General features: G+C 45.9%; 12 protein-coding genes across 20 annotated transcripts in view; 5 read left to right on the top strand and 7 right to left on the bottom strand.

Annotated features, from left to right (window-relative positions):
* Nucleotides 1-10,425: 10,425 nt before the first annotated feature.
* Nucleotides 10,426-35,659, bottom strand: entr1 (endosome associated trafficking regulator 1). 2 transcript variants are annotated; one of them, XM_028809076.2, is made up of 8 exons: nt 35,434-35,659; nt 33,673-33,797; nt 28,892-29,341; nt 24,890-24,963; nt 22,694-22,805; nt 18,125-18,187; nt 14,844-14,983; nt 10,426-10,797 (listed from the first exon to the last, which is right to left on the bottom strand). In XM_028809076.2, exons 1-8 carry the CDS (start codon nt 35,474-35,476, stop codon nt 10,686-10,688), a joined length of 1,119 nt encoding a protein of 372 aa, XP_028664909.1. In that variant the 5' UTR covers nt 35,477-35,659; the 3' UTR covers nt 10,426-10,685. The 2 variants fall into 2 exon arrangements, with proteins under 2 accessions (XP_028664909.1, XP_028664910.1); XM_028809077.2 differs by having other exon boundaries at nt 35,437-35,651.
* Nucleotides 35,660-41,538: 5,879 nt separating this feature from the next.
* Nucleotides 41,539-93,802, top strand: lrrc8aa (leucine rich repeat containing 8 VRAC subunit Aa). Its single transcript, XM_028809075.2, has 4 exons — nt 41,539-41,691; nt 52,761-52,891; nt 79,942-82,093; nt 93,484-93,802. The coding sequence occupies exons 3-4, from the start codon at nt 79,949-79,951 to the stop codon at nt 93,757-93,759; spliced, it is 2,421 nt and encodes an 806-aa protein (XP_028664908.1). The 5' UTR covers nt 41,539-41,691; nt 52,761-52,891; nt 79,942-79,948; the 3' UTR covers nt 93,760-93,802.
* A 19,154-nt stretch (nt 93,803-112,956) lies between these two features.
* On the top strand, nt 112,957-157,533 carry phyhd1 (phytanoyl-CoA dioxygenase domain containing 1). 2 transcript variants are annotated; one of them, XM_028809074.2, is made up of 11 exons: nt 112,957-113,126; nt 124,031-124,189; nt 126,093-126,168; nt 127,120-127,167; nt 139,407-139,462; nt 139,553-139,615; nt 143,476-143,497; nt 146,168-146,296; nt 151,243-151,359; nt 151,489-151,615; nt 157,340-157,533. In XM_028809074.2, the coding sequence occupies exons 1-11, from the start codon at nt 113,094-113,096 to the stop codon at nt 157,383-157,385; spliced, it is 876 nt and encodes a 291-aa protein (XP_028664907.1). In that variant the 5' UTR covers nt 112,957-113,093; the 3' UTR covers nt 157,386-157,533. The 2 variants fall into 2 exon arrangements, with proteins under 2 accessions (XP_028664907.1, XP_051787579.1); XM_051931619.1 differs by lacking the exon at nt 112,957-113,126 and adding an exon at nt 113,236-113,504.
* Nucleotides 157,534-162,953: 5,420 nt separating this feature from the next.
* Nucleotides 162,954-178,597, bottom strand: dolk (dolichol kinase). 2 transcript variants are annotated; one of them, XM_028809073.2, is made up of 2 exons: nt 178,422-178,597; nt 162,954-168,001 (listed from the first exon to the last, which is right to left on the bottom strand). In XM_028809073.2, the coding sequence occupies exon 2, from the start codon at nt 167,885-167,887 to the stop codon at nt 166,322-166,324; it is 1,566 nt and encodes a 521-aa protein (XP_028664906.1). In that variant the 5' UTR covers nt 167,888-168,001; nt 178,422-178,597; the 3' UTR covers nt 162,954-166,321. The 2 variants fall into 2 exon arrangements, with proteins under 2 accessions (XP_028664906.1, XP_051787571.1); XM_051931611.1 differs by lacking the exon at nt 178,422-178,597 and adding an exon at nt 176,821-176,982.
* A 131-nt stretch (nt 178,598-178,728) lies between these two features.
* Nucleotides 178,729-305,209, top strand: nup188 (nucleoporin 188). Its single transcript, XM_028809068.2, has 44 exons — nt 178,729-178,808; nt 199,812-199,866; nt 209,847-209,920; nt 210,404-210,488; nt 210,592-210,672; nt 210,774-210,818; nt 212,505-212,597; nt 212,749-212,868; nt 218,484-218,695; nt 219,495-219,609; nt 223,975-224,175; nt 227,557-227,646; nt 228,548-228,613; nt 232,225-232,344; nt 232,490-232,616; nt 232,875-233,030; nt 240,493-240,619; nt 240,721-240,808; nt 241,646-241,722; nt 246,492-246,606; nt 246,835-246,955; nt 250,183-250,249; nt 250,461-250,586; nt 258,506-258,639; nt 260,385-260,491; nt 269,061-269,267; nt 269,838-270,007; nt 275,597-275,666; nt 275,754-275,821; nt 278,435-278,630; nt 280,297-280,374; nt 281,746-281,831; nt 283,034-283,179; nt 287,438-287,622; nt 287,973-288,173; nt 288,255-288,347; nt 289,546-289,701; nt 290,074-290,211; nt 291,024-291,098; nt 291,520-291,729; nt 292,097-292,228; nt 292,743-292,816; nt 298,702-298,831; nt 304,144-305,209. The coding sequence occupies exons 1-44, from the start codon at nt 178,783-178,785 to the stop codon at nt 304,321-304,323; spliced, it is 5,223 nt and encodes a 1,740-aa protein (XP_028664901.1). The 5' UTR covers nt 178,729-178,782; the 3' UTR covers nt 304,324-305,209.
* A 5,741-nt stretch (nt 305,210-310,950) lies between these two features.
* On the bottom strand, nt 310,951-413,724 carry LOC114657318 (rap guanine nucleotide exchange factor 1-like). Its single transcript, XM_051931587.1, is given in 26 exon segments — nt 310,951-312,688; nt 314,626-314,754; nt 317,371-317,468; nt 319,564-319,665; nt 319,749-319,827; nt 320,114-320,208; nt 320,674-320,771; nt 320,858-320,932; nt 320,935-321,029; nt 321,242-321,334; nt 324,044-324,128; nt 324,220-324,295; nt 324,692-324,800; nt 324,946-325,034; nt 328,244-328,336; nt 332,614-332,778; nt 337,885-338,087; nt 343,180-343,674; nt 344,845-345,025; nt 347,174-347,294; nt 349,385-349,537; nt 353,111-353,199; nt 354,437-354,593; nt 361,441-361,619; nt 361,728-361,873; nt 413,519-413,724. Coding segments are annotated over 26 exon segments (3,381 nt in total). The 5' UTR covers nt 413,544-413,724; the 3' UTR covers nt 310,951-312,537.
* A 67,150-nt stretch (nt 413,725-480,874) lies between these two features.
* On the bottom strand, nt 480,875-685,212 carry med27 (mediator complex subunit 27). Its single transcript, XM_028809067.2, has 8 exons — nt 684,975-685,212; nt 673,151-673,295; nt 562,936-563,066; nt 518,149-518,242; nt 497,369-497,476; nt 489,279-489,320; nt 486,365-486,442; nt 480,875-481,095 (listed from the first exon to the last, which is right to left on the bottom strand). Exons 1-8 carry the CDS (start codon nt 685,175-685,177, stop codon nt 480,961-480,963), a joined length of 936 nt encoding a protein of 311 aa, XP_028664900.1. The 5' UTR covers nt 685,178-685,212; the 3' UTR covers nt 480,875-480,960.
* On the bottom strand, nt 538,111-1,070,423 carry miga2 (mitoguardin 2). Of its 3 annotated transcripts, none has more exons than XM_028809060.2 (17): nt 1,070,267-1,070,423; nt 1,056,722-1,056,892; nt 1,056,427-1,056,637; nt 1,054,657-1,054,772; nt 1,049,573-1,049,696; nt 1,048,936-1,049,066; nt 1,048,482-1,048,599; nt 1,048,232-1,048,338; nt 1,041,342-1,041,457; nt 1,029,928-1,030,000; nt 1,027,363-1,027,449; nt 1,024,430-1,024,528; nt 1,023,801-1,023,935; nt 1,018,347-1,018,400; nt 1,014,727-1,014,843; nt 1,011,595-1,014,204; nt 538,111-538,124 (listed from the first exon to the last, which is right to left on the bottom strand). In XM_028809060.2, the coding sequence occupies exons 2-16, from the start codon at nt 1,056,815-1,056,817 to the stop codon at nt 1,014,007-1,014,009; spliced, it is 1,782 nt and encodes a 593-aa protein (XP_028664893.1). In that variant the 5' UTR covers nt 1,056,818-1,056,892; nt 1,070,267-1,070,423; the 3' UTR covers nt 538,111-538,124; nt 1,011,595-1,014,006. The 3 variants fall into 3 exon arrangements, with proteins under 3 accessions (XP_028664893.1, XP_028664895.1, XP_028664894.1); XM_028809062.2 differs by having other exon boundaries at nt 1,048,939-1,049,066; XM_028809061.2 differs by lacking the exon at nt 1,070,267-1,070,423 and adding an exon at nt 1,068,129-1,068,283.
* Nucleotides 713,403-789,787, top strand: ntng2b (netrin g2b). 3 transcript variants are annotated; one of them, XM_028809066.2, is made up of 8 exons: nt 713,411-714,007; nt 717,063-717,869; nt 735,670-736,313; nt 757,436-757,608; nt 758,885-758,911; nt 781,585-781,752; nt 786,956-787,090; nt 788,981-789,787. In XM_028809066.2, the coding sequence occupies exons 2-8, from the start codon at nt 717,633-717,635 to the stop codon at nt 789,190-789,192; spliced, it is 1,596 nt and encodes a 531-aa protein (XP_028664899.1). In that variant the 5' UTR covers nt 713,411-714,007; nt 717,063-717,632; the 3' UTR covers nt 789,193-789,787. The 3 variants fall into 3 exon arrangements, with proteins under 3 accessions (XP_051787570.1, XP_051787569.1, XP_028664899.1); XM_051931609.1 differs by lacking the exon at nt 786,956-787,090 and having other exon boundaries at nt 713,404-714,007; XM_051931610.1 differs by lacking the exons at nt 781,585-781,752; nt 786,956-787,090 and having other exon boundaries at nt 713,403-714,007.
* On the bottom strand, nt 797,805-923,295 carry setx (senataxin). Its single transcript, XM_028809064.2, has 25 exons — nt 922,726-923,295; nt 905,547-905,733; nt 884,513-884,720; nt 882,252-882,358; nt 874,942-875,161; nt 871,737-871,856; nt 870,115-870,286; nt 868,065-868,155; nt 863,358-867,020; nt 856,468-856,576; nt 853,591-853,752; nt 850,090-850,325; nt 846,406-846,558; nt 846,091-846,250; nt 843,684-843,785; nt 843,477-843,589; nt 839,402-839,473; nt 838,849-838,998; nt 837,002-837,109; nt 828,939-829,126; nt 828,271-828,363; nt 822,110-822,277; nt 821,779-821,877; nt 808,097-808,184; nt 797,805-800,145 (listed from the first exon to the last, which is right to left on the bottom strand). The coding sequence occupies exons 2-25, from the start codon at nt 905,724-905,726 to the stop codon at nt 799,519-799,521; spliced, it is 7,389 nt and encodes a 2,462-aa protein (XP_028664897.1). The 5' UTR covers nt 905,727-905,733; nt 922,726-923,295; the 3' UTR covers nt 797,805-799,518.
* Nucleotides 955,988-989,197, bottom strand: dolpp1 (dolichyldiphosphatase 1). The gene is made up of 8 exons (XM_028809063.2): nt 989,012-989,197; nt 979,457-979,557; nt 974,798-974,882; nt 973,061-973,160; nt 966,785-966,883; nt 963,970-964,098; nt 957,736-957,825; nt 955,988-956,372 (listed from the first exon to the last, which is right to left on the bottom strand). The coding sequence occupies exons 1-8, from the start codon at nt 989,085-989,087 to the stop codon at nt 956,336-956,338; spliced, it is 717 nt and encodes a 238-aa protein (XP_028664896.1). The 5' UTR covers nt 989,088-989,197; the 3' UTR covers nt 955,988-956,335.
* Nucleotides 1,070,424-1,102,303: 31,880 nt separating the features above from the next.
* Nucleotides 1,102,304-1,131,700, top strand: part of st6galnac4 (ST6 (alpha-N-acetyl-neuraminyl-2,3-beta-galactosyl-1,3)-N-acetylgalactosaminide alpha-2,6-sialyltransferase 4) — a 29,843-nt gene continuing 446 nt past the window's right edge. Inside the window, exons 1-7 of one of the 2 annotated variants that reach the window (XM_028809054.2) lie at nt 1,102,304-1,102,481; nt 1,103,383-1,103,508; nt 1,107,152-1,107,224; nt 1,107,661-1,107,783; nt 1,114,009-1,114,412; nt 1,128,611-1,128,718; nt 1,131,488-1,131,700. The exon at nt 1,131,488-1,131,700 is cut by the window's right edge and continues 446 nt beyond it. In XM_028809054.2, coding sequence (XP_028664887.2) covers nt 1,107,213-1,107,224; nt 1,107,661-1,107,783; nt 1,114,009-1,114,412; nt 1,128,611-1,128,718; nt 1,131,488-1,131,695 — 855 coding nt within the window. In that variant the 5' untranslated portion in view covers nt 1,102,304-1,102,481; nt 1,103,383-1,103,508; nt 1,107,152-1,107,212 and the 3' untranslated portion in view covers nt 1,131,696-1,131,700. Of the gene's footprint in view, nt 1,102,482-1,103,382; nt 1,103,513-1,107,151; nt 1,107,225-1,107,660; nt 1,107,784-1,114,008; nt 1,114,413-1,128,610; nt 1,128,719-1,131,487 lie in introns of both variants that reach the window. The other variant, XM_051931618.1, reaches the window with a different exon arrangement.

Below are 1,131,700 nucleotides of genomic sequence, written 5' to 3'. Positions count from 1 at the left end.
TATTCTTTTTTTTTAAATTTTATTGATTTTATTGTAATCATTCCATACAAATAGATCAGTTTTTACAAAACATAGGATTAAAAACAAATCAACCCCCACCCCTGAGAAAGACAGCATGGCCAACGGAATAAAACTTAAAGCTAGTAAAAATAAATCAATTGATGAGTTTAATAGGCAGATAAAGGAAGAGAATCTACTTCCTCAGAGCTTTAAAAGCTTATTCTAAAGTATTATTGATCTGATCCTTCCAGGTTTTGAAAAAATTCTGTACAGATCCTCTAACTGAGAATTTGATTTTTTCCAATTTCAAATAATATAAAACATCAGTCACCCACTGATTTAAAAGAGGAGAGTTAGGATTCTTCCAGTTTAGCAAAATAAGTCTGCGTGCCAATAGTGTAGTGAAGGCCATCACAGTTTGTCCTTCTCCACCTTAAGCCCCTCTGTGAACCCACCAAACGCAGCTGTTAGTGGATTAGGAGGGACTGGGACACCGAAAGGCACTTAAACAGTTTTGTGCAGAATGATGTTAATTTGGTGCAGGCCCAAAACATGTGACCCACTGAGGCTGGAGCTCGATTGCAGCGTTCACAGGTTGGATCTTGCCCTGGAAACACTTTGGACAATTTCAAGTGAGACAGATGTTCTCTTTTGAGTTGAATAATTGTATGCTTTGCGCATATGGAGTTTGAGTGAATTCTCTGCATTGCTACCTTCCACTCCTTTTCTGAGATGTTGAGTGAGAGATCCTTTTCCCACTGTCATCTATACTAATAAAAGGCAAAGCCCTCACTCACTCACTCATCACTAATTCTCCAACTTCCCGTGTAGGAGGAAGGCTGAAATTTGGTAGGCTCATTCCTTACACCTTACTTACAAAAGTTAGGCAGGTTTCATTTCGAAATTGTACACGTAATGGTCATAACTGGAACCTCTTTTTTGTCCATATACTGTAATGGAGTGCAGGTCGATGGCTGTGGGAGGTGGAGTCGCGTATCACGTCATCACACCTCCTACGTAATCACGTGAACTGAAAACAAGGAACAGCCACAAAGAGCGCTGAAGAAAACATTCATTACACAATTGAGAAACAGCGGAGAAGCTGTGTAAAGACAGCTTCACAAAAAAACAGATCCTTAACAAATTGTTATTGGTATATTTTCCCTCAGTTTAAAAAGGTTTTCTTTTCTTCTTAATAAAAATTTAAAAGCAGAACTTCGCCGCTGCAAAGCGCGCCTGACTTTATTGAAAAGAAACTAAACTTGCAGCGCCGCCGCTATTCAATGACACTTGCCTAACGCATGACTTTATTGAAAAAAAACTATATATGTATGTCTATATGTATATATATATATATGTGTATATATATATATATATATGTAGATATGTAAATATGTATATGTATGTAGATATGTGTATATATATATATGTGTATATATATATATATATATATATGTAGATATGTAAATATGTATATGTATGTAGATATGTGTATATATATATATATATATATATGTGTGTGTGTGTGTGTGTATGTATGTATGTATGTATGTATATATGTATGTGGATGTATATGTAGATATGCACATATGTGTCTGTATGTGTGTGTATATATATATATATATATATATATATATATATATAATGTGTGTGTGTGTATGTATGTGTGTATATGTATGTGGATGTGTATATATATATATATATATGTATATATATATGTAGATATGTATATATATGTTTACATAACCTCTTTAACACACTACTTCTCTGCTGCGAAGCGCGGGTATTTTGCTAGTCTTGGATATTTGAAAGGGAGGGACTGTAAAATAATTTTATTATATTGCAGAAATGCTGAGTCTTGAGACTGAGCAATATTTTTTCCAGCATAGAGGAAGGTGTGAGATGAGGAAAATCGGGCAGGTTCTGTTTGACAAAGTTTCTAATTTGAAGATGAAAGAAAGAAATGTGTTGCTGGAAAATTAAATTTGGAATGTAATTGTTCATAGGATGTAAAGATGTTGTCTATATAAAGATCTCTAAGCAATTTAATCCCACATGTTTTCCAGATATTAAAAACTGCATATTTTGTGAGGGTTGAAAAAGGTGGTTCTCATGTAGAGGTGCCACAGATAAAAGATTCTCCATCTTAAAATGCTTTCTACTTTGGTTCCATATTCTGAGTGAGTGAAGCACAATTGGGTTATTAGTATATCGGCGATAACTTGTACTTATTGGGGCACAAAGCAGGATTTTATTTCTATTACGGACCAAGCCTGTGTAGTTTCATCTGTTTGGGTCCATGTCCAGGTTTTTATAGCTTGTATGTTTGCTGCCCAGTAATAAAACTGAAAGTTAGGGTAGAGCCATGCCACCTTCTGCCTTAGGCCTTTGTAGAGTCGCTCTTTGGATACGTGGATGTTTTAAGTTCCAAATAAATGACGTTATGGTTGAATCTAATTACTTAAAGGATGATTTGTTGATGTATACTGGAATGTTTTGAAATAAAAAGAGAAGCTTAGGAAGGATATTCATCTTAACAACGTTAATTCTTCCAGCTAGAGTGAGATGAAGGGTTGACCCATCTATGCAAGTCTTGCTTAATTTTTTCCATACAGACGGCGAAATTTTGTTGATAAAGAGCTTTGTGTTTGCTTGTGCTATTTACCCCGAGGTATTTAATATGATCTGCAATAATAAAAGGGAAGGTATCCAATCTGATATTGTATGCTTGAGAAGTTTCTATAGTTCTATTCTGTATATGTAACAATTCCCATGAAAATAACAATCTGTTTAAATTGTACATCCGCTTCTCCATACGTGAACGGCAGAGCTGCAAAGTGGCTAGCGCGTAGCACCCACCCAGGGGTTGGCGAGTGAAGCAAGCGGGTATTAAAGTAAGGAATCTTGTGTTCAACTGGGACCTCTTTGAATCAGGAACCAGGCAGGAGGAAGCTCGCTCAGTGCATCTTTAATTATCTCTCCATGACGAGGGAGCGCCCTGTTAACAGCAGTCTTCTTTCTAACAATCAGCAGCCATGGGCTCCTCTAAGCAGCTGCCCGGCCCTCTGAAAAATCAAAGCATTGAGGTTCACAAAGCAGGAGAAGGCGACAAGAAGATAGCAAAGCATTTTTAGGTCACCATTTCCTCAGTTTGTAATGTTATTAAGAAATGGCAGTTAACAGGAACAGTGGAGGTCAAGTTCAGGTCTGGAAGACCAAGAAAACTTTGACAGAACAGTTCATTGGATTGTTAGAAAGGCAATTAAAACCCCCATTTGACTGCAGAAGACCTATAGGAGGATTTAGCAGAGTCTGGAGAGGCGGTCCACTACTCTACTCTTCAAATAGGACCCTCATGGTAGAGTCAGCAGAAGGAAACCTTTCCTGTGTCCAAGTCACTTCAGTGCCTGAAGTGTGCAAATGAACATCTAAACAAGTCTGGTGCATTCTGGGAACAAGTCCTGTGGACTGAGGGAGTCAAAATAGAACAATGTGCAAAGATCTGTTTGGAGAAAAAGGGGGCTGAAATCCAGGAGAACATCATGTCTCCAACTATGAAACATGGCACTGGATCAATCAGGCTTTCAGTTTGTGTGGCAGCCAATGACACAGAGATCAGGTCATTGGGAGAGGAAAGAATGGAATCAAATGCATACCAGCAAATTCTGGAAACCAACATCACACCATCTGTAGTTCAAAAGAGGACAAGATAATGATCCGAAACACACCTCACAATCTACAATGGAAGAACTCAAGAGGGGCAAGCTGATGGTTTTACCCTCACAGGTCCCAAGGTAAAGATCTTTGAAAATCTGTGGAGATCTCAAAGGAGAGAGCAGCACATGAAAGATGACTCAAGAATCTTCCAGAATTGGAAGCCTTCTGCAAGAATTAATGGGTGAAAATACCCAAAGTAAAAACTGAGGAAGTACGACTCTTGAGAAAAAGAGTTTACAAGCCGAGATAGTAAGACCCCCTTTGGCGACTAAGTACTGACCATGTCGCGGGCCCAAACTTTGGCTTCAGGCAGGCCCTTTTGTTTTTTTGTACCTATGAATGATGGAAATAAAAACGTAACCTCATTTAAATATTAAAGAAATGTCATTTGTTGTTTTAAGCCACCCAGCAATCCGTTCACCTTCTGCTCACTTAACTATTCACAGTAACAGACATTTTAAGCAAGAGGCCCAAACCTTTGCATGCCACTGTAAGTACTGGCAGCGGTAGTGCAGGGCTGTCGTTTCTACCTCACAATGCCAGCATTCTCATGGAGTTTGCATGTTCTCCCCGTGCATTTACACTTTAATCAGTATCAGTGAGTGTCGCAGAGTTTATTCACTCAAAAACATCCTGTTTTTTATTACCATATCATCAGCAAGAGTGCTGCATTATGGGTTATAAAACAAATGAACTGGTTTGTGGCGGTTAGGTCCGTTTCATTGTGGTTGGGCTCTATCACACAGTCTGCTTTTTTCATTTTCTCAATATTTTTTTTTATTCTGCATGCGTGCACATCACACATCATGCACATCAGGTGTGGTCAAGGCCAGGAACAGTTGTGCAGCCCGCAGGATACGTTGGGGATCCAGGCGGGCTTAGTAAAACAAAAGTCCACCAGTCCAGCCTCTAAACAACAGCAGCAGCAAGCACAGACTTTGGCTTCAGGTCGCTTGGGGGGATCCTTTCAGTTCCATATCTTTAATCAGAATGAGACGCGGCGGGGCCTTCTCCAGGCTCCACGGGTAAGTATACATCTCTGCAGCCAGGAGCCGAATGTCAAGTGGGGGCGGACATACTTGACGGGTGGGAGGACGTTTTCAAAATAAAAGTTTGTGATGGATACTCTGAAGGTTTCACAGCTTATGCTATATACATGGTGAGCCAAAATGAAGTACCACATTTCTCAAGGGGGCAGCCAAGTGGGTTGGGGTGGATGGGGGTCCTTTGATAGGCAATGCCTTGTAGTTTTCAGTCGGCCACCTCCCTTGGTGCAGTGCACACCATGCTTTCGCTGTCACAGCGTTCTTCAAAAACAACAAATCCATCATCACTACACAGCACGCCTTCTGAACACACTTCAGCATTCCTCCTAACGGGACATCCCAAATCGGAAAACAATTCTTCCATGGGTTGCTAAATTTAGACAGATGGGTACAACATTGAATAGAAAATCGTAAGGCTGTCCTCATACTGTACAAATGCCTGAAAACATCCAAACTGTAAGGGCATCAAATCTGCAGTCTCCTAGATGTTCAGCGCGCTTCTGCCGTAGACATTTCCAACCCATCTTTGAGGAGGATTTTGCACGAGGACCTTCATTTCCATCCATACAAAATGAAGGTAGTGCAGAAACTCTCTGAGAAAGACTGGAAGAGCCATAGAGAGTTGTGTGCCAACATTCTGCAAACCGTTCATCGAGATGCCATCGTCCCATGCAGCGACGAGGCACATTTCTATTTGAATGGTTGCGTAAATAAGGAAAACTTTCACTATTAGGCTGAAAGCAACCCTGGTGAACTTCATCAGAGACCTCTGCACAGTGAGCATACGTGTTACAGTTTGGTGCAGAATTTGCCATTGTAGGCCCTTACTTTTTTGAGGAGGTGGGCACAACGCTCACCGTCACTTCAGAACGTTACATTGAAATGCTAGAAAAAACTTTTTTCAGCCCCAACTGCAAGAAATGGATGTGGTGGATGCCTGGTGACAACAGGATGGAGCAACAGCTCATACAGCACAGAGATCCATGCAAGTTTTGCAAGAGATGTTTCCGAGGAAGCTGAGCTCTCTGCGCAGCGATGTCAGGTGCCCTCCACGTTTGCCTGATCTCGCTCCATACGATTTCTTCTTGTGGGGCTCTATCAAGTCAAAGGTACACACACACTCCGACCTCAAAACCTTGTAGCATTCAAGGACGCTATTCACCACAAAAAGCGCTGCTATTCCCCTTGAAATGGCCAAATGAGCATTCAGAAATAAGTCTCGAGGAATGGTATCGCTAATGATGGCCACCACCCTGAAGACATAATTTTTAAAACACAGTGAACAAAATCTATTTTGTATACCCTTGCTTGTGTCGTAATTAAATTTATTTTTTGTAGAATAAACATTTGAAAGGAGGTCCTACTTTTTGGCACAACCTATAGAACAGAGAAAATATCCAATTTAAATATACAATGTATAAAGAATTGACAGGATACACTGCAAAATGAGTTAAGCCATGCTCCCAAAACACAGACCTAGACCAAGAGCAGCCAGCCTAAGATCCACACCAAGATCTTTAATTCCAAGCCCCCCAAAGATTCACTCTGTTGGACCCCTGAACAAGGCCCTTAACCAGCAATTGGTCCATCCTGGGTATGACGTTAACCTGTATCCAGGCCTACAGGCAGGTCTTACAACTTGTAGGGAAAACTCAGGGGTTGGTAGCATGGCTGGCACTCCAACCACTGTAAAAGACTTCACACTGTTCCGATCCATTTGAACTACAGGTAGTGTGGTGCTAAGTTGTCTCCCCTTGCACAGGTGCGCTTGGGTCCTAAGTTGGGATTTGTCTTGTGTGGGGTGCAGCACCGTGCTTTATCAGTGCACACTCCCAACCCCCTCTTCCCCCAAAGACTGAATTTTACAATGGCCAGCTTAGATATCTCCAATGAAATTGAACAATAAAGTTAACCCTAGCAGAGAGAGAGAGAGAGAGAATCGAGAGGTACAAGTCATTGCCAACCTTATCTTGTGAAAGCAGAATTACATAAATCCCTTCTCTCTGGTTTGGGAACTGCAATGTCTTCGACCACAAGGTCCTACAACGGATGGTGCACACAGTTGAAGACATCATTGGGACCCCTCAACCCTCCATTGAGGACATTTTTATCAATCCTTGTACTCGCAAAGCCTATGGCGTTTGAAGGATCACGTCCAACCTTCCCACAGTCTCATTGTCCTACTTCCATCTGGCAGAAGGTATCTTTGCATTCAAACCACTTCTGCCAAGGTCTGAAAGAGCTTCTGCCCCTTGGCTGTCTGGAATCTGAACTCTGTGATGTCCACCTTCCCTTAGATCTGCTTCTAGTAGTTGACCCGAATGATATACCCATACTCAGACATCTGTTACTATTGAGTCTTATTCTCGGTTGTTGTTATCAGTAATCTAGAATCTCAAATTATCCTCTTTAATAAAATCCCTGTGTCCGTCCATGTGTCCGTGTGTGTGTGTCTTCTGGTGAAGTGCGCATGCGCGGGGCACGGTGCATTGCTTCAAAGGCCGCCTGGCGCGTAACACAAGACAGAGAGGGTGGGACCTATAAAATATCGCACGGCCGATCCATTCGGATTTCGGTAAATGAGGTAAGACCTAAAACATAACACACAAAAAATCCAATCGGGTACTGAGACGCGGAGACCAGCTTCCCCAAAGTGGTGGGATTAGTGTTTGTTTTTCACTCTGAGGATGTCAGATTTGCGATTAACAAAGTTGGCCCGGTAAAGTGTAAAGTGTTTTCCTAAAAATACGAATGTTCATGATATTACAATAGGATGACTTTTAAAAGTAGATTTATTTTCGCGCACATAAAATCCGTTGCTGGGGAGACGCCATACATACAATAATCAGCTGCACGCCAGCACAGATTAAAATACTTGCTGGAGAGACTTATTACTGTGAGAGAAAATTAAAGGCACACAATACTGTGACGCATATTACAGCCACATACAAGACAGTATTACTGTAACAGAAAATAGACGGTCCTTTACCATTTAATATAGACTGTTCCTACTAATGTTTATGCACTACTATTCTAGCGCCCGTTATTGTAACGGGCTTAATGTCTAGTAAATATATTAAATTAATCAACAAGTATAGTATAGTGTGGTATAGCTTTAGTATAGTACAGTTTCTTACTTGTCTTGCACTTATCTTTGTTATGTTGTACTGTATGTGTTCTATTTGATTGTGAGTTACCAAGGTAACTAGGTGTTATTATAACCTTGTATTTACTGTAACACAATGTAATGCTGTGGTTAAGCACTCTATTGTAATTGACAGTCTACAGTTTATGTACACATGTACTTTTAAAAACTGTGGAACAACAATTACAATTGAGTAATTAATTATTGCGCTACACTGTATTACACAGTTACTCTGTAATTATGTAAGTAATTACATGGTAAGTACAGAGTATTAGGGACGCCTAAGGGAGGCCACAGAAAGGTTTCTGCATTTCTGTGCTGTAAGTACTGGTGGTCATTACTCTATCAAACATGACCACTTGTGAAGCAGTCCACCAGACCATTAATCAACCATCTTTTTACATTTTTCTGGACTCCTGCAAATTCAGTTATTAATAACCCTGCAGTTTGAAATGCTACAGTTTATTAGAGCTGCAGTATTTCGTTCAATTTCTAACAACAGATTACAAAAACAAAGAGGACGAGGATTAAATGAGTAATGAGCAGAGTCTGGGCTAATAAAAGCAAAGGAGATGTTCAACAGAATTTGTTCCCTGACAAATGTGTGGGTGGTAGAGGGTACAGAGTTTAGTGAAGTTCTTACCTGCATGTGTGACCGACACGCAACACATCGCCACCCTCTGGCGCCACGACCAATAAGACTGTATTTACATACAGACACGGCTTTTACAGTGGTGTGAAAAACTATTTGCCCCCTTCCTGATTTCTTATTCTTTTGCATGTTTGTCACACAAAATGTTTCTGATCATCAAACACATTTAACCATTAGTCAAATATAACACAAGTAAACACAAAATGCAGTTTGTAAATGGTGGTTTTTATTATTTAGGGAGAAAAAAAAAATCCAAACCTACATGGCCCTGTGTGAAAAAGTAATTGCCCCCTGAACCTAATAACTGGTTGGGCCACCCTTAGCAGCAATAACTGCAATCAAGCGTATGCGATAACTTGCAATGAGTCTTTTACAGCGCTCTGGAGGAATTTTGGCCCACTCATCTTTGCAAAATTGTTGTAATTCAGCTTTATTTGAGGGTTTTCTAGCAAGAACCGCCTTTTTAAGGTCATGCCATAGCATCTCAATTGGATTCAGGTCAGGACTTTGACTAGGCCACTCCAAAGTCTTCATTTTGTTTTTCTTCAGCCATTCAGAGGTGGATTTGCTGGTGTGTTTTGGGTCATTGTCCTGTTGCAGCACCCAAGATCGCTTCAGCTTGAGTTGACGAACAGATGGCCGGACATTCTCCTTCAGGATTTTTTGGTAGACAGTAGAATTCATGGTTCCATCTATCACAGCAAGCCTTCCAGGTCCTGAAGCAGCAAAACAACCCCAGACCATCACACTACCACCACCATATTTTACTGTTGGTATGATGTTCTTTTTCTGAAATGCTGTGTTCCTTTTACGCCAGATGTAACGGGACATTTGCCTTCCAAAAAGTTCAACTTTTGACTCATCAGTCCACAAGGTATTTTCCCAAAAGTCTTGGCAATCATTGAGATGTTTCTTAGCAAAATTGAGACAAACCCTAATGTTCTTTGTGCTTAACAGTGGTTTGCGTCTTGGAAATCTGCCATGCAGGCCGTTTTTGCCCAGTCTCTTTCTTATGGTGGAGTCGTGAACACTGACCTTAATTGAGGCAAGTGAGGCCTGCAGTTCTTTAGACGTTGTCCTGGGGTCTTTTGTGACCTCTCGGATGAGTCATCTCTGCGCTCTTGGGGTAATTTTGGTCGGCCGGCCACTCCTGGGAAGGTTCACCACTGTTCCATGTTTTTGCCATTTGTGGATAATGGCTCTCATTGTGGTTCGCTGGAGTCCCAAAGCTTTAGAAATGGCTTTATAACCTTTACCAGACTGATAGATCTCAGTTACTTCTGTTCTCATTTGTTCCTGAATTTCTTTGGATCTTGGCATGATGTCTAGCTTTTGAGGTGCTTTTGGTGTACTTCTCTGTGTCAGGCAGCTCCTATTTAAGTGATTTCTTGATTGAAACAGGTGTGGCAGTAATCAGGCCTGGGGGTGGCTACAGAAATTGAACTCAGGTGTGATACACCACAGTTAGGTTATTTTTTAACAAGGGGGCAATTACTTTTTCACACAGGGCCATGTAGGTTTGGATTTTTTTTCTCCCTAAATAATAAACACCATCATTTAAAAACTGCATTTTGTGTTTACTTGTGTTATATTTGACTAATGGTTACATGTGTTTGATGATCAGAAACATTTTGTGTGACAAACGTGCAAAAGAATAAGAAATCAGGAAGGGGGCAAATAGTTTTTCACACCACTGTATATCAGTAAGTCTTTGTATCCTCTGTCACTTCAATATCCTTGGCTGGGAAAAGGGAGTGCAGTAAAGGTTTAGGTGCATCATTAGTTTAAAAAAATAAATAAATAAAATAAAAAAAAAAATTATATATATATATTATATACATAAATAAAAAAAAAAACAATTCAAATGACAAAGTAACAAAATCCACTTTAATTTATATATTGTAAACAATTTAAGTATATACACTCTGGGATGAAAATTTTAAGAATGCATAAAAAGGCAGTAATTCTGAAACTGGACTCTCAAATAAATATACAGTAAAATAGGATCAGAATTCCTTAAATATTTCTGTTAAAACAATCTCACCGGAAAGTCATAAAATGAGTGGAAACAGTCGACCGAATAAAGTGCTCTTAGTGTCAATGGCAGCCACCCATGAATCCTCAGTTACGATTCCGGCAAGGGCTCTTCATCTTCACTTTTAACTTCAGAAATGCTATCAATCGACCGGAGAAGCTGCGACACCATGGACAAAGTTTCTGCTCCGGAAATTAGTTGTCTGCAATTGAAAAGAAATGTTAAGCAAATATACCAACTAAAAAAGATTTATGCGAATTACAAATAAGACCTCTTCTAAAAGTATCTTGAATATTTGTGGTCTTACATACATGTATCTCAAATCTTCAGGCTTTTTAAGAACCATTCCTGTTCCCCCCCACTATTATGACGAATAGCAAACCATACAAAGGATATACTTATTTAGTTAGAAAACGTCTTTGGTTAAAATAAAAATGACTCAAAAATAATAACTAGAGTCTCTCTGGGTGGTCAGTAAGAGTCAACTTCATTTTTCTGGTTACAGATTAAAGTGTGTCGCACCCGCATGACTGAGGATCACCTTCATCAGACGTAAGCACTGCCACGCTGGGACACGAGGGGATGCGGTTGCTGACAGTATTGGCTCTTTTTCCACCCACAGCTCCAAGACGACACCCAATTAGGACAACTGACTCCGTTCCCTTCCGGTCCAACGGCCATAAGACTGAGACGTTCCTGGAAGGTGGCATCCCATTTTTTGGAAACGCAAACCACCAGAGAGAGCGCATCTTGTCTGTTCTTCAGAGCTACCCAGCCATTTATTTAGTGGCCCTTCAGCCGATTAACTGTTTTTTTTTTTATTCTTGTTTGCGCTATTGTGTGTTTGCTTGATTTGCAATGCCAGCACTGCTATTAAAAGGGATGACCCAGTTGGCACCGTAACATTTATTTGGACTTGTGTGACCCTCGCTTGACCACAAGTGCTAATACCAATAAGGTATATTGCAGTAACGCATTTATATTTTGGGTTTTTATTAACTTACAAACAGGCTACGCGATAGTACGGTGCTTAGCACTGCTGTATTATGGTTCACTCTTTCCTGCCTTTGTGTCCAAACACTCTGCACACGTCCATATGGGGTTTTTTTTCCCCCTGGGTGCTCCACTCTTCCTCCTGCATCTCCAAAGATGTGTGTGTGTTAGGTAAACATGTGGATGTGTGTGATCAACTCCTCTGCTAATCTTTTATTTTATTAATATCCAAGAACGCAGGACAGAGCACAACAAAAATAAACATATATATTAAACTCCTTGATTTTAAACCCAAGCATCTCTTGGGCTTGGATTTCTAGGTAAAAAATGTTAACCCCGAGTGTTTCTCAGGATATACAATTGCCAATGTCATCCAATGTAACGCTTGAATAACTCTCAGCACAGTATTCTGCTACTATCTAGTGGAGAACAATAACCTCTTGCTGCATAAATATGGTAAACATTTCCATGCATTTTTCCACCCTATGGAACCTCATCAATATTCATAAGTGGGGAGGAGCCTTCAACAAAAACACGGTGCATAAAAGAAAAGCTGAAAAGTCAGTTTTAGAAGAAACTGAAACTAAACCATTAGTTGAGTCAAATAACAGTGATGTCATTGGTCATGAGACATTGATGCAGATAGTGACACTGATGCATACGGCATTTACGACCAGACCACTGTGACATGTGTGGCAGATTCAATCCCATGAAGCTTCACTGTGTTGTAAGTAGCTTTGTGGCAAAATGACTGTAATCAAGTGGAAGGACAAGAAAGACGTTCGCCCCCTAAGCACCGTTCACAATGCAGCAACTGTCGATGTTGGTCTCAGGGGAAATGTGGAAGTCCCCTAGCCTGGCAAATGTGTTGGCTTATAATAATACAAGGGGTGGATCGGGCACTGACAGTCTACCCTCTCATGCACAAGCAACAGAAAAAAAAATAAGAATAGTATGCAGAGATATAGCATATACTGTCCCAATTGTGACATCAGGCTGTTCATTACGATCTCAAAACAAGTCACATGAAGGACGTGTACTAAACCTGCACCAGTACAGCGGCAGACACCAGACAGACCCGTCCTACTGTATTCATGGTGACCTTTTGGTATTTATAGGTTTTGTTACACAAAATAACTTTCTAGTTGAAAGGAATTCAATGTTTTTGACTTGTTTTTCCAGGGGTAAACATATACAGATTTACTTATAATATACAAGATATAATATATAACCTCCGCCCTTGTATGGAACCCTCCCTACAGGATCTCAGTAACACCGCAATTTATTTATTTAGCACATTTTCATACAAACAATGGCGCTCAAAGGGCCTTACGAGATGTCAAAGAAATAGTTACATGCAAAGAAAAGGAAGTTAAAATTAGATAAGAATAATACATAAATAGTATACAAAAATAAATAAAGCATGCTCACATAAGATATACATATACGAGGTGAGACAAAAATAACCGGACTGGGCTTGGGGCTTTCCTGGATAACCGTCTGGAGGTCGTCCAGACGTGAATCATAGAACTTTATCCCCTCCTACACGCCCTCTCAAATCGCCGACCGGCTAGGTATATCCTGTGAATAGCCCAGTCAGTATTTGCACAACGATCACTACACGAGTTGCCGCGATAATGTCTTGTGAATGAAGAAAAAAATAAATAAATACATACATACATAAATTAAAAAAAATAAATAAAAATCGAACAGCGAATCAACATCAAATTTCTCACGAGATTGAACAAAACGCCCACAGAAACTTATGAAATGATAAAAAGAGTGCACAGTGATAACAGTTTGTCTCACACACAAACGTTTCAAGGAAGAACAAGAAAATGTGGAAGACGTTCAATGCCCAGGTCGCCCACGCTCGTCTCAGACGGATGAAAACATCAAAAACAGTGAATCAGATTGTTTGAAATGATCGTCGCCTAGGTGTTCGAGCTATCTCAGAGTTGGCTGGTACTTACAGGGAATCAGTGAGACGCATTTTGCACGAAGAACTTCACATGACAAAAGTTTGTGCAAAATTGGTGCGGAAAATTCTTTCACCCGAACAGAAACAGTGGCGGAAAAACATCTTGTGCTGACATTCTGAACACGATTGAAGAGCAGCCCGATTATTTGGAAAATGTTAGCACGTGATGAGACATGGATTTTTCCAATAAGACCCGTAAACCAAAAAGGCATTCCATGCACTTGAAAACCTTTTCATTACTGAGAATGAAAAAGGCAAAAATGACTAAGTCCAAATTCAAGGCAATGCGGATTGTCATTTTTGACATTCGTGGTATCTTCCATCAAGAGTGGGTTCCTGAAGGGCAAACTGTCAATCAGGCTTACTATTTGGAGGTCCTAAAAACCCTTTGAGAGAGAGTGAGGAAGAAGAGGCTTGATTTGTGGAGGAGAAGGGGGTGGGTGCTTCACCAAGACAACGCTCCCGCGCACAATGCTTTTTCCATAAAGCAGTTTTTGACTGACAAAAACATTCCTGTCCTCGATCATCCTCCCTATTCGCCCGATTTAGCTCCCTGTGATTTTTTCTTGTTCCCGAAAATCAAAAGTGACCTGAAGGGAACACATTTTTCTGTGAATTGAAGACAAAAACAACAAGCCTGTTGAGCCTCAAGCAAGAAGACTTCCAGCGCCGTTTCAATCAATCATAGATACCTATGGAAGAGTGTAGAGATCGGGTTCGTATATAAAAGGGAACAATGTTTCAAAAGCTGTAATTAATCAGTAAATATTTTTTTTTTACCAGTCTGGTTATTTTTGTGTCTCTCCTCGTATATATTATTAAAAGAAATGGGAGTCCTTAAATACAGAATTGTTTAAGTCTCTAAATGAGAAGATCAGTTGGTCAGGGTACAGAACTTGTTTTTATGTTGCACTGTTGTCCTGCGGAACGACATTTCATATCACTGTACTGACCACAGACATGATATGACATGACAAAGTCCACTTGGCTTGACTAAATTCTTTCGGGGTAGAAAACAGAGTACAGGATTGCCAGGAAATGCCCAAATAAAGTTCCTGAGCTTACCGACCACCACATCCCACAACTCCTACCTCTGGAATCCTTAGCAAGGGAAAGCCACATTTTATATTCTGAAAATAACTCCAGCTATAGTTAAATGTTGCTATACTCCTGGTGTTATCCTCAGTGCATTTTACAACAATGATAAAAATAAAGTTACAAAAGCACAACACGCCTAACTAATTGTTTGCATTTTGTTCCTTCGCTTTACTTACTTTATGGACGCTTCAGCACTGTGCGCAGCTTTGCTAAGATACTCAGAGGCCAGCAGGGCATTTTGCTTTGCAGTGTTCAAGCTAACGGTCTCTCCAGCTCGAAGTCGTTCATTTTCTGCCTTGCAATTTTGCAGTTCATTCTGCAGAAAACAAATCCACACAACTTTTTAAAATAAATTAAAGTTCTACACAAAAAGAGAGTGCATTGGGTCACTAAGCCCACTGTTTATTCCTAGGTCTGATATGTCCAAGGAGACGTTACAGGATCAGCTTCATGGCTTTAGATTTCATTGAGATTATGGTTTTCACTCTATGACAAATTCATTTTATAATTGTAAATTTGGATAGAAAAGAAAGCAGAATATGGTACTCCATATCAAGTAGCATATCAAGTGTCCTGCGATGGAAAAGGAATCACCCAAAATGGACAGAATGCTAGAACAATTTTGGTGAGAACAGGCCATTTAGCCCAACAAGCTTGCCAGTCTTGTTCACCTCATTTCTACAAAATCACATCGACTTGAGTTTTGAAGGACCTTAAAGTCCTACCTCTCTACCACATTATTCTGTAACTTATTCCATGCGTCTGCGGTTCTTCATGTGACTTACCAACATCTGTGTGAAATTGACACTTAACATTTCAGCCGTGTCCCGTGTACTCATCTAAAAGTGGCAGCTGGGTTCCACTGTACAGATTGCCTGGATAATTTTAAACACTCTGAGCAGGTCACCTCCTAACCTTCTGTGTGCTTAAATTGAAAAGTTCAGCTCCCTCAGCCTTTCCTCATCGCTCAGGCCTCTCACTCCATGGGTTGGTCTAATCGCTCTTCTATGGATATTCTGCAGTGCTGCTGGGAGAAGTTAGTAACACTGAGACCAAAACTGTACTCCTGGTGCGGCCTCACTAGTGCATCATAAAGCTTAAGCGTAGCCTCCTTCACCTTGTATTCCACACATCTGGGTGCTGTATGACCTAAATTCTGTTAGTCTTCGTAATCACTGCACAGTCTGGATGAAGATAAAAGAGCGGTCCAGTACTACTACTACTAGTTGCATCTCAAGTTTCAGACCTCCCGTTGTGTGTTCAAATCTAACATTTCTACCTCTTACGTGTAATACTTTAGATTTATTTAAATTCATCTGCCACAAAGCTGCCTAAGTCTGAATTCTGTCAAAGCCCCTCTGTAATAATTTGTCAGATTCTATAAAGTTTAGTCATCCTCAAACTTTAGCAGCTTATTGCTTATAGTCTTGTTCAGCTCATTTATATATAAATCTACTAGCTGTGATAAACGCCTAAGACAAGTTGAAATCTAAGTAATCAATGCATACCTCATGTTTTAATTTGACACATGATTTGCTCATTTGGTCTGGTAGAATAACACGCACCCAATCCCTTTCCCTCATGGCAACCTTTTCCTCTTCGGAAAGAGCTGCCCGTTTCTGCTGCATCTTCTCATCGTTGCTCGTCAAACTGACCACTCTTGTACTTTGAAGTATTTTGCTAGGAAAATTTGGCAGTGATTACTACCCCACCAGCCTAATCTAGTTGTATTGAGGCTTTAGTATCCCGACATGCGTCTTGATTTACTGTTATTTTCACTCCTCCTTTGCCACTATGCAAAGTTATCAGTCACTGGCGTTACAGCTATAAGCCTCATTCATGTGGCCTGAGCAGGTGCAAGAAAGTTGCTGCCAAGCTGCTGTTGCCGTCGTCTAACATTGGGACTACAGAATAGGATGATAGGACCAATTTTCTTATTTTTAGATCTTTATTTGGTATCTTTAGTTTTGATTTTTGACCATTCTTCTATATGTTTTACCTATTTATTAATTTGGCTTCCTAATCCTAGCAACTGGATGGACAAATACACACATAGACACTTGTTCTTTTATTAAGGTGACAGTTACTCCCCATTCTGACGTATACAGAATTAATGTTTGCAGTGTACCATCTATTGGAATGCATTTTGTAATATGTGTACTAATAAAATATATTGCATATGTCACTCCAGCAGATGGTGCATCACAAACATTAGTACTGCCTTTGTGTACATAAACACACAGATACTCGCAAACACATTGACCAGGGTAAATATTAAAAAGAGAAGCAGCCCCAGCACTGACCCCTGGTGGACACCAGGGCTGTGGAGTCAGTACACAACACCTTTGACTCCAGCTCCTCAATTTCTGATATCACCGACTCCGGCTCCTCCATTTGTGATTAGACTCATATATTTACTATGTCGATTGAAAGCACACAACATATAAGCTTCCAGGCACTTCATCACTGCGGCTGCTTTTTAGCACCCTCGCCAGTAAAAGTTGAGCTTCATGTACAGCTGCTGAGTAACATTAAGCATCAGACTAAACTTACAAAATTAAAAAAAGAAGCTATAATTGTCAAAAGTCTAGAAGAAAAAAACCAAATCAGTTTAAGTGAAACTAGAACTTTTAACACTTTATATTACAATTTACATCGAGTCACAGTCGGTACATTTTTACTGTCTCCGATTCTAGTACACCAATAATTGTTTCCGACTCTGAATCCACGACTCCTACCCCACAGCCCAAGCAGACACGACTTTTACCATCACAGAATTCTAAAAAAGCTCCCCTCATCATAAAGCTTTGTTTCTGGTCTTTAAGCCAACACAATGTGGCCGATATTCCCACTTTTTACTTGAAGTAATTTGTCCAGTTCTCTTCAAGCACTTGATGTAAACAAGATCAATAAATAAAAAAAATTCTGAAACCTGTCTGGGAATTACACTTCGTTCTTGTTACTGTACTGTAATGTACGCTATATGGCCAAGCCCTCTGAATGACCGAGTTCATTTAAGATGCATAAAATCGGCACAAACTGTAGCCATGCATTGACAAACACTGGCAGTAGAATCTGAATTCATATGAAAACTCAGAAACATGTCTGGCATTTAAACTCAAGTCTTGTGACTGTAACACAATACATCTCCGACAAATTCATACTATCTGCATGTTTTTTCTACATATATTTTATGTTAGACATTGGTTGCGCTTTCAGCACATTCTTTTTGCATTTTACCCCAACTAATTCGCTTGGTAATTAACGCGTATTGTTATTTTTTTGTTTTCAATATTTTTCATACATCTGAGGGTGTGCTTGGTGAAGGATGCTTTACAAAATAAACTTTGGCCGATTTCCCAGCATGTTAACATTATGTAAATATTAGAAAATACCTGTGTATTGTCATGTAATGATTAAGGTTAAATTTGATATAAATAAAACAAAATAAAAATACCTGAAGCTGTACGACTTCATGCTTTAATTTCACAACCTGGTTTTCAGCTTTAACAGCACGTTTCTAAAAAAAAAAAAAAAAAAGAAGGGAAAAAAAGAGACCATATTTAATATGCTGTTTATGCATTAAATGTATCAATTCTTTGAGTCCGAAAAGCACATCAGGTAACGCAGGTAACATATTCTAAAGAACTTAACATCTTTAGTTTGTACTTAAGACAGCCCACTAAAGCAGTCGCTCAGTCACATTCCTTGTTTCGACTAACCAAGCATCTAACTGCACAACTATGGAATTTCAAAATGAATGGGTCTTCCTATCCATATTTTCACTTATGTAAATTTAAAAGCAACATTCTTAGCTTTTTAGAAAACGTGGTTGACAACTGTGGTTCTCCTGTGGTTTTTCTTTTTGAACACTTCAACTTCTGGTAATACAGTTATTTTTTTTGAACTATTAATGCCATCAGAAATTAACAAAGTGGCAAATTATATAAGAGATACGGCTCTGCACCACTGAACGAGGAGGTGGTGGTGGGTCTTTAACAAAGCTCAACTTCACTTTTGAGCATTTTCATTTTCTGAAAATACTTAGTGGGTATAGAAAAAAAATCCCCCCCTTTGAAATATTCCCATTTTTTTTGCTTTACAGCCTTAAATGAAAACACAAACCAAATATTTTTTCCAGCTTTACTTACTCTAACATCCAAGTGAAAGATATCACAGCTACAGTTCAGAACAATTATAAAAAAATCAAAAACAAGAAATCCTGAGATTAATAAAGGACCCCCCCTCCTAAACTCAGTCAGGTGTCGGTGCCCCCCATTCCCATTGCGGTTACTGGCTGTGCTCAGTTGTAATGAGTGGGATTAGTGAAGCTGTTCCTGGTCCATTCATTCCCTTCCTTGGCAGTGCCACTGACAGCAAACAACCGACTATGGGTGGCAAGCCGCTTTCAGAAGATCTCAGGGACAGAGTTGTGGACGGACATAAGGCAGGAGATGGAGACAAAAACATCTCAAAGGCTTTATCAATCCCAAGGAGCTCAGTAAAGTCCATCATAAAGAAGTGTTTGGTACGACTAGGACCCTCCAAACTGAATGGAAGAGCAAGGAGGAAACTGGTAAGAGAGGCCACCGAGAGGCCAGTGGCCACTTTGAAGGAGTTACAGGATTTGATGGCATAGAGTGGTCATTAATGGTGTGCATGTGACAACAATTTGACAAGCGCTCCACAATTGTGGCTTGTTCAGGAGGGTCGCACTTCACAAGAAAGGCCACATAAAGGCTTGTTCAAGCTTTGCCAGAATGCACCTTGAAGATTCTGATGCCAAGTGGAAAAAAGGTCTTATGGTCAGAGGAGACCAAAATCAAACTATTTGGCCTCAATACCAAACGGTACACCAATGCAGCTCACCATCCACAACACACCATACAGACAGTAAAGCATGGAGGGGGCAGCATGTTGTTGTGGGGGGCCTGGGGCTCTCGTTAGGGGAGAAGAAAAAATGGATGGGGCAAAATACCATCAAATTCTTGAGGAAAACCTGCTACCCTCTGCCAGAAAGCTGAAGATGGGCAGAATGTTCACCTCTCAACACGACAACAACCCGAAGCACACAGCAAAATAGAGCACACGGTGGCTGAAGGAGAAGAAAGCGAATGTCCTGGTGTGGCCAGTCAGAGCCCAGACCTCAATCTGTGCAAAGATCTGAAGATAACAGACCACCAACACTCACCATCTAATATGAGCGAACTTGAACAGTTAAACTGTAAAGAAGAGTGGGGGGCAAATATTACTCAATCTGGGTGTGCAAAGCTGATAGAGAAGAATCAACAGAGTCAAGGCTGTCATTAAAGCAAAAGGGGGGTCAACAAAGTGACACTGATATTGGCAGGTGACCTTTATTAATTTCAGTATTTCTTGTTTTTTTATTATTTTAAAAGTTTTCTGAACTGTAGCTGTGATATCTTTCACTTGGATGTTAGAGACTTCATTGAGTAAGTAAAGCTGGGAAGAAATACTTGGTTTGTGTGTTTTCATTTTAAGGCTATAAAGCAAAAAAAAAATGGGACTATTTCAAAAGGGGGGGCGGGATTCATTTCTATATAAAAAAAAATGTTTTGAACATTGTGAGTACACAACTGGATAACTGATGTGTGGATTATGCAACATGAGGAACTTAAACTTGTTTGCTGCTGCTGCTGCTGCTCAATGTCTGGCTTTATTGTACCCGTAACTTTGTTCTCTGCTCTGCAGGAAAATACAACATTAAAGTTACAAATAACAAAGGATAAGTAAAAGATAAAGACATGCTGTATTTCTGGGTGGAGTATTCCTTTAAGTACCATTTGTTACGCAAGGTTGTGCCTTTTTATTTATTTTTTTTTAAAAAAGTAATTTACACATTTTATCATTTCTGGTTCAGGTTACTCTACTTTACTAAATGACTCAATTGATGTACGCCAGGCGAGTCTTCTCAAATTCCTGAAATATTCTGAAATGCAGGACTGCTACTGGGATGCCTGCAACAGAACCAAATAATGTGTGTTATACTAATGCATTGTTATACGTGTATTTTTGCAAATATTGTGGTTTTACCCAACTAGAATTCAGTTTATGTGGTTTATTTCTTATTCTTGCTTGAGAGAATAAGATTATTCTTATTAGTTTTGGTTCCTGTCTTTCTCTCATCACACCGTTTTGATCCCCTTGCTTTGTTTGTCCAACTACATCCTGGTCATTTTCGCTCTCTCACAATAATCCTTGGACATGTTTTATTTATTCAGCAGTAACGGCGCATTGCACAATCCACTTGACATGAGCATTCCCAGTTTCCCTCCTCTTCCTCTGTACATTTTGCATTCGTTTGCTCACACTTTGATGTGCTTCCTGTTTCCTGAGCAGCTCTTCTTCTCTCCACCCTAGCGGCCCGCTTCTTCTCTTCTTTCATCAGCATCTTTTCGTGTTAAAACTGATGAAATCAGTGTTTGTGTTGCAATTACATAGTACATTTCCTTTAATTTTTCACTTAAGCTGGCACTTAAGTCTTCAATCTGCCTCAAGAATGATTTAAGATATGAAGAGGTAGGCGACTGCGGTGGGTTGGCGCCCTGCCCGGGTTTGGTTCCCTGCCTTGCGCCCTGTGTTGGCTGGGATTGGCTCCAGCAGACCCCCGTGACCCTGTGTTCGGATTCAGCGGGTTGGAAAATGGATGGATGGAGGTAGGCGATGTGACCGCGAAGGTGGTAGGGAATGAGAACGGTTCCCGTACACATGCGCCACACTGCCACCCTGTGGCCGAGAGTTGATTCTACAATAAAATAAAAATAAAATAAAAACAGGAATAACCTTGGAGGTCAATCGTCACCCTGAAAGTGGATAGTAGACGTCATGTAGTATATGTGTACCAAATTTCAGGTCAATACTTCAAACGGTGTGCAAGCTAGTGGTGATTTAAATCCTGGACAGATATTGTAAGATACAAAAATCATTAAATAAAAACAAAACACTGAGGAGGCTTCATTCAGAGGTACTGCGGACTAAAACAGTTTGCTTATTAATTTAGCCAACCGCATCCCTAAAGACCATGTCACATTAGACAACTTTTTCACTGAATTTCAGTCGTAGTCATCATGCACAAAATCTTAAGACAGTTGGAGGCAGTCGGCAGCGTGCTCCTATGAAGACCATAGCCTAATGTGACATGCCCAGTGACCCAGTGCAACTAGTCTGCGACTCTCTACGATAAAATCAAGGAGGTTTCATTTTGTCTTTAGTCAGAGGGGCAGGCTGTGTGTGCAGGAGAGCCGACAACCAATGAGCGTTCAGCCTCAGTTCAATGCATACAGTGTAGTGATGAGCATGAAGGAAGACGCATGTTGTGAACCTCACAAATAGAGAAGCTCGTCTGCCTGATGTCTTATGTTTTATATACTAAAACAGAATGGAAAAAAGAAAGAAAAAAGGCCGCAACTACAGCTGAACTCACCACAGCTGTTAACCCTTTGTACTACGCCAGCTCTGTCAGGCAGCACGGAATGTTTGGACCTCTCAAGAAGTCAAGCTCGTCTGTCTGATGTCTCATATTTTACATACCATAACAGAATGGAAAAAAAAGAAATAAAGGGCCGAGATTGCTGCTGAACTAGCTTTTGTTGTTAACCGTTCAAACCGCACCGGCTCCATCAGGCAGCAAGCTATTGGCTGTCAGAAAAAAAAAGGGATGAGCACACTGCACTGAGAGATCGTCACTTTGATTGGTAAATGTGACATGGGCTGCATTTTTCAGTTGTGTGATTTGACATGGTGTGGCGACGAGATCAGTGACTGCGACAAAAAGTCTCGTAACGGCGACATCGGCTTAACCGGACATTTCCCCATTTTTATGCTCGCCTCACACATCCAAATCAGCTGCTGCAAAGAAATGCTCCCCTCTCAAACACAATAGCAGTCAGCATTATGCTGGTCACACTAATGGCCCCTTATGCCCAGTGCCACTGTCATTTTCAACAAACAGGATTTTTCCCACTTTCCATAGGTTGCTAATTCTCTGTGAAAGGCACCAACTTACAGTCATAAGCTGCAGATGTTGCTCCACAGACTGAACCATATCTTCCAGGGTCTTTGTCTCCCGTTCATCTTTTATTATTCTTTTGTGAAGTTCATCTGTTAATCGCTTTACTCTGAAAAGGAAAGCACAGTACATCGCAGTCGCTACTTTATAAAATATTCACCAATAGTTTTGATCTGGTGGTGACAGTCCTTTCTATTGTATGCCTTATTATAATCAGCAGGAGCACCTGACTGATGAATCTGTCACCCAAAGGGAATCGGACATTATTGCCCACACTTCTGCACACCACCTTACTATGTTCTGCACCTATACCATTGTACAAGAAATAACTAAATTTAGCTCTAACGGGACATTGGTGCAAAACACAATGATTACATGCATATGACACAACAGTGATAACTGAAACAAATCGACAATTCTACGAACTCTCTAGAATTCAACATTCTAACAGCGTGTGGGGAAAAACAGAGTCTGGTAGTTTTGGCTTGCAGGCTGTGATATCATCATCCAGAAGGCAGCGGTGTGAAGAGACCTTGAAAAGGATGACTGGGCTCCATTAAGGAGAAGTTTGCTATTTTTCAAGTCCAAGTTATTTCTTCACAATCGTGGTACATATTAATTTGCCACATAATACTGTGTTTTGGAGTGTAGCAATTTCTATAAATTTTAAAAATACCTCATCTGTTCACGCAGCTTTCCATGGGACTAATGGAAACACAGGTCTAAACATGAAAAAAAAGTCTTAACACTTGTCAAATACAGGAGGTCCTCGGTTTACAACACAGTTCTGTTCCTACAACAGTGATGTAATCCGAATTTTGGTGTAAATCAAAACACACCCTAGCCAAAGTCACTTACCTATCCTAACACATCTGCAAAATCATAATCTACATAAAAACACAACTACGCCACAGAAAAAGGACACAAATATACTGTACTGTACACTGTACTGTAGTAACAAAAAAAAATTACAAAAAATGAGTGTAAAAAACTTCCTTACCTTTATTCCTTCTGATCTCTTTACAATGTCTAATTTCACTTCCATCGTGATGGCTTTCCTCTTCTTCAATGCACTACCATCTGAAGACTCGGACTTTCATTTAGGAGCCATAAGGGCCAAAAAGTCGCCAAACAAAGCAACACAAACGGAACACTTCCTCCGTGCACATCCAAAGTAGTTCGCCAACTCCCTCACTCATACGCCGCATTACTGCGTATTCTTCCGCTGTGCGCAACCTAACTAATTCGCCCACGTAGTCCGTAAGTACGACGCTAATGGCATAAGCCGAAACACTCGTGTCTCAATTTTTTTAAGTTTTTATGGGAGGGAGTGTTGTAAACTCGAAACGTCATATGTCGAGACATTGTAACCCGAGGACCCCCTGTATGTCCACTTTGAAGCAACAAAGATTTTGATTTACAAAAATATGCCTTTCACATTTGGAAGGATATATCAGCCATCCCTGTGATAATGAAAGGAAACTAGAAATAATTCTTTTATCATGGATTCTTGGAATTAATTTTTCTTAGGTAAGAATAAATTTCCTTATCACAGCTGCCATCGTGAGTGGAGTTATGACAACCTGACAAGCTGCCTGCACCAAGCTCAACTCTACTTATCATCCTAGTTTTGCCACTGCAATTCTGTTTTTTCAACAGCTACGTCCTGCCATGACTTGTAATGACAGACAGATGCGCGTTCACATCACAGGATTATTTTTTTTCAATATGGTTCTAACTTTTCACCAATCACATTCTGTGTTATTTTAATAACCTACATGGCGAGACTCACACTGAGTGGCATCAGCGTACTGTAACGAGCACAGAAGAATTTCATTGTACCTTCTACAAATACAATCAACCTGTACATACATGGAGAGAACATGCAAACTTCATACAGACCCTGGAGCCACGAGGCAGGAATGACAGCTCTGCGCCACCTTCAGAGGAGCTCCATATGTGGTGGTAGACCTGAAGTGTTTGGGGCAGACTGCAGCACTTGCTGAGCTCGTATACAATTACCTTGTTTGGAGGCTCTATTAGCTGGACCTCATTTAATGGATCTCACTCTGCATGTCTGGTAGAATAATGCAAACTGAGCATCTTGAGTCATTAATGGGTCAGCACCTGTATATATGGAGACACTGGTGAGCCTCATTCAGGATGGTGGGCTCAAGGGAAGGAGGTCCTTACCTTTTTTTTTCTGATTTCGATAAATGCAGCAGTTCCTTAATTTGTCTTTTGAGTTCTTCATTTTCTTCTCTTAGCTAGTAAGAAAGAGAGAATGAAAGACCATTACTGTACATTTACACTGCCAATGTTAGAAAACTTCAGAAATGTTAAGATATTTTTTAAAATGAGATTTATAAAAGCAGCTAACATGGACAAACTACTTAATAACAAAAAAAGAAGAATCATAAGAACCAGAAAAAACACAGTATAGAAAAGTATTACACATGTAGTGATCCCTAAACCGTCAGTTTGCCCCAACGACCAATGAAATCAAATCCATAACAGCTTGGATTCATGCTCTGGTAATGCAGTGGTCTTCATGCTCAGTCCCCAGGCATCTGTGGCTTTGGGCTTTTGTGTCCATCTGTCCAGAATGCCTGATCTTTACCTTGATGTTCAATGGCAAACTGAAGTCTTGCTCCAATGTCTTTTTTTGGACAGCAAAAGCTTCTTTCTGGCACACCTTGCAAGCAGGTCAAATTTGTGTGATCCGTTTCTCACTGTAGACACTTGCACTTTGACTCCAACTATTGGAAGAGTTACCTTCAGACGTCACAATTATATCTTGTGGTTTTTGGAGACTTCTTTTACTATCAAACATTCAGCTTTTGGACTGAATTTGTTGAGCAAGCTAATCCTGGACAAATCAGCAGTCATTTGAAATGGACACCATTTGTAGATTGCTTTCCTTAATGTAGAATGATTGCTTTCAAATAATTTCGTGATCTTTATAAATCCTTTGCAAGAATGCCTAACGCATCCTCAACCTTCTTTCTGAGGCCTTAGAGAACTCTTTTGAGCTTGGCATGATGGCACCATGTATATCAATAACAAAAAGAACACCAGACCCTCGATATCTGCAGTTTAAACAAGTCGGTCATACTTGCATACTCACTAAGAAGGCTCAAGTTACTGGAACCTCATTGGGAACATCTGATGGATTTGAAATGGTGATAAAAGTTGGGGAGAACTTATTTTTTCCACCTGACAAATCAGTAATTTTGTGTTAATTTAGATAATGAGAATGAATACACCATGCCAGTTTAATTTGTCCCTTTTTCAAGGAGATCACATTTATCTGTAGGCACTGCTTGAATGAAGATCTCATGCTTGCCTGTTCAAATATATTGAAAAAGTCAACAACTTCCAAGGGGTGTACTTACTTTTTCGCACAACTTCAACAATATCATCAAAACCCACCTTACATATCCTATATAACACTCTCTTCTCTGGCAAGAATGACAATGCTGACCTGAGTCTGCTCATATTTACATTTATATTTAAAATGTAGGACATGATAAAAATATGAATTCATGACCGCCAGCCTGCGTGTGGACAGAACTCTACTAGTCTGCAACTCATTTGCTGTCGTCAAGCTCGACTATAAGGCAAAACTGAAAAAAGGGGCCTCTTTAAATGATGTTGGCAATGGCTATGTTAGCGTTTCAAATATTGTTAATACATCAAACTATAAGTTTCTTTGACAATGTTTTTGTACATTTGTAATTGTAAATGCCATCATCTACATGCTGCACCGATCACTCTCCCACTTGGACAGAGGCAGTGGTGCTGTAAGAATTATGTTTCTGGACTTCTCTAGCGCCTCCAACACCATCCAACCTCTGCTCCTTAGGGACAAGCTGACAGAGATGGCAGTAGATTCATACCTGGTGGCGTGGATCGTGGACTATCTTACAGACAGACCTCAGTATGTGCGTCTCAGGAACTGCAGGTCTGACATTGTGGTCAGCAGCGCCGCAGGGGACTGTACTTTCTCCGGTCCTGTTCAGCCTATATACATCGGACTTCCAATACAACTCGGAGTCCTGACACGTGCAAAAGTTCGCTGACGACACTGCTATCGTGGACTGCATCAGGAGGAGTATAGGAACCTAATCAAGGACTTTGGTAAATGGTGAGACTCAAACCACCTACAACTGAACACCAACAAAACCAAAGATCTGGTGGTGGATTTTAGGAGGACCAGGACCCTCATGGACCCCATGATCATCAAAGGTGACTGTGTACAGAGGGTGCAGACCTATAAATACCTGGGAGTGCAGCTGGATGATAAATTAGACTGGACTGCCAATACTGATGCTCTGTGCAAGAGAGGACAGAGCAAAGTATACTTCCATAGAAGGCTAGCGTCCTTCAACATCTGCAATAAGATGCTGTAGATGTTCTATCAGACAGTTGTGGCGAGTGCCCTCTTCTACGCGGTGGTGTGCTGGGGCATAAAGAAGAAGGACGCCTCACGCCTGGACAAACTGGTGAGGAAGGCAGGCTCTATTGTAGGCATGGAGCTGAACAGTTTGACATCCATGGCAGAGCGACGGGCGCTGAGCAGACTCCTGTCAATCATGGACAATCCACTGCATCCACTGAACAGGATCATCTCCAGACAGAGGAGCAGCTTCAGTGACAGACTGCTGTCACCGTCCTGCTCCACTGACAGACTGAGGAGATCGTTCCTCCACCACACTGTGTGATTCGTCAACTCCAACCGGGGGGGTAAACGTTAACATTATACAAAGTTATTGTCTGTCTGTATACCTGCATTGTTATCACTCTTTAATTTAATATTGTTTTTTATCAAAATGCTGCTGCTGGAGTATGGGAATTTCCCCTTGGGATTAATAAAGTATCTATCTACCTATTATTAAATTATTATTTAATATTATTATTGTAAATTATTAAAAATTCAGGCAGCTGATACATTAAGTAGTTTTGGGTATCAGCAAAGATGCTGGGAAGCATTTACATGAGCCCACAGGTCAAAGAGTTTGAATAAAGTTTGTATCTAACTTGTATCTGCCAACTACAACTTTGTTACAATTACATTTGTAATTGTAGATTGTAAATTTGTTACAACAATTACAACTCTGTGATGGCCGGTGTGGTTTTCTGCACTGTGGTGGGCTGAGATGGTCTACACACTTCAAGAGAGGCCCACAGGATCAACAAGCTAATTAAAAGAGCAGGCTCAGTCATGGGTCACACTCTGGACACTCCGGAGGTAGAAGAGAAGTAGAGAATGAAGACAAAATGAGTGCCATTATGAACAATTCTGCACATCCTCTCTATGACACACCAAAAATGAGGTCATTCAGCCAAGGAATCATTCAGCAGAACAGTGTCAAGACACACTACTGGGGGTCCTTTATACCACCAGCAATATGCTTGTGCAGTCCTCACTGTGACTGGGACTAAAGAAGTTTTCTTTCTTTTAGTGTGCGTTGTGACAGGTGGCCGGGGCCCATGCCTGGCCAGGCCTTCTGTGTATGTGCCAGGGGAGCAAACATGGGCTGCACAGTACCTCCCCCAGACCACTTGGTGGCAGCAGCCTCCCTGGGTGACTGCGGTGCCTCAGATACCCACAGGGCTCCATGGGAGATGGAGTTCTCCACAGTTCTGTTGAGATCGGGGGTGGCCGCCAGGGGGTGCTGCAGCTGGGACTCCTGAGCCCATATGGGCAGTGTTTTCACCACACCCGGGAGTGCAGCCATAACTCGGCAATCAAGCACCTGGAGGACTTCCAGGTGAACTATAAAAGGGGCCAGCAGCCACTCCGAGAGCCTGAGTCGGGAGGAGGAGGACAATGCTTGCCTGGAGGAGTGGTGGTGGAGGAGACCAGTGTGTTTTGTGTAGTGCTTGAGGTTTTTTTGGGACCGAGTTGTGCCTGTGGATACGGGGAAGGCGTTGCCCACAGGCGAAGAAATTGAAATAAAACATTTATTTGTTTTATCAGTGTGCCTCCCGTGTCAGGTCAGGCGCCAATATAGCACCTTTTGTTACAGTATATATATCTTTATATCTCTCTCATATATATATTTATGAACTGATTTATTTAAACAGCTTACGTTAAAAAGCCACATTTCCCCTGGGGACAAATAAAGTTCTATCTGTCTATGTATATATCAGTCAAATGGAAAAATTCAAAAAGAAAACAAGACAACATACTTGATCTCCATTTCTATTCCATGTCGGCTGCAGCGCCCCTTCCACCATGCTGTCCTCCTCCTTCCTGTAAACGTTGCTGCAATTAAGAGATTCCGATGCTTCATCCACACAGCTGCTGCTGGTCAGCCATGAGGCATATGACTCAGGGACATCTGAGCACTCGGGTGAAGGGGAGGAGAAACTATCAGAAGATGGGTTTAATGACACAGCAGAAAGTTCAAAATTGTGAGCTTCTTCAAAGGCAGAAGGCTGATAGCTCCCTCTCCAATCATCATCTTCATCAGGCTCGTCTTCATCGTCATTGTTTTCATCATCCTCATTATCTTCTCCATGAGTACAGGGGAGATTTATCAGATCTGAGAAAAATGGCTCCTGGTAATTCCTGCAGTGGTCAGACACTTTGGGATTGACTGTGCACTCATCCAGTAATAAGGTACTTGAAAATGCTTTCTAAAGGAGATTAAAAAATAAAAAAAAACAGAATCAACTTAAGCAAGAGGAAACCGTCACACAGTAGCATCTGTCACCAAACTATAAATGTACGCTCAGACATAACATGAAATGCTAAATTCCCATCTGTCTCTTGCCCAATCAAACCACACAATTTTAATTCTTTTCTACACTGTGACCACAGAGGCCTTCAGCAGAATCACAGAGGGCAGACGTCAAACAGGAGGAGTTTTTAGGCCACAGAGAATAGTCAAGGCGATATTTCAAGTAACACGCTGTAACAAGCCACCGGTCACTTGATGTTGGGACTACACAGAAAGGATGAGGCTGCAGAGGAAAATCCTGTACACGTGCTTAATGGTTAATAAATATATAAATACAGAGGATTCAAAAAGTGTCCACAGCCCTTCATTTTATGAACACTTTGTGTTGTGTTGTCCATTGATGTCCATCAATTTAGACTCAATAACCCATAATGACAAAGTGAAGATGTGTTTTCAGAAAGGTTTGTGAGTTTATTACAAATCAAAAAGTGAAACCTCTCCTTCCTAGAAGTATTCAGACCCTTTGCCATGGCACTGCACATTGTGCTCAGGTACATCCCATTTACTTTAATTCTCCTTGAGATGTGTAGCAGAACTTGACAGGAGTCCACCTGTGGTGAGCTGAACTGAATGGACATCATTTATAAAGGCACACGTTGACCTGCGTATAAAAAGGTCCCACAATTCACACTGCGGCTCAGAACAAAAACCAAGGCATGAAGTCCAAAGACCTCTCTGTAGAACTCTGCAGTTAAATTGTGGTGACAGCAAAGGGATCAAACGATTTCTAAAGCTTTCAGTGTTCCCAGGAGTGCAGTGGTCTCAAGAAATGGAAGAAGTTTGAAAACACCAGGACTCTTAGACTTGGCCATCAAGCCAAACCGAGTTAACTGGCCACAAAGGGCCTTAGTCAAGGAGGTCACCAAGAACCCAATGGTCACTCACTTCAGAAGTGTTCTGCTGAGATGACAGGACCAGTCAGAAAGAGGACCATCTCAGCAGCACTCCATTTATGGAAGGGTGCCTCCATGGAAGCCACTCTTAAGTAAAAGTCAGACGACAGTTTAAAGAACTCCGACAGCATGAGGAAAAGGATTCTCTAATCTGAGGAGACAAAAAACTAAACTCTCTGGACAGATCTCCAAGCACTTCTAATCACTCGCCTAATACCATCCCTACGGTGAAGTACTGTGGTGACAACATTATGCTATGGGGTCAGGTAGACCGGTCAGAATTGAGGGAAGAGTCTTCTTCTTTGAATGCAATCAAATACGGAGAGATCCTCAAGGAAGACCATCTACAGAGTGCACTTAACCTCAGACCTCATTGTCAGCAAGACAATGACCCGGAACATACAGCCAAAACAATGGAGAGGCTTCAGGATAAGTCTCTGAGTGTCCCTGAACAGCCAGCCAAAGCCCAGTGTCGCAATAACGAGACATTACACAGATAAAGGTTTGGGGCAGCCACCCGTATAATGTGGTATCTTGGCTGCAAAGTCGTTTGTTCAGTAAAGAGCATTGATGTGCATACAACAGAGTCCAAAACAAGACTGACACATACAGTGGGGCAAACGGTTAGACTTTTAAAGGGGAAGACAGGAAGTGAGGTCATATGGGTCTGCCTCAGGTTCATTTGCCATTGGTTCAAACCCGGAGATGACATCACAGGGGCCGGAGCCAGTAAGGTCTTCTTCCATTGGCTCGGTCCCAGAAGTGATGTCATGAGAGCCAGGTGAGATCTCCCGGGAATGGTCTACAGGCAAGGGAAAAAAAAGAATCAGTGCACTCTGCCACATCCCGGCATGCTTCAGAACTGCCTTCCCTTGAGCCCTTTAGCTGCCTCCCATGCGCACATGTGTGACACCAGACATAAACTCCAAAGAACAGGCGTGGAGAGACCTGGCAGTTTGGAGAGACCTGGCAGTTTGTAGACACTTCCTATCCAATTCTAACAGAGTCTGAGAGGATCTGACAGGAAGAATGGGACAAACTACCAAAAGCCAGGGGTGCAAAACTTGTACAGACTTACCAAGACTTGAAGCTGGAATGGCTACCCAAGGGGCTTCTACAAGATACTGAATTAAGGGTTCGAATACTTCTATGAATAAGAGGTTTCAGTTTTTGATTTTTAATAAATTTGCAAAACTTTCTGAAAATGTTTTCAATGTGTCATTCTGGGTAGGTTGATGGGCAAAAATGGCAAACACATCCCTTTATAATTACATCTACATCACAATAAAGTGTGCAGAAAAAGAACAACTCGAAAATACTTTCTGAATCCACCATAGTTTTGTTTCAATGTGTGCTTCTGACTTTACTACCCACTAATCTGGAAAGTTGACTTTTTCGGGGACTGCAGGCATTTTTCCCCAATAGCCACAGCCGTCTGCTTTAGCTTTTCTCGAACAAGTTTGGATGAACTGCGTTTGAACTTTGGAGCTGTATACAATACAATACTGCTTTAAGTCTATTTATTTTGTTTAAATTTTCTTTTCATGTTGTGCAAGTGTAAAACCAATGTTATGATCTGAGGATAAGATGACCAGACAGTCTATAACTGTCTTTGTGAATTTCCCCTTGGGATTAATAAAGTATCTATCTATCTATCTATAACTGAAACGCTTAGCTTTTCCCAAGAAAACCGGAGATACAACAGATAAGCACCTTTGACAAGATCAAGCGTTTTGCACGGACTTTTAGAGAAAGCTGCCCATCCATCACCAGAGTAGCTAGTCAACCACCTGTGTGTAACATCATGAGGTCTGGCACAGCACATGGTGTTGTTTGTGTAAAGAACGGCCAACTCGAGAGAGAGAGACAGAGACCCCCCCATCTACCTGGGCATCAAAGATGCTGTCCATACATCAGCCTGACTGCTCAATCTACAAGCCGCTGAAGACAGCATTCCTCCTCTGATGCAGATGCTGGCTACTCTTCACCAGGCTCTCAGCATTTTTATTAGGGCTTTACATTAACACTTAACTTTTTATTCACTATTTTTGATAATGGATTTCATTAAAATAGAATAATGCCAAATAAGTATTGTTTTGTTTTTACATTTCTATACTTTGTATATCTTGATTGACTGAAATAATAAAGTAGACACAGGACACCTGGCGTGGGGATACGTCACTGATTTTTCACAGAGTTAGCAGTGTGGTGTGCAGGCCCCTCCAACAGAAAACAGCACATCTGGCCGTACCCCTTTGTTGGTTGGTAAGTAGCATAAACCAAGATATATCAGCCTTGATGTCTAGATTAGGTTAGTTCCCCAGACACTGGAAAAGTGTGTCAGCCCCCTTGTGTCTACGTTATATCCAGGAAGCCCGTGTCTTCTTCACGATAAAGCGTGCGGGTACCTACGTGGAGTACTGAAGCGTGATAGGCTGCGGGGGTATCACTCATACTTGGTGCTTAAGTGGACACAGTCTGTGCCCGAGTGTGCTAACCTCAAGGTGCGTCTATCCACTAAATCCAAATCAGGGTCATGGAGAACAGTCCCAGGAACATCAGGCAATAAGACAGAAATTACACTGGGACAGGGAACCAGTCCAATGCTGGGCATACACATGCACATTTACACACTGTGCCAAGTAACTCCACATGCACGTTTTTTGGGATACTGGAAGAAACCCAAATGACGCCATTTTAACATCAGTTCTATACGGCTAAACAACAAAAATGAATTATCTGTGTCTCTGCTTGCTATGCCCTCATTTTTATTTTGAATTCCAAAACAGAACACTTTATGCTCCTCCGAGATCCCTTTTAGCCAGAATCGTAAATTTAGTATACCTTTAGTATGCAGTACTTTTATTTCAAAAAGAATAAATAACGTTTGTTAGATTTGGTCTAGACCACGACCTGTGATGTGGTATAAGGTCTACACCAGAGGAACTCAACGTGGTGTGGTCTGCAAGTGACAGTCTCACCACAAAGGATGCCCAGCACTTCACAGACTGGAGGGGCAAACCGGCTAACCTGGGTAAAACCAGAAGAGCGATGCTGATGTGGAGGAACACTATACCATCAAACATGGCACACACCTCATGTGGTTACCACTGTACTTCTACAAGTATCTGGAACAAAGTATTCTCTTTCAAAAATTGCAAGTAACTGAGGATTTAGGTTTCTATTCAGGGCCACAGAATTTAAAATCCCCCCTAACGATGGCCACCCCCTTACTTGCAAAAACAGGAAAAATGGTCCACCAATTGGTCAACTTTGGTCCACTGACATATGGAGCCCCGTTATTCACAAAGCACCTGTATAACGGCTGTGGTACCTTCGGCAAGGCACTGCTCTTTCTCTTCTCTGCATGTAGTCTGGCGGTGGGAGGCTGGTTTTTACTTCGAATAAATTCCTTGAAGGAGAAGGGATTAATTTCATCAGGCTCCTTTTTGGGTTCATCTGCATAAGATTAAAAACAAAAAGTGGTCAATGTAGGCAGATACTCCATTTTTTCATTTTAATCCTATTGGCGGAGTCTACACTGAGGGTATTATCTCACTTTACGGTTCATAGATCAATGCAGTACCCCGTACAGAGCCCAGTGAACTTCTTACTTGTGCTAATCGACATGTCACTTATTCTTTGGTGGCATCATCAGAACTTCCTTACCTCAAAACTTCTGTCTTCTTTACAAGCACAACTGTTTAGCTGTGAGTTTATAATAATCAGTTCAGTTTTAAGGCCCATTTATACTCGGACGCAGGCAGCTGCAGACAAACTGGCGCACAATGGAGGCATATGCCAGTGTTTACAGTTCAAGGATTTTCTGTGCGACACCGAGCAGTAGCAGAATGCCCAGCCCTTCAAAAGTTTTTTTTTCTTTGCCTTTACATATCAATCTCATAGATATTTCTGTTTCTGCCTGCTCAAACGTTCATCATTGCCCAGAGTCTGGGAAATTTCTCACCATGAATATGTGGACATTTGGCTATTGCTGTGTACTTTTAATATTGGATTGTGTACATGCGGGTAGCGCCACTTCACACAACAGTACCCCCAATAACTGATACTACATACAGCAGCATAAGATTGCATTACTTAACTCTCACAATGACATCAAGTTCTGGCCCAATGCTATACCTTACAAGTTTTTTGTCCCAATTCTGACATTAATTTTTAGGTAACCCAGATGTCCGATTTTTCACCCAAGAACTCTGACAAATGAGAAGACACCATTCACTCCATCATGCTGGCTAATAACCCAGTTGTCCCAATATCTCATCTTAAAGGTTGTGAAGGTGTCTGCTTCAACTACATGTCTCAGTAGTTTGTTCCACGCCTTCAGTCCTAAATGCACTTCCCCTTAATTTCCACTGGTGCCCTCAAGAACGTGATTCACGGTTAACTATAGAGATATCTGCTGGATCTCCTTTATCAATGCCTTGGAGGATTTTGAAGACCTGGATGAGGTTCCTGTGCCGTCTCCTCTGTACAGGTTTAATTCCGAGTCTGTCACGGTCCTGGGATGCACCGGTTTGGTTTTCTCTGCACAGCTTCAAGTGCTGCTGTACCCCGTTCTCTACTGACTGTACAATGGATGACCCCAAGTTTTACAACTGACAACATTTAGGAGGATTTTATAGGTTATAAATGTCCCTAAAATGGAGACTAAAACCCACTAAAAGTATGTGGAGAGTCGAAACTGACCTGAAGGCCACAGCAGAGTTGACAATGCGACACCTGGAGACTTCTTGTTTTGCTTTATGTAGCCTTAATGCACCTTAGTAAAAGCCCAAACACTGCTGGATGACATTTAGGACCATCTGTGAGTTGTGAATTAACTTCTCTCAAAGCCAATGATGGATCAAAACTGCCATCAAATTAGAAGCTGCACAAACAATGGCAGATTTCAAGTTTTCTTTTACTTAAAGAAGAGAAAAGTAAGAAACGCCACACGTTTTATTCTTAACAGATGATATTTAGAGAACTTTAAAAACACGAGCCGGGGTTAAATTTGACCCAAAGACGTTGTAAGAGTTAAGCGACCACCACAGGCGACTGAGGAATAACAGCGGCCAGAAGAAGAGGCACTTACCACCGTCTTCGAAGAGCAAAGTTTTCGCCTTGGAAGCGGACATCACGTCCCCGAACCTATTGGGTTCCTCAGTCGCCACTCCACCAAGAGAAGTTTGAAATGACGCAGCAGCAGACTTGTGAGCAGCTACTTGTTTTATCGTATCACGGCTTCAAAAGACGCAACAAAACATCCTAAACTGCCAAACGGGCCGCCCAACTGAAACGGGATGAGCAGCGCGCAACAAGTCACGTGACCGACGTGTTCCCGTCACGTGGCCGTCTCGGCCCGCCATCTTTAGGAGTTCCGGCGTCTTCGGTTGCCTGGTAACCAGGCAGCGCAGCGGCCCGGGTGAATCTAAAATGAACGAAACGCGAGCTCTTCGGAGTCGGTCGGTCTGTCCGTCTGCCTGTCACCTTCTCACGATTCGATTAAGCGGAAACGTGAGCGGAAAGAAGGCACGTAGGAGCAGCTGCGCTAAAACGGCAGCACGATCGAGCGATTAACGTGGCGCAGTGCGTGTAACACGCTGTTGGTCCGCTAACGAGACCGTAGAAGGCGCTCAAGTTTCTGAAATGTGGATCTGACAGGAAAATACACTGAAAAAAAAGCATTTACAATAGAACTCCGATTGAACGTCCACATATTTAGCATGTTGACGCTTTTAGCGTTCTCTTTGGATTTTAAGGGCAGCTGAGAATAGAGTAACTCGATCCGGATTCTTGACTCGTATCTGTTTTTTTGTTTTGTGCTTTTTAACTGCCCACACACGTTTCGCAACTGATCAACATCTGACTGTCCTGAATTTCCCTCGCCTGCACAAAATGAATGAAACAACAAGCAGATGGGAACCTCAAGATGCTGGCTGCTGCTCTACATCACATACGGTACATATAGCTCATCAGCTCAGCAAGGCAAAATCAAGAAGAACGACCAGAGCGGTTGGTTTGAACGCACAGTCGACACAAATCAAAGATCAAAAATGAATAAAAGAGACACCAACTATGAATGTGATCCTCCTTGGCAGAGACCTGAGGTCTGATTTCAGTGGAGTTTCTGAAGGTCTCAGGACGTGGAGGACATCGCGGCTGCGTTTGCTGTTGCCAAAGCCCATAAGCGGTGATCTGCAAAGTGCCAGTAATACCTTGATGTGCCTTTCTTATGTACCAAGATTTTTCATATTTTCTGTTTAAAATTTACAATATCCATTATCCAACCCGCTATACCCTAACTACAGGGTCACGGGGTCTGCTGGAGCCAATCCCAGCCAACACAGGGCGCAAGGCAGGAAACAAACCCTGGGCAGGGCGCCAGCCCACCACCATTTTACAATGTGCAGTTTGTATTTATTTTTACTAGCTGTGTTTGCCCAGGAAAGTTCCTAAGATAATGGGTGTCAGTTCCAGTGTCTTGGTTAAGTCCTATCTAAGTGTCCTTCAGTATACTGTACAATATTTGGAGGTTTTTTTTGCAAGATTTAATATATCATTTATAGTATATCAGATGTGGCATAGAGGCTTGGGACATCAAACCCAGAAATTGTGGGTTCATATTCCACTTTGTGACACTGTGTGACCCTGAGTCAAGTCACTTCACTTCTCTATGCGCCAATTAAAAAAACAGAAGAAATGTCACCAATTCTACCTCAGATGTTGTAAGTTGCCTTGGATAAAGGCGTCAGTCAAGGAAAAATAATATTATGAGGTCACTGGAGCCGCTTGCTCTTGAACGGATTGCAATTGAAACTATGGCTTGTGATTCAGGCATTGAAATTCTGTCTGTCGGAATTCATCTATGCTATTTGCCCAGGGAGAGGAGTTTCATCATCCTTTCTAATGTTTCTATTCCTTCCGGTGCTAGTGGGCACCGAACAATGGAAATGGTTCACTCTGTCAGCAACACTTTAATGATGACTCCCTCTGACCCTGCAATTATAATATTCCAAGTGACAATGTGACTGGTTCCACTCGAGGAAATGACAAGCTGGACCTGCTGTATTCAAATGTTAAAGATGACTTGAAGTGTAAACTACTGGCACCTTTGGGCAGATCTGACCACAACCTGACTCCTCTAATTCCCAGTTACAAGCCTGTTACTGGATGGCCTCCTGTTACCACCAGAAGAGTGAAGATGTGGAGGACGGAGGCTGAAATGGCACTGAATGACTGCTGCCAAATGACAAACTGGGAAATGATGTGCGAGTCACATGGGGACAATACTGAGGGACTCTGTCACTGCATCACAGATTATATGAACTTCTGTGTTGACACGGTGGTACCCTCACAGACAGTGCGCTGCTTTCCAACCAACAAGCCTTGGATTACTGACGGGCTGAAAGGTCTGCTGAATGAGAAGAGAAGAGACGATCATTCAAATCTGGTGACAAAGAGTCTTTGAGGGACGTACAGCGACTGCTAAAGAAAAAGCTGAGTGAAGGAAATGAAGCTTAGAAAACTAAAATAGGAAACAAAACTCATCAAAAAACTGAACATAGTGGATACCTGGAATGGACTGGGCATCATTACTGGACTCAAGCAATCCGGGGCTCAGGTACTAGAAGGGGATGTGGACAAACCTAATGAGATTTTCTCTCCCACTGCCCCCTTCTTCCAATGACCAGCTTTGCAGTAAGGAGACTGTGGAAGATTGTGGGTTTGCTTCCTGGTTCCTCCCTATGTGGATAGCGTTTTGAGTACTGAGAAAAGCGCTATAGAAATGTAATGAATTATTATTATTATTATTATGAGTCCACCTCTGACCATCAGCATGGACTGTCCATAACTGAAGACCAAGTGAGGAGACAACTGAGGAAGCTACAGACAGGAAAAGCTGTAGGACCAGATGAAGTCCACCCTCAAGTTCTTCAGGCCTGTGCTGACCAACTTTGTAGTGTCCCCTGTCACCTGGTCGGTGTGTCCCTAAGGCTCCAGAAAGTAGCAGTGGCACTTACATCTCACATGAAGAGCTTTGATAAGCTGGTCCTGGACTATATAAGTCCTCTTGTGGTAGCCCACCTGGACCCACTGCAGTTCGCCTATTGGACAATGACTGGAGTGGAGGTACGCAGTTATCTATCTGCACCACAAAGGCTGGGCAAAGCTGGCCACACTGTGAGGATTCTGATTTTTGATTTCTCCTGTGCCTTCAGTACCATCCAGCCATCCCTGTTAAGGGGTCATCTCAGAGATATGCAGGTGGACGAGCCTGTGGTGTCCTGGATGATGGACTATCAGTCAGGCAGACATCAGTTTGTGAGACTCAAGGACGGTGTGAGCAACACTGGAGCACCACAAGGAACAGGCCTGTCACTCTGTGCACCTCTGACTAGAAATATAAGAGCAGCTCAGGTCACCTGCAGAAATTCTCAGATGATTCTGCACTTATGGGGGGTACTGATAAGGGGGTGAGACAAAGGAGAGGAATCAGCGCCCTGTGTTGGCTGGGATTGGCTCCAGCAGACCCCGTGACCCTGTGTTCGGATTCAGCGGGTTGGAAAATGGATGGATGGATGGATATCTTGAAATAATATGCTGTACATTTTGAAATATCTGAAATGCAATTGGAGATATCTCGAAATAACTTCCTGTAAAATTTCCTATTCTTTGAATGGGACTTCCTGTCTATTTTAAGTTATCTCAAAATGTATTTGAGATATCTTAAAATGAGTGGGAAGTTATTTTAGGATATCTCGAAATATAATTAAAATATCTCAAAAAGCATTTAAGATAACTTAAAATTCAGTGTTGTTTGAGATATCTAAAGTATATTTTTAGATATCTAAAATTAATTTCATGATATCTTAAAATGGGTCTCTGCTCCATTTCAGATATCTAACATTGTATTTCAAGATATCTAAAATGCATTTTAAGATATCTTCAAAAGGACACTCAATTATTTCCAGATATCTCAAAATCACTCCTGCTCATTTCAAGATATCTCAAATATATTTTAAGATATCTTATAATAAACAAGAAGTCCCATTGAAATAATAGGCAGTTTACAGGAAATGATTTTGAGATATCTCAAAGCGAGATTCAGATATCTTATAAAGTAAATTACATTTTAAGATATCTGAAATTCATTTTGAAGAGTGTGTGTATGCATATCTATATTTATTTATCTATCTATTTATGTATGTATTTATTTAAAGAGCTTCTGTAAAAAGCCAGTTTTCCTCCTGGTGCAAATAAAGCTCTATCTGTCTATGTACAGTAATATAGAATGCATTTTCTATCCATCTATTATATAGTGTCTTTCACTTCGATTTATCTATCTATAAATCCATCTATATATTAATTATATATCACATTTCCTATCTGTCTATCTATTTATTATATAGCACCTTTCACATCTATCTATCTATCTATCTATCTATCTATCTATCTATCTATCTATCTATCTATCTATCTATCTATCTATCTGTTATATAGTGCCTTTCATATCTATCCATCCATCCATTATCCAACCTGCTATATCCTATCTACAGGGTCACGGGGGTCTGCTGGAGCCAATCCCAGCCAACACAGGGCACAAGGCAGGAAACAAACCCCGAGCAGGGCCCTTTCATATCTATCTATCTGTTACATAGTGCCTTTGACATCTATCCATCTATCTATCTGTTATATAGTGCCTTTCACATCTATCTATCTATCATATGGTACCTTTCCTATCTATCTATCAGTTATATAGTGCCTTTCACATCTATCTATCTATCTATCTATCTATCTATCTATCTATCTATCTATCTATCTATCTATCTATCTATCTATCTATCTGTTATATAGTGCCTTTCACATCTATCTATCTATCTATCTATCTATCTATCTATCTATCTATCTATCTATCTATCTATCTATCTATCATATGGTACCTTTCCTATCTATCTATCTGTTATATAGTGCCTTTCACATCTATCTATCTATCTATCTATCTATCTATCTATCTATCTATCTATCTATCTATCTATCTATCATATGGTACCTTTCCTATCTATCTATCTGTTATATAGTGCCTTTCACATCTATCTATGTTATATAGTGCCTTTCCCATCTATCTATCTATCTATCTATCTATCTATCTATCTATCTATCTATCTATCTATCTATCTATCATATGGTACCTTTCCTATCTATCTATCTGTTATATAGTGCCTTTCACATCTATCTATCTGTTATATAGTGCCTTTCCCATCTATCTATCTATCTATCTATCTATCTATCTATCTATCTATCTATCTATCTATCATATGGTACCTTTCCTATCTATCTATCTGTTATATAGTGCCTTTCCCATCTATCTATCTATTTGTTATATAGTGCCTTTCCCATCTATCTATCTATCTATCTATCTATCTATCTATCTATCTATCTATCTATCTATCTATCAATCATATGGTACCTTTCCTATCTATCTATCTGTTATATAGTGCCTTTCACATCTATCTATCTATCTTTCTTTCTTATCTACCTGACCTTTATGTAGTGTCTTTCACTTCTGTCTCTCTCAGGCAGCTCTCCTCACTAATGATGGTGATGATGATGATGATGAGAGGGGTGATGTATTGCATGTCGATTAGCACACACATGTACCTAATCTGTACAGACGCCAGTTTTAACGGCCCTACGACCCGACGAACGCAAACCCCGCGATGTGGTGAAGCTTCTTCGTTTTCGCTGAATTAACGCGCAATTCCGTGATCATCGAGGAAGGCCTTCTCACCAGGAGCCTGGTTGTTTATAACGAACTCTTGCTTGTTGATACTGCAGACCCTCTGGACAGTGATGAGGACCCCCAGGCTGTGTGTGTGTGTGTGTGTGTGTGTTTTAGGTTAGGTTGAAGTATGGAATTTCTGTTTTTCACTGTACACTTGGCGCCCTCTTTCGGCTTGACAGAGTATTTTTTTCACTGTATGCCACTAACAAATATGGCAACTAAGCAGCATCCGGTTGTGGTTTCCAAAACCATCCGCCAGCGGTCTGTGCCCAACACAAAGGGTCCGCCTCGTTGAGCGCACAGCGTGTTATGTAATTTTTTTTTTCTTTTGCTTTTTGTTGTTTGTAAAATCTTCCTTTGCCGTCTTTTGGCCGATGCAGTCGGCTTTGGGGGAGTTGGTGTAACCCGCCCTCCTGCCAGGACCCCTCCGTGTATTTTTGGATTTTTTTTTTTTCACCTCGCTACTGACTTAACTTCCTGGGTGGGGGTACCGAGGAGAGAACAAACAGCGCATCACCGAGGGACACAAAAGGCGGCCGAGAGCAGCGAATTCCTCGTCAGGAGCCGGTAAGTGAGGCGGCCGCATTGACTTTCCAAGTGACATGAGGCTCAGGTCGGGTGGTGGGGAGCAGACCGGATTTGTGCTTCGAATCGGACGGACGTCGGCGTGGCTTTCTCCCCATTTCACTTCGCCCGGACCGCCGGGAGCACCCGGAATGAAGGAGACAGAAACGCCGTCAGTGGCGAATCGGTTTGTATCCGTGAAGTAAAATGAAAACGGGCGCAAGAGGTGCAGTGTCGTGTCGTGTCGCCTTGGTTTGTCCCTCTTTAGTGACCGAATTCATGTCGAAGGGACACTGGAAGGGAGGGAGGGAGCGAGTGAGCACACGCACTGCAGCAGTTCGGGACCCCCAGCGCCTGGCGATCGTCCCGTTAGTCGCGTTGAGGAGGGCCGAGGCCAGCTGGGGACAACGACAGGCGACGAGAGATAGGAACCTGTCCTGGAAGGGATGCCGGTCGAGTTTAGCTTCACTAGTCGGATTGTGTGGGAGAAGACACAGAGGGCACCTCAAGCCATCATCGTGGCAGTGCAGGGCATGAACGTACGTGGAACAGGCGAGCAGGGCACACCCTAATGAGCCCCCCCTGAGCACACCGACTCGGCCGGAGCCTGAGGAGGAGGACTACTGTTGTTATTTCGAGAGGAAACTTGTGAGGGGCAGGAAAGTGCGAAACTCAGGACGAGAAAAGTAAGCCAAGAAACAACACGCGCTAGCCGTCCGTTACAACGGGGACCGGCACAGTTACCGAGCAGTGGGGGGCACTTCAAGAAAGTGGCTAAAACAGTTACAAGAGCCCACCTCTTGATTTACTGAATCCCATTGTTTTGTAGAGGGCTGTCTAGAATGGCAGTCGCGGGTGCCCGGCGGGACCGCATCTGAGTTAGGGGGGCTGCTTTGTAGTTGAACAAGTCTGTAAAGTCTTTGTGTCCTTTTTATTTATTTATGTTGAACTAGTTGTGTATGTGTCTAAGGCGAGTTGAACTCTAAGTAGTCGATGTAGACCTCAGCGTTTGCATTTGCAGTGCACCATGTATTTGGAATGTATTTTGTAATTCATGTAGTGATAAAATGCACTGCATTTGCCATTCCAACAGGTGGTGCATCATAAACATCTGTGAGAATAAAATACATTCCTACAGATGTGTTTGATGTGCCATCTGTTGGAGTGACGAATACGATGCATACTATACGGGATGTCTCTGTGATATGGTGTTTGGTATGAGATTTGTAAAAGCAGTGCTAATGTTTGTGATGTGCCATCTGTTGGAATGCAAAATGCAGTTCATTTTATTACTTCAAGTGTTTGTAGTGCTCCCTCTGGTGGAGTGACAAATGCAATGCATTTTATTTCTAAAGATGTTTGTGATGTGCCATCTGCTGAACTGGGCACTTTGTCTGGAGGACGTCCCACATGTTTGTCTCAGTGGCCAGCCTAACACATGTGACTTGCTTGTGCATTGATCATTATGCCTTTTGCATCTTATTTAGCAGTTTAAACTTAAAATAAACCTCATTTAAAAGGGCGGAGTGGTGGCTCTGAGGCTAAGGATCTGCACTGGTATCCCGAAGGTTGCCGGTTCGAATCCCCGTCACTGCCAAAAGAGATCCTACTCTGCTGGGCCCCTGAGCAAGACCCTTAACCTTCAATTGCTTCAGGGGTGCTGTACAATGTCTGACCCCAAGGGGTATGCGAAAACTAACAAATTCCTAATACAAGAAATTGTATAAGGCAAAATAAAAGAACAAAAAAAAAAAATAATCAAAAATTATGGGCTTGAAACGTATTCCTGGATTTTTGCATTTGTGGGGGTCCTGTGCCCCTAACCCCCCTGAATCCCAAGAGACAACCTGTATTCTTATCAATGCAAATCTTGTACTGCTGCTGTTTTCTAAATGCAGGGTAAGATCAGAAGACCAGCTGGTTAAGGGGGGAGAGACTGACTGGTGGGGACAAAAACCTGCAGCCACAGGGCCAGAGGTCTGAACTTTGGGACCTCGGGTGTAACCCTATGTGGTGGTACCTTCAGTTATCCAAGTCCTTGGAGAGCGACGCTGCTTTATCGCTGTTGTATTAGTGCAATGGACAGATTTTAAAAGGAAGCCAGGAGGCGGCCATTGAAACAGAAAAGGGTCGATAAGATGAGTGCTGAGGCCAAATCGAGAAACTGAAGAGCAAAAAGTCAAAGGGAACGAATTTGAAAGGAGCGCTTTGTAAATGTGCACCGCGGATGGGGACGTGTCATCTTGGACAACCGTTAAAGTGTGATCGTCAGGGACTGACAGCGATCATGAAAAGGCCCTTTTTATTTCTTTTTTTGAATTTATTTATTTATACCTTTTATTTAACCAGGAAGTCCCACTGAGATTAAAATCTCATTTACAAGAGAGACCTGACCAAGGCAGCAGCCACACAAACTCCTAACATATAGAATGTCATGTACGTCTTATATTAAATGTAAATATATCTATTGTAACATACAGCATCTCTCTCTGTCTATTATACAGTGCATCCAGAAAGTATTCCCAGCGCTTCATCACTTTTTCCACATTTTGTTATGTTACAGCCTTATTCCAAAATGGATTAAATTCATTTTTTTCCTCAGAATTCTACACACAACACCCCATAATGACAACGTGAAAAAAGTTTACTTGAGGTTTTTACAAATTTATTAAAAATAAAAAAACTGATAAATCCCATGTCCATAAGTATTCACAGCCTTTGCCATGAAGCTCCAAATTGAGCTCAGGTGCCTCCTGTGTCCCCTGATCATCCTTGAGATGTTTCTGCAGCTTCATTGGAGTCCACCTGTGGTAAATTCAGTTGACTGGACCTGATTTGGAAAGGCACACACCTGTCTATAGAAGGTCCCACAGTTGACAGTTCATGTCAGAGCACAAACCAAGCATGAAGTCAAAGGAATTGTCTGTAGACCTCCGAGACAGGATTGTCTCGAGGCACAAATCTGGGGAAGGTTACAGAAACATTTCTGCTGCTTTGAAGGTTCCAATGAGCACAGTGGCCTCCATCATCTGTAAGTGGAAGAAGTTCGAAACCACCAGGACTCTTCCTAGAGCTGGCCGGCCATCTAAACTGAGCAATCGGGGGAGAAGGGCCTTAGTCAGGGAGGTGACCAAGAACCCGATGGTCACTCTGTCAGAGCTCCAGAGGTCCTCTGTGGAGAGAGGAGAACCTTCCAGAAGGACAACCATCTCTGCAGCAATCCACCAATCAGGCCTGTATGGTCGAGTGGCCAGACGGAAGCCACTCCTTAGTAAAAGGCACATGGCAGCCCGCCTGGAGTTTGCCAAAAGGCACCTGAAGGACTCTCAGACCATGAGAAAGAAAATTCTCTGGTCTGATAAGAAAAAGATTGAACTCTTTGGTGTGAATGCCAGGCGTCATGTTTGGAGGAAACCAGGCACCGCTCATCACCAGGCCAATACCATCCCTACAGTGAAGCATGGTGGTGGCAGCATCATGCTGTGGGGAACTGGGAGACTAGTCAGGATAAAGGGAAAGATGACTGCAGCAATGTAGAGAGACATCCTGGATGAAAACCTGCTCCAGAGCGCTCTTGACCTCAGACTGGGGCGACGGTTCATCTTTCAGCAGGACAACGACCCTAAGCACACAGCCAAGATATCAAAGGAGTGGCTTCAGGACAACTCTGTGAATGTCCTTGAGTGGCCCAGCCAGAGCCCAGACTTGAATCCGATTGAACATCTCTGGAGAGATCTTAAAATGGCTGTGCACCGACGCTTCCCATCCAACCTGATGGAGCTTGAGAGGTGCTGCAAAGAGGAATGGGCCAAACTGGCCAAGGATAGGTGTGCCAAGCTTGTGGCATCATATTCAACAAGACTTGAGGCTGGAATTGCTGCCAAAGGGGCATCGACAAAGTATTGAGCAAAGGCTGTGAATACTTATGGACATGGGATTTGCAAAAACCTCAAGTAAACTTTTTTCACGTTGTCATTATGGGGTGTTGTGTGTAGAATTCTGAGGAAAAAAATTAATTGAATCCATTTTGGAATAAGGCTGTGACATAACAAAATGTGGAAAAAGTGATGAAGCGCTGGGAATACTTTCCGGATGCACTGTATATAAAAATAATATGAATGAAATCCAGCTGTCCGCTTTTCACGAGAGAACTACCTGATGGATTTACATTGGCTTTCTTTTTAGGATTTGCTTGAACATTCCGGTTGATTTTGCGACTTCTCTCATCACACTAAGTATCAGAGTTTGCTCACAGTAACGATTTATTTGTGCTAATCCGAGGGGAGGGAGCCGAGCGGGGCGTTGCCTTCCTCATTCACACGCCAGTCCCTCTGCCTGTCGCCACGTGTTGGAGCGCACCGTGCCTCCACTTAGCTAGCGATACCCGTTTGTTCAGCAGACATGATCATCTACAGATTAAGGAGTAACATTTGACGTTTTTGAGCGAGAGATCAGAGCGACAGGACGTGTGTTTTAGAGCGTAGCAGCTGATTGGCAGAGATATCACGGCCATGTGCTCTTCGACAGACACTTGGAATAAGCGACCAAGTAGTGTGGTGGACAGTAAGACTTTAGGGACTTTAAAAACTCGACTTGATGTTTTTTTGGAAGAAATAAGTGGCCAGGACTGGTGAGCTTTGTTGGGCTGAGTGGCCTGTCCTTGTCCAGAGTGTTCTAATGTTCTCCCCACGCGGGGGATGCTCTCCCATCAGAGCTGAACACAATCCGATACAGTGCCAACGTTTGACGATGGAGCGTACCCACGTTCCGCTTGGCCAGAGGTTCCTTGCCAACCTTTTACATTTTTGGCAAAGAGATCACAGCCACATTCTTGCTCGGATAGCAAAACCAAGAATATTGGATATCAAGAGGCCCTCGGATACAAAAGCTGTAAATATGAATTCTTCTCAATACAAATGATTACATTTTCAATTTTTTAATTGATTTTTAAAGTTTCACTAGTATGTGGGCGGAGCCGTGGGGGACACCTAGTATAATACAATATAATGTACGGTCTCTACAGTTAGATAGCTACCGTACACAAACACACAGAACAACCGCTACGTGTCTCCTTCACCACATTCTTTATGATGCCCTTAAATTCATCAGTGGGTATAAATGTAACCCATTTGAATTTAATCTAAAATGGTTAGCGACGAAAAGGTCTAAAATACTAAATAACACCTAAAGCAAAATAAACGTCGCATTCAAATTCAACAACAGGAAATGAAGGTGATGGGAAAAATAGAAGCAGAAACCAAATGGCGCCGTAAAGTAAGTTGGCACACAACACAGTGGCACATGCCTGTCCCATGCCCGTGAATGAATGGTTTTCACGTTTTTCATCACATTTCCGTTGGGTTTGTGTGTCGTGTAATATTATTTAAACATTCGACTATTGTGTGTGTGTTGTGGGTGGAGCCCCAGGAGGCGGGGCCACCTTGATGTCACCACTGCGCCTTTATATTTGAATCGGAGGAGGACCCAGCAGCGGGTCATTGAGTTTGTGGGGGGGGGGGGGGGGGGCTTGTCTTTGTGTGAGGGTTGCCATCTTTTACTTTCTTTTCTCTGTTTTTTGACTTTGGATTGTGCACTGGCACTGGCACATCTCGTCTTTGGAGCATTTTGAGTTTTGTCAGTCATTATGAATAATTCAGTGGGCAACTTGGTCTCCTCTCCCTTGTGAGAGATGTTTGGAACTCTCTTTATTTATTTATTTAAATTCTGCTGCTCATCTGGGCCCAAGTAGGCCGTGGCCTGCTGGTAGTCACTGGGGACTGGCTGCCTTGAGGTGGCCTGCTGTTGTGACGTATTTTAGAACCTCCTTTTGTCACATTTGTGACTTTGAGTTCTATCAGTGCGTAAGTTGAAGTGCCTGCTGACTGCAGCGCCATGCTGGTCACTGAGCAGCTCCTGTCGTTCATATTGTGTGTGTGTGTGTGTGTGTGTGTGTTGAACTCCGTTATTCTATGCAAGTGCGTCGTTACTTTGTGTGTGCGTGTTTTTTATTTTAATATTTTTACAAAGCAGTACATGGCACTTGCACAATGTCCGTCACTTCCGATGACCGAGCTTGATGTTGGATGTCTGTGGAATGTGGGAAGAAATCCGGGCAGACACGGGGAGAACATGCAAACCCCACACAGGGAGGACCTGAGACGTGAACCCGAGTCTCCTTGCCAGTGTGCCGCCGTGCCACCCATCATTACATTTGTGTTTCTGCTCTCTGTCTTGAAGGTGCCAGTGTTTTCTGGAGCTGTCGTTGTATTCGTTTATCACATATTTAATAACAATGAATACATTTTACTTATATAGCGCCTTTCCCATCTGCAAGGCGCTTACATTTGATTACTCTTATCATCCTGTATAATTATGAGTGGTGACCTGAGTTTTCTCGTATCATTTGTTAAACAGTAAAAGTATCGATGTATTGGAATTTCTGTGATTTATCTGCGGGGTACAATAAGCGGCCCCGTAGTCTGATTTGTGAACTTTCTCACATGCTGTGTTAATGGACGGGTATTCTTGGCTGACAAATTTAATTTAAAGCGATGCTGTGTGAAACCAAGATGGAGGCCATAAAGAGGGCAGTAGAAAAGAAATGTCACGGGGCCTGCGGTGAACGGAGGGAGCGCAGGTCTCCTACCCGAGCTGAGGTGCGCGGCCCCCGGCAAGTCCACTTAAAGGACCCCGACTCGTTTTGGGTCCTGGAGCTTCTGGTGGCATTGCCTCTGACCCCAAGTGAGGTGGTCTCGGTGGTGAGCTGAGGAACGAGACGCCCCCAAGACAAATGTTAAGGTCGTCGCCCTGAGCACAATGCTTCCTGTAATGGACTGAAGTTCATCCGCTTTGTTAAGTGAGGTTTCGTCCGCACTGCTGTGCTCTCATTTGACACCGGCGATCTCCATCCACACGTCGTGTATGAAAGAGTCTCCGCCCACACTTAAACGACCAAAAACGTGGATGATGTCGCCGTTCGCCTACACTGGGCATCGGCGGAAACGGGAAAAGGAGGTGAGGCCCCTTGAAGAGCCCCGGGGTTCACTGATGTGCTGTAGCAGCTGCTGAATCGTTTGCCACCTCCGGATGTGTGAAGCATTGAAACTGTGCAAAGCGTAAGGAAGAGGCACACGGGTAAGCAACACAACAAGCAGCGCCACCCTGTCAGCCATGTTGGAATACGGTGGCCCTCTGGGTAGGGGGACCAATCTGGGACCGAGACATTTGTAATGAGAAGGGCCACGGAACGAGCAGAATTAAGAGTCTGCGTTTTCACTCATTTTTGAGGGGCGGCGTGGACAGAAGGTGACAACAGTGACAAATGTCTGTGGCCTAAGGTATTGCTGTCCTTCAGTCTGACAGACGTGGACGGATGTGTCGGTCCCCTCACAACTCCTTGGAAAAAAATGCCATACACCTCCTGCAAAGTGACAAAGCCATCGTCCCCGTGTGCCTACACGCCCTTGACGTGGCATCGAGTAAAGCAAAGCAAGTGTGACGGGAGATCAGGAGCTGCTGCTTCTACAGAGATCTTCTAAAATGGCCTGAATACGTTTTGTTGGGGACCCTTAGAGAAGATCATTGGATTCAAGGGATTTTTTTTCAAAGTCGCTGTTTCCAATCGTACAATCAGTCACTGAGCCAACTGGAATGGAGACAAGTCGTCACCTGGCTGTTTGGTGTCACCGTGTGTCCCACACTGAATGTGGACGAGAGAGTCGTCTGAGGGGATCAGAAAGAAAATGACAAAGATGGCTAGAAGACCACCATCTCCAAGCAGCTAGATGTGACAACAGCTGAAAATAATCACAAAGAAGGTGGAGGTCCATGGGACTGTAGCCAACCTCCCTGGATGCGTTCACAAGAGGAAAACGGTAAGAATGGTGGCCACAAAGCCAAGGATGACTTCCAAAGAGACCCCACAAGGTCGAGGACCACCGCTGTCTGATCTCACCATCTATCAGCTTTTTGCCTCTGTTGGAAGACAAATTTAAAAATGCATATTGACGAGCCGCAGTGACTTCTGGGAGAACGATGAGGCCAAACTGGGCCTTCTTGACAAGTCACATCAGCTCGATGTCCACAGATGAGAAAATGAAGCCTTCAAATAAAAGAACAGCAGACCTGCTGTGAAACGTGGAGGAGGCTCGCTCGTGTTTTGGGGGCTGCGTCTATCCCGGGGCGGGGGGGGGGGGGGGGGTGCGGATACCTTGAGTCTGTGCAGAACCATCTGGAGCCAAACGTCCTCCTGCCTGGTTTCAGGGTGGTCTGTGTCAGTCACAGGTCATGGACCCCCCCAATAGGATAAGGAGCCAAAACTCACAGTGAGAAGAACAAAACATGGGACTCTTGTGAGGTGGCCCTTCACGATTTGAAACGTGCAGTCCGGGGAAGGAAGACCCCCTTGACACCTGACATGGCTGGAGCAGTTTGCTCAGGACACACGACCCATGTCTCATGGTGGGCTCCGGGTGTGTGCAATCAGATATGAGGTGAAGGGTCCCGTCCCTGCCGTCCTGCCATTTGTGTTCTTATTTGAAATATTCTGTTGAATCAAAAGCACAGTTCAAAATTACAGAATCAACTGTGATGGGTGCCAGAGACAATTGGTGGGGTCTTCTTTCTTGGCGGAGGGCTACCAACAAATGTGTCCCCCATGCCCAGTGTACCTGCTGGCTCGGCAGTGACGACTGGGGACACTCGGGGCCGTTGCTGTGCGGGTGCCTGAATCGTATGCCCTGTCGTATGTGCCAGTGGCTGCTTGCTTGTGGTGGGTTTAACATGCTGCCGTCCAGCCATAACCCCCCCCCCAGGTGGTCTCGATGCAGTTCTAAATAAGAAACCGCAGAGTCAGCTGCACATGCTGCCCCTTTTAGAACTGGACCCCCATAATTCATCCTGAAGACGTAGCTCATGATTTCTAAAATGGGGGTGGGCGGGTGGTCCGCTGCTTTCACAGTCATGCTGGCCTACAAGCATTTCAGGCAGCTGTTTGACATGCGGACGAACAAAACGAAAAGCGCAGCTCAACTTGCCCGCTGGCCGCAAAACCAAAAGGAAGCAGAAGGTTCAGTTGAGCCACAGATGAGCGAGCCCACCACCGCTACCCCGCTGCAGAAATGTAGGAAAAAGACGAGGAGGGGCAGCAGCAGAAAACGAAGCCAAGTAAAAGGAGAGAAACCGGAGCGCGAAACCACAAAGCGTTAGGCAAACATCGAGGAAGAAAGGAACAGAAGCCCCTCTGAGCTCCGTCCTCTTCACGCGCAATCTGCTCTACGCACTGAGCGGTGATCATCATCATTACTTGTTCATTTATTCTAAAATATATGGAATTATTAGTGAAATAAATCATTATTGTTCTGTAGCCATTATTGCGGTGCTTTAAGTGCTTTACATTGGTGGTGGTAGCAGGGGCTCTGCCAGTGCCCGAGTGGCACGATGGCAGCCATTATAGCACCAGTACGCTAACGACACATTGGCTTTTAGGGCTGACAGGAAGAGAGACGGCGATTATTAGGGGGCCAGAATGACCAGGCTGTGGTGGACAATTTAAACTGGACATGGGGGGGGGGGCAGTGTCCCCGTCACTGCACTGGGGGCATTGGGATCCCCATTCAGACCGACTCCAGCAGCAACCCAGGCTCATCCGAGTACTGATGGTGGGCCACCTGCTCTGAAGGGCAGATACTGTGGCTGCCACTATGAGGCGTCATGTCGGTGACATCACACGACTTTCAGGACATCGCAGGAGTGTCGAAATGGTGGCACCCCCAACCAAACACAAAAGGGGGGGGGGGCTGCAGCAATGGGAACCACAATACTGCATTTCAGAAGCCTTGTTAATGAAAGTCCTTATCCAAAAAATCAAATCTTTTTATTATAAAGACCCCCAAGACCGCAAAGGAAAAATGTAGGGGGCAAGAAGCAAATTCTTTTTCCAGTTGTCTGCGTCGTAACACTTAGGACTTTGAGATTCTGACCTTAAACTTGACCGGGCCTACTGATTTATTTATTCCATTTTAGCAAAAATTTTTAATTTTTTAAATTTTTGTAGTAAAGTAGAAGCTTCATATTTTTTTTTTTTTTGTTGGTCGTGTTTGATTTTGTTGTTTGACACTTTGAGTTCTTTGCTGGGTTTTTATTGCTGATTTGCCACGTTACCTGAAGACCATTAATGTAATAATATATCTGAACTCTCTCACCCTCGCCGTTCCTCCAGGGTGGTCTGTTGCCCAGCGCTTCCCCTCTCGATCACAGAACCCACTAGGAGTTGTTCATTGTATCAGAGGACCCTTGAGGATAATATGAGACCACCTGTCCGGAGGTTGAAGCTCGGCTTGAGGTGGACATTGCAATGATGCTGGAGCAGTAAATCCACCGAGGAATGGCTGAGACAAAGCCTGGATCTGAGTACCATCAAGATGGGGGCGAGGGGTTTGAAGTGGGCACCCATCAAACGTCACCCAGTTGAAGAATTCTGTAATAAAGGAGATGATATTGGAGGCTGGTAGACCATTTTACGAAACACCGACTGGAGGTGGTCCTGCCAGCTGTTCGAGCTAAGGGTGCACTTACTTTTTCCCACCGACACTGGCACACACCAGCTCCTGTCGGGTGACGTTGGCCAGCGTGGGCACCACAAACACAGGAAGAGCGGGGTGCTGACCTGCTGCAGTGTACTCTGGTCACCCCGTCCTCAACAGGTGGGTGGTGTGGGCACCCAGATGGGCATCGGTGGGCACCAACCGTGCACTCTAGAGCTTTTAAATGTCATTTCATTCTGTGACTTAACGGTAAAAGTAGGAAATGACGGCAGCTCCCGTGTGTGTTAAGTGCAGAGAGGAAATTGCAATTCCCGCTCCGTGTTTTAAACGCCAGTAAATGGCACATCAGCGTTTCCCAGTGAGCCTCCATAATTGGGCTGGGGGAGGGGTGGGCAGCAGAAGGATTCCTCCCCCCCGCCACCCCCGTGTTGTGTGACTCCCGTGCGATTGAATGTCACGCCTAACTGACAGAACTGAACCTGGCATTGTGCTCTCGGACTGACCGCCATTTTCTCCCCTCTTGTGCAGCACATCCAGACGCTCCCATGGCGCAGGGGGAGAGCCAAGTCCCTCGCTTGTGTCGGCACCACGTCCCCAAGGATATCGTCTGCTTGGAGTACAGAGCCCTGAAGTACAGATAACGCAGCCGCCCTGGACAGGTGAGTCCCGCTGGGCCGATTTTTGAAATGGCTTCTGTTGCTGTAAAGTGTTTTCAGTTGGGGGGGCAGTTTGTACAGAATGAGGTGCCACTTTGACACACTTACAGTCACCAGAGAGGACATCTGTAGTTTTAGTCCCCTCAGGGTGGGTTAGGTGATCCCCCTTGTTAGTGGTCACCCCAGAGGGCCGCAGTGGCTGCAGGTTTTCATTCCAATCCAGTTGCTCAGTTAGAAGCCAACCCTCGTCAGTAACGGATCTTATTGAATGTCACGGCCTGTGTGACCACAGGAGGTCCCCCAAACTTCCAGACACAATGGTACCAGGACAGTCCCGAGTTCAAAATAACACCACCCAAGTGAAACAATTCTTTCTCTCCGAGCAGCAAGCGGCGCCCACCTCCTTCCGACCCCCCAAGAGTGATTGGAGACCCCGCATCTTTTTATGTCGGATCCGGGAGTCACAGCAGGGCACTGCCAATGCACGTCATGCAGAAGCTCCCCGAACAGGGCCGCCCCTCTGAACTACAAGTCCCAGGAAACACTCTGTGGGTGTCCAAACTGGGCCCTTCTTAAGTTGGGAGATGAATTGTCCCCGATGTCCAGGCTCCTCCAGTCCCTCCATCATACCTTCTCCCCATCTGGGATTAGGACTAGGAACCATCGCAGCCAGGCTGCACCTCCATCCACGTGATCCCTCCATTATGGCCTTCTGGCCTGGTATGGCATTGCACTCCATCCCGGTGGGGGCGCCCGTCCATCCATTATGGCATCTGCACTTCTCCTTGCCATATTCTGCCATGACAGGTCATTCTTATGTCGTAGATTTTCAATGACGTCCTTCTCTTCAAAGTGTTTTATTAAACCAGTGTTGGGGACGAGGGACAAAGTTTAAAGTTGAGGTGCCAACCTTAACCCACCTTGTTTAGTAATAAATCAAATAAAAAAGAGGAAAAAATGGCAGCAAAGTCACAAACTCGCAACTTGGAGCCCCTGCTGGCTCTTTGCTAAGGGTCTCTCTGTAGGGGTCCATCCTGCAGTAGGTTCAGTTTGACAAACGGCCACCGTTATGTTGGTCAGACCGGAATGGGCGGGGCGTCTCAGAGGGATGAGGGCGGAGTCATTTGACCTCAAGGGGCGTCTTCTTGGAGAGAGGCAAGATTGTTAGTGACGGCGCCCCCTCTCGTCCCTTAGTGGTATTGGATACCTGATCTGAGCCGACAAGGTGGTCCACAGACGTGCATGTGGGACACCAGATAGTTCACGATGAACTTGTCATTTGCACCTTGAGCCATTAAAACCGTGAATGCCGCTGTTTGAGACTAAAATAAACAATTAATGGTTGTGGACACTTTGGTGTGGCCGTGTATTGCTGTCCTCGTGTGCCCAGTTTAACCTGCTGACCACAGTTGGGCAGCAAGTGTTCTTTAGTCTGGAGGTGCAGGCTTTGATAGTCCTGATGGCCGCAGCTCCAACAGATGGTGACCGGGGTGTGCTGGCAGAACATTTGTAACGTTGTGAACGCCCTGCAGGGGGAGTAAGCCGAGTACCGGGGGGCTTTTCTGTTTGCCTTACGATCCTCTGCAGGGCCACCTTGTCTGCTATGGAGCAGATCCCATCCCGGGTTCTCCGATTGTGGGTGAGAATATTCTCGATGGAGGGGCGATAAAGAGACACCAAGCTCCCCGTTGTTCCAGAGTTCATTTCCTTCACGTACACAGGAAGTCGAGTCTTAGTTGAGCTTTCTTGGTCAACACTCTGGTGTTTGGTGGACCACGTCAGGGTCCCTAGTAGTCTGAAGATGGACCCTCTATGTGGACGGGGAGAGGCTGAAATGAGTCCTGAGCTCCTTGGTGTCCTCAGTGCCCATACTGGGGGTCTGTGGAGCTCCTCTATAGGCCGGGCCGGGTGAAGACCTTTGGTGCCCCCGTATATGTGAGCTGCACTCATTCTCAGTGGATGACTGATCGGGACCGTCGACATGACCAAGACGAGAACGATCACGTGGGCCGCGTGGCGGTTACCACATTCTAATGTTCTCGTATTCCCAAGATTAATATGCAGTATATCATTAACTTCTATTATTAATCTTTCATTTTTATTTTTCTACATTTATGGATGTAACTTTTTCATTTCATTTTTTGCGGAACCTGCTTCAGCCGCCCCATTTGCACTTTTGTGGTCCACAGTCCGTTTCTGTGGTGCCCCCTGATGCCCATTTTGCTTAATGGTTAATCCCCCACCCTGTCAGTGGGCCCCCTTGTCACCGTCTGAGATGAGCCCCACCACAGTTGTGTCATCGTGGGTGTAGTGGACACGGCCCCCCCGGCGATGATCTGCCACCGAGAAGTCGGCACACGAGGCTGCGATCGCCCAGGGCAGCTTTGTATTTGTATAAACTGGTGGTCCTGAAGATGGCGGGCTCAGCCTGGTATCTTTACACGTAGCTGAGCTGAGATGGCGTCTGTGTGCTGCGACGTAGCCTGCTGTGCCCGTTTTTGGTTTTTACTTTTGAGTTTTTCGTCCCGGCCTTGCTCTTCTCGATCTCCCAGCCTATCTTGGATGGCAGGACCCCCCCTACTGTGCTGAGCCCGTTCTTCTCGGGTGATTTGGAGCCACCGCTTGTTCTTTTTCTTTTTAATTTTCTCCCTAGAACTCGGCGTCCCTGTAAAGTTCTCTCCGCACAATGAAGCCTTTTTACTCCTGTGCTCTCCTAACTGCTGAGCTCACATTTTTAAACGTCCTCTGTGAGCAGAAAGGAAAAAAAAAAAACAAAACGTGGCGATCTTCTGAAACGCAGTCCTGGGATCGCATGTCAGGCTGCTGGCTGGAATACTAAAGAGCGTTAAGGTGGACGGATGTGTAAAGGGCGTGAAATGGGACGGTAAATATTTAACTCTTGTTTTTCATTAGAGCCCACCCTGCGTTTGCCCGTTGGAGTCTTCAGATCTGGGAGAGCAGGGCGGCCCTCCGGGGCGCAGTCAGAAGGAACGGCTCTGCTCGCTGGAGCTTGTGTGTGTTTTTCTTTTTAAAGAGCAGAGTTCCTTCTTTTTAATGAATAACGCGGTTAGGCCGACTCCGGTTAATGAAGGCAGCGACACACAAGGGTGGCATGGTGTACCAGTGCTGGAAAAGTACCAGGAAAACCCACATTTTAAAATGGGACGGTAACAGCGTTTTCAAGTAAACGTCAGCTTTCCTCTCAATCCCCCCGCAAACGCCAATGGAAAAACACCCGTCGTGTAATGCTGAGAAAACAACGCGATTACTGTAGGACTTCACGGGGTGCGCACCACGAAGACCAGCGAGTGTCTGCCACATTGGGGAGGGTTTACACTTAATGCTTCAGAACCATTTTGTGATTTGAAACACTTTATGAATCCCAAAGTGGAAATTGTGTGGGGGCGGCCATTGCAGAGCACCCCCTTGAGCAGTTGTTCAGGTCAAGCGCCCAACAGAGTCGGATCCCCTCTGTCAGTGTGACGAGATTTGAGCCGGCAGCCATTTCAGACAGCAGCACGGGTCCTTAGCCACCGAGATTTGGTCTGAAAGCTGGCACCGTTACCAAAGTCCACATCTTAGTACCAATGCAACAACAGAAAGCCGTGTACCCGGGAGGCACCATAGGCACAGGGTGTGCGCAGCCAAATGTGCCCGTCTGTCCCATTTTTTTGAATGAATCAGCAGATTATTTTTAACATGTTTGGCTTTTTGGTTAACTGTATGCAAGTTCATGCAACTGTCAGACTCGATCCGACATATTAAGCGCTTAATGGACCAGGAGATGAGAGTCGGGTCAAAACCGGAAAGATGAAGAGAAACGCACAACTGGATCCCGATACCAAAAGCAAAATCAATACCCGTGGCCAAAACTCCCAACTACATAGAGATTTACAGTACAAAAGATTTACTTTGAGAACGCCAACTTGATGTAGGTGGCACAGTGGTAGTGCTGCTGCTTTGCAGTAAGGAGACTGTGGATGATTGTGGGTTCGCTTCCCGGTTCCTCCCTGTGTGGATAGCGCTTTGAGTACTGAGAAAAGCGCTATATAAATGTAATGAATTATTATTATTATTTATTATGTAGAGGTGGCCCGATGACGTCACCCGGCAGCATAAAGCACCCAAAACAGCGGTGCCCGTGAGAACACAAACTAGCGGTGTGAAAACAGGACCGTCTATCGCTTTAGAAACAAAACCCCTAAAATCGTAAGAACCGTCCCTGACCGACCACCTTTGAACCTCCTCAGCCCTGGTGGCACCCGAATACCCAGCCCCTGAGTGGCGGTCAGTGGTCATTCAGGTGCGATGACACAACAACAAAACCTCCCAGTGCTGCCCCCCTCACCTCACACGGGGAGTCTCTCGTCCCTGAGGCAGAATCTGCTCCAAGGCTTTTGGCCGTTCAGTTGACTTCCACCGCCAGGGAAAATGAAAGGCTTTAGCATGGAGGTGTGGCAGGCGGTGGGCATTCAGACAATTCCTCCCAAATACCTTCTACACAATAAGCCACGTAAATGGACGGTGAATCCTTGCGTTTCTCTGCTCTTCGCCCAGCTCCTCTGCTTTCCGACTCTGACTGTCCGAGGCAAGACGGAGGAGCACTCTGGTGTGTGGCCCCAGTCTGACAGAAGTACCTCCGGGTCAGGGAGATGTTTCTAGAAGGCAGTGATGGTGGTACTCATGGCATGCTACAGGGCTGCACCATGGGACTACACTTCCCAGCATGCCTGTGGGCTAGTAACACAAGAATGCTGCCCTGCAGTATTGTGAGTATAGTGAGAAAAGGCGCTATATGCATGTAAAGAGTTCTTATGATTCTAGACTCCAGGAAGGCTCACTCATCCTTCAGGCCTCCCTCCCTAGTAAAGGATCCAAGTTCTCGACCTGGATGGGATGCCATGCCGATCTCTGACGACACTTACAAGGCTGATCCTCTCTAAAAGCTGAGTGTCCCCTTTGGGACAAATTAAAGTCCTGTCAGCCTCTCTGAATGGAGATGGAGGAAATCCCAGCAGGCCCTGCTAAGAGAGATCCATCCATCCATTATCCAACCCGCTATATCCCAACTACAGGGTCACAGGGGTCTGCTGGAGCCAATCCCAGCCAACACAGGGCGCAGGGCAGGAACAAACCCGGGGCAGGGCGCACACCAAGCACACACTAGGGACAATTTAGGATGGCCAATGCACCCAACCTGCATGTCTTTGGACTGTGGGAGGAAAGCCACGCAGACACGGGGAGAACATGCAGACTCCACACAGGGAGGACCCAGGATGCGAAGCCAGGTCTCCTTATTGCGAGGCAGCAGCGCTACCCACTGTGCCACCGTGCCGCCCCTAAGAGAGATTACATCGGTTAATTTCTGCATGGACTCGTTTAGAAAATGAGCTCTGCTTCTAAATCACGGAAAACTGTGTGGGACCCGCGTTTACGTACACAGGTCAGCAACACAACAGGTGCCACGCAAAGCGACTCCTCCGCGTCTGCCATGTTGGAATGCGGCTTTCGTTTGTGAAAGGCGACCCGTCAGGGAATGTGACGTCATAATAAGCAGGAGCCAATCAGGGATGGGTCACATGAGAAGCACAAACCAATCAGAGTGCAGTTAGGGGCTGCATTTTCAAAACTTTGTTTTCGCCCCTCCACACGGTGACGATTTCAGAAGCATATGGCTGTGGGACGCTTTTTCATAATTTTACATTTCCAGTTGTTAATGCCAGATGTAGTACGTATGCCACCCAAGTCGCTGCCGAAGACCAACTAGGCACGCGCTGTGACTGCCCCCATCTCTCTGAGATGACATAATCAAAGTCTTTATCTGAAAGCCACTGGACAGTCATGTAGTGTGACGGGGACTTGAGGTGCAAAGCGTGATGCATACAGTGGCGTTGTAACGGCAAAGGTGCAAGGAAGGCTAAGAAAAAATCCTAGAAACCAAATGCAGTGAAGCGCAAGGAGTACAACGCCCAGATGTTGTGGGCGCGGCCTTAGTCACACGCACGTCTTATCGGATTCGTGTGTCTTGTCACAGCAGGAGCCCTGGCTCAGGGTGCCATGGTGACTCGCATGCTCCCCACGCTGTCACTTTATCCACTGGCCATCACGGTGCCACACAAAGCTGGCCCCTTTCACAAAAGGGTGGCTTGTCAGCCTGCATGAGAGATCTGCAGAGGGGGGCTTCTACCCGTGCCCACCGAGGAAGTGTCTGGAAGAGCTGGCTGGAGCCTTTGTGCTCGAGTCTTTAACATGTCACGTTATGATCATGTGACTGATGAATGGCTCTCACGGTCAGTCGTCCCCAGCTGTGTTTCTGAATGGCGGTCACCCACCTCTGCTCTGAAGTCCATCGCGTGCACAGAGGAATTTCCAAGCAGGCTTGTGACCGCGTGTGGGCGAGGGCACTGAGATGGGTTTTCATTCCCAGTGTTGTTCTTTTAATCTCAATGGCGGCTTTGACGCAGCACTTGTGGACGCACTGCTGTCACATTTGTGTCTGGTCCTGGCGCCAACATGTGACCTTCTAACCTGCTGAGCGAATGTAGGAGCTTGGTGTCAGTGTGACTTCTGATTTAGCCGCTGTTTGTTGCCACCATGTGGAGGGTCCTCCTGTCCATCCCCTTCTTTGAGGGGGGCAAAAGTCACTGTGTCATCCGCCTGACTAGCCAAGCATTCTGTGTAATCGAGTTTGACAAGACACCAGTGATAAATGTCATTTGATTAAACAACTCCTTGCTATGGACCTGCCATGGAGCAGGTGGCACCCGTCTGGACGGAGGGGACATTTACAGAGTTAATAAACGTCACCCTGTGGGATTTGATTTTTACAACCCCATCAATCCGTCCTCGCCATCGCTGTGTGGCTGACAACAGGCGGGGTGTCGAGTCTCTAGAGAAATCGGCTGTGAGGTCCTTTAAATTTCCTGGACCTATCCTGGCACTGCACGCTGTGTTTTTATGAACAAATTTTTATTATAAGTACAAGCTGTCTGAGATGTAATCAACGTAGACTTCCATGTTTTTAACGTTGACGGTTGCAGTGCACCATCTTTAGGAATGCACGTTGTAAGGCAGATGGCAATAAAATACATTTCATTTTTCAAATATTGTACCAAATAGCAGATAACCGAGACACCAGTAACCAGATGGACACACACTCTCGTCCTTCTTTTTTTTGGTGGATTTTCTTTTTCTTTCTTTCTTTCTTTTTGTGCTCCCATTATCGCCCTCTTTTTCTTTCTGTGCTCCCTTTATTCATCCCCCTTTCATTTTCTTTTTGTGCTCCCTTCTTTTTCCTTTTCTTTCTTTCTTTTTGTGCTCCCTTTATTCATCCCCCTTTCATTTTCTTTCTTTCTTTTTCTGTGCACCCTTATTCATCCCCTTCATTTTCTTCCTTTCTGTTCTCCCTTTATTATCCCCCTTTCATTTTCTTTTTCTCTTTCTTTCTTTTTCTTTCTTTCTTTCTCTTTCTTTCTTTCTGTGCTCCCTTTATTCATCCCCTTCATTTTCTTTCTTTCTGTTCTCCCTTTATTATCCCCCTTTCATTTTCTTTTTCTGCTTCTTTCTTTCTTTTTCTGCTTCTTTCTTTCTTTCTTTCTTTCTTTCTGTGCTCCCTTTATTCATCCCCCTTTCATTTTCTTTTTCTGTGCACCCTTATTCACCCCCTTTAATTTTCTTTCTTTCTGTGCTCCCTTTATTATCCCCCTTTCATTTCCTTTTTCTTTTTGTGCTTCTTTCTTTCTTTCTTTCTTTCTTTCTTTCTTTCTTTCTTTCTTTCTTTCTTTCTTTCTTTCTTTCTTTCTTTCTTTCTATCGCTAACATATACCTAAGGTGGCAGTAGGAGTGGGCTGCTGTATGCGCTGCTTCCCTCTGTGTTTTGTGTGCCCCGTCTTTCCCTGGCATTGTATCGGGTGTCCAAGCAGCTGGCAGACGAGTAAACTCTACACATTGAAGCCGTGGAGTAGCTGACGTCTCGCAGATGACGTTCTTCTGGTTGAAGTGGATGAGTTTGTCGATTCTCCAATGCTTTTCGGCGGGAGATTTAGAAATTTCCAAACGTTGTTCTGTGTGAGATTCTCAACACATCTCTTTAAAGAGTATGTGCTCCAGATTTCTACAAAATCGTCGTGTGGGGGTCCGAGTTGTTTCATGCGTACAGTCGCAGCAGGTGCTCCTTGCAGATGTGAGAGGTCAAGAAGGAGCAGAGGACCTCACAAGTGCCTCCATATAGCTAGATAGATAGACACTTTATTATTCATTCCCCTACTCCAGCAGCAGCAGCAGCGTACTGATAATAACTTAAATATTAAATTAACGAGTGATAACAATGAAGGTATAACAGACAGACAGTAACTTTGTAGAATGTTAACGTTTACCCCCCCCGGTGGAATTGAAGAGTCGCATAGTGTGGGGGAGGCTGACCCATTGACTACTCAGTAGACCAGCATTAGGGATTTGAAGGTAATCTGTGGCACTACACAGAGCCAGTGTGGTGATCTGAAGAGAGGGGGTGACATGTGCCCACCTCCACAGGTTGAACTCCAGATGTGCCACAGCGGTCTGGTGACTCCCACCCACAGTGAGTTGCAGCAGTCCAGATGTGACAAGGTCAGAAGCTCCTGGACGATACGGGCTGATGTTGTAGGTCTGCGAGACCAGGAGACCGTTGTACTGTGGTCGTTGATCAGCAGGTGTGAGGTGAGCTGGGATTACAAGGAGGGGTCCGTCTTTGCCAGGTTGATCTGGAGATGGTGCTCCTTCATCCAGGTTGTGCTATCAGTGAGACGTGCAGAGATTCCGGTGGATACCCTGTGGTCCTGAGGAGGGAACGACGGGTCCAGCTGCATATCACCAGCATAGGACAGATACAAGAAGACAGAATGGTGGGCCTAGTGAGAAGAGGAGGTGACCAAACAGCAATACTGGGGCACCCTTGAAACCATGACATCGCTCCACACTTGGACTCGAGTGGTAGGACTCCAGCCATCTGAGGGCAGTCCTAATGATGCCAAGGTCTGAGTGGGTAGCAAGGAGGGCTTGGTGGGTGACCGTATCAAAGGCAGAGGAGACCTCTAGCAGGATGAGGACAGATGATGACATGACAGTAGCTCTAATCTGCCATAACATGTTTAGTGACTGGGGACATCTAGGTGGAGTGACCCTCTTGTGGCCTGACGGATTAGGATCAAACAGTCTGTCCTGTAGGCAGAAGGCAGAGATCTGGTAGATGCGACACCATCCAGTGCTTTGGATGGAAAGGAGAGGAGAGTTTGTGAGGACCCTCGTGAGATGCGTCAAGTTGTCACGTTTTGATGTCGGGATATCCCCAGTCGTTCTTTGTGGTGCTGCCGATGTGGACGTTACTCGGGTTTGTGTCTTCCATCCTGCCCTCATTCAGTAGGCGACTTGTTGGATTGAAGGTCTGTTTCTGCTTGCACACACAGGATTCTGCCGACGTTCTTTCTTTGTCTTTCCATGTTGTTCTCGCAGATGTTTCCGTTTCTGTCTGCACAAACTGTCATCCTTATCCGGGGTCCGGGTGATTCCTCGCCATGAATTTGTGCCCATTTGGCTGTCACTGTGTGCTTTTCATGGTGGCATGTGGAGGTGCGGGTGGCATCGCCTCACACGATTGTTCTTTGAATGTGCTCGTCTTTTCTTATCTAGTTGACAGGGCCGCACAGTCGCCGACACGAGGGTCTGCGCGCCAGGACTGATGATTAAATTTAAATGTAGGTCACGCACACCATAGTGGACCCTCACGGCAATGTGGACGCACCAAATATAAACGGGCCTTTAAATATAAAAAGAGGGAGAGTCTGTGACCCAAGGGTGACATCCTGAAACACGCAGTGTGGCCTAACAGGGTGGCAGTGGCACACATCAGGATGCAGGGTCCGGTCAAGTTGTGGTCTTACCCAGTGATGCCCTTCAGTTTACTAACAGATTGATCATGTAAGGCGCTATATGAATGACAGGAGCACTCTGTAAAATGGCTTCTGATGACAGAAAAACACAGACCCCTATTGAGAAATGAGCCTCTTCAAGTTCACAAAACAGATGAGTCATCCCCTGGCCAATCGCCCTTATCAGCCTGTGCCAGGTCACGGAGGTCCATAGAGTGCTGATAGCAGCAGAGAGGCCCACAGTCGCTGTATTGGGGGGCCAGCGTGAGACCTGAAGAGAGCCTCTCGTGATTAAAGCATTACAAAGAGCTGAAGCCCACCCTGATCAGTTCATCCTCAAGAGGTGCAGAGGGGCTAAGAGCTGATGTCCTCAGTTACTATCAATGAGGCTGAGAACGAGGGTCTTGTTGGAGAAGAGAGGTCCTTCAGAGTGATGCCATAGGATATCCATTTTTGGGTCCCCAAAACTTCCATCCACATGAAGAGTCCAGAAAGAACCTTCAGCTGCTTAAAAGGGTCCATAAATGATCATGAAGAGATGGTAAGAGATTTCTAAAATTCAAGGAGAGTCCACAGGATACGCTCAGGACCACTTGGTCTTTAAGTATCCTGTGCTGTACATGAAGCATGTGGTCCACATTATTATTATTATTATTTAACTGACCCCCTTTATCCAAGGTGACTTAAACCATTTCAGAGGTACAGTTGGTGACATTTCTTTTGCTTTTTCAGTTGGAGTACAGGCAGGTGACGTGACTTGCTCAGGGTCACACAGTGGCGTCAGTAGTGGGATTTGAACCCACAACCTCAGGCTGTAAAGTCCAAAGCCTGAACAACTACACCTGCCATTCTCAGGGCCTTTACAAAGCTGAAAAGAACCTTCCCAAAATGAAACGGTGAATGTGAAGTGACAACCCTATAAAGTGCCATTAAAGAAGTGTAGCATGGCGGAGGGACTTCAGCACAAAGCCCTTCATGCCTTCTCCCCTCTCTTGGCTCGGCTCCTCCAGTTGTAAAAATAAAGGGAAAAAAAATCCTAAGCACGTCTGGCCTTTGTGGAATTTAACAGAATGGCGTCAGTGACCACATACGACTTGAAACAAGCAGATGGCGTACGTCTCTAATAGTGCGTGTGACACACTGAGGCTGAAGTCCCTGATGGCCCACACTCTGGCGCTTCACACATAACTTCAACTGCATGGTCTGGATGATGGGGACAGCGCCTGAGCGATTATTGTACCTGCTGCATGGACCGTGGCTCAGGTGCCAGCTGTCTGCGTTATACAGGCGCTAGAAATAAAATGGCGTACACAGCAAGTTTCTTATTCATTTGTTATCTACTAGCTTTCCTATCTATCTATCTATCTATCTATCTATCTATCTATCTATCTATCTATCTATCTATCTATCTATCTATCTATCTATCTATCTATCTATCTATCTATCTATCTATCTATCTATTATATAGTGCCTTTCACATCTATCTATCTACAGTGCATCCTGAAAGTATTCACAGCACTTCATCACTTTCTCCACATTTTGTTATCTTACAGCCTTATTCCAAAATGGATTCAATTCTTTTTTTTCCTCAGAATTCTGCACACAACACCCCATAATGACAACGTGAAAAAGTTTGAGGTTTTTGCAAATTTATTAAAAATAAAAAAACTGAGAATTCCCATGTCCATAAGTATTCACAGCCTTTGCTCAATACTTTGTCGATGCCCCTTTGGCAGCAATTCCAGCCTCAAGTCTTGTTGAATATGATGCCACAAGCTTGGCACACCTGTCCTTGGCCAGTTTGGCCCATTCCTCTTTGCAGCACCTCTCAAGCTCCATCAGGTTGGATGGGAAGCGTCGGTGCACAGCCATTTTAAGATCTCTCCAGAGATCAATCAATCGGATTCAAGTCTGGGCTCTGGCTGGGCCACTCAAGGACATTCACAGAGTTGTCCTGAAGCCACTCCTTTGATATCTTGGCTGTGTGCTTAGGGTCGTTGTCCTGCTGAAAGATGAACCGTCGCCCCAGTCTGAGGTCAAGAGCGCTCTGGAGCAGGTTTTCATCCAGGATGTCTCTGTACATTGCTGTAGTCATCTTTCCCTTTATCCTGACTAGTCTCCCAGTCCCCCACAGCATGATGCTGCCACCACCATGCTTCACTGTAGGGATGGTATTGGCCTGGTGATGAGCGGTGCCTGGTTTCCTCCAAACATGACGCCTGGCATTCACACCAAAGAGTTCAATCTTTGTCTCATCAGACCAGAGAATTTTCTTTCTCATGGTCTGAGAGTCCTTCAGGTGCCTTTTGCAAACTCCAGACGGGCTGCCATGTGCCTTTTACTAAGGAGTGGCTTCCGTCTGGCCACTCTACCATACAGGCCTGATTGGTGGATTGCTGCAGAGATGGTTGTCCTTCTGGAAGGTTCTCCTCTCTCCACAGAGGACCTCTGGAGCTCTGACAGAGTGACCATCAGGTTCTTGGTCACCTCCCTGACTAAGGCCCTTCTCCCCCGATCGCTCAGTTTAGATGGCCGGCCAGCTCTAGGAAGAGTCCTGGTGGTTTTGAACTTCTTCCACTTACGGATGATGGAGGCCACTGTGCTCATTGGGACCTTCAAAGCAGCAGAAATTTTTCTGTAACCTTCCCCAGATTTGTGCCTTGAGACAATCCTGTCTTGGAGGTCTACAGACAATACCTGTGACTTCATGCTTGGTTTGTGCTCTGACATGAACTGTCAACTGTGGGACCTTCTATAGACAGGTGTGTGCCTTTCCAAATCATGTCCAGTCAACTGAATTTACCACAGGTGGACTCCAATGAAGCTGCAGAAACATCTCAAGGATGATCAGGGGAAACAGGATGCACCTGAGCTCAATTTGGAGCTTCACAGCAAAGGCTGTGAATACTTATGGACATGGGCTTTCTCAATGTTTTTATTTTAAATAAATTTGCAAAAACCTCAAGTAAACTTTTTTCACGTTGTCATTATGGGGTGTTGTGTGTAGAATTCTGAGGAAAAAAATGAATTGAATCTATTTAGGAATAAGGCTGTAACACAACAAAATGTGGAAAAAGTGATGAAGCCCTGGGAATACTTTCTGGATGCACTCTATCTATCTATCTATCTATCTATCTATCTATCTATCTATCTATCTATCTATCTATCTATCTATCTATCTATCTATCTATCTATCTATCTATCTATCTATCTATCTATCTATCTATCTATCTATCTATCTATCTATCTATCTATCTATCTATCTATCTATCTATCTATCTATCTATCTATCTATCTATCTATCTATCTATCTATCTATCTATCTATCTATCTATCTATCTATCTATCTATCATATAGTACTGTTCACATTTATCACTCTTTTTATTATATAGTGCCTTTCACACCAATAAGAGAGCTGTGCCCTCACTGCCTGCCTATCTGCCCACCTACACTTTGTGTCCCTTTCCCTTCCTTCCTGTCTGTTTGTTCTCCTCTGACTTTTCGACATTGGTGCATATTCATATTTTTTGGCGTCTGTCGTTCCTCTCCTATTGTGTTTGTTTGTATGTCGTGTCTCTCAGATCTCTCTCTCCGTCTGTCTCTGCTCCTTTTTTCTTCCCCCTTTTTTGTTGTCGGCTCATATTCACATTTTCTGTTGCTAAGGCAGTTTCTATGTGTCACCCTCGCCTGTTGACATTCCAGGCAGTGTAACACTCCCCCCCCCCAACCCCCCCAGCCCCCCCAGTAAATGCCATGTTGTTATCTAGAACACCAGGAGGCTGAGTGCCCCACCATCGGACCGTCAGAGCATCTTATGGAAGTCACTCAATAAAAATAACAGACAAGCTGGAGTCCAGTAAGTTGCCTGCCACCCAAATGTCTTTTGTTAAAGATGTCGATTCAGTCAAACCGTGTCGGTGGTCTCGTGTCTCGCCACACATTGCGATAGACTGAAAACATGACAGTAAATAGTAAACTGGTGGATTAACATTCGGGAGCACTGAGGGATCCCCACTGGGGTCTGAATTTTCTGCTGGCACTCTGGTTACAGCCCCAGGTGGGTTAGTCTGTCTGTCGGTCTGTCAGTTGTCGAATTCCAGGTGCCGCATTCTCAAGTCTACAATTCCTAATATTTTGCAGTTGCTCTGACACCGTAAGGCGCCTTGTGACAGCGAGTCCCATTAATCGCACTGCACTCTATGAAAGGAACTGATGGCTGGCACGCCCTGTAGTGATGGGTTCTAGCTGGTGCCCATGTTTGCTGGGTTACACCTTGGTGAAGATAACTGGGACCAGTTAAAGCGGACACAGATGTCCTAAATTGCATTGCACACATGGTGACTTTAGTCACTTTGATGTGTTTTGGGACACCAAGCTGAGGAATCCTCTCTGCACATTCTGCAGACGCACCATCAGAGCCCCGTGTTTGTTAAATAAATAAATAAAAGAGGGTGAACGGGACTTGAAGGAGGCCACTTCACCTTATCACTCTGTCACCCGCTTGTCCTCCTACTCCTGCTGCTGCTGCTGCGGTGGCCTTATCAGTGCCCACCACTGGCGCCTGCTTCATTGTTGTAAGTCCCCCCAAGCTGGGCTTGTCCACATCTTGTTTCTCTTTCCTTTTTACTTTCTCGTATATTAAGTTTAGGGTAAGTATTGGAATTGTCCAAAGATTTGATGTCGAGATTTTGATGAATCTCGATGTTTTTAGACCTCCCTAAGTCTGAAAGCATAATTTTTGGAATTGTCTGTGTGTGTAAACACAATAACTTGAGGACGCTTTCACTTACGTCAACCAGATTTTACATACCAGTATTAAATACAAAACGTAGATTTCTATGAACTTTTTGGGCTGTTTCCGCTAACCTGAAGTGGTACGTTACCTTTTATTCAAGCAGCTGCAGAGTTCAATTTATTCAACTTTACTTTTCTAATAATACTATTAATGTGATTTGATTTGTTGTTGATGGCTCTTTTAATGTACATAATATAAAAATCCTTCTCTTACAATTTACTCCTCAAATATCCATCCAAGTATACGAGAGAGTTGAGCAGAGACAACTCTTGATTCTTTTCAGGCCCTCCCTTAACCTGACCACCCTGTCTGTGTACGCCGACTCCATTCGGAGAGCTGCTGCCGATCCCGCAGGCAATAATAACCTGAGGGGTCACAGGTCGTGGGGACAGTGATGTCCCCTCCAAATCCCTCCTGCACACATCTGATGAGCACGAATGTGAGCCGCTGGGGGACCCCGACTGGGGCATCGAGAATTGTATGAGAAAAGCAGTTCAAGTGGTTGAGGACGTGATGCCCCACTAACAGCGCTGCTTCAGTCTGGGCCAAAATTTAAAACAAACAGAAGTAGAAATCATTTTATACCGATGGTAATAAAACTTGAAAAATGGGCCAAACTTCACTTCTGTTGAAGAATTCCAATTGAGAGAGAGAGTCAAAAACGTAAAGGGGACTTCCCTGTAACTCCGGTGACAGAAGAAGGTCGTAGTTCTGTCATTTCTCTTCACGGCCTCCCTGCCTTCTTGTGTCACTCCTCTTCATCTTCTCAGCTGCTCTTCTCCTCCTCCTTAACCTCAATATCAGCGGTGAGCCTCGTTAAGGTGACGTGACCGTCACCTGCTGCTGTAAGGGGGACGTGGAAGACGTTCAAACTGCAGCTGTCTGTCGCTTGGCCTCCACCATTGTGGACATTTGTAGCCATGGAGCAGCAGGACCGTTTTTTTGATAGCTTTCCTCTTCTTTTTGCTGCAAATTGCAGCTTTGAGTTTTCTCTCGAGGCGTAGCACACACAGTACGTTACGTTGGTCACCGATTGTCCATTTTCCTGAAAACGCGACAGAATAAGACCCTTCGTGTCCCAATGATTTTGTTGTTTGAATTTGTTCTTCACCGGAGACGACGGTTGTTTCCACTCTCGTGCTTTCTCACTCACAGTGATGGACCCATGTGTCATCTCGGGTGACAATCTGCCACAAAACGCTCAGATCTTCTCCATAATGTTTCGGGAGTTGGATCACAACCTCCATGTGGTTTTGCTTGTGCAGATCAGTAAGCCGTTTGGATGCCCATTTTGTGCAAACTTTGATACCCCAAGGCGTTTGCAGATCCATGGCTGACATCCAAATGTGCGGCAGTAACAGACAGCATAATCCGGGAGTCTTTTCCAATGAAGGCATTGGCCATGTCACTGTGGGCTTGTGTGCAAGACATCGATGGTCGACCAGATTGAGCTTTGTCTCTTACGCTCGTTTTGCCAGATCTGATCCTGAAGTTCTTGTTGAGTCCTGCTGTTTTCACTTCCATCCTTCGGTGGACTCCGGCAGGTTTCACTCCCTCGGCCCACAGACAGCTCAGTCTGGTGTGTTCTTCAATAAGTGGCGCAGCCCTGCAGTGGAGCATCTTCAACTAGACTGGTGCCAACTACCCATAAGCCACTGCAAACGCCTCGTACTGTGTCAGCTGCTATCTGTTGGGTTTCAGATTGCCTTGGCTTTTTCATTTACCATCATATGTATGGTGGTGGGCGGAACGGCGGCGCAATGGGTAGCACTGCTGCCTCACAGTAAGGAGACCCAGGTTTGCTTCCCGGGTGCGTGGAGTTTGCATGTTCTCCCTGTGTCTGTGTGGGTTGCCTCCCACAGTCCAAAGACATGCAGGTTAGGTGGATTGGCGATCCTATAACGGTGTCATCTCCAGACAGAGGAGCAGCTTCAGCAACAGACTGCTGTCACCGTCCTGCTCCACTGACAGACTGAGAAAATCGTTCCTCCCCCAAACTATACGATTCTTCAATTCCACCCGGGGGGGGGTAAACGTTAACATTATATAAAGTTATTGTCTGTTTTTAACTGCATTGTTATCAATCTTTAATTTAATACTGTCTTTAATTTAATCTATCTATCTATCTATCTATCTATCTATCTATCTATCTATCTATCTATCTATCTATCTATCTATCTATCTATCTATCTATCTATCTATCTATCTATCTATCTATCTATCTATCTATCTATCTATCTATCTCCATCCTGCCTACTACACTAAATTAAAATCTATCTATCTATCTCTGAATTGTCCTTAGTGTGTGTGTGTGTGCGTGCCCTGCGGTGGGCTGGCACCCTGCCCAGGGTTTGTTTCCTGCCCTGTGTTGGCTGGGATTGGCTCCAGCAGACCTCTGTGACCATTTAGTTAGGATATAGCGGGTTGGATAATGGATGGATGACTAGATGGATGTACAGTGGTGTGAAAAAGCATTTGCCCCCTTCCCGATTTCAATGTGAATTTATTTATAGAGCACATTTAATACAACATCAGTAATGCCGTAGCCAATAGAACATAAAATACATAAAACATAATGAAACAAACCACTGAGGGTTACCCTTATGTGAATTTCCCCTTGGGATTAATAAAGTGTCTGTCTGTCTGTAAGATCATGAAAAGTTGTGTTTTATACAAATCAGCCGAAGGGGGCCCTTCAGGTAGTGAGGTAGAGAATTCCACAGCAAAAGCTTTAGTTTTACACTTCATATGAGAGACCACAAGACGTAACCGACTGGCATCCCTAAGGTAAAACACACCGTTCAGGCGGACGCAGAGCCGCGTAGAGATTTTAAAAACCAGCAGCAACATTTTAAGATCAATCCTAAAACTAACTGGCAACCAGTGCAACGAGGCCAAGATTGGGGGTACAGAGGCAGACAACCAAAAAAAAACGAGCAGTAGCTTTGTGAAATAATTGCCACCAGCGTATTGGGGATTTGCTAATCGCAGAATCCACCGAGTTGCAGTGATCAAGCAGGAGCGACTCTACCTCAACATCCCTAGGAGTTTCAAAAAAAAGGCGGAGTGTTGGCTCTGAGGCTAGGGATCTGCACTGGTAATTGGAAGGTTTGCCGGTTCGAATCCCCTAAATGCCAATAGGGACTTTGCTCTGTTGGGCCCTTAAGCAAGGAAGGCCCTTAACCTGCAATTGCTGAGCACTTTGAGTAGTGAGAAAAGCGCTATATAAATGCAAAGACTTATTATTAATTATTATTATTATTATTAAAGCTGGGCAAAGCAAACTCTCGACCATGGAATGAATGTGTTCCTCAAAAGTGAGGTTCCTGTCAAAAATAAGCCCAAGATTGTGAACTTGAGCTTTACAGAAGTCCACGATTCACAACACTTGGTGGTTTCTGATCTCCAAACAAATGAAGTACAACACGAAAAAACAACCCGAGTAGACACAATACTCGCGTCTTTCAACGATCGATTGATTTATTGAAGGAAAAAAATTCACCAACATCCGTATCACCCGTGTGAAAAAGTATTCGCCCCTTTAGTCACTCAACCAACCAGTGAACCCAAAGTACAGTGCTGTGAAAACGTATTTGCCCCCTTCCTGGTTTCTTTTTTTTTTTTTTGCATGTTTGTCACATTTAAATGTTTCAGATCATCAAACAAATTTAAATATTACACAAAGAGATCCCAATTAAACACAAAATGCAGTTTTTAAGATTTTATTTATTAAGGAAAAAAGATGATCCAAACCTACATGGCCCCCTAAACCTAATACCTGGTTGTGCCACCGTTAGCGGATCAGGGATTTCGACCGCTTGTGAGAACTAGGAGTCTTTCACATTTGTTTGTGAGTCTTTCACGTCGCTGTGGTGGAATTTTGGCCGACTCTTCTTTGCAGAACTGTTTCAATTCAGCCACATTGGAGGGTTTCTGAGCATGAACCGCTTTTTGAAGGTCATGCCACAGCATCTCAATAAGATTCAAGTCCGGACTTTGACCAGGCCACTCCAAAACCTTCATTTTGTTTTTGTTAAGCCATTCAGAGGTGGACTTGCTGGTGTGTTTTGGATCATTGTCCTGCTGCAGAGCCCAAGTGTGCTTCAGCTTGAGGTCACGAACTGATGGCCGGACATTCTCCTTCAGGATTTTTTAGTAGAGAGCAGAATTCCTGGTTCCGTCAATCACAGCAAGTCGTCCAGGTCCTAAAGCAGCAAAGCAGCCCCAGACCATCACACTACCACCACCATCATGTTTGACTGTTGTTATGATGTTCGTTTTCTGAAATGCTGTCTTACTTTTACTCAGTCCACAGAATATTTTCCCAAAAGTCTTGGGGATCATCAGATGTTTTTTTGGCAAAAGTGAGACGAGCCTTTATGTTCTTTTTGGTTTCGCCTTGGAACTCTGCCATGCATGCCATTCTTGCCCAGTCTCTTTCTTATGGCTGAGTCATGAACTCTGACCTTAACTGAGGCAACTGAGACCTGCAGTTCTTTAGATGATGTTCTGGGTTCTTTTGTGATCTCTTGGGGTCATTTTTGTAGGCCATCCACTCCTGGGAAGGTTCACCACTGTTTCATGTTTTCTCCATTTGTGGATACTGGCCTGTGGTGGGTTGGCACCCTGCCCGGGATTGGTTCCTGTCTTGTGCCCTGTGTTGGCTGGGATTGGCTCCAGCAGACCCCCGTGACCCTGTGTTCGGATTCAGCGGGTTGGATAATGGATGGATGGATACTGGCTCTCGCCGTGGTACGCTGGAGTCCCAAAGCATCAGAGATGGCTTTGTAACCTTTTCCAGACTGATAGATGTCAATTACTTTGTCATCTTTTCCTGAATTTCTTTAGATCGCGGCATGACGTCTTCGTTTTTGGGCTTGTTTGACCTACTTCACTTTGTCTGACCGGTTCTATTTAAGGTCTGGCAGTAATCAGGCCTCAGTGTGGCTGGTGAAATTGAACTTGGCTTTCCAAAAAATGTGATTAACCACAGTTACTTCTTGAGTTAACAAGGGGGGCAATTACTTTTTCACAAGTAGGTTTGGAGTTTTTTTTTTTCCTTAATAAATAAAATCTTAACCTGCATTTTGTGTTTACTTGGGTTATCTTTGTTTAATATTTAAATTTGTTTGATGATCTGAAACATTTAAGTGTGACAAACATGCAAAAAAATAAGAAATCGGGAAGGGGCAAATACTTTTTCACAGCACAGTAAATGATACTCGACTAGACACATCCAAGCTTGACGGTTGCCAGCCCTATGAATCCAGACATCACTTGGAGAGAACTTTTCTAGCAATGCGACATTGAAAAAGAAAGGTCTGAACAAGAAACCCACCACTCCTCGATCAAAAGAAATTCCACAACACCTGAGAAAGTCGGGGAAAAAGTCAGAAAGCAAACTCTGAAACGCTGCACCTGGAGGGCCACCATCTCCAAATGGAGAAAACCTGCCCAGGAGTGTCCAGCTTAGTAGAATAAAGACTCGGAGATCACGTAGAAAACTCATCCAGGAGGTCAGGAGAAGAACATGTGAGGAGCGGCAGACCTCAATCAGGTCAGCTCATGATTCCATTAGAAAGACACCGGGCACAAGTGGCATCCATAGGAGACTTGCTAGATGAGAACCACAGCTAAACAAAAAGAGCATAAAGGCTTGTCTGATATTTGGAGAAGAGTCCAGCTGCAGTCAGGATGGTTTTAGGCCTCGGACAGACCCGAGCACTTCAGACACTGTGAGGTCCGTAAATTGAAGCCCCTCCCCTGTTTCGTCCCTCATGATGACTTCAGGTCCTGCACTCAGACGTGTATTCAGCGTTTATTACACTCCTAAACTATCGAGATCTCTCAGTTCTGCGTCCAAACCAGCAGTTGTTTTGGTGTCCAATATTAGAAACGAACAAAAAATCTTCACATTTAGTATTTTATAGAATACGTCTTATATCTGCGTTTGCCACGTCTCGTTCGTGAGGCCGCACTTTTTAATACGTCAGTTATACGCTGCACTCCACGGAGTGGTCTCTCTGTGGCTGAGGGTCTACGCTGGTAATCAGAAGGCTGACCTCGTACAGTATAAAAATGGGAAATGCGACAGAAGAAGACAAAGAAGAAGAATAAATGCTATGCTGCACTCCGCTACATATTCTTACAGACTCATAGAATTTGTGTAAACGGTCAAAATATGCAAATACTCCGCGCCAGACGTCTAGGAGCTCTTTAGAGGCCAGACTTCGAGGTCCTCTCTGTGTATTATTACTGGTGTACAAAATTTGAACATTTGTATTAACGCTGCATTAATTGTATTTATAGTCCAGAGGTGTGACGTAGTCGTTTGGGTCGCTGTAATAAGTGTTTAATATGCCACTGTGCTCTGTGCCAATATATCTTATAAATTCGCCTTTTTCTACTCACATGCACAGTTGACACAAAGCCAGATTTAGCACCGGTGTTCACCGTATAAGAACTGCTAGGCAAGCATTAGAAGGGACAACTGTGAAATGGGCAGTCACTCCGAGGACCATTGTGCAGAGTCAGCATGACATTGTCTCCTTATTGCCTTGTTTGGAATGGTGTGATTCACCGAAGTGGGGACCTGCACATGAAGAAAGGGTATAAAGCCCGGCACACCTTTGAAGCTGACGGACGGATGGGAGATAACGTCATCCGATCGGGAAAATGAAGAAAATGGCAGCCTCTACACATCGGGCCCCGACTCCTGAACTGGGTTCTTGTCATTGGCTTTGTTCGTCTGTTATGCAGCGTAAGCCGTCATTAAAGAAAGCGAAGTTATTTCTCCTGTGTGATTTCTTACCGCCGTATCACAAAGGGAGGGTATCGGGCATCGCCTTTTTGTATTATATCTGTATAGATTCGGGTTATGTAACACGCCGCAATTACAAAAGAACTCATTCCCAGGGATGGATACAGTTGCCCAGCTAAGACCTTCCCTGTTAGCCGAGTGGCTTTGCGTGCCCATTTGTTGATGGCTCGCCACCTTGAAGCAAATACGAGGAGACGTTTATTACATTAGCACGACACTTTATCCTGGTGAAGCCTTTTTTTATTTATAATATTTTTTTGCACACATTTCAGTTTGCCACCATTACTATAATAGGACATTTAGCACAAAAGTGTGGGATTGGGGGCATGGAAAGTGGGCGGAGTCAATAGAGCGGCCTCAGAATGTCTCGGGTCGCTGAATCTGTCCGAGGCCTAAAACTGTCCTGCTGGACTCTATTGACTATTTGCCCAAAAAAACCTCTTAATTACCCCTCAAAACCTTTGTGGATGAAGTTTGTGGACAGCCGAGTCAGAAGTGGAACTTTTTGGACGTCACGGTCCCGTTGCACCTGGTGTAACACCAACATACCTTTCCACGATAAGAGCTTCACACCCGCAGTCAAGTATCGTGGTGGTAGCTGGGATGCTGTGAGGATGCTTTGCTGCTTCAGGGCCTGAGTGACTTGCCATGAATGAGGGAAGCAGGAATTCAGAAGGTACTGAAGGAGATTGCCTGCTCATCCATCTGTGATCTGAAGCTCAAGCACAATTGAGTTGTAGAGTAGGAAAACCGTCCAAAGCACAAGAGCGAGACCACCTCTGGTTTTGGAGAGTCCTAGTCAAAGTGCTGCCTTTGAAATGTTGTGGTGGGACCCTAAATGGGCATCTCATAGTTGAGAACCCTCCAGTGTGGCTGAAATGAACAATTCTTTAGAGGAGACTGGGCCATAATGTCTCCATGGGAATGACAAAGACTCAAGTATTAAGTTCAGGGGGGGGCAATTAGTTTTTCACACGGGGGATACAGGTGCTGATGAACTTTGTTCCTTGAATAAATCAAATGATCATTTCAAAACCTTGTGTTTACTCGGGTCGTCTCTTGTGTTCGGCTAAATTAGTTTGGAGATCAGAAACAGTCAAGTGATACAAATAAGCAAGAGCAGGGGACATCAGAAAGGGGGCAAATACTTTTTCACAGCACTGGCACTATTTCATTCCTTTGTGTTTTATTTCCTGCCTTGTAGGTGGCCCAGCATGGACAACAGCGGTAAACTAACTATGGGACGCTGTGACCAAGTTGTTTGAATGCCTGATGTCTGTGCCAGGGCCGCAGCTCTAACTGCACTCAAAATGTGACATGGGTTCAATGGCAGGCAGGCCTTGACCTGTGCCAGTTTACCAGAGTAGAGTAAAAACCAGAAGCTGCTGTCGGAGTCGGCTGCCTGTCGTGGTTACCCAGTTAGCTGTGTAAGCTGGAGCCCATGTGTTCGCCAGCTGTGGCGGTCCTGTCGTGGGAAGCACTCATTTCACTCTTGTGACTCATTGTGTACTCCGGTGACACATGTAGGCAGGACGCTCCATCTTGGTAATCTTTTGTGTGGCAGGCTGGGCACAGGAAGCCGGTGGGGTGGGGTGGGGGGATGTTCTTCTTGTGCCTCCGGCCTTCCTTTGCTGTGACATTTTTTGAAGGTGAGTTGCTTCTCTTTGAATTACTTTTTATGGTGGCCTGGCCAGTAAATGAAGAGATGGCAAGTTCAGTCACAGCTATTGAGTCCATGTTGGATGTGGCAGGTCACGTCACCTCTGTGAGATGTCCCGTGACAACAAAATAAATAAATGTGACAGCCTGCATGAAGGCGTTTGAGTTGTGCCAGCGTCTGTTTAAAGTAAGTGGATCCAAAACACTTGTGTGGCTGAGGGGAATTGGCACTTCCTTTACATTCAAGAGTATTGTGACTGGATGGGCAGAATTACATGTGAATGTCGGGGCACCAAGTAGGTGTAAAAGTTTAATTGGCACAAAACAACAAAGTTGAACTGCTCAGTGCCACCTATCACAGAAAATAATGGCATGTTGGCTGGTTCCTCTTGGGGAGATTCATGTATGGTGTAGGAACTCGCCCCACGCTAAGTTCAGGTCCAAAGCTGGCAACCTCTTCTGATTACCATCAGGTTTTTATATTGTCCTGGCCAGAAGGGGAGGGGCCAACTCAGGGTGCCCAAGTCAGGTCAGTTGCCCTCTCCTGGTGGCTATGCAGAGCTGCAGGTGGAAAGAGAGAAACCGCTAGTATGAGCGCCTCCTTTCATCCCATAGTGGTACTGCTTACCTCAGCAGAAGCAGGACGGTGATCCCAGGCGCACACGCCTCACACTGTGCACTTAATAATAGTAATACTTAATAATTAGCAGGAAGTACCCACGTTTTTAACCTGGCTACACAAAAACAAGAAGTTGTTCCAAATTCTTCCTTTTTCAGTACACGAGAGCAAAATCAATCTCTCCCAGAACACGAAACCTGGTCTGCTCCGTGACTACCGAGCCACCTCTTAACGTGTCACGTGCTTAGTAGGTCTGTCAAATCACACAAACATGAGGGTTCAGATACTCGTATTTAAAAATAAGTAAACATTCTAAAATATTCACACCTAGAATAAAAGTTCTAAATTCTACTATGCGTGCATTTGTATTTAACAATCTACTGTATGCTTCATTATTATTAATAGTTTTGTGTCTTTGCTCATGGAGTGTTTGCCAGTTATGCAGTGTGTGTGATGCTCCTTCACAAGAGTGGGATATGGAACGTGATCTGATCAGAGAGACGCGTGGAATGGAGGGGGGAGGGGCTACTTCATGTGCCTGTAATGCGCATATGAAACCTGTACAAAGTCACTTGCAGTTACGGAAACACGTCTCACACACACGTTATTTTAGTCCTCCGCACCCTTTCCCCTCCTCGAGCCCTCCAACCTGCCATGTGCCATTCTGGTGCAGTCGGGGCCCATCTGTATTTAATTGTAAAAGTCGTGGCACAGTGAGTCTATTCATGTTTCACAAATAGAGTTACTGAATGCACTAAACGGTGCATTGTAATGATCTTTAAGGATTCCCTCCTCATTATATTTATTACTTAGTTAAAAATTCTGCTACTAAGTTTAAAAAAAAAAAAAGTACAAAGAAAAATTTTGAATCAGATCACAAGAAGTGTAGGTTATAGTTTAAAAAGAAAAAAACACTTGCGGAAGGAAGTTCAGGTGTGCGGAGCGGCCTGATTTGACAAGTTTGTAGAGCGGGATGCTGGTAGTCAAAGAATAACACACAGGATTAAACTTAACAGGATTCTTTTCCTCATTTACAAATGCATAAAAAATATAACAAACACAGCTGCAACACTTATTTTTCCATTTTGCTTTTGTTTTAGGAATTCTGTGCAGCCTCCAGAAGACGCACATTGGTTGAGGTAGCTAAGGGCGTTTCTCTGACACTGAAAACTGTGATTTTTAAAAGATGTTCTAAAGGAAAATCAGAAATACTAGCCAACATCACACTGCTTTTTTAATGATTTTTAAGCACAGGGAAAAAAAATGAACATTTGAAAAATCCGTAATTTAATAAATCACCAAGAAAAGTAACATTGCAACAATGCACGCTATGAACCGACATACAATCATCGTTCAGTACGCACTGCCTGCTCATGTGTCCACCCCCAATGCTTTTGTCTCTGCTACAGTCCACATGCACCTCTGAGCCACGTTGTCTTTTCATTGTTCTTTGCGGTTCCGGCTGCTTTTCTATATATAATCCACCAAGTCACCCAACCATGGTAGTAGCGAGGGGGTGTGTGTGTACAAAGTGCAGGGACGTAATCAGTGTGAGCGTATGACCCACACTTACTGGGAATTCCTCGTTCGTGGGGAACAATTGCAAGCCCCGGTCTCCATCACGAATGGGGTTCAATGGCTTACCCACGCCTGTCGGCGCCTTGTAGACACACGTTGATCCATTCAGTGTAGCGCGCGTGCAGTACCGGACATCCAAGGGCATCACAGACCTGTCATGTGCCCACTCGCAAGAGCAACTGACAAAGACCGGCCCACCAACTCTAAGACCATGGCGTGCAAAACAGTTTGCGATGGTGGACACGGTCGTGCGTCATAACCGAAAAGAATTATGAAAAGTCAACGTGGCTCAGAGGTGCATGTGGAGTGTAGCAGAGCCGAACGTGAATGACGCCCTGTTTTGTGAGTTGCTGCATCCGAGTTGGTGGGCGTGGCTCTGTGAGTTGTCGTATCCAATGGTCTTAAGAGTTGGTGGGCGTGGCTCCGTCCTGCGTGCTTCATGGGTGTCTTGCTTGCGCTGGTGGCTGCTTAGTGAATTATATATATATATAGATGGCAGTTGTGTTTAATGAGAAAGAAAGCAATCTTTTGTTTGGTACAGTGGTTAACAGTTTTAATATAAAACGACAGCCAATCAAGGATCTCCTTTTCAAGAGTGAAACGTGACAGGATCAGGAGCAAAGTGATACATTTAGGGTGCTGCAGATGTGTTTAAAATCTGTCGCCAGTACGCCTGATAACTAAAAAGCAGAGCAATACGGTACAAAAATGTGTCTGTTTTATAAATGATGATACAAGCTAATGATTAAAAATGATAAAAATGTGGATCATTGAAGTGATGTGCAAAACACATTTAAAATACTGAAGTACTGCAGGTACACAAAGTTAGTATGAGATAAAAAATAAATAAAAAGGACTGTTCTTTTACAATTGAATGTCCATGTTTGTTTTTCATATCGACTCGAATTATATTTGAATTGTGATGTTTGTCATGGTGGGCCTAGTTGTGGATGTAGTCTTACAAGCAAACTGAGTCAGAAGTCAAAGATTGTGGTCAATGGGACGTTAAAGATGTCCCAATCAGACTTCAGTTATACACTCTTAAGGAAATAACACCCGGCTCTTTAAGTCGTATCCGTAAACGCGGACAACTAGGAAATGTATGACACCGACCTTCATACTGTTGCTCTTTTTACAATCAGATGTCAACGTTTACCTTTGAACGCTTGCTGATTCATTTGCCATATATTCAGTTTTTTTCATATTTTCGACTAGTGATGTTTGTTGTACTTAGTAGATATAAGTAGGAATTAAAACTTTTTAACGTTTGTCATATATGTTGTTTTATCTCCTTATTTGATAGCTTTGTCAAGTTAAGTTGTGATATCAACATGAAACACATTTTCTGGTAGATCACGAAACAAAGCCTGTATCCGGACAATGTGTCCTCCTCACTCTAAGCGAGTGTTAGCTCCCTATAGACGGTGGTGTTCGGCGGGCCGGTGACGTGCCGTCAGTCAGCCTTTGCAGACTTGTCAAGTGGGTCCCTTGGTTTAGTGTGTTGTCTTTTATGCCTCTGCTCGTTATATTTTATCTGTCACTGCGTAATTACATTTTACCATTGTAGCTGTTGCAGTCGCTCTGATTCGCTGTTGAATTTTATTTTTGTGACATTCTCGTTCTTCTCTCAGGTTCTAACACTCCAATGTCCTCTTTCCTTTGTTTCTCATTTGCAGGTAGACAATGATTCCCATTACTGAACTGCGGTACTTCGCTGACACCCAGCCAGCATACCGAATCCTCAAGCCATGGTGGGATGTCTTCACCGACTATATCTCTATCGTCATGCTTATGATCGCAGTCTTTGGCGGAACTCTGCAGGTCACCCAAGACAAGATGATCTGCCTGCCGTGCAAGTGGGTCGTGAACAAGACGTGTGACGATACCGTGAGGCTGCCGGCAGATCAGTTCCCCAACTCCACGGTGCCAACTGGCTCTCCGTTTCCAGAGCCTAAAGGGATTAAGTACGACCTTGATCGGCATCAGTATAATTATGTGGATGCCGTGTGCTACGAGAACAAGCTGCACTGGTTTGCCAAATACTTCCCTTACTTAGTTTTGTTGCACACACTCATCTTCCTGGCATGCAGCAACTTCTGGTTCAAGTTCCCCAGGACTAGCTCCAAGCTTGAGCACTTTGTGTCCATCCTCCTGAAGTGCTTTGACTCTCCCTGGACCTCGCGTGCTTTGTCAGAGACTGTAGTGGAGGAGAGTGACCCAAAGCCGGCCTTTGGGAAGATGAATGGCTCGATGGACAAAAAGGCCTCGTCTGTCAGTGAGGATGTGGAAGCCACTGTCCCTATGCTCCAGAGGACTAAGTCTCGGATTGAGCAAGGCATTGTAGACCGTTCAGAGACTGGCGTCTTAGACAAAAAGGAAGGAGAACAGGCCAAAGCCCTTTTTGAGAAAGTCAAGAAGTTCCGCACTCACGTGGAAGAGGGTGACATTGTCTATCGACTGTACATCAGGCAGACCATTATTAAAGTGATCAAGTTCATATTGATCATTTGCTACACGGGCTACTATGTCAACAACATCAAGTTTGATGTAGACTGCAGTGTGGACATTGAGAACCTCACGGGTTACCGCATGTACCGCTGTGCCCACCCATTGGCCACCCTTTTCAAAATCTTGGCCTCCTTCTATATTAGCCTGGTTGTGGTCTATGGCTTGATCTGCATGTACACCTTGTGCTGGATGCTCCGTCGCTCACTCAAGAAGTACTCTTTTGAGTCCATCCGAGAAGAGAGCAGCTACAGTGACATCCCTGATGTGAAGAATGACTTTGCTTTCATGCTGCATATGATAGACCAGTATGACCCTCTCTACTCCAAACGCTTTGCCATTTTCCTCTCGGAGGTCAGCGAGAACAAACTGCGGCAGCTGAATCTCAACAACGAATGGACGCTGGATAAGCTACGACAGAGGATTACTAAGAATGCCCAAGAGAAGCTAGAACTTCACCTCTTCATGCTAAGTGGGATTCCCGATACTGTGTTTGACCTCCTTGAGCTTGAGGTCCTAAAGCTGGAGCTCATTCCAGACGTTACCATCCCACCTACAATTGCCCAACTGTCAAACCTCAAGGAGCTTTGGCTTTATCACACTCCGGCCAAAATTGAGGCTCCAGCTCTTGCCTTTCTGAGGGAGAACCTCCGGTCTTTGCATATCAAGTTCACGGACATAAAAGAAATTCCCCTGTGGATTTACAGCTTGAAGAACCTGATGGAGCTCCACCTGACCGGGAACCTGAGCGCTGACAACAACCGCTACATTGTCATCGATGGCTTGCGAGAACTGAAGAGACTGAAGGTCTTAAGGTTGAAGAGCAACTTGACCAAGCTGCCTCAGGTTGTGACCGACGTCGGCGTTCACTTGCAGAAGCTATCCATTAACAACGAGGGCACAAAACTCATGGTCCTCAACAGTCTGAAGAAGATGGTTAACTTGACTGAGCTGGAACTCATTCGTTGCGACCTGGAGCGAATCCCTCACTCAATATTCAGCCTTCACAACCTCCAGGAGATTGACCTGAAAGACAACAATCTGAAGACCATTGAAGAGATCATCAGCTTCCAGCACCTCCACCGACTTGTATGCCTTAAACTCTGGTACAACCAAATTGCCTACATACCCATCCAGATTGGCACACTCACCAACCTGGAGCGGCTTTATCTGAACCGGAACAAGATTGACAAGATTCCTAGCCAGCTCTTCTTCTGTCGCAAGCTGCGCTACCTGGACCTAAGCCACAATAATCTCACCTCGATCCCAGCTGACATTGGTTTCCTGCAGAACCTTCAGTATTTTGCTGTCACGGCGAACCGAGTAAGTCACATGACGTCGTTGTGTTGAGATTAGTTGATGACCTGCTAGTGAAATCCATAGAGATCACGAATATCTGAGATCTTCTGTCGTAGTCTTCATGCGTCCAGAATTTCAAAGTCTAACTGCCTAGTGTTGGTGTTCATTCTAGTAAATCGATTTTGAGCAAAGATGAGACCTAACGTAGATGTGAAGAGATTGAAGCACAGCTGGGCTAATGTAATGGTGGCGGAAAGTGTCACTGGTGTTGTATGTGGTACAGGATTGGGTTCAGTGTCAGTGAGTTACTGTTGCAGATGAGGATTTATTTTCATTTAAGTAAAATATTTCCAATGCATATTTAGTTTTTTATTTAAGAACTGCTATTTTTTACTTAAACGAACAGTGGAAATTTTTATTTAAACGGCAGGCATCACTCTTGTCAGAGTCTCGCATTGCGAAACAAGACTCTTTCTACTTGTTGAGCCAAACTCACTCATGGTTATCTCCAGATGTATGTCTCGTATCTCCGGCTCTGTGACGACCAAACTTCTACTAACAGTGGAACAATTGTATTCTATTTATGCAGTTTTGATTCTTTATTCGCTACCATCTTGTGATGTGGTCCCCACGCCGTTTTGTATTTTCAAATGCATTATGGTGTTGTGCTATGAGGAAGATGGCGTCACATCCACATTGTGTGGTATCTGTTATAAAACACTGACGAATGTGTACCTGCGTGATAGTTCAGTGAGTGGAATTCTTACTGTTTGTTCTTGTCTTAACGTTTGTTGTTTTGTTTTTTTAACAAAAGTTTAGTTTGTTTCGTTGTTCGCCTTCGAAGGCTCAATACAGGGTCACAGAGTTAATATGATAACATTTGGATGGCGGAAACAATTTATTCACAAAACATACTTCATATGTGCGAGATGATTTACAGGAATGTCTCATCACATCACGTTCAACACATGAAAACCAACGAGCAACAGCACCATTTAAAGCCCGGACACACATTTCACGGGGAATAGATGACACCACAGTCCGTATTCTGTCCTTTAGGTCATTGATGTCACAAACTTTCCTGCTATACGCGTGCTACTTCACCAGAAATCACAGGGTGTCAAATCAGGGGAGTGTGGAGGCCATGACAGTGGCAAGCGACCTGGAATGGTGTGTTCAAGATAAAAAGAATCCATTAGTGTTAATGTAATTTTGACTCGCCTTGTATTTTTGACCAATGAATAGACGGAGAGATGGGTCTTCACTTGAATGTGTTTCCACAAGTATTTCATTAGAATTGGCAGAAGTATAAGGTGCGATTTTTTTTTTTTTTTTTGTTCCTTTTAAATGTTTTACCTTTTAAACAAACCGCACACATTTATATTTAAATCATATCCTAAACAATCGGAGAGTAAAATAACCTTACCAGAAATCTTCATCTTCTTTACCTTAAAAATCTCAGAACACGCTTTGTAGCCCATATAAAAATTGACATCAGTTGCCTTACGACATTACTATGTGACTTCTAGTCATAGCCTGTGTCAGATTTGTTGACCACAGTTGTTAATCTCGTCGCCCGACCATTTCAGTTTAAACAACTGGAAATCGCTGCCCTTGACTACTTTAGCGACTAACCGCCGACTTTCCAGCACAGCTGTGTTCGTCCCTTTTTGTGACCGCCTGATGGAGCTGGTGCTGTATGAAGGGTTTAATGGGTACGGTGAGTTCAGCTCTCTCTTGGCCCTTTTTTCTTTTACTATATCTACTTGCGTTTAAGTTCTTCTGCGGATAAGTCGGGGCTTAATTTTTATCATATAATTTCCGGTATTTTATAATGTCGATCATATAAGTCGAATGCGGAAAACTCATTCTATTTGGTCCAAGAGATTACGATATGCTAACGCCCACCTGAGAGAGTAACCACTGGGCACACGGCCTTTTGTTTTCTATGTATTGTGCCTACGTGACCTCACGGTAATACCTGAACTATTCCAAAGTGATGTTTGTACTGATTTGTGTTTTTTGTATCTCATACCCCTTTATCGTAAGAGCATCCCTTATCTAAGATGGAGCGCTCGATCGGAAGAAAATATGAAGCTGGTTTTAAATTAAAAGTGGCGAAAGAAATTGGTAACTGCGCTGCTACAACAAAATTCGATGTGCCTGAGAAACTGATACGAGATTGGAGGAAGTGAGAAGATGTAAAAAAAGAAATAAATAAATGAAGTGTCGCATTTTTGAACGGGCGTATAAGTCGGGTCTGATTTTATGCTCGATTTTTCGACTTATATGTGAGTATATACGGTATTTCCATTCTGTTTTAGTATGTAAAACAGGAGCCATCAGAAACACGAGCCTTTCTTCTGCTCGCGAGGTTCCAAACACACGTGTTCCTTATTCCTTCTGGCTGAGTTCTCATTCTCATGCACTCAGTACTCACCCCTACGACTAAAGACAGAAGCTAACCTGTTTAATTTCATTGAAACGAGTCGCAGGGTGTGTCTCATTAGACAATTGGCTTTATGACAGCGCTCTGATGACGCCATCTGATCTACTAAGAATAATGTACATGAAGGCTGTGATGGAAAATCCGTGGAAAAGTCGCATACTGTGACAGCCTTAAGCTGTCCTGAGATTGCTGGCTTGTGTCTCGTTGCAATTGTTCGATTGAACATCACAGTAAACACAATCATTTTCCTTTTCTTTATCATTCATACTAATATTTCATAAAGCCTGTGTTGTATACCCCACCCCCCATCTAAAAATGATCATTTTGATGCTACCTACTTGTGTTGCTCATAGTGGTGGACAACAAAAATATTTTTAATCTCCTGTTTTCTTGCTGAACGTTGACAATGTTGTTGATGCAGTGTGCTGGAGGAGGTGGCAACAGCGGACAACAGTCATTGGTATTAAAACGCCCATGAAATAAATTGAGTCCATATGTCGATATCCGAACGTGAGAACAATCTGGACCAGAACAGGCCATTCAGCCCAACAAAGCTCACCAGCCCTACCCACTTACTTCTTCCAAAAGAACGTCAAGTCGAGCTTTAAAAGTTCCTAAAGTTCTTCTGTTTACCACAGTACTTGGTCACTCACTGCCATTTGTTGGTGTGAAGAAAACTTCCTAATGTTTGTGTGAAACTTACCCTTAAGTTTCCAACTGTGTCCCTGAGCTCTTGATGAACTCATTTTAAAGTCACCATCTAGATCCACTGGACTAATTCCCGTCATACTTTTAAACACTTCATTCAGGTCTCCTCTTAGTCTTGTTTTGCTTTAACTGTAAAGACTCAACCTCTGTAGCCCCCTCTAATCAGCCCAGTCGCTCTTCTCTGGACCTTCTCTAGTGCTGCCATGTCCTTTTTGTTGACTGGAGACCAAAACTGCACACAGGACTCCAGATGAGGCCTCACCAGTGTGTTATAAAGCATCACCTCCATGGACTTGTACTGCACATATCAGGGCGCTATATAACCAAACATGCTATTAGAACATTAGAACACTCTGGACGAGAACAGGCCATTCATCCCAGCAGTCCTATCCACTTCGTTCTTCCAAAATAACATCAAGTTGCATGTTGAAGGCCCCTGAAGTCCTCCTGTCCACCACACTACTTGGTCGCTTATTCCAAGTGTCTGTGGCTCACTGTGTGAAGAAAAATTTCTAATGAACACGGGGACACAGTTGGAAACTTGTGAAGGGTAAACTTCACACAAACATTAGGAAGTTTTTCTTTATACAAAGAACGACAGACACTTGGAAAAATCACAATCTTAACAAATGGGAGGACTTGGAGGAGGCCTACGGTGACAGTGGGTTGATGTGCCAACTCCAGACACGCTGCGGCATTTTAGCCTCTTGTCCCTTTTTTTTTTTTTTTTTTTTTTTTTTCTCCCTTTTCTAGGCATCAGTCCAGGGCAGTAGTACGACAAGCGGAAGTCTCCTGAACTTGGATTGTTCCCTGCTCTTTGGCTGGCGGCGCCCTCACACACACACACACACATCATTCTGCCAGTCTGTAAACAAATGTGGCTTCCCTAACACGCGTCTGGACTTCCAGGCCCTCTAGAGCCAGCTGGCACAAATTTATGTTTGGAGCTCAGCATGTGCTGAGTGTGCTCATTTGGGTGGGTCTTTCCTGAAATCGGCTAAACTCGCTTGATTGTAGCACTGTGTGTGTGTGTGTGCGCGTGTGTGTGCTGGCCAGTTGTTTTTCCTTTTGCCCTGCGACTTCCTTGCTGTTATGGTTTTCTGCCTTCTGGAGGAAATGTCAATCCCGCCTCCCAGTTAACTACTGCCAGTTTTCTTCTGCCACTCACTGTGCCCCACCCATGTTACTTGCTTTGTTTATGATCCTCTTTAATTTACAGTTGGGCAGACCTGCGCTGGATGCTTAAAGCTGGAGCTGTGAAGAGAGCGCCACTCACAGGCTCCATGAGGCCTCACAGATTTAGAGACTTGGCCGGGTTGTCTTTATCTCATCTGTTATTCTAGTAGTCGTATAAGCTGTTCAATTTGATTTGATGTCAAGTTATGCAAAATTTTTGCACCCCCAAATTTGTTTTGTCCCTCTAGTCCTGGAAAAAAAAGCTATTTTGGACCATATTTGTGCAGGACATTACACTTGTAGCTGCGTATTTTCCTAAGTTACCAAAGTTCAGCAGCTCAAACTCAAAAAATGGGATTCAACAAAAGCCTGACGCATAGAAATTATTCCACAGACAACATATCTTCGTTTTTAAAAGTTTAGTGAAGTTTCAAAGTAAAACAGTTCACACAAAAAAGAAAATTAAAATAGCAAAAAAAAGGAAAATTCTTATTAAGAAAAGTTCTGTTCAAAGCTTAGATCTTGTTACATCTCAAATTGTTACTATTTGCTTAACATTTCTGAACCATTTCAAAACGTGGTCAGAAAACTGTATGCAGGGCCAGATTTTCCTATAGGCTAACTAGGCTTCAGCCTAGGGCCTCAAGATCAAGAGGGGCCTACATTCAAATTGTTAGCAAAATTTTATTATCTCTCATGTAATTTACAAACTTAAAAATGGAAAGTGAAAGGGCCTCATAAGTGGAATAGCCTAGGGCCTCTTTTCATATAAATCCGGCCCTGACTGTATGCTTATCCTATTTCTAAATTAAAAATGGGTCTTACTGGGACCTGCTCTAAACACAACAGAATCTAATATCACACTGTTTCTCAGTTATAGCAAGAATTATAGGGGGAAAAGTCTATACCATTGTCTATGACTATGGAGGAAATTTATATTCTATTCAAATTAAGCAAACATTAATATGTGTTTAACTGAAAACTTTAACTTTCTAAAATTGGCTCTTACAACACTTTTATGATTAAGAGATCTGATCAGAAGGACTTGAAATTGTGCAGGCCACATCAACCGACCCTCAGTATGCTGCTGCTGGAGTATGTGCATTTCCCCTTGGGATTAATAAAGTATCTATCTATCTATCTATCTATCTATCTATCTATCTATCTATCTATCTATCTATCTATCTATCTATCTATCTATCTATCTAATCCTGCCAACTATGCTATCTGTCAATCTATCTATCTAATCCTGCCAACTACACTATCTATCTATCTATCTATCTATCTATCTATCTATCTATCTATCTATCTATCTATCTATCTATCTATCTATCTATCTATCTAATCCTGCCAACTACACTATCTATCTATCTATCTATCTATCTATCTATCTATCTATCTATCTATCTATCTATCTATCTATCTATCTAATCCTGCCAACTACGCTATCTATCTATCTATCTCTATCTATCATATAGTGCCTTTCATATCTATCTAGTCAAGTACCTTTTATTGTCACTTCACCCCTATACATAGTACATAGAAAAATGAAACTGTGTTCCTCCTGGACCCCACAGTGCTACGTAGAACACAGGACTACAGGAAAATGACACATTTTAAAATAAAGTGCATGTGGGTGAGTTTGTGCAGACATTGTGGGACAGTGCAAGGACAGTCAGTGGTGCAAATGGAGACAGTGCAGCGCCGACCAGAACACATTTATGATATCTAAAGATACAAAAAAAGTAGCAGATTGTGCCAAAATAGAAGGAACAGATGTAAAGATGAAGTAGGAAGAAGGTAAGAGCGTAATCTACTGTATGTGTATACAGTGGGGCAAAAAAGTATTTAGTCAGCTACCAATTGTGCAAGTTCTCCCACTTAAAAATATGAGAGGGGCCTGTAATTTCCATCATAGGTATACCTCAACTATGAGAGACAAAATGACAAAAAAATCCAGAAAATCACATTGTCTGATTTTTGAAGAATTTATTTGCAAATTATGGTGGAAAAAAAGTATTTGGTCAATAACAAAAGTTCATCTCAATACTTTGTTATATACCCTTTGTTGGCAATGACAGAGGTCAAACGTTTTCTGTACGTCTTCACAAGGTTTTCACACACTGTTGCTGGTATTTTGGCCCATTCCTCCATGCAGATCTCCTCTACAGCAGTGATGTTTTGGGGCTGTCGCTGGGCAACACGGACTTTAAACTCCCTCCAAAGATTTTCTGTGGGGTTGAGATGTGGAGACTGGCTAGGCCACTCCAGGACCTTGAAATGCTTCTTATGAAGCCACTCCTTCATTACCTGAGCGGTGTGTTTGGGATCATTGTCATGCTGAAAGACCCAGCCACGTTTCATCTTCAATGCCCTTGCTGATGGAAGGAGGTTTTCACTCAAAATCTGACGATACATGGCCCCATTCATTCTTTCCTTTACACGGATCAGTCGTCCTGGTCCCTTTGCAGAAAAACAGCCCCAAAACCTGATGTGTCCACCCCCATACTTTACAGTAGGTATGGTGTTCTTTGGATGCAACTCCGCATTCTTTCTCCTCCAAACACGACGAGTAGAGTTTGTTTCATCTGACCATACGACATTCTCCCAATCCTCTTCTGGATCATCCAAATGCTCTCTAGCAAACTTCAGACGGGCCTGCACATGTACTGGCTAAGCAGGGGGACACGTCTGGCACTGCAGGATTTGAGTCCCTGGCGGCGTACTGTGTTACTGATGGTAGCCTTTGTTACTTTGGTCCCAGCTCTCTGCAGGTCATTCACTAGGTCCCCCTGTGTGGTTCTGAGATTTTTGCTCACCGTTCTTGTGATCATTTTGACCCCACGGGGTGAGATCTTGCGTGGAGCCCCAGATCGAGGGAGATTATCAGTGGTCTTGTATGTCTTCCATTTTCTAATATTTGCTCCCACAGTTGATTTCTTCACACCCAGCTGCTTACCTATTGCAGATTCAGTCTTCCCAGCCTGGTGCAGGTCTACAATTTTGTTTCTGGTGTCCTTTGACAGCTCTTTGGTGTTGGCCATAGTAGAGTTTGGAGTGTGACTGTTTGAGGTTGTGGACAGGTGTCTTTTATATTAATAACGAGTTCAAACAGGTGCCATTAATACAGGTAACGAGTGGAGGACAGAGGAGCCTCTTACAGAAGAAGTTACAGCTCTGTGAGAGCCAGAAATCTTGCTTGTTTGTAGGTGACCAAATACTTATTTTTCACCATAATTTGCAAATAAATTCTTCAAAAATCAGACAATGTGATTTTCTGGATTTGTTTTTCTCATTTTGTCTCTCATAGTTGAGGTATACCTATGATGAAAATTACAGGCCTCTCTCATCTTTTTAAGTGGGAGAACGTGCACAATTGGTGGCTGACTGAATACTTTTTTGCCCCACTGTATGTGTCTGTATGTGTGTTCCAGCATCACTTCTGAACGGCTGGAGCAATTTTCAGGAAACTTGGTACACATTTCTCATTGGTCAACTAAAAATACTGTTGGGTGAAATCAACCCTAACCCACCTCCTTCTGGGTAGGGTGGGGGGTACGGGTGATCTTGCGGTCTTGTATGCCCGTTATCATCCAGTTGATACTCGGAACGTTCACCAGAGGGCGAACTGGAGGTGACTGCCAGCGTTCTGTATGTTTGAGCACCAGTGCCACTGCGCCCGCCTGTTGCTTTTCAAATTAAGTAGAGTTGGCCAGTTCCGAGTGTCAACTGGAAGACCACAGGACAAACACATTAGTGAGTCTTCATTGTTTGTTCATTTATTTTTATTTTTAAAGTTGTTTTTTTTTTATTATATTTTTCTCAAAAAATTAAACACTTTATTTTCCTCCCGGGCAATGCTGGGTATTTCAGCTATGTTAGGAATCTCTCTATTATAAATAAGAAATCTTGTGATGATGGAGAGACGAGATGTGTTCTTTTGAAGAGAGACACTTTCACGTCCCACGAGACGGACAAGACACGTCATACTTACAATTTTTGGAAGCAAGTCCTGTGATACACATTCAGAGCGGGTTAGAGATAATGGAAGAAGGAAAATTGGAAAGTCTCAAAAAAATGAGAGTAAAGATCGCATTAGCGCAAACAAATGGAAATTATTACTCGGTGAAATAACAGAACAGTGAAAAGAGATGGAATAGTGTGTGAGGATGTCTGGGGGACAAGAGAGACAAGGCAGTGAGACAAAAGGACAGCTGCTGTACAGGCTTTGAAATGTTTGTGCGACTTACCGCCACCACCACCACCAGCATCATCTTGGAGTGCGTTCTGCCCACCTCTTCACAACGGCACTTAGCGCTGGATTGGTAGGTATGTGCACGAAGTGCAGATCACGTGGCAGCAGCAAGCCAGCAGTAGATCAAGCAAAGAGGAGGCAAAACAACTGTATTTGTTTCCCATTGTATCACCGTTTAAGAGGGGGTTTCAGAAGAGCGAGCACGTCTCCTTGGGGTACGTTCAGCCCCCCTCTTCACAGCAGCATGAAGCGCAAGGCGGGCGGGGGTAAAGGGGTTGGTGGGGAAAGCCCCCTAGTAAATTTAATAATAAGTATAAAGGCATGAAGGTGTGCACGTGGTATGAGTCTCGTCCCGGAGGGTTTAGGTGTCTTATGGCTAATACAAGGGGTGTGTCGGTCACGCGGATCAGGCACTGACATTTGACCCTCTCGGGCGCAAGCAACGGAAAAACATAAGAAAAGTGTGCAAAGAGGCAGGTGCCTACTGTACCGACTGCAACATTGTGCTGTGCACTGGAGACAATCTCAGAACACGTCACATAAAGAACGTGCACTAAATCTGCATAAGTGCAGTCGCGGAGACTTGACGTTCTTCTCCTACTATACTCACTTTGACGTTTTGGGATTTACAGGTTCTGTTACATGGGATAACGTTTTTCCTTGTCGGAAGAAAAATTCAACACTTTTGTTTTTTTCAGTGTAAAGAAGGAAGTAAAAAAAAAAAAAGTGCCAAAAAGAACACCCCATCGATGAGGTAAATCAGGGGTCTCCAACTCCAAGCCTGGAGGGCCGCAGCTTGTCATTCTAACCCGTTTTTTAATTAGTGTCCTTATTTTGGTGCGTCATTAGCCGATTTCGTTGTTCATTCTGATGTATACTAAGAGGGAGGCGTGGACCAATGGGGTCTGGGGGGGGCGTGCCTCTGTGTCTGATGTCATTTTCTCCTTGCTGGCTTTAGAGACAAGTCGCTGTGTTTGTATTCTGTATGCAGTGTGTGGTGAAAACCCAGCGGTGTGCCAGCAGTGGGCAGGGGATGTGCCTTTGGGTCATACTTGCTGTGATGACGCGTCAAGTGTACACCTGACTTCATGTGACCTGCTCTAAGCCAATGTAACCTCAAGTAACCTAACATTAGCATAACACGTACAGCACATACATTGAAACACAGTAATAATAATACAGTCGACCCCTGAAATTCACGTGGGTTGCGTTCCTAGAGCACCCACGAATTGTGAAAAACCGCGGATTTTGGATGTGGTCAAAAAAAAATGTCTATTTTTATAGTTTAAACCCTAAATATGTGTCGTTCCCCCCCCCAAACACTTCAATTTCATTTCAAACTTGGCTTAATACATTACCCTAAAAAAGAAAAGAATGCAAAGGTAAACCCGTCTACTGCTCAGTACTGTACAGCAATGTCTCCCGCAGTGCTAGAACGTCAAATACCGATGTTACCCCTCTGTGTACTGGAATTCATCCAAACACGTTTTCTTTGTTATAAGTAGGGTAAATACGTAATAATTTAATAAAAATACAGTAAAATGCATGGGTACTCACCAATCTTCTTCTTTCGGCTGCTCCCGTTAGGGGTTGCCACTGCAGATCATCTTCTTCCGTATCTTCCTGTCCTCATCATCTTGCTCAGTCACCCCATTACCTGCATGTCCTCTCTCATCGCCTCCTCTTAGGCCTTCCTCTTCTCCTCTTGCCTGGCAGCTCTATCCTTAGTACCCTTCTCTCATTATCCCCTCACCTCTCCTCTGCACATGTCCAAACCATAATGAATGATATTGATTGAAGATGATGATGATGAATTAGCTGTGCAGTACAATGAAGGTATGTAATGAAGATGATGACTGCACAGCAAAGCAGAGGATTTACAGCTCCTCGGGTGGCTGCTGCGACTTTAGTTTCCAAAGCAAATCCAGTAGTTCAACCTTCTCCTGGAGTGTCTTAAACTTTTTGTGGTGCTTCAGTTCATTGCCAGAAGTCTTAGAAGGTGCAGGGTGTTTGGGCGACATCTTAGGGCTTTATGAAGAACAGAGCAAAAAACACTCAGCAAAACACTCGAGATAGCGACGCGCGGTAAACTGTTACGATACGGGAGTGCTGGGTTGCATCTGCTGGAGATGCGTCGCAGGGCAGCAGCCAATCAGCAGCAAGGAGAAGTGAAGAAGGCTCTCGGATTGGCTACTTTCACCATCCCAAGCCGTGTTTTCCTGTACGGTAGCTTTGTGTTCTCTCTATGGTACAGTATATTGCCATAAAGAATTTGCAGAAGATATTTGCGGTTTCCGCTAACAATTATTAGTTAGGTTCTAAAGAAAAATCCACAAACTTTGAACGGCGACTTGGCGGGGGTCTACTGTACATTAATAGGAATGTTAATACTGTAATAGGACTGCTAATGATGGCATTTCAGAACCATTTGGTCTCATTTATGGTATCTTTTTGAAATCCTTAAGACATGACATCCTTGTTCAGGCCGCTGTTGACCGACTTGTGACTTTATACGTTTTTATCTTTTTGTGTCTGTATGTACATAAGCATGAAGAAGCTTCTCCTTGATTGGACCTTAAACATAAGAAGTCATTTTCTGGTAAATGTCATTCTGACTGCGGTGCTGTTGCTTCACGATTATTTACTGAGAGTCTGAAGGTCTGCCCACCATGAGCGGATTGTCCAAATGCTTTATTTTCCTTTATTATTCCGTTATCATCCATGTTGCACAAGTAGACACAAGGTAGCTGATAAAGTGTTTTGGTTTTCTTTGTATCAGAGAATTGCAGTTACGTAGCAACCCTCTTTCTCTTTTCTGTCTTACAGATCGAGGCCCTGCCACCCGAGCTGTTCCAGTGTAAAAAGCTGCGGACCCTCAACCTGGGGAATAACTGCCTTCAGTCTCTTCCGTCTCGTTTTGGGGAGCTCACCAACCTCATGCAGCTTGAGCTGAGGGGGAACCGGCTGGAGTGTCTCCCGGTCGAGCTCGGCGAGTGTCGCTTGCTCAAGCGCAGCGGCGTCATCGTCGAGGAGGACCTGTTCAACACTCTACCCTCAGAGGTCAAGGAGCAACTGTGGCGGGCAGACAAGGAGCAAGCCTGAGCCAGAGGCCGGATGGGGTGGGAGGAAAGGAGCAATAAAATGATGGAAGCAACTGGAACAAGAAACAGAAAGTGGAAGTGGCAACCAGAAAAGAGAAGGAACTGCGTCGGTGTTTCTGGCTTCATTAGTCTGAGGAAGCTTTTCATTTATTCATAGCCTTAAGTGGCTGGAAACACTTAACAGGTTATGGTCTCCGTTCCACTTCAGTGCTACTGGGAAACCTCAATAATCAGAAGCGAGTGTTCGGCTTTAGCTTTTATTGGTAGGGTGAGCCTTTGAGTTGCACGCCTGCTGTTTGTGGACAAAGGCTGCGTCCGTGTAAGCAGCAATACGACCGTCCCAAAGGCAGAGGTGGACGGCGTGGGGCTCTGAGGTCACGGTGTCCTGAGGAGAGGATTTAAACCCCTACAGTCCATACAGTCACTTTTAGGCAAATCACTATAACCGTAATCCTGAAGAAGACAAAGCCGTGATTATCAACCAGAACTTTTGAAATGTTCACACTACTGTGCCAGCTGCACAACGCCCTACAGACGTTTTCAAGAGAAGGTGACAGACACTCAAGTTTGTCATTCACATGTCAGATCTTTCAGATCTCAGCGTATTCTGGGTGACGACATCGACTCGCGTGATGCTAAATCTTTGGATTGCTTTCCTTGTGTTTTTTTTTGTTTGATCTTTCAAAGGGCAGTCAGAGACTTGGAACTGTGCCTTCCATTCACGTTTTTTCCAGTTAGCAATGTATTTAAATATTTGACAATGCAGCATTGGAAATACAAAAATTTGGTCACCTCACTCTCAATTAGGACTTCATATTTTGCCAATATAAAAAATACTTTTGATTCTGAAGTCGATCGGTTGTCCACAAGTTGTAATGTTTGGATGTTTTTCCGTCTTGTCAGTTGCACAGCTCTTTTAAATTATGAGTTTTAACCAATTTAGAGAAAACAAAAAGTTAAGATGAACGACATCTGCATCGACATAAAAGGGAAATTCAACAACACTTGAAGGCCCCTGTAAAGCTTTCCCAGTTTATTCAGCCGCTGTCTCCTTCAATCCTCTCTAAAGCAATTCTGAGCAGCCGTCTTCAGCGACTCTCCGCTGTGGTCAGTCACTCTGACGATAAATTAGGAGAAGCCGTCGAGCAACGCTGAGCAGTCAAGTGGAATCTCAAGATGAGTCCGTGTCTCCTTTGACGTTCGGATCGACACAAGTGGTTTATTCATTTGTAGTTTATTTGTTTCTTTTTGCTATTGGGTACACTGTATGTGTATCTCCGTCTGAGGGGATTTTGCCTTTTTCCGTGACCTGTGGAGGTCAGAGCCCCGGTAACGGGATCATTTCACAGGCGGCCTGCTTTTCCAAAGGACTTTGGTGACGACCATCCGAGTCTCGGACTCCTCACTTTTAAGGGGATTCCACACAACATTTCTTGAGTGAGGGGTTTACTTCAAGGCCATTCATCTGAGAGTTCCTTGCTGTATTTCTTTCTTTTAGTCTGCTGCTTTTATTGAGTTCATGTTTTATTAATGGTAATGAATGTAGCCTAATGGTCAGCGTAGAGGCAGTCAGTGACAGATGTGGACACAAGAAGTGTTCACCTTGAGAACTGAATCCTTCAGTCACTTTTCAGTTTTCTTTTACAAATAAATACAAATGATTCAACTCTGTTTCTTTGTCGGTGTTTCAAAACCAGAATGGGTCGAGGCTCCGCTCTCTTCTGCGTTTGGTGTCCCCACATGACTGAGCACAGATCCTTGTATGTCCCCATTTTCTGTGAAAATACTCATCAGCTGATCTTGGTCACAACCAGAGGATCGAGTCAGCTGAGGGTCTTCTAGGGTCTCAGTGTCGGTCCTGGGGGCCCACCGTGGCTGCAGGTTTTTGTTCCAACCAGCTTCAATTTTTAATTGGACTCCTGGGCTAATTAACTGAACTGTGATTTGCCAGATTCTGTGTTGTGGGAAAATGTAGAAATTAGAAAACTAAGTTTGGGGGAAAAAATATATCTGTTATAAAAGGAAATCCTGAGACGAGACGAGACTTTGGCCATGAGATTTGTTCAAGTCCCGCCCTCCTCTCAGTCACGCCCACAGTCCTCTCACCCCTCATTGGTGTGAATGCCTTTGACACACTCAGTCCCTGCGCTCTCAGCTCTTATACATTTTTACGTTTTCCTCACTTTAAGTTCCCAATTAAAGAAGACGTATTATGTCCAAATCTTATTGAAGAATTTCATCACGAAAAGAAGAAATGAGTACACGGGCAATCCTAGCAGCGAGAAACGATGAAGTCAAACAAATTAATGTGAAAATCGTTGATAGGTGACATGGCAAACTGGTTAAATGCGTATCAATAGACTTTGCTGAAACAGTTGGTGGTGAAGGTGCAGAAGATGAAAACCTCAAGTGATAAAATCACGAAGAATATCTACAACCGCTAACACCGTCTGGTCTTCCACCGGCCAAATTACTGTAGAAAGAAGGATGGATCCAACAAAGGTAACATAGTACCACGGTTTTCAAACTTTTTTGAACAAGTACCACTCCGCGAGGACCAGTAAACTGAAGTACCACTGTCAATGAATCATTAATTTACGTCCGTGTTGTTTTGAAGAAAAAGTCACTATAATGACTATAATTGTGACGTTAAAGTGATATTAATCTAATTAAGGAAATGGGTGCCCGCACTAATAAAAGCCGGCTTGGAGTCTTCCACGCATTTACAGTAGTATACTTATACTATATATGATTATATGCAACATATTGGCATTCTAGCAACATTGATTTGTGGAAAATAAAGGACCACACGAGTACCACTTGGCATGACTTGAAGTACCACCAGTGGTACGCGTACCACAGTTTGAAAACCGTGAACGTAGTACATCTTCAGGGGCTAACATGAGACACCAAAGGAGATCTCGATATGCCATTCGTATTAAAACGTTTACAGTTTCCCGTTAAAAGAGCTTTGGCAAAGACAATTAACAAATCACAGAGACAAACATTCAAAAAAGTCGGTTTATTTATTAGAGAGAAAGAAATGAAAATCACTCACGGGCAGTTATATGCTGTGTTGTCACAATGAAAGTCCAAACACGGAATCAAAATTCAATGCGATATTGACAAAAATGTTATTAAAAAAATAGTTTTTTCTGAAGTTTTACAGTAAAAGTGTACATTTAAAAAGTATGTGCGTGTTAATTTCAAAGGCAAACAGAACAAAATCGTATAACACAACGAATACCTCAAACGCAACATGAAACATAATTTACTTTCAATTTATTCTGTTTTACTACGGTTAATTACTCGCCGTAATGTCAAATAATTAGTTCTATTATGCACAAGTAACAATTCAAATGAAAATAACAAATCTATTTAAATTGGACATCCGCTTTCCCACATGCGAGCGGCAGAGTCGTGAAGAGGCTAGCGGGTAGCGCAGGCCCAGGGGGTTGGTGAGCGAAGCGAGCAGCGGGCATAGCCCTCTAGTATATTAAAATGTACCAAGCAGTTATATGGGAATGATGTATTTTTTTTCTTTTTAACATTATATTCATCTTGATTTCCATTCTATTTTTTGCCGGGTGTTCTAATTGTTTAATTAATTCATTGTTTTCTGATTAGGGGGTCTGACACTGAAGTAGTCACAGTCCTCACAGGTGGCGCAGTGGTAGTGCTGCTGCTGCTGCTTTGCAGTAAGAAGATTGTGAGTTCGCTTCCCGGTTCCTCCCTGTGTGGATGGCGCTTTGAGTACTGAGAAAAGCGCTATATAAATGTAAGGAATTATTATTATTATTATTAGTCGCAGCCTTTCATGATTCTCTGTTGTCTGCCAGCGTGTCTGCTCTGCTGGTTGTCATTATTAAGATACGATGAAGCGAGCAAACTGCACAGAGAAAGGGCAAAATAGAAGGAAATCAACAAAAGGGAGTTAAGCATTGAAATCTCTAGCAAAAATGGAAATATTCCAAAATGTCTAATAAATGTAAATCATGTTGTGGTGCTTTCTTCATCTATATATATATATATATGAGAGCCAAATACCACTAATCTCACGAAACAAATGTAGGTTACCCTTGGCCCATAGGGGCTCGCTAAGAAATGGTGTTCAAAATTTCTTATAGTTTTTTAGACCTGTTTGTCTGTCTGTCCGCTTTTCATGAGAGAACTACTTAACGGATTTAGATCGGTTTTGTTTCTATAATTTGCTTGAACGTTACGTTGATTTTGCGACTTTCTTATTGCGCTAAGTATCGTTTGCGGTACCGATTTATTAGCACGAATCTGAGAGAGACTCATCGGGCTGCGGGGCCCTCCTCACTCACACGTCTGCCTCGGGGCGTAACCTTCACTTGAGAGAACTACTTAACGCATTTAGATTTTTCTTTTCTATAATTTGCTTGAACATTCCGATGATTTTGCGACTTCTCTCATCGCACTCGCTTGCAGGAGCGATTATATTCATGCTAATCCGAGACGGAGGCTGCGGGCCGAGGGGAGGAGGAAGAGTGACGTCAGGGGTAGAGAGCTGGGCCTCCTCACTGTCCTGTTTGACTAATACGCCGGCGAAGCCGCGGGGCACGGCTAGAATAAGAGAAGAGAGACACAATCCCCGCTAATTAATTGAGATGAGTGTTATCAGGTGGTGTCACTGATTGTGGGCCCCCCAGGACCGACGCTGAGAACCCCTGATCTAGAGGGTCTGGTTGCCATGGCTCAGATGTCTAGTGTTTAGTAAAGGTAGATGGACGGTGTAGACCTCCTCGTTGTGGGACTCCACTACTGTGACAAAGGCAAACTGAAAGCTCCAGTCCGTGCACAGAGCGCTCTGAGTGTCCCACACTGGATGTCACCAGTGACCAGTCGTCACTCAGTCATTTAAAACCCGTAAGTGACATGAAATATCAGGCTGGGCTTTCCATGGCAGATTGTGATTCAGCTTGTCATCGACCATTTCTGCCAACTTTCATTTGCATTCTTGTCACTTGTCACTCGATTGTTTTGGCAAATCAATGTGACTTTGTACACGCGGGTGGAAGATTTTAAAACAAAAACATGAAAGCATTGGCTTCATCAAACAAGTTATGTTTGGGCTGGAGACGCCGTCAATTGAATAATCGCTTCTGATGACACGTTCTCTTCCTGATTTAGTGGCACTGAACTGACATGCAAGTCTTTTCCTCTGTCTGTGCCGTGTTATATTTGAATACTGTGCCACTTTTATGTTCGTACTGATCTGCTGGTTGCTGTTTTGGCCTCTGATCTCCCAATGTGACCCTTCACGCACCAACCCGCTTGTGATAACAAGAAACGAGACTTAGGTCCCTTGGCCAGTGAGTCCGTATTAAGAAGGGGTGGAGGACAGGTGACAAATGACAATGACGTGAAAGGACCATTGCATTATTGTGGGATGATTATAACTCACCAAGTTGACTACTCTCATATTGTAAGTTTAACACACACACACGGGACCCTAAAGCACTCGTTATGAGTGATGCCCACACAGCTTGTCGCTCCACCGTGAACAACACGTAGGTGAACCTGCGTATGACGTAACAATTAAAAGCCGACACACCCTCGACCCTAAACACACGGAGGATGCTACACCTTAGTTACCCGCCAATGATGTGTTACTTCGCTCTGCTGTGAACGTCTCCTACTGCCTGGTAACCCTGTGGGTAAGAAAGTGGCAATCTCCGCATGCCTGGCACCCCATGTCTACTGGAGTCACTCGAGATATACAAGCCAAGTAGTATTTCTTAAGAAAACTTGAGTAATAGTAGCAGTAGTAGAGTCCTAAATACAAAATGTCAGAGAGCTTACTGAAGATTAACAGCAAACGAAGCGTCAGTGTCAAAAGCGTGAATCTTATTAAATGTAACAGTCGGGTCGATGCATGGATGTCGCTTTTGACATCCAGTTGAATGGAGGCTCTCTGTGTGTCTCTTGCACGGGCCATTCTTTATGTCAAAAATCAAACCTTTGTGTTCCGGGCCTTGTGACGTTACACACAGATGACTGGCTCTTCTATTCTGGTGATGGGCAGCTCTGCCTAAAACAGGGGTCTCCAACTCCGGGCCTGGAGGGCCACGGTGGCTGCAGGTTTTTATTCTAACCCTTTTCTTAATTAGTGACCAGTTTTTGCTGCTAATTAACTCTTTGCCTTCATTTTAATTGATGCAACTTAAGACTCAGGCCCTTTAATTATTTCTTTTTTCTGTAATTAGCAACCAAACAATATTAAGACACAAAATGAACCAACAACCTGCGTCTGTCACACAATAACTGAAAATGAAGAAAGGTGAAGGCCTCAGTAGTGTTGATCTGCTCAGGTCCACAACACATCTTGACTGCCAGCGCTCTAAAAAAGAAAATGTCTGCCAAGGCAGAATGAGCGCCATGGAATGAAATAACGGGTAGCAACGAGAACTGGCTACAAATTAAGAAACTGAATGGACTGAAGTTGGTTGGAGTTTGAGGCCCCAACTTAGTTGGTCATCTATTGGCTCACTTGACGTCACAATTATGTTTAGGTGAAGGAAAAAAGGAATCAATTCAGTGGTCAGAGTCTCAAGAAACGTCAATTAAAATGAAAGAAATAGGAGTTAATTAGCAGCAAAAACTGGTCAGTAATTAAGAAATGAAAACCTGCAGCCACTGCGGCCGTCCAAGACTGGAGTTGGAGACTCCTGGACTATAGTGGTCATTGTGAGGTACCCACCAACCTTACATAAAACAGGGAAATGCAACTTTGAATGAAAAGGATTTAATAAGAGAACAGTGAAGTCTAAGAATCGACTAACTGGTGTAGTAGCTGAGCTACTGATGGCCCATAATACTGTAAGTGCTGGTGCTCTGAACACTGAAGGCTTTGTCACTACTGAGGTGACGCAGGATGACACCACAAAAACATGTCATGTTGTCATTCTACTTCATCTTAACAAGCAAAAATGGTTGAAAAGGAAATACAGTTTCCACAAGAGAGAAACACAACAGGAGCCCGAGCTGTCCAGGCCTCTTTGGTGTGACTAACATCAGTACAGCATACTGCGCAGTGACCTCTTCCAGGGGCAGGACTGCCATCAGGGTGCACCCAGGGGCCTGACACAGCAAGTGTACCCACAAGTCTAAATGAAGTGATGGAGTGTGAGGAACACCACGCTGCATTACGTGACCCGGGGTCCGCGCACTGCTTTGTTAAAAGTCACCCAGGAGGTCTTCATGCTGCCTTGTTTTCTTATCCCGTAGTTAATCAAATTTGCCTTTGAGTGATCCTCAAGACTTCTGGGGATATATTCTCTGACAACAGCAAAGCCCATATGTCTTTATTATTATATCTAGCGAAACCACAACCTCTGGGGGGGATTTTGTTAACACTGCGGCCGTGTCCCGTCAGCGTCGCAGCGAGCACCGTGGGGTCATTACGGGGAGAGCGTGGCCTGCCTTCAAACGTCTTTATTAATGAAAGCACACATTAGAACTGAAGCAGGATGTCAACCCACACGTTTTGTTAGCTGCAGTGTAAACTATTTAAGTCACAACACGGTACTTCAGTATAGAAATACAGAAAATAAAAGTAAAGTGAAGCAAGCATCTAATGTACAAGGACAACTCTGAAGCCTTTTTAAGGTAAGCAGGTGTGTAGTGGCCACAAGCAAATGAAATGTCTGATTTTCTACCAGTAAAAGGATGTCATTTTAAAATGAATTCCAAGATTTTAAAACAAGCAGACTGGACATGTGCAGTGCTGCGTCTGACTAGAGTTTGTCGTATTCAGGCCACGATCAGCGCTTTACAACTGTAGGCCTCGTTAGTTTGACTGGATGATCTCGAGTGGAAATTTAGATTTCTGGTGCAATTTGTGACCAACAGGTAGATCAGAAGTCGACAGATTGTGTGTATGAATATCAGCAAATCGACTTAAATAAAGTATGGGAGTGACATTTCTGTTGATAGAATAACCACAGCAGGGCCGTTCTTAGGTGACCACCTAAGACCCCCACTGCCAAAGGACCCCACCTGGCCTTTTGTCTTTTTTAACCAAATATAACTTACTGGCCCTTATTTCAAAACTTCACATTTTCTCTGGTGGTGGAATTATCAGTCTGGTTACATGCAAGCAGAGAGGTAACAGTGACGACAGGTGCCATCGACGGTGGGGGGGGGGGGGGCCCGGGGGGGGGGCAGAGGATGCTCCTCGCCTGCCAGGGGGTCTGCACAACAGACCAATCAACAACAGAAGCTGAGTGGTGTAACAAGGCGCTATATGAGCGCCGACCCAACGCAGACAGACACAGAGAGTCTTTATTTTCTTCCCCGTGTCCCACAGGCACAGCACAGCACAGTCCCACAAGCACTGAAGGCAACACACAAAATAAACTCTTCTTGACTCTGCTCCAGGTGCTTGATTGCCCACTTCCGGCTGTGGTGGAAACACTGCCCATAAGGGCTCAGCAGCTCCTGCTGCAGCACCCCCGGTGGCGCCTGCAGATCCCAACAGGGCTGCATCAAACTCCAACTCCCACGAAGCCCTGTGGGAGTCCGAGGCACCGCTGCAACCCAGGGGGGGGGTTGCCATCTATCGCCCCAAGGGTGTGAAGTTATGGGAAAGAGTAGTGGAAGGTGATGATTAGTGAACAGCAGGATGGTTTCATGCCAAGAAAGAGCACCACAGATGTGATGTTTGCTCTGAGGATGTTGATGGAGAAGTTTAGAGAAGGCCAGAAGGAGTTGCATTGCGTCTTTGTGGACCTGAGAAAGCAGATGACAGGGAGCCTCAAGAGGAGCTGTGGTATTGTATAAGGAAGTCGGGAGTGGCAGAGAAGTACATAAGAGTTGTACAAGATATGAAGTGTGACTGTGGTGAGGTCTGTGGTAGGAGTGATGGAGGTGGGATTACATCAGGGATCGGCTCTGAGCACTTTCTTATTTGTAATGGTGACAGACAGGCTGACAGACGACATTAGACAGGAGTCCCCGTGGACTGTGATGTTAGCTGATGACATTGTGAACTGTAGTGAGAGTAGGGAGCAGGTTGAGGAGACCCTGGAGAGGTGGAGATATGAGAAGAGAGGAATGAAGGTCAGTAGGACCACCAAGACAGAATACGTGTGTGTGAATGAGAGGGAGGTCAGTGGAATGGTGAGGATGAGGGAGTAGAGTTGGCAAAGGTGGATGAGTTGAAATACTTGGGATCAACAGTACAGAGTAATGGGGATTGTGGAAGAGAAATGAAGAAGAGAGTGCAAGGCAGGGTGGAGTGGGTGGAGAAGAGTGTCACGAGTGATTTGTGACAGACGGGTATCAGCAAGAGTGAAAGAGAAGGTCTACAGGACGGTAGTGAGACCAGCTACGTTATATGGATGGAGACAGTGGCACAGGAGACAGAGCTGGAGGTGGCAGAGTTAAAGATGCTAAGATTTGCATTGGGTGTGACGAGGATGGACAGGATTAGAAATGAGGACATTAGAGGGTCAGCTCAGGTGGGACGGTTGGGAGGCAAAGACAGAGGGGGGAGATTGTGTTGGTTTGGACATGTGCAGAGGAGAGATGAGGGGTATAATGAGAGAAGGGTACTAAGGATAGAGCTACCAGGTAAGAGGAGAACAGGAAGGCCTAAGAGGAGGTTTATGGATGTGGTGAGAGAGGACATGCAGGTGATAAGTGTGACAAGGGGACAGAAAGATATGGAAGAAGATGATCCGCTGTGACAACCCATAACGGGAGCAGCCGAAAGAAGACGAAGATTAAAAGAACACTTCACACACTTTCTCACAGCACTTCATATTCATGATTTCTTCTGGTAGAACATGGAAGTGAAATCTGAAAGTTGGCCTAATAACTTCCTAAACGGGAGTCGGCCTGCTAAAACGTCCCTTATTTTAATACCAGTAACGGCACACGTGCAGTGAATCCACTTGACTTGAGCGTTCCTAGTTTTCCTCCTTTTTCTTTCTCTGTAGGTTTGCCATTCATTTGCTCAGAGGTCGATGCGCTTGCTGTTTCCTGAGCAGCTCTTCTTTTCTCCACCCTAGCAGCCCGTTTCTTCTCTTCTTTCATCAGCTTCTTTTCGTATTAAAACTGATTAAGTCTGTGTTTGTGTTGCAATTACTTAGTACATTTTCCTTAATTTTTCACTTAAGCTATCTGCCTCAAAAATGATTTAAGATATGAAGAGGTTGGGGAAGTGACGGCGAAGGTGGTAGGGATGAGAACGGCGCCCGTACGCATCCACCACACCGCCAACCTGTTGATCGATCCTGAGAGTTTATTCTACAATAAGATAAAATAAAAAGAGGAATAAACTTGGAGGTCAATCATCACCCCGGAAGCAGACAGGTAATTTTTTTTTTACCTACAATGGTGGCGTGCTTAGACACTGCGGCTGTGTGCTCTCCAACTCAGAATTTGGTTTTTCCACTCTGCCTGGATAAATACACGTATAGCCGGCAGGATATTTTATCTATCGGCTTACGGAGCGAGAGTTGCTCGACATCCGAGTTTCTCCGCTTCCACAACATTCCGGATGACATTGCACGAACACTGGGCTCTTTGTGGATTACAATCCTGGCTTCGAGGAGCTGCCGGCGGCACAAAGAACGTAAACAAAAGAGGGGGTGCCGAGGCGGCGTGCTAGTGAGGCTAAGGAATCAGCCACACAAACCACCACTTCCAAGCATTTTCTCCTCAAATGTGAGGTCTCTGGTAAACAAACTGGACGAGTGGAAGCTGCGGATTGCAACGGAAAAGATCATCAGGGACTGCTGCATCCTGCTGATCACAGAGACGTGGCTTAATCCACTCATACCGGACACGGCGATCGAGATAGCAGGCCACACAGCACACCGGCAAGACAGGACAGAGCGCTCCGGTAAGAAGAGAGGAGGGGGGCTGTGCATTTATGTGAACAATAGCTGGTGCACAAATTCCACCATAGTCACCAGACACTGCTCTCCAGACGTGGAGTTTATGACAATTAAATGCAGACCCATATACCTCCCCCGTGAATTCAATGCTATACTGCTAACTGCTGTGTACATAGCACCTGATGCTAATGCTAACTTGGCTCTGGGGCTTTTGCATGACACCATCAGCAGTAAACACAGCAAGTATCCTGAGGCTGTTCACATCATTTCTGGGGACTTCAATCATGCAGATCTGAAAGCAGTTCTCCCCAAATTCCATCAACACATAAAGTGTGCAACCAGGGGAGTAAAAACACTGGACAAGTTGTACACAAACATCAGACAGGCCTATAGGGCTAAACCCCTAGCACACCTTGGCCAGTCTGATCACACGTCCCTGCTTCTAATCCCTGCATATACTCCCCTCAGGAAACAAGTTCCCACTATGACCAGGACTGTTACCATATGGCCCGAGGAGGCCTCCCAACAGTTGCAGGACTGCTTCCAGAGAACCGATTGGGAGGTTTTCAATCACCAAGACTTGGAGAACCACAGTCCTGGATTATATCAGGTTCTGCATGGACAACATCACCAGGGACAGACGCATAAGGATTTATCCTAACAGGAAGCCCTGGATGACGAGGGATATCCAGAGTCTGCTGAAAGCTAGGAATACTGCTTTCAGGTCTGGAGATGGGGCTCTTTACAGTGTAGCCAGAGTGAACCTGAAGAGAGGCATCCGAGAGGCCAAGGCAGCATACAGAAGGAGAATAGAGGACCATCTGAGGAGCATCTGAGGCAGGTGTGGCAGGGTGTCCAGCACATCACCGGCTACAAATCCAGCAACTCCTCGTCCGCTGAGGGAGACGCTTCTCTGGCAGAGGAGCTGAACATCTTCTTTGCCCACTTTGGGGCGACACCAACAGCAGCTCCATCACAGCAGCCTGTTCACAACAGCAATATACTCACAGTGGAAGAGTGTGAGGTGTGGCAGGTGATGAGGAAGGTGAACCCGAGGAAGGCTGCAGGACCCGACGGTGTGGCTGGACGGGTGCTGAAAGACTGTGCAGATCAACTGGCCGGAATCTTCACTAGGATTTTCAACCAGTCCCTGTCCCAGGCCACTGTCCCATCCTGCCTCAAGTCCTCAATCATTGTTCTGCTGCCAAAAAAATCCATCACAAACAGTCTGAATGATTTCCGCCCAGTGGCACTCACATCTGTCATCATGAAGTGCTTTGAGAAACTGGTGCGGAGTCACATCATCGCCTGCCTGCCAGCAGACCTGGACCCATTTCAGTTTGCTTACAAAGCAAAGAGATCCACGGAGGACACTGTGGCCACAGCCCTTCATGCTGCCCTGACCCACCTGGAGCAACAGAGGAGTTACGCCAGACTGCTCTTTGTAGACTTCAGCTTGGCATTTAACACTATCCTCCCACAATGACTGGTGTCCAAACTGGCAGATCTGGGACTTCCATCACTCCCCTGCAGTTGGATACTGGACTTCCTGTCGGGTCGCTCCCAGAGGGTCAGGCTGGGTCTCCACACATCCACTGCTCTCAGCCTCAACACCGGGACGCCGCAGGGTTGTGTGCTCAGCCCGCTCCTCTACACCCTCTACACTTATGACTGTGTCCCCACTCACCATAGCAACAAGATTATAAAGTTCGCGGATGACACAACGGTGGTCGGACTCATCTCGGGATGAGGTGGAGAGACTGTCAGAGTGGTGCACAGTCAATAACCTGCTCCTCAACACCACAAAAACGAAGGAGCTTGTTAGTGACTTTAGAAAAAAAAAAAACTCACATCCAGCCACTCATCATTTGTGGGGGGGGCCTGTGTGGAGAAGGTCCCGGTGTTCAGGTTTCTGGGCATTGAGCTGGAGGATGACCTGACCTGGAGTGCTCACACCAAGGAGCTGCTGAAGAAGGCACAACAGAGACTGTATTTTCTGAGAATTCACAGAAAGAACCATCTCCCAAAAATCTGCTCCTTGCTTTTTATCAGTTTCATCGAGAGTGCGCTCACGTACAGACTGTGTGTGTGGTACGGCAGCTGCACTTCCTCAGAAAAGAAAGCACTGCACAGGGTCGTCAGGACAGCGAAGAGAACAATTGGTTGTACCCTCCCCACTCTGGAACAGATCTACACCTCCTGATGCCGCAAAAAAGCAATAGACATTTCACAGGATTCATCACATCCCGGTCATTGCCTCTTCCAGCTTTTGCCATCGGGCAAGAGATACAGAGCAATGAAAACCAGGAGAAACCGCCTTAAAAACAGCTTTTATTCAAAAGCAATCATGGCCCTGAACTCAGAATAAAAACTGCTCCATATCATTCTCCCAATGTGCAATATAGACTTAAGTCAACAAGTGCAATTTGTATATTTTGTAAAGTACTTTTATTACTATTCGGTTTCTTATTATTTTCTCTCTTCTTGTCTTTTTAACTCTTATTCCTCACACTGAGTCGACTGCACCTTCAATTTCATTGTTCCTTTGTAAAAATGACAATGACAATAAAGATCTATCTATCTAGACCAGGGGTTCTCAGTGTCGGTCCTGGGGGCCCACTGTGGCTGCAGGTTTTTGTTCCAACCAGCTTCTACTTTTAATTGGACTCCTGGGCTAATTAAGTGAACTGTTAATTTGTCAAATTCTGTGTTTTGGGAAAAATGTAGAAATTAGAAAACTAAGTTTGGTATATTAAAATGTACCAAGCAGTTTTATTGGAATAATGTATTTTGTTTTCTTTTTAACAATATTTTCATCTTAATTTTCATTCTGTTTTTTTGCAGAGTGTTCTAATTGTTTAATTAATTCATTATTTTCTAATTAGTGGGTCTAACGCTGAAGTAGTTGCAGCCTTGTTGTTTGCCTGACTGTCTGCTCCGCTGGTTGTCATTATTAGGATACAATGAAGGGAGCAAACTGCACAGAGAAAGGGAAAAATAGAATGAAATCAACAAAAGGTTGTTAAGCATTTAAATCAAAAGCAGAAATATTCCTAAATGTCTTATAAATGTAAAACTTACTGCGGTGCTTTGTTAATGAAGAATAAGTGAAGAGAAAAAAAATGTTTGCTAATTAATTGAGCTCAGTGTTATCAGATGTTGTCACTGATTAGGAATCTGGTTGGAACAAAAACCTGAAGCCACAGTGGGCCCCCAGGACCGACATTGAGAACCCCTGATCTAGACAGTAGACGCCACGTAGTACATGTGCACCAAATTTCAGGTCAAATGGTGATTTAAAATCCCGGACAGCCACGCTAGCGTATTTTATAAGAAGATGCGACTCGTTTCCAGAGGTCTCCCTTACAAAACAAAGACACTGTGAATGATTCACAGTACTCACAGGAATGACAGGGTTCAGATTTTGATTTCCAATAAATTTGCAAACCTTTCTAAAAAGACGTGTTCCCTTTGTTGTTATGGCTTATTGAGTATAGATTGATGTCAAATGGATCATTTTAAACTAAATGGACAACACATTCAAGCCTGTAGAAAGTGAAGGGCTCTGAATGCTTTGTGAATCCACTGTGTGTGTAATAATAATAATAATAATAATTCATTACATTTATATAGCGCTTTTCTCAGTACTCAAAGCGCTATCCACACAGGGAGGAATGTGTGTGTGTGTGTACGTCCTCCGCGTGGGCTTGGCACATTCTTGTTGTGTTCCACTTGGCTTCTTCCTCCTGCAGAGTGAAGACTTTCTCATGGATTGATGTCCTGGTAGGTTGTGTGGCCTGTAGGGGGCGTATCAGCACCCCAAACCCTAGACACAAGTACACACACACAGAGTCCTGAGTTCAAATCCTGTGCTTTCATTGACAACAATATGAACCCCTTGCAGGTTTCCTTCCCTCAGCGTCACAGCAGCTCCCACACAACCCAGTACAGCTTGAAAAAGCCATCATTTTGCTCCTTCATTTTTCCTCTTCTTCTCCGTCTCCTGTCCTGACTCCACCTCTCTGGGCCAAGTGTAGGGCTCTTTTTAACACTTGAGCTCAATCAGGAAAGCACTTCCGGGCCAGGCAGAACCACCCTGGTATCTGTCAGGTCTCCTGGCAGCCGCCCTGGAAGCCCCCACGGAACCTCACAGGGCAGCCCCATGGGACCAGAACACCCAAGCTGCCCTGTGGGCATCCATACTGGGACTTGCCAGATGGGATGCTGCCACCCAATGAATGAGGGGACACTCTGCCCATAGCAGGCTCTCACTCACTGTCCTGTCTTTCCAATCTCCCAAGCCCATCCATGGCGTCCCTCAGTGGCTACTAGGACACCATCTCTGGTATACCAGCTACTGCAGTGTCCTTCTGTGTCTGTGTTTTGGCCCAGAAGGCGAGTATCGCAGCTCCCTCCCTGACTTTTCTTTATCATGGCCTCCTGACCAGGCACTGGAGCAGCCTGGACATCACAGTTGATTTGTAGGTTGCTAGTAGATGAACATGGGCACAGCCATTCAACCTGGGCCAGTGCATGTGACACTCCTTCTAACTGACATCTACTTTTGCTCCAAAATGATGAGAAACTTCCCATCCAAATGCCAAATAGTAAAGACTGTGATGTGCTACACTAAAACGACAGAAACCTTGGGGTACCTTAATGGCATTTTAGGATGGCAGTTCCTAGTTTTTAACCTCTCCCAAGAGAAAGTACATAAACTGATATGACACCAGACAAGTTTACATTTTAAAACAGTTCTATAACACTTCACACCCCTTGATCATAGCCCCACTGACCATTCTCTTTGTGTTCTTTCACAGGGCTTCAAAGACACAATTCAAAGAAGTGCAGCAGAAGTTCTGCTCAGCTCAGCCTACGAATGCATATTTTTCCAGGCCTTAATGACCAACTCACTTTTTAATCTCTCCCTTCATCTTCTCTAATGACATCTTTTTAACACCAACCCTCACCTTCTCCTTTCATCTGCTCTGACTTTGTTCATCCTCCCATATGCCTCTCTACTTTTTCCTTTTCAGATGCACACCTGATGAAGGCTTTAGAACCAAAACGTTGGGTCTTTTACCTTCTTTTTTTTCCTGTGTAGATGCATGCGTATGCAGCCCTACACTAACTCCATGATATCAAATATTGTCTTTTGGGGGCTTTACACTTGAATTAAAGTTGTTTTTTTTTTGTTCTTTATTTCACCTTATACAATTTCTTGTATTAGGAATTTGTTCATTTTCGCATACCCCTTGGGGTCAGAGCGCAGGGTCAGCCATTGTACAGCGCCCCTGGAGTAATTACAGGTTAAGGGTCTTGCTCAAAGGCCCAGCAGAGTAGGATCTCTTTTGGCAGTGACGGGGATTTGAACTGGCAACCTTCTGGATACCAGCGCAGATCCTTAGCCTCAGAGCCACCACTCTGCCCAAAGTTGAATGGCTATGAACCCTGGGTGCCATCTGTGTGAATTTTGCATGTTCTCCCTGTACCTACTACAGGTATTTCACAGATGTGTGTGTGTACGCCTTACTTTTCTGAACTTATCATGACTCACAAACCAGAACGTACATTAAGATCTCAAGCTGCAGGCCTGCTTAGGATTCCAAGAATTAATAAAATAACAGTGGGAGGTCGAGCTTTTAGTTCCAGGGCCCCTGAACTGTGGGGTGGTCTGCCTGCTACTATAAGAGATGCCCCTTTGGTCTCAGCTTTGAACTGCCGGCTGAAGACTCACAACTTCAGTTTAGCACACCCTGACTAGAGCTGCTGATTAACTGTGCAGACTGCATCTCTGTTGTTAGTCATTAGCACTAAAACATCAGTAGCATGAGAGTTAGAATTTGTTACTAACCCTCACCTCTTCTGTTTCTCTTCTTGGTACTCAAATGTGGCACTTGGTGCCACGGCCCACCTGCCAAGTTGTTTTGCCTGCCTAAGGTAAAGTCATCTCTGATGGAGAATCGTCGGATTGGCTGGCCTAGGGCTGACTTGGCTGTGGAATGGCCAATAGGGGGGAGGCAGCTTGATGGTCTCCGGGACTTTAAACAAATCCAAATCCTATGATGGGATATCATCTACTGTTGAATTCTGTTCTGTTCTTGTAATATTTCTATTGCACTATTATATTGTATTGAGGATTACTTGTGTTCTGATCTGTGTGTTGTATTGACCCCCTTTTTATTGACACCCACTACATGCCCAACCTACCTGGAAAGGGGTCTCTCTTTGAACTGAAGGTTCCTTCCATTTTTTTTTTTTTTTTTGTTCCTTGTCTTCTTAGAGAGTCAAGGCTGGCGAGCTGTCAAGTGGCAGGGCCTGATAAAGCCCATTGTGGCTATATAAAAGTAAATTGTATTGTATTGTATGTTAGGTTTACTGGTGAGTCAAAGTTGTCATTTCCCTGGGTAGGGTTGTGTGTGAATTGCCCTGTAACATGCCCATGCCACTGACATTTTCTCAGTGGTATGTTTTTTTGCTTTGTCTCTAATGAGGCCAGGATTGGATCGGTTCCTCACAGCCCTGGAGTATGTGGATTTGATAATGGATGGTCAATTTTACTTCTCCAGGACAGTGGGTAGTTAATGAAGTATAAAGTGTGCATTGAGACAAAAAGTGTCTTTACCTATGGTGGATTCTGAAAGGTTTTCAAATTCATTAAAAATCTCAAAGTGAAATTTCTCTTAATTCAGTACTTTGTTAGAAGCAGCCGTTACAGTTTCGAGTCTCTACAATCTTGGCACGCCTGGAATTAGTCAGTTTATCTCCTTCTTTCTGGGATTATGAGGTTTTGATCATGGATGGAATGTCAGAACCTGCTTTTAATCCTGATGATTTTAAATATGACAATGTTGATGCAGGGCGGCACGGTGGCGCAGTAAGGAGACCTGGGTTTGCTTCCCGGGTCCTCCCTATGTGGAGTTTGCATGTTCTCTGCGTGGGTTTCCTCCCACAGTCCAAAGACATGCAGGTTAGGTGCATGGGCGATCCTAAATAGTCCCTAGTGTGTGTTTGGTGTGTGAGTGTGTGTGCCCTGTGGTGGGTTGGCGCCCTGCCCGGGGTTTGTTACTGCCTTGCACTGGGATAGGCTCCAGCAGACCCCCATGACCCTGGGTTAGGATCAGTGGCGTAGCTGGAGTTCGCACCACTCGGGGCGGGGCTTCAATTTGCCGCCCTCCAACGTATCTGAATATGTTAACCTATTTAAATAGAAAATTAAAATGACGTATAGAGAAAAATTAAGATACATTTTGCATAGATTTATTTATATATTGAGAGAAACAGCAATGTTTTTTCATATATAATTATTTATAAGCATCAACTAGACAAGAATATAGTACAGACGCACTGATAAGCCGTGATAAGCTGATTATTAGTTTAATATAATTATGGTGTGAAAAACAGAACCAGTATGGTGTACAAGTGATAGTTGGGGATGAGCAAGAACGCATTGTTAACGAAATTAAATTATACATTGTGAATTAGTTGTTTATCTTCCTAGAAATTATTGTCGGTGTAATGAATTTGTGAATTTCCCCTTGGGATTAATAAAGTATCTATCTATCACTCTATCATCTAATGTTTGTTTATTTTTGTTTTTGCCTCATAAATTTCAACTGCCGTGTCTGATGCCGTCACAGAAGGACCGTCTGAAAATGATTTTTGAAGCATTTGTGGATGAAAATCAGAGAATTCATGAGTGAGTGACATTTTTCCGAACCCTGCTGCTTACACGTGAAGTGGAGTGGTGGCTCTGAGGCTAGAGATCTGCACTGGCAATCGGAAGGTTGCCGGTTCGAATCCCGTCAATGCCAATAGGGACTCTGCTCTGTTGGGCCCTTAAGCAAGGCCCTTAACCTGCAATTGCTGAGCGCTTTGAGTAGTGAGAAAAGCGCTATATAAATGCAAAAAAAATTAATTAAAATTAAAATTAAGTGTTCTGAGCCTTTCGGCCAATAATGCCGCCCCCAAAAATGTGCCGCCCGGGGCGGAGCGCCCCCTCCTGGTTAGGATATAGCGGCTTGGATAATGACTGACTGAATATTGATGCATGAATGAATAAACTTACTATATATGAAAAAGATTGATACAGGTGCTTACTAAAACTTGTGCTGAACGCTCTGGGAAATCTCTTTGACTAAGTAAATACACAAAATGGCCTTAGTAAAGCCAGGCAGACCGTTGCAGTTGAGTCTTTTCGCTTGGGCTGTCTACGCGGTACGTCGCCGAGTGTGGGTCCCCTTGACTCGATGCACACTGGACGCCCTCCTCGATCTCTTTATCCGCTTTGAAGGCTGGGAGTCGTGCGCTTGTCTAAACAAGATAAAGCCTGTTAATAAATTACGCCGAGGGGGATGGGCGTCAGCTTGAGCCACCCGTAAAATTCGCCATCGCCACAGCGGCCTGTACTCGCCGTAGGGACGCCACTCACCCGCTCAGCTTCCCCGTCCTCCTCCGTCCTGAAGACATGCAGCCCGCGACAGCCGCGCGCGTGGACCAGGTGAGCGAGCGCCGGGGCCTCCGGGGCCAATCAGATTGGCGTATCTCGGCGCGCGCGGGTCACGCGTCGTCCTGGAGATCGCGGACACGCGGAAGGAGAGCTGAGGAGAAGGCGAAACCCGTCGGTGGCGCGTTGGCCTCTTAAATGGTCTTCTTCGTCGAAGTTACGAGATTTGACAGGCGCGTTTGAATAGTGAAGCGCCGCTGTTTTAGAGTGCGGGGTCCCGTTTCGAATTTGCTGACTGAAGTTCACCTTATCGGCCTCATCACGGGGCAGAGGGCAGCAGGACTGAATGAAGCAGGCGGCAGACCGGCATTTCTGGAAAGCAAACGAGTTGGTTCTGTTCGGAGCTGCAAGCACACGGGGACAGAGTGGTGGGTACACTTCGATGTTTGCTCTACCCATATAGATAGAATTTATTTTGGAAAATTGCAGGAATCGTTTAAAGTGGCGGTTCTCAAGTAGCCTCCTGCTTTTTCTTCCTGATCCGTGAGTTATTTACCGGTAACTGAGCTCATTGTTTAATTAGATGGCCTTCTTACCTTCCTTCAGTGGGAGAACTTTGACATTTAAGATTAGGTTTGGTAGTCGGGGTGGCAGACGAATCACAAAAAAATATGTCAGCGTTTTTAGAGTCACAACTGTGTGTTTCATATTTATAAGTTACAAGGTGACACAACTCTCCAGGGGCTGACCCTGCACCGGGACCTCCAAAGGTCAGGCAGAAAGACCATTTCACCATGGGGACAAATCCAATTAGTGTACTAAAAGGTATGTCAGGCAACAAATAAGAAATGGCAGGCAGTGTGGGTGCAGTATGTACAATACAATGCAATACAATTTATTTTTGTGTAGCCCAAAATCACACAAGAAGTGCCACAATGGCCTTTAACAGGCCCTGCTTCTTGACAGCCCCCCCAGCCTCGACTCTCTAAGAAGACAAGAAAAAACTCCCAAAAAAAAACCTAGTAGGGAAAAAATGGAAGAAACCTGGGAAAGGCAGCTCAAAAAGAGAGACCCCTTTGGTTGGGTGTACAGTGGGTGTCAAAAAGAAGGGGGGTCAATACAACACAACACAATACACAGAACAGAACAAATCCTCAATACAATATAAAAAGTACGGACCAGAATCTAACAGTAGATGAGTATGTAAGGCTTTAGACTCAAATCCCTGAGCAGGTCACCAATTGGAAACCGAAAAGAAATGCAAGCAATTGTATCTCAGATGTTGTATGTCACCTTGAATGAAAGGTGTCAGCCAAATAAATAATAAAGGACACAAATGCAGAGAGAGAGAGAGAGGTCAGCAGCAGGCGCTGATACAACGTGGTGCTGCACCACCACATGACAGACCACCTCAGGATCCCAGATTAGGACCCGAGTGCCGCCATGTGACGGGTGACACCTCAGCACCACACCAGTTCAGATGGAATGGAACCAGTGGGAGGTTTTTTTTTTTATGCTGGCTGGAGTGCCACGGACCCCCAAGTTTTCCCTGCAGGTTGGAGGGCCTACTTGCAGGGCTGGAGGAAGATAAACGTCATACCCAGGATGGAGCAACTGCAGGTTATACAAAAATACAGCTAATATTTAAATGACAGAAAACATTTCTTTAGGTTGTTTGTCTACTTATTGTGATTGTGTCAAAGGAAGCCCATTCTTAATTTGAACAAGTTAGAGGTTGTACTCATGGTGTGACATTCCCATGCATTCTGGGATTGAGTGAACTGGTTTGAAAGTTGGAGCACTTTCTGTTATTTATGCTCTTCATCAAAGAGACAGATATTCCATTTTTGTTTTTGTTAGAATGGTATGTGTGGTGGAGATTTGCTCAGACCACCACACAGGCAGACGTGAGGGCCTGGTGGGCATGCAGTGCCGCTTTAAACTCTGACTACTTACAGTCAGTCAGTCATTTTACAACCCGCTATATCCTAACACAGGGTCACAGGAGTCTGCTGGAGCCAATCTCAGCCAGCACAGGGTGCAAGGCAGGAACAAATCCCCGGGCAGGGCGCCAGCCCACCGCAGGGCACACACACACACCAAGCACACACTAGGGACAATTTAGAATCGCCAATGCACCTGACCTTTGGACTGTGGGAGGAAACCCATGCAGACACGGGGAGAACATGCAAACTCCACGCACCCAGGAAGCGAACCCAGGCTCCTTATTGCGAGGCAGTAGCTCTACCACTGCGCCACCGTGCTGCCTTCATAACAAAACAGTACATGACATATATTGTTAGAACATAGCATGACACAATATAGCATAACACATCCATCCATTCATTATCCATCCATTTTCCAACCCGCTGAATCCGAACACAGGGTCACGGGGGTCTGCTGGAGCCAACACAGGGCACAAGGCAGGAACCAATCCAGGGCAGGGTGCCAACCCACCACAGTCCATTCATTATCCAACTCGTTATATCCTGCTGGAGCCAATCCCAGCCAACACAGACGCAAGGCAGGAAATGAATCCTGGGTAGGGCGCCAGCCCACCGCAGGGCACACACACACACACACCAAGCACACACTAGGGACAATTTAGCATCGCCAATGCACCTAACCTGCATGTCTTTGGACTGTGGGAGGAAACCCACGCAGACACGGGGAGAAGAACATGCAAACTCCACACAAGGGAGAACCCGGGAAGCGAACCCAAGTCTCCTTACTGCGAGGTGGCAGCGCTACCCACTGCACCACTGTACCGCCCTACTACTTACAGTATATTCGTAATAATACACTTTATTTATACAAGGCACCTGTCTAAGCGGTCAAGGACACCGAACAAACAATAAATAAAAAAAACACATTATAAACAAAACTTAAAACATCAGAAAATATAAAAATGAAAACCAAACAAAGCCACTGTAGTCAAAGAGAAAAAGCCATTTTAAACAGATGAGTTTTAAGTTTACATTTGAAAGATGAAGATGATTTGATATTTCTAAGCTCAGTAGGTAGTGAGATCCAGAGTGGCTGGACGCTCCGCTCCCCATGGTGGTCAGACGGACGAGGGGGACGGTCAGGTGGATGGAGGAGGAGGAGGATCTAAGATTACGGGAGGCAATGGCAACATGAAGGAGGTCAGGCAGATATGGAGGGGCAAGGTTATGAATGGCCTGAAATGTTAACAGCAGAATTTGAAAATCAATTCGAAATTTAATGGGAAGCCAAGGAAGCTGCTGCAAGGCCAGAGTGATATGGTGAATGGACGGGGTCCAAGTGACGATGCGAGCAGCAGAATTCTGGACCAGCTGAAGCTTATGGAGAGAGTTATTAGAGAGGAGTCCAGACGAGAAGTAACAGGAATGGCAGTGGTATGGGGGGGGGGGGGGGGGGGGGGGGGGGGGGGGGTTTGGGGGCAGATGCAATTTAATATTACGTAGGTGGAAGTAAGCAGCCCGTGGGACGTTATTAATGTGAGATTGGAATGACAGAGGACTGTCGAGGATGACACCCAGACGCTTGACCTGAGCTGAAGGGGAAACAAAGGAGTTATCAATAGCAAGTGAAAGATGATCGGCTTTGGATAATGATGATCTTGAACCAGTGAGGAGAACCTCAGTGTTTAATTTAAGAGAATTTGAAGAAAACCAGGATTTAATTTCAGCAATGCAGTCAATAAGCGAAGATGGTGGAAAAGAAGAGGTGGGTTTACTAGCAAGGCAGAGCTGGGTGTCATCAGCATGACAGTGAAAATCTCTTCTATATATTTCTCTTCTGGTTCGTCCTGCTTCCACTTCAAAACCGGTCCCGCCTACACACAGCCGACACGGCATTTCTCGATTCCTATTCGTCATCTTCCATGTCATGCACTATACTGGCCTGCTGAGCGTAATCCATCCAACAAGTACTCGAGGTGCTGCCACAACGGTGAAGTAGCTTTACCACCTTTGCGGGAGCCACCTGTGTCTTTACAATAGCTTCTTACACAGCAAACATCAGAAGCTAAAAATTATCACGAACACATTCGAGAATACAACTCTTCTCTAGCGTTTGCTTCCACGGGTGGAGAGATAACTCAACCTCCTGGCCACTGACCATACTGTTTTAAAGTACACGGGCAAATTTATCACCAAATCTCTCCACTATACGCTAGCACTTCTACCTCTCCAGGATATGGACAGTTGTATGTTTTTGACACAGCGCAAGCTACTGATACAATGCCCCGACATTGCAGCGATTTTCATCAGAGAAGATGGCGAAAGACCGCCGAAAGGGACATTTGCATCTATCCCATACACAACTCCTGTAAACAGATTTCCACGCTCAATATGAATTGCGATCCTATGGTTTTCCCACTTTTATTCCCTTATGGAGACATTGGCTGGCACAAAGATTTACAACATGTTCCCGATAAAAGAACCGCCAAGCGAATAAGGCATACTGAATGCCAATTTTACGCGTACAGATTAGCAATGAGGAATACATTTAGTATTTTGCAGTCCAGCGGCAAACTATTCCAACAGTACGTCGTAGATGCGTATGTTAAAACAGAAGGCACGTGTCTCAACTATCTCAGATTACATCAACAAGATCTGCATGTGGAACAGTACAAAGGACTACCAGAGGCACTGCAAGCAAAGGCTGAAAATAACAACGTATGTGAAGGGAAAATGATCATATTACCATCCACATTTGCAGGAAGTCCAAGATACATGAAACAAAACTATCAGGATGCCATGGCCGTAGTACGTAAATTCGGAAAGCCTGATTTATTTATCACTTTCACATGTAATCCTGCTTGGCCAGAAATTCTACATGCACACTGCGTCTTTCTAGAAGCATTTATTTCTACTTGATTTCTGAATTCCTTTCTCACTGTTTTCCGTTCCTATTCTTACACTGCTGTATGGTACAGCGGGCATCGGCTAGTTAATGTTATATTTACAAAAGGGGAAGAAGGTAAATAATAAAGAGAAGAGGCCCCAGGACAGAGTGATGAACCTGAAGTAACAGCAGTGGGTTGGGATGTGAAAGTCTGAAGCTGAATGAATGGAGTGCGGCCTGAGAGGTAGGATCTGAACCAGTCTAGTGGAGTGTGGGTAATGCCAATCAAAGATCACCTATTAAGGAGAGTGGCATGACAAATAGTATCAAAGGCCACACTCAGATCAAGGAGGATAAGACAGTAATTCAAGCAGAGTCAGCAGCCATAAGGAGGTCGTTGGTAATTTTAACAAGTGCCGTTTCTGTACTGTGGACGGGGCGAAACACCAGACTGGAACTCTTCATATAAATTATTATGAGATAAGTGGGAGTGAAGCTGGACAGTGTGTCCCTTTGGATATCTGTGAAGCACTTTGGGCATGAGGAAAGGTGTAATATAGACAAAATGTATTATTAATATTATTAAAATTATTATTGTTACTGAGGATCTGGCCATTGCTGACAGGAGCAGCCACAGGGCATGTCAACGAGACACACACTGAGTACAAGATGTACCTCTCTCTGGCTGATTCGAAAACAGTCAACTCATTTGGAATTGAAATTGTACAGAATGTGAAAGAGGGAATTGCATTGGGCAGGACTTACTGTATGATATTCAAACCTGCTTACTTCTTATACCACGAGGCAGCAGCTGTGGTGTCCACACTTCGATGTATCCATTGATTATTAACATGTTTACGTTAGCTGTGGCCTTAAGAAATGGAGGGGAGGGCTTATTTATTATGGAGGGGGGTAAACTGTGCCCATGCTTATTTCTTTATCTTCATCATCATCATCTCCTCATATTCTGCATTCAGATAAATCCCAGTAGTGTCAGATTAACATTTATAAGAAGTTTAGAAATGTGAATGTATCTTTGTGTGGTGGACTTTGTTTCTTGAATTGTACCCTCATATGATGGCACTTAGGGCGGCACAGTGATAGCGCTGGTGCCTCATAGTTAGAAGACCTGGGTTCGCTTCCCGGGTGGAGTTTGCATGTTCTCCCCGTGTTTGTGTGGGTTTTCTCCTACAGTCTAGAGCCATGCAGGTTAGGTGCATTGGCCATTCTAAATTGTCCCAAGTGTGTGTTTGGTGTGTGTGTGTGCCCTGTGGTGTGTTGGCGCACTGCCCGGGGTTTGTTTCCTGCCTTGTGCCCTTTGTTGGCAGGGATTGGCTCCAGCAGACCCCGTGACCCTGTGTTAGGATATAGCGGGTTGGATGATTGATGGATGGATGGATGATGGCACTTAACAAGGAGCAGAGCGGAGCAGACGCAGGGCAAACGTCACTGAATGCTGAGAGGCTGCGCTGTGCTTCAGACCTTGTGTGAATATTCGGCTGGCACTTTTTTTGCCTATGAAAAGTGCTGTGTAAATCTTTAATTGGTATTATTGCTACGACCTTTTCAGCTTGATTAATTTTTGTATTTACTTGCCAATATATTAATCTATGAATCCTCTTTTCCCCATTTTTAATCCTGTTCTCTGTAAGGCTTTTAAACAAATCTGCGGATTTTCTGTAGATTGCTTATGTCAAATGCCATTTTGACTAATAAAGGACAGCACAAATAATTCTTTTTTTCAGTCCTCCTCATATATTTATATTAATCATCTTAAGGTTTCTTAGTTTAAGTTCACTCTCACCACTCTAATATACACAAGCCAACTTCCCGCCGTTGCCCAGGTCTATTTGCATTATGGGTTGAAAATCTGCTCTTATACACGTAATCGCTCACCTCAGTTTCTCTGTGGTCCTTCTCAAGATGATGCCACCTTCCTGGGGTCCCACTTTTTATGTCCTCTGAACCAGAAGGGGGCGGGGCTTCCTTCTGATCTTACTGTCAGGCTTGGTTGCCCTCACTGGGTGTGTTTTCAGGGCATTGGAAAAATGATAGGAAGACTGTTAGCGATGGCGCCTCCTCTCACCTGGGAGTGGAACTACCGTATCTACTCGCGTTTAAATTCTACTGCGGATGCGTTGACGCTTGATTTTAATGTATAACTTTTGTAATGTCGGTTGTATAAGTCAAATGCGGAAAACTCATGCTATTGGTCCAAGAGATTACGTAATGCTAACGTCCACCTGAGAGAGTCATCACGGAGCACACGGCCCTTTGTGCCTACATGACCACCCAGTAATACCCCAAGTATTCCAAAGCGACGTTTGCACTGTTTTTTGTATCTCACACCCTCATACACCTTTATCGTAAGAACATCCCTTATCTACGATGGAGCGTTCAATCAGAAGAAAATAGGAAGCTGGTTTTAAATTAAACGTCATTGAAGAAGTTGGTAACTGCGCTGCTGCAACAAAATTCGATGCATCTGAGAAACTGATGAGAGATTGGAGGAGGAAAGGAGATGTAAAAAAATAAATAAATAAAATGTAAGTGTCATATTTTTGAACGGGTGTATAAGATTTTATGACCGATTTTTTGGGTTTCAAGACCCAACTTATACACGAGTACATACGGTAACTTACCTCAGCTAAGCTGGTCATGGAGCCCTCTGGTGTGCATATGTGTCTATATATTTAGCCACCTTTATAAAAGGTTGTGTCTCAGTGTTTGTGTATCTGTGTGTTTGTCTGGTTGCTACGTCTCTGTCATTCCAACAGATGGCACATGACAAACATTTGTAGAAATAAAATGCATTGTATTTGTCATTCCAACAGATGTTGCTTCACAAACATCTTATTAATACAAATGTTGTCATGCACCATCAGTTGGAATGACAAATGCAATGCATTTTATTACTACATGCATTGCAAAATACATTCCAACAGATGGCGCACTGCAAATGTTAATGCTAATATCTATGTTGATTACTTATGATTTCAACCCATATTACATAGGTAGCACAGGCAGTGTTTTATACAGTACATATACTGTATATATATATATATATATATCGTACTCTTTGCATTTATTTGACAGTAAACTATTTCAACCATATATATATATATATATCACGGCGTGGCGCAACGTTAGGGGGGCTTCGCCTCTAGCGCTGACATCCGAGGTTCGATTCCCGAGAGGGAGTGCAGTGAGTGTGTACGCCTGATGAGCCCAGAATTAGGGCGAAACACGTGTCGCGTACTCTTTGCATTATTTGACAGTAAACTACTTCAACCATTCTATGATCTGCTTCTCACAACTGAGGGCATCGTGGCGGATGTTAGCAGACTTGCTGACCAACCACAAGCGTTACCTGGTAGGTAACCACCCATACAATCAGATTGTGATTCAGACTACGAATGCCGTGAATATATATATATATATATATATATATATATATATATATATATATATATATACAGTAAAAAAGAAAATCCTGGAATGGAAAGCAAATGCAAGGCTACGATACGTGATCCTCTCAGAAGACAATTTTAAAGACCCGCGAGACCAAAGACACTTGCCACGGTGCAAGACACGCCCGACTTACAAGATAAGACCACGGGCAGAAAAAAAATCAGGCAGTCAGTCATGCAGCACACACGGCTCCATGGCTCTCAGTGCATATAAAGTGTATATAAAGTGTACAAGGTCAATATGGTAGAAATGAAATGAATAGGGTAGAAATTAAACGTCGAAGACGAAAGAAAATCGCGGAGAAAATCGAAAAGAAAAACAATAATCTAGGTGCAAATTTAGAAAATAAGGAAAGTGATAATCGGCCCGGAACAAGTGAAATTGAAAACAAAGCACATCCAATAGGGCTCAGAATTAAAAGATTAAAACTTCGTAAACGGGAGCAGCGTTATACGTCCTGCAAGAAAGAGATTTAACCATGCCCGGGCCAGAAAAAAAGGACAATTATTGTTTTTACAACGTCACGCGAGATAAGTCAGTGAGCCATCATTTAAAACAAGTCCACAGACCTCTGACTAAGCAGTTGTTGGATTGCTTTTGGCAGACACGCATCATGTGCTCCCAGCTCTTAAAACAACGACATGCGACAAGCAGAACAGGCAGCTCGTTGAAGCCTTTTTTGTTTTAAGTGACTGATAGGTCCGATTGAGGGGAGCGGAGTACAGCACGGAAGACTGATAGCGGGGTGCTGATTGATGCGGTAAGGGGGAGGCGAGACCCGGGGTCGGAGAGGGTGCTAGACAGTTGTGTTTGGAGTTACGAAGTCGCGATTGTTCAAGTAAAACGTTTGTGACACTTTACTACGTCAGCTGCTACAGTATCAAAAAAAAAGATAGTAAAGATCTCATTAGCGCAAACAAAAGGTGAGTAATCATCAGAGCCAGGTGTAATTGGAAAAATAGCAGGACAAAGCAAGGTCATCCCACAACAGTTAAAGCAACGACAAGTTTAATTTCAAAGAATACACAATTCGGTCAGGTGTATATTTATGATGACGGAGAAGCGATGCAAATTTTAACAGGTGACAGGTAAGGTGATGTATTTATTCCGCAAATAACATTAGACACCAAAGGAGATCGTGATATGCCATTCGTATTAAAATGTTTACAGTTTACCGTGAGAATAGCTTTTGCTACGACAATTAACAAATCAAAGGGACAACCATTAGAAAACGTCGGATTATTTATTAGAGAAACAGAAACAATATTCACTCACGGGCGATTATAGGTTGCGTTGTCACAATGTATTTCCAAAAATGGATTCAAAATTCAATGCGATCTTGAAGAGAAGGTAATTCCAAATATTGTTTTAAATAAACCTTTAAAGTAAAAAGTGCAACTAATGAAACTGAAACAATTCCAAAGAAAAAAAAGCTTTTAAAATTGTATATCCGATTAACCAAACAGCGGCATGGTGGTGCAGTGGGTAGCGCTGCTGCCTCACAGTTAGGAGACCCGTCTGGGTTCGCTTCCCTGGTCCTCCCTGCGTGGTTGTGTGCATGTTCTCTCCGTGTCTGCATGGCTTTCCTCCAGGTGCTTCTTCCCACAGTCCAAAAACATGCAGGTTGGGTGGATTGACAATTCTAAATTGTCCCTAGTGTGTGCTTGGTGTGTGTGCCCTGTGGTGGGCTGGCGCCCTGCCCGGGTTTGTTTCCTGCCTTGTGCTCTGTGTTGGCTGGGATTGGCTCCAGTGGACCCCAGCGACCCTGTAGTTAGGATTTAGCAGGTTGGATGATGGATGGATGGATTAACCAAACACAGGGGTTGGTGAGCGAAGCGAGCAGGGGGCGGAGCCCCCTAGTATCATAAAATATAGTTACACCATTTGAAACGTTCTCTTTAAGATCAAACCAAAATTTCAAGAGCGGCAACAGCTCTCAGCTTATAAAAATGACCACTGTTTTTTTGTTTTTTTTCTTCAATCTTATTATTTGTAAAAATTGGTTGATTCGTATGAATGATTACAGTAAAATTAATAAAAAAAAACCCAACCATTTTAATGAGAACAGACCTTTATGAAATCTCTGAATTCAATGAATGTGTGACACACACATAGATAGATAGATAGATACTTTATTAATCCCAAGGGGAAATTCACAAGCGCTGTTGATTGATTCTGAAGTAATGCTGCCTGTTTAAGGCACTATATAAAAAGTCAGATGTATTTATGAAGTTTTTGTATTTATATGCCACTATTTCTTTAAAGCAGGCTTTTCATACAGACTGACAGATATAAAACATTCACTTTCTAAGCGCATAAACTCAAGTGTCTACTTACAAGTATGGTAACAACGGCACAAACGTGTGTATACGTAGGTTCAGTTTCTCCCAGAGGAACAATTTCAGAAGCATCACTCTAAGAAATAAAGCAGAAATTTAAAATAAAGGACTAATCAAGTTGGCCTCACGTAGGAAGACATGAACTCCACAACGACAACAACGGCCCCATTTGTTTCTGTTGCACTTTTTCATATAAAGAATGTCCATTTGCTTTCCAAGATGTCAGTACAAGAACCTCGGGTTTCGTAGGCCACACTTTTGTAAAGTGAAGGTGACAGGGTCTCAGAATGCTTCCCTCCTCTTGTCTTTTGACAGTTCTGGGACGATGGCTACCTTTTACTCAATGGTTTCTTCAGCCCTGAGGAGTGTGACGTGATGAAGGAGAGAATGGCCCTCATAGTTGAGGCGATGGACGTGCCAGCACATTGCAGAACTGAGTTCTCCACGGAGCAGGAGGAGCAGCTGCAGGCACAGGTACAATATAAAGCTCTCCTTGATCGTTTTCGGTATCTGATGGCATGGAGTCCAGGGTGGGGAGCTGAGCTTGGGTCCGCCTCATATGTGGCCATCTCTTAAGCAGGTCTTTAGTAAGCCTTAATGATCGACGAAATTGAGCTCAGCTCCTTTGGGTCTTAGGGGTGCGGGGCGATGATTTCAGGGCATTGGAGGACAATTCTGAAGTTGTCATCCTTATATTGCTTATTGCTAAATTACCCCAGTAATGGAGGACTGATGTTTCAAGTTTCTGCATTTTCTTTTCATGCCTTCCATATTGAAATGAACAGATGCAGGTAAGGAAGATTTTTGCCTCTGTATTATCGTAGTATTCCCCTCTACTTACCCTTTACCTGTTTTCCCTCAAAAGTAAGTGTCCTCGTCAAGTTCGTTATCGAGTTGGTCTACTGTTGCACTTTAAGATGAACACACACATACATAGATATGCGCAGACACACAGACCCTCACCACAACGGTGCCCCATGAATGACACACACACGCTGATTAACCCTTAGCACTTTAAACCACACAAATGCTTTAGGAATAACACAGCCTGTCACTCTCTCAGCACTTCAAGAGACTTACTTATTATCGGCACAAACAACATACGATGTTTTAATGATATGTCAGACCTAAATATTACTTTTGGTCTACAAGAATACATTTAAACATGCAAAGGCTCAGCATCCTTGACTATCGACCATTTATCAGCCAAGAATACCTTCTTTACGTCCTGTTCACTACTATTGAGTGGAGCTCTCACCCTCAGCCTTAGTAAACATCGCAGCACAGAGCGTATGGCAAACCTCTGGCTGCACGAGGTGCTCAAAGAAATCTAACTTATTATTTCAAGAGACTTGGTACTCTTGTGTGCTTTATAAAGTAAAGTGTCTCGTGATGATATCCTTGGTGAAGCATATCATCTAGCCATCCAGTTTCTAAGCTGTTTATCTAGTTCTGGGTTTGTTGTCAGTAACCCAACATGCACGTTTTTGGAGCACACCCCAGAAATGGGCAGAATGTACAAACTCCAGCACCGGGCAAGCACAGGATTTGAAGGTAGGAGGTATGAGGAAGCAGCGCTAACAGACAGACTTTAGTTTTGAAAGAAGCCCTACGAGGACGAGGATGAAGACAGTGGTGCATTCGTGGCTCGCAGCTCAGCCTAAAACATTTTTTAATGAAGGAACCCGAAAGCTCATTGACAGAAGGACAAAGAGGACTGAAAAGCAGGGAGATTATGTGTTGAAAAATGAAAGTTGATTCAAATGAGTTCAACAGGCGGAGTGCAGATAATGTTTGACTCGCCTTCGTACATGTCATATCACGGGTGGGGCTCAGGTGATGAAATGTCTTGATTGGTTGACCACAAGCTCTGGTGCCATCTTACTAATCTGATAGTAGTACTAATAACATGTACATTTTATTTATATTGCGCCTTTCCCATGCTCTAGGCGTAGTTTAGACTTTGTTACCAGTGAAGATGGAGCGCCACACTTCACCAAACTCCGCTCTTCATTGCTGACTTCCCGGTGTGCCATGCCATGCACCGCGTTGAAATAATGACTTCAGTTGAGGGTGGTCATCCCATGAACTCCCCAAAGTGCCGTACTTGGCACCACATTGCTCTTCTTTGCACATCACATGTCTTGCATAAAGGTTGCAGCTCCTGTTGTGCGGTGGGAACACAACACACAGAGACCACCAGTGGCCCAGGGTCTAAGTCGTACAGGGACTCGTTGGGTCCCTTTGGTGGGAACGAGCCTCTTGTCTCCATCCCTGGGCTCTCCCTTCTTCACTCAGGTTCTGTTGGACGTCTCCATGCATTTCCTAGTAGAGTTCACTTGATGAGCCTTCATGAAGTTGTTTCTTCTTTCTAAAGGGCAGTGCTGACTATTTCATGACCAGTGGAGACCAGATTCGTTTCTTCTTCGAAAAGGGAGTCTTTGGCAAAAATGGTGCGTATTTGGAAATGTTAAATTCCCATTTTTATTGATTGTCTGTTTACTCACAGGACCGTTTTAGTATAGAGTTCTGCAGCTGCAGTTTCTTCTGGACTGTATGGGTCATGCCAGCTGTCCATTCTCACCTTCTGGCTGCTTGTCCTGCATTTTCTGTATGTAGAGTATACAGCACATGAAACAGTTGTGCCCCCTTTATTCAGGGATGTGTTGATTGTTTTGTGAAAGATGCCCCGGACACAGACAGACACGACACACACGTTTTATTTTGCTTCCTTCACACAGCACAGTACACCATGATAAGAACAACAGCTCACAGTCCTTTTCTTCACCGCCTCCACTCCTGTCCTTCAAGCTCTGTCCTCTTCCACCCGAGTGGGGTGAGGTGGCCCCTTTTAGACCACACCCGGAAGAACCCCAGGTGTTCCTCGATTAAATCCCGACAGCACTCCCGGGTGCTGCAGACCACAGCTCCAGAATTATCCCAGTGGCCCCTAGTGGTGGCCACATATCCCAAAAGGCTTGAGCGTTACAGCCCCAGGCTCGTGGCCCCAATGTAACCTAGGATGGCTGTCCTTTCATCTCCTGGGAAATGGCTTGCCCTTTTCTTGGTCCCCTGCTCTCCCAGGCTTCCCGACAGGTCACAGTTTAATTGGTGGATTCTTACCCTGTCCATCTGTCCGTTCATTCCATTCTGTTACACATTCAGACCCGCTACTGTGCTGTTTTCTTATCCTGCAACAGCTCAGCTGTCACTCCTCATGGTGACCTCTTCATTCTGATGGCCTGTCCTGCTGACGTTTCTTTATCTCTCACACATCATACCCAGGACTTGATTTTGTAAAATTGTGACATTGTGATGTCACTGTGAGTAGGAGGCACTATATACGTCAGGGACTGTCTGACCTGTTGAACTCTATAATATTATTCCTTTTTTCCCCACTGCAGGAGACTTCTTAGTGCCAAAGGAGTGCTCACTTAACAAAGTCGGACACGGTGAGTGCAGCTCGGACTCTTCCTGCGTGTTTGTTTTGTGCCGGCCGGCCGTGTTTGCCTTCTGAGGCCGTTGAACTGCTTGTTGTGTTTCACTTTTCTGTTGAATGTCCAGTTCCAGAGGTGATTACCAGTAATGGTGCAACCTTGACCTCCGCTTAGACGCTGCTCTTTAGTGTGACGTGTATTTATACGTAGTTGAACCTGCCTTTGGATGATCAGTCATATATTGAAAGGTGTGAGACTGAAGCTACAGCTTTACACAATCACAGATTTTTCAAAAACCTTCAAGGTGTTAGAACTTCGTTCATGTCCAGCCTTGGTCCAAATTTTATTTCTTCCTTGTGTCATGATTTGATAGATAGATAGATAGATAGATAGATAGATAGATAGATAGATAGACAGATAATCCCAGCAGCAGCATACTGATAAAAGCAATATTAAATTAAAGAGCGATAACAATGGAGGTATACAGACAGACAATATCTTTGTATAATGTTAACGTTTACCCCCCGGGGTGGAATTGAAGAGTCGCATAGTTTGGTGGAGGAACGATCTCCTCAGTCTGTCAGTGGAGCAGGACGGTGACAGCAGTCTGTCGCTGAAGCTGCTCCTCTGTCTGGAAATGATCCTGTTCAGTGGATGCGGTGGATTCTCCATGATTGACAGGAGTCTGCTCAGCACCCGTCACTCCGCCACGGATGTCAAACTGTCCAGCTCCGTGCCTACAATAGAGCCTGCCTTCCTCACCAGTTTGTCCAGGCGTGAGGTGTCCTTCTTCTTAATGCTGCCTCCCCAGCACACCATGTAGAAGAGGGCGCTCACCACAACCGTCTGATAGAACATCTGCACCATCTTATTGCAGATGTTGAAGGACACCAGTCTTCTAAGGACATATAGTCGGCTCTGTCCTCTCTTGCACAGAGCATCAGTATTGGTAGTCCAGTCTAATTTATCATCCCGCTGCACTCCCAGGTATTTATAGGTCTGCACCCTCTGCACACAGTCACCTCTGATGATCACGGGGTCCATGAGGGGCCTGGTCCTCCTAAAATCCACCACCAGCTCCTTGGTTTTGCTGGTGTTCAGATGTAGGTGGTTTGAGTCGCACCATTTAGCTCTTTCAGGGCTGATGTCGACTTTTGTCAATAGGAGGAGCTGACGATAATCGGCAATCAGCTGTAAACTGTGACAAAACCAACCGTTGCGTTTTAGTTAGACTCTCACTGGTAGAAGGAAAGTTAGCTTCATTGATTTTGACCGAGATTTCCTACACTCCCGTGAGTAGCAATGAGCAGACAATGGCAAAAATGGCACTGCCATCTGGCGAGAGATTAAAGCGAAAGCGTAAAGCCTAATACTTTACGTGGAGGATGTGTTGTCTGTTCTCTCTGAATTGGACTAAGACTTGTCATACACTGATTTTAATACAAGCGATCGAAAACGAATATGAGGTTTTGCAGCTTCAGTGGATTGGTCCCCAGCTAATCATGGTGCTGAACAGGTTCATGTAGCTGACACAGCCTATGGCACTGTTCACCTGGGAGGACTGCCACTTAACAATGATAAGAGATAGAAACCAGATTGCAATGCACTGTGACCGTGACCTCTGCTGCTGCCCCGTGAACACAGCCTGGCAGCTTGCCTGCCGCACATTCTTGGCAAACTGGCAGCCACAGCATGCAGCAACAGACGTTTTATGTTGATTTCTGTGTGAAGCCATTGTGTCTCAGAAAACTATGTTTATTGGAAAAAATATTCAGCCCTAAAAGAGTTAACAAAGTCCTTGATGAGGTTCCTATACTCCTCCTCCTGCCCATTCCTGATGCAGCCCACGATAGCAGTGTTGCCAGTGAACTTTTGCACGTGGCAGGACTCCGAGTTGTATTGGAAGTCTGATGTATATAGGCTGAACAGGACCGGAGAGAGTACAGTTCCCTGTGGTGTTCCTGTGCTGCTGACCACAACGTCAGACCTGCAGTTCCAAAGATGCACATACTGAGGTCTATTTGTAAGATAGTCCACGATCCATGCCACCAGGTATGAAACTACTCCCATTTCTGTCAGCTTGTCCCTGAGGAGCAGAGGTTGGATGATGTTGAAGGCGCTAGAGAAGTCCAGAAACATAATTCTTACTGCACCACTGCCTATGTCCAAGTGGGATAGGGATCGATGTAGCATGTAGATGATGGCAACTTTAACGTTTCAGTCTCCTGTTTAGTTTTCTACATTTTCTCAAATATCGTTTTCAAGGTTTCAAAGATGGAGGAATCCATTCATATGTTCATTTTTTATTTGAAACTGTTTAAACCAAGTTGAAAATGAATTACGTTCTCCCTCAGTGCTGTATTGTTTTCGTATGCACACCTCGATTTTTGTCGATGGATTCTGTGCAGCTACCAGGTGAGAGGAAAAGCGAGAGTGTTGGGACATGTGACGTCATCCACATGACCATATGAAGGTCAGCATGTGTGTGCACACCCTGATCGTCTCAGCTTTTAGATTCCTATTACGAAAAACCTTTAGTGACTGGAGCACTGGCTAAAACACAGGAGGTAGAAGGTGATGGGGTGTGGATAAGAGTGGTGACCAGCAGGGAGCAGTGTTGGGGCTGCTGTTTATATACATATATATATATATATATATATACAGGGTGGGGCATAAAGATCTCCCACATTTCGAGGGCTGTAGTGGGTGTAGAGAGGTGGGCTAGGTGGTCTCATTCAGTAGGTTAGGCTCTACCACTTTCAATACCCATCATGAGTTGGACCGGTGAACATCGGGGCTTTGTTGTTCAAGTGTATTATGATAGCGACACAGAGAGCGTTCGGTATACGCTTCGCACTCGGTCAAAATGCATCTGTGCCACATCGGAAAGCGATTTTGTTAAGAATTTCTAACCTTCGGGCAACTGAAAAAGAAAATCACCTGGCAGACCGAGGACCATTAGAGCGCCAGAAAATGTGGAAGCAGTAAGAGCCTTCATTCAGCAATCGCCAAGGCATTCCGAGGGAAATGTTCCCCGGGCATTTGATCTCTTTAAGGGGAGACGCTGGCAGATTTAAGCCCATGTGACTTTTTCCGATGGGGATACTTAAAGGAAAGGGTTTTCAAACATCTTGAGCATTTGAAACAAAAGGATCAGACCTGAGATGACCCGGAGAGTGATGGAAAACTTCTGAGAACATCTTCAGCAATGTATTGCCAATGACAGCTGCCATTTGTCTGATAGGATTTTTTAAAACAAAACTGTTTATGTACTTTTCATATATACAATTTGTTTTTTTAGATAGCTTCGTTCATTTTTTGTACCCCTTCAAAATGTGGGAGATCTTTATGCTCCACCCTGTATGTATCTTTATTTATATATAGATATACATACATATATATAATTTGGATAGGAATATACTGTAAATAACAAGCTGGTTAAGTGTGCAGATGAAACCAGATAATTGAGAATTAGCGGAATCATCACAGAGGGACTTGGACTGCAGAGGCAGATTTGTGGACGATGAAATTTAATGTCCGTAAATGTAAAGAATGACACATAGGATGCAGAAATATGACTTTTGAATAAACAATGGGAGGTCTGAAAATCAAAAGTCCACCTTATGAGAAGGATTTAGGAGTCGTAGTGGACTCAACAACATCAACTTCCCGTCAGTGTCGAGAAGCCATTAAGAAGGCTAACAAACTGTCAGGTTATATAGCGCCTTGATGTGTGGAGTACAAGTCACAGGAGGTTCTGCTCAAGTCTTTATAACACACTGGTGAGGCCTCATCTGGAGTCCTGGGTGCAGTTTTGGTCTCCATAAAGACACAGCAGCACAAGAGAAAGGTCCAGAGAAGAGCAACTAGGCTGATTCCAGGACTTGGACAGCAGACAGGTTTGAGCGAATTTGTGGCAGATGACAATGTCAGTAAATGTAAAGAATTACATGTAGGAAGTAAAAATGTGAGGTCTGAATACACAATGGGTGGTTGGAAAATCAAAAGTCCACATCATTAGAAGGATTTAGGAGTCATAGTGGATTCTAAGCTATCGACTCCCTGACAGTGTTCAGAGGCCATGAAGAAGGCTAACAGAGTGTCAGGATATATAGCGCCTTGATGTGTGGAGTACAAGTCACAGGAGGTTCTGCTCAAGCTTTATAACACACTGGTGAGGCCTCATCTGGAGTCCTGGGTGCAGTTTTAGTCTAGAAAAAGGACATAGCAGCACTAGAGAAGGTCCAGAGAAGAACGACTAGGCTGATTCAGGGCTACAGGGGATGAGTTATAAAGATTAAAAGAGCTGAGCCTTTACAGAGATGAAGAGGAGACATGACTGAAGTCTGCAAAATGATGAAGGAAGTTAGTGCAGTGGATCAAGACGGTGACTTTAAAATGAGTTCATCAAGAACACGGGGACATAGCTGGGTAAATTTTGCACAAACATTAGGAAGTTCCTCTTCACACAGAAAATCATAGACACTTGGAATAAGTGACCAAGTAGTTTAGTAGACAGTCAGACTTTAGTGTCCTTCAAAACTTGACTTGATGTTATTTGAGGAGGATTTAAGTGGACAGGACTGGTGAGGTTTGGAATGGCCTGTCCTCATCCAGAGGTTTTCTAGTGTATTTAATCATTGTTATTATTCTTATAGAATTCTTCTTCTATTGCTTGGCTTTGTTTAACGTCTTCTCAGCTTGGCTCTGGTTGCATGTCCCCTTTTGGCTACTCAGTCCCTCACTGTAGCCCGCCTTTGATCTGTGAGTCATGTTCTGAGCTTTGTTAATTTACTTGGCCTCTTCACAGTTTTGATCTTTGGCGTTTTGTTTTTGATGTTGTGACTTTTCCCAATTTTCTTTTCATTTAAAATGGCCACTGCTCGGTACAACTTTTAGTTTTTAATTCTTTTGTGTTCCATTAATTGTCTCGACTCTGCTTTGTTTTGTCATTTGGTGTAATCGATTTGTTCACTGATAGCCACTTCCTCCTCCTTTTTTCCTCCCTCAGGCGCTGCTTTAATTTGATCTTTGGTCACCTGAAAGAGCCATAAGGCCTGGTACTGGTTAGCCTCCTCTGTTATGCATGTCTGGAATGGGATTGGAGTTCATACAAATTTGAGTGAGGGGTAAATAAGAATAGAAGATGGAAGGCATGTTGCTTATAGTGATGGCATAAATTGCTGGGGTCACGTTCAACCACCGCTGTGATGCGTTTTGTCACAGCGCAGGCCTAATTTAAGATGGCACCACACAGCATTCGCCATCCAAGCATTGGATCCTTTTTCTAAAAATAAAAGAACAACATTTAATATGATTAGGATCAAATGAAACAAGTTGCAGTGCGGAGTCTGACAAATTTTATTTTGACTTGGATTCTTGTTGGCGGGTGAAGTCGAAGCTCAAGTCAGTAACCAAGAATCTATGTGAACCAAATCACCAAACTCAGTTTGTGTCATGGCATGATGTGCCGCAGTGTCGGCTGATCAAGTGCCCAGCAGTGTATGCCATCGCTATAAACAACATGGCTGCAGCCATCAGAGACAACCACAAAATAATAATTGTGGAAAAATTACATCTCTGCAAAGCCAATAAAAAATATAAACTGAAAGAACAGAATGGCGTGAAATTCTAGAAATGGGACAAGCCACAATGGACAATGCTGTTGCGTACAGCTGATGCTGGGGTCTGTGCCTGGCTAACTGTGCTTGATATACAGTGTGAAGGAAACCCAAACCCCGCAACACAAACACACACAGAGTTCTGGGTTCAAATCAAGGATGGTTTACTCACCCAAATTCCTTCTCACAACACCTCAAAGTAGCACAAGCACAAGCTCTCTCTACAGTCCACAATACTCTCACCGCCGCACTGCCCTCCTCCAGTTGAGTGTTGCCTTCTTTCTTTCCTACCTTCCAGCTCCGACTCGCCTGGACAAGGGAGTGCGGTCCCTTTTAATGAGGAGCCAGGAGTACTTTCAGTGCCAGGGCAACTTTCTGGATCATATGGAAGTCCAATTGTAGGTAGCGTGGCACCCAGGGACCCCAGCAGGGCTGTGTTGGCGGACTACACTTCCCAGCATGCCCTACTGGTTCCATACTGGGCACCAATCTACCATCTAGCGTCCTGGGGGAATAAAGAGTCCCCAACGACATCGTCTTCTGGTGGGCTGTCTGTCTTTCTTCTCCTGCCATCACTTCCGGGTCTGACTCCTTCCTCTCTCCTGGTTGAGATGTCCATCTGTCTGTTCAGAGCCTCTGGTCAGAGTAAGGAAACCTCACCCCTCTCCTCTGGTCGGGATGCCCGTCCAACCCCAGTAAGTGCTGCTTTTGATACGATTGACTGAGCTGTCCTGCTAAATCGTGTGGAGCATTGGGCAGGCATTAATGGCGCAGCTCTGTTTTATGTCTCCATCAACACCTTTTCCTCCTCCTCCTCCTCCTCTGCTACTTTCTCCTGTGAAGATCCCCAAGGGTCTGTTCTTGCCCTGACACTCTTTGCCCTTTTTGTGCTTCCTCTAGGATGAGTTATTAAGCACCCTAACCTTGCATCTCGTTGCCAGGCTGATGACACGCAGTTGTATTTACCGCTGAAGCCAACTGATGAGGGTTCAAGGACCAATCTGCTCGACGGCCTTGAGGATGTGAAATGCTGGATGGCTAATGACTCCCTTCAGTTAACTGAGAATAAGACAGAGGTCATGCCTTTTGGCTCTCCTGTTTCCAGCAGTAGCCTTGCCAATAACCTTGGCCCTTAGTGCCCCCATATTAACATGTATGTCAAAAAATGGGGGTGATTTTTGAGTTTTCTCTTTGTTTTAAAAGGCAGATAAATGTGTGGTCAAGAGTAGTTTCTGTCATGTCAAAAAAAATCAAAGCTGTCTTATCCGCCAAAGACCTGGGGCCTCATGAATAACGCCGTGCGTAGAAATCACACTATAACATGATGAAAGCACAAAAGCGGAAATGTACTTATGCACAAAACAATCCAGATGCATAAATCTGTGTGTTTGCCAACTTCCATGTTCTTCCGCTCCATAAATCTCACTCAGCGTGAAAAGTAACACATGTGCACGCGCCTGCTGTCCTGCCCCGTCTCTTCCCAGAATTACACCTCTTTGAATATGCAAATCAATATAAATAGCCCTTCAGCTCAGACTTCTGTGTAAAAGACAATGGGAAAAACACGGGGGGGAACAGAAGAATTTCAGCGAATACCAAGTGGAGGCAAAGAAAAACGTACTATTTATTGGTTTACACAGTGGAATAAACAACAAAAGGAAGTTGATCGAGTGACATAGAGTGGCGGAGAAACTCGACAACTCAAGTTCACAAAGTCGCACAGTGCCAGAAATAAAAAAGAAGTTGTCAGATATTAAAGTCACCATGAAAAGGGGAGTCGTAGCCCACCGTCTGAGTGTCATATGAAAGCTTATTAGGGTACGGAGACAAAAAAAATATAGGGACACAGTGGGAAAAAGGCACGAAATGTCAACTTTAATCATGAAATTTGCACTTTAATCACGTAGTTTATTTTGTCATTAAAGTAGAACATCATAAACTTCATCTTAAAATCGTTTCTCAAGTTCCATCGTAACTAAAGTAGCACATTAAATGCTTTGTTTTATATTTGATCTTCTATGTGCTCTGTGTGTGTGAATCACTACGTGCTTCTTAAGCGGGCTTTCTCTTCCTCCGACAGGACACAGAATCCATTACATTTGTGATAATACAGCTCTATGAATAATTAAAATACTGAGATGTATACGTGATATAATTTTCATGATGATAGGAATTGAAGCATGTTATTAAACATGGGAACACGGTGGCGCAGTGATTGTTCCTGTCTCATGCAAGAGGCTTGCTGCTCCGTGCACAACCTTCGATGAAATAATTTATTACAGAAGTCCTGTCTCTTTCAAACGTACTAACCTCCAATTCCTGTCCTTACTTTTCTTTCTCCAAATACCCAATCGCCACTCAATCAGCTCTGTAATAGACGGTAAGCCATCTGTAAGCTTAGAACGCCGATTCTTCAAAACCTTTAAGGAACATTGAAATATCTGCATAGTACGTGTTTAATTATTCTCTCTGTCTATCCTTCCAGTGTCGCGTCAGCACCAACAAGAATACAGCGCAAGGCAGGAACAATCCATGAACTAGCTAGCGCTACCCACCGTGTCCTCCCATGTTTAATTATGAACAATATAGATTATTTAAATGAAGTTAAAGTTTTATCTGTATAATATAATAAATATATTTTGCTGCATTTCATCTTAAAAATGATATTGTCATCATATGTAAATACGCGCTTTTTAAAGTGGCTCAGGTTGTGTAATATTATAACTGTATCGCCAGTTTACAGTGAGGTGATTGTACTTATAAGTACTAACAGTTCTACAAGGAGCACTTGATGACTGATTGAGTGCATTTAGAGTTCTTGGGATGAAACTGTTTGTGAACCGCGAGGTCCGTACAGGAAAGGCTCTGAAGCGTTTGTTGTATGGGAGCAGTTCAAATAGACAGCATGGCTGAGGCAGCGTGTGCTTGATGCTGTATCCCGATAATTCTCTGCTGTAGATCTGTGATTCACACTCAGATACAGTGATATAAATACTCCGAGTGGTGCAGTGAGAGGAATATGGAAAAGATGATCTGCTGTGGCAACACCTAACGGGAAGAAGAAGAAGAAGCTGCAGTGAGAGTAACAACACTGAAGCAGTTATGGTATTTGGAATAGTTTGGCCATTCTGTGGACCATTATATTGTTTACAGGTTAATTACAATCAGATGCATTAAACTAATAAACAATATGCAGTTAATTTCAGTGTATTTATAAAGCTGCGTCAGGGATGTGGATCTGAAAAAGAAAGGATAACCACACTGGAACAGTAGCACTGCTTTGACGCTGAGTGCCGCCAGTCTGCAAAACTAAGCAGAGAATTTGTGTACGCCAGGGTATGAGCTACCGTGGAAATGTGTTTGGCTTTACGGCAAGTTTAGGTTTTATACATCGCGATTTGAACATGGAAACATTCTTACACAACATTTTTGTGCATACGCACCGTTTATACATGAGGCCCTTGGAGACTGTCATCCGTGCAGTTCTCTGTACCTTGGAGTCAGTTGGACTTCCCTGACTCGTCTACAGCAGCGGTCAGGCTGTCGAAAGGAGGGGACATATTAGTCCTGTCCTGGCCTCTCTGCCAAGATAAAGTTTAACGTGCTTCTCTAAAACTCCACACAGACAGCATCAGGCTGCAGGATTTCAGCCCAGCATGCTGGAATCCATGAGGCTGCAGTGCTAGACAGACATTCAGAAATGAATTAAATACAGTGCCGTGTAAAAGTCTGGGCACCCCTGATAAACATCACTGTATCAGTTTATAGCCTGCCAAGTTTTTGAGGCAGCAGCTTCATTTTCACATATTTTATACCGCACGGAAACAGCATCAGTTCAGTAGTGAAATATTTTTACTTGGACCAACAGAACCAATTTAATGTGCAATTAAATGAAAATAGACAGGTGCATACATTTGGGCGTCCCAAAGGAATAATGCCATCAATATTTAGTGTTGTTGAAATCACAGCCTGCAGACGTCTCCCTCCTGTAGCCACTGAGGCATCCCTGAATTCTGGCTGGCACTCTTTCAGACCTTCTTCCATACCAAATGCCTCCAGTCCAGTCAGGTATGATGGCTTCAAATCAATCCATCCATTTTCAATGCTGTTCAGGTCTGGGGACATGGATGGCCATTCGAGAACATTGGACTTGTGCCTCTGCATGACTTCCTTGGTAGATTTCGAACAGTGCTTTGGATCATCCAACCCTGGTGTGACTTCAACTTTGTGACGGACTCTTGAATCGTTCTTGTCAGGTTTAATCAGCTAATCAAAGCGATTTTGTGTTGCAACCCGTCAGCATTATATGACCACAGGTTTTCAAATTAATGCAATTCAAAGAGTGCCCACACTTTTGCACATCCCATTTTTTTTACATTTTATTTTATTTCATACAACTCAATAATGCTACACTGAGAATTTTGGTCTGATAAACATGTCTACATTTCTCTAGTAAAAAAAAATGCCATATTGCTGGGATCTTCTCTGTAAAGACAGCAAATTATCATGCAGCTTCAGAGGGGGCCCAAACTTTTACACAGCACTGTAGTTCACGTGTTTTTAAAGGCATTGTCTGTTGTCTTACAATATTAAATGGATTATTTTACAATAGATGTGGCCAGATAGCAATGGAGGACAGGAAACTGAAAAGCTCTGTCTGTGCTGTCCTGTCTCCTTAATATGGCAGCCGCAGTCCCGCTGATGTGTGGGAGGACATCACCATTAAGACATTCCCAGAACAAACTGAGAGTAGAATTACAGTAAGTGGAGGAAATAAGGAGCAAATAATGAAAGAGGAGATGCGGGTGTCGAGAGGGGAGAGTGAATTTGTGAATTTATAAAAGTGACAAAACTAACGGGGCCATGCCTGGACTCCAAAACCAAATGAATGTCCAAGGAGTACTGAGGCTCACATGGGGACAATGTCTGAATCCAAAAGCCTGGAGCGCTTTTGCCAGAACTGTGATCCATAAATGAAATAGCGAGGACAAAATAAAACAACTGCCATCCCAACAGTAGCCTGCTGTCTGTGCTTCGGCCAGGGAAACGCCTGAAGACCACCTGAGAGTGGCTGAGGAGGAACTTCTGTCCACAGTCCATCCACATCTTGAATAAGGAAGGCATCTAGAAATACAGCATGCCCTTCCACTGAGCTATTCACTTAATCAGGTTATGTATTTAGTTATCTTATATATAGACGTCTACGCGTGGAAGTCTGTCTGTCTGTCTGTCCAGCCCGGTAGTGCGAGGCCACAACATGACAGTCAAAGAGCTGGCAAGGCGGCCCCAAGTTAACAAGTCGATAATACGACACTACAGCATGAAGCTGGAAGGAAGCGACCCTGTCGTCAAAGTGAGACCACCGAGGAAAGACAAACGAGAGAGAAACTCGCTTAGCCGCTGATAGACAAGGGGGACGAGCACATCAGCAAAACGAAACCGGCGACTCTGACGATTCCAATAGATTCTAGGAGCAATCAGGCTTACACAGCTAGTTACATTTCAAATTCTATTCATGATTTTTAATATTTATAAAGTTGTGTGTTATTGTTCTTGTTCTTTTCTTCTTCTTTCTAAAGGCGCATTCATTGGAGTTGAGCGACTAAGCATTGTCCTACATCAGGGGTCCTCAATCACGGTCCTGGAGGGCCACAGTGGCTGCAGGTTTTTGCTCGAGTGACACTTCTGCTTCACTTTAGTGGTCTCGCTCGTTAAGATTTTGAAGCCTTATTGCTTATTTTAGTCTTAAACAGACGTATTCTCGTTTTTTAATGTAACATGCAAATGACAAAAGAGAGCAGCATTTCTCCATTGAGCTCGTTTCCATTGACACTTTCAAAGCTCGACTTGATGTTTTTTTTGGAAGAAATAAGTGGATAGGACTGGCGAGCTTTGTTGGACTGAATGGCCTGTTCTCGTCTGGAGTGTTCTAGAGTGTTCTTTATCACACACTATTGGGTTTAATGAAACACTTGGAAGGAAAGTGAGGGGAAAAAAGTGAAGGACTGAGAACTACTCCATTTTTGCCTTCCATTGATATCCTTAGAAAAGGGAAGAAAACCGAGGATATGAGAATGAGCTGACATGGCAGATTAAGGCGCCAACAAGCCATGAAATGAAATTATTGGCAAGAATTGCTTTCTAATTAAGCCACCGGGTTGGAACAAAAACCTGCAGCCCTCCACTGTGGCCCTCCAGGACTGGGACTGAGGACCCCTGGTCTACATATTGCACTGAATGTGACAAATACAATTTGATTTGATTTTTGGCTGTTTTGGTACTTTGAGCTCTCCCTGAGATCATCCCTCCTTACTATTAATATGTTTAGTTAATAAATGACCCTTTATCTTTAAAAATAACCGTAGTCTCCTTGATGCTCATTCTGGTTTCAGGGTCTACTGGAGTCTCCATGGTGAGTCACAGTATATGAACGATGAGCACATAAGTTTTAATCAGACCTACTGTATTTTGTTACGCAGGCCCACTTTTGTCACTTGAGTTTTCCGAGTTACGTCTTTAAGCCGGTCTTTAGATCCTGTGTCAGTTACTTGCTGGTACGTCACCAACACTTTCTGCTGATGCCATTTTTTAAGTGCGTCTGTTTAATTGTATTATTGTTTCTTATTTTTCCAGCACTTCATTCCTTAGACCCTGTTTTTAAAAATGTCACCCATTCTCCTCATGTCCAGGTGAGTGGCACTTATGTAAATGACTCCATTGCTTAGATGACCCCAGTGTCGAGCTGAGCAGACGTCTCTAATGAATGGCTCTCGTTTCAGGAGCTGATCAGGAAGCTGGGCCTCATGGAGCCGGTGGTGGTTCAGAGCATGTACATCTTCAAGGTACGCTATACACTTGTGTCGCCCCTTTGGTTTATCAAGATCCACGATGGTCTTGTCCGCACTTACTAAGCTGCATTGTGTTTTGCTCTCCGTGATGTTCATGCTGGTTTAGCTGTCAAAATGGGCCTCTCAAATGATGAATAGAACCTGACGAGAGGAACCCCGAGCCCCCAGATAGATAGATAGATAGATAGATAGATAGATAGATAGATAGATGATGTGATATTTGAATGTTTTATGTCATTTGTATACTTGATGGCCTTGCTTGCCAGTCACACCATCTTTAAAAGAGTCTGCCATCTCCGGTGGTCTTTGATCAGTCCCAGTTTCAGTTCTGTGGTGTGGGAGGAAGAAGAGTCTTTGTTGGGCCTTCTTTACCAGGTGAGATGTGTTCAAAGACCAGATCTGATGTGATGTGGATACCCAAGAACTTGCTATTGTCCACACACATTACAGCCTCCTCATGTATGAATATAGGAGCATGTTCTGTTCTTCTGGACCTCCTGTAGTCCACAATGACCTCTTTGGTCTTGCTGGTGTTCAAGATGAGGATGTTGGCTGAGCACCATAGTGCTAGGTGTTGTATCTGCTCTCTGTAGTGAGTCTCATCATTGTCTGATATGAGACCCATCACAGTCGTATCATCTGCAAACTTCACAACCATATTTGTGGCATGGATGGCAGAGCAATTGTGCGTAAATAACGTGAAAAGTGCTGGGCCGAGCACACAACCAGTTCAGAACCAGTGTGGCTGATGTACGATCTCCAGTTCTAACCACCTGAGGCCTGTTGGTGATCCAGAGACACAATGATGTGGACAGACCCAAGATGCTTTACTTTAACCTTCAGTACGCTCTAAATGTACAGTGCTGCACACTCAATAGAGCGTGTTACATTTCATACTGTTGGGTAAATTAGGGCACACTTTAAAACTGTGTGCCCGCCATGCCTTACACACGACAAGGCAGGTCACTAACTGAGACTCATCTGTAATCAGAGAGGCACCAAATAGTTAGAATACACCTTGTGGGGGCTGTAAGAAGCTCCCATGGTCTATGCACTAATATACAGTTTATAGTCTCTTCTCGGTACTCAAATGTGCCACTTGGTGCCACTGCCCACCTGCCTCTCACACAACAACAACAACAACATTTATTTATATAGCATATTTTCATACAAAAAGATAACTCAAAGTGCTTTACATAATGAAGAAAAGAAAAATAGAAGACAAAATACAAAATTAAAATAAGACAACATTAGTTAACATAGAAAAGGAGTAAGGTCCGATGGCCAGGGTGGACAGAAAAAACAAAAAAAAACTCCAGAAAGCTGGAGAAAAAATAAAATCTGCAGGGGTTCCAGGCCACGAGACCACCCAGTCCCCCCTGGGCATTCTACCTAACATAAATGAAATAGTCCTCTTTGTAGTTAGGGTTCTCACGGAGTCACTTGATGGTGATGGTCATAGAGACTTCTGGCTTTTAATCCATCCATCATTGTTGGAATATCATGGTGCTTTGAGTTGCGCCACCACCAAAAGGACAACGGAAAAGGAAACAGAAGAGAGAGTAAGGGTTAGTACAGATTTTGAATGAATAGTTATTATAATGAATCGGATATACAGAGTATCAGGATTTAAATTACAGTGAAGTTATGAGACGGCCATGTTAAAATAATGTGTTTTCAGCAGTTTATTAAAGTGCTCCACTGTATTAGCCTGGTGAATTCCTACTGGCAGGCTATTCCAGATTTTAGGTGCATAACAGCAGAAGGCCACCCGCCTCACCACTTCTTTTAAGTTTTGCTCTTGGAATTCTAAGGAGACACTCAGTTGAGGATCTGAGGTTACGATTTGGAATATAAGATGTCAGACATTCCGATATATAAGATGGAGCGAGATTATTTAAGGCTTTATAAACCATAAGCAGAATTTTAAAGTCAATTCTGAATGACTCAGGTAACCAGTGTAGTGACATCTGCCTGAGGTAAAGTCATCTCTGATGGAGGATCGCAGGAATCATCAGGTAGAGGGGTCCTGTCATCGGATTGGCTGGCCCAGCACAGACTCAGCTGTGGAATGGCCAATAGGGGGAGGCGGCTTGATGGCCGAGGTCTCCAGGACTCTCTGAGCAAATCCAAATCATATTATGGGATATCATCTCCTGTTAAATTCTGTTCCATACTTGTAATATTTTTATTTTTATATTGTATTGAGGTTGACTTGTGTTCTCTTCTGTGTATTGTGTTATTGTATTGACCCCCCTTTTTCTTTTTGACACCCACTGCACGCCCACCCTACCTGGTAAGGGGGTCTCTCTTTGAATTTCCTTTCCGGAGGTTTCTTCCATTTTTTTTCCCCTTCAAGGTTTTCTTTTCTTGTCTTCTTTGAGAGTCGACCCCTGTCCCAGCAAACTCACAACTGTAAGCCTACTGTTGCCCACCCTTGTATATGTGACTCCCCTCAGTTATACCATCAGAAGCGATGGTGACAGTCACAGACTTTGATGAATGGCTGTTTTTAAAACTTGAGCCTGCGTATAACTGCGGCTGTTTTAAAATCATTGGGTGTTTTTTTCATTAAATTAGGTGGGCCCTTCACTAAACCGTGACCTGAACCCCAGGTTCCACAGTTGTAATATTTCTATTTTTATATTGTATTGAGGTTGACTTGTGTTCTCTTCTGTGTATTGTGTTTTTGTATTGACCCCCCTTTTTCTTTTTGACACCCACTGCACGCCCACCCTACCTGGTAAGGGGGTCTCTCTTTGAATTTCCTTTCCGGAGATTTCTTCCATTTTTTCCCTACAAGGGTTTTCTTTCCTTGTCCTCTTAGAGAGTCAGGGCTGGGGGGCTGTCAAGAGGCAGGGCCCATTGCGGCTCTCCTTGTGTGATTTTGGGCCCCACAGAAATAAATGGTATTGGATTGGATTGTAACTCATTACATTAATACAGAGGACAGAAAATTGTAAACTGTAACGACAGTGGTGAACCCATTTACTTATCTGGCCGACACGTTTATCCAAGGCAACTTACACAATTTACGATTGGTTTTCCAATTAGAGCACAGGCAGGTCATGTGACTTGCTGAGGGTCGCACAGTGGTGTCAGGAGTGGGATTTGAACCCTCAACCTCAGGGTTTCAAGTCCAAAGCCTTAACCAGCACAGCACACTGCCTGCCTGGACACTGAGCCAAGCCACCGAAAAGAGTCAAGGCGATGAAGGGCAGAGAGACTGGAAGATAAAGCTGAAAACGTTAAGCGAAGTCGTAATCAATGAAAGACACAAAAGAAAATCGAAACCAGAGAATCCGACTAAAGAAGTGCAAAATGAAGGAAGGGGAACACGGAGAGTCACACCGGTATTTAACGTGTCATGGTGATGGCATCACGGGCCGCAGTGTGTGAAGACTCTCCCCCAGCAACCAACGGCATCTTGAAGACCAACAATTAATGATGCAACGGGCATAACATTAAAAAACAATACAATACAACTTGCTTGCTGTGTCGCGCTTTTCAGAGTGCAGACGCAGGGCGCCGTGACACAAACCGACAGGCGAATTCGCAGTAAACCGTTCTCCTGTATCTGCACACATAGAATTGTTCACACTGGACATTATTTACCAGCTGATCAAGTGGGTCTGATGACAGGCCGACAAAACAGAAACATGAGAGGCGATGAACAGAAAGTCCAGCAGCCACACCAGAGGTCCTGCCTTATGTTCTCATAAATGGGGGTGAAACACATGGTCTCACGTTTCATCTTCTGTTTTGTGCATATTTGTGGTTATGGGGGGTGTAAGTAGACTCGGGGACAAAGGTGAGATGCAATGTCCGCTTACTTTTGATTCTTTATTTTCTAGCAACCTGGGATTGGCGGAGAAGGTAAGGGAGCATCAATTTTATCTACTGAGGCTGAGCCGGCCGCCCAACACTCTGCTAATCTTGCGGTGGCTTTTGATGCTGTGAATCATAATTGTCTTCATCCTCGAGCTTCCTCATTTGGCTTTGCTGCCGCTGTTCCTTCCTGGCTTAAATCTTCTCTTATCTGATAGGACGTATTTTATTACAGTTGGTACCAAAAGGGCTCTGTCAGATATTTCTCTTCAGTCCTTTTCCTTTTTTGGGTCAAGTCCAGTTAAATGTATTGTCATCTGCACATACAGTAGTACTATGAGAACATGAGGGCAACCATTAAGAAGGATATCAGGGAGGCTAAAAGACAGTTGGAGAGGAATAGAGCAGATAAGGAGAAAGACGACCTGAAGAGATTCTTTCAGTATTTTAGTAGTAAAAGAACAGTCAAGGAGGAGGTGAAGTGCATCAGAAATAGTAAAAGGGAAATTAAAAGATACAGACAGTGAAATAGCAGACGCCCTAAACTTACGTTTTTCTGAGGTCTTCACAAGTGAGGAAGTGGATAACCTCAGAGCAGTAACAGGGACTACTAAGGAGGTACTGAGGGATTTGGAAATTATAGAGGGAGAGAAGAGCTGCTCAGATTAAATAAGCTGAAATCAAACAAATCAGCAGGACCAGATAATATTCACCCTCAAGTTCTTAAGGAGGCCAGTGAGTGCAGATATAAACTCTTGACACATATTTTTAGGAAGTCACTGCGCACTGGCGAGATTCTGAAGGACTGAAAAATGTCAAATATCATCCCATTATATAAAAAGGGTGACAGGGCAGATCCAAGCAACTATAGGCCAGTAAGCGTAACGGGCATCACAGGAAAATTAATGGAAGGAATTATTAAGGATGAGCAACACCTGGCATGGACAGGAGTTATTAGGAACAGTCAGCGTGGGGTCAGAAGAGGGAGGTCGTGTTTTACTAACAGGCTGGAATTCTGTGAGGAGGCAACAAAAGGATACGACCAGAGTGGAGCTTATGATATTATTTATCTGGACTTTCAGAAAGCATTTGATAAGGTGCCACATGAGAGGTGGGCATCAAGCTAAAAGAAGTGGCAGGTCAGGGTGATGTTTTTAGATGGGACAGAATTGGCTCAGACATAGGAATCAGAGGGAGATGGTGTGAGGAACCTCATCAGAACTGGCCAATATTAAGAGTGGTGACCAGCAGGGGTCAGTGCAGGGGCCACTGCTATTGTTAATATATAGAAATGATTTAGATCAGAATATAAGGAACAAGCTGGTTAAGTTTACAGAGGATACCAAGATAGGTGGATTGGCAGATAATTTGGAATCCGTTATATCATCACAGAAGGACTTGGATAGCAGACAGGCTTGGGCAGATTTGTGGACGATGAAATTTAATGTCAGTAAATATAAAGAATTTCACATAGGAAGTAAAAATGTGAGGTTTAAATACACAATGGGCGGTCGGAAAAACGAATGTCCACCTGATGAGAAGGATTTAGGAGTCATAGTGGACTCAACAACATCAACTTCCCATCAGGGTCGAGAAGCCATTAAGAAGGCTAACAGAATGCCAGGTTATATAGCGCCTTGATGTGTGGAGTACAAGTCACTGGAGGTTCTGCTTTATAACACACTGGTGAGGCCTCATCTGGAGTCCTGTGTGCAGTTTGGGTCTCCAGGCTACAAAAAGGACATAGCAGCACAAGAGAAGGTCCAGAGATGAGCGACTAGTCTGATTATGGGGGTACAGAGGTTGAATTATGAGGAAAGATTAAAAGAGCTGAGCCTTTACTGTTTAAGCAAAAGAAGATTAAGAGGTGACATGATTGAAGTGTTTAAAATTATGAAGTGAATTAGTCCAGAGGATCGAGACTGTTATTTTAAAACGAGTTCATCAACAACACGGGGACACAGTTGGAAACTTGTGAAGGGGAAACTTTTCACAAACATTAGGAAGTTTTTCTTTACACAAAGAATGATAGACACTTGGAGTAAGCGACCAAGTCGTGTGGTGGACAGTAAGACTTGAGGGACTTTCAAAACGCGACTTGATGTTTTTTTGGAAGAAATAAGTGGAGAGGACTGGCACGCTTTGTTGGGCTGAATGGCCTGTTCTCGTCCAGAGTGCTCTAATGTTCTATGAAGTTCATACTTGCATGTCTCCTCCTAAAATTTATTAGCTCAATTTTTCATGAAAGCATGAGCTTAAAATGTTTTCTCAGCCATCACTACTAAGAAGAAGGTTGTCAGTGACCTATAAAATAAAGATAATTTTTGGGTGGAGTGTTCATCTAATGCACAAATGCCACCAGTACTTTGTTGAAATATCTCCAGAAATGCAAGCCAATGGCCCTAAACAGGGGACTTGTTCTGGAGTGCCCCCTGCTGGCACATTTAGGCCTTATGAAAATGAAAGGCCAGGCCGGGGTGATGTCACTGTGGAGCTGGAATGTTCTCCATGTCTTCATTTGGGTCTTATCCCTCAGTCCAATAGATGGACTGGAGACTCTAAATTGACCCAGCAAGTGTGCCTTGTCATGGTCTGGCATCGCCTTCAGAGTTGTTCCTTCTTTGTACCCACTGAAGTCTGTACACAAAATGACTGCCATGTGTATCCCATGTAGGTTTCATTTGTTCACTGATCTACTTTTCCTTTTTTTGGCCTTAGTGACACCCCACCAAGATGCCACTTTCCTTCACACAGAGCCGCTGGGCAAGGTGATAGGCCTGTGGATCGCACTGGAAGATGCCACGCTGGACAACGGCTGCCTGTGGTTCATCCCCGGTTCCCATAAACGTAAGCCTCCGCAGTTTTAAGCGCGGTTTTCCTGATCTTAGACATGTCAAACTAATGTCAGGTGTTATAACTTGAATTATTATTTTGTTGTACCACTATAGGCTGCTATAATGTGTTATGGATTTATGGAAACGCTTTGTCATTATGATGACGTTGCCATTGTCACACCATCTTTTTGGCCAATTTGTTTAGTTCTGACGCACCACTGCCAGGCATGTGATTTATCATCTTTATGACACACACATATTGGCACATATGTATCCTACTTAAAGATGGCAGAATGGCATTCACAGGCATCTGCTTATTATAAAATTTAAAGTTCAGTGTGGAATTGGAGTAGCTGTGTAACGACTGTGGAAAGAGAGCCCCCGGGCACCGTGAGGTCCCAAAACACATATAATAAACGGCACCACAATGCCTAAACCAAGCAGTCTCTCCAGTCTCTCAATACTTCTGCCACCTCTACTCCTCTCCTCCGAAGCTCCGTCTTCTTCCTCCTGACTCCGTCTCATCTACTCGAGGGAGGCGTCTTCTTTTATAGCCACCCTGATGTGCTTCAGGTGCTCTGTGATGATCTTCTGGTGTCACTTCTAGGGTTCCATAAATGTCTGGGCGCCCCCTGGCAGTGGCCACAGACCCCAACAGGGATGAGCTTCTATGCTTTGATCCCGTGGTCCCCAAGCAGAGCTGGGCAGCTGCCCTCTGGTGGCCACTCCCGGTTCTTCCAGGCGTCCCGTCTGGGTAGGATCCCCAGTTGTCTGCCACACGACTCATTTCTCTTCGACTTTGATTTCCATCCCTCACTTCTGTCTTTGTTCCGTCTGATAACGTTCTTGTAGTTGACGTCACCGGTGAGGATTTGCTCAGGGTCTCGGCCCTCTCTGTTTCAAGTCTGTTTGGATGTACTGATCTGCATGGATGGCAGTTGACGTAAGGAACTGGAATCGAGTTAAGAAAGCTAAGGTGATAACTGGGGTCAGAAACTCTAAGACAGAAGAATTAAGGAGAGTCAGACCAAAGTCTCTGAATTGTACAGTATATAGTGCCTTTCGCAGCAAATGCTTCACACGTAGTGAGCAGGAGCGAAACTCCATGCCACCCTCCACCCTGGGCATCCTGTACTTATGAACTGAGCACCAGTGAGGTAATGGGAGACACCAATCACTAAAATATATCATCTTTATTAGTCCAGTGCCAAACCACACTTTAATAGCAGGGGGCTTTCCTAAAAAAGTCAGAAAAACGCCAGTGGCACATTCAAAAACAATCGATAAATAATCCCAGATGACAGTGACATGTTCAAGGAAATATTGATACAAGCTCAACAATCCAGCCGGTCACGTCTTCTGATGCCCTCAGAGGCTCTCTTGGCCACTCGGCATTATTGGACTCAGGAAGTGACCTTTGTGTTGTCAGACGTGACTGTCTTTGTAACACTGAGACTGTAATCTTACGTTGTGTACGTGGAGATGTTAAGGACTATCAGACATTGCTCCTTCCTTTAACATATAAGGGGTGACACTTGAAAGTTTGGACTGCTGTTTCAGACTCCTGCCCGTGGCCCTTGCTGATTGGCAGGAGGAATGCCCTTTTTCCTAGACTCATGACCGAATGTCAGGCGCCAGTCATCGAGCCCCCTGTCAAGCTCAACAAGGGGGGAGAAGAAGAACTGATGGCCGTCGGGGAAGATCTCGAGCCCCAGTTAGACACTGAACCTGATCTCTCCAGCGAGACCAATGGTGACTCCCTGGTTGGCCCATCTACAACTTCTCAGCTTGCAAATGCCTCCGAACACAAACTGAGCACTGGCGAGCAGACATATTCTGTGCGCTTGCAGCATGCCGATGGCTCATTAGAATATGCATTTAAACAGGCTCGCTCTGCTAGTGACTCTTATTACCGAGAGAGTGCAACCGGGGGCTTCAAAACCCCACTTATGGTACCACTTGTCACGCTTGGGTCACTGATTTGCACAGAAATGCAGGAGATTGTAGGGACAGGAACTTTATTCAAACACTTCAAACAAACATGTCTCTCTCTCTCAAAAGGGGTGCACGTCAGGAGCGGGACCCCCAACAGGAGCAGTGGATGTGAGGAGGAGGAGGGAGGGAGGGAGAGAGAGAGAGAGAGAGAGGGGGACAAGCAATCAGCCAAAGAGGACACGTGCTGTTCAGGCTTTAAAGTCTGCGGAGCGCCGTACGAGAAGGAGATCACGTGACAGAGCAGCCGCACCCATCCAGCAAGTAAGGGAGCAATGTGAAGTAGACTGTCCGTGTCTTCTAGGGGTGCTTCAGCCCCCCTGCTCACAAACTTTTAATCTTCCCTCCTAACTCATCCCCTGTAGCCCCCCATAATCAGCCTGGTCGCTCTTCTCTGGACCTTCTCTTGTGCTGCTATGTCCATTTTGTAGCCTGGAGACCCAAACTGCACACAGGACTCCAGATGAGGTCTCACCAGTGTGTTATAAAGACTTGAGCAGAACCTCCTGTGACTTGTACTCCACATCAAGGTGCTACATAACCTGACAGTGTGTTAATGTCTTCTGAACACTGTCTGGAAGTTGATAGCTTAGAGTCCACTACGACTCCTGACTCCTTCTCATACGGTGGACTCTCGATTTTCAGACCTCCCATTATCTCCACCTACACTAAAACTGCCCATAACACAGATGAGGTAGCCATTCCTCTCGACATCGCTGAAACACAAACATTGACCCTATGGAAGAATGGCCTTGGGTTTCTGCAGAACCCGTTCAGTGTACACTTTTGTTACCATAAACCGCTAACTCCACGTAACCTAAGCTCATTAGAACACGTTGGCACTTTCATTAGCACTGCACTTTGCTGCCTCTGTTGAAATTTGATAAATATACGGCAGAAAACACAGAACATGGAGACGTGAGGACAGGACCGCAGCATCCCTTGGTGGAGTTTGTGTCGCTGCTGCACGACAGGCCTCTCTGAATATTTTTTTTTCCTGCTTTAATGGGCAGCGTGGGTTGGCTGCCAGGATGGATGGCTCCTTACCTGGCCAGGTAGCCCTTTTAATGGTAGGCTGTGGGTGGACGGACGTCCCGACCAGTTTGGTTAAATGTGCCTTTTCTGGTCAGGAGGCTGTTATAATGGATGGACAGGGGGAGCCACGTGCATCCCCAGTACACTTGATGGCGACATCCCGTTTGGACACCCGCAGGGCGGCATGGGAGTTGTAGTTTTGGTGGGCAGCCCTGTTAGGTGCCGCTAGGGGGATCTGCCTGAGACAGACTCTCCTTTCACAGCGAGGTTCTGCTTGTCTCAGAAGGGCTTCCTGGATGCAGTGTGATGGCTCCAGAAGTACCCGTGAGTCCGGTATAAAGGAAGCTGCCTGGGAGTTGGAGTTGGGGGAGAACTTGGATGAAGCTCACCTGGGTGGAGTGGAGAAGGGGAGAGTCATACTGCTGTAACTTCGGCACACATCAAGGTATCTGTGGCCATAAATCTTGTTCTTGGAGTCAGAGCCTGTGTCTGTGTAGTTGTGTCCAGGGTTCAGGGTGCTGCAGTGCCCCCTAGTGTCTCACACTGTGCATGGCTGTGAATAGGTGTGCGTATACTGTGGGTATTACAATATCTGGCTGAGCGGGACTCACTGTGCTCCTTACTGGATTGGTCTACCGTCACACACTTAAGCTTAACGCACAGACACACAACTTATGAGGGACGCCCGCACTGCCAGTCCCTCCACATAGGGACCCACTTATCTTTGGCATGAACAATGTACGGGTGTCCCCAGATTTCATTCACACCTAAATGCTGCTTGGGTCTTCAGGAATCCCCTAAACACAATAACCGCTGATGCACCCTTTGGTGATATGCCACTTACTGTACCAACTGGCGATGCCTCACTGCTGCCACACTGTTGTACTATCAGGGTGCCCTCTGCAGCCTGATAACCCTGCTGGTCGGAGCAAATGGCAATCTGTCCTACACCAGGTGTCCAAATATTTACTTTATTACTTCTATCACTCTGTCTTTAAATCTAATATGGCATTTAATAAAGTACAGTAATAAGAAAGTCTAATAGAAAATCTAACAAATAGCAGAGTCTGGGAGTCCAAAGTCGTACAAAGCTGACTGAAAATGCGCAGTGTCGAGGCTGAACGTTCTCCGATGTCCGTACGAAGTGCTTTGTGACGTGTCTCTGTTGTCACACCGTCACCGCTCTCTGGTCATGTGGCAGGCCGTTGTTTATGTCAAACACCCGTGGGGCTGTGGACCCTGTGATATTTCACACACGTGTGATTGGCTCGTTATCCTGGTGATGGACGTCTCTGCCCAAAAGCTCTTGTTGTCTCCCGTTTCTTTTACTATTAAGTTGTAAACTGTCTGACTATTTTATACAAAAAGCACCAGAAACACCTCGGATAACGAGACACATGCAAAGTTATGAAGAACTGGTAGAAAACAGGAAAATGTACACATGTACTGTATTTGGGTCCTCAGATTTTTAGTCTACCAGAAAGAATGAACGTCGATGTATTTAGACGAGACGCTTTCAATGTAAATTGCCTTTGTACATTCATTAGGTAAGTTGCCCTCGAGGGTCCTATGAATTCCTTTGTAAATTAGTTAAGTCTTTAATTGTTTGAGCAGAATTTTACAAAACAAACTTACAACGGAAGCGGCCTGCACTTTCAAAAATGCGCAGCTTTTATCCTCCAGGACACGGGGTTACGTTTTTCTAGACGCGGACAAGTGGACCGCGAGGATCTACAGCACTGACTGCTCTCTCTGGCTTGATGGTTGCACATTTGACTTCCCAGTGACGAATCTTCTTCTGTTTTCTTGTCCGCGTGTCTTACCTTCTGGTCCCACGCCAAATGATTTTCTGGCAGAATGACAGGGAGGTTTTGGAACCAGCAGCCTTGAGGTTTCTTGTGTCTAACTGCAGTTTCTGGGTGCCAATTGCAGGTGGCGTTACTCGGCGTATGGTCCGAACACCGGAGGGCTCCATGCCACGCACCAAGTTCATCGGAGAGGAGCGACAGTTCGGCGAGGAGGAATTCAAACCCGCTGCGGTGAGGAAAGGTACAGAAAATGGGATGAAATGAAGGGGGTGTGAGTGGGGCTGAGGAGAGCGCCCGCTGCTTAGGGCACATGGGCAGGATCACGAGACAGAGATGGAGGTAAACCGGGCCTGTGTCGCTTTTACCTCAGGTGGTCTTGTTCTGATCCATGGTGAGGTGGTACATCGCAGTGCAAAGAATACTTCAGACAGCTCGAGGCACGCATATGCCTTCCACATCATGGAATCGAGGAACGGCAAGTGGGGCAAAGAGAACTGGTGAGAGCCTCTTTTTATTTTGTTTTATTGGAATTGCATTTTTATTTGCATTTATGTAAATCAAGTGACCCACCTTTGGTCCTCCTTAGCAATTCATGCGCAATTGTCGCAGTAGTGACCCATCACAACCCACTAACAATATAAACAATAAAAACTTGGGACCCACCGGTGCCAGCCAGCCTGCGACCCGCTAGTGGTTAAGAAACACCGAGACAGTAAAGGAACGCAGATGGAATGGGCGAAAGGTACAGTGGGACACAGCCCACCCAGCAGGAATGTCACGCTGACTGCTTTGTGACCCCACAGTAGTTTAAAAGGCGCTATATACCCCCAGTCCATTAGGAGGGTCCTGGCTTAAGACTTTTATGGGCCTTCACCTTCAGGGTCAGGCCAGCTTGGAGTTGGGAGAGGAGCTGAAACAACAGCTTGCTTGGCGAGGAGGAAGATGAAGAGAAAGGTCATTCTTAGGCTAGGCCCAAACAAAGGTTATTATAGCTTTGCTGTTTTATATTAGTTTTTATTTCTAGATTTTTTCTGACCTTACTTTGAAATTCAGTTTAGTTTTAGTTTTCCTTTTGGTCTGGTTAAAGAGCTACTATGGAGTTTAGTCTTTGTGTCACAATCAGACAGAACTGAACACTTAACAAGTTTGGATATGATATGAGTTTAATGTTACTGGAAGCTGACTACACTCCATGGTTTACTATCTGGTTTTGTTTTTATCTGATAAAAACAAACACAATCAAAACCAGATACTGAATATGAACAATTTTATAATTTATGTGCTGGACAAATGTGAGCTTATTGTTGGCACTTTTTATCTTTTCCTTTTATTGCCCACAATGGACCAATTTGTAATGAAATTTAGGTGAATTTTAAGGTTTGAGGGTTTCTTTTAACTCTAAATGTCTACAACACACCACATATCCTGCTCCAAGACAATGTGCTTATAATGAATGCCTTCAAAATTGCATTGAAATATCTCCCATACTGGGCTTTGTTATTTTCTACCAGCCATATTGGCATCTGATTCCATCTCAGGCACTTAAATTTATAGACAGAATTTTGCCACCTGCAGGCTTGAAAGGATACAAAAAATTATAAAATCGATTCTACCGTGTCCTGACAGGTATGATCATGAAAATCACAGGGGCTTAGAAAGAACAGGGGTCTTAGACTTGAATCACAGTGCAGACCCCACAAAAACAAAGAAAAACAAGCATGTAGTGTGAAGGTTAGGGGCGGTGAGACTTGAATAGCCCACCATAAGAACAGTAAAACCTTAGTGAGCAGAGTAAGAGCAGGTAATTGTTGTATAGACGGGCACAGAACGACAGAGACACCATCTGAGGTTAGGAACAATATACACGACATGAGGTTTGTAGGCAAGGCAGGAAAAATCCCTGGAATGCAATATGTATGATACGATACGATAGAATACGATATTTCAACCATCTGATTTGAGAGAGAGAGAAACAAACTAAAAAAAAGGGGGACAGATATTTTAAAACCTAATTTTGCTACTGGACTATTTTCACATATCAGGTATTTTGAGCTGTGAATATAAACTAAAAAAGATCAATTAATAAACATAGCATAAATACAAAAGCACATTAGTAGGTTTAGTTTTTCTCCAGTTGGCAGACTCTCTTTGCCTGCGTACCTGTAGCTCAGTGGAGACGTTGCCAGCTCAGGAGGTTTGTATCGCTGAGTTGTTAAAGCAAAATTGATTGGTCAGCAACAGTCTGCTGATCTTGTATGACGACCGTCAGTCTCTCGATCAGCGGTGTTTTATTTTCAGAATGGATTTCTCCTGTATGAAGTGGCAGACACATTATTATTAACAAAACGCAGGCACCTGAGAAATAAACTGAAATGTTACTCACTCGGGATTCTTCTGTCCATACGGTGAAGATTCTGTCGGCCTGTGCATTGCGATTTCAGGCGTTTGGATTACACCTCGATATACAACAAGTGCAAAGAAAGGCAACTTTCTATTTCACGTGCTTTACACGCCCGTAGTCCGCTCGCTCCGCCACCACAAATGAACACCCGCCGCCATTCACTGGATGAATATACACGGGCGGCTCGTGGTGGGTGACTTTCTGTTTTAGAGTTAAACGTTATAAGGGTTAAAGACTAACGGCAAGAATATTCATTCAAAAACGAAAACTACACACATTTTTAGTAAATTATTATTTTATTTCAGTTAGTCTTTCCAGCTGCTTGAATAGTTTCATTTAGTTTTAGTTTTTCATTTCAGTTTTGTTAATTGTTTTATTTCAGTTTACGAAAATGTTTTTTGATTGTTTTTGATTTTAGTTTTTGTGGGCCACACTACGTACTCCGTTTTCATTTAAAAACACAAACATTAGTCTCCTTGTTCAGGGGTGAAAACTAAGACTTTTATAAATGCACTGAAGAGACTTCTGAACTTCTGAAAATGCCAGCTCAGCATCGCAGTGTGGACATGTGAGTTTTACACGTGCAGACTCCGATTTGTTTGTGCTTATTACATGACCCTCCCTGATTGGGTCCTCCTCTTCACGTCTTCTCATTCCACCTTCACGGTAGACAACGATATTCCAACATAGCAGACGCAGAGGAGTTGCTTAATGTGACGCTTGTTGTGTTGCTCACCTGCATGTAAAGCCAATAATTCACCGATTGCTACAATTTTACGATAAATTCAATGGCCAGCGGCATTCCCATCCCTTCAAGGATATTACTGACGCTGCACAGATGCCCAGGGTAGACAAACGACTACGTCACACGTGTCTTCGGTCATTTTAGTGGGGACGGAGATACTTTTGTAAACAATGTGAAAGCACTAGTGTGGACGGAGATCGTTCCCATTTTAAAGATGCCATTTTTAAATGTAAATGTAGTAGTAGTGTGTCTGGAGCCTTCACCATATTCAGGTAGACAACCAGGGCAGTCAAGGTGGATCCTGGAGGGGCTTAGGCTCCGTTCCTTTGATTTCTGTCTGCTCCTTCCCTTTAACTAACCCTTACTTGGATTGTGCTGTTCTTCAGAGCACACAATTTGTACAGTAGACTGTGACCTGCAGGTGGTGCTCTCAAACAGCCTCAGACCCAACAAAATGCCCAGGCAGCCAAACAAAAGGGGATTTATGGAGGTCGGGTAGGATCAACATGAACAAATTGTGAACAGAAACTGAAAACACTCAGCGCAAGAGGAAACCAAGTGCAGTAGTCCTCCTTAACTAACCTTCACAATTCCCCCGAGGGCCCTTGTCGTCATGGGTCCGGATTGCACACACCCACAATGCCCTTGATGGTAGATCGACACCTGCCATTTCCTAACCATGCGGTGCTCACATCACCAGACCCTCATATTCCAAGTGGGTGCCGTTCAGCTTCCCAAAGGTCCAGGCCATTAGGGGGAGAATGGGGGCCCAGGGTCCCATGAAAGTATCAGAGGGTCAGGGAGCATTTGCTGCATTTCACTGCCCTGACACAGGCTGAGCCACCGGGCAGCTGACTGAACTTGGCATGGCACGGCCGGCAGGGTCTCTCAAGGACACTTCAGGGATCACCTCCATCATAAGACTGGATGCACTGGAGCCTCATCTGTCAGGCGGTTCAAGTGAACTCCTAGCACTGCAGCCCGAGCGTTTGCTAGATGGGACTGCAAGGTTTAAAACAAAATCGCCCATCAGGGGAGGCACACACACCGATGAGCCTAACGGGCCCACCTGCCCAGGGGCCACTGGTGACCAGCAATCTGCAGCAGAGCAACTTGAGCATGGAATCAGACATGAAGAGTTTCCTTGACGGTAATCTTTGGTACCATGCAGCCATGCAAGCTACACTAGTAGAGGACCACGGGGGAGACCCTTATGGTCATCAGAATAACTACCCCTCTGCCCTCTCCTGGGTTTACATTAGTCATTTATGTTTATTCTTTATTTCACTCAACTGCAGACCTTTAAAGAGATAAGGTGCACAGGGAGACCATCCTGCCTACACCTTGTGAGATGCCCAGTATGAATAGGACTGTCTTGAATCTAAGGGTTGGGCTTCTTTGATTGCGGGACACCAAATGTGGTTGGTTTATTTTAATAAGAGATGCAAATGGGTGGGATTAATCAAATAATGAACACAGCAAGGGTTGTATAATTCTAATAAGAGTAACAAAGTGGGAGAGATTATGCAAATAAGGTATTGGAATGGGATTATTCATGCAAGAATCATAAAGGAGGTGGGATTATTCAAATATTTGGCACAAATGAGATTTGACTTTTCAAGTGAGGAGCACAAAGGGGTGTGGCAATGCAAATAAGTATTCAGATTTGTGACAGATTTGCAACAAAGTCGAATTATTCAAATAAGGGACACAAAGTGGGGGGGAACATTCCAGAATGGGGCAAGTGGTAGTGGGATTCTTCAAATAAGGGTCACTAGAGGTGGGATTTATTGCATAAAGAACATAAAGGAATTTGTAAGATTATTCTAATAAGGGAAACAAAGTGCATGGGAATATTTCATTAAAGTGGATTTATTCAAGGGCGGCACGGTGGCGCAGTGATAGTGCTGCTGCCTTGCAGTTAGGAGACCTGGGTTCGATTCCCGGGTCCTCCCTGCGTGGAGTTTGCATGTTCTCCCCGTGTCTGCGTGGGTTTCCTCCCACAGTCCAAAGACATGCAGGTTAGGTGGATTGGTGATTCTAAATTGTCCCTAGTGTGTGCTTGGTGTGTGGGTATGTTTGTGTGTGTCCTGCGGTGGGTTGGCACCCTGCCCGGGATTGGTTCCTGCTGTGTGCCCTGTGTTGGCTGGGATTGGCTCTGGCAGACCCCCGTGACCCTGTGTTTGGATTCAGCGGGTTGGAAAATGGACGGATGGATGGATTTATTCAAATAAGTGACACAAATGAGTGGGATTAGTCAAATAAAGAACAGGGAAGGTGTGAGATTATTCTAGTAACAGTAACAAAGTGGGTGGGGTTATGTAAATAGGAAACTACTTATTTAAATATTTGACACACAGAAGATTTGATTATTCAAATTTGTGACACAATAGGGAATGAGATTATTCACATAAGGGTCACTAGTGGTGTGGGACCACCGTATGGGCTGTTTAAATAATGCTCAGAAATTGGGGGGGGGGGGCCGGGGGTTCTTCATGTAGAGGACACAGAATCGTCGAATTATTCAATAAGTGCAAACAAACTTGGTGGTGGGCTTATTTAAATAAGGAAGGCAGCGAGGATGGGACTGTTCACTTAGGTGTGAGAAAGGAAGTGCTGTTATTTAAATATTTGGCACAAAATAAGATTATTTAAATATGAAACACAAGTGCTTGGGGTTATGCAAATCATGGATTGGGATGGGCTTATTCATACAGTACAAGGGTCACAAGGAGGTGGGGTTACTCAGAAGGGGCAGGACATCAAAAGGGGTGTGGCCATTCAAAATAAGGGTTATTCAAATTTGTGACACACATGGTTTGGAGATTTTACATAAGGAGCACAATGGGGAGGGATTATTCAAATAAGGGGCACGGTGTGGCTGGCATTAGTCATAAAGGAGGTGCCGTTATTTAAATATTTGGCCCCAGATATGATAACTTTCTTATTATTCTAATAAGAAACACGAGGGGGTGGGGTTATTCAGATAAGGAAGTCAAACGGGCAGTGGGCTATTTAAGGCAAGGGGTGGGCTTATTCAAATATGTGACAGGGGGCTTTGGTTTGTTTCCCCAGGTTACAGCCCACCGCTGAGCTGCCCTTCCCGTCACTCTACACCTGACCAGCAGCCTTCAGCTCGCGTGTGCAGTGGGACAGAAGGGGACGCGTGCTATGTCACCACAACCTGCCTCTGCTCTGTGTGTGGCCTGCAGAGTCCAGCTGTTCCTCAATTATGTGGCATTAAAACAAAAAGTCATTTAAATGTTGTATACACGCTGGCTGTCTGACCTTCTTTGAGCGTTTATTATTGTATTAACAGCTGCTTGTTTTATTTTGAGGGACGTTAAAGAAGATATTTGTCATGGACTGCAGCAATGAACACGTAAGAAATTCCACAGAGGATGTGACAAGCCAGTCTGATGGCGACGCTCGAGATGTGGATTGGGAATGTAATGTCCTGGCGCCATCTGTCCCGGGGTCACTTCTCTCACAGCACCGAGTGGTCACAATGGCCATCAACTAGAAAAGGAAATGAGAGCTGCTGGTGAGGATGGCGGCACTTAGCGGTCAGTTTAGTGCCCAACTCTGTGGTGTGAGCTCCAGCCGGACGGCCATTCATCACTCGAGTCCTTAAACTGACCAGGTGAGTTTGAGGGGTCCTCCAGCGCCAACTGTCCTGACCTCAGGAAATCCAATCACTTGGGGCTCGCTATCCTCACGTGAGAAAGTGCAGAAAACGTAGATACACCTTTACAGGGCGTATGACTTGCACCTGTGGCTTGTGTCGCCTCACCTTTAAATGGGGTGCACTACATAACAGACAGACGTAGATGTGAAAGGCCCTACAGTATATAACAGCACACGGTAGGAGGGGGCACCCAAAAATAACCGCAATCTCTACCTGGCGCTCAATCTCGACTCGCTGCTAGGTGTGGCACACTTACAGTATTCTGTGCCAGTCTGCCACGTGCCGTTGCTCATACGCCGTTCCGTGTCGGTTTTTCTTGGTGCTTATTAAATGTGTTCTGTGATTTTTGTGATGGACGATCATAAAGAACAGCGAGTCTGCATTCAATTCTGTTTTCTCTTAGGGAAGACCGCTGCTGAAACTGTAGCGACGCTTGAAACGGCTTTTAAAAGAGGAAGCTTTAAGTAAAACGCAGGTCTGCACGGGGTCTTTGTGTTTCAAACGAGGGGGAATGTCACTTGAAGACCAACCGAGATCTGGCCGACCTTCCACAATCAGGAGTGACGAAAATCCTGAAAATGCTCACCATGCGATTTACGAAGATCGTCGTCGGACTGTTGGAGAGATTTCTGAGTTGACTCGTGCGTCTCGGAGTTCTTGCCACCTTCACTACTCGCCTGATCTTTTGCTCCGTGCGACTTTTTCTTATGAAAACAGAACTCACGTTTTAGAACCGTGGAGGAAGTCAAAGAAAAATCACTGCAGGCCTTGGACGACCGTCCTCTTCAGCACCAGTGGGAAAACCAACCGTTGGGACGAGTGCATTCACTCACACGGAGAGGACTTGGAAGGAGACTAAAGTTTCAGGAAGGAAAGAATTATGACAATGGTTTTATTTTTTTCAATTCGGGTTATTTTTGGGTACCCCCTCGTATGATGGATGTGAAAGGCACTATATAATAGATAGATGGGCACACTGTAACAGTCACATATGAAAAACAGTTCATAAAAGATGGACACCAAAGGCACTATATTACTGATAAATGGATATGACAGTGGAAAAGTCTAATGGATATGAAAGGCACTATATAACATGCATATTAAAGAGAGTCTATAAAAGACACAGTAAATAGAAATGAAAGGCGCTACATGAGATAGACATGACTGACACTCTATATACTGTAGGTATGAAAGGTGCTATATAATCAATGAATAGACAGGAGAGTCATAAAGACAGCTGGATATGACAGACAGGGACAGCTCTTCATAACAGATGTGTGCCGTTTTATGTAAGCGCCATCTTTGAAAGGCACTCTATAAAGACGCCCTGTCGTAGATCCACACTGCAGCACAGATGATGCCACACACGTTTTATGGAGAAGACACGACATCAAGGATAGGAAAGGCATTATAAAGGAGATGGATCAACTAGAGAAGTCAAAGGCACTACAGTATATAACAGCGAGACATAAGCGCTACATAACTAGATACTTGAGACATGTGCTAACTGACAGATAAGGCGCTATATAATATACTGTAGATATGATAGGAACTATAAAAGACAGGTGGCAGGATGTATTCATGTGAAACAAATTATAATTGATGGACAAATAAAAATGTGTTAGACAGACAAGGAAGGCACTATATAAGAGATGGGACAGACATCATTTACTAGATAGGTGCTCTTTAAAGTAGAGAAGTACATGTGAAAAGCGCTATATACCAGATAGTTAGAAACTTTACTGATGACCAACTTGTCCTCTCTTGCCCAAACTGCCCACTATAACTGAAGTGCTCACCAAGGGCACTTTGACTCCAATGGGTGACCTCCGTCACTTGACTTCATTGTCACCTGTCAGGTATTAAAGTCACACGCAGCAGGCGGTCTGATCTCATGGACCAAAAAGCCGCCGCACTGCACACGTGTCTGCTGTACACTCAAGACGTCGGGGGGTCCGCTGGCTCTCTCAGGGTCTGTGCTGCTTTTATCCCCGTTGTTAATCAAAGCTGGCCGTGTGTGTGTGTGGCATAAAGGGGGTATGCTGGCCTGACACCTGCATTGATGACAGTGCAGTGGACTGGTGATACTAAAGTGACCCCCTTGCTGTATGGGGTTAAGACCCCAGCTGCCCTGTGTCCCTGCTCAGGATATCTGGGTGAAGATGATGGATGGATGGATGGATGAAAGCACAACTGCAATGGAACAAATCAAACAAAAAAAATGGAGCCAGAGGTGATCTGCCTGAAGAGTTTAAAATGATGAATGGAATGAGTGCAGCAGATCGAGACGGTGACCTTAAAATGAGGTCACCAAGAACACGGGACACAGGTGGAAACTTGTTAAGTGCAAATTTCACACAAACATCAGGAAGAGAATCACAGACACATGGAATAAGCGACCAAGTAGTGTGGTGGACAGCAGGACTTTCAAAACTCAACTTGATGTGACTTTGGGGGGTGTGGGTAGGACTGGTGGGCTCTGTTCCATTCTCATCACACTAATTACAAAAGCACATGTGTGGTTAGACCACCTGAAGAGTCTTTAAAGGCTGACAGTAGGGACCCTCACAGCTGATTGTGATGTCATTTTGGAGAATCTCAGTGAATGGGTTCGGTGAGCTTGCTGGACCCGACGGCCTTCCTTGGACCATGGCGATGTCACGTCTTTGTGACTCTTTCAAGGCAAATGTTGAAGTGAGGACAGGATTCTTGACCAATGAATGGGGGGCAGAGGCAGATCTTCAGTTCAACATACAGCATTATGGGAATGACATCATGTCTGTTGAGCTTTAGTGCTGGGATTTCAGGAAGTAACTTAATATTTTTAACAAAACGTTTTCCACGTTGGTTGCTGCTGTCCAGAACTGGTCGCCACAGTTGGAATCTTCAATATATTGTCATTTCTCCACCAAGACATGACATTCAAGATTCTTCTCAGCCTCCACTACACGACATTGGGTAAGTAGCGTATTAAAAATACTGGTTTTGGGTCTGTTGTTCATTAAAAGCTGAAGGTAACCCTGATCGGTGGGCACAGCCTGCCAAGCACTCCAACTTCATGGTCTCCAGTACAACAGCATGGCATCTCCACGGGCACCAGTCCCCAATGCTCAAAGGGGTTCACATTTTTTCTTTGGTATTTCCATGGCACCTGAACATGCAGCAGAAACCTGTTCAGATAGGTTCCATAACTCTGTGGGCCAAGTCGCATCTCTGCGAGTCATCGCATACCGATTGGCTCGTCACTTCCAAGTCATTATGGTGGTGGCCTACACTGCAAGGCCTCACTCCCTATTTGTGTGTCCCGAATGATGCAAATCGAGAAGCTCATTTTCACCACCCTACCCTGTCAGCGACTGAATTTAGATATCGTGCCACATGACATCAAACTTTCATCGATGTTCCAATTCAGTGGTAGGAGAATCCCCACAATAAGTGGCTCGGCTATCCTGCCATCTCCATCACCAACCCAGTAATTCACAGGCAGCAACTCCTCGTACTGAGAGACATGAGCCATCAGGTCGAGTGGAGATCTGCCTTGGCTGGTCACTTTGTCCATTTTGATGAGCATCATACGTAGTTCTGTTATCACTTTAACACTGAGGATGCCACTTGGTTAACGCCGTTGATTCCTGTAGTCATGGCGGTTACATGGAGCTGTGCCACCCAGCAGGCCTGCACGGCTTTTTATAGCCCTGAAGGACAACTCAGCGAGTCTGAAACCCGTCGGTGCGACTCTCAGCGTCTACTGCACCATTTTGTAACGCATTTCCATTGACCAGCCATGCGTTATCTGCATATCTGGACTGTTGACGTGGGCTTAGTCCACTGCAGCGACTTCTCGGGCTTTGTGATGGTTGCAGTGCGCTATATGAAATTGAGACATAATCGATAAGAAGTTTCCTTTGCTCATCTTTTATACGCCAACTTATTACGTGTAAACGATCAAAAGTAACACAGGCCAGCGTCGAGGCTGACTGAGCTAAGTCGCTTTCAAGTTTTTCCGTATTTTCTTTGCATGACGCTCCAATTTTTATTCCAGCATTTTGTCAATGGGCTGCCAAAGTGACCCCTCACACCTTGGAATCTACGTGAAAAACTTCTAAATGATCTTGTAATTCAGCACTAGTGAAGACGAACACCGAGGAGTTGGCTTCACCGCGAGTTTGGCAAACCCACAGAAATGTTGAGCAACTTCACCGAAGTCACTGCATTTGAATTGTCTCTCAGGACAAAGGAAACATCCACCAATTACGTTTGACCGATTATTGTGGCCCACATGTAACCTGAGCTGTGGGGCAGCGGTGCTAACCCTGGTGCCTCAAACAATAAAACACACAAGCATGAGAAACTATAAAATAAAATCTCCATATATCCGCGTGCTCGGAGCGTGCATTAGCTGTGTGATGAAGAGACAGCGGGAGGCTGGCTTGTTTGAAATCACAGCAGAAGTGTCTCTTCTTTGGTTCCGATTTCTGGGTAGATGTGTGGCACTTTTTGTGACAGAAATTCCTTGTGATTAGTAATAAACCGTATTAATCTTATTATTTCAGAGTCACATGGGTTTTCTTCCTTATAGAGGGAGTGGGCTCCTTAAGCTCCAGCACACGACTAATTAGCCATGTGGTGCAGCGCTCAAGGATCAAAACCATACATTGGGTGGCGGTACTCCTGCTATTCTGATTACGTCAACTGCTGTACCCCTCTGCTGAAAACAGCACATCCGCTTTGGTAAACTTCACCAATCAAAGCTGTTCAGTGTGCCCTGCACGTCATGGAATTTTAGCGAGTGCCGTCCTTAAATGGGCCGCGTCTTCCATCTAAAACTCTCTGCACGTTGTTTTGTAACGTTAGGTAATAACTGGACCCCAGCCCTTAACAGACAACTGCACTCTGACCTTCTACTAACGAGAACAAGCTAGAAAATGTCAGCGTGTGCACCATTCAGGTGAACAGGAGGACTTACTTTCATGTTTGGAAAGCTGGACATTTCTCATTTTTTTTAAAATTTTATTAAAGAGTATTTCTGAGTTTTAAATATCTTTGCAGCAAGTCATATTCAAAAGTAACACAGAAAGCATTTGCATGTATTATTATTACCCAGAATAAATTATTAAAATAACATCAGTCACTACTTGACCCTTAGAGGTGCATTTCTCCTACGACCCTTCATTCTCCAGAACCTTCGTCATGTTAAACAGACAGACACTGACGCCATCCAAGCTTAGAGTACGTAAAAGACGGGAGTTTCAACGACATTCCATTTAACCACACAATTCAAAATAGAGCCAGTCGAACAGTGCAAGCTTTTAACGTTATGGGAAGTCATTGGTATTCTGGATTTTAAATCTAGAAATATAAGCAGGGACACTTCTAATATAGAGGACACAGTGGACAAAAATAAATATGCATATAGATAAATAACGGTATTGTGAAATGTCACGGTAAACCGATCCTAAAGATTAAGTGAGCATAAATGTGTCTGAAATGGACAGAGTTTGTTTCTTATTTGTTATTCCTTCACTTGTCCAGTGACGCAGCACGTAACATGAACTGTCACTTTCACCTGTCAGCATAGTCATTTGACAGACCCGCCTCTAATGGCTGCACTTTCGACCAGTCGCCCGACGAGCCAAAGCGCCTGCTCAGAGTTGGCACTGGGGGTCTTCGGAAAAACCCTGCTGTCACCGTGGGACTGATGAGCCACCAATCCAAGCTCAGGACTCCCTAGAGCCCGCCCACCCTCTCAACTCTGACAGGTGTAAAGGACAGATTTCATTTCAAGGTGCACTTCACGTGGTGTGGGAGGTCACTGAAATAAATCAAGAGATAATTGAAAACGTCAAGAACAATATATTCCATGACACACTTAATTATTTATGCTCACAAATCATTTGGTATCATTTACGTGTCATCACATTATTTATCTGCATATTTTGTTCAAAATATTTATCCACATGAAAGGGCCCAACTGCATGCGATTCAAAAAAACGTGCATCACTGCTCCGCTTGTGCATCCCCCCTAACAGGACTCGGATCCAATTAGAAATCTCCATCCATGTTCTGTATGGACAGCAAAACCAGAAAGTCTTCAGTGCCCGTCGCTTTATCGTGTTGCAGAATTCAATTAAAATGGAGACTTCGGACATTAATGCCCATCAATGTACACTCGGTAATCCCTAATGACAAAGTGACAACATGTGACCACCCATGTGACCTTCCTGAACGTATTCAGCCCCCTTGCTGTGTGCTCGAGCCCACCCTGTTTGCTTTAATGCTCCTTGAGACGTCTCTAAACTTGACTGTACAGGAGACCACCTGTGGCAACATGAACCGACTGGACGTCCTTTAGAAAGGCACACGGCGACCCATCAATAGGAGGTCCCACAATTCAAACTGCATGTCTGGACAAAAACCAAGCCATGAAGTCCAAGGACCTCTCTGTGGACTTCATGACATCGAGGCACAGATTGGGCCAAGGGGACCAAACAATTTCTAAAGTGCCGAGTGTTGCCAGGAGCACAGTGGCAACAACAACTGTGAAATGGAAGAAGTTTGGAACGCTCTGGACTATGTTCTAGAGAACTGATCAAGAAGGGCAGCCTTTGTGAGGGAGGTGGCCAAGAGCTTCAGACATCTGCTACTGAAATGGGAGAACCTGTTGGAAGGACGAACAGCTCAGCAGCACTTGGGCCTTAATGGGAGAGTGGCCAGACCAGAGCCACACTTGAGATGAAGGCCTACGAGAGCCCACCTGGAGTTTGCTAAATGGCATTTAAAGGACTCTGGTCTGACGACACAAAATCGGAAATCCAAGCACAATGTCGGTCAAGGACCGGGCTGCTCGTCACTTGCCTACTGCCATCCCTATGGTGAAGCATGGTAGTGGCAGCATCGTGCCACATGGGTGTAAGGACTTGGAGACTGGGCAGAATTAGGGATGGGAGGTGAATGTGGCTTGAAGAAAAGCTGCTCCAGGGTGCCCACCACAGCTCACCTCTCAGCCCAATGATGATGCAAGGCATACAGCCAAGACAACGTTGAGCTGGCTTCTGGACAAGCCTCTGATGCCCTTGAGTGGGCACAGAACAGACTTGGAGAGACCTAAGATGGCAGTTTAAAAACGCCTCCCATTCAATCTAACGGAGCTTCGGAGGATCTGCCAGGAAGAACTGAATCAACTGCGCAAATCCAGGTGAGCAAAGCTTGTAGACTTACCCATGAAGACTCCTGCCAAAGGGGCTCCTACAAACCTCCACAGCACCAACTAAACGGTCTGAATACTCCGTATGAAGGAGAGATTTCAGTTTTTGATTGTTAATAAAATGCAAACCTTTCCGCAAAAGTCATGATGTGTTAGTGAATGTATACTGATGGGCCAAAATGGCAAACGTGTCCACCTCAAATTAAATTCACAACGCACTAACGTGCGCAGAACGTGACGAGTCCGAGTCCTTTCTGAATCCACTGTATGCTTTCCTTCTATGATCAGACATGTTGTTTCACTGACGGACCACAGAACCAGAGAGTGGCCACACGGTGCATGTTGATTAGCACACGGAAGTCAGAATTTCACTGGACTCTGAACATGAGACAATAAAGACCCCATAAACCTAACTTCTCAATGCGCTCCTTCCTTCTTTTAATGGTCTTTGAATGATTTATTGCTCTATTAGTCAATCACTTATGGGGCCACCTCTCGATAAGGGAAGCTCACTGGTCAGTAACCAATGGCACCCCATAATAAACATTTTCCACCACAGTGTGGTGGTCTCTTCCAGTGGCTCATGCTGCCAGATGCCCTTAAATGGCCGGGCCGTCAGGAAGTAACCATACGCCAAGTGAACAGCAAACAGCCAAGTGATTCCACTTTATGGACCCGAATGCACAACTTCTCATTCACCATTTGTACCTTTCACTTTCTTAACAAGAGGCCCACTCCATACAGACGTCTCCTCTACAATACTGTCTGTGTTTCTGGACTAATCAGTATCAGCCGATTAGCCTCACTTATTATTAATAAGAATAAATACATAATTAACAGAATAGCAGTCAGTGCTCGACCCAAACAGCTGCACTTCCCCTATGACCCTTCATTACACAGAATTTCCATTCACATTCTTCACAGTAAAACAGCCAGATATTGACGTGACCGGAGGTGCACTCGGGCTCAATGGGTCTCTCTCTTCTAAAGTTCTACATTTCAAGACAAAAGATTAAAAAAATAAATAAAAAAGGGAGAAAAATGTGACTTGGAAAAAGTCGTAACACTTTCAAGCTCCTGCGCCACCATTCATAGCTAAAGGAGCAGAGAGTGAATGTTGGACGAGAATTTGTTCCTACATAGGGGTCTTCGTGCTCCACATTTATCAGAGCATGAGCAGAATAAAGAGGTACAGGGGCAGGATCAGATTGTCAATTTGACTTGTGAAGGCTTCAAGTAAAGAAACCAAAGTTATCGAGCTCACAATCCAGGAGTAGCTTGCATTCAGGTTAATCGTTCCATCAAAGATGAGGAGCAAAGCCACAGCAATGATTTGTGCAAAGACTGAGGTGGCTGTCCCCTCCACTGTTTTCCTGGTCCCAGGCCATTTAATCTCTCCAAGGCTACTTCCAAAGACTGAGGCCACCGTGTCCCCAACTCCTACAGCCAGCACACCGGCGTAAGGCACCAACCCTCCTGGTCCAGAAAAGGTCCCCTTGGAAGTGCAAGGTCCAGGAAAAAGCCACACGGGGAGAGCTAAGCCAATCAACAGGTAGATGTGGGTCAGGATGAGGGGACCTGAATCACGCTCATCGAGGAAAAGGGTGAGCAGCTGCCGAAGAAGCCGCCCTAAGGGCCTGATGCGAAAATACCGGATGTACTCCAGGAGAAGAAACACTGAAAGACATATCACAGATGCCACGTGCAGGAGCTCCCGATCATAAATTAAGCCGGGCACAAAAGTGGCCACAACAATCAGATGAAAGTACTTCCTCACCACCGTGGACGCCTGGTGTTTCTTCGACTCGCCTCGTTTGAAGTTCTGCTGCAGCACAATCCCAGAGGCCAGAACCGCCAAAAACAGCCAATAGCTCAACAAATACAGCCGTATACTGCTGTGCCGCACAAAGTCTATCAGCCACATGAGGGGGTGCCTGCGAATCAGAAGGGCGAGCCACGGCATGATGATCCCCAAGCCCAGAACTGCCGTCATCATGTGAAAAAACAGGGACGACACCCAGGTCTCTGACTCCATGAAGCAAAAAAGGAGTGCGAAGAAAATTCCCACCAGCAAGGACCCCACTATTGCGACCAGCAAAAAGTGCGTCACTGGGTCTCCTCGGCTCTCGGAAGCATTGAGAGAGCGCTTAATAAGCTGGTTGATGACAAAGCTGATGCCTCCGACGACAATTAGTGCCTCACCAGGGGTGAAACAGCGAGGAAGGAGATATAAAACAATCAGGCTGAGGTAGACGAAGATCAAGAGCACCTCCAAGACCTCAATAACTTCGGAGACGGTCAGCACTTGCTTGGCAGTGTAGATGACGGCGCTGCCGGCAATGCCAGAAATGATGCAAGTGTTAGTGGGGACGGGCCGCGTGATGCCGAGAGCAATCAAGGAGAGGAACAGCGCAAGCGTCATTCCAGTTGCTGTGACCACCATTGAGAAACGTTCAAAATAGACGTTCCCCGATGCCCGACAGCGCTCCTGTAGGACCATGCCGAGGAGTGGCATGGCCATGCAGGCGGGGAGGATGCCACTGTTGGCAGAAGGCCTAAAATGAAAGACGCCCCCCCCTGATTTCAGCAAGCGGTCCCATTTGTGCTGAACGTAAAAGGCCTGGATGGCTAAGGCAATTGAGCACCAAGACAGCTGGTCCCAGATGACAAAGTGGACACAAAGGACAATGGTGAACACCACCAAGGACTCGACGAGCACCAGACTGCTCATCGTGATGGTGCAAGTTCTACCGTTGGAGGTGGCTCGACTTCCTGACTTGCGTGTATTTTGGGTCGCTCCCGCTTATGTCACAGAGTAAGAGGACACGGCTCACCACAGTGTCACCTGTAACAGAGAAGATAAGAATTAGACGGACATCACACTCGCAAACCCACCGCTTTTGAACTTTTTTAGGGATAATTATTCTTTTTTTATTTTTTTTTTACTTTTGTCCCAGGGCTGAATATTTTTTCCCCCCCAAAGTCGAGTGGCTGGTAGTCCATAATGTCCACTAGCACGCCATGTCGTCTGATGAAGTCCAGTACCCAGTCTGCCCACCATGGGTCTATGTCCGTGTAGTCCTGCCAGCGCAAACACTGCCATAAGCATGTCAGCTACACGAGCGCATTCAGTATCATGAGCAGTCAGCCGACACAGCGAAAACTGGGAAGGAGGGAAGGAAGGAAGGAAGGAAGAAAGATGAGTAAAGGGAGCACAAAAAGAAAAAGAATGTTGCTATGCGCATTCGCTTCTCTCTCTGGCCCACGTCGATGCCAGTCTAGTCGCGGTTTACGCCACTCCTGCACCAGCACAGATTCAACGTCAAGTCAACGAGTCTAACGGTCCTCCTGGCAAAGAGGGTTCACCTACAACATGGCAGGGAGTTTTATCGACGTCTACAGCTTTTTTTGTTTGCCCTCTGCCCCTGAATTTCTGCTTTAGTCGACATTCGCCCTCAGCCCCTTGTGTCAACAAAAGACAACATCGGCCCTAAAAGAGAGAAGGATGAAGGCGAGGACTTGTGGAATGCACTGTGAGCTGACAGGAGAGGTCCCTGGCGATCGATGACCCATTACTTATATGCCAGGCGGGCGTTACTTTGCTGATAATTTGGACCACACGATTGAACACACATGGCTGTAAGTGAACTACACACGTGTTACATTTGCACAAAAAGCTTTAAATGTGACTTCAGCCAACAGGTGCAAGTCGCATTACTTCATCACAAAATTCAAATTAGAAATGTGACCAACGTGGCGAGTGTGCCGGTGTTTATGCATCTCTGCTGATAATGAAGGCATCTGGTGGAAGGCATCAGTGACGTATCCTTAAGGGAATACAACAGAGGCTGAGGACGTGCCATCCGTGGAGTCACACGCGTGTGCATGAGACACAGCTTAAGGGCTCAGGCCATGGTAATTCTCCACCTGTCCAGGAGGTGGCACTGTGTGATAACGCAGTCTCTGTTCCTCCCTCCGCAGACCAAAAGACTGCCAGCTGTCCTCCAATGAGGTCACTTCCGGTGTCCGCCCACCTGGACCCGCCTCGTCCTGCCCAGCAGCCATATGACTAGAAAGTCCTCCATCTTGGACTGTCTGACTAGGACTCTGGTCTGGGACGACTCAATTTCTGTGTTTTCACACACTTTATTTTCACATATTTCCAATTATACCAGATTTGTCCACGCAGGTACCCCCCCCCCCCCCAGCCCCCCCACTCTCATGGTCTCCTTCCGGCTCATCACAGGGGTCAGACTGGATGTGAAGAATAAACCCTTCTGGATTGTTCAGCGACTAAGATTCTCTGGATTCGTCATTTTATATTGTTCTATACATTTGTGGAAGACTGCACTGAATTTGCAGAAAAGTAAATACATACCCATTGAAAAGCAAGGCACAGTGCCAGCCTGGCATCTTGAGACTGGTGCTTGCCTAAAAGTCAATTTCTTCACAAGCATTTGCCATACGAAATTCTGTTCTAAAGTTCAGCGTTTTCTATCATTTTTTTTAAATATCTTCCCAGCACTGGTGCTTTGGAATTAATGGGGATGAAGCACCACAAGAAGACAGAAGCTTTAGAACTTACCAAATACGTTAACATTTCAGGCCAAGACAGTTGTCGAGTGTTGATCCCCGTCTTGTGATCACACACACAGTAGAATCAGCTTATACGTGTCATTTTAGAACAAACCCGCACCAGTTTTATGAGATTCAGCCATTTCAAAAGAACAGCAGTTGTGCGCACCGCCTCAGCACCTGCACTCTTCAGTATTGGACTTTTCAGACACCCTGTGGCCACCTCTCAAAAACTAAATCCCAGTAAATGGTTCTCACCACGTGGCTGGTTTTGTTTCGATTGACTTCCTCACACAAGCAAGCAGAAAACAAGTCCTTACTCGAGAAAAACCGTGACAGGAATACGCGATTCAGTGCATTTGAAATATTCTATGTTTATCCTTTAGCACTTCATCCAGTCCCTTTAGAATCAGCAAATCATCAGTAGGCCGCCTTATTACGACGCCAGGCGATCTCCGGGATCGTCTCCTGTACCCATAAGGCTGCCGTTATGGAGATTAGCAAGATGCTAGCTGGCCAACATGCCTTGAGATGACAATTTGGAGAGAAGCCTTGGTGATGAACCTTTCTTCCCATAATTAATGTCAAACAGCTATGGTGCAGTCTTGCTGTGCCCCGCTTACACTTTGAGCTTCTTCTTCTTGTATTGACTGGGGAGTTGAGCCTTTAGCGCCTTCTGCTGGCTGCACACACAAATGACTCTGCGAGTTTGTCACAGCGCCATTCCAGCAGAATCGACACAGACGTGCAGTTCAATCTTGTGGCTCACGTTTTACCAGACTGGCAAGGCCGATTTCTTCTTCACCACCAACACGGTTGTCTGTGCCTTCCTACATTGAGGGGGGTGCTTTCTCACAGAGTGTGGCTATTAACAATGAGGACACCTGCTGGCCAAACTGAAAACTACAGGAAGTGAGGACCTTGCTTATCTTATCATTCAAAGGGCACCGTCCCAGTGGTATGTCTTGTCAGGTGTGCTTGGCACAATCAAATTCTTCCCTGCATGCCTCCTCAGCACAGCTGACCTCTACTCGTCACCATTCGACTTGTGGAGACCAAAATATGGCAAGCCCACTGAGGAACAGTGCAGTAGCCCAACACTTCAGCAAAATTGTGAAGAACTGCTTGGATAGAACATTACAACAATCTGGACGAGAACAGGCCATTCAGTCCAACAAAGCTCGCTGGGAGGATTGTACCTCCTTGATGGCCTGGAAATGCCATGGGATCCCACAGTACGAGTTGCCAAATGTGGTTTGGGAAGGGCACAATAGGCCTCACTGCTAAGACTATGACAAAAATGACCCAATCCTGGATAAGACATTAAAAAATGAGTGAATAAAAGAAAGTTCAAAAACAGGCACCTTTGTCAAGTTTGCAGCATTCAGCCCAACAAAACTCGCCAGTCCTCTCCACTTATTTCTTCCAAAATAACATCAAGTCGAGTTTTGAAAGTCACTAAAGTCTTACTGTCCAACACACAACTTGGTCACTTATTCCAAGTGTCTATTGTTCTTTGTTTAAAGAAAAACTTCACAATGCTTGTGTGAAATTTCTCCTTCACAAGTTTCCAACTGTGTCCCGATGCTCTTGATGAACTCTTTTTAAAGTCATCGTCTTGATGCGTCTCCATGGATCGAGATGGATCATCTCGATCCATTAGATGAAGACTAATTCCCTTCATCATTTTGCACACTTCACTCAGGTCCCCTCTTCATCTCTGTAAAGCCTCAGCTCTTTTAATCTTCCCTCCTAATTCACCCCCTGTAGCCCCCCGTAATCAACCCAGTCATTCTTCTCTGGACCTTCTCTAGTGCTGCTATGTCCTTTTTGTAGCCTGGAGACCAAAACTGCACACAGGACTCCAGATGAGGCCTCACCAGTGTGTTATAAAGACTCAGCAGCACCTCCTGTGACTTGAACTCCACGTGTCAAGGCGCTATATAACCTGACATTCTGTTAATGGCTTCTGAACACTGTCTTGCAGCTGACACTGGTGAGTCCTTCTGATAAGGTGGACTCTTGATTTTCAGACCTTCCATTTTGTATTCAAAAATAGCTGAAAACACGGAGAACTGCAAAGAATATGTCAGGAATTTCAAAGAGGAACATCAGAGATACGGTGAGCGCCTATCCTCACAAACCTACACATTCTGGTATATGGTATACCAGTGCTGAAAAATGACTGAAAACCCCAACTGTTAAAAGCGCTATGGTACCAGGATTTCAGTACTGGGAGTAAGCCTCAGTTTTGTGCAGTGGACTATGGTTGTGTGGTAAACTGGTACCATAAAAGTATCAAAAATCCTAAAATTGAAAACGTTACGATACCAGCATTTTAGGATTTTCAGTATACTGGAAGTCAACGTCAGCATTCCTTCCCATACCCTGCAACTGAGACCCCAGTCACTTGACCCTCTCACAGGCCCAGCTCACAAAAGGAAAGCACACGGATTGACACAATCAGAACTTCATGGGACCCTCGCTCCGATACACTAAACAGGACACTCAAACTAACATCCAACAACGATACAGATCTGGTTTGGGGGTCTGCCTGGGACTAATAAAAATACACTTAGGAGAACAATGCAATTGGGGTGCGCTGTCTGTCTGTCTGTGGACAATCACAACTAGGACGTCATGATCCGTACAACAAAAGAGCAAATAGAAAAAAGCAGAGAAGACCGGAAAGGCCCAGGCACACCGCGCTCGACGAGTCGTTTCCAAACGTTACCTTCTGAGCGGCGATCTTACTGCCAAAACCAGCAGAACAAACAGAAGAAGAAGTTTACACCAATGGTAGTAAAACTTTCAAATAGTTTGTTGAAGTAAGTCACTTTTACAGAACTCTGATTTTAAGTATATAAACATATCGTCAGTGTTTTGCTGTAATGTGCTCATGAATGTTGCCGACTGCATGAAAACACATTTCAACTTGTGGACGATAAAGTAAACTACAAAGAAGGGCGACGTGGTCAAGGAGATCGTCAGTAGTACTGGGGTGTTGTACCCTGTTAGCCGTTATGGATGCAACGAGAAGTCAAGCAAAATGACACCTTTGACTGGCTAAATAAAAAGATCACAATATGCCAGCTTTCAGGGCAACTCAGGCCCCTTCTTCAGGCGAGATGTCATATGGGGACTGGAATTCCGTGTTTACAGACACACTAGCTGTGTAAGAAGCTACTGAAGTCGTCAGAAAACAAAAACTGAAATGCAGAAATGTCAGGCGATTGAAAGGAACAACTCTGGGGGTCTCTCACCCAGGGGGTTTCGTTTTGCTGACGTGCCCGCCTCACTTGTGTTATTAGCAGCTAAGCGAGTTTCTGTTTCTTACCCCGACTCCACCTCTCACTTCCGGGTCAGACAGACACATACAGGTATTTATATACAAGACTGGGACGGAGGCAACATCGGAAAACCTGTAAGTGAGACATCTTAGACAACAATGAATAGACCTCTCCAGGCTGAGATTCATTTAGCAAGACAGGAGAACAATGTCGAGTCAAGATCTTTTGATAAAAAAAAGACATTGTTGGACAGTTATTGGAAGTTTCGGATGAGTTTTTCCATATAATGTGGGTCTGTAGTCAGGTTACTTGGGTCAGTCCTCACATCTCGTTATAAAACTCTCCTCTCCATTTGTTGTAATGTGTTAAATGTTAGCAGGAGTTTAACTTGCCATTCTCTTCTCTCACGCTGTGCTTTGAAGCTGACCAAAAGGTGCCATTTTTCTGAATGATTTCCGCCCAGTGGCACTCACATCTGTCATCACAAAGTGCTTTGAGAAACTGGTGCGGAGTCATGTCATCATCGCCTGCCTGCCAGCAGACCTGGACCCATTTCAATTTGCTTACAAAGCAAAGAGATCCACGGAGGACACTGTGGCCACAGCCCTTCATGCTGCCCTGACCCACCTGGAGCAACAGGTGAGTTATGCCAGACTGCTCTTTGTGGACTTCAGCTCGGCGTTTAACACTATCCTCCCACAATGACTGGTGTCCAAACTGGCAGATCTGGGACTTCCATCACTCACCTGCAGTTGGATACTGGACTTCCTGTCTGGTCGCTCCGAGAGGGTCAGGCTGGGTCTCCACACCTCCACTGCTCTCAGCCTCAACACCGGGACGCCGCAGGGTTGTGTGCTCAGCCCGCTCCTCTACACTTATGACTGTGTCCCCACTCAGCATAGCAACAAGATCATAAAGTTCACAGATGACATGACGGTGGTCGGACTCATCTCGGGCAAGGAGGGTGAGCTGGCATACAGGAACGAGGTGGAGTGGCAGTCAGAGTCGTGCAGAGTCAATAACCTGCTCCTCAACACCACAAAAACAAAGGAGCTTAGTTTAGTGGTGGAGTGGTGGCTCTGAGGCTAAGGATCTGCGCTGGTATCCCGAAGGTTGCTGGTTCGAATCCCCGTCACTGCCAAAAGAGATCCTACTCTGCTGGGCCCTTGAGCAAGGCCCTTAACCTGTAATTGCTCCAGGGGCGCTGTACAATGGCTGACCCTGCGCTCTGACCCCAAGGGGTATGCGAAAAACTAACAAACACTGTTGTAAGTCGCTCTGGATAAGAGCATCTGCTAAATGATGTAAATGTAAATGTAGAAAAAACAAAACTGACACCCAGCCACTCATCATTGGCGGGGGGGCCTGTGTGGAGAGGGTCCTGGTGTTCAGGTTTCTGGGCATTGAGCTGGAGGATGACCTGACCTGGAGCGCTAACACCAAGGAGCTGCTGAAGAAGGCGCAACAGAGAATCCTCAGAAAGAACCATCTCCCCAAAAATCTGCTCCTTGCCTTTTCTCACAGTTCCATGGAGAGTGCGCTCACGTATGGACTGTGTGTGGTACGGCGCTCCACGGGGTCGTCAGGACAGTGAAAAGAACAACTGGATGTACCCTCCCCATGCTGGAGCAATTCTACATCACCTGACGCCACAAAAAAGCAATAGTCATTTCCCAGGATTCATCCCATCCCGGTCATTGCCTCTTCCAGCTTTTGCCATCGGGCACGAGATACAGAGCAATGAAAACCGGGAGAAACCGCCTTAAAAAAACGTTTTTATCCAAAAGCAATCACGGCCCTGAACTCAAATCAAACTGCTCCAGATCATTCTCCAAATGTGGATTACTGACCTGAAGTCAACAAGTGCAATTTGTATATTAATAATAATAATAATTCATTACATTTATATAGCGCTTTTCTCAGTACTCAAAGCGCTATCCACACAGGGAGGAACTGGGAAACGAACCCACAATCTTCCACAGTCTCCTTACTACAAAGCAGCAGCAGCACCACTGCGCCACCTGTGTATTGTGTAAAGTACTTTTATTACTATTCGGTTTGTTATTTTCTTTCTTCTTGTCTTTTTAACTCTTAACTCTCACACTGAGTCAACTGCACCTTCAATCTTGTTGTTCCTTTGTAAAAGTGACAATGACAATAAAGATCCATCTATCTACCTTGCTTGACGTCTCATTACAAGGATATCATCAGTAATGGAAATCAGACACTAGAGGGCAGCAGATGGTCTGGGATTCCAACAGTAACAGAGTTCTGACACTAGAGGGCGATGCGCTCCAAGATATCTTCAGTTTTCGAGGTCAGACACTAGAGGGCAGCAGAGTCCAGAATACCATCAAAGGCACTAGAAATGCTCACATGGTCAGGATAAATTTCATGGTAACTCTGTACTTGTGATGCTAAAGACCCATAAACGTACTATGAACCAAAAGAAAAATTCTTAACTGTGGCCAAAGTAGAACAAATCCCTTTAATCATGTACTTCGTGCCCATATGGTTTATGTGCCAATGTATATGGCCTATGTGAATTTCCCATTGGGATTAATAAAGTATCTATCTATCTATCTATCTAAATTAAATCAGTTTCAATTTATGTTTTTTCAATGAAGCCGACTTCTAAGACTGTAAGCTGATAAAAAGTCAGTATTTTCAAAGAGAACATATTTTAAAAAACTGAATTGAAAAAAGATAGTTATTTTTACAGTTTTTATTATTTTTTATAAAGTAATTAAATGCACCCACGGGTGTCCAATTCCAATCACAGAGGGTCACAGTGGCTGCAGGTTTTCAATTAGTGACCACTTTCTGCTGCTAATTGATTTCTTCTCCCTTCATTGTAATTGAATTATTTAAGACTAAAAACCCTAATTTATTTTTTTTCCCCTTAATGAGATACAAATTGAGCCGACACCTGGCCAGTTGACCTGCGTCCATCACACAATATCTGAAAATAAAGAAAGGTGAAGGTCTCCGTGATGTTAATCAAACATTTTAAACAGCGCTTTTAGAAATAAGAAAATCAACATTTGTGGAGGGTCCTCCCCGTGTCTGCGTGGGTTTCCTCCCACAGTCCAAAGACATGCAGGTCAGGTGCACTGGCGATTCTAAATTGTCCCTAGTGTGTGCCATGTGGTGGGCTGGCGCCCTGCCTGGGGTTTGTTCCTGTTTTGCTGGGATTGGCTTCAGCAGCCCCCCGTGACCCTGTGTTAGGATATAGCGGGTAGAACAATGACTGACTGACATTTGTGGAAATGTCCAGCTATGGAATTAAATGACGGCTTTAATTAACTAGAAGAATCAGCTTTTAATTAAGTTTGAGGCCCCGCCTTAGCTGGTCATCTGTTGGCTCACTGCCTTTACATCTCATTTCTATTTGGCTGCCATTTAAGGAAAAAGGAAGCAATTCAGATGACTGAGTCTTAAAAAAACAAGCCCATTAAAATGAAGAGAAAATTTAATTAGCAGCAAAAACAGGATTACTAAATTAGAAAAGTGACAGGAAGGAAAACCTGCTGCTACAGCAGCCATCGCGGATCGGAGTTAGAGACCCCTACCTTACACTCCAGAGGTTCATCAACCAACGTACACTACATGTTTATGCCGACAGTTTAAAATCAGGCAGTTTTTAGGAGCCTAACAGTCGTAATGGTAAACGTCTGGCCAGAGAGGAGAGGAAAACAAAAACTCCAGCTGGCAGGATGAACAGAGAAAAGAAACCAAAGGGAATTCCAAAGACAAAAGAAACTACTGGAAATGTGCATTTCTTTGGAGGAGACTGCACGTTAGCTGATCTGGCGTTGTTAAACTGGCCCGTGTTTGCCTTGTCCAGGTCTTGCACCCAATGGTTGCCGGGACTGGCTCCAGCTCCCCCACAGCCCTGTCCTGTATAAGCAGGCTATGATAATGTATGGATTGGTAGATGGATGGTCGTTTTCTGAAAACTCTTGAATTGTAATGATTTTAAAAAAAATATTACAGACTGAAGCTTTAACAAACATCAAGATTCAAATGATCAATTTTTTGTTCTTGTTTGCTCTTTATACATTTAGAGAGATAAGAGGAAATGTCCAACGGTTTTTCAAGGACCAGTGTCTTACCCACAAGCAGCAGCCCCCCCACTTTCAACAGTCCTGAATGAAATACAACAAGACGCCTGCACCAGGAAGAGCCGAGGAGGAGGAGGAGGTTGGGAGCATGCACGCATTACAGCGTGAGATCAGAGTGCAGCCATGCAACGGGTGGCACCTCAGCACCACACTGAACAGTAGGTGAAGTTTTTCTTTACAGAGGCTGGAGTGCCAATCCTGCCACCAACCTGATCAGAAATACATCAGCTAAGATCTGAATGGCAGCTGGCCAGGTGCCTATCAGGTGCCTATTCTGGCAGTGCTGGGCACCAAGTCGGGACTGGACAAAAGGCCATTGAACTTGAACAATTCAGCCTCAGCAGACACATAATGAATACGCAAACTCCACAGAGGCAGTGATCTGGGCGGATCTGAACCCAGGACTCTTGAGAAGTGAGGCAGACATGTCACCCACTGTGTCACCCACAGGTTCCAAAGCCTTTTCCAGACCCAGGCTGTTTGAAATATTGTCAGTCACTTCTTATTCAATATATTTTGTCATGTTTAAATATTTTCTCGCCACCCAATTTGCATATCATATGACAAGCCCTCTTGAGGTCGCGACCCCAAGTTGGGAAACGCTGCCAATACAAATACAGTACAGTACAGTACAGTACACCAGATCCGTTCCGGTTTTGAAGCGCTGAACCAAAAGGCCAAGTAACGTGGTGTGGGTTATTACAGGATTACTTTATAAGCGCTCTTAGTGTAACAAGTCCCTTGTCTGTTTTTAAGTTGTAACAGAAGTCATTTCCTTCGGGCTTAATAAAGTTTTCTGATTCTGAAGATGTTACATTTTTTAAATCCACATTATCTTATTTGCATATTCATTTTATTTACGTTCAGGGTCGTCGGCTAAACGCCAATAATAATTTAAGAAATGGCCCCATCAAAGTAAACAGGCCTGGTCAAGGTAATAATTGTGGAAATCATGGGATGAACGAACTAAATAAAGACGGAAGAACCGAGACGGGCTACGATTAAAATGTACGCGCACACTAACATCAAACGTAACGTCGACTTCAAACATAAACGTAAACCAACAATGTTATTACAAAGTGTGAAATCCATGAGGTGCAGGTATGTACCCTGCTGATGACGATGATCGGAGCTCAGCTCCAGACACACGCCTAGCAGCTCACACAAAGCTCTGGACTCTGTAACGTGTAACCCGACCACTCAGCAGATTATTTCTCGTCACTCTGTCAAAGCAACCTGGGATTTAGAAACAACCGCATTTAAAGTACATACTTACACATAAGTCTTTAGCGGCCTCTATCCAAAAACACAAAGACTCGGGGTCCCCCGCTGTGTCCCGTCGCATCTCAAACGGGATGCCAGCTCTTTTGATGATTTGGTGCCTTTCTCGCTTTTTCAGACCTTGCACGGTAGCGTACCGCCATGCTGATAACCTGAGTGGCTGACTCAGAGTCCACGTGGTTGGGGCTCAATGTCATCACGGCCCCGTCAACCCAATCCAGCAGCTCGTAATCGGCATGTGATCTGGCGCCTGCACCAATCGCAGATGAAGCGCACTGTTGCAGGAACCGCGACAATTTGAAAGTCACGTGACCAGGGTGCCTCGCGTCCAGGGTCACGTGTTGGGTGAAAAGGAAATGGCGGCGTCTGAGATGTGTGTCAGGTAGGTAAATGAAACGGATCAAAGCGTGCGATAGTGATGGACTTTAAATTGCTTAACAAAAGGGATGGTTTGTGAGTGGCAAGGCGTCTTTAAAAGCGACTGGTGTAGTGTTGTTTCTTTGCAGTGTACATTTGTCAGGGGTCTCGTGGAACGTGCTTGGCTGCTCGCCGCGCTTTTACTAACAAAAGACGACAGGAAAGTTTTGCGGCGGCTATGGTTAGACTTCCCGTAGAGTTCATACTGCAGCGACGCCGGGGAAAGACAACAGAAACACGGAATGATCCGAAAGGGTGCCAGAGACTCGCGGCTACAGCATGCCGACTTGGTCTCCCATCTCCAAACCGAGAGAGACCCTTCGCGGTAGACTGCCGTTAAGTTCACGCGGGGCGAGCGAGCGAGCGCGCGCGCGCGTGTCGTTACCTCGGGGACTGACGTCTCACGGCATTGATGTAGGCGCGCATGGCGATTATACGGAGCTTTGACGTTTTGAGCAAGTGTCATGATAGAGATACGAGGGGGCAAAACTCCTTCATTGTGCACACTTCACGTGTGACGACAGGGAATGAGATCGGGGCAAACCGCGGCGATCGTGTGTACAACGGAGGGGTCTGTGGTGAGCCTGGAGTAAGCAGGCTGTGACCGTGGATGGATCGACCCCCGAGTAGCAGAGGGGCAACTTGGGGAAGAAAAGCTGCTCATTTACAGCGGATTCAGAACATACTCCGACCCCTTCATTCCCTGTCGTGTTACTTGTATTGTACGTTTCAATGGAGAAATATGCAATTTTTGACTATCAGCTGACACTCAATAACTTACAATGGCAAACTGAAAACGTGTTATGAAGTGTTTGGAAATTCACTCACATAACTACTGTACACAGACCCTTAAACGATTACTTTGTAGAAGCCCCTTTGGCAGGAATTTCAGCTTTAAGTCTTGTGTTGGGTAAACCTCTACAAGCTTTGCATGCCTGGATTTGGGCAGTTTAACCCATTTATTCCTGGCAGATCCCCTGAAGCTCTGTTAGATTATGTGAGAAGCGTCTGTAAAATGCCATCTTCAGCTCTCTCTTCCATGGGGTTCAAGTCTGGGCTACTCAAGAGAGTGGTTCCAGTGCCACTCCAGCGCTTTCTTGGCCGAATGCTTTGGCACATTGAACTGTTTCCACCATCTGAGGTGGTTTGCAAACTGGAGCAGATGTTCTTCAAGGACCTCTCTGTATTTGCTTTCGTCCTTCTGACCAGTCTCCCTGTCCCTGCTGCTAAGAAGCACCCCCCCAGCACAATGCTGCAGCTACCAAACTTTAAATTACTGTTTGGCAGTTTTCAAGTGGGAGTTTACCAGTCTGCCATTAATGCCTGATTGGTAGAGTGCCACTAAGATAGTTCTTATGACGTGTTCTCCTTTTTCAGCAGGGATCTCTTTTCGAGTGATCATTGGACTCTTGGTTACCTCCTCGACTAAGGCACTTCATGCCGGGTAACTCAGTTTGGTCAGACAGCCAAACTTTCTCCATTTCACATTGAGGCCACTGTACTCTTGGGAACACTCAAAGCTTCAGAAATGGTTTGATTCCCTTGCCCTGGTCCATATCTCACCACAGTTTGAACACCAAGATCTACAGACCGTTCCTTAAGACTTTGTGACATAAGAAATGTGGCAAGCGAGGAGATTGTTTAGTCCATTTGTCGCTCATTTGTTTAGCTTCTAGCTAAGCTGTCCCGGTATCTCATCCAGATCCTTCTTAAAGGCTGTCAAGGTTTCTGCTTCAACTCTGTGATGTGTCAGTTTGTCTGATGAGAGGACACATAAAATAACCAAACTGGAAGCCCACTCTGACAGATCCACCAGAGTCCTCCTGCATTCATTTACATCCACCAGAGTCCTCCTGCATTCATTTACAGCCCAGCTGTGCGCAGGTGAATGTTCAAGTAAAGTTGCGTGGATTTTGGGGGAACAAAGAAAAACATTTTCTGATGGGACCGTTGTAAAGGAGTACACTTTTTAGAACAATCTGAATAAAATGTTTTCTTTTACTCAAAATGTTAATGCGATAGGCCTGCTTTTATTTTTTATTAGAGTTGTTTGTTTTATATGTTATGTTACAGATAACAATTTGTATTTTATACTGATTCAATGCCAACTACATTCATGGGGTTCACATGTTTGAAGTCCTTAATGAAAATTGAAAATAAATGTTGTTGAAATGCAGTGGTGAGGTTCAGCCCTTTTGATAGGTGAAAATTTTGTTGGTCCGACCTCTTTAAATTTTCACTTGGTACCCCTGCTCTGGTACCTCTGTATTTAACTACCTCGCCAGTCTGACGGGTAGCTTACTGCCCTAATATGATGATAAAGTTCTCTGACATGGAAGTGTAGTGAGTATCCCTACTCATTATTCCAGTTTGCAGTATCTTCTCTAATTTATGCAAAGAATGTAACGTAACCATCCAGCTAATGCGCTGTCTCAGTTTTTAACGAGATAGCAGCAATGGAGAGGAGTGAAGGTGTAGGTAGAGCAGTGTTTTCCAAACTTTTTTTTCTCTGGTAGCACTCCTTCTGTACCCCAAAAATTCCCAAGGCTCACCATGATTCTACCAACCAAAAAAAGCATTAAATCTCTTGGATCTGCTAAACTGTCCGAAGGGGCAGCAAAAAAAAAAAAAAACGGCTCAGAGATTGCCCTTCACAAGCGCAGCACTTAGTGAGCACTTTGGACACTTTTCCTAGCTGCTTCGTGCCTTTGCCCACTCATACAGGTGGTCTCTCTCTGCTGACCCAGGGCCAGATGCAACTTACATGTCCACTGGCCCATAGCTATGTGAGAGCTGCTGGCAAACACGCAACCAGGTAGATAGACCCGCGACATGTCTCCTGCTTACTAAAGTGCTCTCTAAGTGCTGTGTCTGCCAAGCAGCAGCTGCCACAGAGCTGCTCTTAACGTTGGCTTTGTCCTCCTCGTTCAGGCCTCTGTCAGGTCAGGACCCAGGGGCACTACCCTGTTATTTCTGCAGTGCACCAGTTGAAAGGCACTTGTGTGGAGTGTAATTAGCAAGTCATTGATGGGGATGAACAATTGAGGATCGTATTTGTGGAGTTTTAACTGAAGTTGGATTGTATGCCCATTAAAGAAATGCTTGTTCGTTCAATGAAATCGGTCTTCAGCACTGCATTGAAAGATAGATAGATAGATAGATAGATAGATACTTTATTAATCCCAAGGGGAAATTCACTAGGAGTGATCAGTAAATAAAAAATAGAAAAATAAAAGTAGAAAAGTACACATACAGTCACACACGGAGCTGCTGAAAAGGCTGCCACTCTCAGTGGCGCCGGAACTAACTAAAGTTAGTTAACGAAAGTCGGTGGTTCTTTCGACTGTTCGCTTTTTACTTTGACACGGTTGTGTCTTTTATTAATTCTCAGATTGGCATAGCATACATTGGCCTTGTTTTCTTATTGCCTTCTTTTCAACTTGTGTTTTTAGGAAGGCATTCAAAGTCAGGTTGTAATTGCTCAGGTAGGATTTTGTTCAGAAATCAATTTCTACGGCTCCTTGTTTAAGTTTAAACAATGCCATTATTTATTTTTTATTTCCTTTGTGTTGATTCTGCATTACTTCTGTAATTCTTTGTGTTTGTACTTCATGATTTATGTATTAATATTATAATTTACATGTGTTAATGTCGGATGCAATTAATTACACACGTTTATGCGATTAATTAGTTCACTTTTGTTTAATCGATTCCCAGCCCTATTATATATACTGTATGTACTCGTGTTTAAGTTCTCCCGCGGATAAGTCAGGGCTTAAATTTTATCGTATAATGTCCGGTATTTTATAATGTCGAATGAGGAAAACTCAACACTATTGGTCCAAGAGGTTATGATACGCTAACACCCGCCCACCTGAGAGAGTCACCATGGAGCACACGGCCTTTTTTTTGTGTATTGTGCCTACGTGACCACACGGTGATACCCGCACTATTCCGAAGGGACGTTTGCACTGATTTGTGTTTTTTGTATCTCACAACCTCATACAGCTTTATCGTAAGAGCATCCTTTATCTACAATGGAGCGTTCGATCAGAAGAAAATATAAAGCTGGTTTTAAATTAAAACTCCTTGAAGTGGCAAAAGAAATTGGTAACTGCGCTGCTGCAAGAAAATTCGATGTGTCTGAGAAACTGGTGTGAGATTGGAGGAGGCAAGAAGATGTCAAAAAATAAAATGAAATAAAGTAAAATTTAAGTGTCACAGTTTTGAGCGGGCGTATAAGTCGGGGTCTGATTTTATGATCAAGTTTTTGGGTTTTTAAGGCCCGACTTATATGCAAGTATATATGGTATTTTCTTCTTGTGTTTCTATAAAGGTTTAATTTCCCCATGGTGATAAACTACCAGAGACTGGGCGAGGAGTCTTGAGTGTCCTGATATAAACCAAGAGCCAGGCCTTTAATGACCTCTTGGGCACAGCCATCAGCTGTGTGTCTGTCTGAGTGTCGACCTCGTCATTGAGAGGTTTACTTACCTGGGCAGTGACATTCATGTCTCTGGTGACTCTTCCTGTGAAGTCAGTAGATGGATTGGGAGAGCATGGGGGGGTCATGAGGTCGCTGGAAAGGAGTGTGTGGTGCTCCCGATATCTGCAAAAGGACGAAGGTCCAAGTCCTCAGAGTCCTGGTGCTTCATGTCTTGGTTGTGAGACATGGACGCTATCCAGTGACCTGAGATGATGACTGGACTCCTTTGGTACTCTGTCTTGCTGGAAAATCCCAGGGTACCACTGGTTTGACTTTGTGTTGCTCATGGAGTCCCAAATGAGGCACATGACCTGCATTGTGAGGGAGCGTCAGTTATGGCACTATGGCCATTTGGCGCGTTTCCCTGAGGGTGATCCAGCTTTTAAGATCCTCATTGTTGGGGACCCGAGTGGCTGGACCAGGCCAAGGGGTCGCCCACATAACACCTGACTGCAGCAGATAGAAGGTCATTTCCGGAGGGTGGGACTGGACCGCGTGTCTGCCTGGGGGGTTGCCGACTGGGATCCCGAGCTGTTTCGTCGTGTAGTGGGTGCGGTGATGTGCTGTACCAGTGTATGCTCCCCAACTTGACTTGATAAACTGCAGGGTGAGTCAAAATGATGTTAACACTAATGATACTGCTATGTATTTACTTCTATACAATTTTTCTGGACAATTTATGTGCCACATGTGGTCCATGTGTTGAATGAACATAATGGCGAGCAGGTTGAGACATTTCTGTAAATCATCTTGCACATATGAAGTATGTTTTGTGAATAAATTGTTTCCGCCATTCAAATGTTAACATCATTTTGACTCCCCCTGTATATTTAATCTAAACCCCTCTCAAATCCAGCGTACACCAGAATGACTAAACAGAAAGAACACTTCTCTTTTGGCGCAGTGAGGCATTATAAAGGCATATTGCTGTTGGTATGGAGGACCCCTGTAGAGGTTTTTGAGACACTAATGCTGAATAATTTAAAATTAAATGTACAACGTAATAATGTGCAAAAAGTGAAGGGGTCTGCATACTTTCTGAATCTGCTGGTTTTCTGTAGTTGTCCTGTCCCAGTGGCTCTTGCTAGTGCAGAAGCGTCTTTTTATGTTTGGAGCACAGGCATATTAGGTGACTTGCTTATGGTCGTGTAGTTTATTTAAGGCAAGGGAGGAGAAACAGCTGAGTTTAATAAGCACTTTTGGCAAAGTTGCCCCAGTAGCAAATGCAGATGCCTTTTAAAAGCCGTCCATGTTTCTGCTTCGGTTATGTGACTCGGTAGTTTGTTCCATTTTCCTGATATCTCTACAAATGGATGAAGGTCCAAGTCTTTAGTGTCTGTGGTTCTTCATGTCTTTCTGTATAATAACATGGACGCTATCCAGTGACCTGAGACGCAGACTGGACTCCTTTGGTACTCTGTCTCTTCGGAGAATCCTTGGGTACCGCTGGTTTGACTTTGTGTTGCTCATGGAGTCCCAAATAAGGCACATTACCTGCATTGTGAGGGTGCATCAGTTACGGCACTACGGCTGTGTGGTGCGATTCCCCGAGGGTGATCCGGCTCACAGGACCCTCATTGCTGATTGGCTGGACCAGGCCAAGGGGACACTCTTGTAACACCTGGTAGGTAGAGGGTCATTTCCGGAGACGGGGACTGGACTGCATGTCTGCCTGGTTGTTTACCAACCGGGATCCTGAGCTGTTTCATCATGTTGATGGTGTGGCCACACGCTGTACCAGGGCAGGCTCCCCAACCTGACCTGGACCACAACACTTTGTGTGAAGGAGTGCTTCCTGACTTCAGCCGTAACCAACTTTAGCCACTAGGCCACAGTGCCTCTATCCATCCATCCATTATCCAACCCGCTATATCCTAACTACAGGGTCACAGGGGTCTGCTGGAGCCAATCCCAGCCAACACAGGGCACAAGGCAGGAAACAAACCCCCACCGCAGACAGTGCCTCTAATGGACCAAAACATGGCAAAAACTTGCTAGCACAAACTGCCTTCTCTAAATGAGCTGAACCCAATTCAGTCTGATTTTATCTCGAGTTCAGGAGATCACAATAATAAAGCAGCTTGAACTTCTTCAGGAAGGCCAAGTGCTTCTTCACTCACGTGAGAGTGAAATAGCAGAGTTTGGTACAAGTCATACTGTTTTTCACAAACGAAATGACTGCAATCTCATGAAAACGGTTCTAAGACGGCACATGCCACATCAGTAGGTGCCAGCTTGGCAACTTGTCACAAACACTTAGTAGTTTTAATTGTCGTAGGGACAGTGGCATTGTTACTTTATTACAGGGAACTCCAGTCTCTGTATGACATCCTGCCTGAAGAAGGGGCCTGAGTTGCCTCGAAAGCTTGCATATTGTAATCTTTTTAGTTAGCCAATAAAAGGCGTCATTTTGCTTGACTTCTCACTCCTCATAAAAGGAAGAAAACACAATGCAGACAGTAACAGTGGAGTAACCTGTTTGGAATGAATCGACTGTCTGTGTCTAGTATGTAAATGGGGATTTCCAGTGTGTTAATAATGTGTACGTTTACTTCTTCCTTATAAGATATTTTTGTAATTTTACTTGTAAAACGTCTGACCGAATTAACTTACTACTATGGAAGTAACACTGCACCTTTATAATCCTTTTAAACGCAGCTCTGTCAATCATAGCACGTAAAATAGTATGCTTCAAAAACACCCAACCCACTGCAATTGACTTGTTTAGTAATTTACTTGAAACTTAGTCAACAGAATACAAATCTGTACAAATAGAATCGTCATGTCCCCTATTTGTCTGAAGTTTTCTCCTTCATTTGATATTGAGCCAAACGGATAAATGACAAGGACACCATTTCACTTCCTGGATTGTGTCTTGTCTGGCTGTTCTCTGATCACATAACGATGGCTGAAACGATTTTCATGAAAGTTTGCATGCAGGTTGCTTTTGGTCCAACTTTATGTGGGCTGTATGGCATGTATGGTATTTTTAAATACACAATGGGTGGTCGGAAAATTGAGAGTCTACCTTATGAGAAGGATTTAGGAGCCATCGTGGACTCTGAGCTATCAACTGTCAGACAGTGTTCAGAAGCCATTAAGAAGGCTAACAGAATGTCAGGTTATATAGCACCTTGATGTGTGGAGTACAAGTCACAGGAGGTTCTGCTCAAGCTTTATAACACACTGGTGAGGCCTCATCTGGAGTCCTGGGTGCAGTTTGGGTCTCCAGGCTACAAAAAGGACATAACAGCACAGGAGAAGGTCCAGGGAAGAGTGACTAGGCTGATTATGGGGGGCTACAGGGGATGAGTTATGAGGGAAGATTTAAAGAGCTGAGCCTTTACAGTTTAAGGAAAAGAAGATTAAGAGGTGACCTGACTGAAGTGTTTAAAGTTATGAACTGAATTAGTGCAGTGGATCGAGACGGTTACATAAAATGAGTTCATCAAGAACACGGGGACACAGCTAGAAACTTGTGAAGGGGAAATGTCACACAAACATTAGGAAGTTTTTCTTTACACAAAGAACGATAGACACTTGGAATAAGCGACCAAGTAGTGTGGTAGACAGAAAGACTTTAGAGACTTTCAAAACTCAACGTTTATTTGGAAGAAATAAGTGGAGAGGACTGGTGAGCTTTGTTGGGCTGAATGGCCTGTTCTCATGTAGCGTGTTCTATCATTCTAATTTCAGAAATAGGTCCTAATAGGGTGTTCTGTCAACCCAAATACTGAACATTATTCCATATCAGCTAAGTCTACCTTTGTGAAGTTTTGTATGCATAATAAAGCTGAGGAAAATTATAATCCAGGCTACGTGCTATTTAAAAATGGAAAGGGTGGCTATAATGGGGGTGATTATAAATTGATGGTGACAGTTCATGCAGTGCAATATCTAAAGAGAAGACCTGTCACTGCATATGAAGCGGCCCTTCAGGCATCTGCATTGTGCCCTCCTTATGGCTCAGCAGTACTGGTCTGCATGAAGTGTTTGTTACTCTCACGTGTGCTGTATGAGCAGCGGGTGGAAGGAGATGATTCATTCCTGGTGCCAACCCTGTAAAGTACCAGGTGGTACTGTAGAGAAGGGAAGATTCAAGAAGAACACTGGGTGCAAATACGAGTTGTCTGACCGCAAACACAGGACATCCTGTGCTGGTGAATGTCATAAAATAAATACAGACTGCTCCAGACCAGAAACACACGTATAGGAAAATACATAATTGGAACCATTACAGACGATGTAAGTCATAAACCAATATAGTGTGGGTTGGGGTTCAGTACAATACAGTAATCTAACACAAGCTTCAGCGACTCATTTAGTTAAAAAGCCATCCAGTTTATTAATGACGGATTAAAACATTTATTTATGAAGCCAAAGTAAGCCAGAAAATGCACAAAGTGTGTGTTGTGCCAAATGGGAAGTCATTTGAGTCACAGCATTTATGGAAGTCTGTCTTATAGAAAATGAACAAATGCTGAACTCATGAGAGCAGAGAAAGTGGCAGGGAGGCAGTGGACATGATGACTAAAGGGTCCAAATTCAAGAAATACGCAGCCATGTCAAAACCGTACAACAGTAGGCCAATTTTGTACAAGAGATTCTTTGTTGTAATGTTTATATTGTCTGTCCAATAAGGTGGTGAGTGCTTCTTTATTCATGGTATGATCTCATATTAGAATAAATAAACTGTGTGATGCCTTCCAACCTCTCCTGATGTGTCCTGGTCTACCGCAAGTGCTGTTATTGTGGAGTGGAAGCGTCGAGGTGCAGCAATAGCTCAGCCATGCAAAGTCGCAAAGGGGGGCCACTGAGCGCTGAAGCCTGTATAAATGGCCTCCCCTCTGTATCGTCACGCACAACAGAGTTCCAAACTGCCTCTAGAAGCAACATCAGCACATGAACTGTGTGCTGGGAGCGTCTTGCATATAAGCCTAAGATCACTATGGGCAGTGACAAGCATAGGCTGGAGTGCAGTAAGTCAGGGTGCCATGCGGCTCTGGAGCAGTGAGGAATCGCACATCATTATCTGGCAGTCTGATGGATGAATGGGGGTTTGGCAGATGTTGGGAGAACGCCAGCTTCTGAACTGCATAGTGTCTACCAACCGTAAAGTTTGGAGAGATGGATAATGGCAGGGTGTAGGCTAGGACCCTTGGTTACAGTGAAGGGTCCTGTTATTGCAGCAGCATACAAAGACATTGTAGACAATTGTGTGGCAAATGTTTGTTGAAGGCTTTTTTCTGTCCCAGCATGACTGTGCTGCTGTGCCCAAAGCCAGGTCCATGAAGACATACAGTGGGTATAAAAAAGAATCCCCCCCTTCGAAATATTCCCATTTTTTTGCTTTACAGCCTTAAATAAAAACACACACACTAATATTTCTTCCCAGCTTTACTTACTCAATGCCACCTCTAACATCCAAGTGAAAGAAATCACAGCTACAGTTCAGAAGAATGATAAAAAATCAAACACAAGACCGACTGAGATTAATAAAGGATCACCCCCCCCCATGTCAGTGTCACTTTGGTGACCCCCTTTTGCTTTAATGACAGCCTTGAGTCTCTTGAGCTACTTCTCTATCAGCTTTGCACACCTAGATTGACTAATATTTGCCCCCCACTCTTCTTTACAGTTTAACTGTTCAAGTTCAGTCACATTGGATGGTGAGTGTTGGTGGTCTACTATCTTCAGATCTTTCCACAGATTTAGGTCTGGACTCTGACCAGCCACACCAGGACATTCACTTTCTTCTCCTTCAGCCACCGTGTGCTCCATTTTGCTGTGTGCTTCGGGTTGTTGTCGTGCTGAAAAGTGAACATTCTGCCCATCTTCAGCTTTCTGCCAGAGGGTAGCAGGTTTTCCTTAATAATTTGATGGTATTTTGCCCCATCCATTTTTCCTTCTACCCTAACGAGAGCCCCAGGCCCCCCACAACAGGATGCTGCCCCCTCCATATTTTACTGTAGGTATGGTGTGTCGTGGATGGTGAGCTGCATTGGTGTACCATTTGGTATCGAGGCCAAATAGTTTCGATTTTGGTCTCATCTGACCATAAGACCTTTTTCCACTTGGCATCAGAATCTTCAAGGTGCATTCTGGGAAAGCTCAAACGAGCCTTAATGTGGCCTTTCTTGAGAAGTGCGACCCTCCTGAACAAGCCACAATTGTGGAGCGCTTGTCAAATTGTCACATGCACACCATTAATGACCACTCTTTGCCATCAAATACTGTAACTCCTTCAAAGTGGCCATTGGCCTCTTGGTAGCATCCTTGCTCTTCCATCCAGTTTGGAGGGTCCTAGTTGTACCAAACACTTCTTTAGGATGGACTTTACTGAGCTCCTTGGGATTGATAAAGCCTTTGAGATGTTTTTGTCTCCATCTCCTGCCTTATGTCTGTCCACAACTCTGTCCCTGAGATCTTTTGAAAGTGTCTTGCCACCCATAGTCAGTTGTGTGCTGCCAGTGGCACTGCCAAGCAAGGGAATGAATGGACCAGGAACAGCTTCACTAATCACACTCATTACAACTGAGCACAGCCAGTAACCGCAATGGGAATGGGGGGCACTGACACCTGACTGAGTTTGGGGGGGGGGGGGGGGGGTTCCTTTATTAATCTCAGGATTTCTTGTTTTTGATTTTTTTTTATAATTCTTCTGAACTGTAGCTGTGATATCGTTCACTTGGATGTTAGAGGTCGCATTGAGTAAGTAAAGCTGGAAAAATATTAGTTTGTGTGTTAAGGCAGTAAAGCAAAAAAAAATGGGAATATTTCAAAGGGGGGGGGATTCTTTTCTATACCCACTGTAGGTCAACCCGAGAGGCCCGCACAGAGCTCTGACCGCAACACTTTTGGGATGAACTGGAATGCTGGTGGCAAGCAGGTCCTCTCATCCAATGTCCTGACCTTACAAATGCTCTTCTGGCTGAATGGACACAAAGTCCCGCAGAGACACCCCAGGCTGTTGTAGAAAGAAGAGTGGCTACTGTTAAAGCCACAAAGGGGACAACACAATTAATGCCCGTGGTTTTAGAATGAGGTGCCCAACAAGCTCCTTTAGGTGTGATGATCCGGCATCCATAAACATTTGGCCATGTAGTGCACTCTGAAATAGACGCTCCTGCATGCCAGTAAAGTACACATAACACATATCAGGATGTAAGAAGCCAGAAAAGAATGCAGAGAGACGTTGACTGCCGTAGCAGTAATTCACTAGCATATCAAAGTGTAGATTCAGTCTTCAGGGTTTATAAATAAAAATGACTGTAAAATACTAAAACAACTTGAAAAGCACGCATGGTGTCCTGGATGCTTATAGTTGGAAAGATGTGGCTGTCTAGAAACCAAGAGAGAAAACTTGGAAGAGCGCAAACTCTTTTTGGTTTTAGAAGTGGTGTTTTAAAAAATTTGCAGAAATTTAAAGAGCAAACAGCATACCACTCTGTGCACCACCAGCCTGCCCACCAAAGTGCCTGTAATCAGAAAAGGCAGCCTGCGCCATCAGAGCTTAAAATGTTTAAAGGAGCAGGTGTCTCACTGACACTGATGACTGTTCTGTTCTTGTGCCCACTTCTAATCTTAGTGTGCCCATACCACACACTGCACTAAAATGTGCTTTCTGTCTACTTTGAATGCTTGCTGCTTATGCCCGTGTTATAAAAGGTGCCCATGAGGGACCACTTGTTGTATTGTAAATTCACATCGTGCACGTCATTGGAGTGCCCAGAATGAGGAGGGGTTCCATCGTGTTAGCGTTTGTTAAAATGCTCGATTCAGATGTGTAGATTAGATTAGATAATCTTTATTAATCCCACAGGGAAATTCAGATGCATACAGCAGCAGAAGCATAAAAACAAGAAGACGGACTCACAGGACAAATAAGGCAGCCAGTCAGTTAATCAATAGAGAGGGGCTGGGAGCGTGTGCTGAGTTGACAGCGTGTTGCTGCACCCACCACATGACAGACCACCCGGATTGGGACCCAATGCAGCGGGTGACACCTCGGCACCACAGTGGCTGGAGTGCCAGTCCTGTTACATAAAAATGAACTTGACAAGCACATCTGGTTGAAGCATTGAATTGCCTGATAGTAGTGGGCAGAAAAGACAACCCAGAGGTGCTTCTTAGCACACCATGGTAGAATGAGCCTGTGGTTAATAGTGCTACGAGAGAGCGCCTCTGGGAGGGGATTTTTCATGGTGGCATCCAATGTTGCCACTGCCCTCTTTTCCACAACAGTAAATGTGTTTTATGGGATCGATTTGCAGTTTGATAAAGAAGCTTTATTGAAATCGTAGTGCTTTGTAATGGAGCTTTGTAATTCAGATCAGCTAAATGCTTAAATGGTGTTTATTCACATCCTTGTTCTAAGTATGCAATAATATATTTTTAGGCTCCACACCATTCAGATGTTTATAGATACATTTGCACTTTATTTGTCCCCTGGGGGAAATTTTGGCTTTTTACAGACGCTAAATAAGAAAAATGAATATATTATGACAAACAGCAAACTCGCTCTCAAATACACACCAGAATGACTACTGGCTTATGAAGAACTAAGATGAGCACTGAGGCCCCATAAAGACGTATTGGCACATTTCTTCTGCTGAGTATCCCTCGGCTGAGAGTCCTCTGTAGTGTTGTGCCATAGCAGTCAGTGTGTAGTGTGTCAAATCAAGTGATGTCGTGTACTGTGCACAGCGCAGGCAGACGGTGTGAGTGCTGTGACCTCAAATCAGTATTGCAGTAATTGAACACGTTTAAATTGGTAATGATAACTTTAATGGTCATTTTTTCAAAAATGCCACCCCCCCTTTTTTTTTTTGTTTTTGAAATGGTGATTAGTTGCCGTGTCTCTGAGATATCTAAGCGTAATAGATAAACATTAGAAAGTGCCAGAAGAAGGGGCCTGCGTTGCCTCGAAAGCTCACATATTGTAATCTTTTTAGTTAGCCAATCAAAGGTGCCATTTTGCTTGACTTCACTACATTCATAATGGCTAACACGGTACAACACCCTAGTACTACAAACATAGTAGATCGTCCTTCAGTATATCATATAATGTGCTATGATGTAAATATGCAAGATTTGTAAATCCACACACACAGCATCTAAGTAATTTTAGGACAACAAAATTCAAATTCAGACGGAAGAACACTTATTCCAGTGCTGCTCTGCACTACAGGAGACCTGATCAGTAGAAATGGATGATGACAGAAACCTTTTATTTTTCCCCCAGCATCTTCTTTCTGAAGCTTGAGTTTAGTTGTTGTGCTCTTTAACACGGTGTGAGCTATTATGGCAGTTCAGTTCTCACACTAAAGCAAACTCCCTGTAAACCGAGAGCACCAAGGCAGGCCGACTTTACCAGAGAGAGAAGATCGGAATGTGAGCCTTTACATTAAAGAAAGTGGAGCAGTAAATGGAGATAAAGGAATTGGGGAGTCATCCAGTGCGGTTAGTCAGAGCAGACGGCAAGAACAGCTTCTTTAATGAATTGAGACCTTTTTATTTTGTCCTGTAGTGAAAATGGATGTTGCTGTCCCAGTTTGGACGGTGAGCAAGCTTGTCTCAAGGACTGCAGCTCACATTTTCAGTTAGTAAAAGAGGAGCTAAAGAAGAATTTGAAATTGCTGCTTGGTGAACAAAGGCTTATAGCCGAACAGCACAAGTGTCTGCTTGACTTACAAACTTGTTAAGCTTGTCGGCCTTCTTGAGAAACAGCTTAAGAATGCTTTATAGATCTGCAGCTTTTATATAAACGGTTGGACTGCTTAGAATTTATTTGTGTGTCACATGGCATATGTTCTGGTCAGAAAGAAGCACTGAATAAAGAAAATGGTCGTCCATATTTGTAATTACACCTCAAGAATTAAAAATGTCAAGATGGTACACTGAACAAGGAAACAAAACTGTATGAATATTTAACTGCAAAAAAACTGTACTGCAACTAATGATTAAAAAATGATGAAAGAAGTGCATATATATATATGTAATAATATATAATATATAATATAACATACAGTCAAAGTAAAAAGTATGTGAACCCCTAGGAATTCTCTAGGTTTATGTCTAATTCCCTTATAAAACAGTTGTATCTTCATGTCAGTCACAATAATGAACTAACACAGTCTCCTGTAACTAAAGACACACTGATTTTCAGAGAATGTTTGACCATAATGAATAAATCATTCAAACTGTGAAACTGAAGGTTGGAAAAAGTAAGTGACCCCTAAGATAATGACTTTTTAAAAAGCTCATTGCAGTCCGAATTTCGCACACCTGGAGTCCATTTAATGAGACGAGTTCAGAGGTGTGGCCTAGAATGACTTTGATGGATCAAACACTCTAAAGTTTGAGCTTTTGACAAGAAGCATATCCAGATGGGAATCACGCCTCACACAAAAGAGCTGTCTGAAGAGCTACGATCGAGAATTGTTCATCTACATACGGCTGGAAAGGGTTACAGAGTCATCTCAAAGATTTGAGATGTTCATGAGTCTATGGTTAGGCAAATTTTTTTTTTTGTATCAGTATGCTGCTGCTGGAGTTATGTGAATTTCCCCTTAGGATTAATAAAGTCTGTCTGTCTGTCTATCCATCTGTCCATCTATCCATCCATCCATCCAGTTTGGTATTGTGGGTGCCCTGCTAAGATGACCCCAAGAGCACAACGCAAAGTCAGCAATGACATAAAGACGAACCCCAGCATGACAGCAGAGGACTTGAAGAAGTCATCAGAACTGGCTAACATCTCAGTTCATGAGTCAACTATATGCAAAACATTGAACAAGAAAGGAGTCCCTGGCAGGACACCAAGAAGGAAGCCACTGCTATCAAAAAAGAACATTGCTGAAAGAGCACATGGACACTCCACAGCAGAACTGGGAAAATGTTTTGTGGAGTGATGAAACCAAAATTGAACAATTTGGGAGGAACAAGCAGAACTTGTATGGTGGAGGGAACATCATGATTTGGGCCTGCTTTGCTGCATCAGGGCCTGGACAGCTTGCCATCATTGAGGGGAAAATGAATTCACAAGTTTATCAACAAATTCTCCAGGATAATGTGAGGGTGTCTGTCTGTCAACTTAAGCTCAGAAGAGGCTGGGTGATGCAACAGGACAATGACCCGCAGCAAATCCACAGCACAATAGCTTCAGAAGAACAAACTCGGCCTTGTGGAGTGGCCCAGTCAGAGCCCAGATCTCAATCCTATTGAATGACTTGAAGAGAGAGAGCCATACACAGAAGACAACCAGAGAATATGGAAGAGTTACGGCAGTTCCAACCCCCAGCAGCCATAAGCAACCCCCCACCGATCTGCAGTTACAGGAAGCGCCTGGTTGAGGTCATCCTAAGGTTCACTTACTTTTTCCACTACCACTGTGAACATTGAATGCATTTGTAAAATAAAGACATGAAAGAGTAGAATTCTTTGTGTGTCACTGGCTGAAGCTCATTATGTATATCAGTACCTGTGACTTAGATGAAGACAAGTAAGCCCGTGATTCGCTAGCGAATCGGAAATCCAAGAATGGCAATCAGTTTCTGTTCCGTCTGATATCTGGATGGATGACATATCATGGAGGGTGGGTGCGTCTGGGGAAATGTCATTTAATTACATAAGCATATCTGTACTTCGTTTTGTGGAAACGTGATTCCGTTGCCTTTGCTGGCACCAACTGCTGGCAGAGTGGAGCACAGCAAGTTTAGTTTACAGGTTGTGGTGTTCGTGTGCCAGCCTTTGAGTCTGGGAAGCCACTGGGTTAAAGTCTGTGACCGTTGTGATCTATATTACTGGCACAGTGGATTAGAGCAAGTGTAGCTCACAGGTTGTGTTGTTTGGGTGCCACCTACTGACTCTGGGAAGCCGCTGCGTTTTGGGAAGCCGCTGCGTTTGACTCTGGGGTGGGCACAACGGCGCATTACGTTGTGTTATTTGGGTGCCACCTACTGACTCTGGGAAGCCGCTGTGTTTTGGGAAGTCGCTGCGTTTGACTCTGGGGCGGGCGCCGCCGCGTTTTGGGAAGCCGCTGCGTTTGACTCTGGACTCTGGGGCGGGCGCCAAACTGAATGACCGTTATGTGATCTAAATTACTGGCACAGTGGATTAGAGCAAGTCTAGTTTACAGGTGGTGTTGTTTGGGCGCCACCTACTGACTCTGGGAATCTGCCGCGTTTTGGGAAACCACAGCGTTTGACTGTAAAGATTGTGTTGTTCGGGCGCCACCTACTGACTCTGGGAAGCCACGCGTTTTGGAAAGCCGCTGCGTTTGACTCTGAACTCTGGGGCGGGCGCCAAAGCCGCAGTGCGCATGCGCCTCAGTGCGTCCGCCATGCATATATTAACTGTGGTTTAGTAAGATAGATCAGATCACTTTTTATGACCAATTTCTGCAGTAAACCAGATCATTCCGAAGGGTTCACATACTTTGACTGTAGGCATGGAGGTGGACAGTTTGACATCCGTGGCAGAGCGACGGGCGCTGAGCAGACTCCTGTCAATCATGGACAATCCACTGCCTCCACTAAACAATGTCATCTCCAGACAGAGGAGCAGCTTCAGTGACAGACTGCTGTCACCATCCTGCTCCACTGACAGACTGAGGAGATCGTTCCTCCCCCAAACTGTGCAACTCTTCAGTTCCACCCGGGTGGGGTGGGGTGGGGGGGGGGGGGGGGAGTAAACGTTAACATTATAGAAAGTTATTGTCTGTTTTTACCTGCATTTTTATTACTCTTTAATTTAATACTGTTTTTGTCAGTATGCTGCTGCTGGAGTATGTGAATTTCCCCTTGGGATTAATAAAGTATCTATCTATCTATCTATCTATCTATCTATCTATCTATCTATCTATCTATCTATCTATCTATCTATCTATCTATCTATCTATCTATCTCTCTCTCTATTATATAGTGCCTTTCATCTATCTATCTATCTATCTATCTATCTATCTATCTATCTATCTATCTATCTATCTATCTATCTATCTATCTATCTCTCTCTCTCTCTATTATATAGTGCCTTTCATCTATCTATCTATCTATCTATCTATCTATCTATCTATCTATCTATCTATCTATCTATCTATCTATCTATCTATCTATCTATCTATCTATCTATCTATCTATCTATCTATCTATCTATCTATCTATCTCTATCTATCTATCTATCTATTATATAGTGCCTTTCATATCTATCTCTCTATCTATCTCTCTAGAAGGACTGAGCTAAATTTGTGGTGATTTGTGCACCGTTTGCTGTGCTGAATTGGAAAAGAAGAAAACAAAAAGCGTGAACTTGAGCAAGTGTGCCTCTTGTGTCTGTCTGTGCCTGGTTAAGCGCTGGTACAGCACCATCTATTGTCACAACGCCTACAGAATTTCATTTTGTCAATAAAAGATGAACGGATATAGCTATACAGTAGTGTAACTGTACCAAAATTAACACTTTAATGTAGACCATTAGGCTGCAGCATGTCTGGTTATGTGAGAGCTTAGTGTAAAGGTTTTTTTTTTTAAAGGGATGCAAAAATTGGTATCCAAATCAGCTGATCCAGTGTCTTGACATCGGTGCTCGGTATCGGCCCAAATTCTAACACACGTCATCAGAGCAGCACTTGGTGGTTTTGCTGTACTTCAGTGCTTCACAGGTTGTTATAGCGTACATTCTAATGTACTGCTCAATGCTCATTTCAGACTTGAAATATTTATGAAATTTAAACTAAATCTATTTATCTCTTTATTTTATCAATAGAAAATGCCAGAAATAATACATATTTTAATTGATTTACAGTAAAAAGCAAACTGAAGTTACCCAAAGGACTGTGTCTTTTGCTAAGAAGTACAGTGAATCGTAAACGTCTACACACAATCTGTTAAAATGGCAGGTTTGTGTGATGTACAAAAAAATGAAACCAAAATGAATCATGTCAGAACATTCAACACCTTTATCATAAATGTGCAACATTTACAAAGAAGGTACAAAGAATGTAAAACAAATCAGAAAGGGGAAGAAAAACAGTCAAAATCAAAAGCCGGGTTGCATAAGTATAGTTAATGATGTGGCTGTGTTCAGAATCAACTGTGATTGCCCTCAGATCAAGTTCAGCTCTTCCTTTAGGGTTATCCTGACATCATCTTAGTGTAAAAGCCGTGGTCTGTCAAGAGCTTTCAAAAGATAACCAGGATTTCATTGTTGAAAGGTATCAATCCAGGAGAAGGTACTTGGAGCACATTGAGGGCAGTTATCAACAAAGATGACACAACGGTGGCTCTACCAAGAACAGAATTGATTAGAAGACGGGGAGAAAACTGGTCAGGGAGGCTGCCAAGAGACTTTAATGGCAATATTAACCCTTAAACCGCCACATACGTGGGGGTTAATGCACCCCTGGACGCCAAATACTTTTTAAGTAAACGTCACAATTCACAAAGAAAATGTGAAATTTTAATGGAACACATTTTTTTCATGCAAAGAGCATCACAGTTACTGCAACACTCATCATTTTACACCCTGCCAATGAACTGTAAAAACTGTTAAAAAAAAAAAAAAAAACACTACTGGAACAATCTATTATTCTATGTACAAGGTGTAACTGATGCCATTGATGAAATTCAGTAAGTCACCGAGCCAACTGCGCTTGAACTGGCAGCACAAAGAGGCCAATGCCGATGCTGGCAGGCTAGTCTAGTGCAGCGGCTCAATCCCAGGGACAGTGAGGCTGCAGTGCTGCCAGGGGCCGGGAGTTGTCATGAGCTGGTTGCTCAACGAATATACGGCACTGACTGATCAGCTCCAGCGTGCTGGCAAATTGCATTGGGAAATGACTATAGCTGGTTCCGGCAGTTTAAGGGTTAAAGGAGCTGCACAACTTCCTGGCGAGTACTGGTTGCTGCCAACGTGTGATAACAATCTCTCGTATTCTTCAAATGTCTGGGCTATGGGGTAGGGTAGCATGACAGAAGCCTTGTCTCATGAAGAAGAATATCCAGACATGGCTAGATTTAGCAAAAAGATCCACCAGGTCTCCCAAAACCATGTGGAAAAATGTCAGACCAAGGCTGAACATTTTGGCCATAATTCCAAAAGATATGTTTGGGACAAAAACAACATGGCACATCACCAAAAAAAAAAACATACCCATGGGGAAGAATGGTGGTGGCAGCATCCTGATTTGGGCCTACTTCAGCTAGAAATGGGGCTTTAGTCAAACTGTAAGTGATCATGTATGGCTCCAAATACCAGGGGATATCAGGCATCTGACAGGAAGCTGGAGATAAGAGGAATTTCACCTCTCAGCATGACCACAACTCCGAGCAGGCATCCACATCATCAAAGGAATGGCTTCACCAAAAGAAGATCAACCTTCTGGAATGGCCCAGACCTGTGCACAGGAGAGGCACTCGCAATTGGGTGGAAAATATGACCAAGTCAAGATGTGCCAAGGTGACAGACCTAAAATCAGAAGGTGCTTCAACAGTGTGTTAGTTTAGGGTGGGCACACAGTTACGCTGGCAGATTTTTTTAAATATTTGTTTTCTCCTTTTGGGTGGCACGGTGGCGCAGTGGGTAGCGCTGCTGCCTCGCAGTTCGGAGACCTGGGGACCTGGGTTCACTTCCCAGGTCCTCCCTGCATGGAGTTTGCATGTTCTCCCCGTGTCTGCGTGGGTTTCCTCCCACAGTCCAAAGACATGCTGGTTAGGTGGATTGACGATTCTAAATTGGCCCTAGTGTGTCCTTGGTGTGTTTGTGTGTGTCCTGCGGTGGGTTGGCACCCTGCCCGGGATTGGTTCCTGCCTTGTGCCCTGTGTTGGCTGGGATTGGCTCCAGCAGACCCCCGTGACCCTGTGTTCGGATTCAGCGGGTTGGAAAATGGATGGATGGATGGATGTTGTCTCCTCCTTTGTACAGGTGGTAATTTCACTATAAAGCTGGGGAAAGTCCTGACACTCTTGACGTTGGGTTCATTTATTTACATCACAAAAACCTGTCATTTTAACAGGGATGTTGTGTAGACTTTATATCTTTAGTTAATGTTGTTCCTTTTTGGGAATGGAGTGGGATTAGCGAATGCTGGTGTTAAGACTGACGCTTTGAGAAATCACTTTGGCCACAAGTGCACTTTTTTTTTTTTTTTAGTCCACACACAACATGGTTGTGTTTCAAGCAGTGACATAAGTTGCTTGTGTTCGGTTTAATCTCTGCAACATTTTTTCAACGAAAGCAGTTACTGGATATGGCGACTGTGATAAGGTGCTGCTGTGTTTGTTTTTTATACAGACATGAGCAAAATTGTTTGGGTGGGAGCATCTTATTGTTGTTATCAGTTAATTTTCAACATATCACCCAGTTCTAATTCCTTGCAAATGTGTTTATTTGTTTGTCTGTTATTTGTCTTCAGTAGTTGTTTGTGTCATTTGTTACATCTTCAGTTACACTTGATATTTACAGTGCCTTGTTTTTCTTTTCTAGGAGTAGCAGAGAGTTTTGGACAATCCTTCTGGGGAGATCAGCACTAAGGGAACCAGTATGTACACTGTTTACTATAATAAATGATCACTATCTACAACTGTGGTTCTTAATTTGTATGACTCCAGTCACCCCCTAGCCCCCCCATGATACCCCCTCTTGTACAAGTGGGAGTTCAGGGTGATGTTCAAACTACAAGAAGTGACAGTTCAGGGTGATGTTTATAGATGGGTGCAGAATTAGCTCAGACACAGGAAGCAGAGGGTGATAGTGTGAGGAACCTCATCAGAACTGGCTGATATCAAGAATGTTAACCAGCAGGGGGCAGTGCTGGGGCCTCTGCTGTTATTAATATATATATATATATATATATATATATATATATATATATATATATATATATATATACTAGCAAAATACCCGCGCTTCGCAGCGGAGAAGTAGTGTGTTAAAGAGGTTATGAAAAAAAAAGGAAACATTTTAAAAATAACGTAACATGATTGTCAATGTAATTGTGTTGTCATTGTTATAACTGTTGCTGTCTTTTATATATATATATATATATATATATATATATATATATATATATATATATATATATATATATATAATATACACACACACATAAACATTTATATACATATACATATATATACATATCTACATATACACATCTACATATACCGGTATATACACACATACATAAACACACACATAAGACTTACTGACTGAAACGGGCTTTCATTGACAATCATGTTACGTTATTTTTAAAATGTTTCCTTTTTTTTTCATAACCTCTTTAACACAGTACTTCTCCGCTGCGAAGCGCGGGTATTTAGCTAGTATATATATATATATATATATATATATATATACATATACACACATACATGCAGTTTTAATAACACAGAAATCAATATAAACATTAACATCATTATCATATGAGAATATGAAGTAATATATAAGAAGCACATTTCATATAAATATAAATTATTAAACAGTAAAATCTTCTGTAATTTGCTACCGTGGCAATTTGTGTGTCTGTCCAGGATTTTAAATGACCTGTAGCTCGCAAACCGTTTCACCTATACACTTGAAATGTGGTACACATATAGTACGTCACGTCTACTATCCGCTTTATGGGTGATGATCGTTTTACTCTTTTTATCTTTATTTTATTTTATTGTAGAATCAACTCCTATCTGCGCACAGCAGGGCAGCCATGGGCGGATGCGTATGGTGTATTCACTCCATGTTATCGTGCATTGCGCTGTCACTGGTATTTTGATAAAAGAATTTGAACAACATATAAGAAGCGTATAAATTATTAAACAGTAAAACATTAACATTTAAGAAGTAAAGTTACATGAAGTACTACTGCAGTGCCTTCGGGTATACCTCATTTTTTGTTTGCCCATTACATGCTTAAATGTATACATTTTTTGGTGCACCTACCCGAGAACACGCGACATATAACCGAGCGTGGGAGAAGCATGGATTTTAAACACGCGTTGAGTTGATCTGCTGGTCTCCCTCGTGGAATAACTGGTAATGTTTGACTAAAATCTACAGCGAGTAAAACGACATTACCTCCTATTTTTTTTTTACGATCTCTGAGATCTTGCTTTTTTCGGTTCAAGGCTTCATAAGCTCTTTTATGTTGTATGGTGTACTTATCCCAAACCATCATCTTTGAATGTTGCAAGACTTTCGCCTTGTATGTAGATCGGGGTAATTACATTCATTGCATTCCTAGTCTGAATCACAATGTGATTGTATGGGTGGTTACCTGGCACTGTACGGTTGCCACCCGTCCTTTAAAATACGGAATCGTGCCGCGTTTGAGAATGAAATTGCGCGTCCCGTTTTGAATCAATACTGGACGGGATTTATCCCGTATTTTTTTTATCATTTTTTTTTTTAAAGCAGCGTCTCATGCAAATCATCCCACACGCATTTTATGAAGATGCCTCCTTTCCTACTTTTGATTGGGTAATACTTGATGTCATCGTTAGTTTGATTGGTGTTTTTAACTGTCCAGTGAGGAGGGCGTGTCTTTTAAGTAGAGTCTGCAAAGTGTTGGCACTGAGATGTGGCGTCAGCGCCATAGTTGAAGCCCCTAACGTTGCGGTCAGCAAGTCGGCTAACATCCGCCATGTGCCGTCTTTCAGTTGCGAGAAGCAGATCATAGAATGGTTGAAACTGTTGCCCCTAACGTTGTGCCACGGCGTGTGGTTCGTTTATACCTCGTGTCTTCTCATTAAACTTTTATCTCGCGAATATGTTATTGCAATCCGCAGCGGGAGCGTTTCTATAAACTTAATTTAAACTTACGTTTTACACCGTGCTTTGTTTCCCTTATGAACATGCTTGTATGCTTAACTCGCTCCGTTCTCAATTGTTTAATTAATTTTTTGCTCTTCGCTGTTTGCGGCTGTTCCTCCATTTCCCCCTACTTCGTTCTTTTATCTCGCGAATATGTTATTGCAATCCTTAACGGGAGCGTTTCAATAAACTGATTGAAAATAGTTTTGCATTTACCTTTTTAGTAAAAGGCGAGCTTTTAAGCCTGAGAAATCACCCCATAAATGCACACGTTTAATTGCACATGTGTTAATATGTATGGAACGTCAGTTACCTTTGTTCCCGCGTTTGATAAAAGGTGAGCTTTTAAGCCTGAGAAATCACCCCGTAAATGCACACGTGTAATTGCACATGTGTTAATATGTATGCTTACACAGTATTAAAAGACAGTCAAAAATTAACGTCATTTACCTTCGTTCCCGCGTGTGACTCGTGCTGTAAATCTCTTCCTTGTTTTTAGTTCACGTGATTACGTAGGAGGCGTGATGACGCGATACGTGACTCCGCCTCCTCCATTACAGTGTATGGACAAAAAATATGTTCCAGTTATGACCATTACGCTTTGAATTTCGAAATGAAACCTGCCTAACTTTTGTAAGTAAGCTGTAAGGAATGAGCCTGCCAAATTTCAGCCTTCCACCTACACGGGAAGTTGGAGAATTAGTGATGAGTCAGTCAGTCAGTCAGTCAGTGAGTGAGTGAGTCAGTCAGTGAGGGCTTTGCCTTTTATTATTATAGATATATATATATATATATATAAATGATTTAGATAGGAATATAAGGAACAAGCTGGTTAAGTTTGCAGATGATACCAAGATAGGTGGATTAGCAGATAATTTGGAATCCGTTATATCATTACAGAAGGACTTGGACAGCAGACGGGTTTGGGCAGATGAAATTTAATGTCAGTAAATGTAAAGAATATCACATAGAGTCTTCAATTTTGTTGGGTTATAAATTGATCTATTTGTATGGAATGATTACAATGAAAATTAATAAAATAAAAATATAAAAAAAAAAAAAAAAGAATATCACATAGGAAGTAAAAATGTGAGGTTTGAATACACAATGGGCCGTCTAAAAATCGAGAGTCCACCTTAATGAGAAGGATTTAGGAGTCATAGTGGACTCTAAGCTATCGACTTCCAGAGAGTGTTCAGAGGCCGTGAAGAAGGCTAACAGAATATCCAGCTATATAGCGCCTTGAAGTGTGGAGTACAAGTCCCAGGAGGCTCTGCTCAGGCTTTATAACACACTGGCGAGGCCTCATCTGGAGTCCTGGGTGCAGTTTGGGTCTCCAGGCTACAAAAAGGACATAGCAGCACAAGAAAAGGTCCAGAGAAGAGCGACCAGGCTGATTACTGGGGGGCTACAGGGGATAAATTATGAGGAAAGATTAAAAGAGCTGAGCCTTTACAGTTTAAGCAAAAGAAAACGGTGACATGATTGAAGTGAAGTTAAAATGTTAAAAAAACATTTAAAAAAATGTTAAAATGATGAAGGGAATTAGTCCAGTGGATCAAGACGGTGACTTTAAAATGAGTTCATCAAGAACACGGGGACACCGTTGGAAACATGTGAAGGGTACGATAGACACTTGAAATAAGCAACCAAGTAGCGTGGTAGACAGTAAGACTTTAGGGACTTTCAAAACTCAACTTAAAAAAAAAAACAAGTGGATAGGACTGGCGAGCTTTGTTGGGCTGAATGGCCTTTTCTCTTCTAGATTGTTCTAATGTTCTAATTTGCTGCAAACTTGACAAAGGTGCCTGTTTTTGAACTTTCTTTTATTCATTCATTTTTAACCTCTTATCCAAGATTGGGGCATTTTTGTCAGTCATAGCAGTGATGCCTATTGTCCCTTTCCCAAGCCACATTTGGCAATTCATACTGTGGGATCCCATGGCATTTCCAGGCCATTGGGGAGATACAATCCTCCCAGTGAGCCCTGGGCCTTCCCTGTGGTCTCCTCTCATCTGGTCCTGCCCATAAAACCTCCTCTATGAGGTGTCCCAGAGACATCTTTATCAGATGCCAGAACCACATCAATTGGCTCCTCTCAATGAGAAGGGTTAGCGGCTCAACTCTGAGCCTCTGCCATATGTTTGTGCTTCTTACCCTATCTCTAAGGGAGAGCCCAGTCACCCTGTGGAGAAAGCGAATTTCGTCCTTGTGGTCATTACCCAAAGTTCATGACCATAGGTGAGGATAAGGATGTAGATGAACTTGTAAATTGAGAGCTTTGCCTTCTGTCTTCGCTCCTTCTTCACCACTACAGATTGGTGTAGTGACCGCACTACTGCGCATGCTCCTCTGCTTGTGGTCTTCACCTGGTGTCGAGCTCCAGGTCATGCCACTGCCATCCCTCTTCATACTCAACTTTTAAACTCACTGCAGTTTCTGCACCTCCACCCAGTCGACACTGACCCTGTTGCTGTTTCTCCAAAAATCACTTGAGCTGCCATTTCAAGTTGATGCGCTCACCACCGCACCTGCCAACTCTTCCAAAACAAAAGCCCCCCTCTCCAGCCCAGTCATTTCTTTTTATTTCACCCAATCAAGGTGTAAGTCTTTTGGATGTTTCGTTAGTGTACATGACAGGCTGTTCTCTGTGATCCTCTGTGCCTGCCTCGCCAGAGCCAAGTGTCTTGTAGTCCCCAGGCTGTATCCTGGCCTAGGTGCTACAGTATTTTGTAAATTGATTAAGTGGTCCACACTGTACAGTTGTGCTTGAAAGTTTGTGAACCCTTTAGAATTTTCTATATTTCTGCATAAATATGACCTAAAACATCATCAGATTTTCACTCAAGTCCTAAAAGTAGATAAAGAGAAACCAGTTAAACAAATGAGACAAAAATATTATACTTGGTCATTTATTTATTAAGGAAAATGATCGAAAATTACATATTTGTGAGTGCCAAAAGTATGTGAACCTTTGCTTTCAGTATCTGGTCTGACCCCCCTTTGTAGCTTTAACTGCAACTAAACGTTTCCGGTGACTGTCGATCAGTCCTGAATTTTCACCCATTCCTCCGTACAGAACAGCTTCAACTCTGGGATGTTGGTGGGTTTCCTCACATTAACTGCCCTCTTCAGGTCCTTCCACAACATTTCGATTGGATTAAGGTCAGGACTTTGACTTGGCCATTCCAAAACATTAACTTTATTCTTCTTTAACCATTCTTTGGTAGAACGACTTGTGTGCTTAGGGTCGTTGTCTTGCTGCATGACCCACCTTCTCTTGAGATTCAGTTCATGGACAGATGTCCTGACATTTTCCTTTAGAATTCTCTGATATATAATTCAGAATTCATTGTTCCATCAATGAAGGCAAGCTGTCCTGGCCCAGATGCAGCAAAACAGGCCCAAACCGTGATACTACCACCACCATGTTTCACAGATGGGATGAAGTTCTTCTGCTGGAATGCAGTGTTTTCCTTTCTCCAAACATAATGCTTTTCATTTAAACCAAAAAGTTCTATTTTGGTCTCATCTGCCCATAAAACATTCTTCCAATAGCCTTCTGCTTTATCCACGTGATCTTCAGTAAACTGCAGACGAGCAGCACTGTTTTTTTTTTTTTTTTTTTTTTTTTGGAGAGCAGTGGCTTTCTCCTTGTAACCCTGCCATGCACACCATTGTTGTTCAGCATTCTCCTGATGGTGGACTCATGAACATGAACATTAGCCAATGTGAGAGAGGCCTTCAGTTGCTAAGAAGTTACCCGTGGGATCCTTGGTGACCTCACCGACTACTACACGCCTCGCTCTTGGAGTGATCTTTGTTGGTCGACCACTCCTGGGGAGGGTAACAATGGTCTTGAATTTCCTCCCATTTGTACACAATCTGTCTGACTGTGGATTGGTGGAGTCCAAACTCTTTAGAGATGGTTTTGTAACCTTTTCCAGTCTGATGAGCATCAACATCTCATTTTGTGAGGTCCTTAGAAATCTCCTTTGTTCGTGCCATGATACACTTCCACAGACATGTGTTGTGAAGAGCAGACTTTGATAGATTGCTGTTCTTTAAATAACATGGGGTGCCCACTCACACCTGATTGTCATCCCATTGATTGAAAACACCGGACTCGAATTTCACCTTCAAACTAACTGCTAATCCTAGAGATTCACATACCTTTGCCACTCACAAATATGTCATATTTGAACATTTTCCTCAATAAGTAAATGACCAAGTATAATATTTGTGTCTCATTTGTTTAACTGGTTTCTCTTTATAATAATAATAATAATAATTCATTACATTTATATAGCGCTTTTCTCAGTACTCAAAGCGCTATCCACACAGGGAGGAACTGGGAAGCGAACCCACAATCTACCAGTCTCCTTACTGCAAAGCAGCAGCAGCACTACCACTGCGCCTTATCTACTTTTAGGACTTGAGTGAAAATCTGATGATGTTTTAGGTCATATTTATGAAGAAATATAGAAAATTCTAAAGGGTTCACAAACTTTCAAGCACAACTGTAACTTGATTTTTAATGAGTATTTTGCTGCTAACTTGCGTTCCCCCGATTGAGAACCTCTGATCTACATTACCTCCTGTTTTTCTGTAAAAGCTTATCCATTTTTGCTGATTTCTCATTAATTAGATTATACTAGATAAACTTTATTAATTCCATGGGTGTAGAGAAAAGCCAAGCAAAATGACACCTTTTATTGGCTAACTAGAAAGATTACAATATGCAAGCTTTCGAGGTAACTCAGGCCCCTTCTTCAGGCAAGGTGTAATTAATTCCATGGGGAAATTCAGATACACACAGCAGCAGAAAGATAAAAAAAAAAAAATAAAGAATGCAGACTCACAAGACAAATAATACGGCAAATCAATCATTCAATTGATAGATAAATAAATAAATATATATTGTGCAGATATTTCAAAATGAATTTAAGAGTATGTTGGAAGGAAGCATTGAATTGACTGATACCAGTGGGCAGAAAAGACCACTTCTTAGTAGACCATGGTGGAATGAGCCTGTGGCTAAAAGTGCTCGAAGAGAACAGTATGAATGTAAACCCATTTATTACACTATGGATTCCGGACTTTTTTTAAATCGTTCACAGACAGTTAAAGTACAGGACACTTTTTCAATAGCCATTCATTCAAACACAGGAAGTCCGCAGGGGTGTTGTCTTATCACCATTACTGTTTACTCTGTACACAAGTGACCTGAGACAGAACAATGACTACTGCTCCATTATCAAGTATGCTCATAGGATGCATATCTGGGGAGGATGAAAGCCACCATCTAAATCGAGTGGACTGGATGGTAAACTGGTGCAATAAGAACTCTTTCACTCTGAATGTAAAAAAGACCAAAGAAATGATATTTGATTTTAAGAGACAGAAATCTGTATGTTCATTCATTGTAGTTCTGAGGGAGGAGGTAGAAATAGTGACTGAATATAAATACTTAGGAACTTACCTATAGTGGGGCAAAAAAGTATTCAGTCAGCCACCAATTGTGCAAGTTCTCCCACTTAAAAAGATGAGAGAGGCCTGTAATTTTCATCATAGGTATACCTCAACTATGAGAGACAAAATGAGAAAAAAAATCCAGAAAATCCCATTGTCTGATTTTTAAAGAATTTATTTGCAAATTATGGTGGAAAGTAAGTATTTGGTCAGCTACAAACAAGCAAGATTTCTGGCTCTCACAGACCTGTAACTTCTTCTGTAAGAGGCTCCGCTGTCCTCCACTCGTTACCTGTATTAATGGCACCTGTTTGAACTCGTTATCAATATAAAAGACACCTGTCCACAACCTCAAACAGTCACACTCCAAACTCCACTATGGCCAACACCAAAGAGCTGTCAAAGGACACCAGAAACAAAATTGTAGACCTGCACCAGGCTGGGAAGACTGAATCTGCAATAGGTAAGCAGCTTGGTGTGAAGAAATCAACTGTGGGAGCAATTATTAGAAAATGGAAGACATACAAGACCCTCGATCTGGGGCTCCACGCAAGATCTCATCCCGTGGGGTCAAAATAATCACAAGAAGTGAGCAAAAATCCCAGAACCACACAGGGGGACCTAGTGAATGACCAGCAGCTAGCTGGGACCAAAGTAACAAAGACTACCATCAGTAACACACTACGCCGCCAGGGACTCAAATCCTGCAGTGCCAGACGTGTCCCCCTGCTTAAGCCAGTACATGTGCAGGCCCGTCTGAAAGTTTGCTAGAGAGCATTTGGATGATCCAGAAGAGGATTGGGAGAATGTCATATAGTCAGATGAAACAAACTCTACTCGTCGTGTTTGGAGGAGAAAGAATGCTGAGTTGCATCCAAAGAACACCATACCTACTGTAAAGCATGGGGGTGGACACATCAGGATTTGGGGCTGTTTTTCTGCAAAGGGACCAGGACGACTGATCTGTGTAAAGGAAAGAATGAATGGGGCCATGTATCGTCAGATTTTGAGTGAAAACCTCCTTCCATCAGCAAGGGCATTGGCAGTGAAACGTGGCTGGGTCGTTCAGCATGACAATGATCCCAGACACACCGCCCGGGTAACGAAGGAGTGGCTTCGTAAGAAGCATTTCAAGGTCCTGGAGTGGCCTGGCCAGTCTCCACATCTCAACCCCATAGAAAATCTTTGGAGGGAGTTGAAAGTCCGTGTTGCCCAGCGACAGCCCCAAAACATCACTGCTGTAGAGGAGATCTGCATGGAGGAATGGGCCAAAATACCAGCAACAGTGTGTGAAAACCTTGTGAAGACTTACAGAAAACGTTTGACCTCTGTCATTGCCAACAAAGGGTATATAACAAAGTATTGAGATGAACTTTTGTTATTGACCAAATACTTTTTTTCCACCATAATTTGCAAATAAATCCTTCAAAAATCAGACAATGTGATTTTCTGGATTTTTTTTTTCTCATTTTGTCTCTCATAGTTGAGGTATACCTATGATGGAAATTACAGGCCTCTCTCATCTTTTTCACAATTGGTGGCTGACTAAATACTTTTTTGTCCCACTGTAGATAACAATCTTAGCTGGAATACTAATACAAAAAAATATTCTGTAAATGCAACCAGCGCTTATTTCTCCTCCATAAGCTCAAACTATTTAAAGTTGACAAGGACCTCATGTTGTCCTTTTATCGCAGTCTGATCCAGTCTGTGATCACTTTCAGTTTCATTGCCTGGTTTAATAGTCTGACAAACCAAAACTCAAAAAAGCTCCAGCAGATTATGAATTATGCAGCTAAAGTTAGTGGGGCTGATGTAGATGATTTGACGTGTGTGTGTGTGTCAGAGGGCAACGTTAAAGAAACTGGAAATCATCTCAACTGATGACAGTCATCCATTACATGTAGAACTAAAGTTCAGTAAATCAGGAAGGAGAGTCGCTTTGAAAACCCACACAAATCGCTCCAGAAACTCCTTTCTTCTTAGTGCCATTTGACTTTTCAATAAGAAATATCGGAGATAATGATTAAGGTTTTGATTTATATCCTGTAACCTTTTTTTTTTTTTTTTTTGGTGTAAATATGCATTATTTAACTGCCTTACCTTAACCTGTCTTGTTTCTATTTGTTTGTTTTATTTCATTCTGTCTGTTATTACATGCAACTGACTGTTTTCTTGTGTAAACATGACTAAATAAAGAAACCTTAAACCTTAATTTTATTTGTCTGATTTTTTGTTTAGGCCCAGATTGAATCGGAGTTAGACAGGAATTGGGAGCGCTTGCTGTCTGGAGTTTCTTATTACAAACTTCCAAGGTATGCAATCCTGACAGATGTCACTGTAAAGCGGAACACAGATATTTAGCTGTAGGTTGTTTCATTTCACATAAATCCAGGTACAGGTGCAAGGTACGTAAGTAAAGAGTTAAAAACAAAAGTAAATTGTTAATGTTTGCTTTTGGCAAGAAATTAAACAGGATTTTGACAATAATTGTAAATAGTTATAAATTAAGAAATTCTTTTTTGTACTCTTTAACCACTTCATAATTATATCATTATATTTTATTGATTTTTGTATTTTTGTGAAGCACCTGGTCATTGTTTGAAGGTGCTGCATAACACAAAGGCTGGAGGATGACGACGACAGATAAGCCTTCGTTTAGTGCTGTGCAAACACATACAAACTGTGCACCATTGTGATGATTTGTCTAAGCGCATGCTAATCAGCTGAAGCTAACTTCAAGCATGAACTTCTGTGCCAAGTGCGGTGTAAAAACCTTTCTTATTTCACTTCCACAGCTCTGCTTCAGCTGAAAAGCTTAAGGCTGATAAAGATGTGGCCCAACCAATGAAAGACTTTGCACTCAGAATCAGTAAATTTCTGGTAAATGGTGTCAAATGTATATCTGTGATTTGCCCTGATTAATTGAACCTTTTTGATTAGAGAGCTGAGAATATACCATCATGTTTTTCCTTTTTTGTTTTAGAACCTTGATGAGCTGCAGAGTGTTCAGGTTTTACAGTCTTACCTACAGGAGGATTTTCGGGGGACAAGAGAGTCACTAAAGGTTAATAGCATTGCTATGTAGTGTGTGCTCTGCTTCCACTTCTGTTTTGATGATGTTCACTATGGGCTGTTTATTTTATTTTATTTTATTTTTTTATTCAGACTGTGTTGCAGGATGAAAGACAGAGTCAGGCCCTGCTTTTAAAGGTGAGTAGTACAGAAGAGGATGTACCCAGCATGCAATACAGTAAAACCTTGGATTGCGAGTAACTTGGTCTGCGAGTGTTTTGCAAGACGAGCTAAAAGATTCAATAAATTTTAACTTGATAAACGAGCGAGGTCTTACAATACGAATAGTACGTATACGCTTTGTCGGCTGAGCATCACGTGATCACAACTGAGCTGATGGTGGTTCTCTGTCTCTTGCTGCAGGATTGTGGGTAATCGTCTCCCATGCTCATTCTCAGTCGGCGTGCCTCACTCATATAGTCAACATCCGTACGAGCGTATACTGTTTACTATAGCATTATGACTACGTGCGTGTGTGTTGTAACATGCGAGTCCCTGTCTGTCACCCTAAAACACGAGGCCAAGTCTCAGTACTTTAGCAACACCAGCTTTATTCAGCGTGAAACAGGAACAGCTGTATTGTAGTGGGATCTACCGCTCTCCTATACAGAGACACAGCAATCAGGCAGGGTCGTGGCTAAGTAATACTGTGCCCTGCTCATTTATAATGTTCCTTATATCACCCATTGACAGCATGTCCGCCATGTTTTTGGATTTGCTTTTCCGGCGAACAGCTACAGTGCTGGGAGCCTGCAGTTGCTTTGGGACGCTTTTCCGCGTGTCGTCCCGTTGGGTGGAATCCCAAAAGAGTTTAGAAACCTTACAGTGCGTAAAGCATTTTTTAAATTTTGTGTCCAAAGTGTAGTGACTCTTCAGGCAAAGGCAACTGTCATTGGAGAGGCTCCTTGGTAAAGTTGCAAAAAAAGAAGATTCCAGTGAGCCGACAGATAGCAGGGATTCCGTTAGTTAGGGTGAAAGTCGTCCTGCACAATAACCTTCCTCTCTCTCGTCTCCCTCACAGCAACCACGATTTGTTTCAAAGGTAAACTGTGGGTTAATTTGTTTTATGTATTTTTCCTTTATAGTTTGTATTAATCATTCTTTATATGAATAATTTTGGGCTGTGGAACAAATCCTCTGAGTTTCCATTATTTTTTATGGGGAAATTCGCTTTGATATACAAGTGCTTTGGATTACAAGCACGTTTCCGGAACAAATTATGCTCGCAAGCCAAGGTTCCACTGTATTTTTAAATTTGTGCCATTTTGTGTTTAGGGTTGTTACTCTTTATTAGTTTAATGTAAATCCAGTTTGGTTTGTGCAGCAAGAAAGAATACTATATCAGTGTATGAACAGGGTGAGCAGCATTTGTGACCTTGAACAAGTCGCGTAACCTGCCTGGATCCTGCTTTCAGTTCAAGAATTGGGGTCCGTCATCTTATACATCAGGCAAAAAGTCAACCTGGGTCAGGTGTCATGAAAAAGTCTTTATTTGTGATCACCTTTTTGTACTCATTAATTATCAAGTTTAGGCATGTGTGTTACTACAATTTGATGTCGGCTTTAATAACACATTACTTATCCATCAGTGAAGTTCTACATTTGAGAGGTGGTGTATCGTATTGTTGTTATGCTAGAATTGTTTGTTTTGCTTGTGATGTCCTTTGACTCCTTTACTCTTTACGTTGTAGGCCAGAGAGCCGCCTTACACGTACATTTGCAGCTGTTACAGAATGCCTACTTCTGTCATAAGTTCTTCTTCTCGTTTCTCAGTCAAGTACTCCTGACTTGATATTTTTTGTTGCTTTTTGTTTTTACTCTTAGATTTTCGATTACTACTATGATGAGAGGATCTGCCTTCTTCGTTGTGTTCTTTTCCTTCTTACATATTTCCAGGATGAGCGCCATCCTTACAGAGTAAGATCTTATTAACATACTTATTTTATAAATTGTTTTGGGTCCGTGTTAGGACAACTGTCACACACTTCCATTTGTTAGTAAAGAGATTTGTGGTCGTTTCAGTTTCTGTACACGCTGGCACATCTCTTAGAATTGTTTTGTTTTGTAGGCAGAATATTCAAAATGCATTGAGAAGCTGGAAAAGGACTTGATACCAAGGTACCGGCAGCAATTTCAGGATCTGTTCAGAGCTGAGGCTCCAACGTGGGAAACCCATGGCAATCTCATGGTGAGTTTTCATAGTGGTAAATGTGGTATGATGGTTTGCATCAGGTTTTAGGTGGTAATGAGTGACCTGTTAAATAGCCAGCATGCCTTTGTGCTTAAGTTCAGGGATTGGACAGTAATGCAAAGGTATTTTCCAAACAAAACACTTGATAAACTACAAAAATGATGTTCTTAGCTGTGGTTGAGACAGCCCTTCAGGCAAATTAAAGTGATCACTTTACCCACATGTACAAAAGGTTTTATCTAGTGGTAATCTGCACTGGTGGTTATAAAACCACATCCACCACCTTAGCAAACTATTTGTCTACTATTTGCCTTAGTAGTAAACTGTCTGAGATACCCCTGTGCATCCAAAAACACAACAACGATTGTGACATCTGCACAAGAGTAACCAGACCATCTATGGCAAAAGCGCTATATCAGCGCCGACCCGACACAGAATGACACTGGAGACACGTCAAAAGGGTAAAAAGAATCTATTTTTTCTTCAGCTGTGGGACACATCTACCCCATGTCCCACAGGCCCACACAGTCCCCAAAAACAAAACCTCAAAACGCACTCTTCTTCCACTCCTCCCAGGCAGCTTCGTCCTCCTCCTCCTGACTCTGGTGCCTCAAGTAGTGGCTGCTGGCTCCTCTTATAGCCCACCCGGAAGTGCTCCAGGTGATGATTGACCTAATTCAGGCTGCATCACAGCCCACACGGGCTCAGGAAGCCGTCCAGCTGCTCCTGGCGGTGGCCACGGAGCCCAACAGGGCTGAGCTCCGGTGTTTCACAATTGTGGCCCTGATGCAACTCAGGGGGGCTACCACCAAGCATTCCGGGGGACGTAGTGTGCAGCCCATGGCTGTTCCCCTGGATACAGTGCCAAAGGGGCATCCCGGCCGTCTGCCACACTGTAGAACGCAACATTTTGTTTAGTGGAAACTCCAATGTTTGTAACGCGTAACATGCTATTAGTTACTTGTGTGTTTCTTTGCTCTAGTGCAGGGGTGTCAAATCCGGGCCTGGTGGACCGCAGTGGCTGCAGGTTTTTATTGTAATCCTTTTCCTAATCAGTGACCAGTTTTCACTGCTAATTAAATTCTTTTTCCCTTCATTTTAGTTGCCCTGTTTTTAAGGATTCAGTGCTCTGAATTGATTCTTTACTTCATTAAATGACAGCCAAACAGAAATGAGACGTGAAACGAGCCAACAGATGACCAGCTAAATCGGGGTTTCAAACTCCAACCAATTTCACTCCAGTCACTTTAAAGAGAAGCAGATTCTTGCTGTTAATTAAACCCGTTATTTAATTCCATGGCCTGTTGCTGCTCTCATTCTACCACAGCAGACTTTTCCAGAACTGTTGATTTTCTGTTTTTTCTAAGAATGGCGTCAAAATGTTTTGGTGATCTGAGAGATCAACCTTACCGAGAGCTTCACTTTTCTTTATTTACAATACAATACAATACAATTTATTTTTTGTATAGCCGCAAATCACACAAGAAGTGCCGCAATGAGCTTTAACAGGCCCTGCCTCTTGACAGCCCCCCAGCTTTGACTCTCTAAGAAGACAAGGAAAAACTCCTCAAAAAAAAAACCCTTGTAGAAAAAAAATGGAAGAAACCTCCGGAAAGGCAGTTCAAAGAGAGACCCCTTTCCAGGTAGGTTGGGCGTGCAGTGGGTGTCAAAAAGAAGGAGGCCAATACAATACAATACACAGAACAAATCCTCAATACAGTATAAAAATAAAAATTTTAGAAGTACAGAATAGAATTTAACAGTAGATGATATCACATAAGAAGATTTGGATTTGTTTAGAGTCCTGGAGACCTCATCCATCAAGCTGCCTCCCCCATTTGGCCATTCCACAGCTGAAATAGTGCTAATCTGATGAAAGGACCCCTCTTTACCACGATTCTTGCAATCCTTCATCAGGGATGACTTTACCTTAGGCAGGCAAAACAACTTGGCAGGTGGGCCGTGGCACCAAGTGCCACGTTTGAGTACCAAGAAGAGAAACAGAACAGGTGAGGGTTAGTATCAAATTACAACTATCATGTTACTTATGTTTTAGTGCTAATGACTAACAACAGAGATGCAGTCTGTACAGTTAATCAGCAGCTCTAGTCAGGGTGTGCTATTCTGAAGTAGTGAGTCTTCACGCGGGATTTAAAAGATGAGACTGAAGGGGTACCTCTTATAGTAGCAGGCAGACCATTCCACAGTTTATGGGGGCCCTGTAACTAAAAGCTTGACCTCCCACCGTTATTTTATTAATTATTGGAATCATAAGCAGACCGGCATCTTGAGATCTTAATGTACATTCAGGTTTGTAAGTCATGATAAGTTCAGACAAGTAAGCCGGACCTCGGCCATTTAATGCTTTATATGTTAAAAGGAGGATTTTGAAATCTGCCCTAAACCTAACTGGGAGCCAGTGTAAGGATTTAAGAACTGTGTTTGTATTTTCTTGTTCTTGTAATAATTCTTGCAGCATTTTGGATTAACTGGAGGCTGTATAAAGAACAGTTTGAACATCCAGTGTTCCACATATTGTGTGATGGGCACAGATCAGCTGGTCATGTGGCAGCTTGTTTTGTGTCACATTATTGTTTGGCTGCTAATTAAGGAAAAAGAAACAACAAAGCGGCCTGAGTCAAGTTAATTAAAATTAAGGCAAAAGAAGTTAATTATCAGCCAAAACTAGTCAATGATTAAGAAGATGGTTAGAATGAAAACCTGCAGCCCACCTCTAGAGGCAAGATGTCCAAACTTAATTCCAAATTCTCCTATTTAAAGTATCTCTGTAGTAGTGGCTTGTCAGGACAAAGCACTCCAGGGCTTGAAATTCAGAATGGGGTACTGGCTGTCCCGCACAAATTTTGCCAACAAATTCTAATTTTTAATGTGTCAATTTCTTCTACATTATTTTTTTTGATAAGCAAGAATAGTCCACATTTACATTTATAAGTCACTTTTTTTTTTATAATTGTGCCATATTTGTTTCTTAGTCATTTTTTTTCCTTCATTGTTCACATTTCATTAAGCCCACATGCATTGATGACAGCTGTTAGCAGTTGCTCTTAACCGGAACATGCAAATATGAAATCTGGAAATCTGATTTGGCTGTTCAGTGAAGCTGGAGAAGTGCTTTACATGAGTTGAAGACATGCCCGGTGTTTAAACTAAGTTTTAGAAAGAGCTCAACCACACTTTGTTAAATTGAAGGCTAAGGCCAGGCTACTGGAGTCATATCAATGCAGAAATTCAGGAAATTGACTTGGACTGTCTAGTGAATTTGTATTTAGTTGTATTCCTTTTTATGTGACAAACTGACCGTTGCCAGTTGTTGGCTTTTTATAACTAAGCTTAAAGACGTCTGTAGTCAACATTTCTTTACAATGGACTGACTGCCTATAAAACCTGAATCTGAAAAGTAAAATCAGTGACTCTCACAGAAAGATGAGAAACAACTGAAAATCTGATACAGTAAATAAAGGCGAAAATATCTGTTACCGCTTGTATGGCCCTGATTGACTTAACACAGGAAATGTGTGGTAACAGGACATGTGTGGAGATGTGAAACATCGACTTTGAAAGATTTTAGTGTAGGTGTATGGAAACGTTTGGCCTCAACTGTATATAATGTATGCATCTGTGTGTGTATTCAAATAATACATAAATAAAACTATAATTGCACAAAGTGTTTACACATTTTTAAGTGTGTTATACAATGGCATTGAAAAGAAAAATGCATGAAAGCTGTGCTTTGAGGAGAAGTATTGTGTGTGGGAGTGAGACATGGCAGATAGAAGTGGAAAATGAAGCAAAGCTGGAAAGAACAGAGATGAGACCGATGAAGTAGATGTGTGAAGTATCACGGAGTGAGAGGAAGGCGAATGCTGAGTTAAGGGAAAGACTTGAGAGTCGAGGCTGGGGGTATTTTAAGAGGCAGGACCTGTTAAAGCCCATTGCGGCACTTCTTGTGTGATTTTGGGCTATACAAAAATAAATTGTATTGTATTGTACTTGCTGGGGAGGTGATGGGAGAAGTAGACGGAGGTGGTTTGGACTTGTAAAGCGAAAGACAGGTGGTTGACTGAGTGTAGAGGTGCAGCAAGAAGGAAGTGGAGGCGGCTCAGGCCCAGAGATGAGGCATGGTTGTTGGTTGTGGTGGATAATATGAGAAGAATGGGTCTCGCCTAAAGGATGTGTGGAGAATGGAGAAAAAAGATTTGTGGGCCAACTGGCTTATTTGGGATAATAATGACACTTTAATACTTTTCAGAATAATGTTGTGCAGCAGTAACAGTAGTGTTCTGGGTAAACATTAGCAACTTGCACACTGTTTTTCTGTAATTTTGGCCTTTTCTTCCAGGCAGATTTACTCCTGGCTACACTTGTTTGTGGATGATGCGTGTGCACTGCAGTCTTCAAATCGTGTAACAGACTATCTATTATCCGTGGGTTAGAGAACATTCATGTTTGTGTCCTATAGCCGCTCCAAAGTTACTTTGGCCGGGTGTTTAGGAGAATTTCCTTGTTGAACTCAAACAGGTTCTTTTGCAGTCTTTGTGTTTTCCACTACCCATTCTTCGTTTTAATTTAACCAGATGCTTAGTCCCTGCCCATAATGTTACCATCGGCATTCTTCACTCTTGATGTGCCTCTTTTTGAGTTTTGGACAGTGTTCCCTCTGTGGAACGCACATTTCTTTAACTCTTAAGCTCTTTCTTTGCCCTGTCTGAGCACAAACTTTATTCTCCCATTATTACTAGAGAGAGTGGTTAGGAGCACGCGGTGATACGGCACATCGCCACACCCACCACACGACAAACCAACTCAGGATCCAGATTAGGACCCGAGTGTAGCCATGCAACAGGTGACACCTCAGCACCACACGAGTTCAGATGGAGTACAACAGTGGGAGGTTTGTTATGGTGGCTGGAGTGCCAATTCTGCAGGTTGGAGGGCCTAAATCCAGGGATGGATGTAGATTAACGTCATACCCAGGACGGATTATTACTAGGCTGCTCTGATATTATTTATATAAACCCACGTGTGCTTTCATGAGGTTCTTTTTGAGGAATGGCTGCTTTTTTCACTCCCAAATACTGGTCTGGCCAGTGTTGTAGAGGTCACGACATGTTTGACTGTAATCTTGTCTGCTGTGCTCTCCGTCTCTTTCAAGGTGATTGTTGGCCTTTCTGATAAATGTTTTAAGGTATGGCCTGGGCCGGTTGACTTAGCTTCTACTTTCTGCCAGTTGAACCAGCAGATATTGTTTTGTTCCATTTTCCTATTTTTTGAAATCGTCTTCTTTCAAATGCTCTTTAGTCTTCATTTTCAATACTAGCCTGTAGATTTACATTTTGAATAAATCCTCTGTAACTGCAGGGGTTATTTTATGATTCGCTGGTGTGTGCCATTTGTAAGGCAGTTGTCTCCTCTCCAGCGATTGTTGTTCATCTGTTTAAACTCAGAGCTTCTGAATACTTTTGCAAGGCACTGCATACAAGTGTGGCAGAATGTAATACTTTATGCACTCAGAAATTATGGAAAACCTAACAGGTGATGATGATGATGTGATTACCATGACAGTAACCAGTGTGTTTTTTTCTGTTTTGCAGACAGAGAGACAGTTATCTCGTTGGTTCGTGCAGTGCCTGCGAGAACAGGCTGTGATTTTGGAAATCATATTCCTTTATTACGCTTATTTTGAGATGCAGCCTGCTGACCTCCTCAGCTTTACTCAGATCTTTAAGGAACAGGGCTTTGGACGTAGGCAGACTAACAGGCATTTACTAGATAAAAGCATGGATGCTCTCATCGATCGTATTGGGTAAGTTAATGTACACAGTGTTTTTTTTTTTTTTTTTTAGACATTTATGAAAGCTAGTGTGTGTGTGTGTGTGTGTGTGTGTATGTATATAGTGATGGGTGCCTCCACGCTGGGAGGACCGGGGGAACAAGCATAGCCAGAATGTTACTTCCCCCGGGCTGCTAGATGGCAACCCCCCTGGGCTGCAGCGGTGCCTCGGACTCTCGCAGGGCTTCATGGGAGTTGGAGTGTGGTGCAGCCCTGTTGGGGTCCACAGGTGCCACCAGGGGGTGCTGCAGCAGGAGCAGCTGAGCCCTTTTGGGCAGTTCTTCCGCCACACCTGGAAGAGCTGCCAGAAACAAGTAATCAAACACCTGGAGCACTTCAGGGTGCCTTATAAAAGGAGCCAGCAGCCACTACTCGGGAGCCAGAGTCAGGAGGAGGAGCGATGAAGTTTGACAGGAGAAAAGATAAAGAGAAGGAAGAGACTTGTGATATTGTGCTGTGCTTGTGCTTGGGCTGTGTTATAGATGTGGCAAGCGGAGAAGGCGTTTCCCACAAGGGAAAAAAGAAAATAAAAACCGGTGTGCCTTGAACTTGTGTCCCACACTTGTCTGTGTCAGGTTCAGCTGGCAGTGCCAGCCTGGTGGGCCACAATGTTTATATGTTGTTTGTTGGATTTTTTTATTTTTATTTAATTGGTTAAGGTTTGGTGGAGCACCTGGCCAACTCAGAAGTATACTGAAATTGGCCAATAAACTGACAAGAGGTCTAATGTTAGTGAAGGTTCATAATTGTAACTGTCATCATCACCCAACAGGTACTTCAGTTCTCTGATTTTGGTGGAAGGAATGGATATTGAATTCTTACATAAATGCGCTCTTGAAGACCGGACAGATCAACACCAGTTTACCAACATTCCTGATATTTGCAAAGTAAGACAAAGGCCATTATTATTGGAGTTTGGTTTTCACAGCTATCGATTTTACAGAGGGATTTGTATTTATCAAAAATACATTTAAACTGTGTGTCATTTTATAAATTGCTTTGCTGTCTGTGAAAATATAGGGGAAAGTTTATTTTCATGTAAGTTATATTTGCTATTAATTATTTTTTTAAATAAATTAAGCTAACAATAAAACACAAAGTGAATGCTAAAAGAAAATTTACAGCAGAGCGGTCATCTGAGCCCATTAACAAATGCTCATATATAGTAAGACCAATCATAGTTTGCAGTTATGTATTGTACCACTCGTTACCAGCCATAATGTTAACTTTATGAAGAAGGTGAGGTTGAACCAGCCTTGTAAATTTATAGAATGTGGCTGGTAGAGACTTAGCTGTTTAGGTCAGAGCTTATCATAAGTGCAACATACATACTACATCACAACTTACACTGCCCTGGAGCCAGTCCGAGCTCTAAGTATGTAGAATTTCATTCATCTCCGAACTAGCTGCTTGCTCAGTTTCATTTTACAGTAAAATAAAGACTCAAATGCCTTTTATTCAGTAAGACCAGTGCTTCTCAAAGTCAAGACCTGGAAGACCCCATGTGGCTGCAGCTTTTTGTTTCTGTTCCAATCAGTGAATCATTTGTACTTCTGATTGATTTGATTTCATTATCTGCTCTTCTTTTTCTTCTCTTATCCTGAAATTATAAAAACACAGCAGTTTTTAATGTACAGTAGCTTTAATTGGTTACCACTCTTTTTTGTTATTGTCCTAATTTTCCTTTTTCTTCTGTGTAGCTTGCTGCATTAATTGTATCCTAATAATGACAACTAACAATGTGTAGAGCAAACGACTCTGCATGCTGAAAGGCTGCGACTACTACAGCATCAGACCCAGTAATGTGCTCAGTAGTTAATCAGGATTAAATACCAGAAATTGAACAATTTTAATGATGATGATGAAAAACTTGAAAAGCAAGTTTAAAAAAACTCTCGCAGTGTAGCATACAACAATGTATACATCTAAAAAAATGACCAGTCTTAGTTGTAATTTCTACATTGACCCTTGTCAGAGTGTAAAATGCACCGGAGATTCTCACATTGAAAGAAGGCTCTAGAAGTCAAAGGATAGGCAAACAGAGTAGTTACAGGTAAAATTCCATTACAACGAATATCTTTACAACGAAATTTTCATTACAATTAAGTATGTTTATGGTCCCGACAGCTTCCCCATATGACACGAGTCTATAGAAATCTCGTTACTATGATGTACATTCAGCAGATACTTTGATTACAACGAAGTGCACAAAAGACCTTGAAATGCCTGAATGAATCCCCCACAGAGCAGTTAGTTCTGTGGTCACAGCTCAGTTGTGCACAACGGTCCCCAAACACAAACACTATCATTTTTTTTTTTTTGTTTGTTCAGACTTTCCTCATACTGTTTTGCTATTTTTGTTTCCGGTGATGCCTTTTGCTTATTGCTTGTCAACATTTGAAAAACATCCATTGGAATTTAACTCAATGTCACCCTTCTATAGAAATGGCAGACACGAAAAAACGATAACAGTTCATATTAGAAAAAAAAAATGTAATTTTTTGCAGTTCTCGATTGCGGCAAAAAGAAAAAAGATGTTGCCAGAATTTCGCCGTCCACACTGTCAACTTTCTTGAAAGACAGAGCAAAAAAAGAAGAAAAATCTTGGGTTGCAAACGTATGTGTACTGCTTCATTTGTGGTTCAGTGAGTCTCGTTCAAGAAACATTCCTATTAAGGCGGCACTAGATCAAGAAAATGTGAGGTTTGTAAACTCTCTTGCGGTCTTGTTGTGGGAGATTCCAAGCCGAAGAGCATCCCGAAGTGCGATCTCCACATCTGTACGGGGCAATAGCAGGCTCACAGCTATGCCGCGTCTGTCCACCAAAGTAAACAGAAAAGATCTCGATGAGTGATGCAAGGTTAGGAGCAGGTAAATTGTAAATGCAGATAACAGGATTACTTGATCACTGACCTGCACGACCCTGCCTGACCGCTGTGTCTGTGTATAGGAGAGCGGCAGATCACACGCTACAATAAATAACTGTGCCATTCCTGTTTCAAGCTGAATAAAGCTGGTTTTGCTAATGTACTGAGACTCAGCCTCGTGTTTTGGGGTGCAAGACACGGACTTGTAGTGCGACCCGATCTTTTATGATTTGTTCTGTGGCGCTTCACTGCAGCGCCTTGAGCCTCCAATTTCCCTGCCCCAGCAACGGACAAACAATCTTCCACAGACGCGGCAATTGCGCTTCAGGACGCACTTCAGTGTGTCGTTCCCATTGGGTGGGGAGTGGGGGGGGTCTCAAAAGAGTTCAGAAACCTCACAATATGAAGAAGAAAAAAAAAGGAGGATTCGGCTTCTGATTGATAACTATGCTGCCCACAACATGCTTCCACATTTAGATAATGTTTGCATTGAATTCCTCCCACCCAATTGCACGGCAGCGCTTCAGCCATATGGTTTGGGCATCATTCGCACCCTGAAAGTGTATCATCACAAGGAAATGCTGAGAAAAATTCTCATCAGTATAACTTGTAGGCAGGAGGAGATTAAAATTAACACGAAAGAAGCTATTGAAATGATTGCAAACGCCTTGACGCAAGTTAAAGAAAGCAGTATAGTGACAAATACAGAATCTCATTACTATGAAATTTTCATTACAATGAAACATTTTTTAGGTCCCTGGGAGTTAGTTGTAACAGAATTTTACCTGTAAGTTTTATTGCAATAAACAATAACGCAAACTCAACCCAATTAAGCCAAGCTGAGTTGAGCTCTGAACAAGCCAAAAAGTTACAGTTTATATAATCATTTCTCATCATTTTGACCTCACTGCTTATTCGGACTCCCCACTCTAGCTGGCCTCTTGCAGGCCCTCTCTGCAGCCACCAGTATTTCTCCTACCTTGTCACTCATTGTCATTCCTTGCTTACCTTATTTCCTAACTAGCCCTCAACCAGCAAGTGGTCTCCCTTCTCTGACCTCAGGCCGTCTCCATTCATCATTCTCTCCCTCCTCAGTCCTTTTGGGTTATTAAATATTGGTGGTTTCTCCCTGAGCTCAATTAAAAAAGAAATATGGCATATGCCTTTATTTACTTGGCATACCTGATTCGTGCAAAAGTTCACCTTAAGTTTTAATGCTTATAAAAGTTCATATTAAGTTTATATCTACTTGTGCCCATACATGACTTTTTAATTTCTATACCCTGAAGTATGGATTGGGAAATAAGAGCTTGCTTATTTAGGCTAGGAGTCCAAATTAAAAAGAAAAGATGGTTGGAACAAATACCTGCAGCCACAGGGTCTCCCAAGGCCTGAGTTGGAGAATCACAGAATTAGCGATATAACAATAATTATGTGTTGGGCTAGTTTATAGTTGTTACAATAATTCACTTCAGCCAAGGAGACCATGACTCATAGATTTTATATACCTGCCAACTGAGCACAATAAAGTATACATGCCTGCATTATTATTATTCTAACCTACAAAGCCTTAAATAACCTCACACCAAACTACATCAGTGACCTTCTCCATCACTGTGTGCCTGTCCGCCCACTGAGGTCCTCTGATTCTGGAAATCTTGTTGTGCCCCACACTAATCTACACTCCATGGGTTTAAGCAGGGCCTTCAGCTGTATAGCGTCCAGACTCTGGAATGACCTACCGAAATTAATCAGGTCAGCTGACTCCATGAAGTCTTTTAAAAAACAATTTACAACTCATCTGTTCAGGAAGGCTTTTAGCTCTGCTTGACTTTATTACCCTTCTCTCAGTTTACGTCCATGTCAAGATGCTCATGTAACCGCTCTGTGTGTGTGTGTGTGTACGAGACCATCAATTATGTGGTCTGTTAGGCTTTAACTCTGAATTTACTGTCGTTAGCTCTGCTTGACTTTATTACCCTTCTCTCAGTTTACGTCCATGTCAAAATGCTCATGTAACCGCTGTGTTTGTGTGTGTGTGTGTGTACGAGACCAACAATTATGTGGTCTGTTAGGCTTTAACTCTGAATTTGCTGTCGTAATCTTCTTTATTTATCTGGTTTAGTACAATGCTATATACTGTATACCCTGCCGTTCTTTCTTAAACTGTGTGAAGTGCCTTGAGCATGGGAAAGGCGCTATATAAATAAAATGTATTATTATTATTATTCTGTTATTGTTTAATTCTGGTAACATGTAATGTATTCATTTGTACCTTTTATTCGATCCTTTCAACAATATATTAATTGCTAGTTATTATATATTAATAACTAGTTAATACTGCTGCATGTATTTATTTTTTTCTTTTTTTTCTTGTCATTTTAGGATTTGGACCAACTGCTTTTGACATTTGGTGACATTCCTCATCATGCACCAGTGCTGCTAGCATGGGTGTTGTTGCGTCACACCCTCAGTCCTGAAGAATCCGGACCAGTGGTCAGAAGAATAGGCAGCATAGCCCTGCAGCTCAATGTGTTCCAGTATTTGAGCTGCATGCTGAAAGCTTTAGGCAGTGGGGGAATCAACGTGAGTCTCCTTAAATGCTTTCTCAGTGTGCCTGGATTTTATTCCTTTCTAAAAGTCAAAGAAAATTTTTCTGTCCATCATTCTGCTAGGATTGTTGCCATTGTCTTAATTTATTTAACCATAGTACATACTACTGGTACAGCTAAAGCACACAAAACATAAAAAGGCAGATGACGTAAATAAAGGTTCCTTACCCCAGCAAATGTACAGTATATGATAACCATGTTAAGTTGGTGCTCCTCACTCAATTTTCAAATGCCAGTTTTCCTCCTTTCCTTCCAGTTCCACATACTGATGTCACTTAACATATGTAGTGAGAAAAATCATTACCTGTGCTACGAATGTCCGTTCATAAGGAAGCAGTGTGCTGAAGAGAGTGGTGATTTTTATTTAACTAAATTGTTCTGGCAGTTTGGTGGCACACTTGTTACTGCTGCTCCTTAATGAATCCGACGTCCTGGCTTTGTGTCCTGCATTGTTGTCTTTGTTGAGCTTACATGTTCTCCAGTGTCGTTGCAGATTTTATTGTCCGCTTTTCCAGTTTCTCTTACACATCCTGAGGATGGGTAGTGTAGGTTGATTTTAGAAAACATTGTTGATTTATTAGAACATTAGAACAATCTAGATGAGGACAGGCCATTCACCCTAGCAATGCTTGCCAGTCCTATCCATTTAATTCTTCTAAAAACATCAAGTCTGGTTTTGAAAATCCCTAAAGTCCTACTGTCCACCACACTACTTGGTCACTTAATCCATGTGCCTGTAATTCTCTGTGCAAAGAAAAACTTCCTAATGCTTGTGTGAAATTTTCCCTTAACGAGTCTCCAGCTGTGTCCCCGTGTTCTTGATGAACTCATTTTAAAGTCACCCGTCTCGATCCACTGGGCTAATTCACTTCATAATTTGAAACACTTCAGTCAGGTCTCCTCTTAATCTTCTTTTGCTTAAACTGTAAAGGCCCATCTCTTTTAATTTTTCCTCATCACTCATCCCATGTAGTCCTCTAATCAGCCCAGTTGCTCTTCTCTGGACCTTCTCTAGTGCTGCTATGTCCTTTTTGTAGCCTGGAGACCAAAACTGCACCCAGGACTCCAGATGGGACCTCACCAGTGTGTTATAAAGACTTGAGCAGAACCTCCTGTGACTTGTACTGCACACATCATATATACTGTAACCTGACATTCTGTTAGCCTTCTCAATGGCTTCTGAACACTGTCTGGCAGCTGATAGTGACGAGTCCACTACAACTCCTAAATCCTTCTTTGATTTTCAAACCTCCCATTATGTTTTCAAACATTTTTACTTCCTACATATAATACTTTACATTTAATCTCCCACAAATCTGCCCATGCCTGTCTGCTGTCCTAGTCCTTCTGTGACGATTCAACAGATTCTTGATTATCTGCCAATCCACCTAGCTTGGTATCATCTGCAAACTTAACCAGCTTGTTATTTATATTCCTATCCTAATCATTTTTAAATATTAAACATTGCAGCGGCCCCAGCACTGACCCCTGCTGGACTCCACTCTTAACATCAGCCAGTTCTGATGAGGTTCCTTGCACCATCACTCTCTGCTTCCTGCGTCTGAGCCAGTTCTGCACCCACCTACACCAATCACCCTGAACTCCCACATCATTTAGTTAACAGCTATATGGCACCTTATCAAATGCTTTCTGAAAATCCAGATAATCTCAGATGCCCCACTTTGCGCATACCCTTTTGACTCCATGCTGACTGTTCAGTAAAACTCCTGTCCTTGTCAGGTGTTGCTCAATTCTACCTTGATGCACGTTTAGTTTACTGGCCTAAGGTTGCATGGATCCTCCTGGTCACCCTTTTTTGTATAACAGGATAATATTTGCCATTTTCCAGTCCTTCAGTATCTCTTTGGGTCGTCTTTAACCTTATCTGTTATTTTATCCTCTAACTCTCTTTTAACCGCCCTGATATTCTTCTTAATGTTTGCCCTCATGTTCTCATACACCATACTGTTCCCGTTGGAGTTATTAGTCTTATATGTCTTATTTGTCTGTTTTTTCCTTTGCAGCTTCTTTTTCAACTCTTTATTAACCCACTGTGAAGCTTTTTATAACTTCCTACTAATTCCAAATTTATGTATGTACCTGTCCTGCATTATGCACTAAACATTTTTAACCGAATTGGCCTTGTATGAATGTAGGTAGTCCATGATTGTGCCCTGTGAGCGACTGGTGCTCTTGTCCTGAGCTGTTTTCAGCTGGTATTTACATTTATTTATTTGGCCGACGCTTTTATCCAATGCAACTTACAACATTTGAGATACAATTAGTTACATTTGTTTTTTCCAGTTGGAGTACAGGCTGGTGAAGTGACTTGCTCAGGGTCACACGGTGCCAGTGGTGGAATGTGAACCCACAACTTCAGCCACAACTACTGCGCCACAATGCCTGCAAATAGGCTTTGGCTGAATTAAGTTTGTTTCAGAATGTTAAGTACATTGCAGTTTTTAAAGGTTAGAAAAATGAACTGTGGTACCTTTAAAAACTTTTTGTTTTTCTCCTTGATTAGAAGTGCTTTTGAGAAATGATGGTGTAACGTTCACTTAATAAGGCCGTTAGATTGGATGGCCAAACTCGGGCTGTCACAAGTCATCGTCCTTTATATCTTTCCTTCTCCAAAGCCTTTGTCTTGTTAAGCTCTTTCCATTTTTATTGCAATCTTGCAAGCTTTTCCATCCCTTTTGATGAAGAACATGAGAATGTCATAGACTAAGTCTTGAATGACATTGAGGTTTTATTAGCTGTGATGCTGCTAATCTAAAAACTTATAACTGTCTTAGTGAAATAGTCCTGTTCAATCTTCAGTCAGATTATGTGTTTCTTGCCACTTTCCCACAAGCTATCTGGCCTTCTGCTGAAGGACACTTTCTATTCTCTTGGCCATGAAGCTCCGTGAGTTCATTTAAATTTTTGATGGCTGTTTGACCATTTCTTTTGTAATATGAATTCTCAGTTTGGTACAGTGTCCTCCTCCAATCTGATTCTGGACTGTGAACTGTACTCCCATTTCTTGATTGTGAACCTGGTAGTCCATCACCAGTGGAGTGCAATCTCTCATGTAAAGTTATTAAACAAAACATTTTGTCTTTTTTTCAGTTGTATTTAATGCAGGAATCACGTGTATGTGTGCTGTTAGACCCCCCATTAATTAGATGACAGTTTATATTTTGTAGAGAGTGTTGTAATACAAATGAATGGATTTTTAATGGTGCAAATTTTTTGTTTCTTTCTTGTTGGTTACTTCATGACCCCTATTCCTTTATTGGTTGATTAATGAAGTAACATGTTCATCGTAATATGGGGCTTAATAATAATTTAATAATATATTTTTTTCTCCTAGTTTACTTCCAGCACTGCACGAATGTGTATATATGGACTCATTTCTTTTGTTGTCACATCTTTTGAAGAAGATGCCCTTGGGAGTCAACAGGTAAGAATAAGAGATGGAGATGAATTTTAAAATGATGTTAAATGAGATGAATAACATTTTACTTAACTATGTTGCTTTGTTTTGCACAAGATTGCTTGAGACTATCTATTTTATGAACAGTTTCATTAAAAAAGTTTGATTACACCCAAAGAAAAGTATTTTTTTTTCTTTTTTAACATTTGTAGCATATCAAGATTTGAGCTTCATTTAAATAGTGTCCTTAGATAAAGGTGATGAAACAGTGAAAGTTTAACTAAGCAGTAATTTATTCAACTAAAAAGAATCTGTAGAAAAAGTTAATATCCCCTTGGCTCTAATAGCTGCTATTTCACCCTGAGCTCCATAGAGACTTCTTTCAGCATCTTGCATTGTGCTATTGGTGCTGAAATTGCTGGGGTGGCCTGGCCTGGACAGATTGGCAGCTGTTTTGAAACCTTTTCCACTTGTAGGTGAACTTTCAGTCAGTGAATTGGTTTGAAGACATTTTGAAATTTCTTCATAGACTCCTAGGCATCTACAGCCTTCTTTCTGAAGGCCTCATAGAGCTCTTTTGATCTAGGCATGATGGTAACACACACTTCAACAGCAAAGAGCAAACCAAACTAAATGCCTGAATTGAAATAAGCTTTAGGCAAGATCTTCTCTATAATTACGTTTTAATTATTTGTTCCTGATTCTCATTTTAGTTTTTTTTTTTTTAGATAATGTAAGAGACTTGCATATGGACTACAAAATGTAAATGTGATATGCTGTTTGTTTATATTATGTCACCTTTGTCTGTAAATAGTGTTTAAATGAAGATCAAATTTTGGTATGTCCTTATATGTTAAAAAAGAAACAAAATCCTCGGGTGTACTTTTTCAACAATTAATGTGATTTGTTTTTTTCTTTTTTCTACCAGGACATAGTAGATGCTGCATGTGAGGTTCTGGCTTCCCCAGGCCTTCCTGAAGTCTTCTGGGAAACAGTAAGTTGTAATATGATGAAGAGTAAATGTTGACAAATTCAAGAGACATTTAATGCATCTGTCAACACTCACTCATTACCAGGTTACTCTAGAATCAGTAATCACCAGGAGAGAGAACCTGCAAAGACATGCACAGGATATGTAGTCTCCACACAGATGATAATTAAGAGACCTGAAAGTTAAACCCATTTGACTTTGAGGTATTGGTGCTGTATTCCAGCCCTTTACACCATATTGGAAAGGTTTCATTACTTTTTATGTTAGATGGGCCTCTCATTCTTTTGCCTTGTGATTGTCTAATTGATTGATAAATTCATCATATTATTGTAGCATCTGGAACTCCATTCCAGGAACTCGCTGACCATACAACAACATTTATTTATATAGCATATTTTCATACAAATAATGTATTTCAAAGTGCTTTACATAATGAAGAAAAGAGAATAAAAGACAAAGTAAGAATTAGAATAAGACAACACTAAGTAACATAGAATAAGAGTAAGGTCTGATGGCCAGGGAGGACAGAATAAACAAAAAAAAATTCCAGACGACTGGAGAGAAAAAAATAAAATCTGCAGGGGTTCCAGGCCACGAGACCACCCAGCCACCTCTGGGCATTCTACCTAACATAAATTAAATAGTCCACTTTGTATTTAGGGTTCTCATGGAAGGACTTGATGATGATGGTCATGTAGACTTCTGGCTTTTAATCCATCAATGTAGGGACATCACGGTGCTTTGATTAGGTGGTGATGGTGCAGGTCGCCACCACAGAAAACCGGGAAAAGAATCCGAAGGGAGAGTAGGGGTTAGTACGGATTTTAGAGCCACCATGAATAGTTATTATAATGAGTGTACAGAGTATTATACAAGAAGGGTCAAAGTAGGCTGTGTTTCCTATGCAAGCTCAGATCTTTTAGTGTCAGCAGCACTATGCTGCAGATGTTATATAACACCGTGGTGGCCAGTGCCATTTTCTTAGCTGTGGCATGCTGTGGGAGCAGCATGACAGTGGCAGACATCAGGAGACTAAACAAACTAATTCAGAAGGCTGACTCTGTGGTAGGAGAGAAACTGGACAGCTTGGAAACTGTGGCAGATCAGAGAATGTTGTCCAGGCTTCGGTCTATTGAAAATGCTACTCACCCACTTCATAGTGTTGTGGTTGGACAGAGGAGCGTCTTCAGCAGTAGACTGACTAGCATCAAGTGCTCCACTGAACGTCACAGGAAATCCTTCCTCCCCACAGCCATCGGACTCTAGAACTCCTGTTCCGGTCACTCACCCACACTTGAAGCTATTACCCTTCTTCTTTATGGGGTATCCAGGTACATTTTTTCAGGTACTTTAAATGTGCAACATACTATCTGTTCTTGTGCAATAATTTGTCTGCTCTTCACATGAGAGTAACCTTATTTGTTCTGAAAATGTGCAATATTAACTTAAGGTGCAACACTCTGTACTTTAGTTTATTATACTTTATTATATTTACATGGTTACTTTTATACGTGCTCTTAGTGGATCATGTCCCTTGTCTGTTGTTAAGTTGTAACATAAGTAATTTCCTTTGGGATTAATTAAGTTTTCTGAGTTCTGATTATACTTAGGCTGGGTTTATACTTCACGCGACACACTCTCCAGTAGACACTACTGCCACACAAGCATTGTACTGTTTATACTTGTGCGCATACTTTACATAAATCTGGAAGATTCCACCAGGTGGCAGTGCGAGATACCATGACAGTGAGAAAGTGTTCAGCTTTGCTGTGTTGTGAAGTGCCTGAAACATCCATTAAATTCCGAGGACACCTTGCTCGCAGTATCTGAAAAGGATGGATGTTTAATGATTAAATCCAGCAATCCAGGGATGATGCGCCCATTCCAGCAAGCAGAAACGATCCTTGGAAGGGGCATCTGCTCATCGCAAGGTGAACACACGCACTCACATACACTGGCGTCATTTTAGCGTCACCATATCCCCAAACCTTCATGTCTTTGGAAGGAAACCGGAGTACACTGTGGAAACCCACCAAGAAAACATGCAAACTCCAGGCAGGGAACACCAGTAACGTGACTCCCTGCAAGGCTGCAGTGCTACCACTTTACTATCGTGCCTCCCCCATATGTGTAATTATTAACAGTAGTCATTATTTAAACAAAATTAACGATTTATCTGTAAAATGTAATATACACAGTTTAACGCATTTCATCATTTCATCAAGGTGAAAATCCGCGAAGTAAATGGTTGTTTTTATATATTTTAAGCCCTTATAAACTCACCCACACTCTTATAAACATTTCCCGCACAATTATACAGCATAAACCCTTTGTATTCTCTTAGATATTAGGTAAGATTCATTGAAATTATGTATGTAAACACAGTAAAACCTAAATATTATTTTAAAGATATCGAGCGTCTCCGATATCACATATGTTACAGCCATTACGACAGGCAGGCCACCAGCAATAAATATGTACAATGCAAGAAAAATTGTATACAGTAAAATGTGTGTACAGTGATACTAAACTATGTACATGTAATAAGTACTGTACGTAGAAAATTAATTATGTTACTCGCCAACAATGACACAACGACTTGTCTGATTACGATGAGTTTAATTTTACTGCGCAACAAAGGAGAGCGTTATAGCTCTCCTAAAGGAGCCTCTTCAGGCGATTGTGTAGCACCGCCGTTGTTCTTCTTCCAGCACTCTTCAATCCAAATCCCTAAAGCAGATTCCATCCGGACTATTGCCTTATTACATCCACTTACAACTCGTTTTGCGCCCTGGTTAAAGGACACTGCGGCCATAGATCTTATATTCTTTTCCTCCTTTTTAAATAAAAAAGAATTGTGGACTCATTGATTCCGTAATGGCATCCTGCAGAGGTGTAGCTGTTCCCTTCCTTCAACATATCCAAAACTTTTACCTTTTCGGAAATCGTTAGCATCTTCCGTTGGCGCTTGGGCACGGCCCCTGAAGCAGTAGCAGGAGCACATTGATGCTGAATGAGCGAGACGAGACTTCCTGGTTAACGCAGCGGAATTGAATTCTGTGCTCCGTCGCTGAGCCAATCAGCACACAGGAACTTAACTGCGTGCTCTGATTGGGTAGTTTCTTAGCCATCCGCCAATAGAGTCCCTTGTATGAAATCAACTGGGCAAACCAACTGAGGAAGCATGTACCAGAAGTAGAAAGACCCATTGTCCGCAGAATCCCGCAAAGCAGCGAAAAATCCGTGTTATATATTTAGATACGCTTACATATAAAATCCGCGATAGAGTGAAGCCGCGAAAGTCAAAGCGCGATATAGTGAGGGATTACTGTATAGTTTTACGATGGGGGTGTTTGGATCTAGAAAATGCAATATCTGAGAAAGAAAAGAAAGAAAACTCTTATTTACTTTTAGTGTCACCCTTTAGGTCACCCTACTACACATTAGATTCCTGTATTAGGTGCCTGGATGTCCACTGTCATCCCCTGTACAGTTTCTTTACAGTATGTTCAGTTGAAAGATGAGACCTGCTTAATTCATAATTTTTCAGTCTGTTTGAATTTGAATTAAAAGTAAAAGCTGTCACTTTTTTTTTTTCATCTCGTTTTTAATAGAAGCCAAATGTTGGCCTAGGAATGATTTTGGACAATGCTGTTGGGATTTTCCCCCATAATATTAAACCCCTGCTTCAACTTTTAACTGCCCTCTTATCAGACAAATCCACCGCCAAAAAGGTGAGTGTTCTGAAATGGAAGCCTGATCATCAGACTTCTCCTAACGTCCCGCTTTGATTCACTTACCATAATTCTAAGAAAATCCGCACGAATGAGTTTGTAACATGTGTTCATAAAATGTAATTCTTGATAATGAACTCCACAGGTGTACAGCTTTTTGGACAAGATGTCCTTTTACACAGAAGTTTTTAAGATGAAGCCTAATGATATCTTATCACATGAAGATGAGACGCTGTGGAGGAGGCAGGCTCCGAAGCTGCTCTACCCCTTTGGTATGGCTATTCAGAAGCAATGGATAGTTTTGCTGGTTACACCCTTTGGCCTAATATTTATTTACTAGAGTGGCCGGTTTGTAGAAAATGTGACATGAAAATTAGACCAGTTCTCTCTCTGGTTTTAAGTATTCTTGTCTATAGTTAAGTTTAGTTTTTCAAATGCTTGGTGTTTTTCATAAGGTCTGGTGAGCTAATTGGTGAAGTCGAATATTGTATTTTGAAATGATTAATGTGCTCTTCTGCTTTGTTGTATAGGCCAGGGTCAGACAAACCTGCGAATGCCACAGGGCACATTGGGACAGGTTATGATGGGAGACCAAGGCTATGTGGTGCGTTGGGATTACTCCTATAGCTGCTGGACTCTCTTCACTTGTGAGATTGAAATGCTGCTGCATGTCGTGTCCACGGCAGGTAATCAAAATCTTCTTATCTTATTATCCATTGACAGTCTTTATTTTTAAATCTTTTAAATGCGTTTTCATAGTTATCCAAGCATAAATGTTTTTTTTTCTTGTGATTGGCATTGTTTCTTAAACTTAAATGTTTTAGAAATTTTTACCATTGGAAAGATACGCTCTTCCACTGGTCCACAAGCATTTTGCTACTAGAACATTAAAACACTCTAGACGAGAACAGACCATTCAGCCCAACAGAGCTCGCCAGTCCTATTCACTTATTTCCCCAACTGGGGATTCTTTCACTTTTAAGAAATTTCACTTGCTTGCAAATCTGAAAATCATTTTCGTCCAGCATGTCCTGTTTTTTAGTTCTGATGATCCAGGTCTTGGACAACTAGGGTGACTGGACAGTAAAGGCGATGCGTTTCAGCATTTAAGAAATAAGTATGGTCTTGAACAGTGAAGCCAAAATGAAGGAATGTGTTTTTATTGGCCCTGAAATCTGTGAACTGATGCCTGACGATGAGTTCAAAAAGAAACTGAAGCCCACTGAATCAGCACCCTCATTTGTGCAGGGTGTCCAGAATTTTCTTGACAGTTACAGAGCCGAGAATTATGCTGAGCTTGTGGAGAATATGCTGAAAGTATATCGGCTTACGGGAGCCAGAATGTCACTGAAGACGCATTTTTGACATTCTCATCTCAACTTTCTTCCACCAAATCTAAGCGATGTCAGAGATGACCATGGGGAAAGATTTCATCAAGATATAAAGGTGATGGAAAACTGATATCAGGGGAAAATTCACTCCAAGCATGATGGGTGACTACTGTTGGTTCATGCAAAGAGAGACAGATGTGCAGTACAAGCGCAAAAGCAATTTTGAGCACACTGACCTCGCTTTTATATTGAGGTAAATTGACATCAACATGTTCTAAAGTGTCTCTGGTATCGTCTTTGGGTTTGTTTTCAGAATAAACGCATTCAAACAATTTTGGTGGGACAGAGTTCAAACTCCAGATATCGTGTTGATATATTCTATTGATATTCAAAAGTGTCCAAACGACAATGATGTGCTGGCTTAATTCTGATTTCATATATGAAATGCTTGTAAAAAAGGTAATAGAGAGCTGCTGTGAAGTTCCCAGTATCAAAAGAAAGCTTTAAAACCCCAGATTTAATCTCTGGGACATTCGTGTTAATCTAATTGAACTGGGGCCTCATGTATAAACGGTGTGTACGCACAGAAATGTTGCGTACGAACGTTTCCATGCTCAAATTGCGATGTATAAAACCTAAACTTGGTGTAAAGCCATGCACATTTCCACGGTAACTCATACCTTGGCGTACGCAATTTCTCCGCTCGGTTTTGCAGACTGGCGGCACCCAGCGTCAAAGCGGTGCTACTGTTCCTGTGTGGTCACCCTTTCTTTCTTAGCTCCACATTCCTGACGCGGCTTTATAAATACACTGAAACTAACTGCATATTGTTTATTAGTGTAATGCATCTGATTGTAATTAACCTGCAGCAATATAATGGTCCAGGGAATAGCCATAATATTCCAAATACCATAACTGCTTTAGCGTTGTTACTCTCATTGCATCTTGTTCTTCTTTCATCTGCTCCCGTTAGGTGTTGCCACAGCGGATCATCTTTTTTCATATTACTCTCACTGCACCACTCGGAGTATTTTATATCACTGTATCTGAGTGAGGAATCACAGCAGCAGCTGATCGAAAAGAGAATTATCGGTACACAGCATAAAGCAGACGCTGCCTGAACCACGGCAAAACGCTTTAGAGACTTCCCTGTACGGACTTTGCGGTTTAGAAAAAGTTTCATCCCAAGAACTCTAAACGCACTCAATCAGTCCATCAAGTGCTCCTTGTAGAACTGTTTACTTATAAGTACAATCACCTCACTGTAAACTTGCACTACAGTTATAATATTGCACAACCTGCGCCACTTTATGAAGCGCGTATTTACATATGATGACGATATCATTTTTAAGATGAAATGCAGCAAAATATTTGATTATATTATACAGATAAAACTTTAACTTCATTTAAATAATCTTTATTGTTAATAATTAAACATGTGAGGACACGGTGCCGCAGCGCTAGCTAGTTCAGGGATTGTTCCTGCCTTGCATTGTATTCTTGCTGGTGCTGACGCGACACTGGAAGGACAGACGGATATAATAATTAAACATGTACTACGAAGATATTTCAATGTTCCTTAAAAGTTTTGAAGAATCGGCGTTTTAAGCTTACAGATGGCTTCACGTCTATTACATAGCTGATTGTGTGGCGATTGGGTTTTTGGAGAAAGAAAAGTAAGGACAGGAATTGGAGGTTAGTACGTTTGAAAGAGACAGCACTTCTGTAATTATTTCATCGAAGGTCGCACATGGCGCCACAAACCTCTTGCGTGAGACATGAACAAGCACTGCGCCACCGTGTTCCCATGTTTAATAACATGCTTTCATTCCTATCATCATGAAAAAGATATCACGTATACATCTCAGTATTTTAATTATTCAGAGAGCTGTAACATCACGAATGTAATGGATTATGTGTCCTGTCGGAGAAAGAGAAAGCCCGTTTAAGAAGCACATAGTGATTCACACATGTAGAGCACATAGAAGATCAAATACAGAACAAAGCATTTAATGTGCCACTTTAGTTACAATGGGATTTGAGAAACTAGTAAATTAAACGATTTTAAGATGAAGGTTATGATGTTCTACTTTAATGGCAAAATAAACTACGTGATTAAAGTGGAAATTTCAAGATTAAAGTTGACATTTCGTGCTTTTTTCCCCACTCTCTGCCTATTTTTTTTTTCTCTGTACCCTAATAACCTTTCATATGACACTCAGACGGTGGGCTACGACTCGCCTTTTCACAGTGACTTTGATATGTGATTTCTTTTTTATTTCGGGCACTGTGCGACTTTGTGAACTTGAGCCTTCGAGTTTCTCCGACACTCTGTTACTCAATCAACTTTCTTTTGTTGATTATATCACTGTTTAAACCAACAAATAGTACGTTTTTCCTTTGCCTCCACTTGGTATTCGCTGAAATTCTTATATTTCCCCTGTGCTTTTCCCATTGTCTTTTCACAGAAGGCTATTTATATTGATTTGCATATTCAAAGAGGTGTAATTCTGGGAAGAGTTGGGGCGGGACAGAAGGCGCGTGCACGTACGTTACTTTTCACGCTGATCGGGATTTATGTAGTGGAAGAACGTGAAAGTTTGTGTACGTACAGATTCCTGCATCTGGATTTTTCTGTGCATACGCACATTCCTGCTTTTGTGCTTATGCCATGTTATAGTGTGAGTTCTACGCACGGTGTTATACATGAGGCCCCTGGTGTCCGTGAGGAAGGCTGTGTGCTCAGCAAACAACTGGTGCCTAAGTTTTGTGTAATGGGTTCTGATTTCCTTCTTCTTTCGGCTGCTCCCATTAGGGGTTGTCACAGCGGATCATCTTCTTCCATATCTTCCTGTCCTCGTCATCTTGTTCTGTCACACCCATCACCTGCATGTCCTCTCTCACCACATCCATAAACCTTCTCTTAGGCCTTCCTCTTTTCCTCTTACCTGACAGCTGTATCCTTAGCATCCTTCTCCCAATATACTCGGCATCTCTCCAAACCAACGCCATGTCGCCTCTCTGACTTTGTCTCCCAACTGTCCAACTTGAGCTGACCCTCTAATGTCCTCATTTCTAATCCTCATCACCCCCAATGCAAATCTTACCATCTTTAACTCTGCCACCTCCAGCTCTGTCTCCTGTTTTCTGGTCAGTGCCACTGTTTCCAACCCATATAACAGGGAATTCTGATTCCCTGCAGCCACAAAATTGGAGTTTGGACAATGGTTGATGGAGTTGGGTAGCTGGTAGAAAATGTAGTTACATTTTTAGTATTTAATTTTAAATTTGAGCTGCTTTTACAGTATCTCTCCAGCCTTAGTTGTAGCCCACCTTTATGTTACCCTAGATACCGAACCAGACTGGTTTTAAGTTTGGGACTAAAAATATTTTCAATGTTAAAGAGAAATGCATTAACATTAAAACTTGAAAAGCATATTAAACTGGAGTCGTAATTGTTTCAGACTCCTTTACCTTCTGCACAGTTTGTATTGTAGATTAAATTTGAAATGGATAGATTAGACATTTTTACCCATCAGTCTATGCTCAGTATCCCACAATGACAAAGTGACATGTTTTCAGAAAGGTATGCACATTCTTTACATATGCAAATCAAAAACTGAAATCTGTCCTATAAATATTTGGACCCTTTGCTATGGCATTCCAGATTGTGCTGAGGTGCCACCTGTTTGCTTTAATTCTCCTTGAGATGTGCCCAGAACTTGAACAGAGTCCACCTGTGGCCAGTTGATTTGAGTAGACATCATGTAGGAAGCCACAATTCACAGTGTATGTCAGGACAAAAAACAAGCCATGAAGTCCATGAATGTCTCTGTAGACCCGTGCAGTAAAATTGTGGTGAGGCACAGGTCAGAGCAAGGGGGTCAAAGCATTTCTAAAGCATTCAGTGTTCCCAGGAGCACATTGGCCTCAATAACTGTGAAATGTGAAAAGTTTTCAACCACCAGGACTCTTATCTGTCTTAACTCTTTCAGGGTGGATGTCGACCTCTGTCAAACGGAGGTGGCAATCGACTGTAAACAGTGACAAAACCCACCATTATGTTTTACTTGGACTCCCATTGCTAGTAGGAAAGTTAGCTTCATTGGTTTGATTGAGATTCCCTGCACTTGTGTGAGTAGTGAGGTGAAAACAACGACAAAACTGGCATCGACATCTGGCAAGAGAGTGAAGCGAATGCGTGAAGCAAAATAATTTGTGGATGAGGGTTTGCATATTATCGTTGAATTGGACTACGATACAAGTGATCGAAAACGAACATGAGGTAGCAGCATCAGCTGATCACAGGTTCATGTAGCTGACACACCTATGGCAATGTTTGCCTGGGAGGACCGGCACTTACAATGTGTGGAAAGTATCCCGGACACAGACAGGCAGACATCATTATAAGTCACCCAACACACGCTTTATTTATAAATACTATATACAGTGAAGCACACAACCCCAAAACTCCCCCAAAGTCCAGGCCTATCCAAAATGCCTCTCTCTCGTCAGGCCGCCTCCTTTCCTCTCCTCCAGAGCTCTGTCCTTCTCCGCTCCCAACTCAAGCCCCTCAATGGAGGGAGGCGGCCCCTTTTATAATCACCCGGATGTGCTCCAGGTGCCTCCCGATTAACCTCCGCCAGCACTCCTGAATGTGGCGGAAGTACCGGCCGCGCACCCGGGAGCATGCTGGGTGTCCCTGGTTGTCTTCCCCCCCAGCACTTCTGGGTGTGGCGGAAGTGCTGAGGACCAGAGCTCTCCAGGCATCGGGGCGCCCCCTGGCGGTGACCACGGGCCCCTATAGGGTTGACCTTCCAAGCTCAGTTCCCGTGGTCTCCAAAGCCACCAGGGCGGTCGCCCCCTCGTGGTCTGGAGGAGGCGTAATCCCTCCTCCGGTCCTTCTGGGCATCCCGGCTGGGTGCCACCCCCAGCCGCTTGCCACAAATGATAGGAGGTACAAACCAGATTGTGACGAATGCATACAAATCCAGCCTGGCTGATAACCTAATTGGCACATCGTCATCTCATAACAGGCTTCAGCTTCGAGTTTGGTATGTTTCTGTCCAGCTGTTTTACCTCTAGGCCAGTCTCAAGAAAAGGTGACACACACACACACACACACACACACACACATATCCATCATGGAGATATCCATGTTTTCGGCATTGGGGACCCTAAAACGTCAAAAACCGGAGATCAAAACTTTTGATGAATCTAAAGCTCCTCCCCCATAGATGATAAGTTATAGTGGCGGATGGGACCAAAGCAAAAAAGAAATGTAACCAATCATACCTTAAATGTTCTAAGCCATCTGGTATAAAGGTGTCAGCCAAGTAATAATTTTAACATGCCACCAGAAGAAAAAGTGTATTCAAAAATGGCATTTGCTGCCACACTACAAATGCATACGACTCGAGCCTGGCAGACAGCCTGGCATGCATTCCTGACAAACTGGCAGCCACAGCATGTAGCAACAAACATTTCATGTTTATTTCTGTGTGACACCATTGCTTTGTGTGCTTCTCAGAAAACTGTGTTTCTTGGAAAAAATATTCCGCCCTCAAAAAGTCAAAGCAGTGTTGGAACAGACTGTGTTACTGCATCCTCCGAAGTACAACTTGGACAATATTACACTGTAGAAAGAATGAAAACTGCAATTAAATGAAATGAGACAGAGTGCTATTACCCTTCGAAGTGTAGGCCTTTCATTTAGAGAAACTGCAAAAAAACAGTTTCAGTGAGTCCAGTGGTGGTCTACACAATCCAAAGGCAATTGGAAACTGGAACAAGGAAGAGATATGGCAGACTCAAAAGTCACAACCCAATCAGAAGACCGGTTTCTGGGGGTCACCAGCTTCACCACCTCAGAGCACAACAGCTTAGCATTGGTAGAGAAAACCAAGTCTCAGTTTCTACTGTGAAGAAGTTGTGCTGCAGGTTTGACAAGTGAGTGGCAGGAAGAAAGCCATCCCTTAAAGGACAAAATAGGGCCTTGAAGTACTGGCTGTGGACTACTAGAGACTGGAAGAAAGTGTTATGGACTGATGAATCAAAACTTGAAATCTTCAGTTCATCACATTAGGCTGTTTGTACGCCATTGAGTTGGTGAAAGGATGGCTCCTCAGTGTGTAACACCAGCTGTCAAACATGGAAGAGGATGCGTGATGGTCTGGGATTCTTTTGCTGGACGGAGAGTTGGTGACTTGCACAGAGTAAGTGGCATTCTGAGCAAAATGGGTTACCACAGTTTGGCTGTTGTATCAGCAGAAGGTGGCTACTTTGAGTAATCAAAAATTTCAATACAAGTTTGTACACTTAATGATTCCTCGACTTGTTTTATTTGCCATTCTTTGTTCTATGCCTTGATTTCATTAAGACGATAATCTGCATGCATTTCCATAACAAATTAAAAACTTCTGACTGGTAGTGTATAAGTGAGGAGCCAGCCCACCGCAGGGCGTCTCTTAAATTTCAGCTTTTCAAGCAAATTACACAGGACTTTGCTTATTTCTTTACAGCCACTTAAAACTCTTTAGTCTTTATGCTGAAGGCTTCTTCAATATTTTTGCAAAATTCTTTTGTGTCATTTGAAATGCCAGGAAAAGATGTACATTAGAAGTGGTTTATGCTTATTAAGTGTGTATTCTCATTGTTACACTTCCAAATATGAATCAGATGAACAGATAATATTATACAGAAAATCATTGAAATAAATTGTTTCTCAAACTTCCAGAATTACTTTTTTTTTTTTTTTTAATGTTTTCACGAGTAATTTACCTTCAGGAATATTACACATGTATTTATTTTTATTTAGATGTTCTTCAGCATTGCCAAAGGGTCAAACCAATTATTGATCTGGTTTATAAGGTGATCAGCACTGATTGGTCAATTTCCGACTGCCTCCTCCCTATTACGTCACGTGTTTACATGCTCCTTCAAAGGTGAGGTTAATCATTGTTTTCACAGAGATGTACTTTCCAAAGTTTTCTACTGTGGCAGCTTTAAAACGTATAAGTAATTTTCTTTTTTTCATTTATTTAAGGCTGACATCTGTTATAAACCCTCCAGTTGACATCATTGCTTCCTGTGTTAATTGTTTAACGGTACTGGCAGCAAGAATGCCAGCAAAGGTACGAAGTAGGATATCAAAATTTAAATGAGAAATAATAAAATGTATAAATTATAAACAAACTTCCATTTGTTATATTGTTCTGTGGAGGAGTGGTGAACATTTTTTCATTTCATTTCCAGTTAAGTGAGAACCAGTAACACAATAATAGCACATTGTAGTCTTTCTGTTGTAGTGAGAAGTTAAGCGAAGTGACCCTTTTTATTGGCTCCCTAGAAAGATTACAATATTCAAGCTTTTGAGGCAACTCAGACTCCTTCTTCAAGCTTGCATATTGTAATCTTTCTAGGGAGCCAATAAAAAGGGTCATTTCGCTTAACTTCTCACTACATCCATAATTTTTTCACGGTTCAACACCCTAGTACTACACAGATACTCTTTCTTTTTAATATTTTAACCAAAAGCTAGGGCCTTTTTGGTGGAAATGTAAGTCCATTCAGCCGTTAGTCGGAGAGAAGCAGGTATGCTGACATTATTGTACAGCATTAAAAAGTTATAAGGAGGTCATAACAGCATTGGAAAGGCAGTTTAGTTAGACAGCAAAATCTTCTAGTGTACATCCTTCCCAACCTTATTCATACATGCATGTAATGTAAGTGTAATTCCTACTCTTTTAAACTTCACATTAGCCAAAACGATCAAAGTTATATCAGTAGTGTTGTTATTTTAAACCATGCACATGTCATATAACAGAACACAGTTTCTTGGATATTGCATCCCAGTGCTACGTGTATTTGTATCCTTCGTCTTTTATTGAAGCTGCTCCAGTCTCCCATCCTCTGTTTGTCTATCAATTGTACTTAACACCAAATCTCTATTTTATTTAATGGTCTGACAGGTCTGGGCAGATTTGCATCATACAGGATTTCTGCCATTTGCAACGGTGCCACTGACCAGCATGGCTCAGGCTATCCGGTAATGTGATATGTTCATTTTGTCTTTTAAGTATATTTCTTAGTCTTGACTTATTTAATGCAGTGTGACATGATGAAGTAATTACCATCCAAGGTTTTTCATTTGGCTGAATTGATTTTGTCTGCTTTTCTGACAGCAGAGCATCAGTGGTGCTCAGTCAGTGAAGCCTACAATGATCTTCCTCCCACTGTACAGTATATCTGTACTACTTTCTCTTGATCCCTTAGATTTTCATAGTAACACTGGTGTAAAGACGAGTGCTCAGTGGTGCTAGCTATCTTGTGTGTATAAGTCACATCTTCCCCTCATGCACTAGCACCTCCTTGTTTGGTGTGCCAGTTGTTTAAGATGCTGCAGTATTAAAGTACAGTATTGACACTTTGTTAAAGTCACAGCACACTATGTATAGCCCATAGTCCCATTTTTAGTGCGTGTTCCTTATTGCAATTCCCACATTCATTTAATAACACGTGTAGATGTAAAAATACTGACGCTCAGATCCACTGTGAGTTGTTTTTTATTTTCAAAGTCCCAAATTTCAGCCAGTGATTTATAGTAACACCACCCCAAGTCCACCCACCTTAGTGTAGCATTAGGCAGGATTACAACTTTCAAGTTGCAGTGTGTGTCATTGGCTGCCTTAAATTCAGGGGTACTTGTTGGTTAGGGGGCTCTCCAGCTTGATGCCAGGGTGAATTTAAGAGAGCGAGACTTAGCGTTTTGAAGACACGGAGCTCTTTCTACAAGTGAAGAAAAGTGGACCAGATAGAAGTGGTATAGAAGCAAAAAGTCCTTGGGGAACACACTGTTGTGTGTGGCATAACAAAAGCACGCAGGGAAAGAGCTTAGCGACAAATAAGCAGAGCTTAATATGCCCAGCTAATGATGCTCCTTTTATTTCTCGGAAAGATATTACATTTTATAAAAAAAAAGTAGAATGAGTGAAATGCAAATGTGGCAAATACAATACAATACAGTTTATTTTTGTATAGCCCAAAATCACACAGGAAGTGCCGCAATGGGCTTTAACAGGCCCTGCCTCTTGACAGCCCCCCAGCCTTGACTCTCTAAGAAGACAAGGAAAAACTTCCCGAAGAAACCGCCGGAAAGGCAGTTCAAAGAGAGACCCCTTTCCAGGTAGGTTGGGCGTGCAGTGGGTGTCAAAAGAAGGGGGTCAATACAATACAATACACAGAACAGAACAAATCCTCAATAAAAAATAAAAAATTTTTAGAAGTACGGAGCAGAATTTAACAGTAGATGATATCACATAATAAGATTTGGATAATTTTAGACTCCTGGAGACCTCATCCATCAAGCTGCCTCCCCCATTTGGCCATTCCATGGCTGAAACAGTGTTGGGCCAGCCAATCCGATGAAAGGACCCCTCTTTCCCACGATTCCTGCAATCCTCCATCAGGGATGACTTTACCTTAGGCAGGCAAAACAACTTGGCAGGTCGGTCATGGCACCAAGTGCCACATTTAGTACCAAGAAGAGAAACAGAATAGGTGAGGGTTAGTATCCAGTTCTAACTATCATGTTACTTATGTTTTAGTGCTAATGACTGACAACAGAGATGCAGTCTGTACAGTTAATCAGCAGCTCTAGTCAGGGTGTGCTAAACTGAAGTAGTGAGTCTTCAGCCGGGATTTAAAAGCTGAGACCGAAGGGGCATCTCTTATAGTAGCAGGCAGACCATTCCACAGTTTAGGGGCCCTGTAACTAAAAGCTCGACCTCCCATTGTTATTTTATTAATCCTTGGAACCGTAAGCAGACCAGCATCTTGAGATCTTAATGTGCGCTCTGGTTTGTAAGTCATGATAAGTTCAAATAAGGACAAACACTATGGGAATGATGGGAAAACACAAAACCATACTATGCAGTGTAGTGCACCACATTATGTACAAGTTTAAAACTGTCACCCATCATGTGGCAGGCTGCAGTGGAGCTTGTAACTTGATTAAGATGTAAGAGAATTTCAGTAAGGCTGAAAACCCATATTACATTCTAATTTAAAAACTTTTTTTTTTTACACTAATGAACAAATGTATTAATGCTTGATTGTGCGTAAACACAACTGGCACCTGACTACACTCAGCTAGTATTGATAACAAGTGTTCACTTCTTTGGCTTGAACTAATGAAAGTGCAGCTTCTTTCTCTTTCACTCATGGCGTTGCTGATCAAACTCAGGACGAGACACGGCTTCTTCCTTTAACTCCAAACCCCCATTTCAAATCTCAAGATCACTTAATCCAATGCAGAGACTCACAGGTAAGGTGGCCAGTTCTGGAATGACTGATCGGTCAGGTTGGACTCCACTTATTTCTGAGTATTTTTCTTAAAGAGGTTGGCTCACTTTTGATGCTCAGTTCACATAGGAGTCCTTACACAAAGACGCTGCTTTTAAGAGACTAATACACCAACAAAAAGTGCATTTCCCTTTGCATGCCAAGATTGGTATATTCCTTGAGGGCACACGTTTTATGGTTAAATGTATTTGCAAGTTTTCCCAATCATTTTTAGTACACAGTAACCCCTTCACATTCGTGAATGTGACATTTGTGGTTTCAGTTATTTGCGAGTTGGTTGTGAAAAATTAAATTGGAATATTTTTGGAGCTTGCAGAAAGATCACAGCAACTCACAGAAAACATGTTAGCCAAAAATATATATAAAAAATACTGAAGTGATTTGTATCGCATAAAATCATATAGAAATCCATCCATCCATCCATTTTCCAACCCGCTGAATCCGAACACAGGGTCACGGGGGTCTGCTGGAGCCAATTCCAGCCAACACAGGGCACAAGGCAGGAAACAATCCTGGGCAGGGTGCCAACTCACTGCAGGACACACACAAACACACTCACACACCAAGCACACACACATTAGGGCCAATTTAGAATTGCCAATCCACCTAACCTGCATGTCTTTGGAATGTGGGAGGAAACCGGAGCGCCCGGTGGAAACCCACGCAGACACGGGGAGAACATGCAAACTCCACGCAGGGAGGACCTGGGAATCGAACCCAGGTTCATATAGAAATATTAGTGTTATTTAGTATTTGTAGTGTAAGTGCATATTATATCTTTAATATTTAAAATTTGTTTTTGGTTTAAAAAAAAAATTGTGAGGCGGTGCAGCAGAGGTGTTAAAGACTGTGCTTCTGTCCAGCGATCTGTTGATTTTAGCTGAGCTGGTGAACGTCCTTACTTAGAGCGGCTAATGTTTCAATCTGTTGGCTCTTTTCATTCTCTGAACTGACACAGCAAACACCATTTCAGGTTCGGATCTCAGCTTTGAGACTCTCCCTCCATTGCTGCTATAAAGCCTCTGCAATCTGCCTCGCCCTCTGCTTGTGCAGTCCTACCACCGGCCCTGCCTCACACAGCTCACCTGGGGTCATTGGCAACTCAATCTGCCACACTTCTTCTCAGCTCTTTGAGAAGCTTCACTGGAGTCCATGTACCCATAACCATGGACTGCAGCTGATGGAGAAGCGGTGGTGGAGCTGCAGAGGTAGCAGTCTCTCGGCTGTCCTCCTCCCTGTTCAGATGTTGTAAGCAGCACTCCAGATCCAAAATCACAGCTTCAGAACTCTCCAGGAACTCCTTTTAAAGAGTCAAGTAAATCCTTTTTAGGTCTTCATGGCACTCTGCGATTTGCTAAGTTGGACTGTAGGTTTTCTGGTCCCGCACATGACACCAATATAGCGCTGGCATCACATGCTAGAATGGATTCTGTTGTTTTGCACATGGCTCCTTTAGGTGTTTCGCCCTCCTTAAAAGGGACTCTCGCTGTTGCAGACTAGGCACACCTGCTGCTGGTAATTGATGGCCTGTGTGGCTCATCTCTGGTGGATGCAGTTTATCAATGCTGTTACAATTTTACAAATTGTGAATGTTATTTCCAGTATGATTTCAGTTTCTAATTGAAACAGTTGTGAAGGTTTGGGGGGCCCCCAAGTATTGTTCATGCATTTTTACATTTGTGGGGCTCTTGCACCCCTAACCCTTACAAATGTGAAATGGTTGCTTTTCTTCTTGTAGGATAGAAATTGAAAAAATTTTATCTGGTGTATTAGATCGACTTGTTCATTTGGACACCACTAGCTCTGGAAGGGAATGTATCTGTAAGCTCTTCAAAAGCAGTGGGCACATCATCATAAAGCACAAAACCTAAAGCTAATAACATTTATACGTCCAGGGGAAGCTTGTTTGGAATTTTATTAAGTGTCCATTAATATAAGTTACAACTGTCTGGGATGGTAAAAGCAACTCGCTAGCTGCATGCATTTGTTGTTGTGCACAGTTTTTCTGCGTCTTGTGTCAGTTCATTTCTGTCTTGTATGTTTTTGCTGGGATCAGCGTCTGTGGCCCTGACACTTGTACAGTTCATTTGAAGGTGTTCTGGTTATGCAGCAGCCTTATTGCAATAAATAAATGACTGTATACTGTAAGAACTTAAGCATCTTAATGATATAAATGGCACTTTGCTCAAATGTAACTGTCACGTTTCAGAACATTTGACTGCCATTTGTGGAGAAGCAGTGCTGTAGAGGAATATTTGAGATATCCTAATCAATGTCCTTATTTTTGATGAACAATTTATAAGGTGGTCATCTTCAACCATTTTTACAAATTGAGATGGCCTGTTGGTCTAATTTGGCTTTCTTAAATGTGTAATAAACATGCATAAGTAGAAATTTAAGTTTATCATTTTAGGTATACAAATAAATCTAAGCTGAGTTCATTTTTTTTTACAGAGCTGAAGGCATGAAGGCTGGAAATTATGGAAACTTGCTTGTGTTAATTGAACAACCTCAGGGGGAGTATGCAGTTACAATTGCTTTTTTGCGACTGGTCACAACACTTGTTAAGGTGGGCTTCTCTTTCATCCTCTAAGCTCTTTTTTTGTCCTTCTTTTTCATTTTGTTTGTGTTATGGAAGCTTCATTTAACATAACATACAGTGAAGCCTGTTATTTCTAATGTGGAATTTCTAACAGAACCTTTATCATTTCAGTTTGCTTGTAGACTTTGATGCAAGATATCACCAAAGGTTTGTGAGTGATGGTTAGTTTTGATTGTCCTTTTGTCTGCTTTACAGGGTCAGTTGGGTAGTACACAGAGCAAAGGACTCATTCCCTGCGTGCTCTTGGTTCTGAAAGAGATGCTGCCTTCATATTGCAAGTGGAGATACAATTCCTATGGCGTACAAGAGCGAATAGGTGAGGCGGGTTTTGAAAGAGGGATTATTGCTATGGTTGGTTGTTTATCACTTTGGGTCCATTTTGTATCTGGTCTTAGATTGAACTTTTTGTATGCTTTTCAGTCTATGTCCATTATGTGTTGATGATGCTATTTCTGTGTATGTTATTCATTCATTTAATCAATAATAATCACTTGAAAGTTAGGAGCATGAGATAATTAACAGTAATGTTTTCAAAGGTTGATGTGTCTTGTGTGTCGGCATAGAACGTATACACAAAATAAAAATAATGTCCATACAAACACAATAAAATAGTCTGCTTAAATAGGGAGAAAATAAAATGTCCTGGACCAGAGCATGTGAGGGAAAAAACAGAGTAACAGTAAATCATTGTGTGCATCTAGGAGTTATTCTGGCATGAATGCAGTCTTGTACATACTTCAGTGTCTATCTCCCATGCCTCTTGGATATATTTTGGTGAGACTATGGTCTTCTAAGTTTCCAGTTCTTCTCGTCCAACATGTCTGCGTTAGGGAGCTGAATTTTTAACTTCTTGGTGAAACCTGTTATGAATCAAATGTATATCATAAAACAGTAATTGAGATTCCCCCACCTCAGATCCCAACATACGGGATGGAATTTTTGAATTGAAGACAGGACTCTTTACCAACAAATGATGCAGAGAGGCAGGTCTTCAAGTCAAAACATCACTCCCATGATGCTTTTAGGCTTCCTGTTTATGTCAGTGCTGTTAATTCCAGAAGTAAATATTTAACAATATTTTAGCAAGAAAAACATTCGTTTTGAGCAAGAAGTCGTATAACAGACAGTGGATTATATGATACGAGGAACATGAGATTTATTTTTTTAATCCTTTATTTCATGAACATTTTTCAGATCATTTGGTGTTGTACAGCACCTTTGTTTTGTCAATCTTCTTTTTTTCCATTCTGAATGAAAACACTGTGGTGGGTTGGCACCCTGCCCAGGATTGGTTCCTGCCTTGTGCCCTGTGTTGGCTGGGATTGGCTCCAGCAGACCCATGTGACCCTGTGTTTGGATGCAGCGGGTTGGAAAATGGATGGATGGATGAATGAAAACATGAGATTTTTCTCAGCAACCAACAACAAAATGCATGCTGTTAGTGACATAAAAATATTTTTTGAGTGGAGTATTCCTTTAATAATAATACTACATTTTATTTATTTGTAGGCGCCTTTCTAAACACTCTAGGACACCGAACAATAGATAAAACACAGATTATAAACAAAACTAACATACAAAAATTAAAATCAGACAGCAATTGTAATCAAAGAGAAAAAGCCGTCTTAAATGAGTTTTAAGTTTAGATTTGAAAAGTGAAAATGATTCAATATTTCTAAGCTCAGATGGTCGTGAGTTCCAGAGCTGGGGAGCAGAGCGACTGAATGCTGTGCCCCCCATGGTGGTAAAATGGACGAAGGGGACAGTCAAGTGGATGGATGAAGAAGGTCTAAGTGTACAGGAGGGAATGGCAATATGGAGGAGGTCGGACAGATATGGAGGGGCGAGGTTGTGGAGAGCCTTAAAAGTTAACAGAAGAATTTTGAACTGAATGTGGAACTTAACTGGAAACCAATGAAGCTGCTGCAAGACAGGAATGATATGGTGAACAGTAATGATGTGGGCAGGCAGCTGAATTCTGGACCAGTTGAAGCTTATAAAGAGATTTGTGAGAAAGACCAGAGAAAAGGGAATTGCAATAATGGAGACGAGAAGTGACAAGGCTATGAACAAGGACAACAGTGTTGTGGGGAGTGAGGGGGGGCGAATACGATTAACGTTACGCAAGTGGAAATATGAAGACTGGGAGATGTTATTGATGTGGGACTGAAAGGATAAAGTACTGTCAAGGATGACACCAGTGGGGAAGGGGAGACAAAGGAATTATCAATAACAATGGAAAAATGATCAGTTTTGGATCATGTTGATTTTGTACCAATGAGGAGAACCTCAGTTTTGTCACTTGTTATTTAATTTAAGAAAATTTGAAGAAAACCAGGATTTGATTTCTGCTGTGCAGTCAATAAGCGAGGAGGCTGGAAAGGAAACGGCAGGTTTGCTAGTGAGATAGAGCTGGGAGTCATCAGCGTAACAGTGGAAGATAATGTTAGATTTACGAAAGATATTTCCAAGGGGAAGGAAGTAAATAACGAAGGAGGGGTCCCAGGACAGAGCCCACCTGAAGTAACAGCGGTGGGTTGGGATGTGAAAGTTTCAAGGTGAACAAACTGAGTGTGGCCTGAGAGGTAGGATCTGAACCAGTCTAGTGGAGTGTGGGTAATGCCAATCGAAGGTAATCTATTAAGGAGAGTCGTGTGACAAATGATGTCAAAGGCCGCACTCGGATCAAGGAGGATGAGAATAGGAATTAAAGCAGAATCAGCTGACATAAGGAGGTCGTTAGTCATTTCTGTACTGTGGAGGGGACGAAAACCAGACTGGAACTGTTCATAGAGATTATTGGCTATTCAACTTCATTCTCATTTATCTCAAAATATTTTTTCAAGATTTTTGGAAATGAAGGGTAGATTAGAAATAGGACAAAAATTACTGAAATTAGTCGGATCGGCACCCGGTATTTTTAGTATTGGGGTTATTGCAGCAGTTTTAAAAGATGAAGGAACAGCACCAGTAGTGAGAGGAGAGTGGATTGTAGCAGAGATAAGGGGGACCAGAGAGGGGAGGCAGATTGGGGGTCCAGTTGACAAGTGGGTGGCTTAGATTTACAGACGAGATCTGAGATTTCTGAGAAAGTAGGAAGCTGAAAAGAGGAAAATGAGAGAGTTAGTGGGTGAAATTCAATTGAAGTGCTGGAGGAATCCACACAGAGAGACTGGTGAGTCTTCTGGATTTGTTCATTAAAAAAGGACATAAGGGAAATGCAAAAATCAGTTGATTAAAGGTGAGAAGGTAAAGAATCTGGGGGTCGTGTGATATTATTAAGTAGTGAACACAATGACTTGGTGTTGCCGTCATTAGAAGAAATAATGTGACTATAATAGATTTAGTTTGGGTCTTGTAATAAAGAATATGGTTCTTGTACATCTCTTTGTGAACAAAGACTACATTATAGGAATTTGGGGTTTCATGCCTATCTGAGGAAACTCGAGTATTCATTTTTGCAATATATGTTTCTGTGATCTCCTAAAACGTTTTGTCTGCATATCTGGAGTTGAGATTAATCACTTTGGTGTTTCCATGTAGGTTGTTTAATATTGGAGCTGATCCATGCCATTTTAAACCTGAGTCCAGATGGAGAAACCCAAGGAAGGTATGGATGTGAAGCAAAGATGAACATTGAAAAGCTTTATTCTACATCTTTTATTTTGTTGTTGTTTTTGAATTAATATTTCAATTTGCTAATTTATTAGCATATTAACGAATTGTTTTCATTCCTTCACTATATGAAGGCAGAAAATGGTTAAAAATAATGTCTCATTTCTAATCCACAACTCATTTTATGTATGTTTATTTTTTTTTAGTAACCTGAGCTTACAGTCCCTGTGTGTCTACAGTCTTGCCAACACTGAGGCTGGTCAAGCAGTTGTTAGCATTGTGGGTGTCGGTGTCGATGTGATTGACATGGTCATGGCGGCACATCCAAGCAGGTTGGTTTAATCAAAACACATTAAAGTGCTTAAAAGCTTTTTGACACCCTCATTTTTAGGTGCGGATTGTCACTTTTCCTCTTATTGTGTTTAGTTGTGTGTGTGTCAAGAATAGTTGAGACCAAAAATTGTTAATGATGCGGGCTGTTAACTGTATTAGAATTTGGTTCAGTTTCGTCTGTGCTCACCAATGTTTTGTGTTGGAGTGTCTGATTTCGGTATGGGCCTATGCAGCTCCACTGCTCTTCAGTTGAATTTAGTGAGAAGAATTGTTCTTACTCTTAAAAAATTAATAAATCTTTGCAGTTACTGGATCTGTTTGATCTCAGTTAAAAAAAATTCTCAAGGCCATTGAACTTGGGTTGAACTATAGTGTACTTGATGGACAGTTGCCTTTTCTTTTACAAATACTTCATAAAATTTGTTAAAAGTGGATATGTTTTCCAAAAAATATTTACTTTTGTAAATCTGTACTGTTACAAATGCTTGCTGATTTTTATCCAGGTCTGAATTCACCTTGGTGAGTCAGTGTGTGTTTGGAAATGGAGCCTGGCCTTTACATTTTGTACATGATTATTTTATAATTACTATAGTATGTATGAAAGTTTGGTATTATAAAGTTATTTATTAAACATGACAGAGGGGGCAAGTATTGTACAAATGGTTGACATGTGTTTGACTTGTTTTCCTTTACAAATGTTTGTAATAAATGATGTACTGCCAAACCCGGACCTCGGAGAGCTGCAGTGTTTCCAAGATTTCTCCACAGCCTCTTTCTTAATTATTAACCAATTAGTACTTTGAATGATGTAGCTCTGTTCTCCTTTATTTTATTTTATTTTTTACCATTCAGGTCACTTAGTCACTCATTTCTTTTTTTAATAACCAGCAGTCACACAATAATGACATAAAAAGGAAGCCCACATATGACCCACTAACTTGGTCCCATTATGCAGTATCTTTTCAAAAATGAAATACTGGAAAACAAAAAAAGTAAAGGATCTGTTCTGGTTCACAAAATAATTTTGATGGTGTTGTCATATTAAAGTTAAATGAACCGTTTTGGAATGCTCTGCTGTGGTAAAATGAGAGCACTGACAAGCTATAAAATTAAATTATTAGCTTCATGAACAGCAGGGATTGGGTACTAATTAAGGAATTAGTTGGAATGAAAATGGTGACTCTGCAGGAGCTGAGGTTAAGACCTCGAATAATAGTAATTCTTTTCTCACTACTCAAAGGTATCCGTTTTTTTTTTTTGTTTTTTTTTGCTTTTGTATTTCATTGAATACTGGAACAAAAAAAGCAATTTAAGGTCCTAAATGTTTAAAAAAAACAAAAAAATAAAACCTTAGCAGTAACTGGTGAATAATAAAAGGAAGTGGCTGGAATGAACGTGAGCCACCAGAGCGGCTCTTCAGTGAGTTTGGCTGTACTTTTAAAAGAGAAACATGCATCTGATTAAAAATGAGCTTTTATACAACAGCAGACCCTTCTCCATGTCTTACGGAATAGGAAAATAGAAAAATCTAAGGAATGTACAGTAGATGAATAACAAACAGCACAATAATATTTTCTGGTTATTTACATGATATCCATCCTTTAAAGCAGGAGTCTCCAACTCCTGTCCTGGAGAGCTACTGTGGCTACAGGTTTTCATTCTAACTCTATTTCTTAATTAGTGACCAGTTTTTGCTGCTAATTCACTATTTACTTTTATTTTAATTGACTTTTCTTGAGACTGTGACCGCTGAATTGATTGTTTTTTCCTTAAACGGCAACAAAATATAAATTTGATATGAAGTGAGCCAACAGATGACCAGCTAAGTTGGGGCCTCAAACTCCAACCAACTTCACTTCATTCAGTTTCTTAATTTGAAGCCAATTCTCATTGCTAATTAAACCCGTTATTTAATTCCATGGCTCTTATTCTGCCTTGGCAGACATTTCCTTTTTTAAGAGTGCTGGCTGTCAAAATGTTTTGTGGACCTGAACAGATCAACATTACTGAGGCCTTCACCTTTCTTTATTTTCAGTTATTGTGTGATGGACGCAGGTTGTTGTTTCTGTGTTGGTTCATTTTGTGTGTTAATATTGTTTGTTTGCTAATTACGGAAAAAAGAAATAATTAAGGGGCCTGAGCCTTAAGATGTGCATCAATTAAAATGAAGGCAAAGAGTTAATTAGCAGCAAAATCTGGTCACTAATTAAGAAAAGGGTTAGAATGAAAACCTGCCGCTGCAGTAACTCCAGTGGCCTCATGTATAAACGGTGCGTACACACAAAAATGTTGCGTACGAACGTTTCCACATTCAAATCGCAATGTTATAAAACCTAAACTTGGCATAAAGCCACACACATTTCCACGGTAGCTCATACCCTGGCGTATGCAAGTTCTCCGCTCGGTTTTGCAGACTGGCGGCACCCAGCATCAAAGCAGTGCTACTGTTCCTGTGTGGTTTCCCCTTTTTTTTTTCTTTTTTTTTTTTTTTTTTTAAGATCCACATCCCTGACGTGGCTTTATAAATACACTGAAATTAACCGCATATTATTTGTTAGTTTAATGCATCTGATTGTATTTAACCTGTAACAATATAATGGTCCACAGAATGGTCAAACTATTCTAAATACCATCACTGCTTTAGCGTTGTTACTCTCACTGCACCTTCTTCTTCTCCTTTCAGCTGCTCCTGTTACAGTGCATCCAGAAAGTATTCCCAGCGCTTCATCACTTTTTGCACATTTTGTTATGTTACAGCCTTATTCCAAAATGGATTCAATTCATTTTTTTCCTCAGAATTCTACACACAACACCCCATAATGACAACGTGAAAAAAGTTTACTTGAGGTTTTTGCAATTAACAATAAAAAAACTGAGAATTCCCATGTCCATAAGTATTCACAGCCGTTGCTCAATACTTTGTCGATGCACCTTTGGCAGCAATTCCAGCCTCAAGTCTTGTTGAATATGATGCCACAAGCTTGGCACACCTATCCTTGGCCAGTTTGGCCCATTCCTCTTTGCAGCACCTCTCAAGCTCCATCAGGTTGGATGGGAAGCGTCGGTGCACAGCCATTTTAAGATCTCTCCAGAGATGTGCAATCGGATTCAAGTCTGGGCTCTGGCTGGGCCACTCAAGGACATTCACAGAGTTGTCCTGAAGCCACTCCTTTGATATCTTGGCTGTGTGCTTAGGGTCGTTGTCCTGCTGAAAGATGAACCGTCGCCCCAGTCTGACGTCAGGAGTGCTCTGGAGCAGGTTTTCATCCAGGATGTCTCTGTACATTGCTGTAGTCATCTTTCCCTTTATCCTGACTAGTCTCCCATCCTCACAGCATGATGCTGCCACCATCATGCTTCACTGTAGGGATGGTATTGGCCTGCTGATGAGTGGTGCCTGGTTTCCTCCAAACATGACGCCTGGCATTCACACCAAAGAGTTCAATCTTTGTCTCATCAGACCAGAGAATTTTCTTTCTCTTCGTCTGAGAGTCCTTCAGGTGCCTTTTGGCAAACTCCAGGTGGGCTGCCATGTGCCTTTTACTAAGGAGTGGCTTCCGTCTGGCCACTCTACCATACAGGCCTGATTGGTGGATTGCTGCAGAGATGGTTGTCCTTCTGGAAGGTTCTCCTCTCTCCACAGAGGACCTCTGGAGCTCTGACAGAGTGACCATCGGGTTCTTGGTCACCTCCCTGACTAAGGCCCTTCTCCCCTGATCGCTCAGTTTAGATGGCCGGCCAGCTCTTGGAAGAGTCCTGGTGGGATCGAACTTCTTCCACTTATGGATGATGGAGGCCACTGTGCTCACTGGGACCTTCAAAGCAGCAGAAATTTTTCTGTAACCTTCCCCAGATCTGTGCCTCGAGACAATCCTGCCTCGGTGGTCTACAGACAATTCCTTTGACTTCATGCTTGGTTTGTGCTCTGACATGAACTGTCAACTCCAATGATGGACTCCAATGAAGCTGCAGAAACATCTCAAGGATGATCAGGGGAAACAGGATGCACCTGAGCTCAATTTTGAGCTTCATGGCAAAGGCTGTGAATACTTATGTACATGTGCTTTCTCAATTTTTTTTATTTTTAATAAATTTGCAAAAACCTCAAGTAAACTTTTTTCACGTTGTCATTATGGGGTGTTGTGTGTAGAATTCTGAGGAAAAAAATGAATTTAATCCATTTTGGAATAAGGCTGTAACATGACAAAATGTGGAAAAAGTGATGCGCTGGGAATACTTTCCGGATACACTGTAGATGTTGCCACAGCGGATCATCTTTTCCATATTACTCTCACTGCACCACTCGGAGTATTTATATCACTGTATCTGAATGTGCATTCACAGATCTACAGCAGCTGATCGAAAAGAGAATTATCAGGATACAGTATCAAGCACATGCTGCCTATTTGAACTGCTCTCATATGACAAACCCTTCAGAGCCTTTCCTGTACGGACTTCACGGTTCACAAACAGTTTCATCCCAAGAACTCTAAACGCACTCAATCAGTCCATCAGGTGCTCCTTGTAGAACTGTTAGTACTTATAAGTACAATCACCTCACTGTAAACTTGTGATAGTTATAACATTACACAACCTGAGCCACTTTATAAAGCGCATATTTACATATGATGATGATACCATGTTTAAGATGAAATGCAGCTAAATATGTTTATTATACTGTATTATACAGATAAAACTTTAACTTAACTGAAATAATCTATATTGTTAATAAATAAACATGTGAGGACACGGTGTCGCAGTGCTAGCAAGGAGCTGGCGCTCCGTTCACGGGTTGTTCCTGCCTTGTGCTGTATTCTTGCTGGGACTGGCGCGACTCTGGATGGATAGAATAATTAAACACGTACTATGAAGATATTTCAATGTTCCTTAAAAGTTTTGAAGAATCGGCGTTCTAAGCTTACAGATGGCTTAGCGTCTATTACAGAGCTGATTGTGTGGCGATTGGGTATTTGGAGAAAGAAAAGGAAGGACAGGAATTGGGGGTTAGTATATTTGAAAGAGACAGTACTGCTAGAATCAAGTATTTTATCGAAGATCATGCACGGTTCATCGAGCATCCTGCGTGAGGCATAAACAATCACTGCGCCACCGTGTTCCCATGTTTAATAACATGCTTTAAATCCTATCATCATGAAAATGATATCAAGTATATATCTCAGTATTTTAATTATTCATAGAGCTGTATTATCACAAATGTAATGGATTCTGTGTCCTGTCGGAGGAAGAGAAAGCCCGTTTAAGAAGCACGTAGTGATTCACACACACAGAGCACATAGAAGATCAAATACAAAACAAAGCATTTAACGTGCTACTTTAGTTACGATGGGATTTGAGAAACTAGTAAATGAAACGATTTTAAGATGAAGTTTATGATGTTCTACTTTAATGACAAAATAAACTACACGATTAAAGTGGAAATTTCGAGATTAAAGTTGACATTTCGTGCTTTTTTCCCCACTGTGTCCCTATTTTTTTTGTCTCTGTACCCTAATAAGCTTTCATGTGACACTCAGATGGTGGGCTACGACTCACCTTTTCACAGCGACTTTGATATCTGACAACTTCTTTTTTATTTCGGGCACTGTGTGACTTTGTGAACTTGAGCTTTCAAGTTTCTCTGACACTCGATCAACTACCTTTTGTTGATTATCCCACTGTTTAAACCAATAAATAGTACGTTTTTCTTTGCCTCCACTTGATATTTGCTAAAATTCTTCTATTCCCCCCATGCTTTTTCCATTGTCTTTTCACAGAATGCTAAGCTTAATTGCTGTTTATATTGATTTGCATATTCAAAGAGGCATAATTCTGGGAGGAGACGGGGCAGGACAGCAGACACGTGCACGTGCATTACTTTTCACGCTGACCGGGATTTATGTAGCGGAAGAACGTGGAAGTTGGCGTTCGCACAGATTTATGCATCTGGATTGTTTTGTGCGTACGAACATTTCCGCTTTTGTGCTTACGCCATGTTATAGTGTGAGTTCTACGCACGGCGTTATTCATGAGGCCCCAGGTCTGGAGTTGTAGACCCCTGTTTTAAAGGTTTCTGTGTGGAAGAACAAACTATTTTTTAAATTTGATTTCCATCAACTGATTATGCGTTCCAAGAAATAATTTCATTTAATGCTTAGAATGTTTTTATTCAAAAATGACCACAGCAGAAGCCTATTCATTCATCTACATATATATATTTATATATATATATATATATATATATATATATATATATATATATATTGTGAGCTGCGGAGCTGATCGCACCCCCAGAGAATACAGACGCCCCTGGGAAAACCCCTAAAAAAACATTGACAGACTACCTTCACATTCCTCCTTTCCCTTCTGGCCGGCTCTGTCGCGTAATATGCCTCTCGCGCGGTGCTCCGCCTTCTTAAAAAGCCTGTATGGGCTTCTTTCAGTTTGTTAAATTGATTGCTTGCTTCTCCTTGATTCACTCTCAGACATTCTCTGCTCCTGGCAGAACTGTCATCTCTGACTTGTCATGGAGCACGTTTAAACTTTTGAAAAGAGACAAATGTTTGTTTGCAGTGCTTTGAATAAAGTTCCTTTTTTTCTACAACCTCCTGTGTCTCTGTGCAAATCTGTGACCCAAGCGTGACAATATATATAAAGTCAATGTGTGTATGTATGTATGTATGTATGTTCCAGCAGCACTTCCGCATGGCTGGAGCGATTTTCATGAAACTTGGTACACGTTTCTCATTGGTCGACTAAAAATACTGCATGGTGAAGTCAACCCTTCTGGGTAGGGTGGGGAGTGATCTTGTGGTCTTGTATGCCTGTTATCATCCAGTTGACACTCGGAATGACCACCAGAGGGCGAACTGGAGGTGACTGCCAGCATTCTTTGTTTGCACACCATCACACTGCGCTCCTGTTGCTTTTGAAATTTAATAGAGTTGGCCGGTTCCGAGCATCATCTGAATGATAAGATACATATAAGACCGCAAGACAAGCAAATTAGTGAGTCTTCATTGTTAATTTATTTTTAAAGTTTTGTTTTTTTTTTAAATTTATATTGTTCTCAAAGAACAAAAACCGTTTTATTTTCCTCCCGGTCAATGCTGGGTATTTCAGCTAGTTTAAAATAATTGCAGGTTTTATTTGTTATGTTTGTTAAAATGTAAATATATTACTGGTTTCTGTTAAAAATGCCTACCCTGAAGTTTGCACGTTTGACAAAGCTTAACTGTCACACATTGACGTATTTTCTATAACAAACGATGCAAAAACACTTTCCAACTGGGCAGAGTAACTGCTTTTTCTAGGTATCTTTGCATGTAATGCAAAAGTGACCTACAGCAATAGCCAAGTCTGTCTTTCTGTCCATCTGTCTGCATGATACAACTCTTGACCTCTCTCCATGCCAGGACAATCAGTAGGACTCAACCCACTGGTCCGACACCCACTCCTGATGGCAAAGCAGTAATGTGCCTGTAGTCATACGTGCTGAAGCAAATACATCTCAACTGCAGGACCTGGGATGAGATCGCACAGCCAACAATTTTACCTTAAGACTTCAGCACAGATTTTAAATCTCCCTTCAGTACTTCTTTGAAAAATGTTAAGTTTAAGAATTTTGAACTACAATTGAGCACAGATCCTCCACATCCAGCAGCTAACAGCAGCACAAGTCTTTTCATCCCTTGAATTGCCACCTATGAAAAAATTTTAGCTACACGTTATTTAAAATAGTAATAGTATACTCATTAATAGTATATTAATGAGGCATTAAACGGCTCATGATTATCAAAAATATGCAATAAAAAAATTGTGATAATTATGTAATGAAGTGATGTTTCCAACTAGCTAACCAAGTGCACAAACGCTCCTGAATGTTACACCATGCGAACCGTTTCTTGTTTTTGTTTTGCAGTGGAGGAACAGAAGGCCCTGGTCAGATGCTAATTCAGACAGTGAAACTGGCCTTCTCTGTCACCAACAACGTCATTCGGTTGAAACCTCCATCTGATGACGTGTCTCTTTTGGAGCAGGCTCTTACACAGCATGGTACAAACCGTCTATTTTATTTCACTTGTTGAACATTTCAAGTTTTGCTTTATTTTTGATTTGATGGACGTATCTCTTATTGTAGCTCATAGGTGACAGAACACTTGAATTAGTTGAAGTTGCATTTGTATGTTAAAAAAAAAAAAAAAAAACACAAACTTTTAGCAGTGAAGAAGATGATGGTGGCCTGCCCGTCTTTAGAGGGTTTTCTTATTTGGGCGCAGACTTGATTTATTGATTTCTCTAAGCTTTGAGTCTCTATTGTAAAAGAGGGAGATAGATGGATAGAAAAAGGGGGGTCTTTAACTTGATACCCCGTTTAGGATTGGATAGAGTAGAGTAGAGTGGGCAGTAAGCTGCTGCTAATGGTTGACCACTTTTATATTGCAGCCCAAACAACTGAAAACGTTTGAGGTGGTTAGGGTGGCTGTGTCGTACAATTTATTGATTGGCTGTCCTGGAGTGAAACTATTCAATCCAGGGGCTCATTAAGGGATGCTACAAACTGAGAGTCCTAGTGTCCCTGAAACATTTTGCATGGGTGTGAAATAGTCACCCACTGTGACTGATACATAAGAGATGGTGCTATGAAGTGAGGTACCTCTTAATTAGCCTGTCAGCTGATGAAAAATGTTTTCTGTCCCTTTGTCATGGAGTGCAGAGGGATGGGAGCTTCAATGGCTGACATTGTTGAAGGGTGTGTTTTTAACAGCCTCCCCAGTGCTTTCCTTCAAGCTGCACGAGTGTGTGTGTGTGTTTTCTCATTTCCTGTTTTTCTGCTCACTGGGGACTCAACTCTGTCCAGCCAGATTGGCTTTTACTGCAGCCCTTCACATGACCTGAGCCAAAGGGTGTTTGTGGAGGATAATCCCTCACAGCCTTTCACCCTCAGCAAGGCCAGGCTTCCTTGAGGTTTGTCAGGTGCTCAACAAAACATCTTCATGTTTCTTCTGCTTTTCAAGAACCACATTTAAGAGCGGCATTAAATGTGCTATGACACATGTGCATGAATGCTTTGTAAAAGGCGCTCTATAGTGCCCGACCCGGCACAGACTCAGACTGAGGCACTTTCTTCAGCTGGAGGGCACGTCTTCCCTGTGAACCCCCCAGCCACAACACAGTCCCAAAGCACTTAAAACCAACAACACAGTCTAATCCTTCCTCTGGCACCACCACTCCTCCCAGGCAACCTCGTCCTCTTCCTCCTGATTCTGGCCCCTGAGTGGTGGATGTTGGCCCTTTTTATAGCCCACCCGGAAGTGCTCCAGGTGCTAGATCACCTGTTGCTAATTGCACTTCCAGGCAGGGCTGTAGAGGTTTCCAGGTTGGCTCCGGGATCCATGCAGCACCCCAGATCCCCACAGGGTTGTGGAGAACTCCATCTCTGATGGAACCCTGCGGGAAACTGAGGTACCATCGTCAACCAGGGAGGCTGCCACCATGCGTCCCAGGGGAGGTACTGAGGAGCCCATGGCTGCTCCCCCAGAACATATGCAGCAGGGACGTCCCGGCTGGGAATGGGACCCGGCCGCCTGTCACAGCTTGGTTAATGTAGTATTTGTTTGATCATACTACTGTCAAGTACTTTTATCTATAAATTAGAATTATACTGCCAGTCTCAAAGAAGATTTGTTCGATTTTTTTTTTTTTTTTTCTTCTTTGTTAGATCATTATTACTGTATTATAATCCCATGTTAAAGTATTAGTTTATCTGTTCTAACATTCCACTGTGTTTGTTTTTTCAGGGAGCCATGGTAATAACCCAATTGCTGTTTTGGCAAAGTACATCTATCACAAGCATGATCCAGCACTTCCACGCCTTGCAATCCAACTGCTAAAACGTCTAGCAACGGTAAATAGTTACCACATATTAATGCACTGTGCTTCTGGAAGGGCATTAGATATTCATTTTCTGTTTTGTCTTTTCTCAAACTTTTGTAGTTTTAGGAAGAAAGAAAGAAATGGCATTAATTGGCCACCACTTGCAGGCTTCCATTCCACTAGCAGGCCGTGTTTATTCTCATATTCTATAAAGGAGCACAGAGCATTTTATGCTGCAGTTTGTGAGCATCTCCCAGTTTAAGCAATAAGAAGATGTAAATACATTTGGTCATCCATTTGATGTCGTGCTTACAGTATTTGTGAAATGCAGTGAAAGTTTATCAGTTTTACAATTTACATTTACAATCAGTTTCACCGTCCTTACAGGTAGTTAAATGAAGTGATGCAGCACTTTCGGTAGTTCATCGGTCAGTCAGTCATTGTCCAACCTGCTATATCCTAACACAGGGTCATGGGGGTCTGCTGGAGCCAATCCCAGCCAGCACAGGGCACAAGGCAGGATGCCAAAAAATCTACCTTGTACCATTTTTGCTGTTATGGTTAATTTTAAATGTTCTGTTTTTTGTCGTTTTTAACTTGCTTACATGATCGAGGTTGGCACTTGTACTTTCAGATGTGAATTGCAGGAAGTACAAAGTGTAAACCCTACGAATCCTCACCTCTGTCTCTCCTGTGTTCCTGTTGTCCAAAACAGATGTAAATCTGGGTTCTACACCTCTGCACCCTATTATTCCTTAGAGGACTGTTGCCACCCTGATTTTTGTTATATGCATTGCAATGACAATAAAAGTGTCATATTTAATGCACCTTAGAAAGAAAGGTGTTTCATTTTAGAAAGGAGCCACAAGTTCACAGTCTTTGGAGCCAGAAGTGTTTTGGAAATTTCAATTTTTCAGATTACAGAAGGATACAAACCTAGAATTTTTCCACAGGTTGGATGTTTCTTGATGGAAAGCATTGAGACACGTGCTTAATCAGATGTGAATGTGATGCGGTTTGCAAAATATATTCTCAAGTAGAGTAACCCAGCTGGTAGTTCCATAAAAGCTGGTCACTTTTTTCGTGACACTCACTGCAGTTGTGTTCTTTGTGTCATGCAAGAACTAATCAAGTCAAGTCCGACTATTGATGAAGCCCATTTAAGCCATTGATCCAAAGTGCTGCAAAAGATGAGCTAAAAGAAACAATTAAAATATAAACACACATTACAAAAACCACAATCATGACAAACCTTACATAAACATTGTGCTCCAAATACACATACGGGTGTACATGAACCAACATATACAGTACAAACAATGTGTATCCTCATATGGGGTTAACACTAGAATTACCAGAGTCTACGAAAAAACTTGTAGATCCGGCCCACCTTAAAACCGTTCTCACCTCTCTTTTGTCTTCTAAATGTGCCGATTAAGAGGAGCAGCGAGCAGCCGGCTATTCCATCCCCCACCGTCGCAGAACGTTCACTAAGTTTTCCCAGCTCATGCCTTGTTTGATTACCTGGGAGTGACTGAACTGCTATTTGGAATACATGCATTTCATGCGTGTTCCATTTCTACAGTAATCTGTGTAAACACATTGCTAAAACAGAATCTTTTAATATTTTAGTAATAAATGTTACAAAATGTAGAATGTGTAAAGCCCGAGTTCCTAAGATCAAATAAACACTTCCACAAAAGCTTCACATACCATATAACAGTTTCCGTGGTGTAGCGCGGTAAGATTTGCTTCTCAGACCGAGTAGCTTTTCTCTGCCTCACAAACATGAGTTCAATTCCCCGCTGGGGATAAAGAGTTACTTCTTTTTTTTGTTTTTAACCTCAAACGGACATAAAATTTGTAAATTGGTATGCACTGTCAGTTAATGAGATTGTTATATTTTCATGTGGGATGCTCCTTTTAAAATATTTTTTTTAACAATTGAGACTGCAATTAACATGAACAACTGTCCTTATAACTTATTTTTTTCAAGATCCATAACACACAGACAGACAGAGCACTGCGTAATACAGAGACAGACAGGCAGAGATATACAAACAAACAGGGAAGGCACATGTACTGAAAGAAAAAAAAATCAACATGTGCGTTGTTTCTGCAGCACTGAATAAGCTCACCCGCTCTAACATCACCCCTCCACGATCTGACTCTCTAAGTAACAGCACAAGTACAGACGCAAACCAAGTGTGATCAAGAGTCCTGGTTCGATCCCCACTCACTCCTATATGTGCCGTTTTCAGTAGTAAGCTGCTCTTTTTATTAATATTATACAGTACACACATGCACTTGGTTTGCGTCTGTACTTGCGCTGTTACTTAGAGAGTCAGATCAGGGGAGGGGTGATGTTAGAGCGGGTGAGCTTATTCAGTGCTTTTTCTTTCAGTACATGTGCCTTCCCTGTTTGTTTGTATATCTCTGCCTGTCTGTCTCTGTATTACGCAGTGCTCTGTCTGTCTGTGTGTTATGGATCTTGAAAAAAATAAGTTATAAGGACGGTTTGCTGACTTGGAGCACCACTGCCTTACTGTGCCACAGAGACGCGAGTTCGATTCCCAGCTTTGAAGAAAGTGTTTTTTTTTTCCTCAAACAGACATTGAATTTATAAATTGGTATGCACTGTAAATCGTTAACTTTAAAATGTCAATCGCGGTTATTTCTGTTGATTAATTCATGCTTTTTTACTTAGAGTCAGAACAGGAGGTTTTTCAGCTTATTCAGCTTCTGATCTGACTCAAACAGCGCCAGTATAACTTCACACCCAACCTGACGCTGTTCATTTTCAAATAATATTGCATTACTTCGACGATGTTTTCTGATTGGTACTATTCGCGTCATAAAATGATTTCTTCAAAACGTCACATATATTTGTCTCTTTCTTTTTTTAAAATGTGCGTTGTAGCACTCAGCAACTGGCCACCTACATGTTCTTGCGCACACTAAACAAGACAGCGCTATATGCAATCATCAGATTCAAATGTTAACAGTTATATAGCACAGAATGGAAATCAGCAGTTCTTAGCATTGCACCACGCAAGCTGTCATATCAACCGCCTACTGTAACTTGCTTTCTTTTTTCTTTGGTTATAGTCTTGAATAAAAGTGCACTTGTTTTGTTATACTTTTACATCAACATATGTTCCTGTGTTTGAGCTACATGGGCATGCTCAAAAAATACACATGTAATACCACGAAAAGTGCATGCAGACACTTCAGTTCACAAGCATTGGTATGACAATGCAGTCACAAGTACACTGCAGAGCTTTAGCGCGAGTGCTTTAGCGCGTCTTTATGTGAAAACAGCATCAGATGGGGAGTGTCTGATGATTGCATATAGCGCTGAAGTTACTGCTCTTTACTGTGCTTTCCTCTGTATGTCCTGTAGTACAAAAGAAACAGCATACAGCAACATGTGGGGACTGGCAATACTGGGGGAAAAAAACACGCGGTCGTATGTATCGTGATACACTGCAGAACTATAGAGCGTCTTTATGTAAAAACCACAGTGTCAGGTGGGGGGCGGTAGGGATGGATCCTGAACACGACTGAGACAATGAAAAGTGAATTTTAAAAAAATAAAGCTAACCTTTACAAATATCATAAATTACACCAGCTGTTACAGACTGAAATCAAATGTATCTTTTTATTCTAAAATAGTGAAAATAAGAACACTTCTCAAATGGGAGTTGTGCGGGATCGAACTCATGACCTTGTGATTCCCAGTCAGCGACTGATACTGTTACGCCACAGAAGCAGTGATAGTTAAGTCGTGTCAATGTCTCACACTAAGGCGGGTTTTTTTGGCAGTGGCTTTTTTTTGTACCTTTTGTGAAAGTGTTTCTTTGATATTTGGACTTCAGGCTTCATACATTATATAGTTTATGCCTACATTTTGTCAATTGCTACTAGAATATATAACACGTTTCTGTTTTAACAATGTGGTTACACAGATTACTGTAGAAATGCAACACATATGAAATGCGTGTGTTTCAAATAACAATCTATTATTTCTACTCTAAAACTCCACTTCACTCCCAGATGATCAATCAAGGCAAGAGCTGGGAAAAGCTCGTTTACGTTCTAAGTCGTTGGGGGGATGGAATAGCCGGCTGCTGGCAGCTTGTCTTTATCAGTACATTTAGATGACAAAAGACGCTGGCGGAGAGGTGAGAAAGGTTTTAAGAAGCGATTTAAGGTGGGCCGGATATACAAGTTTTTTCGTATGCTCTGGTAATTCTAGTGTTAAAGGCCAGTGAAAAAGAAAGAAGTCTTTAATGATGACCTAAAAGTAACAGGGGCAGACCGAATATAATAAAGTGAGCTATTCCAAAGCGACCACGGCAAAAACCTTGATTTCTAGCCCAGACCTCGGCACCATTTAGAGCTTCTGCCTAGTAGACTGCAGTGCTGTTGTTGGTGTGTAAACGTGAAGGAGTTCCGAAAGGTAAGAGGGGGGCCATTCCATTCAAACATTTAAAAAAAAAAGTAACACAATTTTAAAATCAACTCTGTAATGGACTGCAAGCCAATTGAGCATTGGTAAGATGTGGTCACACTTACAAGAGCCTGTCAGTAGGCGACTTGCAGTCGTAGTAATGACGCCTGAGCAATACCTACTTACAGAGAGTTACAATAGTCCAAACACAATGTTAGAAAAGCATGAATGGCCTTTTCAAAATCACTAAAGGAAAGAAAGGCCTTTACCTTGGTAGAAGTCTCAGCCGAAAAAAATCTAATAATGCATGGACTAAAATGTCACAGTACAACTTTGTTTCGGAACTCCTCTCATATTTTTCTACAAGTTAAAGACTGTCTCTTAAGATTTCTTTGACTAAATGTTTTCAGTGGTCTTAATCTGGAATGTTTTCATTTATAAAAGAGAATATGTCGTACCTGGCTGGGAGCAGAAGCCTCTAGGAGTCTCCCCTCACAGAATTGCAACAGTTACACTGCACTTGAACTGTAGCCTGCAAATAATTGCTGATTAACTCTGGAATCTGACCCAACCCGAGTCATTGCTTTAAGAACCGCAGCTTGACCCAAACCCACACATTTATTATTGAGAGTGAGTAAAGTAACAGAGTAATGAAATATCTGTTTGTAAATTTGTGCTTAATTTAAGCTAATAGTTTGAACTGATCTTAAGTAACTTGTTTAAAGGTATGCAGCAACTGACAGGTTGAAGATAGCAATAATTCTGCATTAGCCTTCACATCGGATGATGGAGGATATGAACATTTTGCACCCATCTACCTCTGAAATAGCAGGAAGTGAAAGCGGCTTACGAAGTTCTAAACTCTTTACACTTAAATGTTTCCATTACCTTTGTGTCTGCTGCTGTTTTATTATTACCATTATTGTGAGGAGACATGGACAGGAATTGTGGGGTAGAGGGGTCCTGTCATCGGATTGGCTGGCCCAGCGCAGTTTCAGCTGTGGAATGGCCAAATGGGGGGAGGCAGCTTGATGGCCGAGGTCTCCGGGACTCTAAACAAATCCAAATCATATTATGGGATATCATCTACTGTTAAATTCTGGTCCGTACTTGTAAAATTATTATTTTTATACTGTATTGAGGATTTGTTCTGTTCTGTGTATTGTATTGTATTGACCTCCTTCTTTTGACACCCACTGCACGCCCAACCTACCTGCAAAGGGGTCTCTCTTTGAACTGCCTTTCCGGAGGTTTCTTCCATTTTTTCCCCACAAGGGTTAGTTTTGGGGTGTTTTTCCTCGTCGTCTTAGAGAGTCAAAGCTGGGGGGCTGTCAAGCGGCAGGGCCTGCTAAAGCCCATTGTGGCACTTCTTGTGTGATTCTGGGCTATACATAAATAAATTGCATTGTACATGCAAGTAAGATTTTCATTATACAGTGTACACCTGACAATAACTTGAATTTTTCTATAGATGATATACCTAAAAATGTTTTCATGAAAAATTCACCCACAAATGTAAGACCTTAAACAGGCACTTTGAATTGTGTATACGTAACATGTAATAATTGTAGGTTTGTAATACAGATCCCTCTGTGCTATGGCATGTTAACTTGAGGTCTCTGTCCCCCCCCCCCCCCCCCCCCCCCCCCACCTTTTTGGTAGAATAATCATCTTGTGACACGTTCTCCCTTGCAAACCAGAATTGTGTTCTGAGCCTGCATTCAGTGAAGAACATTTTAATAACTAGAGGGCTCGCCCACCCCCGGGTTTGGTTAACCGGATATACAATTTAAAGAGATTGTTATTTTCATGGGAATTGTTACACATGCATTATTTTCACTTTCACTTTTACTTTAAAACTTCAGTAAAAACAATATTTGGAATGAACTTTTCTTCAAGATCGCTTTGAATTTTGATTCCGTGTTTGGACTTGCATCGCGACAACAATACCTAGCCTGTGAGTGAATATCGTTTCTTTCTCTCTAATAAATAAAACGACTTTTTTGAATGTTTGTTCCTGCTCTTCGCTTAGTCTAGAATGTATGAAATTATTGTTCTGATAAAATTTATAAGAATGCAGGAAGTTTGTCTGACAAAAACACTCACACGACTGAGGTTAGATGACTGTGGTCTTGTTTGAAAATAGTAGAGAGTGACTTGAAAGGATCTCATGTTAAAAGTCTCCGTCTCACAGGACTTCATACCGTGCCAGCGTTTTTGGAATCTTTTAATTCTCACTGGCAACACGAATTAGATGATCTACAAGTCTCCGACTTAAAGTTTAAATCTGAACAATATATTCGATCTCTTTTCTCTGTTCCATTATTTTACAGAGTAATTATTTCCATTTGTTTGCGCTAATGCGATCTTTCCAATCCTTTTTCTTGAGACTTCTGAATTTTCGTACTTCCATAATCTCTAACCTGCTCTGCATGTGTACCGTGCCAACATTCTCGTGGGATGTATAAGCGTCTCTCTGAGAAAATCACGTCTCATCTCCTTCCAGGATTTTTTTTTATATTAGAGAGAAACTGAATTGAATTGAACTTGTGGCTGGGTGTCTTCATCTCATTAGCCATCCACTCTGCCTCCTCTGTAACTTACTGTTTTTGCACCACATTGACACTCCAGTGAATTATTTTTACTTGAGTTTTTTGTTCAAGCCGTGGTACATGCTTTTCTCAGCTCAAATCCCCAGCCTCAGTTCTCTATCCTTCGCTGTTTCTGTGTGGTTTGCCCGTGGTGTTATTCTTCACTAAACTGTCCTGTTTTCTTTCTTTACTCCGTGCACTGCCACACGGTATCTCAACCTTATCAAAAAACTGGTTTACAATCAAATCCTTTTTAACTGTGCTAGTGCCGTTTCTTCTACATCATTTTGGATGCAAAAGTAAATTATTACTGGATGCATTTAAATGTAAGATTTACTATCGCTTTCAGTTATCAGACATTGTTGTTAAAGGTGTGCACTAAGCTGACATAACTCGCATAATGCCAATGTAAAAGTTATATGAAGATAATTATAAAAAGATATGCATATGTTAATAGTAATGAAATTTTATATAACAGTGCTGAGCCATACTTCATGAGCTGTGCATCAGTTTGGTAGCTCTCTTAATCACTTTATCATGATCTTATTTTCCAGTCAGTAATAACAAAGTGTCCTCACCCATCCAAAGTAACTGAAGATGGCTTATCAATTATTTGATATTTCCAAGTAGTTAGTTTTACCTCAAAATATCAAGTAATATGTTTCTGTAATGAATCTGGGGAGTGTCTGGCAAAGTGCCTGGCTTTCCTGTTGAGTTTCCCCTTTCTGTTCAGTAGGTGCTGTTAGCAGTCGTATGTGGCTTTCAACGTTAACTTAAACTTGGCTATTGCTACTGCATCAGAAGCGTAAAAGGCAACGTGTTACAATAACAATGTGTTGTGGTTTGTGAATTTCCCCTTGGGATTAATAAACTTTGTCTGTCTGTCTGTCTGTCTGTCTGTCTGTCTGTCTGTCTGTCTGTCTGTCTGTCTGTCTGTCTGTCTGTCTGTCTGTCTGTCTGTCTATCTATCTATCTATCTATCTATCTATCTATCTATCTATCTATCTATCTATTAATGTACTGGCATTGTCTGGGCCCACCTTGCATTTTTTTTTGGACTGCACCCACACCTGCAAAAAATATAATTTCCTAAAATTTCAGGCTGCCTGCATTTTGTTGCAGGTCCCTTTAGATTCATTGTACCAATGCATGTCTGTGGCTGGGAGCCAGCAACACATCTGAGGAGATTGTGGTTTAAATTGTGACTTTAACCTTTGCATCTTTTTAAAAGACATAAACTCATGTATTGAGGTTGGCTTCCTGAAGTGACATCATGACTTACAATGGACAAGGACTTGACATGCAGGCCTCTGTTTGTGTTCGCTCATCACGAGACACAAGTGTCCAAAGGACATGCTTAGCACCCCAAAAAAGGGAGTTCAGTTTACAAATTTCTGAAATTTGCATATGGGACTGTGGACAATAAAATGTTTGATTAATACACACTTTTTTTTCCAAAAACTGCAATATGTTTTTAAACTGTGTATATTGTTAATTATACTGACTTTATGAGTATATAATATTTCCGTTTTTCCTTTTTTTTTTTTTATTGGCAGGTTGCCCCCATGTCTGTGTATGCTTGTCTTGGCAGTGATGCCGCAGCAATCAGAGACGCCTTCCTCACACGCCTTCAGAGCAAGACGGAGGACATGAGAATTAAAGTGATGATTCTAGAATTTCTTACAGTGGCAGTGGAAACCCAACCAGGGCTAATAGAGCTGTTCCTTAACTTAGAGGTGAAAAATGGAACAGAAGGATCAAAGGTAAAAATATATTTTCTAGTGCTTAAATTTATGTGACACATGCCGTGTAGGAAGATGCTTTAATCTCTGAAACTGACTGCAAGTATTTACTGTTGAAAACCTAAGAGCCGAGTCTCTTAACAACACTCTGATTTCTGAATAGAAAGGCCAAGGGTCTCCTCTTCTCACATTGACATTCTCACACTCCTCCCATAAACAAAATGCTTTAATAATGACACGGGTTTACTGTAATCAGGCCAATTTAATGTAACATTTTTTTTAAATTACATACATACTACCAAAATGTACGAGTTTGCCTAAATGTTACTGAAGATCCCCATTAAATATGAGCATTATGGTGATCAGACTTCATTGTAGTTAAGCACTTCTAGGGGAGATCTGTTCAGGTTGCAGTCTGTTGATCAGTTTTCGGTGAACCCTAAAGCAAGATATTGCAATCCTGCAGCTATCAACAATTAAATTGAAGGATCAGAAGTGAACACATTTTACTGTGTTTTGCCCTTTAGGCCTTCCTTCAATAAAGCGGTGATTCTCAGCAGTAAATCTTTTTTCCCCACCTTTACTTTGTAGGAGTTTCTACTTAGAGAATGGAGCTGTCTACAGATAGTCTTGGATCTTATTGACTCAACCCAGCAAGGGAAGTATTGGTGTCCTCCTCTGCTCCACCGAGCTGCTCTCTCTTTTCTTCACGCTCTTTGGCAAGACAGACGAGATAGTGCCATCTCTGTTCTGCGCACAAAGTGAGTAGCAGTCTTTGTCTGTTTCTAAGCTGTTCCGTCTCTTTAATAATACGCTGATGCAAAGCTTCTGAGGGTCTTGAGAATCTTTTTAATTAAAATGAATCAGACCAGGAGTTAAGTTTTATCTGCCACTTTTATCTTTTCTTTTGCAAAAGTGTTAGACTTCAAATTTAATTAGAAGGAGAAGTGAGCTGTGGGCAGCCCCATCAGTACAGAATGTTTTGATGATTTGGGGATGGGGAGGGGGCAACTATGTGCTACTTAATGGAGGCACTGATCGAGGCGCTTGAGAGTCTGAGTGTCTGGGCTTGTGAGGGTCCTGATAAAAACCAGGCCTTTAATGACCTCTTGGGCATGGCCATCAGCAGTGTGTCTGTCTGAGTGTCGACCTCGTCATTGAGGGGTTTACTGGCCTCAGCAGTGACATTCATGTGACTCTTCCTATGAAGTCAGTAGACAGATTGGGAGAGCATGGGTGGGTCATGAGGTCACTGGAAAGGGGTGTGTGGCGCTCCCGGTATCTGCAAAAGGATGAAGGTCCAAGTCTTTAGAGTCCTGGTGCTTCCTGTCTTGCTATATGGTTGCGAGACATGGACGCTATCCAGTGACCTGAAACGAAGACTGGACTCCTGTGTCTCTCTGGAAAATCCTTGGGTACAGTTGGTTTGACTTTGTGTTGCTCATAGAGTCCAGAATGTGGCACATGACCTGCATTGTGAGGAAGCGTCAGTTACGGCACTACGGCCATGTGGCGCATTTCCCCTGAGGGTGATCAGCTTGTAGGATCCTCATTGTTGGGGACCCAAGTGGCTGGATCAGGCCAAGGGGTCGCCCACGTAACACCTGGCTGCGGCAGATAGAGGGTCATTTCCAGAGGGTGGGACTTGACCGTGTGTCTGCCTGGGGGGTTGCCAACTGGGATCTTTAGTTGTTTCGTCGTGTAGTGGGTACAGCAGTGCATGCATGCTCCCCAACTTGACTTGACTTGGTTATTATTGAATTTAGGCACATAGTGTATCAAAGTTTAGGTGTACTGTATATCCTCACAGAATTCTCACATTTGCAGATGAAATGTTTTCTTGGCACCACTATCATTCATAGTCTGAAATGAGAATAAAATGCCATTTCTGTTATTAAAAAAGGTCAGGTTCATGTCGTGTGCATGCTTGACAGTTTTAACCTGTCTCGAATTGTACTGGTTCAGTTTTACAAAGCTATTCTTGAAAGTATACCCATCTGCAATATGGAAAGGTGGAGTGTTGGCTGTGAGGCTAGGGATCTGCACTGGCATTTGGAAGGTTTTCCGGTTCGAATCCCGTAAATGCCAATAGGGACTCTGCTCTGTTGGGCCCTTCAGCAAGGAAGGCCCTTAACCTGCAATTGCTGAGCACTTTGAGTAGTGAGAAATGCGCTATATAAATGCAAAGAATTATTATTATTATTAATTATTATTAAAGGTGCCAGGCCATCATAAACTGCATATAGACTGATAATTAAACTGAACAAATTCTATTGCAGAAATGCTAAGATGAAGGTTAAACATACAGTAGATTCAGCCAACTATCGGCCTTTTGCCTCTGCATTCACATCAGTAGGCTTCTTAACTTGGCTTCGTCACCTCTCCCACCACTGGTGATCAAACAGCAGGATCTACACACACATTGCAAAAGGCAGAGAACAAAACAAGTTACCTTACCAGATTTGGACTGAAGTGCTGTACGGATCTATTGACATCAGTTTTTACCAATTACTTTTATGGATGTGGTGAGAGAGGACATGCAGGTGATGGGTGTAACTGAGAAAGATATAGAGGACAGGAAGATATGGAAGCAGATGATCCACTGTGGCAACCCCTAACGGGAGCAGCCGAAAAGAAAGAAGAGAGAGAATGAAAGGAGGGATGAGTAAAGGGAGCTCAAAAAGAAAGAGAAAGAAAACTTTTAATGATTCTTTAAACTCCTGCAGTTTGCATGCCAGTTGTAAAACCGCTGCCTGCTCCCAAAAGTCTAAAGTCATTAACTTAACTGATTGTTGAACTATTGCTCTAACCTCTGATGCAATGAGAACATTTGAAAGGCGTATACTGGCACGCTTGAAAGCTTACTACAGTTCACCTGTGGAGCAAACAGGCTTGTAGAAGATATGCTCAATATGGCTTTTCATGTCATACTTCAACGTCGGGGCTCTTTGGACTCACATGTAGGAATTCTTTTTGTTGAGTTGAGCTCTGGTTTTAAAAGCGTCATTCCTGAGCTTTCACATGTCAAGTTCTCTTGGCTCGCCCATCCCTGACGATTAACAACCTTCTTGCTAATGGGAGACAGAGTGTAAGCTTGCGTTATCAGATATCTGACACATCAGAGTTAGGGTTAGGGTCCCATCAGCACCGGGACACTACAGTTCTGCATGTTACCAAGTTGTGTTTTCAGTTTTTACACAAATGACAGCAGCACTCAGTGAAACTCCTCTGGAATTTCCTTGTAAAACACTTTGATTATGTGTCCTGTTCTTGATGGTGGCGATTCTGCTTATATAAGACCGTTAGAGCAGCTGGTTTCCTGGTGAAGTAAAAACAGTCGTGTCCTGAATACTGAGACGGCTATTTCAAGTGTCTTAGACTTCAGGAGAAGGCCTCCCATAAACAACTGTGGTTTAATAGTGCAGTCAGAGTCTCCGGTGAACTCCGTTGTTAAGAAGGCTAAACATACAAACTATTCAACTCTTTGAGGGCTGAAGATTTTTTTCCCAAGTTTTCTGAAAAGCACGCAAAGTGAGGGTCTCACACATAAATCAGTGTAAAAGGTCTGCTGCTGCGTGAGCCTATCTGGGGTGGGTGGCACAACGGCCAGCTGGGATGCACGGTGGGCCGGCTGCCGGACTGTCTTCATGTGGAAGGTGGGCAGTGGCGGCAGTCGCAGTGAGACGCAGTCTGTCATTGTAAGCAGTGGTCCTCCCAGGTGAACATTGCTGAAGGTGCATCAGCTACATGAATGTGTTCAGCACCACAATGAGCTGCGGACTGATCAGCTGATGCTCGATGCCGGTTTAGAGGCTGTTTGCTCTTTGCTGCTCTTCTCACGTTCAGGGAATCGAGGTCAAAGCAATGAAGCAAACTTTTCCTTCTAACAAAGAGGGTCCAACGAAAACGTAATGGCGAGTTTTGTCAAAGAGTTACGGCTGATTAACATCCTCTACCCCTGAATTTCAACAAAAGTCGACATCCACCCTGAAAGAGTTAAAGAAATATAAAGTGCCAGAGACCATCTGTTAGTCCAGGTCTACACTGCTGCAGTCGACTCCATTCTTACATCCTCCTTAATTGTTTAGCTGAGAACAACCACTGCTGAGTAAAAGTGCAAACTTAAACGTATCATTCGGTCAGCATAGAAGGCCATTGGCTGAGATATGTCCACACCCCAATATCTGTATAACTCCAGGTCCAGCTGGAGGCGAGATTATTGCTGATCCTTTACATCCTGGATGTCAAATCTGTTAAGCGCTCCCTTCTGGGACACATTACAGGGTGCAGAAGGTTAAAACCACAAAGCATAAAAGCAGGCAGTGAATCTTATTAACCTTTCATCCATTTCTAGCAGTCAATTGTGTTAGAGTTCAGTAGGTATTGTGTTACTAACGGCTGATATTTAATAGCAATATCTTAACTTTTACTTAAATTCCTTCTATGCCTGTGTTCTTTGTAAGCATTTATTGTGTCAGCGTAAGCGACCACCAAGTTCAATTCCTTGTATGTTGTAATTGTCTAATAATATGATTCCATTACAATAACTGTCAGGTATGGCAATGAATCAAAACCTAAACTGCAGCAGGATGTTTGAACAACAGAAAAGATAGTAGGCCTGAAATTGTGTTCTGCTGCATACACCATAATTGGGGAATATGGCAACAATAAAATCACCCAGGCAACCATCTCCTTTAGTTACTGCCATCATGGAAACCTTACTGGTCAAAGCAAGATCTACCAGACATATAAATAGTGTGGAAAAAACGCACTTCACTCTTCTTTTAGGTGAGGGAATGCAAAGCCTTTTTATTTCAAATCATAAAATAAGACCTGCTTGGTTCAAACATTAACACGTGAGTCCCAATGTTGCCAGTATAACTACCGGATTTTATATTTCAACCTAAGTTTGTACACATCAGGTGTATCCAGCAGGGTCACATGCTCCTCAGGCAAATGTTTATTTTAGAATTGCAGCTCATAATTTTGAAACTCTGCATATCCATTCCCAGTAACCATTGGCAGAGATACTGAGACAAGAGAAATATGGTACAGAAGAGAGGATATATTTAGCTTGCTTTAAAATGCTGCTTTCACGTCTAATATACATTGCAGTACAATAAATACATAGAGCTGAGGAGATGCCATAGGGGAAGAAATACAACCATCTTGAAGCTCTTCAGTACGGTCTTTGACACTTGCATTTTCCTTCTTTCGGTGGAGCGTGGAGGCATTTTTTTTGGCACAGAGTAGATGTCATATCTGTGCCAACATGGCTTTTGGTTTTGAGGCTTTCCCAACAGTCCTTTAGACATTCATTTTACTGTCTCCAGTACAGTTTATGGATTTGTACCCAATTAGTCCATTTAGTGAGGTATTTGGAGGTAATATTTGCCAATGCCATGTCTGGATTAAGCTTTCTAAGATCATTCTGCTGTGTTCTCTCCTACTGGTTAGGTTAGTTATTTTGTGTCCTAGGTCCTAGCTAGCCCTTGCAGCTGGATTTCCTAACCCCCCGCCCCCCTTATGATCTGCGCCCTAGGTGAATGCCTAATTCACCTTAATGGTGGTGCCAGCCCTGGTTGCACTTGTTCCAATCACAAACTTTAATTTACAACCCATAGTTTGTTAACTAAGCCTGAAAAAGTTTGTCTTTCTTTTGTTAGAAAATGTGTGTATATGTATGCTAAACACAAGTGTTTTAAACAAAAACCGTGCTCACAAATCACAGTAACGCTGCTTACAACAGACCTTGTGTATAGACCCCCTGAAGCAAAACAGCAAAGTTTACACTTGCATTTCTTTAATGACATAATTAAATGTTTAATTACATCCGTTTTGTTTCCAAGCTTACATGGCGTGCCTTTGAGAAGGTCAGTTAAATAAGTCGCACAAGAGGGCAGATCATAAAGCTAAGAGTGGACCTGAGTTGAGTTCACAGACTGCGGGCAGACTGCCTACTTCACGTTTGATGACGTGTTCTTCCACATTAGTTATTCTGCTTTAACGTGGTCATCTCTCTGTCTCTCCCACATCTCTGAAAACTTCTGTTAAACCTGAGCAATGTTTAGTTTATAACAGCTATGAGTTCAATTCTGCATTGCGTTGCTGTTTTATATATATTAGTTTTTTTTGCAGTATATTAATAGTCACTACTATTGTGTTGTGTATTATGGTGTCACACTTCTATTATGTTCCTAAGAATTACTTATGAATGCTTTGAAATCATTTTTTGTCTGGCACATCTCGACTTACTGGTACTTGAAAACCCTCCTCCCCACATTGTCTTGATGTCTAGTTGTGTTGGGTGTCAAGCAGTGTATAAAATGAAAAGTCTTTTGATATTTTAGGGACAAATTCTGGGAGAATTTGATGACGCCACTATTTGGGACTCTTCCTGAACCCAGTGAATTGACAGAGGTACGACACCAGACACTTTTTCTTAATCAGAAAACAATGAAGCATTTCTAGTGGATGTTGATGCTTTTTTACCGGTTATATTTACAGCCTTGCATAATTGAGACTTGCTCCTTGGTGATGAAGATAATTTGCCTGGAAATTTATTATGTGGTCAGGTAAGCAGATAACCTACAGTTTATCGGAGTATACGTGTTTTGAGAGATACTTTGATTAGGTTTTTTTTTTTATTTAGGGCTGACACCGGTCACCAAACTTATGTTACTGGAATTGGCTGATACAGATGCCAATTTGGCTTTTTTTTTAGTCCTTTGATTGATTTATGGCTAAGCTCCAGCATAGCCAGCTGTGTATTAAGCCTTATGTTCTTATTAAAGTGGTATTTTTACAATTGAACTGCAGACCACAGGCATTACCTGTTCATTTTTTTTTAACAAAGAAGATACAAGAATAACATGCTTAATAAGTTTATATGTAAAATTAGAAATGTGTGGCTCTTAAACTAACCAGCCTATTGTTTACTGAGTGGTGAGGACACATCTCTTCATTTTGTAATTAAAGATGTTACCACAAGCTGCTGTGCTAAACACAAACTCGGGCACCAAAGCAGTGCCCACTTCAATTACAGGACAAAAGGAAAAAAGTCTGAACTCATTCTCCCTTAATTTCTGCCTTTCTTTTCTTCCACCCCAGCTTCACTTGGACAACATCTTTGTCTAACTTTCCTCTTCATGCACAGGACGACTCCTCCGATTTCCTTTTCTCAGTTTATTACTCCACTTTCTTTAATGTAAAAGCCAATATTCCTGTCTTCACTCTTTCCTAAAGTTTGACTGTCCATTCTGTTTAGAGGAAGTTCTGACAGGAAAATGACATGTGCAATTCATCTGGAACTGATTAGATTCATTCGATTTGTCTAATACTTCACGTAAAGGTGCACTACACCTAAATTACGTAAATCGAGGAAAAGTTAATTCTGAAAAAAATGTACTGATCACCAGTTGAGTAATTTAGGTTGAATATCTGCCAGTCTAGTTCAGCGACCAATCGATCTGAGCATGACTAATTTTTTTTGTATGCGTTTTTAGTGTTGTCCTTCCTCCCTTATAAAACAATCCAGACAGAAGAGCAGCTTCAGCGACAGACTGCTGTCACTGTCCTGCTCCACAGACAGATTGAGGAGATCGTTCCTCCCCCAAACTATGCGACTCTTTAATTCCACCAGGGGGGGTAAACGTTATCTATCTATCTATCTATCTATCTATCTATCTATCTATCTATCTATCTATCTATCTATCTATCTATCTATCTATCTATCTATCTATCTATCTATCTATCTATCTATCTATCTATCTATCTATCTATCTATCTATCTATCTATCTATCTATCTATCTATCTATCTATCTATCTATCTATCTATCTATCTATCTATCTATCTATCTATCTATCTATCTATCTATCTATCTATCTATCTATCTATCTATCTATCTATCTATCTATCTATCTATCTATCTATCTATCTATCTATCTATCTATCTATCTATCTATCTATCTATCTATCTATCTATCTATCTATCTATCTATCTATCTATCTATCTATCTATCTATCTATCTATCTATCTATCTATCTATCTATCTATCTATCTATCTATCTATCTATCTATCTATCTATCTATCTATCTATCTATCTATCTATCTATCTATCTATCTATCTCATCATCCATATTACTAACCGAAGGTTGTAAACCGGATGTACGGTCCACGGACGCAGGATACATCGAAGTGCACGCGCACTGCGACGCAACGCCCCGCCCCAGAGTCAAAGACAAGACAGGCTATATTACACAGCTGCCCAAGCTACGTCACAATACAACAGCTGCCCGAGATACTACGGATTCCCCAAAGGTCAAGACTACACAGCATATTTGAATCACATTACAGTGATTCATTATTAACAGTACAGCCACAGAAAACACAGAAACGAGACCAGATGGATAATAACAATAAACGAACGCTCAGTATTAAATGTAAGTGTAATTATAATTCCTAACAGTAAACGACGTATAGCTAACGACACAGCCACAAGAAAAAACAAAAACGAGACCAGATGGATCTATATTACTAACCGAAGGTTGTACATAAAAACAATAAATGAACGCTCCTACAACCCGCTTCAGAAACACCACAAGCAAACAAGTCATGGCTCCAAACAAAAACAGCTCAACTAACAGAAATACAAAAACGAACCCGCATGGATAAAATCAATGACCAAAGGCGCCTACAACGCGCTTCTGAAACACCAGAACCAAACAAGTCATAGCTCCAAAACGAAACCGCTTTACTACAAATATAGTTCTTTCATTAAATGAAAACTGTCCCAGGACGCTCCCACCCTCCATGATCTTACATCCCTACAAATATTGGAGAGAACAGAAGGTAATTGCCATTTGTAGATTTGCAATTCTGTAGAGAATCGCGGGTTTACTGGTTTATATAGATTTGCATGGGTCATTAGCTTGTGCCTCCTTCTAAATGAAGTTTGTCTTCAGAGTTCAGACTACTAATGTGAACATTCTTGCTCAGCAATCTGAATGACATAATAAACCTTTTCAAGGCTAATCATGTTGTACCCTGTTGAGCCTTATAAACCACAAAGACCTGAATAGATTTTATGTTCACGTTCAGAATGCTACTTGGAATATTTAAACCAATTGTATCATAACATTTATGGTGAAAGTCTCTGTTTTTTATGGTTGTTTCCTGACCTTAGAGGTTCTTTGGAGAAGTCTTTAAAAGATATGCTGGAGAAATACTCAAGGCTTGAACGTTATCAGTACTGGTCAGGTTACATCAAATCACTGGTGTGTCACATGGCGGAAACTGAAGGAGACCGAATCAGCTCTGTCACCGAGTGCAGAATGCTAGTTTCCGCATGGAGAATCTTGCTTATTCTTTCATCGAGTCACGTAAGTTTGTATTTTTCTTTTTGGGACTTGTGGAGAGGTGTCAGATGAAAAAGACAGTGGGGTCATTTGTTGGAAATACAAGAAACTCATCTTGTTTGATTTAGTGACGCTGTTGTCACAGTAAGAAAGGATGTCTATGACAAGTCACTTTTATGTCATCCCTGCTCATATTGCAGCCTTGTTCACTCTTCCTTCTCTCCGTCTGCTCCATTTAACAAAATATAAAAATCAATAACTATTGCCTTCACTACAATCACTTCAGCTTGATTGATCAGCCACATTCACACAGTTGTCCCTAAGCCACTCATGTATTGTCTTTGCCTTGTGCTTAGTTTCTTTGTCCTGTTGGGAGATGAACCTTCAGCCCAGTCTAAGGTCCTTAGCGCTGTGAAGCAGGTTTTCATTAAGGGTATCTCTCTATACTATAAGCTCTGCTCTGCTTTCCCCCAGCCCTGTCTAGTCTCCCAGTCCCTGCTGCTGCTAAATTTAAACCCCCCCAGCACTATTCTGCCACCACCATGCTGCACTGTTGAATGGTGTTACACAGGTGATGAGCAGGTACCTGGTTTCCTTCAGACATGATGCTAATCTTGGATTCATTAGACAAGAAATTCTTGCTTCTCATAGTCTTGAGAGTCTTTTAGGGTTCCTTTCTACAAACTCCAATCAGGATTCCACATTTCTTTTACTGAAGAGAGGCTTCTGTCTGCCCATTCTGTCATAAAGCCCCGAGCAGTGGAATGTTGCAGTGATGGCTGTACTTCTGGATGTTTCTCCCATCTCCAAACAGGTTCTCTGGAGCTTAGTCAGAATTACCATTTGGTTTGTGATCACCTCGCTTAGCAAGGCCCTTCTCCGAAGATTGTTTAGTTTGGCTGGGAAGCCTGCTTAATCTTCTTCAGTTTTAGAATTATGGAGGCCACTTTGTTCTTGGGAACCTTCAATTCTGCAGACGTTTCTTTTTTTTTTTTTTGAAGCCTTCTCCAGATCTGCGCCTCGACTCAATCCTGTCTCCAAGCTCTGTGGCTCATTCCTTCGACCTTATTGCTTGGTTTTTGCTCTGAAACATATTGTCATCTGTGGGACCCTGATATAAACCAGGGTCTGTTTGTCTGTCTTAATCACGTCCAGTCAGTTGAATTGACCACAGATGCTCATTGATGATCAATAGAATGGGATGCACCTGAGCTGAATTTTCAAGGTTCAGTGTCCGTGTGATATTCCTGTTTTTTATTCTTAATAAATGTGTTCAATATTTGTGAACATTTCTAAAATCCTGTTTTGCTTTGTCATTCTGGGATTATTGGGTATTGCTTTATGTGAGGAGGGAATTAATTTAAAGGATGTTAGTGCACGGCTTCAAGATGGTAACAAAATTTGAAAAAGTGAAGGGGTCTGAATACTTTCTTAACTGACTATATACATTTAATGTTATTATTGTCTTGCTAATTGGAATTTCATTGAACTGCTTATACATGACAATAAACTTAGGCCGAGCAAATGCTGTCCACTTTTGATGGTGTTTAACTCTTCTTATTCCTCAAGCCTTTGCATTTTCTACTAATGCTGGTTCTGCTGTTAGTGCTCAGCTGACTTTGTGTTGCCCATTTTCAGTGTCCTGGACATGTCTTGTTTCATTATTTGGTTTTTCTTTCCTATTTTCTAGCCTGATATAATGCATTTGACAGACACGCGTGTTCAGAAAGAGCTGTTCATGGATATTCTGCACAGTACCAAAGCAGTGGTGAGAACAAACCAGTTGCTATATATCTATTTATGCTTTAGATAATTAAGATGTATGAAACTACAGAACACAACTTTTCTTTTCTTTTTTGGATTTCTAGTAATGTGAAGATTTCCATTGTAAAATACAATATATTCATTTAAACAAAACCTGTGACCAAATGCAGTGTAAAAATAATAGCAAGTTAAATCTACATTGAAGTATTCAGCTTTCAGCAATAAATGTAAAAATGTTTTTTTTTTCCACAAAATGCTTTATATTCACAAGCAATAAGCAAGGTAATACATTAAAAAAAAAATTAAGATAATTTAAAAATGAAGACTATCAATCACATAGCAGGAGGCACAGTCAAGATTAAATGTGCTTTCAGGAACACATGGCAAAGGAATTGCAAAGGGTGGCATCAATCAGTACCACAAAAACATTAGTAGGATGCCAGTGAAGTGCCATTAAGTCATTCTTAACGGGTGCTCTTCTTAAATGTGTACAGCACAATTCGTCCAAATTCTCAGCCTCCTTGATGTTATCTGCTGTTACTTTATCCTCACAGGTGGCGCAGTGGTAGTGCTGCTGCTGCTTTGCAGTAAGGAGTTGGTGGGTTCGCTTCCCGGGTCCTCCCTGTGTGGAGAGCACTTTGAGTAGTGAGAAAAGTGCTATATAAATGTAAAGAATTATTATTATTACTTCATTGCCAATACCTGGCAAATTCTATTCAGGTTTTCCCAACTCTGTTACGCTCCTACTATTCATTTCAGTGTATAGTGTTTTCAGTACACAATGTTTTTGTTTTGGTATCGAATATAATGCAATTTATTTTTGTATAGCGCTCTTCACGGAGTGTTGGCTGAGAGCGCCGTGACAAATATAATGATATAGGATGTATGCACTGTTAAGAGTCCTTCATGAAAGCTGCCATCTCATCATCCCTCTTTTAAACTTAAGTCACTGCTGACCACATGAGTACAGCCCTCGTACAATTGGCACAATTATGGTAGCACTGACTAATAGGTGAGAGTCTGTAGGGTTCAATGATTAACAACAAATAAATAACTCAATGAAAGTAACTGGGGCACTTGGCTAGTGCTGCTTGAAACATCACATTGGGTGTTTCGAAGAAGCTGATTGGCTGAAAGTATATATAGCAGTTTGATCAAAAAGAGACTGTGGCACTTATCACATTCTGAAATGTGTCACTGGACAGTAAGATTTTTAAAAAGATAATTTCATCATGGCCCAGAGCTCTTGATTGACAAATGTGAATATTGTGTTAAATTGTGTTTTGAAGTGGTGTACTGTACTATGTACTATATTAAATATTTGGGAAGTTGTATTTGTTGATGGTTTCTTAATTCTGGTCTTTCTTTTTTCCAGCTATTAGCTCCAGTTTCAATTCCATGTTTGCAACTTGGCTCACTTCTCACCACCTTGTTAATGATTCTACTTAAGCAGTGGAAACGGTACGTTGACAACTAAATCCGTGCAAGCAACAGCGTGAATTGAAATCTGAAGAATGGTGGCAAAAACATCCCAGAGGCCGATTAGTGTATAACTCATGGTGCTGTGAGTGCTGTGCAGAGTGGAGGCAGGACCTCTGCGTTTTTCCCAGTTGATTCTGGGGTTCGTCAGCAGTGTGTTCTGCCCTGTTCAATGCCTGTATGTACTGGGTGTTGGGCAAGGTCATGGAGTCCAGCGGCTGGGGGGCATCTGTTGGTGAAGAAAGATTCACTGATCTTGACTTTGCTGACAATGCTGTGATCTTCAATGGAGGCTCTGATCAGGGCACTCGAGAGACTGAGCAAGGAGTCTGCGTGTCTGGGCTTGCGAGGGTCCTGATAAAACCAAGATCCAGGCCTTTAATGACCTCTTGGGCACAGCCATCAGCAGTGTGTCTGTTTGCGGAGAGAGTGTCGACCTCATCATTGAGAGGTTTACTTACCTTGGCAGTGACATTCATGTGACTCTTCCTGTGAAGTCAGTAGACGGACTGGTAGAGCATGGGGGGTCATGAGGTCGCTGGAAAGGGTTGTGTGGCGTTCCCGATATCTCTGCAAAAGGATGAAGGTCCAAGTCTTTAGAGTCCTGGTGCTTCCTGTTTTGCTATATGGTTGCAAGACATGGACGCTATCCAGTGACCTGAGACAAAGACTGGACTCCTTTGGTACTGTCTCTCTCCGGAAAATCCTTGGGTATCGTTGGTTTGACTTTGTGTCGAGTGAGCGGTTGCTCATGGAGTCCCAAATGAGTCATATGACCTACATTGTGAGGGAGCGTCCGTTACGGCACTACATCCATATGGCACGATTCCCCGAGGGTGATCCAGCTCGTAAGATCCTGATTGTTGGGGACCTGAGTGGCTGGACCAGGCCAAGGGGCCGCCTGTTTGCGGCAGATAGAGGGTCATTTCTGGAGGGTGGGACTTGACCGCGTGTCTGCCTGGGGGGGTTGTCAACCGGGATCCCAAGTTGTTTCATCATGTAGTGGGTGTGGCAACGCATTGTACCAGTGCAGGTACCCCAGCTTGACTTGAATGTATATAATAAATATAACACACCTTATTTTTATGTCAGTAAGCAGACAATAAAATACTCTTAGGAAGTGAAATGTAAGATTAAACATAGCATTTTAAGTGTTTAGATGATGTAATTTATCTTTTCCTCAGAGTTATCACTTCCTCTACTGAAATCCTGGATCCCTTAGCTCAGATCTTGGAGAGTGTGCTTCAAGCAGACCAGCAGTTAATGGAAAGGACAAAGACTGAAGTTTATTCGGTGCTTATTTCTGTTTTACAGATCCAACGGTTGAATGGTGAGGATTTCTTCAAATGTTACACATTTTTCACAAATGCTTTAAGAAAGAAGTCAAATTACACGCACATTACTCTAGACACTTTTTCCACCTCCTTGTAGTCACAGTACAGCACATTTTTCTCCATTTCACGTTGTTAAGTCTTTTAACCATCACTATTGGTGCAGTTTTGATTATCGGTATAATTCAAATGAACACTACTGCCCTGTCCAGGGATTGTTCCTGCCTTGTGCCGATTCTTACTATGATTGGTTCCAGCTTCCTAACGACTCTGCTCAGGATAAGCGGCTTTGGGAATTGAATGTATGGATGTTTTATTTGCAGTTGCCATTGAAACCAAAGGTCACGTCTGAAGTGATACAAGGGACAAGTGTAATGCTGTCCCTTAAAAGCTTTCCAAGCCACTTGATATCCATCCATCCATCCATTGTCCAACCCACTGTATCCTATCTACAGGGTCACAGGGGTCCCAGCCAACACAGGGCACAAGGCAGGAACCAATCCCGGGCAGGGTGCCAACCCACCGCAGGCCACTTGATATGTTTCATAAAAACGGGATTGTTTACTAAATAACTGTTCTCATATTAGTTTACTACCCAATCTCAGAAGTGTAAAGGACACTTGTCTCACTATCTCTTGCACTAAACTTTTCCTTGAAATGAAAGCTATAAATTGCTTGTGATGTTTGTACTGCACACTTCTGAGTCAACATAACGTCTATCTTAGTGTTTGTGAAGATAGAAAATATACAGTAAATATTTTCAATCTCGAAATACCGAGATCTGAGTGAATGTTGTAATTTGTGTTTGTGTTACAGCAAAGATGGCAGTGAGTTTAAATGAGTTGTGTAGGCTGCTCTTTAATATGAACTTAGCAAAGTTATTTATTCATCACCTTTCATACATTAAATGTACTGTGAACACCAGGGGGCGCCACCGAGCCCCAAACCCCTGACACAACTATGCATAAACAGTCCTGGGTGCAAACAAACTTTTGTTATTTACAAAAATACCTTTAACAGGTTTCCTCCTTTTGATACATCCCAATACACCACAGCAAACAAAAGTTTTCTTCTCCTTTCTCCTTGATTCCTTCCGGGTGAGTTGTTGTCCAGCTCTTCTCCCAACTCTGACGCGCCTAGCTGAGATCGAGCAGCTTCTTTTATCTATGACCTGGGAGTACTTACGGTGCTGGGGCGTGACCTGTTGGAACCACTTCCGGGTTGACCGAAAATCCCTGAAAGTAGGGACTATTATGTATCCCAACAGCTCCCCCTGGTGGCTCCCACAGAACCCATCAGTCCTGCCCAAGTTGACGACAGATCCCAGCATGCCCTGTGGGTGTCTGTGTTGGAATCGAAACCTAGGGATACCGTCATCTGCTGTATTGGGGGTGAAAATGTTCATCTCCCCCGGTTGTTTCATTGGACTGGCTGCCTGGCCGGGTAAGGATCTTTGTTCAATCCCAGTCGGATACCAGTCCATGTGTGTTATCCGTTAAAAGTACATAAAAGTGTTCTGGAAATGATACAATTACGTAGGCAGGGAAAGAAGGTCATGTTTAAGGTATTATACATTTAGCCTATGAAGAATAAGAAATTATCATCAGTGTCATTGTTATTTCTTTTTTGGCTGAAACCATTATCATAGGTAACTTATAACATCTGAGATACAATTTTACATTTCCTTTGTTTTATTTCCAATGGGATCACAGGCAGACAACCTCAAGGTTTGAAGTTTAAACCTTTAACCACTACCTCACACTGCCTGCAAAGTCAGTTGTCCAAAGTTTTTCAATAAAAAACCTAAAAAAAAAAAATCAACGTGTACCTGATGTGTCACAGCCCTAAGTCTTAAGTACGCAATTGTAAAACGTTGGAAGATTCTGTTTAAAATAGCTCAGAGTTTGTAAAGTGAAAAGCAGACATGTTGCACTTGTGTTCCATTGTCATCAATGAGAAGTGAACCCAGCAGTTGCGTTGCTATGTTGGAGGTTTAGCAGGGAATGGAAGCAGGATTAATGAGCAGAGCAGAGCGTCCTGGAGAAGTGGTTTAAAAACCTGTTGTTAGCACATCCATTCATCAGAAAGCGGAGCAAAAGTGGCGTGTTTTAGAAGCAGAAGGCTGTCCATTTAATGGCGATATGGGCTAACCACTCATCCATCCATCCATTATCCAACGCGCTGTATCCTATCTACAGGGTCACAGGGGTCTTCTGGAGCCAATCCCAGCCAACACAGGATGCAAGACAGGAAACAAACCCCGGGCAGGGCGCACACACACACACACCAATTACACACTAGAGACCATTTAGGATCGCCAATCCACCTACCTGCATGTCTTTGGTCTGTGGGAGGAAACCCACGCAGACATGGGGAGAACATGCAAACCCCACGCAGGGAGGATCTGGGAAGCTAATCCAGGTCTCCTAACTGTGAGGCAGCAGCGCTACCCACTGCGCCACCGTGACGCCCACTAACCATTCAGAACTCCAAAAAAGGCGTAAAGTGGAGATGATGTGCAAAAACAGATCAGCAAAGTGTGTAGTGCGTAACGTGTGGAGTACACGATGACAAAATCAGAGCGGGGTAAAAATAAGCAACCGCTCTTTAACAACAATTATGTTGTCTGTTAGTTGGGCTTTTTCTCTGAATTTACTATCTTACTCTTCTTTATTTATTTATCTGGTTTAGTACAATGCTATATACTGTATACCCTGCCGTGAGCATGGGAAAGGCGCTATATAAATAAAATGTGTTATTATTATTATTATTTGAACATGTCAGATTTTGCCTTTGAATAAGACTTTTTTTTAAATGCATTTCGTTTATATTCAAATTGGTTTGACAGCCCTAAAGTTTACCTTCAAATAATATTCACTGCACTTTTTTCAAACGTTATGAACAATGCTGGATATCCTGTCTCTGACACCCCAACACTGAGGACAATGAATCATTCAGCAGAAGTGGGTCAAGAAACACGACTGGGGGTCCTTCATACCAACAGCAATACATCTGCACAACGCCTCACTGTGACTGTGATGGCCAAGTCACAACTTTTCTTTCTTTTGAATTTTCTTGCTTGTAGTCATACCAGCATGTGTTCAGATCAAAGTGTGTGTGCATATTTATTTATTTATTTGTTTACTTACTTATGTATCTATTTATGCATGTATTTATTTACAGAGCCTCTGTAAAAAGCCAAATTCCCTCTGGAGACAAAGTTCCATACATCCATCCATCCATCTTCTGTCTGTCTATTTGCTTCACAGGAATGAACGCCTGGGTCTCGGGGGGGAAAAGTCTATTTGTGTTTCTCATGGCATAGCTAAACTACGTGCAAAATATTAAACTGGGGCATACAAGTGATGCTTTTTTGTGTTTGGGGGGAAAAAAATAAAAGGTGTGATGGGATTATGATTCAGTATCGGAATTCAACAGAGTTTCTATTGTGGAGATTCAATTTTTTCCACCATTTTTCTTTGCTCTCATTATTTTCCTTATCAGATATTACACTGTATCTGCTAGTATAAAACCGGACATCCTGATTTCCCACACCAGATAACATATTGAGCGTCTCTCCTGCCCTTTCATTATCTGTCCATCAGTCCAGCCAGTGATTTTCTGTTATTCCTGCTGGTTTCTTTAGCGTATTCCCTAACTACAGTTGCTTACCATGCAGACTCCATCTCTCCTGAATTATCGCTGTGTCCTTATTTTGTTATGTAGTCTTACACTGCATGCATTTTTGTTGTAGTTCTATTTCTGTTAATTGCTTACAGTCCATTTACTTTGATGTATTTTTAAATTTCTCTCTACCACCTACATCTGTGTCTTGTCTTGAGTACCTTTTCTCGGCCCTTTCCTGAAATGTGCTTCACTCCTTAGGGTGCCATCTTGGCTCAGTCACGACTAGTCATCTCCTAACCCGTCTGCTCACAATCACTCTATTGGGAATTCCACTTTGTGAAAACAAAAAAGTGCGTGGTCATGACAGACAGCGGTGACATCTATAGTTGGTTCTGGTTCAAGCCTTTAACTGAACTGAAAGCAGATATCAACTATTGTTTAATGTGTGTGTGTGTGCTGCAAACTTGTGATTTGTGACATCTGGAGTCATATAATACAACGAAGAGCACTACATAAGAACAAACTGTTGTTGAGTTCCTTGGAACTCGTTCTCACTGAATTCTTTTAAACAGAAATGGGATTAGAAGTTAGGTTTCATTTCACTTACAGACCACTTGTTTGTGTTTTCAGTAAACGAGTTACCCCAGCTTCCTCAGCTGCTGCCAAGTGTTTGCGAGACTGTCCAGGAAGAAGCACTGGCCCTTCTGGACAGCACCCGACATGCCGCCTTGTTATCAGAGAGTATGACGGAGGACAAAGATAGCATGGATATGGATGCTTCTCCAAAGTCTTTTCACTCTGACGAGAGGGATGGGGTGAGATATGGAAATCTGCTTTAAACCATCAAGTGTCTGTTACCCACCCTCATTTACATGAATTGGAAGTTTTTATATTGTTTTTAAGAAAAAAATAATTGCAGTCTTTCCAGCCAGCTTTAACAATTGACTCTGCTTGCCACTGGTAAACTAAACCAGCATGTTTTCATAGTTTATTGTTTTCAGTTTAAACCTGGTTATAAGCATGTAGTTTACACAAATATTGCTTGTAAGTAAAGTCATTTTCAAGATGAACTGAATTTTCTTGAGATCCAGCTGTAGTGATTTCCCCAGTTGGGTCCTCATGCTGTACACTCATTGATCCTTTTGCCTTTCATCATTTCCCCCAGGTATGTGTGCTAGCTCTGCACCTACTCAAGGAGTTGTGCCGTGTTGACGCTAATGGTGACCACTGGCTACAGGTGATGCGGCGACTCCCCGTGCTTCCCTCCATCCTTGGCACACTGGAGTTGAGCTTGCGGGCCAAGCAGAACCTGCACTTCAGTGAGGCCACACTTCACCTTCTCCTGACACTTGCCAGAACTCCACAGGTAATACTCACCTTTAGATATCCTTACTAGTTCTTGAGTGCTAGCATTGACACAAACTGAATCCTTGCTGCCATTTTGCAGGGAGCAAAAGCAGTTGCAGGCGCTGGAGTAATTCAGAGCATTGGACTCCCTCTGCTCAGCGTATATGAAATCAGCTCAAATGGTACCTCTCAGGTAAGCTTTTGAAGTGGCGTCAGTCATGATTTAGTGCCTGGGCGTCTTTGCTGGTGCTGCTTGGTTTTACTTAAGTATTTTTTTTTTTGTTTTAACCAACGTGGTGGTATTTGCATCTTGATAACGGATGGTCTATTTTTTAACACTTCCTGGAAAATACATTTTCTTTTACCTTCCTCTTCTTTGTACACAAAGCAGTTTTGCAACTGGTGCTGCTTTAGCCTTGGCTTTACTATCCGCCATATTGTATTTTAGGTTAAGGAAATTATCGTCCTTTTACCTTCGAATTGTCAATGGTTTTTCACGTCCTAATACTTGTATGACTTCTTGCCAGAAATCTATATTAAAGTATATGGATTCTCAACCCTGACTTTCTTGGTGAGTAAAACTATCTGTCCACACTCACTACAACCAGTGGGGCAACGCACACTCTGTATGGACTGGGTCTTAGAAGAGAAGCTTCGCTAGTTCAGCGTTTGGGGACAGAATAATAAGTACTAAAAAACAGTGAAGCAAAAATTAATAAAAATTAGTAGAATACAGTAATGCATATATCTGTGACCTATGAGGAAAATTAATCAGCAAATGGCTCTGTACTTTGTGGTACATGGCTTTGGTACTGGCTCAGTAACAGCTCAGAACACACTGATCATATTTTCCCATTTAAGGTCCAATTTGGCACAGCAGACAGTATGCCTGTATATAAAATTTCACTTTGTCATTTCCTTTACCCAGAAACTAGTGCTGTTCAGGTGTTTGGAGACCCTCCACTTCAAAAAGTGGCCTTCCATCAAATTTATATTTCTTCCCCGTGGTCCTTTGAATATTTACAGCTTGTACCGAATCTGTAAATCTTCAAGTAACTAAGTGTGCCTCTGCTATATTAATAGCGTATGTGCTTTCTCCGATTTTTGTTCTGACTTGTGTGTTGTTTTTGGCAGTCACCTTGGGTTAAGTGAAAGTGTCTGCTAAATGTATCCTATGATCCTGTTTTAAGATAATACCATTAGGTATTTCAGTTTTCACTGTAAGTTCTATTTTAAGTTTTGGCCCATTTGAAACTCTTGTAGTGGTTAACAGCTACTGCAGCTGTTTCAGATGTGCTCCTCATTAAATGGCCATAAATGTCGCTGGAAGTTGGCAGCCAGTCACTTTTTATGTTGGCAGGCTTTAGCTAAACATGTCTTCTCCTTTGCAGAGTGGTTTCTCTAGGAAGTCCCAGGATGCTCCATCATGGTCTGGCGTGTATCGTCTTTCTATGTCTTTAATGGAAAGTCTCTTGAAGACCTTGCGCTATAACTTCCTAAATGAGGCCCTTGACTTTGTGGGAGTTCACCAAGAGCGTATTTTACAAGTAAGAACCATCAGGTGTTTCATTTGGGTTTATTCTGTATTATTTCATGTCCTTTTTACTTAAACATGCCGGTAGTTGGTATTGAGGCCAAGAGAGAAGGTGCCTGCTACTGTGTAATATGACACCCTCACATTTGCAATTTGAAGTCGGAAACCCAAGTGGAATTCTTTTTTTTTTTTTTTAGCTCAACTTGGTAATTTGGTTCTTTCTGTCTCAGAGGCCTCAAGATTGCAGCTTGCTTCTCTGTGCTGGAACACATAACGGAGATGGCTTGGGCCCTGAGCAGTTTCTCACTAGAGGCAGGATGTCTGATGCTTCTGTTATGTAAGTTGGAACTTGTACACTGCTAATTCTGTACCTCCTCATTCGCAGTGTCTGAACGCAGTACGCAGCGTGCAGAGTTTGGCCTGTCTTGATGAAGCCGATCACACCGTGGGATTCCTGTTACAACTATCTAACTTCTGTAAAGAGTGGCAGTTCCACCTTCCACAGCTGCTCCGGGATGTCCAGGTATGAGTGGTCCATGTTTTGCTGGTTGTCGACAGCAGCCTTTCTGATTCACTAGCCTTGTATAAAACAGATGAGTGACATACAACATTGGCATTGGCTGCCAAAAGGTAGAAATTGAAGTTAGCATCTGCTGCATCTCCTTCGGTTGAAGCCTTTCCACTGTTGCTCATTAATTTGTTCTATGCTTTTTAATTTTAATAAACAAACTACCTAACAGAGTCAGATTTGTTCATTATTCACATTAGTTGAACAAAAACTGCAAAAAAGTCAGGCTAAATTGAACATGTATAAATACAGATCTCACTGTGGATTCTCCTTATGTTCTCGAGATCCACTTTAATTTGATATGACGCTGACTGATACAACACTGATTGTGATTCTAGTTTGCTACAATATCTAAAGCAGCAGAAAAGTCGTAAAAACAGCTTATAAAAAACAATCATCAGGAGAGAAAACTCCAGTCTGAAGCTGTGTTTACACCTGTCATGTTGATGTATCCTTCTGCTTGTCTTGTGCTGATGTTGTCAATGTGAATTATTGTTCATTTTACACCATGTAGTACCGTTAGGCCAAGTAGCTAAGGTGTGGCTGTGAGCCACAACTTAGAGGTGCAGTCCTCATCACTGTGCGGCCTAAAGCAAAGAGCTCACTCTGTAATGTACTCTTTATTGAACCTGTAAAGCATCTTGGGAGGTATTAACAATGTGGTGTGCTTCGTAATTGTTGATCTTTGATACTTACATACTGTATGTTTGTTATAGAGTGCTTGATCAAAGATACTGTAAGTGACATGTCTGTTCTTGTATTTGCAGGTCAATCTGTCTTACCTTTGCCAGACGTGTACATACCTGCTGCACAGCAAGAAAATGCTGCACCTTTACCTTCAGGTACCGTTAACCATGTAACTGGGGAATAGCTGTCAGTAGCTCTGAGGCAAAGGATCTGCGCTGGTATCCGGAAGGTTGCCAGTTCAAATCCCATTACTGCCAGAAGGGATCCTGCTGCATTGGCCCCTTGAGAAGGGCCCTTAACCTTCAAATTGCTCCAGGGTTACTCTACAATGGCTGACTCTGCTCTGATCTCCAAAGAATATGTGAAAAGACAATTTCCCTGTGGGTATTGATAAAGTATATGCAAAAAAAAAAAAAGTATTGGGCTTAATTGTAGAGACCTACTGTGATTGTTACAACAGAAGGCTGAACTTGAGATTTTGTGTTTGGAATCATTATTAAAGACGTCTTTAGCAGATTGGTAACCTATATTTAAACAAAATAAACAGTCACATCCTGGTGTTTTTTGTGTTTGTAGACAAAGAGTGGAGATGGCGCCCCCACTGGTCCTCCTGCACAACCCCAACGTGCATCCCAAACTCCCTCCAAAGCACTGCATTCAGAACCAGTAGATGTGGAGCAGAGAGCTCTTCTTGCAGTCCAGAACAGCCTACTAAAAATCCTCAGCAAGACGCTGGCAACTTTACGGCACTTTACCCCCGATCTTTGCCAGATCCTGCTTGATCAGGTAAATACTCATCTGGTTTTGAGCAGTAAAGTGTGACTGGAAACTGTGTGAGCAACATTAGCTGAAATAACTGAATGTGCAGTGGCATTGGTGTGATTTGGGGGATATGCCAGATGTTTCAAACACTAACATTGAGGATATTGAGAACACATGCAAAAGCAAAATAAATTGGGCTGAAAACCTGTATAAACACTTTCTGGCATTAAGATACGTAGCATTCAGTTTGAGACGAGTGGTAATACACTGAGCAGCCTGGGGGGCTTGTGTGTACGTCTGAGCATTTGTGTTGAAATAAATACTCATTTATGATTTGACTCTAAACTTTGACTTGTTGCTCTTATACTCCTTTTTTGCTTACTCTTCACAGTCTCTTGACCTGGCAGAGTTCAATATCCTCTTTGTCCTGAGCTTCACAATGCCAGCCTTTGACTCTGATGTTGCTCCATCCTTTGGGACTCTACTGGCCACAATGAGTGTGGCGCTGAACATGTTGGGAGAGGTCAGACTGCTCAGTTCTGTCTTAGTCTTATTCTGATTTGATCAATGTATGCTACATGTCACATCTCTACTTTTAGCTGACTTGCCTAGTTTGGCAGGCAGTCTGGCTGACAAGCTGAAATGTGTGATGTTCTTGCCTATTATTTTTCTCTATGTACTGTGTTGTGCTGAAATATCAAAGCTGCAATAAGGGGAAATTCAGCAAAGACATCTGAAATTGCAAAATGCTGACTTGGCTCATTTTGTAGAAACAGAAAAATGCGGAGGAAAGGTCATGTTAACTGATGAGACAGACAAACTGAGCTTCAGAAGTTCTTTATATTACTCCTGTGAACAAAAGGTCGTAAATGCAAGCTATTGGCCGGCCTATGCTCTGAATTATGTGCAACAGAATTTGGTGTAAGGGTTATGTTGCGGACTACTAGCATTTAAGACCAATGTGCAGATCTCTTTTACTTAATTGGCTTTACTGCAGTTTGCATTTACAAGTCTTTATTATTAAACATTACAAACAGGCTGACCGAAAGAAGGAACCTGCATCGCTGAGCGTTGAGGCTTTGGCATCTGCTGAGGAAACCCAGTCACTGAGGTAAGTTTGGATTAGGAAGTTGATGGGTCACGACTTTATCACTGAGGTACAAAGGGTGCCTGTCTGACATATAAAAACCAACTGGAGAAGCATATATAATCATTTATATTTATATATGAGCGCTTTTATACACATTACACGGTTCAGGAGATTGTTACATTCTGGTGTAATATTGTGCTGTTTCGAGATAATTTGGCAATACCATTAGAATTTTTTAAAGACAAGGTAATAAGAGGAAGGCAATGTGGTAAAAACTGTGGATTATGGAATCAGTTCAAGAAAAAAAACAACATTTAGACAGTCAATATTCACTTAAACAATTGTGGTAAGAACAGGGAATTCTCAAACGTATCTATCCTATTCACTTAGATTGTCCAAAATAACATTAAGACAAGATTTGAAGGACCCTAAAGTCCAACATCCCCTTGATCACTTTGATGTGTCTGGTTCTTCGCATGAAGCAGAACTGTGTGAGATTTACCTTTTAATAAGTTTCCAACAGTGTCCCCATTTTGTTGTTAAAGAAATCATTGTAAAGTGACAGCTGGGATCCACTGTGTTAATGTCTTTCATGTTTTTAAACACTTCGATCATGTCCCTTCTTAATCTCTGTTTGCTTAAACTAAAAGAGTGCGACTCCTCCAATCTCTCCTCATAGCTCTCAGTCCTGGAATCAGCCTAGTTGCTTTCCTCTGGAGTGTCTCAAGTGCTGCTATGTCTTTTTTTTTTTTTTTTTTTGTAATTGGAGACCAAAATGGTACACAGTACAGTGAACCCTCCCGTGATAAATGAATTTTCGCGAAGTAGGATTCTTTATTTATAAATCGAATATTTTCGCAGTTAGAGTATAGAAAACCTGTTTACGACCTTCTAAATACGTTTTTTAACATTATTAGAGCCCTCTAGACATGAAATAACACCCTTTAGTCACCATTACACTCGTATTACCCAATATATTAGACAAAATAAGAGCAAATAAGACATATTAGATGTTACAAATATCATATTATTACTAGGCTCATCGACTTTTATCCTCAATTTGTGTGCACTCCATGTGTACATCAGGCATGTAAGTGTAGGGAATGAGAATATCAAAGTGCCCATTCATAATATCTCCCGAAGTTTTTTATCCCCTCAAGTGCCTGTCCAAAGTTGTACAATGTCAGCCCAAATCTGTACCGCTAAAGACGGAGTTTCATGCACTAAATAAGCTATAGATGAGAATAAGCAAGCACCATCTCCCCTGATATTTACTACGCGGTGAGGCATTTGTACTCCATCAACATTAATTATTTCCAGAGACATAATTTTGTCTATTTTTCCAGCACATCGCGCACAAAAGCAAGGGAACGATGGGAGCACCAGAACTCTGCTCACATCGCGTCGCTTCTTACCGCAAGCTGCAAGTAGTAAGTCTGTGATAAGCGGAATACTGCTACGCTTTGCACTCACGGGACGGAAGGACAATCCCGACCACTTTTATATAGTAGATTATTGTACTGTACATTTAATTACACACACACACAGTTCTTACACACAACCACTAACCTATGAAGGCACGAGCTCAGTAGGAGAGTCTTCAGGTGGTGCAGTATCTTCAGCAGGTGCGTCGTCGTCTTCTTCCGCTGAAGGAGTACTAGGAGTAGGCAGTGGGTGTCTGGGTGCGTGGCTGAAGAACATCTTGATAGGCAGTTGCTGGCGCTGTCTTTTCATATGCGTGAGGAGGCTTTTGTAGGGTATTGCCATCTTTGATCATATCCAAGAGTTTCACCTTCTCCTGGATAGTAAGCATCTTCCTCCGGTGCTTAGTTTTATTGTCAGAAGGCTTAGAAAAAGCAGCACGTTTAGGAGCCATCGTGGGGCTTAGGTAAAAGTTCTCAGAAAGCGCACGCGTAGTGACGTAAGCGTGTATGAGAAAAAATCGCGATAGAGTGAAGCCGCGAAAGTCGAAGCATGATATAGCGAGGGATCACTGTACTGCAAGCGAGGCCTCTGTAGTGTGTTATTCAACCTAAGCATAACCTCCCTTGTCCTGCACTTGTATATAACCTAACGTCCTAACTGTCTTGATGTGCTGATGAATCTGCTCCTACATTCTTTTCATAAGGGTGCTTTCAATTTTCAGATCTTCCATCATGTATTCAAATTTCACATTTCTACTTCTATCATTAATTCTTTACATTTATTTCCATTAAATTTCATCTGCCACAAATCTTCCCAAGCATGCATGCTGTTCAAGTCACTCTGTAACATTTTAGCTGATACTGTCATTCCTCCTAGTTTGATATCATGTGCAAATGTAACCAGCTTATTCATTACTAGGGGGCTCTGCCACCTGCTCGCTTTGCCCGCAAACCCCCGTGTTGGCCCTACGCGCTCGTCATTTCCCAGATCTGCCGCTTGCGATGCATCGTGCTGTGCTTTTGGATAAACACGAATATCAACTCTGTCTTTCGAAACTATTATCGCTGACAATTCGTCACATGTTTGTTTATTATCTATGCAAGCGTGATCTTTCGGATTCATATAGGAATCCAAGAAACCTTCTTTAACCGTGTTTTTCAGGTAAATTTCCTGTAAAGTGCGATACTTTTGGATGTATGGATTTGTATCCATTATTGGCTGTAGAGTTTCTAATACGACTGATCGTTTAACTCTTTCGCTTCTCCGTGATCATAAATATAAACCTGACCAAATTGTGGTTTCATTGAAATTAAACTTGTAGTAGCTCTGTCATATCACCTCTGTCCATATATTTGATCACTTTTCGCTGTTATGTTATTTCACCGTGTAATAATTTCTGTTTGTTAGCGCTAATGTGATCTTTACTTTTTGAGACTTTCAAATTTTAGTACTTTCAGAATTTCTAACCTGCTCTGCATGTGTATCGCACCAGCGTTTTTGAACCTCTTTACAACATTCTACTTTGTCTTCTACTCTGTCTTTTATTTCCGACCCTGCTTGGACCTGTTAGGTTTTCAAATCATCTCTTGGCACAAAGTCTCGTCTCACAGGACGTGAAATTATCTCTCTGAAAATGTCTCATCACGTCCCAAGATTTTCTTTATATAAAAGAGAGAGATATTCAAGCTTGTCTAGATGGTTTATATTAAAAAGAGTAGCGTACTTCCAAAAATTCACTCCGTTTGGAAATGTACAAAGTATTAGGTATGGGCCAGCTGAACCCTCAGCCTGTACACTGTGTGTGTCTTTCAGATTGCATTATTGGAAACTTGGCTAACAGTAAACAGTTTAGCTATTTATTTAAAGATCTTCAAAAGTTTAATGAGGCTGGATGAAAGTCAGATCAAGTAGGGGTGATGAAAAGTGTGTGTATCTGTCAATCTGCCTCATATTGCAACTCATTTAACAGGAAAGTAGCAGGTGACTGGTACAGGACACAAGCAGAAGTCAAGTTCATTGTGAAGGGCTTTATACTCTGCTTTTCCAGGCCTCTGCACCACCATTTTTATAATGATGCTCGTCTTGACTGGTGCTGTGCTAGCGTTGATTGTATTTATCTCTCAAGGGCTTTAGAAGGAACGTGTCTCAAGATCTGTAGAAAGTAAGAAGTCTTGGCCCTTCTAAACACGGTATATTAATTGTTTAAAGTAAAGGTAGAACTAAGAAGCTGCTCTGCTGAACTTAAGATATTCACTGACGTTTGTTTTCAGAATATGTGTTTCTAGGAAGGCTTGTTTATTCCTAAAAAGCTTGATATTTAACAAGACAATCAAGTCTAGGTAACTTCTAAATTAAAAACATATTAAAAATCCAGATAAAGAGAAGAAAGTTGAACATGTGAAGCTGAACTGCATCTGGTTGCTGTAGCTCCATCTCCAATGAATGTTTTTGAGCAGATTGTTTGTAATAAAGAGGTAAATTGCAGCTAGGAAATAACTGTCCTTTGTCATCCAAATAGTTAACTGTTGCCTCACAAGGATGGCTTCTTTGTCCAGTAATGTACATTTTATACACATAGTGCTGTGAAAAAGGATTTGCCCCCCATCCTGATTTCTTATTTTTTTGCATGTTTGTCACATTTAAGGGTTTTAAATCATCAAAACAAATTTAAATATTAAGCAAAGATATCCCAAGTAAACACAAAAATGCAGTTTTTAAGTGATTTTATTTATTAAGGAAAAAAACTATCCAAGCCTTTGTGAAAAAGTAATTGCCCCCCTTGTTAAATCATGAAGTAACTGTGATTAATCACATTTTTTTGGAAAGCTGAGTTCAATTTTACCAGCCACACACCCAGGCCTGATTACTGCCAGACCTGTTGAATCAAGAGATCACTTAAATAGAGCTGGTCAGACAAACTGAAGTAGGCCAAAAGATCCCAAAAAGGAAGACATCATGCTGCGATCTAAAAAAATTCAGGAAAAGATGAGAAACAAAGTAATGGACATCTATCAGTCTGGAAAAGGTTACAAAGCCATTTCTAACGCTTTGGGACTCCAGCGAACCACGTCAAGAGCCAGTATCCACAAATGGAGAAAACATGAAACAGTAGTGAACCTTCCCAGTAGTGCAGTGACAACTCATCCAAGAGGTCACAAAAGAACCCAGAACAACATCTAAAGAACTGCAGGCCTCAGTTAAGGTCAGAGTTCATGACTTAACCATACGAAAGAGACTGGGCAAAAATGGCATGCATGACAGAGTTCCAAGGCGAAAACCACTGCTGACCAAAAAGAACATAAAGGCTTGTCTCATGCCAAAAAACATCTTGATGATCCCCAAGACTTTTGGGAAAATATTCTGTGGACTGATGAAACAAAAGTTGGAACTTTTTTCAAGGTGCACGTCCCGTTACATCTGGTGTAAAAGTAACACAGCATTTCAGAAAATGAACATCATACCAACGGTCAAACATGGTGGTGGTGGTAATGTGATGGTCTGGGGCTGCTTTGCTGCTTCAGGACCTGGACGACTTGCTATGATTGATGGAACCTGGAATTCTGCGGTCTACTAAAAAAACCTGAAGGAGAATGTCCGGCTATCAGTTTGTGACCTCAAGCTGAAGCGCACTTGGGATCTGCAGCAGGACAATGATCCAAAATACACCAGCTAGTCCACCTCTGAATGGCTTAATAAAAACAAATTGAAAGTTTTGGAGTGGCCTGGTCAAAGCCTGGACTTGAATCTTATTGAGATGCTGTGGCATGACCTTAAAAAAGCGGTTCATGCTCAGAAACCCACCAATGTGGCTGAATTGAAACAATTCTGCAAAGGAGGGTTGGCCAAAATTCCACCACAGCGATGTGAAAGACTCATTGCCAGTTATCGAAAACGCTTGATTGCAGTTGTTACTACTAAGGAAGGCACAACCTGTTATTAGGTTTAGGGGGCCATGTAGGTTTGGATAGTTTTTTTTTTCCTTAATAAATAAAATCATCACTTAAAAACCACATTTTGTGTTTTCTTGGATTATCTTTCTCTAATATTTAAATTTGTTTGATGATTTGAAACATTTAAATGTGACAAACCTGCAAAAAAAAAAAGAAATCAGGAAGGAGGCATATACTTTTTCACAGCACTATATGTCAGTATTGAGCTTCCTATCTGACTTGAACACTATTTTACAGAGTATGCTTCTGATACATTGAATTTTATTAGATGTTGTGCTGTTATCTTTTTCAAGGTAATTATGAAGCAAACAGAAGAGGCCTTTCCAAAGTTTAGATGCACAAGACCTACAGCCCCCTGTGCTCATATCAATGGAGAATTGCAGGAGTAAATCCCATCCATGTTTAGGAATCCCAAGTTAATGCTACCTGACCATACCCTGAGTTCATTTAACTAATTTCAGCCCACATAGACATTTGGCTCAGTTTTGTGGTAGGTGAAGGTGATCATTATTTTTTTTATTATTTTATTAGATCTCTTCTGATGTTTACCATGGAAAACTGCTTCTACGTGTTGATCTCCCAGGCACTCCGCTATCTTAAAGATCCCAGCTTTCATATCCGAGACAAACAACGAATGAAACAAGAATTAAGCTCAGAGCTGGTATGTATTGTCTATTTATTTTATTGCTCTTAACCTTTTTGTTTCTCACAAGTACTTACTGACTACCTACCACTGGTCATTGTGTTGGGGAACATTTTACATGAGACTACCATCATTCCTGGGCAGTGGCTGTGGTGCCTGTCAGCCATTTATCCAGACAGGCTTTAAAGTAAATTGAGCATTTTAACACTTTATTAATGTACATGTGTATTTAGTTTTGGGATTTTCCAAAAAGTAACAAAACAGTTGCAGATAATGTCACTCTTCGCTAAAGTTTTACTGCAGTGAATTCAAGCACTAGTGATATGTGCAACTGCCAAATTGACAAGCAAATGAGTATTGCAAAAATAAAGGTGAGAAGTTAATGGAAAGTACAAGCAATGACCTGGCATTTAAATTACTCCAACAGTCCCTTCTGCATGAATGAGTGGGTTGAGATGGAGTAAAGCCAGCTTGAGGTTAAATACACAGGGAAGTGTGCCATTGCAGCTTGGAAGCTGGAGAGATCACTCTTTAGTACCTCAAGGTGGAATGGCTTCCAGTTCAAGAGCAGCGCTGAACATTGTAAAAACTGAAGAGCAAAATCTTTAGATTACTGAACGTAATTGTTCATTTTTTTTAAATTCCCATCAAAAATATTAAGTATTCTTTATAGATATGAGAAAAGAGTGGAAGAGAGGTGAATAAGAGAGTGCAGGCAGGGTGGAGAAGAGTGTCAGGAGTGATTGGTGACATACGGGCATCAGCCAGAGTGAAAGGGAAGATCTACAGGACAGTAGTGAGACCAGCTATGTTATATGGGCTGGAGACAGTGGCACAGGAGACAGAGCTGGAGGTGGCAGAGTTAAAGAGGCTAAGATTTGCATTGGGTGTGACAAGGATAGACAGGATTAGAAATGAGGACATTAGAGGGTCAGCTCAGAGTCAGAGAGGTGAGATTGCATTGGTTTGGACCTGTGCAGAGGAGAGATGATGAGTATACTGGGAGAAGGGTGCTAAGGATAGAGCTGACAGGGAAGAGGAGAAGAGGAAGGCTTAAGAGGAGGTTTATGGATGTGGTGAGAGAGGACATGCAGGTGATGGGTGTGACAGAACAAGATGAGTAGGACAGAAAGATATGGAAGAAGATGATCTGCTGTGGCGACCCCTAACAGGAGCAGCCGAATGAAGAAGATTCTTTATAGATATGAGGGTGCTTGATCCAAATATGGGAACAAAATTGCTCTATCACATTCAGTTTTTGACAGTTTTGGGGGGCACTTTTAGAGGAAAAAAAAGTATACCGTATTTTTAAAATGAATTGTTTAGACATTTAATTGTTTTAAATGTAATTATTACTTACAAAAAGTAGTCACTTGGTAGTCTGTTTTCCTCTTTTAATTCCTCTCTCCTTCCTACTATAATGTCTCTCCATTTGTGCAGTGTCCTGGTCCAGTGTCCCTCTCCTTGCTCCTCAGAGTCCCCACCCATTTTTCTCAAGTTTTGACATGGAGACTTGATCCAAATTAGAGTGTAGGACACGGACATTTTAAAGAAACGAAGCATCCAAGTACTAGACAGACCAGTTCCTCATAGTTTTCCATCATTTTTTTTCCCAAGAAAACTGTGGCACAATTTTTTTTCTCTCAGTAGATGTAGGGTGTGTATTCTTTGACCATTGGCTTACATGTCACCTGGTCCATTCAGTGGATGGAAGGATCAGCCCGACCTTGCATTTGTGTGTAAAAACTATTTAAACAACAACTTTTTCTCTCTTCTGCACAATTAAAATGTATTCTCCTAACCTTAAGAGATTTATATTTAGCCTATTTTATAGAAATAGAGAGTAGAAAAATACATACTGAGAGTAAACACGGCGTAGCAGATATTTGATTTTGGGTTGCGTCCAACACTAAGGAAAAGGGAAAAAAAATCTGACCATAAAAAAAAACTTGTGCCATAAAACAGACTTAACCTTTTTAATTTTTTTTAAATGGTGTCTACAACAAACTGTTTCTGCATAATATCAGATTTAGTGAAAGAGCAAATCCAACTTCAGTCATGAATTCAGCACACCTACGTCAGTAAAGTACACAGATTGTTTCTTTTTTTTGCGCTTGAGGATTTTGTGGGCTAATCTGATGACCGTGACTCCGACAGAAGCCCTTGTAGAAAGTTTTATTCTGCCTTCAACTGCCATCCCTCTCTTTTCCTCTTTCTGTTTGTTGTTTTGATGGAAGGATTGCTTTCTGATGGGGCTGAGTGGTAATGGCAAACAAAATAATGTCTCGATATTTTTAAACATTTTGCCAATACAGGTGCATCTCAATAAATTAGAGTATCATTGAAAAGTTAATTTATTTCAGTAATTCAATTCAAAAAGTGAGACTCGTATATTATTCAGATTCATTACACACAGAGTGATGAATGTCAAGCGTTTATTTCTTTTCATTTTGCTGATTATGGCCTACAGGTAATGAAAACTCAAAATCCAGAATCATAGAAAATTAGAACATTACATAAGACCAATAAAAAAAAAAGATTTTTAATACAGAAATGTTGGGCTACTGAAAAGTCTGTCCAGGTGCGCACTCAATACCTGGTCGGGGCTCCTTTCGCATGAATTACTGGCATGGAGGTGATCAGCCTGTGGCACTGCTGTTATGGAAGCCCAGGATGCTTTGATAGCGGCCTTCATCTCGTCTGCACTGTCAGGTCTGGTGTCTCTCATCTTCCTCTTGATAGATTCTCTATGGGGAGAATGTTCTATGGTCAAGTGAGTTTGTTGGCCAATCAAGCACAGTGATACACACCATGGTCATTAAACCAGGTACTGGTACTTTTGGCAGTGTGGGCAGGTGCCAAGTCCTGCTGGAAAATGAAATCAGCATCTCCATAAAGCTTGGCAGCAGAGGGAGGCATGAAGTGCTCTAAAATGTCTTGTTAGACGGCTGGTTGCACTGACTTTGGACTTGATAAAACACAGTGGACTAACCCCAGCAGATGACATGGCTCCGCAAATCATCACTGACTGTGGATCTCAAGCAACTTGGACTCTGTGCCTCTCCACTCGTCCTCCAGACTCCTTGATTTCCAAATGAAATACAAACTTGACTTTCATCTGGAAAGAGGACTTTGGACCACTGAGCTGTTAACAGTCCAGTCTGTTTTCTCCTTAGCCCAGGTGAGACGCTGCTGACGTTGTCTCTGGTTCAGGAGTGGCTCGACACAAGGAATACTGTGACAGTTGTAGCCCACATCCCTGATACACACATCTGTGTGTGGTGGCTCTTGAAGTGCTGACGCCAGCTGCAGTCCACTCCTTGGGTATCTCCTCCAAATTCTTCACAATCCTCTCAAGGCTGCGCTTCTCCCTGTTGCTTGGGCACCTTTTTCTGCTGTCACATTTTTTCCTTCTACTCAACTTTCCATTAATCTGCTTGGACACAGCACTCTGAACAGCCAGCTTCTTTAGCAGTGACCTTTTGTGGCTGTCAACTGTCAATGATGGTGTGGCCTACTGAAGCAGACTGAGAGACCATGTCAAGGCTCAGGTCACCTTTGCAGGTGTTTTGGGTTCATTAGCTGAGTGGAGTGTCACTCCGTCACTCGACAATATGGAACTTTGTCACAATATTCTAATTTTCTGTGATGCTGAATTTTGGGTTTTCATTAGTTGTAAGCCATAATCGGCAAAATGAAAAGAATAAACGCTTGAAATACATCACTCTGTGTGTAATGAATCAATATAATATAGGAGTTTTCACTTTTTGAATTGAATTACTGAAATAAGTTTTCAATGATACTCTAATTTACTGAGATGCACCTGTACTGGTGACACGTGCCGTCACTTCAGTCTTTCTGTTGGCGCTGAGTGATGATGGCAAACAAAATAATGTCTCGATATTTTTAAACATCTTGCCAATATGCAATATCTATCTCGATAATTGTTTTTCTTTGAAACGGCTTGTAAGGAGCCTTTATGTAATATAACCTGATGTTCAAACACTGCAAACTCTTTTACTTTAATAAATGTAGTAGACTGATAGTTCTGAAGCAGCCCAGTTACACACAACACACATTTGGTGTGTAGCAGCTCTGTATGGTCAGTGGTATCGTCCGCATTATTACCTGTGTGTAATAAATAAGTAGAATACGTGTTATCCTTCCTATTCTGAAATGTTTTACAGGACCCCTATTTTCCAAAATAGTCCAAACATTTGGTCATTAGAAGTTAATGACGTTTCCCTCATCGACACACACGCTCCTTCCCAGTGTGTTTCACTCCCGTTTGTCGGAGGTGTGCAGGCCGTGACCACAACACCGCAGCCGCCACTGCTCTGATCAGATTGTTCCTGTGCTTCATATAAGGCCTCTTGATCGTAGAGGGAGTCTTATCTGAAGAGAAGCCGACTCCATTAAACGTACGGTTATGTAGAGGACTGCAGGTGACCTGTAGTTACAAAGTGTGATTTCGGAGCCTGTCTTTATACTTTAGGGAGAGATTTCTCAGCATAAAATGTAAGACCTGGCAAGTCTGGAGCAGCCATCTGTACCATGTTACACGTATATACAGTAGGTATGGGCCACGTCTTTGACTGTGTATGAGGTCCCCATGTTTTCTTTCCATTTACAGGACTGCACTCCTCAAGAGAAGAATCCATTCGCTTAGTTTATGCAGGGAGTGGGCCAGTGAGGCTAGCAGGCGTAGAGCAGACTGATCTCCAAAAGTTTAGTGTTTGAGGTGAGGTCAGACCGTCAGTCCATCTCCATATCAATGTGTTTTAGCAATCAAACCATCATTCTTCTCTTCCTTCTCACTCTGCCTCTATGTGTGTCTTCGGTGTTACTGCTTGGTCAGCTTACTGTGTTATCAGAACCCAAAAATAAAAACGGCAGAACACGATACTCTCGATGCAGCGTAATTTAATATTGTCGATATGTGATCATTATTTGATATGTTGCCATATTTTTCATCTAACTAGAATACTGAAATGTGAAATTGCACTTATTCTACTAAAAAATTGACCACAGTGTTGAACATAAATGACGAGAATTGATTTTGCAGTAATGGGGAGAAGTCTCAGTGGTCTGGGGATCCTGTTGTCTCAAATACGTGACCTCTGTGTTTGGGGGCTGCTGCTCTAGAGCTGCTTTCTCTTGATGTTTCCACTTGGCCTCAGTATGCTGTCTTAATCATTTTATTAGTACTTCTTACATTTTTGATGTTCCTTGTAGATGCGGCCGGTTTTCTTGGATTGCATTAAGGCGATGAAGTGCAGGTTTGAGCACAGAGGTCCTGACGTTGTCTCGTTTTGCTTTTCTCCCCACAGAGCACACTCCTGTCTAGCCTGTCACGCTACTTCCGCCGGGGTTCGCCATCATCGCCCGCTGGGGTGACACTGCCATCCCCTCACAGCAAGCCTTCATCTGTGGGCTCCAAAATGAGCCTGGAAAGCCAGGAGCCCCTCATTCAGTTGGTACAGGCTTTCATTAGGCATGTCCAGAGATAATTCATAGGTCAGTTCCTTTTTTATTTTATAGGAAATTAAGCAACTAATTGTAAATAAAAGAAATGACAAAGCCAGTGCTCCGTATGTGACACCTGTTTATACAAACAAAACTGAGGAAGGTGACCATTTTATTTTTTTTTTATTATTTGCTGTACAGTAACAACAAGAGAGGACGTGTAGGTGTGAGGTGACCTGTGTGACATGTCAAACGCGGGACCCCAATGTCTTGTCTGTCTGAGTTTTAAGTTCTTTGTTCTTCTCAAGTCCTTTTCAACTTTCCCTCACACTGGCCAGTTAATTTATACTTTAAGAAGGTGCTGAGGATGGTTTGAAACGCCAGCACTACTCCTAATCCGTCATTCCTGATGGCTAAAACCCCCAAGGAGCACTGCGTGGAAAGTGAAGGAGATGGACTGCAGTAGTTTAATGACATGAGGTCACAATGTGGCATGTCATGATTTGAAGGAAACTTGCATTGCAGTTGGGGATGACGACGCCAGTAAGGTCGTTTTGATGTGCTTGTCAGTCTGCTGCCTATCACAAAGGCACCGGACCACCAAGTACAGGGTGCTGCCCCTCCTCACCACGCTTTTAGTATCTGTTTTACTTGAAAAGAGCACAAGTGCTGCGACAAGGAGCCCTTCAATGGGACCGAATGAGTTTTAGCGTCTTTGGGATTTTATGTGCTTTTTCTTGTGCGCGTGCACGTGTGTGTGTGTTAGAAATGCATTGTGGGTATGTCCCCGCGCTCATGAATGAAATGTCTGTTTGATTTGCATATTATAAAAGAGTGGCTTACACAAGCACAAACCTGACCAACATATGTATATAGCATTTTTGTTATCCTACTTTCATATTTATATCATTAAAAGTCTTTTATAGCAAATGATGTCAAATGTGCTTTGTCGTGTTGCGGCGAGTCTGCTCATTGGCTTTCTTGGAGCGTCTTTGAAGTCCCCAGTGTGACCTGCTACCTTGTGTGTAGATTCACATCTGGCCACGGTAACGTCAAGCTGCCGTTATTGGGAGTCGTAGGTGTTGGCATTCGGCTGAGCGAGATCAACAATCTTGGCGGTCCTCCCAGTGATGTCCTCGTCCTGTCAGCATTGAACACGAGAGTATTCAGGGAATGTCACCAGTAAGACGTTCAGTGACCCCTACGCCACCTGCTAGTGACACACACATATGTGGTTCGCTGACTGACTCGTCTTGTAATGGCTGTCGTCTCTCAATGACGTACGTTTACATTTTAACTGTCACTTTTGGTCCTCAAAGTCCTCATCAAAGTAAACAAAATGTCCGCATGGCGTAACGTTCAACTTCAGGCCCTGACACACTGTAGTGGTCGTGAGGAGCTCAGATTCTCGTGGTATAACAAAGGTGATTTGGTTCATTTAGAAGACCCCAGGAACACACGCAGCCTTGACGTGGCGCGCACACACAGGGACACGTGACACTGCAGTTCAATTGTAACACACGAGTGTGCGTGTATGGAATAAACCGTGGACAGAAAAACAAGTAAAGAAATGACGCGCACACAGAAACCCACCTGAAAAACACCAATGGTGATGATTACCGAAACAAAGATACAAAAGAAAAGTCGACAAACACGTGAAGGCTCTAAATGATGAATGGCAGACCCTCGCGCCGCAGTCCAGCTTCACAGATGCAGATGACGGTGATGAATGAAACAAATGAAAAGTCGAGTTTGCTTTGTGGTGAAGTGTGGCAGTTAAGCGCATGCCATGAAGACGATTTCCATTCCAGACGCGACCACGTGAACCATCTGACATGGGACCAGAAAACAAGTCCAGCGAAATCTCAAATCCTCGGGGAGAACATAATTGTAATGCCACGCAGGATGATGACGGCTCTCCTCTGCTTCGTACAGCTCGCATTTAAATTCAGTGCCTCGTTGTCTTTCTCTCCGCGCCGGTGGCAACAGCTGTGCAGTGACGCAATGATGCCGAGGCTGCTGGGAATTGCAGTCCATTTTATGTAGCGCTGCTGCAATCCTGCTCGGCTTCTCTGGTGATTTTCTGTTTCACACTCTGTTTACGTATTCTTAGCACTCTTAGGACTTACAGTTGTGTACCTGACGTCCCCAGTGACTGATTGTTAGGGGCGGGCCCTGTGTAGGTGAGGGCTGACAGCCAATGAGCACTCACCAGGAAGTCCAAAGCACATAAACATTCTGAGCAGCTGCATATGTGCCGTCGCTGCTCTACAGGACCTCCAAAGGTGTTGTGTGGTCTCAGGACGTTAGCAGCAGATCCACAGAGTCCAACTTGGATTGGGATCTTGTCGAGATTTTTGTTGGGTCTCCTGCAAGACCCTGACTGTGGGTTTGTATGCTGAATATTCTTTAACAAAGGCTAAAGCAGAAACATCTCGTTTGTGTTGTGATTGATGTGCTTGGATTATTGGATTATTATCATAAGCAGGATGGCCTTTCGACCGCACCATTCTATGTGTGGAGTTCACGCCCTCGGAAACACTAGCAACAGAAAAAGCTGACGAGGAGAAGAGACGGAGATGAACACCGAAGCAAAGAGCAAAAGTGGAAAGTCAAAGAAGCGGGCCTGTTGAACGAGAAGATCAAAGTGAGAATCGTTTAAGAAGTTTTCTTTAGGATTGCATCCGTAAACTTGGATCGTGATGGCATAAAAATTCAACCCGACCTCCCATGTCAGGTATGACCGCACAGGCTGCACTCCACCGCTATGAAACGAAAAGGCAGAAAAGTGAATGTGATAACACTAAGTGAATTGAGAGCTGGAGCTAAACATTAATTGTCCTTCGCTCAAAATCGTAAATCAGTGACGTAAACCAAAGGAAATGTGATAGACGATACAAAAACGTGAGAACAATGAGGACGCACTTCATGACAGGACTGCGCTTGATCTGCAGTAGACCTTTGGTTTTACACCAGTGGTTTGGCTCTCCGCTGTTTAATCAGCTCCTGGCACTCCCAGTGATCCTCGGGCAGCCACGAAAACTAGAAAAGAGGATTTTTAATGAGATAAAAATGATGAAACGTGAGAAGAAACTTTATACACAAGTGAAGAAAAGCATCGTCCTGAACATGGCCTCCGTCCACTCGGCCGCACAGAAATCCTGACGTGTTCCTCCCTCGCTGCCACTCACCTCCTGCTTGAACCACTTGGTGATTTTCTTGGAAGCTCCTCAACTCCGTTGGCGTCAAACGAGTCGGTCCTAAAAGTGGCTCAAGCCAAAGAGAAAAGTCCCAATCGAAGGGGAGCAGTCGGCCGGGCCGGAGGTCGTCAGTCTGCTGAGAGTCGCAGCTTCGCCTCCTGCTGGATTCCTCCTCCCACCGCCGCTCTCGCCGTCCTGCAGCCGACTAAAAGTCAAGCCGATGAGAACTCGTTTGTTTGAGGAGTCCGAGTGTCACCCTTGACCGTCCTCGATCTTTCTAATCTCACATTAATAACGTCACCTGGTCTGCTTACTTCACCTACCTAATATGACATGGCACCCGCCTGTCCCCACTGCCAGTCTTGTCACTGCTGCCCCCATCGTCACTCGGCCCCCCGTCCATTTACCACATCACTCCGGTCTCAAAGCAGCTTCAGTGGCTCCTGATTACGTTTTGAATTGATTTCAAAATTCTGCTGTTAACACGCAAGGCCACTCGTAACCTGCGACCTTCTTCATGTTGCATTCCCTCCTGTGGCCTTAGATCTTCCTCCTCCTCCTCCTCCTCCCTCTCGCCCGTCTGACCACCACTGGGAGCCGAGCTCTGGCCTTAGAAATACGGAATGGGAATGTAAACCTCAAGCCCTTCTGTTCAAAGTGGCTTTATCTTGAGGAGGTGATTGGTTTTCACTTTTTATATTTCCTGATGTTTTAAGTTTTATTTACAATGTGCTGTTTGTTTGGTGTCCTTCAGTGCTTTTTATTATTAGTAGTAAAAGTTCACCCCTGGAGGACCAGCTCATGGACCACAGCTGCAGAGTGTGTGTGTGTGCAGCTCGTCCACTTGGTGCTGTGTAAAAGTATTTGCCCCCCTCCGTCTCATTTATTCATTAATGGCTTCAGCCCTCAAAAGTCATGTTAGATAAAGAGAGCCTGAGTGGACACACCACACCATTTCCACTGCTAATCCAACACCCTTGCGATGCCCTCCTCCAGCAGCTCCTTCAACTCGATGGACTGAACAAACTCTGTCCCTCACCTTCAGAGTGGAGTTGTCACCGAGCAGGTACAAACTGAAAAAGGTGACAAAGTGAGAGCCCAGATCTGTCAAGTTAAGGACAGCTGCGTCCATCAGCGATCTTCAGAGGAAAGCCTGGCCTGCCACGCTGACCCAAAGGGCACAGGGACAAGTCCTTCAAGAAGATCAGCCAGAGACCAGAATTCAGGACTCCAGCTTGTGCAGTAATGGCGGCCGAGTCAAACGGGGGGCTTCGTGTGTCTGCAATTGGACAGTAAGGACATGAAAGCTACAATCAAACCCAGGGTCTCGTCTGTGAGTGTGAGGAGGCGTTGGAAGACCTGCCAGTACTGAAGTAACAGTGTCGACAACTGAGTGACGAGGACCTGAGACGAACAGCTCGGTCACACAGGGGTCAGAATTAAAGACGTTCTGCCGTGAAGTGGAGTTGGGATTATTACTGCCTTGGGCGCGATGACTTTTTCACACTGTCCTGCTCCATGGACCGCAGTGCCGTTCTCTCACACCTCATTTTGGCAGAAGGCCTGAGGCCAGTCGTGGCTGAGGTTACTAAGTGGGGGCAAACACTTTTTCACAGCAGTGTGTCAGCAAATGAAAACCGTGAGCCCACCTGGAAACACGCCAAGGACCCAGCAGGCCACGCCCCTTTGATGTCACTCTGCATGCCACAGGCGGGGGCTCTTGTGTTAACCACAAACCCCACCCACCCACCCAGGGCCTCGTGAGTGGGGGCTTCTGCCAACAACCTGTTGAGCCTCCCACCCCACTGCCGATACTGATGTGAAAGGCGCTATATAATACAAAAATCATAGAAAAGGCGCTCGATAAGAGGAAGATGTCATAGAAAAACATGAGAAGCCCTACATCACTAATCGATAGACGTGAAAGGCGCCATATAATAGCGCATTCTGTCTGTCATCGCGCTACTCTGACCGTTAACCTAACTTTCAACTTTAATCTGCTTAATTATGACACCATTATGCAAATGAAGTGTGCAGACCATGTGACATCCTGTGCTGTACACCCCACCACTGAGTTCACCCTTGTGACACACAAGTTTGTCGGTGAAGCAGACACGCCCACTGCGGTCTCTCGTGACCCACCCACCTCTGTACTCGTTATCAGAAGATGATTTAATGGCAGGACACGCGTCATGTTGGGTACAAAGGTGACGACAACAGCCTCGGAGGTCAGAGACGAGACAGAAAGTCCGCTGCCGAGGAGTTTGCTGTAATCATCTTGAACTTTGTTATGCACCATCTGTTGGAGTGAAAAATGCAATTGTGTGTGGGGGGGGGGTAATTTTTTTTCATTCCAACAGATGGCTCAATGCAAATAGCACTGCTGCAGTTGAGTATCCAGTTAATAAAGGAAACATTTAAATATAAAAAAGACAGAAAATGAAGGAGTTACCGCGCGGTGTTGATCTAATTAACATGCAGCAATAACAAATTCAATTAACGGCTATAAACAGAAGACGCTGCTCGAGACCCCCGTGGTCAGACCACCAGGTGTGGCAGGCAGTGGGCTCCCGCACTTCCTCTGTCGGCTTTCATTTATTTCCCTTCATTCTTTCTTTTTAGCAGCAATTTCCTTTATGGAGTTAGTTGTGGGCGCCAGCTGTTGGAATGGGAAGTGTTGTGCACATTAATGCAGTGCGACTCACGAACGATTTGCTCTTTTTGAACGACTCTTTCGAGTGAATCATAAGAATCGATTAGTGAGTGGGAATGAAGGAGCTCAACAGGTCGAGTGCTGCGGCGCCCGCATGACCTGCGTGGGGTTGTCATCGTGTTTAAGACGCCCGACTCGGGAGTCGCGCCTTGCTTCACTTCTGAGTGTGTCGAGTTCAAACTGCATGGCAGGCGTCGGCGGACAATTCGTTTCTGGAATAAATAAAAAGATTAAAACCAAAATGCTTCTGTCACGTTGGGCTGTCAGTGAGTTCCTTACCCCAAACTGACCGCACTTCAATATTACGCTCATTTCTAACAATGATTTGCACAGTGCAGGCGGCGAGCATTGAATCTGAACTCATTACCCGAGGACGAGTCGCACGTTGCCCGCTTGTGATTCTGTGCCCATTATCAGTGTGCCAGCAAACACCTCAGGATGGTGCGTGAAGAGAGCGAGTGTTGGGGACACGCTGTGACTGTTACACACTGCAGCTCCACTTTGTCACAATGTCACTTCATTTATCACGGACCGGAGGCCAGCTACCGCACGATAAAATGACATAACAATCCAACAAAATAAAACGCGAGAGAACACGGGACGGGCAGCTGGTCAAACACACGGTCACCATCAGCAGGGGGCGCTCTGAGCGGACCCTGGGCCGGTCACTGTCCCATGATGCCCCTCTCCCAGTGGCTCAAACCAAGGTGGTCCTGCCGAGGCGTACAGGGTGTTGAACGACAGACAGGAGACCAGGATTTCAGTTCGATTGTCACTTTAATTTGCAGTCAGCTGCATGCACTGTAAACATGAGAATGTTAAAGGACTTTATTTCAATTTTTAAATACAAAAGTAACATACACTGAGGCGGGGGGGTCGTGGATCTGATTACAGTAAGAGTTGAGGGTGGCCGTGCAGTGTCACACCACAGGACCACCCCAGCAGTTCATTACAAAAATAAGCAGCTTGTTTGAGGATGGGTGGGAACGTCACATGTGAGGTGACACCAAAATAATGACAAATGTCACATGAATCCAGTTGTCAAGTTTGCCCTTTTTGGTAGGCACATTCCACCTTCTCCACACCTTCTGGGCAGCCCACCTGCCACCTGACCTGGCCCTCCCGCTCCCCCCTGTGACATCGGGTTTGAGCTGGCGGACTGTAACAGAAGAGATGAAGACACCCAGGAGTCTTCGAGTGTGACCGGGGGGGCTGACCGGGTGGAGGTCCATCTGGTCCTGGGATCGTCCCATTGTATGAAACTGGACTCGCCGTTTAGCCCTTTTCTGCTATCGTAGGCCTACCCAGAAATCGAGGATTCCAAATGTAAGCACTAAACGCATATGCAGAACCCCCCCCCCCCCTTTGACTGTTTGTTCTTTTGGGGACACAGCAGTCCCTTTATAAAGAGAGAGCGCGAGCGGGCAAGTGACAAGTATACACAAATATACACACGACAAGTCAGCGGTGCTGGCGGCCCCCTCAGTGTCCCTTTGGGTCTCCACTGCAGTAATGGAGGGCGGCCAGTTGGGCCCACGAGAGCTCAAAGTAACGTCCGCCCCAAGCCACGCGTGGTCCCCACCTGCTCATGTCGCCTTCCACAGACATTTGGTTTTCACCTGCATAGTCCGAGTGCTCTTAATGTCCAAAGAAACGGAGGAAGGAAAAAGAAGAAGAAGAAGCAGCCGCAGCAGCAGCAAGTCGTCTCTGCCGCCCACCGACTTGGCCAGCGTCTCTTGTGCAAAGATGCCTAAAACGAGAAGGGGCCCCGGAGCAGTAATCCATTATTGCTGATGGAGAGACCGGTGGTCTCCGGGGCATCTGGGTGGGTGGGCCGGCCGCCTCAGCTGCTCCGCCGTGAACTCCAATGGCGGTCCGAGGTACAAATGAAAGGCACTACGCACTCGACGTGGGGGTATGGAGACGCGCCGACCCCCTCACCAATATGGCACATCCGCTTCAGAGGGTCAAGGGTCAGGTGAGCCAAACGTCACACCGAGTCCCCCATCAGCGACAAACAATAAAAAATAATTTAAAATATCCGCAAAAAAAGAAAAAAAAAATATAAACAAAGGGGGGTTCCAGTCCACCGCAAGTCTCTGAGCGTCGCCTCGTACTCGAGTTCAGGACCCCGCTGAAGGGGGCAAGCGTGCGAGGCGGGAGAGAACCGGAGCAGCAGCATGACGCCGGGCCCGGGTTCAAAGCGGAGACTCCTCCCACTTCCAAGTCTCGGGTGCCATTTTGAAACAAAAAGTAAAAAGAAAACAAAAAAGCACAAAAAAAAAAAAGAGGAGGTTGGAATCTCGTAGCTGCCATCGAATTCGGTTTCGCCCTCCCCCGCCCAGCTAGGTCTTCTCCTCGCGCTCCGTCTTGCGCCTCGGGATGTTGCGCGGTTTGATCTTTAATGAGAGTTCCCAGAGGGCCTCCTCGGCGAGGTGGTCACTGAAGTCGTTGAAGAAGGACACGATGTCTTCGTTGTGCTTCAGTTCGTAACGCCTGTGGGACGACAACACCACCAAATTAACAAACAGCCCACCCAAACCAATCCCTGCACCCGCCAAGGTGGGCGGTACCAAGCGGATCTCATCCCAAACTCTCCCACCAATCACAGAGCAGCAATAAATGGTCCTAAACGACACCTAGTGGTAGTCACGGGCACTGCACTCCCAGAAGTAACCCTGGGGGGCTTTAGCAGGGCCCACCAGGCCATCAGACTCGCCTCTCGCGCTCATTCATTGGCCTCAACTCAAACGAGCCGCTCGCCTTTCCTCCTCAAGCACGACCCTGATTACCCAGAAGTCTTCACTTCAGACACGTGGGTTACGCCACAGCGTCTGCTGTTGTGTCCACCACTGGTCTCCATGGAGACCCGCTCTGTCAGAAACTTGGAGTGTAACCCAATCAGAAGTCAGCAATAAGCGACACCTCGTGGTAGTCATGGGAACTGCACTCATCAAGCTCTTCATCACACAAGTGACTCTGAAAATTGGGGGCTTAACAATCATGGGGAGCCAATCAGAACTCAGGGGTCCTGCAAGTGTTGGGGGGGTTTCTGAGCCCGTGTGACCTTATAACAGGTCCTCAATAACTACAACCGGTGGCTCTGACGTCACCTTGGGAGGGCCCCACTCTGGACCGCTGGCACTTTGTCCACCAGGACCACAGGGGTGGACAATGCAGTCACCAGGGTGTGGCTCTTCAACGTGGCATCAAGTGAAGCCCAAAATGCTGCAGGAGGGGTGAGGGTACCACGGTGCCCTGGATAACAGACCACCCAACAGGGAGACCCCTAGTCGTGTAGTGTACAGGGTCCAGAGTAGCTCAGGGGGCTCCACTGCGTACTGAATCATGTCGCAGAAATGTGACAATGACAAAAACAGCAGGGGGGCTTTCAGGAGGACGGGACACTGACAAAGGTGCAAACCCAACCATCTAATAAGACAAAGGAGATCATCGTAGGACCCACTGATGGTGAAGCCACCACCAAGTCCTGGCCTGGTGAGACCACCTCAACCGGTGGATCTCAGGTCTCAAGGGCATGCTGACTGGTACAAATATCTGAATAGGCACAGAGCTGCTCAATCCATTTGGTGACACAAGTACCCTCCCAGGGCACCTCCTTGCAAGGGGTGCCATGTCTCCAGACACAGAGGGGTATCGTTTATGAAATTCAGGGGGCATTCATTGTGGTCACCACCTGAGGCTCCACAGGGGCTTCAACCGGCACTGAGTGGACAATGACACCATATACTGTACCAATATACTGTGCCAGCGAGAGACGTCCTGTGTGGCACTCTTAACTGATCCTACCTGCCTAATTTATCCTAAATGGCACCAGTCGAGGTCTGAAGGCCCCCCGTGTCAGGAGTTCTCTGTGTGACGTCTCAGCCGTGAGGTCCGCACTACGCACTCAGGCAGGTCACCTCTGCCCAGCAAGGGTTACTTCTCACCCTTCAGGTTTACACAGAGGACGGAGGTGGCAAACTTCCAGAGTCCATGGATGTCAATGTTGGCCGTCCTGGAACGTCACACGGTCCACACATGAGATGTGCACCACCATTGCGATGCAGCAGTCGATTGGTGCGCCCCCAGAAGTCGTGCCACAGGTGACAGCACCCGAGACTGCGGGTACGTCACAGAGGAGCTAACTAGTGTGGCCCTCTAATATTAAACATCTGCCCTCCTGAGTTTGCCCCTCGCCTGCGATGGACGACGCTCTCCTTCTCTGCCCTCGTGGTCTGCCATGTCACCCACTGGCCAGCTCCAGGTGAAGAAGGCAGAGTGACGTCACCAAGGCCTCCGCTGATTGGCACTTCAGTGAAAACGGGGACTGGGGGGGTTTTCCTTCCATTTTGGTGGCCCAACTGGCTGCCTTGCTGAATCTCCACTGGCGCGTCCCCCCTAAACCACCAGCCAAACCCCCCAAGACTCACGTTTGCTGAAAGCGCCTCATGCTGTCCAAGATGTTGAACTGCTGCCACCGTTTGGAGAAGTTCACCTTCCCGTCAATGAAGTCGGGGTTCCCCAAGTGGACAAACGTCAAGTCCTGCAGGATGAGACCTCTGGGAGGAAAGAAAAGGCAACGTCACGGAAGAAAGAAAGAGGACGACAAAAAAAACAGCAAAGCAGAAAGAGAGGGGTGGGGGGGGACAGACGGCGAGTCGGCAGTGACGGGCCGAGGGGCATTTAAACAACTGGCGGGTCTGACTGGCGTCGAGATTTGAAAGGCGACATCAAGACGTCCAACTTATCTACTGGGAGAAGAGCAGAACCAAAAATCAAAATGAGTGGAAGGACGACGGACCACCTAGTCAAGTAAGCGCCACCGAGTTACACGGGACAACAGAAGCGTCACTACATTAGCGAGGGTCCTATGAGGAGGAGACCACCTGCTGCTGCCGTCTCCTGTGGTCCGACTTGTGGCTCCAACACGTCCCTCAGATGCTGGACTGGACGGAGGTCTGGGGGCCACGTAGGCCTCTTCATCACACTCCTCTAGCCCCTCGTGCAGTGTGGCTGGGTACTTCACCCTGCTGATGCCACTTCCATCAGGGCACTCCACTGTCATGAACGGGTGGTTCTGCTGTGCAATGAGGTTTTGGTAGGTGGCACACGTCAAATTAGCATCCACATGAATGCCGGACTCCAGGTTTCCCAACACTCCCACCACCAGCTTGTTGTCTTGCCACAGTGCATGCTGGTGCCATCTTGTCTCCTGGTACTCGGCCATCCACATGATGCCACAGAATATGGGATTCATCGGACCAGGTGACCACGTTCTACCGATGAAAGGTCCAGTTCTGATGCTCGCATGCCCATTGTTGGCACTTCCACCAGGGGTTGGCATGGGCACTCTGGTCTTTACAGACACAGTGGGGTTGACCGCACTGTGAGACGCGACATGACATGTTACTCCTGTGACCGTCATTAAAATGATCTGCGGCTTGTGCCACGGGAGCCCCTCCAGACAGGAAACCTCTCGCCTCTAAGCCAGTCGTGTGCCCACCCGCCCAGATCACATTGACTTTAACCGAGGCCACTTACGACACTCGAGGTCCACCTGGTGACACTGGTGTCGTTTTTCCAGGTCAGGTGAAGTGACTGCTGCAGGGTCACATGGTGTCAGTAGTGGGATTTGAAACCACAACCTCAGGGCTTACGAGTCCCCAATGTCGGCTGACCATCTCATGCGTGCCCGCTGTCAGCAGATAGTCGACATCCCTCACAGCGCCAGTGTGTGTGTGTGTGTGTGTCTGCGGTACTTCACACTGCAGTTCAACATCCAGAGGAGAATCCAACAAAACAACTGGCAATTCTCATGGAGCACCTCGACCACAGGGGGGCAGCACTGCCAGCTGCGTGATACCCTGGCTGGGCCCACCAAGTGACATCAGAGACACGTCGCTGGCAGTGGGGTGGCGCCAGTTGCCGAGGGAGTCCACATACGTACAGGAAATCTGGAAGGAACAACGACCTGAATGAGAACGCTTTGCCCGTTGGGTGGCGTCAGCTGCTTTCTCGTTCTTCTACCCTCCATCGACACCTTTCTGCACCGTGTGATCTTCACGGTTGAACTCGCGCTTGGCACTGCAGCCCCCAAACTCACAGGCGACGTCCTCCTAGGGGCCACTGGGCGCTCCACATTTAGAACATGTGACCAGACGCGGCGGTCACTAAATGTCCATGTACTTTTCTTTTGTTGTTCCACCGGGTGGCGCTCTGTATGAAGGGTCACAGCAGACTGGACCTTGTGAGGACCCTCAGGCCCGTCGCTCTGTGCAGTTGCCTGCTGGAGATGCTCTACTAGCCCCTGGTAGGCAGTGTGGCCTTCTACATGGTGGTCCTCAGGGGAAGCACCCCGAGTTCAGCACACAATGTCACAGGCAGGGCGGGCTCGGGACCCTCTGCAGGGGCAAATACTGAATGCCATTATGAACTGGCCATCCCCTCTGGGGGGCGCCTTTAGCCACAGGCTCCATGGTGTGAGAAACATCAGTTCTGGGGGTCTTCTCTCCTCCCTTGACTGCCCACCAGAAGACGCAGTTTTTCAGCGTTGAACTCCACGTGTGCCTCGCTGCTCAGTCAGTTCAATGTGCCACAGGTGGACCCCCATCAAGTTCTAGAAACATCTCGACCTTAAGCATCCGCATTGGACTTTGTGCTGACGGACTCTCTACGTTTATAAAGTGCTTTCCACAGCCACCACTGACATGTGGCATCCACCTGATGAGGTGACGCCAGCCATCTTGTGTCACCACGCATGAGCTGTTAGGGGGCTGGAGTGACCTGAGATACCCCCCTACCCAGAGAGTCAGCACCCCAGTTTGATGGCTCATGAGAAGGACGGCGCCACCTTTACAGCACTGGGGGGCTTTGGCATCCACACACAGACCCCCGGGTGAGCGCCCCCTGCAGGCCACAGCCACACCTCTTCCAGCAGCTTTTCCTAGATGGCCTCCTGTCCCAGCCCAGTACTGGCCGGGCCCGAGGAGGCTTCGCTTTGGGGCGGGGGGGGGCTGCTGATGTATTTGAATTTCCCCCTCAGGGTCAGTCGAGTTGATCGAATTGAATCCAAATGCAGGTATTAGCCAGAAGAAAGGCGCGCCATCTGAATACAATGGAAGGGTACCAACATTTATAGCCCCACCCAAACTGGCAAAGGCGGCGGCTCAACTCACAGGTACGGGATGCACGGCGGCTCCACCTCGGCCAGCGCCGCCCGGTAGGCACGGAATGAAGACGAGCTGTCGATGAGGGTGCAGTACTCCTCCAGGCCCTGCAAAGACAAGACGAGACGTCAGAGGGCACAGCGGGGCGGAGAGCTCGCCTCCCATTGGTCCGTCTGGATCACCCAGCCTGCCCTCTGTCTTTAACTGTGTTGTGACACGACTGGTGACGGTCACTATGTCCTGAACAAACACAAGGGAGTCTCTGAGTGACGGTCAAGCGGGGGGGCCGAAGCCGCATTTTGAAGCCTTATTGCTTCCAATTCCAAAATAAGGCAAGCCCCCCCCCCCCCCCCAAGGAACGTTAAAGGAGTCCCAAAAGGACTTGGCCTTGGCAACTGCTGCCATTTTATTTATGGCGCTGCCAGCTTGGCGTTCACATTTTGTTTTTGCTCGACATGCCTGCCCACACCAAGCTCTATGCTGCTTATCGCCCCGATTTGTCTTGTCGTGGCCTGTAATGACGGACAGACGCGCGCCCGACACATGGCAGGATCTTTTCCCCCCCGAGATGGCGTTTACTCTTCGCCCGCCACACTATTTTATGAATCCTCCAGAAGGAGACCCCCAGTGAGGGGCAGCGCGGTGCAAGAGCACAGAAGAGAAGGCCGTCTGGACCGCTGCGTCCGTGAACAACAGACCAGGAATTTCTTAAATTTATAAAAGAAAGAAAGAAAAAGAAAGAAAGAAAGACAAAGTGTCACCGTAGAGCACAATTTCAAAAACGAGTCAAACACGTCGAGTTTTTTCCATAAAGAAAACGTCTTCCATGTAACAGAATCCCGTAAACAGCCAAACGTCACCATAAACTCACAGCAGCAGGACGGCTCTGTCGAGTGTCACCGCTGTACTGCTGCTGATTTAGCACACGTCCTTCAAGTGACAGCCCGATGTCACAATCAGGTTTCTTTGTGCCCTTCCTGATCGGGTAGGTGTCGTTGACTGCCACCGCACAAGGCTTAGTGACACTCATGGCTGCTGCATTGTGAACAGAGTGCAGGGGACCAATGTCACTTTGCTGGCAACTTCTGTGCACCGCGGTGAAGCTTCACAGGACTGAATGTGCTGGTGGTCGGTTCTGTGTGTGCCCACCCCGTGTTGTCACATCGTCAGCGCTGTCATCTGATTGGTCACTTTGTTCTTAAACTGCTTTCCCTTTTACACGCCTTTGTGTTTGGCTGAAGGCTCCACCCACTCATGAATATTGATGAGTTACCTTTCTGTGGCAAAATATTGCAGCATTTTATTTTATCCACTAGATGGCAGCACAATGTGGTGTTAGATAGATAGATAGATAGATAGATACTTTATTAATCCCAATGGAAAATTCACATGTTAGGGCTTCAGAGTGTAAAGCGGACCACCAAACGTCACCCTGACGCCGAGTCCCACTCTGAGCTTAATGCTAAAGGGCTGTGAAGAAAGACGTTCAGCTTGAAAACACCCGACATGTCCTTTAAGTAAAGCAGTGGGCTACAGATGGACCAGGAGGGGAACAAACAGGACAGAAGGAAAGCCACAAAGACCCTCCCATATTGGTGTCGTGTCCCCCTTTGTCTGTGTGAAGCGTTTCTCTCTTCTCGACGACTGCACCTGCCACTCAGCCTGCCTACAGGTTTGTGTTATTCTGTATGAGCCCGAGACCACCGATATTTGGTAAGCCAAAGGTCAGACGTGCAGGACAGGGGGATTGTGAGCTCTTAGGCTGTAAATGATGGCAGCGAGCCCAGTCAGACAGACATGACGGACAGAGAGGGGTCCGACAGACACCCCCTCAGCTGAGAAACATCGATAGAGCAGTGAAATGACAGGAGCCCGGGGAGGACTGGAATAAATGGAAGAGATGCCCCTGGCAGGGAGTCTGCATGTGCGCCATACAATAACTTGGGATTCTGCTGCCCGTCCCGAGACCCCAAGGGGGCCGCCCACGCCAGTCTGCTCCTGCACACTTCACTGACGGCCAATTGATTTTTCAGGCCAGGCTGCGAGCGTCTCCTGCAGGACCATCAGACGTCCCGACACGCGAGGTCACCCTAATCTGCTCTTTAAGGGATTCCGGACCCACTTCGCACGTCACACCGGACAAGGCAGACAAAGCCCAACCGTCACCCGCCATGTGGCTTTCACGAGTGACAAACTACCCACCTCGGAGGTCTGCTTCTGCCATTCGAGCCTGCGGATGGGCGCCGAGTCCAAGGCGGACAGTATGGCCAAGTAGGAGTTGAAATTGTTGAGCTTCCGTAAGTGCTAGAAACAGAGAGACACACAGGTGACAAGTCGTCCAGGGGACAGCCAGCGTGCGTCGGGCGTCCCGTCAGCCCCTCCCTCACCTTCATGATCTTGATGAACTTGAGTAACAGCTTCTCTCTGTCCTGGGCCTTCTCCTGCTGAATGATAATCGAGCGGACCCTGGGGGGCACAAAGCGGCAGAGCACAGCAGTCACTCCTTGGAGGTCAATGAAACATTTCGTATTTTGAGTGAAACTTCAACAGGACAAACAGTAAAAGGTCTTTCTGCTTTTCTTGACCAAGGTGCCACCTGATTTTGTCACAACGATGTCACCAGGATCCCAGGACTGGACTTCTGGACACGTAGGATGAGCTACTAAATGGCAAAATAGGCTCAAACGTTTTAATTGGGTGGCGACTGCTGCCACAGTCCGGTGGTCAAGCGTACAGCGAGAGGCGCCCTTACCAGTAGGACATGTTATTAAAGTGCTCCGTGAACTGCGTCAGATTGGGACTCTTCTCTTCGTTTTGCTCCTTAGCCCAAAGTAAGACCTCCGGAATCTGCCAGGAACAACACAAAGCAGCAGCGGTGAGTTCAGGCACAGCGGACCCCCGATGTCCGCTCTCATTGACCCCAAAACTCCCAGTCGTTCCTCGTCGTCCCGATTCTAATCGAATATCGAAAAATCATTTTTATTTGGGACGACAGCCCACCCCCGCCCCCAGTGTGCCCGCTGCCTACTGCCCCTGACGCACGCCACCTCCTCGTCATTTCTCTTGCCTAACCTCATAAGCCCCCATCACTCGTCCACTAAGGACTTCTCTCTCATAAATGTTGAGATGAACTTGGGTGGCGCGATATTTAAACATCAGCCCAGGATTTGTCACCGACTGTCATAGCGGCCCAGTCCCGTTACGAGACATCAACTAACAAAACAATCAGAGATGAACCCGTGTCATTGGGCAAAGGTTACACGTAATGGGAGGAGCCTGCATGACCCCGCCCCATGCTAATGAAGCTCATACCTCGATCTTGTAGAAGAGCTCTGCGTCCAGCAAGGTCAGCTGATCTGCGATCTCGTGGCTTCGGAAGTCGTGTAGCGTGCCAGGCCTGCAACACAAAACTAGGAGGTCACTTTTGGTTTCCCCCAAGCCGGCCAGGCTTCAGATGTGCCAACCTTGGGGTCCTACTCACCGGGGCGGGCGACACCTCGTGCCGACAGGGGCTTCAGGGAGTTGGTGTACCTCAGCTGCTTCTTCTGATCCATTTTATCCAGGATGTTCTCCGCAGGACCCTGGCGAGACTCAGCTCACCGTTACACAGCAGCTGGAAGACCAGCGTCATGAGCAGTCGCAGGATGCCATCGGTCAGTTCCACCAAGCTGGGGACAGGGGGCACCAGAGAGAACGGCGTCACTAGGAGCTCCGTGTCCCTTTGGGACTTGGTGACGTAGGCTAAACGTCAGCCACTCTGGAGACACATGGACCCCCCAACATGATTATATGGAGGACAAGCAATAAGGAGAAGACTTGGAAAGCCACCGACGTGACACAAACAAAGAAGACAGAGCAGCAAAAGAAGACGACGACTCACCAGAGCTCATCGACGACTCGGACGAGCACAAAGAACGTGTTCTTACTGACGCGCTTCTTGAAGGTGTCTGAGCTGTGGCAGAACTTGGTGTATGTGCAGTGGAGTTAAGGACCCCAAAGGAGCTTAGCTGTGCCAGGGGTGGGATGCCAGCAGAACCACCCTGAGGACAGAAGAAAGCAAGCCTGCCCATCCCAGGAGGTTTCTAAAGACCCCAACTCCCTACTGTACCACCTTCACACAAAGAAACACGGAAGCAAAACCCACCCGCCTCTGTCCTGCTTACTGTTGGCACGCGGTCACACGTCTTCACCGATGCCATCCTCAGATGGGCACACAGGTCATGCCCTCCATGCACAACCCTGATCTGGAGCGACACTTGGCACCACCCATCAATGAACGCGTGCAGTAGGTGCTCAGCTAATGAAGCACAGGGGGCTCCACGAGTTCCTACTTTGCTGGCGGCCGATTTGAACAGAGCAGGAACACGAATACTGGCGCGGACCACCGCAGCATCCAGGAGTTTGTCATTTTCTGAATACTCCCATTTACTCTCCAGAGAGGTTTGGAGGTCCGAGCACAGGGTCAGCTATTTGTACAGCGAGCGCCCCTGCAGGTTAAGGGTCTCGCTCAAGATGGAGTAGAGGACCCCTTCTGTCACTGCAACCTAATCAGAGCCACCACCCTGCCTACAATGAAACTGACGCCAACCAAGAGAGCCTCGAGACCCAAGGACTTCTCCACGGCCCCCCCTGCGCCCGCTCCACACACATCACCGTCCACATCATCAAGGGGACCCCCTGGTGCTGTCGCTCTGCGTGGGCTCCTTTCATAGCAGCCTGCTGCCTTCAAAGGCTACACTTGAGTTAGTTTGGTGTGGAGGGGCCTGGAGGTCAAGAAGAACGAGAAGATGAGAAGATGGCCGTTACACCCAAGCGCAGGACCACTGTACTCACAAGGCCAGGGCTTCTTCAACTTCTTTTTTCCCCTCACAACCCAATCTTGTCCTTCTTAGTGTCTCTGAGACTCAGGCCATGACGGGCGTCCCCCTCGGTGAATGGTCTCCAACAATCACACCACGTCAATCACTGAAGCAACTCACGGCAAACCATCACGAGACACTTCGCCAAAGCGTACGCGACCCAATGGCGCCAACCTGCCATTGATAAGAAACGCTGTCACCTCGTCCTTCACCAACGCTCTGTGACAAATCACTCAGATGCTGGGGACTTCAACCAGGAACAAACTCGCACCAGCATGTGACACATTCTGTTTGTGGACACACCGCTCAGTCCCAAATGTGAACCTGTGGCACAACATCGCGTGCCCACCTACCAGCCTGCTATCAGATGGCTTCTTACCCACAGCCAGACGTTTGTGTTTTGTTATAACATTTATGTCAGTGATGACCGAGTCATCTAACTAATACACAATACAACGCCTCTCAGGCCTGTCTATCCATGTGATCCTGCCAACTACGCCAAAATGTCTCCCTCTGATATAGTGCCTTTCACTTCTCTCTGACTGTCTTATCAGTACAGTCTCCCCTCAGGGATTAAGGAACACCAAACTCTCCATTCGTCCCTCCGTGTGCCTTTCTTCCTAACTCTCCATCCACAAACCGTACGCCCCACCACTGCTCCGGACCAGCTACTCTCCAGGACCACTTGGACAAGATGAGCCGTTTATTCCCACCCTACTAATGGCGTCCTGAAGCAGGGAGGGTCCGGCTGGCACAACAGGAACTGCAGCCTGCAAAATAGGGGACTTGAAAAGAAGAGTGACGGGGTTGTGAAATGAGGCGTGATTGGCCATTCAGGCGGGACGACCCCCCTACACCCCAGCCCAAACACCTTGCTGCATGGGGTGTGGCACAGGGGGGCAGCTGTGAAGAGTGAGGCGGCGCCATCTTCCTCTTCATCAATAGTCCAAAGTACTCACAGGTTTGGAGGATGGCACCAGTGCTTGTGGTCAACCAATCAGCACAGTTCATGGCCCAGGCTCCACCCCTCCACAGTTCCTGGTTGAATGAAAAGAACAAATGCTGGAGGAGGAGCCAAAAAAAAAAAAAAAAGGTTCAGGACCCCCCAAATGTCTCTTGTGGTGGGCCTGCTGCTGGACAAGAGTCTATGAGAAGTCCCTGAAAAACGTTGCAGTGGTGGGCAAGTGCCAATAGACCACCACCACCACCACGCCAAGGTGCTACTTCTTTATGATGTCACTTTGAGCACACGTGGTACCCTGGGGGTTCTCTGGATTATCAATCTGGAGTTGTTTTGATGAAAATCAAGATGGCAGATTTAAATTTTCCAGATGAAAGCTGTAGGGGGGTCATGACTTTACTGTATTGGGGGGGGTCATGACTTTACTGTATTGGGGGGGTCATGACTTCTTTTTTTTTTTTTTTTGGACCACTATTTCATTGAAAGTCTCCATCATCTGCCGTTTTCCTAACCAAATGTAAAAGCGCACTTTAGTTGTCGGCCGGGGTCTCCACCCGATACGCACCCAGAGGCTCTCTTTGGCACAGCTTGCTAACAGACAGATGTACAGTAGGTGACAACTGGGTCACTGATCCTTCTGGCCACTTTGGGGCACTTGGAGCCCGGGCACCACTGGGTACTTTGAGCTCATTACTCTCTAAAATACGAATATTAAGTAAAGAACTTCACGCTCCACAAGGTCACCGACAGACGACGAGTACCACGGCACCCCAGTGGACTGGCACTTGAAGACAGACTGGTGGGCACGGCGTGTTTCATGAGGATTCCCTAGCTGAGGCATCACAACAAACTAAAAGGATATCGCTGGTGCAACTTCAGAATCAGCTCCTCGGGCGTAATGAACGTCCGGTAAGTTGTGAGGAAGGCTTCACAGTACAGCACCAGGTCTGGAGAGACAACGGGACAAAGAAACACGAGAAATGAGTCCTCAAACACGTCCAGTGTGACCAACGGCGAGGTGAGGTGAGCTGTACATACCTTTACGGTCCGTCTGGGTGGCGTGGACCAGCAGGATGTCTCCTGACCCGGCGCGCACATCCGGCCCGTCGTCGTTCTGAAAAAGAGGAGCCATTGGCAGCAGGTTAGAGCTGTGGGGCACCCGGATGGACAGACAGACAGACCCTCGTCTCCGAGTGACCCAAGGGGCTTGCAAAGCGAACCATCAGACCTTGCCACCACACTCACAGAAGGACTAAGGTGCCATCGGGACTGGCAGGCAGTCAAGTGGGGCCACCAAGCACCGCTAACTCAAACTCCACTCCTGGTGGGCTGCCATGACTGCTGGCACATTTATGTTCAATAGAAGGCCCAGAGTGTCTTTTGGCCTTGGACCCCCAGAGGCTTCTTCGCTCCAATTTTTATTTTGCTATTCAGTCCTTTGTAACAACAAGCCAAACTCGGCACTTTGAGACCCCGAGGCCGTGGCGGCCATTCAGGTTTTGTTAGTCACCTCCTGCTTTAGCGTAATCCTTGCCATGATCTCCTTGTGATCGGTGAGGGACAACTCGTCTACTTCTTCATCGCTCTGCCCAGAGTCCATGGACGTCTGCCTCCGAGTGCTGGAAGAGAGGAGATAAACGCAGAGGCCATGAGTGGCGCCGCAACGTCACAGCAGCAGACCCCCACGCCCGCCACAAGCTCTCTTGTATATAGCGCCTTACAACACAGTCTGCTCTGCGGGCAGCCATCAGGAATGCCACTCACCTGTCGTGCTCGGCGCCTTCCTTGTGGTTGGTCAAGGACTTTGATGGAGCAGAGTCATGAAGACCATCGTCGGTGAGTGCGGTGGGCTCCTGAAACCCAAACAGAGGCGATTAACTCTCAGCAAAGCACAAAGACACGACATACAGAGGTGGGCATCCTGCTGCCGCCATCCCAGCCAGTTTGGTCACCGCCATTCAACGAGGGAATGAAGGGTCACTGCGAGTGTGGGCGGGGCCTCCCTGTGATGAGGGCGTGGCTTTGCATCACCCAATCCCCTTTTGAGGGGTAGACGATGCACGACTTACCAGCTGGTCCGCACTAAGCACAGTTTTCAGTTCCTTCAAAGCTTTGACATTGTAAGACAGCAAAGACACGGGGGCGAGCCAGCGCGGTGGGCAACAGCGGGGCATCTCAGTTTATAAACACACAGCATGGCATTCTGAGGCTCCCAAGGGGCCGCACTCCTGCAGGAGCAGTCATGGTGCCCAAGGACACCCAGCTGGGCTTAGTGGGCTCAGGTAGGGCCCAGCAGGTATCAGTCAAGTTCATGCGGGTATCTGCGCCCTACTGGAGTGCAGTTGGGATGTTGGTGCCCACAAGCTAAATACGAGAATAGGAGTCTCGGGGGGCCGTGAACATCGTGACGGAGGGTCAGAAGGACAGCAAGGGACGCAGACACAGCAGGTGCAACATGCCAAACGAAGTCAACATCTGGGCTCGCAGGCGTGTGACAAACACCGTAAATACACACACAGTGCATTCCAACAGGTGGCGCACCAAACAGGTGAACACTCAATATGCCCGATCTGAACCAATTCCAGTCAACTCACTGCTGTCTTAACTTCCATCCGTCCATTTTCCAACCCGCTGAATCCTAACATACAGGGTCACTGGGGTCTGCTGGAGCCAATCCCTGCCAACACAGGGTGCAAGGCAGGAAACAAACCCCGGGCAGGGTGCCAGCCCACCGCAGGACACACACACACACAAGGGCCAATTTAGAATCGCCAATGCACCTCACCTGCATGTTTTTGGACTGTGGGAGGAAACCCACACAGACACGGGGAGAACATGCAAACTCCACGCAGGGAAGCGAACCCGGGTCTCCTTACTGCGAGGCAGCAGCGCTGCCACTGCGCCACCGTGCCGCCTCTGTCTTAATTTCAAAGTCTACATTTTTTTTTTTATTTCTAAAATTTCACCACCGTCAATGCACATAACTAGCTGGCTCACATGCATTACACAATGCATTCTAACAGACGGCACACCCAACATGTTAATGCTGAGTAGGCCTGACTTCGTTCAAACTTGCAAGTTAAACCAATCGCCACAAACACTCTGGCATCTGATTCAAAGTCTGACATTTAAATTCTACTTTTTAAATGTATTTTTTTTTTTTTACTTATAATTTCTTGCTGGTGTTAATTTTGCTCTTGTCTACAGTCACACACACACTCTGTCTGGCCCACATGCATTACTTGATTCATTCCATACGTGTTGGTAACGCTGAACATGCCCAATTCTGTCCAAACTCAGGAGCTGAAAAATTGGAATTTTACATTTTTACTTTTTTAATTTATAATTTTGAAGCCACCCTAAGGTCTAATTTAACTAGCGTCTATACAAAGAGGCCCCTGTGCATTACACAATGCTTTCCAACAGATGGCGCATGGCACACGTTAACGCTCAATACGCTCGTCCAGTCCCTCGTGTTGGTTCAGCGGACTTCACTGGCTGCCGTTAATTCGTCTTCTGGTAAGACAACAATGGGGGGGCAGCAGGCGAGCCGTGAGTGACACGAATGGCCGCGTCGAGGGTGACGTCACGATTAGCCCGCGGAGGACTCGTGTCACACTAGCTGGCCTGCTGGAGCCGCACAAACACGCCGTCCTGCTGTCGAGGAGCGTCCGCCCCACTCAGACACACACTGGTCGGCTACAACGGTTTCGGGGTTCAAGTCGGGACAATCTGTTGCCTGCGTGTTCCGTTTCATCGTCCTGCGGCATAACCCGGTGAGGCTTGAGCTTCAGGTGCGGAGTTTCTGCTGGAGGATATTCTGGTGAAATTCACAATTGAGGGGTCTTACAGAGCACCCCCCAGGTTTTAGTGGAGGTCTGATGTTCCTCCTGTGGGCCCCGCCAGTTTGAATTTTCACGCTCCGTGTCCCTTTTCCCAATTAGTAAGTTTCAACGTCTTTTTTGATTTTTCTTTGCTCAGGCCTGATCTGCGCCGTCATGGTGAGGGTCGCCGTGTGGTGGGCTGGCTGTGTTCAGTCAGCAGAGTCGGATTATCAATAAACTTCAGTCAGCTGTTTGAGTGAGGAGCTGAGGGGGCAATGCGGGCAGGCGGGCGGGCAGTTTTACAACTTCAACATAAAAAGCAGCGATTTAAAGACGGCGTCCTCGGCTTATTCTGGTTTGCTTTACTTCTAAGGATCTGAAGCCATTCTTTGTGACAGACAAAAATAGGGGATACCAGGATGGGGGGGCCAACACTTTTCCACAGCCCTTACACACCTGCTACAGGGTATAAAATAAAGGAAGCAGGTCTGGGGTGAAAAGTCCGACAAACAGGGGTGTCAGAATGGGCTCAGAAAAGACCCCTAAAGGGCAGCGCTGAGTGCATGCAAGGGTTAAATGAAAAGCATTGGCTGCAGGCCCCGCCCCCTACCACCAAGCCCCACCTCTTCTCCTCTCCCTGCCATCTCAGTGAAAACGACCAGGTGTAAGCCCCACCCCTAGACCCCGCCTCCTCTAGGCCCGCTGCCCCATCGTCGCTCCTCAAGTCGGCCATTTTGAGTTCTGGACTCTTACAGGTGAGATTTGGTAGAACTGCCACCTCTGGACATCACCCGTCAACATAACGAGATAGTGAAGTGGAATCAAAATGGCGGCAACTCTGTACACTGCATGGTGGGTACCAAGTGAAAGGCACTATAGAATCAGACAGCGGGGCGGACAGTCGAGGCTCACTTTGTAATGACTGGGCGCCAGTGTGGCCAACTGATGAGGTCGCTGAAATGTATGCCAACCAAACGCTGCTGCCAAATTAAACACCACGGGCACACCAGCTCATCGGCAGTTTTCAGCAAACTGCTTGCTGCTGTCTACTCTTCAAACCGTGGCAGTGAGACCACCATCACGGGAGCTCTCGTGGGCATGAGCCCATGCGAGGTGGGCGCCTCTCAGGACCACCACCACCCTTCTGCTGCCACCATGCACCGTCATGCAGTATCCACCCCCCACCCCCTCAGTAAGCCCCCCGACCAGCAGCATGCCATGCAATGCCAGCTACTTACTCCTTTGGAGTGAGGAAGCTCTCCGTTGGCTTGACTGGCCGAATACAGATTGACGTATTCACCCTCGCCGCCTTCGTCCGTAGCGCTCTCGCTCTACAGGAGACAGGAGATGACAGCACATGTGACAGGGGTGGGACAACACAGACGCTGTCCGCCAGAGGGCACCTCCGCCCGCACAAACTCAGTAGGGGCACAAAAAGTCTGCCTGTCATTCCTTGGCAGTAAATCCTTAATCCCACCAAACAATCAGTCCGCGTATCCCACCCAAACTGGGCCCGTCCTTTACTGAGGGGGTCTTCACACCTTCTCATTTGTCCAGGGGTGCTCTCTCACTAGCGCCACACAGAGTTTAGTCAGAGCATTGCTCGATTTGCAGTGTCACCGGACACTTGCTTGGCCTGGGATGGACCGGCGTCCCACCTTGGGATTCATGCCTGCCTTGCATCCAATGCTGCTGGGAAAAGCTCCATCTCTCCGTAACCCTGAACTGGACCAACTGGGTCGGAGAACATTCGGTTAGGCTACTTTGACGGCGAGTGAAATGCAAACCCCTGAGCGTGGGTAAGGCACTATATAAATAAACCGTCACCTGTGCTTCACATTTAATGGCGTCTTCTAAGCGTCTGTCCACTGCCAGGCACTCAAGTTTACTCACAAACCAACCACATTTTTATATAGCGCCCCTTCACAGTTAATAACTGGGTCAGTGCCATCCAGATAGCGCCCACCAGACCAGAGCAATCCATCTTGGAACACTAGACACTTGGGAAGGCTGTTGGGCTCTGAAATCCGCTCAAGTTGTGTTTGGTATGGCACCTTGGCACAGCTGACCCCCGACCACATGCTTTCTTCATTATTTCCTGTTTATTAAATTTCTCAGACTGGGTGACCCAGTGGGTCCGAGGCAGAAACTGAACTGGCAGCCACGGGAAGAAGAGCAGCCAGGACCTGGGCTCTCACCCTCCATCCCATTAAGTGGTTCAGGACCCATGCCCGCTTTCACACAGCCTTCAGGAGTTCCATCTCAAATTTAACAGGTGCCAATGCCACTGGAAATGCCCGACCACATCACACATCATTCATAAAAGGATTCACAGTAAAGGCCCGAGTTCACCTCTGTGTTGGTGTGGGACCAGGACTGCCAAGGTGGTGCCCAGGTGCCCTAGGGGTGTTGGGGCTCAAAGTCTGCCAACCTCCACACTTCCAAGCACTCGTCCAGCGGCACAGGTGAGGCGCTATATAAAGTGACCCCCGCCCAGAAGGGCCTCCCTGGGGACCAGAGGCCACGCCCCTGACATCAGCCGATTGGCCGGCGAGGACTGACACCACCAGGTCCACGCCTAGAGGTGGGCAGACGACTGGGAACTGGGAAGAGACAGACAGGAGGAAAGATGGAGTGGGAGACGCAAAGTCCTGAGAGAAGGGGCAGAAAACCGACTTGTACTGGCAGAGGGACAAAGAGACCATGAGAGGCACACGGACACAAACGCGCCCACATGGCACGCTGGCACCAGACCCCCAAAACAGAACCCTGAGAGCTCTGGACAAAGACCACTAAATAATCCTCAGCTCACTGCTGCCCCCTATTGGACACTTTGGAGATGTTTTGTGACCGGCCATCTCAACTTGTCCCCTTCACCTTTGTGTCCCCCCAGTGGAAATAATGGCCATCTTTTCACCCCCCCCCCCCATTTCTCCTAAGAAACTCTTGGTGGGTGCTCAATGGCGCCCCCTGCCCTCCAGTTCCTCTGTGGAATGCCTGCCCATCACAACCCCAATGGTCTTTTCTGGAAATCTCAGCCCTGCCAATCCACAGGGTGAGCCTGACCTCGTTACCTTGTAGTTTCATATAGCGCCTTTCAATTGAGAGCATCACCTCACAGTGCTGTGCGTGCCCTGGTGGGTGGACAGACCACCCCAAGATGCACATAGCAAGGCGTCGCTGTTATTTTATATAGCGTCTTTATGGGTGGGCTGCACTCAGGCTCTCTGTGGTCCGTGTCTCTGCCCGACTCTCTTGAGGGGCTCAGACTTGGGCCAATGGACTAACACTGAAGCCCTAAAGCCACTCGGGATTCTAAGCGTGGAGAGGGTCCTGTTGCGTTATGGTGGGCTCGCCCGCTCACTCCCTCAGCCTCTGCTGCGCTCGCCCCTCCTCCTACAATGTCACAGCACGACCCCTCCAGCCACTGAGTCGGCTTGAACCCAGGTCACCAAATCTGAGCTTTTTAAACTGTGGTTGTGCCCACCTCTGCATCTCTCAGGCTCTGCTGCACTCGCCGGCACCACCAACCTGGAGCAAAGTGACGGCACCGTCTGTCTCTGCTCAGGAATTCACTTGGACAGACTGAAGAATAAAAGGCACTATATAAAAGGAGCAGGTACAAATGTCACTTTATAAGACCAATGGGCATAAGACAGACGGGCATCCGACAAGACAAATGGCACTATATAATATTTAGGCGGGGGTAAATGGTGCAATGATAGACAAATGAGAAGGGGGCTGTGAAAGACAATCAGGTGTGAGAGATGCTATATAGCATGATGACGATGATGATGGTGATGAAGATGATACAACTTTACATGAGGTGTGCTGATTTGTGTTTCCTATTGGATAAACTGAACTTCAGTATTTATGTCATGGCACCCGAGGGGGACGCAGGTAAGAATGTCACTGACAGTACGACTACTGCTACTAATATCTACCTATCTGTTATAGATAGATAGATAGATAGATAGATAGATACTTTATTAATCCCGATGGGAAATTCACATATGTTATAAAGCGCCCCTCTGCCTACCATATGGTGTGTATCTGTTGATTATATAGTGCCCTTCATATCTGCCAGTCACACAGACTGTGTGCCCATCTACTGTGTATCTCGTACATGAAGTGCCTTTCATATCCATCTGTATGTAAAACAGAAGTTCATCTTGGCGCCAGAGAGTGGCAACGTGTTGCACGCAGGTAAGAACTTCATTGTACTCTGCATGTGTGACACGAGGACTACTTCTCAGTTATATAGCGCCTTCCAAGCCATCATCCACCCTTCCATCCATTTTCCAAACCCACTTAACCTGAGCAGCGACAAAGGGAAGCTGGAGCCCAACCCAGCAAGCACCGGACACAAGGCAGGAACGATCCCTGGACGGGACGTCGGTCCATCACAAGGTGAACACACACACACACACACACACACACAATTTAGTGATGCCAGTCCTCCCAACTTGCATGTCCTTGGACTGTGGGACAAAAGCCACCCAGACACACGGGGACAGCTGATCTCTTATCTGTCTGCCTGTCTGTCCCCTCTGTCTGTCATAGAGTGCCCTCCGCCTTTCTACATTATCTGTTACACAGTCCCTGTATTATCATATATAGTGCCTTTCTGTCTATCACCCATCCATCGATTATAAAGTGCTTTACTATCCACTATAGGTGGTGTCTTTCTAGGTTATATAGTGCCTTTCTGTCCTATAGTGCGATCTTATCAAATGTAAAAATACATTGGCATCACATGGCACATCAGTCAGACACTGTGCTCTGTGGACTCGACTGTTGGCCTGCTGCCGTACTCTTCATCTCTTATAACGCGCCTTTCACGTAGAGCGTGTCACTCTATCATACAGTGCCTCACTCTTATATAGTGTCTTTATTTAATTATTATATACTGCCTTTTACATCTTCCTCATAAAACATAACAATACACGTCTGATGGCACCACACACTGGCAAAGAGGAGTTTCACTGTCCTCTGCACACTTGGCAGTAAGACCGCTAGGTGGCACACCACATCAGATGCTCTCGTGCCTTTTTATTTGATTCGTTTCTGTCACTTCTGTCTGTGCTGTCACTTTCACAAATCAAACCTCTGCTCCAGGGTGAGGGTCTCCACTCCGACTGGACGCTGCCTCAAGGGGGCTTTCACCTAAATGACAAGATGGAAGCAAAGCACAGCAGACACTAACCCTGGTGGCCCATTCAAAACTGGGATGGGACACGTGTGACAGACCTGGGCACCAGAGCAAGATCAAAGGGACTGCACATACGTCACCATCTCGACCAACAATCCCAAAAGAGTGACAGCAAGTGGGTGCCATTGTGGTGCTGGCATGGCTGCTTCAACAAATGCCCCGCCAACACCTCCCCAATTTAAAATCCATGCCAGTCCCTCACAGGGGTCTGTTCCATACATTTGGGACTCTTACCTGGGTTGGCAGAGCCATGCCAAGCAGATGCAAGTGCTAATTACACAAGTGTCTCTACAAACCCAGAAACTGGCACCCCCCCTCCCCTCCTGCTGACCACACTGGCACACACAAGCCACCAGGCACTGCCAAGCCACACCACCCCACACCATGAGAACTCACCAGGGGAGCGGTGAAGGAGCTGTGGCGGCTCAGGAAGGAGTTAGAGACGGACATGCTGAGAGCAGAGTGGGCATCCTCTGTCAGGACAGCAGCTTGGGATGTCTGAGCGGGACACGACAGAGAGGTGGAGGAGGAAGAAGAGGAGGATGAAGCAGTATAGGAGGCCTGCAGGGCACAGCGGGCACAAAGAAAGAGAAAGAGAGAAAACAAAAAGATGAAAATAAAAAAAGAGTCAAGAGCAAGGAGAAGTTCAGTTCAGTGGAAATGGCCAAGCAGAAGAACAGAAGATTAAAGGCAGAAACGTCGGACACTAGAGGGCGACATTGTCAATGTTACCGTCAGTAACGGCGTTCAGACTCCAGGGGGCGACACTGCTGCTAGGCCTCGCCTGCTCTGTTTGCTCATCGCCAAGAAGCCAATTCTGAGCAATAGACACCCAGGGAGAGGACCATGTTGGTCAGGCTGGCTGGGCACCTTGGCACAATTCAAATGGAGGGAATACCAGCCTCCCTGGGGGAAACCTGGAAATGGCAGCGATGATGACGATGATGCTGTTGTGCACTCACAGAGGTTCTCTCTACTGTCCACAATGCAGCAGCTCATATTCTCTTGTAACTGGCGAAGCTCGTGAAGGTTCATGGAGGACCTCATTCACCGTCTTGTGCGTCTTACTGCCCGTCGTATATTTTGAGGATTTGCGTTGGTGCGCCTTTGGAGTCTTTTCATATTGTCTTGTATTTGGTCAATCCGCTTACAATTTAATTTTATTCTGCACCGCCCCCCCAAGTCGTGTTTTGGTGGTCATTTTCATGCTCACAGATCATATGTAGATTTTCTTATTTGAAGGTAATTTAAGTTACTTGAGATATTTCTGCATCTTCTTCAATGGTATTTTTGTAATCACGGGCGCCGCCATCTTGTGGCTAAATAAATAAATGACCTGCTTGACGATATTACAGGTGACACGGAGCACTCCCTGATCATCCGAGTTTACGGAGAAGATGACCAAGAGATTAACGTGCGTTCGTCAAGTTTGTCCTCCTGGCACGACAACTGTGGGCCGTGAAGATCAACGACCACTTAGGGTTGTGTTTGTGTTTTGGCGACGGTGCGCCAGTGAGATTTTCAAATGAGAACTACAACTAAAAATATTGTTTTTCATTTTACAAGAATGAGAACTGAAATTAAGGCAAACAGAGAAACTAAAACTAAATAAAAATAAAAATAAGTGATATGTAAATGAACTCAAACGAGAATGAAAACTGAGCAAAAACGAAAAAACAGCAATAGCATCGTCGTTCAGTGCGGTTCAGTCGTTTGTGGGACCCCCTGAGTGTTCAGTTACGTCGGGCTGTTCTCGTACCCCGGGCTCACTTATAGTCACGTGGCATAACTTCCGTAAAGGACCGGCGTTTGTTTGTTGAGCACATTTGGCTCGTCGGGTTGATGATGGCGAGTTCTGCACAGATGTCTGCAGGTAGAAAGCAGGAACGTAACGTGTGGAAATACTTTAATGACAGCGCAGACGATAATAAAAGCAAATGTCACGGGTGAGAAGAAGAAGAAGAAGAAGAAGAAGAAGGAGAGTCTGGGAGATTCAGTGGAGGACCAGCTGGATCAGAACTTAGTGGAGGTCCAGGATTGCACTTCATCATGAAGTCAACATAAAAAGGAACAACAACTAATAAAGAGAACACAAAATAAAAAGACGCGCCCACTGCTCTGGGCTTTGTAAATGTGACTTTTGTAGGATTCCAATAATTCCGATTATTTTTATTGTCACAATCGCTGAACTGGCACATTTCCTGTTCAAATACGGGTGAGAAACGTGAAGTGCGGCAGCGACGAGACTCACCTCACCTCTCCTCACACACTGACGGGTTGATGCCAGTGATTGGCCTGTCGCTGTCTCTCTGTACGTCGCCAGTCTAAGGTCTGCAGACACGTTTATTATACACTCCGACTGTCCACAGTCCGGCTGATATCTTTAATGAATGTGTCTGACATATTTAGTCTCGGCGATCGCACATAAAAACCGCAGTGAGAAGGCACAGGGAGAGTGAGGCAGACAATACCGTGGCGTCCTGAAGGGGGCGCTGTGAGCCCAACAGGCTGACACAGACACGCCAATAAGTTAGCGACATCACAAAGTCACGCGCACTGCGGCGCTCCGTTTAGGTTTATTTTTTGTTCCAACTGACTACCAAATGGAAGATTATATATAATGAATTATTATTATTATTATTAAGATTAAGATTTCTGCAGTGGGCTGGCGCCCTGCCCGGGGTTTGTTTCCTGCCTTGTGCCCTGTGTTGGCTGGGATTGGCTCCAGCAGACCCTCGTGACCCTGTAGTTAGGATATAGCGGTTTGGATGATGGATGGATGGATGGATGGATGAAGATTTTTAAAACTAAAGGAAAATAAGGAGGACTTTTACAAGAAAGAAGGACAGGCGCATGGACTTCATTTACAAATTAAGGTAAAGACCGTAAACGGTTTACAATTTAGTAAAAAATGGGATCAGACGAAGAAAAAAAAAATCCAAAATTAAAAAACTAAATTCTGACCTTAAATAAAATATTCTTTTGTTGAACAGTCTGTATTAAAATTAATTAAAGCATCGGAATTAAAAGCTTTTAAAAATGAGTAATTATTTCAATTAAGGTCAAAACTGAAATCCGTGTTTTCTGTACTTTCACTTGGGTTGAATGAACGTGAATTGTGGAATTGCAACAGCAAACTGAGAACACGTGGAGGGTGAGGAGCAAATGCGCCCTCGCCGCTCTCTCTTAGCCAAATCTACGCCTTACCTGTGTGTGTAAAGAACGAGATATGAAGCAGGACCTGCGGTCAGTGTGCATGCTGGCTGCTAACGTCAATAAGCGACTCTTTGGGGTTCACATAAATGTCACTCTGAAGGAGTCACCAGCCATGAACCTCACCGCACGTCACCGCCCTTCAGTACTGCCAGCACAAATCGTCCACATACAGTCTGCTGCGTGGCACCAGTGGCTGAGGACCTCGTCTGTGTGCCCGCATTACAGGCACTGTGTGGCTATCAGTGCAACTTGAACAGATCTCTCGAGATGCGCACTCGTTTAAAGCTCAACAGCAGCAGCGTGCTGCACAGACCGGTGTCTTGGGCTGAAACATTGGATCCTGCCGACTACGCTCATTAGGCCACCTCACCTGTTTGCTCAATGATAGTCAGGCCGTGTTTAACGCCATTAGGAACTGCGAGTGTATGTTGTTGACTGAAACATAACTGGCATTGACATATGTGATGACCAGCATGTGTGAAATTGTACTAATATTATGTACAGAACAAAATCAAATAAAAAGTAAAATTTTAAACAGAACTAAATAAAAATAGTTGGCTCCACTTAAAACTAGAATGAAATAAAAATGACTTTGATAAAATACAATAAAGACTCAGTATCAGAACTGAAATGTCACCGCAGCACACGCATTACGAAGCTTTGCTCGTCTTTTGCCTCGCGTCTCCTCCTCTGCCTCCATCTTGAGGTGTCTTCGCCTCCCTGCACTGTCCCTTGTCTCCATTGTGACGTCACTCATGGCTGCCTGTGTCTGCACCCTCAGCTAGTGGAGTGGCTGCGGCCTTCACACTTTTCCAATTTCTCGTTTTGGGTTTTATTGGGTCACTGAATCCAATCGGTTTTCTTTGTGAATTATTTTTTGGAGCGTTTTATCCACCATTTTGGTTTCCTATTGTTAAGACCAATGCGCTGGTTGTTAGGGGCGTGTCCTCGGAGGTCGTGACCTGTGATCACAACACAAACGGACTGCTATTGGTTTACTTTCTCGCCCATCACTCTGGTACTTTGACTTTTTGCTCATTTTTAACCGCCATGTTAGCCTTGTCGGAGGTTTATTTGGATCTCCAAGCTTTGATCCGTTTCCAGGTGTTCGTAAATCTCCTGGCTCACACAGCAGGGCGTAACTTTGTTGATGGACCAGACGGAGACACAGAGCCAAGTTGATCAGCAGTGATCTGAAGGACTCTTTCACCCTGGTGAAGCGCACTCCTTACGAAATGAGGAAAATTCTTCCTGGTGCTTGTGCCCAATTAGGAGTAACGAAACCTCAGATACGGTCACGGTGTATTATCAAAAAGCAATCTGGTAATCTTGGGTCCAGTATGGATCCCCAAAGTGGTGACCTTCACTCGCCAACCACAATGACCGCAGAAAAATCGTCTCCACCCAAATGCTGACCGATAAACGAGAAGAAGGGCGTAGGCGAGGCGCCTCTTACTGTACAGATTCAGAAAAATGAACAAGAACATCAACAGCCAATCAGACGGCTCCAAAAGCGATGGAAGTACTCGTGATGAGCGTAAAGACGGCCAACAACCCAGTGAAGCCCACCAAAGTGCACCAGGCGTCCCAGAAGCGTCACCACTCCAGCTTGTGAAAGCAGTTGCTAAAGTCAAAGAGCCGACACATTTTGGGACAAAGCCGTCCCCCTCTTTGGTTCAAGATGGACGCACAAGGTGACCCTTAGAGGGGACCCAGACAACCTCAAGCTGGACCACTGAAACACCTTGTTGCACTTCGGTGGGCTCCTCCAGGACACATGTGCTCTTCACGATCATCACAAGAACGCTGAATTGTCATATGTATCGACTGTTGTTGTTAATGTACAGTGCTGTGAAAAAGAGTTTGCCCCCTTCCTGATATCCTTTGTTTCTGTACGTCTGTCCCAGTGAATGGCTTCAGAGCTTTAGACAAAATGTCCCATTAGATAAATGAACACACAACACCCTTTCGTAAAGTTCTCCAACACTGGATTGCCCCGTCAGTGCCTCCCTCAAAAAGCTGACATTGCTAATCTGACAAAGCGGACTGAACACAGCCAGCCCTGCTGAATGTCAACCTGCCCACACACTGACCCTCACCATGAGACGACGGGACCTCCATCAAAAGGAAGAGATGAGGAGGAGGACTACAACTAATCAGGAAAGAGTGACAAAGCCTTCTCAACTTCTCCACAGTGACAGCCACTGCGTCCAAATGGAGAACATCTGGAACAACGGTGTTAGGATACGGAACCTCGGACATGGCGAGAAGTGTGCAAGGCCTCCAAAGTCAGGCCAGGGCCCTCCTTAAACCTGCTCAGGAAAAGGCCTCACCTAAGGCAGCCTGACTTCAAAATACGAAAAATGTCTCAAAATTAGCATGTGGCTTTGTGACACACCGGCAAAGTGTCACACACTCAAGTCACTTACAGCTTACCCACTTCATACTCACCAGCTGTCTCTGTTTGGGTGGCAGCGCCGGCGGAGGGAGCGGCTCATGGACCGAGTCGGTGCTGCTGAAGGAGTCGTTGAAGCCGTACACCTCCTGGAAACGCTTGTTGCGCTGCTCATAGATGCTCTCGCTCTGCGGCGTCTGGTAGAAGACGGAGGGCTGCGGCTCCGAGTAGTCCTCCACAAACTGCATGTACTTCAAGACTGCCAGGGAACAACGAGAGAGAGAGACAGCGGGTCAGAGAGGGGCGCGAGACAGCAAACCACGATGGAGACGGAGCTAAAAACGGGCAGGACATCCCAAGGCATCCCAGACACCGTCTTGACAAGAGCAGGCCACTCAGCCCAACACATCTGCCAATCCTCTTCACCGCCAAGTCGAGTTTTAAATGCCCGCACAATCCTGCCATCCACTACACCACTTGGTCACCTACTCCATGTGTCTCTCTGTGAAAAAAAACTTCACGTCAATGCAAACTTTACCCTGAAGGAGTTCCGTCTGTGCCCCCTGTTTTTGCCCCTCGCTCTCCTTGAACCTGAATCAGCCGGGCTGCTGTGTCTGTTTAAGGAATATGGAGACCAAAATGGCACCCAGTACTCCAGGGCTGTAGGTTGTAACATTCATAACCGACAATCGATCGAGATCCACTGTCCTCAACACCTTGGACTCCTTTCACCTCTTAACCTGAAGACGTTCAGCTCCTTTTAGGCATTCCACCTCTGACCGTGGCCCGGACTTCTTCAATCACGACACGTCCGCGTCACCTTAAAAACAAATCTGTGAAATCAGCAAAAGCCCGCTAACGTCATCAGCTCGGAATGAAACGACCCAACCCTGACGGCCATGTTTAGTCGCCTGGGACATCCGACTTTTCAACTAATTTCTATTGATCAGCCATCTTCATCCATCCAGTATCCAACCTGCTATACGCTAACCACAGGGTCACGGGGGTCTGCTGGAGTCAAACCCTAAAACTCTCTTCTAAAATCAACTGCTTTTCTTGTTTTTTTTTAAAATAAATTTTTACAATACCTGACTGTCTGTTTTTGGAGCTTACAATGTGTACACGGGGTCACAGACAAGTGCAAAGGCCATAAGTCTTGTGCATGCTTGTATTTTACACACACATATTATATATACAGTATATATACACACACATATAAATACATACTAGCTGTGTAAGCCTGTGCTGTAAAAAGCCCGGGCTCCTATATAGAAACCATGGACTCTGGCACTTCAGTCCGTCAATCGCCTGGCTTGTGTTTTAGCAGCTAAGAGATTTTCTCTTTTCTCTGCGGTTTCACTTTGGTGACAGAGTCGCTTCCAGGCTGGACAGACAGACACACTTCCATACATTGATGTTTATATACAAGATAGATACAGTATGTATCATATATATCTATATATCTATATATACACACATATGCTGCTGCTGGAGTATGTGAATTTCTCTTTGGGATTAATAAAGTATCTATCTACATATATACACATACATACATATCTACTAGTCATTTAGGCCGTTACAATAACGGGCGCTAGAACAGTAGTGCATAAACATTAGTAGGAACAGTCTATATTAAATGGCAGGGGACTTTGACCTCATTCTTTTTGTTGGTCGTATTTTTCTTTCTTTCAGCCTTTCTTTACTTGATGTTTACTTGCTGAGTTGACCGTTCTTCGTGGGCTGCCGCCGTGTATTGTCTGTCTTTAATTTTCTGTGACAGTAATACTGTCTTGTATGGCTCTATTCAATAAGGGTGCGTAGATAATTTAGTTCAAATGGCTCTGGAATATGTGAAGAGCAACAAGTGCAGATCTTTATTTACTGTGCTCAATTGAGGTCGCCCTTTTGAGGCTCGCCTTTTTGTGTGCGCCCTTATTGAAGGATACCGTCTTGTACGTCTACTGTCTTGTACGTCCGTAATATACCTTTAATTTTCTCTGGCGGTAATACAGGCGTGCGCGTCGGTAATATGCCTTTAATCTCCTCTGACAGTAATACTGGCTTGTATGTGGCTGTAATATGCGTCACTGTATTGTGTACCTTTAATTTCCTCTCGCAGTAATACTGCTTTGTATTTCCGTAAAACACCTCTAACTTTCTCTGACAGTAATATCACGCATCGCACCGTGCCCCACGCATGCACACTTCACCAGAAGACACACACACACATGGACACACACAGGGATTTTATTAAAGAGGATATGTATGTATATATATATATATATATGTATATATACACACAGTGGAACCTCAGTTCACGACCATAATTTGTTCCAAAACTCTGGTCATAAACCGATTTGATTGTGAACCAAAGTAATTTCCCCCACAGGATTGTATGTAAGTACAATTAATCCATTCCAGACCATACGAACTTTTTAAGTTTTTAAGCACAAATATAGTTAATTAAACCATAGAATGCACAGCGTAATAGTAAACTAAATGTAAAAACCTTGAACAACAGAGAAAACTAACACTGCAATAGTTCACTTTATAGCGCCACCAACTGCTGGCTAAAAACGCTTTTTTTTTTTTTTTTAATGAGTTTTAAGCACAGGGAAAAAAATGAACATTTGAAAAAATCCATAATTTAATAAACCACCAAGAAAAGTAACATTACAACAATGCACACTATGAACCGATCGCTGTAAATAGAAGTGAAAACAAAATCAAGCCCGGTGCATTGTTTAACTGCCTTCTCTACCTTATGAGTCCAGTGTGTGTGTGTGTGTGTGTGTGTGTGTGTTGCTCGCTCGCTCGCTGCACAGGGAGAGACTGAACACGTACAAAGTGAAAGTGAAACTGGCTTGTTCGTATACCGAGCGTGTGGTCGTGAACCAAGGCAAAAGTTTGGCAAACATTTTGGTAGTAAACCGATTTGTACGTGGACTGAGACGTTCGTGAACCGAGGTTCCACTGAATATTTATTATATATATTCATTGCATTTGTAGTCCGAGTCTCGACAACCTGAATTGCAACGACTCAGACTACAAATGCAATGAATGTAATTACTGCGGACCTACAGGCTGTCAAATAAACGAACCACATGCCAACCACACACCGTGGCACAACGTAAAGGGGCTTCATCTCTGACACTGACGTCCAAGGTTCGATTCTCTGAGAGGGGAACAGTAGAGTGTGTACGCCTGATGAGCCCAAATGAGGGCAAAACACGTGTCATGTAGTCTTTGCATTATTTGACAGTAAAACTATGCAATATAAATATCTAAGAAAGTTCCGACACTAGAGGGCGATGTGGCTGCTGCGGAGGTGCATCATATACACACACACACATACACACACAGTACACACACACAGGTTGAATATCCCTAATCTGAAATGCATGGGCGCAGACGTACAGTAATTTCAGATTTTGGGTAGTTTTGCATGTCACGGTATTTGCATATCCATAATGCGAAGTCTTCAGGACACCATTGGTCAAGCAGGGAAAAGCAGCCACGCCAGCTAAATGACGACTTGTGTAAGTAACAGTCCCAATCACCGCAGCGTCTTTATAATGTGCACTGACATGACAAACATATTAAAGTTAATTCAAAGTGATGACTAGGATGTTCCAACTCTATTTGAGTTTCCTTTCAAAAGGGCCAATGCTACGTATTTGCATAGAAGGAGTGAAATGTGCGTATAATTTCACAATTTTGACTTGAAAAATACTAAACTTCCAAAGATTTAGATCTGATGCCATTTTGAATTTTTAAGAGTTGTAAACAAAGCCTCCTAAAATGGAGAGTAAAATCCACTAAAGCAGCAGATGGTGGGTCAAAACTGACCCAAAGGACATGGCAGTACTCAGAATGTATAGCAGCTGTGCAAAATTAGGCATGTTTGGAAACCCTTTAGAATAAACAGTACCCATAATGCATCTCATTAGCCACATGCTGTTGTCAGAGCTCATCGACGGCCTCTTTTGGTCTTAACAGCATTTGTAAAGAACCACAGAAGCTGGCAGCTATTGGCCTCCTAAAATGGCTGCGCTTTGGTGTCTTACGTGAGTGACAGCGTGTCCGTGGTGTGTCCGTGACTCTCGGTGTTGCACAATTCACTCTGAGGCCTGCGATTCCTTCATTAATTTATACATTAAATCGTGAGCCATTTGTAGGCCTGTCTGTTCGCCAGTCCATGTTGAATTTCCAAAGGGCGTTCTCCGCCTGTTTGTTTGCCCCGCTGGGTTCTTCGGCTACTGTCTAAAAAGATGAAATGAAGCCGTCACATTCACAAGGGCTAATTATTTTGTTTCCCTTCTGTCCCAGGGCTCAATATTTCTCCAGAAAACTCAGCTTTCTAAAAAGCACACAAGCGACGGTTTCATGCGTAATCCAGTATAACATACCGATGACAGACGTCACTCTGCTTTATGTTCCCTGAGCCTCTACAGTGGATGTACGTTGACGTACTTATGACGTACCTGCTTGTCTCATCACTCATAAGCGGAAAGGAACTTTCTGGAAAAAAACAGCCTGAAGGAGCGGAGTGGCTGCTGGTCTGTGGTGTCCATTAGCATACCATGTGGTTTGAAGCCCAGTTGCCACCCACCGTATGTCTGTGTAGTCCTTCCAGGGTGAACGTTGCCGTAGGAGCGTCAGCTGCACCAGCGTGTTCTGCACTACGATCAGCTGATGCGGGTACCCGTCTTTCGTTTTCGATTTCCAACTCACGTGCATCAAAAGTGGAGTTTGAGGAGTGTCTGTGTGGTCGTCTGTCTGTGTGGTCGTCTGTGTCCGATTAGCTGATGCAGGTACCTGGCTTTTGTGTTTGTATCCAAATCAGATTTCAATAAGTCACAGTCTGACTGGCAATAATACACAATAGATAAATAAATAACATGCTTTGCGCATTCACTTCGCTCTCTTGCCCGATGTCGGTGCCATCCTAGACACTGACCACGCACACGCAGGGATTCAACGTCAGGTCAACGACTCTAACCGCCTTCCTAGCCAGGACAGTCCACCTATAATATGACGCGGAGTTTTATCGACATTTAAAGATTTTTTCCGCCTTCTGCCCCAGAATGTTGACTTTAGTTTCTATCTGCCCCCAGCCCCTGGTGTTGACAAAAGTCGACATCCGCCCTAAAAGAGTTAACGTGATGCACCGTACAGAGGCGAGGGACCCCTTCCAACAGAAGCCTTTGTGACGGTCCAATGACACAGCAGTCAGTATGTGACTAACACCGCCAGCCATCTTCTTTCAGTCGTCTAGAACAGGATGACAAGCAGACGAGACATCCAAAACAGACACCGCTGCCCCGGTCCCACCACACCCTCATACTTACTGTGTCGGGCCTTCTTCTCCGGCAGTGGTGGCGGGCTCTGGGGTACGTGGGCCGTCTCCGAGGTGGTAAACTCCGTGGGAAAGGGAGCAGGAGAGCTCGGGGGCAAAGGCGAGACGGTCGGGAAGACAGGAAAGGGCGGCACAGGCTGAACGTCGTCCTCGGTGATGTTGTCGTACTGCGAGGGGACCCGCTCGTACGATACCCGGGACCCCGTCCCATCGCACTGCGACGAGGCCTGGGTGGAGGCACTGCGCCGCTTCTTCTGAGGGAGGGCAGGTGGAGTTTCTGCTGATGCCGCTGGCTGGGGTCCGGGGCCAGGCGACTGCCAGTAGAAGGGCGACACGTAAGACTGGCCCGCGTATGGGCTGGGGGTCTCTCCCATGCATTCTGGCAGTGGGCTTAACAGAGCACCCAGGACAATCTGTGGCATTTGGTCAGTGTTCGAGAGGTCTTGATGAAGGAAGTCGTAGTCTGGGTCGTAGCTTTCTGCGTTATCTGCAAAAGAATAAAACAGGACAGCAGCTGTGACGAGGTCCAGGAAAGAAAAGAAATAACGGCACCAGAGTGTGCGGCCCACCCACCTGACCTGCGCTCAAAAATGCAAGAGACCCCCCACATCCCCAACAATGCGATTCCACATCATGTATTTTAGTCAAAATGGAAAACACAGCGTTCAGTGTTTAGGGGCTGATTAGGTGGGTTTTGAGGGGTCTTTGGGCTGGCAGGACCTGGCAACCCTGTTGGGGAACAACACAAGTTTGACAAGAGTTCCGTTTGTGCCGGGATGTTGTGGACTTTCTTAGGGCGCCTTCCAAATGGGCACAGGCACTTAAATTATGGGGGTGCCTTCTGATAAACAGGCCTGCCAACTTGGGGGTTAAGGCTGTGTGTGCCAACTCCTCTTGCTTGGCACTGCGGCTCCCTGCTGTATGTTATACAGGTGTACAACAAAGAATGTCACCATTTTAATGCAGTTTATGGTGACAGGGTGGCTGTTGGCCTAATGTGACAAAGTCAAAGCTTTGTGACGCTGGGCGGCCGGCCGGCCGGCCATCGCTCTTCCACTTCCCACTCTGCATTTGGACGATTTTTAGGTCTCGGGTCCTTTTTGAAGTATGGAGGATTTGGGGTGCTGGTGAAGCCTGAGGACAGAAGACCAAACTAGTGGGGGCCACGTCTATGGCCACCTATCAGAGAACAGCGCTAGGGTGATAATTAAGATGTTTTATATGAACGTAGATTTTAAATTTAGATTTTTATTGCCGTGTAGATTCTGTCTTGGGGGTTTCCAAGTTCTTCTGAATTACTTTATTCCCGTTTTGCTCTTTGTCAATGGGCAGGATGTCATGTGAGCGCAATCGTCACTTCAATTACACCACCAGATATGATGACACAAGTATAAAGGTGGTCTCACGGCACAGGCAGATAAAATCTCATCAATGACAGTTGGCTTCTAAACAGGTAGACCCTCATGTCACATGTTGTTCTAACCCTAACCCTAACCCTCATGTTTGGGTCACCCAGTTATTTCAGTTTTGACCTCAGTTTGCTCTCTCACTGTGATTCCCATCTCACGTAACTCATTTTCTAATAACCCTCAGACTTGGTGTCTGTCGTAACAAACAACACACCACAAAGACACCTGAAGGGTGGCAAAGGACTTACCGAGGGTTTCGCAGCTGGTGTTGCGCGAGCACTGCCCACTGTCGTGCTCCAGCGAAGACAGCTGCTCGTCCGACTTGCTCAGCTTGCCAATGCTGTTGCAGGGTGACAGTCGTGGAGACTCTTCGCCGTAGGAGTGGCTGCCGCCTGACAGTCGCCGCTGCAGAAAGTCCAAGTCGTAGTCCTGAGACACGGGGTGGGTGGGGGACAACAATCAGGGTGTGAGTCACTGGTAAGGCCAGACAGGAGAGCAAATCTTTTATTGGGGGCTCCGCAAAAGGCGGCCGCTTCTTCATTTGTCTAACAGACCACTCAGCAGAACCCAACTGGCCACACTTCTACTACCACATATCGTAAAATGATGCTGCCTGTGCGTCTGTCTGGTCCCTCCGAGCAATCTAATTGGTCAGTATGGCTTTGGCCTGATTGGTCAGTTTCACTGTAAAATGTGATTTGAGGGAGAAGTGCAGGCCACGAGAGGTTCACACACACAAGGACACTGATGAGGGGTGCAATTCCTGATTGTGACAATTTTGTCTTTATTTATTTATTTATTTTTTATTACAAAAAAGGAGTTCAAATGAAGCAGTGCAGAGTCATGAAGCAAGGGATGTTGGGTCACCGAATACTAATGAGGTGCAACCCCTTAAAAGAGGGCAAGTATTTGAATGGTGTTTATCACAGGAGGTAATGGGGGTCCAACTACCAGGGCCGGAAGTCAAAAAGTGGACAGTAGATTAGGCAAGGTGCCTGTAAGTGACAAAGCCTGAGAAGAAGGCATTATGGGAAGTGCTGGACAAGACAGGCGAAGGCACAGGGGCAGCACACTTCAGGCAGGAGGTGTCAAGCACTTTCAAATGTACTCCATTAGCTGCCTTCAGTGGGTGACACAACAAGTACAGGACAAAACACACAAAGGCCGAGGCTGAGGAGAGCAGCCTGGCCACCCTGTGAATGCAAATGGCACATCATAATGAGGAGACTGAGGAGGTGCCCACAGTGGCACTTTGAATTAAATGGACACCGCTGCTCATCTTCACCCGGGCGTGTCAGATATCTCCATGCCTAATTAGACACCAGATTTGAAAAACCAGCAAGTGAGCGGGTCAGTATGCTTAAGATTGGCCAGAAAACTCAAGTCATCCAACACCTCGCTGTCATCGAGCTGGGTGAGAGCTGTGACGGCTATCAATGGGCACCGTGCCATTCACATTACCCACTCGACCCCAGTCACAGGATACTGGAACATTTCAGCCAAAGGCTGCTCTCACAGCAGAGATCTGACCACATTAACTCCAGTCCTGGAGGTGCCACACTGGCATCTAGATGGGCACAGGGCTGATTTCAAACTCCTTCTGGTTAGAACTTTGGAGTCATTGTGATGAGAGCAGGCGATTCAAACCAAGAAGCCCCCCTGGATTCTCAAGTTGAGACTTGAAGGTCCCTAACGTCCTGCTGCCCACTCACTGTATTTGTCTGCGGTTCTCTGTGTGAAGAAAAACTGACACTTATATGAAATCTGTCCTGAAACCTCCAACTCCACACTCGCATTCTTGTAGCAGAATTCATTTTAAAGTAACGCTTCCATCCTGTGGACTGGCACCGTGTCCAGAGGTTGTTCTTGCCTTGCACCCTGTGCTATCTGGGATAGGCTCCAGCACCCACCACGGCCCTGGCCTGGATTAAGCAGGTTAGAAAATGACTTCCATTCTACCGCTTCCTAATCTGCATTCGCTTAAACTTACAGGTTGCCCTGCCTAAGTGATGTCTGACTTTGGTCCAGAGGTTGACCTAACGTCAGGCGGGAGGTCGAGGTTTTGGCTGAAGTTGGGGGTTCACATGCCTGCTTGGCCTAGACATGAGACTGAAGACTCACCACTTTAGTCTGGCATACCCTGACTGGTGCTGATGATACATTGTGTGTCTTGGAACAAGTCAGTCATTTACCCAAAAACTGAAATATTGTAATCATTATGAACCGTTACGGACCCTCCTCTATTCTATTTCTCTTCTTGGTGTCCTGTTGTGCCACCTGGTGCCGCTGCTCTACCTCCCCTCTGGTTGGCACATGTGTCACACAGACAGTATACTCGTCTTCGTTGTACTCCACACACCTACACCTACACATCATTCATCTGTCATCATCATCATCAATTTATCGGCCATTTTGCAGGTTTACCCAGGTTAGCCGGTTGCCCCCCACTCCCCAATCTCTTTTGCCCTGGGCATCCTTAGTGCAGAGGCCCTGCTCTTTTCCGGTCACCACACACCCCCTTCATTCCCCCCATCCAGTCAGGTGCACACGAAAATGGAAGGCTATGAAGAGCCTTACTTGTTTGTTGATGCCAATTGGTAAACTGGAACCACTGGTGGCCCGGCTCATGGGAGCAACCACTGCGACCCTGGTGGGGGACGGAGCCGACTGTCGCTTTTTTGGAGGCAGAGCTGGAGGGCTGAAAAGAAACAGAGAAGAATATTAAACTGGAGGAGGGCCATGGCATGTGAGAGCAGTTTGCTTGTTTTAAGCCACCCGAGTGGTCAGAGTCGCCCTCAGCGGACCTGTAATGGCCGACCCTGCTGTCGAAATGAATACTCAGCCCGAGACAAGCATCCGCTTCCTTAGCTGTGACTGACTCCCTGCTATTCTGTAGTGATGGCTCCGGAAAATCTCTCATCTCCTGTTTTCATGGAGATTACAACATTCCAGACTTGCTGGATCGCTTGGTTGCACTTCGTTAAAGACGTGCTGTGGCCATGCCAGCTGTCGACCATTCTACAGTCAGGAGGCTCCCTCTGGGATTCTTCTCTTTATATATACTCTGATGATAAAGATGGGCACACGGTGCCAATGCCAGTGCACAGTGTACAAATGGGCCAGCTCACCGTACAGAATCTGCATTCTGGAGCAGGCACTAATGTCTTCAGTTATGTGGCATAACGCACTTCACTCTGTTGGTCTATTAATGACATTTATGTCCTGAACATTTTCAGGTAAGGATGACAAAAAAATTCCACATGGTGATTAGCACAGGCGAGGAAGAGCAGTACTGGACTCAGAATACAGCACGGCAGTGACCAGATGACACACACTAGAGGGCATGCAGTCAAATGTACCTTCAGTAACAGAGTTCAGCGATGCAATCAGGGGTACCTTCAAAAACACACTTCGGACGCTAGAAAGCAACACAGTCTGGGATGCAGAATAGAGTGGAGACTAAACCAGAGGGAGATGTGATCAAGGACACCTTCAGTAAGACAGTTCAGACACTAGAGGGCGATGTGTAGTGGCTAGCCAGGTCTATCAATCAGTAACAGTGCAGACATTAGACAGCAGTGCAGTTGCTAATTAAGAACACCAGAGTTCAGACACTAGAGGGCGATGTAATCAAATATACAGGGTGGTCCAGATCTAATTATGCAATTTTCATTACACTATAACTTATTACATAGAGAATTCACAAAAAATTATTTTTGTTGCCGATAGATGGCAGCACCTGCCCTGCATTCGTTTATTGCAAGATATTTCAAACAATTCTTTTGTCTTGCATTGTTTTCCTGCATTGCATAGTTAGATCTGGACCACCCTATACTATCAGTAACAAGTAAGGCACTAGAGGGCGATGTTGCTACTAGCCAGGTGTACCAACAGCAGTGGTGCTGGCATCAGCTTGCAGTGCAGTTGCTAATCAAGTCCACCATCAATAACAGCCTTCAGACACTTGACGGCAACACAGTCAGGGATACCATCAGTAATGCCAGGTGCTGTATGTCAATGGGCATATGCAAATAAGGATCTCACCATACTCTGTACAAGGCCAGTAGTGATCTATCAATCTATAAACAGCTTAGAGACACAAGAGTGACCACAATGCAGTCAAGTATCCTGGGGTTCAGACACTAGAGGGCGCTGTAGCTGTTAGCCCGGTGTATCCTCCGTAGCCATGTCAGATGTAACAGTATAGTTGGCCACGGGCACCGCCAAGAACAGAGCTCAGGGCGTTCACCGGACGGCTAAGTTGTCCGGGATCCCATCACTCTTGAGGGGAAGAAAACAGAAGGTTCAAGGTCGGGTAGCTCTAATCACTCGGTGACGTGTACGTGAGCACTTTGCTGGCCTCTGCACTGGTGACATTTCAGGACAGAGTTTGATAAAGTGCCAACAACCTTCCACATGGCTGACAGTACCCTCACCTTGCGTTAAACACTCCATACTGACGGCTTTGCACACCCACCAGAACCCTACTGGAGTCACCCTGCTTGGTCAAGGTGCAAAACTCCAGTGGTGCCCAGTCTCCTCAATGGCGGTCTGGGGTGACATGGGCCAACACTGATGACAGCCCTAAAGGCTGACTGGTGCTTGGTCACCCAAGGTCTCGGCTGGCACACAGACCTCCTGCTGCCCTAAACGCTGACTGGGACTCAGATATGGCACAGCCACTTGCCAAGTGGGGCTCGCTCAGCACATGCGGCATTTTATATTGAGGTAATAATAAAGAAAGGGTAAAGAAATCATTGAAAAGTGCCAGTGTCATGTCTTCCTCACCTGTGCTCGTTGACTTTGATGCCAGGCAGTGGCGGTTTGGGTGGGGCCAGGTTCTCGTCAGACATTTCGAGCGTGATCTCCGTCGGCTGTGCCACCGGGGGGCTCTTGTGCGAGACGTCCTTCTCCCGGTCAGTCAGGTGATGCTCAGCCGTGCTGAAAAAGTTCAAAACAGTGAGAGTCACAGCGGGCTCGTTTTCTGTTAGTTGGGGGCTGGCAGGGGACAGATCGCACCCCGGTAACTTTGTAGGGTGGTTGTGTAGGGTGGTCATCAGCTTGGAAACAGACAGGAGGCCTTGTGTTTGGTCACCTCTGCCACCAGACTCCTTATTCTGTTTGCCCGCTAACTGCTGGTCACCAGTGTGTGCCACCACCCAGTAGGTCCCAGGAATTTCACATGAAGGCCCATTGAAGTGGGAGCTCTGATTCAGAGACAATCTGGAAGAAGCAATCATAGCAGAATTCTCAGAGCTGAGCCGTCACACCGGCTCTGGGAGCGACGCAATACGACTTTCACACGTTTATTACACTCTTTCAAGTCCCACTAAACGTAACTTCGGACCTCTCGTGACACGGCTGACTCATATGACAAAAGAGACGTGGGATTGGACAAGACGCAGGAGAAGGGTGCGATGGCGGACCCTCGATTGGCATGTCATTCTGACCAGTCCTCTCTCCATATTTTCAAACGTACTTTTCAAAGATAACGTTAGTCTCAGAAACAATAAAACAACGCAAATTGCGTTTACACCTTTTTTAATGTTTGCTACACACTTTGAACTCCCATGATGCTCATCTTTAAATGCTTTATATGTCCATGACAAGGCCTGACATTACAGTCGAGACGAGACGCCGGCAAAGGGCATGACAGTGGAAGCCATCTGTGCAGACTCCACTTTATATACTCGTCCAGGTTAACGTGACGTAAAGAATCGACAGGAGCCCCTCACTCTGATGACCGCTGTGTGTGTTTGTTACGCTCTTCTCCTTCAAAGACCGACACTCACCTCAGCGTGGCGACGGACCAAGTAGGGCACTGCCTGCCATCAGTGGTCACCACCAGTAAATGAAACACCACCTAGGGAGCCACACGAGGGGGACTGGCTCAACAGGGTTAGGGTTAGGGTTAGACATTCTGAAAATGTCACCTTCTTGGGTGGAGGGCCAGCACCCGGGCTAACTAACTGCGAGGTGGGGAGTCAGCCGTCTACCACCTTGGTAGCTCAAGAGGGCGAGAAATCGCCAGCCATAGAAGGACAGCATTGAACAACAACCCTTACAGCGGGGAAAATAAGCATGGAACACGTCATATATATATAATGCTAATGGGGGGCTACTGACGTGACATTGACACCAGACGTCGCTAACAATCCACACATACAAAGAGATCAAAATAAATAACGATATTCTGGAAAAGTACAATTGAGGGTATAAAGCAGGATCAGTCCAGAATGACATATCCGTCGAGAGTCCGCCCTTCACCGTCGTCACGTCTGACTCCGGTCCTGCATTGCATCTTGGGGGCTCCGATTTGTGACTTGGCCACACGAGATACGCTTACTTGGAATATACAGCGGGGAAAATGAGCATTGAACGTGTCAACGTATTCCTCAATCAGTATAATTCTAATGGGGGGCTACTGACATGAGATTTACACCCGACGTCGCTAACAACCCAAGTAATCCACACAAACAAGAAATCCGTCCATAAATGAAGTTAAGTGTAATAAAGTGGAATGAAGTATTGAAGACGCTTACTGAAATTTATAGTAGAAGAGCCACTGCTGGTAACGACAGCTTCAAGACGTCTCCTGTATGGAGAAACAAGTCACAGGCATCGCTCAAGTGAGATTTCAAATCTTGACGGTTCCGGGGGTCTCTTCTATGACCTCTGCTCTTCAGTTCCTTCCATCATATTTTCAGTGGGATTCAAGTCAGGTGACTGACTGACTGACTGGCCATTCGAGCAGCTTCCTTATTTTCTTTATTCTATGACACCAACCGAGAGTTTCCTTGGCTGTATGTTTGGGGTCCTTGTGTTTTGCTGAAATGTCCAGCACCCTGGTAGATGGCAGCAGATTCTTCTCAAGAATGTTCTGCTCCATTTCTCAAGTCTGCCAGCACCTCACCGTGATCTTCACACCTCCACACACTTCACCGTTGGTGTTTTTGAGGTGATGATATGCAGCACCAATTCTCCTCCAATGACATCCAAAGAGTTCAGTTTTGCTCTCCTCTCACCAGACTCTGTTCCCCCAGTTATTTCATTGGCTCGTCCAAATGTTGTGCAGCTTTCAATGAGCTTGTTCTTCAGCAGTGGGCTCTCGCGTGGTGTGCACAGAGGCCATGGCGCTGGACTGCTTTACTTATTTACATCACTTACTTGCGGGTCTTTTTCAAGCTCTCGGCGAGTGGTCCTTGGCTCTTCTGAGGAGCCCCTGGTGGTGGCCAGTTTCTAATGTTCTTTCCACTCGTGCATCACGGCCCCAAAAGGTGCTCACTGGAACATTCAGAAGTTTAGAAGTATGTCTGTCACCGATGCCATCAGCGTGTTTGTGAAGGTCCTGAGTGAGCTCTTTGTTTGTACCCATCATGAGATGCTTCTCGTGTGACCCCTCGGTAATGACAGGCCATCAATTAGGACTAAAGCTGCTGATATTCACTGGCACTGACTGGGGGGCTATCGGGATTGACAGACGTCAGCTGCTTTCCTGGCCTTTTTGTCGTGTTCTTTTCTTCACGTGTTCATTACTTTATTCCCCGTGTCATTCCACTTTATTACTCAGAACTTCATTTATGGACTTTATTTGCTTTGATGTCTTTGTATGTGTGGATTACTTGGGTCGTTAGCGACGTCGGGGTTAAATTTCACGTCAGTAGCCCCATTAGAAATATACTGACTGAGGAAAACGTTGACGCGTTCCAGACTCATTTTCCCTGCTGTATATTCCAGGTAAGCGTAATCAGAGCACCCAAGATGCAATGCACGGTGAAGGGCGGACTCTCGACGGATGTGTCATTCCGCTTTATACCCTCAATGGTACTTGTCCAGAATATCGTTATTTCTGGCATCGATAAAGCGATGCATGTTGTGTTACGCTTTGTGTTGCGTTTACTACGCTCTTTACCGTCCCATTAAGCCGATCTGTAAACAGCCTCTAAAGTGACGAATCCGAGGCCTCGATACGGCTGGTTGGCTAGCAGACCCTCGATCAATGTGTCATTCTGGGTAGACTCCTCTCTTTCTATTTTCAGATGTACTTTTCCAGAGTAGCGCTACTTAGAGGACTGACAAATGGCAGATACCACTTACACCCCACCGTAAGCTTATCTTGACGTGTGTTTTGCGCGGCCCAAGTAGCGAATCAGACGCAGCCGTAGCCCTGCACTCACATGAAAGCACCGGGGTGGGATGTGGAGACGTCATACAGGAGAACTCCGAAAGCCCTCCACAGTACGTGAACGGCACACATGCAGACCATCGATAGGACCAACAGTCGAGTTGTGTAGCGGGAGGCCAGCCTGACTGCGGCGAGTCCTGAACTTCACAAACACCGTATGAGATTTTTTTTTTTTTTTTAATGCAAGCTGGCGCCATCTTCTTCATGACTCCAAATCATGGGTAGTGCCACCCCATCCTGCCACTTCCAGTGTGCACGGTTTTAAAGTGAACGATCAGCACGTTTGTGAGCAGCTACCCAAACAACCGACAACTCGAGCGCATTCGCACCTTTCGGAGTTGCAGACTGGCATGCTGGGCTTCACCGGAGACACGGGCGACGGCTGCTCCTGCTTCTCTATCGTCAACCTCACGAGCTCCTGTAACAAGAAAAAAAAAAACTGTCAAAAATCGTCAAAACAATTACAAATTAAAGACGGGATAAAGGATTGGCACAACTCCAGGAGCCCCGAGTTCAAATCCTGCACCCACTGCTTCTTGTCTCACATCCACAACCCAAAGCTTTGGTTCACTGGCAGCTCTAACCTGATGGAAGTGAGTGGGCCCTGTGATGGACTGATGCCCTGGGTTGGCTCACGTCTCTGATGCCAAGGCACTGGATCACTGGGCTCAGGAAATGGTTGGATAAACACAACAATTTGAACTTATGTTGTCGTAAGGCCTCACTTACTGAATGTCTGGCCCACCAGGAGCCAATAAGCAAGCAGCTGTGACTTTGGGGAAGTCGCGAGAGCCAATGGGGTGCAGACTTGTGTGCGTCCAGCAAGTCAACGGAAACAAAACATTTAAGAAATCCGCAGGAAACGTGTGGCTAAGTGCCAGGGAAGAATGGGAAAGAAACGACGGGCACAGATGACGCAATACACACCAGGCATTTGCAATTGACAAACGGTGTGCCCATCATTTTTGCAGGATGGTATAGGAGGGGTGGGCTGAACCGTCATGGTCTGCAGTACACTTGAAGATCTGACCCCTCGCTGATGTGACTCCTTCTCGTGCAGGTCCTCTATGCCCCTTAGAGCAGCACAAGCTCTTTGGTCCTGAGATGCACGCGGCTGCTCTTCTCTTGTGGGTCGTGGTCAGGTCAGCCACTAGAGGGCAGCAGTGCACCTTTCTGAACAGGTGTGGGGCTCAGGTGCTCACTCACAAGACCCTAATCACACCTCAGCATTATAGGATGGTGCTCACTGTATGAGACGGTGGGCATCAGCACATGGCGCGTGGGTCACTTTACATATTTATATGAAAGCATGTCACTCTTGTCAGCCGTGTGCTGAGGCTCAACTAACGAAGCGTCTGTTTTAAGGTTCTTAAAGAGTCGCGTCGAATGTGAAATGCCCCCCGACGACTCCCTGCATCGACTCTGTGCCACTGAGGAATCTCAACCACTCACCTGGTAACCCACAGGTGCCAAGTCCAGAGGGCAAGCATGAAGGCCACAGCGGACTCGGGGGTAATGCGAGTGCAGCTGTGTTAAGGTGCCATGTTCTTGTAGTGTGTGACCTCCACCAACTGATGGCAAGTTAAAGACAACATCACACAGTCGGCCTTAGCACCACTTTCAAAGTCTTACAGCGCGGCCCCTCGCCAGCTTACCTTCACGCCATCGAGCACCGCCTTGATCATCCCCGTCACTTTGAGCACGGCCTCCTTGTCCTCGAGCTTCAAGCCCTCCAGCATCACTTCATCAGACCACTGGATCAGCTTGGCGAGGCTCTGGCAAACACCGCTCAGGCAGGATGACACTGCATTGCTGGGGGAGACAGAAATGGCACAACATGAGTCACACGGCCGACTCCTCATCAAGTGGCCACCCAAAAGAGTGTAACTGGGCACTGTGGTGACCTCACGGTGGACTGAGCTGCAGGGATGAAATGAAGGGTGGCATAGAGCCCACCCTTAATAATATACATAGAGGATTTGCATAGGAATATAAAGAACAAGCTGGTGGATTGTGCAGATGATGCCAAGCTGTTAAACTATCAGAGGGGGACTTGGGTAGCAGACGGGCGCGGGCAGATGTGTGGACGACGATATTTCATGTCAGTAAATGTAAAGAGTTACACGTGTGGGGTCTGAAAATCAAAAGTCCACCTTATGAGAAGGATTTAGGGGTCTTAGGGGATTCCAGACGGTGTTGAGAAGCCATTAAGAAGGCTAACAGAATGTCAGGTTATATAGCGCCTTGACGTGTGGAGATCCTGCAGAGTCTTTATAACACACTGGTGAGACCTCATCTGGAGTCCTGGATGCAGTTCATGACTCCATAAAGACATAGCAGCACTAGAGAAGGTCCAGAGAAGAGCGACTGGGCTGATCACGGGGGGCTACAGGGGGTGAGTTAGGAGGAAAGATGAAAAGAGCTGAGCCTTTACAGTGATGAAGAGGAGACCTGACTGAAGTGTGCAAAATGATGAAGGCAATCAGTCCAATGGCTCAAGACGGAGAACACGGGGTCACACAGTTAGAAACACAGATATAACATTAGGAAGAGGACCCCAGACACGCAATGAGTGACCAAGTGGTGTGGCGGACTTATCAGGACTTTCAAAGCTCAACTTGATGTTACTTTGGAGCAATTAAGTGGGCAGGAGTGGTGAGCTTTGTGGGGCTGAATTCCCATTCCTGTCCAGACTGTCCTGATGTTTTAACAGAAACACCCCAGCAGCCAAGTCACCTGCACTTCAGAACGGGCCGTCTCCATGAAGCTCAGCGTGTCGGGGTCCGGCCAGGACTTGGATGGGAGACCAACCAGAAAAAAAGGTTAGAGTTGCTGCTGGAGGAGGTGTTGATGCAGCCAGCGGGGGGTGCTCACCCCGTGGTCTATGTGTGTGGATCCCTATGCCACAATGTGGTGATGGGGGACACTGAGCTGATTCTCTGCAATCTTTAAAGATCTCTGGGCAGCCTTCATAAAGCCACCACAGCCTGGTCATTCCTGGTCTCTGATTGGCTAACTATCTCTCACCCCTTCACCTCCTAACAGCTCAAGTGTGGCGAGTGTCCTTGTGCAAAAATGGCTACCGTAACATCATCCAGGTGGGTGGCGCACATTGGTGGTGGCTGAATTGGCTCCCCATTGACTCTGTCAGCGTTTTATAAATGGAATGAATTCTTCTTCCTATTCTTTATTAGCCCATCTAGAGCTGCTTATGCTCAAATGTGCGGACTGCTGGGATGTCACACACTGTGTGCCCTCAGTCTACGTGCGGTGAATTCTACGAGGGACCAACAACCAGAGTGGAGCGTACGAGATTAACTGGACCTACAGAAAGGTGCCACACGAGAGGATGGGCATCAAACTAAAACAAGTGGCAGTTCAGGGTGTGGCGTGTTGACGGGTGCAGAGTTGGCTCAGACACAGGAAGCAGAGGGTGACGGTGTGAGGACGTCCTGTTCAGCAGAGGGCCACAGCCTTTAAGGGGACACTCAAGGTGGCCGGTCAGTCAGACTTGACCCTTCATAATGGCGAGTGTGGATTTGGGAGGGCAGCAGACACAAGTAGAGGGACGTCCAGGACCAGGAAGGAAGTGGGAGGCCAATTGGGACAGAAAAGAAGCCAAACTGAGGGCTTGAGCGAGCCAATCACAGTTTTGATGTTTGTGTTAATTTCCCTGTGCCCCCTCCCCCTTTTGCTTTTGGGTTTGGGGGGTCTGCTCTTGAGCGCTCCCTGCAGTTTAACAGGTCTGCGCACATTCTTTTCTTTAAACAGTTAGGGCACCTGTACACACACACACACACACACACACACACGCAGCACTCTGGTACCTCCTGGGCGCCACTGCATGCCCTAACAGGCCGCATTCCACACGTGACAGGGCGGCACGCTGCTTCCCAACGAGGCGAAGGAAATGTTCAGACTTGACTCGGACAAATCCCAGGTGACTCAAACTTGCACAATTTAAGTCTGAAGACATTTGTGAGCGGAGCACCGTTGGTGTTGGGGGGGGTAACAGGAGGGCCATTGACTGACTGACTGACTGACTGACTGACTGACGGTCTGTTTGTCTGCCTGCCCACTTTTTTAACCCTTTCTGCCCTGCCCACCCTCGGCTCTAGAAGACCAACACAGACACACAACCCAGCTGCTCCTTGGGCCACATCTGCTTTCTGGAATCTTCCCCATGGCTTTACCATTTCAACAGGTTTAACATGACGACGATGATGATGATGACGGACAGACTCTCCTCCAAGTCGCCTTAACCATCTTGTTAATTAATAACTGACGAATCAGCTGGACGTGCCGCCCATCAGTACCAGCAGCAGCCCACCAGTGTGTGGCTAAGGCCTGTGATGAGCCTGCCTGACTGGTGACGTCTGTGACAACACAGGGTGTGGGCGGCCAACTGGAGGACTGGGCAGGGTGGCCTATCATGGCCGAAATAAAAATCGTGACGGCTTCAGTATGTGGAATTCTATTTGGGCCAAAATGTTAAAAAAATTGTAAAAATGTCTAATTCCAGTCAGGTGCAAAAGTAAGTGGACCCCCTGAAAGGTTTTCTCCTTTTTTAACACATAAGGAGACACAACAAACTTGAGGTCACTTTTCCATTTTGTAGTCCATTGAATAATTTAAAGAAACAGAAAAGCCCACTTTGCATGTGTAAGAAGTGCATGTACCCCCCCACCCCCCCCCCCACCTCTAATGAGGCTCAGGTGCAGAAGATCAGACCCCCTTGTACTCAGACCTTAGACATTTTGGTTTTCTCTGAAGTGCCCAGATGGTCCCACGTGCCCAGCAGTCCAGGGAGGAACTGAAGGAGGACTGGAGGTCAACCGCTAAAGAAATGCCCCCTTGTCCAGAAAGTTCAAAATGCTGAAGACAGCCTTGGAGAAGCCCAGAATGTCATCAGGAGGACCTCTGGGTGGCCCTCGCCAGGGATGACATCAGAGGGCATGAGTCTGCCATTAGAAAGGGGCTCCACAAATGAGGAGTGCCAGGAGGAAACGAGAAACAACAACATCTGGGCACCCATGCAGAGACCAGGACCACTGGGGCAAAGATGGGGGTGATTTGGCCAACATGCCAAAGACTGTATTTGAGCAAATGAGGCTGACGGCAGCTGAAGGGCTTGGTGGTGGAGATGAGCTGCCTCACCAGCTTGGGATCCACTCGGCATTGCCTCTGCACCACTCTGAGACCACCTGTCAGAAGACGGATGCGATTCTAAATGTACCAGTAGATCCACCAAAAATGGACGAAAAGGAATGAATGGCCAAGAATCTAAGATACTGTGGGGGGATTTGAAGCAGCCTGTGCATGTAAGACAATTGATTTTCTCATATGGCCTCGCGAGGCTCTGGTTTTTGACAGCCCCCCAGCCTTGAGTCCCTACGAAGACAAGAAACCCCCTCTAACGCTCACCCTCAAACATCACACAGCCCCAGAATCCTGCATGGAGGACTCAGTGTCGCAAACTGGTGGCCTGTTATAGCAAAACGCTGACTTGAGGGGGCAAAAGGGAGGACTTGCGCTGCTTCCCATTCACCTTGGAAGTTGGGGGTCCGAGCTGGGATTGACGTCACACGCGAGGTGACCGAGTTCCATTTAAACATCCAGGGAAACCAATAAGGGTGCCTCCAGGAAAAGCTTTGCTGTGCTTGAGGACTCCCAAGTAAGTCGGCGACAATGCCATCAATTTTGTGCCACCAAACACCACATGCGTGGACAGCACCGGTGTACGGCCGACTTAAAGAGACGCAAACAGACGGAAGTGCTGCCTAACAGGATAATACGACAATCTTGGAGTGGTGGTGGTGACTTTCTTGAGTAGGAAATCCAACTTGTGGGGGGGCATCCCAGCTGAAACTTCCCACTGGGAACTCCAAAATTCCGACTTTCCAGTTCAAACGGAATGCAGCATTACTTTTCCCCCAGTTTGTTTTCCAGCTCGATTATCAGATCTGTCACGTCGCCTTTATCTAAAGATGCTTTTTAACTGAAGAGCAAATCATGAAACGTCCACATGTCTGTTTAAATGGAAAGCAAGCACTCATGGGGTGCACTTACTTTTGCACAGGCCTAGAACCAACATTCATCAAATTACGTACAGAGCCTTTGTTTTATTTTGGTTCAGTAATTTAAATGACCACAGCTTTGATCCAAATGGCCGTTGTGAGGGGCACATTTCTTTATTTATTTGTCCAACACGTGGTGCTTCCTGTCTTGCTATACGATTGTGAGACATGGCCGCCATCCAGTGACCCGAGACGAAGACTGGACTCCTTCATGTGTGTCTCTTCGGAGAATCCTTGGGTCCCGCTGGTTTGACTTTGTGTTGCCCACCGAGTCCCGAATGAGGCACATGACCTGCATTGTGAGGGAGTGTCAGTTACGGCACTACGGCCATGTGGCGCCATTACCCGAGGGTGATCCTCATTGTCAAGTGGCTGGACCAGGCCAAGGGGTCGCCCACATAACACCTGGCTGCGGCAGATAGTGTGGGACTGGACCGCATGTCTGCCTGGGGGGTTGCCAACCGGGATCCAGAGTTGTTTCGTCATGTGGTGGGTGCGGCGACGCGCTGTACCAGTGCATGCTCCCCAACTTGACTTGACCAACACGTCTTTTCATGCTGTCGTTGCCTCCTGTCAATCAAGACCAAAGGGCGGGGCGGCTCCTCCCTACTGGTTAATCCTTTCCCATCGATTACTTTTGCCCGACTGTAAGCGGCAGGCAGGTTACCCAAGCTCTTTACTGCTCAAGCTGTCCCAAAGACAGAGACCCCAACAGAATTCACTCATAGTCACGTCTGCTACGTTTGGCACTCCGGTGTGCCATAAGACAAATCCAATCACACGAGTGCCGTTTTTATTTCTGAACCGATTTGGGACGGCTTAACAAACGAGTGACAAAGGGACAGAATGGTCTCCTCTCATCTGTCAACTTTCTGATGTTCTTATTAGTGACTTTTGTCAAAGTGAGGAAGTCGCCAGCGGCCTGGCTGGCCCACCGTCCCCCCCACCCCACCCACTGCCAGAAGCTCTGATGACTTGGTGAGCGAAGCCCCCCGCGGTAAGTTGGGAGGACTGGGGCAGGCCTGCACTTTAAGAGAAACGGCAGATAAGGCTTCTGAATGGCACAGGATGGACAAAACGCTGACCGTGAGGTGCGTCGTCGTCGTCGTCCCCCACTGCCCACCCTGTCAAACAGGACACTGGACCCCCCCCCCAGGCTGAGCCTGCATTTACAAGTTCCGCCAAGCTTTCTATTTTGCGCCTCCTCTTCCTCATTTGGGCTGCACAAAGTGCTGAGGTTTTCATTCTTCTTTAAAAGTCGAGCTGAGCAGCGGAGGAGTCCAAGTGCTTTTAAAAAAGCCCCAAAGTTGCACAAGTGAAGGCTATAAATAAACAGAGGAGGGCCGACGATGGCAGATCTCAAAAAGAGGAACACAACTTCCCCATCAAAGACCCCCCAACACCACCAGGGTTTGCTCCACAAAAGCGACAACGTATAGAGACATTTGCATTTCTTAGCAGACGCTTTTGTCCAAAGCGACTTACAAAGGAGGTCTACAGAATGGTGGCGACCATCAGTTAGGCGGGCACTGTGGTGGAGCGGTTAAGGCTTTCGGGCTTCGGACCCTGAGGCTGGGAGGTAAAATCCCACTACTGACACCACTGGGTGACCCTGAGCAGGTCACGTCACCCGCCTCCCAGGCTCCAATTGGATAAACACAAAAGATGCGTAACCAATCGTTACCTCAAAGTCACCTAGCGCTAAAGGTGCCAATGCTGGGGGGTCTCTTTGAGACATGAGACGTGCTTGGGAGCCGTTAAACCGATTCAAGCCGACAAGGACCCCCACGTCAAACCCATCAGCCAAAAAGAGGGAGGCCCTGAAAAGACACTCGACTCTGGGGGGTCGCAGCAGTTTGGATGAATGGGGGCTACAAGTGAAGAGCTGGGGTTGAACTTTGATGCCACACGGTGGGGCCTGTTGAGTTTGGGGGTCTGGCTAATCATTTTATTTGTACATTTTAAGACTTTGAACATTGGGGGTGTAAGTGCCCGAGAGAAACAGCAGCAGGTATCACAGGTGGCACTAAAATGCTGACTATGGCATCAACATCTGCTTTCAGACCCTGGGACTGGTGACCAAAGTGACTCTGAAGCAAATACAGTGGCACGTTGGAGGGCATGAGCTCCGGAGTGACAAACGCCCCAAATGCGGAACATCCATCATAGTGACAAATCAGACAAAGTACGACGACTGGGCTGAAAACACAAAAACATTACGTGAAGCTGCCATTTGCACCTCGACCCGCTGGGCTTCACCAACCTCGAGACCAGGCCTTTGGTCCAAGTGGCACCACAAACAGCCTGGCCTCAAACTCAAGCAGCAGGCTTGTCGGCCCAAACATTCACATCTAAGGAAGGGAGGAAGTGTAAAGCCTGCTGTCCCAGTGCCCGCTGCCTGTGTGCTTCCTACAGGCACTGCCCACCCTGCTCCTCCCACATAGAGAGCAAGTCATGGACCCTCAGAAACGGGTCCCATTCAGATAACATGATAAAAATGCCAGCATGCTGGGCGTCACTTGGCACCGCTTCCCATTTTTTTTTTGGCTATGTGCCCCTTAGCTCTTTGCCCATTTCCTTACCTGTGCTGGATGCGGGGATCGATCTGGACCAGGGGAAGGATGGTCTCCAGCACCGTGGAGGCAGAGCCCGGCAACATCTCCAGCACCTTGTTGTCGGCCACCATCTTGTCGACGATGGTTTTGAAATACTTGAGCGCGCTGACCACCTCCTTCTCCTGCTCCTCCAGTCGACTGAGGGTCTGATTGAAGACACAAACACACAAAAAAAAGATTGGGTATGGGACACGAGGAGCACATGGGCCACCGGAGAGAGCCCACCAATCACCTAAGCAACGAGCTGCACCCACCTTCTTCACGGGCTTCTCGGCGGCTTTCACAGGCTGCTCGGGCTGCAGCTGTTTGCCCTTCTTTGACGGAGTCCGCCGTATCTTGGGAGAGTGAAACTTGTCCATCAACTTCATGGTGAAAGTCGTGAGGTGGGAGCGCTGGGAGTCTGCAAGAGCAAGAAGACAAGCGGACATCAGCAACAGGCATCTGATGGACCTGGGACCCCCAAGCCCACCAAACACCACAAAGCAGAGCCGTGAAAACACGTGACGTGTGACCGACTCAGGACCCCAGAACCCATCGAAGATTATAAAGCAGCACCGTGATGTCAGCAGACCCCATCAACCACAGAGCCCAAAAGAAGAATTAAGAGATGGGGGGCAGCGCCCACAACAAAGCAACACCATGACAAGCAGACATCAGCAGCACCCATCAAGACCCACAACATGTGACCGACTCAGGACCCCAGAACCCATTGAGGACCATAAAGCAGCACTGTGACGGGTGGACAGTGACTGCCCTGTCTAAAACAAGTGACATCTGACGGACTTGGGACCCCCGAGGCCACCAAACACCACAAAGCAGCACCATGATGAGCAGACAGAGGCAGTCCCCATCAAAGCACATGACATGTGACCGACTCAGGACCCCAGATGAAGAACTGAGAGACGGTGGGCACTGCCCATCACAGTGATTTGTGATGTCCAAACAAGAGACAACCAATAGACTTGGCACCCCCCGAGGCCACCAAACACCACAAAGCAGCACCGTGCCGAGACAGTCCCCATCAAAGCACATGACATGTGACCGACTCAGGACCCCAGAACCCATCAAGGACCATAAAGCAGCACTGTGACAGGTGGATAGCGACTGCCCTGTCTAAACAAGTGACATCTGATGGACTTGGGACCCCTGAGCTCATCAAACACCACAAAGCAGCCAGACACGGATGTTTAGCCATAATGGTCTTTGACTCCCAGACTATGTGAAAGGCGCTATATAAAATGAAAATGGGGGGGCAGCTTCGTAGCCTCACTGTACTTGGACTCAGGAAATGCTGTATGAAAGACACTATGAAACGGCTGGCACTTGAATATACCCGAGAGACTGTGAAAGGCGCTATGAAAATGAGCAGTGGGTAGAGTGGAGTGTCATCACATGAGGAGACCTGGACGTCGTGTAAGGCGCTATACAAAATGAACAATGACACAATAAGCAGTTTTTTCTTTAGCCTCACTGAACTGTGTGAAAGGCGCTATATAAAATGAAGACAGGTGCAGGGGGCAGCTTTGTAGCCTCACTGTACTTGGATCCAAGAGAGGCTGTGTGAAAGGCGCTATAAAGTGTGTGCTGATGTGACGAGTAGCTTAGTCCCCTCATCACACAATGCACATCTGTCACAGGTACGCACTTTGAAAGGCGCTTTATAAAATGAGCCACAGTGTAGGGAGCAGATTTTTAGCCTCATTCAACTTTGACTCCCAGACTGTGTAAAAGGCGCTATAAAATAAACATGGCTGTAGAGGTCAGCTTTCCAGCCTCGCTGCATTTGGACACACGGGGAGGCAGGGGTAGGAAGTGAAGCACGCAGCCTGCTGGCCACTAGGGGGCACCTCTGCTCCATCAGACTGCTGCCTACCCGCTGTTTCTTATACTGCAGGGAGCAACAAGGGCAGAGCACTGGAGGGGATGCCAGTCCATCGGTGGGCACACACACCTCATACTGGAAGGCTGCCAGGTCTTCAGCATGTGGCAGTAACAGAAAGCGTCAGTGAGGACCCCACAAGCACATTTACATTTAGTTGCTTGGCAAGACACTTTTATCCAAAGCGACTTACAAAAGAACATGCCAGGGTGGGGTGTGCATTTTTAAACATTTACATGGACTGATTTGGCTCACACGTTTATCCAAGGTGACTTACAACATTTATGATACAATTGGTTCCATTTCTTAATTGGTTTTCCAATTGGAGGACAAGCAGGTGAGGTGACTGGCTCTGGGTCACACAGTGGTGTCAGAGGTGGGATTTGAAGTCCAAAGCCTTAACCACTGCGCCACACGGCCTACACTGCCAGAGTGAGAGTGAGAGAGAGAGAGAGAGAGAGCGCAATTACAACTGGTGCAGGATTTGAACCCAGGACCGGATTAACAGGGGCTGTGAAAGCACAGCGGCCCACCTAAACAACAGTCTGTCATGTCCTCCACCTTGACTGTCACTCACTTAAGTGGGTCAACACCTCGAGGGGGCAGCGCACTTGAACCTCAGAGCCATGCGGGGTTTGCTCCTTTCCTTGTAGACTGGGATCTGCGGACCACTGAGCTCGCCGTCCTCTCCATGGACTTCTGCCTTACTGCCTCCTCACAGCGCTTGGAGCCCCAGAGTCAATTATGTGAAAGGCGCTATATAGAGTGACTCTAGGTACAGAGAGTTGCTTTGCAGCCCCATCACACTGAGCCAGAGTCACACATGATGTGAAAGGTGCTACACAAAACACCTAAGGTGGAATTCATTAAATTAAATTAAATTCATAAAATAAACCCAAGTGCAATAAGCAGCTTTTTAGCTTCACTGTGTGAAAGGCGCTATAAAATGTGAACACCTGTACAGGGAGGAGCTTACTGAACGCGGAGCTAAGGGCGCCGCTATAAAGGGAGTACTGCTGTGGCAGGCGACCTCATTACACTCAAGTCCTAGGCCGATTTGGTGAAAGGCGCTATATGACACGAGTGGAGGTTTATGACGGTTATGCTGCAGATACCAAAATGATGACGGATTGCAGAAAGACTGTGTGAATATAGAAGAGCAACATGCACACCACACTTGAACCCCACACGCTGACCGTCAGGCACATCGCCAGTGGTGACACGCTGCGACTGTGGTGGCGAAGTGGGCTCCAAGTGCACAGATGGACATCAGGAATGGTGGCTGATTTGTCGTCACTTGGGTGAGGTCCTCATGTGTGTCGAGACAAAACGGCAATTAAAGTGACATCCGCATGCCAAGACCTGGCGTTTGTCAGCAAAATGTGGCACCAGCGTGCTAAACACACAAGAAGTCAAAGGGGAACATTTGGGAGTAAACACAGCGGAGTGTGGAGCGCTAGAGAACACAAACACACACAGACACCCCCCACCGGGACCCCCAGCCTCAGCGAGTTCTCAGACTGCCCCCACCATGAGCCAAGACAGGCCGAGGGGATCGACGTCATCCCCAATCCTGTTTACTGCCATCCAACCAAAAGTCCCCTCCAGACCACCCATGTCAGTCAGTCAGCGTGCCCTGCTAAACACCCACCTTTTTATTGTTACGCTAAGGCGCTATATACCAGTGAGATGAAGCATCAACCTTTTGAAAAAGACCCTCGCTTGACCCTTAGAAGGAATCTGTGAAAGGCGCTATATGAAAGGACTACTGAGGCCGCAGCAGCTCTACAGCCTGGCCATACTCGGGCCTAGTGAGAGTCTGTGAAAGGCGCTATATAAAATGAACAGTGGCACAGGGAGCAGCTTTCTGACCTTACTCTATATGGACCCCAGGGAGATCAGGTGAAAGGCGCTATATAGAGTGACTACTGCTGCAGGGACCAGTTTTCAGCCATTCAGTCCTTGGATCGCAGAGAGTGTTTGATGAGGGTCCAGTGCCCATCATGCCTGCTGCCGGACTGAACTGGGCTTTGTCTTGTGCGGCCTGACAGCTGTGGCACCAGACTGTACCCAATGAGGCTGTCAGTGTAAGACCCTCAATAAGTTCCTCCACCCCCCAATCCCCCCCGTGTCCCCTCATAAATGATTTCACTGTGGCTCAGCAGTTGGTGTTGCTGTCTCGCAGCTCCAGAGGCCTGGGTTCAAATGCCAACCCTGCTGCAGCCTGTGTGCTCTCCTGATGCCAATCCAGGATTAGTTTCTGCTTTGTGCCCCCCACCCGGAGTTGGTGGGTTCAGCCAACAGCGGCCCTGGTCCGCATGGTTCTTTCATTTTGCAGTCAATGTTAAACGGCGCTCCTCTTGCAACTCCAGAGCTCCCGGGCACCGCCCTAACCCTCCGCTGTCATCCAGTCTTCAGATGTGACAGGGTGGCAGAGCGGAAATCCGACGAGCTGCAGCCTCATAAACATGCCGTTTCCTTCGAGAGACGTCAGCCGCCTTCACATGCCACCCGAGAGTCCCGAGCTCACAGACAGAGACGCCCTGGGACGGCTGCCAGCGGCTCGAGGTGCCCAGGAGGAATTGCAGCTGAGCCAGAGACTCGAGAGCGTGGGGACTGAAGAAGCTCTGAGCGGCGGGCGCAGCTAAAGCAGGGTGTGGCAATTAAACCGATGCCGACAACTTCTTTGTCTTCTTCCCCCAAATGCAAATAAACGAGTGCCTTGGCGTCTCACAAGTGGGTGGCAGAAGTGGCGCACGCCACCACGGTGTATTGACTGAGCCGCTGCCTTCATCACCCAAGTGTGTCGTGGCCAGTCCACACTTCTGTGTTTATAGTGCCTTTCCTCAAACTAACGCCACTGTGAGATGCAGGGTGCTGTGGTATCCTCTGTCCATTTCCAAATCTGCGGGCACAGCAGTGGTGCCCACCCACTTTCTTTTTTCCTTCTGCCTTTAGGGTTACTAGGGCAGAGGCCTGACCTACTCAGGGTTCAAACCCCTGATGGCGCAGTTTCTTTCTACAGGTGCCACTGCAGGTTCACATTTCTGCCAGTCCACCCACCTTTAGGGACTACGGGGGTCTGACGTCAACATGACGTGATGTCACAGCAATAAAGACACACTGGTGCCTCGGTGGTCCAGGGTTCAAACCCCTTCTGTGCAGAAATTGCATGTACTGCTCACCAATCCCACTTTTCACTCAACTGGCTAAGCATTGGCTCGGAACTGGCATCACCACCCAGGTCTGGTGCCCAGTGGTGTGAGGACCGGGTTCAAGCCCCTTGAGCCTTAAAGTGGAGAGGCGGGCGCACTAAATGAATGGATGGAGATGAGCAGGGCCAACAAGGGCAACTCGCCAACTGGCAAGGGCATGAAAAGAGAAAGCTGGCAGCACCTGGCACCACAACTGAAGCTATAGTTGTTTGGAGTCTCCCTGCTGCTGCTCTTATCCCTCATTTGGACAGCAGGGGGCACCAGGCACCATTTCAGTGTGTGCCAATGACCAGTCATGGGTGTCTCCCAATGCCCACCTGGTTACATGCTATAAGCATTCCCAGGGCTGGGGGGGCACGCTTTCCTGTGGCTGAGGTGAAGTGACCAGCAGTGGGCAGCCACCTTGACTGCTACAAATCAGAGATGGTCTCAGGACAAAAGTGCCAGTCGCGGGCCCCCAGCTGCAGGAGACAAGCCTGTTGCAACAAGCCCGAGTGGCACCCAGGGGACCTCACTGAAGAAGCCCCCCTGCCACAGGCCCTCTTAATTGTCACATGACACTCCCAGTGGAGCCGGCTGTTTATCTGCTGTTGCTATGGTGACGGCACCTGCCACCTGGTTGCGCTTTGGGCCTCAGGGAGCTTAAGGTGGGCAAATCCTAAATCCTCCTGGGGTGACGCGGCCCACCTCATCAAATGTGGTTGGAACTCTACACTGATGCCATGAAAGAGTCCAAAGAACGAGATGCCCAGGGTTGGGGGGGGGGACCACCACTGTCTATAAGCTCGGGGTCAGAGGGCCTGAAGTGGCATCCTTTATGGGGGCTCCTGTCACAATATCCCTGCAATATGACCCCACCCATGTAACTCCAGATCGGCACACAAGGCTGGCACAAAAACATCTGCTGAGGTCTGATTACCTCTCCTGTAATATGGCACTGCCATCTGCCTCCTTGGCACTTGAGGCTATGGCCAGGTCAACTGCACCAAACCCAGCAGAGAGCATGGGTTGGAGTGATGGCGCCAATGTGAGGGCACCACCAAGTGGGACTGTGCCAGGCGACACCCACATTGACCAATAAACACCTGGCAAACCCGCCTATGTATGCCAATTCAAAATTGACATTGGAATGTTATCATCCATGTAATAAAACAGTAAAATACGTCTGCAGGTTGGCACACAGTCAGTGGTGATCCCTACATACACACAATCACAAGAGGCTGGCACAGAACCACCCTGTTCAGTGCTCCAAATCTTTTGTTATTTATGAAGGGAAGCCCCTCGTTGAGTTCACATCCAAATTCAGGTTGGCATGTGCCCAATGCAGAAGGCATTTTTAAAGACAGAGGCCATCGCTATGGGATACAGAGCCACTCCCACATTACACCAATGAGGGGCACTGGCATGGGCACAGCACTTCCTCTGTGGAGACGCTCAACGAAAAAAGCCAAAGCAACAAGATGTCCGAATGAAGGGTTCATGGAGTCGCCGAGAGTGGCACATGTCACTGCCCGCCATTCAGCTAATCACATGAAGCTCAGCCGTGCCCACTCTCAGTGTCTTTCTGGGCCTAAAATGACTCTTCTGTAAGTGGCACTGCGGCAATTGATGGCTCCATACCCAGTGCCAATGAAAGAACTGTGCCAGGCAACACTCAGTCGTAAAGGGAGGAGAGAGGCCAGCAATGCCTGGCACAGCCTCCCACCCCTGCCACTTCTAGTAAGAAGCTGAGATGGATGGGTGCCGCTGGTGGGCCCTATTGGAAGTCACTCACCCCCAGGTAGGGTCACCCTTAGCAAACACCCCTCTGAATACACAAGCAGATTGGCACAGAGCTTGAGAAGCAGGCCTGGGCGACACGACACTCAGACGTGGGGGGGCAGGCGAGGAACAAAATAAAAATCTAACGACGAGGAGTGCCAAAGCCAGACGGGTACCACGGTGGCCCAAAGATATGTGACCATTATGACGGCCCTCAGCACAGCCACTCTTTCTGGGTCGATGACACAAAGTGAGCACTGGCAGCTCTCTGAAGCGAAGGCACACAAGGCAGTCCAGATGCCCGCAGGGCATTCATAGCACAACAGGCTGCCTGCTCTGTCTGACCCGTTTCAGGACATTGGCGCCTCTCCCACACAGCTCTGCGTCACACCCAGGTCACCGGGGCGTCCCTCTGGCGTCACACACGGCAAAGGTCACGCTGTAAACAGGAAAAGAGGGCTGGCACTGGATTGCGGCAGGCAAGTGAACCCGGGTGAAGCGTCTCACAAGGACCGTGGCATTCCAAGAGGGCGTCTGTGCATTTCTATGGATCTGAACAAAACGCTGGGCTCCGACCCTGGAATGCCATGCTGGTGTATGCGAAGGGCAATGTGTGCCAGGCACATAGCCAGATTTGTGGGGATGACGTTTGAATGAGGTGGCACGATGCCAAGACGGAGAGGCTGCTCGTGGAGCTCCACAGACGAGGCCAGCTGAGGGGTCCCCAGCTGTCACCAATCTAACAGTAGAAGGCAAGTCGCTTCATTGAAGCCCTGATGTCCACCACAAAAGGACCCTGCCAAGCTACAAGAAAACACGTCATTGTCTTGGTCTCCGCAGGGTGGTCCGAGAAGCCATCTTGTGAGTGACTGGGGGGGCATCACAGACACCTTTCTGGTTACTCGGTTTGGTGATAAGCAATCATGAGCAGCAAACACCGAAGACAGAAGATGAGAAGCTGGTCGCACGTGTCACCACACGACAGGGTGCCATCAAACCAAAGGGGCACACGAGATAAAGTGACTGAATGTCTGGGAACGCACTGAAGGGGGCACCGCTACTCGCCATTCTCATTCTCAGTCAGTCAAAGCAGGAAGGCAGTGCAGACACGAAAGGCCTGCAAGTCTGGAGATGGCCTGAAGGGGGCACTGCTGCTCACCAACAAGCCAATCAAAGCGCAGCGAGGACACCGAACGAAACAACAAGTCTAATAAAAGGACCAAATACTGCACACAACACACACACTGCCAATTAATACCATGGGGGTCTTCACTGTCCCACCTTCGTGTAACAATCAATACGCAACATGTCACCACTCGCCGGGGTCACCACTGGTGAACGTCCGTCATCTCACAACAGGTGACGGCAGGCGGTGAAGGGCTCTTTGTAACACAGAAGGCTGGGTGGGGCAGGATGTCCGAGTCCTGCAGAAATCTTCACTGCATGTGCTGATGAGCACACAACACATGGACCCCCCCACCCCGCCTGTAGCGCCACGATTGGTGACAACAACCACCTGAAACAGGTTCACACCACGAACCACCACTAGGAGGCAGAGCCACAAGAGGGAAGGTGGGTGGGGTGGAACACACACAGACCCCCCACACAAAGCAGTGACATGAGGGACCAATGGGACGATGCCTCTGGGTACTGGGCTGCCACCAGTGGGTCACGGGTTGCTATTGTTTATAATGGTGGTGGGTCGCCGCTCGACCCCCCCTTCATCCAAGCTCTGAAGATTCACTATGGGGAACACAAACCCCCACCCATGATAATTGCACCAGAATCACCCCCAAAGTTAGCAGTACACAGGGGGGCAACCCCAACACTTAAAAGGGGAAAAAGTGGGCCGCAATGCCAACAAGGATGAGAGACCCTGTCTTAGTGCATTCGTGAGCCCCAGCTGTGCTGTAGGTGACCAATCAGAAAGAGGGGGCGGAGCTTGGCTTTCACAGTTCTTATTGTCACGTGTTTGGAGTACCCGCATGTGCAAATCAACACGTGACACTGACACTATGCATGAATACCCAGCTAGACCTGAAAGGCGCTATATAAATGACAGACACACAAGGACAAAAAGCGGAAGACAAGATAAACGATAAGCTGAATTGTGGCCTGTTAAAAGTGGCAAACGGCGATTTGGGGAGCCACCTGTCTGGGTCTGCCATGGGGGTACCCCTTGGTGAATCAAGTGTCACCATCAAAGCAGGGGCTTGTGGAGTGTTAGATGGACCAAGCGTGATTGTCAGTCGGGGAGGTCATCCAGGATTGCCCAAGCTCAATCATCGGAGCGATATTGGGGGGCGTTGTTGGGATCGACTGCAGCCCACCTGCAATGCCACCACAACCTACAAGTTAGGAAACCCTGAATGAATCCACCAGTAGAAAGACAGGCATATACAGTAAATGAGAGAGGGCTACAAAAGGCACTATATAAAGTGGAGGCTCATAACACCCCTCATGGTCACTCAGGTCACCTCGTCACTCCAGCTGGCTCCGACCAGAGGGATCAGCTCCTTCCGTTGTCCTTCTGTTGTCCTTCTGTGCTGCTCTCCACTGGACTCTCTCTCCTGCTGCTTTGTCTTCTTTGTAACGTGGGCATGAAAAGAGCACACAGGACTCCAGGTGAGGCCTCACCAGGGTGGTAAGTGACTCGCGCCTACCCAGCTGGTGTCCACTGTCCCACCCGAGTCGTGTCACCTGTCAATCTTCACTCACTCACGTGCACTCCGTACTCCTGAATTTTCACTCGCTGGTTGCTCTCCTTGGTGCTGAACCACCCAGACACTCCTCTTCTCTGGACCACCAGAACTGAGAAGGCCTGACTGCACACATCGACAGAAATCAAAGTGGGCTTCGAAAAAGAAGGGCAGCAGATAGCATGAGCTCGGGGATAGCGCCCCCTAGAAACAGGCCACAAAATGGGGGCATGGAAATTCTCAAAGCAACAAACTGGGTTCCAACCAAAAGATACAAAGACATGACCAGTAGATGTGAGGTCCATCCCTACATCTTCATGACCTGTTTATCTGGGGTTGGGTTTTTTAGGGTGGCACCAGTCCGTCACAGGGTAACCACACACACACAACAATTCAGCAACGGCTTCTCTGATGTTCCAAACCTCCAAAGAATTTGGTGTGAATTCCATGAAGTGAACAAAGTTTATCGCCTTACTGCATCGTGCTGTTCATGAGGACGCAGCTATGATAAAGGACGCACTGGCACAGCACACCATAAGGTGCCTTAATACACTCAGTGGTGACATTCTGTGACATCGTACTTAGGTGCCACTCCACTCCCCGACTGTAGATTAGGGCTTAGGGTAACAGACAATCCCACTGCTGCCACCACCAGCACCACCACTCTCTCTCCATGTCAGGCCCTGCCATCCCAGGAGCAGAAATAAGGACCTGTAAATATCAGAGGTGCCAAGTGCCACCCATAGGCTCAGATGACAAATTCAGTGAGATGCGGCGCTCGTGTTGCAGCTGGTGTGCCTGTGAATGTCCATCCATTTTTTTTTTTTTTGAGACCCCCAATTCCAGGGTTGCACCCCAACCCCTCATTTGATATTAAATGGCTTCATTCAGGCACCCAAGCCAGCCAAGCCTTCTTGAGGTCTCTGCTGCTGGGCAGTGCCATCGTCCATATTACCGTCTCCATTAATAATTATAATACTGTATTTTTATAGCGCCTTTCACAAGCTCATTTGAAATCCGAAAAGCAAATATAAATACAGGGCTTGCTGTAAGTCAACACCTGGGGGTCACAAGAGGATGGGCACCGTACAGGAAGATGGCCCAGAGGGGTCGCCAGTCCATCACCACAGTCCGGTAATCTAAGCTGGCCTCGTGCCAGGACCTCGCTGAAGATGCACGACTGTTTTCGGTTTGGTCACCCGCTGGCTCCATATGGGTGCGGGTCACACCGACTGACCACTCCGGAATGAGCTGCTCTGTTATGGATTGGCATCCCATCCAGTGCTGTTGTCTGGGACCCAGAACTGGGCTAAATGGTCTTAGGACCAGCACATCAAGTCACAATACCTGCTGCTCCCACCCCTTAAACGACGAGAGCACTGCACACAAATGAACGGCCATTCATCAAATCACGCTGTCCAAATGATGAGACCACCAAGGACACGGCAAAGGTCCGCAGTTTCACACATCAAGCGTCACGTCACGCCCTTTCTTCTGCTCGACTTTCAAAGCCCACTTAGCAGCCTCAAGGCAGAGGTCAGGAGGCCCCCCCTATCTGTGGTGACCCCACCAAATCGCAGTTCCTCATCCTGCGTCTCCCGATTCTGCCTTCTAAACCCACAGGCCTGAGTTTCACATCACTTTCTAGAAGCATCTGCTGCTCGCCCAGTTCCTGCCCAGCTGCGCCGCGAGCCCACCGACATCCTGCCGAGATGACTCTCGCTGCTGCCCGCGGGGAATGATGTCACCAAGAGGGAACACCAAGGTGAAGGCCTTGGGTCAGGAGACGCACTCAGGGCTTCAGGTGGGGGAAACTGAGAGGGACAGTGGAAGGACAGGCCACCGGCTGAAGAGCACTGGGCAGCAACTCAACTGTCAAGCTGAGGGTCTCACCCAAGACACATGGCACACAATGACATCAGGGGGCCCCTAAATGTCTGCCACCTTACTATCATCACCTCTAAAGTCCTTCTTGGGGGGGGGGGGGGGTGCAATACAAAGCTCTCAGATCAATAGATGCATTTGGGGCTCAAAGAGGGTGACAGAGAGTGACAATGGAAGGACAGACCAGCCTTGGACAACATCTCAACTGTCAAGATGAAGAACACACCTGAGATGCATGTCACGTGGCACACCAAGAAGCCCCAATGGTATGACACCGATATTACTGTTAAGCGGTGTCACCGTCACAGAGTCGGGGCTGCTCACTGTCCCCCGGTGCCAAGTGCCATGCATCTCAGGTCTCCTCAGTGTCACTCTATCCCACAGGACATGCGTCTCAGGTGTGTTCTGCTTGGCAGATGAGATGTGGCCCAACACCCTTTAGCAGAGGACCTGTCCCTCCATTGTCCCTTTCAGTCCATCTTGAAAGCCCCCCGTGGGTCTCCTGATCTGAACATGACATCCATCCTCCCCACTTAAGGACACTGAAATACAACACTGAGGTCAACAGCAGCAGCAGGCAGTTGGGGTCTCTTGGTGGCCCCCTGTGCCACAAGTTGTGCATCTTCGATGTTAGCTTCTGCTTGGTGGTCCAAGTGCTGCCCATGAATGTTCACTGTTCAATGGACTCTAAGGGGTGGCCTGTCCTTCCCCTTGTCCCTTTCAGTCACCCCTCCTCAAGCCCCAAGTGTGTCTCCTGAACTGAAGTCTTCACATCAGCAGCACCACTTGAGGACTTCGGTTAGTGGCAAGGTGGTCAAGTCCTCGAAGTGGTGCCCTCAGTTCAGGGGACACACTTGGGGGCAATGGACAGACATGCCATCTGCTGGACATTTTTGAGGAGCACCTCAGTGGGATGCCCGAACACAGAGGGACACCGAGGGACCCCAACAGTCTGACACTTAGGACACACACTCAGGGTCTTTCATGACAGGCCATCTGCTGAAGAGTCTGAAGAACACGGCCACGGTGCATGTCACATGACACAGGGGGACACCAGGAGGTCCCCCGTCATCTGACACTTCGAGTCATTAAGTGGGATGCGCTGGACGTCGCACAACTCCAGGGGGCTTCACCACGGCCAGACGGGTATGAGGGCAGTGGGCCGCTCATCTTTCTACATGCCAGTTGAGCAGACGTCTCTCTCCTGTTGTCCTCCAATCAAGACACTGGTGGGTCCAAAAACACTGGAGGACATTGGGGGGACGGGGACAGTAATGTCAACTACATCTGTCAAAGTGTAAAGACACAAAATGTGGGCTTCCCACCAGGACCACTGGTGACAAAACTGTAGGTTATTCAGACAGAGCCACCAGCACAGCAAACAGTGGGGCCAACCACCAGATGGCGCCGGCACAACTGGTCACCCAGCCTGCCAACCACCAAAAGTGTCACACCATGGGGCAATAGACTGGAGCTACCAAGCTGGCAATGGCACCTCAGACCAAGCCCAGCTGAGACGCCAATATAGCGCCCTGCCACGAGTGTCTCTTTGTGGCCACACCCTGTCCTTAGTGGCTGGAGTGATGGGCCACAAAGTAAACCAGAAGCCAGAGACCCTTAAATGAGAGAAAAAAAGGGAAAGTCAAACTCTGTAAACGATCCTCGCAGACCCCCGACGGCAGCAGCAGGTGTGCCACACACCCCTCCACCTCCAACCGTCTTCATCACCATCTTGAGGGACGACCTCGCCCTTCGGAGTGGAATTACGAGCGCTTCCTTCATCAGCTCCGTCGACTCGAAGCTCGATTGTCGTATTTCAATTCGTGATTCTCAAGTCCGGGGTCCAGTGCCATCCCTGACCCCACAGCAGAGGCCCCTCGGAGGACTAAGTGATGCTCAGTCACACTGCGCACAGTGGCAGACACACAGCTCAGAGATGCCCGGCCCAGCATGGCACATGCCAACATGAAACGTGTGAGCTGTTGACTAGCGAGGCTTGCTGTGAAGATCTAAGGAACGGATGAGACGAGTCACTTCAAACGGACCCCCGCACGCCCCTCACAGATCAAAGCCTCTGCAGCTCCTCGGGGTGCTGGGCAAGTGCGCCACTCACAGCTGCTCTTCAAGGTTTCTGATGTGCCAGCTGAAGGTGAAACTCTCAGATCATCTCCAGGCCGGTGGCATCTGCTCGCGCCCAGGTCCAAACTGAAAATCCAAACTGATCGCATACACTCACTCAGTGATTGCCCAGTCGGGATGGGCACAACTGCTGCCAAGTGAAAAATACAGTGAATCGGGCCTGCAGATGAGACCTTCACTGGCACCAAAAATAGACTAGCAATGCAGCGGGCACATCTGATCAATATAGTGCCTTGTCTAAGACAAACAAGATTACAAAACCAATCCATCACAGCGAGCGCCCAAACACCACAAGACGCTGAGCCATGGGTAGGGCGCCCCCTGGCAACTGTGCAGTGAACTGCAGAGGAATGACTGGAGCTGAAGGAGAAAAGCAGGCAGGTGAGGAGTGGCAGAGCGGTGCCATGGCAGAAAAATCAGCTGGTCAGGCAGCAAGCCCAGGATGTGAAACCAAAAGCGGAGCGGAGGAGTCAAAAACCAAAAAAAAAAAAAAAAATAGAAATAGAAAATCAGTTCACGTAACCAAAGCCAAAATGTGAGCCAATTCACAAAAATCGAGACAAACGGAACAGACGGCCCAAATCCAGGTGTGCCAAGCTTGGAGAGACTCAGCAAAGTAGGCACTGCATCTTCAGCCGAGTACTGAGTGAAGGGTCTCCCAGCACTCCCAGCAAGGAGAGACGATGGGCACACAAGAGCATGGCCAATGTCAGCCAGCAGGCAAGCCAAAGGACAAAATACGTCAATGGTGGGCGGGCGGGAGGGCGGGCGTGTGTGTGTTGAAACACCCTGTGCACAGCACACCAACAACACACACAGCCAGTCCATCGTGAGCCCCTCACGAAGCACAGCTTCAATATGCCAAGTCATGTGATATGCTGGGGCGTGGCACATTAACTGAGCCAATGGGTTTGCTTTATATAGCGCCTTTCACCATTCCCCATCATATTATAATACTGTGCCACTCATCACGCCCCAATCCTATTTCATTATTGATATACTTTAGCTTTACAGCACATTCCATCGTGTCCTTGTCATTTTATGTCACTAATACGGGTTGGCTTTACAGGGTCATATTTTATTATTTATATACTTTGGTCTCATATAGCACTTTTTGTTAGGCCTTATCATATTTTATTTTTACTATTCGTTGGTTTATATAGCGCCTTTCTTCATGCCCTTCTGTCATATCTGATTATTAGTATACGTTGGCTTTATAGTGCCATATTTATGTTTTAATACAGTTTACTTTATATAGCGCCTTTCATCGCACCCCTGCACAAAACAACCCAGAATCCTTTCACTTTCACCTGTCCCCCCACATCTGATGTTTTTCTAACGGAGCAGACGACCTCCAAACTCAAGAGACTCAATACGAGGGGCATCACCACGTTTTAATGGCACTTGCCAAGCTCTATCACTCGACATCACCGTGCCAGCTGTGGCTGGTTTGCTCTGAAGTGGGAGGGTCATGTGATGTCACAACGGTGGGTGACACCTCGCTGCAGTAGACAGTAATGTCACAGGTCGGGTTAGGAGCAGGTGGGCCACTCTCAAAAAGTCGTGTGTTACAGTGGACCCCTCGTGTGCTGTGTGGCGCTGCCCGCTGTGCCTTCGCGATCCGATTACGAGCAGCCAGGTGCGCCCCAGGGCATGTCATACGGTGACGGAGTCGCAGAGGGGACGGCGTGAGGACCTCATGAAGGTCTTCAGAATCCTCAAAGGCATCGAGAAAGGAGAGCCAGCAGAATTCATCGGGGACACCTAGAGGAGACTAAGGGGAAGTGCATTTAGGACCGAAGTGTAGAGGGACACTTGGAGAATTGTGGGCATCAGGAACAAAGTTGGCGAGGTATGGAGGACCTTTAAGGAGGATCTGAAGGAGATGCTGTGACAGCTGAGCTGGTAGAGAGGGACAAATGGGGTGGCCAAGTGGTCTCCCCTGGTTTGTTAAGGTCTGTTAGGACATTTGTGACAAGAGGAGGTCGACAGCCTGGTGTGGCGTGTGCTTTACTCTGGAGGACCCCCCACACACACACACACACACACACACACACACAAGGTGAAACCGAAAGCGTGTCGCAGCCCGCCGCCGTCCTCTTCTCGGATGAGTCACCATCGGCCCCCTGTCAGAGCCTTGTGGTCTGCGAGGACGACTTTCCTGTGAAAGGGGAACTGGGGCCGCGGTTTCTAGTTCTACGTGCAGAGAAGCCGCTTGCTCTTCTGCCTTTAGCGAGAGCTCAGCTCGCCCTCCGGAGCCCCCCAGATGCCGCATGACCTAACGGGCGAAGCATTTGGGGGCCGCGCGTGCTTCTTTCTTTCTTTCTAATCCATTATAAACCCGACGAGGTCTGTTTTGCAGATCAGGCTGGCGAGAGGCCACAGACGGCGGGCCGCTTTCTTCATAACGCATTGTGAAATGAAGCCGCCGCTTGAGCCGCTAATCCAGCGTCAGGCCTGGCGAGACGGCGGGGGCCGCACTGCTCATCTCCAAGTCTGGCAGGGGGACTGTCAGCAGAATAAATAATGGCGCAGTGGAGGGCACGTCTGCCTTTCACTTATCGGTGGGCTCTGGCAGAGCGAGATCTGCTCTCTTCCGTGCCACACGTGCCAGCTCTCATCCTCATTAACAATGCAGCTCTTTATTTAGAATGGAGTAGCAGACAATAAAGCCCACCTGACTTGTGACTGGGCATCGATGGCCTCCACACTTGTGGTGCTGCCTGCTGCCCTTTGGATTGTTGGCATGGCCGCTGCCTCTCGTTCTGGGAATGCCCACCCGATTCTAACATTTAGGACAGAAATGTGGAGGGAGTGGAGGGAGTCGGGGTACAAAGACCGAGCTGTGACATTGAAGAAGAAACCTGGACGACCTGTGATGAGCCACACGAACGAATGAGCGACACACGGCCTGAACGGGGGGCTTCCTCGCCTTTGGTTTCCGAGTCCCGTTCTGCTGGATTTCCATCCTCAAATCCGCTTTCTCCTAACTAACATCTGATGGGCACGACTGCTGCCCAAATCCGCTGATCCTCCTCCTCTTCCCCTCCATTGTCCTTTTCTATTCTCTCTCACTATCGGCAGCGGGGATTAGTGGGGGTCTTCCGGCCCAAACGTAGCTCAGTGCCGGTTGATGGGGCAGCTAATCCAGGGACGGGCGGCTGTCCCATCAGGACTTGGAGGTCAAACAGCGGGGGGCAGCTAGGACCGCCAGTAAAGAGAGAAGGCCAAACATGAGGGAGAGGAGGTGAGCAGCCCACCCATTCACTTCTGGCCGCAGTCTGGTGGGCCCTTCAGGTCTCAACTCTGTGCGACTTTGGAGAAAGCGGCCTGCTGTGCCGAGTGACTTCTTGTTATTTACCTGCTAGCCGTGCTACTCGTCGAAGAAGGGTTGGGGTCTTATTTGATACGGGGGGGTGTCAATTTGGCATGTGCCGGACCCCTTTCTCTCGCAGTGGTATTTTCCTCTTCCCTCCCGTATTTGTTTCTCATTAAACTCTTAAAGTGTTTGGCTGGTGAGTTTGTGACGGGGGTCCCCAGCACACTGGCCTGGTTTGGAGACCCCAACCTCGTCATGTTGAGACATTGTGCCCCCCCCAATTGCGTTACTTTCACTCCTGGCATAACAGCCCAGCCATACGCCTCGTTCACATGGTGTATGAAAGTCGCTGCCACGCTGCGGTTACTGGTATACAACGTTGGACAGGAGAGAAGGGGCACAGAAGACCCACTTAGACCCTCATTTGGTAATTTGATTATCCTTGTTGATTTTTTGACCCTCCTTCAGGCAGGCAGTGTGGCATAGTGGTGGCATAGCAAGTGAGGCTGTGGACTTCAAACCCCGAGGTTGTGGATTCAAATCCCACTGCTGACACCAGTGTGTGACCCTCAGGGGGTCGCTTCACCTGCCTGGTGCTCCAGCTGGAAAAACAAAAGAAATGGAAGCAGTTGGACCTCAAATGTCACAAATCACCCTGGACAAAGGAGTCAGATAAATGAAATAATACTCAAGTGTGGCCGGGTTTGGACATTCAATTTCAAAACCCTAGTGACCTGATGGACACACAGATATACAGATGCGTGTTCTGCCGCTTCTTATGTGGATAAGTGGATTTCTGACTTTGTTGGACGTATTCAGCACTAACGATTAAACAATGTCATCTTTGGAATATATTCTGTAATGCAGGTAGTGACAAAATGCAACGCATGTCATTCCAACAGATGGTGCTTCACAGACATTGGCACCGCTTTTACGACTCCCACACCAGATGACATATTACAAACAAGTGCCTTGCATTTGTCATTCCAACAGATGGCGCTTCACAGACACTGGCACTACTTTTACGACTCCCACGGCAGATGACATATTACAAACAAGTGCCTTGCATTTGTCATTCCAACAGATGGCGCTTCACACATTGGCACTGCTTTTACGACTCCCACGCCAGATGACATATTACAAACAAGTGCCTTGCATTTGTCATTCCAACAGATGGCGCTTCACACATTGGCACTGCTTTTACGACTCCCACACCAGATGACATATTACAAACAAGTGCCTTGCATTTGTCATTCCAACAGATGGCGCTTCACACATAGGCACCACTTTTACGACTCCCACGCCAGATGACATATTACAAACAAGTGCCTTGCATTTGTCATTCCAACAGATGCGCTTCACACATTGGCACCGCTTTTACAACTCCCACGCCAGATGACATATTACAAACAAGTGCCTTGCATTTGTCATTCCAACAGATGGCGCTTCACAGACATAGGCACCACTTTTACGACTCCCACACCAGATGACATAACAGAGCTGTATCTACACACAGGCACATGTTGTCCTATTAAGGTGGATAAGCTGATTTCCGGCTCTATTGGACGTATTCAGCACTAACGATTACACTGTGCCATCTTTCTTAATGTATTTTGTAATACATGTACTAATAAAACGCATTAGATTTGTCACTCCAACAGATGGTGCACCACAATTTATTACCATTACTTTTATGAATCTTACGCCAAATGGCATAAAACAGATACACTGAATTTGTCATTCCTACAGATGGCACTTTTACAAATCCCACACCAAATGACACATAACAGAGACGTTTCAAGCGGCCAGACACACAGGCGCTCGTCAGGCAGATTTGGCTGCTGTCTTTGTCTTTACCGAAGGCGACTTACAACATTTGACGCACGGCTTACGTCTCCATTGCTTTGCTCAGCAGATGCTTTTATCCAAAGCGACTTACAAGAGAGCTCATCTTAATGAAGTAAATGTCAGTCTGGGGACTGTTTGTTACCAAATGGGACAGGACCAGGTGACAACATTGATCATCACAAGTGAAGACCTCGGAACAAAATGCCAGCGAGTTACAAAAGCCTAACAGCTAATATCAGTGAGACAGAAATACACAGAATGAGAGTCTCCAGAGGCTCCCTAAACACATATGGAGGTGGGCAGGTGAAGTGATTTACTCGGGGTCACACCGTGCCAGTAGCAGGATTTGAGGGCCGAACTCCTTCACCACACTGTTCTCCTGGTTGACCCTCTCTCTCATGCCTGGGGGGGCACATACTCCCCTCTGGGGGTGTCCTGTTCACATCTTCATTGTCTCTTTTTACCTTTGACTTTTCTGACAGACTTTCACTACTGGAAATTTGGCAACATCAAACAACAAAATCAGATGCAATGGCATTGCAAAGATAAGGACAGGCGTGATGATGCCAGTGAACACCAACAGGAGGCGCCAACAGGATATGGACAAGCTGAAAAGTGAAACAATGGACCCATCACAATACTCCCCTCCATGCAGGGCACAGTCACATGGTGTGGCAGACCAGCACAGCGTCTCAACCTTCATGTCCTCGAGGCCCAGTGGTACCTTTTTAAGATGACCGATGACCCACAGATAGCATCTGAAGACTGGATGGGGGGGTTCCCCTTAGTTAAACAAGGTGGGTTTCCAATTGGAGAAACTAATGTGATTTGAAAAATAAAAAGGGGGCGCAGGGGGGTTTGTACTAAGATGGTCCCCCTTGGCTGAAACGAACGCACTTTGAAATGGGGAAAATAAACATACGGCCCTGTTGATCTCATCGGTTGTCCCACTGGGCCAGGAGCAACAGACCACCTGAAACAACCACTCGAGACCCCCTCCATCTTTACAGGGATGGTCTCCTGACGGCACCAAAGGGAACGGGACTGCGGAAACAGCGTTAATGCTGCACTTCTGTGGACCGCCCACCAGAAGGCGGAGTCTAAACACAATGCTGCCCCGCCCCTTCCTGTCTAGTCACCCAATAAAAGCCACCATCAACTTCAACCTGGCCAATGAGCGGAGCTGCCATGCTGGAACCCCAACCCTTTATTTTATCACTTGTGCTACTTTTACAATCTAAATAAATACACACACACACACACACACACAGTAAACTGGGGTTCTCAAATGGTGCGCCACTTTGGGTACAAACATTATGGAGAGAAACTCCAAGGGGTAACTTTGAGGGGGTCCCTCCAGCCCCCCAGTCTTAAACAGAGAGTAGCTGTTAGCAGTTAATTACCGAAGGAGACGTGAGGACCACTCCAGTACACACACATCCTTTAAATTGTCTTCTATAGCGCCTTTCAATTCTAATTTCTATTTGTCCCCAACAGGACACACACATTCTCTCCATGTCACAGAACATATAAATGAAGGACGGCGTGTAACAGAGAGAACTGAACGGAGCGGTGCGGTGCGGTTTAATAGATGGCGCTCTATAAGACAGAAAAGTGGAATTAAATAGCAGATGAAAGGCACTATACAGCAGTTGACAACAAATGACACCCACTTTAGAAGATAATTAGAAATAAGAGTGGCTACAACCGAAATGAACTCTTTAACAGACAGGAGCGAAAGGCGCTATATGCAGTAGAAAATAAAAGGCACAATATTTAATTAATTATCTGCCTTCCACTTCTCATTATCTATGACACCGGCCTGTCACCTGTGGAGTGACCACACACAGGACCACCCCCCCCCCCCCCCCACCATGCTGGATGACCCCAGATAGCCAAGCACCAGGCCAGCCCGGGTGGTGAACAAATGATAAACCGTGAGGGGGCTCCATCTGCACCACCCCATGCAGGCCTCAGACACAAGAAGTAGGAAACACTCACCAGGTGAGGCACCAGGACATGGGATCATCCCGCCAGAGCTCGTGCCCATTACCCACGGCACAGGAACGCTTCGCTATTTAAAACACACGTATCACCTTCCTGGCCGAAAAGCCACCTTGGACAGTCCCCAAGCCCGCCTGCGGATATCCGGACGACAAACTCCTCTGACGGCTCGGCCGTCTGCTGCTCTAGGCCCGAAGTCTTCACAGACAGAAATACTCAGCTGACCACGCCTGGCACCGCGAGCACAGGGGGGTGGCAGTGCCCTCCCAATGTGACCACACAGATTTCTCCAGTGCCTAAATAAGTTACCGCTGATGTCATCTCCCTGCACACACCACGGTGACTCAGAACTCGCACCTCTAAATATAGGCCACCAAAACGGCTTTGTCACAAACCAATCGGCTCAACTCGGCAGCCGCAGCGCCGCCCACCTGCACCCACCGGACCTTGCAGATGGCTGACATTTTCTCCTCCTCACCATTCAAGGAAGGAGGGCACCATAAAGGAAAAATGGGCACTGCAGATTGACAGTGCCACCCGGGAGGAAATGGCAGCAAAAGAGGATGCAGACAGGAAGTGCTGGGGGTGAAGTGAAGAAACGTGGCGAGGGGCGGGCACTATACAAACAGCTTCAGCGGATATAGTGCCTTTCACAGGCACCACCATCACAGGAATACGACGAGGGATGAGCAACAAGACGCTTGGGAAAATGGTGGTACCAGGGTGACATGTGGCCCCTTTAAATGGTGGCCAGCCAGACCCCTTGGAGTCACTCAGGACTCGCATGATGGGACAATCTCAGAAAACTTCAACTATCATAAGGGTCTGGCAGGTGGTCTTGGCCCCTAAAGATGATCACCACCTCGGAATGGCTTTACGCTGGCAAGGTGTCGCACTGGTTGGCACTGCAGATGCAGTGTTGTTTAGTTGTTCTCCCAAGATCTGGGTGGGCTTTCCCTCTCATATTACCCTCACATTGTGCTGGTTAGGATAACTGGGAAGCCGTGCCTACCCAGCATTGAATGGGCAGGCTATCTAGGGCCGTTTTCCACCTTGTGCCAAGTACTGCCAACAGACCCTGAATTGCATTACGCTGGCATGTGTTTGTAGTGTGTGGTCAGCAAATACTTGCCAAGTCACCCAGGGTTGTGCCCAGTGCTGCCAGGATGGGCTCTGGCTCACCACATCTCTGAATTGTATTAAGTGGGTCTGAGAAGGTGTGGGTGTGCCCAGCAATGAACTGGCACCCTTATCTTGGCTTAGCTCTAGTCTCACTTCCAGGGCCATGCTCTTCTTCCTGGGGACCCAAAAATGACATCAGGTGGCATTAGAAAATGGATGGAAACCTGAGAAGGTGGCACCTCTGGAAATCAGCCCCGAGTGAAAATCCTCACAATATGGACAGGTATTTGTTAATGGTGCCCGGCACTGCCACGACCACCATTAATGGATGGCAGCACACACACAGACCCCACAGGGGCAGCAGTGGGATGGCAGCCAAGGACACGGAGGGCTAACAGAGCCCTGGATGTTCATCACGCTGGTCAGACAGTCGAGGAAGAATTTCACTGGACTTGCGACTGCAGGAACGGCGTCAGGGGGACAGAAATGAAAATGGCGCTTTTCTAGATCTCTATTATATAGCGCCTTGCATTCCTACCTTATACAGCGTCTTTCACTTCTACTATATAGCGCCTTGCATTTCAAAATAATCTTGGGCTCTTATTTTTACTCACCTGCTATATAAAGCCTTTCATTTCTAATGACTTATCTTATATAGTGCCTTTCATTTCTTCTTACATCTCTCACATGGTGCTTTTCATTTCTAGTCTTTCATTATTCTATCTATCGTGTGTAGTGCCCTTCACTTCTGCTCATCTGCTATACAGCACCTTTCATTTCTAATGATCTCGTCTCTGGCTTTTCACTTCTGTCTGTTCTATAGCGCCTTTCATTATTTAATGACCTCTCTTCAATGGTGCCTTTCATTTGTTCTAACTGTGGACTGGCATGTCAACCTGCCTGTGACCCTGACTCACACCTACAAGGAACAGATGAGGGGGGTGTGGGGGTAAATGGGCAATGGATTGGGGGGGGGGGCTCCCGCCTTGCCACCCATTCCTCCATAATGGATGGATGATGGCGGCATGCCAACAAGTGGGCCCTACAAAATGCCATTCTGGGTCCTTCACCATGCTCCATCCTCCTGTGAACGAATCTCATAATAAATGGACCAATCATGTGCAAGTGAATTGGCATCTCATCCCAGGTTGGTTCCTGTCTTGTGCCCGGTGAACCTAAAATGTGTCTGAACGTGGATGGACACAGATAAAGTGCAATGGAATGGACACCAGTTCCAGCACCGATTCCTGCCTCATGCCCAGTGCTGCCAGGGTAGTCTCTGTTTGCCTGTGAACCCTGTGACAATGAATGGAAAATGCCCTGTGACTGAATGTGCCCTGCAATGGATTGGCATCCCATCCAGGGGTGGTTCCTGCCTTGCTCCCCATGTGAGCTCAAATTGGGTGGAGTGGGTTGGAGGTGACACCCAGGGGCCTGCAGAGCTCAGGGTGTCACACGGGGGATTTGTGGACCAGTAGACCATTAGAGTGGTGCCGGTGGGCCCAGCAGCGGAGCCACCACCCTTTAAGATGTCAGGCCAGTCTGAGTGAGTCACGTCACCACCCGAGGAAACCACGTGACCCCAGAGTGGCATCTGTGAAGAGGCCCGATTGCTAATCAAAACGTGCGGCGGCACACACTGGCCCGAGGCTCTTGTTGCACCCGCCATACACAGCCATCGCAGAGACCCTGTCACTCACTGGGGTCCAGCCTGCAGCACCCCAGGCGACACATGTTATTGCTCCCTTTTCTTCATTCTCTGCCTTCTTGAACGGATGCCAGCTCCTTATCCGTGACTGCAGGGCGACACTTTAAACTCCGCTCCGCTCAGCTCCCATGACTTCATAGCTTCGGGCAGCAGGGTGGTACAGCCGAGCCTTTTCTTGTGAAAGCTCCTGTGACAGCCTGAACGTCACTTCCCTGCTTCTGTAACGTCTGCCTGCCTGCTTGCCTGCCTGGCTGGCTGACTCACCTGAAGGGGGTGCACACCACGCTGCCAGCTGGCATGTGGCATGGCCACATAGCTGGCTCAGCAAGAGACAAAGCTGGTAAGTGCAACATTGTGGCAGATGCCAATACCCAGGACCCCTGGTGCACTTGACGGAATCTCCCCAGATTCAAATTCATGAGAACTAAGCAAACTTGGCACAATGAGCACAGAACTTGGCACAACACTTGGGCAAATCAAACAGCACACAATCAGGGAGCATCTTCAGACCGCAGGAGGAAAACCAGGTGAACGCAAGGAGGGCACAGAGACTAAGCAGGGACCCTGCCACCTGCACCTTTCTGCAGAGTGCCAAGGCAGCAAGTAAAAGCTCATCGTGGATGCCAGGGTCTTCTAATGGGCACAGTGAAACAAGATGCTTGCACCAAATCGCACTTCTCTGCCATACCTCACTGTCCTCTCACTTACAGCACAGTGCCACTTGGCGGAGCTTTTGGTAGTGATAGCCATACAGCAGCTGAGACCAGGGCAGACTGGACTGGTCATCAAACTCAAATCTGATCAGCTGATTGAGTATGGAGTCCCCGCTGACGTGGCAAACTCTAGTGAAACCACCCCTTCGGAAGCTGGCATCGTCGCCCGAAGAGCTCGTCACTTCACCAACAGGCTCACATCACCCACCTAGTAAGTAGGTCACTCCTGTCCTATCCTGCGAGTCCAATGAAATGCTGACCAGTGTGTGCTAAACCACATGCCTCACGTCACCAGTCTCCAGTGCCAGGAGGACAACTGCCTGAAACACACCGCTTACCTTCAAGCCATGGAATCCCTGAGCACATCGCCCTCTAGTGTTGGAGCCCTGAAGTATATTTGATTAGGGTCCTTATTGTCCAGTGAGATTCTGACTTGCATGTGTGAATCAACATGACAACACATCGCCAGTGCCCAGTGCCATCATTAGCGAGTACAACCACCTGACCTCGAAACGTTGGTGAAATCCCAGACTATAGCGCCCCCTAGTGTCTCACCTTTGTTACACATTTATATAAGTGGGTGGGGCCCATTTACAGTAGGTCTTACTTGCCATGTGCCAATCAACATGACAACACATCGCCAGTGCCCAGTGCCATCATTAGCGAGTACAACCACCTGACCTCGAAACGGTGGTGAAATCCCCAACTACAGCGCCCCCTAGTGTCTCAGCTTTGTTACACGTTTATATAAGTGGATGGGGCCTGGTGGATCGGAGAAGCAGCAGCCTAATGGGCAGGTGGTCCTCACGTTGTGTCTCCTCCTCATAGGACATTCGTTAATGTAGTGACACTTCTGTTGTCTCGGGTAACTCGGTGGCTTTTATTTGACTCGTGTTTTCTGAGCCTCCTCATCTCCTTGTCTAGGTGGTCCGTCATCCTTCCACTCGTGTAGATTTTTGGAGACACTTTTCTGCCTCAGGTTCTGTCCTGGTCTTCTCCCAGTATAGTTGGATATCTTAATCTCACATTTCAAATCTCGACGCCAGTCAGACCCGCCAGTTGTTTAAATGCCCCTCGGCCCGTGCCCTACCCATGTCCTCCACTGTATAACCAGATAAACATCTATGAAATGGGGCTATACAACGTAGTGTAGACAGACTGATGAAAATGAAAGGCACTCTATAATGAAGACTGATATGACAGACAGACATGAAAGGCGCTATATAATGTAGGCAGTCAGATATGATAGACGACGCGAAAGCTGATTGATATGAAAGGTACTATATAATGGATAGAAAAACACAAGACATGAAAATTGGTGTATTATGTAGACAGATATGAAGGGTGCTTTATGATAAAGATATGAAAGGCACTATATAATAGTAAGACCAATAAATGTGAAAGGTGCAATATGATAGCTAATATTAGAAGTGCTACATGATAGATAAACACCAATGAATGGCACTACATGTGAGACAGACGTGAAAGACAGATGTGACAAGGCACTACTAAATATGACGTGGTGTAGACAGACAGATGGAAATGAAAGACACTATATAATGCAGGCAGTCAGATATGAATGGCAGAATCAGCAGAGGTGACAGGTGCTTTATGATGGACAGACATATATCAAAGGCACTATATAATAGTTAGATCAGTAGATATGAAAGGTGCTCTATAATGTAGACAGACAGACAGACATGTAGGGGGCTACGTGGCAGATATCCATACTGGCACGCCTGTCTCTTACCAGCTACCCAAAGCAGGCCAATTCAGAATCACCAAATACCCTCTGTGGTCCGCCCAGACGTCGATTGGACTATGGATCTGTGACATAAGTGCCATATCACGTGTCCTGCTCTGCAGTTCTAATGAGCCAGTTTGAAAATGTGCGGCCCAGCCATCACCCCCAAGCACTTCTCAAATCTCAAAGTATCCCGCCCACCCCAGCCCCCTTGTCACCTGCCTTTAATGCCCGTCCGGTGGCACTTCCTGCCAACACAAAACCCAACTCCACTCCATGCTCTTACGCCCTCTGCCATACTTACACAATCCACCTTTGCTGATTTGCTATGCCTGGGTGTGCCCCCCGACGCGGGGCCAGGGCGTGCCCGCGTCACAGCAGTGTCATTAACAATTCCAGGGGCCTCGGAGACCCTCCCTGTGGCAAAAGGAAGCCGCCTTGCAAACAAAAGACGCGACGAAGGGGCCCACATCCTAGCGCTGTGTGAAAGGCGTCCCCGGGCAGCGGCCGCACGCTCTAATCTTCAATTTGCTTATCGCTTAAGAAAATTCAAAGCTGGCGAGGGCACAATGGCCGGCCGTATGAATAACAGGAAGTCCATTTCTGTGCGCTTATGAATGACTGAACCTTCCAGGTCCCGTTCTCATCTGGGCGCTGACACTTTTCCCTGGAGAAAGCATCACTTCTTATCGAGATGAGAGGGGGCAAAAAAAGAAGGAGCTCCAATTGATTTTAAAGAGAAAGAGCACATAAAAGGTTAAGGCCGTGCCCTTCCTGCCAGTCAGCGCCACCCGACAAACAGCACTGGGCATCCAACGGTCGACATGTAACTGCAGCTCAAAGGGACTCTATTCCGGTTTGCGGCTCGAACCCAATTCGCTTCTTTAACTGTTCACATTAAATGTGGCGAGTGATCCAAATACGACGCCAGTGGGAACACAACTCCGTCCTGAATGTGCCCTGCATGGCCAAACCAATGCGACCTAACGGACCCCCGGGACCACCAGCAGCACAACATCTGAAAACCAAACACAGTGACTGCTTTGCACGGAGTTCTCTGTAACCCTGGGGACACGAGAGATGAGCCGGGATTGGTCTGTGGGAGTCAGACGTGGAGGGTCCGAACACAAAGCAGTGGTCTGCCAACTTGAGAATGTCGAGCCAATGGCTGTTATGTCTCATTTGGAGGAAAAGGAACAGGAGACGGACAAGACGTTTTCAGATACAAGTGTCTTTTCGGGACTGGCTATTTGAACCCAAGCACCCACCCACCGCCTTGGGCCCCCCTTGGTAAATCGAGCACAACTGCCAAAGCAGGAGGAGGATCAAGTGCAATGGACGGAGTGACGGTCCCACCACCACATAAACAATAGCAACTGGTCACCCACCGCCAATGGATACACAGACATAAAAGCTGCTATATACTCTGTAGGTGCCCGGGCAGAATTGAAGGGCACTATATAAAATGAAAAGACTGGTGATGCACGCTATATAATAATAGCAGACAAATGAAAGGCGCTATAAAAGGCAGATTGTTAGGAAAGACATTGAATAAAACGGACAGATGAATGTGCAAGGAGCTCCATACAATGGGGGAGATGAACGCTGCCATTTAATATGTGGGTACGCATACAGATGTGAAAGGCGCCATATGACAGGTAATGTGTGGGACGTGACCCCACCCTCTGGTGCCGTCATTAGTGACCGTAAGTAACAACCTCACCTCGAAACACTGAGATGGCGTCTTTCACATCTTAAGATCAATCGTTTCTGCGAAACGTGGCTAAATAACACCATCCCAGATGCCAACGTGGAGCTACCCGGGTTTAGCACAGTTAGAGCGGACAGAGACGCAAGTACCTGTGGTAAGCACAAAGGAGGAGGACTCGCTCTCTATGTTAATACACGGTGGTGTCACTCTGGACATGTTAACATCAAAATCTCCACTTGCTGCAGGGATATCGAACTGTTGGTCGTAAGTTTACGTCCCTATTACTTGCCCAGAGAGTTTGGACATGTCATTGTTGTCATCGTGTATATTCCTCCTAGGGCGGACGTGGAGTCAGCGAGTGACATCATCCATTCCGCTGTTGCTAAGTTACAAACGCAGCACCCTGAGGCGCTTGTGTTAATCGCTGGGGACTTTAACCATGTGACGCTGGACAAAACATACCTGCATTCTCCCAGTATGTGGACTGTAACACCCGGGGAAATAAGACTATTGATTTACTGTATGCAAACGTTAAAGACGCATACAGCGCCACCCCGCTGCCTGCGCTTGGGAAAGCAGATCATAACCTGGTTCTGCTTCAGCCTCACTATAAACCAAAAGTTAGAGTCCTACCTGTAACCACACGATCATTCAGGAAGTGGACCCCGGAGGCTGAGAATACTCTGAGAGAACTTTTTGGAACTACAGACTGGGATATCCTGCAGGGATCTCATAATGAGAACATTGAGGAAGTTGTTGACTGCACTACTGACTACATCAACTTCTGTATGGACATTGTAGTTCCAGTAAGAACAGTACGCTGCTATGCTAACAAGCAGCCATGGATTACAAGTGACATCAAGGGCCTTTTGAATCAGAAGAAAGGGGCTTTTAAAGACGGTGATCAGCATGAGCTCAAGCGCGTGCAGAAGGAACTCCGAGTCCAACTCAGGGCGGCGAAGGAGCAGTACAGGAGAAAGCTGGAGCAGAAGTTGCAGAATAACAGCATGAAGGAAGTGTGGGATGGGATGATCATCATCACTGGCTACAGCTCGAAGCGGGGTACCACCATTGAGAGAGACGTGAAGAGAGCAAACCAAATGAACAACTTTTTTAACAGGTTTGACCACCCTGACCCACTCTCACTCTCACCTCGGAGTACTGCACCCTCCACACATCCTTCTGCTGATACCAGCATAGGAAAAACATCCCCACCCAACAGCGCAAGTGAGCAGAGAGCTGAGGAGACTTCGTGCCAGCAAAGCAGCGGGTCCAGATGGAGTATCGCCACGACTGCTGAAGGTCTGTGCATCGGAGCTGGGGGGTCCTCTACAGCGCATCTTCAACCTGAGCCTGGAACAGGGGAGAGTCCCGAGGCTTTGGAAAACATCTTGTTTCACCCCAGTCCCAAAGGTATCACGTCCTAGTGAGCTGAATGACTTTCGGCCTGTTGCTCTGACATCACATGTGATGAAGACCATGGAGAGGCTGCTGCTTCACCACCTTAGGCCACAGGTTCAACACGCCCTTGACCCTCTGCAGTATGCATATCAGGAGAAGGTGGGAGCGGAAGATGCCATCATCTATATGCTACACCGATCCCTCTCTCACTTGGACAGAGGCAGTGGTGCTGTAAGAATTATGTTTCTAGACTTCTCTAGCACCTTCAACACAATCCAACCTCTGCTCCTTAGGGACAAGCTGACAGAGATGGGAGTAGATTCATACCTGGTGGCATGGATCGTGGACTATCTTAAAGACAGACCTCAGTATGTGCGTCTTGGGAACTGCACGTCTGACATTGTGGTCAGCAACACAGGAGCGCCACAAGGGACTGTACTTTCTCCGGTCCTGTTCAGCCTATATACATCGGACTTCCAATACAACTCGGAGTCCTGCCATGTGCAAAAGTTCGCTGATGACACTGCTATCGTGGGCTGTATCAGGAATGGGCTGGAGGAGGAGTATAGGGACCTAATCAATGACTTTGTTAAATGGTCCGACTCAAACCACCTACACCTGAACACCAGCAAAACCAAGGAGCTGGTGGTGGATTTTAGGAGGCCCAGACCCCTCATAGACCCAGTGATCATCAAAGGTGACTGTGTGCAGATGGTGCAGACCTATAAATATCTGGGAGTGCAGCTGGATGATAAATTAGACTGGACTGCCAATACTGATGCGCTGTGCAAGAAAGGACAAAGCCGGTTATACTTCCTTAGAAGGCTGGCTTCCTTCAACATCTGCAATAAGATGCTGCAGATGTTCTATCAGACAGTTGTGGCGAGCGCCCTCTTCTACGCAGTGGTGTGCTGGGGGGGCAGCATTAAGAGGAAAGACGCCTCACGCCTGGACAAACTGGTGAGGAAGGCAGGCTCTATTGTTGGCATGGAGCTGGACAGTTTAACATCTGTGGCAGAGCGAAGGGCGCTCAGCAGGCTCCTATCAATTATGGAGAATCCACTGCATCCACTAAATAGTATCATCTCCAGACAGAAGAGCAGCTTCAGCGACAGACTGCTGTCACTGTCCTGCTCCACAGACAGATTGAGGAGATCGTTCCTCCCCCAAACTATGCGACTCTTTAATTCCACCAGGGGGGGTAAATGTTAATATTTAACATTATACATAGTTATTGTCTGTTTTTTTCACCTGTATTATTATCAATCTTTAATTTAATATTATTTATTGTATCAGTATGCTGCTGCTGAAGAATGTGAATTTCCCATTGGGATTAATAAAGTATCTATCTATCTACTACACTGTGCCCTCTGTTTCTGACTATGGAGATTTGTTAGGGTTCAGAGTGGAGACCCTGTGCCCAGGGAAAGGCGCTATACACCTACCAACAAATGGAGACGGCTGACCGACTGTCTGGGCGTATAAAACAAACCTGAAAGCAACAGCAGGGGACCTCCGGCCTTTAACCGAGCAGACCTTCTGACCGCAGCGGCGAATTCTTCATGGTGAACCTCACGTCTCACATCCTAGTGGCAGGGAAGGGGCGGCCTGTGCCATCAGTCGGTCAGGGCGGGGGGCACAAGTCTTATGAGGGGGGTCATGTGATGGAGTGACGCTGCAGCAGGTGTCCAGAGCCAACTGTGGGGCAGGCCGGGCTGAAGGGTTTTGGGTGCTCAGTGCCCTCGGGGACAGGGGGTGCCCGCTTACCACCAAACTCAAAATTGGCGAGCATCACGCTTGAGATTCACAACTCGACAATGAAGGACCAGCTGGAGCAAATCGGGGGTCCTCAGAAAGTCAGCATTGAAGAAGTGACCAAGACAAGCTCTGCACATTTACAGTCCAGCAGGTGGCACACGTGAGCACCTCGACTTTGGGGGTGAGGGATGATGTGTATGAACGACCCTTCAGAGCCCTCCACTACTGTAATATCAAGGACCAGGCGCCACCTTGTGTCCAGGGGAAGGGGGACCCCCCACCCCATACTGTTTCAATGTGATTGGAACTTCACGGCTATGATGAGAAAAGCAGTGCGCAGTGCGGACCCTCGACTTCATGGGGGGGGGGTACTGTATTGAGGCGATCGAGACTTCACGGGGGACCATATTGTTTCTGGGACCTCACGGGGGCACAACCTCCCCCACTATTGTTTCTGTCACACTCTGGACCCCTTTAATGACTTCATGGCCATCACGAGGTACTCAGTGCGTAGTGCAGACCCCGGACTTCACAGTGGACGCCCTCACCAACCGCGATCAGGACTTCACATCTATCAAGAGGGACGCAGTGCTTAGTGCCCCCGGGGGGGCTGCAGTATGACAAGGGGATTTTGGAGCTATGCGATAAGCTAGTAATGATACCGAAGTCAAACGTTTCGTTTCGCTCCACCACTAGTCGGTCCACTTCTACTGTCCAGGTGAACCATGGAGGGTCTTTAGAATTCTTAATTACACTGGCAGGGCTGGAGGTTGTCGTGTCTCGCTGTTCAGTGGTCTCCACCACTGGTCTGTTTAGGTCTCAAAACGGTTAAACGAATATCGATGCCAGGAGCAGGTGAACACAGATGGTCTTTTTTCCCCCCATGTATGCCCATCGTTCGGTGGCCTGTTCCTGGAGACTTGGTTATGTTGTATTGCATTGCCAACTTAGCCTTACAGAACCCAAACCCCCCAGTTTCACTATAAAGCCAACTAAATGCCACAGGCTTGGAATGAAGAAGAAGAAAAGAAGCCGACCCCCAAGTCCCTTCCCAGTGCTGACCCAGACAGATTCCTTTGACGAGAGGAAGTGCTCAGAGCAGGTGGTGGGAGTGAACAGGCCGGGCACGCATTCCCAGACGCCCTCCCAATCCGGGGTGAGGTGGGCTACGCCAGCCTGCTCAGCTCAATCCAATTCAGTTTAGTTCTGTACAGCCCCGCGGCACAGAGCAGGGCACAAGGCTCCAGTCCAGCCCCCCAACTTACCCATCGCCAACATGACCCAAGTTCACAGCTCCAAACAGACTGACCACCCGACATGGCAGCCCACTCCACAATAGTAAACAGAAATGCCAGGGTGACCTACAAGTTCAGGATTCTTTACAACCCGACAACATGTCTGGTGCCTCAGCTGCTGCACTACCACACTGCCCACCAGTCGAACTTGTGGAACTTCAGTGGATTTGAGAGAAAAGGAAGGAAGGAAGGAAGGAAGAGAGCGTGTGTGGAACGGCAACGCAAAGAGAAACAGCTGAGGAGCCCCCGGCTGCCCGGCGACTTAGATTTCACTACACAGGGCGCATACTTCACGGCAAGTGGCACAGCAGGTCAAATTTCCATGGCAGCAAATGTCAGAGAGGATCCCCCACCGCGTCCGTCGGCCTGGAGCTGACGAGGCTCTTCTGGACTTCACCGTCTCGGTCAAATAACTCCCAGTGGAGCAGGGCTGCCGTTTTTAAATGGACGCTAATCCGGGCACTGGACTGGGCCGAGACCACCTTGATCAGCTGCTGTTCTTTAGAATGGTGTTGGGTTGAGGGAGGTCACCGTTCTAATAATTGCACTCAATGTGTGAAGAGACTTCATTAGGGAAAAAGTGGGCTAAAAGACAAGGAGCCAGCAGAGGAACCAGCAATGGAGACCAGATGAGCCAAGCCAGGGAGGTTCAACACGTCAGTGGCATCAGCCTGAAGAGCTGGAAGTGAGGGGCCACGGGCTGCAGACAATGCCAAGCTCTACCAGGGCTGAACCAAAATAGCTAATTCTTATGAAGAAATGAGGAATGGTAGACATGGTGGGATGAAGCAGGGTGAGGGAGGCTGTGCCTTTTTAAAAAAGTGTCCCGTAGCCAAGTGGAAAGGCACCACATGACATGCAGCAGGCAGAATTCAGAGCTGATGACGCCCATCGATGGGTCGGAAATCCAAACTCATTCCTAATGGGCGCCTTATTCAGAGGCGCAAGTCAAAGTCATTTCAGAAGAGCAAACCGTGCTGTGAGAAAGTATTTGCCCCCTCTGTTTTTGGAAATTTGTCACAATGAATGGCGTCAGATTTTTTTTTTTTTTATACAGTATATAATATTCGATAAAAGATTTCAGAACCACCACAGAACACCACTTTTAAATGGCCACTTCATATATTTTAAGTCCCAAAGTCACCCAACACCTCTACGGCCCCCTTCAGTCCCTCATGGAAACAGCTGGTCCAACTTCATGGATGGAGCACAGCTGGCCCTGTGGGACCTCCAAATGCTGACCCTCACCATTAAAGTGCAGAGGTTTCTACAAGTGCGCAAGGCCTCCTCCATCAAAGGAAATTGCAGAACAAATGTGCAAAAAGTGACAAATGGGGAACGCTGGGAACATCTTACTGGGAAAGGCCAGCCGGCCAAAATGACCCCAAAGGACAGCAAGAAGAAGAGCCACCCTGTGGCTCTCCCGATTGCCCCACAGGTAAAAGTCGCGAGTGGACAGGTCCGGTGATCTTGGTGGCCCCAAACCTTTGCTGACAGTTCGTTCCTCTGTGAAGACGTTGTGAATTCGAGCAAGTGACTCGCGAGAAGTGTGACATGTCACTCCATCCTGTTGAAAGACGGTGTACTCGTGCTCTTCGGGGGTCAATGGTGTGTAAAATTCCTCAAAGATTCCCATATACACGGCAGTGTTGACTGTTGTCTCAAAAAATATGGGCCCCACGGTCCGTGTAGCAGATACCACACACCAGACACCAATTTTTTCATCGTGAAGGAGCTTTTCATGAATTCCATGGGGATTGTCTACCGACCAATATCTGGTATTCTACGAATTTACATGTCCTGACAGATGGAGCCGCGCTTCGCCACTCGTGAAATATTCCAATCCTCTGTTGCAGAGAATACATCTTCCAGATCTCTTTCACGCACGTCTGTACCCACTGGCTCACAGCTTCCTTACTAATGCACAGTTGGGGATGCTGACCCCGTCACGACTTCGAGGCTCTGCGATCACAATGGCACCCGTCTGTATAATAGCTCAAGCCAGACGGTCAGAGACGGTTTGGTTTTTCATATGCCACCCTGTAGAATCAACTCTCAGCAGCAGGGCGGCCGTGTGGCACATGTATATGGGCACCGCTCTAATTCCCTACCACCTTCACCTCCCCTAACTCTTCACATCTTAAATCATTCTTGAGGCAGATTGAAGACTTAAGTGCCAGCTTAAGTGAAAAATGAAAGGAAACGTCCTAAGTAACTGCAACACAAACACGGACTTCATCAGTTTTAACGGCGAAAAGATGCCGACGAAAGAAGAGAAGAAGCGGGCCACTAGGGTGGAGAAGAGAAGAGCAAACACATCAACCTCTGAGCAGTACAGAGACAGAGAGAGAGAAGAGGAAAACTAGCAACGCTCAAGTCAAGTGGAGTCACAGCTAACTGGCTGTCAATGATTGACGTTGCTGACCCAGGAGTACCTGGCGGGTGATGCCATCATCCGAGATTACGGACAGACCCTCCAAACTCAGCCTGTGTGTTTCATTCAGAGATTTCTGCCAAACAAGTTAAGTGCTTCACGTTTTCTACCACAGGTGTTTGGTGTCCAATGACAGATAAGGCTGACCCTTTTGGTTACAAAACTAACATCTCACCTCCTAATCTCTTATTTACAGAAGAATGACGACGATTTACCAGAGAGGAAATTTAGTAATGTGCCCGATGGGTGGAAAATAGGCGATGGGATGCAAACAAGAGCCATAAAATCCATCTTCACAAAAGGACTGTGGACTTGTGTGTCCGTCCAGGTGTTTGGGTTAGGAAGAAAAATGATAACATAAGGTAAGACACGTGGAAGAGGGTATAAAAAAAAAAAAAAAAAAGAAAACTGATAATAAACTTAAGGACAATCGGCCTGTTTGGAGTCGTAACGACTTTCTTACACCCGCTCTGGCCACATGAATGAGATTTATCGCTGGAATGCTACTGACTTATAACTTTATGTGGGGGGCAATGGATGAGTCAAAATAAAAAGTTAAAAAAAAAAAATCACCGGACACATCGGGAAACCAAAGGCCGACATGCCTAGGCTAGGGGGCGCTAAACCAGGCCAACGCGGTAGCAAACACGGCTGCAGTTTCCCAGCAAAACATTTCAACTATAACAGCGGTCAGTTCAACGAGTGAAACAATACAACACCAGAAGTGCCGCAATGGGCTTTAACAGGCCCTGACTCTTGACAGCCCCCCCCAGCCTTGACTCTCTAAGACGACAAGAAAAAAGAAAAAATGGAAGAAACCTCAGGAAAGGCAGTTCAAAGACAGACCCCCTTTCCGGGGGTCAATACAATACAATACTCCGAACAAAACACAAGTCATCCTGAATACGATATGCAGAATTCAACAGTAGATGATATCCCATAATACGATTTGGATTTGTTCCTGGAGCCCTCAAGCTACCTCCCCCTGTTGGCCATTCCAAGCCGAGTCAGCACTGGGCCAGCCAATCCGATGAAAGGACCCCCTTACCCGAGAGGACTTTACCTCTGGCAGGCAGGTGGGCAGTGGCACCAAGTGCCACATTAGAGTACCGAGAAGACAGGAAGCAGCAAAAACTGGGGTCTCTGTCCGAAGAGAAAAAGGCCTCCACGTGGGGAAGGATCAGGTGCGCATTATTATACCAAGCCAAGTGGACACGCCATGTATCAAAAAAACAAACCACGAAGTCTACGTTGATGAATCGGATTTGAAGCCACGTTAGACACAACAAGTGCAAACTAACTGGACGGCTGGGCTGCAGATTACCAGCATTGTGTTCCCTTGAGAAAGAATGCAGATGTGTAGACGAGGCTTTCGGGAGCGGGAGCCCCAGCTTTCCACCCCCAAAAAAAACCCAAACGGAAATAAAACCACTGGTGAGTAACGGCACTTCATGAGGACACGGGGCGGGGGGCTGTGCTCGTGAACTTAAACAGAGTTGCACATCAATTCATATTTTTACTCCTGAGCTTTCTTTACAGTCACCCCTACAATTAAAGTGCTAAAATAAACGTGTATTTTGAACCGTTACATGCACGTTGTTTCGGTTTGCTTTAGGGCTCCGGTGTCCTCCCTTGTAGAGATCTGTCAGGCCACAAAAACTCCTTCTAAGAGGCGCCAAGATTTGACGACAGATGAGAAAGGCACTGAAACTGAGTGGCGGTTAGCACTTGACAAGTCCCAATGCCACTGAACTCTGTACACAGAGGGTCCCAATGCTAGGGGGCGGCACAGTCAGGGATAATCTCAGTGGTGCTGGAGAGAGGCGACATACTGCATCACGTACACATCAGATTGTCACTGAACTCCATACACAGGGCCAAGAGGACCCAATGAGCCCACCCCAGAGGGTCTCTTCTGACTGGGGTTGTACAGTAGAACGGGACAGGAAATGCACCCACATTTTAAATCAGTTCGGTGCCAGCATTTGAAGTGAACATCAGCAAATGTTTGCCATTGCAGTTGTGGACCGTTTTGTAGGCTTCACAAAAATAAAAGCTTTGAGAACTTCAGAACTTTACGCCCCTTATTGCTTCAAGTCAATCGGGACTTCACAAAGTAAATGGCTGTCAAGAGGGTAGCAGTGGGCAGAGTGGCGTAACTGTGTGGCACACCAGAGAGTCTGAAGCAAGACTGGGGGTTTTTGAGTTATCCATCACTTGTTTCAGAATCTTTTTGGCACCGCTAATGAGGTCCGAAGGGTGGCATCGATACCAAAGTCAAATTTGTAGTACTGAGCCAACACTAGGCCTGGCACACTAGACCAGTGTTTCCCAAACTCGGTCCTGGGGACCCCCCCCCCCAGGTGGCAATGTAGACAGGCAAGTTTCACAATTCCAAAAATCACATCCCCAATACATTGGAGTGCCAGTTTCACTAAACTTCATGTGGCCTTTCTGCCCAACGCTAGTTACCAATGGCTGCTCCACGCCAGCGTTTAGAGTCTGCAGTATGGAGGTAAGCTGGGGTGAAGAACTATTTGCTTTACTTCTAGTAAGCGGATATTCAGAGAAAAGCAGCCCAGTAGCATCAGATGTGTGCCATTTAGAAAGACCTACTGGGGCAGCTGGTTTAGCGTTACTGCTGTTATTTCATCCTTCTGGTTTGTGTAATAATTATTTAGCATTTCTACATTATGTGAGCTCACAGATTTGCTTTTTCTGTATGTGGTGCCTCGGGGGGCGGGGCCACTGTGATATTTCACCTGGAGGACCGCCCTCTCATTACATATGCTAGGCATTGAGTTGGGCTTTGTATTTGTTGTAAAAATCCAGAACAATGCCATGCTTTCCATCTTCCGGACTTGTTTTGTGTTGTAACAAATCCACGCAGTCGACACTCCATTGTTTTCACGTTTCTTTCTCTGCACCACGTGTTTAGGGTACTTGTGCCCCGATGGCTTCTTGGCACTTATGGTTTAAGACTGAACTCCGTCCTTATTGGCACATCAGGACCTCCGTAGAGGATGTCGCAATTGGTTAACATGTCCAAAAAGGAATGCAGTTTTGGCGTCAGGTGGAAGACGACAGAAGGGAGGCGCTCTACTCAACGGGTATACTAAATTGATTTACCCAGAGGGCAGCCTGCCAAGTGCCGTAGTGGAACATACAGAGCCAGCTAAGTGGAGCGATTACACCAGCGGACAGCAAAAGGATTGAGGGTCTGTGGGAAGGAGTTTGGAGCGCTGGCAGCAGGACGTCACGTAAAACGGTTGGCGAGCTCACCCTTTACTCTTCCCCTTTTCTATTTCCATATCCCTTTTACTTGGTCGCTTGTGCTGGACGTCCTTTCATATTTTTTTTATTTCAATAGCATTCAGCCGGCTTTGGACCGGACATTTAACACCTGTACATATGTGCCGTTTGTTTTCCATTTGTTGACCTGCTGGACATTCAGGAGGTGAGGTTTGCTGGAATGCCGAGGGTTCGGGGTGTATGGAAGTTCGGGGTTTGCGTCACATGCATTGTGATTTGTGTCACCGAGGTGCTGTGAGGTACACCGACATGTTGGGCTTTGCCACATGTGTTGTTTGAAGTCTGTCCAAGGTCGGGTTTTTACGTCGGGCGTCTTGTGGTGGTCTGTGAAGTCGACTCTAACCCCAGTTCTGGTACCACAAACCCCATTTGTAATTAGACTCCTATTTACACACATGAGGGACGTTCAAAAAGTTTCCGCACTTTAATATTTTCATTGGAAACGGTGAAGGTGGGAGGGAGGAGTAGTGATTGGTCATTAAACAGTTGGTATGACCCTGGGAAAATTGCATCGCAAGCGAAGGTGACTACGTAGAGAAATGATGTGATTTGTTTTTGAAATTCTTTATAAACTGAGTTAACAAAAAGTGCGGAAACTTTTTGAACGTCCCTCATATTATTTTACAAGTTGCTGATTGAAAGCACTCAACACACACACACACACACAGTTAGGGTTAGGGTGAGCAGACTAACCTCTTACAGTTGAGGTTTAAAGGCCGTGGTGTCGTCGCTGGGGCTTAAAAACAAGCCTAACAGAAACTTACAAAATTAAAAAAGAAGCCCTAGAAGAGAAAATCATTTACTCAAATCAGGATGTGTGAAATTATGATTATATGTGCAACTGGTACATTTCACACACTACATTACAATGAGTTTGCGTTGGTACATTTTTGCCGACTCCCGTAACCCAACGAGTGCTTGCCCCACCCGTTGTTACGAGTATCGTCTGCTCCTCACCTGTCGTATACACCAGTAGACTTTAGGATCACATTGGCTTACGTACAGGAATACGAACACCCATCAGCCCCAACCGTCAAACCACTAAGGGGAGAAATGAATGACACTGACCGTCTCGCCACAATGGCGCCTTGTCAAGGGGTATCTTAGGCAGCAGTCCTTGAAGGTGATGTGCGCTCCCTGGCCAAGTGTAAGGATATGAGTGATACTGACAAGGGACAGACAACTGCCTCTGAGGTCTTGTGCGGTGGTCAGTACCTACCAAACGTGGTCCAAAGAAGGATCACCACTGAACTGGCAACAGGCTCATGGGTGCCCTTCTGTTCAAAATCCCATAGAAGAGCTACTGCAGAACTTAATGTTGGTCATGAAAGGTGATAGGCGTCAGGTTACACAGACTGTGTAGCCGTAGACTGGTCAGAGTGCCCATAGCTACAATGGGCATGTGGGCATCAGAACTGGATTGTGGAGCAATGGAATGAGGAGGTCTGGTCCAATGAGTCCCGTTTTCTTTCAGATCATGTTCAGATCTGTTTAGGGCAGATTTCAAAATCCTCCTTTTAACATATAAAGCCTTAAATGGCGGAGGTCCTGCTTACTTGTCTGAACTTATCATGACTTACAAACCTGAGCGCCCATTAAGATCTCAAGATGTCGGTCTGCTTAGGATTTCAATGATTAATAAATAACAGTGGGAGGTTGAGCTTTTAGATAAAGGACCCCTAAACTGTGGAGTGGTCTGCCTGCTACTATAAGAGATGTCCCTTCAGTCTCAGCTTTTAAAGACTCTCCACTTCAGTTTAGCACACCCTGACTAGAGCTGCTGATTAACTGTGCAGACTGTCATTAGCGCTAAGACATAAGTAACATGACAATTAGAATTTGTTACTAACCCTCACCTGTTCTGTTTCTCTTCTTGGTACTCAAATGTGGCACTTGGTGCCACGGCCCACCTGCCAAGTTGTTTTGCCTGCCTAAGGTAAAGTCATCCCTGATGGAGGATCACAAGAATCGTTGGGTAGAGGGGTCCTTTCTTTGGATTGGCTGACTCAGCTGTGGAATGGCCAATAGGGGGAGGCAGCTTGATGGATGAGGTCTCCAGGACTCTAAACAAATCCAAATCTTATTACGGGATATCATCTACTGTTAAATTCTGGTCCATACTTATAATATTTTTATTTTAATACTGTATTAAGGATTTGTTCTGTTCTGTGTATTGTATTGTATTGACCCCCTTCTTTTTGACACCCACTGCACGCCCAACCTACCTGTAAAGGGGTCTCTTTTTGAACTGCCTTTCCCAAGTTTTCTTCCATTTTTTTTTGTCCTCTTAAAGCACTGTCGGGGGCAACCAGTGAGCCCTTGGAATTTTCTAGGGGCGCCACGAAAACTTTTGTAAAATATTTAAAATTGCTAGTGTTTTTGAACTTTTGGTTGATTAAAAAGATAATGTTTAAAAAAATATATTTTATGATGGAAAAACGGTTAATCAGATTGCTGAATAAACGAATGCATTTATTTTGAATGCAAGTTAAAACTTTCGCTGTTCACCATTCATCATCATATCAACACCAGCGGTGTCAAAAACACATCTCGTGAGACATAAAAAGTCTCGTTGTTAGAAGATCTCGCTCACTGTACGGATATGGAAATGAAGTCTAAGAAATGTGAGAGACTTCAAATGATCGACAAGGAAATGCGCGTCTGTCTTTTGAAAATTGATCCTCTCATCAATCTCATATGTGCTGAAAAACAATCTCAACGTTCACATTACTTAAATTTAAGATTTATCCTTTGATTCCTTTATTAATAAAATGTCTTTCAAAGTTGTAAAATTAACTGTTTTTATTGGCGACTGTCCACAGATTGTGTCGTCACGACTTTATTTATGGGCAGTCCCTCAGGTGTGCCACGAAAGAAAATTTTTGGACTTTGTGCGCCGCAACTCAAAAAAGGTTGCCTTTCGCTGTCTTAAAGAGTCAAGGCTGGGGGGCTGTCAAGAGGCAGGGTCTGTTAAAGCCCATTGCAGCACTTCTTGTGTGATTTTGGGCTACACAAAAATAAATTGTATTGTATCATGTGGACAGCCGGATGCATGTGTGTTATTTACCTGGGGAAAAGATAGCAGCAGGATGCATTATGGGAAGAAGGTAAGCTGCCGGAGACCATGTGATGCTCTGGGCAATGCTCTACTGGGAGGCCTTGGGTCCTGGAATTCATACGTACCACCAACCTAAAGACTGTTGCAGACCACGCACACCAGTTCATGACAATGGTACTCCCTGGTGACGGTGGTCTCAATCAGCAGGATAACACGGCCTGCCACCCTGTAGAAATAGTCCAGGAATGGCTTGAGGAGCCCACGCACGGCACAGGGCCCTGTAGATGGTAACACACAGTTCTACGCGGATTACTGAGATGGAGAGCACAGCAAGTTGTTGTGTCATCTGACAGGCCTACAGGGTAGCCAATGAGACAGCAGGACTCCTGGCCAATGAATGCAAAGTGTCACTGGAGCACAAGTCGTCATCATCATCGTTGTCGTCACTGTCCTGCATGAGAGGATTCTCTGAAAATGGAAGACTCAACAATATAACCACAAAAGCGTAAGCTGGGGATGTGGTGGGCACACAGCTGGACTCCTGACACGAGTCACTCGAGATCTTTTCACGGACGGGTTGACGTTGCCTGCTGTTGTTCAAGCTGGGTCTTCAATGAAGCCCACACAATCATGACATTTGTGAATCAAGTGCTTCTCGGCCATCACGACAAACACAGACACCCAAATTCGACCCTTCGGGTGGGAGGGCTCCTTTAAGGAACTGCAGTCAGTCCGAGGGGCCGGCAATCCACAAAACAAACAAAACGCTTGCCAAGGACGCGATCCGTCAGCGGTAATGCGTCTGATTTGAGGTGTCAGCCACCGGCCTGCAAACGCACGCACACAACACTCCGGTAACGAAGCAGACAAGGCGATTAAACGACGACAGACGAGCCGTCAGCAGGGCGAGCGCTTCGCCACTCGACTCATTAGCATCCACTTTTGCGAGAAGGCAGTCGGCAAGGGGGGCTCTCAACAGAGTGTGGGGAGCGGCCATTAAGAATGACAAAAACATGAAAAATAGTCATCGTCTAATTGGAATGGCCGAGGATTATGTCTGGCCTTTATGACATCACTTGTCAAAGTGAAAGCAGATCTCCACAAAGTGGCCTAAATGATAATAAATTTAAAACACTAAAGAACGGAGCACGTCAAGTAGTTAATATGACATTACTGGCTCAGCCTGTCGTGACCTCCAAAGTGGCAGGGGAGCAGACCCTCCAAATGGGCACCTGACCAACAGACGTCAAAGTCCCAAACTCTGCCGTTAAAAAAAAAAAAGGGTCCACAAGAGGAAGGGTCACCACTGGCAAGCGAGGAACCTTTATAAAAATAAAAGGACATTTGTTATTTCTCAGACATCACACTCTGTAGCACGAGGAGCTCCTAAAAGAACTAAAATGGCTGCCACCGTACCAGCCAGGTGGACGTTGGGCACTGTTGGTGGCTGAAGTGGCTGCCCACTCCCTACGTAAAGTGCTTTGAGTAGTGAGAAAAGTGCTATGGAAATGTGAACAATGATAACAACTCCAAAGCACAGTCCACTACCACAAAAGCAGGCGATGATGGCGAGTGGAATGAAGACCCCTGTGAACCAAAGCTTGGTCCTATCGAGTTCCAGTTACTAGCAGAGCCCCTCAGACCAAGACGTGTGTACCCAGGACCAAACCACACCACACACCAGGCACAACTCCAGAAAAGTCGGCAACTAAGGAGCCAAGTGAAGGTGAAGCACTGACGCCCACACTGATGCCCACACTGACACCCACACTCACTCACACAGCGGATCGCCGCTCCTTTCTCGAGTCTTCCAGCTCCTTTTTAAAGCTGCCGCCTAATCAGGTTTCTTCCCAGCAACCAAAGCTGCCCAATGGTGTAGACCACCTAAGCAGCGCCGCTACACAGCGAGTCAAAAGCGCCAAGTTCAATCCGCTGGGACTCAGAGGTGTACAACAATAACATCAAGGAATCAACAACTTCATGGCATCAAGCGTGATGAGCAGTGTGGCGATGACCACCAGCACCACCTTTATGAACATCGGAAACACACGACCCAAAAGTGGGCCACGACTGAGGGCCTGAGAAGCACCACTGTGGGGAGGAAAGGGAACTGCGGCAGAAGATCAGAGCCTCACAACATGGACCACACCGTCTCTATGGGGCTGCAGATGGCAGGAGGAGGGAGGGAGGGAGGGGCTCGGGGTCAAACATGTGACACAGATTGGGCACTCTGACTGGCACTGCCAAGTCACAAGTCTGGTGTGTGTTCATTTATTGATGCATGAATGTCTTTATTTATTTAAAGAGCTTCTGTACAAGCCAAATTTTCCCCCAGGGAGGCAAGACGCATTATGTATAAGACAGAGAGAGAAGTGGAGGGCAGACTGACAGACCGATGTGAAAGGCGCTATATAATGACAGATAGACGGGAGCTCATAGGTATTTGGACATTTGAATGCATTTTGGGGCGCAGCTGCTGTTCTCCTTGCTGGTTTTGCTCGTTCCACTGGAGTTTTGTTTCTTTTAGTAATTATGTTGACATTTTGGGGGTCTCTGGGTGCTGTGATTTTTGATTTTCTGCTGCCCTACTCATATAAGCAGATTGGCCTACTGCACTATATGTTTGTTGTAGTGGTTATTTGGGAGGGGGGGGGGGTTTGGAATCCCCTTTTGTTGTTAAAATTTAAAATTAAAAAAAAAAAAAAAACCTTCCATTCCATAAGAATTCAACGGTTCTCAGATCCAACGGTAAATCAGCAAAGCTCCAGCCCTGCTCTCCTCTCCTCTCCATCCTGGTCTGAAGAAGCCTTGAGGCCTCAGCACGGATCTTCTCTCTCTATTGGATACGAACACTCGGCCCCCAAACCCTCAACAGGTCAGCGGACGCCATCTTGACATCCCTCTTCTGTCTGCTGGGCCACCACAAGCGCACTTGGGCTGCACGCTCAGCTCCTTGATATTTTGTCGAAATTCAGCCAAAAATCCGGATTGCATGACTACAATAACCAAACAATCTAGAAAATATCCAGTAAAGCACATGCTAATTCCCACAATGCTGTGCATCTGAACTGAAGATCTGACTCAGACCCCATTCTCAGATGCACAGCATTGTGGGAAGGATGTCATGTGTGGCCATTTTTGTTAATATTTGTAGTGAGAATTGCACACGTTCTGGCCACACTAATGGCTATCATCCCGGACCTGTGGATTACGCGACGAGAGCTACACCGCATTTTGTTTTCCACTTTCCATACACGTTTCTGACACCGTTTGGCAGAGTCCAGCATCGATCACTTAGGAATGCCATTAACTTTGAATATTCCAGATTACATTTTTTTTTGTCAGACCACGGGGGGGGGAGGTGAGATAACATTTCAAAAGCATGTTAGCGTTTTTGGGCGGAGGGTTGTGGTCAGCTGACTTCACGTTCTGTGCAGTGGTTAGTTGACAAACGGCAAAGCAAGTTCGTTATCGAGCCATCGTTAATGCCAACATAGTTTGCAGATTGCCACCTTATTCAAAGCTGAAGCACCATGAGGATGCTCCACGGCTAACGACTCAATCTAACGCCGTCCATCGCAAGGCTGGTGGCCCCCGCGGTGTCTTTGTCTCCTGGCACCATCTTCTTTTAACCAGCTTAACCTATGGAGCGCTGAGCCCCTAATGGCTGTGCCAGCGCACTTCATGTACTCCCAATGCACACACACAGACGTCTATCCTGCTAGGCGTCAGACGCGTCTGGAAAGCAGCCACCAGGGAATTCGATTAGAAGGCTCGCCAAGTGTCACATTTCTACAGCAATCCAAAGCGGGCATGGGGTGGCGATTCTGAAATGCAAAGAGCAGAGGAGTGCTGTTAATTTGATCCAACAGGCAGCAAGCCTTCCTGAAAACCTGAATTGTAAAATCTGCATTTGATGTAAACGGCGTGCCACACTCCATCAAAAGGGCTTCCGTGAAGAGAGCGGATAACGAAGGGCTGCAGGACACGCCCGTTTCAGAATTGTCACATCTGCCCACCGACCCCAGCAGATGTCCCTGACGACAATGCACAACATCCACTTTCTGACCGCACGTCTAAACGAATAACAAAAGGAAGTTCACGTCACCGCCTATCGCCCACCATGCTTATCCAGATGCCGTTTGCTGTAATGACGCATAGCGGCGGAACGGTCAAAACGGCAGAAAGGTATCATCTCAGCTGCGTCTCTCCATTGAAATGTACAAACTGGTCAGTGAGCTTCTGTGCCACTGCGCTCCTGAACGGATGCCAGCACTTGCAGCTTTTCTATTGTCTCTCCGCGTCAAGTCTTTCCTTCACTTTCTTTGGCTCTCGCCCTAAACCCCAACGGTCTGGTTTGATGCACAGACTGGAGGAACTGGAGTGGGGTGTTTAATGAAGAGGCCCTGTGCGTGTAGCCGCTCAACGCCATCGACGTGACACTTTCTAACTGGTTTTGAGAACCACAAGACTGGGCCACATCACACTGTGAACGGTCGAGGGCCATTTTGGATTGGGAGTGACACACTCGAGAATGTCAGCATGCACATCGTTATGATCTTATCGTGGCTGATCCACATCGCTCACCCTGAACAGGCACTGATATCTGAAAGCTGGTGTTGATGCCGGAGTCAGGGTCTCAGTACCAGCCGCTGGAGAAGCTGCAGAGCGAGACGCAGCCTTTAGTCATCTACCGCCGATCTTCTTCGACTTTGGTTTTTCTTCGTTTGTGTGTCACTGGTTTTACTTTTCAGATTGAGGTTCAAAGACTGTCGTCAAGTCCACCACGGGCACCTCAAAGAAACATCGATTACGAGTTTAGTCACAACACAGCCACAGACTGTGAAACATCGCTAAACAGTCGTCCTCGATTTTCATAATGATTTGGGGGCACAAGGCTGCACCTCAGCCTGCTTGTACACATCACGATTAGCGGAACTTCTTCTAAACATCACACGCCACTGGGGCGACTCCGCCGACCAGCCAATCAGATGGCTGAATCCTGCAGCTGCCACAACAGCTGGATGACATCCTGTGCACGAAGACTTAATGAAACGTAAATAACGATTAGAACAAGTAACAATTAGAAAATAATGTTTAAAAATCAAAAAGACACTGGCGAGAGAGTGCGTACCAAATAAACGTGCTGGAAATTCAGCCAATCAAAAATGAGCACTGGCAGGAACTCTAAATCTGAACGGACATCCGCTAAACAAACGGCGAACGTCAAACCCTGCCAGTGTCTGGGGTCTACGAGAGGTGAAGGAACGGCGCCCATCAAAGCAAAATCAGTTCAACAGGGTGGGCTGGACGCCAGACTCACAAGCAGCAATCCCACCGCTGACACCCCCTCACAAAGTCTGCGGCTGGCAGTCACGCTGTACGGCTACGGACCCCCGTGAAGAGCCTTAGGATGACATTCACTATATAAAGGCGTGCGCGACATCAACACCCACCGCTGACTCCAGGTGGGACCCCGAGCCTGACAATTCACAGGCCAAAGGGCAGAGATGCAGAGATCACCCCCCGTGGAAGGGCACCATATAAAATGGCTACGGTCACTACCTGCACGTTCTCTTCACCTGCCAAGGTTGAGACATTCGATGAACCGTTCTGTGCTGGTGGAGCACCTTGGAGTTGTCTCGACTGCTGAAGAGCACCATATGAACCAGCAAGAATCACTTCCAATATGGACTGGAGTCCCTTTACCTGCCTAAGTGCCAAATGTACAGAGAAAGAAGCAATTGGTCGAGGCCTGCACAGCACCATGGGATGGTCCGGATGATAAAAAGGCGCTATATAAAATAAAAAAGGCACCGAGTTGCTTAACCTACCAAAAGATGCAGGTTTGTGCGGGTGAAGCAACATGGAGGAGTCTGGACTGTAGAAAGGCACTAAAAAAATGACAGGACCACCCATTATAAAGACCGTTGACCTGCCTACAGCCCAAACACACACACAAGCATTATGGGATGGTGGGGACTATAGAAAGGCACTATATTCAAATTCAAAGGTTCAATCTCCTTGGCAGTGTGCCCCTTCATGTGGCAGTGGCCCACCTGTCGACACCCTGAAATGATTGTTTGAAACTTGCAAAGCAGCAGAAAGGCGCTATAGAAAAGAAAAAAAAAAAACACACAAAGTCCCGCAGTCTCTGGAGCCACCAACTCTCCAACTGTGGTCACGTGATCAAGTGCAATGGGACGGTGGGGACTACAGAAAGGCGCTATATCACCATCACAAGGTGCAATCCCACCGCCGACTCCCCTCGACACAGAGCACGTCAATTCACCGATGGGCACCCTGGGATGGCACGCACTATAAAAAGGCACTACCTGGGTGGGCACAAACCTGAGAATCAGACCCCCGTGCCGACTCCTCAAGCAAATCACTTCCCTCACTGACGCTCGCAACATGCAAACACCAAGCAAAAGTGGGCACCGCAACACAACCACCAGGGGCAATCCCACCGCCGTCACCCCTCGAATCACAGCAAGTCAATTCACCAATCAGCACTCACGCGGTGCCGCTACAGACAGCCATACAGAGCTACATAAGGGCACAAGAAAAAAAAAACAAACCCCAGTCTCCAAGCGGGGGTCCTGATCAAGCCAATACACCAGCCAAAGGTGCAGAAGTAACGTTTGCACAGGCGACCCACCATGGAATGGTCTAGATTACAGGAGTCGAACTCCGGGCCTGGAGGGCCGCAGTGGCTGCAGGTTTTCATTCTCACCTTTTCCTAATCAGTTTTCACTGCTAATTAACTCCTTTACCCTTCATTTTAATAGCCCTGTTTTTAAGGATTCAGTCCTCTCTATTGATTCTTTTCTTCATTAAATGGCAGCCAAACAGAAATGTGACGTGAAACGAGCCAACGGATGACCAGCTAAACTGGGGTTTCAAACTCCAACCAGTTTCTTAATGAGAAGCCAATTCTTGCTGTTAATTAAACCCGTTACTTAATTCCTCGGCTGGCTGCTGCTCTCTTTCATATACAGCAGACATTTCCCAAACTGTTGATTTTCTGTTTCTGATTATTGACCTGAGAGATCAACCTTACCGAGACCCTCATCTTTCTTTATGTTCAGATAATGGGGTTAGCTGGTCACCTGTTTGCTCATTTTGTGTCTCAGTATTGTTTGGCTGCTAAGTAAGGAAATAGAAAGAACTAAGGGGTCTGAGTCGAGTTAATTAAAACTAAGGCAAAAGACGCTAATTAGCAGCCAAAACAGTTCACTAATTAAGAAGGAGGTTAGAATGAAAACCTGCAGCCATTGCGGCCCACCAGGACTGGAGTTTGACACCCAAGGTCTAGATGGTCAAAAGGCACTATAAAGAAAAATGGCCAAGATCACTCCCTACATTGACTTGAGTCGCGTCACCCGCTGAGGTACACATGAACTGCTCTGTGCTGATGAAGTACCCCAGAATGGGCTTTATCACTGAAAGGCACTACATAAAGTGACAAGAGTCACATCCAATGGGGGACCTGCCCGAGAGTCAAACGTACAGACAAACAAGCAACTGATCACGGCCTGCAAAGCACCATGGGATGATCTTGGCAACAGAAAGGCACTATAAGGAGAACCAACACACATGAATGTGGCTTTAAATCAGTCCACCATGGCATTCGCCACACATCAACACCCACCCTGACTCCAAGTGAAATGCAGACATGCACAACTAACTGTAGATAGATAGATAGATAGAGTGAAAGGCACTATATAACAGATAGATAGATAGATAGATAGATAGATAGATAGATAGATAGATAGATAGATAGATAGATAGATAGATAGAGTGAAAGGCACTATATAACAGATAGATAGATAGAGTGAAAGGCACTATATAACAGATAGATAGATAGGTAGATAGATAGAGTGAAAGGCACTATATAACAGATAGATAGATAGATAGATAGATAGATAGATAGATAGATAGATAGATAGATAGATAGAGTGAAAGGCACTATATAACAGATAGATAGATAGATAGATAGATAGATAGATAGATAGATAGATAGATAGATAGATAGATAGATAGATAGAGTGAAAGGCACTATATAACAGATAGATAGATAGATAGAGTGAAAGGCACTACATAACAGATAGATAGATAGATAGATAGATAGATAGATAGATAGATAGATAGATAGATAGATAGATAGATAGAAAAGGCACTATATGATAGATAGATAGAGTGAAAGGCGCTATATAACAGATAGATAGACAGATACTTTATTAATCCCAAGGGGAAATGCAGGGGAAGCACCGGAGAGCAGTGACGTGAGAAAGGCACTCAAAAATAGCCCTACGTGGACTTGAGGCCGTTAACCTGCCCAGCCTACTGACAAGGAAGGTCAGGTCAGGTCAGGTCAGGTTGGCATGCGGGCACTGGTACAACGCTTCGCTGCACCCACCACATGACAAAAAGGCTCAGGATCCTGGCTGGCAATCCCACCCTCCAGAAATGAGCCTCTATCAATCGCAGCCAGGTGTTACGTGGGCACCCCCTTGGCCTAGTCCAGCCACTCGGGTCCACAACAATGAGCCGGATCACCCTCGGGTAATCGTGCCACATGGCCGTTGTGACGTAACTGACAATGCAGGTCATGTGCCTCATTCGGGACCCAATGAGCAACACAAAGTCACACCAGCAGCCCCCAAGGTCCCTCCAAAGAGACACACATGAAGGAGTCCGGTCGTTATCTCAGGTCACTGGAGAGCGGCCATGTCTCACAAACAAACAGGGGGCACCAGAGATATCAGGAGCGCCACACATCCCCCTTTCCAGCGACCTCATGCCCCCCCCAATGCTCCCCCAATCGGTCTGCTGACTTCATAGGGAGAGTCCCATGGATGTCTCAGTGACGAGGTCGACACTCTCTCCGCAGACAGACACACTGCTGATGGCCGTGCCCAGGAGGTCTTTAAAGGCCTGGATCTTAGTTTTTATCAGGACCCTCGCAAGCCCAGACACTCAAGAGTCTCCACTGACTCCACGACAATAGGAAGGAAGGAGCTACATCAAGATGCCAAGGTTCTGAAAGGCGCTATAGAAAATCCCAAGAATCAAAGAGCAGTCACACAATACAGAAAGGCGCTGCACCAGAATAACGAGACTCAATCCCACCGCGGACTCCCCTTGGCACAGAGAGACTTGCAGCACTATAAAGTGGCCAGGACTGTGCCCTCTATGGACGCAAGTCACATTTCTTGCCTAAGGTCAACACGTACAAACAAAGGAACGACTGGCCAGGACCTGTACAGCACCACAGGATGGAGTGATCGATGGAAAGGCACTATATAAACAAACAAACAAACAAACAAACAAACTTCAGCTGACACTACTCAAAGGGCAGTCACACGATTAAGAGCATCAGGATGGTGTGGAGGACGGAAAGGCACTATATAATAAACATCCCATCCACGCCACCTCCTCGTTCGATTCTGAGTTTGCGCCTCCACTTGGCAGAGAAACAGAAACAACCGTTTGAAACTGGGGAGCGGACCACTGAAAGGCGCTTGATAAAAACCACAAGGAGCAAACTTCACCAGATGACGCTCTAACCGTAGTCACACGGTAATGGTGCGGACCTGACAAAGGCGCTATATAAATGGGGGCTCTATCTCACCGCTGACCCCGAGTCGGCATTCCCAATCTGGGATGCGAGTTTCCTACACCTATAAAATGGCACAGGATGGGGTTCAATACAGAAAGGCGCTACATAAATCACAAGGCTTGTGACAGGCAGGGGGTCCTTACAACTGGAGCACATGGGAGGCTGAGTGGCCTGCTCCGGGGCGGGGGTTACACATTAACTCAGAAGTGGCAGCCTGCTGGTTTTGTGCCCCCTGCTTTACCTGCTGCCCTCCAGATGCGTCACTCCCTCTCCTGGTGGGCACATCTACAGCGAGCCGGCCCGTTTCATCAGATCCTGTGCCGGATTTCTTCCTTCTGCCTGAACGCCGTACCCCCGTTTGCTCCATTAAAGTAACGGACGAAGGCTCAGCCAGCGGTGAGTCCCCGAGTGACCCGCTTCACCTGAAACGACTCCGTCTGAGGCCATGAAGAAGCGGCCGGCTGCGCCTGTGCTGCCGAGACCACCACTGTCGCCGGACATTAAGAAACTGGCAATGTGCAGCCCCCACAAGGCAAGGGTCCTAAACTCATAACAGACTCGGAGAGACTGATAAAATAAATACATGAAATCACAAAGGCGGACACCTGCACGGTCCCCTCACTGTCACAAGTCCTGTCCTACTTACCGGGCCGGGTTCACCGCCATACCCCTCAACTGTGCCCGTCTCGCCTTTTCTCCCCCCCTGCCCCGATCCTGCCAGCTACTCTGCCCAGCTTGAACCGCCTGAAGGGCACGAATGGAAGTTGGCAAACTAATTGGGGGCGGCCGGCCGGCCCTCTGCCGCATTGACCCAAATTTAAAGAGAGTCCGGAAAACAAATAAAGCGCCAAACGAGCGCCGCGGCTCATCTCGGCGGAGCCCCCCGGCAGCACTCGACCGAGCAGACGGGTCAGCTTCACCCCGAGGCCCACGTGCCATGCGCCCCCCGGGCACTTCTCTCACTCGCCGATTTTCAGCCCCCCAGGGCCCTGCATTTTAAGGCGCTCCCTTTTCATCTATTGACTAATTCGGGGAGCAAAACACAACCGAAATAAGAAAAAGAAGAAGAAAACGAAAAAGGGCACAGCAACAGGAGTAGCATCGCCCTTTTCTTCTATCAATTCGCCGCTCCCAGATTGAAGCGCAGCCCCGTTACTCGCCGCAGCTCAGACAGCCGAGCCGAGCCGGCCCAGCCCTCGACACCTCGAGCACGGCGGTCAAAGCCAACCGACGAGACGCCCTGCCCGGAGCTATCGTCCGACCGGCGTGGCCAGCGGCCTGCCTTAGCGCGCTCATCCCCGTGCTGTCCTGGCCCCGCCAGCCGGCCGCCGCGACCACCCGACTTGGCCGCCGCATTCCTCTGGCGGGTCTTCCCCCGCCCCGCTTCACGTTCGCTCGGCCGCCACAGCCTCTTACCTTGCTTCTCGATCTTCCCCGACATTTCCGAGAGGAGGGCTGGCGTTCTAAGCTGATGAAGAATTCTCAGCGCCCGCTAAATCCTCCGCGTTCCCCTCCTTCCTTCCTTCCTTCGCTCGCTCGTTCGTTCACTCCGCCATCCTGGGAGGCAGGCAGCCGGCGCCCCTCTCTCTCTCTCTCTCTCTCCCGCTCGCTCCTCTTCGCTGCTTCTTTCTTTTTTTTTTTTTTTTTTTTTATTTATTTCTTTTTTTCTGCTGTGACACGCCAGCGAGCAACGCGAACGGCGTCAGTCCTCAGCCAGCGACAGCAGCGCCCGCGTGTGGCGAACGTGGGGACTGAAGGGCCGAAGACTGCGCAACAGGGCGACGAGCGGCCGGGTGCCCTTTCTTGTGCCCCTCTTTCCATGTTTGTCACCGTCTGCCTGCCCCCATGTGTATCAGTCACGTCTGTGATTTTTTTTTACAAGCCACTGGCTGCACGTGATTGTCAGCATTGACTGTCACTGTGCCCCTTCTGATGCCACTGCTTCTCATTGTGCCCCCCTTCCATTTTTGTCACCATCTGTGTGACCTGCTATGTTACCTGATTTTGTGTTGCTCCTCATTTGCCCCCTTATGCGTCAGGGGGTGACCCCTATGTTTGACATGTTGTGTGTTTGGTGGCATCCTGTGTGAGAGCGTCATCGTGTTTCTTCCTATCACTGTGTGTGTTCCCTTTTATGGTGCCACTATGTGTCCGTGTGCCCATCCCTTAATATTTGTCACCATTTGAGTGCCACCGCAGGCAACCCTTGGATGCTCCATGTGTGTTAAAGCCCCCCCCCCCCCCAGGTGTGTGATTTTTGCACATCACCTGGCTGCACGTGTTTGTCACCATTTGTGTGTGGGCCTCCCATGTCTGTCACTGTACCCCTTCTGATGCCACTGCTTGTCACTGTGCCCCTCCTTTCATGTTTGTCGCTCTGTGTGTGACTGTTACCAGGTCCGTGATTCTGTGTGTACCCCATCATTTTGCCCACTTATGTGTCAATGTCTACGTCGGCAGCAACCACCTATGAGGACAGCACATTGGAATGGCCCTCCTTCCAGGTTTGTCACAGTCCCTATCTGTAATTGTCTCCATGTGGGCACTCTCGTGTTTATCGTGTGCCCACCTATATGGTGAGTGTCTGTCATTTGGCCCCATTTTTCTGTGATCTGCCATCTGCACCCCTATCACCTGATCAAAGCACCGTGCAGTCCCTCCATTGATGGCTTGAAGGCCAGAGGTCCACATGACCATCATCATCATCAAGTTCTTCCACGTGAACCCTGAATACTGTACAATGAGGACTGACTGAGGTCATTTACGTTAAGGTAGAGGGGTCTGGGTGGTCTTGTGGCCTCGGGACCCCCTGCAGATTTTATTTTTTTCTCTCCAGCCATCTGGATTGTTTGTTTGTTTTTTCTGTCCTCCTTGTCCATCAGACCTTACTTTTTATTCTATGTTAATCATTGTTGCCTAATTTTATTTTTTATATTTTGTCTTTTTTCTCTTTCTTCATCCTGTAAATCACTTTGCGCTCCATCACTTGTATGAAAATGTGCTCTAGAAATAAATGTTGTTGTACTCCACCGTAGCCTGAGCCGGCCCTGGCTGTGGGACTGGGTACCTTGGCATCATGGATTCCACGAAATGCCCGCAGATTTTAAACGGTAACCCGACTGCCTCTGCCATAAAACTAAAACTGGGTCATCGATGGATCTTCAAGGCAGGACAACTGGTCCAAAGTAGACGTCCAAATCAGCACAGAAATGGCTAAAGGAGCACAAAGTGACGCTTCTGTCATGGTGGTCTCAGACCTAAATCTGTGGGGTGGGCTGAAGAGGAAAGGGCAGAAGAGAGGACCTTGGACCCTGGAGACATTCTGTAACGAGGATCGGCCTCAGATGGCCTGCTTGACATTCTCCAACCTCAGAAGGTGACTCAGTGCTGTTTCATTGGCATGGGGGGGGGTCTACAAGGTACTAACTGCAGTGATGCCAATCATCATGGCACATGTGGATTTGCTTTGTTGATGAGGGCTTATTTTTTTCTCAGAAGTAAACTTAATTCAGTTTAAGTTTGGATTTCTCTCGAAACACGTGAGGTGAAGGTGATTCACCAAAAGGGGGCTTATTTTAACCCTTTACACTCATCTTTCCCAGGGGTGCCCATAATTATGGAGTTCTGTGTTTGTGTGCCATCCCAGCAAAGGAAGGCAGCACTGGTGCCCTGCAGACCCCACCCCAGGTTTGGAGACTTCATTTTATTCTTCATTTTCGTAGCCTTTTCTTTTGTATGGGTTTGCGGGGTCTCACTGTAATCCCAGCAGCCCCTGGCACAAGGCAGGGATGAACTCTGGCACTTGGCTCTCAGTTTGTGGCTGGCATTTCTAATCACATTGTTTCTCCAGACCCTCACTCTCTTTCTCAAACACTTCATGAAGAAAATTCATCAAACTTTTCATGGACGGGATGGGGTGCCAGTCCATTACAGGGTGGCACCCCCCGCCCACAACGTAGAGCCTTTACTTTTCTTAACTGGCACCTCTTTGAGATGAGAGAGGAGACTGCTATACTCGGGGAAGACACCTGGAGAACATCCAAACTCTACCCAGGACTGAAGGCCATGTCTGGCAGGTGTGCGGTAGCATTGCCAACTGCAGTGCCAACCTAAAGTCCTTATCTGTGTAGGGATGAGGCCCACAAATATCAAAACAAAAACTGTCAATATCACCAAAATGTAACAAAAGCCCCACAAGAGGAGGGCTGACTGTAAACCCTCAACTTGTAGTAAGGGGCAAACGGAGAATCTTGACAAATGAAATCTTTATGATCTGTTCCATTTCAGTGTGGAGTCCTCACCACCAACTCCAAAGGGTTCAAGTCCATTTGGTGTCCTTTTTCCTTTCTTTGGTGAGCTCTTTATTTATGGCCATGTTACATTTATTTTTCATCTGCTGTATTTTCTTTGCCTGTGTTATGTGTTTTGTGGGTGGTCCCCTAAGAGGCGGGGCCACCTGCCAATCATCACCATGGACTTCCTTATAAATCTGGAGGGTCTCCCCTTTGAGACCACTAGGGAGTGGTGAGCTATGGTGCTCTTCATTGGTTTTTGTGATTTTGCTCTGGTGTTGACTTTGTTTTGTCTTCCTGTACTGGGACTTTGGATGCATTGGATGGCCTTATTGTTTGGGGCAAATCCTTCTGCCTTTGTGCTCCACGGAACGTCCTTGTTATTGAAGAGCATTTTTGTGAAGAATACATTTTTCATTTCATAAAGATTCTACCTTTTTGTATCTAGCTGGGGTTTTTGACAGGATTTCTCCCTCTAGTGGGAACTATTTGGGACCTGCATGTTTGTGAGACTCTGAGAACATAACATTAACAAAAGTAACAACATACAAAATGAAAAACTCTAACAGAATCACAAAGGAGTTGCCTGAAAGGTAATCAGCAGCATATGAGTCCCAACACAATATCAGAATTTAATGGACAAAGTGAGATCTGAGCAAAAATCCAGAAAAGTGCACACCAAAACACAATGGTCACTACAACGCCAGCAAATGAATGAATGCCAACTCCTGAGCCTTCTCAGCTATTTCAAACAGCCAGAGGGAGGGGTCGGGAGGGGTGACATCAGGTAGCCCCGCCTCCTGGGGCTCCACCCACAAAGAACAAGGACCAGACACTACAAGTGACAGTACACAATTATGAAATGACATGAAACCAACAAAAATAACATACAGAAATGGAAAACAATCACTCACAACTAACAAAAGCACCAATCAGACATAAAACACCCCATGTTTCAAACAGATGGATAACACTCCGGCCTACGCAGGCCCAAAATGTGTAAGTTCAAACGTACACTCCAAGTCCCAAAATGCATCACAACTGGGAAACATGCGGACCTCCAGTCCTCAAAGTAAGGTGCCTCGTACACAGCACGCTGAGCTTCTCCATTTTGTTAAGTGCCTCAGGGTCTCTTCGTCTGTCGTCAGTCAGTCCAGTCTGCATTACATGGACACAGCAGAGCTAAGGTGACAGATGGCCCCTTAGTCACCCCAAATCCACTCTGCAGGGCCATTCAGGGGTCACATCAGCACCCCCTGCTCTCCCTTCTCTCTAACATGGAAAGACAAAGAGACAACCTCGAGTGTCTGCAGTGTCACAGGCACATCTCCACTTCCAGCCCTTGGGACCACACATTGTCACATGTCACCACTCTCACCAATCGTGCGAGAGAATCCTTCACTCAGGACCTTCTCAGGGCCCGTAACCCACCTATGGCACCAATAGTGGCACATGGACTTTCTCCATGCTGGCATCTCATCTGGCACCTTTATGTGTGCCAATGGAGTCACGCCAGGATGCCAGCAGTTGTACTCTCGGGGCACACGTGTGGTTCTGGAGGCTTCAGGTGCCCATGCATCATCAAAGCAGACCACCACTTCATAGAGCTGTCCAGCCTTTTCTCCCTGGACCCTTCCTCTGCACCACCACATGCAGTACCACCCGGGCAAGTGCACTGTAACAATTTATAGAATGAAAAGCAAATCTGTCAACGCCGCTGTGCTTAACTAAAACTACACCCGGGGACTCTGCCCATCGCGTGTAACAGCAGTGCTCGTTGATTTTGATTTGCTTTGTTTTTTTGTGAGAAATAATAATAATAATAATAATTCATTACATTTATATAGCGCTTTTCTCAGTACTCAAAGCGCTATCCACACAGGGAGGAACCGGGAAGCGAACTCACAATCTTCCACAGTCTCCTTACTGCAAGCAGCAGCACTACCACTGCGCCACCTGTGAGGCTGGCACCACGTCCAGGTGTTCTTCCTCACAACCAGAGCTGACCCAAGGCATCAATGAGCTGAGTGGCACCAGGGGGCCCCCATCTGCTCCGCCCGTCATGGAAACTGGAGAAGATGGGCAATGGACAGTTGAGAAATGACGACTAGCCGACCACCTCCCCCTCAGCTCCAACAGAGACCCCCGCTCTCTGATTGGGCTCGGGGGACCACATTCCTCAATTCTCAGCCCCCTAAGGTTGACAGGTGCTTTTTGATTGAGGTCACAACTCCAAAGGGGAGTCCAACAGCTGAGGGCCTCACCAAGAACAAAACCCAGTTAAGAAAATGGATGACAGACGGACAGATGGACGGACGGATGGATGGAAGGGTCCTTCGTCTTCTGACCCCACATTTTTGCTTCAAGCCGCAGCTTCTGGGTGGCGTTTATTGAACTTGTTTGCTTTTAGATTTTTTTGTCTTTTTAGCAAAACGTATTTTTGCTCCTTTTGGTTCCGTTCCTTGCTTTTCCTCTTTATATTTTTGAATCCATTTTTCAAAAAGTCTTTCAATATAAGGAACTTGCCTTGTTTTGTGTTGAATCAGAAGTTTCACGGGTTGCTTCTTCTCTTTTTTTTTTGTGAACATTTTGAGACTTTTCATTATTTTAGAGCCTTAGCTCCTCCACTTTTGGGCCTGTGCCATTTCAATTTGGGGGTCAGGCGGTCCTGACGTGAGGCCTATCGAGTTGCACCCACTCCTGTCTGTGTGTATCGTGTGAGTTTTTGGGCACCTGCTGCCTTTTTAGGTTTCAGACATCACAACACTCTCCCTGAGTCCTCACAATGCACAGCACACACAGTCCGAGGTGTGTTAACCGGCTGCTCTCATGTCTTCCCTTCAGATGCACTTCTCTTATGCTTGTCTGCCACAGCAGAGCACAAAAATGGGAGCAGGCCAGGGGAGCCCTCCGCCACGTCTTCACTCTGCTCACATCTTGGTCTCTTGCTGCCCTTCAATTCACTTTTTCCCAGAAACACTCCAATCCAGAGCTGTAACTTTGGCTCAGGTGCATCCCCTTCTATGGATCACCACGGAGATGTCTGAGACCACCTGTGGTCAATTCAGTCCAATGGACAGGATTACTGAAGGCTCGCTCCTGTCTGTAGAAGGTCCACAGGTGAGCACAAGCCAAGCTACGAGTCTGAAGGGATGACCTACAGAGCTTAGACATGGGATGGGGTCCCGGCTTCAGACCCCTGGGCAAGGCTGCAGCAGAGCACAGTGGCCTCCATAATTCTTAAATGAAAGACGTCAGGAACAACCACAACTCTTCTGGAGCTGACCACCTGGCCAAATGGGGCATTTAGGGGAGAAAGTCATGTAAATGCCGCACGGGCTGGACAGGCATTCCAGCCAGAAGAGGGGATGGTTCCTCATCAGTCCTAATCAGACTCAGAAACAGAGAACAGGCTTTCAAAGTTCAACATTACCTGAAAGTCCCAAAGTACCCCAAAAAAAATCAAAAATGTCCTTCAAGGGAGGGTGTAAAATGTAAAAGCCCTCCAGTGCAGATTCTTTAGAAATAAAGATATTTATACAAAAGAAAGCACAAAATCAAGCAATGCAGAGCAAACGAGCCCCCAATATGCACAAATCAGAAGCAAAATTCAAAAATCAAAACTTCAGATGAACTGCTGAAGAATCTGCAGCTTCAGACTATAAAGGCTGAGGGCGGGCTTTCAGAGGTGACATCACACTGACCCCGCCTCTTGAGGGGGAGCTCCACCCACAAAGCACAAGAGGAGAGACAGCGGAAAATAAAAACTAAGAAAATAATAAAATCCACCATTTAGATAATTCATAAAAACACATCAAAAACACAACAAGTGTAATGTTGATAAATATTTGTACTCCTCCAGTGCGCTAAACACAACTCTCTGAGATTTCATTTGAGTGTTTTTATTTTAGTATTCTCTAGATAATGGCTGTGGGCTCAGAGCTCCTGGGGGAAACGCTGTGGAACTGAACCAGCAGGGCGGACCTGAATGAGCTCATTAATATTCATAAGGACACGATCAAATCCTGGGGTGTATGCAAAATAGACATAGACAGGAATTCTGGGGGAAATAAGTACAAAATGATCAAAGGGCACCACGTTATGTCATTTTCAAGCCCACTTAATCCAGAGCAGAGTCACAGGGGTGGAGCCTATCCCAGCTAGCAAAGGGCACAAGACAGGGACAAACCCCGGACAGGGGGGCCAGTCCATCACAGGGTGAACACACCCACACACCAGACACACGCAGGACAATCCTCCTAAAATCTCTCAGGGGAGATGCCCAAGGGGCAGTGATGGACCCCCCAGCCCCCGTAAAGCTGTTCTTGCATGCCCTGCTGTGTCACCAGCCTTGGCCACGTTGCTCGATTTGTGTGTTTGAGATGTGAGTGATGAGTGGAATGTCATAACGGTGAGTGCCCATGTACATCAGGGCTAATTTTTCGGCTCATTTTCTCTACCAACTTGTCCAGAAATAGAAAAAGAACCTTAGAGGTTGAAATGGCCTTCACGGACACTTTTACATGACAAATTAAAAAGGACAAAAGAAATAAAATTAAACATAAGGAGGGGGGCACAGCCTATCTGAAACATGCCAGTCAGTGCCAGTCTCTAGTGTCCATTACTTGATAATGTCACTTTCAATTAGACCAGTATTGGGTGGTGAAGGCTCCTGAGTCCCAATGTTTGATTTGATGCCAGCTTTATTTTATTGGCACAAGGTGGCAGGAGCTCCCTAGTTTTAGAACTGCCATCTTACTACTGGTATTAGGTGACGACAGCCACATAGTGTCAGAAAAAGGTGACAGCGGCTCTTTGGAGTTGACAGATTTGTAGTGCCAGTATAAGTATGAAGAGAGCTCTTCGGTGCCAGGTTAGGTGGCAAAAGCTGTTTATTGTCAGATTTACATGGCAACAGATGTTTAGTACCAGTATCACATGATGTCAGCTCTCTGTCATCATTACAAGGTGACCATGGCCCTTAAATGACAAGTATTGGGTGACAACAGCGCTTCAGCTGACAATGGCTGTTTAGTGTTGGCTTTAGTGTTGACAGCTCATTGGTGTTGTCCAAGGCAATCACAGCTCTATACATGGTGAGACCTCTTTAGTGCCAGCAGAGGTGCCAAGGGCTTGTGCTTACCAGTCCTAAATGACACCCACTATTTAAGGGAACAAGCCAGCTCTTTGTGTTGCAATCAGAAGTGCCAACCTTTAGAGACTGTGGTGGCACAGCAGCCAGAACAACAGCAACAAAATGTATTTATCTAGCACATTTTCATACAAATAATGGAGCTCAAAGTGCTTTACATGATGAAGAAAGAGAAAAAAGACAAAATAAATAAGAATTAAAATAAGGGAACACGAATTAACATAAAATAAAAGTAGTAAAAGTAATGTCCGATGGCCAGGGAGGACAGAAAAAACAAAAAAACTCCAGACGGCTGGAGAAAAAAATAAAATCTGCAGGCGTCACAAGGCCACGAGACCACCAAGCCCCCTCTAGGCATTCTACCGAAGAATCAATCAATGAATAAAAAGTTCAAACTTCACAACTGCAGGAAATGTCTGATGGGAACTGGTCAATAAAAAAGTGCTAGAAGAGCGCCCCCTGGAGCACCATGCTGCAATAGCCCTGTGCTGAAAACCAACATCCGTCTGCCAGATTCTGCACCTTCTGTTTTGACATGTCCAGTGTGGTGGCATCCAGTGATCTCCTAATAATGTGCCATCATACCACTGGCTGGGAAGGGCACAGACCCTAAAATGGCATGAGGGGGACCTGGGCCATCTGTGCCACGGGCCTGAAACACCTCAGGAAATCAAGTGTGTCAAACGAGGAAGAGGAGGAGGAGAACTCTTTAGTGCAATTAGTTGTATTATATAGTGCCTTTCACTCTATCTATCTATCTATCTATCTATCTATCTATCTATCTATCTATCTATCTATCTATCTATCTATCTATCATATAGTGCCTTTCACATCTATCTATTGGGTACATTCTTGTTTGTCTATATACAGTATTCATAGGGAATTAGAATAACAATAAGGAGGATGGTGACACCTACTGGTGAAATTTGTGTACAGCAACCATGGGCTTTTTGACTTTACTTTAAGGCCATGATTCTTAGTCACTGGGTTGCCAAAGACGAGATACAAGTGGTTGTCCCCTTATCATGATCATTTAATCAATCTTGACCCCCTTGCTCTTCTAATCACACTTTTCATCAAGCAGGACTCTGCTCTTCAGAATCTGTCTGTGTGTCACCTGAAAACTTAACGTAGAACTGAGTCCCAAGGCAAAAAAGAATGAAGAGCACAACTCAGGGGAGTGTCAGAGGCTGCATGTCGAGCTTGTTGTATGAGTGACAGGATGGCTCTGCCTGCATTCACAAACTGTCAACTGTTATATAGTGCCTTTCCTATTTAATTCAAAAATAATGTTAGGATAATCTTCTCATTTGCTGCAGCAAGTTAACCAACACTACCCCACTACCTATGATATAGTGTGTATCCTATCTATCTGCTATATGGTGCCTTTCCTATCCATGTACTGCTGCAATCAACCCTCCGTCTCACTGAGTAACACAGCAGATTAACAATAAGGAGGCTGGTGACACCTACTGGTACAATGTGAGTGCAGCCACCAGCCGGCTTTCTTCGCTTTTCTTCAAGTGCAGTCAGAGTCTGCATGTTAGGGTCTCTGTATGAGCCCACAACTGTGACCTGTTATATAGCGCCTTACCTTTCTTATTCCAAAATAATATTAGGACATCAGAACAATCAGGCCATTCAGCCCAACAAGCTCACTAGTCCTGTCTGTCTATCTAAGATATCTGGCCTTTCACATATCTATCTATCTATCTATCTATCTATCTATCTATCTATCTATCTATCTATCTATCTATCTATCTATCTATCTATCTATCTATCTATCTATCTATCTATCTATCTATCTATCATATAGTGCCTTTCACATATCTATCTATCTATCTATCTATCTATCTATCTATCTATCTATCTATCTATCTATCTATCTATCTATCTATCTATCTATCTATCTATCTATCATATCGTGCCTTTCACATATCTATCTATCTATCTATCTATCTATCTATCTATCTATCTATCTATCTATCTATCTATCTATCTATCTATCTATCTATCTATCTATCATATAGTGCCTTTCACATATCTATCTATCTATCTATCTATCTATCTATCTATCTATCTATCTATAATATAATGTCTTTCAAACCTCTCTCTCTCTCTATATATATATATATATACTGTATATTTTTAACTGAGTGATTGTGCTGCTGACACCTACTGGTGAAATATAAGCAGAGCCACCATGGACTTTCTTGGCTTTTCTCTAAGTGGTGTCAGAGGTTCAGTGTGGGACCAGCAGGCTGCAATGACATCCCTGGCACAGTGTCTCTGCCACCATATCACGGTGTCTCTATCACCCCGGTGTGGTGTCTCTCCACTCCATGATTCTTGGATGATTTCTGGCCTGCTGTGTAATGCAGCTGTTGCAGCTGCTCATGGAGGTTAACTCAGCAGCGGGCACAGCTCACATCTCTGTTTTGCCACCTTGTTTGTCTGCGAGCGCTCGCATCTTTCGGTTTCGTGTTTCACTTTGACTTGCTTTTACAGTAATAAGTACCAATAGGCCGCTGCATGGAATCATTCAAAATGACAGGCTTAACATGGAGAACTACCTGAGTCATTCTGTGGGGGGCAGAAGATGAAGACTCCATGCAGACGAGCAGCAGGGCAGGAGTTGATTTCATGGGGACAAGAAAGTGCAGGAAATCAGAACTCTGAGTCTGAACTGTCATGAAATACACGACGGATTTAGAGACCCCTCCACTTTATGGTGCTGAAGATGTCATTTGAATGTGACACATTTGCTATTTTTGCCCATCAATCTACACTTAATGACCCATCAGGACAAAGTGACAACAGGTGACCACAAAGATTTGGCCATTCATTACAAATTAAAACCTAGAAATCTCCAGAGCCCTCCTTCTGTGCTTTGTAGAAGCCCCCTTGGCAGTTTTGATGGGTGAGTCTCTACAAGCTTGGCACACCTGCTTTTGTGCAGTTCATCCCACTCTCTCCAAGTCTCTCCAGCGATGTTCAGTGCGGTGGAGCGGTGGGCCACTCCAGGACCCTCAGAGGCTGGTCCTGAAGCCACTCCAGTGCTGTCCTGGTGGTATCCTACAGGTCACTGACTGGTGGTCCTTTCTCTGTTTAGATGCCTTCATTCCTCCTCTCAGCCTCCTGTCCCCACAGCTTGAGGCTGCCACCACCATCACCACCACCACTGAGCTTCACCATGAGGCTGGTACTAAGCAGGTGACGAGCTGAGCCCAGTCTTCATCAGTCACGGTGCCCAGAGAGTTCAGTTTTAGTCATCAGTTCACTGAGCGCAGTGACAAACGTAAAATGTGCAGATTTGATAAAAAATACCAAACAACTCCACATAAAGACTCGGATTTCTTTAGACGCTCAGGAAGCACAGCAGAAACCGAGAAATGGAAACCAACAACATCCGCCCGCTTACTGATGGGGGCCAGTTGACAATCAGATGTCTCCTGACGCTCTCAGAGTCCTTTATAATCACGAGTGGCTCCCACAGTTCTGTCACTGCCAGGTTCAGCCCAGGTGGTGGCAGCAGAGTGACAGGGTGACCCCGAGATGCACCTGAAATGGGGCTCTTGGCCAGGAGGTGTTTCAGGAGTGGACATTTGTTTTGGGTCCCCCGTTGTCATTGTTAGGTGTCATTTTGCATCCCCCCTGTTGTCTTCTTGGATTCCCCCTCCTTGTTTCTGATCCTCTGGCTAATGGACCTTCAGCTCGTTTGAGGTTTGCTCTTTACATCCTGGGCTTGTTGTTCAGTTCTTCTTGGGAGCTTCTTTGGCACAACGTTGGCATCGCCCATTTGAACACAAATAAGTCGTGCAGAGAACGGACTGGCAAAAGGGTGAACTTGCCAGTCGAATGAGAAAAGCATGATGGCAATGAGAAGAATGTGCAGTGTGGTGTCCAGTTTGGGCTTTGCAGGGGTCTGATGAGGGGTCCTTTGGGTCTGGAGAACACCAGCAACACCTCGTGAGCCTCACAGGGACCTCCCCTACACCAGCGCGCACACAACCTGATATAGTGCCCTGAACTGGTAAAGAGGACATCAGCCCAGATCTCCTGTCCATGCCTGTGGGGTCTGCGGCCCATCACTCACCTGCTGGCCGGACATCATCGGTGTGGACCGGAGTCCGGCGAGGTGAAGTAGACGAGTCGAGGGAGACCCTCCAGCTGAGGGGACTCGGGGGGCAAAACGCCAACCCCAAGAGGTGACAGGGCTTTACCAAAGTGCATTATATTCACATACTGTAGGGGGCGCACTAATAGGCTGAAAGTCCATTCTATTCACATGTGACGTCACATGGGAGGTCCACCTGACCTGCTCACACTGGAGGTGACATGTGAGGGGGTGGGGCTGAGGGCAGGCCAACAAACCTTATGTTATATAGCGCCTTGCAGCAGTCACTGGCTTTGGTAGGTTTTATGACCCTCAGCTTACAGTGACAGTGACATTTGTCCCATAAGGCTGCCAAGTGTCCTAAACGACGTCAAGTGAGCTGAAAAAGAAAAGCGAGGAAAGCAAAATGCCATAAAGACACTCAGGAAGTGTGAATGGTGGTAACAGGATGGAGACCTCAAAGGAGAGTGCAATACACAAGCCAGCCAGGAGGGGGCGCCAGTCCATGCCAGGTTATCGGCTTATAGCGGCCTTACTGCTCCTCATCATGGCCTACGTTTTCACACACTATTGGAGTTAACGTCTTGGAGTCTGTCCAATGTGAAGTGCGCTATATAAAAAACAAGGCACACACACACTTTCTCAACTGTTTTATCCCTGCACGGGGTCACTGGCAGACACTGCACACAATCAAAAATGTGTTTCTAAATTTAAAGATGGCATGGGCAGAGCTCAAGTGCACAGTAGGACTGGTCACTGGTGCCCCTCGGGCCAAAAGCCGTCCATTGCGCATGGTGTCATTGAACACAACCCTGGAGGGGACAGCCATTCATGGCAGGGCTTGAAAAACTGAAAGTTCAGGTCTTTAAAGGGCTGTCAAGTCTGAACTGGCACACTAGGTGGCACACTAAGCCCATGTGACCGACTGTCAGGTTTCAGGGTCTTGATTGGAGGTTCAAGGCTCCGCTTGGGCCTTTGATCAACTCTGCGCACTCAGGGACTGCTTGTCCCCTCATGTTTTTTTTTTTTTTTTTATTCTAAATGTCTTTTCATTAACATCTGAAGCTCACAGCATTGGCGTTGGGGTCAGTTTGATACCCTTGAAAAGTCAGGCATGATGAAAGACACTATATAAAGTAAATAGCGACCTGTTTGAGACTGGCTGTTTATAACCCACAAAACCTGCTAATGCCAGTCTGTGTCACTGGCATCCACTACAATGACATGCTTCAGATCACCACCCACCTTGCAGAGCCTAGAGGGTCACAGCCATAAGAGGTTCAAAGGGGTCTGTTTGCCACAAAAGGCGCTATATCATATTAAGAGTGGCACCTTGATGTGCTACCTGGGAGCAGCAGACTGTGAATAAATTTACTGATGGTGAAGGTGGAGCTCAGGGGCCGAGCAAGGCTGGCCATTGGTGCCCCCCAGGGACAGCAGCCATCCATTAGACCTGAGTGACAGCAGGGCAGCCGACACCCTGAGCTGAGCTTAAATCCTGGAGAGGCAGCAGTAACATTCACGATGGGTGACGCGCCAGCAAACACACCCAGGATACGGAGATCACACTTTATTCATGGGCTAGCCTGTGATGCCCATGTGACCAGCAGTCAGCCAATGGCATGAGATGAGAAAGACGCACATCTGCCCCAAAAATATTGGACTACAGAGAGAACATCCACCATGGACAAATCTGCACCAAATCCCAGCGGCTCTTGCCTTGGGTCTGTGTTCAGCTGTCTCTGGTGGGCTGGCTGGCACTGCAAACACTTTTGTCATCTTTGTCCCTCTTGTGACACTTTATGTGTCCCCTGCTGGAATGCTAGAACTTACATGCACACAAAGCGCAATGCAAGACACAAGGCTTCTAGCAGCTTCTTTTATGCCGGACAGCCTGAGGGGTACACCTACAGAAGTGCGCCCCCTGTAGGAATGCAATGCATACTCAGCTTGTTAGTCCAACTCCTATGTGAATATAATAAATCTGCAGCCTATTAGTGCAGCCCATGTTAAAGTAACGGAGCCTCAGTTCATCACTGCACCGCCTGCTGCACGTAAATGCAAAGAATCTGCAGCCTGTTAGTGCGGCCCCTATGTGAATATAATAAACCTTATGCCTGTTAGTGTGCCCCCAATATGAATACAATGGAACTGCACTGCTACTAGTGCCCCCCTACTGTATGTGAATATCACGGACTTTCAGCTTATTAGCGCGCCCCCCACTGTAATGAATATAATGGAGATTCAGTCTACTAGTGCGCCCCCTACTGTACGTGAATATAAAGTAACTACAGGTTATTAGTGCGCCCCCTAGGTGCCTATAAAAGAGCAGCATAATGAAAGGAAGGTGTGACAAACAGTGCTAGGGTGTTATTAGCTATTTGGGGGGCTCACTCGTCCTGCCCCAAGTTCTCCACCTCCCACCCTTAATTTTTGTGACTTTGCCATTCACCTTTCAGGACAGTCAAGGTCTCCCTGGGCTCATCTGGACGGTGGCAGTGGCAGTCCAAGTTGTCATCGGCGGAGTCCCTTGTCCGGAGGCAGGAGTTCACTTTTCCTGTCAGGGTGACGGCTGCTGGAGGGTCTCCATCAGAGAGGTCAGCCATCATTATTTGTGGCTCATCGGCTGTCACTCATAATTCATCCTCAAGGCTGGCGAGCTCCATCAACACCTTCAGCTCCCTCAGAACCTGCTTTGGGGGTCTTTATGACATAAAGACCACCTCTTCAGTAACCACATGGGTGGAAGTCGGCATCCATTGTTGGCTTGTATAGCGCCTTACTGGGTGGCAGCTGGTCATGGTCTGTGTGAGCTGTGTTTGTTCTCCTGGTGTCCCCTACATCTCCAAAGTCAGTGGTGAATTGTCACTTCTAAGATTTATACAATGTGGGCACCGACAGGATGTTTGAAACTGTGACCTTTATACAGTGCCTTTCATAATGAATGCCATCTAAGAACACTTTGCAGGTCCAATACACGTGTGTGCATATTGACCACTGTGACTGGAGCTGTGTTATATAGTGCCTTTCTGTGCCGTCCCTTGTCACTTTGCACATGTAGTGCTGTCACATTTAGATCACCATCAGGTAAGGCGGCTCTCTTGGGGGCACACAGGAGGTCAGTGGTGCTGTCACCTTATTATTGCACACAGACTGACATGTCACATTTATACGTGAAGTTCCATGTCTGCAGTGTGAGTGACGGCAGGTGAATGACATTCTCGGGGTCACTCAGGCAGCCGCTGATTCTGTACAGTATAGCGCCTTTCACAGGGAAGCCCTTTTCCAGAGCCACTCTATGGCTACTCCTGTTTTTGTGTACCTGGATCACCAGGGTTTGAGGCAACTCACACAGGGAATGAGTGGTGGGCATCAGACCTCTGACACTTATATAGTGCCTTTCAGAAAGCCCACCATCCCAAAGCACTTTACTGGTCCAGTACTGGTGTGTTCTGCAGGTTCTGCTCTGGCAGAAATTAGGGTTAGGGTTAGGAGTTTGCTCAGGGTGGTGCCCCCTGTTGGCTGAGATGTAAGTGGAAGGACTTGAACTCGGGGTCTTTGGATCACAGAAGAGCCTTCTCAGGTGAGCTTGTGGCTGATTAGGGGGCTTCTCAATGCCAGGGAACCTCTGGCATAACTGCAGGTCCTTGGTCTTGCTACACTTGGCCCAGAGACGTATCAGGAGTCAGTTATATAGCACCTTTCCACACCACCCTGACGTTTGTAGTGCATCTTGTAATATTTTGCTACATGGTGCTAGACATCAGCATGCAACAACAAAATGAATGACTGGGAGAAAGAAAAATGAGAAGAGCAAACAGAAATCAGGGGTCTAACAACAGGCAGGGGCTCCAATGTTCTATCAGACAGTTGTGGCGGGCGCCCTCTTCTACGCGGTGGTGTGCTGGGGAGGCAACAGAAGGACGCCTCACGCCTGGACAAACTGGTGAGGAAGGCAGGCTCTATTGTTGGCATGGAGCTGGACAGTCTGACATCTGTGGCAGAGCGACGGGCACTGAGCAGACTCCTGTCAATCATGGAGAATCCACTGCATCCACTAAACAGGATCATCTCCAGACAGAGGAGCAGCTTCAGCGACAGACTGAGGAGATCGTTCCTCCCCCAAACTATGCGACTCTTTAATTCCACCAGGGGGGGTAAACGTTAATATTTAACATTATACATAGTTATTGTCTGTTTTTTTCACCTGCATTATTATCATTCTTTAATTTAATATTATTTATTGTATCAGTATGCTGCTGCTGAAGAATGTGAATTTCCCATTGGGATTAATAAAGTATCTATCTATCTATCTATCTATCTATCTATCTATCTATCTATCTATCTATCTATCTATCTATCTAACTGGAAGGAAATCACAAATTACCAAAGATGAAAATATTATTTAAAAAAAAAAACAAATGAGACCACCATACTAAAGTCTTAATGGCCAAAAAAGGTTTCAGGGTCCCAGAACTTGGGCACCAGGCTATGAATGTCACCTTCTTTTAAAAGCACAGGACGATGACATCGACATCCTCTGTGACGTTTCTGCGGCGCACTCCCCCAAATCGGCCAGCAGATGGCGCTGTTGTATAAAAAATGAAAGAAGGCGTAAACTGGCGCGCTGTTCAGACATTTATAGAAACTCAAAGCAATTTCTGTTCTGGAGGCTGTTGCCAGGGGTCCTTTGGCCAGGCCCTTGGACCCTCAGTGCTCTGTCATGCCTTTGTTCAGGTGTGCTCAGGTGCAGCCTCACCTTTTGAGTTCTGTTTGAAGGAGAGAGAGAGAGAGCCGTTTAGGAGCAGCCGTTGGCTGATTTTATTTAAAGGCTGCAGAGCTCACTGTGTTGCAGTGGTCATCGCCATCATCATCATCATCATCACCATCATCACCATCACCATCATGAATACGTCCATTACTTGTGAACAACACAACTTTGAACAAAGGTTGGTACTTTATGAATAATCAGCTGTGCTTCTGCTCTCCATGCTGGTGGGCTCAGAGGCAGCTCCATCTGCACTCCCCCTATCTGACTCTGTCAGCTGATCGACTTAGAAAGGTGCATCTCGTCGAGTGTTTCAGCGTCTCCCCCTTTGGCTTCCCAGACTCCACCCCTCCTGACAGCATCTTTCCTGCTCTCCCTCTAGCTCCACCCCTTTTGACACCACTTCTCTTCCAGACTCCTCCCCTACTCTCTCACTTTTTCTGCCTCTCTCTCTCTCTTCCTGGACCATGTGACCCCCACAAGACCACTCATACTTTGGGAAAGGTGCTATATAAATAAAATGTGTTATTACTATTACTGACTGCCCCTCCCTCAGCCTCCCTCCCTCCCTCTCTCTCTCTCTCTCTCTCTCTCTCTCTCTCAGGCTCGATCCCTTCACTTGTTATCTCTCCTTCATGCTCCACCCCCCTTTGAAGTCTCTCTCTCTCAGTCTCCACCCCTTCACTTGATATGTTTCTCCCAGGCTCCACCCCCTCTAAAAGCTCCCCTTTCTCTCTTTCTATGGCTTGACCTCATTCGCTCTCTCTCACAAGCCCCGCCCCCTCTTTTGTTTTTCTCTCTCTGGCTTTTCACTCTTTGAACACAGGAAAGAGGCTATATAAATAAAGTGTGTTATTATTATTATTATTATTTCTGACAGCCTCCCTCTCTCTTCCCTTTATCATCTCTTCTGTCTTTATTTCTGTCACAGGCTCCGCCCCTTCTGACAGCCTCTCTCTCATTCTCCACCCCTTCTCTTCTTATTTTTCCTAGACCCCGCCCACTCTGAAGCCTCTCTCCCACTCAGGCTCCACACCTCGTTATTTCTCTTCTAGGCCCTGCCCACTCTGAAGCGCCCTCTCTCTTAATCATGCTCCACCCCTTTTTATTTCTCTCCCAATCTCCACCCACTCTGACAGTCCCCCTCTCTTCTTCAGTCTCCACCCCCTCTCTCTCTCTCTCTCTCCCCCTCTCTTACTCTACCAGGTTCATGAAGCCCCACCTCCTGTGGTTCGTCTTAATGGTGGAGCACACCATTTGAGAGAGTTTGGTAACATGACATGCCCACCCATTAATTTCCTTGTAGGTCAAATAACAGTTTAAAGTGGCACATTTTGCACACACACCCCCCCCCCCAACTGGTTCACCTCTATGGATGGGCCGGCCCTGTCAACTGAGAAAATGGTGGGCCAAAAACAAAACCGAATTGACATGAAGAACAAGCATTGCTCAATTGTCATGTAAACCCACACTGGTGTATTCACAGTGCTAGAAAAGGGTCAGCGTGCAGCAGCTGTGGCACCAGGGTGGCAATACGGCAAAGACAAGGTGGCTCTGAGAGCCTCACTGCTCAGCCTGGGGTATCAAGACAGTGGGTGGGCCCTGGCCAATGACATCACTGTAGTCCCACCCCCTGGGGCTCCACCCACAGAAAACAAGGAGTAATAAAGAAAGTCAACATCAAAAGCAAAGACGTATGAAAATCAATCAATTATAAAAAATGATAAATAAATGATAAACAAGCAAACCTAAGAGCGGCGGACACGCAGAGAGCGGAGGGGCTGCACGCTGAGACATGAAGTCGTTTAACAGACAGGAAGTCACCGCGTTGTTATGGTGATCTGTGACATTCCTACGCTTTTTAGCAATCGCTCAGCGCTGTCACACCCTGGAGCTCCTGGTCTACTGCTGGACAAAGTTGAATATTGGTCTTCTACCACAGCGCCCCTTGGTCTTCGCCATCTAAGTGTTGTGAACTTGGAGTTCAAAAAATACCTCAAAATGTCCACCTGAGTCCAACCCTGGCTAGTCACAGAAGGGCAAACGGAAAATTTTTTAAAATACGACTTCTCTCTCCGCAGCTCTGGTGAACAAAAATAAATGCCGGAGAGCAGAAAGACCACAAGGGGGCGCCACTGAGCCACAAGGTTACCTGACACAATTCCGGGTTCAAATTAAAGGTTTGGATTTTCCAGCAACACTTTTCAAAAAAAAAAAAATCACCAGACAAAATACTCAAAATTGTCACCTGCTGCCACTCGACTCTGACACCCCAAGGTGAGGTGGAGTGGCTCCTTCTATCTCAGCACATCTGGTGCTACGACACGGCCCGTTTAAAGCACTTCCAGGTCAGGCAGAAGTCCCATGAAGTTTGGATTGTGAACCCCTGCAGCACCCCCTGGTGGCACCTAACGCACCCAGCAGGGCTGTACTTGGGGACTCCAGTTCCAGGCATGCCCTATGGGTATCCAAATGGGCGTTGAAGCCCATGGATACTTCCAGCTAGTGTGTTGGGTGAGAAAATATTCACCAGACAACATCTCGCCCTCCCATCCTCTACCTGCAAACCTGGCTGTGGTGCCAGCCCACTTGTGCCATCCATTACAAGTCCCAATACACAATCCCAGTACAATCAATTGAGATAAAGACACTAAAACACAGCAACTTCATGAAGCACATTCAATGAACCGCAAAGGACAGCTATTACAGGACTGAGGGTGGACCCTTGACAGTGATTGACATGTGGCCCCGCCTCTTGGATATAAAGAAAAGGAATTTGAGTTAAAAAAGCGAAACAAACAACAGACCCCCGGGGGCTCACAAAAGAACACTTGTGTTGAGTGTTTCCATGGTAACCTGTCCCAGAACTCCCCAGGACAATGAGTGGCAGTTTCCTTCAGTTCCGGGGGTCTCTGAGTTTGACAGATAACAAACATTTTGTTCAGCGCTGAACTTAACCTCCCTTTGAAATTCCCACTCACAAATCCTCGCTCCGTGTTTTTGGACTCGGAAACTTCTGATTGTGTTTTTGGGGGCTTTGACCCCTCTGAGTTGAGCTCTTGACCTCGGCCCTCGTTCTTTTTGGCAGTTGCACTCCCGCTGATTTTCGGGTTTTGTCCTGAGTGTCTCTTTGAGTCTCCGAACCTCAGATGACGTCCAGCAGGTGACTTCAGACGCAGTGTGGCGTGTTTGTGTGGAGCCATCACAGCGCTGTGCTGCCATGTTGTGCTGCCATGTTGTGCCACAGCCAGCCTTGCTTAGTCGACCCCCTCGCCATTCACTTTGACTTTGTCTCCGGCTCAGTGGTCTAATTTGGGTGCCAGTTGTCTTTTGCCCTCATTTCTCTCCTGGCCTTTACTGTATTTTTTCTGTGCCCACAAAGCCACCCTCATTTTCTAATCATGCAGACCCCAAATGAATAAAAAAAAAACTAATTATAGAAATATATTTAGAAACTTGAAAAATGAAGAAAAAAAACACAAAACGTATGTGCAGGAATTGGGAATAAAAACTGAAAAATATTCACTGGCCCAGACGCCAGCCCCTCGAGTTCTCTGCCCTTGTGTGCTGACAGAACATCTTTGAGTTTTTAGAACATACGAACCTTAGGACCATCTGGATGAGAGCAGACCACTCAGCCCACCACAGACCTCCAGTCCTCCAAAATGACATCAAGTCAAGTTCTGAGGGTCCCTCAAGTCCTGCTGCCCACCACAGGTCACTTCATCTGTATGTCTGGGGTCCTGTTCCTAATGTTTGAGTGACATTCACCCTTCACAAGTGTCTAGTGGTGTCCCCCTTGATGAACTCATTTTAAAGTCACCGTCTCAATCCACTGGACTGATGGCCTTCATCATTTTAAACACTTCAGTCAGGTCTCCTCTTCATCTCTGTAAAGGCTCAGCTCTTTTAATCTTCATCATAACTCATCCCCTGTAGCCCCCCGTAATCAGCCGAGTTGCTCTTCTCTGGACCTTCTGTAGTGCTGCTATGTCCTTATGGAGACCCAAACTGCCCACAGGACTCCAGATGAGGCCTCACCAGTGTGTTATAAAGAACCTCCTGGGACTCGTACTCCACACATCAAGGCACTATATGACCTGACATTCTGTGAGCCTTCTTAATGACTTCTGAACGCTGTGTGGCAGCGTCCACTATGACTCCAAAGTCCTTCTCATGAGGTGGACTCTCGATGTTCAGACCTCCATTGTGAATTCAGACCCCGACCATACATGTCATTCTTTACACTTACTGACATTAAATTTCATTTCCCACAAATCCTTTCTGCTGCCCAAGTCCCTCCGTGATGATTCAATGGATTCTCAATTATCAGCCAATCCACCTCTCTTGGTATCATCTGCACACTTCACCAGCTTGTTCCTTCTATTCCTATTCAAATCCTTTATAAATATTAACAATAGCAGTGGCCTCAGTACTGCCCCCTGCTGGTCACCACTCTTAACTTCACCAGATCTGATGAGGTTCCTCTCACCATCACCCTCTCCTTCCTGTGTCTGAGCCAATTCTCTACCCACCTGCCATACATGCCACACCCTCAACTGCCACTTCTTGTGCAGTGCAATACAATTTATTTCTGTGTAGCCCATAATCACACAAGGAGGTCCGCAATGGACTTTAACAGGCCCTGCCTCAGAAAAAACCCTTGTAGGAAGAAACCCTGGGAAAGACAACTCAGATACAACACAATACACAGAGCAGAAGACGAGTCACCCTCAATACAATACAGCAGTACCATAGAAATATTACAAGTACAGAGCAGAATTCAACAGGAGATGACATCCCATCATAGGTGTTGGATTTGTTCAGAGAGTCCTGGAGACCTCGGCCATCAATCTGACCTCCTATTGGCCATTCCACGGCTGAGTCAGCGCCGGGCCAGCCAATCCAATGAAAGGACCCCTCTACCTGATGATTCCTGCGATCCTCCATCAGAGATGACTTTACCTTTGGCAGGCAGGTGGGAACTGGCACCAAGGGGCACATTTGAGTACTGAGAAGAGAAACAGAATAGGCTGTAGTTTGATGCCCACCCTCTCACGTGGCACCTTGTCAAGTGCTTTCTCAAAGTCCACATCAATCATCTCATGTGCTCCACTCTAGTTGTTGCTCCCTCATAGAATCCCAGAATGTTAGTAAAACATGACTTCCTCCTCCTCCTCTTCCTCCTCCTTGTTGATTTTCAGTCTTGCATCAGGCTGTTGCTGTCAGGTCTTTGTTCAAAGCCTCCATTCTGGAAGTGCCATAGGAGCCCCTTGAGGTGGTATTCCAAGGAGCCCATGGTGGACACCTGAGGTGAGGTCAGCCTTCCATGTACAGTTAGCACAGAGGGGTACCGACAGGCCAAAAGGATCTGCAGCTTTGGCGGTCAGGAAAACAGGAGTTCAGAGAGACCATGGAAAGTGATTGTCGATCGGCTCAAAGAGGGTCTGGCAAACCATCAGGAGACTCGGAAAGGGAAGGCAGGGAGGATTCACCAGGCTGTGCTGAGCAGCAGGACTAAGGATGCTGTCTGCTGGTGGAAGGAGGAGCCCCTGGACCTGATGGACGTGCCTGCTGTGTTTGAAGAGCCAGAAGCTGATGGCGGGTCAATGCCCAATAACTGAGGTAGTTAAGCAGCTCCTTATTGGCAGGACCCTGGGGGGTGGATGGGATCCACCCAGAAATGCTGAAGGCTCTGGACACTGGTGGTCTGTCATGGCTGACACACCTGTTCAGTGCTCTGTGGACATTGGTAGTTGTGCCTCTGGAGTGGCAGACCAGGATGGTGGTCCGCATTTGTAAAAAGTGGCATAGGAAGGGTAGGTGTGCTCCTACTATTGGGGGATCACATGCCTCAGCATTCCTGGGAAAGTTTATTTCAGGGTAAGAGGAAGGAGACTCCAGCAAGCTGTGGAACCTCAGATCCAGGAGGAGCAATGTGGATATGGTCTGGGAATGGTGGACTCTGTAGGGGGCCTGGGGGTACGTTCAAGTCAGTGTACATGTGTCTCGTGGAGTTAGAGAAGATGTATGACCGTGTTACTTGAGGGAAGCTGGGGGGTGCAGGGAGAGTACTGGGTTCGGGGGTCCTAATAAGGGCTGCTGCCAGTGGGTGTGGGACCCGCCAGGCCTGTGCTTTGTCACCAGTCCTGTTTGTGGCGTTCATTGATAGGACATCATGGCGCAGGCAGGGAGGGCAGGAGGTCCAGTTCTGTGGCCTTAGATTTACAGATGACGAGGTCCTGTTGGCTTCATGAGGCTGTGACCTCCAACGCACACTGGGACAGTTTGTGACCGAATTGGGCGAGGCAGAGATGAGAATCAGCACCTCTGAGTCAGAGGCTGTGGTCCTCAGTGGGAAAAAGGGGGTCTGTGCTCTCTGAGTGGGAGGTGACTTACTGCCTCAGGTGGGGGAGTTTAAGTATCTGAGGGTCTTATTTGTCAGTGAGGGGAAAAGGGACGGTGAGGTCAACAGACAGAGCGAGAACAGCTGTATGGTCACCATACTGACCTGTAGGGGGGAAGAAGGAGCGGAGCCAGAAGGTCAAATGATTGATGGCCCAATGCTCACCTGTGCTCACGAGCTTTGGGTAAAGACTGAAAGGGCGAGAGCACCGGGGGAAGGGGCCGAAATCAGCTTTAACCACAGGGTGGCTGGGCTCTCCCTTAGAGGTCGAGAGAGAAGAGGAGACTCGGGTCTAAAGCTGGCGATCGTCCACATCGAGAAGAGCCAGCTGAGGTGGGCATGGCGTCTGATAGACATGACTCCAGGAGGGCTTACGAGCAAGACCAGCTCAGAGGAGACCCCGGGGAAGAAGGGAGGGTGAAATCTCCCTCATGGCCTGGGTAAGACATGAAAGGCGCAATAGATAGATAGATAGATAGATAGATAGATAGATAGATAGATAGATAGATAGATAGATAGATAGATAGATAGATAGATAGAAATGAAAGGCACTATATAAGATAGATAGATAGATAGATAGATAGATAGATAGATAGATAGATAGATAGATAGATAGATAGAAATGAAAGGCACTATATAAGATAGATAGATAGATAGATAGATAGATAGATAGATAGATAGATAGATAGATAGAAATGAAAGGCACTATATAAGATAGATAGATAGATAGATAGATAGTTTTATCCCTTATTTATCTATCTTATATAGTGCCTTTCATTTCTATCTATCTATCTATCTATCTATCTATCTATCTATCTATCTATCTATCTATCTATCTATCTATCTATCTATCTATCTATCTATCTATCTATCTATCTATCTATCTAACTCGGGACCCCTCCGTAGGAGTCATCAGTGAAGAGGAGGAGGGCTGCGTGGGCCTCACTGCCTTGTAAGATGGACACTATTGGATGTCAGTTTCCGTCAGGATTTCTAATCGAGGTGTCGTCCCCCTTTTTAGATTTTGGACTTTGTTTTGGGGGTCTCTCAGCCCCTGCTCTGCGCTCCTCATGCTGTTTCTGCTCTTTTCTCCTTCTTGGGCAGACAGAAGACCCTCAGCCTGCAGATTGAGTGACCCTGAGAATGGATGTCAGGGTGTCATTGAAGTCACACGCCGATATTGATGACGTTCCTCAAATGCTGTCCTACGCTGATGAAGTGTCCATCGAGTGCCCGCTCCGTTTCGGGTTGTGCCCGCCACTTGGCTGTGGCATCGGTGGCTTTTCAGCTCAGAGTATTAACAATGTGAGCAGAGTCCAAGTGCTGTGTGGCTTTGTGGCCTGAGCGTGTCACTCGGCCGTCCTCGGTGTCAGCGGAGGAGATTGAGACGCACTGCTGCCAGTGGTGGGGGGGTTTCATTTTTTTATTTAGTCCTCGTTTTGTTCCTCGTGTATTTAAAGACGACGTGGCCTGCAGCGACTCATTTCACTCACTTCAGTTATCATGCCGGGGTCACCTTGAATGGACTCCAAGCCAGCGAGATCACAAATGGGGACAATGAATGAGAAGAAGAAGGAAAAAAAAAACCAAGAGCCCACTAAATCAGATCGTCGAAGTTAAAGAGCAAAACAAATATAAAAAGTGACAGGCGAGGCGAGTTGAGTTGAGGTGAGGTTTGCGCCTGCCGCCCTTCACAATGACCCCCAGTCGAGTGCTCATCTTTAACTGCGTTTTTCTTGGCAGGATGTGACAGATGGCCCGAGTGTTGTAAGGGTCACTCTGATGGCCTGGAGTGGGGGGGCGGCAGGTCAATATCACCTCTCGGAGGCTCCGAATCGCAGGGCGGCCATTAGCGGCGCTCCTCTTGTTCGCGGCCGAGGCTCAGACGCATTACTTATTCATGCGGGTCCTCAAAGGCTCCACAATGGCTGCCTTTGTGTGGAGCGTCTCGGCGGGGGCGCGCCTTTGACTCGGGGCCCGCAGGCTCAAAGGCAGCTACAGTGGACTTCCTGGCGGGACGCCTTTCTGCGGAGGGCACAGGTCGGCGCACACAAAGCTGGCTGGCGTCTTCGTCTGCGGCTGCTCCCCTTGATACGGGCAGACGGGGGACGGCTGACATTTCCACTTCGGTTTGATCGCCTCGCTGCCATCCCGCAGAATGGAGGAGCGCAGAGAATGCCAGGCGCTTTCATTCGAGAGGATTGCCTTTTTTCTTTTGAAGCGCCACAAGCTTAATATAAGAATGACGAAGGACAAAAAAAAAGGTGAGCCCCCGTTTTCTCTTCTTCTTCTTCTTCTTCACCAGCCACTCCGCTGTGCTTTTGTCTGCGGCTTCAACAGCACAACAGCCTCTCAGGTGATTTTGTGTGCCTCATTCAGTGAAGGGGCCGTGTCACCCATGTCACATTTGACAAACAAGAGATGGTCAACAGCATTTAATGGTCACCTCAGGCCATCGGAGGAGCATTCAGCACACACAATATAGTGACGGCACGGAGCGGTGCCAATCCCACCATGCCATGGGCCCATGCCAGGGCACCTGGTATGATGTGCCCATAGAGTTAGGACTCCCCCAGTGACGCCACGCTCAGAGACGCTGGCAAGGAGCATCTGGTGGTGGACCGTGTTGAAGACAGGACAATGACAAGTCCTAGTCAGCTGCCATGTGTTGACGATGACAAGCAGGGCCATCTCGGTGGAGGGGCTCTGCTTAGTGTCCTGTAGATGAAATTAAGAGACCTGGTTAGTGGGTCGGGGGGGGGGGGGGGGTCTGGGGGGCTAATATTAGAGGAAAGGCACTCTGGTCTGTAATGGATTAGGGTGGGGACAAGAGCCTGAGCTGAGTGACATGTTGATGAGTGAAGGGGGGGGGGGTTCAGGGGGACAGGCAGTGAGGTGACTAGAGAGGAGGACGGTGGCAGCAGAGGAAGGAGACAACGAGGAGAAGGCAGTGATGTGTTCAGGAGGGAGCAGGAGTGGCCAGAGTGGCAGATGACAATTGACTTCTGATGACAGCCACCTTTTTCTTTAGCCGTTGACCCCTCAGATTTGCTTTGCTGCCAGTGCCCCCTCAGCCCTGAACTGGAGTACGTCAGCTCAATAAGCGATGGATGGATGGATGGATGGATGGAGTTCACCTCAACTACTCGGCTCTGCTCTAAATAACCAGGTGGCGGGTGCCTTGTGATGAATTGGCAAATGGGGACAACATTTGGACTTGCAGTTCTACTCAGGGGCCTGAAGTGGCAGGGTGGTCTCTGGAGCTGTACAGGAGCCACCAGGAGTCATCTCTTCTTGTAACTCCAGGTCACCCTTTTCTGTTTGGACCCACCATTCTTACTATTGTGTCATGCTACGGATGGCAGGCATAGGCTGGCATCCCAGCAGGGCTGGTTCAAGATTCCTTACCTGGCACAACAAATAGGCTGGGTGGTCCTTACCACAGCCAGGAAGTGGACAGAAGTGGATATGCTGGTCCCTTAACCAGCTGGGATGCCAGGGAAGACTACCTGCCTGGGTTATTTACCCTCCTCAAACACTAGATGGCAGCATCCCTGGGTTATGGTACCTCTACAGATACACACAAGGCATGCTGGGAGCTGTAGTCCCATGGGAGAGCTCTGTTGAGTTCCATGGGTGCCACCAGGGGGTGCTGCAGGGATTAAGAGTCCCTAACTGGGAGAGTGAATTGGCATCAGAAGTGCACCCGCGTCCTCTTTAAAGGAGGCAGCTCAGCTTCATCTGGCAGAGTTGGAGTTGGAAGAGGAGCTGAACGACACGCGCTGGGAGTGAAATGGAGGAGAGAAGAGAAAGAAGAGAAAGAAAAGAAAGAAGAGAAAGAAGAGAGTTACACTGCGCTACTGTGCTGCATTTATACGGAGAAACCTGTCAAAGGTGGTCTGTTAAAGTGGTGTTTGTGTCTTGAACCCGGGGCTGTGCCTGTTTGGGGTCTGGGGCTGCTGTTACACCCCCTACTGGTCATACCTTAAAACACATCTTTACTGTCCTGATGACCTCAACAAATCGAGGAGCAGCAAGAAGCCCACCGTACTTGGCAGACAGAGGTGGGCAGCCTGGACATCTAATGAAGATTCCTGCTGACCTCCTTCATGGGATGAACTGCATGTCCATTACGGTCCACTTTAAGAACATCCCTTGCAGGCTTTACGGATCAGACTGGGATTTCCACGAGGACCACAGAGGTTTTGACTGCCCTGCTTAGTCCTTTAGAGTGGGACTGCCAGACCTGCCACTTGTGCCAGCAGAAACTGAATGCCAGTGACTGCCACCTCACTGGGAGTGTGAAGGTTTAAACCTTAATGAGAATTCGAACGGACAATCAGCTGACCTTCGACTAACTGCTGCTCCTATTCAATAAGCAATTAGAAGGAAATGCAAAGCTTCCCAACGAGAAGATCGGCGCATTCACTTCAGTCATTTGCCTCAAGTTTCATGGTGTCTCCAGCGGTGGGCCGCCATTTACCAGAATTGAGAGCCACTCAGGGGCTCAGGGTGGGCCTCACTGCCATTAACAGGGGCTTCAACGAGTGGAGGAGCAGTTGGCCTCGAAAATCCACCTCAGACACACAATACAGCAGTGGAGCCGAGGACAACCGCACCGCTGCCCGCCTGATGGCTGAGTGCCAGCAACTTCAGCTGTTTGAACCCGAGGGCGGGAAGGGCAAAAATCTGAGCAGAAATGTGTAGGGGGGGGGGGGAGCAAGGAAATGAGGACAGACAGGTAGACATGAAAGGCGCTATATGATAGATAGATAGATAGATAGATAGATAGATAGATAGATAGATAGATAGATAGATAGATAGATAGATAAAAGGCGCTATATGATAGATAGATAGATAGATAGATAGATAGATAGATAGATAGATAGATAGATAGATAGATAGATAGATAGATAGATAGATAAAAGGCGCTATATGATAGATAGATAGATAGATAGATAGATAGATAGATAGATAGATAGATAGATAGATAGATAGATAAAAGGCGCTATATGATAGATAGATAGATAGATAGATAGATAGATAGATAGATAGATAGATAGATAGATAGATAGATAGATAGATAGATAGATAGATAAATTTGGCACCGAGACACAGGTAGATAGGAATGGCGCTATATACCACACAGCTAAGTAGACTGATAACTAAGGGAGTAAACTAATTTGAGAGCAGGCAGCACGGTGGAAGCCCAAACTAAAGTAGACCTTGAAACGTCCCAACCAACCATAACCACAAGCCATCTTGAAGAGTCCGTGTGCCATGTGATGATGCCACTGTTACATTCACCAAATCCCAGTCCAGTATTGTACCCAACAAGTGTGCCTCAGTATGTGCCAACATTAGCCTGGTCCCAAACTCAAGCAGCTGGCTTCCTATCCTGCTAACAGTGGGGTTTCAGCTCCTGCTGGTGCAGTTCAGGTGTACTCAGTGTGCTGGCCATTAAGGACACTACAGACCTGTAACAGAATTCCAACCACAAGATTATCAAGGTTATCATCAGTAACTGAGCTCAGGCACTAGAGGGCGATGTTGCATTCAGTTTTTGCCTTAGGTGAGGATGATGGCGGTTTTAGGGTAATAAAGTGCTACGAAGCCACTGGTGATGTATTCCATGTTGAGGGACACATGCAAGTCAGAATGTCACTGGACTCTACACAGTTCTCTATTGACCCTCTAAACCTCTAAAGTGGATCTGAAATAACAAAAGGTCCTCAATGACTGCAGCCGACTGTGTGACATCGATGACAACGCTGCTAGTGACTCTCATCGCCTCTTCCTGGCACTCGAGAGCAGCCACTGGACTGAAACTCAAAGATGCCATGTGAGGTGATGTCACAGCAGCTGGTTTAGAGTCAGCCGTGACTTGTAAGTGACCTCGGGTTCAAAGGAGGGGGGGGGGCAAGGAAATGAGGACAGACAGGTAGACATGAAAGGCACTATATGATAGATAGATAGATAGATAGATAGATAGATAGATGAAAGACACTATATAATAGATAGATAGATAGATAGATAGATAGATAGATAGATAGATAGAAAGGCGCTATATGATAGATAGATAGATAGGAGGTGCCTTGGGCCTCCTTTGGCCTTTCAGACACTACACTCATTTTTTTTTTTTATTTGCTGTTCTGCCGTTTTCTTGTTGAACATACTGAATGATGCCATGAGGTGGCGCTATGACAGCATCTCCACATAAAGTTTAAATTTAGACCAACAGCAAAAGGAAAGGAGGGCGCCCCCCGCTGGCACATCTTAGTCTCTGTCAAGCTCCCTCATCCTGCTTCTCTGAAGTGTGCCGCATTGCCGGCTGGCAGCTCCATCAAAGGGTCCTCACCCGGCAAGCTGAAGCATCTGGGCGGGCAGCGAATGTCCATCATGTTCCTCATCGAGAAGAAAAGCCCAAAGTTGAAAGCGCTTTAAAGAGGCCTGAAGAGCGGGCGAGCGAGCGAGCGATCGATGGAGAACTTCTCCAAAGCATAACGATCCTGGATGGATTAACAGAATAATAAGGCTCTGATTCAGCGCTTCTTAATTTATTGTCAGCCTATCGAGCGGCCGGGCGCTCCAGGAGCCTGATATAATAAAGCGCCTGTCATTGATCCCCCTTTCACTTGACTCATCCCTTTTTAACTCGTCCTGTTCGCTTTCTTTGCTCGTCTTCAACGACGCTCTTTAATCATCTGACATGTCAGTGGCCTGCAGAGCGGGGAAGGCGCCTCGAAATGAGGAGTCACTGTGAAAGGCGCTATACGCCATCAGCAGCCATTGGCGGGTCATAATGGCAGCAGATCCTGTGGGCACATGAAAAGCCAAACAACAAGTAGATGTTAACTCAGAAGACATGGAGTAGAATGAAGAAGGGTGAGAGGAAGAGGAGAAGAGCGAGGGGAGGAAAAAGGGGGGGCATGATGACAAGAGCATCATGGGAAGAGTGGGGGTATATGGACAAGAGCATAATGGGGACATTAGGGAGCACAATGACATGAGCATCATGGGAAGAAGAGCATGAAGACAGGTGCATCATAGGAACGAAGGGCTTGTAGATCATAGTGACAGTAGGAGGTACAAGAACAACAGCATCATGGGAAGAGTAAGGGGGCATAATGACAAGAGCATAATGGGAAAGAGGGAATGAGGACAGGTGCATCATGGGAAAAAGGGCTTGTGGACAACAGCATCATGGTGAAAATAGGAGGTATGAGAACAAGAGCATCATGGGAAGAGTAGGGGGGCATAATGACAAGAGCATAATGGGGACATTAGGGAGCAAAAGGACAGAAGCATCATGGGAAGGAGGGAAGGAGGACAGGAGCATCATGGGAAGAATAGGGGGCATGATGACAAGAGCATCATGGGAAAAAGGCAAGAGAACAGGAGCATCATGGGGACAATAGGAGGTATGAGGATAAGAGCATCAGCGGACAAGTGGGGCATGAGGACAGGAGCAAAATGGTGACATTGGGGGCACAAGGACAGGAGCATAAGCATAATGGGAAAAAGTGCATGAGGGCAAGAGTATCATGGGAAGGCAAATGCAAAGCAGGAGAAATGAAGGAGCAAGACAGGTGAGGGATGGAGAAGAGGAGTAAAAGAAGAAGAGCCTGAAAAGAAATGGTGGGTGGGGACAAGTGAACCACTGGATGAGATGGAGAGGAAAAGGCTAAGGAATGACCTGGAAAAGAGGAAGGAGAGAAAGAGGAGGAGGAGGAAGAAGATGAGAAGAAAAGCAATGAAGAGAAAGACAAGACAAAAAGAGAAAGAAAATGGCAGGATGAGCAGTAAAGGAGGAGAGGAGTCAAGGACCTGACCTGAGAGGCAGAGGCAGAACTTGGGACAAAGCTGGAGAAATGAGGGGGACGAAAAGGGATGGAGAAAAAGATGGAAAGAGTTAGAGGAGAAATGAAGAGCAGAGAAGTGAAGGAGCTGAAGAAGAGACCTGGAAAAGCATCTCATGAAGAAAAGGTGAGGAAGAGGAGGAGGAGGAGCACATTTGGAAAATGGGTGGAATAGGGAAGTGGCAGGTAGGGCTGTGCTGAAGAAGAACTTTGGGATACGAAGAGCAGAGAAGAGTGAGCTGAGGTGTGAAAGTCGGGAGCAGAAAGGGGTCAGCAGTGAAGGGGAGACACACACAACATAAAGGGGGAGACAGTGAGACCACCGCATACCCAAGGTCAACACATCTGGCGGGTCGGCTTATTAAATGAATTATTCATTCATTAGAGTACCATACATGGGCCAGGGTGAAATAGAAAACTACAAAGTGATGCCCCGACTGTCACGGTGCCAGTTTTGGTCTGTGTCCCAAATTTGATTTCCCTCTGCCCCTGTGCAGCTGGCACCCATGCCGTTAGCCCTGACCCAACCAGCACTGTGATGAAGAGAGGCGGCGCCTCAACAGCCCTTCTGAAAGAGAGGAAGTGATCAGGGGAAGCACAAGGCGCTATATAAAGAAGAATCCAGAAATCCATCAACCCACATGAAAGAACGGGCTAGAAAATGGATTTGCTGAAGTCAGTGAGCTTTGGGTCCACTGTGTGCCACTTGGGGGCATCAGAGGAGGTCGAGCGGAGCAGAGGGGCTGCGGCACTCAGTGGGCATTCATCGTGCCTGTCGATGGATTTGTTTAGCCGAGGCGTTTAAGGAGATCAATGGAGAAAATCACAGGAGGCGCAGAGCAATTATCTGTGTGCCACTTGGCAGGGGACTGGGGACACAAGGCAGGGATTTGTATATAGCGCCTTTCATAGTGAAACACAGCCCAGGGCGTTAGCATAATTCTGTGCTTGGGACACTGCGGGTGGAATGACTCATGCAGAGTCATCCAGGGGGCTAAGTCAGGAGATTGTATATAGCGCCTTTCACACTAAACTGCCGTCCCGCTCTCAGGTGCAGTTTTTAGGATTCTGCCACTGCAGGTCTTCCTGTCTGCTGTTTCAAAACTGTCTATAGTGCCCTTCATAGTGATGTTCAACTCAAGACCCCTGGTGTTCAGCCGTGCCCCCCCCTGGCAGCAGGACAGCTGTGCATCTCCAGCATTCCTGCCCCCCCCCACCTGTCAATAACCTCACAAAGGTCACCTTAGCAAGTGACACTGGGGACAGACGGAGCGCCTGTCGCAAGCCATGAAGCGTGCGCCTCATCCATCACAACATGCCAGGTTCACTTTAAATGCGCAGATAACCGGGGAATTAGGCACGAGCCCCCCAATCGATACATTATTTAAGAGTCAGAATGCAGATGGGGATGAAAATTAATGAGAGCGCTCTCCTCTGGGCGTGTGTGCCCGCGCCAAGAGACTGCTGACAAATTCTCTGGAAAATGTAAAAACAGCCCCGGGCGCAAAGTTGCCACAAAGATGCTGGGTTATCCATTATTGATGGAGGCCTTGACAAGCGTTCCATAAAAAAACATCTCATCTCGCTGTGTCGCCGCGCCCCGCGCTGCCAGGGTCGAATTATTTCATTTTACTAAAAGTGGGATGAAAGCGACAAGCTCTGCCATTCAATAAAACAGCCAGCCAGGCCAGTTTACACCTGTGAGCGTAACACAAACCCCCCCCCCCCCCATGCCTTGTCCAGAAGTCAGGAGACCACCCTAAACACACAGAGAGGAACCTGATGGGCTACCCCTAAAAACTGGCAGACTGCCCCTCAAAACACCACCCCTCAGCTCCATCTTCTAATCTCAACCCTACTGGCCTCTAGAGGGACCACCCTACAGAGACAGACAGAATCTGTCAGTGCCCCCCCCAACCACTGCCCCTCCAAGACCCTCACCCCCCCTGCTCTTCCACTGCACCAGAGATCAGTGAGGCTTTCTGGGGTGCTGAGTTCCAGGGTCTTTAAGACCCCCCCACCCTGCCTCCAATCCTAACCATAGCATTCTTGGCCCAGTCCATCAGTCACACACACCCCCCCCCCCCCCCCACCACCCACCAAGTGCCTCAAGGGACAGGTAGGCCCCCTGAGAGGCTAAACCCAATCACATGGAGTGATTCTCATAGGGCCCACCCAATATCTAAAACCCCCCAACCCAACCCAATCTCCTAGTCTCACACCACCCAGAGGAGACACACACCACTAGAGGGTCTCCCCTAAATAGACAGAAAGAACCTGACAGACCCCCAAACATACATGGACAGCAACTTGTAAGGGCCACCAAAAACAACCTCCAACCTTTAATCTTCCATCTGCACCAGAGGTCAGTGTGATCTACCAAACGCCACCCCTCCACCCCTAAACTAGCCCACCAAGCCCCCTCCCGGCTCCCACCCTAACCATAACACCTTCCCACCAGTCACACCAGATGTCAGAAAAACCACCTGAGGTGTTAGATGATGGAAATCCACAGAACCTCCCAGGGTCCACCCAATGATCTGTCTCTTGAAGCCAGCCCATCCAAGACCCCCCAACAATCACCCGGCACCTTCACCCACTCTCAGCTGCTCATCAAAGGAACGAAAGCCCACCTGTGGAGGTTCCTAAACAGACACCTCTTCAAAATGTACACCTATTGGTGGCACAGCCCCCCAACAACCTGCATCCTGCCCACCCACTGACCAGACCACAGATCACAGGGGGTCACCCTAAGCAGCCAGACTGACTCTGACAGGGTCACTTGCTCTTGTCCCTCCCTGTGGGGCACAGGCTCTGGCATGGGTACTCATATAGTACCTGAGGAGGTCCGTGATGCCACTCACTTGTGTTTGGAAGCTTCCAAATGTGGACCCCTTCACATGGCACTCCAACCTCCAAAAACCCTGCTTGCTTGATCATGTGGCTCAGCTGGCACCTTTCTCTTTATTATTGAAATTGGCACAATGCGATCACCTCAAGGACACGCAGCAAGTCCATCAAAAGTGTTGCTTTAATCAGCAGCCTGCTTCTGAAGGTGTGCCAACTGTGAGCACAGAAAGGGCACGGTGTCACAGCCTTGGCAGCATCCAATTAGCCGGCAGGTGTCACTAAGGCACTTTGCGGCGCCAGCGTGTGAAGTGTCCTGCTCAGTCACCTCTCTTCACACATCGTGTGACGTGCTGGCAGGTTGCCACTCCAGTCTTTGTCACGTTAGGACCCGCGAGGTGCGACTGCAGCTGGGAGCAATCAGCACCTTTGGCAAGCGGCGCCTGGCGGCAGGTCCCCCTACTCTGGGGTGGGCAGAATAGCCGCAGGATGTCAAGACTCCAGAGGGCAAGGAGAGACAGTGGACCCTGTCGTGGACTGGAGGTGTAAAGTGAAGTGGGTGGAGGTATGCTGGGCACAAGATCAAAGTTTATACAGGACGCCAGTTCATAGCAGGGCACACACTGACGGGGACCTGTTAACCTAACATGGTTGTCATTGTAAAAGTGACATCGACCCATCTAACTGATAAGCTAACAAGAAGTCCATGTACCGGACTGGATGGCAGATGCCAACATGCCCTTTAATCAGCACTCACAGCAGTGCAGTATGAGGGGCACCACCACAGGTACTATGAATGTCCCCTTGTGTGGACTGTGTCTGGGTGGTGAGGTTGTCATAGGCTGATTGGCAATGCTTAACTGGCACACTTGGGGGGTCGGTGGTATGTGAATTCATTACAAACCATACTTTGATGGTTAGTTCCCCCTCCAATGAGTATTTTGGGACTTATTGTGCTTCAGGACAATACCAGGGTGGGGGCAAATACTTTTTCACAGCACTGAATAAACGAACTTTGTTTTGGCCAAGGTGGGCCAGGGTTTGTGTGTTTTTTTCTTTCACAGTTCATTTCTCCTTTTCTGACTTTCTTGAATTGGAACGTCTTCCACCGTTTTGTGGTGGGCCTGTGCGGGACGTGAAACCTGCTTCTTGAATTTGGGGCACCGCCGCTGCTGACAGTTGGCTTCAGTGGAGCTTTGAGTTTCATGAACTGGCAGGGTTCTCTTCACTCTGAGTGGCCATGATGACCAAAGCACATCTGACCATGTCAGCCATAACAAGTGATGGACTTGTTGGATTTGGAATCAGAGAGAGACCCCCCATCCCGTTCTAAATGCTCCCATTCCGTAATGGGGGCCCAGCATGGGCCTTCCATCTTGGACAGTCAGGCCCGCCCACCGCATCTAAGGCACAAATCGGAGATGTCTCTTGTAATGAGCACTTTGGAAAGGCAAATGGCGAGCATGAGATGATCAGCTACTGCTCCGGGGGGCTCACGTAGCCTGCTGCTGGGGGGCTTAAAAGCAACAGCCAGCAGCGAGCGGCCTGTCAGCCTCAAAGACGGGGAATTGAAAATGAAGAGAGAGGAAAAAAGAGTCCACTTACCAGAAGAAAAGCTGCAAAGTGTGCAGAAACGCCGAGGTCCTGGACGTCTCGTTAGAGTGATGATGCATCATACGCCGCTGACAGACTGTCGGCACTCCTGCCAACTGAACTGCAAGCCCAGAAGATGGACTTATTTTCAGTGCTTTTTTGTATCTGTGGATTTTGAATGCTGTCCATTTGTAAAAACGTGATCCACGCACACACCCACACGCACACCCGGGCCCACGGCGTTGCTGTGCCTCGCTCTTCTGAGGGGGCGGTGGGGGGGAGGGGCGCTGGTAGCATCCGCCAACACACCGCTAATTATAAGGATAACAAACGCTCACTGGGGGGGGGATGATGAAAAGAACCAGCTGGGACGGTCAGTCAGGACAGGAAATGGAGAAGGTGACACCACTGTCCTGTAGGACTGCTAGAGGGAGATGGCCAACACGGTCATCCAGAAACCACCCTGAGAGGAGCCCTGGCTCAAATGCTCAGTGTGGTCAACACGGTCTGGCAAGAATCACAAAGAGGCACCACGTGCCAAATATACCAAAGGACCACTCCAACATTGGGCTCCTCCAACCCAGTCAAATGATATTAGCAAACATGGCCCTCTGAAGCTAAGGAGATACCATCTGGGGCAAAGTGAACTCAGGGCCGTTAAATGACCCTTTGATTGACTGCCACAAAGACAGCCATCTCAACCCAAAGTGGAGAAACAATGGAATGGGCCAACTCAGACCCTGCTGAATGATGATGGACATCTTCAGAAAGGGTCAGCTTGTTCCAAAAAGAGAGTTGACTCAGACCACCACACTGAAGATGGCCAGCTCAGTCCTACCAAAGGTGGACATCTGGAACTCAAATTGAGACTGGACACAAACAAACACTCCGTGTAAACCCACTGGGGGATCAGACCAACACGAACCAGCAGAGATGCCACACTGAGGAAGTTCAGCTCAGACTCTGGGTCAACGCAAAGCCATCTTGAGACCATCTCAGAGTCAATCTCACTGACAGATCTTACCTGACATGGCTACCTCAGTCCCATAGATGCCACCTAACATAGACAGCTGGAGCTCAGAAGGAGACCAGACACAAACAGCCAACAAGACCATCTGGTAGCAAGGGAGACACCATGGAGGAGAGCCAACTCAGACCCATTAACTGACCAGGCTGAATAGAGACAACTCAAACCCCATGAATGACCACTTCCAAAATAATGAACACAGACTCATGGAGTCACCTCACTGAACACGGCCCACTCTCCTCCAAGCACCTCACTTAGCATGGGCAGCCAGAACTCAAATGGAGACCAGCCCGACACAGATTCAACTCAGACCCATTAGGAGATGTCACACAACATGGATACAAAGGTGAAAACATCAGGAGATGGTCAACGCAAAGCCATTGAATTACCGCGCCAAACAGAGCTGACTCAATGCCACTGAGAGATCTTCAGGACGCAGATGTGACAATCAATCATCTCAGACCATGTAGATGACCAGGCCCAACCGAGTCAACCCAGAGCCCATTAAGAGAGCACTCAATGAGGGTCCATTCAGACCCACTGAATCCATGCAGAGTTTATCATCGGCTTCATCCCTTAGAATTCACCTGAGGTGGGCAGCTGTAAGTCGTCCAGATAACAAACACAAACAAACTGAGACCCATTGAGAGGTCTTAGCCAACATGGCTATCTGGGACGAACGGAGATAACCTACTGAGGAGGGTCAACTCAGACTCCTTGAATGACCAGCTCAATCCCATTGAAAGATCTAACCTAATATGGTCATCAAGATCCAAAGCTGAAAACACCGGATGACAATCACCTCAGGTCCATCCAATGACCAGACTGAGCAGAGCCAACTTAGACCCACTGAGTCAGTATGTGGAACACAATCAGCTCAAACCGCTAGATCTCACCTAAGGTGGGCCGCTGGGACACAAACGGAGTCCACTCAGAGCCCACTGAATGACCACATGGTGGGCTCTGAACCATTGATTTCATCTAAGGTGGGTTGCTGGGACACAAACAGAGTCCACTCAGAGCCCACTGAATGACCACATGCCCCTTTGATCTCACCTAAGGTGGGCAGCTGGGATCGGGCACAAACCTAATGACCACGCCGAGCAGGGGCCGGTCAATTCTGTCGACCAACATCTCCTGCTGGACCCAGATGGCGTCTGTTAGCGTCTCCTTGCCCCGTTTCTTGATGTTAATCATTTTCTCCACTCCCTTTGTCACGTCTCACACTTTATTTAGTTTTCTCCTTTCTTCGTGGACCCTTAGAACTTCAGCAATGGGGCCACAGACTGAATTACTACCCTGAGGTGCTGCTGTCTTTAGGGCCACAGTTACAGGTGGGGGGAAAAGTCTAAGCCCCCATGTCTGGGAACAATGCTGGGGAAAAGTCACAGTGTTAAAAGTGACAGGACACGTTTGAGTGCTGATGTGTCTACAGGCTGCTTGTCCTGAGACGGTAAGATTTGTAATGAAAAGGAATCAGGAGATGAGAAAGCGAGTCGCACTCGGAGCCAAAATCAGTAAGCGATTAGACGTCCCGTTCAAAAAACATCAAAGGTCTTGAAAAGAAAGTCGAATACCAGAAAAGAAATGAAACCAAAAGAGCAAATGGCACACCAACCCCGTTACTAGTCTCGGACACTGAAGGGGCGCGCGTGCGGACCTCTAAGAGGTCACTCCAGTGATGTCACATGCGATGTCCTCCTGGTGGAAACCACGACTCCACGTGCAGTGCATTGTGGGAGAGTTTGGTGGAGTGCGTCCAGGCGCAGACCTCGTGAGCGTAGGTGTGTGTGGGTCAGGTGGGCAGCCGCAGAGCACTTAATGGTGGAATGAGACCAACCGGCTCATTAACACTTGGCGTATTGTCGAGGAGACAGCAGCACTTACAAACGTTTAACTGGTTTGAGGAGATCAGAGAATGGGGAGGTAGGAAGAAATCGAGGAGAAAGTAGTCGAGTGGAGAAAAAAACGAGAAAAGAGAGCTCTGGTGGAGGGGGCTGTGCCATGTGTTGGAGTGCAGGTAGAGGACCGGATTGGTCCAGTTGAGCTTGGGTGCAGGAGTGAGCGAGTGGTCCGGGGGTCCTTTGGATGCAAACAGGTGGTTTAGGTTTTAGATTTAGAAGGTTGTAAGTGGAACGAAATTTGTTTTAAGGACCTTCACCATTAACCCTAAACCTCTAAGGTTAAGTTCAAGCCAATGCACCGGCCATCCAAGTACCATCCATCCATCCATTATCCAACCCGCTGAATCCGAACACAGGGTCACGGGGGTCTGCTGGAGCCAATCCCAGCCAACACAGGGCACAAGGCAGGAAACAAACCCCGGGCAGGGTGCCAGCCCACCACAGCCATCCAAGTACTTAGGATTTAGTTTCTTTAAAAAATTTTGATCACAAATTGTCCTAAAAAAGTTTCAAAGTCTGTTTTAGAGATTGCTGAGCTCCATCTTAAAAAAAAATCTCATCAAACATTTATAAAATCTGTCCAATTTGCGTGAAATAAGCTTTTAAATAATGTGGGGTTCAAACAGCGCCCCCTATTGACCAAGCTTAAAGTTGCTAGAAAGCAGACCTAAAGGATTTCTTTAAGGACCATTCATGGAGGATTTCTGCGCTGCACTTGGCACACCGTTGGCTTTGTTCTTAAGAAACGCACTTTGCACCATCGCTGTTGTCGCGCCCTCATTCGCCCAACTCCATCTTCGGTTCTGACTATCGATGTCCCGGGAAATGGAAGATCTCAGAGAGCGATCAAAAATGATCGACAAATCTGTACTGGCGCTACTGGGGAGTGAAAACTTCAACTCCCAGCAGTCCCGGCAGTGGCTCTGATTGGTGGCCTGCCGAGGGTGCAGGGGCTGCTGGGAGGTGTAAAAGGAGGCCAGTTGTACTGAGACGGAGAGTTCTTGTTGTTTCGGATCGGAGTTGCCTGTCTGTCTGCCTTCCCATTTATGGTACCTGTGGGTTCTCGTTCTTGTCTGGTGTCTTCCTGCTGCACGAGGACTGGATTACGATTGGCTGTCGACCTGCGACGAAAGGAAGGAGCGCAGCTGATGCCATGACACGCAGGGCCACACGTCACATTCACTGATCTCTGGAATGTCTCCCTCCGTCATTTCATGACATCCGCTGCTGTTTTTATGGACTTCATGGTGTGGGGTTTTTGTTAGTCGTTTGTTCAATTTGTGTTTATCGTGTATCGCCGGAAGGGAACTGGGGTGGGCTTGTTGTCGTGTGAGTCGTCATATTCCGTTTATCACGGTTTAATACATTCTGTCACCTCTCTTTTATTACCGTTTGCCTTCTGTCACTGTGAGGGAGTGTGTGGGAGTCGGGCCGAGGCTGCGTGTGCTCCTGGGGTCCCCACCGTCACGGCAATCGGAATCTCAGTTGGGTTTCTTGGTATGAAAAATGAATTTTATACAAGAAAACCCCAAATGTTAGAATTGGTACATGTGGCCAGTTTTCTGTGCCCTTCCCTTGGGGGTCACTTTCTTTAATCATTTGTACCGTGACGCCATTTTGGATCACACAGCCGTTGCTTTGCATTGTTTTGCAGGATTGTGTGACGTCATCGGCGCCGAGCTGCACATTCCGGCTTGCGTGGCTCTCATGGATAAAAACCGTCGTCTGCATCTCCAGGCCTTCGCTAATCCTGCCTTTCTCTTCATTCAACACTTTCTGATTCTTGCCGTGTTTTCTGGTGTCGTCCCCTACTTGTTATGTTTTTGTCCACATTTCCTCTCCTGATCCTTTAATCAATGCCATACCATACCCGCTATATCCTAACGCAGGGTCACGGGGGTCTGCTGGAGCCACTCCCAGCCAGCACCGGGCCCAAGGCAGGAACAACACAACACAACACAACACAACACAACACAACACAACACAATACAACACAATACAACACAACACAACACAATACAACACAATACAACACAATACAATACAACACAACACAATACAACACAACACAATACAATACAATACAACACAACACAATACAATACAACACAACACAATACAACACAACACAACACAACACAACACAACACAACACAATACAACACAACACAACACAATACAATACAATACAACTTATTGTTGTGTAGCCCAAAATCACACAAGAAGTGCCGCAGTCGCCTTTAACAGCCCTGCCTCTTGACAGCCCCCCAGCCTCAGAAAAGGAAAACCTCCCCAGGGAAACAAAATGGAAGACACCAGTTCAAAGAGAGACCCCCATTCCAGGTGAGTTGGGCGTGCAGGGGGGTCAATACAACAACACAAGTCACCCTCCATACAATACAATGGAGCAACAGAAATATTACAAGGACAGAGCAGGAGATGACATCCCATAATAAGATTTGGATTTGCTCAGATCACAGTCACCTCAGAGGGTCACACAAGGGGGCGCCGTCACTGCTGCTATCCACCGACAGCTCCGGTAGGCGTGGCCCCCCCACCTGAGAGTTTCACTCCCTTCACACCCGACTTGCGTTTTAATGTTTCATTTTTTGTTTCTTTTTTGTCAGACATGCCAGTTATTAAACGGGGCAACCTGGTTGGCATCCCAACGTTTCTTGTGTGTTCCCTCAGTCGATGACACCATGAAAGTCTAACAGGACATCTACACAAAGTGAAAGTCGGTTCCTGATGGTGACCCCCACAGAGGCCACATGCAGTCTGCATGCCAAGCGCTGGCTCTCACCCCATAGGTTTGTTTGAGGGTTCAAGTTCCAATGTGACTATGAATGGATGCCCAGGACGGAGGACCCATGGCAAATCGATCAGGCGGAATCAACCTAATAGGAATACCTGCAGGCTGCTGACTTGGCTTTGCGTCCAGTGCAGGACGTCTACACATTCGTCGACCCTCCCGATGCCCAGGGTGTGGAGCCATCAGTTTAAAAATCTGTGGACGCGAGAGACGAGTGAGAACCTGTGGAGGGCTCTGATACCCAAGAGCGGTGTGACAATTACAGAACGTCGAGGGGGGACGCTTGATTACATGTGGCAGCCAGGGCCTTATTAATGCATGGGCACACTGGGCAGTTGCCCACGGGCATAGGGGCCCACATTTTTTCTGATGCCCATGTATGTTTCTGTTTTGCTATCATCAGCGCTCTACTTTGCCCGGGGGGCCTATGATGCTGTTAAGATGGCCCTGATGGCAGCGCCTGCCTGCAAGACTCACTTGGACAAACTTTACAGAAAACACGACGGAGCGACTGAGCGACTGAGCTGTGCTGCCAGCCTTTCTCTTCATTTTGCATTTCATATTCGTCTAAAGGAGCGCAAGTGGGCGCAGCAGAAGAGCATCGTTATGAACAAGGCAGCTCCGTCTCGACAGGTGGCTTACAGTGACGGTGACAGCAGAGTCACAAGCTCACATGCAGGCCATAAGAGCATCCATCCATCCATCCATCCATTTTCCAACCCGCTGAATCCAAACACAGGGTCACGGGGGTCTGCTGGAGCCAATCCCAGCCAACACAGGGCACAAGGCAGGAACCAATCCTGGGCAGGGTGCCAACCCACCGCAGGCCATAAGAGCATGCAATTCAAAATTCAACGCAATCCGAGTGTAAGGATGGTCTGTAAATATTTACCCAGAATTCCTGTTCACCGTATCCTTTCCAGTGTGTTAATAGGATGCAGCGCCCCCACCTGGAATGGAGAGTGACACGCAGCACGTAGGCGGAGAAGTTTCTTATATTGATGTCTAACGATGTCTAACCTGTCAGGGAAACTGGACAAGACACATTTAGGATCCGATTAGATCAAGTGAGAACTTGTGGTAGGGGGGCTCTGGACCGGTCTGCTTATAAGAGGGCAGTCCCCCCCAGTGTGAAGCTGCTGCTTCTGGGACATCGGAAGTAGAATTTAGGAGTTTTAGAAGAGCAAGCAGTAGAGTGTAAGTGCAGCCCACAACACATATGAGGTCGGTCACGTTACACCCGACATCACGTTACACCCGACATCACGTTACACCCGACATCACGTTACGCCCCAACATCACGTTACACCCGACATCACGTTATACCCCAACATCACTTTAGACCCCGACATCACTCACAGCACGGCCATCAAATTACACTTTGGTTAGGATTAGGGTTGGGGGAGCATTAGCTGACTCGGGGGGCATCTCAGCGCTGAATGATGTCGTGGGTGTCACATGACCTGTCGTGAAGTGTGAGCAGCCCTTCACCTTCCAGGAGGACAGCCTGAGGTCATACAGGTAGCCAAGTGAAGGAATGGAGGCCGATGGCGGCTGAGCTGACAACACACACCTGCTGGGCCAAGAGGCAAGTCGAGGACAACGGGAACGGACATAAATAAAGGGCCAAGAGAGAGGGACGAGCAACATGGCCGCTGACGCAGATGGCCATTCCATCCCAGGTCCTTGCCACACCATGTGGGACCGCAGAGCAATGGGCACACCAAGGCAGAGAGACACCTGGTAGTCTCAGCTCAGTGAACTGACAATCGTCCAGGGTGCCTTGACATTGCTGTCACACCTTGTGACGTATCACAGGTGACACTAACATTGTAGGAATGGCAGAAGACCTGGACAAGCACTTGGAAAGTGCAGTTTAATGTAGGAGGGTTCAACAAGTAGGCGAGGGGAACGTCAGTCAACAATCCAGGATGGGAGACCCTGACCCACAGGAAGGGGCCTCTGAGGAGGATTTCGTGCTTTAGGTGGACACCACACGAGTGATTAGGGGACGGCCAAAGGGTCCAATTCAGGGCATTAAAACACCAGAAGGGTTAGCAATGAGGGCCAAAGCCTTCTCTCTTCCCCCCCTACAGAGCTTCAGTCCCGTCCTGATGACCTCACCCTGCTTCCTGCCACCACAATCTCGTTCACGACCTCCTTGTCTTTTGTTGCTTTACGGGGCGCCAGCCTGGTATCAGTCCTTTGTGATTACTCATCAGGGTGACTCCCCAGATCTTTATGTTGTTTGCCTCCAATTTATCTGACATGTTTTCTGTGGACACAACATCTCCATCATCTAAGCAATGCATAGAAGTGATAAACAAGGCAAAGAAAACGTTAGGTTATATGATAACAACCACTGAGTCAAAGTCAGAAGACGTTCTGCTCAAAGTACCTGATGCACCAGTGAGGCCACATCTGGAGTGTGCTGGGCACTTCTGGTCACCACCTTACAAGAAAGACAGAGCGGCACTTGAAGCTGTGCAGAGGGGACCAACCAGGAGCATCATGGGACTTGAGGACTCAACTTACTGGGACAGACTCCGAGAACTGAACCTGTTTAGCCTGGGACCGCGTGGGGACCTCGTCCAGATCTGCAAAATCCTCAAAGGCGTTCATCGTGGAGATCCAGCAGAATTCCTCCATCTCGAAGGTGAATCGCTGACTGGAGGACACCTGGTGGAGGCTACGGGGAACTGCATTTAGGACTGGAGTCAGGAAGCACTTCTTTACTCAACTACTGAGACATGGAGGTGAAGTAGAAACCTTGACAGCCTTTAGGAAGGATCTGGATGAGTCGTGGGGTCAGCTTAGAGTTTAGCTAAACCTACCAAGTGGACCATTGGGTTCCACACACAGACCACTGGGTGGGTGAGCGCCCCCCGCTGGCCTCGCCAACTCCTCTTCCAGCAGCATTCCAAGCTTTTCCTAGATGGTCTCCCATTCAAGTGCAGGCTGGGCCCACACATGCTTAGTGTCAGGTGGATGACACTGGTGTCCCTGTGGGGGGTCCCATTGAGGTATGGGACTCACTTTAAGGTGATTTGGCTCGTGTTTGTGGCTCCTCTCTCGATCTCCGATCTTCTTTTGAGGTATTCCACTTCCACATCTCTTTTGTGAGTGCCACAATCTGGACACTTACAGAGTGGCACTCGAGCTTTACCAGTGGCTGCCCCAAAATCACTTCCACTGCTCTGACATTTAATTGCCACCCTCTTAATCTGGCATTTGGAGACGTATGATAATGCAGGGCAGGCAGTAGACAACGTCATGACTTTTGGGGGGAAAAACCCTTCCAAGCACCCCCCCACCCATGTCTGTTTAAAGAAAGTCTTGGATGCCCCTTGAATACTGTGCCAGTCTGTGCCACCTCTCTGTGACGTCTGTCGTGATCGGACTGTTCCTTGAGTTCTGAGGCCACAGAATCTTCTGGTTACGTTCACGTCTTGTTTCCTCGTCTTTCTGATATCGTTGTGTTCTCCTGTGGCACCGTCTTGCTGCTAGGACGCAACGTGCCGTCACTGGGATGAGGCTGCCAGAGGTCACGTGTCATGATGGCACTACCCGATATGGCTCACTGCCTTAGCTTAAGTTTATTTCATATTTTTTGTTTGTTAATCTTCTTAGCAAGAAATGGAGTCAAAAATGTTGAATTTTCTTCAACGTGAAAAAGCGAAACACAAAAATATGAAAACATCAGCATAACCAGAGTAGGGCAGGACTGTCGAGTGACAGATGTCCTTCGTGTGACGTGTTCTGTCACCAATGCACAGCCTGATGTCACCATCGGGACAGTAGACGTTCTGCACACCCTTCATGTAATCGTAGACCCTCATGGCGTACGGCTTATTGCTCCACATTTTCACAGACTGGGAGATCAAAGCACCAGAAAGTCCCAATAATTTCCAAAAATACCCACTAAAGGGGGAAATCCTGTCAAAAAGCCCCAGCCAGACACGAAAAGGGCCCCATTACAAACATAAAAAGGGTTGGAGACACCAAGGGGCGCTCTGTGGAGCACGAAAGGCAAAATCAAACAGCCTGCAGCACAGCGGCGGTCCAAAGCAAAGAAGACCCCGTGCAGATATTTAGAGGTGAAGTCAAAAGTCAAAGCCAAACGGTTCAAATCCAGAAGATTCCCAGAAAAGCCAGCAAACGACACAAGGACTCACCAAACACCAGAGTGGAACCACCAGGAGCTGTGGGAGACCCTCCAGATGTATAGGGTGGTGGGCATTTGATTGGCAGGTGGCCTCACCTCTTAGGGGACCACCCACAAAACACATGAAAAAATACGTCAGCTAGTTAATCAAAGTCACATCAAAAGAAGTCAACAGCTTAAAGGACAACAAACAGGACATTAAACCCCCGGCCAATAACCCTGGAGATGTCAGGCCAGTGCTCTCCTCTCCTCTCACAATTCTTCACAGACATCCTCATCGCATTCCTGAAGCAGATGGCGGTCCTCAAGGGCCTCTGAAGTCCTCTGTCTCAGGTTTCAATGGCTGTCACTCTACAGGACTCACACTGGTCATCATGAAGTGCTTTGAGATGCCAGGCTTGGGCAGACTTCCCTCATCATGTGACCCTCTCCAGTCGTCACCTGGCCCTGTCCCCCACACACAAAAGAGACACATGTTCTAGAATGTGCTTCACAGACCTCAGTCCAGCATTCAACACCATCAGCCTTCAGAAGCTGACAGTGAGACACCATCAGAAACAGCATCTCCAGGACCCTCATGCTGAGCACAGGCGCCCCCCTCAGCCCGCCTCTCTTCACTTGGGTGACTCTAAGGTTTCACAAGGTCCTAAGAGCAGTTGGCTGATATCTCAAGAGCGTTGGGTCTCAACAAGCTTACAGACTGATGGTTGCTCTCCATGGTCCTGGTGTCTGCTTCAGCTCTTTAGGTGTTTCCTCATACATTGCTCAGCATTCTTCAAAGTAAGAGCGAAAGGTGAAAGAGCTGACTGCTGACTTCACAAAGGCCCATGGTGTCCACAGCCCATGGCGTGCACCTGGCAGCAGGCCTCACCTGGACAGTTGGCACCTGCTGCGTAGTCGAGGAAGTAGGGCAGCATCTCCTCAGAGAAGACAAGTCTACCTCCACCCACCCTCACCACTGAGAGACTTCTGACCACCCGCATCATCGACTGGTTTAAGGAGAACTCCTTCCGTTATTGTCGCATGTTAAGCTCCCTGGCATGGAGTGAACGTGACCAGCTGATCGTCTTCTTAATGGCGACACTCCTTCAGCGTGGAGATCATCCATTCCATTTCATTTTGTGAAGGGTGCCCACCAATGTGACGTCACGTTCAAACTCCACTGTCAACAGCTCACTCCCTCTGGGGACACGCGGGTCCTTCACCAGGCACACGGATATGAAGATGGCGTGATTGGCATCAAGGCTTTGATGTTTAGCAAAACAAAAGAGAAAAACATCCAAGTCTGCAAAAGTGCCGTCTAATCAGAATGCTGATGAGCAACTTATGGCATCAACGTGAGAAGACAGCTGCGGCTTAACACAACGCAAATTTGAAAAGCAGATTTGCAGCCTTCCTCAAGAAATAACACAAAGGAAATAATTAATGGGGGGTGTGGGGGGGACGACACATTAATGCAGCAAAAAAAACAACAACTAAAAAGCGCATTTCAGCAAATATATAAACTTCATAAATACGGGCCGGGGAAGCCTTGACGCGATACGGATTAGTCGGTAATGTGGACTGAACGCCAGCGCCGGGCGGCTTCTGACACCAGCTGATTGATGGCAGCGGCAAAGCTCTGCAGGTTTCCATCTCTTAGTATCTCCTTGGGAAAAAGAAAATCCCACCAGGTGGCCCCCACACTCCCTTCAAAGGGGAGACCCCAAACTCTGCAAGCACGGAGAACATTGGTCTAATTTAGCACAATGGCCAGTCGGGCACAAAGCCAGACACAGCCGGCAAGGGGGTGCCCATCGCACTCTGGGGGTAACGGGCAGAAGATGGGCTGAAATGAGCCACAAAAACATGGAGAGAACATGCAAAGTCCACACAGGAGGAACTGGAGCTGAGCACTGAACCAACGTCTGAGTGGGCACCCGGGCCTGGCGCTTCGAAATGTCTAAACCCACCAGAGAGCCCACCCAGACCTCACAATAAAAAATGTCAAATATGCCAAGTCCAGCCTCAGGGATCAGGTAGACCTCCTAAACAAGGGTCAGACCAAATCTGTTCTTACATTGACAGAGTGGCGTTTATCATGTTTACCAATCTGAATAAATCCCAGTTTATCTAATAAGCTTTACATTGAATTACAATTTGGATGAGAACAGAACCTTCAGCACAGCAAGCCTGCCAGCCGTCTTTACCTCAAAATGATAACAAGCTGCTTTGAAGGTCCCTAAAGTGCTTGGGTCCACCACAATACTTGGTCACTTCATCCATGTGTCTGTGCTCCTCTTGGCGAAGACAAGCTCTCCAACGTTTATATGAAATGTCCTCTAAATATGCCATCCCTGTCCCCAAAACATTGTTGAATTCATTTTAAAGTAGCACCTGGGATCTCCTGGACTCGCACGCTTCAATTCTACCATCTCCTAATCTCCATTTGGTTCAGCTCCTTCAGTGCTCTCCATGGTCCTGATATTTGACTGGGGACACTTCAGTCTCCCCTCCTATGCTGCTCTCCATGGTCCTGATCGCTTCACACGCTACTTCAGTCGTTCAGTTTCAGCTTCTCTCCATGGTCCTGAACCGACCCACCTCATCGCTCTTCCCTGCTCTTTCTCTAGCGCTGCTCTGCAGACCAAAACGGTACACAGCAGCTCAGGTGAGGCCTCACTAGTGTGTGTGATACAACTTGAGGACACGCTCCATGGACTCTTCACTTCAGGGGCACTATATAATCAAACATCCGTTTAAAACATTTCATCTATCTATTATATAGCGCCTTTCACATTTATCTATCTGTATATCCATTATATAGTGCCTTTAATGTTTATCAATCTATCATATAGTGCCTTTCACGTCTATTAATCTATCCATTTATTATATAGCGCCTTTCACATCTATTAATCTATCTATCCATTTATTATATAGTGCCTTTCACATTTATCTATCTGTATATCTATTATATAGTGCCTTTAATGTTTATCTATCATATAGTGCCTTTCACGTCTATTAATCTATCCATTTATTATATAGCGCCTTTCACATGTATCAATCTATCTGTAATATAGCATCTTTCATATTTATTCTCTCTGTTGCTCTCCATGGTCCTGGTGTCTTGCTCATCCCCTTCAGCCTTTCTCCTCACTCACTCTCCATGGTCCTGAATCCTCCTAACTCGCTCTTCTCTTCTCGTTCTTTGGCACTGCCATGCCTTTTTTAATCCGCACATCACAATCGCACATGTTCACATATGAAATGCCAGTCCAACCGTCCATCCATTTTGTGAACCCTTTCAATTGGGTTCAGAGTCCAGCGGTGGAGCCTGAACCGGCCACTTTGGGTGTACAGCAGGAGCCAACCCTGGACTTGAAGCCATGCCAATCAATCCCAGAACATGTAAAACATACCGCGGATTGAAACGTTCACAATATCATTTTTATCCATAATCTTTGAAAACCGGAGCTTTCATGTTTGTTGTTTCTGCCAGTTGCAATCATTTTGCAAATCCTTAGCTTTATGAATATTCATGAGATTGTGAACACGTGATTTTAGATTGAATTGACTGGAAAGGCGCTATATAAAGGCAGAATAACTGTTTCTAAAGTGGGGACCTGAGAGTTTAACCATTGCCGTTCCTGAGTGTTTGCAGTGCTCACCCTGCCTGAGGCACTGAATCAGCGAGTCCACCTGGTAGTTCAGTCCCAGGACAGACAATGCAGGTCGAGTTCTGGCCATAACGCAGAGGACCAGGCCTGAGTGGCCACGATGATCTGATGGTCCTGTGCACAGCTGGTGACGGTGCTATGTCATGTAAGAGTGTGCCATTCAGTCTCAGGATTTCTAGAGTGAATCCCAGCGGGTACTCGGAGTTTCTTCAGTGTGCCCGTTGGACTCGTCTTCTCTCATTTTGTCTCCCACAAGTGACTGTGATGGACTGGACACCAAGGCACATCCGGTTCAGATTTGTGGAGCTGAGGCCTTGGCAGATGGTGTTGTTCTCATGGCCTGGTCAGACTGGGATTTCTGGTGCGCACAAACAATTCAAAGCCGAGGGACCAGGTGACGCTTAGCTCATCCAGATCTGAAGGTGTGGCCCTCACCCACAAGTGATGGATGCCCAATTCTTTACTTGAGGGTACCTTGGAGGTTTTGTTCACAGGTGAGGTCAGAGGTGGTTGTGAGGTGCTGAACCAGACGCTACACCAGACTGTGCCAGTGAAGTAGGAGACAAATCCTTGGTGTTCTGGTCAATCGCAGTCCACACCTGTGGTCGTGAGTTTGGGACAGTGACCAGACGTGCAACCGGCTTAGATAAATCCTGCTCTCCAGAATGGGGTAAGGGGACTGTGACAGAGAGATGTCACTTGTGGTGGAGTTCATACATAATGAGGATGCCACCTGCTGGTTTGGCCCACAGGGAGGAGATCCAGCAGAAACCCGGGATATGCAGTTAGGATCAGACCAGCCAGCTGAGCTAAAAGGGCAATGGAAAGTCTGGTCTGCCCAAGTCAGTCACACTTCGGCCGAGACCCCCTAGGACAAGCTGACTGAAGATGACAATGTAGTTCTTAAGCCACACTCACCTTTGCCCTGCTGGTGCATTTCAGCGTTTTTAACTCTCCAGACTGTGCTGCCCCCTAGTGGATAAAGGAATCCAGACTCACATCTTCAATGCTGGTGTGCACTGCACTTTGGCGCCCCCTCTGTGTGAGTCGAGTAACTCACCCAAGGAGACTCAGACAGGCTCTCATAAGGCAGATTCATTATAAAGGCACTATATAAAACAAAAAAGGCCCCCAGATGAGCATTCCCCAAATCCGTAGTCTTATCCAGAGCTTCAGGGGCCTGTGGGCCACACCGGACTAATGACAAGGTGACACTCACGGTCACAAATAGAGTCACCAGTTAACCTAACCCGCATATCATCGGTAAGTGTTCACCAATCAAGGCGCTATATAGAATGACATTAATCCATTGGTCATGTCATCCTTTGCAATCTGTTGCCAGTACTGTTGGAGCCTGAAATGCAGCCTGGTGGCGCAGTGGTTAGCGCTGATGGGTCCTTGGTTGGCAATCGCAGCCTGGTCACTGTCTACATGCAGTTGGTATGTTCTGCCCGTGTCTGTGTTGATTTTCATAATCAGTGCCTGTGGCGGTGGCCCCTCCAATGCCCTGGCACCCAATGCTGAACTCATTAACTCTCTGAGAGCCTAAACTAAATAGGCAGGCTAGCAAACAGATGGTCGAATGGATGGCGAGTGGGTGAGAAGACGCGCTCTTTATTATATATAGCGCCTTTCTCAGCCCGTTTACCTGAACGTGTTTTCCTAATAGTGAGACTCTGCACTCCCACGCCTGACACCCCGTCCGTGCCGCGAGGCTCGTAGCACCGGCCGCTCCGCTCTTCTAACAGATGGTGCCGCCTGACGCCCGGCTGCTTTCCCCATTCCAGAAATTGCCTCCCCCGGTCGTCGTTATTCCAAAACGCTTCGTTTCTTTTTCTTTTTTCTTCTTCTGCTTCCTCCTTTTGAATTTTTAATCTGCGCTCAGCAAACGAGAGCCCAGGCGGTGGGCAGCGCGCGAGCGGAGGAGGCGGCACGTTTGGCTCCGATGAGTCGGCTGGGATGTCTTCACCATTCCTCTCCGCACTCCGACTCGATCCGCTTCACACGTCCGACACACGCCAACAGGGGACAGGGGGCCGGGGAGCGGGCGATCGGCACGCCGGGGCCGGACAAGACAGACTAAGTGACGAATCACGGAGGGTGGGCACGGCGGAGCCCGCGATCCACACATGGCTGGCAGGCAGCCGCCCATTGCCAAGTGTTTCGTTTTTTGAGTAGCCGAGGTGACGAGTTTCTTACTCACCATAAAGCTTCCTTTTCAGATATTCATGGATAACATTTCGTAACGCACTTCACAAAGTCTTAATGGCGCAGGCAGGACGACAAGCTGGCACTGCCATCGCACAGGAGTCAACACGTGATATTTGATATGGCGCCTTGCCTTGGAGTGCGTCATGCCATAGCACATCGCAGGTGCTGCTACAGTGGCACCGGTGGCAGGCAAAGGGAAGCGGCTGTGACCAGACATGGGACCCCCTCGAGGTATACAGCGCCTTTTCACATTGGACATTACCTGAGGACATTTACGAGGGGCACTACGGCTAACTGCAGATTTGTACAATGCTAACATTGGTAGGTGAAATGACGCGCTAGGAGTGACACGATTAGCCAGAGGTGGGGACACACTGAGTGGCTTTATAAAGGTTAACAACGTGTGCTGCACACTCATCTCCATAACGGCAGGATGAATAAAGCAGGTGAAGTGACTCACTCAGGGTCTCACCAGAAGTTAGTGGGTGGGACGCGTCTATATAGCGCCTTCCTCGAGTGGACAACATCTGATGGCGCTTTACGCGCACATTTCTACAGCATGGGCAGTGCCAGGCAAAGTGGCTACTTGAGGTCACACATTTAATTGTGGTGGGGATTGAAAGTATCGTATATAGCGCCTTACACATACAGGCCAGTCGTTCACATACTGTCACCTCACATCACTTTGTCACTTCATTCTCTTGTCACCTTCTCATCTCCATACATTACCTTTCACTTCACTTCAGGTCACCTTGTCACTTTACACACATATGACTTCACATCACATTACCTTATGTCATTTAAGTTCACGTAACTTACTTCATGCTACTTTGTCATTTCCCTTTATGTCATTTGATCTTGTGTCACTTCATATCATATTGTGTAACATCACTTCAGTTTGCTTTACTTGATGTCATTTTGTCACTTCACTTTGTGGTTTCTTTATGTCACCTCAGTCAACTTCATGTCACTTTGTCCCTTCGCCTCAGGTCATGTCACTTTGTGTTCAGCCACAGGTCCTGGAGATGGCAGCTCATTAAGCTGGAGACACCAAGCCACCCAATCCACAGCACGCAGTCCCTGGTGCACCCTGATTAATGTCCTCTAGGCCTGTCCTGGGCCACCTCCCAGTGTGGCATCCCCATTAAGTGCCCAAACCACCTCATTTGGTTCCCGTCATCTCAAGTGCCACTTGAGTCCTCAGTTTGCTATCCAGGAGGAGTGACCATCAAAGCACACTGGACATCTACTGGACAGAACATCAAGGAAAAGGACGTGAAGGGATGAGGTCTGGTGCGACATCAGATGGCTGTGATGTGACAACTGGAAGTGTGACAGCCATGGCTGACATCTGTGGAGCCAGCAGAGGCATCACCCAATAAGGTCAATGGGGCAGATGGCAGGAAAGCTCCGCCCCATGATGTCACATCTGGTCAGGTGACTCCTTATGGAAAGAACAAGGGAAGCAAATCCCCAGCAATGGGTGCGACTGACTTTGAGAAGATGAAGAACTAAAACATATGCACTGGAGAAGAAAGTGAGCCCACCCAGAACTGTGGGCCAGAAGAGCAGAAAAGTCCAACTCAGTGGCCATCGTGATAGCAAGTGACAGACGGAGCCCCATCCCAGTGCACGGTCACTGCTCTGATCCAGGATGGATAAGATTTGGTGGAAGGGAGGTCTCAACCCTTGGACCAACCCCCCTCGGTCAAAGTGTGAATGTGCCTGGCATGGACTGGGGTCCTCCTGGTGGTCAATGTTGCTGGGTGGGATGCGTTGTGTGCTCTTCTGTCTTTGGGTTCTTTACTCATTTCAGCATAGCCAGTCTGCACTGGATTCGTCCATTTCTGGACCAGAGCTGTGAGGAGCTGAAAAACCTAAACTGGCCACAGAGGTACGAAGGCTCAACCAGTGCTGCTGTCAGAAGTGAGGGGCTCAAACAAAGGGGCGGTGGGTGGCTGAACCTGTGAAAACAGAAGGTGGCCACTAGGGGGAGCAGCAGCAGCGTTAACATCTCATAGGGCCATGCAGGACTTTAGCTGCGTATTCAGCCGCATGGGAGGAAGACCGACGTGAGGGTCTTTGAGTGGCACTGGCCTGCTGAAAATGGATGGAGGGGTGAGATATGGGCGGGGTCAGATGACATCACACTCTTACCAAATAAGAGAAGGTCCTCACTATGGAATGGAGGAGGGGTGCAGTCAGATGTGGGCGGGGTCAGATGACATCATACTCTTACCCTATAAGAGAAGGTTCTCGCTGAAGCACATTGGATAAACAGGAGTCCGGTGTCACACACTTCCTATGTGAGTTGTCACACGTGTGCTCATGGGACGCAGCTTCAAGGCTTGGGTGATGGTGATGCTCAGTCGAGACAGCAGATGGCAATGTGTAAGAACAGAAGACTGATGGCTCTCCACCTCCAACGCCACTGCCGGGGTACGGCCACCATGACCTGCCTCTTTTTCCCAGAATGCCCGATGCCATTTTGGGCACAAATCCGTGGAGGTTGTGTTGCGTTTGCCCCGTGTTTTCTTTGAAATCTGGTGCCCATAAGCTCTCACGCGGTCTCTTCTCACTGCAGGGTGAAGTAGGAGGTGCAGGTCAGAGGTCACGATGCCCCTGCATTCTGTTACAGTAGGTGGCGATGAAGAGTAAATGAACACATGAAGGGGCTCAAACACACGAAGAAGGTAAAGAGGCGGACACCTGACACACAAAGCCTTCCATGGCGAGGGTCCGATGTGTGAACCCCCCCACAGCTACCCCGCCCAATCCCAAGGCCTGCAGTGAAGGGTCCGTGCCCTGAGGATCCATCAAAGTTGCCCACCCGAGCTCTGAGCGCCGGCCTGCTTTCTGCTCCCCGTGAGGCGGATTGGACGGCGAAGACGAAGCTGCGAACTCCCACTCGCTAGCAGGAGGAAGCCAAGAGACAGGTGGTGCCACACTGTGCCAGCTCTGGCCTGACTGCTCCTGCTGCTCGACTACGTAGACAGGGCGGGCTGGTGTGACTCATTGTGACCGAGGTCCACGGCAAGCCAGGAGGGTGACAAGAGAAAGTCACAATACTAGTATGTGATTACCAGAGGACAATAAGGACCGAGGGACAGGGGACATGTGGACGGGGCTACAAAGCTCGACTCCAGGCTGGTGTCAGCAAAGAAGACTGAGAGTACCATCTGTCTGTCTGTCTGTCTGTCTGTCTGTCTGTCCATCTAAATATGGAAAAGACCAAGAAAGCTAATGGAGGAGAAAGAAAAAGTGTAAGACGTGGCAGCCCACCATTAAAAAGCCAAAGCAAACATCAAGAACTGATCAATAAAACCAAAAGGACCACCTTAGGGACCGCAGCAAAGCGAATTTGAGAAGATGTGGACCGAAGGCTCCAGCTACCGGAGCCAAGAGGCCACAGCGTGGGGTGCAGAGAGCCCCCCTGATGAATGAGGACCGATTGCACCCAATAACAGTAAGGACCCCCGGACCCTGGAATGAGGTCATCTCACTTGTGAAGCCCTGGACCACCTCAGTATCTGAACTCAGATGCCACACATCATAGACTAAAAATGCTCAACTTGAAGGTCGTGGGTCAGCACCTTGAAGCACCCCAGTGAGTGACACTGGACCCCCACTTGTGGACAGAAGGGACCCACCATTCACTTTGTGAGTCATCTGGACCTTTGACTGACCACCAGGGTCTCAAACCCTATTGCTGATGTTTGACCCTGGACCACCACTTACTGACCCTTTATAAACACCTCGTGGCACCCTATTGGGGTCCATGGACCCGCGTTACCCGGGCCTTTCTGAGGACCATCGACTGAAGGTTCATTGGCCATCCCATGAAGTCAACGAGGATCTCGACTGAAACCAAACTGAATGTGGGCATGAAGGAGATGGCATCTGACCCCACAGTCTAGGTGGCACAAGCTGTTTCTTTTAAGTAGGCCAGGACCCCATGTCTCATTGAGTCTGGACCCCGGTGCACCAAATCTGCCCCTAAATGAAGCCTGATGGGGGTGTGAGGAGCCCCCCAAGTGGACCCAGGAGGTCAGTGCTCAGGTGGGCTCAGGTGGCAGTGGTGGGCCAGTAAGCACGGACGGCCACCCAGATCACAGGCCCGTCCCGCTCGCTGGCGCCGCTGCCCGTATCGATCAGCTGATTAAGCAGGAATTGATGAGCAGGTGTTCATTAGCATCCCGTTAGCGGTGACCCATTGCCAGCGAGCCCCCGCGCGGGGCGCCTCAAATGGATTAACAAGCACAATATTTCTGCTGGGGACAGAAAATCGCTCGGCACTTGTCAGCGCGGCCAGAATCAATACGATTCGCATTATTAACCCCGCAGGAACTGAGCCGGCGCTTTCATGGAGGACATCAATAGGCGCAGCGGGTGTCAGGTGAGCGTTTTATTTACATTTGCTATCCGTCACCTGCCTCGTTTATCAGGGGCCGCAAACGGGGGGGCTGGCCACAAGAGTGTGCCGGCCGGCATGTCAAGTAACAGAAAGAGACGGCCGCTCCAAGAACGCCGCAGGGAACTGGAGGCTTACGGAGACCACCCAGGCTGGGCTGTGGCACCTCACGGGTTAAACAGTCCCCGTCCACTACTGGGGCACCCACTGCACCTTCAAGATCACTCCTGGTCAGTCTGGGTGCATCCGTGGACTGCTCACCAAGTTCCTCCAAAAAACACCTAGCGCCCCCTACAGACCACCAGCCAGCAGCACATTTAATGGTGGGTTGTTGGGTCGTCCTCATCATCGTCAGTAACCTGCAAATGCCAGTAGCTGAGGACATGTGGAGGCAGCGCCCCCCGGTGGGCAGCACCAGGAGTGCTGGTGGGACGTGCGTCTTGAGAACCCCCTCGTCATCTCCTTGTGGGTGTCAATGCTGCTCAGCGTGCCACTCCAGGGCTGGGTTTTGGGGTGTTTATAGGGCCCTGTGGCCCCAGTCCAGGGAATTCTTACATGCATGTGCCAACAAACATGGCACAATTAGTGAGGGGGGCGAGCCACTTTATCTCAAAATCTCAAACCATCTGTCTTGCTTGAGTTAAATACGTACCTGAAATTGAACCAGTGGCATCTCTGAGCACGTCACCCTCTGGTGTCTGAACGGTGACACTGATGGCATCTCTGACTAAGTCATCTACTTTGCTGACAGTACCCGGGACTGTGTCACCCTCTGGTGTCTGAACTCTGCTGCTGATGGCATCCCTGAGCACATCGCCCTCTGGTGTCTGAACCCTGTCATAGGTTCACGGCGTCCTTGGTTGTCTTTGTCCAGAATTTCTTCCTTGCTTGTGCTGATCAACACGTCACACGTCACCACTTCCCAGAGCCATCATGAGTGAGCAGAACTATCACACCCCAAAACAATAAACCGTTTGTCTTCCTTACCTGACCTCAGAACATCTGCGATTGGGTGCCAGTGTGCAGTGCCAACTACAAGGTCTCCATCTTCGGGACAGCAGGCTCCTCAACAGGCCTGGCTGGGCAGGCTCGAGGGCTCAGGACAGGACGTCTGTCATCGTCATTGGGCTCGGCTGGTGTTTCACTTCCTAGTAAATTGTCACCGGCCGATGCACGGGTCACTGCTGTGGCGTATAATGTGTGCCCCCTGTTGGCTCAGCTGATTCTGGTCACACTGATGTTCTTGGGAGGGGGTTGAAGGACCGCATTTATTTCTTAATTTCACCAGGCTGTGTCCAATGGCGGTTTTGGGGGGATCCACTTCTGTCCACCTTGCAGTAGATGAAATGGTGACATTCAGAGGCTTTAAATGTCCTTCTGAATGATGTCAAGTGAGTGATTCTGATGAAAGGCGCTATATAACACACCAGAGTGCTTTTTGGGGTGAGCAATCAGCAGGTAGGTGATCACATCCTCCGCGTCAGCCATCAGTGTTGTTGCTGTTATTGTTGTAGAAGCCGCTAGAAGGCTCAGACAGATTGGGTCACAATGGCAGACCCAGGCCTGCGGGGGTCCTATAAGCCCTCACGTCCAGCCTGCTGTCCACTAGAAATGGACAGACACTGCAGAGCGTGAGGTGCCCCTGACAAATGAGCCTCAGCAGCCAATCACAAGAGCCTGGGATCTGCAGCGCCCCCTGTGGTGGCCATCAAATAGACATCTCATCTCCCGCTGCGCTCTTCCTGGTTATGATTGTGGTGGCTGCAGGCCAGACGTCCCTGTCCCCAGCTGCAGATTCCAGCATTGCCAGGTGCTCACAAGCCAGCTCAGAGATTGGGGTCTGCCACAGGCCCTCTGCCCAGCGAGATGCACACTTTGAGCTCCTCACCTCATCGTGTCAGCCCAGCCACCCCATGAAGAAGCGTCACAGTGTCACTCTCTCGGCTCAGGCCCACAGGTGGGGACAGAGATGGTCCACTGAACAGCTGCTGCCACCCCAGTCCACTTGTCCCTTTATTCTGTCACTAAGGACAGTTGCCACCCCCAACATGTTTCTCAGACTGGGGGGTGCTGATCCCCACCCCTGCCGCGTCACACCCCGCTGTGAATCACTTGAGTGTGTCCAGAAGTTACTGTCAGATGAGCCGAAGGGGACAACCCCCCAACTGGACGCCTGTCCGCAAAGACCACAAACAGGACTGGTGACAAGCGACACCCCAAGTGAATGAACTCGGTCACAAAACGTCACGAAGGAGTGACCCTGTCACCCCGTAGTCCCACAGCACCTTTGGCACCACATGCTGAGGGACACGGCCAGCTGTTTGTTCCAAAGCTACTCTACATAGTGAGCACTAGGGGGCAGCACCAGGCCCCCAACACCAGACACGAGTCCCCCGTCCATGAGGAGGACATCAATTAAACAGAACATCTTTCCCCAAACTCAACACAGCATTCCAGTTCTTTGTTTCTCTTTCCCTTTTCTCCTCCACTTCTCCCAGGTCAGTGAGTGTTGTCCTTGTCCTTGTCCCCTCCTGACTCCGACTCACCTGGCTGAGGTGAAGTGGCCTGGAGGGTACAACATTACAACCGGGTCAGGTGGAGCCTTCTGAATTGTGTGACAATGTCAGCAGCTCCCCCGGTGGTACCCAAGTACCGTACCCTGTCATGGCTGCTCATCAGGACTACAGCTCCCATGATGCCCTGCAGGTGGAACTACTGGGAGCTCCACCAGGCGAATACCGCCACCTGGAGTATTGGGGAGACATATGACCCCATGAGGTAGTCCCTCTCTGTCCATCCACTCTCATGGCCTCCTGGCAACCAAACTGGTCAGGCTGTCCAACTGTCCACGTCCTTCCATTGTAAAGGCATCCTTGCCAGGTAAGGAATTATTGTTCCCATCCGGGGTGCCAGCCAACCCACAGCATCTGTGACAACATGTAGAGTGGGCTATCAGACGGCGCCAGGGAGAGGAGGTGGGCTGCTGTTCCACGGCCAGGATGGAGCCCACCTTAATCCTCCAGTAGCTTTGGCTTGACTTTCAGCTGGGGTCTCCCATCCGGCCCCCCTGCATAGGCTGAGGAGTCTGAACCCCCGGATTTGAGGGGCACCCTCTGGTCACCTTTCATCAAGTGTCACTTTTATAAAGACTTGGATGAAAAACATGTGACATCGATGGGGACAGGACATGACGTCACCTCACATTCGCCATCTCACTTTACAAACAGTAGTGTAGGAGACACGGTGGGTGGCACAGGAGTGGGTGGCACGGCTTTGCAGCTCCAGCATTCCTCTTTATTATTATCACACGCACTTTTATGACATTCACTACTTCGTTAATATTTATTAACCGTTTATTTTTGTGACCGTCGCCATTTGAGATGCTTGTCAATGGTGGCAGCCGTCTTGTAGTTCTGTTGCTATGTCAGCTCCTGGCACGTGGTGGGCCATCGAGTGACATCGTGACACACATGTTCAGCATTTGCTGTTTCGCTCCTTCAGGTCCTCCACTTTCTTCTTTTGACTCCCACTTTTCGGGGTTTGCCTGTTTTCTGACCCTTTGGCTTGTTGGTGGCTTTTCTTTTGATTTTCTCCTTCCACTTCCCTTCATCCGGTCACCAGGGTCCCAATACTTGGGTTCATATCCCACACCTGGCATGCTCTCCCCGTGGCCATGTTGGTTTTCCTCTCACATCCCCAAGTGACATGCAGGTTAGCTCCACATCAAGGTGGGCTTGTGGTGGACTGGCACCTGCCCAGGGTTGCCCTTACCCCTTGGACTATGAACTGGAGAGTGTCACCCATTTCCAGCTCAGGGCTCTGGTGGGGGATCTGTGGGTGGGGCACCAGTCTGGGGCAGGAGGCTCCAGGGGGTCGTTTAGCCAGGCTAAGCCCATAGCTGTCCTGTTTCTTTGTCTCACCAGGCTCCCCTTAGTATTTCAGATGCCCTCCTTACCATTTTTGCTTGGTGCCAGGGCTGCCCACATAACCAGTGGGGCCAATTTAGAGTTTTCAGTTAACCAAACTGGTGCGTCTTGGGATGTGACGGAATACCCTAAAAGAGCACGGGGGCATAGACAGGGAGGGCTAACAGCTGCGCCACCCAACTGCCCAGTCCTGTCGGCTCAGTACCATAGAGCCGAGCTCTGATTTGGGTTGACATCACGTCGGGGGGGTCGTGCCCTTTCTAAATTCACGCCTGTTATGGCCACCTCAGTGCCTGGCGTTCTTCCGATGACGTTTCTCCTTCAGTGTCGCGCCAGTGCCAACTCTTCGTTCCCGATTTTGGGCAGTCAAGACGGCGCCCTTCACTTGGTATCAGTGTCACCCCCGCTGTTCAGTCACATGGTTTATTGGGGGGGTTAGGGGTCCAGAATCGCAGCAGTCGGCGTCCGCAGTGCAGCCGCGCAGCACAGTTTGGGTTCTTCAAGCCGCAGTGCCGCGCGCTTCTTGACGCAGTTGGCTGTTCTCATTGCCCATTTTGTCGGGCACAGCCATGGAGAGCTGCCAGCCACTGAAGATGTCGCTCGGCTTTGTTTGTTTGTCACCTGCTGCTTCTGCCCCGCAAGGCTGCACAGGCGGCCGTCGCGACCTCGGCGGGGCTGCGCTTTGATCGGCCAGTTGTGTCACGCGGTCCGGTCCGGTCCCGTCGGTGGCGTTTCATTTCTGGTTTTCTCGTCCCCAGGACAGATGGCGCTCTGATGAGACGCTTCATTTAAAAGAAGTCATCTTTGTTAGCGCCTCTCCTCCCACACGCCATGCTGGCTTTTGGAGGATTGAACGCGTCCCGATTCTCCCTGGCAAGCCTGAGAGCCGTCGCCATCTGTGCAAATCGAGACGGCTGAGCTGCCGAAATCGGAGAAAAGAAAAGAAAATCAAAAAGAAAAAAACGCATACAAAAAAAAAAAGAACACATTAAGGGGGCCGGCAGGCGTACTGCCCCATGTGGGGGGACACACGGGTGGTCGTTGGGACACGTGGCCTGCACCATTAAACGGATTGGACGCTGCGATGAGACAACCCAGCGACCAGTCGAACTGCAGACCTGCTGCCCACTTGGTGTCCTGGGGGTCAAAGTTGACCCCATGATGGTGTTCACCAGTGCAGGCCCTATACGGGTGGCCAGAGTCGACCACCACAAAGAGCACCTCCAGTCTCCTCCTCAGTGGACATCTCTGGGCGCCACTCGCTCTCCTGTCTCTCTTCATTCTCTAATACCAGTAGGTGGCGCTGCCCTCTTCTGGTAATAACACCTGCTCTTGTCCCTGTACTCCTCCACCCTGGCCCTGCTCACTGATCGCTCGATCCTCTTCCTTTACTCCTCCACCCGGCCCTCTTGATGATGTCTGTTTGCTTCAGCTCATCTGCTGCTTGTGTTCTTCATTGTCTCTCCTGTGAGTCACTCCACAGGTAGGTGGCGCTGTCCTCTCCTACAGACAACACATCCTTGTCCTCCTTCTTGTTTCTCTCATTCTCTCCTTTCCAACTCCCTCCACCAGTAGGAGGTGCTCAGTCGCTAACTGATGGCCCTGTCCCCTCCCACAGAGAGCACCGCTAATCTCCCTGTACTCCTCCCCTCCTAAATGACGTCTTTCGCTTATTGGCTGGCTCTCTCTTCTCTTGCTTGGCGTTTTCTCCTCTCTAACTCCGCCAGTAGGTGGTGCCCGTCCTCTCCCACAGAAGATGCCCCCTTATCCCTGTACTCCTCCACCCTGGCCCTCTCTGCCATCTCTTACTGATGTCTTTTCTCTTCTGCCCTCCCTGTAGCACTGACTGGTCTACCAGTAGGAGGCGCTGTTCAGCTCTCTCTGCTGGAGCTCCATTTTGAGGGTCACTATTGCCACTGGGGGGTCACTCGTCCTGTTGTCCACTTCTCTCTATATGCCATTCAGTTTTGCTGCTGCCCCCTTGTGCCCACTGGTTTCAACTTTCACTATCCCTTTTGCCAGTCCTCCTCCCTCTGCCCACCATGTTCTTGTCACCTTCAGTTTCATCCTTCACCACCCCCACCAATCAGAGTGAGGGGCGCAGCTGAAGAAAGGATTACAGTGGGCCGTGAGGGTCCGTTATTAGACTTCCAAATGTGGCCGCTCTGCCAGGGTAGACTAATGAGGGGGCAGCAGGGCAGGCGGCTTTGGTTGGCTTCACATTTCCTATCAAGGAGAAGAAAACGTTGCAAGTCAAAGAAACCGAGGAAGGCCAGGCTGGCAGTTAATGAGCCGCTGACTAATTAGGATGCCGAAGACCACCGGGCGTGTCACTCGTTTACCCTGCCAGTCTAATTGTGGCTTCAGGCAGAGAGGTCACAAGAACGGCGATGGCCCCTGGCAGGTCACAGCTGAGCCCAGCATGGTCAAAGGCGCCCCCTAGAGGTTCTCAACCCCAAATACACTGCTGCTGTCTTGGCGTCACCAAGCAGAGTGACCGCTACGCTCATTCAGTGTGACAACTGTCCATGCCAGCAGCTCAGAGGGCACTGGAGGACTAGAAATGCCAGCGGAGTCCTGCAATAGCGGGGGGCTGACTGACACCCATCCTGTTAAAGCAGTCCCTTATATAGCGCCTTTCATAGTGAGAACAGTGTGCTGGAGTGAGAGTCGATGAGGACAGGAGCTCCGTGTTCTCTCGTGTCTGCTGAGTGGCCGAGTCACCTTGGGGGGGGGGGGGGGGGGGGGGGGGGGGGTGTGAGGGGGGGCTCTTGATTGATTGATTAGCTTCTGTAAAAAGCTAAAGTTATTGCTGGAGACAAAAGAAAGTCAATCTGTCCGTCTATCAATTCAATGAGCAGTCAATCGAGACTTTATATAGCGCCTTTCAAGGTGCATGCTATGACAAGAGCCCACTCCTCGTAGTAAAGACCCCCGTCACATAAGACCTTTGGAGTCAGTCATTTGTGTCATCACCAGCTGTAATCTGATAAAGCGCTCGCCTTTCACAGCACTACTCTCGTTTTATAAAGCGCCTTTTGCCGACCATCACTCGCTGTGAAGTCCAGTGGCTTTCTTGTGGGCTTCACTCTGGTGGTCTATCATGTGGCGCCTTTCATACGCGGCACTCCTTCACTTTATAGAGGACCCCTGCAGTCAGTCATGTTGTCCAACACCTTTCACTTGTCTTGATATAGCGCCTTTCACAGCCCCATTACACTGTAGTAAGGAGGGTCAGCCGAGGGGTCTTCATTGTGGCTGACCTTCACCTTCGTCATCGGATACAGCGCCTTTCATGGTCAGCACCATTCACAAGAGTTAAACAGACGCCATGGCTCAAGCACAGGACTTTGGCTGTTTTTTAGTTTCCTCTCCATGCTGGCAGCTTGTCCAGTTTGGGGGGTCCACGATGCCCACTGCTGTTCTGCGCTGCTATGCCTCCTCCACCTCACCACCAGTGCACCCCCCCCCATCTTCCGCCCTATGGGTTACCAGTACAGTGGAGATACTTAGTGTCCCCTGCTGTCCCGTCCACTCATCTCCTTGTGACCTCTACACTCTGGCCTTTGGCACCTGAGGCCACCCACCCTATGCGGGCAGCGAGACCAGTGCCAGGGGTCAGGAATGGCGGGCTGCCCCCAAGTTGCCAGGTCTGCCCAGGGTGGGTTGCTAACAGAATGAAGACCCCCAGTAAACGTGAGGGACAGACAGAGAGACGACGTGAAGAAGACAAACAGAAGAAACGAGATGATGGTGTGCAAAGAAAGCGAGGGGGCGTCCAAGCGAGCGTTTAGAGCCTGCCCATGAAATATAAATGGCGGGCAGCGCTTTGCCCACCATCCTGTCACATCTCATCTCGCTTAGCCGCACTCCTGTGCAAACGCCATCAATATTTTAAGCTCCTTCAGATCAATCTTTCTGCATGAACTCTCCTCCGGATCAAAGAGATGCAGAGAGCCTCAGCTGGTGAGGAGCGCCACGGACTCGGGGGTCTCGGCAGCGGAACAAAACGCTTATCAAAAAAATAAATAAAGACCCCCACCAGTGGGCCACGCATCTGAAAACTCCCAGACGTCACAGCCCCCATCCAGCCATTTTCTACTTTCTGGGGATCCAGAAGTCATCATGCTGACATTAAGGAGGAGGAACCCACCTGGGGCTGTGACACCTGTGCCACCCCGCCACCTTCATGGAGGATAAGAAAAACTCAAAGACTTGGACAAAGACGACTCCTGGATGGGCCACCTGAGGGCACAAATTCAAGTGACGCACGTGCGCCCACATCACCCAATGAGGTCTTCCTGGACCTGACAGCACATGGAGGGGACATTCAGGCTGCGAGCCGAGAAACCACAACCACCAGGACCAGTGAGGATTGGCTGAGGTCAATGCCTGACTGCAGTGCCACACCCACCAGGACTAAACAGGATTGGGCGAGAGACAGAGGGGCGGAGCTTGATGGCCCCCAGTATTACAGGCGTGGATGACGAGCTGGAAAGAACATTGAGGGGCTTCAGGAGTCCAGCAGGTGGACACCCAGAGAAGCAGCTCAGCTCCAGTGGGATGGAGGAAACAAAATCAAAGGACGAGCTGCGGAAGACCCCGAGGAGCCCACCTGTCTGCCTGCTTTGTGCACAGCTGTCCGGTCAACGGCCATGAAGAAGATCTGTGACCTCCTGGCAGTGCCTCTCTGCCACCGGCCACCACCAAATACCCAACTACTGAGCTGCAAAAATGGAAACTCACTGAGAGCGGCACATGAAAAAGTAACAAACCCTTCAGGCCTCAAAGGTAGAGGAGAGCAAACCTTCTGAAACCGCTGAACACAGACGAAGGGCAGAAACGGGTACATGGTGGGCAAACTGCATTCACCAGTCTGGGCAACCTAAAAATGGAGGACCTGAAGAGACGCCACACTGGCACGAGAAGGCATGTGGGCCTTCCATATAGCGCCTTTCGCATCTGTCTATCACAGAGCAGCTTACACCACCCATATAGCACCTTTCACATTTAGCCCAGTCTGTTACGTGGCACTACTATTATATAGCGCCTTTCACAAGTACTACACAGTGCTTTTCACATGTCTTTCTGTCTAGTGTGGCACCAGGTGGTCAGACATGCAGGTACTCTTTGTACACCTGGTATTACGGCATCTACTCCTGCCCAGCAGAACGTTGGCTGCATGTCTCGGCCCTCCTCTTCCTCAGATGGCGGCGGCAGCAGCTGCTGCCACGTCAAGACCTTTGGATTCCACCGCTGCCCGCATAGCCCTTCAGCTAAAGGAGACCACCGGCCCCCCAACAGCCAGCTTGGCATTCAGCACTGCAGCCACTTCCTCCACACCTGCTCCTTCCACTTCACCCACCCACTCTGAGATGGCAATGCCCCATTAGCTTAGCAGCAGAGTGGGCAACAATGTGAATCCAAAGAGCCCAAGCTGGAGTCCACTGGCCCCTGCCATCTCATGGGGGGATATCACCTGAGCAAGTGGGCATCGGCCTGCACCTTTGGGATGTCAGGCCTCTTTTGATGTTGCGTCACTTCACCTGTGTGGCCCAAACAGGACCACCTCCCCAAGTGACTGGGTGCCTTCATAGATTTGGGGGTCCTTGGTAGTTGTGATTGACTGGTCGCCTCTGTCTGGCCAATTAAGTCTATGAGGATCAGTTGGCCATCTGTTGGTGCCCATCATCTGCTGGACGTCACAGGGTGGGGCATTTTGAAATGAGCTCAGCCCACTCCACTATGAGCTGTCCGGGGGGGCTGACATGCCCTGCATGACTGGCAGCTGACCCAGCGTCCACACAGCGAGGGGGCTCAGCACTTCCAGTCCCTGGCAGTCATGATCTTTAAAAGTAAGAGCAGTGCCAGCTGTTGAGGAGATGATGCCAGTTCACTCGTGCCACACACTGCTCTATGGAGTGTCTAGAAACTTCAGGCCGCCAGCCACCACACACCGTCAGCCAGTGACGGCCATTAAGAACCCACATGAATCAGAGGTGCCACCCGTGAAATGCCAGTCTACTAGTCGTCTCCTAAATCCATCAGTAGGGGGGCACAGTGCCCCATCCACAATTTCAGAGCACTATCAACACAATGGCCCCAACTTGCTGCCTCTTCTGTATTTTGTCTTTAGGAATGTGCCTGCCCTGAAAGGCACTATATCAGTTTGTCAAATACAGTGCACAATTGGGAGCTGCCATGATGCTGATGGGCACCTCCTGACCCCAGATGTGCCCCCCCCCCCCAGTGTTTAAACACCCACCACAAGAGGGCGCAGTCTGCATCTCCTCCATCATACTGATGTCTAAACTGGCTGCTGTCCACCGCCAACGACTGCCACTAGGGGTGCCACCTTTGCCCGCCGTCACCTGCAAACACCCCAAGGCCCCCCCCCCCCGGATGATGGGAAAGCTCAGCTAACCTTCAAAATGGAGAGGAAAAGAACAAAGAAAAAAAAAGAAAAAGCCCAGCAAGTCTGGCAGCGCAAGTCTGTTTACTGCGGGCTGATGGCTTAATCACGTAATCAATAGAATGTCAGGAGCAGGGGAGCCGCATGCGAGCGCCAGGCGAGCGGCTGATGAAAAATACATGAGGTCAAAGGCTGGCGCGCTCGGCCCGCAAAATTAAAACCTGCGCCGCTACATTTGTCCAATATCGACAGGAAAATTAAAGCAAGCAAGAAATGGGACGGGGAAAAAATATGGCCGGCTTTAATTACCAACCTGCGTGTTGTTCTCGTTCTTTTAATAAAAAGGGGATTTGACAACCTTTAGTGTTATTAAAGAACACAAACGGCGACGAGCGAGGGGACAAAGGGGGGAACTCGGCCCTGGCATCGCATCTCATTTCGTTTAAGAAGGACGGTCGCACTTCCGTATAGCGCCTTACCCGGCGACGGGCGGCCATCGGGGTACCAAGAGTGGAGCTGAGCCACCGAGGACATTCAAAGGGGTCACGGTGACAAAGGCCAACAGATGAGGACAGCAAGAGATGGGGGAACAAAAGGGTGCAGGAAAGAAACCGAGAATGGGGTGAGCCACAGGGTCACCAGCGAGGAGGGCACTCAGGGTGGCAGCTGCGTCACATCCTCCTCGAGCGCAGGTCCTTGGTATGACAGTCGATCCACTAAAGAGGAACCCCCATTTAGCACAGTGAGGGCCTCCCTGCCTCGCCGTTACAAAACACTAACTGGGGGGCAGCGGCTGGCAGCACACTAATGGATGGTCAAACGGGCCCCTGCTCCAGAGTGACGTCACGACGGGACTCACTCCGGGGGGTCTGAAAGGTGTCTGTGCCCTCGCGCCCCCTTCTCACTGATGCTGCACTATGAAGGACGATGGCCAGAGCTGCCATCGAGACTCCAGAAGTGACATCAGTCACAAAAATGGCAGCCGCGGCAGGACTCCGGATTACAAAGCAGCCTCTTCTGCCGCCACACCAAGGGGGTTCTCCTGTGGCAGAGGGGGTCCTTCTGTAATCCAGCAGTCCCAGTTTGTGCTGTGAGGCGGACGTTTTCAAAAACAGGAAGGGGGATTCGGCCGCGGCCGGGTGGAGCCCAATGTGCAGTGCAGTGGACCACCACCGGGCGACGGTGGCAGAAAACAAAAGCCGAGCAGCTGGCACTCCAAAACAAAAAGGCGCTTTATTGGAGCAGAACAGGAAGTAGAAAGCTCAATGTATAAAAATCTATAAATAGTCCTCGTGTCACCTCACTGGCGGCAGGTGTCATGGAAGGCCTCCAGGGTGCGAAAGTCCCTCCAGGTGGGTGGCAGGCCGTCTTGAAGGTACTTGCCACAGCGCTGGCAGGGGGCTTGGAAGAGTTTGATGTAACTTCGGAGCCACGTCTGGAAGGAAAACAGAGAAGGTGGTCAGGGCTGGCATCAGGGAGAGGAGGACATTCCTGTCACTTGTGTTGAAGCCCCCGGGTTCTGACTGATCCCTTAATAAAACTTGTGACTTTTTACCATTTCATGTTTCACACGAGCCACCACTTTGAGTGACCGCTGCACGGACCACACAACAGCACATCACTGGGGTGCCAGTCCTCAGAAGTCATGGCAAGTGATGTCATCGGAGTGGCCATATGTAAGCTGGCATCACCGGGGACTCTTTGTCCAAGGTGGTGGAGACGTTCTGAAAGTCGAGGGCCATTCTTAGCATTGATTTCTGGCAAACAAATGAAAGCTGCCGTTTACCGGACCCCCGATTGTGGACTTGTGTTTTGGCTCAGCTGAAGGACCCCCTTGATTTTCTGGTTTTGACATCACCTGACCAACATCTCAGGTGACAATCCCCATCCTAGTGGCCTGGCATTTTTCAGCTCCAGACAGAACTGAGGTGGCCCATCAATCATCACAGAGTGGGTGCTGTTCCCACACATGAAGGGTTGTGGGGGTCCACTTATTTATGGTCATAAGTATTTGGGTGGTGACACCATTGTTATTAGGGTGGCTCTCTACCCAAGCATACTGGCACTGAGGGTGCCCATATAATTATAGGGTGTGTGGTGAGAGGGAGTGTAGGGCGCCCCCCTGAGGTGACTGACTGGGGTATAAGACATGCAACACGCTCAAGCCATCATGTCAAAAGGCAGCCCCTCCAATCTCCTATCCTCCTTTAGGGTGGGGCGTTAAGGGGGCATTGTGTGAAGACGGGCTCTTGGAGTGCAGACCACCCTTACTCTCCCACCTGTGCCCCCCCCCTCCTAATTCACTTCATAATTTCCAAACACTTCACTCCTTCCTCATATTTTGGTCCTGAAGGTTGGCTCTGTTCTCCTCCTCAGTTGCTCTCCATGGTCCTGACTGGGCCAGGCTGCTCTCTCTCTTGTGCTGCTTTGTCCATTTTGTAATACGGAGAGCCAAACTGGCACAGGGCACTCCAGGCGAGGCCTCCTCCTCCTCCTCCTCCGCGTGTTAAACATCAGGGCGCTATATAACCTAACATCCCATTAGCCTTCTCGAAAGTCCTGTCCCCTCTTAACCTCCATGAACGTCTTTGCTCCTTCTCAGTTGCTCTCCATGCTCCTGAATCGGCTCAGCTGCTCCTCTCTGGACTTTCTCCAGGGCTGACCGCCTTTCTTGGAGATAAAACCTGCGCACCTTCGTATATTTGTGACTCCACTGCACTGTGACATTAACTCATGGTGTGACTCTGGCATTAGTCCCTATTGGTGGGAGAAGCTCTTGATCTGCCATACAGATATACTGTGCCCACTGCCACCTTCTGACTGAAGACTTCACTCATCACGGCAAGGTGTGGAACCCCTGGAGTGGAGTCCAGGGAGGTCTCTAAAGTCCACCACACTACTTGGTCACTTATTTCACTTATTGGCTCTTTGTATGTCTTTACCATTTTTGTGCCATTCCCCATTAGCCATCTTCCAGCTGTGCCCCCTCCGAGTAATGAATTTGAAGACAGCAGGCAGGATGCACAGTGCGACGTCCCTTCACGATTTTCAGCTCTTTCATCACGTTGTCTCTTTCTCCGTGTTTGGGTCTCCTCCTTCAGTCTCGTCGCTCTCCATGGTCCTGAATCAGCCTGGTGCCTCCTCTCTGGTGCTGCTTTGTCTTTTTTTCTTGTAATATGAAGACCCAAACTGCACAGCGTTCTCCAGGTGAGCCCTCAGCCGAGTGGCATAGCGCTGAAGTATCATGTTAATAAATGCCAATTGCAATCCGCGGTGCCAGCCCGATGCCTCATTTTGAAGACTTCAGTCTGGCCAGCTCTTCCTTCACGTTTCTTCACTCCTTCAGTCGCTCCTCATGCGTTACTCTCCGTGGTCCTGAATTTGTCTAACGGGCGCGGCAGCGGGGGCCTCACAGGCGTGTTAATTCAGCCTCTCGAGTTGGACTCCACACATAGGGGGCGCCACATAACCCAACATCCCACATCAGCGAGTCGCTCAGACCGTACAAACACACCGACGTCCTGATGATCGCCTGGCGATTTGGAGATGGCTTTGCACAGAAGTCTCAGCGCGATGTTCGAGTGGCTAATCATTCTCTGAGCCCGTGCTGGGAATACACAGTCTGAGAAGGAAGGTTAACTTGGGATTAATGCCCTCCCAAGCGGCTGGGCCGGGACCCTCGGTGTTAACTGGACGGCTCGCGCTCATTAGTGGAATCCCCGCAGCTCCAAAGACTGGAGCCTACACTTCCCAACGGGCTCTCCGACCTCAGAGGGGATCAGCGAAGGCAGAAGAGCAGCGCGTGCCAATGGGACACGGCACGGGGTCAGCGAGAGGATTACGGTATTGACATTCGAGCTTAATGGTGGGCTTGCCATGGTAAAATACTCCCAGTGGGATTTTGGGGGGATTCACTGGACATGCCTGTCAATTTCAAACTGGGCCTTGGTTAACGACTTGGAGTTACGAGTGTAAAGCCGTCTTAGCTTGTCACAGACACGCATGGGCTGAACATCTGACTTTGGGGTGGCAGAGGACAAGTCGGCCCTGGCATTAATGAACATAAAACAACCTTCAGCACTGAAGCAGGAATGAAAAGCGCACCTACGTTCGGCGCCAACGTCAGTCCAAAGCCTCCTCCCTCCGTCAAATCAGCCGCCGGCTCTCCAGATATCCTGCGGGACCCCCCAAATGGGCTCAACAAACTGAGTGACCTCGGGAGGCAGTGTGTGTGTGGCACATGGTGGACAGCACAAGGGCACTCGGGCTTCCCTTTTACTGCCCAGCTGTTCTTGTTAGGCCTGGCACTGCCTTACGGGTGCCCCCCTAGAATTTACATAGCATTTTAGATCCAGCGGTATAATAATAAAAGTGGAGTCCACGAATGGTGCCCCCCACATTTCGAGTATTTTAGATAAATCACGCCAGCCTTTAGGATGCGGCACACCACACGCCCACCAGGAAGCAGAGGCAACGAGATGGAGGCCTGCGCGGTCGCTCGGCCGGCCACCACTTAATTATGGAAAAGTGACATTTTGGGATTCAGCTGGCACCCGATGGAGGCATCGTGTTACAAGGTGTGATAAACGGCGAATTTCTGAGGAGCCGTCGTCCAACAAGTGAGGCATGATCAGAATAATCCTGCGCTGATCTTACGCGGTGCTTTAATCAATCTCAATTCCCTCGGCGCTAAAAGGAGCACTGGAGGTGAAATATTAAAGACACGCGTCTATGGGGGGGGCCGTCACTGATGACCCTCCTCGGCGGTCTCATCTCGGGGCTGCAGCAGGCCTCCTCTCCTCACAAAGTCATTCATGTGCGTGAGCAGGACATCACACCCCCCTCACCTAAAACTTTGGGGGGCTCCCTCATTCAGCACACTTACCAGCTGTGTGCAAGCAGGGGGCTCGGGCGTTTGAACTGGCAGAGGGAAGTGGGCTCTAAACCAGCGGGGACCAAAACCCTGGCGAGCTAAATACAAATCCAATCAAAAGGGGGGGATTCTGATTGTAATACAAAACCCACCACCCTGGGGGGCCGCGTCCCCAACAACGAGCCACCATGTCAAATAGCAAAAAAACAAAAATGTAACAAACAAATGTTCGTGCCCAGTACCCCCCAAGTCTGGTGAAGCCCCCAACAACAAAGCATTTGTCCTGTCAGTAGCCACAGCACCCAAGCCTGTGGGGGGCCAGCCAGGACTTGGATGGGTGACCACATAGGAAAAGCTTGGGGTGCAACCAGAAGAGGTGCAGGCGAGGCCAGCAGGGGGCGCTGACCCCGTGGGACATGAAACTGAAGACCTGAGCCAAGAGGAAAGTGTGAAGGAGATCAAGAGAGAGGCAGGGGGTCTGCGGTGCCACTCTGTGATGCCACCGAAGAAGAGGAACAACTGAAATCAAGGCAGCCCAGTGAGCACCACCATCACTGGTAAGGTGGCAGGAATGAGAGCCTGGAGAAGATGACGAGACCACGACTGGAGTGTTCTGAGGGGATGTTGGGCAATATAGTGCCATGACGTCACGGGAGCTCCAACTTCAGTTATACGAGGCACCAGTGAGACCTCACCTGGTGGGCCGCTGGCTTCAATCAGTCCTGAGCAGAGCAGCCTTGGCGTGACTGGCCCGATTCGGGCACCGAGGGGGAGCGGTCTGGGGGACTCTCACATCAGATGTTACCCCTGGTACCCGCTGGCATTCACATTTAGCCTCCCCCAGACCCCTGTAGTCTCCAGATGATTTGATTTCCTTCAGGTGTTGCTGGCAGACAGACACCCTGACACCCCCTTGACATCGTGGGTGGGCTCCCAGACGATGCCAGCCTTTACTGACCCGCACAGAGATGAGCCGTCACAACACGCCGGGGTCTTCTGTTCTTTTTTATTTTGCTTTGTGTTTTCGTCTCTCAGCAGATTGATGGCTGATTGGGTCGAGTTTATTTCATCTAAGCGTTACACGGGGTGGGGGCATCGGGGTCTCGTGTCCTTGCTCCATCCCTCCTAGTAAACAGACTCAGAGATGTATTTATTCAGTCAATCCATCAATCCCTTTTTATTTTCTGCGGTGCCTCTCTGAGCGAATGTCGCCGCCAAACGCTTCCCATGGCAAAGCACTTAAAGAGGAGGCCGCTGGGAGTTCCGTCACGCCAACCGCGGCTCAGAGGGCTGCTTGTCATCGGCTGGCACCACGCCCGCACATCCGCGTGCTCGGCTGGCACTGCCCTCCTCCATCCTTTAAGGCCAGCGAGACGAGGGAATCAACGAGCACATCCAGCGACTTTACGAAATGAACGCAATGCCCATCCATTCTTGGGCCATTTACATAATGGCGTTATCTGAACAGGGCTAATGGAGTCTGCAAGTTAAAGCCGTCCGCCCGCCCGCCTGCCCGCTGATTGCCTCTTAAGCACATCAAAGCTCAATTGCATTTCAGCTGACAAATATCCTCATGCGCCCAACTTGAACAAATGTGCAGGGTGACGCGCCAAGGGAGAGAGATGGCAGATTAGAGCATCCCGAGCGGCGGCCCATCAGCACCACCTCCACAGGGCGGGCGAGACGCGCCCAGGTGTCCCCCAAAGTCGCCAAGGCGAGCTACAGTGTGCCAGGTGTGCCAGTCACCCTATACTGACATCGGGGAGCGTCTGGGGTGATGGAGTCTCCCGTAAAGCATCTAAAGGGTTAAAGCAGACGCACCGCTACTCACCATAAAGGACCGCACCACCACGTCTGGCATTTGGGGCAGCTGGTAGTGAAGGAGGGCCGTGGTCGCGTGATCCGTCACCTGCAGGACACAACAAGTTCAAGAAGGTTGGACTTTTGTAACACAGCAAAAGAAAAATAAAATAAAAGCATAAAAGAGAGGCAAAGAGAGGAACCCGTGGACCACTCCAAGGCCCCCAATGGCACCACACAGTGCCCTTCAGATTGTGCCCACAATTACACTCACTTGCTTGCTTCTGGTGGAGGCTGCTGGGTGGCCCAGGGACTTTGACTGGGGACCGCACTGACCTTGTCCTTGTCCTCACTGGACAGAAGTCACACCACAGCAGATGTGACAAACCGATGGCCGAGGTCAGGGGGTCATAAAATGATTCTGTCACATCAGCACCCGATGGAGCCCGAGGAGGAAATCAATGACCAGCAAAGCTTCATCCCCCTACAACCAACTCACAAATGACGTCACGTGTCACAAAACAGACACAGCGGCACTAGAGAAGGTCCAGAGACGAGGATTCAGAAACTGAGAGCTCCGAGCCGTGAGGAGACCCTGAAGGAGGAGACCCTTCATGGCCACAGCACCGACACGTTTAAACTTTGGACAAAGATCAGTGAGGTGTAGCACACCTGATGCTTAGTCGCACTACAAGGCAGGTGAGACACGTTAGTGAGGCCTCCCCTGGAGTGAGCGACGAGGCTCAATCAGGACCACGGAGGGCAAACGTCAACTGCACAAAGAATGGAGCACAATAACGAGACCCCCAGGACTGGAAACACTAAGGGAGAGGGGCGGGGCCATACACGTAGGGGGCGTGGTCATCAACAGCCTGCCCAAATGGGGGCGTGGTCTCGAGTGCTTCAGCTAGAGGGGGCGTTGCCTTCATGGCTAAGCACATTGTAGAGACAGGGCTGGAGAGGGGCGTGGCCTTTGAGCAGTATGATCAGGAAGTGGACTGGGGGCTGTAAGACCACCTTACCAGTCAGCGCACACACACTAACCAGTGCTGGACTGGTGGTGGTCCGGATGTAGGGGGTGCAGCTCTGTGGAAACCTTAAATTGAGGATACATAAGACCCATATGACAGGAGTCGCCGTCCACCTTCAGTTATGAATTCTGGGGTGTCACCCTGTGCCTCTGTGTGAGGGGAGTGCGTAGAGAGGACAAGGCGCTATAAAGAGATTGGATAAGCGGCCCACACTTCATGTTCCTTTCCTAAAGCGCACCTGAAAATTCCTCGTTTCATGGAGTTCACAAAAACAGGAGCGCTTCACCGTGCATTCCGATGTGCGCCCCGTGAAGACTTTGAAATAATAAAAGTCGGCATGTCGGCAGTCGAGCTTAATAAGCACTCAAGAGTTACGCATCCAAAATGAAGACGCATTAGAAGATGGTGACATTACAGACACGCGTCCCAAAAGCTGATGGGAAAAGGAGCGGGCGAGCTTTGAAGGAAAAGTTTGAGATACCGCGGGCGGGGGGGTATGGGGGTGAGAGGAGAAGAAGAAGAAGCAGCAGAAGAAGAAGAAGAAGAGGAAGCAGCGTCTTCTCAGCGACTTGTTCATCAAAAAAGAAAAAAAAAAAAAGAATCTTCTAGAAAATGAAGACGAAAGAAAATTCTTTGATCCGGCGCTACAGATGTGAAATGTCACTTGAAAAGCAATTTCTTTTAAAGGCAAACCCAAATTGGCTGGCGCTCTAATTCTGATGGCACATGTGCTGCTCCGCCAGTAATTCCTTTCTAATGAGATTTGGGGTAAAGAAGAGAAAAAAGAGAAGGAAAAAAATAAAATAACAGGAAGAAGAGGACTGAACAAAACCGGACCCCCGTCACCCTCAAATCGGGGTCTGTCGACGGAGCTGCCGCCTCACCAGCCAGGGTGGAGACACATCTGCACATAAAGACCCCCTGAAAGGCGCTATATAGAGTCACAGTTCACATGGCACTGATAAAGGGACACATCTACAGCACGTGTATGGAGCCTTTGAACAGGGCGCTACATAAAATCATGTAAAGACCCCCTGGATGGTAAAACCTACTGAATGGCACTATATAGCGTAACAAAATGGTACACCACTGCCATAGTCCCCTGTGGGCCTAACCAAGGGTCCCACTGCAGGAGCATGGAGGCAAATGAACGGTGACATACATGATGCCAGTGTAAGGAAAGGCGCTATATTTAAAAAAATCACAAGAGCCCCCCCTCCCGTCTCTGGGGGAGTCATGTGGCCTGCCAGGCTACCAGTGCAGGTGTAGTGAGAGAAGGCTACAGTACACATGATGTGCAGACGGCTGGCGCTATATCCCCACTTCAGCTGCCACAAATGTGGAGATAAATGAGGGGCACACACGGGTGGTGCACGACAGTGAAAGGTGCTCTATCAAAAGAGAGTGCCCATGGAGGAGCCGGTCCACCGGCGAGAGCTCACGCTGCAGAAATGTGAAGGCCGATGTGTTGCACATGCAGCTTGAGGTGCCTCTGGATGGCATTCACAGAAGGAAAGGCGCCATATAATACAAGCGGCCGCTGAATCTTCTGCCCGTGTCCCGAGGGTCAAACGTTGTCTTAGTGCAGCTTTCTCGCCCTCCATGGCTCCACCAGGACCAGACCTGAGGGGCACTTTAGGAAAATAGCTGGAAATGAAGAGCTGACAAATAAACCATAAAACTGTGCGCCCCCCTCAGGAGTCGGGTCTGAGATGGCAAAGGAGCTCCAAGGGGGCAGGGTCGCTCATTCTGTGACCGGACATGGGCATCATGGCGGCCCTCGAACCTCGCATCTGCTCCTTCCATTCACCCTCCCCATCAAACCCACTTAACCCAAACAAACTCAGATGCCATCCCTGAGTCAGTGCCCACCCAAAACCAGAGAATCTGACGGCAAATGCCTGCTGGGCTTACCTTTTGGAACACCTGGTAGTTGGAGCGAGACCAAATATCAATCTGGAAGAGAAAAAAAAAACAAAGAATCAGAGAGTCAGAGGGGCGATTCTCGTTGTGTGAGCCCGCAGATCATTGGCACCATTTTTAACAGGCTGTGCCCCCACTAAATTGGCAGATGGGCACCTGCTTCCCACTTTGCACTCAGCTATGGCTCTCACACCTCAGACCTCCAGAGCTGCCTGTGCCAGCACACTGGACCTCAGAATCAGGTGGGGAGGCTGGCACTGAAAGGTGATGGGCTGGGAGAAAGTGCCACTCTGTGGACAGCACACCTCAGGGGCATCAGTTTGGTTTCTTTAACCATTGCTGTGCTCATGCAGGGAGCTGTTGAAGTGGGCACCTGTTCCTAACCTGCAGATGTTGGCACTGGCGCTATAGACTGGAATGGCTTATCTTTGGGTCTTTGGGGCAGAGACATTCCAACGGGTGGTTGGCAACGATAAAAGGAACTCTGCTAAATAAACACGGGTGCTGGTGCCAGTGTCCTTAATGCCCTTCGAGTGTATGGGGACGGGCATTTGAGCAACACATTTGGAAGCTCATTGGAATTTCCCTTAAATAGTCGGAAGCAGCGGCCCGACACTCTGGCTGTCAAAGTCACTCATCTCATAATGGCTGTCGCCCACCATGAGGGTCCCAGGAAGTGAAGTCTTAGTTGGCCACTGGCGGAGTACTCCTTCAGCTAAGAGGTGAAGCCAGCAGGCCGAGTTTGATGCCCACTGTTCTGGGGAGGACGTGGTGCAGAGGGAAATAGGGGACTGCGGTGCATGTGGCACCGTCCTCAGGTGTGGGCACGCTGGCATTGAAACCAAACGTCTGCCACTGCTGCCACCCTACTTTAAACTTCTGACAACACATGAAACATCTCGTCTCTTAGAGCCCCCGGCAGGTTTCCCTTCCACCTTCCACACTGCTGCGCTCTCTCTGGCGCTCAGGTGGATGATTTGTTCCAATGGTTGCACGACTCAGAATCGTATTAAAGGCTGGCACGGCCCACGCTCTTCAAACATTTGGACGTTGTAGGAGAAGAACTGAGTGGACTACTCGGTGCCACCATCAGCCACCAACCCTGCCAGACAGGGCTTGTGCCAATTGTCTGGTGACCCCACAGACCCACCCACCCTAAAGTGACATCACAGAAGGCCAGCAGCTGGCAGCTTGGCAAAGCCTTATGGGCAGAGTTCATTGGCGCTCAATGAACTGGCGAGAGTTGGTCAACATCTACACTCAAACCAAAATGAAGAATAAAGAGCCTGGAGAACGAGTCAGGGCTGAAATTAAGGAGGTCAGATTTGGGGAAGGGGACAAGACCACCACAAAGGCACTGAGCGGACCCTCTGACCTCACTGCACTCCACAATACAGAAAACACAGGAAGGTATGGGCACAGTGCCAGGCCAGGCCGCCCCTCAGGAATGGCACAGGTCAGACAGGCCACTCTGTGGTCCCTCAGTGGGTGGTGGTGACTGGGGAGGAGGAGGAAGAAGAAGAAGAGGAGACTGGAAAATGTCACTTGAAGACCCTTCAGAGAGGTGACTGAAGGGCTGGTGGTCTGTGGATACTCAGGTGGTCCCACAAGGGGTGTGTGTGTGGAGTGCAAATCTAACCACAGCCACCCAGGTGACTCCATCAGCACTACTGAGATGTCCTGGTGGTCTTACAGTTCTTGGTGGTCCCACACACATTACCACTTGATTGAAGATTACTGGACAACATTAACATTGTGCTACAAGAAAGGTTCACGAAATGAAGGGGGGGGTCTTCTGTGCCCCTCAGTTAAATTAAATGAGTGAGACATCAACCAGGTGTCTGTGGCTACTGAAATGCTGCTGTCTGTAAGCCCACCCTGTTCCCTAACCCCCTTGTAAATCACCACATCAGTGGGCTGCACCCGTTACAAAGATTCCATCTCTATATAGTGGGCACCCCTGTGCCCAGTTAAACCCCTCTGGCATTCATGAAATGAGCCACAGGTAACCATGGAGGGGGCGGCGGGCATGGAGTTCACTTCAAAAGGGCAGAATCCCACTAAATATCGGAGCTCTGAAGGCTTCACGGTTACAAACCGTCACAGACGGGGGATATCGGAAAGGGGGCAAATACTTTATCACAGCACCATGATCATGAGAAACTGACTTTGGCTGAAAAAATAAAGAATTTGGCTGAATCCACCTCCGACCATTCCAGGATGGCAGGGTGCTGGAGCCCCCCCCAGCTGGCATAAAGGCAAGGATCATCGCAGAACTAATGCCAGGCTCCATGCCAACACCAACCAAACGATCAGATGGACGAGTCTTAAGGAGGAGGGGCAATCAGAGAGGGCTGGAAGAGAACTCGGGTGCAAACCCCGGGGGGTGCCTTGGAACTGCCTTTGCATAAAGACACAATGAGCCACACATCTGGGGGGCGCCGACCCTTTGATCGAAGGCTTGTAACGGCACTCTGAGTGGGCAGGCAGTGAATTCAACCGAGTGTCCACTAAGTGAGCGTTAACAAGCTGTCCTTAACTGGCCACCACCGCTTTATGGGACTGGAAGGACTGGAGTGAGGAGCCCCATCGAGTGACACGGGCAGCCATCACAGCTAAGGGTGTCAAACCGCACATTCCTGCTGGACGTCACAGATGTCCATGGTTTGGCCAGCGTGGCCACAGCGGTCTGCTCACTCCTGTAACGACATGCCCTGTGAATGGCGGGTGAGTGCCTTACGGGCTGTGAAGTTCTTACAGCTGGGGCACATCAGGGGCACGCTGATCGCAGGAAGTTTGAAATTCATCAAAAAGCGAATTCCTGGTAGTGTGTGTGTGTGGGGGGGCAGGTGGTAGGAAGCGCACGGCGCCCCAGTGTTTGCACTTCCTTTCATTCCTGACATTTCACTACATCTGAAGCAGAAATCCCAGAAGGCCACTGAACTCCAACTGGTCCCCACGTCCCCGACGCCGAGAGCACACAAAGCAGCGCTGCCCGTGTCCAGTGCCGGGATGGCGGCTCATCTCCCCGGACGTGGACAGATTCGACATGACATCGATGACTTCTAAATATAGCAGGACTCGGCATCACAGCGTTCCCTGTTAGCTCAGGTACGGCCGACCTTCTCACGAAAACACAGGAGACCAAATAAGTGGAGCGGCGCAGGGGAGGCCTCTGAATCGGTCAGCTTACATAAGAGAGAAGGGCAGCAAACAACGGCGAAGAGCGCACTGGCAGAAAACTTCTGATGAAGTCCCGCCTGGGGAAGCACTTAAGGCCTTGGACGTCAAACTCAGAGGCCGTGGGTTCAAATCTCACAAAAAGCAACTCACTTCACCTGGAAACGGAACTGAAGGAATCTCACATGCGGTAAGTCTAAATAAGTAAGAGGCTGTGCTACCCGTGGAAGACGAGTTGAAGTCTAACCGATCGACGCAGACCTCCGTGTTAGCGCTTGCTCTGCATCACCTATTGAAATGTATTTGGTAATGCATGCAGTAATAAAATGCATTGCATTCGTCATTCCAACAGATGGCGCATCACAAACATTTGTAGTAATAAAATGCATTAGTACAAATGTCTGTGACACATGCAATACATATTATAACAACAAACATTTGTGATGCACCATCTGTTGGAACAACAAATACAACGCATATGTCACTGTTAAACGCCATTTGTTGTGGGATTCATAAAAGCAGCGTTAATGTTTGTGGTGTACCATCTGTTGGAATGACGCATGCAATGCATTTTATAACTACAGATTTTGTGAAGCACCATCTGTTGGAACAACAGATGCACTGCATACATCTCTATTAAAAGCCATTTGGTATGGGGTTCATAAAAGCAGTGTTAATGTTTGTGGTGAACCATCTGTTGGAATGACACATGCAATGCATTTTATAATTACAGATTTTGTGAAGCACCATCTGTTGGAACAACAAATGCACTGCACACGTCTCTATTAAAAGCCATTTGGTATGGGGTTCATAAAAGCAGTGTTAATGTTTGTGGTGCACCATCTGTTGGAATGACACATGCAATGCATTTTATAATTACAGATTTTGTGAAGCACCATCTGTTAGAACGACAAATGCAATGCATGTCATTGTTATACACCATTTGGTGTGGGATTCATAAAAGCAGTGTTAATGTTTGTGGTGCACCATTTATTGAAATGACACATGCAATTATAACTACAAACATTTGTGACGTGCCATGTGTTGGAATGACGCATGCAATGCATTTTATAACTACAGATTTTGTGAAGCACCATCTGTTGGAACAACAAATGCACTGCATACGTCTCTATTAAAAGCCATTTGGTATGGGGTTTATAAAAGCAGTGTTAATGTTTGTGGTGAACCATCTGTTGGAATGACACATGCAATGCATTTTATAATTACAGATTTTGTGAAGCACCATCTGTTGGAACAACAAATGTACTGCATACGTCTCTATTAAAAGCCATTTGGTATGGGGTTCATAAAAGCAGTGTTAATGTTTGTGGTGCACCATCTGTTGGAATGACACATGCAATGCATTTTATAATTACAGATTGTGTGAAGCACCGTCTGTTAGAACGACAAATGCAATGCATGTCATTGTTAAACACCATTTGGTGTGGGATTCATAAAAGCAGTGTTAATGTTTGTGGTGCACCATTTGTTGAAATGACACATGCAATAATTATAACTACAAACATTTGTGACGCACCATGCATTGGAATGACACAAGCAAAACATTTTAGAACTACAGATTTTGTGAAGCGCCATTTGTTGGAATGACAGATGCAATGAGTATCTGTCTGTTAGATGCCATTTGGTGTGGGAAGGAAGAACAGAGGAGTGCAACTGGGCTCATTCAGCACCCTGGAGAGCAAAGAGGGAAAACTGAGGACAATGGAGAGCGAGTGAAGAGAAAGACTGAAGGAGGGGGTCACCATTGATTTGTTAAGAACGTAAGAAGTTCCACCAACAAGAGCAGACCACTCGGGCCATCTTTCACCGGTTTGTTTAGCCAATAGCCAAGCTGTTCCAATGTCCCATCCGGGGTCTTCTCACAGGCTCTCAGCAGTTTGCTCCTCATTCCCACAACCTGAAGCTCAGGACCCCTCAGTTCCGCCGGCTCTGGCCCCCTGTGACCACCCTGTCTCCCACCGCCTTGACCCAGCAATTCCTCCTTAACAGCCGAGCACAGCGCGCCAGCGTCAGGTACCAACGAGCGCGCCCGGCAGACGATGTCCTTCTGATCGGAGCCGAATCGGCAGTCCTTGTTTTTATTTTCCGGCGCCGACCGCATTCTGCTCTCCTCTCCTTTAGCATAACAGGAGTGGTAATAAGGCAATTTTGTGAAGGTCGTCTGAACGATTTCAAAGGCGATAACAAATCAAAATGTTCCCTGAATCTAATATCAAACAGGGCTGGTGTCAGCATTTATTAGAGAAATCAGATTCGATCCCCCACCCCCTCCCCCTCCCTGACACGGAGCGGGGGCTTTGAAGTTGGAAGAATGCGGGATCGCAAATTACCCAAGAGAAGCTTCAGCGAGGCTTTGAAGGCCTCCTTTGATACGGCTGCCAGCCCCCCCCTGCCCGCCCGCCCGCCCGCTCCCTCTTACTCAGACGCTCCGAGGCTAAAACACCCCATTTTGGCTCTCTTGGCACTTGGTGATAATTAGAGAAAAAAATGGCACCGACGTAACCTCCGCTCCTAGGACGCCGCCATCTGCTGGGCTATCCAACGTGCCCAAGCGGCAGGAGCAACAAAGGACACACGAGTCCAAGGGCGGCGTGCGGAGCCTCAGCGGGTCTCCGTGTTAATTAGACATTCGCTCGTTAGGCAGGACTAACGAGGAGATGCGGGGCTCTCGCTCTACCGCTTGGGTTGCTTCCTCTGCCTTTGGCGCCAGCTTCACCCTGGGGCAGCGTAGGATGGCAAACTCAGCCAGTGATGCCAAGCGGCGCTCCTTGGCCAAGAAGCTTTCAGCCAAACAGGGCACTCAGCCCACGCTGTGGATGGGACAACGTTTAGGCTGAAAGTGCCTCCTTATTCTGAAGAGCCTGCCAGGAGGACCCAAAGGGGACATGGGGGGGTCTCGCTTAGGGGATTCACTCAGGCGTGCCAAGACAAACTCTGTCATAATCAGGGTAGAAAGAGGCAAAAAAGAAATGGAGACACTTGGCTCACCCTGCAAATGGGACCCCTTCAAAGCTGAGGGGGCCTCGTTATTCTGTAGAGCCCGCCAGGAGTCACCCAAATGGGAAATGGGGGTCTCAGTCACTGGTGTCAACCATTGGGTTACAAACATGCAATGAATTTTAGAGCCAATGTTGTGGATGGGGTCACATCTAAATTAAAAGGGCCTCGTTATTCTGAAGAGCCCACCAGGACCATCCCAAGGGGACACTGGGGTGCTCAGTCAGGGAGTTTGCTCAGTAGTGTCAGCGCTGCAAACTGGTGACCCCCGGAATACAAAAAGAAGACAAAGGTGCTTTGTGCCAAGGGAGGAACTCAACCCAAACCGAGGTGGCCTCATTATTGTGAAGAACCTGCCTGCACTGACCAAGGGGGCACCGGGAGGCCCCACTCGCTAGACATCAATCAATCAGAGACCTGCGAGTTACTCAGAAGCTCTCAAAAGAGAAACTTCACCCACCCTGCAGATGGCACGTCTACTAAGCTGCAAGGGGCACCTCTCTCTGGGCCCCCCTTCTCCAATGGGTGCCACTCTAATCCCGCACCGACGGAGCCCCCTCACTCTGCCATTTATTTCGGTGTGAAGCACCACCAACAGGGGACCTTCGGCCGAGTCTTTGGTGTCTTTGTAATGTCACCGGTTGGTGGTGCGTGGCCGACTTGAACAGGGGGCTTGTTATGAGCCTTTCAAAGACTGATGCCCCCTAGTGGGCTTCCAACTCTTATAGGGATGTCAGAAACGGCGACCAACGCACAGGAGGCCATCAAGGTGGGCGAGGATGAGCCACCTGTGCACAGCCACACCACCAGACGCCTCTCGCCTGTGGAGCAGAAGGGCCAATTAGGCAAAAGGGAGGACTTGTTTAAACGCGAGGACTGGCGTACGTGACGACTCTGTCACAGAAAGTGCGGGGCAACATTAAAAGGCCGAAGCGCGCTTTCCACTCGGCACCGGGATTTGCATTTATTTACATGAATAACAAAAGTGACCTCGCGGGCACACGCCGGCAAGAAGACTGGATTAGCCGGAGAATTTATTGATCTCCAGGAAATGAAGGGAGGATGGGGGTGGGAAAAGAACAAGAAGTGGTGGGCGAGGGAGCATCGCCAAGGATCAGAGGGTCAAATAGACCCCCCCCCCCCCGAAAGCACGTCGTGAAATGATCATGGAGAAGAACTGAGCACATCTCCACAGCTTGTGTCGCTGGGGTCCTCCTGTAGTAACAGGCAGCTAGGGGGCGCACTCCTCGAGGCAAACCACAATACACAAGGAGGAGAGCGGGCTGAGCCACAACGCTGTAACAGGGATGGCAGGGGGCCAAATGAACGCTCCTCCACGTTAGGGTGGCACCAGAACACAGTGGGCCCGATGTTCAAGGGGTCTGTCCACTAGCAGCTCTGCAGGCCACCTCACTTTAAGTGATCGAAGTGTACAAACGGCGGGATTGGGTGACTGTGCTGTGCTGGGCCAAAGTCCATGACATTATGGGCTCCTGGACATGTCCAGCATGCTGCTAGCAACGTTAAAGAGGAAGGGGCTGAAGATCACTCACTGAGCGGAGACTGACAATCAGATTTAAAGTGGGACACGCCAAGCGATATTCACAAGTCACCGTGTGGTCACACCTGCTCTGAAAGGCGCAATATCTTGAAAAGAAGCCATAAATGGCACACAGCCTTCATGCAGCAGACGCCGATTCTGCTCTCCCAGTTACTCAGGTGGTTGGTCTAGAGCTGGCATGGCAACCCCCCCAGTCTGTGAGGTGGGCACTCCAGTGCTCTATAATACCATCAAATTCGCCCAGTGGCAGAATGGCGTGGGCACACGTGTGCCAAGTGCAGGCCTCACCTGCTCTCGCGTCGCTCCCGCCGTTGTACCGTACCTTGCCGTCCTCGGAGTAGACGTTCTCATTGAATGCTCTGACAATCGTCCGATCGATGAAGAGGCTCCTCATCACCACGATGGCTTTTAGCACCTTCCCCAAGGTCACCTGCGAGACACGACACCAAGAAAATGAGACTTAAAGACGGCGAAAAAATCCACAAAGCTGAAAATAAAAAACGAAATCTGAAGAGTCAGGCGATTCGAGCACAAATGACAAGAATGACAGCCACATCACTGCCACCACACCTCACGAGGTCCCCACTGTCATCGAACAACAAGGAATTTAAACAAAATAATAAAGACATGAAAGACGCCTCGTTCACAACGCCAAGTGGCAGGCGGGAACATCAGACCGACGAGGAGGAAGAGGAGGAGGAGGAGGACAGGCCAACAAGCGCCACTCATCACCTCAGGTCTCCTCGAGCTCTGCTGTTCACCACGCCACCATCAGCCAGTGGCCCTTCAACAGGCCATCGTGTCCCCGGGGTCCTCTTGAAGGACGTCACTCAAAGTAAAAGTTCTGTCGGGGACTTCCAGAACTGCACAAAATGCAACTAACAGCCAGGCTGGAGCAGACGGTGGGACTCCCCTCAGTCGGGGGTCTTCATTGTAAAAGTTTTAGTGAAATTCAAAACGGTCAGACAGAAAAAAAAAGAAAAATAACTAAAAGGAGAAGAGCGTTAATAAAAAAAGTCAATGAAGTCGTCACCTGAGCCTCGAGTGTCCTTTAAAGTTTTTAGGTGTCATCACGTACTCCAAGAGCTGCGCGTGGCCCCCTTAACGTTGTGTTGAACACCAGAAACACGAGCCAAAAACGTGGAAATGTGTCACCACGTGTGACAAACGTGGAGCCACTAACACGTGACGACGAACACGACAGGACGGGCATGTCGGGTGTCCGCTGCTGGGCTGATGCAGATTTAGCCTTTGTGTGGCACGTTCTGTCACCAAGTCACGGCCTGATGTCACAATCAGGACAGGAGTCACAGTGGCCTGAGTGTCAGTGGTGGACCACCATGATGGACGCCCCCTGTGCCTTTGCCAGTCACTTGTCTCTGGCCTTTCTCCCGCTCTGCTGTGTCCCCTCTCTGGAGTTCTGAGGTCACAAAAAAGGACACAGCAGCTCGAGGAAAAGGTCCCGAGAAGAGCAACGAGGCGGAGGCTGAGGCCAGGACAGCAGGGGACGAGTTTGGGAGGAAAGATGAAAAGAGCCAAGCGTTTACGGAGATGATGAGGAGGCTCGACTGAAGTGTGTAAAATGATGAAGGCAATCAGTCCGGTGATGTTAAAAAGAGGACAACAAGAACACGGCGGGGGACACTTGTGAAGGGGAAACGTCATTCAAACATTAAGACAGAGAACCACAGAGTGACCCCGTAGTGTGGTGAGCAGCAGGATGTCAGGGACCCTCAAAACTCGACTTGATGTCATTTTGGAGGAGTTAAGTGGATAGCACTGGTGAGCTGTGGTGGGCTGAGTGGTCTCACCTCCTCAAACCTGCACCCAGGACTCCAGCTGAGGCCTCACCAGCATGGTCAAGGCGCTATATAACCTGACATCCTTAATGGCCGCTGCACACTGTCTGGTTCTTGATAGCCCACTACAACTCTTAAGTCCTTCTCATAAGGTGGGCTCTCGATGTTCAGACCCCCATTGTGTATTCAGACCCCACACGTGTAACTCTTGACATTTACTGACATTAAAATGTCATTGTCTAAAAATCTGCCCGCGTCTGTCTGCTGCCCAAGTCCCTCTGTGACGATTTAAGGGATTCTCAGCTATCTGCCAGTCCACCTCACTTGGCATCACCTGCACACTTCACCAGCTTGTTCTTTACATTCCTATTCAAATGCTTTATAAATATTAACAATAGCAGCAGCCCCCCACACTGCCCCCATGCCTGGCACCACCCTTAACATCGGCCAGTTCTCAGAAGGTTCCTCTCACCATCACCCTCTGCTTCCAATTCTGTCCCCACTCCCTGAACTGCCACTTTGTTTAGTTGGATGCCCACCTCTCCTATGGCACCTCACCAAATGCTTTCTGAGAAAGTCCACCTCAATCATCTCACCTGCTTCACTCTGGTCGTTTCTTCCTCACCGAATCCCAGCATGTTAGTAAATCAGGACCTCCCACCTCTGAGCCCACCATGACTGTCCAGTCAAACTCCCCCTCTTGTCCTGTGCTGCTTCGTCTTATTCCTTAATAATTCCTTCCATTAATTTTTCCTGTGATGCCCGTTAAGGGCCCACTCAAGTCACAGGTCGGGTGTCACTGAAGTGCTGAACCTCGACTGAGTGGTCCTGTGCAACTCAGGGACAAGAAAATGACAAAGTGACGGTCAGTGGAAACCAAAGTCACCAGCCCAGTGGGCACTGAAAATGCCAGGCTGACCCAACTAGCACCTCCTAATGTGACTCAATAGCGAGTGTGTGTGCCCCCCATGTTCCTGTATGGACCCCCGACAATGCCTGGCCTGCTCCAGATGAGGCGGCAGGTGGCAGCCCTGCATCAGTAAAGTCATCAGCGAGCTCCTAGACAGTCTCTGGTGCTACTTGTCACCGTCACACACACCGATAAGTAACGTCCCAGGGGCTCTCTGGTCTGAGGAACACGTGGGCCATCAATGGCATCGGTGCCTTCGTCACCCAGGAACTGCTTACTTCTCCTTTTATGTGCCAGCTTTTCCATTGAGACTCCACCTCCGAGGCTGGCATCCTCTGTCCACAGTGGCAGGTGGCCCCAGCGTTTGGGGTCCTGCCCTTCCTCAGACCCCTCTCTTCCCTTCTGCACTCCGAGTCGTCCTCTTCTCTCAAGTGGACATCTTTGTCTGTCGGGTCTTCACTTCACCAAGCGACGACTGGCCGCCCCGTTTCTGTTTGGCTTCTGTGACTTTAGTGACAGTCAGTAACATGTGACTTGAGAGGGGACGACAGACAACTTTATAAGCAGAACAGCAGGCTGATATGACGACCGGGGGGCTTCTCTAACAACCAATCAGCAGGAGCTAAGAGGGGTCGCCATTAGGATGTGGGAGCCGAAGCTGCGAGGACAAAAAAATGACAAACCCCTTCAATGTGTGACAAGACAAAAAACCAAACCATCAGCTTCTATGAAGAACACGAAAACGTCAGGTGGGGTGAAGCTTTGGGAATCTGGCGGACACGGTGGGCCGAGAAAGTCACTTTGGGGTGCTGCACATTTCATTTTGGATTTTTAATAAATCTGCTGGCCTTTCAGCTTGCGGGTCCCCACTTTGTCATTGCAGATTATGGAGTGAGGGACAACAGTGGCACATTTATACATCTCAGAGGACCCCTGCAACCTGACAGAGGTTCAAGACTCTACGAGTCCTCTGTATGTCTGGATTATCCACACACAACCCTGTACTCCGTACTCTCTGAAGACCCCTTTGGTGGCGATTCCAGCCGGGGTCTTCTTAAGTATGACACCACAAGCTTTGCACACCTGGATTTGGGGGGTTTTCTTCAGTTCTCTGCAGATCCTCTCAAGCTGTGTCAGGGTGCATGGAGGCCATCAGTGGATGGCTATCCTCGGGGTCCCTCAGGTCCAGGCTCTGGCTGCGCCACTCAATGACATTCCCAGCGTTGTCCCCCAAGCAGCTCCAATGTTGTCTTTGCTTTGGGACCCCTCTGCACAGGCTGAGTAGGTCTTCATTAAGGAGCTCTTTGGACTGGACTCCATTCTGCAGTCAAGGCCCCCCCGCCCACCAGCGTGTCTCACCATTATGGGGCAACAGTCTGGCCAAGAACAGACCATTCTGCCCACCAAAGCTTGCCAGTCCTGTCCACTTGTCACCCCAAACTAACATCAAGTCAAGTTCTGAGGGTCCCTCAAGTCCTGCTGTCCACCACACTACTTGGTCACTCATTCCATGTGTCTGGGGTCCTCAGTGTCCAACTGTGTTCTCGATGACCTCATTTTAAAGTCACCGTCTTGAGCCACTGGACTGATGGCCTTCATCATTTTAAACCCTCCAGTCAGGTCTCCTCTTCATCACTGTAAAGGCTCAGCTCTTTTCATCTTTCCTCCTAACTCGTCCCCTGTAGCCCCCCGTAATCAGCCCAGTTGCTCTTCTCTGGACTTTCTCTTGTGCTGCTTTGTCTTTATGGAGTCATGAACTGCCCCCAGGACTCCAGCTGAGGCCTCACCAGTGTGTTATAAAGACTCAGCAGGACCTCCACACGTCAAGGCGCTATATAACCAGATGATGCTAATCTTTGGCTTCTCACAATGTGAGGGTCCTTGAGGTGCCCTGTTTGGATTTCCCTCTGGCCCCTCGGTCATAACGCCCAGACTAGGCTGGTGGTCCTTCTGGATGTTTCTCTTGTTCCAAACGTCTACCACCGTACTCTTTTTGGGGACCCTTGAATCGTGCAGCCCTCCCCTGATGACAGCCTCATCACAGCCCCCCTCTCTGACCTCATGGACCATCTAGGGATTGGGGGGGGGGTGCCTTTCCTAATCGGTGCCGTCATATGTATGCCTCAACCCCTCCCCCACCCCTGCTTGGTGCCAACGGAAGATTTCAGTTTTTTTATTTTTAATCATTTTGCCCTCCGACTTCAGCTTTGCCAATCTGGCTCTCGTGTGCCACCTGACATGACTGCAAATGAAGGGCACAGCGTACCAAGCTGTCAGAAACGTGAAGGCGCTATATAACACACAGACACTTCATATACCGCTTAGAGCCATGCAGTGCTTTATGGGTAATGTGCAATTCCCTAACCCCACATCCTGTCCCCAAGGCTCCTGCTGCGACTGTCACTGTCCCCAGAGCACCCATCTGCAGCACCCTGCGTGCCGCCCTCCCAGCTGACCTCTCCGGTCGGTGGTCTCCGCGCCGCATCATCTATCAGTAATTAGTGCCGAGGAATCGCACAAGAAGAGAAATGACGGCGGGCAGAGGTACAAGCCAGGGGTCAGCGACGACAATCAGCGGCCACCTGCTTTCCTGACCTTTCGCCCGGTCGCTGACTGGCACATAAATCCTCATCTTTAAATCGCAGATCCTGAAATTGGCAACTAATGGCGGAGAGCTGATGGTGGAGAATGAGAACAAATCGATGCGTGCGTGCGGACGTCTGCCTGACTAAGCAGAAGTGGCCAAATGTCTCAAAAACTGTGTCACCCTGGTGTCTCGGTAAGGCTGTCCCCCTCACTTGGGGCTCAGAGCTCCACCGCTGGGCACTAGGGGGCCCCCTCTGAGGCACAGGCACACACTCACAAGTGCTCTGGAGTGACAGCAGGCCCTGTCACTGGTGCCACCTACTGCACCCCAAGAGTGGCCGGAGGGACGAAGAACAGACGAGGACCTGGAAGGCCAAAGAGGCCCGAGGTCACACCTTGAGGCTTCCTCTGCGCTAGCAAAAAGGCCAGTGACACTCAAAGGGAGCGTTTGGGCTCAGACGTGTCACAGAGAGGGCCACCGCCAGTCACAGGGCAGCAAATGAACGTCACTGGTCATCACAGGAAACAAAAAAACACAACAAGGAAAACAAGAAATAGGTGACACTGAGTCGTGACCGGCAGACCACCATGCTGACAGCTCAGAGAGACAAACGGGATATGAAAGGCGCTATATGACACGATGGAGATGAAGGGGAGGACACAACATCAGGCGAGCTCACTTGGGCTTTCAGTTCATCACGTTTGGCATTTTAACCCCTTTGTGTTTCTCATGGCACCAGACAGCTGTGGCGTGTGGCACGTTGGACAAGTGGCCTCGGCACAGGTGACCATAAGAACACTACGAATGCCACGTACAGCAGGTAGATATGAAAGGCACTACATGAGGGAGAGGTGAACAACGCAGACATGAAAGGCACTTTACGTAAGACGGTAGACATCGTGTAAGGGTGTGCGAGAGGTGCCAGCTGAAGGGCACCATGCAGAACAAACACACAGGGCACCATATAACACAGACAACACCTCACGCTGGGTCACAGAAGGTAATGCCAGGGGGCCTAAAGGGTGGAAGGACGGGGCAGACAGCATCACACAGACACGTGTGACCCCCTGTATGCCAACAGATGGCAGCATCCTGCTGCTGGAGCTCCCACAGGGCAGCATGGGAAATGTAGACCCCATGGGCCGCTCTGCTGGGATGCCACCAGGAGGAGCTGTTCTTGAGGAGGTGTCCTGCCTGACCCTGAAGTGCTTCTTGATGGTGACGACTCGGAGTCCATGTGAGGTGGGTCTGGGGTTATGATTTGGGTCGGAGATGTGCAGAGGAGAAAGAAAAAGAGGAAGAAGCAACAGCCTATTTGAAGGTATATTGTCAAAAATATTAATTTGGACCTGGGGTGTCATGCTGTGTGACTAACGGGTCACAAGATAAACGGGAAAGGCACTGCAGGGGACAGACAGACAGACTGGTAAGTGCAAAAGGCGCTATATGATCAACAGCTGTGAGAGGAACAAGAAGTACAAACAGCGCTACATACAGCAATATGTAGAAAGATATGAAAGGTAAACAGATAAATGTGAAAAGGGACAGCATGAGACACACAGACATGAAATGTGAGGACCACCTGAAAACACCAAGGACAAGGACGGCCTGCTTTTCCATGTTATTAAGGTGCCCAGAGAGAGCCGTTAAATGAGCTCTGGAGGGTCTACCCTCAAACACACGGATGTGAGGAGGGGGCACTATGTTAGATAATGAAACGCACTATATGAGACACAGAACGAGAGATAATGTGAAAGGCACTATATAAATGATAAATAGATATGAAAGGCACTAAACAGAGTAGTTGGCAGGATTAGATAGGTAGATAGAGTGAAAAGCACTACATATCAGATAGATAATGTTTATCTATCTATCTGTCTGTAATTTATATAGTGCCTTTCATGTTTAAAGCACTATATAATAGATAAGCATAAAAGGCACTATATAAATGATAAACGATACATATGTGAAAGGCACTATATACTACACAGATATGAAATTCACTACATAATCAATAGCCATGAAAGGCACTACATAATATTTGTAAAGATATGAAAGGCACACAGATAAACGTGAAGGGGACGGCGTCAGACACACAGAGATATGAAAGGCGCTATATAATAATGATGACAATACTCTCCGTCTGTCTCTCGTGTTTCCGGACTGTTCTTCCTTCTTCTCGTCTCACATGCAGGACACTTCACCAAACTCTGCACATGTGACAATATGAACACATGATTATGAAATACAACAGATAGAAGTGAAAGGCGCTATATCAGGCAGAGGTGGGAAATGCTGTGTAATACAGAGGAATAAACGATATATACAGTAAAGGTGCTATAGAGGAGATGTGAGTTTCTGTAATAAACAAACAAGTAAATAATAAATAAGGCACTTTCTAAAACAGACGTTTAGTTCGAGTTTAACTGCACTATACAGGCCGTGTGTGAAAGGCACTATATTAGATCCATTTGAAATGCACCACGTTATTAAGATCAGACTACACAACCAAGAGCTGTGAAGGCCCCAGGCTGGTATGAAGGGCGCCATGCCAGACACGTAGACATGAGAGGGGGGTGATGGGAGACCTGAAAGGCACTATATAACAGGCTCCTGTCACCACAGCTGACACACATTGACTTTTCACCAGGGTGCCACGAGTCACAATGTCACGGTCTTCCATCCACGAGACCTCAGGACCACCACAGAAGGACCCTTTGAGGATGACAGGCAGATTCCAGCGCGGCCGTAAAGGAGGGGAGCAGCTGGCCGGGGCTGTAAAGTGGCACTTGGCACTCTGAGGCCCCCCTCGCCTCTCCTTTTGATCCCACCCCACGCCGCGCACTTTAGCTCAGGTGCCCAGGCTCTTGTGTGATGGCGGCCCGTCCCCCTCATCTCGGAACAGCGAGGCCCCCTGCATTCACATCACGATGAAGAGAAGGCGGCCGTCTGTCGAGAGGCTCCAGGAACAACTGAAATCAAAAGGGATGGAGATGAAAGGCGGCGAGGAGAACAATGCGGCGCCTCGACGGCACGTCCGAGCGGGACACCTGCCGAATTGTGTTTTGACCCGCAAAGCGTGTAATGAATTTACAAAGTCTCCTGTGATCAAGCGCTCCCCGCAGCTGCCATTAATTGGAAATGGGAAACATCCTCGGCAGATGAGCTCGCATCTGTGTGGCACTGCCAGGCTTCTGGGAGCGGACGGACAGACGGGTCACACATGAGGACGCCATGTGGGCAGCGGTCAGGGTCAGCACGCTACATCTGAGCAACCAGCAAATCCAATAGGGGGCCTCCCTGCCTCAGACCCCCCCCACCCCTTTGCCCAGTAAACGAGAGACTGGCGACGTCACAAACCTCACAGGGTTTTCACTCCCCAATCCGAGGTGCCCATGAAGGCCTCCTGAACGTCAAGCCTGGGCCTTCGTTCCCAACATCACGCCAGGGAAGCTTGCTTGTTGTCGTCCAAACCTGCCCGGCCCCCTGTGCCAACTTGTTACCATTCCCTTTGGTGATGATGGTTGGTGGGGCGGAGTAAAGTAGGAAATGACGCAGAAAATCGTCTTTCATGGACTCCTGAGCCCCGAGTTGATTTCCAGGATTGCTGCCCTCTGAGATGGAATGCCAGTCACTTCACTGGAGACCTGACCAGCAAAACACTGAGTGGGACAAATGGATGGACAAAAAGCCACAAGGGGCGACTGACCGAGCAGAGGTGCCATGGGACGCCAATGGAGTCTGAAGAGGAGAATACGGGAGATGAAGATGACCGAGGACACTCTGCGAGACTGGTGACATCAACGATGGCATGTGTCCCACCCACACTGTGAATGAAAGGCCGAAGGTCAACGGGTGACAATAACAGGCAGGTCTGTGCTGAGAAAAATGTTAAATAAGCCCCCCCGTATCCTCCATCAATCACAACGCCAGAGTGATGGGTGAGGCAGACCACCACGGCCAGCGTCAACGTAGAGGTGACAACCTGGAGAGACATCTGCCACTGTGGGATCAGGCGGGCCATCCTCAACAAGGAGACTGCGTCTGCCAAGGTGCGGAAGACCACCAGACTCACATGGGGCACAGTGCCAAGATGTCAAACCACGAGAGCAGCTGGTGCCCTTATCTGTCATCATAACCTATGATAGCCGTCATGGCACACGGAGGAGACCCCACTCCCTGCGTGTCATCCCTGTCCTGTCCTCGATGAGGCGAGAGCTCCACCTGACGCCACGCACTCTGAGGGCGCCACATGTCTGTCTACCCAAAGGTCTCCACACCGTGATGTCACCACCGACACCGGGTGGGACATTTGTTACTTTAACCCAAGGCCACTTGCAGCATCTACCATACAACTGGTTGTCCAACTGGAGGACAGGCAGGTCAGGTGACTCGCTGAGGGTCACACCGCGGTGTCAGTAGTGGGATCTGAACCCACAACCTTAACCAGCATGCCACACGGCCCACCTGTTACACTAACAGTCAGCCGATCGCTCTTCTGGGTGGGACACACCCTGGCAGTGTCACAGATGGCACAGTCTACACCAGAATTGACAAAGACTCTGAGCGAGCGAGTCAGCGGCCTGCCCATCCGCCCGCCTGCCGCTGCTCTACCCTAAGGACGTGCGCCGCCTCGACCTTGAAGTCCAAAAATTGAATTCAAATCAATAACACGAGAAGGTCACTTGAAAATTCAATTAATAACAAAGTTAAAGTATTCCGCGCTCCGTTTCAGTCGGGTGATGAATCCTGATGGCACGTCTACCTTGGCGGCCCCACCGCCGCGCCTTCGGATTTTTCCCCCTCAGGTTTGAGATGAAGAACAGAAGATCACATCCTAAATGAAAAAAAAAAACCCTCAGTACTCGTCGTGTCTTTTAAAAACAAGTAAAAAAAAAAAAAAATGTTTAATAATTCAAGGCGACACGGCGGCTCGGAAATCATTTGAAGAAATGCATAGACATAGAAAAATGGCGTAGTCGGCGCGCATCGCCGGGGAAGATCACAGGGGTCTTTGAGGAGGTGGCGGGACAGACGGGTCAAGGACTCAGATGTCCCCCTTTACATCGATAAACACAAAAGAAGTACAACGGAAAACGAAAAACACGGAAAGAGCCGAGAAGAGGAGCCTCATAAATACAAACGGGTCAGGAGGAGGAGAAAGGAAAATGGCCGACCAAGTCAGGCTGAAATAAAGAGAATTAAAGGCACTCCCTCCAGACCTTTAACACCTGGCATGGGCAAAAGGCGGGCACTTCCAGAAGTCTTCCCCCCCTGCTCTGGTTGGACATGCAATGCAAAGTTGACCGGGAAGACGCGGCTCAAGAAAAACCGTGAGGGTCTTCAAGGAGACCAGCTGACCTGAAGCGTCCAATAAAGTGAGTGCTGGCAGCCACGGGCCACAAGATGGCGGTCTTCACACTACTAGTGTCTGAAGAGGAGGGCGGCGCCTGAGAAGACTCCAAGTGATCGATGACGTAGTGACGTCAAAGACGGACGAGCGGGACGGCAAGGCGTGAATTCAAGAAGGGGTCCGAGTGGGCACTTGAACTCTCAACCAATCACAATGGCGGGGCATTTGAATCAGCCAATGTCAGAATCAGGCGTCTGGAATACACACACACACACACACACTATCTCTACATATATATATATATATATGTATATACACACACACTGGCCACTTTATTAGGCACACCTTACTAGTAGCAGGGTGGACCCCCTTTTACCCTCACAACTGCCCCTAATTCTAGGTGGCACATATTCAACAAGGCACTGGAAACATAAAACGCCTCACAGTGTTCCATTCCACTCAAACCAGTATGGTGCTGAGGTGTCACCCACTGCACTGCAGCACTTGGGTCCTACTCTGGGATCCTGAGGTGGTTTGTCATGTGCTGGGGGCAGCAATGCATTGTACCAGTGCAGCTCCAACCTCCTCCTCCTCCTGGAAACATTCCTCAGGGACTTTGGTCCTAATTGATGTGACACCTCCATGATGTGACTCTCCTGTTCCACCAAATCCCAAAGGTGCTCTACTGGACTGAGGTCTGGTGACTGTGGAGGCCATCGGAGTCCTGTGAACTCATCATCAGGTTCAGGAAACCAGTTTGAGATGATCTGAGCTTGGTGACATGGCGGGTTATCCTGCTTGAAATCACCATCAGAAGATGGGGACACTGCAGTCATAAAGGGGTGGATGTGGTCAGCAACAAGACTCAGTTAGGCTGTGGCATTGAAATGATGCTCAGGTGGTACTGAGGGGCCCAAAGTGTGCCAAGAAAATACCCCTGACACCATCACATCACCACCACCCAGCAGCAGACTGAACCATCACAAATTGAGTCCCAGCAGACCAGGTGACGTTTTTTCCAATCTTCTAACGTCCAATTTTGGTGAGCCCATATGAATTGTAGCTTCAGCTGCCTGTTCTTAGCTGACAGGAGTGTCGTAGCCCACCTGCTTCAAGGTTGGAGGTGTTGTGTGTTCAGAGCTGCCCTTCTGCACACCTCACTTGTAACAAGTGCTTATTTCAGATCCTGTTCCCATTCTATCATCTGAAACCAGTCTGGCCGCTGGCATCAACAAGGCAGAGAACTGCCACTCGCTCATTGATGGTTTCCCTTTTTTCGGACCACTCTCTGTAAACTTTAGAGATGGCTGTTGGTGAAAATCCCAGTAGAGCAGCAGTTTGTGAAATCCTCAGAGCAGGCCGTCTGGCACCAACAGCCATGTCACACTCAAAGTCACTTCAGTCCCCTTTCTGATGTTTGGTTTGAACTTCAGCAGGTGGTCTTGATGAGGTCTACAGGCCGTGTGATTGGCTGATTAGAGATTTGTGTTAACAAGCAGCTGAGCAGCCTTTGATATGTGTGTAGGTAGGTAGGTAGGTAGGTAGATATGTGAAAGGCACTATATAATAGATAGGTAGCGTAGTTGGCAGGATTAGATAGATAGATACCTACACTCAGGGGTGGGCAAAAGTAGGTTGGCAGTTGCTCAGATATAAAGTGATTATTACAATAGCTCTATTAATTCAAAAGAATGGCACAAATAAATAATACAACTGATAAATAATAATAATACAAGATTAAACTGTGGGTTTCACGTACTCTCAACTATAAATCTACTTTGCCCACCCTGTATTTATTTATCAACATACACACATATCGTCAGGCTGGCGCACTTAGGGGGCATCTCCAGGGTTCTTGTGGCCCTTGTAATTCACCTCCAAAGACTGAGGGGGCGCTGTCACTAACCACTTCTTAGAACGGGGAGCCCAAGTCAAGGACAGTAATGAGATCACACGCTGCCCCCCCCCCTCCCCCCTTATTAACATCCCACCCATTCCACCTTGGATTACAAAGAGCTGCCAGCGTTGAGTCAGGAGTCCGCATCTGCCAGTGAATGACCCCCCCCCCCCCCCCCCCCCCCACTCCAGCAGCGGCCCGTTGTTTCCACCACGCTGGTCTCCTCTGCCCGTTTTCTGCAGCTTATTACCCAGCTGCGGGTAGTGGGCTGGCAGTGTGAGTTCCCCTGCCGACTCCTCCACAGGGGTACCAAGGCGTTCCCAGGCCGGCTAAGAGACGAGTGTCCTGAGTCTGCCCCGAGGTCTCCTCCCAGTTGGACGAGCCCCCAAGCCTGCCCCCCCCAAGGAAGCAGGGAGTCCTCCAGGTGGTATGCTAATCAGATATCTGGAGCGCCTCAAGTGGCTCCCTGTGATGCTCGACTTTGAGGTCCATCCGAGTGTCTGAGCTCCTCATGCCATCTCAAAGGCTGAGCCCAGGAAAGTCACCTCTCAGTCAGCTGCCCACAACCCGCAGCCACAGGTGAGGGGCCTGGATGCTGGTCAGCCAGTAAACAGAGAGCTTTGCCTTCACCGCTGACCGGTACAACATCCACGTGACCTCTGCTCCCACTCTGATCTGCCTGTTGATCTCAAGACCCCTGAGATGCTAAAAAATCCTCCACGTGAGGCAGCACCCAACCTGAGGACCGTGACCCCTGACTTGGAGGGGCTGATCCTGTGCCCAACTTCTTCACACTCAACTTCAACCTGCCACTGAGGTCACCGCCCAGAGAAGCCAACAAGACCCTGTCACCTGCCAAAAGGTCACCAGACTGGACACCCTGCACTCCTTGACTGTCCCTCGAGACTAAAAATGATGAACTGGATGGGCGACAGAATCTCATGCCCACCGTGCTGCTGGTGCCACGGACTCGCCTCCATTTCATTTTGTGCTTCACCCTTTTTGTTTTCATCATCCGGCCAATCTATTAAATGGAGCCTTCATCTTCTCTTGTGCTTCACAGTACACACACACACACACACAGCTGCTGTGTTACTAGAGGGGCCGCAGTGGGCCTAGGCCTGCTCACATCACGGGAGGAAAGGGCAATGCCACCCAAGTGAAGGAGGACACATGAGAACAAGAGGCTGCCGTCCATCCCGCCAACACCTGCATCCTGATGGCACATCCAGTGGGAGTCACTTTAAGCCATCTGTGAACTACAAACCTCACCAGGCACAGAGAGGGCATCAGCGGGCACCTACTGGAAAGCCGACTCGTTTGGCTCTTCACTTGCGGCACGTACAGTACGTGGTCAGGATGATAGATACATTTCAATTAGGAGCTCAAGTTGGCCGACGAGTACTTGAGAAGATCGAGCGCGCGAGCCCCCGAGGTGGGCTCCCTCCTGTCTCCCGGCCCGAGTGCTAATTAAGTTGAGCTAATTACGATGGAGGAGCCGTCCTCACTGCAGCGCGCCACTGGAGGGGATTCACTCGCTTCTGCCCGTGACCCGAATTCATGAAGCCGCTCTCACTGGTTCAACTGCAAAAAGGAATAAATAAGAAATAAATAAAAGCGGCAGCGCCCACCAAGAGCGGCTCTGGTATTAAAGTGACGCTGACAACCGTTGCCACCAGGCTGCTGCACACCTTCCCTTTCCCCAACACGTTCACCCAGAGTGGCTAGAAATCCACACGTCAGCCACTAGGGGGCGCCCCTCGGCCACGCTGCCATTCTCATGGCACACAGCTGACGTCGGGCTGCTGCCAGCCGCTCCAGGGCTCCGGGTTCGACTCCCGAGGTCGGTGCCTGTGTGGAGTCGGCTGTGCAGCCCTCAATTTTCTTAGCTGTTCCTAAACTTGTGGACTCCAGACGGGGACGTGAGTACCTAACCCAGTCCGGGATGCTTTAATGGAATAAAGCGGATTTACACGGAAATGGAAACAATGGTCAGAAACGACTCCACTTGGTGCCCGGAGGTCTTGGCGTAGTGGGCCGACACCAACTCCACACGGACTTGATGGGCCTTGAAGAGCAAACTGTAAAAAGTAACTGACAGCTCAAAATATCATCACGGAGCAGCTGGATGGGCAAAACACAACAACGAAACAGAGCAGCGCGGCGCACACGAGGGGCAAGGTGGTAATAATAAGTGTGAGAGCGGCGGGCATGTTAGGACTCGACTGGAACACAGGATCTCAATACCACGTACTCAAGTGCCTCGACTTACTGCACGTGTACAGCAGCAGCCCCTCGCTAAGCCCACCACGAGGTCTACCCTAACAAGTGGGACCCCAGCTACACACGCCCATCATCCACCAGTTCATCACATCGGCCTCGGGCACAATGCTGCAACGTCTGAGCGGACAGGGAGCACGATGACCCTTAGAGGCCAGTCAGCCTGCTGCAGTACCACTGGGGGGCACGGCCACTCAGCTCATCGAGGGACTCGCTGGTCGAGAGGAGAGGGCAGCGCCCTGCAGTGGCTTTGATGAGGAAGATCAAATGGCACCAAAGTGAAGGAGAACGCCGTCCATCTTGTTAACCATCAGCAGGTCGCACATGACATGGGAGACACCGCCAGAGTGGACAGGCTGTGGACTGACCCTTATATAGGGGCAGTCAGTCTGTAGGAGGGCCTTGAAGAGAACAATCACATGGCACCAAAGTGAAGGAGACCACTTGTGAAGATGACTCCACTCACCCCTCCATTTGTAGCACCGTCAGCAGGTCAGGGTGAACAGCAGCTTATCATGGCAACCTCAGACACGACACAGGAAACGCTGCCCGGGTGGACAGGGTATGGACTGACCCATATGGGGTCAGTCTGTCTGAAGGGATGCTGCACTGGCACAGAGGATGCAGTGAGCCAGAGGCTGGTCCAGAGGAGAGGGCAGTGCCCTTCACTGGCTTTGAAGAGGAAGATCAAATGGCACCATGATGAAGGAGGATGCCATCCATCTTGGTACCCATCAGCAGGTCATGTGACACTGCCAGAGTGGACAGGCCGTGGACTGACCCTTATATAGGGGCAGTCAGTCTGTCGGAGTGCTGTATTCCCACCGGGGGTCCTCAGCTGCTCAGATCATTGGATCGCTCATTGGGCACTGCCCACTCAGCGGCTTTGAAGAGGACAATCAAACGGCACCAAAGTGAAGGGGGATGCCACCCATCTTGCTGACCATCAGCAGGTCACACGTGACATGGGAGACACCGCTGGAGTGGATGGGCCGAGGACTGACCCCCTATAGGACCACTCTGCCCGCTGGCTTGCTGCATTCCCAGTGCAGGGCCTACAGCTGCTCAGATCGCAGGGCACTGCCCACTCAGCGGCTTAGAAGAGGACGCGGGGCACACGTGAGCCCAGGAGGAGTCCACCGACTGATTCGGGTGAGCAGGTTTAGCCGCCTTTGGCTTCCACTTCTTTACTTCCAAACGCAGCAAACATCAAAGTTCTGAGTGGTAGAGCAGCAGACGGGTTTGGATGAGAGAGTGGAGCCCCTCCTGTTCAGCCCTCGGACCTTCCATGTTTCTCCAAGAGATCCTCTGTCCCCCCCCCCCCCCACATTGTCTTTCATTAACTGCTACTTCTTGACCCCGTGCTGCTCGCCTCGCACTCCCTTTCAGGGGGATATCGGACACGACAGACCTAAAAGTGCAGGGGGCGCCCACAATGCCAAGCCCAAGTGTATGGCGTGTATCAAAGGCGCTCGTGGGCCTGCCCATGTGGGAATAACCGAAGCGGCAGACGCCCTCCTCTCCCCATCACACTGCGTACGCCCGAGTCCTCGACTGACAAGCCTTTCATTTCTGTCCTCTTACAACTTGTTCGTTCTGACAGGCGGCGCTGCGAAGATGAAGGAACGGCACGATCCTCTGCTTAAAAGACAAAGCCCGCCATTCGAGCGCCTCGACTCCCTCGCGATTCGGGCCCAAAAGAGACGCTCGCTCTAACAGCGCGGAAGGCTGCAAGGACGCCGCTTCACAGGCACCGCCGATGCCGCCTGCCCGTCCCTAATGAGCGAAGGTGAAAACTTTGGAGTTCAGGTAAGAGCGGCAGAAAAAGAAAGAGAATAATTCAGAGCCCCCCTCGTTAAAGAGATCACCGGGAAACAAAGCTTCTGCAATGCGGTCTTTCATTGGCGGCGTCGGGTTTCAGAGCGCAGCGTGTTAATGGGCCTCCCCTGGGGCCAGCGTTAATGCGGGGGGGCCGCACTATTAACCCTGCGACTCGAGCTGAAGAAACGCAATTAAAAGATGAGGGGGGCCACTCCAGGGACCCGGCCTGCCCCTTCTTGTGGATTCCGACGTGCGGTAACGTGGATGGCAGAGTTTAAAGAGCCATCTGGAGCCGCCCCCCCCCCCCCCCCTCACTGCTGTCGCCGAACTGGGCACCTCATCCATGGTGTCACTCTGGGGGGGCAGCATGTGCCTCTCCACTGATCCCGCTTTTTTGTGAGCCCTGACTGGACCTCCGGCTACTTCATCTTAGGGGGGCTGTCACTTCTGAAACACACAGGAGGGCGCGGAAGTCTAAGCAGGACCAGCGCCACCAAGACAAAGAGGTAGGAACGAAAGGCAAAATTAAAACAGGCCAGGTGAACGTCTGAGAGGGGCAAGAAATGATTCAAAAGATACCGCGGCACACGGGTGGTACATCATCATCTGCTGGGCACCCCCCCCCCCCCCAAACCTCCATCTTACAGAAGCAACTCAAGCACTTTACCGCGGCGGTCCAGTGGGCGCCTTCCTTCCTTCATTGGGCCCTCAAGACCCACTCCCACCCCCCTGGTGGCACACCAACCCTATGTAATAACACAGGTAACAAACGACACTCTGTACCACCAAGTTCAAGTCTCCCCCCCGCTCACAGATTCTGTTGCTGCTGTCATGGATGCCAGGTAAGGGGTGGCAATCCTGACGGGACGGCTCAAGGCCAGTTTAACGGAAACACAGGGGGAAGACCAATCATATGGACTACCTGACCAATCATATCTCCTCACTGATACACTAGGTGGCAGTCTTCCTGGGCTACAGTGCTGCATGGATGCCTGCAGGGCAGGCTGGGAATTGTAGTCCTGTGATCCAGCCCTGTTGTGGTCCATGGGTGCCACCAGGGGGAGCTGCAGGCCCAGAGTGTTCCCCACTTTAAAGATCTTCTGGCCTGACTTGGAAGAGCTGCCTGGATGTGATATGGCAGGTCCGGCACACAAGAAGCAGTTTCCTGTATGGGTGGTCAGAGTCAGGAGGAGACCACGTGGGAGGTGTGGAAGAAGACGAGAACAAGACTGTGCGTCACCCTATTAAAATGAAAGCTTCTCTTCGGTTTCAACCCAGGACTGTGTTGTGTAGCTGCTACGCCCCCTACTGGTCACACCTCCTGATCCACTACTCCTGGCTGGCCCCCCATTTCTGCTGCTTCAGAGAGGTTTTGAGTGGCGTTTTCAACAAGCGACCCCTGATACCAAACGCCTAGAACAGCAATGTGGTCAAATGAATGAGAGCCCCTCTTAAGACCACCCTCCACCATGCCACAGCTGACCAACACAGTGGGTTTCACGCCCCTCCTCTTAAACACGTCCTTAATTACATCTTTGAAAGGTTCAGTCGATTCAGTAAACACGCCAACGAGGTCAGCACCAGAGCGGGTCTCGACGCCGCAGTTGTGATGCACCGAGGGTCCCAAAGCAACTTCCCGTTTCAAACCCACACGGTGGTCCCAACGTTTAGGCTGTGCGGCCTTCACCGGGTGGGCAAGTAAAGAGGGAAAAAGCAGGGAACACAAAGAGGAGAGGAGGAAGGACACAAATGAGAAAAGGTGAGAGGAGCGTCAAAGACAAAGGGACAGAGCAAAAGACCACCTCGAGAAATCCGAGTGTCTTCTTCAGAAAGTGTCTTTGTAACCCTGTGAAAGAACACAGACGGGGGGGATCAGTGTGGCTGTGCTCTACAGTAGGCCTTGGGATGCTCTTTTATGATCTTAACAGCTCAAATGTGCCTCCGAAATTGTCTGCTAACTGTCCCTGTGTCACCTTTGTAGACAGCTGGGCACATCCCACCAGAAACACAGCACATCAGGTGTTTGGACAGGCCAGCGGGACCAGCGACTCGGCACTGCTGGTGATATATTTGCAGGTACAGCTCTCCTCCATGACGTGACGAGAAGTTTGGGTGCTGTAGGTTAGGTGGTCCATGGGAGGAGATCAAGCGAGGAGGCTCAGTCTGCACAATTGGGAGAGGTAAACTGGAATGAGAGGACCAGGGGGGACGTGGGCTCCACTTAAAGTTCATGTTACGACCGAGGGTCCTGTCCAAAACATGAGAGGGTCTCCTCCGTCGATGGAGAAACTCCTCGTTCTCAGGGCTCCATTACAGAAGGAGGCAGCGACGTCTAAGGAACTGTGAAGGAGACCAGAGATGGTGACCGTGACACTCAGCTGGCACTAACAGACAAAAGTCCTGGAAAGCGGATAGAAAGGCGGGGACCTAAAAATGGGGGACGTCAACCACTGACCTGAGAGATGGATGGATGGACAGATGAGAGTAAAGTCATTAATGAGCTCCTGCAGCTGGTGTCTGGAACAACAGGTGGCACCGACATAATCGCCAATGGACCTTTGTGCAGGCTCGGTACAAAAGCTTAGCCAGGACACATGACCCGCTCTTCAGGCCTGGCATGTGCCAGTCTCCCATCTCCCGCACAAAGGAAACCTGAATGTTTCTGTGACTCACCAGGACAGCGTGAACCTCGACACGTTTGGTTTCCATTCCATTCCATCAGCAATCTCAACACTTCATTGTGTCTCCATATACCCCCCCCCCCCTTGAATTAATCTCACTTTACCACCACCCCCCCCCAACAAAATGTGCCCCAGTGAAGCTCAGCCACCATCCAAGTTACCAATGTGGCGACTAAGAGGGTGTGGGGAAGGAAGGCTGGCGTAAACTTAAAATGGCCGCCATCCACTGCCAACCTTCTGTGTCTCCACTCCTTCCCATCCCTGAACTCCATAAGAAACCACGGCCACTCCTGTCACCTCCTCCTCCCGTTCACAAATGACGCCAAACAAAACAAAAAGAGTCGTCAGGAAAATAAAGCCAAGCACAGCAAAGAGGGTCTTAAAGACAACATGCAGGCCTCAACCCTCAAACCAGGCCACAGGTCAAAAACCCAGAGAGACGTCCACCAATCCCCCCGTCACCTACACCTGCTGCTCTCTACGGCCGACCCTGAAGAAACAGAAAAGGCAAAAAAACCCAAAAACAAACGTTCAGGAGACCAAAGGCCTCGGCACTCCACACAGGCCATCACGAGGACGGTGACATAATAAGAGTGGTGACAAAAAGAAAAGTCGATGTACTTACAACAGGTGAGAACTAGCACAGGAACTGATAGGCCAGCTGGCCTGGGGGGACACAGGTGGGCAGAGAAGAAAGGCCATTAACAGGCTGGCAACAAGGTAAGCCTGGAGGGGAAGGGAGGAGGGGAGTTTAAGTGCCGGGGGGCTAGAAATGAAAGCCTGGTTGGAATTGGGGGGGGCTGAATCTGCCTGAGTAGAGCGCGCCAAGGACCACTAGACCATGTGATCTCGCTCAGCCATTTGTCATCCTGAGGAGAGGCCATCTCTGCTGCCCAATGAAGATGGCGCACAGGATGAAGGACCCTGCCGACTACGCTGGACCACCCCCAGACAGAGAGGAGCCACCAGGATGACCTGCTGATGGCCGACACTTACATCTGGGCTCCGCTTGCCTGTGTGTCGGGTTATCATCTCCAAAACACGATGAATGAACGGGTCACGTCATCTCCGGCCTGATCAGGTGCTCCATCTTGAGGTCAGAGATATGAGTTAGTGTCACAAATGAGGGTTACAGCAGGGATTTGGGGGCTTTTTGGTCAGGTCTGCATAATAAAGATTACAGAAGGAGAGAATGGGGGCTCACCGGAGGACCCTTCAAGGGCAAAACACGAGACAAAGGCCTCAAAACGCGGAAAAACAAAACTCACACATAGACCTCTGACCTGCTCGGAATATTTACTTTAAAATCCCAAAGAAACGTCCTTAGGGTAGGAGAAGACAGGCTTACAAAATGGATGGATGGATGGAAGGTCGTGAGGAAGCCACACCACAATGGAACTTCAAAGACAAAAAAGCAAAAGTAACATTTAAGGAAGAGCTAAATATTCACAAATGGCACAAAAGGCACAGAGGACACCCCCCATGTCTCAGCAGCCCCCCCCCCCATTTAAATAGGCCTCTGGCCACAGCCCTGTTAGCGGCTCACCTGCTGCACTGGGAGCCCCCCCCCCCGGGCAGTTTATGGCAGCAGGGCATCACAAGAACGGCATCAACACACGGAGTGGAAAATCTGTAAAAAAACATCAACTGTCCAAGAAGAACAGACAACAGGGGATTGAGCTCATCGGTGGGTGGCAGGACTTGAGGGCCATTTATGTTGCAAGTCAAAGTGAAATCCACCAAAGCCCAGCTTGAGAGATCCCGGTGGTCTTACCAGAAGCACAGCGGAGGTTCCGTTGGGCCTGAAGAGTTCAATCGACATGTCGGGGAACATCCTGCCAATGCGAGAAATCACGTCGTCCACGTATCTGAAAGAGAAGGACATCAGAGAGCCATTAGAGCAGTCTACTCGGCTCCTCTCATTTGACAGCAGCAGTGCCCAAAACAGCGGGCACTGTGCCCAGTCAGAGGTGTGTGGTCACGGTCCAATTCATCTTGGCACGTGTCCAACGGATCTCAATCAATCAGGAAAAGGCAGCTGGAATGTCTCGGACACGGAGTGAGGAAAGAGGAGGGTCTGGCAGGGCAGATGTTCACAGGCGTCTCATATGGAAGACCATGAGTGCCCACCTCAGAAGACATGGCAGACTTCTTAAATGAAGCCACTGCTGAAACTCATTAAGCACACAGTTAGGTGGGCTTGTCAGGGTGGAGGCTTTGATGATGTATTCTAATATTCCTGGCGAAACCCCCCGATTGTGCCAAGCACCAGTGTCCAAAAAACAAAAATAAAATGAAAAAGAGAGGGGTTGCAGAGTTGTTAGTCTGATCACATGACGGTGAAGACGAGGACGCAGACCCCTCTATCGGTGGGCTCCTGGCCTGCGCACGAGCTTGTAGCCCACTCTTAAACGAAGGACCACGACAATCTTCAGACTGATGGAAACTTTCCACGTGCGGTAATCTGGAGCAGAGCGTAAATCTGACTGATAAGGAGATGCCAGTCACTGAGACGCAGCTGAATGAAAGAAGTGCCAGGGAGCACAGTGGCAGAGATCTGCCATCACGGCTTTGCCAGCTTCCTCCAGTATCTTCACCCCTCCATTTCTGAAGCTGCTAGTCCTGTGGGACCAGGTGACGAGGCCCCCCTGGACTGGCCGAGTGTGTGTGTGCCCCCCCCCCCCCGATTAAGTGTAGCAGATAGCCGCTCCAAACAAACTGACAGGTGTGTGTGTTTTGCTTCCCATCACGTCCCGATTCTGATCAATAAGTGAATACATTAAAGCGGGCGCTCGGATTACTGATGTGCCCCACGGCGCTGCACGGGCGCTCGACCTTCTCAGGCTTATCTACACTCCGTGAAAACGACCCTCTCATCAAGTTCAGAACTGCAGCGGCCACCTCTCGTAACGGGCACCTGACGGCCATCAATACCGCTGGCGCTCGATCGGCTGAGTCAGCGAAACCAAACGGCGTCCCGCTGTGACAGCAGGCAGGCAGGGGTCACCGTTAAGTGTGTGCTAATCAGGAATTAACAAACGACTTTTTAACAATCGCCAATCAATAGGCGTCACGGTGGGGCTCGGTTTAAATGAAAGCCATCAGCATGGAAGAGCCAAGGCCAGCCCGATGGGACTCACCCCGGGCTGCCAGGCGTTTGATGTCTCAGCGGCCGCCTCTCGGGGGGCTCGAGCTCGGCTGCTAATATTCAATTAGTTTCAATTTGATCGCCTCGAATCTGCTAAAATAATTTTCGGTGCGGGCAGTCAGGCCAGACAGCTGACAGAATTCAGCCTGGGGCATCGCCGCCTCGGCACAAAGCCGCCGAGCTCAAGAGGAGCGTCAAGTGCTGCGGGCCCCCTGAGGGGGGACCGTGACGATGCCATCTCCGCGCTGAAGGACGTCGCTCTCAACTTCACCAAACTCATCAACCTTCCTGAAGTCGGTCAGGGGTGCAAACGAGGAGGGAGCTGCTGGGGGGCTTGGCCTGTTGAGGGGAGGGGGCTCCACCTCATCCGAGTATGACAGGTGCGAGAAGAGGCAGCCATTGCAGTGTGACTGGGGAGTAACCCTCTGCTTGGGGTCCTCCGCGGAGTACGTTCTGCCAAAGAGGAAGAAGGGAGGAAAGCTTCAGTGATTGGACATCGGGACACTGAGGTCACCGCGTCACCATCTTAAATAGGAGGGAGCCAACGTCAGGACAAACAACAATGTGACGCCTGTGAGCCAAACACCATTAGGAAACACTGGGCACACACACACACTGGCGAGTTGCCCACGTTTGGAGGGCACACTGGGGGAGCAGCAGTTCATAAAGTTCCCATTGCCCACTGTAAAAGTGAGGAACTCTGACTGGAAGAAGGATGACATCACTCAACATCAGAGTGGAGAGGGGCGGAGCTTGAATCTGCCAGCCCAGAGGGGGCGGAGCCAGTGTGCTGGGATTTTAAATGCAGGAGAATGGGAGACGTGACTGGAAAAGACGGACAACCAAACATCAGAAAAGAATTTGGACCGGAGAGATCAGAGTAAAGGAACGAGCCGCGTACCGCAGTCCTAACATCCAGAGCGGCGCCAGCCGAACCTCAAACATCACAAGCCACGCAGCCCTGAGTGATTCTGGGAAAGATCACCATGGCAACAGTCCATGCAATCAATAAGAAATGGCGACGCCCAACTCAAACAAAATGGCGTCTGGTGACAAGACATTATTAAAGTTCAACTTTTTAAATATTGCAGAAGACGAGGCATAGATACGAAAACCAAACTCATTGAGCTTCCTGCCTTGCACCCTCAGCCTGCTGGGATTGGCTCCAGCCCCCCGCAAAGGTCTGACATGTTTCCCGGTGGTCCAAAAACACGCACAAGATTGATCTGTTGTGGTAGGGTCCGAGGGTGACCCCCTTTAGACCTGAGGTGCCCCAAATCCCTGCTGTCCCTAACCCTGATACACACAGGACAAAAAGTAACAAAATGCTCAGGCATTAAAGATAAAACGTCCAAATTATAAGAGTACAAATGTGAGCACTGGCCAAATGACAGCACCTGATCTTGGTCCCCATGCTCACCACTCGGTGGCCTCTCTTCATGGTGGCAGAAGCAGGCAGACAAGAGCCAGAGTGGCACACAGACACAAACAGACAGACAGCATGGCACTGCAGAACTCATCTATCCAACTCTAAAGGTCCTCGTCACACCTCTGGGGGGTTTGTTAGTGGTTTGAACCCCCGTACCCCCCATGATTCCTGCCTCTCTTTCTGGGGGTTATGGCTCACACAATGTAAAGTGTCCTTGCCCACCTGGCCCACTCTTGTTATGAACTCAAAAACATCTCCACGAATGCACACTAGAGGGGGATATCACCGTCAAACCCTGGTCAGATGTCCAGAAGGACATCCTCACTTGAACGGGCAGACATGACAGCGAGAGGACCACACTCCTGCAGCCCTGCTCTGGTTATTACAACACAGTGACACAAGAGGGCACTGCAGTGCATTGATTTACCAACTCAACAAAGCCCCCCACCTCCAAGCTCTGTCACATTGGTGGGCTTCCCTTACACACCCAAAACTAAAAATGGAAGAACAAGAATAGATTCTATCCAATAGTGCAGTGCCCCCTCCCAGAAATCCTGCCTTTTTATACACCTGTGACAATGAACGGCTTTAAAAGTGGTGAGTTGTGCCACCACCATCTACCCAAAGCACCATGATGTTCCAACAATGATGGATGGATTAAAAGCCAGAAGTCTGTATAACCATCAGCATCAAGTGACTCCGTGAGAACCCTAACTACAAAGAGGACTATTTCATTTATGTTAGGTAGAATGCCCAAAGGGGACTGGGCGGTCTCGTGGCCTGGAACCCCTACAGATTTTATTTTTTTCTCCAGCCTTCTGGAGTTTTTTTTGTTTTTTCTGTCCACCCTGGCCATCGGACCTTACTCCTTCTTATGTTAACTAAGGTTGTCTTATTTTAATTTCTTATTTGTCTTTTATTCTTCTTTTCTTCATTATGTAAAGCACTTTGAGCTACTTTTTGTATGAAAATGTGCTATATAAATAAATGTTGTTGTTGTTGTTGTTGTTGTTTAGACTTTGTGACAAAATGCAAAATTGCACAAAGGAAACCAGGACCCCTAGTACAGTGCGTCACGCACCCGCCACACAATGAAACTGCTCGGGATCCTGGATGGCAACCCCCCCCCAGGCAGACACGTGGTGGTCCAGTCAAACGAAATGACCCTCTATCATCTAGCAGCCAGGTGTTAGGTGGGCATCTCCTTGGCCTGGTCCAGCCACTCGGGTCCCCAACAACGAGCCAGATCGCCCTCGGGTAATCACACCATGTGGCCGTAGTGCTGTAACTGACGCTCCCTCACGGTGCAGGTCATGTGCCTCATTTGGGACCCCATGAGCAACAGAAAGTCACACCAGTGGTATCTAAGGACCCTCTGAAGGGACACAGGAGTCCAGTCTTCATCTCAGGTCACTGGATAGCATCCATGACTCACAAACAGGGGGCACCAGGACTCTAATGACTTGGACCTTCGTCCTTTTATAAAGATATCAGGAGCGCCACACCCCCCCATGCTATCTACTGACTTCATAGGAAGAGTCACATGAATGTCACTGCCGGGGTAAGTAAACCTCACGATGACGAGGTCGACACTCAGACAGACACACTGCTGTGCCCAAGTGGTCATTAACCACAACCCCCCTTTTCTAAACTGCCACTTGGTTAAATGATTAAATGATAATGTCATCTGACACCAGCATTGTCCCCTTAGTTTAAACATCCCCCATATCCGCACTCAATATGGCACTCGCGTCTCACAAGAACACAAATCCAGAAGATAGCAACAAAAGTCAGGAAAGGCTGACAAAGCCAACATCTCAAATGGACATCTGGACCAGGAAAGGCCATCCTGCCAAAATGACCCCAAGGGCACAGTGACGGCTCATTCAACAAGTCACTCAGAGAGCTTCAGGCCTCAGCTAAGGTGACAGTTCAGGACTCGGTGACGAGAAGATGGAAGGAAAAAAATGGGATGAGCAGCAAAGTGGCGCAAAGAACCACCCAGAAGACCCCCAAGGCTGCCATGTGGACAGTCAAACTCTCAGGGAGAAACGATGGCTGGCGTTCAACAGGAAGAACATCAGATACCTGCAAGAAGAGGGTGGGCTGCCAGGGAGACTTGGCATCACATTCTTCAGAGGAATGTCCACTTAGCTGAAGAGCCAGCAGGACGAGGAGCCAAAACACAAAAACACATTAAGAACTAAATGAACGGCTGAGAAGTTCTGGAGCGGCCCGGTCAACGTCCTCACTTAAAGCAGACAGAGGGGTCCTAAACTAAAGTAGGGTGGCCTACAATCCTTAAGAGTGACGTCAAGTGAAAGCGCTTTGCTGTGGACTGGCACTGTGGTGGTGGCTGCCAATGGCCAGCTGTGAAGCCGTGACGTCTGGTTGACAATGGCCTGCAGAGGGCATCTCTTACCAGCCTGGACTGACAGGCCGAGCAGACGCTGCTTCTGAAGACCACCTTAACTGACGTCAGCGGGGGTCTCTCTCTCTCGCTTACACCCCCCACTAGTCTTCACATCAAGCTGGCAGTTAACCCTTTGAGCAAAACCAGGAGATTAAAAAAAGAGTCGATGGTAGGGGGGTCACAAACCAGTAACCAAAGGGTGAGACCAAATAGGTGGTCAAAAAAAATACAAGCAAAGAGTTCCAAACCGAACAAAACCCATGACAAGATTTTGAGCAAAGGTTCTCGAGTGTCTTGGTGTCTGCAGATTGGGTAACACAGAGAAGCCCCAGGATATCGCTTGTGCCATCAATTACAAAGGGGTCACGACCCCCAAGGCCACACACTGAGAAACTGGCGACGTGGACCCAGTGATGGGTACTCAAAATGGCAGCCATCAAGGACCCAAAATGGCTCCCAAGACCTTACACAAAACGCCACGGCACCTGATGACAGGCGTGGAATCCTCGACGTCATGATGGCACCATTTAAATATCCAAATGAGATACTGTGCAGAGCCAGTGCCAACGCACTTGCATCCTGCCAACTACGCCAAGTGCACCTTCATGGAAACTTAGCTGGACTTGAATGTAGCTCTCTTATAGCGCCCCCACTATTTGGGCAGGTAAAGCTGTGCCTGCCATCTGCGATGGGTTGGCTCTCCGTCCAGTCAAGGGCATCCTTTAGGGCACCACAAGTTCTGCACACACCCTGCGATTTAACAGAGGGGCTGCCGACGCTGGACAGGCCCAAGTCAAGGGCACGGCTGTCCTAACCTCAGACCAGTCGTATGACCTTCTGCGTCCCCCCCGGTGGTCTTCACCTACAAGCAGCTCAACACATCAAGGGGTCGCCAGTTGAAGCATCACAGCTGTTGCCTTCTGTTCTGATCTCTTCAGCAGGATGCCAATCAGTTTATTTATTCATTGTTTTTAATGAGTTTCTTTTCCTCTAAAATGGAGGCTGGCACAGCGCGGCATCACTCCAATGTCATTTTCACATGGGTGGGCTGCACGGCGCTCAGTGACGTTTCTGCCGTTGACAAGTCCCCGATTGAGGGGCACGCGTGTCAATTGATTTGCTTTGCGTCTCAACCCTGACGAGTCACTGGAGAGCAATCGAGCGTTTAATTGTGACAGCCCAAGAAAGATTAGTGTTTTTAATTTAGCGGTGAAGACCACCGCACGGAGCTGCAGGTCACACGGCAAGTGGGCTGGACCCTCGGGAAACAGTGGCACCACCCTACAACAGGCAGGACAAATGTGACACAGAGATGGTGGTCAGGAGATCAGCTGGGGGCTGCACACTGGTGACCCGCCCTCAACTGCTGCTGTCCAGCGAGTCCCTCGGGGGCACAACACTTAGGGGGTCCAGGCATACAAGCTTAGGGTGGGGAGACATGGCATACAAGTTATGAATGCAAGGGGCACTCAGATGGCACAGCCTACCTGGCACAGTCACAGGGTGTGACACATGACAGCCCAAGTATGGTGGACAGCAGCTGGAGAAATGAGGTGAAGACGAGCCTGCGGAGTGGAATGTTCTAATGTCCCAAAGACAGAGGGACCCCTCAACTGCCAGAACCTGTGCCACCCGCCCCACCATTGGTGCTTAACTTCACATCACTCACCTCAATGTATGAAGACAACGGGCACCTGACTGGCATTCACAGACGCTTAGGCTCCACTCACTGTGGTGTGACACTGAGGTGATGTTTACAGTGGATGGAGCCCACCGTCACATGTGCTACTACATCCGAGGCAGACACTGCGTGTTTGCCACCTGAATCAGAATGCACAAGTCATCAGCAACGTCACATCTCACTGGTGATGCCAGACAGGACCGACTTAGTGTGTCCGAGGAAAGGAAGCCACATGGTGGGTGGGGGCTCCATAAGCATTTATGATGGCACTCACCAGCCCAGACAGACCCACTGCCTTGTGTTTTTGACAGAAGTGGCTGGTGCGCCTCACTTCACTTCCATGTCACATGCCCACCTCGTTGTCACACACGGTTACAGAACAAGGTACAAATTCAAGAACGGCGGAGTAGGGGGCTTTGGCCACAGCTGGGGTGAGTGCCCATCCGCCTGCCCGTCCCGTTGCCCTCTTCGGCTCCTTCATCTCCACTGATTTCTGATTTCTTCACTCTGGTGTGACACTCCGCTGATGGTTTTAGAGAAGCCTGAAGAGCAAAATCCACACGGGGTCCGACTAGACGGAGCCCACTGTTACGTGTGCAGGCACATGAGACTTGAACGTGGCCCGCATTTCAACTCCACAATCAAAACCTTCAACTTTCCACATCCAGCTCACTTCACTTCACAGTGCACCACGTGGCCATCGACGTCTCTCGGACCAACTGAGGGTGCCAACGGGAAGAAAGTGAGGTGGCGGGGCCAGTGAACAAGAAAAACGACGGCGGGTTCAGGTGGACTTTCACAAGAGGACCCCCAGTGTGTAGGACCAGCCGCTTCATGAAGTGTGGGACATGAGGGCCGCTGCTCATTAGGTGACGAGGCACTGGTCCTCTCAGTCCAGGATATTCTCCACAGCAGTGGCACTTTCTCGAGCCTTAGTGACAATTTGAACAGGTGACGGAGTCCTTAAGGCCTATGGTGTCCTCTATGTGGACCTGCCGCCTTCCTGTGTGTCACCTGCTCAGCAGTTATGGACACGACAGCACATGACAGAGGTGGACTCCTCACTAGCCGCATGGGGGGCACTGGCCATTGAGAAAAGGTGGCATCAAGAGGGTCACTTTGTCTGCGGTGTGTGTCACCAACCACTACAAGGAACTCAAAATTGATCAACCAGCCACTCAACCCTCAGAGAAGCTTCAAGCACTTCTGCGGTTTGACTTCTGCCTTCCTTTTGCCCCCAAGGTTGCCATTTTGCTGTCATTTGTTTGCCAGTTGGGCACCGGCGGCTCAAAGGTTCAAATGTCTGCACATTTGTTTGGCGCTTCACTCTTATGGCTGGCTGAGACGTTCCACACATCAACTGACTTCTTCGTATTTTTTTTTGCACGTCACGGATGTCACTATAAATGCCTGCCCACATTTTTTGCGCTGTGCCTTTCTGCCAATGCCACCGAGATCTGGAAGGTAACCAACGCACATGCTCCCTCAAAAAACATGGCGGCACAAATGGCTCACTTCACAGAGTCGCCGAGTGCCAGCAACGTGCAGTGCTAGCAAGAAGGCCACCATGCCCACTGAGCAGGAGAGTGGCAGTGGCACCAGCACGTGAGCAGAGAAGGCGCTCGAACCCCCAGTCGTGAGGCAATGGGGTGTGAGGAGCGGCCACCATGGTAATGGCTGCCAGAAGTGATCAGGGTTCAAGAAGGGCGACAGCCAGCAGCTCAGATAAATAAGTAAATGACAGCCCGCCACTCCAGTGCCCATTCCAGCACTGAATGGCGCACACACACACAGGGCAACTTTTATCATTGTTGTCTATTTACCCTTTTCTGGCATATTTTGTTTTTCTGTCATTTGCATATTTCTATTGTCATCTTGCTGACTGATACTGTCACCAACATCACCATTTTGTGATGACACGGTCATGGTCAAGATGCTTGTTGCTGGTGACGTGGTATGTCCCGGTGCCCATGTGGTGTCACTCGCCAGTGGGCTCTCTTCTGAAAGGCATCCTATCAATATGCTCACTGCCAGCCACCACTTGGTGACCAACTTTAAAAGGAAGCGGCATCACCGTCCAACATGAACGCCACAAAGGGGTCCAGCACAGCCGTTATAGCACTTCAACATAAAGGAGCGGTACCAGTCCAACCTCAAGGCCTTGCAGATCTGGATGTGGGTGGGCTACCAGCTATAGCAGCCCACCTTCAGAGTCTCAAGTCTCTCTCCTGAATCCAGGCTTAAGCCAATGCCAACTAGGACCTTCTCCCCTTTGTTGTCCCTGCTCAATTTCTTCTCTTTGCTCCTCCACCAAGGCGTAGGAGTTGTCTGGGTTGGGGGGGGGGGGTGCAGTAAGGAATTTCTGGCTTGACCCTCCCCCCGATATATGATTTGATGACCATCTTCTAATCCCACCAACTACGAGTCAAGTGCTGGGGCCTCCCACTGTCACCTTCCTCATCACTGCTATGAATTTATTGGGCTCCGGGATCACTCAGGGCCCAGGCTTCAGGTCTAGAGTGAGGCCTAGTGACCCCAAAATCCAGAAGCAGGCTTTAGGCCTGAACAGGCCCAAAAAAACAGGGAGTAAAAGCTTCAATATTCAAAAACATCTCACAAAGGAAGAGGGGAACCTTGGAAAACCTCTGGCCAAATCCAAGCCTCAGCGTAAAAGCCAACAAAAGCCCAGGAATCCGAACAAAGTCGTCACAACAGCCAAAAAAAAAAAAAATGGACAAATGAGCTAAAAGACAAGCATTAGGACAAATGACAAGGGCAGCCACATTATGGTCTGTTGGGCTCTGAAGTGGCGTGGCTGCGTCATCAGGCCCCGCCCCACCAGGCTCAACATGCAGGACAAGGCCCATAAATACCAATACAATATGAAATATAAAGGATATATATATATATATATATATATATATATATATATATATATATATATATATATATATATATATATATATAAATAAATATACACATATACAGTAGATATACAGTTAGGTCCATAAATATTTGGACAGAGACAACTTTTTTCTCATTTTGGTTCTGTACATTACCACAATGAATTTGAAATGAAACAACTCCGATGCAGTTGAAGTGCAGACTTTCAGCTTTAATTCAGTGGGGTGAACAAAACGATTACATAAAAATGTGAGGCAACTAAAGCATTTTGTGAACACAATCCCTTCATTTTGGGGGCTCAAAAGTAATTGGACAAATTAAATAACTGGAAATCAAATGTTCATTTCTAATACTTGGTTGAAAACCCTTTGCTGGCAATGCCAGCCTGAAGTCTTGAACTCCTGGACGTCACCAGATGTTGGGTTTCCTCCTTTTTAATGCTCTGCCAGGCCTTTACTGCAGCGGCTTTCAGTTGCTGTTTGTTTGTGGGCCTTTCTGTCTGAAGTTTAGTCTTCAACAAGTGAAATGCCTGCTCAGTTGGGTTAAGATCAGGTGACTGACTTGGCCATTCAAGAATTGTCCACTTCTTTGCTTTAATAAACTCCTGGGTTGCTTTGGCTGTATGTTTTGGGTCATTGACCATCTGTATCATGAATCAATGTGACTGCTGTATTTAGCTGGATTTGAGCAGACAGTATGTCTCTGAACACCTCAGAATTCATTCGGCTGCTTCTGTCCTGTGTCACATCATCACTAAACACGAGTGTCCCAGTGCCACTGGCAGCCATCACACTGCCTCCCTCCACCGTGTTTTACAGATGATGTGCTATGCTTTGGATAATGAGCTGTTCCACACCTTCTCCATACTTGTTTCTTGCCATCATTCTCATAGAGGTTGATCTTGGTTTCATCCATCCAAAGAATGTTTTTCCAGAACTGTGCTGGCTTTTTCAGATGTTCTTCAGCAAAGTCCAATCTGTCCTTTCTATTCTTGAGGCTTATAAGTGTCTTGCACCTTGCAGTGCTCCCTCTGTATTTACTTTCATGCAGTCTTCTCTTTATGGTAGACTTGGATATCGATACGCCCGCCTACCCCCTGGAGAGTGTTGTTCACTTGGGTGACTGTTGTGAAGGGGTTTCTCTTCACCACTGTTGTCTTCTGTGGACGTCCAGGTCTTTTTGTGTTGCTGAGTTCACCAGTGCTTGCTTTCTTTCTCAGGATGGACCAAACTAGATTTTGACACTCGTAATATTGTAGTAATTTCTCTGATGGGCTTTTTCTGTTTTCGCAGCTTAAGGATGGCTTCTGTCACCTGCATGGAGAGCTCCTTTGACCGCATGTTGTCTGTTCACAGCAAAATCTTCCACATGCAAGCACCACACCTCAAATCAACTCCAGGCCTTTTATCTGCTTAATTGATAAGGACATAACGACGGACTTGACCACAGCTGCCCATGAAATAGCCAAAGAGTCAATTGCCCAATTACTTTTGAGCCCCTGAAATGAAGAAGGGATTGTGTTAAATTAATGCTTTAGTTGCCTCCCATTTTTATGTAATCGTTTTGTTCACCCCACTGAATTAAAGCTGAAAGTCTGCACTTCAACTGCATCGGAGTTGTTTCATTTACAATTCATTGTGGTGATGTACAGAACCAAAATGAGAAAAAAGTGGTCTCTGTCCAAATATTTATGGACCTAAGTGTACATACAGTGTATATATACACATTCACAAAGATATAACTTAGAAAAACAAAGGTAAAGACTACAACAGACCTAACACACCTGAGCCAGGGAGGGGGCCACTGGCGTACTTTGGGGTCCAATGAGTTTCTACAAACTGGCACTTCCTGTTCTCCCTAAAGGCTCAGCTCTCCACTCTCAACCTGTACACGGTGAAGACACACAAACATGTCACCCCGCCGGAGACACAAACGAGTGCAAACCAAAGACCACCGGCCCTCTGCCACGCTGGAACATCAGTGCCGATGAGCACTCGGTGGCTCTAAAAGAACTTCACATTCAGCTGAGCAAGTCCCTTTGGCCGCAGACCTCACTTTGGACCTCTGATGTTTACTGACCTGTTCAGACACCAGACGTTTAGACATCTGCAGGGTCCTCACTGAATGCACAGAAATGCTAACTTGTGGATGATGGACTATGTCGCCCTCTAGTATCTGCACTCGGTTACTGATGGTCACTCCGATTAGGGCGCCCTCTAGTGCTTGAAGTCGGTCATCGACGGCATGCTGGGCTAGCAACTGCACTGCCATCTAATGTGTGTACTGCTAGTGACGAAACCCTGGCTAGCAGCTACTGCGCCCCCTAGGGTCTGAATTCAGATACTAAGAGACATCCTTCACAACACTGCACTCTAGTGGCTGAGCTCTGCTATCGGTTGATAGTGTCCCTCATTGTCACATGTACTAATTAACACAATGCCACTGATGGCATCCCTGACCTCATCGCTCCCTAGTGTCTTTACTGATGACACACTTGGCTAGCATATGTTTTGATATCTCATGCCTGTACTGCTAATGGTGCCACTCCTGACTAGCAGCTACTGTGCCCCCTAGTGTCTGAATACAATACAGATACTGATGGCATCCCTGACTACATTGCCCCCCCTAGTGTCTCTTATTGAGGGTACACTTGGCTAGCATCTGTTTTGCTCTCTAATGCCTAATGCTAATGGTGCTGCACCTGATGAACGCCTACTGTACCCTCTAGTGTCTGAGCTCTGTTATTGGCCAGAAGGGTCCTTTATTGTCACATACACTAATCAACACTAATCACTCCTGGCTAGCAGCTACTGCACCCCCAGGTGTCTGAATTCAGACAGTGAGGGCAAGCCTGGCAATACTGCCCTTTAGTGTCTGAGTTCTGTTATTGGTTGATAGGGTCCTTCATTGTCACATGTACTAATTAACACATCACCCCTAGTGTCTCTTATTGATGGCACACTTGGCTAGCATTTGTTTTGCTATCTCATGTCTGTACTGCTAATGGTGCCACTCCTGATTAGCAACTACTGCACCCCCTAGTGTCTGAATTTAATTACTGAGGGCATCCGTGACTAAATTGCTCCTCTAGTGTTTGGGCTCTGTCAATGACCTACAGGGTCCTTGTTGTCACATGTTCTAATCAACACGTTGCCTCTGATAGCACCACGACCACCTTGCCCCCTGGTGTCTCGTACTGATGGCACACTTGGCTAGCATCTGTTTTGCTCTCCAATGCCTGTACTGCTAATGGTGCTGCACCTGATGAACGCCTACTACACCCTCTAGTGTCTGAGTTCTGTTATTGGTTGATAGGGTCCTTCATTGTCACATGTACTAATCAACACATTGCCACTGATGGCACCACGACCACATCGCCCCCTAGTGTCTCTTACTGATGGCACACTTGGCTCCATTGCTGTCTAATGTCTGCACTGTTACCTCTGACTAGCAGCTACACTGCCCTCTAGTGTTTGGGCTCTTAATGACCTACAGGGTCCTTTGTTGTCACATGTACTAATCAACACATTGCCCCCTAGCATCTCTTACTGAAGCCACACTTGGCTATCATGTGTTTTGCTGTCTAATGTCCGTACCCCTGGCTACATCGCCCCGTCGTGTGTGAGTGAGTTCTGCTAATGGTCCACAGGGTCCTCACTGTCACATGTGCTGATCAACATGAACACGTGGCCCTGTGGTGTCTACCCTCTATCATCGCCAATCGACACGCAGCACGTGGGCACGACAAGCGAGTGTGGTGACTTTACCTGGACACTTGTGCCTTCCACACCTTGAAGCTCTCATCTACTTGTTGCCGACTTTGCCGTGTAGCCGTCGGTTTTGTCTGCGCCCCCTTCCATGTTTTTCATGTCTCCGTCCTTTTCCCCGTCTCTCCAGGCGTTCCCATCTGTGAAGGCGTAGACGCCAACGATGGGTGGCACTGCCTCAGTTCACTAGAAATACCATCAAGGTGGGCTTCACAAACCAGCACAAGACTTGATAATCAAACTGCAAAATCAACGGCACAGGTGGAGGCAGCACAGCCATTCGGATTCTTCCAGCGGAATGAGCCAAAGTAAATTTCATCAAGTCGAGCCGACGTGCCACGAGGTCAGCGCCTGGCCTTTGCGCTAGACGTACGCCAAGTTGTGGATTTGCGCGGCTGCTCCCTTGATAAAGCCGAGCGTCGTGTGCCTCGTCTCCGTCTCCTCCCGACTCGCTTCTTGGCAGAGGCCAAACTTTATAATGTGGCCGGGAAGCGTCCGTCGAAAAGGCGCGCAACAGTAACTTTTAATATGGAAATTGCTAATAACGTATTCAAATGGTGACATTTATTTTATATCGACTTGGTGATCAGAAAGTCGATGCAATATTGTTTAACTAAATGCCAAATAAGCGTCGAGGGGAATCGGGCGGCAGTGACACCGCATGGTGACACACGCGGGGGACACACCCCCCGCCCCTGTTCCACCACACACCTGACATTCACCGCTTCTTTCACCTCCGTTTCTTTCACAACAAAACAAGCGTGCGGTGGCATGATCGCCGTCACATGTGGACATTGGACAGGACAGAAAAATAAAAAGGGAGCAGCAGCCCGGGTTCAATGCTGCAAGTGACGCAGGAAACGTCTTCTTAGGACCACTGGGAGGAAATCCACGGTCAGCTGTCATATATGAAGGTGTTTAAGGAACAAAAACACGGGGGACATGTTTGGGGAGACTAATGGGAATCAGAAGACCCCAGAGTGACAAAGTGGTGGCAGCCTGTGCTGGGGGCAGGTTTGGACAGAGAAGAGTGATGAGGATGACTCAGGACAATGAAGAGCGACTCCAATAGCGGAACCTTCTCAGCTTAGGCAAGCAGTGCGAGGTGACAGAATTCAGACTGGGTGGGCGCCAGCTGCTGCGGCTTAACACTGTAAACTAGAGTGGTGGTCACCCTGAAGCCATGGACTAGAGAGCTCACTAGAGGGGGAAAAGGCCCCCAAACCCCGGCTAGTCAGAAAAAAGGGCAACAGAGGACCTTAAGAAGTAAAAACGCACCAACAACCCAAAAACAACGCCACAAACAGAACAGAACGGTCAAGAATCTGGAATATTCTCAATTTTTGGAAATTCTGCAAAGCCAAGAGACTCAACTAGAGGCCCACAGTGACGGTGGTCCTGCACGACTGGAGTCGGTGGTCTGAACGAATCAGAATAAGGGGAGCCATCAAGTGCTGAGAAGCTCCAAGCAAATCATCCTCCATCATGTGAGGCTTCAATGACCCCCCAAACATCAGCAAGTGCCTGTGTGGAGGGGCCAATCGGACCAAACACATCCTACACCATTTAGGGGCCTCTGCATTATACGTCACAGATGTTACACAATACACCCACCAGTGTTGGACCACTAGTAGAATGTTGCTTTGAGACCTCAGTACCCAAACAGTACCAAAGCACATACCCCGATATCCTGTGTCCCCATCTCCCAGCCCTCCATGCATCAATACAAGGAGCAGGTCCCCCTTGGAGCCTCCAGTCTTCATGAAGAGCGAGGGGCGGCTGGGACCCCTCTTGGAGACGCGTCCATCACATCGAAGAGCTGGGGGGAGCTGCGACTGCACTAAGGAACGACTGAGTGTTGAAAGCCACCGTTTACCCCAAGTAACGAAATGCCCGTACCGTCACCCACGAGCGGAGGGGTCCGGAGTGCCAACCTCATGCCTCATTCACATAAAACATCCTTACACAGTGGTGAGCATGAGGGCTGTGGGAGGAGCTATCTGGCTCATGAATAATGACGACCGTCAAGAGGGCGTGTCTCTCTGGTGGCAACGCTGTCACTTGGTGCCACCCACCTTTCTCAGATGTGCAGTCTAAGTGAATGTTCAGCGGAGCCGCGGAGGTCTGAAGCCGGACCCTTCTCGAGCTCAGACTTCACTTCGTGGAGGGCGACTGGTATGACCTGGGGGGACGGAGACAAGTCAGATGACAGCCGGAGAAGAACAGCAGTGAGGGGAGCAAGCGAGCAACTAAAGGGCAGACGGACAACAAATCAGAGAACAGCACGACTGAGGGGGCTTGTGTTTCTTTTTACTGACTAATTTGTGAACTTCTTCAACTTTCCCCACTTCTATGTGGGGTCCATGTGCTTCATCAACCTCCTCCTAATGGCTTGGCCGGCCCTGCACCACCTCCTCCTCCTCCTCAGTCAGGCCCCACTCTTTCAGATCTCCTTTGATTTTTTCCATCCACCACCTCAGCTTCTTTTCTGGTCCTTCCTCAGATTTCCCTCCCACTTTTGTTCTTCCTCATTTCTTATTCTCTCCTCTCTCATTTCTGCCTCATCCACCTCCTTCTCCTGCCCGTCTCTCTGCTCCACACATCATGGCTGATCACCACAGGGCACTCCCAATGCCTTCTTCTGAGCGGTCCATCGGCACGGCACTCTGTGGCTTCTCTCTGCCTCCAACTCTGAATTTCACCATCAGATTAGTGAAGTTTAATCTCCATCTTGTCCTTCCACCGATCAGAGACCTGTAAACTTCTCCACCCTCTTCAGTCCTCTCCCTGCCGGCTAACTTCTCAATCCTGATCCCCGTTCAACGGCAGACATTCCGTCTTCAATCCTGAATCTTCTCCACTCTTCCAGCTTCCTCCCCAATGTCATCAGCACCCCTTTAGGTCTTTAATCCTGCGAGTCAACACATCCATAACCAGATGGACTTCAAGAAGACCCCCCTCTATCTGGGACCCCTTCTGTTACTGTAGCGCCCCTCCCCATACGTATCCCGGACAGTCCTCACATAACATCTCTGCACACCCCCCGCTCTCAGAGGTCGCCATATGCAATCCTCTCCATTTCTCTGGATGTTTCTCCATCAGCTCCCTCTCATCTCCTATGGGGGTCTCTAATCCCTAAGCCTTCCCCTTTGTGAGTGACATCAGCTCTCTCCCTCCATCATGTCCGTACAAACGGGTTCAGTCCCACTGCTCCTCCACGATCTCCATGGGGTCCCTCTGTCTTTCCATCTTTCTTTCTTTCCATCGCCTCCTTCACTTCCTTCCTCCTTATTCTTGGTACTCATTCACTCACTCTTGGGATTCATAATTTACATTTCCGTGATTTCTGAATGGCCGTTTCCTTGACACGTACCCCAGACTTTTGCACCGCACTGTCAGTGAGACTCGCCCAAACTCGTCTGTCGGAGGGTGACACGATTCGAGCAGAGCCTGAGTCCCATGAGAGTGAGACCAGGCTCACCTCGCCACGCCGCCATCTCCGTTTGCTGACTGCTTCAGCGACCGTGCCGAGGAATGGCAGCCGGGAATTAGCAGGCCTCCCCGGTCAGCGCCGCTCAAGTCTTCAGGGACGGTGCTGATTGACAGCAAGGTGAGCAAAAACAACCGGAGGATGCGGTGCCCTTCTGCATAAAAGTCTCGTTAAGGAGCCCGGCGCAGATTCAAGGGACACACGGCCAATTATGCAGGAGAAGCGAGTCGGAGCGTCACCTGCGCCTTCCCTCAGCCTCACCGTATTAGCGCCGCTCGCTGCATTCGTGTCTACCTGGCGACGGTCACAATCGGGGACACGAGCTGAGCGCTGGCCTCAGAACGGAAGGACCACCAAAAGCAGCCATCATCAGGCGGCCCGATTGGCTTACAGTACCCGTTGGCGCTTCCTCTTACACATTTAGAGGTGAGCAGCTCTCGGCCTCGGAGACGGCCTTCGATTTTTAGATCTCAAGAATACAGCAACATGGCGACCGATTCTGCTGAAGACGCTTACTGCGGAGGCCATTAAAATGTCATCTGGCAGCTTTTATTTCTGCACTGCTGCAGATCTGACAATGAGCCCATTGAAAATGGCTGAGCGGTGGCCAGCAGGGGCTTCTGGACCTTCATTCATTCTGAGCCCCTCACTGCTCATCCAGTGACACAGGTGGCGCAGTGGTAGTGCTGCTGCTTTGCAGTAAGGAGACTGGAAGGTTGTGGGTTCGCTTCCCAGTTCCTCCCTGTGTGGAGAGCACTTTGAGTACTGAGAAAAGTGCTATATAAATGTAATGAATTATTATTATTATTATTAACATTGGGCCAAACGGCATGGAGGGAGACATCTGTGCTCTCGCCCACCCATTGCCCTCACACTGAATGCTCCAGTGTGGATTGATTTGGTGCAACGGGGAGGCTGGCGTGTAGTTCTCCATTTGTTAGCTGCGGTAGCAGCACTGACGTCTCAAAGTTAAAACTGCAGTTCCGATCCAACTCTACTCTCGACTTTTCTAATTTTTCGGACTCTCTTGTGCATTTCGTTTGCTTTGGCTCGTCTGTTAAGTTCTAGTTGTTGTATGTTTTGCTATTTCTCCAGTAAATTTTTCTTTTTAGGAGGCTCCTTCATTACCTTGCTCTATATAAGCCAGGGGTTGACGGTGATCCTCTCCCTTGTGGGCATTCGGAGTGTTCTTTGGTACGTTTCACAGTGAAGCACATCTTAGGCCTGGTGTAGGATGAAGCCAGGCCACTCTAGTTCAGGCTGGGCTGCCTTCTGGTGCACCTCCTCTGGGCAGGTTGCTGGGATTTCTGAAGACCTCATACTTACCGTACATCGTGAGATAAATCCTAGCGAGCAACTTTAGAATAAAAGTCTAAAGTTGGGAAGTCAAACAGCAAAGAAACTGCGAGAGAAGCGCGTAGGACAGCCGCCCTCTTGGACCACCCGAGGAAGAGCACAGCCTCTGAGCCGGAGACGTCACGTGCCACTCACTCCCTTCTGAGTGACCCTACCTGGCAACAGGATAGTAACAGCAAACAAATGATCAACCTTCAGAAAACGCTGTGTTTTGGGGGTGGATGGGGGGGGGGGATGCAATTCACTTTTGACATTAAGATGCAGATTTACAGTCGACTGAGGTGAGGCGATTTGTTCTTATGGGACACCAAAGGGTGGGAATGTTCTAGAAACTGACCAACCCAGTCGTGGTGAGAACTCTTATTATTATTGCACAGGGTTTCTCTTATGTTTTCCGACTCTTTTGATCTTCGCTACTCCACGTGGCCCATTCTAACGTTTTCAGCCCACCTCGCGTTTCTAAAACTTTATGGTCTGCCGACTCAGTTGTGCCTTTGAACAATTTATTGACGACCCACTGGCAGCAACGTGATCGGGGGTCCCCCTTAGTGAAACAAGCTCATTTAGAAACGGTAAAACACAGGTGACACGCCACGACCCACTCATGAACCAGTGATGGCAGCACGTGACCCACCAAGTGTGCGAGGACCACTGCCTTACACAGACCCGCCGTGTGGCTGCCCAGATGTGAAGGTCAGATTGTGTTCGCCCTGCTGACCCACTCAGCCCCCCCTTGTGATGTCCTGTATGCTTTGTGACAAGTGGCCGGTCCCAAGTGACTAACTCTGACAGAAACAAACAGGACGTATGAACTCCTCTCATTTTTATTTAAAACCCAAAGAACACCCAGAACAAAAAACACAAAGGGGCGCAGCTGGTGGAGAGGTGAGGGGCGCTGCTGCTTCTCTTTCCTTTGGTTGGGCCTGTGAAGGCCACAGGCCTGCATGTTGAGTTGGGACACAGGACCTCCAAGCTTGAGATGCTGGGTGAGGGTGGGCATCGTATCTCTTTGGTTGGGGTCTGCAAATTGTGCATAATTATTCATTAATGAATACACTTGATTTACTTGGGTGGGTGGAATGACAATGGTCCTCTGGTGAGTTTGGTATTGGATTTCCTACCCGGACAAAAATAAAAACCACATTCATCTTTTGCTTGATGACGCGTGTCCTACCCGCCTCGGTGTTTGTGCTACGTCTGATTGATGTGATCGGCCCAGCTGGCTCCGCCAAGTGAAAAAGGGGGGGGGGCGGAGTCTCAGAGTGCCGACGGGCACCTTAGACCTCGCCCCGGGTGAGCCTGTCTGCTCGTCACAATGGGCACCTGCAGCCCTCCTGACTGGCACAGCACACCTGGCTGGGATGGCGCACGCTTGACGGCACACACTTTGGTCCCTGCGGCTCTCGTTTTCATTTTGTTTTTTTTCGTTCCCCCCCTTGTCATTCTTCACTCGCTCCCACTTTTTGAATCCTGTGCCCATGGCTTAGTCATTGTTCATGCTGTATTATTAACAAGCGCTTGGCACGCTTCACAATGCCGGTGCCGTATGTACGGGTGGGCAGCTATTATAGGAGGAAACTGATGGACTCGAGGGTGTTGTGAGCCTGGCAGCTGTAACAGGACGGCTTTATGGAGAAGATTCGGCTAAAAATAAACCCTCGGCAGTTACGAGAGTGGAGAGCCACGTCAGTCCATCTGTAGTTTAACTTTGAGCAGAGAGCCGAGCGAAGCTCGAGGCCGTCGAATCCAACAGACGCCTGCCTCCATCCTGAGCGCACCAGCATCAAACGGGAGCTTCGTGTAATCAAGCGCCTTGTCGCCCCCCAGCACGGAGCTACAGGGCCACCAAAGGGGGCTCGAGCTTTGCATTCGATGGTATCCAGGCTCAGACTTTATGACACACGAGAGAAGACCACCACTCAGTCCACGGGACGCCGTCCCTGACATCTCACGCTCATCCTTCTTGAAGGTCAACAAGGTTGCTGTTTCAGCTCCAGGGTCCCACAATTCTTTGAGTAAAGACCTCGCTGGAGTCCTAAATGCGCTTCCCGCAGGTGGCACGTGTGTCTGTGTCTACCAACCACGACGAGCGGCTGCCAGTTATTATGGACAGTGGCAGGTCCTTCAGGTTCAAGGAGGCCTTGATGTGACTGACCGTGTGGCACGCAGTGGGGCACCCAAGTCACACGGCCATGCCAGCCTAGCTGGTGCTGGATGATTGTGGTCTGCAAGCAGGTCAGTATGACGTACCCGATCGTGCCAGGTGAGGCCCAGCCATCTTGGTGTGCATCTGGAGGTCCTTATTGTCACAGACCCCGTCACCCAAGTCTCCCCAAAGCCGCCGATGTGGTCCGTCATGTAAATGACGGAGCTACTGCACTCGGATCATAAGGACGGGGGGGGTCTGTGAAGGTGTAGATGCTTCCTGGAAGACCAGCTCTGTTCTGGTGGTCTTGACAGCCATCCCCCCCCCGCCACACCTCAGCGAGACCACCAAAGGTCACAGTCACTTGAGGTTTGTCTTCTGTCACTCAGGCCAAATCTATATGGTAATTAGGTTATGAATATTCAAAGGCGGGTTTTTTTGAAGCCCTACATGGTTACTGGTGGGAGGGGACAGGGTGTGGCTAAAAGCCGATGTGAGATTTCTAACCGCACTTGGCATGTGACGTGGCACACCTATGGTTTGAGAAATCCGATTTTTTGGTGTGTATGCCGTGTTCTCCCTTTCAGACGTAAGCCAACTTTTAGTAGGGGGTCTCAGTAAGCTTTTATATACGAGACAGACCCCTGCTTTCCAGTTTAAGTGACTGGGCTGGGCTGGGCTAGACACGGCCCATCTGTAGAGTGTGACATTGAAGGCCCCGCTCCGACTACCTGCACGCCACTCATGCCCCCCCACTGAATACAAGCCCCCTTGAATCACATTCCCAGTCTCCCGCTCTGAAGCCGCGTCTCACTTTATTTTCTTTCTATTTTAGTGCCCGCAGGATATGACAGAGCAAAAACTTTGACATGCGGATCAATTTATAATTAGTTTACGCTGTATAAGTAGCAAGTAATTGCAGGAGTGGAAGCCCCTCGGGCACTTGCTTACTTTCATCTTTCACAAAAGAGGAGCCTCCCCTCTTGTCGGCGTCCTCAGCCTGGCACTACAAGAGCTGACGTGTGGCCCAGCGTGGAGCTAAACAGAAAACCAAGCGCCACGGTGACGGGCAGCTGCTGGTAAATGCCTGCAACTCACCGGCGCCATTAAAGATTAACAGTGAGGGAACAAATAAAAAGATACGAAACCAACACGTCAGTGCCATGCAGTCGGGTCACCCACCCAACCTGTATCAGTCTAAAAATGGGCACAGGGGCAGCACTGCTCCTCGCAACAACCGTTCACAACCCGTGCGCTGCCAGGCATGGCGTCTGCACGTTCTCTCCAACAGTCCAAAGGAGGACTGCGCATGTTAAATCTGTGTGTGTGTGTGTGTGTTCACCCAGCAATGGGCTGGCGTCCCGTCTCAGTGGTGTTCCTGCCTTGCATCACCCCTCAGGATAAGTGAGCTTGAAAATGGAAGGTGAATTTGTACCTCCGCCCAGATGTGGGCCCTCAAGCCGAGTTCACGAGGAGGGTCAACAATTCAAACACACAAACCCACCTGGATGCAGGAGGACCTGCTGGAGATGCTTCACTCAACAGCACATCAGAGGACACACGGCATTGTAAACACCTGACTGATCCCCTTTTGGGGGGTCTCTCGTATCACAGACTTGGATTCTGATAATCGTTTTTACCTCCGGTTACAGAGAGACAAGATATGCTTGCGTCATCCTGCCTGTTTTGGGGGCCGCCATTGCTGTGATCCCAACGGTTTTAGGTTTCTATTGAAACTTTGACCATCTGGGCCCAGCGACAAAAGCTTAGCCTAAGAGCCGATTCAAGGCAGACTGGACTTAAGGAAAAAAAACTAATAATAGGAAAACCGAATGTCGGGTCACGTGGCGCCCTCAAATATCACGAATTAACGTGTGTGTGTGTGTGTGTGTGTGTGTATTCTGTTTTTTACGTTGTCATGTGTCGTATTTTGCACTGTGTCTGTTACTGTGTGCAGCCTCTTAAATATTCTGCTGTTCCTTGAGCCCCAGGAGGTGGGGCCACCCTGACATCATCACTCCAGGCTCCTCCCTCTGGCTATTGAAGTTGGCTGAGAAGGCTCAGGAGCAGGAGGTCATTCATGTACTGGCGAGTCGTGTCAGTATTGCCTTTTCTCTTTGGGTTTACTACCCTTTTATTTTGTTTTCCCTGTCATTGATGATGATGATGATGAACATGCACTGATACAGCACATTGCCACACCCACCACATGATCCCACTTTCGGACACAAGTGTAGCCGTTGCTTTAAAATGAACTCTTCAGCAAGAACACTGGGGGCTGAGGTGAGAACTGGTTCAGGTGCAGATGTTTGTCTTCACATGTGGACAGTGTGGTGGAGAGCAGCACTTTGGGGACCTCGGCCTGCTGGGACTTTGAGAAGCCTGCTGGGCTGTCAAAGCTGCTTTCGTGTCCCACTGATAGCAGTGACCATCACAACAAGTAACAAGCAAAGCGACTCGGTGGTCAAGACAGCAAAGTGGACGGAATGGCAGACCAGCGAGACTCAGCCGAGTGCCCGTGGAGGGGACGAGGAGCGTTAATGTAAAGGAGATCTGATTAACACCACATGGCGGGCGAGGCCGACCCCGAGGGTGCCTGACGTGCCGATTAAACAGACAGAACTCTCCACACCGGCCGCCATAGCTTCAGATCCAGCCGAGACGGGGAGGTGGCAGCTGCAGCGCTCAAGACAACGACTCGAAGGGTCACCTGCAGGCCTCGTTACGGCGCCAGATCACAGCTGGCTGGAGCTCCAGGAAGGACGTCTCGTTTCTAAAAATAGTCACCCGGGCTGACCCCTTCAGCACTGAGCCTCGTAGACGCCGTGAAGAGCCCCTCATGTGCTCTCCGTGTTAACATCGAGGAAGAGAAACCTCAGGATGTGCAGCGGCAGCCAAGGCCATGAACATCAGGCCTGTCACTCATTTACGGCTTTGTATCAAAATCAAACAAGTCCTCCGTCACCTCAACCAGCCCTGCAGAAGTGAAAATGGGTCACGTTTATGAGAAACTTGCAGCGCCCGGCTCTGACCGCACGAATGCCATTCAGCTAGAGGCCAGTCAGACAAACCTGCCAGGTCACAGATACAAATGTCACCAGACACTTTACGGCCCCCTGTGCCTCAGACCAGCGAGTGGACGTCCAGAATAAACTTCAGGCCCAGAGCATCGGCGTTCATGGAGGAGGGGAAGAAGTTTGGTGTAACCCTGAACTTTAAGTCACACGTTCACCAGAGGAGTCCATTTAAGGAGGCGGACCCCCTTATAAGACTGCAAGATGCGGAGAAATGAATTCCTGCTTTAGGTTCGAGTCGGTCGGAGTACCTGACAGGAAGACATCGGCAGACTGAGGCAAGAACCTGAACCAGGAATAGGAAATCTGGGATCGTCACATCAGTCTTAGCGTCGGTCCACTGGGCGCCAGCGACTTTCAGGACCAGCGGTGTTTGAAGCTGTAAGTCATCTTGCTCCTCTCCTCTGACCTGCAGAGCCTGGCAGCCAACATACCAAGTCTGCTTTGACTCCAAGGGCCAAGCATAGCAGATGTGGGGCGGCACCACAACTCTGGCATCCTTTACCAACTAAGATATGCCAGGCAGGTTAAGTAACTCCTAAAAACCCACTTTTTAAATTTGGCTCTTATGAGGCTCCATGACAGAGTGTTCACTTGAGAAAGCACTTGACGAGATGCCACGTGAGAGGTGGGCATCAAACTACAAGTGGCGGCAGTTCAGGGTGTGCCAAGTGTATAGGAGGTGGGGGCAGAATTGGTTCAGACACAGGAAGCAGAGGGTGACGGTGTGGGGGACCTTCACAGAACTGTTTAGAGTGGTGACCAGCAGGGGGCAGTGCTGGGGCTGCTGCTATTTTTTAATACATATACACTAAAGGACTTGAACAGGAAGATAAACAGCGAGCTGGTGAAGTGTACAGGACGCCAAGAGAGGTGGACTGGCAGACAATTTACAATCATCAGAGATGGACTGTGTGGACGATGAAATTTAATGTCTTTAAATGTAAAGAATGACGACACATGTGGGGTCTGAACATCGAGAGCCCACCTTATGAGAAGGACTTAGGAGTCGTAGAGGACTCTACAGCTGACAGTGTCCAGAAGCCATGAAGAAGGCTAACAGAATGTCCGGTTATATAGCGCCCTTGATGTGTGGAGTACAGGTCACTGGAGGTTCTGCTCAAGTTTTATAACACACTGGTGAGGCCTCATCTGGAGTCCTTTGTGCAGTTTTGGTCTCCATAAAGACATAGCAGCACAAGAGAAGGTCCAGAGAAGGGCAACTGGGCTGATTACGGGGGGCTACAGGGGACGAGTTAGGAGGAAAAATGAAAAGAGCTGAGCCTTAACGGAGATGAAGAGGAGACCTGACTGAAGTGTGCAAAATGATGAAGGCCATCAGTGAAGTGGATCGAGACGGTGACTTTAAAATGAGGTCCTCAAGAACGTTTCGGGGGGTTGATGGCATTGTTGGAAACTTGTCCATTTTGCACAAACATTAGGAAGAGGACCACAGACACATGGAGTGAGTGACCAAGTAGTGGTTTTAGACCAACGAGGTGGGCAGGACTGGCGAGCTTTTCTTGGGTTGAACGTCCGGATTGTTCTAATGAATTCTCCCACTCCTTCCTTCCACAATGAGCCTGCACGCTTTGTTCATCTCGACTTTTCTCTTTTCTTTTCCAGTTCCTCTACGGTGGTCTTTTGTGCCTCCCCCATCTAAACCCCCCTTAGAGATGTTGGGTTTTCTTAATTTTTTTCTGCTGACTGACCCCGTCACTGGACCGTCATTTGTGTTTTCCTCTCACAGTCACAGCTCGGTCTCCTGTAGGTGTGCACAATTTATTTATTTTTTTATCTTTTATTCTTCCTAATTTTAATTTGCTTTTCTTTGCATTAACTATTTTTCAGACTCGGTGCTCCGTCACTTGTGTGTTGCTGTCGAGTGCCACAATTGGGGAGAAGACAAAGGGGTCCTGCAATTGAGAAGATGCGAGCTGCACCTCTGAAACCCAAAGTTCAAGCACCACCGGGCCACACGTCACCACCTCTGTCATAGCGCAGACCCCCAAGTCTACTCGTCATAGCGACGGTAAGCAGGGCTGAACAACACACCATGGGACGCGGTGGTCCGCGAGCGGTGCTTACGTTTACTTAGCTGCTTCACTTTCTTATACACAATTATTGGTGAAGACGAGTGAAAGGGGTGCAAACAATTCAAATTGTGGTGCATGACCTTAATGTCACACTGAAAACGTGTGTGTGTTCTGAACTTTAACTCAAGGACTTCTATAACTCATCGAGAAGTCATTCTTTTCAACAAAGTCACAGGTGCCACCAAGACTGGCACCTGATCAATTCTTACGACCAAAGCGTAACGGCAGGATCTGACGTCTTTAGGTTGGTCATCCACACCATCCTGTGATTGGGTCACTTGTGTCAAAGCGCCTCATCCGGGACACTGAGAGGGGAGGACCACTTTGTCATCAGTATGGTGTATAATCGGGGGTCTTCGTATGTGACTTTTTACCGTTTTGTCCTGCGCTCTGTCCTGAGGGCAGTTTAAGGTTGGCCTGCGGATCCAAAGCCAACACGGCACTTAAGTGGAGAGTTTGACAGGCTGAGTGTCCCTAATCTGAAATTCCAAAATCGTCACAAGCGGAAAGTGCCACCCCACTTGTCCAGGTGGGGCGGCTCTCTGAGCCCCCTCAGACTTTTTATACTGCTTAGCAGACGTGAACGCCACATGAGCAGATACTTCCTATTTATGGTCCATCTTTAATTTTCAAGCAGCGACGATCCGCTGTGGCAACCACTAAAGGGAGCAGCTTGGAGAAAAGGAAGACAATGAAGAAGAAGACAACAACGAAGATGATGAAGAAGAAGCGGTGCACCAACACACAAGTAACGAGTTTGAGGGTCTGGTGGAGCCCACCAAGTTGTGAAAGGTGCAATAGCAGCTGTGCGGCCCACCAAAGCTGCCGTGCGGGAGTGGAGTGAGCTTAGAGGGCACACGGGCCACAATGCCCTGTTGCTGTCAGTTTATCACCAGTCGTTGTCCCTGCCAGTCCAGTGCCCATCACTCGCTCTGCTGGGGGGAGCAGGAGCCTTTAAATCAAAGCCCAGCGTCGTAGTTGGGGTCTGAAAGTCGGCCATCGTGTGCTGCTGATGTTTAACAGCTGAAGCCCCTAAGCTGAGACTTCGTGTCGCACACAAAATAATTACAGACAATTCAATCATGAAGAAGTTTCGTGTTTAGACTTGCGTCCGGCGCCCAAGCTAAAAATCTTCAGATGAGGGAGGCTCAGCTGGACAGACACGTAAAGCACAACTCAGCCATCAGCAAAGACCCCCTGAGCGGGACTGGCAGCTCCTGGTCACCTGAAGGCGCTGCTCCGGCCACCGAGTTCTTGCTGTTCTCTCAGCTGTGAAGAGCCGGAGGTTTAGAGAGGAGAAGGACCACCAGGAGGACAAGCCTGAGAGTAAAGGACCCCTGAGATCGACGAACGCTAACATGAAAGTCAAAGATCCAAAGTCAGCAAAAAGTCGGTAACTGGCAGCACGGGGCCTGGCAGAGTCGCATTTCAGTCAGCAAACTCAGAGCACCCGGACACTCGGGCGAGTGGCCTCCGGGGGATTCTGGGAGATCATCAGTCAGTTAGAAATCAGAAGAAAAGACACCCCTGACTCTCACAACCACGAAAAAGACGCGGATCATCAGAAACGGGCATCAAGAACCACTCAACAGAGCCTGCTGTGCCACTCAGTACGCCAGCACTGGCCAAATTTTCAAACAGCACGCCAGCAGCATTTCAGAGTTTTCAGCACCAGAAGTAAACATCAGCTTTAATCTCAACGTCTGCCCCCAGGCCCCCCCTAGACCTGACACATCAGGATGTATTCAGAACTTCACGAGGGACCATCTGATAATAAAGCAAAAGACCACAATGACCAAAATCAGGAGAGAAGACCAATAAGGTAGCAAAGGAAAAAACACAAAAGAACTTCAAGAAAAGGGCAGGGAGGCAGAAAGCGAGGAGAAGATGGCGGCGGCTAACGACTCAGCACTGAACGGAGGCATGCGTGTCACCTCGATTGGCCACCTGACGCCCAGATAATCTCAGCGAGTCGGAGGCAGTCGTCCATTAACGTCACATCCCCAGTGTCCCACTCCAACTGGTCTGCGACTTGCCCCTCACACGGGTCCGACTTTGCCTGCAGCCGTGGGGGGCACTCTGATGCGTAGAATGGAGTAAGGAACCTCCAGGAGAGAAGCCCACCAGTCCGATGTGTGGTGTTTTATGTGCCACGTCAGAATGGGGACAGAGAAAGACAAGGATGGAGACTACGGCTGAACTCGCCGGAACCCTGTGTACAGCACTGGGACGCCTCTCATTGGCCGTCACAAAAGGGGGTGGGCACAGCTGTGCTGGAAGGCTGGCACACAGTCGGTAAAGGTGACTTACCTACAGTCACATTAGGTGACACAATCCAACAATGAGATCAGCACTGGCAGTCAGCAGGTTTGACGTACCCCTCGACTAGAAGTCACGTAATGTGACAACACCTTTAGGCCTCATCTGGAGACCCCGCTAGACGGGGCGGAGCTCAAATTACAACAAACACAAAGAAAAGGACAACAAAAAACAAAGCTTAAAACAGAACAAGGGCACAACAACATGTCTGGCTACCGCATCCACAGCACCCGGGACCCCCTGCTTACTCCGCACCCCTCGCCATAGGCCACTCTTAAGGACGACGTCAGCGCTGGTTTAAAACTGACAGCCACTGCAATTCGTGAGGCAAAATACAAAGGCCCACCTGACATGTCAAGAGTGAAGTGCATTGTGGGCCAGTAGGCATGCAGGTTCAAGCAGACCTTCTCCTCTCTCAGGCGGCCCCTTGTGTTGGCATGACGGTGTTACCCACGGTGCCAGTGGTGCACACGCAAAGAATTGAAGCTGAATGAGTCCCAGCAGTTTGGCTGTAGTGTACGGAGTAAAGGTGGACCACCCCACACCTGCAAGTCCGCCACTGGTGGACACCCCACACCTGCAAGTCCGCCACTGGTGGACACCCCACACCTTCAAGTCAGCCACTGGTGGACCCCAATGTCACCTGACTGTTCATCTCTAAGATGAGGGCCTCTCAACATGGCACCCCAGCCCTCTTCAGCCACCTCAGTGAGGGTCCAAATGCAGGGCCCCAGTGAGATCATCATACGGAGCAGTAAATGATAAAATGGCGCCCAGAGAGGGGGGGAGACATGCTGGGCGACAGACAGACAGAGACTACGGACCACCACAGCCGATTTCCTGCACGCTCGCTGCCACCCCCCTCTTCAATGGCAGGCATTAGCATAGCTGAAGGGGCTTTGCGTGTTCAGATATAAATAATGCATCACAGATGCTCGACATCGACAACATGCACAACGTTCAGCGTTCACTCCTACCAGAAATAAAATGAAAGAAAATCAGGAAGAGCAAATGAATCATCAGTTATTAATAATCAAAGCATCAATAACAAATGAGGCCCACCCCTCCACTGCTGAGTCCCGAATCGTGGACTGGGACTCCCCGACACCTCTAGGGGGCCAGAGTTCACACGGGGGGCTCTTTAAAATGAGGCATGGTGGTGGTGGTGGCGGCTGCTGCTTGGCGGTCACCTTACTCTGAGACGGACCCCTTCAAGGTCACACGCCGGGCTATTTTTGGCAGAGAGGTCGCCTCTCCACCCGGCAGATCCAATTACACGGATCTTCTAGCGAGTGCCACTTAATGCCATTCGGATGCGATTCTTAGGCGGCTCATCCCAGAACGGGGCCGACTTCTAGTAAACGATTACCGGCTAATTAATCCCCCCATAAAACACAGAATGACACGGGAGCTTTGTCTCATGCTGATGTGGATCACAAGGCTCGCTGCGTGACGTGAGGGCCCAGGAGCTGCCACACCAGCTTGTCCAGTGCCAATTTTAGGACATCCAGACCCCTCCAGCTAAGTGTCATCCACCCTCCTGCTCCATTAAAATGTGACCTTCCAACAAAATGCCATCATAACTCGGGCACAAAACATGAGGAGGTGGCATTCGGAGAGGGGGGTGGACACGGATACGTTTGGGCATGAGTCACCGGTGTCACCAACAATAAAAAAAAAAAAAAAAAAAAAAAAAGTCACATGTGTCAGATGACCCCATGGTATAAAAACTGACAAATTGGACACAGTAGTGACCAGCGTATGTGGACAAAAGGCCACACGGCGAGCTATCATTGGCACTGCAGCACCAAGACGTGTGAGGTTACGAGAAAGGAGCCAGCACTGGGGGGACCCTGGCTGTTGTCACAGGTGAAGTCTCCTCCATTGTTGTTTTGCTGTGCTGGCTGATGATGATGATGATGATGACAGCGATTGGTGAAAGACTACAGGAACTCCAAATCTGGCCAATCACAGTCACGTCATACGGGCACAAACTCGATCCGCACCTGATCAAGGAGCAGCACCCCAATCTGACACGAGCCAAAGCAGAGAGATCTCTGTGCCCTGAAAACATCCGATTTGTGTCACCTTACGGCAAATCAATCCATCAATCAATCGATCAATCAATCAATCAATCAATCCGATTTGAGTCACCACAGCCTGGTAATGTGAACGTTAATGAGGAGGAGAGCAGGACTTTGAGGACCTTCAGATCGCATTGCCAGCTTGTTGGGCTGGATGGCCTGTTGTCGTCTTCCAGCCAATGGTGTGACCTCAGGTGGGCACGTGTGGTGACAAAGGCCTCGGCAGCTTATCTTGTACACACGTGTGTGTGTGTGTGTGTGTGTGTGTGTGTGTAAGAGGTGTCGTGACGGGGATCACCACCAAACGTGTCACTTGACGATGTCCCTTTCGGGTTCTTTGATTCGCCCGTATCGTTAAGTCACCTCAGATTCAGAGCAGACGTGAGGCGCGTCAGGAGGATCCCTGGACGACTGGCCGCAGCTCCGGAAGGTTCGCATCAAACAGGCACATTGGCTGCCCGCGAGCGAGTCGCCTTCAAACGCCCCACTTTTCTTCTTTCTGCCCACTCCATTGTTCAACCATTTGTGTGTTTTTTTTTTTTAAACTCCTTCCAAGAAAATATCTGAGCAGCTATTTTTAAATTTAGGCAACAACACGAGCAAATGAGACTCCCGCCAAAGCAGCCTGCAAATGAAAGAAGAACAAGCAATCGAGGGCATCGGGAGAAACACTGGCACCGGGCACAGAAGGCACTCGCTCCCCTGGCCAAGGGTCCGCTTTCAGAGGATAAAGCGCTTCATGTGACAAGACAGACGCGTGAAAGGGACAATCTGTCACACAGGGGACACATTACAGGGTGCTAAAGAGTGTGGCATGTGAGAGCGAGCCCTGCATGTCCTGTGTGTCATCACGGGGAGAGGGGGGGCTCACGAGATTCAGCCCACCACACATGGGTGTCCTCACTGTCTCTCGTCTCGCACCATAAACAACTGACAGGTCTGCTGCTCTCTAGAAATAAAACAGCAGGTCAGACCACTTGTGGGGACTTAGAGGACTACGGGGGGTACTGATAGGGGGGACGAGACAAAGAGGAGAGCGGTCAGGGGGAGAACTTGGAGAATCGTCTGCAAGCAAAGCCAAGGGACTGCTTACTGGCTGTCACCACACCAAAGGACCTCCATGGTGGTGAACTCCTGCAGGTACTTGGGGGTCCACATCAGTGACAGGCTGGCCTCAGAACACACAGGAACTGGAGAAGAAAGAGCAGAGCAGACACACTGATGTCCAACGCACCTTCTACAACTCAGTGATGGCCAATGTGGTGTGCTGGGCAGGAGGACCACCAAATCAACAAGCTCATTAAAATGAGCAGACAGCATCAGTTATAGGAGACCCTCTGGGTGACAGAATGAAGACAAAATGGAGCACCACTATGAACAACGTTGCACATCCTCCCTGTGACACACAAACACCGAGGACTTCCACCCAACAAATCAACCAGCAGACTTTTGGCAAGAAACGCGACGGGGGGTCCGCTATAACAATCCGTCTGTGTGGCGCCTCACTGTTTCCTTCTCTTTTCGTCATTCTGGTGTGTGCTCAGACCACAGGGTGTACAGAAATTGGTTTATTTCTCTGTTTGTAGATTTAGTTATTGCAAGAGCTTCTGTAAAAAAAACAAAAAAAAAAAAAACAAATTCCCCCCGGGGACAAATCAAGTTCTTTCTTTCTTACAATCTATTATATAGCGCCTTATCAAACAATCTATCTACAGTGGGTGTAGAAAAGAATCCCCCCCCCCCTGACATATTCCCATTTTTTTTGCTTTACAGCCTTAACACACAAACTAAGATTCCTTCTCAGCTTTACTTACTCAATGCCACCTCTAACATCCAAGTGAAAGAAATCACAGCTACAGTTCAGAAAAATGATAAAAAATCAAAACCAAGACCGACTGAGATTAATAAAAGACCCCCCCCCCCCCCCCCTCCTAGACTCAGTCAGGTGTCAGTGCCCCCCATTCCCATTGCGGTTACTGGCTGTGCTCAGTTGTAATGAGTGTGATTAGTGAAGCTGTTCCTGGTCCATTCATTCCCTTCCTTGGCAGTGCCACTGACAGCACACACCTGACTATGGGTGGCAGGACACTTTCAGAAGATCTCAGGGACAGAGTTGTGGACGGACATAAGGCAGGAGATGGAGACCAGAAAATCTCAAAGGCTTTATCAATCCCAAGGAGCTCAGTAAAGTCCATCATAAAGAAATGTTTGGTACGACTAGGACCCTCCAAACTGGATGGAAGAGCAAGGAGGAAACTGGTAAGAGAGGCCACCGAGAGGCCAATGGCCACTTTGAAGGAGTTACAGGATTTGATAGCACAGAGTGGTCATTAATGGTGTGCATGTGACAACAATTTGACAAGTGCTTCACCATGGTGGCTTGTTCAGGAGGGTCTCACATCTCAAGAAAGGCCACATTAAGGCTCGTTTGAGCTTTCCCAGAATGCACCTTGAAGATTCTGATGCCAAGTGGAAAAAGGTCTTATGGTCAGAGGAGACCAAAATCAAACTATTTGGCCTCGATACAAAACGGTACACCAATGCAGCTCACCATCCACAACACACCATACCGACAGTAAAGCATGGAGGGGGCAGCATCCTGTTGTGGGGGCCTGGGGCTCTCGTTAGGGGAGAAGGAAAAATGGAGGGGGCAAAATACCATCAAATTCTTGAGGAAAACCTGGTACCCTCTGCCAGAACATTGAAGATGGGCAGAATGTTCACCTCTCAACACGACAACAACCCGAAGCACACAGCAAAATGGAGCACACGGTGGCTGAAAGAGAAGAAAGTGAATGTCCTGGTGTGGCCAGTCAGAGTCCAGACCTCAATCTGTGGAAAGATCTGAAGATAACAGACCACCAATGATCACCATCTAATATGAACGAACTTGAACAGTTAAACTGGAAAAAAGAGTGGGGGGGGGGGGGGGGTTGTGTGGACAAATATTCAGTGGGCTCAATCTAAGTGTGCAAAGCTGATAGAGAAGAATCAACAGACTCAGGGCTGTCATTAAAGCAAAAGGGGGTCACCAAAGTGACATTGACATGGGGGGTCCTTTATTCATCTCAGTCGGTCTTGTGTTTGATTTTTTAATATTTTTCTGAACTGTTGCTGTGATTTCTTTCACTTGGATGTTAGAGGTGGCATTGAGTAAGTAAAGCTGGACAGAAATATTAGTGTGTGTGTTTACATTTAAGGCTGTAAAGCAAAAAAAATGGGAATATTTCAAAGGGGGGGGTTCTTTTCTATTCCCACTGTATGTGAACCGCTCACCGAGGCCCACCCAAGCAGCTCAGCCAGTGCCCGCTCCTCTCCGCCTGAATGGATGCCTCAGCGCCAAACCTACAGTTGTCAACTTGTGAAGTGGCACGAATACGCCCAGGTGTTTCACGGCTGTGAGGTCTCCAGCGTCCGGATGCCCACCCAACCAGACTTGTGCACTTTACTTCAGCTGTTGTCGATGGTTGGATTTGTTAAGAACCGGACTCAAACTCTGGTGCAGTTGACTTTTCTTTTGTACTTAATGGAAGTAAAACTTGATAATTGTGGGCCTCTGGGCATCAGCAACATCCAGAAAACCAAATAAGAACAAGTAAGAAAGTGCCCACTGGCGCGTGTGGCAGGGACTTGAGGAGCCCACTTGAAAGCTGCAGCTCCTAACATTTTTCAGTTGCTTATCGAGTGTTTGTTTATTAAATATTTTTGTAACACTGAGTCATATTCAGAAATAACAGCAATAATAACGAGGCAAAAAAAAAAAAAAAAAGTGTTAGACGCCATGAAATGCACACTTACAATGCAGTGTGTGTGTGTGTGTGTGTGTGTGTGTGCTGAACCCTAACCCTGCCCGGCCATTTTCAACACGTTTCCAGTTTATCCTGCGACGCTACACACATGACGATAAGCCACAAGGTTCTAACACGAGGCTGGCACTACAGAACAAGCCGCACCACCTTCATCCTTTTTGACCGTCACCCCGACGCCCAAACTTCACCTTTGGGTGATTCTCTTCAAAATGGCTTTCAATGGCAGAAGAAACGCATCCCATGACTTCTACTGCCTTCTGATCAATCGCCTCGCATCTGCCGCCAAGTGCCTGAACTGCCTTGGGGACAACACAACCCACTCTGGAGACAGTGGCAGGTTAGGGGACTTTGGCTGGGGTGGTACACACATCCCACCGTGTGAGTGGCAAGCTCAGGGCAGAAGCTCTCTACACCCGCTCGTATGTCTCTGCCCGCATGCGTCACGTGATGCGCCTCTCATACGGAGGTCCTTTCCATTTCCTTCTTGAGAGGACAGAGAGACAGGGGTTAGGAGCCCACGCTGATACAGCGCATCGCCACACCCACCACATGACAAATCAACCCAGATTAGGACCCAAGTGCAGCCATGTGACGGGTGACACCTCAGCACCACACCAGTTCAGATGCTATGGAACCAGTGGGAAGTTTTTTTTACGATGGCTGGAGTGCCAATTCTGCCACCAACCCCCAGGTTTTTCCCTACAGGTTGGAGGGCCCACATGCAGATTAACATCATACCCAGGATGGAGCAAATGCAGATTAAGGGCCTTGCTCATGGGCCCAATGAAGTAGAGTCACTTCGGGCGTTTACGGGATATGAACCGGCAACCTTCTGACTGGCAGTGCAGATCCCCACTCCACGCCACCCACTAGACCAACGAGCAAAAACAAAACTGACCTGCAGCTTAAAAAAAAACAAAACAGCACCACCACTAGAGGGTGCTAAACTGTGGGCACAGTCTAATATGGCCAGCTGGGTTATGAGAGGAGATACATGTAGCGGCCTTTTGGGTGGGCACAGGACTAGAGAGCAGTACAGTCTACCAGATATGCGCAGGCCGTTATCCTGGTCAGCAGGGTTATGATGGTACAGTGGCAGAGCATCTCTGAAAAAGTCTTCAGAGTCCTGGTGCCACCTGTTTGTGAGTCCAGAACGCTCTCAAATGACCTGAGATGAAGACTGGACTCCCTTGGCACTGTTTCTTTTTGGAGGGTCCTTGGGTACCACTGGTGTGTCTTTGTGTTGCTCATGGAGTCCTGAATGAGGCACATGACCTGCAACATGCAGGAGCGTCAGTTACGGCACTACGGCCATCTGGCACATTTCCCCCGAGGGTGATCTAGCTCACAGGATTCTCACTGTTCAGGACTGGACCAGGCCAAGGGGACACCCACCTAACACCTGACCGCAGCAGATAGAGGGTGGCACTGCACCACGTGTTGGCTTGGGGGGGTGAGGGTTGCCAACCAGGATCCCAAGGTGTTTTGTCATGAGGTGGTTGTGGCAATGCGTTGTACCAGTGCCTGCCCCCCATCCAGACCTGACAGCAGAGAGGTGGGCTTATATCCTACCCTTTCAAGTATACACTGCTATGTTGATGAACCCAAACTTAAGTTCAAATGGTTAAAAATGTACCCTAATCGCTTGTGGGGGCTCAAGAGCTTTCACTGAAGGCTGAGGGGGGGTCCGTGACTGACTGGAGATCACCTGACCAGAAGTTCAACTCAAAGGCGAAAGTGCTGGCGGCGTCGGCTCAATCAGCGAGAAACCTGACCAATGAGCGCTGAGGTCTGTCAAACGGAAACGCCAAGCACAGGGCGGCGCTCACAGGGTGGCACGCGTTATGCTCCTCCGAGGTTCACTTCTAAGCCAGTGGCTTTTGCTTTTCTGTTTTGACGGATAACTTACCTCAAGCAGCAGGAGCAGTGAGCTCGGGTTCAAAGAGGCCTGTGCCCACGTGCCTTACTTGTATCAGTGGAGTGAAGTGACCTCCTCACAAGAAAGCTGAATCTGTGAAGTGCCCCGCCACTTAAGTCACACACAAGACGAGGCGAGTTTACAAATGTGTTGTGCCAACTACAAAAAAGGGCAAACAGTCCAAAAAAAATTTGAGTGAAGATGAAGAGAAGCCACGGGGTCAAAAGGCAAAGGAAAAGACCGGAAAACGAGGCGGGAGACGTTGGCAAACAGAGGGTGGTCTCACGTCATTAACTCACCGCCTCCTACATAATCAAGTAGGAGCCTCACTGAATTATTGAATTAGTGACTGGCATTGCCAATAGCAAAACTGGTCAATAATTAACTGATTAGTTAACATCAATCAATCCTCCATCTCACATCACAAACAGTTTCCTACATTTATATGGTGGGCCGAGTAACAGCAATGCCTCAAGGGTTCTCTTCCGAGCCCCTGTCCTGAAGGGGGGCCCTTCAATGCAGCCACAGGTCCACCTCCCAGTGAGCTCAATGATGGCAGTCAGAGGCCTGGCGTCTGTTTAAACCAAAAACGTCAGACCCTCTAAAAATCTCATCTAGTAAATGAAGGCTGGCATCAGTCTGTGCCAGAGCAGTGATTGTGACCTTAGCACTTATGGAAGTCGAGACGACACCCTAATGGCCTCAAGTCGGGGACTCCACAGTGACACGGGTATGGAGTTGGGAGAGTCCTCAGGTGACGTGGATGGAAACTCTCGACCTCAGCCGCCTACAGTGGCCACCCAATGGAGACCTTTTAACAAACAGATACAAGGGCAGCAGTCCTACAACTCGATGGACTTCATTTCCCAGCTGCCCCGAAGGGTATGACCCTCACTGGGCATCGGCAACGGGCGCAGGGGCTGATGGGAACTTTAAAAGAGGACCAGCTAAACCAAGAAGGGGGACCGCTGTGTGCCGGTGTGGACATCACACGGCACTCCTGCATTACTGGGGGATTGGACTCAAGTGTGGTCTCGTGCCCGTCGGAGGGGGCACTGCCACGCATCTCAACACGAAATGCTTCAGACACAGCAGATCAAGCTTCACATTCACCTCTACAGTTCACAGGGTCTGCCACTCCCCACCACGTACCACAGGACTGCTTCATAGACACCATCCGGGGGGTTCTGCTTTAGGCGTTTATTGCCGTGGGGAAGTGGAGGGGCTGTCGGATTTTTTGTTGTTTATGTTTCCTTTCCATTAAACAGGATATTCATTCATGAGTGCGACTCGGGCCAAGGCTGGGTGGGTGCATTCCGAGAACCCCCACCAAAAATCAATCAATCTCTGTCCCATTGACGGTGTGAATCTGCGTGGCACCGGACCCCGTCTACCACCTTGTGCTCGCCGTTTACCTGTCCAAACGCGGCGCCAGACTCGCCGTTCTCCTGCTCGACTTCACACACACACGAGTCACAGGGGGCGGAGTCGGGCCCAACACACCAATCAGATTGCACTCGTACTGGAAAGGAGCGCACGTTGAATTTTAAAATAACCAGAAGATCTGATCTGACATCGGGAGAGCAAAGGCAGAGCCCACCAAGTCAAACGACTGTTAGGGAAACGACAAAAGATTTGATTTGATTAAGTGAGCTCAGAAGAGGAAGTGACCTCGTCACCCTGATGACTTGTGATTGACGGCTCATGACCTCGGAGGACACGCCCCTAATACCACGGGGGCAGTCAGGGGGCTCAAAATGGCACCATTGGTAAATAATCAAAATGGTGGCAAAAACGGCTTAAATAATCCATCCATCCATCCATCCATTATCCCAACTACAGGGTCACGGGGGTCTGCTGGAGCCAATGGCCTAAATAATATAAAAGTAAACAAACAACTGGAGTGCTAAACGACATAAAAAAAGAGAAGAAAAGGTGAAGGTAGAAAGTGAGCGCACCACACGGTGACATTCTTGGACTCGCTTACTCCACAGGCCACACCCACACGGTGTAAACGCTCCTCACTTACCGCGTGCGGCTCTCGCCTGATTGGACGCTCACTTCTAACTTTTTAAGAATTTCATCCGACATCGCAGGTCGATGAGTATATATATCATCCACATTTCGTGACGGCCTGCCTCGCACTCTCCCCTCGGTGACATCACACGAGCCGAACGTGGACGGGACATTTGAGACGGGCGTCTTCAGCCGTCGACTTACATGAGGAAGGAAGAAAGTCTCAAACAGGAGATCTCCGTGTGCCTTATGAGGGACCTTAGAAGAAATGTGATATAAATATTCATAACCCTCAAGAGCAAAATAAAAAGAAATCCTCAATTCTTGTTGTCGGTGCAATAAAATATAAAAGAATAACCAGGCAGAAGTACAGCGTTACAACTCTCGGCGGGCGCCACAGCGTCGGCAGCGCTGCCTTCAAAGAGGCCTCCGTGTTTGGCACATCTGCTAGGCAGGCAGCCAGCCGGGGAGAGACGTCGCTGGTCCGAGGTGACGTGTAAACGAGGCCCGACGTACTCCATGCCTGCTTTTTTCAGGATTCTTCTGAACCAAATGGCCCACCACAGGTTAAGCAAAAGTGCGTGAGTGGCCTGTGACGTATGGACTAAGGCCATGGCGCCCGAGCTCTCCGTGTGACAAGGAATTCAAAATGTGACTGGCCTTCTGTTGGGACCAACGCAACGCACAGGTGACCGGGGAGCTCGCCGTCCTCACGCCTTCTTTTGATTTAAGAAGCTGGCACAACACTGCAGGAGGACTCCATCTTCTGGCCCGCCCAGGGCGTGGATTGAGTCCATCTTCTGGACAGGGGGGTGGTCTCCACAAACACCTCGATGGGGAGCGGCCTGCAGGCTCTCCTCATTTTCACGTTCTTATTTTTAACGCATTTGGTGTTCCTTTCGTCACTCAGGGTGTTGGGCGTCACGTGATGAGGGACAAAACAAACGGAAACGAGTTTAGCACAAGGCTGTGAGTGAAGGGTCTGCCGACGCTGTGAGGGGGCGATACTCCATTCCTGACAGTTGGATCCTCACTTCACGTCACTAAGGCGCTATATCACATCAACATGACCTGCCTGGGGGTCTTTGTTTCTTCTAGTCGTTGCCTGCTGGTGTATTTTTGAGGCCAACATGCTAATCACACAAAGAGAAGCGAGATGCAGACGTGCAAAGAGTGCCACTCGCCTGCCCGCCCATGAGGCACTTGACAACGCCAAGCCATTGTGCTGCCCGCCACAAGTGGGCCCATAATGCACTGCAGAACCGCCTTTGACGCGCCTGCCTGCCTTTCATGTCTCACAAGTGCATTTGCAGCCACCGAGGGCAACTTTTCAAAGTGGCTTCCTGGTAGGATTGGAAACTTTAAACAAGAGATGGCATTCATTTTACACGATCAAAGCCTTCGTTTCATGAATCGGGAAGATGAAGTCAGCAGGAGAAAATGAATTTTTCTGGCAAAATGTACCAAGGTAGTCGGAAAAGTGACATTTAAAAACAAGTGGCCATTTGTTACGGGCTTTTACCACCAAGCGAGCCGCCTCACCAAGCATTTAGGTGGGGCTTCATGCGGCGCCACCATTAGAATAAGTCGCGGGCCGAGCGGAGAGGCGGGAGACGTCACATCACAGAGCGCGGCTGGGGCTCCGCCATCCATCACGACACTGAAGTGGTAAACAAAGAGATTTGGGGGCTCCATCTTGTGACAGTGTCATTGCTGTTCATGGTGGGCAGCACTCGAAAGACAATTTCATCTCAACGACGGGACATTCGCTTCAAACTGATGTGGCAGAGTGAGGCCATCTTGGGGATTTGACTCCAGTCGCAAACAGGAGGTGGTCAGCAGGCCAAGTGGGCTGACTGAGGGCCCGGGAGACAAACGAAAAGCAAAACCAGGGGGTTAAAAACGCGAGTCCACGAAGAGGCAAAGGAGAAATCAAAAGGGAAACGTGTCCTGAAAAACTTTTACAAGTGGGCCCATAAGTAACAAACAAAACATCAACATGTGTCGTAAAACACAAGAAACTAACGAGGGGAGGCCATTCAGTCCACCGGGCCCGTTTGTCGCATCCCACCGTCTCGTCCCGGTAGTTTGTTTCAGTGTCCCACAACTCTCCTCCTGGCTGGTGTGGTGTGAAGTGTTGTACAGGGTGAGCCAAAATGAAGTACCCCATTTCTCAAGGTACTGGAGTGGGGGTCCTTTGATAGGCGACCCCTTGTAGTTTTCAGTCAGCCACATGCCTGGATCTGGTGGGCACCGTTGCTTTCGCAGTCAAAGCGTTCTTCAAAAATGACAAGTCCATCATCACTACGCACTTGACGGCGGAAAACAATTCTAAATTTAGACAGACGGGTCCAACAACACAGAACAGGAAATCTCCAGGCGGTCCTCGCACTGAAAACATCCCAGCTGTAAGGTCCATTTTGCAGTCTGCTAGACGTTCAGCGTGTGTCTGCCTCAGGCATTTCCAACATGGCTTTGATTTTGCACGAGGACCTTCCATCCACACAAAAATGATGGGAGTGTAGGAACTCACTGAGAGAGACTGGCAGAGCCGTAAAGAGTTGTGCGCCAACATTCTGCCAACCGTTCATCGAGATCGTCACGTGACGTCAGCGACGAGGCACAATTCCATTTGAATGGTTGCGTAAATAAGCAGAACTTCCGCTATTGGGCCGAAACCAACCCTCGTGAACTTCATCAGAGACCCCGACACAGGGAGGACACGCGGTACAGAATTTGCCATTGTAGGCCCTTACTTTTTTTGAGGAGGTGGGCACAACGGTCACCGTTACTTCAGAACGTCACATTGAAATGCTGGAGGACTGGAAGAAATGGATGTGGTGGACGCCTGTGCAGAGACCCATGCAAGTTTAGCAGGAGATGTTTCCGCAGATGCTGATCTCCCTGTGCGGCGATGTTGGGTGGCCGTCACGTTCGCTTGATCTCGCTCTGTGCGTTGAAGGTCTACTCACGCTGACCTCGGGACCTTGAAGCCCTCAAGGACGCCATTCGTCACAAAATCTCCGCAATTCCTCTTGAAATGGCCAAGTGAGTCACACAAGCGTTCAGAAATCGTCTCGAGGACTGTATCGCTAATGACGGCCACCTCTTTGAAGACGTCATTTTAAGTTTGCCCTTTCTTTGTGTCGTAATGACGCTGATTTGGTCTCGTAGCGTTTGTATACGTGGTGGCACTTCTTTACGGCTCACCCTGTTGTTACGTCTTCATCTGTAAGTCACACCAAGCAAATGTGTCCACTCAGGAGAACAGCAATGAGAACTGGAGAACAGCAATGCTTTGATGTCTAAAGACCAGCCCACCCCCCGGCACCCACCCCAGTCTTTAGGTCTGACTTTGGAAATTAGGGCGGAGTTTGGGGGGGTGCCTCAAACTAGAAGGCCACCTCGCTGGAAAGCTTTGGCTTATCAAGGGGTCTTGGGTGCACTGGGTGGGACGGAGTATCAGACCAGCTGCATTTGGATGGAGAGCATAAAAGCCACAAACAAAGCCTTTGCCAAACCCCCCTGCCCGGCTGGCATCAGCTCAAGCAATGGTCTTGAGGGTAGGTATTGTGTGCCCCCCACTGGCCTGAAGAATCAGAGGCCATTCTGTAGCACGACGCCATACTGGGGTAAGGGTTTGGGCAGAGAATGGAGACATTTGGTTGCTTTACCTCTCTCTCTCTCTACCACCACCATGATGAAGAAGGAGCATCTCACGCACACACACACAGACCTTGGACTGAAAAGACCACCACACTGAAGAGCACAGCTCGGCAGCCACACTGAGAAATTTAAAGTGACTGCAAGTCTGTGTGCCAGCATCTATCAGGCTGTATGGTCGCCCAGAGTCACTTGGACTTTACTTATCGTTGTTCTTTTATGAATATCACCAGCAGTACTGGGGCGTCAGACCATGTTGGCCATTATGGACGTAGTGAGAAGTTTAACGAAATGACCCCCTTTATTGGCTAACTTCTTCAGGTCTGAGTTGCCTCAACAGCTTGCATATTGTAATCTTTCTAGTTAGCTAATAAAAGGAGTCATTTTGCTAAACTTCTCATGACATGAAGATGACCAATAATCCATCGTTTAAAACTGTAACTTAACTCCTGCTTGGTGTACTCGCCTGAGGTTAGAGGTGTAGAAGGGAAGGCGGGGAGATGTTAGAAAGTGCAACACCTGATAGACAGTGGCGGGTCCTTGAGACCCGAGATGACACAATCAAGAATACAAAAGGGGACAGGAGAGTAGCAGAGAGCTCGAGCAGGACAAACACTGGCGTCAGGCCTAAGTGAACGTCCCCTCCATGTCTTCCTGATTCACCCTCAAGCTGAACGGATGTCGCAGGATCTGCTTTACCAACACCTGGATGAGGTCCCCATGCCGTACACTAAACTGTTTTACTCCGCAGGACATCTCCATAAGTCCCATGATGCTCCTGCCTGGTCTCCTCTGCGCGGCCTCAGGTGCTGCTATGTCTTTCTTGTACAGAGGTGGTCTTACCAGGGCATTAAATAGTCGACTTAACAAAATCGAACATCAGCTCAGAAGATCACCTCGACGTCGAAACTCAGAAGGAACTCCGTACTGATTAGAGGGGCACAAAGTGTTCAGAAATCGTAAGAGTCGAGCGAGAACTCGCGGATCCTCCAGCACAACATCAGGCCAGCCGCAGGGCTTTCGGATCACTGCCGTTTGACATAATACAATGCAATTGATTTTTGTATATCACACAGTGGGCTTTGACAGCCCCCCCGGCCTCAACTCTGTAAGAAGACAAGGAAAACAAAACCCTTGTAGGGAAAAAATGGAAGAAACCTCTGGAAAGGCGGTTCAAAGAGAGAGACCCCCTTAGCAGGCAGGCTGGGCGTGCAGTGGGGGTCAAAAACAAAAAAGGCTTCAATACAAGACAACACACAGATGAGAACACAAGTCATCCTCAATACAGTAGGACAGAGCAGAGTAAGCGGGCACAAACGAGGAGGAACCTGTCACACCGAAGTCACAAACAGAGGAGACGTGTGACATCCTCCAAGTCACAATCGTGGCTGCTGTTAAACCCCCAATTGGGCCGTTTTTTGATAAACTTTCTGTTCTTGTGGTTTAAAACGGGGTCTACAGGGCACTGGCCCTAAACGAAAGTACGTCCATTAAGCTGTGATCGGCGTCTCGAGACCACCCAGGTCTCATAAACTGGGCGCCCCGTCAGTGTGGTGTGTGCGATTCTGCCGTTTAAGACGACGTCCGCCAGCGTTCTTCACCTTCCACTGCTGACGCTCCCCTTTTCACTCCACTTCTCTTCATTTGTTTCCCAGTATATTTGTACCTTCCATTTTTTAAACCATTTTAATTGTAAAGTACGGCTAATGCTGCGCTGTTTCTGACGCGATTGTGTTTTATTGTGAACACAGCAGTCACCGTGAGGAAGGAAAAGGTGGGCCGAGAATTTGATCAAATGGGCCAACTTTCAGCTTGCCTTGACCCTCATCATCATCGTCTCCTTTCTCTGTTTTTTATTTACGATATTGAAATGTATTCTCATTTTGGATTTTTTTGTACTATTTTTGAATTTCATGGGTTCATAGGATCAATGGCACTACTTTGAAATTTTCTGAGCTCCTGGGTTTATTTTTTAATGTTTTCTATTGAAATTAAGAACACAAAAGTCTGAATTAGCATAAACCACCCTAACTAAGGGTCTTCATCAGAAGTGGGATGATTTCATTCATGGGGTAGAAGTACAGAATAAACAAGAAGAGGTACATCAAATATTTGAAATATGTAAGTGTGTGCTTCATTTGTCTCAATTGTCATTTGTCACCCTCTGATGGCAGTTTACTTGGGGGCGATTGGGGGTCTACTAAAGGATCAAAAACCAAAAACCACCCCAGGTTCATAATCACTGACCTTGAAGGAGGCTAACCTGATCAGAAATGTGTCCTCCTGAGTGGGGCTCTCAGAGGGCAGAGACCACCGTAAAGAATCAAATGTCCAAAAATACAATCGTAGTCGTGATCAGTGACATTCCACATGCCTGCGTCACTCAAGTTTTGTGAAAAGGAGCGCCTTTGACCCCTCGTATCCCTTTAGCGGGTGAACCCCTGGGGTCAGCCGATGACCGACGTCAAGTCCTTCTGATCATCTGTGACCTGCTGCTTTGCTCTTCTTTATCATCAGGGTGACACTCCCTGTACCACCGTCTGGTTCAAAATGAGGGCTACAGATTGAGGAGAGCTTGACACCCTGCACAACTAGACATCCAGACGACTTGAACGCCATATCACATGGGGGTCGTCTTGTAACGGTGAGCCGAGACGCCAGGCGTAAAAAAAAAAACCAAAAAAACAAAAACAAAAACCAGAAGAATTTAGAAAGACGTCTCAGGAACACAAATAAGTAAACGTTTGCTTCATTTTGGGGCCAGGGGTTTTGTGGTTCCTCTCTCCCTTCAGTGACGTGAGGAGGGTCTCAGTTTTGGGTGTAGGTCTTTGAGTTTTTTTTTTGGACCTGATGCTGTAGGTGAAGGAGACCCTGAATTGTCACTCAACTGGGAGAAAGTCATGTCCAGTTATTCATTTCATGTATTCGTATGGTGTACAACAACAAAAGGAAATGGGCTTGTGTACTTACAAACCAGCGTCTATGTGGAGGCCACCATCAGAGCAGACCTTATGAAATGTCAACAGTGTGTGACAACAGGCACAAATAAAACAAGAAACTAAAGCTGATGGACCAAAATTAATACGGGCGGGCACTCGCCTCAGCACCCTGAACTGTAATAAGCTGTCCTAGAAGACGTGACATGGCCCCCCCCCCGACAGGCTCAGGACCACCCCCCGCTGCTGTGGCAGTGCCCACCTCACAAGAGCACAACGAGACATAACCCACAAAGACAAAGGCGCACTTACTGCGGAGGAATGACGAGGGTGGACGGCTGGACCTTCGGGCGACGCTTTGCTGAGGCCCCCATTTGATTGGCAGACCGCTTTAGGGACTGCTGGTTCAGTAGGCTGGAGGCGAGGCCTGCGTGGTACTGAAGCTGAAAGACAGAAAGGAGAAGATCACAAATCCCGATAAGCACGGCTTCCTCGACATGCACGCCTAGTGACCGGCATCACCCACATGGTCCTTCTGGTCGGCCCCCTTACAGATACAACTCCCCAATCTTGGGCCTGCTGACACTTTGCAGTGGGGAGCCGTTTGCTGCCAGTTGTCCCGACGAGCTTCAGTGGACGGCGACTGATCAGCGACTTCTACTCACCGGTGTTTGTGGGCTCCGCTTTGCATTTTGGTTTAAACTTCTGGGCATTTCCTGCACACACACAGTTCAAATGGCTGCTCAGGTGAGCTCCAGTGACCAGTTCACCTCCCACCTGAACCTTGGTGCCCGAATTCTACAGAAACAGCTGCGTTCATAAGTCAAAGGCCAGGTGGGATGTGCTCACCACTGGGGTGCTGGACATGGCACAGACAAACAAAAGGCTCCCGACAACATCCTTAAGGGGGCTTCACAAACTACCAGAGTGACCAGCCAGTCACAGCACGGGGTCCAGCGTGGGGAGGTGGGTGTGAAGGTCGGCCTGCCCGAGGCTCATCACCCACCGCCTGACTACCTAAAGGCCTTCCTTCCCTCCAGCCTTCAGAACGATCTTTTTATTTTATTAATCAATTAAGATTTTTGATTTTGAGACACGTCTCCAGTTTGATATCCCGTCCTTGCTCTTATTACTAATTGGGTTTGCCAACCTGATGCTGCAGGGAGAGGCTGAGACTCCACCAATGACTCTTCATCCATCTGCTCATCTTCAAAATGCGCCAAGCCAGCAGCAAGACAGGAACCATTCCTGTCCGGGATGCCAATGCAAGAGCATGAAAACTGATGGCTGGCACAGGTGGCACTTGAGTGACGCCCAATTCATAAATAAGTAAAACTGGCTTTACAACTCGCGGGTCAGGGGATGAGGTTGGACATGAGAGGAGAGGCGGACACACACACACACACACACGCAGAGCAGACGTCAGCTTGAAAGTTGGCACCAGAGCAGCAGCTGCAGGCCTCACAGCAGCACTTGAGGTCAGCCGGAGGATAGTAAAGGACACCCTGTGCCCGCCGAGCGAAGGACACGACCAAACGTCTCTGTAGACTTAGTGATATAACGAGGGGGTTGCTGTCAGAAATGTGCTGCGCTTGGCATGAAAGCGAATGGCCCCTGTGCTCTGCTCGTTTTAATCCTAATTATCATCTAATTAGCGAGTGATCGATACAGTAAGCGGGCTCCCAGCATGCATGTGGCGCGCGGCCGACGTGATCGGATCCCGTAACCTGCTGCTGGTTTTGTTGCTTTCGGTCGACAGGTGTGTTTGTGATGCGCCCACAGCGGGGAAGGCGCTAAAAGGGGCACCTTCATTTCACGTGAGGTCGGCGGGGACATGACGGGAACGAGCAGAGGGGTGAAGGCTGGTCCCGGGACGGCTCCTCCACGCCGGGCCAACTTTGGGGTCCTACAAGTCATCAGCTTATTGATTACACACTAATTACAAGGAGAAAAAAAAAAAAAAAAAGGTTAAAGCGTCTTTATTGGGCCGTTTGTGTGGCTCTAATTACCGATCATCAGCATGCAGCGCCACTGCCTTCATCCGCCGAGTCCGAGTCCGTCTGTCGGCTGCGGCACAGAGAGGGCCCTTCAATTAGCGTTTAAACCAATTTGCCGCCCGTTAATTACTATTAAATTATTCCACCTCTTCTGCTAATTAGCCCGCGTTCACGGCTATGGTGCGCTTTCAAACGCACGAGGAGCAGACGGCACGGCACTCCTCCGACTTCATCGGGCAGACCAAAGTCAGCGAGATAGCATTCAATTATTTTAATTAATCACAACTCCTTCAGCGCTAATGAGCCGACTTAGACGGCGGCCAGGAGTTGGAACTCTGGGATAGCGAGGAGGAGGAGGAGGAAGACAAAGTGACTGGCGGCCGCCTCTCTGCTCTTCAACTCCACGACGAGCTCACCGTCCGCGAGACGAGACGAGAAAAAAGACCACCCAGCCGGGCGGAGACGAGGCCTCATCGGACTCTCATGTTGTCACCTGGGGAGCCACAGGTCACGAGAGGGGGACAAAGGCAGACAGCAAAAGGACAAGACGAGACAAAACGAGGCAGAAGAGTAACAACCAAAGGCAGCAGCAGGCCAGTGAGGGTCTGAAACTCTTCACATTTGCCACAGTAACAGGGCAGCATGCCAGGGCAGCTCCTAAAGATGACCCAACACCTCGCCAGCTCAAGCTCAGACGGTTCCACTCTTCAATCTGACAGCACAGAAACGGGACGAAGGAGCTCATCAGCCAAGCACATCGAGGGTCTTCTGTGACGTGTCCTGGTGCCCGATGCGGGCCACATGTGGCATGCTGGGTGGGTTCACTATACTCTGCACACAGAGTCGATACACAGACACTCTCTCTCTTATATAAAACAAGTCCCTCGTGTCACCAGAGTGTGACGCCTTTCAATCCATCTGTCTAGTGCAGCGTTACTCAAACCTCTTTGGTGTCGTGACCCTCTTTACCCCCCCCCATATGTTGGCGTCTGCTCAATTGATGAATCAGACACGATCTTCAAAGCTGAGGGGGCATCGAGCACACCTGTCAGAATGGTGACCCACTTCCATTACAAAGCCGATGGTGGCAGCACTGGCAGAGCGCACTCCTATCCATTCACTTACTTTATGTAATTCCCTTTATGTGCCCATCTGTATATAGCGCCTTTCTAGCCATCCTCCTACGACGCAGTGCCTCTGTTTATGTGCAGACATCTACTGGTCATATAGCACCTTTTCCATTCAGTGTACCTGACAAAATGTACAAATGAGGGTCTTATGGCTTGTCCTCCACAGACTTGCCAACCTGATGCCAACTACTACTGTTAGTCTATTATATAGTGCCTTTCATGCTGTACACTCTTCATGGCACCAGACCACCAATTAGAATGTCACTGCACTCTGCACAAGCCACAGTAACAACTATAAACCAACCAAAGAAAGATGGGCAGCGGGACACAGCAGAGGGCTGTGACGAGGAAACCCAAATGCCAGGTGACTGCCTGACCCTTGTCACCACCGATGTCACCGCTAGATTCCCTGTGGGCCTGCTTAATTAAAGAGCCCCCCCAGGCCAGGCTTCACGTACACTAGAAGACCTGTCCAAGAAGGACAAACATCTGAACGCCCGTCGGTGCCCTCCATACCCACAGATGTTTTTGACAGCCAGCCCACAGGCAGGCACGTGATCTAAGAGCGGGCACAGGATGCTGCCAGCATAATCACCGGTTAGATCAAGCAAAGACAACAAGACAGCGCACCGTCCAAGGCTGAAGGGGCGACAACGTGATGTGATCTCCGTCGAGTGATTGCTGTTCTTAATTAGGCACGTGGCGCGGCAGATCAATCGCCAGTCTCGTAGACTGCCATCCTTAGAAAATAAAAGCACAGAAAGAATAAGCTGATGAAAAAGAAATAAAAAGCAGCGCACGTGAGCCTGTTTGATCTGCGTACGCATTCAGAACGACGCCCGGCCAGGACGAGGGCTCACCAACTTGGAGCCCTCGACCAACTGTATAGCCCCCGACTCTCAAAGAGGACACAATGAGTGGCACCAGAGGACGGTGACGCGTGGATTAGCATATTCAAGTAAGAATGGCACTGGACTGGGACAATAATGACACCATAAAGACATGGCGCCCACTGCTGGCCGTAATGCCTTAATGACTAATATGGCACACCTTTGCTGCCCATCGGCCTCCTTGGCATAGCTCCACACACTGCAGGCATCCCATAAGGCCACAGTAAATTCTGCTAAATCAGCTTCTCCTACATTGTGCCAGCTGATGGGGTGGCATTCATGTTTTTTCCCCCTTGTATCTCAAACACTTCTTTACTTTTTTATATAAAAGATAAAACTACTTGATGGAATAAAAATCACATCTCTCACCGCGACTTGGGTTCAGCTCACGGCTGAGTGGAGTCTGCATCTTCTCCCAGTGTTCAGATCTCTGAAGTTTAACCCGACATCTCCAACTGGGGGTCACAGACAGGTGGATCTCATCCACAAAGGACCCGACTTTAGGAGGGAGGATTCCAATTCAACAGCTGGCGCTCGTCCACAGCCTCTCCTCCTGGGTGGGCTAAACCATCCACAGGGTCCTTGTGTGGCTTGGATGGCCCTCAAGTCAACTCAATTACAGTGGGATGGGTCACTCAGACCACCAGGGGCTCAACTGGTCAGCTAAGAGGTCCTGTTCTCTTATCAGGAGACAACAAAATGGAGCGACAAGTGGCTTCCTGGTTATTGGGTGGATCTGCACGGTTGGCACTGCCCATTCTGGCCTTATGACTGGTCCCTGAATACACAAAAACAGAAATGGTATTTTATCGGGTGACGGCACATTCTAACACTATCTGAGGCTGCTGCTACTCAATTATATAAACCCGCCCAGCGGGTGCCTAATGCCACTCAAGTGTCTAGTGACATTCGACAGTCCCATTCAAGTATGGAGCCCTGCCTCAGCTGATGCCACTCAAATAACTAGCCACGCCCAGCAGTATGCATGCATTAGCTACACTCAGCCCAGACAGCTGTCACTCAAGTATCTAACCCCGCCCAGCGTACTGCCATTCAAATATCTAGTGACTGTCAGCTCCACCCACTCCCATTCAAGTATCAAGCCTCGCCTCACCCATTGCCACTCAAATAACTAGCCACGCCCAGCAGTACATGTGCATTAGCTACGCCCAGCCCAGACAGCTGTCACTCAAGTATCTAACCCCACCCAGCGTACTGCCACTCAAGTCACAGACACACAAAGGGTCTTCTTCACTTTTTCAAAGTTTTGCCTCTCCTCACTCGGTCACGTTGAATCTGTTGAACTCGTCCTGCCAGCACACTGAAATGACAGGATGGCAGGCGCTACATCAGCAGGGCTGTCACTGCCCCCCGTTGACAAGTGCTGTCTAATGCCAGAAAGTCTGCTCTTGTGCTTCTGATCTGCCATCCCTATGAGAGAAGCGAGGCTCTGAGTGCTGAGGGCACACGATGTCGTCCTCGGGCAGTCGGCCAGCATCTCAGCCCATTTCAGGACAGACCAGCGGTGGCGTGCAGCTCCCAGTGGGAATGTTGATCACGTTTGATCTCCCAGTCACATGGCATGGTATGGTATGGCGTGGTGGTGCCACCCTCAGGGCTGCGCTGTTCAGCTGTTTCAGGCACTCGGTGTGCACTCCTTCTACTCAGTGAGTTCTCACGTCCCGACTCCAAACTGGCCCACCGACACCCAGGAGTGGTTCTTGCCTTGTTGGGATGGGCTGAGCTCTCCACCACCTTAAACAGGATGGAAGACACGCACTGATACTATAATCGCCAGGTCACATGACAGCGGCCCACCTCCTAAGTCTCATTTCTCGTCGCTTGTCCCCCCCTCATTTAGACTGAACATGCGGCAGTCATTCCAACAGAGGACCCCCAGGGCCCCACACTCCCACCCTCTTCTGGTGGCTTCAGCTCGATGCTCCACTTCAGGTCTCCGTTCCCAACAGGGTGTCATTTAATTGGGGCAAACCCAAAGTTCTCACAGAGTGCAACGCAAAGCCAGCAGGAGGCGCCCTTCACCAGACGTCACTTTGTCATCACTCGTCTGCGTTTGCTCCTTTGAGCAGGACATCACGGTCAACTTCCCGAAGTGGCCCATCGCTTGGTCTCTGCTAGCTGAAGGGGCCGCCCGAGTGGGAGACTGAACGCCTACACACCGTAAAGTAAATCCCTCGTTTTATTCTTAGCTCTGCACTTCCTAAACTGTCAAGACACGCCATGTGATTCACTTTCATCGTCCCGTGTGCTTCTACGTTCAAATGTCAGAAACGGAAAGCTCGACGGCACATCTGCACGTAAGGCCGACAGCCAGCGGCATAAATCAAAGAGAAGGTTCCGGAATGTGAAAGTGAAAATCTGACCAGGAGTGAACAAAGAGGCGGAGATCACAAAGCTGACATTTGGGCCGGAGCTCCTCGGGGACCGCAGAGGGGGGACGGCGGGGGCTAATTAATTTTTAAATACCAGCCGGGGAGGCTCAGGGGGTGGGTGCTTGGTATTTTCTGGGCCCGCGTCTCATAAATCAGGGCCGAGCGCGGCACACAAATCTAATTTGAGTTTAAACAAGTTGCTGCTTGTTGTGATTGAACAAGCCGACGTGAAAATGTGACGGGGCTTTAATAAGGACCCAAAAAAAGCTCCGACCCGAGCGGGAATTACAGCGCCATAGCCCCCCCCCCCCCCCTTCTTATTAACTGTGGCACAACACAACCTGTGCCGCCTGCCTATAATTACTTTTCCTTGTCTGATGTTCCAGCGCCAGCCAAGCGCGCAGACGACGGGTCTGGAGGTTCAAGCCGGGACTCTACACTTGTCCTCCACTGTAAAGAACGATGAGTCACGTTAAGGGGCTGACACGCCGGAAATCAATTAAAGTCCCCCTGCTGCGCTCGCTGGCTCACCTGAGCCAACAAAACGAGCCATCTGTCAGCGCGACCACGGGGAACGCCACGCCGCCGTCACGCGGGCATCCTGTGAAAGAGTCGACAAGAGGAAGCCCCTTCAGCGGCTGTGCTGTCACACGGCAGCAGAAAAAGAGGAGAAAACAAAGGGGGGGCAGGAGGACTCGTTAGAGGGGGACGTCAGGTCATCGCTACGCTCCTGAAAGTCCTTACGGAAATGGAAGCCACGTCTGCGGAAACATCCGTCCTATGGGAGAAACCGGCTAAGCAGCTCCTGGCGGAGCCCACTCACTCCACACTTTTGCTGCCCGTTGCTATAAACGCATCGTAGTCGTGTACTGAAGACCACAGCGCATGCGTTTGTGCTTAGGTGCCCCTGGCCAAACACTGGCAATAGTGCTGCGCTTCTCTGGCATCGCTGAAACGACTTTCACTTCCTCCATCATATGGAGTTCACTCGTCGTCACCAGAGGCCACAAGCGACCGGCTGAGGCGAGGAGCTCACTAAGCCAGCCCATCGGTAGAGTGAATAGTGCCAGCTGAAGACCCTCACCTACCTCAACAACTGTAAGACACGGGCGGGGCTCAATGGCTTACCCATGATTCTCAGAGGGCATGACAGAGCTGGTGCTGCCCCATGTCACTGCTGCACAATGGCACAGAGTCGCGTGGATAGCGAGCAGTGACCATAATGACAGGCTGCTATGGACCCTCATCTTTCCAGTTTCTCTTGTCGCCAGAGATACGGGGGGCCTTTTTGGGTTGTGAGGGTGGAAGACACAAATCCCAAGGATGAAAGGCTTTGACCTTCTCATTGGACCACCCAGGACAATCACACGGTTACAACACCCATCTAACGATGAACTTGGACATTTCGTGTAACCTGGTGGTCCGTCATTGGGTGTCTCAGGTCTTTCAAGCCACCAAGGAGCCCTCAGCATATCCTGACAAGTGACCGGGGTGGTTAGTCATGCCATCCTTGCCCTTTCTCTGCTGCCTCGGATGGCTTTCCACTTTGACGAGGCTGCAATACCTCCATAGCCCACCTCCATGGGCACACATCCTGTCTGCCACCTTCACCCTCCAGCACAAAATTCAAGTCTCTCTCACGCCCAGGGGGCTTCCTCCATCCTCTGCTGCCAGGCTACTACAAGACCCAACATGGCCTCCGGATAAATGAGACGATGTCAGGCCTTACGGTGGTCTCTGCGATGTTGAGTGAGACTCAGGACCACCTTCAAATGCCAGTCAAGTTCGGACTTCTCTGACAATGCCAGTGCTCTGAAACACTTGGTGGTGCCCTTTGGAACTACAGATGGGTTTTTATAGTTACCTTAAGCAGCTGGTCATGGCGCCACCACAGCAGTAACCCTCACCCAGTGGGTGTACCCAGGTGTTCCTCTTCTCTGGCACAAGGGGTATGTAGGAGAGTCAATCAAAGATTGGACGGACTGGGCAGGACTCCATCAAGACCTTGATGCTGAAGGGGATTGGCTGGCCACAGCTCAGACCAGGAGATCCCACAGCCCACGCCCACTTCATCCACGTGCCACATTGTCACATTCCCAACACTTGACTTCCTCACAGCTCCCTGACCCAGCGCTCTCCCTTGTATCAGTTGCCACCTGTCTTTGCTGTGGGCTCTGCCCGTCATGGTGGGCTGCTGGGAGGCACCCAAGCAACCGTGTCTTAAGTGAAGGTGTCAAGGACAGGATGAGACCCACAAGGTGGTCTGATGGCATTTATGAGGTTGTACCTGTCACGGCAAACTTCTACTGACATCAGGTGTCACCTCTCCCCGTGACATGCAGACAGTCCTCCCAGGCCATTCCAGTTCAGGCCCCCAAACAAAGGGGCCACAGTGCTGCTTCAGAGCGATGCCACACCGGAAAGAACCTTTGATGTACACCCATGACAAACAGCCCTGAACGGGTGACGACAGAATGTGAAATGCCGGTGGGGGGCTCCCTTCAGGCTCACTTTCTCCATCTGTCACATCCTGGCAGGTCGCCCCCCACACATCAAACACTTCTGTCTGTCCACAACTTAAGAACCTTCACAGATTCAAATGGTTCTTCTATGAGGAAGCACACAACCCAGTAAGATGCCATGTTAGAACAGGTTCATCACGGGTGGGCACAATGGGACAGCCAGAAATACGTAGAGTTTGACTTCACATGGAGCGCCACCAGTGCGCCGCCTCCGAAACCTCGTGCCATATGTCAGGACTTCAATGCCAGGTATGCTGACCTGGATGGGGGGGCACCAAGGCTTTGGGATACGGGAGTCACTTAACTGCCAGCAGTGTGCTCAGGCATGAAGGCCAAACACCTCAGCAGGCAATGAGAGAAAATGCCAGCAGCGAGGTGATGACAAAGCCAGCTTAATGATCAGGATGGCAAGGCTCACCCTGGAGATGGTATCCATCTAGTGAATGAAACAACACAGAGGAGGTCTGTCGAGCACAGGTTCAAGGACAGAAGACACGCCAGTCAAGTGCATGGGCAAAACATCTCCCACTTGATGGAGGGATGACGTTGATGGCACAGGTCACCGTGTCCTCCACAGACCACAGATGCAAACAAGCACCATAGCTGATGGCACCCTGGTGTGGGTCCAGGGGGCTGCGGGTGTAAACAAGATGGACTCACTGGGTCTCCATCAAACACGTGGCTGACCAGAAGTCTGTCCGTCCGTCCCAGGCTGAGTCTAAAGAGGATTCATATTAAGACAGCATGCTTGCCAGTGCCAGCCCGGGAGCAATGGTGCCCAGGAATAAAAACAAGACCTCTGCTGGGCTGGGTTAAGAAAGAGCATAAAGAATTGAGCATAGGGATGTTTCATGACGACTGCTTATCTTAGCCCACTGTCCAGACGTGCCTGGGGGTCCATTAAAAGATGACTTTCAGACCCAACAGCGCCCAAGTGACTCACTCAGTGCCACTGGGCAGCGTGACTGAACTGGCACCCTTATGCTTGACAGTCTGGGGCTGAGTGAGAAACAGACGAGAGCATGCAGGTAGACCAAGGGGCACTGGGCGGAGCCTAACTGGGAACCCCGCCCACCCAGCTTTGACACACCGGTAAGGCGGAGTCTCCTTTCACTCTGGGACTGATCAGAGAGCAGAGCTAACATGGAGCTGCTAGTGCAGGTGAAGGGTCTTCTGGAACATTCGGATCCCTCTATGCCCTCCCAGTCAAAAAGTGGGTCGCAATGGACGGGGCTGCTAGCTTCACCACCCTGGCAGTAGGGGGCACTGGCGGGTAGCGAGCTATACAGATTATTGTGAAAAGGCCTTCACAGTGTGACCTACACGCTACCAGAACTAAGACAGGACGTCACACACACACAAGCACGAGTTCCACTGCGCTCTGCACACGTGACATTACAGCCAAGACGTGCCACTCAGTGAAGGAGAGCTCTCGTCCCCAACTGGGTGTCCGTTGTCCCTCAGTCCCGCGCTCGTGTGGGTGATCTGTTGAGCTCAGCCACTTGTCTGGTATGCCAGTTCTGCTTAGCAGATGATCGGAGCCCATCACCAGCTGCTCAAGCGCCATCGCTGGAAAACACACACGGCGCGCCACTTCAATGGATCAGCCCCAAGAGTTGCAGCTGATGCCAAGGGAAGGCAGACTGGCACGTGTGCCACAGGACAACAAGGCCCAGTCCCGGGATGAAATGATCAGGCATTGGAAATCCCACCATGGCCGGCCTCATTGGCTTTGTTGAAAGGCGCTATATATGCCCACATAAGGCTGGCCGGCTCTGCCCGCCTTCTCTTCTGCAGGTGCGATCAATCAAGTCACAGGGCAGCCGGTTCGTCAAAGAGGGAGGGAGAATGGGAGTCTGCGGGCACATCAGCATGAACAAATCCACAGCGAGGGTCCGCCACACTTGTCTGGCGCGCTTCCCAAGAGTCCAGCGTTTAGCAGACGGCAGGGCAGGATGAAGAGCTCACTGTCGGACTGGCGAGATAAGCCGCTATTTAGACGCTTCAGTGGTCCCCGGCTCTTTGTTAACACTCAGGGGCACAAAGCGGAACGCATTAATCAAATCGTTATCTCGCATTAAATGAGTCGTGCCGTATTGGCGTGGGAGCTGAACGAGCCGAGGGGATAATTGACAATGATCAAGAGCTTACCGTGTCACTCTGTCAAGATAAGAAACACCGGCGAGGAGTGGGAGCCGTGCCAGTCGCCTTCGGGCTGACGTTAAGGCACAAGAGCAGCACCCCACACGGCATCCCACCCGGAACAAGTCCGCTTCTGAATGTGCGAAGAGGCAGCTACACGTGATGAAGACGACGATCAGGAGAAACGTGAAGAAACTGGTGAGAGTCGGGAGGGCAGCCAGAAATCTGGAGAGACAGCTGGCGCAGAGGAGGGTGCGAGTTCACGTGGGGCACCACAAGTGCTCCTCCTCAGTGCCATACGTCAGCCCTTAAGCTGCCATGCCAGGTATGCTGACCTGGACAGAGGGGCACCAAAGCAGTCACTGAGCTACCCGCAGTGTGATCAGGCATGAAGGCCAATGAGAGGAAATGCCAGCAGCGAGACGGCGACAAAGCCAGCTGAGTGAACAGGATGGTGAGGCTCACACTGGAGATGGCATCCATCTAGGGAAGGGAACATCACAGCAGAGGCCTGTTGAACACGGGTTCAAGGGCAGAAGTCATGCCAGTCAACCTCCTGCACAAAACGAGGCCACGGATGGGTGTGGGGCATGGGGGCAAGCAGGTGGGCAGCACAATGGCAGCAAATCTCACTTCACTGAAAAGAAAACCACCAAGTGATGGCAGAGACAGTCCTCATCGAGAACGGACGATGGGTGACTCGCGAATAACGTGTTCTTTCTGAACGCCCCTCTCTGTGGATGATAAGAACAACAACAACAATACGAGGTCACTGGAGCTGCTCACTCCGCCCCCCTCCGGTAATGAGACTCCACAGGTCATCGTTTACATGTTTGTGACTCGATGTCCCCCCTTGTGTGTTGGTGACTCGAGACGCTCAATCAGCCCCCAGCCAACGTCGTTCACGTCACTCGAGGGGATCAGCTGGCTTGTCGTACGTGTGATAGCCTGCTCTGCCACTCTCCATACTCCGCGCCAGGGGGGTAATGCAGGTGAGAGTGCAGGTAGATGACAGCAGACGGGTGCGTACGGACCACCGAGCTCTGTGTCTTCACCGAGTGGGCCGCACTTTCTTTTTCCATTTCAGAACATCATAGCGTCTCTTTCTGTTCCTGTCCAGGACTCCGGACCATCCTCAGTCGTCCGTCCCCCCCATTGACTGCTGCTGATGTGGCCTGTCATTCACTTCATTTGCATAAAGCACACACTCCGCGTGGTGTAAGTTAACACGACTTCGAGAAATAGAAAACGGCTCAAGTAAAAATACTAACACGTGTTCGATCGTTTTACTCTTCCACAGCACCACCAAATTTCAATCAAATCCGTTGCAGCCTTCTTCAGATTTTCGGGTACTTCATTTTTCCATTTTGGGGGGTGAGGTCTGTCACGAAATGTCCTCCTGGCGTCGATGTGCCATCCTTTTAAATAACCAGGAAATCCTGAGCGAGTCCACCCTTATTAAAGCAAAAGTTCACAAGGTGGGCTTCAAAACCCCAAAGTGCCAAACGTTTATGAAAAACACAAATAACTAAAATAAAATCCGACACGACACGACAGAGCCAGTGCAGCAGATCAAACAGTTACAGGTCACCTCCAGCTCCTCTGGCAGCAACTCCAACTTGACCCTCCAGATGCCCACTGCATCGCTTCCCACGCCACAAGGAGGACTTGTTCACTCCGCTTACTCCATCAACGTCCTGTGGTCACGATGACCACCACGGGGGCTCACTTGGCCCTGACGTCCTACTCCCTGAACTCGGCAAATACCAGGATTGTCTGCAAGGGGCCTTCTCCGTCTCCCCTTCCTCCACTCCCCCCTGTCACAGGTTCAACACTTCGTCACGCCACAGCAAACTCCATGCCCCCCCTACCCCCCCCCCTCATCTACTCAAGCCAGAGGTGGTCTGATGTCGGCTGGGCACACCTGCACATGAATACCAGTCAAACACCCACCAGCACCTCACCACGCTGACGCTCACACCTGCTCCACTCACCTGAGAGCTCCTCTCATTTGTTTATTCGTTTATTACAGACCCTCTGTACCAAATGCCTCCCCCCATAGTTGTGTGGGATGGCTCCACACTCACCAACCGACCCTGTTCAACTGCTGGCAACAGACTTGAAGTGCACCCTCTGTACGAGTGTGTGTGGCGGCGCCCACCATAATAAGTAGAACGGCTGGCATTTGTTGGTACGACACTCGGCCATCATCCATAGCCAAGGTGAGCAATCCCAATAAAGCCCCCAAACCGCACACAGGAAGGGGGCCGCGTGTGTCCTTCAGACGGAAAGAAAACGAATCCATCGACTTTCTGAGTGGCTCCCTGCGAGGACTTCCAGAGGCCCGACGTCGTGATTTTGGTCTACAAGGTCTAACATCGTGCCTTTCTGTCACTACTCTGTGGGTTCTCTCATTCGTGGCAAATGCCAATCTATCTGGGCCGGTTATTGCCTGCCCCAAAAGACTGGCAGCTAGCTGGCATCTCCCCTGGTCCAGCGTGTACCCAGCTGACGCTCGTTACTCGTATTTGCATAGCCCTCAATAAAGGCAGCAGAGGAGAAGTTAGCGACATTCGAACAAAGATGACCTTTACTGAAAAGACAACTGATGGGCCTCGGGCGGCCTAACAATCTGCAGTCGTGCTGTCAAAGGAGAGCCGAGAAACGTGGAGACTTCAAAAGCCTCAACATCGGCGCCACCTGCTGGGTTCATCCCGTCGCTTCTGAGCTCTCCGAGGTCAGGTTGGGATGGCTGCGAGCGCCCGCCTGCATGCGAAGGTGACTTTCTCTCAAGTGGCGGGTGCTCTGTCCGGCCGCTTGCTCACTCACTCACTCGCACTCTCTGGTCTCACACACACACAGGCCACGTGCTTCACTTCTCACTCATCTGGCCTTTTTCTAAACCCAGCAGAGTCACACGCAGTCCGCCTTTGCTCTCCAATTCGTTTCTGTTACCAAACACGAGTTGCAGAACTAAAACTACTGGATGCTGAAAAACAGCAACGCACTATCAGCCCCTCAGAACGCCCCACCCGGTGTCGACGTCTCCATGAGACGGACCAAGTCATTCACTGGAGAGCCCACTGAGGAGCCGTTCAGGAGGTCACCAATGAGGACACATCAGGTCTTCACCGCCCACGTGCCGGGCAGGCTAACCAAGATGGTGGATACGTCTCACACCAACCGGCAGTCCATAAACTCAAGAAAGAGAGAAGCTCAGCCGTCTTCACTTTCACAATCAGGCAGATGTGCAGTGCAGCCACGCGGGAAGTGAACCAAAGCGGGTGGGTGCCCACTTACAGGAGCCCCCTGAACGAGATGTGCCTCACCATACGATGTCGGTCTGGATACGGACACTGTGGAATAAACGTGTGCTGCTGCAAGCTGGCAAACGTCATCCCGTTACAGAGAAAGGCTGAGCGGGCAGAGAAAGTGAACTGCTACCTCCGGACCAGGAACATCAGCCAGCATCAAGGGGGGGTAAAAATGATAAGAATTAACAAGAAAAAGACGAAGGGACAAACGACAAGAACAGCAACGCGAGACTAAAGCAGTGGAATCACCAGAGGAACGCAACACACACAGATGACCAGAGAGGTGCCTTCGGGATTTGATTTACCTGCACTATCCAAAATAGTCGTTGGAAAAGACAACACCCACGAGGGTAGCAATCAAACTAACAGTGCGGCGTGTGGGTGGGCACAAAGTTGGAGTAAGAACTCGGGACCATAGAGTTATGGGCAGAGGAACCGTTATAAAAGTGGTGTCCACCAGCGGGTTTGGGCAGTGCCAGGGCTGCTGCTCTTCTTGTCCCGACATGCACGGCTGAGACGTCACCTGGAGTCCTGCGCACCGTCATAAGAAGCCCAGGGGAGAGAGAACGGGCCGAGTCAAGACCACCGGGAGCGACAGAGGAGCCTGACCGAAATCAGCACAATGGACAGAGATCACCTAGGAATGAATGAATGAAGCAGCACCTGAACGCTTTCAGTTTAATCAAATGGGGATTAAGAGGTGACAGGACAGGACATGACAAGAAGTGCTCAGAATGATCAAAGGAATCAATCGAGTGGACCCCCGGGGTTACTTTAGAAGGAGTGCACCAGCAGATAGACAGCGCAGACAACGGTCTTTTTAGAGGACACTAACCCTGCAGTACACGATTTGGAGTGAAACCGAGAAAAATAAAAAATGGGAATCTGAGGTTTTCACGGAGAATTAAGATCCCGTTTCTGACAGAATGAGCATCTATGAAGACCACCGCTGCAAAACAGCAAACAATACGAGAAAACCTTCAACTGCACCTCGTAATCCACACGGCGGGCCGTCCAGTTGTGTGCTCAAGACGTGCAAAACGCACCCACTTTTGGGCTAAACTCTTATTCAATAAAATACTTGAGGGGACAAAAATCAGAGAAGGGCAAAGACAGGAAATACCCTGAAAGAGGAAGATGAGCAAACCTCAGCCCCCCCCCCCCCCCCCCAATTCAGTGGTCCCATCTTCAGCTCCAATGCTCAGCCCTACTTGAACGAGTTTTCTCTGATTTTCTGGAAGTATCCGCCATTTAAGTGGTCCGTTTACCTGCCTGATCCTCTTAAGCTCTAAACTCTGAGTGACCGAAGCCCCCACTGGTCCTTCCTAAGACCCCCCCAGCACCATGGGCAGGGTGTCTCAAAAGCACGAGGACAGCCACCTCCATCCCGGCAGAAGCCCAAGGCTCACCTCAGATGTCAGCTGTGCTTTGAGAACTTCACAGGTCATGAGGGGCTTACATCAAGGGGGGCTCACAGTGGCTCAGTGGGGTTTGGCCTCTTCTGCGTGTCAGGGGTCTTTGTGGGTGGGCTGTCATGGACTGTTGCCTCAAGTCCAGTGCTCGCTGACCCCCGTGACCATGAACTGAATGTCCCATAATTTGCATTGTCACCTGTGTCCAGTTTAAATCCTTTACTTGCTTACTGGGACTGCATTACAGGGGTCTATGAAGTGGGCTACACATTCCCTGTCTTTTCAAAGGCCAGTCTGTGCCCCCCAAATCTTGAGGGTACTGGAGCAGAGATTTTTTACAGTCAAATGCTTGCTTTTTGGGCACATAGGCGGGATGGTGGTCTTCAAGTCATGGGGCTACACAAGAATGACAAGCACTGAACACCACAGGATGTGGGCACAGCCACCCAACTCGGGAGACACCCACAACAGCAACTGTTGGGCTTTCCCACAATCAAGGAGTGCCAAGGGATATGAATGGGCACAGCAAATGAACAGCAGGCATCAAAGAAACCGCGTGACACACTTGCAGCCCGTATGCAAGGCACTATAAAGTACCCGCAGCAGATAATGCAAAGCGGCAGCCAAGGCCCCGGGTCTGTGTCTCTGGTAGTCCTCGACACCAAGGCCTCATCCCGGCGGGCGCATGCACACTGGCAGCTGAGCGGCACCAGATCACATGAGGTACTGAACAAAGCCCACAGGGCATCCATTATTAATGAAGGAGCTCGCCATTTCCTGTAGAGTGGTGCCCTCGTTTGAGCTTCCTGCTGACAAGGCAAAGACGGACGGACGGGCAGACGGGCGAAAGCAAGCCAGCCGAGCGGGAACTGGAGGACTTCAGATGGCCGGAAAAGGGGATCAGCAGAAAAGAAAAGAAAACTCCAAATCCAGGGGGCATTACAGGGGCGGACGGAGGGTCTGCAGGAGCACCTTGAGACGTCTCAGAGGAAGACGCTGATCCTTGTCACAGTGGTCACCACCCCTGCGGGTGTAAAGGGGACGTGGCTGCACGGCGGGTGCACAGATGTATGGCACTCATAACCCGTCTTCCAGTTTCTTGCTCATTTGCATGTCCTCGCCGCGTCTCGTCTTTGCTGTTTGGTATCGAACGGACCACAGAACACTCCAGAAAGTCAGAGGACGCCAAGTGCCCTGCACTTCACTCCATCCTGGCACATGTCAGTAATACAAGTGCTCTGCCAGGGCGGGTTATAAATTGGAACTCATCATTTAAGACTGCTGGACCCTCAAAGCTGACCACTACACTCTCCAGTTTAGGACTCGGTGGCACCATTGTGGACACCATATGTGTGGACTGGCAGCATCACATCCTCTATGCTGACCCCGTGTGGTCAGTGACAGCACCGACTCTGTCATTAAATTAGCTGATGTCACCGTCATCACAGTCCAACAATGACAAGATGGCCTACCGGTGGATTCAGGAGCGCAAAACCAAGGAGCTGGGCAGAGAGTTCAGAAAGACGACCATTAGACCAGACTGGCACTAACATCGAAGGGGATATGTCTGGAGTGACCACCAGCACCTCGAGTGTTTGAGACGCCCGACAGTAGCTCGCCCGCCGCATTTCTCCTTTCTTGTGAACTTCTAGAGGGGCACATCCTGGTGTGGGACCTGCTGGGCTCAATGTAGAGAGTGTGGTGAAGGCGACACAGGACACGACTGGCACCCTGCCCTGCCACACCCCACACACATACACACACACAACGCTCCCTGACTGAAAATGACAAACAGCGGTCCTGCACAGTGGCATCTCATAGTCCTCCATGCGGGGCCCATGGCACTCACACCAGGTGACACATCCGCGGGTGGTAAGGAAACCAAAGTGCCAGTCAGGAGAATTTCAAACACTGAGGCACAAACACACACTGCGTGTGCCAATGCGCAGTAAAAACGAATATGTGACATCGATGAGGCAAAACATCGTGAGCACTGGCGCGTAACGCAAGTGACATCAACACTTTGGTAACAACGCCACATGCCAAGGTCGGGCACAGTCGTAATGCTGCAGATTTCAGTTCATGTCTTGTGCCCTCCCAGAGTTCTCCCCGTGTGTGTGTGTGTGTGGCAGGCAGGAAGGTTGGGTGGCTTGCCAAAGCTAAACTGGCATTTTAAACGGAGTGAGCGTGCTCACCCTGCGATGGACTGGCACCCTGTCCTGTGAATGATCCTGCCTTGTTCCCAATGCTTGATGGGATTGGCTCCAGACCCCCACAGCCCTGCTCCACATTAAGTGGGCTGAGATACTCTCTGGTATGGAATGGTGTGGTGTGTCAAGCCAGCGGGCACCTGAAGATACCGGCTGTGTGTGACACTGCGTGTTGGCAGAGGCCACTAAATGCCCATCGCTGCCACTCAAAAAGGCGATTTTTAAAGGAGCATTAGATGAGACAAATCGCATTAATCCAAGGGGGACATTCAGGGATCACAAACACGACACAGGAAGGAGACCCGCCGTTTACCGTGATGGAGACGATGAGAAACACTTGAAACATCCACGGATCAAAAAGCCGAGGACGAGCAGCACAGCGCAGCGGGGAGGACAAAGTGCAGAAGCACAAGGCTGCCCACTTAATGGCGATATGGGCAAAAAGACCGAGAGTGGAGGGCAACAGCAAACCAAACGGGCAGCTGCATGACACGGGTGGGGTCACATGACGATGACGAACTTCGAGGCGGGTTAAGTAAACAGCCGAATGTCAGCCTCCTCTCCTTCAGGTCACACATTCAAAGGGGGCCGAGACCCCCGGCCTTTCTAATGCCAGGCTTGGCTCACTTTTGACCTTTTTTTTATATATTTTACGGTCTGCTGGATTCCTGCGACACCTAAACAGCAGCCAGACTGGTATTTGTAAGTCGCTTTGGATAAAAGCATCTGCTACACAAATGCATCATGGGCTGGATTTTACTAACCTGTGGCCCACCTTTGTTGGCAAGCCCTTTCTGTTTTTCCCCCCCAGTGTTTCTAAAATTCTTCATCTTACTGGAACTGCTCTGCCATTGGGTGGGATGAGTAAGCAAACGTCCCACCCGCCCAAAATGAAAAGTTGATAATCCACAGACAAATAAATGAAAATAAAAAACACAACTGGCGGGTGGTCTTTCTGTTTGAGAAGACACTTCTAGAAGTTTCCACACCTTCAGCGTCAGTCCAGTTTATCTGTAATGTGACCACGAGGGGGAAGAGCCATCCAAGATGGAGTAGACGTCAGTGAAAGTCGGCGATTTTGTGGACTCAAGTGCAGCCCCCTGAATTTCACTCTTTCAATTGTTATGCAGGACCAGGGCTTTTCCTCAGGTCCTTCTCCCTTTTATGGCCGGTGCAGCCTGCTTCTTCAGTTTGGGGAGGTGAGGCCCCCCCACTTCTTATTCCGATTCTCATTTTGAGGCCCCTCCCACTCTTGGCATGTTCTGTTGGCCAGCCAGTCCTAACTTTGTGCCTTTCCGTGCCAGCTGGTTGGCAGTTTCAGTGGTGTGGAGCGGGTTTACGAGTGCCAGCGCCTTGACGGTCACATGCTGTCCTGCTGCCACTCCCCACTTAACCTCCAGCGGCAGGTGCCCCCCGTTTTCTCTTGTTAATCAATGGCATCAAGCGGGTGGGCGCGCTCCCTGCCACCTTGATGAATATGTATCAGAACGTCTCCTTTAGATTTGCTGAGGCGGCACTTCGCTTGGCGCTGCGCTGCGTACTCAAGGTGATTTTTCTTCTTCGCCACATTTCCATTTCAGATGGATTCATCTCTGTGGTCGGGGCTGACAGGCTGACGTCTCCATGGTGCCCGCGATCGCACGACGGTACGACTTTATCATGCCGCCTGTCTGACGAGACTTCATCTCAAACGTCTTTAAGGCTTGTGAGAAATCATTTGTGTTGTGGAAAAGCTCTGAACAATTTGTAACATCTGAAGCCCTAAAGAAAGAAACTCAATAGGAGCTCCTGTCACCGCGTCACCGCCAGGGCCACGCCGCTCACTCTCGACGCCACCTACTGGTTTGAGTGTCACAGACTAAAGTACTCATCAGGAGCAGCTGAACCCCAAATACAAGGAGGGTCAACACGACGTGTCCAACAAAGGAAGCAGCGCACCTGGTGGCCTTGGCCTCTCAGCATGTGGGGTGCACTTGCCCACCTCAAACCCCCTCAAGAAGACTCCCAGCTTGCCTTGCCTTTAGACTCCAGCCTTGGACCACCTCTGGGTACCCACCAGCGCGAGTCAGGGCTGGTCACCAGCAGGACCGAGGACACCAGGCTAGAGCGCCCCCTGCTGGCTCCAGGTGGCACCAGGAAGGAGACCACTAAGGAACACAAATGGAACCGAATGTCACACTTTAACAATGCTGGCAGACTTGGTCAGGGATTTGGGATGTCGACGGAGTAAAAAATGAAACCTAATCCAGTGGCTCAGCCTGGGGGTCTGTGTCTGCAAGAGTCCACAAGGAGCAGAACTTAATAAGCAGCCGTGCGTCCAGCGATTATTAAGAGCAACCTCCAGGGGGCGACAGGAGGCTCAATTTGGGGCACACATTTAACGAATGTCTTGGTGGCACCGTGAACTGTCAGGCGGCATCTCTGCCAACCACACATCAGACTCTCCTTCACTTCCATAGCTGGGGTCCTGCAGGTCGAGATCCAAATCCAAAGGCAGGGACCCCTCACTGTAAAGAACACGCGGGTAACTCGAACAGGAGGATAATCAGCAGCGGGCACGACGCCTTCTCCTTGAAAAGGTCTGCTGCCTCTGAAATAAACACATTGATTTTATTTACATCAACAAGGGGGCACGCGAAAAAAAAAAAAAAAGTGCCAGCGCTGCATTTAGCAAAGCCTCGAGACGGAGATAGTTTAGGATCCATCAATAGTTCAGCACGGAGGCTCGGATAATCCACGCTAAGCCCTGCCGAGTGTGAGAAAACACAAGTGAGAGCGCAGCGGAGAGAAACGAGCGGCCAAATCAAAAAAGAAAGAGGGGGGCTGCAAGTGGACCCCACTCAATTCAGGAGGTGGAGCTCGCCAGAGGGCACAGACCATCAGCGGGGCTCTCAACTGGGACCACCACGAGGCATCGGCACCAGACACCCGCCCACTCCTATCACATGACACACATCACCACAAAGCTGGCGAAGCTCCGCCCCTGACCACCACCAGGCCTCTAGGACCACCAGGAAAACCACAATGGTGAGCAAAAAAAGAGAAGACCCCCGTGGGTGTAGTTGAGGGGTCTGTGGAAGAGGACTGAGCACTCAGAGCACAAGAAAGGACTGCTGACAGGGTGAAGAGGAGAGGCCTGACCGGACTTGACGTGGAGACCCCCTTGGGCGCTGGGATCAGTGGGCAGCGCTGCCGGAGCACCGAACTTCAATCAGCCTTACTGCCAAAATCTCACGACACGCAGACTGGCACTGCGATAAAAACGAGGGGCTGACACTTGGACTTTGTGAGGTATGGCGCACAGTGGTGACCAGAGAGTGGGCCGAGGAAGCTGAAGGCACTCCATAAGTTAACAGGGCAAGGCACTGTACACACTGGCACAATACAAACGAGGGCATGGCACCTCCATATGACATAACAGGTAAAGGTGCTGTGTAAAAAAGACAAAGGACTCCATAAAACAGCACCGTGTACGATGATACGAATAGGCACTGGATAGTGGAGCAGGTAAAGGCGCCATATAAAGTAACAGGTGCTATTGAAATAGGCAAAGGACTACATAACGCAGCATTCTATAAAAGAGGTAGAGGCACTACATAGAGTGACGCCCTACCTAGGCCTTTACAGTATATAGTGCCTTTAACTATAAAACACCCCAATATGAAATAGGTAAAGGCGCCATATAAAGTAATAGTGACGGGCACTCTATAAAGTGACAGTTAAAGCTGCCATGTAAAATACGTAAAGACAGGGATAGGTAAAGGCACTCTACATGGCACCTTTACCTCTTTCACGTAGTGCTGTTTTATAGAGTACTGAAGGGCACAACTGGTAAAAGTGGTATACTGCTCGGGCGCAGGCCCTACATAAACAGGTGAAGGCACCAAACACACAACAGCCAAGGGCACCACATAAAGAATGAGCCGAAGGACTACATAACACAGGACTGGCACCACATCAGGTGACATGTATAGGTAGTGTATAAACTACCAGTGTATCAAATAAGTAAAGGCGCTACATGCTGTAAAGTAATAGTGAAGGGCACTACATGAAGAAACAGGTAAGGGCGCTACTTAAAACTGACAAAGCCATCATATAAAGTAGCGCAGGGCATTATTTAAAGTACTAGGTAAAGGCGCTATATATATGCACACCCCCCTGCCTAATACCATTCCTATAGTGACACACAGTGGTGGCAGCATCCTGATATGGGGACAGGGAGACTCGTCAGGACTGAGGGAAGGAAGGCTCTTGAAGAAAACCTGCTCCAAAGGGCACGTCACTTCAGACTGGGGTGACGGCTCAATGACCTGAAGTGCACATCCAAGTGGAGTGGTATCCGAGTGTCACAGCCCAAACGTCCACCCCACAGATCACGTGTGGAAAGACCTGAAGATGGCAGTTTCCAGACACATCCCATCCAATCCAATGAAGCTTAAGAGAATCTGCCATGAAGAGTGGAATCAGGTGCCCACATCCAGGTGTGCCAAGCTTGTAGAGTCTTCACCAAGACAACTTGAAGCTGGAATTGCTGCCAAAGTACTGAATGAAGAGTCTGTACACATCTAAGCTTTTGATTTGTAACACATTGGCAAACCGGTCAGGTCACATGTTGTCACTTTGTCATGAGGGGTTATTGAGTGTTAATTGATGGTCAAAAATGGCACATTTGACAATTGAAAAAGAAACCTGCAACACACGGTGAAGGGCTCTGACTATGCACTGAACCCACGGTAAGTGCTAGCTCTCCATTATATAGTGCCTTTCATACTCATCTGTCTATGTTCAAATAAAAAAAAAAACTAGCAGAAGATCAGAAAACAGCTGGAAAAAAAGAATCAGCTCATAAAACTTTAACGGTGAGGACCACCACAGGTGAGGACCACCATAAGCTGCCTTCAGAAGACAACACAACAGGCTAAAAATAAAAGGAAAAACTAAAGCCCCACCAGCAAACCCCCCCAGCATGTTTCAGACAAGATCGCCACTCAAGACGCTGGCATGCAGGGTGCACCAAAACGTGCCCAAATTAACATGGAAATCTCTGGCGCTAATGCCCAGTGTCCAATCTGATAACGACGTCCTCGCTCCATCCGCTAATCCTCTTAAACTCCGACGATCTCCTTAGGCGCCGGGAACGAGGAGTGGATAATCCACCGGTGTAGAACCAATGACCTCGTAATGAGCACAAGAGCCACCAAACCCCCAACACACGGACACTAAGACGCCATTCAGGCGGGCAGACTGCTCGGGCACACACTCCATAATGAGAGGCACTATCTAACCCTCACCTGCACTGAAGGTTCAGTTACCTGAGAATCTTTTCTAAGTTCTCCGGCTGCCCAGATGGCGAGGGGGTCAAGCGTTGAGTGCACAGCAAACCTCAGCGTCTGTTTGGATTCAAACTCCTCAACGTCACTCAAAATGGAGAGGGAAAAAGACCCTTCTGTGACATTTCACTTTCAACTTGTGGCATGACATTACAAAAACATGTGGATATGCAGGGGGTCCAGGCAGCATGCAGACCCCTTTTCTGGATTGTACATTTCATTTCAGATTCATTTCAATTTGGGCCATCAGTCTTGTATACTTTTAGCGGAGGCTCCTCCTGTACAGGTGACGACACTCCATTGTACTGCACAGTGACAATAAGCGTATCCTGTGTCTTCAAGGTCTTGGGTGAGGCTCTCTGGGTCCAAGCTGGCTGTCACACTCCTTTTTACTCAGGATGCTGCTCAGGTGGTCATCCATCCTGCAGGTTCTCCCGTCTCAGTTCTGCTAGGGAGACCACCGACCAGGTTGTTGGTGCTCACCTCCCTAGCCGAGGCTTTTCTTGCTCAGTTACTCCCTAAGAGTCCTGGGGGCTCCAAACTTCCTCCATTTCCCAATCCGTGAGGCTCCTGGGGACACTTGGCACTTTACAGATGCTTTGATGCCCTCGTCCAACAACATGGAGTTCCTTGGGCTTTGTGGTTTGGAGTTTGTTCCGACACGCAGTGTGAATTGCGAGACCCCCTGGATGCAGGCCCACTTTCTAAACGATGTCCCGTCCGTTCAGTTGGCCGCAGGTGGACGTCAGTCAAGTTCAACATCTCAAGGAGAAGCAAAGCAATCAGGAAGGACCTGAGCACAATGTGGAGTGACGCAGCAAACGCTCTCAACACTTCTATGAGGGACAGAATGCGACTTTTTGATCTTTAATAAAATGCTGGCAAACCTTTCTGGTCACACGGTGTCACTTTGGGTTACTGAGTGCGGACTGATGGGTGAAAACGTCCTTCACTTTAAATGAAACCTCCAATGCAGTGAAGTGTGCAGACGGTGACACTCCGGGGACTTTCACAATCCACCAGATACGAGGTCAGACAACGTCGGGCATGTGGGCTCACAGGGGAGCAGGCAGAACCCCCCATTGCCTCCTACAAACAGGGTGGTCCACAGCGGCTGCAGACCCTTTAACTCCACCGATTTCCATGTGGTTTCATTTTTTTTATTCCTTTAACAACCAGCCACCCAAAAGGGAGATGGCAGATGAGCCATTTGCACCCACGTCTCTCATAGCACATCTGTCCCAAGAGAAGTTCTGAGGGGTCTTCGTGGGCCGCGATCCACACAAAAGCATCGGGATGGCGACCTCAGGGAAGGCAAATGCAGTTCTGGTATGGAGTGGGGCGGCAGAGTGAGAACAAGCAGCCGTACAACTAAAGAGCGGGCTTCACAAACTGCTAAAGGGGAGACGAGTCGCAGGGAAAAGGAAGGCCCACCCCTCCAGGAGGGTTTGAGGACCCCCCTCCGCTATTGTTTGGCCGCTCATTAAGAAGAAAAAAAAAAAAAAGTCAGTCAAGTATACTGAAGGGAGCGGACTAGTGACCAGCTAAGAGGCTGGGTGGACTGTAACCACTGTGGACCACCTGGATTTAAAGGGTCACTATTGGGGGGGGGGGGGTTCCTAGTCTACAGATCCCAATGAAATCCTTACTTCAAAGAGCTTATCAAACAGCAACATGTCTTCCCCCTCCAGCACCACGGACCACGTCACCCCCACTGTCTGAGCGATGTACATGTGAGAATAAAGACCCCCTCAAACCTGTAACAGTCCCGTATGCGCCAGTTGGCACCTCATCACCCTCTGGCAACACGACAGTCGACTACAACTACAGTCTTACCACCCCATGTACGTCTCCCCCTTGTGTCCGAAGTCTGTAAACGACAGCACAGCAGGCCGGCAGCTACATCGCCCTCTAGTGTCTCAACTCTTTCATTAGGCTCTTTATTGTCCCAATGCTGTGAAGTGGCAACCAACATGGAACCACATGACCACAAAAGCTCAGTCTTATCCCTCTAATGTCTGAAGTCTGTCATCCACCTTACTAAAAGGACAAGAGCAAGAGTGTGTGTGTGTGTTTGTGTTTGTCCATCCAGTTGCTAGGGTTCTGACAAAAATTGACATGGAGGGTCAAAAAAAAAAAAAATAAATAAAAATCAAACGTGATCAGAAATACCAAGGAAGGGTCTAAAAACAAGAAGATCGGTCTCACCGCCTATTCTGTTGCCCACTACAGCAGGTGGTGACAACGACTTTCCTGCACCCGCTTGGCCCTCATGAGTGACACTTATAGCTGTAGTGCTAATGACCGATGACTTGACGCGGTGGGCCGATAAATCGACGCGCATGTCAGGAAACCAAAGCCCCGACACGACGAGGCTCGAGTCGCTAAGCCAGGCCAATGACGTAGTGGCCCCCCACCGCAGTCTCCCAGCAGCTCTTCTTCGACTACAAGAGGGGTCAATTCTATCCGAAGAGGAAAAGCCCACCGTGAGGGGGAAGGGGCTCAGGTGTGTAATATTACACCAGACCAAAAGGGGCCTCAGATGATTGAATTATTTCATTTGGAAAGGTCCACGGAGGCTGCCAGACTCATCTGCCAGATGAAGAAGCCCCAGTCTCATGATGCACAGCAGAGAAGCAATCTGCCGACCCACAAATTTAATTACAGCGACCGGAAGTCCTCACAAGGGAAATCGCACACCCCAGGACTCGTCTCGAGTGAGCGTGACAAATGGACAAGCCACGAGTCAAATACAAAACAGGAGGTCTACGCCGATTACTTGGACATCAGCCCGTCTCAGACCAGAGACGCGTCCTTAGTGTCACGTGTACAGGCTCATTTGCATATGCTAATCAACACTCGCCATGCTGTGCCACGTTTGGCTTTCAGATCCAAGAGCCGAGTACCTAAGGACGTTAAGTAGGCCACAGCCTAGAGGCCAGGAGCGCCCAGGGGGCTTCACAGTTATTCAATTATTTCGTTTGGAAATGTCCATGGAGACCTCCCTCCAGACTCATCCGTCATAAGGAGGGGCCCGTGTCCCATCATGCAACCTGTTGATCCATCAATTAGAATAACTGGAAGTCCTCACAAGGGAATCCCCCCACCCCAGGACTCATCCCGAGTGTGGGCCACCAAGTCGCTTCACAGGAGGGTCCCACCACTGTGGCAGCAGCTGAGCACTCGATTTCAAAGTGGCAGATGAACGCCACGCCGGTGACACCAGTCATCTTCTGCATTCCCTAAGCCAGGTTTTTAGAAGCCCCCCCCTTCAAGCACCACAAGGCAGGTGTGCTCAGGTGACCTTCTGGTCACTTAGGGGATGGCCCTGGCCATGCTGGCAATGCACTTCTGTACGTCCTGCACACGATCTCACTGGGCAGACTGCTTCTGTTGCCACGTGATTATTAATCAGACTGCCCCCCCCTTAAACCTCCACGCCAGGGCTGACTGCAGCACCACTGAAGAGAGTGAAGTGGCCACGTAATTTAAAAGAGCCAGCTAAACGGCGTCACTTTATTGAGGGGATCGGCTGGCACTCAGGGTAATGGGAAAGTTCATCAAACAGATCAACGCTCGACAAGATGGCGGCTTGGCATCTCACACACAGACAGAGGCCTCAAACGGGCATTCAGGAGAGTCCGAGCGCCTCCTCCCTTTAATGGCCGCTCTCTTAATAAAGAGCCGGCCATCTCCGCTAATGAACCTCATATTTCTCAGACGCCGAGTCTCCGCAGTGCTTTCTGACAGCGGCCACTTGTGCGTTTCTCTTTTGTCCTCACTAAACTGTCAATTTCAGGCTCGGCCCTGCAGGCACAACTCCAGAGCGGGCACCTCGGCGCTCGTCTCTTTAAGATTTAATGGCACAAATGCTCTCATATTGATACTCAATCAATACGCAGATACTAAGGCCGCTAATGAGCTATGGAGGAGCGCGCGGTTCATCTTCTACTCTTGCCCGAGTTATTTTTAATTTGTCATCACAAAGTGTCAGCTTCGTGTTCTGAACGATAAAAATGAAGAGAGAAAAAGGTGCTATAGTGTACAACAACAGCTAAAAGGCCACCGGAGCCACAGGAAAAGGACAAAAGATGGCAGGAGAAGACGACGAGTCCGAGAGCCATCGTCACACATGCATGGTCACATTCTCAAGGACTGGCAGCCAAAAAAACACAGAGGCCACCCAGAGGAAGATGGGCACGTCACCAGGCCGGGGTGCCATTTCATTGGTGCGACTGCCCCTTGGTTTTCTTCCACTTTTTCATTCCGTGTTCACTTTGTCAAGTCTCATTTCTGATGGTGCCAGAGAGGGGCAGTGTGTGTGACACAAGGGGTCAGACATGCAGGTCACAATCTCACTGTGCTCTGTACATGCAGTAGTACAAAGCAAGGTGGTGAACGATCTACTATATGGCATCCTTCACATCTAATATATAGTGCCTTCCACATCGGTGCCATGCTAGATAGACTGGACAGTGGCGTGTTAGTTGGGCAAGTAAACCAGAGCTTCATGGCACTCCTCTGTACATGTGACGGCACCACCACCATGCCCTTCACATCCATCTTTCTGTCATGGTACAGGCAAGTGGCAACACGACATGTAAACGACAAGTTGATGCTCTTCCTCCTTCTGCTACGGTTATGGAGAAATCGTCGGAAAAAAAAACGAGCCGAGTCGTCAGAATTGAGACTTTACTGCTGGGCACAGTTGACGAAGTGAACCCGGTGGATTGGGCGCGGCTCGTTTTTATTTCAGTTTTAATCTCCCTGTTTCATACGTGTTATCTTCACAGTGATGACCTCGTGCTGCACCTGTTTTCATAACAATTTCCTCGCCTTGTAAACTCTTCTTTTCAGAACAATCCTTAGGACTCGAAGGTGGTACTCGCCGCCTGGCCCGGAGATGACCATCACCTGATCATCTTTTACATTCTCTACAACACTAATCTTGAGCTAATAAAAAATGGAGGCCTTTCATTAAGCAGGGTGACCCACATATGAGAAACTGAACAGCTCAATTAATAATCGCTTGTCGTGAGGCTAACATCTGTGCCACTTCACCGATTAGGGCTAAGCTGCTGGAGCTGGCGACTCTTAAACTCCTGTGTAGCTCACTCTTAGCTAACACAATCATCATCCAGACCAGTGGTTCTCAACTGGTCTAGCTGTTGGACCCACCATCACTCCTTAATCCCTTAACCGCCCTCTGCCGGATATATCCGGCATCGTAGCTTTATTGCTGACGCCTTACTGCCGGAATTATCCGGCACATTTGCCTGTGGTTATGTGAATGCCTGGCGCGTAGTATAACTGACAGTTTGGCGTGGGTATTATTACTACGTTGTATTTCGACAACCGTGCGCTTGTATTGGCCGATCACGTGATGTGATTCGAAAGTGAAAGCTGTGAATATGGCGAAACGTAAACTGACTTCAAGTGAGGTTTTGCAGGCGATTTTGGACAATAATTCTGATCATGATTGTAGCAGTTCTGAAGAAGATTTTAGCGACAATGATGATCAGCAACGTGCGCTGCATGATACTGTGAATGACAACACATCGGATGATGGCGATGAGTGGGTGTATCCCCAGCATCTCAACTGGACTGCTGCCCGTTATCTGAGCCAGACATGAAAGATCCAAACCGTGACCGCTTGTTCAAGCTACGTCCTTTGATTGACCATTTATTTGAAACATTTCAGCAGGTATTTCAGCAGGTAAATACTGCTTGAATAAATGTAAAGTAAAAAAACGAAAATTGTTCAGATTTCTCCTGGCATGGGGAATATTTAGGGAGTTGGCGGTTAAAGAGAAGCCGCGACCCAAAATTTTCAACTTCTCAAATTTATTGAATGAAAAGAGGGTGCAGTTTGAACCAGAGATAGAAGAACAGAATATCACAGTATGTCAACACAAAAAAACCTGATAAACCAAAATGACCAGCAGGTGGCGATGCCAGAGAGGGAAGTATTGCCTTTTACACTCAATTAGCTGCATTTTAATTCAAACCAAAACTCTTCAGTACTACTGGTAAACTCTTGAGTACTACTGGTAAATGCTTCAGTAACTGTTTTTAACAGACTCCTCAGTGCTTTCATGCACAAATCTCTCTATTATTAAAAAAAAAAAAAAAAAAATCTTGGCAGGGAGACGAGACGTGAAGACAATGTGAAGTCCCGTGAGACAGAAGGACAGCTGCTGTACAGGCTTTTAAATGATCGACACGACAAGCAGAACCCGCACCTCGGAAGCAACAGCACAAAGCCAGTAGCTGATCCACCTGCTTCTCCTTAGTGTGCGTTCAGCTCCACTACTACACAACGCGAGCGGGAGAGACACGAAGTGGCAGGACTGTAGCGCGCCTCCGGGTGGGTTGAGCTAAGCGATCCGAGACCTGATCATCTCAGAGAGACACTTTGATGACACAAGAGACCGGACATTACAACCTTAGGAAGCAAAACCTGTGAGACGGTGACTTCTGCACGTCACGCCCTACTTACAAACAATTTAAAACAAGATCACGGACATCTAATCTCACAGCTGTTGGAATGCTTTTGGCAGACGCACTTCATGTGCTCCCAGCTCTTAAAAATACGACAAGCAGAACATGTAGCTCGCCAGCAGCTGATCCGACTGCATCTCCTTAGCGTGCGTTCAGCCCAATTCACAATACGTCCCACACGAGAGAGAGATTTAACCACGCCTGGGGCCGGAAATAAAGGACAAATACTGATTTTACAAAAGTAAATGTGAAAACAATGTATATGTAACAATTCCCATGAAAATAATCTCTAAGTTGTTTATCCAGTAAACCAAACCCAGGGGTGGGCGAGCGGAGCCCCCTAGTATGAAATAAAAAAGTGCAACTACTGAGAAGTATTTTCAAAAAAACCCAAATTACATAGTTTTACCAGAGAATCCTCACTGCACTATGGGAAATAAAATCTGTTTCTTCATTAGCAAAGAGTGAAGTTCAAGTACTAAATTCAATTTTCTTCTGATTACCTATCAGTAGGTAAATGGTGAAAACATCGTGCTTTGAAGAAAACTAAGCAACACTCACTTGACCCTTAGGTGTGACACTGACGTTATAGACCTGAGTTTGCAGGAATTAATGGGAGAACTGGGCAGGTTTTTTTTTTTTTTTTTGCTCCTGACAAGAGTCTCAAAGCCACTCTGAGGTGACGCTCAATGGCCAGTCCGAGAATCCACCCTCACAGAGATTTAGGAGTTTTACTTGCTCATCACAGTGCTGCACCACAACTGGGAGAGGCTTACCTCCGTCAATCTCTTTCTTAGCGTGTGGTCACATGATAGCTCCACCAGCTGACTCTCTTTGTTGCTTAGCAACGTGACACTTTCCACGTCGATTCCAAATGGGTCGCGTATCCAGTCGTCCTCCCTCCATTTCTCGGGAAAGTAGTCATTAAACCCCTCCAGAAGTTTATTCAGATGTGTTGTAATCGTTTTCTTCATTACGTCCAGTTGCTGTCCCTCATACGGCAGGCATTGGCGAACATGTCTTGTCGGTTTTTAGACACATGACTTGCCCACAAGGAGATCTTTTTTTTTTTTTTGAAAGCATTAAGTTTGTCATACTGTTCAAAAATGTCGTGGCCCTTCCCCTGCACAGACACATTTAATGGGTTTGATTCTCCAAACACATCAGCGAGGTAAGCAGCGTGTGTGAGACACACACCGTTGATAAATTGTTCTGGGCAAGAAAAGCTGCAATTTCAGCTCGTAGTTCAGCGTTTCTCAACCTTTAAGTATTTGTGACCCGAGTTTTCATAACAGTTTTAATCGCGCCCCCCTAAGGAGTCCACTAATACCAATTTGTTCTTTTTTAATTAATGATATATCATAGATGCATATTTTATTATACAGGCAGTCCCCGGGTTACATACGAGATAGGGACTGTAGGTTTGTACTTAAGTTGAATTTGTATGTAAGTCGGAGCAGGTCCATTATTTTAATAAATGCTATTTTTGACCGACTGTAACCAAGTGCTCTGCCAATGAATGATGGAGTGTCACCTCTCTCTGACCTTTTTATTATTTCTACTTTATTTTCCATGCTGATGTTTTTTCTCTTCTTTACTGTATCACCAGCACTTGCATCAGATTTGTATTTCAGAGACATTCTTGAAGGGTGAAGACAAAAGGTTAAGATGAGCTCTTCTGTACAGCACTGTACACGGTATCACAGCAGATTAGGCACCAGTCGTCAACACGTCTGACGTAAAGGGTGGTCCAGATCTAATTATGTGATTTTCATTACGCTATAACTTATTCAGTTTATTACACAGAAAATCACCCAAAAACTCCCGGACTATCGAGAAGTGTACGAACTGACGACACGAAGAATCGTCTTCGCGCCAAACTGGAATCGTCCCTGCATAAATTAAAGTCATCCAGACGATCTGGATCTGCAGAATTAGATCTGGACCACCCTGTACTGACAAGAGACAACTTCCTGCTATGTGCGTAACAGGCTTGCTATTGAGAATGAATGGGGGCAGCGAGGGGCAGTTCATCCAAGTACTAGTCTCTGCAGAACACTGACCCGAGTGGGCGGATTTCAAGTACTGGAAGTGTATTACAGTGGGCGGTTTCAAAGCGTGGTTCTAATTGGCTAAAACAAACACTGGGTGGATTTCAAGCGGAGTAGGCGGGTTTCATTGGAGTTTCTGATTGGCTAAAACAACAAATGGGCGGATTTCAAGTTAAGTATCTGATTGGCTGTGTGACGGGACTTCTGATCAAACCGGAAAAAGAATCTTAGTCTGGATGTGTGCAGCACAGCGTGCAGAAACAATGGCGGCGGATCGCATGCAGTACATGAACCACTTTTACTGTATACAATGACACTGCAAGTCCCCATCTCAGTTGAACTGAATATTAAAATCACACAGCACAAGACTTGGCATGAAAAACAACGTATAAACCACAACCAAGGCAGGTAAAAGTTAGTAAAATTGACAATCATGTAAAAGATAAAAATATAAAGTGCTTAAAAGTGTAAGGTGTAATGAGTGCCAGATTACAGCAGCCAGTACATGTTTTATGAACAAGACTTAATGTATGAGTATGGATATTAAAGAAGTTCAAAGTTATTATTGAAGGACTGGAATTCTTTTGAAATAAGCTGTTCGGCAGTCTGTTAGTGCGTATTTTGATTGATGTTACGTTTTCCTGAGGGCAGAGGTTTGAAGTGTTGATGACCGGGATGAGACGTGTCCTTGAAGAGGTTCGTTACTCTGCTATGGTACCGGGTGTTGGCAATGGCCTCGAGTGAGGGAGCCATTTGTTTTAAAAGCTGGTGTTAGGTTTGTGGAATATCTACACATGAATAATCGTATAAAAGCTAAAGTGCATGAGCATTGCACAGAGACAGAATATTATATAGGAGCTAAATACACATTAATTTGAATATTGTAGCAGAATATAAATATATATTGGACAAAAGAAATATTGGTATTGTACAGTCATGTTACTGTGCTAAGGGGATGGGGAGGTAGACAGAATGTACACACAACACAGTGACGAGAATAAATGTAATGTGCAGCGTATCTGACATTGACATCCGGTAGAATGGTAGGTTGATTAAAAAAACGCGTGCTCAGCAGGAGATCGCGTGTGGATGTGTGTGCTTATAAATTGGAACGGTAACGCTTAATGCGGAGCAAAGCAGGCACATTACACATCCCAGCTCATCGCATTTTAAATATTGAAAGTTAGTGGTGGAATCAAGCCGTTACAGTTGTATTTTGCAGGTTGCGTTCCAGTTTCCCTGTTGTCACCGAAAAAAAGGTTTAATGATGATTGGATGCTTGAAACCCTCCCATACTGCTTGGGGAACGCCCATGTTGTTCTGCAGAGACTCCCTTCTCAGTTCATCACCAGTCCACCTCACAGTCACCTCCACTACAGTATGCTGCCTGCAGTATACGCAACACCACCGCCCCCATTCAACACACAGCCATCCGAGGCACACTACAATGCTACCCCTGCCACCCCGTTCACCCGCAATTGGATTACCACTTGCAGTGTTACCAGCCGCACACCTAGAACGAACGGGTGTCAGCCGTGTGTGATGGACGGGCAGTGAAACCGCTTGCCGCCAGGAGCCACCGGAGGGAGCAGCGGAATCGCCCAACTCCAGCCTCCGTCCAGCCACAGCTTGCAGCGTCCGCAGGCTGAAGATGACAGAGTGGCAGTTACTGAGGCGCATGTGTCACAGCTGCGGCCCTGTTCGTATGTCGTAGGTCGAATGTCCATAACCTGGGGACTACTTGTACCTCCTGAACTTTTATTGACATTTATCTAACTCTTTATTTATTTTTCTAGTATCAGAATATAGTTTAAGTTAATTTGTTTTGGTTTCAATAGATGTATTTTTCATATTTTCAATTCTTGTTTTCTTTTTTTCACATCTTAGCGCCCCCCCTAGCAGGGCCTGCCCCACAGTTTGAGAACCGCTGTCATAGTTCCTTTCCCCTCGAAAGCCAGCGTACCTCAGCATGATACAACACCCGTACGTGCTCACTACCAAGATCTTGGCACAGTTTCTGAACACACCGGGTGTGCCCCACACTAATCTACACTCCATGGGTGACAGCCGGGCCTTCAGCTGTAGAGCGCCCAGACTCTGGAATGACCTCCCGAAATTAATCAGGTCAGCGGACTCCATGAATTCTTTTAAAACTCATCTGTTCAGTTTGGCTTTTAGCTCAACTTGACTTTATTACCCTTCTCTCAGTTTACCTCCATGTCAAGATGTTCATGTAACCTGTGTGTGTGTGTGTGTGTGTGTGTGCGCGCAAGACCATCAATTATGTGGTCTGTTAGGCTTTAACTCTGAATTTACTGTCTTAATCTTCTGTTTTTATTTATTTGGTTTGTACAATGCTATGTCCTGTATACCCTGCTGCTGTTCTATCTTAAACTCTGAAGTGCCTTGAGCGTGGGAAAGGCGCTATATAAATAAAATGTATTATTATTATTATTACTCTGCACTCCACTTAATGTAGCTTACCACGTGGCTAGTGCTGGGTGGTATACCGGTTCATACTGAAAAACATTTTTTAATTTTTCTTATACTAACACCAGTTTAAATTGCCTAAACAACGTTCGGAACGTGACGCAGCGGGAAACTATTTAAGGGGGGGACCTTGTTCACTACTACGCCACTAAACACGCATGCAACAGAGTACATGTGTTAGTGGAGGTATTGAGCAGTGAAAATGGACAGAGAGCATTCAGAAACTGAAGCAGCAGCAGACGATAAAGTTGAACGTGATGACACGGAAGAAGGAGCCGTGTCTGTTGTCTGCAGATACTTTGGTGCACATCTGACCTTCTAAAACCAAACAACTATTTACTGCAAATGCTGTCACTGGAGGTGACAACACAAGCAATATGCTGCACCACCTTAGCCGCAAACATGCTTTGGAGTGCCATGAATGTATGGAACTAAGACTGGCACCCTCTATGTCCTCGGGTAAAACTGGAAAAGCGAGAGGACACTCGAGTCAGACGTCACTTGTAGAGGTACTGCTTACGACAGGTGGTGGATCAAGATAACCAACGCCATTACAGTCCGTATAGCTGATGTGTCAGTGGACAGAGATTGGTAACATTAACAGAAAGTGGAGTTGGTTTATAAAACATATCAACTATTTATTATTTCGACTAGTCAAAATTGTACTTTGTTTGCAAACTTTAATATATTTTGACTGCATCTGTCATGCAATGCGATTCCTTCTCTTCATCAGTGCCACCCCATTTTATGGGGCCATACAAGCCTATGTTAATACTTGTGTGCACATTCAAATGTGTTTTTGTACAATTCTCATGACAGTGGCACAGGTTATTCTTAGCCAGTCTACTGCAGTCATTGCAGTGGAAAATGTGGTTAACATCCACTCATGCGTGGGGAAAAAAATAGCGTAGAATACCGTGAAACCGGTGTATATTTGAAAAATACCGTGATGTCGAATTTTGGTCATACCGCCCAGCACTACACGTGGATGACATCGTTTAATGTTCCATGAAGCACTGGCACCATATCCTTTGCTGCCAGGGCCTCCCGATGTAAACAACAATGGTTCCAAGTTGCATTCGGAGCCTTCTCAAGTATTCTCCTCCCGACCCCGGTCATGGAGGCAGCACCATCAGTTGTGATACCAACACACGTGTCCCAGCTTAGGCCCACTGAACTCAAATACAAGACCACAGTCATAGTAGTAGGGAGCTCTCTTGTGCAGAGAAATTGTTCCTATAAGTCCCCGTCCCACACACGTCTCACGTAAAATGGCTTTGTTTGTTATGTCTGTGGATTCGTCCATTTGTAAGGCAAAATGACCGCTTGTCTTAATGTGAGCTGTGGTCTGCTGTTTGAGGTCATCCAACACGTCTTCAGTTCGCCTACTAATAGTGTCATTTGACAGAGATAGTATAGTGTTTAGTTTATCTGCTGCGGATTCATCCAACACCTGAACCTCTGACCATGTCCATGGCTGCAGGTAAGGTGAGGTCCTCTGCAATGCTGCAATACGATGTGCCACCAGGTACGATGCACGGAGACACTTTTGTGACGTCCTCAGTCTTCTGAAGTACTCTACAGGTTTATCTTTGAGATAATGGTGTTGTGTTTCCAAATTCTGCTTCAGTATTGACGGCTTCATGCTTTCACATGCCAACAGCTCGCTGCACAAAACACATGGAGATTTATGTCCTCAATATAAGAAAATCCATATCTAATATATTCTGCGTCGTACCTGCGTTTCGCCAAACTCAATGAGCACATGTAAACAAAGGTCTTCTTCAATGGTGTGAAACGGCGGTTGTCAACTCGCCTTACCAGACATTTTCGCCACCTACTGTTGAGGAGTGTGAACAGACGGCACTCAATTCATGACTCAGGCGCCGCTGTGAGTGGCAGCCTTTCCAGCAGCTCCGTGTATGACTTTATCTTTCTACCTTTTTCTCTGTTTTTCTCTATTTCACTGATCACTCCTGCCACTTTCTTTTATGTGGACTCGTTCCCTGGACACTTTTTACTACTTAGACATGGATTTTTACACGCCGAGACTCGTCTATTCAGGTACTCAACTTCAAGCGCTGAGAACAGAGTCCCGTGCCGGTGTGGTTCCCTATTTACCCAATGAGGTAAGAAGGTCGTGGCAGCTAAAAGCCTTTTTTTTTTTATATTAATATTCTATGTGAATTTCCCCTTAGGATTAATAGAGTATCTAGCTATTTTTTTTTTTTTTTTTACATTTTTTTGCCTGCAACCCACTGAAAACGGATTTGGGTCGCGACCCACCAGTTGAGAATCACTGATCTAGAATATTCATAAGCCTTAAAATCTATATATATAATTCACTAAGTCCATGGCAAGCAAGCAGCACGCAAGACAGAGCCCCGCCCGCCAACTCAGAGCCCCGCCCACCAACTCTAACCCTCCTCCCGAGTCCACCCTCACTCTCGAGGCACGCAGCACCTCACCAAACTCCACCTCAGTCGCTTTCGTCTCTGCTACAGTCCACGTGCACCTCTGAGCCACGTTGACTTTTCATTGTTCTTTTCGGTTCCGGCTGCTTTTCTATACATAATCCACCAAGTCGCCCGACACAAGACAGAGCCCCGCCCACCAACTCTAGCACTTACTGTCGCCGCTTGCATTAACAAGCAACCTTTGTGGCGTCACATGCATGTACTTATACCGACGACAAATATGACAGCTCTTCCTCACGAACAAGATTTTGCAAGACGGGAAAAACGGAACACCTGCTACATTACCTTCACATTGTTTTCCTTTTATTTCTGATCCCATTCTACAACTATGTGACGACAACGACTTCTCAACTGTCACTCTGGAACAACTCAGTACGCAAGCTATATTAAGCGTCACCAACGAAGACTCGCTACACCTTAATGAACAGGTACTGAAACTTATCCCTACTGATGAAGTAACTTTCACCAGTGTTGACTCCATCGTCACAGACGATCCCGCACATCAAGTTTCATTCCCCGAAGAATTTCTTAGCAGTCTTACTCCCACTGGCATGCCTCCGCATAAACTCAACCTTAAAATTGGTTCAGTCGTCATGCTTCTAAGAAACCTCATGCCAGCAAGAAGTCTCTGTAATGGCACTAGACGGACTGTTACCAGCATTCACCACAATGTACTGGAGTGTAAGACTATCGCGCCTGCTACCTCACAAACTGTCCATATTCCCCGGATATCCCTGACCCCATCAGATTCAAATTTTACTTTTCCTTTCACACGCGGACAATTTCCTGTTAGATTGGCCTTTGCAATGACAATTAATAAGGCACAGGGACAAACTTTCAAAACGATATGCCTGTATCTGCTAAAACTTAGTTTTCAGTCACAGAGAAATGTATGTTGCTCTCTCCAGAGTTCCATCTTTTCATTCACTCACAGTCGTATCCTCAAACCCACCCCATTTGGACAACTGTGTCTTTCAGGAAGTGTTCACCCATCAATAAATAATTATGCGGCATATGCTACGCTGCGGGTTGGCTAGTATACAATAAAATGTCATTTAAAACAAATGTTTACTAATATAAGTGTTTCTGTGCTAACGTGCAAGCTTACTTCGTTTTCTTTAAGTTTAAGGGCCTTGAAGGTTTGCTGAACTTGTCTGCTCTTTAGTCAGCCAGAAGGTCCAGCAGAGCCCCCACGTCCCAAAACAAAAGCAGATTTGCTCAGGTCCCTCACAAAACACAGCGTCCCTGGGTCCATAGAGAACAAGACACATGAAAAGCAAGCGGGCCACATTCAAAACAAAAGCAGCAGCCTGTAAAGTAAAAGTGCCCGATGCCAATTAACTCCTTTTAATAGTCAATCGTCCTAATAATAATAATAATTCATTACATTTATATAGCGCTTTTCTCAGTACTCAAAGCGCTATCCACACAGGGAGGAACCAGGAAGCGAACCCACAATCTTCCAGTCTCCTTACCGCAAAGCAGCAGCACTACCACTGCGCCACCTATGAGGACAACCAATAAGAAGGTGTATATAGTGATCCCTGATCTAAAACCTCAACACGACCCGTACAGCGCCCTTCATATCGGCCTGCACTCTACGCAGCACCATCCCCATTAATTACATTGTGACTTACCCCTCTATCTGCTCGTCTCCTATTATATAGTGCCTTGTACAGTACGTGTATCTATCCAAAGCACCCAAGACGTCCATCCATCCATCCTCTTCCGCTTATCCAAGGTCGGGTCACGGGGGCAGCAGCTTGAGCAGAGATGCCCAGACTTCCTTCTCCCCGGCCACTTCTTCTAGCTCATCCGGGGGAATCCCGAGGTGTTCCCAGGCCAGCAAAGACAGACATAGTCCCTCCAGTGTGTCCTGGGTCTTCCCCGGGGCCTCCTCCCGGTTAGACATGCCCGGAACACCTCACCAGGGAGGCATCCTGATCAGATGCCCGAGCCACCTCATCTGACTCCTCTCGATGCTCTACTCTGAGCCCCTCCCAGATGACTGAGCTTCTCACCCCGTCTTTAAGGGAGAGCCCAGACACCCTGCGGAGGAAACTCCTTTCAGCCGCTTGTATTCGCGATCTCGTTCTTTCGGTCACTACCCATAGCTCATGGCCATAGGTGAGGGTAGGAACATAGATCGACTAGTAAATTGAGAGCTTCGCCTTGTGGCTCAGCTCCTTTTTCACCACGACAGACCGATGCAGAGCCCGCTTGGCTTGGTCAAATGCCAAGTAAGAACTTCACTGGTCATGGTAGGTAGACAGACTCACACTCTGTAGCATCTTTCACATTTCTCCATTACAGAGCAGACAGAAAGCTACTGTGAAGGAAACTAGGGGCGACCGCGTACCCCAAACCCCAATATGAACACACACAGAGTCCCGGGTTCCAACCATAAAGGATGGTTTATTCCACAATTCCTTCAACAGTCACAAAAGCACAAGTTAGTTCTTCCCACAATCCCTCTCTTCACCGCACTGCCCTCCTCCAGTCAAGTGTTGCTCCATGTCCTTCCAGCTCTGACTCATCTGGACGAGGGAGAGAAAGGACCCAGGAGAACTTCCGGTGCCAGTACCACTGCCTGATGGAAACACTTCTCCAGATGGAGCCCCATGGTCCCCAGCAGGGCCCTATTGCTGGACTACATCTCCCAGCATTCCCTACTGGTTCACAAATGGGTGCCGATGCAGAGGGCTGCTGCCATCTCCTGTTCTGGGGTAATAAAAAGTCCCCAGCAATATCTTCCACTTCTGGTGGGCCGTCCGTACATCACCTCTGTAAATCACTTCTGGGTCTGGTGCCATTATTTCTCTTGGTCGGGATGCCCATCTGCCTGTTTGGAGCCTCCTGCCCAGGTAAGGAACCATCCCCTTCTCTGGTCAGGATGCCCATCCAACCTATGTGACATTCAGACTCCATACACACAGGGAGAGACATAAAAAGGAGGCGTATAAAACAGACAGCACCGTCCACGTAAGGATGTCACTGCACAGGCAGCAATACCACCAATGCTGTTCACCTGCTATACGGCACCTTCCTATCTGTCTGTGTGATCGTATCGGCACACCTGTCATGGCAGCAGACTGAGAGGCCATGTGCCATGAAGGTTGGGCACACTCATAAGACATTCCCTCACGTACGCCCGTCTACCCTATAGCACCTTCCACATCCACTACTGTAGACCGTGCCCCCTTCCTACGTATCAATCGCAGTGCTCAAGAAGTGGTCACCCGTGACATATAAGCAAGGGCTTGACTGTCCTCTGCAAGTGTGACAATGACATCTACGACTGCCAAAAGCACATGCTGCTGCTGCTGTTCAGCTCGCTTTTCAAAAATGTTTGATATGGGGCGTCAGACCACAAGCAGGAGGTGCTTTGATCACAGCAGAGCTGGCCACCGGGTGGAACACACGTCCTTCCATGAAGGGGACCAGTGACGAGATCGGCCCCTAAAATGACAGTCACAATGCTGCTTTGGCACAGGGCTGGCTATAGTTTAAGGCTGAACGGTCACAGGCCTGGGGGCGTCAATGCCCATCCAAGTGCCCACCACACTTCTAGCGGATGTCACAATAGCAATTGGCTACATAACCTGCTGTACATACATACATACTTAACGTGGACCTGCCTCAATTTCATACACTCAGATCTCCAAGGCGGACCCCTAAACACTCAGCCCTCCCGCTCAATGATTTCAAACACACAAGTATGATCCCCGAGAGGAGCGAATTCGTAAACGGTGACAGCAGGCCGCCCTCCCAGGTCACGTCGTCACTTGGATGTTCCCAGCACGCGCCTGCCGACAGCCTCACTGCTTCCCCTGCGCCGCCACCGCCTGCTGATCTTACAAGATGACAGAATCAAGCCGTCCCTCATCTTGTCTACCGGCTTCTCCCGCTGGGGTGATTAGCACCGAAACGCAGCACTGAGGCAGGAGTGACGGGCGGGCGGGCAGAAGGGGATCAAAGGAGCGAGCAGCAGGACATCACTGCAGGTCAGGAGGGAGGCCTTTCTTGCACCCTGGTTGATTTCCTTCACAGGCCTGGAGGCCCTCCATCTACAGCTGCCAATGCCTGTTTGAAGCTCGACTCCTGGCCTACACAGACTGCCCGTTGTCCTCTACAAGATGGGCATTAAGCCGTGTGTGCGTTATACCCGCCTTGGCAAAAAGGGGGCCAGTAACACTAAACTGACCAGGGCATCGTGTGACACAAAGACGGTCCATCATCGCCAGCTTGGCGTGCCACTTCATAGACGTGTTTTCTTAAAAGCTGGCTGTGTCAGGGTCCCACAAGCGTCACGCACACCTCGGTATTTCGATATGCGCTGCGCCCCCTTGTGACGCTCAGACAAGGAGCTTTCTCGGTTACTCGCGAGTGCGGACTTGGGCTGCGTATGCCCGTCTTTTTTGGACCCCTCTGACAAATACAATTTATTTTTGTAAAGCCCAAAATCACACAAGAAGTGCCGCAATGGGCTGATGTCTACGTGCTCTTTATCTGGTCGTTCCTCGCACATCTCTAAGAAGGGAAGCTTCACCGCTTCACGTCTCCTCTTCGGCCATTCATTAAGACTGTTTGGGGGGGGGACGACTGCTGGGCACTCCTCAGCAGTGGTGGCCTGAAGCCCATGAGGAGCTGGATGGCAAAGTCAGACGTTTGGACAGACTTACCGGGAGGCGAGTGTTAAAAAATACAAGACAGGTGAACAAAGTCCCAGCCGTGTTACATCGGGGTTAGTGCTGTCGGTTAATCAGACGCATCTGAAGAGCAACGGAGCAAACCCGGGGGCTTTATGTATATAATGTTGAGAGGGTGTTCTGAAAAAACAAAACCAAAAGGCAGAGTGGAGGTTAAGGCTCGGTCTGGTCTTCAAGTTCTAAGGTCCTGGGTTCGAATCCCACCGCTGCCACCACTGTGTAACCCATGAGCACGTCACCCAACTGGACAAACAAAAGGAATGGAAGCAAATGTGCCATCTCGGACAAAGGCACCGGTCAAATAATACAATGCAGCCCAAAATCACACGAGGAGGGCCGCAATGGTCTTTAACAGGCCCTGACTTTTGACAGCCCCCCAGCTTTGACTCTCTAAGACGACAAGGAAAAACTCCCAAAAAAAAAAAAAATAATAATAAATAATAATGTTAGGTGGTCACTGGAGCCCCTCATTCTCAAACACACACACACACACACACACACACACACAGCTGTCCAGGAGGAAAACATTCCTGCGTCGGATCAATTCCTGCTTTTCCAAGTGCCTTGGCTTTTCTCGATGGTCACTGCAAACCACAGATCTACAGGACAGTGAGTGACACGTAGGGATAATCAGAGCGCATCATTGATTATTTTTATCAGATATTCTGCATTTTCACTCGTTTACTTTGTTCTCTCACGTTTTTCTTCTCGTGTTTTTCATCAGTTCGTATCCCCCCCCCCACAGTCCTAAAACAGAACGGCGTTTTACTTTAACTTACTACAAACTGCAATGATGTTTACCGGCTGCACATTTAGGTGGTCCACGCAGTGAACTGAATGTTTGTAAAATGAAGATGACAAGAGGCCACTCAGCCCACCACAGGTCACCAGTCCTGTCCACTCAATGCCTTGAAAATGACATCAAGTCGAGTTTTGAAGGCCCCTGCTGTCCACTACACTAAGTGGTCACTCATTCCGTGTGTCTGGGGTCCTCTTCTTAATGTCTGTGTGACATTGCCCCCTTCATAAGTTTCCAGTGGTGTCCCGTCCCAGTGTTCTTGATGACCTCATTTCAAGTTACCGTCTCGACCCACTGCACTGATGGCCTTCGTCATTTCAAACCCTTCAGTCAGGTCTCTTCCTCAGCTCTATTTAATCTTCCCCCTGCAGCCCCCTGGACTCACCTCATCACTCTTCTCTGGACTTTGTCCAGCACTGCTACGTCCATTTTGTAGGCCGGAGATCTTTTGAGGTGGTTCCCTGTACTGCTTCTTCAAAGGTGAGGGGTTCCCCCTTTGGAGTCTGCAGATGCAAATGTGCATGTAAACCATTTTTTTTTTTTTCAGGGGTATTAAAATAAGCAGACACAAACGTGCATGTAAACCATTTCAGACAGTGGGTGGGGGGTCCTCGTTCAAACTATACTACCATGGAGAAGCTTGAGGGGTACCCTGTTACGATTAAACTTTGGCCCTCTGTCCCCCTTGTCTTAGCTCAGAGGACGGCACTGAAGGTTTGCAGGGCGTTTGCTAACCACTGAGCTTCGCCTAACGTTCTCTTGATCCTTTCACGTCTCACTGCACACGGCTAATGTGACCCCGGCTCCACCTCTTCAGTCGTCCGTCCATCCTACTGGCTAGTTCTGCTGTCAATCACTTCAGCTGCGTCCTCCATCTGCATAACATCACCATTAAGTGCAGGGCATGTAAGTCGGCACCATAACATTGTCTGTTTGGTCGGTGCAGAGGTAAGAACTGCTGTCTCCAAGTCGAGAGGTTGCGGGTTCGATCCCAGGTCCTTAACGGTTGTCTGCTTGGCCAGTCAGCATCATAATAATAATAATAATAATAATAATAATAATAATAAATATCGCCACATAAAGGAACATCTCTGCTAATTTGTGTCTATAAAGTCACTAAATCAGTCAAAACATTTTTGAGATTTCAGGGATATTTTGTTTTTGTACTGGGGGGGTTACCCCCTAAATGTTGATACATCAATATGCCCTTTCTTAACTGGGGCAGATGAGCCAGCTTTCTGACTAAAGGTGAAATCGCGAGCGAGTCCGTCAGTGGGCTTTGCATCGTGTGTGCGGATTACAGATATTGTGACAAATGGCCGGTGTCTTAGTCACACAAGATGGCCTGTTGGTGGCACTGCGCCCCCATGAGGTAATGGCACGTATGACAAGGTCCATGAGGTCACCGTATTCCCCGAATCAAAAGCAGTTCCTCAACCCCTAACCCCCCCACATTCCCCATTCACTCCAAGATGTTGGAATGCTACAGAATTCTAGGAATCTCCAAGTGTAAAAGCCCGTTGTTTCTGTAAGGGTCGTCACCGTTGTCACAGCAGTCCCCCAAGTAGCTGAAGTTTATCCAGTCACCTGCTAGGTCACATCAAGATAATTAGGCTCCTGTGATTACTGCAACTTCTGGATAAATGTAGAAGTTCCTGTCGATTTCCTCAGTCAGGTGTGAATGAATAAAGCGGTGGAATTTGACAAGTGTGCACAATCAAAGAGTAAGCTATGGAAGGCTGCCCCTCAAAAACTGCATGGACCACCGAGGAGGAGTTTGATCCAAAAGACCAGAGTGGTGGGTCCCTATTCAGGAGGAGGACGGCTTGGCTTGAAAGTACACTCTGACACTCAGTGTCCACATCGAGACACTGGAGAGCAGCGATAAACGAGGGGCATAGCAAGTCAGGTTATATAGCGCTACACACTCCCAAGTGAGGCCTCAGCCTGCTGTACCCTGTGAGGTCTCGGTCTCCGTATCACAAAACCATGTATCTGGGGGACCACCTCACTGTTACACTCCGAGCCAGAGGATGGCACTGTTGTCTGCAGATGGGATGACTGACAGCTCCTCCGCCTCTGACGTCCTAACGGGCTGCACTGCCATACCAGGGTGGTCCAATGCAGGCTCACGTCTGAACAAGACAAATGGACTGGATTTCAAACCTTTATTTTATTTTATTGTCTGTTCTGCTTTGTCCATACAAAGTCAAATGTCTGCACCAACTCTTCATGGTGTTTCCTCCGTCTCATCACACATGCTCGAGAAAGCCCACCAGAGAGGCGGATTCAAGATGATGGAGAGTAAATGAGGAGGGAAGACTAAAGGAGGAGGACAAGCAAATGGAGATGATGAGGTGAGAGGATTAGAAGGCGGCTAACAGTACGTCAGGTTATATGGCGCCCCTGAAAGTCCTACTGCGCTGTACGACACACTGGTGAGGCCTCAGCCGGAGTGCTGCATCCACTTATGGTCTCCGTGTTACAAAAAAGACAAAGCAGTGCCGGACAAAGAGCCGAGGAGAGCAACCAGGATGACCGTGGAGAGTAAATGAGGAGGAAGGACTGATGGAGACGATGGAGATGAAGATGCCACATGACTGAAGTGCTCCATGGGACGTACCCTGGACGAGCGCAGTACAAGTCAATGGAAGTTATAACACAACACACGAGTGAGGCCTCAGCTGGAGGGCCGTGTGCACTCATGGTCAAAGCAGAGAAGAGCGGCTCGGGGGGCATGAAGAGCAACAACCAAAGGAGCTGAACCTCCTTAAATCACCCAAATGTCTGAAAAGTCATCTGCGCACAAAGAACCACAGACGCACAGAATAAGCGAGCGACCCAGTGGTGTGGTGGACTATATAAGTTTAGGGACCCTCACGTCTCAAGTCAATGTCACTTTGGACAAGTTGGCTGAATGGAACTGGCCAGGAGAGAGAATGGCCCCGTCTCGTCCAAACTGCCCTACTATTTGAACATTCAGATTACTCTCACTTGATCCAAAGTGGCCTCCAAAGCACAGATGCTCCCATAATTCTTCAGTGACTTGAGAACAGCAGGTAAAGGGGCAGGCGTATGATTTGCAGCCCCTGTAAGGCTGCCATGTACTCCTCCGCACAAGCCCGGACAGCAGTGAAGTCACCACTCACCTTCAGGTGACAATTGGCTGTTATGATTTGGGTCACTAAGCTGAGGTGACCTGGGGACAAAGGCCCTCCTGTGGGCTGGGAGGTAGTGAGGCAGGAAAGCCATCAGTGGTCTTGTTGGGTGGGCTAATAGCCCCACCTGACAGGCAGGCACTCGCACCCCTGCTGTCAAACAGCACAACCGTGCCATTTACTTCTTCCTCGGGTATAATAAATACAAATTTTATTGTGTCTTGGCACGCTTTGTTCTTAATCAGGGTGACACACAGAGGTCCCCGTGCCCACACTCAGACTATCAGTATGGCATTTTATGCCCTTCACTTTGGGGGTCAAATTAGAGACTGCAGAGTTCGAGATAAACCGTGTGTGCCACACATCCAGTGATGCGTATTTAACACACACACACATGGCACAGCAACCCGCTCTTCTCTTATTACACCAGTTCAGTTCCCCTGGTGCCTCACAAGTTTTCTGCCAAGTAGAGGTGAAGAAATTAATGAAGACGGTTCTGTGAAAAGAGAAGGGGAAAGACGACACCTGGCAGAAAACCCAAGAAGGCGCTAAATTCAGCTGTAACAACCGGATTACATGGCGGTGGCACCCATCACGGTAAGGAGCTGTTTATGGAGTCCTCTGACACATTTATTCTATTCAGTGAGTCGTGCTCGAGGTGAGCCTGTCGCAAGGGGCTCAGTTGGCACACAGCCTGGCATCTTAGTCCTCCCCCCTCATCAAGTCAGTCTTACTGACCACCTTTCACACCTCTGGCCCAGACACAGGCATGATTTCCGTTTCAAATTCAGTTTGTTGGTCACGAAGCCAAAGCAAACTTCTGCAGGTGCCCATTGTGACAAGGAAATTAAAATCAGGTGCCAAGGCACGGAACCTACGGGCACACAGAGCACTGTATAAACTTAAGTGAGGCAATCGGCTTAGGGTCTGAATGTCCATTTTTTGTGCCATCCACATTTGGCTCCAGGCTGCTTGCCGGTGCCGCCACTCTTTTTACCCGCGTAATGTTGAGGGGGCACCCCGTGCACCTCCTCCTTCCCTTTAATCATTCATGTTGCGAACGGCACCAAATCTCATTGCCCCCGCTGCAAAACCAAATTTCTGTGGGAGATGCTGCATACTTAAAATATGCATTTGAGATTCAGAGGAGGAAAAAAAATAAATAAATCAATACATTAAAATGCATCTGTGCCGACTCGGAGTGCCACGCTTTACTTGGCAGGCATTACTGCTTTTTAACCGTTTTTTCCCCCTTCAAAATCAACAGCTTTTAAAAATCATTGCTCATCAAGTGAATACATTAAAGCAATAAAAGAAGGGGGGTACGTCTGAATCTCGTGTCAAAAAATGTGACCCGAAGAGAACGCTGGCATGGACATGCCATATGCTACGTTACACCATTTGAGCCGTGTGCCTCCTCTTCCTTGCCCACTGTATGTGTGAGGCGCTACGTACACCAAAGGTGGCCATGTCATCTACTGGCGGTGCCCACTGGCCACTTGGTCGCTTCCTTTTTTTTTTTTACTGTTTTATCCTGGACCACCTCTCTGGGATGAACGGCCCGTTGTTGTCACATCTGTCCCACTGTCCTACTCACGCGTTAATTAAAAGATTTTCTCATTTTGTTACATTGTGGGCGTCTGCTTCTGAGTTACGGAGTCAGAGAATCTAAAACTCCATTTGTCTGCCATGCTGCATACAAACAGTGCAAGACGAGGGCGCCGGTCGAGGGGGTCCGTGATCATCGCTTTCATCAAGTGTGTTAAATGAAATGAAGTGACTGCCTGGCAGTGGTATTACGACAGGAAGAGCTGGCATGCTGGAATGGACTCGCCATGCTGCCCACCACCATTCAAGCCGTGTGCCTCCTCAGCTTTCTCTTTGGGTTGGTACCAATGTCCCACCACCCTCTAACTTATTCTAGAAGGGCGGGGGTTCCCCGCACTTTTTCCCACATCAACCCCTCCCCCCCGGTGTTCCAAATTTCTGCCAGGCCCCTCCCACAGTGCATTTACATACATACGCCCCTTTTGTATTTAGATATGCAGAAGGGAAGCACAGAAAAAGGTTATAAGCTCCGCCCCTTCCTGTTCCCCCAAGTCATTTCAGCCCCCCACTCACGTAAACGTACAGCCACTTACATTTAAAACTCAGTTTTACTTTCTCGTATATTAAGTATATTGTCCAAAGGTTCGATGTCAAGATTTTGATGAATCTCGACGTTTTAGACCTCCCCTGACTCTCTCGTTAGTTAAAGATTGTCTGCAGATGTTGAAAGAAATATGTAAACTGGCCAGTCACGAACAGCAAAGTTTAAAGTGGGCCTGCACTGGGAATGTGGGCTTCAATGAAATCTAAAAGACCACGCGTCACTGGTGTGTCCCATGCAGCTTCAATCCCCCTTCCAATGTCCTCCTGCCCATCACTAAAGACACTGGGAGCCCTGGAATCATCGTCAGACTGGCCGGCCCAACGCAGACTCTGCTCGAGAATGACCAGCGCGAGTGGGCAGCCCAGCCTACTGAGGTCTCCAGTGTTCAATGTGGCCTTCCACTTTCTCTCCTGCGACTGACTGTGGACACCCCCCCCCCCCACGAGTTTAATTTTCTCCAGAAATGCCACTGACTGAGTTTTAGTTCTCCTCTCCTCCACTGTGACAGTACAGCTGGTTTCCCTTTACGTTAAATCAGGACGCTCGCCACCATCACCATGTAATACGAGAAGATTCTCACTCAAGGCAAACGATGACATTCGCCGGTTTCCGCCTTGACGTTACTCCAGATATGGCACATGCTATTGTGGACGTGTTCTGCGTGTCGTTCCCATGACTGCTTTCGTTTTTGTTTAGAACTTTGAATTATTTCGTTTGTATCGTTGTTTAGAGAATGGATACATTTTTATATAGCACTGCGCTTCTTTGAGGTTAATAGCTGAATGAATGAACGACAGATTTTAAAGACGTCTGCAGCGCTCTTGACATATCGTTTTATCGTGACCCTGTTCCGTTTCACCCTTGACGGTTTTAATCTAAAACAGCAGCCATTCATTGTAGCAAACAAGAGCCCCTTTGTCATTAAAGAGAATCGCCTGATATTCCTTTAATTACCATAACACCTTCATAAATCGACAGAAGAGCTTCTTCAGGGTCAGGAGAGCACACTGAGATGCCTCCAGCAACACGAGACTTTTGGAAGCTGCTGGCTTGTCACCAAATTTAGGAAACAAAATGAAAAATAAAACGTTCAGGTTACCCGCATTATATTATTGCTGCATCTGTAAAGGGGAAACACAAATCCCGTTTAGTTTAATCATGTATGCTGTTTTCTGACAAGCGGCGCCCCGCTCTACACGTTCATCAAATTGGGCCGCTCTGCACCCCTCATGGGCCTTTCACGAGACGTTTCTTATTTTCACTATAACCTACGCTTCTTTTGATTTGTTTTAAAATTTTGCTATGTATCATTTATTTATTTATTTATTTTTTACTTAGTAGCAGAATGTTTAAATTGCTGCTAACACAAACGTTTGCCAAAGAAAACACAAAGCGAGGATGCAACACTTAAAGATCTTTACAATGCCAGCGACTCCCTTTGTGAAACGTGCAGAAGGGTCTGTGTACTCGCCTGTCATTACTGGAGTCCGACAACCTTCACACAACCCTACACGTACCACGGCGCACCACACCACACCTCTGACATACAGCGGGTACAGAAAAGAATCCCCCCCCCCTTCAAAATATTCATTTGTTTTGCCTTACAGCCTTAAATGTAAACACACACACTAATATTCCTTCCCAGCTTTACTTACTCAATGCCACCTCTAACATCCAAATGAAAGAAATCACAGCTACAGTTCAGAAGAATTATAAAGAATCAAACACAAGACCTACTGAGATGAATAAAGGATCACCCCCCCCCCCCCCATGTCAATGTCATTGTGTTGACCCACCTTTTGCTTTAGATAGATAGATCTTTATTGTCATTGTCACTTTTAGAAAGGAACAACAAAATTGAATGACAGCCTTGAGTCTGTTGATTCTTCTCTATCAGCTTTGCACACTTAGATTGCGCCCACTCAATATTTGCCCCCCACTCTTCTTTCCAGTTTAACTGTTCAGGTTCGCTCATATTAGATGGTGAGTGTTGGTGGTCTGCTATCTTCAGATCTTTCCACAGATTTAGGTCTGGGCTCTGACTGGCCACACCAGGACATTCACTTTCTTCTCCTTCAGCCACCGTGTGCTCCATTTTGCTGTGTGCTTCGGGTCGTTTTCGTGTGGAGAGGTGAACATTCTGCCCATCTTCAACATTCTGCCAGAGGGTAGCAAGCTTTCCTCAAGAATTTGATGGTATTTTGCCCCATCCATTTGTCCTTTTTGTAGCCTGGAGACCAAAACTGCAACCAGGACTCCAGCTGAGGCCTCACCAGTGCGTTATAAAGACTCAGCAGGACCTCCACACGTCAAGGCACTATATAACCTGAGTCTGTCAGCCTTCTTAATGGTTTCTCAACACTGTCTGACGTTGTCGAGTCCACTATGACTCCTAAGTCCTTCTCATAAGGTGGGCTCTCAATTCTCAGCCCCCCACGTGTAATTCTCTACATTTACTGACATGACATCGCCCACAAATCTGCCCGCGCCTGTTTGCTACCCAAGCCCCTCTGTGATGATTCCAGATTATCTGCCAATCTGACGAGATGGTGGAACAGCAGAGCCATCCTGCTTCTTTTCAAGTTACAGGGTGCTGCAGAATAATGGAGTTGGGTGGGGGGCTTCTGACCTACAGGTGGTCACTTAAAGTGACCTCATCTGTTGTAACTGGCCATGGACCCCCAGTGGCATGGCTTGAGTTCGTGCCGTTCAGTGCGGAGCTTCAATTTGCCGCCCTCCAACATTTCTGACTATATTAACCTACTTAAATAGAAGATTAAAATAACGTATAGAGAAAAATTCAGATACATTTTGCATAGATTTATTCATCTATAGAGAAACCAATGATTTTTCACATATACAGTAATTACTTATAAGCATCAACTAGACACCAATGTAGTACAGACGCTGCACTGATAAGCCGTGTTCTAATTATTAGTTTAATAGAATTACGCTGTGAACAGCAGAAGCAGTGAGGTGTACAAGTGAGAGGTGGGGATGAGCAAGAAGGCATTGGGATTGATAATGAAACGAAATGATAAATTGTAAATCAGTGGTTTATCTTCCTAGAAATTCTTATCGGTGTGATGTTTCTGTTTATTTATGTTGTTGCCTCCTACATTTCAACTGTGGTGTTTGATGCCGTCACAGAAGGACAGTCTGAAAATTATTTTTGAAGCATTTTTGTGGGTTCAAATCAGAGAGTTTGACTTTGTTCATTCGTGAGTGATATTTTTCTAAACTCTGCTGCTTTAACACAAATTGTACTGAGCCTTTTGGCCAATAATGCCGCCCCCAAAAATGTGCGGACCGTCCCCTCCGCCCGCCCCTAACTACGCCACTGTGGACACCAGAGGTTTCTTCTCTCTTTGCCGTTCAGGTCATTTGTTTTCCCCACCATCCCAGATGTCAGTTCTTATGTGACATGACATTCATTGACATGACTTTGTGCAGTTTAACGACTGATGGACGTGCTCGTGTATCATGTAAGTTTCCCCCCTACTCATCTGAACTGTCCTATCACTTTTCTTAGTCTCACCTTTTCTGTTTCCAGGTGGTCATATAATGGAGTAGCTCTGTGGTACTGCACAAAGTGACCACCTCTTTGGTTCCCTGATAAGAAGAGGACCATAGCCTCCACAATCATGGATGGACGGACCGTACTGTCACTTGTCACTCACCAGTCAGCCATTGTGGCTTGGATATTAAATGTTTGCCCTAATTTGGCCTTGTGTTCGCTCTGCCGTGATTTTTCTTTTGCTCACAGGAGCCTGATATTGTAGGCAGGTGCTTACTTCCCAGCTTTCTGTAGAGGTGTGTAGTCCAAAACTGCCAGAGTTCTCGTGTAAATCAGCACTTGCTAGGTGGCAGCGCGATGGCTGTGTCTTCTCCTCACTCGCTTCCCCAATGATGTTTCTCTTGCTGTACAAGAATACATTAAACGCAGCACATTATTTACTCAGACACAGCCGGTGTCATATTTCAGGCAGCACTTCACCCGTGGCTGGGTTTCAAAGTGGTGTTTCTTGTCTGCCATTTATTTGTACAAATGTTTATTATGTCCTTTATTCTTTGTGTTTATTTGATTATGTCCCATGTGCTTTGTGGGTGGTCCCAAGGGGCGTGGCCACCCTATACTGTATACTGGAGGGTCTTCTGTAGTTCCTGGTGGTGGAGTGTTACGTGTGTTTATTGGGTTTGACTTTGCTTTTCTGACTTCCTAAATTTTTTTCTTTGAACCCGTGCTCTGTTTCAGACTTTAGATTCAAATGTGAGTGGACAAGATGACCTCAAGATGCCGGTCTGCTTATAATTCCAAGGATTCATAAAATTACCAGTGGGAGGACGAGCTCTTAGTTTCAGGACCCAAAAGCTGTGGACTGGTCTGCCTGCCACAATAAGAGATGCCCCTTTAGTTTGAGCTTTTGAGGACTCGCCACTTCAGTTTAGCACACCGTGACTAGAGCTGCCGATTGACTGTGCAGACAGCATCTCTGCTCTTAGTCAGCAGCAGTAATACGAGATTTATAAAAGGTTACTATCCCTCGCCTATTCGGCTTCTAATCTCAGGACTCTCACGTTGGTGCCACTGCTCTACTGCCATGTTGTTTGCCTGCCCATCAGATAAAGGAGCACTGGAGTCACCAGGTAGGCGGGTCCTTTCACCCGATTGGCCGGCCCAGCACCGACTCTGCTGCGGAATGGCCAGTAGGAGGGAGATGGCTTGTTGGCTGAGGTCAAATCTGACATCATCTCCTCCTCTTGCATTTTGGTATTCCTGAGGTGGCCATGACAGATTAGCCATTGACGATTTCTGGTTTGTCTGTTGTATTTACCCAACTTTTTTAACACCCATTACATGCCCAAACTACCTGGCATGGGGTCTCTCTCTCTCTTTGAATTGCCTTTCCCAAGATTTATTTTTTTTGGGGGGTGTTTCACGTCTCCTTAGGGAGTCATAGCTGGGGGGCTGTTAGAAAAACAGGGCCTGTTAAAGCCCACTGCGGCCCTCCTTGTGTGATTTGGGGCTCAACAATAAATCAGTTCTTGTGGATTCTGTGTGGTCTGTCATCCCTCCTCAGGTGGTTCCTTTTGTGCTCGCAGAAGCTTAATGTATTACAGCGATTTTTATTTAAATAAACCTTTTGATTTTTAATAAAAAAATCTTTTGGGCCTACTAGTTTCTAGTCCGGATCTGGACATTAATAGAGAGGGTAATGTTTGAAGGTATTTTGGGGGCTCCCAAGTCACGCGGGCAGGTGAGAAGGAGCTAAACTGGGCAGCCCGGCCTGCTCCGGCTGATGACCTTTAAGCCGCGCCATAATTTCCAATCAGAGACGGAGAAAGACAGGCGGAGCGATGAAGCAGGCGCTGGACTCGCTCTGCGCTCGCCTCTTGACAGCCGCAACATTTTGGCAACTAAAGGTCAAACGGTGTCAGAAAATCAAAAGAATAAAAAGATGAGAACGTCACTTACCAATTGTCTCGATAGCAACACAGCGGAAAATGAAAGAAGAGCAGAAGCAGGGGCCGCCCATTCCAAGGTGTTACTATAAAGCAGCATCACCTGCCGTTTTCAATTAAGAGGATCGCCTGGCAAACCGACGCGTCTTCGGAGGTGCGACTCCAATCCTGTCATTAAGATTCAGCTCAAAAAAGCAGAAACACCCCTCAGAATTTCGTGTTAATTATTCATCACACAATCCCCAGCTACAAGAACAAATCCCAGACACCGATTTAGTGGACTAGGCCGTCAAGCACTGCTGCTTTTATATATCGCCTTTAAAACGGGGGACTTTACGGCAGCAGCTGAATCAGACGACACACCACACGTGGAGGGGACGGTCAAGACAGACAACAAGAACGGCAAGAGGCAGGAGTCCGGCCACACGCGAATGACAGCCGAGAGGGGGCTGGCTGCTTTACCGAGATACCCCGGGGGGTCAAACGTTGAGGGTTTACAATGTGAGCGCTGCGAACGGGACCTCTGGGAAGGGCACTAAATAAAAATAATGGCAAAGCTGAGCTGAGCTGATGCCATCAGTGTCCTACAATCAGGCCTACTCACGCCAGTCACAGTCACAACCAGAAACACTGGCAACATGCACTTCTTTCAGAAAATGCGCCACTCCTGCTCTGGTCTTCATATTTTTACTTCATTTCTTTGCAGAGAAGAAAAGTCAAATCTCATCTCATTCCATGCAGAACTCTGGAAATGGACACTGGACCCTCAACATAATCCTTGGTAGAACATCCTTTGGAAACAATAACGGAAATCAATGGCTTCCTGTAACCGTGACAGACTTTCTAACACCTCTCGACTGGAACTCTAGAACATTCTTCTTCGTCTTCAGATTTGAAGGACGTCTCCTCCCAACTGCTGTTCTTTAGATGTGGACTCACTGTCGGCCACTTCAGAACTCTCCATTTGAGGGGAGCTTTTGTGAAGTCTGCTTTGGGCGACTGTCCTGCTAGACGACTCGTGGCCTCTGACAGACAACCAAGCTTCTCGACACCGGGCTCTACACTGAGCTCTAAAACTCTTTGGTGGTTTTCAGGTTTCATGATGTTGCGCACAGAGTCAAGGCATCCAGGACCAGAAGCCACAAAGCAACCTCCACCATGTTGGACTTTATGGATTGTATTCTTTTCTTTGAAGACCTCAATTTCTTGTCTGTCAAACGGTATAACAATGTGCTTTGCCAAAATGCTGTTTTCGTCTCATCTGTCCACAAGACGTTCTCCCAGAAGGATATTGTGGTGAACATCAGCCTGCCTTATTTTATGCCTCTGTGTCGGCAGTGGGGTCTCCTACCATAGCGTCCCATTTCATTCAAATGGTGACAGACTGCGAGAGGGCACCGTTGTACCCTATGGCTGCAGCCCAGCTACAACTTGTTTGGAAGTTGATGAAGGTTCTTTAGAAGTCCCGACTCCGAGACCAACAAAAAAAAAAAAGACCAGGCTGAGGTTTGCAGGCGATCAACCAGGACAAAGACCTGCACTTTTGGATGAGCGTTCTGTGGTCAGTTGGAACTCTTTGGCCATAATAGCCATCAAGGTCCATTCTGTAGCTCTGGACTGTTACTCAGCATTACTACTTAATCATTTGTGCCAACACTATTGTCCATCTTCCAGAGTAAAAAAAAAAAAAAAACAGAATGGAAGCTGTTAGGTGATAAGAAATCAAGTTGGTTAAGAAGAATAATTTAGGGTCTTGTGTGCTCATTCTTACCTAAAGAATCACGTTAACTCAAGACCACCATAACACTGAGATCCACGTGTCAAAGTCTCTTCCTTCAGATTTAATATAAAAGCTAAAAACTCACAAGGCCATAAGCTCCTTCAAGCTCTGACTCCACACACACCTTGGTAAACAGAAGTGGAGGGAAACAATGGGGTGTTGCGCCCTCCCGTGTACTGGGGGGCACCTATGCAACGCTACTGCGGTAGGCACAAGGACCCCTGGGAAAATGTGGTCACTTACAGCTTCCATAAGTTCACCTGCAGGCCACAGGGCAAGTCACACAGCTGACATCACTTATTTTTGGCTCCAGAGGTCCCACCACTTCCACCCCAATGGGAAGTTGGCTCAGAAGAAGACGGAGCTCACCCTACAGAAGGCAATGCTGACCCCCGACTGCCTGAGAGGGGCTCTAAAGAACGACATGTCCACAATCCTTGTTGTTTCTCTTCACCTTCGTTTATTTGCTCGACATCAAGCAGGGTCCTGGTTGGCCCTCCACCTTTTATAACTTAAAGGAATAACGTCGGAGCTGTTTAACGGCGTCGCACTCCACGACTTCAACACGGCAGACTTACGGACTGCAGTCTCTGATCTTGATGGATCACACGACTCGCTCACGACTTCTTCACACAATTTCAAGTTTTCAAAGTATCGCAAGTTGACCAACCAACTGACACACAAAGGATTTCTGGGTATGGCGAGAAGAGCCACACTCTTCACTGGCCTTCTTCCTATTCCAATACACACATAAGACCGACCGTCGAGCCTCTGTTCTGTAAGGGTGGTCCAAAACGTCCACTTCCCTAATTTCAGTACTTCATTCAGGCCGCGCACTCAATGGTCATCCACTCTCGTGCACGTAGGAGTTGGCAATACAACTTTACACAAAAATCAAACCTGTCCAAGTGCCACGACCGAGTCACTGGGGACATCACACTACAGGACTGGCGGTCACCATCACTCTGTAAGACTACAGCCGAGAATCAGTGGAATGGTCATGAAGGGCGACATCGGGCTAACAGAGCAGAAATCTCGTGAAAATACTTGATAAAGATGATAACGTTTAAGCAATCCTTCATACAGAGATGATGAAGACAACATCCATAAGACTGCATTCTTTTTATAAGAGGATGACAAAGAGAAAGCCCAGTGAGCTTAGCAAGAGCTGCACCTTTGGTGAGGACGACTGCCCTCTGCCTGCACATAGACACACGGTAACGATGTGTGTGTTTATGTAACGTGTATTATCGTTCTGTGACACAGCTTGCACCGGAGCACACAGTGGGCATCTTGTAGCGCAGGACCGACCGCGATCAGATTTGTGAGACGCGGAGACACAGACACAAAAAGGTGGTCTTTCCAAAACAAGGAGTGGCTTTATTTACAGGGGCAACAAAAATAATGAGCAATATATACAGTCCCTAAAAATGAAAGACAAAAAAATGTATACAGTAAAACCTTGGATTGTGAGTATCTTGGTCTGCGAGTGTTTTACAAGGCGAGCTAAACGTTTGAATAAATTTTAACTTGATAAACAAGCGAGGTCTTACAATACGAGTAGTACGTATACGCTTTGTCTGCTGAGTGTCACGTGATCACAACTGAGCTGATGGTTCTTCTCTCTCTAGCTGCGGGATTGTGGGTAATCGTCTCCCATGCTCGTTCTCAGTCGGCGTGCCTCACTCATATAGTCAACATCTGTACAAGCGTATACCGTTTACTATAGCATTATGACTACGTGTGTGTGTGTGTGTGTTATAACGTGAGAGTCCCTGTCATGCACCCCAAAACATGAGGCCGAGTCTCAGTACTTTAGCAACACCAGCTTTATTCAGCGTGAAACAGGAACAGCACGGTCATTTATTGTAGCGGGATCTACCGCTCTCCTATACAGAGACACAGCAATCACGCAGGGTCGTGGCCAGTTTAGTAATACTGTGCTTTTCGGATTCACTTTTATGGCGAACTGCCACAGTGCTGGGAACCTGCGGTTGCTTTGGGACGCTCTTCCGCTTGTCGTCCCATTGGGTGGAATCCCAAAAGAGTTTAGAAACCTTACAGTGCGTAAAGCATTTTGATGTTTTGTGTCCAAGTGTAGTGACTCTGCAGGCAAAAGCAACTGTCATTGGAGAGGCTCCTTGTTAAAGTCGCAAAAAAAGATGAAGATTCCAGTGAGCCGACAGATAGCAGGGATTCCGTTAGTTAGGGTGAAAGTCATCCTGCACAATAACCTTCCTCTCCCTCGTCTCCCTCACACCAACCACAATTCTTTTCAAAGGTAAACTGCAGGTTAATTTGTTTTATGTATTTGTACTTTATATTTTGTATTAATCATTTTTATATAAATGTTTGTGGGTTGTGAAACAAATCATCTGAGTTTCCATTATTTCTTATGGGGAAATTTACTTTGATATACGAGTGCTTTAGATTACAAGCACGTTTCCGGAACAAATTACACTCGCAATCCAAGGTTCCACTGTATACACAAAAATTGGTAGTCTTCCTAAATGAAGAAAAAGGAGATCAGGAAGAAAACTACATGCGTAACAAAGTCCAAAGAATGCAAAAAATATTTTACAAGAACAAAAACAAAAACAGTGTATATACAAGAACAAACCCAAAGTGCACCAAAACCCAAAATTTATATAAATACCTCCACCAAAATAAAGCTACACTAGGAGATACCTATAACAAATACAAGAAATTTACAAAATAAGACACAAGCCGCTGTTTGGTAAACTAAATGAAAAAAAAAAAAAAACCTAACTACACAAAGCACACCACCGAGTCTAAAGCCCACCCTTACGGTGCCTCTTGTAGTCGGGGCACAACTCTTCACCCAATCAATCGCCTTTCACCAATGGCGGCTGACGCAGGTGCTTTTCTGCACAGTCGTTCCTGTAATAAATGGGGCTAACGGCCTCACGTGAACTGCAGTGCATCCCGACCCGCCGATACTACGCACTACAAAAGTAAGTTTGGTTTCTTTGGGAATTCACAGTAATGTACGCACGCACGTTCTTAACTAAAATGCTTCGCACCTTTCTTTGCCAATGGCACGACTAAAGAGACACTCGCCCTTATGACCTAGAGGTGCACCCGACCCGTCGCTGGCATCCCGCTTCGTGAACCTGCCAAAGACAAAGTTAAAATGACAGCAAAAGCGCACCCCCTGCACTTAATGACTACGTTAACGTTTATTTTATAAAAGCCCACTTTAACGAAAAAGTCCTATGAATTGGGTAAAGTGGTAAGGCCTGGTTCTTCTTATCGTAAGAGTGTTTGCATTAGTGGTCAGCACAGCCCATCAACCCGTGGCGCCCTCAAAACAGTGAAAGTGAACGGATTTATGAACTTGGCTCATTAATTGAAATTCCTCTCCTCCCCGAGGAGACAGACACTGAACTGTGGAGTGTGACGACGTAGCTGGAAAACAGCAGGTGGTCACTGGTCTCCTGCAAATAAATCACACGCTAACGATGACGGGACCTCCATTGATCAGACAAGGCAATTTAGAAAGAGGACACCTCACATCTCTAACGCTTCTTATGTTCAGACGAGACAGGAGGTGTCAGCCCTGAGCTCAGAGGTTGACGTCAGCAGCCACTGGGGTGTTATGGGAAATGGCAAAGCCTTTGGTCTCCACATTTCAAAGAAAGCAGCACTTGAGAAAGTCCAGAGGAGAGCAACTTGGCCGATTCAAGTCTATAGACACTGACTGAGGAGAGGATTTCAATGGACATCGAGAAGTGACCTCATTGGACAGAAGTTATCAAGAAGGGTAATGGGATGTCTGGTTATATGGCGCCCTGATGTGTGGAGTACAAGTCAAGGGTAGTTTATGCTCAAGCTTTGTAACACACTAGTCAGGCCTCATCTGCTGTGCCGCGGGGGTCTCTTCTGATCTCCGTATTACACAAAAGAACATCCGGAAGTGACCAGCAAGGATGACTCAGGACAATTGAGAAGGGAAGACTGAAGGAGCTGAACCTTTACCGTTTAAACTAATGGAGAACGAAAGATGACATGAGCAAAGAGTTTAAAATTATGAAGGGGATCAGTACAGAGGACCCCAGACGAACCCACCGAAGAGCTTAAAGTAACACAGTTAAGGTCTAAGAAAGTTCTTAATGAAGAGAACCACAGACACATGGAGGGGCCAGTTAGTGTGGTCTTCACATCTCGACTTGATGTGATTTGTTGGTGAACAGGATGGACGAGCTTATTGGGCTGAATGGCCTCTTCTCCTCCAAGTAGTTCTTACTTTAGGGTGCGTCACCGGACCTCCTGAAGTCTGACTTGACCTCAAGGGACTTCTCAGGATGAAGCGGGTCATTTCTAACTTACAGGGCCGCAGGGGTCGTTCCAATGTGGCCCCATCATCCTGTCTGAAATCCAAGACACCACATCCAAGTCCATACAATTTAAAAACTTGAAAGCAAGTAGCAAAAAACAACAACGGAATTCAGGGGAGAACATGCAAAATCCAAAAAGAACGTCCTGTGCGGACAGGGACAGGAGCACAAACAAGTGGAATGACAAATGTCCCAATATATCACTGCAGCACAACCATGCAAATCTGGCAGGCCATGGCAGTCAGATGATAAAACACAAAGATCCAGTGACGCAGTTACCGAGACGTCTGGTCAAAGAGGCGGACCAAGCGGGAATGAAATCCCAAAAACTCAACCAAGCATCCAAGAGCCAGCAGCACCAATGGTGTAACGTGACAAGAACAAGAGCGTGTCTGAGGACCACTTGGTCTTTTCCAAATTGATGGTCTCTGCCACACCACCTTCCCCCCACTCCCAGACTGCCCATGGGCAGGTATCCAGACGGATAGTCACATGGTACGTTCATTTTTGTCATTTTAAAAATTAAGGCTGAAATACAAAGTACAATCTTGTCACTCTGGTGTTCCCCTGTTTCATCGTTTAAAGCCACACAAGGACTCCGCGGTCTGTGGCCACATCAGATGTGGACAATCCAAAGCCCACGTCGTAGCTGAACATTCCCATTCTGTGGTGGGCTATCAGTTTTCACAACACAAAAGCATTCAACTCAAACACAATTCTGAGTGTTCTTTCCCTCTTTTCACTTGTGCCAGAACTGCTCCAATGCCAATTGCTGATGCATCCACCTGGACCTGAAATTTCTCTTGCAAACTTGGGAAAAACCTCAAATGATTAAAAACAGAATATCAAATAATAATAACAATAATTCTTTGCATTTATATAGCGCTTTTCTCAATACTCAAAGCGCTCAGCAATTGCAGGTTAAGGGCCTTCCTTGCTCAAGGGCCCAACAGAGCAGAGTCCCTAATTGGCATTTACGGGATTCAAACCAGCAACCTCCCGATTGCCAGTGCAGATCCCTAGCCTCAGAGCCACCACTCCACCACTCAAATGTCTTTTGGCATCTTCTGTCTGAATGACAGGGTGCTTGAAATTCATAAAGGTGCTGCAATGGAAGCAAACTGTGGCGTGGATCTTCTGTGCCGCCCAACAAGACCCAAAAATGATCGATCTGACACGTTTTCAAGTCCAAGACCCAGGACTAAATAGTTAGCATTGCCTTAACTTTATCTGCCTGATGCCACAATTTTCCTTTGCCCACGTCACAGCATGGAATGCAGGAAGAAATTTGACAAATGAGAGGAGCCCACCAAGCCCATTTGTTTAGCCAATAGCTAAGCTGTCCCAAAACATGGCCTATGGTGCTGATCTACTTCTTCAGTCCATTGGTACTTACTCCAGTACTTTGGATCTTGCTCAGCACCTCCCCTAAATGTTGAAGATGTTGCTCCCATGTGCCACCTTAACTCCCTACATGGCTGAGGTAAGCAGTACTGTATTCTTCATAACCGTCCAAGACCCAAACCATCAGTAGGTGCTGCATGAAGCCCAAAGGGCATTCCAGTAGACTGGACCGACTGTAGTGGTGCCCCGCATACTGTGTAGGGCTTGTTGTGATGTGAGATTTTGCATATAAGCTGATAAATATTTTGTATGTCTTAATTTGTAACTTAGGCAAAGCAAATGGAATATTAGTGTTACATTAGTGAGAAGCATTCATGTTTACAAACCCCTTTTAGGAATGAGTGTCTTTGAATTTTACAACAGGATTTGGGAGAAGTGCCTGAAACCAGTTTGGCAAGTGTCTTTCTGCTGTTTCTCAGTCAACCCCCATAGGAAAGCCAGACTGCCTAACTGCCAAGCTTTACCTTAACAGGATGGCAGGTGTGAAGGTGTTCTGTGCCCCCATTGGTCTGAAGTATGGCTGTTTGGAACTGGCTTGTATCAGAAGCCTTTAAGTACCACAACGCCCTATTGGCTCTAGGGGTTGGACAGAAAATCTATAAATTTGCTCACTCCCTCAATCTCTCTCTCACCAAACTGATGCATGAACTGAAAAGGACAACACAATAAAGAGCACAGCTCGGCAGCCATATTGAGACAGGCATGCGGCCTGTTCTGAAGAAAGCTGACCACAAAATGAGGACTTAACTAGAGACATTTTAAGTAACTAACAAGTCTGTGTGCCGCCTGAAACTACACATCAGCATTAAATCAGGTTGTATGGTTGCCAATATTCAAATGTACTTTGCATATTGTTATTATTTATGAATATTATCAATAATACATTATTTAAATTGTAACTTAACTCCTGCTTGTTTTTTACTACACCTAATTGCCTGAGGTTATAGATGTAGAAGGGAAGGTGGGGAGAAGTTATATGATACAATACCTTATATACAGTGTTAAGTCTGTGAGATTTGAGGCATCACAGGCTACATATTAATAATACAAAAAGGGGAAAGCAGAGCAATATATTACTCCACCAAGGCAAAACAGGGCTGATAAAATGTTTCCAAAGGCTCTAAATTGGCAGCTTCTGATCTTCTCTGAAAGATCATCAACGAGTGCCACTGGATAAACATCAAAGTGAGAAACAACATTAAGTCTGCAACAAGCACTCAGTGAACCATCCTTTTTGGGAACTCAAACCATCGGACTACTCCCTTCACTACGTGGTGGTCCAATTATCCCCATGTTAAGCGTTTTATGGATTTCTGAATTAATTCAGAGTGTCCTCTAACCTCTCACACACTCTAGAAGGTCGCTAACGAATAGGAATGAGATGCTCAAAGTGGACGACATGTCACATAACGTTCGTTCTTACAGGTGTGCAGGAAATTCAGTAAAATGCTGTTTTAACTCAGTCACCAACCCTGCAACTGTCTGCTGCTGCCATACTGCTCTCAACCAAGTCCTCATTACTTTCCACCTTCACCTTATGAATTAAACATTCAGAATAGGTTGCCTTTCTTTCCATTCCTAAACAAGTCTAACATGCTCCATCATTTGTGTGTGTGTGTGCTTCTTATTCCTCTGTGACAGGCCCCATTTTGTGGAGAATAGCAAAGGTCATCATCACGATACTCGGCATATAAAACAAAAGGAGGGCCCTCGGTCAACAACAGTGAAGTAGAGGCAAATGACTTCATTCTGTGATCATCTTATCAAGTGTCTAGAGAAACTGACCAGAATAAAAACACAGTCCAGAAATCTCAAGAACGACGCAGATGTATGCAAAAGACAGCACGAACGGCGATGGAGAACAGCAATTCAATCACACAGTTGCTGCCGATTGTTAATGAAGACCCAAAGCTCCCCGAGCCTCTCTAGGGGGTTATAACTCAACGATTTAAAGACATGAGCGAGCGATTAAGAGTAACGCAAATCTCAGAATTGAGCGGCTGTCTTGAACCTGACCAGAAAAGTCATGTAAGTGTGAAATAAAGTAAAACAAATCCAAAAGGTGGACAGAAACAAACGAGGCCACATGACGGATACAACGGCAACATCGGCAAAGGGCCGCCAGAGGAAGGATGTGAACTTATGAACTGCAGGCCTGGGGCCAGGAGCACAAAGCACATTAGCGCAGACGTTTTCATATTAAGATTTAGACAGGACTTATTAAAAAATATATATATGTGTGTGGGGGGGGGGGGGGTGTATGGGGGGAGAGAAACAAATGGAGATAGATGAGAGAAGATGGATAGAAAGAAAGAGAAAAAGAAAGATGAATGGCCTACCCCCCTGTGTAAGTGCTAAGTTTAACAAGCATTTCAAATCAGACATTACCGCAGTAAGTGACTCTAATGGTCCCATCAGTGCTGACGTGTGCAGTAATCCATTCATTGAGCCGTCTGCACGCCACACTGCCACAGATTGGACACGGAGACATTTAGTCGAGTAACCCGACCTTGCTGATGCCGCAGCAAAATAAACTGCCTTCACTTGGCACATACATCACCATTCCTTCTATTAAATTAAGAAGCTCCACTCCGCCCTATAAAACTGACTACGCAAGGCTCACTTAATGCTCTTTGAAACCCGCTCCGCGGACGGACGCAGGGCAGCACTTTTCTTGCTGAATTTGATTTCCTCAATTGATTTGACGGCCTCTTCTTTTTTAAAGTTAAATGATTTTAGAATACATGCCATGTCATAATGAAGCTTTAAAGGATATGCTCAGGCTATTTTTTGGGTAGAATGTATTCACCCCCACCCCCGCTTTTCCACATGACCTCTGGGGGTCAGAGCACAGGATCAGCCGTTGTATGGCACCCTGGAGGACCCCCAGTGGCTGCAGCTTTTCATTCCAACCCTTTTCTTAATGACTGACCTGTTTTGGCTGCTAATGAACTTCTTTTGAATTCATTTTAATCAACTTGTCTTTTTAACCCTTAAAATGCCACATACTTGGACACCAAATACTTTATTGCTGCATTTCTTAAGGAAACATCACAATTCACAAAGAAAAAGTGACATTTTAATGGAACACATTTTTTCCCATGTAAAGAGCATCACAATTACTGCAATGCTGATCATTTTACACACTGCCAATGAACTGTAAAAACTATTAAAAAAAAACTACTGGAACAATCAATTATTCAATGTACAAGGTGCAACCGGCACCATTGATGAAATTCAGTAAATCACCGAGCCAACTGCACTTGAACTGGAGAGGCCAACGCTGATGCTGGCAGGCTAGTCTAGTGCAGCGGCTCAATCCCAGGGACGGTGAGGCTGCAGGGGGTGCCAGTGGTCACGAGCTGGCTGCTCAACAAATGTACGGCACGGACTGATCACCTCCGGCGTGCAGGCAAATTGCACTGGGAATCAACTATGGCCGGTTGCAGCGTTCACGGAATGTACGTCGCCTTATGTATGTCACAGAATATACTCGGCTCCAACGTGCTGGCATATTGCATTGGGAACTGACTGTTGCCAGTTTCAGCTGTTTATATATTTTTTTTAATTTTATTTATTAATTTTATTGTAATCATTCCGTACAAATAGATCAATGTTTACAAAAAATAGGATTGAAGACATATCAAACCCCACCCCTGAGAAGGAAAGCGTGGCCAATGGAGAATTGCTTAAGGTTTGCAATTGTACCTAAATTGTTGAGTTTAATAGGGCAAAAATAAATAAATGAATGAATGAATGGAGTTCTGGCTGTTTAAGGGTTAGGATTTGTTCCCTTGATTTGCTTCATTTCTTTCCTTAAGTGTCGCCCAAACAGAAATGAAATGTGAAGTGAGGGAGCCAACAGAAGACCAACTAAGTCAGGGCCTCAAACTTCAACCCATTTCACTCCACCCAGTTACTTAATGAGGCGCCGAGTCTCGTTGTTAATTAAACTCGTCCTTTAATTCCATGGCTTGTTGCTGCTCTCGTTGTGCAATAGCAGACATGTCCGAAATTGTGGATTTTCTCTTTTCTAAGAGCAGATCAGCATTCCTGAGACGTTCACCTTTCTTTATTTTCAGATATTGTGTGATGGTCATATTTTGCTGGTCGTGTTTTGGCTCATTTTGGATCTCATTGTTTGGTAGTGAATTAAGGAAACAGAAACACTTAAGGAGTCTTCAAGAGCAAGTCAATTAAAATGAATTCAAAAGAATTAGCAGCAAAAACAGGTCACTAGTTAAGAAAAGGGTAACAATGAAAACCTGCAGCCACTGCGGCCCTCCAGCAGACCCCCGGTTTATACCATGAAATTGGGTTCCAAAGTGATGCATTTTACACAAATTAAATTGTCAGCAACACAAAATAAGAGCTGCCATTCAAACGCACAAGGCTCTAACCAGAACCAAAGCATTTCGACTTTGACTTGAATCAAGAAGTGACAAGTCGTTAACTAGAATTTAAAGCATAAGTTCAACTATAACAAACTTCAAAGGTTTACATCCGTAATCTCGGACAGAGAGCTGAAGCACTGCGCCAACTTACGTGGCATGACATGCTGTGTCTCTTGGGAGGCATACGTTAGTAATGGTGAGGCGAGTCCTGGTAACTCCCAAACAGAAGCAGAGACTCCGATATGGTGGTGTGACGCAGCAAAGATATTCGTATCCTTCACTATCTAAAGAGTCCATCCAAAACACACACGTGACGTGGTCAGGTGCCTTAATAAAGACAGACAAAAACTCACAACAAATGAACATTAAAAAAGATCCATAAATACAACAAAATAAAGTGTTTCAGCAAGATGTCCGAGGTGTACCGATTCGTAACAGACAGATGTGTATTGTCATGACTTTGGGGATGGAGAATCACCGCTTATCAACACCTCTGCTGCTACCCCGATCTTCAAGGGCTCCACATGTGCACATTCACGTCACCAGCTCACCTGGGATCAGACACACCACCAGCTGCCTCACTCGTGACCACGTGAGCTAATCGATGCCAGGAGACTCCATGGCACCAATGGGTTTCAGCAGCGGAGAAGACCCTTCTGCTTCCAGGCCAGCGCCCCAACTCCGCTCATGATCTGCACTGGCATGTCACCAACCCTCGTGGCTCTGCTTTGATCCGACTTCTACCCTTCTTTATGACTTGTATGTTACATTCACAAGATATTACTTTACATTTTCATGTCATACTGGCCAAATACGATTTATTACTTTATAAATTATGAATATAACTCCAGTGTGCCATGGACTGTTGAATGTTCATCCATTTTGTTGTTTTCATGTCTTTATGTCATCTCAACTGTAATACAGTAACTGTGTGCTGTCCCTTGTTCTTTGTGGGCGGAGTCACAGGAGGTGTGGCCAGGCTGACGTCACCACCCCTAAGCCTTCCCTCTGACTATTTCAGTCTGTTGAGGAGGCTCAGGAGCTCGACGTCACTCGAGGATTTGGGAGTGTTGTCTTCTTGATGGATTGGCCTTTTTCTATTATTTTTGTGGACTGTGTACTGGGACTTGTTTTCTGTGGATTGCCTTTTTTAGGGGGAACACTTTTTTGCCTATTTGAGCACTTTTGGTAATAGATCCTTTATTTAAAAAAATCATTGATTTGCCCTTTTCTATACAAGCCAAGGATTTACAGTCATCCCTCCCCATGTTGGGCTTTTGTTTTATTCATGAGGCATTTAGGCTTATTTTTGAGGCTTAATTGCCTTTTTAGGCTTGAGGTGGACCCATGAAGCTGGGATTTGGTCCACTGGGGTGAGGCCCCCGTGTGTGAGACGACACAGTGAATAACTTGGCTTTCTTCTAACGGCAGATGACGAATATTTCGTATATCGAGGTTGCACCCTGACCACCACTGCGCTGTAGTGGACAGGTACTCAAGTGCATTTTAGGCCGACTTCATTCTCCGAGGTATTAGTGCATTTGGAATTTGTCAGCTCCACTAATAATTGGGTCAGATCCTGGCCTGGTGCTGCCTGTGAACTGTATTTTTTTTTCCCCCAGAAGATCTTCCAATATCTCGCCTAAAATAACTGCTATACTTTCAGCTTCTAGCACTTTCCACAGTCTATAGGATGATCTTATGAATAAATCAATAACTCGGAGGAGCGGATCGGAGCAGCGTCCAGACACACACACATGCACGCAGCTGGGGTGAAGATATTCATTCACCAGTCGATTTACACTGCTGCCCTCACCTATGGTGGTCACGAGCTGTGGGCAGTGACCAAAAGTACAAGCGGCGGAGATGAGCTTCCTCCACATCGAAAAGAGCCAGCCGAGGTTGGGCATCTGATTAAGAGGACTCCTGGGGAGCCGTTCCAACTGGGAGGAGACGTCACGGGAGACCCAGGATACACTGGACAGATGACGTCTCCCAGTAGCATGGGACTGCCTCAGTATCCCCTCAGAGGAGGAGGAAGTGGTGGGGGAAAAGGGGCATCTAGGCATCACCGTTTAGACTGCTGCCCCCATAACTGGACCCCAGAAAATGAATGAATGGATGGAATAAATAAATACAAATATGAAGTGACATTGGAAATCCACGAAGGCAGGAGTACCCATGTCCATACTAAGATGCATGGATGTGGCAGAAGACCCCATCCATTAGTCCTGCCTTGGCACGACCCGCTAATGAATAAAGCGCAGTCATGAATTGGTGTCATCGTTACACTGCTAATATATGCATGGGTGATTTTCACTGCACTCGCCATGTACAAGTGCCAGCACCGACCCCTCGGACCCCACCAAGCTACAGTTCAACATGCACAGCACTCGGTCACAGGACTCTGAAGGCTCAGCCATTTATCTGACACCGACGCACTTCGCTCCGCTGGCCTTCGTTTCAAGTGCTACAAATAAAGCTGCTTGAGATTTATCTGCTGCTCGTGGCACTTTCACATAAAAGCAAAGTTGTTTTCCTTCCTAGACAATTTCCCTGGAAAATTTATAGCCAATAACAAATATTTGTTATTTGGCTATCAGATGATCTGGAAATAAATAAAAACACACAGAAAATCTTTACAAAAAATATCAAAAACACATGTCGTGTGGAAGTTAGGGACAAGCTGAGCCTGTAGCCCCCCAACACCATCACAGAAAACAACCCACAAGCCAGAGGGGCCGCTGCCACACTCCACTCACCCCGTACCTCAATGTCCAAGACGGCCCACGGCACGGCACAATAGGGAGACCACCAGACCGCATACCAGGGACCTGAATGAAGCGGTCCAGACTATCGAGGCTTGTGAGCGCCGTGCGTGGTCCGTCTCCATTTGTCTCCATCGTCTCTTCAAGCAACAATCTAAGGATCTTTAAATCAGGCGATTACCAGATAAATAAAAATACATGAAGCACTCGCAGCGACAATAAATCGTCAAAAGGAAGAAACAAAACGGCTTTCAACTGAGCTGAAGGCTAATAATACACAGAACCTGTTGTACACGGTATTGAACAAGGCTGTGCAAAAGTATTTGCCCCCTTCCGGGTGGCCTCTATTTTTGTGCATCTGTCGTAGTGAAAGGCTTCAGATCTTTAGACAAAATGCGAGATTACAAAAAGGGAACTAAAGGAAACAAAAATATTAAGGAGCAAATCAGAAAGTCTTCTAAGCATTAAACTTATCCAGCAGCTGCAGTGCCTGTGTGCAAATGGAACTGCCCTCTTAGGCATTTCTTCAAACAACTAACCACAGTTCATTGAGAACAGTCCAACTCAGCTGACTGAGCACATCCAGCTCTGTTAATGGAACGGACCCTCGCCATGACAGTGAAGTTGTCTCCACGAGGTCTCAGTCAAAGAAAATTCCAAAAGACAGCAAGAGGAAAAGTTATTGAAACTTTCCAATCAGGAAACAATAAACATTAGAACATTCTGGACGAGGACAGGCCATTCAGCCCATCAAAGCTCGTCAGTCCTCTCCACTTATTTCTTCCAAAAAAACATCAAGTCGAGTTTTGAAAGTCCCCAACGTCTTACTGTCTACCACACTACTTGGTAGCTTGACAATTTATAATGACAAAGTAAGGGTTATTATGCCCAAATCGACAGCATTTCCAACAGTAAGGTAACAGTCGTCCCAGGAATGGCTGGCCCAAGGGCACAGCGATGAGCCATTCAAGAGGTCATTCACAGAACTCCAGGCCTCTCCGCTTCACCCAAGGTCAGTGTTCATGACTCCATGAGAGGTCCAATAGAAGATTAGCAAGGTGGGAAATAACGGGCTATGGAGAGACGAGCCACTGGCAGAACCATTGGAATGCCACTGGGCCTGAGAACATCAGACCTACAAGATAACATGGGGCTGCTAGTGTGGGGATGCTCTGGAAGAACTGCCATTACTGAAAGAAGCAGGAGTTGTGCACTTGACCAGAAGAGATCATCCAGTCCTCTGTCTGTGAACGGAAGCCGAGGTGTCACTGCAGGACGAGGAGACAACACACAACAGCAAGTCTACAACCGAGTGGCTCACAAGAAACCACACTCAGGCCAAAGTCAAAGACCTGACTTGAAGCCAACAGGGAGGACCTGAAACAAAAATCTGCCAACGTGCCCCTGAATGCCAAGAGTTTAGGCTTCACTGAGAGACGGACATCAAATCAGAGAAATGACTGAAAGTATGGGGGCAATGTGGGCGGCTGAACAAAGTCATGATTTCAAAACTGCATTGTGGGTCCACTCGGGGTCTCATTGTCTAATTTTTGCATTTCGTCTGAAGGGAAGTGGAAAAAGCAGAATATCAGGAAAGGGGCAAAGACTTTTTCACATCACTGAGGTTATGCTCTTCCAAACCCTAATCTGCTATCAAATTGCCACTTTAGATTTAATTCATTCTCACGGGAGGTGGGGTGCTCGCCATTGACCCTGTCCGACCCGAGTGACGTGCTGCAGCTGACCTAACATGGAGGTCACCGTGACTCACGTGCTGTGCTCAATTCTAAGAGGAAGCCGTCAGAGTAAGTACGGCTATTTACTAATGGCGATGTGTGGAGTGGCACCTGCACACGGCCGACACACCTTCATATAAAATACAGCGACATTAGAACCTGGTCACTGCCACACGCTCCACCGAGGCTCACGTAATCGCTCTCGTCTTGGTCATGTCGGCTGTCCCGTTCAGTGACCCACTGAGAGATGTGCGATAATTATTGAAAAATAAAATGTATGGTTTATTGTTCACATTTTGAATTAGTAATATATGGGGGCATCACAATCTATTAAGTGGTTAGGACCTCGAAAGGTCTTAATCCAGCCCTGCACATTATCCACAATGGCCCTCAATCAGACGGGACGGGCCTAAACGGCAGAACTACACTAAAACCGCCAGCCAGCCTCACAGAGGACAGCAGTAAGCCGAGGGAAGACGAAGCTGGAATGGAGCGACCATTAAAAAAAAAAAAAACAGGAAAAGTAAAATGTGAAAAATAAGAATCCAGAGCAGATGGTCACCTCACAGTTCTTGGACCGCTGTGTGTTTCTCAGTGGGCGCTCAACATTAATGTTCTTCCAGAGATTCTCACTTCCAGCTACATGAACACAAGCCGCTATGCGAGAGTTGCAGTTTTGGGGACTGAAGGACTCCATTGAGTTGGTTTTTTGGATTTGTATCGCCTCACACCAACTGCTGCTACGACGAGCCACGTTTAATGGTGGGCTTCAGCAGGACAAAGCCTGCAAACAAAATGGAGGATGAAATGAGGCAGAGGCGTGCCAAAAGCAAATGCAACGCTACGCTGAAAATGCACTCCAAGGAAGTTTTTATTTATATAGCGCCCTTCACCGAGGGCAGGCACACAGTTCACAGGTCGGCACAAATGACAACGTCAACACACAGGAAGACCCAGACTGGCTTGAACAGAAACTGATCAGCATAAATGGAGCCCAGTAACGTCTGACTGTTACCTTTCTGTTCAACTGGACTTGACATAATCATTCAATTCTGCCAACATTCCATCATGTTAGAATTTAATTGATAAGCCAAAGGATCAATTGCTCTTCAACGCAATACGCAGTGGAGTAAGCTGCATTTCTGTCCTCGGCCAAACAAATGACCAATCAGTATCATCGGTTGGGGTAAGAGGCGTCGCTGCAATAAACACCCCAACCTGAGATCAGTAACCAATCAGCTCACAACCCGTAAGAAAGACCAGCCATTCTTAAGGGGCGCCCAGGGGTGGAGCTGCTGCTGCCGACGCTGCTGCTCAGGAGCAAATCATCAACAGCATTGGTGGCCATTTTAATCACTCATCCTCCACTTTTGTCAAATGTCTGGAAAAACAGAAGGAGAAACGAAAATGACCTAACGATATAATAACATCACATGGGGTAAGGACCTGAAGAAGCACAGCTTGTGGAAATCACAGGCCCTGACACACATTACACGACTGTTCCAGCGATTTTCAGTCGCAGACATCATTTACACAATCCTAGTAGGTTGGAGGCACTCTTGTCACTGCGAGTCACTTAGTCAGACTCGTTTATGGAGCAAACCCACTACCCCCAGCCCAGTCATTAAAAGCGGCTCAGTGTGAGTAAGAGATGAGAACCAACGAATGCATTGACGTAGCTACGAGGAATAAGGAACAAAGGGGTTTTGGACCGCGTCAACAGAAGGGATGGTCGACTAGCTATCTGACGGTTTGTGTTTTACGTGCCATGAGACAGAATTGGGGGCCGGAGAGGAGCTGAACTCGCCCAACATGCAATGTCTTTGTACGGCCATCAGCTTTGTCACGCAGCACGTCAAGTGGCTGTCAAAATGCGGTGAGCTCCGATATTTTAGAAAAGCAAAACTGTGCTTGACAGTCATCATGGAGTCACATAGTTTGCCATCCCCGTGTGATTCCTAGTTGTGCAATCTGATACCCTCAGTCAACGAGATCAGCAACTGCAGTCTGACATCCCCTCCAACTAGAAGTCACGTCGCATGGCGCTGGCTGTATTCTCGATTTTAAGAGTTTAATGGGACGCACCTTGACATTGTAAGAATACTGACCAACAAACGCAGCTCGACTCGCTAACCTTCAGTCCCTCATGGCCCCTGTGCCTACACCCCTTGATTCACCTCAACACCGACTCACCTGATAATCACCTTCCAGGCCCAGTTGGGGTATGCAGTACCACTCCAGGATGAGGGGGGCACTCACGCTAACTACCTCTCCTTTCTGACCCGCCAATTTGAGAAGGGCAATGAAGCCAGCCACGGCACTCAGAGCTGGGCTCTATAAAGCCAAACAGTTCCTGCAGGATGGCGTCCGACTTTGGACCCTGAACCCAACCTGGAGCAACAACTTACCTGTGGCTCCCTAACCAGGGGGACCCTTCATTTTTTGGGCTATTATGTCGTCTTTTTATTTTCGTGCTTGTTTCACTGTGGATGTTTTTGATTTATCCTGTTAATTAAATGTGCCCTCATTTAAAGCGGCCCACTGGTCATTCCATTTCACGCAGCTTTGGCACATTAACAAAAAGCCAGGTGGTCCAAGCAGACCCTAAGTGAAGTGTCATGAGCCTGCTTTGCTTTTAAAGGAACACTCCAACCAATAATGTTCTCTTTTTCTGTTTTAACTCCATTACTGACCATGTTTTGCTGGCAATGATGGCCAAGAAAAACTTTTCAACTTCACCCGCATTTGCCATGACAACATGCCTGGTGCAAATGGCTTCAATGGGGAGCAGTGGGTGCCAACACTGAAACAGCCAAGATACTCGGGTCACTTAATCCACATGTCAGTTATCCAGTCGTATGCTCCCAATGATCAAAACACATCTCACTTTGGACAAAATATTGTTAAAGAAGTACTTAAAATGAACAGAGCATGAAACGGGAGCTTTCCAAATGAAGATCTGCCTCCTGGTCATTCACTGGTCAAGAGTCCCGTCTCTAACAAACTTCAGTGTGTCATACATCGATCGACACATCACTTTTTTTGTAAGCTAGGCTGTGCGTACACGTGTTGAACAACAGGAGGCGCACTTGAGTCATCCTACACACAGAATAGCAGAAAGGGGGGCAAAATAACAAAAGGAGGCTGAGAGGAGGGGCTATTAACATACAAAATACCAGGAAGACCACCATACACACGTCACTTCCTGTGAGCTCCAGCAAGTCACGCCTGTCCGTTCAGCTGACTTCTCTGATCCAAAGGTGCCTTTAAATGCCTCCCTGTGGTCACTTGCAGCCCACGCACACAAGACTGGCATTGGGATACCAGCTCCCTCTTTTGGCCCCCGATGTCTCTGCACCACTGAGATGACTGAACACCTTAAAGGTCCGATGCCCACCTTCCGGTAGAGAGTCAGTCAAACTTGTCCAAAGTACGGCGTTGGACATCCCAGCTTCTCCTCACTGATCTTAGTCATCCCAAACACCCTCTGGTGGGACCCATGTCATGGTAGGGGGCAATGCCAGCATATGCAGTACTAGGCAGTGCAGGTGATGCCCCAAGTCCCGAGTCCTGACTGGGTCCCCATCATAATATCCAGTTAGAGGTGACACAGCTGCATTCTTTATTGACATGAAAATTCAAGATAGCAATAAAAATAAAACTCCATGTTGACGAAACAAAGACAAAGCGTAAAATGTGGCCTCCCCCTATGCCAGCAGTAAAGCACACACATGAAGACCCCTCAAAATAAGCAGCACGTTTTTATACACAGGAACTCATCTAAAGCCAACTTGAAAAATAACTGAAAACCACAGCAAGGTCAACCAATGGGGGTCCAAGACGGGGCCCACTGCATATACACATGCGGTAAATAAGCAGGGCCAAACTTGTCACTTGTCACACAGCTGGCTTTACTTGGCACTCGATATGAAGCGACACCGCTGATGGCCGACTTGGGGGGCGGTTTAACCACAACTTTGGTTGTTTTTCTAATTCCTACCATCAATTAAAGCAGAGGAGTAAAGTCATCGATTCTCATGATGCAACCATACAACATAATTTATTGTTGGGTAGCCCAAAATTCACACAAGGAGTGCTGCAATGGGCTTTAACAGGCCCTGCCTCTGGACAACCCCCCAGCCTCGACTCTCTAAGATGACAAAAAAAAAAAAAAGACCCTTGTTGGAGGAAAAAATGGAAGGCAGTTCAAAGAGAGACCCCTGACCACAGGAGCTCACATACTCGTATGCATCCACCCAACTAGTGTGTCATAATTGCGACATACGTACGTGTGTTTGTGTGCCCACCCTGTGGGGTGCTGCTCTTGTGCCCGCAGTGCCATCTGCTCCATTTCAGACAAGACAAGCCTTGTGGGTGACAAGCCTTGCTATCATCCAATACAGCAACACAACCAATGACGTCTCCTAAGCGATTATTAATTTGAATCCGTTCTTATGCTTGTGAACTTCCGAGCACATCTGCACACATCTGGTCACTTGGTGTCACATGATCAGCTCGGAAATTAAGTGATGGAAAAAGCAGACGGGCAATCACAGCTTGGACATTTTACACAGGAGACGTCCTCAAAACTCCAGCTCATTTCACAGCAATGCCAACCAGCCAACCAACCTGACCACGACGGTGAATGGGACATAAAGGACCTTCAGGGTGTCCTGGAAATACATGGCAGACATTTCAAAACGGCACACCTCTGGATCTGAGTGGCAGCCTTGTTTGTGACGTTACATGCAGCTGACCCACCCAGTGATCCCTCCATCCATCCATCCATTCACTTCCAAGCCCACAGGAGGGGGGCTGACCTCGCTGTATACAGCAGGACCACACGTGTAGTTTGGGAGGTTTTTGATATTTGGAGAATATACGGTATGTCAAGGGGGTTGTGCTGCGTTTTGATTCGTTTTTGATTTTATACTATTTATTACTGCTGTGATGCGCTTACCCAGCAACCAAGTCACGTGACATTAGTGGACGCTACAAAAAAGTTCCATGCGGCAACGTCCTTCACTTGGATAAAGAAAAACAAATTGTGAGCGGTGGCCACCTTCTTCAGGCCCAGCGTTGCTTCCGTTTCTTTTTTCTTTATGCTCCCCCCTACCACAACCTATCGGAGCAAAAGCTTGGGATTCACCTAAAATTTTCAATGGATCTCGACAGTTTAGGGTCCCCTGATACTGAAAATGATGGGTGTGTGTCTGAGTGTGTGTCACAGTTTCTTCAGGACTCTCTACACCTTTTTTTGAGTCCCAGACCCCTTTAAGAATCTGATGAAAGCTACGGACCAGAAATATTCACATAAACACAAATTTGCATGCAGTGAATATAATAGACTTTGTTTATCGAGATTTGATGGTCTCATACACACCTGACATACACAAAGTGTTATTAAACTTTAAATACTCCTTTGTTATGAAAAAGTAACGGCCACTCATTCGAATTATGAACTATAATCCTCTTGTGCAAATTCAAACAGCTCTACTGCTGCGTTTTCTACTACCATTACTACTCCGTCATCTCCTCTCTCGTTATCTTCTTAATTTCAGTGAGAAGGTTGTTCTTGATTGCCTTGAATAAGAATATGAAACTGTGGGGTGGTCTTCAACGAGGTGACACGCATATCATCTTCGACAATTCACTTTAATTTGACTTTTCGTTTTGATAGACACAAGTGCTGTTTCACAAATTAATAAGCATGACAGAAAGACATCGACAGATGGGGAGGCGGACAGACTGACCCTTGAACAAACCCTCATAGACAGACAGACAGACAGACAGACTAGGAGATACACACGGAGTCTAATTGGTTCTTCACAACACGCGCATTTCTCCGTACTGCACCCTTTTGCACACACACACACTTCACTTTTCAGGCAGCCACACTTGAAAGGAATCCTTACCCGTATACGAGAAAAGCATCAGGCCGTGATAAACCGTGGAAAATGAGAATTAGCACTTGCTGTTATGGAGTGGCACAAGATGGCGGTCACGCAGAGAATGATGAGGGGGGAAGAGAGGCAGGTCAGGAGCCTGCACTGATACAGCGCATTGCCGCACCCACCACATGACAAACCAAACTCAGATTAGGATCCGAGTGCAGCCATGTGACGGGTGACACCTCAGCACCCCACCAGTTCAGATGGAACGGAACACTGGGAGGTTTTTGCATGGTGGCTGGAGTTCCAATTCAAAAAGAATGATGAGAGAAATGGTGAATGTGAGCTAACAGCACGTCAAGAGACGCTTAGCGGTAGGTCGGCTCTGTAAGCAGTGGCAGGGGTGTTTTCTTTCAATGGGAAACCGTTGATTGGGACAAGGGGGAGAGCTGTATGATGACCGCTATTTTTCTCACGTGATTTTTTTTTTTGCCGTTCTTTTTCTCACGTGTATGTACAGTAACTCACTCATTCGGCATAGGTGAGATAAATACTTGCGAGAAAAATGACCGTGAGAAAGTTCACCCAAGAAAAATCAAAAGTACCGGGCTGTAGAGTGAACATAAACGTTCATTTTTATCTGATGTTCATGGACCCCCTAGGGGTCCATGGACCTCAGGTTAAGGACTCCTGGTCTTGGAGCTAAAAAATACCAAACTCAAAACGTAAGCCTGTGCTGATGAGTCTGAAGACAAAGAGGCGCGCTAGAGGACCCCTCAAATACCGTAACTCCATTGCTATCGTCATGCTCTCTTTTAGGATCATAAAGATCAGCATTAGAGCTGTAAATAATGACGGAGATGTTCTAGAATAGTTTGGGTGCAAAGCCTACTGACGCTCACATACCGAATTTCTTTCTGAAATGCTCTTTTTGACCTCTGACTCTCACGTTGCCTGGCTCTCTCGTCTTTCTGGTGTGGCAGACACCCAGGGGCCTTACCTGGGCAGGTCACCTTAATAATGGAAAGACCAGGGAAGAAAACAGGCACATGGCATTACCCCCCCCCCCCCCCCCCCCCCGGAACAGTAGGTGGTAGCCCCTTGGAATGCAGCAGCACCTTGGATTCCCACAAGGCTTTATAGGAGTAGGAGTTTGGCACAGCCTAGTTGGGTTCCATGGGTACCACCAGGGGGTGCTGCTGGGACTGCAGAGCCCTACTTGGTCAGGCTTCCAGACCACGGGAAGTACTCCTGGGTAAAAGAAGCCTGGGAGGGAGAGGACGACGCTTGCCAGGAGGAGTGGAGACGGAGGAGAGACGAGAGACAGACACTGCTAGAAGAAAAAAAAAAAAAAAGGCATTGTCCCGTGCTGCATTGTATTATTGTGCTTGTGGTGCAGAGTTGCCAAGTGGGAAAGATTTGGGGAGAGTTTCCCACCAGTAAATAAAAGCCTGTGGGTGTGAGAAGAACTTGTGGCAGCGTCTGTCTGTGTTGGGCTGGGGAGATGGTGCACCCCCTGCAGACCACGCTGGTTAGAATCATTTTAGTGTTTTGTTCCTTTAATGTGGGAAGTGACGTCCTTCACATCTTCTAGAATTCTGCTGTAACAGCACTACTTATCATGAGCCACATCTCCCAGCAGCCTCGGCAGTCTAACGCTATTCGGCAGACTCGGAGGAGGCAAAGGTTGCTGGGAAGAGAGATAAATCAGGTGGGCTTTTTTAAAGAGGGAAATAAAATGCACCAGGAAGATTGCAATCAGGGTCTGTGTTTCGTTTCTACTCTTCATACACGCCATTGGATAACGACTCAAACACTACCTTGGATTACAGTTTGTATCGGGATGGGCATCCTGTCCTGTGCATGCACCTGCTGATCCGTGCGAGTTCATCTTGACTGGACATGCCTTTGTCGGGGTAGCATCACGCCAAACTCTCACACAACTGGAACCTGGTAGGACAAAACATTCCTTTTCATTCGGAGGGCTCTTCGCAGGATTATCATGTCACACATCCATCATCGTCTGTTTCTGCCTCACTGGACTGCGTTGGACATCACTGTTCATGTTTGTGGTGTAATTTATTACCGCCTTCAGGGTACTAGGGAGGGATTTGGAGTGTAATACAGTTTGTTCTTTTCATTATTTGATTAATATATTCATTATTACTTATTGATTCATTGTGCCACTTATCAGTGCCCCTGTGTGTGTGTGAGTGAGTGTCAGGTCAAAGGCCAGGGGTGATCCTGCGGCCCCCAAAATAAAATATACTAATCGCCGTCTTTGGTGGCCAGTGTGGTGTGCTGGTTTGGAGACATCACTTCAAGAGAGGCCCAACGAATCAACAAAAGGGCAGGATCAGTGACAGGATGTGCTCTGGACCCCCTGGGGGTCGTAGCAAAGGAGAGAATGAAGACAAACAGTGCGCCATTACGACCAGTGCTGCACATCCTCTCTGACACACTGACGTGGAGGACTTCTAGCCAATGAAACAAACATTCAGCAGAAGCAGGACAAGAAAGGCGACTGGGGGTCCTTTATACCAATAGTGTATATAGCGCCTCACTGGGAGAGCCAAGTCAGAACTTTACTTGCTTTTGATTCTGGTGTGTGTGTATATATTTACTTACTTATTGCGGCGCATGGCTAGGGCCCCTCTGTACTGGAAGGACCAGGGGAGTGAGTTTATCCAGAACATTCTCTCCCCTGAATACTAGAGGGCAGCCCCCCTGGCTTGCAGTGAGGCCACAGGTTTTGGAGCATGGAAGCTCAACCATGCCTGTGGCCACCACCAGGGGGCGCCTGGACGCTTGCTGGACCCGGTTGGGCAGTACATCCACCACATCCAGAAGAAAGTCAACGAGCACCTGGGGCACTTCTAGGTGTCTTATAAAAAGAGCCAGCGGCCACTACTTGGGGGGGCCGGAGTCGGGTGGGAGAAGACGAAGCTTACCAGGAGGAATGGAGGCCAAGAGAGATAAGAAAAAGTGTTTAGCGCTGGAGTGTGCTGTACAGGTGGGAAACGGAGAAGGCGCGTGTGTGTGTGTTTTGCACTTGTGTCCTGCGTCTGTCAGTCTGGATCTGGTTTGGGCAGCGGGAGTGCCCTCTGCAGGCCATGATATCCATTTATGTTTCTATTCATTGAAAGAGCTTCTGTAATGAGAACTCAAGCAAAATGATTACAGTATTTTGAGGCGTCTCAGGTCCCTTCTACAGGCAGGTTGTAATCAGTAAACCTTACGTTGTGCCTGAAGAAGGGGCCTGAGACACCTTGAAAGTCCTGTTAGTTAGCCAGTAAATTAGGGTCAATTTGCTTAACTTCTCATTGCATCCATTATGGCAAACACGGTAGACCACCCCACCACTACAGACATACAGTGGGTATAGAATAATCCCCACCCCCCCAATTCAAAATATTCCCATTTTTTTTGCTTTACAGTCTTAAGTGTAAACACACACACTAATATTTCTTTCCAGCTTTACTTACTCAATGCAACCTAAAACATCCAAGTGAAAGAAATCACAGCTACAGTTCAGAAGAATTATTAAAAATCAAACACAAGACCGACTGAGATGAATAAAGGATCCCCCCCCACATGTCAATGTCATTTTGGTGACCCCCCTTTTGCTTTAATGACAGCCCTGAGTCTGTTGATTCTTCTCTATCAGCTTTGCACACCTAGATTGACCCCACTGAATATTTACCCCCCCCCTTTTTTTTTTTTAAACAGTTTAACTGTTCAAGTTCAGTCACATTAGATGGTGAGTGTTGGTGGTCTGCTATCTTCAGATCGTTCCACAGATTTAGGTCTGGACTCTGACCAGCCACACCAGGACATTCACTTTCTTCTCCTTCAGCCATCGTGTGCTCCATTTTGCTGTGTGCTTCGGGTTGTTGTCATGTTGAGAGGTGAACATTCTGCCCATCTTCAACTTTCTGCCAGAGGGTACCAGGTTTTCCTCAAGAATTTGATGGTATTCTGCCCCATCCATTTTTCCTTCTCCCCCTAATGAGAGCCCCAGGCCCCCCACAACGGGATGCTGCCCCCTCCATGTTTTACTGTAGGTATGGTGTGTTGTGGATGGTGAGCTGCATTGGTGTACCGTTTGGTATCGAGGCCAAATAGTTTGATTTGGGGCTCATCTGACCATAAGACCTTTTTCCACTTGGCATCAGAATCTTCAAGGTGCATTCTGGGAAAGCTCAAACGAGCCTCAATATGGCCTTTCTTGAGAAGTGCGACCCTCCTGAACAAGCCACAATTGTGAAGCACTTGTCAAATTGTTGTCACATGCACACCATTAATGAACACTCTTTGCCATCAAATCCTATAACTCCTTCAAAGTGGCCATTGGCCTCTCGGTGGCCTCTCTTACCAGTTTCCTCCTTGCTCTTCCATCCAGTTTGGAGGGTCCTAGTCGTACCAAACACTTCTTTATGATGGACTTTACTGAGCTCCTTGGGATTGATAAAGCCTTTGAGATGTTTTTGTCTCCATCTCCTGCCTTATGTCCGTTCACAACTCTGTCCCTGAGATCTTCTGAAAGCGGCCTGCCACCCATAGTCAGTTGTGTGCTGTCAGTGGCACTGCCAAGCAAGGGAATGAATGGACCAGGAACAGCTTCACTAATCACACTCATTACAACTGAGCACAGGTGGAGGGAAGCCAGTAACCGCAATGGGAGTGGGGGGCACTGACACCTGACTGAGTCTAAGGGGGGGGGGGGGTCCATTATTAATCTCAGTAGGTCTTGTTTTTGATTTTTTATCATTTTTCTGAACTGTAGCTGTGATTTCTTTCACTTGGATGTTAGAGGTGGCATTGAGTAAGTAAAGCTGAGAAGAAATCTTAGTTTGTGTGTTAAGGCTGTAAAGCAAAAAAAATGGGAATATGTCAAGGGGGGGGGGGATTCTTTTCTATACCCACTGTACGTGAGCTTCTGTATTAAGCCAAATACCCAGAGAAGGTCCTCTCTACAGCATGTATCTATTCAAGGTTGTGTTTTCATATCCAGGTCCTTTGTTGCACTTGCAATCCCCCTAGGAGATGAAGTCTCATTACAGTTACCCCTAAGCCATCCCAGCAGCTAAAAACAAATCAATCAATAATCAATAAACAGGTGAGATAGACAAGTAATGTGTTCACCGATTCCTTTAGATCGATTGTGAACACACTTCATTAACACACACGCACGTTCTCCAGATTTCAGTCTGCTTTTTGGCTTTGCTGCTCATTTCTAACAGATGTGTTATGGAGACACACGTTACGAGATAATGCAGTTTTACTCCCTAATGCTGGGGTTGACGACAAGTCAAGTGTAAGAAACTCCACTGTAGTCTGTACACAGGACAGCAGTCACCTATAAACCTTTAACACAGAACAGCCTCTAAAGCACGGGGTCCTGGAGGGCCGCAGTAGCTGCAGGTTTTCATTCCAACTATCTTCTTCATTAATGACCAGTTTCTGCTGCTAATTAATTTCTTCTCCCTTCAATTAACTTGACTCAGGCCCATCAGTTGTCTCTTTTTCTTTAATTAGCAGCCAAACAATAATGAGACACGAAATGAGCCGCCATATGAGCAGCTCACCTGTGCCCACCACACAATATCTGAAAATAAAGAAAGGCGAGGGTCTCAGTAAGGCTGATCTCTCAGGTCACCAACACATTTTGGCGTTCTTAGGAAAAACAGAAAAATCAACAGTTTTGGAAAAGTCTGCTGTGGCAGAATGACAACAGCAACAAGTCGTGGAATTAAAGAACGAGTTTAATTAACAGCAGGAATAATCGGCTTCTCGTGAACTCTGAGGGCTGAATATTTTTTTCCCCAAAAAAACACTGTTTTCTGAAAAGCATACAAAGCAATGGCTTCACACAGAAATCAACAAGAAACGTCTGTTGCTGCATGCTGTGCCAGCCAGATAGGCAGGAATGCGTGGGGCGTGGTGCATCGTCATGTGGTTTGTACCTCTTGTCATTGTAAGTGGTGGCCCTCCCAGGCGAATGTTGTTATACGCGGGTCAGTGACATGATCAGCTGATGCTGGTGCCTCGATCACTTGTATCAAAATCCGAGTCCAATCAATGGGAATTTGCGAAACGTCACCCACAGAGCATTTTGCTGTTCACATTCGTTTTGTTCTCTCGCCAGATGTCGACGCCATTTTTGCTGGTATTTGCTGCTTGTGCAGGGAATCTCAGTCAGACCTTCTAGCAAAGAGAGTCCCGCTAAACCATTAACAGCGAGTCTTGTCAGAGTTGATTACCATTGTCAACCCCTTCTGTTGACAAAAGTCGACGTCTGCCTTGAAAGAGTTAAAAGACTGGTTGGACTGAAACTGGTTGAAATTTGAAGGCCCAATTTAACTGGTCTTCTGTCATCTCATTTCTGTTTGGCTGCCATTTAATGAAGAAAGGAATCAATTCAGAGGACTGAATCTTTACAAACAGGGATACTAAAATGAAGGGAAAAGGAATTCATTAGCAGTGAAAAAAAGGAAAAGGGTTAGAATGAAAACCTGCAGCTACGAGTTTTACATTGCCCTCTAGAGCAGGGGTGTCATCAAATATGCCATCAGTAACCGTTCAGGCACTGGAGGCCAAGGTCACCACGAGCCCAGGGGGATCATCAGGGGCTCCAGCAGATGATAGTGCAACACCGGCAGTAACAGAGTTCAGACACTAGAAGGCGATGCAGGAAGGGATACGGTCAGTGGGGTCGGAGCAGCAACATGTGCTGAGACCAGTCTAGCCTGTTATTAACAAGGACCCCCCCCCCACCAAGTACTGCATCCACTCCCTGAACAGTGACCGGACATTGAGGCTCTTTGGTGCAGCTGAAAATCAATAACCATTTCCTCTGCAATTACTAGCCAAGTGTTCCATTAATAATAGAGCTGAGACACGAGGAGGGCAATACAGTCAGGGGCGCCATCAGCAACAGTTCAGACACTAGAGGGCGATCATCAGTGGCAGAATTAAAACAGCAGTGCAGCTACAGGCCAAGCACATCATCTGTAACCTCATTCAGAGGGAGACGCAGTATGGGATACCAGCAGAGAGTGGCAGCAGGGTCCGTGTGTGTCAATCAGCACAGACAACCAAGAAGTCCAAGGACAGTAATGACCTGCCAACGTCTAACAGAGTTCAGACACTAGAGGGCGATGTATCATCAGTATCAGTAAGAATGAGAGAGCTCAGACACTGGAGGGCCACGAAGTAAGGGATACCCACCACGGCAGCAGAGTGATGACATGTAGCGTGTTGATTAGCACATGAAAGTAAGAATTTCACTGGACTCTCCACACGTGACAATCAGGACCTGTAATCCTATAAGCGCCACTTCATTATTTTTCCTTTTCACATCTGCTGCAAATGGCAGTGCTTTGTAAACCAAGAACTAAAGGAATGGAGGAAAACGTTTGAGTAAAGCATACAATGGCAATGGGTGATGCCTTTTACTGCTTGAGTGACAAACAACCTCACAGTGACAAAAAGAATACCAAAGGCTGCTGCACAAGATAACATACCCCAACCTGCCATTAAATGTGCCTTGTAAAGGACAACCCAAGTAGACACAGGAAAGTGAAAATCTGCCAGGGCTGGCGAGGCAGTGAGTAGAAGTGTAGCGCAGCATATGACACCATTGAACATTCGATTTTACTGCACAGGCTAGAAAATGATGTTGGGCTGACAGGCAGTGACTGTGCTCGCGTAGTTTAGTTCTTATTTATCAAACAGATTACAATATGTACAGAAATGTGCTGACGGGACCCCATTATTGTACACAGAAGTGAGATATGGTGTCCCGCAGGCTCAGTACTGGGACTGTCACTGTTTTCACTTTACAGACTTCCACTGGGATCTCTCATTAGGAAACATCATGTTCATTTTCAACCAGTTCTACCTTCTTTTAGATCAAATGAAGTTTCTCCGATGTTGTCTTTAATTAGTTGTGTTAGTGAAGTAAAGGAGTGGATGGATGAGAACGACTTGTCTTTAAACAGATGTTAATTGTTGGAGGGAGTGACGCTGATCACAACAAAATTCTGTCATCATTTAACTCAGTTGGAATCGCCATTAATTTTACTGAATCAGCCCGCAGTCTAGGAGTTCTCTTTGACTCTAGCATGTCATTTAAAGCGCATATTACAAAGTTGTCCAAATCAGGTTTCTTCCATCTTAAAATGTTAGGAAATTAAGACGCTTTCTAAATAAACAGGATTCTGAGAAATTAATTCATGCATTTATTTCTAGTAGGATTGACTACTGCAATGCGGCGTTCACTGGATGTTCAAACCGTTCTTTATACAGCCTCCAGTTAATCCAAAATGCTGTGGCAAGAATTATTACAAGAACAAGAAAATACGAACACATAACCCCAGTCCTTAAATCCTTACACTGGCTCCCAGTTAAGTTTAGGGCAGATTTCAAAATCTTCCTTTTACTATATAAAGCCTTAAATGGCTGAGGTCCGGCTTACTTGTCTGAACTTATCATGACTTACAAACCAGAGCGCACATTAAGATCTCAAGATGCCGGTCTGCTTATGATTCCAATGACTAATAAATAACAGTGGGAGGTCGAGCTTTTAGTTACAGGACCCCCCTAAACTGTGGAGTGGTCTGCCTGCTACTATAAGAGATGCCCCTTCGGTCTCAGCTTTCAAATCCTCACGACTTCAGTTAGCACACCCTGGATCGCAGCAATCGTCTGGTTGAGGGGTCCCATCATCGGATTGGCTGGCCCAGCGCTGACTCAGCTGTGGAATGGCAGCTTGATGGCCAAGGTCTCCAGGACTCTGAATAAATCCAAATCCTACTATGGGATATCATCTACTGTTAAATTCTGCTCCGTACTTGTAATATTTTTATTTTTATACTGTATTGAGGATTTGTTCTGTTCTGTGTATTGTATTGACCCCCTTCTTTTTGACACCCACCCTACCTGGAAAGAGGTCTCTTTTTGAACTGCCTTTCCCGAGGTTTCTTCCATTTTTGTTTTTTGGGAGTTTTTCCTTATCTTCTTAGAGAGTCAAGGCTGGGGGGCTGTCAAGAGGCAGGGCCTGTTAAAGCCCATTGCGGCCCTCCTTGTGTGATTTTGGGCTACACAAAAATAAATTGTATTGTATTGGATGGTGATACAATGTTGGAAAAAATGTTAAACACAACACAAATGCCGACCCCAATTCTCAAAGCCACCTCATCCAAATCAGGGCAGCTGTGCTCTTACTGCTTGGGAAATTGAGGTTGTTGAGCTCCTCTCTCTTGAATCGGCTGGTGATGTGTAACTACGCAGAACTAAACACAGTACCCACCATGCATCCAGTATAACCAACCCGCTGACTGTTTAAATTCACTTCCCACAATGGCTGAGGGCCTGCTGTCGGCTCCTAATTCACTGTACAAAAGAACAGGAGGCGCGCGAGCCTCAGGGTGGCGCTCAATGATGGAAGGTGCTATATAAAAGAGGCCCTGGCTGTGTCTGCAACCCATGGCACCCAGCAGTTGACGACTAACCAGCATAAATGAAACACGGAACAAAGACAAAGGCTCAAGGCACCCTCCCTATTACAGAACAAATGTGGGAGTAACGTCATCCCACAGACTGGAGAAAGAAGGTGATGGCGAAGGATATGACGGTGTCACATGACCTCGAAATGCTGCTAGCCAAATCTGCCTAGGGAAGGACTGGAGCGCCAACCTCAGGCGTGGGGTACAATCACAAGTCAACACACCCTTGAAGTGGCCTCCCAGGTATGACGATGCTGTGTGTGACACCAGACATGCAGGTCGATTAGAGCCAACGTGTATTTGTGCTAAATCCGACACTGCTCTGCCCACGTGTGTCCGTGTGTGCCGAGCTGATCATTTACTTGATAAAAAGACGGACCTACTTCACCCCACCCAGGCTAGGCCTTCCCTCCTCCCCTGGCTGATGGACGCTCGCAGTGACAGAAATACAATCACAGGCCAGGAGTGCACGCGTCACACATGTAAATGAATCCAAATGTTCTCCGAGGTCATTTGTTCGCAGAAGAGGCTGCCAGAAACTTGTTCTTAGCCTCGAGGCACAAGGTCAGTGTGAATTCCTTCAAGAGTTGCGCTTCACCGTGCATTACAGGCACTGTAGGTCCGGGTGGGCCGTCTGACTGGGTTTGTGATTTTAAACAAGTCCACTTGGCAGAACAGTCAGGTGCGGCTCAGGACTTTGTCAGATGATTTGAAAGTTGTAGCGTTTTTTAAATTTTGTTCATTACTTGAAAGACGCAGCTCTGCTCTTTTGGTTTAAATCGTCTTTGTACAGCGCGTCACACGCAGAAACAACAACCAAATGACAGCAGAACGTAAGAACGTGTGTTCTTAGACAACAGAGCTCAGGAGGCCTGTGGCGGCTCAACGGTTTTCACTGACAGAGGACTGCAGTTCACAACAGCAATGCCCGATGTGCTGCCGCGGGGGTCTACGGCTGAGTGGAGCTCACGTCTTGTACCCCATGGAGAGTTGGGATCTCGTTGGCTGCTGTACGGCATAATGGAGAGCAGTTCTGCAGCTTTGCCAATCAATCCAAATGTCAGAAAAGTTGGATTGATTGGCATACATTCCTCAAATCCTGTGTTTGCTTTGTCATTCTGGGGTACTGAATGCTGCTTGATGGAGGAAAAAAAAAAATGAACCGAAATGACTTTAGCACAAGGCGGCGACAGAACAAAAAGTGAGGGGGTCTGAAGACTTTGTGAAGGTGCTATATACACAGTGCACAGCTTTGGTAGAGCAGACATCTACTAAGGCAGGAAAAAACAACAACATCCCATTGGGTTGACGGAGCATTGGAGGGAAGCAGCAGCTTCTTCTTCTTCTTTCGGCTGCTCCCGTTAGGATCATCACAGTGGATCACCTTCTTCCGTATCTTTCTGTCCTCTGTATCTTGTTCTGTCACCCCCGTCACCTGCATGTCCTCTCTCATCACCTCCTCTTAGGCCTTCCTCTGTTCCTCTTGCCTGGCAGCTCTATCCTTAGCACCCTTCTCCCAATATACCCAGCATCTCTCCAAACCAATGCCATCTCGCCTCTCTGACTTTGTCTCCCACCTGAGCTGACCCTCTAATGTTCGCATTTCTAGTCCTGTCCATCCTTGTCACACCCAATGCAAATCTTCACATCTTTAACTCTGTCACCTCCAGCTCTGTCTCCTGTGCCACCGTCTCCAGCCCATATAACATAGCAGGTCTCACTACCGTCCTGTAGACCTTCACTGTCACTCTTGCTGATATCAGTCTGTCACAAATCACTCCCGACACTCTTCTCCACCCACTCCACCCTGCCTGCACACTCTTCCTCATTCCCTGTTACTCTGTACCGTTGATCCCAAGTATTTAAACTCATCCTCACCAGTCCTCTGACCTGCCCCTCATTTACACACATGTATTCTGTCCTGGTGGTCCTACTGACTTTCATTCCTCTCCTCTCTAAGGCAAATCTCCACCCCTCCAGGGTCTCATCAACCTGCTCGCTACTCTCGCTAAAGATTACAAAGATCGGGGTAGGGTGGTCTCAGAAGACGTCCCACGGGCTTATAAATGAGTGGATAGGAACTCTAGGGGGCTTGTGTTCAGGGCTCTGCTATTAAGCGGCAAAAGGAAGAAGTGGAAAAAGTGCCAGCTGCACATGCCACCCAGCTAATAATGGAGTGAACGACACTTCTGAGGCACAAGTGCGTTGAGCACACCGGATCTAAGACATTGTGCCAATTACTTTTAAAGACTCCGGGCCTCATGCTTGTTCTTTTTTTTTTTTTTTTGTACCACTGCATTGCAGATGCTCCCCCCACTAGCGCCATGATCTATGGTCCCTCATGTATCCTTGTATCTTCCTCCTTTCAGGCACTACGGACACCTTTCTATAAAAGTTGTAGGATGTCCCCGAGGCAGCCATTAAGTGGGCCTGGGTCACCAGTTCATTGCCTGCAATGCTGAGCACACTCAATGCCGGCTCTCCTCTTATTCTTCTTTTTAATGATGATTTGTCTCGTAGTCTTTCGGAGGCCGAGGGCCATACATGTTCTCATCAAGAGGAGCTCCACTACAGCCAAGGTTTTATTTCCAGCACTGCATTTAAAACTCACCAACTTTACATCTGGAGGACGTTTACAAAGTACAGAAGCACGCAGGAAACACAAAGGCCTAAGCACGACGAGGGGCACCAATTAGCACACTGGGACGGCCACCGTAAACGTAGGAGGCCAGAAGGAAATACAGAAGAACTGATGTCCGTCACAGGGGCTTGTATTATTTTGGTCAATCAAGGTTAAATAGCTTGGATGCGAAACTGAGCTGATGGTCTTGAGCAGGAACGGGATCATCTTGAACAACTGAAACATTCAGTAAGCTGGGAAATGGAGTAACCAAAAGGGGCCAAACAAAGGAAAAGTCGTCCGTGAGGCAGAGATCCGAATCAGGATGTCCTAACGTAAATCTGCAAAGGCCAGAACGTTCACCAGAAAATCTGAACAACGCCGGCAGTCACTTAACTACCATAATATCCCGTCTTGAAAATACCAACCTTCTCAAAGTAGACATTTATGAACAAAATCGAGGGACTCGGGGAACAAATGATGCCCACCGCTATACTCTCTTAAATAGTCGCTGGCGAATGATAGGATAAGGTGCTATGCCTTCTTGTATTTAACTCTGAGGGCTGAATATTTTTTTTTCCAAAAAAACTCACACAAAGCAACGGCTTCACACAGGAATCAACACGGGTTTATTGGCAGTTCGCCAGGGATGTTACCGGATGGTCTTTGGAGGGCGAGGGCAGTGGTCACAGTGCACTGCAATCCGGTTTGTACCTCTTTTCATTGTAACTGGTGGTCCTCCCAGGTGAACGTTGCCATAGACGCGTCAGCTACATGAACCCGTTCAGCACCTCGATCAGCTGATGCTGGTACCTCATATTTGTTATCAATCACTTGTATCAAAATCAGAGTCCGACAAGTCAGAGTCCAATTCAGCAAAATGTTGTCCATGAAGAATTTTGCTTTACGCATTCGCTTTGGTCTCTCGCCAGATGTTAATGCCATTGTTTGCTCCTCACTACTCACTCAAGCGCAGGGAATTTAGAAATTCACATTCCTTCTAGCAAAGAGTCCAGCTGTTACGTTGAACTTTGGTAGGGCAAATTTTGAGCAGATGTGGCAAAGTCTAAGGAGGATAAACTGGATTAAGCTGTTAAGTGTGGAGACAGTCGAGGAGCAGTGGAACAGGTTTAAAAATGTTTGACTTGTCATGCAGGACAGATACAAAACTAAAATCGGAATTAATAGGAAATTAAAAAAAAACTCCACAATGGACTAATAAAGAGTTAAAAAAGAAGCTGCAAAGGAAAAAACAGACAAATAAGACGTATAACTGCAATTGAATTGTGGGATGTATGAAAACATGAGGGCAACCATCAAGAAGGACATCAGGGAAGATAAAAGACAGTTGGAGAAGAATAATGTAGCAGATAAGAGAAAGACGACCCTAAGAGATTCTTTAGTATTGAAAGAACAGTCAAGGAGGAGGTCAAGTGAATCAGAAATAAATGGGAATTAAAAGATAGACAGTGAAATAGCGGACACTCTAAACTTACATTCTTCTGAGGTCTTCACAAGTGAGGAAGTGGATAACCTCAGAGCAGTAACAGGGACTACTAAGGAGGTATCGAGGAATTTAGAAATTCTAGAGAGAGAAGAGCTGTGATGATTAAATAGGCTGAAATCAAACAAATCACCAGGACCAGATAATATTCACCCTCGAGTTCTTAAGGAGGTTAGTGAGTTCAGATAGAAACCCTTGACACATATTTTTAGGAAGTCACTGCACACTGGAGAGATTCCGAAGGACTGGAAAAAGGCAAATATCATCCCATTATATAAAATGGGTGACAGGGCAGATCAGACCAACTATAGGCCAGTAAGCTCAACGTGCATCACAGGAAAACTAATGGAAGGAATTATTAAGGAGAAGATGGAGCAACACCTGGCAAGGACAGGAGTTATTAGGAACAGTCAGTGTGGGGTCAGAAGAGGGAGGTCGTGTTTTACTAACAGGCTGGAATTCTGTGAGGAGGCAACAAAAGGATACGATCAAAGTGGAGCTGATGAGATTATTTATCTGGACTTTTAGAAAGCATTTGATAAGGTGCCACATGACAGAGTGGGCATCAAAGTAAAAGAAGTGGCAGTTCAGGGTGATGTTTTTAGATGGGGCAGAATTGGCTCAAACACAGGAAGAAAAAGGTGATGGTGTGAGGAACCTCATCAGATTGGCCGATGTTAAGAGTGGTGACCAGCAGGGGGCAGTGCCGAGGCTGCTGCTATTGCTAATAGATATACTGTAAATAATTTAGATAGGAATATAAGGAACAAGCTGGTGCAGTTTGCAGAGGATACCAAGAGAGGTGGATTAGCAGATAATTTGGAATCCGTTATATCAGTACAGAAGGACTTAGACAGCAGACATGCTTGGGCAGATTTGAGGCAGATGAAATTTATTGTCAGTAAATGTAAAGAATTAGACATAGGAAGTAAAAATGTGAGGTTTGAATTCACAATGGGCGGTCCACCTTATGAGAAGGATTTAGGAGTCATCGTGGACTCCAAGCTATCGACTTCCCGACAGTGTTCAGAAGACAGGCTAACAGAATGTCAGGTTATATAGCGCCTTGATGTGGAGTACAAGTCACAGGAGGTTCTGCTCAAGCTTTATAACACACTGGTGAGGCCCAATCTGGAGTCCTGTGTGCAGTTTTGGTCTCCAGGCTACAAAAAGGACAAAGCAGAGCTAGAAGAGGTCCAGAGAAGAGCAACTAGGCTGATTACGGGGCTACAGGGGATGAGTTATGAGGGAAGATTAACAGAGCTGAGCCTTCACAGAGATGAAGAGGAGACCTGACTGAAGTGTGCAAAATGATGAAGGGAGTTAGTCCAGTGGATCGAGACGGTTATTTTAAAAGGAGTTCACCAAGAACACGGGGACACAGTTGGAAACTTGTGAAGGGGAAATTTTGCACAAACATTAGGAAGTTTTTCTTTACACAAAGAATGATAGACACTTGGAATAAGCGACCAAGTAGTGTGGTAGACAGTAAGATGTTGGGGACTTTCAAAACTCAACTTGATGTTATTTTGGAAGAAATAAGTAGACAGGACTGGCGAGCTTTGTTGGGCTGAATGGTCTGTCCTCATCCAACTGTTCGAATGTTATAACTAAAACATAACAGTAGGATTTGTCACCGTTTACAGTTGACTGCCACCGTCAACCCCTCCCTTTGACAAAAGTCGACATCCACCCTGAAAGAGTTAAACAAATAAGCGCCTATGAATGACAACTAAAAGGCTACAAGTCCCGACTGCTTCTAAGAAATCATGATAACAAAAGTACAATCAGCAGATAAACAAAAAAAAAAAACCCTAAGGCACATGGCTGTGGGTGGTGACAACAAAGAAATGGCGGCCATGAACAAAGCAAGGCCTTGGGGGTGACGGTGCCTTTGACCGTTTAACGATTGCCTTTTTGAACCAAGCATGGCACACTTTGGTAATTTTCAAGTCAAAGTTGCTTCTTCACAAACACGTGACATACGCGCTCGCCACACAAAGCTGTGTTCAGAAGTGAAGCGTTTTCTATAAATTTTAAAACACACACAGCTGGCCCTGGCATTTCACGTGAACGCAGTGGGGCTTTGAAAGCAAAAGCATTCGGAAAATGAGGAGCAAATTGAAGGGGGCGGGGGGGGCACAAATGGTGGATTAAGGAAATACCACCAGACTGTGTCTTGTGTGTGATATGGAGTGGCAGGCCTTCCTCATAACGCACACTCCAGTTCTCCTCCTCTTTCTTTTGCTCCCTTAATGTCTATTTGTAGTTCCTACCGCACAATCAAGGCCCAATTACAGCCCCGAAGCATCTGCAGGGCTCTCCGCTTGGGTGTTGTACTTTATGTGTGCTCAGGGCCTCACACTTGCATTTCACATTTGCATTAACAGACATACCAAAACATTTACACAGCCGCTGCGGCTCAGCCACTTGGGATGGCGCTGTACAAGGCTGCTTGGAGCATTCAGAGTTTAGCGGGCGGCCTCTTCAACTGTGCAAGCAGCCAATTTCCACATTCAGGAGGGAAACCATCATCAGCGCGCGCGCGCGCACACACACACACACACACACACACACAGTCGAGCAGCATCCTCACGATACACAGCTCAGGGCAGGAAGGGGAAAGGAACGCGTCTGCCAACTGTGAAGTTCCTGTGCCAGGCCTGTCAGTGAAAAGCCTTCAAACGACACTCGTATCGGACCTCGCTGGCTGCTTAACGCACACGGAGGCCAAGTCAGAGCCTACAGCAGCAGCGTGGGGCAGAAGCAACCTTAGACACGGCAAAGATGCCAGTTAATACCAAGTGAGAAATCGTGAGGTATTCAATCAAGTGCTTTAAGTGACGTTAGCTGCATATTTCCTATTACAAAGATAACGTCTGGTGTGCCCACTAGAGTACCAGTGTGCAGCACATGAATGGCACCTCCATTCCTTAAAGTGGCCTGTTGTAATCGAGTCTGACCCGTGGCAGGGTGGCATGTCCTACTGCCCCACTTTACTCTCATTGTGCAGTCTTATTCTTGAGGAAGGCAGGTGACGTGGCAGCACTTCCAGCCAAGTGAAGCTCACATTAAATGAGTTTTATAAAGGCACAAAACAAATAAATAAAAAGGTCACCTGGCATTTCAAAATCCAGCAATGAACCCAACTACCATTAGGTTTTAACCAGCAAAAATAAATAAAAAGCAATTTAATTCTAAAACACCAGAGTAGAACTACACACGTGAACGATGACAACAATTCCACATTTAAAAACACAAGTCACCTTGAGGAGAGGAGGTTTCTCTTCTGCAGTCACGCCACAGCACCAGAACACCAACAAGTCATCTCACCAGAAGGAAAAACAAGCCGTTACCAACCCCCTGAGGGGAGTCCCATATTGGCAAACAGCGACAGCCGTTCACACAGAGCCATGTGCTCACAGAGACCCCGACACAGACGTCCACGCTGTCACTGTCGTTACATTGCAATGCTGCAAAAACATCGAAAGACAAAACAAGTAGGGGCGTCCGCAGATCTGCATCCTGCCAGCAGGAACCTCGAGGAGCCAACCAAGGCAGCAGGACTGCAAAAAAATCAGCCGAAAGAAACAGGAACTGGAAATGAGGACGTGCGCCATTAATGGGGACTGGGAAAACGAAAAAAAAAAACAAAAACCACAGGGGGCCAATGTGAACACGCGAGTTTGGTCGACTCACACAATTCAAGTCAATTCAGCCGGAATACTCCACCCAAAAGTCAGACACGTTACTCCTGTAACATTATAAAAAATGTTGAATCTCACGTTCTTCCTGGAGAATGGGGAGAGAAAACAGACTATGGTGACCAATGTGGCACAACTGCAAACAGCATCAAAATCCCTCGAAAGTAATCTCACGTTGTAGCGGTCCAGTGCCGCTAAGATTCACACCGTCGGAGAGACGGGGATTTATTTATCATTTTGGTGGAGATTCCAGGGACGCACCCAGCCTTGGCCCGACCCGCATACACTCGCAAGCAGACACACAAAACCAACGAATGAATAACTCATTTATGAAATGAAAACTTAACACACAACAACAATCAGACCACCTCCCCTCTCCACTACGACGATAACAATGAACCTCAACAATAAACACTCACGACAACCTCCTTATACAGTCCAAGACAGCAAAAGTGGATGAAAGGGTTTGGTGTGAAGATGAGAGTCCCAGGAACAGCTGCCATAGAAAATGAGTGAAATAGTCCTAGCGGTAGTCCTGAGCGGCGAGAGGTGAAGTTTCCAGACGCACGATGACTAATCCACCATTATACACACGCCAGACAGGCGGGCACGAGAGAGACAGTCCATTCATCCTAACGGGAAATGATCCAGGGCACACTTGACTTTTTAGACAACACATTGGGCAGGATACACAAAAACGCAGATCTCCTGTTGCTCCATCAGCCCTAATTCCCCCCCCCCCCTTTTTAAACTTTCCCGCTGGCCTCTTTTGGCCCCAGCAGCCCATACTTCCATTCCAGTAATCCCGCTTGGGCTGCTGGGAAATGAAGTTCTTCCCACGGTAGCAGTGCTACAACATCACCTGTGTTTCATAATCATGAAGTCACCTGGGCGTAAGCTCAAAAGGTCAAACCCACGTATTTTTAACTAAAATACAGTTAACTAAGTCACACCACCATCAGACATGATCACCTCCAGGCATTCTGTGCGAATAAGGGCACTACAGAACGGCCAAGCTTCACTCTGGCGAAGACCCGGCGGACATGGAGGCTGGATGGGCTGAACACCACAGGGTACGACGTGCTCTATAAGGAGTCTGTGCCACTATACACAAACATCAGCACCGAGGAAATGTGAAAAATCCAAACAGCGTGATGAGACTTTGGTGCAGGAGCCGCCACCTGTGGGTATAAACTCGCCGGACTCGGACAGAGCCATTCAACGTACGCGAGAGGTGGAGGGTGTCGGGGGAGACCTCCTCACCCTGGCCGACACTTCCTTTAAGGGACTGCGCCAGGCTGAGTAACTTTATATATAGTGATAGCCGACCGAGAAGGGAAGGACCAGGAGAGGGCGCAAGAGGGCAGCCCACCTGGATTTCATTGGGGGCCATGGAGCTAGGAAGCTCAACCCTGTGGGGGACCGTGGCCACCACCAGGGGGCACCTAAATGGTTCCAGAGCTATGGACTGCAGCATAGGAACCAAGTACAACCGGAGTGCTTCCGGGTGCCCATGCAGCACTTCTGTCACGCCAGGAACTGCTGCAGGAGGGCCATCAGGGAGCACCTGGAGCACATCCGGGGGCAAAATAAAAGGGGCCGCCTCTACTCCATTCGGAGAGCCGGAGTCAGGAGGCAGAGAACGGAGCTTGTGAGTGGAGGAGTGAGGGTGGCAGAACAGGGGTATCAAGAAAGGAAAAAGAAAGGTCAGAGTTTATTGAGGTGTTTGGTGCACTAAAGAAGAGAGAAAGACAAATAAAAGCGTGTGCTTGGACTTGTGTGTGTGTGTCCTGGAGTCTGTCTGTAGTTGGGCTGACTGTTCACTATAAATACAGTAAATAAATAAAGGGTGGGGGGAGAGGTCAGTCCACTCCTGCTCCGTTTGTTAAAATCCCTCTTACTTAGTTTTTCTTTCTCAAACGGAAGTGGAGAGTATCGACGTGTTACAAACTCCTTACATTTATAGACAATGATCTTGTGAACTAAAAGGGAACGCCCCGCGATGCACCTCAGCATTTGAATTGTGTGCATATTCAGTAAAAAGGTACGAGATGCGTTTTGCACATGGAGAATACAACTGGACAACTTGACGTGTCGATTATGAGCCCGCTCCTACGACAGTGTCAAGCCAGGCAGGACGAGTCACCGGGGATGTCAAACTACACGCCTGGCGGACGTTCCTCCGACTCACTCACATTAAGTAAATGAAGCCTGCAGCTGTAAAAGCGCAGGAAATATTGTGTAGTGTGACGAGGACCACAGAGTTCCGCACATAAAACGCCTTTGTAAACAAAGGTTGAGAAGCCGTAGCTACCCTGCCATCTAACCCACCTGAGCTACGGTTAGAAGAAAACCTTTCACCTCGTCACCCTGGTCGCCATTACTGCTACTTAAACAACTGTGCTTAGCACTTTATAAGAAGCTTCTATTGTTCTATCAATCTGAAAATCCATAACGTGCCCAGAAATAGCAAGGTGACCCATTTGGATGTGCTTATTGATAAATGTTTTTTTTCCCCCCCTTTTTCTTCATTTGATACAACTTAAACTTAGCCAAGAACACACTAAATAATTTAAAGACTATTTGAGCACGGCTCTGCTTCCACTGGAAGATGATCTCAGGACCGAGTCAAAATGGCTATTTATGTAAAACGGTTTGGCCGAATGGTTAAAATAACACAGAACCTCTCATGAGCGCATGAAGCGGTTGTTTCTTAAGCGGATGAATATTCCCAGGTGACCTTCATGGGGTTAACAGCAATGGGACACACCCCAGCCTGGCCAGGCCTGCTCCACTGCGGCGCACGCTGACGGGGTCGGACCCTGGCGGCACTCAAGATCTGTCACATCCATTCAGGAAATGGACAGTCTGTGCATAGCCGTCCCTCAAGTGCCCGTTGAAGTGTTCTGGTAGTCAAATGTCATGCAGACAGGCTTGACAGAAATGCTCAGCACAGCAAAAGATGTCATAAAACTTTTTGCAGACTTCCCCTGTCATGGATTTCTTAAAACAATATTTATAAATTGATAGAAGCGGAGGAGAAAAAGGAGGGTCCTTCAAGCGATTTGTTTTGACATCATTGCACCTCGTGTCCAGCTGAGGAAGTTCATCTCTCAAATTCAATGCTGTTAACTGCACCGTGGACGTCAATCACCAAATAACTACAACACCTCCTCAAATGAATCCCGACACACAACGGCCTAATCTCCCACTATGCTGCAAAAACAGAAAGACCTGTTAGGACACAGAAAATGGCAGTCCAAGAAAACAGACTGGAAACCCAACCCAAGAAGAGGTTTCAGCCCAGAGGGGGCTGACCCTGGGAAACACAGGCTTTGGCCTGCTAGGGCCTAAACAATGAGAGCTTGCAAAGAACTCAATACACTTGGGCCAATTCTTGGCATCCCGACTCTCATTGGCCACATCTGCACGCCCAACCTACCTTGAAAGGGGTCTCTTTTTGAACTGCCTTTCCGGAGGTCTCTTCCATTTTTCCCTACAAGGGTTATTTTTGGGGAGTTTTTCCTTGTCTTCTTAGAGAGTCAAGGCCGGGGGGCTGTCAAGAGGCAGGGCCTGTTAAAGCCCATTGCAGCACTTCTTGTGCGATTTTGGGCTACACAAAACTAAACTGTATTGTGTATTGTATACAAGGAATTTGACCCCATTTTTAATATTTTTTTATGACTCTCCAAATGTAGTGACAGACAACTGAGATTAATACAACACAAATAATCCACAGACAGTGCAAGAAATACTGAAATGAATGGCGATTTAAAAATTAGCCATGTGTAGGACTATACAGTATGTCAGGCACGGAGGGGCCGGGGTGGGTGGTGTGGGGTCGGAGATATTAACCAGATTAACCATTTGTGAGCCTGACAGTCTGTGGAATGAAACTGCTTTTATATCTGCTTGTTTTGGCGTAGTCTAGTCGAGAACGCTGTAGCAGTGCTGCTTAACACGGACCACAATTCCCAGCAGCCCCTGGAGTACTACACCAGTGGGCATCTTCAGCTGCTGCCACCGAGACTGCTGGAAGAAAGAGAATGAGGCAATGGACTTAAAAGGGAGCTGTAAGAAGGCGGCAGGATTGCGAATGTCTTGTGCCTTTTTTGTTGTTTCACCACATTCATCCCTTGACTGGTGACAATTTCATTCTCTACAGGATTACAGTCCCCACTGGACTGGTGTTCATGTCCTGTGCCTGCTTGTTCCTGTTTGAAATCGTCTTTCTCTGTGGAGCACTCCAATGTCTATAAAATCCTCACTGCGTCACAGACGGATAAAACATGACAGAACGTTCAGGAGGCGGCTCACTTGGGATCGCAGTTCACTTATCACCGCCATCTGCATTTGTGACGCCGGACTGTGCCTTGGCCGGTGTCGTAGGTGATCTTGCTGTTCATCGTTCTGTGCCTAATGTTTGGCTGGGTTGCTTGTGCATCTGTGTCAGTTCATTTTTGTCATTGGGGTTACTTGGGTGGGTTTCTGTGCTCTTGTAATTGTTTTTGTTTTCATCAATCATTCAGTACACTCTCTCTCATGGATTCATTTCTGTGTTGTGTGTGACAGTGCAAGCCAAGTCAAGGCCGAGCGTGTCCCCTAAATTAAACAAAGAAACCCCTGCAGTAAGACGGTGAGAAGCCGAGCACCTCAGGGTCACGATAACGCCTGGCAGATGCAAGAAGTTCAAAGAGGTTGTGGCCTGGACATGAGGGGTCGGTTCAGGCCTCTGGAAAAGTGCAGGACCTGTAAGGTGGGACGCCTGGTGCCAGTGAGCTTTTCGTCAGACTGCGGTACTCATCGTGGTCAGAAGGAATGATCAGCTTATGGATGCACTTCAGAACAGATCATCCACCTGAATCCCCTCGAAGGTTGCTGGATATCATTGCTAGCCTGTACACTGGTACTGTGAGTGCCGTGCAGAATGGAGGCAGACCTTCTGCGTTTTCCCTAGTTGATTCTGGGGTTCATCAGGGGTGTGTTCTGCTCCTACTCTGTTCAATGATCACATGGACTGAGTGTTGGCCTGGGGCATCGGTTAGTGAAGAAAGATTCACTGATCTAGACTTTTCTGACGATGCTGTGATCTTCAATGGAGGCTGTGATCGGGACGCTCAAGAGACTGAGCGAGGAGTCTGAGCATCTGGGCTTGCAAAGGTCCTGATAAAAACCAAGAGGCAGGCCTTTAAAGACCTCTTGGGCATGGCCATCAGTGGTGTGTCTGTCTGCAGAGAGAGTGTCGACCTCGTCATTGAGAGGTTTACTGACCTCGGCAGTGACATTCATGTTACTCTTCCTATGAAGTCACTAGATGGATTGGGAGAGCATGGGGGGGATCATGAGGTCACTGGAAAGGGGTGTGTGGTGCTCCATATATCTATGCAAAAGGACAAAGGTCCAAGTCTTTAGAGTCCTGGTGCCCCCTGGTTGTGAGACATGGACGCTATCCAGTGACCTGAGATGAAGACTGGACTCCTTTGGTACAGTGTTTCTCCAGAAAATCCTTGGGTACCGTTGGTTTGACTTTGTGTTGCTCATGGAGTCCCGAATGAGGCACATGACCTGCATTGTGAGGGAGCGTCAGTTACGGCACTACGGTCATGTGGCGCGTTTCCCTGAGAGTGATCCAGTGATCCAGCTTGTAGGATCCTTATTGTTGGACCAGGCCAAGGGGTCGCCCAAGTAAAACACCTGGACATGGCAGATAGAGGGTCATTTCCGGAGGGTGGGACTGGACAGAGTGTCTGCCTCGGGGATTGCAAACCGTGATCCAGAGTTGATTCGTCGTGTGGTGGGTGCGGCGACGTGCTATACCAGTGCATGCTCTCCAACTTAACTTGTACACGAAGGTGAACTAGGAATGATATTATTAGTGCAACCTACAAGGACAACACAGAATACAAAAGATACATCTAAAAAGATCAAATATGACACAGCAAAAAAAGAGAGAGACAATCAGGTTAAAATGTCGGGGTCATCCAGTGGGCAGGTCTACACACACAGATACCGAGGAAAGGCTCAGACGTGGTTAGTCAGAATAGCCGCACGTGTTTAGGTGACGGCATCTGGAAGTCTTTGGAACAGGTGAGGAGTTGGATCAATGAAGATGCAGAAATGCCAAAGAACATTCAAATGTAAGGATTTATCTCAGCCTGCACTCTGAATTACGGCGTCTCAAGACCCCACTCGTAAGCGTGAGCTGCACCAGAGGAGGGGTTAGGCAGCTTTAAAGAAACCAATTTGTTGCTGAGCACAGCCACTGAATCCATAAATCATGTACATTTACTTGTTTGGCCGACGCCAAGGTGACTGACCACATTTCAGATACAATTGGTGACATTTCATCTTTTGGTTTTCCCAGTTGGAGCACAGGCAGGTCAAGTGACTCACACAGTGTCCTGTCAGTGGCAGGATTTGAACCCACAACCCGAAGGTCTGAAGTCCAAAGCCTTAACCACTATGCCACACTGCCTGCCCGCCAGCAGCAGCTCTTCCTGCATTCCCTTATCCACATCTTCATCTGAAAAACAGGCACGATGGGCAGCCCGAGCAGAGTCCTCAAGTTTCAAAGGGCACCGCACGCACACTTGCTCTTTTGATCTTGGCATTTTGAATTCAAGGTGGATGCCCATTGATGAATACCTTCAAATCCTCCCAAGTGACAAAAGCCCCACAACAGAAAAGCAAACTGTCCTGGCAGCAGAAAACGTCGGATTCTTTCATTCGGTTCTCAGGCTCAGACAGCCACATGGGAACTTTTGGGAATTTTGAAGACAATACAGCCGTAGAAGAGTAGCATTTCCAACATGTGGCGTACAATATTTATAACCAACCTTTCACACTTCTCCTCATTCCAGATAGACGTTTTATAAGTTGCCTATCTGACAGCATGGTAATGAGCTTCTTGTACTGCACTTTGAACTTTATAAAATGAATGTACTTTTTTTATTGTACCCATAATTTAAAATGTCACTTTCTCAGATTCTCGTCATGATTAAACACTAAATTGGTGGGGATGAGGAAAAAAAGAGAAAAGTTTAAAAACAAAATGTATGTTTAATCAAAACAAGTCCAGAACTATAAATGCTCTTATGCCAAAACAACTGATAAATGATTATAATCCGCATTAGCAGCAAGCCACAGAGGCAGTGGACTGCAAAGAAGAAGATTTTATTAGAAAAGTGATCCTCTCATCTTTTAAATAATACATTAACTACCGTCCTAATAAATATACTGCACATCAAGGACATGTCCCCTTAACCACTGGGTAGCTGCAGCTCTTCTCCAGTTTCAAAATGTGCTGCTGCTTCTTCTCCACAAGTCCAGGGAGCGGCACAGTTGATAAATGCAAAAGTCACTGCGCCCATCAACAATTAAAAATTCACATCGGCGTCTCAAGTATCTACAGAACAAGAGAAAAAGTGCAGCGCCAGTTTGTTCAAGGAACAGAAAACAACACGGCAGCCTCCAAATATACGTCTGCAGGATTTCCTATTGTCCGCAGTGCCGGGAATTGGCAGACGCATTTCCCAGAAGCCTCAAGTCAAACATCTTGAAGCTCATCCATTTACTGATGAGCCTTAACCCGATGGTAGAAGGGGCACAGGCACACCAGACTGGGGGTCCGGGCCCCCAGCTTAGTCTCTTGTCCGTGTGAAGTTCACACCTCTCTATTCCATGTGCTTGTGGGGTTCTTCCAGTTTGTTTTTGTTCCCCACATCCCAAAGACGTGTCCGTTTGGTTTAGAGGCCATTAAATAAAAAGTGTAGTGCCGTGTGTGCCAAGTGCAATGAACTGCTTACTTGTGTATGTGCATGCGACATATTACGTTATGAACACACACACACGGTGCCTTACGAAAGTATTCAGACCTCCTCACTTTTTTCACACTTTGTGATGTTGCAGACTTGTCCTAAAATCATTTAAATTCATTCACACCCCCCAAACAACACTCAATACCCCAGAATGACAAAGAAAAAGCAGAAATGATTTAAAAAATAAAAACTGAAATATCCCATTGACAAGGCAATCAGACCCTTTGGTTTGGCTCAGGTGCACCCTGTTGAGAGGTTTGCTGTCCACCTGTGGATGGACTAAAAGGCCCAAGGAGCTGCCTGCAGAGCTCAGACGCCAGATTGTGGCGAGGCTCAGATCTGGGGAAGGCCGCAGCACTGAAGGCTCCCAAGAGCACACTGCCCTCCATATTTCTAAAATAAAGAAAGTCTGGAACAGCGACGACTCTTGTCGAGCTGAGGGCACAGCCAAGGGTGGGTCTGGTATGGGCCTTAGTAAAAGATGTCCAAAAACCCAATGGTCACTCTAGTTGAGCTCCAGGGAACCCAAGTGGGAGAACTTCCAGGACAACCAGCACTGCAAGACTCCACTAATCTGGAGTTGACGGCGCAATAGCCAGGCGACACATGACAGCAAAAAGGACTAACAGGACTCTCAGACTATGAGAAACGAGACTAGCTGGTTTGATGGACACAAGATTGAACTTTGTGTCATGTCTGGAGGAATGCTGGCACCGTGCGTCACCTCTGCAATATCACTCCAATGGTGAAGCATGGAAGTGGCAGCATCAGGGACTGAGATACGTCTCGAGACCACTCCGAGGGAAAGCTGAACATAGCACAGAGAGATCCTTTATGAAAACCTGCACTACGAGGTCCAGTGGCCAAAGATTCACCTTCATACAGGACACCAATCAAAGACGGCAACCCCGGGAATGTCCTTGAGCCCCCAGACTTGAACCCAATCAAACATCCTTGGAGAACAGCTCTCCACTGACGATCTCATTCCAATACAACAGAGCCTGTAAGGACCTGCACTGGATGTTCAAACTGTTCTTTATACAGCCTCCAGTTAATCCAGAATGCTGCTGCAAGAATTATTACAAGAACAAGAAAATACGAACACATAACCCCAGTCCTTAAATCCTTACACTGGCTCCCAGTTAAGTTTAGGGCAGATTTCAAAATCCTCCGATTAACATATAAAGCCTTAAAAGGCCAAGGTCCGGCTTACTTGTGTGAACTTATCATGACTTACAAACCTGAGCGCACATTAAGATCTCAAGATTCCAGTCTGTTTAGGATTCCAAGGATTAATAAAACAACAATGGGAGGTCGAGCTTTTAGTTACAGGGCCCCTAAACTGTGGAGTGGTCTGCCTGCTACTATAAGAGATGCCCCTTCAGTCTCAGCTTTGAAATCCCAGCTAAAGACTCAACTTTAGTTTAGCACACCCTGACTAGAGCTGCTGATTTACTGTGTAGACTGTCATTAGCACTAAGACATAAGTAACATGATAGTTCTAATTTGTTACTAACCCTCACCTATTCTGTTTCTCTTCTCGGTACTCAAATGTGCCACTTGGTGCCACGGCCCACCTGCCAAGTTATTTTGCCTGACTAAGGTAAAGTCATCCCTGATGGAGGATCGCAGGAATCATGGGGTAGAGGGGTCCTTGCATCGGATTGGCTGGCCCAGTGCTGACTCAGATGTGGAATGGCCAAATGGGGGAGGCAGCTAGATGGCTGAGGTCTCCAGGACTCTAAACAAATCCAAATCATATTACAGGATATCATCTATTGTTAAAATTCTGGTCCGTACTTGTAAAATTTTTATTTTTATACTGTATTGAGGATTTGTTCTGTTCTATGTATTATATTGTATTGTATTGACCCCCTTCTTTATGACACCCACTGCACGCCCAATCTACCTGGAAAGGGGTCTCTTTTTGAACTGCCTTTCCGGAGGTTTCTTCCATTTTTTCTCTACACGGGTTTTTTGGGAGTTTTTCCTCAACTTCTTAAGAGAGTCAAGGCTGGGGGGCTGTCAAGAGGCAGGGCCTGTTAAAGCCCATTGTGCTACTTCTTGTGTGATTTTGGGCTACACAAAAATAAACTGTATTGTATTGTATCTGCAGAGAAGCCTCCAAGTTCAGGTGTGTGGAGTCCGTTGCACCAAACCAAGAAGACTCCAGGCTGGAATCAATGCCAAAGTACTGGGTCTTAAACACATCTATCTAGTAAGAACCTTAGACAGCACACACTCGAGCCTGCATCGTCTCTGCTGTAAAACACCATCACTTTACTCTCAAACACACACACGCACTCACACTCACACACCAGTGCACAGGCCCAGGCTGAAGTGCCATCTTTATTCTACTGCATCTGAAAATGTAGTTTTTTCTACTGGTGGTCTCAGCCAGGAGAGTGTCGTCAGTCCGTCTCCAGAGCCTTTTTTAACTGTGGCATGAACAATCGGCATGGTGCCCATACGCTGCTTTGATTTAGTGGGTACCAGGAACAGCATTATAAGATAAAGTTTGATCATTTGATGGAGCCATTCTCGTCAATGTCAGCTTATAACTATCAGGTACCGCCTTGTGTTTCATGACGTCCTTGACAATCCCTCTACACTGAGACCCCCCAGAACACCTACAGCACAATTATCAGTCCGCACCATTTTATTGGACAGGGCGAACTAAAAGGACCAAAACAACTTCTTTCTGCTGCACCCATTTAGTGGTTGCCACAGCGGATCACTTATCTCCATTTCTCCCTGTCTTTAACATCACTTCCTGGCACAGCAAGTGCCTTCGGGGTCCTCCCTCACCACATCCATAAAGCTCCTCCTTGGCCTTCCTCTCGCCTGGCGGTTCCATCTTCAACATTCTTTTCCCGATTTACCCTTAGCTCTCCTCTGCACGTGCCCAAACCATCTCAATGCAGCCTCTGTCACTTGGTCACCAAACTGTCGTACCTGTGTTGTCCATCTAATATACTCATTTCTAATGCTGCCTATCTTTATTACTCTGAGCATCTTCAGCTCTGCCTCCTGTTGTGTCGGCAGTGTCACTGTCTCCAAACATACACACAACACAGCTGCTCTGACTAGCATTTTACAGACCTTAACGGTCACTCTTGCAGGTCCTCTTCTATCACGAATCACTCCTGCCACTCTTCTTCACCTCTCTGCCGCACTCTCAGTTGCTTTGGACTGCTGAACCCAACTGATTAAACTCGTCTCCCTTCACCACCTCTGCTCGCCTGTAGTCGCGCCCTTCCACCACCGTTCCTCTCATTCAGACACACGTACTTCGTCTTACTCCGATGGGCTCTCATTCACATTCTCACCAGTGTGTGCCTCCAGCTCTCCAGGATCACCTCAACCTGCTGTCTACTCTCACTAGAGATCACCAGCAAACATCACAGTCCACGGAGACTCCTGTCGGAACCAAAACAACATGAATGTTAATTTGTCCAAAACTCAATAATCCATAAACAACAAGCTGTGTTACCCAAATGGGAAATTTCGTTAAGACAATGTGTATCAGCTAGAGCACGGTCACTTAAATCAGGTGAATCAGAAGTAGTATGGAACCAAGTGAAGGGCTTTTCTGAATACAACATTTGTAGGTTTGTGTTTGTTTTTTTTGTTTTTTACCAAAAGCTACTCATTATTAGGAGGAAGAGTGTGGCGGAGTAGTTAAAGCTTTGGATTTGAAACCTGAGCTTGTGGGTTCAACTCTCACTACTGACACCACTGCATAACCATGAGCGTGTAACTTCACCTGTCTGTGTTCCATCTGCCATCACCAATTGTGTTTCTCAGATACACCGAGTCGCCTTAGATAAATAAGGCCAGCAGTCAAATCATAAGTAATAATAATATCATTAGGTCACGGGAGCTGCTCACTCTTGAACACACCATACACAATCGTCCAGGAGGAAATCATCCCCACGTAGGTCAATGCCAGCTTTTGTCGATGGTCACTGCAAAACACACCTTTATAGTAAAGTGCATTTTTGAACAGGTAATCAATAGAAATCATGTGAGTATATTATTAGATATTTTAACATTTTCATTTGCTCATGCTCTTCATTCAAGTACAGGGTTTCTTTCTGTTGTTTTTGCTGGGCGTATGTAGTCCCCCTTTGAAGTTTACAGATATGAATGGATATGCAAAGCAGTGCGTGAAGTGCAGGTACCCAATGTGCTTCATTGATGAATTAACGTGACGAGTGAGGAGCGCAGGGCATACGCTTTGAGTGTCACAACACGACTACTGTGGCTTCTCCATTATAAAGTCAAGCACCACCAAGACAGACTTTATCCCTTACATACAGTATTTTAAGCACTGCAAACAAAGATCCACAACCAGAAGCTGGGCAGTTGATGGAATGGTACAGATAACCAAGATGAGCGCTGGTACACATGTCAAAGTGCTGGTAATCAACAGCAAAAAAAGAACAAATAGTGCATGCTAACCTTTGAGATGTGCCAAACTTTCTCTTTCCATTTTACTATATGATCGTGTCTCTTTTTCCCTGTTCAGGCCAACTCCCTGTCTTCAGTCATCCGGTCACCCTGTTGGTTACTGGTGCTATTCACGTGGCCCGTCAATCACTTCTGCTGCACCAATAGCTTTATAACGCACTGGTGAGGCCTCATCTGGAGTCCTGGGTGCAGTTTGGGTCTCCAGGCTACAAAAAGGACATAGCAGCACAAGAAAAGGTCCAGAGAAGAGCAACTGGGCTGATTACGGGGAGGCTACAGGGGGTGAGTTATGAGGAAAGATTAAAAGAGCTGAGCCTTTACTGTTTAAGCAAAAGAAGATTAAGAGGAGACCTGACTGAAGTGTTTAAAATGATGAAGGGGATAAGTCCAGTGGATCGAGACGGTGACTTTAAAATGAGTTCATCAAGAACACGGGAACACAGCTGGAAACTTGTGAAGGGGAAATTTCACACAAACATTAGGAAGTTATTCTTTACAAAGAAATTCATAGACACTTGGAATAAGAGACCAAGTAGTGTGGCTTACAGTAAGACTTGAGACTTTCAAAACCCGACTTGATGTTTTTTTGGGAGAAATAAGTGGAGAGGACTGGTGAGCTTTGTTGGGCTGCATGGCCTGTTCTTGTCCAGAGTGTTCTAATGCATCCTTCATTTGTGTAAAGCACGCAGTCAATGTAGCCAAGGGCATATAAGTTAGCATCAAATTAATAAATATTGACAAATAAAAAATGCATCAAAACCATCAAGGTATTTTTTGAAATTTTGGGGTATTTAGTTTTTCTATTGGGTAGGGGATACCTAGATGTACACTCCTGTCACATTTCAGCTTTTTAACTTCACAGGAAAGTAGGCTTTTATTGATGAGCGAGCAATACAGATTTGTTGTCATGCACATGTGCACAGGAGGCAGCTTAAGGGCACTACTGATGGTAACTACCCATCGACCCAGGAGTTGCTTCCGCAGAACGGAAGACTGGCAGCCATTCCACCATTGACGTCACTTCTGCTAATCGCCCTCCTGGACACACCCCTTCCTGCTGCGATCACAAAAATTTCACAGACACTGCCATCTTGAGTCAGTCACATTGTAGACCAAAAGGATGTTACTCTGATTTTTGTACCGTTTGTTGTTTTGCCTGTAATTACACGGGGTCACCAGGTGGTGTCCAACACATCTTTACTGTTGTTGTGGTTTGCTTTCATTACAATATATACAGTACTAGCATAGTGAAACCTTAATGGTACAATAGTATGTCACATCATGAACCTATGAACCTCTCTGTTCACTGGATCTGCCTTATCTCTCTCTCTTTGTTTGTCAGACACTCCTGCTCTGTTGTAGGTACCTGATGACATCACGCATGAACCTACACCACGTGGTTTTTTTGTCTTATGCCAGCCATTTGCTTTTGTTCAAAGCACATTCCTAGCCTCCTGTGGGCGCCAGACAACATTACACCCGGGCAAGGGCATGGTCACCTGATCACTTTAAGTGTGTATATGTACTGTATGTGTGTATAATCCTAAGCCTAAAAGTGCAACGGTGACGTTTTTATGTCACATTTTTTGTCACGCTTTATAACAAGCTTACTTTAAAACCTACATATATATGTTTGGTATCATTCTTTTCAGAATTTATCGAAATTTTATGTGATGTTGTTAGATTTTTCAGATTCTTATTCTGTTTTTAAAATCAAACTAAAATATCAAGGAAGTTGTGGTTTTTATTTTTGGTCGAGTACACTTTTGTTCACAGGAACAAACTATTTAAAAAAAAAAAAAAATTCTCTTCATGTTTGTATTTAGGTGATTTAGTGAGCTGAAGGTTGAGTTACGATGACCCATTGCATACCACTTTAGTTTTCACATGGTTTTTCCTGTTATTTAAATAAATCATTTTTAAAAAAAAGTTTTTATCTATAAGAATGTCAATTAAAACTAATGGATCATTTATTTAGTCTCTTATAAATATTCATCAAGCATAGTGGACCTCAATTTAACGGGAATACTCCAATCGGTAAGAGAGGAAATATTTTATTCTCATTTCATGATTTCTACTCCGTTAAAAAATTTTTACTTTTACATATTTATAGATCTTTGTGATTTTGACTCCAATAAATAATTTTTCTTTTGTACATTTTCAGAATTAATATTACTAATATTAATGGCCGCAAGTGAGAGTTTGGCGCTGAAGTTGCCGTGTGGGTTGCCCCCCTAGTATGTGTGTGTGTATGTATGTGTGTATATTGTCACACATGCACGAGTAGGGGGGCAGCTAAAAGGACCCGACGTTTGACGTTAACCCACAAGACAGGAGAAAAAGCCAGTGCACTAACCCATCTCTCTGCTCTCTCACAGGAAGGCAGTGACTTTACCCCCCGTGCTGGACTCCTTCCGCATCATATAAAGTCACGTGTTGTCCCTTCCCGATGACATCACATTGCTCCCAGTATTCCCTGTTGTTCCCGACATCCTTTTCGCCGTCCCAGCCTCTACAAATACGCCATCTTGCCACCAACATGTTTTCTGTGCTGATGTATGCAGCTAAGCTGTTTGTACTGACCAAAAAGAGAAAGAGTGATACTATACGGGGACGGTTTCCCCCAACCCTTAATATTGTTTCCATGTGCTTCCTTTTACAATATTATTATATGTATATATTTTATATATATATAGGGCGGAGTGGTGGCTCTGAGGCTAAGGATTTGCGCTGGTATCCCAAAGGTTGACAATTTGAATCTCCATCACTGCAAAAGAGATCCTACTCTGCTGGGCCCTTGAGCAAGGACCTTAACCTTCAATTGCTCCGAGGGCGCTGTACAGCGGCTGACCCTGTCCTCTGACCCCAAGGGGTATGCGAAAACTAACAAAATCCTAATACAAGAAATTGTATAAGGCGAAATAAAGAACAAAAAAAATTATATATATATATATATATATATATATATATATACACACACACACATACATACATATATATATATACACAGTATAGAGAGATGCAAAATAATGCAAACACTGAACACATCTGATGAGCGCATCTTCAAGGGATTTTTTTTGCTATGACAAGTGAATCTTTAATTACTGCAATAACTGAAATGAAAAAGAAATGCGCATTTTCAGATTGAAATCTGTACACAGAACAACTTTTAAGTTCTTCATTTTCTCATTACATAAACATAAACTGATGAGAGGGAAATAAGACAAATGAAGAAAAGAAGTATAACACGGAATGCCAGCAAATTGAGATGAACCAATGCAAACAAAGAAAATAACTTCAAAACAAAGTAGCACGTATGTCCCTGAACAAGTCAAGCACCCAGTTTAATATCTGCCCATATTTTTTATATTAGAAATGTCCTGGAGAGCCAAGTCTGTCATCTTGGGAGGGAAGACATTTTGTTTGGAAGGCCACGACACGCACCGCTATGTGCTGTAGTTTAGTCTCACATGAGCTGTGATGACCTGAACTCTCCATCTCTGCTCACAGATGTTTCAAACAGAGCGACACTGTGAGATGTTGTTTTAGGTGTTGATTCGTCTGCCACTACACACCTGGATCTTTTGTGTTATCTTTGCATAAAACTTGCATTATAATCTTAGGTTAGAATGGTAGGGCAGTCTGGAAGTCAAGCGCCAGATGGAACACAAATCTGCCCCGAGGGAATCGGCCAGCGCATACTGTAAGTAAACGAGCCTGACAAGACAAGGTGCCTGCACGTATTGTTACGATCAAAGCTTCTGGGACAAGCTGTTCACATCGGATGAGTTAGCCAGCATCACAGGGTCTGGAGCTTCACGTGGCTCAAAGGACGGAGCGCCTAAAGATATATGAGAGAGAGAGCATCCACCTGGACATGGAAGACGCTGCCCGAGCATCAGCCGCACTTCCAAGTCAACACAAGCCTCAAAGAGGAAAAGCTTCTCCTCCTGACACGGATGGTCTTCAGCTTCCATATCCTAACAACGCATTGTTTAAGCTTTTTGATTTTCAAACAAGGGGGTATCATTTTATGAGTGCATTGCTATTTATTTATATTTTCCACCATTTATTTTGAATTATATTTTTTATTGCTCAATAGTCTATTTGAATAAATCTTGCTTTCATTTGAATTTTTGTTTGCCCCACTTAAGTCACTGAATTAATGCTGGGAAGAAAGGGCACCTGCTGTGGATAAACATGGTTGGCAGCTGAGGAGGGACCCCTTCAATCGTGAGTGGCACAGATGGGAGTGATGCACTCTTGTTAAAGCGGCAGTAGCCAAAGTGTGTAGGCCTTCACTGTCTAGGTAATATTTGAGGACACCCATGTGGATCACTCAAGCCACATCTGGTAGGGCCCTATGTGGAGTGACAGGCTTAATCAGTAGTCACCTGGACTGGTTGTGTCTGTGTGCCCCTCTGAATATGTATGCCAAGTTTGGGTGTGCCAGGGTACACCAATCCATAACCAACTTGTCAAATCCAACTAACCCCACGATAATACAATGAATAAAATCCTGCAGCTCACCCAAGCCACTCCATTCCATTTTCGAGTACACAGAGATCAGGGGGGTGGCAATTCTACAGGAGAAAGACCATTTCAGATCTCCAGAGGCTTTCCTTTTCTACCCACACATCAATGAACGTTAGGTCCAGATGAGTGGTCACACGGGTTTTTAGGTTGCCAAAGAATCTTCAGCAAAGTTCACGTAAGCTGAAGAAAACAAATGACTGTCCTGTCAATGTGACCCCCGTCATGTCCTAAATGTCCCTTTATCCCGCTCGTGACATATTGTAGCTTCTTTGAACTCACAGTGCTGAGACTGGCACCCGATTTATTTCATTTGTGACAACATCAAGTGCCAGCGCGTTATCCTTCACCCCTTTTATCTTTAACACCTCATGCTACTGCACATGTGACTTCCCCAGAGACTTCAAATGGCACTCACGACAAGCCACAGAAAGCAGTTTGCTAATGGCTAGTTAACGGTCTGCCCTGCTTGCACACCACCAGAAAAAGCGAGAATATTACTGCACAACTGGTTAAAAACACGTCTAAAGCAAAAACCCGTGTTGCCGTTTCCTTTTAACGGCATGCCATTTTATTCAATTAGTAACAACCAGAACTGGCGGTGAATGTTTTCTGAATGTAAAGCAGCCATATGCAGTAAACGCGACGCGGTGCCACAAACCTGCACGGTACTGTATAATTAATTGTACTCACTTTTAGCTTCACAATATAAAGAAAGCCCCTTTCCTTACTAAACAAATCACGCCAACCTAGTTTTTTTGTTTTAAAGACTGAAAGCATAAACCAGGAGATGAGGATCGATAAACAGTGCAAACCTTGGAATTACTGAACAACAATGAAAAGCAAAGCACAGAACCAAACGAGACAGAGACGTCTGCCCAGGGAGCACCACACACCTTATTGGACCACTTGTAGGCCTGAAGAAGCTGGCTGTAGAGGGGCGTCTTGTCCTGCACAGGATCGAGGCTCAGTAATCCACTATTATGCAGAGGATGGCTCTCAGAAGGTCGGCCCACAAGGTTGCTGAGACGTTCCAGCTCACTAAAAGGAGAAAAAAAAAATCCCCAAATAATATTGATTTTTTTAATATAATTAAAAGCAAACTGAAATTAATTTGTATATTCAGGATAAACCTAACAAAACTGTACAGCAATCTTATAGAACACACTCAACCTTTATTTAAAAATTCAAGACTGGCGATAAGATGGCATCCTGTCCAGGGATTGTTCCTGCCTTGTGCTCAATGCTTTCTGGGAGAGGCTCCAGCTTCCCTGTGACCCTGCTAAGGATAAGCAGGTTGGAAAACGGATGGATAGATGGATGGACAGATAGGCCTCTCCATAATGAACCAGTGCAGAGAGCGAAGGCTGAATGCTCAGGTTTACAAACCAAGTGAGACAGAAATCACAAATCAACGTGAAAGGTTTCTTCAAACAGAACACAGAGACACACTTGGAAACCCGTCATGGGCAAACGTCAAACAAACATTAGGAAGTTTATCTACACGCCAACAAATAAGTGGCCAGGTAGTGAGGTGGAGAGTGAGCCTTAAGGGGGCACGAAATCTCAAACTGGTGTTTAACATGCCTTTAGCTTCAGCAAATTTGGTCAAATGTTCTGAATAAAGAATCAGAAAGGGATACACGCTCACACAGAAATGAATCAAATTACAGCAACTCAAAAACTCGCAGACTGAACGTTCATCTTACTTTTGGGGTCTCCAGGCTGAGCACTGGAAGGTCACATGGACCGCACTGTCCCTCCACAAAGGCTCAGCATTTTACGCCATCTTTTATGCCAATGTAGGTGGCTGCTGCTGTTTATACACTGGAAGCTGGGGGTTTCAAAGGTGCAGCGCACACTCTCCTGTCCTGTCTGCTAAGAGGATGCCATTCTCATTGTCCCATTCTTGCCCTCTAGCTCTGTGTTCTGCTTCTCACACCACACTAGGGCAGGCAGCGGTGAAGTGGGATGCACATTACATTAACTTCATTAATCCCAAAGGGAAAAAAATATACAGCAGGCGCATACTATCTATCTATCTATCTATCTATCTACAGTGGCAGAAATATAAAGATTTGGACTCAAAAGGGCAAATAATATGAGAGAGAGAGAGATTGAGATAGAAGTAGAGAGAAATAGAGAGACAAAGAGAGAGATATGAAAGGCACTGTAATACATAGACAGATAGGAAAGGCACTATATAAAAGATTATTTAGATAGGAAAGGCATTATATGATAGACAGACAGATGGAGGAAGAGAGACAGACAGACATGAAAGACACTATGTAAAAGAGATTAGATAGACATATAGGAAAGGCACTATATAAAGACAGAGATAGAGAGAGGTGGAGGGAGAGAGAGATAGTAAGGGCACTATATGATAGAGAGATACAGTATGAAAGGCCCTAATAGACAGATAGCTAGGTAGACAGCTAGAGAGAGATAAAGAAACATGAAAGGCACTATGATAGACAGACAGACAGACAATAAAGGCACTAAACAAAGAATACCGCAAATCATAAACAAAAGCAGCAGAAACACTATACGGTGCAGCATGATGGTATTCAATCCCCTTGAAAGTCATCCTGATTTTCTGCAGGACTAAAGAGTTGTGCACATATTTATCCATTCAGTATTTTAAATGTGAACTCTTATGTTGTAACAATAAATTTACAAAAGTCCAAATAATCCATTTTCTATAGATATTTATCTGAACAACAACTCCTCCAAAGTTAGTGATTGGATTACCAAATATACTCACAGATAAGTTCTCCCACAGAGAAGTCGGGATTTGATTTTACTGTAGAATTTCCGGTATTTTATAATGTCGCTCGAATAAGTCGAATACAGAAAACTCACGCTATTGGTCCAAGACTATACGCTAACGCCCACCTGAGAGAGTCACCACAGAGCACACGGCCTTTTTTTCTCTATGTGATGTGGCAATGCACTGTATCAGCGTGTGCTCCTAACCGCTCTCGCTCTTGTGCCTACGTGACCACCTGGTAATACCCGCACTATTCTGAAGCGACCTTTGCAGTGTTGTGTTTTTTGTATCTCATGCCCTCATACCCCTTTATCGTAAGAGCATCTCTTATCTACGATGGAGCATTTGATCAGAAGAAAATATGAAGCTGCTTTTAAATTAAACGCCGTTGAAGTGGCAAAAGAAATTGGTAACTGCACTGCTGCAAGAAAATTTGATGTGTCAGAATCTGGTGTGAGATTTGAGGCGGCAAGATGTAAAAAAAATAAAAAGTGTTGCATTTTTGAACGCGCGTATAAGTCAGGGTCTGATTTTGTGATCGATTTTTTTCGGGTTTCAAGGCCCGACTTATACTTGAGTACATACAGTAAATATTTAAACCTCTGTGCTCTGGAAGCTCAAGGGTTACTCAAACGACACAAAGGTGACAATAATTAAACATACAGTAATTAGGAAGGACTCACACGCAGCACCTGTCTCTCGCCCCCTTTGTAATGGCCAAAGTCTTTGCAGGACAATCACTGGAGATACACAAAGTCACTGAAATGACTGCAAAACAACATCGGAGAGTTTGAATGTCCTACTGCACACTGCTGGATCCATCATTAGAAAGTGGAAGGGTCATCACAGCAGCACAACTCTTACCAGAACAGGCCGCCCCTCAAAACTAAACATCAGAACAAGACATCAACAGGTGACAGAGGCCACTAAAAACCCAACCATCACTCTCGGACGTCTGCAATGCTCTTTGGCTGAAAGTGCAGTGAAGCTGCAGGGATCCACAATTTCAAGAGCTCCCCATTAAACAGGCCTCTACAGGAGAGTAGCAAGAAAGAAGCCATTCATTAAGAAGGTCCACGTAAAAGCACAAATGTTACAAAGCATGAGAAAGACCCAGTTAAGTCATGCGAGAAGGTTTTATGGTCAGATGAGACCAAAGCAGAACTTTCTGGCCAACCTTCAAAGAGGTAAGTGTGGCGTAAAACTAACATTGCCCAGGCCTCAAGAAACACCACATCTACGGTGAAACACGGTGGCGACAGCATCATGCTATGGGGATGCTTTCATGTGCTGGGACAGGGAATCTTGTCAGAGTTGAGGGGACAATGCATGGACACAATTGCTGCACAATATTGCTGGCGAACTTGTTACAGTCTGCTGTGAGCCAGCTGTGGCTCAGGTGAAGATTCATCTCTCAAGGTGACAGTGACCCAAAGCAGAAGGCCAAAGCGACACTGGAATCGCTCAAAAACAAGAAGGTGAACAATTTAAAATGGCCACCTCAAAGCCCTGATCTTAACCCTATTGAGGATATCTGGCACCATTGAAAAACTGCTGTCCAGAGTTGCCATCCCATCAACTGTGAGGATCTCTAGAAAATCTGCCAAGTAGAGTGAGGAAGAATCAGAAAACTGGGACATACGGACATACCCAAAAGAATGAAGGCTGTTACTGCAGCAAAAGGGCTCTCGACAAAGTAGGTGTGTGTAGGGCTTGAATACTTAGGCAAACGCCAACGTTGCAGTTGCTGTTCTTCAGTTAAAGATCTACAGAGGAGATGGTTTACTTGGTCTTTGTATTGGTACAACACAAGAGTTCACATTAAAAATACTGAATGGATGAACAGGTGCACCAATTAGGAGGACTTTCAAGGGGAATGAACACTTTTGCTCCGCACTGTACGAATAAACTGACAACGTACGACAAAGACACAAAGCAAGCATTTAGACCCCAGCCATGGGAAGAAGCCCAGCCTGTCCCACACACTAGTGATGCTCCAATGAACCGGCTACTGACCGAGAACGGGCGACTTCCACCCCAAAGGACTCCATCGGTGATTAGTAAACCAGCCAACCTCAAAACACATTTTCTAGAAGCTGCTTTTCAAAGAATGTACGGTAATGTTAAGGAGTCGCACGTGTCACACTCTGTTGCTGTAAACGGAGAGCAGGCAGGCAGGCAGGCATTTGGTGAGACTGTAGACAGGCCTTTACAGTACAATGAGGAAAATGGAGTAATAAACCAAGATCGGGAATCAGAAGAGTTGTGTTGTGCTTGGTGAGGAATGGCAGAGTGTCTGCTTTCTTTGCTGCTCTTTGTCCGGCTCTCTGTGGTGGTGACGCGTGCCATCACCACCTGGTCAGGACACCACGCAGTCCCTACATCAATGGATTGAAGGCCAGATGTCCACGTGACCAGCATCATCAAACTCTTTCATGTGAAGCCTGAAAACCATGAGGATCGATTGAGATCATTTATGTTAGGGGGGGCTGGGTGGTCTCGTGGCCTTGGAGCCCCTGCAGATTTTTTTTCTGTCCTCCCGGGCCATCAGACCTTACTTTATTCTTTGTCTAATCTTATTTTTATAAACTTTTCTTTCCTCATCTTGTAAAGTACTTTGCGCTCCATCATTTGTGTGAAAACGTGCTCTAGAAATAGAAAGGGAGGCACATCTTCAGCAGAAATTACACAGACGGAGTTCAGACCTTTATATTGTTAAAGAGAGTCACCGGGGGCGAGTTTGTGTCCAGCACTGCAGCTCCCGTTTTTAATGTGACAGCGCAGATACTCAGTAAACAATTAAGAACTAAAGGACTCGACGTCACATGGACACTTGTTCAGCAGGGTAGCCTTGCTGCTTCCTGACAAGCACAAACATTGTGTTGAATTTGTGGCTTGCATATTATCTTATACTAGGGGGCTCTGACCCTGCTCGCTGCGCTCACTAACCCCCGTTTTGGCCCTACGTGCTTAGTCGTTTCCCGGATCTGCCGCTTGTGATGAATCGTGCTGTGCTTTTGGATAAACACGAATATCAACTCTATCGTTGATATCTCCGTCTTTCGAAACTATTATCGCTAACAGTTCATCACATGTTGGTTTATTATATATGCGAGCGTGAACTGATTCATATAGAAAACTTGTGTTTTGCAGATAAATTGTGTAAAAAGTGCGATACTTTTGGACATATGGATTTGATTCTATTATTGGCTGTAGAATTTCTAATCTGTCCAATCGTTTAACTTTTCCAATTCTATGTCGCTGACCAAATTGTTGTTACTTTGAAATCAAACTTGTCGTAGCTTTAATTGTTGCAGGACCACAAATTCTCCTTGCGTATGGTCCTGAATCGTGTAAATCTACGTTTTGAGCATTGAATGATGCGAACACGAACAGATTATTGTAGATTCAGATATTTTGCCTGTAGTGTATGTGGATTTCACTTTCACCAAATAACAAATCTCTTATTTCTCACGGATACGTCTCTTCATTGGGAAGAAACACTACTTTTCCAAAATGGCAACACGAATTAGACGATCTACAAGTCTCCAATTTCAACTTTAAAGCCGAACAATATCTACATACTTCTGTCGTATCACTTATTCGATCTCTTTTCACTGTTCCATTATTTCACTGAGTAATAATTTCCATGTTTGCCCTAATGCGATCTTTACTATCTTTTTTGAGACTTTCGAATTTTAGTACTTTCATTATCTCTAACCTGCTCTGCATGTGTATCGCACCAATGTTTTTGAACCTGTTTACAACATTCTACTTGGTCTTCTACTGTTTGTCTTTTATTTTGACCCCCACTTGGCCCTTGTAATAAAAAAAGTTTTCTCTGTAACAGGAGAAGGGATGAAATAAAGGAGTAAGGGGGGGGGGGGGGGGGGGGAATGTTGGTCGCTTCAGTGCAAAACCAGCTACAAAGATTGGAATGTTTGGGATGATAGCGAAAGAATGTGCAAAAACTTGCTTCTCATAAAGAGTTTCAGAATGTTATGGGAATACAGTCAAGGCCATGTACTTGTTTTTCACTTCGAGGGGCTTCATTGCAAGCAACGCTTGTTATTGTGTGTCTTCTGATACTAGGCACCATCTCAGTGAGGGCCAAGTAGAAGAAAAACAATACTGCGTCCCGTGGAAGGGTGTGTGCTGAAACTGATCACTTCTGTATACACTGCTTACACGTAAGCCATTTTGGGTAAGGACACTCAATTAGTATATAAGGGAAGGTTCCGCCCTCAGTTTCTTCGGAAGCTCAACCGTGGGGAACGTGCACACCGCCTGGTATTGGACCAGGCTCACGAGTTGATCCTCTGACGAGACTGACATGCGGGCTCCCTCAGTCTACTGGTCTAGGATGATGGCTCTGGGTCTTTTGATATTACTGTAAGTATAGTATAATTCATATATATATATATATATATATATATATATATATATATATATATATATATGTATTACTGTAAGTCAATGGTATAATTTATATATATATATATTACTGTAAATCAATAGTATAATTTATATATATATATATATTACTGTAAATCAATAGTATAATTCATATATCTGTACTACTGTGAGTCAATAGTACAATTCCTATATCTGCATGTATATTGCTATTATATTGTATGTAACTGATATTATATTTGAACAAGTAAACAATTGAAGTATTGGACCTTTCCTCTCTGATTCTTGCCTGCTTATTTTCTGTTAAAACCTTTGAACCATTTTCCCAAACTAAAACAGCCCTGTTTTCAATTCAGCTCCTCACTCAAAGTCTCGTCTTGCGGGACGTGAAATTCTCTCTCTGACAAAGTCTCATCCCAAGATTCTTTTATATAATAGAGACATACGTCTACGCGTGGAAGTGTGTCCGTCCGTCCGTCCGTCCGTCCCAGAAGTGCAAGGCTACAGCATGAAGGTCATAGAGCCGGCAAGGCGGCCCCAAATTAACAAGGCGATAATACGAGGCTACAGCATGAAGCTGAAAGAAAGTGACCCTGTTGCCAAAGTGAAATTGCTGAGGAAACACAAACGAGAGAGAAACTTGCTTAGCTGCTGATAGACGAGGGGGGCGAGCACATTCACAAAATGAAACTGCATTTAAATTTTTTTTCCTGACGATTTCAAAAGTTTCTTGGAGCCCAGGCTTTTTACAGCACAGGCTTACACAGCTAGTAGATATTGTAAATATTTTTGTATGTGTTTTATTAGTTTAAAAAAAGAATTATGGTCACTGAACAATGAGCCTACAGAATTTCACTTTTAACAGGTAACACATGTAGTCTGCAATTTAATTATAAGGTTTCTACGGGGCTAATTATGCAGGGTGCTTAGTGTAAATACAGAACAGTAATAAATCAAATTGATAAAGAAAACAAACTGGTATCGGAATTGGGAAACACTAGTGACATGAAATCAGTTATTGGTGTTGTCCCTGAATGAAACAGATCTGATCATCTTTTATTTAGTTCACAGACCCAGTAATAGGCCGGTCCCCAATTTGCTCCAACAGGGGCGACATACCCACCATAAAAGGCAGCGTAGCACAGCGGCTAAGGCTTTGGGGCTGTGGGTTCAAGTCCTGCCACTGACACTCTGAGACCATAAGCAAGTCACTTCACCTGCCTAGGCCCCAATTGGGAAAACAAAAGAAACAGAACCAATTGTACCTCCCAAATGCTGTAAGTCACTCGGGATAAAGGCAATAATAAAAATAACACACTGAATGGTACTGCAAAGAAAATAAAAACAAAAAAAAAATCTTTCTGTGAGCAGTTAACATCAATTTTACTTGCATTCAACTTTAATTATTCTGTTAATAAAATGTAGTTTTACCATTTGAGGCATAAATTATGTTGCCAGTTAATCCAGCAAAGTGGATGAAACTCCTCTTCTGGTACAGATCAACAACAAAAAAAAAAAAGAAAAAAAAAAAAAGAAAAAGGTTTTACCAGCAAACTAAAAATAAAGAGGAAACTTGCAGAGACATTTAAATGTAAAACATGAGCATGCGAGAGAAAATGGGAAATGTCATTTTGCGTTGGGGTATTCGGGTCTTAAAGGCCTTGTCTTTGTGTGTGGACTGGTACACATACTGCACTGCATGTAATAAGTGAACTGAGCCCTTTAACAAAATTACACAGAGTGCTGTGTGCTTCACCCTGATTGGTGCATCAGTAGGAAAGGAAGAAGCCGCGTCTCACGCTGTGCTTGCTTGGCAGCAATGGTGGAGTCTGTGAGCAGGCGAGGGGGCGACAGACAAAGAGAGAAGCCGCACTGTTATGGGTTCGAGGGAAGTTAATACCTGCAGTCGAATCGATTCGAGTAGCAGTGCGTTAACAAACGTGATGATAGATAAGAAGTCACCCTGTGTGCACAAGTCATCAATAGGGCACGTTTATTGGTAAAAAATACTTGGATCAGTCTGAAAGTACAGACAAACACAACACACAGCTTGGAATCTTTAATTACACTGCGACACTGACTGTTGCCACACCGCCTACTCCTACTCCTTTAGAACATTAGAACAATCCAGACGAGAACAGGCCACTCAGCCCAACAAAGCTCGCCAGTCCTGTCCAGTTATTTTTGGAAGAAATCAGATCAAGTTGAGTTTTGAAAGCCCCTAAAGTCTTACTGTGCACTCTTTACTTTTTGATCATCATTTCATGCCCAACGTTTCCTGCTCACCCATTCAAGTGTGGTCATTCACTAGATGTCTGTTAAAGGCAGTTTGTGATCCTCGTGTTTGTTATGAAATTTTAATAACAGTTTTAAACACACTAAAGGGACATTTTTAAAACCCTAGTCTTTACATTACTGTGAATCACTGGCATGAGGAGCTGAATATAAACAATTCTTTAAAAGTCAAGACAAGTCAAGTTGGGGAGCATGCACTGGTATAGCGTGTTGCCACACCCACCACACGACGAAACAGCTTGGGATCCCAGTTGGCAACCCCCCAGGCAGACACGCGGTCCAGTCCCACCCTCTATCTGCCGCAGCCAGGTGTTACGTGGGCGTCCCTTTGGCCTGGTCCAGCCACTCAGGTCTCCAACAATGAGGATCTTACAAGCTGGATCAGCCTCAGGGAATCGCGCCACATGGCCGTAGTGCTGTAACTGATGTTCGCCTCACAATGCAGGTCATGTGCATCATTTGCGACTCTATGAGCAACACAAAGTCAAACCAGTGACACCCAAGGATTTTCCAGAGAGACACAGGAGTCCAGTCTTCGTCTCAGTTCACTTGATAGCATCCATGTCTCACAAACAGGGAGCACCAGGACTCTAAAGACTTGGACATTCGTCCTTTTGCTGGGATATCTGGAGCTCCACACGCCCCTTTCCAGCGACATCAAGACCTCCAGCTCTCCCAATCCATCTACTAACTTCATAGGAAGAGTCACCAGAGACACCTGAATGTCAATTCTAAGGTAAGTAAACTCAATTATTGCTGATGAAGCACATATTGCTTAAGTGACATTTTGATGCTTCATTTTAGTGGTCTCGCTTGTTAATGTTCTCCAACCTTAATTGCTTATTTCAATCTTAAACTGCTGCATTCAGTGTTTTAATTGCTCCTTATTAGCAATAAGATGTAAAAGACAAAGCAGCCAGCAGTTCTCCAGCTAGCTTTTTTCCCAGTTACATCTGTGTGTGTTCATCATGCACTGTTTGATTTAATAAAACACTTAATAGAAAAATGTGACAGACTGAAAATGATCTGTTTTAGGCTTCAAATCATTTGGATGATATCCTTGGAAAGTAAAAAAATCTACGATATAAGAGCCTTACATTGCACAGACTAACAAGCCATAAAATTAAATAAGGTCTGAGATTGGCAATGATTGGTTTCTAATTAAGCAATTGGGTTGGAATGAAAACCTGTAGCCACTGCGGCTCACCAGGACCGACATTGCCTACCCCTGCCCTAGAGCCACTCTACCTATATGCAACTGGGCAGAGACCCTGCGGCAGATCTAGAACACGCTGGAGGGATTATGTCTCTGGGATCACCAGGGAGTTCCCCAGGAAGAGCAGGGATCTGTAGCTGGGGACAGGGAAGTCTGGGCTGCCTGCAACCCTCACCAGGAAACGTGGCTGAAATGATTCCAGACTGGTTACTAGATTACTAGGCGAAGCACGCATCTGTGTGTGTTAGACGGAGATGCACTTGTTCTTTCTAGCTTGCCGTTAATCCTTTCTTCTTTGTTAATGTTCACGTTACTGAAGCCATTACTTGTCAATAAGTACACAGGTGGATAACACTGAGGTACCTGCTGTCCATTAACATTCAGTGTCATTTGCAACCGTGTCCACTCCACTGTTCATTATTTCTCAATATTTAGACACAATGAAGTGAGAAACTCCACCAAATAAAGAAAAAATGACAAGGCAGAGCTAGTCACTTAAAGCTACTGCAGAAAAAAATAACATTCTAATAAATGTAAATTTCACATTAAAGCACTTATCTGAATGTAAAATAAAGAAAAAAAAAAAAAAAACTATGGAATGTAGGGGTCCCTCCTCGTGCTTCATCCCTGAACCAAAATGAGGGCCAGAAAGAACAAAGGATAAGGGCTTTATTACAAAAATGATAATCCCATGAACACATAGGGGCTTACAAAGAAGACAACGCTAACCCAAGCAAGTTTTTCTTCACACAGAGGACCATGGACACATTTAATTAGTGACCAAGTAGTGTGGTAGACTGGAGGACTTCAAAAACTTGATGTTATTTTAGAAGAATTAAATGGATAGAAACAGTGAGCTTTGTTGGCCTGTTCTCGCCCTGATTGTTCCAATGTACTGGCCCTCCTATGTACCCCTCACTTACTAGTCCACCTCTAGCCTCTCTTTACTTGTCCAGCTACTTAGCAATGGTTTCCTCGCCACTCCACCAAGGTTTCTGGGTTACCTGGCCAGCACTCCAAAGTCCGTAAGGTACCCCTGAGGAGCTCCCCCAAGCAGCACCAGCTTTCCATGCAGACTTCTCATACCAGACGGTCTGTCCTCCCCAGTACTCCTATGAATCTAAGGACCAGAGTGCTCTAGTGGCCTTGTGGATATTAATGAGAGTGAGAAATTGGTTATTACCTTCCAGGCTTTCACAATGGTCAGCTTATTAGACAGTAGGATTAATCAGAAGTAATGGCAGGATGGGAACCTGCAGCCACATGAGTTTTTGGGACCCTTGCTGTAGACTGCAGGGTCTCACCTAGCCAGTAACAGGCACAAGCCAAAACACATTTTGTTGCAGTCAAATAACCTTACATCCATCCATGTCTCCATTAAGAGGCAGGTGGACACTGAGAAGAGCCACGTCCTCTCCTGGAGCGCCAGCTGTACACAGTGAACGAGCCCAAGTTTGAAGCCAATATTCTGTACTTAATTCTATGGACTTAACCAGGGGACATCAGAGCGAACAAACCTGCCATGTTGGATTTGTGGACACAATACGCTGTACCTGCTCTAGACGAAGGTCAAGGCCTTTAAATGTAAACGTGCGGTACCACCGAGCAGGTCTGACCGCGTCTCACGGTCACCGACAAGCCTGGGACTGACGACGGCAGCAGCAGCAGAAGCAACAGCTGCTCTCGAATTCAAGCCACAAGTTCTAAGGTGTGCAGGTTGTTTGTTTGTTAGAATATTTATTTACTTACATATTTTTTCTTGAACGTTCTTAAGCATTTCACTCCACATAGTACCGTACGTATAATTTGCATGTAACAATTAAAATATGATTTGACTTAAAGTCCCTGTAGCTGTAAAGTGACAGAGCGAGCTGCCCAATGTTCCAGTATGTCGCACACAAAACCGGCGTTTTCAAAATTAGCCAACATTACAAATGTTTTCCGTATTTTACTGCAAATAAGCAGCAACTTTCTCAAACTGCATTCCTTCTACGGCATTGTTATTATGAACGAAGAGCTCACTCACTTGAGATCCCGGTTGACTGACTGCAGTATATCCTGGAATTCGGAGACAAACGCCTTCTCTCGCCCTTCCAGGGTCTCCTTATTTTTCATGCCATCCTTTAAAGAATCGAACACGCGAGTCACACTGGAACGTAATGCTTGAATTGCGCTGATAGCCTGAGAGAAAGCCTCCAAATTCACACCGACGCTCACCACGTCTGCCATCTTGGACCGCGTCGACGCGACAGCTTGGCGCGCACATTTTACGTCACGGCGCACGTGCCCGAAGACGAGAGCGCGCGCTCTTTATTATCCGGGCGCTTACGCCTTCAGACCGGCCCGGTGGCGAGAGGACCACCGTGTGCTGTTTGTGCGATAAGAAAACCGGAGAACCTTTTGATAGCTGAATGTACAAAGTGCTGGGGTTTTGTTTTACTTTTTATAAAATCCAGTTGTAACTGTTTCACATTTTGTATATTTGGTTAAAATCAACTAAACTGATTATATAAAAAAGTACAGCTGAAGGTAGCGGCCTATGTTGAGAATTCCATCTGGAAGGATTAAGAATGTGACAAAGGCTGCGACAGTTATTGAACGTCAGTGTCACCTTAATAATACTGGTGGATTAGCACAGAAAGAACGTGGCCGCCTATCAACTCCACTGCTCTTTCACAACAGAAGACGCGGCAGCGTGCGTGTTTTTAATACTGCAGATCCCGACAAGAAAAGGAATATAAACCGAACTGGTTTGTAAAGCACTCGTAAAAGATTAATGCTTGAGGTCCGTGACCATAATGGTAATCACAGTGGAGTCAGAAAGTATTCCGACTCCTTCACTTTCTGCACATTTCATTGTGCAATAAAGAAGCTGCCAGCAGCCCCACCACGTGCACTTCAGAAGAGGTCGTGGTGAGCCAGCCAGTACTGGGATGGGAGACCATGTAGGAAAAGCTGGAGCTGCTGCTGGAGGAGGTGTGGGTGAGGCCATCGGGGTGCGCTCGTCCAGCGGTCTGAGTGCGAATCCCAAAGCCACAGTGCTGTAAAAATGGCGCCGTCCTGCTCATGAGACATAAAACCGAAGTCCTGATTCTCTGTGGTCACAAAAGATCCTTGGGCAGGGGTGTTTCCTGATGTCCAGGCTAAATTGTCCATCATGCCATGGTCATTCTGGCCTCCTAATCAAACCTGTGTCACCTCATCAGCACCTAACAGCTAATGAGTGGTGAGTGTACTGGTGCAAAATGGCTGCCGTGGCGTCATCACATTGGTGGTGGTGGTTGAAGTGGCTCCCCCCTTCTATTTAAAGCACCTTCTTTGAGGGTCTGGAAAAGCACCATATAAATGCAACGCCTTCTTTTTCTTCTTTTATTGTGTTGTAGATTTCATTTGAAATGGATACATTTGCCATTTTTGCCCATCAGTTTAAACTCAATAACCCATAAGGACAAAGTGCAAACATGTTTTGTTTTCAGAAAGGTTTGCAAGTTTATTACAAATCCAAAACTGAAATCCCACCTTCATAGAGGTTTTCGGTACTTTGTGCTGCCTGATGCAGTTGGGGTTGTGTGAATGTTTTCCAGGTAGGGCGAGTTCAGCAGCAGTTTTTAATTCTTTAGTGGTACTTAAAACACGTTTGTGAGGTCCTAAACGCCCGCGTTTCTTATTCCTCATCGCTGTGCCGTACTTCCGGGTGGGCACTTACTGGTTGTCAGCTCTGACACACACACAGAGCCCACCGCCGTGACTGAAGATGAAGTTGTTGCACTGGGGAGTCACACCACATGAATGGAAGTTACAGGAGGCCACAAACACACTAAGATTATGTGAGTGAAGTCTGAAGATCATTGTAGGGATCGCATAACGTCCAGACGAGCTTGAGGGACTGCTCTCCATTGTCAAATGTCTTCTTATTGTTCAGACGTTTTACATGCATAACTAAATACGGTGGATTCAGAAAGTATTCCGACCCCTTCACTTTCTGCACACTTTGTTGTATTGTAGGTCTCATTTGAAATGGATGCATTTGCCATTTTTGCCCATCACTTTACACTCGATAACCAATAATGACAAAGTAGAAATATCAGTTCCAAAAAGGTTTGCAAATCTGTTACAAATCCAAAAGCAATCCTTACCTGGCCAGGACGCCCAAAGTGTGGAAGGATCGGGGGGAAGAGGATTATCGGGACAGTTTCTTCCCCGGACCGATAGAAAGCAGCCCCCTTGGTTTCCTGTGGAGCCATGAGAGCTCAACCCTGTTGGTGCCCATGGCCACCACCAGGGGGCGCAAGGACCTTTCCGGGGCCTTATTTGGCCACACTTCAAAGAGGCTCATTAGGCACCTGGAGTCCTACCAGGGGCCAGTCCCACCATTTGGCGGCCAGAGTCGGGAGGAAGGTGATAGGAAGAGTGGAGATGGATGGACTGGCGGCAAGGAAGGGAATGGACTGTGTATTGTGGTGTTGGTAACTGGTGCACTTAGACTGTAAATAAACATGGGTGTTGAATTGAACCTGTGTCTGTCAGGGGGTTAGCGTGGTGGTACACCCCTAGTGGCTCACAAAGGGAAATCTGTCCATCCTAGAAGTATTCAGACTCTTAATTCAGTACTTGGTAGAAGCCCCTATGGCAGCAATTCCAGCTTTCAGTCTTCTTGGGTACAACAACAACATTTATTTCTATAGCACATTTTCATACAACTGCGGTGGGTTGGCGCCCTGTCCGGGATTGGTTCCCTGCCTTGCGCCCTGTGTTGGCTGGGATTGGCTCCAGCAGACCCCCGTGACCCTGTGTTCGGATTCAGCGGGTTGGAAAATGGATGGATGGATGGATTTTCATACAAATGGTGTAGCTCAAAGTGCCTTACAAGATAAGAAAAATTTGTATGAAACAAAAATAAGATTAGGCAATACTAAATAACAAAGAATAAAGTGAAGTCTGATGGCTGGGAGGACAGAAAAAACAAATAAAAGGTAAAGTACCACTTCGGGTTAGCGGAAATAGCACAAAAGTTGATAGAAATCTAAATTTGGTTGACGTAAATGTAAGCGTCCTCAGGTTATTGTGTTTACACACACACACACACACACACACACACACACATAGACAGACATAATTCCAAAAATGGTATTTTTGGACAAGGGGAGGTCTAAAACATCAAGATTTTGTGGGCGATTCCAATACTTTCCCTATACTTCTTATACAAGAAGTCCTAGAGAATAAAAAAAAAAAAAACAAAATCTGCAGGGGTTCCAAGGCCAGGAGACCACCAAGCACCCAATACCTAACATAAATGATCTCAGTCAGTCCTAACATTAGAACACTCTAGACGAGAACAGGCCATTCAGCCCAACAAAGCTCGCCAGCATGTCCTCATGGCTTTCAGATGATGGTGGTCACGTGGACATCTGGGGCTGTACTGCCTTCAGTCCATCGATGCAGCGACTGCCTGCTGCCCTGATCAGGTGGTGGTGGTGCAGAACACTACCACAGAAAACCGGAAAGAGAACAGCAGAGAATAGCAGGGATTAGTATGGATTGCAGAGCCTTGATGATAATCATAATTCAATGCACATATACTTTAACAGGGATACACTAAAATGTAGCGGTGAGAAAGCCATGTTAAAATAATGAGTTTTCAGCAGTTATTCTTTAAAATGCTCCACTGTATTAGCCTGGTGAATTTCTATCAGTAAACTCGTATTCCAGATTTGAGGTGCATAACAGAGAGAAGGTCGTCTGCCTCACCACTTTTTTAAGTTTAGCTCTTGGAATTCTAAGCAGACCCTCATTTGAAGACCTAAGGTTACGATTTGGAGTGTGAGGTGACAGGCATTCAGAAATATAAGGTGGAGTGAGATAATTAAGGCTTTGTAAACCATTAGCAGTATTTTAAAGTCAATTCTGAATGCCACAGGTAACCAGTGTAGTGACGTCAAAACTGGAGAGATGTGCTCGGATTTTCTTTTCCTAGTTAAGATTCTGGCAGCCGCACTGTACACGAGTTGCAGCCGATTGATGTCTTTTTTTGGGTGGTCCTGAGAGGAGAGCGTTACAGTAATCTAGTCGGCTGAAAACCAAAATGAGAACTCATTTTTCAGCATCTTGCAAAGTTATAAGGGATCCAACTTTTGCTGAATTCCTAAGTGAAAAGATGCTGTCCAGGTAACCTGATTAGTATGTGATCTAAAGTGTAGGCCAGAGTCAATAATTACCCCTAGATTCTCAAGAAGATTGCCACCCCTGGGATTTGGGCAGTTGGTTCCTCTCTTCCTGGCAGACCCTCTCAGGTGCTGTTAGATTGAATGACAAGGGTCTGTAAACTGCCATCTTCAGGTCTCTCCCCAGATGTTCTATCGGGTTTAAATCTGGGCTTTGACCGGGGCCACTCAGGCACTTGGCCAAATCCAATCCAGCGTTGTCCTGGCTGTACACTTCAGGTTGGTGTCATGCTGAAAGGTGACCCATCACCCTGGAGCAGGTTTTCTTCAAGCAGTACTCTGTAGTTGGCCAAACTCATCATTCCCGTGATTCTGACTGATTCATGATGCTGCCACCACTGCTATGCTTCACCATAGGATGGTCTTAGTCGGGTGACTGTGACAGCTTCAAGTCTTCTTGGTGAGTCTCTACAAGTTTTGCACACCTGGATGTGGGCAGTTTATCTCATTCTTCCTGGCAGACCCTCTCAAGCCCCATTAGGTCAGATGTTAGTGAGCTGCCATCTTCAGGGCTCTCCCCAGATGATCTATGGGGTTTAAATCTGGGCTTTGACTGGGCCACTCAAGGACACTCAGACACTTGACCCAAATCCACTCCATTGTTGTCCTGGCTGTACACTTCAGGTTGTTGTTGTGCTGAAAGGTGACCTGTCGCCCAGTCTGAGGTGGTGTGCACCTCTCTGTAGTTGGCCACACTCATCCTTCCCTTGGTTCTGAACCCCACTGAGCCACACCAGCATTGTCTTGGTTGTATGCTTCGTGTCATTCTACTGCCACACCCCCCCCCCCCCCAGTCTGCTGTCCTATGCACTTTAGAGCATTTTTTTTTGTTCAGGGATCTCTCCGTTTTTGGCTCCATTCATACGTCCCACAATTGTAATAAGTCTCCCTGTCCCAGCACCCCGTAGCCTGATGCTGCCACCACAATGCTTCACCTTTGGGATGGTATTGGGTAGGTGGTGAGCTGTATCCAGCAGGGGGCGCCAGCTCCCTTATTGGAATAAGTTCTTTTGTAATTGTCACATAACCCGGAGCTATATAGATATAATATAAAAAGGCAATACCCCTTCCTTAGTGATACGGCACTAAGAAATCACATAGGAGAAATAACTCCGCTTTGTTTAATGACGGCTTACGCTGCATAACAGATGAAGGAAGCCATGACAAGACATTCGGGAGTGGGGGCCCAATGTATAGAGTCGGCCATTTTCACCACTGTGTTGGATGGATTTTCAGGATCTGATGATGTTATCTCCCATCCATCCGCCTGTCGGCTTCAAAGGTGTGCCGGGCAATGTTCCAAGGCTTTAAACTCTTTGTCCATGTGCAGGCCCCCACTTAGGTAAATCATGCCATTCCAAACAAGGAAAAGAAGATCCAAAGTCATGCTGACTCTGACACACAGAAATAGTACAATGGTCCTCAGAGTGACTGCCCATTTCACAGTTGTCCCTGACTCTCTTGTCTTCTAATGCTTGCCTAGCAGTTCTTATATGGTGAACTCCTGTTTGCTAAATCTGGCTTTGTGTTAGCTATACATGTGAGTAAAAAGAAAAGTAGATTTATAAAATATTTGTACAGAACACAGTGACATATTAAACATGTGCACTTATTACATGAGCAGTGTCTAGTGTGAAAAGGAACAGACCTGACACACGTAAAAAGGTTTGGGGCAGCCACCCATATAATATTCCTGGCTGCAAAAGTTTTTTTGAATAATACAGAGCTGTTGATAGCACTGAGTCCAAGATAGAACTGACGAGGGTTGGGAAAGATGGTGGCTTTAGGTGATCAGACCGGAAGTGATGTAGTAGGGTAACTGGAAGTGATGTCCTTCTGACATCACTGGGCGCCGGAGCCGGAAGTGTCATCACTGACTCAGATAGGTTTTCCCGCGGCTGGTCTGTAGAGATAACAGGAGAAGGTTTAGTGCACCCTGCCCTCCCCTGGCCTGGCATGGAATTACCTCCACACAACATCCCCCCTACTCACACGTATGTGACACTAGTCTTCACCAGACACAGATCTTGGAGTTCTTCTCAGAGAATTCAGTTGTTGTCTCACACCTGACATGCTCTCCGAGTTCTGTAAGTGCCCTCATACTGTATGGCTTCTTCTCAAGAGTGACTTCTGTCTCGCCACTCTACCATAAATGCTGATTGATGGAGGGCTGCTGAGGTGGTGCTCTTTCCTGCTGGTTCTCTCTCTTCTAATCAGAGGACTTCTGAAGTTCTGTTTGAGTGACCATTGGGCTCTCAGTCACCTCCCTGACCAAAGCTCTTCTCGCCTGGTTACTCAGTTTGTCCAGACAGTCCTGGTGGTCCCAAACGTCTTACATCTGTCAATAACTGAGACCATGCTGCTCCTGGAAGCACTCCAGGATTTACCGGTGGTTAAGTATCCCTTTGCTCTTATCTGTGCATCAGCACAGTTCAGTCAAGGAGGTCCTCAGGGAGTTCTTTGACTTGATGTTTGTCCTGATATGACTGTGGACTGCATGGAGCTTCTATACACTAGAACACGTGCTGTCCAGTCAGTTCAGGTGGACTCCAATCAAGTCCCAGACAAATCTCAACAAGAATTAAAGCGAAGAGGCAGTACGTGAGCGCACAGCACAGAGACTCTAATTACTTCTTTGAAGGAGACATTTCCATTTTTGATGTTTAATAAACTTTCTGAAGGCGCCTTGCAGAGCGACTCCCCTAACTCGGTGACCAACCCTGTTTAGCCATAACTCATGTTGCCAGCCGGACCCTCCATTTTGTTTTTGCACATCTCCAATTTCAATGGAAGCTGTCACACATGTGCACATGGGAATCAGCCACGAGGACTAGGAGAAGGTAGTTCCACGCCAGGCCGGGAGGTGGTGGGGTCCACTAAACCTTCCTCTTTTATCCCCAAAGACTAGACACGGGAAATTCTCCCTGTGGCCAAAGACGACACCTCTGGTTCCAGCCCCGATGACGTCACCTCCAGCCCCGATGACGTCACTTCCTCTGACAAGACCTTAAATACCCACCACCTCCCCTCAATTCTGTTTTGGACTCCGCTCCGTATTCATTTGTGCTCAAACTTTGCCTTTTGCAGACAGGTTCAAGTACACGGGTGGCTGCCCCAAACCTTTTTAGCGTGTCCAGGCTGATCATTTCACAAAGCACAGATGTAGTTACTGTAGATAAACCTGGCAGGTTGGATACGCAGACGTCGTCTGGTCATAAATTGACTTCAGGGGTCCGCGTTCAACCCCGGTTGTCTGCACGACAGTAGAAACTCGTGGTAGAGGCTTATTGCAGCTTGATGTTTTTATATTTGTGCCTGCAGTCCCAAAATGACGATTTTATCTTCCCAGGACAGTCCTGTAAGGTGAACACAGCTGTACTATGATGGCTGGAGTGGGCCTCACTGGATTCATTGTTGGTTGGTCCCACACCCCCCTAAACTGAACACACACTGCCCTGGTGCTTCTGGCAGGGACCCACTAGCACAGGCCACACGGGGGTCTTTCCTGCCAGTAAAGGTTCGAATGTGTTGGTAGGTCATTCCCTGAAGCCTACCTGAGCAGTTCAGCTGCACTTCACTGTAGTTTTATACAAAATGTCGGCAGTGTGGCATGCTAGTTAAGGCAAACCCTGAGGCTGTGGGTTCAAATCCCACTACTGACACCACTGGGTGACCCTGAGCAAATCACTTGACCCACCTGTGCTCTAATTGGGAAGCCAAAGAAAGAAATGCAACTAATCGGATCATAAATGTTGCAAGTTGCCTTGGTGTCAGCCAAATCAGTAAATGTAAATGTTGGCTGTCACAAAATAGCGACTTGTCTCTCCTGGTCCACCAGAGGGTCCAACTACTGATGCCATATTTAACTTCTGAACATTACGATGGAATCCTGTCAACACTTTTCTGCACACCAGCCCAGAACTGACGTATTGGCCTCCCAGCGTCCTCCGGGCTTCTCCTCGGCCGAACAGTACGTCTGCTCCGCTGGCTGCATACTTCCTTATTTTTATTTTTGACAATTTTTAAGCATAATGAAGTTGTTTCACTTTTTCTGCTTTGCTCCAAACAAGAGCTGAAAAAAGCAGGCAGGCAAAATACATAGATGGCTTGGAACGTTCTTTGCCATCTTAAACGTCACTTCTGATTACTGTAATGGTTTCATGCGAGAAGCAAATTAGTTCCCAGAAGTCTTAGCAGGCAAACCGTGGGGCAAGCCTGTAGGTAGAACAAGTGGAGCGGCACCAAACTGTACAGCCATCTGCTGTTCTAACAAAACAAACACAACATCTTTTGTTCTCTTGTGCCCGAGCTCTTTGAATTAAAGGCCGCTTACTTGAACGAAGGTGACCACAGACAGCCCGGGCAGCCAAACATTACATAGATGGCACTGAGCCCGGGTCTCTGGGGCCGTCCGACAGCAGCACTAAGCTCTGTGCCACAGCGCTGACAACGGAAGCAAAGCCGGACCTGCTTTAGTGCTTGATGTGCTGGCCGGCGACTCGGTGAGGGGGTCCTCAGGGTCCAGCTGCCCACTCGGCAGGTTCATCTGGCCACCCCAGGGCTCATCGGAGCTCCGTATCAGGCTCTGACTCAATGGCCTGCTTCAGCTGGACGATTTCTGATGCAACTGGAGAGACTCGCCATGAATGGCTTTGGCCGGGCAGAGTGCAGCCCTGTTAGCTGTGGCACGGGGAGGCCTCACCCCAGACTGCACATTCTTATGGCTCTGTGTTGCCAGCCCCCTTTAACGGTGGGTTTTAGTTGTCTTTGTGATTTTTGGATATTGAGGAGCCCAAATCGAATGTTTTGTGTTACTGTAGGACGTTCACATTGATCCTGACTTCACTGCGGTGCCCAAATTGCTTTCATACACATTTTCAGACTCCTTGTGTTGTCAGTGTGTGTGATGCCAGCGAGAAATGGCAGGAAGACCGAAAGTGACTGAAAGACAAAATGGAAGCAACCGCGACTGAAAATGACAAAACCACAACGTTAATAGGCAAAAATCACAGTCGATTAAACAGACCAGGAGCTCGAAAGCGAAAAGAAAGTAAAGTCGTTCACAAAGGTCCATGATCTCCATCTTCATATCATTCACCCTTTTGTGATAATCGAGGGGTTTGGGACTTCCGGGATTCCGTTTATTTGCTCTATTTTTATGTTTGATCCTTAATTGATGGCATTAATAATAATAGTTTTGCATCATTTCAGACACCAATCTGTTTCTCTGTAGGTGCCGCCATTCTGTGGGCCCCATTGTCCTGACGTGGGTCTCATTTGCCAGGGGTGTGGCCTCTAAGGTCACGACTTGAGGGGTCAGTTAGGCTGAGCGGTTGAAAGCTCATCTCGGTGGCCATTTTGAATCCAAGTGTGTAGACGACTCTCTCGAAGGGCTATCCTTGCGATTTCTTTGATTTCTGATTGTTTGGGTTGTCACGCACACAAGCAGAGAGGGGGCGCTGTCGCTAATCACATTGTCCTTTTTACCCACAGTTCCAAAACTTGACACCCGGTTCCACTTCCTCCAACTTCTGGGACAGACGACACGTAAACGGCAAAGCCAAAGGAAGTCGGAACGACCGCTGAGGACGGCAGAGCGCGCTCAATAAAGCCGCCATGAGTCTTGGCCTAATGCCGTTTTGCACCCTCGTGGGTCTTTTCGTTTCTGTTTTACAGACAACAATTAAAAGGGGTGACCGGCTGGCACCCCAACTCTTCTCTCATCTAATGTTCCTTCCTTTTTCCTCACAGAGTGGCAGACTTTTGGCTACAAATTACTGATGCTGATTCTCATGTTCTTGTTTTGGGCTATCACTTTGAATGATCTAGCTGTGATTTTGGTTTCTTTGGGTGGGGGGGGGGGGGGGGGGTCCTGAACTCAATTCAGATTTTGTTTTTCAGTTTGTTGTGTGCTTTAATCGTTCTTTATTTTTGTGGCACAGTTTCAGCCGCCATTTTGTTTTCTTAGCAGTCGCCGCCATTTTAGATACTGTGCCCGGCCAGGATGCCCCTTCAATGTGTATTCAGGAGGAGCAGCAGCCCTGGACGGTGCAGCACCTCCCCCTGGACGCTGGATGGCCTCCCCCTTGATATGAGCGGGTACCTCAGTCTCTTGCCGGGCTTCATGGGAGATGGAGTTGGGATCTGGGGTGGCCGCCAGGGTGCGTGGCATAGGACCCTGAGCCCAGCTGGACTAATCTTCAGCCCCACCCGGGCGTGCAACTGGAAACAGGTGATCAAACACCTGGAGTGGGCCATAAAAGGAGCCAGCAACCACCACTCAATGGCCAGAGTCGGGTGGAAGGAGGACAAAGCTGTGGAGGAGTGGCGGTGGTGGAAGAGACAGAGAGAGGAGTGTTTTGGTGTTGTACTTTGTGCTTTGGGACTGTGTTGTGGCTGGGGGACACTGGGAAGACGTGCCCTCCAGCTGAAGAAAATAAAAGTTTCTTTATTTTTATACGTAAATCCCATGTCCAATCTGTGTCGGGTCGGGCGCTATATAGTGCCTTGTTACAACACCCATCTTCAGGACGGCTGCCTGCGTTCCTAGGGTGGCATCCTCAGAGTTTATGACCAGAGGGGTTGATTTTCTCTTCTCTTTTCTCCAAATATCCTTTTGCTGAACTCCTAAGCTAACTTTTTGAATGTGAATTTTTGTCTCTTGTGTTTTTAGGCTCGTTGTTTAGGACCTTCTGGTTTAACTCTCTTCTCGCCTGACACTCTGCTCCCAAAACCCCGTCGGCTTGCTGACTGACACAACACCAGTTTTGTTTTCCATGTCTTATTCCCCGGTCCGTCTCTTCTCATATTGACATAATCCGCAATCTCGGATGAGGAAACGGCACGAATTGCCAACCTTTCAACTCCTGGCATCATAACAGGGTGCCCACCTAGAAACCAGGAGATATGTCCTAAAGGACGAGGACACAAAGTGGTGGTTCCCAAGACGAGTGGGCCTCAGAAATGGTACAAAGTAAAAGAACAAACTGCTAAGAGTTGACTTTGGGGCAAACTAACACCATAAATAGACGCTTTAACCCTGAAAGCCCCAAACAGGATCAGCAAATCTATGAACAGCCCACAGAAATGAAGAGCCGAGTGTCATCATGAGAGTGCATGGGGGGTGACATCCGCTGCTCAACAGTATAAAGGTCAGCGCCGCACACTTCCGGGTTATCCAAGATGGCGGATCATTCTAGAAGACTTGCCATTTGTATTTAGTGTTTATTAAAACTCTTAGCTTTGTCATACGACTGTGAATTTTGGGGGCGCTGAACCTTCAGCTTGGCAGGACTTCTGACTACGTCTGACCTCCTGGTCTCTCATGTAGTATTTTGAGCCTGTGTGCCCCTTGTTGACAAACAGCAGACTAAATGAATATGATTAACACAATTCATGCAAAAACAAAAACTTTAACAGAAATCGGTAAACAATTTACAGAAATGAACAAAGTCAACAGACTCCAAAGAGCAACATTCAGGACAAGCACGGACCTCCGGCAAACCCGTGACAGACTGGAGGACATTGGGACTGCCAAGGGTGCAGTGATGGGAACAGGAGAGCGCCCCCTGCTGGCACACCATCCACAGCCCAGCCAGGCAGGCGGCCTCTCCTGGGACATGATGAGGCCTGGCACGGGGCACTAGAGTCGCTGACAAATCCTTCACTGCTCTGAACGCGGGCCTCGCCTCATCCACTCCGACTAAAATCCTGCCGGCCGTACAAGAAAGGGCCGAGCAGACATTTATGTGAAGAGCGCATTTTTGTTTGTCTTAAAATAATTCTGATGATGGATGCAAGCTGTTCAAGCGGTCCACTGGCAATCAATAAGACTGACATGACCATCCTTCACGTGTCACCAGCTATAAATCCATAAAGTGCAGGGAAAGTCACAGAGGACACCGAGCTGTGACCTCCCCTGACCCCTAAGCACCGGGTTAAAAGAGGCCCATTTTAAAAGACAGAAGATGTTTGGTTGGCCGGAGGTTCATTTTTTTTGTTGTTGTTGTTTTCTTCCTTTTCTTACAGAAAGTTCTGCAAGCCCAGGCATCAACAGGCAGGAGCCCACACTGCAGGGGGCGCGAGTCCATTGCTGGTATCCAGGTGCCCGATGGAGAGAGGGGCACATTTTCACTGTTTGTGAGTCTTGGGCAGGTTGTGGGAAGCCGAAGCACCAACAGGAGTCCACGCTGCAGGGGGCGCTAGCCCATCACTGAGTACATCACTCACATCCTCATCCCAGTTGGCCACCATCAATCCCCGTTGTTTACCAGGCTCATGCCCGACATATGCCCTGCCAGCCTCTCCTCCTCTTCCAGCACGAGAATGGAGGAGGTGCCCTCACTTTGGGATCATTCCGGAAGCCCCAGCCCTTCAGTCTCTTCCCTATTTAATTAGTAAACTGACCAGAAGTGGTTCATGGTGAGACCCTCATCTACTGGAGCCACAATGGCCTGCAGGACGACGGGGGACGAACCATTTTAGGTCCTTCTTTTGTTTTTGGTCACCTTTACTCCACCTCATTGTTATTAAACAGGAACCTACGTGAGACCCCCAACTCTCTGCCTTGTCCCATCTCAGTTCACTCCACAATAGAAGCCTTTTTCTAATATTGTACAAACATAGAATACTAATAATAATTACAAAATATCCAGAGGGTTAAACCTGCAATTCAAGAAATGCCCAGTGTATGCCACACAGTCTATTGAGTCACCTCCAGGATTTTCATTCCTCCAAGACGGTCCTTCTGAAACACTGTGCTTGGGAAATAAAGAAAGAGAAATCAGTGAAAGGATAAATGAAAGGCAGACAAAGGGCCGGGCAGCCCCCTATGGTGGACCCCGTTTAATGACTGGCTGGCTGGGTGGGCCGAGAGAAACTCCTCAAAATGAGACGGTGCTGACTTCTTCAGTCAGACCTTCTGTTGAGTTGATGTCAGGGTCTCCAAAATGCACGGCGTCTCGCAGCATTGTGGGATCTTATATCTTATTTTACACAAAGAGTTGTGGGGGTCTGGAACAAACTACCAAGACATGGAGGTGAAGCAGCGGCCAAGATGACCTTTAAGAAGCAAACGGGCGACAAATGAACTGAACGGCCTCCTCTCGTCTTTCAGTCTGCTTATGTTCATGTCGGATGTGGCAGAAGACGAGGGACTTCCACATCGGAGACATATAGGGGGCCCTTAGCACAACTGTCCCAAAAAACATCTGGAAATGCCCATACTAGGGGGGAACTGTCAAACCCCGGCTTAGCCAGGAAAAGGGCAAATGTGGAATCTTTATAAATAAAAGAAAAAATCACCTGAAACAAGATGCTCCAAGAAGCACAAAAACACAGAAGACAATACCTTCAGAATAGACAATCCCACAGTCCCAAATATGACAGCCAAAGAAAAGCAAAAGGTCCCAAAAATCCAGTGAATCAAAAGACACAAGAGTACTCACCCACTGCCTAGCACATTCAATGAACCGCAAGGGACTCTGGGACTTCATAGGGCTGAAGTGATGGGGGGAGAGACCACCCACATATGACATGGCACTTTGACACAGAGAAACTAAATAGTTAACATAAAATTACAAACAACATGGACATAAATGAGATTTTTGAACCAAACCCTGGGTAAAATATAACAAAAATGGCATCACTGACAGCGCCACCTCATGTCTTGGAGATGTACTGCACCTGGATACCAAGCCCTGAAGACCCCCTACACACGGGAAGTCATCGACGTCGAAATAAAGAGACAAAAGAAGACGACAGACTACCTGGCTGAAAGGCAAACAGTAAAGCAAAAGTAGATAGATAGATAGATAGATAGATAGATAGATAGATAGATAGATAGATAGATAGATAGATAGATAGATAGATAGATAGATAGATAGATAGATAGTGTGAAAGGCACTATATGATAGATAGATAGATAGATAGATAGATAGATAGATAGATAGATAGATAGATAGATAGATAGATAGATAGATAGATAGATAGATAGATAGATGAGAAAGGCACTATATAATAGATAGATAGATACTTTATTAGTAAAACTACAGAAGTGAACCTGAAAAAAACAAGGGTGGGGCCGAGTGCCGTGCGTCCTGGGATTTGAAAGACCACCAGCAAGAGCCCGTCAGACATTAACAACACACATTATGGGGGGGGGGGGGGGGGGTAGATAATGTATAAATAAATTAATGCATTGAGAAACGTGACCATAAATAAGTAAATAAGTCAATCATAACAATATAAGATGTGAGCATAAATAATTCAATGTGTCATCAAATCTGTTTTTTGCAGCTTATTTCATCTTGTATTTATCCATCCATCATCCAAACCACTATATCCTAACTACAGGGGTCTGCTGGAGCCAATCCCAGCCAGCATATGGCACAAGGCAAGAAACAAACCCCGGGCAGGGCGCCACACACACACCCCAGGAACAATTTAAAATCACCAATGCACCTAACCTGCATGTCTTTGGGAGGAAACCCACACAGACATGGGGAGAACATGCAAACTCCACGCAGGGAGGACCCGGGGTCTCCTAACTGCAAGGCAGCAGCGCTACCTACTGCGCCACCCATCTTGTATTTATTTATTTCTTCATGCGTTCATTTCAGTGACATGAAATGAAGCCAATCACGTTCACCTGTCAGCACGGAGTGGGCGGGCTCCAGCCAGAGCTCTGTTTTGATTCGTCTTACACATTTTAATGAGTTCAGTTGTGTTCCCATGAATTCCTCCTCGACGCTTCCAAATCACTTCCGTTTTTTGTGACGGCGCCTCCTTTCCCGTCATGATGTCTGCTTACTCCCGACGTCAAGGTTTTTACCCCCCCCCCCCCCCCCCCAACATTTTTTCCAATTTCTGACAGGAAATGACATCCTGATGATAAAGAGTAAACCGATAAGTGTCTTCAGCAAAAACAATCAGAAGGACTTGAAGTTGTGATGCCCCCTCAGCTGACGCCATCTTAATGGCATGCGGGGGTCAAAGTTACTCCTTTTCACAAAACTTTGAAAAATTGGGGCTCAATAAGATAGACATGTGGGGCTAGGGGGTGAGCGACGCCATTTCTACTTTATAGCCCAATAACCGTTAGTGACCACTCCCTAGCTGTATATCACTTGGCAATACTATGAAGTCTGTGTCCACGTTACCGTCTGTACAACGTACTGCCGTCACCTAAAAGTGATGAGGACATGTGGAGGGTCGCTGAATGCCGTTTTGCGGTTGCCGATCTCAAACATCACCCTAATGTTGTTATTTGATTCTTTACCGGTGGTCCTCGCCCTTAAAGCGCACACTCAGAAGGTTCACAATGACACATTTCACACATCGGCATGTCGGGTATTGTTTTGAGATTACTTCAAGGTCGGTGATTACGACTAGGATGTTATTTTTGATTTTTGCTCTTTTACGAGGAGTCCAGCCGCCTACGGACCTCCATCAGAGGGTGAAAAATGCCACATTTCTATCACAATCGACAACATTTAGGCTATAAGTATTTCAGTTGAAGCACACGTTTCAGTGTTTCAAACATCTGACACGACTCTTCGTGTTTTTTCTGCACTTCTACCTCGTGAAGTAAGCCATCGCATTTCTCACGAAAACTCTTAATTAGGGCACCTTGCGCTCATTCAGACTTTTCCCGGATTATTTTCCACAACATCCATCTGGTGGTCCTTAATGCAGAAGCGCCCCTGCTCTGCTCCGTCATTGCCTGCTTTCTCTTTACATTATTCAAATAACTGCGAATTGGTCCTGGGCGGCACGGTGGCGCAGTGGTAGCAGTTAGGAGACCCGGGTTCGCTTCCACCCTGCGTGGAGTTTGCATGTTCTCCCCGGGTTTCCTCCGGGCGCTCCGGTTTCCTCCCACAGTCCAAAGACATGCAGGTTAGGTGGATTGGCAATTCTAAATTGGCCCTAGTGTGTGCTTGGTGTGTGGGTGTGTTTGTGTGTGTCCTGAGGTAGGTTGGCACCCTGCCCGGGATTGGTTCCCTGCCTTGTGTCCTGTGTTGGCTGGGATTGGCTCCGGCAGACCCCCGTGACCCTGTGTTTGGATTCAGCGGGTTGGAAAATGGATGGATGGATGAATTGGTCCTGCCTGCTGGCCGAGGTTGGCTCCAGCTTCCCCGGGACTCTGCTCGGTATTACGCTGATTTGGAGGACGGACGGGCGGATGGATTGAACATTTTTAGTATCCATCCTTTTTTTGCTTTTTCGCCCCAAATAAGGGGGGATTTGTCTGCAGCATCCCCCCCCCCCCCCCCCCCCCCCCCCCCTTCTCCTCCTCTGAACTCAACGAGCTCTTTTCCTGCTTTGTGAGTCCCATCAGGCTTGTGGGTTCGCCATGTTATCCTACAGACTTTTGTCACATGTCACATTTTACACCATTGTACTGTTTAGTGGCGTGACTTCGTTTTGTTCTGCCATAGCAGAGCACCAAGTGTGTGTGGAGTGGCAGAATGCGCAGAAAGGAAGCAAGAAGAAGTGGTCTCTCCCCGCAGTTCCTACACAATTATATATTACAGTTTATTTTTGGCTTTTTCAGGGTCGGACACACGTTATGTCTCGTAAAAATCAGTACAGTTATTGGTTAAAGAAAACACGGCATCGATCCGTTTACGCGAGCAGCGATCCTCAAAAGAAAACGAAACGATCGGAGGCCTTCGCGCGTTGGTGTCAATCAGCTCTGCTCTGCCAATCAGGACATGGGGGGCGTGGCCAGCCCAGAGCAACGTCTGATCGTCTCAGCTGTGCGGCAAGTCACCGAACTGCCATCCGAGATGAAAAATCACAGACAAGAGCGACTTTGGGTGACCTCGCGTCACTTTCCGAGGTCCTGTTTAGAGGACACCGAGTGTGGGCAAATCTGTCGAGCGAGCTGAGCCAGCAGACCTCAAAGTTGAAGTTCAAGCTGGAGGTTCATTAAACAGCACTTGGTTGCAATAAATTCGTGTTAACTCGTCAAAGTCACTCATTTTTAAAACAGCTTTGTCCTGAGCAGGTTCGCGGGGGGGGATTTGGGGGGTTTGTATGACTATCCCAGGTAGCACAGTGCGCCAGGCCATCGTAGGGTGAACACACACACACACTGGGCCGCCACTTCACCTAACCTGCATGTCTTTGGGAGGAGATCACAGCACGCGGAAGACACGGGGAGAACATGCAAACTCCGCGCAGGGAGGACCCGAAATGCCAGCCCCGGTCTTCTTCTTGAGAGGCAGCGGCGCTACCACCGCTCCACCAAGTCATCTTCAAAGACCAACTGCCGAGACTTCTCGTATTCGTTACCGAGTTTCGTGGGCTTAAGTCTTTCCCTGTTTTGCCACGCTGTCTCCAAGACTGCGAAGAGTCCAAACTAAGTACAACGAAATTCAGTAAAAGCTGGGGGGTCATGGCAGCACCTCTGGGTGTAAGGCATGAAGTAAACGTGCCTGGCGCCACGCCGGCCATTTGTATGGCTCAGCCGCACAGCCAAGCAGAAAAGAGTGGACTGTGTGCGATCCACTAACAGAAACCAACAAATGAAGTGTCACCTTAGGTCTAATCCAGTGATTTACTTCAGATATTTTGAAACGGTGTGATCTGGTGACGCAGCCGTTAGTAGTGATTGGGCTGGGACGGGCACGGAGGTGAATGGTATTTAATTCACTCCACATTAAGGAATCATTGAGAAATATTCCTGACACATTTCGAGTATTCAGATGTCATTCCTGCTGTTGACTTTGCTTGGCTTTTCTCTACATTCATAATGGCTAACACGGTACAACACCCTAGTACTACTGCTGTTGATGGCAACGTGGACCACGCGTGCGCAGAGAGACGTTGGGCTCACGCATAGCATGCGGTCACGTGACGCGCGCGAGGAGAACACGCAGGCCTCATGCAGACCCGGCCGCTCTGACGCAGCAATGACAGCAGCAGCAGGCTGCTTCTCGGTCCACGCCCAGTGGAGTTCAAGGACCGTCCAGTCACCTGAACTGGGAGCGTTAAATGTGCCACTCGGCACCCGCGCTACTAAACGTATATGCCTGCGACTGTCGTTCACTTCTTGTTACTTGATTACGCGCCATATAGACGCACGTTACTCTGTCTCTCAAAGGCCGTCACGGGACGATGAAAGCGGCCACCCCAGGTTAGATCATTTGTGAAATAACAGAATACTTTTGTGAAAATTCGCAATAATATTACAAAATTACGCAATTAAAAAAAAATTAAATTCACGCAAAAAAACCTGGCAGCTGCGGTTGCCAAAATTTTACTATAAAAATAAGGAGTGAATATTTTTAGATCTACGGTATAACTTTATAGAAATAACTTTTTATTTTCTTATCATCACATCATAATAGATGCGAATCTTTAATCATAAGCTGAAATCCACGCACTGTAATGAATATGCCAGCCATTAAATCATTAAAAAATGCCGTCAGAAGCACAGACCAGCACACAGTTTGCATTAATAAAGTAAAAACAATCGATAACAAGCTTTTTTTAAACTTGAGCCTTCACCGTTGTGGCACGTTGTTTAGTGGAGAAGTAAAGTTTGCTTTTGTGATGTATGGTGTCCTACTAAACAACCCACCAGAAATCAGCTTCCATAACCTCGGCGAAAGCCAAGGCTGCTAAGGCTGTTGAAGTCGTCTGGCCGCAATGGCCGAAGGTATGAGGCTCGCCAGGAGGAAGGGGGCGTTCCTTATGCAAATATCGTATCTGTATGCAAATTTAGAAATCGGTGCCAAGGAGAAAAAGAACCCAGAAAATGTTTAAGTTATGAAAAACTGCATCCTGATCTATATAGGGGCCACACAGACATTTTTTTTTTTACCTCGGATGCACATTAATTAATTTAGTAATTGTGAAGAAACAGCCAGAGAGAGCAAACACATCTGATCATTTCGAGTTGACTGAATGTAAGGTCGCCGTTTAAAGTTACAGAATTCAAATTCTTGGTCACCACGTGACAGCAGATTAGCGCAAACCGCAGCCCGTTTTCTTTAAACAGCCTGGTGCTGTAAAATGGAAGGTAGAAGACGATTTCCTAATTTCTGATGGCATTATGTCGTTTTTTGGTGCAGTGATTACCATTTTTCACAGAAAAAGAATATATAATTTACATGTTAAAAATGTAAAAAGTATTATATTGGTGTGTAGGTTTCATCGCAGCGCTTCGCTGTTACAGAAACTGCGCTTTACCGATTTACATTTTACAGTGGCTCACCCTCGCTATTTATCAGTTTTACTCTGTCAAATTAACAGTCATTGTTCCAGTAAACGACTCATTAATTATTATGAAATAACCCAATACTTTTGTGAAATGCGGAATAACCGCTGCGAAATAATGCAATACGTTTGCAAAAAAAGCTGAGTAATGATCACGAAATAACAATAATTTTGCAAAATAACACAATACTTTGGTGTAATTATGTAATATTTTTGCGAACTAACGCAACAGTTATCGTGAAATAACTCATTCTTTTTGCGAAATAACGGATTTTTTGAGTAGAGGAAATACGCTTGTGCACGGAGGACTGAACCGACAGCAGGACCCTTTAAGATGAAACATCAACGACCCAGCAAACCAGCCATTTGAAGGGGTCGAATCAAGTGGTCGTGGGGGTCCTCGCTTGGCCAGGAGTCTTTTCATCCAAAGCGCTTTGCATAGGAAATGGGCGCTTTGGGCTTTGACGAGCGGAGAAAGTAGAAGTCTGTGACGGGACAAGAGCGGATGAACAAATGTCGCTCAGCATGCAGCAAGACACTTATTTATCGGCTGATACTTTTTTCCAAAGCGACTTACAGCATTTCAAATACATTGAGCTCCATTTCTTTTCGTTTCTAATGGGAGCGCAGACAGGTCTAAGGCCTTAACCACTACGCCACACAACGAGTCCCGTTGAAATCGGGAACCCACTGGGATTTCAGAAATCGGTACCCAGCTTATTTATGATTGAATTTGGTCCAAATCTCTTTCTGGAACCTTCTTGTGGATGGCATCTCATATGGCATCGTCCCGTTTATTGTTAACAGTGTTTAAATCTTTTTTTTTGCAGTAGAATTCCCGGACGTAACCATGAGAAGGCAGACTCGCACTGTAAATGTCCTTTCCTCGTCTACTCACACACGAATACACGTCAGTCAGTACACTTGAAATTGGCCTGGCACGAGTGTGCGTACGCCTGGCGCCCTCCTCCCGTCCGATGCTCAAGGTCTACACCTGCAATGGACCGGAAATGAACGAGAGTCGTGACCCGCACCTGTCCGAGCACCGCATCAGAGACTTAAGCCCACTGGACAACGTGGAGAACGCGCACACTGAGCACGGGACTCCGTTAACCAGTTAAAGCCGCTGCTCGGGACTGCGCAACACCCCCGTGCAAACGGAGAATATCAGGAACCTGAAATAAAAAAGGCGGCGTGCGGACGGAACACGAGACTTGAAAATACACGTGCAATCTTAATGCGTCTTCACATCCTAAAACGATCGGGGGTCTTAAAAAAAGAGCCGCAATAAAAGCAATCGATGGCGGCCTCATTTACAACGTGAGCTTCAAGGCGGGACAGCGACGTGCAGACTGAGCGCAGAGCGAACAGAGCCCTGCTGGCTAAGGACACTTCATCGATCGGCCGCCCAACTCTGCATGCGCTCGCGACTGTCAATGTTAGCAGACGGTGGTCACTTCAAAGTCACTTCAGGCAGCGCGCAGACCCCACTCCGCAGTCCGCTCGGGCCGCCCTCTGCCCGCCAACTCCACCCAGATGGCCGCCCGGACATCGAGAGTCCTCTTCACCGCGCTATTAGCATCGATCACCGCCGACGGCTCCTTTTAAAAATCCTAAAACGGGCACTTTGTGATCAGCAGCCCTCTTATGGCGGCAGAAAGACGCGCTCGGATTACACGGGCCGTTTAACCTCCTCACTGGGAGTTGATTGAGGGATTATGGCAAGGAAGCAAAATGCGACACTCGGACGAACGGCTTCGTTTCTTGCAGGGTTTGAAATCTTCCGTCGTCATCTACAATAAGCGATGACTAAGATACAAACGACACTTAGCGTTTCACATTTTAATAAAGTGATGAGTGCGTGAAATGCTACATCGTTCAATGTAAACCAAGAGTCATTCAAAAAAGAAAAAGTTATTTGCGTGTAAGCCATTCACACACGTCAAGTAACGGAAGGCTACAGAGCCCTGGCACAGGGGAGGCACGCTGGGCTCCCAAACGAACCATCCAGATGAAGGTCCCAGGAAAAAAAAAGGCGCATATTTCGATCGATGACCACTTCCACAAATACCAACAAAAATAGGCGACAACAGATTTGTGACATCCCACTTGGTTCCTAATTTTAAAAGGACAGCTCATCTCAAAGGCCTAGCTGAGGCTTCCTTGATGTGTCCGTATCCTGCCTACAACACTTTCAAGATGTCTGTTTGCCCGAATATTAAGAACACATCTTCATAGTGCAAAGGATTAATTACATAGGCAAAGAACCGTTCACAGGATGAAATCAAGCCAGCTGGAACACAATGGGCCAGTAACACGACATTTCAGAACCAGCATTTTCAGGAGGATACAAGACAGCTGGCCAAAATTCCAGTTGGTCTGACTACACGGCTGATTGTGTTTTAACAATCTTCAATAACATAACATTGTCACATCTATACCTATTATATAGTGCCTTTCACATCTATCTGCTGTCTTATTGCATTGTTTGTGTCTATCTATTATTCGGTCTTTCATATTATACTGACTTTTATCTACCATTCAGTTATACAGCGCCTTTCAGGTCTATCTATGATTATTATATAGTGCCTTTCATATCTATCTATCTATCTATCTATCTATCTATCTATCTATCTATCTATCTATCTATCTATATGGCACTTTTGCCCAGCTGTAATGTTGCTTGATGTTATGAAACCACTTGTTATTTGCATATTGAATTAAGTACAGTATTTATATTATAAGTTAGCCCTGAAAAGTAAATGCAGCTGTACGCGTTAGGGGACGAGTCGCGCAGCCAGCAGAGCGCCATCCTCGAGCAGCAGCGCTCTTGTTATCTGGTGATTTGTCTACAGCGCGATTAATTCGCCGATCGATCTGTCGATAGCCCGTTAACTGCGCTCCGAGTCCGCGTAAGACGCCGAAGTGCTTGAAACTGCGCAGCCACACAAAACACTCAAACGCACAAGTCAGCTGAACTGCCTTCGTAACGGCGATGCCAAGAAGCAGCAAACGACACGGTCCACACCACAGAGAAAACCGGCTGTGGCGACCAGAGGAGATGGGCCGGTCGTTACTGGCGCACATTGTTTTCTAATTGAGGACTGGAACATTCTGCACTGTCGTTAATGGACGATTCCTATCGCGCTTTGAAGACTTTAGGCTAGCGGGCACCATCAGAATCCACTTCGTTGTCGTATATGAACAGTCGCATTAGTGCGTGTAAATGTCCACGGACCTTTCATAACAAAGACATCAAATGAAATTAAAGTGTAATGAACGAAAAGGGCATCCTATGACGACAATAATTACTGTACTGTTATTATTATGATTTGTGTTATTATTTTTATTGTTAGTAGTATTAATTATGGTTATGTATTAATTATTATTATTATTATTATTATAGTTTGTGATACATTTAATACTATAGACCTGCCAACAATAAAAATTCTAAATGGTACACTCTTAAAAATGAATATTCTTTCATGAGAAGAACCACTGCATTCTGGGAAGGGTTCTTTGGGCTTTGAAAAGGTTCCTCATATGTGGACAAAACAGGATTTGTAACGAATATTAACAGATCAGGAACACTTGAACTTAGCCTGTGTTGTTACAATCATGAACCCGTTGATATTTTCTATCTGTTATCACCTCTTCATGGTCATTTATGGACTATGTTACAGGCCGAAAGGTCTTTGGAATCTTCATGCGGATTTTTCTTTTCGGGATCAATAATGGTTGCCCTTATGGCATGGCTCTATAGTACCCACTTTTGGAGCTTAGATTTTTAAGAGTGTAGTAACTAATGCTATCCAGAATCTAAGAAATGCCACTCATAGACCCTGCATGCGTTAGGCGGAATCCGTCAATAAAAGAAAGGCCTTTATTACACAGGGACTAACAACAACAACAACAACAATAATAATAATAATAATAATAATAATAATTCAAACAGCATCGCGTCCGCTCCTTCCACTTTTAACCGTGCACACTTTTGCGCGTTCGCGCGGACTTCCCGCACATTCTCACTCGCGGTCCTCGGTACTCGTGGGCTGACTGCCCCCCCACCCGTGAATGAAGTTCGTGTGATGCTTCGGGAGTTCGAGTGCTCACAGTGTCGGTGTGATTGTGCCCGGCTAACAGCGACTGTATTTCTGTTTCGTTTTTACTGGTCGCGTTACGACTCTAAATCTCATCTCAAGACGTGCCGCCCATCGCCGGTTGGTTTTTTTGTGATTTTTATTCCGATGTTGCCAATGCGGCCAAGTAACATCCCGCACTGTAAACCGTAGACATGTTTTCCGTTTGTCGCTCTCGATTCGTCTCAGATCAGATTATAACTGACATCTTATCGGCAGCTATGACCATGAATATATTGGAGCTCATTACGGCTCAGCAATAAATACAATAAGAATCGTGAAAATGAAGGACCTGCTCACGCCGGTGCTGCGGAGTATCAAACGTAGAGTTCCGACCTTTCCTTTCACGCAAACGGACTTGTGCCACAACGGACAGGCATGGAGAAGAAGACGTGGGCTCCTCTGTCATCTTTCTCCTAATGTCTGCCATAATGGCTTTTCAGATGTACTAATCACACTTTAAAGAAGGCTCTCGCATTTTCAATCTGTTTTCTCTTTTTTACGCGAAGGGGACCGAACGCCATATGTGCTGTTATGTGGTGATTTTAAAGCAACGATCTTCGAGGGTTGGTGGAATCTGCCGTTAGAGATTTGTCTCTGTAAATATTTTGTAGAATGAGAAGATTGACGATGTACTTCGCATCTTTTGTCTGTCTGACAGCAGCCCGCTTAGAATTTCATTCCAAGGGCGGTTTGCCGTTCAATGGCGGGTCTGCAGTGCTTCAGAAATAACGCCCGAGAGGGTCAAACTCTGGCATTGCGTGTTTGATTGGGAGCGCAAACCCTCAGCATCCCCGGGCAGTCGTCAAAATTCAAATCAAAGTGAATAACATTAAGCGCAAAAAAAAAAAAAACTTCCAGAACTAAATTATTAAGGACCACAATCCCGAAGGATCTGGCAATAACCATTTCAGGAATTTCGAAGAAAGCTGCCCCAGGCACCCTGGCAGCGCAGATAGTCGGCCTCGCTCGGTGTGCCGTGAGACGAACCGACTCAGGGCGCCAAACTGAGCGCTGGTTTTCGGGCTGAGGCCGGTCACGTGACCGCGTGTGAGCGCGCGCGCGCGCGCACGTGCCTTACCAGTAGCCGGCCCGTTTCAGGACCGCGGACAGCTCCAGCCACGCGCCGCCTTCACTTCAAACGTCCGCCGTGGCTTTCATCTTCACTTTCGCTATCGATTCATTGCTCGTCACCCGCCAACTTCTGGAAAGTGTGAAGAATGGCGCACAATGGCAGGTGTCGGAAGACGTACACCCGCATGACTCAGACGCCTAGCAGAATTAACGTGTCTTCAAGTACCATCCTGCACGCTTCAACGACAGCCTCGATAAAAAACGAAAGATGGAGAGCGCGACGGACCCGGGTACAAACGGCCTTTCTAGTTAATCCACTGCGCTGAAGTCGCCTCACAACAAGTCCGCAAGTTGACGGCGTGGAACCGAAAATGAAATCGATGATCTCCTCGAGATGGTTCACTCATAGGTTGTTTAAGGAACGCAAAGTTGTGCGGCTGCATTTAAACGTCTGAGAGTAAGAAAATATGCAGGGCAGAAATTCATAAATTAGAAAATATGTACAAAAACGTGATATTAGAACATTTAAACATTTTGAACGAGAACAGGCCACTCAGCCCAACAAGACTCTTAAAACTGAAGGAGCCAGGGTGGTCCATCGGGGCATTGCCATAGTGGAGCCACTTCATCGGTGTGAAGGTTCCAGAAAGAACCTTTTATTTCTTCAGAGGCTCCATAAAGAGCCCTGAATAGCAGACACACAAAAGGGTTCCTCACTTTAAGTGGACTCCCATTATCCCCTTGGCCAGTTTCAGGTTTTCTTGCTCTCTCAGTCCACTGCCAGATCACCTACTAGACATTAGATTATTACAAATCTTTTCAAAGTCCAAGGAACCAAATTCACATGCAAAGTATGCATCCCAGAAAGAAATGGGTCTTTATCAAGCTGTGGTGAAACCACACAACCCAGTAAAGCTCCATTAAAGCACCAGCATGTTTAAGAGCCCATCCACCTAACTCCTCCAAACTAACATCAGTTCTGAAGGTCCTTAAAGTGCCACTGTCCACCACACTACTTGGTCACTTATCACATGTGTCAGGGCCAACTCCAGGCATAGACCAACTAGGCACTGGCCTAAGGGTGCCATGCCCTGGAGGGATGGCAAAACCCTTCTTGAGTCCCCAGTTTTGGAGATGAACACCGATCTCCAAGGAGGACCCTCCTCCTCCTTCATCCGACTGTGTGGATTTAAAAGAAAGACTCTCTTTGGGATGTCTACTTTGGGGCACTTGCGACTGACCCTGCCTAGGGGAGGGATGTACCCTTAAGCTGGCCCTGCCACATGTCTGTGGCTCAAAAACTTCCTAATATTTATGTGAAACTTACCCTTAACATGCGTCTAGCTGTGTCCTCATGTTCTTGATGAACTCATTTTAAAGTCACCCTCTCGATCCACTGGACTAATTCCCTTCATCATTTTAAAAAGGCCTACTTATGTCAGGTCACCTCTTAATTTCTGCTTGCTATGTCCACCTTAGTAAAAGGATAAGTGTCTGTGTTTTTGTCATTCCAACAGGTGGTGCATCATAAATATTTGTAGCAAGACAATGCATTACCACAAGTGTTTGTGGTGCACCATCTGTTGGAATGACAAATGCAATGCATTTATTACCACAAATGTGTGTAATGCACCATCTGTTAGAATGGCAAATGCAAAGTATTTCCATTTATCCATCCATCCATTTTCCAACCCGCTATATCCTAACACAGGGTCACATCAGATTCAACACAGGGCGCAAGGCAGAAAGCAAACCCCAGGCAGGGTGCCAGCCCACCACAGAGCACGCGCGTACACACACACACACACACACACACACCCACACACCAAGCACACACTAGGGACAATTTAGGATCGCCAATGCACCTAACCCATGCAGACACGGGGAAAACATGCAAACTCCATGCAGGGAGGACCCAGGAAGCGAACCTGGGTCTCCTAACTGCGAGGCAGCAGCGCTACCCACTGTGCCACAGTGCCGCCCGCAAAGTATTTCACTATCCCAAATTTTGTGAGGTGCCATCTTTTGGAATGACAAATGTAATGCATTTTATTAGCCCAAATACTTGTGATGCACCATCTGTTGGAATGACAAATGCAATTAATTTTATCACCACAGATATTTGTAATGCACCATCTGTTAGAATGACAAATGTAATACATTTTATTAGCACAAATACTTGTGATGCACCATCTGTTGGAATGACAAATGCAAAGCGTTTTATTACAACAAGTTTTTGTGGTGCACCATCTGTTGGAATGACAAACACAATGCACTTTATTACCACAAATGTTTCTGATGCACCATCTGTTGGAATGAAAAATGCAATGTATTTTAGTACCACAATGTTTGTGATGGAATGACAAATGAAGTGCATTTTATTAAAACATACATTATAGAAAACATTCCAATATATGGTGCAATGCAGATGTTAATGCTGAGGTCTATGTTGATTGCTTAGAATACAAACACATAGATCACACTGTCACACCGTAGACATGTATACCCCATATATACACTCCAGCATATGCATACATTTAGCTAACTCTAAAACACATACATCCATTTTACAATTCCACTGACAGCTTTTTTGTCACTTTCAAATCTCTGACTGCCACATCATTTCCTCATCAATCTTGATTTATTTTCTATTATAATGAATGGGATTTGATGTTCCATGGATGTCACTTTAGTCCCCACTACTGACTTTGCTGTTTGGCCCAAGCAGGTCACCTCATTAGTAGAAATACGGAGACCAGACTGCTTCTTGGTGCCACTTTTTCCTCCTGTGAATGAATGAATGGATCTGGATGGCCTTGTTTTACATACAGATGTTGAAAGCTCTGCGGTGGGTTGGCACCCTGCCCAGGACTGGTTCCCTGCCTTGTGCCCTGTGTTGGCTGGGATTGGCTCCAGCAGACCCCCGTGACCCTGTGTTCGGATTCAGCGGGTTGGATAATGGATGGATGGATGTTGAAAGCTAATAAAAAGACAAATGAAGAGGAGGCAGAGGCCTTGCCGGATTTCAAGGAGCAGGCATTTAGTCCTGCAGCTTACATTACATTTGGATCTTCTAAGCATATTTAGTTTGTAATGGTGTACTGCATTGCCTCTTGACTTTTACAGGCCATGTCTCATCACATGGCTTCAGGTGGACGAGCTGCTCTGAAGCTCAGTTGGTGTGGCAGCTGGCAGCGGATGGCACATGCCTGACAACATTCAATTTTTGTGACGTGTCACCCCTTTAGCTTTTTTTTTTTTTAGTCATTTTATTTATTTGTGTCTCTCTGTTCTGCCTGTGTCCACTTGAGTGCTGGCATCTCAGGCCGTCTGTCTGCATTGGCATGGGCATTTCAAGGGCATAGCCAGGAAATATGAAGTTTGCACAACAGAAGAAAGGAGAGCAGTCGGTGAATTCAGGGAGGTGCACCAATGTGAGGCGTACCACCTGAAACACAAGACTACGAGGACCGCGACAAAGTTTACAGATGCTAAAGTGACATTAGCGTCGCCAGTGCCATCACTTTCGACCACGATGTCATCCTCTTTGGCACACTCGACGGCTTTACCAGCTCACAAGGTCACCGGTCAGTGTTTGATGGGACAGGCCACCCCGACCAAAGGCTATTAGTTATTTTTAATTCGATGTGTTTTATAGGACGCCTCGCCTGCTCTTTAGCCACCCCGAGCAGATCAGCGAGTAAAGCCGGACGTCTGAAACGCTAATCCGGCATCTTAAGGAGAGAGAGAGAGAAGGAGAAGAAGAAGAAGAAGAAAAAGAAACGGGCCAATGTGTCTTTAAATGCTTCGTCTGGCCGCTGTGCCTTTAAACGGCGAAGCCCGGTCTGCTGGTGGGATGGTGTTAGTTTGGAGCCGAAGAGATGAGAGGAAGTTGCGCAGCCCGGACCGGGCGCTGGAATAAAAGCTGCGCGAGTGATTGAAAGTGATGGTGAAGCGGATTTGGCATCAGCGCCGTATTAACTTGGAGGGAGAGCGAGCGAGTGAGAAATAGAGAGAGAGGGAGAGAGAGAGAGAGAGAGAGAGAGAGAGAGCGAGCGAGGGAGGGAGGAGGAAAGGGAACATGTAGAGAGGGGGAGGGAGGCGCTCCATAAAGCTGCTGTTATCTGCCCTTGAGCGTGCAGGGCAAAGCCGAGTCGCCGAAACGAGCGGAAAGTCAGCGGGGCGCTCCCCCTTGTCGCCCATCCTGTCATTCAAAAAGTAACCTGCCGACAGCGACAAAGGGCCGGTCCGAACCGAAGCGCCAACGAGCGGAGAGCCGCCAGCGGATTTGGGAGGCGCCGCAAGTTATTGAGAGCAGCGTCTGTTAAAAAAAAAAGGATTACTGATCCGGGAGAGATAAAGAAGGTCCGGGAGAAAGATGGAGCACCGCACACATGCAGGTGAGTACCCGGAAAAGAAAGTATAACGACCCTGGAGGGGGCCGCCCGCCCGCCCGCCACCGCCACTTTCCCCGCATGAGAGGCGTTGGATGAAACTTAACACTCAATGCAACTCCGGAACGAGTGGAGACTCGCGGCGCCGGCCGGGGCTCGAACTTGTGCTCGTTTGTAGGGGCGTGAAGATCACTTTAAAGTGGAGGAGTCGCTCTCGGTGGTCCTGAGACGTGCGGGTCGAGGGTGGTTTACACAAGTCACGCCCGGCTACGGGATAAGCCCCCCACCATAAACTGTCTGCTGGACTTGTTGGACTTTTGGTACTTTATCACGCCGTGCCCCCCCCCCCCCCCCCCCCCCCAGACGCCCCCTTACCATGTGTATGTGGAGCTTAAACCGCGCTCTTCCACTTCTGTACTCGTCGCTGCGTTCTGCGCTTTAGTAAAAAATAGCAAAGAGCGGAATAACAAACGGAACGCCTCAGGGCGCCACTCTCCCCGTTTAACGGCTTTCTTCAACACGACTTCAGTGACACTTGCGCGTTCACCCCCACAACATTCACAGCCGTCCCCGGACATCCCCCTCCAACCCCGCCCACCCCGCTCTGCATGCACGTTCTTTCGCCCCTTTATTTATTTATTTATTTATTTAATTTATAAATTTATCCTCCATGTATTTTCTTTAACCACATCAGTTGGCGAAATGCCGGAGCGGAATGGAAGGGTCAGAGCCGGTCAGGACGCAAGTGTAGCGTCAGGTCCAAGGTCAGGTTAAGGGCCCCAGGACTTCGAAGATCAAAAGGAGAGCCCCGCGCACGCATTTCACCTCCCATTGTGAACTTCACCCGCAGGCGCCGAATTGGAAAACGAAATCCCAAACTTTCTATCGCGTTGACTTCGCCTTCTTTTTGTTTTTTTTATTTCTCTGTTAAAATGAACGAAACGGACGTCACACCTACGGCGGGACATCAACTGTCATCTGCCCGCTCAGATAACGAACATCAGCCTGATATTTTGAAAACCCCGTGCCACTCTGTGCCAAAAAGGTGACACGGAAATGAGCCCTTTGGTGTCGCAAATTAACTTAAAGAGCCACCGTCCGGGTTTGGCAGCGACATCGTCGTCTTCGCCATTAAGCTCCTCACACAGCTGAAGAAGCTGCCATGTAGTCGCCGTCCCATGGCCACCTGTAAGGTCACCTGTAAGGTCACTGTCTTTTGTCTGAACTACGGGATTTGCGGCCTTGTTTCAAGGCATTCAAGTTTAGTTTTTGAAAATGCAGGTGTAGTTTACGGCAAAACGCCTTGAAAAAGGTGCCACGGAAATGTGACGAATTATCACGTCGTTATGTAAACCGCGTCTTTTGTTTTTATTTCGTTTTTAAACGTTAGCTTTTCGGTGCGCTGCTGCTGGTCTCCTGTTGAATTACCGTCCATGTGGACTTCTTCTTTCTTCGTGACATCTTAGAAACCTGCTGTCATCGCGCCCCACGAAGACCACCCAACTGGAATAGCACTTTCAGCGGCGCCGCCTCGCAGCAAGGAGACCGGAGTTCAAATCCCGAGCGCTCCCTGCGTGCACTTTGCATGTTCTCCCCATGTTCGCCTGGGCCTCCTCTCACCAGCCCCGGTGGATCGGCGATGTAAAACTGGCACCTGACGTGGATGGGGGCGAATGTGCCCTATCCGGCGGACACTCCAGGGCTTCATCCTGTCTTGAGCTCTATGCCTACTGGGATGGGCTCTCACGACCCTGCTCAGGGTAAAGTGGGGTCTGCAAGATCGGTGGATGGGTTTGTAATCGAGAGGATCGAAGTGGGATGGAGGACTGCTGTGGGCGCCTGTACTGCCGGCAAAAACGGGGACTTCGCTGATATATGCGAAGGACTGCGGGGTCACCCTGATGGCAGACCCGGCCACGCGTCGGTTGCTCCTCTTTCTTTCTTTCTTTCTTTCTTTCTTTCTTTCTTTCTTTCTTTCTTATATAGTGGCTTTCATAATGTCGTCTAGAGTATATTGCAAGTGTTTTTATTCCTTTCTTTGATATGATGTCTTTCCAATTAGATGTGTCAGATGTAACAAAATTCATTCCTTTCTGTTATATAGTGCCTTTTGTAATGATAATGTCCCCAAGGGTATCCTACTTTTTTTTCTTCATTTTTATATAGTGCATTTTATTTAAATGTGCCCTATTCGACACAATGATTAAAGATTTTTCTTTCTTTCTTTCTTTCTTTCTTTCTTTCTTTCTTTCTTTCTTTCTTTCTTAGATATCCTATGTAGTTAACAGTACAGCTTCTTTCTTAATGATGATGTCGCATAGTACAATTGTTTTTTATTCCGCCTTTCGTGCAGGTTTTAAATTTAACAAAATTATTTTTTTTTTCTTTTTTTTTCTTTTTTTCCTTAATATAGTGCCTTTGTGTTGAATATGACACTTGTATGGTTAACAGTACGTCTTTCTTTCTTTCTTTCTTTCTTTCTTTCTTTCTTTCTTTCTTTCTTTCTTTCTTTCTTTCTTTCCTATAAGGTCCTAATCCTTCCCACCCATGCAGCGGCGCTCGCTCCTGTGATCCCGTCGGGTGCCAGCGGGTCCTTTCGCGCCGCCGTGTTTTCTGCCTTTTCTTCCTCCTCCTCCTCCTCCGAGCCGAGCCGGAGCCGCCCCGAGTCTCTCGTTATTTGCGCGGGGGTGCCTTCGCACGGCTCGCCTGGCCTTATGGCGCCCAGCTCTGCGGGTTACGCGACAGTGACATCGAGGAGCGCAGGCCACAGGCAGACCCTCGTGTTTGTTCGCACATCTTTTGGCGAGCGCGCTGTCGGTGACTTTCGTGCCGTTGCGATTCTTTAACGATTCTGCCTGTTCGGTTCGTCATGGCCACCCACCGCGAGCGGAGACGTGTGGGGGTCTCCTACGATGATAGTACATTTTCGTGCAGAGACGATAGGCTGTACGGTATCCGGATGAATGTTCATATAGCGCCCTGTTTCGGGCTGGGGCGCGTGGCCGGGTGGTCCTGAGACTCCTGTGTTTTTTACATTCTGATTTTCTTTTTCTTTTTCCAGCTTTTCTTGAAGACCCGGAAGGATCGGCGCTGAAGCGGCTTGAAGTTGCACTCCTCCGTGTCATTTTCACTGGGAATATAAACGCGCTGATGGGGGCAGACAGCCGGTAAGAGGGCGGGCTGTTTCAACGCTTGTTACGTTTTCGCCCGGTTTGCACCTGAAGGGAAATCGTTGTCTGTGTGAACGGCCGCCTTGGAAAAGTGGATTTATTGTAACTGCTGAAGAGATCGTGGAGGGTCGTTTTCAGCAATAAGCGAGCACTTTTACTGCTGGACTTCTAATTGTTTCTAAGGGACGAGGCAGGACCCCGTGCGTTTGTCATGACACCTGAAGAGTCCTGCTGCGGCCCGGCCGAGTTCTTCATTTCATGTCCGATGACAGTCCTCGGCTGAATTCATGACACACGACAATCTATCGTGACAGGCACCCTGTAATCGCCTTCTGCGCTACTTCTGCGGTGACACATGACAATCCGAGTTTGAAGTCCTGCTGGCGTGACGCATGAGCAGCCGCAGCTAGTAGCGTCCATGCGGATCCGGCTGGAGACCCCACCTTCCGGACCCTCGGACCATGTGTGTGGACCCCGCGATGGCCGTGCTCGTGCTGGCCGCCCTCGTTGTGCAGTGCGCCGCCCTGACACGGGGACAGTACGACATCTGCAAGTCACTGGTCAGCACGGACGACGGCCCGACCTGGGAGTTTTACGCGTGTCAGCCCAAGCCGATGTCCATGAAGGAGTACATGAAAGTCAAAGTGGAGCCCCCCGGGATCACCTGCGGAGACCCTCCGGAGAGATTCTGCACCCTGGTAAGTGAGAAATGCGGACGGCTAAACGTGGATTGGTGTGTGTGCAGCGGTTTGGGTTTTTGGGGTACTAAGTTAACAGTCCAGCCACGGAGTTTGGTGGGACGGCTGTCAGTCCACTCACCGCACTGCATGGGGAGCAAAAAGGACGAGCAGCGGTAACGGGCCCCCCTCCCGCTCCTACCAAAGCCAGGTTTGAGACCTCTGCCACCCCCCGTGTGCAGCAAGGGGACCTGCCACAACCCGAAAAAACGAGTGCCACGCAAAAGGGGAAAACGACCACCCGAAGTGGCTTCTAACTCGCCTGGCCCGAATCAAAGACCACCGCTCAGTAAGAAACTTAATCAGCCCACCAGGTAAGGGGCTTCAGAAATCGAGAAGAATCCGGTGAGCTCCCGTCTATCTATCTATCTATTATATAGTGCCTTTCACTCTATCTATCTATCTATCTATCTATCTATCTATCTATCTATCTATCTATCTATCTATCTATCTATCTATCTATCTATCGATTATATAGTGCCTTTCATCTATCTATCTATCTATCTATCTATCTATCTATCTATCTATCTATCTATCTATCTATCTATCTATCATATAGCACCTTTTATCTATCTATCTATCTATCTATCTATCTATCTATCTATCTATCTATCTATCTATCTATCTATCTATCTATCTATCTATCTATCATATAGCACCTTTTATCTATCTATCTATCTATCTATCTATCTATCTATCTATCTATCTATCTATCTATCTATCTATCTATCTATCTATCTATCAGTCAGTCATACAGTGCAGTCTTTTCGTGTCTATCAGCCATTACTAATATTATGAACTCGGTTGGCCGAGGCGACTTGAGGTACAATCGACTCCATTTCTTTTGTTTTCCAACTCGAGCAGGTGAAGTGACTTACTCAGGGTCACACCGCGTCAGTAGTGGGTTTGAAGTCTAAAGCCTTAATCAGGACACCACGCTGGGTCGATATGAAAGGCACTATATAATGAACTGATCGCTTTCAATCACAGGTAGCTGAAAAGATAGACAGATATATTTGAAAGGCGCTATAAATCGGTCCCTGATATTGCACACGCAGTTCATAGGTGTCTGTTATTTAGCGCCTTTCATGGTCGGCGTGGAGCCCCAAACCGGCGTCGCTGCTCAGTCCTCGCTTCCGAGGCCGCCGTCCCCGCGTGTGCGCACACGTGCGTTCCTCCGTCCGCGGTGTCCATTTATTCCTGTCCAATTAACGCGGTGCAGACGTGCAGCTCAGCTGTGATCCCCTCGCGCTGCCCCCCGGGAGGCGTACGACGGCTGCTAATGGCTCCCACCCCCACCCCCTGCATATGGCGGCCGGGGCTGCGCTGAGCTCCGCTCGGCTCTTCATGTAGGTTAGTAGATCAGTGGGGGAAGCGAGTCCTGACCGGAACAGACGCGCGCGAGCGGCAGGCGTTAAGGCGGTGTGGCGAACCGTTAAGTCCGTCCGAGCCCCCGAAGATGTATGTGAAAGGCGCCATATCAGCCTGGGTGCAGGGCGCTGCGGCATGAACTCGACACCCGGACCTCGCTGTCCTTGTCGCCTTGGCCCACGTGGCCCATTCCCGCTAAGTGCCTCTTGAATGAACACCCGGGAGACTCGAAGCAGATGGCGCGCCGACACCGAGCGCTTCAGCGCATCCTGCGGCTCTCCGTGCGGCTCTCCGCAGTCCTCCTGCCAGGTCTCTGTGGAGGGGCCGTCCGCAATGCGCGCTGCCCTCGTACCCCCTTGGGCACCATAGCCCCACGTCAGATGAGAGGAGCGAATTCATGACCCAGGCGGTCTGATTTTATAAAGCGCCTTTCACACACAGCAGACTCCGTGTTTTATACGGCAGCTTTGCTATCCTCCCCTCAACCACAAAACTCTTAACTGGACTTCTTTAAAAGGTGCATTTGACAGAGGAATCCATCACTCGTATTTTATAGCTTTATGGGGTCTTCTATAGTGCCTTTCCCAACGACCCACAGCAGAAGCCATCGTACAAAGCAACTGCTCAGTCATTTCTATGACACTCTTCACAGCACCTCACCAAACCTCATTTGTCATTTCTATATAGCGCCTTGCACAATGTGTTCTACCTAAAGCACTTTACAAAGGAGCTAATCGTCCTTATTTTATGTGACACCTTTCACTAATGTTTTTATATAGCGTCTTTCAAAAGCGAGCCCCACTTAATGACAGTTTATAAAAGAGTCACTCTAACTTATTCTCTATAGCGCCTTTCACAAGCAGTCCCAGCAGTTTGTAGGGCACTTCTCATAGTGAGTGCCACCAAAAGACACTTTACAAAGAAGCCAATCCAACGTCTGTGGCATCTTTGACCCAGATCAATCTTGCACAACTGAACCATCCAAAGGTGCCACACACGTTTTATATAGTGCCTTTCACAGCAATCTCTACCAAAAGGCACTTTACAAAGGAAGGCAGCCTTCTTATTTTATAGAGCAAATTTCAAGGCAGTACCACCTCGAGGTTCTCTGCAACTCCTCCATCCTTTTTAATGTGGAGCAGTTCACAAAATGTCCAACTAAGGGGGGTAAGATAATGAGGGGGGGGCACTTAGTCCATCAATCAGACCCCTTTGATATGGCGCTTCTCACCCAGAGCAGTGTCAGGTCTGCAAGGCCATCACCACAAGTCACTTTATAATGCGCCTGTCTCTGTGAGCCCCCCAGCCACCACCCAGTGGGCTTCCAGTGCAGACCTCAGCAGTAAATTATTATGAGATAGACATGTAGGGGTGGCACAGTGGCGCAATGGGTAGTGCTGCTGCCTCGCAGTTAGGAGACACGGCCGGGTTCACTTCCCGGGTCCTCCCTGTGTGGACTTTGCATGTTCTCCCCGTGTCTGCGTGGGTTTCCTCCCAGAGTACAAAGACATGCAGGTTAGGTGCACTGGCGATTCTAAATTGTCCCTGGTGTGTGCTTGGTGTGCGTGTGTATGTGCCCTGTGGTGGGCTGGCACCTTGCCCGGGGTTTGTTTCCTGCCTTGCACCCTATGTTGGCTGGGATTGGCTCCAGCAGACCCCCGTGACCCTGTAGTTAGGATATAGCAGGTGGGATAATGGATGGCTGGATGGATGGATAGACATTTAGGCTGATAGATGTGAAAGGCACTATATATTAGAAGGAGAGGTAGAATAGCATATATATTATAAAAGGATACATAGACATAGACACTCAGCGGCCACTTTATTAGGTACACCTGCTCACCTGCTTGTTAACACAAAGCTCTAATCAGCCAATCACATGGCAGCATTACGGCCTGTAGACCTCATCAAGACCACCTGCTGAAGTTCAAACCAAACATCAAAAAGGGGACTGAAGTGACTTTGAGCGTGACATGGCTGTTGGTGCCAGACGGCCCGCTCTGAGGATTTCACAAACTGCTGGTCTACTGGGATTGTCACACACAGCCATCTCTAAAGTTTACAGAGAGTGGTCCAAAAAAGGGAAACCTCAGTGAGCGAGTGGCAGTTCTCTGCCTTGGTGATGCCAGCAGCCAGACTGGTTTGAGATGATAGAATGGGAACAGGAACAGAAATAAGCACTTGTTACAAGTGAGGTGTGCAGAAGGGCATCTCTGAACACACAACACCTCGAACCTTGAAGCAGGTGGGCTACGACAGCGGGCGACACTCCTGTCAGCTAACAACAGGCTGCTGAGGCTACGATTCATACAGGATCACCAAAATTGGACATTAGAAGATTGGAAAAAAATGTCACCTGGTCTGCTGGGACTCAATTTCTGATGGTGGGCTCAGAATTTGGCGTCAACACCATGAAAGCAGGGATCTGTCCTGCCTTGTACCAACGGTTCAGGCTGCTGCTGGGTGGTGGTGGTGGTGGTGTGATGGTGTCAGGGGTATTTTCTTGGCACACTTTGGGCCCCTTAGTACCACCTGAGCATCGTTTAAATGCCACAGCCTACCTGAGTCTTGTTGCTCATCATGTCTGTCCCTTTATGACTGCCATCTTCTGACAGCTCCTTCCAGCAGGATAACCCGCCATGTCACCAAGCTCAGATCATCTCAAACTGGTTTCCTGAACCTGACGATGAGTTCACAGGACTCCAATGGCCTCCACAGTCACCAGACCTCAGTCCAGTAGAGCACCTTTGGGATTTGGTGCAGAAACTGAGTGACGCTGTCACGTCAATTAGGACCAATGTCCCTGAGGAATGTTTCCAGTGCCTTGTTGAATCTGTGCCACCAGTTCTGAAGGCAAAAGGGGGTCCAACATGAGACTAGCAGGGTGTCCCTAATAAAGTGGCCAGTGAGTGAAGACATGAAAGGCACTATATTATAAATAGCTTTTAGAAATGTGAAAGGCACAACATGTAGATGTAAAACCCACTAACGGTAATTGGCACCATATTTTTTTGGTATCCTAGATATATAGTTCCTTTCACATAAAAGCACTACCGTAACAGATCAATAGGCGCACATTCTGCCAGTGCAGACCCCAGAAGCCCATAACTGGCTCACCGCCCTCTAGTGGCAGCACAGGAGGTCAGCGGTCAGCACTGCTGCCTCTGCGGTTGTGCACTTTGCACTGGCATTCCAGACCTCCTCCCACATATTCAAAATGCCAGTTATGTTAATTGGCAACTTTTGGCCCTGGTGTGAGTGAACGTACCCCATGATAAACTGGCACCCTGTCCAGAGCTGCTTGCCACCTTGTGCCCTGTGCTGAAGGATTAAGTGGACCAGTACAAGTCCGCTCCATCAGTTTTCTTTAATGGTTTCTCCTGCCATTTTTGGGTCACACGGATCAGAGTTAATCTTGGCAGCACTGGGCACACGGCAGGAGCCAGCACTGGATGAGGTGCTTGTTTATTAGCTGGACCCTCAAACGCAGGCCTACATGGGGTCAATTCAGATTTTCCAGTAAATCTAACACACACACCTTTGGAGTGTGTGAGGAGAGGCCACAAAGACAAAGGGAGAACCTGCACACTCCTCATGGACATGGGCAGCCTCAGTTGCATCTTTAATCAGCTCTAGTAGACGGGTCAGAGCCCTGGCACTCCACATTATCAAATACCGTACACCATCTAGTTCTGGGTCTGAGGGGCAGACATCCAACCCTAAAAGCATTGGGGACAAAGGAGAAACCAACACAAGGTGCCAGGCCATCATAGAGCCAGCTCACATGTGCCACTTTGGAATCACCAGTCGATCTAATGAGCACATCTTTGGAGTGGTGGGAAGAAATCTGAAATGGCAGGAGAACAATACACGGTGGCATGGGCAATACTGGAAAACTCCAAGCAGAGAATAACTGGGCATGGCATTGGAAGCACAGACACTGGGTCTGTTAAACTGCATCTCTATGCCACCATGTTGCTGTTACAATCAGATTACCAATTTAATCTAATTCAGGGTCACTGAGCCTATCCTGGCAGCACGGGCATTAAGGCAGAGCCCAAGTCACTGAGTCAATCCATCAAAGGGCCCACTCTGACACACTCACAGGGTGCCAGCTTGGAATTGTACTGACCTGATGGGCACATAAATGGGAACAGTGAAACCCAACGTGATATGGGAGGAACATGCCAATGAGATGGCATAAGATTCAATCCAAGGATGAAGACTAACCACTGTGCCATCTTGCCACTGTTTCTATAGGCTGTGTGGTATCCACCCTCTTCCTATGTTCTGCTTAATGCCAGGCTGCCCTCACCCAGCAGGCCACACATCTGGCTTGAAGTCGCCAGTGCGGAGTTCAAGTCACTCGGGCCGACTCGTCTCATGGTGTCTTCTGAGAAATGCGGCCATTCCGCGCTGGCCGAGCTCGCAGCCCCTGTGACCCCCATCGTCTTTGGCGCTCTGAAATATTAATGGCCTCGCTATTGGCTTTGCTAGCGAAGTCCTTGATGCGGCGAGATGCTCCCCCCCAGGCTCGGTCGTCTCTTTCCGTGTGGAGTAAGCACTTTTTCAAGGCTGATCGATACCACGAGATGACACGGCAAGAATGTGGAGGTCAGGAGGCGAGCCCTGCGCACCAGCGCTGGCCTTTAGCACGAGTCACAAAGCGGGGGCTCTGAGGGGCCAGCAGAGGAGTGTCACACCCACCGGTGGGGGCTCCAGAGCAGGACACGCACACATAATCTGCGCCTGCCACTCCGCCCAGAGATGAAGCCACAAAGCCTTTCGTGAAAGTCACTTCCAGTCCACATGTTGTCACATTACTCTTTTTTTTACGTAACACTTTGATGACATCCTGTGGCTTCAGGAGCGCCTTTAGGGGGAAAAAAACTTTTGGTTCCCGTGAGCGGCTCGTGGATTATATCAGGAGCCCCCTTAGTGGATTCGCAACCGCGACGGTGGGGACGTGCATGCCAGCACACGGGCACATCAGTCAGGCAGACCCCGGAAGAAGCGCTATGTCACGCATCTGTGAGCCCGGTGGGCGCAGGACTTACGTGTCACTGCACTGGACACACACGGCAGACACCCCCACAACACAAAGCCGCGCGGCTCGGGGACTGGGACCACCCTCAATGAAATGGGAGACGTCCAAGGCGATGGTGAGCCCCTGACTGCATCCCAAAGGCTTCCATTTTAGGATGATTGAGGACTCCACATTGGCCCACCATAGGAATCCTGAGGGTCTCTGTCAAGACTGACGCCAGCGACCCTGAGACTGTGCAGTGGAAAAAGTGGGCTTGGAAGAGGAAGAAATGAATAGATGGATGTGAAAGGCGCTATATGATAGATAGATAGATAGATAGATAGATAGATAGATAGATAGATAGATAGATAGATGTGAAAGGCAGTATATAATAGATAGATAGATAGATAGATAGATAGATAGATAGATAGATAGATAGATAGATAGATAGATAGATAGATAGATAGATAGGTGTGAAAGGCACTATATAATAGATAGATAGATAGATAGATAGATAGATAGATAGATAGATAGATAGATAGATAGATAGATAGATAGGTGTGAAAGGCACTATATAATAGATAGATAGATAGATAGATAGATAGATAGATAGATAGATAGATAGATAGATAGATAGATAGATAGATAGATAGATAGATAGGTGTGAAAGGCACTATATAATAGATAGATAGATAGATAGATAGATAGATAGATAGATAGATAGATAGATAGATAGATAGATAGATAGATAGGTGTGAAAGGCACTATATAATAGATAGATAGATAGATAGATAGATAGATAGATAGATAGATAGATAGATAGATAGATAGATAGATAGATAGATAGGTGTGAAAGGCACTATATAATAGATAGATAGATAGATAGATAGATAGATAGATAGATAGATAGATAGATAGATAGGTGTGAAAGGCACTATATAATAGATAGATAGATAGATAGATAGATAGATAGATAGATAGGTGTGAAAGGCACTATATAATAGATAGATAGATAGATGGATAGATAGATAGATAGATAGATAGATAGATAGATAGATAGATAGATAGATAGATAGATAGATAGATACTTTATTAATCCCAAGGGGAAATTCACACTATATCATAGAGAGATTTAAAAGGCAGTATGTAGTAAATTAATAGGTGAGCAAGGCACTAGATAACTGATAGACGGATAGTTAAGGCACTATATAATGGATAGACCGATAAAACACAGATGGATAGATGTGAATAGAATGATATAGTAGATGAATATGAAAGGCACTATATAATGGGTAAAAGTGAAGGACACTACATGATAGATAGATATGAGAGACACTATATAATAATAGAATAAAAGTAAAACATACCTGATAATAGAGAAACTATTAAATATGAGAGGCACTATATAATAGATGGATAGATACTAAAGGCACTATATAACAGATCGATAGACACACAAGTAGATTGATGTGAATGGAATTATACACTAGATATGAAAGGCACTATATAACAGATGGATAATGGTTAAATACACAACAGAATACATACACAGGTAGACTGATTGACAGATGTGAAAGACGCTATACAATAAGCAGATAGATATGAAGCACACTCTATAACAGATGGAAGATACAAAGAGAGACAGCACTTGATTTGTCCAGATAGATGTGAAAGGCACTATATAGTAGATACACAGATGTGCAGAATTATATATAATGAGAGAAATTCAAATGTGCTTTCTAGAATTAATAAAACATTTTATATTTTATTTATATAGCACCTTTCCCATATATATTTTAAAGAGACGCACACAACGATCAAAACCTAAACTCATACCCTCCCAGCCTGCCCACGCCTGCCCCCTCGTTCCAGTGTCAATAATGGCGTCCTGAGGTGCTGCCCCATCAGGCCCATCGTGTACAGCTCTCACTGCCGTGCCCATTGTGGCTGAGGTGGCACCTCCATTCACGCACACTCACATCTTGGAGGCCCCCCGTTAATTTGGGCTCCATGTCGGCCCGTCGCTCGCTCACTCGCTTGCTCTCTCAGTCACTTTGCGTGTTTTCTCAGATCCATCACGAGAACTGCACTTGCAAAGTGCCGGCAGATTAAATGGAGAGCCGTCTGTAGCGTGGGAAGTCTGCTGAATTACTCGACTTGGTGCGTGCGGCGGCTCTGAGCTGCGGTGGTGCGGAGTGGCGTGGCTCGCACTTTTCATTTTCTTGTTTTCTTTCTGTCTGTTTTGGTTTGTTTTATTTATTTGTTCTTTTCTTTGTCAGAGCAGTTTGCTGCTGTAGGCCTGGCTGAGCTGGCGCGGTCTCTCTGTCTGTCTGTCTGTCTGTCTGGCTCTTTACATGTTGTTATGTTTATATGTTGTCCTTTTCCTCCTTTTTTTATTTTATAGCACCCCCCCCCCACACACACCTTTGCCCACATTAGGTCTCTTTTCACTTGACCCTCTCATTCCACAAGTCTTTCTCTGATGAGCTGCTGCTGATTCACACCATCCAGTTTCATGTTATATAGCGCCTTTCCTGAGGAGCTTTACAGAGGACATTCAAGTCTGCTAGGCTGATGCACACATGTCGGGAGAGGGGGCGGACCCAACAGATTAGTGACCACCATGACTCTGGTGGGGTAGGAGCTTTACGCAGATTCACTCTTTTGATGCCCCCTCATGGCGCCTGCACGTAAAGGGACAGATGAACTCAGTCTCCAAAACGTCACCACGAGACCAACCTAAAGCCACCCTGCTAATTGGTCACACCACACTGTGGAACTCTGCAATCACCCGGGACGTCCTGCAGTAGGCAGCAAAGTTGATGAGTCATTCAATTGAATTAAAATCAGTCAGGAGTGTAAAAGGCTGAGTGGCACGTGGGCACCTAAGGGCCAGTCGATCCTCTCAAGGACGGACCTCCTCTCACTTGCCAGTAGTGCGGCCAGCACACTCGACAGCACACTGCAGACGTCACATACAGGCCCATTCAGGTGTGGTGTGCTGGTTAAGGCTGTGGACCTCAAACCCCAAGATGGGTGGTTCAAATCCCACTAGTGCCACCACAGTGTCACCCTGAGCAAGACACGTCACCAATTGGAAAAACTAAAGAAATGGAAGCAGCTTGTCATAAATGTTGTAAGTCGCCTTGGATAAAGGAGGTGCCAGCCAAAGAAGAAACATTCAGGACATCTTGTCATTGAAGGTGACGTTCATTCATTCGGTTATTGATTTAGTCCTTCTTTCCCTCATTCATTTAATTCATTTGTTCATTCCATCCATTCATCCATCCATCCATCCATACTTTCTCTCTTCATTTATTTATTCAATCATTTTTCAATCATGCTGTATTCATTCATTCGTTTACGGTCGTTTACGTTCATTAATCTGTTCCTTCATTTATTCTAATTTTTTAATTTATTACTGTACTTAGTTATCATTGATGTGTTCATTCAATTATTCACTTGTTACTCTCACTTATTTATTTGTTCATTCCTTTATTTGTTTCTGTTTATTCCTTCCTTCCTGCATTTATGTATCCTTCTATTCATTCATTTATTTATTCCTTCCTTTCTTCATTCATTCCTTTCTTTGCTGATTTGTTATTCGTTCATTCATTCATTCATTTTTCTGTATGTATTCCTTCTTTTCTTCATTTATTCATTCATTTACTCATTCACTTGTCTGCTCCATCCTTCTTATATTTAACCAAATATTTATTTACTTGTTTATTTGTTTATTTATTCCTTACTTCCTGTATTTAATTATCTATGTATCTGTCCATCCAGTCATTCATTCATTATTCTCACTTATTTTTCAATTATTTGTTTATTTATTCATTCACTCATGTAGTTGTTCATTCAATCCTTTGTCTTTCTTTCTTTCTTTCATCCATCCTTCCTTCATAAATTCATTCATTTTTTTCTTCCTCCATTCTTCTTCCTGACTCACTGAGTTGTGAGCACACCTGGTGAGGCACAGGTGACATGTCCCCATCTGCATGACATCAACTCCTGGCACACCTGGCACATGCCCATCCCAGCCTCCTCCTCCTCCTCCTCCTCTTCCTCCGTCTGCTCCTGCCAGCTGAGCACCCCTCCTGCTCACCGCCCAACTCCAGACTCGGCAGGGCCAGCAGCCAGCCAGCCTCTCACACCAGACGTCACGCCAAGAAGAAGCCGACACGCTTCACAACATCACTTGTAAAAAATGCAAAATAAAAGAGGGCTAATTTATTCCGGAATTTATTTCAGTAACATTCAAGTCGAAAATGCAAACGAAAAGCCGAGCGCGCGATGGAGGTTAATTTATTCAGGGCTACATTTAGCCGCACTGGATCTAAAAATGCCAGGGGAGAAAACTCGTCTGATTTTAAGGGCATTGGGGCCAAAAAGGACGTCTTCTCTGTGATGGCACACCAGTGGACTGTGGGCAGGTTCAAAGGGCAAAGTCTGGCAAGCTCTTGAGTATAGGTGGGCACAAAAGAAACAATCTGAAGGGCACCACAGGGTGCATGGCATCTAAAACAAGCATGTAAGACTATTAAGCTTTATTTAATATAGCGCCTTAAAGCCTCAGTGCTGTCATTTGTGTTTATTGTGTATAGTGCCCTTCACCACCAGCTCCTCTCTGGAAATGATGGACTGACTGATTGACTGACTGACTTTCATTCTTTTAATAGTTGGGCCATCTCTTTATGAAGCCATCTCTGGTTTTATATATGGTGGGCAGTGTCACTATATGCCTATGAATGACACAGTCAGTCTATTTTTTCTCTATATAGCGCCTTGCACAGTAGACACTACAACATAGCACAGCATGTGGGGCAATCAGCGTATCTAAATAGAACTTTTCCCAATGGGCACTTTACAAAGTGTTCAGTTAAGTTGTCTTCCATATAGCGCCTTTCACGTTGATCTCTTTCACACAACAGTTTGGGAAGCACCAAGTCACTCCGTGCCTTTCCTGCAAATTCTTATCATCCAAGTCTAACAAGACAGTTTTTGTTTAACATATAGCGCCTTCCTTTATTACACATCTCTGTCTGCATTCTATAGCACCTTACACTGGGACCACAGTTAAAGCTCATTAGAAGAAGACTGTTCTTGGCCTCCAACACAATGACTTGTGCAAAACAGCCCCCTGGTTTCATAGGACAGTCAGTAATTGTTCCGGTCGGGGTCTTTCATCGTAAGCACTGCCCACATTCTGTGACTCTGATTTGCTCTATATAGTGCCTTTCACATTGTACACTTCAACAGTGCACAGTATGGGGCAGTCCACTCTTCTATATCGTGGGCACTTTACAAAAGTGGTCAGTTGGGCTCCCCTTCATATAGCGCCTTTCATGTTGCACTCTTTCACACAGCCTGTCCGTCAGGGTCTGTCCAGGTAATTATTATTATTATTGTCACAAGGCAGTGACACCATCAGTTTTTGTACCTTCCTTTATTAAGTGGCGCTGTATTTCAAGGATTTGGTTTCAGTGCCTGTTTACGCAGCAGGTGTCTAAAGGCGCTTTACGTCATTAAAACACATTAAATATAAAAGGACATAAAACAGAACAGGATATGAAAAATGAAACAATGACTCCATCTCTGTCTCCACTCTATAGCGCCTTTCGCAGCAACCACAGCAAGAGCTCAGCCTCAGCCTACCGCAGTGCTTTACGCTGAAGATCCTTTTGCTTTTATATAGCGCCTTTCACCGTCCACTTGTTAGGGCAGTCAGCATTTGTTCTTTTCAGAGTGTTTCATCCTAAGCACTGCGCGCTAGAACAGTACACTCCGTGCCTCGAATTTGCTCAATATAGCGTCTTTCACGCCGTGCTTATGAAGCTGTCATAGACCTTCCACAGGCTTCCATTCCGTATATAGCGCCTGTCACGGGTGTTTTAACAAGCTGTCGGTCCTCCAGTTTTTTGTGGTCCATATAGCGCCTGTCACACGGTGCCTTTGTGTTGCGTTCAGCGCCTTTTATAGCGCCGCCGCGCAGCACTCCCTCAGTCAGATTAGGTCAGTAATGCGCATGTCAGAATGTTTTATAAGGCGTCACTGGGTGGGCGGCACCTCGCGCAGTCTTTTGATACATAAAGCATGTAATTCGCTCCGTCGAGGGTCGTCCCGGTGGGGTGCTGGCGCAGTTTGCAGCTCATCGCGGACGAAGACCACCGCGAGGCGTCATGCCTTCAGTTCCAGGCACGACCCCAGAGAGCGGCGGGACGGGGGATTTTTCTTTGTAACTTTTTTTGTTTCGGCTCATTTCGACGGTGACTTTATTCAATAATAATAATAATAATAATAATAATAATAATAATAATAATAATAATAATAATGAATTCATTACATTTATCTAAACACGAAAGGCGTTTAACCGGGTCCGTTATGAGGACGCTTCTACGACAAGGCGCTGCTTGAAATTCCCCGGGCGCGGGTGCCAGTCCATGTCCAGACTCAGGCACGCGCACGTGCACACCCAGGCGCGCGAGGTCCGAGCCTGGTATCTGTGGACTGACTGTGGGCTGCCCCCTGCTGGTCCTCGGCCTCTTGGCTTCATGCCGCAGATGTTTTTCCAGATCCTGCTGACCTTGGCGGCCTCGAGTGAGCTTTGGCACATCGCACCTCGTCATCTTCTGTCAGACGCAGCCATTTCCGAGGTGCTGACATGTCACAGCGACTTGACAAGATCGGCGCTGCGTCAGTGGCACGCAGGTGGCAGAGAGGCAGGGCGCCAATTCAGCACATCCACCCCAGATGGTCACTTGTGGCTCGGCCAGGTCACATTTAGAAAAGGGACAATGAAAGAGATGGCAGTGGCCACTGTGGAACCCTGTTTTTGGCCACAACAGGAGTGTCACCTCTTGGCCACTCTAAAGCCTGTGTCTGCCCTCTGCCCTTGCTAAGTGTCCCCTGTCTGGGTACATTTTGACAGTGTGACAAGTTTCTCTGACTTGTGGAGGGGGCGCACACTTTAATTTTTAGGAGATATTTCATTTGTGGCCACCAGGGGCATTTTGCCACCTGTGCACAGTCTGCTTTAGTGCCTTTGTCACAGCTATCTGCTGAACACTGTGGGTGCCTTCAGTCTGTCACCCAGGCCACCTTCTCACTCCAGCCAGACACAGAGACCGTAGTGTACAAATAGGACTCGAGACTAGACCTGCTTGTCTCTGGGGTGACCACACGCCAGCAGTGTCCACCCATAAGGACCAGTTTTTAAAGCATGTTTTAGTGGGCTGGACTGTCCGAGTTTTATCACAGGACTGCCCAGTATGACAAGGCAGTGGTCACTCGCCTGTCCAGAACATCCTCGGATTTGGGAAGTGGGATCCCCATGAAGACCCAGCCTCCACTACTGCCAGCCAGTCCTGTCAAGAGAAGCCCACCCAAGTGCGTCTCACCTTCCCACTCCTCTCCGCCGGACAGACGGCAGTCCAGTTCATGTCTGTTCTCTGTTCCATGGACGGTGTGCACAGATGAATGTCAGCTTGTCCATTCAGTTGAACTCAGACCTGCTTATCCAAGGTGGTGTCTTGGTGGCCAGCACCTACCTGGGCAGCACAGGGGGCAAGCCATGCATAGCCACATTCGGCTACCAACAGCAGTCACTCAATGGTAATTGATTTAATATTTCTACATGCAAATCGTAAGGTGACCTCCCAGCCAGTAGGGGCACTCTAGCATAATCAGTCTAAAGCCAATGCCCACCCACAGTCTTCTACCACTATCGACAGTTCTGTGGGTCATAAGGGGGCTGCATTGGGCAGAACACAAGTGACACCACGCCAGTCCAGTGAAGGTCCACTCGTGACATCCTAACACACATGGGGACATCAGTTAGCCAAACCTGCACATGTCAGAGGACTTCCCACACAGACACAGGGAGAACATGCAGAGCAGCCTCCATGGATGATGGCAGGACGTGGACTTTGTGAGGTTGTGCCACCCTGATATCCGTACCCAAACATCATTAACTTGGAATTGAACTGTGCTGTTTCTCCATAGTTGAATATTGGTGACATACCAGCCATACCAGTGTCCCCTCCTTCACACACCCGTGACCAAACTAATCTGTCACAGGTTTAAGTTAAGGCGTGTCACTCCATGTTTTACATTGACTTGTCGTCACTGAGTGTGCAGTTCTATAGTCGGGGGTCCAAATTCAAGCCCCCTCTCAAATCGATCGCCACCTTCTCCTGTTCTTGCTGCCATGGCTCTAGTTCTGTCGTTTTTTTGTCTTCCTTCATTCATCGACTTCCCCACTGCTCTGGATTTTCTTCACGCGCCATCTGCCTGCTCCCATGGGCACCACACTAGAGCCCCCTGTGCAGCTGCCCTCCAAGCAGACGCCTTGTGGCGTTTTGATGAATGTCCTGGGGTGGACGTGCTCTGATGTTGGTGCCCCTCCTGAGCGATTTAATCAACAGAAATTCAGCCAGCTCAAGTGCCATTAGTGCATCGGCCAAAGCCCATAATCTGCCCGGCTAATCCAGTAAAGTCACAAATCTGATTGCCGGTAATGACATGATCTCCACGCACAGCACGGCATGGCACAGCATGGCATGGTGCACCAGCCAGCTTCATTTAGGGACACGGTGGGAATGCAGAAGAATATTCAGAAAAATGAAATTCAGTCTCCTGCACGTGACCAACAGACCTGAAGGGAAAGGTGGCAGACCACCTGAGGGTGAGGGGCAGAGGGCTAGGACACTGCAGTGCCCCCACTGGCTGGGCGGTGACATTACTGTTTGTAAGGAGAAGAAAAAAATCAGCAGCCATTGCATTGTCATCAGCGGTGGCTGTGTGGATGGGGACATACAGTATGAAGCAAAATGGCTTTAGCTTCTCTTGTGTGACTGGGCGGCACGGCCCCTGAAGAATCAAATCAGTGGCCATTGAATATGTGATAGTGGTGGGAGGAGTCTGATGGGGACGAATGAAGACCTGCTTCTCCTCTCTACCACCCCCTTATGGCCGAGTGTCTCATTACAGCCAATCGACTTTGAATTCTTGTTAGTGATAGCAGGGTGTGGATGGAGAAGTATAAAGCACCTTGGCATTAGCTTCATTTTCATTCACTGTACTAGAGCGCCCCTGCTGCCTGGGAGGTCACATTACAAGTTGTGGGTAGAAAGAAAAAATCAAGAGACAGTGAATTATTGGTAGTGATAGCTTAATGTGGCAAAATGTTCATTGACTTGATCATACTATTCTGTAGAGCCCCCAGTGCCCAGGAGGCCACATTACAGTTTCAAAGGAGAAGGATAATATCTATCTATCTATCTATCTATCTATCTATCTATCTATCTATCTATCTATCTATCTATCTATCTATCTATCTATCATATAGTGCCTTTTCTATCTATCTATCTATCTATCTATCTATCTATCTATCTATCTATCTATCTATCTATCTATCATATAGTGCCTTTTCTATCTATCTATCTATATCTATTATATAGTGCCTTGCATCTATCTATCTATCTATCTATCTATCTATCTATCTATCTATCTATCTATCTATCTATCTATCTATCTATCTATCTATCTCTATTATATAGTGCCTTGCATCTATCTATCTATCTATCTATCTATCTATCTATCTATCTATCTATCTATCTCTATTATATAGTGCCTTGCATCTATCTATCTATCTATCTATCTATCTATCTATCTATCTATCTATCTATCTATCTATCTCTATTATATAGTGCCTTGCATCTATCTATCTATCTATCTATCTATCTATCTATCTATCTATCTATCTATCTATCTATCTATCTATCTATCTATCTATCTATCTATCTCTATTATATAGTGCCTTGCATCTATCTATCTATCTATCTATCTATCTATCTATCTATCTATCTATCTATCTATCTATCTATCTATCTATCTATCTATCTATCTATCTATCTATCTATCTCTATTATATAGTGCCTTGCATCTATCTATCTATCTATCTATCTATCTATCTATCTATCTATCTATCTATCTATCTATCTATCTATCTATCTATCTATCTATCTATCTATCATATAGTGCCTTTTCTATCTATCTATATATCTATCTATAAAGTCAGTCAGCAATGAGTTGTGGGTAACAGTAACTGAAAGTGGGTATGGATGAACGAGGTCCATGGGTATTAGTACCTTTTTTGACTATGCCGCATTGCCCCTAGTGACTTGGTGGTCATATTACAACCTTAAAATCTATGATTTAAAGGATAATATATGTAATTCTAATCTGCTCTACAGTGGCCCCAGTGGCTAGGAGGTCACATTACAGTTTCAAAGGAGAAGGATAAAGTCAATCACCAATGAATTATTAAAAGTGGCAAGGTGTTGATGGGGACATTTAAAGGACACTGGCTGTAGCTTCATTTTTCATCCTGTTGCACTGCCCCTGGTGCCTAGGAGGTCACATTGCAATTTTAAATTAGGAAGGTAAAATAAATGACAATTAAATGACTGATAATGGTAGCGGAATGTTGATGTATAGGATTCATGGTCTTTAGTGGCGCTTTGAACCAATGGGCAGTGTCCCAGTGGCTAGGAGGTCACATAACAGTTTGAAAGGAGAAGATACAGTCAGCCTGCAATGAACTATGGGTAATGGTCTCAGAATGTGGATGATTTTGTATAAAGCAAATTGGTTTTGGCTTCATTTTAATTGACTGTCCTAGGGTGCCCCCATTGGCTGGGATGTCACATTGCAGTTTGGCATGTCGATGATCAGTTATGGTTGGTGGTAGTAGGGTGTGGATGAGGACGTATGGAGGACATTGGCTTTAGCTTTATATGTTTGACTTTGCTGCACTGCCCCCGGTGCCTAGGAGGTCAGATTACAGTTTTTAATCCGAGTGATAAACTCCGCTACAGTTACAGTTGTTGATAATGGTTCTTGAACGTGGATATGGACTTATAGGGTTCATTGGCTTTAGCACCTTTTTTTCCATTTTTTACTATTCTGCAGTGCCCCCGGTGACTTGGAGGTCACATTACAATTTGAAGTCAGTCACCAATAAATTATTGATAGAGGTGCCAGCGTATGGATGGGGATCTTTTTTTTTTAATTTAGCTATTCTGCACTGTCCCCAGTGGTTAGGAGGTCACATTGCAGTTTGCAAGCAGCAACATAAATGACCATTACACTGGTGAGTGTGACAGCAATGCAGGAGACATAAGAAGTACTCTGGTTTAACTCTTATGTGCTGTAGTGCCCCCTTGTGCCTGAGTGCTGTTATTACACATTACCTAGATGGTGACATTTGGACTCAGTGCCGCTTGGCTCTGCCTGGGACGCTATGGTGTGAGGATAAGTCCGAGGCTTTTTACTGATGGCCTTTTCTTCTGTTTGCTTTTGCAGGAAAACCCGTACCTGTGCAGTGACGAGTGTGATGCCGCCAATCCCGACCTGGCACATCCACCTAAGCTGATGCATGACAAGGAGAAAAACGGCCTGCTGACCTACTGGCAGACGGTGACGTGGAGTCGCTTCCCCGAGCCCCTGTTGGCCAACATTTCACTTTCTTGGAATAAGAGCATCGAGCTGACAGATGACATCCTGATCACGTTTGAGTACGGCCGGCCCACCATCATGGTGCTGGACAAGTCCTTGGACTATGGACGGACATGGCAGCCGTACCAGTTCTACGCCGACGACTGCATGGACGCTTTTGGCATGCCGTCCAAGAGAGTCCAGGAGCTCTCGGCCACCAACGTAACCCGGGTCATCTGCACGGAGGAGTACTCCCGCTGGGTGGGCTCCAAGAATGAGAAGAACGTGCGCTTCGAGGTGCGGGACCGTTTTGCCATCTTCGCTGGGCCTCACCTGCGGAACATGGACAGCCTTTACACCCGCATGGAGAGCATGAAAGGGCTGAAGGACTTCTTCACCTTGACCAACCTCCGGCTGCGGCTCCTGCGCCCAGCACTGGGTGGCACCTACGTGCAGCGCGAGAACCTCTACAAATATTTCTACGCCATTTCAAACATTGAAGTCTCAGGAAGGTAAGAGCAGGTCCTTGGCGTTTGTCTCCGTGTGTTGTGTTTCCTTCCATTTGTGAGGCCACACGGCCACTTGAGTGAGGCTGCGCCATTGTGTGCCACTAGGGGGCGCTTTTACTGAATTTGCCACAAAATGGACTCCATTATTTCAGCTGAAGTTTCTCAGTTATTTAATATGTCTGCTCAAATATGACCCAAAAAATGCCCTAATACGTCCATTGACCTCTTCATTGGGGTACATCGTAGCACCCCCTGCTGGGAAAACCCAAAACCACTTTCTCCTTTTTTATTGTCTACTAAAGTGTTGGGTAAGACTCTCACATGTTCAACTTGGGGTCTGAACTGACTGCTCAGGTGGGACACAGCCATTAGTGATGCACACACCACCCCGATCCGCCCACCCCCAGCCCCCCCCCCCCACACCACTTTGAAGGGATTTGTGTATTTATGAATGAGGGTCAGGGAAGCAATGTTCTCTGTGGCCACTAGAGGGCGACTGTGGCGGTGAGAAGGCCACCACTTCTGTCACCTCTCCAGTCTTGTGTGCCCTCTAGTGGCTACTGAGCACATTGCACCACTGACCCTCACACAAAAAGGCACAAATCCCAGGAGACGGCTGTCCTACTGCCACCTAGAGGTTACAAGGAGCCACGTCTGGCCTGAATCCCACTTTGCGCTCCCCCTTTGACATGGACTCATGTATATTGTGCCCCCACTGGATGAAATAATGAAACAGTGAAGGGTGTGAGAGTCTCCCCCTAACCTAACCCCCCCCCCCCCCAAGACTCCCACATGTCTCTGGTGACCAATCCAAATGTTCTCTCTTGGCCTTTCAATTATAAGGTGTCCTGCACAGTTTACAGACTCCATCAGTTTAAATGCTCCGTAGCTCCTCACCCCTCTGAGTTCTCAAAGCAACTGCAAAACCAAAACCAGCCATGTGGGGGCGCCAGGTGAGGCCTCAGTGCCTTGAAATGTGACTGACATGATGTGACATAAAGAGCAATATGGAGGAAGGGGTGGGGCTTCAGGATCAATTTGAAGATTTCCTTTGTATAGAAGGGGTGGGACTTGATGTCTAATTTGAATATTATCTGGGGCGACAAAGGGGTGGGGCTATAGTTCAATTTGACTATTTGGATCAAAGGGTGTGGTTTTGAGTTCAATTTGAATATTATGGATGAGGTAGACAAAGAGGCGGGGCTTCAGGTGCAGATGAGCTTTGCTATGGTGGGGGGGTGTGACCTCAGGTTCAACCCTGGAAGTTGAAGTCAAAGGGAGTCAAAGCCACTGCATAGCCAAAATCAGCCATGAGGGGGCGCCATTTAAGGTCGCAGTGCATTGAAATGTCACAGAAGGGTGACCAGAGTGGGTACACTGCGTGACAGGAAATTTCTGCATTGCTCATTTTAGTTTGTTTGCTTTTTTTCTTATGAAGCTCACTTTGCCCACATCCCCCAGACCATCGGTGGTCTAAATGTGGCTCTGCTTCCCTGTCAAGGAGCTTGTGTGGCATCTGTCACGCTGCCACTTGATGTCTGAACACAACAATTAACAAATTGTGTCAACACAGTGGGGTCACATGTTGGCCTAACAATTAGTGCTTCTGCCTCACAGCTCTGGGGACTTGGGTTCAAATGCCAGCCCAGTCACTATCTGTGCACAGTTTGTGTGTTTCTTCCTACATTTTGAAGATGTCTCAGTGGCAGTGATCATGGCCTGTGGTGGACTGGCACCCTTTTCCTGCCTTGCGCCCCATCGTGGGCACTCTGCCCTCCATGAGTCCGTAAGTGAGTTCAGTGGGGCCGCTAGTCAGATTAATGGATGAATGAATGAAGTGAGGAGCTGAATACCAGCAGGCATCCACACCCGGGCTCCCTCGCCCGCTGGCAGTCCTTGAGGTCAGCCTAAAGCATGGAGGTCATTGGGCAGCACTGCCACCTGGTGGCCCCTGCTGGTACTGCACCCTGCACTGCACTGTTTGCCTCATTCGCTCGCACCTCCCGAAGAGCGAGGGGAGGCGTAGGAAGTGAACTAAATGAGAAGGGCTTCTGCGGCTCCATCTGGAAGTGCGTATTGATCAGAGGTGTAAGCCGACACCGGCGAGATGAGAGTCAGCTGTGGAGACTTTCCGCTGACGGGTGCATTCGGAGCCTCGCCATTGGCCTGCCTGATTTAGCAACGAGACGATTAGAAAAATGAATGGAGTTATCTCATCGGCCGGCCTGTAACATCAGCCCCCCATCAATAGTTATTTTAGGACCTCCGGGCCGGATTTCATTTATCTAATGGCTGCTGAGTCGGTGAAGCTGAGTGACTGATGCAGAGGTCTGGTGGGCCGGTGTGTTAAAGTGGCCAGCAGCCCCAAAGAGTGAGGACTGGCCCGGATCTAACAGGTGTTTGTATTATATAGCGCCTCCACCTCCATGACTACACGTCTGGTCTAACACATCCTCACCCGTGCGAGGGGTCCACATCTGAGGCCTAATGGGGGCTGCAGCTCTCCCCCAGTCACATGTGCCAGTTAAGAGTCATCAGCACTGGGCCAGAGGGGCCAGCAGGGGGCGCACTTCCCACATGTCTTATGGGCCAGTCAAACGTAGTGCAGGCAGTGGAGGACAGGGGGCGCTCTCAGACTCTCCCAGCTCCTCACTCCCACCCTTTGTCTATGGTGCGTGTGTGACGGCGGCTGCTGCTGATGATGAATACTTCATGCGTGGTTATGAATCTGATCTTCATATTTACCATTCATATACTGACAATAATATTACAATTATTAATACCGCGTAATCTTAGGAGGTGGAAGGCTGAATATGGACTTTCAGAGAAGGTGTCGAAGGGACAGTCACAGAGCAGCATGGCCGAGAGCTCCTCTTCTCTGCCATTTTAAGCACTAATCATGTGTAATTGAAGGTAATCAAGCTGAAAAGCCAGCACGGCGCGATGTGGCGCGTTCTAAATGAGCAGCACACTGGAGTGACTGGCCGATCGAAGAAGAGAGCAATTATTTGCAGTGGTAATCAGGGACGCCGTTAGCCATCAGCCACAAAATTACAGCTGCGTGCAATAAAGTCAGAGAGATGAAACAACGGGTAACCCCACCCGAGGTGCAGGGCGCTATATAAATGAGACCTGATCATAGGTGTTGTGGGTTCAAAGGGCACCCGTCTGACTGCCAGGGTGATTTGAAGGTGACATGAGGGGCAGAGAAGTTCAAATCCTTTGGGGTTGGTGAATGACACAAGGCACGGAATAATCAGTGCATTTCCTTTATATGTATATTTATATATATATATATATATATATATATATATATATATAGTGCCTTTTACAGCACATAACAGCATCTGGCTCTTCACAAACAAAGTGCAACTTCAGTGCATTGTAAAATAAGGAGCTTGATGGGCAGAACAGCAGACCTGGCGTCACCAGTCACATAAGAGGAAAATGGAGAAAGAGCAGCCCGAGTGGTCTGGTTTGAAAGGGGCGGAGCTTCGTGCTCAATCTGCATAATATGATCATGGTAGAGAAAGGGGCGGGGCTTCGACTTTAATTTGAGTATTATCATCATGACAGTGAAAGGGGCAGGGCTTCATGGACAATCTGAATATTATTATCAAAGTAGAGAAGGGGCGGAGCTTCATGTTCAATCCAAATGTTGCGATCCAAATAGAGAAAGGGGCGGTGCTTCCTGCTCAAGCTGTGTAATATGATCATGGTAGACAAAGGGGCGGTGCTTCGACTTTAATCTTAGTATTATCATCATGACTGTGAAAGGGGCAGGGCTTCATGGACAATCTGAATATTATTATCAAAGTAGAGAAGGGGTGGAGCTTCATGTTCAATCTGCGTATTATGATGATGGTAGAGAAAGGGGCGTGGCTTCAACTTTAATTTGAGTATTATCATCATGGCTGTGAAAGGGGCAGGGCTTCAGAGTCAATCTGAATAGTATGGTCATAGTTGAGAAAGGGGTGGAGCTTGAGGGTCAGTGATCGAGGTAGAGAAAGGGGTCCTTGAATTCAATCTGAATATTATCATCACTTTAGAGGAAGGGTTGGGGGCTTCAGGTTGAATCTGAAAATTATGATCAAAATTAAGACCGGAGAGGGCTTTGGGTTCACTTGGAGTATTATGCTAAACATAGATAAAGGGGTGGAGCTTCAGATTCAGTTTTGAATATTATGGTTGAGGTAGACTAGTTGAGTTATACTGTCTGGGGGGATAGGTGTGGCCTCAGGTTCAACCTTTGTGTTATTATTTAAGCTGGAGAAAGCGGTGGGACGTCTGGTACAATTTAAATATTATTACATACGGTATTAATGTTGTTCCTGAATACCATAATGTAGGTGGAAAAAGGGGATGAGCTTTATATTTAACTTTAATCTGAGGCTCAGTAGAGACTCCATGATGGACCTCTGGCCTTGTATGTTTTTAAGATTGCCAAGACCTATGAAGAGGAAGGGGCGGAGCTGAACGTCAAGTGCAGAGAGAGAGGGTCAGGCTGTGAATATTATGACCACTAATGACTTGCAAACTGACCTTGAAAAGGGGTGTGGCTTTGGGTGCAATTTCAATATTCTGACCTAGGAAGCTATGGCTTGAAAGGGGCGTGGCTTGAGTTAGTCTAGATATTGTGATTGCTTGAGAGTCATCAATCAGCCTTTGGAGTGAAAAGGGGTGGTGTCTGTTGTGCAATTTGAATATTGGGTGTGGTGTGGCCTCAAGTGTAATTTGAATGTTACAGCCTAAGGTGAGAAGGGGCGTGTCCTGAGATTCTATTTAAATATTGTGATCTCTAAAGACCTATAGGCAGACCCAGAGACTAAAGAGGGGTGTGGCTTTAGGTGCTGTCATTTACTCTTCTTTAACAAGATCTGACCAAAGGCTGCTTTTGGTCTTCATAACACTTCCAAAGCATCAGTAGATCGGTTATTCATGTCTGTGCAGTGTGGCATATTGACAGGATGGTTAAACGACTTGTTAATATGAAGGATTAATATGTAGTCTTATACTAAATACAGAATAGCAAGAAAAGTGACGTTTTGTCAGCAGGTCACATGACAGAGATGAATAAACACTTTTCTGATGCTTTGGAGTGTTATGAAGACCCCGAGAAGCCTTTGCTAAGGTCTTGTTACGTAAGGGGAGTGAGCAGTAGATGCATTTTTGCAGCACCTAAACTCAGGTGTTTCCCAATCTGCATATTCTGATCACTGGATACTCATAAATAGAGGAAGAGCGAGTCTTGAAGCTTCAGGTCTAATTTAAATATTGTAATCTAGGGAGAGAAGGGGCGTGGCCTCAGGTGTCCTTTAATATTATGATTATGAGGTGGCAGTGACACTCTCCCGTCAGCCGTTCTTTCAGGTAGTGTGATAGGTGGCACCACAATGCAGGTGGCATGGCCCCCTAGTGGCTAAAGAGTGGAAAGAACAAAGGCAGACATGAAGACCCCTAAAGGGCTTTGGGATGAGAGTCACTAACATGAAGTGTGTGCTCAAGATGGAGGGACAATCCGCATGACATGTAGTTGCATAGGACAATGACGGTAGTTATGGAATTCATGAAAATGTCATCACTTATAGTGTTGCTGGCTCTCCCAGTGGCTTTGGGACTCAGGACTGGACAACAGTGTGTCATGGCACACGCTCACACATTTCTATTGTAGGGGATTCAGGGCTGCGTATTCAGCTGATCTGCATGGAGTGACCCAGGAGAAGCCCCCTTCAGTAGCGAGTGACTTTTTGAAAAGCAAAGTCCCTGAATATCTGGAATGTGGTGTGAATATCATGCCAGCAGTGTGGCCCCCTAGTGGTTAAGGAGCTAAGGCAACAAGGCATGAGTGACCTCAGCGTGCCACCCTACCTGTGCTGTGACAGCAGAACTAAGTGACAGGTCGTTACAAACAACAGACACGTTTATTATATATAGCGCCTTGCCAACCCAAGCCCAGGTGAGTGAAGTGACTCACTCGGGGTCATAGAGGATGAGGCTAACTCACGGCTTCCTCTCGCTATAAAGCCACTTCACTCTGGTGGGCTCATGGATGTCCAGCCGGGTGATGGGCTCGAGTGAGGTGACGTGGCCACTCTGCTCTTCCTCTCACTTTACATTTCCAGTCAGTTTGAGAAGATGATGAGTGTAATGCAGGCTCTGATCCTGTAGGGGGCGCTGACTGAGCACCACAGTCTGGTCCAGAGCAGCAGCCCAGTTCGCTTTTGTGGCTTCCCAGTGTCCCAGCCTTTCTTGTCCCCCCACCCCCAAAGTTATTAATCCTTCAGGCTTTGACACTCGGCCGTCATTTCCGTTTTGTTTTTTGTTCCTATGTGAACCTCGGAGGCTGTGATGGTCTTCTCTCTTTACATAAGCTGGGGGTCCCACCCTGGGTGGACTCACATAAATGCCCTCTCTGCACTCTGATGCATTCTGGGAGACTGTGCACTGACTGCATTGATGAGGAAGCAGACGGGACAAGCAGGGGGATTGGGAGAGGGGGGTCCAGCCAGGTAGTCGTCCAGCACTGCTGACTGAGCGATAAGACGGCCGTCCGCTAAGTGCTCTGTGAGGGAAGGCAGCCAGAGCTTTCCAGTAAAGTGGAGGCGGGGTGCCCAGACAGAGCGGCCGTTTTGTGGAGACCCTGCACAGAGCAAAGATGAGCCCTGACTTGTGCCCCAGGGATTGCATTGCCCACACAAATGTTTGCTGAGCGCAGAACTCCTGCTCCAGATTTTCCCTCAATCTGCACGGCCATCAGCTTCTGTGACCACTGGATGTCTGACTGCCTGGGCAGGTCCACCATCCTTGGTGAGAAGTGGCCACCCGCCATGACAATGGTCATTCTGTGACCCTCAGAGCCTTTTGCGTCTCACAGGTGGCATTGATAGAAGTACCGTCATGTGAAAAAGTAAGTACACCCCAAATTGAACCCTGGTCTTATTGCTGTGTGGCAGCAGCATTACCAGTGTGCCACCATGCCACCTAAAACCTCAAAGCATTAAACAATCCCAAAGGGGCAGGAGGGGAACCGTTAAACCCCTGGGCCACAGTCCCCTTTACGCAAGGGACCCTGACCTTAAATAAATAGGCTGAGGGCGGTGCCTCAGGAGTCAAGTCAGTAGCTCCACCCCCCTGAGCCTCCACCCACAAGTCTCAAGGGACATTAAAACTAAAAAAACAAAATCCAACAAAATCAAAAATCATTGGGACATAAACAAAGGGAAGGAAGAACATAAATAGACGATAAAACACAAAGAGAGTCCATAATCACAGCGGCCTGCGCCCCCCAAAACACCCAAACAGATACATCTCAAAAGGGAGAGGAGGACCAAGAAACCCCTGGCATAAAATAACCAAATTGAATTGTTAGAAGAAAGCAAAGGTGGCCTGAGCTGATGGCCTCTCCTATCTGACACGTGTGGAGTTTTCATCCATTTTGTGTTTTTTTCAGTTCTTGAGGTTCATTTTTTATTTTGATTTTCATTTCGTTCCCGTTTTGCTTTTCTTATGCGACGTGTTTTAAATGTGTCATGTGACTGCGATCTGATGAAGTTATAAAGAGGGCAGCGGTGTCTTTAGATGTCCATACGCTGTGTCTCTCCAGCATCAGGTTTGGTCTTTACCTTTGACTTTTGGTTCTCGCTTTCTCCGTTTCATTCCCGGTTCCTTCTCAGGTCGGCCTCCTCGCCTGTCCCGACTTGCCCACGTACATCATCTTGTAACATTTTAGGCCTTTTCACAGTTTAGGTCGAGGCCGCCCCGCAGTGTTAGGGCCCTGCCCGTGCCTTTCTCAGGAGACTGCAGATCTCATCCTTCAGCTCAGCTTCCCATCTGCTTTTCTTGGTGAGGCCAGCGGTTATGACAGGAGATATGACCAGAAAACAAGACGTGCCGGGATCGAGAACCAGGAAATCCAGTCGCTCAGAATGTCAGCAACCAAACACGAGGGTCAAGGCCGGAGCTGATGCTGAAGGGTTGCCACCAGATAAAGGAGCAAAGAATCCTGAGAAAGTCTCAGATAGAAAATGGCCACCTAAACTGGCCTTGTAACCCTTTCCTGTAATTGACAGCAGGGTCATGACATCTAAGCCACGCCCCCCCGAGCTCCACTTGCGTCATAGTGATGGGGACGCTAAAAGTAGCGACTTCCAAAGACGGGAGCAAATGATGTGCCTGCCTAAATACTCTTTAGATCTTCAAGTACGTGTGAGGTCACTCTTCAGACCACCAAAATCAACATGTTAAGGGGTCAAACCATCCTAAGCAGAAGTTATACAATACGTAGTCACAACACTGCCCCCTTGGGGTCACCATACAAACAACAAGGAAAATCACAAACTGAACTACACAAAGGCCCAAACACCAGAAAACACAACATGGAAAAGTCACAAGCAACAGAATTTAACATGAATATAGAGACTATTGTGGTACGAAGGACGAACACGGGTTCAACATATTGGGGTACCGCCCCAGTAATCCCTGTTTAAAAAACAAATAGCATCACAGTCCAACAGCACCTGGCTGTGGTCCTTCCAAACTGACAGCGCCCCCTCTCTTCCTGTGGTGGTATCGTTTACCTCACCAAAGCCTTGAAGTCACCCGATGGGCACACTTGAGTGACAATATCCAAAAATAATCAACAAATGGCAACAAAATGAAGAAAGGAAAACAAAGACCCTAACACAGACACAGCGCCTCCTCCTGGTGGTAGTAGTGGGATTCAAGAACACATCCCTTATTATAGACTTGGCGTCCGGGTGGACAAGTAAAATTATAACACTTCCATGGGCATCACCTAAAATGTGCCACCACTGACTTCTTCCCGTTGGCCTGCCATAGGCAGCTAAGGGCCATGGGTTTGAATGCCCACCCTGGCACTTGCCACAATTCAGAATCACTCCCTAGAAGCTGCTCAGTAAGCCAAGAAATTTGTGCCAGCGGTGGGATTCCAGAACACTCACTTGGCACAAGTCAAGTAGCTAGAAAGCTAGTGATGCCCCCTGTGGCCCAAAGTACTGTGAGTTTGTCTTTCACCCCCGCCCCCAGCTCAGCATCGCCCCCTAGGGTTGCTCCAAATAAAGGAGCCCCTGCCTGGACACATGGTGCCGCGCCAACTCTGAAATTGCTCCAGCATTTCTTTTCTCCTGCTGGGTGCCCCAGAACTTTCAGTGACAGCGAGTGACTTTCAAGTTGTTCTCTTTGATATTTGGAAAAGTCAACGTCGTTAAGGCTGCCTGCCCGCCTGCCCGCCTGCCCGCCTGCCCGCACCATTTCTTGTTGAAAAGATCACACTGGCGCGTTTGTGCTCATGTTTATTCAACAGACAAGCTCAGCGCCGGCCTCTCCAGGATAAACACAAACCCCAGACTGCTAAACATACAAGGAAGTGGACATGCGGGCCGAGACCCTCTGTGACGGAACGCCGCTGCCAGGCTGGTAGACATCCTTGATTCCATTTAAATGAGGGCCACACATCGGTAAGGGCAGCTGCTCGTTTGCATTTCATGTCGACTCCAGGCGGCCTGCAGTTACGTGAAGGTGCAGCGAGTGGGGCCGGTGCTAATTCATGGGGTCTTAATCTGCCCCCGGGTGCCATTTGTATACTGCGTTGCTGGGCACGGGGGCACTCAAGAGCAAGGAGGGCAGAGCTGCTCAGTATGGGCCAGACACATGTGTGAGAGTGGACAGTCACTTATTTACAATCATGAAATTATACCCTGATATAGCGCCTTTTGCATTATAGTATCTCTCACAAACAAGTTCAAATAATACCCAGCACTACCTCTGTCTTACCTTCTACAGTGCCACTCATCTTCAGACCCCTAAAACAGCAGGCCCTCCATTACAGTCATTTCTCCTGTGGATGAGGGATGTCCAGAAGCGCCACACGTGAACAGCGATTGTGTTTTTAGAACAGAACGCCCCTCAGCCAGTCTTCAGTTTATATAGTGCCTTGCAGTGTGAGACCCATTGCACGACGCATTCCAGAATCCATCCATCATCCAACCCGCTATATCCTAAGTACAGGGTCACGGGGGTCTGCTGGAGCCAATCCCAGCCAACACAGGGCGCAAGGCAGGAAACAAACCCCAGGCAGGGCACCAGCTCACCGCGGGGCACACACACACATACACACACACATTAGGTGCACCTAACCTGCATGTCTTTGGACTGTGGGAGGAAACCCACGCAGACACGGGGAGAACATGCAAACTCCACACAGGATGGACCTGGGAAGCGAACCTGGGTCTCCTAACTGTGAGGCAGCAGCGCTACCCACTGTGCCACCATGCCGCCCTGTTCCAGAGTAATGTCGCAATATCACCTATTTCAAGAAGACACCGACAGCACACCTGGTCATTCCAGGTTTATCATGTAGCGCCTTTCATTGTGAACAACCGCATAACGAGCCACAGCTTCAATGCTCAAAGTCAGCTGTCGTTTATCTCGTATGCTACAGCGTCCAATGAACAGATGGCTTCAAAAAGCAATTCAAAGTGGAGTTCTGCGGTTTATTATTAGTATGGTTTATATAGCGCCTTTCATCATGACACCTCTAGAGTGTGCAGAGCCAATTAATCCTCAAGAAGTTCAATTTGGTATGAAACTAAAGAAAGCATTGAATTGTAAGCCACCTTCCTCATACTGTATATAGCGCCTTTCTTTGTTAGTCGTCAAGAGCAGTGCGACACATCAGGTACTGTATCATGTCTCCGGGCTGAGACGGTCTTTATTTGATGTAGTGTCACCAGGGTGGCTTCTCGCTTCTGTGTTTCTTATGGGTGGCACCATTTCATGAATTATTCATTGTGGGTGTGGCCTTCATTTGTATTTGATAAGAGCACAGCCACATTTGGAATTATTTCTCCAGGTGGTTTGTCTGTGGTGAGTGTGGCAACGTGCTATCAGCGCATGCTTCCAACCTTGTGGGCGGAGCCTATGTTTATAAGACTAATTGTGGGTGTGGCTTCTGCTAAATGCATTTTTTGTGGTGGCCACTGTTCTGGTTGTTTCTCTTGGGAGGGGCCTACATTTATGAGGCTCATTGTGGGTGTGGCCTCCAGCTCCATTTTGAATTACTTCTTGTGGGTGGAGCCTGTGTTTGTGCTACTATTTGTGGGTGTGGCCTCTAGTTCATGTATTTTGGGGTGAGCTGCTTATCAATGTTGGGGTGACCTCTGGCAATTTCTATTAAAGGCATGGTTTCTTGTGGGTGGAGCCTGTGTTCATAGGTGCTAATTGTGGGTGTGTCCTCTTCTGAATGTCTTGTTCTTGGGGGTGTGGCCTGTGCTGTAGTTATTTCTTGTGGGTGGAGCCTGTGTTCATACAGCTATTTGTGGGTGTGGCCTCTGCTTTATGCTTTTTTTTTTTTGTGGTGACCTCTGCCTAATTCTGTTGAGGGTGTGGCCACTATGCTATTGACTCTTTGTGGGTGTGGCCTTCGCTTTGATTATTTCCTATGGCGTCTTTATTCATTTTGACAGTTATGTTTTGTGACTGTGGGGGTCTTCGTTATCCATCTGTCCTCTGTTTCCAGTCCTCCACACTGACAGTGCTGGGTGCCAGCTCCGGCAGGACGCCTTCACTGGAGAGAACATGCAATTCGGTGGGCTGCCCTCTGCCTTGTGCCCATTTTTCAGGATTTTCCCCCCACTGGAGGCCCCTGGCATTGGTTCAGTTGGTTGATATTTTTTGATTTCCTCACCCGCTGTGTTCTTTTCTCGCTGTTTGAGTTTTACGTCCGTTTTCTCCTGATGCCTCGTTCCAAGCTTTACTTTTCTTCTAAAATGTGAGTTTTCATTACAACAACGGCACCAAGTACAGCGTGGCAGAAAGCACTCGGGCGCACATGTGCAGAAGTAAAAGCCTTCTGCTGAGTTTCGATTCTCCGGAGACACTTCCAGTTTTTTTTTGTTTTTTTTCCTTTGCATCTAAAAGCCTTCTGCTCCAGCTAATACAACGTTAGTAAAAAAACGAGGACGCGTGTCTTAGTAGGCCTCGCTGGCAAGGGGCACCAGCAGAGCTGCCAGCCTAAGGTGTTTGTGCCAGTGGGGTCACACAGAGAGGTCTTGATGGTTCTATATAGCGCCTTTCCTACTCTTCACCTTATCCTTAAGCTGTGAGGTGACCTGCGCAGGGTCACATAGGGGTGGGGACTGACTTGATAAAGTGCCTTTCCATCACAGCCATCATGCCAAGGTGTTTTATGGGTACAGACAGGTCACCATGGCACACTTTGAACCATGGAGTGGGTGTGATTATCACCTCCTTAGTTTATATAGTGCCTTTCACAGCAAGACTTGTTCAAGTGTATCAGGTGTTGGAAGAGACCCTCAGACCAAAGTGGTGGCCATCTTTGAGCCTGAAGTCCAACGCCTCAGCCACTTGGGCCCACAGACCCAGGAGACACATTCAGTTCCTTAAAATGGGCTGTTTGGGACTTTGGTGCCATGGTGCCCCCCTCTAGTCACTTTGACCCGAGTGACTAAGGAAGTTGCTGTTTGGTCCACCTATGACCCCCCCAAGTCAGTTGAGGAGCACAGATAAACACTCTGAGGGTGACGATGGCACCCGTGACACTGAAGAGCTGCCGAGTGAAGGCACTGATTGCTCTGGGGTCAGTCACCAGGACCAAAGGACATGCAGCACCTGGAAGACCACTGGCAGACCCCCCCCCCATTGAGACTGCACCGAGGGGGAGGTGGGTATGGTGGAGGAGTACAGGGACACAAGGCCAGCATACACGGTCATTTCACCAGTCAGGTTAGGAATGCCAATGGATCATCGGGCGAGGGGCCCACTCGAGCTTTAGCAGTTGATGAAGAGCTACACGGGAGCTGGGGGTCCAAACTGAATGTGCACAGTCAGGACCGCCAGTCAACAAATCCAATAGTGCCCCCCCAACCCCCAGCTGTGGCCCCCTCTGCTGTGGTCGTCAGGTGAACAGGCCAACAGCAGATACCCAAGTGCTGTGAAGGGCGCCATATCTTACGTGAACGCTCCTTTCACTTTCATCCAGATAACCTGATGTTAGCTTGGGCCAGCGTCTATATGGCGCCTTTCACAGTTTGGTATTTAGGTCTGTGCAGATCGATTTAAAAAGCAGTTAAGCTTACAGTAAAAGAAAGTAAGAAAGAAGCTGGCAAAGCCCAGAGCCGTGGCGCAGCCCGCCGTGCCGCATGACTTGCCAGCAGCTCGGAGGTGTCGGGGGGCTTTCAGCAGCGATGCTTCACAGCAGACATTGAGTGCAAAATGGCATTCGGGCAGAAAACGGCGAACACTGGAAAGCACTCAGCGGCCCACCGCTTCCTTTTTATTCCGAGGTGGGGGGGCTGCCCTGATGTGTGGAGGTCTCTCTTAGCGTGCCTGACATTGTCCTGAGACCCCTGAAAATCAAGACGGCTGATTGATCGATCGATTGATATCTGCTAAGAGCAAAAGGGCAGAATCACGAAGGGGGGGGCCGGAGGTCTTCAGACCCCCATACATCAGTCAGAACCTTTAGATGTTGTGCCATCAGTAATGCTGCCCACCTTCTTTTAATCCAGTGAGTCCAGAAGGGGGTGGGGGGGGCTGTTGGGAGAGGCAGTCCACTGATGTCACTGAACTGGCGTATCTTGGGGACTCCAGTGTCACATTAAACTCCTGCTCGTGTGTCACCTAAAAATCCACCCGTGTCAAGTCCTCAGAAGGGCCTCTCTTGCCCACCATTGAGTCAAATGTGTGCTGACTTGTCTCAGACATGAGCAGAGGACACGTTGTGAAGAGTGGTCCAAACCCACCACAACCAGGGGAGACCACGGGCCAAAAGCCAAGGCTATGGAGACCCTATGGAGGCCTATAATGGGGACAGCTGTGACGAAGTGGACTATCATTGTCACATGTTGGGAATGCAGCTCCCTGTTGAGCCTGGCCTGTACGTGTCACACCACCTGTTGGAGCGCCTGCTGTGTACACGGGGAGGCTGTGCTGTGTGTGGAGGGGAGGCTGACTGTCCGGTGAACTGTATGAGAGGAATAGGGGGGCACAGGGAAAGAGTTGGAGTTCGTAGGGGGGACTCCCTGCTTGGCACCTGCTGACACAGAGTTTGTCACAGAAGAGCCAAAAGTGACAATTGAGGTCCTCAGACAGGTTCTACTCCATTTACTTGTAGGTCTAAAGATGGAGAGCCAGTTTACGACTTTGTCACAGCCCAGTCCTTCTGCGCACCTCACCAGTGGCTATGAAGCACGTCCTGATCGTGTAGGCCTGACAGGAATATGGAGGGACAATGACAGACAGACAAGTGGTGACCGGTGACAAATCACTCAAGGCCTTGTGTGTGTGTTACAAGATGATAATCATTCATAAAAAATCAAGTCATGAAAAATAAAAAAGCTAATCTATGTGTCAAAGTGGGCCAGTGAGCAAAAAAGATGCCACTCCTGATCCTCAGAGCTTAATCCACAAAAGTGTACAACAGGTGGAACTGAAGACCCCTAAGAAGCCCACCATGGCCTTGAAATGGCGAGGATAGTCTACCAAAAGATCAGAAGTGAACCGCGACTCAGGCCATTCGTCTCTTACTCCAGGTGACATCACAGTAGCAGTCATTGATGTGACATTCGTGTTCTTGAAACTGACACTCTGACCTCTCTCTGCTCTACAAATGCTAATTAAAAACGTTAAAGACGTTTCAGTGCACACTACACACATCCCGAAAATCTCAAGTTACGTTTCCACGCACTGGTCCAAGGTGACTTTGGCTTCCATTCCTTCATTTTTTCCAACTTGAGTACAGGCAGGTGAAGTGACTCGGGCTGAGTGGCACAGTGGTGTCAGCAGTGGGATCTGAACCTGCAGCCTCAGTCCAAAGCCTAAACCGCTACGCCACACGGCCTGCCCTACACCTCTTAGTAAACGATTGGAAAGCTCGTCAGGGTCCCAAAGGCCATGAGGCACATTAATAAAGTCCTTCTGATGTGCAGAACTTGAAATGTGATGTTCTCCTCGGGCCAAAGACAGACAAATGGACACAGCAATTAGACAACTTCACTGTCCACACACTTGGTGTTGGAGATCTCATCTGACAGTTTTGCCCATCAGTCAATAACCCAAAATGACAAAGTGACAACATGTGACCAGAAAGGTCTGCAAATAAGATAAATCTATAAATAGGTAGAAAGACACTTTATAACGATAGATAGATAGATAGATGAAAGGCACTATATGATAGATAGATAGATAGATAGATAGATAGATAGATAGATAGATAGATAGATAGATAGATAGATAGATAGATAGATAGGCACTCTATAATAAAGTGTGGTGGACAGCAGGACCTCAGGGGTCTTCAGAAGTCAACTTGATGTCATTTTCATGCATATAAGTGGACAGGACTGGGGGACTTTGTTGAGATGAATGGCCCGTCCTCGTCCCAATTGTTCTAAACGTCCGGCTGATAATCAGAGAGCAGCGCTGGTCCCAGTGAGGCCCATAAAGGCATTGGAGGCCCAGAAGCTTTTCTCTGCTAATGAAGTCCTCCATGTTAGTGTGTCAGAGAAGGGACAGGTGACGTTGATGCCACTCTGCTTTGTCCCCATTTTCTTCTCCCCCTTCCAGCAGGTCCACAATGTGTCCCCTAACTGAGTCCGCCTACTGGCTGATAATGAAGCAGCAGACCATCTTGTTCTGAGATTCGTGAAGAAAGCGGACCTGAAGACATCGACGCTGAGCTGCTGTCCCCCCGTCGGTGGCTTCACGTGTGCTCATTACGTGGTCAGTCGTCTCCATTGTACCCGTGATCTTCTTCATCGGGATTGAACCGCCTCGGATGTTCCTTTGAGTCTCCGTACGCTCGGCTGGTGACAGAGACAGCGCACTGTCACTCTTTAAGGTGGTGGGCTTCAGGCAACACGACACTGCTGATTACGTGGACGACCACAACCAACCAACGGAGCAGATGGGGGGCAGTGTCTGGCAAACAGGGTACAGGGGGTACACGGAGGGTCTGGCATTAAATAACAAAACAAAGCGAAGGTTCAGCCTCACTAGTCAAACGAAACACAAAGGTGGGACTCAGCGGGGAAAAGAGAAAGGAACAGAAGCGGAAACATCTGGAAAGGCCCAAATCAACAGAGAAACGGAGCTGAAAGATCATCAAGCAGAAGGCCTCGCCACGTGAAATACGAGAAAGACGAGCTCTGAGGAGGCAGAGGCGTCCATCGTAACTTGTGACGCCGTCGTGTCCTTCCTCCAAATGTTGGCCTCCGTTGTTAGGACGCGTCCCGCTGAGTTAACTTCCTGCTCTGCTTTAAATCCAAAATGGAGTCCACGACCTGAGTAGAGGTTCACGCTAAGAATCGCGCACCAGAAATCCTGTAGAGGGTCACGCCAATGACGTCACACGTTCCTGGGGATTCTGGGATAGGTTACCTAGGCAACAGATGTTACAAACTGAAAGCCCCCCCAGAAACCATACAACGGAGCACAGCAGGTTGATGTTCAAAAGCCGACGATCCTCCAGAAGGTGGACGGACAAACTGAAACCTCAAAATGCAATTCCTAAACACGAATTTCGATCTTTTGACATTTTTTTTGCGCCTTCCTTAAGTTGCGTTCCTTTTGGGGGTCTCTTGACCCAAGGGTTCCATCTCTGATATGCGTTTCTCTATCCGTTTTGGTTTCACAATCGGGTTGATTTTCAGTGCCATATCTGTTTGCCACCAGGTGACACCATGTTGTGCTCCTGCGTTGCTAATGGCCTGTCCTCGGTGGTGGTGACATGGTGACCTTGTCGGCCTTTCACTTTCTGACTTTGTGATTCTTGTTTCACATGTTGGCTTTGCTTGCTGTGTTGTGATCTCCTGGTGTTTGGCCCCTTGCTATCCCCCCGGTTTCATCATTTGTTCCTGTTCCTCCCAGATGATTACTGTGCTTGCAGCTCAGCACATGTCACAAACGCCCAGTTTTGTCACAAAGATGTCCTCCCCAGAAGAGACACCAAAGATGAAAGAACTCAACAATCCCAGCATCAGCTTCCTGGAGTCTTTTGATTTGTTCTTTATTCTTCTCGTATTACGCATGTTTACATACCTTGGCCTAAGGGGGCGGGGCCACCTGAGCCTCCAGCTGCCTGACTCCGCCCCTTTAGGACCCCCGTCTTAACAGGTGCAGGTCTGTGGCAGACAGATGCCCACCTTTGGGGTTCCTGTGTAGGCCCCTCCACTTAAACTCATTTCTCTTCAATGTCATCGTCTCTGGCTGCTCACTAAAAGTCGTCCCTTGTTTGTCCCCGGGTGCTGCCTGCAGCAGTCGAGTCCACCGTTGGCTCCCGTAAATGGACGGTGGAGAGTCAGGCCTAAAGGGGTACCATGGAGTCGGGCACCGGTCTGCAGAGTCCACTGAGGTGCATGTGATCACAACATGTGACCTGCTGCCAAGTGACAAGGACGCTTCTCGCCAAGTGGGAAGCGAGGTATCAGAAAATCAAGAAACGTAAAACGGGCAAGGCCTAAACGAGGCTGTATGATGGCCCCCCGATAATTTCAAAAGTCAAAGGTGGAGGAATCCTCCAGTAGATAAACGACAGCTGGGACCTTAGTCTTCGGCGAGCGCCGCGCGCTCCTCTGCCTCATTGCATAACCGTTTTAGGCTGTTTGACAAAGAAGAGGAAGTCGGCTTTCCGCATCCCGTAAATAATTCACGGAGCGGGCCAGCTCTCATCACTCAAGGTCACCGAGAGCCATGCGGCGCACTTCCAGGACTGATCCGTGTCCACAGATAGGCAGCAGAGACAGAGAAGTGTCACCGATAGCGAGCAGACCCCGCAGGGCGCGGCCACTTGCCGGTCCACCTGAGTCCCTGACTGGAGAGACCAGATGACCGCAAGTGGCCCCTGTCATTGATACACCTACAGATGCCACCAAGGTGGCATCGCCACGTCACATCCCCCCCCACCAGCTTCAATAACAAGAGCAGCCCAAGGAAGAGGCACAGCGCCCCCCGCTGGCGAGTACTGCCATTCGAGATGATTGCCCAAGAAAAGCCAAACGGATCTGCTAGCGCTGCATTTCCATGAATAATAAACGCTTAACTCATTACTTAGTAATGCAGCACTCCAGTGGCATCCCAGGGTTCCGGCGGGACCACAAGAATTACCGGCGGTCCGGGCCTTTCCTGCTGGCAGCCTGCCTTCTCTTGGTCCATCTAATTTCTAATTTATTCATGTGGCCAGTCAAAAAGAGGGTGATACCAGCCTGTAGACTCTGCCCATGAGTGTCCTCAGCTTGTCAATCAACCCAATAATAATTATACATTAAAATAAGCAAAGCCCCTAGGCAGGGGGCTTAGCCAGGGGGATAAGGGGGTACATGAATCTGAATCCCACCTGTCATCAATCAGTTGAAACTGTCATGTAATTCAGGGGGGGTTCAAACACAGAGGGTCTTCTAAAAATAGCTGAGCTGTGCCCCTCAGCCCACACTGTACCTCCCAGATGGACCCTTCTGATATTCCTTAAGGCTGTGCTATGGGGGGCACCCCTGGTATGTCAATGGGACTCGAGGCAGTGCCCTCCAGCCCTGCAGGTGGCAGCACTGAGTAACAACCGGCTGAAGGCTTTGGCTTTGGCACACAGTTGGCTCTTGTCTCCGGCTGCCCACTGTCAGTGGCACAGAGCTCTAGTCTACTGGGGGTACAGGACAGGGCAGGCCACCCCACGCCTCTATCATGGCTTGGCATTTTACGCATTGAGCAGTGTGCCCTGACATGCCCACAGTTTTTTTTTTTAACCGCTGCCACTGTCACCCTCATGATGCCCTCTCTACTCACGTTTGTATGACTGACATGTGTGCCCCTTTGAATTTCAAGCCCAGGTTGAGCAGCACTCCATGCCCATCTCCACCAAAAGCCCACGCCGCCCCGGTGTGCACTTAGTGCGCTCGACTCCACAGCGGCTCCATTTCCAGTTGCTGCTCTGAATTTTTAATGTAAATGGATTGCTGCGCACTCCAGCGGAACAAACTGCACGGGAATTCAGGCGCTCGTCTGGAAAGGTTAGCCGTTAAAAGTCATGGCAGGCATGCATTATAGACGTGGCACGCCCTGGCGTCCCATGGCATCACCGCTTCATAAGGCCGCCTCTGACCACCTGGTCTCTTTATACTGGTTAGGACACTGGACTTTCGGCCACGGGTTCAACGCCCAGCCTTCTCCGAGTCATGTCACCCACCACTAATCAACTCTAGTGATGACAAAGACCCCCACATGGTGTATAGCATCATGGGGGTGTGGGGTCAATTTCCAGTACTGAATAGAAAGGACGACATTGAAATCTGTTTGTGTAAAATACCAGGATATGAAAGGCACTATATTACACTAAAATGTCACCAGTCAATGGGACCCCCACATCAGCTGCTTCTCCTGCCTGTGCAAACACCTGGGGGTCCGCATTACAGTAAACTGGCCCCTGAAGAGAAGGACCAGAACTGAATGGACTTCCTGAGGAGACACTCGGGTCCTGTGATGTGTGCAGCCAGCTGCTGGAGTTTGTTCTACCAGTCTGTAGTGTGGGGTGGCACGCTGAGGACTCCTGGGGGGCCGCTTGATTTCAAATATCTGAACAAACTGTGCCATCACAAGGCTAACCTGGGGTACACCCAAAGCTGTTGTGGGGAAGAGGATGGGGGCAAAATTGAATGGCATCATGAAAAGTTCCCTCCATACCCTCCAGGTGGCACTCTCTGGAGCAGATTCAGCCACAGGCCGTCCTTGGGGGGTCTTTTCTGCCCACTGCTATGAGGTAATTCAGTGTCTCCTTCTGACATCCCAAGCTAAATGCTTGTACTCTTTAAGATCATTTTGCTGTTTCGGCCCAATATACATTTATTGATTGATTGATTAATTTTGATTGATTGTATTATTTGCCCCTTTATTCAGTAACTTTACTTTTATTTTTCTACAGATGTAGAGTTTATCTAATGTCATCTAATGTAACATCTGTATTGCACCTGTAAAGCAGCCAAGGATGGCGCTCACTATGAAAGGCGCTATATACAACTGTAGAGGTCAGGCAGGCCACATCAATGACACTCACATGTTACACACAGTGACAAACAGCACAGCCACCTAGTGGCTGCTCTGAACATTCTCACTAAATAACATTGGAGACAATAAGGGTCTGTTTGCAAAGCCCCTTGGGCCGGCATTTCGCTTTTGAAAGGCACTATATAAAATAAAAGTTGTGTGATTCTGTAACCTCAGTTTTTTCTGCTGTGTCAAAGCCATGCCCACCTCCTGGCATATAGGGGGGCACAGAGTAACAAAAAAGAGGGCACGGATGTTGCCATATGTGGCGTAATTTCGTATTCGTTGGAAAATGTTAAACACGTAGCGGTGTATCGGCAGCAAAAAATATAGGAATAAATTTTATTAGGGTTTCAAAAAACATTAGGGGGGCGCAATTAAAACTGTTATGAAAACTCAGGTCGCAAATACTTAAAGGTTCAGAAACACTGAAGTGGGCTCTGCCAGACTCCCCCTAGTGGTCATTAAGAGAATCTCCCCTCTGATGGTCAGCCGACCCCTGTGTCCATTCATGTCATTTTCTTGTGTGTCTTATTCCTATTGTGCCTCCCTCATCATCTCACATGGCTATCTGTTGGCATTGGCATTTTAAAGTGGTACGTGACAATGTGAAAGTCACTATATATAACAAAAAATGTCATCGGGAGACTGTGATGGTGCTCTTTGTGAATTGGAAATAAGAATAAGAATATGTTAATCGATTGGTTGGTTGATAATGAGACCCCTCCACCATTCATACCCGGCTTGCCCTTCCCAACCCCATCCACTGGCAGCAGTGCTTCTGTTTGTCCACCATAACTCCAGGGGGCGCCCAAGCTGGTGAATATGGAGAGCAGGTCACTTGTGTCCCTTTCTGTTTGACAATGTGGCTTTGTAAAAGGCACCATATAAAATGAAAATTGATGACCAGTGCTATGCCACCTCCAGCGCTGCCAATCCACTGGCCAACATCTGCCACCTTGACTCTGGTTTTCTTCCAGAGGCATGCCAAGATGGTGACCTGCCGGGCACATTGTGTTGTGATGACTGAACTCATGTCCTGTCTGCTTGTCTCCCTGCAGGTGTAAATGCAACCTCCATGCCAGCCAATGCACATTCAAAGATGGCAGCCTGCAGTGCGAGTGCGAGCACAACACCACGGGACAGGACTGCGGACGGTGCAAGAAGAGTTTCCGAGCCAAATCCTGGAGACCGGGGTCTTACTTACCATCGCCCAACGGATCACCCAACACCTGTACGTATGGGGGCCGGGATGAGGGGATAGGGGCTTCACCTTCAGGCTGGGGTGCACTTTGCATGTTCAGTATATTCTTATATAAAGTCTTATATAGCGCCTTTCCTAGTGGTTGATCTCAAATGGAGGTGTGATGAGAAATTTGGTGAAAGTGAACTTCTGGAGGCCTGCACGCTGCATTTATGGACATTTCCTCATACGTTCTTCAAAGATGTATGGCCAGGCTGAGCACAAGTGGGCATGTGGTGGACTGGCGCCCCCAATAGGGCTGCTGTCAACATTGCACCCATTTTACAATTTTGTTTTTTTCAGTTTGTCCCTAAACACCCTAAAGACCTGACCAGGTCGTGTAGCCTGGCGTATTCCGAGACCCTCATTCAATTAAAAGTGGGCCTGGTTATTACTGAAGTCAGGTGGCACACCAGCGCCCCCTTCAGGCTCACCTCCCTGCTACGGCACAATCATCACACGCACGTCCGGCAGGTCAGCACTGACAGTGACAGTCGCTATATAAACAGCAGCACCGCGCGTTTGTTTCGACAAAGTTCGTTTTTTACTCAAATGAGGGCGATGACATTCTGCTTTGCTTTCAGAAAACATCTGAAAATAAAACTGATGAATAAAGAAAGCGGCGAGAGAAACGAGTGAGGCGGATCTGGAGACTCTCCGCTTTAGGATGCCTTCAGGAAATCCCGGAAAAAAATATTTGATGATGTTAGGGGAAAAAAAAGAGAGAAAGGGAAAAAAAATCTAGGACAGGCCTCCCTGAGGAGGAACAAAGGCGCATCTCGAACGCGGCAGCGGATCTTTCTGGATTCGGATTTTCAAAATAAAAATTCCTCCAAAACTTGCAAATCAGATGCGACTCGGCGTCTCATTAATGAAGTGAGTGAAGTGAGTGACAGTGATGGGCAGCTGAAGTCGACGGGGACGCGCCTGCCTGGGGCAGCCTGCCGGCTGACTGCCTGCTACAAGCCGAGCTCTGCGGGTGCCAGCGGGAAGCCTGGGGTGGCACTTCACTCACAATAAGGTATTAGCTGAGAAAGGCGCTATATTAAAGAGTGCATGATGGGCAGCAAACCGCACCTCCAGTAGATCCCACTGCTGACACCTGTGACAATTCAGATGGCATAAGACGAAGCCCAATGGCAGTTGGGCACATTTTGTTCCACAGGGTGTCACTCAGGTCCACATATGCCAGTAGTAGGAGATAGTGGGTGGCACTGAGGCCCTGGGCACCAGCGTGCTTTGACCGCCTTGTCTTTGTTTCTTGCAGGTGCGGCTGCTGGATCGGCGCTGGGCAGTAAGTAACTGACTTTTGGAATCTCCCGAGAGTGTACTGGTGGTCCATCCTGCATGAGCGCCCGTTGTCATGCCCTTCACGCTGTGTCTAAGTCATCATGAACATTTATTTATTTATTTATTTATTCGTTTGCTTGTTTCTAATTTATTTCATTTTCATCTTCTTTTGGCACAAAACAATTTTTCCACAGTTTCTATTCCTGACACTCCTGGCATCCGGGTTGGGGTGCCAGTGAGTTTGCTTTGGCAGACTGGTTAAGGCGACTCTTGTGCTCCAATACAACGTGAGCAGGGTGGGTGTTGTGGCATGCAGGGTGGGTGTTGTCACAGAATGGGCTCTGCCAGCACGCCTGACCCCGGACGCACAAATGCCAGTCGGTCATAACGCTGCCCTGCTGATCTGTAGCTCTCCTCAAATGGCAGTGGCAAATGTGAGTCGAGTTCAATCAGCGAAATGTGGCACGATAAGATCTGAGCGCGCGGAGGAACGGCACTTGAGAGCGGCCCTGTCGTGTTACATTTGGGTAAAAGGCTTTACGTGTCAACTGCGGGCTGCCTCTACCTGACGAGGCGGATGGCGCTAAAGTGCCAACTTCAGTAGTCACACAGAAGCAGCGCTTAGAGAGACCCCCTTGAATGGCCTCCTGCCCTCACAGTGCCCCCTCCTGAGCTGGGCACACGTTCTCGTTTTGGGACGTCTCGGGACCTCGTGACAGGACCCCCCATCTCTGATTATTCCGTGTGCCATGATGAGGCTGAGACCTGCTGGCTCCTTTTACTTTCAGCTGGGTGTCTAACTGGGTGGGCGTTATGACACGGAGGGTCCTGTGCGGATTATGATAAAGAGGACCCCCCGATGGTATATTTTTATGCATGTTAGGATAAAGACCCTTTTTCCTAATTATTCCCTCCTATGTATTATGATGAAGGGACCCCCTTGCTGGGGTATTGAGAGAATATTTTCCCATGTGTGTCACGTTGAAGGCCCCCCTTTACTAAACGTTCTGTCATAGGTCACCTTTTCCGAGGTTTTCATTCCCAATTCGATACGTTTATCTGCGGGACACCCCTTTGTCTGGCTTCCCTTTCCTAATCATTCATTCCTGTAGTTACGCTATGGTGGTCTCACCGCCTCGTTTTATATTTCAATGGGTGTCATGATCAAGGGGCCCCCGGAATTACGACAGCATATGCGTTATGGTGAAGGGGTCACCTTTCCCGAGCGGACCCCCCTCTTCCATCTTATATTTGAACAGAGTGTGTGTGTTGATGGAGTTTTCAGTCCCATTTAATGTGTAATATTATTAAGGGGTCACATTTCCAGTTTTTCATTTATATATGCATTACGGACACAGGGTGGTCTTGTAGACTTTAGGCCAGTCTGTGTATTTCTTAATCATTTATTGCCACTCATATGATGGAGGGACCCCCTTTGTGATATTACGATACTGCCTGCCTCCTATCACTTTGCTTGTGTGTCACGTTAACAAGCCCCCCTTTACTAAACAGGGGGTGTCCTGTCCTAGGTGGTAATTCCTGTTCATGTGATGTACTCTCAGTGCTGTGTTTTCTGGGTTGTGCTACGGTGGTCTCACTGCCTCGTTGTATACTCAGCCCCCAGAAGTACAACAGATTATGACACGGTGGTCCCCTTTTCCTGAGCGTCGGTGTGCTGGTCTCCTTATTCACTCCCAGTGGTCCCATTTTCTGTTTTTCGTTCTCTTCGTGACCCCTTTATTTTTTATTCTCATGCCTATCCTGAAGAAGGCCCCCCCTTTCCTAATCATTCATTCCTGTGTATTGAGAATCATAATGGAGGACTGTCCCCCCCCCTGATATTATGTGTCGGTGGATATTGAGATTGCGGTGGGCTGGCACCCTGCCCGGGGGTTTGTTCCTGCCTTGCGCCCAGCGTTGGCTCCAGCAGACCCCCGTGACCCTGTGTTGTTGGATAATCGATAGATGGATGGACATTGAGATCAGCTGTTTTCACTGACACCCCCCCGGCTGATATGATGAATTGGCCCCCCTGTTCTAACACTTTGTATTATAAAGGACAGGTTGTCCCTTCCTAAGTTTTTGTTCAGTGAAGATGTTCTTCATTTTTGTATTCTTGTGGATTGCAGATGAAGGCCCCCCCTTTCCTAATTATTCACCCCCCCTTGCTGTTTCTTATGATTCTGCATATATTATGATAAAGCAGCCTTGCCGCCTCCGTTTATACTTCCATAATGCGTTGAGATAAAGAAGACAGAAGGGTCACCGTTCCTGATGTCTCCATTTTATATTCCAGTCTTTACTTAAAGACCCCAAAAGAGAAGAGATGGCGGCTCGTTCATCAGCCTCTTAGGGTTGACCGCCACGCTTACCTTCGCTCTTCATGGGCCAACAGGAGGAGAATCACACGGCCGTGGAGTCCCTGGTCTGAGTGCTGACGGGCCATTCTGGGTCATGTGATTGAAACAGGTGGTCCCATCTGCCCCTTCTGGAGACCTCACGGGGTGGGTCCTGGTGCAGGTGACTTTCCTCCTCATAGAGAGGACAGCCCACTATGTGAGCCCCTCGGTGTCGGGGTGAACTGTGACTCCACACATCATGTGTCTCAGCGGAGAGACCCCTTCATGGTTTGATGTTTTTCTGGATAGTTTTTCCATGAGAGGGTCTTCTACCAAACTTTGGACCGCTGGCCCCCCTCGCACAGAGAGCACTTGTACTGTGGCCTTGTCTCCACTTCACATTGTCCCGAATGTTTCCTTGGTGAAGATATCAGACCACACATCCATCGCCGAGGCTGTGAGTAGGATAACATAATCTTACCTTCTTCTCGATGCTGTGGTGTGCATTTGGGGTCCTGCTCAAAGGCGCTACCTGACCATAAACTGGTGACGTTCAGCTTATTTATTAAAGACCACCTCACTGAACCCTTCTGAGATTTCTTCATGTGTGACATCAGCCTGGCCAGAGTTTTCCTCCTGCCTCCTACTCACATGTTGACCATAAAGTAATCCGCTCATCACCTGTAATGTCATCTGTCCCAGCTCCCATTCCTTCTCATATGTGCTCCTCCAGATGTTTCCTTTTCTTAAGGTTTTGCTCTTCTTGCTAGTGCCATATAGCAGACCTCTCCTCCCAATTTTCACGTTAATAGAACAATATGAGGCTGCCTAGCGTGGGGTCCACCCGCCTTATTTATCATCCAGCTCCCTACCAGGATCTTGTCCTACTCGGGTGGCACCATCTTCTGCTAGTGGTGGCCTACTTAGTCATTAGTTGTCTGTAATGGAGGACGGCCTCTGCCTACTACTCATACGTCGACAGGAGTTTATCATCAAGATGTTTCCCTTTCTGGTTGGAGTATTGGGGTGGATGTCCATCTTGTTTATCGGCCAGTTCCCTGCCAGGACTTTGTACCACTCAGGTGGATCTTCTTCTGCTCGTGGTGTCCTCCTAAGTCATTAGTCATCTGTAATGGGGGGCTGTCTCTGCCTGGAGTTTCTCTTAAAGAGCTTCCCTCTCCTAGTTTTCCGTTGTTCTCCCAGTTGGTGTATCAGGGGTCTCCCATCCTGTTTATCAGCCAGCCCCTTTCCCGGGTGCCACACTACTTAGGTGTCCTCTTCTCCTTCTCGCAGTGGCCTCCTTCTTCAGTGGCTGGGATGATCCTATCCCTGATGTTCTGCTCTTTTAAAGGCCTGAGTTGGGGGGCAACCCAAATACAAAGACGAGAAGAATCTTCATGGGTCTGGTCGTATAGGAGACCAATGACCAGGTGGAGTTCCCGGCCTGTCGATGGCCACACCAGGACTGTGCAGCGGTCCTGAGTCACATGACTGGAAGACGTGGTCCTGTCTAGTGGCCTCATCCTGGCGCAGGCCCCCCAATCTTTGGCAGTAGAGTGCGGATCACTCACTTTGTGTCCCAGCAGCCATTGCAGTTGTTGTAATCGCAGCACACTCACTGACCCGAGCAGAGCTTGCGTTTCTAACCTAATAACACGTAAAAGTCATAAAGTCACCTCACATGATGTCCACGGAGACGAGCGTGGCCACCCGATTGGCGCTGCCAGCCCCCTGTCCCCTACACGTGCCTCACATTTCATGGGCCTGTCAGATCTGCACTGTTCTTTATGCCACAACGCTACATGACGGCTCGTTCCACTCCGCCATCGTATTGAGGTCGACTTTGTCTCCGTTGAGTGTAAAGATTTGGTTTTGAGAGGGCACAGCTTTTCACTTCCACCATGTGATCAGTTTGATGAAGTCCCTGCCTTGTCACCTGCTGTTTGTCCCCCACTGAGTCCTGAACTTTTGCTCGACTCTTCTCTGTCTCCTTTCAGTCCCGGTAGTCGCTGAGCCTCCAAAGGTGACCACAATGACGACCACGACATCGGTGCAGACTTTAACGACCGAGGCTCCAGGTGGGATATCGACGTATGCCTGGTGGGCAGTAGTTAGTGATGATAGTGACACCCGTTCTGGACAATCTAGTGCCCCCCTTACTCGGGAGTCCATTACACCTGCCAACAACTCACGGCACAGGCCTGGGCACACAGCGGAGGTCCATGATGTGTGGTGTCTGGACAAGGAAATCGCAATACAAGGCCATGTTGTAGTGAAATTGGTGAGGAAACACAAGGAAGAGCTCGACAGGCTTTGTGGTGCCCTCACCATCTCTGTCATAGTCTAAGATGCTACAAAGGGGACACCGGTGGCTGAGTTGTCTTGCACTGTGCTGGTTTTTTGTCTTAGGACACAAGGGGAGAATGGAGGGGAGAAGCGCCCCCCACAGGCCAGGAGGGCCCACTCACTTTGTCCTGTTTCTGTAGGACTGTTGGAGATTTCTGTAATGTCCATCTCTTTGGCCCACATTGTTGGGGTCGTTGTGACATGTGTGGGAGGTTCAGCAGATTCTTATTTGGCTTATGACAATGGCACAACTCGGACCCTTCCTTTTCCCCCTTTTTAGCATTTTAAAATGCTTGTTTGACCCAAATGTGCACTTCTCGAAGTGGCCGCTGGTCAGTTAGCTCTGTTTGCTGGTCTTCCTAACCACAGACTGACATGAGCAGTAAGAATGTGACGCAGTCCGGTGGGCCCTGAGGTGTGCACTTGGGGTCCTGGAGGGTTTACAGAAGGCATCAGCAGAGGAATACGTGGACCTCATGAAACAGCCAAGCAAAGGGGCACAACCAGGATGAGGACCTGACTGGAAACAGGGCCACAGACTTATTAGGAGGGTCCCACCACTGGTATAAAGAGCAAATGCGTCCATCTGTCTTGAGCACCAGCATCACGGACCTCACCGTTTAGAGGACATTCTGCCTTATGATTGTCCGAGCAGCGAAATGAGGCCACAAGCTGCCATGTCACAGTAATAGGATTTGGGATCGGCGTCAGGTGATTGGGCCGGCTGGCGAAGACGGCTTTTATTTTTAGTTTGGTTAAGAGGATTTGATGATTAGACAGGAATATGGATGGTGAGCCATAAAGTAGCAGGCCAAGCGTCTCGCTGCCACCTCGCTGATTGCTTACAATTCTTAACAGCAGACGTCACCACCAACGGCTGCCAGGGAACGATGACAATGGGAGGCTGGAGCCGCTCGTCGAGTCGGTGAAGATCTGGAGACCCCACCCCCCCTCGGGGTCACCTTAAGCAGCCCCCCTCTCCACGTCCCTCGTGAAACGACTCACCGCTCACCCAGCTCAGCGCCCGCAGTTCGTTTTCATTTTCTGTCTTTGAGTTTCGTTTCCCAAGCACCTCCACTTGGCAGCAGCCATCTTGCTTATGGTCGCTATGCCTGTTGCTGGTCACGGGACCCCTGGGGCCCTCAGGCTGGCTTACATAAGATGGCAGTGCTCTCCGAGTCTGTGGCCGTCTCTCCGGGTCATCGCTGCCGTTTCTTCTTTAGAGTTTGAGTTTGTTACTCACTGACCTGCCACCATTAACCCTGGTCTAGTCATGTTGTGACATTGAGTGACAGACTGGGAGATCAGAAAGTGACAGATCCAAATAAGCGAAACCGAGATGTCAATGGAAGCCTTTGTTGGTTTGCTGGCATTGAGTCTGCCATTCAGCGACCCGACCGACGAGGTCAGAGACGAGCTAAGGGGTCCAAACCAACGAGACAAACGAACAAAGACAGCAGGGCTACCGAACTTGACGGCTCTCACAGCCGCGCGATGATCGGGACGTGATGAACACGGCGTCAGGGCAAGAACAACGAAAGAACAAAGTCCGAAATGAACAGGACTCATTCTGTCAGGGTTACGTCAATGAAAACCGAATCAGAAATCAGCGTTGGGAGCGAAGCTCAGGCTCGCAATTCCGTTCTGCAGATTTCGAGCACCCAAGGTGAGCTGCTTAACGCAGGACGCCATTTGTTAAAACCGCCGGATTCTTGACGTGCAACTTCTGAAGCCACGGCCCTAGTTACCGAACCTGGCGACAGTACCATAATATGGCAGCAAAGTATAAAGACTGCAAGAGACGCGCTCTGAGAAACAGATAATCGATTGTCTGTGCCCCCCCCCCAAAATAAATAAAACAACACAAATACGACTTACTGTCCACGCGAAAAAATGTAAATGTTTTAAAATCCCCTTTCATAAAAATGCTGCCCTTATCCCGTCAAACCATCTGCACTGTGACGCCACGCAGCGCCACTTCCTGATCGAACACCAAAGACAGAAACAAAATGGCGGCACCTGCACTGGAAACAAAATGGCGTCACGTCATAACACGAAATATTCTTAAAAACGGTGAAATAATTGATTTCCTCGTGTGTGAAAACCCCGACAAGAAACAAAATGAATGAAGAAGCAAATAAAAACTGAAGACACGCCACGGGCTCGACGCGCCTCTGAGGAGCCCAAAGAATCGACGGTTTGCACACATTTTAATAATTGAAATCCACGAGCTTGGACGGCGACTCCCATGCAGTGCCATCTTAAGTGCCGTCACGTCTATGACATCACAACCTGCGACTTCCTGACAACGAGACATCGCATCATAGCAACGGTGCCTCAAAGTAGCGGCAGCCATAAAATACAAAATGGCGTTCGGTCCACGTTAGATAAACTCAAAATATGTAAGGCAAGTACAAAAATATTATCGAGGAGCCTGGAGAAAAGGAATTTCATTGTAGTTGACGACAGAATGTTCCACAGTTGTTTACTTTGTTAAAATTCACGAGTTTGGGACGATGTGAGCGCACCGTGTTCTCTCGTAGACGGAGCGATAAGGACCAGCAGGGACGTCAAAGCCGAAAGTCAAACCGAATCAACTCGATAAGCCAGGAGGGAATATTCATAAATGGAATCTGCACAGATGGGCGACCCTGATGACAAAGCGGGCACAGCACGGGCATAGCACGGGCACAGCACAGTCCAAGGAATTCAGGATGACGTCATGAGATAACGGTAAATTGGAACGACTTCTTCAGTTCAAAAGTCACTAAAGTCACATTCGCAATCCTTGGGTCCCAAAGCCCTGAACAGACGGAAACTTTGTAAAAATTCACTCAAGGGTGAGACAAGAAGAAGACACGCAAACGATCATAATGACAAAAAAACATCAGAAAGACGGGAGCGACTCAAAGGTGGCCGAACGTCCAGGAGGGCGGGTAACGGAAGCGACGTCACCTTAAGGACGCAGCGCCAACCTCTGGTTCGGCGGGTAACTACCATCGCTTTAAGCGGCCTGCCATGCCCACACACATGACATGGGGCAACTGGCAAAGCAATTAAGAAAGGCGACTGGACGACGTGGCACGTGGGTCATGTGACGCGCAGAACGTCCGATTATTTTTGGAACTTCGTGTGCTGTTTTTCCAGCGTTTGTCCCCATTGAAGGCCATCGTCCCCACTGTGCCTGAATGACACTAAACATGACGTTTACTCAGCCATCATGACAAACCAAAAGGGGTAAGATTAAAAATATATAGATATGTGGGGGGGACAAGGAGTTCATCCGGTGGCTGCTACTTTAACATGTGATCAAGGGGGACAAAGATGGAAAAATAAAATGGCAGCTGACAACAAGCATCCATGTAATTAACACAAAGAAAGAATTGACGAATACGCATCCGAATCTTATTCTATGGCCCCAGCATCACATCTCGGAATTTGATCCAGGACAAAGTGACAAAATGTGGACACGAGTGACAGCAGGCTTTGTGCCTTAGGGACCAAGTCACCTGAAGTTGTCTTTACCGCTCTGACACTCATCTTTCTGGTCGTTACGATAGCAGCTGACGAGAAGGACTTAAGGGGTCCTCTAGAGTGACTGGGCAGCACATCGTCGTCACAGAACGGCTCAAGACACTGTGACACACACACAGACAGACGGACGGACCGACACACACACCCATCATCGAGACATCAGGGGAGCCTAAAATATGGAGATCAGTCAAAAAGCGCAGGTCAAGATCTGTGATGATCAATCTAAAGTTTTCGCTCCCTAGCGTCTGTTTGGGGGGCACAAAGCAAAAACAGAAGCCGATTCATGACCTCCCTGCTCGGCCAGACGCATTAAGACCCCAAAGTGCGACTGAATCACAAACATGGCTGCCAGCCTCTACACTTGTGTCCTGCAGTAGATGAGCACTCATCTCACCGTGGACAGCTGGCCTCCTCTTTAATGATGTCCCCGTCACGAGTGGTGACAGCCTATCAGCTACAAGAAGAGATGGCAATGGCCAGAAACGGCAAGTCGAGAAAACCCAAAAGTGACAGAGCCGAGCGCAGCAAAGTGAACTCAAAGTGTGACATCACTGGACACGCCCACATGACAAAAATGAAACCTAAAACCATCTGAGTTCCTAACCCTTGAGTATTTATTTATGACAAACACGTGACATCTCTGATCATCAGACAGGACAGTTCAGTGGCGCCCTCTAGTGGCCGATCAGAAAACATTCAGAGCTCAGCAGCTGCCACCAGCCGTCCCAATTCATGCCAGCCCACCTGCCACACGACCCAATTTACTCCTCCTGCCATTTATCATTCCCACCATCAGGTGATCCAAGGAATAGAAAAGTCGGATAGTCGACGGGACGTCGGGGGCTTCACAGAGTGAGAGAATATTCTGTGTGTTTATCACACTGCCAGCATGAAATTAATGAGTCTGCGAGTGAACAAGCGGGTTAATGAATTTGTTTAATTGCCAGAATTAGCGACGACTTAATGAAGTAATTAGTTGGGTCATCAATTCATCGTTCAGAAAGCGAATTCATCCGCCCACGTCAAGAAGCAAATGCACAGCCAACCTGGGGCGCCACATTCATTCATGGTGGGCCAACCAGAGCACCCATCATGAAGTCACACAAGAAGAGGCGGACCAAGATTTGAGCCCACAGCCGTGCCCTCATGCCACCCAGCACACACACACACACACACACAGCTGATTAGTAATTTGGGTCTTTATTGGTCACTCGTGTCTCCAGAGGGCACCTGAGTGACGCCATGGCTCAGCTGCCCGCTGATTAAACCCAACAAAGACAAACTGAATTGCGGTGACTGGCAGTCTGGCACTTTACCAGATTCTCACCCACTGGTGCGCCCTCCAGTCCTGCTGAGACTTATTCACGTCACCCCCAGTGGTTGAAGGTCCCCTTAAAGCTGAAGTCTACATTGGTTTGGTGGGACAGGAGACAAGCTTGACTTTACTGATGTGGGTTCCAGTCCACTGCTGGGCCGGGTTTGTGATGGGCCACCTCTCAAAACTACATGACTGGGCAGTAGGGTACCTCACCTCACCACCTGCAGGTCCTGAAATAAGGGGTGTCCATCTCCATGTCCAGTTGAGCCACTGAGTGACCACCATCCGTACCCTCTAGTGGCCCCCACTACCCACCACTGCTAACAACATACAAATGTGGTGCCAGCCCTCCTTTATGCTTCATTTGGATTTTTAATGAATGGCACGTAAGCAGGTCCAGCTCTAGAGCCCCCAAATATTATGCTGAGGCCACCCACCCACACGGTCACTTGCTGGGTTTTTAGGACTTTATCACACCACCTCACACTGGCATTCTAGATGTCCCCTCATCATTTTCCACTTCCTGGGACCCCCGGGCTCAACATGCAGTTCCTGTGCAGTTTGCACTTTCATCCCAAACATGAAACCATGAGCTATAATGTGTGCCCTGTGATGGACTGGCATCCCACCCCAAGCTGGTACCCACCTTAGAGTTGATGCGGCCAGACCTGAAAATGGGAGGCTGAGCAGCCAATACATGCAGGCCCAGCAGCAGGCCGCTCCTCGCTGAAGGCCGCACACATGCCGCTTTGATCCTGATTAAAGGGGGGCTGGCATTTACAAACCTTGAGCGGCTGGCAGATGGGACCCAGGGGGTGGGCCGCGTTTATACAATATGATTAAATCCGCACAGCTCAGCCCCTCAGGCCCGCTGCGTTGCTCCGCTCTGATCGTCTCCCTTTCTTCTGCAGCCCCGTCCATCACGTGGTCGGTGCCAGGCGGGCTTAGCTGCACATGCAAGCGCCAGATGTTGTGGCACCACACACACAAAGGCCCTGAAAGCGGGCACCACAGCGTCAGCACTGCCCCTTGAAACTCTAATAACATTTCATTATTGCTGAGTGTCCTCATTTATATGGCTGAGCCATGTAGGTTGGGCAGCCACCCCATGACTTTATGTAGCGCCTTTCCATGAAGGGCCCCATTATGTTATGCTGTGGACTTACAGAATGGATGTTACCGTATTCTGACAGCAGGACCACCAGCCACTGGTGAGGCGAAGCTCAGTCCTTTACCAGCACTGAGGTGTGCCATGGCTGATGACAGTTTGTATTTGTGCCTGGCATTAATTGGGATTTGCTTGGACGGATGTGCCCTGCGTTTCTCCCAATTACCTCTCGGGTGCCCCTCGTACCCAACATCATTTTCAGGTAGAATTGAACTGAATTGCTTGACAGAACGTAATGGGAGTGCAGCAGCATGGGCACCACAAGACGTCAGCCCCTCACCACCCTGGAACCAATAGATGGCCCTTTGTCTTATGTAGCGCCTTTACTAGCAGGTAGAGCCACAATACACTAACACTTAAGTAAAGACCACTGAACTCCAGAGCAGACCCCTGAACTTGACAGCTTAAGGAGTTAATGGGTGGCATGCGGCCTAAATGGCCTGCTCTCATCTGTCACACATTAGAACTGCGATATGCCATGGTGGGTGTGGCTTCACCCTGCCCCGCCCCTAACATGACCCTTCAGGTGGCTCTCGGCCCCCCTCGACCCCCCTCGACCCCCAAAGCTCACCATCTCTGCCTTTCCAGAAGTTCTTGTCCACAGATTCTCTCCCAGAGGTTGTCCAGGCGGACCCCAGTCCGGTGTCATAAGGTGTGTTTAATGGCAGCGTGTGCCATGCAGTGAACAGAATCTAACACGGCAGATGTGGAGGCGGACCCCCTTAAAGAGGTTAACATGGGGGGTGACCCACTTTACAAACAACACTCCAGAATAAATAACAGCTAAGAGTGAAAGGCGAGCCTCACTATGCAGCAGGACTGGCACTGCGTGTCATCGTGTGTGACCCCGAGTCAAGTGCCATCGATTTATTGCCACTCCAGTCCAGACAGACGTATATTTAATTATCTTTAATGATTTCACTGATGGTTCCAGCCGCTGCATTTGCATATCCGTCCTTTTCCGTGTCTGTGACAGTCAGTGTGTGACGCGTGCGAGTGTTCAAGTTACACACACATCAGGTGACCTGTGATGTCACAAACTCCTGATGGGGGCACACTCAGGGTCACTTGGGGACTGCGCTAGCAGCCTCATGTTCCTGTATGGTGACGTCTCCATGGCGAGGGTCCTTTTAGGAAGTGGTGGGGTCCAGCTTCATGACGCAGGCGCCTCATAATTAATAAGCACGAGTGGTCCGCACAGGACAAAGTGAGGACTTCAAGATCAGGTGGCCGGCACTGGCCGAGTGGCCCGTTCTCGTCAAAAATGAACGGAAAAATGAAAAACGCAGCCAGCCAGCCAGCCAGCCGGGACCCACGGAGTGAGGAGGGCGGTGGGCTTTCTGGTGGTTGAGTCGGGTCTCATGGTCACAATCCTAAGGTGGGCTTGATGATGCTCTGCTTAGACCTTGTAACGATCACAGCTGGCAGCCATTTTGCTAAGCTATGAGAAGAAACGTCTCATCTGCTGATGCCTCGTAAGCTCAGGACACCAAGCCGATGGGGGGGTTCAGATTTGAGACACTAAAGGAGTTTTCTTCTCCAATGCAACCAGAAACCACGACGGCTGTCCTGAGTGAATCACCGCAGGCCACAGTGAGCGAATCAGACACCAAAAAAGACGAGAAGAGGGAAGAAGAAGAGAAGGCTGAGGAACGAGTGAGTAACGTGGAGGAAGAAAAGAGGAACGAGGAGGAGGAGGAAAAGAAGAAGGAGCTGGAGGAGCGAGAAAAAGACAAAGAAGGTGGGGAAATCCTGGCAGCTCACCTCCTGCCATCTCGCCGTACTGTAGATCCGATGTCTCCCACCTCCACTTCTGCTTCCTTGATGTTGTCTTCAGCCCACCCTGCCACTCTGATTGTCTCGCGCCAGTCCTGATGGTTTATGAGGCCCGTCCCACACTGTAGAGCAGACGTTTCACAACTTGACTTCCTCGATGTCGTCTTGTGCCCATCCTGCCACTCTGATGGTTTATGAGATCTGATGTCTCCCACCACCACTTCCGCTTCCTCGATGCGCCTTTCATTGTCTCGTAGGATGAATGGCCGGGAGGGGGAGGGGCTTATTAATCTCCCTAATCTCGATGGCTTTGGTGTTGGTGGAAGTCACCTGAACTGGTGACCTCATCAGAGTTGTCATAAAGACAATCGTGGACTCGCTAAATCAGTCCAAGGAGTCACCCCGATGAACCATCTCCATGCCATCAGGTTTTTTCCAATTTCTATTTCCAAACGTTTTGCCGACGCCTTTCTCCTCAACCCAGACTGTTTGGTACAAGAAGAGCCTCAAGTATCGTAAATGGCTGGCGTTGGTGTGTGATGCCCGCCTCCCCCCGTGCCCACACTGGACACAGCCGGCCTCAGTTTAGGATGAGGAAGCTCAAGTGGGAGCCATAGGGGCGTTTTGTGCGCCTCGTCTCACTTGTTGTATCGTTGGTCTCGTTTCCTTACTAAATGAGCGGGTCGAGCATTTCGGGATTTCCGAGGACCACCCTGAGACCTCCAGAGTCGGTGTCATCGCTCCGCTACTTCATTGACGGCCCTGCTTTTGAAGTTTGGGGGAGGGGCCCGTCACCCTCGAGTCCCGCTGCCCACCTGAGGCTGCGCCCATTCCTCTGGAGGGTCTCGGTGATCTTAGCACTTCACGTTGCAGATTGAGGGGGCTGTTTCAGGGTCGACTTGAACTTTATGTTGAATAAAAAACGAGTTGGAAAGAAGAAGAAGTTTTTACATTTTTGAACAGAATTCCTGACGGCTTTAAAACAAAGAACGTGTCTTAAAATATTTAAAAACATGAAGATACTGGAATACTGGATGTGACAACACTTCCACTTAAAATGTCACTGGGTGGCGGGTCTCTAGAATGACAAGCCCCGAAAATGAAATGACTTGCAAGGCACAGACCTGCAAATGATGAAGAGCGCCTCATGGTGTCCAAAAGCTGCAATAGCAGAACCCGCGCTCAGTGGCACCTCGATGGGCCATTTTATCAGACGTGGCAGCCCAGGGCTCGGTACACCCAGTACTGAAAATCCCAAGCATGGCCAGGGGTCCACACCCGAGTCTAAGGGGCATCACTAGCATGTCGTCCTAGGTGGGCAACTAAATGCCAAAAGGAGTGCAAACTTTTCATTGGCTGGGCAGAAGACCCTATACAGTCCCCACCCACCTGTAGCCACACCCCATTTTATTTATAGCGCCTTGCCCTCACGGTTATGTCTAGTTGGAGGGTATGAAGACCATCAGTATGTCTGGCTGATCCCCTCTGCTCCGACGGTTTTGTTCTCGTTTCACCAACGCCAGGCTAAGACCTCCCTGCCGATGTTTTGTCCCACAGCTCTCCTGCCACCATCTAACGTCCTTTCCATCTTTTCTTCCTCCCAAATTATTCCTCCCAGAACGTAAAACAAGCGCAGCGCCAACTCCGTCACCATCTCCACCTCCATCTCCTAAAGAGAAGTCACCGTCACCTTCCCCAGAGGCGGCTGTAGAAGGTAAGACTGAGAAATGTGGGGGACGGCTGGATGTTGGTTTTGATGCCCGACTCCAAGTGGCAGGTGTTTGTGTCACAAGGCCACCTTGTAGCTCAAATGATATTCACTGAGACCCCCCAACAGCATCTGCCCTTACAGGTGCCACCTTTGTGTCCATTCCCCGGCCAGAAGTGCACCAATCATTCTGAGAGAGTAGCCAGCCGCTTCCTGTCTCACTCAGGCTTGGCACACCACTGCACTCAACTGGCACCGATAGCAGAGGTCCATTTATTTGCTTATTTCCATTCCAAGTGGCCCTCAGGAGAACTTCTGCCGGTGCCAGGTGGGCAGCACCCACGGTCCTCCAGTTTGAATATGATTAAAAAGGCCAGCGGCCGCGGTCACCTTGTGACTCTGATGACTCCGGAGAAAATCAAAGGAGGACGATGCCACTCGGGCAGCATCAGCATCCGGCCGGCGTGCAGTTTGCGAAGGTCAGTTTTGCCGGCTTTGAGTAATGAGGATGGATGGATTTGGGACAGGCCAGCGATTTTAATCCCCCCGAGACGGAGCGAGGAGACAAGGCTCCTTGACGAAGTAATCCCCTTCTCCTGCCATGCTGGAGCTCGTGTGTGCGGGTTGGGCGTGTGAGGCATGGCATCGATCCACCGAGAATCGAGCGTCCAGTGTGCTCCCTAATGCCCCTTAGTGGTGATTCCTTGACATGCCCTGTGCCAACGCCGATTTCTCTACATTCCATTTTGCACGTCGTCTTTGGTCCCCAGAGGTTCTTTCCCCCCTTGGCAGTTGGCACAGGTTCCCGTCTGGTAAGATTCTCAGGCTCCTCACTCACTTTTATAATCGCCGGAGAGTTCTGTCCTCGACGTGTTTTAGCCGACCTCGCTCTGCCACAGTGAGGTGGATGATTGACAGGCGGACCTCAAAGTCCACCCACCCGCTACCCGTGAGGCTTTTCTGGTTGTATATAGCGCCTTTCAGATTGCACAGTTGTTTCACCTTTCTCTTTATACTGAGTTCTGGTCTGAAAAGTGCGGGGGGCACAAAGGAGCCCACGCCAATCCAGTCTTTGGACTGCACGGGCACTGCAGGCCATTTAGTGTGGAGGATGACATCACACACTCAGGGTCACACAGGGACCCCCACACTTACAACACAACGCCATGGCCACTAGGGGGTCCCAGGGGTCTCTGTATTACCATCACTGTAAGCAGCCTGGACAGTGCGTGGGCCGAGGGTCCGTAATGTGAATTATTAAGGGGGCGGCTAATAAAGACCAGGGGGTTCAAACATCCCGCTTGTTCTGGGGACAGTAACAGGATGAGATGGGTGGGTGACTTTTGACACGGGTGTCACCTGGTGTGGCAACACTGCCACTCATTGACAATCCACATGGAGAACACATCATCGTCTCGTGGTGTGTGCCACACTGAGCAGGACGTGTGCCATCTTTGGTGCAGTGAGGGGTCCGAGCTCTCTTGTTTCTCCTCCTGCTTCACGCTGACATGTGTAGTCCAAGGTTCAAGTTGGGCTTCTTCTGCTCCCTTCAGGCTGGCATCCTTGTCACCTCAGGACACGCCACTGCACCTCCAGCCCCATCAAGCACTCAGTTTCTGAGGCAAACAACATTTTGGTCCCAAACCCGAAGTGTTATGGGGTGTCACCGTGACCTGTCACCTCATCTTCTTGACCTTTTCAGTTTGCTGAAAGGCACTATATAAAATATCTGCTGTCCCCACACTTGGCCCTACAAACAAGAAGTGACCCACCATTGGCCTGGAGCTTGTTGTGTCCGGTGGTGACCCCGACTTTACTGGTTCAGGCCGGTTCATGACGTTCAGGGAAGCTTCTTTTTGGTTGAAGTTACCTGCGGGGGGCGCCACTCACAGATGAGGACGTGAGGGGGCTGCCACCCTGAGTGGGTATGAGCGGGTCTTGTTTCCCTCTAAGTCCTTGGTGGCCACGGCTTCTGCTCCCTCTTGATTCTGGTCGACTTAAGACTGGCACCCTTGTCACAGCAAAATCCTGGTATGGAAGAAGTGGGCATCCAGAGGAAGGCCAGGTCATGTCATGTTCAGGTTTGGGTGGATGTCCCCGACCCCATGGGCAACACCTGGGCATGCTGCCCACTTAGAACTGAGCCTGGCACAGACTGGAGCTGCAGGTGAACACAAACCTTCCTGTTGTCCTCCTCGTGGCTCAGATGTAACGGAGGCGAGCACTCGTGTTATAATGCCAGCAGAGCGCACAGTGACACCAAGTGAGCCCTGAGCCAGTGACATTCGTATACAGCGATGACCCGCAGTGCCACTTCCACTTCACTGCCCCCTGAGCAACACTGCCCCTGGTGGCCTCTGGGCACTCTGCACCTACTTAGTCATTCCTGCCCACTGCAATCCTACCCTCCCCACCGATACAATGGGACAGGACTGAGGGGACACCGGCACCCTGGCAGTGCCCTCCTCTTTTCACGTTTGAAAATCTGTTTGCGTGTGTCGGCCATCCTGAGATTGTGCAGCCAATGCGCTGATCTGTGGTGGCTTGTCTTTATATGGCCTAAACAATGTGACACATCACCTCCTGCAGGTGACAATTCAAGAGCTTTGGCCCCAGCCTTTAAGTGCCAGGCCCCATTGTGCCCACTCACTCCTTCAAGCACATTACAACTACATGTGTGCCAAGGTGACACTTGACTGTGTGGTTGATGGCTGTCAGTCTCTGCTTCTGTTCTCTTTTACTGGACTTCATCTTATTGTCCATGTTGTCCACTTTCTACCATCCAAATGGCCGCTGTGTTGCTGGCACACTTGCATTGCCCCGTGTTTGGCATCAAGTGGCAGAAGCACTGCTCCAGTCTATGGATCTAACTGCCATCCCTGCCCATTGAGCTACAAGTCAGAGCGCCAAGCAGAAAAAGCAGACCTGCCACTTGTGGACTGTGGGCATGATGGGGCATGTGTGTGTGTGTGTGTGTGTGTGTGCCTATGTGTGTGCCTGCTGTTCCGTCCCACTGATCACAACTTTGTCTCCGCTGTGCAGCCCCTCCAACACCCACAGCCAGGCACTCTGCTCACTCTTCTGGAGGGAAACACTCCAAGTCAGGTACCCGCTGTGCTTTAGCCTCCCTAACACAAACGCTGCGCCCACGTGCTTGGGCATCTTGAGACCTCAGAGTACCTGACATATTACAGCGCTGCCCCCTACAGGTCCTCACATGGTATGGTGCAGCACAATCCCACTCCCAGATCCTCGTCCTCCCACACTGTAGTGCTGCCCTCTGCTGGACCCCATTGGCCCATCTGCCTCACTGCCCCCAGCATGTCTTCACCTGTTAGACCCTCCACCCCACCCCCATGTCACATGCCACCCCTTCCCTGCCAGTTCTTGACCACTACAGTGTCACCCAAACCCAATCACCGAATCCTTCCCTTGATGTAGTGCCATTCTGTGACAGTAGGGGGCAGCCTCGTACCTTCTTGAGAGCTGAAGACTCCCATCGTGCCCCCCAAAGCCATCTACATGACCACTGAATTGGTGAGATGAGTCCAGCTCCAGTTTTTAGGGGTCGTCCCTACTGGCCCTGGTGGTCCTGCCCATCTCTATGGTGCCCCCTTTTAAAGCCCTGGAAGGTTCACTTTGAGGTCAAAGGTCACGCGCGGCCTACCTGTCTGGGCACTGAAGGAGCTGACGGCTGTTCCAGAAGCATCTCAGACTCTCGTCTGCTTTATCCTGTCCAGTATGGCACAGCTTTGGCACACTTGTTTAACGACCCAGAGGTGCCACGTTCAAACTGCTTCTATTATTGTGAGCAGGGTGGCAGCCTTCTGGATGTTCTAAATTGATGACTGCCTAGATGGTGGCTTCTCGCCACAAAGATAAGTTGGCAGTGCCACATATCAGTGTGCTGAGTAAATTGACAGCCACAAACCAGATGAGCGAGGGCAGCAGGAGCCGCTTCTCGATGGCGTCACCTCTCTTCTTGATGCTCAAGTGTTGTGCCCGTAGCTGTAGGAGAGCACCCAGAGCCACCAGCTCTGCCATTAGATCCCTTTAGTGACAGTGAAGTGTCCCCTTAGCTGGTCCAGTACCGTGTTTGTGGCACCCAAAGCTGAAGCTTCTCTAAGAGTTCATCGCCGATTCCAGGGCACAGGTGGCCCTCAGTGAGCAGGTGCCATCGGCCATGTCCTCTTTCAGGGCATCCTCGTGACACTCTTACACGGGCTTCAGCTGAAAGTGACAATGCCCTCTTCACATTTAACGAGTATAAACCCATGATGCAATTTTTTTTTTCAAGCATCCTCAAAGATCATAAAATCAGGGTGGCCGCTTGGCAGCATCTCAGGATGGGCATTCGGGAACTTCAAAGGTAAGAAGGCCTTGCCAGGTGCGGCGTGTGGCGCAAGCCAAGTCCTCCAAACACAAGGTGGTACCAGCCAGTCATTCCTTAGAGCGCTGAGCGATGTGTAGTGAACGGAGGGCAAGTGAAGCGCGTCGCCTGTGTGCCACCCCTGTGCCACCCTGGCAGCTCATTTCATTTGATCTTCATTTGTGTTTCCGAGTTCACTTTTCTTGTTGTTATCTTCACGATGTTGCTGTCTGGGCGCCGCCATTTTGTGCTTTGCTCCCAGCAGAGGTGTGACGGCTAGGAGTCACATTGGGGGACTCCAGTGGCATCTGCCACACGGCTTTAGACGTCAGTAGTCCGTTTTCTTTCTTTCATTTTTGTAACTTTCTAGCTGTGACCCCTGCTTGAGTCCCCCCCCCCCCCGACCCCCCCCGTCTCACATTGGGTGGGGTGACATTCTTATATTCTCACACATTACTTGAGAGAAGCCATGCGATGCCAGCTGACTTGAAGTGACGTTACGTTTTTGGCCGCCTGTTGATGCCGATATTTACGTCACTCCAGCCCTCCACGTGAGGCGTGCGAGTCACCGGCCCACCGAGCGCCACACAGGCGGCCGCGGCTGCAGACCGATAGACCGATAGGCGGGGCTGGATGGGTGATTGGCAGCACAATGTCACACCAGTATACTGAGCGCTGCGTTCTGTGACCCACATAAGGGACATTCGCTTCACACCTCCCAAGGTCCAAGAAGGTGGCCGGAGACTCCTGGGGTATTGCAGGAGATGTCATGTGACTCCGCCGGAAGACGATCAGGAACTTCAGGAAGAGCCGTGGCTGTCACTTCATGAGGCGCGTCCCGTGGCCCTGACCTACCCCGGGCGGGTAGGAGTCGTTGTTAAACCAGCGGGTGGTCCGCAGTGGGGGGGCGACTCTCTTCGGCGTGTGTGTCTCACCCTTCCATCTCGGTGCTCGTTAGTGAGGTTGTTGTGCAGAGGCCATAATTACGTGCAGCTTAACGCAACGTCCCACCTCCTTCTGATTGTCATCTTCTTCTTCTTCCTCTTCTTCTTCTGCTCTGAACATTTTTATTATTTTTATTTCCACTGGTGAAGTCTCAGAATGAGCGTCAGAAAACCAGAAAATGTCATCGTGAGTGTCACTTTGTGGCCCAGGGTGACGTCATCACGCGTGGGACGCTTCAGAACTTCTACTCATGTCCTACTTCTCATCCTGAGGCGCTTGAGGGCCCAGGACACCGAGACCCCCGGTGAAGATCAGAAGCCCCCCCAATCAGCCCACCTGTGGCTCCGCCCACATCCTTGGCAGACTCAGAGCTGCTGTGATTTTGAGGTTTCTTTGTGACTTTCTACTCCTGTCATCTTTTGTCGTCATCATGTGGTGGCTGTCACTAGGAGGTGTGGCTTCAGGAAGTCATGTTTGTGACGTCTTGTGGACGCGCGCAGAGAGCTCACTCACGATTTGGTCCACTTTGCTCGTTATTGGGGTTTTATTTTTATATCCTGGTGCTCAGAGTTGACGTTTGAGGGTTAGGGTGAAGGCCACCGACGCATTAAAAGAGGGGAGTGGGGGTGGAGGAGCAGGAGCATAAGTGACAATTAGTGACAAGTTGCCTGGTAGGAGTCCAGATGGGGTGGGGACATGAGGGGACAGCTAGTGACTAATTACATAACAGGGGTTGAGGTGCGGGTGTGCCAAGAGGTGACGGCTACTAACAGACAGGTGTGCCAGCGGTCCAGGTGGGGACAATGACTACTGAATGACAGAAGAGGAGCCTAATGAGGGTGGGCTGGGGGTATAGAGGCGATGCCTCCTGACAAATCAGATATCATGGTGACAATGACCAATGAAATCCATGACACTGCTAATGAACTAGAAGTCCAAGTGGGGAGGAGCTAAAAGCGAGGGCCACTAATGAGGCAGGGATTAACATGGAGGAGGAGCCAAAGGTGACACGAGTTATGTAACAACAGGTGAGGTGGGGAGGGGCCAAAGGTGGCAGCTACCAGGTGGGCAAGAAGGGTCAATATCTGAATGTCCGAATGGGGGTGGAGCTAAAGATGAGGGCTGCCAATGAGAGGCCTGCTGGGGGTCCAGGACAGGAGGCAATAAGTGAAGACCACTAATGAGCTACTGGTAAGGGGTCCAGGTACAAAGGTGACAGCTACAACTGACTGACAGGCATGAAGGGCCATTCACCTGGCAGGGACTCAGCTGGAAGACGGGTGCCAGCTAATGCCAGGCAAGGCAGCTGGAGTGGTGAGAACCACAAATGAAGCACATAACATGACTCTGGAGTTCAGGTGGGCTTGTTATGTGTGACAGGGGTCATTCACCAGTGTCACTTAGTGCCCCCTAGGGGCCGTTCTTGTGTAATGCTGCATATGCTGCCATGCTGAGGTGTGACGGTCCTTCTTGAGTGACAACTGTGGAAAAATGTCTGTGAGCTGCACCCCCCTGTCGCCCCCGTGACTGCCTGTGTCGTGTCTCTTGCTCGTTGACAATGACGTTGCTGTCTGCTTTGTTTCATCTCCTCTTCATGCCCATTGTCTTGGCCGTGTGCATGTGTCGGGTAAACCAGGTAAGGCCGTCTATCTTCTGTCTTGGTGGACATTAGGGGCCCTCGCCCTTCTTCTGTATCAGTGCTAATGCCCCCCTCCCCTCCCCCGGGACCCCCACCAACTCGTCTGGAATGATTTGTGCTTGAAGCTTCTGGATTCTCCTGTGGACATTGGCATCAGGTGCCAGCGCTCCTCAGGGACCTTTGTTGAAGTCAATGTGCTCCCTGACATGTCCTTTTCACCTACCATGTGCCCATTGGTGCCACCACAAGGTGGTGTGGTGGGCTCATAAAACACTTCTAAAAATGCCAACACTACTTTAGCTCTCATTTTCTTGGAGTGCCCCCTGCTGGTGGGATCAGCCAAGTGCAGAGGTGCCCCGGGTACCTGTGAACAAACATCAGAAAAGAGCCATCAGTTCAGGCCAGGTGATGTGAACAGGGACATTCAGGACCGGGATGGTACACCACACTGGCATCTGGGCATCCCACCCTCGCTAACATATGCTGGCATGTGGTGGCTTTGCTTTTTCTTTCTTTCTGTCTAATCCCACCTCCAGTCAGGCTCCACTGCCAGTGACAAGAACCCAATGGGCACTTTTGAGGGCATTCATTTTCCATTGGGTTCTATTTTTGTTCAGCCTTCTCTTCCCACATCCCACCACACACAGTGCCAGGGAGGCATCCTCGTCTTCTCTGAACTCCTCACCCTTTCGCTTTGTCACTCCCCTTAGGCAGAAGTGGTGGCACCACGGTGACAGCTTATCACCCCAACACCACCCTGAAGATGCCAGTGAACCTGTTTTTCAGATTTGTGGTCCTTGTTCCACTTGGCACTGGGGCATGTTGAGTTGTTTTGGACCCGTCACTCAGTGGCACAGTGCTAATGCCACCTTATGGGTCCAAATTTCATGCCAGGTAGTCATCTGCCTGGGTTTTCCCTCCCATAGACCAAAGAGGTGCCAGTTAGTTGATGACGGGTGTTCTGCCCACACTTGGCTCCTGCCTTGTGCCCAGTGTTGCCAAGTGTGTTCCTAGTCATTCCCTGCCCCACCCCAATGGGCTTGACAATAGCAGGTCACATGTCACCAACAATGACAGCTGGTGATCCCGAGTGCCCCCCACTTGTCTCCCCACCCTGAACTGTGTACATTCAACTGGCCACCTCAGGTCCACAACAGAATGTTTGGAACCCACCAGGGCTACAGGACCACAGGGGTGTCCTTTTAAAATCAGCGTGGGGGCCTTTAAAAGGTCAGAGGCCATGCCAGGTGGCACCAGCACTGCCTTCCCTTTTCGTGGTCGTCATGCCCCGAGGTCCACCTTGGGCCTGTCCACCTGCCACCGCTCACTCAAACTGACTGCATGCTTTGCCCAGCTGTGGGTCTCCTCTTCAAGGATGGCAGTGCCAGGGGCACTTAGAGGAGCCCCCTGCCTGGACTGGCATGTGTGCGCAGCGTCTGAACTTCAAGCATAAATCGTTTCGGTGTCTTCCTCGTCCTCTTCCTCCCGGGGCTGTGACTTTAACGATGCTCTGCTCTCTTTCTCTTTCCTATCAGACTGCGAGTGTAACGGCCACTCGAACCGCTGCAGTTACATCGACTTTCTCAACATCGTGACGTGCGTCAGCTGCAAACACAACACTAGGGGGCAGCACTGTCAGCACTGCCGCCTGGGATACTTCCGGAATCTGTCCGCCGAGCTCGACGACGAGAACGTGTGTATAGGTCAGTCGCCAGACCGCTGCATGACCCTCAGGTGACACACGATGGGGGTTGGGGGGGGGGGGGGGGCTGGTCCAGTTTGTCGATGTCCCTCCTCCCAAAAAATGTCATTGGATTGAAATTCAAAGTACGATCGGCTGAAGGAAAAGTCGCAGACATCCCAGAATGCAAAGCGGGGGGACAAACAGCCTGACGGCACATTGGGGGGTCCACAGACGTGTAGACAATCCAGTAGGCACCGGACCCCCAGACTCTTACAGTAACCCTAAAATGAAGACAAGGACGCCGTTTCTATTTTGTAACTCTGATCCGCTCCCTGCGCTTGTGTCTTGTGGTGGGGGGGCACCTGTGCTGAAGCTTTAAGACCACCTTTGACTTGAATGAGCCGACACACACACACGTGAAGACCACCGGCCCCTCACTGGACGACCTTCAGACGCAGCATGAGGCCAAATCGATGGCCCACCCTTCACCAAACAGCAGCACCATTCGCGAGTGCCCTTCCAGTTGGCATATGGCTGCCACTTAGCCCTGGCGGGCGAGGCGGGCACCACCATCCACCTCGTTAGGGTCGACACACGTCAGGCTGTCCGAGTGGAGCTGGCAGAGCTGGCAGCCCACAGGAGAGGAGGTCTTTGTGCAGGAATTACTTTGGAGTTGTTCAATCAGCCACCCCCCCCCCCATTTGGGGTGCGCTAATTGACTCCTCCGGGTGCTCGCTTTACATTCCAGGCGCGCACACAACCCCAGGCATTCTGCCTTTTAAAGCTCAGCGAGCTTTGATGATGGGGCTCGGGCTGAAAGAGGTACGCAAATGAGAGGCGAAAAATTAGAAACCATAAAGATGAAGATGAAGAAGAAGAAGAGCAAAATAGGAAGAAGGCGCGCTCGGCCAAACGTTATTCAAGGAGGAGAACCCAACAGGTCTGCCCAGATCTACAAGCCCGTCCGAGTGCATGTGACACCGTTAGCCAGCTGGCGCCCACTCTGTCCTCTCCAGGGGTTTGGGGACAATGAGTGACAGGCCTGTAGTGTGGAGCCGGGCACACAGGAGTACCTTCATGCTCCACTAACACCCACAGATACTGGGCAGGGGGGTCAAATGTCCAAGGTGACTGGAGGGAGGGGGATGTGGTCTTATGTGCCAACTGGACTGGCAAGAGTTGTGCCATACACCACAACACTGGGCATCTGGTTAACAACACTGGCATGAATTTCGAGTTTTAGGAGCTGTGGGCAACTGGTCCACAAGAGTGGCGTAAAATGGTTCTCTTAAAGATCGGGGCGATGAGAGGGTGCGACAGAGAAAAGGGCACCAATAATCTGAAGACCACACAAACGCGTGTGAGGGTCGACTGGCAGTCTCTTCAGATACTAAAGGGGGCAGTCAGCGCCAATCCGTCACCCGCAAGTCCTGATTTGTGGTTTCTTTGTGTGCAGTGCCCTCTTGTGGACGGTGATGGTACTGCACCCCTCTCAGTGCTAACAGCTAAATCGCCATCTCGGGACGTCCTAAACTCAAGCTGGCAGCATTGAAACGCACTTTAGCTGCCCAGAAGTCTCACATTCACTTCGCTGGCATGTGCAGTACATCATGAGGGTCTTCAATTGACCCTGCATGCCTGCTAAGGTACCCCAAAGTCATGGCAACTGCATTTGACCCATCGGGGCTTTGACCAGAAATGACCCTGTGACACCTGGAATGGCAGCTCAGGTGACTTTAAGGGTATTTTAACGTGACATTTTGGATGTCACCGACATCTTAGAACAGACTTGTAGCACTTTAAGATGCCAGGAAATGAATCAGAGATTTAAAGACGTCAGGTGGGCACCTCAGATGGGAGGGCATCCTGACCCTGCTGGCATCTGAGCAGACATCACCGCCCCATCAAAATGCAATGAGTCCTCATCCACCTCTAGGGGGTCTTAAACGCGTTGTTGGGCTCGGCCAGGTCTTCACTTCTGACAGCAGGAATGCCAGCTTGAAGGGGATGGTGGCACACTCTTTGTTGGCATTTGAGTTGCCGCAGGTCTGATCTTTAGCTGCTGGTCACACCAAAAGTTTTTGTGTTTTGCTATTAAGAGACTCCAAACACGTGGCGGTGCCCCCATAAGTCTCAGGGGTCACCGTGTGAAAGAATTAAAAGGGGGTGGACAGCGATGGACGTCATCGGGCAGGCGAGGATTGGTGGCCAGGAAGATCAAAAGAGCGAATGACTAACGGGCACACCAGTCGGACCCTCATTCCTCATTTGTTTGCAGCTTCACCTTGGCATCTCATTGGAACTTCATTGTGGGGGTTTCAGAGGTGATAATAAATAAAAAATCCCGCACCCCCATTGCTTTGGCTGCCAGTGTCATGGACTGGTTTACGGTGCCCAAGGGTTACAGCGAGTGAGGACCACCAGATCAAAGGGAAGTGAAGGGTCAGGGAGAGCAAACGGAACCGATGGAAACGAGACCACGGGGGTCTGCTCACCCAGAGTGACGACTGGTGACACGAGGGGCACGTGAAAGTGGTCACATGACCAAACTCAAAATGGCATTGAATAAATAAAAAGGAAGCGGCAATAAAACGAAATCGTAAAACTGATGAGAGAAACCAAAGTCTGGCGAGTGAAGACCCCAAAACACTGGGCTGCTTGAGCTCATGGTACAGCCAGCAGGACGGTGGGCATGGTGACATGGTCACACACCTCCTCGCAGTCCGAGTTTACGCTGGACGTCTGCGCTCTTTTCCGCCATTGATGTCACTTCATGTCTTTCGGTCTTGGGTTGTGTTTACTGAAGCGCGGCTTGCCGGCTTTGCCGTTGGCTCGTTGACATCGACGAGGACGTCTTCTGGTTGTGTCACTCAGCACAAGCGAGACCCCCAAACCAAAGTTTTTCATTTCTTTTGAGGTCCACACAGAAGTCATGGATGTCTGCGTCACCACTGTGCCACCGTCAGTGGCTTGTCCTCCTTATTCAGGCAGGAACTGAGCCAAGAAGAGGAGCGGGAGACGAACGGGACATAAAAGTCACAGTCACAAAGCGGTCAACGCCAGCAGAGCAAAAGTCTAACATGGAACCAAAAGCCAAAGAACACACGTCATTGTCATCCTCGGTCTGGGGCCCACCACACAGCACTGATGTCACAGGGTGAGACCCCCAGTCATCACAAGGCGGCACTGGAAAAGCAAGAAGACAAAATGGCGGCGCATCAAGATGTTCTCAAATCAAAAGGACCTCGCGTAGCGCCAATCGAATACCTCAAAGCCCCGGCCAAGCGAATTGTGTGCAGGTTTGTGACGCCAGCATCTCCACGAGGCGGCACTCTGCACGAGCATGAAAATGAACTAAAACAAATCATGTGACACACGCGAGGAGACCCCTCGGCCCACTTGTCACTCGTTTGTGCAGCTCAGCTGTCCCCATTTCTCCTCCAGATCCTCCTTGAAGGATCCCGAGATTTCCTCAAAGTTCTTGATGTCTTCAGTCTGCTGTGCTTTCATTTCCAAATTTGCAAAAACTGCACAACATGAAGATTCATCACGCCAGGCCATCCTGAAGTGACGATGACAAAGCCCAGGGCTGCACTCTCTGATGTCACCAAAGTCATAATTCAGGTGCCCCAGACAGCCAGCAGGCCACAGGTGAAGATGGCGAGGCCTAAACCATCAAGACCCCCGTACTGCTGGAAACAAAAAGGAAAGTCTGAGGGACCCAAACATCAGGGTCAACGGGTAAAGTGCGTGGGGTCAAAGAGCAGGGAAATCGTCACAGCCAATCGTTTAACAAAAGGGGGACTCGAAAGGCCACACACACACACACACACACACACACACTCCTGGCACCGCAGAGCTGTTAGTTTACGCTGAGTACCCGGACCTTAAATCTCGACGATGACATCACGAGTCATGTGATTGGGCTCACAGCCAATTGAGACACTACCAAGATGGCCACCAAAACAAAAGGACCTCAGCAAAATGGCGTCACAAAGTGAAATTGAAATGACGACCACATTTGATCAGACTTGGCAACGTTTACGAGCAAAGTGTGGCGCGGTAAGCCTCGACTGCCTCCTCACGGCGGACTGATGACGGGGTCTCTCATGTTTGTCAAATCAAAAGTGCCACACCAAACTCAAACCAACGTTTATCTGGAAGGATCCAGAAAGTCGGACACGGAAGGCAGTGTGCCGGGGGGGCCGTGACCCCACCTGTCACATAAAATACCCTGAGTCATGTGACCAGCAACGGGCATTGCAGCCACCAACATCAACACATAATGGCGATGCCAGTGTCAGAGGTGTGTCGGTGCTCACTGGTGCCCACTGGTGCTCAGCACTTCTCCGTGGAGCCCACCTCACGTACGAATGACGACACACAGAAAACAAAATGGCAGCACAGCAACATCACACACAAGACAGAATAATTCACAACTCAAAGGGACAAGTGACAAGCGAGGCAGGCGTGGGTCCCCAAATCTTTCATAACACAGTGTGACGGGCACACATCGGGTGGGCACTTTGCCACGAATGATGGGTGCTCAAGTCTGTGAGTACTGATTAAAAACGGACGGCCAGCTGCTGGGTTGGCAGATGACGACAGCGGGCGGGCAGGCGGGCGAGCAGGAGGCGCAGTGATTGACTTTCTTTTCTTCACCTTCTCCTTCGTTCTTTCCTTTCTTTCTTGTTCTCTCCACCCGCCGCGTTTTGCTAGAAGGATCACAAGTGGTGGTCTGGAGAACTTGAGGAACTGAGGAAAGCTGCTGCTCATGTGCATCGCACCAACCTCGCCAGGCTTGTCTGCCAGTGGGAGGCAATGTTGGCTTTACCCTTCGTGGGCCAATACCAAATCACCGCCACGGCGTCCGACTCTCTGTGCCACCTTGGTCCCCCCTCTGCCCTTCAGCCCACAGTGGCCCATTGGCCTTCTTCAGGATGTGTTTGAGACCCCCCAGAGGAGGATGGCGGTCTCTGCCCAGTGGCAGGACTCGTACGCAGGGGGCCATTAGGTCACATAGCCACCTGCTCTACCAGCTCTCTTACAGCTTGGCTGGCAGGCTGCTGCTTACTGATTTGGAGGCCCTGGGTTCAAGGACGGTGGTAAGTGGCACCGATCTGCTGGCCAAGCGCAGGGCGTCTCGGCGGGTGGGCTTCGTCTGACTTGCACGCTTGCCTGTGTCTTGGACCAAAGTCGTCCCTTTATTGATCTCTCTGTAGAGTGTAACTGTAACCAGATGGGCTCCGTCCACGACCGCTGCAACGAGACGGGCTACTGTGAGTGTAAAGATGGCGCGACCGGCCCGAAATGCGAGGACTGCCTGCCCGGATACTACTGGAAGCAGGGCTGCTACCGTAAGTATAGCGAATGGGCACTGGACACAAGGGGGGTGCCCGCTGTCACCCACCCAGGAGGTCAGCATGGCAGTGGGTCACACTGAGAGGGCAGAGCAGAGAGAGGATAAGCAAGAAATGGAGACGGGAGGGATGGGATAATGCCAGTCTGTGCGCCCGCCCAGTCAGCTCATAATTTGTGTTGCTTTCTTAATCGTTTGTATTTTTATAAAACTGGCAATCAGTGTGAGGTGGGAGGTGGAGCAGTGGGTGAGAAACAAGAAACAAGCGGGAAGTAGGGGCCACCTAAAAACCTCGTAAGCACCTCGTTGTTAGGGGACGCTGACAGGTGACACTGAGCTAATGGCCAATGCCCAGGGGGCACCACTCTGAGCCCAGAAACCAAGAGAAGACCCTCATAGGCCAGTGCCCCCATTCTCAGGTTCCCATTAGGGTCCATCACCCCCCTGCCCTAGAGATGACCCAGTGAGTGCCCCCTCTACCCATTGTGCCCATCCCCTCACACGTCCAATTCTCTTTGTTTGGCTCACTCTGTCCACTTGCCTTTGTCTCAGTGGGACGACCATCTCCAGGCGAGTCATCTCCATTTTCTATTTCCAGCTAATGAGGTCAAACTTCAGCATGCGGTCAGTCACGGGGGTCTCACCAGCCCCTGGACCCCCGAAACTTGCTATCCAAAGAAAAGAGAAACTCCAGAGATTTAATTATGGCCACAACTTTAAAACCATCTAAAGTCCTCCAGGGAAAAGAAAAATAGAAAAAAAGAAAAGCAAAAGACCCCCAGGACAGATGTGGCCTCTGAGCAAAGCCCCCCACATTCATAATGGCCACCTGATCAACTTCTGACCTCCTCTGCTGCTGCTTTAGGTTGATGGCAGAGCACCCATAATGAGCCATGGCTGCCCTCTGCTGGATGGAGGTTCAAACCTCCGTAACAACGACAGACGGTAAGACCTTCTAATTTAATAAAGGAGGGTCCGTTTGAAATGACACGTCTTAACCAGACTCCACCATAACTCACAAAATGAAACGTTCTGCTGTTTGGTTTGTACCCCCCGGCCACAACGTCCTGCTCTGAGCTCGGAGTGTCGCCCTCTAGTGTCTGAGCTCGGTTACTGATGGCACAGCCACTGCTATTGGTGATACATCTGACCAGCTGGCATGTCACCCTCTGAACTCAGTCAGGGCTTTCATCAATAAGAGTGTCGCCCTCTAGTGTCTGAACTGTGCTACTGCTGGCACTGCCACTGCTTTACTGTCCGATACCCGTAATGCTGCTGATGATACACCTGACCAGCTGATATGTCGCCCTCTAGTGTCTGAGCTCACTTCTGCATGGCACACTTGGCTGGTAGCTCCATTGCGGTCTAATGTTGATCCTGTTACTGGTGGTACTAATGGCGCGGTGGGGGCCAACATGAACTAGAAAGCCACTGCCACAAGGCAGTAGGGGACCACTGGTTCAACACAAACCTAGGAGGGGCGCATTGGGCAGGTCACCCCACCTCTGCCAGGGACCCCCATGTAGAAACTTATAAAATGTGGGACAACTTGAAATGGCATCAGGGATGGAAAGGGTCACAGGGCAGTCCCCATCAGCGGCCCCCCCAAGCGGGGGGGCTCATTCCACCTGCAGAGCTTAGAATGGCAGCTGTCCAAAAGGCGCTGTATAAGATTTTGAACTTCCACGAGCGTCCATTTTAGAAATATGGAAACAATTGTTCTGTGCACTTTTTGATTTGTAAGTCACTTTGGATGGACAGATAAATAAATAAATAAATAAATAAGTGGACAGAGGGACACACACATAGTGACCATTGGTGGGTGGGACTGTCCGAGCAGAATGGCCACATTGACCTTGTCCTCCTCTTCCTCTTCTTCTCTTTCCAGCCAACGTCTGTGACGATGGGCTCTTGCTTTGCCTCAATGGAGGGACCTGCTACCAAAACCAGAGGTGCGTGTGTCCGGCGGGATTCAAGGGGGTCCTGTGCGAGCAGCCCAAGTGCAATTCAGAGGAGGGCGACTGCGACACCGCCGCCCCGTCCTCGTACCTCAGCCTGGCCGTCCTCGCCGGGGGCCTGCTGCTCCACTGGCTGCACTGAGGCGCCGACGGGCCAAGACCCCCAGACCTGAAGGGAACGGGCGGTGAGGGAAAGACGAACGCTGCCACGAGACGGGCGGCCGAAGGTCCACAGGAGGGGACGAGAAGAAGAGCGCCACCCGCTCACTTTTGGGATTGTGGCCCCAGACTTTGATACCAAAAAGCAAACTGGCACTCGCTCAGAGACGCGCCCTTGTAGTCCATGCCCACGTTAGGATGCACCTGCCCATGATATCATTTTATTTGTTTTGAACTCCGAAAGATTCAATCGCTGCGCCCGCTGCCACTTCTGTATCGCTCTAGAGAACATAGACAGCCACGCAGACGTCAGTCGACCGAGACCCTCAGACCCCCGTCGCCGGCTCCAGGGCCCGAGTGCGCATCAGGTAGCCCACCTGTGAACACATGCTGTGGAGGACGGAGCGGCGGCAGCGGAGTCACCGAAACAAACCGACGATGACAATAATGACAATAATGACAACAGCGTACGTACACTGCAGCACTGTTGGAATATTCTTTTGTAGAAATCATTATTTTTGTTTGGAGTAAATGTTATCATTTAAAATCTACAAATAAATTCCAGATGTGCATTTTAATATTCTTATCCCTAACACCCACCCACCTCACCCCGGTGGTCTCACTGCTGTCCCGACTCAGACCACTCATTTACATTTGGAGCTCCATTCACTCGAGGCTTCCAAAAGTCCACATCTGCTGAGCCTGACGTGGTCACCACGACTCCCAGTGTCCGAGGGGCTTCACCTTCATCTGGAAATGCCAGGATAAAAAAAAAAACCACAGCAAAGGTAACTCATGAGGGACGTCACAGGTATGGATTGGGATCACCACGGGGACACCGGGACTGACACCCCAAGGTGCCAGGGGATGGCCTGCTCTCACACCCTAAACTTAACACACCAGCTTCTCATGAGCAACACACGGTGTCCCCAAGACTGAAGAAAGAGGACGACAATGCCAGGCCCTCTACTGGAGTCTTAGGCCTCCCCGTGTCCTCACCACGTGCTGCCAGGTGCCAGCGGCGACTTCACTCACTCGAGTTGTGCAGACAAAGTAAAGCAGCAAATGACAGTCAACAATGAGGTCCTCACACACCCTGGTGTCAAGTGACACTTCCTGTTAAGTCATGTCCTGGTCAGAGGGGAGGTCCTCCTGGGTGGCTTTACCATTCACTCACTGAGCTGAGGTCCAGGTAGATATTGTCCCTTTCGAGTGTCAGGCAGATTGTTCTTCTGGCCCAGTGTCCATGTGGGGTTCCATACCTCCTCATGATGCTCCTCACACACACGTCTGGTTTGCTCTTCTGCTGATGGACGGCTGATCGTGAAGGTCTCAACCAAACACTTCAAGGTTCATTTCTTATTGGCGGAGTGGCAAGGGGCTCCATGGACGTGTCAGGTGGAATCTACCTTGACCTACGTAGACATGCAAGACCAACATCTCGTTGTGGTGACCTGAACGTGGACCTCAATGTGTGTGTGTGTGTGTGTGGGGGGGGGGGGGGGGGGGGGGGGTTCACCCACATTGGACTGGTGTCCTATCCGGGGCTCCAGCTGCCCCACAACCCTGCCCTGGATAAGTGGCTCTGTAAAATGGAGGGGTGGGACATTAAGTTAGTTAGAAGGTTTGGCCAATGCGCCCCGACTTGCTTTAGTGTCCCGTCAGGTGTGACATCTCCATCTGTCATTTAGCAGACACTTCAACGTACATAATGGAGATGATGTCAGTGAGGGTCTTCAGGTGTCCCAAGACTTTACTGGCTCGGTACCTGAGAAGTGCTCTGGAGTCTACGGGTTCTTCAAGCACGACACACGTGAATCTCAGCCCACTGCGGACACTCACTAACTAGGACCAGTTCACTAAAGACGCTTCTCATACACACCGAGGAGCTCAGTGGGTCAGCTGAAGGTGGGCAATGAGGGGCTACACATGAAGAGCCTACATTAGAGTCTCAGGTCACATGGTGGAGACCCCAGAAGGTGCTGACCATCAGCAAACCTGAGTGGGTGTGAAGGAGCACAGAACTTCATGAGGACCCTCATATGAGAAGGTGCTGACCCTCCGAGTGTCTTTCTGACCAGCATCAATGGCTCATCTCAGGTGGTGTGCTGCTGCATGGTGGGCCATCGGCAGGGGCTTCACAGGATGTGCCCCCTGTCCATGTCACGAGACGTGGTCTGATCTTCTACAGAGTGAATCAGTTTTGAATGGGTGGCCACCACACTGTGAGCAGCGACAGGCAGCTGGCCATCGACTGTCACCTCACAGTGACATGCTGACAAGGTAGGTGTTCATGATCAACAGCCGAGCCCCATGTTCAACCAAATAGCTGGGTGGGATGGTGAGGACCTCCAGCTTTGACTGGTCGACCCAGAGATGGTGGGCCTTTACCCAAAAGTGGAGATGTCATTAAGACCTGCAGAGAACCTGGTATCGTCCCCGGGATGTGGAGGGAGACTGGCAGGCTGAAGGCGAGGTGGGGGCTGGGGGGGCAAACATCCAGCCTGGTATTTTAGGTGGCACCTTTCATGGTAAGTGACATCAACTGTTAGAGAGGCACCTTTGGGCAAACTGAGTCCCAACAGAGAAGTCGGTTCAGCGGACACCTTCGGGGTATGGAGACGGCTAATGTCACCCCATGGCACAGCCCACCATCTGATCAAACACAAAAGCGATAAAAATCACAGAGAAGAAACGGGCAGCGACGAGCACAGCAGGCCTGCTGAGCAGCACCATGACGGTGTAGCAGCTCTGGGCACGGAGATCTCATGGCTTCAAGCCGAGACCCAACAAAAAGAGAACACAGCTGAGAAGAGGTGACGTCTGATTGTGCCAACCTCAATGGCAGAGCTGAGGTGCTTGAGGGACTCCTCCCCAGCGCCCTGATGTCACAGCATGGAGGCTGGCTGGCTGGCATGGACATCTAAAGTGAAAGAAACAAGCAGGACGACAGCCAAAGAAGAGCGGGGCTGAGGACAACCAGAGGCCTGGGACTAAGGAGCAGCTGCAGGGGCAATGGTGGAGCCGAGGGGACCGATGGGTGGCATAGCAGGCAGGTGCAGTTTCTTTTGGTCTGTTTTGGCCTTTAGGGTCCCTTCATTGTGGGGTTGGCCTTGTCCTGTCATCATTTTTAAAGCACCGTGAATTGGACCGGACACGGACCACTGGGATGGTAGAACGACGCACTTTGGGTTCTGCCCACCCAGACCCACTGTGTGGAACACCTGGAAAGTTCCATTTGATTGAAGAAGAATCTCCTTCTTCAGCTGACGATGACTTCACTGCACCCCCTTAATAATGTCCAGCACTCCCAGCTCTGCCACCTACGGGGGTCTCATAGCCCACTCACCGTCTGAGTACACAGTTAGGTACTCAACACGGCCAGCAAATCTGTGCACCGAACAGTAAATGTAACTCGCCCATCAGGAGTGACGGACGGCGCATTAAACCAACCAGTGTTCCTGTTGGGTTGGGCTCCACCCCCAGTAGGCGGGTCCACAGATACAAACAAACACAAACTTCTCGCCGTTTGTCTTCTTCACTTCACATCGCGACTTGTGAACGCTGCACACTCATTTTGATGTGGAGGAAGGCGCAGCCCCCCAGCACAGCACACTGCGCTATGGACACTTTGTCACCATGCCAGCCATGGGTGTGGCTTTCATCTGCATGTCACAGAGTTCAAGTGTGTCCAGCAGGGAGCGCTGGCTTCATACGGAAGGACCTTTGGTGTACTGTGTCACCTCAAAGCCACCAGACAAGTACGTCAGTGACACATTTACACTTGGCTTGTCACACAGACCCTTTCAGCCAGGCTTTGTACGGAAGTCGACCGAGGTGACAACAGCCATCAGCCGAGGGGCTATCAGTGCTCAGCTGTCGTCTTTTCCAGATGCTGCACAGACGTTTGGAGGCCAAAGTTATTGAGGGACGCAAAGACCCAGGGCTCAGCACTGGGGGGTCTCGCCGTGCCTTTATGAGAACATCGTTTGATACAATAAACCAATCAGGTTCCCCTTTTCCCTGCAGCACAAAGACCCTTGCCAGCCATTCAGCTGGTAGAGCCGAAGACGCACATGAATGAAAACAAAGGCTGTGCCCACCCGTCTATCATTACGTTTCACCCCAGCGTCTTCACATCTGTTCCAAAAGTATCTGCACAGACCCCAAACCGACCAAACAAATCTTCCAGAGGGTCTCTCCAGACCCCTCAGCCCCACAGGTGTTCAGGTCAGAGGATGGCCACAGCAAAGTATCGATTGAGCGCCCACTGAAACTGAGCGTCCTTCTGATTGTCGTCCTGCTGGAGGGTCCAACCAGAGCCCACCCTGAGCACCTCGGCTGACACCTGGTGGGGTCCATGAGCTGGACTTTATGCAGTGTTGTCATTGTCACACTGTAGGCCACCATAGTGGCATTGAGCCTTCAGAAATAACAGCCATTTGTCACAGAAGCCCAAGTGTAACTGGACGAGAGGCTGAGCAGCGGTGCCATGGCCAGGCATAACCTGCTCCCCAGATAAAGGGGTCTGCCATCCACCCAAAGCCCTGAATTCACACGGGATGGCTGTTCACTGGAACTCCACAGGAGGTCCAAAGAGGTGGCAGTGCCACTGCAGGAGGCCATCAGTACCCAAGAGAGAGGCAGCCAAGACTTCAAGTGACCAAATCAACCATCAGGTAAACCCGTAGAAAGAAGGAAGGCACTGGGAGACCATGGAGGACAACTGAAGGGGTCAAGAGCACTCGTGAGGGGGCAGACGCATCACCGTCAGGGTCCGCCCTCAAGGGACACCAGTACAGGGGGGTTCATCTCAAGGTGCAAAGCACTAGGAACAGCGAGGAAGACGAAGGTGGGATAAGGGTAAGGCAGAAGACATCTGGACAGCCAAGAACAACGTGAACCAGAATGAAGGGAAGAGCGTGGAGAAAGAAAGGGAGAGCTCACGATGTGAAGCGTGGCACACCGTCTGTCAGACATGGCAGTGTTAGGGCCTGGGCACATAGGACTACTGGGCAAGATGGCCGGGACGCCCCTGCAGCACATGTTCCGGGGCAGCAAGTATGGGAGACCCAATTACCAAAGGACGCTAGGTGGCAGCAGTGCCTCGGACTCCAGCAGGGCTTCATGGGAGTTGGAGTTTGGCGACGCCAGGGTCAGAGGAAGAAGCTGCCTAGGAGGAGTGGAGAACGTTTTGGTGTGTGCTGTGCTTGGGACTGCATACTGCCAGTGGGACACGGGGGAAGACATGAGCCCACAGGTGAAGATAAACAAATAACGTGCCTCCGTGTCGGGCGCCTATATAGCGCCTTTCACACTGCCAGTGGCGCTCAGTCACTGGTGTGTAGTGACAATGTGACTGATGAATTCTGAAGGGTCCACGGCTGTCTGCTCCGATTGAGACAAATGACGTAAAACTGAGGGGACGCCGCTTCACAGAGGACATGACCTTCGCTAGCTGAGTCTGAGGCTGAAGACAACACTGCAGGCCCTGAAGACCTGGCAAAGGGGGGAAACTGGGCATTTGGTGATGTCTAGGGGGCTCATTGACCAACATTTAAACCATACGTGGATCTTCTGTTAGGCCACTGTGTCCGGGTACTTTTGAGCCTCAGAGGGACTCGGTGACAAATGGCTGTCATTTCTGAAAGCTCAATGCTGTATCTTTATTAGACCCTATAAGTGAAAGCTGACAGTCGATTCTTCTGTCACATCTTTTGATTGCTTCGTTTCAAATCCATTGAGAGAGAAAATGACACAAATGTCGACATACGTGATGCCCCCCCCACACAAGCTGCCTAGAGCCTAAGCCAGAAAACCCGCCTCATTCCACCAAAGACCCCCCAGCGTCCTGAAATCCTCTTCTGCATACCTGCCATTGCGCACACTAAAGCCTCCTCTGGTCTTTGTCTCATATGACAGGACAACTCGGCCCATCCAAAGCTCCAGTGACGACTGTCCAGCTGTAGGCGCTCGAGTTTGGCATTTGAGGACAGCAGAGACTTACTTTGTTCTTGCAGCCCACCCAAAGGACTTGCAGTTATGGAGGTGGCATCTGATCACAGTTTGAGATTTTCAGACCCCAAGGTCCACCTAACATCTGCAATTCACCAGCCTTGACCCCTGGGCGATCCTTTGGTCACTCGTCACCCATTTCTGGCCTACTCATCCCCAGTTGCTTTAAGCGCATTTGTAGCTTTGCTCCAACACTCAAGGTGGGCATTTTCAACCCTTTTGCTGCACATCATTACCGTGTTTTCTGGGGTCTTTACTCCTGTGTCACATCATTTTCTACCTCACCTAATCCAGACAAGGGGCACAGAGGGACTGGGGGTAGTATGGGGGGCCAGAGCACATCCCAGCTGGCACAGGAAGTCATGCCTGATGCCTTGAGTGTCCCGACTCACTCGGGTAAACTGCCACCGTCAACTTGCACCAAGCTACAGAACTTCAGCATCGTTTTGACTTCCTTCAGTTATTTACCTCATTTGAATGAAGACTGATAAAGACCCCCCTAATCCCCCCCCAACTCTTATTTCCAAAGGGGGCAGATAGGAGGGGGGCATTCCAGCTCACTTCTAGAATTCTACTAATAAAAATCAGAGTGTGTGCAAATCCAAGCCATTACTGCCACCTTCTGCAGATCCCCCATTGGCACACAGAGGGTCCCTGCCCATAATCACACTCCACAATGGCCAGGGGGGGTAGGGAGTGCTGGTGGGGCTTGGCACAAGCAGGTAGATTTACTCCACATGGAGGGTTTAATGCAGGGGTGGGCACACCTTCAGCCCATCACACGCGTGGGAGCAGACCCTGGCCTGGCCAGTACCATGGCTCTCATGAGGTGGTCTTAATAAGACGATAGAGTAAGTATAGTGATTTGCCATGTGGTGCCATCAACAAGGTAACTCAATAAAACGGAGTGGTCTCCTGGAGGGCATCAGGCTCATTTGTTCAGCTCAGGTCTTCTCCATTCAGAGTGGGCAGTGTGGTAACAGAGAAGGCCTTAAAAGTTGGCCATTTGATCAGGAGGAACATCAGGGGCAGGTTTGGGCACAAATGAAGAGTGCCATTTACAAATGTGAAAGAACGATGCGAGGAGAAGGAAGATGGAGCAACAGCAACAGACCAACGCTGTACTTGACCCTGTGTGTTTGGAGTTAATATGAACGGCTGCTGGTGGCGGTGGGCACTCGCTGTGTCTCTCTCTGTCACATCCCTGACGTGGGCTCATTTAGTTTGGTACAGCACTGCCACTCTCTCTTACTCTGCGTTCTTTCAACCTTACGATAATCGGAGTCCATTTGAAGTCACCACAGTCAGATGCCAGCCATGCCGCTCAGGTTCCCGTCAGGTAAATCGCATTCTTAGTTTTAGGGACCACGACAGACGGCTGTAGGCTTCTGGGCTGTCAGTCCTGCTGAGCAACAGCAACATTCAAAATGACTTCACTCTGCACAACTTGGACTTCCAAGGCTAAGCCAGGCAGCTGTGCCCATGCCATCACTAGGTGGCAGTCACAGGTGCAGAAATGGGCATTTTGAGTGCAGCACCAGATTAAAATCTTGTCACTTGTTATTAAAGTTGTGTCCTTAACGGCTTTAAACAAAATGTTTCTTCATGAAACCATCACCTGAAGCAAACGTTTTAGCGTCAATGCCAGCCTGCTCAAGCTCACTGGCACAACCCAAAGCACAAGTCATCACTGAAAATTCATCCAGCTAACCAAAAAAAAAAAAAGTATTGCCCATGCTAGTGAAAGTCTGGTTTGGGGACTTAATTGGTGGCCACACTTGCACTTTAACCCACCCCGGGGGGCACTAGGCACTCTAGGATTAAAGCTTGTGAGATTTCTAGAGAAGCTTGGAGGATGTTGGGCATTAATGTCTCTATGGGAATGTGTGCCCACTCAGCCACAAACAGCATTTGTGGGGTCAGATATGAACGCTGAACATAAAGATGAGGCTTGGCATTCCAATGCATTCTGAATGTCAGGTCACTCATGTCCCTCCATTATTGAGTGACCTCTGGGCACAGCAGCATCGTCAAGCTGGGACAGTAAAGGGGGCTCCCACAAACTGAAGTGCACAATCGTCTCAAAGGTCTTCGTATGCTGCAGCATCAAAAGGACCCTTCCCTGGACCCAAGGGGCCCTGCCATCATCACTCCTGCAGCAAGCTTCACAGTTGGCACTACACCATTCAGAAGGTAGCGTTCTTCTAGCAGACTCATCCATCAGACTGCCAGCTACTGCTGTGCGACTCAACTCTTCCACTTCCCAAAAATGTCACACAGTTGACCAGGACAGAAATTTTGCATACCGACTTGTGGCACCCTAGGGCAGTGCCAGGTGTAAAGCCACCGCTCTGTGCTTTGATTTGATGAATCCTATAAATGAGGGTTTAGGCAGCCAGCTGACCGACTGACCGAGCCTCTTCCGTGTCCCTGGTCGACGCAACTCTGCTTTCTTCATGCATTGAGGTAGAGCATCTCATCCATCAAACACCATGTGTGTGGCATCATGCCGGCGCTTCACCGACACACCGAGGGTGGAATTCCTTTAGGGAAAAAAAAAATGAAAAGAAAGACAATGAGGGTTTTGTTTTTCAGTTTAATAGCTTTGCAGGAAACGTAAAAAAGGACATATATAAATCAACTTTCGCGTTATCTACAAGGGAGTATTTACAAAGAGAATTTAAAAGGGCGTCAGCCCCCCCGACTAAGCAGGCAGACTGAAGATGTCCAGCCCACCTCACCAAAGCCATGATGGGTCAGACCCCAAAACTGCAGAAATGGAACTGGACATGTATGGGGATACCAAAGCAGCCACTGGAAGCCCGCAGCCAGACGTTGGCAGTCAGCGCCAGTGGCCAATCCTGCACTTAAATGATAAAGGACCAGCCTCTACATAAAGAGTTGGAGCAGAGCGTCTGTTAAGATAGAATGAGGAACTGTAGGAGTCAGAAATGAGAAATCTAACAACATTTTAAAACACTGACACTTGTAACTTGAGTAAGAATGCCAAGCGCTAGGCCATGCCAGCCTCACTCCCTGCCCTCATCATCATGCAGGCCCATTCTTGAGTATTTGGCTGAACTGAAAACAACAAAACCAAAAAAGCCAAACAGTCACAAAGTGTGAACAACCATTAAATGAGTCCACCGAACAGGCGCGGCTGCATTAACAGTTAATCATGGTGTGCGTTTCTGTGCCATCGCTCAGGCTCCAGCCTCCATTTAATGCTTCTGGACACGCAGGAATACTTTGCCTGAGAGGAGCCTGAACTAAAGTGCAAACCTCGCTCATGAAGGAAGACAAGCTGGCGTCACAACAGGCACTAGAGAGCCCAGACTGAAACCCACCTTAAAAATATCTGAAGTTTACTTGTAACATGGATGGCAAAAACAATTAAAACATAAAATCATTTCTTAAAAGGAGGAGGAGATTTGGAGAATAATAAAAATGTTCAAAGCTGCTGCTACTGCGACTCCAGCATGGTGCATTCATAATAACACAAAGGCCCTTTGAGTTCCAAGACCCCCAGAGAGCAGACGCGTTACCCACTTGTGGAGCTCTGCAAATGGATAAAGGTCAGCTTCGGACCCCTCACCTTCCAGGCCACAGCCAACACTAACTTGTTGAGTTTTAGTTGTGCCCACCACTCCGGGGTGAGGACTGTCACCCTTCAGCTAACCTACATGTGACACTACAGGATCCCACTGACATCCCAAATGAGTCTTTAGGTAAGATGTGGAGTATTTGTGTTGGCTCCGCTACCGAATCCCCCAAACAATACAATCTGCTTTCAAATTGAAGAATTGGAACATCCCGACATAGGAGCTCAGGCAGAGACATCAGCGGTCACTTAGACAAACCACAGCTTTTCTTTCGAATATTTCTTGAGTGGGACCACCCATCGGCTCTCTCTACTATGATCTTCACTAAGCGCTTGCCTTTCCTCTGCCTGATGGGCTGTAAGTTTGGAAGAGCAGCACTCTTCGGAGGGCAGGACTTTTTTGCTTTATCTTTGTCAAGAGGTAGTTTCATTTTAAAAAGTGCACTTTTTCAACAAAACAATACATTTAAATAAAAAAAAAAAAAAACACAAACAAAAACAAAACACGTGGCCATCAAGTAAACATGAAATGACATTAACATAAACCAACTCAACAGGACCCCCCTCAGCTAAAGATGAACTTAGGGTTGGGGACGCGCCATTTTCAGGCCACCGTACCAGTGGGCCAACAACGGCATCACAAGTAAAACCTCCATGGGCTCATCATGCTGCCTTCCATGACCTCCGCTGTTGTCACTTTTGCCGCTTATGTGAAACGTCATATTCCCTCGAGTCCAGAGGCCTTTTCTGAGGGCGGGCTTGGTCATCCCATCGTGGAGGACGCTCTCTGACAGGAGGCGCTCCTCCGTCACCTCTAACTGGCACTGGTAAAGTCTTGCCGGGGGTGCTGGAGCTTTGCATCCTGTTAGCAGCAGCTGGGCCTTTCTCAGTGGACAGCTGATTTTTTGTGGCATCACGCTGTCTACTTGCCAGCCTTGGGTCCTTTGAAGTCTCCTTTAGCACGGTGGGCCTAACCGAAGATAGGGCCAGACAGGACTTCAGCACCTGAGTACCAACGGCCGTTAAGGTTTCCGTAGTGTGCCTTCTCTCCACTGTCACGGCCGCGCTGATGGGGGCTGCAGAGTGAGAAGAGGCTGGTGGCATGAGGCCTTGGTTGCTACTGGTCTGTGCCGGAGAAGACCCCTGAGGCTTAGGCTGGGATCTGGAGGAGTCTGCCGGGGGATACGATAAACTGCGGGTCAAGGCAGGCTCAGGTTTGAAAATCCACAGAGCATCTTTTTTGTAGTCTTTATCTTGAGTTTTGATGATGTTGCCTCGTTTGTAAGCATCTTGTATTAATGCACCCCAATCTCTGTGATCCTGTTAGGCGAAACAAACAAAATTAGACAACACACCTTTCAGGTGTCCAACATACCTGCAAACATCCAGACCATGAAATAACTTCAAGGAAAAGTTTTCAATGAGTGCCATGATTACTGTCAAAAGATTACAAGAACATACATTATCTTTATTCTGACTGCTGAAGATGTAAAGATTTATTTAGAAACATCCAAGCCACTTCTTGATGCCTTCATTCCAAACTATGCTGCTTAGATGTATGTGGTGGATGGGAGGGAGTCCAGAAATGCTGGCAGTAGCACAGAGGTCAAAGCAACTACACATTAACGACAGCTTAAGGGCCGTGCACTGCATAAGGACAAACGTAACCCTAACAAAGCAAGTTGACGATGCCACTTTACAGCATGCTATTCTCAAAGACTTCATATCATCCATCACGGCTTTCCAATGATGAGCACACAGCTCTTCCTACTATTTATCTTTGAGAAGACCACAGAACAGTTAGCCCTACTGCTACGGAGGAGTCGGGACTGGGGGTACCAAAGCTGAGGAAATTACAGCTCACAAAACTCAAAAATGTAGAGGGTCTCCAACTGAAAGTCAGGGTAGGCCCCACCTGAATTCAAAGGAACAGGCCTTATGGCCTATACAGGCTAAAAAGTATGGGATTGAAGAAAACATCACTATAGGAAGAGGGGAACCATGAAACTACTGGCTTACAACAAATGAAGCAATGTTTCTTTACACTGAAAATATTTCCAACAGCATTATTAAAAGAGACAAGTAAAATAATTTATAAATAAAAGCCTTAAGCAAAGCCCCAGGCAAAATAACAAATCCAAAATCCACAATCAAAACACAAAAGTGCAGAACCAAATAAATAAAATTGAATTTCCAGATCAGTGGAGAGCTGAAAGAACATTCCCAAGGATCACTGCTTCAGTGAGGGGCACATACAGCCCAGTTTAAAGGCTGGCACACAGCCCCAGGAGGTGTAACTTTAAGTGAACACGGCCCATTACAAAAGAGAAATGCTTGTGTTAAACAAATTCAAACAAAACACTCCTTATGGCACATTTTAAACAGAAATCAGACAATAATCAACACCAATATTTATACAATACTGCACTCCCTGCCTTGGATGTCAACTGCTGGTATAAAGAAGTGTGACCAAATGTTAGCAGCCTGGCAGTTAAAGAAAGTGACCCATTTAAGGTGCCCTCTGTGCCCACCACCATACTGGCAGGCTGAGCTCTGACTCGCTGGCCTCCGCGCTGCACATTAGCTCTCATCTTATAACGCTGACGCCACACAGGACACGGCTGATCCAACTAAAGGGCAAAAAAAAAAAAAAAAAAAAAAGGAGACCAACCCTGCATATGACATTTCTAATAATCATAATAAAGGATACATTTTATTTAATAGACACCTTTCTTAGCACTCAAGCTTACCTTACAAAGAATGAGAAAACAAAAAAATATAAAAATAGAAGCATATAAAAAATAAAAATCAAAGGCAAAAAGCAGCAGCAAACAGAAAAATAACTGACTTTAACAATAGTTACGATCATAGATGAATTGTGTTACGGGGGCCAGCTGACGGATGTGAGAGGGGAGAGAATTCCAGGGCACTAGGAGAGAAGGTACAGGAACGATGTGAGGAGCGAGAGGAGTGTAAATGAGTAGGAGATCAGCGAGAGTATCAGGGGAGTTTGAGAGCAGAATCAGGTATTGTATTCAGTAGTAGACAGGGAGCCAGTGAAGCTGGGAGACAACAGGCGTGACGTCTTCAGTGGACTTGCAACAGGTAACAAAGGATTACTGTACAGGTGCTGGTCATAAAATTAGAATATCATGACAAAGTCGATTTATTTCAGTAATTCCATTCAAACAGTGAAACTTGTATATTAGTATATTCATTCATTACACACAGACTGATGTATTTCAGATGTTTATTTCTTTTAATGTTGATGATTATAACTGACAACTAATGAAAGTCCCAAATTCAGTATCTCAGAAAATTAGAATATTGTGAAAAGGTTCAATATTGAAGACACCTGGTGCCACACTCTAATCAGCTAATTAACTCCAAACACCTGCAAAAGCCTTTAAATGGTCTCTCAGTCTAGTTCTGTAGGCTACACAATCATGGAGAAGACTGCTGACTTGACAGTTGCCCAAAAGACGACCATTGACACCTCGCACAAGGAGGGCAAGACACAAAAGGTCATTGCTAAAGAGGCTGGCTGTTCACAGAGCTCTGTGTCCAAGCACATTAATAGAGAGGCGAAGGGAAGGACAAGATGTGGTAGAAAAAAGTGGACAAGCAATAGGGATAACCGCACCCTGGAGAGGATTGGGAAACAAAACCCATTCAAAAATGTGGGGGAGATTCACAAAGAGTGGACTGCAGCTGGAGTCAGTGCTTCAAGAACCACCACACAGACGTATGCAAGACATGGGTTTCAGCTGTCGCATTCCTTGTGTCAAGCCACTCTTGAACAAGAGACAGCGTCAGAAGTGTCTTGCCTGGACTAAAGACAAAAAGGACTGGACTGCTGCTGAGTGGTCCAAAGTTATGTTCTCTGATGAAAGTAAACTTTGCATTTCCTTTGAAAATCAAGGTCCCAGAGTCTGGAGGTAGAGAGGAGAGGCACAGAATCCACGTTGTGTGAGGTCCAGTGTAAAGTTTCCACAGTCCGTGATGGTTTGGGGTGCCATGTCATCTGCTGATGTTGGTCCATTGTGTTTTCGGAGGTCCAAGGTCAACGCAGCCGTCTACCAGGAAGTTTTAGATCACTTCATGCTTCCTGCTGCTGACGAACTTTATGGAGATGCAGATTTCATTTTCCAACAGGACCTGGCACCTGCACACAGTGCCAAAGCTACCAGTACCTGGTTTAAGGACCATGGTATCCCTGTTCTTGATTGGCCAGCAAACTCGCCTGACCTTAACCCCATAGAAAACCTATGGGGTATTGTGAAGTGAAGAGGAAGATGCAATACGCCAGACCCAACAATTCAGAAGAGGTGAAGGCCACTATCAGAGCAACATGGGCTCTCATAACACCTGAGCAGTGCCACAGACTGATCGACTCCATGCCACGCTGCATTGCTGCAGTAATCCAGGCCAAAGGAGCCCCAACTAAATACTGAGTGCTGTACATGCTCATACTGTTCATGTTCATACATTTCAGTTGGCCAACATTTCTAAAAATCCTTTTTTTGCATTGGTCTTAATTGATATTCTAATTTTCCGAGATGCTAAATTTGGGACTTTCTTTAGTTGTCAGTTATAATCATCAACATTAAAAGAAATAAACATTTGAAATACATCAGTCTGTGTGGAATGAATGAATCTAATACAGTGATCCCTCGCTATATCGCGCTTCGCCTTTCGCGGCTTCACTCTATCGTGGATTTTATATGTAAGCATATTTAAATATATATCGTGGATTTTTTGCTGGTTCGCGGATTTCTGCTGACAATGGGTCTTTTAATTTCTGGTACATGCTTCCTCAGTTGGTTTGCCCAGTTGATTTCATACAAGGGACGCTATTGGCAGATGGCTGAGAAGCTACCCAACTTACTTTTCTCTGTGTCTCTTGCACGGACTTTCTCTGATCCTGACGTAGGGGGTGTGAGCAGGGGGGCTGTTCGCACACCTAGACGATAAGGAAGCTCGTCTAAAAATGCTGAAAGATTATCTTCACGTTGCTACCTTCTGTGTGCAGCGACATGCTGCACGGTGCTTCACATACTTAAAAGCTCAAAGGGCACATATTGATTTTTCACTGTTTTTATCTGTCTCTCTCTCTCTCTCTGCTCCTGACGAGGGGGTGTGAGCTGCCGCCTTCAACAGCTTTGTGCCGCGGTGCTTCGCATACTTAAGCCAAACAGCCCTATTGATTAGTTTGCTTTGCTCTCTGTTTCTGACAGCCTGTACTCCTGACACGCACTCCTTTGAAGAGGAAGATATGTTTGCATTCTTTTAATTGTGGGACAGAACTGTCATCTCTGTCTTGTCATGGAGCACAGTTTAAACTTTTGAAAAAGAGACAAATGTTTGTTTGCAGTGTTTGAATAACGTTCCCGTCTCTCTACAACCTCCTGTGTTTCTGCGCAAATCTGTGACCCAAGCATGACAATATAAAAATAACCATATAAACATATGGTTTCTACTTCGCGGATTTTCTTATTTCGCGGGTGGCTCTGGAACGCAACCCCCGTGATAGAGGAGGGATTACTGTATACAAGTTTCACTTTTTGAATGGAATTACTGAAATAAATCGACTTTGTCATGATATTCTAATTTTATGACCAGCACCTGTATATCCAAGTCTTATTCTTCAATACGATTACCAACATGACTCCCCCTCTTGCTAGCTCCATCCACACACAGCAACACAGAATACCAAACAGAGGCCAAGGATTTGTAAAGCACAAACACAGCAGAGTGTTTAACGGACGTTCTCTACCTTTGAAGACCCCTTTGCCATCAACCAGACTCCTTCATCACTAGTCTGTCCCATTCAAAGTACATGATCATGAGATTAGTCCAGATGGGGACTTCTTTTACTACACGCTTTGCTTATATGGCCACATTGCAATTTCAAAAAGCAAGTACACTGCCATCTGTTGGTCATTTCTGTAAATATGCAAAGAATACACCACCCAAAAACAATAATTTCTATATTATGTACTCCATGTTGGTAGGGATGGCAGAGAAAATCTCTCTCTCTCGTGTTTTTATGGAGGACGGAGACAACAAAATTCCTTACACAATGGGCTTTAATGGAGACCCAGCATGAACAGCTGCAGACAAACTCGAAACATCCATTTAAAAAGTTAAAGAACTCCCGTCATGTGTGTTGTATAACCTTCATGTTGTGTAACCTTTGTGAAGGCCCCAAATATGTGCATTCCAATCCAAATATTTTTTAGAACACACACTTCCGGAAAATACTCATTTAAAAAAGTGGAGAACACTCAAGTGAATCGGAGCTTTTGAACTGAACTCAATTCAATTTCACTCATTTTTATGGCGCCCTGCACTCGGTGTTGGCCGACAATATAAATTTAAGAAATCTCTAATCAAATAACGAGTATACAAAGACACAGATTGGCTTAAACAGACAGATGCAAAAGTAGTTTGAAGCCGACTAACAAATGCAGCCCATGAAAATCTGTCCAATGATCAACTGGGGGCTGCCGCCAGTTACCCGGTTACTCGCTGCTCAAGAGCCCTCACTTCAGTTCCAAAGCTCCCATTTTCTTGATCACGGTTTATTGTCATATACTGACTGCTCTTATTTTCTAGAAATAATTTATTTACACAGTATTTTTCTCAAAAACCCAAGTGCTTTGGATGTTGTGAGCACATGATGGGATAAAGTGGCATGTGGACTGACTGCAGGACACGAGTATATTTGAGACTTTCTTCATGAGTATTTTGACACTACTTGTTGTTGTAAAGCAGTGACTCACTGATATCCTCTATCAGGAATTTAATGATGTCCTTTATCCATAAAAGCCATGCGATTGGAAAATAACAAACCAACCTCCACTTTAAACATCAAGGGATATAGAGCCAATAGAAATCATGATCAAGAAGAACTAATCTATACATGAGCTAGTGATTTAAGCAAAAGGAGATTAAAAGGAGACCTGACTGAAGTGTTTGAAAATTATGAAGGGAATGAGTCCAGTGGATCCAGACAGTGACACAGGGACACAGTTGGGAACTTAAGGGTGAATTTTGCTCAAACATTAGGAAGTTTGTCTTCATGCAGAGGACCAGACACATGGAATGTGTGACCAAGTACTGTAGTGTGTTAGACTGGAGAACTTTAGGGAAGAATTAAGTGGGCTGAATGGCCAGTTCTCATCCTGATTGTTCTAATGTTCCAAATATGAATTGATATGGATGAAAATCTGGGTCACGATGTGTCCCATACCGATTCAAAACAGGAGTCAGTATTGTACATTTCAATCCTGTATTATAAGGAACAACAGGCAACTCTGCTGTCAAGTGTGAATGAAGATCGTTATCAAGAAATAACCCGGGGAGCCATCAAGTGCTGGTGACCCACTACTACTATTCAGTGCCGCACTGACGTTTACAGGCAGCAGGTGCTTTCCCAGTGGGCTGCTGCCTGGCATTCAGAGCAACCAGTGAAATAAACTAATGGTGACATTATACAATGTTATTATACTGGAAAATGAGCTGGCATTATTGTTCTGTAGTGGGCACAAATCCTTTCGGTTTAACGTTGGAGGGTTTTGTTTTTTGTTCAAGTCAAGTTTTGACTTCATGTGCATCTCACGCCCTGACAGTTAAACAGAAGCGGTGTGTACATCTGGTGCATTTGTGATTAAAGTTATATATGAAGATTGTTTGAAAGTTTATAATATACTTTGAGTTATATTTGGATGTTGTATGGGTTTTGGTATGTGTTACTGGGTATTTTATTTTTGTTTCAAATTTTAATGAATTGTAGTGTATGGTCACACTTTTAACATCCCCCGCCCCCAGAGTGACTGAATAGGCTACACAGGTGGTTTTATTTTTCTATTAATTAAACATGGATGCGAGTGAAATGATTTGTGTTTTTAAATGTACCTGTTCCTTATTTCATGAGAAGTCTGTTAATGAACGGGTCTCGTTTTTACTTTAACATTTTTAAAGTGCGTCTCTCACGCTCTGACAGTTAAACCTTAGCACTATGAGTGACTGAACAGGCCATACAAATGGTTCATAGTTTTTTGTTTACTCTTTTTAAAAACGCTTGACAGAATTCTGTGGCACGGAGACATTTTGGAGTCTATTGAAGAAATTCAAGGTGGTCTTTTATGACCAAAACTTCAAACTTTGTGGAAGACACTGACAGCGGCTCGGCAGATCGTCGACTCCCAGTTGAAACTGCAAACCTAATCTCTGCACTGGGGATTCCACGGACTACTACTTTTTGTGGTTAACAGCTTCTTTAAGCATAAAATTTAGTGTAAATTAGACATGTCAAAGAAATAGTTAAATAAAGGCATTAGTCATATTTCATTAGTTAAGCTTGAAGCAAAAATCACCAATATTGGGTAACTTGGAAAGATAGAACAGGAAAAGAATGACGTACAGAAACTAGCCGAGGGCAAAAGAAGGGGGCATTGGGAGAACACCTGTTTGAAGGCCAGGAAGCAAGGAATGATACAATGACAAAATACAGAAAATGTTGATGGCCATGGAAGGCACGTGAGAAGCCAGCTGGAGTAGCAACTCAGAATAAGACAGCAAAGGCATTGTTTCAAACGAGGTCAAGATGATAACAAATGATGATTATATAATCTTTGATTTGTTGCTTGTTCGGGGCACAGCTCGATTTGGCCTAATTGGGTTGAGTCCATGTTATTGTTTTATTGCAATAAAGCTAAAATACTCTGTCTGCCTATCCTCCGACTCCTAGAGCCTTCATTTCAGGTGAAGACCCATTGGTGCGTCTTTTGCTCTGATGATTTTGCTTCGACAGAATTTTTGTTCCACACTTCATCAGAGGTTGTCTTGAGACTGATATTTAAGAGTCAAATGTATGTGTAAAAGTTGAATCTACCATCTCCTCATTCATAAAAGTCCAAGACAAAATGGTGTTTGTTGGTTTTGTGACTGTACAAGAAAACCGACGTATATTGTGTGGCCTGCCATGGGGTAGACTTGGGATTCCCACCTGAATAAGCGTCCCAGTCACCTTATCAAGAGGCTTGGATTCACTTGGCGCGGCTGTATTTAGTGTGAAGGAGGGTCAAATTGAGCAGATTAAATGAATGAACTAAGGGGTTGCGTTAAATGTGATCACAGAAATGAACACATTAAATTGCAATTAATCAGCAGCTCTAATATTAAAGAAGAAACAAATGAGAATGTGTGGTACAGAAGTTATTAACTACATGGGAAAGCATCGCCACATACGAGAATAAAAACATACCATGAGGGTCTTCAAATGCCCCAAGATAAACAGGCTCTGTTTTGCTCTTGTCAGTGTAACATTTAATCGTTGTTTATTTCCCACAAACCTAAAATGCAAAAGGATAAAAAAAAAAAAAAAAGGCAATGAGATATGCAGATGAGCAAGAAACATGAAATATTTATATAAAAAGGCACCACACAACAGAAAACAGAATGCCACATGTAAAGATTTTACATTAAATGGTAAAGGAAAGGGGGGTGGAGTGCACATTAAAATGACATCTCCTGAAAATGGATGGGATGGATATTTACAACTGACAGTATAGAAGGTCAGCTTCTCTTTGGCAAAGAATGAGTAATGGAGTCCCTCAAAGAGAAGACTCTACACACACTGTAATAAACACTATTCCATATATTTATAGGAGAGACAAACTAAAACTGGTCTTAAAGAGCACAGATGGCACTACAGACAATTACAAAGCAGCAGCTGCCCTCCGACGACTACACGGAAAGGCCATCCCAACTCACAAACACAAGCAGGTTTAAAACGCGCCTCTGATAAAACACGACACAGAAAAGATCCACACAGATTCTCTAATGAATGTACGCCTTACATCAGCACCTCCTGAATGCCTGAAGTGCTCACCAAATACCTTGAACTGTGGCCTCTGTACTAAAACAACAACGACGGTTATTTCTGAATTGCAGAAGGACGATTTTCTTAAAGAGATTCTGCCGTGGTGCACATTAAAACAGATCAGGTTGGGGAGCATGCCCTAGTATAGCGCGTTGCTGTACCCACCACATGACGAAACAGCTCAGTATCCTGGTTGGCAACCCCCCCCAAGCAGACACGTGGAAATGACCAACTATCATCCTCAGCCAGATGCAACATGGCCACCCCCTTGGCCTGGTCCAGCTGTTCAGGTCCTCAATAACAAGTCAAATCACCCTTTGGAATCACACCACATAACAGTAGTGCCGTAACGGACACTCCCTCACAATGCAGGTCATGTGCCTCACTGTGTTACTCACAGAGTCCCCAAAGTCAAGCTAGCAGGGCCCCCAAGGATTCTCCAAAGAGACACAGGAGTCGAGTCTTCATCTCAGGTCACTGGATAGCGTCCATGTCTCACAAATAGGAGGCACCAATACTCTAAAGACTTGGACCTTGAGCACTACACACCCATTGCCAGTGCCGTCATGACCCCCCCCCCCCCCCATGCTCTCCCAATCCATCTAATGACTTCATAGGAAGAGTCACCAGAGACATGAATATCACTGCGCAGCCTTTAATTTGTGATGACTCAAAGTGGAAATCAGCGAGATCTACCTATAAAAAAAAATTACATTCTTAAAAACAGCAGCAAACTGAAAAAGGAGCAAAACAAATACATAATGGGACAGGTACAGATCAATAAACTTGTGTTTATTAAAGGAATACTAAACCAAAAATCTCTTATGTTACTTTTATTCATGTAGTGTCTAGTGATGACCAATAAAAGTGAGTGACAGGACTCCTGACTAATGAATGAGGGGTCTGTCTTTAACTCAGATGTGCAGTACAGTGGAACCTCAGTTCACGAACGTCTCAGTACACGTACAAATCGGTTTACGACCAAAATGTTTGCCAAACTTTTGCCTCAGTTCACGAACAAGCCAGTTTCCCTTTCGGTTTGTGCGCACCGATGATTTCCGCATATGTTGCATTGTTCCCAGTCAGACGTGCGTGCTTGCACATGCGTGCGTGCTTTCGCTGTGAACTCTTTGTGCTCTATTTAATTTCTCTTCCGGTTTGTACGTGCCGATTACTGTATTTAAGCACGTGTTCAGCCTCTCCCTGTTCATTGTTCTCAGTCAGACGTGCGTGCTTTACCTGTGAACTCTTTGTGCTCTACAGTATTTCGTGTGCTTTTGCAGTTAACCATGGCTTCTAAGCACTGTAACCTCCTCTCCACCCAGTTCCTCCTCACTTCATGCCAGAACTCTACTCATGCAAGGTTAGTTTTCTTGGTGGTTTTATGGTTAGTTTTTGTATTACGGATTTTTCAAATGTTGATTTTTCGGTTCGTAGTGTGAATTGTTGCAATGGTACTTTTCTTGGTTGTTTATTAAGTTACGGATTTTTCAAATGTTCCTTTTTTTTCCCTGCTATCGGGTTGTAAGGCTATAGTGCAAACTGCTGCAATGTTACTTTCTTGGTTGCTTGTGGTTGGTTTTTAAATAAAGTTCGGATTTGTTCAAATGTTCCTTTTTCCCCCCCTGTGCTTAAAGCTCATTTAAAAAAAAAAAAAAAAAGTGTTTTTAGCCAGCAGTTCCTAGCACTATAGCGCGAACTATTGCAATGTTAGTTTTCTCTGTTGTTCAAGGTTTTCTCAGTGTTATTCAATGTTTTTACATTTAGTTCACTATTACAATGTGCATTCTATGGTGTAATTACCGTATTTTTCGCACCATAAGACGCACTTTTTTTTCCCCAAAAGAAGGTTGGAAATGTCTGTGCGTCTTATGGAATGAATATTGCATCACAGACCATGATGTGTATTACCTGACAAAAGTCGACATCCAGGGGTAGAGGGCGACAAAACTCACTGTTACGTTACAGGCATTCCCTCTGTGCTTGGAGGAATGTTAGACTCATTGACTCGGCATCTAATCCTTGCGTGTGCGTGAGTTGCGAAATATAAACAAATATAAACAAAGGCAAGATAGCATCTGCATCTCATGAGGGAGTGAAGCAAGTGCAGAAAACAAAATACTCAGCAGAGATGTTTTGCGCATTATCACTGAGTTGGACTCTGGACTCGATAGATTACCAGCCCCTCGACTACTTCAGGCTGTTCTTTCCTGAAGCTGCCTTTCAGCTGCTGTCAGACGAGACAAACAGGTATGCAGAGCAATTTTTCGAATCGACGGCTGTGCTTTTTTTTCAAACTGGAAACCCACAACAAAACACGAGATGAAGGGCTTTGTGGCATTACAAATATAGATGGGACTAGACTGGCGATATAACTTCAGGGAGCATTGGTAGAAACCTGCTTTGTCTCCTGGTGGCTTTAGACAGGTTATGTCGCGTGATGATAGGTACGTGATGCTGCAAAGTGATTGTGAGCAACTGAGCTTAATAAATTCTGACACTAGCGATGAGGAGTTCTTGGGGTTTCCATAAAACTAGAAGAGTGCTTGAACCTTAAAGTCTCTCCTTATTTGGTAATGACAGTGATGATGTTTCTTAATACCACTGTTGAATTTATATGGTTGAAATATTATTCTGCTGTATTTTATTAAACATATTAGTGCACCAAAAAAGGGTGCACAAAAAAGGAAAAGGGTGGAGTGCCCTCTCAGGGTTGGTAGCGAGATCCTGCCCCAAGTGGAGGAGTTCAAGTATCTCGGGGTCTTGTTCACGAGTGAGGGAAGAATGGAGCGTGAGATCGACAGGCGGATCGGTGCGGCATCCGCAGTAATGCGGGCGCTGCATCGGTCTGTCGTGGTGAAAAAGGAGCTGAGCCGCAAGGCGAAGCTCTCAATTTACCAGTCGATCTATGTTCCTACCCTCACCTATGGTCATGAGCTATGGGTAGTGACCGAAAGAACGAGATCGCGAATACAAGCGGCTGAAATGAGTTTTCTCCGTAGGGTGTCTGGGCTCTCCCTTAAAGATAGGGTGAGAAGCTCAGTCATCCGGGAGGGGCTCAGAGTAGAGCCGCTGCTCCTCCGCATCGAGTGGAGTCAGATGAGGTGGCTCGGGCATCTGATCAGGATGCCTCCTGGACGCCTCCCTGGTGAGGTGTTCCAGGCACGTCTAACTGGGAGGAGGCCCCGGGGAAGACCCAGGACACGTTGGAGGGACTATGTCTCTCGACTGGCCTGGGAACGCCTTGGGATTCTCCCGGAAGAGCTAGAAGAAGTGGCCGGGGAGAGGGAAGTCTGGGCATCTCTGCTCAAGCTGCTGCCCCCGCGACCCGACCTCGGATAAGCGGGAGACAATGGATGGATGGATGGATATTAGTGCACCATTTGGTTCAGAATATTTTTTTTCTTGTTTTCCTCCTCTAAACCTAGGTGCGTCTAATGGTCAGGTGCGTCTTATAGTGCAAAAAATACGGTAACTATATTTGTGCTTAAAAACATTTAAAAAAATATATTTACATACAGTTCGTACCGTCTGGAATGGATTAATTGTATTTACATACAATCCTATGGGGGAAATTGCTTCGGTTCACGACCAAATCGGTCTACGACCAGAGTTTTGGAACGAATTATGGTCGTGAACCGAGGTTCCACTGTACTATGGGAATACACTTCCTGTTTATAATGGGCACTGATTTTTCGATTTGACAAAATTTTAGCTAAAAATGTAATTGTTTTGCACTATTTGAGAATGCAACAGGATAACTGATACAAAGATCATGCAACACAGCAACGTGCAATTGTTTTTTTTCCATGGATTTTTTTGCCATTGTACAGTATTGGTCACCACTGCCATTTATTATTTCAAACAGTTTTTCTTTCTGTTCATCACTACACTACAGGGTAACATAAAAAAAAAAAAAAAACATTTTTGGTGGCTTATTCCTTCCAGCAGAAACACCGGAATGGCACAAGGATAACGTCCATCCATTTGTAAAGGTGGGATTGTGGTTACTGGGGCAGAGCAGGGACCCACAAGAGCAAGTGTAATCTCTGGTCGAGTGAGGTACAACACAAGCACAAGATCCAAAATAAATGCTGCGGTACCAACCGCATTGCTCCATTTAATAGCTGTGCCAGTGGGAACAGAAACAGCATTCAGTAGCACACAAATAAAAACACAAGGCCGCAGTGCCTCCTCTGTAAAGTGATCAGGTCTGGGTGAGAGCTCTACAACCAAATGAGACGACACCTTCCAGGAGCCCCTTAAATTTATATTCCTCTAACCAGAAGGGGCGGCGCCAATTGCCCTTATTGGGTGTCTCCTCAGAGGTGTGGGAACAGCAAATGGCAATCCAGTTAGCATCAGCGGCCCCCTCTTGCCCAGGGGCTTTGCTTACCAGGTAAGAGCACCAAACATGACCTCCCTGACACGCATGAGTATTTTTGTAATGTTTTAACATTTAGAGAGAACAAAGATCAAAAACACTTTGGAATTCATGCCAAATCCGACTTGGATGAGCTGTTCATTTAAATATGAGATTTTAATCATTTGGTCGTTTCTCGCACAATTATTCATATTAAGATTGGAGTAATGGTTTTTTAAATTGATGCTACGCTGCAGTCAGTGCAAACCCAAGCGTAGACACGTCACAACTGCCTTTTGGACAAGCTGGGAGAAGTCACAGGGACAGCAAAGACGATCTGAAGGCTACCTTAAATCTGCAACATCTGAGAATGTAAGAGACTGAGAAACGTAGAGTGGGATATATGAAATATTCCCATATTCAATCACTAGCGCCTAAGGAGCTCTGTTACACCTTACTGGAGGAGCAGCGGATTTCAGAATCTTTCCTGCCCACACAGAGTATAACAAGGAAGGTTTGATTGCTTTTGAATAAGAAGTTGGATGAACAGTCCAATCTCATGGCGAATCCGTGCAGTCGGGGAGCGAGATGATCAGAAAGACTGGAAAAAAGGCAGGAGGGGACTGGACATCTATGAGAAAGAGCAGCACATTACAATAAAAACATAAATGTGTACACCAGACATTGAAATGTGGCCAGGTCACTGCCCAGAGAGGTATGTTACACCATCCTGATTAATGTTTATACTCCTAATCAGCTAGAAATGACTCGCTCAGTTACCAACACTCCAATGATGTAGCATTACGACTCTGGAATGGCGGCGACTTCAATCAGGGGAACTGTGGAAGGAACGATGTGAAACTCCCACCAATATGTGTCATGTTCTACTCATTGACACAACAAGCTAGACCCGCTTTATTTAAAGGTCTAAACGCCTTTAAAATGTAAACCTGTGGCATAGACTGTGCTCAGATCTGCCGCCCGTTATTAGACGTTAGCAGCTCTCTCATCAATAGCCAAGTCAGAGGTTCCTGTGCATATTTAGGGAGAATTGTTTGTTATAATATTTATATTTTTCCTGAGCTACTGTCATAATTTCTACCTAACTAAAGTCTTAGACTCCCCTTAGTAGACAAAATAAAGTCATTATGTGTGGTTTATTCATATTACTTTTAACAAGCAAATCAGAAGTTTGACAGGGCCATGCAGCCTATGAAAATGAACAATTTATAAATCATTAAAAGTGAAAAAACTTGAACATCCATCCACTTACAGAACCCACTAAAACTTCAAGTTCAAGGTCAATAAGGAGGAGTCAAGGAGGGCAGCGGGTCATGGGCCACACACCAACCATCTGAAACCAGCAAAACCTACAAGTCACTGAAGTGAGTGAAGACAACGGAACACCAGGAAGAACCACCACACAGTGATGAGGAGAACACAGAAAACGGACGGGGACTCAAACCCAAGACGTCTGCAACAAGACAGCAGAGCACTGTGCAGACACAAGAACGGGTGACAGACATCAGCTTGCTTCATCGTGTAATTATTATGACAAGAACCACCACAAAACGCAGACTTTAATGGCAACGCTTTACGAAAACGAATTCTGCTTACATACATCTTTCAGCATCTGGACAAAGGATATCTAAACTTCATCTGTCATTTTCAATGACACATTTCAAATCAAGTATGTCCATCTGTCATTTATACAATCTGCTTCATTTTGAACTGGAGTGAGAGCAAATTCTTTCATTTTGCATTTGTGTAGTTTTTGGTTTAATGCAAGAAGAGAATGCCCACATGTCGAATCTCTCTATTCTAGGGTTGTCAAAATTAGCCAAAAATAAGGCCTGAATAATCAAATGAAAAAGTCAATATTCAAATATGTCTAAACTTAGGTTCAAAATTCTTAGTGTTGTTACATAAAACATTTGAATGCATACTTTCTAAACTTATTATTATAGTAACAGCAAAGACAAAAAAAAAAAAAGTTAACCCATCTGAGAGGAAAAAAATCCAAGCGGTACTTGGGCAGCCATTAGATAAACGTAAGAGCCATGAAAATCCTGCTCAAGTGCACCTCAAAGAGAGAAGCATCTGCAAAGCCATCACGTCTTCAGTCTGAGCAAGTCCTTGTTAGCACAGCAAGTCATGAAATCAGGCATGAATGGCAGCCTAAATATAATACCATTTATTTTTATATAGCCCAAAATCACACAAGGGCTTTAACAGGCACTTTATAGTCCTCTAACCAGAAGGGGCGGAGCCAATTGTCCTTATTGGGTGTCTCCTCAGGAGGTGTGGGAACAGCAAATGGCAATCCAGTTAGCATCAGCAGCCCCCCCCCCCCCCCCCCCCACAACCGCCCAGACTCTCTAAGACGACAAAAAAAGACCCTGTAGAGAAGAAAATGGAAGAAACCTCGGGAAAGGCAGTTCAAAGAGAGACCTCTATTTCCAGGTAGGTTGGGCGTGCAGGGGGTGTCAATAAAATACAATACACAGAGCAGAACACAAGTCATCCTCAATACAATATAATAATATTACAAGTACAGGGCAGAATTCAACAGGACATCCCTTAATATGATTAGAATTTGTTCAGAGTCCTGGACCAGCCAATCTGATGAAAGGACCCCTCTACCCGATGATTCCTGTGATCCTCCATCAGAGATGACTTTACCTCAGGCAGACAAAACTTGGCATGTGGGCAGTGAGATGCGCTCCAGTTGGTGGCCCCACACTTTGTACATTATTAATAAAACTTGGAGGCTTCGCTCACCCACCCCCGGGTTTGTATATCCGGATATACAATTTAAAGAGATTGTTACATATTCTTTCAATTCTATGTTGCATCGCTTCTCCGTGATCATAAATATACACTTGACAAAATTGTGGTTTCTTCAAACTTAAACATAGCTTTATTTGTTGCGGGACCACAGATTCTCATAGCGTATGGTCCATTATTGTGTAAATCTATGTTTTGAGCATTGAGTGATGCGAAGGCAAACAGATTATTGTAGACTTGGATACTTTGTGTAGTGTTTGTGGATTTCACTTTCATCGAACAACAAATCTTTTAATTCTCACGGATACGCCTCTTCATTAGGATGAAACAGTACTTTTCCCCCGATGGCAACACAAAATCAGACAATCTACAAGTCTCCGACTTAAACTTTAAAGTCAAACAATATCTACATACTTCTGTCATATCACCTATGTCCATATATTCGATCTCTTTTTGCTGTTCCATTATTTCACAGAGTAATCATTTCCGTTTCTTTGTGCTAATGCGATCTTTAGATACTTTCAAGTTCTACTACTTTCATTATCTCTAACCTGCTCTGCATGTGTATCGCGCCAACGTTTTTGAACGTCTTTATGAATTCTTATTTCTGACCCCGATTGGACCTACGAGGTTTTCAATTCCACTCGGTGCTGGCAGATTATTACTTTCCTTATTTTCAGAATTTGCACCTAGCTGCTTGCTCTTCTTCGCTTTGTCGTTGATGTGCCATCTAGAACTTGAGCTAGAGCTGGGTGCACATGAAGTGCGTCTGCCAAAAGCATTCCAACAACTGAGAGGTTAGATGTCCGTGATTTTGTTTTAAATTGTTTGTAAGTAGGGTGTGACGTACAAAAGTCACCATCTCATGGGTCTTGCTTCCAAAGGTTGTAAAGTCTAGTCTCGCGGGACGTGAAGATCACATCTTGACCCAAAATTATAATAGAGAGATTATTACCGCATTAAAACTTGAGGCAAGTCTGCAAGGAATAAACAACTTTAAACTCCTGCACCGATGAGTGTGTACTGCTGCTACAATTCACAAAAACAGGAAGCTCTGTGTGTATAAAGTGATGGGACCAGAAGGCCTGTAATGCACACATGAAGTCCTGACAAGTGCTTGTGACTGCCATCAAAGAACAACAGACAGGGTTAAAGAAAATGGGGTCTTTATTCTACTAAGTAGATGCAAGAAAAATGGAATAAAGGAGGCTTGAATAGTTCATTTACTACACCTTGTTTTCTGAACTTTCTGACGATATCAACAAAGTTACCGTATAATGCTGTTAAATGTGGGAAGGCAAATGGTTAAGCAGGAGAAAGAAGTGGAAAATCATTCAGTGCGATTCCTTTATTAGTCGGAGGTGTTCTGCTAATGTACGCTGTTAACATGGTGGTTTGATGTAACAACATCCTGGTATGAATGGGACTGCTGCCAAACTTGATTCAAAAGACAGGATGTGGAAAACACGGCTATGGAGGTCCTGGACTTCTGCAGATGTAAATGAAAGTGACCTGAATTCACTTGGTATTGTCCGATTTCTTTCACTGTTGCTACCTGGGGCTCATGGCACTTACATTCCACTTCAGGGGATTCCAAAAAAGGTTTTCAATAAAAACCCAAAGCCACTCAAGGCACTGCGGGAAGAGAACTTGAAACCACCAGATACAAAAAGAAACATGTCAAGCAAATCAGACACATGGAAACACTCGTCAGCCAGCCTCACTGCCAACAGCTGCTACTAAGAATATGCATGTAGTGCTGCGACCGCCGAGTAGCTTTGGCTTTTTTGCTAAACCTTCGTTCCTCCTCCTGGTCCATCACAGTTGGTCGCCTGGCCTTGAAATCCTACATGTCTACTGTGTTCAGTAAGGGCTCATTGTGATACCCTCATTTAGAGCGTGTTGAATTCTGTACAATTAATACTTTATGTATGTATGTATGTATAGAACTCAACACTGAACCTGCCCCCTCAGCCACAAAAATACATCAAAAGGGACTCTGCACTACAAAAGGAGGAGAACTCCATTAAATTACACAAAACAAAGGAGACTGAACACTTTGTTCTTCCTAAATAACAAACAAAAGAGAACAATCCAATGACAGCCCTCTGGGCCCACCTACACAGATTATCCCACCGTCTACCACGTCAGACGCCTGAACTGCTTACACGCTCACCACAACACACAAATGCAATCCCCTTCTCACCTCTGTGATCCTCCTTCAATCTCTCTGCCTCTTCTCTGCACCTCTGGAGACTGCCCTATGCTGCCAATCAATAAATATTAGGTTAAGAACGACAAATGTTTGTGGAAGAAATGCTTAAACTTGTAAGCTGTAACTTCTCACACCACTCTGTGAACTTATCACGGCACTGGAGAGTGAACACCTGAATGTCTGACCAACATGGAACAAGTAAGAATTCGACAGCAAATGGGACCACAGCAGCCAATGCCAGATGCTGCTCCTGGACTACTGGAGCTCTGTGGCTCGAGCTTTACCTAGCGGCCCCCCAAATGGTCATGCTGTCCTAATTCTCACACCTTTTAAAAGGGTCAAGTCAGGCCCAGGAGGCTACAGATAAAGCATTTCTGTGCTGCCACTGCTCTCTCTAGGAGTGTGAGGCGTTTAGGAAACACTGCAGAGGATCATTTTGTGCTCAAGAGAGGACTAATACTTGGGTGCTGTCCCCAGTTTAGTGATTACCCAATAGTAATGGTCATGTAATCCTCTTTGGGGCATCATGTGGGCCCACCTTTCTGAATTCCTTCATAGTTGACAGTTTCAGTCACTACCAGACCCACCTTTGGAGTCGTTTTCTTCCCTGGCATTTCCTTCCACAATGTTGAGTAATTTCAAGGCACTCTGCTATTTCGGCTTGTGGTGCACTGGTTATGAATCACAGCTGTGATGTATGGTCATTTCAAAGTACCAGTTTAGAAGATTTATGAACAGTAAATATCTCATTGCATTTGTTAAGCCAGATATAGTCATTTCTTTTAGACACCATCCTCACATTTGGAGTTTTTTTTAAATACCTTGAGAAAGTGTTACTTGTATAAGAATAAATAAATCTCATTTTGGACATCTTTGATCTCCCCTCTAAATGGATGCTCAAAGTGGCCGTCCTTTAGTTTGAAAGCAGTTCTTTACAACTGTAGACAAATACAAACTCCTAAAACAGACTGACAATATATGGATGGCAGTCTCTGACAACTGTTTGTAGACTTATCAGCCTTTAGCTCTTTCACTGCTTTAATGACATCCGGAGAAGAGAGGAGTACAAGGGGAGTTTAATATTTAGCACGCACAGGGACTTTGTGGCCTTTCTGTGTATACAGTATTTGTATATACCATAAATACTGCACAATGTCTTTTAGCAGGCATTACTTAATTTTAACATCATTACATTACATGAAACCATATACGGCACACTAAACTGTGGGGATGTGAAATATGCTACACAGTTAACAAAAAACGAACTGTACTGTTACATCATGTACTGAACTAGAACTCCATTTGCCCTGCAACTCACAATGTCAGAGTGCATTCTATGAGGTCAGGCAAAAGTAGTCGGACCCTTCGCAATTCTCAGATTTTACTGAATAAATTCCTACATTGACACTAAAACAATGGCAGATTAAACTACTAAGTTTAAATGTTAGAAAAAAAAAATCTTAAGGGAAATCTGCCTTAAATGGAACTTCAGGTGTACCCAGGTGATGAACACACTGCCTGACAAGAACACAGGGGGGTCCTTCCAACTGGCCTCCACCAGTGGATCATTAAAATATCGTATATACTTACGTTTAAGTTCTCATGTGGATAAGTCAGGGATTGATTTTACTGTATAATTTCTGGTATTTTATAATGTCGGTTGTTTAAGTCGAATGCAGAAAAATCTCACGCGATTGGTCCAAGAGATTATGACATGCTAATGCCCACCTGAGAGATTAACCACGGAGCACACAGCCTTTGATTTCTATGTACTGTGCCTATGTGACCACCCGGTACTACCCAAACTATTCCGAAGCGAGGTTTGCACTGTTTTCTGTATCTCACACCCTCATACACCTAAGAGCATCCCTTACCTACGATGAAGCGTTCAATCAGAAGAAAATATGAAGCTGGTTTTAAATTAAAAGCCATTGAAGTGGCAAAAGAAATTGGCAACTGCGCTGCTGCAACAAAATTCAATGTGTCTGAGAAACTCGTGAGATTGGAGGAGGCAAAATGATGTAAAAAAAAAAAAAAAAATTAATATTAAGAGTCGCATTTTTGAACAGGCATATAAGTCGGGGTCTGATTTTATGATCAATTTTTCAACTTTCATGACCCGATCTGTGCAAGAATATATATACGGTAACTTAACATTTTCAGGATAAAAACCCCACAGATAAGTGATCACTATTCAAATTATAAAACTGAAAACTGACAATCACTTAAAAACAAATTTAGAGATAAAAATCACAGACAAATTAGGAAAATAATTATTCTTTACATTTATATAGCACTTTTCTTATTCTCAAAACACTTTGCAAACTCCCCACAGGGAGGACCCGGGACACAAACCCATATTCTCCATACTGCAGCAGTGCTACCACTGCGCTGGGTACAAATCAACATCCAAATGTCTGGATGTCTCCAACATCAAATTGCAAACTATGCCAAACCATCAACGCACCACCTACAACACAATGTTATCCCTTAAAACCCATGGCACAAAACGAGGAGACTTGAGAGAAGTCAATTAGAGGCCAACAATCCCCATGAAGCGGTAACAGAGGTCAGCGGAGCCTGGCGTAAAGAGGCACAGGTCAGCCATATCAAGAGGTCTGCGTAATTAAAGTGCCATTAAAAAACTGAATGTGCTTCAACAGCAGAGGGAGAGAACATTGCTTTCTTGTACAGACCCAATAGATTTGGTTGAAATGAGGCCTTAGTCCCAGGAAACCTTAGTTAATATCAGGTCTCAATCTCTCATCACAGTTCACATTTAAAAGAGGACGTCTCACTTTCTTATTCCCCAAAATTGTCCAATTGATCAAAATCGCAAAGTTGAAATCACCAGTACATATGGAAATTGTTTCACTGTCATGCACACATAATAATAAATAATTTCATGATTTACATCTAAACTACTCAAAGCACATTATAAGCAGTGGGGAGTCGCTTCAACCACCAATGTGCAGCATGAGTCCCTGCCATCGCATTCATCCTGGTTAATAGATAGTATCTATCTATCTATCTATCAACCAGGATGAATGCGATGGCAGGGACTCCTGCTCCAGTAGCGTCAGCACAACTTATGTCTTAGGTAGCGAAGGGGTGAGAGAAATGGACAGTCGATAAGGAAGACAGGATGATTAAAATTTCCCACCATGCTTGCCATGGTCATTCTGGCACCTTAGTCAGGAAATCTGAACACTCCGTACTCTTTCCGAACGAAAGTCAGGACCTCAGTTGAATGGATGGCCCCAGTGTTTACAGCAGAGTCCCTGTTACTGCACTGGGGCAATGGAATACACACGCAGACCACAGATCACTAACACCTCTTCCAAAAACAACCTAAGCTTTACCTAAATGGTCTCCCACCTAAATACTGGCAGAGCCCAAACTTGCATAGCCTCAGGTGGATTACCTGTTCTGATGTGTAGGTGCTACGGCCACAACACAGGAGCACTGATTCAGTAACCCCGTTTAAGGGCACATCCAGAAAAGACGGACGATGACACACAGAAAACATCTTTTTACTTGTTGTGCAAACTCAGCAGTTTGCAAAGAGTACATTCCAGTGACTGGGAAACATGCATCACATCTCTGTCATCTTACTCAATTCTATTAATTGTACATTTGGTAAAGCAAACTGAAGACAATAAAAGGGGGGGGGGGTATTTGGGGGAATAAGCCACTCACCCAATTGAGCCTTTTGAACTGCTGGCTCGTACACAGGAAACTATAATGCAGTCTTTTTCTTGACCCTGGAAGCCATCCACAGTGTCGACCTCCACACACCTGAAACAGTAAATAAAAGTAAAAAAACTCACAATCACCTCAGGTACACAAGAGATTTAAACTTCAACACCACTTACATCGGGTGGAATGAAACAATCAGCCATGGCAACTCCCCAGGACAAAACGATTCCTTTTTGTTTTCTACTGTACTCCCATATAGAATGTTACAGGAGTTCAGAAGCAACAGCCACTCAGTCCAGATGTATTTCATTACATGATTTTAAGAACTTACTGTAAAAGCTTCATCGGATCCTTTTTCTTTTCTTTGTTGAGGATTTCTCGGATTCTGTTCTTCTGGGCGCTATAGTGAGTTATGACTCCAACACGTCCTTTTTGTTTCTCTACAACCAGCTTAATCAGCTCCATCACGAGCTTCACTTCTTGATGGTTGACAAAGGAACTGAAAAACGGGAAACCAGAATGTGTTTATCCAAAAAAACACCAATTCAGCAAAAATGTTTCAGAACAATTAGAATGAAGAAAAACCAAAATACTGCATAAATACAGGCACCCTGCCATCTTATTCAATACCACACAGGAGTCTTCAAACTTTAGACCCCACAGCTCTGCAAGGACAGTGTTTCGGTTAATCCAGAAACCTGTGCAATATTCAGTCAAGCCAGGGGTCCTCAGAATTCAATTAAACGTGTTGCTATAAAACTCCCAACCAGATATACCTAGTGTGCGATATTCAAATAAATCACTCGTGATGAAATGACAACATGCAAGATCAAGTACAAAACAAACATCACAACGAGGTATTCTGTACAGATTAGGAAGTCAAAAATTCTAATTTCCCCAAATCACCCAACCCACCTACTACAGGCATCATGGAATACGTCTGCTGGCAAAAAGTCCAGTGGATTGTACAGAGGCCTGTCATTTGATCAATCACTGGTCCAGGCACAGCCACAGTAACGTACACCAAGCAGAGAACAGCAGCGGGCAGGCAGCCAATCACAACAGTTAAAGTTAAGAAGTATGGATAGTCTCCATAGTATGCCGCTGTCCATACAAGCATGCCATACTCAAACAGAATTTCCGCCTCAGCTTAAAAGGCTGAGCCCAGAGGGTCTTCTCTAATACCAGTTTAGGGGGCTTTATGTAGCTAAAGTCTCAGAATACAACACCAACTTTACTTATTCAGGTCATTTTAAGAACACCTTCCACCTGGGACTGCAATTTTCTGTTTGAAATGTAGGCGACAAGGAATAAGGAAGAATAACCATTAGTAAAAAAAAAAAAAAAAAAAATTTTTAAAACGTCCGGAGTCTTAGGAGCTCAATTTATACACAGGAGTCATTTGATCAAAATGCTGACGCGGTCCTTGCAGCAGTGTAAGTTTAGATCGGCTTATCAGCCCGCCAAGCCATTACAACAGTCAGCTGTGCTCAATCAAAAAGGACTCATTTCAGGTGTAAAAAAGTTGGTTTTTTTTCATTTAAACTTTAGGGAGATGACGACAGCCAGTAACCACAGTTAGTGTTGAGAATTTCAATTAAGGATCAATATGCTTTATTATTAGTTTTAGTGCGGTTAGCTATGAAAGTCTCTGCCTAAAGCAGCTTTAAGAGGACACCATTGACTTAGCAGAAGGGCTCTGGCCTGCCCGACTTTTCACTTGCTTTGTTTTGAACTTCTACAAGTCAGGGACATTATGTTCTCTGAAGAAGTAAGCAGGCAGATTTTGTTTTGGGAACGCAGGTGCCGAGCTTCTCACCGACAGAAGACGAAACAAATGGCATGCAGGGTCTGGGCAGGCTCTCGAGTTAGCACATAAACATACAAGCACTTCAATGGCATTTAGATCTATTTGAACTCAATAATTTGGACATTAAAGTTAAAATAAAATGCAACACCTAGTTAGTCGGAGCTATATAGGGGCCCAAGAGTCGATTATTGAAGGTGAGGGACTTTTCCCTGCACATAGATGCCTGTGAAGTAAGCAACAGCTTGGCCTTCGTGCCAGCAAGTCAGACAAGTTTGCTGTCTGTGTTTGTAGGTTTTTACATTAGCACACACACACACACACACACACACACACACTATATACAGTGGTGTGAAAAACTATTTGCCCCCTTCCCGATTTCTTATTCTTTTGCATGTTTGTCACACAAAATGTTTCTGATCATCAAACACATTTAACCATTAGTCAAATATAACACAAGTAAACACAAAATGCAGTTTTTAAATGATGGTTTTTATTATTTAGGGAGAAAAAAAATCCAAACCTACATGGCCCTGTGTGAAAAAGTAATTGCCCCCTTGTTAAAAAATAACCTAACTGTGGTGTATCACACCCGAGTTCAATTTCCGTAGCCACCCCCAGGCCTGATTACTGCCACACCTGTTTCAATCAAGAAATCACTTCAATAGGAGCTGCCTGACACAGAGAAGCAGACCAAAAGCACCTCAAAAGCTAGACATCATGCCAAGATCCAAAGAAATTCAGGAACAAATGAGAACAGAAGTAATTGAGATCTATCAGTCTGGTAAAGGTTATAAAGCCATTTCTAAAGCTTTGGGACTCCAGCGAACCACAGTGAGAGCCATTATCCACAAATGGCAAAAACATGGAACAGTGGTGAACCTTCCCAGGAGTGGCCGGCCGACCAAAATTACCCCAAGAGCGCAGAGACGACTCATCCGAGAGGTCACAAAAGACCCCAGGACAACATCTAAAGAACTGCAGGCCTCACTTGCCTCAATTAAGGTCAGTGTTCACGACTCCACCATAAGAAAGAGACTGGGCAAAAACGGCCTGCATGGCAGATTTCCAAGACGCAAACCACTGTTAAGCAAAAAGAACATTAGGGCTCGTCTCAATTTTGCTAAGAAACATCTCAATGATTGCCAAGACTTTTGGGAAAATACCTTGTGGACTGATGAGACAAAAGTTGAACTTTTTGGAAGGCAAATGTCCCGTTACATCTGGCGTAAAAGGAACACAGCATTTCAGAAAAAGAACATCATACCAACAGTAAAATATGGTGGTGGTAGTGTGATGGTCTGGGTTGTTTTGCTGCTTCAGGACCTGGAAGGCTTGCTGTGATAGATGGAACCATGAATTCTACTGTCTACCAAAAAATCCTGAAGGAGAATGTCCGACCATCTGTTCGTCAACTCAAGCTGAAGCGATCTTGGGTGCTGCAACAGGACAATGACCCAAAACACACCAGCAAATCCACCTCTGAATGGCTGAAGAAAAACAAAATGAAGACTTTGGAGTGGCCTAGTCAAAGTCCTGACCTGAATCCAATTGAGATGCTATGGCATGACCTTAAAAAGGCGGTTCATGCTAGAAAACCCTCAAATAAAGCTGAATTACAAAAATTTTGCAAAGATGAGTGGGCCAAAATTCCTCCAGAGCGCTGTAAAAGACTCATTGCAAGTTATCGCAAACGCTTGATTGCAGTTATTGCTGCTAAGGGTGGCCCAACCAGTTATTAGGTTCAGGGGGCAATTACTTTTTCACACAGGGCCATGTAGGTTTGGATTTTGTTTTCTCCCTAAATAATAAAAACCACCATTTACAAACTGCACTTTGTGTTTACTTGTGTTATATTTGACTAATGGTTAAATGTGTTTGATGATCAGAAACATTTTGTGTGACAAACATGCAAAAGAATAAGAAATCAGGAAGGGGGCAAATAGTTTTTCACACCACTGTATATCCTTTATATAATATTCCTTATATATCCTAATGATAATAAAGTTACAGCAGAACACATTAGTAAGCTAAAAGAATTGTTAAAGGCTCATCTTTTCCCTTCTTTCAAGCAGCCATGAAGCTTGGCCCTTATCAGTGAAGCTGCACACTGCTACTTACTGGCACAGATGCCAATTATTTTAGCCTTACAGAGATGCTACTGCAACAAGTAACCATTAATAGAATTATGAATTGTGCAGTCCAGTTTTCACACGTGGGTCCTCCTGATCCCAACTTAATTATAAGAAAAAGGCCATCGATCTTTAACAGCTCAGGATTAGGATACGAGAACGAAGGGCGAGGTGATCAGGTGATGCTCACCATCAGGTGGCGGATATGTCCTTCAAGCTGAAGTGGTTTTTATAAGAAGATGGACTGGGAAGGAAATTTGTTATGAGAAGGTCTACTGGGAAGAAGATTATTATGGGGATGTCTAGGGGGACAAAGGGTATTGTTATGAGAAGGTCTGCAACACCAGGCGATTGTTATGGGAAAAGGTGCTACGCGAGGTCATCATCATGAGAATCCCTGTACAGCAGATGTTGGGAAAGAGGCATGAAGGAGGGACATTTTGTGATAAGAGTTGTATTAAATTTGGGTCTGATTTCATGAACTGAGATGGCTTTATATGCTCTGCAATTTTTTCCTATGCTGTGCAATAAAGTCTAAATTCTGACTGCCTTTCTGAAGACACTGCTCATTTTTCTGAAGATGTCTCCACAACATTAAACACCATTCCCTTGCCTTGAGTATTGATAAGATAATCGATAGCTTCACAAACTTTCAAGCACAACTGTACACCTCGCCTCAAGTCCAAGATGAATGAAACAAGCTGCATTCAACTATAAAAACTTTACATTTTTTTTTGTGGAAATCTTTTTACTATTGGACATACTAAACTCTGAATCTTTATTATTTTGAATTTTGCATCTTTTAACTAGCAGTAGACTACTAGGCCTAACTTCAATGCACTGATATTTGAAAATCAACGTAATCAGCCGGGGGGTAAATGAGATTAGCATGGGTGGCTGCACAGAGAAAAAAAAAACAACTCTGCAGCATAATCATGGCTAGTGAGTTTAAGATTATCAATCATTTATTAATTACTTTTTAACCACATATGAAAAGAGGCCTTTAAGTTTGGGACGCATTACACACTGAAAAAAAGATGATCTTCAGCATCACCTTGACAAGATGTCTACATCTCCCTCAAATTGGCGAAATAAAAGACCTGCACAGCCATAAACCAAAGTCTGAAAGACTTGTCATCTCTGGCTAAGTATCCTCCATTAAGACCGTTTTAAAATGCACTCCCTATGCTTGCTACTATCGATTTTACAATGTGTTAAAAGCAAGTACAGTACAGTGAGTTTGGTCAGGTCAAGGTATCATGCTAAGGAAAGAGCTTAGCAGCCGAGAAGGAGCTTTTTAAACGGAAGGCACCTGCTATGGTAAGTGGGGCCTGGTGTGGAGATGCTCCAGTTTAAGGGTAACTACTTAGACTGCTCATGCCAGGCTAGTATGGCAGCTGTTAATGTGGGTTATGGAAAATACGCTTTAAAAAAGGTTACTAACAAAAAAAAAAAAAAAAAAACCTTTTGGAAGAGCATGGCCGAGGCGAGACTAAATGAAAAACTTACAAAGTAATTGACATCTGCTTTCCAAAAAAAAGCAGATCTGAAAAACGCAAAAATCAAATCAGAATTACCTTTAAATACCACACCAGGATATCAAAATGTAAACTTAGTCAAATATGGCTACTTTGTGCTATGATTCACAAGAATAGAGAACTGGAAACATTTATACCATATAAATTTGACAATGGAGGAGAAAGAATCTATATATATAATTCACTAAAGCAGCCGACCATGGCAGGCAAGACGCAAGACAGAGCCACGCCTGCCAACTATTCACTAAGCAGCCGTGCGCGCCGAAGATTTCCACACGTGTTCAGTCTCTCCCTGTGCAGCGAGAGAGACAGAGACACAGGCGAGAGGGGGGGGGTGGGGAGTGGGGGGGTGTCTGGACGCATAAGGCAGAGAAGGCAGTTAAAGAATGATGCACCGGGCTTGATTTTGTTTTCACTTCTGTTTACAGCGATCAGTTCATAGCGTGCATTGTTGCAATGTTACTTTTCTCGTGGTTTAGTCACAGAAGCATAGTCATACAGTCTGCTCAACAATACGCTGACTACATGAATACTTCTGGAGTATGCAGCATATGCTACGCCGCGGGTTGGCTAGTCCACTATACAATAAAACACTAAAGTGTGTGTGTCTCTTGTCCCTTGGCACAGTATGATTGGTCGGTAGGACTTTGGTGTGATTCATCACATTGGCTTTGGCAACGCAATTGAAATGGAAGTGCAAGTACTACTCACCCAAGGAGACACCATACACGAGGCACACCGAGAGGTTTGCCTTCAAAGACAGGCAGGATGAATAAAGGCAAACAGGAGGTGAGAAAGGGTCCTCGAAAATAAAGGCAGCATCGGAGAAGCAGGCTTTACGGGAACCCACTCGGAGGTAGCACCAGTGAAGAGTGACTCAGACAAATGCCAATACAGAGGACAGGCGCCAACGTCCTCTACACTACATGAATGACCCGAATCTAGTGCTTAATATCACACAGGGGGCATATAACATGCTAAATTGAGTGGGCTTAAAATCCATCTTGTTACTTACTCTCCTTCCCTTGTTTCACGGCCATCCACAACATCAAAGATACAATATGGCTGAAAAGGCCATCGGATGCTGCATCTCTGCGCCGCTGTATCTCTGCGAGATTAGAAAAGAAAACTTAACAAATGACAGGTCATTAACTGGTCACTAACAGCACAATCCTTAATACTCTGCCTTGGACAAACACTTCAGTCTTGTCTTGCATTCAGCACACTTCATTAATGAATAAAACTGGACTATTTTATTAGTTTTGAGAAATTCAAAACTGCTAACTAAGAGGTTTAGCTTGGATTTTGTCCTTTGGCTTGCAGAATTAGAGGACACTTGTGGCCTTTACGGCTGAAAGTGAGTTTACTTGTGTACTGTTAGTGTGGGAATACCATTATGACAACGCATAAAAGAATGGCAGTAATAAGTAAGCAAAGCCAAGTACAGTAAGGTGTGTAATTTAGAATCTCAAATGCTAAATAAGAAACATGAAAATAAAATCTTCTGTGCAAGTTCATCATAACCTAAATGATCGACTCAAAATGCAAAACTGAGACGAATCTGGAATGCCCAAAAATAAAGACAATACATAAAAATAAACTGAACTGACATTAGCTGAACATGAAATTCATGAACAAAAAAATTAAAAAGTGAAATAATACTTAAAAAGTTTGAGTTCTTACCCATCTGTTTTTAGGGCCCTATTGTAGATGTAATTTGAAGGAAACAGGCATATATCAGGGTGCATTCTGTACTGCATGGTAAGAAAATTAATCGGGTTCTGGATGCCAAGGTTCTGCTTAATATCCCGGTGCAGGCACTTCCATAGCCGAGCCATCAATGACTGGTCATACTTTCTCTCTTTGGCTTTCTAGAAAAGAAAAACAAAAGCCAATAATAAGCAAAAACAAACACACATTAACGGTGGCAAAGGCAATGCCCAGCTCTCCTTTAGTGTGGCAGCAGATTCTGTACACACATTTACTGGACCACAGAAGGGGCCTGAAGAGTGCACACAAACACAGATCGCCATTTTGAGATGTGACAACATCATGGACTTGAGACTTGAATTCAAGTCAGCACTTTGGGCTTTACACTTCCAAATTCCTTCTTGCCAAATCATCGTCTGCACTTCATGGTTTTTGCCAGAGAGAACAGTCTTGTTTTATACTCACACCTCTGCGATGTCAATGGCCAGTTAGCAGCCCAAAGTTAGCCATGCTGGAGAGCCACATACTCTGGAAGATCTGCCATGCAGTTTCCCAGGTGGAATCCCAGCAGACACGAGATGTGATTCATGAGATTGCACTTCTCCAAGCACACTGAGCTTTGAACCCATTCTTGTCAAAAACAGATGCATCATTTCACAGCATGCACATCACACACACCTCTCAGAGTATTTTTTTATGATAAAGAACATCATCATCATCAGACAATCACTAACAGGACATCTCGTTCAAGTTTGACAAGCCTACTCAACACTGCGGCCCTGGAACCTAAAGTGTTGACCTCAAGTTGCTGGCTGTGTAGTAGAGATGGGGACTTTGACTTCATGAAAGTTCAAATGCACAAAGCCGGGATGCCAGTGGGCTGCCTTTTTAAAGGTCGCAGGCCTCGTTAGCAGGAAGGATTTCATTTCAAGTGGAAAGCCCAACAGTAGAAAACAAATTCTAGTTGAACACAGTGCTACTTTTTCCCAAATGGAGTTCATCTAAACCAGTAATATCCACTTTCAGTCCTGGGGGTCCCCTGCAGCTATGGACTTTAATTCCGACCAGCTCCATAGTCGGGGTATAATTCTTATTCTGAATTAATCTCATTCTTTACTAAGCTCATCTTTTCATTATTTTAGTCCTAGAGATTCACAAGCACACTTATTTTTGCCACAACCTTAAAATGATTTCATTTCCTTGGGCCATTGCCTTTTTAAATCACCCTGTTCTGTAGAGTTTGCTCCCTTAATTGTACCTCAATGCTGACCACACGGAATGAGGAGCAACGACTTCAGTACAACATTCACTTGCCTATAAGAAATTCATAATGAGCAGACATGTCAAATCAGCAGTGATGTCTCTGCTCTTCTTCAGTGTTTTTGGTCCCTTAATTGTAACCCAAAGGCCAATGATTAGTAATGTGCAGTGCAGACATGGGGGACAGACTTGACAGAAAAGGAACACAAGCATTTCAAGCTACATCAAAAAATTCAAACTTCTGAATCTGACAGAATTGTTTGTAGGCCAACTAAGCAACAAAATCAATTACAAGTAAAAACAACGACGGCAAACTCACTGAAAAATCTTTTGGAATAAAAACCTGACCCGGACAACGGACCTTGACACCACTGATCTAACACAGCAGACGTGATTATCCATATTATCCAGTAAACCTTCTGCAGTAATCCACTGAACCATGAGCTCCCTCAACTCTTCTTATTTGTGAACTACAGCAGGAAGTATTTAAACTTACCCACATGAAGCCACCTCTCCTCCCAAACCTATGACCAGCAAGTTAGCATCATTCCAAGCAAGAACCCACGACTCAGACAGAGGTCAAGTAGGGGATTCTCATCTCACCTGTGTCATATTACTGTGCAAATAACTCCTGTGTGACCTGGAGCTCACGGTCCATTAAAGCCAAGAGAACTTCATCCACATGCAAGTGAGGTACAACTCTCAAAGTGCATCATCACCACACTGCACCCTGACCTTCTGTCCATGAAAACTCCCAAGCTGCTGGGGAGACGACAGGTCAAATCCACCAACCATCTAAACCTGATGTGACTTAAGTTACATAACTTAACTCCTGTTTCAGGAATGCAAGACCAGAATGCTAAAGCATACAGTCATTTGAAAAAGTTTGGGAACCCCTCTTAATTCTTTGGATTTTTGTTTCTCATTGGCTGAGCTTTCAAAGTGGCAACTTCCTTTTAATATATGACATGCCTTATGGAAATATTTCAGCACTGACATTAAGTTTATTGGATTAACAGAAAATATGCATCATAACAAAATTAGACAGGTGCATAAATGTGGGCACCCCAAAAGAGATATGACATCAATACTTTGTTGAGCCTCCTTTTGACCTCTAGACGTTGTCCTCCTATAGCCTCTGATGAGTGTCTGGTTTCTGGATGGAGGTATTGTTGACCATTCTTCCATACAAAATCTCTCCAGTTCAATTTGATGGACAGCCTGCTTCAAATCATCCCATAGATTTTCGATGATATTCAAGTCAGGGGACTGTGACGGCCATTCCAGAACACTGTACTTCTCCCTCTGCATGAATGCCTTTGTAGATTTCCAACTGTGTTTTGGGTCACGGTCTTGTTGGAATATCCAACCCCTGCTTAAGTAACTTCAACTTTGTGACTGATACTTGAACATTATCCTGAAGAATTGGTTGATATTGGGTTGAATTCATTTCATCCAACCCTCAACTTTAACAAGGGCCCAAGTCCCTGAACTAGCCATACAGCCTGATGGAACCTCCACCAAATTTGACAGTAGGTAGCAGGCGTTTGTCTTGGAATGCGGTGTTGTTCTTCCGCCATGCAAAGCGCTTTTTGTTCTGACCAAATAACTCCATTTTCATCAGTCTCATCAGTCCAAAGCACTTTGTTCCCAAATGAATCTGGCTTGTCTAAATGAGCATTGGCATACAACAAGCGACTCGGTTTGTGGCGCGAGTGCAGAAAGGGCTTCTTTCTCATCACTCTGCCATACAGATGTTCTTTGTGCAAATTGTGCTGAATTGTAGAACGATGTACAGATACACCATCTGCAGCAAGATGTTCTTGCAGGTCTGTGGAGGTGATCTGTGGGTTGTCTGTCACCATTCCGTCCGATATCTGGACGGATGACATATCATGGAGGGTGGGTGCGTCTGGGGACGTCATTTAATTACATACGCATATCTGTAGTAAAGCGGTCTCGTATTGTGGAGACGTGATTCCGTTGCCTTCGCTGACACCGACCGCTGGCAGAGTGAAGCACAGCAAGTTCAGCCCTGCGTCCATATCCGGTTTACGCCATGTGATGCTCTGCAGTGCGGCAATGCGCGTGCGCCTCGATGTGCCCAGCGTCCATATCTGGTTTACAACCTTCGGTTAGTACGATGGATTCCTTACAGTTGAAACTGACAGTTTAGACCTCTGAGATGGCTTTTTGTAGCCTTCCCCTAAACCAGGAGACTCAACAATCTTTGTTTTCAGATCTTTGGAGAGTTGCTTTGAGGATCCCATGCTGTAACTCTTCAGAGGAGAGTCAAAGGGAAGGAAGCCCACCTTGTAATTGACCACCTTAAATCCCTTTATATCTCATAATTGGACACACCTGTCTATGAAGTTCAATACTTAACGAGCTCATCCAAGCAAGTAATCAGAATTGAGCTGTGACAGGCATTCAAATCAGCACAATGACAAGGGGACCCATATTTTTGCACAGCCAGTTTTTCACATTTGATTTCATTTCATACAACTAAATACTGCGTCACTAAAAATCTTTGTTCAGAAAACAGCAGTACTCGGATGTTCCTAGGAAATGAAAGACATACCACTTATCTTGTTTGTTCAGAGTCCTATGCAGGCTGAGAGGGTTTCCCAAACTTTATCATATGTCAGTAAATGTCCCAGAATCCTATAGTTCAAGGCCACTGAGATCAAAGACTATACTGTATTAAAAAGCGTCTGTAGAGATGGTTGGCAAACTCTTTCAAGTAGTGTCCTTGCACTTAACAGGCCAGGAAGAGACTCCCATACATTCCAGTTTTTGGACGGACCTCATGGAGCACATCTGTCAGCGCGGTGATCAACATATGAAATGGCCCAAGGCCCAATGGAAGGGTCATCAGGAAGGCATGCCATCCATGTTATGGTGTTAAAAGTGCTTCTCACAATTCCTCAGTGAAGGTCAAAGGTCAGACTCCTCAGTGAAGATCAACTTTTCCCAGCCTTGTGAGGACAGTCTAACAGACATCCTGCCTTAAATGTCACTCCTCACTTATTTACTAAACTCCAGCTTTTCATTTGGATATTCATGCCAAAGGAAACCACAGCAGATAATCACAGCTTTATTTCAAAGTGGAACACAAATAACTAGCAAAGATGGTGTGGTGGTTAAGGCTTTGGACTCACTTGACCTGTTCGTGCTCCAACTGGACAACAAAAAAAAAATTTAATCAATTGTATCATAAATGTTGTAAATTGCCGTGGATAAAGGCGTGAACCAAATAAGTAAATGTAAAGGCCTATGTGGCCTGAAAAGAAGCATAGTAATAAGGCATTAAACGATTATAGGCAAAGTGCTTCACGCTGATCTCGCACGATCAGCAAACCTCTACAAAGAAAAACGTTTAATACAACAGTAGCAGGACAAGCAAACTGACCCCAAACTATAGAATTAGAAATCTGACTCAACACCACAAGTTTAAGTAGATATGCCAAACAAATTCAAAGAAAGACTTTCTAGAATGAAGGATTGTTAAAAACGGGATTTCTTAGGAGCTTCTGCTCCAATTCAGTGACCGATTCCACTCGAGGAAACAATAAGTGGCTTTACTCAAAAGTTAAAGATGGGAAAAGCTGCTGGACCAGATGGAGTCAGTCCTCAAGTTCTTAAGGCCTGTGCTGACCAACCTTGTGGTGTCCTCTGTCACCTGTTCAGTATGTCCCTAAGGCTTCAGAAAATGCCACTGCTGTGGAAAACATTCCATACAACTCCAAAGAAGGTAGGTGCCCCTTCAATAGAGGACTACAGACAAGTGCCACATCTCACATCATGAAGACCTTTGAGAGATTGGTCCTAGACTATACGTATCCTCTTGTGGTAGCCCATTTGGGTACACTACAGTTTGCCCATCAGACAAAGATTGGAGTGGAGGATGCAATTATCTATCTGCTCCATGGGCTGGACAAAGCAGGCAGTACTGTGATTTGATTTCTCCAGTGTCTTCACTGCCATCCAGCCATCCCTGTTAGGTGGTTTTATATAATATTACACCAAGTCATGTCACTTGCAGAAATTCTCAGATGATTCTGCACTAATGGGTGTATTGATAAAGGAGACACAGGAGAGGTTTGTCTCTTAAGGCAAAGAGAATTGGCTGCCAAGGAACAGGTTTATTGATTCCTGAAGCATCAAGGAGCCTATTCAAGGAGTGGAAGTAGAGGTGTTCCACATTAACGACAGGTTGGACTGGTCTCGGAACACAAAGGATCCATATAAGAAAGTGCAGAGCACACACGTCTTCCTTCTGAGACACCACTCCTTTAATGTGGGAAGTGACATCGTTCACATCTTCTACAACTCTGTGATGGCCAGTGCGATTTTCTACGCTGTGGTATACTGGTAACATCACTTCAAGATAGACCCACCAAATCAACAATCTAATTTAAAGGGCAAGCGCAGTTACATGACACACTCTGGACCCCCTGGAGGTCATAAAAAAAAGGAAGAATTAAAACAAAACTCTGTGCCATTATGAACAATGCTGCATATCCTCTCTCCCACCAATAATGAGAGGTTTCAGCAAACTAAACATTCAGCAGATGTGCACGAGGAAACACGACTTGGGGTCCTTTATACCAACAGCAATATGTCTGCATAATGCCTCACTATGACAGTGAAACCAAGTCAGGACTTTTTTCTTTTGAATTTTCTTGCTTTATTTATATATAAGGAAGTGTGAGGTTACAGCATGAAGCTCAAAGAGCCGGCAAGGCAGCCACCAAGTTATTGAGTCGGAAGGACTCAAGGAAAGGAGGATGAGGCTACAGCATGAAGCTGAAAGAAAGCGACCCCATTGCCAAAATGAAACCGCAGAGGAAAGACAAACGAGAGAGAGAAACTCGCTTAGCCGCCGATAGCCAAGGGGGGAGCACGTCCACAAAACGACACCACCGACTCTGCATTTCAGTTTTTTTCCCCCCCTGACGTTTTCAATAGTTTCTAGGAGCCCGGGTTTTTACAGCTAGTGTATGTATATAATATATATATATATATATATATATGTATTTTAATATACATATATACACACATCAAAAAAATGGACCCCTTTTTAATCCGAGTACATCATCAAGTCAATGACACTTGTGGGCTGTTGATCTGCTCAGTTAAGTAGCAGAGGGGCTTGTTCATCAGTTTCAGCTGCTTTGGTACACTAGAGGGGCAACAATGAGACGACCCCCAAAACAGGAACGAATGGTTTAACAGGTGGAGGGAGGCCACTGACATTTTTCCCTCCTCATCGGTTTTGTCACTCATTTTGTATTTGGTGAGTGTCACTACTGGCAGTGTGAGGCCATACCTGGACCCTACAGAGCTGGCACAGGTAGTACAACTTCTCCAACATGGCACATCAATACCTGCCTGTCCTTGCCAGAAGGTTTGCTGTGTCTCCCAGCACAGTCTCAAGGGCATGGAAGAGATTCCAGGAGACAGACAAGCAGTTCCTCTAGGAGAGCTGGACAGGGCCCCTCATAGAAGGTCCTTAACCCATCAGCAGGACCCACCGCTATCTGCTCCTTTGAGCAAGGAGGGACAGGATGAGCACTGCCAGAACCTACAAAATGAATGTCTCTGACCAAACAATCAGGAACGGACTTCATGAGGGTGGCCTGAGGGCCCGACTATGTCCTCTAGTGGTGCACTATGGAGCTTGATTGGCATTTGCCAGAGAATACCAGAATTGGCAGGTCCACCACTGGCACCCTGTGCTTTTCACAGATGAGAGCACATGTGACAGGCGTGAAAGGGTCTGGAGAAGCCGTGGAGAATGTTATGCTGCCTGAAACCAGCATGACCGGTTTGGAGGTGTGTCAGTGATGGTCTAGGGAGGCATATCCATGGAAGGACGCAGAGACCTCTACAGGCTAGACAACGGCACCTTGATTTGCATTGGGTATCGGGATGAAATCCTTGGACCCATTGTCAGACTCTATGCTGGTTCCTCCTGGTGCATTACAATGCCCAGCCTAATGTGGCATGCAGACGGTTCCTGGAGGATGAAGGAATTCATACCATTGACTGGGCCACATGCTCACTCGCCTGACCTCAATCCAATAGAACACATCTGGGTGTCACATTATGTTTTGGTCCATCCAATGCTGCCAGGTTGCTCCTCAGACTGTCCAGAAGCTCAGCGATGCCCTGGTCCAGATCTGGGAGGAGATCCCCCAGGACATCATCCATCGTCTCATTAGGAAAGCATGTTGGGGGAGGCATACAAACTACTGAGTACAATTTGGAGTTGATGCAATGAAATTTCATCCAAATGGACTCGCCTGCCTGCTGCAACATTTTTTTCTTTTGATTTTCGGGGTGTCTTTGAATTTAGCCCCGTCAGTTGATCAGTTCCATCCTTTCATTCCTAACACACCACCATATCAGTCCACAGCAGTAGAGATAGCCAGCAGGATTCCCCCCTCCTATTGAGATCTGACGGGTAATTTTTTTTAGCAGTTTATACACACACACATACATACAATACACACACTCATTTTTTCTTTCATTTATCCACCCATTTACTTCTTTATTTCTTTATGTATTTAAAGACTTCTGTAAAAAGCCAAATTTCCCCCAGAAAGAAATACATTTCTGTCTATCAATCACATCTGCATTTGCTTTACAGGGTGAACTGGGAAGCAACGCTGACTAAATGGGGAAGTGAACCAGAGGTCATGAACAAAAGCGGATTTCTAATATCAGGAAAATGGAATAATGTTATATAATATTTTGTCTTTCATCATTACCTTTGATACAACTGTAGGGGGCAGCTGTTCAGGGTCTCCAACAAGGACCAATGTGGCAGATCTGTAGGTAAGTGGAATAAGAGTCTCTGTCTCCGTAGCCTGCCCAGCCTTTAAAAACAAATCAAAGGTTAGTGACATACAAAACGCATATGTAAGTTCACTATTAAAAACACAGGCCCAATGCCTCAGACGTTCTTGTGGCACGAAACAGGAGGGCAGCCCCACAGTTTTACTACTGGGAGCTCAAACACACACACAATTTAACATTTTCATCAAGAACAGACAACTGCAAAACTAAACTAATAATACAGACTTTACCAACTTCACAGTGAGTGGTGTGTGTGCAAGAGAAAGTGCTACGCTTAACATCTGGAAGGAAATTCAGAGGTTCAAGAAACAAACAGTCTTACACACACTTAGAAGGATGGTTCACAATGTGTACTTTTTAGCTAAATCACAAAGACTGGGCAGTCTTGTGTGCCACTCAATGTGCCAATTCAGGAAAGCTCACATGTCGAAGCTCACCAATGTCTAGCAGTCCTTACTGGGCTACATAACCTGTGGGAACAGCACGTCTTTAACCCAAGGAAGAAGGTCACTTCAGATCATTATTGACGCACAACTCCTTCCTCTTTAGGGTGTAAGAACTCCACAGTGCCTTAGAAATGAGAAACTATTAAAGACCACAGCCATCCCATACAGTCCCCTTTTCTGCCTCCTCTGTAGGAGACCACAAGGACTTGCACCACTAGAATCAGGGGAGTTCTTAACCCTCTGGCCATACAAAATTACTCAACAGCCATATCTGTTACTGTCTGATGTTGAAGTCAAGGCCTCTGTTAGTCCTGCACTGCTGTCACTGCTCTGTGGCAGCTGGTAGTTTTAACACATCAAGAAAATAAGCAACAAGATGGGAAGTTAACAGAGGGCACCAAGACAGGTAGATTGGCAGATAATGTAGTAGAACAGGCTAAATGAGAGCAACTTGGACAGCACACAGACTTGGGCAGATTTGTGAACAATGACATGTTAAAAATGTAAAATATTTTACTGGTTTTTCTTTTCTTGTAACTATTTCTTTGACATCTTGCAAAACACTCTGAGGTACATTCTGTGTATGAAAATGTGCTAAAGAAATAAACGTTATTACGTATAGGAAGTAAAAACGTTAAGACTTGAATATGCAATGGGAGGTCTGAAATCTGGACTGACCCCTTATGAGAAAGACTTGGGAGACCAAGGGGACTCATCGGGATCTACATACAGAAAGTGTGCAAAAGCTATTAAGAGGGCTAACAGAATGCTGGGTTAGGGTTAGCGCCCTGATGTGAAGAGTACAAGTCCAAGGAGGTTATGGTCAAGCTTTAAAACGCATGGGTGAGGCCACAGCTGGAGGACCGCATGTAGTGTTAGGCTCTGTGCTCTAAAGACAGACACAGCTGAGCTACAACAAGCCCAGAAAAGAGCAACTGTAGCTTATGAGTTATGACCAAAGTTTAAAGAAGCTGAACTTTTTCAATTTAAGATAACCGAGATTAAGGAGTGGAATGATTAAACTTACAAAAAGGAATATGTACGGCGGATCGAAGGAGTTACTTTAAACTGCGTTCAACAAGAACATGGAAATATGGTTGGATATTTGCCCAAGCATTAGAAACCCCCCACCCAACACAGAAGCACAGACTCATGGAAAAGCAGTGTAGTGGACATTAGGACTTTATGGACATCCAAAAGCAAACCTGAGGTTATTGTGGATAAACTGGGTGAATAACATTGGTGGAGCTTTGCTCGGCTGAATGCCCTCATCTTGTCCAAATTGTTTTAAATGTTTCTGATCAAAGCATTACCTCGTCTACAATCACACAAGTGAATGGATCTTGTCCTAATCTCCTGAAGGCTACTTCCAACAAGATACTGCCACTGGTGCTCAGGGTGCAGCAAATCACATGGGCATCCTGGAGGATTCTGGTTTGTGCTTCCTGCTTTCGTATTCGGGTCTGCCAAGGCCAAGGAAAATTTTTGTTACCACGGGAACATTTCATCTCATGAAATTCACAATTGAAAAGAAAGAATAAAAAACACACAACACGAGATTAGACAAGACTTCATCTTGAGAATAACAGTGCCACATCTAATGTGCTGCATGTGGGTAAGCAGAGTCCCCTATAAACTGGTGAATGGACACAGCCAGGACTTTTCACTTTTCCAGAGCAAACAAAAATTAACTTGGTCACATACAGGAAACCAGCTGTACTGAAACATCCATCTGAGCAGAAATGATAGTGCCAGGCAGTGAACTGGTGCCCTGTCTAGGTTGGCTCATGATGTTACACGGATTATTAAAACACATCCACTTAACCCGTTTATCTTCTTTGTAAGCAGCAAGAGAGTCAGACCTACCTGTTTCTGCTGTCTGCCGAGTCTTTCTCGGTCTTTTAACAATTGCAACTTTTCATCCATGAGCACTTGGTACTGGGGAGAGGGAAATAAAAAGAGAAAGCCTTTAAGAGACAGGACTTAAATCAACAAAGGTGATATGTTGGACTAGTTAAGAGAGGTCATCTAAAAAGGGGGTTTACATACAGTATATACTGTACAGCTGCATTACTCCATCGATTTAATTTATTCAGATTTTGATTCCTTTTATTAGTACCTTGAAAATGCAGCAGTTCTAACAGTGCATTCACACATCGTGGACATAAATTCTAATGCAGTACAAACAGAATAACTAAATATTGCACTCAAGTATAACGCACATATGAATGGAGTGCAATACTAGAAAGTTAAATAGTACAACTTGCAAAGAATGTAAACCTGTACTTGAAGTGCAAGAGTGACTGCTGTTATATTGGTCATTGTCAGCCACTGCAAGTGTTTAGTAGCATTCAGTTCTTGTACAGCTCGGGGGTACAAACAGCAACCCAAACAGGCGACATCCAGGGTGGAGAGGCTCTTTCATGATGTTGGCTGCTCTGCTGAAGCTCCAAAGAGGGCCATGTACAGCCAATAGAGCTTATAATCCTCTCCTGTGTGCCAATGATCTGCTGGAAGACCACATAGAAATGCAGTATGGCATCACACTTTCAACAGAGCAGCGGTAACAGGACGCCAGCAGCTTCTCCTTCAGGCTGTCTTTCCTTAGGAGTCTCTGCTGTGGCTTCTTGACTGCCACTGCGGTGTTTATGGACCAGGAGAGATCTTCTACCATATATCTACCCAGAGACTTTTTCCACACAGTCTCCATTGATGTATATTGGGTCCTTCAACATCTGTAATAAGATGCTGTAGATGTTCTATCAGACAGTTGTGACGAGCGCCCTCTTCTACTCAGTGGTGTGCTGGGGAGGCAGCATAAAGAAGAGGGACGCCTCACGCCTGGACAAACTGGTGAAGAAGGCAGGCTCTCTTGTAGGCACAGAGCTGGACAGTTTGACATCCATGGCAAAGCGACGGGCGCTGAGCAGACTCCTGTCAATCATGGAGAATCCACTGAACAGGATCATCTCCAGACAGAGGAGCAGCTTCAGCGACAGACTGCCGTCACCGTCCTACTCCACTGACAGACTGAGACCACCCCACACTATACGACTCTTCAGTTCTACCCGGGGGGTTAAACGTTAACATCATACAAGGTTATTGTCTGTTATACCTGCATTGTTATCACTCTTTAAATTTAATATTGTTTTTTGTATCATTATGTTGCTGCTGTTGGAGTATGTGAATTTCCCCTTGGAATAAATAAAGTATCTATCTATCTATTGGGTTGTGGTTTGCATTGTGTCTCTGGAAGTCTACTCTAAGTTCTTTTGTATTGGCACCATGCAGTCAGTCTGTGGACCTCATCCCTATAGGCCATCTCCTCCCGAGAGGAGGCCAATCAGAGTTGTGTCATCTGCAAAGTAAATGATGGTGTTGGTGAAATGAGAGGGTACACAGTCATAGGAATATAGCGCATATAGTAGTGGGCCTAACACACAGCCTTGGGATACGCCGATGTTGAGTGCGAGGGTGGAGGAGAAGCAGGGGCCCAATCTAACTAACCACTGGAGGATGATTAATCAGAAAATCTCTGATCCAGTGACAGACTGTGGAAGTCCTAAGCCAGCAAGCTTTGTGATCAGACTGTCCAGGATAACGGTGTTAAAGGCCGAGCTGAAGTCTACAAAGAGCATCCTTACATAGCTGTTCAAGACGGGAAAGTACAGCATGCAAGGCTGTGGAGATAACTTCTGTGGACCCGTTTGCTCTGTGGTGGACTTCAGGCAAGATGGAATGATGGGCTTAAGACAGGGAGAGTTTGAAGGTCTTTGTAAAGACCCCAGTGAGTTGATCTGCACTTTCTTTCAGTACCCATCCTGTCACTCCATCAGGACCGGCAACCCTTCTGGAATTGACTGCTCTGAGCACCCGCCTCACTTCATGCTCTTGCAGTGTGAAGGTCTGGTGGCACCTCAAAACAAACAAAGAAATAAATTCAGTTCCTCTGCCATCTTGATGGCCACATCAGCAGCCATGTGGTGACTGGTTTTGTGGCTGATGATGTGCTGGATGTCTTGCCAAAGTTGGCAGGAGTCACCGTTGGCAAAGTTGTCCTCAATCCTCCTTTTGTAGGCTGTTTTAGCCTCTCTGCAGGTTGACTTTGTTGCCAGACCTGAAGGCTACGTTGGGGGTGCTTGAGGAGAGATTGGACCTCTCATCATGCAGGCTTTCTGGTATTTTTGGGTACACACAGATAGAGGTTTGTTGACAGGGACATTTTCACAGTTTTTCAATGGAGCAGAGTACAGTGGATGTGCACATTTCTGAATCCTGATCCTCATAATTGTCCCAGTTAGTCCTTTCAAAGCAACCCTGACACTGCAAAGATGCTCCCTCAGGCCATGTTTAACAGTCTTTGTGATGATTTGGCCTTTCCTATATGCTGGAGTAAACGGTGTAGAGAAATGATCTAACTGACCTACATGAGGCAATTGTTTTGTCCTACAACAATTCTTGATATTTGAGTAAGCCTCATCGAGTGTGTTTTTTTCTCCCAGTTGCACAACTGATGTGTTGATGAAATTTAGAAAAACATTTCCATCGTGTGGTTGAAATCACCAGCTATAATATGAACGGCTTCAGGATAAGCATTTTGTTGTAAATTAACGATGGTGAGTGAGTAACCGAGAGCTGTCAGCATTCAGTGGAAAGTAAACAGCTGTGACATGACAACGGTAAACTTCTGAGGTAAGCAAACGGGCCAAATCAGTGGAGCATTAAGTACGTAAATGCAGAGCCCCCACCTTTACTTTTGCCGGAGTCTTTGCTTCTATCCCAACACAATGCTGTACATACTGCTAGCTCAATGGTTGCGTCTGCTCTAAGCAAATTTAGCCTCGTCTCTGTGAATAGTAAAATGCAACAGTCGCTTATGACTTTGTTCTCGGAGATCTGTAGATATAATTCATCCATTTTATTTGTGATGGATCTGGCGTTGGTGAGAAATATGTTGGGAAGTGGTGGTTTATGTGGATGTTTCCTTAGCTTTACGAATAGGCCGGACCAACATTTGCATTTTTGCTTCCTGTGTCTTCTCGGTCGTCGATTACCTGTGCCAACAACAATCCATGGAGAACCAGGTGTGTGTCCTTGCTATTAGCTCTGGGATGATATGCGAGGGCAAAAATTTGCCCGCAACAGCCTGATTGTGCAGAAATCCAATTTTTTGAAGATCTAGCCGACTATACTTGAGATTCGCCAGGCTGAACTTAAAGACAAAAATACATAGGCACAAAAGCACCGAAGGGAGAAGCGTAGAGCCGCCAAGTCTGTGCGTGCTGCCATGCATTATTACTACTGTGAAACTATGGGAACCTGCAGGTTTTGCCCACAGAGTTTGATCTTCTCCAGCATCCTTTCCTTACTTCCCTGGTCAACTGACCACAGCAAATGTTCTTGGTCATCTTCACATCATCTAAAACTCTGATGGCCAGTGTGGTGTGTTGGGCCGGTAAAATCACTTCAAGTGAGGTTCACCAAATTAACAAGCTTAGGTGTTGGTCCTAGTGAAGGAGAGGATTAAAACAAAACTGAGTGTCGTTATGAACAATGCTGCACATCCTCTTTGACACTCCAACACTGAGAACTTTCAGCCAACGTATTACTCAGCAAAAGTGTGTCAAGAAATGTGACAGGGGGTCCTTTAAACCAACAGCAATACACCTGCTAGTCATTCTGGGTGTAGATTTATTTACGGTCTTAATTATCTGCCTAACTACCTACCCATTTATTTATTTTATTTTAAATTTCCCACGGGGAGAAAAAGTTCTCATCACGCTCGATCAATATGCATCTTTCACATCCGTCTATCTGTCCCTTCTTAAAAGACAATATTTTCTTAACAAAAATGAGCCAAGGCGTCTGTCTCAGAAACTGTGAACTAAAACAATTGGATTACAAAGGGCTGCAGAACAGTAAAGCAGAACCAGAATGGTACCTTAGCATGATCTTTCTTAAACTGTGCACACATATGGGAGAGATTCTCAAGCCTGGCATCGAGATCTTGTATATGTCGGTCAATAATCCGGTCCTGTTCAGAGTTTGTTCGCTCTAAGAGACAAGAATTTTGTCGTTTAAAAGAAAGAAGAGGAAAAAACAGAACAACCTGCCATAACACAAAAGAGCACCACAAATGGAAACTTGCCTATTCTGGCTTTAGTCTGGTTATCCAAACTAAAAGCTGTGAGATCCTTCATAATGGATTTCTCCATTCCAAGCCGTACCAGATTTATATCTCCGCAGTTACCTGAACATGAAGATGACAAAAAACAAACAACCAATCATCTCCTCAGTACATTCTAGTAAGAAAACATTGTTAATAGGTGGGAATTCTCACACAAGCAGATAGTAGTGAATTCCACAGAGCATAAAAAAAAATCCCTTTAAATGTCTTTTGTTACATAAAATATAAATTCAACCACAGCTAGGGTTAGCTTGCATTAAGCGTGTTATGCATACTAAGAGCGCCTAATCTCACAAAAGGGGACGAGGCTAAAACCTCTGCAAGTCATCCGGCTGAAAAGAAATGGAGTCACTCTCATAAAGGCAGCACAGCAGAGTGTTGTGTAATGGCCACGCTGTAGCGGACAGCACTGAAGTGGACATATTTAGGGGGTGGGAACGCCAGGGACACCACACTACAGGGTCATCCTTATACTTGGTGTCACAGTACAGCAACATTTAAAAACCTAACCATCAAGGTTACAGGCTATTGTTCAAGTCAACAACAAGCAGTTTAGTTTTTCCTTTTTTTAAGGAATTGGAATCCTTTTCTAATAAATGTGAAACATCACTTTTCTCCAATTTTTTTTTTTTTGCAATTAAATTTTCTGAGAGGTTTGATTTTTGTGCACCTCCGGGCACATGAGGTCCATTACAAAAAACATTTATCCTTAGGTTATCTGCAAATTGACAAAATCTTGGCTGCTGTGAGTCAAATCAGGGGACATGCAACTTCATACAGAGAGAGATGTCAGTCTATTACCAACTTAAAAAGAAAATGGCTCAGTGGGTGCCATGAAGTCTTTCTATAACTGAAGTATCTCAGCAGCCCATAAAGTGATGCTCAGGTACAACACAAATCACACATGGTCTGAATTCACAGATGGGACAGCAGCCCCTGTGGAATGAGCTGGTTGGGTGGCCTACCAAAACCCAACATCCAGTTCATTTATTTACACCACCATTTAAAACATCTAGAATGCCCCCATTTTCCCAGTTCATATTAAAATTAAAATAATGAACAGAGAAATTGTACAAATGTAAGTTAAAAATAAATGTTTAGGTTACCAAAAACTGAAAAATGTACATTTTTGCAGTTATACAAAAAGGCCTTTTTTTAATGGGTTAACAATTTACATCTTTTCTAGCAGCAATGGAAGCCAATGAAGCCTTGAAAGTTGATGCAGGCATCCCAACCTACAAAACCCTCCGTGAACAAGTGGTGCTGCTGCACTCCCTGAAGCATAGTTTGGGCAACGGGCAGAAAGAGACAATTAAAAGGAAGACAGACAGACGACTATCACAGCCCAAACAAGTGTAGCAGCTCTTTCCTTTAGAGTAGGGTGTCCAACTCCAGTCCTGGATTTCATGCTAACCATCTTCTTAATTAGTGAGCCTTTTTGCCGCTGATTAAACTTGTTTTGCCTTAGTTTTAAATTGACGTGACTCAGACCCCTTTGTTGTTTCTTTTTCCTTAATGAGCAGCCAAACAATAAAGAGACAAAACAAGCCGTCACATGACCAGCTAACCTGAAAATAAAGAAAGGTAAAGGTCTCGGTCATGTTGGTCTGCTCAGGTCACCAAAACATCTTGATGGTGGTCTTAGAAAAAACAGACAATCGAGAGTCTGCTGTGGCAGAATGAGAGCAGCAACAAGTCCTGATATTCAATAACGGCTTTAATTAACAGCAAGAATTGGCTTCTCATTAAGAAAATGGTTAGAGTGAAACTGATGTTCTGATTTAGTTGGTCATCTGTTGGCTTGTTTCACATCTCATTTCTGTTTGGCTGCCATTTAATGAAGAATCAATTCAGAGGCTTGAATCCTTAAAAACAGGACTATTGAAATGAAGGGAAATTATTTAGCAGTCAAAACTGGTCACTGATTAGGAAAAGAGTTAGAATGAAAACCTGTAGCCACTGCGGCCCACCAGGACTGGAGTTGGACACCCCTGCTTTAGAGAAACTGCAAAGAAAGCCAAAGGGTGTAATTGAGGACAGAATTCAACAGCATCAAAAGGCACACAGAGACTGGAGGAACCCGACAAGAGCAGGTCTGGCCGAGTCACGTTTGCGAGAGGCGCCTCACCAGTCTTTAAGATCAGTCCTGTTGTCAACCATACAAACAGTATGCAGTGGTCTTCACATCCTTCATCTTAAAAGTCTGTTTATATTAAAATCACACCCAGTAATTATTTAGAGCTTACTTTCAGTTTCATTTGCTATTTCTAACCAGCTTCTGCCTAACCATAAGGTGTTAGCACACTTCTCTGATATGTTGCTCAATGGCCTACTGTAATTTTAAAATGTATTTTAGCAATCATCTCACCCAATGGTAGTCGTCGCTCATCTTTGCATTTATTCTTAAAGCACAGAATAACCTTTTTCATGAGATGGTCAACTGCAGCATTAGACGGAGCACAAAGTAAGACTCTTGGCCGTTTGCTCTTCAAACGCTGGTTTTGTATAAAATTTTCATTTCTGTGAACCTGAAAGACAAGTTTCTCTGCGGTCATTAGGATATAATGAGGTATAATGGACAGCTCTTTATGGGGATGATCCGTCATTCCACTTATCAAGTATGACACTTAGAAATATCTAGAGTTAAAGTGACAACATTTAAATATTCCAATTATGACATTACCTTAAAAAATATCAACTGCAAGAGCCCAACGATGGTTTTAGTTTTGCCAGTTCCTGGTGGTCCATGAATCAAACATATTTTTGGAGTCCTTACAGGCTGCCTTGTCATTGAAAATGCACTGTTGATCGCCTTTATTTGCTCACCATTAAAATCCTATAGAGAGAAAAAACATTTGGACTCTTCATTTAAGAGACACCAAGGTGACGTAAAGATCATTACACAGATGATTTTGTCAAATTAGAAAGTCCAACGGTATGACACCAGCAGACACCAAATATCAGGCTCTCCCCCGGAGTGACAAATGACAGGCCACAGCTCATTTATACAGCTCGTCAGGCTCTCGTCATGCTATGCAGAAAGAAAAGGCAAACCCTCCGACTCCACAGACATCCTGGGAGAATTCAATGAACCGGAATATAAACTTGGAAAGTCCACCAGCAGTGGAGCTCAGAAACAGGCATTCAATGATGCGACATGAAGCCACCAAGTCAAAGCATCACCGGGAGGACAGTGGATATTCTGTGAGCTGTGAATCGAGGGCAACCTGTCAATTCAATTGGATTCAAAACACCACCACCACTTGTCCTTTTCTTCAAAAACATAATTTCCAAATAAGTTAACAAATTTTACTTCCACAAACTAATCCTCAATTGACTGCAATAAAACAGGGCTCTTCAAACTGTGGGTGGCCATGCTGTGCTTAGTGGTCCATAGAAGCCCTGACAACATTGACAAAGCAGGTGTGATTTGATTGTTCTAAATTTGTTCGCTTAGTTTACGGTGTCGCATCATCATTTGTCTGAATTTAAATAGTTCATAGCAGGAGTTCCCAAACTTTAAGCCAAGCAAAAACAGGCGCATGTTGTACCATCGAATATCAACCCAATGCTGTGATGCACTTCCCAAACTTGGGCCTCAGTCACTGCAGGACTTGGATAACCACAGGCCTGTCGAGATCAATGCGAGTGCTTAACTACAGTCGACTGTGGACACGTCTGTGGTCACATAGTGTGTGCCATCTCCAGGCCAGGGCTTCTCAGCCCTTTTTCTAGGTACAGTCCCCCCAGGAATGGAATTTTCTGAAATGCCACAAGTTGTTTGGTCTTAAATTGTTAAGTACCGAATCCTCATTCAGCACAAATAGCTGAAGGGGAGCTTTCTTCAGTCCCCCATCTCTAATGTTGTACTTTGGGACTTTACTAGTACTTTATGGAGGTGTGTGTCTTATTTAATTTAGAAAAGCATTTGTCTTAAAACTCTGTAAGATCAGTGGTGTGATTTGATATGGAACAAACAAGTGAAAGCCTTGAATTTCCATTCTTTTGCTATACAAATAAAGTCACATGCAAGTTCAGGTCAAAAGAGGAATTTAAAAGCTCCATGCTATGTCAGGTCAAATAAGAGCTAAAGAAGTTCTTGGCTATGCAGTCCAGCCTTTACATCCCATTCTTCTAAACGTGGACAACCTCGTCTGACGCAGCGCTTTCCGCCATTTGTTTAGTTAGTTAGGTTATGTTAAGTTGATAAAATGCTTGCTTATATAGTCAATGGCAGGTTCTACTGTAATCCCTAATGGAATATTCTAAGGATTTCTTGTCATTCCGACTGCAGACGAGCTCAGTTTAAGATCTGCCATACAGCTGGTAAGGCCTGGAGGGCAAACGTTGAAACCATACTGAAAGTATTAGGAGGTACTAAAGTGAAGCTGATGTAAGCTCGCCACAGAAAAGGAACCACCTTTATGTACAGAAAGTAACTGAAGTTTAACAAGAGAAAGCTAAGATTCCAATGAAATGGAGGAAGAAAAGAAAAATCTTTTTGCCTTTTCTGCGTATGTAATACATTTTTTCTGAATTTTTGGGATTTGTTCCTTTTTAACTTTTCACTAAACTTTTCAAACAAACCTTTTTGGACTGAGAGATTTCTTTTGCAACACATTTGACTCATTCTGGATGCTGATATGCCAACTCAGCAGCTAATTGAGTTTGGGAACAAAGATGTAGCTAAACTAGTAAACACAAGTCAAATGTCACATGCACTTAGTTTATAATTGATAATTGTGCAAGATTCTTCTGCATTAATCCAATTTCTAAAAATGTAAAAATGGTCTGCTAAAAACAATTTACCAAAATAAATATATTGTAACGTTAGCAGAATGGATCTGAGAGAGATGGAGAGACAAAGACGGCACTCGCCCATTAAGGTGCTCTTTTTCACAAATATGTCCTCAGTTTTCAGTTTCTGGGCAGACTCAATTTTGCCGTGAATCGATTCAAGGAGGTGGGGAGCGAGATGCTGGGGATAACTCAGACACCAAGTAAGCAGAGGGAGACTTCCAATTGGCAAGGGCGATGAAGAGGAGAACCAGGTGGGACTCAGAGTGAAGTCTCACAGCAGGAGCGCAGCGAGACCGAGCCGAAGCAAAGCCGAGAATGGAGAAACGGGATCAGCTGCTGCGTTTAAGGGCCGCGTTTCCCCAGTCACCCCTCTCGTGTGCGTTTTCCCCCTCACATGGGTCATCCAATGTGCTCGAGTATCACACTCCACAGCTCTAGTCAAAGACTACATTGATGCTGGACTAGTGCAAAACAACAACATTTTCAATTACACTTCTTTAAGAGCCACATGAGATCATTCAAAGTCAACTTTTGAAAATCTGGCTGTTTTTTTTTTTTTGAACGCCAATAATCAGCAGGTTGCCGTGGACCCCCAACCGAAGCATGGCAGCCTCAAATATGAAACCACTGCTAACCAGATGAATGAGAAAGCGGTTAGTGCAGGGGTTATCAGTTATCTTCAGGGAAGGAGGAGATCTTTAAGTTTGTTGTTTCTATGGCAACTATGCCCCCCCATTGCCTACTGCGTGCACTTCACTTTTGGTAAGTAAGCAGACAAGGCTTCTAAGATGGGCAAGGTAAGCAATGCTCTTGCAGGAAATATTAATTCATGATTTTGATCAGAATCTCCATCGTTCTCCACACACACATACTGTAAGCCGGAAAATTTGTAAACGATACAGCTGATTCACTGCACAAGAATGAACACAGGAACAAATCATCCCATTCCCATTTAGCAAAGAATGACAAAAATAATTCAACACTCTACCCAACAGAACAGCTTGTCAAAGTCTGGTTCATCGGGCACACCACCAACCTACAGTAAATATCATTCATGCGTCTACTCACTCTGACAGACATAGCACAGATTAACAGTGGCTGAGACGCATCCATCTCTCTCGGCCTCTTACCTTCAGCACAGCACACTGTGGTACGATGGGAGTGCAGCATCTCAAAGTCTCACACCACAGCGAGGAGGAGGTAGTCAAGAGTATGGGAGCAGACAAACTGCTTTGTGTTGTAGTTTTCACATCCACCAGCAGATGGAGCAAGGATGTCAAATTGTGTGTTACTCACCTTAATATGATTAACTTGAAAGTCTTACGTAGAACTGTCTGGAAATTTGAGTTGAATTAAAGTTTTTTGAACTCTGAATGAGTGTAAGGAGCAAGCCTGCCATTGAAATTATACCGGTTAGCATTTTAATATATAGATTTCAAATGACGATATGTCTGTAAACGTCTAAATACTGTTTTTCTGAGTAAGTTGCATGAAAGCAGACCAAACTACAACAACTCAAATTAAAATACTTTGTAAGCTTTTTAAGAAAAAAAGAAGAGAAGTTTACCTCAAAATTCCAATCAGATGTTGGCTCTTGGGATGTTGGTTTAAAATAGGTCACTTGAGGAGTGAGCAAAAGTTTGGTCATGAAGCCATTCCGGAGCGAGTACAAGGCCTTAAAAACTCTGCCAGCGCTCACCAGCGATCCAATCACTTTGCACTTGACAGGCTGATTGTTTATTACGGATATATTGCCGCTAGTCTCAATCGTAACATGAAGAATTGCACTTCTGTCGTTTTGACCTTTTTATCAGTACAAAAGAGAGGGGAAAAAAAAATTAAAACACTTATTTTTTTATTCCAGGAAGTTTAAAGGAATACAACCAAAAATGAAAAAAAACTTTCAATCTTGTGTTTTTATGCAGAAGTTATTTAAAAAGCTTAACTGAACAGATATCTATGGTGACCAACACTGAACAGCAGCAAACAAAAGCAAAGCGGAAAGTGGTAGACCACACAGACTCGCACAACTGGGGGGCCCACCAAGTACTGAAGTGCATAAAAATTACCAGTTCCCTGTGGCATCACTTAGAGTTCCAAAACGCCCCTGGAAACAACATCAGCACAAGACCTGTGCATCAGTAGCTTCACAAAATGGGTTTTTAAATAGCTAAGCAGCTGACCTCAACCCTAATGAGCACCTTTGGGATGAACTGGCCAGCTCTTCTTATCTAATGTCATTAGCAGACCTCCCAAATGGCACTTCTGGCCAAATGGGCACGAGTTCCAGTAGATATACTCTTAAAATCTTATGGAAAGCCTTTCCAGATGAGTTCCATAAATGTTCAATTCAATTCAGATCAGGACTCGTTGCTTCAGAACATTCCATCCATTTCTGGGTGTTCTCAAGTGTACATTTTGGGTCTTTACCCTGCTGGAGGCCCCTTGGCCTGAAACGGAGACAAAGCTTTAAGGCACTGGAGGTGTTTCTCTTCAGAATGTCTTGATACTCTTCCGATTTCATTCTGCCCTGCACTGATTCAAGGCACAAGGCGAGAGGCAGCACAGCAGCCCCATAAAATGATCAGGCCTCCTCCATTTTCAGTTTTTGCTTCCTAAGTGTTTTATCTCCTACAAATCCAGAGCTGCAGTGGCTTACCAGAAAACTCTCATCTAGTGTCATCTGTCTAAAGGACGTCCTCCCACAGGGCTGGGACTTGTCAACATACATTTCAGCAAATTTCAGTCAGGTTTTTGTGTGCTGGTCTTCAGACTGGGAAGCCACTTTCATTCAAACAACCACAGATGGTGAAACTGCTGTACCTTGACCTTGGTGGGAAGCACCAATCTATACCGAGGCTTTGCTTGGTTCTTTAGGAACCATTTCATCTGAACTCTTTCTCTTCAATCTAAGGTCAATTTTTCTGACCATGCTGGTTACGAGTACATGGACCTTAAAACATCTTGGCAATTAGTCACAAGGATAGGACGTTCTTCAGAGGCAGAGCTGTGGAGTCACAGTTGGAAACAATTACTGGATTACAGGAATCAGTAAAAATCCACTGGCTCAGACTAAATGTAAATTGTAATACAGTGGGAAATGACACCATTTATTGGCTAACTAAAAAGATTACAATATGCAAGCTTTCAAGGCAACTCAGGATTTTGCCTTGAAGAAGGGGCCGGAGTTGCCGTGAAAGCTTGCATATTGTAATCTTTTAAGTTAGCCAATAAAAGGTGTCATTTTGCTTGGCTTTTCTCTACATTCATAATGGCTAACACGGTACAACACCCTAGTAATACAATGGGAGAAATTTTCCAATCTCACTTGTTTGAATTGAAAACTTATTTTTTCTTCTAGATTTGTGGTCTTGTTTAAAGCCACAGTGTTCTAAACTTTAACAGTTTAGGGTGCTAAAAAGCAGCCTGGGGATTCATAATGACGATGAGGAAAGGCCTTGAATGTTATGTTGCGTGCTGTCAATCATCATAGTAAATGTATTTGTCTAATTACAAATCTAGGGGGTCAGTGTTCCCAGAAATGGAGAAGCTGGAGTCAGACTCGAAGGTGGCGCATGCCGACTCCACAGCCCTGTTTGGACACGACCTTGTAGTCCTCACGTTCACCACTCTTTGCTACGGCCTTCCTCCTTCTCTCGTCCCGTGCGATGAACTGAAGGACAGCACACAGCTGAGTGAGGCCCTTGCTCCATTCAGAGTTTAGAACTGAAGACCATTGTTATGCTCATTGTAACAATTTGTCTGCTGGAGTTGTCCGGTTAATGTGTTTGTGAAACCCTAAACCAAAAGCATGAAAGGAAAAAGAAATGGTGAATGTCAACTTATTGTGGAATTTTTTTTTTTTTAAATAATGGAAGGGCGGCAACACTTTTGGGCATATCTGTGCAACTTTGGGGTGCCAATAATTGTGCCATACATCCTCTTCCTTTTGGCTGCTCCCGGTAGGAGTTGCCACAGCAGATCATCCTCCATATCTTTCTGACCTCGTCTTCTTGTTCTGTCACCCCCATCACCTGCATGTCTTCACTCACCACATCCATAAACCTTTGCCTAGGCCTCCCACTTTTCCTCTTCCCTGGCAGCTCTATCCTTAGCACCCTTATCCCAGTATACCCAGCATCTCTCCAAACCAACACCATCTCGCCCCTCTGACTTTTGTCTCCTGACTGTCCAACCTGAGCTGACCCTCTAATGTCCTCATTTCTAATCCTGTCCATCCTCGTCACACCCACTGCACTTCTTAACATCTTTAACTCTGCCACCTCCAGCTCTGTCTCCAGTGCCACCATCTCCAGCCCATATACTTTAGCTGGTCTCACTGCCGTCCTGTAGACCTTCCCGGTCACTCTTGCATGTCCATCTGTTTACAAGTCACTCCTGACACGCTTATCCACCCTGCCTGCACTCTTCTTCACCTCTCTATCACACTCCCCATTACTCTGTACTGTTGATCCCAAGTATTTAAACTCATCCACCTTCGCCAACTCTACTCCCCTCATCCTCACCATTCCATACATACTCTGGGGGGAAAAAAAAAGTGTTTCATGATTTATGAAGTTATTTTATTTCAATTGCATTTCTGTTAAGATCTTCAATGACAGATTAAGAGGATAAACCGTAAAGACTCATTTTAGCTTTTTTTTTTATTTTTTTTTATATATAAAAATATAGCAAGTGTGCCAATGTTGGTAGAAGGCCCTGGTAAATGCCATGTGGCTGCCCAGCCTTATCTTGTTAAGTTTCAGTCAGTAAGCGATCTCCAGTGAACCAAACGCTTCACACACTACAAAGCTTCATTTATATTCCCCAGCAGTGATCATATTTTAATAGCAAAAGAGTGCACTTTACACAAACTCAAGAACTTTCTAACTGAAGGAGAGGATGACGGCTCACACTCTGAATCGCTAGTGATTCCTGAGGAGATGCTGACTGCATTAAAAAAAAAAACATTTACGGAGTAACGGCACTTTTGTTTTTAGGGAGCTCTTAACACACACACACACACACACACACACAAAAAAAAAAAAAAACAAACAGACTGAGATACCTGTGACAACCGCAGACTTGGAGACATAGCCAACATACGGGACAGACTCCACTTCTCTCTCATCATTTGTATATGGATTCAAATACTGAGGAAGCCACAGGAAGACCATGTCATCTTCTTTGGGATACAGCTGTCTCTGCACCTGGCTGTTATGCAGGGTCGCTTAAATCAAAGGCAAAGGAAAGAGAAGCTAAACCTCAAAGCATCAAAGGAACACCAGACATGTCAAGTTATTTTATGCAAAAAGCACAATCTGTATGTTGTTCGTGTAGAATCACCAAGGGAGCGTACAGACCACCATGAATGGCACAAGTCAGGTTTCATAAAAACATCCAATTTGGTGGGTTTCTGTTTTGCACAACACCCCCCCCCCATCCCCATGCTGCTGAATCCCAATCCTCTTCTCACTACCACCTCCTCTCAAGGCCCAGCTGCACCAGGTTTTTGCAACAAAACACTTCACATGTGTGACATTTCAATAAAAGAATAAGTAGCAGAGACCAAAGTAATGATTTAAAATATATTTTAAAGGATGACTAACAAACTACAGTTTTCTACAGATTAGAACTGTGTACTTAAAAGATGTGTGAAGCAGCAAAATGTGAGGTTAATTACTTCAAACAAATGTACAGATGGGTGACAGGACAGTTTAACACACACAACCAGACAGAGCAGGAACAGACACCTCAAGACCAAACATAAAAGAAAAGAGACGCACATCATACCCGGACATAGTGGGCCCTTTTCACAAAATTTGGAAGCGATACAGCGAGGAGTAAACCGACTACCAGTTTACTTCTTTCACGTCCAAAATCAACTGCAGTGATGTAAAAAGCATTGCTCAATAGGCCACCGATTATTCATAAAGGAACTCCTTCAGTTATTAATGCCAGTATGCTAACAGTTTCAGCTACGCACTATTTTTTAACATAATGAGGACATTAGCTTACTCTGTTTTAACAGACATCAGTATGCTGAAATACAGAATAAAGTTTATCATCTTATAAATTTACTTCATGTCGTCATTTCCAAAGGTTTTCCAGGTTTGTCGTTTCTGTAACTCCGTGTCTAATGTAGTTCTGGAGAATCTCGCTCTCATAACAACGAGGAGCCACAAACTTTACGCTGTTACTGCTAACAAGATTCAGGCTGCAATTCAAGTAGTCACCAAAGGTGTGAAGGAGCTCTTCACTTGTGATGATTGATTTTGTACCCTTGTCTTGTCCTACTGCTCATTTACTTGATTAATTTGAACTCTTTTGTAAGTCACTTGGGATAAAAGCATCTTCTAAACAAGTACATGTAAATGGGTTATATTTCTACCACAGAAAGTAGAGTTCTAAGTGGTTTTAACAGTCCAGTTCATCCAGTTAGGCAGAACAAACTCCCAGCCACATTAGGTTGCACATACTAATCAGGAGCTACGGTGTAGTCACGTTCCATTGACAAGGGACCTTCTCTGTCATTTTCTATTAGTGCAGAACCTCACACATTCACCCCAAGACAAGCAATTGCCCTTTTAAAACCCGAAGGCCATTTCTGCTTAGAAGGTTAGCAGAGCAGCAACTTCAATACGCCACGTATTCTACCTTAGTAGCGTGTCAGCTACAAACTGACTAACATGGCTACTGACTAACACGAAACTTGGTTATTTATCTTTTTGGATGGCTTGCATCAGTTTTCTTCTTGGTGTATCATCAATGGGAATGCTGTGGAAACTCAGCTAGAAGGGTTTTTATTTAGAATTTGAACACAGAGAGCCATACTCATGGGATAAGCAGAAGAAGCACTGAACTTTTGACCAGACGTCCCAGAAGAAAAAAGGTACACAGGTGTGAAAAGGGCCTGCTGTCATTAGGAGATGACAATGCAACCCAAACATTAGAACAACAACTTAATCATTAAAAGAAGGAGCTCTGCTACAGCTACTGGCTACACTATGATCAAGAAACCGTCAAAAGAGAGGACAGCTAGGGTTCATCCTCTAGCTAACTTCAACCACCATAATGACAAATTAAGGTGCAGCTCTGTAAACCATCACTTACTAGACCCTGAGCATCACCTAGCACACGTCACAAGAACACTTTAGTATTAAGCAGGGCTTGCCAACATTGAAAAAATATTTTTCAAAGATAATCATTCAAGATGAACAATTAGATAATTGTATTAAAATATGATTCTTAATTTTAGGTTTATTAATCAAGAATAAACCAAGGCTGATTTATTATGGTACGATACTCAGAACTGAACATTATTGAGTTTAAACACCTTTAACATTTGCTATAACAACCAACAGTTGTATGAACACTCAGTGCCAGCAAAACGTATTCAGCCCCTTAGGAGTTTTCACATTTTCTTGTTATCCAAGTCTCCATACTGACACCTGCTTTTCATGCCTGGCGTGTTCTTTTGTCTTCATTGTGTATGTCAGGCCACCATACTGACTCACCACGGGTTTCATAGGCCAAATATATGGGGTGTGTGGATGTGCTCTTCAGAAAGAACTTGGGTGTGGACAGGTTTCTCTCTTCACTGACTAGGGGGCTTTGCCCCCTGCTCACTTCTCTAAACCACCCCTGGCCTGTGCTACGCACCAACCACTTCACATCTCTGCCACTCGCATTGTGAAGAGGGGGGCTGAACGCAACCCAAGGAGACGCGATAGCTCCTCCGACACCCCCTCTTAAATGGCGATACAATGGGAAACACTGTAATAATCGCGGATCTGTTCTTGTGGCCTGTGCACAGCTGTCAGACTGCATTTGTGTGCACCAAAACCAAGAGTAGTGACGAATAACTGGAGGAACACACTGCTCCTGCATATTCTAACAGCTCATGCTAACAAAGCATTGAGAGAGAACCACATATAAAACTCACCTGTAAAAGTTCCCGAGTAGTATCTATATGGACACTCCACTGTTTTAATGGTCAATGTTGTTTCATATGCTTTATTGGGTTTGCTATTCCTCAACCACTCCTGGACCATCTGAACATAAACAAAAGAAATGAAACATCTGATGAGAAGCTCCTTTATTTTTTTTATAGAATTTATTCAAACAAGTCTAAATTAAAATTCACTTCAACCTCCACCCAAGAGAGGAAGACCAAGAGCCCAAGTAAAACTAACAGCAGAAAAGAAGGAGGAAAATCATTGAGGCGGGTGGCAGACATCCCTTCTATACATGTTCCGGTGGAGCAACCATGGGATTCTCAGTACCTCCCCCGGGACGCTTAGTGGCAGCATCCCTGGCGGATGATGGTGCCTCAGTTTCCCGCAGGGCTCCATGGGAGATGGAGTTCTCCCCAGCCCTGTTGGGATCTGGGGTGGCCGCCAGGGGGTGCTGCATGGGTTGCTGAGCCAGCCTGGACAACTCCACAGCCCCGCCCGGAAGTACAATCAAACAGGTGATCAAGCACCTGGAGCACTCCTAGGTGGGCTATAAAAAGGGCCAGCAACCACCACTCAGGAGCCAGAATCGGGAGGAAGAGGACGAGGTTGCCAGGGAGGAGTGGTGGTTCGAGAAGGGAGTGTTGTGATTGATTTCAAGTGTTTCTGGAACTGTGTTGTGGCTGGGGGGTTCACGGGGAAGACATGCCCTCCAGCTGAAGAAAAATAAAGCCGTGTGTTTTTACACGTGCCTCTGTCCGAGTCTGTGCCGGGTCGGGTGCTACACAGCATCGAATTCACAAAGCTTATTCTAAAATGTTGTTGATTAATCCTGCCAGGTTTTTAAAAAGTTTTGACCAGATCCACTAAATGAGAATTTGATTTTTTCCAATTTCAAATATTATATATATATATATATATAAAAACAACATCAGTTACCCACCGACTTAAAAGAGGTGAGTCGAGATTCTTCCAGTTGAGCAAAACAAGCCTGCATGCCAATAGTGAAGTAAAGGCCATGACAGTTTGTTTGTCCTTCTCCACTTGAAGCCCCTCTGTGAGCCCACCAAACACGGCTGTTAGTGGATTAGGAGGGATTGGGACCCCAAGGCTGTTTGAGAGGCATTCAAAGATTTTGTTCCAGAATGATGTTAATTTGATGTTCGTCCAAAACATGTGACCCAGTGAGGCTGGAGCTCAATTGCAATGTTCACAGGTTGGATCTTGGCCTGGAAACATTTTGGACAATTTTAAACAAGACAGATGTACTTGATAAAAGATGAAGATTTTCTCAATGAACTCTGGGATTGTTGAAAGGAAGGGACTTGAAAATGTTTTAATACATTATAGACAAGTCCCCAACACTGATCAATTTTTCTTCTGGAATAGAAATTGGTGAGAGGGGAGGAGAATTGTGCAAATTTTGTTTAGCTAAGTTTCTAATTTGGAAATAGTGGAAAAATTGTGTTGATGGGAAGATAAACTTTGAGTTTAATTGTTTGTTGCATGTAATGATAATATCTCTACGTAATTTAATCCCATACATTTTTCAAACATTAAAAACTAAGTTTGAGAGGGTGGAAAAAAGGGGTTCTCGTGCAGAGTTGCCACAGATAAAAGCTTCTCTATCTTGAAGTGCTTCCTACATTGGCTCCATATTCTGAGTGAGTGAAGCACAATTGGGTTGTTAGTATATGGACGACAACTTCTATTTATTGAAGCACAAAGCAAGGAATATAAAGAAGTTCTGCAGGATTTTCTCTCTATTGTGGACCAAGCCTGTGTCTGTTCATCTATTTGTGTCCATGTCCAGGTTTTCATAACTTGTATATTTGCTGCCCAGTAATACAACTGAACGTTAGGTAAAGCCTACAGCCATGCCACCTCCTGCTTTACGTATTTGTAGGGTCGCCAAGTGGATGTGTGGATGTTATGAAATAAATAAATGAGGATATGATTGAATCCAATTTCTTAAAAAATGATTAGTTAACTTATATGGGGATGCTTTGAAATAAAAAAAAGCTTCGGAAGGATATTCATCTTGACACTTAATTCTCCCTGCTAAAGGGAGATGGATGGAAGACCATCTATGAACGTCTTGTTTACGTTTTTCCATGCAGACAGGTAAACTGATCTGCAATATAAAAATGGAAGGTGTCCAATCTAATGTAGTGAGCTAGAGAGTTCACTGGGGGGGGGGTGGGGACCAACAGCACACTTTTATTCAAATTAATTTTGAGACCAGATAGCTTTTGGACTTCTGCTAGTGCTGTTCAGACTGCAGGCACAGTATTTTGTGGCTCCGATACATACAGTACCATATCATCTGCATATAGTGACATTTTCTGTTCTAGGCCTTCCTTCATAAGCCCATTTATCTCAGAAGCATCTCGAAAGTGAACAGCCAAAGGCGTAATGGCGATCGCAAATAGCAGTGGTGATAGAGGGCATCCTTGTCTAGTAGCAAGGTCTAGTTTGAAGTAGACTGAAATAATGTTGTTAATACAAACTGAAGCTTCTGGACTGGTATACAGTATAAAATACAGTATTTACTTCCTTAGAAGGCTGGCATCCTTCAACATCTGCAATAAGATTCTGCAGATGTTCTATCAGATGGTTGTTGCAAGCGCCCTCTTCTACGTGGTGGTGTGCTGGGGAGGCAGCATGAAGATGAGGGACGCCTCATGCCTGGACAAACTGGTGAGGAAGGCAGGCTCTATTGATGGCACGGAGCTGGACAGTTTGACATTTGTGGCAGAGCGATGGGCGCTGAGCAGACTCCGGTCAATCACGGAGCATCCACTGAACAGGATCATCTCCAGACAGAGGAGCAGCTCCAGTGACAGACTGAGGAGATTGTTCCTCCCCCACACTATGCGACTCTTCAATTCCACTCGGGGGTTGGGGTAAACGTTAACACTATACAAAATTATTGTCCGTTATACCTGTATTTTTATCACTAAATTGTTTTTTATCAGTATGCTGCTGCTGGAGTATGTGAATTTCCATTAATAAAAGTGTCTCTCTCTTTATAGTAGTTTGATCCATGCACGCATGTTTCGGCCCAAACCAATTTTGTGCAATGTGGTGAAAAGGTAGACACATTCAACCGTATCAAATTATTTTTCTACATCCAGAGAGAATACGATCTCCAGGGTGTTAGACTTTGTGGGTAAATATTACATTAAACAGGCGTCGAAGATTGGAAGCTAAGTGTCTGCCTTTAATACGTCCGGTTTGGTCTTTTGATATTACCGGAGGCAGCACTTTCTCAGACCTTCTAGACAGAACTTGAGAGTATCTGAACATCACTATTCAGAAGTGAGATTGGTCTGTATGATGCACATTCTAATAAGTCCTTGTTTTTCTTAGGAAAGACAGTAATGCTTGGCGAAAAGTTTGAGGTAGAATTTTATTGTCTCTGGCTTTGATAAATGTTAATACTAAAAGAGGAATTAACTTAATTGAAAAGTTTTTATAAAATCAGCATGGCAGCGTTAGGGCCTGCTGCTTTCCCACTCTGAAGTGAAGTTTATAGCGTCTAGTTGAAAGTCAGGTTTATTCAATTCCTCTACGCTAAGAGTATCTAATTGTGGTATGTGTGATGCATCAAAAAACGCATTAGATGATGTCTTGTCTTCTTTACTATAAGTCTTTATATTCTACTCAGTTTAGGGTTAGGGTTAGTAATGATTTTGTCTCTGTCCAATTACCAAACTTCCTGCTTGTGGATCTGTTGAGCTATGATCTTATTAGCCTTCTCTCCATTTTCATAGTAATGATGTCACAATTTAAAAATGAGTTGCTTCATTTCTTTTGTTGTCAAGAGGTTGAGCTCCGATTGCAAAGCCTGTCTGTCTTTTCCTATAAAACCTGGCATGTTCTTGATCTGTTCTGGTAAATTCACTGATGGACTCGGATGCCTTCTTGGTTTCCGATTTATTTTTGTGGGAGAGATGAAATAATCTGTCCTCTTAAAAATACCTTCAGAGTTTCCCCAGAGTGTTTCTGCAGATGACCGTGGGCAAAAAATTGTTAGAGAAACTTTAAAAGGGCAAATCAGCTGGTGACCAACTACAGAAGAGGGCCTCAAAGCTGAAATGAAAAACAAGGGCTTGTGCTACAAAGGACACTAAAGCCAAGTAAGTGACAACACCTTAGGCATGGTCATTGATGGCAAACAACTGAAGAGGAGGATCAAAAATTGCTGAACATGTGTCGTAAAGTCTTGCATTATCTGAAGCAGGTAAACTGATCTGCAATATAAAAATGGAAGGTGTCCAATCTAATGTAGTGAGCTAGAGAGTTCACTGGGGTGGGGGGGACCAACAGCACACTTTTATTTCCGACAGTATGAATGAATCAAATCGACATACCTAGTAAGCAACTGAACAAAACGAGTAAAATTAGCATAACGTAGGATAATATACATGGTATGAGCAGATGGACGTTTTGCAAAGACACCGCTGCAGTTTGACAGAGAGAAGAGACTTTAACAATCAAACGGCCATCTTGCTACAAACCAAGTAGAGAAAAGGCTGTCGGCCACCTTCAGTAAATGGAGCTCAGTCTCCCTTTTGGCTTCTGTATGTGTATCCTTTTACTGTCGTCAAATATTAACTGCCCTTGTTGATTAAGTGTAACATTTTGCTCAAGTTTGTAAGAAGGCAACTGACTTTGCCCCACCAGTCCATGAGCTATAAAAGCATTCGGGAGATGAGCTACCCGTGCAACACAGCTCTGACTCTGTAGCGTACCCGCTCTCCAGGAACTATGGAACTACGGCCAACAGATACATTTTGCTTTTGTCTCTTAATTGTGCCATTGAGTGCCTGTAATCTTCAGTTACTTTATTATTTGATTAAGCAGGGGGGCCCAGTTGGCACCCCACCATTCCTCTTCACTTGACTCCCATCATACCCTTGACCAACAAAGATATATTTAATGAGAGGATTAAAAGTAACTTTTGTTATGTAGTCTGATTACATTTTAAATAAACAGAACACAATCCTTATTTTATTAAAGTAAAAGCACATGTTGCTATGGAAAACTGCATTATTTCACAGGCATTGCCCACTTCTGTTGATGTGCAACATGAATGCATGCTCAGGCCTTCTGGTAACAGCCAAGGTTAAGCATGGGCATCAAGTGCGGAGAAGACAACACATCATAGGTATACATTCAATCCTACATGTCGTCAGGGGCCACAGGGTGCCAGTGAAACTGTCCAGGGCGTAGTTGTTAACTTGGGTTTACTGGATGAAAGGCAAAAAAGGAAATGTGCTTTATGCTACACCAGTCCTTTGCAGGGCTCAGTCGCACACCCAAGTGTGTTGCATGCAATCCAGCAACAGAAAGCCCTAAATAAACTGTCCATTTAGTCCGAATCCTACTATTTCCTATAAATATTCTATAGTACTAGGGTGTCGTACCGTGTTAGCCATTATGAATGTAGTGAAAAGTCAAGCAAAATGACACCTTTAATTGGTTAACTACAAAGGTTCCATCTCACCTGAAGAAGGGGCCCGAGTTGCCTCAAAAGCTTGTATATTGTAATCTTTTTAGCCAATAAAAGAGGAGGTCATTTAGCTCGACTTTCCACTATAAATATTCTGAAACGGTGTGATCTGGTGGCGTAGCGGCTAGTGTTCATACCACAACTCCAAGGGCTCAGGTTGGAGATGGAGGTCATTTACTACACAGTACATGAAGTTTATCTCAAACATGGCCGTGTCTCTGATCAGCTTCATATACGGCCTTAGGATTTAACAACAAATGCCAGCCAGTGAAATGCAATTTTCATATATAAAAAATAGTAATGCAGAAGTAACACAGTTTGAAATGCATTACATTTTATAATATATAATTATACAACAGTTACGTTTTGTAAGTCATGAGTAACATAACTAAATAAAACTCCCCAACACCGCACACATATTCAGATTTGGGGTCCATCCATTTGTATGTATACAGGGAGGACAGACTAATATGGGTTATTCTTCTTAAACAATAATTCTTTAAATTTACTGTATAGAGAACTTTTCTCACTACTCAAAGCACTCTCCACACAGGGAGGACCCAGGAAGCAAACCCACAATCTCCTTACGGCAAAGCAGCAGCACTACCACTGTGCCACCTTCATAAAATATGTATTCGAAGTGAAAAGAAAGACTTTCAGACTAAAGCACAGAATGGTAGCATTTATATTTAATAACAAAACAGTATTGGGGGATGATGACTGTTGCATTTAGTCGCCCAATTCTAGCTGAGCAGAAAGTACTGGGAAAAATAACGTTGACTAAAGTTAGCATTTGGTCGCACACCCTTCACACTCAATATGTCTGCTAGTGCTGCCGCTTCTCAATAAGGACACCCAGGGCTTGAATGAAGTTTGCATGTCCTCTCTGTGTCCATGTCCATGTCAGTGTCAGTCTCTCACAGCCCAAACTGGCGATGCTAAATTGATGTCAATCTGTGTGTGCACGCGCATGTGTGTGTTCTCCATGTGATGTACTGGAGTCCTGACCAGGGATCACTCCTGCCTTGGGCCCACTGCTTGTGGGCGCTGTTCAATATATACATATATTTTTTTTTTTCTTTTCCCAAGAGACGCTTGCTTTAGCTTCAATAGCAGGTGACATGCAACTGCCCTCTTTTGGTTTAGCGCTGGCAGACTGAGACAGCTTGCCAACACGTTAGAGCAGACGTGCTTCCCCTCATTCCATTTACTATACCCATCACCAACCCAGAACAATTTCAAAATTGCAGTTTATCTGCCAGTTACATAATTTTACTAAAAGATCAAAACTTGCACCTTTCTCAGCTAGGCCTTTTAAATCCATAAGCCCCAATACTGGCAAACAGAGTAAGTATATCTCACCTCCTCAAACGTGTTCATCATCAGCAAAGGGTAAAATGTACAAAAGTACTCCTCAAAGGACTGGAATCTGTCCGGTACCTCCTTTAATGGAAACTTGCACAGATTATCTGGAGCTCCAAACTGAGGAAAGTTGTCAAACATCTCATAGGACCACTTCAGGATTTCTTGTATGAAGAATTTGGGGTCAAGGTTGGCTGGGAGTAAGGAGGTGGCTTTAAGGGTATCAGGGTTCTGATGCATCACAGGCCTGGGTATGGACAGAACGGGGTTTGGGGGGATGTTGACCCTGTGCGATACATTACTTATCATTTCACGCTCTTGTCCGTTAACTGGTGGAGGCCTGGCAGGAGCGGGCAGAGCTGTGCTCCTCGAAGGCAAGAGTGGACGAACAATTTTTTTTATACTAGCCGTTTTTGTGGGTTTCTCCAGCTCCTGAGCTAAGGTAGCACTTCGACTGGTGGAGGCGTAGATCTTTGTTGTGGAAGGTTTCAGAGCTTTCTGCTCAGATATGGGCATTCCTGGCACAAGGAATACATGCTCATCTTTCTTTGCTTCCACTAGTGGTTTTGGAGCTGCTAAGCCTTCTGTCTGGACAGCAGCAGGCTGGTTATTTGCAGGTTTAATGGAAGGCCTTAGACCGTACAAGTCGCCCACAGAGCCCTGACCTACTGGAACATTCTGGTCGAGACCAAAATCATCTGAAGTTTCTACCTGAGAGCACATTTCCATATCAATGGGATCAGGCTGGGTCAAATTCCATTCATCATCATCATCATCTTCATTTTCTGCTTTACTGTTTTCCACACCAGGCTGATCTTTTTCTCGTGCTAGTGAAGGATGAAGGCTCTGGTCACAATTTACTCCTTGCTCTGGATTATCTGCAGCAGAAGTACCAGCCTGCTTCATATTGTCATCCTCATCCTCAGAATCTGGACCAAGCTGAGACAGAGGAAAGAAGTCAATGTCTTTGTACGCAGCCTTTTTCATGTCATTAGACATCGGCTCAGCCTTCTTCGGCGGTGGAAGCTTCGGTGATGCCACATCACTTACCTTGCCGAAAAAGGAGTTACTTTGGCAAGGAATGGCTTGCTTAGGAGGTGCAGGTGCAGAAGGGGGCATTTTTGAAGTCTTCTGTAAATCCTTTGGTCTGCACTGTAGAAGAAATTGGAGGTACTGAGGATTCATCTTAGATATACCCTTGCCCACTGACTTCTGAGGGCGGAGGGAATGGTTTCCTTTACTCTTTCGAATCCTCCGGCTTCGATTATCTAGTTGCACATCTCGTCCTTGCCTACGGAGCTCTTCAATGCTGCTCAAGGAATTTTGAGACACCTCCCCCTGACGTGGTTTCTTCTTCAAGCAAAGCCTCTCGGCAATACACAAGTCTTCCTGCGGACGTACCGTTTCAGTAGGCACAACCGCAGATGCCGAGGCAGTGGGTGGCATTTTTTCTAATAAATGGGATGTTGAAGGCACGTTTTTCTCAATGCTTTGAGGAGATGCCTTAGTGGCCTTTGACTTTTCTGCTGAAAGACACGTAGTTGATTTTGCAGTTTTTTCTGGTTGTACAAGCGTTTGGGCTTTCTTGTACCCGTCTGTGGCACAGGTGGCTGCAGCCGCTTCTTCTACACCAGCACTTTTAACCCCACAGAGCTTCCTCTGGTGTGTGCTTTCTCCCAGGGGGCTCACTTTGGCTTCAGTTTTCTTTGTAATTGCTACTGATACAGAAGATGCTGAACTGGTATTCTGGTTAAGTCCCTCTGCACATCTAAGCTGTTCTTCAGCCTCCGCTGCCACCATTTCAATTTGATCATCTGGCACATAATCGGTATCATACCCCCAGTTATCATACATTTCAACGGGCACTGGGCTCGGAGCCCCTGTGCCACTGGAGTCCTTCAAGTTCCCATCATCCTTTTCCCAGGCTGAGTAGATGTCATCTTGAGTCTCATGTTCAAAACACTGTGAATCGCACTCAAGAGAGACTGGAGAATTTAGGCCAAGATTTTCTTCACTAGTTTTCTCGGCAGCTCGGCCATGGGAAGGCTCCGACACCTCCTCTCGGTTTGCTTCGGGTTCATTTTCAGACAGGCAGGCATCTTCATCGGAGGAATCAGATATTACAATCACAGGATCTTTGACAGTGCTTACCTCCACCACTGCAATATTGTCAGCCTCCAATTTCTTTTTCATTCGTTTCACTTTTCTCTCAACTCTGTTTGGACACTGCATGGAGGACTCCTGGCTTGAGGTGTCTGGAAAGTTAAAACTTTTCGTCAGTGCAGCTAAAGAGAGGAAGCCGAGATCTTTATCGACCTGTGAAGGAGTCAAAGTGTCCTGAACGTCCGTCGCAACAGCAGCTTTTTTCCTTAAACTGGATTTTAACACTGTCAGTGGAACATCATCATCGCTGCTACTTCTCCTTTCACCGTCATCACCGAAGGGTTGCTGCCTGCTAGTTGGCCATTTGGGTTCTTGCTTTATACTTCGGGGCACAGCCGATGTCTCACCCACAAGGCTTTTCTCCTTCTGTTCTTTGGTGTTGTCGTGGCTCGAGGCACGTTTCTCACTAACGGAACAATCTTCGACTCTTTCCTTTTTGATTTGAGAAGGGGATATTACCTTCGAAAGTTTAGACAACAGGTCAGCGGAATTCAGTTTGGATTTTAAGTAGTGCAATCTGTCCTGGACAGAAGTGTGTGAGTCGGACACAGATTCCTCATCTTTATTGAAAGCTTTTCCTGCCAAGCCGCAGCTCTTCTCATTCTGCTTTGCAGGCCTTGTCTGCTCGTGACAAGAACGCACACAAAACCCTTCATCCCAAGGAGGTTCTTTTTTAAGATGAACACCACATTGTTGGTCCGATGGAGTACCGTGCTGCTCATCTCGGCATTCAAAGTGTCTTTGTTCAGATTCCCTTCTGGCGTTTTCATGCTTCGAGTTCAGAGTGGGTTCTTCAGGAGGCGATACGTTCTTCACTGAAGGCACAAGATTTCGCATGTTTTTAACAAGCGACATTAAACAGCTCTGTAGGTCTTGCAATTGAGCAGAACTGAGATTCCATCCTTGATTGAAGCCTTTGCGCATCTGTCGGTTCAACATGTCTAAATACTGCTTGCAAGAAAGTTCCGGATACAGCTGGCACCCATCTCTTAAAAGGCTGCGTATTAATTGAATGCAAGCCTGAGGGACCACCCCAATCACCTGAGGGTGCACAGATGTGGTCGAAGACACTCGTGAAGAGCTGTCCGTGGGTTGGCTAAAGGCAGGGCTACAAACGGTGGCACATTTCACAAGCACTTCAATCCAGCAGTGAGAGGTGTACCACAGCAGATTCATGCAGTTTTTACTCCGGTGGAGTTCAACAACAAAAACTAAAATGAGGACAAAAAATTCTGTGACTTTATCACAATGCTGAAGCCGACCATTTAAGAGGTCTTTGATTTCTGTGTGCAGGTGGTGAATGATCTCTCCAACGTAGACCACACTCAGTGAGTTCAGATCCATGACGGACCGGACAAACGGGAAAAACCACAAGAAGGTGCTGTCATGAATACGAATGTCCTGACCGATATCGGACTGGAGCACATTGACAAGAGACTGCATTTCTTCATACATGACTATGCAGTTCTCAATTCCCATGGGGTGTCTGTTGGCTGCATCCTGCAGTGAGGGACAAAAGGTTTACAGTTTTAACCAATCGGCTCCAAGATTAAATGAACACACACAATAAACCTCAGAAAAGAAACAGAAGGCCTCAAGAACACTTGAGAACATTTAACAAAAACACCCTCCACTATTAATTCAAAAATAATTTGGAGACTTCTTAAACAATCAGGGGCTCCAATTTAAAGTCAGCAGACGTGAATGTTTAAAGAATTTGACAGCGGCAGAGGTGAACTATTGCATTTCAGAGGTCATGGCAGGAGTCCGCTTTCAAAGGCCAGTGATGAGATTGTGTATTACCAGGGAACAGATCACTGAAGACCGTTAATTTTAAACCTCACACCTCGTCACTTCCACCTCTACTTCTATCCCTGCCTTTTAGCTTCTAATGAAGCCACGCCACCACTCACAGCCACAGCAGGCTTACAGCGCTTGCTTGGAGTCTTCACTGAACTTTCTCTTTTAATTCCACACCTCACTGTACAAGACAAGTGTCATGACATTCGCCAGGACACCAGCACTTCTCCAGTCACCAGGCCACATGATTGGTTAGTGCTGCTGTCCATGTCATTTACATGAACCCACCCCCCCCCCCCACCCCCCAATCGGCGCCGCACAGAGCAGGTAAGTTAACGTAACATTAATAAATATTGACAAATCAAAAAAAAAAAAAGTCTAATTTTCATTTTCTACAGCACCACTGAATTTCCATTAAATCCATCAAGTTACTTGAGATTTTGGAGCTTCTCATTTTCCTGTTGGTTGGAGGCTAACCTCTAAATACGGACATATCAAAATGTCATTTCTTAGATAACTACTGACTTGGATGTGCCATCCTGAACATTTTCAGCTCAACTAAATAGTTAAAACATACTGTGAGATAGCGTTTGTGAATGAGTCGGTACACACACACACACACACACACACTTTATACATTATCCCGTCACTAAATTAATTATATACAATATAATGTTGCAATATATTACAATAGCGAAAGGTTTTCATTTGTTCAAAATTAAAGAAGTTAACTGGTATCGATACCTTGCTTTGCTTATTTGTGTTACAGTCGTACACAATTTGACTGCAGGTCACCATGTCATCATCAGCCTCGGGCTCAACTTTAACTCTAGGTCTGTAATAAAGAGAAAAAGAAAAAAACGTTTTCACGACCATATTGAAATAGAAAACTTGCCGAGCTGTTACACGATACCAAATGGCAAAAGATTCCTTAAAAACAGCCAAGGCCAATTAAGTCTGACAAGATTAAACACAAGCCTTTTAAAATGAAGATCCAAAAAACCAAGAAGGCAGATAAGACATCAGTGGATGAGGCCCAATAAAGAACTGGTGGGGCCATATAAGCCGACTATTAGTCAATGGCGTACACCTCACAAGAATGAATGAATGAATGGGCAGCTCTACTCTTTCATTCTGATCACTGCAGTGCCATCCATCATCTCCAGGTCAAACACGCGTCTTTTTCTCGATTCCCCCTCGGTTTAAAGTTAGAAATCAAAAACAATTCAGACAGGATTACAGAGCATATTGCAGACTTTCATTTAATGCGATTTGCATGGATTTCGGTTACATGACACTTTTGCTACATGGTCCTCCCACCCCCATTTCAGGGGGCCATGCTGTTTGGGGACAATTGGCTTCACAGGGGGTTGATTCCTCAGGTGGGTTTCATGGCTTGATAAGATACCTCGGCTTGCTTCTACCCTTTGCAGTCTGGAACTGACAAGAGCTGTGCTAATGAAAGTCAAAGAAGCCATTATTGAGGTTGACACACAAGAAGAAAACCAATGGTGACATTAGTAACACCTAAACCAGGATTACCTAAATCAGTGGTCTGAAATTATCATCAAGAAGAACACACTTGTGAGCTCAGTAATCGTAAAGGGGCTGGCAGGCGAAGGAATACCTCCACTGCTAATGACAGAAGAATCGTCACTGGCCAAGAAAATGCCCCAAATGGCAGATCAGAAACACTCTTCAGGAGGCAGATGTGGATGTATCAGAGACAAACTTATCTGCAGACGACTTCATGAATAGAGACACAGAGACCATACTGCAAGATGCAAACCACAAAAACAGGATGGCCAGATGTCCTTTTTCACAAACTGTTTTCAAAGAGTCTGTAGGATTCTGAAAATAGTTATTGTGGACAGTCCAGACAAAAATGAACCTGCATCACAGTGATAGCAAGAGCGAAGTGTGGAGATGAAAATGAACTGCCCAAGATCCAAGGCAGACCACCTCATCTGTTAAACATGGTGCTAGGGGTGTCATGGCTTGGGCATGTATGGCTGCCAACAGGTACTGGCACACTTCTCTATGGATGATGGAGCTGCTGACGGCACTCTCAAGATGAATTCTGAGGGGTGTAGAAACATCTGATCTGCTCAAGTTCTAGCAAAGGTTTCCAAACTTGCTGGACATCACTTCATCTTACAAGATAATGATCCAAACAGACTGCTGAGGCAACATACGAGTTTGTCAAAGCTAAAAAATGGAAAATTCTTGAATGACCAAGCCAGTCACTCAATTTCAATCCAAGCGAGCAGACCCCCCCCCCCCCCCCATATGCAGAAGAGAAAACCAAAAGTGGACAAACTCCTTAAAAAAAAGCAGGAGCGGAAGATGGCTGGAGGAGAAGCTCGGCAGAGCATCACCAGAAAAGCTCCTCAGCACCTGGTGATGTCTGCGATTCAGACTTCAAGCCATCATTGCAAGCAAGGAATACGAGACAAAGAACCAAATATGACAATGGCTTTAATAGACCTGCCAGTGCTATGTCCCAAACATCATGGAGTCTTGCAATAGGGGACCATTTAGAAAAAGCTCTCAATTCTACACCCTGTGAAGGAAAAGTATGCACAAACCCTTAAAGTCTGCAATGTGTACTTTAAAACAACAAATCAAATAATTCAGATGGGATTAAACTGTGGAGGAAAGGGGTACAATCAATATAAAAGTGTGTGTCCTAAACATTATGGAGGGCACTGTACATACTCCTAGATCATGCTGAAATCAACATGTTCTGTAAATAGTACAAGTGTAAAATGAAGGCAGCATTCAAACTGCTTACCCGGAGGTATTTCTGCGAAGATGTTCAACCTCTTTGTTGTAACTAGGACTTCTAATTATGGTCTGAAAAGTAGCATTTGGGTCAATCAGCATGGCCCACACCTTTGAGCCAAGCCGATCCAGAATTACCATAAAACACTGTAATGCAGGCCAGAAGGGATCCTGATCATCATCTGTAAGCCAACAGAAGAAACATCAAGACATAGAAAAATGCAACATTTAAAAAAAAAAACAAACAAAAAAAAAACGCACCCCCCCTTTATTCAGTGCAGTACATGATTTCAATACACATTATAACATCTATTAAAAGATTACAAGCATGCATGTAAACCAAAAACATTACTAAAAATTAACAATGCTTAAGGGAGAGCCTTTACAAGCTTTAAGAATATCTTCTCAGGAAGTAGGAGTAAACCTGAACGAATAGGAATAGCTGGGAGCACTGCTCACGTCTGGGATGTGTGGCACCTTGAGAGTAGAATACTGCAGAATGCCCTGAAGGGTCTAGAGATGAACGACTAGACAGATGGTCATGTAGTTCTATTCACGAATCATGGACCTGGGAGAGTGGTGATGTGCAGCAGCCTGATTAGCACATGAAAGTAATTTCACTGGACAATAAAAACCCTGAAGACAATGACTAGCTAAGCCAGGGTTTCCCCAATCAGTGTGCTGCAGCCCAGAGGTGCACCATATGAGCTACCCAGGTGAGCTACAGAAATAAGTGTTGCTCACCTGGGTCTGAACCAGAGGGGGTCAAGTGCCTCAGTTGGTCGAGACATGTCTAAGGAGGACAGGACTATCTGGAAAAGGTGACACAAAAGCAGCTCTGTGACCACTATGTTGTGGACATGGCACTTTGGATGCACCTCCTGGCAACTAAAGTCCACCTGCCTGGGTGTGTGGTCACCAGTGAGTCTCACAGGGCCGGTGGATATTGAGCACACTAGTTGCCTCTGAGGCAGAGAGGTATGGGTAACGAGAGAAAGCAGCTTGCAGATGCCACCAAAATGCTTAATATGTGCCATGTCTACAGACGCTGATCTCAGACTTCTCTGGAGGTCTTGCCCTCTTGGGCGAGTTGAGCATGTTTAAAGATATATTGTATTTGTGGTTAGTAGAAGAGTGGTGTGCCACCACAGAAAAAAGGTTGGGTAACACTGAGCTAAGCTGAAGAAGGGGCCCGAGTTGCCACAAAAGCCTGCATATTGTAATCTCTCTAGTTAGACAATAAAACGCATCATTTTGCTTTATTTCCCACTACATTCATAATGACTAACACGGTACAACACCCTATCACTACAACGTTTGTATGAAGAAAAATACACAGTATCACTATAAAAAAACTGCCTCTTATGGTGATGTTTTAAAATCCATTACATTAGCCGCACGTTCAAATTAGCTGGAAGACTTACTGCACTTAAAGATCACATGCAGCTATAAAATTGAACTTGTCCTTGAACTAAACCTGAATTCGACAAAAATGCGAGTCCTCAAATCTGAATTCAGAGAAAAGACCAGGCACTGAAATATGAAACCGACATGGTCAGACTGGCATGAGCTGGTAATGTTTAATAGCTGCTGCACACATCTTTTGAGAGTACACACTTTAGGACATTTTACCTTCTGGCCTCTTCTCCATGGTGTTAAGGATTGACTGCATGAGGTTACTTTGTCTGTCAGGTCCCAATAACAAAGTATCCATAGCCTGTGCATCCAGGACTGTCAACAGCATGCAGATACCTGCATCAAGAAAAAAAAAAAAAAAAAAAAAAAAAAAAAAGAAATCCGACAGAAAATTATCAAATATCAAAATAAAACAGGAATGTAGAAGTGTAAAAAGAAAACGAAAAAGTTACAAGGTCCAAGGGCTGGCCGCACCTTACTTTAAGTGAGAAATGGCCATTCAACCCAAAGCGGCTCACTGGTCCTAGCCACTCAATTCCTCCAAAATAACATCATGTCAAGTTGTTTTGTTCCACCACACTACTTGGTCTCTTATGCCATGTGTTTGTGGTTCTCTCTGAAGAACAACTTCACAAATGTTTGGGCGAAATCTCCCCTTAACAAGTTCCCAGCTGTGTCCTCGTGGTCTTCTCTATCCATCCATCTCTCTCTTATTGAACTCATTTTAAAGTCAGTCTCGATCCACTGGAGTAATTGGTTTCATAATTTTAAACACTTCAATCAGGTCAACTATTAATCTCCTTTTATTTAAATTGAAAAAGGTTCAGCTCCTTGAATCTTTCCTCCCAACTCATCCCCTGTATCTTTCCTGTAGCCCAGAGAGCGAAATGGAACACAGTACTCCAGATGAGGCCTCACCGTTGCATTTACAAAGCTCAAGCAGAACCTCCTTGGACTTGAACGGCACACATCAAGGCGCTATATAACCTGACATTCTGTTAGCCTTCTTAATGGCTTCTGAACACTGAGCGGCAGTTGACAGTGTCCAGTCCACTGCACATCTCAAAAAGTGGTCTCTCAATTTTCAGAACTCCCATTGTGTTTTCAACTTCCTACATGTAATTCTTTACATTTACCAACATTCATTTTCGAAGGCCACAAATATGCCCAAGCCCATCTGCTGTCCAAGTCCCTCTGTGACGACCCAATGGATTCCAAAATTACCTGCCAATCCACCTATCTTGGTATCATCTGCACACTTAACCAGCTCGTTACTTATATTCCTATTAAAATCATTTATATATATTAAAAGATAGCTGGACACCATTCTTAACTTTACCCAATTCTGAGAAGATTCTTCACCCCTTTCTGGTTTCTCATTTTGTTAAAAGATAAGTAAACAGGATAAGGTGGACTTTTCCCATACTACTCTGAACAAATGTCCCTCTCCCTGATCATCCCACTTTAGCATGTTGCTCCCATAACCCTCATAAAAAGAAGGAATGACAAATCAAGTCAAGTTGAGGATCATGCACTGGTACAGTGTGTTGCCGCACCCACCACACGACGAAACAACTTGGGATCCCGGTTTGCAACCCCCCAGGTAGACACGCGGTCCAGTCCCACCCTCCAGAAATGACCCTCTATCTTTCATAGCCAGGTGTTATATTGGTGACCCCTTTACCTGGTCCAGCCACTCGGGGCCCCAACAATGAGGATTGTATGAGCCAGATCACCCTCAGGGGAAACGCGCCACATGGCCGTAGTGCCGTAACGGACGCTCTCTCACAATGCAGGTAATGTGCCTCATTCGGGACTCCATGAGCAACACAAAGTCAAACCAACGGTACCCAAGGATTTTCCGGAGAGACACATTAAAGGCCTGAATCTTGGTGTTTATCAGGACATTCGCAAGCCCAAACACAGACTCCTCGCTCAGTCTCTCAAGCGCCTTGATCAGAGCCTCCATTGACTCCGCGAAGATCACAGCATTGTCAGCAAAGTCAAGATCAGTGAATCTTTCTTCACCAACAGATGCCTCACAACCTTGCCCAACACCCAGTCCTTACAAGCACTGAACAGAGTAGGAGCAGAACACATCGCTGACAAACCGCAGAATCAACTGGGAAAAACACAGAGGCTCTGCCTCCACTCTGCACAGCACTCACAGTACCAGTCTACAGGGCAGCCATGATATCCAGCAACCTCAAGGGGATCCCGCAAACCCTCACAATGACAAAGAGAATTAAAATATTATTAAACTGTCATTTTTCTCTCTACTCGTATCAGGACGACTGGTGATCTCACCACAAAATTTTTATCTAAGGAGTCATCAGGCACTTACGAGGGTTGTCTGGGTTCTGCACGGAATCACTCGAAATAAGTAGTTTTTCTATTTTTCTCATGTACTTCGATCCTTTTTAAACTTTTTCCAAGTATTCACTGCCAACATCAATGCACTTTTGGGATCTTCTGACCCACGCCACAAAACACTCGCGAAAGGCTGTCTTTGGGAGGTTGTCCAGCTGTTCTTTGACAGCTGCAATCAGTTCCTCTCGAGTTTCGAAGTTGTGGCCTCGCAGGGGTTCTGTCACCTTCGGGAAGAGCCAAAAGTCACATGGTGCAAGATCAAGTGAGTAGGGTGGCAGGTTCAAAACATTGACACCACGGTCTTCAATGAAATGCTTCGTCGCATTAGCCGTGTGGGCTGGCGCATTGTCATGATGCAAAAAGTGCCTTCGCAAGTTCTTGGACCGGCCTCTAGCCATCGCAGAAAAAACGTCAGGCAGGCACTGAGTGGTGTACCACTCAGAGGTGACAGTTGTCCCCTCCATCAGCGGAATTGATGCGACAATGCCATCGATGTTGAAAAAGACGGCAAACATGGTACGTTCCACCGAGCAGAATAAACCATCAGAAAAGTCGTAAAAAAACATCACTCGAAAGTCACGCACGCACGGAGTCGGGAGCTTCGCCGCTAGCGCCGGCTGCGCACTCTCAGTTCGTTTGCTTCTCGTGTTCATTCTGAAGGAAGAGAGGGAGCAAAACCTCTGAACAAAAACATGCAACCACTTGAATAATCCCTCTACACAGCAGAACAGGTTTCGACAGGCTGACACTCGACAAACGATAAAATTCCGCACAGAACCCAGACAACCCTCGTAACAGCTACTCAAACTGGCAACTGAAAGAGTTGTTTTTTTATGATGAATTCATTTTAGAATCTGTAGTCCCCATCATCAATACCATCAAGACTGTGCTGTGCACACAACAATCTTGAATTAAGGCAGGGGTACTGAATTGTGAAGCACCAACACAAAAAAAAAAAAAAAATTGCAGAAAAGATCTCCCCCCCCCCCCCCCAATACTATTTAGCATTTTTGCAGTTTTTATAACAAGGAAGCAGGTGTTTACGCCTTACCTAACCAGTAGTTTTTATAGTTGTTGGCCTCATAGAGGTGAGGTGGAAGCAGAATCAGCTTGCCCTCTTCCATTCCTTCAGAGTTGTATATATCAGAGTTCACAAACAGATCCAGCTCAATGACCTTAAACATACAGCTAACCACATCCTGGAGGTCATAGAAATCATCACGATCCACCTTTCCCAAGGATCTTGCAGTACGAATTGCCCATTTCCGAATCTAAAGCACAGAAAAAAAGCAAAGAAAAAAATGGAACAACTTCTTACTTTCAGCAAAGCACAAAACGGTGTCAACCACTTACAACACTGAAACTGGAAATGTCCTTAAGCAGGGGGATGTACATACTACAGCATGGGACATATGCAAGTAAAGGTTGACATGTGGTGAAGGGGGTCGCATCTAAAAGATAACGGAATTTAGTTTATTGTGCTGTTTAACACTAGAATCCCTGAAGCCACGAAAAAACTTGTAAGATGCCAGATCTAAACATTAGCGTGGCGAACTGCTCGCGTACTGAAGTGACTTTAGCTACAGGTGGAAGTCCTTTTCACTTTATGGTGCCAAGCAGAGTTGTGTTGCAGTGCAGCAGTCTATTAGCCAATGAAAGCGCTATGAAGAAGCCATCTGTTGTTAAGGTCCTGCCTTTGTCCAGTCTGATGGCGGTCACGGGACATCAGATCTTTGATTGCTGGTACAACAAACAGTTCTGAGCAGGCATCAGCCACAGTGTTGCTCTTGTGAAAAGAATGGAGATAAACGCCATCAACTCGGAGAGGGAGAGGCAAGTTCATTGTACCACGTGAACATCACGGAGACAATAAAACTGAATAATTAAAAAGTGTTAACTTCTACAAGTAGCCAAAATTTACACTGAGTGTTACAGACTCAAATCAAATGCATGTTTTTAAATTACATTATTATTATTATTATTATTAATAGCTCACTACTCAAAACGTGGAGCACCCAGTCTTGAACCCGGTACCTTTGAGTTACAAGGCAGCAGTTCTTAATTCTGCACCATTCCAGAATACGTGTAAACTTCCTGTCGATTGACATTTGAGCTCCAGTTTTTAACTCATTGACAGCCACATGTAAAATTGAATGCTTGTTTTTTTTTCCTTTGGTTATATTCTGAATAAAAGTGCACGTGTTTATTTGATATCTGGGCTAAAGACTTCACACATTTTATACACTTCACCTCATTATTAGTAGAACATGGAAAAAGTTTGCATTAGGTATGTGTTCAGCATTTCTTGTATTTCCTTTCATCCTACACGGACCCAGATCATTGTAGACACGAAACACACGTGAAACGCATGTACTCCAAATAATGATATGCTGTATTATTTACCTTCTACAACTCCAGGCACCTCACACACAGATAAGGAGCCTTGTGCTTGGAGAATTATTTGCTTGAGTTGAGCTCTGTCAAAGGGATGGGTTGTGGGATAGCAGGCTGCTTGTGCTGATCGACACATTTACAAAACAAAACACACTGATGAGGAGGTGCGAAGGGATTTAAGCAGGGAAAGGATTACAAATTTTTTTTCCCCCATAGGCTTCAGGGATTCTAGTGTTAAATGCGCACAAGCTTCTGCATACAGATGCAGAAAAAGGCACTTGTCCAATCTCTGCACACCAATCTTAGTACATTAGAAAGATTCACACAAAAAGGCCACGCAGCTCAAAAGGGCTCCTGAAAAATCCTACGGTCTAACACTCAGTTCCCAGCTTTATTTCATGTGCCAACATCTGTTTGAGATTTATCCTTAGCAAGTTTTCCCAGATGTGTCCAGTCTTCTTGTTGAAATCAAATGACAGCCTGGATCCAATGGACTGCTGCTGTGTTCTGTTGATCTCTGAAAGTGGAGCTGGGAATGGAGGTCACACCAGAGCTGACTGCATTCCAGTAAAACATTCAGAAAACCAATATGGATGAATCCAGGAAAACCTTTGCTGTGCTTACTCCATCGGAATAAACAGCATTTCATAACAATGCATTGTGATTGTGTTCATATCCTAACACCGCAGCAACCTGTCCACAGATAGAAGTTGGACAGCACTGTGTGCGACACAGCTTTAATGAGACAAAAGTGCAAAAAAGCTGCACAGCACTACAGCGTTCACTAAAGTTTGCATTGTATGTCACCATCTCAAGTCTGTCAAACAAGCCCCAAATTTCCAAGTTGAATATCTGAATTATGGGGGTGTTCCAGTTAAACATTCAGACTAGGAACTCAAATTCCCGATTTCTTTTATAATTTTAAGCACTTTAATCATGGCACCTCTACTTAAACCAAAGGGGCTCAGCTCCTTTTCTTTCCTCATAGCTCATTACACTCAGTCCCAGAATCAGACTGCTTGTCCTTCTCTGGACTCTCCGGTGGTGATGGTGGAGTTCTTTAGTATTTGCCTGCACCATACCATTAATTTGCTCACAGCTAGTCTGCTGGGTTATGCCATGCACAATATCTCCGTGTAAAGGGGTGGTGTACTTGTATGAAATGCACCTCAGAACTTTCTTACTGGACTTAAGATGAGAAATGTCCAACATATTCTTCACAAAAGGTTATTCATTTTAGTTACAGTGCAATACCATAAACACATGGGTGAGCAACATTGGTCCTCAAGGGGTGCAATGGCTACAGGTTTGTGTTCTAATCAAATTTCTTAATGAGAAGTCAATTATTGTTCAAGTACCATTTTATTGCTTCATTTGAGTTGTCACTCGTTAAGATTTCAGACCCCCAATTGCTTATTTTAGTGTTAACAGCTGTGTTTAGCGTTTTTAAACGGCACCTAATTAACAATAAGACACAAATGACAAAGGAACCAGCAGTTCTCCATCTTATTTGTCTTCATATACACAATTGTGCATTGTGAACCATCTGGTTTAATAAAACATTCAGAAGGAAAAGGAAGAGAAAAAAAAACTGAAGGAATGAAATCTCCTCACCCACTTTAGGCTTTAAATCAGGAATGATATCCCTGGGGGAAAAAAATTGGGTGGGAGGAATGCGGGGACAAAACCTACAGCCACCATGTCCCTTCAGGACCAACACTGCTCACTCCTGCCATAATACATTAGTAGGTAGGGTAAAGCCAGCTAAGTTGTAATTAATAGTTCTCAGAGTCAAAGCAGCTCCTACTTATGGCTTGACGTAAGCAGTGCTTTTTGTTCCTTTCCTGGTTGGCTTTTTCTGACACATGGAGAGATCTTCAGCACACTTTGAGCTTTGGTCACCAATAGTACTGCAGTTTTCCCTTTGAGATTTTTACATTATGATTGTAAAATTTCACCTGCTGGCCTGGTGATGCAGTCTCACTCTAAGTCATGCACTTGATTTCCTTACAGACACGTTTTCCACTCTTACAGTCCTGCACTGGTTGCCCTTTGGAGTAAATGATTGCTCCCACCTTTGTCACGGTCACAACCCATAGGCTTTGGGAGGTCCTGCTTGGACAGCAGAAGTTACAGCCAGCCTGAGAGCACTGAACTTGACGAATGAGCCCAGGAAGTAAGACTTCTTGCCATTGGGTTCTTGAATGCACAAAGCCCATCTTTTTTGGTTGATTATTTATGCCCTACAAGGTTGCCAATCACTCCTGAAGCTTGGGTATATGGATGGTACCTAAAAGAGCTATCTCTGGGATGTCACTTGGTCTGTGATTGATCATTTTATTAGATAAAGTGCAGGGGCTGCATTATGAAGAGAGGACCGGTCAGAAAATAAGCCAACATCAACAGTGTGTCAGCTACGACACAAGTCAACGACTTTTGTACCAGGCACAACAAAATAGATAAATGTCAGTCTGCCCTACATCTGCCACAAATGAAATTCAGGCCCTGTGGCTGCTAACAAGCCTGACTGAGCTCACCTTTGACTGTTTCAGCTTTTCTTAGCATTGAGATCAGTGCTACCACTTAAGTGATACACATTAGTATTGGCAATACTGTAGTCTAGTAGGACACTCAAAGACACATTCAGGAGTCAAGGGTGTGCTTTCTTGTTTTTTTACAAATTCATCACAGATCCTAAAAGGAAAACCACATGCTGGGCAGCAGACAACAACAGGCTTTGTTGAAAAGAAAGAGCAACAGATTCATTGAGCGTTTAAATTTGTGTTGCCCATCTTCTCACTTGGGATCTCTTTGCTCATGTAGCCTCATATAAAGTTTATAATTTAGCTGTTACGTCTGATGTCTCCCAGATTTTGTTTTTTTTGCATGACGCTCTGCATATCCTTTTTACTGAAAGTGTGGGCTAAAAAAGAAAACTAAAAAAAAAAAGTTAGACCTTAAGAGCGATTTTGAAAATGGTGGACTTTATGGTCTGTATCTACTGTAGAGGTTAAGCAGGAACCAGTTCCACTGGACTGTCACCAGAGCAGTAGGACAGTCAGACTGGGACTCTGAGGCAGACAATTTTACAGGTTTTGCCTAAACATTTTAATTTAACATGCTGAATATTGAAAGTTTTACTTTGCTTTACTAAAGCAAAGCTGTGATATTTTTCTGATGTAGCAGACGACTTCAAAATGTGAGCAACTCCCTTCACAGTATCAGACTGGCAGAGAATGAACTTAGTTAACAACACATGGCAGAAATTCAAGGTTCATTTGCACACAAAAGGAACTGTAGATAGATGGAATAAACTCCCAACAACTGTAGTTGATAGTGACACCCTATTGAACATATTTTTGTCTTTGGGGTTTAAACAGGAATTGATGAGCCAGATTTGGCTTTAAAAACACATTCCTTTTATATAGGACTAAAACTATTAATTTAAGTCATCATCCGATTATTTAAAAACCATAAGCACAAGAAAGGTGCACTGAATTGTTTACATAAGAACTGACTCAGGTTAGATTTTGAAGAACCGTGTAGAGTAGAGTACAGTACAGTTTCATTCACTTGACTGAGACATATGGGGACTGTCGGCCTCTGGTGTACCTCAGGAGTTTGTGATGCAGCACACAGACGTCACCACCGTATAAAAAGCCAGAGTGATCCAAAAACTCATGGTAGAACTGTAAGGCAGTACACTAGTTAGGTTTAATACGATAAACAGCTATATGAACAGATAAAAGTAGATGCACAGGATAGGAATCTTAATCCTGAAGGAAATCACAAAAAAAGTTATGTAACAATCTTAACAGCAATGTTTGCTGTTATGGTGTATAAAATCTACATCTTATTCTGTATATTTTGCTCAATCCCAACAAGATGAATTCAGATGTAGGAGGCATTATAATAAAAAAGGCATATCCTCTTCCCTTATACCTGACTTTTATAACAGTTGTTCATAGCTTAGTGCTAATTTGTTTACAGCCTGGGAAAGGAAGCCTGGATTGATACCTCAGGCTATTGATTACTTTATGGATGGACATCTGGGACATCAATTGGGTTTTACGATCTGGGAAATGAAGGCTGAGGCAATATCAAAGAACTTTATTACCTGGGGAGCAAAATTCATCCATCATATTGACAGCCAGCCAATCAGGTGCTTGGAACATTCATGTGCTGTGAAACCATGGCATGAAACTTTATAATAAATATGCCTCATTTTGAAAGAAACGTCAGCAGAAGAAGAAGAGAAACGGTGACGACGGAAGAGCGACGTCAGAGAACAACACAAAGACACGTGTGACCAGTTTTCATCCGATCGTCAGTCAACAGCATTCTCATGAACATTGATTGCTAAATCAAACGCCGCCCTGGGACTTTCATCCTTGACATCACTGATTCCTTTCAGTAAGCTTTTTTTAAGACTATTTTATCCAGACTTTACTATCAATCTTATTTTCTATTACTTATTATGTTCTTTAATAAATAGTAACTTGTTTTCATCTTTCTATGCTTTGTCTTAATGTCTAGAGTGATTGAAGTAATAAGGTAGATTTCTAAGAGCACCTGGCGTAGCTGGAGATTTTGCCATACACTCTGTGCTGCGGGCTTTTAAAGCGGAGAGTGAGGTGCCACTCAATAGTTAGGGGACAGTATGAGAAGAAGAAGGTATTCTTGGCTGATAAATGGCCTACAGTCAAGGATACCGAGTCTTTGTATGTTTTAATATTTTCTTGGAGACCAAAAGTAACATTTAGGTCTGAGGTCTATTTAAAACATCATAAGTTGTCCGTGCCGATAATAAATAAGTCTCTTGATGTGCGGAGAGAGTGACAAGTTGTGTTATACTTAAAGCATTTGTGTGGTTTTTAAGTGCTAAAAGTTAGCCAACTGTGTGGGAGTCATTTGTAGGGCACTGTTGTGGTTATGGTCTGAGTGTGTGTGAATCTATGTATGTGTGTGTTATTATTTAAGGTGCGGGAGTAGACCAATCCAATAACGAACTTGACAAAGGGTAAATAGACGATAACACAATGGCAAAGAGGAAAAAGCTGAAGTTCAAGGTAACTGCAAGCGATCAGAGGGTGAAAGGTTAACTGCAGACAGAGGAGCCCAAGTGTAACAGCTGCTGGCAGAGCAGCCTGCTGCCGAGGATTCTACTCCGTTTAACCAAGATGACCAGAATATTTGCTTTGCGTTTGCCCAATGACAGCCTAAGTGTCCTTCTCTGAACTACCTGTAACCTAAATGTTTTTGATAATTATAGAATGTTTTAATGTAATTTATATGGCGGTGCTGTGACCCTGTATTCTGTGAAGAGGAATAATTGCTGCCACAAACCAAATGCTCCTTCCTCTTCCATAGTTTTTAAAGCAGAGTAATTCTCACCTTCAGAAAACAAGCCAACTGAGTGCCATGTCCAACTTAAGGGCTGAACTCCCCCTTCATGTAAAAGTAACCTGTTGTGCTTAAAATCTCACTTGCCTTCTTTCAGATGTAAAGGGCCGAGTTAAATAAACAAAGTGCCCAAGTTGTGGTGAAGCGAACAGCTGATGAAGTCAACAAATCCGATTACAGCTTAACGGGCAAGGCACATTTCCAACTATTGCTCTGTGTGGAGCTGAAGGAGAAAAACGGGTCGACTTTTCATGATGGTGTGCTCAACACGCATTCAGGGAGTAGTCAAGATACTTCTCACAATAAAAAGGTGTTTTGGGGTCATGGACTCTTGAATGGCATACCTTTTCAGGGCTTGACATTCTCCGCACTATAAAATATTACACCAGTATAAAAGAGTCAGACATTTGTTCTTTGGACTGTAAAGCCATGTGTGTGCACATACACGAAACAGAATGGACACAGACACACTAAACAGTATATTACTGAGTGAAGTGTAAGAAACCACGCCATAGCTAAAAATCAACAAAGCCTTGTGGTTCAGACTGAATAAAATGTACTTACGATTTCATCAGGATGAACAAGCAGAAGGTAAATCGCTGCATGCTTTTCAAAAACCTGGAAGGAGTGATCACTTTCTATTTTATGGAAGGCTTCAACACACAGATCACCTTTGGGGTGGGAGAGAGGACAGAAAAGGTAGTTCAAACCATTTGGTTTAAAAAGGTAAAGAATTTAGATTACAGCTCAATTAACTTTAATTTCAATGTTAAAAAAAACAAGATACTGCACACATCTAAGTGATCACTTAATTTAGGATCAAATAATCAGTGAGCAACCTGCAGCTGGTCCTCATGTCACTGAAATGTGCCCTGAAGTTCAAATGGTCCCAAAACTCCAAACGAAGCTGGCACCACACCACATTACACATTTGCAAAATAAGGTTCACAGGAGGACAAAACATGAAACAAAACCCTCTCCTCCATCTCCTCTATTTTTTGTTAGTTTGTCAAGTTGTCCTATATGGCAGAGAACCTCTGTAGATCCCCCATTTACTATTTTGCTAGAAACGGAGTAAAGAAAACCGACTTGTCAGGACCCCTTTAGTGAAGGTCTGGCCTAGCAGTGCTGTTTTACAGAAGTTATTTCAGTAATTACTAGTTATCAACCAGTTTGACTATGTCCCGAGTTTTCCATTTAATTTGTGTAATTATTTTTGTCCTTTTTGATATTTCAGACCGTTGTTAGTTAAAGATGATATCACAGTGTTACTTCTAGTGATGGCGTCCACTGTTAAAGCACAGCAGCCACAGTTTTATGTCTCGCCCCCTGCCATTCTTTTGCTCTCCCTCATATCCACCGGTTTCTACACAGAGACACCCGTAATAATTGCACTCTTAAACAGTTTTGTGTGTGCTTTTTTTTTTTAGGTCTCTTCCTCGCCATCGTGAGTGGATAAGTTTGCAGATGTCCTGAAGTAATGTGAAGTAACAAGCAGCAACTACCTATTGTTTATCTAAAAGAACGATTGATTTTGAGCAATATGGACATTCAGAAGAGACATCTGTATGTACTTATCAGATTTGGATCTCATTTTTAGCTGCAGTGTGCACACAGCCTTTAAAAGAACTGTGCTTGTTCAGACAAGGTGAGGTTTCTTTTAAGAAAAGAATAAAAAAGGCAAATGTTTGAAAAACCACTAAATACAGGAAAGTTTAAATCAGAGATCAACTGTATGACTGATCAATTCTTCCCAACAGCCACACATCTTGAGTCATCTAAAACATGGCAGACAGGGTGGTAGCTGCCCACTGTAGCTCTATGGAACATAAATGTTCTTCAAACAATGGCCAACTTGGGGATGTAGAGCAGCAGATTGTATTGTTCTTTCAGTCTACGGTGTCCTACACCATTCTTGTTGATTATCACGTCACGTCTCCGACTCTAGCACAGCGATAGATGTTTCTGCAGTTTGTGGACTACGTACACCCTCATTTAATGCTGAAAGTTTAATACAGGTACAAAAGCACCAGCCAATTTCTTTGTGCATTTTACAAACATAATAAAGCCGCAAATTACAAAACTGCACAACCATACAACAGTATGTGGTCATTTTAGCAATCTGGGTCAAAACAAAAATACTGCCGTCTGGAGGTTTTCAATTTTGCATTCAATGAAATTAATTGTCTGTACGAATCACATGAAAGGTCAGGCGCACACTCGCCACACACTACACAGCTGCCTTATCTGAACAGCAAGTTGGCATCTGAAAACAAAGTTTCACTCCTTTTCAACTGGTTTTCCCATGAAACCCAGAGAGATGCACCTTCAAAGGGTTTGCTTCAACATACAGAATGCTGAGAGCCTTGTACTCGGCCCTCACTCAGGATTGATCTATTAGGCAGGTCCTGACTGCATGTTCTACCACCCAGCAGACATCCAATGGAAATGGCTCAGCACACAACACAATCATATTTCGTCTTAGTGTCACACAGAAAAGTAGATCATTGGGATGATGTGGTTTGTTCTCCCTTAACTGTGGAAATCTGAAATCAATGCAATTGCATATGATGCCTCTCTCTTGCTCTTTATAGTTTACTATGTGCATAGCCCCTCAATATCATACAATATCACCTCAAATCATGGAAATCTGCCTGCAGGGCTAAACACAAAAGAATATCTAAGAGCAGCTGGTGCAGACTTAACTGTCAAATAAGCATATCATTTTTTTTTGGGTAAGTCCTCAGGCAGAGCCCGCCAATGGGATGATGATGATGATGATCTCTACATATAACATCAACTGATAAGGACAGACAGTTACTCACCTATCTGCAGATGTAACAGTAGATAAGGATATTTCATTATTTCAAGTAAGGGAATCCGAAGGTTATTTTCTAAATCAGAACCCGTAACATTAGAAATTTGGATTTCTTGATGGTCTTCCACTATATACAGATCATCCTGGTTTGGCTCCCCTTTCATGGCTTTTTCCAAATGACTGATCAAGCGAAAGGTTTCCAGTTTCCACAGAATCTAGAAAAAGAATAAAAAGGGGTCAGTGACCAAAAGCACCACTGATGACAGGGCAGCAACTGCAACAGTGAAGTCGCATACACACCTAAGCAGAGACATTCTGTTCAAAGTCACCACAAGTTACAAACCAAAATTTACTACACAATAAAAGATTCTATAACTTCATAAGGCAATAACTTATAACTCAAGCCAGCATTTGACATGTGTACAGCTGATGGCTACTGGGTTATATACACTGAAGGCTGAAACCACCAGCAGAACAATACCCAAGTTAAAAAAAAATACAACCCGCAGTCCAAACTCCTGGCCAAGAGCGGCTGTACCACTGGCAACATCATCCCAGAGGAACCAGCCGCTCCTTTCTGTGCCACCATCTCAAGGAGCCATTTACAGTCTGCAGGCTCCTTTTATTGCAGAGGCTTCAGAGCACAGGCTACAGAAGTAGTAGAGTGCTAAAGGCCGTCTAACACTGCACAACTTTTCTAGTGTTTGTCAGTGGTCTTTACTTACATAACCTTAGCAAGTCCGAGGAAGTCATGGCGCAGTCACGTAGGTCTAACATACCCAGTGACTTGTACAAACAAAATTTAAACCGGCCTTAAGTCTAAGGATGGGCTTGGGTGCACATATGAGCGGACAGCCATTGAACATTCATCTAGAATTATTGGCAGTGTGGTGTAAAGGTGAAGACTTTGGACTTCAAATCCCAGTACTGACACCATGTGATGATGAGCAAGTCACTTCACCTGCCTGTGCTACAATTGTAAAAACAAAAAAAGACAAGAAATCAATTGTATCTCAAATACTGCAAGTCACTCTGAACAAAAAGTCATCCGATAAATAAGTAAATGTAAGTACAATGCAGTTATAATGAGTATGGGACACAGGTTGTTGTGACTGGAAAAAGATGCCCAAGTACCACGACAGAATGGAGAAAAGGAGGCTGAGATTTCATCCGAACTTGGCACACCCATCATGCCTTGGCATTAGCACCAGCTCCATCAGGCAGCACATTACTGCCGGTCAGAAAAAGGGGCGAGGCTGCAAAGATTTGGAACTGTGACCCTGTGCTGGAAAGTCAAATTTAACAAAACCTGTGACTTCTAGTCATGCGATATGACCAGTGTTGGGTAACATTACTCATTACTTAGAGAAAAAAGTAATATGTCATATAGATTGTAATGTATTGCATTTTATAATGACTGTGTTTCATTTTCTTCTTTTGAATGAAAACCTGCAAGTTTCATTGGCCAACATTTGTTATTCAATCCAAAGCCCAAATATATCCGCCTTTATGAAACTGACCAGGAAGACGGCCAGCCAAATGTAATCCTTTTCTTGTGTTTCAGAAACGGGTTTAGTGCTTCACATGCTGTCAAGTAAAAGACATTCATTCATTCATTCATTCATTCCTTCCTCTTCCCCCAAACCAAGCCTATGAAGAGTCACAGTATGAACACTGGCCTCTGCGCCACCAGATCACACTCATTCAACATATCTATAGCAAACAGCAGGATTCAGGCTGAATGGACACTTTGCTGGGCTGCACAAGGCACTCATTTTTCTGACTGGGGATGTGACTGACCTTCAAAAGGACGTCCCATCCACTCTGCCAAGTGTGTTGCCTAACTTCTGCTTGGTGCTGCTGCGATGATCGCTGGCTCCTGTGACCCCCACACTGGGCTGATTATATCTAGAACTTGTCTTCAGATCCCCCCACCCCCCAACATGCTTAACGTCTTCCTCATTAGCCAGACGACAGCCAGAGCACACAAGTGCAGGATTTACACCGACAGCAGCAGGCACACTCCTTGCAGGAAAAGGCAAAACTTCTTGTGAAATAATGCGTAATTTTTTTTTGGATTGTTAAGAAGTTGAGAATAAGCTTCTGCAGTGATGTGCATCTGTTAATAAAAGAAGCATTACTTGTTACTTTAACTCTTTCAGGCCAGATGGTAACTTGTGTCGATAAATCGATATCCAGGGGTAGAAGGCAGCAATTACCAGTGTCCATCAACAAAACTCGCCATTACATTATAGTTTACTCTTTGCTAGAAGGAAATTTAGCTTCATTGATTGTGACTCCCGAAGGCACAAGGATTTGAGGTCCTAAGAGTAAACGACGTCTAAAATGGCATCGACATCTGGCAAGAGAGCAAAGCAAGTGCACAAAGAGAATACTCTGTGGATGACATTTTGCATATTATTGCTGAACTGGACTGACTTAGCAGACTCTGATTTCCATGCAAGTGATCGGAGATTGAAAACTAAAATAAAAAGGTACCTGCATCAGCTGATTGGTCTCCAGCTGACTGTAGTGCTGAACACGTTCATGTAGCTGATGTGCCTACGCATTAAGGGCTGCCACACAAAAACACAAGAGGTACAAACTAGATATTGTGGCTGCCTGTTCACCATCTCCGATGGAAGTGGCTGTGCAGGGAGGAATGTGCAGCTGCCCAGCCAGTAAGCGGTCCTCACACAGCTGCCACCTTCAGCAGCCGGACGCCAAACTGTCCTTACACAGTATGGTTTGCTGTCCGAGATGGCAAAATGGTGGCGACAGCAGCCACAGAATGCACCAACAGACGTCTGCAGTATTGGCAGCAGTGTAAGGTGGCAATGCACACCACTGGCTACTTCCAATGTTACCACACCTTGCAGGACTATGCTATGAAATCGGTATATGAATTTACATAGCAAGAGACACATGGACCACACACAGTGACACTTGGCATAAGTAAATATTTGATGTTGATTTATTTGTGAAACCATTGCTTTGTGTGCTTTTTTCTAAAAAAACTCCACTTTCTGAAAATATTCAGCCTTGGGCCAAAATGGAGGAGAACAAAAATCGCAATGTGTTTAATGAGTTACACTCAACCCTGAATAGGACATACTCCAGTATCGAGATCAGCGACTGTGGCTCTGCTGAGAAATTGTGTAATGCGACATTGGCGTAAGTCAGTAAACTGCCAAAGCTGGAAAGGGCAGCACTTTTCCTTTTAATAAACTGACATTTCCACCTCAGGAACGTACAATCATTTCTGTCAAAATGTGAATGTAGGACTCAAAGCAACAGCTAACCCTGGACACATAAGGAAGGGACACTCCACTAGGACCTGAAGTCCTGTACCTCTGTCTCCCAGTTATACCAGATGGCTCTACCCATGACAGACTGGTGTTTTGATGTCACTTATTGTAGACCTGCACATAAAAAACGGCACAACTTACAGCAAAATTAAAATAATAAACATTAACCTGCAGCATTTCATTTAGTGGGTAAGAAGTAGGGAGTGTGACAAGATCCCATGGCAGGCAGTATGGTGTAGTGGCTAGTGCTTCAGAGACTTAAATCTCATGGCCATCAACTCCTGCCTCTAACTCACTGAGAGACTCTGAACAGGACACACAATCCACTTGTGCTAAAATTGTAAAAAAAGGAGCAAACCATTATAATGTAACCTAAAACTTGTAAGTTGCCTTGGATGAAGCAATCACCTCAATCTACAGTAAAAACACAAAAATGTCAAGCAACCAAAACCTCCAGCATGCAGTTCTGTTGGCTACAGTGGCATTGTTTTAATCTTATGGTGCAGTCCATGGCCTTTAAACAATTCTGATTATACTGAAGTGCCTAACCAGACGGAACATACTAGAACACAAGGAGAGGTAGAACATGGTTACTGAACAGCGTGTGGGCCAGGCAGACAGGGCCAACTGCTAAGGCATCTCCTCCACGAATGCAAATTAAAAGTATTCTGACAAGGCTCTCCATTGTTCAAGGCGAACATGAAGAAGGTTTTCTAGAAGTCTTGTAACAGTGAAAAAAATAAAAAGTCTCAAAGACAACTTAGCAAAAAAGATAAAGAAGTTAATCAGGCAAGCAGCTGGCGGATGGAAAGAGGGTTACTGTGGGAGTCGTCTCTGCTGCTCACTCCTTTTCAAGGGCATGTCTGCAAACAGAGACCTTCACACGTACTTTTAGGCCTTATTAGGCTCTAAGCCTTACAAATTCTAGGAAACAAAACCAGCTTTGTTAGGATGTTTCTTTAAAGTTTGGTACAAAAAGAGATTAACAAGTGAAATCAAAGAGTGGGCCGGGATGGAAGTTGCAACCAATAAGACAAATCCTGGATGACATTGCATGATGGATAAAAATCAGGCTAAACGTCTCCAAACACACTGTGAGCTATCAATTTGTTTCCTGTGGTGAACCATCATGTGTCACTGTTGCCTGCAGGCATACTGGTTAGGGCTGAAGACTTCAAACACTGAGGCTCTGGGTTCAAATCCTGCTGCTGACATTGAGACACATCAGCCTGTGCTACAGCAGGAAAAAAAGAAAAGAAATGGAACCAACTGTACCACAAAGGTTGTGAGTCGCCTGGATAAAGACTTCAGCCAAATAAGCAAATGTAATGATCTCAGCCCCTTGGTGAAAAAGATGACGACTCAGCCTTGACGTCCATAAGACTATTAAGCCTTTAAAGAGTAGGCTGCCAAAAAACCAAATACTAATTTCCTTACCCAATTAACTTAAGAGAGTGATTCATACCTTCAGTAAACCACCGATTTGAACGCCACGTCCAATTCAGGAGTTCAATTCTCCCTTTATGAATGTTGTGCTTAAAATCTCACTTGGCTTCTTTCAAATGTAAAGGGCCGAGTTAAATAAACGAAGTGCCCAAGTTGTGGTGAAGCGGGCATCTGATGAAGTCAACAAATCTGATTACGGCTGGACCGGTAAGGCACATTTCCAACTATTGTTCTGTGTGGAATTGAAGGAGAAAAACGGGCCTGACTTTCTATGATGATGAGCTAAACACATTCAGCAAGTAGTTGTGTGACTTTTCACAATAAAAAGGGGTTTTGGGGCATCGATTCTTTAACGCCATACCCTTTCAGCAATTCAGGGTGTTATTACAGCCACAAATTTGACCCTTCAGCTCAGACCACCTCTGGTCTTTTTTCCTACACCCCAGTAGTCCTTTGGCTTTCATTCCACCTTGAAGGAATGGCTTTTGATTACAGCTCTTCCCTGAAGACCACTTCTCATAAGACTTCTCCAGTTAGTCAACGGGTATAATGGGGGAACAATGGGCTCGGGTTCTGATAGCCATGGTGGACATCTCCAGATTTCAAAAGGAGGTAAGCCGGACGTAATCCTTGTCTGCTGTGGCTGACCCCTGCATTTATGATCTTAATCCTTGCCCATGGGCTGTCCAAGTGCAAACATCTGGAAACACCAGTCTGTATGGGGCAGACCCCGAGGAGCACACTGAGCATCATCACTATCCACTCGGATTAAACTGCTATGTCTTGGTGTCACAATCCCTCCTAACCCACTAGTAGCTGTGTTTGGTGTTCTCCACTTCAAATCCATCTGGAAGAAGGACAAGCAAACTGACTGCATTCGCTACACTTTTGGCACGCAGACTGATTTTGTTAAATTGGAAGAATCCCAACTCTCCTCTAATAAGTCAGTGGGAAACCGATGTTTTATATTATTGGAAATTGGAAAAAAATCAAATTCTCAGTTAGGGGATCTGTACAGAATTTTTTCAAAACCTGGCAGGATTTAATCAATAATATTTTAGAATAAGAAGAATTTTCTTTTCCTTGTCTATTTATCTTTTTTTGCCCTATTAAACTCAATAATTTAGGCATGTTTACAAGTCTTAACTTACTCCTTTGGCCATGCTCTCCTTCTCAGGGGTGGGGTTTGATTTGCTTTTGTAAAAACATAAAATGATGTAATTGAACAAAATGTATGTGTGTAAGTACAGAAAATAGAACAGAATGATCAAACTTGTTTGTGTTTTGCGTACGTGACAAAAAGCATATATATACTTTCTGGAAGTTTTCTTTCAATGATGTGTGTGACAAGAAAATATACCTTTAGGGTAAGGACTTTACAAATTGGAATAATACAAAATGAGTCAGGACGCTATTTTTATTGCTTACGTGGTCAACGATCAGGAGACTAGAAAGGTATAAAAGAGCAAGGACATCTGCGCTCGAGGCAGATGAAGTGCGGTGTCCCAGGACTGTGTTTCTCTGTCATTTTACCCTTGTCTGGTATGTATCAATAAAAGGTTTTTACTAATTTTAATTTTCTTCTCTGTCTTCAGTCACAAAAAGTATCCACAGTTTTTGGCGCCCGGACGTGGGGCAAGAGACGGCCGGTCGACTCCTCCGGCGAGACCATTTCAGTGATCCGTCTTACCAGCGGACTGCCGTCAACTTGAGCGCTCCGGCAGCAGAGCATGCAGCTCCGGCAAAAGTTAGGACTGCCCTGTCCTGAAACGGTTCTTGCGTGAGGAGCCCCTGGTCTCCTCTTTGCTACATCCACGGTGACTGAACGGATTTCCAGACAGAGCTTGCACACTTCCAGGCTGGGGTAAGCACCGGGGAATTTCCGAACATTTTTTATTTTCTAAATTACGGGAGGGCGAGTTTCCTGTTGACCGTCTAGTCATACTCATATCTCAACGGGTTGCTTAAGGTGATGGAGACTTGACCCAAGCAGTTTGACGCATACGAAAGGTCTGACGAAAGGATACTGGCCTCACCCATATCCTAGACTCGGCTGGACGTATTGATGTAGTATTCTGCTGAACCGACTCGGACACGAAGTCACCTGAGCTGGAATCCGGGGATGTGAGCGGACAGGCTAACGGGACGAGTAACGGGGTGGTATATATATGTATGGAAACAAACAGAAAAAGAGCACAGATTGCAGGATTGCTGTTAGGACGGAATAAATAAATCTACATACTAATAGCAACAATACCGTGTTCTCCTGGGAACTGGGACAGGACCGATAGTTAGGTGTCTCCCCTTGGGAAAAAAGAAGGGAACAGTAAGGGAACAGTGAGTGGCACACTTAATACCTCGCTGATTCATATGTACAAGGGATTAGGCGAATCAGTATATAGTTGGAAAATTAAATACAGGACCCGGGAGGGCAAGGGGACATAATGGGAACTTATAACAGTAAGCCTGTTAATCGCCGCACAGGGGGATCAAAATCATTAATGCTGGAAGAATTATTTTCGGAGGATCAACAGACGCCCCGTAAAAAATGGGTCTCCTAGGAAATTTATAGAAAAGAAGACAGGTTTAGATTTCAAGAAGGCATGTAAGAAATGGAATAGACAGAGTGGTGGGCGTTGGCCGATAGAGGGGACAGGAGATGTAAGTGAAATACAGGAAGCTAGGAAGATCCTGTGTAGGAATAAGCAGGGTTGTTATAATAGTGGACCGTATCGAATGGATATGTTCGATAGATGGGAATTAGTAATAAAAGACAGAAATTTAGAAGCAGTACAGAAACAGAATGAATTGTTGCGGGCAAATGAGGGAAAGGCTAAAAAGGAGAAAGAGGAATTACTAATTACATTACAGAAAGTTCAGACAGGCACTGAACCACAGGCAGACGGGAGGAAAAGGAAGAATAATCCAAATAAAGACCCCCTTTATCCTATTATTTTTTCCCCTCCTCAGTACCAACCTCAGGCACCTCCATTATCCCCTCCTCTATCCCCCATTCCGACTACCCCCCCTGCACTACAACTAGCAGAAGTTTCCCCTGATGATCCCCCAGGCACAGATCACTATGACCCCTCTGCCCATCGTGATGACCCACCCTGTACTAGACAAACCCCCGTCTCCAAATGCACTCGAAGTCAAACCTCCACTCACAAACCAGCTCCAACTTTTTTTCTCTTCTGATCCTTCACCTTTACTTACTTGCCCTTTAATAGAAGTTCCCAATCCTCATTATAACCCTGCCCATCCAGCCGGACCCCAAAATCCCACAACAGTTATGATAAATCGGAACTGGGACATCCAAGAACTAAAGGCATTGTGAATTTCCCATTGGGATTAATAAAGTATCTATCTATCTATCTATCTATCTAAAGGATGTCGTGAATGCACTTCCAGATCCAAAGGAAGTAGGAGGACTAAAATTTGTTGAACAACTTGATCAGTTAGATAGCATGTATAAGCCTAACGCTGCTGAATGGACCCAGGTACTTCGTCGAAAGCTTGGGACCACATGGGCCACTGTTTGCAGGGGTGTCCGCAATGACGTTCCATGGGTATGGAACCCAGCTTTAACTCGAGGACAGGGGATAGGTGGAGAAGGCGAATTTAACCCACAATGGGAGGCGTTGAGACAAAAATATTGCAGAAAAATATAAAAAAGGAACGGACTGGTCCCTTATTTCTGCTGCAAAACAAAAGAGAGACGAGACGGTTGATGAATGGGCACATAGGATTCAAGACCTTATGGCTAATCACTCGGGCTTGGAAAATGTTGATGACCGCACTCGAGCTGCAGTTCCACCTTTTGTTTCCGGTTTGCGCCTTGATATACAAAACAAGGTCCGCACTTCCTGTATTGAGTGGGAAAGTGCCACGTTTGATGAAGTCAAACGACATGCTGAACATGCCGAAAAACAAACTAAGCAGAAGGAATCGGACTCTCATGCCAACTTATTGCAGCACAGATGAACTATTATACCAGGAATACTCCTGACCGAGGCCGAGGATATGGCCTTAGAGGAAGGGGATGAGGACGAGGTGGTTTTAGAGCTCCTCCTGTTGACCACAATAAGAATCCTTTTATTCCCTCTCCCTTAAATTCCAATGCTAATTCCTACTCTTGCTACGCCTGTGGTGAAACTGGACATTTTCGTCGGGAGTGCCCTCACAGACAGCAACAGCCCCCACCTCCCCTTATTCCACCTGTTTTTTCTGACACCCCTGACCAACAATACTGGCCATAGGAAAACGCAGGGACCTCCAGCCACTCTTTTCAACTACCTTTGCTCACCCATAATTCAGAGACTGATCCTTTACTGACATTGTTCGTTGATGGCACTGAGACTATTTTCTTAATCGACACTGGTGCCACTCGATCTACCCTCTCGCTGGCAAAGGTCCCTGCCTCGAACGAGACTGTTACTGTGCTTACTGCTTCTGGACAACCTCACCTTCTTCAAGTATCAAAACCTCTTCAAGTCCAGTCACGTCCTGGCGGACATACCTTACTGCATCGTTTTCTTTTGAATCAGCTCTGTCCAGTTAACCTTTTAGGAAGAGATCTCATGACAAAACTTTCTCTTTCTATTTCTATGACTGACAAAGGTTTTTTCTGTTCAACCCCCAAGTTGTTGTGTCAAATTACCCCTTACCCCAAACCCTCTTTTGCAGCATGGACTTTAGATATTTCCCCACACACCATTCTCCTCAAAGCCCTACACTCTTTTTTCCCCTTGTCTCTTTCCCAATTTACAGGCCCCTGACATTTTACACTGTACTGCCCAATACTTCCCTATAGAAGTAGACACCCCCTGGCTAGAATCTTTCCTTACTTCTGGTACTCGCCCCGAAACCCTTCACATCTCCTGTGTTTTTATTTCATCCACAAAGGCAGCTGCTTCTGTTCATCTTACATGCTCACAGCATATATATTATCTTGGCGGCTCAGTGCCTCACATTTCCTTAGCTAAATCACGCACTGTTAAATGGGGGGAAATAGGACCATGGGTAGAAAAATGCTTTGAAAGAACAGACTGGTTACAAGTTACTCCGGGTATTTTTGATACTCCTGACCGTTTAATAACTAAAGTGGTGTTTCAAACTGATTTTTTAGTACATCGCGCTTTGTGCCGTCCTTCCTCTTTTGCTTGTTCATTGCAAACCACTTTCCCTTCTTGGCTCTCTATGCTCCCTGATTCACGATGGTCCCAGGGAAAGAATGATTATGGAAGGATAGCCCATTGTGAGCCTCTGGTGATCCACCCGAAATCCTCCTTCCGCCCGCACCGTGCCCAATGTCCTCTGTCTCCCGAAGCAGAGGCTGGCATCTCCGCCGTACATTCCGATCTCGTCAAACGCGGTACCGCCGTTGGACATGGACCGTCATGCCTCAGGGATACACTGAAGCCCCTTGTGTTTATGGACAAGCTCTTGCCCAAAATTTAGAAGGCTTTTGGCCGGAAAGAGGTAGTACATTGATACAGTATGTAGATGACATAATGATATGTAGCGCTACGGAAGAAGATTGTACAAAAGATACCCAGAAATTGTTGCTGTTTTTGGGGGACAATGGCCATAAAGTTTCTAAAGTTAAGCTGCAGCTAATCAAAACAACTGTAAAATATCTAGGTCATGACATTACGTATGGAACAAGAGCTCTCTCTAGCGATCGCATTACAGCCATCCAAAATCTTCCTAGACCGGTCACAAAACAACAGGTTATGTCTGTTTTAGGTATTCTGGGCTACTGCAGACAGTGGGTTCTAAATTTTACTGAAAGAGCACAGCCGTTGCAACAATTGGCTAATACTCCTGGCATCCCCTTTCTGGCCAGGTCCAATGGAATGAACAGGCTGAGAAGGCTCTCTGTGACCTCAAAACTGCTCTTCTATCTGCGCCCGCGCTTGGTTTGCCTGATCATTCTCGTCCATTCACTTTGTTCGTGGACGAAAAGCAGGGATTTATGAATGCAGTACTGACGCAACAACATGGAGATAAACAAAGACCGGTGGCTTATTTTTCTAAAAAACTGGATCCAGTGGCCGCAGCACTTCCTCCGTGTCTTCGTGCTGTGGCTGCAACAACAGAAGCTGTATTAGCAAGCACGGATGTAGTTCTCATGAGCCCCCTAACAGTTAAAGTGCCTCACGCTGTACATTCTATCCTAGTACAAGCCAAAACTTCACATCTCACTACTGCTAGGGCAATACACTATCAGAATGTACTCTGTACTTTGTCAAATGTTACAATTGAAAGATGCTCCACTTTAAATCCAGCCACTCTTCTCCCAATTAACAACGAAGGAGAACCACATAATTGCCATGATGAAATAGCAAAGGTTGTAAAACCTAGAGTAGATCTACAGGAAACACCTTTAGAAACTGGAGAAATGATTTTTGTGGATGGATGTTCCTTGCGATTGAAAAATGGAGCACCCTCAACCAGTTACGCAGTGGTCCAAGGGGACCGCCTGCTGGAAGCAAATGGAATTTCATCAAGCTTGAGTGCACAAGCAGCTGAACTCGTAGCACTCACTCGAGCATGTCAGCTGTCCGAAGGGAAGATCGTAACAATTTATACGGATTCCAGGTATGCCTTTTAGAAGCTATAACCAAACCATCGAAGCTAGCGATTGTTAAATGTCAAGCTCACACAGGAAAACAGGATCCTGTTAGCAAAGGAAATGAATTAGCTGACCACTTTGCTAAAGAGGCTGCATATAATAACACACCAATTTCTTTATTCCAACAGAGAAATGACCAGGACCCTGATAATCAAATTATTTCTTTACAGAGTGCAGCCACGGATATCGAAAGGAGAAAATGGTCCAAAGAAGGGTCCCTCTCTGATGGAGTCTGGACTCATAAACACACTAACAAACCTTTTCTCCCAAAAGCCTCTTTCCCAGGAATGGCAAAAATCGCCCATGGCCTCGATCACGCAGGTAGAGATGCCATGGTTCAAGATGTTGAAAAACACTGGGAAGCTGTAGGTCTACATATGCAGAGCAATTTTGCAGATGCTGTGCAATATGTCAAAAGTTTAATGTGGGAAAAGGTACCCAGGTAAGTCCCCGCCGTTACCCCTAATCCAATGGGTCCGTTTGAACACCTCCAAATGGATTTCATTGAACTAACCCCGTCTAAAGGGTACCGATATTGTCTTGTGATTGTCGATGTGTTCTCCCGATGGGTAGAGGCTTTCCCTTCGAAAACACAACGATGCCAAAACAATAGCTAAAGCACTAATTAAAGAGATTATTCCAAGATGGGGTATCCCTCAAAAGTTACAAACAGATAATGGCACTCATTTTTGTGAACTCCGTTATAAATGAATTAACCACCTGGCTCCAAATTAATGTGCACCATTATTGTAAATACCATCCCCAAAGCGGAGGCATCGTAGAACGATGCAATGGCACTTTAAAAGCTAAACTCGCAAAAATTTGTGAACAAACTAATTTATCATGGCCGGATGCACTACCCTTAGCTTTAATGGGACTAAGGGTACGGACACACCGACAACTGGGACTATCGCCGTTTGAGATTCTGACCGGACGTAAATGTGAATTTGCATACTGTGGACAATGATCTTCTCTCTAGTCTTGCAGGTTTGCGAACCTCGTTGAAGGAAATCCACCAGCAGGTTAATCAAGCCTGGAGGACCAGCCCCCTTTCCAAGGATTTACCAATTCCCTTGGGCACCTGGATCCTGGTTCGAGATACTCGGAGGAAACACTGGCATCAGCCTAGGTGGAGAGGACCATTCCAAATTCTTCTATCCACACCACACGCCGTGAAAGTTGAAGGACTGCCTGCCTGGATCCACACATCACATTGCAAGAAATGGCTATCTTAAAAATACTTTTTCTGTTGGCTGTTACCCGCACCCTCTCAGGCTACCTAAGGATGGGTGGTGATCTCTATCTAAGTACTTTACCGCCTCTATGGAAAGGGCATATATGCTACATGAGGAGCACATGTCTCGTATAGCTTCTTCCATTTTCTCCTCCCCCTCCCCTTCATCAACCATTTCAATTTAATTCTACTGCCCACATCATTTTGTTCAAAAAGGGAGGAGTGTAAAAACATAAAATGATGTAATTGAACAAAATGTATGTGTGTAAGTACAGAAAATAGAACAGAATGATCAAACTTGTTTGTGTTTTGCGTACGTGACAAAAAGCATATATATACTTTCTGGAAGTTTTCTTTCAATGATGTGTGTGACAAGAAAATATACCTTTAGGGTAAGGACTTTACAAATTGGAATAATACAAAATGAGTCAGGACGCTATTTTTATTGCTTACGTGGTCAACGATCAGGAGACTAGAAAGGTATAAAAGAGCAAGGATATCTGCGCTCGAGGCAGATGAAGTGCGGTGTCCTAGGACTGTATTTCTCTGTCATTTTACCCTTGTCTGGTATGTATCAATAAAAGGTTTTTACTAATTTTAATTTTCTTCTCTGTCTTCAGTCACAAAAAGTGTCCACACTTTCAATCCTATTTTTTGTAAAAATCGATCTATGTATGGAATGATTACAATAAAAAAAAAAAAATAAAAAAAAAATTATAATAAACTGCTATGTCTACCACAAGCTCTCAGTTTAATTCTCGTTCTCCTTTGCCCAGTTTTTATTTCCTCCACATGGCTCTTTCCGTTTCCATTTTGGTTGAAACTCCACAGATCACAAGTACCTACATCAAGCACTGGGATCTACGTCAAAGAGGAGCTCATGTTTTTGAGCAGCCATGGATGTTTGGTGGCGGCTTATAGGTCTGTTTTCGTCTCTTAACTTTGCCTTGTGTAACAAAAGGAGGATTACTTACACAAATAAATCAGCTCCGGTCTACTGGGATCAGACTTCATTCATCCTCAACCAATCAAGAACACATACATACAGATTCACTATTTATGAACACTGACAGCAAATTGAGTCCCGATCGGTTAACTCGCACCTGAACCGAAGGGGGGATGGGTGACTGTTGGAAGAGGTGGGGGCGGTGACGGGGTCTCTCGTGCAGTTTAGGAGCTGCGATTTCCTCAACTCTTCCCAGTTTAGAAGAATCTAATGTCACATCACTGAGGAACCGAGTCTCCTAGTCTCCTCACAACAAGTAAGGATTATTTACCCTCGAGTGTACTGCTTGATGGAGACCTGGCTTAAGGCATCAATTCCTGGCTCTGCATTGGAACTGCAGAGCAGAACTTTATAGAGCAGACAGATGCCGATTGTTGTGACAATAATAATAATTCATTACACTTATACAGCGCTTTTCACAGTCCTCAAAGCATTGACAAGTCCAAAGGCAGTGGAGTCTGCTTCTATATTGAGAAATATTGGTGCAGTGACGTTTCTATTTGATCAAAGCTCTGTTCTGGCAACCTGGAATTATTCACTATTAATTGTAAGTCATTCTATTCACTTAGATGTGCTTCAATAATTCTTGTCCAAGTTTATGTCCGACCAGAGGCAAATGTGAATGAAGCAGAGCAGCACTTGGCAGATTACATCACTAGTTTGGACAACAGTCCTGCAAACTCCACGATTATAGTGATGGATGACTTTAATAACGCAAACCTAACCATCAAGCTTCCCAGATACAAACAGCTCTTTAAATGCCCCACCAGGGACAGGGAGACTTTGGAATCGTGCTACTGAGCCATACAGGACACAGAGTGGGCTTCACCTCGTGTGCCACTAGGTTATTCTGACCACGCTATGTGGCACTTCCTACACAATTAGAAACAAAGGCAGAAATGGGCTAAGCCAGTAAAGAAATCTGTGTGTTCATAGACTAAGGAGTCAGTTTCATCATCACAAATGAGCTGACTGACACGGCGATTTCTTAGATCAGCTTCTGTGTAGAGGTTTGCAATCCCAACTATGGCGATTTACAAGAGTGGGTAGTCACCAAAAATTAAGGAATTTACATCAGGTAAATGAAAAAGCCCAGAATGCTGGTGATATGGATGCCTATAGACAGGCCAGGAATGGGCTAAACAATGCACTCTGGTATGCTAAATGGAAACCCAAAAATAAACTGGAGCTTCAGTATTCACCAAATTGCTCCTCTGTATGGAGAAGCCTTCAGTCTGGCTGGGTGTTTTACTACTGACTTGGAGTTCTGTTTTATCGTGGCACAATACAACACCAATTCATGCCATTTTTCTAGCATTGTCTTTAAGTTCAAGATTAAAAACTTCTGCACTTCCCGATTTATGCCACATGCACTTTTGTCCATGCCTGTAAAGTGGTCTTCCTGGGATTGCTTTGAAATGCAGGCTTGCGGTCCCACCCTCTGCAACTTTACAGAGGAAACCAAAGAAATAAAAGCAGGAATCCTTCAGTGTGTGCCCAGCCTGTATGAGGAAGATGCACAATTCATTTAAGGCAAAGATGTGCCAAGTGGCTTTAAACAAAACACACACGGCACCGGGTGCTTGTCAGAGAAACTGACAGACAGACGATGCCAAAAGTAATGGTACCCCATCAACCATTTAAAAAAAAAACTTTTTAAATTAGTTGAAACAGCCACAGGGGATGTACAAACCAGTGTGTTTCTTCATGCCAGTCCCAAGCCCGGATAAATGGGGAGGGTTACATCAGGAAGGGACAAGTATGGTTTCATGCCAATAAAGAGCACCACAGATGCAATGTTTGCTCTGAGGATGTTGATAGAGAAGTTTAGAGAAGGCCAGAAGGAGTTGCATTGCGTCTTTGTGGACCTGAAGTGAGCATATGACAGGGTGACAGAGGAGCTGTAGTATTATATGAGGAAGTCGGGAGTGGCAGAGAAGTACGTAAGAGTTGTACAGGATATGTACGAGGGAAGTGTGATGGTGGGGAGGTCTGCGGTAGGAGCGACGGAGGTGGGATTACATCAGGGATCAGCTCTGAGCCCTTTATTTGCAATGGTGATGGACAGGTTGAAAGACAAGATTAGACAGGAGTCCCCGTGGACGGATGTTTGCTGAGGACACTGATCTGCAGGTTGAGGAGACCCTGGAGAGGTGGAGATCTGCTCTAGGGAGGAGAGGAATGAAGGTCATTAGGAACAAGACAGAATACATGTGTGTGAATGAGAGGGAGATCAGTGGAATGGTGAGGATGCAGGGAGTAGAGCTGGCGAAGGTGGAGGAGTTTAAATACTTGGGATCAACCATACAGAGTAATGGGGAGTGCGAGGTGAAGAAGAGAGTGCAGGCAGGGTGGAGAAGAGTGTCAGGAGTGATTTGTGACAGACGGGTATCAGCAAGAGTGAAAGTTAAGGTCTACAGGACGGTAGTGAGACCAGCTATGTGATATGGGTTGGAGATGGTGGCACTGACCAGAAAGCAGCAGACAGAACTGGAGGTGGTCAGAGTTAAAGATGCTAAGATTTGCACTGGGTGTGACGAGGATGGACAGGATTAGAAAAGGAGGACATTAGAAGGTCAGCTCAAGTTGGACGGTTGGAAGACAAAGTCAGAGAGGCGAGATTGCATTGGTTTGAGAGAGAACATGCAGGTGACGGGTGTAACAGAACAAGATGACGAGGACAGAAAGATGTGGAAGAAGATGATCTGCTGTGGCAACTCCTAACAGGAGCAGATGAAGGAAAAAGACGACAAAAGTAATTGGCACCCACCGTTCTTTTTTCCATAGTCCACTCTCTATTTTTGATTTAAGAATTTACAAAGAAAAAAAAATTTTTAAAAATTGACAATGGTATGCACAAAACTGAGACCCCAATCTAATATTTTATAGCACACCCCAGAACTGTAACCAAGCACTTTTCTGTAGCACTGAATGAGACCTCGACTGCTCTTAACTGACAATTTGGTCCACTCATCTTAAGAAAACTGAGCCCATTCTTAGGTTTGATGGGTTCCTTCTCCAAACTGTGAATTTCATCTCTTTCCATAGATGTTTTGTTGGATTGAGGTCAGTACCCTCATTTATCAAGCATCTCCAAATTACTCCTGCAAATTGCACTCAAGTCTCACTAGGATATAAATTTGTCCTACCGGAGAGTAAAACATGACAAGCACTCTACACCCACTGCCAGCAAGGAGTAGGAGTTCACGTCCAAGGATGAATGACGTCACGATTTTACAGCACCCCGAGGCACAAACCGACACTCATGATAGCGTTTTTCAGCTTCCTTGGAAATCATGATGATGCTTTGCAGTTTTCTAATACCAGGACTTCACCACAACAATAAGAACAACAAAGAGCCATGTGAGAACATTCAAGTGTAAGGTTTATGCTCCTCTCATGAAGTGCTCAAGAGCAGAGGTGAGCAACAACAGACTTGGACGGCAACACCATCCAATGGAAAAATCAGAAAGCAGTCTGAATTGACGCTGGATTATGGTCATTAGTGCAGAAATATTTCACTTCAGCTAACTTTCCATCTTTTTGACCAATTTGGAATGTAAACTGGTTGGGGTTGGAATCAGTTTGCCTGTTTTAGAGTGTGTAACACCCACTTTTTCCTACAAAGGTGGCGTTATTCCAATTTAGTGGGGATGACTTGTCCATTGATAGCAGCGTCTTCATGTGTATTTTGTTCATCTCCATCACATACAAATCTCAACAAATGATTCAATGGTGGCACAACTGTGTCTCCTAGTACTATCAGGTTTGAGAAGGGAGCAGCCAGTCACTAACGCAAAGCCACATTTGCACTACGCCCGGGGTTATACTCTAGGCCTGGGGACCCACTGTGGCTGCAGGTTTTTGTTCCAATCAGCTTCTGGTTTTAATTGGACTCCTGGGCTAATAAAAGTTAACTGTTATTTCCCCAAGTTCTGTGTTTTGGGAACAATATATTGAAATTAGAAAACTAAGTGTGTTAAAAAAATAAATATTAAAATGTACTAAGCATTTATGTCCCCCCCCCCCTTTAAACAATATTTTCATTCTACTTTTACTGGGTGTTCTAATTGTTTAATTAATCCATTTATTGACTAATTAGTAGGTCTATTGCTAAAGTACTTGCAGCCTTTCATGATTCAGTGTTGCTTGCCTAGGTGTCTGCCCTGTTGCTTGTTTTTAAATTATCACTATTGAGATATAAAGAAGGGAGCAAACTGCACAGAGAAATGGCAAAATACAATCAAATCAACAAAAGGGAATTAAGCATTGAAAACTACAGCAAAAATAATTTCAAAATCTCTCTAATCGATTTGTGTGCATGTCTGTCTGTTCCAGCATCACGTCCGAACGGCTCAAGCGATTTTCATGAGACTTGGTACACATTTCACATTGGTCAACTAAAAACACTGTTGGGTGAAATTAACCCTAACACACCCCCTAATGGGTATGATGGGGGGTGATCTTGAGGTTTTGTATGATTGTTATAATCCAGTTGACACTTGGAACGACCACCAGAGGGCAAACTGGAGGTGACTGCCAGCATTCATTATGTTTGAGCCAGCGCCCCTGTTGCTTTTCAAATTAAATACAGTTGGCCGGTTCAGAGCATCAGGTGGATGATAAAATACATACAAGACAAGTATATTAGTGAGTCTTTGTTTAAATGTATTTTTATCTTTAAATGTGGGTTTTTTGATGATTAAAAAAAAAGATAAAATAAAACAAAACAAAAAAAAAAAAAACACTATTTTCCTCCCAGGCAATGCTGGGTATTTCAGCTAGTGTCCTATAAATGTAAACCTCACGCTGCTGTGCTTTTGTGAATGTAGAATAAGACAACAAATAAAACAGCAGGTAATGAAAGGAGATCAGTGCTATCAGTTATCACCAATAAAGAATCTGGTGGAAGAAAAGGCCTGAAGAAAGACACAGTGGGCCCCCTGGACTGACTGAGACCCCCTGCTCTATTTGCCCACCCCAACTCTACTCAGACCATGGAGTTATCAGACTTGCACAGTTACACCGACCTCACAAGGCAACAGATGTCTTTTTGTTCATTTTCATTAATGCCTGCTAGCTTGTTAAAAATTTCTCAAACAAGGTTTCCAATAACATGTAAGCCCTGCTAAATGTACTTACATATTTTATTTGGGCTCTGAACTCAATGTTGTCGTTCCAGTTTATAAACAAAAAACCTTTAAAAAAAAAAAAAAAAAAAAAAAACAGTAATCCAACTTGTAACTTGCATTAGTGATTGTGGCTTAGAAAAATAGTGTAGAATGTTGAATCTCCGTTTCACTTGAAAGTATTTTAACTTGTACAACACACTTGAGTAACCTCATCTATAGTACTGTGTGAAGTTCTGCCCTCCAAACTACAGAAAAAGACATAACAGCACTAGAGAAAGGCCAGAGACAAGCAACCATACTATGAGTGGTAAGGAAAGACTACAGGAGCAGAAACTTTCCAGTTTAAGGAAACCAAAACTGAGATGACATGGATGTTTAAAATGGACAAAGATGACAACGTACACTGGTTCAAATGGCCTGGTCCCATCAAAAGTTTCATTTTCATTCCTACATTGGAGTTGCCTTCTATGCTTGATAATTTGAGTAGTCTTCTAGGTTTTCATTAAGTGATTCAAATCAAGATGTAAATCAGCCCTTTTCAATTAATGCACAAATCACAGGATTTCATTCCCCACAATCCACAGTGCATTAAATGTATGTGCTTTATAAAAGTAGGCTAAACCTGGAGAACCACATCACTCTTTATAATTCCACATTAAACTGTAAAATGAAATTAAATAGTTGTCTCTAAGATACCAGCTTTATGATTAAATACAATCTAACTGAATCAGGGTTCAACATTCAAGTACTCAATTGTTATATGAAAATGAATGCAACAGTAAACCAAGACTTACCATTGTGCTGGCCATGAGAATGGCAAGGCAAAAGGGCAGAAAGAAAGACTGATGTCAAGCACCAGAAAAAGAACTAACTAGAAAGATCAAAAAGCCTGGCATCAAAACTGAAAGCGAAATGCCAACTTGTAGCTTAAAAAAAAAAAAAAAAAAAAAAGCACTTGCTACAAAGAAAACCATTTACGCACAAGTGCTTAGTCTTTCATTTCTTGTCCACAAACTTGGAGTGCAGGAGTAAATGGACTGAACTTTATACTTCTTGAACTTTGACAAACTGCTTAGTGTGGCCCCAATTGTCATTTTGTAGCAACTTGTTAGCAAAGATCTACAATATAGTGACACGTAAGAATTCCAAGATGGCATAAGGGGGAAAATGCAAGATAACTACAGTAATCCCTCGCTATATCGCACTTTGACTTTCGCGGCTTCACTCTATCGCGGATTTTATATGTAAGCATATTTAAATATATATCGCGGATTTTTTTGCTGGTTCGTGGATTTCTGCAGACAATGGGTCTTTTAATTTCTGGTACATGCTTCCTCAGTTGGTTTGCCCTGTTGATTTCATACAAGGGATGCTACTGGCAGATGGCCGAGAAGCTACCCAACCAGAGCGCGTATTACGTTTTAAATAAAACTCCTCAAATATATTGTGAGCACGGGGGCTGTTCGCACCCCTAGAGGATATGGCTGCTCCTCAAAAAACGCTGAAAGATTACCTTCACATTGCTGTCATCCTTGCTGGACTTACATATGGCTGCTTTGTCAAGCGATATGCTTCCTGCACGGTGCTTCGCATACTTAAAAGATCAAACAGCATGTATTGATTTTTGATTGTTCACTTTTCTCTCTCTCTCTTGCTCTGACATTCTCTGCTCCTGACGGAGGGGGTGTGAGCAGGGGGGCTGTTCGCACCCCTAGACGATACGGACACTCATCTAAAAATGCTGAAAGATTATCTTCACATTGCTCCCTTCCGGCTTTGTCAAGCGACATGCTACCCGCATGGTGCAAACATTCTCTGCTCCTGACTCCTTTGAAGAGGAAGATATGTTTGCATTCTTTTAATTGTGAGATGGAACTGTCATCTCTGTCTTGTCATGGAGCACAGTTTAAACTTTTGAAAAAGAGACAAATGTTTGTTTGCAGTGTTTGAATAAAGTTCCTGTCTCTCTACAACCTCCTGTGTTTCTGCGCAAATCTGTGACCCAAGCATGACAATATAAAAATAACCATATAAAACATATGGTTTCTACTTTGCGGATTTTCACCTTTCACGGGGTGTTCTGGAACGCAACCCCGATCGAGGAGGGATTACTGTACATTAAAAATAAAAAAGAATGCAGACGAAGTAACAACAACAGATGAATTCTGCAACCTAAATAAAACTCAAAATGGAAAAACTTATAAAATGGCAAACCAGCCATTGACAGTCCCAGACCAATCAGCGATTTCATCAGTGAACATTTTCCCCTTTCCATTACCTTGTGGAATGATGGCAGTTGATCTCTGGCTCTGTGATACTCCACAACACACTCAAAACAGAAGCTAAGATCTTCATTGGCGGCTTCCTTTTCCTCTGTAGAGAGAGTTCCAGAAGCGTACCTCTTCAAAAAACAAGTGGCCTCCTGGCCACCAGGGGTACACCAGCGACATGTGCTCATTTTCCTCCTACCAAAACACATAAAAACAAAATTCATAAAATGTTATCTTTAGAGAGACAAGAAGTAAATAAATGAGCCCACTTAAGGCCTATCTATATATATATTATATATATATTATATATATATATATTTCAGCATGTCTGTCTGTTGGTTGGTACGTTACATCAGTGTTTTGATTGGCTGAACGAAGCACTGGGAAGCAAGTGACCAATCAGATTAAAAGAAAAGCTGAAGGAAGTCACTCGACTGAAGAAGACGAAAATGCAAAAAGAAATAAGATTTTGGATATTTCAAGTGCTCAAACTACAGATCAAGAATTGCCAAAAACGAAGAAACCAAAAAGAATTTTTACTGAAGAACAAAAACTGTGGAATAAACAGTGACATGCAGTACGACAAGCAGCAAAGAGTGTTCAAATCTCGCAGCAGAGACAAAATGAACGCCAACGAGTTGCAGCTTACAGAAGCAACCGCACAGAAGAAAAACACAATTGGTTCATGAAATTGAGCGTCTGCGATTGCAACAAAAACGTTCTACTGCCACTGAAATTGAAGTTGCTGAAAGACGTGAACATGAACCTCAACGACAACAAAGTCGGTCAAACGCAACTCAAGTTGAAATTGTTGAGAGAAGAGAACAAGAATGTTTACGACAACGAGAGAATCGTTTAAATGCAACTGAAGGTGAAATTGTCGAAAGAAGAGAGCAAGAGCGACAAAGACTATGAGAAAATAGACTTCATGAAAACGAGGAAGATGCAAATTCAAGGCGTCAACAAGATCGCATTCCAACTCGAGAAAGTCGAGCAAATGCGTCTGAAATTCAAGCTCAACTTCGAAGAAACACTATGTTGCCTTATCTCGAGCAACTTCAAGAAAGAAGATCAAGCTCTTAGTTTGAAAAGATTGCCACGAGGATCAAGATGGTCTTTGCATCAATAATGTAGTGTACCCAGGGATATCCACTTAAATACTTGAATAAACATAGTTTACGTATTCGTTAAGTAGGCATTGATTGTGTTAATGATTCATAATTTTATTTTGATAAAGATAAGTCGTTCATTTTATGACATGTAACACTTTCATACATGACTTAAACTAGAAACAACTTTCATTATGTTTATTATTGCCTTGGAACTAAGATCCATACAGCTCAGGTAGTAGAGTGCACACTACCCTTGGTCGGTGGTTCGATCCCGGATGCCGGAACAAAGTTAGGACCTAACACCACCTACTGTCCGCCTGGGTTCGAATCCCGATTCGTCATGTGGCACAAATAAAAAACATTTTATTACTAAATTTAATCATGGTACAAATAATTTTGCACTTAATGACTTTTACCCTGCAACACTGATAAAAGTCGCCTGCAGCCTGTCCTTGACGGGCACGACTACCTTGTTTTCAAATAATTCACTGGAGTTGTGTTGGCAAGATGAGGGAAACAAATGGCATTTCTATTCCATTACGCTAATATTTCTAGATCTTCTCTACCATACACTTAAAAAGATGTATTTATTATGGTGTTAATACAAGGGGGTTGGTGATCATTAAGGGGGTCCTTATTTAGTAGCTGTATGCAAAGGGTGCTTACAAAATGAAAGAAATGAGAAAGTTCAAGTTTCAATTTCCAGCGTCAATATAGCACTCATCGCTCCACTTAGATGCCATCTCCTAGGTCAGGGGTGGGCAAAGTCAGACCTGGATGGCCACACTGGCTGCAAGTTTTTGTTCCACCCAGTTGCTTAATTAGAAAACAATCCTTGCCAATGCAGCACTAAACAAGCCATGAAATGGAGTTCGCTCTGCCATGTCAGGTCTTTCTCATATCCTACATTTTGCCCACTCGCCCCCCCTTTTAAGGATATCATCCATAGGATTTTCAGTCGTTCACTTTCTCTCATCACTTTCCTTCCAAGTATTTAAGCCAAAAGGTGTACGATAAATACTCACAGATATAAATGGAAATAAGCTAAACGGAGAGATGCTGGTTTCTTTTGTCATTTGCATCCTATTACTAATAAGGAGCAATTAAAAACCCAAGACTAAAACAAACAATAAGGGTTCAACATCTTAATGCATTAGACAATGACAATGAAGCATAAGTGTTACCTGAGCAATAAGTGCTTCTTATTAAGCAACTGGATTGGAACAAACACCTGTAGCCACTGCTTTGCCCACCCCTGGCCCAGGTTCACCCTGGACACCACAAGTACCAAAGTAACTGGCAGAACAGAGACGGCTTCACAGGAACTCTTAGATTGGAGTCCTCCTGGTTATAAAAGCGGACAATAAAAAGCAAGTCTACAGTGTCCTTGGTTGTGGAGAAATCTTAGAAAAAACAAATTCTGACTGCCTTTTGGAGACTCTGCTCAAGACTTTATTGCACAACATAGAAAACAATTGCGGAGCACATAAAGCCTGTTTCAATTCATGAAGCGAGCCCCGAGTGTCCCGAGCACCCCAAATATATTACAATTCTTATCTCTAAATGCCTCCCTTCCAGACTAGGTTTCCAGCATCTACTGTATGGAGGTTCTCATGATGTTTTCCCCACTCAGCACCTTTAACCATAACAATCACCAGGTGTCCCAGACCTTCTCATAACAATATTTTTGCCCCTGGAGACATCCCCATAACAGTCTTTTCATAACAATATTTTTGCTGGCAGGACATATTTGCCATCTGGCGATAAAAATAGAGGAAGGGGATCAGCTGATGCTTAAGGTCTAATCCTGGGCTGTTAAGATCAATGGCCTTTCAGTTGTTAATCAACTCCCAACTTAATCATTAAGTTGAGGAACAATTAAATTGAGATGAAGGGGACCCACAGATAAAAACTAACTTGACTGGACTGCCTAATTAATAATTCAATAACTGATTACTTCAATAAATAATTACTTGTTGCACTAGCGTCCAGTAAGGCTGAGGGTAACATGGTAAGCGGCTGTGCCAATGAGCAGCAGCGCACACCTTCACTGAGAAGAGCCAAGCTGCAAAACAACCTTGACATGACACAGGGCTTCACACTTGAGAGAAAAGGAAAAACAGGACAAGCCTTTAAAAATTGCTTCTTTAAGTTCACTCCTATGTACTAAAAGATCTTAATAATAATATCTATTATCACTAAGCTATATAAAGAAATATTGCAAATGCTACTGTAAAATATGTGTGCGCGTGCTAATATAGAAAGCCCATGAATGCATAAGTCGTGGCACACAGCTGCCCAGTGGTCTGACGGAGGCCAACCTGCTGCTTACGTCACATGTTCAGGAAAAAATCCTAGCTTTCAATAATCAACTCTTAAGTGTCTAAAGTGTTCAAAACTAACTAATATCAGAATACATTGTGTTCAATTATATTGCCTAAGCTATTAATGAACTCAGATGCTTCTCTTCTAAATGCCATTTAATTGCTTATATAGTACACCCCCAAAGTTTAGGAACGTAACCCCCGCAGAGCACCCGCGATAATACATTACCTGAAAAGAATGTAAAGGTTAACCCGTCTACTGCTCAGTACTGTACAGCGATGTCTCCTGAAGTGCTCAAATGTCAAATACTGATGTTACCGCTATATGTACTGTAGTTCATGCAAGTGTGTTTTCATTGCCAGAAGCCTTAGAAGGTGCGGGCGTTTCAACGGCCTCTTGAGGCTTTAACCCTTAAATTGCCACATACTTGGGGGGTTAATGCATCCCTGGACGCCAAATACTTTTTGCTGCACTTTTAAGTAAACGTCACAATTCTCAAAGAAAAAGTGAAATTTTAATAGAACACATTTTTTCCCCATGCAAAGAGCATCATAATTACTGCAGCACTCATTTTTACACACTGCTAATGAACTGTAAAAACTATTTAAAAAACTATTTGTACATATTATTGTTCCAGGTGCAACGGATGCCATGGATGAAATCACAGAGCCAACTGCGCTTGAACTGGCAGCATGCAAACACACAGAGGTACACGCAGACGCTGTCTCAATCTCAGAGACAGTGAGGCTGCAGGGTGTCACGCTTGGGTCACAGAATTGCACAGAAACACAGGAGACTGTAGAGACAGGAACTTTATTCAAACATGTCTCTTTCAGACGAAAAACGAGCTCGGTAGGCAGTTAGTTTTCAGTTAAAGAACAGACAAAGATCATAGGGGAGCACAACCCCCAACAGGAGCAGAGGATGTCTGGGGGAGGAGAGAGAAACAAAGCAAAGCAATCGGCCAAAAAGGGACAGGAGCTGTTCAGCCTTTTAAGCAAGCGTTTTCCCGTAGAAAAATGTTATTAGTGAACAGCACTGGTTGTTAACGAGTTTCCTTTTAAAAATTTAACAACGATGTTTCTGATTTAATAAACTTTTGCCTGGCAGTGACAAGGCACACAAGGTCCACATTTGACTCGTCCATTATAAACTCGGCCCTACAGACCCGGGCTGAAGAGCAGGCGTCTCCTCAGATGCCATGAGCCCTTAAAAGCAGGCCTCTCTTTTTTTTCCTGTTTCATTCCCAGATTTAGTGTCTTGCAGATTAATTACAAAGCAAAAGCAAACTAATCATTTTAAGATATGCAGTAGATGAAGCTCCAGAGGTAATGATTCACATTTTCAATCTGTAAACGTTTAAGAATCTTTGGAAATACAGTTCCATCATTACAATTACAGGACTTTTGGCAGATGTGATCTTTATAGAGATCTGCAACTTTTGCACCTTTTCACAGGCAGCAGCAGCAGCAGCAGCAGCACGTCAGTCTCGAGTCTTAATGACATTTTAGCAGAGCTTACAGTCAATGCACCATACTGTCCGAAAGCAGACCAGGACATTTTAAAAAGGGGGTCTGCCAAACAGTGTGTCATGTCATCAGTTTGACGGGAGAGACCTGGCAGTACTAGAAATACTTTAGTGAGGCTGCACCACTAGTGATGAGGGTCAAGTCTGCCTTCTTCAAGATGCCTGCCAGGAAACAGCAGGTAGAATAGCTGCTTCAAGTCAGTCGCATACCTCGCTGAACATGTTCAGCGCTACGAAGAGTTCTTTCTGGCCAAGAACACATCAGCTCAGGCTGTAATAAATACCCCAGACCCTAAAAGTGAAGCTCACCTTCATCTCAGAAGGATGCACCAAACTAGTAAGAGCTCTTACAATTCTGGAGGCTCTCGCTATCCTAAAGCAGTCTCTGCATACAGCGCCATGGAGGATCTGGGCTCCTACCTGATGAATGGAACTGCAAAATAAGGTTCACTTCTGCTAGTGTGCGGTTTCATTAATAGGAATGTAAAGTGCCATTTCATTAGTGTTTGTTTTGTAGCTGTTACTACATTCTTCTTACAATAAAAAAAAAAAAAAAATCCAAATCAAGGAAAAATGAAACCGTGAACAAATTCCATATCTCTTAAGGATTTTCTTAATGACAATAAGGCCTTTCCTTTTAGCAGCTAGAGGTGCATTGGCCCCAAATATCACAAGACTGAATTAGAACTGCCTGGGCGTTAACACCAAGCACAATTTGGGCCAGGAGTTCCATGGAATTACGATTAAGTCCAAGTCAGACTCTGGGTGCGGAGGAAGCTGCGTTACAGTGTTAAGTCCAGATAACTCTAGGCATGACAATAACTCTTCTGTTGTGAAATAACGTCATGCTACTTTATGGCAACTTCTACCTCATCAGTACTCGGGAGTGAGGTGGAGTCTTCAACCAAAAACACAAAGGCAAACTAAAGCTGTAAAGCCAGTTTTAGAACAAGCGGAAACTGAACCATTAAGTTGAATTGAGCAATAGTGACGACCATATGAATTAGTCATCAGATACGGACACAGATTGTGAAACTGATGCATATGGCATTGATGAACTCCACTGATGTGCCTCATGACTTTGGCTATGTGAAGCTTCAGAGTGGTACAACAGAAGCTATGTGGCACAAGAGCAAGGATAAGAAAAGATGTTGGCCCCATAAGCACTGCTCACAATGCAGCAAATGTCAAGGTTTGTGTCAGGGGAACTGTGGAAGTCACCAAGCCTTGCACTGTGACAGCCTGTAATAACACAAGGGGTGTGTTGATCATGTGGTTCAGATGCGAGTATTTTAACATTTCCTGATATTTTATTACCGTTGGTTGCACAAAGAACTCACATCTACTGTCCGGATTACAACATCGGGCTCTGCACTGGCGACGTTCTTGTGTACTAACTCTGCATCAGTACAGCAGTGGTCACTGTTTATGGGGACATTTGGGTATTCACAACATGGTTTTGGCTCATTTTTTGGGGGGTAAACTGAACATTAAGGAGGCTACTAAATTGGACATGGCGAGTGTTCAGCTCAATTCACACCTCTCAAGTCTTCAGAGAAGATCATTGAATTTCTAGCTTTACATCTTTGTGCATTCTGTATTCTTGTGTACCAATTCCACAGTCTGCAAGTCATTTTGCTTTTTAAATTATAAAAAGATAAGGAAGTAGCTTCCTGTCATGCACACACACTTTGTTCAGTTGAGTTGTGTTCATGGAATGTATGTTGGTCAATTATGAAGGCAGTCATGGCAACTGCAATCCTAAAGATGCACCAAAGGCCGAGTTGATGTGATCTTCATTCCTGCACAGCTCATGGAATACCAAGTTGCTCAGCTTCATGCGCAGTAAACAAAGCAATGGAACACCAGCCAGGATCAGTGATTACATTCAGCTGCAGTGTTCAAACTGGCCATTCAGAAAGGGACAAAGTGTACAAAAGGTCACCTCCATGTGAAATATAAATATGCTCTACATGGCAAAATAAAGTAACCCAAATGAGACAACTTTGTATTTGAGAAGTTTTATTCATTGTGAAACAGCACATTAATAATCTACATATACAAAATGACAACACACACACACACACACACACACATTTGTACATATTCAAGGCATTTTTGCAAATTAAAATATGAAAAATTGTAACTGGTCATTGGGGGGGGGATAACCCAACTACAGACAGAAGGACCGACCCAGAGCACAGCAATCAATGTCTGCATCACCTGGAAACACAAGGAAGACTCATTGGAAGAAGGGGCTTTGGGACTACTGTATGTACAGCGGATGGCCTCTGTATGGGATTTCAACTCGAATTTCAGTAAAATAAGAAAATAAAACCACAATACACATGGCAAACCATTACATAATAAATGTATAAATTAGGAGTGGGCAATAAACCACTTCAGCCAGTGTACCACATAAAGCTCTGCTTGCAGTATGATTTGAAAAAAAAAACAAAAAAAACAAAAAAAAAAAAAAACACCCTTTTACCAGTATGCCAAAAATTAAAAACTTTTAAACATTTAAATGCAAATCTGTGCATGCAAAAACCAAAAAGAATGTGTGTGTTGGTGTCACGGTGGATGGATATCTACATGAACGGAATTCCTGTTACTACGATTGGCCAATTCCAACACCATCCCCCTCCCCCCCCGTACTTTTTTTGACATTTTTTATATAAAACCCTAAGCTCCTGCCTAACAAGCTATGGAGAATCCTTGTGTTTCTTATTAAGGTGGTATTTTTACAGTTAAATCTGCAGACCACCAGTGTTATATTTTCAGTTTTATTAATACTTAAACAAAAAGTAAATATAAACATTATATATACTTAACTAAAAAAAAAAAAATACATCATTTAGCAATGATAGTGTACTAATGATATCTATTATAAAAAGAAAACCCTATCCTGGAAAGCAAAAGCAATGCGACGATACGTGATCTTCTCGGAAGACATTTAAAAGACCCACAAGACCAAAGAGACTTGCCACGGTGCGTCTCGCGGGGACCGTAAACGTGAGACTTGGTGCCAAGAGATTGTCCCAGGGCCATAGCAAAAAGGACAGCGGCTGTACAGGCTTTAATAAGATCAAAGCAGTAGCCTGCCCCCCAACCCCCCCCCCCCCCCGCCGACAACACGAACAGCGTTATACATCCTGCAAGGAACAATTTATTTCTGGCCCCAGGTGTGGTTAAAGTGTAAGTTTTGTTTTTACAACGTCACGCGAGACCAGGCAGTGAGCCATCATTTAAAACGAGTCCACAGACCTTTAACCAAGCAGTTGTTGGATTGCTTTTGGCAGACAAGCATCATGTGCTCCCAGCTCTTAACACGACGACATGCGACAGGCAGAAGACACAGCTCGTAAGCAGCAGAAAGACGGCAAATGATCCAAAGACGTATCCTTAGCGTGTGTTCAGACGACCCCCCCCCCCTTCACAATACGTCTGGCAAGAAAGATGTAACCACGCATGTGGCCGAAAATAAAGGACAAGTATTGTTTTTACAAAAGTTTTTAAAGTAAAAGTGAAAATAATGCATATGTAAGAATTCAAGAAAATAATCTCTTTAAATTGTAGATTGACTGCCTAAAATAAAGTCATCCCTGATGACTGGGGACGTGGGAATGAGGGGTCCTTTCATATGATTAGCACCATTTCAGATGTGGAATGGCAAAATGGGGAGGCAGCTTGATGAATTAGGTCTCCAGGACTTAAAACAAATCCAAAATCATATTATGTGATATTATCTAATGTGAAATTCTACTCCGTCCTTGTAGATTTTTTATTTTTATACTGTATTGAGGATTTATTCTGTTCTATGTATTGTATTGACCCCCTTCTTTTTGACACCCACTGCATGCCCAGCCTACCTGGAAAGGGGTCTCTTTGAACTGCCTTTCCCAAGGTTTCCTCCATTTTTTACCCTACAAGGGTTTTTTTTTTTTGGGGAGATTTTCTGGTCTTCTTAGAGCGTCAAGGCTGGGGACTGTCAAGAGGCAGGGGCTGTTAAAGCCCATTGCGGCACTTCTTGTGCGATTTTGGGCTATACAAAAATAAAATTGTATTGTATATCCGGTAAACCAAACACGGGGGTGGGCAAGCGACGCGAGCAGGGGGCGGAGCCCCCTAGTGAAAGAAAATAACACTTGTCATAATTACAAGCCATAATTCTAATCAAATGTTCAAAAAAAATGGTTAACATGCTTAACAAGTTTAAACACAAAAACTTTACACAAAATATTCTTAAAGGAATACTCCAACTTTATAGTGAGGTTTTCATGTAGAATTAGAGGAAATATTGTGTGTCCGATTGCTGTGAAACTGTCATATGCCACTTGGTATGACATTTGTAAAAGCAATGCTGATGTATGTGATGTGCTACCTGTTGAAATGGAAAATGAAATGCATTATTACAAATGTATGTGATGCGCCATCTGTTGAAATGACACATGCAAAGCATTTTATTACTACAACTGTTTGATCCTCCATCTGTTGGAATGATAAATACAATGCATTTTGTTACCACATGCATTAGAAAAATCTAATTGATGGTGCACTGCCAATATTAACACTGAACTCGCCCAACAGAGATGAACCTCCATACTTATTAACCTTAAAAGGTCTGTATTTGTGCATCAATCTGGATTAGGGAATCCATTCCTGGGCTCCCGATTAGGTCCTTCAGCACCATAACTAAGGATGTCAACAAAAGCTACTTAGACCGTGTTCCTACTGGACCCGACTGCAGGCATCAGATCAGACGAGCGCCCGTGTGTCATTTTAGTATGTTTCTTTAAGAATCCACACTTTCATATTCTAGTGAATTTTACCATCGACAAAAACCTCTGCATTCCTCTCCTGATCCCAGCATCACTGCTGTTTTAAATCCATTTTACTGGTGCTTAAGAGTTGGCAACAAACATTTTCATTGGGTATACAAGAGCCAGAGGATATGGCATAAGTGAGTTTCAAAGAAAAAAAAAGTTTTACCAATAAACTAAAAATTAGCAGAGAACTTGTAAACACATTTCAATGCAAGTTGTTGCATGCAAAAGGAAACAGGAAATGTGATTTTTGGTGTATCAGAGTCCTAAAGAGCTCGTATGTGAACGGTGGGTAATAAGGGAGCCTACCACTGTAGTGTGCCAGGAGGTTCAACCCGATTGGTGAGACAATGCAAACAGGATAGGAGGGGGGGCACGAAGAAACCACAGCTTGCAACATATTTGCTTGCAGCAGCAGCAACTTAACCAAGCAAAAGAATGAGGGAGAAAGAACAAAGTTGTACTTTACAGTCAAAACTGTTTGGGTAGAAGTGGATTAGTGAGGGTTTGGATGGGACGGATAAAAAAGGCTGCTATGTTAACTACATTAATCATTCTATTAAATCAGTAATAATAAATTTTATTTATAGGGGCACTTTCCATTTCTCAGCAGCCCCAAAAGGGATTACCCTCATTGGATGACTGAAGCGGGAGCAGGGGCTGCTGGGAACAAGAAAGGCCAGAGGGAAAGTTTAAAAGTGTCCAGCAGAGCAACAAGAGGGCTGTGTTTTTGTGTAACTGGTCTGCTGGGTCTATGGAAAAGTCAATTGTGACCTTAACCATTTCCCATTAGGATGAATGGACGGTCTCATGCTTGCCTGTCACATGTATAGTAGTGGATTAGTCATTGTGTATCTTCAAAAGGAGCGCTCCTGCAACACTGCTCAGGACTACCAGAAGAACGGTTTCATTCATTTATTATGGAAGCTGTTCCCAAGATTGTCATCTTCACACCAAACCATTTCATAGCTTTTGCCACATTGGACTGTATAAGGACATTGTTGGGAGTATTTATTGTTATGTTACAATGTTGTATTGACGTAGGAGAAAGGGGAGGTTTGTCCAATTGTTGTTGTTTGTATTGGGTTCACCCCCCCCCCCCCCATTTAATATTTTCGTTATTCATTTGCTGGTTTTGTGTCTCTGCCTGTGAGCAAGTGCAGGTCAGGCCAAGGCCGGGTGCATTCCTGGAATCTCCACCAGGGGGAGCTGCTGGGAAGGGCTGTCCCTACTTTCAGGGGCCTCCGACTGACCTGGAAGTGCTGCCCTCCTTGATACCGGAAGTATTCCTGGGTCCAGCATAAAAGAGGCCACCACTGTCCACAAAGTACTCAATTGGGAGGAGGTGGATAGAACTGCATGGAAGGTGCAGAAGGAGAAACTTATTACTTGTTGTACATTCTGGAAAGAAGGAAACTAAAACCCTGTGGAGGTATTGTGTGAAATAAACACTGAACCCACGATTGCATTCTGTAGTTGTGTCTGGAGGTTGGGGAGCTGCAACACCCCCTAAAGGTCTCCGATTATTATTACGAGACAACCATCTGGTCTACATCTGGCCATGACGGAGAGTTGTTCATCTGATTTTTTTTTTTTTTTAATAATGTGGACTTAAGTGTTAAGGATGTGAGCTGTTCACCTCCCCCAACAGAGTAGGGGCACCTCATACTGCTGCCAGGTATTCCAATGGTGGTGTTGTGGGGGCTGTGGTCATGCTATGACTGCAGGTTTTTGTTCCAACCAGATTCCTAATCAGTGACAACACCTGATAGCACTCCTCTCATTTAATTACTTGGGATTTGTTTTCTCTTTTATTCTACATTCAGAAAAGCATAGCAGTAGGATTTTTACATTTATAAAACATTCAGAAATTTCTGCTTTTGCTGGAGATTTAAATATTTAACTCTTGATTATATTTTTCCCCCCTTCATCTTAATAATGACAAAAATGAGCAGAGCAGACACCCAGGCAAACGACACACTGAATAATCAAAGGCTGCAAGTACTTTAGCATCAGACCCATAATTAGTAAATAATGGGTTAAACAAACAATTAGAACACCTAGAAAAGTAGAATGAAAATCAAGATGAAAATATTGTTAAAAAGAAAATGCATTATTCCCATACAACTGCTTGGCACATTTTTTGAAAGAGAGAGAGAAAACCAAACTGTTTTCTAATTTCTATATTGTTCCCAAAACACAGAACCTGGGTAATAACACAATTAGCCCAGCAGTCCAATTAAAAACAGCAGCTGGTTGGAATAAAAACCTGCAGCCACAGTGTGCCCCCAGGACTGAGGTTGGGAAACACTGGTCTAGAGTCAGATCTTAAAAGTTCACGTCATTTCAAACCAACAACAACAATGCACAATACCATCACCTTCGGAACTCCGGTGGAAAGATACTTGTGCATTACAAAAAAAATTAGCATTTAAAATTCCAACAAAGTATAATGTTCTATTGGCACAAAACTAAAATTAACTGCCTCCTCATAAAATGGATTTGAATAAAAGCCTACCAACAGGAGATTAGAAGTTATCAATTACTTTTACACATTCTAACCCGGCATCTGACCAAAAAAAAAAGGCAAGCAAATGAGATGCCCCAATAACCACACAACACTGACTCAGCCTTACAACGTACTTTTCGTACAGCATTTTTTCCCCCCACTTAAGGAATACAGCAAACGTTAGATCCCTTACAACTTTACAAGATGCTGAAAAGTTAATTCACACTTTTGGTTTTAGTGGGCCAGATTACTGTAACACACTCCTTTCAGGACCACCCAAAAAAAGACATCAGTTGCAACTAACGCAGAATGCAGCTGTCAGAGTCACTAATTTGGCTACCTGTGCCAATTCAGAATTGACTTTAAAATACTGTTAATGGTTTACAAAGCCTTAATCTCACTCTGTCCGATATTCAGAATGCCTGTCACCTTACACTCCAAGTCGTAACCTTAGATCTTCAAATGAGTGTCTGCTTATAATTCCAAGAGCCAAACTTAATAGAAGTGGTGAGGCGGCCTTCTGCTGTTATGCATCTAAAATCTGGAAGAGCTTACCGATAGAAACTCACTAGGCTAACATGGTGGAGCATTTTAAAAATAACTGCTAAAAAAACATTTTAACATGGCTTTCTCATAGCTACATCTTAGTGTATCCCTGTTAAACTATGTGCATTGAATCATCATCAAGGCTGTGCAATACATACTAATCCCTACTATTCTTGGTTCTTTTTCCAGGTTTTCTGTAGTGCCACCACCATCTGATCAAAGCACCATGAACTCCCTACATTGATGGACTGAATGCAGTACCCCAGATGTCCACCATCACCCAGTGGGGGCTGGGCAGTCTGTTGGCCTTGGAAACCATGCAGATTGTTTTTGTCCTCCTGACCTAATCTTATCTGTTTCATATAAAACTTTCTTCATCTGGAGCCATTGTATTTGTATAAAAATGTGCTATATAAATAAATGTTGCTGTGGCACTTAGTGTTAACAGTACACTATAAATGCACCTTCAAAGAATTCATATGTAAACAGTAAGCATTTCCAATCTATTAATGTGCTGCTCTATAGTCCACTAGCAGCATGTCGCATTGTGCAAGCATGTAGTGTGCTGTATAATGTGGCACGCAATTGTGGCTTGCCTGTACCTTTAGAGATGCGATGTGATGAACCCGACACTGACCTAACAAAGCAGACAGCGTTGCAACTTCGTGCAAATATAATTATCAGAATGTAACAACAGATAATCAGATGTAAGTTTTTTTTTTTTTTTTTAACAATTCATTTAATTTGTGGTCAATATCACATAGTACAGCCCTTAGATCACTGGCCACATCTTTTATAGCATCAACTACTGTACTGCTTTTTGTGACTGCACAACAGAATGTTAGCACACAGCCAGCAGCCAAAGATGCACCATCACAGTCTGAAGTCACATCCTAAGCACAGGGGTCAGCTTGTGTAATATTGCCAGAAAGAGAATAATCAGACGGTGGGCTGCGACTCGCCTTCTACATGAGGACACTTATCTGTGAGCACGGTCTTTCAACTGCATTTCTGGCAACACTTAATGGTTGACTAACATGTATGCCATTGCTGGAAGACCCACTGATCTGTACGCCTTGACACACCTGCATAGTCGGTAATGTTCTGTAAACTATGCCTTTGGCACAGCTAAACACAATAACTCCTATCTGCCAAATCATTCACCTAGATTGGGCGAGTCATTTTACATGGAGAAAACGCACATGTTGCACACCACTTCTCATTAAGCAGCAAGCTGTGTAGCACACGCCACACATTTCTTGGACTGTGTTCATTCTGGGGTCCCTCTGTAGGTGGCTGAAGTATGTAGAACCTCCTAGTGAATCATTTGTGTCCAGTGAGCTTATACTTTGTCATTTACATCATTTAGAGAGGGTAGGTAATCACCCCAAATTAATTCTGTTCCAATTCAGGTAGGAATCATGTGTTACACTTTTAAACCCTGAACTTTAGATGCTTTTGGACACCAATAACTAAATTTTTTATTAATATTTTTAGCTCTAAAGACCTCCCAGCACCCCATACAGGTGCATTTTTCCCCTATATGTGAACTCCAAGATCAATTCAGATTTCATTATTCAAACCAAAACTGATTTAGCCGAGCAAGGGGCCTCGGTTTGCAGAAACTGAAGCAGAACCGATTTCAATGAACATAAATGTTAAGAGCTTACCGACAAAACTGTCCTGCTTAACCCACCTTTCATTCTTAACCTTCTGTAACACCAGTCAAAAAAAAAAAAAAAAAGTGTAAAAGCCTTGCACTCTAAAGCATTCACCTAAAAAAAAAAAAGAATACTCCACCCAAAATATTTATGTTACCTCATTTAGTTTGTAATGAGGATTGAGATTTTTTTTTTTTTTTTTATTTAAATCCCATGTTTTTAAGCATATCAGAGCTAATTAAGTTGACTTCAATGGAAGTGCACAGTGACCAAAGCTGGAAACAAAATAATATCAAAACATCCATTTTATAAAATATAAAAAAGAAATAGCCCACTTTATTCAGGTCTCATAATCCATTCAAAGTCATCTAGTCCAATACTCAAAAGTTGCAAAAATGCATTCAATGTTCAAAGTATTGTTAAATGAACCCTCCATTAAAACAAAATTAGCCCACAACCAGGAACCCCATTCACATGGGGGACACATTTTTGAACAGAAGACCTGCCTCTCCCCTGACAAAGAGTTCAGTCTTCAATTCAAATGCACAGTACTTGGGGAATTCGGCCTTGCGGTTTATAGTTTGAGAGGACTTTTCTGGTAGTAGTAATAGTACTAATAGTTAATAAAAAAGTGCACATTTTCAGCATAACAATAGACAGTGTAATTTGTGACAAGATTTTTTAAATATATAAATGGACGTTTTTCACATTGTGTGCTGCTAAACCAGTGGTGACCATTACTGACCTGTTCAATTGGAATGTTTCATTTTTAAATTTCTCCAACGTTTTTTGGGGTTACTACTACAACCTACATGAGTTAGTCATTTTTGGGGGTAGAGTGTTCCTTTAAGAAATTGGCAATGCTAACAAGTAAAAACAGAAAAGTATGAATTTAAAAAAATGGTTTTGGATTGTATCCAGTTGCTTGCTGTGCATGAAGTTTACACAATTTTTTCAGTGTCTTCTGGAAGCAGGGTGGTCCAGTTTGGCTTCACTCATCAAAAAAAAAAAAAAAAAAAAAAAAAAACGCGCTGATTAAGTTGAGTGACAAGTCCAAATTGGTTCTGAATGCCTTTGAATGTGTGGGCCCAATGACAAGACTGGCGTAATATCCAGAGCAGGAAACTGTTGTATCAGATACTACCAGGATAAGCACTCAACACCCCTAGAATCCTGAACTTAAAGTAGATCTGATGTTCTTAATACAGAAGGTTCACTTGTACAGAACATCTAAACTCGCGTTATGCAAACCGAGTGTGAGCGAGGACTGTGCACCACTCCTAGATCAACTTCTTTAACGCATTCACTGCTACTCCATCAGCACGACCTACCCCAGGAGGTTTCTCCGTTATCTTTGAAGGACATGAACTCCTAAACCACGTTCAGCACTCATAAGGAAAACAGTTAAAATTATACATCAAAACAAAGTGGGTTTATCGATTAGATATACAGGGTACGGTAAGATGTACAGATACATTTTGGGTAAAAGACGAACAGCCAAGGGAAATAAACGCAACTCACCGATTTAACATAAAAGGTTGTTTTTTTGTACCTTTAAGCCAGTGCTTTATCTTTGTTTTCAGCCCCCCAAATTCTTCCAAATCAAAAATGTAACAGGGCCAACAGATCACTGCCTAGTGGGTGGAAAATACATATAAAAAACAAATAGCTACCTATTCAATCTCATAACCAAACTACTGTACGTCACTACGTTCACGAGGAGAAAGTGAACAAGAAAACGAAACTGAGGATAAGCGCAGGTCTGCCCTTCGTCGAAACCCCTGCTACGGCGGTCTTCATGCCCATGAATATATGGAGTTCAAACAGAGTCAACATTTTCTACAAGGCGTTTGTGCTCCTAAACCCTACTAAGCATGTGCGAGATTCCTGAAGGCGTCCGTTAAAACCATCGGCGAGCTGGCAAAAGGAGGTTCAAATGACAGTCGGGGTTTCGCGCTTTGTGTGCGTTCAGACCCTCTCGAGAGGTTTATTCACGCAGAGGCCTTCGAGTGTTTGGAGTTTAATTAAATTTGTCCTTTCCGCATAAAGTCTGCTGGTACTTTCAGGCTAAACACACACACGCACACGCCCCCAGCGCACGTGCAAACACGGAGGAGTCTTACAGAACAATGCCACTCCAGTACTTTAAATGTGTGCTTTGTATTCCTACAGTGGCCTTCCGTGTAAATACAACGACAGGACGTTATTTTTTTTTTGTGTCCCTTAGGTACTTACGGTCAGTGAAATGCAATTAAACGCGACTCATTTGCACGAAGGTTTGCGCACCCACGACAGTGCATTCAACAGCCGAAATATTATTGGAACGCGTTATTTCATTCGGGCGACGACCTCCTCCATTCGTTTCATTCCCGGTCCTCTTCTCCACTGCAATTTAAAAGTGCAGGCCGCCCAACTGCAGTTCTACGTCGGCTCGCACGCTCTTCGAACTACTGCGGCGTCCCGCCAAAGAAACGAAGCTTCAGCATCGAAATAAAACGTCGTCCAAGTCGTGCCAGCTGGGACATTTGCACTCAAAAAAGCGGGAAACAAACAAACCAGCGCAGCGTGTTGTTAAGGAGGACGACCGGCCACTAAAAAACTGCATGCGTAGCGGCTTCAATTTGGAGACGCGCACCACTTGAAGTGACCTCTGGCAGCGGGAAAAAGTTGCCCATCCTACCTTCTGTTACTTGTTACTCCAGTACTCCTGCCCGGCTGGCACACTCATACAGCTGTCGCACCATTAGTAACTGTTTTCCTTCCCCCCGGGATTTTCTACTCCTCCTGGATCTCCTCCACTTCACTACAGTACTGTACTGTATATGTGTATGTCTCGTTCCCTTCTCCGGAAAAGGAATGACGTGAACTGCACGCCTAAGCGGACCGCCCTCGTCTGCTTATCTGCGCCTCGTGCTGATAGTAACCTTTTGAGCGTCACTCGCACTGGGCCAATCAATCGACGGCAACAGGTTTCCCCGCCCATTCATCGCACCGGTATTGCATTGGGACAAGAAATTAGGGGGCGGGGACTGAGAAACCGCACAGCTAGGACGACTTTATTTGATTCCCCGCGGCTCGCAACTACCAATGAGATAAGGGGAGGAAGGCGAGCGTTTCCGTGCCAGCCTTTCCTGTTAACGAGAGACCCCCGGCGAATGATGGCTTGGTGAGGGCGTGGAAAGGATGTGCAGGTGGGCAAAGCAAATGACTGCAGTGCCAAGAAACTATGGAGGGTCGCGCAATGCAGTCCCACTGAGCTGAAGTTAATCGACAGATCAGGCAAGAAGTGACAGTGCACTCTGTTAAGATAACCAAGCAACGATCGTATTAATTAGATATTAGCTATTTAATGTGTTACTTGGTTATGGTGGTGGATTGATTTATTTGATTTCATAAACAGGAACAACTTGCAATTGCTGGTATTCCTTAGAATGTACACCACAGAACTGGTAGCCATTACTCGAGCTTTACGGTGGATTGCAGAAATCCGGCCAGAAAGAATAATCTATTTAATGTTATCTGAACTTCTTCATGAATAGTAATGTTGATTGGTATGGCGACTTTCACACAATTAAAATGCAACGAAAAGTGCTTCACAAATATGAAAAGATAATAAAAGTAGAATAATAGTAGAGAGACGAATAGTAGACGAATAGTAAAAAGATGTACTTAGAATAAGCCAATAAAATAAGTACAGTAGTTCCATCAGAAAGAAAAAAAAAATTCAATGCTAAATTAAGAAGAAAGTCTTAAACTTGTTTTTGAAGCTCTTAACAGAAGATGCCTGCCGTAAATTGTAATGTGCTCCAAATCTTTGAAGGAGGAGGAGGAAGTTGGGCACATGTGCCTATAGCGGGTTGCCACACCCACCACACGACGAACCACCTGGATTGGGACCCGAGTGCAGAGGGTGACACCCCAGCACCACAATGGAACAGAGTGATGTTTTTTACGGTGGCTGGACTGCCAATCCTGGCACCAACCCCCAAGTTTTCCCTGTAAGCTGGAGGACCTGCTCGAAGCATAAAAATTAACGGCAGCCTCACCACTTTTCTTGTGTTTAACTCAGGGGACACTCAGACGACCAGTGATTGAGGATCATACATTTCTTTATTGTTGAGATCTGGGAGTCCCAAAAGCACACAACATCACGAAATGCCCTCAACGTCAGTCATGAAACACCCATCACATTAAACTATGGTTAACATTAGGGCCCTGTTACACTATGGTTAAGATTAGGGTTGTGGAAGGGTTATCTGACTCAAAAGGTGTTTCGTGGACAGACGCGGTAGACATTTCCTGACCTATGTCATAGGGATTGCAGACTGCAGTTAGACCCTTCTCAAAGCACATGTACCATAAACACTTCCACTAGAGAGGGAAAACTCCATCAAAATACCCTGACTAGAAATCCAAAGGACCGAGACAAACGTTGATAATAGGGTTTATTTTAGCAAACAAAAGGCTGTGCAAGCCCCAAAGCTCCAAAGAGCACAAATAAGATGCCTGAAAATGCAAGGCGAAACACAGTAAAGAAAGACCCAATACAGAATGTAAAAATTGTGGTCAAAAACAGAACAGAGGTTCAAGAATAACAATAAACACAGTCGCAATCTGAAATCTAATGGCAGGGTCAAAAACGGAGCAGAAGTTCAAAAAAATCAATAATCACAGTCCCAAAACGAAATCCAAAGACAAAAGATGAAAAACAAAGCACTGGCTTGGAAATCCAGAAGACACAAGCAAGAGCGATGCCACAGAAACTCACCACAACTCTCCACTCCCGAGTGCATTCAATGAACCAGAAGTCACTTTGGGAGGCCTTTCCTTAAATAGGGTGATGGGCCGTTCCTGGCTGTGATTGGCAGGTGGCCCCGCCCCTTGGGGAGCCACCCACAAAACACAAGGGTTATGCTCCTTTCCCAAGACACACACACACACACACACACACACACACACAGTAAAATGTACAAAGAAACATTAATACAAGTAAATGATACAAAATAAAACAAAACAAATAAACACAACTGTGAACTCCAGCCAGGGGGAAACATGACATTTATGCAACATATTCAGTTAAGGATCCAAGATATTTCACAGTGCTAAACCATTAAGTGCCTTTAAAAATCAGTAATACAATTTTAAATCAATGCTGAACGAAGCTGGGGAAATTACTGAGGACTGGAAAACAGCAACTATTATTCCATCATATAAAACTAGCTAGGCTACCCGTCTGAGATGGGTTGAAATCCAAATTATCATCATGGACCTCAGTGTTACTGTTTGCACTGTCTTTGTTATAGGTCAGTTGGTATGGGATTCAGGAAAGCAGTGTTAATGTATATGATGTGTCATCTGTTGGAATGACATAGCAACTGGACAGACACACAGACAGTTCTCTTTTTTTAAGGTCAGATTTAAGTAACTGTAGGCCAGTTAGCTTAACATGCATCAAAAGAATATTCCATCCCATCCATTATCCAACCTGCTATATCCTAACTACAGGGTCACAGGGCTCTGCTGGAGCCAATCCCAGTCAACACAGGGTGCAAGGCAGGAAATAAACCCCGGGCAGAGCACCAGCCCACCTCAGGGCACACACACAGCTACACACACACCAAGCACACACTAAGGACAATTTAGGATCGCCAATGCACGTAACCAGCATGTCTTTGGACTGTGGGAGGAAACCCACACCGACATGGGGAGAACATGCAAACTCCATGCAGGGAAGACCCGGGAAGCGAACCCAGGTCTCCTAACTGCAAGGCAGCAGCGCTACCACTGTGCCACAGTGCCGCCCAAAACAATATTAATGGAAGAAATAATTTAAAAAAAAATTGTGAAGCACATGTCAAGAACAGCGTTTTAGGGAACAGTCAGCATGGGTTCCAACAGTGAAGGTCGTGGTTTACTAACATGCTGGAATTCTGAGAGGAAGCTGTTAAGATATGAAGTTTTCTCCAAAGCAAAATAGGTGAGGCCTCTAAAATCCAGCCAAGAAGCAGGCCAGGATCTTCACTGGTCTGCCCAGAAGAGGGTCACGTAGGTCAGCCAGACACCAAATACTAACTACTGGCTTCAGTTTGAATAGGCCTAAAAATGGGGGAGCTGGCAAATCAACTAGAAATATCAGAAAAAATAAACTGAAACCCCAAAAAGGAGTCTCTCTGGCTTGACTCTTTGAGGATTTACAAGTGAAAGATTTATTACAAAAAAGGTAAATAAAGAACAAAAGGACTAAGCCAGGCACAAATGAGTTGCCCAAAAAGGCAAACCACAGTAAGCAAGTCCCAGTAAGTTAAACAGAAGGTACGATCTTTAAACAGAGCCCAAGTAATGTAAAATAAAACTCAAAAACACATTCAAGGAGCAGTGATGATAAGGAGGAGCTCCTGTCACTGCCCTTGATGTTTGGCCACAGAGCAGTCCGAGGGTCCGCACCTGTACTGTGTAAAGGAGACCCTTCTCAGCCACGCAGATCTGCCGATGAATGGCGCCTGGTGATGCCACCTCTGCGTGGTGTCACTTCTCAGTCCGGGCTCTTTTCACGTGAAAGGAATTAGTGCAGTGGATCAAGACGGTGACTTTAAAATGAGTTCATCAGGAACGTGCGGAGGGACACCGTTGGAAACTTGTGAAGGGTGAATTTCACACAAACATTAGGAAGAGAACCACAGACACATGGAATGAGTGACCACGTAGTGTGAACATCAATTTGGGTGCCTGACGTGTATTAAAGGAAGTTTAAGAGTCTGAGGATACGTTAGGTGTGAAAATACATACTGCTGTTTGAATGGATGAAGCAATCACTGAAAGTGTGTGTAAAATTAGGAATATAAATATAAAAACAGCATATATATATTGTGGCGGACGACACCTCTTCACTGAGAGGACTGAGGGAGCAAGCCTGGACAGAACATTAACGCTAGATGGTGCCTCGGATTCCTGCAGGGCTTCACGAGAGAAGGAGTTGTCTACAGCCCTGTTGGGATCAGGGGGCACTGCCAGGGGGCACTGCAGCTGCTCTTGAGCCCGTTTGGGCGATCCTTTCACCACACCTGGAAGTGCTGCCAGAAGTAGGTCATCAAGCACCCGGAGCACTTCTCTTTGATTCCAGTTGCTGTGTCTGATTTTAATTTTTGTATTTTAGTTTAGTTTATAATGTGTGTTTTATCTATTGTTCGGTGTCCTTGAGTGTTTAGAAAGGTGCCCACAAATAAATAAAATGTATTATTATTATTATTATAAAAGGAGCCAGCAGACAATACTCAGGGAGCCAGAGTCGGGATGGGAGTGGAGGAGAAAAGAGAAGATAAAGGATTTGTGAATTGTGTGCTGGTGCCATTTGGATTGTGTTGTGCCTGTGGGAAACGCGGAAGGGAGAAGAAAATCAAAATGCCCGTGTGCTTTGAGCTTGTGCCTCTTGCATCTGTCTGTGTCAGGGTTGGCTTTCACAATATACTGTATAAAGGCAAGATACGCCAACACACACACACACACACACACACATATGTATATAACGTGTTGTTTATTTGAATTAAAAGAGCCGTGAATTCAAACTGAAAACAATTCTGTTTGCATGGGATAAACGGGTAATTTAAAAGTAGCCAGATTTGACATAAATGTGTGCAACTCCTTCCTTTTGCTTTTAAATGGTGGGAAGTTCTATTAGTAATCGCTCTTTTATAAAAGAACATCTTGAGACGAGACTGTTGCCAAGAGATTTGTTCAAGTCCCGCCCGCCTCTCAAACCACGCCCTCTCACCTCTCATTGGTGTGAATGCCTTTGACAGACACACTTCCTGCGCTCTCAGCTCTTATACATTTTTACATTTTCCTCACTTTAAGTTCCCAATAAAAGAAGACGTATTCTGTCTAAATCTTATTGAAGAATTTCATCCTGCAGGGTTATCAACAGAAGAAATGAGGACACGGACAATCGTAGGACTGAGAAACGATGAAGTCAAACGAATTAACATGAAAACTGTCAATCGGCTACACAGCAAACTGGTTAAATGTGTATCAGTAGACTCTGCTGAGACAGCTGGTGGTGATGGTGCGGAACATGAAAACATCAACTTACAGTATCATGAAGAATATCTACAACCTTACTCGTGCTGATCGCCAAGGAAAGAGAGGTGGCGGGTTAGCAAACATTTACTCGTGCCGGTTAAAATGTAAAAATATCAGTTTTGGTAAGTTCAAGTCTTTTGAGTATCTCGCCATTGTTATTCAGGGAGATTCTCACGTTCTAGTATTATCCGTGTATAGACCTCCTAAATTCAACGCGTCTTTCTTTGAGGAATTCTCTGACTTGATGTCAATCTTAATTACGAACTATGACACACTCTTAATAGTCGGCGACTTTAATTTTCATGTAGATAATCAATGTGACCAAAAAGTAAAAGAATTTATGAACCTCCTGGACTCTTTTGATTTGAGACAGCTCGTTAATCAGCCTACACATAAAGCAGGTCATACATTAGACTTAGTGATTACTAAAGGACTAAAAGTTGATATAAAGCAGGTCATTGATACGGGTCTTTCAGACCATTTTCTTCTACTTTTTAATATAGAAATAATGATAGAAAACACTCATGAGAAGCATATTGTTAAAAAACGCTTCTTTGACTCATCAGCAGCTTTAAAACTTACAAACATTCTAAGCAATCAGTCCGTTTATAGTGCCAACTATAATAGCGAGGAGAATGTAAATAGTAAGGTGGAAAGATTTAATACTAAAGTGAGGGCTGCTCTTGACTTAGTTGCACCTGAAAAGACAGTTAAAAAATCTTCTAGCATTGTTATACCTTGGAAGACCCAAAGAGTGTCTGATTTAAAGAGAACATGCCGTAGAGCTGAGCGTAAATGGAGGAAAACTAAACTAACTATTGACTATGAGATATTAAAAGTTAAAATAACAGAATACAATAACACAGTCCGTCTTGAGAGGCGCTGCTATTTCTCTAAGATTATAAATAACAATGCTAGTAATCCCAGAGTCTTATTTTCGACAATTGATCATCTGTTAAACCCAGGTAACTCAAAGGAATGCCTCCTAAGTACTTCCAGTAAAACCTGTGAGGCTATCGCTGTATTTTTCAATCAAAAAATTAATGATATTAGAAATAACATAGTATATCTCCCCAACACTAAGGATCCTCCTAAACCCCAGTACTCCATAATAAATAAATTAGAGTCTTTCACTAGGATAGATTTACCTGATTTACATAAAATAATTTCTCAAATGAAACCCTCCACCTGTGCCCTTGACCCAATACCAACAAATTTTTTCAAAGAAGTATCGGGCGTGCTTAGTGATAATGTTCTTGACATAGTAAATTCGTCATTAGATACGGGGGTCTTCCCAGACTGTCTTAAGACTGCGGTAGTTAAACCCCTACTTAAGAAAAATAATCTCGACCCCTCTGCTCTTGAAAATTATAGACCCATCTCTAACCTGCCTTTCTTAAGTAAAATTCTAGAGAAGGCAGTCATTATGCAGTTAAATGAGCACCTCAATAAACCTGCTATTCTTGATAAATTTCAGTCAGGTTTTAGAACAAATCACAGCACAGAAACTGCACTCGTTAAAGTAGTAAATGACTTGCGGGTAAATGCAGACAGAGGCCATTTATCTGTTCTCATCCTCTTAGATCTGAGTGCCGCATTTGACACCATTGATCATAATATTCTTAAGAATCGCCTTAGTCAATGGGTGGGCCTCTCTGGCAGTGTCTTAAACTGGTTTGAATCCTACCTGGCAGGGAGAAAATTCTTTGTTAGTTGTGGTAATTATAACTGAAAGACACATGATATTCTATATGGTGTTCCACAAGGCTCTATCCTGGGTCCGCTGCTCTTCTCAATCTACATGCTTCCATTAGGTCAGATTATCTCGGGACATAACGTGAGCTACCACAGCTATGCTGATGACACACAGCTGTATTTATCAATAGCACCTGATGACCCCAAATCTCTTGATTCACTAACACAATGTCTAACCTGTATCTCAGAATGGATGAATAGTAACTTTCTCAAATTAAATAAAGAAAAAACCGAAATCTTAGTGATTGGCAATAATGGATACAATGAGGCTATTAGAAATAAACTGGATGCATTAGGATTAAAAGTCAAATCGGAGGTAAAAAGCTTAGGGGTAACCGTTGATTGTAATCTGAATTTTAAATCGCATATTAATAAGATCACTAGGACAGCATTTTTTCACCTAAGGAACATAGCAAAAGTTAGACCTCTTATATCATCGAAAGATGCAGAGAAATTAGTTCATGCGTTTGTTTTTAGTCGGCTAGATTACTGTAATGCACTCCTCTCAGGACTACCCAAAAAAGACATCAATCGTTTGCAACTAGTGGAGAATGCAGCTGCTAGAATCCTTACCAGGAAAAGAAAATCCAAACACATTTCTCCAGTTTTGATGTCACTACACTGGTTACCTGTGTCATTCAGAATTGACTTTAAAATTCTGCTTATGGTTTATAAAGCTTTAAATAATCTCGCCCCGTCTTATATATCGGACTGTCTGACACCTTATATTCCAAATCGCAACCTCAGATCCTCAACTGAGTGTCTCCTTAGAATTCCAAGAGCAAAACTTAAAAGAAGTGGTGAGGCGGCCTTCTGCTGTTATGCACCTAAAATCTGGAATAGCCTGCCAGTAGGAATTCGCCAGGCTAATACAGTGGAGCACTTTAAAAAACTACTGAAAACACATTACTGTAACATGGCCTTCTCATAACTTCACTGTAATTTAATCCTGATACTCTGTATATCCAATTCATTATAATAACTATTCATTCAAAATTTGTACTAACCCCTACTCTCTCTTCTGTTTCCTTTTCCGGTGTCCTATTGGTGGTGGCACAAGCCACCACCATCTACCCAAAGCACCATGATGTTCCAACAATGATGGATGGATTAAAAGCCAGAAGTCTGTATGACCATCAGCATCAAGTGACTCCGTGAGAACCCTAACTACAAAGAGGACTATTTCATTTATGTTAGGTAGAATGCCCAGAGGGGACTGGGCGGTCTCGTGGCCTGGAACCCCTACAGATTTTATTTTTTTCTCCAGCCTTCTGGAGTTTTTTTTTGTTTTTTCTGTCCACCCTGGCCATCGGACCTTACTCCTTTTTATGTTAACTAAGGTTGTCTTATTTTAATTTCTTATTTGTCTTTTATTCTTCTTTTCTTCATTATGTAAAGCACTTTGAGCTACTTTTTGTATGAAAATGTGCTATATAAATAAATGTTGTTGTTGTTGTTGTTGTTGTTAACACCGTCAGGTCTTCCACCGGCCGAATTACTGTAGAAAGAAGGACGTGTCGTAATGTTATTACGTAATTTATGTCTGAGTGACGGGCTGTGCAATGGGACACAATTAGTTATATTGAAAATTGGGTGAACAATTCTGACATGGAAAATATTAACAGGCGACAAGAAAGCTAATGGAGTCCATCTAACATGAGACACCAAAGGAGATCTTCATATGCCATTTGTAGTTTCCCATTAGAAGAGCTTTTACAAAAGACAATTAACAAATCACAGGGACAAACATTCAAAAAAGTCGGTTTATTTATTAGAGAGAAAGAAACGAAATTCACTCTCAGGCAGTTATACATGGTGTTGTCACAATGAGAGTTCAAACACGGAATCACAATTTAATGTGATTTTGACAAAAATGTTATTAAAAAAATAGTTTTTACTGAAGTTTTATAGTGAAAGTGGAAATTTAAAAAGTATTTAAGTGTTCATTTCAAAGCCAAACAGAACGAATACCTCTAACGCAACATGAAACCTAATTTACTTTCAAATTATTATGTTTTATTATTTTTAACTTTGGTGAATTACTCACTGAAATGTCAAATAGTTAGTTCTATTATGCATATGTCAAAGTTACAATCTGTTTAAATTGGACATCCGCTTCCTCATACGTGAGCGGCAGATTTGCGAAGTGGTTGGCGAGCAAAGCGAGGAGGAGGCAGAGCCCCCTAGTATTAAAATAAAAAGAAGACCAATTCTCTAAAAAAGCAAGGATGCTGAACGTTGTTGAATACGTGTGTGTGGAAGAACATCAGCTCAGTTTGTGTGCGTCTGCTGAGGGTTTGCATTCTGCTCTGTGAACTTGAACTCCCATCACTAGGAGAGTCAATGTAGTTGTTAAACAGTCAGAGATACACTGGGCTTTGTGTGGATTCAGACCAGCTAGAACATTCAAACACTCTGGACGAGGACAGGCCATTCAGCCCAACAAAGCTCGCCAGTCCAATCCACTTATTTCTTCCAAAATAACATCAAGTTGAGTCTTGAAAGTCCCTCAAGTCTTACTGTCTACCACACTACTTGGTCGCTTATTCCAAGTGTCTATCATTCTTTGTGTAAAGTAAAACTTCCTAATGTTGGTGTGAAATTTACCCCTAAGTTTCTACGTAACTGTGTCCCTCATTTTAAAGTCACCGTCTCAATCCACTGGAATAATTCCCCTCATCATTTTAAACACTTCACTCAGGTCTTCTCTTCATCTTCTTTTCATTAAACTGTAAAGGCTCAGCTCTTTTAATCTTTCCTCATCACTCATCCCCTGTAGCCTCCCAGTAATCAGCCCAGTCGCTCTTCTCTGGACCTTCTCTTGTGCTGCTATGTCCTTTTTGTGGCCTGAAGACCCAAACTGCACCCAGGACTCCAAATGAGGCCTCACCAGTGTGTTATAAAGCCTGAGCAGAACTTCCTGGCACTTATACTCCACACGTCAAGGCGCTATATAACCTGACATTCTGTTAGCTCTCTTAATGGCTTCTCAACACTGACGGGAAGTTGATAGCTTCGAGTTATTCTCTCTGAGTTGGAAACCAATCTCTAGGCACTTATTAAGCATGTCAAAGCTCTAAAATATGTACACAGGTGGCCATTAGAGGCACGTGAAGGTGACAAGGATCTGTTTGCATAATTTGGAGTTTAAGGACAGGACGTCGCTGATAAGACAACTGATTTGCACTGATAAATCGCTCCTGCAATCAAACTCTGATTCTTAGCCCAATGAGAGAAGTCGCAAAAGCAAATGCAACGTTCAAACAAATTGTAGAAAAAAACTCAATCTAAATCCGTTAAGTAGTCCTCTCGTTGTCTAGCTTAGCGGACGTAAGGCTCATGCAGGAGAGAGGAGGGCTCCACGTCCTGCTGCGTATAAATCGGACAGACAGACAGACGTTGGATTTTATATATATATATATATATACAGTAATCCCTCGCTATATCGCACTTCGTCTTTCGCGGCTTCACTCCATCGTGGATTTTAAATGTAAGCATATGTGAATATATATCGCGGATTTTTCACTGCTTCGCGGATGTCTGCGGTCTACAGTACATGTGCTTCCTCAGTTGATTTGCCCATTTGAATTCAAACAAGGGACGCTATTGGCAGATGGCTGAGAAGCTACCCAATCAGAGCACACAGTTAAGTTCCTGTGTGCTGTGGATTGGCTCAGCGACGGAGTGCTGCATTAACCAGGAAGTGTAATCTCACTCATTCAGCATTAACATGCCCCTGCTACGGCTTCACAAGCGCCAACAGAAGATGCAAATGATTGCAGAAAAGGTAAAAGTTTTGGATATGTTGAAGGAAGGGAACAGCTACACCGCTGCAGGACACCATTACAGCATCAATGAGTCCACGATTCTTTTTATTTAAAAAGGAGGAAAAGCATATAAGATCTACGGCCGCAGTGTCCTTTAACCAGGGCGCGAAACGAGTTCCAAGTGGACGTGATAAGCCAGTAGTCTGGATGGGATCTGCTTTAGGGATTTGGATTGAAGAAGAACAACGGCGGTGCTACACAGTCGCCTGAAGAGGCTCCTTTACAAGAGCTGTAACGCTCTCCTTTGTTGTGCAGTAAAATTAAACTCATCGTTATCAGACAAGTCGTCGTGTCATTGTTGGTGAGTAACATAATTAATTATTTACGTACAGTACTTATTACATGTACATAGTTTAGTGTCACTGTACACACATTTTACTGTATACAATTTTTCTTGCATTGTACGTATTTATTGCTGGTGGCCTGTCTGTCGTAACGGCTGTAACATATGTGATATCGGAGACGCTCGATATCTTTAAAATAATATTTAGGTTTTACTGTATATAAACTGTGTTTACATACATAATTTCAATGAATCTTACCTAATATCTAAGAGAATACAAAGGGTTTATGCTGTATAATTGTGTGGGAGAGTTTATAAGGGCTTAAAATATATAAAAATAACCTTATGAACATATGCTTTCTACTTCGCGGATCTTCACCTTTTGCGGGGGGTTCTGGAACGCAACCTCCGCGATGGAGGAGGGATTACTGTATTATATATATATAGAGAGAGACAGATTGGTGTTTCTAGCTCATAACGACACCTCTTAAGTGTTAACTCTGACATCTTCAGTGCTTACAATACTTTTGTAGTACGCAGAGATTACCAATTTTAAGAATACATTTTCCTATAGACGCACCCCACATGTCGTATTACTTGAAGCAGTCTGAGCAGGAGAATTAGTATGGACAGGTGGCATGGTGGCACAGGGAGTGGCACCGCTGCCCTGCTATAAGTAGGTCAAGTTTGCCCGCTCTCCCCTTTTTGTTAAACACAGCGCCAGAGAACACGTCTGCGCTTATTGTGAACCCAGTAAGGATTAGTAGGACGACTAGAACAAGATGTTAGCTTCATGCAGCTAGTAGGTAATGGCAGGTTGTGCTTATTGTTAAGGGAATATTTTGGAGGTTTTAATGCCTTAAGGTGGGACTGCATTAAGAATTGTGTTTAGCTAATAGCTCCGCTGCCCCAGCTTCACCTCCAGATTCTTCCTCAAGTCTGTCGACGTTTCTGCTCCACGCCTTGGTGGAGATGTCCCATGATGAGCAGCTCTAAAGGGTGGTGTGGGTGCCAGCGAGTTGCTCTGTTTGCTGAATTACCGACTTGTAGGCAATCAAACACTCAGCGAGCGGACCAATGCTGTGGCCTCGATTCAAACCGGGGGGCTGCCCTCTCGTACCACCTCTCTCTCAGTCCTGCCATCTTCAAGGTGTCCCGACTGGGTGAAAGCCCCAGCCGTCTGCCACAGCAGCTGAGAATTACAAACACACACAAAGAGCGAGCGTGATGTGCACAGGCTCACGCTGCACTGCGGCCCCCTTCACTCTTTACACTACGCACTCAATAAAGAAATATCAACGACTGCACATAAAGAGTGTTAACGTACAACGTCCAGAAACGCCTTGAAATGGCGGTGCCACACCTTCAGACCACCCACAGCCCCCTTTCCCAGTCTTCCGAGTTCACCACTGACACCCCCCCAAACCCCCCCACCACCATTCAATAGCCTTTTCCCTTCTGCACTGACAAAGCCGAGTTCACCTGATGGTTTCCGGCCAGCCGGGTATTTCCTCGAATGCCCCTCTCCCTCTGGCACTGCCCTCTCTTCTTTATGACTCGCATTGGGCCCCCAAGTGAGGCGCTCCTTGCAAAGAAGGACCCCTTGAGAGTGAAGAATGTATTATTATAAAAAACAAAAAACAAAGAAGGTACAAACAGACGCTGACAGCAAATCCACCTGACAACCGTTACAACCTGCCATGGCAAAGCAAACCAAGATGTGCCAGGCCAGGCCACGCAGTGCCAAGTGTTCAGTTCTGATTCCACAAAATGACAAAGCGGTGAGGCCTCCAAAAGAGCCATAAGGTAAACCTCAGGAAAAGAGGCGGCTTCAGAAGGAAGGTCAGGCTGTAAAACTCAAAAGAGCAGCAAACAGACGAGAGGGTCAGTGGGCTTTGTGCTCTCAGGACCAAGTCGGCCGAAGTCTTCTCTAACATCTCAGTCGTTATTTACGACTCTCACAAGTTCACAGTTCAGTACACAATGACAGCATTTGAGGGTCACCAGCCCATCGTCCTCTCAGAGCAGGCTGAAGTTTCAAGTTTGGTGGTTTTTACCTCAAGGAACGGACACACAGACAGACACCCATCATTTTCGGTATCAGGGGACCCTAAAACATCGAGATCCGTCGAAAACCAGAGATCGATATTTTGGACGAATCTAAAGCTTTCGCTCCTCCCCCACAGACAATAGGTTATGATGGGGGGGCACAAAGCAAAAAATGACAGTTCTGACAGGAGAAGAAAGACAAGTCCAGAAATAATCTTTATGAAAGAGGAAGAGGAGCAAAACACCTAAAGGGGCTTCAATGAGCACACAAGACAATCCTGGCAAACAAAGCACAACCCACACGGAGCCACAAGAAGTCGGACCCTCAATCCCCAGGGCACAGCCCAACACCATGACACACTCCACCATAACACACTCCAAGACCCCAGCCTGCCGCGATCGGGTTGGGGGCGGTCCCTTCACAGGGATGGACCCCGCCTCTTGGGGACCCACCCACCAATTACAAGGAAGATCTCACACAGATGCAGAGACACACTGCACAATAACTAAAGGGAACAGACAAGAGATCATTAAGAAATGAGCCCAATAATATTAGTAATATATACAGTAGATATACAGTATAAGCCAGCGGGGGACCCTAACGTGTTCGGCCCGCCAGGCGGCTCGGTTCTGGTGCTGTTGTTTGGCGTCTTCACGTCTTCTACACTGATGGTGGCGCAGGACTCTCATCTGCTCGCTGACTGACCTCATAAAGCTAATCTGTGATGTGGTCCTCCAGTCCCCGAGGGGCTCATAAATCTGTACCTGTCCCCAAAGGTCAGAATATCTTTGTTGAAAGTACCGAGATGTGAATCAAAAATCACAAAGGGCTGAAATGTCAAAGAAGGGTGAAAACCTGAAAGGGCGTCCTGTCCGCCAGCTCAGACAACGAGGTGCCCTGATGGTGGACCTTCTGACCCTGTGACTCTGCGCCTGACAACCAGCAAAGCTGCAAAAGCAACGGTGACTCCCGTTAAAAACACTAGCGCTGAAGATAATTACAAATCAACACTCCCAGCTAGGAGTTTTCTAACCTGCTTAATCCAGTCCAGGGTCGTAGGGGGTGCCATGCAAGAACAAACCCTGGATGGGCACCAGTCCATCACTGGGCGAGCACACAAACACACGCAGGCGCCAGTTTAGCGTCGCCAGTCCGCCTAACCTGCATGTCTTTGGACCTGAAGGACACCCACACAGACGCAGGGAGGTGACCCCGGGATGAGGAGGCCACTGTGTCTGCTAGAATATCACATGAAATCCAAACTCGGGTGTAGGAATAGAAGTCCTGGGCTATGAAGATCCCAGCAGAGCGTTAAACAAGCAAAAACCACAAAGAAAACGCATAAAAAAAGAATAAAGAGACAAATCCAACAAAAGTGAAAACCAAACCGCGGCCCTTTTGGAGCTCATAAAGCCAACTTACACCTCAGGAGCGGCCGCTGCAGTGAAGCTGCTTGTGGGACTTTCAGTAATGGCAGCGGGTTGCTTCCTTCTTTGGAGTAACCTGCTGAACTCGTTTTCGAAGGCGTTGCGTGCCGACAATTACCTCGAATATCAGAAGTTATAACTGACTGACAACTCATAGCCGCAAAGAAGAACGCGAGCAGAGTCCATGATGTCTGCGCAGGCCTTGTAGCTCCACTCCTGAGCCTCACGTGGCGTCCCAAAGCACGGAATGCCAGGCAGTGTCCACTAGAGGGGGATACTGCCACCAAACCCCGGCTAGTAGGAAGGGCAGGCAGTGAATCTTTAGAAAATAAAACATTTATTCTTCACAGAAATGTACTCCACTCACAATGAAGCAAATGGAGTAAAGGCAGTCCAAGTCAAACAAAGAGACAGTGCAGGATCCAAACAGAGAGGCTGAAAAACAAAACTGCAGGAAGGTCAAAATTCCAAAATATACAAAAGGCTCAGCACAGCAGAACACAAATAAGTCACCAACTCCTGAGCGCATTCAAGAGAACCACCAGGGCGCTGGGAGGACCCCTGGATTTATAGGCTGGAGGGCAGTGACTGGCACTGATTGGCAGCTGGCCCCGCCTCTTAAGGCACCACCCACAAAACACATGGAACAGAACAAAGGGAGCTTCTACACGGCACAGAGACAAGGCCATCAGCTGAGGGGGGAACCCTGGGGGTGACATGACATGATTCTAGCCCCCCACGCACACACTCACAAGGCCTGTGCCACTGCTCTGCTCTTCATCGTGGGCACAGCACAATGGTAGCCCTTCAGATCGGAAAACAGTTGGTGCTGAGGCAGGGCGAAGTGGGTGACGTGAAGTCAAAGGGCAGAACTGTCATTGTCACGAAGAAGATGGCTGGCAAATGGCTTTGCCACTTCCCTATGCTGAATGCCACAAATGCCCAAGCTGTTAGCACCAACTCTTTGTTTTGTAGCATTTTGTATTCTTTGTGACTTCTGATAGATAGACATGAAAGGCACTATATAATATATAAATAGGTAGGTGAAAGGCACTATATAATATATAAATAGGTAGGTGAAAGGCACTATATAATATATAAATAGGTAGGTGAAAGGCACTATATAACAGATAGACAGAACATTATGTGTCCCCAAAGGTAAATTTGTCTTCATACAGGAGCTCAGTAAGTAAACCAATTAAGTCCATCAGAATGACTAACATAAAGGAGACCTTCAGACGTGGCAGTGCCAGTTCCAGTGAGGCGTCACGCCAGCATATTGCTGTTGGCTTTACGTGAGCCCCAGTATCATTTCTTGCCACTTTTTTTTGTCACTTGTCACTTGTTCCTTTTTCCTGTAATTTCGTATTCTCGGCTCTGAGGTGTAACCTGACCAGTCCTCCCCTCCATATTTCCCTTGTTTGCCTCGGCTCTTTGTCCAGCCATTAGCTGGCGAGTTTAACTTTTCTTGTTCCTCCCTGGGGCGGCACGGTGGCGCAGTGGTAGAGCTGCTGCCTCGCAGTTAGGAGAACCAGGTTCGCTTCCCAGATCCTCCCTGCGTGGAGTTTGCATGTTCTCCCCGTGTCTGCTCCGGTTTCCTCCCACAGTCCAAAGACATGCAGGTTAGGTGGATTGGCAATTCTAAATTGGCCCTAGTGTGTGTGTGTGTGTGTGCCCTGCGGTGGGTTGGCACCCTGCCCGGGATTGGTTCCTGCCTTGTGCCCTGTGTTGGCTCCAGCAGACCCCCGTGACCCTGTGTTCGGATTCAGCGGGTTAGAAAATGGATGGATGGATGGATGTTCCTCCCTGTTCTTTGTTGCTCCTCCTGACCGTTTTTGTTCTTCCATTCTGGTTTGAAATGTTGTTTTTGTGATTTACTTGGATTCTCTTTAGCTGGCTCTCTTCTCTTAGTATTCTTTACTTTGACTGCCTTTGCTCTTTTGGTGTTTTAGTTTCTCGGTTCTGAAGGCACGTCGTCTCTGATCCCTCACACGCCACTCGGTCGTCGCTGACTTCAAAACCGTCACACATCTGTCATGGATATCATGACCTGGGCTCCCTGACACCTCGGTTTCCCTTTGACAGTCAACGCCGTTCACCGCTACATCCACAGACACAAGTTCAGGTCTTAGCATGCAAAGCAGCAGCCGCACATCAACGCCGTCCAGAAGCGCTGCTGACGATGACTTCTCTGGACTCGCTCTCATCTGACATGGAAAGAGGTCCAGTGGAATTGTGTCTGGTGATCAGACGAGTCAACTTTTCAAACAGTTTTTGGGAAGAGAAAAAAAAAAGGAAAGGGGACCATCCAAGCAGTTGATGGTGTCAAGTCCAAAAGCCATTGTCTGTCATGGTGGCATCCTGTGACTGTGCTACGTTTCTTTAGTCTGCTGCCAGTGTTTGCTAATTGATATCGCATGGCCGTGTGCTTGATGTGAGGCACCTGTTAACAATGAAACACCTGAACTCGGTCATTTGGAGGGGCCTCCTCATACATTTGGCCATATTGTGTATCTGCAAAGCCACAGCAGCTTGAAATCTGTGCAGTCTGAGGACAGCAGCTCTATGACTGATGCTAAATCCTAAGCACACCAGCCCCTGAGCTTAATGTCCACCCTATAACTGCCCTAACGATGCAGCTTTGTAAATTGACGTTTTTTGTCAAGAACTCGAGCAGCTCGGCCGTAGAGGTGAGAAAAGAGAACGGGATTGTGACCCGAGCATGCGCAGTAACCGCAGGCAGCATAGCGCTGGGCGCCGAGGAGGAGAGGCGGGCCAGCGACGGGCCAGTCCACGCCAAGGTGAGTCCACGCAGCCGTGAAGGAAAAGAAGAGAGCATAATCACATCGCGCATGCGCCTCCCAAGCTGCTCGAGGAACTCGAAACTTACCTGCTGTAAGCCTCGCCCATTTCCCCCGTAACCACACCCCATTAGGTATCGAAAGTGAGACGAAGGAGAGAGAGTGACGGCAGAAAGACACGCCCCTTTTCTAAGACCGCCCCCTGAACTTCGTATTTTCTTTGTAGGCTGAACGGAGGCGTGGAGAGCGTCGTCACACCTGAACTTACGCGAGTGGCACGTGTCAGACGGGACGACCCAGGCAGCCGCTGTCACCTCACACTTGGTCACGTGCCATGGCTTGTAGAGGACCCGGGCTGCTCCTGTCCCCATTATGGTCGCTTAGTTCATCCAGTGTTGTCGTGTCCTGCTGCCTTGAAATGATCGCGAACTGCAAAACCGCGAGGCTGAGCAGAGGGACGGCCAGAGATCACTGACCGGCGCGGACGACCAGGACAGACTAGTTAAGTGGTGTGATCCATTCAGGCGGTCCTACTGTTTTAACATCCTCTGCCCCTCAAAATCCAACACACGTCCTGTCCAGGGTGCGGCCCCCAGCTTAGACCCTGAAATGGACGTGGGAAGGTGCGTGTGTGTGTGATCAGAGGTGAAGAGAACACGGAGGCGATGTTAGGTAGAAACACACTTGTGTTAAAAATAACGGAGAAAATGAAGCCCAGTAAACCAAAAGACTTTGGACTTCAGTCCCCGAGGTTGCGGGTTCAAATCCCGATACTCTGTGACCAAGATTAGGACACTTCACCTACCTGTGCCCCAATGGGGGAAATGAACAAAAATCTCAAATATTTTACGTCGGGGTGCATAAATGTAAAGAGAGTTCGTTTGTGGTTGATGTTGTCATAGAGCGGGGGTCCTGGAGGGCTGCAGTGGCTCCAGCCAGTGTCCTAATTAGAACTCAGTCCCTGCTGATAATGATACCGTAGTTGGTGTGTAACTCTATGCCTTTTAGTGCTTTTATTCATTAAAGACAAATCTTAGTAACTTTGTGGATCAGAGCTCCTCAATTGCAGGTCTGCTATGGCTGCAGGTTTTCTCTTTAACCAATTTCTTAATTAGAACTCTTTTATTTAGTACTAAAGCAATACGTTTCTTGCGCTTAATTTTAGTTCTCTTGCCTTTGCCATTCAGAACCCTTAATTGTCTATTTTAGCAGCTGCATTTAAGTTTTAATTGCTGCCTGTTTTCTTCATCAGACATTAGTTAATAATGAGATGCAGATAACCAATAAACCAGCAACTCTCCAGCTCACGTGCTTACCATGAAGTAGCTGTGATCAAAAATGCATGAGAGGAGAACAGAAAGGACCATTAAGTTTAAATCTATTCCGGTCCACAAAACACATGGATAGTGTTCTCACAGAAGGAAACTCTGCAGTGCAATTAAATTTGCTCTTAAATGAATGCAATCATTAACATGCTAAACAGTTCAATACCAAGTTTCATTATCAGCATGGACTGCTTTCTAATTAGGAAAGTAATTGGAATAAAAACCTGCAGCCACTGCGACCCTCCAGGACTGTCATAGAAGGAGCTAAAATGAGTGACAGCTTAAGAAACACGCAGTGGGGCGGAGCTGAGCCGAAAGTCCTTAAAGGGGGGGAGAGAGAGCGCTGAAATGAGTTGAGCCCTGTTGTAATACTGCGGTGAATAAATACAGAAAGTGAGTGAGTGTCGCAACCTGGTGGTGAGATCATTGCAAATGGCGTGTATATTTGTGCTTGACATAGCTATCTAGGTATGCCGAAATTGTCGCGTCCCAGTTTATGTTCAATGTAAATAGGAACCTTTCACGGGAGAGCGCGTGTTGCAGGCTCCTGGCAGGACACATTTGTGTGAGCTCACTTCCTGTCTGCCGCTCACGCGCATTTGGCTTGTTTGGCGGAGGCGCGTTAATGTTTTGTTTTCGAGTACATTTAATACACGATCGTTCGTCGTTTGCTTCTCTTCTTTTCTGAGGAAATTTGAAGCTACGAGCGCCTCAAGCAGGTACGCAGGGGCCTCATTTCAGTTCGATGTCTTTTGGTTTGTGTGTAACTGCGTTTATCGCTTGTTCAGAGCACAGTGACACTTGTTTTTGTTTAGTGCTTAGAAACGTTGTTAATGTCCGCTTGCAGTTTCCTTTTTTTATTAAAGCACCTTGACTTGTTTGAGAGGACGTTCGAGGACAGGAGCCGCACATCAGTGCAGTTTTACTATCCAGACGCCGCTGGCGTAGTGGAAGGTCACATAAAGGGAGAGGCGTCCGCCAGAAGCGCTAATGGACACGTGCAGAAGCCGTCAGTTTCTGGAGTCCTTCGCTGTGACAAAGCCAGGAACCTTTGAGGTGTCGCCGAAATGATGAAGATGATGATGATGAAATGCGCGGATCGGAGAAGTTGAGCTTACCTGTCGGGGGTCCTCGGCACAGTCCGGTGCTTCATTAGTTTACTGGCCACGCCGACTATTAAAGGCCGCTAGTTGAGTCCATTTGAAAATCCTCGCTTATTGTCCGTTTGACTCTCTTCGCTCGTTATAAGCGGAATTGACAAAAACGAACTCGGTCTATTAAAGTAAGTGATTGGCTGAATAAAGTATACATGTAGCCCATAGTGTGAACCTGCATTAAGTACAATATACGATTTTCTAAGAAAGGCCAAAGCACTTTTTTGTTTTAAACTTGAATCTTCAGTCCCGCAGTTCGCCTCTTAAAACACTCGCGTCAGTCCCTTGAAAAATGTCATTAATCTCTCAATTTCTGAATCAGTTTTCGGCATCAATGTTGGTAAACTGCCTTCTGGTGAATCCAATGTGCCAGCGACGTCTTGTCATCTTTTTGAAGCAACGCGTTTGTGATTTCATTTTCATTAATAATTCCGCTGGTAAACAATTCGTTATCCACGTGTGTGTTAGTCGTTTTAATTTACATTATTAATTTCAATATTATTTTGGCAAACCCGTGTAGATAAACAGCAATTCGTTCTTCAAAAATCTCAGCTGTTGATTTCCTGAAGCGATTCTGTACGGTAAGTCGTCACGTTGTTCCTGGCAGTAGATGATAAATGAATTGTATATTGAAATTTATTCTGCTCGTCCACGATGTGGTCACGTGTTGTTCGTAATAACCGTGCAAATGTACATTTGAATAGCTGGTATATCTTTCAATAAATTGTTTTCATTATAACTGAGTTTGACTGTACTGTAGTTGATCTCTTGTCCCGCGTCTGCCGTTGTCACCTCTCCTTTATATTGTCACATGTCTGAGCCTCCATCTGTCGAGTGTGCCCCCCTAAAGCCTGTCGAGGCCCCCTTCACCCCTCTGCCCACTTTGATGGCGGTGCTTTACTCCTCCCCGTGTGTCTCGCACACCGAAGCCACTGTGGCCAATCAGATTGCAGAGAGTGAGCACACAGATCTCCATGTTTTATCATATCGTAGGTACAGTATGGAGGTTCGGTGAATTGGCCCTCGTCTGTGTGTTACCTTGGCAGTGGACTGGCATCCAGTCCAGGTATTGGTCCTGCCTTGTGACTGGCTTCCCTGTAATCCTGCTAAGGGTTTCAGAAACTGGATAGGTGGACACTGCAAGTGTGTGTGTGTGTGTTGTAAAGGAAACCCAACAAGCAGGTAGAAGTGGGAGACCTGAAGGAAGCCCAGTTTAAGGTCCAGAGGTTGAAATGGACCAAAGGGGCCACTTGTTGGAATTCTGATGATGTTTGCCAATTTTAAACAAAATTAGACTTCCTGTACTGGAGCTCCACTCTCCTTGGAAGGTACCTGAGATGAATGCCAGCTTCTAGTAAGGTGGTGACTTATCCATCCTGAGAAGTGGAAGAAGTGAGGCCTGTGGTGTTGGGGTCAGAAGTGAAGTCCAGTCCTCCACTCGAGGGATGGTAACAAGTGCACAACACTTTAAGGACCCCTTTCTACTTCGTGCACACATCATGGTGGCCACATGTTCCCAGCGTTTGTTTGACACGTCCTTGGAAATTAATGTGACGTGTATGTGAGTTGCAGTATCAGCAAAAAGTCAGGGGTGAGGGGGGGGGCAGTGTGATCAAGTCGGAATGTGACGTCCGAGTCTTCACGTGACAGAAAGCCGCCACTATGTGGACCGATGTGCCTGCTGCTGTGATGTTTGATGTGGTGACATCCAAATGCCTTTGTGGATCTTTTCTAGTCCCCAACGTAATGACACAATAATCTTAAGTCTCACATCACATCTTCTGTGCCATAAATGTACAGCACAGAGATACACATGAAGGACACGGTGAAAAGGCGTGTGATTAAAGTGGAAATGTCAGCTTTCGTCTCTAAATGTCCACCTTGACCTCGTGGTTTGTCATTAAAGTTGACCGTCGTAACGTCCTCGTAAAGCCAACCCAGTTGTTAATCGCTCCGAGCTCCTGGGCCTTCTTCCTGAGCTGACAGCCGCCATCACCACACCGCACACATTAAACTTGTGATATTCCAGCGCTCTGCACATTTACAATCCTTGGGTTTCTTTCTACTTGACCTTCTCACCTTCATGATGAAATGCATTGAAGTACAGATGTGACATTCTGCAGATAAGTCCTTGACTTCATTTAAATAATAATGACACACGTGGAGGTGACACGGTGGCGGGGCGCTGGTGCTGCCTCATGGTATGTTCCTGCCTGGAGTGTGCATGTTTTCCTGGTTGGTTTCCACAGTGGGCTCCAGTTTCCAGCCAATGACATGAAGGTTTGGGATTTGGTGACACTAAAATGACGCCAGTGTACCTGTGAGTGCTTGTGTTCACTTGGCGATGAGCTGATGCCCCGTCCAGGGATTGTTTCTGCCTCGCGCCCCAGTGATTGATGGATAGAATCCTTACACATCCATCCTTTTCAGAGATCCTGTGGCAAGGTGTCCTCAGAACTTGATGGACGTTTCCAGCACTTCACAACACGGCGAGGCCAAATGTTTTCTCACCGTGATGATCTCTCGCACTGCCGCCTGATTTATGTAAAGTACGCGCGTGAGTATAAAGCGCACACCGCCTGCAGCAGTAGCGTCCGCTGGAGCTCACGTCGCGTCACGTGAACTATAAACCCGGTGTTAGTCGCCCACCTGTTTCCTTCACCAGCGTCCGTGAAGCCACCCGTGGCTCAAATTCAGAGGTCCTGGAGGACCGCCGTGTCTGCAGCTGTTCATTCTCACCCTTTTCTTAACGAGTGACTGGTTTGTGATGCTAATCCGCTTCTTTTGAAGTCCTTTTAATTGATTGGCCCTTGAAGACTCCGCCCCTTTAGTTGTTTCTTTTACTTCATTAGCAGCCAAAGTCTAATGAGATAGAAGATGAGCCCAAACAGCTGGAGAAGAAAGAAAGGTGAAGGTCTCAGGAATGGCCATCTGCTCAGGTCTTAGAAAAGTGGAAATGAACAACGTTGGAAACGTCTGCACCACGAGAGCAGAACCAGGCCACGGAATTAAAGAACGAGTTTCATTAACGACTGGATGGCGTCTGAGGCCCTCACTTAGGTGGTCTTCTCTCGACTCCCTCACTTCACATTTCATTTCTGTTTGGGTGCCGTTCAGGGAAAGAAATGAAGCAAATCCAAGGAAGAAATCTTAAAAAGAGCAACGCCATTAAAATGAATTCACAAGAAGAAGTTAAGTAGCAAGACGAACAGGACACTCGCTAACAAAAGAACAAAAGGGTGAGGATGAAAACCTGCAGGAGCGGAGTTGGTGACCCCTGGCGTGAAGTATAACCTGGAATACCAGACTCCATGAAGCCACCCGTGGCTCCTCGGCCCGCTTAGTGGTCTCTGACATCAGCTGGGAGGACGTTGGTTGGTTGGTTTGTTTGGTTTTCCTGGTCCTCCGTGCTGCGAGATGTTGGTGTGGCGTCCTGCAGGCCCAGGTGGGTCTAAATGGCATTCAGGTCCAGGCTTTGTCTTGGGGGAGCCCCCTTTTGTATTATTCATGTGTAGCCTTTGTCTGAATGTCCCAAATCTCCCAGACTCCCCACTTTATAGCTGCTCTCCTACATTTATAACCTCAGGCGGTTGTTAGGTGTAGTAAAAGACGAGGAGGAGTTTAGTTACACTTTAAATAATAATAATAATAATGTATGATTGAGAATAGTCCTAAATAATGACGAGTGGATACTGGTGACCATACCACCTGATGATAACATGCTGAGGTGTACTTTCAGACTTGTTAGTTACTTAATGTCTGGAGTCAAGGCCTCACTGATGTTCATGTTTCTTCACGGCAGGCCGCATGCCAGTCTCAATATGGCCGCTGAGCTGTGCTCTTCATTGTGTTGTCCTTGTCACTTCATGGTGGCTGAGCTGCTCCTTCATCAGTTTGGTGAGAGACACAGAGAGTGTGAGGTAAGCCAGCACATTCCTAGATGTTCTCTCCATCTCCTCGAGCCAATGGGGCGTCACGGTACTTAAAGGCTTCTGATACAAGCCAGTCCCAGACCAATGGGGGGCACAGAACCAAACCACATGTTAAGGTGAAGTTTGCCAGTTGGGCAGCCTGGCTTTGTGTGGGCCATTTGCCCAACTTGTTTCAGGCTCTTCCCCCAAATCCTGTCGTAAAGAGACTTGGTCCTTTTCTTAAACCATTGCTGTTCTTCTCACTAACCTAACACTAATATTCCATTTGCTTTGCCTAAGTTACAAATAAAGACATATAAATATTTATCAACTTCCATGTAAAATGTCCCATCACAACAGCCTTCTCTTCCCAGCCATTCCTTGGTGGACCTCCAGGGGTGTCCTGTGACAAAGTCCACTTTTAGTTGAGCTTCACTCCTAAGATGGTGAGCTGCTGAGGCCTTGACTAGCACATCACAAGGGGCCACTCAGCCCACCAAAGTACCTTCAGGTCCCTCAAGTCTGCCCCACTACTTGCTCACGTACTCCACGTGTCTGTGCAGTCAGCGCAGGGTGGCATCTTCACCACCGTGGTTTACAGTTACTGTCGGGGTTCAAATGCTATCTTGGGTCATTGGTGTCCCTTTAAGTGCAGAGCAGCTCAGCCACCGTAGGTCAGGGTGACACAAAGCCAGAGCACAGGGGACCGGCTGGCACACCCACACAGGGCCATTAAGCCTGAAGCTGGCAAAGTCCACAAAGAAAATTGACAAGATGCAGAACTTGAACCGGGGGTCTGAGTGGCAGCAGCAGCCCACTCCACTGAGCACATCGGGAGCCTCACCGAGTGAGGTGGGTATGGTGTGGCACAGAACTGTGATACCCACTGCAGGCCAGCCAGCTGTACAGTTTGATTTGATTTTATCAAACAAGAAGAGAAGAGGGTGAAGTCTGCAGATGTGCTTCAGGTAAATCGGGCACCATGGCATGTAATGTAAAGTCGCTATATAAAGGGATTGGCAAAGACCCCAGCACTGCAACCACTGCCAGGTGATGTGGATCACATTGGTGTTGACCCCGTCCGCCAGCAAATGTGCCTACAATGGGCACATGAGTGCCACATCTGGACCACGGAGCAGTGGAATGAGGTGGCATGGTCTAATGAATCTCGTTTTCTTTTAGATGGTGTGTTTGTGTCATTTCCTTATGGGGGACACGGCAGCAGGGTGCATCATGGGAAGAAGGCAAGCTGGCAGAGGGAGTGTGAGGCTTTAGGCTAAACCTTGGGTCCTGGCGTTCATGCAGAGGTTACTTTGGTGTAGACCATGTGCCGTACAGCAGTTCATGGCAATGGCACTCCCTGGTGGCACAAACGGCTCGGGAAAGGTTTGAGGAAGGTGACAAAGAGTTCAGGACCTCCAAATTCCTCAGACCCCCATCTGACAAGTCCAAGCCATGGAGGGCCCACCGCAGAGCTCACAAGACTTGAAGGATCTGCTGCCAACATCTTGGTGCCAGAGACCACAGGGCACCTTCAGGGGTCTGGTGGAGTTCATGACGCGAGGCAGGCAAAGGTGTTCTGTAAAGTCGAGTTTAAATGGACAGGTAAAGGCGCTATATAGAAAAGCACTGGCTTAAATAATAGATGAAGTCTAAGTGATGGCACACAGAGACCACCAGATAAGAGACCACCAGATGTAAAGGGCACCATCTCACGTACGAGTTAAAGACACACACTGCACCCTGTAACCGGTGAGGGCACCGCAGTCCATCAGATGAGAGCTGAAACTTCAACCCTGAGTGGAAAAGTCGAGGCACCATAGAAAACAACGGGTAAAGGTGGCATATGAAATGATGGCACAGACCAGAATACAGGCACGTAAAGACAGCATTACATAAACACCAAGGTGCCTGCAGTGCCACAGCCTCTTGAAGGGCCTGCTGCCAGTCAGTGTGGCACCTTACCTGAGGTGCCCCCCAAAGGCTGTGCTGCCTCAGATGATGTTTGTCTGCTTGGCATTCCAGCATGTGCCAGGGGGCCTCACTCTTTGTTTCCAGTGGATTCCTCCAGTCACGGACCCCCTGGCCCACCCTGCTGTTTTTCTTCATTGGGCTGAGTGCCAGCACTTGGGCCTGACCAGACGTTAAGGCAGTGACAGGGACCCTCATGGGCACCACGTGCCAGCTTCTGTGTGTGGAGATGAATGAGCAGCCCCAGGAGGCTCCTACGTCAGGCCCACATGATGGTTTTGTGAGAGATGTCATGACTCCTCTCGGCTCGTCACAAGTGCCCGTCGTTAAAGCTGCGTGGTCTGCTGCGGTTCACAGCCCAGTCCCATCAGGCCATGTGGCATACGCCCAAAGGCATGGCTGGCAAAAGACACATCAGCTGACTCTGACAAACCCTCTAACAGCTCAATGACGAGCCCCCCGTGTTCTGTAACGCAAGCAGCCTGAAGGCCCCTGACTGGACAGGGTTGTGGGGGCGGTGACAGGATGGCAGTGATGGTGGGCACCTCAAGCTCACAAGCCAAACCACACACAGGTGAGATGAACCTGAACAAGGGAGCCCCCCTCCACTGAGAGGACAGAGCCAGACCTAGGTGCCACATTACAGCATAAGCTAGTTGGTCACCATACTGCCAGTCGGGCACACATGATGACACGGGGCTGCTGTGCTCCCACTGCCCGACTTAGACAGTTTCTGCCCGACTTTCCGTCGTCTTTCCATGCAGTAATCAGCACTTTCATCGTTTCTCGTGTCATTTATTGAGAATTCACTTTACTTGTCATTTTCCAGAGACACACAGAGGGGCTTGGGGTCCGCCGTCTGTCCTGCTCCCCTTGAGCAACTGCAGGTTGAGGGTCTCGTTTACGGGTTTTCTTGAACCGGCGACATTCCAGTCAGCAGCCAGAGAGGCTCCAGCTCTGCAAGACGCTCCTCGGTGGACCACTCAGCATCAGGGGGACATCCAGTGCCACCAGGTGGCAATGAGGGTTGATCAAGGGGGTCACAGCAGGTGGCCTGCAAGTTGTCCAGGGATTTTCAGAAATGTCCACACTGCTGTATTGGCAGCACAAATGAGAACCCCAAAGGCCCTGCCAGCTCCAGCAACCCAGTGGGCAAAGTGCAGTGTGCCAGTCCTCCATGTGGGCTGCATGTCAACCCCCGCCCCCCATTCATGACTCAGAAGGTGGTCTTTTTTATCTCAGAGACATTAGGGCTGACTGCTGCCACCTCTTATCAGCTGTGGAGTCCTAAACGTGACTTCATATTTAATAGACGATGGGCACCCACCACCGCTGTCGACTCCCATGAGCCCCTCAGGATTCTTGAGGATAAAAGCTGGGCCAGTGGGGTAGGCCGAGGATTGTGGTCCCCCTAAAGTTGGAACGCACACTCTGAACCCCTTGGTTAAAGATGAGGACCCCCACCCCATCCCACTATGCCAATCCAAAGCCACCGTCGCCAACCTCCACCCAATGTTGAGGAGCCATGGCGGCCAAGACAGCCCAACAACCTCCAGAGCCTCCGGGCAAATCTCATTCACCCCTGCAGAGCTGGCACCGAGGAGTGGACCCCAGTGAGGTCACCTGCACTCCACCCTTGCTATAAACTGGCCAGCCATGAGCCACACCCGAGCTGCCATCACTGTGCCCTGCTTGGCCCTTTGGTAGCCATCAGCTGACCAGCTGGAAAGAACACCTTCTTCAGCCTGATGGCTCCCTTTACCACAGGGGTCCCCCACCAGGTGTCCCATGGGGGGCTTTAGGAGCTCTTTGTGGACAAGGAGAGAAAGTTTGGGTCTCATCGCCAGCAGTAAGTCAGACTTGGGCCTGGTGGGTGTGGGACTGTGGCAGGGCTGCCATCTGTCACCAGTCTGTCCATCATTTTTATGGACAGAACTCCTAGGTGCACTCATGAGTCCACTTCAGGGACGTGGTCATCACCACTCTGCTCGATACACAAGAGGTGGTCCTGCTGGGGTGGTCTGCAGCCGATTGGGGGAGCGGCCAGGATGAGGTCCTGCCAATCAGTCAGAAAAGGAGGTGAAGTATCTCGGGGTCCTGTTCTCGAGCGAGGGGCAGATCTGAGCAGCGGCCGCAGTCACGTGGGTGCAAAAGGCAAAGCTCTCCATCGACCTGCCAACCGTCGTTCCTCTCCTCACCGGTGGTCCTAAGCTGTGGCTGGCAGATGAAAGAACGACATCACAGAGACAAGCGGTGGAAATGAGCTTCCTTCACTCCGCGTTGGAGATTCGGGAGGAGCTCAAAGTCCGCTGGGTGGCATTTTGGGTGAAAAGTCTGTGGAGCAGACCTGGGACACACTGGACGGGAACAGCTCGGTATCCCCCTGCAGAAGGTGGGGGACGTCAGGGAATCTTTGTTTAGACCGCGGCCCCCATGACGGGGAGCCACCTCAGCTCAATGGGTGACTCGAGTCCAACAGAGGGGCGCCTGGAGTTCATCTGCTGCTCATTTCGGTTTTGTACTTAAGCTCGGTGTCGTTTGTTTCTCTCATTTTCAGTACTCACTTTGTGATATTTGATCGATTATCGGTCGCCAGGACACGCCATCGGCTTCGCTAGGGGCACAGACAGGAAGTGACATCACAGAGCGTGTCCGCAGTTAAAGCTCGTCATCAGTTGTCCAAGGAGTTAAAACTTGCTAAAGAGGGACCCCTGATTAGGGGGCTCGTCACAATGAACTTTACATTCTGGCTGTGACACTCGTTTCTTGTGGTCTCCTGCTTCCTGAGTCCGGCTGTGTTTGGGCCTCATTTCCGATTTTGGGCACACCACATCTTGGTGCCCGTCGCCCCAGCAGATACGGTGCCATGCAGGCTCACCAACGCGCTTGTCTGTGGTTGGCTGGACCCTGAGCTGCAGCCCCTCCTGCCACTCGTCGGCTCCGATGATTAAACTCCTGCACCACCTGTTGGAACGGAATGAGGAGCTCACGTCTACAGCTGCTGTCTGCAGGTCCCTGGAGGGTTTGCTCATTTTATTGACCCACAAAACGAAACAAAGGTGACAAACAAAGCTGGGGTCCGATAGCAAAAAAGGCAAACAAGCGAGACTCAAACGTCAGAGTCGGAAAAACTCGGCCAGGGAGTTTAACAGAAATACACAGAAAAAAATCTACAACATCGGACGTGGCTTTAAATGGCGATGTGCCACGAACAATGGATTGTTATGTCAAACCGGTGGGGGCCAAGCCAGCATGAAAGATGGAATAAAAACAGCAAAGCTCGTGAACTATACGGTCAATACGTGACATCTGCACGGGGTTTATACGTCTCGATTGTACAAGAAAGAACTTGGAGTGCTGGGAGACGAGATCATCAAGTCAACACGCTCCTCGCACTGGCGTCGATGGTCTTGTCAGACGCACTCATGTCCTGCGCTCTCCGCCCTTAAAATGAGGAAAACGTAAAACTGGCTCAAGTCGTTTGTGACGAGTCCTCTGTTTGGTCCTTTAAAGAAGCGTTTCTGGACTGGACTGTTAGACATACATCCATTTCTGGACAATAATTCTATACAGTACATCCAGAAAGTATTCCCAGCACATCACTTTTTCCACATTTTGTTATGTTAAAGCCTTATTCCAAAATGGATTCAATTAATTTTTTTCCTCAGAATTCTACACACAACACCCCATAATGACAACGTGAAAAAAGTTTACTTGAGGTTTTTGCAAATTTATTAAAAATAAAAAAACTGAGAAATCCCATGTCCATAAGTATTCACAGCCTTTGCTCAATACTTTGTCGATGCCCCTTTGGCAGCAATTCCAGCCTCAAGTCTTTTTGAATATGATGCCACAAGCTTGGCACACCTATCCTTGGCCAGTTTGGCCCATTCCTCTTTGCAGCACCTCTCAAGCTCCATCAGGTTGGATGGGAAGCGTCGGTGCACAGCCATTTTAAGATCTCTCCAGAGATGTTCAATCGGATTCAAGTCTGGGCCACTCAAGGACATTCACAGAGTTGTCCTGAAGCCACTCCTTTGATATCTTGGCTGTGTGCTTAGGGTCGTTGTCCTGCTGAAAGATGAACCGTCGCCCCAGTCTGAGGTCAAGAGCGCTCTGGAGCAGGTTTTCATCCAGGATGTCTCTGTACATTGCTGCAGTCATCTTTCCCTTTATCCTGACTAGTCTCTCAGTTCCCACAGCATGATGCTGCCACCACCATGCTTCACTGTAGGGATGGTATTGGCCTGATGATGAGCGGTGCCTGGTTTCCTCCAAACGTGACGCCTGGCATTCACACCAAAGAGTTCAATCTTTGTCTCATCAGACCAGAGAATTTTCTTTCTCATGGTCTGAGAGTCCTTCAGGTGCCTTTTGGCAAACTCCAGGCGGGCTGCCATGTGCCTTTTACTAAGGAGTGGCTTCTGTCTGGCCACTCTACCATACAGGCCTGATTGGTGGATTGCTGCAGAGATGGTTGTCCTTCTGGAAGGTTCTCCTCTCTCCACAGAGGAGCTCTGACAGAGTGACCATCGGGTTCTTGGTCACCTCCCTGACTAAGGCCCTTCTCCCCCAATCGTTCAGTTTAGATGGCCAGCCAGCTCTAAGAAGAGTCCTGGTGGTTTCGAACTTCTTCCACTTACAGATGATGGAGGCCACTGTGCTCATTGGGACCTTCTAAGCAGCAGAAATATTTCTGTAACCTTCCCCAGATTTGTGCCTCGAGACAATCCTGCCTCTGAGGTCTACAGACAATTCCTGTGACTTCATGCTTGGTTTGTGCTCTGACATGAACTGTCAACTGTGGGACCTTCTATAGACAGGTGTGTGCCTTTCCAAATCAGGTCCAGTCAACTGAATTGACCACAGGTGGACTCCAATGAAGCTGCAGAAACATCTCAATGATGATCAGGGGAAACAGGAGGCACCTGAGCTCAATTTGGAGCTTCATGGCAAAGGCTGTGAATACTTATGGACATGGGATTTCTCAGTTTTTTTATTTTTAATAAATTTGTAAAAACCTCAAGTAAACTTTTTTCACGTTGTCATTATGGGGTGTTGTGTGTAGAATTCTGAGGAAAAAAATGAATTGAATCCATTTTGGAATAAGGCTGTAACATAACAAAATGTGGAAAAAGTGATGAAGCGCTGGGAATACTTTCTGGATGCACTGTAGATTCTAGAGGGACACGTCAACAACTAAGTGAAGGAGAAAAGGCAGCACGTCGAGAGGAGGCTCAAAAGCGTTGGAGAGGAAAGAATTCAAAAAAGAACAAAAATAATCAAAGAGCAAATTCAGAAAATAAGGAAAGTAACAATCAGCGCGGACCGAGTGGAAATGAAAACCCCGCAGGTCAAAGTGGAGGTGGAAATAAAAGACAAAGAGTAGAAGACAAAGAAGAACATCGTAAAGAATTCAAAAACGTTGGCGCAGTAAACATCAGAGCAGGTCAAAGATTAGGAAAGTATGAAAATTCAAAAGTCTCAAAAAACTGACCGTGAAGATCACATGAGCGCTAACAAACGGAAATAACACAACAGCGACAAGAAATCGAATATATGGGTGAGAGGACAGAAGTACGGAGATGTTGTAAGGCTTTAACGTTTAAGTCGGAGACTTGCAGATCATCTGAGTTGTGGTGCCTCCCAATGAAGACGCGTATCTGCCAGATATAAGCAATTTGTTATTTGGCGTCTGTTTTTACTGAAGAAGTTTAAAATGAAATCCTAACAGAACGAAATCGTATAACTCAACGTGAAACCTAATTTACTGTTTTTCACTCTGGTTGACTACTCGCTGTAATGTCAAATAGTTACTTCTATTATGCGTATGTAACAATTCCCCGTACCCAGGGGTTGTTGGAGCCCCCCAGTATTTTATACAGTAAAGGTACGCTGGTACAACACATGAGACGTGATGGACGCCCTCCGCCACTCGACACAGAAGGACGATGGCAGACTTTCTGATTGTCACCTCCACGTCAAACACAAACGACGCCTCAACTCCCACAGACACTTTTTGGCATTCGGGTCGGCCGTCCACATCGTTGGAGTCACTCGAGTGCAGATCTCGTCTCCTTCAGGCTTTGCTGACCGCCTCTCTCATTTTGTCTTTCCAAGTGAAATCCGCACTCCATTTAGAACAACTCCTTCATGCAAACAGAGGAGAACAAGGAGTTATTGTTAAAAAAATCAAAGTCCCAAGACACGCGATTTGGCTTCCAAGACTTGTTCAGTATGTGGACTTGACTAAAAATGGCGTCCAGCAACATCACAGCTTTTTAAAAGTCTAAAACAGACTCCACTGCCATTGTGAAACTGCACAGCAGCAAAGCAAACGGCGCCATCTGGTGGATTTGGAACTCCACGACATTTGAACTTTGCCCTCTGATAGCGGAAATGAAAAGCCGTCACACCGCTGGGGAGGCCCAGGTGCAGACCACCCCGGGGGTCTCTGTGTATGAGCTGACCTTGGCACTCTTTGGGATTTCTTGAAGGCCACTACAAAGCCATCGAGGCCGGGCGGCCGCACACAAACACCACTTAAACGACAGGCCCACTCAAATGTCCAAATGTGGTCCTGCATGGTGCCCCCCTAGCTAAAATTACACTGAAAACATGGCACTGAAGGCTGTAATCGATGCCATGTGGCACTTTATGATCCCAGAGCCAAGTAAAGAGCCACACTCACTCCTCACTCGCCCGGCCAATCCTGGGCAAATCCTTCAATAAGCGAGTGAAAAGTCAATGAAGTACCAACTGTCCTTGGCCTGGCACACACAAGACATTGAGAAGCAGGTCAGTCACACAAGTCACACACCAACGTTCCTCATACCCAGCGACTCTGTGACGCTCAAGTGCTTTTGGTTGTACCCCCAGGCCACAGCAGTCACTCTGAGGTGACACATCCAAAGGCTGAAACGAGAGGGCATTGAAGCGAGGGTGGCAGGAGAACACGAGGGCACAGACGCATACAAAGTCCCAGGGACAAAACTGCATTTTCTCTCCATGTTACTAGTGTTAATAAAAGCTTCTTTTATCTTTACAAAGTGCAAATTTAGTTTATATTAAACATTTAATCAGTTTTTAAAAAAAGGGTCAATGAATCGACTCCTCAAAAAAAACAGTTTAAAAAAAAAAAAAAAAAAAAAATCCTCCGCCCCCCCCCCCCCCCCCCCCATGACAGTCAGTCACTCGGCTTTTCCACACACACACACACACACACACACACAGAGTCCGTACCCGCGTGTGTGTGCGTGTGTGTGGGCGCGTATGATAAAACAGAAGTAAACACACATCTACCTACCTACGTCATGCCAGGATACTATTAAACCACCCCAGTGTTCACCCTGTCCGTCCAGCCGGCCGTCCGTCTCCATGACATCCACTTCTTGCTCCCAAATTCCGAGGGATACAGTACTTTTTTTTTTTTTTCCCAGAAACGTGCCTTTGTGGATAAAATACAACGGTGTTTAAGTTCGACAGTCCGAGTCCCGCAGTCCCGCATGCATCAGGAGCAGGTAGCAAGCTGCACAAACCACCGCCAGTCCCCACCAGTCAGCGTCGTCAGGCTGCCGGTCAGTCCAAGCACTTCCTGTGGTCCACCTCTCCAACGGCGCCCCTCCCTCCCCACCCACTCTCCGTCCTGTCCAGTTTTTCCAGTGTGTGGTCCTTTTTTTTTTTTTTTTCCAAGTTTGTGATTCTCGAGTTTCACTGCAGTTTCGTTCCCAGCTTTCGTTGTCTGTTTCTGGAGACAAACAAGAGAAAATCAAATTAGCGTTTCACGTACTTCACGCGCGCCAAATATTCAGGCCTTGGGCTGCTTGTGGCAGCCATGCCAGGCTCCGTCACGTCACACCACACCACACCCCACTTTTAGAAACGACTGGTCCAGAACCGGCTGGTGCCTACATGTACAGCGCCGTCACAAAGTCTCCGGACCCTTCACTTTTACACGTTTTTATGTTGGGCCTCGTGCAAAAATCCTTTCAATTCAATCTTATGCTCCTCAGTCAGCACTCGGTGCTCCAGAGTTTCGCATTTCTTACAAATTATAAAACAGAGAAACATGCCAGTGACACGCGTGTTCAGAGCCCCGACTCAGCCTGGTGTCTTCCTTGGTCTGGCATGACGGGCTTCACACTCCTGGACTGGGGGATTTTCTGCCATTCTACTCTGCAGATCCCCTCAAGTTCTGTCAGGTGACGTGGAGACCACCAGTGGACGGCTCTCTTCAGGTCTCTCCCTACAAGGTTTTTTTTTTTGGGAGTTTATCTTCTTAGAGAGTCGAGGCTGGGGGGGGCTGTCAAGAGGGAGGCTCATTGCGGCCCTCCTTGTGTGATTTTGGGCTACACAAAGATAAATTGTATTGTAAGTGGGGGATTGTGCAACGTCCTCACATAGAAAAGTTGTCATCTTTCACTGCTGTCAGGCGTATTGTAGAACATGAAGTTATTCTATCTGGGCGCTGACCCACTTCATATGAGCTGTAGGTCTACCGTCTAGAAAACAATCAGCTCCGTATGTTACAAACAATCTTGAACAAAATAAGTCCATGTAATCAATAATATTCTTAAGTATACAATAATGCCATGTAGTTTGTAAAAAGTCAGGGTTTGAATAATTCTTAGCATTCCCATGTGTGTGTGTGTGTGTGTGTGTGCCAGAGCAGCCACTGGCACTCCAGCCATACCCATCTGATAGAATGGACTGATTAAAGCCAAACGCAGGTTTTAGGATAAAATCACAAAGTAAACCCTGAGACTCCGTTAGAAAAGCCATCAGACTGACGTGTAGAGCCGAGAAAAACAAAATTACCCAGCAATCTCCACATCAGCCTCTGCGTGGGGCCGCCCTGCTGGTCACGGTGGGTTAAGCTACCCGTTTGTTTGTCTGCTTCAGTGCGCTCTAATAGTTGACTTACTGTAAAGTACTCTTTAAAATGTGTGGGCCTACTTTTATTCTTTCAGATTGTGGGCTCAGATCTGACTGCTGTCCCTTCACTGTGGATGTAAATGTCTGCCATGCTATAAAACTAACAATTAGCTCTGAAGTTCAAACCACTCCATACTTTGAAAGACAACCTCCAGTTAGAAAGAAGACCTTCTTACCTCGCTTCTGCCCGTGTTACGGTGTATTCAAACCACAGGATGTTCGGAATAAGGCTTGTGTCCCGGATAAGAAAGAACTCTGAAATTGGCCTAAGGGGAACAAAAAGCACATTGACATTTGTGACAATCCACTGTACGGGGCTACAGTGCTGCGCGACACCCACCCTGCTGTACAAAACGTTACAATTCACTTCTAAAATCTTTAGCTAAACCCCAACTCACATTAAAGGCATTTCAAATAAAAGACACAAACAATGCCACAGTAATATATGTTAACAAAAGTTAATGAACACGTCAACTGCAAAGATTTTCTGATCCGTATGCCAAACTAGAAGTGAATTCTAATTATTATTAATTTATTTTTTTAAGTGAAGATACACTGAGAGTTTTGTTCAATAACAAAATGAAATTTAATTTGTATATTACAGTAACTCTGAGATTTCACAATGGCATCAGGAAAACGTTTAAGTGTTGTCATTGTGGCAGTCAACGTGCTAAAAAATAAATTAAACAAAAGTCCTTTTGATTTCATGTGTGCAAAAATCTGTGGCACCTCCTTGAGTGAACATCTCCTGTGCCTGCCAGCTGGGTGAAGTGTGAGGGGTGTCTGGTGTGAACTGCCCGCCCGCCCCAGCACCTCAGTTGGATTTCAGTCAGGGCTTTGACTTTGCTAATCCAAGACATAAATCTTCTTTCTCCTGAGCCATTGCTTGGTAGATTTACTTTGATTTGTTGTCATGTTGGAAAATCACACGAGCTTCCTGACCAACATGAAGTCGGGCCTTTTGAAAACTGGAGGACAATTGCAAGATTCGGGAGCCTTTCCATAATGATGGCGGGTACTTCTAACATGTTAAGGGGACAAGGATCCTGTTTGGGTCATTTGTCAAGACATGCCATAGATTACTGCCAAAGCTTGAGAGACGATTTTTAATAAAGCTGGTAGTAATGGAGGGGACATTAAGACGTCCACTGTGGTAGCTGGGCAGGACTCCGCTCTCCTCAGTCACAAAAGAGCGGACCTCCAAGATGAGTGCTTGTGTGGACACCTCAACTCACCACTCTCTTCTGCTACAGACAGACTACAAGTCGGTGCACTTCACGCCTCTCGACATTCATACTTGCTGCTTAGTGTGTTGGTAATTTTACTGAATGTTAATAAGCACCCGGGTGTTATCCCTTAAAATGAGGAATTTTAATTAATTGGGTCTACAATATCTCATCTACATGTATAAAGATCATCTGGGGAAAAATACTCAGAATCGCAGGAATTCTTGGTTATGTCAATCAGTGCGTTTACACACACACACACACACACACACACACACACACACACAATCAGGTTAAGGTGGATAACCCGGTTAAGACAGAAACCTGCTTTCTTACAATCTGCATTTACACACACCAGTAATCTGGAGTTCTCCTTTGTCACAATGTTCCAACGTCATTAGAGAAGAGTTAAGTGCCATCGTCAGCCACTGAGAATGTAAAATGAAGCCTGACGTCTGGGATCATTTGCTTGTGTTTGGTTTGGTCCCATTGACACTCATTACTACCTTACCACTACGTCTGCTTCTTGCCTCACACCCAGTGCTGCTGGATTAACTAACGCAGGTATTTTTACTTCAGTAAGATGTGCACTAAGTTACTCATTACTTTAAAAAGTAATCAGACTCTGTATCGCTCGCTACGTTTAACGTGTTACCCTACTGCTCTCGAGATTGTGCTGCCGTGTTCAGCACTGTACCTTCAGCTCAACACCACACGGGACACTGCAGTCACCAGAATATTTGCCTCTGGGAATGCATTTTGTGGACATTTTGACGAGTGGCTGCTGAACGCGCATGCAAAACAAATACGTGTGCAGGCAACAGAGAGCAATGGACATGTGCAGACGACAAAATCCTTAACGGTAACCTGGCCAAGGGTTTACATGGCCACATAATCGGGTCATTGACACAGAAATCTACCTCTGCCATTAATCAGGCTTCTCAGAGGCCAATAACCTGATTTCTCTAACTGGGATGTCGACATGCATGGCATTTTAGAAATCCGTTTTTTTTGAATAATCAGGTTATTGAAGCACATGTAAAAGGACTAACGGAGAGTTTTAATCCTGATCTGTACATTTAAAAGAATGGCATGTACATAAAAAAGCTGGACTACTGCAACTCTCTGCTGTCTGGATTTTCACTAAAGGCAACACGACCACTTCAACTGATCCAGAATGCAGCTGCAAGACTCGTTTTTGATATTCCCAAATTCTCGCACACTACACCTCTGCTGCGGAACCTGCACTGGCTCCCTGTGGCTGCCCGCATCAGGTTCAAAACCCTAACACTTGCCTTTAAGGCCAAAACTGGAGCTGCACCACCTTACATATCAGCACTGGTCAAGCAGCGTGTCACTTCTCGCTGTCTCAGAACATCAAGCACTGCACGTCTCGAACCACCCTTACTTAAAAGAAGAGGACGACATGCATCAAGACTCTTTGCAGTGTTGGCTCCTCAGTGGTGGAACGAACTTCCTCTTGCTGTACGAACAGCGGAGACCCTCACTGTCTTCAAACGTCGCCTGAAGACACACTTCTTTCAACAGCACTTGGACTAAAGTCCCCGTACTTTTTTTTCTACCCTTTTTTTCAAAAAAAAAAAAAAAAAAAATTTTGTACTAACTTACTATTTTCTTCTAGCAGGTTTTTGTATACAACTTGGTCAGCGGTAACTTGTTTAATGACAGTAGATTTAATCCTAGCCTTAAAGACTGAAGAACAGTCGTAGACTACTAAGCACTGTTGTAAGTCGCTCTGGATAAGAGCGTCTGCTAAATGATGTAAATGTAAATGTAAACACACCACAGGTGATTTAATTGAATTCCTTAGGGCATTCAGGGATGTCACATTACACGACTTTTCCAGCTATTCACTCACATAATGCAGTATTAGTGAGTTGGAGGGAGTCATGGAGCAGCCCTGTGATCGTTAACTCATGCAGTCAGGTATCCCTAGCGGCTCAGTCCCGTTAACGTCCACCTCACCTCAACAAGCCATAGAGGCGGCTCTGTGTGCCTGACAGTTGAGAACTAATGAGCAGCCACCCAAAAGTGAAACACATTTAATGCAGCAAAGAAGAATAAAGATCTGGGTGTTATGGACCTGAAAAAACAGAACACTCATCTGTCTGATGTCTTGTGTTTTATGTAATACAACAGAATGGAAAAGGACAAATACAAAAGGGCCAAGATGATTATGGCTCAACTTGCCATAACTGTAAAGCCCTCATACAGCAACCAGCGCCATAAGGCATCCTGTTGTTGGCGGTCAGAATGCAACAAGCTTGTGATACTTTGGAATTGTGAAACTGTTATGGAAAGTCGCCACCGAGTCGTGTAATTTGACATCCCAAGTGACTGTAGTTGGGTAAACTGACCTGCTCAGGTGATGAGATCAGCAACCACAGCTGTCAAGTGTGAAGCTCCAAGTCAGAAAACAGTGCTGCCTGCAATCCCAAAGACGTGAGGCAATGTTGAGCTTTCATCCAAGTCAGTAATGTAAAATTTAAAAAAATAATCACTTGGGTCAGGAGGACTGGAGCAGCGTCCGCAGTTACTCGATTTACTGGTCAGTTTAGTTCTCACCCTCAGCTATGGTCACTAGATTGTAGATACAAACAGTGGAAATGAGTTTCCTTTGCAGGGTGTCGGGGCTCAGCCTTAGAGACAGGGTGAGAAGTGCAGACATTTGGGAGAAGCTTACAGTGAGTATAGTAAAGAACCCCCCCCCCCCCCTTTGACATATTCCCATTTTTTTTGCTTTACTGCCTTAACACACAAACTAATATTTTTTCCAGCTTTACTTACTCAATGCCATCTCTAACATCCAAGTGAAAGAAATCACAGCTACAGTTCAGAAGAATTTAAAAAAAATCAAAACCAGGACCTACTGAGATTAATAAAGGACCCCCCCCTCCAGACTCAGTCAGGTGTCAGTGCCCCCCATTCCCATTGCAGTTACTGGCTGTGCTCAGTTGTAATGAGTGTGATTAGTGAAGCTGTTCCTGGTCCATTCATTCCCTTGCTTGGCAGTGCCACTGGCAGCACACAACTGACAATGGGTGGCAAGACACTTTCAGGAGACCTCAGGGACAGAGTTGTGGACGGACATAAGGTAGGAGATGGAGACTAAAACATCTCAAAGGCTTTATCAACCTCAAGGAGCTCAGTGAAGTCCATCATAAAGAAGTGTTTGGTACGACTAGGACCCTCCAAACTGGATGGAAGAGCAAGAAGGAAACTGGTAAGAGAGGCCACCGAGAGGCCAATGGCCACTTTGAAGGAGTTACAGGATTTGATGGCATAGAGTGGTCATTAATGGTGTGCATGTGACAACAATTTGACAAGCGCTCCATCAGTGTGGCTCGTTCAGGAGGGTTGCACTTCTCAAGAAAGGCCACATTAAGGTTTGAGCTTTCCCAGAATGCACCTTGAAGATTCTGATGCCAAGTAGAATAAAGGTCTTATGGTCAGAGGAGACCAAAATCGAAACTATTTGGCCTCGACACCAAACAGTACGGCAATGCAGCTCACCATCCACAACACACCATACTGACAGTAAAGCCATGGAGGTGGCAGCATTCTGTTGTGGGGGGCCTGGGGCTCTCGTTAGGGGGAGAAGGAAAAATGGATGGGGCAAAATACCATTAAATTCTTGAGGAAAACCTGCTACCCTCTGGCAGAAAGTTTACGTCGCAACACGACAACAACCCGAAGCACACAGCACAATGGAGCAGACGGTGGCTGAAGGAGAAGAAAGTGAATGTCCTGGTGTGGCCAGTCAGAGCCCAGACCTCAATCTGTGGAAAGATCTGAAGATAGCAGACCACCAACACTCACCATGTAATATGAAGGAACTTGAACAGTTAAACTGGAAAAAAGGGGGGGGGGGGGGATATTGAGTGGGCTCAATCTAGGTGTGCAAAGCTGATAGAGAAGAATCAACAGACTCAGGGCTGTCATTAAAGCAAAAGGGGGGTCAGCAAAATGACACTGACATGGGGGGGTCCTTTATTCATCTCAGTCGGTCTTGTGTTGGATTTTTTTTATAATTCTTCTGAACTGTAGCTGTGATTTCTTTCACTTGGATGTTTTAGGTTGCATTGAGTAAATAAAGCTGGAAAGAAATATTAGTGTGTGTGTTTACACTTAAGACTGTACAGCATAAAAAATGGGAATATTTCGAAGGGGGGGGATTCTTTTCTATACCCACTGTAAAGCAGAGCTGAAGGGAGCCGACTAGGATGCCTCATTGACACCTCTCAGGAGAGGAGACCTCAGATCAGACCCCAGACACACGAGCGCTCCCACAGCACCAACAAGCATCCATTAAAAGCAGGTGGCCTTGAGATGGCAGGGTCAGATCTTCTTTGTTGATTTTTTCTTTTTATTTAAAATTGTGTAAGTTTCAAATAATTCACACTTTTTGATTTCATCCACTTTCACCTGAAAGATTTTTTTCAGAAAGTTGTGGTCAAGGTGGCACACAGGGCTTAAAGGAAGACTTCACCCAAAAGTGACATTTTGTTTAAGTGGCACTTACTAATGTGCTTTGTGGTGACAGCAGAGAAAACGTTCAATCTCATGTTTTCATGCGGAAGGGAGTCTTGGCCAAGGAGAGGTGGATCTTCAGATCAAAACGCACAGCATTGTGGGAATGACGTCTTTCCCACTGATATTCAATGCAAGGTTTTTGGAAAGTAACTTCATATTTTACCAAACGATACACACATTTTGTACATTTTAATGGTGACATGAGTTATGTAAGAATTTGTAATTTTTTTCCATGGATGTGTTGACATTGTTTCTTGCTGGACACAGCTGCGTCACCATTAACTATTAATTATGTCACACAGTTTCTCTCCAATCCCCCCCCCCCCCCCCCCCCCCCCTCCTCCCGCTTCTGCATGAAAACAGATTACATTTATTTTCTTGGCAATCACTGCAAAGCACATGGGGTGTGTAAGATTTAAATAAAGTATCCTGAGTGGATTCATCTTTTAAATTGTTCTTGGTGTTAACTGAAAGTGATTTCATATTTGTACAATGTTTGAAATATTACGTTTTGAAAAGGGAACTTTTGGGATCACATTTCAATTGTATCACGTAAAGCAGAAGTCTCATGAAGTGATGACTCTAATAAGAGTTGTGTGCCATTGCAGGTAACTACTGTGTGTTACTCACCATGCTGCAATCTTCGGGAACAGAGGAGTTAATACCTCCTGTGTGATGATGAACCAGACAACCGCCATGATGCTGCCTGCTACTCCTCCATATATAACCTGACGCCAGGAATGGTACAATAGATAAACTCTTCAAGACAAAATAAAAGGAGAAGAGAAAGCAGTCAGTAAATCGTGTACAAACACACACAACTTACCACAGAACTGAAGTCTAAACCTCTGTGTCCTTATAAATCATTTTCTGACACTTTATATTTAGGCCCAGGTTGGCGGCGGTGGCTGGATGATGTTGTCGTTTTCTTTCTGTTTGGTTTAACAGCACAGGTTGCGGACAGTGCTGAAGTTTCACAACAACAGCCTGTATGTTACTGCAATGCTAGAGCCACACAGGTTTAATAATTGAAATGTCGCCCTGTCTTTCTGAATTACTTGTAAAAGGTAGCTGCCGTGTAGCTTCAGCCTCACAATTTATTTGAGAAATTCCAGTGTGGCTTCACACCAGTCACAGTACAGAAACAGCGCCAGGCCGAGTGCTAAGTGACATCCTAATATCCTCTAAAAGCGCACAGTAATTATGTTGTTGGATTTCAGTGCACCATTTGACACCACTGACCATTCTGTTCAACTACATACGCTAGAAAATGATATTTGGCTCTTGGGCACACGACCTTTGCACGGTTTAGATCACATTTACCAAATTAGCCTGTACAGAAGGTAAATATGGTGTCCCACAGGGGCCACTGGGAACTCTTATTAGAAAACCCCACATTCATTTTCACTCGTACTGTATGCGGACAAAGCCTGGCTAGATCTTCTTTAAAATAAATAACGTCTGCGTGGGTTTCCTCCCACAGTCCAAAGACATGCAGGTTAGGTGCATTGGCGATCCTAAATTGTCCCCAGTGTGTGTGTCCTGCAGTGGGCTGGCGCCCTGCCCGGGGTTTGTTTCCTGCCTTGCGCCCTGTGGTGGCTGGGATTGGCTCCAGCAGACCCCTGTGACCCTGTGTTAGGGTATAGAAGCTTGGACGATGACTGACTGACTGACTGACATTTCTCGGATAGTGACCTTAAATAAACGTGTCAGTGAGTTAAAGTAGCTAATCTGGGTAATAACTACTTGTCTTTGAATACAGAAATGTCATTTATTAAGATGACAGATGCAGGCCACAGCAATACAATATTCTATCAGTTTTCCCACTGAATCGGGACACAGCAATTCATATTATAAAACGATCTAAAACTTGTTTTTTCCTGCTCAAAATATCAAAAAATTAAGATAATTTCTGAAAATTGAATTCCTGTATTTATTTCTAATCAGCTGTGGTGGGCTGGCGCCCTGCCCGGGGTTTGTTTCCTGCCTTGCACCCTGTGTTGGCTGGGATTGGCTCCAGCAGACCCTGTGACCCTGTAGTTAGGGTTGGATAATGGATGGATGGATGGATTTCTAATCAGATCAACAGCAGCAGTTAATTATTTGTTGGCTGTTCCAACCATTCTTTATGCATCTTTCAGTTCATTCAAAATGCTGCTGCAAGAACTAGAAAGCACAGACACAACTCCTGTCCTCCAGTCTTTACACTCGTTTTCAGGATTTCAAAATCCTCCTCCTTGCATATAAATAGCCAAGGCTCTGAGCGTTAAGATCTCAAGATGCCGGCCTACTAGCAATTCTAAGGATGAATAAAACAAAAGAGGAAGGTCGAGCTTTTAACTGAGGGCCCCAAAGCTGCGGACTGATCGGCCAGCTTATATAAGAGATGCCCCAGCAGTTTCAGGCCGAAGTCTGGCACACCTTGACTAGAGCTGCCAATTAACTGTGCTTATGTCATTTGTATAAAATCACAACCATAATTATGAACCATTGCTAAACTTCCGCTAATCAGTTTCTCTTCTCCTTCGTGCCACTGCTGTTTTAACGCTTATGGAAAGATGTCTCAGATACTGCGAGCCTTAGACTCAACAGATGAAACAACTCGGTCATCAGATTAGCTGGCCCAGAACTTACTTCATTGAAGAATGACCAGCAGGCAGTGGGGGGCCAGTTGGCCGAGGTCTCCACCACCGTGACTGTGTCTGACTTTGTCTGTTATGACTGACCAGGGCCACCACAGAGTTGTTTGTTTTCTGCGGCTCAATTGTTCAGTGCTAACATTAATGGACTGACATTGTGAGGTCCCACTTGTGTTAGTCAGTTTGTTGTTCTGTGCGTTTACACAAACCAGAACGTCTTTATGGGTATTCATTATATAATGAGCATTTTGTAAACTTCTTAATTGCATTTACCTGTGGACTTGTTACAGTGCTCTGTGCCTTCACTCAGTGATACAAAAACAAACTGAATTGAAATGAAAAGGATTTCAGCCAAGCAGGATCTCCTGCACACACTACACGCTTGACTGTCAGGTGTTCTGCTTGCAGTCGAACCTTAAAAAGTAGCAGGCCAGACCTAGAAACAGCAGTCCAATAGGACATTCCAGCTGTCACTTCTAAATGTATTTGGCACATTTTCTGCCAGGCGTAACTCAATGCCATTTCTCAGCTACAGATCAGGTGGTCTATCGCACATTCTGTAAAATCAGTTTTTTCAAAAGGTTTTCTATCACCAAGCATTGGACCTGTGCATTGAGACACCTGCTGCCTCCATTAATATAACATTAATAAATCATAACTGGCATCCTGCTCTTCGCATCTGTGCCCAACTTAACAGCAGACTGACATTAGAAAGAGGTGAGAAAAAAAAGAAAGGTACAGAGGAAGAACTCGCACTCCCTAACGTCACTCAAATGGAAGTCAGACCAGTAAACCATCTGCTGCACCTGCTGTAGGAGACGAAGAAGGCCACAGTTAACAAGCTGATTGATAAGATGTGTCTCCACAAGAGCTCCAAACATCTGGCGTTGTTAGTTTGATGCATTCTGAAAGAAAGAAAAAAAAAGAAAAGAAATGAAACTGAACGTCACATCAGGAATCTGACCAGCACAGCGATCGATCGATCGATAGATAGATACTTTATTAATCCCAAGGGGAAATTCACATTCTCCAGCAGCAGCATACTGATACAAAAAACAATATTAAATTAAAGATTGATAATAATACAGGTGAAAACAGACAATAACTTTGTATAATGTTAACGTTTACCCCCCCGGGTGGAATTAAAGAGTCGCATAGTGTGGCAGAGGAACGATCTCCTCAGTCTGTCAGTGGAGCAGGACGGTGACAGCAGTCTGTCGCTGAAGCTGCTCTTCTGTCTGGAGATGATCCTGTTCAGTGGATTCTCCATAATTGATAGGAGCCTGCTCAGCGCCCGTCGCTCTGCCACAGATGTCAGACTGTCCAGCTCCATGCCAACAATAGAGCCTGCCTTCCTCACCAGTTTGTCCAGGCGTGAGGTGTCCTTCTTCTTAATGCTGCCTCCCCAGCACACCACTGCGTAGAAGAGGGCGCTCATCACAACTGTCTGATAGAACATCTGCAGCATCTTATTGCAGATGTTGAAGGACGCCAGCCTTCTAGTGAAGTATAGTCGGCTCTGTCCTCTCTTGCACAGACCATCAGTATTGGCAGTCCAGTCTAGTTTATCATCCAGCTGCACACCCAGGTATTTATAGGTCTGCACCCTCTGCACACAGTCACCTCTGATAATCATGGGGTCCATGAGGGGTCTGGGCCTCCTAAAATCCACCACCAGCTCTTTGGTTTTGCTGGTGTTCAGGTGTAGGTGGTTTGAGTCGCACCATTTAACAAAGTCCTTGATGAGGTCCCTATACTCCTCCTCCTGCCCACTCCTGATGCAGCCCACGATAGGAGTGTCATCAGTGAACTTTTGCACGTGGCAGGACTCTGAGTTGTATTGGAAGTCCGATGTATATCGGCTGAACAGGACCAGAGAAAGTCCAGTCCTTAAGGGACACTCCTCCCAAGAAAGAGCCATTTTTATTGTTGGGGGCTCATGGCATTGGTTACTGGATGGCCTAAACCAAACACACACACACATACATACACACACACACACACACACACACACTGGTATTGAGCGCCGCCTGCACAGCCCACCACTCCCGGACTGCTCCTGATTAAAGGCCAGAGAAGATCAGATAATGGAGGCCACAGCGCCTTTGCCCTTCCTGTCACTTACTAATGGCACGTTACTCCTCCCTGTGCTGCCACAATTTGAGGAGTCCCTCCTCTCCCACAGGGCCAGACAGCAGAGAAGTGACCGTTTACCCATACCAGTGTCCGGTATTTACTTGATTCCCTCCTTCACCCAAGATGTGTAGACAAAGTGAGGGAGTTTCATGCAAATAAATGAATAGGACAGTCAGGATATAAAGCCTCCATTAATAACGCCCCTCTCTGATCTCCAAGTCAAAAAGCTTCACGTCAAATCAAACACAAAAAACAAAACAATACTTTCAATCAGGATATGAAAGCTGATGAGTTGTACCCATAAAGGATGCATCTGTGCGAGGCAGTGAGCGTCTTCACTCAGGTGGTCTTAATGCAGAAGTCAAGCAGAGGTGTGGAAAGGTCGACGTCCAGAGGTAAAAGGCTTTTCTTCCAAATTAGCTGTGGCCCATCTGTCATTTTTGCCACGTTCGGGTTTCGGGCCTCATGACATTCCCCCAGATAATCTGGCCCCGATGGTCTCAATCACATTAGTATATGCCAGACCCCTCATCTTGTCCGAGTGTACCCAGCTGCATAGGGATGGACCCCTTCCACCTGACCACTGAGTTCTAAGCTGACAAATCATTCTAATGTGGGGTTATTACGTGAGTGCATACAGTGTGACAAACTATTATGCAGAGTCCCACGGCCATCGCATCTGCCAGAAGAGGTAAGCAGTTCACAGTTTGATCACAGATCACCAAAGCGGATCTAAGCAAGTGACCAAAATTCATTCAAAACGTCACCAGTCACAGTCCAGAGAGACAAACGGTTACTTATGCCAAGCCCTCCATGTTTGTGTTTTCATGGAGAGCTGAGATAAGGTTTCTGAAGCAATGGACTTCAATTTGGGGTCTGCACTGAACAGCAGCAAACAATATAAAAATGTCCGTAAGAAAACCCTCCACATAATCGAAACGTCAGGCACCCCCATTGCATGTTCACAATGCCCCCGGCACCAGTGCTCCTGCTCGATTAAATGAACCACTTCAGGAAAATCCTCTCAAGAACAAAAATGGAGCACACTCAAGTGGGACTGGTTCTTCTGAATTGAAGACTCGGCGCCCCCCTCATTTACTGGTGTCACCTCGTGTTGACATTACAGAATGAGAGGTGCGGACAAGTAGAGATTAAAACTTACATGAAAGCAAATGAAAAGATGGCCAATTGGAACTTGTGAGGTGCTTCAACAAGCAGAAGGTGAATTTACCACAGCACTGTTACAACCTGCTGGATGAAAGGCACCGAAATACGCTGCTGTGGCTCAACGAAGGAAAGAAGAAGCAGATCTGCAATTCAAAAGCTCCATCCCATATTTTTTGCGGATATGAGGATTTTCTGGTGGTTCTTATTTAACGCTATTTTAGCAGTAATGTGCATGTCTGGGGCGCGGTGAGCACATGACTGGCTGCCTGAAATCTGAATTGTGTGACACAAGTCACTTGACTTTTAATGGAGGTTTCGATTTTGTTTGCTGTTCTTCAGCGCCAGCTCTCATTGAGGCCCACCCGATCAGAAACTTTCATCTCCATTCTTCATGAAAACATGAGATTAAACGTTTTCTCAGCCATCACTACGAACAACATGGTGTAAGTAACTCTTAGAAAATGATGATGGAGTGTTCTTCTAAGAGCACACGTATAAAGTCTGACCAGCACACGTCACCAGATGCCAGCAGCACTTGGGGTATTCAAGATTCAGCTCGTCTCGCTGCTCTGCTAAATGCTGAATAAATCCAAGTGCTTAAATCCAACAAATGCGTCAGTGTAACCAAGTCCACATTTATATAAGTGTTAGCACAAAAATAAAATAAAAATGAGAAGTTGGGCAGCTGTCAACTGCAATCTGAGCCGAGGAAATTCATTCCACAAAAAATGTTTGGGGTTAAACAGCTCTTGAATGTCATTCACCTGTTGGCACAGTGGTTAGCGCCGCTACCTCTTGGCTTTGAATCCCACGGCTGGTCATTGTCCCAGTGGGCTCTGCATGTCCTCTGAGTGTCTAACTGGGGTTTTATCTCACATTCCCAAAGATGTTTATTGGGTAAATTGTCAATGACAAAAAAAATTGACAACATGCATGTGTACCCAGCCCATCCAGAGCCGACTTTCTGCCATGTGCCCACTCAGCTTCCTGTGAGCCTGAACTGGATTAGGAAGGTTTATGTCGTTATACTAAATTAGAAGGAGTTTACGCTGAGACTGTCAGATATATGTAATGAAGAAGCCAGGGCGGGCGACTAGACACGGTGTCATTCTTTTACTTTTATTATCATCTTCTTTAGTTAAGTGTTTGAGGTGCTTGGATTGTTGTATGGTGAGCCTAAGGGTGCGGGGCCACCAACATCTCAATGTGTTACTTTAAGGACTAGCAGGCTGGAAGCAGGCCACCGAGGAGTTGATTCCTGTTCAGTTTTTGCTTTGGGTTTCAATTTGTGAATTCTGGAAGTTCTACTTTTCAGTTTTCTGCTTTGGTATTTGTATTCTGATTTTTGGGGACTGAAGGCTCGATTTTACTAATCGTTGGACTTGCCTTTGTTGTGCAATCCTTTCACATATTTTCTGTTCTCGTTTTGCCTTTTGTTTTATTAAAACTTTTAAATCATCAAGAACACGGTTTTAATATTTAGGGTCAGGGGTTTCTGTGAAGTTTTCTTTAGTCTGGTCCAGCTGATTCTGGATTCTAGGCCTCACGAGCGCGTTCAGGTCTACATTCTTTTGTTTAAGACGTTCAAGAGCTGGCAAATCAAACAGAATAAACGGGCGTCGGGGATGAAACCCTGGAGGGCTTTGTCAGTGCGTGTTGAACTGCTGTCAGATGCAATTCTGGAGCTGGCCTGGCACCCAGCTACTACAGGGCCAAAAGAATGGGAGGAGCAGCAAGACACAGGCTAAATAAAGAGTAACGACGGAGTTTGACAGGCAATATGAAAACATTAAATGGTAACGCAGTATCACATCAGTCCATGATCCTGCAGGGACTACCATTTTATATGACAATTTGATGTTAAAGCAGCTGTGTCTCAAGGCTTTAAGATGTTCCTGGAAATGCATGAAATGTGACCAACTCCTTATCTTCATTTGTCACCACAACAGACAATATTGCTGACATACATCACCTAACCCAAGGTGGCTGATCTGTGCCATTCTTTACAGTCGAGCCACCGAAATGGGCTTCAGGAAGCGTATGTCTTCTTGATGTCCTGTCACCTGTGAATGTGCAGTCTTAGGAAGTCCTTGCCATTAAGTCCTACAGTAGCAGTAGGGAGTCATGAATCTCAACTGAAGCTCCTTATCCACTAAAACACCAGAAGGGTGGCAATGCCCATCAAGTAAGGCGTTACAGCAGGCTGGGCTCAGTGCTCACATTTTAAACTGTTTTGAAGCCACGTAAAGACAACTTGCCATCTTATGTGAAAGATTTCTGGGGGGTTTTCAAGGACCACCCATTGGGAATGAGAAGAATTACAAAGACCCGTAAGAAACTAAACTTCCACTAGGGTGAAATGGAGAAGCAGCTTGACCGCCAGTGCCCACCTGCTCCACTTCTAGAACAAACCGGAGACTTTGGGAATCTTCAGTTCACATGCTGTAAGTGGCATGTGTTGGTGGTCTCTTATTTAGCGGGGCCACTTATATTGTTTGATGTTCTACATTTTGTAGACATTAGCGTGTTGTCATGATCCCGCTTTGTAATTCATTTTGCATGCCTTTATTTTTAGCCCACTCTGACATTTTCCCCCACCATTAGGGGTTTTAATACAATATGTTCTTATGTTCATTTTAGTTCACAGCTTTTCTCAATGCCATTTTGCAGTGCAGTTGCTATGGCATCACCAGGGGTTCAACTAGAAGTGTGTGGCACATGGCGTCACCGACTTGGCGGTATAAAGGTCAGTGACATGCACTTCCTCGTATGCGAGTTCTTCAGTCGCGTGTGCTTCATGTTTAATTCTCCGATTTAACAGACACATCACTTTGTTTCCCAGTTTTCTGCTTACTGGTGTTGGTGAAACAAGCGACGGACTTTAAGTTGAATCACACACAGTTGTTTGTTTTCATCCTCTTGTAGTGCTGCTTTTCTGTCCGTTGTCAGACATTATGGGTTTGTGCTGGGTGAATATGGGGAAGGAAAAGAGTGCAACACCAGCACCGACTTTTGTTCTGTCTGCTCCCTTAGAATGGAGGAGAAAACACCGAAAAGACCAGAGAGGTCAAATTCATGGCCTTCCCAGTCTCAGCCCTAACCAGACGTTAGCTAGCGTTCATTCTCAGACCAGCGTCCGAGGAGAATGGAGCTCCGCATCTCAGAAGTTCCTTTTTGTTTTTAGGAGCTTTGGTGCTACCTTTCCTCATCCTTCAGGTAACAAAATTAAAAGGGGCATCCACCGGGACCCAAACGCTTATGACACACCGTTTACTCACAGACGTAACATGCGCAGTACACCAGAAGCCGTTTGTCTCCCTTGTTCCTGCCGTGAGGACTCAGAAGAACGCCTGTGAGTTTGCCTCCTCATCTTCCAGTCTTTCTGAACATAAAGGACTGGAGAATCACAGAAACGTTGTCAGTCTGGACCACTCAGTGATGGCGTCATGCTGCTGTTTTGAAGCACAAGCTCCTGATAAGAAGTTCTTTTTTCTTCCTTCCTTTGTCCCCTCTGACAGTTTGGTTTATCTTGGACCCCAAGGCTTTCCAGGTCTCCGTGTGCGTTTGTTAAAATCCATTTCTTGTTAGATCTGAACTTGCGTGTGTAGAACAATTTTATGAGGTGCTGATCACTTTCTCCTGGATGAACTTCATTACTTAGCCACATGGGTAAAGGTTGGGTAAATCGATTCACATCACAGTCACCTCGGTAACATTTTAACAGTAACCATTAACAAACCATGAGAAAATCACAAAAATAAAAATTAAGACCCCCTTACCGTAAATAAAGGAAGAGGAATGAGTACAAGAAGAAAAACCAAATGAACTGCGCGTGACTGGAAGGCATCCCATATTCTGTTGTGACCGTGGCATGAGCACCTAGGGGAAGGAGGACAATGAGAACATTAGAAGCTTTCATGACCCAGTCGCGCAGACTGCCTGCGATTCCCAGTAAATCACACAGCCTCCTTTGGGACCGGCGGCTATTCAGATTCTGAAGAGTTCAGTTAATGACACCAGAGTGCGCGTGGAGCCCTCGAGTGTCTGGCGTGCTCTTCAATCAAATAAGAGGTGACCAGTCAGTCCAATTGTCACTCATTTTTTAGTGAATAGAACAATTGTGACCAAAATGGGCCACTTATGCCAGCCAGCTTCTCCAAAATAAAATCGAGATTTGAAGCTCCCTGAAGTCCAACTCTCCATCACAATCCACATATCTATTCTTCTTTGCATGAAGAACAACTTCCTAGCATTGGTGTGAAATCTGCTCTTAAGTTCCCAACCACGTCCTCATGGTCTTGTTACAGGATTTATTTGAAAGTAACTGCCACCTCCTGCCCTGTTACTCAGCACCCACAATGTCGTTCTATCACATGATTACTTCCAGAAAGCGGCATGGCGCCCCCTGTTGTCGGCAGTCAAGTGTCACAGGCATGGTATACACAACTAGGACTTCCTAATGAGGGCATCACGTTAAAACCTTCATTCTTAATAAAAATTCACGCACAACATGGTACCAGAGAATGCCGATGACTGATTTCATGACAAGTAGCGGAGTGAAAACTAAAAAAAGGCCACCGAATACTGCATATCCAACCGCTAAAGGAGCCCATTTACCAGGATGTGCGGCTCTCGCTTTTACTCAAGTTCATCCTCTCCATGCAGGTGGACTCACTAGCGCCACTCAGGTGGGACACAAGACCTCCAAATGGCTCAAAGCCTCTTACTACCGACCTCCGAGATGCTGGAGTTACATCTCAGGACCACTACAGTGAGCCAAGAACAGGGCAGACACTGAAGCCACCCAAGTTAGACCCCCTCATTCACTCCATGAAGTCCAACTCCCATCTGGAACAGCATTCAAATTGAAAGTAGACAGGAGGATATTAGGGACCTGACCTCAACCGGACGCCATTTGAGCTGAATGGCCCGCAAAGCATTGGGGTGTCTCTGTATAGCACGTCACAGAGTGTTGTGACATCACTTCAAAGAAAGCAGACCACGGTGGGCACACTGATGCATAGTATTCTCTGTGGTGCCTGTCAGACAGTTGGGTGGCATGATCTCAGTGTTGGGTTCTGCCAAATGTAGTAGCATCACTCTCTTCACTTGACAGGACTGAATGATTTACGAGTTAAAACTCCAATTAAGAAAGCCTTAGACTCAAACTGGAAAGATGGACGTTGCAGTATTCGCCTCAAAATTTTCTTCACGACTCCATAAGGTCCTGCCAGCCATCTCTGTTAGGCCAGCGTCTGATCCAACTGCCACTGGTTGAGTCTTGGACACTGTCTGGCCATTAGGAGTGAAAGTCTTTGGGAAACAGGCATCTGGGGAAAGATGGAAAAGCTACACCACCTAAACTCAGTGTTACATCTGTAACAGAGGCTGTGCCAGCCCAGTTTGGAGAAGGTTTAGCCACTTTGCTGTGTCCTGGTTAGAGAAAAGCACTCTCTGGGATGAAACTGAACCAATCAATGTAAAAATCACGCAACTTATTAACCTCCGATACTTACCTTCACACGGTCTGGTTTCCTGAATAATGTTCTTTAGCACCCAGTTTACACCTTCATTTAGGAGGAGTCCTCCGAAGAATGTGATCTAAAGAAGACACAACATTTTCAACACTCCAGTGACCGCCACACTGTGCTCTTCTTCATCAAGGACAGGCTCAGAATGGCCTGCTTGTGTAACTTTGCACAGAAGCTACAATGCATAGACAGCAGCATGTGATCTACTCCACCCGAAAACAATCATTTCAGATCAGTTACTTACCCTGTGTCGTCTAACCAAGAAAATATTTTAAAGAGAATGGGGACCACAAAATTCTTAGAGCAATGCACGTCAATGGAGCCCAACGCTGAACAGCAGCAAACAAAACCAAAATGTCCCTGAAAAAGAGACTTGTGTTGCATGATCCACCTATCCAGTCATATGCTCCAAACATGGGCATGTGATTGGATGAACGCATCGACAGATTGGCAGATAGGAGAGACACTGTAAGACCGAGGGGGAAACTCCGCTTTTACAGAAGTGCAGGAAGCACAGAAAAATGATCAAATAACAATAAGTAAGGCAGGTATGAAGGAGCCCCTCCTGACACGTCTGCTGAATAATCTGATGGTTGAATATTACATTACACACAGGACGTGCAGCATTGTTAACAACTGGCAAAACTATTTGTTAAATAGACCACTTCCTGAAAATTCCCTCATGCACAGCGGGAGAACATTAAAACGGAATCAAGCTCTAGAACTGAAGAGCCGCCTCGCCCCTCACTGTTGGTCATTAAACCACACATCCGGCACTTGCAGGTTTTTGTTTGTGAATACGTGACGCAGAATTGCTTCTCCGGCGCTTGTGGAAGGGAGTCGTGGACGTGCATCTCTTTAACTGTTCGTGTCTACTTGTACACGTCTCTCACACCATGACGAGCAGCGTTGCTATCACAGGAGGTGGATGGCAGCCGATAAATGAGCAGGACTCCCAACCAATGAATGAGGTGGGAAGGCACATCTCCAATTCAAGAGTTCATTCTCATTCCGTATGCTCCACTTTTATACCAATTTTCCAGAAAGTGTGTGTTTGTAGCACACTGTGAGAATATGTCCCTGACATATGGATTATATCAGATGAGACTTGTGAGATATTTCTTTTTACCACTGGTACTCACTGACGCCGGTGGGATCACGAATTTTGTTTTCTTTGTTTTCCATAAAAACCTGAGATTAACACTTTTTTCTTGGCCATCGCTATAAACAACATGAGGTAGGTGACTGACGATATTTGTTTTTTTCCTCTTTTGACTGGAGTACCCCCTTAAATGAAATGCATACATGTTGATGAACACCCGCAAAATGGAATTGAGCAATCTGAATTATTTAAAAAATAACCACAATATACGCCGAGTTCTTTAACGTTAGACTTGGGATGCTGTTAGCTGAAAAGGAAGGAGAAGAAAACAAAAACTCCAGTCAACAGCATTAATGGAGAAACAGGTCCTCTGGAGACCATGGCCAGTTATAACAGGCCAGTTTGTGGTTCATGTCACACAAAAAACCAGTGATTTAGCACGCCAGCCTGAATGAACACGCTACCCAGAGGTTACTGCTGGCTTTCTAACTTTGGGGTTCGCTCTCAGTGGTTGGGGTGAATTGGTCAGCTAAATCCTTGCATGAAGGCCTTATCTGTGTCCTCACTGGAGAGTTTGTGGGGACAGAAAGATTCTAAGTAAAGGAAGCCTCAATGAAGTTCCTATGCCTGGGAGCTGGCATCACCCCCTGTGGACTCCGATGCTTAAACAGGAGCCGATTCTCGAGTCCCGGGACAGGCCCTGCACATACAGTGCACTCAGATGGTACTCGGCCCCCTTCACTGTCTGCACACTTTATGGTGTTGTAGATTTCATTTGAAATGGACAAATTGGGGCGGCACGGTGGCGCAGTGGGTAGTGCTGCTGCCTCGCAGTTGGGAGACCTGGGGACCCGGGTTTGCTTCCCGGGTCCTCCCTGCGTGGAGTTTGCATGTTCTCCCCGTGTCTGCGTGGGTTTCCTCCGGGCGCTCCGGTTTCCTCCCACAGTCCAAAGACGTGCAGGTTAGGTGGATTGGCGATTCTAATTTGGCCTTAGTATGTGCTTGGTGTGTGGGTGTGTTTGTGTGTGTCCTGCGGTGGGTTGGCACCCTGCCCGAGATTGGTTCCTGCCTTGTGCCCTGTGTTGGCTGGGATTGGCTCCAGCAGACCCCCGTGACCCTGTGTTCGGATTCAGCGGGTTGGAAAATGGATGGATGGACAAATTGAAAATTTTTGCCCATCAGCCTACACTCAGTACCCCAATAATGGCAAAGTGAATACATGTGATAAGAAAGGTTTGCAAATTTATTAAAAATCAAAACCTGAAATCTCTCATTCCCAGTATTCAGACCGTTTGCTGTGACACTCCAAATTGTGGTCATTATTTACAGAGGTTACAGGTCGCTGTTAGACGACAGCTCAGAGAGTCTGGGATGCATTGTGTTATGAGGATGCAATAACAATAATATTATTATTATGATAAAACATATTTTAGAAACTAACAGTTGTACTTACTACAGGTTAGAAGTAGTATAGACAAAATCTGAGAAACTGACTGGGCAGCTAGCCTGGGGGAATACAGGTGGGCTGAGATGAAAGACCATTAACAAACTGGCAACAAGGTTAGCCTGGAGTGGAAGGGACACGATGAGTTTATAAGCCTTTAGAGGGGTTAGGGTTTTAGGAATAGCTACATGGACTCCAGTGGGCGGAGTCATGCGTACTGCACTACGATACTCCTCTGATCTGGAAGGTACGTCAAAGAAGGATTAACTATAAAGAGATGGTACAGATAAACTCTCTCTCCCTCTTTAGGCAGTCATATCCAGACAGACAATGCCGCCTGTTTCTGCCACCCTATTCTCTACCCAGGAGGGAGTGAAGACCAAGTCAGACCAGAGACCACTGAACATTAGACAGACAGCCACCTGGTAGCCTATTATCAGACTGCATTATTGAACTCTGCTATTGTGAGCATATTATCCACAACACATGAATAAATACGTAACATTCTCTCTTGCCTGATCTGTGACTCTTAACTGCCTGGAGTTCGGCATGTTTGTGTGCCTGGGGGTCAACTTCCTGGCTTTGCTGATGTAAGCAGTACCACCACCAGCGTTAACACTGACTTCTTTCTCCCACGGCTTCAAGAGGCAGCCCAAGGAAGAAGCCCAGCCCATCCTGGTCACAATGCAATAAACAAAATGGATGGTCTCTGGAGGATGGTGGATTGTTCCAGAACCAGTAAACAAAGGAGACAGAGCTCCTGCTAACTTGAATACAATTTTGGCTCAGTACGCCGATTCTTGTGCTGAGCACACCAACGTGTTTTATTCAGTTATCTTCTGTTTAGCACAAAGTCTACAATTAAACATAAAGTGGTCATTTGGCTGGTGCCCCAACTCTCCCTGCTGGCTCCTTGTGGTCTGCCCATTGGGTCACAACGTTTAGATGTAAAAGAAAGGAGGAAGTGGTGAACTACAGTAGCAGCCAATCCTGACGGTGTGGTAAGAGTATGGGATTGGGGGCATTCTGCTATGGGCCATGTAATAAGGAGCATAAAGCAGAAAACGGGGTCATCTACTCCGTCGAGGGCTTGAGGAAGGCCCTCAACCTGCAATTGCTCCCTCCTGGCTATGACGTTAATCTGCATCCAGGTCGCTCAACTCACAGGAGAACTCGGAGGTTGGTGGCAGGACTGGCACTCTAACCACCGTAAAAAAAAAAAAACCTCACTCTGTTCCAGAGTGGTGCACTTGGGTCCCAATCCAGGTGACTTGTCATGTGGTTGGTGTGGCAATGCGCCATCATTGTTTTGTCCTAGTTGGCCAACCTGCAGCTTCCACTTCCTGAACTGAAGAGAGGACCCTTGACCAATGAATTAAAGGGGGGGGGGGGTCTTGAAGTCAAAAACTCAATCCCACGGGATTTGTTTTTCTGGTTTATGATGTGTACAATTTTTTTGAATGCATTCATATAATAATATTTTAGCAAAAACTGCATACGCTTGGAGTGTGTGACTGGATAAACTGACAAGTGGATTACGTGACACGCGTAACCTGGCAATACCGCCTCCCCATGGACGTTTTCATATCGTTTGTCATTGTATAGAATTGGTCACTACTGTCTCTGTTGTATCATAAAACTGTTTCAAGTCGTCGTTCTCCATGAGAACAAGGGGTTAATCATTTTTCATGGTCATTACTACAAAACACACACGGGGGTAAGTAACATAAAAAAGACACTTTTGGGTGAAGTATTCCTTTACATAAGTGATGTTTAGCTTTCTATTAGACAGCATACATCAACTTCACTCACATTTTCAAGTAGTAGCATTAAAAAACGTATCATCAGTGTACGTTGCAACATTACTCTGCACTGTGAATTATTTAATATGTGCATTAAACATTCTAAACGATAAAAGATGCAGAGCAGAGCAGCCTATGGACCTTTCTGTGTGCCACTGCTCCCTTCTTCTTATTGCCTTGCCCAGTTCCATCGCCGTCTTCTGCAGAGAGAGCAGCTTTACTTCCTTAAATCTCTGAACTCTGCCCCTTGGCAGGGTGGTCTGCCTACACAAACATACTAAACGCTGAATACTTACCGTGTGCAGTTCTCTTTTAAACACAATCAGCGTGACGAAGCCGACGAGAATGAAAATGGGAAAGAGGCTCAGATAGGCCAGCAGCTGTCCCGTCAAGTCATCTGAAAGAGAGTGAGACGGCGGTTAGTCGGTTGCACAAAAGATGAAGAGTAGACACACACACACGTCCCTTCGAGTCTCTAACAGACATGAATGCTGCTGAATGGCACAGCACCGCTCTCCCTCCCAAAGTCGTCATATGATGCACAACTTCCTCGCCATTGCAGTTAGTCAGTGGGCTGCCCAACAATCTCAGTTACCTGTCCAGGTAATCCACAGATACCGACTCCGGGGGTGGACGGGCACTGCTCAAAGTGAATCGGATCATTTATTAACTCTTTTAGGGCGGATGTCGACTTTTGTCGACAGGAGGGGTTGAAGGCGAATGTCGACAAAAGTCGACATCCAGGGATAGGGGGCGACAATCAGCTGTTAATGGCGACAAATCTCTCTGTCACGTCACAGGCATTCCCTCTGTGCTTGGAGGAATGCTAGACTCGTTGACTTGGCAAATAATCCTTGCGTGTGCGTGAGTTGCGAAATGTAAACAATGGCAAGATGGCATCGACATGTGACAAGGGAGCGAAGCGAGTGCAGAAAAGAAAACACTCGGCAGACGATGTTTTGCGCATTATCGCGGAGTCGGACTCTTGATTTTTCAGAATCGGATTTTATTGGCAGTGATCAGGAGATTGAGCAAGAGAGTGAGAAGCCGGCATCAGCTGATCAGACACCAGCCGATGCCGCGCCAGCGGATCTGCTGCCAGTTGAGTGCCTTCGCGCAGCCGATGCATCTACGGCAAGGTTCGCATGGGATAAATACACAGACATTGATCCGTTGAGAGCCGATATGGCTACCGGAGTTTACAAGACGGCATGGCTTGCTGTTGGACACGACAGATCACCAGCTGCTGTACTTCAGGCTGCTCTCTCCTGATGCTGCTTTTCAGCTACTGTCAGACGAGACAAACAGGTAGGCAGAGAGTTTTTTTGAATCGCGGGCTGTGTTTGCATCGCATTCTCGTTTTTCAAAGTGGAAACCCACAACGAAAGACGAGATGAAGCACGCTATGGCATTACAAATAGAGATGGGACAGAACTGGTGATATAATGTCAGGGAGCATTGGTCCAGATGTGTTTTGTCCCCTGGTGGCTTTGGACAGGTTATGCAGCGTGGTGATAGGTATGTACTGCTGCAAAGTTTTATTCACTTCTGTAATAAACAGAAGCAAATCCCATGGGGTGAGCCAGGCTATAATGCCATACATAAAGTTTCAGAAGATGAAAAGAGGTGACAATACAGTTTTCATGCAGGCACAAAACTTGGTGGCAGTGGCATGGCACGATGGCAAATGGGTGACTTGTCTCTCTACAGTACACACTAACAATATATGTGAGAAAGTGCAGCAACAGACAATTGAAAAATAGGCACCAAAGCAACACGTATTGTAAGGAGTGCAGTGTGGCAATGACTGAAATTGGCTGCTTTGAGCGAGATCAGACTGCTGTGTAAAATGTATGTGATATGTATGTGAAATCAGAGAGTATGCAGGCTCATACAACATGCAAGACAGTAACATTTGTCAAAAGGAAATATTTTTTGTTGATTTATGTTAAACAATTGCTTTGTGTTCTTTTTTAAAAAATGTTAGTTTTTGGAAAAATATTCAGCCCTGGGAGAAAAGAAACAAACAAAAAAATTAGCCCTAAAAGAGTTAAGCTACGGTAGAACTGCGATTATCTGAGGTAATGTGGACCAGTTCTACCTCGGATAACACGTCGGCTGCGCCATTCCATAATGAAATTAAGCCAATTTACAAGGCGCAGCATCACTTTTCACGTCATGGTAGTGTTGGATCGGTACTAATATTTTGACTTTGGTATCGATACAGCGAAACCCACCCCGTCTAACTGCAGACTCCCTGGTGCCACATGCCATCGCACTGCCACCCTCTTGATAGACGTGAAGTCCTAATCACATGGAAGCAGCAATATGTGGTTGATACCGTATTCACAACTCACCGCATGCCAAGCAGCGTATTACACTTTCAGGTTTGCCTCGGTAAATCGGGGCACAGATAAGCGGGGTGCTAAGGCACTGTGAATTTTCAAAAGGGGCTCCGCTCTTTACATCACCTTGTGCTGCACACACGGCACGATAAACACCTTGGAGTTGGTGAAACTGCGCATTCAGTCTTCTGATTCGTCACTTAAGGCTCCTGTTTTAGTTCAGCCATTTTCTCGGCTCCCTCCTGGATGGTAACTGACCTGCCTGCTTTTGAAGATTCACGCCACTTCTTGCTTTCTTTATTTTCCCCCCTTGATAAGCACTTTAATGACAGCGATATGCAAAGTGAGCCAACAGATGACCAGCCACCTCAGGGGTCTCAAACTCATCATTTTCCTTCCAGGAACTTTCTTAATGAGGGGCGATTTCTTGCCGTTTGAGAAACGTTTGGGGTGGCAGAGCGGAATCAAATCACACATTTCACTAACTGTTGACTTTTTTTTTTTCTTCTTCTGCATAGCCCACCCAACAGTTTTGTGGACAGGAGCAGACTGACATTCCTCAGCCCTTCTTCATGTAACTTTCAGGTACTCGATGAAGCAAACATGTGCCAGTGACATCAGCTTGGTTGGCTAACCTTTGGCACCAGTTTTATGGATCAAAGAGAAAAACAAACAAACAAACAATGAAGGGTCTGAGATTTTAGACAGCAACGGCAAAAGAACGCCACTCAGTTAAGACCCTGTCATATTACACGATATTTCAGTCACAGACTTGGTTTTCATCATCTTAGCGGGTCAGGGGCCATCACGGCGCACTCCCATGAGCACCAGTGCCGCACACAGCCGGCACCCCCAGAGACTCACCTCAACAGAATCAAACAGGATGGCTTTATGGGCACACAGCGGGCACTTGAGGTCCAATACTACATGGTAAGCGTTGTGGAACATGACCCGGACACAGACAGGCAGACACGTTTAAATCGCCCCACACACATTTATTCAGGGTCTCCATGGTATACAAACGCACTCCTCACAAGCCCCAATACCCCTCAGTCCAGGCCCACACAATGTCTTCTCTCTCTCTGTCTCTTCAGACCGCCTTCTTCTCTCCTCCAGAGACCTTGTCCTTCTTCCACCCGACTCAAGTCCATCTCTGGAGGGAGGCAGCCCCTTTAAATAAGCACCCAGATGTGCTCCAGGTGTGTTCCTGGCAATCTCCCACCGACACACCCCAGTGTGGCAGAAGTGCCGGCTGTCTCCCTGGAAGCACTCCAGGTGTCCCTGTTCCTCTTCCCCCCAGCACTTCCTGGTGTGGTGGAAGTGCTGCGGTCCACGGTCCTCCAGGTACTGGGGTCCCCCTGGTGGTGACCACGGGCCCCTACAGGGTCCAGCTTCCCAGCTCTGTACCCGCGGCCCTCAGGGCAGTCGCCCCCTCGAGGTCTGGAGGAGGCACAAGCCCTCCTCCGATCTTCTCGGGCGTCCCGGCTGGGTACCACAGTGTTAAGCAGATATTCCAAAATGAACTTTACTAACAGGCCCGCAGTAATGACAAGAGGGCGGCTTCAAGTAGTGGGCAGTAAATATGCAACATCACACAGTGAAATGAAACTGCAGCCTCTCACCAGACCTCGCCATCTCCAGCAGAGTCACCTCGATGACACGGGTCCTGGCCGAGGTAGCCCCTCGCTGTCACGTCGTCTCCTAGTTATCAGGGAACAGAGCACAGCATCGCTGTAAACGTGGCGGTGCACAAACGCAGCTGTTGTCGACCCTCCATGATGGGTTTTCCTGCACTTCAGCACAAAGCCAATGGACGAGGAGCGTGGAGACATCTTGATTCTAGGTAGACACTTGTCAAGGACGCTCAGCTGAGATATTTTGATTAGCGAGTGCTGTAGAGATTTGTGAAATCTGAAAAGCCTCCATTTAAAAATATCGGCAACTGTCTTAAAACGGAGGAAGACTGGGTGGGACCTCAATTAAGGGTTAATGTGAGAAATCAGTTCACACGTTTAGGTGCTCGGCAGCCATGGCTGATGGCAAACACCAAGTGACAGAAACGCCAGCACTTGAGTGAACCTTTGCCAGCCCCTGCTCTCTGAAGTCCCGCTAAGTACGTTACATGACATCCATAACCAGAGGAAAAGATGCAAGCAAGAAAAGCAAAAAAGTCACAAACTCTGTAAGTGGCACAAGGCTCTAAACCTGCGCTCGTTAAAAACAACACTTACCTGCAGATGGTGACGACGTCACTGATCAGCAAAGCGCCACAATAACCAGCAACTCTTCAAGGTCCGGTACAGCCGAGCACTTGAAATCTCCATCGGGTGCTTCATTCAGACAAACAAGTCAGCCAAACACAGCAAAGTCTCCAGGGTTTGGGTGTACGCAGAGAAACAGCACTTCCATAACGTCCTGGAGAGCAGACATTTTGTTTGGAAGGCCACGACACGCACCGCTCTCACATGAGCGTCGATGACCTGAACTCTCCATCTCTGCTCACAGACAGAGCAACACTGTGAGATGTTGTTTTAGGTGTTGATTCATCTGTGACTACGCACCTGGACCTTTTGTGTTATCTTTGTATAAAACTCGCATTATAATCTTAGGTTAGAATGGTAGGGCAAGTCAGGCGGCAGATGGAACACAAATCCGCCCCGAGGGAATCGGCCAGCGCATACGGTAAGTAAACGAGCCTGACAAGACAAGGTGCCTGCACGGATTGTTACGATCAAAGCTTCTGGGACAAGCTGTTCACATCAGAGGAGTTAGCCAGCATCACAGGGTCTGGAGCTTCACGTGGCTCAAAGGACGGACCACCCGAGAACCATCCATCTCAACAGCGAAGATGCCACCCATACATCAGCCGCACTTCTCAGACACGGGTATGTCTTTGAATTCTGTGAATTTCCCCTTGGGATTAATAAAGTATCTATCTGTCTTTGGTTCTACACGTCACACAACATACCGGGTAAGCTTTTTAACTTGAACTAACAACAAGGCTTTACAACAAGACTTTGCTATTTTTAATTTCTACTGCTAATTTTAACAATGAATTATTTAAGTAAATGAGGGGCACCAGGTGTGGGCACAATGACGCGGAGTAGTTAGCAGCACTGGGAAGGCGTGACGCGCAGTGAGTGACGGGCCTCACTTGGGTGTGTCTGCCTTCAGTGCCCGACGCTGGTAAGTCTCAATGAGCACAGAGGAGAGGTGGGCACTGCAGGCCTCACTCACAATCAGTGCTGGTGTCTGTGTAAGAGTAGGCCAATCCACACACCATACACTTGGTGGGCTGCACTCTGAGTAACGCTGGCACCTGTGTGGTGTTGACCCTCCGCAACAACAACAACTGTCAATGGGATAAAACGCCATCTTGACTTGTGACCCTGTCTGGGCTCTCATGATATTGTAACGTGTTATTAAAAACGTTTTTGCATTTGCTGTACTAACAAACAGCATTCCAAATACATGATCACAGAATATGACAAAAATATTTCATCCACAAAATCGTGAAATTTTTATCACTTTGATCAAACAAAAAAATATGAATGCTGTTATTAGGAATGAGTGCCCAAAAAAATAGCAAAAGGCCTTCAAAAAAAATCCCATAAGCCAGGCCAGAGCCTTCCCAGATACAGGCCTCACCCCAAACAGCCTGAGCCCAAACTCTACTGGCAGGCCAGGTCCCAAAAATGGAAAAAGGGCTTTTAAAGTTCAGAAACACCAGAAAACGTCCAAAATACATCAAAATGCCACTCAAGGTATCATAAAACCTCTGGCTTGAAAGACAAGTTTAGTTCTACATCTTTGTAAATGAAGACATTTATTTGAAAACACAAAAGGAGCAAAACTGACAAAAATAAGACAAAAGGGAAAAAAGAGTTTTCTTAAAAAGGCAACCGAGAGCAAACAAATGCCAATATGAAATCCAGAACCAAGAACCAAAGACTAAAGCAAATAAATGAGAAGAGCAGAAAAATAACAACGCAAACTGCAGATGACAGTCCATGAACCACCAAAGGGTCAGCTCCTCCTCAAACCCACCGTACATATACAGGGTGAGGGCGGTCACAGGAGAACACGTCACACAGAGATGGCAAATAACAATAAAAGTAAACAATGCCTACAAATGAGATAAAAGAAACAAGTGAAAGTAATAAAAGCCACCGGCTGAAACATGGAAGCCCCGACTTTCCAAAGAGCTCACTGAGTCGTCCACCACGCCTGAATGTTGCACCACTTGTGCCTTTTCTCAAAATGCCAAATTCAAATTCTCCTCCAAACTTCACATTATGCCACTGGGGCCGCAATCGGCGCCCACCACAGACCTTTGAGGCCATCACCTGAGAGAGTGACATCTCCTCTGTTCAAACTGCACTGCCATTGTATGTCCCTTATAGCGCCTTTCCACCATCTGGAATGATCACTTGACAGACGGTTCAAACTTTTAAAATAAAGAAACACGCATTTCTCTTTGATGAATCCAGCGCCAGAGACCCTCCATCTGTCTGATGTTCACAAAGACATTCACTCTCGCGGATTCCAGAGGCGTTTGATAAAAGAGTCCCAGCTGCCCTCTGTGCTAATCCACCACTTCATCACGCACTGGTCTGCTTTTGACCTACTTCTGCTCTCCGTGTCTCCTTTAACGTCGCCACATCTCGGGCACAAACTAAAGGAGGCCACCGGAGGCCTGGTGACTTTCAGAAACACGTGGGCGCAGTAAGTGACCCGGTGCCACTGCTGTTCACATTGGGTAGAATGTGACGTCTGGCACAAACAGCAGCCTGAGCTGGTGCCCAATACCAAGAACTGGAGAGCTCAGCCTTTGTTGCACAGATTACCCTTCATTAGCACACACAACTAGAAATGACAAAGTCACCCGCTCCATTTTAAAGGGCACCTCACCCCTTGGTGTTTAAAGGAAATGCATGAGCTTCCATTTTTGACTTTTGACCATAGCAGCACAGGAATGTTAAAAGTAACTTGGTTTAAGGGAGTGCGTGGCAGAAAGTGAACCAGCGGCATTCTGACTTGTAAGGTGCCTGCTGAACCCGTAAGGCCACGCTGAGACACAAACAAACATGGCGTGCTTTGGGGACGCAAGTCATGACAAGGACACTTCATCAAATGCTCAAATAACAAAGGTAAAGCCTTTTGGGTCCAAACGGTCACAAAGTGAGGCCTGGCCACTTGTTCACTTTCAGAGGCCCAACTGGCACCACATGTGCCCCAATCAAGTAGTGGGCACTCAGTCACCCTGCCAGCTGGGTTGACATCGCCCTCCACACTGAACTGATAGATAGATAGATACAAAACACAATATTAAATTAAAGAGTGATAACAATGCAGGTATACAGACAGACAATAACTTTGTATAATGTTAACGTTTACCCCCCCGGGTGGAATTGAAGAGTCACATAGTGTGGGTGATGAACGATCTCCTCAGTCTGTCAGTGGAGCAGGACGGTGACAGCAGTCTGTCACTGAAGCTGCTCCTCTGTCTGGAGATGATCCTGTTCAGTGGATTCTCCATGATTGACAGGAGTCTGCTGAGCGCCCGTCACTCTGCCACAGATGTCAGACTGTCCAGCTCCATGCCAACAATAGAGCCTGCATTCCTCACCAGTTTGTCCAGGCGTGAGGTGTCCTTCTTCTTAATGCTGCCTCCCCAGCACACCACTGCGTAGAAGAGGGCGCTCATCACAACCGTCTGACAGAACATCTACAGCATCTTATTGCAGATGTTGAAGGACGCCAGCCTTCTAAGGACGTATAGTCGGCTCAGTCCTTTCTTACACGGAGCATCAGTATTGGCAGTCCAGTCTAATTTATCACCCAGCTTTAAACAGCAGAACCCTTAAATATGGCAGCTTTCAGTACCCTGCATGTGCCATCCCAGTTTGAAAAGCTGGGAGAGTCAGCAGTTAAAAACCAGAAGAAAAAGCGACACACGCACAGCAGGGGGTGCCTTTGGAGTTCGGCTTGGTGAGTGAAGGAATAGCCCACCCAGAAATGGCGTTTTTCTTTTAAATGTTATTTACTCTGTGAAAAAATGTGAATCTCATGTTTGGATGCCGAGTGCACATCACACAATATATGACAGAATAGGTGTCTGTGGAGACCAACATGGGACAACAGCAGGTGTTTGTGTCACATAATCCACAGGTCAAGTCACCCAGTCGTATGATCACAATCTGAGGTGTCGCCTTTTCAGTTTAGTCACCTAATGGCCGGTCGATGTTTGTAATGTCTTCTTGTTAACGCCGTGAGAGTACCTCTTTGAAGGTTAAGACCACCAGAATCAAACATTAAAAAATGATCAATCTGTGATCAGCCACCACGACGACACCTAAAACGACACTCCACATGCCATTATTACCAATCCCATATTTTCAAAGTCTTGTGATAAAGGGTACGTATTGCACTGGGGGGCACCCTGGCGGTCAATTGAAGTGCCAAGCACAACTTCAAGTCCATCTAATCATTTTGCTGAACATGCCTATTTGATTAATTTTCTGAGTAAAATATGATCCAAAAATGAGGGTCCCCCCCGCAGCCCACCCAATGTCCCGAGTGCTCGACATCAAAACGAGTCCAACGGTATATCACATTTCGCACCGGCCAAAAACTTCAAATCAACTCTTAAACGTAACTGACCCAGTAAGGAGGAGAAGAAGAGAGCGGAGGCTAAATGACCGACACTGGGACAGGGCCACTTGTTTTAGGCTGAGCCACAATGGGAGACCCGGCAGGGGCAGGGCGCTGAACCGCTACCTAATGGACACTTGTGCGCCTTGACCGGCAGGGGGCCACACTGCCCTTCTACACGATTTGTTGCGAATGTTAACTGGGCACCGCGTAACGGCTTTAAGCGGGTATCTGTCCTAAGGTGTCCGGTCCGCTATTCACCTGGGTGGCTGAACGCAGCGCGGCCGCTCTTTCCTTCCTTGAAGGTTGCGCCGAAGGCGACCCGACGAGTGGCCCTGCCCTGCCCCTTCTCTCCTTTCCTCGGCCGCTCGCCGAATAGCCGGACTCCGCGAACCAAAGCGCCACACGTAACTACAAACCGCCAACAGCGGCCAGGCAAACCCCGACAAGAAGGTGACCGACCGGGTCCCCCACGCCGCCTCGGCTGTCCACCTCCTGCCCGCTTTGATAAAGTGGCGCCCCCGATCTTCAGGCCGCCCTCCCGTGTTTTTTTTTTTTCCTCTCTATAGTCCCCGTAAGCGCGCCTGCGCATCACAGCACACTATTTGGCACCCGCTCCGTGCCGTCTATCTGCTCACGGAGCCCCCGATTGCTCCACACGGTGTCTCACTATTTTGCAGCGGCGGCGGCGCTTCGGCCGAGTCCATTCACTCGCTGACAATCCCGCCCCCACCAGCAAAAACACACACACTGACAACACGCGAGCTGATCTCATCACATTCACAATGCCTCCTCCGCCACGCTCTCAAAATAACCAGAAGAAAAACCAGCGTTATCATCCCTAATACTTACCTGTGGGGTACTCGACGTGTGTGAGGGAAACTGACCGCCACCGAGCTGGGGCCAGGCACTCGTCCACCGCCGCCATCTTACCCGGATACCGGGCGCTGCCGACCGACCAATCACAAAGAAACGCCCGACTTGGTTCGTCCTATTAGAAAGCACGCTTCCTGTCAATCAAACTGACCAGTCACGGTGAACGCTCCGCATTCCTGGCTAGCAACCAGCAGCCAATCAAAAGGGGAAAACAGAAGTTGCACATGCAAGCAACCAATCGGAAATGAACGCCGTGTCAAGCCGGGCGCTGCTGAAAGAGCTGCGTGGCTGTGAAGAGGGAGCGCGCGTAGTGTGGCGTCTTATGAGCGGAGTCGGCGGTGCTGCGCGCAGGAGCTTCGGTTACAAAAAATAAAAACGAAAATGGCTGAAATTCATTTTAGGAAGGTACTCTGTTTGACGGCCCTGCGGCACCCGTTCGTTGTAAATTTACATCTCGCGTGTGTAGCGGTTGTAGTCATCTTGTGAGGCCGCGTCTCCTCCACGATCTTCCGTACACATAGCAGAGACGTCGGGCTTTAATACCTCGCAGCTCAGAATGGATTTAAATCTTTGGGGAGTCCTTGTAGACTTCATCCTCATCACGAAGACATGCAGGTTTGGCCCCTTAACAGGCAGTCGGGTCCTTTAATGTGCTGCCCTAGTGTTTGGGGGGGTCTGGGGCTACGGGATTTGCCGGCTCCATCACAGCACGGAGTGTGGAGCCACCAATAAAAGTTTTAACTGTACCAACACTGATATTTATTAGTAATACCGTTTAACATGTTACTCGAAATAAGCAATAAATGAGGGATTCGGCGTTACCAACGGTCAAGGGGGGCACTGAGAGCCGTTGAAGTGCCTTTGTGTGTCTGCTAGTTTTAATTTTAATGTCCGCACCAAAACGGAGTGAATGGCATAACATTTTGAACTTTAGATTTCTTTCAGCTGCTTCAGTTTGGGGTTGACACAGCAGATCATCTTCTTCCATCTCTGTCTGTCCTCGTCATCGTGCTCTGTCACACCTGTCACCTGCATGTCCTCCCTCACCACATCTATACACCTTCTCTTAGGCCTTCCTCTTACCTGTCAGCTCTGTCCTGAACATCCTTCTCCCAGTATACCCAGCATCTCTCCAAACCAACGCCACCTCGCCTCTCTGACTTGAGCTGACCCTCTAATGTCCTCATTTCTAATCCTGTCCGTCCTCGTCACACCCACTGCACATCTTTAACTCTGTCACCTCCAGCTTTGTCTCCTGTGCCATCGTCTCCTGCCCATATACCATAGCTGGTCTCACTACCATCCTGTAGACCTTCACTGTCACTCTTGCTGATACCCGTCTGTCAAAAATCACTCCTGACACTCTTCTCCACCCACTCCACCCTGCCTGCACTCTCTTCTCTTCACTTCTCTTCCACAATCCCCATTACTCTGTACTGTTGATCCCAAGTATTTAAACTCATTCACCTTCACCAACTCTACTCCCCTCATCTTCACCATTCCACTGACCTTGTTCTCATTTACACACATGTATTATGTCATGGTGGTCCTACTGACCTTCATTCATCTCCACCTCTCCGGTGTCTCCTTGTCCTGCACCCTACTGTCACTACAGATCACAATGTCATCAGCAAACATCACAGTCCATGGGGACTCCTGTCTAATCTCATCTGTCAGCCTGTCCATCACTACTGCAAATCAGAAAGGGCTCAGAGCCGATCCCTGATGTAGTCCCACCACCCCACGGTCACACTCCCCTCGTACATAACTTACGTACTTCTCTGCCACTCCTGATGTCCTCATACAACACCACAGCTCCTCTCTTGTCACCCTGTCATTTGCTTTCTTCAGGTCCACAAAGACACAATGCGACTCCTTCTGTCCTTCTCTAAACATCTCCATCAACATCCTCAGAGCAAACATCTCCTCTGTGGTGCTCTTTCTTGACATGACACCATCCTGCTGCTCACTGATCATCACCTCCCTTCTTCCACTACTGTTTCCCACAACTTCATGCTGCTCTACTCTACCAGAAAAGAAAACTCTCTTGACGACTCTCACTTTATCTTCATAGTTATAAAGAGAAACAGGAAAAACAATGGGGGTACACTTGTGATCATTCTAGAAAGTTCTACAATATACCAACATATTTTAGGATAGGTTTAAAAGTAAGAAGGGATTTGTCGTTTCTTTGTTCAGAATCTGCATTCTGGGGTCGTGTTAATGTTATACTTCAGGGTAACATTTTACCCGCCTAATCAGTTAGTTTGGTATTGTGCCCACCTTACCCATTATGCCAGGCTTTGCATTTCTGTGATTGTAAAATAAATAAAAAGCAGATGTGACGCTTACAGCCTCCTCTTCACGGCAGGAAGACTTGTCATTTTTTAGTCTTATTTACTATCTGGTGCTCCTCAGCTTATTAAGAGAATATTCCACCCAAAACATATTTTTCTGTGTCACTTGACCCACTTGTATGGTTTGTAGTGAGGGCAGAGGAAAAAAAAAAAAAAGATGTGCTGTTTTTGTGGATGACAGCCATTATAATGAAGTCTCAGATAGAGCTGGACCCAATGGTGACCAACAGCAAACAATACCAAAAACATCCATGAAGGAAATCACACGTTACTTGTGTCGCGTAATCCACACGTCAAGTCATCCACTCGTATGCGTTTTTCGTTAAAATATCATTAAATAAATAAAGCTAGGAAATGAAAGCAGTCTACAAACGGGAAGCTCCTTTTACGCAGGGTCACCCATCTGAATTGAAGACATCTGTCCCCCCGTTTCATTGGTCAAGTATCCTGTCAACTGTCCACATCTGTGAGTGACCGCTGCCATTGCCCCACTTGTGACTCCGACTGCGGGTGTCTGGCGTAGATAAGAATGCAAGAAATTATTATGTCCAGTATTACTGTGTGAGGCGGCAGCGACTTTCATGTAAGTAGTTCTGAGTTCATCGCCCCCAGCATGGGTGGCACTGCCATGTGCTCCACGCCCCCTCACACTGCACCCGGGAGATGACGCACCAATCAAAAAACAGAAGTGGCTAGAGCCCACCTCCTCAGGTTTAACCAGTGAAAGTGACCGGCTCAATTTCAAATTGTGTTTCATGTTGGGTTGTCCCGTCATATGAAGCAAATAACGGCTTAAATCATTCAAATAAAGAACAGAAAGTGCACACATTCTGTGACAATCATCTACACTACAAGGCCCCCTGCTCGCCTACCCCCGGCGTTTTGAACCCATGCCCGCTGGGCAGCCGTAGTTTCAGACGCACGTTGTAGGAGCCTGTGTTGTTTTGAACCCGTGCTTGCCCTGCTTCTGCGGTTTGAGACGCGCGTTGTAGTTAATAACGCATCACTGTAATGTGATTCACCTATGCTGTATAGTTTGGACGTGTGAGGATGACGCATGTTTAATACGGAGCGTTCGCCCGTGTCACTATGGGCCCCCACTGTTAATACGGAGCTCTTTCCGAACTATTATGCGGTGCATTGTGGACCACTGCGGACTCCATAGTGTTTCCCGTTTCACTTTGTATCTCGGTTAGTCGAGCTCATTCTTTTTGGAGCCGTGCCTGCCTGGTTTGCGGCATTTCAGACGCGTCGTGTTAGTTGTTGAGCTGTTTGGTTTTGGAGCCGAGACAGTTTTGCTTCCGCGGTTTCAGACGCTTGTCCGTACCATCTCAGGTTTGATGTATGAACCTTTGTGGACTCCGTAGTGTGTCCCGTTTCACTCTGGGGCGGGGCGTTGACTCCTCTTGTTTTACTGTGTCTCCTGCGTCCACGGGCATGTACCTGCGTCCATATCCGGTTTACCATTCTCGGTTAGTAATATAGATTATTTTGACTATTAGTTATTGGCCCATTGCACATTATTTAAATACCCCAGACGGCTCTTGGAGGAGAGGAGCAGACCCCTGCCACAGGTTTGTGGTGATGCCAGGATATTTATTACTAATTAATAAAATGGTCAGGAATTACAAATCCAGTTTAGGGGTCTGCTGCCTTGGCGCTCCTTTCAGATCTGGACAGGTGAATTACTCTTAGCTTTAGACGTCCAATTAAAATGGAGCGCAGAATCCCCTGCAAATAAAACACAAGGCCAGCTTAAGGGCAGATGGGGTACTACCCTTGAATACCCAGCAGATGGCGCTCTTTTGCCGCAATTAAGCAAACTCAACTTAGTCGTGCCAGTCATTTCATTACAACGGCCAGTCATTCTCTTAGTCTGTGTTGGCTGGGATTGGCTCCAGCAGACCCCCGTGACCCTGTGTTCGGATTCAGCGGGTTGGAAAATGGATGGATGGATGGATGCTTCTCTCGGTCACGGGTGCAGGACAGCTGGATGGTTCGTGCAGTTTCTTAATCTACAGGAAAATGAAGCCGACATTAAACATTTTCCTTTGTGCCTGGTGCTGCTTGGAAGGCCCCTTGGACCCCTCAGCATCCTGATGTTTTCAGTTCCATGGCGGAGCTTAATAATAATAATAATACATTTTATTTATATAGCGCCTTTCCCATGCTCAAGGCACTTCACACAGTTTAAGATAGAATGGCAGGGTATACCATATATAGCATTGTACTAAACCAGATACATAAATGAAGAAGAGTAAGCCTAACAGACCACACCATTGATGGTCACACACACACACAGGTCACATGAACATCTTGACATGGAGGTAAACTGAGAGAAGGGTAATAAAGTCAAGTGGAGCTAAAAGACAAACTGAACAGATGAGTTTGGAGTTGGCCTTGTGGTCACCCACGGAGTGTTGTATATTAGTGGGGGGCACAACAAGCTGGCCAGAATCAGAGGACCTCAGTGGGCTGACAGGCACGCAGTAATGGAGAAGGTCACTGATGTAGTTTGGCGTGAGGTTATTTAAAGCTTTGTAAGTTATTAGTAGGATTTGATATTCGATTCTGTAGGACACAGGGAGCCAGTGAAGATGGAGCAGGATGGTGTGATGTGCCCGCTGCTGGTGGTTCGTGTCAGGACTCTTACAGCTGAGTTTTGAATAAGCTGGAGCTGTGATATCAGATTAGAAGGGGCACCTGCCAGTAGGGAATTACAGTAATCGATGTGGGATGTGATAAAAGCATGGACAAGTTTCTCAGCATTAGAGAAGGAGAGGAAGGAGCGAACACGGGATATGTTACAGAGGTGAAAGTAAGAAAGTTTCTTAATGTGATTTATGTGGGTGGAATAAGAGAGGGAGGAATCACAAATGACACCAAGATTCTTTACAGTAGAGGCAGGTCTGATGAGATCACCGCCAAGATGGACTGGGAAGGAGCTCATTTTATGAAGTTGCATTTTAGTCCCAGTTTGCAGGAGTTCAGTTTTGTTGCAGTTTAATTTTAAAGAGTTCTGCTCCATCCAGGTTTTAATTTCACTGAGGCAGGTTGTGAGCTGAGAAAGCTCTGATGAAGTTCCACTTTTAACATTGAAGTAGAGCTGAGTATCATCTGCATAAAAATGAAAACCCAGTCCATAACTACGAATAATATGGCCAAGGGGAAGCATACTGATAGAGAAGAGCAGAGGACCAAGGACAGAGCCCTGAGGAGCTCCTTGTGTGACTGGCGCTGAGCTGGACCTGCTGGTCACCAAGACTAACAAACTCTGGGCTATCAGTCAGATAGGACTTGAACCACTGGAGGGCAGTGCCAGAGATACCCAGTGGCATGTTCTCCATTCTGGACAGTAGGATGTCAGGTCTGACCGGAGTGTCAAATGCTGCACTGAGGTCTAACAGAATTAATATGCTGGTCTGTCCAGAGTCTGCTGTCATAAGCACATCATTGGTTACCCGTAGCAGAGCAGTTTCACAGACTGAGAGGGTCCATCAAGTTATTAGAAGTTAAGTATTTGGTGAGCTGGGAGGGTACAACACACTCAAGAACTTTTGACAGGTCAGTGGGAGATAAGCTGAACATTGTTAAGATTGTCAACATCAAGACCAGACTTTAACATTGGGGTCACAGAAGTGATTTTAAAAGTGAGCGGCAGAGAGCCAGCGACGAGGGGTGAGTTTATTATTGGGGTAACAGTCGGGATTATGGCATGAAGACAGGATTGAAGTAGTGTGCTGGGGATGGGGTCCAGTACTCAAGTAATCGGCCGCAGATGTGACTGGTGAGAACTTAGAGAAGGAGCTGGATGGAGTGGGAGAACAGGGAGAGGTATAAACAGATGATGGATTTATGTTAGTTGAATTATTTAGATCTTTAATTTTGTTACAGAAAAAGTGGAGGAATTCCTCACAGACTTCAGAAGAAGAAGTAGTTGGACCAGATGTGGGTTCGAGTAGTTTATGAACTACAGAGAACAGAACCCTTGGGTTATCATGGCCATTTTCTATTATTCTGCTGTAATGGGTGTTCTTGGCAGCAGTTTGTGCTTCTCTGTAAGCTCTTTGGTGGTCAGGGGAGGCCTGGATGTCCACACTGAGGTCAGACTTACGTGACATTCTCTCAAGGCGTCGGCCAGCTGCTTTCATAGATCACAATTCTGAGTTATACCAAGGAGCTGAGCGTTTAAAGGAAACCTCCTTATGTTTTAAAGGAGCTGATTTATCTGATGCTGAATGAAGGGCTGAGTTATGGTGGACAACAAGACTATCTAGTGGTGATGGAATAGGAGAAGACAGAAGAAGATCAGAAATGGATCCAGAGAGGACAGAAGGACAGATATTTTGAAGGTTTCTGTAAGAGATTTGTCATTTCCAGGTAAGAGGAGTGAAAGGCAGCGAGACAGTGACAAGTGCTGCTTTATGGTCAGAGAGTCCAAATCAGTGCTGTGAGTGTCGGCCACAGATAGTCCAGAAGTGAAGATCAGGGCCAATATAAGACCACCAGAGTGGGGGGGAAATCAACATGTGGTGTCAAGTCAAGACAGTCCAGTAAGGAGAGGATGTCATTTCTCAGTTTAGATGTAGTAATGTCAGTATGGATGTTGAAGTCACCAAGAAGGATATCTCTCTGAGAGTGAGAGCTTAGGTGGGTCAAGAGTTCAATCAGATCAGATAAGAAGGGTGCGTTGTATTTTGGGGGACGATAAAGAACAATGAGTGAGACAGGACCTGATTCCATTATTAGTTTAAGAGCCTGACACTCAAAGACAATGGACAGTCCATGGAGATTCATTTGATGTTCAAGTCCACTCTGACGATTACTGCGACTCCTCCACCTTGTCTTGATCTGCGAGGCTCTGTGTGGAAAGTGAATCGAGGTGGAGTCGCCTCGTGAGAGACGTAAAGTCATTTGGTGTTTGCCAAGTCTCTGTTAGACACAGAAGATCAAGTTTGGTGTCAGTGATGAGTTCTGAGAGCACCGATGCTTTGCCATTCAGAGACCTCGAGTTAAACAGTGCGATGTTAGTCAGTGAGGCCGTGATCGCAGTTTATGTCAGCACACTGACACGTCTGTTTCCAGGGCCGTGAGTAGGACGGCGTATTCCTGAGCAAATCCTGCGGTGGGCTTTTCATTCGCAGCCCGGCGGTGGCGGTGACCTGACCCGCGATGTACAGATTTTGGGCGCCACAACATCCCAGCGCCTTTTAGGATGTTCCAGTCAGACCATTGGCTGTGGACCACCTGTTTAATAAGAAGGAGAGTATTTTAGCATGATAGTGAGTGATACTCATCTGATAGCAGTGGAGAAACAGCAGAGCAGAGCCGGTAGGACAGGCGGGCACGATGGCACAGATGAGCAAGCAGCAGAAAGGGGTAGCAGGATTTGGAGGTTCCAATACACAGCCACACACAGTAACGCTGGGCACTACAGGCGTGATCACCCAGGAGCCACCAGCCAGGTGGGTATGAACATCAGATCAGTTATCTTAGTTGTAGAGTACTGTAAGATGAATCGAGAGCAGACCAGCATAGCAATATAATCAGAGAGACAGATCATCCTGAGGTCCGAGATCACCAGGTACAAAGAAATGTTCGTAGGTCTCGTCCCGTGATCCACAGGTTCACTTGTTCCCAGTCAGAGTCCATAAAACCTGTAAATATTAAGCCAAATCCACACGATTCGAGTCAGCTGTGTCCACGAACTACACGTACAATAAAAGAAATAAAACGAGCGTAAGAAAGTGCAGGAGTCAGGCGACTTTTGTGAAAAGTGTTGTTAGCGGAGGGGCGGCCACAACATGCGTGTGCCAGCGTCCCCTCCCAGCGTCCCAATCAGACTGAAGGCTGAGGCCGTTTGAATTTTCTGTGAATGAAGGTGCCGTGAATTTTTGCGTCTCTCTGCATTGGCGTGGTTGGCATCACGCTGGTCATTCAAAAACAATGCAGCACTTTCACCACTGAACAAGGACTGGAAATTTAATGTTTTGGGACCACATGGACCTGAGGACATACGAGCCCCCAATATTCAGTTGTAACTCCCGTTACGATGAAGTGATCTGAACCAACCTTGATGTCTGTGTAACCGATGGCATGACATGGGATGCTGGAAGTGCTTTCTGTTTTCACATTTCGACGCGGCACTCCATGTCCCAGCAATTTCACGTTGGATGTTTTCCTTCAGATCTTCCAGTGTGTTGTTCCCATAGAGCAGACCCCAAAGGAAGAAGTCTGGTGGTGTCAGATCTGGCGACTGTGGTGGCTTTGCAATCACCCTCTCCGTTTCTGCCAGGCTCCTTGCTGATGTGGGACACGTCGCTCCATCTTACTGGAAGTCACCTTCTGTTACCTCAACGATCATCCAGTTGATTCTGACATCACTTAAACGAATTGGTGACCCAGTAGGTTGGCACCATGAAGACGCGCTGCTCAATACCGTATACCACCAGCTTGACTGAGTGAGTGAAGGGGTACGGGTGGCGTGTGCCCTGAAGTTACAAACGCTCATCGCTCCGACACAGGGAGCTCACCCCACATACTGAGGAGCACGTTGCACGTTGTTTCATTCAGATTTCTTCGTCTTAGCGAGAGTCATTACAGAATATTAGAGGGGTCTGTTTTAAGTGAATCCCCCTGTAGTAAAGAAAGAAATGGAAAACACGGGCATTGAAGTGGAAGGGACTGAACAGGACAACAGTGTGCTGTATCAGTGCCCGATGACGCGGGCACTTTGTGTCATTGTTCAGCTGACTTTTTGTCATCTCCTCGCTCTGTCAAGTGCAGTCTCCTGGTAGCCGTCCTCAACATCACTTCAGTCTTCCATGGGGCTCCAGTGATCTTTCCTGTCCCTTCACTTTCACACCGTTGGGCTCACAGGTGACACCATTTGCTTCACTTGACCAAGTGCCTGGCGAGACCCCCTGGCAGTCACGTAGTCGGGCCAGTGGAGTTACGCAGAGTCGTACACAAGTGCTGCTGCTCAGTGCCATGCTGGATCAAATCTGACACACACACACACACACGTGTCACACGAGTCCCTTCTGATGGTCTGCAGACACCAAGCCCCACCAGGAGTTTGGCACTTCATGTTGGAATGGACTGCTCTTCTCCAGGTGGGACGCTGAGACTTGAGGCCAAACAGTTTGATCTTCGCTTCATCTGACCAGGGTACCTCATTTCTCACAGTCTGCTAGTCCTTTAGGTGCCTTTTTACCGAGGGGACACCTAAAGAAGAAGTCCACATTGGGCGAGTGCTGCAGTGATGGCTGTCCTTCTGGAAGTTTCTCCCATCTCCTTAACATGACCATTGGCCCTTCTCCTTTAGTTGCTCAGCTCTAGAGCGACTTGTGGTTGTCCCAGATGTCTCTCATTTAAGGGACGATGGACGCCACTCAGTGCTGCTGCCTTCCGCACATCTGAGCTCTGCTGCCCGTTTCCTGGACCTCATGGCTTGGTTGTGTGGACCTTGTAGGGCAGTGATGGTCAGTAGAGGTCGACGCAGCCGAGCCAAAGCTCTGAATGTTCGTGTCAGCTTCTGATTTCTGACAAATTTGCACAACGTTCTAAACTCCTGCTTGCATTTTGACACTCTGGGGTGTTGAGAATTCAAAGGATTTTAGCAGAAGGCTGCAAGACCACAAGATGGCAAAAGTGAAGGGTATGAAGACTTGGTGACAGCGCAGTCCAGTGGGCAGCAGGGCAGGTCAGCGCCGTCGTCAGGCTTCACCCAAGGCGCTCGTCACTTCTCCAGCTGTGGATCTTGGACTAAACACACAATAGAAGACAAAGCCTGAGAGTGATGGAATAGTCGGCTGCCATTCTGGCTCAGAAATGTGCGTCACTAACGGCCCCCCGTCCCCCTCGTGTTCAATTTCCATGGCGTTCATTCATAATATCCTGAGATTATCTTAGGTAAGGAAGACCAAAGTCTCAAGGGAAGACACTTCTATCCACTAATGGTGGTGACGTGGGCCGTGTGGATGAGCACAATCAGGACCCTACACACCGGCAATGGCGGGTTATACAAGTAAACGAGGGGTGGGCACTTGGACTGAGGTCTCCGGTGCAGTGGAAATGGTGATGTAGCTGTGATGGCGGACATCCAGGGGGCGAGACCCCAGATTGATGTTTGGGGTGGGCACCTCATCCAGGTCTTCAGTATCCTCAAAGGAGATCAAGCAGAATTCATTCATCACGTACTCGAGGACCTCTAGAGGAGCCTCAGGGAAAGTGCATTTAGTTGTGGGAATCTGAAACACACTAGCGAAACCCTGAGGACCCTTAAGAAGATCTGGAGGAGATGACGGTCAGCTTGTGTTTGGGCTTCTAACATTTCGGGGCTGTGATGTTATTGCTTCACTTTTACTGCCATTTTGTGGATGGTTGCCATCATATTTTGCTTCCCAGTATGGCAGGATGCATGTGGGAACATGTGGGTAGGACATCAGCGTGGTAGCTCTGTAGAACATGGTGGTGTCCATTTACACAAAGGACTATTCAAATTTCCAGGAAGATTCTTCTTTCTTGCAGTCCAAGTCCTTCAGAGACTCAGCAGGCCTGCCACTCATTCTGGTCTGGGACTACCAGGTAGGCCTCACTCCCAGGCAGCCTCGACTGACCCAAAGTGAAAAGGCCCAAAACGGGTGGGAGTTGGGGGGCCGCAGTAAAACTCTGGCCAAAAGAAAACAAGAAAAGCTCCTTGAATATTTAACTGTAACAATTTACTGAAGGGTTGAACAAAATGGGAAGACTGGTTTGGCCAAAAAAAAGGCAAATCTAAATCAACAAATCCAAAAACAAAAGAATTCAAATAAATCGCAAACACAGGAAGAGCGCCTTACAGACCAGTAAACCCAAAAAGAAAACCCAGAAAGAAAAAGCTAAATGCAATGCCCAGGCCGCTGAACGCCACCAGAGGAGAACATTCAGGAAAAGGGAACGCCACGCGGGCAGCCGGTCCAGAGGGCGTTCCAGGACGCTGATCAGCTTGCACCCGCGTTCATGGTAAAATAACCCGGTGTGCCAGCACCGTCCATGCAGCCAAGACAGCAAGTCCCAGCAGTCTGCATGAGCGCCAACCCGCCGCAGGAACGCCAGGAGCCTGGAGGAGCTTCGAGGGGCCAGTGAAGAAGGCCAGGCGCTCGTCTCTGCTCCATCACGCGGCACTGAGGGTGGAGTAGGAGAGAATGCACGATGGTATCAGGGTGGTATCTCCCTCTGCTTACCCGTTTTCTTCAAGGGTTGGTGTGCTCGTCGAGTTCGTCACCGGGCTGGTCTCCGATTCCCTGGCACTTCAGCCCCCACAAGTACCGTATGAATAACTCCAGGAGACTCGCTTGGCACAGGCCTGAACAACGGGTGGTGTCTTAGATATCGAATATCTCAGCCCGAAATGTTCCCTTTGGTCTCTGAGAATATTGTCGCAGGGCTACGTAACGATACGTACCTTCTGTGTTTCGTTTCATCGTCCTGTTAACTATCCTGTATATATGTGTGCGTCAGTAAGTGAAAAGGGGAAGGATGATGGAGGGACACCACAGCCCCGAGATGAACTCGCAAGATGCCTTCCAGAACATTCCACATTTAAATAAGAGGAGCGGGAGGCAAAGAGAGAGCGAGGAAGAAAAAGAATCCTATTACACACATCTCAACTCCTCATCACGCCAGTCCATCACTTGCTTCTTCAGGATTCGGATTGTTAGCCCAACAGGCAGCACCGAGACACCCCGGGGTTTGGACTCTCGCCGTCCACTGCTGAGGACACGAATGGGGAGGTCGGGAGGAAGCCAAATATCCCACCAGCCGACATAACCAACGCTGGCCGGACTTTATGAGCTTTTTGGACTCGTCTGTCGCGTCATCTCTGTGTGTGTCTGTTCAGTTAGGGGCACAGGAGGGCTCTGCGTAAATATTCCTGTTTTATATATTAGAGGGGAGGCACCGGTGTCGTTGGGACGGTGAGGTTTGTGCGCACACAGTTACATTATTGAACAGTTCTTTGTCTTTAGTTTACATTCCATCTACGGTTTGCTTGATATTTCATCGTGTCGGGAAAAAAAAGTTCAACTTGTAAGGAGTGCGGCTTGTTACTTGAGAAAGGAGACGCGGGATATCCCAGGAATAGCCTCGGTGGGGTAGGGTCGGCCGTCACAAGATATTCAGACTTACAAAGAATGTTTCACTTTAACGCCAGTTCATTACTGGACAGAACTCTTCATCCTCAGCTCGGATCATACGGCACTTCCTCACTGCGCCAGGTGCTCAAAGAAATCCACCTCATCACTTCAATCACTCAAGATACGAAGAAGACAAAGTACAGCACGGTGAGGCAGACCACCAGGACGCCTGGAGAAGGGGAGGACCGGGACAGGAGCTCAACCCTGTGGGGGTCTGTGGCCACCGCCAGGGGGTGCCTAGACAGCTCCGGAGCCTTGGCATGCAGCACTTTCGCTACACCTGGAAGTTAATTAGGAAGCACCTGGAGTTATGTCTGGGCGCAGTAGACAGGGGGCTGCCTCAATCCACTCGGGGAGCCGGAGTCGGGAGGTCCTGAGGATGGAGCTTACGACGGGAGGAGTGGAGGTGGCAGAAGAGAAAGAAGAGAGTCAAAGAAAGGACTGGGAATACTGGTGTGCTCTGGGCTCTGTTTGGTGTTGTGTGCAGGAACAGAAAATGAAAGTGTGTGAGTCGGCGTCTGTCAGGGTCCACAAGAGCAATAAGTCCAGTGGAGAAAAGCAAACAAGGACCTGTGGATAGCAAAGTCGGGATATACAGGGTGTGGGCTTTAGGAGCTAAAGATGTCAAGGACGAAAGTCCCAGGGTGGCGCTGATCTCACACTCCTGGCTCGAGTCGCATGTGGCTGGCGCCCTCCTCTGGCGTCGCTCTGTTCTCTTCGTTGACTCCGTCATATTGATTTTAAATTCTAAAGATGTGATTGGCTGGCTGTCCATATGGCGAACGAATTCACTCGGACTCTTTAATCTCGTTTCTCAAGTTTCAACGATCTCCTGTCTCAAGCTGTAATGTCCATCCAGTCCTATGGCATCTCCTTCTGGTCCCTAATGTCTGCTTGTCATCACATGCAGCGTGGACCACAGCATGGCTTCCTTTTCCAAGCTGTGGTGTCCCACAGGTGATGATCAGATCATCAATACAGCCTGAGGGTCTCCTGAAGGCCCACTCAGATCAAACAGGTGGTCTTGTGATTCAGCAAAACAGACTGCCTTTGATGTTAACTGCCCATGCAAGTATTTAAGTTCATCTGTTGTTTTGTCTTGAGCAAAATATAACGAAAATAAGAAAAAATAAAAATATAATGAAAATATAACGAAAATAAGAAAAAATGTAACAAAAACATAAGAAAGAATATAATGAAAATATAATGAAAATAAGCATTACCTTTGTCGCTGTGTGGCGGCTCTTCAAATGTTCTGTGCGGTTTGTGGGTGGAGCCACAGGAGGCGGTCCCCACGGCTGCTGGCTCCTCCCTCTCACTAGAAGGTTCTTCTGTGGCATTTGGAGGTTTTGCTTTCCTTGTAGATTTGCGGTTTGGTTTTTCTTTTCTTTTTGTTCTTTTCTCCGGTTTGCCCTCTGATTTCACGTTTGGGTCTCGTTCACTTAGGGTTGTCTTCTTGTGCAGTCTGCTGTATTTATTTCTGTTTTGTTAAATAAACCCTAACTTTATAAACATGGTTTTGTTTTCCCTTTGAAGGTTTTACAGTCACCCCGTCCCTCCTCTGGGGGGCTTTTCTAGGCATTTTGCCAGCTCTCTTTGCTTGGGTCCTGCTAGGCTGGAAACCGACTGTTAGCTCAAATTGGGGGGCATCTCCTTGGGCAGGCTGGCAAGGCACCCACGTCCAGTTCAGTGAGAGACTTATAAGCTTCAGTTTCTCTCTCGGCCACCTTCTCCCTGAAAATTCTTTTACAGACAGCCCTGGTGCCCTTAAGGTTGGTCAGCATGCCAGCTGCTTCAGTGCCAATGTAATGGGGGTCTAACATTTCCTTTTATTACATGAATTTCATGAAGTTTAACGTGTAGGCTTCAGCTCTTAAGTGAATAAATGGTGTGCCCAAGACTACACTGATGTACTTATTGTCACTTCTGACCAGGACATGTGACAGTCACAGGGTGTCGAGGGGTGGCCTTACAAAGGTTAAGATGACATCGTGGGCCACATTTGAGACCACAGGAGCCACAAGATCTGTTCCTGTTTTGAGTCCCCACCTAAACAAACTGACGGGGATGACAATCTGTTTGAGCAGAGGGTTGAATTCTGGGATGCAAATAGGACAGGAATTCTGGGAGAATATGCAAATTTAATAAAAATAGTCAGAAAAAGTGTAATTGTTGATTGGGACGTTCACGTTTCAGCTCAGATAAACTAACCAATGTGTATCCGCTTGAAGCAGACGTGAAACGAGGGTCAGCTCAGCCTCCTTGGTGTTAACCCTGAGCTCGACTTGTGTATTGAAGCCCAACTGAGTCCCGGGGCTGCGTCCTTCTGTTACCTTCATGCTGCAAAAAATCAGGAATATTCTTAATGGTCTACGATTGGCCACGCTAAGGTAACTCATCAATATTCATGAGTAGGGTGGAGCCTAAACCACACAATGGCGTGTAAACAAGGGGCGATAAAGAACAACCTGAAAGTGAAGCGCTGCTCAAATCGAGTGACGGTGGTGACGATGTGAATTGACACAGAGAGTGACACTGATGCACATGATATGCCTGGTGACTTCAGTCGCGTGACGCTGCCATCGATGTGGCAAAATGACTGCGATCAAGTAGGACGACTAGAGTGACGTCAGCCCCCTAAGCTCTGTCCACATTCAAGCCAGCCTGGCGCTGTGGTGGTCTTCAATAACATGAGGGGCACGTTGATTGTGAGGATCAGGGACTGGAATTCTACCTATAAAATAAGAAAAGGGTGCAAAGAAACACACGTCTGCTGTACTGATTGGGACGTCGGGCTGTGCGTTGGTGACAAAACGTGTGACACGAAGGACGTGTGCTAAACATGCATCAGTACGGTGGTGGGCACTCGACAGACCTGACCTGCTGTGTTTATGGGCACATTTTGCTATTTACAGCCCTCAGTTACACTCAGTAACATTTTTTATTATTGTAACAAATTCAGCGTTTCTGGCTTGTCTTTCTGGAGATGAACCCACCGGTAGAGAGTGTGACGCGTGTGTGCCCGAGGGTCAACACCCAGGCTGAAGTAAGTAGTACCACCCCGGGACCAGAGGGGGCGCTGCCACTAACAGACTCGTCTCCTTCGTCACTCACAGCCTGGAGAAACCAATCAGGAGGAAGCCCCGCCCCTTCCAGTCCACGGCATAGAAAAGCAGAGCTGCCACAGAGGATGGCATCTCACATTGATGGGGACCCGACCTCCCGAGGACAGGACTTCGGTCAGGCCAGCTGCTTCATTTGCATGTTGTCCCCTTCTCTTTTGAATGAAATGGGGTTTCTGTTGCCCAGGTGGCATCTTTTTGTCCTGCAACAGGAGGTTAAGAGGACTTCAGCTTGGCAGGCAGGCAGGCTGACAACGGGTCACCTCTCAGTCGTCCCACTGTCACCTACTAAATACACCCATCAAGCCATGGCCTGAAAGCAAGCACCTCGACTGGTGTGACGCAGATGCCATGCAGCACTTGGGAGGGGCAGATGGCACACGCTGCTGGCATGAGAGAGCGGGCACAGGGTGAAAGGCCAGCACCTCTTACAAAACAAATGAGGACAGGAAGGCAGCACCATGCTGGCACCGTCAAGCTGGCACATACTTTTAAAGACCACCGTGGCTGGATTAAGAAGAGTGGGCTCGTTACTTTACAAGGCCATCTCGCAAATGAAGCTTGCTGAATGGACGCTTCATGGATTTCAGTCGTTCAGCTTGCAGGTTTTCCTTCTAGTATTTGGTGCCAGGCTCCTCACCCACTAAAGTCTGAATACTCGCCCTGCTTATGGCCAGCATCGGCCCTGGCAGTGAAGTGGCGAGCTGCACCTCCTCCAGAGATTCTTCACCTGTTCAGCTCTTTCAAAGTCAGCGAGCTGGAGACCAACGGTGACCTGGCAGGACAAGCTCCTGGTGGCTCAGGGGTGACAATGGCACAGCCGAAGTGTCCCTGCTGGCCCCTGCTAAGGTAGCCACTGTCAGCCATATTGCTAATGTGTCACAAAAGGTGACAATTCTGGGAGTGTCCCAGCAGGAGTGCACCTCTGGAAGAGGCTCTTGGCCTTTGCTAAGGTAGTCTGGAAATGTGGTCGTCGTTTGGGGGTCTCGACTGGAGTGTGGCTTGTGAGCAGAGCGACTCCCGGCCCCTGTTAAGGTACTGAAGGTGAGGTGGCCAGGTGCGGCCGCTGCTCTCTGTGGTGACAATGAGTGACGAGAATGTCACATGCTGGATTTGAAGCAGTGTGTAAATCCAGGCGTGTCCGCCACCATAAAGTGAGCCTTAGAGGTTGAAGGGTCCTCCATGAACCCTTAAACCCGCTAAAAGACCCACAGCTGGCTAAACAATGTGCAGCGACTGAACTGATGCCGTGGAAGAGTCACCTTCAGCCAGTGCCCTCAATATGCCAGTTTCATCCTGGCAGGCCATCCCGTCTTCAACCCCAATGACACAACTGAGTGTTCGAGGGGTGACAAGCGGACGAGTGACAGTGTGGGAGATTGCAGACCCCCGGGGATGACCTCGGGTGCAGTCAGATCTGCTCTTCGTGAACATGTCAGCGTGACAAGGACTTGCTGGCCATTTTTCTCTTCTAAAGTCCACTGCACGACGGACCACCCATTTCTACATGTTGAGGGGCTGACAATGACGTGAATGTGCCGACTTCTTTACCTGAGTTACTCAAGTAGTGCCAATGTGTGACGATTGAGGACCTCAGGGCTCAAAAAAGACACGTGTGTGCAAAATGTGCCAAAGTGGGTGACGAGTGCAACAAATCAGATGAAATGTCCCCCTCGATGAGAGCAGGCGGCTCCCAGCTGGGACAGCCATAGCGGCTCCAAACAGGCGGCAGGACTTGTTGAGTCCCAGCGGTGACGCCACAGCACAACAGGCGCTGCCTTCTCGCCCATCGTATTCTCCACAGGTTTGGCTGCAGGTGGCACTGCCTTTTTTAATCCTCCCTGTAAATTAATACCATGGCGCCTGGGATTACGGCTCACGGAAATCTGGAAACAAAGGAAAGGTGACGTGGGTGGAATCGGCAGGGGGATCTTGCAGGGTTTCCCACACGTCTGGTGTGGCCAACCCCAAGGTCTGCCGCGCTTCTGCTTGACGCCCTGGCATAACGGGCTTGGGTACCTTTACACTTAGGGAGCACCATGTCGAATTAAGCCCTGCAGGTCCTAACTGTGCCACGTGCAGAGTCCACTGAAACTCAACATGGCACGGCATCTCCTCTCCCTGGTGCCGTGCCACCCCAAGTGAGCAGCACTCACCAACCTCAGAGCTTTGTCACATTCAGTATGTGTGCCAAAGCACAAAAAATGAAGAATGAAGGAGGAAGAGGCCTTCACCGTCGTGCCCCCGTTTGAGCTCTGCGCTCATCTCGGCCCTGCTGAAATGGCCGTCTCCTACACCGATGGGCACACTGCAGCTTCCTCCGAGACATTTTTAATAAAAGACGTTGTACAGTCAGTGACGCACACACATCACGTGACACGTGACTTCGACAAAGCAGCCAAACATGAGATGAACTGAAGGAGCTCTCCGCCCATAAGCCACTTTGTCTCCGTGGTTACTCAGTGGCGTCACTAGGGCTGGCAGAGGCAGCCTTAGTGGTGTGGGGGGGGCCGGTTACGTCAAACGCTGTCACCACTATGCGCATGTGGACTACTGTATATGTATAAACTTAATAATGTTAACATGTACCGCACTCTCTCACTACAGTATTCAGCTAACTTTGGTAAGATAACCCGCGGACTTCATTAAAATAACAATGGAATCTCGTAAAAAAGTGCAATTCATAATTCATGACAATACCCGGACAGTGCGAAATGTGATGCGGTGACATTAGCGGGGCAACAGTCTTGATGTGCAGGACGTCATCGTCATAACTCAGCCGGTTATCGTGTTTTTGCACATTCACACTCGGACGTGTTTATGGCCTACAAGTAAGATGCGAGTGTCGATGTTTCAACGTAGCGGATCGTCACGAAATCTCTTACCGGTTTGCAGGTTCAGAAACGAAAATCCACTTTTCTTGCCTTCCGATTGGAAAAGTCGTTGGTGCCGTCTTCGTGGTCTCATCGGGATCTGCAATGTCTTATTCTACACTGAGACAGGAGAAGCCAACCCAGCAACTAACGGGCTTTACCTACGGTAGGAATGGGATTATACTGGTGACCCCTTTGGGCGATGAAGGTGGGCTATGGTGTGGTATAAAGACCTCCATGTAGGGAATTTGACTGTGAAGAGGGATTTTAAAAAAAGCGGGGCCCCCTTAGGCACACTTGTCACCCCCTCAAACGCCACTCTTGAGGACTGGTGTCCCCCAAGGCCCGCCCAGGTGACTTAATGACTAGACCTCCTTAACAGAGAGTCGTCCGTACGTTAAATCGCGACTGCCAATGGCGTGTGGACGCTCGATCGAGTGGCAGATTTCCGCGTCTTTGAAGGGGCTTTTGATGGTGCTACTTACGGTTTCGTTGTTAACGCTGAGGCGTCTCCTCCCGATCCTCGTGCCGTTTAGTTTTCATAACTCACACTAGTGAAGTGGCGGCCGTGTCCTCAGCCCCGCGGTCTGCGCCTCTCGTTCTTAGAGTTCAGTTGAGGGAGCAAACTGCAAAGCAAAAAAGGCAAATCATCAGGAATGGAGGACGTCGAGCTTCAGCGGCAACACAAACTTTTCAAAAGGTCCCATCAATGTGAAAATCACCAGACGGCAGAGGAAGAGGAGGAGACGGAGCGCCTGCCGCTCACTAAAGGCCTCCCTCAGGTCCCAGGACCTCCAAACAAAGTCCCACCTGCCATTCGTTTCCAAAGTGGCCTCCCAGCCGTTTTCAGAGCCTTTTCAGTCTGACTGGAGTCCTAAACATGGCACACAAGGCTCTGCTCAGGGTCTGTGCTGCCAACGCTGGACTGCCACCTGCCCTCATTCTTCTCGGCCTCAGCTCAGAGTTTCATTCCTGGGGTCTCGTGTGCCTGGCACATCAGCGGCTCTCCTCGTACCTCGGTGACAGTTTCTGGGGTCCCTGGCCGTTTACTCTCCACCTTTTGTGCCATGACATTCAATTTCACTGCCATGCTGATGGCACCCTGGTCTGCCCTCCATGACTTAAACGCATGGATGACCAACGCTACAACAGCAGTTCTTCTTCTTCTTCTTGGTTTTAAATCAACACTTGCAAAGGTTACCATGTGGCAGACATGTGCATGTGGCTGAAGGGTCTCGGTGCCCCTCACATATAAATAACATTTCCTGGGTGGTCCTCACACAGCACAGCTTTGGTCACATCCCACATGGACCCCCTCATGAAGTCCACCGAGCACATCTGCTCTCCGCTCCTAACAGCCCGACTGCCCCCCGGCCCCTCCCTTCAGTCCACAGCATGGCTACCGGGGTCTCCTCTTCCCACACGGGACTCAACGCCATTGCTGCTCAACGTTGGCATTCGCTCACCAAGGACATACCAGGAAGCTCAGGGCTCACCCAATTGATCAGGTTTCACTTTATTGGGGTCTTTGTGTTTGCCGTTTTTATTGTTATTTTTTTTAGGCGCCTTGCATCTTGAAAGGCGCCTTTAAATACAAAGAATGTATTCTTAATTATTAATGAGACGAGACGAGTGACTGACTGATGACAAACCAGGGGGTCCCCAGGGCCGAGTGTGAGAATCACAGGGGTCACGACAGGCAGTCAGACGGTGGTCACGGGGGGCTTCTTACCCTTTAATAATAATAATAATTCTTTACATATATATGTTGCTTTTCTCCCTGCTCAATGTACTTTACATACAAGGGGTGATGCAACAGCAGCCATTTTGTTCCCGTATGTTCACCTCACACTAGCTGTTAGGTGCTGAGGGGCAGACAGAGGCAGTTAGGGGGCCAGAATGACCAGGCTGGGGTGGGCAATTCAATCAGGACATCAGGATGCCCAGGGATCTTTCATGACAGTCAGGACCCCAGTTTTTATGCCAGTTTTACAGTACTGTGTCCCTGTCACTGCACTTGGGCATTGGGATCCATGTTCAGACCACAGGGTGGGCGCCCCCTGCTGGTCTCCTCCACCAGTAACCCAACTTTTTTTCCTGGCTGGTCTCCCATCCAAGTCCAGGCCGGGCCTGAATGTGCTCAGCTTGTCCTGAAGTGCAGGTGAGCCGCCATCACCTGACAAAGTCAGCCCAGTGTTCTGTGCCCTAAAAGTGTCCGTGAGGGGCACTTGAGCCTCTAAAGTTCTTTTCATAATGGTGGACAAGCCTAAACTGCCGGCCTCGATTCGCACCTTCACCCTGCAGTACGTTCACTGAGCACCACAAGCTCAAATCCAAAGTAAGAACATCTCAGCACTGGCTTACCGGGGCGTCGTGGACATGGTGCTCCGGCTCTGCATTGCTCTCCCACCGGTAGGGCAGCCCCTTCAAAAGCCACCGGCTGCACAAACCCAATGCGGGAGACACCGAGACCCTTCAGCTTTCTCATCCCCTGCACAATACTAGCAAACGAGAACCCCTTTACAGGGCCCAAGGGATTACACAGTTCGTTTAAGGCCATTGTTAAATGTCAGTAGACAACGGGACCACCTCAGCCGATCAACACTCAGACTCCACTCCAATCAAAATGGTGTTGAATTGAAAGAGAAACCGGGCGTCCATATTAGATATGAAAACATACAACCTGAACGGTTCAAGTCGGGGTCACACAGCGGGCTTCCTCTTAAAGTCTTCAATTTCTTCAGCCAGGTGTGATGCTTGGGAGGGGCCGGGTGGTCCGGAGATGGCAAATCTGACCGAATTGTCTTCTCTCTCCCACTGCTTTTTAAATTCCTCTGAATGTAGAGAGTCTTGCTGCCTGCTTTATGTAAGACATTGCATCAGTCAAACAACTGGGACAACCAGCAAGTTGCCATAATCTGGCTGATTGTTAATTAATTTAATTCAATGATCTAAACCCACTCACCTTGAAGTCCCAAGGCTCCATGTCACACATTCTTCTAAGCGTTTACACTCTGGTTAGTTTAGCCAGGCTTAAACACAGACGTCCTCAGAAATAATGACAAGTCGTTGCACATTCTTATTCTTATTTTCCTAGAATGTTACGTTGGGACACTTTTGAATATTAATGAGCTCATTTGTACCTACCTGCTGTTTCAGCAACCGAACAGAAATGAGCGCTGAGCCCACCGGCGTACGGCCGTTAGCTAAAAGAATTCTAAAATAAAAACATAAACCCCACAGCTTGAGCGTTACAAGGCGTCACACTTCAGACAGAAAATCAAAAGACGACAAACTCGGCGAACTCGTGAACTTCGCTCTTCTCCACCCAAAATGCAGGTGTTTATTAAACATCAAGAAAGTGACGACAGACAAATCAAAATACAGAAAAGAGCTTTTTGTTTTATTGTCACAACTACGACCAACAGCAAAGTAAGAGACACACACAGTGAACGAAGAGAGGCACCCAAAAGACCGAGAGGAGGTGGGCTGTGCCAGGGGGTCCGGAGAGGAGACCTCATTTTATTTGATTGATCACAGCGCGGCCCCCGAAGCGGCGGTCAAGCAGTAGACGTCACACAGCAGCTCGTCTGCCTCGTCCACTCTGGACCCTGAGATAGTGGGGGGTGATTGGTTCGGTTTCAACATTGCAGGCTGTGTGGACCGCCGGACTCGTCATTTTAAAAGTGCAATACTGACAGAGAGCAAAAATAAAAAGTGACTTGATGAGAAGAGGACGACTACAATTAAAACACCTCAATGCTACAAACTCCTGAAAAGTAAAATTAAAAAATAAATCGGACAACTCCTAAAATCCAATGGTGCAGGCAGGTGACAGGGTCACACGGAGGGTGGCGGCCATTGTTTGATCAGACTGGCGCTACTCCACAACTAGAATATGTTACTCGGACGTCCAGCAGGACATTCCTTTGATTTCTCCTAAATTGTGGTCAGCCATTTGCTTTTGTCCACATTACTGTACAGTACAGACACAGCGTCATTGAGAAGATCAGAAGAGTAACGGGATACGGGTGGGCGTGTGACGCGTTCCACGATGACAGTAAAAACTGTGCTTCACTTACAAGTGTGCAAGGCAAGAAAAACCCAGCGAGACCACAAACGAAGGCCGGGGGGAGTCAACAGGAACAAAGACGTGAGGACTAGCGACGCCGGGGCAAAGGCCGCTCACCCTGCTCGCTGTCAGACGTGGCGCACACGCAGACGATGTGGAATTACCCAGGCGTACACACAGGAGGTCATACAGATGTGCGTATACAGTGTACACAGGGAGAGACGGAGGAGAGCTACGGATTTTCACCTTTGTCTGTCATGTGCCAGCCCCTCTAGATTTCAAACGTTCTTATTTAAAGCAGACGATCCCATATAAAAATGAAGAAATAAAGAGACACGAGTGGGGATTTAAAGTGGAAGTAAAACACAAACTGACCAAAGTTTCAGATCACGTCTTCTACCAACACCAAAAGCGGCCTTTAAAATGAAGCTCCCAGCTATAAAGGTAACCCCCAGGTGGCCATTAAGTGCCATCACACAGAAGTGACTTGTGTCCGTAGAGCAGCCTGCCCACCCTTCAGTTATTTTTATTGTGCCGGACCCCCCCATCACCTCCAATCAGCCCTGCCTTTAAGCTTTTTTTCCCCGTCCGCGTCTCCTCCTCTGCCTCATTTGTGCCCCGTTTTCAGTTCAAACTCAACGCCCACTAGCAGCAGCTGACTCGCCTACCTGAGAACCAATAGTGCAATGAGAGACGACCTTTACGGGCACAGAGTGAGATTTCAATGTAACACACATCTAATGAGTGCGATGGCAACGTCTGCAGACAGAGAGGATCACTGGGCCAGGCCTTCTCTCTACGTCTGGAGTTTATACTTGAAGAAAGGCTTCAGCGATCATCTAAAACAGCAAAGTTAAAAACATCAGAGTTACTGACCATCCTGTGCCACGCCGAGATCAGGACTAGCAACGTCCCTCAGGCCGAGCCTGCTTTAAAACCCATGGAGGGACGAGACCCCCAAGACGTCACAGGTCCATTACCAATCCATACCCCCCCACTGGGTGTACATTTTTACACAACAGCTTTAATCGGGCAGGGTGGGACGTTACGTTCTCCTTTTCTTTCACAGGGGGCTCTCATCTGCAGCCACATCCAAAGCACTGGCTAAAAGTTAAAATGCAGAACCAAACACAAATGAGACTTGATGCGGACACACATTGAGTAGGTTACGATTTCATGTCATCAGGTCGTTTCTTTCCATTTTGTTATTCTGATATTTCGGTGCTGCATGTTCCCCGTCCCAAACGCTGGAAAGCAGAAGGCAGTGAGTAAAGCGCACCCTCCAAAATGCACCAAAGTTCATCCACGATCCAAAATCCCTGCGCTTTCCCCATCCTTCTGGACACAACTCTCCGTAGCGATCCCTCTTCAGTTCACCTTTGTGCCGGGTCAGGACGACTGGGTCCCCATGACTGGTGCTCACCTTCTCCTTCTTGTCCTTTTTAAGTCCTTGATTTACACACTGCGGGGGTACAGGACTGTAGACCTTGGAGGAATCTGGATAGTCCTGAGCCCCTCTAACCATCAGCCAATGTCTTAACTACAGGTCACACGGCAGACGCCAGCACTCTGGCCTTCTGAGCAGCACATGACGGTTGGTCCTCTTTATGTCTTCCTCCCTTCACAGTCAGCCAAGTCTCTCATGTTGTCACCGAGCTTCTTAACAAAGTCACTCTGTCCTGTGGCTTACATTCAGCCAACCAAGCTTTTAGTCATGTGACCACCCGGCAGACACATCATGGAAGGAATCCAGCAGAGCGCAGGGGGGCATCCATAAAGAGGAGGATCTCAAACTGAACTGCAAACTGCACGCTCCTAAGATGAGGGTCTTTATTTCATCTGCAGATGCCAGCCTACCGTGCAAATCACAGCACAGGTCAAGTTCGACGCCGTGTACCTGGGTCTCGATTCTACTGAGGGGTTACAGGTAAATGAAATGTCCCAATGTCCAATTTAAAAAAAGGGAGTTCTTCCAAAATTTGCTTGGACCCTAGGCCTTGTCTCTAATGTTTTTTATTCCAAAGAATCTCATTTTAATTGTAAGGCAAAAGGTGTCCACTCCTAATGCACAGGTAGATCATTTGTGGGAATGCCTTCCAGTGTTTGCAAGAATCCTCCCACCCAAATATTAAAAAAAGAAGAAAAACCAAAATGGAGAGGTCATCATCCATGATTAAGATGTCCCCCTGCCAAACCTTGTCCTGGAGAGGGCACTCATGCAGTGCCAAGTGAAGGAGCAGAGTGATTAATGACAAGCATCTGTAAGGTAAAAAGACCAAAGGTCTTCAGCAGAATTTCTCTCCCAGTGTGGAAGCACATTTACTGAAAAAGAAAAAAAACAAAAAAACAAAAACCACGAAGAGTCTTCCTCAGTTCAGTCCTGAAGTTCCGTTTCCCAGCAAGACGGACCCATTGGGCTCCATCAGGCTCTCCATGCCCAGGTAACCGAGCAGAATTTCACTTCGTCTCCGGGACAACTGCATCAAGTCGTCGGCCAGCGTCTGAACTGATGCATAGGACACTTTATCAAGGTCAAACATGTCCTTTAGGAACTGGACGATATGTTGCTGTTGACCAAAACAAAACAGGCACACGTTAATTCCTCGGACAGTCATAGCATTACAATCCAATACAATACAAAATCACACAAGGAGGGCCGCAATGGGCTTTAACAGGCCCTGCCTCTTGACAGCCCCCCAGCTCAGACTCTAAGATGGCAAGAAAATAAAATGGAAGGAAGAGAGACCCCTGTCCAGGGCGTGCAGTGGGTGTCAGAAAAATAGGGGGTCAATACAATAAAACAATAGAAATATTATTAAGTTAAATGAGAACTTCTGTCTGTTACTATCTGCCTTGAATTACGAGCCTGAAAAACAATTCAAATGATGGCCGGACTCCTCTGAGTGAGAAGAAGAAAAGCACAGACATGAGAGAGGTGGTCACTTGTCCTCACACAGTCTGACCGAGTGCATGAGCCTAACAGAGTACAGCAGGCGGTGGACTGGCTGACTGATGGACAGCACCGGCCTTCAAGTCTAAATAAACCCAATGTCCTTACAGTGACACCGTAGACGTTTACGAACTCTCACCTTGAATATTCGGCACACTTCAGAAAGCTGCTGCTTGGGGCCCAGGAATCCAAATGCCAAAACAGGACTAACGTGCTCAGAAATGGAGTAGAAATGGGAAATGAAGCCGTCGGGAACCTACAAAAAGTTAGTTGTAGTTAGTCACCCGTTCTGTTTTCCTCCCTCCTTTTACTCTGTAATTTGAACTTTACTGAAGGACGTATAAGACAGGCCTCTCCAACCTTTTTTCCCCCCTGAGAGCTCCTTTTACAAAATGACAAAATGACATTTATTCTTATCACTTATTTCAACCCAAACAAACTGAATAAGCTTGTTCTTCCTGAACATTTACAAAATGTTGGTGTCCACAACTCACATTTTGCATTAAAATGTCACAAAAAATATCGAGTTCACCTGCAAGTGCATTTTGTAAGTCTGTATGCATTTTCTAGCGTATCTCACACCATTGAATTAAAACAAAACAATGCAATTCCAAATCCACAGATATTCCTTCTTCATTTGTCACGTTGTCACATGTCACTGTGTCACTTTATTCACAGGTCCAGTCACATGTGTGATGTGTTGTTAGTTAGTCACATGACTGGCACGGAGGTGTCTGGTGGAGTGGAGCCCCTCAGGTTCACTCTTATGGAGTCCTTTAAATGTTCGTCTGTCAGTCTTGTTCCGATTTCATGACATTCCTGTCACAGACTCACAGAGGTATGGAGACCCAAGCAAAGCAGACATTTTCAGAGCTGCCTGGTGAAGATTCTTGTAGTTCTCTCGCTCTACTAAGCTCCAGAAATGCTGTTGAGACTTGAACTGCACATTATTTTGAAGGTTTACTAATACAGTGGTGTGAAAAACTATTTGCCCCCTTCCTGATTTCTTATTCTTTTGCATGTTTGTCACACAAAATGTTTCTGATCATCAAACACATTTAACCATTAGTCAAATATAACACAAGTAAACACAAAATGCAGTTTGTAAATGGTGGTTTTTATTATTTAGGGAGAAAAAAAAATCCAAACCTACATGGCCCTGTGTGAAAAAGTAATTGCCCCCCTGAACCTAATAACTGGTTGGGCCACCCTTAGCAGCAATAACTGCAATCAAGCGTTTGCGATAACTTGCAATGAGTCTTTTACAGCGCTCTGGAGGAATTTTGGCCCACTCATCTTTGCAAAATTTTTGTAATTCAGCTTTATTTGAGGGTTTTCTAGCATGAACCGCCTTTTTAAGGTCATGCCATAGCATCTTAATTGGATTCAGGTCAGGACTTTGACTAGGCCACTCCAAAGTCTTCATTTTGTTTTTCTTCAGCCATTCAGAGGTGGATTTGCTGGTGTGTTTTGGGTCATTGTCCTGTTGCAGCACCCAAGATCGCTTCAGCTTGAGTTGACGAACAGATGGCCGGACATTCTCCTTCAGGATTTTTTGGTAGACAGTAGAATTCATGGTTCCATCTATCACAGCAAGCCTTCCAGGTCCTGAAGCAGCAAAACAACCCCAGACCATCACACTACCACCACCATATTTTACTGTTGGTATGATGTTCTTTTTCTGAAATGCTGTGTTCCTTTTACGCCAGATGTAATGGTTCATTTTCCTTCCTTAAAGTTCATCTTTTGAATTATCAGTCCACAAGGTATTTTCCCAAAAGTCTTGGCAATCATTGAGATGTTTCTTAGCAAAATTGAGACGAGCCCTAATGTTCTTTTTGCTTAACAGTGGTTTGCGTCTTGGAAATCTGCCATGCAGGCCGTTTTTACCCAGTCTCTTTCTTATGGTGGAGTCGTGAACACTGACCTTAATTGAGGCAAGTGAGGCCTGCAGTTCTTTAGACGTTGTCCTGGGGTCTTTTGTGACCTCTCGGATGAGTCGTCTCTGCGCTCTTGGGGTAATTTTGGTCGGCCGGCCACTCCTGGGAAGGTTCACCACTGTTCCATGTTTTTGCCATTTGTGGATAATGGCTCTCACTGTGGTTCGCTGGAGTCCCAAAGCTTTAGAAATGGCTTTATAACCTTTACCAGACTGATAGATCTCAATTACTTCTGTTCTCATTTGTTCCTGAATTTCTTTGGATCTTGGCATGATGTCTAGCTTTTGAGGTGCTTTTGGTCTACTTCTCTGTGTCAGGCAGCTCCTATTTAAGTGATTTCTTGATTGAAACAGGTGTGGCAGAAATCAGGCCTGGGGGTGGCTATGGAAATTGAACTCAGGTGTGATACACCACAGTTAGGTTATTTTTTAACAAGGGGGCAATTACTTTTTCACACAGGGCCATGTAGGTTTGGATTTTTTTTCTCCCTAAATAATAAACACCATCATTGAAAAACTGCATTTTGTGTTTACTTGTGTTATATTTGACTAATGGTTAAATGTGTTTGATGATCAGAAACATTTTGTGTGACAAACATGCAAAAGAATAAGAAATCAGGAAGGGGGCAAATAGTTTTTCACACCACTGTATATATTATAAAATCCAAAGTCTCTCTGTCTGTATGTCTTTCATGAGAGAACTACTTAGCGGATTTGGATCGGGTTGTTTTCTATAATTTGCTTGAACATTCTCATTTCGCTGTGTATCAGAGTTCGCTTGCAGTTTTGATTTATTTGGCTGCAGGTTTTTGTTCCAAGCAGCTTCTGTTTTTAATTGGACTCCTGGGCTAATTAAGTGATGTGTTATTTCCCAAGTTCTGTGTTTTGGGAACAATTAAGAAATTAGAAAACTAAGTTTGGTAACATCCATCCATCCATCCATTTTCCAACCCGCTGAATCCGAACACAGGGTCACGGGGGTCTGCTGGAGCCAATCCCAGCCAACACAGGGCACAAGGCAGAGAACCAATCCCGGGCAGGGTGCCAACCCACCGCAGGACACACACAAACACACCCACACACCAAGCACACACTAGGGCCAATTTAGAATCTCCAATCCACCTAACCTGCATGTCTTTTGATTGTGGGAGGAAACCGGAGCGCCCGGAGGAAACCCACGCAGACACGGGGAGAACATGCAAACTCCACGCAGGGAGGACCCGGGAATTGAACCCAGGTCCCCAGGTCTCCCAACTGCGAGGCAGCAGCGCTACCCACTGCGCCACCGTGCCGCCCAGTTTGGTAACATATATAATATAAATATATATATTTTCATCTTGATTCTCATTCTACTTTTCTAGGTGTTCTAATTGTTAAATCCATTATATACTAATTAGTGGGTCTGATGCTAAAGTACTTGCAGCCTTTGATTATTCAGTGTGTCGTTTGCCTGGGTGTCTGCTCTGCTCATTTTTAATTGTCATTAGTAAGATACAACAAAGGGGAAAAACTGCACAGAAAAAGGGAAAAATAGAATGAAATCAACAAAAGAGACTTAAGCATTTAAATCAATAGCAAAAGCACAAATATTTCTAAATGTCTTATAAATGTAAAAATCATGCTGCTGTGCTTTTCTGAATGTAGAATAAAAGTAAAATAATCCCAGCTAATTAAATGAGATCAGTATTATCAGGTGACAGACAGACATAATTAATCCCAAGGGGAAATTCACAAATTTGTCACTGATTAGGAATCTGGTTGGAACAAAACACTGCTGTAAACAAGAAGTCATCCCTCAGAGTATTTGGCTTTTCACTTACCATGAGAAGACGTCTCTTTGCCTTTAACACTGACCAACAAGCTGTTGCAAGTGCCTAGGGGAAATAGAGAGAAAGACTATAAAACACCAAAATTAATCCAAGTCTGAAACAGGCCATCAACTTCCCAGTGACTGAGCAGTTCTAAACTAAACGAAACTCCTCCAGACCACCTGAATGTCTCATTGAGAACACTAAACCTTTCGTCAAGACCTCGCCCGTGTGGCGTTTTGCAATTCAAAGTTGAAAAGTGTTTAAAAATGTAGTGTTCCATATCCTACTATCGCTGACTAAAGAGACACACTGCAGTCAGTGTGAGACAGTAACACAAGAACCTGGGAAGGTTTAAGGGGATGAAATTATTTGGTCAGTTGTGGGCCTTCTGCTGAAGATGTTGCTGATGGACAGTGTGACAAAGTGAAGTGCCGAATAAACAAGGGTCACATAACAGCTTTTATCTTATTATGCAATTAAAAATGTGGCTTAAAAACAAAGAATTGGCTAAGTGAGGTCAGTAGCTTCAGGTCTGTGATACATATGGTGGAGTTTTATCTTGGTAGAATAAATAATAATAATAATAATAATAATAATAATAATAATAATGCTTGACCTCTCTCTCTCTCTCTCTCTCTCTAATCAATGTGAAGATGTGTCCTGTGACCCTGGGAAACCTGAAGGAGGATCAAATCAACTGCTTACTACTATTTACCATTAATGCCCTGAAAGTCAAGAAAGAAACGTCAGGACTTTACTCAATAACTGATATTGTCCAAAAACAGAAGATACGAATAAGTCTGCAATAAGTGGAGTAAGAAATATAGCAAAAGTTAGACCTCTTATAACATTGCAAGATGCTGAAAAATTAGTTCACACTTTTGTTTTCAGTCGACTAGATTACTGTAACGCACTCCTCTCAGGACCACCCAAAAAAGACATCAATCGATTACAATGAGTGCAGAATTTTAACCAGGAAAAGAAAATCCGAGCACATCACACCAGTCTTAGTGTCGTTATATTGGTTACCTGTGTCATTTAGAATTAACTTTAAAATACTGCTGATGGTTTACAAAGCCTTCAATAATCTGCTCCATCCTATATTGTGGAACGCCTGTCGCCTTACACTCCAAATTGTAACCTTAGATCTTCAAATGAGGGTCTACTTAGAATTCCAAGAGCTAAACTTAAAAGAGATGGTGAGGTGGCCTTCTGCTGTTATGCACCTCAAACCTGGAATAGCTGACCGATAGAAAGTAGACAGGCTAATACAGTGGAGCACTTTAAAACACGGCTGAAAACTCATTACTGTAACATGGCTTTCTCACAGCTTCATCTTAGTTTAATCCTGATGCTCTGTATATTCAATTAATTATCACTGTTATTCCTGGTGGCTCCAAAATCCATACTAACCTCTACTTTCTCTTCTGTTCTTTTTCTGTGGTGTTGATCTGCACCACCACCACCACCTAATCAAAGCACCGTGATGACCCTCCATTGATTGATTAAAGGCCAGAAGTCCACCTGACTGTCATCATCAAGTTCTTCCATGTGAACCCTGAATACCATGAGGACTGATTGTGAGGGGGCTGGGTGGTCTCGTGGCATTGGAACTGCTGCAGATTTTATTTTTTACATTTTTTCTGTCCTCGCTGGCCATTGGACCTTACTTTTATTCTTTGTTAATTAGTGTTCCCTAATTCTATTTTCTTATTTATTTTGTCTTTTTTTTCTATCTTCATCATTTTGTATGAAAATGTGCTCTAGAAATAAATGGTGTTGTTGTTGTTGTTGTGAGAACGATATCCAATCTTCCATCAGAGTGAAACATCTCACAACTACAGAGTCAATATGGCAGGAAGTGTGTGTGGACCCTTCATGATATGTTCAGGTGCAGATGAGAATCCTCAGCTATAGGACCTCCTGAAAAAGTCCAAAATCTGGACACTGCACTGGGTAGACACTCTGCAGCTCAGGTTTAACATCAGTCACCTTTATGAGAAGGATCTAGAAGTCATAGTGGACACATCATGATCTACATCAAGACCGTAGACAGACGTGATCAAGAAGGCTAATGGGATGTCAGGCTGCACACAAGTACAAGTCCAGGGAGGTGATGTTTAAGTTGCATTACGCACGAGTGAGGCCTCACCTGCGCACAGTTTTGGTCTCCATATTACAAAAACGACAAAGCAGCACAAATAAAGTCCAGAGAAGAGCAACTGGGGTGATTCTGAGATGAGAGGATGAGCTATGAGGAGAGACTGACGGAGCTGAAGCTTTTCAGTTTAAGCAAATGCAGAATACACGGTGACATGATCGAAAGTACAGTGGAACCCAGCTGGTACTTTAAAATAAATTCTACACTGGGTGTGATGGACGGGTGGCCGGGTCCCATGCCCAAACGAGACGCCCCTTCAACACTGGATCTGGGGGAGCAGCCATGGGATGCACTCTACGTCCCCCGGAATGCGTGGTGGCAGCCCTCCTGGGTTACATCGGGGCCACAGGTGTGGGACTTCAGGGCTCAGACCTGTTGGGCTCCGTGGCCACCACCTGGAGGAGCTGCATGGCTTAACGAGCCTCTGTGGGCTGGAATGCAGCCACACCCAGAAGTGCAGCCTAATTAGGCCAATTACCACCTGGAGCATTTCTGGGAGGGCTACAGAAAGAGCCTGCAGCCACAACTCAAGGGCCAGAGTCGGGTGGAGGAGGACGACAAGGTTGCTTGGGAGGAGTGGTGGTGCCAAGGAGGAAGAGAAAGTGTATTTGTTACTTGTGTGCTTGGGACTGTGTATTGCCTGTGGGTCATGGGGAAGACGTGCGCCCAAAAGGTAAAGAAAAATAAAAGTTCTTGGTCATTTATACGTGCCTCAGTGTGAGTCTGTATCAGGTCGGGTGCTATACAGCATCCATATCACATGGGAAATGGTTGGCAACTTATTAAGGGAAGATTTTGCAATAATACTACAATTGTTTTCTTCACACCAAGAACCACAGACACATGGAAGAAATGACCAAGTGCTGTGGTGACAGGAGAACTTTAAGGACCTTCAAATCCTGATGTTGTTTGGGGCGATCGAGGTGAACAGAATAGTTTGACTGAATGGCCCGTCATTATCACAATTGTTTTACTGTCCAAGTAAAGTGTTGCATGTGAGCCACAGAACCACATGACGTTTACAAAAAATGAAAAGAGTTAACACTGATAAGGGTGTCCTGCCTACGTCTGGGCAGTAGTGGACACAGAGACGTAGATCAGAATGTATGACGTTTGTTAAATCAGCTACCGGTTTTCATTACTACAGGATATAAAATGAACAGATAAAATCATAATTATAAATCTTCAGTATTATCACTGCAGCCCTAGGGTTAATGCATTAATTAAAAATAGCAAGCCTGCCTTTGCATTCAGTCCTTCACCACGAGTCACCGTGCTTTGCTGTGCATCAAGGCACTTCCTGCATTTCACCGATACAAACGTCAAGATGGAGTGCTGGTATTCATAACGCCTGCCAGTTTATGAAGTTTGTGAGCCTACCTGAAAACACACAATGGCTAACTCACCTGGTCAGATGGACAATGCGCCCTGGGCCCACGTTTTATGGGAATGTCAGAAGCATTAGACTAAGCCAACCAGCTACCAAACAAGTGGATGACTTCTAAGTGAATACGCTGCTAAGACATTCACAGTTCTTGATGGAAAAACGTCAATAAAGCCGGGTACACAGCAAATGGTAGTGCTGCTGCTTTGCAGTAAGGAGACTGTGGAAGATTGTGGGTTCGCTTCCCGGTTCCTCCCTGTGTGGATAGCGCTTTGAGTACTGAGAAAAGCGCTATATAAATGTAATGAATTATTATTATTATTATTAAATGGTAGAACTTCCTTTAGCAGAAATAAGCTCACAAACATTTTCTTGACACTGCATATTGCCAGCACTGAACGGCGATTAAAAGAATTCATTGTGAGTAATAAACTTCAGTTTACACTCGTCTGATATGCACACTGGGAGAACTGGAGTCAGACCTTATTTAACACGGTGTCTGACATACTCGAATAGAGCTGGCAGCTATTAAAGACGTAACGACAAAATTAATCAAAACAGATGCAAAAAAAAAAAAAGCTTTGCAAAGGGAGGAGTGATAAAGAATCCACAAGAGTAATAATGGGGCGACTCTGATGAATTCACAGCAAAGACGCAGCAGATTCTCCATACACACCTCTAATGGAGCTTGTCTCTGACCGGTGCCCCCTTACAACTACCACATCGGTTTTAACACTTTCAGGGCTGATGTCGACTTTTATCTAAATTCAGGAATAGAGGACGGTAAACTGCAACAAAACTCATCCCTACATTTTAGTTCGACTGTCTTTGCTAGAAGGAAAGTTACTTAGCTTTGTTGATTGAACCTCGATTCACTAGGCGTGCGTGAGTAGCGAAGAGCAAACAACCTCTAAAATGGTGAGAGACCGAAGCAAATGTGCAAAGCAAAGTACTCCATGGACGTTTTACATAATTTTGTTGAACAGGACTCTGACTTGTCGGACTCCGAGTTTGATGCAAGTGATCTGGAGATGGATATCAAAAACCAAAGTGAGGTACCAGCATCAGCTAATCGTGGTGCTGATGCGCCTACAACAGCGTTTGCCTGGGAGGACCGCCACTTATGATAATGACAAGAGGTACAAACCATATTGCGTTTAACTTTGCAACCGCCACTCACCTGCTGGCAGCTGGCTCACCGTGCATTCCTGCTGACCATTGAGGTGCCCCCACGCAGCCACTGCCATCAGAGATGCCAAACATGCGCCAACAGCAGCCACAGCACATACCAACAGATGTTTTATGTTGACTTATGTGTGAAACTATTGCATTACTTTGTGTGAGTTTTTAGCCCTCAACCCTAACCCTAACCCTCAAAGGCAGGCAGGGTGGCTTAACTAGAATCTGAACCACAATGCTAGTTGAACTTTCATCTCCAGGCCATGCTGTGCCCCTGAGCAAGTCACTTAACCTGCGCCTGCACAAACTATCAATTGTATATGGAAACAGGCGTACCAAGTAACTGTGGATAGTATTCTCTAAAGACAGGCATTGTATAAAGTAAATTATGGCTGTTTGTTTTATTCCCTGCCCACTCATTTGATATCTGGACTTAAAATGGGCACACTGGTGTGGACCAATAGGGCCTCTTGCTTTGAGTTCTTGTGCTCTTATGACACAACTCAGGGTTTCACCTGTGCTAACACTGAACATGCCATGATGCACCTGTCATAAAGTGTCAGTCCTCACGTTTTACCTTCGATATTAAAATGGTATTATTGTTTACAAGAAACCACAGCAGTGACCAAACGAGCGACATTCATTATGTACATCCCATCTGCTCGGTTACTCTTAGAAATCTGAGGTGTATAGAGTTTCAGGAAAACGGACAGATGGTGTAGCCTCTGGTGATGCTTACCGTCTCCTTGAAGCTGTCAGACAGCCAGCGGTTACGGAGAACAGCAACAACAGAGGCCGGGGGATTTTCCAGATCTTCAAAGGCGTCCATCAGGATAAAATCAAGCACAATGTCAAAGAAGTTCATGCAGACAACCTGAGGAAAAGACAACTCAGATAAAAATCACATCCAGGGACCCTCACCATTCGCTCACTTGGCATTCTCCCAAACTTGCAATTCAAAAAACAAATCAGCCCCCCCCCCCTTCCCGCTGTAATTAACAGCGGGGGCCTCCATGTTACACTGCCAGTGAGCTCCTTACCCACCCACTTGTGGACATGTGCTGCCCTCTGCTGGAAACCTGCAAAAGGCTCCTAGCAGAAGGACGTGCTGCCATGGAGGGCGCTAGGTGCACCAGTGATGGACCCCTAGGGAGACAATTCGGCAGTGCTGCATGGTGCCCACTCAGGTTCAACATCTGAACACTAAAATCTTTCCTTTTTTTGGATCCATGTATGATTTTTAACAGTAGTGTTTGAATGCCCGAGTCTTGGGTAAATAAATGAAACAGGAGGCCCCCTTTGTCTCAGAGGGTTTTCACAAATGAAGGAGAACTCTTTTGTATGTTGTGGACACTCTCGACTACTTACCCCTCTTCCTTCCAGCTCCATCTTAGTGGTGGCCCAGGTCTCTTCCCTCTGTGTATATCTCAGCATTTCTTCATAGCTTTCTAAGAATCCTTTGGTATTCTGGGGGGAAAATAAACATTGGTGTTACCAAAATGAAGGCCAGTTTAATGCAGCAACGCTGTGACCCACTTCATTAACGGAAACCCGTCCTGACCTGCTGCATTTCACTTTCGGAATCAAAGTAACTTAACCATTTGATTTCAGCACATATAGTATAGCCATATTTAACACCTAATAACGGTAATAAGAATCCTAATGTGTTAATACAACGCCATACACTTCCTATTCTTTGCCCCTTCCATATTTCACACTGGTCACCAGTCTCATTTGTTTGCTGTACCGTTGTGGTGGAAAGATTTAGAGCTTAAGTTGATAAATATTTTGTAGGTTTTAATTTGTAAGCTAGATAAAGTAACTGTAATAGCAGCTTGTGTTTCAGGAGGACTCTTTTACTTCCTTTATGTGCTTTGATGTTTACCTACCCAACAAACCCACTGCCCCCCGTCCTTAGGACCAACTCAGGATGAGGAATTGATGGAGCGTCAGACCAGCTTGGCAACAGTGACTGCGCTTGGACTTGGAGCCTAAAATCCACCCACTGCAGGAGAACCATGAACTGAGTGAACAAAGCAACTGGGGGACGCATTGTATCTGAGCGCTTTCATTGGTAACTGGTCAGAAAGGGACAGGTACACTAATTCTGTTGGTCTAAAGTGGGGCTGTTTATGATTGGTTTTGAATTGGAGACCATTCTGTACCATAACACCCCACTGGTTTGTGTTTTCTGGTAAGAATGGCATGAAGCTCGTCGCCTTGCCTTCACCTCTCTCTCTCTCTCTCATCACCTCGCCATGAAGAGAAGACCACGACGAAGACAACTCTGTCTCAGCAGCCAAATGGCCTGTTCCAATACTCCATTCAAAGGACATGTGGTAGCAAAGCAAGACAGACTGAAGAGAAGCGGAGAGCTGCCTATGGAGGCAAGAGGCACTGCTACTTAGGCTGTAAGGGTTTGGTTCATTGTATTCTGCTTCCATAATATTTTTGGACATGACATTAAATGTGTAATTTGACTCCTGGCTGGTTCTTTGTCTAATTGTCTGAGGTTACAGATGTAGAAGGGAAGGGGCGAGGAAGCGCTAAAGTACCTGATCACAGAAAGGCAAGTGTATGGGATTTGACTTTAGACATTTTATTAAGGTCTACACAATAAAGAGCAGAAAAGGCATAAACAGGCTGTGACGATGCTGGTCCCTTACAGACTGAACCAACACTGTCGATAGTTATGACCGAGATGAGCCGACATATGAGGACAATTCTCTGATGATGCCTGAGGATGGTGGAAAAACTGCTCAAGTGCTTTTATTAAAAAGCAGTCAAAACAAAAGTAGAACCAACAAAACTGTCAATTGTGCAGTGTTCAAAAAAGGTACAGTGGAACCTTGGGTCATGACCCGAAGCAATTGCCCCTCATAGGATTGTATGTAAATACAATTAATCTGTTCCAGACTGTACGAGCAGAATGTAAATATATTTCTTTAAAGATTTTTAAGCACAAAAATAGTTAATTATACCACAGAATGCACAGTATAATAGTAAACTAAATGTAAAAACATTGAATAACACTGAGAAAACCTTGAACAGAGAAAACTAACATTGCAAGAGTTCACGCTAATAGCCTCATGACCCGATCGCTGTTAACACTTTTTTTTAATGAGTTTTAAACACAGGGGAAAAAAAAGGCTGCGGTGGGTTGGCACCCTGCCCGGGATTGGTTCCTGCCTTGTGCCCTGTGTTGGCTGGGATTGGCTCCAGCAAACCCCCGTGACCCTGTGTTCAGATTCAGCGGGTTGGAAAATGGATGGATGGATGGATGGAAAAAAAAGGAACATTCGAACAAATCCGAACTTTATTAAAAACCAACCATAAACAACCAAGAAAGTAACATTGCATTATATACATATACATTCACACATACATACATATATACACACACATATTATATATATACAGTATATATATATATACATATATACATATATATATATATATATATATATATATATTACACACAGGATTTTATATATATATATATATATATATATATATATATATATAAAATCCTAACGATTTTCTGTAACAATTTTATGTGACGTTTTAAATTGGGCTTATTTTAAAACCTACATATTGATGTTTGGTAAGTTCCTTTTAGAATTTATCAAACTTATTTAACGTGATGTTGTTAGATTTCCAGTTTCTAAATTATAAACTAAAATATCAAGAAAGTCGTGGTTTTAATTTTTGATCGAGTAAACTTTCTTTCACAGGAACAAACTCTTAAAAATCAAATGATCTCTTCATCACACCAGCGTTTGTATTGAGGTGATTTAGTTCGCTGAAGGTCGACTTACGATGACCCATTGCATACCACTTTAGTGATTTGTCCTGTTATTTAAATGAGTCATTTTTTAATAAAAGTTTTTTTATCTATAAGAATGTCAGTTAAAACGAATGGATCGTTTATTTAGTCATCGAGCATAGTGAACCTCAGTTTAATGGGAATACTCCACTTAGTAAGAGAGGAACTAATTGATTGTCATTTCATGATTTTTACTCCGTTACATAATAATTAATTTTTACTTTTACATATTTATAGAATTTCCTGATTTTTGACTCCAATAAATAATCATTTTTCTTTTGTACATTTACAGATTTTACTAATATTCTGGCCACAGCTGGGGGTTGAGCGCCCCCTAGTTGAATATATAAAAACCCTCACACTTTTTATTCTCACAAACACTTTTTTCATCTCAGTTCCGAGAACTAGTCTTGGTCCACATTTATAAAGACATTACATTTGAAATGCTCTCCGGTGATCTTTGTCTGGAGATTACCTTGTCTGCTCTGGTCATAAGGCCTGCGATCATCTGCTTCCCAATCTCGCTGAAAAACAGCCGGTAGGTGTCATCCAAGAACAAAAGCTGAAAAAGTGCAAACATCTTGGATTGAAATGACACAGTAAGATCAATCATTAATTTAGATGAGCTATAAAATAAATATGATGCCATTTCTTACCACCCTGCAGTAGACTGGTGCCCTTTCTAGGGACAGTTCTTGCCTTGCACCCAGCTCTTGCTGGAATGGACTCCAGCTTCCCTATGACACTGCTCTGGGTAAGGGGGATTGGAAGATGTGTGATGGATGAATTATTTCTTCCTTTAAAATTGTGCTGTTTATTTGTTTTGATGGTTAAATGGGGATGTCACTTTGCTGTTCTGAAGGCCAAACAAATTTTTTCCAAATATACCCCATTTTGTTAATCAGCAGAAATCTATTATGGGAACACTGGGACAAGACTTGAACTACCTGTGGATGAGGTGTCTCTCAACGGGAAAAATTCCAATACAAACTCACACCAGGCAAACATAAGGAAGGGCACACACTTCAACTGCTGGGGTGAACCAAATTACTGTCACTTCCATATAAACATACCTAAATGACAGATTATGCAGAACCTGGGCATTCAGATCAGTCAACTGGAATATACAAATCCAGCGTGAGCATGTACCTCGAGGAACGAAACAATTCATCATGACCACAGTGTGAAAACAGCCGTTTGAGGGAGGCTTCCAAACCTCTTTATTGTTCCTTCTACTGTGCAGGCAGTATGGCGGAGTGGTTTGGACTTCAAGCCCTGAGGTTGTGAGTTCAAATCCCACCACTGACACCACTGTGTGACCCTGAACAAGTCAGTTGACCTGCCTGGGCTCCAACTGGAAAACCAAAAGAAATGCAACCAGTTGTATCACGAGTGTTGTAAGTCACCTTGGATAAAGAAGTAACTGTACTGTTAAGGTGACAGCAAGGTAATGCAGTTTATTAAAACAAACAAAACCCAAAGACTACAAATGTTATACGTCAGTCAGGATTTGTATGATCTTTAAAGGCCAATTTAGATCCTGTTTAAAGAAATGGCATCAACAAGTGTCATGAGTGTCAGGTCTAGCGAATACGGACACATTGTCAGAAGGGTTAACAAACAAGCGGAAATAAAAAGCAAAACCATTTGCTCGCCTAGGGTGACAGACATAAATAAAGTCGATAAGGAGAAATCCCGTACCATCTATCCTGGAGTACGACCGAGGACTTCACAAGCGGACTGGTAGTCGATATTCTTCCCTCGTCTTCTGTACGCTGCGTTAAGCTTTACTAGAACACCATCAAGCTTGCCTTCCTTTCTTTGGGATTTGTTAAATGTATATATATATTTGTGAATATATTTGGCCAGACATGTTAAAAACGGTCCCCATGTGACGTACACACCACCAGTCATACAAAAATGAAATTTGTGTTTAAGGTCAAATTAGCAGGAAGGCCAGCATGTTATAATGTGCACCCGCTCCATTTACTTTTTATTTTTATTATTCCTTCCAGTCTCAAGTCCCTCAATACGCATTTTATACATGTTTCTAAAAAGATGTACAAGCAGAAGACTTTGACATACATGCCAGTTGTCTGTGACTTTTAGCAGTTCATTTATAGGGTATGACTATTTACAAGCCAGCAGTGGGCTTTTCACTACTCGCAGCCATGAACTCGTTTTGTACAAGTCGGGGTCAGGGGGGCCCGAGACAATTCTGACAGCATGAGCAAGTCCTACAGGGGGCACCCATTCATGGCAGAGTGGCATTCTCACTGCCATTGGGCTATTTCAGAATCACCAGTTAACCTAAAATGAAAATGGTTACGATTCTAAAAGAAACACAGTATTAAACAAAAAATAAAAAATAACGACGATACAGAAACCAGCAGAATGTGCAAACTGCAGGAGGACAGTAACTGAGCCCAGGATTTAAGGGCGCCTCCTACAACTGTGAGGAAGTGGCACTAACTACTACGCCACCATGCTGAATTCCTTTTATGTTGAATTTGACTGAATTCTCTCATGAAACGTATGTGGCAGTTTGGGTTAACTGCATGGCGGACCACCAGCACTCAGACCCCTAAGTGAGCCACTTCACCTTCTAGGGCTTAAAGTGCAGGAATATGCTAACAGTGCAATTGCATATTTTAATTTTGAACATTTTATTACAAATACAAAAGGGCTGATTGCTGGAGGGTACCTACATGGAAACAATAAAATCAATATAAGCAGATGTGACTTAGACGGTGGATAAATAATTGATTTCTGATTATCCTAAGTGCAGTACTAATGAAAGTGAGGGTTAGTAGGTAAACATTCTTAACAAGCGGGTGCCTCGTTTTAAAAGAAATGACTTCAAAGAACACGGCCATGCAAATTACAAAGCAGCTGCTTGCCCACGTTGGCCAGAAGCACCACACATTCACATTGAAGCAGGTCTCACTTACACAGGTACACCATTTAATTCGATGACATATTGAAGTGCATTTTCAATGGACAAAGAGAAGAAACACTGAGTGACGAGAGACTGAGGTACCTGGAATGCCTGCCGGACACAATGCAGCTTTGCTAGAAAATCCTGGTCACTGTAACATTCCAAGATATCTGATCTAGAAAATGAAAAAAGTTAGGACTTTAGAAGAAGGTTAGGGTGCAAAATTAATTAAATTGGCTGTCAACGAATCTTAAAAAATCACCGGGTCAAATGTAACCGCTGGCTCTCTGCAACTCAACAATTCAACATGAAAGAGAGAACAAAAAAAATATTGTGACTGACTGACAACACACACACACACACACGCACGCACGCACGCACGCACGCACGCACGCACGCACGCACGCACACACACACACGCGCACACACACGCGCACACACACGCGCACACACGCGCACACACGCGCACACAGTACAAGTCTGGGTGCAGTTATTAAAGGCAGTGAGGACCCAACAAACGGGACTTCAGAGCTGTCGTTGATGATGGTCTCTCCGTTGAGTGCATCAAAGCTAAGAAGAAGAAGAGAAACCCAATACTCTGTAATAACCAAGGCAGGGTTTGAGCACAGACATCACAGAGTCATTTGTACCGCTACGGATTACTTTTAAATAAATGTAATGGAGTCACTTGCAAGGGTTTGGTGTATAAATAGTGTATTTCTTTATCTCTTCAATAGATCTATTGGAGAGAGAGATACGGTAAGTGAACAGCCCTGTTTTTAAGGATTCACTCCTCTGAATTGATTCTTTTCTTCATTAAATGACAGCCAAACAGAAATGAGACGTGAAACGAGCCGACAGATGACCAACTAAACTGGGATTTCAAACTCCAGCCAATTTCACTCCAATCACTTTCTTAATGAGATGCTGATTATTCCTGCTGTTAACAAGGGGGCTCTGCCCCCTGCTCGCTTTGCTCGCCTACCCCCGGGGTTGGGTAACCCGAAATACATTGATGAATGTATGAGATATATCGAATTGTAAAGGTGTAGATGACGAACAAAGGAAGTAAAGAGCCCATAGCATGGCACATTAGAAGGATCTATTGGAATACTTCTTTATACACAACATTTGTAGTAAAATCGTTGATAGAGTGCGTCATCTGGATCTAACACGTAGATCTGTGCATATTTGCGCTCGTGATTTGGCTCAGGGTGCACTGTTCTAATCCGATGTAATATTTGTCCACATACGCGAAAGCAGTATGGGCCATTGCCAGCTGGTGGCCTGATATTTACCTCGGTAGATGCAAAAGCAAATGAACTATTGTAGGATCTAATGCAGTCCATAATGTTTTTACTTTCGGGTACATTGTTAGTTAGAAACATCCGTAGATATTCAGGATATTCATCTAAAGGAGGCAGTCTAACCTGACCCCTTTGACAACAATGTGCAGACTCATTAGTGGTATTCTTCAGGGAAGTTAAGTGAATGACAATGACAGCAAATGATATTCATTAATCCTAATGCATGTTCATTAATAGTGGACGCACTTAAAACCAAAAAGCCCTCAACCTGGGTGGGACGCTACAATACTTTCGAATTTTACTGCTTTCATATTCTGTACCTTTGTCTGCATGTGTATCACGCCATCGTTTGTTTGAGCCTTTCGAATTCCACTGCTTTCATAATCTCTTATCTGCCTTTTTTTCTCTCCAATGCCTTTGGGTCTCTATTCTCCGTATTGTCCTTAGAGAGCACATGATTTGTGCGTACCATGTGCTTTTAATTTACACGATTGATTTTTTTTTTGATCGGTGTGCTCTTATATATTCCGTACTATCTTTGTGGACCTTTGCGGACCCCGTAGTGTCTTAACCCGTGCCTGCTTTGCTTCCGCAGTTTCTGACGCTTGTTGTAGGCACCTGCGTTCATTGATCTTATCCAGGTGGGCTCGTGTGTGTATCGTTGAGCTGTATTGTGTTTGAATTTGGTGTAAAGCGTTCAGCGGTTTGTACAATCCCAAGCAGCACATTAGTCCTAACTTCACTCCGCAGTAGTGCCACTCACAATATGGCGGTTGTTTTATTTGCTATTTCCGTTAGTTGAGCTGTACGCACCTGCGCAGTACGTCTCATGGTCCCATCGCCGTGTACCTGCGTCCATGCCATCCGGTTTACCATTCTCGGTTAGTAATATGGATTAAACTCATTCTTTAATTCCATGGCTTGTTGCTGCTCTCATTCTGCCACAGAAGACATTTCCAAAACTGTTGATTTTTCTGTTTTTTCTAAGAATAAAGTCAAAATGTTTTGGTGACCTAAGAGATCAGCCTTCACGAGACCTTCACCTTTCTTTACTTTCGGATATTGTGTGAGCTGGTTCCGTGGCGGCTTGTTTTGTGTCTCACTATTGTTTGGCTGCTAAATAAGGAAAAAGAAACAACTAAGAGGCCTGAGTCAAGTTAATAAGTGAATTTGCAGCAAGAACCGGTCACTAATTAAGAAGATGGTTAGAATGAAAGCCTGCAGCCACTGTGGCCTTCCAGGACTGGAGTTTGACACCCGTGCTATAGACTGTGGAAAGAAAAGAAATCTTCATAGCCATATACTGTACACTGCTATTATAAAACACTGTCATGCATGCATGTCAGAAGACCTCCTTACAGGCTCTGTCGAGGTGTGTAATAACCCACCGGGACAAGAGAGGGCGCTATTGCTAATACTCTCATCTTCTTTACTCCCTGCAGTACACAGAAACTGCCCAGTGAGGTCAACTGACCCCGCCCCTTCTGGGTCACCGTCCGTAAAAGTGCCAGCTTCCCAGAAGGAGGCGTTATTTTGGCTAGAGCAATCCTGGCAGATGGAGCGCCCAAGCAGACCAACCCTGACCCGTGGCTAGAAGCCAAATCCTGTTTTGTTTTGGTGCCCAGATACAAGGGCACAGACACTTATGAAGTGTTCTTTTTGTTTCAGTATTAAACGAGACAATCTGGTTGGCACCCCATATATATTATAACTATAATATTATATATATATATATATATATATATATATATATATATATATATATATATATATATATAATATATAGATTATATATCTCTCTATATATAAAATCCTAAGCCTAAAAGTGCAACAACTTTGTGCAATGATTTTATGTGGTGCTTTTATGTCACATTTTTTGTCACATTTTAAATCTGGCTGATTTTAAAACCTACATATATATGTTTGGTATCATTCTTTTCAGAGTTTATCAAACATTAATGTGATGTTGTTAGATTTTCAGATTCTTATTCCGTTTTAAAATTATAAACTAAAAAAATATCAAGAACTCACGTCCCACGAGATGAGACTTAACCAAGTGTGCCAAGAGATTTAACCAGGCCCAGGGCCGGAAATAAAAGCCAAGAGTAGGACAGCTGCTGTACAGGCTTTGAAATGTTTGAAGCGCCACGCGAGATGGAGATCACGCCGCATGGCAGCAGCAGCAGCTGATCGAGCAAAGAGGAGGTAAAAAAAAAAAAAAACACACAAAAAAAACTATTTGTTTCGCATTGTGTCACCGTTTAAGAGGGGGTTTGGGAGGAGCGGCCGTGTCTCCTTGGGGTGCGTTCAGCCCCCCTCTTCACAACACGAGTGGCAGACTGGCCATAACTGGGGGTTGGGCACCAAAGGCACCCCCTAGTATGTATGTATTATCTATATATATAAAAATGGAATGGGTGGGTCGTCGGGTGGGCCTTTTTTGCATTCCGTCGTTTTTTCGACGTTTTGAAAATGTAGAATGATTATTTGATTTTTTTGTTTTTATTTGATCGTGTCTATGTAGCCGCCGTCGTAATAAAGTATCGCTAAAATCGTCATTTATCGTAATTTATTTTTGACGTATAACGTCGCCGTCGTCGAGGTCAGTGATACCAGTGCAAAAATCTGCTTACGGTTGAAAGACACGCCCTACTCACTGGACAGTTAAAAACACCAATCAAACTAACGATGACATCAAGTATTACCCAATCAAAAGTAGGAAAGGAGGCATCTTCATAAAATGCGTGTGGGATGATTTGCATGAGACGCTGCTTTAAAAAAAAAATTATAAAAAAAATACGGGATAAATCCCGTCCAGTATTGATTCAAAACGGGACGCGCAATTTCATTCTCAAACGCGGCACGATTCCGTATTTTAAAGGACGGGTGGCAACCCTACAGTGCCAGGTAACCACCCATACAATCACATTGTGATTCAGACTAGGAATGCAATGAATGTAATTACCCCGATCTACATACAAGGCGAAAGTCTTGCAACATTCAAAGATGATGGTTTGGGATAATTAGTACTTATTAAGTACAACATTGAACATAAAAGAGCTTATGAAGCCTTGAACCGAAAAAAGCAAGATCTCAGAGATCGTAAAAAAAAAAAAGGAGGTAATGTCGTTTTACTCGCTGTAGATTTTACTCAAACATTACCAGTTATTCCACGAGGGAGACCAGCAGATGAACTCAACGCGTGTTTAAAATCCATGCTTCTCCCACGGTCGGTTATATGTCGCGTGTTCTCGGGTAGGTACACCAAAAAATGTATACATTTAAGCATGTAATGGGCAAAGAAAAAATGAGGTATACCCGAAGGCACTGCAGTAGTACTCAATGTAACTTTACTTCTTAAATGTTAATGTTTTACTGTTTAATAATTTATACGCTTCTTATATGTTGTTCAAATTCTTTTATCAAAATACCTGTGACAGCGCAATGCACGATAACATGGAGTGAATACACCATACGCATCTGCCCACGGCCGCCCTGGTGTGCGCAGATAGGAGTTGATTCTACAATAAAATAAAATAAAGATAAAAAGACTAAAACAATCATCACCCATAAAGCGGATAGTAGACGTGACGTACTATATGTGTACCACATTTCAAGTGTATAGGTGCAACGGTTTGCGAGCTACAGGTCATTTAAAATCCTGGACAGACACACAAATTGCCACGGTAGCAAATTACAGAAGAAGATTTTACTGTTTAATAATTTACGAGCTGTATATACCCGGCGTTGCCCGGGGCAGAAGTAACCTAATCGGTCAAACACTTACATATATACCAAAGTAAACCTAATTGGTCAAACAGTTACATATATAAAAAAACCGAACCTAATCGGACAAACAGCTTCATATATACAGAAGCGAACCTAATCAGACAAACAGCTAATCTATATACATAAGCAAACCTAATTGGTCAAACAGTTACATAAATACAAAAGCAAACCTAATCGATCAAACAGCTTCATATATACAGAAGCGAACCTAATTGGTCAAACAGTTATGCATGTGCAGAATGATTTTACAAACATTATGCGTGTTAACAATCATGAAAAAGAAAAGGTTGAGGAACTGTTCTTCTATATGTGATGAAGCCACTAATAAGACAGATTTTTTTCAGGACCCAGCTGTTTCATAACTAAACTACTGCCACCCCAAAGTAATGCCTAATAGTGGTTTTTCGGGTAGCTGTGGAATAAAAAGGGTGTTTTTTAGTCAGTAAGAATCTGACACTACCCTTCAGTACGGGCTGAAGGGTGCCTATGTAAGGTTTTACATCCTTCCCGTATGGAAAAAAAAACATACTAAACTTTTTTTTCATCATTACAGATAATCTCAGTCAAATGGAAGTACGCATTCTCAATTTATTTTAATGTAATTTTTACTTTTTCACAAAGCCATCCCATTCCAATTTGTATGAAACTTTTGCTACAGAGTTAGCAAAAGTTTATTCATGCACATATTTTAATACGGATAATCTATCTCTAATCAAGGTTCTCATTTTCATTCTAATTTAAAATAATAATAGATACTCATTTTTTTCTTCTGTTTTAGAAAAACCAATCTATGCCACCTACGTCTTCGTCAAGTCAGCTTCATCCAGCTTCATCACATATACAAGAAGAGTTCCTCAATCTTTTCTTTTTCATGATTGTTAACACGCATAATGTTTGTAAAATCATTCTGCACATGCATAACTGTTTGACCAATTAGGTTCGCTTCTGTATATATGAAGCTGTTTGATCGATTAGGTTTGCTTTTGTATTTATGTAACTGTTTGACCAATTAGGTTTGCTTATGTATATAGATTAGCTGTTTGTCCGATTAGGTTCGCTTCTGTATATATGAAGCTGTTTGTCCGATTAGGTTCGGTTTTTTTATATATGTAACTGTTTGACCGATTAGGTTTACTTTGGTATATATGTAAGTGTTTGACCGATTAGGTTACTTCTGCCCCGGGCAACGCCGGGTATATACAGCTCGTATTACATATACACACATACATACATACATACATATATAAAATATTTATAGTAATAAATAAAAAAAAGTAAAAAGGTTATAAAATAATTTAAAAATATTTGTTTTCTCCTGTCCTACACTCAGCGCCCTTCCTCTGCATTTGTGTGTATGAATGTCTCTTAACTGGTGTGCCTTTCTCGAATGCACTTCAGAAGTACAATAACCAAATGCTCTCAACTTCTATTTTTATTAACTCTTTACCTAGGAAATATCTGCAGAAAAAAAAATGAATTATCCATCCATCCATCTTCCTAACCTGCTTATCTAAGGCAGAGTCGTGGGGCACCTGGACCTTATCCCAGAAATCATCAGGCACAGGGCAGGAACAACACGTGGACAGGGCGCCAGTCCATCATAGGGTGCACACACACGCACACACACACACACACACACCTAGCAGCAATGTAGCAATGCCCATCCTCCTAGCCTGCATGTCTTTGGAATGTGGAAACCCACCCACATAGACACGGGGAGAACATGCCAACTCCACGTAGGGAACACCTGGGTTGTGAACCCTGGTCTCCTTACTGCGAGGCAGCAGCACTACTACTGTGCCACACCAAAAGCTGATTATACAGCATAGTATACAATTAGTAAAATCCAAAGAGAGAAATAATACAAGGATAAAACAATCTAAAATTAAACAAAATATAACATATACTCAGTGATTATGTGCAGCCATTTTTCAAGATAAAATAAGCTAATACACATGAAATATGTTTATAAAAACAAAACAGCCAGCACAGGTTTATTTGGGAGAGATTGCATTTCATTTGTAATATTTATTCTTGAAATTTGGCCAGCAGGGGGCGCAGAGTATTATTGCTGTTGCTTTTCAAAGTTCCTTCACTCTGAAAATGTAAGTTGGAATTGAAAGTGCAACGTGCTGATGGCTTTAGGACTGGCTCAAGCACCTGTTGTGATTTGAAGATATGAGATGTGATATAAGATGAGGAGTTAGTTAGCTGATAACAACAGTGGGGTGTCCTGCCTGCACTGGCTAGTCGCAGCTTTGAATGAAAAGGGAGTTGGAAGAAGTCAGAAAAGTAAACCAAAATCTGAAACCATGAAGATGTGAAACAAATAAACAAAGCCCAGGATGTGAATTAGAGATCAAAGTCATGATGCAGTGTGGGTGTTTGAAGCCAAAAGGGACAAGTAATCAGAGCCAGATTGAGCAAATGTTAAATGAAGTCAAAGAACAGAAGACGAATTCATAACCGGGATATTAGGATACGAATGAACACTAAAGAGTTTGTTTATTTTTTCCTTTTTAGAAGAAATCTGAAATCTCAGAGGGGACGTTTCACAAACTCTTGATCATCAATGTGTAGTTTTGGTCATGAAAGGGCTTGAGAAAGGCCACAGAAGAACCACCAGAGAATTTTCAGAGCTTGGGGACTGAGCCATAAGGAAGAGAATCTTTTTAAAATACTATGAAAAATGACAAAACTGTTTAGCAGGTTAATATTGGGATTTATTTTAAAAACGTTCTCCATCAAGAATACAGACACACAAATTGAATTATGGTTTTGGTGATTCTTTTTCTTTCTTTCTTTCTTTCTCTTTCTCTCTTTCTCCCCTGCCACCCCCAAACACTAGGAACCTTTCTTCACAGAGAACCACAACATGTAGAATAAGCCACTAGGTAACAACAGTCTGGACAGTGGTCCTTTAGGGGCATTCAAACTTTAAACAAAGGTTAGGCAAAAAAGCAGTTAATCAGTCTTGGGTCAAACAAGCAAATACAGTAAATACAATTACCAGCTTCAATGCCACTGCCTGGTATTACTCAGCTTGGCAGTACCCGTGAAGCCAGCCATCCAATATCAAATCACTAAATTCAAATCAGGGTCACTGAGTCCCAGGGGCTCTTTCACCACACCGGACACAAGACATGAATTATGAACTAACCTTGGACTGGGTGCTAGTCCACTGCAGCTCACACTCATGATACACACACATGCTCACTTATGGGGGAGAGTTTAGGATTTCCAAAGTTTTGGGATATGGGCAGATAACCATCATACCAGAAGGGGCAAAACACACGCCAACTCCATGCAGGTGGTGCTTGGGTTGGAGTTTGAAGGTAGGACAGTAGGGCTGATCACTGTGCCCAGGCTGCTAGGATGCTCTCCCAGGTATTCTTTCTACGTTCTCTTACTGCTGGCTTGGTCATCTTTAAGGATGCGAGTTATTCTTTCCAAGTCATCCGTTTCTTATTCATTTTCCCAACTGGCCTCACTCCATTCCTTACTTTCATATGCATTCTCTCTTTTGCTCTACAAGTGCACAGCAACTGTGCTGGTCAAAATCACAAATGATCTTCTCCAGGGAGCAGACGTGGGACATTTCTCAATTCTTGTACTTCTTGATCTCAGCTCCACATATGACACCACATCCCATCAGATACTTTTGAAATGTCTAGCTAGTTTTGGAGTCTGTGGCCTTGTCCATCGTTGGTTTTCTTCCTACCTTCCTGACAGGAGGCAGTTTGTTCAAGTAAGTTAGAGAATGCAGTCATTATTCGGGGAGTTATGCAGGGCTCTGTTTTGGGGCCGCTTCTTTTGCTCATCTACATCTTCCCAATAGGTAATCTCTTTCGACACCAGGTATTAAATTTCATTGTTACGCTGATGACACAAAGCTTCATCTGTCCACTAAATCCATTTCTGTTTTCCCTCCGAATACTCTTATGGCATGTCTCCAAGATATAAAGTTTTCTCCAATTAAATAGCAATAAAACTGAGGTGCTCCTCATTGGTGCTAAACCTACACTTGCTAAAGTTAGCTGCTCGCCAACCCCCCGGCCTGCGCTACCTGCTAGCCTCTTTGTGGTTCTGCCGCTCACGTATGGGGATGCGGATGTACAATTTAAACAGATTTTTATTTTCATGGGAATTGTTACATACGCATCAACTGCCCGTGACTGAATTTCATTTCTTTCTCTCTGTTAAGTAAAATGACCTTTTCGAATGTTTGGCTCTGAAATTTGTTAATTGTCCTTGCCAAAGCTATTCTAACGGGAAACTAAACGTTTGAATACAAATGGCATATCAAGATCTCCTTCATTGTCTAATATCATCCGCATATGGATGTGTATCCATTATTGGCTGTAGAATTTCTAATACGTCTGATCGTTTAACTCTTTTGAATCTATGTTGCATCGCTTCTCCGTCATCATAAACATAAACCTGACCGAATTGTGGTTGTTCTTGTTACTATCAGTTTTTTGAGACTTTCAAATTTTAGTACTTTCATTATCTCAAACCTGCCCTGCATGTGTATCACACCAATGTTTTTGAACCTCTTTATGACATTCTACTTTGTCTTCTACACTTTATTTCCAAATCCTGGCATAGTTAAATCTCCCCGACTCTCTTGATTCACTGACACAATGTCTCACTTGTGTTTCTGAATGGATGAGTAGTAATTTTCTCAAACTAAATAAAGACAAAACAGAAATTTTAGTGATTGGCAGTAATGGATACAATGAGGTTATTAGAAATAAACTTAATGCATTAGGATTAAAAGTCAAGACGGAGGTAAAGAATTTAGGGGTAACTATGGACTCTGACCTGAATTTTAAATCACATATTAATCAATCAGATTACTAGGACAGCATTTTTTTCACTTAAGAAATATAGCAAAAGTTAGACCTCTTATAACATTGCAAGATGCTGAGAAATGAGTTCACGCTTTTGTTTTCAGTCGGCTAGATTACTGTAACACACTCCTCTCAGGACCACCCAAAAAAGACATTTGCAACAAGTGCAGAATGCAGCTGCTAGAAATCTGAGCACATCATGCCAGTCGTAGCGTCACTACACTGGTTACCTGTGCCATTTAGAATTGACTTTAAAATACTGCTTATGGTTTACAAAGCCTTCAATAATCTGCTCCATCTCATATTTCGGAATGTCTTTCACCTTACACTCCAAATCGTAACTTTAGCTCTTCAAATGAGGATCTACTTAGAATTCCAAGAGCTAAACTTAAAAGAAATGGTGAGGCAGTCTTCTGCTGTTATGCACCTCAAATCTGGAATACGAGTTTACCGACAGAAATTCACCAGGCTAATACAGTGGAGCACTTAAAAAAAACTCATTACTTTAACATGGCTTTCTCAGAGCTTCATCTTAGTTTAATCCTGATGAATTAATTATCATTATTATTCATGGTGGCTCCAAAATCCATACTAACCCCTACTTTCTCTTCTGTTCTTTTTCCGGTTTTCTGTGGTGGTGACCTGCACCACCACCACCTGATCAAAGCTCCATGATGTCCCTACATTGATGGATTAAAGAAGTCCACATGACCATCATCATCAAATTCTTCCATGAGAACCCTGAATACAATGAGGACTGATTGAGGTCATTGATGTTAGGTAAAATGCCTAGAGGGTGCTGGGTGGTCTCGTGGCCTTGGCACCCCTGCAGATTTTAATTTTTTTCTCCAGCCGTCTGGAGTTATTTTTTGTTTTTTCTGTGCTCCTTGGCCATCAGACCTTACCTTTTGTCTATGTTAGTTAGTGTTCCCTAATTTTAATCATTTATTTTGTCTTTTTTCTCTTTCTTCATCATGTAAAGCACTTTGAGTGACATTGTTTGTATGAAAATGTGCTCTTGAAATAAATGTTACTGTTGTTGTAATTATTCTCATTACAGTCCACTGCAAATACCTTTTAGCTTCGTTAATCAGCACAGCACATCACAGCACATCTCACTGTCCCACTCTGTGAGGCTCCTCACACCATTTGTATAAAAAGGTTTATCAATTATTTCCTACAAATACCCTCTGCCCTGCACATGCATACTTTATTAACTTATTTACACTTTTTGTTAAAATTCTAATATAATGCTTGGGTACACATAATTAGGAGCAAATAATTAATGAGATGAGAACCAAAAGTATCAGATGCTTTTTATGTGGCACTCCTTGCTAAGGAGCAGGTCATGCCAAAATCTTAGTGCCATTGAATCAGATGGAAACTACACGGGTTCACTATTAAGCTCCACTAAACAGACGTACGTATTCTAGCTTTTGAACTTAAATTCAAAATGGACAGAACTACTGACTCTGTTGTGGAAACTGAACAAGTAATGTTAGTAACATGTATTCATTCTTCACATTTTGTGTTATACATTATGTGCAGACTGTAAAAGTCCTTTTACCGTAATGTCCGGCAGCGGATCTTTCCTTCCCTTGCTAATGCAAGTGCCTCTTCATACAGGGCCCCCGGCTTTGGGGGTTGGAGGATTTCTTCCCCAAATGAAAGAGTATCAAAGAGCTGAAAAATCACAAAAGAGAAAGAAGAACTAAAACAGTAAGAAAGCACCTTGTGTGATTTCAGCATTACAAGTGCATCTGGGGATCGGCTACAGAAAACTCTAAAGGCCCGGACTTTGCAGTGCAGAGATATATCAAGCTTACTCACACTCTGTTATGACAGGGAGTTTATACTTTAGACTGAATTTAAATAGGCAGATGTACAACTTTGGCACAATCAAACAAACACTTACCAGAACAGGATAAAGGTCAGTCTGACAGTTAGATTAGATAACCGGACAGAAATAGAAAGCATTTCACATATTAAAACACAAATCCAAAGGTCACTCTTATATTCAGAATGTGAAGAAGTTCATTAATACCGTACCATACCATTTTCCAAACCCACTTAATCCTGACCAGGGCCATGGAGGGGCTACAGCCTAACCCAGTTAGTATAGGGCACAAGGCAGGAACAACTCTTTGGACAGGGTGCCAATCCATCACAGGGAACACACACACACACACACACACACACACACACACACACACACACACACACACATTAGGGCCAATTTAGAACCGCCATACCACCTGACCTGCATGTCTTTGGACTGTGGAAGGAAATCCAAAGAAAACCCACGAAGACACAGAAAGAACATGCAAACTCCACACAGGGAGGACCCTCCTGTCACCACTGCACCACCATGTCGGCCGGGCATTAACGCATACGTGCAAATATAAACTGCTTTGGAATGCTTCACCTTAGTTGTTACAGTTTGCAAAGTGATATCTAAGGAATTGTGCGAACACGTGTCACTTATAAACTGAAAAGGATTGTGGCTGTGGCTATAAACAGAAGCCAGTCTCACCTGCCAGGGACTTTTAGTTTATTGTAGCAGAAATAATCCTTTTTCTTATAAGCGTTTTATTAACTAACTAGACATAAAAGTTACCACCAACTGTTTAAGAACCTAACATTCTCAAACCCAGTTAAAGCAGTTCAGGGTCTTGGTGTGCCTGGCAGGAGACAGCCCAGGACAGGGCAGCAGTCCTTTGCAGGATCCTTTCACACTGAATTAAGTGCTCAGCCGTGTGGAATCACTCCAAAATGGTCATGATTTGATACAAGTTGACGCTTTCTTACCAATATACTGTTAAATTCATTTAAAACTATAGCTAAGACAATTCTAATGTTGCAAACGGCTATTACTGCTTCGAGTGAGTGACGTGTTATTATCTATCTGCATAGGGCTGCCAAGGCCCACTTTCAGCAGCCATTACCCCCAGTGCCCTAATAGTCAACTCTTTCAGCTCATCCTTAATTCATGTATGGTTTTGTAGTCCTATGCAAATCCTCTTTAATAAAACCCCTGTGTGCGTCCAGTGTCCGTGTGTGTGTGTCTTCTGGTGAAGTGCGCATGCGTGGTGCACGGTGCAATGCTTCAAAGGCCACCGGACGCGTCACACAAGACAGAGAGGGCGGGACCTATAAAATATTGGGTGGCCGATCCAATCGGATTTCAGTAAATGAAGGGGGATATTCATTTTGTAACCAAGTGTTGGATTAACTTCCATATCCAACACGCAAGTAAGAAGGTCATTGTATTACAGGACAATAAACCTGAACTGGAGGAAAGCTTTCCTTCAATAAGGTGGATAAACTACCCTGGAATGACATGCATGGTGCTTATCTTCTGTGTGCTCTGCTGTATATTAAAGAAGGCAGATGTGAACTGAAAAGGGCCAGGAGATGATCGGGCAAAGCTCAGTACTAGAAGGTCAAAAGGCACCGTTGTCAAAGCCAAACACAAAACCCCAAATCAAAGTCAGAAATCAGAGGTAAAGTTTTTTAACCATGAAAAACCAGACAGAAGACATTTACATGCACCATCTCACATTAGTAATTGGTGATCTCGATTACCAGGCAGCCCACTGTGCCAGCCTTTAACCTGCTGAACTGGTGATCTCACAGGTCAAGACATCCCACCATGTATCTCTAGTATCTGCTTCACAAAACGGTGGCATGCATGCAGCAAACTAAATGGTGTCGGGAACCAACACAAAAACTATTTAACAAGTTTGAACACATTTTAAGATAGAAAATTAATAACAAAACTGAAATCTATATACACTAAAACCCAAAACCGCTATGCAAAAGATCACAAAAATATCTAATCTAACCGGACAGCATTTTCACTTTCTCATATAATTTAGAGAAAGTAGTGCAATCGTGAAAGAATTTGACCTCGAGATTTTGATGAATCTTGACGTTTTAGACCTTCCCCGAGTCCGAAAATTCCATTTTTACTTTCTCATATACGAAGTATAGGCAAAGTATTGTAATCATCCAAAAATTCGATTTAGAGATTTTAACGAATCTCAATGTTTTAGACCTCCCAGAGTCCGAAAATAACATTTTTGGAATTGTGTGTGTGTGTATAAACACGATAACCTGAGTACACTTTCACTTAAGCTGAACAAATTTTGCATGCAAGTATTAGGTACATAACGTAGATTTCTATCAACTTTTGAGCTCTTTCTGCTAACTGGAAGTGGTGTTTTTTTTTTTTTTTTTATTCATGCAGCTGTAGAGTCCAATTTATTCAACTTTACTTTTATAATACAGTAATCCCTCCTCCATCGCGGGGGTTGCGTTCCAGAGCCACCCGCGAAATAAGAAAATCCGCGAAGTAGAAACCATATGTTTATATGGTTATTTTTATATTGTCATGCTTGGGTCACAGATTTGCGCAGAAACACAGGAGGTTGTAGAGAGACAGGAACGTTATTCAAACACTGCAAACAAACATTTGTCTCTTTTTCAAAAGTTTAAACTGTGCTCCATGACAAGACAGAGATGACAGTTCCGTCTCACAATTAAAAGAATGCAAACATATCTTCCTCTTCAAAGGAGCAAACAAATCAATAGGGCTGTTTGGCTTTTAAGTATGCGAAGCACCGCGGCACAAAGCTGTTGAAGGCGGCAGCTCACACCCCCTCCGTCAGGAGCAGAGAGAGAGAGAGAGAGAGAGAGAGAGAGAGAGAGAGAGAGAGACAGATAAAAAAATCAATACGTGCCCTTCGTGCTTTTAAGTATGCGAAGCACCATTCAGCATGTCGTTTCAGGAAGCAGCTGCACAAAAGATAGCAACGTGAAGATAATCTTTCAGCATTTTTAGATGAGCGTCCATATCGTCTAGGTGTGCGAACAGCCCCCCTGCTTACACCCCCCTACGTCAGCGCAAGAGAGAGAGAGAGAAAGTAAGTTGGGTAGCTTCTCAGCCATCTGCCAATAGCGTCCCTTGTATGAAATCAACTGGGCAAACCAACTGAGGAAGCATGTACCAGAAAGTAAAAGACCCATTGTCCACAGAAACCCGCGAAGCAGCGAAAAATCCGCGATATATATTTAAATATGCTTACATATAAAATCCGCGATGGAGTGAAGCCGCGAAAGGCGAAGCGCGATATAGCGAGGGATCACTGTAATTGTGCAATATATTATTCATTTGATCTGATTTGTTGTTGATGGTTGTTTAATGTACATAATATAACCTTGTCTTGCAGTTTATCCATCCCCATATCTGAGTATACCAGAAAGTCCAGGGGAGAGCACTCCTGATTTCTGCAGTGATGTCAGTCTGTGTGTAAAGATGATAACTCGAAAACGCTTTGACCTGGTCAATGAGATGTTGTACACCTGCTTTACATCAAAAATAAGGAATCCTATCAACTTTTGGGCCACTTCTGGAAGTGATACTTTACCTGAACACATTTCAGATTTTTTCCCAAGTAAACTATGGCTATAAAGAAAGGTATAGGATTCAAATTTTGTGTCGATATTAGTAGTACTAGGGTGTTGCACCCTGTTAGCCATTAAGAATGTAGTAAGAAGTCAAGCAAAATGACCCCTTGATTGGCTAACTAAAAAGATTACAATATGCGCTCGGGGGTCACGTAACTATTGGATGTTAGAAATGATGAAAAATAAGTAGAAATGAAATTTGAGAAAAATTGTGCAACTGGAACTGGTACTTTAACTGAATACTTTCACGACTTTTCAAGTAAACTGTAGTTATAATTACAGATAGATGATTCAAATTTTGTATAGCCATTTATATTGATAAAAAGCAAACAGATGTTAAATTTGAGAAACATTACTCAACCGGAAGTAGTATTTTATTTAAACAACCATCTGAATTTTTTCATGCACAGTACGGTTTTGAATAGAGTTACTCAATGGAAAGTTTGTACAGATATTTACAATGGCGAGAAAAAATAGATATGAAATTTGAGAAAAATTGTGCAACCAGAAGTGGTACTTTAATTAAACTCCTACCCAAATTTTTTTTGCATCATGGAAACATAAAAATGTGTACGTGATATTAAAAACTGTATTCAATAGAACGCATATTCTTTCAATAACTAGCTATTATTCATTTTATTTTAATTTATACATCATCAGTTTAACAATAACATGTAAACATTGAACATGCCATGTAAATATAAACATGTAATGAGAACAATAAGCTGCTACGTCCCCGTCGTGTTCCTGATAATACATGTAACTTTAGATATTTTTTTTTAATTCCGCCATCATTGTCATAATTAAATGTACCTAAATGCAGTTTTACCTATAGCAATTTATTGCAACAAAAATGATAGAATACTAACACTTTTTCTATGTTTTTAGGTGACTATAACTCTTTTTACTTTGCACGTAATTTAGACAACGCCTATGTAAATCATGAAAAAATTCCACCACTGTTTTCGACTTCCCTAAGTGCAAAAATATAATTTTAATATAAAGTTTGATTATAAATAGAGATAAATGATTTGGTATCGATATTATTAATTAGTTATGATGAGAAATAAACAGATATGAGATTTCAGAAATATTGCACAACTGAAGTGGTTCTGATGACCTTTTCCTCTCTCTCTATATATTTAAAATCCAATGTCTGTCTGTCTGTCTGTTCACTTTTCACAAGAGAACTACTTAATGGAATTTAGATCGGGTTTTTTGTCTAGAATTTGCTTGAACATTCCGGTTGATTTTGCAACTTCTCATCGTGCTATGTATAATACGGTAGTTCGCTTGCAGGAGCAATATATTCACGCTAATCCAAGAGAGACGCTGCGGGCCGAGGAGAGGAGGAAGCATGACGTCAGGAGTAGGTAGCGGGGCAGGGCCCTCCTCGCTGTCCTGTTTCACTACTACATTGGCGGAGCCAAGGGGGATGGCTAGTCTCAGTATATGAGAAAGTCGAGGGGAGCAAACTCCCCAGAGCCCAGACACAGCCACAAAGATTCAGCCCCAGGTTCTAACGATTGTTCATTTTTAAAGAAATATTCCTTGCCCAGGCTTCTCTTCCCAAAGTCAGCAGAATCACAATTCCACTTCTACTTCTCCAAAGCAAGCTTTGTCCAGATCACCCGGATGATACGGAGGGCTCCTTTCAACCCAGACCTGGGAGTAGTTTTGGTGTCTCAAAGCTGTAATGACGAACCTCCATACTGATGCTCTGTGCAAGAAAGGACAGAGCCGGTTATACTTCCTTAGAAGGCTGGCGTCCTTCAACATCTGCAATAAGATGCTGCAGATATTCTATCAGAAGGTTGTGGCAAGCACCCTCTTCTACGCGGTGGTGTGCTGGGGAGGCAGCATTAAGAAGAAAGATGCCTCACGTCTGGACAAACTGGTGAGGAAGGCAGGCTCTATTGTTGGCATGGAGCTGGACAGTTTAACATCTGTGGCAGAGCGAAGGGCGCTCAGCAGGCTCCTATCAATTATGGAGAATCCACTGCATCCACTAAACAGTGTCATCTCCAGACAGAAGAGCAGCTTCAGATACTGTCCTGCTCCACTAACAGATTGAGGAGATCGTTCCTCCCCCAAACTATGTGACTCTTCAATTCCACCCGGGGGGGTAAACGTTAACATTTAACATTATACAAAGTTATTGTCTGTTTTTTCACCTGCATTATTATCAATCTTTAATTTAATATTATTTTTTGTATCAGTATGCTGCTGCTGGAGAAAGTGAATTTCCCATTGGGATTAATAAAATATCTATCTATCTAGGAGCCTCCTCCCAACTTGACCCTCCAGCAGCCACCAAGGGCCCCACCAGGGCTGCCAAATGGTAGCACCAGAGAGATGGTGTCAGCCAGTGTACTGGTGTAACACAGAGCCCTAGGAGACCGTCACCGCCTGTCCTGCCACTATATTATCTTTCTGCATGGGAAAGGGGACGACAACCATCCCAGTCAAAGTGTAAATCTGCTCTGTCCAGCCATGACCTCCTGACTGGGTAAGGAAACCTCATTCATTTTAATCGGGATGCCAATCTATCCATTATGTCCATAATAGCAGCAAGTATCCCACTATGGCTGGTTACACAACCTGCAGACACGTGAAACACTGGATGTTGGCTCACTGGGCTTCAGTTTTTAGGAATGTATTTTTTTTAACTCGCTTACAATACACATTTAATACAGGAGTCTGTTCAGGTAACACGTGAGGATTGATTGGATTGAGGTGGTAATGGTATAAATGTGGGCACTTTGGCTTCCCCTTTCTCTTTCAGTCCTGACACTTTGCAAGACATATTTTATTAATATCCTCTCACTCTCAGATGGAGAATTTAAATCATTGAAGAATCTGAAGGCGCTTTGATTAATCTTAAATGTTTCTGTGTCTTTACATTTTTTTTGACAGATTTGTCAAATTACTATCACCATTTTCTAAATGTATATTTCTTTAGATCTGGATACGTCAGGCTAAGCTCACCTCTGCTGCAGAGAAGAAGGAGTCATCTGAGGTTATGCTGGTCTCATCATCCAAATGCAGGCGTTCACAGCCATCTGCGATAGGCAGAATGAGGGTCTCTTCACTCTCTGTCAACAACCAAACAGACGCAAGTCGAAAAGACTGACAGCACACAAACTAAGGAGTTGGCAGAAGTTCAACAGTAGCCCACCACTCTCCCCCAAGCACAACACTTCATCACTGTCAAGGCTGGATACGCCGTCTCTCTTACCAAAATCTGCTAGAAGGGTGTCTGGAGGAATAGTCGCTCCAAATTCTTCTTGGAGGTGGTATGCTTGGTGTAAAAGTGACTCCAGCTTCTCAGCAAACACCTTGTTTCGCGACTCGACCTTCAAAAAAGAGAAGATAGAAGTAGAGTGATCCTGCAGAACAAGCCAGTCTCTTCTTCACTCCTATAGGTGGCTGTCCCTTCACTTACGTACTTGCAGGATGTAAAAACATCTCTGCTCTCTCCGATTATGGAGGGAGGTACAGAGATGGACTCAAGTGTCCCAGAATCAATACATTTAACAATGTCAACCAGAAAGAAAAATGTCCAGAGATGTCCAACTGCTTTAGCGGTTAAATGTGCTGCAGCACTAACTGTTTTTACCAAACTCAAATAAGACCATGTCCTAAAAGTCCTTTACTTTTCACAGATGGCATTTTAGAATTCCAAGTACTACTACCTCAGGAGCAGCTTGGGCTCCTTTTGGAATCAGACTGTTGCTACTGTCCGAAACGCCTGATCCGCTTCTTTGACGAATGTTCAGGGCCTGCTCCCACTTCTGGAGGGCTTCTTCAAAAAGCTCCATTCCTTCAAATCAAATGATAGAAAGGCAAGGAGAATTGTTACAGAAAAGAACGGTCAATGTCACAGCTATCTCGTACAGTGGATACAACTGGAAGTGCGTGCACTTTAGTCATCTGAAAACACACCCCAGATTAGGAGCAATCTGTCCACTTCGGTTCATGACATTTGTGTCAAAGTCAACACCACACAGCAAGATATGGGGAAACTGCAAATGGTTGGTGGGTTTTACTTTGCAATAACTCATTTTCTATAAAGTGAAAGCACTACTCACAAATTTAGTCAAAAGTCTTGCACAAGCACAACACACACACACGAGCAAGCAGTTACTTTGTCATTAACTTTCATTATTCCAGATACAACCTTTGCACGGAAAACGCCTGAGAACTGTCCGGAAACAGCTTGTATCTGTTGGTGGGGGAAAGAGTACTAGAGTCGAGCTTGTTCATTCTGCTGCATATAACCCTCCCCAACAATGGTGGGACCTTCACTATTTTATGGAAGATTCATACCCAGGATGTAGAGGTTTTCAGCATTTGCATCCTCTCCCACGCCAAGTTCTTCTTCAACAGCGTCATTCTCCCATGGGGCAACATTATTATTGCTGGTGTGATTTGGGGAAGGTGGAACCCGCATCTACATGCAAACATTCAAGAAGAAGTGTCATCATATTCAAGATGTGCATAAGCAGAGACAATCACAATACACAAATCACAAAAGGTGACAGACTGTCTTTGAAAGGCGCTCAGCTCCTTGACCAGTTCTATAATATACTGAACCAGAAATCCTACGCCGACATTGTCAATCCTGTGATAACTGATTTTTTAAAGAACTGCGACAGAAAATGTGCTGTACTATTTAGAAAAACAGTCATTTTTACATTTTGTTAAATAAGACTTGCATCATTTAATTTGAGATAATATTACGCTTACTTTGATAATTTGTGGCTTTAAAGTAAATAAAGCTGTATAAAGAGGACTGTGTGATTGTAAAGTTCACAAAGGAAAGCTACACTTCGTTTTGAGTGTGCGTATTTAAACAGGTGTTAATGGGAACCTGCCTTTCTTGGACAGAAGGATAGGTCAGCAAGCACACGCCGATGACACATAGGATCACCGTGGGCTTTTCAGGAAGAGGAGGACATTGGGATGTATGCAAGTAAGGTTATAAGAATACTGGGAGATACGCAAATATAAAAGCAAATAGTTAGAGAGTGTAATAGTTAGTAAACTGTAAACGTTTAATCTCAGATAAACTAACCAGTGTGTACAGTATGTGTTTGTGTGTGGTGGATTGAGTTCTAGCATATAAGCTGATAAATCTTCTGCATATCTTTATTTGTAAGCTATACAAAGCAAATGTAACATCAGATTGTGTTTCAAGAGGACTCTTTTACTTCACTGATGAGAACAGCGGTGCTTTGATGTTTACCTACCCAACAAACAAACTGGACTCGGGAAGAAAAAAGAATTGATAGTGAAGGGGATGGAGTGTCAGACCAGCTTGGCAAGGGTGACTACATTTGGACTTGGAGCCTAAAATCCATCCACTGCAGGAAGGCCATGAACTGACTGAACAAAGCAACTGGGCGACAAGTTGTACCTGAGCACTTTCATCGGTAACTGGTCAGAATGGGACAGACAAACTAATTCTATTGCTCTAAAGTGGGGCTGTTTACGATTGGTTTTGAAATGGAGACCATTCTGTACTACAGCACCCCACTGGTTTGTGTTTTCTGGTAAGAATGACATGACGCTCGTCACCTTGCCTTCACTTCTCTCTCTCATCATCTCACGATGAAGACAACTCTATCTTGGCAGACATAGGGCCGGTTTCAAAACTCCATTCAAAGGCCATGTGGTAGCAAAGCAAGACAGACTGAAGATAAGCTAAGGCCGCCTATGGACGCAAGAGGCACTGCCACTTCGGTTGTAAGGGTTTGGTTTGCCAATATTCACATTGTATTCTGCTTCCTTAATATTTTGGGCATTTTTATCAAACATACATAATTAAATGTGTAACTTGACTCCTGCCCTTTTCTTTTTCTAACTGTCTGAGGTTACAGATGTAGAAGGAAAGTGGGGAGGAATTGCTAAAGCACCTGATCACAGAGTGCTAAATGTTTGAGATTTTAGACATTTTATTAAGGTCTATACTGTACAATAAAGAGTATAAAGGGGAAAACGGCGTCATCATAAGTATATTGTATTGTATTGACCCCCTTCTTTTTGACACCCACTGCATGCCCAACCTACCTGGAAAGGGGCTTCTCTTTGAACTGCCTTTCCCAAGGTTTCTTCCATTTTCTTCCCTACAAGGGTCTTTTCTTGTCTTCTTAGAGAGTCAAGGCTGGGGGGCTGTCAAAAGGCAGGGCCTGTTAAAGCCCACTGCAGCACTTCTTGTGTGATTTTGGGCTATACAAAAATAAATTGTATTGTATTGTATTGTATAAGACTCTCCACGATAAAACCGTGAATATGAGATCGGTGCTTGGGACCTTGTAGTCAACATGTTATTGAATTTAACTAAAATCATCTTCACTGACAAGTAACACGGCCATTGGAAATTACCAGTTGTCCAGTTTTGGCTGTGGCACCTGTTTCTATATCTTGTATGATCGGTCACTGAGGCACTCTACAAAGGAAAGGGTCTGGACATATATTTCTGAGACATCACAATTTGCATAAGAGGAAAAAAGATGTTGGGATGTGTGGAAGAAACCCCCCAGAGGAAGACAAGAATAGTTCAATCAATTAGATTTTTATTCACTCACAGATGAGTACCTGGATTCTAAATAAACAGGATTCTGGGAAATTAATTCCTGCATTTATTTCTAGTAGGATTGACTACTGCAATGCGGTGTTCACTGGATGTTCAAACCGTTCTTTATACGGCCTCCAGTTAATCCAAAATGCTGCTGCAAGAATTATTACAAGAACAAGAAAATACGAACACATAACTCCCGTTCTTAAATCCTTACACTGGCTCCTGGTTAAGTTTAGGGCAGATTTCAAAATCCTCCTTTTAACATATAAAGCTTTAAATGGCCAAGGTCCGGCTTGCTTGTCTGAACTTATCATGACTTACAAACCTGAGCCCACATTAAGATCTCAAGATGCCAGTCTGTTTATGATCAAGGATTAATAAAATAACAGTGAGAAGTCGAGCTTTTAGTTACAGGGCCCCTAAACTGTGGAGTGGTCTGCCTGCTGCTATAAGAGATGCCCCTTCAGTCTCAGCTTTCAAATCCCGGCTGAAGACTCACCACTTCAGTTTAGCACACCCTGACTAGAGCTGCTGATTAACTGTGTAGACTGTCATTAGCACTAAAACATAAGTAACATGACAGTTAGAATTTGTTACTAACCCTCACCTATTCTGTTTCTCTTCTTGGTACTCAAATGTGGCACTTGGTGCCACGGCCCACCTGCCAAGTTGTTTTGCCTGCCTAAGGTAAAGTCACCTCTGATGGAGGATCACAGGAATTGTGGGGAAGAGGGGTCCTTTCATCAGATTGGCTGGCCCAGCCCTGTTTCAGCTGTGGAATGGACACTGGGGGGAGGCAGCTTGATGGTTGAGGGCTCCAGGACTCTGAACAAATCCAAATCCTATTATGTGATGTCATCTACTGTTAAATTCTACTCCGTACTTGTAATTTTTTTATTTTTATTCTGTATTGAGGATTTGTTCTGTTCTGTGTATTGTATTGTATTGTATTGACCCCCTTTCTTTTTGACACCCACTGCACGCCCAACCTACCTGGAAAGGGGTCTCTTTTTGAACTGCCTTTCCCGAGGTTATTTCCATTTTTGTTTTTTGCGAGTTTTTTCTTGTCTTCTTAGAGAGTCGAGGCTGGGGGGCTGTCAAAAGGCAGGGCCTGTTAAAGCCCATTGCGGCACTTCTTGTGTGATTTTGGGCTCTACAAAAATAAATTGCATTGTATTGTATTCTGCATTGCAGGGCGGAAGAGCAAAGTTCCATTTTTCGATTGGCTTTTTATAATTTCTTCTTCTTCCCCTCCTCCTTCCCCTTACTTAATCAGAAAGCAGAATATCATTTACTTAAGCATTTTATTTTATTATGCTAAGGGGCCAACTGTTCTTATTTTTTTTTTGTACTTGTCAAATAGACCCTAAAGAAGGAAAGGTCATCTTTCCTGTGTCAAATAGACGAGGCGTTCCTAAAGAAACTGGAAATTGTCCTGGGTCAGCTTACTGCACCCTGTCTTATGACAGACGCCTGGATGAATGACCTGCCGTTGGAGCAAAACGGCTTTGTCAGCTATTAACTCTCAGTAGCTTGCAAGCAGTTCATTTTTCTTTCACAGATGCCTTACACGTTAAAAAGAACACTTTAGCCAAATTAAGAAGTTAAAGACTACAACAGCTAAAAGGCCAAACAAAGTATTTGATGCAAGGTTTGCTGTAGGAACTTCAGTTTGAATCACTCAGGTTGTTATATTTTCTTTCCTGCGGTGTTTGATATGCCTGGTTTCTCTACAAATAAATGTAAGTTTAGATTGAAGTTAAATTTGTTGCCGTCTGACTGAAACTGCCGAATTCTTTACTGACACCAGCAATCACCAGAGGGCCAGAAGTTCTATAGGATAAGGGATGGGGATATTTATGCAGGTTCTGTAGGATCCTAACGCAGGTCTTAAGAAGTTAATATAATGGGGAGATTCATTCCCATTAGGGTAGTGTAAAATCCTTTCAGGTAGACAGTTCCTGATAGGAACATTCTAGACTCTGCAATGGAGGGAGAAAAGGAGAGAAACACTGGAGTCAGCTGTTGTTAAAGGAAAATTGGGAAACAGGGCTGGACCCAGCAGCCTGCACCTTGCCCTTGTTAAGGTACTCAGAGGTTCAGGGTTAAATGATTTTAGGGGTAAAGAAGTGAGAACAAAGTGCCTGCCCTTGTGAAGGATTTCAGAGGTAATATTGTGAGGTGTACATGTGGAGCAAGTTTAGTAAGCTCAGGAACATTATTTAGGCATTTCCAGGATTACCTTGTCCACCGATAATAAAAAACCTGAGGAGGCTAAAGAACATTTTGTGGACACTTTCATGATAAAATGTATGCTGTCTGCTTTCATATTAAATCCCCACACTTTAGTATTTTGTAGAGCAAATGTTTGCAGCAATAACACCTTTAAGCTTGGTGAGGTTCACTATGTCCCAGCCCTGCAGACTGTTCAGAGTCATCCAGGCAGATTTACTCCATGACGTGCAGGTCATTCAAGCACCCACACCACCCATACTTAAAATATTAAAAAAATATCACAGAGAAGAACATTTCAGGCTAAAGTAGGACTGGATATTCAATAATATTAGAAAATGAGTCAAGAGACAGAATGGTTTTGGAAGGTTACTGTGTAAGGACACGGCCAACACAATTGACAGGCTAATAAATAAATAACCAGCTCCCACCATCTCTACTACAACATGGAGCTTCTGCAAAATCAAACGGAGATGTTAGATAAAATGGGAATATGTGTGCGAATAAACACTTGCCGACAGTTAATCGCTCAGCACAATTCTACCCCAATACTTCAAAACAAGATCAAGGAGTGCCATCTGATCTCCAGTTTTCTCACCGAAGTTAGGCTGTGCGAGGAGCTTGAATTCTTGCTGGGACCAATGGAGGAGATGCCACTAAGTGTGTCATTGCTCCGAGTGCTGGGGCTCGTTACCCTTCGGCCTTGTAGTGGTGCTGTGGCAAAAGAAAACCAAGAGAGACCATTAAAAAGCTCTAGGCAAAAGAAATAAAAATGGGAATAGCTACAGAAGAAGAAGAAGCAGCAGCAGCTATGCAAGTAACTTTAAATACAAGCATAGAATGCCATACGTTTTATTTTTGCAATCAAATTATTATAAATTTAAATAACAAAGAGAAAAATACATCAAGAATAAAAACAAGCAAAAAAATCCCGCCGCCCCCTCCCAGTTGGCACCCATCTATTACCAAATCACTTACAATCAATTTTTCGGGACGCAAGTAGCTTCACCAGGCTTCGGTAACTCAGACTATCGGCAGTCCTTTTGTTAGTAGTTGGGATTTTTCTAAACTGCTGAAATTCCCAGTTTTTTTTCCTGGGTTCAAAACAGGCACATTAACATTTGTATGTTTCTCTGTCAGCATCGGAAAACCAGAACCTCTGGAACAAGCGTCAAGCTTTTAAAGTTCAAAACTGTCGGATGCTGTAACGGTACTGCAACTGGCGTTTATTTAGGTTATGTGTTATGTCTCGGGTACGCTTGTGTTATTGAGAGAAATAAGAGGAGACCACTTCAGCTGAATGACCTGGGAGCCGGAGCGGCGTTGAGAGCGGCGGTGTACTGCGGGTGATGCCATGGAGCACAAAGATGCGAGCCTGGCAGCAGGAGTCGGAGGCTTGGCATAGTGCCCTGCAGGGGGCCATAGAAACATGTGGGTCCAAGCCTAGGAGCAGGCGCTGAAGGTGGGCTAATCTGCCTATGAGTCGCCTCCTCGGCTGTAAGCTGGGGAGATGGCCATTTTAAGGTAATGCACTGGGAACTGAGTTTTCTTAGGGCCAGTTTTCCTGCCACGGTTTTAACTTCGCTTTGATGGATTATTTATCTGCTTGGTTTTAGCCTCCACTTTATATTCATTGAACAGAACATTTATGGAAGCACAGCACTATTCGTTTGTTTTTGAATTGTTACAATAAAAGCACCTGATCACTCTTGCATTGTGTATTGTGCCCTCATACTCAGGCTCATCCCAGCCATGACTGTCAACGGTGTTGGGTTCAGAAGGGTCCAGAGATCAACTGGAAGTGTGGAGCTGACCCACACCATCACATGCATATTTAAAATAATGTAATATTAATAAACCTTAATGTTTCAAAGCCAAACTTTACCATGTAAATTCTCCATACTAATGTATGCCACAATAACCCTTAAATTAACAAAACCATAATCACAACACCACCATACTCAGCTTGACAATATGGAAAAGGCTGGCGAGATCAGATACACCTAAACATCCTCGCTCTGTAAGTATCAAGACTGTTCAGATCTGAAGTTTTTATACCGACTTAATAAAACTCAAATAACTTATTCTTGGTAACTCTTTCTAGACGCGCACCACTGTTAGTCCAGTTGAAACTGGCCACTATGGGAATCAGGAAGAGTTCAACTATGAAGTCGTCCACCATCAAAACCAACACACGCTTTCTGTGTGTCCGTTTAGGGCCCCTTAGACCTTTTACTTGCCTCCACAGTGCACCAAGCATTCCTAACATGACATGGCACATTGGCACTCATGACGTTACCCATAAAGTGCAAGAATGGGTGGCAATTTGCAGTTAGTCTCAAGTGACAAGAACGGCTGGAAATCTCACCTTTCTTCACAGATGTGGATCGCCCCATCCCGAGCACGGAGGCTGAAGTGGCCTGTTGTTTCTGTTCATTCTTGCCTTGGGTCAGCTGTTTGCCCTTCCTTCTCCGTCTTTTAAGCTGGTGTGCGGTGAGAGCCAATGCCACGCTACCCAGAGCTGTTGCAAACAGTACTTTCTTCAAGCTCGGGGACAATCTCAGTTGAGAAAAAATGGACTGAAAGGGTGTCAGAATAAGGGATGTGAGCATTTCCTCCAAAAGAAAACGACCTTTATAAACAGATAAAGTATTTTGTCTTACCTGCCCAAATGTGGAATAAAGAAACACAGGGATTTCTGCCATCGTCATGGCCAGGGCTTGAATGATTGAGACACCCTCTGTCCTTCTCATTGACATTTTTGTGCTTGACACCCTCGTCACCGACACCGTAGTGTCTGCCTTAACATGAGAACAGCTTCAAGTGTCGAAACACTGTAAAGAGGAATTTGAATTTTCATTGAGTCTTCACATACAAGATCATTTACAGCCAATCGTTACGGCACAACCATGGACTGCTCCGTTTTAATAGGATGGGAAATGAAAAATGCAGAGTGGATTCCTCAAGAACACAAAGGATTGGATGAAACAAACAAAGCCCAGCTTTTCAAACACCCTTCATTTAATGAGTCAGACTTTGAAGGTTCAAATGGAGCTGCTTTCACAAACAGCTTATTGCAGGTACCGTATATACTCAGGTCTAAGTCGGGTCTTCAAACCCGAAACATTGATCATAAAATCAGACCCCGTCTTATACGCCAGTTCAAAAATACGACATGTACATTTTTTTTTTTTTTTTACATCTTCTTGCCTCCTCCAATCTCGCACCAGTTTCTCAGACGCATCGAATTTTCGTGCAGCAGCACCATTACCAATTTCTTTCATGACTTCAACAACTTTTAATTTAAAACCAGCTTCCTATTTTCTTCTGATCGAACGCTCCATCATAGATGAAGGATGCTCTTACGATAAAGGTGTATGAGGGTGTGAGATACACAAAAAACACAAATCAGTGCAAACGTCGCTTCAGAATAGTTCAGGTATTACTGTGTGGCCACGTAGGCACAAAAGGCTGTGTGCTCCATGGTGACTCTCTCAGGTGGGCATTAGCATTTCGTAATCTCGTGGACCAATAGCGTGAATTTTACACATTCGACTTATACAACCGACATTATAAAATACCAGAAATCATACGGTAAAATCAAGTCCTGACTTATCCGCCAGTATATACGGTAATTGTAGTTCATGGTGCAAGGAAATGTCTTCTAGCATACATGTGAAAATTAGCCATCTCTCAATTTACAGAACCTACCAGAGTCCACCCCACTCTCCGATTTTAAAGATGCCAATTGTGGCTTGCAGCGTCTTCTGTCTTTCTTCACAGCTAATGCCCTGTAGCATTGAAATGAGTGGCTCCTCGACGTGCTTTTTCCTAGTGCCGTTTTATCTTTGTAAGAAGTGCTCAGATTTGTCTTTCACTCTTTTGTGCCTTTCTAGAGATGCTTACCCAAGGATTCAGACTTTAATATTAGTTTATACCCAGAAAGACTTGCTAAAATGTTGAATTCCTTTCCATGTTTTCCATGGTGTGCTTTTCTTTATCGTGGGTGCCATCACTTTGTGGAGTGGTTGTCACCAGGTTGTGTGGTCATGGGTACAAGGATTACGCAGAGCACTTTCTATTCATCGGAGTTTGTGGAGCAAAACAAAGAGATTAGTGAGGTGCACTCTGTGAGAGTCTGCTAATTTAATGATTCTAGTGCAATGACTTTGGACTCTGACTTCAGGCCATGGCACATGACCCAACTTTTCCAGTGATTTTCAGTCAACGACTTCAATTACATAATCTTTGTGAGTCAGGGACAGTCGTGGGACACTGCCGTGACAGCCAGCTGCATACTCTGAGATGCCAGGGACTCAGTCCAATCAGTTACTGACTGGACCCTGGCAGGCTTCAACCTGTCTTAAGATGTAGCGGTGGGTTCTGTGTGTGTGAGGGCTCACCTGGAAGGACAATGCAGTAACGAGGAGTAAGGAGCAGGGTGTTCTGGACCTCGCACACAGGAGGACAGGCTCATGTTTAATGTACCCCGATGTAAGACAAATTTAAAAACAGTTATCTGATATTGGGATTTGTGAGTGTAAGTATGTTTAACATGCATGCATGCAGCTGACGTAAGGACAATTATTTTAGAAAGGGACCTTAAGTGACTGGAACAGATTAGCTTTCTGAACAATCAGGACAAGAACAGGCCATTCAGTCCAACAAAGCTCACCAGTCACATCCATTTCAATACCCCAAAATGCCACCAAGTCAAGTTCTGAAGGACCCTAAAGTCCTACTATTTACTGAACTACTTGGTCACTTAATCCATGTGTCTGTGTTTCTCTGTGTCAAGAAAAACTTCCCAATGTTTTTGTTGTGAGAAGTCAAGCAAAATGACACATTTTATTGATTACATCTTGTCTGTAGAAGGGGCCTGAGTTGCCTCGAAAGCCTGCATATTGTAACTTTTAGTTAGCCAGTAAAAGGGTCATTTTACTTGACTTCTCATTACATCAACAATGGCAACACATTCTAACACCCTGGTACTACAATGTTTTTGTGAAATTTACACTTAACACTAGAATCCCTGAAGCCTATGAAACCCCTTCACACCTCTCCTCATTAGCGTCTTTTGTGTTGTAAATGTGTCGATCAGCACAAGCAGCCTGCTGTCCCATCACCCCCTGCCCACTGAAACAGCTCAAGTTGCAGAGAAGATTCTCAGAGTTCAACTGTGTTTATCTCGGTGTGAGGTGCCTGGAATTGTAGAGGGTAAATAATATATCGTCATTTGGAATATGTACATTTCATGCGTGTTCCGTGCCTACAACGATCTGGGTGAATGTAGGATGGCAAGAATTGTCGAATACATAACTAAAAAAGAAACGTTTTCATATTTTAGTAATAATTGACAAAATGTAGACATGAAGTGTACAGTATAACAAAACAAGTGCACTTTTATTCAAGAATATAACCATAGAAAAAGAAATCGTTTTTGGGTGTGACGCCAACACATCCGCTTGGGTGGTGCAGTGGTAAGACCTGCTGACTCGTAATCAAGAGGTTCGGGGTTTGATTCCAAGGGCGTCCATTTTGAGTGGTGAGCTGCTCTTATTCTTACTATTATAGAATACAAACATCCATTTGATACATCTGAGTCTGTAACAACCGCTGTACATTTATGGTACTTGTAAAAAGTTTGTTTTTTTTTATTCAGTTTTATTCTCCCAGCCACATTCACGCTCCCCCCAATCTGACACTGCTGTTTTCACATCTGCTATAACACATGAGGATGAGGGTTCTACATCAGAGAAAGAGAACAGAAGCCCTCCCCACAAGAAATGTCCGCTCACATATAAAAAACAACGCAGCTGCACCAGGCATAAAGGCAAAAGATGGCACCGTTTGGATGCAGCGAGAAGTTGGGTGTCATATTGCCAGTGAATATGCCACACACCTGTCCTTCAACAAAACAGCACGGCTTACAGAGCTCGCCAACGTATCGTGCAAAGTCCTGTTTGTGATGGTCTTTATATGAAGATCATGTATATGTTACTTATATAAAAGCCTCACTGAATGTTATTTACCTTGATTTATTGACTTATCTTCCTACAGTGTAAAGTCACAAGTAGACTGCAGAGCTTCCTCTGTTTGATTGACATGGGCACGCTGACAAATTACATGTGCAGTGCCACTCCTTATTCAGGAAAAGATCCCAGTCGTCCCATGGGAGAAAGACTTTCCGAGACTGTGGTCATAAAGGTCATGGAGCCGTTTCTGGACAAAGGCAGAACTGTAACAACATTAATAATTCCAAATATCATATACTCCTACGTCTCTGTTCTTTTGTCAGTGCGGCTCTGACATCATGGACCATAAGGCGCATACTAATTCAGTATAAGCAGGAACACTCAATAAAACTGAATAAAAAGAATCAAGTGACGGTGAGATACGAAGAAGGAAGGCAGATTCACCAGCGTTTGTGTGTCAGCTTTTATCCCTCCAGATCAGAGAATTTCCAGTTCGATTGTCTCAAAACACCACTCACATCTACAGTTATTCCCAGTTTCAAATAAAAAGTAATAGCGTCACATCCCTGTGGGGGGCAGTATTTATCGTGATCGCGGCTGAGAGAATAAAAGTGAAGAAAAAAAAACATTTACAGTGGCTGTTACAGATGCAAATCAAATGTACAGGATGTGTTTATTGTATAATAACAATAAGAGCAGCTCACTACTCAAAACAGTAAATACAGGAGGCAGTCGGGATCGTACCGGGGACTCTCGATTACAAGTCAGTAATTCTTACCGCTGTGCCACACAAGCTGTTGCATCATCCTTGAACCTTTTGTGAAAGTGTTTATTTGATCTTTGCACTTCAGGCTTTACACATTATATAGTTTATGTCTACATTTTGTCATTTATTACTAAAATATGAAAAACGTTTCTGTTTTAACGACGTGTTTACACAGATTATTGTAGAAACAGAACACACATGAAATGCATGTGTGTCAAATAACGATCTATTATTTCCACTCTAAAACTCCAGCACTTCACTCCCAGATAATCAAGGCTGGAACTGGGAGAACTTTGTGGCCGTTCTGCGGCGGTGGGGGGGTGGAATAGTAGGCTGCTTGCTGCTTGTCTTGATCGGCACATTTACAAGACAAAAGACGATGACAGAGAGGTGTGAAGGGATTTAAGGTGGGCCGGATCTACGAGTTTTTTCTTAGGCTTTGGTAATTCTAGTGTTAAGCTGGCCACTATTGCCACCAATTTAAGTTGTCACATGTCAAGTGTCACACACAGTAGTTTGGACTCCTTTGTCAGATTAGCGGCTGTAAAGTTTTTGTGGCACAGTATCTAGAAGCCACTGAAACGCAGAGCACTGTTTATTGCTTATTTATACCAGCTTTCATTTTTATGCAGATGACACTCAACTCTATTTCAATGTCAAAGGTGCAACTTCATCAGAGTTTTCTCAGCTCACAACTTGCCTCAGTGATATTAAAACCTGGATGGAGCAGAACTCTTTAAAATTAAATTGCAACAAAACTGAACTTCTGCAAATTGGCACTAAAGTGCTACTTATGAAAATGAGCTCCTTTTCAGTCACTCTTGATGGTGATCTCATCAGACCTTCTTCTGATGCAAGGAATCTCAGTGTCATTTGTGATTCCTCCCTTTCTTATTCCGCCCACATAAACCACATTAAGAAACTTTCTTACTTTCACCTCCGTCACATATCCCGTGTTCGCTCCTTCCTCTCCTTTTCTAACGCTGAGAAACTTGTCCCTGCTTTTATCACATCAGGCATCGATTATTGTAACTCACTGCTGGCAGGTGCCCCTTCTAATCTTATATCACAGCTCCAGCTTATTCAAAACTCTGCTGCAAGTGTCTTTACACGGACCAGCACCAGCGAGCACATCACACCCATCCTGCTTCGCCTTCACTGGCTCCCTGTGTCTTACAGGATTGAATATCAAATTCTACTAATAAATGGCCTCACACCGGACTACATCAGTGACCTTCTAACTCACTCTGCTCCTGTTCGCCTACTAAGGTCCTCGGATTCTGGTAATCTCGTTGTGCCTCACACTAATCTACACTCCATGGGTGACAGCAGGGCCTTCAGCTCCATAGCACCCAGACTCTGGAATGACATCCCGAAATTAATGAGATCAGCTGACTCCATGAATTCTTTTAAAATACAACTTACAACTCATCTATTTAGGAAGGCGACTAACTTCACTTAACATTCTGCCCTTTTCTTTCAGTTTACCTCTCTGTCCAGGTGCTCAGGATCATTTGTGTGTCTGCTAAATCACAAATTACATTATTTGTTAGGTTTTTCTTTTAGTATTGAATTTAGTATTTTACTCTGGTTTATTGTTCTTTATTCTATTTAATGCTTTGTTATCTGTTTCATTGTTCTATTTAGGAAAACATTTGTATCCGATGTTACATATACCCTGCTGTTTTCTCTAAGACTCTGTGAAGTGCCTTGAGCATGGGAAAGGCGCTATATAAATAAAATGTATTATTATTATTACCTTTTAGCCAAATTTGTCCAGAGATCGTCTGAGAAGCCAAGTACAGTGCATCCTGGGATTTGGAGGATCACTCATAATTATTTTGTGTGGGTTTTCAAATGTTAAGCTCCTAATATAAAACAATACAGTCAGATTAATGAGAATCAGACCGAGTGTTCACAAGTCAGAGTCTGCATTGTTTTAAAAAACCCAGCAAAGCCCTCAAACTTTGCTGCCTCCTTTGACCGCCAAGTTCCTCTAAATGGCAGAGGCAGCCTTGTGTGGATTAGCAGACTGAACAAACACAAACAGGGGGACCTGCTGCTGCCCAGGGTAGGGGACCAACTAAATTCTGGAATGAAACATAAGCTAATGTCTTCCAAGTGGGTGATCTGTATGAAATCTGGTGGTATGGTTTGCATGCCGGTCAAACACACATTTGGTAAAGCTTAGCTGATATCTCTAGGAGTGAATTAAATCCCAGCTGAGTGTAAGCATGACAGGGGGCAATGCCCGAATTACGAGGCTCAGAAAAAGGAAACAAAAAAAAAAGTTCTTTTGCTATAACAGAACACGAAAGCTCATGCCAGAAAATGCGTCAAGCTTAATCAGCCAGCGTTGTTCCCTATACACCTGCTGAAACCAAGCCACGCAGTCACGCTGCAGACAGATCAGCAAATTCCTTTCCTTCAAGACTGTGAAGTCGGCTCAGTGCTATGACCTCAAACGTGTGTTTGTTTTCTGTCAGTCACACAGACTGGACTTCAAATATGAACCTGCTCTTTGTATTTACTTTTCCTGCTAAGGGGACATAACAACCTGATGTTAGGGCAAAGGACTTTCTGATTTTATATATCTGTCATATTCAAAAAAACAAAGGGGAGGCTGGACTATGGAATAAGGAAGCATCTGTGCCAATAACACTATGTGTAGTATTAAGAAGAAAGGTTTATTAAAGAAATGAACATAATCCACCTTAATAAAAGGACACGCATCTGTGTATCTGTGTGTCTGTCCTGCAGACAGAGTTAGAAAGAAAAACATAAGAATAGGAAAAACATGTTGAGCAAAGGTCCAAAAAATCAAAAATGATAATACAAACACCTGATAACAGTCTAAAAATAAGAAAACGGGTCTTACTGGCCTACTCTGCTGTCCAACATTATACACCAACAACAGAAGCATGGCAGCGAATTTCTTAGACCCACTCACGTCAAATGACTGAGGTTCATAGCTGGAACGCTAACAACCGATGACTTTGTGTGGTGGGCAATGGATGAGTGAAAATAACGATAAACAGATTGTGAGTGATGGCCGGCTGCTTATCCTGTCCAATACATCCAGGCCGCTAGATGGAGTCCTCCCTGCAACATGGAGGTGCCCCGGATTCCCGCAGGGCATCATGGAAAATGGAGTTGGGCTTCACAGCCCTACTGGATACCATGGGTGCCGCCAGGGGACGCTGCAGGGAGACACAAAGATTGTTGTTTCTATTATAACCCAGAAGTACTACCAAGTCATGGGGATGGAAGGACAGAAGCACTTCCGGGCTGAAGAAAAATATGAATCTTCAACCGACCCGGAAGTGCTAGTGAAATCACATGGACTGAAGGACAGGAGCACTACAAGGTCACGGACTATTTAAAAGGACTTTGGGAAGCCCAGAAAGCTGAGCCGGAGTTGGGAGGAAGTGTGACGGAGCTGCTGGGTGGAGCGGAGGATTTATTGCGATCATTGATTATTGAATTGTGGAGGTGGAGGTGCTTTGTGCACATTATAGAAGAAATAAAAATTATTTCTGGGACTTTTACCTGGTGTCTGGACGTCTTGTCTGTGGGGTTTGAGGAGCGACAGCGCCCTCTAGTGTCATAAGATGTGCACATCAAGAAGTCAAAGCTCCAACACAACAAGGCTGGAGTCACTAAACTAGGCCAATGCAGTAGCGACCAACATGACATTTTCCCAGCAAAACACTTTTGACTGTAAGAGGTTCAGTTCGACAAGCAATGCTGAGAGAAAGCCATGAAAACAGGTGGCTCTATCTGAAGAGGAAAAGAAAGGCCTCTGCAAGGAAAAGCAATTGGGTGCATATTATTACACCAAACCGAGTGGACAGACAACCCAACTATCAACTAAAAAACATGAGGTTTTTCTGTTGGGGAGAGAAAGAGAGCAAGCTGTTTCTAATCTAACCTTTTTACCCCTCACAAAACTGGAAATTAGGGTTAAAGCTATCTTATGTAATAATCTATTACCTTAATTTAAGACTATAAAATGTCAACAGAGGTTCAGAAGAAATGTCTCTATGACCAAACAGTGACCTTTGTGAGCTGGACTGCAAAAGGTCTCAATCATGAATTAAAGAGAAATAAAGTATTCTCTCACCCAACAGGTCTAAACAGCTTAAGCTCTTGCAGGAATCATCGGGTAGAAGGGTCCTATCATCTGATTGGCTGGCCCAGAGCTGACTCAGCTGTGGAATGGCCAATAGGGAGAGGCAGCTTGATGGCTGAGGTCTCCAGGCCTCCTATTATGGGATGCCATCTACTGTTGGATTCTGCTCTGTACTTATAATGTTTCTATTGCACTATTGTATTGTATTGAGAATGATTTGTGTTCTGCTCTGTGTATTGTGTTGTATTGACTCCCTTTATTGACACCCGCTGCACGCCCAACTCACCTGGAAAGGGGGTCTCTCTTTGAACTGCTAACTCTAACTCTCTGGGCCTGTTAAAGCCCACTGCGGCACTCCTGGTGTGAGCTATACAAAAATAAACTGTATTGGATTGTATTGTGCTTAACGTAAAGTGTGCAGGGCGGCATGGTGGCGCAGTGGGTAGCGCTGCTGCCTCGCAATAAGGGTACTCATCTGAGTTCGCTTCCCAGGTCCTCCCTGTGTGGAGTTTGCATATTCTCCCTGTGTCTGCATGGGTTTCAATCCAACAGTCCAAAGACATGCAGGTTAGGTGCATTGGCGATCCTAAATTGTCCCTAGTGTGTGTGTGTGTGTGCCCCGCAGTGGGCTGGCACCCTGCTCAAAGTTTGTTTCCTGCCTTGCACCCTGTGTTGGCTGGGATTGGCTCCAGCAGACCCCCCCATGACCCTGTAGTTAGGATAGAGCAGGTTGGATAATGGATGGATGGATAGGAAGTGTGCACTTTATGTGGCTGCTGACTTGGCACCTAAAGCCTAACGTAATAAATCATAATGAATAAATATTCATGTTCCCTAAATTACCTTTTTGCTTTGCATGTAAAGAAGCAAAAAAAAAGAGAAATGGAGGTTAGTCTTGCACGTTATTTGTCTGCTCCTGCTCACAGCCCTCAGTTGGCATGTTCAGGTGCCACAAACCCAATCTGCCATCCATCGGGAGATTGTTTTTTTTTTTTTTTAATTGCTACCAAATATGAAGAGGTATCGATTAGTGACTGCGTCCAGTGTGTCTGAGCAGTCAAAGGTAATGTTGTTGTAGTTTTGTTAGATTATAAAAACAGAAATGAAGAAGCAGATGTTATGTGGATGAAGCAGCTGCTACCTCCGTAGTTTCTGGTCTCTCTTGTATTAACGGCCAGTCAGAATTGTCTGCTTATTCTGAAACAGTCAGCAAAGATAACGGCCAAGTGGACAAGTTTAGTGTGACGTTAAAAGCCACAGCTGACAGAGCAGCCCCAGAAAAGCTTGTTAAAAAAAATGAACTTACTACTACAATTCCAGGGAAGACTCAAGTGGTCTATGAACTCATAACAGAGGGCCGCAAAGCCGCGAATCAATTAACTCTTTGAGGGCTGAATATTTTTCCCAAAAAAACATAATTTCTGAAAAGCAATGGTTTCACACAGAAATCAACATTAAACGTCTGTTGCTGCATGCTGCGGCTGCCAGTTTGCCAAGAATGTGTGGCGGGCTTGCTGCCAGGCTGTCTTTGCGTGGCCAAGGCAGCAGCAGCAACAGGGGTCATGGTCACAGTGCATTGCAACCTGGTTTCTACCTCTTACCATTGTTAAGTGGCAGTCTTCCTGGTGAACATTGTCATAGGCGTGTCGACTACATGAACCTGTTCAGCACCATGATTAGCTGGGGACCAGTCACCTGAAGCTGAAACCTAACATTCGTTTTCAATCACTTGTATCAAATCACTTGTATCGGAGTCCAGAAAGTTATAGTCCAGTTCAGAGATAATAGGCAAAACTTCGTCCACGCAGTATTTTGCTTTACGCATTTGCTTTGATCTCTCCCCATTATATCAGTGCCATTTTTGCTATTGTTTGCTCCTTATTACTCACACAATCCCAGGAAATCTCGGTCAAACCAATGAAGCTAACTTTCCTTCTAGCAACGGGGGTCCAACTAAAAGATAACGGTTGTTTTTGTCACAGTTTACAGTTGATTACCATCGTCAACTTCTCCTTTTGACAGAAGTCAACATCAGCCCTGAATGAGTTAAGAAAACCTAAAAACTCACAGAACATTTGAAATTCAGAGGACTTGCAGAACTAAACACCATATTGTGATCTGATCCGAGAGAAGGTTTAAATTCATCCCTCTTTGGTGATGAGATCAGCGCGTAGACAAACCAATGACACACACAACAAGCTCATTAAGGAAGAGGACTGCGTAGACAGGATGGGTTCAATTCAGTTTATTTTTGAATAAGTGCTGCTGCAGAGTCCATGTATACATTTTAGAAATTACTAATACAGAATTAGGACCAAAAGGTTTAAGGGTGAGCCACAGCAACGGACTCCACAGTAAGTAGAGGAAGGAGTTTTGTGGAAAACCAGCCAAGCAGCCCAGGGCAGACAAAGATAATGGCTGACAAATTGGCTGTGTGCAGTGGTGCACTGGCAGAAATGTGCCAACCAGGAGAATTGTTCACATATAATTCTTACCGCAGTTTGGCACATAAAGATGGAAACTGCCGGATGAGTGACACACGTGTTGTAGTGGCATGGTAGGGAGTGGGTGGTCCGTTATCTTCTGACACAACGCAGCATGTGCAATGCGGTACAACTGTGGAGAATGAACTGTGCGCTTTCTTTGTGAGAATGGAAAGACCGATGGGAAGTGGTACTTAGCCATGAAGAAAACATATATAAATGTGAATACAACTGAATCACATGCACACACACACACACACACACATATTCTATGTTGCTACCCAAATGTGAATTGCTGTCTCCCTCTTCTCCAGACAACTGCACAATAATCCCACAAAAAAATATCACTTAGAATTAAGAATATGTAATGAAGAAGACTCTGAAAACTATCGCTGCTCCTGGTTGTTTCAGTTACTTAAAGTGGAACACAACTCAGCCGAAACAAAGTACACCACCAACATATGAGCTGCGTCTACAAAACACGGAGGCGGCTCACTCGCCACACGATGTCTGAAAACGTGAGGATGAACAGTGGACTTTCGTTGTGAACATGGAAGGACTGATGCAATATTGGACTTGGCCATGAATGAGGTGCCTTAATATAATGTGAGTAGAGCTACGCTACCCTGACGTGCATGTATTAAATCTCACACACACACACAAACGGCTTTACGGCCGATGCAAACACAAAGAAAACTGACAGTTCATTCTTACTTTTGCATACGTTGTTGACCTCGATGCCTTGCGATGTCGTCACACACATCCAGCGTCAAGACGAAGTGCGCTCTCCTCTGCACACACAGCGTGTTGTAGCCACAATGTGCCACCTTCTGTGTTCTCCCTTCCCCACATCAGATTGGTGCCTGCTGTGTACTTTGCACACTGACCGCTTTACCCGCTCTCAGTCACTTGGCACACTTTGACGCTGGCTGCGTTCTTTGTATTCCAAGTATGAAAACATTGCAAGCTGCCAGGGAGGTTTCGGTCTAAACCATTATTCATTATTTGATAAATTTATTCTCTCTCTGATTGTTTAATTGCAGCCTGCATGACTTCATACATCATAAAAATAAATCTTATTGGAACTCAAGCTTAAAAACAAAACACACCCAAATTGCTCCATCCTGGGTAGGCCATTAACTTGCAATCAGCCCTGCAAGCAGGTCCTCCAACTGGCAAGGGGAACTCAAGGGTTGGTGGCAGGATTGACACTTCAGCCACTAAGTAAAAAACCTCACACTTTTCCACTCCATTCAAACTAGTGTGGTGCTGAGGTGTCACCCGTCACACGGCTGCACTTGGGTCCTAATTTGGGGTCCTGAGGAGGTTTGTCAAGTGCTGGGTGCGGCAACTTGCTGTACTGCTGCATGCTCCCAACCTGACCAACCAACCAATCATTTAGATATAAATGAAATCAGAAGGATTTCATTTTAGAAAGTTTGAAATTCTTTATGTAGTAGTGACGGTGCTCCTTCACATAGATGGAAGCCAACTGAGGCGTTTCGGGCATCTCCAACCAGGAGGAGGTCCCAGGAGCAGACCAAGGGCACGCTGGTGAGATTATACCTTTTAGCTGGCCTGTGAATACCTTGGTATCCCCCTGTGGAAGACTTGGAGGTGGTGTTGGGGAAAAAAGGGACGTCTGGCATCTGTACTCGGCCCAGACAACCCAGACCTGGATGACCAGATGAAAATGGGCCTATAATGTGATGTGTATCATTACTATCCAAAATTTTGTAAATATCATGAAATATAATTTTGCTTATATCAGCCACCCCCAGCTGTGTGTGTTATCCAGCAACTCTTTTATGTACTTTGAAAAAGACACCCTACTTTCCTAGGGCTGTTGGTGATAAAATGTAATGAATTATTATTATTAAAAGCGTCCGGACCTCAAGTATTGTGGTGGGTTGGCACCCTGCCCAGGATTGTTTCCTGCCTTGTGCCCTGTGTTGGCTGGGATTGGCTCCAGCAGACCCCCGTGACCCTGTGTTCGGATTCAGCGGGTTGGAAAATGGATGGATGGATGGATGGATGGACCTCAAGTATGAAAATCTCTAGAACTGGCGTCATTCTGCCAATATTTCACATGCCTTTATGGTCTAATCCACCAGAAAGCTGTCAAGGCTGAGGATTAAGAGTGCCTCAAGTAAAGCCGTTCAACTTTCAAGCAAAACACAGGAGGTGAAAGGTAAACCTGCCTGGCTGGGCCAAACGCCTCTCCAGTCTATTCTGTCCAGATTTGATCTTCTCTCTCTCCCCTGTCTTACCATTGCGGCTCATCCCTATGTGCTGGGCACTGCTTAGGATTTCTATACATTTCTGCTGTATGAGGATTTTTAAGCATCTTTAATAAGATACACGGCCCATACAAATGAGTCGCTTCTGCCACCCGTTAAAGCCCACGTATTCTGAAGCTCTCGGATGTTACTGTTTGGTCTGTTTCACCCCATGCAACAACTTGCGTTGAGTCAAGAACGTTTTGAAATGGTGCTCAGTTGGAAAGCTCTGCACGTAAGACGAGATGATCGATGACAGTTTTACGTTTCTTATTTACTCCCAAAGAGTTTCGCACCGCAGGGCTATTCGAACGGCCAGGTAAAGCACCGAGAAGTGAAGCTCACTGGCTGACGTTTCCACCTGTACTGAACACAGTGCTAACATGTCAATGCGACAGCTGCATATCTGAAGATGTTCACGCGTGGGTGAAAAGAACTGCAATCCCACGCGAGCCCGTGCTCCGCGAAATAAGGCTAGCATTCGTCCAGACCCCGCCCCCTTCGTGAAAACACTGTTTTTCTATCACATCTCCATAACATTCATGTAAAACAAATCGAATAGCTGATACTTACCGGTCTGTGAACTAAAGGACATAGCCTTTCCGAGTAATTGCTTTCCAGATCGCCCGTTCACCTTTCTCTGCCATCACTGCTCTCTTTCGTTAAGAAGGGCATTTTCTCCTCTGGAGCGCGCACGCAAACCTGCTTGGGGGAAAAAGGGCGGGCAATCACCGGCGAACAGACCGCCTAAAGTTAAGGCGGAAGAGAGCAGATAACCAATCGGGACACGCTTCATTAAGTCGTGCGTGGAAAGGTAACCAATGAAATAGCGAGTCGAGTGACATGAAGGCGGGGCTAAAGTCGAGGCGCGTAAACAATCGAGTGCGTCGCTTCTGGGATACGAAGAAACGAAGCGAGGAGGCGGGACGGTGAGGGTCGAGTTACGGACCTTCGGCGCTCCGCGGATGGGCTCCATTGGTAGGCACGGCTGTATGCACACCTACTTCCTCGGTCGGAGAACTTGCTGCGAAATTTCCTGTCTCGGATTAAAGGCAAAGTTAAAAGAGTGTCGGTGTAAAAAAAATCTGCAAGTATATGGCAAGCCAAATTATCATTCAGAGATATCTTGAAAACATTTAAAGATATCTTGAAAACATTTAAAGATATCTCTAAATCTTTTAAAGATATCTTTAAATGCAGTTAAGATATCTGTAAATCCTTTAAAGATATCTTTATGAAAAGCTGTTAAAGATATCTTTAAATGATTTACAAATATCTGCAAATCATTTAAAGATATCTTGAAGTGCATTAAAGATATCTTATTTCGAGATACATTTCAAGATATCTGCAAATCATTTCAAGATATCTATAAATCATTTACAGATATCTATAAATCATTTACAGATATCTTTAAATCATTTACAGATATCTTCAAATGATTAAGAGATATCTCAAATGATTTAAAGATATCTTGAAATATTTAGAGATATCTTTAAAAGATTTAGAGATATCTTTAAATGTTTTAAAGATATCTCTGAATGATAATTTGGCTTGCCATACAAGTACGGCACAGGAGCAGGAGCTAACGCGGTGGTCTCCGTCTCCAGGATCAGTCCTGGCGAATCCCCGTGCCGGCAGTGTTTTGTGAGACGGTCTCTAGCACAAGAGTCACAATCAGTGAGTTATTTGAATGCTAATTGAGCTCATTGTTTAATTAACTCTTCGTTTTGTTCTCTTATTCTGCTTTTAGAAGTCGAAGTTTTGTGCAGTCAAGACATTTTGAGATATTAAAATTTTAAACAATTCCATTTTTAATGAATTAACATTTTTCTGTCGAATTTGTTGTTTTAATTGGATCCTAATGAAGACAATTTAAAAATGAGCAGAATAAACATCAGGCCATATCCATCCATCCATCCATTATCCAACCCGCTATATCCTAACTACAGGGTCACGGGGTCTACATCAGGCCATATGACACTGAATATTAAAATGACTTAAACTTGAGAGTGTGGGTTGTGGAATGGTGGCTCAGAGGGTAGCGAAATATGACCCCATGCCATAGGGTCCTTGAGCAAGACCCTGCAAGCAGGCCCTCCAAGTTACCTGGAAAACTTGGGGGTTGGTGGCAGGATTGGCATTACAGCCACCGTAAAAAGCCACACACTATTCCATCATGGTGCTGAGGTGTCACCTGCTGCATTCGGGTCCCAATCCAGGTGCTTCAGTGTGTGGTGGGTGCAGCAATGTGCAATCAGCACATGCTCTAAGACCGGGTTGGAATAAAACCACCAGTCATAGGGGTCTCCCTGCCCTGAACTTGGAAACAAATATGACCAATGAATTGTTCTTACTCTCGTTACTCTTGTTCTTACTGTCACCTGTGAAGTCCAGCAAAATGTATTTTACAGAGTGACCCTCACAAAGTGTAGCATTACAAGAGACTTAACAGAGTAAGCAAGTGTGACAGCAATCTTTTCCAGCAGCATTTTGTGTAAAGTAGGAACAAAAACATGCATGGGGTGCCAGCCCATCACAGGCACACTCTTCAGGCTATTTCAGGGTCACCAGTCAACCTAACCAATGGAAGCTATCTGTCAGTCTAACCTGTATTTCTTTGGGACGGACTGATGTATAGGATGTTGTCTACCCACAGGGGGATATTTGGCTTTACACAGAAGATAGCTAGATAAAGAAATGCACAAGTACACCATGACCTGAACACACACCAGAATGACAAAAAGGAATTAAATGTAAAAGAAAGAACAATGTCTGACTTGGCAGTCCCAGTCCAAGTGAGGCTATACAGGTGTGTTGCTGTTCGTGTAAAGGACCCTCACTTGCATTTCTTGACACACTTCTGCTGATTGATTTGTTGTCTGAGAGTCCTCAGTGTTGGTGTGTCAGAGAGAGGATGTGCAGCGTTGTTCATAATGACACTCAGTTCTGTTTTAATTCTCTCCTCCACTACAAGCTCCAGGGGGTCCAGAGTGTGTCCCATAACTAAGCCTGCCCTTTTAATTAAGTCATCCTCTCTTGAAGTGATGTCACCAATCCAGCACACCCCACTAGCTGTCACAGAGTTCTAGAAAGTGTGAAGGATGTCACTTCCCACAATAAAGGACCTCAAAGAGCCTGCTCTGCCCTTTCTTACAGTATATTGTTCTTCTGTGTTATGAGACCAGTCTAACCCGTCATTAATATGGACCTCCAAGGACTTGTATGAATGGACCACTTCACTCCTTGAATAGTGTCCGCACATAGAGGCTCTTTGGTGTGGTGAAAGTCAATAAGCAGTTGCTTGGTTTTGTGGATGTTCAGATGCAGACAGTTCTCTTTGAACCAAGAAGCAAACCTCTCCCCCTGACTCCTCTTCTTCATCTTATCCTCTTTATCAATACACCCTGCAAGTGCAGAATCATCGGAGAATTTGTGCAAGTGACCTGACCTGCTGTTATAGATCCACAGAGTGAAGAGAAAAGCAGTGTTCCTCATCCAGTCCTTGAGTCTCACACACTGGTGGTCTACCCGACTCTGATAGTTTGCCATCCAGGACACCACAGGCTCATGCACTTGCATATCTCGGAGTACAAGGGGATGGCTGGGTGGTACTGAAGGCGCTGGAGAAATCAAATCATGTAACGCTCACAGTACTGCCAGCTGTGTCCAGCCTTGTGGAGCAGATAGATAACTGCATCCTCCATTCCCAATCTTTATCCAACAGGCCAACCACAGTGGGTCCAGGTGGTCTACCACAAGAAGACTCCTATTGTCCAGGACCAGCCTCTCGAAGGTCGTCATGATGTGAGACGTACTGTAAGTGCCACTGCTCTGTAGGCGCCAGGTGAAGAGGTGCCAGCCTTCGTTTGGACCTGAACAATGCAGGGTGTTTTCCACAGCAGCAGCTCTTTCTGGAGTCTTAGTGACAGACTGAACAAGTGACAGATGACATTCTGGTCAATTCTTCTCATTAGTAGAAATTGATTCATCCATTTTCTGCCCTTGCTTATTGTAACATAGTAACGCAGGGAGCCAGCCATTGATGGGTCCCGGTTGGTTGCAGTGTTACGGTCACTTAAGACATGCTGGGTCAGTTTGGAGTCCTCAGCCTAAGCAGCGTCACAGTGGAAGGAAGGTGACAACCAGGTAGGGAAACATGTGCCAATGCAGATGTTGCATAGGCCAGCATTTGGACCCAGGACTGTGGAACTGCAAGGCGGCAGTGTTCTGTTGTGCTGCCATACTGCCCTGGTGGAAATTATGGAACGCCAAGTGGAAAACAAATAGGCCAGTTAGCAACGTTCTGGGAGAAAACCAATTTGTGGAGGCCGTGGTCCTTTGTAGGTTTGGCTGCAGAGCAGAGTTGAACACTTTGAAACGTAACGTGCCGCTCCTGCACTCTGGTGTGGTGCTGCCGCCCGTCGATGTGCCCTTCCGGTCACTTGATGCTTATGGATACCTGCTGCGTTGTTTTGTATTCCGACAGGATGGTGGGATTTTGGCAGGTTCCCCCCACTCTCATGAAGCATCTTCAACGTTTAATTACTTATTTCATTTACTGACTACCTATAATGTCGTTTTTCTAAGTTGTGCTACATTTTAATAATATTTGTGGTGAGGCCTGCTGTGAAGGACATCATATAAATACAGACTGGTTACGTTCAATAAAACTCTGAATTGACGTGTAAAACGAAACCAATGAGGGTTGGCGTCCCGTTAAAGTGTGTGTTGTGAAAAAAAGAAAAGTGATAAGCAGTCAGCTCAATGTGGTCGTCGGAGGCCCCGCGGTCCACAGAAGATGGTCCGTAACTGAATACCAGCTTCTGACGGCACTGTGGATGACGTGTCTCAGCCACAAAGGAAGGGACCTCATTGGTCCTCCTGGATTTTCTCTTTCAGTTCTGTGGAGACAAATGAAAGGAAAATTAGCAGCAGTCACACTTTATTACAAAGTACGCCAACATGGCTGACACACGATACAAATAAATGTGGGTTGTTACTTGCAAGGGTATGGTGTGCCCCTCTCAGGTAACCCAATCACTGAGCCGTTGTCCCTTTCTGCCCTCAGGTCCCACATGAAGGTCCCACATGAAGATCACTGGCCGGCCCTGCTGCTGACCACATCTTCAAGTAGGTAAGATGGTACGACAAGATGCAGGAGAGGTCACTCGTAGTTGCTCTATGGTGTGCTCTCTTAATAATAATAATAATTCATTACATTTATATAGCGCTTTTCTCAGTACTCAAAGCGCTATCCACACAGGGAGGAGAACCCACAATCTTCCACAGTCTCCTTACTGCAAAGCAGCAGCACTACCACTGCGCCACCTGTTTTCACCTTGACTTTTTCTCCAGACATAATGTTGTGCCAATTAAATGGGGTTACCCAGGGTGCCAGCTCCCTTTCATGTTGTGTGTGTTCCCAGGATTGGCCTGCTGTCCTCCAATGCGCTGCTCGGGTAGACTCCTGCTCCCTGTAACTTTACGATGGTTGAGTGGATGGATCTTCTCATTACAGCGTCAAGTAGTATTTTTCCAGCAGTTTGCCCTTCAATGCCAATCCATTCAGGGCAGTGTGACGTAGCCCTGACTTCATCTCTTTTCACATTGATGGCTGTGGCCTTGAGGAGGTGCTCATGAGTAGCCCCAAACCCAAATAAAGCTAAGAAGGCCAAAAGTATAAAAAGGAAAATCATAAGAAAGTAAAAGACACTTGAAGAGGGGATTCAAACGAGAGGGAAAAGAATGAGCCTGCAGCCCCCAGAAGACACCTAAACGGGCGTTCATACCCTGCCCGTTTGGCTGCCCAATGCCCTTCTACCCCTCTTTTTAACTCTCCTTCTGACCAGAGGGGCTCTCAGGCCCAAAACAACAACTACATGGGGGCAATTTCTGTGGGCAGGAAGGCCTTTGCGACTCTGTGCCCAGCCTTGCTGTTGCCACTTGTTGCCCGCAGAACACCAGCAGTCTTCAGCGTTGTTTGTGCACATTGTGGTAAGCTGGCAAGTCAATCCAAGGTCATAGTAGAGTGTTTACATGCCCAAGGGCTCCTTCTTTTAAACGAATCGCACGTTTCCATGTTGTCTGCTCTCTTTCATTGGTAAAACGTGCCATCTGCACATGCCATGCATGCCAAGGTGAGCAGCGCGTCACGGCCGAGTGAACCTGCTTTCATCAAATGTCAAGCCGCACGCAGTGAAAGGCTCATCACCATTGGCTAGCTGAGCATCCCAGTGGTGTACAGTATGCTGGTCTGCGATTGGTCCTTCATGTTATGTGTCACAGCTGAGTTGGGCGCTCGTCTGTACGCACAGAGCTTCTGTCAGCTGATTGTTCGGTTGACATATAATAAAACTTGAAGGAAACGTCTTCTTCATTCTTCAAAAAACAAGAAAACATACGGGCAAGGTTACCCTAGAAAAGTTAGAGGATGACCTCGAGTCACGTTCTGGACACAGTTCTGACATATCTACTGAAGGACTCCATGCTGGGCGTGATTTGTGAGTTCTGCTTATAGAAGAGTCACAGCAAGCACGGAGGCTGCCTGCTGTACAAGCTCCTTACGTGATTTATCTGAGCGGCGCTCGACTTCCAGTACCAGCTGTGTTTCTTAGCGTAACGGCGAGTTACTATAGGGACCTCCGGGGGCGCCATTGAGCCCCCAAACACAACGACACCAAGGCAGTCCTGGGTGCAAAATAAATCAACATTTTTGATGTACAAAAATACCGTTAACAGGCTTCTTCTTTAAATAAAGCACAACACAACAAACTTTTTCTTCTCCTTTCTCCTCAATTCCTCTCAGGTGAGTATTGTCCAGCTCCTCTCCCGACTCCGACTCGCCTGGCTGAGATCAACCGACCCCTTTTCACAAAGGCCCTTCGGAAAACACTTCTGAGTCGAATGAAAGTCCCTGACAGCAGAGACTCTGGAATCCTGGCAGCTCCCCTGGTGGCCTCCACAGAGCTCAACCGGACTGCCCCAAAGAACTACAGGTCCCAGCATGCCCTGTGGGTGTCTAACCCAGGGAGGCTGCCATCTAGCGTATTGGGGGAGAAAATATTCGGCAATGCTCACCTGCCCTGGTCCTAACGCTGCACTGGCCTCCCAGCTGGGTAAGGGTCCCTTGTCAGTCCTGGCCAGAATTCCAGCCCATGTGTGCCGTCCATTACAATATACACCTATATACTGTATATATAACAGGGGGCACAAAGAACAGATTAAGGGTTGGGGGAATTCCCTGTATAATGTCCGTGGCTCCAAGTAGTCAATGACGACTGATACTACGGGCAAAAGAGACAACCAAAGCAATCTTCAGGAGGTTTTTATGAAGTAGTGGCAGGAAGTTCATAGACGAAGGAAGTGAGCGACGTGGGGAGGTGGCAACGGAGATGACGTCATCAATGTGGGACTGGAGGGGAAGTCAGCGGTGTAGGACAGAAGCATCACCAGTCATCCCGGAAGTGATGTCTTCCTTTGCTCATGGCATTGGTGGACTTCCGAAAGACCCGGTTCTTAGTCCTCTAGTAAGAAAGGGAGAAAGACTTTAGTACATCACGCCATATCCCCATCTTTTGTTCTGTCACGCTCTGTCAGGCCCGTTGGCTGTCCCCTAATCGCGCATGCGTGACAATATATATATATATATATACTAACAAAATACCCGCGCTTCGCAGCGGAGAAGTAGTGTGTTAAAGAGGTTATGAAAAAGTAAAGGAAACATTTTAAAAATAACGTAACATGATTGTCAATGTAATTGTGTTGTCATTGTTATGAGTGTTGCTGTCATATATATATACATATACACATATACACACACATATACAGATATATACAGATATATTATATATACATATACACATATACACACACATATACACACATATACAGATATATTATATATACATATACACATATATTTTTTATATATATATTTTTTATATATATATATATATATATATATATATATACACATACATACATACATACATATACACACATAGATGTACTTACAATAACATAGAAATCAATATAAACAACATTAACATCATTATCATATGAGAATATGAAGTAATATATAAGAAGCACATTTCATATAAATATAAGTAATTAAACAGTAAAATCTTCTTGTATAATTTGCTACCGTGGCTTTTCGTTGGTCTGTCCAGGATTTTAAATCACCTGTAGCTTGCAAACTGTTTCACCTATTGACTTGAAATGTGGTACACATATAGTACGTCACATCTGCTATCCGCTTTATGGGTGATGATTGTATTACTCTTTTTATGTTTATTTTATTTTAGAATCAACTTCTATCTGCGCACACCAGGGCGGCCGTGGGCAGAGGCGTATGGTGTATTCACTCCATGTTATCGTGCATTGCGCTGTCAGTGGTATTTTCATAAAAGAATTTGAACAATATATAAGAAGCGTATAAATTATTAAACAGTAAAACATTAACATTTAAGAAGTAAAGTTACATTGAGTACTACTGCAGTGCCTTCGGGTATACGTCATTTTTTCTTTGCCCATTACATGCTTAAATGTATACATTTTTTGGTGCACCTACCCGAGAACACGCGACATATAACCGACCGTGGGAGAAGCATGGATTTTAAACACGCGTTGAGTTCATCTGCTGGTCTCCCTCGTGGAATAACTGGTAATGTTTGACTAAAATCTACAGCGAGTAAAACGACATTACCTCCTATTTTTTTTTTTACGATCTCTGAGATCTTGCTTTTTTCGGTTCAAGGCTTCATAAGCTCTTTTATGTTGTATGGTGTAATTATCACAAACCATCATCTTTGAATGTTGCAAGACTTTCGCCTTGTATGTAGATCGGGGTAATTACATTCATTGCATTCCTAGTCTGAATCACAATCTGATTGTATGGGTGGTTACCTGGCACTGTAGGGTTGCCACCCGTCCTTTAAAATACGGAATCGTGCCGCGTTTGAGAATGAAATTGCGCGTCCCGTTTTGAATCAATACTGGACGGGATTTATCCCGTATTTTTTTTATCATTTTTTTTTTTAAAGCAGCGTCTCATGCAAATCATCCCACACGCATTTTATGAAGATGCCTCCTTTCCTACTTTTGATTGGGTAATACTTGATGTCATTGTTAGTTTGATTGGTGTTTTTAACTGTCCAGTGAGGAGGGCGTGTCTTTTAAGTACAGTCTGCAAAGTGTTGGCACTGAGATGTGGCGTCAGCGCCATAGTTGAAGCCCCTAATGTTGCGGTCAGCAAGTCGGCTAACATCCGCCATGTGCCGTCTTTCAGTTGCGAGAAGCAGATCATAGAATGGTTGAAACTGTTGCCCCTAACGTTGCGCCACGGCGTGTGGTTCGTTTATACCTCGTGTCTTCTCATTAAACTTTTATCTCGCGAATATGTTATTGCAATCCGCAGCGGGAGCGTTTCTATAAACTTTATTTAAACTTACGTTTTACACCGTGGTTTGTTTCCCTTATGAACATGCTTGTATGCTTAACTCGCTCCGTTCTCAATTGTTTAATTAATTTTTTGCTCTTCGCTGTTTGCGGCTGTTCCTCCATTTCCCCCTACTTCGTTCTTTTATCTCGCGAATATGTTATTGCAATCCTTAACGGGAGCGTTTCAATAAACTGATTGAAAATAGTTTTGCATTTACCTTTTTAGTAAAAGGCGAGCTTTTAAGCCTGAGAAATCACCCCGTAAATGCACACGTTTAATTGCACATGTGTTAATATGTATGGTTACACAGTATTAAAAGACAGTGAACAACGTCAGTTACCTTTGTTCCCGCGTTTGATAAAAGGTGAGCTTTTAAGCCTGAGAAATCACCCCGTAAATGCACACGTTTAATTGCACGTGTTAATATGTATGCTTACACAGTATTAAAAGACAGTCAAAAATTAACGTCATTTACCTTCGTTCCCGCGTGCGACTCGTGCTGTAAATCTCTTCCTTGTTTTTAGTTCACGTGATTACGTAGGAGGCGTGATGACGCGATACGTGACTCCGCCTCCTCCATTACAGTGTATGGACAAAAAATATGTTCCAGTTATGACCATTACGCTTTGAATTTCGAAATGAAACCTGCCTAACTTTTGTAAGTAAGCTGTAAGGAATGAGCCTGCCAAATTTCAGCCTTCTACCTACACGGGAAGTTGGAGAATTAGTGATGAGTGAGTCAGTGAGTGAGTGAGTCAGTCAGTGAGGGCTTTGCCTTTTATTAGTATATATATATATATATATATATATATATATATATATATATATATATATATATATATATATATTGTGACAGATAGGGGGTGCTCTCGCTCCCTTGAACCCTCAGACACCAGGTACAAAGTCCAATAATTATTATTTATTATAATAATAGTGTGCACCAATCACCTCCACTCCACAATACTCCAATAATTCAATAATTACAATACTCAATACACAAATCACAATCCTCCACTCCCAGACGCTTAGTCACCCTGCCTCTCATCTCAGCTCGTCTGTCTGGGATCTCCCACAGTCCTTTATAGTCCTCGACCTGGAAGTGCTTCTGAGCCCTCAGTCCATGTGATTATCCAGCACTTCCGTTCCTGTGACTTGAAAATACTTCAGGGATATACGGAAAATATAAATCCCTGGGCCTCCCTGCAGCGACTCCTGGCGGCCCCCATGGTATCCAGCAGGGCTGTGCATTATAACTCCGCTGTCCATGATTCCCTGCTGGCATTCGGGGCACCTCCATGCTGCAAGGAGGGCTCCATCTGGCAGCCTGGGGGTATTGGCCGGGATGAATGGCCGGCCATATCTCACAGTATATATATATTGTTATATATATTATTATTATAATTGTGAGAGATGCTCACAATGCTACCTCTCACAATTCCGAGTTCAAATAAAATTTTTTTTTATTTTTCACCAACACTAATATACAGAAATGCCAGCCAAAACATTTGTTCCTCTTTCCGCCTCCAGTTGAGTGTTGCCCGCTACCTTCCTTCTCTGACTCAGCTGGTGGGGGCTGGAGAGCTTCCTTTTATGGTGGTCCCTGGAGTACACCCAGTGCCATAGTACTGAATGGCAGAAGCCCCTCTCTGCAGCGCCCCCTGGCAGCACCCAAGGACCTCTACAGGGCTGTCCTTCGGAACTACGATTCCCGTAGAACCCTGCGGCCATCCACATTGGGTCCACGCCTGAGGTGCACTGCCATTCACTGGGAAAGGAACTGCTGTTGAGAAACAAGCTCACCCAGTCCCTCCATTAATCCTTCAGCCCTACTGGAATAATGATCAAGTGTCATCCCGGCCGCGGTATGCCTCCTCCCAAGTGGCTGGGCCAGGATCCACCCTCCATCCCCGTCAGGCTGCCAGTCCATGCATGATATATATATATATATATATATATATATATATACTGTCACACACGTGTGCATGGGAGGCAGCTAAAGGGACTGAATGAGAGCAATTCCATGCCAGACCAGAGGGTGGTAGAGTGCGCCAACTCTTTCTTCTCTGCAGACCTTTTATGGGAAGTTCCTCCTGGCCCCCCCACTGATGTCACTTCCAGTTCCGGCCCCACTGATGACATCACTTCCCCTGCTCTCTTTTAAAGCTGCCACCTTTTTACAAGTAAATCAGTTCCGTTCTGGACTCCAATCTACATCCTTCAACATTACAATTCATTTAATTTCGCGGCCAAGAAACAATATGCAGGTGGCTTTTGTCTAAGTTTGTGACAATACATCCATCCATCCATTTTCCAACCCGCTGAATCCAAACACAGGGTCACGGGGGTCTGCTGGAGCCAATCCCAGCCAACACAGGGCACAAGGCAGGGAACCAATCCTGGGCAGGGTGCCAACCCACCGCAGGACACACACAAACACATCCACACACCAAGCACACACTAGGGCCAATTTAGAATCGCCAATCCACCTAACCTGCATGTCTCTGGACTGTGGGAGGAAACCGGAATACCCGGAGGAAACCCACGCGGACACGGGGAGAACATGCAAACTCCACACAGGGAGGACACGGGAAGCGAACCCAGGTCCCCAGGTCTCCCAACTGCGAGGCAGCAGCGCTACACACTGCGCCACCGTGCCGCCCGACAATACATGTATAAATATATAAAAGTGTGAAACATCATTCAGGTGGAGGAGACCAAATGTTTCCCTAAGGAGGGGGACACCCTGCACCAAACAGTCTAACTTGGCAGTACTAGGGGATGTGCCATCTAAACTCGGCACAATGACAGCAGACAGATTGGGGCACAAAGGAACTTTGATTTCAGGGGTGGTGCATCATAAAGTGTCCAGCTTTTTGGAAAGACCCTCTTTTGTGTTTTGTTCAGCATTCTTTAAGAATGTGGCATTTCATACTCGGCACTCTCCAGCTGGGTGCGTAATTCAGGTGCAGGGATGCCAAAGAGCCCTTTGGGGTTTAAGGAGTTAAAGGCCGTAGCCCAGACACCTGCCCACAGTGACCGTCACTTTCACTTGCAGGACTATCAGAAGCTCACCTGTGGGCACCGTCCGTTCCGCTGGCTCACGCCATCTCTTACTAGCACACCTGTCACCAGGCCTTCTTGTGCGCGCACCACTGGACTTCGCCTGCAGCTGCAGCCCCCACTGGGCTCTCCATCACCATCTAAGACCTGCTGTATTAAGTGCACTTTTGTGGACTGGCAAATGGTGGACGTCATTAGAAAATATTACCACAGGAGACCTGGTGGCTGATGAGTGCTTGGCACTCGGGGTACACTTGCTTTTTTCTCAATTTACTGATCTCACAGACAGGGGGGGCGGAGGGTGAGCCAATGCCGACTAGCAGTGGGCAAATGAATGGCACGGTGCAGGTAGCGAGTAGCTTAATGCTCACTTGAAGGACCTGAATTGAAAGATCAGAATTCATAAGTTAGCGTTTGCTCCCCCCTGTGTCCCTTAGTAGCCACATGAAAATATCACAGTAACCTTCTGAAACCTGAAGATGGTGTCTGGAACAACAAGGCCCTTACTCCAGTAAAGACATCTCCACATTGTGGGACAGACTGGCATCACCCCTTTCGCCAGGCCAGAACACAAGTCCGGGTTTTTGCAGGCCCTCACCGGACGCTCTTAATGTTTTTCTTTCTTTGGAAAGCCCCCTTTGGGCCTCGTCTGATGGCCACCAGGCTACGGAGCACTGCAGGGACACAACAAAGCGCCATGACTCAAGTAACAGTGATGGACAGAACTCTATACCAATGGCCAACCCAAAGGATGGTCTTGTGTGCACCCAGGAGACCAACAGCGAGAGCTCCTTTCTTTAAAAGCCCCCGACACCCCCTAACTCAGTGCTTTTCCTCTGTCAGCTCCCCGCTCAGCCCAGCAGACCGGAGACCCCCAGTACTCATAGGGCAATCCCTTCTACTCCAGAGGACAACTGGACTGGAAAAGTGGGAGACCACCCAGAACAGAAGGTGGGCCACCAGTGCAAACCTTGCTAAGATAGCAGAGGAAGACCAAACCCGTAAAAGTGGCGTGTTTGCCTTCCTAACTCTGACTACGGGGTCCGACTCTCCACCAGCCAATCCAGCAGCTGCACTTTTACTGGCAACACGACGACCAACACAGTGGGCTTGAACCACGAAGAGGAACTGCAGTGCCGCCTGCAACCAGATGATACAACGAAGGTGACGCTCCTGAGCAAAGAAAGAGAGCGCGCTGAAGACCTGCGTGGAGAAGGCCGAGCAGAGAAGGAGCAAAGCGTCACTTAATGTCACACTGTAGGCTGTCATTCGGAGGAGCATCAATGGTCATTTCACATGTAGGACAAAGGCGGCTAACGTGCTGTGGTACTGGTGTCGCTGTGAAGGTCCGGCTAACACACACACACACACACTCGGAGTGTGAGCCAATGCTGACTAGCGCTGGGTAAGCGAATGCCACGGTGCAGGCGCGAGTAACTGAATGCTTACCTGAAGAACTGGGCCATCCAGAATGCATGAAGGGAAAGATCAGAATTCATAAGTTGTAGGAGAGAGAAACTTCTGGTGAGCTTTTGTCATTTTAGGTCTCCATATCTATAGATACCTGCGCATGTCCATCTTCTTCTAGCCTTATGTTCTACATCATGACAGACGGCTGGCAGCTCAACCCGGCCAGGACGCCCTGAGGATGGAAGAATGGGGACACTGCTGCCCCCAGAACACTAGATGACAGCTCCCCTGGCGGGACATCCTGGGACTTGGAGTGCGTTTTCTCAGTCCTGTTGGGTACCGAGGGTGCTGCCAGGAGAAGCCAATGCCTCACTCATAGCCCAGAGGTACTCACGAGTCACGAGGTCAGGAGAGCCGAGGTACTTCCGGGCTAAAGAAACGCCAGCTCTCCACCTGAGCTGGAAGTGCTAGCAAGTCACGTGGACGAGTGGGCAGCAGCACTTCCGGGTCGGGGACTACATGAAGGACTGCTGGAGACCGGAGATGGGAGGGAGCATGCTGGGAGGTGATTTATTGCTGTGTTTAATGGAGCTCTATTTATTTAAAGAATAAGAATATTACAGATCTCCTCCTTTTACCCTGTGCCTGCGTATCTGCCACAGCAAGCCCTCACGTTTCACATCGCATTACGGTGCCCATGCCCAACCACAACAGACAAACTGAAAGTGTCTTTCATGGCGACCTCGTTCATAAATTCATAAATTGAATCTTCATGGCGTCCCGCCTGGAAGTGAAGCAGAGATTTCCTCACTCATCCTACATTTAACTTGGCATCTCTTGGGGGCGCCTTGTTGAATATTTGAATTGCCGAAGGTAAAACGGATCGTTAATCCCCTGAGTGAGCATTTTGTAGGACCCCCTTTGGCAGCAACTCCTGGGTGGGATTCTAGGAAGTGCGCACTCCTGGATTTAGGCCGCTGATCCTATCCCTCCTTGCAGATCCTCCATTGGATGGGAAGCGTCTGTGAAGTGCCATCTTCAGGCCTGACCACTAGGGGGCACTGCAGCACCACAAACCCCAGACACAAGCTCACCGACACAAGTCCTGGCGTAAATAAAAGGATTATTAACAGAAATACCTCACGTAAAAGCACCAAAACCGTTCTTCTCGCTTTGTCTTCTCCTCCACACCCTCCAGGCAAGGTTTGTTCCGTCCTCCTCACCCAACTCCAAGTCACGTGGATGAGGTTGAGAGGCTTCTTATACAGTATGTTGGACCCCGGGGGTACTTCTGGTGCTACCCCATAGCCTGTTGGACGCACTTCTGGGTCGATTGGAAGTCCCATAAAGTTGGGAACTTAAGTCCCTGCAGCACCCTCTGTCGGCACCCACGGAACCCGACAAGGCTGCCCAATGGGACTACAATACCCAGTGTGCCTTGCGGGTGTCTGCACAGGTAGCATCGCCCAGGGAGGCTGCCATCTAGCGTGTTGGGGGAGCACGTGGGCCTAACAGGTTGTCTCTCCCTATCCTTGTGTCACACTGGCCTCCTGGCCAGCAAAGGGACCAGAACCTCTCCCGGCAGGGACGCCTGCCTGCACATCTGTGCGCCGTCCATCACACCAGACACGTTCTATCGGGTTTAAGGCTTGGCTTGGTTACCCCAGTCTCAGGGGGCTTGCACTCTGGAGCAGGTTTTCTTCAAGGTCCTCTCTCTGTTTGGCTTGATCCATTTAGATACGTGCCCACCACCAAAAGACCTTTTAACAACTCTCTGCTTTCTGAAGTCCTTTTGACTCTGGTTCTGATGAAGTTTTCTTTAACATCCATCCATTATCCAACCCGCTATATCCTAACTACAGGATGACGGGGGTCTGTTGGAGCCAATCTCTGCCAACACAGGGCACAAGGCAGGAAACCAACCCCGGGCAGGGCGCCAGCCCACCACTGTGTGTTGAGCCCTTCCCAGTTTAATCTCAACTAGGTTTTCATCTCTTGGTCTTTTTCCTTCTGGCCCTGGTGGCCTCCCAGTTTGCCAGAACAGCTAGGATAGCAATGACTGCAGCGATCACAGGAGACTTTTCTGGTGTATCTGGGCCACCTCAGGATGCCCTGATTCTGATGATCCATGGAAAGCTTTGGCCGCCATCCATATCCCGATTATTTTTCTGCTTTCATTTCACCCTCCCAAGCCTTCCGGGACCCTCTGCAGAGCAGCCGTCCCACAGCCTGATGCTGCCACCTCCATGCTTCACAGTGGCAATGTGCCTCGTCTAGACCTGGGGTTTAGTCTGATGGTCAAAACGCTCATTTGTGGTCTCAGTAGACTCATAATCTTCTTCCAGCTGACTTCAGAGTCTCCCATGTGCTGCCTACCCGGATGTCCTCTGTGTTTGTTCTCTTTGCCACTCTCCTAAAAAGTTGCCACAGCAGTCATTGTCTACTCAGTCGGAGCCACTGTAGCTTGTCGCTCCCTTACAGTTCTCAGAGGTCTCTCGGTGGTCTCCCTTATCTTCTTCTGTTTTTGTGGACGGCCCGCTCTCGCAGATTCACAGCTGTGCCACGCTCTGTCCGTGTCTCGATTTTTCGTCACCATCCGCTGACCTGAGCCCTTTCATGGAGTTGCTCGGGTTTTGTTCTTTTGCCCTCATTGCCACCATTCAGCACAAGTGAAGCTGCAGACAGGTGACCTCCACAGCTTCTCAAACCAGTCGATGTGTCACGTTTTTAGATTTGTCATTAACGGGGAGCACTTTGCAGAGATCTGCTTTCACTTTGACATTAAAGAGTCTTCTTCTGTTGATTGGTCTCAAAAAAGCCCAATTGAATCGACTGTGAAAACGTCCAGGGCACGAGTACTTACTGCAGTGTGCCACCCAGGCGCATCAGGGGTCTCCTTCCAGACTGATGAGCACTACCACTCTGGGACTTGAGGGGGCGCCGTCACCTCTGTTTCCACCCACAGAACACTCCCAAGTGAGGGTGACTGACTCCGCCCCTTTGCGGTCCAGGCGCTATAAAGTCGAGACGCAGACCGCCGGACGGAGCTCAGACCTGAACCCGTGACTCCCCTCATTTCTCATTTCCCCTTGGGATTCATGAAGTATCTATCTATCTATCTATGATATAGTGCCTTTCACATCTATCTATCTATCTATTTGAGAGGCACTTTGGTCTCTTTGTGTTTTGTTTCTGTTTTTGTGTCACTGTGGGCACCTCAGTTATTAAAGGGGTCCACAACACTTCTTTATTCTAGGCTTGTGTGTTCCCTCGGTCAGTGACAAGTCGCCACATGTGACATTTATTTATTTATTTGTTTGTCTATTTATTGTACTTTGTCAACTGTTTTTAATGAGACATACAAGTATGGATTTCATTCTTATTGAGGACAGCTGACAAGAATCGTGACAAGTGCAATCGATGACCTTTGGTCCAGGGCACCGTGCCACCCTGAAGGCCACCGTCTTCATAATGGACAGTCCACACGTAGCACAGACAATCCAAGACAAATTCACCGCCTGCATTAAGCTCATGCCAGCCGGCCGGCCAGTGTTGCCCCTTCAGGCATATCCATCATTCCACATGTTGAAGCCCCCTGGTGAGACAAGCGGCCCAGCAGTTGTCCCTTCTTGAGCACAGTGGCTTCTCTCCAGAAGGCCGAATACTCCGAGAATGCGTGGAGTGCTGACCATCAGACAGCAGTGAGGGACTGGTCAGTAGCAGGGGAGACCACCCTGAGCAAAGAGTGTTTGATGGCTGTTGTCATGGCGATGTGTTTTTAATGTTATGTCATCGTGGTCTTCCTGGACAGGCCACATTTCCCTCTTGGGACAATACAATTGAATTGAATCGCCCTCTTATCTTGAGCCAAGTCAGGGGTCTTCTTCTCGTTCATTTAAGGGGCTTCTTGCTGTTTACTATAAGATTATGTGAGCTTTTGTAAAAGGTCACATTTCCCCCAGTGGGACAAATAAAGTTCTATCAGTCTATCTATTATATAGCGCCTTTCCCATCCATCTATCTGACTATCAGCTGCCCACACGAGCCAAAGCCACTTTGACTGCCAAGTGCTGCTCTTCCCTGTCACCTGATGCCCCCCCACTTTACTTTACGACCAGTGAGCCCACATGGCAGCTCCTCACAGTGTTGTTTGGGGCTGAGCCTGACCAGCATATGTGGGCTCCCCAGGCGTTTATTGGTGTCAGGCTTGGCTCAGCTCCTGGTATCTCTGCGCCAGGCCAGGTTTTCTTCAGTTTCATCTGAACATTCATGAGGGTCCATTGTGGTCTCACCCTTTAGACCACCTCCCAGCTTAACAGGAGCAGACGTCTCCAGACCAGTAAGGCACACGAGCTGGCACAGCACAGTCACAGGGTGGCTCTGCCCATCCACATTTCTGGGATGTGCTGCTCTTCAAGCCTTCCCTATCTGTCCCTCTTTATAGCGCCTTTCAAATGTTATCTCTCTCTCATATTGTAGGCTCCTCTCTCTGCCTACCATACAGTGCCTCACATACTGTAACTATGTACATCAGTCTGTCCATTATATAGCGCCTTTCACATCTACCTGTCTATTATGTCGTGCCTTTTTCATCCATACATGTGTCCGTCTCTGTAGTGTAAAGTGCCTTTCGCGTCTATCTAAATGTGACGTAGTGCCTTTCCTATCTCTTATGTAGTGCCTTTCAGCTCTTTCTTTCTATCCGTCTTCCATACCCTGCTTTACATATCTGTGCTCATCGATCCATGTAGTAGACAGCGTCGTTCACATCTGTCTATGCTGTGCCTTTCCTGTTGACCTAACCTTGTACTATAAAGCGCCTTTCACACCTCACTATCACTTATAAAGCGCCTGTCACTGCTGTCACCGTCCTGCTCCACTGACAGACTGAGGAGATCGGTCCTCCCCCACACTATGCGAATGACACCCAGGGGGGTAAACGTTAACATTATACAAAGTTATTGTCTGTCTGTTATACCTGCATTGTTATCACTCGTTAATTTAATATTGTTATTATCAGTATGCTGCTGCTGCTGGAGTAGGGGAATGAATAATAAAGTATCTATCTATCTATCTATCTATTGATGTATCATATAGTGCCTTTCATATCTATCTATCTATCTATCTATCTATCTATCTATCTATCTATCTATCTATCTATCTATCTATCTATCTATCTATCTATCTATCTATCATATAGTGCCTTTCACTCTATCTATCTATCTATCTATCTATCTATCTATCTATCTATCTATCTATCTATCTATCTATCTATCTATCATATAGTGCCTTTCACTCTATCTATCTATCTATCTATCTATCTATCTATCTATCTATCTATCTATCTATCTATCTATCTATCTATCTATCTATCTATCTATCTATTATATAGTGCCTTTCATCTATCTATCTATCTATCTATCTATCTATCTATCTATCTATCTATCTATCTATCTATCTATCATATAGTGCCTTTCACTCTATCTATCTATCTATCTATCTATCTATCTATCTATCTATCTATCTATCTATCTATCTATCTATCTATCTATCTATCTATCTATCTATCTATCTATCTATCATATAGTGCCTTTCACTCTATCTATCTATCTATCATATAGTGCCTTTCACTCTATCTATCTATCTATCTATCTATCTATCTATCTATCTATCTATCTATCTATCTATCTATCTATCTATCTATCTATCTATCTATCTATCATATAGTGCCTTTCACTCTATCTATCTATCTATCTATCTATCTATCTATCTATCTATCTATCTATCTATCTATCTATCTATCTATCTATCTATCTATCTATCTATCTATCTATCTAACAGGCTAATACAGTGGAGCACTTTAAAAAACTACTGAAAACACATTACTTTAACATGGCCTTCTCATAACTTCACTGTAATTTAATCCTGACACTCTGTATATCCAATTCATTATAATAACTATTCATTCAAAATTTGTACTAACCCCTACTCTCTCTTCTGTTTCCTTTTCCGGTGTCCTATTGGTGGTGGCTTGTGCCACCACCATCTACCCAAAGCACCATGATGTTCCAACAATGATGGATGGATTAAAAGCCAGAAGTCTGTATAACCATCAGCATCAAGTGACTCCGTGAGAACCCTAACTACAAAGAGGACTATTTCATTTATGTTAGGTAGAATGCCCAAAGGGGACTGGGCGGTCTCGTGGCCTGGAACCCCTACAGATTTTATTTTTTTCTCCAGCCTTCTGGAGTTTTTTTTGTTTTTTCTGTCCACCCTGGCCATCGGACCTTACTCCTTTTTATGTTAACTAAGGTTGTCTTATTTTAATTTCTTATTTGTCTTTTATTCTTCTTTTCTTCATTATGTAAAGCACTTTGAGCTACTTTTTGTATGAAAATGTGCTATAGAAATAAATGTTGTTGTTGTTGTTGTATCTATCTATCTATCTATCTATCTATCTATCTATCTATCTATCTATCTATCTATCTATCTATCTATCTATCTATCTATCTATCTATCTATCATATAGTGCCTTTCTATCTATCTATCTATCTATCTATCTATCTATCTATCTATCTATCTATCTATCTATCTATCTATCTATCTATCTATCTATCTATCTATCTATCTATCTATCTATCATACAGTGCCTTTCACTCTATCTATCTATCTATCTATCTATCTATCTATCTATCTATCTATCTATCTATCTATCTATGTATCTATCTATCTATCTATCTATCTATCTATCATATAGTGCCTTTCACTCTATCTATCTATCTATCTATCTATCTATCTATCTATCTATCTATCTATCTATCTATCTATCTATCTATCATATAGTGCCTTTCACTCTATCTATCTATCTATCTATCATATAGTGCCTTTCACTCTATCTATCTATCTATCTATCTATCTATCTATCTATCTATCTATCTATCTATCTATCTATCTATCTATCTATCTATCTATCTATCATATAGTGCCTTTCAATCTATCTATCTATCTATCTATCTATCTATCTATCTATCTATCTATCTATCTATCTATCTATCTATCTATCATATAGTGCCTTTCACTCTATCTATCTATCTATCTATCTATCTATCTATCTATCTATCTATCTATCTATCTATCTATCTATCTATCATATAGTGCCTTTCACTCTATCTATCTATCTATCTATCTATCTATCTATCTATCTATCTATCTATCTATCTATCTATCTATCTATCTATCTATCTATCTATCATATAGTGCCTTTCACTCTATCTATCTATCTATCTATCTATCTATCTATCTATCTATCTATCTATCTATCTATCTATCTATCTATCATATAGTGCCTTTCACTCTATCTATCTATCTATCTATCTATCTATCTATCTATCATATAGTGCCTTTCACTCTATCTATCTATCTATCATATAGTGCCTTTCACTCTATCTATCTATCTATCTATCTATCTATCTATCTATCTATCTATCTATCTATCTATCTATCTATCATATAGTGCCTTTCACTCTATCTATCTATCTATCTATCTATCTATCTATCTATCTATCTATCTATCTATCTATCTATCTATCTATCTATCTATCTATCTATCTATCATATAGTGCCTTTCTATCTATCTATCTATCTATCTATCTATCTATCTATCTATCTATCTATCTATCTATCATACAGTGCCTTTCACTCTATCTATCTATCTATCTATCTATCTATCTATCTATCTATCTATCTATCTATGTATCTATCTATCTATCTATCTATCTATCTATCATATAGTGCCTTTCACTCTATCTATCTATCTATCTATCTATCTATCTATCTATCTATCTATCTATCTATCTATCTATCTATCTATCTATCTATCTATCTATCTATCTATCATATAGTGCCTTTCACTCTATCTATCTATCTATCTATCATATAGTGCCTTTCACTCTATCTATCTATCTATCTATCTATCTATCTATCTATCTATCTATCTATCTATCTATCATATAGTGCCTTTCAATCTATCTATCTATCTATCTATCTATCTATCTATCTATCTATCTATCTATCTATCTATCTATCTATCTATCTATCATATAGTGCCTTTCACTCTATCTATCTATCTATCTATCTATCTATCTATCTATCTATCTATCTATCTATCTATCTATCTATCTATCTATCTATCATATAGTGCCTTTCACTCTATCTATCTATCTATCTATCTATCTATCTATCTATCTATCTATCTATCTATCTATCTATCTATCTATCTATCTATCTATCTATCTATCTATCATATAGTGCCTTTCACTCTATCTATCTATCTATCTATCTATCTATCTATCTATCTATCTATCTATCTATCTATCTATCTATCTATCTATCTATCATATAGTGCCTTTCACTCTATCTATCTATCTATCTATCTATCTATCTATCTATCTATCTATCTATCTATCTATCTATCTATCTATCTATCTATCTATCATATAGTGCCTTTCACTCTATCTATCTATCTATCATATAGTGCCTTTCACTCTATCTATCTATCTATCTATCTATCTATCTATCTATCTATCTATCATATAGTGCCTTTCACTCTATCTATCTATCTATCTATCTATCTATCTATCTATCTATCTATCTATCATATAGTGCCTTTCACTCTATCTATCTATCTATCTATCTATCTATCTATCTATCTATCTATCTATCTATCTATCTATCTATCTATCTATCTATCATATAGTGCCTTTCTCTCTATCTATCTATCTATCTATCTATCTATCTATCTATCTATCTATCTATCTATCTATCTATCTATCTATCTATCTATCTATCATATAGTGCCTTTCACTCTATCTATCTATCTATCATATAGTGCCTTTCACTCTATCTATCTATCTATCTATCTATCTATCTATCTATCTATCTATCTATCTATCTATCTATCTATCTATCTATCTATCTATCATATAGTGCCTTTCACTCTATCTATCTATCTATCTATCTATCTATCTATCTATCTATCTATCTATCTATCTATCTATCTATCTATCTATCTATCTATCTATCATATAGTGCCTTTCACTCTATCTATCTATCTATCTATCTATCTATCTATCTATCTATCTATCTATCTATCTATCTATCTATCTATCTATCATATAGTGCCTTTCACTCTATCTATCTATCTATCTATCTATCTATCTATCTATCTATCTATCTATCTATCTATCTATCTATCTATCATATAGTGCCTTTCACTCTATCTATCTATCTATCTATCTATCTATCTATCTATCTATCTATCTATCTATCTATCTATCTATCTATCTATCTATCATATAGTGCCTTTCACTCTATCTATCTATCTATCATATAGTGCCTTTCACTCTATCTATCTATCTATCTATCTATCTATCTATCTATCTATCTATCTATCTATCTATCTATCTATCTATCATATAGTGCCTTTCACTCTATCTATCTATCTATCTATCTATCTATCTATCTATCTATCTATCTATCTATCTATCTATCTATCTATCTATCTATCTATCTATCTTATAGTGCCTTTCACTCTATCTATCTATCTATCTATCTATCTATCTATCTATCTATCTATCTATCTATCTATCTATCTATCTATCTATCTATCTATCATATAGTGCCTTTCACTCTATCTATCTATCTATCTATCTATCTATCTATCTATCTATCTATCTATCTATCTATCTATCTATCTATCTATCTATCTATCTATCTATCATATAGTGCCTTTCACTCTATCTATCTATCTATCATATAGTGCCTTTCACTCTATCTATCTATCTATCTATCTATCTATCTATCTATCTATCTATCTATCTATCTATCTATCTATCTATCTATCTATCTATCTATCTATCATATAGTGCCTTTCACTCTATCTATCTATCTATCTATCTATCTATCTATCTATCTATCTATCTATCTATCTATCTATCTATCTATCTATCTATCTATCTATCTATCTATCTATCTATCCTTTCTGTCTGTCAAATCTTTGTCAGTTGACTGCTTTGGTCTGGGTGGGCGTGGTTGTGGGTTGCTGGCCGGCTTCGTTCGTGGAGGGTCTCTGTGAGTATTTGTATTTTCTAGCTTTTTTTTCTTCTTTCTCTTAGTTATATTACTGTTGTAAAGTTTGCTGTTAGTTAAGACACGGCCTTGGCGTATTTTTGGCCATGGCCGTGTCCAAAGAATCAGTGCCGGGGTTATTGCCAAAGTTTTATGAGAATCTCTCCCGCCGCAATGGCGCTAAGATCTTGGCAGATCCGATGGTCTCTGTTGAGATGTGTGTGGAGGCAGTTGGGAGAGTAGTTGGATATAAAAATGTTCGCTCGGCATCAAGGATGAATAAATCGGTGGTGGTTTTTGTAAATGAGGAATCCCTGGTGAATCAGTTGGTAGAGGAAGGGTTAGTTATAAGCGGAGCGCTTGTCCCTGTGTTGCCTTTATCAACACCTGCTAAAAAAGTAATAGTTTCAAATGTTCCTCCATTTTTAAAGAACGATGTTCTGGTAAATGAACTGAAGCGTTATGGCCAGATCGTTTCAGAATTAACCATGATCCCTCTTGGATGCAAACGGCATGAATTAAAACACGTTGTTTCGTTTCGTAGACAAGTATATATGATATTAAACAACATGAATGATGATATCAATGTAGCCCTCCGATTTAAAGTGGACGGCAGTGACTATGTTGTTTTTGTCACGTCTGAATCCATGAAATGCTTCACTTGCGGTAGAGCAGGGCACAAGGCTTCACAATGTAAAATTGGATCAGTGGTATTTGCGGGTCCTCGTACTCATACTGAGGAGAATTTGGATGGCGAGAACACTGAAGATAGTGAGCATGAATCTGAGAGTGGCGAAGAGGTTGAAAGTATGGATGAGTGTGAATCTGATATGAAGGAGTCGATGGCTGCAGCGGGTGTTGTTTGTGATCAGCCCCTTAGTACTTTAGTGACGGCGGCTCCTGAGAAGAGTCTGCTTCAAAGTTTTACTGATATGTCGGCCAAGGCCGGCGGTTCAGCTGATCGCCTATCAGTTAGTCCTGAGCTCCGTGAGCCGGCAGAGAGCACACCGACTGAAGTTCACGTATTGCCTGAGATCAACAGCACTGAGGTGGCGGCAGCGGCAGTGGCAGTTTGCTCGGGAGAAGCTGCGCCACTGGTCCCAGCTGTAAATGAGCCTCAGATCACTGATACGAGTGTAGAAGTGAACGCTTCCGATTACAGTCTCCTACCGGAGAGCTCATTGAAGGGGGCTGCTGAGGTGCAGAGATGTGTGAGAGCCGAGACTGACGGCGGAGTGGCCGCGGTGTGTGAAGGAGTGAGTGTGAGCAACGAGCCCGTTAAAGTTTCCACTCGAAAAAGGAAGGAGCAATCAACGGATAGAGGACAGGCAAAGAAAAGCCTAGTGTCAAATCAGTCACCTAAGGAACATAGCGAGGGTGTGACAAACCAAAGTGACAGCGCATACCAGTTAAGGGACAATGTGGAGGGTGAGAGTGACATTGACACCTCTCAGTATCTGCTAAGAGGCAGTTATACTACGGCCAGTATTAGAACTTTTTTGGAGTTTATTGATGGCAAGAAAGGAGTGAAGGTTGAAGATCATTTTCCAGATCTGCAGTTATTTCTCGTGTCTGCACAAAGAGTTATGCGTGAAGCAGTTCAGTTAGGCTTGGAGCAAAAAGAGGCAACCCGATTGAAGTATGTTATCAGCAAAGTGCGCAAGTCACTCAACCCAAAATAATGGATTGCCTCTTTAGTCAGCTCCTTTGTTTGGTGTCATGTTTTTTACTGTGGACTCCCTTTGGCTCTTTTTCCATGCAGTCTCTTCACATTGGGAGTTTGAATGTTAATGGCTGTAGAGGAGGGACAAAGAGGGCTGTGGTTTTTAATTTCTTAGAACAGAAAGCATTGCATGTCAGCCTGCTCCAGGAGACCCATTGTGACCTTCAGAATCAACCAGACTGGCTACGAGAATGGGGGGGTCAGGTTTTTCTTAGCCATGGTTCTAGTGTTAGTGCTGGGGTGGCCATACTGTTTTCAAAATCTGTGCAATTCCAGGTCACTGCCATCAGTGAGGTGGTGGCTGGACGATTGCTAGTGGTTCAGGTCAAAGACGGGGATCAGGATGTGGTGTTCATTAATGTCTGTGTCCCTACCAACGGGAGAGAAAGGATTTGTTTTTTTGAATCGTTACAAAAGGTGGTCGATTCTTTTGTTAATGGCGAGTTAGTGCTGGTGGCTGGTGATTTTAATTGCACAGTTAATTACATGTTAGATCGCAATGGTGTTGAACCTCATCCTGGCTCTGCTCAAGTCCTAGCGGCCCTTTTAAAACGGGCAGATCTCGTGGATGTCTGGCGTCATAAATTTCCATCAGACAGACAGTACACCTGGGTGAAGGGATGGGATGGAAATATTTCTATGGCTCGATTAGATCGCTTTTACTGTCCCAGTCACAATCTGAACACTGTCACTTCTGCCTCTATCTCTCCTGTTGGCTTCTCTGACCATTCTTTGGTGGGGTTGAAAGTTGTCATCCCTAAAAAGAAACCCTTTTTCAAAACTTTCTGGTATTTCAACGTTTCACTACTAGAAGACGCCCATTTTGTCAAATGTTTTGAATTTTTTTGGAAGCAGTGGACTCTTACCAAACCGAGATTTGTTTCACTCAAGCAGTGGTGGGACATTGCGAAAGTCCAGATAAAGGCTTTTTGTCAACAGTACACACAGGAAGTCACTCGAAAGTGTATGCTGAACATGGAAGCCTTAGAAGAAGACATTTTGAAACTGCAGCAAGCTTTACAAAAGGGATTTGATGAGGAAATTTTTTCTACTCTAACATCTAAAAAACGTTCTCTTGCTGATCTTTTGGATTTACGTGTACAAGGGGCCCTGGTGAGGTCACGTTTTCAAAATATTAATCATTTGGATGCACCTACAAAATTTTTCTTTGGTTTGGAGAAGAAAGAAGCCCAAAGCAAACTGATTCACATGCTGCACAACGTGGAAGGGAGAGAACTGAGCACCACTGAAGACATCCGAGACTTTGCTGTTTCTTTTTATACTAATTTATTTAAGGATGATTCTATTGATCACTTGGCAATGGCTGATTTTCTCGATGGACTTCCTACGATCCCAAATGATTTTAAGTTAAAACTGGACTCTGATATAACTTTTCAGGAAATGTCGGATTCACTGTCTCATCTAAACACAGGAAAGTCTCCAGGGATTGATGGCCTTCCCGTTGAGTTCTACAGACAGTTCTGGCCTTTACTGGGGGCTGACGTGCATGCAGTGTTCATGGAAAGCTTGAGAGATGGGGAGTTACCTCTGAGCTGCAGAAGAGCGGTGATCACTCTGCTTCCGAAAAAGGGAGATCTGTGCCAAATAAAGAACTGGCGTCCCGTGAGTCTACTTTGTACAGACTATAAGATTTTCTCCAGGACTTTGGCAAACCGTCTGAGGACTGTGATGAGTTTGGTGGTAAATTCTTGTCAAGCTTACTGTGTACCTGACCGCTCAATTTTTGATAACATTTTTTTCATGCGTGATGTGATTGCAGTGTCCAAAATGTATGGCATTGATTTGGGAATTTTATCTATTGATCAGGAGAAGGCTTTTGATAGAGTTGATCACAGATATTTGTTTAACACCTTGAAATGCTTTGGGTTTGGGGAAAATTTTATCAAAATGATCAGACTCTTGTATACTAAGGTTTTTGGTATTTTAAAGATTAATGGCACATTGAGTGCCCCTTTCCTGGTCAAGAGGGGGATTCGACAGGGGTGCGCTTTATCAGGGATGTTGTACTCTTTGTCCATTGAGCCATTCCTTTATTGGATTATGCAGAGACTGCAGGGTGTGGATCTCCCTTCTCGCCCAATGGTCACTGCCAAATGTTTGGCCTATGCAGACGATGTGTCCATATTTGTCAAATCCGAACATGATGTCAATGTGGTGGTTTCGTGCCAAACAACGTTTGAAAACATCTCCTCAGCTAAAGTCAACTGGGCTAAGAGCAATGCTCTCCTACTCGGCTCTTGGACTGAACGTCTACCGCCAAAGCTTCCTACAAATCTGACCTGGAACAGGAAGTGTTTTCGTTACCTTGGGGTGATGTTGGGAGGAGAAGGACTGGATGAGAGTAATTGGGATGGCATTTTGGATCAAGTCAATGCTCGGCTGAACAAATGGAGGTGGATTGTGGCCAAACTGTCTTTTAGAGGGAGAGTAATTGTGCTGAACAACTTGGTTGCATCAATGCTTTGGCATAAACTCATGTGTGGAGATCCTCCTCCAGGGATGTTACATCAGATCCAAAAACTGTTGGTTGATTTTTTTTGGGATGGTCTGCATTGGCTGCGACAGAGTGTGCTGTTTCTACCAGTGGAACAAGGAGGTCAGGGTCTCATTGATGTGCCTTCAAAGGTCGCAGGCTTTCGACTCCTTGTAATTCAGAAGCTTTTTTTTGGTTCTCACCATCTGATTTGGAGGGATTTGGCACTTCACTTCTTTTTTCGAGTAGGGGATTATGGATTTGACAAGCAGCTTTTGGTAATGGAAATTAATGAAATGGACCTTTCAGTGTTACCCAAATTTTATAGGGGTGCTTTATTGACCTGGCATCTTGTTTTTAGAAGACATTTCATGTCATCAGGTTGGTTGCACGATGAGCCTTTGATTTTTAACTCGCTGTTCTCGTGCTCTCAACTGAGGAGTAAAAGTTTTACTGATCTATTGATTAAAAATGGCATTTTAAACATCAGCCACATATATGATAAGGAGCAACGAACTTTTGTGAAGCCTTCAGGTTTGGCTTCAATTTTAGGTGTGAAGTCAGTGCGGATGATCGAGGGCTTTCTCTCTTCTGTGGCTAAAGAACATCACAAACTTGAGGACTCCATCAGTACCACCAGCACAGATCTACAGGTCTGTCCTAATGTCGATGTCAACTCCATCCCCAAGAACTCAATTATCACTTTTGACAAAGGAAATGTGGTGTCATTCATGTCTCTGTCAAAAAAAGATCTTTATCAATATTGTGTGAAAGTGATTCATTTTCTTTCCCTGAAGACAATCATTGATTCGCAATGGAGAGAACATTTAGGGGTAGTAGGTGGGAGGGTGCCGGCCTGGATGGAGCTGTACAAGCCTCCAAGCAACAAAAGGACAGCCGACCTACAATGGAGGATTGGGTATGGCATCATAGCCACAAACTCCTTTTTAAAAAGAATCAGACTCACAGAGGATGACAAATGTGATTTTTGTGGGCAAAGGGAAACCGTTTTTCATCTGTTTGCATCATGCGCAAGATTGGGAGGTTTCTTCAAGTTTTTAACTGATTTGTGTAAAAAACTAAGATCAGATTTTAATTTTGTGATGTTTATTTATGGTGCCGCTTATAATAAGAACAACAGGCACAGGACACAATTGATGAACTTTTTGTTGGGTGAAGCAAAACTAGCAATTTTAAAAAGTAGGAAAAACAAACAGTGTGGGAAAGGAAGTGTGGACATCCACTTACTGTTTAGGCCGAATATTCATTCAAGGATCACACTGGAGTTTACTTACTATAAACTAATGCACAAAATGGACATTTAGAGGATGTGTGGTGTAAAAATGGGGTACTGTGTGCTATAGAGGAGGGAGAACTGAAAATCAACTTATAACTCACTGCTGGTCAATTGTAAATATTGAAGTCATTTGTAGTAAGTGATTCTGTGTGAACAATACGGGGATCAGGGCTGACTGGGCTTTAGTTTTATCTTTTATGAATTTAAATGAAAAGGACACTGGGGGAGAGATGAGGAAAATATACAATATTATATGATAACTGTGTATGGGGTTACACGGGGTTAATAGGGATTGAATATTTTTTTACTGTTTATTTCTTTGTATTGGTTATTTATAATATGTTTGTTATATGTGTAATTTTAATATATTGATGTTTGTCCTTGTTCTTTTTTTTTTTGGTTCAATAAAGTACTTTTAAAAATTAAAATTATCTATCTATCTATCTATCTATCTATCTATCTATCTATCTATCTATCTATCTATCTATCTATCTATCTATCTATCTAACAGGCTAATACAGTGGAGCACTTTAAAAAACTACTGAAAACACATTACTTTAACATGGCCTTCTCATAACTTCACTGTAATTTAATCCTGACACTCTGTATATCCAATTCATTATAATAACTATTCATTCAAAATTTGTACTAACCCCTACTCTCTCTTCTGTTTCCTTTTCCGGTGTCCTATTGGTGGTGGCTTGTGCCACCACCATCTACCCAAAGCACCATGATGTTCCAACAATGATGGATGGATTAAAAGCCAGAAGTCTGTATAACCATCAGCATCAAGTGACTCCGTGAGAACCCTAACTACAAAGAGGACTATTTCATTTATGTTAGGTAGAATGCCCAAAGGGGACTGGGCGGTCTCGTGGCCTGGAACCCCTACAGATTTTATTTTTTTCTCCAGCCTTCTGGAGTTTAATTTTGTTTTTTCTGTCCACCCTGGCCATCGGACCTTACTCCTTTCTATGTTAACTAATGTTGTCTTATTTTAATTTCTTATTTGTCTTTTATTCTTCTTTTCTTCATTATGTAAAGCACTTTGAGCTACTTTTTGTATGAAAATGTGCTATAGAAATAAATGTTGTTGTTGTTGTTGTATCTATCTATCTATCTATCTATCTATCTATCTATCTATCTATCTATCTATCTATCTATCTATCTATCTATCTATCTATCTATCTATCTATCATATAGTGCCTTTCACTCTATCTATCTATCTATCATATAGTGCCTTTCACTCTATCTATCTATCTATCATATAGTGCCTTTCACTCTATCTATCTATCTATCTATCTATCTATCTATCTATCTATCTATCTATCTATCTATCTATCTATCTATCTATCTATCTATCTATCTATCTATCTATCTAGCTATCTATCTATCATATAGTGCCTTTCACTCTATCTATCTATCATATAGTACCTTTCATATCTATCTATCTATCTATCTATCTATCTATCTATCTATCTATCTATCTATCTATCTATCTATCTATCTATCTATCTGTCTTCACCTCTCTCTGTGTCTTATTTGCTCTCTTTACTATCTATCTGTATTTATCCTCTTTTTGACACCCACCTACCTGGAAAGGGGTCTCTCTTTAAATTGCCTTTCCTGAGGTTTCTTCTATTTTTTTATCCCCTGGGGGTTTTTTCCTTGTCTTCTTAGAGAGTCAAGGCTTAGGGGGGCTGTCAAAAGGCAGGGCGGTTAAAGGCCATTACGGCACTCCTTGTGTGATGTTGGGCTACAGACAAATTAGGGTATTGTATTGTACTGTATCATATGGTGCCATATATACAGTACATCTGTCCTTATAGTATATAGTGCCTTTCACATCAGAATCAGATGTATTGATCTTTGCACAGTATAGTGCCTTTCACATTTAGAGTCACATCAGACTCACATCTCTCTGTCTCTTATGTAGTGCCCTTCCTATAAAGTATATCTATGTAATTGTACCTTACATATCTATGGATGTATTGATCTTTGCACAGTATAGTGCCTTTCACATTTGCCAGTCAGGTCAGGTCAGGTTGGGGAGCAGGCACTGGTACAGCATGTCGCTGCACCCGCCACACGATGAAACAGCTCAGAATCCTGGTTGGCACCAAGGCAGACACGCTGCCCAGTCCCACCTTCTATCAGCCGCTGCCAGGTGTTACGTGGGCATCCCCTTGGCTGGTCCAGCCACTCGGGTCTTCAACAATGAGCCAGATCACCCTCGGGTAATCACATCACAGGGCCGTAGTGCCGTAACTGACGCCCCCTGACAATGCAGGTCATGTGCCTCATTCGGGACCCCATGAGCAACACAAAGTCACAGCAGCAGCACCCAAGGACTCTGCAAACAGACCCACGTGAAGGAGTCCAGTCTTCGTCTCAGGTCACTAAAGACTTGGACCTTCGTCCTTTTGCAAATATCAGGAGCGCCACACACCCCCTTTCCAGCGACCTCATGACCCCCCATGTTCTCCCAATCCATCTACTGACTTCATAGGAAGAGTCACCATAGACTTGGATGTCTCAATGACGAGGTCGACACTCTCTCCGCAGACAGACACACTGCTGATGGCCGTGCCCAAGAGGTCATTAAAGGCCTGGCTCTTGGTTTTTATCAGGACCCTCGCAAGCCCGGACGCTCAGAGTCCCCACTCAGTCACTCGAGAGCCCCGATCAGAGCCTCCAGTGTACTGTAAACTGCTAATACCCCATAGGGGGGTCAGGATCGGGCAGACTGCGCTTTAGAGCTGTCCTCCAGCAGCGTCAACCACTCCGTTACCCGAGATCAGCATAATTCTAACTTTGAGCACGGTAAAGGCGCTATATAAATGGCTTAAGTGTTTTTCTTATTGTACGGGATGTCTCTGCGTGGGAGGCGTCGGCGCGGCTCTTTCCATTTGAGCCATTGTGTAGACGCCTTCGCATTGTTTCCGTACGGACCGTTATTCAGCGGCACTCCCACCGAGGAGGGCGGGGCGGTGCGGGGCGGGGCGCCGAGCGGAGTTCCTCAAAAAGCCGAGGCGGCTACTTTGCTACCCGTTAGATCAGATGCGGGCTGCTGCCAGTTACGCCTTTCTCCTCCGGTAGACACTTTGAATGGAGCTGCGTTTTAACATAAGACTCTCTGGCCGAGACAGCGCGTGAAGCCTTCAGCCCGATGAGTCTCGAGGAGCTTTCCGAACTGAAACGGCAGCCCCGAAGATGTGACGCGGCTGCGACAAAGAAGTGAGCACATTTAGCAGCGTTTGTGTGTGGCTGTCCGGCTTTTAGGGGGGGCATCGGGCTACTCGCTCGCTGGGGGCGCAGCTCGGGGCCGGGGCGGCCCGTATGGTACTTTTACTTTTCTTTTATATTTGAATTCCTCGATTTGGATTCGACCGATTCGTAAACCTTTGGAAAGGTCGCTTACTTTTAGGAGGTGACATCCTGACGTGTGCGTGGTAAGTAAACGGAGATGAAGAGGCGACAAAAATGACGAAGGGAGTTGCGACTGGGATCCCGGGCCGTTTGTTCCTTTAAGATGGAGACACCGCTCAGAGTTAAGCGCGGATTTCACACAAACGTAGAAAGTTTTTCTTCACACAAAAAACCAAAGACTCGTGGAGTCGGTGACCAAGCAGCGGGTGGACTTTAGGAGGACCTTCAGATGTCGGTGCAGAAGACGGACGAGCTTGATGGGCTGAAGGCCGTAATGGTGTCCTCACAGGCCGGGCTTGGCTCTGGACTTGCTGGCGGTGCTTCATCCCGCTAGACCTCGTTGGGTAGGACGTGGATGGGTGAAGTCGGGCCGTCTTCGTTCGTTCAGATGTGCTGTGGCAGGTCAGAGGCCACTACCTTAAAACTCATTCAGGACTTTTGGAAATCCCAAGGGCGCAGCCGTCTCCCTCCGGGTGAGCGAATGTTGAAGCTGGAGTGGCCCGCCTTTATATAGCGCCTTTCCCCATCGCAGTCCGTCACAGCCCATTTGGCCGAACTGGCGAGCTTGTGCTTCACAGCCGTCACTCGCTCATCTTTGTGGGTTGCGTTTGTGTAAAAACAGAGCAGTCGAGAATTGTCTTTAATGAGTGGTGTACCGTCCAGTGATGGTTTCTTTCTTTCTTTCTTTCTTTCTTTCTTTCTTTACCAGTCATCACCCGAGCTGCCTTGATGTGATCCTCTCCTGGAAGAACCTGCTGATGACTTCCATGTGGTCGACATTGCTGTCTTTTTCATGAGGAGCTTTTATTGCAGACGTGGTCACCAGGCATAGAAGGTAAGTCGGGACTCAGCATAACATTTCTTTACGCAGCTCGTTTTTCAGTGCATTCATCAGCGTGTGATGGCAAAGACCAGAAAGCAAAAACAAAAAAGTTGTTGCTGTTACTTGGGGCCCAATCATCCGTGCCAGGGGTGAACATGTGGACACGAGAGGAGCTGGGACGGCCGGGGCTGAAATGTCGAAGGTCCCAGCTGAAGGTGGTGGTCTGACAGTTTAAGGTCAAGGGGATATTTGATCACTGAGACCATCGTCTTCTGTCCAGATGACCCTCAAAGAAAGACACGAGGGATGCCATCTTCATAGGGAAGACAAGGCACACCATCAGGGTTGGCGTCAGTCGCTCCAAATGTTTGTTAAGTCTGCCAGCTCATTTTCAACACTAACACATGGCAAAGGTCACATAAACAGTAAAGTAACGGGAGTCACGGAGTCTGAATTTCCTGACAATTCCAGCTCAAGCGTTCAGACGCAGGTCATGTTCAAGTCGCGTGTCCCTCTGCGTTGGGTTAATTAGCACAAATGAAATTCGGCTTAGTCCCCTCTACAAAGTGGTGAGCCGGCGGGATTTTTTTTTTTCCACTGTTATGTAACCCTGGGGTGCCAGCGAGCCCCAAACACCCCAGCATAGTCCCGGGTTCAAATAATGGATGGTTTATTCCACACTAAAGCACGAGGAAAGCGCAAGTAAACTCCTGTCTGTCTCTGTCTGTCTCCACCACAGTGCCCACCTCCAGTCGAGTGTCGCTCCGACTCACCTTTATTGACGACCCGGGAGTACTAAAAGTGCCCGATGGAATTACTCCTGGGTCACACATCAATTGGGGAGCACATCTCTCCACAGTGGCACCCGTGCTCCCCAGCAGGGCTGTACTGCTGGACTAAATCTCCTAGCATTCCCTGCGGGTGCGGTCATGGACTGCTGCTGCCATCCAGCACCTGGGGTAACTAGATGTCCCTCAGTGCCATTCTTTTGCTCTCCTTCCCTTTTCTCTTGTCCTGGGAAGGTCCTGGAACCACGTCCAGCTGGGATGGGCAGCCTTGTCCGGATGCGACCTGCTTCATTCTCTTGGATCTCCTGGGTCTCCCTGCCAGGATGCCAGTCCATCCCGTGTGCCTCCTACACACCTGACAAGCTGTCCCATCTGCAGAGCAGTAGCAAGCCTTCCCTTTATGGCCCACTGAGATGGGACAGCTTCTTTGAGACTCGGAGGTCCCAGGGGGCCTCCTGAACAAAACTGTTGATTAGATTCCATACTAAAATGTTACTTAAGCTAGAAAGGCAAAAATGTTGTATGGACCAGTAGTTTGAATTGTAACTTGTATGTACGCTCCGTGCCACGCCAACCATCCTTCTGTCCCTGCAGTGGGCTGGCACTCTGTCCAGAGGTTGTGCCCGCCTGTGCCTGTAGCTTGCTAGAATGGGCTCCAGCTGCCCCCTGCTCTGGAGAAGTGGTTTTCGAGGATGGAGGGAGCACAAATCGAGCAGTCGAATACAGACGAGAGAGGCGCCCTGTTCAGTCTCGCTGACTGGTTACTCCACAGTTTCACATGTAGCTTGGCTCGGTTCTTTCAGTTTGATGATGATGATGATGATGATGTATTTGGTGTTTTCTCTCTTTTACATCTCCTGTTGGCACACAGCTCCTCAGGTGTCGGCACGAGTGTTTAGATGCTGTAGTGGCCGTGGCTTATGCCTGCCAGTTCAAGCCGCAAATGTCGACACGCATCACATTGTGACAAAGTACTAAACGAACACACAACTCCTCGAGGTGAGATCTGTCTCGTCGATGAAGCAAATAAATAAGCGAAAACAGTCCAACTTTCAAATCGCTTAACTCCGTCGCACCTGAATGTTCTGCTAGGTGTTCATTTTCTAACTTCGTAAAAAAAGAAAGTGTTCTGCCACACGTAGACAAACCAACGTTGTCTGTCACTTCAGTATCAGTCGTGCTATTTGTGTTGTAAGCCAACTTAGACGTCCTCTTGGAGTGGAGCGCTACGTGATGGAGGACAGCACACGGAAATCCTGCGATCCCTGCTCTGTTGTAGGTTTAGAAAATGGACGGGAGTGACCCCCGAGTGGCACCGACTCCTCATTGAAACACACAAATGACACTTCACTTCTTAGTTCTGCTGCCAACACCAAGTCTGTGTGGCACTCCATCACGTCTTCACAGAAGGTTTGAGATTTCGACATCCTGACGATTGCATAGGAAGACTTTGCTCGTCAACCCCCGGGTTTGGTTAACGGGATATAAAATGTAAAGAGATTATTTTCATGGGTGTTGCTGCATATACATTATTATTTTCACTTTTACTTTAAAACTTCAGTAAAAACAATATTTGGAATGAACTTTTCTTCAAGGTTGCATTGACTTACAAATCCAAGACGATGTCTTTGTCGGTGTTTTTCAGTTACATTTTGTGTAAAGTGCGATACTTTTGGACGTATGGATTTGTATCCATTATTGGCTGTAGAATTTCTAAAACTCTTTGGATTCTTTGTCGCATCGCTTCTCCATGATCCCGACCCAGTTGTGCTTTCTTTGAAATTAAACTTGTCGTAGCTTTAATTGTTGCAGGACCACAGATTGTCATAGCATAGCGTGGTCCTGAGTCGTGTAAATGAACGTTTTGAGTATTGAATGATGTGAACGTGAAGAGATTATTGTAGACTCAGATATTTTGCCCGTAGTGTTTGTGGATTTATTTTATTTCTCATGTATTGGCCTCTTCATTGAGAGGCAACACGACTTTTCCCTGATGGTAACACGAATTAGGTGATCTACAAGTCTCCGACTTCAACGTTAAAGCCTTACAATATCTACATACTTGTGACATATCACCTCTGTCCATATATTTCATCTCTATTTGCAGTTCCGTTATTTCACCAAATAATAATTTCCATTTGTTAGCGCTAATACAATCTTTATCATCTTTTTTTTTTTTGATACTTTTGAATTTCAGCCAGTCAGTCAGTTATTGTCCAACCCGCTATATCCTAACTACAGGGTCACGGGGGTCTGCTGGAGCCAATCCCAGCCAGCACAGGGCGCAAGGCAGGAACAAACCCCGGGCAGGGTGCCAGCCCACCAGACTTTTGAATTTTCCTCCTGTTATAATCTCTGATTTGCCCTTCATGCGTATCGCACCATGTTTCTGAACGTCTTTATGAAGGTCTACTTTGTCTTTTTACTCTTTGTCTTTTATTTCCGACCCCAATTGGACCACTCAGTCCGGGCTGATTGTTACTTTCCTTATTTTCAGATTTTGCACTTTGATGATTATTATTCTCTCCCAACAGTTTTAGGTCTCTTTTCGACGCGCTGCTCTTCCTTCCTTGCTTAGCCGTGTCATCTTGAATGTATAAAATTATTGTCCTGATCAAATGTATAAGAGCTGAGAGCGCAGGACGGGTTTCTGCCAAAAGCATTGACACGGCTGAGAGGTTAGATGACGGTGGTCTTGTTTGAAAATCGTTGTAAGGAGGGCGTAACTCGACAGAATCTCACGTTAAAAGTCTCCGTCTCACCAAAAAGTCACGTCTCGTCCCAAGATTTTTTTATTATAATAGAGAGACGTGTAACGCTACGGAGGCTAAGGCTGACCATTTTATGTGTGTCTGCTGTCTTTGCAGAGATGACGATGTTGTGTCGGAGTCTGAAGAGATAAAGAGCTGACAACACACTCCTTGGGAAATGAGAGCTTACGTAAGTATGTGGAAGTCCCCACTTCGTTACGCGCTGTGTGACGGAGCTTCATGGGGTGCTGGTGCCAGTTCTTCAATTCAATCCTTTGCCCCAATGCTACATGAAAGGTGACCCCTACACTGTTAAAGGGGGTGGCCACACTCGGGCACAGGTGGAGGGTTAGCAGAAGCCTAACGTAAGGAAAGCTGCCAACTAGATGGAACTTAGCAGCAGGCCAGTGAGTGACATGTGTGCTTATAAAAGGTGGAGAGATCTCCCTGCAAAGCTCCATATCACCAGAGGCCGTTTGGGAAGGTTTGTCATACTTGGTGTTTGTGTCACATCACTTAAGTGGGAACTGGCTGGCGACGTAATGACTAACTTTGGAGGTATGATGGCCATACATTCTGTAAGGAGGCAGTGGCGTCCCAATGACTCTCCTTTGTTTTCATCACAGAAGTGGCCCTTGTTTGGCTTTATGACCCTTTTCACCGTGGAGCTGGTTCTCTATTGTTATCGGTGGAATAATCCTGCTGCTGTCGTCGACCTGAAAGGATACATCAGCTTTTCTACAGGGCAGGTAAGCAGAGGGACGTCTTGGGGTCATCTTTTGCGCTTTGACGCAGGGCTGGTTAGATTGGAGCAGACCTGCTGACTGGCACCTAAAGTGGGGCACCAATTCAGCTCCATGCTGCTCTTGTGATGTCCTCTGAAATCCTGATCTGATTTGCTGTCTTAATGGCGGACACTCGCAGTGGTCTTCTGTTTTCGAATGACTTTGCAATGATGCAGTCTGGGAAGTGTGGTGTTTAGAGTGAATTTCAAACAGCTTAAGAGAATAGATACTTTATTAATCCCAAGGGGAAATTCACAATTTAGCCAATTCTTGACTCGGCAACACATGAATTTAAGGAAACACGGATTGTTCAGCTCATTCATTTTCTCTTCTCACTTAGTCATAAAATCTATACTAATAAAAGGCAAAGCCCTCACTGACTCACTCACTGACTGACTGACTGACTCACTCATCACTAATTCTCCAACTTCCCGTGTAGGTGGAAGGCTGAAATTTGGCAGGCTCATTCCTTACAGCTTACTTACAAAAGTTAGGCAGGTTTCATTTCGAAATTCAAAGTGTAATGGTCATAACTGGAACATATTTTTTGTCCATACACTGTAATGGAGGAGGCGGAGTCACGTATCGCGTCATCACGCCTCCTGCGTAATCACGTGAACTAAAAACAAGGAAGACATTTACAGCACGAGTCACACGCGGGAACGAAGGTAAGTTACGTTAATTTTTGACTGTCTTTTAATACTGTGTGAGCATACATATTAACACGTGCAATTAAACGTGTGCATTTACGGGGTGATTTCTCAGGCTTAAAAGCTCACCTTTTATCAAACGCGGGAAGAAAGGTAACTGACGTTGTTCACTGTCTTTTAATACTGTGTAACCATACATATTAACACATGTCCAATTAAACGTGTGCATTTACGGGGTGATTTCTCAGGCTTTTACTAAAAAGGTAAATGCAAAACTATTTTCAATCAGTTTATTGAAACGCTCCCGTTAAGGATTGCAATAACATATTCGCGAGATAAAAGAACGAAGTAGGGGGAAATGGAGGAACAGCCGCAAACAGCGAAGAGCAAAAAATTAAACAATTGAGAACGGAGCGAGTTAAGCATACAAGCATGTTCATAAGGGAAACAAAGCACGGTGTAAAACGTAAGTTTAAATTAAGTTTATAGAAACGCTCCCGCTGCGGATTGCAATAACATATTCGCGAGATAAAAGTTTAATGAGAAGACACGAGGTATAAACGAACCACACGCCGTGGCTCAACGTTAGGGGCAACAGTTTCAACCATTCTATGATCTGCTTCTCGCAACTGAAAGACGGCACATGGCGGATGTTAGCCGACTTGCTGACCGCAACGTTAGGGGCTTCAACTATGGCGCTGACGCCACATCTCAGTGCCAACACTTTGCAGACTGTACTTAAAAGACACGCCCTCCTCATTGGACAGTTAAAAACACCAATCAAACTAACGATGACATCAAGTATTACCCAATCAAAAGTAGGAAAGGAGGCATCTTCATAAAATGCGTGTGGGATGATTTGCATGAGACGCTGCTTTAAAAAAAAAAATGATAAAAAAAATACGGGATAAATCCCGTCCAGTATTGATTCAAAACGGGACGCGCAATTTCATTCTCAAACGCGGCACGATTCCGTATTTTAAAGGACGGGTGGCAACCCTACAGTGCCAGGTAACCACCCATACAATCAGATTGTGATTCAGACTAGGAATGCAATGAATGTAATTACCCCGATCTACATACAAGGCGAAAGTCTTGCAACATTCAAAGATGATGGTTTGGGATAATTAGTACTTATTAAGTACACCATGGAACATAAAAGAGCTTATGAAGCCTTGAACCGAAAAAAGCAACATCTCAGAGATCGTAAAAAAAAAAATAGGAGGTAATGTCGTTTTACTCGCTGTAGATTTTAGTCAAACATTACCAGTTATTCCACGAGGGAGACCAGCAGATGAACTCAACGCGTGTTTAAAATCCATGCTTCTCCCACGCTCGGTTATATGTCGCGTGTTCTCGGGTAGGTACACCAAAAAATGTATACATTTAAGCATGTAATGGGCAAAGAAAAAATAAGGTATACCCGAAGGCACTGCAGTAGTACTTCATGTAACTTTACTTCTTAAATGTTAATGTTTTACTGTTTAATAATTTATACGCTTCTTATATGTTGTTCAAATTCTTTTATGAAAATACCACTGACAGCGCAATGCACGATAACATGGAGTGAATACACCATACGCATCTGCCCACGGCCGCCCTGGTGTGCGCAGATAGAAGTTGAATCTACAATAAAATAAAATAAAGATAAAAAGAGTAATACAATCATCACCCATAAAGCGGATAGCAGACGTGACGTATTATATGTGTACCACATTTCAAGTGTATAGGTGAAACGGTTTGCAAGCTACATGTGATTTAAAATCCTGGACAGACCAACGAAAAGCCACGGTAGCAAATTATTGAAGAAGATTTTACTGTTTAATAATTTATATTTATATGAAATGTGCTTCTTATATATTACTTCATATTCTCATATGATAATGATGTTAATGTTGTTTATATTGATTTCTATGTTATTGTAAGTGCATCTATGTGTGTATATGTATGTATGTATGTATGTATGTGTATGTATATATATATATATATATATATATATATATATATATATATATATATATATATATATATATATATATATATATATATATATATATATATATATATATATATATATATATATATATATATATATATATATATATATATATATATAATATATATATATATATATATATATATATATAAAATATATATATATATATATAAAATATATATAAAAAAATATATATAAAAAAATATATGTGTATATGTATATATAATATATCTTTTTATGTGTGTATATGTATATATATATATATATATGACAGCAACACTCATAACAATGACAACACAATTACATTGACAATCATGTTACGTTATTTTTAAAATGTTTCCTTTACTTTTTCATAACCTCTTTAACACACTACTTCTCCGCTGCGAAGCGCGGGTATTTTGCTATATATATATATATATATATATATATATATATATCCATCCATCCATCCATTTTCCAACCCGCTGAATCCGAACACAGGGTCACGGGGGTCTGCTGGAGCCAATCCCAGCCAACACAGGGCACAAGGCAGGAAACAATCCTGGGCAGGGTGCCAACCCACCGCGGGACACACACAAACACACCCACACACCAAGCACACACTAGGGCCAATTTAGAATCGCCAATCCACCTAACCTGCATGTCTTTGGACTGTGGGAGGAAACCGGAGCGCCCGGAGGAAACCCACGCAGACACAGGGAGAACATGCAAACTCCACGCAGGGAGGACCCGGGAAGCGAACCCGGGTCCCCAGATCTCCCAACTGCGAGGCAGCAGTGCTACCCACTGTGCCACCGTGCCGCCCTATATATATATATATATATATATATATATATATATATATATATATATATATAAATATGTAGATATATATATATGTAGATATGTAAATTTTTATATATATATATCTGTATATATATCTGTATGTGTATATATATATATATATATATGTATGTATATATATGTATATATGTATGTATATATATGTATGTATATATATGTATATATATGTATGTGTGTATATGTATATATATATATATATATATATATATATATATGTGGATCTGTGTATGTATATATATGGTTACATAACCTCTTTAACACACTACTTCTCCGCTGCAAATCGTGGGTATTTTGCTATATATATATATATGTGTGTCTGTATGTGTATATACAGTATATATATTATATATATATATATATATAATATATATGTGTGTGTGTGTGTGTGTGTGTGTGTGTGTATGTATGTATGTGTGTATATGTATGTGTATATATATGTTGATATATGTATATATATGTGGATGTCTATATGTATATATATATGTAAATATGTGTATATGTAGATATGTATATAAGTATATATGTTTATGTATATATATGTTTACATAACCTCTTTAACACACTACTTCTCCGCTGCGAAGCGCGGGTATTTTGCTAGTAGAGTAATAAATGGCAAGGAGGACACAAGCCGAGTGACGTCTACATCCCCTTAGCTAGTTGACGTTTCTGTTTACACCAGAAGTCATTGTGTTAATATTGGGGCTAAGCTCATTGACTCGTGTGATTCATAAAGTGATGTGTGAATAGCACTGTGTGTGCTTCAGGGACGAGGCTGTGGCTGATCATACTGGATTGGGTAGTGAGGTCGGTAATCTTGTTGCCCGCGTGTATTTTATACCAACTTGTGTTTTATTTCATCAAGTTCTGATCAGTCATTGTGGCACTGTAGCTGGTGCAGCTGCCCCACATTTCTAGAGCTCTGCTCTAACATACCCAGCCTGGCCCCTTTTTGAGGGGCTTACATGACCTCCCAGTGCCAGTGTGGGCTTCCTTCTGCTTTCAGCTCCCATCCCCAACACATTCTGACACATTTGTGACAAAGGGTGGTAAGCCTCAAACCTAAACTAGGACTTCACTGACCGACTTTCAGGACAGGCCTCATCCCCAGGGAGCCTGGCCCCAAATTTACATTTACATTTACAACATTTAGCAGATGCTCTTATCCAGAGCGACTTACAACAGTACTTAGTAGTCTACGACTGTAGACTACAAATTCTAAGGCAGACTTCAAGGCCTGCACAGAGCCAAAAATAAGGCTTCGGCATTTAGAAGGTCAAAAAATCTCAAAGTACATAAAAATGCCCTTTGACTGAGGATGAATCAAAAGGACTAAGGAAAAACAGTGCTCTTGATATGCAGAAAGATTTATTAAATCAAAAAATTAAATAAGATAAGTTCAAACTTGCAATCCAGTAAACAGTAACCAAAGATGGAACAAAAACCCTCAGTCCCACCCCCCCCCCGGGACACAGGCTGGAGACGGTCCCCCCAGAGTGACATCATGAGCAGGACACGAGGAGTGAAGGCCAACCTGATAAACCGCTAAAGGATAATATTAGCCAAAAATGATATAATGTAAAGACAAACTGTGGGTTTTCTTCCTGCCTTACGTTTATTCTTATTATTCTGTTTTTGTAATATTTGAATTATTTTTTCCATTTTCAGTTATTTCCTCTTGTGAGTCATATTTTGCTCTTTTTAACTTTAAACACAAGTTTCTCCGTTTCTCGGCCTAGCCTGATCAAAAGCCGCCTGTTAGTAGTTGTGGTAAGCTGGACTGGGTGCACCTCTTCTGGGCTGGTCAGTGAAGGTCCTGGCCTACTGTTATGGGTCTTTTAGGAGACCCTCACACCTTTTGTCTCCATTTTGCAATCCTTGAATACAACAGAAAAACAACCGTAAGTCAGGGAGCAAATGCTGGCTTGACTGAGGGTGTCCCATAATGCACTGCTTCCTGTCTTGCACCCAGTGCTGCCCCCTAGTCATGCCCATAAAACTGGATAGACTGGCTGGCCTGATTGGGCACTTTTTAATTTTTTCTGGTCTTTGTGTCATGTAGAATTTAATTATGTGCCTGTTTTTTGAATCTGTCAATGCTTTACAATGGGTTTTCTTATTTAATGTCTTGGTAAGACGCCATTTTGTTTTTGTCATAGTTGTCATCATTTTGTAAAGCTGGCTGCTAAGAGTCAGGGGGCACAGGCTGATGAAGCCATCAAGGAGACAGTAGTCGGCTCAGTGTCACACGACTTTGAGTCTGGGGAGAGAAACTCAACTGTTTGTGCATTACTCAGGAGTGGCGCTGCTGTGATTATTCAAACCGTTTCCATCCTGACACAATAGGGGCCTCGATGGCACTTGAATGATCCTGTGCTTACTTATGAAGGAATGAACAAAATGTTTGATTTTGACCATCATTTGTCCTGGGGCTGAAGGCCAGGGAGTTCTGTCTCTTGCTCAATACCCTGGCACCCTCTCCAGAGTGTTAATCCAGTCCAGATTTTGTCCTCTCTGTTTTTAATGTCCACACTTACTTTAATCCCAGGCTGTGACTTTTGGTTTGAGATCATCAGTGCCTTTATTTTATTTTGTTTTATTTTATCACCTCCTTACATGACATGAAAGCCTGGCCAGAGTGTGGTGACACATCTGTAAAGTAAATGTATTGAGTTTGTGACCCTTCTGTTCTGTGCCCTTCAGTACCTACAGGTCTACTGCAAACAATGTGCCTTGGTGTCAAATTCTGGTCAGATGCTTGGAGCGAGACGAGGAGGAGACATTGACGAGGCAGACTGTGTGTTACGGATGAACAACGCCCCGACGGTGGGCTACGAAAGTGACGTCGGCAGCAGGACCACACTGCGTGTTGTATCCCACACCAGTGTGCCACTCCTTGTCAGGAATGCCACGTACTACTTTAGGCAGTCGGCAGGCACGCTTTATGTTATCTGGGGTCCAGAGAGGAAGATGAAGAAAGACGCGTCCGTCTACATCCTACTGCAGAAAATACAGAAGATCTATCCCAGTGTGAAGATGTATGTGTTTTCCCAAGAGAAGATGAGCAGTTGTGATGCCATCTTTCAGAATGAAACTGGAAAGGACAGGTAAAGTACAACCCTGGCATGTTTGAAGGGCCTGTGGGAAAGGTGGAAGACCCATTAACAGAAGTGACCGTTTATTTTTGTATTGCTCTCTGCACAGGGGTTTGATTTGGACTGCTGGTTAGGCCAACATAGAAAGCCAGCTGTTAACGTAAGAAGCAAACGTACAGCACAGTGAATAGAGCCCAGCTGTAATGGTGGCATAGAACTGCGGTGGCCAACTCCGTTCCTGGAGAGCCGCAGTGGCTGCAGGTTTTTGTTCCAACCCAGCTGCTTAACACTTGAATCCCTGAGGCCTACGAAAAAAGTTGTAATCCCGGGCCACCTTAAATTCCTTCACACCCCTCTGTCAGCGTCTTTTGTGTTGTAAATGTGTTGATCAGCACAAGCAGCCTGCCGTCCCATCAGAGTCTGTTTATTGTGTTGTGAGGTGCCTGGAGTTTTAGAGGGTCAATAATAGACTGTTACTTGTGTGTTCGTATCTACAACGATGTCTTGCATGTTAGAGAGCTAATGACAAAATGTTAACGTGACGCGTATAATGTGTGAAGTCCAAAGATTAAATAAACACTTTCACAAAAGGTACAAGAACAACTATACAAGTGGGCTTTTATATAACTGAAGAAAAAGAAATCGGGTTAGGGTGCAACACTAACACGACCGCTTGGCTGGTGCAGAGGTACGAACTGTGGACTCGTAATCAAGGGGCTGTAGGTTCAATTCTGGGTCCTTCCTAGATTTACCGTTTTGAGTAGTGAGCTGCTCTTGTTGTTACTATCTTATATATAAACGTGTGTGTGTGTGTGTGTGTGTGTGTGTGTGTGTCCGGCCCGGAAGTGAGAGGTGGAGTCGGGGTGCGGGCTCTGCCTCTGACGAAACAGAAAACTTGCTTAGCCGCTAATAACGCAAGCAGGGCGAGCAAAACGAATCCTCCAAATAACGACACAGTCACTTTGCCGCTAACATCGGTAACGTGGTGTCCCTTTTACTTTTGCACAAGTGAGGCGAGCGCGTCGGCAAAACGAATCCTCCCGCCCAGAGTAGTTCCTTTCAATTACCGGACGTGTCTACATTTCAGTTTTTTTTTTCCCTGACGATTTCGATATTTTCTAGGACCCCGGGCTTACACAGCTATTTAAACGTACATTTGATTTGAGTTGTGCCGATCGACACATTTGCAAAACAAAAGATGCTGATGGAGAGGTGCAAAGGAATTTAAGGTGGCCTGGGATTTCGACTAGGGATTCTAGTGTTCATTCGAAGCCAGTCCTCGCCAATAACAGATCTTCTTTAATTTCTTGTCTTGTTAGGGTATTAGCTCTGCCATGTCAGCTCATTCTGAAATCGGACATTTTGTTTCCCTTTCTAATAAGAACATCCAAGTGATTTGAATCCTAAAATGGAAGAGTAGTTCTTAGTTCTTCAGTTTCCTTCTGAGTGCTTAATTAAACCAACGAGTGAATGATGAATACAAATGGAGACAAGCTACTGTAGATGTAGAACTGCTAAAAAGGAGCAGTAGAAACAACGAGTACGGCTGCTCAAGGCTAAATAAACTGTGCAGTTAACAAGGGAGGGAGTCCACTAAATTGAAGCAGCAGAACAACGTCACTTGAGCAGTAAGTGCATCTGGAAAGTCTTCCCAGCGCTTCATCACTTTTTCCACATTTTGTTATGTTACAGCCTTATTCCAAAATTGATTAAATTCATTTTTTTCCTCAGAATTCTGCACACAACACCCCATAATGACAACGTGAAAAAAGTTTACTTGAGGTTTTTACAAATTTATTAAAAATAAAAAAACTGAGAAATCCCATGTCCATAAGTATTCACAGCTGTTGCTCAATACTTTGTCGATGCCCCTTTGGCAGCAATTCCAGCCTCATGTCTTTCTGAATATGATGCCACAAGCTTGGCACACCTATCCTTGGCCAGTTTCGCCCATTCCTCTTTGCAGCACCTCTCAAGCTCCATCAGGTTGGATGGGAAGCGTCGGTGCACAGCCATTTTAAGATCTCTCCAGAGATGTTCAATCAGATTCAAGTCTGGGCTCTGGCTGGGCCACTCAAGGACATTCACAGAGTTGTCCTGAAGCCACTCCTTTGATATCTTGGCTGTGTGCTTAGGGTCGTTGTCCTGCTGAAAGATGAACCGTCACCCCAGTCTGAGGTCAAGAGCGCTCTGGAGCAGGTTTTCATCCAGGATGTCTCTGTACATTGCTGCAGTCATCTTTCCCTTTATCCTGACTAGTCTCCCAGTCCCCACAGCATGATGCTGCCACCACCATGCTTCACTGTAGGGATGGTATTGGCCTGGTGATGAGCGGTGCCTGGTCTCCACCAAACGTGACGCCTGGCATTCACACCAAAGAGTTCAATCTGTGTCTCATCAGACCAGAGAATTTTCTTTCTCATGGTCTGAGAGTCCTTCAGGTGCCTTTTGGCAAACTCCAGGCGGGCTGCCATGTGCCTTTTACTAAGGAGTGGCTTCTGTCTCATCACTCTACCATACAGGCCTGATTGGTGGATTGCTGCAGAGATGGTTGTCCTTCTGGAAGGTTCTCCTCTCTCCACAGAGGACCTCTGGAGCTCTGACAGAGTGACCATCGGGTTCTTGGTCACCTCCCTGACTGAGGCCCTTCTCCCCTGATCGCTCAGTTTAGATGGCCGGCCAGCTCTAGGAAGAGTCCTAGTGGTTTCAAACTTCTTCCACTTACGGATGATGGAGGCCACTGTGCTCATTGGGACCTTCAAAGCAGCAGAAATTTTTCTGTAACCTTCCCCAGATTTGTGCCTCGTGACAATCCTGTCTCGGAGGTCTACAGACAATTCCTTTGACTTCATGCTTGGTTTGTGCTCTGACATGAACTGTCAACTGTGGGACCTTCTATAGACAGGTGTGTGCCTTTCCAAATCATGTCCTGTCAACTGAATTTACCACAGGTGGACTCCAATGAAGCTGCAGAAACATCTCAAGGATGATCAGGGGAAACAGGAGGCACCTGAGCTCAGTTTGGAGCTTCACGGCAAAGGCTGTGAATACTTATGTACAGGTGCTTTATCAATGTTTTTATTTTTAATAAATTTGCAAAAACCTCAAGTAAACTTTTTTCACGTTGTCATTATGGGGTGTTGTGTGTAGAATTCTGAGGAAAAAAATGAATTTGATCCATTTTGGAATAAGGCTGTGACATAACAAAATGTGGACAAAGTGACGAAGTGCTGTGAATACTTTCCGGGTGCACTGTAAGTGCGTCACCAACAATGAATGATCTTTCATGAAGTAATTGGGGCCACCGTGGCCCTCCAGGACTGACCTTACTTAGTCCTGATTTAATGGGCAGATCAATGACATGAAGTTAATTAGCAGCAAACACTAATAAATCGTCTGAATGAAGGCCCGTAGCCACTGAGGCTCTCCAGGATCAGACTTGGCCACCCCTGGCATAGAACAAAGCGATGGTAATGCAGTTAGTTTAATTCAAAATATTGTTAAATAAACACGAGAGGATCTGCAGATTGATACGACCAGACAAAGCACTTGGAAGATAAAAGAGGAGAGCAGCCAAAGTAGCAAAAGGCCGTAGACGCGGTAAAGAAGTCGTCCAAACATGGGCAGGCTGACCTTGCAGGAGGAATTTAAAAAATGAAAACTATATTGGATACTTAAAGTAAGTAACACATACTGTCAAGTAATACATTCGTCCACAACTCCTCCCTTTTCATCCAAAGGATAATCGGTATGTGATGTAGTGCCTTCAAAATATGAAAAGACCTGGAGATCAGACCATTAGTTCAACATCGTCAGTTTTAAGTAGGGACAATGTAGCTGGAATGGAAGCAATAAGAGACCACATCCAAGTAAAAAAAATATAATGGGCAGTGAGGCTGGCACCGAGCTAAGTGCCTAAAAAGAGAGGCTGAATTTTCTTTGGCCAAGCTGGAAGCCGGTTTGCTAAGCGGTAATTATTGTTGTCTAGTGGAATGAACAGCAGCTCCCTTAAATTATCTGTTAGATGATGATGAAGAACATGTTCAGTCAGAGATGTCCGATTTCAAGAACCGTCGTGAAAACAGACTGCCAGTTCACTGCACGGCTCCCCCTTGAAGAGGCACCCCTGAGGCCAGTGGAGTTTGCACGTTCAGAGCAGCCCTGCTGTCCTCCTAAGCCATCGTGTGCTAAAACACAAGTCCAGTGACCTGTCCCACGCCAGACTGGGGCAACTAGGGGTCAACAGACAAAACAGGAATTGTTAGCTGCAATTGGCTCTTGTGACCATGCAAGGAAAGGTCCGATCTTCAGGTTCTGCATACATGGAGACAATCTGAAGAAATATTAAAAGGAAGCGAAGTGCAGAAAAGGGGGATTAGAGGAGACCATAAAACACACGTGTAAGACACGTAACTGGGCAAAACACGAAGGAGATGTCTGAGTGTGCAGAATAAAACCAAACTGTAAGGATAAGGAGGAAGATCACTCGTAAAGTCCGAGGCTTGAAGGGAGAAGTGCTATAAAATAACTTGAGTCGGCTTGTTGAAACATCTCAAGGAGGAAGGATAAGGGGCTTCAGACGGGTCTTTGCACACACAGGTGGTCATTTTCAACAGATGCTTTGCAGTACCCACATTTAAATTTGAATTACTGTGAGATAAAGTGGTGTACCTGATTGTGATGAAGGGGGGACCCAGCATGAGGATTAAGGATGTCGAGTGTAGGCCCACTGATGTGGTGCTATCTGTTAATGCCACTTATGCCAATGTGGTGACTGTGTTTAGATGCTCGCGTAATATGAAAGGAAATGCGAGACGCAGCTCTGTGAAGAGGCTCAGGATTAGCAGCTCTGCAGGGAACTTGAGAAGGCCAGTCTGGTGGAGCCGCGGTGACCTTTTGGAAGTGCTGTTCATGTTTAACCAGGCACCACTGGGGTGCTGTGTATGAATCCACACGGGATGCTGGCTTTTTTTCGTGTTCTACTAATAAATAGTTTTATGTATGAATTTGGATGAAATCCCAAGTTGCCCAGTCTTAAGAGTGTATTGTCCCTCATTTACATGCATTGTGAGGCCTCATAGGTACACCTGCCCAACAGCCTGCTGGGTCTCCCCGTGCCCACACAACAGCTTACGTTTGCTGAGACGTGGACTCTTCAAGGTGTCCAGAGTGGCCCCATATTGTTACAGAATGCCGTGTGGCGCGTCGTCCATCTGCTTGTACAGGTGCCCTGCTGGATTGTGACCCTATGTGACTGGTGGGGACAAGCGGCCTTAGGATGACTTTAGATTTTTACAAAGCCTTTGATAAGGTCACACCTGAGAGGCTAAGCCTCGGACTGAAGAAGAAGTGAGAATTGAGGGCGTAGTAAGTAGAAGGTGATGGAGTTTGTCTGAAATGCAGGAAGCAAAGGGTTATGGGGAAGGACCGGAATGAAGTGATGGCCAGTAGGGGGTCAGTTTTGGGGTCACTTCTCCTTTTTATTATACAGTGATGGTCAGGACAAGAATGGCTAAGTTTGCAGATGACACAAAACTACTGTAGGTAGGAGGGCAGGTAATGGAGGATCGGCTCAGTTGTTACAGGTGGTCTTGGGCAGATTTGTGGACATTGAAATGTAATGTGAGTAAGAAAGTGAGATTTGGATGCACAGTGACGGGTCTAGGAAGGTGCAGGAAGGCACGTCGTATAAGAAGGACCGGAGAGTCGTAGCGGACTCCTTGCTGTCTACCCCCAGAAAGTGGACAGGTATGATCTGGAAGGCAGGTAGGATGCAGGGTTCGATGTCCCAGCGTGTGGTGTGCAAGTCTTTGAGGTTAAACTCACATTACGTAACACACTGGTGAGGCCTCGCCTGGTGTGCTATATTCAGTTTTGGTCTTCGTATTACAGTGGAACCTCGAGATACGATCACCTCTGTATACGAGAAATTGAAAATACGAGGAAAGTATGAGCGAAAAATTCAGATCTAAATACGAGCATTGGCTCACGTAACGAGCCACGAGCCAGGCTGTGGGTATAGCTCGCGGCTTAGCGAGGGGGCGTGGTAGCTGTAGCGAGCCACAGGGCGATCTGCGGTGTCTGCGTTTCTCACCTAAGTGCACAGGTGGGATACTGCCCACATCCATGATTTGTCCTGTGGCTGATGGGCTGGGCAGGGTTGCCACCCGTCCTTTAAAATACGGAATCGTCCCGTATTTGAGAATGAAATTGCGCGTCCCGTTTTGAATCAATACGTATGCGTCCCTTATTTTTTTGTATTAAAAGTGGTAACCCTAGCAGCTGCCATGTCTTCCCCGCATATATAGAGAAGCGCGAGCCAGTTAAGGGGGAGAAGAAGTAAAAGAAAAGAGAGGAGAGGAGAGAGAACGGAGGTTGCAGGAGGAGGCAGGAATCCGCAGCAGTAGGAAGTCGGTGCGAGAGAGCGAGCGAGTACAGGCTCGCGTGTAGCTGAACAGGCGAGCCAAACAGCTGAAGCAGGACGGTGTAGAGAAGGTCAGCTGCATTAAGTGTCTCGCCTGTTGCAGAGCCCGCATGGGAGAAGCAGGTGAGACGCTAACAGAGAAGAAGCACCGGGGATTGTCATCTGTTTTTTGAAGACTGCTTCCTGTTGACGTTTTAACCTCGTGTTAAAGGATTGTTATTCTTATGTACTTTAAACCTCCACTTCACAACTGTTTTAAGGATTAAAGATTTATTGAATGCTCTACTGCACTTTGGACACCTGTTTTGATTCTTTTAATAATCAGTTATATTATTTACCAGTGTTATTTATTAAAGGTAGACTACAGTATATATAATTTATCAGTGTTATTTGTTAGGAAAATTGATTTTTATGTTAATATATTTGGGATGCGGAACGGATTAACTGGATTTCCATTATTTTCAATGGGGACGTTTGTTCTAGATACGAGAAATTCGCTATACAAGCTCAGTGCTGGAACGAATTAAACTCGTATCTAGAGGTTCCACTGTACAAAGAAAGACAAAGCAGCACAAGAGGAAGAACAAGGAAGAGCACTTGGGCTACCTAATTCATGACCATGGAGCACAACTGAGGAGAAAAGGCTGAAGAAGTCGTATCAAGTGAACATTGAAATATGACGGGATTGAGAACGCTAACGGGACGTTAAGTTATATAGCGCCCCCTAGATGTGTGGTGTACAAGTCAAGGGAGGCCGCACTTTAACTAGATAACGTACTGGTGAGGCCTCATCTGGAGTACTGTGTTCAGTTTTGGGTTCCAAATTTGAAAATAAAGACAGAGCAGCACAAGAGAAAGTCCAGAGAGGAGAGACCGGGCTAACTCCAGGACTAAAGGGGCTGAGCTCTGACGAGAGATCGAAGGAGTTGAACCCTTTCAGTTTAAGCAAACGGAGGTGAAATAATTGACCAGGGGATCCCGGGCTGGTGCTTTAAAGTAAACACCTTGAAGAACCTGGGGACACAGAGCAGAGCTTACACAGAGGACCACAGATGCGTGAAATAAACCACCAAGTGGGGAGTTGGAGAGCAGGACTTTAGGTTCTGGCTCAGGTTTGTTAGGCTGAATGGTCGGGATTTCTAACATTCTATGGAGTTCTTGGTTTTGCTCCTTGCCTATGCTTGTTGTGTTCTGATGTGGAAAACCAAACAGTCACAGGAGTGTACCGTAACAAGCATGACGTGATCCACCCGATGAGCAGCACTGTGAGGACTCCTGTGGCATTTGGATGTCGATTGTTTAGATCCGTCCACACCATGGGGCCAGGGAGTAGTGATGGCTTTAATTATGATTGGCACGTGTGAGTAAGAACTTCTTCAGACCCTGAACACGTGACAAGGACCCTGCTTACCTGTACCGCCAGCTTGCTGTGATGACACCAGGCAGGTGGCCTTCAGAACTGTCCCTAATTCTGGGTGGCACAGATTCAGCAAGGCACTGGACACATTCCTTAGTACCAACTGAGCATTGTTTAAATGCCACAGCCTGAGTCATCCCTCTATGACCGCAGTGTCCCCATCTTCTGATAGCTACCTCAAGCATGTGAACAAGCTCAAATCCTCTCCAACTGGTTTCCTGAACCTGACGATGAGTTCACGGGACTCCAATGGCCTCCACAGTCACCAGACCTCAGTCCAGTAGAGCACCTTTAATATTTGGTGGAACAGGAGAGTCACATTATGGAGGTGCAGAGACCAAGTGATGTTGTCACGTCAATTAGGACCAAAGTCTAGGAACTCATTGTCAGGTTCAGGAAACCAGTTGGAGAGGATTTGAGCTTGTTGACATGCTTGAGGTAGCTATCAGAAGATGGGGACACTGTGGTCATAGAAGGATGGACGTGGTCAGTGACAAGACTCAGGCTGTGGCATTTAAACGATGCTCAGTTGGTACTAAGGGGCTCAAAGTGTGCCAAGGATATACCCCCCCCCCCCCACACACCATTACACCACCAACGGCAGTCTGAACTGTTGGTACATGGCAGAATGGTCCCTGCTTTCATGTTGTTGACCCCAAATTCTGAGCCCACCATCTGCATGTTGCAGATGACTTTGAGACTCCTCAGACCAGGTGACATTTTTCCAGTCATCTTTTGTCCAGTTTTGGTGACCCTGTGTGAATTGTTGCCTGCTGTTAGCTGACAGGAGTGTCGCCCACTGTGGTCTCCTGCTGCTGTAGCCCACCTGCTTCAAGGTGTGACGTGTCCAGAGCTGCATGTCTCACTTGTAACAAGTGCTTATTTGAGTTCCTGTTGCCTTTCCATCAGCTCGAGCCACCCTGGCCATTCTCCTCTAACCACTGGCATCACCAAGGCAGAGAACTGCCACTTGCTCACTGATGGTTTCCCTTTTTCAGACCACTCTCTGTAAACTTGGATGGCTGTGGGTGACAATCCCAGTAGACCAGCAATTTGTGAAATCCTCAGAGCAGGCCGTCTGGCACCAACAGCCATGTCACTCGCGCTCAAAGTCACTTCAGTCCCCTTTCTGATGTTTGGTTTGAACTTCAGCAGGTGGTCTTGATGAGGTCTACAGGCCATAATGCTGCCATGTGATTGGCTGATTAGAGACTTGTGTTAACAAGCAGGTGTACCTAATAAAGTGGCCGGTGAGTGTCTATAATCTGCTGTTCTGTAATATTTGTTCGTCTGATTGGCAGCTCGGTGATGGACGCTGTCCCTGAATCTACTGGTGTGAGTGCCAGTGGCCAGAAGGAGGGCCTGAGACCAGCAGCTGTGCAGGATGGCTGAGCTCTTTGCCAATCCTGTGGGCCTTCCTCAGTCGGGGAGTGTTGTGTCTGACCTAGCAGATGGCAGCTGGGGTCCAGTCGTAGTCAGTGTCGCCTTCACCACCCTCTTGAGCTGAGCAGGTGCCAATCTAGGATGTGAAGCCAGTGACGATGGACTCCGCTGTGCACCTGTAGAAGTTTGTAGGGAAAGAAAATGTCGGCTGCCCTCAGACATCCGAGGAAGCGGAGGCACTGGTATGCCACTTGGACAAGAGACGTGATGTGTTGTGCCCACTTGAGCTCCTCAGCAATGGTTACTCTTCGAACATTTCGAGCCGCTCTCCTTCTTCACTGCATATCCCCGCCAATGTAGATGGCAGTGTAGTCTTGGCTTCTTCGTGAGGACGTCTCTGACCTGCTCCTTGGTGTTGCTGGTCAGGTGGTCGTCCTGGCACCACCGAGTCCACCTTTTCTCTGTAGGCCGTCTTGTCATCATTGGGTGATGAGGCTTGCAATGGCAGTAGCATCGGCTAATTTAACAATGGTGCTGACGCAGAGTTTATCCACACGGTCGTGTTGGGGAGCTTGGCACGTGACTCTGTGGAACGCCAGTGTTGGAGGTCAGCGTGGAGGACCTGCACAAGCTTGAAATGAGGGGACTGGGGTTGCACACTTGGTTTGACTTCATCTTGCCTTGAGCGCTTTGTTGTTTCTGTGCCCACTTTGTTGTGTCGTCGGTCACTTGTGGTCCTCTCTGCTTCAGTCTGCACGTTGTAGTGGTGTCTGATCAAACTGGAGTGCTGCACCACCAGGATAAGGAGCCCCCCAGCCAGACATTCTAGCTGTCATGGTGTCTTGGCTGGATAAGTGAGCTTGCAGTGAATGAAAGAAGCGAGCGAGTGGTCCGTGGGCATTGTGGGTGCCCATTACTTTGCTCGTTGGGTTCTCCTTTCAGGTCCTTCCTCTGTCCACTCTACGTTAGCCTTTAATCGATAGTTAAATGCCATCATCTACGGTGTCCTCTGACTCCTTGTCAAGTGTGCCACAGGAGGAAGAATCAAATCGCCGTCTCCTTCGTATCGCACGTCACGAGTGACAATGAACAGAAAGTGGTGGGTTACGATGTGGTGGTGATATTTTCACAAAAACAAAGCCCCCAAGCCAGCAGTCATTTGGGGCAATTATGGTGCAATCTCGAGATGAATTGCGCAGCCAAAGACAATCACAGCAGACATTTGGTTTCTTCCCACAAATGAGCACGTTGTCGCTGTGCGTGAGCGGGCATGTAACAGAGCCCAGGGGCTGAGGCCGTCTGCTATCTAATGACAGGCTGTGCCAAGTCTCAAGTAGCTGCTGCTCGTGCCGTCTTTGCTTACTCCATTTTGTAAGCCTTAGGCTTCAATTTGATTTCTCCGATCCAAGCAGTCTGAAGGTCCTGTGGAGTTCTTCTGTAAAGATTAATCTCAAACGGGACATTGTAGGGGTCCTCCAACTCGGCCCTGGGGACGGACCCACCGTGGCTGCAGGGTTTTGTTCCAGTCAGATTCGTAATCCGTTTTAACACCCGATGGCACTGAGCTCATTTCATCAGCTGCCGTTTCCTTTTCCTCTTCTCGTATTCTGGCACTGAGATTTGTACGTTTATGAGACGTGTAGAACGGTTTGTGTGTTTGTTAGAGACTTCAATGTGTGACCCTCTTTGGTTGATTTCTTTCCATTTTGCCCTTTCTCTGTGCATTTGCTCCCTTCATTGTATCTTAATAGGCCGCAAGTACTTTAGCGTCAGGCCCACTGATTAGTGAATAAGGGATTAATGAAATAGTTACCTGCGTAAGTAGAATGAAATTTAATAAACGGGGGTGTCCAGCTCTGGCCTGGTGGGCCGCAGCGGCTGCAGCTTTTCATTCTCTTTTCCTAATCAGTTTCCACTGCTAGTTAAATTCGTCTTCCTTTCATTTCCATAGCCCCCAGTTTTTAAGGATTCGCTCCTCTGAATTGATTTTTTCTTCATGAAATGAGACGTGAGACGAGCAGCTAAACTGGGATTTCAAACTCCAGCCGATCTCGTAATGAGGAGCTGATTATTCTCTCTGCCCATTAAACTCGTTCTTTAATTCCACGACTTGTCGCTGCTCTCATTCTGCCACAGCAGACTTTCCCAGAACTCTTTTGAGTTTTCTGGTTTTTCTAAGAACGCCACCAGAATGTGTTGGTGACCTGAGAGATCAGCCTTACCGAGACCCTCACCTTCCTTTACTTTCAGTTATTGTGTGGTGGGCACCGCTGAGCTGCTCACGTGGCAGCTTGTTTTGGGTCTCATTATTGTTTGGCTGCTTATTAAGGAAGAAGAGACAACTGAGGGGCCGGAGTCAAGTTAAGTAAAACTAAGCAGCAAAAACTGGTCACTAATGAAGAAGATGGTTAGAATGAAAACCTGCAGCCACTGCGGCCCTCCAGGACCGGAGTACGACACCCCTGCTCTGTTATAGGAAAAAATCCTTCGACGCGATGAGACTTTTGCCTTGAGATTTTTTCAAGTCCCGCCATCCTCTCAAACATTTTCAAACGAGGAAGTCGAGCGAATTAACGGCAAAATTGTCGATCGTTTACATGGCAAATTGGTGAAATGCGGATCAACAGACTCTGCTGAGACAGTTGGTGGTGATGGTGAGGAAGATGAAAACATCAACATACAATATCACGAAGAATAGCGACAACCGTTAACACCGTCGGGTCTTCCACCGCACGAAGTACTGTTGACAGAAGGACGTATCGTAATGTATGTCTGAGTGATGGGCTATGCAATGGGACAGGAGCAGTTGTATTCAAAATTGGGCGAACAATTCTGACGTGGAAAACTTTAACAGGTGACAAGAAAGGTCATGTAGTCCATGTAACATGAGACAGCAAAGGAGATCTCGAGATGCCATTCGTATTTAAATGTTTACAGTTTCCCATTAGAATCGCTTTGGCAAAGACGGTTAACAAGTCACAGGGACAAACATTCAAAGAAATGAAATTCACTGGCGGGCAGTTATACGTGGCGTTGATGCTTATGTAACACTTCCCATGAAAATAAAAATCTGTTTACATTGCACATCCGCATCCAAATACGCGAGCGACAGAACCACAAAGAGGCTGGCACACAGCACTGGCACAGGGGGTTGGCAAGTGAAGGAAGGAGGGGGCAGAGCCCCCTAGATGTTAAAAAGGGAAAATAATACATGACCCCCCCCCATAACTGCTTAGTGCAGTGCTTCCCAAACTCAGTCCTGGGGACCCCCTGTGGCTGCAGGTTTTTGTTCACAATCGTTGATAATAATCGATAACAACTGATCTCATTTAATTAGCTGCTCCTTTTTATCCTTCTCTTATTCTGTATTCAGGAGAACACAACAGTGTGGTTTTTATGTGTAGAAGACATTTAGAAATGTTTGTCTTTAAAGCTATAAACTCTCTCTTCTGTTGTTCTCCTCTTTTTCCCGTGTAGTTTGCTCCCTTCATTTACCCCCAATAGTGACGCCAGCATAGCAGACACCCGGGATGATGAAGGCTGCAGTGACGCCAGGGTCAGGCCTGCTAATTAGTAAAAGAACCAAATCAATTACCAGGACACCTAGGAGAGTAGAAAGAGAATGAAAATACCGTTAATGACTTAAATCTTCATATTCCCCATTTACAGTAACTGCTTATTACATTTTAATAAACATCAACCAAACTTCATTTGAAACTGAGAAATAACAACTCACTAAATTAGGCCAAGAGTCCAATGAGAAACAGGAGCTGCTGGGAACACAAACCTGTCTGGGAAGCACTGGCGTAATACGCTTTAATACAGTCGTGTGAGCCCCTCTTCATTCTGTGGATTTTTGTTTCTCATTGGCTGAGCTTCCAAAACAGCAACTTCCTTTTAATATCTGACATGCCTTATGGAAACAGTAGTGACAGTAAGTTGATTGGATTAACAGAAAATATACAATATGCATCATCACAAAATTAGACAGGTGCATAAATGTGGGCCCCCTAACAGAGATATGACATCAGTACTTAGTTCAAATCTAACAGCCGCTAGACGCTGTCCTCCAATAGCCTCTGATGAGTGTCTGATTCTGGATGGAGGTCTTGACCATTGTTCATACCAAATCTCTCCAGTTCAATTCAATTTGATGGACAGCCTGCTTCAAACCATCCATCCATCCATTTTCCAACCCACTGAATCCGAACACAGGATCACGGGGGTCTGCTGGAGCCAATCCCAGCCAACACAGGGCACAAGGCAGGAACCAATCCCGGGCAGGGTGCCAACCCACCGCAGGACACACACAAACGGGCCAATTTTGAATCGCCAATCCACCTAACCTGCATGTCTTTGGACTGTGGGAGGAAACCCACACAGACACGGGGAGAACATGCAAACTCCACGCAGGGAGGACCTGGGAAGCGAACCTCAGGTCTCCCAACTGCGAGGCAGCAGCGCTACCCACTGCACCACCGTGCTGCCCTCACTAAAAATCTTAGTTCAGAGAACACAGCAGTACTCCTAGGAGATGACAGACATCCCACTGTTATCTTTATTGTTGAAAGGAGAGTCAATTATTATGCAGGCTCAGAGGGGGGCACACACTTTTTCATATGACTGTAATTATATTTATTTTTTTATTTATTTTTACCAAACTTAGTTTTTTTTTTATAAATTTTATTGATTTTATTGTAATCATTCCATACAAATAGATGAGTTTTTACAAAATATAGGATTGAAACCAAATCATCTTAGTTTAGTTAGTTTTCTAATTTCTAGATTATTCCCAAAACACAGAATCTGGGAAGTTCACTTGATTAGCCCAGGAGTCTCAATGAAAAACAGAACCTGCAGCCACCGTGTGAGAAGGCCTGGGACCTTGTTCTGTGACAATCATAGTGACTGGTGACTACATGTAAGTGCACTCCAGGAGTCCAGTGCTCTTGTAAAGATGACCTCTCCTCTTGTCTTCATGTGCAGGATGAAGTCAGGCACCTTCCTCAGCACGGGATTCTTCAGTTTAATCCTGGCAATGGACATTTGTGAGAACATCAGCGTCTATGGAATGGTGGACCAAGGATACTGCAGGTAATGAGGTCAGAATTGGCAGGTCTGGCAGACACCAGCTGGTGTGGTGGGCACGACTTCAGTGCACGTCAGGCTAACACAATGGCATGTGTGGCTGCTGTGTTCTCTGAGCTGAAAGAATGAGGTCATGAAGTTTACATTTACATCATTTAGCAGACGCTCTTATCCAGAGCGACTTACAACAGTGTTTAGTAGTCTACGACTGTTCTTCAGTCTTTAAGGCTAGGATTAAATCTACTGTCATTAAACAAGTTACCGCTGACCAAGTTGTACACAAAACCTGCTAGAAGAAAATAATAGTAAGTTGTTAGTACAAAAATTTTTTTTTTTTTGAGAAAAAGGGTAGAAAAAAAGTATGGGGACTTTAGTCCAAGTGCTGTTGAAAGGACATGGACAATGGATGGGGGGGGTGGCAGCGGTGGCCCTCACAGGTGGCGCAGTGGTAGTGCTGCTGCTGCTGCTTTGCAGTAAGGAGACTGTGGTAGATTGTGGGTTCGCTTCCCGGTTCCTCCCTGTGTGGATAGCGCTTTGAGTACTGAGAAAAGCGCTATATAAATGTAATGAATTATTATTATTATTATTATCAAATGGTATTAGACAACATGCAGTCGATGTGAGTGGAAAACGCGTTCAACTTGAGTTTGTAAAGCACAGCGTCTTAGACAACAGAAAGTTTCAAAGTTCAGAGAGTAGAATAGAATTTTAATAAAGAAAGCGGGCGGACTCTTTCACTCCATCGTCAAAACGTGTCACCCCAATGACTGCACTTGGGATCTTGTCACCTTGAGGATGTCTGATGCCATGACGGCCTCACAACTGTCCGGCACAGTTTCAGATTTCCAGAATATTCTGTCTTTGCTGCATTTTAACAGCCAAACTGCGTGCCACCTGACAGCATTGGGTGGCAAGTTGAGCCGCCATGCCAGCCTGCCCTTTTCCATTCTGTTGTGGTCCTGGAGAGGCGAGCCTCTGCGCTGTTTGTGCAGTCCAGACCACCTGCTTTCCTAGTGGCCACCTTTTCTACATTGCTTGTCAGCTTTAACACACACACACACACACACTGAGTGACTTGTGTTGGCATTTTCTGTACCCATTTGTAGGGCACTATTACTGACTTAGAGGGGATGGATGGCACACGCTGCATCTCTCCTTGACTCGTTAAGATTACGTAAATGAAGGCTGTGACTGAACAGTACTGGAAAACATGAAGTGCGATGCCAGCCTAAGGCTATTAGGGTACAGAGATGGCAGATTAGGTGGCACTCTGCTACATCAAAGATGTCTGAAGTAAGGCGGTCGTTTTGCTTTTCATCAAATGTGTTTGGGTTGCGGTTCTTACTTTGTGTACCACAGTAGAAGAATTTGACATTTCTAAGGTAACATAAAACATGCGACGCTGCCATGCTACCCAGTGTGCCCCCCCAAGTCCTGGCACTGCAGAGTTTGCACTTTTTTTCCCCGGTCTCAGTAGTTTGTTCTCTTGGTGACACTGAATGGGCTCGTGGTAAGTGTGTTGGTGATGGACTTGGCACCCCGTTCAGGCCTGGGTCCCACTTTGTGCCCTGGCTCCCTACTGCCACAAATGGGATAAGCAGGGTAGAAAATGTTTTTGGATGCATTTTCCCAAGTTGACTTTTCAATTAAATTGCACTTGTGGGCTTTGTGTAAACTCTGATGGCCGAGCCGCAGAGTGCCAGTGTGCTGCGTGTTGGACAGCAGATGTGTGAGGAAGACTGGCCTCTGTACACGGGCACTGCGGACCCCCACGGACAATGAGAGGGAGAGCCTGACGCTGGCAGGTTTGAGATGTGCCCTTTCAAGCTGTTAATCTGATTTGAAGAACTCGCTGCCATCCAACAGCGGGCGGTTACACAGGGCCACCGTCGTACTGAAGGCTTGCATGTTGCCACTTTGGCGCTACAAATCACTAGACGGTCAACACACGTCTCGACAATATCCAGAATTAAAAGTTGTTTTTCCGTTTTAACAAGCAGTGCCAGGTTGATTTATTCCAACAGTGCCAACTTCTGTTTAAACAAGCACCCTCAAATATAAGTAAGTGAATAAACGTCTACAAGTTAGAATTGCTTCTTACAAACACGTTGTGCCCAGGATGTAGAAAGTGTGGCTGATTGGTCCAAGCGGCTTCATTATTTAAACTTTTTACATTTTCTGAAATGTTTTTCTTTATTGATTGACGACATCCTGCACTCATTTTAGGGGGAAGACAAACCCACCTGTCATGTAACTACATTTAGGTGTGTGTGCCATCCTGCTGTCTCCTCACTTGGCATGTGAGGAGTGTCAGATGTTTTGTCGTCCTCGAGTTCTCGTTAACCGTGGTCTCCGTGAGACTCCAAGTGTTCAGCCAGCACGCGCATGCCTGTTCGGCTCACTGATTATGGGATCTCGGGTAACGCTCCAGTAGGCATTGGCGTGGCACCTTTGTTGAAGATGACACTGTAGGAGGGCTTGGCTTCTTCTGGTGAACCCCAGCACTCCCACTGCGGTTCGAATGCCCACCTCCATGCTGGGCAGCGGCCTGTGGGGCTCTCAAACCGTCCTCCCTGTGTAAAGCTGCATGCCCAGGGATGTCCCATGATGCCCCTTGTCTGAGCTGAATTTGGGTACTTGGTGGGCTCCCCTCTGCTGAAGCCCCTGCCCCCATGAGTGCTTTCTCAGTTTTTGGCCGGTGGCCTTCACCTCGGACCCGGTGAAGTGGGATGGGAACGACTTTGATGATTTTTTTGCTTTCTCCTCTTTCCTTAGTCAAGCCAATCATTCTTCGGTGCCTTACCATTACTACGAGAAGGCGAAGCTCAACGAGTGCCTGATGTACAACACGCACGAGAGAGCGGCTAAAGGAGGCCATCGGTTCATCACGGAGAAGGCCATTTTCGCCAAGTGGGCCATGCACAGAAAGAAGATGACGTTTTCACAGCCTTCTTGGCCAGAGCTGGGAGGTCCCTTACTGTGAGCAGA

Source organism: Erpetoichthys calabaricus, chromosome 9 (assembly GCF_900747795.2).
Source record: "Erpetoichthys calabaricus chromosome 9, fErpCal1.3, whole genome shotgun sequence".
NCBI lineage: Eukaryota > Metazoa > Chordata > Cladistia > Polypteriformes > Polypteridae > Erpetoichthys > Erpetoichthys calabaricus.
The sequence above is the reverse complement of the archived record's forward strand: the minus strand, read 5'-3'. Positions and strand labels throughout refer to the sequence as shown.

Bases quoted from the DNA above. Each gene is read 5' to 3' on its own strand.
- entr1 (XM_028809076.2), bottom strand. From the start codon at position 35,476: ATGTCCGCTTCCAAGGCGAAAACTTTGCTCTTCGAAGACGGTG. The intron at 24,964-28,891 runs GTATGTTGTCTT...CTTTCTTACTAG, and splicing joins GGAATAGAAATGGAGATCAA to CTAAGAGAAGAAAATGAAGA. The intron at 22,806-24,889 runs GTAAGGACCTCC...TTTCCTTTTCAG, and splicing joins TCGAAATCAGAAAAAAAAAG to AGTAAAGCGATTAACAGATG.
- lrrc8aa (XM_028809075.2), top strand. From the start codon at position 79,949: ATGATTCCCATTACTGAACTGCGGTACTTCGCTGACACCCAGCCAGCA. The intron at 82,094-93,483 runs GTAAGTCACATG...TCTGTCTTACAG, and splicing joins TTGCTGTCACGGCGAACCGA to ATCGAGGCCCTGCCACCCGA.
- phyhd1 (XM_028809074.2), top strand. From the start codon at position 113,094: ATGCAGCCCGCGACAGCCGCGCGCGTGGACCAG. The intron at 113,127-124,030 runs GTGAGCGAGCGC...GTCTTTTGACAG, and splicing joins CAGCCGCGCGCGTGGACCAG to TTCTGGGACGATGGCTACCT. The intron at 139,616-143,475 runs GTACGCTATACA...TTTATTTTCTAG, and splicing joins AGAGCATGTACATCTTCAAG to CAACCTGGGATTGGCGGAGA.
- dolk (XM_028809073.2), bottom strand. From the start codon at position 167,887: ATGAGCAGTCTGGTGCTCGTCGAGTCCTTGGTGGTGTTCACCATTGTC.
- nup188 (XM_028809068.2), top strand. From the start codon at position 178,783: ATGGCGGCGTCTGAGATGTGTGTCAG. The intron at 246,956-250,182 runs GTGAGGCGGGTT...GTTTCCATGTAG, and splicing joins TGGCGTACAAGAGCGAATAG to GTTGTTTAATATTGGAGCTG. The intron at 280,375-281,745 runs GTGAGAACAAAC...TCTTTTTTCCAG, and splicing joins TGCACAGTACCAAAGCAGTG to CTATTAGCTCCAGTTTCAAT.
- med27 (XM_028809067.2), bottom strand. From the start codon at position 685,177: ATGGCAGACGTGGTGAGCGTCGGTGTGAATTTGGAGGCTTTCTCTCAG. The intron at 563,067-673,150 runs GTGTGTGGTGCT...TCTGTCTTTCAG, and splicing joins CCTACAAGTGGTCCAATAAG to CTTCAGTACCACGCAGGCCT. The intron at 481,096-486,364 runs GTGAGTAGCGGT...TTTTCCTTCCAG, and splicing joins TGGTGGTGCGGTCCTTTATG to ACGTGGCTCCGAAGTTACAT.
- ntng2b (XM_028809066.2), top strand. From the start codon at position 717,633: ATGTGTGTGGACCCCGCGATGGCCGTGCTCGTGCTGGCCGCCCTCGTT. The intron at 757,609-758,884 runs GTACGTATGGGG...TGTTTCTTGCAG, and splicing joins CAACGGATCACCCAACACCT to GTGCGGCTGCTGGATCGGCG. The intron at 781,753-786,955 runs GTCAGTCGCCAG...ATCTCTCTGTAG, and splicing joins CGACGAGAACGTGTGTATAG to AGTGTAACTGTAACCAGATG.
- setx (XM_028809064.2), bottom strand. From the start codon at position 905,726: ATGAGCACATGTCGCTGGTGTACCCCTGGTGGCCAGGAGGCCACTTGT. The intron at 856,577-863,357 runs GTGAGATATACT...GTTTATGTTCAG, and splicing joins TGATGAACACGTTTGAGGAG to ATGGTCCAGGAGTGGTTGAG. The intron at 846,559-850,089 runs GTAAACTTCTCT...TTCTCTCTATAG, and splicing joins CATCTGATTGGAATTTTGAG to GATTTTAATGGTGAGCAAAT.
- dolpp1 (XM_028809063.2), bottom strand. From the start codon at position 989,087: ATGGCGGCGGTGGACGAGTGCCTGGCCCCAGCTCGGTGGCGGTCAGTT. The intron at 973,161-974,797 runs GTAAGTATCGGA...TCCTTCCCCTAG, and splicing joins GGAAACCAGACCGTGTGAAG to GTGCTCATGCCACGGTCACA. The intron at 964,099-966,784 runs GTGCAGCAGATG...TTTGTCTTGAAG, and splicing joins TTCTTCGTCTCCTACAGCAG to AGTTTATCTATTGTACCATT.
- miga2 (XM_028809060.2), bottom strand. From the start codon at position 1,056,817: ATGTCAATGAGAAGGACAGAGGGTGTCTCAATCATTCAAGCCCTGGCC. The intron at 1,048,339-1,048,481 runs GTAAGAGAGACG...GGTTGTTGACAG, and splicing joins CACCCTTCTAGCAGATTTTG to AGAGTGAAGAGACCCTCATT. The intron at 1,024,529-1,027,362 runs GTAATCTCCAGA...TTTTCCCCCCAG, and splicing joins TTATGACCAGAGCAGACAAG to AATACCAAAGGATTCTTAGA.